At 43.2% G+C, this 1,153,433-nt stretch overlaps 5 protein-coding genes, 2 long non-coding RNA genes, 3 other non-coding genes and 2 pseudogenes across 18 annotated transcripts; 6 read left to right on the forward strand and 6 right to left on the reverse strand.

Annotated features, from left to right (window-relative positions):
• The first annotated feature begins 327 nt into the window (after positions 1–327).
• Positions 328–37,287, forward strand: MAP3K19 (mitogen-activated protein kinase kinase kinase 19). Its single transcript, XM_060151518.1, is given in 16 exon segments — positions 328–346; positions 3,312–3,430; positions 10,379–10,475; positions 23,880–23,923; positions 25,591–25,657; positions 25,660–25,866; positions 25,869–26,070; positions 26,072–26,508; positions 26,511–27,170; positions 27,388–27,591; positions 27,594–27,662; positions 27,665–27,768; positions 27,770–28,207; positions 31,001–31,150; positions 31,882–32,579; positions 37,221–37,287. Coding segments are annotated over 16 exon segments (3,582 nt in total).
• Positions 36,541–36,613, forward strand: TRNAW-CCA (transfer RNA tryptophan (anticodon CCA)). Its single transcript has one exon. It is a non-coding gene; the product is annotated as a tRNA-Trp (tRNA).
• A 5,908-nt stretch (positions 37,288–43,195) lies between the features above and the next one.
• On the reverse strand, positions 43,196–91,407 carry CCNT2 (cyclin T2). 7 transcript variants are annotated; one of them, XM_060152995.1, is made up of 12 exons: positions 91,234–91,288; positions 90,325–90,406; positions 88,151–88,177; positions 85,291–85,435; positions 62,102–62,230; positions 60,724–60,836; positions 60,214–60,274; positions 57,655–57,717; positions 54,409–54,454; positions 52,596–52,759; positions 47,920–47,990; positions 43,196–47,416 (listed from the first exon to the last, which is right to left on the reverse strand). In XM_060152995.1, the coding sequence occupies exons 6-12, from the start codon at positions 60,736–60,738 to the stop codon at positions 45,989–45,991; spliced, it is 1,848 nt and encodes a 615-aa protein (XP_060008978.1). In that variant the 5' UTR covers positions 60,739–60,836; positions 62,102–62,230; positions 85,291–85,435; positions 88,151–88,177; positions 90,325–90,406; positions 91,234–91,288; the 3' UTR covers positions 43,196–45,988. The 7 variants fall into 7 exon arrangements, 6 of the variants coding, with proteins under 6 accessions (XP_060008978.1, XP_060008976.1, XP_060008977.1 ...); XM_060152993.1 differs by lacking the exon at positions 60,724–60,836; XM_060152994.1 differs by lacking the exons at positions 60,724–60,836; positions 85,291–85,435; positions 88,151–88,177 and having other exon boundaries at positions 43,196–46,156; positions 46,258–47,416; positions 91,234–91,407.
• Positions 91,408–121,772: 30,365 nt separating this feature from the next.
• LOC132521858 (uncharacterized) lies at positions 121,773–241,625 on the forward strand. Its single transcript, XR_009540978.1, has 6 exons — positions 121,773–121,840; positions 167,677–167,766; positions 233,571–233,644; positions 235,337–235,451; positions 240,983–241,058; positions 241,448–241,625. It is a non-coding gene; the product is annotated as an uncharacterized LOC132521858 (long non-coding RNA).
• Positions 122,671–184,617, reverse strand: ACMSD (aminocarboxymuconate semialdehyde decarboxylase). Of its 2 annotated transcripts, XM_060151519.1 has the most exons (10): positions 184,561–184,617; positions 177,552–177,596; positions 165,791–165,887; positions 161,921–161,970; positions 160,330–160,566; positions 155,329–155,422; positions 152,769–152,864; positions 151,473–151,645; positions 127,308–127,406; positions 122,671–122,733 (listed from the first exon to the last, which is right to left on the reverse strand). In XM_060151519.1, the coding sequence occupies exons 1-10, from the start codon at positions 184,615–184,617 to the stop codon at positions 122,671–122,673; spliced, it is 1,011 nt and encodes a 336-aa protein (XP_060007502.1). The 2 variants fall into 2 exon arrangements, with proteins under 2 accessions (XP_060007502.1, XP_060007503.1); XM_060151520.1 differs by lacking the exons at positions 161,921–161,970; positions 177,552–177,596; positions 184,561–184,617 and having other exon boundaries at positions 165,791–165,865.
• A 24,410-nt stretch (positions 241,626–266,035) lies between the features above and the next one.
• On the forward strand, positions 266,036–521,239 carry TMEM163 (transmembrane protein 163). Of its 2 annotated transcripts, none has more exons than XM_060152999.1 (8): positions 266,036–266,167; positions 273,744–273,863; positions 432,052–432,095; positions 433,544–433,635; positions 477,834–477,930; positions 510,847–510,958; positions 518,940–519,081; positions 520,498–521,239. In XM_060152999.1, exons 1-8 carry the CDS (start codon positions 266,050–266,052, stop codon positions 520,556–520,558), a joined length of 786 nt encoding a protein of 261 aa, XP_060008982.1. In that variant the 5' UTR covers positions 266,036–266,049; the 3' UTR covers positions 520,559–521,239. The 2 variants fall into 2 exon arrangements, with proteins under 2 accessions (XP_060008982.1, XP_060008981.1); XM_060152998.1 differs by lacking the exon at positions 266,036–266,167 and adding an exon at positions 267,713–267,908.
• Positions 476,937–477,043, reverse strand: LOC132522526 (U6 spliceosomal RNA). Its single transcript, XR_009541266.1, has one exon. It is a non-coding gene; the product is annotated as a U6 spliceosomal RNA (small nuclear RNA).
• Positions 521,240–522,515: 1,276 nt separating the features above from the next.
• Positions 522,516–527,780, reverse strand: LOC132522410 (uncharacterized). Its single transcript, XR_009541195.1, has 2 exons — positions 523,435–527,780; positions 522,516–523,160 (listed from the first exon to the last, which is right to left on the reverse strand). It is a non-coding gene; the product is annotated as an uncharacterized LOC132522410 (long non-coding RNA).
• An 86-nt stretch (positions 527,781–527,866) lies between these two features.
• MGAT5 (alpha-1,6-mannosylglycoprotein 6-beta-N-acetylglucosaminyltransferase) lies at positions 527,867–892,348 on the reverse strand. Its single transcript, XM_060151522.1, has 18 exons — positions 892,079–892,348; positions 837,970–838,019; positions 753,704–754,093; positions 738,069–738,233; positions 680,177–680,253; positions 679,048–679,137; positions 663,539–663,610; positions 661,164–661,325; positions 657,620–657,789; positions 653,795–653,929; positions 638,290–638,423; positions 622,752–622,885; positions 572,714–572,863; positions 563,402–563,548; positions 554,075–554,191; positions 545,977–546,051; positions 535,118–535,275; positions 527,867–528,422 (listed from the first exon to the last, which is right to left on the reverse strand). Exons 3-18 carry the CDS (start codon positions 753,942–753,944, stop codon positions 528,224–528,226), a joined length of 2,226 nt encoding a protein of 741 aa, XP_060007505.1. The 5' UTR covers positions 753,945–754,093; positions 837,970–838,019; positions 892,079–892,348; the 3' UTR covers positions 527,867–528,223.
• On the forward strand, positions 759,890–760,249 carry LOC132521859 (histone H3.3-like; annotated as a pseudogene).
• On the reverse strand, positions 833,092–833,629 carry LOC132521860 (glycine cleavage system H protein, mitochondrial-like; annotated as a pseudogene).
• A 156,534-nt stretch (positions 892,349–1,048,882) lies between the features above and the next one.
• Positions 1,048,883–1,048,989, forward strand: LOC132522534 (U6 spliceosomal RNA). The gene has a single exon (XR_009541274.1). It is a non-coding gene; the product is annotated as a U6 spliceosomal RNA (small nuclear RNA).
• The last annotated feature ends 104,444 nt before the right edge of the window (positions 1,048,990–1,153,433 follow it).

The following is a 1,153,433-nucleotide window of genomic DNA, read 5'->3' on the forward strand; positions in this document are numbered from 1 at the left end:
TAGAGTAAGTCCGTGTGCAGCAACAAAGACCCAATGCAGCCAAAAATAAATAAAATAAAATAAATTTATTTTTTAAAAAATCTTGAAAATTTGTCACTCTCTCTCATACATTTTGAAGTCATTATTTTTATCCCCAAACTATATAAAATTACTTTTATTTATTTGATGTCAATGGTTTTCTTTTTCAATAGATTGAACTAAATAATCTTTGATGTTGATTCTATTCTTCCTAGAGATCCTAAACTCTGTGATTTTAGTGGAAAATCAGCAATACATTATGTGTCACAGATAGGAAGTTTCAGGAAACAGCAGTTATTGGACATTCTAATGAATTCTATGCCAAAACCAGATAAATATTTCTATTCCACTTTCAAAATTCTCTAACTACAAAAGCCCTATTAGAAATCTTTCTTTTTCTACATGGACTTGATGGATCCGTTTAAAGAAATCAAACTAAATGTGTATATATGTATAAATGAATCACGTTGCTGTACAGTAGAAATTAACACAACATTGTAAATCAATGATACTTCAATAAAATTTTAAAAAAGAAATCAAGTGAACTATTTATTGAGCAGGGACTTTGTACAAGACCCAAAACTAGATACTCTGAGGCAGACGAAGAAGTCTAAGACATGGTCCAAACTTCTGAAAGTGTTCAGTACAGTCAGGGACACATCATGTAAGTCAGAGGAGAAAGAGCTTGTTGTAAACTTGAAAGGGGAAGAAGGACTTACAGTGGTTCTCATATGCTGGATAAGATAGGAAGGAAGAGAAGAAGAGAGAAGGTGTGATATAGGCAGGGAGAAAGAGTCTGAGCAGGACAAAATAACCAGCCACAGAGAAAAGTGTAATAGAAAAAGTGCCACTGAACCACATGTGACTGTGAAAGCTGCTTGACTTTATTGTTTGATTGGCTTTTTTTGGAAGCTTCTTGGCAGGGAACAAGGTTATCCCCAGGGAGGTTTCATGGAAGAGGTGAGACTCAATCTGGTCCTTAAAAAATGATGAGATTTGATTTTGTGGAGCAGAGGCATCATGCTGTAAGTGAGCATGGCTTATCCCAGGAGCAAATGGGAGACTAGAACCAACAGTTCATGTCAGGAAAAAGGAATACAGAAGATTAGATACATAAAGAAACTGGGTCCAGGGACTTCCCCGGTGGCACAGTGGTTAAGAATCCGCCTGCCAATGCAGGGGACACGGGTTCAAGCCCTGGTCCAGGAAGATCCCACATGTCACGGAGCAACTAAGCCCGTGGTCCACAACTACTGAGCCTGTGCTCTATAGCCCATGAGCCGCAACTACAGAAGTCCGCATGCCTAGAGCCTGTGCTCTGCAACAAGAGAAGCCACCGCAATGAGAAGTCCGCGGGCCATAATGAAGAGAAGAGTAGCCCCCGCTCACCACAACTAGAGAAAGCCTGCACGCAGCAATGAAGACCCACAGCAGCCAAAAATAAATAAATAAAATAAATAAATTTATTAGGGAAAAAAAAGAAAGAAACTGGGTACATTGAGGACTCATTAAATGTCAGCCTGAAGGACATTTTTTTTTCCCAATAAAATAGAGTCACTAAAGAATTTTAAGCCAGGTAATGATGAAAGCCATGTTTTAGGAAACTTAACCTGTCATTGTGTTGGATGAATTTGAAGGAAGAGACTCATACCAGGGAAGCTCTCTTAAGAAACTACAGAAGTACCTGTGTGCGGTTGTAAGAACCAGGAGAAGAGTCTTTGGTCATGGTGTGTAGTGGTCCTGAGAAGTGCTGGGTATGGTGAGTCTAAGAGATTGTGAAAGAATTCACAGAATTTAATACTGTAACATTGATAGAGGAGACACAGAGACGAGGGTTGAGGGAGTTGAGTTAAACATGATTCCAAAGTTTCAGCCCTAGGAAGTGGGGAGATAGAAATACAATCAACAAGATAGGAGAACACTTTGGTTTTGTGAGGATGTTGAAGGTAATGAGTTGTAAAACACTACATTTGATGGAAACTTAGGATGTTCAAAGTAGGAATTTTCTGTAGGACAGGGCTTGTGGGAATGGATGGGTTGATATGTTCTTTTGGGAGTTCTCTACAAGGAGATTGTGAGGACCTGAGAGTAGGTAAGATCACTAAAGTACTGATGATGGTAAGAAAATTGCAGGGGCTGAACGGAGGAGGTGCGCCCACAGTTAGAGAGAGCTGTGCACATAGAGACTCAGGGGAATGAGAAAAGGAGAATTGGGAGAGAGTTACAAGAAGGAAGGAGTGGGAAACAACGTTAAATTGGAAAAGAGGTTACAAAGCAGATGTGATAAGGAAGTGAGAGTTTCAATGGCAGGATAGAGGCAGAAGACAGGTTGCAAAGAGTAAAGAAAGAAGATATGGTGAAGAAATGGAGGATATGAGTATAGATCACTCGTTCAAATTTGTTTCAGTTATTAGGATAAATGGAAGAACAATTGCAAGAGGAAGTTTTCATGGACAAGCCTGTGCTTATTTGAAGAAGTCAGGATAGCAGGAGAGGGATGAATATGAGAGCAATGTCCCCCAAGAACTAACTGGAAATTCACTGTTTGGTGTTTAGAACTCTATCAGTTTAATGTGGCTTCAAGTGCTGGACAGGAAGTGTGCTCGAAACTTTGGCCCCCTTTTAAAAATAAACAGACAAAACCCCATTCATGCTGTGGACTTTTTTTTTAAAAATTAAGGACAATTTTTATTTCCTTCCTTTTTTTTGTTATTACATTAAAATAAATTTTAAATGTTTAATAATTGTCATAATCTTAATAACACATAAACATTTTCCATGTTTTCTTTTGATTTTTGTCCATTTACATGCATGTTTTTGACATATTTATATCTTTAATCTATTTTCTATGTTATCTTCTATATTTCCACTTAATATTAATGACAAACATTTTTGTATGTTTTTACCTTACCATCCATCACCTTCCTGTCTGTATGATAATAATTTCTCTTTCCTTATTTTTCTTTTTTTTTTTAACATCTTTATTGGAGTATAATTGCTTTACAATGGTGTGTTAGTTTCTGCTTTATAACAAAGTGAATCAGTTATACATATACATATGTTCCCATATCTCTTCCCTCTTGCATCCCCCTCCTTCCCACCCTCCCTATCCCACCCCTCTAGGTGGACTCTTGTTGTGAAAATTGTGGCCCTGAAGCTTCATCAGGATCCCAGTCCACTATTTCAAGATAATCTTAGACAAAATGGAACTGATTTTAGAACCTAGAGCTAGATCTTGCTGTGAAACTGCTGGAGATGCATCTCATCAAAACACGTTATTATGTTTCTTTTGGCAGAAAGACATGCTGAATCATTGCTTGACATTTGTCATGATACAAACTCTTCTCCAACTGATATGATGACAGTCACTAAAAACCAAAATATAATCTTGCAAAGCATCAGCAGCAGGGAGGTAAGAAACTCTCTTTAAAAAAACAAAGTAACAGAAAAATGGATAAGCTACTCCATCTACACTTAACTGTATTTACATCTACTTCATTTGTGTTGCTTGAATATTTATAACAATCATATATTACAATTATAGATTTAAATGCGATTATAAAGAAACTTAAAGTACAATTAATGACAGTCTATCATGAGTTTAATCTCAGGGCAGTAATGAGTTAGTCAACTCTGAGTCCCATGCACTGTGTGTGTGTGTGTGTGTGTTTGTGTGTATGGAATGCCACAGAATATTACTGCAGTTGAATCCATACTAAATAGTAAAGTGTAGCTTGTCTTTATGTATGTTAATGTGGAAAAGGAGAAAATCATTATTCTGATCATGTCAAATCCATCACAGGGTACGACAAAGGAGGTACCTCCTCTTGGCCCTGGTCATCACCCCCTGCCCATGATGAATGACTCCATAAAGTATAGTAGCGGTAGTGGTAACAAACATCGTGCCCATGGAAAATTATGGAATGATTCCCAAGAGGTACAGTAAACTGGTAAAGTGGTTACGTAAAGGAACAGAATTGGAGAAAAACTTTAAAAGGTATACTCATGTGTACCTTTTGAATTTTTATAAAAATTAACATAGCCCAAACTGTTAAAAATATTACTACTCTATGGGAATTCCCTGGCCGTCCAGTGGTTAGGATTCGGTGCTTTCACTGTGGGGACCTGGATTCGATCCCAACCAAAAAAAGAGAAATTCCTACCCTATATTTTATTGGTAATAAAGAATATGACCACAAAATTGTCTATTTCTAAAAGGTAATGAGGTATGTACTATAATATGCATAAACAATACGAAGAGTTTTGGAGATGGTGGAGTAAGATCTTTCAGTCCCTTTCTCCTTCCAAAAACCATCCCCAAATAACAAGAAGACAAAAAACAAAAATTTGAGTAAAAAATTAGTTTGAGGGCTTCCCTGGTTGCACAGTGGTTGAGAGTCCACCTGCTGATGTAGGGGACACGGATTCGTGCCCCGGTCCGGCAAGATTCCACGTGCCGCGCGTGCGCGGAGAGGCTGGGCCCGTGAGCCATGGCCACTGAGCCTGCGCGTCTGGAGGCTGTGCTTCGCAACACAAGAGGCCACAACAGTGAGAGGCCCGCGTACCAGAAAAAAAAAAAATTAGTTTGAAATAAGTATAGATTCACAAGAACTTGTAAAAATAGTACAGAGAGGTGCTGTCTAACCTTCACAAGCTACCACCAATTGGAATTATCATCATAACTATAGCTGATTGTCAAAACTAGGAAACTGATATTGACACAATACAAGGAACTAGACTACAGACCTTACTTGGATTTCACTAGTCTTTGAATGCATTCCTTTTTCTTCTTCTGTTTTCGTGTGCCTGTGTGTACAGTTCTATGGCATTTTATCCCCTGTATTATCATGATCAAGATACAAAACTGGTCTGTCTCCACAAAGGAACGCGCTCTTACTCCTCTCTTTACTGCCACATCCTCCCTGCTAACTCCTGGCAACCACTGATCTATTCTCCAACTGTATAATTTTGTAATTTCACAAAGGTCATATAAATGAAATTATCATACATGTGAACTTTTAAGATTGCTTTTTCAACTCAGCGTGATGCTCTTGAGATAGAGCCAATCTGTTGTGTGTACCAATAGTTTTTCTATTGCTAAGTAGTATTCTATTACAATTATATTTTGTTTCACAGTTTTTTAGCCATTCGCTTGTTGAAAGACATTTGGGGTGTCTCTAGTTTGGGGCTATTACAAATAAAGCTACTATGAACATTCATGTATAAATTTTTGCGTGACTTATGTTTTCATTTCTCTAGGATACATGCCCAGGAGTCCAATTAGTGGGTCATTTGGTAAATGTATGTTTAGTTTTTTTAAAAACTGCCAAACAATTTTCCAGAGTGGCTCTACCATTTTATATTCCCACCAGCAATAAATGAGATGTCCAGTTTCTCTACACCCTTGCCAGCATTTGGTACTATCAGTATTTTCTATTTTAACCATTTTAAAAAATTTAAACCAAAATAAGTATATGGTGTTATCTCATTGTGGTTTTAATTTGCATTTCCCTAATTACCAATGTTGAACATTTAAAAAAAATTTATTTGCGGGCTTCCCTGGTGGCGCAGTGGTTGAGAGTCCGCCTGCCGATGCAGGGTACACGGGTTCATGCCCCGGTCTGGGAAGATCCCTACATGCCGCGGAGCGGCTAGGCCCGTGAGCCATGGCCGCTGAGCCTGCGCGTCCGGAGCCTGTGCTCCGCAACGGGAGAGGCCACAACAGCGAGAGGCCCGCGTACCGCAAAAAAAAATAATAATAAAAAAAAATTTATTTGCCATCAGCATAAATTGTTCAAATATTTTGTCCATTTTCTGATTGAATTGTTTGTTTTCTTATCGTTGGGTTTAGAGTATTCTTTATATATTCTGAATGATGTGTGACTCGCAGATATTTTCTGCTAGCCAATAAGAAAAACTTGGAGGTTTTTTCACCTTTTTTTTTTTTTTGCGGTACGCGGGCCTCTCACTGTTGTGGCCTCTCCCGTTGCAGAGCACAGGCTCCGGACGCGCAGGCTCAGCGGCCATGGCTCACAGGCCCAGCTGCTCTGTGGCATGTGGGATCTTCCCGGACCGGGGCACGAACCCGTGTCCCCTGCATCGGCAGGCGGACTCTCAACCACTGCGCCACCAGGGAAGCACTTTTTCACCTTTTTCACAATTCCTTTATCAAACAGAAGTTTTTAATTTTGATGAAAACCAGTGTACCCACTTTTTCCTTTACTGGTCTTGATTTTTACATCTAAGAAGTCTTTTACTTGATCCGGGTCCTGGTCACATGAGTGTGTTCAGTTTATAAACATTTACTAGTCTATACACTTATGATATGTGCACTTTTCTGAATGTATGCTATACTTAAAAATAAATTAAAGGGAAGGGGTATGCCTTCAAATATCTGAGAAAAAATTTTATATCCAGACAAACTATAAGTCAAGTATTAGGGTTGAATAAAAACATTTTTCAGACACACAAATGCTCAAACATTTTACATTTCATACACCTTTTAAGGAAGCTACTATGTGCTCTGTTAAATTAACGAAATAAGATAAAAATGGAGGGGAAAATTGGATCCATGATTCAGGGGATCTGAAACCTAACACAAGAGAGGAGGGTATCCTTGGTATAAAGCAGAAAGCAAGTCCCAGGGCTTCAGCCACGTATGAAGTCTAGAGAACAAAGAGCTCTGATCCTTGGGGGATGGGAAGAGTAAGGGAGAACAGGATAATGGAGATTTCCAGGAAGAAGATGGAACTGATATATTATCTGATATATTTAACCAAGTGAAAAGACCACAGGATGTTTGGAAGATTTGAGTTAAAAAATATAAGAAAAGGAATTAAATATTAAATTAAATTGTGAATGAAATAAAAATAGGGGTTTTGGGTTTTGTGCAGGAAGTTATTCAGGAAAGTATAAACATACTACACTACGATTGCACTACTACAGTGCAATACATACAGTATAGTACAATACTCAAATAATCATAATTTGAACTTTGCCTATTGATTTAACAAGAAAAAGAGGGTGAATTTACTGGGAAGATAGAGGCAAAGTATAAGAATATTAAATTGTCAACTGCAATAATAAGAAGCCAGTAGGTAATATATCACTTTAGTGACAGCAGGATAAGTACATTATCTAGAGATATGGAAGAAAATACCAAAAGAAACACTTAAAAGGCTGGAACTGGCTGCCTCTGAGGGAAAGAGTGGGGAAGGTAACTGATGACCTTTTTTGTTATAAGTTTTTGTTTTTAATCATTATTTGACTTTTAAAAAATGTATAAGTTAGATAACAATGAAAACGAATTAAAAATTAAAATACAGAAATGGTTAAATCCCAACTCCTCTGGGGCAGGGGATGGGATGAGGTAGAATGGAAACATTTCTTTTTAATACTATTTGAATATTTTACTATTGTGCATTTGTAACTTTTCTAAAGAGGTTAGCCTGCTTCTCACCAAAGTTGCTTTAGTACAGTGGTTGTCAAAAGGGGGTGATTTTACCCCTCAGGAGGCACTTAGCAAGGCTTAGAGACATTTTTGGTGTCACAACCGGGGCAGAAGCGCTGCTGGCATCCAGTGGGTAGAGGTCAGGGATGCTGCTAAACATCCTACAGTGCGCAGGGCAGCCTTTCCACAGCAAAGAATCACCCAGCCCCAAATGTCAGTAGCAGCGAGGCTTAGAAACCTTGCTGTGTAGTAGGCTTTGTCACAACATTGAAGGTTGTATTGGTTTTGATTACTAATATTACATAGTAATTGGAATAAAATACCTAGAGACCAATCTTTGAAATGTGTGTCATGCATCAGAAATTGATAAACAAAAACTCATTTACTTTTTTTTGTGGTATAGTTAGGAACTTTCTTTCTTAAAAAGACTAAAAATCCTTTCATATTAGTATATTTTTTCGTGCAAAACATTTTCTGAACTTTCACTCTATATTTTCCTTATTATGGTTGAAATAACTGAACTCATTTCTGAAGGAGAAATAGACTCTCACTATTGAATTTGCCTCTTCTTCTCAGTGCTTTCTCTAGTGCTTAAATTGCAAAACCCAAGGTCACTCTTCACTTCTTTCCTTTGAATGAAAGCTTGCTTTTCTTTTGGGTTGTCTGTAATAGGTTTTTATAGTTTACAAATATAAGCAGCTGCCTTGCTTGTAGGATTGCTCCTGAGAGGCTCTTTATACCCTCTCCCAATCTCTTTTCATCTAAGGAGAATCGTCTTTCTAAATTTAATTACGTATGATTTCTATGCCTCTTTTCTGTGTGGTTGGCATTCTGTTGTTTACAGATTAGAATGCTATGCCCTCTATCTAGTCTGTTGTCACCTCCTGCATCACTGTCAATGGTTTATGAACTCCATTTATGTTTGGGATGTGCTATTCTAACATTTTCTCTCCTTCACTCACAACTGAGTGTCATTATTTTAATTTTCCTCCTTGTAGCACCCAAGCACTCCTTAAAGTCATTCATATTTAGTATTCTAAAAGAAATTAGAAAATTCTGAGCTGTTTCTACTTTTGTCTTCATTTCCATGATAACCTTCAAAGTAGACATTATTCCCTACATCCTTTTTGTTTGTGATACTTATGGTTTTTCAGTTTATTCTATGGAAGAAATTTTTGTCAGGAGATTGTAGGCATCACACATCTATTATTTTATCTTTTCCTGTGCAAAACCTATAAATCAGGTTTGGGTATTCTTTCTTTTAATTTTGCTCACTGTTATTGATTCCTTTCTTTCTGGTTCTTGTTGAGACTCTGTTTCAAGTTTTTCATGGTAACAAGAAAGCAGAGTGGTTAAGACCTCTGTAACCAGACTACAGAGTCTGGGTGTGAATCCTGGCTCTACCATAGGCTAGCTATGTGACCTTGGGTAAGTTACTTAACTTCTCTGGACCTCACGTACAAAAGAGAATAATAGTTCCTACCTCTAGAGTTGTTGTGAGGATTAAATTAGTTAATATGTGAAAAGTGCAACAGTGTCTGGCACTTTATGTGTAAATGCTAGTCGTCATTATGGGTTTTGTAGGTAAGTGTGCCCGCACTCTGTGTCTTCCAACTTTTCTTAAAGGACCAGCTAATGAATGAACTGAGCAGTTGAGAGGGGTGGGATAGGGAGGGTGGGAGGGAGGCTCAAGAGGGAGGGGATATATGTATACATATAACCTATTCACTTTGGTGCACAGCAGAAATTAACACATTATAAAGCAATTATACTCTAATAAAGATAAAAAAATAGAAAAAAATTCAATGAAGACTTTAAAAATGGTCCACATCAAAAAAAAATCTTAAAAATCATGTACTGCTAAGTTATTACAATTGAACACCTAAAATATTTTCATGGCAGTATAAATGCAGGGTTTTATTTTTATTTTTTTCTGTGATAATTAAAATGAACAAAGCAAAAAGAAAAGATTCCCAAGCTCTCTTGGGAATTAATGAATGAAATATCAGATGATGTTTGGTGATAAAGGCTACCTGCTTGTCCAACAGGCATCTGCATTTAGGGCAAAGACTTTTTATCCAACAGTCTCCTTAAGTAGGCGGTTCAACCAGATCACAGATGCCAGAGAGCCACTTGTAACATCCAGGTTGTGATGGGATATCTTAACTACTACTTGCATCTATCACTGTTCTAGACATTAAAAAGGGCAAAATCACCAGCAACAACTTCTAATGAAGGAAACTATCAACAACAATGAATTCTAATAGAAAACATTTCTTCTTTAGAGAGTTAGGAGTACTTTTTATAAATCAAGCTGTTTCTCAACCATGTTTTTCAGCATAATGATTATTTTCTAGAGGGTAAAAGGAAAGCTTTAGAGGTTGCATACCACGATTAGATCAAAAAGCTGTCATAGTGAAAACTTTAATCAGCTTTGCTGCCTCCTTTCAGTCTAAGGTTATATCTGCAGCTTCCATATGGGGCAGGGATTTCTACCCTCATCATTTACAAATGATGCCCCAGGGAGGCATTATGGAAAAGATCATGTTCCTTTGGGGTTGTTCACGGACTGTGGCCAAAGGATTCTTTCCAGTTACCCACCCAGATGGAATTTGGGGCAGTTTAACAGCCTGGACACGGACATGATAAAGTATAAAATATTGAATTTCTCTGTGTCTCAGTGATTTCAGCTTTGATCTTCATTTTTGATTATGCAGTTAATCACGTCCGTGTCTGTCTGAGCCTGGTGCTCTGGAGGCGAATAGTTTCCCATTTTTTTAGTCCTAAATGCTTTATCCGATTTAAAAGGAATCCACAGTGTGAAACTCTAGCCTAGAAAAAAAATCAACATTCACTCTGCCAACCAAGTACTACATTGAACAACTGAGTTTCTATTTTATGATATTTCAGGAGTTTGACCAAGATGATGTCTGCACTCATTCCATATTGATTAGTGAAAAAGGAGATCCAAGTGGTGATGGACTAGACTGGCAACCCAGGATAGAAGGTATCTGTCTTCTGTCCTTGATATGGTTACAAAGATAACATGGATTATTTGGATTTCCCCCCTAATTTTGGTAGTCCTCAGTGCAGGAACATTGAAATCACAGACAAGCACAAAGAAAAAGAAAAATCACTTCTAATCCTATCCTTTGGTCCATACCTGAATCAGTGAGTCTTGTCAATCTGCCCAGCCAAAATGGGCATCCCTCTTCTGTCTCTCCTCTTTGTTCTACCCGACTCCAGCTCAGCCTACTGTCCTCATCTCCTATCTTTTCTGTCTAATAACATCTTTTTCCTCATTTCTTTCCTCTCAGAATCTTCCATCAGCTCCAGGGATCTGTTCTCTTCCAGGACCAAACATTTCTCCACTATCTGTCATCCCAGAGCTCCTCCCTTGAGGGGGAGTTGCGGGCCTGAACAAAGAACTAAAGCCCCAAGTTGCACTCTTGTATTCTAGGAGGTCATAAGTCTGGAATTTTCCAGAACAATGCCCATTCCAAATATGTCATCCTGTCCTACCCATAAGTGTCCTTGCATTGAACAGATCACAAAGTATTTGCAGATTCTCACTTCAAAAAATAGTCATCACAGAGATCACATTTGTCTGTCATCTATTCGCCTATAAACTTTTTTTTAAAAATTAATTTATTTGTTTATTTTTGGCTGCATTGAGTCTTCGTTGCTACGTGCAGACTTTCTCTAGTTGCGGCGAGCGGGGACTACTCTTCTTTGCGGTACGTGGGCTTCTCACTGCAGGGGCTTCTCTTGTTGTGGAGCACAGGCTCTAGGCACACAGGCTTCAGTAGTTGTGGCTTGCGGGCTCTAGAGCGCAGGCTCAGTAGTTGTGGCACGGGCTTAGCTGCTCCACGGCATGTGGGATCTTCCTGGACCAGGGCTCGAACCTGTGTCCCCTGCATTGGCAGGCAGATTCTTAACCACTGTGCCACCAGGGAAGTCCCCCTACAAACTTCTTAAATGAAATGTTTATTTGAACTGCTCCAATCTCTCTCTGATAATTTTCCTATTTGTATTTCTAACACTCCAGGGAAGCTGCTCTCTGGATGTCTTTTTTCTCATCCCTGTCAGCCACCCTGAATGCCACAGTGCTGTCCTAGCTGCTGTCTCCTTTGGTCCCTTATGTGATGCTGCCCTCTTCTGGGGAGCCTTCAGTCTTTCTCAAACTCACTCGGTATCTCCTCTCCCCTGGCGGAGGGCGGGGAGTAATTTAATAACATTTGAAATGATTAACTCCATGAACCCTGAAAGACCTAATTAAAATAAACAAGTTCTGATCCCCTTCCAAACAGTCTATGTGATCTGCCTTTGACTTTCAAAGGTTTCAAAGCTGAGTTCTCAGAAGCCTGATTGTGTTCCCCATCATCTTCCAAGAGGTTAAAATAATGTGTTTATTCTGCTCCATTTGGAAGTGACTTGCCATTTGAGGTGCTTATAATTCTTTTAAAATCGATTTGCAAGATTTTAGGTTTTCATATAGGAACCATAACACTTATGCAGCATCTCGACTAGGCCCTTGTAGTTTTAAGCTTTCATAACTTGGGTTACACATTTGAAAGAAGCAATTATGTTTCTAAATTTTCCTCTCATAGTTGATAAGAGTCTTCACTAGAGCTAGTTACTCTTTTAAGTCACAAAGCCTGAAATAAAACTGTTTGGGGTATTATTGTGCATTGTCTACATCTTAAATAGCAATAAATCTCTTTAAATCCCATTTACATGTTTCTACCAATAACATATTCCAGGTTGTTAATGTTAAAGTGCTTGCACATGTTATGAAGACTTTATGCACATACATGTGACTATTCTGTTGTAGATATGAACATTTTAACATTTTATTTATTTATTTTTGGCTGTGTTAGGTCTTCGTTGCTGCATGTGGGCTTTCCTTAGTTGCGGCGAACGAGGGCTACTCTTCATTGCGGTGCGCAGGCTTCTCATTGCAGTGGCTTCTCTTGTGGAGCACGGGCTCTAGGCACGTGGGCTTCAATAGTTGTGGCGCACGGGCTTAGTTGCTCCGCAGCATGTAGGATCTTCCTGGACCAGGGCTCGAACCCATGTCTCCTGCATTGGCAGGCAGATTCTTAACCACTGTGCCACCAGGGAACCTCTAGATATGCACGTTTAGTTTATATCTGTTCATTGTATTATTCTTTTAAAAAGGGAGCATCACTGACTAAAGTATGTATAAACTTTATATGATGTTTGGATAACTCCCCTGGTCTTTTTTTTTTTTTTTTTTTTTTGCGGTACGCGGGCCTCTCACCGCTGTGGCCTCTCCCGCTGCGGAGCACAGTTTCCGGACGCGCAGGCTCAGGGGCCATGGCTCACAGGCCCAGCCGCTCCTCGGCATGTGGGATCCTCCCGAACCGGGGCACGAACCCGTGTCCCCTGCATCGGCAGGCGGACTCTCAACCACTGCGACAGCAGGGAAGCCCCTCCCCCTGGTCTTTTAACAACTAAGTATTCCTGCAGCATACATTTGCTTTATTATGGGCTTTTACAGATGGTAACTTGTAAAATAAAATCCCCCCGCAAAATCCCTCATCTTTTTCCTTAGTGTAAAAATCTTGCATTCCTCAATCAGCTATTTTCCCAGAACATATCAGATGCAAACCTCATAGACTGGAAATTGAGCGTGTAAAATTACCCTTTTCATGAGTGAATGAGAACCTATTTTCTGAAATTTCTGGGCTTAATTTATTTTTAATTGTGTATCATCAGAATTCTTAAGTGTAGATAACAGAATCTACTCTACTTGAGTGAAGAAGCAAGGAAGTTTTCAAAGATACTAGAAAGTTCACAGACCATTGAAAAACCAAAGGAGAAGAACAGACCCCAGGTTGGATTGTCAGAAAGAATTCTTGTAGCTACATCTCAAAACTGGCTACTGACCCCCAGGTCATGCTGCTTCATCCACAACCAGGAGCTGCTCCCACACTGACCTCAGAACCTCCCTCCTCTGTTGACACCCACGTCAGCAAATGATGCCTGTGCCTTATCTTTTCTCATGTAACCCACGTGAATCCATGTCTCAAGTTAGCTTTCTGAACTCTAGTGGCAAAAAAGGCTGGAAAATGTAGTTTTAAAAAATTCTGTTGAAAATCATGATTTAGGAAACTATCAAAACATGGAGAGGTTATCAAAATGTTTTGAACCTCGATTCCCATCAATTTAAATAGAACAAGTGGAAAACACAGAAAAGTAAGACTTTTCTGGAGAAAATAATTTTTCTTCATTGAATGAATTAGGTTAGGCCAACTTTAAATATTCATTTTAATGATTTAGCACTTACATTAACAAATTAATCATCATTTCCAAACTTTTATGAATGTCATTTGCACCTCTTCTGCAAGGAAATTATGTTTCTGGTTGTGTTTAAATGTTGCCTTTTAGTTTCTCTCCACTGTAACATTTTCTGGTGGGGTTAATTAATTAATTTTAAAGATTCTTTTGATGTGGACCATTTTTTTAAAGTCTTTATTGAATTTGTTACAATACTGCTTCTGTTTTATATTTTTTGGGTCTTTGTCCGTGAGGCACGTGGGATCTTATCTTCTCGACCAGGAATCGAACCTGCACCCTCTGCACTGGAAGGTGAAGTCTTAACCACTGGACCACCAAGGAAGTCCCAGGGTTATTTTATTAATACATCCTCTTACTGGAAAGATTCACTCAGATGGGAGCAAGTGTTTTATTTTTACATGTTAACAGTGCATCCTCTTTCCTGGATCACTGGATATGTTTAGAGGCTCCCGTGACTACTCACAGTATTCAAAAGACAAAAAGAGAACAGACGTGTTCCAAGATGATTTCAGAGCCAGAATGTTGTATAATCTTTCCCCCTCCCCTCCGCCATTTAGGACCAAAAATTTTTTTTTTCCATTTAGGAGCCATTAACTTTTCAAAATGTCTAAAAAGGCAGGTATTTCTCATACTCGCTTATTGTATCTTTGCTCCTTGTTTTAAAATAAAAGAAGAAATCAACCAATTAACAGATTTTGAACACCTTAAATTTGCTTAAAAATATTCTGGGTAAAAAAAAAATAACCTGGGTTTATTAGTCCTCAATGATTGTAAAAGTACAGTCATTCTTAAGAACGTGTTCACATGAATACACTGCCCAGTTTTCTAATTTCCACAGCAAAATACTAACTGTACCTAGCCTTTACTAGAACATCATTTTCACTGACAGTTTAGTTATTAGGAAAGTATGCTGTATGTTTTTTTTACTCCAACTTGTCAGCTAAGTGTTTGCCCTCAAGGATGACTATAAAACTGGTATGAAAGACACCCATCTCCCTGTGCTATGTGGCTGCTTCCCACTAGCTATGTATTTTACATTTGGTAGTGTATATATGTCCATGTCACTCTCTCACTTTGTCCCAGCTTACCCTTCCCCCTCCCCATGTCCTCAAGTCCATTCTCTAGTAGGTCTGCGTCTTTATTCCCATCTTGCCCCTAGGTTCTTCATGACCAGTTTTTAATTTTTGTTGTGTTTTGTTTTGTTTTTTAGATTCCATACATATGTGTTAGCGTACAGTATTTATTTTTCTCTTTCTGACTTACTTCACTCTGTATGACAGACTCTAGGTCCATCCACCTCACTACAAATAACTCAATTTCTTTTCTTTTTATGGCTGAGTAATATTCCATTGTATATATGTGCCACATATTCTTTATCCATTCATCTGTTGATGGACACTTAAGTTGCTTCCATGTCCTGGCTATTGTAAGTAGAGCTGCAATGAACATTGTGGTACATGACTCTTTTTGAATTATGGTTTTCTCAGGGTATATGCCCAGTAGTGGGATTGCTTGGTCATATGGTAGTTCTATTTGTAGTTTTGTAAGGAACCTCCATACTGTTCTCCATAGTGGCTGTAACAATTTACATTCCCACTAACAGTGCAAGAGTGTTCCCTTTTCTCCACACCCTCTCCAGCATTTATTGTTTCTAGATTTTTTGTTGATGGACATTCTGACCGGTGTGAGATGATATCTCACTGTAGTTTTGATTTGCCTTTCTCTAATGATTAGTGATGTTGTGCATTCTTTCATGTGTTTGTCGGCAATCTGTATATCTTCTTTGGAGAAATGTCTATTTAGGTCTTCTGCCCATTTTTGGATTGGGTTGTTTGTTTTTTTGTTATTGAGCTGCATGAGCTGCTTGTAAATTTGGAGATTAATCTTTTGTCAGTTGCTTTATTTGCAAATATTTTCTCCCATTCTGAGGGTTGTCTTTTGGTCTTGTTTATGGTTTCCTTTGCTGTGCAAAAGCTTTGAAGTTTCATTAGGTCCCATTTGTTTATTCTTGTTTTTATTTCCATTTCTCTAGAAGGTGGGTCAAAAAGGATCTTGCTGTGATTTATGTCACAGAGTGTTCTGCCTATGTTTTCCTCTAAGAGTTTGATAGTGTCTGGCCTTACATTTAGCTCTTTAATCCATTTTGAGTTTATTTTTGTGTATGATGTTAGGGAGTGTTCTAATTTCATTCTTTTACATGTAGCTGTCCAGTTTTCCCAGCACCACTTGCTGAAGAGGCTGTCTTTTCTCCATTGTATATTCTTGCCTCCTTTATCAAAGATAAGGTGACCATATGTGCATGGGTTTATCTCTGGGCTTTCTATCCTGGTCCACTGATCTATATTTCTGTTTTTGTGCCGGTACCATACTGTCTTGATTACTGTAGTTTTATAGTATAGTCTGAAGTCAGGGAGCCTGATTCCTCCAGCTCCGTTTTTCTTTCTCAAGATTGCTTTGGCTACAGGGTCTTTTGTGTTTCCATACAAATTGTGAAATTGTTTGTTCTAGTTCTGTGAAAAATGTCAGTGGTCGTTTGATAGGGATTGCAACGAATCTGTAGATTGCTTTGTGTAGTATAATCATTTTCACAATGTTGATTCTTCCAATCCAAGAACATGGTATATCTCTCTGTCTACTTGTATCATCTTTAATTTCTTTCATCAGTGTCTTATAATTTATTTTCATGTTTTTGAATTTCTTTTAATTTTTCATATGTTCATTTCATATAGTCTTTCACTTTGATTACATGTTACAAAAGTTTCAGCCCACAATGCAATGGAAAATTTTAAAAGCATTCTTCACCAAAGATAGTTTGAGAAGCACTGGGCCTTTGGAGAATGGTCAAAGGCCTTTGGTCAACACCTTTGGAGAAGTACAAGGATGCACGCCCTAATCTCCCCTTTGCCCCTCTGATTTCTCTGCTTGAGGAAACAGGGAATGGGAAAACTAAAGTGTGAGGGGCAGAGGGCATATGAGGTGGGGAGCAACTCAGAGGACAGGGAGGTCTTGTGCTTTCAGGAATACAGCCATTCCACACAGCAGCACCGTTTGGAAGTAGTCCTCCAAACTTTCTAGTGATGTTGGGCTGGGCTGAGAACTGGAGACCCAGAAGACATGGGGAATGACTTTTAAATCAAACCGTTTCTCCTGCCTTTTAGTCAGATAACCTCAGTGCATCAGGAATTGGTACCAGCACATTCTGTTTCACTTCCAATTTAATTGAGATGGTAGGCTCCAGGACAAATATGGTGACCAGGCAGCCTTTACTCCTGAAGAAAGAGGAACATTACCAGTAGCTCTGCAATGTGAACTTGGGCTTTTTTTTTTGCCAAGACCTTGCTTAGAACCGAACATCTCCAAGTCTGTAGCCAGAGAAGATGTTCCTCACTTTCTGAAGGGGCAGCTGAGAAAATCTGAAGGTGAGTTCATTTAATTACACAGTTATTCCTTTATTCTTTGGTCCATAAATATTTCTTTACTGATCTTTTTCTTCAGCGTTTGAAAATCTTTACAGGGAACTCATATTTGGTTTATTTTTATCTATGGGAGTTTGGGGGGCCTACACTGAGGATGCTTTCCTCCAAGATTTGAGTTAGCTGTTCTATCTAGCCCAAGACTTATTTACCAGATAGCACACTGGTGCCAGTGTTTCCCCTTAGGACGTTGCTCTCATTGATGTCTGCTTACCACTGTCCTAAACCAAGTGGCCTAAACCACCAGGGACAAACCTGTAGTCCAAAATTTTGCATTTATTGGCTTATTTCAATGAGTGATATCGCACAGCAGAGGAAATGTGAAGCATTTCACCAAAAAAAGGGAAAAAAATAGAATTATTATTATAGGATTTGGGTGCAAGGGTAGAGCTCAAATGAAATTTAAATGATGCAGTGGTGTTTTAAAAAAATTTTTTAATTTTAAATTTATTGTGGTACAATGTACATCACATTAAATTTACTATTTTAACCATTTTTAAGTGTACGGTTTAGTGGAATTAAATACATTTACATTGTTGCACAACCATTGCCACTATGCATCCCCAGAACTTTTTCATCTTGCAAAACTGAAGATCTATACCCATTCAACTTTTAACTCTCCTTTCTACTTTCCCCCCGTACCCCTGGTAGCCACTGTTCTACTTTGTGTCTCTATGAATTTGACTATTCTATGTCCCTCATATAAGTGAAATCATACAACATTTGTCCTTTTCTGTCTGGCTGATTTCATTTAACTTGATGGTGAAGCCGAGTTTCGATAGGCTGTGTATAAAAGTGTTAACATCAGGTCTGGACTGTGACGTAGACCCAGGGTCTTGTTCCTTGAAATCCAGAAATCTCACTCCCAGTTGTCTACAGCCTCTCTTCGGCCTCCTCTCTTGCCACTCTTCCTCAGCAGGTGCTAAACATAAGCATAACCAAACGCCTTCTGTTCCCAGAACAAATATGTGAATATTTGCACATGTTGTTTTTCTCTGCCGGAACATTAAGCCATCCTTCAGCTCTCCCCTTAGAAACCCCCTCCTATGGGAAGTCTTCCTGAATGTCTCCAAGACTGGGGGAGTCGCCAGGCCTTTGGACTCCCATAGGATCCTGACCTTGTCTGCAACATAACACCCATCATGCTGAATTGTCACTGTCTTTTTTTGTGCTGGTCTTCATCAGATGACAAAGGCAAAAACCATCGCACCTCTGCACACCTCGCTCCAGATCTGACACATAACTATTTTAAAATGTATATTGAATTAATAACAATGGCAGTCACCATTTATTGAGTGCCTATTACCGCAAGGCACAAATATTCACTGATATAGGTGATATTAGCATGCTTGTTTTAGAAATGAGGAAAGTGAGCCTTAGAAGGTTAAGTGCATGCCCAGGTCACATTAACTAAGGGGTTACAGAGGCTGGGTTCAAACCTGGACCCCCTGTCTTTGAAGCCAACGTGCTTAAGCACTATGTCATGTGTGTTCAGAGCTCACATAGCCCATTTGAGCCCCACTTTAGTTATGAGGGAAAAAAAGGAGAAACATTTAGTCTTGTGGTGGAGGTGAATTTAGAGAAAAGGGAGAGCAGTTGGTTCAGGTACAAACTGGAGGAAGGATGGATGGAGAGATTGAATTGGACATCATGGAAATATCCTCTTCTCCTGGCCAAACCACAGAAAGTCTTGAAGACGTAATAAAAGTAGCACATTCAAACAAGAACAAACTGGGTTAGGTCGGTATTCTGTGATGGGATCTGCTCCATTGGTGTTACGATCTTGTCTGAAGAAGTCAGCTGGGTTTACCAGGCTGGTGTTTGTTCCCTTTTTAAAAATATTTTTGTTTAAATGCAATCTTAAATTTTAGACAATCAATATATACGTCGATTAAGAAAAATTCAGAAAAGACAGGTGAGCAAAAATAAAAGGAAATAAGAAGTACAAATACTGTTTCAAGACAGTTTCTTCTAGAATGTAATTCCACTTTTCTAAATAACATGTTTATAACTACATTGCTTGATTGCTTAATTTAGGCATTATCTATTAGGGTTTAACAATTTTATATTACTCTGTACACACACAGGCAACCTTCGAAATCTTTGTGCTTTAAAAAAGTTAATATTCAATGTCTCCCTTATTATGACTAGGTAAAATACCATTCACAGCTGAGCCCCAGGGTGTGCTATGATTACATTGCTTTTCTTTTGAGACATTCTATTTATCCCAGCTTTAATACTCGTCTCATTTCACCATTTGCTTTCTTTCTGTATATCTGTCACTAATTCATCCCCATCCTGTCTGATGGACCTGTGAAACGCACCTCAATACAGCAACTGCACACCAGGTAATCCATTGGTTTCTTTTGTTTTCTAAGACGTTGCTCCTGGAATGCTCTGCCCTCCTGTTTCACTCTGTGTTACTTGGTCTTTGCACCTCCTGACCAGCTGTCTTTTTGGGAGTTCCTCACCATTATCCTGGAAATGCCCTTGGCTACCCACTGTGTTGAACCCCTGTGTACTGGGTACACGGTTTCCTCTCTCTTGATTAATGCATTCACTTTAGGAAGGTAAATTTTCCTGTAGCTTCCTGAAGAAGGTACATGAATGATATTAACGGTAGTTTTTCATTGTCTCTATTTCCTCTGAGCTCTCTTCTTTCTTTCTGTTTTGTTCTGTGTATTTTCATTGTTAGAGGCTATTCCCATATATCAGTTGATCCTTGGCGATTATTTGTATTTAAGAGGGGGAGACTAAAAAGTGCCAGAGGCTCGAGGGGGCTTGTGGAGTGGACAGAGACCTGGTGGTTGGGTGACGGATTCCCCTAGTGTCAGGATGCGTAGGTAGGCTTTTCTCTCAGCTAGTTTGCCCGAGAGAAGGAGAATCCAAGCTCCTGCCTGTAGGTTATAAGGCTGGAGCTTCACATGTCAATGTGGAGGCTTTCATTTATCCTCACACTTTCAGTCCAGCACCCCTTTTCTGCTCTCAGCTGTACCTAGCTCCTTCGCATCTTTGTTTCAAGCTCTTCAGAGAATAAACTTCCAGCCAGGAATGGAGAAGAGCAACCCCTGACAAGTGGGGCAGGACACAGGACAGGGAATCTGGAACCAACTCCTTGTACAGAGTTTGAAGCAACCCTTTGTTTCAGACTCACCTGCAACCCCACCTTCAGAGGTACCTGGTATCTTTAATTCCTGCTCCTTTCTGGGGTTATTATTTCTTGTTGAGTTCTACCCTCTGCAGGCAGTGAGCAGAACAGAGAAAGCTGACTACTAAACTGGTTATTATTCATCCATACAGTTTTTTTTTTTTTTTTTTGCGGTACACGGGCCTCTCACTATTGGGGCCTCTCCCATCACGGAGCACAGGCTCCAGACGCACAGGCTCAGCGGCCACGGCTCACGGGCCCAGCCACTCCGCAGCATGTGGGACCCTCCCGGACCGGGGCACGAACCCATGTCCCCTGCATCGGCAGGCGGACTCTCAACCACTGCGCCACCAGGGAAGCCCATACAGTTTTCTTAAAAAATAAATTTATTTATTTATGGTTGTGTCGGGTCTTCGTTGCTGCGTGTGGGCTGTCTCTAGTTGTGGTGAGCAGGGGCTACTCTTCGTTGCGGTGCACGGGCTTCTCCTTGCGGTGGCTTCTCTTGTTGCGGAGCATGGGCTCTAGGCGCACGGGCTTCAGTAGTTGTGGCACGCGGGCTCAGTAGCTGTGGCTTGTGGGCTTTAGAGTACAGGTTCAGTAGTTGTGGTGCATGGGCTTAGTTGCTCCACGGCATGTGGGATCTTCCCAGACCAGGGCTCGAACCAGTGTCCCCTGCATCGGCAGGCGGATTCTCAACCACTACGCCACCAAGGAAGTTCATCCATACAGTTTTCACCTTCCAAAATTTTGTTGATGTCGTGCATGTGTGATTTTACCCTCTAGGTTTTTGCTGTTCTTTTTCTTTACCTTTTATTTTTTATTTTTTTTGTTTGGCTGCATGGCTTGTGGGATCTTAGTTCCCAGACCAGGGATCGAAGTCGGGCCCTGGCAGTGAAAGCACTGAGTCTTAACCACTGGACTGTCAGGGAATTCCCTTCTTTACCTTTTTAAAAAATTAGTCTACCATCATTTTAGTGAGGTTTGTGGAGAGAGTGGAGAAAAGCTTGTACAATCTTTTAACTGGAATTCTATACACATTTAAAAAGGCTTTCAATATATATTACCACATTACCTACTGGAAAGATCTTACCTCTACATTCTCACCAGAAATGCTTAAGAGTGCCTTTATATCTCACATCATTCCTTATCAATACTGGACATTACTCATCTAAATATTTATAATACCTGATTTTTTTAAACTCAGGGTGTTATACATAAGCACCCAACTATAAATCATATTCAGTTATATTTCTAGTATTAACTTGTAATATCTTTTCAACAGAAAATCTCAACCTCTAGCATACAACCTCAATGAGGGCAAGAATTTTGTCTTTGTTGTTCACAATTATATTGCCATCTTCTGGGACAGTGTTGGCTACTCAGTAGGCACTCAGTGAATATTGGTTAAATAAATGGATAAAGAATTGGGGTGGGGCTTCCCTGGTGGCGCAGTGGTTGAGAGTCCGCCTGCCGATTCAGGGGACACGGGTTCATGCCCCAGTCCGGGAGGATCCCACATGCCACAGAGTGGCTGGGCCCATGAGCCATGGCCGCTGAACCTGCGTGTCCGGAGCCTGTGCTCCGCAACGGGAGAGGCCACAACAGTGAGAGGCCCGCCTACCGCAAAGAAAAAAAAAAAAAAAGAATTGGGGTGGTGCTCTGGCCAGCTGTGGCTAAGGGGAATGCCCGCATCCCCCTCCTATTGGAATCCTCTTCTTAGGTGACCATTTTTCACCTGAGAATGGCTTCTACCTGTGGTACATCTCAGAGAGGTCTTGTTAAGTGAAATTTCAAAATGGCAGCCTGTGGCCAAAAAGGACCTACAGGCATATTTTGTTCGGCCTTCAAAGTATTTTAAAAAGGGATGGGAAGGAGATTTCACATAAAGTCTCCAGCTCTCTGGCTTCTCTTGGCAATTGGAAGATCCAGCAGTGCTGGACTACCCATCTGGAATGGACAACACCAACTAGAACTGGGGAATGGATATCCCTGTAATTGGGGCACATAATTTCAGTTCACCACTGTCCCTACTTACCCCACTTCATTCATTTATGTGCCTACTTTGACCCTGAACACATTGGAGCTTTTGGCTTCAGCTTTAACCCATGATGGTGAGTGGGGTTTACCCCACTTACCAAAGTGGTTTACCCCACTTACCAAAACATTCTGATGTTTTGGTAAGAAGAAAACAGCGTCTGGGTTTTACCCTACCTAGTAAATCTCATCTCGCCCTTCCCCGCACTCCTTCAGAATTTATGATCTATCCCATGTTTGAGTTCGAACAACGGATGGGAGACAATTATACATAAATACTCTCACATTTCTGCGAAGTCTGGGTTTTCTGAGCAAAAAGCACTAGGAGACTAGGTTGAAAGATGACTGAATGGCAAACATGCCTTGGAAGTTAGAGATAAGCTATTGCTCCAGAAAGACTGAAGCTGGCTTTGCCAAGAGCTGTTTACTTACTTAATAGGGTAAAAAACAAACAGACAAAACCCAGAGGCACATTTCCCCCTTCTCCTGGAGACACTTGCTTACATTTCATAGTGAAGGTCTCTCTTTCTCAGAAGGGGAAGATGGGTTGAACTGCCAGAACTCTATACATAAGCTCTGAGTCTCATAATTTCAGGGTCTCCTCCTACGGTGCAGCCTCACTACCGGTGCAGGTAAGCACCTGGTTCTCATTTGTGTCAACCTGTGGGAAATTGGGCTGCAGGGAACTGGCACTAGGATGCCCTGTGGGTGATAAGTGCTCTGCTTTCTGATCCAGAGGCCATGTGCTTCCAAAAGGAATATAAATAAAAATAAATAAATATCACTATATATACGCAAATGTAATAAATATAAAACAGAGATATATACATATATATAACATAGATATATATAAAAAACAACATTGTATATAAAACAACAACCCTCTTCAGTGGCAGTAGTTTTGTGTAATCATTCTGTACCCACTGCCATGTGGATTACACCTGGAAAAATTCTTCATTTTGACAACATTTACTCAAACCTCAGCACCAAAATCACTCCATCGCCATCGCCTGGCTTAAGGCCGACTGTGTTCACTCTACTACTAAGAATATCTGATAATAATAATAATAATTTTGGGGACTTCCCTGGTGGCGCAGTGGTTAAGAATCGCCTGCCAATGCAGCAGACATGGGTTCGAGCCCTGGTCCTGGAAGATCCCACATGCTGCGGAGCAACTAAGCCTGTGCACCACAACTATTGAGCCCATGTGTCACAACTACTGAAGCCTGCGCTCCTAGAGCCCGTGCTCCGCAACAAGAGAAGCCACTGCAATGAGAAGCCTGAGCACTGCAACAAAGAGTAGCCCCTGCTCACCACAACTAGAGAAAGGAAGAAAGCAAGGAAGACCCAACACAGCCAGAAATAAATATATAAATAAATTTATCTTTTTTTAAAAAAAACTTATGAAAAATAATAATTTTTCTTGTTACAGTGTTTTCCTCTTCTAATATGAAGTATAGTAGCCAGAGAATTGAGGTAAGAGTAGTGTGAGCATTTTTGACTTAAGGATTAACCAAAGCATCTTGTTAGAGACAAATCCTATCAAAGAACTCAGAGCCCAGGGCTTCCCTGGCAGCACAGTGGTTTAGAGTCTGCCTGCCGATGCAGGCACGGGTTCGTGCCCCGGTCCGGGAAGATCCCACATGCCGCGGAGCAGCTGGGCCCGTGAGCCATGGCCGCTGAGCCTGCGCATCCGGAGCCTGTGCTCCGCAAGAGGAGAGGCCACATCGGTGAGGCCCACATACCGCAAAAAAAAAACAAAAATAAACTCAGAGCCCAAATCCTCAGTATATATCTTGGAAAAACCACAACTCACATACAGTTTACAGAGGAGCTAATTTCTGGGAAAATTATATCTTGACACATATATTTCTTTTCTGGGGTGTTTCCTGTTGTCCACATAATGAAGTGAGTAGCTCTTTTGGACATATTTAATTTTTCTTCTTTTAACATATTGAGAAATGAGGTAATTCTTTTTCCATTGGTAGAAAGAGTTTCCTAGTTGTCTCATTTGTAAGTAAAGCGTTTGGAAAGAACCTTGCAATTCTCTCAACTGACTCTTCTGTATTCTATGAGCCTTTGAGAAAATGCATAGGTACTGCATAGTGTTGAAAAAAGGACTTCATTGGCCTCAAAAGTAAATAAATGAAATAACGGCTGTTACTGCAGAGGTGTTTAAGCACTGGGAGAATCTGTATTTTGAGAGATGGAAGAAAGTCATCTAGGTAATGAAACTAGGGGATTATACTGCATCTCACCTGTTTCTAATGCCTGTTTCTAGTGTCAGTTTCCTTTTCCTGTCTTCTTACACACAGGTGGCAACAGAATGAAAATTAAACATAAAGCTCTCAATTACCACTCGTGATCTATGCCTATAAATATTCTGATATAATTAGTTATCAAATCTCTATACCCGGAGGGTGGGGTGGGGGGGGAAGGCCACAGTGAAAACTGTAAAGTTAGAGCTTACAGCTTAACCAACCAAAAAGCTGAATATTATATATTGGGTTACACTGACCTCTAGAGGTTGATAATAATATAAACTTGCTTAATTTGAAAATAGTTGGAGGGCCAAGGAGAATTAAAACCCATTTAGGGAGCTAACTCTCAAGTGTATAGTGAGACACGTTTATAAGCCACTCTAAACAAAACAATTCAGCCAAATAATGAGGAACAGTTGTGTTCTGAATACAAATTCTGGGTTGGTTTGCAACCTAACGATCACTATTACAGTAAATGTAACAGCAATTTTAAGCTCTTCTAAGGGGGAATTTTAAAAATCTTAGATCAATTCTATGGAAAGTAAACAGAAAAGAGAATGAAATAAAACAGAAAGTAAACAGAAAAGAGAATAGAAGTTTTAAAAAACTTAAAAGTTCTATTGTTTACAATGTAGGGCCTTTATTTTAAACATATAACCATGAATCTTTACATATGTTAACATTGGTTTTTAAAAGTATTGTCTTACCTTGGTTCTTAAAAAACACCAGGCATAAGATTTTAGTTTTTAAAACTGTGATCTCCAGGATAACTTTGTACTTTAAAGGACTTCCTAAAGAGAATCTTGAAATTTCTTCAGATTACTTTATTAATATAATATGCGTATGTGTTTCTGCATTCATTCTTTTTCTCTTTCCTTTTAGTTCCCTCAGCCACCATTGTCACCCTTGCCTGTGAGATCCTGTCTTCTTACTATACCCCCAAATCATAAGGATCAGAAAGAGAGAGAAATATTCCAAGCCTCATATCTTTCATACCTAAGCTCTCAGAGCCTGTTAGTCGATCTGATGAGTTTAGACCATCAAACAAGCAGAAGGAAACACCATTCAAGGTGTTAGAGGATCAGACTCTCAGGTCGTTTGATAGCTCTATCTGGTCCAGAAACATGTGCTCTTTTTGGAAGGCTCACCATCCAACACCTGGAGACAGGAGAGTAGGAAATCCAAGGAAACAGAGTGATGTGTCAACACTGAAATCTCTCACTTTGAAAAAGGACAGTCTTTGGTGTCCTTTGAGAATTTCAAGGAAGGCAATTTTCCTACAGATAGGGAAATGGATATTGACTGCCATGGTGCTGAAGTGAGAAGAGCAGAAGAGAACACTCAATCTCTTTCATCAGGAAAGACACTATGAACAAGATTCAGAAGCTGGGTATATCAAACCAGTCAAGTTCCAAGAAGCCCTGCATTCAGAAATAACTCTAAGCCAGGATGAAGGGACTAGAAATGATAAAGCGGATTCAAAAACTGCTTCAGCACATAAAGGGGAAGTAATTGAGCCAAATCGTATTTCAGAAGAGTATACTGTTCTTAAAAGTTTGTCCAATATAGTTCCTCATGACCCCATTGAAAAGCTCCCAGAAGATCACAGAAGCATGGAGACAAACATAAAAATATCAGTAGCAGAGGCAACCAAACCAGAAATGAACAGGATGGTGCCTCTTATCCACATCACTTTCCCTGGAGATGAAACTCCCAAGGAACCAGCAATAACTAAACCAAGCCTCCAAAAAAGAAAGGGCATCCTTCATAACAACAGTAGCTTCCACATACTTGCAGACCAAGAAACGACAGGCATAAAATGAAAACCCATAGAAATAAGTTGGATTCAAAGACCAAGGCCAGTAACAGGACACCTCAGAATTTCATGGTTTCCATTCAAAGTTCCATGAAGCCTACCATGCACAAAACCAGCATAAAAACTCAAGTTTTTCCTGCTCTGGGGCTTGTGGACCCCAGACCTCGGCAATCACCCAAGTTTCAAAAGAGAATGCCACAGATAGAAAACAAGCAATCCACTTACCGGGCTTTGAAACCTAAAAAGCAATCATTCCCTTGCATCTGTAAAAATCCAGGAATAAAAACGTCTTCTGTTCCTCTCTCTGCTCAACCAACAGAGCCAAGACTAAATTACTTAGATCTGAAGTACAGTGACATGTTCAAAGAAATCAGTTCAACTGCAAATGGACGTGGAATCTACGAAACGTTCAGGACTCCTATTTATCGTCAGATGCGAGAGGCTGAACAGCATGAAAACAAATATTTCCGAGAGATATGTTCAGCTCCATCGGGCAGATGTATCACCAATAAATGTCGATCTTCACACAGCGAGAGGACCAGCAAGAGCCGAACCAGACTCTCTCAGAAAAGACCACATATTAAACCCCCAAAGTCTTCTCTTGGCATTAAACAAAAGCACAAAAGTTTAATTTCTAAAGAAAAGCGTTGGGGCTTTCCTGGTGGCGCAGTGGTTGAGAGTCCGCCTGCCGATGCAGGGGACGCGGGTTCGTGCCCCGGTCCGAGAGGATCCCACATGCCGCGGGGCGGCTGGGCCCGTGAGCCATGGCCGCTGAGCCTGCGTGTCCGGAGCCTGTGCTCCGCAACGGGAGGGGCCCCGGGAGTGAGAGGCCCGCGTACAGCAAAAAAAAAAAGAAAAAAAAGAAAAGCGTTGCCAGCCTGTAAGTAGCAATGACACTGAAAATGGTGATGGTATTTCAAAACCAGAATAGCAGATAAAATCTTCAGGAAATGATTTTCTATCTTCCAAAGATGAAGCTCTGCCCATGAACATGGTTCAGACTCATAAGCAGTCCACCGAACAGAATGAATTCCTTCCTGTCTCAGATTTGTCCATTGTGGAGGAAGTCTTGACGAAGGAGACATTTCGAGCAATCAGATACTTGCCACGAGTCTCAGAGATCTGCACGAACTCGAAGAGCAAATCACCAAACCCCATTTGTCCTTTCAGAAAACAGCTGGGCACTGCCCAGTGAGAAGAGTTCCAGCAAGCATGTACTGCAAGAAAAGCAGACTGTAGTATCTCCTGGTGAAACTAATTGCCAATCAAATTTTAACTAACGATGTAGAGTTTGATAGTGTTTCAGATAAGTCTAAAACACTTATGAGTTTCTCTTTCCAAGAGAAACAAGAAAGTGCATCTTCTCAAGCATATCAACATTGGACACATTCTTTGGATCATGATAGTTTGGCTAATAAGTCAATTCCATGTCAAACATTTGGAAAAACTTTAAATGATGCAGATTCAATTTCCCAAGAAATTCTAGACCCTGTAAAGAATGAAGAATCTCCAGATGAACTGTTAGGTTGTCTAGCTGCAGAACTACTAGCTCTTGATGAGAAAGATGACAACTCTTGCCAAATAATGGCAGATGAAACAGATCCTGAAAGCCGAAATCTTGCCCTCAGTAAGAGAGGAAATACCATGCAAGAATTAGGCGGAGAGACAACTGTCAAAATACAGGTGGGTATAATTACAATCAGAGATTCATTGGGGCGGGAAGGGATCTCAGAGACAATCTGTTTCAAACCCCTTATTTTCAAATGAGGAATCAGTAACCCTAAACAATTAAATAGTTTCATCAAGATCTCATTGTTTGGTTGCAAGTTTGGAATCCAGGTCCCCTGACTCTCGTGCTAAGACATTTTCATTATGTTGACTTACTTCTAGAATTTAGCTAGCCTGACACTGCAATGGAATCACTTTGGTTACATTAATATAGCAAAGCTACTTATTGAAATAGGTAGATATTATATTCAGTGATGATGTTTTCAATCAACAAGTAACAGCAGGGAGGTAATTATGGGTAAAGCATTACTCTAAGTGGTGTGTGAGATAGAAAGAAATTAACACAGCCCCCGAAGTAGCTCACCATCTAGTTCCAAAAGACCATATGAAAACATGAAAAGCTCATTTCTCAAAGATTCCCTGCACCTGAGCATTTGTTCCCAAATGGTTTACTTTAACACAAAAATATTATTGATGCCTCCTGTGTTATTGGGATAAGAACTGAAGACATGGTCGGGTACAAGACTTAGCCATTGCTCTCAGGGAAGCATAAACAACTATCCTGAACACATTTTTTAAAAATTTGTTTGGCACTGGAGTGGGGCGGTGAGAAGAATATCAACAGGTAGTAAGGTTACGTTTGTTTTAGTTCTCACTGAAGTATATGAGCCTCCTGTTCTACTAAATTTTTTTTTTTTTCGGTACGCGGGCCTCTCTCTGTTGCGGCGCACAGGCTCCGGACGCGCAGGCTTGGCGGCCATGGCTCACGGGCCCAGCCGCTCCGCGGCATGTGGGATCTTCCCAGACCAGGGCACGAACCCATGTCCCCTGTATCGGCAGGTGGACTCTCAACCACTGCCCTACCAGGGAAGCCCCTGTTCTACTAAATTTTAAAGACAAACAGTAGGTTTAGCTGAAACATTATTTACTGTACACTAACTCAGGTTATATCACACTCTTTCAGGATCAGGAATCATTATTTTAAATAACTGATCAGAAGAATACACAAGGTAAATAATTATACCATAGCTAAGCTTACTGAGAACTTACCACATATGAGTGAGACACATCATACTGTCTCCTTTCTATACTTCATAACAGCTCCATGAGATCAATACTAAAGGTAATAACAAGTCCCCATTTTGCAGATGAGGAAACTGAGGTTTAGAAAGGCACGCAGGTAGTGAGTGCCCACACTCTTAATTACTACACAATGGGAATATTCCTGGTTGTAAAAGGCCAGCTTCACCCTCATGGTGAGCCTGGTCTTGGCTGGGACGTGGGCAGTGAGTCACAGAGGCTGCCAGGCTTGGCTGGGAGTTGGGGGTACGTGTGTGCATGCCTGTGTGTCTGAGATGGGTCCACCAGCCTGCCATTTCACTTTCAAGAAAAGCTAACAAGCTAGTAAATACAATCAGCCCATAACCCTACCCTGCAATCACAGAGTCAAAAGCTGACCTTTTGTGATCTTTTCATCTCTAAGCAATCCTTAAATTTCAGTTTGGCTAGAAACATGAGAGGCTGGGGAGGAGGAACCCAAATGGCCCTCAGGAGGCACCCGTGCTCATTCCTGAGGAAGGAAATCCTGTGCAATGTCTTATTCTTTTTTTTTAAATAAATTTTATTTATTTATTTGGCTGTGTTGGGTCTTCGTTGCTGCACGTGGGCTTTCTCTAGTTGCGGCGAGCGGGGCCCACTCTTCTTCGTGGTGCGCAGGCCTCTCACTGTCATGGCGTCTCTTGCTGCAGAGCACAGGTTCCAGATGCGCAGGCTCAGTAGTTGTGGCTCACGGGCCCAGTTACTCCGCGGCATGTGGGATCCTCCCAGACCGGGGCTCGAACCCGTGTCCCCTGCATTGGCAGGCAGATTCTCAACCACTGTGCCACCAGGGAAGCCCTGTCTTATTCTTAAGGACCGTCACCGTGCCTCTACATCACCATCATCATTTATTTTTAAGAACTCATAGAGGAGATCAAGACAAAGTAGTTTTGGTCCTAATCAAACAATTGGTAAACATGGTCTAAGCTCTACAGAAATATACTTGTTTCCTGACTTCCAGGGGAAGGCCTTTCAAAGTCTACTGTGGATGCACATCTCTTGAGGGTCATGCTGAAATGTAGACACTGATTTGGTATGTCTGAGGCCTGAGATTCTGAAAGTCTAACAGCTGGTCTGTAGGTTCTCCTTTGAGTAGCAAGGGTCTAGAGGACCAAGGATGTTTAGTCTACTGCAGCTGGTCTTGACCATTAGACTTGCTTGCATGGCTGTGCATGGGTGAATGTATGTGCGTGTATGTGTAAGAGAGACAGTATCTATCTGTATGTATATTTGTGTGTAAATGTGTATGTGTATGGAAGTGTAGGCATATGTGCCTACCTATGTGTATATTTGAGTGTATGCGTATGTTGTGGAAATAGAACAAAGGTTGTTTATTCAGAGCTCACTATAGCAAAGGAGTCAACCTCCATCACTTGTGTTTGGCCGAGACTCAAAAGCAGGCAAGGAGTAGGAAAGCTTTCTAGTGGAAAAAAGGCTTCAGGTGTGCCCTGATTGGAGGCTCTTGTCCTGGGGAAGCTGTAGGTGGGCTAACTAGAAGGCGCCTCCCACGGGATTGGTGAGGGGTGCATATTTGGCCTTCTCTGGTTGGTCCTAAATTAGAAGAAAGGAAGACCTTACTCTCCACCCTTTCTCTCCATCCCAAGGTCTCAGAATGTAATGATGACTTTTCTTTGTGTCTCATTCTCCCAGAGATACAGTAATGGCTTTGGGGTATGTGACAAAGAGGAGAGATTTTTCAACTCACATGAAAAGAAGACATTTTCTGAAAACAGTTTAAAGTATGAAGAACCTATCCTGTGGACCAAGGGTGAGACCCTTGGGAAGGGAGCCTGCGGCACAGTAAGTGAAACACGAAACATGTTGAAATAAAGTCTCCACTCCTGCTCGACTCCTCCCTCTTCCCTAATCTTCCTGAGTGCCCTCCCCACCCCGTATACTCTTTTACTTAGAACTCTTTCAGTTGGAAGTAATAGGAAACCCAGCCTAAATTGGCTTGAGGAAAAGGATGTCCACAGCTTTATGTAACTGAAGGATTTGAAGTAGGACTGGCTCTGGGCACAGCTGGTTTCAGGGGTCAGACAATGTCCTTGGGGATCTGGCCTCTCTGTGTCTCCTTCTGGCTCTGGTTCTCAGGCTCCACGGGGTAGTACAATGGCCATTGTATTTCAAGCCTCTAATTCTCTGAGGTCCAAGTCCTGTGGGAAAGAAGTCTCTTTGTTCAACGGTTCAAGTTATGTTACCAGAAGTTGGAAGAATCATTGCTGAGTGGCAAAAACAAAAGATGTTCCTTACATTTTGTGAATTGCATAAAAGATCATCTAAATTCCCAGCACTTTAGATAGTATTTACACAGATTGGTAAAGAGAAGACTGAACCCAAGCCATTATGATACACATTCACTATGCTACTTATTTATCCCCATCTTGGCTCCAGTGAAACATTCAATTTGCTTAAGTACTTTGCATTTAGGTAGGGATGTATCAGCTTAGAGAAAGACAAGTGTTTGGGAGGCATTTTGTGAACAAGTGTCATCATTTACATTTAATAATAAGGCATTGGTTTGCTTCTAGGTATATTGTCGTCTTACTTGCCAAGGACAGCTAATAGCTGTAGAACAGGTGGCTTTGGATACCTCTGATAAGTTAACTACTGAAAAAGAATATAGGAAACTGCAGGAAGAAGTAGATTTGCTCAAAGCACTGAAACATGTCAACACTGTGGCCTATTTGGGGACATGCTTCGAGGAGAACGTTGTAAGCATTTTCATGGAGTTTGTTCCTGGTGGCTCAATCTCTAGTATTATAAACCATTTTGGGCCATTGCCTGAGATGGTGTTCTGTAAATATACAAAACAAATTCTGCAAGGTGTTGCTTATCTCCATGAGAACTGTGTGGTGCATCGAGATACCAAAGGAAATAATATTATGCTTATGCCAACTGGAAAAATAAAGCTGACTGACTTTGGCTGTGTCAAGTGTTTGGCCTGGGCTGGCTTAAATGGTACCCACAGTGACATGCTGAAGTCCATGCATGGGACTCCGTATTGGATGGCTCCGGAAATCATCAATGACTCTGGCTATGGATGGAAGTCAGACGTCTGGAGCATTGGCTGCACTGTGTTTGAGATGGCCACAGGGAAGCCCCCACTAGCTTCCATGGACAGGATGGCAGCCATGTTTTACATTGGCGCACACCGAGGGCTAATGCCTCCTTTACCAGAACACTTCTCAGAAAACGCAGCAGACTTCATGCGTGTGTGCCTCACCGGGTAAGAAAGTGCAAGCAGGAGGAGGATAAATCCCGAGATTCCAAGCAGCTGACGTTTCCCCTGCAATTTATGGCCCATTATAAGCTCTGCTTGGGTTATGAAATCAAGCAGGGAGTGATTTTGTGCTGAAAAGAATCATGATTGGCCATATTGGGTGATTGTGTTCCTTGTTGTACCAGGGTATGGGGGTAATGCTTCAAGTGGGAAGTGCCTCAATGAAATGTCTTATCAGGTCCAGACAATACTTCCTCAAGTCAATGGGTGTGCAAAAATTGCTAAGGATCTACTTATTTACCAATGAGACATCTTCCCAGGGACTAGCCATGGTGAAATGACATCACCAATGCTTTAGCCTCCCTTCCCTCTCGGGGAACCAGTGTTCTCATTCCTTCCTAAAACCAGCTCTCAGGAGAGTATATGAGAAATTCATTCGTATCAAGGGAATGATAGGAACTGATTGATTGATGATTGACAGAGTTAATGTATTGTTTCCCCAGAAACACTTGCATTTAAAGCGAGAGGAAGCATTATGAGCCGAAGGAACAAATCTCTAATTGGAGTGTTTCAAGCATCAAATGGGTAGTGTTTGGGGAAGCAGAAAAGCCCCAGAAGGTTGCCTGTTTTCTCCTGTCCTGAGGCTTCCTGGTACTTATGGAATAAAGTTCTGTGTAAAATGTTAGAACTGTAGGGAGCTTAGAGATTACTCATTTGTGTGGTTTTCAAACTTTTCTTATCCAGGCACTCTCTGCTCATATGAAATCTTAATTCAAAGAATAAAAGATAAAGGCAGAGAGATGGCTCTGGTTAAAGTGTGTATATGTATATGCGTGTATGTGTACGGTGGAGGAGAGCTAAAGAGTAGGGTAGGGGTGCTCAAGCCTACGTACCTGGCCTCTACGATGATGTAGAACAGCCTAAAATCCACCCACCTAGTGAGGCTCAAAATTCAGTTGCATGTGCAGAATGAGGAAGGCCTGAAACAAACAAAATTTCTTGCCTTTCAAGGAAGTATGCTTTCTTATTGCTAGATGAAAAACTCTAGTGCCCCAGCTTTCAGCAAACATATATGGCAACCTCCAGCTCCCTGAATGGGTTAATTTTATCTTTCTCAGTTAACCTCCAGAACCCACAGGCCTCCCTGTCTGCCGATGAGTGTGTCTCTTTTAGACTGTCTCCCTCTCCCAGCATGTCCTGGTTGATTTCAGGGGATCACATAGGCCAGGGCAGCAACGCATACTCCAGGGTTGCAGTTCTGGGCACCCCTACATGCAGAGATGCCGTAAGCGTTCCAGCATGGATTTTGCAGACAGAGCTCCAGGCACAGAGCTGCCCCCCCAGCCCCCCCACCAAAAAAATAAACGCCTCACAAAAGGGACATAAAGGTGTTAGGAATATCATATAGACCAGTACTAGTCTTGGAGATTGGTCTTAGCTCTTAAACATACTGCAGTTGCTTTGTTCTGAATTGAACAATTATCTATTATTGATCCACAGAAAGTGCTTGCTATCTCACTTTCTTTCTAGTTCTCATTACACACACACACACACACACACACACACACACACACACGGCTTTAAAGAGAAAGGGTGGAATATTTTTTTCTGGCTCTCCTTTTGAACCACTGCTTCATAAACTAAGCAATACACAACTCACACCAGTAGTAATCAATTAACAGCATTGTTGTGAAGGGTAAGGGAAATGGTGTATGTAAACTGCTTAGCACAGCTTGGGGTATGTAATTAGGGCTCAACAGTTAATAACCCTTAGGGAGAATACTAATACACCTTACCTAATGAGTGTCATATTGCAAGCCTGCAATTCTATGCCAGAGACCCTAAGGACTCTAGAATCTTGCTTGTTGTCTATGACAATAACTTCTTGGAGGTGTGGATAGTCATAAATAAAGGGGTAAGGCACTCTTAAAGATTCAGAAGTAGAGATGGTCAGGTAAAAATCAGGAACAAGGACTGAACAGAAATCAATCTGGGGAAGCAGTAAGAAGCATGGCTGGGGGTACTCCTATGGGCAGGTCTCAGAAGTTTTGGGAAGTCAGGCCAAGGAGTTTAACTTTGTTGAGATAGGCAGTGAAGACCAGAGGACTGCAAAGGATTTGGGGTAGAGAATGCCATGAAGAAAAATGTCTTTGGCGAGGCAGGTCAGACAGCAGATTCAGTAGAGGGATCTCGAATGGAGGCCATTCTGGAATCCAGAATTTGGGTTTTGATGGTGATGGAAGCAGTGGGAGTGTAAAGAAGATTCCAAAATATCAGTATTTCAGGGACTTCCCTGGTGGTCCAGTGGGTAAGACTCCATGCTCCCAACGCAGGGGGCCCGGGTTTGATCCCTCATCAGGTAACTAGATCCCACATGCATGCCGCAACTAAGAGTCCACATGCTGCAACTAAGACCTGGCACAGGCTAAATAAATAAACATTAAAAAAATATATATCAGTATTTCAGAGGAAGGTGAATCAGGACTTGGTGATAGAGGATGATAGGATCTCATGGTTTTGAAAGTGGATAATGGAAGAAGTAATAGAAAGTTGTGAAAGAGGAACAGCAGAGGAAGTTGAAGGAAACATTTGAAGCTGTGGAATTGTTGCTCAGGAAAGCAGTGAACATTGGAAGTGCATATTTGAAAATCATAAGGTTGGTAGCTATAATCATGAAAAAATTAGAGGGCTGAGGAAAATGTTTTTGAAAGTGCTCATGGGAGAAGATAACAAAATATGCATAAAATTAAGTCCAGTACACAACTGGAAAAAAGGGAAGGAGGGGAGTTGCCACAGTGTGGGAGAAGAACAAAGAGGACAGTTTCTCTTAAGTAGAGACTGTTTCAGAGAAAAGGGGGTAGTGAAATACTTCAAATGCTACAGAGATGACAAGGAGGGTGAGCTCATTAAATCTGGTAAGGAGAAGGTCATGGTTAGTTTTAAAAGAGCAATTTCTATAGAGAAGAGTAGGCCAAATGGTAAGGATTTAGGTTAGTGAATGTTGAAAAAGAAATCTTCAGGTTTGACCAACTTAGAGAAATTTGGCAGGAATAGAAGAAATAGGATGGCAGCTAGAAATGGTAGTCATTTAAGGATTTTTTGAAGAGAAAAGAGATTTCTGCATATTTTGAAGGCAGGAGAAAGAGCCTCCAGAAGGGGAGAGGTTTTTTATTTTAGAATGATTTTTGGTCACTTGCTTTTTTTTTTTTTTTTGCGGTACGCAGGCCTCTCACTGTTGGGGCCCCTCCCGTCGCGGAGCACAGGCTCCGGACGCACAGGCTCAGCGGCCATGGCTCACGGGCCCAGCTGCTCCGCGGCATGTGGGATCTTCCCGGACCGGGGCACGAACCCGTGTCCCCTGCATCGGCAAGCGGACTCTCAACCACTGCGCCACCAGGGAAGCCCGGTCACTTGCTTTTTAACGTATTTTATTTTTATTTCCATTTTTACCTGGTCATCTGCTTCCAAAATGATCAAGATAGCCAGTTTAACGAAAAGAATGCCTTTGGAATAGGTCACTGCAGATAACCAGTGACTGGTTCATTAGTTCATTGACTAGTTCATTGGCAAAAGCTTTTTGATTTCTTGAGGGGGAGTAAACCTAAGCCATAATAGTACTAATTAAGTAACTGCCTCCCTTTATGCTCATCCAAGGGTGCCCCAAATGGAATTATTCAAATTAATCACCAAAACATATTTAAATGTCTACTTCTTAAAGGTTTTTCAATCCTGGATATCTCTAAATTTAAAAAATAAATTTCATGCTAACTAAAAGTGCATTAAACTGTACATCTAAAAGTGTGAATTTTACTGTGTATAGATTATACCCCAAACAAATTGAGCGAAAGTACAATGGAAAAGGAGGGACTGGTTTTGAATCATAATAGGTACTAATTTTTGAATTATTAGTATGTGACACTGTTTCAAAGTTGTATATGCATTTTTAAACATTCTCCCAGTGGGGACTTCCCTGGTGGTCCAGTGGCTAAGACTCCCTGCTCCCAATGCAGGGGGCCCAGGTTCGATCCCTGGTCAGGGAACTAGGGAACTCCACATGCTGCAACTAAAAAGCTCCCTCGTGCCGCAACTAAGACCCGGTGCAGACCAAAAAAAAAAAAAAAAATTTATTTTTATTTTTTTTAATTTTTTTGAAAATTTTTTTTAAATTCATTATTAAAAAAAATTCAATGAATTGGGATCGACATATACACACTACTATATATAAAATAGATAACTAATAAGGACCTCATGTATAGTACAGGGAACTCTTCTCAATGATCTGTTATGACCCACATGGGAAAAGAATTTTAAAAAGAGTGGATATATGAATATAATTGATTCACTTTGCTGTACAGCAGAAACTAACACAACATTGTAAATCAACTATACTGCAATAAAAATTTTAAAAAACACTCTCCCAGTGAGTTAGGTGTTATTGTTATCCCCATTTTACTGATGAGGAAAGAGTTGGAGTCCCTCACCTAAGATCACACAGTTAAAATCTGGAGGCTGGACTCAATCCAAATCTGTTTGACTGGCAGAGGCTGTACTTCCATTGTTAAAGTTGGCATTTTGAGTCAACTGAATCTAGTTGGCAGGCACGATACTGGGTGCTGTTTACTCTAATGTGTTTTTTCCCCTTCTTAGGGACCAGCATGAGAGACCTTCTGCTGTCCAGCTCCTGAAGCACTCCTTCTGGAAGAGAAGTCATTGAACATACATCAGGACTTCTTTCCCAGCTCCACTATAGATTACTCCGTTACTGCTTCATTGCGGAAATGATGGCTAAGGGACCCTTGTTTTCCTACTGGAAAGTCAATCTAACCCAATTTAACCAGATCCTGCAGTGGCACTAACTGAGAAGTTTGTTACAGGTTAGCCTTCTCAAGCTTCAGGCACAATTACCCATATACATAAGAAAATTGTCTTAAAGAGTTAACAACAGAAAACCTATTCCAGTGTTTATAGTTTTGATTATCCAGTAACTACAATCTCTCTTGCTTTATACGATATTTCCTTTTATTTTTGGCCCGTCAATTTTAATGTCATTAAATTGTAGAAACAAGAATAAAATGTATTTTCTTGCTTGATGGGTAGACACTTATTTAATTCTTACAAAGGAGAGTAGAGGAAGGTGAGAAGGTAAAAGGAGTAGAAAGACGCTAGATTCAGTTTACTTAGGCAGCAACCTTAACGCTGCAGACTATAGGGGCCTCAAAATTAACAGGAAGAGCTAAGGGCCTTGGCGTTTCATTACCAGAGGGTCCCCTAACTCCTCAGAAGTCTCCACCTACAAGAAATTGGGCTCTTCAAGGTGTTTCCATAAACCTCAGTCTGCCTTCTCTGTGACTGGTTGTGTTTTGAGGTCTTCATGTATTTACAGCGTGAATTAGAAAATTACTGCATCGAGAACCAGCTAAACCTAAGTAAGGCAGCTGGTGGGATAAAAGCTCACTGATCTGTTAAGCGGAGACTGGGTGAGCACATAAACTTTTCCAGGGCACTTTTGCTCACTTCACCTGAAGGAAGAACACCCCTGCTAAGGTCACTCTTCACTTTCATTCCCAGAACATTGGAAAACCTTGCAAAAATGAACAGGGACAAGTTGTCAGTTATTACAAGATCTTAAGTTGGTGGACTGAGCATTTTTGGTAAGGTTTCGGTTGCTGTGACTCCACTCATCTAAATTTCACTGACACCTGTTGTCTTAAGCTAGGTCTACAGATTTTGTTTTACTAGCTACTGTCATTTGAACATGGCACAACTACAAACTAACTTTAGGTGAATTCCAACACCAGTTGTCTGTCAGACTTTGTCAAAATCAAGCTGCTACTTCAGAAGTTTTTGAAATAAATGTGAAATGCAGTCCAGCTGAGATAAACTTTTACTTTGGCCAACATGTTTAGAAGGGTCTTTGCGGGTGTACCTTCCTTCTCTCTCTCCAGTTTGCAGAGTTCTTCCCTTATATTTGATAAAAATTTAAGGGATATGTCCCTTATTTTGCTTACTTGTATATCAACATAACACCATTTTAAGTAGGGTTTAGTTTTTTAATCTTAGTAGGGATTTCAGCATTCTTTAAAATCTGAATGATTGTATCTGATTTCGGAGCAATTACCTATTTACATTCAACCCTATTAAACCCTATGAGGCAAGGGCAGGGACTAAGACATATTTATACTGTGTATACAGATCACAGTAATGGACACAGGAAGTTGCTGTTAACAAACCTACCCCTCTTCTACTGATATAGAAAAATACTGAACACTAATTTCACAGAACCTTCAAAACCTGTATGTTTTTAATAGGCAAGGCTTGATATTAACAGCTTTCTGTTGTTCTGTCATTCACTGTGTCTATCATTGCCCAGGTATCTTCCTTTAGGGGGCAGAGGTCCTAAAAGGAGACTGAGAGGGAAGAAAGGTGTGGGCTGGGAGGGCTAGCATTCCTTGAGCTCTTAATGGAGAAAGGCCTATTATTTAATTCTGGCTGTTGCTTGGGTCGGTAGTAGTCTCATTCTATTAATGCACAATGAGGCTCAGAGGTACTTAACTTTCTCAAGGTCAAGTTGGGACTGCCACCCAGATTTGTCTGACTTTAGAGCCTTCTCCCTGCTGCTTCCCAGATTTGTAGTTTATAAATGAAATCAGTTACAGTTTTAAGTTTTACGCAAACAAAACTCCATAGATGCTGATAAACAAATTCACCAGTCCAGTCACTTTGATGACTTTAACGTTGTCAAAAGCTTTTCCTTTTTCACTTAGCAGCAACATTGCCTTCCCTTCTATGACTATCTTCCCTTCTCACCATGAACACCACCCCAGTTTTCAATCACATTCAGAAGCGCATTTCATTTCATACTGAATGGGTCTCAAGCTCAACCAAAGTAAATTTAACTCCCCAAGTAAAATCCTGACAGTAGTTCCAGCTCTAGAGCGTCTCCTTAACTTTAACCTACTTTAGCCCACTGGACGTTTCTCAGTGTCTGAATGAGAGTTGCCGTTGTGGAAAAGAGCGAGCTCTGGATTACAGGGTTGGGGAGTGCACAGGATTCCACTTACTTGCTTTACCCTCTCTCTCCTGCTTGACAACAGCAGTCCTGGGCCTTTAGTGTACTGAGTAGCTCCAAGATAAAAACTCAATCTGTTCAATGAGCATCAAAAGCCTCCATCACGTACCAGGCCATCTTTATTCCTCATACTTGCTGTACCTGCAAGTATTCAGTTTAAGGCAGCTATATAATAAAGCAACTTGCATTTAAAAACAGCTTTTGACTTGAAAGTACTGGCTGTAGGCAGTCTGCATCTTCATGGAACGTTAACAAGAAGAGTTGTTGTGTATGGCACTGTGCTGTGAAAAGCTGAAATAGCAAACAGTCCTGAGGAAAAGCTGTGGCACTTTGTCTCACTGTTATGACTTCTCAAACTTGTGAAAAATCATGGCTGAATTTGTCTCTAAAGCACTTGCTCCTATGGATTATGACTTGAAAGACCAAAAAAAACTGATCTTGGGTATATGCCTGGACATTTGTAAGGTCTCAATAGCCCGTTAATTTCATGGCAATATGATTAAAAACCCTCATTTAGTGAAGCCCTATATTGCTTTGGGAGGTGGTGTTGGGGGGAGGGAACAGGCAGGTCATACACTAGAGCTAAAACAAAAACGTATAATTTTTTCCATTATATTAAAAACAGCAGGGGGTGAAAGAGTGATGAAACAATGGAGTACGGTGAATTAGTAAATGGGATTACTAACTTTGGTTAAAGGGAATTACTAAACTTTGTGATGTTCCTAAATAAAGCTCATGTAATTTATTATATGAAAAAAAAAGACGCCCTTACTGCTGTTATCAACATAAAATGAAGACAAATCTTTTAATGTGATTTCAAAACTTTTATATTTAGGCTTAAAATTCATGCTAGAGAAAGTAACTTGTCTATCTTAGCTCTATTTTATGAAAAGCCATTGCAAGGCTTCCATTTTCTTTCTCAAGTGTGAGGTGTAGGAAAATCGGGGGGGGAGGGAGGGAAGGGGGTTGGAAGGAGCAGCAATATTAAAGCAGTTGATGATTAAATTTCTCAGGGATAATTCCCCTTGCAGATAATTACAATTACTCTCTGCTTTTTGTGAAGGTGACGCAAGAGGGTACACAAGAAAATCCCAAAGTATGAATCAGAATGAACAACTTAAATTCTGGAAACGGTACACATGCAGTGTTTAATACACACTCAAGTCTACTGCACCTGGATTGGGCCTTCACCACTCTCCCCAATACCCAAAACATGCTTCTATTAGGATTCTTTTCAATGCCATCTATTCCATTTATTCCCTGATCACCCAAGCCTTAAACCTTACAACCCAATGAATAGGTACTATTACTGACATTTTGTAGATTAGGAAATCAAGGCACAAAGTAATTTACCCAAGGACATCAGCTACTAAGTGATGGGGTTGAGAATGGAGTATGGACAATCTGATCTCAGTGGTCATACTCCTTGATGATATATGAAGTCACTCAAAGAGTATTGAGACCTTATTTCCCACATCTCCCAGGGACTGAAAATTATTTGATTCACATTAACAAGACATGTTAGAGCCTTGGATTTATGTAGTCAATAAACAAACTTTATTAATGATTCCTTGTAATAGATACTGAGCTGAAATTCAATGTCTGATTGAATTCATACCATATACACAAACTCCTGTTTTAGATTTTCTATCAGCAAACATCCTGTTCAATAGTCCTTGGGGGTTTTGAGTACATTCACAAAATGAAATCCCAATTTGCTGACAACAAGTGAGCACGTGTGAAGTTTTTCAAAGTAAGGAAGCTGCTTGAAAAACACAACTTAAAAAAAAAGAATGTACTCATTACTTAACAATAGGCAAATAAAGTTAAACCAACCACTAAACAGGTTTTAAGTGAGGCTTCTTCCCAGAACTTGGAGATAAAGGAAATTAGCCCTCAGAATTTACTTTTGAGATTAATGGATCACAGCAAACAGGTTAAGTCACTTTTACGACACCAGAATTACTCCTAGCCACACAGCCTTCAATGTATCTTGCTTATCTAGCTACCTTAAGAAATTTCAGGCAGAATACATACTAATAAGTTAACAGAAACAGGAGTCATAGAAGCAAAAGCTGGCTGTGCCCAAATTAACATTGTGGAATAAAAAATGGATGCATAGTATCAGACCTAAAACCCTCAGAGCATTCCAGATCCACTGGCAAGATCATCTCTACTGTAATGACAGATGTTTCAGAGGCAAACATCTCTTACAAAACAAGCAAACTTCTGATTATTTGGCTTACATCTGTCCGCTTACAGCAATCAAATTTCGGATATTAATATAGCTGTGAATTCTCAAGTTAACACATTAGTACCATAACCTGGGACCCTAGAAGGGTAGGAACAGAATGTGCTACTTTTCCAATGCAAAAACCCCTAAATCAGCCTATCATAAACAAATTGGTACATGAGATTAGCATGTGTCACCAAGCTTCCCTCATGTGTGGGGTTTATTAATCCTTCATCTGGGTAAATGTGGTTAATGAATCCTACTGCATCCCAAGAAAGCAGACTGCTGAATCAAGAATTCTCCATAACCAAAGCTCTTATTTTTCTTAGCAAAGACATCTTAAAAATCACCTAGCGATTTAAGCACAGTAGTAAGTGAGAAACAATGGCTTTTCTGTGTAGATAAAATTCGGGAACGGTGAAATATCTTGACAGTAGAACTCTCTCCCTTTAGAGATATTACCATGTTTTTAAAAATCCTTATTTCCATAGTAAACGCAAAACCTAAAATATCTAATCAACCAAGGGTACTTTGAGAGTACATAATAGTCATGCATATGCAAGCAGTGGTTTATTTCTAAGATTAGTTAAGGAATAAAAATCAGTAACTTAAATTCTCAAATACAACCAGAAAATGTGCTTAAAATGTTTTAAGGCAAGACATTTGGTAACTAACAAACATATTTCAAATTTGGTTATCTGAAATAGTCATTTCCTTTCAACTATCTGAAACTAGTCATTTCTTTAGTTCAAAGAGGATAGGCCAGAAAAGTAATGTATCCTACATAATCATAATCTGTTCGCACAAAGTTGTGTATGCACCCCTTATGACACTCTGCATGAAACCACGTATCATGGTAGAAATTTTCTTTTGACGCTTAAGAACTCTAACAAGAACAAATCTGCATACACAGAGAAGATCAAGATGCACTTGTAACTGTTTTCAAAGATAAACCTTGGGGTGACTACACAACTTTTCAGTATTTAAATACCTGCAACAAGAAATGAACCTCAGGGTTAAACAAGAAATAGGAACTAGGAATTATGCAAGGTCTCACCACTCAAGGATACTACCATCAGTTTATTTGGTAAAGTAAGCCTCTGAGAATGTTTCTGTGAAAAAAACCACTCCTTTGCTTTGGTTCTGAAAATATTGTATTTTAAAATAGCTAAGGCAAATATTTAGGGGGCACAGCTCAATATTGAAAAATTAGTTGAAAGAGGTAGAAGTAAAGCCTTTCTATGTAATGTGCTTCTGCGTAAAGGTAACAAATCTATGATCTTTGATCTAGGGAAAACACAACTAAAAAATGAATCACTCTTTTATAGGATGTTTAAAGATAATGCTTTTTAATAGTTCAAATATTTTTAAAAATCTCATCAAAAATGTATCACCTTAACAGTACTTTGCACATGTGGAATTTCATATCTAAATTTGATACTATTTTGGTTTATTTATGGCTACTTACAAGAAGACTCAGTAATAATGTCCATTCATTGGAGTCTTTTTCTTTGGTTGAGCCTATTGGGACCAGGCTGATGAACTACTTTATGCAAATGAGATGGTTAAATTCATGGCAATATGAATTATAAGGGTTCTCATTTAATGGAAACGAAACTTAAAAGAAATTCCATATTTTATCCCCATTGTGGTTTACGGAAGCTAATATCCTGTTCAGAGGTTTAAGAGTTTGAATAGCTCACACAATCCTGTAAAAATTACAACTGGCTGCCCTTTAATAAATAAAGTCATTGTAAAGAATTACATTTACAGAGTGAAAAGTGAATACATAGCATTTCAAATTCGATTTTGGAAGTACTAATAAGTACTGACCCATAACAATATACACTAGCTACCTTTTTAACTGTCCATCATTAGCACCAATAAAGATTCAACAAAATTACCTTTATTCTCACATCTCAAAACAATTCTGCAAATTCTTAGTGAAGTATAGTCACAGACCTTAAATATTCACATTGTTTTCTATGTCATACTGAAAATAAGTTCACTACTTTTCTGGATATTCTTTACAAAATCTTATTAAAATTCCTGGTATTATCACCCCAATTATACAGTAGCACAATCACCCTACGTCGTTTCACATGATAGCTCCTTAGAGGTTTCACATCTAAATTACCAAGAACAAAACCCTTCCCTCCCTCATCTTGCACTCATCTTAATTCTATACTAGTCCTTGGATTATGTACCACTGTAAAAGTATAACTGTATCAAAATTACCATGTTTATGGATACAATAATATGTCATACAGAGTAACAAAGTTACATGTAATGACAAAGATTACTAAAGTTATGCCAGACAAGAACAAAGTTAGGACATGCTAGCTAGGCAAAGTCCCTAGAAAGAGGATCCTAGTATCCTAAGTTCAAATAACATTGACAAAATAATGAACAATTATCTTAAAAAAAAAAATTATAAAGCTACTGGCAAATCAGGTAATTGCTAAATAAGAGTAGAGCACGAGATTAAACTCTCTAATATTTACAACTGCAACATACTTGAGTAAAATTACAATTGTGCACATATCAGTGGCTTTGTAACAAAAATAATTCATATACATAGAGGAAAAATTAAGACAGTTTTCAATTCAACAGAAGTTGAATTCAACCTATCTCAAAGATACTCAACAGCCCAAAGATTTACCACAGAATTGAAGATTAGCTGATAAACCAGAGCCATGTTACCGGCATTTAAGACAAATTTTAAACAAGTTAAAGTCTATTGTTTGTTCCGAAGTCAGAAGACTGTGCAAACTTGACTTCAACAGGAATATACTGAGATGTGCAAACAAATGTAAAACCTCCACTAGCTGTTTACCTGGAGGCTTACCTTTTTTTTTTCTCAGTGAGCTTCCTGTTAACAACCATAAGCTATAAATACAGGTACAATGCACAGTCAGTGATCTTTTTGTTTTATTTATTGTTAGAATATAAAAGAACTGAAAGAGCAATAAGTTTAATTTCATTTTTATAAGGAAGACTGCATTTACCTGAAAAAGAAATATGGCATCACACACAAACACGCTTCAGGGGAGGAGTATGTTTAAGAACATGGTGTCCTTCTGAACGCTAAAGGAAAAGCGATTCCTGTTTACTGTTAAAATACGTAGTGTTAAAGTTCTCTATTTAAGAAAAAGACTTACTAATTCTTCACTAATGTAAGTTTCTGTGAATTTAGTTTTCAAATCACAGTAATCTACATAACCATTATTAACAGCTCTGTGTTTATAGTACTGCAACAAGCCAACAAACACTTAAATGCACTTCACATCAAGAGTATGTAAACTTTATTTTTTCCTCTTCAAGCCTTCAGAAAATTAGGGGCTATTTCAGCAGCCAATCTGGTCAGAACCTCTGAAGGCAGAATCAGTGCCTCACAGTGTAAATGACCATCTGTGGCACTGCATACCCATCTGGTAGTGAAGTGTCCCCCTTCAGTGGCTTCCAGTAAGGCCTAGAGTTTAAGGTTAACATGAAAAAGTGCCACCTTTGTTTTAGATTAGTGATGGACTCTGACAAGATAAAATAAAGTTATTCTGTATATTGTTATACTTACAAGCAGCTCCAATCCTGAGTATTTATGGTAATATCTAAACATACAAAAATGTATGTACATTTTTCTCCACTTTCTTGTAAACAGTTGTCAGTATACTGTTTTATCCCTTTATCATTGAAACATGCAAATCATACATACGAGTATAAATACACAAAAGAAAACAATTTACACTCATTCAAAAGCCAAGCAACAACAAAAAATAGCTACAGTATTCAAATTATAAATAAACGAATGCTTGAGGCATCTTATATTCCTAGAAGCAGCCAGCCATTCACCCTAATGTTCTTAGCTGCAATTGTAGAAATACTGAGTTTTGCACCTTCCATGCTTTTACAGTATTTATAACACTATCATATGTGGAGATAAAGACTTGTTTACTATAATCTCTTCTTTTCAGAATGAAGAATAAAGCAGCACTTACAAATATTGAAGCAGTGGCAGTAACAGCAGGTGTTACCACTGCTAGATCAGGAGGAAGTTTTCCATTCTAACAATTTTTAAATTAAAAAAGTAAAGGAAAAATTGACCTAAACAAATGATTACATGTTCATTCCTTGGGCACTTAACAGCGAGTCCAGCATGTCGAATGTGTCTTTGTAGTCCATATGCTGGCTGTTTGTACTGTACTCGTGATTGACATCAGGACCGTTGGTCTCCACTGGCTTCTTGTCCAGTTTCACGAGGGTGCTGAGATGTCCGTAGCCCACCTGGTATGTGACAGGGGGAGGAGGGGGTAAGGGATGGTTAAAAACAGAGTTGTGAGAGGATACATACTGCTTAACAGAGGAGGAAGAACTAGATGAACTACCTGAACTTTTGGAACTTTTGCTCATTTTGGAGTGATGGTTGTGAGATGCATCATTGATATGCAGCTTCTTCCTTGAAGAGCTGGAACTAGAGGAAATGCCATCACTGCTCAGGCCAACAGGACTCCTCAGAACAGCGGGTGGTATCCCATCAGCACTGTGCTTGCTGCCACCACTGCTGCTGCCACTGTATGAGTGGGAATACTTGTGACTGCTGGGGTGGTGGCGGTTGGAAGGATGCTCCTTGTGCTTCTCCTTATGGTCCCTGCTAATATGCGGGCTGGAATGCTTGCTCTTCCCACTGCCTTCATCAGAAGAGCTGTGTCTTTCTGAGGAAGAAACTTTTATCTTCATTTTCAGTTCTTCTTTACTGACACTTTTATCAGTGGGTGGTATTGGAATCCGTAATTTCAGTGATCCACTCTTTTCCTTCTTATCTGCCATATATTTTTCAGGTTTTTCAGCATTTGTAATGGGAATTTTCATTTTAATGGGAGAGGTTACAGAACTGCTGCTGGCTGCCTGGGACTGTACATGTTTGTGTTGCTGTTCTACCTGGGCAGCTATATAATGATCCCTTGCATCCAGATCAAGGGTTTCTAGCTTACGTTTTTCTCTGTATTTATCTAAAGACATTTTCTGAGGAATTACTCCAGGAGTAGCAGAACTTGGCCCATGGTGTTTACTGCTTCCTGCTTTATGAGTATAATCTTGCTTAATATTAGAATGGTCAGAAATTTTGTCAGGTCTGTGATGTAGTCCTGAATGCAGTGATACAGAAGGTCCCTGCTGGAAGTTGATGCTGTACTGGCTACCAGACAAAGATGTCTCCTGTTTCTGTGAATATATCTGTTCTGTCCTTGCCGACTCTTGATGTTGAGGCCATTCTTGGTGTGATGACAAACCATATGAGGTACTTGGCATTCCTGTTGCTAGCACTGACAAATTATCAGATGCATGGCTGTCTTGAACAGAAATATTTCCTGAATTTAGAGGTACTGGTGCAGGGAATGTTGATGTAGATGGTTTCTGAAAACTTGGGTTGGTAGGCACACCAGTAACACTATCTACTAAAATGGAATTCTGGACCAAAGATGAACCAAGAAGTGGTGTTTCTGATACTTGTCCATCTACTTTTGGTTTCTTAGCCGCCTGATTAGCCTATTTAAATAAAACACAGAAGAAGCAATGACAGCAAAGGAATTTAATACAAATTTCTTTGCTTATAAAAATTCTATATTAAATACATGGAAATAAAATCACCTGGGGTTTCACTTTATGTTACCAGTAAATAAATATCTTATTTAGAGGCATAAAAAGGATATAAATAGTTGAAAGCACTGGTTTTAAATTAGATGCAGACTAAATCCTAGCCCAGCATTTGAGAAAGGAATTTAACTCGTCTAAGCTTTAATTTTCCTGTTTGTAAAGTGAGGAGACTATTTCCACGGTAATCACTATGAAAATTAAATAAGGAATTTATAAAGTATTTATAGCAAAGTCTACTGGACACCGTAGTTGAATAAATTATGAGTGTATGTAGCTTACGAAACACTGTAATTACTTACGAATACTGGAAATAAGAATATTTAACAACAAAAATTCAAACTGATTAGCTATGTAGTTAACAAATTGATGTTCTAAAAACCCGCCAATTCTCTTACCCTCCAGTTTCGAATCCTCTTCAACCTACTAGGCGTTTTCTCCAATATTTGTAGAAACTCATGTGTTAGCTCTAAAGATAAAATTCAAATTTAAAACTTAGAAGGTGCCTTTAGATTTAGAATTCTCTCAAGTGGGCAATATTAGAAAGAAAGCGCAAGAGTTCATCTACTTCACCATCACCCTCCTAATTCAACCATCAGCACATACAGAAGTAGACACAGCTCTGAACTGGTATTTTCAAAGATGAATCTTAAAAAAATTTGTTTTAAATAAATAAAACACTCCTCCCACACCCCCCTGATTTTACATGCTTACTTAGAATCTCTGGAAAATTTAGTCACATTTAAAAAATTCCTTCCAAATAGAAAATCTCTATTACGCAAACATCATAGTAATAATTGGGATAGGCAAGATCCATCAGTAGATTCTTTAAAATCAGTGGGCAAAAGTTTAAGGAAAAAGAGAATATTTGTGTAATCCCAACATACCGTCCTCAAGATATTAATTATAAACAGAAAATCAGTAACTTTATGACCTTAACCAAGTGATCATGATTATCATTACCAGCAATGACATATCAACATAATACCCCATGATAAAATGCACAGTAGGATAAAACCCACTTCTGTGGTATTCTTGCCAAAAACGCATAACTTCACTCTAATAATGGGAAAACATCAGACAAAACTCCAATTGAGGAACATTTTATAAAGTAACTGACCATTCTTCTTCAAAGTGTCAAGGACATGAAAGAAAAGGAAAGACTGAAAAATTATCACAGATTAGAAGAGATTAAAGGGGCATGCCAACTAAATGGAACATGGGATTCTAGAATAGAAAATGGGGGAAATTTGAGTAAAATCTGTAGTTAATAGTATTATACCAATGTTAACTTCTTCGTTTTGATAATCATATTATTATTATAGAAGATGTTAACATTAGAGAAACTGGGTACAAGCTATAATAGTATAGAATCTGTACTACTTCACAATTTCTTTAGATTTAAAATCATTTCAAAGTTAAATGAAAAAAATTCCTTTACCTATACTCATAACTTCCTAGCAATCAACACTAGTAACATTATCAGTAAATCATCCTGGTTATATTTTTACAATTTTTTTCCTAAAATTTAGGATTACAATGAGATGACCCACTTTTCCAAAGTGGTGTGGTTATGATGAATTAGTTTTTGACTCCAAAATAGTGTCATTAATAAAGTTATTGGCCACTCTCAAGATAAATAATATTAGTCAAATGAATTACAATGTCACGTAATATTATTAATGCCAATTTAATAGAGACTAGATTCATGCAAAAACTCGGCACCATTATATGCTCACAAGCTGTGACAACTAATTCCTGCTAAAGACTCAGGAGCTTTTCGATTCAGTCTGGATGAAAACAATCTAATGTCTGTACTACCATTTCTTCATCTGAAAAAAAAATGACCACTTTTCTACTTGGACACAGCAGTAAGTCTAGTAGACACATGCCTTTGGGTCCAAAATTAACAATAAACTGTTTTGACTCGATTTCAGAAAAAATTCAAGTTACAAAAAACACATGAAGGTTTGTTATTAATCATTAAAAACAACCAAGCCCCCCCCCCCCAAACCCTGTTACAGGTAGGCCAAATACAAGCCAATGTTGTTTTGGGGACAGTCATTAAATGAATTATTTTAGTAAACACTGATGCTTCAGACACCGCGATAAAATTCAGATACTCTTAGTATCTTATACTTTGTTACTTTATTTTTATGGGATCACAATGTGATCCCATAAAAATGTGAGAAAAGGCTGCCACATAATACATTGAAATTTTCAATGTGTTAAGTGTCCAAGATTCCTATTCAGTGGTTCTCCAAATGAATAACGTACTGGAGCCTTTTCAGAATAGAAGCAAAGGGATATTTAGGTGCCTCCTGTTGTGTCAAAAAAAGACTTTACCTATTGATACAATTTAAGAGCAGGATAAAAGGCAGATTACTCGCTTTCTGTGAGCTTTATTTTAGCACCATATATACAAACTATTTTTATTAAGTTTATGCCTATTTTATCTTTATCTATTGACTGCTAAAATAAGACGGTGGCATAGGTAACCTAATTTCAAGTCACAGATGGAAAAAAAAAAAGCCCCTACTAGTTTTTTATTTTTTATTTTTTTGCGGTACGTGGGCCTCTCACCGCTGTGGCCTCTCCCGCCACGGAGCGACGCGCAGGCCCAGCGGCCATGGGCCCACGGGCCCAGCCGCTCTGCGGCACGCGGGATCCTCCCGGATTGGGGCACGAACCCGCGCCCCCCACATCGGCAGGCGGACTGCCAACCACTGCACCACCCTAGTTTTTTATTTTTTATTATTATTAAAAAAATTTTTTTACTGGAGTATAGTTGCTTTACAATGTTTTTTTTTTTTTGCCCACATCTCGCAGCATGCAGAACTTCCCTGACCAGGGATCGAACCCGCATCCCCTGCAATGGAAGCGTAGAGCCCTAACCACTGGACCTCCAGGGAAGCACCCCCCCCCGCCACTAGTTTTTAGAAGATGTTATTTCAACTCACTGAAGATTTCCTACCACTCTGAATAACCTTTAGAAAAACCTCTGGCAATGTAAGGAAAAGAGGATAATCATGCGGCAGTAATACAGCATGAGGTATATAATCCAGGAGAAATTTTTCAGGGAGGAAAAAAAAATACCAAAACAAAATCAAGAGACCTAACAAAGAGCATATTTTACCACAAGGGTAGACAAACTATCACCAGTGGGCCAAATATGACCTGCATCCTGTTTCTGTAAATAAAGTTTTACTGGAACACAGCCACTCATTTTACAGGTTGCCTATGGCTGCTTTCCAGTTACGGTGGCAGAGTTGTCTAGGTGCATAGATAGTATAGCCCACAAACCCTAAAATAGTTACTATCTGGCCCTTCACAGAAAAGGGAGAAGACCCTTAATGAAATTTCTGTCTTAAAGCATCTAAGATATTAATGGAAAACCACATTCCAAAGCCATAGGGGTCTCTCACTTTATATAACGCAAGTCATGTAAATCCAGTTTTCAAATTAGCTTCAATTTTGTAAAGGAAATTGGGGAAAGCCCACAAAAAGAAGCAGAAAACCTAACATACCAGTTTAGATTTATGCATATATTAGGTAAGAAATGTTATCTATTTCCTTTCTGAAATCTAGAGTGCCTGGTTAAAATGTCTTAATCCCCAGGAATCCCCTGCCTCTGGCCTGCTTATTTCTCTATCAGAAAAACGTCCTATCAGGAGACCTCCAAATTCCAGGTCCATGATGTACAGAACTTATACTCCCAATCTTTCCTTGTGAATTCATACTTATTAATGCAAGACAACAATGACACACTTTACCATCAGTGGAACAGAGCAAGGAATATTACCATGAAAATACCTTTAGCTCACTGCTTCACATCTTCTACAGTAAGCTAGTACCTGACTTTGTGCTTACACATTTTAAACTCAACAAAATTAGTTTACTTTATTTTTTATTTTTAAAAATTTATTTATTTTATTTATTTTTTGGCTGCATCGGGTCTTCGTTGCTGTGCACGGGCGGCTTTCTCTAGTTGCAGCGAGTGGGGGCTACTCTTTGTTGCGGTGTGCGGGCTTCTCATTGCGGTGGCTTCTCTCGTTGCGGGTCAGGGGCTCTAGGCGCGTGGACTTCAGTAGTTGCAGCACACAGGCTCAGTAGTTGTGGCACACAGGCTTAGTAGTTGTAGCACACGGGCTGAGCTGCTCAGCTGCATGTGGGATATTCCCGGACCAGGGATTGAACCCGTGTCCCCTGCACTGGCAGGTGGATTCTCAACCACTGTGCCACCAGGGAAGCCCCAAATTAGTGTACTTTAAATTAGGTATTCCTGTATTATCAACCTGTAGCATTATAAATCATATTTCTTTGAAAAGTCCTGAAAAGGCTTTAGATATTGAGTGCTGGTTAATATATGCTCATTTTTTCCCCCCTTTAGGCTAATGAATCCTTATTTTCATCCTGTTCATTTGATCATGTTACTATACTTTTTTTTAAAAAATAAATTTATTTATTTATGGCTGTGTTGGGTCTTCGTTGCTGCACGTGGGCTTTCTCTAGTTACGGCAAGCAGGGGCTACTCTTCGTTGCGGAGAGCGGGCTTCTCATTGCAGTGGCTTCTCTTGTTGCGGAGCATGGGCTCTAGGCATGCGGGCTTCAGTAGTTGTGGCTCATGGGCTCTAGTACACAGGTTCAGCAGTTGTGGCGCACGGGCTTAGTTGCTCCGCGTCATGTGGGATCTTCCCGGACCAGGGCTCGAACCTGTGTCCCTTGCACTGGCAGGTGGGTTCTTAACCACTGCGCCACCAGGGAAGCCCTGATCATGTAACTATACTTTTAAATTCTACTGCCAAATTGTTAAAATGGAATTATGTTTTTAAAGAGTCTTTATCTTTTCAAAATAGATGAAATATTAATAGATGAAATGATGTCTGGGATTGGCATCAAAATAACTATGGGGGAAGGAGGATGCTGGATTGGCCAGAACTGATAACTTCAACTGAGCATCAGTATATGGGGACTGAGTATTTTTTCAAACCTATACAAAAGTAGATAGAAGTTTTAATCCATAATAAAAAGAAAAAATTTAAATGTAACAAAAAGATTTATTTTCTCTACTTACCATCTAGTAATTCCAGAGTAACTGTAGGATCCACATATTCCCACCAATGTTTTCCATCAGTTGACACGGGAATCTCCCAATTGGACCATTTGCAAGCCAAATGAATGCATACACATGCTATCACTGTTGGTTTATACTGAAGACAGAAGGTTGTAAGATGCAGACTGTTGTGGAGCAGGTTTGGAACGAAGAGTCATAGAAATTCAAATATGTAAAACAAAGAAAAACATTTACCAATAAGATTAGAGCAAAAATAAAATTATAAAGGTTTTCTTTTTCAAGTCTAGAGTATAAAACCTTATTTTATTAAATTAAAAGTTAACATTATAACACTTTTTATGACTATGGTCATAAAAATTTGAACACTAAAAAACCTATATAGATTATGAACATGTTCACACTCTTACTTCCTAGAGTATATTATTAATACTACTAATATATTAATATTTCTAATTTTTTTTTACATCTAAGTTAAAAGTATTTTTACCTCTCTATAAAAGGAGAGGAAGACAGTATATTTCAACTAATTACTACATACAAGTAAAACGCTTTAAACTTTCTTTGGTGGTATTTTTGTTTCTTTTGTAATGTCATGGCAAAAAACTAAAGAAAAAGCAGACGACTATAAAACTGACAAGGTAATTTCAATAACACATCATAATCAGGGATTACCATTTGATGTGGCTTAACAAACATTAATTCTTAAGTAACTCAGACAACTTAAAACCTATCTAGGTAAAACTAACTTCTTCTCAGCAAAGCCACAGAGGAAACTTACCTTTTGCTGAACAGCTTGAAGGCCCAATGTTGTTAAATACTACAAAAATACTACCTTTCTCCTTCCATGACATGCCAAAGACTGGGCATGTAGCATGTCACAGCTAGCCTCTTCTAACCAAAGTTTTAAATTTAAGTGATTTTTTTGGCCTTGTTGTTCAGAATTTCTAGGGATAGAGGTTAAATCCCAGCAACATATACCTAAGAAAATATATTGGCTTTTGCCAATCCAAAGTTTTAAACAAAACTTAACAGTGTCACAAGAAATTAAGGACCACATAAAGATGGTTTGGTCCACTCCTCCCTAATGACTCACTTTAAAAACAAATTTACATCATTAATATAATCAATCTAGAACAAAATTAATATATTAGATGTGAAAGACTTTCAAAAACTATTCTTCCAGTTCAGTTTCAGAATTGATGAAAATGTCTACTGATCAAGCACAAACCCATACCATTCTTTATATGAACTGAAGAGTAAGTTTTTTTTTTTAAAGTAAAAATTATACTTATGCAAATCAAGGCACTAATAGGATGTGACTACTACTAATCTACTACTGGCGGGTATTATCTGGAAAAAAAAAACCAAGTTATATAAATTTTGTTTATTAAAAAAGCTTTAATGATTATTTTAAAGTTAAGATTGGATCAATGTGAAATTTTTTTAAATTGTCATTTAACTATAATTGTAAACTAGAAATAGCTTTATACTTACCAAGTTGCTCGAATTTCTACGTTAAGTTTAGCTCTTTGTAATCTTTAGCTGCTATTCAGGCTACCAATTTTAGACTTATGCACTCACAAATCGAGAATATGTCATCAGAAAGCACCACTACACTTCACATTGTGCATTTAACCCCTCTGTGCCAAAAGTCCCTTGTACAATACACCGCAAAGCAGACAGGAAGGTACCACCACAGTAGATGGTCCAGTCTCCTGCTGCAACAAGGGTAAGAGACACATTGAGGGGGCCCTGCATTAAAGGAAGCTATAGTGTGCTACAACAGTGCAACAAAGAGGGTCAGGATAACAACCTGTTGGTAGCCATGAAATAGGATGTCTGTGCCAAATCCTTGCTTGCTGTAAGAAAAGAAAAAAAAAACGAAGACAATACTATCAGCATTAACATGCTACCATCGAAAGTTCTCAACACAACAAAAACTTCAAAGATTTGTACACAAAAAGTAAATTTTACTTACTACTTACAAATATCACAAGAGCGCCATCATTTTCTATACTACTGAAAATCTTCAACAACATTCACTCAAATGTTTCTTGCTATCCCCCAAAGATCTGAGAAACAAGCCGATTTGCTTTTAGCTAGCCAGTTACAAGGGCTAAACTTGTTACTAAGTTAAGCATCTAGTCAGCTAAAAGTTGCAATAAAGCATTCTCCTGGATTTAAAAAAAAAAAAAAGAAGAAGAAGAAGAAAAGATTTTGAAGTCTAATACAAAATACAAAGAGTTGCCTGCCAGACTTAATCCTCAGTCATCATATTTAAGTTGGTTTAAGTACTTCCACCAAAAGAAAAAACAAAAACAAACCCCCAACCCCGAAACTCAGAGAGCACAAACTGCTCAGTTTTTCATCATGCTACTAAGCATCAACAGAGAATAAACAACCTAGAAACATCATAAGGATGTAGATACAGAAAACACCACTGTATTATTTTTAAATTATATAATCCAGTTAACCATAACGTTAGAAAAGATACAAGTACTCTAGAGGGAATCAGGATGCTTCAATACTGGTCCTCAATAGAAAAGCAATTTTTAACAACTAGCTTCTTGAAATACTGAAATGGAAAACAGTGCCCCTCTCCCTTCTTCTGCTTCTTATTCTTCCCAACAGGGATGCCTCTGCTATTAGTCTCCCCCCTTTCCCCAGTTACATTCATAATCACTGACATACCTTTCCTCTCTGCTCACCTAGGATCAGTTCACCTCAGCTCACCCCCTCTAACAGGTCTCAAATTCCTTGCCCTCTCCTATTTTTATTTGTGGCACCTGTAATTCCCCGCTGCCCCATGTGGATCATCAACATAAAGGTTTACAAAAGGGATTTGGGTTTAGCAGAGTTGTGCTAAGGAAGAGTGTCAAAGCATCAGATGTCTTGGAGGCAGTGTGACTTAAGTATGGCATTCTTTCCTGGTGGGGAGGGAAGGAGAAATCACAGAAATGAAAGGTCCCTGTAAAATGACATCAGCCAATCCTGCAGCAAAGTAGCATAATAACTTTCTCATCTCCAGAGGTCGGGGGCAGGGGAGAACTTCAAAGAACTCAAACCTTTTACCCTCACCCCCACCCACGAAAGAATCAAAACATATAGAAAAGTAAGTAAAAGTAAGTTTAAATTGCTATTGCAGTTTTCACCTCAGAACAAATGTAAATTCAATAACCTATTAAAAGTCATTGCAACAGAGAAGAATGTAGGGAAAATGTTCTTTTGTTAGCTGAAAGTGGTTTTAGGGGCAAAGGAAAAAAAATATACCAAACACGAAAGAACATTTTAAAAATGCAGTAAGATGCAAATTATAGTTACTTGAAATGTTAGTCAGACAAAATGATGTTAAACACATATGAGAGTCATACTAAAATTTAAGAATTGGTCACATTTTAAACATTAACAACAACAACAAAAAAATCAGATTTAAATATTTTGCTTTGGATGATATATCAAATTCATAGTTTTTGTAAATGTTTAAATTTTACTGTTCAATTTGGCAAAATAAATGGACTTTAATGTCTCTAGCTTCTCTAGATAGGATTTAAGAGAAGCTGACTCAAATTTCACAATACTAAGCTGAAAATTCAGTTTCATTTCCTACTAAGAGTGTGTGTGTATGTATATGCACATACACGTACATATTTTTAACCTATATTTAATATCTTCAACATCTGTCTTTACTAATCTCAACTTAAGGCAAATTATATGGCTCTCCATTATTTAAACAAAACAGCTTACCCTTTCAAGTTTTCAGGAAAACAGAACTTCTCTCAAGCTCTGTTTCTTAATCCAGCATCTACAATAGTTATCTATACAATTCTATACTACACTGTAATACTGAGGATGAGAAAGTGCTATAAAATATATAACCATGAAGAACAGAAACCAAAATTAACTATGTTCTAGTTTAGTTTATAAATGATAACATTTGCTTTTAGGATTAAAAAAATATAAATAGGATTTTTATTAGTCCATTTCTTAACAATGACAACTGTGGTACCAGACAACAGGTTTGTCTGTTTTTATATGTAGCCATTAGCATAGTAATAAAACCTTAACCTAGATATAAAGTGAATTCAATTTAGAATGAATAAGAGAACATTTAGGTAAACACTAGATTCAAGGCCTTCAAAAGTCTTACCCATTTTGTTTAGAATAAACCTAAACAAGTCTGGTGGTAAAGGAATGAAACTGCAAAATTTCATTTTCAAAAAGAAGTATCAGAAAAAGGCACACTAAAGGTTCCAAGTGGTTGCTATTAGTGTGTAACACTTCACATGGTAAACAGGAAAGTAGTAGTACTGCATGCATCTGTGTGAAAAATTATTTCTAGAGATACAACGATAGATACACAGGATTCATTAACAAGAGTAGAAAAATATATACCACATGCTTTATAAGGAGTAAAGAAAACAATACAAAAACTCTGTACTCCTGTTTATAAAAGGTTTAATAAGTACATCACATGCTGTTATATATCATGCTATATAATAATTTCCTCATTATACACAAAAAGGAAACCATTTTTAGTAATGCTAAAGAACTCTGAAAAATGTATTAAATCAATTCTGTTCAAACGAACATGGGCAAAACATTTCCCAAAATGACAAATCCGCTAAGAAAGGCAATTTTTACCTGAAAGATTTGAATTCTTAAACCATAAACACTTTTCAGGAAGTCAATCAAAGTTTGACATAAATTGGAAATCAATACTATTTTCTGCACCTATATGTTAAATTTGGCCTACATCTTAAATACTACCTGAATTGGGATGGGCATAGCCCAATGGGGAAGTAGAAAGAGTCCTAGTATTTGGAAGCCCTCTAATTTTTTAGAGATACAAGACTCTCACCTAAAGTTAAAGGAAGCTAATTCACCAGGAAGAACCAAAAATAGAAGTAGATGAATAGGCAGGTGTAGAACACTGAAAAATAATGCTTCAAAATGACATTTCTGCCATTTTAATAAAACTCAAGGCTAGAACAAAATAGCATTCAGTTATCAATTATAGACAATAAAAAGCATTAAAACTTAACTTAAAAGTTTCACTTACCTCTTACTAACTGGGTACATTTCACCACATCTGTGTGTGGGTGTTCAATGGTGATCTCAAAACCTGAAATGAAAAGCACTTTTTTTCCCAGTCATTTACCACTATAATACTTGCCTGAGAAATGCCACTCATAACCATAAACGTATATTTTTCATTATTAAAAAAACTCAAAGACAAAGTTTCTCATCACTGACATGTTTATTATACCCCCAATCATAATAAATAATATCTTCTCAAAAATAGTGTTCCAATTATGAAAACTGACAAAGTTATTTAGAGATAAGTAATATGTATTCAAAATTCTCAATTACAATTAGTTTGAGACTATCCTCAAGTTAAAAACAAACTAAGAAAAAAAAACTAACTAAAATCATGACAAATACAATTATTAAGCTTGCCCCACAGTTTAAGGAGGGAATTCAACTACGTAACATATTTCTTAAATATATTCCAACTCTTTCAGAAGATGTGAAAAGAACATTTTTCATAAATACAACCTTTGGGCCACAGTGGGAGAAATGACCTTTTAAATATGGTCCTCTTATTTTCTCACTGTACCTTAGATCAGTGGGTTTCAGTTAGCTTATAACTACATTTCATTACTAATAAAAATAAAATTGTTAAGGCAAGTGAACCTTATAGGCCTCAAGATTAAATCACTGTTTCTAAAACCAAAGACAACATATTGAAAAGCTATCATGTCCAGTCAACCCCTTAGGTAGGGCAGGGTTTTTCCGTTTCCTTTTTTGTTTTTGAAGTGGAGGTCGCTGTATGGTGCCTTCAGCAGTAGTAAAGGAATAACATCCTAATAAACAGATTATCTGGATTTATAAAGTTATTGTGTGGTCTCTTCACATTTCTACTGTTATTAAACCTGCAAAATCGCACTTTAACAAGAGCCATATTTATATCTTGTAAATTCTAATGCTCCCCTTAAAATAATGCTATTCATTCTCTGTGTTGAAGAATCTGTCATCAACAGTATGAATACAATACACTGATTTCATATGATAAAATAACTATTTTAAAATGTTATTTTCCTTCAACTTTCATTATTTGTAAAATTTCATATTTATATAATAAAATGGTAACATGCTAAATAGATTTGAAGGAAATAAAAATATTCTCACTTTTATTTTTATATATTTATATTATAAAAACTTTCAACAAGTTATATGTGTTTCAAACAACCTACTTGTATAATAAAAAGAATCTGTCATGATGGAAAGCTATGATTATTAGACTTCTATTCAACATTTGGGAATGGAGTATAAATAAGATAAAAATAACTACCATAATAAATAATGATTATTTATGAAACACTATGTGGCAATGTTTTAAAAAACAATCTTTCGGGCTTCCGTGGTGGCGCAGTGGTTGAGAGTCCGCCTGCCGATGCAGGGGACATGGGTTTGTGTCCCGGTCCGGGAAGATCCCACATGCCACGGAGCGGCTGGGCCCGTGAGCCATGGCCGCTGAGCCTGCGCGTCCGGAGCCTGTGCTCCGCAACAGGAGAGGCCACAACAGTGAGAGGCCCGCGTACAGCAAAAAAAAAAAAAAACAAAAAAAACACAACAATCTTTCATCTTCAAAGTCACAATGTTATAGCTACATTATTATCCCACCTTGCACATACAGGATGGAGGTACGAAAGGTAAAGGAACTCTGACCAAGTTTAGAAAGTAAAGAGGCTTACACATTTAAGCGCAGATCTCCATAAAGCCTATGTTCTTCCCACTACACCCTGCTAGATTCTTCCAGAAGTAATATATGACTGTACACAGTCAAAACCTGCTCAGGGCTCAATTTCCTCATGAGTAAAGTAAAAGATTAGAATAAACAATTTTTACAGATACTTAAGTTGCACAAACCTTGCAGACAATATAACTTTTAGACAAGGACGATCAACATTTAAATAAACTACTATGTCACATTTAAAATGATGTGATAGGGACTTCTCTGGTGGCACAGTGGATAAGACTCCATGCTCCCAATGCAGGGGGCCTGGGTTCCATCCCTGGTCAGGGAACTAGATCCCACATGCATGCTGCAACTAAGAGTTCGCATGCCACAACTAAGGAGCCCACATGCCACAACTAAGGAGCCTGCCTGCCTCAACTAAGGAGCCCACCTGCCCCAACTAAGACCCAGCGCAACCAAATAAATATTTTAAAAAATACAATAAAATGATGTGATAAATTCATAAGCTCTAGTACAGCAGGACTGCCATGTATGTTTATACATATTACAGTCACACACCACAGCCCTAAAGGGCCATTTTATTCCCCAATGCAAATCCAAAATGAAGCACTGTGTCTCAACTATCTGAAAATATAAGAAATCACACTGAAGGCTATGTTTGCCATTCAATTAAATGCTAAACAAAATTAAAATTAAAAAAATGGCTTCCTTAGGACCAGGTAATACTATTCTGGCACCAAACTTTATTTTCAAATGAAACTTTCTTCAATGATAAAATTACTCCAGAAATCTTTCCCTTTATTTAGAATACTGCACTGAAGAACACACACACAAATAATACCTGACATAAGTACATACCTAGGGTTTGTAGCATTATGGTTTCAAGTAAAACCAGTTCTTGAGTCTGCTGAAGGTAAGCCTGCCAGGTAAAAATAATAATATTAAAATGCTTAATAAACATAACACTACTAGACTATGGGGCTGTTAAATCTCATGAGTATTATAGATTCATTACAAACTACTACTAGGTAGTTTGGAAATATGAAGAAAATAAAACTGAGGGTGATAGAGAAAACCTATTTTCTGTGATAATTCTAAATTCAATTACTTCTAATATAGGAAGCTCTAAATTCAATTACTTCTAATACAGGAAATGTAAACAAAGCAAAACAAAACAAAACAAAACAAAAACCAATCTAAAAATAATAATATGAAAGGGGTAGGTTAATTGAAAAAAGACATCTCCAGTCTGTAACGTAAAACTTTACCTAGGCATTGGTGCTTCAAGACTCATTAAGGACAGGAAGCGCCAACCCAAGTAAGATTAAATTCAAACTGGCCTTTAAAGAAAAGGATTTATCAACTCACTCTAGGATATTTCATGTAGTAATTCCTTGACTGTCACAGTAGGTCAGTGCGTTATTTTTTAGAATTAAATTCCTCTCTTCAGAAAAGACAAAATAAAACAATCCCTCAAACCCCTAGATTAAAAGAAAAAATTTTAGCTATAAAATACCAAAACAATGTACCATACACCTGTGGGGACAAAAATAGACGATCTTCTCCCTCAACTTCAATAAATCATTGCCCTAATGTAATTACTCGGGGAATAAAAGGTATGAAAACTTTCCTGCCATCTCATTCTTATATCATGACAATTGACTAAGGTGATAAGAAAACTATATTATATATAAATATTCATTTCTAAGGACACATTGCTAAACTTAGAGTGAAAGCACCTTTAATTTTATTTATGCCCATTTTGAGATCACTGAACTGAATTTTAAAACAGATTTTTCTATTATTTGAACAATACCCTAAGCATTCACAAGAAATAATTCTGAATTTGTAAAGTTAATAGAAACTATAAGAAGTAACTTTAAATAATCATACATTCTCTATTATTGAATAGCTACATTAATATTTTAGTCCCTAAAAGCCAACATGTAGGATAAAATCTGTCATTAATAAAATCAGATATATTTAATTTGGACCTTAAACTTGATCCAAATCAAACTGAATTAATACAGTCTGGTAGTCATTCAGTAGTTAACAGTTCCTGATAAAGCAACTCACTTACATAGGAGTGCTAGAAAAAGGATTTCAAAGGCCTAGAATGCTAGCTTCTGTTTTAAGATGTCAGAACATTTAAAAATGGTGTTTTCAGACAAGGTCTATTGAAACATTGGTGATGAACAAGCTGCCTGTAAACCAGCCTGTAAATATTACTCTTTAGGAAAACAAAAATAATTTCAAAATGACACTCATGAAAGCATGGTAAAATAAATCTTTATGTGTCAGAGAACAGTAGTAGCATACACGCATTAATAAAGGAACACTTCTATAAAAAGAGTAATTACTGGTCTAGAGATAAATCCAGAGGTTTTTCTATTCCCTCACTTGCCGACAATTTAAGAGAATTATATATCTCTGGTCTTAAATACACCCAAACGATGAAGGTGATATGATATACCCTCTACATATATCACAGGTTTGCTGTGAGGATAAACAAAATGTGAAACACTTAAAAAGTACCTTTGACTCAAAGCTTTACGTGATGCAGAATGACAATGAAATTCATGAACATAACATGAAATATGGTTCTGTCAGATCACTTCCTGGTATTACATTCCTAAGTCGTAATAGTAATAAGCAGCATTGGAAGGCAACACTAATCGAATTGTATTTTTATTAAATCTAAATAATGAAAAGGTTTCAAAACCCCAAACATCCAATTTTTACATACATCACATTTAGTATCCAGCAGTGGCTCTAGGGGATGAAGACAAGCATGTGCTACTTTGATAACATGTTCAAGTTTTCGAGCCTGTTCTTCTACTTTTGCAGCCAAAAATAATGCAGTAGGTGATATTATCTGTGGAAAAGATAATATTTGGTGATTTAAAAACAAATAAATTTTGGAAACACCTTCTACTTTCTAAGGGAGGGGGCATGCAAAAAAGGAATGCCATATTAATAGTATGAACTGAAGTTGGGCTATGACGAGATTAAATTTTTTAAAAGTTATTCATTAGATAGAACTAGTTACCTCAGTCTATAAAATCTGTTTTACTTGTTTTGCAAGTAGAATTCTAAAAGGAAAAAGACTTACACTTTAGCTAAAAGAGAGTTTAAATAATATTAACGCACATTGTGGAGGTAAAGGAAAAAACTCAAGCAAAATAATGAAGCCAAAGCTTTAAAAAAAAAAAAAAGAAAGAAAGAAAAAAGAAAAAAAAGAAAAGTGGGTAAAGTATACCCAGATTTTCCCTTTTGAGGCAGTCACCACTTACTAGGATTCTTTTAATCAATGCTTCATTTTGCGGCTAAGAGCTATACAATCTTGCTTAAGAGAGAAAAAGAAAAAGAATCTACAAGGCAAAATAAGAGGATTCTGAACATGAAACTGCTCCCTAATATCTCTATTACTTCAATACAGCAATATTAAAAGTAGCTAAAAAACCAGGGAATATAAACATGTAAGACAAACCAATAGAGCAGAAACCTTTCTAACTGGAGATGAAAAAATTAACTTTTTTTTTTTTTAGCTTTAGTAAGTTATGTTCTTGGGACAGAAACATAAGAACATTGCACTATAAAGATACTAAGAGAACACCAATTTTGAGCAAATATTTACCCAAAAACTTAGTAGTAAACCAAATAATTGCTGACTCAGAAAACTGGCATAATTTAAGTTCAAATAACATTCTAGGAATATATACAAAAAATTTTTCATGGAAAGATAATTTCTAAACGTCAAGATTCAGGTACATTATTTTTCAAGAGATGAGTATCTAAGTCTAACTGCATCTGAGGGGTTATCAATCACTATACAGAAACAATGCCAAAAGAAGGAGGGGAGGAGAGAGGGGGGCATAAGTCAAGCTACATGATTTGGGTAGTTAACATAAGGAGAAAATTTGATACAGGGGAGATGGATCTTTCTTCTGATAGCTTTTAAAACAACTTATAAATATTCTTGAGATATAAAATTTAATCACTGGATTTTGGATCTGAAAGGGGCCTTCTCTAGTCCAACTGCATTTGCAGATGAGTCAATGGAGTAAAAATGACTTCACGAAGTTCTCTTCCTGTGTATAAATCTTTAAAACATACCTAAAATTAAGTGAGTTTGGCTACAAACAACCAGCAATAATGTTACCTTAAATAGACTGAATAATTCCATCTTGGACTTTCAATTTATTTCAGTCTCTTAAAATTACAACAGGAAATGATTTAAAAAACTGAGAATGCTCAGAAAAGCAACTTATTCTTAGTTTTCATAGATACAGACTAAACTGTTATTCTTTACAACAGATTTAATTAAGCAATACCAAAATTAGTCAATATTCTTGAAATACCAGTTATATGGCAGTCATCCAGGGCAGGGGGGTCCCTGAGATGTAGAAAGTGTAAGATAACTGAGAGTGGACAATTATCTTCTATCTGTTCTGTCATTCTGTCTACATACTGAAAATTTCTTACCACTGCTACCTAGTCTGTTTGATTAATTCCTTTTCTATTTAACAGCTTGCCTCAAAAGATCACACCCACCCAAGGTAAAATTCCCGAGTAAGAGTGAATTGCTCTTCTTTATTCAATAGCAAATGGTGTATTCCTCTATCATTGTACTTACACTGTACTCTAACTTGGGGTTTATTAATTTTGTCTGCCCTACCAGTCTAGAAGCAGCTTGAACACAGAGACTAAATTATTCATTCGTTATCCAGCATTGTGAGCTGCTGTTCAAAATGCTTGCTTAATGAATGACATGTGGATAATCCACATATTAATATAAAGGCACCAATATTAAGTTCAGAGTATTCCAAATGTCAAAACAAAAAATCTAAGAGCCAATGCCAAGGTAAGAAATGCAAGAAACACTCAATAAAATGAAGATACTCTCAGTTTCCCACAATCTCTCATTTATTATCTCGTTCATGTCTAAGAGGGAAATGGCTAAGTCAACCTTCAAATGCTAGAACTCTTTGTCAAACAGTGAAGCAATACAGGCTCAAATGAAAAGTCAAATTAGACTGAACTTAATATTTAAACTGTCTTCCTAACACCAAATAATCCAGAATTTCTCTTACTTGCCTAAAGGGCACTTCTAAAAGTCTCCAATGAGTTTTTCTTGGTAAAATCTCTTAGGACTCCCAGTCACAGCTCCATCCTCTTCAGACTTTTTGTAAACCTCAATATCAAGAAGCACTTTCAAACCACATAGCTCTTCTCCTTAGAAGACAGTCTCAATGGACACAAAATATGCATGCTAGTGAATGATTCTAAAATTCTACAAAAAAGTTTTAAAAATTAAGAATTCAAGGAGCTAAGCAATGATCTTCAGGATAGGTTCCTGGTTTATTTACCCACACTCCTCACAGAAGTCTTTCTGTTCTCCCTCTAAATAGGGCTCAATTCTCATCCTCCTCCAGTGCAACTAATACCCAACACTCTTCCAAAGTTCCTGGTGAAATCCACTACCTCCATTCACATTTCCTCCTCTACTGCCTGCAAACATCTTACTCCATCAGGGCTGTAAAAACAAAACAAAACAAAACACCTTTTTAGATACTTTGTGAATTATCCATGCGAGGCTTTAATTTTAAGGATGACTAAGGAAGGTAATCAAACTAGGTACCACTGCTTTTTGTATGAAAAGCTGACTTTGTTGTTTAGCTTATTAAAACAAAAATAACTCAAAAACCTTTAAGTAACGACAATACTTCTAGTTGGTCGGTGGCTTTTAAAGGTGAGCATACTTCTGAAGGCAACAAACATTCATTAGCAAACTTGGTTCAAAGTAAAAGAATTCACACCAATATTGGAGTAGACATTTGGTTGGTTCAAATGACCAATTACAAACTGAGATTCAGTTCACTGGGGACAGGGACCATGCACTATTCATCTTTTGTGTTCTGGTACTGAGTTTAATAAACTTTCTCAAGTTACTGTAACTAAAGGGAAGAAAAACTGATCTTTAAATAGTGTCCACAGTTTGTCACTCTAGCAGATGTACAACTATTTCAAGGGTATATTACATTCTCAAAACAAGACAAATTTCTACAGAAATATACCATACAAATGATGGAGAGGGGGAGGTAGAGGTGATGAAGCCAGCTGTAGCACAGTAGTCAGACTGCCTCAGTGGAATCCTGGCTCTGTTATCTGACTAGCCTAGGCAAATTACTTATTCTCTTTGTGGCTCAGTTTCCGCATCTGTAAAATGGGAGAAATAGTATCTGCTTATTAAGTTGTGGTAAGGATTAAATGAATCAATATATGTAAAGCACTTAGAATAGTGCCCCATTGTAATATGACTCAAATATTATTATTACTATGCTGCAAAATGAAACAACAGTTGTGTACTTTTAGGGTTGATCTTAAATTTAAAAAGTGATTTAACATGCTCATCAAAATTCCCTTCTTTCTCGCTCACCTTCTTTCTTCCACGGTTAAACTCAATTCTTTAAAGGGTTCATTGTAGTCCTAACTAATAAGCAGATTCAAACACTGAAATGATGACACCTGACTTTACTTCAATGATTACACTTGTACTCCTCTCTTCCCTTCTCCCTCCAGCTGTTTTTACATTCTTCTCTTATTCTATTCCTTTGTATGTTTCCATTCCTACCTCTTGATCTGACTCCCTTCCTTCTCCATCTTTTTCCTCCTGCCCATTCCTGGCCGCTGTCTCCCCCTTCTGCTCATGATGCCCTCACTGCTGACATTCTTCACTCTCCATTGCTGCCTTCAACCCTGATAGTTGGAGGCAAGGTCAGTTTGCAATAACAAAAAGCTTGGGTGATTTCTAAGTCACTGAAAATGGCTACATCAAAATCAGTTTCAAATAAATCATTCTGGTCTTTATTCTTTTAGTAGTTAATTTTCTGCATACACTTTGTGTATACATTTTTATTTAAGAACTAGCCATAGCTGTTTTATTACTCTTCAACTTTAAATGCAAAAAAGCCCTTAACAGAAGCAAAGACCTCCAAGTCTGCTTTCTATTTGCTAATACATCATCAACCAGCTTTTTCTAATCTTTTCTTAGGTTTCATCTTTAGGTCCTACAGGCTGGTGAGGCCATTTCTGCCTTGTCCCTTAACTGCCCCAACACTTCCTGTCCCCTAAGAATAGGAGTAACTATTTTCTGTGCCTTGAAGACGCTTCATTAATAAATATCCAGCTAGTTCTAGATACCACAGTCTGAATCTGGAACTCACTTGCCTATGGCTATAGTTACGGAAAAGTGGTAATGGTTTAACTTCAGCAAAGACTCACAGAAAGAGGATCCCAGAACAGGAAAAGTAAAGTAAAAACTTAGATATGAAGAAAAACAGCCCCTCAACAAAGAAGAAAACAGAATAGGTCAAAATGTCCGTTTGTTACTAAGAAAGATCACCAAGCTTCAACAAATTAAACCAAAATTCCAGTACAATGTTAAAAAGGGGTTTAAACCCTTAATTTTACTGCACTGAAAAGACTGACATTTCAGTGTTACAGAAAATGTCATTAACTCACTCTGGCATTTTAGCTGTTTTCCTACCCATATAATTATGTGTGAGTGTAATACTGTCAACGTAAGAAATTTTATGTTGAGAATTTAAACAAATCTTCAGGTTGGATGTTATTTGGAACATCTAGTTACATTTTAAAAAGAGCTGGCTTAATAAAGACTGAAAAAAATAATAGTATTCAGTATGGCTGAAAAATAGTACTGATGAAGAGAAGAGGGCTTGATTTCCAGAGTAATTACATTATACTTAAATACATTTAATATGCTTAACACAATTTGGTATTTTAAAATTTATTTATTGAGGAGTACCTCATCATTATGAATTTGTTACAAAAATGAAAAAAAAAATCAATTTATAGTTTAAAATACCCTTAGCATTTCAAATGTTGGTGTTCAACTCTCCCTTACATATTCAGCTCCTACCAGCCCATAATAAACAATCATAGTACTGTGAAATAAGAACATTAACGTTGCATATGTATTCTATCATACCACATAAACCTTAAAAAAACCACTTTTCTTCAGATGGCTAAACAAACAAAAACTAATATTATAGAAGAATTAATACTGTGAAGATGGCCTGATTCTCCAAATTGATCTACAGATTCACACAATCCCTGTCAAATCCCAGCTTCTTTTTTGCAGAAACTGACCAGCTGATCCTAAAATTCATATGGAAATGCAAGGGACAGAGAATAACCAAAACAACCTTGAAAAAGAAGAACAAAGTTGAAAGACTCATACTTCCTGAATTCAAAACTTACAAGCTACAGTAATCAAGACTGTGGTACTGCATAAAGACATATAGGTTGTGGAATAGAACAAAGAGTTCAGAAATAAACATTATATTTATGGTCAACTTATTTTTCAACAAGAGTGTCAAGATAATTCAATAAACAGTCTTTTCACCTAATAGTGCTGGGACAACCATATAATCACATGCAAAAAAATGAAGTCCATCCCTCCCTCTTTAACACCACAAACCAAAAGTAACTGAAAATGGATCACAGGACAAAATGTAAGCGCTAAAGCTATTTAAAAAAACTCCTATAAGAATACAGCAATAAATCTTCATAACTTTGGATCAGGCAATGCTTTCTTAGATATACCAAAGCACAAGTGACAAAAGAAAAATATTAATAAATTGGATACATGTGCTACAAATGACACCATCAAGAATGTGAAAAAGACAAGCAATGGAATGGAAGAAAATACTCTCAAATTATTTTTCTGATAAGCGATTATTACCCAGAATATATAAAGACGTCCTACAACTTAGATTTTTTTTTCAATAAATACATACTACAGTGCCTTAGCAACTGCAGTGGGTTGAATCCACAGATGTAGAACCTTGTATACAGAGGGCAGGGCAACGGTAAAGTTCTATGCGTATTTCCCAGTGTGGTGGGGGTGGGGTCCCTAAACCCTGTACTGTTCAAGGCTTAAGCATATACAAACAGCCAACACACACAAGAAAAGATGCTCCAGACCATTAATCACTACGAAAATGCAAATCAAAACCATGAGATACTACTGTACACTCACTAGGATAACCATAATTTTGAAAAAAGCCAGTTTAAGTGTTGGCAAAGATGTGGAGAAAGTGGAACCATTTAACGCTGTTTATGGGAAGGTAAAATGGTATGAATACTTTGGAAAACCATTTGGCAGTTTCACAAAATGTCTTTAAAAAAGCTACCCAAGGGACTTCCCTGGTGGTTCAGTGGGTAAGACTCCTCACTCACAATGCAGGGGGCCCGGGTTCAATCCCTAGTCAGGGAACTAGATCCCGCATGCATGTTGCAACTGAGTGTCCACATGCAGCAACTAAGAAGTCCACATGCCTCAACTAAAAGATCCCTCACGCCACAAGGAAGATCCCATGTGCCACAACTAAGACCCGGTGCTGCCAAAATAAATAAATAAATAAAATATTTTTTTAAAAAAAGCTACCTAAGATTACTGAGGTCTAGGTTTACCATACAATCTAGCAATTCCACTCCCAGGTATATACTCAAGAGAAAACAAAACCTTAACTCCACACAAAACCTTGCACACGAATGTTCACACCAGCATTATTCACAATAGCAAAAAATTTGAAACAACCTAGATGTCCACAAACTGATAAATGGACGAATAAAATGAGGTATATCCACACAATGAATGGAATGTTACTCAGCAGTAAAAAGGAATGAAGTGCTAATATATGCTACACCATGGGCGAATCTTGGAAACATTATGCTAAGTGTAATACCACATATTGCATAATTCCATTTATATGCAATGTCCAGAATAGGCAAATCTACAGAGACAGAATGGTTGTCCAGGATTGGGAGGGGGGAGAAAAATCAGCGAACTGCTAATAGGCATGGGGTTTCTTTTTGGGGTGATGAAAGTACTATACACTTAGATTGTGATAATGTCTGCATAACTCTATAAATATACCCACTGAATTACACATTCTAAACTGGTGAATTTAAGGTATATTTTCATCACCCGCAAAAGAAACCCTATGCCCATTAGTTCACATCACATCTATTTCCTTAAATATGACATACACGGAGTACTTAACATGCCAGCTTTACAACTAGGACCACAACTTATATTTAAGTATAAAATATTAAGTTAATGCCCCAAAATGCTGTGGGGTGGTAAGGATGTTTTTATCACTTTCCTCATTCCCTAGAATGTGTACACATGTTTATAGTAGAATGTATAGTGATATAATCTGATTTTCACTTAAAAAAATTACTGTAAACAATTTTATGTACTAAAAATATCTTTGTTATGCCTTCAAAATCAGTTTATAAATTACATAAAGTCAGTCTTCATACAGAGACCTTTGTGTGCCTTGGCTAATGCAAACACTCTTTGCATATTTGTTAACATAAAAATCTGCTCTATTCTATAGACCAGGCTCAGTTTAGAATTACCACATCACCAAGTTGTATAAAATACTTTCTTAGTTCTGGGACAAATAAGCTAAAGCCATCAAAGAAGCATATGAACTAACAAGACTAGCAGACACAAGTATGTGTGTGTGCACGAAAAAAAGTATGAATTATATGAATATTTTACAATCATTTAATTTTGAGGGAAAAAAGCTGCTTCATGAAGACTTTATAAAGACTTGTATAAGATATGGTCAATACATTCCACCAGTCAACATATGTAACTAGACATATAGAGCACCATGTTTCAAAATAACCTTAAAGCTTTTTTAAAAAACTTTGAGCTCTTTTCAGAATCAATCTGAAAAATAATCTAACAAGAATATCACATGCTTTCATATGTCTATCAAACTCTCTCTGATGGATCTTCTTGCTTACTCAAATCTTCTTGCTTCCTCAAATCTCCACAGAAAATCAGAGTAACAAGATAGCAAAACCAAGAGCCTATGGATGCTTATAACCACACCACTTAACAAGGAAATCCCAAAATACAAATGGGAGAGGAGAAAACAGGCTACTGTAACCACAATACCTACAGTATCAGCATCTATGCAGTAAGGAAAGGGAAGTAATGGGGCATGTGCTGGACTTGATAGCAGAAGAAACTCAAAGTAGCCAACAGGCACCCACTGGAAACCATGGCAGGCCAATTTGATAACAGCAGCTAAACCTGGGAAAAATTTTGTCAAGTCCAATTAAGTGGATGAATGCATGAGGCCTAGAATAAGGCTTAAAGGGTTGAAGCTAACTTCTATGAACTTTTGAAACTGATCTCCCAAGGCTCTCTTCCAGGACTCCATATTGAAGAAAAACTTCTGGGAACAAAAAGCAAAATTGGCAGGACAGGTACAAGGCAAAGCAGAGATAAAAATGAGGTAGGGGAACACAGCCAGGAAACCCCAGAAAGCAACCTGCTACATTTCTGAATATCACACAAAATAACAGTGAAGTTAGAAAAGCTCCTCTGAAACACATCTACTTAAAACTCAGGAAAACTAATCTCTGAAAAAAGTGAGTATCACAAAAAGTATTTAGGTCTTACAAAGATACTATAAGAAAAAAATTAGAAGAGTTGTCCCTAAGCAACAAAAATCACACTAGAAAGAACTGCTTAAAAAAAAAGTCAACAAATGGTACTGAGAAAACAATATCCACATGCAAAAATCAGACCCTTACCTTACACCACATATAAAAATTAGCTCACTATGGACCAAAGACTTAAATGTAAGAACTAAAACTATAAAACTTAGAAGAATACGGGAAATAATTTTGGATTATAATTTTGGATTTGGCAATTATTTCTTTTTCTTTTTCCCGGCAGTACGCGGGCCTCTTACTGTTGTGGCCTCTCCTGTTGCAGAGCACAGGCTCCAGACGCACAGGCCCAGCGGCCATGGCTCATGGGCCCAGCCGCTCCACGGCATGTGGGATCTTCCCGGACCAGGGCACAAACCCATGTCCCCTGCATCGGCAGGCGGACTCTCAACCACTGCGCCACCAGGGAAGCCCGGCAATGATTTCTTGGATATGACACCAAAAGCACAGGCAACAGGCTTCCCTGGTGCCGATGCAGGGGACATGGGTTCGTGGCCCGGTCTGGGAAGATCCCACATGCCGTGGAGCAGCTGGGCCCATGAGCCATGGCCGCTGGGACTGTGCGTCCGGAGTCTGTGCTCTGCAACAGGAGAGGCCACAACAGTGAGAGGCCCGCGTACTGCCGGGAAAAAAAAAAAGAAAGCACAGGCAACAAAAGAAAAAATTTGGACTTCATCAAAATTAAAACCTTTTGTGCACTAAAATATATATTTTTTATATATATATATATACATGTATATATGAAGTTGGCCTACAGAATGGGAGAAAATACTTGCAAATCATGTATACGATAAGGGATCAATATCCAGAGTATATGAAGAACTCATACAACTTAACAACAAAATACTCAACTAAAATATGGACAAAGAACTTGAGTAGACATTTCTCCAAAGAAGATAAATGACCAATAATCACATGAAAAGATGCTCAACACCAGTAGTCATCAGAGAATCTCAAATCAAAACTACAATGAAATATTACTTCACACCTGTTAGGATGGTTATTATCAGAAAACCAGAAGAGTAAGTGTTGGTGGGGCTTCCCTGGTGGCACAGGGGTCAAGAATCCGCCTGCAAAGGCAGGGGACATGGGTTCGAGCCCTGGTCTGGGAAGATCCCACATGCTGCGGAGCAACTAAGCCCATGCGCCACAACTACTGAGCCTGCATTCTAGAGCCCACACGCCCAGAGCCCGTGCTCTGCAACAAGAGAAGCCACAGCAATGAAGAGTAGCTACTTTCCGCAACCAGAGAAAAGCCTGTGCGCAGCAACAAAGACCCAATGCAGCCAAAAACACCAAAAAAGAGTGTTGGTGAGGATGTGAAATTGGCATCTGTGTGCATTACTAGTTGGAATATGAGATGGTGCTATTGCTATGGAAAACAGTACGGCAGTTCCTCAAAAAATTAAACCCAGAATTACAATGTGATCCAGTAAATCCATTTCTGGGTATACACCCTGAAATACTGAAAGCAAGGAATTGAGCAATCTGTATATTCATGTTTATAGCAGCTATCCATCTGTCCATTAACAAATTAAAATGGATGACAACTGTAGTACAAACATACAATGGAATATTACTCAGCTTTAGAAAGAAAGGAAATTCTGACACATGCTACAACAAACACGAATCTTGAAGACATCAGGTAAAGTGGAATAAGCTAGACATGGAAGTTCAAATATTTTAAGATTCCACTTACAGGAGGTACCAAGAATAGTGAAATTCATAGCAATGTAGAATGGTGGTTGCTGGGGGTGGGGAGAAAGGGGAAATGTGAAGTTTGATTACAAAACAGACTTTCAGTTTGTGAAGATAAAACGTTCTGGATATGGATGGATGGTGGGGATGGGTGCACACAATGTCAATGTACTTAATGTCACTGAACTGTACACTTAAAAATGGTTTAAATGTTACATTTTATGTTATATTTTACCACAATTAAAAACACCAAAAAATTTAACAAACCAACACACCTCCAAACTAACAGACATTAAAAAAATGATTCAGATGGTGAATTTGCACCTACAAGACGGTGGAGGAGTAAGACATGGAGATCACCTTCCTCCCCACAAATACATCAAAACTACATCTACATATGGAGCAAGCTACAGAACACCTACTGAACGCTGGCAGAAGACCTCAGGCCTCTCAAAAGGCAAGAAACTCCCCACGTACCTGGGTAGGGCAAAAGAAAAAACAGAGACAAAAGGATAGGGACGGGACCTGCACCAGTGGGAGGGAGCTGTGAAGGAGGAAAGGTTTCCACACACTAGGAAGCCCCTTCGCAGGCAGAGACTGCGGGTGGTGGAGCAGGGAGCTTCGGGGCCACGGAGGAGAGCACAGCAACAGGGGTGCGGAGGGCAAAGCGGAGAGATCCCCGCACAGAGGATCGGTGCTGACCAGCACTCACCAGCCCAAGAGGCTTGTCTGCTCACCCACCGGGGCGGGCGGGGGCTGGGAGCTGAGGCTCAGGCTTCAGAGGTCAGATCCCAGGGACAGGACTGGGGTTGGCTGCGTGAACACAGCCTGAAGGGGGCTAGTGCGCCACAGCTAGCTGGGAGGGAGTCCGGAAAAAGTCTGGAGCTGCCGAAGAAGCAAAAGACCACTGTTTCCAGGTGTGCGAGGAGAGGGGATTCAGAGCACCGCCTAAATGAGCTCCAGAGACAGGCACGAGCCGTGGCTATCAGCACGGACACCAGAGATGGGCATGAGACCCTAAGGCTGCCGCTGCAGTCACCAAGAAGCCTGTGTGCGAGCACAGGTCACTGTCCACACCGCCCCTCCCAGGAGCCTGTGCAGCCCGCCACTGCCAGGGTCCCGTGATCCAGGGACAATTTCCCTGGGAGAACACACGGTGCGCCTAAGGCTGGTGCAACGTCCTGCTGGCCTCTGCTGCCTGCTGCCGCAGCCTCGCCCTGCATCCATACCCCTCCCCACCCCAGAGCCTGAGTGAGCCCCCGAATCAGCCAATTCTTTAACCTTGTCCTGTCTGGGTGGGGAACAGACGCCCTCAGGCAACCTACACGCAAAGGTGGGTCCAAACCCAAAGCTGAACCCCAAGAGCTGTGCAACATAGAAGGGAAAGGGAAATTTCTCTAGGTAGCCTCAGGAGCAGCGGATTAAATCTCCACAATCAACTTGATGTACCTGCATCTGTGGAATACCTAAATAGACAACAAATCATCCCAAAGTTGAGGTGGTGGACTTTGGGAGCAACTATAGACTTGGGGTTTGCTTTCTGCATCTAATTTATTTCTGGTTTTATGTTTATCTTAGTTTAGTATTTAGAGCTTATTATGACTGGTAGATTTGCTTATTGATTTGGTTGCTCTCTTCCTTTTTTAATTTTTTATATATATATATTTTTTCCTTTTTCTCTTTTTGTGTGTATGTGTATGCTTCTTCGTGTGATTTCTGTCTGTATAGCTTTGCTTTTGCCATTTGTCCTAGGGTTCTGACTGTCCGTTTTTTAGTATAGATTTTAGCACTTGTTATCATTGGAAGATTTGTTTTTTTTGGTTTGGTTGCACTCTTCTTTCCTTCTTTTTAAAATTACTTTTATTATTTTTAATAATTAATTTTAATACCTTTATTTTATTTATTTCTTTTCTTTCTTTCTTTTTTCTCCCTTTTCTTCTGAGCTGTGTGGCTGACAGGGTCTTGGTGCTCTGGGCGGGTGTCAGGCCTGTGTCTCTGAGGTGGGAGAGGCGAGTTCAGGACACTGGTCCACCAGAGACCTCCCGACCCCACATAATATCAAACTGCGAAAGCTCTCCCACAGATCTCCATCTCAAAGCCAAGACCGAGCTCAACTCAACGAGCAGCAAGCTACAGTTCTGGACACGCTATGCCAAACAACTAGCAACACAGGAACACAAACACACCCATTAGCAGAGAGGCTGCCTAAAATCATGGTCACAGACACCCCAAAACACACCACCAGATGCTGTCCTGCCTATCAGAAAGACAAGATCCAGCCTCACCCACCAGAACACAGGCACTAGTCCCCTCCACCAGGAAGCCTACACAACCCACCGAACCAACCTTACCCACTGGAAGGAGACACCAAAAACAATGGAAACTACGAACCTGCAGCCTGCGAAATGGAGACCCCAAACACAGCAAGTTAGGCAAAATGAGAAGACAGAGACATACACAGCGGATGAAAGAGCAGGATAAAAACCCACCAGACCTAACAAATGAAGAGGAAATAGGCAGTCTACCTGAAAAAGAATTCAGAGTAATAACAGTAAAGATGATCCAAAATCTTGGAACTAGAAGGAAGAAAATACAAGAAATGTTTAATAAGGACCTAGAAGAACTAAAGAGCAAACCAACAGTGATGAACACCACAATAACTGAAGTTAAAAATTCTCTAGAAGGAATCAATAGCAGAATAACTGAGGGAGAAGAACGGATACATGACCTGGAAGATAAAATAGTGGAAATAACTACTGCAAAGCAGAATAAAGAACAAAGAATGAAAAGAATTGAGGACAATCTCAGAGACCTCTGGAACAACATTAAACGCAACAACATTCAAATTACAGGGATCCCAGAAGAAGAAGAGAAAAAAAAAAGGGACTGAAAAAATATTTGAAGAGATTACAGTTGAAAACTTCCCTAATATGGGAAAGGAAATAGTCAATCAAGTCCAGGAAGCACAGAGAGTCCCATACAGGATAAATCCAAGGAGAAACATGCCAAGACACACATTAATCAAACTATCAAAAATTAAATACAAAGAAAACATATTAAAACCAGCAAGGGAAAAATAACATACAAGGGAATCCCCAGAAGGTTAACTGCTGACCTTTCAGCAGAAACTCTGCAAGCCAGAAGGGAGTGGCAGGACATATTTAAAGTGATGAAAGGGAAAAACCTACAACCAGATTACTCTACCCAGAGAGGATCTCATTCAGATTGGATGCAGAAACTAAAACCTTTACAGATAAGCAAAAGCTAAGAGAATTCTGCACCACCAAACCAGCTCTACAACAAATGCTAAAGGAACTTCTCTAAGCAGGAAACACAAGAGGAGGAAAAAACTTACAATAACAAACCCAAAACAATTAAGAGAATGGTAATAGGAACATACATATCAATAACTACATTAACTATAAATGGATTAAATGCTCCAACCAAAAGACACAGACTGGCTGAATGGATACAAAAACACCACCCATATATATGCTGTCTACAAGAGACCCACTTCAGACCTAGGGACACATGCAGACAGAAAGTGAGGGAATGGGAAAAGATATGCCATGCAAATGGAAATCAAAAGAAAGCTGGAGTAGCAATTCTCAAATCAGACAAAATAGACTCTAAAATAAAGACTATTACAAGAAACAAAGATGCACCCTACATAATGATCAAGGGATCAATCCAAGAAAAAGATATAACAATTGTAAATATTTATGCACCCAACACAGGAGCACCTCAATACATAAGGCAAATGCTAACAGCCATAAAAGGGGAAATCGACAGTAACACAATCATAGTAGGGGACTTTAGCACCCCACTTTCACCAAAGGACAGATCATCCAAAATGAAAATAAATAAGGAAACACAAGCTTTAAATGATACGTTAAACAAGATGGACTTAATTGATATTTATAGGACATTCCATCCAAAAACAGAAGATTACACTTTCTTCTCAAGTACTCATGGAACACTGTCCAAGATAGATCATATCTTGGGTCACAAACCAAGCCTAGGTAAATGTAAGAAAAATTAAATCGTATCAAGTATCTTTTCCAACCACAATGCTATGAGACTAGATATCAATTACAGGAAAATATCTGTAAAAAATACAAATACATGGAGGCTAAACAATACATTACTTAACCAAGAGATCAGAAAAGAAATCAAAAAGGAAACCAAAGAATACCTAGAAACAAATGACAATGAAAACACGATAACCCAAAACCTATGGGATGCAGCAAAAGCAGTTCTAAGAGGGAAGTTTATAGCTATACAATCCTACCACAAGAAACAAGAAAAATTTCAAATAAACAACCTAAACTTACACCTAAAGCAATTAGAGAAAGAAGAACAAAAAACCACCAAAGTTAGCAGAAGGAAAGAAAGCATAAAGATCAGATCAGAAATAAATGAAAAAGAAATGAAGGAAATGATAGCAAAGATCAGTAAAACTAAAAACTAAAATTAATAAACAATTAGCCAGACTCATCAAGAAAAAAGGAAGACTCAAATCAACAGAATTAGAAATGAAAAAGGAGAAGTAACAACTGACACTGCAGAAATACAAAGGATCATGAGAGATTACTACAAGCAAGTGTATGCCAATAAAATGAACAAACTGGGAGAAATGGACATTCTTAGAAAAGCACAACCTTCTGAGACTGAACCAGGAAGAAACAGAAAATATAAACAGACCGATCGCAAGCACTGAAATTGAAACTGTGATTAAAAATCTTCCAACAAACAAAAGCCCAGGACCAGATGGCTTCACAGGTGAATTCAAACATTTAGAGAAGAGCTAACACCTATCCTTCTTAAACTCTTCCAAAACATACCAGAGGGAGGAATACTCCCAAACTCATTCTACAAGGCCACCATCACCCTGATACCAAAACCAGACAAAGATGTCACAAAGAAAGAAAACTACAGGCCAGTATCAGTGATGAACATAGATGCAAAAATCCTCAACAAAATACTAGCACACAGAATCCAACAGCACATTAAACGGTACACACCATGATCAAGTGGGGTTTATTGCAGGAATGCAAAGATTCTTCAATATTTTCAATATATGCAAATCAATCAATGTGATACACCATATTAACAAACTGAACGAGAAAAACCATATGATCATCTCAACAGACGCAGAAAAAGCTTTCGACAAAATTCAACACCCATGTATGATAAAAACCCTCCAGAAAGTAGGCATAGAGGGAACTTACTTCAACATAATAAAGGCCATATATGACAAACCCACATCCAACATCGTTCTCAATGGTGAAAAACTGAAAGCACTTCCACGAAGATCAGGAACAAGACAAGGTTGCCCACTCTCACCACTTTTATTCAACATTATTTTGGAAGTTTTAGCCATAGCAATCAGAGAAGAAAAAGAAATAAAAGGAATCCAAATTGGAAAAGAAGAAGTAAAACTGTCACTGTTTGCAGATAACATGATACTATACATAGAGAATCCTAAAAATGCTACCAGAAAACTACTAGAGCTAATCAATGAATTTGTAAAGTAGCAGGATACAAAATTAAAGCACAGAAATCTTTTGCATTCCTATACATTAATGATGAAAAATCTGAAAGAGAAATTAAAGAAACACTCCCATTTACCACTGCAACAACAACAAAATACCTAGGAATAAACCTACTTAGGGAGACAAAAGACCTGTATGCAGAAAACTATAAGACACTGATGAAAGAAATTAAAGATGACACAAACAGATTGAGAGATGTATTGTGTTCATGGATTGGAACAATTAACATTGTTAAAAAGACCATACTACTCAAGGCAATCTACAGATTCAGTGCAATCCCTATCAAACTACCAATGGCATTTTTCACAGCACTAGAACAAAAAACTTCACTATTTATATGGAAACACAAAAGACCCCAAATAGCCAAAGCAACCCTGAGAAAGAAAACGGAGCTGGAGGAATCAGGCTCCCTGACTTCAGACTATACTACAAAGCTACAGTAATCAAGAAAGTATGGTACTGGCACAAAAACAGAAATATAGATCAATGGAACAAGATAGAAAGCCCAGAGATAAACCCACACACATATGGTCACTTTATCTTTGATAAAGGAGGCTAGAATATACAATGGAGAAAAGACAGCCTCTTCAGTAAGTGGTGCTGGGAAAAGTGGACAGGTACATGTAAAAGAAAGAAATTAGAACACTCCCTAACACCATACACAAAAATAAACTCAAAATGCATTAAAGACCTAAACCTAAGGCCGGACACTATCAAACTCTTAGAGGAAAACAGGCAGAACACTCTATGACATAAATCACAGCAAGATCCTTTTTGACCCACCTCCTAGAGAAATGGAAATAAAAACAAAAATAAACAAATGGGAGCTAATGAACCTTAAAACTTTTGCACAGCAAAGGAAACCATAAACACCACCAAAAGACAACCCTCAGAATGGGAGAAAACATTTGCAAATAAAGCAACTGACAAAGTATTAATCTCCAAAATTTACAAGCAGCTCATGCAGCTCAATAACAAACAAACAAACAACCCGATCCAAAAATGGGCAGAAGACCTAAACAAACATTTCTCCAAAGAAGATATACAGACTGCCAACAAATACATGAAAGGATGCTGAACATCACTAATCATTAGAGAAATGCAAATCAAAACTACCATGAAGTATCACCTCACACCAGTCAGAATGGTCATCATCAAAAAATCTACAAACACGGGCTTCCCTGTGGCACAGTGGTTGAGAATCTGCCTGCTAATGCAGGGGACACGGGTTCGAGCTCTGGTCTGGGAGGAACCCACATGCCGCGGAGCAACTAGGCCTGTGAGCCACAACTACTAAGCCTGCGCGTCTGGAGCCTGTGCTCCACAACAAGAGAGGCCCACGCACCGCGATGAACAGTGGCCCCCACTTGCCACAACTAGAGAAAGCCCTCGCACAGAAACGAAGACCCAACACAGCAAAAATAAATAAATAAATTAATAAACTCCTACCCCCAACATCTTAAAAAAAAACTACAAACAATAAATGCTGGAGACGGTGTGGAGAACAGGGAACCCTCTTGCACTGTTGGTAGGAATGTAAATTGATACAGCCACTATGGAGAACGGTATGGAGGTTCCTTAAAAAACTAGAACTACCATACGACCCAGTAATCCCACTACTGGGCACATACCCTGAGAAAACCAAAATTCAAAAAGTCATGTACCACAATGTTCATTGCAGCTCTATTTACAATAGCCAGGACATGGAAGCAACCTGTGTGTCCACTGACAGATGAGTGGATAAAGAAGATGTGGCATATATGTATATACAATGGCATATTACTGAGCCATATATAGAAACGAAACTGAGTTATCTGTAGTGAGGTGGAAAGACCTAGAGTCTTTCATACAGAGTGAAGTAAGTCAGAAAGAGAAAAACAAATACTGTATGCTAACACATATATATGGAATCCCCCCACACAAAAAAAATGGTTCTGACGAACATAGGGGCAGGACAGGAATAAAGATGCAGACGTAGAGAATGGACTTGACACGGGGTGGGGGAAGGGTAAGCTGGGATGAAGTGAGAGAGTGGCATGGACATATATACACTACCAGATGTAAAGTAGATAGCTAGTGGGAATCAGCCGCATAGCACAGGGAAATCAGCTAGGTGCTTTGTGTCCACCTAGAGGGGTGGGATAGGGAGGGTGGGAGGGAGACGCAAGACGGAGGAAATATGTGGATGTATGTACATGTATAACTGATTCACTGTTACACAGCAGAAACTAACACAGCATTGTAAAGCAATTATACTCCAATAAAGATGTTGAAAATAAAAGAAAAAAAAAGATTCATAACATAAAACCTAAGTAAAAAAGGTATGAAATCACACATTCAAAGAGCACATCACACCCAGAACATAAGAGCATATCAACCCAGAACCACCTAGATTTTTAAGGAAAAAAAATCCTTTGGCCACTTAGGCAAAAATAAATATAAGAAAGTTAGATCACCACCCAAACTGCCAACAATGCTTTATACCAGAAAAAAAGAAAAAAGCAATTGTTACACATTTAAGATACTTAAGAAAAGAAAGCACAAGCCAAAAATTTTATATCCAGCAAAACTGACCTTGGATATAAAGGGCACAAACAATTATCAACATCCAAGGATTCAGACAATATTGTTTCCATGATCTTCAAGATAACTTTAAACAATCAAAATGACTACAGAGACTTCAACATACGCACTGGTAGTGAACAATACAAATAAAGTTACTTGCGAACTAAGCTTGAATGAAGATTAAAAGGGAGAGTTTTGTAATGGCTATTTATGATAATGTAGGTACAACTTTTAAAAACCAGGGGTGAGAGGGGAAAGCAAACAAAAACATTTAACTGTTCTCAGTAATTACACTGGTGGTGGTTATACTGTAATTCTGAGACATGTTTGTGTAATGTGGGATTAACAAGTGATATTGGGATATTTAAATCCTGTCATTCCCACATCCTTTAAAACTAAGATTTTTGGTGTGAAAGAAAGGTCACAGAGATGTAATACAAAAGAGGTTAAAGAAAAGAAAAAAGAAAGAAGTTAAGTAAAAAATGCTATTGTTGCTTGCATCAGAATGAATTCCTAAGATATCTTAAATATATATATTTAAAATGTATATATATATATAACAAGTCCACCTATATTTTGTATAGTTCATATATTTACTGTTAAATGAAAAACAATATGTTGATGTGTATAGTGAATACATATTTACTATGTATTTCCTTGCTCTGTTCATTGAAGATGCCTAAAAACAAGACAAACATAGCAACAATGAGTATCTCCAGGGTCCAGGTTGATACCTTGTAATACCACTTTCTACTAAAAGAAAAAGCAGGGTTTCTTAAAGAAATGGCCATTTCAGCTGTGGATATAAAACATACAGGATGAACCTGGAATATCTTGCTATAACAGATACTGAGGAAACTATCCCAGACTATATGGGTACAGACAGAGTTACCAGATGGTCCAGCAATTCTACTCCTGGGTATATATTCAATAGAAACCAAAACATCTATCTACACAAAAACATACAGAAATGTTCATAGTAGCAATATAACAGCCAAACAGTAGAAACAACCCAAATGTCCACTAACTGATAAATGTATATACAAAATGTGGTATAATGGTAGTTCAGCAAGAAAAATAAATGAAGTACTGATACATGCTACAACACAGACGAACCTTGAAAACATTATGTACTAAGTGAAAGAAGCCAGTCACAAAGGACCACACATTGAATGATTCCATTTATAGGGTATGTCCAGAATAGGCTGGTTGGAAGAATGGGAAGAGATGGCTAAAGGATGTGAGATTTCTTCTTGGGGTGATACAGATTTCTAAAATTGACGTACAACTTTGTGAACGTACGCAAAAACCACTGAATTGTACACTTTCAAAGGATGAAATATATGGTATGTAAATTTTATCTCAACAAAGGTGGTAAATACAGGGCAAGAATCAAGTATTTATTCTGCCTTTCCTATATGAACTTGTACCACCGGATGTCCAAATAGTGATGAATCACAACATTTCACTATACAAATATTCCAATTAATAAATGAAGAAGAAATGACAGAATTAAAGTATCACAACGAATAAAAGGATCTAGGCATTGAATATCGACAGCTGCTAACACCACAAAAAGACAACCAGACATCAGGTGCCTGCTGATTAAAGAATATAACATCACCTGTAGTCCTGCCAAAGGGATCTAACATGAGTCTGATCAAATTTCTGGATCCAACTGGCAATTTGCAGGGAATACAACAACAAAGGAACATAATAAACTGCACCATGAATATACAGTTAGTAAAACCCAGACAGGTGGAAACTCTACAGGTATAATGTCCTAGGTCTTTCAACAGATAAAATTTAAGTAAAAGAAAGGGATAGAGGGGAAACCTGTACCTTGAGAGATTTAAGAAACCTACCAAATCCTTAATAATGGGAAAGGATAGGACAGTTTTTCTATCCCTTTGTGGAGGGAAGGAAAGGGTTGACATTGGGATGGAGCACATGAAGGCACTTCTGGGGTAGTTAGCAAAGTTCCCTTGTTTGATTTGAGTGGTAGTTACAAAGTTGTTTACCTTATAATAATTCACTATGCTATATATTTAGTGGTTTTACATGTTTGTGTTTCATTTTGTAACAATTAAAAAAACCCACCTCCTCAGCGCTTCCACTGTTGGGGGGCATGGGTTGGATCCCTGGTCGGGGAACTAAGATCTTGCATGCCACGTGGCATGGCCAAAAAAACTCAACCAACCAACGAAACAAAAAACATAAAAAACCCCACTTCATTTCATATACGCACAGTTACACTACAGCACTAAAGAATACCAAACAGATGAAATAGAACAGGACCCAAAGGATAAGGTCAGAGAATCAAACAGAAGTGAAAGAGTGGAGTTATCTGGGGAATGGTTTATGAAGAGTTGTAACGTCAGCTCAGTCTCACAACCTGACAGGTCAGGATCACATGAAAAGTGAAGGGAAAGCACCACATGGAAAAATAGGGATGCACAATGCGTAAATCCTAAGATTGATGTATGGCTGAAGGAGGAATTGGGGCCTAACTCAAAAGAGGACTTCACTGGATTTCACCCAATGAGAAAAGCAAATCAAAATCTGACAGTATTTTCATTATTCACTTGTATACTCATCTCCTCCTTAGAAATCACTGGCATCAATAATTAGTGTGCCCTATTTCTGAAACACATTAGGAACATTTCTTAAACATATTAGACACAAGCGAGAACTGCAGCATGCGATCAGGCTAGGGATCTAGGTTCAAATGCCAATCACGTAACGGCTACTTTCTGGACAAGTAACTTAGTAATTGCATGTTTCCTCAGGAGGAGAATACTTCAGCTGCCATAAGTAAAACGCCTATTACATAGTGGGATTTTTTTTAAAAAAATAAATTTATTTATTTTATTTCTTTATTTTTGGCTGCGTTGGGTCTTTGTTGCTGCGCATGGGCTTTCTCTAGTTGCAGCGAGTGGGGGCTACTCTTCATTGCAGTGCACGGGCTTCTCATTGCAGTGGCTTCTCTTGTTGCAGAGCATGGGCTCTAGGTGCGTAGGCTTCAGTAGTTGTGGCATGTGGGCTCAGTAGTTGTGACTCGCGGGCTATAGAGTGCAGGCTCAGTAGTTATGGCGCACGGGCTTAGTTGCTCTCCAGCTCGTCGTACCTTTCCGGACCAGGGCTCGAACCCATGTCCCCTGCATGGGCAGGCGGATTCTTAACCACTGTGCCACCAGGGAAGCCCTACAGAGTGGGATCTTAATAAATTTTCATCCACACAATTTATAGTTGAAAAGGAATTTAGAAATCATCTAGTCTAATAATCTCAAATTTACAATCCAGGAAACGTGTTTGGTCAGTACATATCATTTTGAACATAAAAGATACAGAATACGTCCATTATCACAGAAAGTTCTACTGGACAGCCCTACAGTATTTCCCAGTAGCATTAATGGATTTTGAACATAAGATTATTCTTCGACTAATTGCTTTATTAAATTAAAAAGCAGAAGCATAAGTGAGCTATAATATAAACAACCACTCAGATTTCAAAGACATTTTACTTTTGTAGGTAAAAGAATTAAACATGCTGATTTAACTTCTACAAAACGGCCAGTGTACAGTCATCTCTCAGTAGCCACAGGTGGGGGATTGGTTTTAGGACCCCTCCACATTTACCGAAATCCATGGATACTCAAGTCTCATGTAAAATGGCATAGTAATGGCATATATCCTATGCACATCCTTCCTTACACTTTAAGTCATCTCTAGATTACTTATAATACCTAATACAATGCAAATGCTATGTAAATAGTTGCTGGTGTGGGGTAAATACAAGTTTTGCTTTTTGTAAATGAATTTTTTCCCAAATATTTTTGATCTGCAGTTGGTTGAATCCACAGATGCGGAACCCACAGACATGGAGGGCTGACTGTATAACAGATTATGAGACACAGGGGAAACATCAAAATTTAAACGAACAGTCTTCAACTTTAGCAGGCATCAGTATCACCTGGGAAGCTTGTTAAGGTAGAGGATCCCAGGTCCCACCACAAATATTCTGATTACATAGGTTTAAGGTACAGCCCACTAAAGCATGTTTTAGAGGAGCATCCTGATAATTCTCATGCCGAGCGTTGGTGAATCACAACTGGCACATCACAAAAGCTTTACACATCAACTGCTTTTAGTGAAAAATTTCAGGGCTATGAAAAGATTCCTAGTAACAGATACTTGAGGCAGAAATACTGATAACTGCATCAACAATGGAGTCTAGATCTGGGTGCGATTTTTAGCTTTTGTCACTCAGCTGCTGTGTGACTTCAGACAAAGTGTTTAACCTTTATGATTCTTTTCTTCCTTATCTGGGGTAAGAAAGAGAATATCAACCTTAAGTAAGTGTTTAGGAACCACATACCAAAATAAACCTAACAAGGAAAAACAAATGTCAAAACCCAAGAATCTCTTCCCATGAAATAAATAAATAAATATAGGTAGACATTTATCTCCAGATAAACATAAAGGTAATGAAATAAAGCAAAATTAAAGGCTGGCAGATTTGAGTAACAAAAAAATTTATGTCAAAACCTACCATAGGGCTTCCCTGGTGGTGCAGTGGTTGAGAATCCGCCTGCTGATGCAGGGGACACGGGTTTGTGCCCGGGTCCGGGAAGACCCACAAGCTGCGGAGCGGCTGGGCCCGTGAGCCATGGCCGCTGAGCCTGCGCGTCCAGAGCCTGTGCTCCGCAACGGGAGAGGCCCCAATAGTGAGAGGCCCGCGTACCGCAAAAACAAACAAACAAACAAAACAAAAAACCCCCACCATAAACAAAATTAGAAGCCAAACTACTAAAATATCTTCTAATATGGTAAGATTCATAACAAACTCAAATAAGAGGCTAAAAAACACATTAGTACTTAACAGAAAAGCAACATTTATTAATGAGCTAAATTTAAACTTTAAATTTTAGAAATACCAAAAAGTTTCCCTAAAGCCCCCAATTAGAAGATTACAAATGTGATCTGTGTTCTTATGGTCCTTGAAGAACTACAGATGAATAGGCTATTTCTTACTAGAACAGATAAAATTCACCAAACACTCAAAATCAATCTAGTGATAATAACATAGCTTTTAGTCTCACTTCTTAACACTTTAGGAGGTTTACCCATGGTTTTTTCAACCTCAGCACTACTGACATTTTGTACCAGGTTAACTTTTTGTTTTGCAGGAATATCCTATGCATCGTAGGATGTTTAACAGCATTCCCGGCTTCTATCCACCAGATGCCAGTAGTACCCCTTTCCCATCTGTGACAACCAAAAATGTCTCTAAACATTGTAAAATGTCCCTTGGTGGGCAAAGCTGCCTCTGGTTGAGTTACACTGGGTCAATCTATACTATCCTTTTCTGGTGCCATATTAAAAATTACTTCTCCAGAAACAGCCACATCTAACCCCAACTAGGACCAGTCCAATTCTGTCTGTTCTCATATTGCTGTTGTGTGCTGGATCTAAGAATTGTGAAAAAAACAGACAAAAACCCTTTTCTGTGCTGAAAAAAATACACACATATATGCTTGCACAAGCAAAAACTATTTCTGAAAGGGCACACAGAAACTGTGCACAGCAAATGCTGTAGGGCAGGGGGCTTAGATACCTGGATGGGAGGGAGGTTTATCATATCCCTTTTTCTACTGTTTTCATTTACCATGTGTATGTTAGTTTTCAATAATAAAACATTTAAAATGTGTCTATGTGGGGAGGATGAATATAGAGGAAAATGTGGAAGAATTCACTCAACAGACCTATGAGCAACAAGATTTGATACATTCTATTGACAAACTATTGCCAAATACCAACTTTATGTGAGGTACTGGTGAGTATAGCCAAAAAAGAAAGGAAACAAAACCCCCACTGTCCTTTTGGGGCAGGGAGGTTACATTTAACTTTATCTAGATTCCTATGTTTGAGAGAAATTTAGGGCTTTCACAATACAAATTTAAACAAAATCCTTAACTAACCAAATTGCCCAAAATGTTATTCTTTCACAAGTGGCAATTGGTTATGACAATTTTATGAGCAATCTGAGTATAAATAAGCAACAGTTGGTGTAAACTGAATGAAATCTACCATTAAAAAATCTTGAATAAATTTCTATGCAAAGACTATTAATAAAAATTAGAATGGGAGAATGTTTTATTATCAGACAAAGAACAGGGATTGTGGGCACTTTTCTAGAGAGAAAAGAATGGCTTTCCTTTAAATCACTTAAGTCTTTACAGGGGAAGAAAGGAATGCAAAAAGAAAATCTTTAAATTTTCAAGTGGTATCTACTAGTCAAGAACCAAGCCAACTAAGAAAGATTAAGACTGCAAGCAAAAAGTGGTAATCAAATTTTGGCACAAGCAAATACAAGTTCCTTTATGTGTATCAGCTGACTAATCTTAAATGTATTAAGTGAAACTCAGATATGACATAGATGGTGCATTCTTAGATGTCATCACAGTCAAAAATCATTAGTTCTGAATACTGCCCTTAACTTACTGTGTATTCTTGAGACATTAAACAAAGCTACATTTAAATTTGGCATACTATAATGTTTCAACTGCTGCAGCTCAAAAAAGAGGCAACAGAACTAAAGAAAGAGAAGATTAAAATGATCACACGAATTGGAGAGAGATATGAGACTAGACCATGACCAACAAAAATACTAAGAGTGTGTTCATTACAACCTTATCTTAAGAGAACTCAAAAGACTTGGAATTAATATAAGAAACAAATGCATCATAAACTTGACTAAGCAAACTAATGAACAGAGTTTCTAGGAAAAGCTGGGTCAATTATCTATTCTACGACTGACACTGAGGAGGATGCTCTCCCACAGTACATACTTTGTGGAGGCACTACTGGTTCCAGGGCTTTTTTATATACTTCATTAGATTTATCTTGAGCTTGATCCAGCAAGGCCATTCTTCAATTACTAATCTCAATTACATAAACCTCACTGCATCCAGTGAGCAAAGGATAGATTTATCTAATTAGGTTACATATAAAAGTCATTTCCTGCTGGTAGCCATCCAACCTTCTAAAAAGAGAAAGTAACAATGATAAAAGACAGCTCTGTTGACACTAACTTTTAAAACAAGACCAACTTGACCTTTAGGGGATTTTTTTACTTTTAAATTTGTTAATGTGAAAAAATAAAATAAAGCCACATAAATATTTTTAAATATTTTTACATAATGAATGCATATTTATTATAAAACTAGATATATGTTGTTACTAGCATCTTTAAATTGAAGCTTGTTATGGTTTAATTTACCGAATGGTGTTCAATTTACTTAGTGGTGGAGACTCATGCTTTTTTAAAGTCTACCATGACATTCCATTATAACCTTGTAAGAAAAATTTTCCCAGTGATGTCAGGGAGTATGAATTTGAAAGTGACTCACATTCAATTTGAGACCACCCCCTTCACCCTAAAAGAATAGGAAAAAAAAAAAAGATAAAAGAGTGAGGCTGTGCAATTGATGCAAGTGTACCAACACAAATAAATATTAAAACCACTTTTGATAAAATAGCAAAGGTAAAAAAGACAATGGTTAGATATGAAGGGTGCAATTTACTTCTCAAAACAGAAATTAGCATCAGATTTCAATTATTCTAATAATGACTCAATGCAAAACACTGAAGTTTGCCTTTATACACACAGAAGACAGAAAGTAGGGTAATAAAAATGAATACTCTGGCTTTCTTATTAAATGATGGCATTTAAATAAAATAATAAGAGTTAGAATGCAAGTGACCTGGGCTTCACCAGTCAACTTAAGGTTACAGCTGTGAATTTTGGCTGTTAAGTAAGGTTTTGTTTTAAAGCGCACCAACCAGGCCATAGAGACAAACTATGAAAGATGGAGGGTTCAAAAAGAGAAGTGTAGTCTTGTGGTGAAATCATTACTGAAGTAGAAAAGTAAGCAAACAGGACATCTGTAGCCACATCAAGAATTTCCAGGGCTTCCCTGGTGGCGCAGTGGTTGAGAGTCCGCCTGCCGATGCAGGGGACACGGGATCGTGCCCCGGTCCGGGAAGATCCCACATGCCGCGGAGCAGCTGGGCCCGTGAGCCATGGCCGCTGAGCCTGCGCGTCCGGAGCCTGTGCTCCGCAACGGGAGAGGCCACAACAGTGAGAGGCCCACGTACCGCAAAAAAAAAAAAAAAAAAAAGAATTTCCAGAACTATTTTGATTTGTGATTCCTACCAGCATATTCCAGGGCTACTCAAGGGAAGCCACACTTACATTAGTATTCATCAGTTCACTACTGCCTTAGGAGACAATTTAAATAAAACTGTATTTCTCTCAATCTAAATGTTATACCAAAAAGGCTTCCTCTCTCTTCCCTAACACTATCACTGACCTAAGTTCTGTGTACAAGAAATAACTGGAAAAATATAAACAGAGCAAGAATCAAACAGATTTAAAAGATGAAAAGTAGAAGCAGTGGAGACTGCAAGAAACCAAAATGTATACTGTTTAATATAAACCTATATGCCAATCTGATAAACCAAATCAGATTTATGATCAGAAGAGGTTAAAATAGGAATCAATCTAAACTATGAAGCTTTTCCTTCCAACTAAAAAAAAGGACCTTTTCAAAGACTGTTTTCTTAAAAGGTCCTAATGACAATCCACAAATTGCATAAAGTCTTCCAGGGTCAACTTTTCCACACTCCTTTCAGAATAGCATTCTATAAATAGCTGTGAGCAAAAAATATGGTGAGAAATAAGGTAGAGCTAAATATTTCTAAACAATACGCAATTTTCTTTGATAACAGGTACAACACAGTATTCGTGTTTCTCTGAAAAGAACAGACACCGAAGTGCCATTTTCATAACTTAAAATGAAAATTTCAACTAAACGCCACTACTAGTTTGTCAAAATTTACAGAATATGTTCCAAATCAGTACTTTAGTATTGGAAGGTAAGATTTACTTCAAACTAATTGTACATACACAGACACACCTCTGACATAGTATTTCTGAAGCAAGACACCATTCAAACCACCAAAAATTTAAGTAGACAACTAATGCTAAAATGTGATAAACAAGAACGTTTTACAACTTAAATTTTGTTAGCAAATGAAATATTTCTGCTAAACATTTAACTCTTTCAAAGGGTCATTTGAAAACAATGTTACAATTAAACTAAGCCCAATTCACCGTATTTGAAGCAATGAGTCCAATACAATTAAGATGTACAACAGAATGACTGGGTTTTCTACAATTACATCGTACCTATAAATTGTTCAAATGTTGAGTGTAAAATTTAAATGAATACCAATGTAATAAATACTCTTTGAGAAGAAAAATGCTTCTGATTTATCTCTTAGCTCAAAAGACCTGGCAGAGCCTGACACAGCGCCTGGCAGCTTGTCAACACAAATTAAAAAAACCAACCAACCAACCAGAAACCCCACATTTGAAGCAAAATGTTTATCACGCGATTCACCTTCACTGTTAACAGAACATTAAATACAATAGTAAAATCCACGACCAACTTTTTTCTGCGTATCGATTATATCTTAAAATTTGGTTGTTTCAAAAACAGATTAATAAAACAATACTTACATTTCTATTGAATTTGGTGAAAGAATGGTGCATGTAAAACCTGTGCATATAAACAATCGCAGTGTTTATCGTAAGCTGAGAGCTGGAACGTTAACATTTAGGAAATATCGGAGAAAAACAAGATCTCTTTTCCAAAACAATTTTGAAGGAAAATTCCCGATCTACGGTTCTTTTCCAAGGCCCCCGTTCACTCAAAACCAATCCCCAAACTGTAATAATAAGGAACTAAATACCCACAGGATGATGGCGTGGGGGCTGGCGGATCGGAAAGGCTCCCCACCGAATAAATAGCCGGAATAATAACAAACGCCGAGCATTCCGCTCCAATACTGCTATTAAGCGAGCCCAGGAAGCATTTATCAATGGCTACGACTAAACCCAAAATCAAACAGTTGAAACACGCGCGCGCGCACCCATGCAAAACCATGCCAGGAACATAAAGACGTCCCGTGCGCTCCCAAGGTACAAGTGAACCGCCATCAAACCGGCGAGGAGAGCGGGGAAAGGCTGCAGAGAACACTTACGCCTTTCAGCATCTCCCTCCTAGCTCTCAACCCCTTCTCGGACTAGAAGTAGAAGCAGCCGCCTCTTTTCTGCGATAATCCCTAAGATTTCCCTCTCGCCCGGGCGGCACTCCCATCCCCCGCCGTCACTACGCGCGGCCCCAAACAGATTACACAACGCAGCCTCCCAGCCCGCATTCACCGGACTCCCTTTCTCCTCCCCTCCTCCGCTGCCGGCCGCTCGGAGCCTCCAGAACTCTAGCCTGTCTTCCCTTACGGCGCGGCCGAGGCCCAGGAAAGACCGAGGCGGCGGCGCCATGTTCGCGGGGCACCAGGCCCGGCGACCCGGCGAGTAGTGAGGGGGACAGGGCGTGAGAGGCGCAGGGCCAAAAATAGGAAAGGATACACATTGAGACGCTGTCCCATGTCCTGGATGAGGTTGGCCGCCTGCTGGCGGTACGAGAGCTCTTTATCCGCCTCCACTCCGCAGCGGCGGCTCGGCGTGTTCTCCAGCTGTTCCCGAGTAAAGAACCAGCGAGAAGAAGCTCCACGGCCGGACGCCATGACACTTCCTCCTCCGCCCGCTCCCTCACCCACCCCCCGCCCCTCCCGGCTCGCGGACACCCAGCCAAGGCCGCGCGACCCCGCCCCACTCCGCTCGCCGTAGACCACGCACCACCCTTTTTCACCACCGCTGCCGCCCGTGCGCGTGCGCGGGGGCCGCCCTACCGGCTCGCCCTAGTCTTTTGCTTTCTTTTTTCCGGCCCGGGCCTCGCTCTCGCGCACGGGACCACAATGCTCCGCGCCGCTTGTCATTTGGAGGCGCCCAAAGGTGGGGGTAGGCTGGAAGGCAAAGGTCAGCGCGGTGCATGCCGGGCCTAGGATTGGCTGGGAGAAGGGCGGGGAGGAGAGGCGAGAAAAGGCTGGTTTCGGGTCGGGTGGCGAGAGACGCGGGCGGGTGGCTGCGCCGTGGGGCCTGGGCGTGGGCTCTGAAATCCCGGCTGCTTTTTGGGCCGGGAGTCTGGCGGCGGTTTAAAAAAGAGAAGAACTTTCCTCTGTCGCAGTCGCGCGCCACATCCTCCATTTTTCTCTAGCGTCGGTCTGCGCAGTCTCGTAGGTTGCGGACTCCGGAGTCCTCGACGGACAGCCTCCGCCCAGCGGGCGGCCCGCGGAAGGACCTACCTGGGAAAGGGTGCATAAGAAATGCTTCCCCTCGCCCCCCCCCACCCGCCTACGTTTGTGCCGCACTTTAGTTCTTTTTTCCTACATTATCTTGTTTGAATCCTACGACCATGCAGGCCGTGGGTTTATTTTTTTAATTACTTGCCAAAGGTTATTAGCAACCAGAGGAGCTGAATTTCTAAACTAGGTTTGGAGTCCCTTTCTGTAGTGTGTTTTCAAATCAGTCTGTGATTTGAAAGAGAAGGTTAAAGAGAAGCAGACAGTGTAAAAGGAACTGAGTTAAAAAGTTATTAGTGTTTAATATGGTAATACCGCACATATCTATTGATTAACTCTTTATCCTGTCCCTGCAAGAAATTTTGCAGACCGGGAGTCAGTGGGTCTCTGGCTCTGAGCCAACGCCTAATATGTGTGAATAAAGTTGCTAAGTTTTAAATTTTAGCTATTTGCCAAAGATACAGCGTACAGGAAGACATACTTTTTTGTTTGCATTGTTATATCAGGATTCCTTCTTAAATTAACTTTATTGGAGAACAGTTGCTTTACAATGTTGTGTTAGTTTCTGCTGTACAGCAAAGTGAATCAGCTATAAGTATACATATATCCCCTCTTTTTTGGATTTCCTTCCCATTTAGGTCATCACAGAGCACTGAGTAGAGTTCCCTGTGCTCTACAGTAGGTTCTCATTAGTTATCTGTTTTATACATAGTAGTGTATACATGCAGGAAGTCATACTTCGAAAGGCAATAAATACTAATTTTCATTGAGTTCTTGATTATATCTCCAGGCTTTTGTCATTGTTTCAGGGCTCCCACGCTGAATGTACTGATATACCTTGGCTCTGCCTGCCCCCGTCAGGCCATAGTGTTGAGCTGCTGATTTGGTAGGCAGCTATCATGAACATTGTCTAACTTCTTACCTACCTTGCCTCACATTTTAGGCTGCTTAGAGGTTCCAGGATAGATTGACTTAAAGCAGCATTTAAAAAGTGGCTACCTCCAACGCTCATTCATGATAAAAGCTCTAACAAACTAGGAATAGAGGAGAACTTCTTCAACTTCATGAAGAACGTTTATAAAAACCTTACAGCTAGCATCATACTTAATGGTGAGAAACTAGAAGCTTTCCTGCTAAGGCATGGATGTCCCCTGTCACTGCTCCTTTCAACGTTGTATTATACGTCCTATAAGAAAAGGAAATCAAAGCTAAGCAGATTGGGAAGAAAGAAATAAAACTAGCTTTGTTCATGGATAACAATTCATGTAGAAGATCTCAGAGTACTAAAAAAAACTGGAACTAGTAAGTGGCTATGGCAGGATTATAAAATACAAGAGTGAATTGCTTTCCTGTATACCAGCAACGTATAATTGAAATTTGCGGTTAAAAACATAATACCATTTACAAAAAGTAATACTTAGGTATGATTCTAAAATATGTACAGGATCTGTATACAGAAAACAACAAAACTCTGATTAAGGAAATCCAAGTAGATATAAGTGGAAGAATTTTCTGGGTTCATGGATTCGAAGATTTAATATCATTAGATGTCAGTTCTTCCCAACTTGATCTGTAGATTCAAATGCAATCCCAATAAAAAAAATTAGGAAGTTATTTTATAGATATGTGCAAATCGATTCTAAAGTTTATATGGAAAGGTAAAAGACCCAAAATAGCCAACACAATACCAGAGAAGCTGAACTGACTTTATCCGACCTCAAAGCTACAGTACCAAAGACAGCGTTTGCTGGCAAAAGAATAGACACATACATCAGTGGAACAGAATAGGGAGCCTGGGAATAGATCCACACAAACATGGTCAACTGATCTTTGACAAAGGAGCAAAGGTAATTCAATTGAGAAAAGATAGTCTTTTCAACAGATAGTGCTGGAACAACTGGACATGTGTATGGAAAAAAAAGAATCGAGACACATCTCACAACTTTCACAAAAATTAAGTAGATCATATCCCTAAATGTAAAATGCAGAACTTTAAAACCTCTGGAAGATAACAGGAGAAAATGGAGGTGACCTTGTGTGTGGCAATGAGGTTTTTTTTTAAAATTATTATTGGAGTATAGTTGATTCACAGTGCTGTGTTAGCTTCAGGTGTATAGCAAAGTGAATCAGTCATACATATATACACTCTTTTTTTAGATTCTTTTCCCATATAGGCCGTTACAGAATTGAGCAGAGTTCCCTGTGCTGTACAGCAGGTCCCCACTAGTCATCTATTCTATATATAGTAGTATGCATATGTCAATCCCAACTCATCCTTCCCCTACCCCACTTGTCCCCAGGCAACCCTAAGTTTGTTTTCCACATCTGTGACTCTACTTCTGTTATGTAACTAAGGTCACTTGTACCCTTTTCTTAGATTCCACATATAAGCGATATCATATGATATTTGTCTTTCTGTGTCTGACTTAAATTCACTCAGTATGACAATCTCTAGGTCCATCCATGTTGCAGCAAATGGCATTATTTTGTTCTTTTATATTGCTGAGTAATATTCCATTGTTATATATGTACCACGTCTTCTTTATCCATTCTTCTGTTGATGGACATCAGCTTGCTTCCATGTCCTGGCTACTGTAAATAGTGCTGCAATGAACATTGGGGTGCATGTATCTTTTCAAATTATGGTTTTCTCCAGGTATATGCCTAGGAGTGGGATTGCTAGTCATACGGTAGCTCTATTTTTATTTTTTTTTAATATTTATTTATTTATTTGGCTGCGGCAGTTCTTAGTTGCGGCACGCCGGATCTTCGTTGCAGCATGCGGAATTCTTCGTTGCGGCACGGGCTCTTTGTTGCAGTGTGCAGGCTTCACTCTAGTTGTGGTGGGCTCCAGAGTGTGCAGGCTCAGTAGTTGCAGCACGTGGGCTCTCTAATTGTGGCACATAGGCTCTAGAGCGCACAGACTCACTAGTTGCAGTGCGCAGGCTTAGTTGCCCCACACGTGTGGAATCTTAGTTCCCCGACCAGGGATTGAACCCGTGTCCCCTGCATTGGAAGGCAGATTCTTAACCACTGGACCACCAGGGAAGTCCCCAGTAGCTCTATTTTTAGTTTTTTAAGGGAACTCCATACTGTACTCCATAGTGGCTGTACCAGTTTACCTTCCCACCAACGGTGTAGGAGGGTTCCCTTTTCTCCACACCCTCTCCAGCATTTATTGTTTGTAGATTTTTTGATGATGGCCATCACCGGTGAGAGGTGATACCTCATTGTAGTTTCGATTTGCATTTCTCTAATAATTAGTGACGTTGAGCATCTTTTCATGTGCTTTTTTGGCCATCTGTATGTCTTCTTTGGAGAAATGTCTAGTTAGATCTTCCACCCATTTATTTATTTTTGCGGTACGCGGGCCTCTCACCGTGTGGCCTCTCCTGCTGCGGAGCAGAGGCTGCGGACGCGCAGGCCCAGCGGCCATGGTTCATGGGCCCAGCCGCTGCGCGGCATGTGGAGGCACGAACCCGTGTCCCCTGCATCGGCAGGTGGACTCAACCACTGCGCCACCAGGGGAGCCCTTCCACCCATTTTTTGATTGGGTTGTTTGTTTTTCTGATATTGAGTTGTATGAGCTGTTTGCATATTTTGGAGATTAATCCCTTGTTGGTTGCTTTGTTTGCAACTATTTTCTCCCGTACTGAGGTTGTCTTTTTGTATTGTTTATGGTTTCCATTGCTGTGCAAAAGCTTTTCAGTTTACTTGATCCCATTTGTTTATTTTTGTTTCTATTTGTATTACTCTAGGAGGTGGATCAAAAAAGAGCTTGCTGCGGTTTGTGTTCTGCCTATGTTTTCCTCTAAGAGTTTTATACTGTCCAGCCTTACATTTAGGTCTTTAATCCACTTCGAGTTTATTTTTGTGTATGGTGTTAGGGAGTGTTCCAGTTTCATTCTCTTACATATAGCTGTCCAGTTTTCCCAGCACCACTTATTGAAGAGACTGTCTTTTCTCCATTGTATATTCTTGCCTCCTTTGTCATAGATGAGGTGACCCTAGGTGCATGGGTTTATCATTGGACTTTCTATCCTGTTCCATTGATCTATATTTCTGTTTTTGTGCCAGTACCATGCTGCTTTTCTTTTTTTCCCAAGGTTTTTTATTTTAATGTGGACCATTTTTTTCTTCTTTTTTTTAATTATAAATTTTTTTAAATTTTTAAAAATGTGGACCATTTTTAAAGTCTTTATTGAATGTGTTACAATGTTGCTTCTGTTTTATGTTTTGGTTTTTTGGCCCCAAGACATGTAGGATCTTAGCTCCCTGACCAGGGATCAAACCCGCATCCCCTTCACTGGAAGGTGAAGTCTTAACCACTGGACTGCCAGGGAAGTCCCTACCATACTTTTTTGATGGCTGTAGTTTTGTAGGTAGTCTGAAGTCAGGGAGCCTGATTCCTCAAACTCCATTTTTCTTTCTCAAAATTGCTTGGGCTATTGGGGGTCTTTTGTGTTTCCATACAAATTGTAACATTTTTTGTTCTAATTCTTTGAAAAATGCTGTTGGTAATTTGCTAGGGATTGCACTGAATCTGTAGATTGCTTTGGGTAGTAGAGTCATTTTCACAATATCAATTCTTCGAATCCAAGAACATGGTATATCTCCATCTGTGTCATTCTTGGTTTCTTTCATCAGTATCTTATAGTTTTTTGAGTACAGGTCTTTTGCCTCCTTAGGTAGGTTTATTCCTAGGTATTTTATTCTTTTTGACATGATGGTAAATGGGATTGTTTCATAATTTATCTCTTTGATCTTTTGTTGTTAGTGTATAGGAATGCAAGAGATTTCTGTGTATTAATTTTGTATTCTGCAACTCTACCAAATTCATTGATTAGCTCTAGTAGTTTTCTGGTAACATCTTTAGGATTTTCTATGTATAGCATCATGTCATCTGCAAACAGTGACAGTTTTACTTCTTTTCCGATTTAGATTCCTTTTATTTATTTTTCTTCTCTGACATGGCTAGGACTTCCAAAATTGTGTTGAATAAAGTGGTAAGAGTGGACATCCTTGTCTTGTTCCTGATCTTAGAGGAAATGCTTTCAGTTTTTCACCACTGAGAATGATGTTAAATGTGGGCTTATCGTATATGGCCTTTATATGCTGAGGTAGGTTCCCTGTATGCCCACTTTCTGGAGTGTTTTCATCATAAATAGGTGTTGAATTTTGTCAGAAGCCTTTTCTGCATCTATTGAGATGATCATATGGTTTTTATTCAATTTGTTAATATGGTGTATCACATGGATTGATTTGCGTGTATTGAAGAATCCTTACATCCCTGGGATAAATCCCACTTGATCATGGTGTATAATCCTTTTTTTTTTCTTAACATCTTTATTGGAGTATAATTGCTTTACAATAGTGTGTTAGTTTCTGCTTTACAACAAAGTGAATCAGTTATACATATACATATGTTCCTATATATCTTTCCTCTTGAGTCTCCCTCCCTCCCACCCTCCCTATCCCACCCCTCTAGGCAGTCACAAACCACCGAGCTGATCTCCCTGTGCCATGCGGCTGCTTCCCACTAGCTATCCACCCTATGTTTGGTAGTGTATATATGTCCATGCCTCTCTCTCACTTCGTCAGAGCTTACCCCTCCCGCTCCCCATATCCTCAAGTCCATGCTCTAGTAGGTCTGTGTCTTTATTCCCGTCCTACCCCTAGGCTCTTCATGACATTTTTTTCTTTCTTAGATTCCATATATATGTGTTAGCATACGGCATTTGTTTTTCTTCTTCTGACTTACTTCACTCTGTATAACAGACTCCAGGTCCATCCACCTCACTACAAATAACTCAATTTCGTTTCTTTTTATGGCTGAGTAATATTCCATTGTATATATGTGCCACATCTTCTTTATCCATTCATCTGTTGCTGGACACTTAGGTTGCTTCCATGTCCTGGCTATTGTAAATAGAGCTGCAATGAACGTTTTGGTACCTGACTCTTTTTGAATTATGGTTTTCTCAGGGTATATGCCCAGTAGTGGGATTGCTGGGTTGCATGGTAGTTCTGTTTTTAGTTTTTTAAGGAACATCCATACTGTTTTCCATAGTGGCTGTATCAATTTACATTCCCAGCAACAGTGCACGAGTGTTCCCTTTTCTCCACACCCTCTCCAGCATTTATTGTTTCTAGATTTTTTGATGATGGCCATTCTGACCGGTGTGAGATGATATCTCATTGTAGTTTTGATTTGCATTTCTCTAATGATTAATGATGTTGAGCATTCTTTCATGTGTTTGTTGGCAATCTGTATATCTTCTTTGGAGAAATGTCTATTTAGGTCTTCTGCCCATTTTTGGATTGGGTTGTTTGTTTTTTTGTTATTGAGCTGCATGAGCTGCTTGTAAATTTTGGAGATTAATCCTTTGTCAGTTGCTTCATTTGCAAATATTTTCTCCCATTCTGAGGGTTGTCTTTTGGTCTTGTTTATGGTTTCCTTTACTGTGTAAAAGCTTTGAAGTTTCATTAGGTCCCATTTATTTATTCTTGTTATTATTTCCATTTCTCTAGGAGGTGTGTCAAAAAGTATATTGTCATAGAGTGTTCTGCCTATGTTTTCCTCTAAGAGTTTGATAGTGTCTGGCCTTACATTTAGGTCTTTAATCCATTTTGAGTTTATTTTTGTGTATGGTGTTAGGGAGTGTTCTAATTTCATACTTTTACATGTACCTGTCCACTTTTCCCAGCACCACTTATTGAAGAGGCTGTCTTTTCTCCACTCCATATTCTTGCCTCCTTTATCAAAGATAAGGTGACCATATGTGTGTGGGTTTATATCTGGGCTTTCTATTCTGTTCCATTGCTCTATATTTCTGTTTTTGTGCCAGTACCATACTGTCTTGATTACTGTAGCTTTGTAGTATAGTCTGAAGTCAGGGAGCCTGATTCCTTCAGCTCCATTTTTCGTTCTTAAGATTGCTTTGGCTATTCGGGGTCTTTTGTGTTTCCATACAAATTGTGAAATTTTTTCTTCTAGTTCTGTAAAAAATGTCAGTGGTAGTTTGATAGGGATTGCATTAGATCTATAGATTGCTTTGGGTAGTATAGTCATGTTCACAATGTTGATTCTTCCAGTCCAAGAACATGGTATATTTCTCCATCTATTTGTATCATCTTTAATTTCTTTCATCAGTGTCTTATAATTTTCTGCATACAGATCTTTTGTCTCCTTAGGTAGGTTTATTCCTAGATATTTTATTCTTTTTGTTGCAATGGTAAATGGGAGTGTTTTCTTGATTTCACTTTCAGATTTTTCATCATTAGTGTATAAGAATGCCAGAGACTTCTGTGCATTAATATTGTATCCTGCCACTTTACCAAATTCATTGATTAGCTCTAGTAGTTTTCTGGTGGCATCTTTAGGATTCTCTATGTATAGTGTCATGTCATCTGCAAACAGTGACAGCTTTACTTCTTCTTTTCTGATTTGGATACCTTTTATTTATTTTTCTTCTCTGATTGCTGTGGCTAGAACTTCCAAAACTCTGTTGAATAAGAGTGGTGAAAGTGGGCAACCTTGTCTTGTTCCAGATCTTAGTGGAAATGGTTTCAGTTTTTCACCATTGAGGATGTTGTTGGCTGTGGGTTTGTCATATATGGCCTTTATTATGTTGAGGAAAGTTCCCTCTATGCCTACTTTCTGCAGGGTTTTTATCATAAATGGGTGTTGAATTTTGTTGAAAGCTTTCTCTGCATCTATTGAGATGATCATATGGTTTTTCTCCTTCAACTTGTTAATATGGTGTATCATTTTGATTGATTTGCATATATCGAAGAATCCTTGCATTCCTGGAATAAACTGCACTTGATAATGGTGTATGATCCTTTTAATGTGTTGTTGGATTCTGTTTGCTAGTATTTTGTTGAGGATTTTTGCGTCTGTGTTCATCAGTGATATTGGCCTGTAATTTCCTTTTTTTGTGATATCTTTGTCTGGTTTTGTTATCAGGGAGATGATGAACTCTTAGAATGAGCTTGGGAGTGTTCTTTTGTTTGCAATTTTTTGCAATGGTTTGAGAAGGAGAGGTGTTAACTCTTCTGTAAATGTTTGATTAAATTTGCCTGTGAAGCAGTCTGGTCCTGGACTTTTGTCTGTTGGAAGATTTTTAATCAGAGTTTAAATTTCAGTACTTGTGATTGGTTTGTTCATATTTTCTATTTCTTTCTGGTTCAGTCTTTGAAGACTGTACCTTTCTAAGAATTTGTCCATTTCTTCCAGGTTGTGCATTTTATTGTCATAGGCAATGAGTTTTTGGATACAACACCAAAAGATGATCCATGAAAGAAAAAATTAAGTTGGACTTCATTAAAATTAAAAACCTCTGCTCTGTGAAAGACACTGTTAAGAGTGAAAATACAAGGAGAAAATCTTTGCAAAACACATATCTAATAAGGAACTTGTATCCCAAATATGCAAAGAACTCTTAAAACTCAATAAGAAAACAAAGAACCCAATTTAAAAATAGGCAAAGGATCTGAACAGATACTTCACAGAGAAGATATACAGAAGGGAAATAGACATATGAGAAGACGTTTGACATCATATATCATATGGGTATTCTTAGTAGTAGTTTATAATTGCAAAAGTTTGCAAGTATGACTGTCCATGAATTGAGGATTGGATGATTTGATACATCTATGCAATAAGATACTAGTCAGCTCTTAAAAAGAAGGTGGCAAAAAAAAAAAAAAAAAAAAAAAGAAGGCATCAAAGTGCTGAAAGAAGAAAAGCTACCAACCAAGAATACTCTACCAAAAAAGCTATCCTTCAGAGTTGAAGGAGAGAGAAAGAGTTTTCCAGACAAGCAAAAGCTAACGGAGTTCACCACCACTAGACTGGCCTTACAAGAAATGTTAAAAGGACTTATTTAAGCTGAAACAAGAGGGTGCTAATTAGTTGCAGGAAAACATATGAAAGTATAAATCTTACTAGGAAAGGTAAATATGCAGTAAAAATCAGAATAATTTAAAGTTGTAAACGTGGTAGGTTAATCACTTACAAAGCTTGTATGAGATAAAAAGACATAAATAGTAAATAAAAGCTATAACTACAATACTTAGGTAAGAGATACACAAGATAAAAAGATGTTAAATTGTGACATCAAAAACATAAAACATTGGCAGAGAGGGAATTAAAATACAGAGTTCTATAATGCATCCAAACTTAAGTTATCAACTTAAAATAGACTGATATAAAAAGAAGGCAGGGACTTCCCTGGTGGTGCAGTGGTTAAGAATCCGCCTGCCAGTGCAGGGGACACGGGTTCAAGCCGTGGTCCGGGAGGATCCCACATTCCACGGAGCAGCTAGGCCCGTGCGCCACAGCTACTGAGCCCGTATGCCACAACTGCTGAGCCTGTGTGTCACAACTGCTGAGCCCGTGTGCCAAGAGCCCATGCTCCGCAACAAGAGAAGCCACCACATTGGGAAGCCTGTGCACTGCAACGAGGCGTGGCTCCTGCTCACCCCAACTAGAGGAAGCCCTTGCGCAGCAGCGTAGAGCCAACGCAGCCAAAAATATATAAATAAATTTATTTTAAAAATAAATAAAAATTAAAAAAGGATACCTTTAAAAAAAAAAGAAGGCAGCTTTTATGTGGAAGGACCACCAAGGTATTAAGTAGGGAAAAAAAGGAAGATGCTACTGTTTGGGTAACATGAACAAAGGAATATGTACATGTAAGTGCTTGTATGATTATAGATTTTCTTTTTAATTAATTTATTTATTTTCTCTCTCTCTCTCTCTCTCTCTCTCTCTCTCTCTCTCTCACACACACACACACACACACACACACACACACACACTGTATTTTATTTTTACAAGAGATAAATAGACTGACACCAAGCATTGTAAATGGATGACCACAACAAAAGCAACAATGATTACAATTACCAAACACGAAACACACTCATACTATGTCATAATATTGACATTCAGTCCAGTAATCCTCCACTGTAACAGCTCCTTTACTTTGCAGTGAAAATTGATTTGTATATTTTTTGCCTCTGAGTCCTTGTGGGATTTTTTTTTTATTCATACAGAAAGTCACAAAAATTATAATCATCCTCATCAGTTCACTCAGTCCCATGTAATTAATTTTTTTTTCATCTTGATCTTTTGTTAGCACTTTTATGAGTTCATCAGTTTTCCATCAGAGTTCTGAAAATGCTTATTCACTCAGTTCAGCAGTATAGTCAGTTACCAGAAACCTGTACTTGTCAGAGTCTTTTCCATGAATTCCTTGAAGATGAAACCCTCTTATAGGAACATATTTGTATAGATTTTCTTTAAAAGAATACACATATACACACAACAGGCAAAATTGGTTCCCTCTGGGAGACATACATTGAATTTGACTTTTTGAACTCTTCTAATATGTTCATATATTGACTTTTCAAAAATAAACTTAAAATTTTTTATTAGGTACCTAATAAAACTGCGTAGTGTTTTATATTCAGAAATGAAGACTTCAATTCACTTGTGTTCAATTTTCATGTAAAGAAGCCTCAGAATGGTGTCTGTAAGCTAAAAAAAAATATAAAGTGGGTATTTATTTCAATTAAGTTAATCTTAAGTGAATATACTTTTTTGAATTTTTATTTTTTTATAGAGCACGTTCTTATTAGTCATCGATTTTATACACATCAGTGTATGCATGTCAATCCCAAACTCCCAATTCATCACACCCCAACCCCCAGCCGCCGCTGCTTTTCCTCCTTGGTGTCCATACGTTTGTTCTCTACATCTGTGTCTCAATTTCTGCCCTGCAAACCAGTTCATCTGTACCATTTTTCTAGGTTCCACATATATGTGTTAATGTACGATATTTGTTTTTCTCTTTCTGACTTACTTCACTCTGTATGACAGCCTCTAGATCCATCCACATCTCTACAAATAACTCAGTTTTGTTCCTTTTTATGGCTGAGGAATATTCCATTCTATATATATATATATACCACATTTTTTTTAACATCTTTATTGGAGTATAATTGCTTTACAATGGTGTGTTAGTTTCTGCTTTACAACAAAATGAATCAGTTATATATATACATAAGTTCCCATATCTCTTCCCTCTTGCGTCTCCCTCCCTCCCACCCTCCCTATCCAACCCCTCCAGGCGATCACAAAGCACCGAGATGATCTCCCTGTGCTATGCGGCTGCTTCCCACTAGCTATCTACCTTACGTTTGGTAGTGTATATATGTCCATGCCTCTCTCTCGCTTTGTCACAGCTTACCACTCCCCCTCCCCATATCCTCAAGTCCATGCTCTAGTAGGTCTGTGTCTTTATTCCTGTCTTACCCCTAGGTTCTTCCTGACATTTTTTATTTCTTAAATTCCATATATATGTGTTAGCATACGGTATTTCTCTCTCTTTCTGACTTACTTCACTCTGTATGACAGACTCTAGATCTATCCACCTCATACAGATAGCTCAATTTCGTTTCTTTTTATGGCTGAGTAATATTCCATTGTATATATGTGCCACATCTTTATCCATTCATCCGATGATGGACACTTAGGTTCTTTCCATCTCCGGGCTATTGTAAATAGAGCTGCAATGAACATTTTGGTACATGACTCTTTTTGAATTATGGTTTTCTCAGGGTATATGCCCAGTAGTGGGATTGCTGGGTCATATGGTAGTTCTATTTGTAGTTTTTTAAGGAACCTCCATACTGTTCTCCACAGTGGCTGTATTAATTTACATTCCCACCAACAGTGCAAGAGGGTTCCCTTTTCTCCACACCCTCTCCAGCATTTATTGTTTCTAGATTTTTTGATGATGGCCATTCTGACTGGTGTGAGATGATATCTCATTGTAGTTTTGATTTGCATTTCTCTAATGATTAGTGATGTTGAGCATTCTTTCATGTGTTTGTTGGCAGTCTGTATATCTTCTTTGGAGAAATGTCTATTTAGGTCTTCTGCTCATTTTTGGATTGGGTTGTTTGTTTTTTTGTTATTGAGCTGCATGAGCTGCTTGTAAATTTTGGAGATTAATCCATTGTCAGTTGCTTCATTTGCAAATATTTTCTCCCATTCTGAGGACTGTCTTTTGGTCTTGTTTATGGTTTCCTTTGCTGTGCAAAAGCTTTGAAGTTTCATTAGGTCCCATTTGTTTTTTTGTTTTTATTTCCATTTCTCTAGGAGGTGGGTCAAAAAGGATCTTGCTGTGATTTATGTCATAGAGTGTCCTACCTATGTTTTCCTCTAAGAGTTTGATAATTTCGGGCCTTATATTTAGGTCTTTAATCCATTTTGAGCTTATTTTTGTGTATGGTGTTAGGGAGTCATCTAATCTCATTCTTTTACATGTACCTGTCCAGTTTTCCCAGCACCACTTATTGAAGAGGCTGTCCTTTCTCCACTGTACATTCCTGCCTCCTTTACCAAAGATAAGGTGACCATATGTGCGTGGGTTTATCTCTGGGCTTTCTATCCTGTTCCATTGATCTATCTGTTTTTGTGCCAGTACCATACTGTCTTGATTACTGTAGCTTTGTAATATAGTCTGAAGTCAGTGAGCCTGATTCCTCCAGCTCCGCTTTTAGGTCTCAAGATTGCTTTGGCTATTCAGGGTCTTTTGTGTTTCCATACAAATTGTGAATTTTTTTCTTCTAGTTCTGTGAAAAATGCCAGTGGTAGTTTGATAGGGATTGCATTGAATCTGTAGATTGCTTTGGGTAGTAGAGTCATGTTCACAATGTTGATTCTTCCAATCCAAGAACATGGTATATCTCTCCATCTATTTGTATCATCTTTAATTTCTTTCATCAGTGTCTTACAATTTTCTGCATACAGGTCTTTTGTCTCCTTAGGTAGGTTTATTCCTAGATATTTTATTCTTTTTGTTGCAATGGTAAATGGGAGTGTTTTTTTGATTTCACTTTCAGATTTTTCATCATTAGTGTTTAGCAATGCCAGAGATTTCTGTGCATTAATTTTGTATTCTGCTACTTTATCAAATTCATTGATTAGCTCTAGTAGTTTTCTGGTAGCATCTTTAGGATTCTCCATGTATAGTATCATGTCATCTGCAAACATTGACAGCTTTACTTCTTCTTTTCCAATTTGGATTCCATTTATTTCCTTTTCTTCTCTGATTGCTATGGCTAAAACTTCCAAAACTCTGTTGAATAAGAGTGGTGAAAGTGGGCAACCTTGTCTTTTTCCTGATCTTAGTGGAAATGGTTTCTGTTTTTCACCATTGAGGATGATGTTGGCTGTGGGTTTGTCATATATGGCCTTTATTATGTTGAGGAAAGTTCCCTCTATGCCTACTTTCTGCAGGGTTTTTATCATAAATGGGTGTTGAATTCTGTTGAAAGCTTTCTCTGCATCTATTGAGATGATCATATGGTTTTTCTCCTTCAATTTGTTAATATGGTGTATCACGTTGATTGATTTGCGTATATTGAAGAATCCTTGCATTCCTGGAATGAACCCCAGTTGATCATGGTGTATAATCCGTTTAATGTGCTGTTGGATTCTGTTTGCTAGTATTTTGTTGAGGATTTTTGCATCTATTTTCATCAGTAATATTGGCCTGTAGTTTTCTTTCTCTGTGACATCCTTGTCTGGTTTTGGTATCAGGGTGATGGTGGCCTCGTAGAATGAGTTTGGGAGTGTTCCTCCCTTTGTTATATTTTGGAAGAGTTTGAGAAGGATAGGTGTTAGCTCTTCTCTAAATGTTTGACAGAATTAGCCTGTGAAGCCATCTGGTCCTGGGCTTTTGTTTGTTTGAAGATTTTAAATCACAGTTTCAATTTCAGTGCTTGTGATTGGTTTGTTCATATTTTCTATTTCTTCCTGATTCAGTCTTGGCAGTTTGTGCATTTCTAAAAATTTGTCCATTTCTTCCAGGTTGTCCATTTTATTGGCATAGAGTTGCTTGTAATAATCTCTCATGACCTTTTATATTTCTGCAGTATCAGTTGTTACTTCTCCTTTTTCATTTCTAATTCTATTGATTTGAGTCTTCTCTCTTTTTTTCTTGATGAGTCTGGCTAATGGTTTATCAATTTTGTTTATCTTCTCAAAGAACCAGCTTTTAGTTTTATTGATCTTTGCTATCGTTTCCTTCATTTCTTTTTCATTTATTTCTGATCTGATTTTTATGATTTCTTTCCTTCTGCTAACTTCGGGGTTTTTTTGTTCTTCTTTCTCTAATTGCTTTAGGTGCAAGGTTAGGTTGTTTATTCGAGATGTTTCCTGTTTCTTAGGGTAGGATTGTATTGCTATAAACTTCCCTCTTAGAACTGCTTTTGCTGCATCCCATAGATTTTGCGTCGTCGTGTCTCCATTATCATTTGTTTCTAGGTATTTTTAAATTTCCTATTTGATTTCTTCAGTGATCACTTCGTTATTAAGTAGTGTATTGTTTAGCCTCCATGTGTTTGTATTTTTTACAGATCTTTTCCTGTAATCCATATCTAGTCTCATAGCGTTGTGGTCGGAAAAGATACTTGATACAATTTCAATTTTCTTAAATTTACCAAGGCTTGATTTGTGACCCAAGATATGATCTATCCTGGACAATGTTCCATAAGCACTAGAGAAAAATGTGTATTCTGTTGTTTTTGGATGGAATGTCCTATAAATATCAATTAAGTCCATCTTGTTTAATGTATCATTTAAAGCTTGTGCTTCCTTATTTATTTTCATTTTGGATGATCTGTCCATTGTTGAAAGTGGGGTGTTAAAGTCCCCTACTATGAATGTGTTACTGTCGATTTCCCCTTTTATGGCTGTTAGTATTTGCCTTATGTCTTGAGGTGCTCCTATGTTGGATGCATAAATATTTACAATTGTTATATCTTCTTCTTGGATCGATCCCTTGATCATTATGTAGTGTCCTTCTTTGTCTCTTCTAATAGTCTTTATCTTAAAGTCTATTTTGTCTGATATGAGAATTGCTACTCCAGCTTTCCTTTGGTTTCTATTTGCATGAAATATCTTTTTCCATCCCCTTATTTTCAGTCTGTATGTGAGTCTAGTTCTGAAGTGGGTCTCTTGTAGACAGCAAATATATGGGTCTTGTTTTTGTATCCATTCAGCCAATCTGTGTCTTATGGTGGGAGCATTTAGTCCATTTACATTTAAGGTATTTATCGATATGTATGTTCCTATTCCCATTTTCTTAATTGTTTTGGGTTCGTTATTGTAGGTCTTTTCCTTCTCTAGTGTTTCTTGTCTAGAGAAGTTCCTTTAGCAGTTGTTGTAAAGCTGGTTTGGTGGTGCTGAGCTCTCTCAGCTTTTGCTTCTCTGTAAAGGTTTTAATTTCTCCATCAAATCTGAATGAAATCCTTGCTGGGTAGAGTAGTCTTGGTTGCAGGTTTTTCTCCTTCATCACTTTAAATATGTCCTGCCAGTCCCTTCTGGCTTGCAGAGTTTCTGCTGAAAGGTCAGCAGTTAACCTTATGGGGATTCCCTTGTATGTTATTTGTTGTTTTTCTGTTGCTGCTTTTAATATGTTTTCTTTGTATTTAATTTTAGACAGTTTGATTAATATGTGTCTTGGCATATTTCTCCTTGGATTTATCCTGTATGGGACTCTCTGTGCTTCCTGGACTTGATTAACTATTTCCTTTCCCATATTAGGGAAGTTTTCAACCATAATCTCTTCAAATATTTTCTCAGTCCCTTTCTTTTTCTCTTCTTCCTCTGGAACCCCTATCATTCGAACGTTGGTGCCTTTAATGTTGTCCCAGAGGTCTCTGAGACTGTCCTCAGTTCTTTTCATTCTTTTTTCTTTATTCTGCTCTGCAGTAGTTATTTCCACTATTTTTTTCCAGGTCACTTATCCGTTCTTCTGCCTCAGTTATTCTGCTATTGATCCCATCTAGAGTATTTTTCATTTCATTTATTGTGTTGTTCATCGTTGTTTCATCTTTAGTTCTTCTAGGTCCTTGTTAAATGCTTCCTGCATTTTGTCTATTCTATTTCCAAGATTTTGGATCATCTTTACTATCATGGTTCTGAATTCTTTTTCAGGTAGACTGCCTATTTCCTCTTCATTTGTTTGGTCTGGTGGGTTTTTATCTTGCGCCTTCATCTGCTGTGTGTTTTTCTGTCTTCTCATTTTGCTTATCTTACTGTGTTTGGGGTCTCCTTTTTGCAGGCTGCAGGTTCGTAGTTCCCGTTGTTTTTGGTGTCTGTCCCCAGTGGCTAAGGTTGGTTCTGTGGGTTGTGTAGGCTTCCTGGTGGAGGGGCCTAGTGCCTGTGTTCGGGTGGATGAGTCTGGATCTTGTCTTTCTGGTGGGCTGGTCCACTTCTGGTGGTGTGTTTTGGGGTGTCTGTGGACTTATTATGATTTTAGGCATCCTCTCTGCTACTGGGTGGGGTTGTGTTCCTATCTTGCTAGTTGTTTGGCATAGGATGTTCAGCACTGAAGCTTGCTGGTCGTTGAGTGAAGCTGGGTGCTGGTGTTGAGATGGAGATCTCTGGGAGATTTTCGCTGTTTGATATTATGTGGAGCTGGTAAGTCTATTGTGGACCAGTGTCCTGAAATTGGCTCTCCCACCTCAGAGGCACAGCACTGACTCCTGGCTGCAGCACTAAGAGCCTTTCATCCACACGGCTCTGAATAAAAGAGAGAAAAAGTAGAAAGAAAGAAAGAAGAAGAAGAAGAGAAGGAAGGAAGGAAAGAAAGAAAGAAAGAAAGGAGGGAGGAAGGAAGGAGGGAAGGAAGGAAAAAAGAAAGAAAGAAGATAAAGTAAAATAAAAGTAAGATAAAATATAATAAAGTTATTAAAATAAAATCATAATTATTAAGAGAAGAAAAACGGACGGATAGAGCCCTAGGACAAATGGTGGAAGCAAAGCTATACAGACAAAATCTCACATAGAACCATACACATACACACTCACAAAAAGAGGAAAAGGGGAAAAAAATCGTAAATCTTGCTCTCAATGTCCACCTCCTTAATTTGGGATGATTCGTTGTCTAAAGGAGGGAAGGAAGGAAAGAAAGAACGAAGATAAAGTAAAATAAAATAATTAAAATAAAAAGTTATTATTAAGAAAAAAATTTTTAAAAAAACAACAAAAAAACGGACAGATAGGAGCTCGGACAGATGGTGGAAGCAAAGCTATACAGACAAAATCTGACACAGAAGCATACACATACACACTCACAAAAAAAGGAAAAGGGGAAAAAATCATAAATCTTGGTCTCAAAGTCCACGTCCTTAATTTGGGATGATTCGTTGTCTATTCATGTATTCCACAGATGCAGGGTACATCAAATTGATTGTGGAGCTTTAATCGGCTGCTTCTGAGGCTGCTGGGAGAGATTTCCCTTTCTCTCTGTTCTCACAGCTCCCAGGGACTCAGCTTTGGATTTGGCCCCGCCTCTGCGCGTAGGTCGCCAGAGGGCATCTGTTCTTCGCTCAGACAGGATGGGGTTAAAAGAGCAGCTGATTCGGGGGCTCTGGCTCACTCAGGCCGGGGTGGAGGGAGGGGCAAGGAGTGCGGGGCGAGCCTGTGGCGGCAGAGGCCAGCGTGAGGTTGCACCAGCCTGAGGCGCGCCGTGCGTTCTTCTGGAGGAGTTGTCCCTGGATCCCGGGACCCTGGCAGTGGCGGACTGCACAGGCTCCCCGGAAGCGGGGTGTGGATAGTGACCTGTGCCCGCACACAGGCTTCTTGGTGGCAGCAGCAGCAGCCCTAGCATCTTATGCCCGTCTCTGGGGTTCGAGCTTTTAGCCGCCGCTCGCGCCCGTCTCTGGAGCTCCTTTAAGCAGCGGTCTTATTCCCCTCTCCTCGCTCACCAGGAAAGAAAGAGGGAAGAAAAAGTCTCTTGCCTCTTCAGCAGGTCCAAACTTTTCCCCGGACTCCCTCCCGGCTAGCCGTGGTGCACTAACCCCTGCAGGCTGTGTTCACGCCGCCAACCCCAGTCCTCTCCCTGCGATCTGACCGAAGCCCAAGCCTCAGCTCCCAGCCCCGCCCGCCCCGGCGGGGGAGCAGACAAGCAGCCTCTCGGCCTGGTGAGTGCTGGTTGGCACCGATCCTCTGTGCGGGAATCTCGCCGCTTTGCCCCCCGCACCCCTGTTGCTGTGCTCTCCTCCGCGGTTCCGAAGCTTTCCCCCTCCACCACCCGCAGTCTCTGCCCGCGAAGGGGCTTCCTAGTGTGTGGAAACGTTTCCTCCGTCACGGCTCCCTCCCACTGGTGCAGGTCCCATTCCTATCCTTGTGTCTCTGTTTATTCTTTTTTCTTTTGCCCTACCCAGGTACGTGGGGGGTTTCTTGCCTTTTAGGAGGTCTGAGGTCTTCTTTCAGCGTTCAGTAAGTGTTCTGTAGGAGTTGTTCCACGTGTAGATGTATTTCTGGTGTATCTGTGGGGAGAAAGGTGATCTCCGTGTCTTACTCTTCCGCCATCTTCCCGGAAGTCTCCCCCACATCTTCTTTATCCTTTCGCCTGTTGATGGGCGTTTTGCTTCCATGTCCTGGCTATTGTAAATAGTGCTGCAATAAACATTGAGGTGCATGTGTCTTTTTTTTTTTTTTTTTTTTTGCGGTACACGGGCCTCTCACTGTTGTGGCCTCTTCCGTTGTGGAGCACAGGCTCCAGACACGCAGGCTCAGCGGCCATGGCTCCCAGGCCTAGTCGCTCCGCAACATGTGGGGTCTTCCTGGACTGGGGCACGAACCCGTGTCCCCTGCATCGGCAGGTGGACTCTCAACCACTGCGCCACCAGGGAAACCGCACGTGTCTTTTTGAATTATGGTTTTCTCTGGGTATATGCCCAGTAGTGGGATTGCTGGGTCACATGGTAATTCTATTTTTAGTTATTTAAGGAACCTCCATACTGTTCTCCATAGTGGCTGTATCCATTTACATTCCCACCAACAGTGCAATAGGGTGCCCTTTTCTCCACACCCTCTCCAGCATTTGTTGTTTGTAGATTTTCTGATGATGCCCATTCTAACCAGTGTGAAGTGATACCTCATTGTAGTTTTGATTTGCATTTCTCTAATAATTAGTGATGTTGAGCAGGTTTTCATGTGCTTCTTGGCCATCTGTATATCTTCTTTGGAAGATATATTGGATTGGGTTGTTTGTTTTTTCAATATTGAGCTGCATGAGCTGTTTATATATTTCGGAGATTAATCCTTTGTCCATTGATTCGTTTGCAAAAAATTTCTCCCATTCTGAAGGTTGTCTTTTCGTTTTCTTTATGGTTTCCTTTGCTGTGCAAAAGCTTTTAAGTTTCGTTAGGTCCCATTTGTTTATTTTTGTTTTTATTTCCATTTCTCTAGGAGGTGGGTCAAAAAGGATCTTGCTATGGTTTATGTCATAGAGTGTTCTGCTTATGTATTCCTCTAAGAGTTTTATAGTGTCTGGCCTTACATTTAGGTCTCTAATCCATTTTGAGTTTATTTTTGTGTGTGGTGTTAGGGAGTGTTCTAATTTCATTCTTTTACATGTAGCTGTCCAGTTTTCCCAGCACCACTTATTGAAGAGACTGTCTTTTCTCCATTGTATATCCTTGCCTTATTTGTCATAGATTAGTTGACCGTAGGTGCGCAGGTTTATATCTGAGCTTTCTATCCTGTTCCATTGATCAATATTTGTGTTTTTGTGACAGTATGATATTGTCTTGATTACTGTAGCTTTGTAGTATAGTCTGAAGTCAGGAAGTCTGATTCCTCCAACTCCGTTTTTTTTTCCTCAATACTGCTTTGGCTATTCGGGGTCTTTTGTGACTCCATACAAATTTTAAGATTTTTTATTCTAGTTCTGTAAAAAATGCCATTGGTGGGCTTCCCTGGTGGCGCAGTGGTTGAGAGTCCACCTGCCGATGCAGGGGACATGGGTTCGTGCCCCGGTCTGGGAAGATCCCACATGCCGCGGAGCGGCTGGGCCCGTGAGCCATGGCCGCTGAGCCTGCGCGTCCGGAGCCTGTGCTCTGCAATGGGAGAGGCCACAACAGTGAGAGGCCCGCGTATGGCAAAAAAAAAAAAAAAAGAAAAAATGCCATTGGTAATTTGATAGGGCTTACATTGAATCTGTAGATTGCTTTGGGTAGTATAGTAAGTTTCACAGTATTGATTCTTCCAATCCAAGAACATGGTATATCTCTCCATCTGTTGGTATCAGTGTCTTATAGTTTTCTGCATACAGGTCTTTTGTCTCCCTAGGTAGGTTTATTCCTAGGTATTTTATTCTTTTTGTTGCAATGGTAAATGGGAGTGTTTCCTTAATTTCTCTTTCAGATTTTTCATCATTAGTGTATGGGAATGCAAAAGATTTCTGTGCATTAATTTTGTATCCTGCAACTTTACCAATTTCATTAATTAGCTCTAGTAGTATTCTCATGGCATCTGTTGGATTCTCTATGTATAGTATCATCTCATCTGCAAACAGTGACAGTTTTACTTTTTGTTTTCCAATTTGGATTCCTTTTATTTCTTTTTCTTCTCTGATTGCCGTGGCTAGGACTTCCAAAACTATGTTGAATAATAGTGGTGAGAGTGGACATCCTTATCTTGTTCCTGATCTTAGAGGAAATGCTTTCAGTTTTTCACCATTGAGAGTGATGTTTGCTGTGGGTTTGTTGTATATGGCCTTTATTATGTTGAAGTAGGTTCCCTCTATGCCCACTTTCTGGAGTGCTTTTATCATAAATGGGTGTTGAATTTTGTCAAAAGCTTTTTCTGCATCTATTGAGATGATCATATGGTTTTTATTATTCAGTTTGTTAATATGGTGTATCACATTGATTGATTTGTGTATATTGAATCCTTGCATCCCTGCGTAAATCCCACTTGATCATGGTGTATGATCCTTTGAATGTGTTGTTGGATTCTGTTTGCTAGTATTTTGTTGAGGATTTTTACATCTCTATTCATCAGTGATATTGGTCTGTAATTGTCTTCTTTTGTAGTATCTTTGTCTGGTTTTGGTATCAGGGTGATGGTGGCCTCATAGAATGAGTTTGGGAGTGTTCCTTCCTCTGCAATTTTTGGGAAGAGTTTGAGAAGGATGGGTGTTAGTTCTTCTCTAAATGATAGAATTCATCTGTGAAGCCATCTGGTCCTGGACTTTTGTTTGTTGGAAGATTTTGTTTTGTTGTTAAAAATTTTTTTTAATTAATTAATTTTATTTATTTATTTACTGGCTGCATCAGGTTTTCGTTGCTGCATGTGGGCTTTCTCTAGTTGCAGAGAGTGGGGGCTACTCTTCGTTGCGGTGTGCGCAGCCTTCTCTTTGCAGTGGCTTCTTTTGTTGCAGAGCACAGGCTCTAGGCACGTGGGCTTAGTTGCTCCGCGGCATGTGGGATCTTCCCAGACAGGGCTCGAACCCGTGTCCCCTGCATTGGCAGGTGGATTCTTAACCACTGTGCCATCAGGGAAGCCCTGTTGGAAGATTTTTAATCACAGTTTCAATGTCATTACTTGTGATTGGTCTGTTCATATTTTCTGTTTCTTCCTGGTTCAGTCTTGGAAGGTTATACCTTTCTAAGAATTTGTCCATTTCTTCCAGGTTGTCCATTTTATTGGCATAGAGCTGCTTGTAGTAGTCTCCTAGGATGCTTTGTATTTCTGTGGTGTCTGTTACAACTTCTTTTTCATTTCTAATTTTATTGATTTGAGTCCTCTCCCTCTTTTTGTTGATGAGTCTGGTTAATGGTTTATCAATTTTGTTTATCTTCTCAAAGAACCAGCTTTTAGTTTTATTGATCTTTGCTCTTGTTTTTTTTGTTCCTATTTCATTTATTTCTGCTCTGATCTTTATGATTTTTTTCCTTCTAGTAACTTTGGGTTTTGTTTGTTCTTCTTTCTCTAGTTCTTTTAGGTGTAAGGTTAGATTGTTTATTTGAGATTTTTCTTGTTTCTTGAGGTAGGCTTGTATAGCTATAAACTTCCCTCTTAGAACTGCTTTTGCTGCATCCCATAGGTTTTGGATCGTCGTGTTTTCCTTATCATTTGTCTCTAGGTATTTTCTGATTTCCTCTTTGATTTCTTCAGTTATCTCTTGGTTATTTAGTAATGTATTGTTTAGCCTCCATGTGTTTGTGTTTTTTACATTTTTACCCTGTAATTCATTTCTAATCTCATAGCGTTGTGGTCAGAAAAGATGCTTGATATGATTACAATTTTCTTAAATTTAGTGTGGCTTGGTTTGTGACCCAAGATGTGATCTATCCTGGAGAATTTCTGTGCACACTTGAGAAGAAAGTGTAATCTGCTGTTTTTGGATGGAATATCCTATAAACATCAATGAAATCTATCTGGTTTATTGTGTCATTCAAAGCTTGTGTTTCCTTATTAATTTTCTGTTTGAAAAGAAAATATATTTTCTGTTTGGATGATCTGTTCATTGGTGTAAGTGAGGTGTTAAAGTCCCCCACTATTATTGTGTTACTGTCGATTTCCTCTTTTATAGCTGTTAGCAGTTGCCTTATGTATTGAGGTGTTCCTATGTTGGGTGCATATATATTTATAATTGTTATATCTTTTTCCTGGATTGATCCCTTGATCATTATGTAGTGTCCTTCCTTGTCTCTTGTAACATTCTTTATTTTAAACTTTATTTTATCTGATATGAGCATTGCTACTCCAGCTTTCTTTTGATTTTCATTTGCATGGAATATGTTTTTCCATCCCCTCACTTTCAGTCTGAATGTGTCCTTAGGTCTGAAGTGTGTCTCTTGTAGACACTATATATATGGGTCTTGTTTTTGTGTCCATTCAGCAAGCCTGTATCTTTTGGTTGGAGCATTTAATCCATTCACGTTTAAGGTAATCATCGATATATACGTTCCTATGACCATTTTCTTAATTGTTTTGGGTTTGTTTTTGTAGGTCCTTTTCTTCTCTTGTGCTTCCCACTTAGAGAAGTTCCTTTAGCATTTGTTGTAGAGCTGGTTTGGTGGTGCTGAATTCTATTAGTTTTTGCTTGTCTGTAAAGCTCTTGATTTCTCCATCGAATCTGAATGAGGTCTTTGCCAGGTAGAGTAATCTTGGTTGTAGGTTCTTCCCTTTCATCACTTTAAGTATATCATGCCACTCCCTTCTGGCTTGTAGAGTTTCTGCTGAGAAATCAGCTGTTAACCTTATGGGAGTTCCCTTGTATGTTATTTGTCATTTTTCTGTTGATGCTTTCAATAATTTTTCTTTGTCTTTAATATTTGCCAATTTGGTTACTGTGTGTCTCAGCGTGTTTCACCTTGGGTTTATCCTGTATGGGTCTCTCTGCACGTCCTGGACTTGGGTGGCTATTGCCTTTCCCATGTTAGGGAAGTTTTTGACTATAATCTCTTCAAATATTTTCTCGGGTCCTTTCTCTCTCTGTTCTCTTTCTGGGACCCCTATAATGCGAATGTTGTTGCATTTAATGTTGTCTCAGAGGTTTCTTAGGCTGTCTTCATTTCTTTTCATTCTTTTTTCTTTATTCTGTTCTGCAGCCGTGAATTCCATCATTCTGTCTTCCAGGTCACTTATCCGTTCTTCTGCCTCAGTTATTCTGCTATTGATTCCTTCTAGTGTAGTCTTCATTTCAGTTATTTTATTGTTCATCTCTGTTTGTTTGTTCTTTAATTCTTCTAGGTCTTTGTTAAACATTTCTTGCATCTTCTCCATCTTTTCCTCCATTCTTTTTCCAGGGTCCTGGATCATCTTCACTATCACTATTCTGAATTCTTTTTCTGGAAGGTTGCCTATCTCCACTTCATTTAGTTGTTTTTCTGGGGTTTTATCTTTTTTTTTATTATTATTTTTATTTTTTTATTTATTTATTTTTTTTTAATTTTTTAAATTTTTTTATTTTTTTACATCTTTATTGGGGTATAATTGCTTTACAATGGTGTGTTAGTTTCTGTTTTATAACAAAGTGAATCAGTCATACATAAACATATGTTCCCATATGTCTTCCCTGTTGCGTCTCCCTCCCTCCCACCCTTGGGGTTTTATCTTATTCCTTCATCTGGTACATAGCCCTCTGCCTTTTCATCTTGTCTGTCTTTCTGTGAATGTGGTTTTTGTTCCACAGGCTGCAGGATTGTAGTTCTTGCTTCTGCTGTCTGCCCTCTGGTGGATGAGGCTATCTACGAGGCTTGTGCAAGTTTCCTGATGGGATGGACTGTTTGTGGGTAGAGCTGGCTGTTGCTTTGGTTGGCAGAGCTCAATAAAACTTTAATCCGCTCGTCTGCTGATGGGTGGGGCTGGGTTCCCTCCCTGTTGAATGTTTGGCCTGAGGCGACCCAACCCTGGAGCCTACCTGGGCTCTTTGGTGGGGATAATGGTGGACTCTGGGAGGGCTCACACCAAGGAGTCCTTCCCAGAACTTCTGCTGCCAGTGTCCTTGTTCTCACGGTGAGACAGAGCCACCCCCCGCCTCTGCAGGAGACCCTCCAACACTAGCAGGCAGGTCTGTTTCAGTCTCCTATGGGGTCACTGCTCCTTCCCCTGTGTTGCGATGCACACACTACTTTGTGTGTGCCCTCCAAGAGTGGAGTCTTTGTTTCCCCCAGTCCTGTAGTCAAATCCTGCTAGCCTTCAAAGTCTGATTCTCTAGGAATTCCTCCTCCCATTGACAGACCCCCAGGTTCGGAAGCCTGACATGGGGCTCAGAAGCTTCACTCCAGTGGGTGGACTTCTGTGGTATAAGTGTTCTCCAGTTTGTGAGTCACCCTCCCAGCAGTTATGGGATTTGATTTTACTGTGATTGCGCCCCTCCTACCGTCTCATTGTGGCTTCTCCTTTGTCTTTGGATGTGCGGTTTCTGTTTTGGTGAGTTCCAGTGTCTTCCTGTTGATGATTGTTCAGCAGTTAGTTGTGATTCTGGTGTTCTCGCAAGAGGGAGTGGGAGCTCGTCCTTCTACTTCGCCATCTTGAACCAATCTCGAATATACTTTTTATTAATTGAAGTATAGTTGATTAGTTTGTTAGTTGGTTATTTTCAGGTGTACAGCACAGTGGTACAGTCACACACACACACATGCACACACACACACATATATATTCCTTTTCAGATTCTTTTTCGTTATAGGTTACTACAAAATATTGAGTTTAGCTCCCTGTGTTATACAGTAGGTTCTTGTTGGTTATCTGTTTTCTACATAGTAATGTGTATATGTTAATCCCAAGCTCCTAATTGATCCCTCCCCCCACCCCCCTTTCCCTTTTGGTAACTATAATTTTGTTTTTTGTGTCTGTGAGTTTCTTTCTGTTTTGTAACTAATTCATTTGTATCATTTTTTTTTTACATCAATATAAGTTTAAGTTTTCTGGTTGGGTAATATAAATTGAAGTAGAGCTCACTTCCTTTTTAGTGGAGATCGGAAATATGGGGAATGGTAGAATACAATGAAGAGAAGTACTTGGATAACTATGCATAGTTGTCCTTTGGAATCTGATGGTGGTGGGATTTTTTTTCCCCCCCTGGAGTATGTTTTGGAGAAGTACTTGTAGTAGAAAACATGGGCAAGAAAAGCCTGAAAAGGTGATTTTCCTGAGAGATTTTTGAGATTCTGGGTGTGAGCAGTATTGTTTTAGGGCCAGAAGAGTCTTTTCAAAATTCAGCTCTAGTTATGTCATCTCCTAATTGAAAACCTCATTGCTTTTTTTTCTTAACTTTATTTTTTAAATTTAAATTTATTTATTTTAATTTTGGCTGCATTGGGTCCTCGTTGCTGCGCACGGGCTTTGTTTTAGTTGCAGTGACGGGGGGCTACTCTTGTTGCAGTGCACGGGCTTCTCATTGCGATGGCTTCTCTTGTTGTGGAGCCCGGGCTCTAGGCGCAGGGGCTTCAGTAGTTGTGGCTTGCAGGCTCTAGAGTGCAGGCTGAGTAGTTGTGGCACATGGGCTTAGTTGCTCCACGGCATGTGGGATCTTCCCGGACCAGGGCTCGAACCTGTGTCCCCTGCATTGGCAGGCAGATTCTTAACCACTGCGCCGCCAGATAAGCCTGAAAACCTCATTGCTTTTTGACAGATAAAATTCCTTAACCGATGTATGGCCCTACGTGATCTTGTCACTTTGTACCAAGAATGTCTTGCTTTCTCACCTCCAGCCCCAGTGGTCTTATTTCTTACTGTGGTCTTACTTCTTATTCCTCTGCCTCAGATATTTTTCACTCTCATCTTTGCCTCTCTACCTTTTAGCTCTTGTCTGCTCTTCAGATCCCAGCTCAAGCAACACTTCTGAAAATTCTCTCCCCAACTCTGATTGGCTCAAATCCCTTATTTTAAGCTCTCTATACACTGTGTGCTTCTCCTTCATAGCTCTTGTGATGGTAGAAGTTTTATATTAATTTGTTGCTTATTTGATACATGTCTCCCTAACTAGATTATAAGCACAATTGAGGACAGGAACTGTGTTTGTTTTTACTTACATCATCCCAGGACCTAGTGTGGTTCTTGGCGCATAATAGACCCTCAATAAATATTGTTGAATGTATGTGAATGAGTGCATAAGTGAATGAAGTCATAGTTTCTGCTCTCAAGGAAGTCCCAGGCCAGTGGGAAGATAGCAGCTGCAATCCAAAATGAGAAATATGTTCTATTAGAGATATCAGTACAGTTTTTCAAAGGGGGAGGTACTGATTAATGAAATCCCAAAGCCTAGAAACTATCACTTTAGGTCCTGAGGAATTTTGAAGGAGAGAGAGAGAGAGAGAGAAAGCAATATGATCAGATACATACTTTGGAAAATTTTCTCTGGCCACAATATGGAAGATGGATTGTACCCAGACTAAGCCAAGAGGCAGGGGTAGACATAAGAGATTATTTCAATAGTCCTGCTGAAACTTGAGGACCTGAATTTAGTTGGGAGCGTTAGGGAAGAAAGAATAGATAAGAAGTGAAAGATATATGTTAAAATGGCAGAATCTATCAGAGGTAATGTCAGGTTTAATATGGGTGAAGGAGAGAATTTTGGTGACTGGGTGATGCCATTAATCAGAGTTGGGACTATAGGAAGTGGAACTTTTTTGGGATAAAGGGATTGAGTTATATTGGGGGCATATGATTCTGTAAAGTATCATAGTATTGTAGGTTTTTTTTTTTTTTTTAATGCCTAAAGCTGTTAGGACTTGTTGAAACATTGTCTCCCCCTTACTTCTGAATACCACATTTTTCTGGTTTTCCTCCTACCTTACTGGGCACTACTCAGTTTTCAATGCTGGCTACCTCCATCCGACTTCCAAATGCTGCTGAATCCCAGGTATTTGTCCTGGATTCTTTTGGTTCTCTGCTCTACTTTTTCTCTCAGTGATTTCATCCAGTCTTATTTCTTTAAATACCTTTTGTACACTGCTTCCCTCTTGAAGTCTCCAGAGTAATATACCTAACTGCTTACTGGACATTCCTACTTAAATGTCTAAGACACAGCTGAAATATAACAAGTCCAACAGTAGAACTATATATATATGTGTATATATATATATATATATATATATTTTTTTTTTTTTTTTGCGGTAAGCGGGCCTCTCACTGTTGTGGCCTCTCCCATTGCGGAGCACAGACTCCGGACGCGCAGGCTCAGCGGCCATGGCTCACGGGCCCAACCGCTACGCGGCATGTGGGATCCTCCTGGACCGGGGCACGAACCCATGTCCCCTGCATCGGCAGGCGGACTCTCAACCACTGCGCCACCAGGGAAGCCCACAGTAGAACTATTGATTCTCTTTCTTCCTAAATCTGTTTTTCCCACTCTTCCTCATGATGGTAAAATAAATCTGCTTAGCTGCTCTAGTGAAAAAAACTAGGAGTCAAGGCATCTGTGTCTAAGGTATGGATGAATTTAATACCTTTAGCTACATCTCAGAGGCTAAATGTCCCCAGAGTTATTGCACAGAAAAGACATCATTAGAAAACCCTTCTTGGGCTTCCCTGGTGGCGCAATGGTTAGGAATCCGCCTGCCAATGCAGGGGATACGGTTCGAGCCCTGGTCCAGGAAGATCCCACATGCCGCCGAGTAACTAATCCTGTGCACCACAACTACTGAGCCTGCACTCTAGAGCCCGCAAGTCACAACTACTAAGCCCACGTGCCATGACTACTGAAACCCATGCCCCTAGAGCCCGTGCTGCACAACAGGAGAAGCCACTGCAATGAGAAGCCCGTGAACCGCAATGAAGAATAGCCCCTACTCACTGCAACTAGAGAAAGCCCGCGTGCAGCAACGAAGATCCAACGCAGCCAAAAATAAATAAATAAAATAAGTAAATTTTAGAAAAAAGGAAAGAAAGCCCTTCTTTACATTCGGATTAAAGAGGAATTTTCTCATCTTTTCTTGCATCTGCATAGTTTCATTTTATCTTAGAGTTAATCTTTGATCAAATCGAAGTTGGGGTTGTCCTTATGTTTGCTGTAAGAATTGAACCTAATTTTATTGCAGTGTTGTTTGTAATTGCAAAATATTGGAAAATTACATGTAATGTTCAAATGTAGGAGACTGATTGAACAAACTGTGGTGCACTCACACATAACAGACAGGCACCTGGGTATCATCCTTGATTTCTTTCCTTCCCATCTCCCCTTGTCCTCACATTTATCAAGTGCTGTTGCTTCTCCCTACAACCCCATCTCACCATCTCCTTTCTACTACTCTTGCCCAAGTCACCATCATTTCTTGCCTAGTCTCCCTAGTACCATTCTTGACCCCTTTAAATAATTTTCTACACAGCTGCTAATGTGTTTTTTTAAACCTAAGTCAGAGCATGTCACAAACCTATTTTAAAAAAACTCCAATGGCTTCCTATAAAACTTAATATGAAAATCTAAACTTGACCTTGGCCTGCTTACCTGGCCAGCTTTTCCGCTTTGTCGCTACTTCTCACCCCCTTGCTTACAAGCTCTGCCACAGCTCTTTTCTGCCTCAGAGCCTTTGCCCGCAAGACTCTTCTCCATGGCTCTTTCTTTCTACTGGTCGAGTCTTAGTTCAAAGTCCTCTTTAAAGTGGTATTCTCTGGCCTTACAGCTCAATGTTTTATCTCCCATCCTTCCCTTAGTCACTCTATACATTTCCTTGTTTTCATCTCTGCATAATGTTTATCAGTATGAGAAGAATTCCCTCTCTTCCTTCCCTCCCTCCCTCCCTTCCTTCCTCCCTCCCTCCCTCCCTCTCACTCTCCATTCCTCCTTTCTTTGTCCTCCTTCATTTATTTATGTTTCTTACCCTCCAGATTGTAGGCTTCATCAGAGAAGGAATTTTATGCTTTTTGTTAACTTCTATATCCCCAGTGTCTGGAACTGTCCTACAGTACTGGCACATCATATAAATACTCTGTGACTATGAATATACCCGGTATCTATTTAAACTATGTATCTATAGATCTATGATACTGAATGAGATGATCAAGTTACTTTTCATGATAACACAATCATCAAACACTGTGTTAACAGTGCTCAAATATATATTATTTGAAAAGGAACATATTTTCCCCAAAGAATAGGGAAGGAAAAGAATAATAACACATGCTTCATGTTGCTGTTTTGCACAACTTTGTTTTTCTTTTTAGGCAGATTGGAGTAACAGAGTGGTGGGTGGGTAAAGTCCTAGAAAGCAACAGGAGTAGCAAGAAAGAGATGGAGTTACAGACTAAATAAATGAAGAAAAAATAACGGGATGGGTGTAGTTTAGCAAAAATTAAATCAGTACAAATCACATGCCAGTACTCAACTTGATTTTCTGGACTAATGGAAGGGAGAAGAAGTATGAATGAAACTGAAGCAAGAGGGTAATTTAGAAAAATTATATTTGATTTTAGAATTCAGCCAGAGGAACATGAACCACAGACGTTCATCACCCTTCCCAGGACCAAGTTCATTTTCAGCAGTCCAGGTGGGATGACCAGAAATGAAGTGAGTAGAACAAGGCTACCCTGGTATTGCCCTGCTCAGTCTCTACAGCCTTCTTTAAACATTCTGCTCTGTATTTTAAATTAAAAGAGCTTCTCGTAAAAGTAAATTACATACTGAAACTTTTCTCCAGAATAGATAAGTTCTCATTCATATGGGAACTATGTTCCCATAGTTTTGCCTTCCTATCTATTTCCTATCTTCCAAACCTAAACATGCCTTATCCATCCGTATAGACTCAGCCCAAGTTCCAGCTTCTGTGAAGATCTGCCCAAAGTTTGAATCCAAATGAATTTTTCTTACTGAAACTTCTGTGACATGCATGTTTTATTGCTTAGTTATTATTCCATGAACATGTGTCTTGCCTCCTTAATTGGGCTATAAGCTCCTAGACATTATGGAATATGTATATTATTTATTTTTTTGGAGCCTAAAGCACTCTCAGCCCACTTCTGGGCTAATGGAAGGTGTTAAAGTGAATAAAAACAGTTTATTTGGGCCCTATGAACATATATTTGCTCAAAGTAGAACCTACCTGAATGCTCTGGGATGAATCTGTTATTTTTTCCATATAAATCATTAATGACATTTTGCTTTTTATTTCTGACATTAATTTAAAAGGCACTGGGAAAATTATTTTTGATTTGCACATGAAATAATGTACTGCTTTTCTGAATAAAAGCACGAGTCATTTTTGTTATGAACAATTTAGGTTATATATTCTATTTCTAGATAAAAGTGTTCAAAATAGGATTTTAGTGATACATAAGTGATACATATTTAAAAACAAAAATAAAATATCTTCTTGAAATTTGCCTTTGTAGTAAATTCAGTCATTCAAATTGTTTTCTCTCAAGACCCAAAAATTTTAGAGCATTGCCAGCTTTGAGTTTATCCTGAAAAAGAAAAGATTTTATTTTAAAGCATTATTTAATGGTTGTTTTAAAGTACTTAGTAAGTGTCTTTATCAGGTTTTTAAAAACTCAGTTCCCCAGTGTGAGAGAAAAATATTAGCAGGTTAAACAATGAATCTCTTGACCCATGTTTCACCCCACTGTTTTTCAAATTATATTCATATATTTGTTTTGAACAGTCTTTTAAAAGCAAAAATATAAATGGTGTGTGGTATATTTGTGCTTTTATTATTTTCCCTACTTCTCAAATATGTTGACAATCATGGACAAAAAATGGATTTTTTTGAATTTTGAAACATGTAAATATGTATTTATGTTATAACATATAAAATGTATATTTGTTTTATGCTTATTTTTATAATAACAGTTCCTAGTGAAAGATTTCTGCAAATGCTTTTTATACAACATAATAGAACGATAAGTTTAAATATATTAGAAACAGAATTATGATATGACCCAACAATTCTACTCCTAGTTATATAGCCAAAAGAATTAAAAACAGGGACTCAGATACTTGTATGCGAATGTTCACAGCAGCCAAAAGATGGAAACAACCTAAGCATACATCAACAGATGAATAGATTTTAAAATGTGGTATATACATAAATGGAATATTCAGGCCCCAAAAGGAATGAAGTTCTTTTTTTTCTTCCAGTTTTATTGAGATATAATTGATATAGAACACTGTATAAGTTTAAGGTGTACAACATAATGATTTGACTTATGTACATCATGAAATGATCACAATAAGTTTAGTGAACATCCATCATCTCGTATAGATACATTAAAGAAACAGAAAAAAATATTTTTTCCTTGGGATGAGAACTCTTAGGATTTAGTTTCTTAATAACTTTCATATATAACATATAGCAGCATTAATTATATTTATCATGTTGTACATTACAACCCTAGTACTTATTTATCTTGTAACTGGAAGTTTGTACCTTTTAACTAACTGCCTTCAGTTCCCCCTTTGTCCTCTATTTGAAATCTAAGTTTGAAACTTGGTTGTGGGAGGAGGGGAGGAGAATTACAACAGGGAAAACCCTCTTAGGAAAATGACTTTCTTTTTACAGGACCCTCCAGTGAGTTTTAGGTTTATAAGATAAGACAGTTGGAAAGAGTGCCCAGAAGTCATCTAGCCACCTACCACCTTCTCGGTATATGTGTTGTCCTTTCACATGGCCCTGAATAAAAAGTAAGCTCTTTTGGAGCAAGAAACGTGATACAGATGAAGAGTCTCAGAAAATTGTACAAGTATGTACATTTATAAATTTCACATGAGAAAAAGACTGCCAAGTTTTTTTTCACTCTCTCCCCAGCTATAGATTAGATCATCTCCACAGAAAGAACTCCTGTGTTTTGAGGGGTAATTTTGTGATACCCTAATTGATATATATCCCGCTTGCAAAAGGCAGGTATGTAATTGAGGGTGGAAGGAAACATGTATGGTGTCGTGTAATATCCGTACCATTAGTGTGTATCTATATATCATGACCACTTCAGGGTTCTCACACAGCCTTGCAGAGTGGGTAATTTGAGGCAGGGACCTCTTATTCAGGGTTCTTCCCAGATTCACACTTGGGCCATCCTCCTCTAAAGGAAGATTCAGAAGTGACTGTTGCTGCTGTGAGAAACTATTTGCTTTTTAAAATAGGTTGGGTGGGGCTTCCCTGGTGGTGCAGTGGTTAAGAATCCGCCTGCCAATGAAGGGGACATGGGTTTGAGCCCTGGTCCGGGAAGATCCCACATGCTGCAGAGCAACTAAGACTGTGTGCCACAACTACTGAGCCCACGTGCCACAACTACTGAAGTCCGTGTGCCTAGAGCCCGTGCTCTGCAACAAGAGAAGCCACTGCAATAAGAAGCCTGCGCACCACAACAAAGAGTAGCCCCTGCTCACCACAACTAGAGAAAGCCCACACGTAGCAACCAAGACCCAAGGCAGCCAAAAATAAATAAATAAATTTATTAAAAAAAAAAATAGGTTGGGGGGCTTCCCTGGTGTCGCAGTGGCTGGGAATCTGCCTGGCAGTGCAGGAGATGTGGATTCGAGCCCTGGTCCGGGGGGATCCCACATGCTGCGGAGCAACTAAGCCCATGCACCACAACTACTGAGCCTGTGCCCTAGAGCCCGTGAGCCACAACAAGAGAAGCCACTGCAATGAGAAGCCCGCACACCGCAATGAAGAGTATCCCCCACTCGCTGCCACTAGAGAAAGCCGGCACGCAGCAACGAAGACCCAACGCAGCCAAATAAAAATAAATAAATAAAAATAATAAAATAGGTTGGTACTGAGTATCCTTTGAAGGAGATACATTTTGGTGTGTTGGATGGAAACTGATCCTGGAGTCTGGAGATTTGGGGTTGGGTCCATGTGCTGTAATCCAGCAGTTATATCCCTTTTGGCAAATCACTCAACCCCCAAGTCTTGTTTTTCTCCTCTGCATCTACATGGTGGAATGCATTTGCCTATCTCCCAGGCTGGTTGTGCTCATCAAATGGATTTATTTATTTCATTTAAAACTTTTTAGTGAAATTTTACCTTCATGTGGCTCAAAATTCAAAAGGTATAAAAATGTACATTTCCTTTCACTAGTGCTACCCAACCACTATTTTTTCTTTCCAGAGTTATCAGTTTCTTGTCCTTCTTCCAGAAATATTTTATGCATTTATATGTAGGTTTATAATTTTTTTTCACAAATGGATAGTATACCATACACAAATGGAAGTATACTATATGCAGTTTTTGCACCTTGCTTAACTTAATATATCTTAGAAATCGATTCTTAGTATTTTTTTATGGCTGTTTAGAATCCATTGTATGGATATGTTATTATTTATTTATTCCCCTGTAGATTGTTTTTAGTTTTATTACAAACAGTGTTATAATGAGTAACCTTATACAGAATGTCATGAATTTGTGACAATATAAAATTTTTATTCAAGATTTTCTGAAAACTTGAAAGTGATAAGCACATAAAATTAAATAACAAAAGGCATGTAATAATAATTATTATTATTCCATTAAAATCTTAATCAGGATTCTTGGGGTAATCTGGTTTCAGTTTAATTTTGGTTAATGTTATAGAAAGTTTTTCATTTCTCAACCTTTGATATAAAACCTTTGATATAAAAAGTTAAGAAACTTAGTATTGCTTACTACTTTAATAAGTATATATTTAACAATTCAAGACTTTTAGTGCCTTAAGGTGGGTAAGTGCCAAAGGAGAAACTTCCTGTTTAAAGCAGTCTGAGGTCTCCCAGTCAATAACTTGCAACTAGTATATGTCAAAATGGACCCTTGGGACTTCCCTGGTGGTCTAGTGGTAAAGAATCCGCCTTACAATGCAGGGGACGCAGGTTCAATCCCTGGTCAAGGAACTAAGATCCCACATGCCATGGGACAATTAAACCCACGCACCGCAACTACTGAGCTCACGCGCCTCAACTAGGGAGCCTGCGTGCCACAAACTACAGAGCCCACGTTCTGTGGAACCTTTGGGCCACAACTGCAGAGCCCACACGCCCTGGAGCCTGTGCGCCACAACTAGAGAAAAGCCCTGTACACCACAAGGAAGAGCTCGTGTGCCGCAACAAACGATCCCGTATGCCTCAGTGAAGATCCTTAGTGCCACAACTAAGATCCTACGCAGCCTAAAATAAAAAATAAATCTAAAAAAAAGAAAAAGGACCTTTGTTGGCATCTGTTCACGTACTTCAAGCCTACTGAGAAGATGTGATGAGCTAATATATCCTTAAAAATTAAAGCAGAGAATTAGAGTTGAAGAGAAATTTTGGATTCTAGTTTAGAAGAAAGCCAAGACTTATACAAAAGGACTATGACTAAAACTTTTGTAAGATTTGTTAAGAATTTATATATCCCCCTGTTTTTATTTTTGGCCATCCCTGTCCCCTGGTAGTAATTGGCAGTGAAGTCTTAGGAAAAACTTGTTTTGTTGGGGGTGGGTGTGGGATGGGAAGGGGATGGCAAAAGAGAGGAAATCTGGGGACACTGAGTCTCATTTTAACCTCATTTTCGTTCAGGAGCCTGAGGGGCAGAATGGCAGTGGCAGCATTAAGGCACATTTAGCCACTCTAAAAGTCAAATGCTAAAAGAAAAATCAAATCCAGTTACTTGAGCGTTCTGGATCCTTGAGTTCTGTTAATCAAGACTTTAGTCTCAATATCCAAATAACTAGAATCATTACAACTTTTGAGATTGGTAGATTTGTAACAGAAACATTAAAGGAAAAATTTAGACATATCTCTCATTCATCTAACATGCAAATCTAAATATATTATTATTATGTGCTTCTTTACCGTTTTCTTTCTTGGCTTTATGAATTTAGTTGTACTAGATTGACTTTCAGCATTTTAACTTTCCTTTGCCCTTTAATAGGTCAGCTATTTCTGGAGATCAAGTAACAGTTCTAGGAATATTAAGTGTAACGATTTCTCTGTTCTTTGCTATCACATAGCAAAGTGCTCTGAAATCAAACACAATTAGAGCAGGAAAATTCAGGAAGAAGATCATGAAGTAAAAGGCACATACCTTTGTTTCTGCATCAAATTCTTCCATGGATTCTATCAGTTTCCCAGGTTCCAGATCACCTAGTGGAAAGGGGTAATCGGTTCCCAAAATGACTTTATCCTGAAAAAGGAAAAAACACTTTTATCTCTAATTTTGCAGAACATCAAAGAACCTCTTGTAAACTTAATTATATTTACATATTACAAGCACTCCTATGGTAAAATAACAAATTTCTTCCTGATTAACAGAAACAAACTGATCTAAAATTTTTAAGATTTAATGGCTTCAAAACTTATTCTGACATTTTCTCCAGCAGGTGCCGCTATTAGGTCTCTTAAAGCTGCAAATCAACCCCCATCTTCCCTTGTTTTTTTTAAGTAACTGAAATGCAGAATACTCAAATATAAGAAGCAGGCGTTTATTTAATAAAACATGCTGATGTCTTCAGATGAAATTAAGGATTCTATATTTCTTAAAATGATGCATTGCAGTTGACCCGCACAATTTTTGAAAATATACTGGAGTTTAAAAGGAAAACATAAAAAACAAACAACTGGATGACAAGAAAAGAAACAAACAAACAAAAACCAACCAACCCCCCCCAAACAATTACCATCTCTATAAACTAGATTGTTGTTTGCTTTTTAATGATGTAGCTTTGAAATTCTATTTGACACTTTGTACAATAAAGCACACAGGCTTGTCTGTCTACAAATAAGTAAAGCACTATGTCAAGCAATGTGCTAAAATCTAGATTGCTAGATTGGTCAACAAAACAGAAATGGGGATAGAGAAAGATCAAGATGGCAGAGTAGGAAGATCCTGAGCTCAGCTCCTGTCACACCTAAGTTACAGCTACTTACAGGCCAACTATCTCTGAGAATGACCCGATGGCTAGCAGAAAAGATTTTTTCCATAACTAAAGATATAAAGAAAGAACCACAACTTGACAGGTAGCGTGGTGGAGACGTGGACTGTCAAGACCCACATTCCTGGCATGGTGACCCATAAGCAGGAGGAAAATCACAACTGTGGAGGTTCTCCCTGAGGATCAAGGGGTCCAAGTCCCACACTGAGTTCACCAGCCTGGTGGTCCTGCACTGGGAAGGCAAGCACCCAAAATACCTGGCTTTGAAAACCAGTGGGTGTTATGTTTAGGAGAGCTAGAGGCTGGAAACTGAGACTCCATCCTTAAAGGGCAGGTGCAAAAACTCGCTTGCTCCAAGTCCCAGTGCAGAAGCAGCCAAAAAAAAAAAACTTTGGGGCTTCCCTGGTGGCGCAGTGGTTGAGAGTCCGCCTGCCGATGCAGGGGACATGGGTTCGTGCCCCGGTCTGTGAAGATCCCACATGCCGCGGAGTGGCCAGGCCCGTGAGCCATGGCCGCTGATCCTGCGCGTCCGGAGCCTGTGCTCCGCAATGGGAGAGGCCACAACAGTGAGAGGCCCGCGTAACGCAAAAAAAAAAAAAAAAAAAAAAACTTTGTATGATGACAGATGGTTACTAGACTTATTGTGGTGATTCATTTGTAATGTATAGAAATATATCGAATCACTATGTTGTATACCTGAAATGAATCTAACATTGTAAATTAACTATAATTTTTTAAAAGTACTATGAATAAGAATATGATATATTTTTGTAATGGAATAGTATACAGTGATAAATGAACAAATTTTGGGGAAAAAAATAGAAATGTTCCCTCTCCTTAAGAAACTCATAATCTAGTAAGAGAGACATTAAATCAATAATCAATAATCAATCCATCTATCAAAATAAGAACATATTTTCAACCAGAAATTTTACTTCTAGAAATTATCCCACCCATATGCATGTAATGGAAATACATCGAGGAAGTTAATTGCAGGACTATTGTAGCAGCAAAAGACTATCAAACTAAATTATAGCATATCCAAAAATAAAAAGGAATGAAAGATACTTGCATATGCTGTAATGAAATAATCACCAAGTTATATTATAAAGAGGAATGATCTCGTACAGCAGAAACTAAAACAACATTGTAAATCAACTGTACTCCAATAAAAAATTGATTAATAAGAAAAAAAACCATGATCTTGTAATTGAGAAAATACAGTGTAATAACTGTCATATGGAATTTACTAAAGTTAATTCAAATAGCATATGATATCACTTATATGTGGAATCTAAAAAAATTGTACAAATGAACCTATTTACAAAACAGAAATTGAGTCACAGATGTAGAAAACAAACTTATGGTTACCAAGGGGGAAAGAGGGGGAAGGGATAAACTGGGAGATTGGGATTGACATATACATACTAGTATATATAAACTAATAAGAACCTACTGTGTAGTGCAGGGAACTCTATTCAATACTCTGTAATGGCCTATATGGGAATAGAATCTAAAAAGAATGGATATATGTATATGTATAACTGACTCACTTTGCTGTACAGCAGAAAGTAACACAACATTGTAAATCAACTATACTTCAATAAAAAAATTAATTAATTTAAAAAAGAGGAATGATCTTGAAGTTATATCGTGAAGGGGGAAAACAAAGTCTAGGACAGTGTATTTGCTATGCTCATACTTCTGTTTCTACTAAGGGATCTATAGACACACAAATATATGTTTGTATGTATAAAGTCTATTTCACGAATGGTAGCCAAGAAACAAGTAACATTAGTTGTCTCCACCAATGAAGACTAGGATTCAGGGGTGTAGGAGATCCCCCCGCTTCTTTTTTGAGATATAATTCACATACCATAAAATTCACCCTTTAAAAGTGGACAGTTCAGTGGGTCTTCATATATTCATGAATTTGTGTAATCATTCCCACTATCTAATTCCAGAACATTTTTATCACCCCAAAGTAAACCCCGTACTCATTAGCAGGCACTCCTTGTTAGCTCCTTCCAGCCCCTGGAAAACACTAATTTACCTTCTGTAAAGGAGGTCCATGGAATTGCCTCTTCTGACATTTCATATGAATGGAATCAAACAGTATGTTGCCTTCTTTTCTCTTAGTATATTGTTTTCAAGGTTTATCCATGTAGCCTGAATCAGTACTTCATTCCTTTCTGGGCCAAATAATATTCCATTGTATAGATATACCACATTGTTGTTTATCCATTCATCAGATGATGGACATGTGAGTTGTTTCTACTTTTTGGGTGTTATGATATTGTTTCTCTGAACAATTGTGTACAGAGGAGTTTTTGTATGAACACGTTTTCACTTCTCCTGGGTATATACCTAGGAGTGGAGTTGCTGGATCATATGGTAAGTCCATGTTTAACATTTTGAGAAACTATTTTTCACAGTGGTTGCAGCATTCTACATTCCCAACAGCAATGTATGAGGGTCCCAATTTCTCCAAATCCTCACCAACACTTGTCATTATTCATCTTTTTGATGATGGCTATCATGGTGGGTGCAAAGTGGTATCTCACTGTGATTTTGATTTGCATTTCTGTAATGACTAATTACATTGAGCATCTTTCCATGTGCTTATTGGCCATTTGTATGTCTTTGGAGAAATATCTATTTATATCCTTGGTGTCTATTCAGGCCCAAGTGTTTCCTTTTTATTGTTGAGTTGTAAGAGTTCTGTATATTTTCTGAATACTAGAGACTTATCAGATGTATGATTTACAACTATTTTCTTCATTCTGTGGGCTGTCTTTTCACTGGTTGTATCTTTTGAAGCACAAATTTTTAAATTTTAATGAATTTAGTCTATTTTCTTTAGTTGCTTGTGGTTTTGGTGTCATATGCAAGAAATTATTGCCTAAAAGGTCACAAAGATTTACAACTATGTTATCTTCTAAGAGTTTGTAGTTTAAGCTTTTCCCTTTAGGTCTTTGGTCCATTTTGAGTTAACTTTTGTGTATTTTGATTGTAAAGAAGAGATCCAACTTTATTATTATTATTTTTCTGTATGTGGATATTCAGTTATCCCACTATAATACATTGAAGAAACTATTCTTTCTTCATTGAATTATATTGGTACCTTTGTTCAAAATAAGTTATCTTTATGTCTGTCCTTAAGCCACTACCACACAGTTTTGATTACTGTATGTATCTGTGTTGAAAATTTTGAAATTGGGACTGTGAGTCCTCCAATTTTGTTCTTCTTTTTCAAAATCATTTTGGCCATTCTGGGTCCCTTGCATTTCCATATGAATTTTAGGATCAGCTTGTCAATTCCTGCAAAAATAAAAAAGCAAACAAGAAAACCCTGGATTTTTGATAGGGATTGCATTGAATCTATAGATCAGTGTGAGAAGTATTGCCATTTAACAATATTAAATTTTCCAACCAATGAACATGGGATGTCTTTTATTTATTTAGGTCTTCTTTAATTTTCTTCAACAATGTTTTGTAATTTAGTGTCCAAATCTTACACTTCTTTAGTTGAATTTACTCCCAAGTATTTTATTCTTCTTGATGCCATTGTAAATGGAATTGTCTCCTCAATTTCATTTATGGATTATTCAATGCTAGTGTATAGAAATACAGGTAATTTTCATATATTTATCTTGTATGTGTTTATATATTTTGTATATTTATCCTACAACCTTACTGAATCTGTTTATTAACCCTGATGGTTTATTTGTGGATTCTCTAGGATTTTGTGTATACAGGGTCATGTCATCTGCAAATAATTTTGCTTCTTCCTTTCCAATTTTTATGCCTTTTATTTATTTTTCTTGCTTAATTTCCCTGGCTACAATCTCCAGTACAATGCTGAATATAAGTGGTAAGAGCAGAACCTTTCAATCTTTTACCATTAGGCATGATATTAGTTGTGGGTTTTTCATAGACGTTCTTTATCAGGTTGAGGAAGTTCCTTTGTACTCCTTTTTGAGTGTTTTCATCGTGAAAGACTATCAGTTTGTTGAGTGCTTTTCCTGCATTTATTGAGATGATCATGTAGTTTTTGTCCTTTATTAATATGGTGTATTGACTGATTTTTGTGTGTTGAAACAATCTTGCATCTGTGGGATAAATCTCAATTGATCATGGTGTATAATTCTTATTATGTGTTGCTAGATTCAGTTTAATAAATATTGTTCAGGAAATTCACATCTGTATTCATAAGGGATATTGGTCTGTAGTTTTCTTGTGATTTCTTTTTCTGGTTTTGGAGTGTGCTGGCCTCAGAATAAACTAAGAAGTGTTGCTTTCTTTTGTACTTTTTTGAAGAGTTTGTGAAGGATTGGTTGTAATTCTTTTTTAAAAATTTGATACAATTCAGCAGTAAAGCCATCTAGTCCTGGGCTTTTCTTTGTGGACGTTTTAAAATCACTGATTCAATCTCTTTACTTATTATAGGTTTATTCAGATTTTCTATTTCTTCTTGAGTCAGTTTCTGTAGTCTTTCTAGGAATTTCTTCATTTCATTTAGGTTATCAAATTTGTTAGCACACAGTTGCTCATATTTTTCTTATAATTCTTTTTATTTCTGTAAGGTCTCTAGTAATACCCTCCTCTTTCATTTCTAATTTTAACAATTGAATCTTATCTGTTTATTTCTTGGTCAGTCTAGCTAAAGGTTTGCTAATTTTGTTGATCTTCTCAAAGACCCAAGTTTTGATTTTATTGATTTTCTTATTGTTTTTCTATTCTCTATTTCTTTTATAACTGCTTTAGTATCTGCTATTTCCTTTCTTATGCTTCTTTTGGGTTTAGCTTACTCTTCTTTTTCTAGTTTCCTAAGGTGGACATACAGGCTATTGATTTGAGATCTTTCTTCTTTTTCAATATAGGCATTTTAGAGCTATAAATTTCCTACTAAGCCCTGCTTTAGCTGCATTTCATGAGTTTTGGAAAGTTTTGTTTTATATTACATTTGTATTAAATATTTTCTAATTTCCATTGTGATTTCTTCTCTGTCTAGTGTCATTTCATTTCAGTCTGAAGGACATCCTCTAGCATTTCTTGTATGGCAAGTCTACTAGCATTGAATTCTCTTGACTTATGTTTATTTGAGAATATCTTCATTTCTCCTCATTCTTGGAGGATAGTTTTGCTGGATATAGAGTTTTTTGTTTGTTTGTTTTTATAGATTTATTTATTTATTTTTGGCTACATTGGGTCTTCATTGCTGTGTGTGGGCTTTCCCTAGTTGCGGCGAGCGGGGGCTACTCTTTGTTGCATTGCACGGGCTTCTCACTGTGGTGGCTTCTCTTGTTGTGGAGCACGGGCTCTAGGCACATGGGCTTCAGTAGTTGTGGCTCGCGGGCTCTAAAGCACAGGCTCAGTAGTTGTGGTGCACGGGCTTAGTTGCTCCGCGGCATGTGGGATATTTCCGGACCAGGGCTCGAACCTGTGTCGCCTGCATTGGCAGGCAGATTCTTAACCACTACACCACCAGGGAAGCCCTGGATATAGGGTTTTTGATGAATAGGTTTTTGTGTGTGCGTGAGCTTTAAATATGTCTTCTAGGGCTTCCCTGGTGGCACAGTGGTTGAGAGTCCACCTGCCGATGTAGGGGACACGGGTTCGTGCCCCGGTCCGGGAAGATCCCACATGCCGCAGAGGCGGCTGGGCCTGCGAGCCATGGCCGCTGAGCCTGTGCGTCCGGAGCCTGTGCTCCGCAATGGGAGAGGCCACAACAGTGAGAGACCCGTGTACTGAAAAAATTAAAAAAAAAAAAAAAAATATATATATATATATATATATATGTCTTCTACTGCCTACTGGCCTCCATAGTTTTTACTGAGGGCTAAGGCTAGAGCCATAGGGAACATCAACACTGGGGGTGGAGTGCTTCCAGGAATGCAAGACAGAGGGAGAATGTCAGAGAGAGCCAGTGAGGCAGAGAAGGAGAGACAGAAAAAAAGTGGTATTAGAAAAAAATGCAGTGAGAGATATTTGAAGGAGAAAGTGTTTAATAAGTAATGCTTTAGAAGAGGATGAAAAAGATAAGGGCTAAAGAGTCTCTGTTGGATTTGACAGCCTTATTAAGTGCACTTTCAGTGGAGTGATGGAGAGAAAAACAGATGCACAGGATGAAAAAGTAGATGAATGGTGAAAAAATGTTAAGTGTTGACTACACATATCTCTTAGCTTGGGTTTCTCTCATCTTTGATTATCACTCTATTTGTGCTGCTTGGGCAGTCTCATCCATAAACAAAGATCTAGTTCCTAAGCCTCAAGTCCTGGGTATATGGCAGCCTGCTGGACACTTCCACTTGGCTGCCTTACAGGCAATTAAAATGCAGCATGTTATCTAATGTTGAAGTCCTCATCTTCATATTTATGCAACATCATGTTCATTCTCATTCTCTTGTTCTCACTTTTGCATTCTCTTACTCTCCTCCCTCACCCCCTCACATCCCATCCACTTGCTCTCTGGATATCTTTTTTTACTCCTGTTTGTCCCCTGGAAGCTGACCTGTCTGTACTGTACAACAGGCTTCCTTGACCTCAGGTTTCTAGTTGGGTTTAACTAATGGGCAACATAGGCAGGAGATTAGAGAATGGAGGAAAGTGTTTATGCCCCAGATCCCTCCCTTTGGAGTCATCAACTTGGCTCCAACTAAACATCTTGGCTCCTGTTAGCAGGCCCTTTTCACAGAGCCCTCTCTGTCTTTTGGCCCGGAATGGTAATGGAGCTTTCCATACCTTTGTAAATAATCCATTTATTAATTTTTTTCTCTAGTTTTCTCAATTCAGGATGCGATCTTATTTTCTGCTGGAATCCTGCATGAGTCACACTGTGTTCCAGTTATACCAAAATCTTTATAGTTTTCTCACTTTACTAGGTTTATCCTCTGGTTGGCATGTCCTATCCAGCCCCAAACTCCTATTTTTAATTGATTAATTGATTAATTAATGTGGTGGACAACTTTTTATTTTGACAGAATTTCAAATGATTAGACAGATAGAAATGTTGCAGGCTAATTCAGGGATCTGCCGTATAACCTTTACGCAGATTCACCAATTGTTTATATTTTGCCCCCTTTTCTTTATTATTTTCTCTGTATAGATATTTGTGTATCTATACAGAAACACACATTTTTCTGAACTGTATGCAAGTTGGAGACATTACGGCCCCTTACTCCTAAATAAATTAGAGTTTATTCCTAAGAAAAAAGACGTTTTCTTATGTAACCATAGTACAGTTCTTAAAATCAGAAAATTTATAAGTTGATATATATATAATATTATATCAATGTTATTATATATATACACACACACACACACACATATATATATATATACACACACATATATATAATATCACCAGTCCATACTCAGACTTTGTCAGTTATCCCAACAGTGTGCTTCATAGCTAGTTATTTTTTCCTGGTCCAAGATCCAGTTGATAATTACATTAAATTTAGTTATCATGTCTCCGAAGTTTCCCTTAATTTGGAACAGGTAATTTTTTTTTTTTTGGTCACTCTTGACTTGGATATTTTTGAAGAAGACTACAGTCCAGTTATTTTACAGAATGTCCCTCTATTCTATTTTATAGAATTTTATAGAATGTCAGTTTGTGTTTTTTTGATCTTTCCTCATGATTACATACAAATTATGCATTTGGGGTAGAAATTTTACAGAAGTGATGTTGTGTCTTTTTCACTGCATCATATCAGGGGTACATGTTACCAGTTTGTCCCAGTATTGGTGATGTTTGATCATTTAGTTAAGTTGGGACCCACCAGGTTTTTTTCCTATAAAGGCTATTTTTTTCCTTCATGATTAGTAAGTAATTTGTGGGGAGACACTTTAAGATCACATAAATATCTTGTTCCTTATCAAACTTTCACCCACTGGTTTTATCATTCAGTAATGATTTTCTTCCTGACAGTTATTGCTGATGTGGAACTGTATGTGTGTGTGTCTCTCTTGTCTTGTTTCTGTTCTTTGATTTTGGCTCTTATCTCTATTTTTTCTTTCTTTCTGTCTGCTTACTTTTTTAGTTTACTTTTCTCCTTCCAGTTTCTTAAAGTGGAATCATAAATCACTGATTTTACACATTTCTTCTTTTTCTAATAGAAGCATTTAAACCTATACTTTTTTACTGAGGTATAATTGACATACCATATTATATTAGTTTCAGCTGTATAATATAATGATTTGATATTTGTATATGCTGCGAAATGATCACCACAAGTCTAGTCAACATCTGTCACCAAACATAGCTTAGCATTATTGATAAAATACTTGAGCAATTTTTTGATAGACTTTAATGAGCTTAAAAGCCCCTCCTAGGAAATTGCCCCTCCACTCAATTGACTATTAGTCTTGAAACTAGTCTAAGAACTTTAACCAATAATGCAAAAAGGCTAATTGTCCTTAACTAGATAGTCATCTCCTTCTTTTTTAAAATCCAGTCTAACAATAGTTGTCTAACCATTTTTCCCCATGAAATGTCTCTGCCAAGATAGAATCTTTGAATTGGGCTTTTCAGAAAGCCTCTTTGTTTGAAATAAAACTCTGACCTATGCTTATGATCAATCTGAGAGTGGCTTTGTGTGTTGAAGGAATGAAGGCTTGAATGTACAAAAGAGGAAAGTCTGATTGTTACTAGGCCTGAAATATTAAATGTATAAATGCTCTCAATTTGAGCTGAGGATAAATGATTCTTTGAGTTCTACTAGAAAAAAAGGATTTTCCTAGGTTTTATGAATACATTTACATGAAATAATGTGGGGAAGTATATAATAAAATTTAGAGGAAGGCCACGATAGACTCACAACTCTATCTCTAGATTCCTGTATTCATGTACTGTATTAAAACCAAGCAAATACACCTGCTGGTAGAAGCCCTAAAGACCCAAAGTTATGTCTCCTCACATCTGTGCCAACAGCTGATCTCGTTCTGAACTGCCTGCTTGGTATTCCCTGGAGGTTCATTTGTCCTTATTTCTACTCCTCTTGCTAAAAGTTGTTTACAATTCCAAAACACAACATAATTTTAAAAAGTCCCATGCTTACATTACATTTGTCAATCACATTAACATGAAATTGAAATCTAGAAAATAATTTTTCTTTCTAGTCAGGAATTCTTCCATTCCCAGTATTATGGCCTTCTCAGATATAAATACATTTTAAGCAGGGAGGGGTCTGTTCTGTTCTAATGAGAAGAAAGCAAACGATTTTAAAGCCGAAATGCAATTCATTCTTCCTCTGCAATTCATTCTTCCTGGTTAGGACACTTCCCTGTTCACCTAACTTGAGTTTGAAAGCCTATTGTAGAACACCAAACTTACAGTTTGGCAGTATTTAATTATTATTTAATAGCTACTGTTCACAACTCCTCTCCATAGGAGGTTAATTATCCACTTGTGATAATCTGGTTTGTAAATTTTTCATACCTGTTATCTATCTATATACCTTTTATTGATATCTTCTGATAAACTTTTGACCATTTCTAACTTGCTAGTGATTTCTTAAGGGAGAGGGAAGTAGGCATAAAAAACCTGGAAGTGAAGTTCTTGTTAACTGCATTTCTTGTTCAGAGAAGGGATAGTCGCAGGGAAAGGGTGGGGAGAAGAGATTCCTTAAGAGGCAAACGGTCCTATAGGATAAAGGTCACATACTCCATCACTTGATACCAGTCCTTACTTGATAGATGCTTAATAAACACTTCTTGAGTTTAAAAAAAAATTTTTTTTTATAAATTTTTAATTTATTTTTGGTGGCGTTGGGTCTTCATTGCTGTGTGCGGGCTTTCTCTAGTTGCGGCGAGCGGGGCCTACTCTTCGTTTCGGTGCACAGGCTTCTCATTGTGGTGGCTTCTCTTGTTCTGGAGCACAGGTTCTAGGCACGCGGGCTTCAGTAGTTGTGGCACACAGGCTCAGTAGTTGTGGCTCGTGGGCTCTAGAGCGCAGGCCCAGTAGTTGTGGCACACGGGTTTAGCTGCTCCGCGGCATGTTAGATCTTCCCGGACCAGGGCTCGAACCCGTGTCCCCTGCATTGGCAGGCGGATTCTTAACCACTGCGCCACCAGGGAAGTCGTAAAAATACTTTTTGTATTGCTATTTCTACCACCTGTTATAACTGCAAATTGTGATTTAAATGGATGCAGAGTCCTGGTTAAGGAAGCGTAGCATATGGCCTTGGATGACTGTTGCCTCATTTCCCACTGATCCAAGCTCTCTGGTATACCCAAGACTCTTGTGACATCTCAGGCTCCCAAGTAGCATACCTGTTCCTGGCCTCCCAAAAGCTAGAACTTTCTTCCTTCTTCTTCCTTCTTGTCTGTGATCCAGGATTCTGTTCCCTTGGGATTGACCATAATCGTGAACCAATTTTTAAGGACATCTGTGCTACTGTATTATTTGACAACATCTACATTTTAGTAGGACCTTTCTAAAGACTCTATTAAACCCAGAGGAATAATTCTAATGGTAGGCATTTTAGGTAGCGTGGCTGCCTCTTCTAGGGTCCTAAAATTATACCTTTTCAACAGCCACTGGCTTCCTTTATTAGGCAGGAAAGCAGTGGATAATCCTGATTGATTTCTCCACACCAACACTGCCCCAATGTGCATTTTCCTTCCCAAAGCCAGCTGCACACACTCCCTATGAAGTCAAAGACTTACTGAGCTGATAATAATAGTAATTAATATTCCTGCCAGGGAAAAGAAATAAACTGCTCATCTGCTGGGATGCATTAACTTTTTCACATTTTCAGGGAATGTTGCAAGCACTGAAAGATGTGGCTTACTGAAGAAACTCAAATAGTGGAAGAGAATTCATTTGTCTTCTGGAAAAGGAACGATTAACTATCTTCTCATTTAGCATATTTCATTAGTAGCATTTTGCAGTAAATACAACACACCTCTATTATAACATAGTTATTACAGACCTTCTAGTATATCAAGGATTCAGTTTGTTCCCTGAGACATAATTTCCTCACTAAGGAGCCTGATTTAATTCAATCAGTGCAGGGTAAGATTAGCCTTATACCCACAAGATCATTACATAAGTTACAAATATTAACACCTACTGTGCATAAAGCACTAACATTTGTACAGTCCTTTGGCATCGTGTTATATTAGCCTCTCCCATCAACTTTGTCTGGTTATCATCTCCATTTTACAGTTGAGGAAACTGAGGCTGAGAGGGTAAGTGACTTGATATTAAAGCTCACCCAGCTAACAAGCAGTAGAGCCAGGACTTGAACTGTTTCTCACATCCCACAACTTCGTGAGAAGGTAGTAAGTTATATTCTTGTTCTCAGGAATCTTACAGGCATCAAAAAGGGTTCCACTCTGTTGAGGACTGCAGCACACAGAAAACATCACTTAACCAGAACACTTACAGACAGAATGTTAAAATACATTTAAATTTCAAGTCAGGGTGGAAATACTTAAAATTCACAGGGTATACTCCACTGCCCCCACTAGCCCTAGACATAATCAAGTCTTTGGTGTTAAAGGACCTTTTCATTGCTTCCAGATCATGTTAACCCTTTAGAATAGCTGAATAGAGCAGTCCTGAATGTTAAAGAGGTAGATGGCCTGGAAAAGGAATGGAGAAAAAACTTTGGCTTTTGGGCCTGACCGGTCTTTAGTTTAGGTTCATTTTCTAACCCACAGATCAAATGCCCAAGATAAGATCACATGTATGCCTACTGTAAAAATTGGGGCATAAAATGTCCCAAAATAACATTGTTACTTCTAAAAGTGAATAATTTATTTTACTCTAAGATAAAATACTTTCTATTTTGTGGAACAGGTGTTTCTGGTTTCTCTTTTAAAAATAAAAGAACATATGAATAGATATTTTGGTTTGGGTGGTTGAAAGTCTATCTTGCAGAGAAAGGCCTCTTCATTTTTTTAAAAAAATTGAGGTGAAATTCACATAACATAAAAATTAACCATTGTAGGGCTTCCCTGGTGGCGCAGTGGTTGAGAGTCTGCCTGCTGATGCAGGGGGCACAGGTTCGTTCCCCGGTCCGGGAAGATCCCACATGCCGCGGAGCGGCTGGGCCCGTAAGCCATGGCCGCTGAGCCTGCGCGTCCAGAGCCTGTGCTCCGCAACGGGAGAGGCCCCAACAGTGAGAGGCCCTGGTACCGCAAAAAAAAACCAAAAACTAAATAACCATTGTAAAGTGTATACTGTGGTGACATTTAGTACATTTACAGAGTTGTGCAACCATCACCACTATTTTGTTCTAAGACATTTTCACACTCTCAGAGGAGACCTTATGCACATTAAGAAGTCACTCTCCATTCCCACCCACCCCCTGGCAACCACTATTCTGCTTCGTGTTTCTGTGGGTTTATCTATAGTAGATTTTTCATATAAATGGAATCATACAGTACGTGACCTTTATGTCTGACTTCTTTCACTTAGCATGTTTTCAAGGTCCATTCATGTTATAGTGTGTATCAGTATATCATTTCTTTTTATGGCTGAATATAATATTCCATTGTATGGATATACAACATTTTGTTTATTCATCCAGCTGTTGATGGACATTTGGGTTGTTTCTACCTTTTGGCTATTGCAAATAATGCTGTTATGAACATTTGTGTACAAGCATTTGCTTGAAAACCTGTTTTCAATTCTTTGGGGTATAGACACAGGAGTGGCATTGTTGGGACATGCTAATTCTGTGGTTAACTTTTTATAGATTTGCTAAACTGTTTTCCACAGCAGCTGCACCATTTTATATTCCAACCAGCAACGTACAAGAGTTCCAATATCTTCACATTCTTGTCAACATTTTCCACTTTTTAAAAAAAATTATAGTGATCTTGATAAGGATGAGAATTGGTATCTCATTGTGGTTTTGATTTGCCTTTTCCTAATGACCAGTGATGCTGAACATCTTTACAAGTGCTTGTTAGCTATTCATATAGAGTACTTTATATATTTGGATACAAGTCCCTTATCAGGTATATGACCCTCTAGTGAATTTTTCATTAAAGTTATTGTACTTTTCAGGTCTAGAATTTTTATTTGGTTTCATGTTATAATTTCTATCTGTTTATTGATAGTCTCTTTTGGTTCAGTCATTGTTCTCCTGGTTCCCTTTAGTTCTTAGTCTATGATTTTCTTTATTTCTTTGATCATATTTAAGGCTGTTGATTTAAAGTCATTGTCTAGTAAGTCCAATGTTTTTCCAGTGACAGTTTCTGTTAATTTCTTTTTTTTTTTTTTTTTTTTTTTTGCGGTACGCGGGCCTCTCACTGTTGTGGCCTCTCCCGTTGCGGAGCACAGGCTCCGGATGCGCAGGCTTCATGGCATGGGGGATCTTCCTGGACTGGGGCACGAACATGCATCTTCTGCATCGGCAGGCAGACTCTCAACCACTGCGCCACCAGGGAAGCCCAATTTCTTTTTTTCATGGGAATGAGCTGTACTTTCTTTTTTCTTTGCATACCTCAATTTTTTTGTTGAAACTGGACATTTTGAATAGTATAATGTGGTAACTTTGGTAATCAGATTCTTCCTTCTCTGGGTTTGTTCTTGTTCCTTTGTGTGCTTTGTATTTGCTTATTTAGTGACTTTTCCAAACTATTTTTAAAGACTTATTCTTTGTTGTATATGCTCTCTGCAGTCTGTTCCTTAAGCTTGTGCTCAGCTCATGTTTTGATAAGATGTTCTTAAATGCCTAGAGCAAAAAGAGAACCAAAAAAGACAAGGGAAAAAACCTCTCTTGGTCTTCGCAGATTGGCTCTGTGTTGGGCCTTCCTCTAATGCTTGGCCAGGCCATTTACAACTCTACCCTAGCATTCACACCCTGCTGATACTGAGCCTAAAGATCAGAGAGAGATTAAAGCTTAGGTTCCTGTCATGTCTTTTCTGAGCATGTGTCCTGCTCTCGGCATGTGCTTGGCTTTCTAGACTCTTCCCTCTTTCTATCTTGTTCCCTCTTCACTTTTGATTAAATTGCCATAGAAGATCCAAGCCTTATTTTACATCATTGCTTCAGAAGGAGACACATTTTGTTTGTTGTGAACTTTAATTTAGTAGAATTTTTTCCCTTTATCTCAATTTTGCAGTGATTGTATTATTCTGAGGTTTCAACGTTTCAAGATGAATGAAAGATCTTGCAAATTGATTGATGCTGTCACAGTTGTTCTCACTGTAGTTTCATTCTTGAAAGTCTGTATGTACCTTTGTCAAATGCTTTTATTGAGCAGTTACTGTGGGACTGGAATTGTGTTATATACTTTATGTGGTTTTCTTATTTAACGCTGTCTACAACCCCAAGAGTTAGGTACTATTATTATCTGTATTTTATTGATAAGGAAACAAGTTTAGAGAGATCAAATAATTTACTCATATCTCTCACAGCTATGACTATGTTGTATAGCATTAAACTCTTAAGCATCATTTACTGTTTGCTTCACAAGAATGGGATTTCTAGGACTTCTTTTTTTCCACTTTATCTTCATTTCTATTTTTATTTCTACTCTTAACTGTATTATCATTTTTTACCACATTTCTCGGGCACGCAGAAACAAATCAGAAACAAATCAGCAAACTAACAGAAACCACTGGAAAGTACAAACTACAAACAAAAGACTAACAGCAGTAGTGAATAGAATGCTATGTGTGAATAACATAGGGATAGTCCTGTAGTTCCTCCATTTCTAGAAGAAAATTCTAATGATACTTGGTTGGAGATGAAGCTTGGATATTTAGAAACTTAGGAAACAGACACTCTCATTAAAAGAGTTTATTTACTGCAATGCTTATATGCTATTAAAAACAATTTTAATGCCTCAAATGGTGTTTCTAATAATGACAAGGCACTATGTCAAAGATGCATATTTGAACAAAATTGTTTCATGAAGTGTAAATGTGGAAAAGTAATATTTATAAACTAAGTTATGTGATTTTAGATGTTCTAGTTGAATTAATAGATTAACTTTTAGAAGTAGAAAAAGGGTGGTCCAGTGGTTAGGATGCCACACTTTCACTGCCCAGGGCACGGGTTCCATCCCTGGTAGGGGAGCTGGGATCCCACAAGCCGTGAGGCGTGGCCAAAAAAAAAAAGGTAGAAAAAAAAAATCTTAAGACTCTGAAGATGTGCATATCATCTCTCGTCCTTCCACCTTCAACCCAAGCCAGAGAGAGGACTAGAATATTCTTTAACTTCTGAAAATCTAGCCAGACCCCTTCTATTGCTGTAGTTTCTGCTGACCTCTAATTGCCCATAACCATGAAAATGACTTCAGGGAGCTGGAAGCTGGGCTATAGGTGGATGCAATATAGGTAAGATAAATTTTGTTAGCAAAAAGGAGGAAAGCTCAAGACCAGTATTAATACATGCACGCAAACTGGTCTTTCAGTTGTCCATGATGACCTAAGGAGCTTACCCCAGAATGTAAATCAATGCACTGCTTCCTTTACTGAAAAAGTCTTGCTATTAAAAACAAAAGTCAGTTAAACTAAATGGTGTCTTTAGTGACTCAGTTTGCATTCTGGCACAAGTTCCTTCTCTCATCATGGGCTGGTAACAAACTCTTTGTGGACTGGTATTGGTCTGAGGATCACAATTTGAAACCCCATTAAAAAGACGGTAAAGTGCATTTTGAAGAGCATATAGCCACAAGGACAAAGAGAACAGGATAGAAGAACTAAGAAGAAAACTTCAGAAACTGGAAAGAAGTTGGATAATAGTAACTAACTTTAGAAGACCAAGAAAGAAATTCTTAGCTAGTATGAGATAAGCCAAAAAGTAACCTGGCTTATATCACCAAGCCCCCAAATATATGTAATTGATAGCACCAGGTGCCTCTGGAAGTAGAGACGAAGAACTAACAACAGGAGGATTCATTGTAAGCCTGTTTCAGAAGCAGTTAGACCCTAGATCATCTCCCTAAGTCCAGTGTCTGCTTTCCCCTCATCCTGGCAAAAGGCTGGTCATTTAGTCTCAAAAGGGGGTGAAAGGGTCAGAGAGTCTCTGAGCTGGGAGATATCAGGCATAGTTGAGAGTGTGGAATGTTCTGAAAGCAAAAGGTTAATGAAAGTTTATTTATTAAAAATCGAGCATCCCAGGGACTTCCCTGGTGGTCCAATGGTTGGGACTCCATGCTTCCATTGCAGAGGGTGTGGGTTCAACTCCCGGTTGGGGAACTAAGATCCCACATGCCACACAGTGTGGCCAAAAAGTAAAAAAAAAAAAAATTTAATTAAAAAAAATTTTTTTTAATTGAGCATCCCAGCCTTTATTCCCTACTCAGTTCCCAGGATGCTGGCAACCAGGCCTTTACCATTCAGGTAAGAGACTGAAAGAGCTTCTCTGGGAAAGTGATAAATCAAAAAGGAAAGACCAGATTTCTGGAGGTTCAAAAGAACATGGCTCAGTTGGATTACTCTATAGAGAAAACCACACTTGACAGGCCCCATCCATATGCAGAGACTTCCAATCATCCTTTTAGTGACCGCTCTTAAATATGAGAAGACAGCCAAGGATTATAGACATTTGAGGAAAGCATTTAATATGAAAGACTGAGACTTAAAAAAAAAAAAAAAGACAAAAAGCCAATTGGAGGAAGGCTTGTGGGAAGTACATTTCCCAAAATTACTAATATTTTTAGAGAGATAAAAGATATTGAACTCAATCAACAAGAACAGGATGCTTTAAAAAAGTTTACAGAACAAGAACAGTAACAACAGCTCTTTCAAATTAAACAAATTAAAAAGCCAATTAAATAAAAGGATTTATTAATAAAGTTGAGGAAATATCCCAGAAAGTAAAACAAAAGCTCAAAAAGGGGAGGTGTAAGACAGAAGAAAAATAAGGTTCAACTTTAGGAACTCCAGAAAGAGAAAACAGAGGGAAGGAAGTCATTAAAGAAATAAATTAAGAAGATTTTACAGAATAAAAGGGCTCACCAAATGTCTAGCATAATGGATGAAAACAGTCCCATACTGAGTAACATCACTGAGAAATTTTAGGACAAAAAGAAAATCTTAGAGTCTTTGAGATTGGGAGTGAAGGGGAAAGAAGTAGATTTTATATGAAGTTTCAAGGATTAGACTGGAGTTACATTACTCAACAGCAACTCTGGAAGCCATAATACAACGGAAAAATGTCTTTAAAATGACTCAGGAAAACAGTTGCCAAGCTAGAATTATATACCTAGCCAAACAATTAACTCACTGTAAGGGAAGAATAAAGACATAATGAAATAACCAAGGTTTCAAAAATTTCATCTCCCATACTGTCTTTCTTAGAAAGTTATTGGAAGATGTTCCCTACCAAGATGAAGGAATAAAGCAAGAAATTGGAAAATCATAGGGCTCAGGAAGCAGGGAACCCAATGAGAGAGAGAGAGAGAATGTGAGGAGTACAAAGGGGAGATTCAAGATGACAGCTGTGCAGCAGGTCTAAATAGCAGCCCAGTCCATATTAGAGCAAGTCAGAGACTCCTGAATATATTTTTTCAAGAAGAAGGAATTAATAGACTACTGTACCTGCTGTGTTTAAGTGTACTGAGAGGAGAGTTATAAAATTGGTGGAGAGTTTGGGGTTAAGTTAGTGTAAAGTAGTGTGCAAAAAAAAAGTAAAGGGTGAAAGAATGAAAGATAGATAGATAGATAGATATTATTGGGCTGCAGTCATCTCATTGAACCTCATAAGAAACCCTGAACCCGAATTGCCCAGCCATGGGGTTCCTGGATTCCTGACCCAGAGGAAATGAATGAGATAATAAATATTCATTGTTGTTTTAAAGCTAACCTAAGTTTTAGGTTAATGTATTATGTAGCAATAGATAACTAATACAGATTTTGGTACCTGGAAGTAGGCTGTTGCCATAATGAAAACTTAAAAATGTGGGAGTGGCTTTGGAACTGATTAGTGGGAGGAAGTTGGAAGGACCTTGAGATAGTGGAAGACTGAAGATCCTTGTAAAGACTGTTATTAGAAGCTTGATAACCTGTGAGGTTACCAGTAAAGACTTTAAGGAGAATGAGGAAAATGTTATTGGAAACTAGAGGAAAGGAGATCCTTGCTATGCTGTGGCCAAAAAAAAAAAAGTAGCAACACGGTCACCTACAGTAATATGCAAAGTAGAAAATATATTTAATAAACTGGGTGATAGAGCTAAGGAAATTTCCAGACAAAATGTTAGAAGTGCTGCATGGCTGCTTCTTGCTGCTTATAGTAAAATGCAAGGCGAGTGCCTTAAAGGAAGGACTATTAAATATAAAGGAGCCAGGAACTGTTGGGTTTGAAAATTCCCAGCCCCTCCAATGGCAAATGATGCTAAAATTAGAGATGGCTTTCTGGCAAAGATTAACTCCAGGGCACAATCAGAAAAATACAGTCTAAAAATGAAGCCAAGATATGACTATAATATCTGTGTTATGACCTCAAGAGATTTAAGGCAGTGCCTCAAAGAACCACTGTCAAACACGTAAGAGTGTTGTTCCTCAGCAGCCTTTGCAGAAAAGGGCTTTTCTCAGAGATTTGTGGGTAGGGCTTTTGCCTAATGGTTTGAAACCTAATAAGATTCACGAAAGACCTGGAAAGTTTTTTTGTTTGTTTTTTCTTAAACTTTGTTACCGTTTAATCATTGACAATGTTCTCTACACTAACGCCACATTCGTAGTCATCAGTGCTGTTATGATCTGCAAAGGTTTTAAGAGAATTGTATTAGCAGAAACACCAGCAGGATTGAAAGGAATGGATAGAATAAAATGAAAAGAAGCTTTCAGGCCTCAAAAGTTGTAGGGGCATGAAGCAGTCTGTAGAAACTACTCAGCCGCAAATATGGGCTCCCTTTCATGGAAAAGGAGGGATGACTCAGAGGGTAGAACCAAGAGCTGTGGAGAATCATTCCTGTATTCTGAGTTCTAATCAAGGAACTGCTAACATGTGCCCAATGGATTTCAGATTTGCTAGTTACTAGTAACTCCTCTAAACCTCCTGATTTTCCCCTTTTGGAGTGGAGGGTGTATAGCAACTATCCTTTGCATGTCTCACCATTTTATAGTGTTGCATGAGTGTGTGCTGGGTAAAGAACTTGTCTCTGTGGTTCACAAATCTTAAGGTTGAGAGAAACTGTGCATGAGGAGTGTCATCCCTGAGTTACTTTAAGTGGTGAGATCCTGGACTTTAAGCTGATGCTGTAAATGAATGAGACTTTGGGGTGGTGGGGGAGGACTAAAGGTAGTTTGCATTTAGGTGGCTGGAGTGTGCGGTGTGGTGGTTTACAAACATGTCTTCAACAGGTGGAGCTGGGCTGCCCTGGGGGTGCAGTGGATAAGCATCCACCTGCCAATGCGGGGGACACGGGTTCCAGCCCCGGTGCGGGAAGATCCCACATGCCACGGAGCAACTAAGCCCGTGTGTCACAACTACTGAGCCCATGTGCCACAACTACTGAGCCTGCACTCTAGAGCCCGCGAGCCACAACTACTGAACCCACGTGCCACAACTACTGAGCCTGCGCTCTAGAGCCCACGTGCCTCAACTACTGAGCCCATGTGCCACAACTACTGAGCCTGCGCTCTAGAGCCCACGAGCCACAACTACTGAGCCCACGCGCCACAACTACTGAAGCCCACGCGCCTAGAGCCCATGCTCCGCAACAAGGGAAGCCACCACAATGAGAAGGCTGCGCACCGCAACGAAGAGTAGCCCCGCTATCTGCAACTAGAGAACACCCACGCGCAGCAACGAAGACCCAACAGAGCCGAAAAAAATAGGTGGAGCCGAATTCCATTCCCCTTGAATGTGGGCCAGATTTAGTGACTTGCTTCTGATGAATAAAATGCGGCAAAAGTGATGTGATGTGGCTTTTGAGGGTAGGTCATAAAAGGATAGCTTCTGCCTGGCGCACACTCCATCTCTCTCTTGTTCTCCTTTCCTCTGCCACCTCCGTCTCTCAGATCACTTATTCTTTAGGAAAGCCAGCTGCCATGTTGTAAAGACACTCAAGCAGCTCTTTGGAGAGTAGAGGGACCCAGATGAGGAGGAACTGAGGCTTCCTGCCAAAACCCAGCACCAGTGTGCCAGTAATGTATAAAAGTCACCTTGGAAATAAATCCTTCAGCCCTGGTCAAGCCTTCAGGTGACTGCAGCTCTGACTGACAACTTGCTGCAACCTTGTGAGAAATCCTGAAATGGCTAAGCTGTTCCTAAATTCCTGACACAGAGACCATATGAGATAGTAAGTGTTTATTGTTGTTCTAGTCCACTGAGTTGGGGCAGTTAGTTACACAGCAATAGATTAACAATGGATCTAGCCAAAATTGCGATATAATCATAATGGGAGGAAAATGGACCTCTCAAAATCTACCCACCTCAATATGTAAAGTGAATTGTCTATGGTCATGTTAATGTAGGGAGGCAATAAGTTTTTTCATATTTTTCACAGTGATAGACTGATAACATATAACTAGCATTCTTTGCACTCTGTCTTTAAAAATGAGTAGACAGGGCTTCCCTGGTGGCGCAGTGGTTGAGAGTACGCCTGCCGATGCAGGGAACACGGGTTCGTGCCCAGGTTCAGGAGGATCCCACATGCCACGGAGCGGCTGGGCCCGTGAGCCATGGCCGCTGAGCCTGCGCGTCCGGAGCCTGTGCTCCGCAACGGGAGAGGCCACAACAGTGAGAGGCCCGCGTACCACAAAAAAAAAAAAAAAAAAAAAAAAAGAGTAGATATGGATTAAAAGCAAAGAATTTTAGAGATGGGAGGAAAATAAGAGATTATGTAATTCACGTCTTCTGTTTAGAGGGAATTTTAGAAATAGTAGGTACACAATATATGGTTTTGGTGTATGTATGACATACATCTATTTATTCTGAAGGTATTATTTAAAATTTTGATTTATCAAAATAATACCTATACATAGTTAAACAATCCAATATTACTAATATCTTTCTTATCAAAAACAGTCCTATCCATTTTTGCATCCCAAGACAGACACTTTTACCTTTTAACATGAATCTTCTGATAATCACCCTCATAGTTTCAGATAATGAGATTATACTATTGTTTCTCGATTTATTAGCTTTAGAGAGTGTTTACTGACTTCGCATTATGATCATGGAGAATTTCTTTCTCATCCCAACTTCTCCAATTTCCCAGTAGAATTACAATTTTCAGTTAAGCCAGTGCTTAATATTTACACCATAAATATAAATAGTTTTCACTGCTGAGTCAGGTAATATACAATGATTGTCTGTCTTCATATGGATGTTTGTTTTCTTGGAGTTAATTATTTCCTTTTCTTTATTTTGCTTAATTTTCTATATATGTACAGCTTGTTTGGTACTCATGTATGAACAGATCCGATGAATGCCTGGCAATCATTGTTTCAAACACATCAAATAATCCATCCGACCCACAGCCTTCTGTCCTCTTGCTCAAATAGGGACAGTTGCTCTCTAGACTAGCTGTCATGTTAGGACTTTCCTTAGCCATCCTGGTTTGGGGATTGTTTTTGAAAGATTTTGCTAATGTGAATATAACTAGAAGGAGGAAGCATTAATATTTTAAAGAGAATCCTAAATTATTAATGTATACTGCTTCTATGTCCTAGATTCACCAGCCTGTGAGGTCACATAAAATGAAGTCACTTTTGCTTTTGATGCCCAAGGTATAGGGACTCAAGTCTTCACAGTTTGAATGCAAGATCTTAGCACCTTTGCAACATTGCAACTTTGCAAAGTGCCCTCTGAGTTTTTCTGGGGGTCCACAGAAGGGATATACTTACTAACTAGTCTATCCACTGGTTACCACAAGGCACTTGCCGTGTTTTTCCTCTTCTGCTGTGACCCCCTGGCCGATGTGTATTGCCCTGAATGCTGTTTGAAGGGGCTGATGGTCTCCCTCACTGCTGATGGTATTGCTCGTAAGATAGATGTTATATTTGCCAAGGGTGTTTTTTCCTGATGTCGCCATTGCCAGGAACACCAGGGGTACTAGACTTGATGGGAGGTAGTTAGACTGACCCTTTCCCCACTTCCACGCCGCTTTCCTACTCCCCCTGCTCCATTGCTCAAAATCCAGGGTTTACAGACTCTTTCGGCTTCTCCTTTTTGTAGTTTCCTACTTACACACCTGCCCATAGCCCCTCTGTCCAATCCAATGATAATCAACAGTCACAACCAGCTGCTAAGCACCCATTTCAGCAGGGACAACACAAAAGCCAGAAGGCTCAGACACGTAGCTCAGCCACATAACTTATTCCCAAACCAGAATGTTCAACATTTATATTCTAGAGAGGTTCTCAAGCCAGAGAAACAGTCAGCTTTAACGTGAGATGAAGTCTTCATTCTGGAGATAGAACAGTAACTTGCAGCTTTCAAATAATGGACTGCTTTCTCTGCTAAACAAGATTTTACATGCCTTAGCATCTCCTCTCAATCCAAGCACCATATTGCCAATCTTTAAACACATATGTCCATATTCTTTTAGAAACCCCAAAGAGTTTTTTTCTTTGGGTAAATTTGGAAGCCTTCTATTGCTATCTGTAAGTAATCAAACAGAATTGAAATACTAAATATTTCAGACTACTAATTCAGACTGACCTTTGCTCTAAACACTGTCTAAACTTGCTCAGTTAGCATTTCCAAAGAATACTTAAAAGTGGAGATGCCACCAACAGGAGAGCTGCCAGCAGACCACAGAAGAGGAAAGGCCTTTTCTTGTGAGGTTTAAAGCACTACCGTGCTGGTCTTTTGGGCCAAATGAGAGAATGGTTTTCAAAACAAAGGCCATGTTATTCCAGCAAAACATTTCAGGTGGTACCCAAGACCCTTTATCATCTTCCCCTGCCTTCCTGGCCAGTGCCATCCTCCCCTCTTTAATGTTCCAGTTTTCTTCATTTAGTGGATGAGGACAGTTAGAGTCACACTTTACCTAGTCAGTAAGAAGTAGAGCCAGGATTTTAACCCAGGTGAATTTGACCTCAAAACTGGTGGCTCTTTCCTGCTTACCTCATCATGATGTCTCACTTCCTTATGGTCACTACAGAGGCGACCGTAAGGAAGAAGAATTTATCTGGGGAGCTACCCAGCCATGTGGCTTATCTGGGATTTCCCTGGCGTACATCCATAATGGCTCCCTGCTGATACATGGTCTATGTTGAAGGAGGTTCTGGATTGGATACCCTGTGCAAGCAGACCTAATCCCGAACCTCACTGTCCCTCCTTCTTCTTCTAATGCCTTTTCTCCCATCCCTTTTTCAAAGAGAGACCAAGCAACTGGTTGCTGATCCTCTACTCTGCTCCCCATAAGTCACCCAAATGGCAGCCCTGGCTTACCTTTCCTACGACATCTGTTAATAGCTTCAGGGCCAGAGGATCATGAACCAAGGAGTCCGTGTAAAAGGAGCCAAGGTATTTCTTTGGGTTGGTTGGATTGTCCTGGGCACACAGATCTGGACGCATGCTGAATCCATGGGAGATTCTTCCTACTGTGTAGGGGAAGGAACCACCTGCAAGTAAAGCCCATTCCTGAGGGACTAGTGTTAATTGAAAAGGATTCTTTTCAACCCTCATGTTGTATGCAAAGAGAAGTTACTGTAGCCCAGCTAGTTAACTGTATTTATAAAGGATCTACTGGGTTCCAAATGTGAGAGAAGACCCAGAAAAAAGAATAAAGTTTAACTCATCTAGAAATTCAGATTTAAGGAATTTATCCTAAAGAGAGAAGACAAGTGTATAAAGATGTGTGGTCAAGGTTTTCAAATGTAGCTTGGTTATAATACAAAAATACAGAGGGAGCCTTTCAGTTGGGGAATATCTAAATAATGACGGCATATCCATAAAATGCATTGTCATGTATACAGCCATCAAAAATGATGAAGCTCTGTACTCACTGACATGGAAAGATGTCTCCATGTGCTGTCGAGAAGGAAAAGCGGATTAGAGAACAGTGTGTATAGTTTGATATTGTGTGTGTGTATTCAAGGGTCACAAACTCACTTACCTACAGGGACCAAGCAGGAAATGGAAATGAATGAAACAGGCCTGTTTGTAAACAATAGTGAATGGTAGGGACTATTGCAAACTGGAGAGCTTGTGGTAGCTTGTGGTCTGACGAGAGATTTAAATGAAAAACAAAACAAAATCAAGTAAACTGTGCCAACCAAACTAAACTTGTCTGCAGAAATGGAATTTGGTCCTTGAACCATCATATACTTTATAACTAGAACAACTACCAGGACTAAATTGTGTCCCTCCAAAATTGTGTCCCTGACCCCCAATGTGACTGTATTTGTAGATAAAGCCTTTAAGGAGATAATGAAGCTTAAATGAGGTCATAAGGTGGGACCCTCATCTGACAGGACTGGTGTCCTCATAAGAAGAGGAAGAGAAATAGGAACTCTCTCTCTCTCTTCCTGTGAACACACAAAGAAACGGCCATGTGGGGACACAGTAAGAAGGCGGCCTTCTGTAATCCAGGAAGAGAGACCGCACTAAAAACCAGCTGCACTGGCATCTTGATCTGGGAACTCCATAACTGTGAGAAAATACATTTCTGTTATTTAAGCTGCCCAGTCTGCGGTCATATTCTGTTACGGCAGCCCAAGCTGACTAATACAAATAGGGTCTTACCTCCATGTGCAAAACATACTTTCAGTTTAGGAAACTTCTCGAACACTCCACCCATAATCATGGAGCAAATGGCTGTGGTGGTCTCTGCGGGCATTCCTGGAAGAAGAAACAGTCATGACGTATAGCGCTTGTCATCACGAGCAAGAAGTTCAGTGATGCTAATGGCAGGGGAATGGGACCTTGCTGAGAAGCACAGGGTCCCTGTGCCCTAGCATGGCTTGGTTGTATGCAGGCCATGACTTTGGCAAGCAGAAACCATCTGACACTTCCTATTTGCCACTTGCAAGTAGAGTCATCTAATGGCTAGAAGAGTCAAGGAGCCAGAGGACCTGTCTTTTGTCCTGATTCTCCCAGCTTCCATTTTGTGTGCAGTGGGGCAAGCAGAGTACAGTGAGTCTAGGCTGAACCCTTTCTCCTCCAATTGTTTGCTTCTTGGCCTTTGACAAGTAATTTAATGCCCCCGAGTCTGGGCTTCTTCACCTGTGAAATGGGGACAGTGTTGCCCATCTTGGAAGGCTGTTGTGGAACCTTGCAAATGATGATGCTGGGAAAGTTCTTGGCCAGAGCTTCACATTGCAGGGGCTCGACAAATATGATTTGTCTCCCTGCTTTAATTTCCTCATCTGTAAACTGGGGTTAAGAATGGTTAGTTCTTGCCACTTAGTGAGTGCTCAATAGATATTAACTAATATTAATATTCCTGCCAAATCTTTACTGCTTCTTGGAGCTGAGGTTGAAAATAACTGGATTAAAATGAATTATTTCAAGTGCTTTGTGCTTCTAGAAGAGGCAGCTGGTCCATGCCCGATGCCTTCACCTCCATGGAGTCCATCTGGGCTATATTTCCAGATGACTGCTTTTCAGACTGTGATTAAGAAATCTCTGGGGGCTCTGTGACTGAGCCCTAGGCCTTCTGGGGAAGCCTGATTCTCTGGCTGCCTAGTGGGCCTTTACTGGTTGTTCATCCTGCCTTAGGCCTGTCACTGTTCCATGGACAGAGGTGCCCCTGGCTCCCTGGATCCTTGGCCTCTTGAGAATTCTGGAAGCATGATGGATTCACAGCTGTCTGGGAGTGGTTTGTGGGCAGAGTTTCCTGCAGGCGGGGGGATAGACAGCATCCCTTCCCTTTGGTCCTGTGATTCTGCTTTCCATTAACTACCTGGACAAAAACCCCACAATTGTCTATATAGGAGCCAAAGTGGAATATTTATAATGTAAATTGGATCATGGCCCTGCCCTGCTGGGAATCCTCCAGTCTCCTAAAGACCGCCTTTGCATCCAGTATAAAATTCAGGAATTAGCCTGTTTGTTTATGACTTGTGTACTTGTCAACTCAGGCTTCAGGGGGGCAGAGGTTTTGTCCATGTCTGGTACATCTTCAGTGCCCGGTGTGCTAGAAAGGATCGATATATGTGTTGCATAATGAGGGATGAAATGATCCTCTATGTAAAATGCTCTCCTTTGTTTTTCATGTGGGAAGTTGCAATGCAAATAAGTTTGTGGAACTTGTCAAAGTGTTGTGTGAATTAGGATGAGGTTTTCTTAGAAGCCAGAGAGCACAGGGGCTACTTAGTTTATCTCTTCCGACTAATTGTTGCTCAAGAATTTGGTGGGGGATGGGTAGGAAGCTGCCTTACTATAAACACATTCAGTCTCCAAAAGCAATAACAAGGGCATGAAATGTCAGAGCAGAAAGAGAATCCGGACCAGCTCCTATCCAGAGCTTGGTAGGCTCAGTAAAGGTCTCTCCTCTTTGCCCTTCCCTTACCCTCAGGTGGAACCATGGGTGAACAGTGCAGGTGGCAAAGAGCAGGTAACAGGGGACTTGAAAGCCTGGTCATCTGCAATCTAGGGTCTCAGATCCTTAGGCGGTAGAAGCTGACCTTCTTTCTGCTTGTAACTCCAGGGTTCTCATTTGTAAGGGCTGATGGGATCATTGGCTTCTAAAAATCTATTAGACCGGCATGGCTACTTTTTTGCAGAGCCTTTTTGGGAGTCTGTGTAGTGAGGTGGTGGCTTTGGAGTCAGACAGATCTATGTAAATTCCATTTTCACTTTTTAACTATGCGACCTGCACAACTTAACCACTTCGAGACTCAGTTTCTCCATCTATAAAATGGCTATTACAGGGAATTCCCTGGTGGGCCAGTGGTTAGGACTCCGAGTTTCCACTTCAGGGGGCACAGGTTTGATCCCTGGTTGGGGAGCTTAGATAACCTGCAAGCCATGTGGCCCAGCCAAAAAAAAAAACAAAAAAAAACCTGGCTATTATAGTGTCAACCTCATAAAGTTTTGTGTGGATAAGATTAAAATTAAATGAGGTAATCTAACTGAATCACTTTGCTGTATACCTGAAACATTGTAAATCAACTATACTTCAATTAAAAAAATTAAATGAGGTAATACATATAGCACTATCTGAGTAAGAGCTCAATAACTCACAATCCTGTTAGTTATTCATACTTTCTCTCTATGACCCTATGTCAATAATAGGGTCCCATAGATAATTGGAAAAACTAAGGGCTTGACTCTCTTTTCCAGATCCCAAGCTGACACAAACCTATGAGCCAAGGGAACCAGTATTTGGCCATCCGTCCATCCATCTGCATGTCCCAGGGGTGCACAAATAGGGAACAGTTCAGCTTTTCAGCCTCCTTCAAAGAAGCAATGAGAGAGTGAGGGGGTTATTTGGATGAGGCAGCAAATTATAGGGCACTATTTTAGGGTATTGCTTTTCTCTGGGTCTACAGTGATCTGAATAAATAAACTAAAATATTTTTTCTGATCTATATAAAAGAATATTGATAAACTCTGCTCCTGCTTGGCAACTAAAAAGAACACTTAGAATTAACAAAGGTGTTGGTGGATTTAACATTGAGGTTGATGAAACATCTACCCTTGAAACACTTTGGCTGAGAGCAAAACACTCAAGGACTGATCTCACACCTCAAACGTGAGGAAATTTCCCCTGCTGGTTCCTGTTTGGTCCCCTCTTTCGGAAGGACTGCTTAGATTGTAGTGTTGAAGTCAGGGGTGGAGTGTTCCCTCCTCTCCCTCTCTTGGAAACCCGAAGATGTGGAAAGTGAGGAAGTGATGAGTTGGGAGCCAGGGGCTCATAACTGGCCTGACCTACGCCATCTGGCCACTCCGAGCCTGACACTGGGTGGGAATTTCTGGGATCTACAGGCACTCACAAAGCCTCAGGACCACAGTTGAGCGCCTGAAGAGTCCGCTGTGTATGAGATGACTTTAGAAAGGAAAGAGCTCTCAGTGCCTCAGCCAGGCAGGTACTGAAAAGACTGTCATGAGCAAACCTGCTCCAGGACCTTCTGGGAAATAGAAATACCATCTGGAGGAAATGACCTTTATTCGACACAATGGTTAATTAGAAAAAGTCCTCACAACAGGATTTTAATATTAGTTGCTTGTCAAGGTTCAAAACAGATTTTCCTTGGACCATTTCTTTTTTTTTTTTTTGCGGTATGCGGGCCTCTCACTGTTGTGGCCTCTCCCGTTGTGGAGCACAAGCTCCAGACGGGCAGGCTCAGCGGCCATGGCTCACGGGCCCAGCCGCTCCACAGCATGTCGGATCTTCCCGGACCGGGGCACGAACCTGTGTCCCCTGCATCGGCAGGCAGACTCTCAACCACTGCGCCACCAGGGAAGCCCTGGACCATTTCTTTTCCAAATATATTGGGGTGCTGGGGTGAATCATCCTACCTCTACATATAAACATTTGGGCTAACCAGGCTGATGCAATGTGACTTGTGTACATAAGCCTTTTCAAAATGGAGAAATAATTCCGGGACAATAGGGGATTCTGGAAGTGGCAGGCAACGGGCAGATTGAAGAAAGCCCTCCTAATTCAACAGGTTCTGGGGAGCGGAAGAGATAGAAATCTTTTGAAGGGAGAGGAGCTGATTGGTTTCTAATAACGGATGCAGGCTGGAAAGAGTTATCAACTTCTTGGGATGGTTTGGGCTTGACAAAGGCATGTGATCCTGGTATCTTTGTTGGATTTCACTCCTCATAAGGATAAAGCTTTATTCTGTGTACGTGTGATGGTTCATTTCTATTCAATTCAAATTAACAAATATTTCTGATCACCTTCTGCATGTGAGACATTGTAGAGAATATAAAAAGAAGCCACTTATACCCTCAAAATCATGATAGTTTAAATTTAGTGAGCACTTACCATGTGCCAAAGCTGTTTATATATATATGTATATTTTATATATAATATATATCCTATGTATATTATATACTACTATGCATTTTATATATTATATATACTCATATATTTTTGTATATTATATTTATTTTATACATAGCATATTTTATACATAGCATAGCATAGCATATTTTATACATAGCATATTTTATACGTAACAATTGTTAACTAGTTTAATCCTTTATGAGATGAGCACTTTCATTACTCCCATTTTATATAACATATGTATTATTATATATTTATATATTATATATAATATCTAATTTAATATATTTAATATATATTTTTAATATATATAGCAATTTTACAATTGTTAACTAGTTTAATCCTTTATGAGATGAGTACTTTTATTACTCCCATTTTAAAGAGAAGGAAACTAAGGCAGATAGAGGCTAAGTAACTTACTCAGGTCTTCTGGCTGATAAATGATAGGCAGTCTGCCACTACCACTCTGTTTGCTTCGTACTCACCACAAAATCATTTTTGTACCTGAAAACTGACCTGAGCGTGTGCTGTTGGGTTTGCTCACTAAGAAGGGAGGTCTAGGAGATAAGGGGGACAGTTGGGTGCTCTGGAGCTCAGGCTGCCCTCGAGATGACGAAGCCAACTTGGCTCACAGAAACTCCTCTCATTTGTTTCAGCACGTTACTGATGCGAGTTAGATAGTGCTAAGGCTGGCAAGTCTTGCTAACCAAACAAATGTGCTATCAACTCCAGGACATCACAAGTCACATGGGGCCAGGATGCTCTTTTGAATCCCCACAGAGACTGGTATCCCCCAAAACAGCCTAGTTAGAATGATTGACTGAGCTGGTCACATAAATGACCATTTGGACCCCAATGGGCTGCTATTGCGTTCTGAGCCCCTTAGTAATTCATAAAGCCGATTCCAGTGAATCCTAAAATGACCTACAGCTGAAGGCTTGCTCATACTGTGCTGAAACAATTTGGATGCACAAGTAAATACATCCTCTTTCAGAGCTCATTAAAGTTTCTAGAAAACATTCACTGGATCAGTTCAGCCACTGCAGCCAATCATCTTCTGGGAGTCTGATATTTAGAGGAACATTAACTAAATCTTTCAGGTCATTAGGAGGCAATTTAACAGGCAGTCCCCCAGCTGGTGGGCAGTGTCCACAGATACAGGCATGGAATGCATTCTGCATGTAGTCAGAGCTCAATAAATATTAAATGAATAAATCATCAGTGATTATATTGCCTGATGAGTCTACCAACATCTACTTAATTCATTATTGAAGATTTTGCATTTACAGTGAAAATAACAGAAAATGATACTATTATAATTCTAGGAGGCAAGTAAGAAATTTTTAAAAAATGCAATTGAATAAAGAATTATGCATCTTGAATCCTGGAATTAAGGAAAGCAGATTTATGTACAGAAAGAACAGAAGGTAGAGAGGACCATGGGACTGTGGACACTTCTGTTGGATATTTCAGAAATGGATGGCACTGTGTTTTTGAAAATGTATCTCATTATGCAATATTTCAAATATAGAAAGTTATAAACAACTAAAATGAACACCCATATATTTACCATCTAGTTTCATCAAATGTTAACATTTTGATGGTATTATTTTTGTTGCATATTTTTATTATACTACATTTAAAAAATATATGGCTTAAAAAGTATCTTAATTGCGGGTTGGTTAAATAAAACATATCCATATATTGGAATATTATGCAGTTATTTTAAAATCATGCATTGAGAGAATTTTCACTTAGGTTGGAAATTCTCAATTAGGATACAAAATCGCATGTTTAGGGGCTTCCCTGGTGGCACAGTGGTTAAGAATCTGCCTGCCAATGCAGGGGACACAGGTTTGAGCCCTGGTCCGGGAAGATCCCACATGCCGCAGAGCAGCTAAGCCCGTGCACCACAACTACTAAGCCTGTGCTCTGGAGCCCGCGAGCCACAACTACTGAGCCCATGTGCCACAACTACTGAAGCTTGCGTGCCTAGAGCCCATGCTCCGCAACAAGAGAAGCCACCACAATGAAAAGCCCGCACACCACAACGAGGAGTAGCCCCTGCTCGCTGCAACTAGAGAAAAGCCTGCACACAGCATCAAAGACCCAATGCAGGCAAAAATTAAAAAAATAAAAACATTATTAAAAAATCACATGTATAGTGTATTTCCAATTTCATTAAAATATAAAATATGCAGATGTATGCAAATAAAAAGATAAATGGGGCTTCCCTGGTGGCGCAGTGGTTGAGAGTCCGCCTGCCGATGCAGGGGACATGGGTTCGTGTCCCGGTCTGGGAAGATCCCACATGCCGCAGAGCGGCTGGGCCCCTGAGCCATGGCCGCTGAGCCTGCACATCCAGAGCCTGTGCTCCGCAACAGGAGAGGCCACAACAGTGAGAGGCCTGCGTACCGCAAAAAAAAAAAAGAAAAAAAGAGAAATGAAATGTACTATTAACAGTGTTTACTCATCTTTGGGTGGCAGAATTATGGGTTCTTTTTGTTTTCCTATTTATTTAAAGTATAGTTCATTTACAATATTGTGTTAGTTTCAGGTGTACAGCATAGTGATTTGGTTTGTTTTTTGCAGATTCTATTCCATTACAGGTTATTACAAGATATTGGGTATAATTCCTTGTGCTATACAGTAAATCCTTGATGCTTATTTATTTTATGTATAGCTGTTTTCCTCTTTAAACATTTTTGTATTTTCTGCAGATTCTTCTAAATTATTTCATAATTTTGAAAAATGATAAGAACTTTTTTCCAAAGCAAAAACAAATACTTTGGGGTATGTCATTAACCTGATTCTTTTGCACAGTGGCTGTGGTGAGGGTAGTATTTTGGCTTCCAAATGAAACTTTTTTTTCCAGTTTACATAACCTCTTTATTTAAAAAATTTTTTTTAAATTTTTAGTTTATATTGGAGCACAGTTGATTAACAATGTTGGGTTAGTTTCAGGTGTACGGCAAAGTGATTCAGTTGAGCATATACATGTATCTATTCTTTTTCAAATTCTTTTCCCATTTAGGTTATTACAGAATATTGAACAGAGTTCCCTGTGCTATACAGTAGGTCCTGGTTGGTTATCTATTTTATTCCAAATGAAACTTTAAAAGGAGATCAAGGGGGCTAGAAAGAAGAGAGATTTCACTGAGTTAACTTAGGGCTGGCCTGGGAAGCATTTCCACCTGTCCCTCTTCTAGTAGGATGGCCCACTTATTTGGGGGAGCTCTTTCCACATTTCCCCCTACATCTAGCATGTCATCAGGCATCTCTCCCACCCAGGGACACCGAGCACAGTGCCTGGCCACGCTCCGAGAGTGAGCGCCACGTACTCACCGCGTACACTGGGAAGAGTTCCTGGGCGTTCAGGTCCCACTCGTTGATGTGGGAGCCAATCTGAACCCCCGGAAAGCCCAGCTCCTTCACACAGCGCTCCAGCTCCTTGGCCGCCAGCCCAGGGGCCTGCATGGGCAATGTCCCCAGACCCACAAACCTCCTTGGGTTGCTCGCAACAGTGGCAGCTAGGTCATTGTTTAGAAGCTGGCACAGCTCTAAAGTGTCCTGAGGTTTCGCCTGGTGGACACAGGTAAGGGAAAGCACATGGTTCAAAACTTGCTTCTTTAGATATTTACTCTGATCAGCACCTCCTCAGGGCTCAGTCATTTGTCACTCTCAGTGGCTTTACCCCTCAGAAAGCTGAAGGACAGCCTGAGTTAGGCCTTGGCCACAGGAGACCCAGAAGCCATTCATTGCCAAGGCAAAGAAAACTGCTAGCATATTGCTGATTAATTAGAAAAACTGGGGCTGTAATCAGAAGGGCCTGGAATCCTACACTAGACATGGAATGAGGGTGGGCCACCCCACCAACTGCAGACAGGAGTCTGCAGGGCTGCACACCTAGGCATCCCCCCTCCCAACCCCAGGAGCTGGGCCTGGTGAGTGCCCGATTTCAGGGCACCTCCTTGTCACGCCTCCTCAGAGGATGCCGGGCTGCTTATGGACCTCTCCTGTTCCTGTCTGTCCTTCTCTGTGTCCTTCCTGTTGGCAGTGACACTCAAGAGTAATCTCTCCGCTACTGCTGTCTTTCAACATCATCCCACCCCACTGCTAAGAATTTGGTATTCGCCTGCAATCCCAGTTGCCCAGTCAGAATAGCACCCAGTCTGGTAAATTCAGGTATCTCGAGGTCTTAGGGGATTTTAAGTAGTGAATCTCATGATAGGAACAGATAAGGATTGAATCACTAATACTAGAATCATGAGCACAGGTGGAGGAAGTAAGTGTGAGCAGGTGGTATTTCCATTGCTTATTAAATAACAACACGTGTGAATGTTTATTTGGTTGAGAGGGTACTTAGTGCACCCCCAACTATGTACAAAAATGTCCTTCCACAGGCTTGCCATCATGCCTGAAACTTTTAGCACTCAAGACTTAGTCACTCGGGGAAAGGCATCCAACTCTAGGAATCCTGTTTTGAATTGTATATTTCCATGGGAGAGGCAACATATTAGGCCATTATCATCACTTCCCCTGCCTCAAAATCATTATCACTTTTGAATAAGCTGGCTTGTCAGTTACTAAGCTAGGCACCGCAGGAATGAGTCAGCAGACAGGTCAGTTCTGATGGAGATTAAGGTTGGGTCTAGAACTGTGCTGTCCAGTGGAAATGCAATTCGAGTCACATAGCAACCTGCAGCCATTGGCTACCATACTGGACCGTGCAGGTCTAGAGCAAGGACATGACTAGGAAGACAGGCCTGGGAGGGGACGGTGTGGTGTGAGAAGCTGAGGGACCCTGCTGATCTCTGAAGGGGTGGAGAGTTGGGTGGGCAATGTTCGAGACTTGAGGCATTTGTCTACTTGCTAGGGAGCTGGACGTGAGTGAGCCTTCGCCCACCAAGGAGATGGATTGAGGTTTCACACTCACCCAGTAGCTAAACATGACGGGAACCGTGGAAAGGGCTTGCACGGTCACTCCTAGACACAGACACAAAGGCAAAGCTAATGAGAAGATTGGCCTGGGCACTCCGACATTTCCCAGGGCTGAGGAGCCCAGCAAGTCTCCGTCCCACCGTCTTTCCTCTCTCCCCTCCCTCGCTGCTTCTCCCTGTCCCCCTTCTCGCAGGGTCTCTGTCCCAGGCTTCCCTCATCCCTCGGCGTCAGTTCTAAGGAGAGGAGTAAAGGCTGGACAGAAGTGAGATCATTCAAGAAAAACTAAAAAGCAATTTTTCAAAGGTGTTTTCCAACCCTCCTTCCTGTGAAGTTTTATTTAAGCAAGACATTTCCCAATCAATTTTTTTAGGGCTTTTCATCTTAGGTCATGCATGACAGACCGTATTTCTCAGGCACCTTCCTGGCCCCTTTAATTCATCTCACAAGTGAGCATGGGTAGAGTCCCACTGTCTGGAATGCCCAGAATGAGACCCTGAGTGTGGTTCCAGAATCCAGCATCCAGGATGCCTACACTCTCTTACCTTCACACTTCTGGAGCTGGGTTATCAGGAGAGATGCTGCCAAAGCAATGGTGGCTCCTCTTTCCCTCGTGCCCACGTCCAACCCAGCAGCAAGTCCTGTTAGCTCTACTCCAGTTCCTTTCATGTGCTCACCTCTCCCCATCTCCTGCCACTGCCTGGTCCAAGCCACCAGTATTTCCTACGTGGACCACTGCAGAAGCTTCTGAGCTGGTCTCCGACTACCACTCTTGTCCTCTTACAGTTTGTTCTACACTTGGAAGCCAGGGTAAGGGTTAAAACTTAGATCAACTCACTACCTTGCTCAAAACTTCCAAGCACTTTTCATCACATTCAGAGTAAACTCCAAACTTGAACACGGTCTATAAGGCTCTGTCTCTCCTGGGAGCTCACGTTGAGCTTCATAGACCTCCTGCCTGTTCTTTGGAGTGCTTTCCTGCCCCAGGACCCTTGCACTGCTGTTCCATCTGCCTGGAATGCCCTCCTTATGGCTCATCACAGGACGAGCTCCTTTTTACCCTAAGGTCTCCGTTCAAATGTCAGATCCTCAGAGAGACCTTCCCCAACTCCATCCACTCTCTATCCCATTGTTCTGTTCCTTTCCTTTTCTGATAACTTATTACAGTCTGCATGACTGTGGTTGTTTATCCTGTGCCGTGCCCTACTTGAATTTCAACACCACATGCACCTGTCTGTCCATGTTCTATCCTTAACATACCCAATATATGAATAAATAAATCATTGTTTAGTGAGGACTAGACACTACAGCGTTTGATTAGAGAGCATTGTTAAACATTGTCACAGATATGATTTGTATTCAGTGATTAGTATACAACAGATAAATGCTGTTCAATTGTAAAATCTTTACATTTACACAAATGCTTTTTCTTACATTACTGTATTTCATTTTATAGATTAGATCACATGGCCTGCAAGTGGTGGGATGAGGCTGCTGTCCAGCCTTGCACCTTCTGTATACCCCAGTGGCCATCACTTGTCACCATATTTTATATTAACATAGTAAATTGCATTATTTATGTGTTGGTTGATTTGGACACATGTTCTTTGGTTCCTGGGAATCAAGAAGGGAAGGAAACAAGTCTAACCCAATGAGAGCTGATTGTTTTTAAAGTGGTGTTTAACAGTTTGGCAATAGCACAGTGTTCCCCAGACTCACCTGCTGAGTAAAATGGCTATAGGGGCCAGGGGGTGGAGGGAAGAGAACATTGTAAAAACAAATTCCTAGGCCCTCCTTTGGAAACTGTGACTCAATGGATGGGCCCTGAAAAAAGGTTTTAATAAACACCCCAGGCAGGTCTCATCCTGAGGGAGGCTTGGGAAAAGCTCCCTTGGGAAAAGTGATGGAATGAGAGAGACAGTCCTAGGTATAATTCTAGCTCTGCCATTTACTGCTGTGTAATCCCGAGCAAATCACTTCACCTCCTAATACCCCTCAGGTGGCACTAGGTACAACCATGCCTGCCACATAGAGATGTGATGAAGTAAACCAGGGACTGCAATTACATATTTCTCCCTGTGAAGATGGCATGGCTTGCTGGAACCTTCTGTGCTGTGCCTTCATCATTCTTTTACCTCGGCAGTGGCAGTAGGATGCACCTGTTAAGCACTTGGATCCAGACTGCCTGGGTTCAAATCTCGGCTTTCCCCCCTACAAGTTGTGCGATCTTGGACAAATTGCTTAACCTCTGTTCCTCAGTTTCTTCGTCTGTAAAATGGGCATAATAATAGACGCCACCTACGATGGTTGTTATAGGAATTGAGTTAATACATGTCAGGTGCTGAGAACAGTACCTGGCACAAAGAAAAATGCTCAGCAAGGGTTAGACTTGACTGTCCTCCTAAGGATAGCTGCGGAATGAAACAAACAACAAAAACCAAAGGAGACACTCTTCACCTAACCTGCAGTCGTGAGCAATGGTTCTGACACCAGTCATCTGAGTCTCCTTTCCACTAGTTTTCTCCGTGAGAGGTGGGAGCTGCTTGTGCTTCACATTTAGAGTAAGACCTTTGCTGTCTTTGCTGTCAGTCTGAAAAGCTGTTCTCTCTCAGTGCCCCTACCACCCCCATTCTAGTACATGGGGCATATATACTATGTTCTATGGAATGGTCTACAGAAGTGCTTCAGGCTTTCCGCAAAGTTCAATTTGAATGCAATTTAGATGTACTTTTAATTATTTAAAAAAATCTATAAAGCAATATCTAGCCTAAAGTAGCTATACCAAATTCTAACATGCCAGAGACCACCTCCTTATTTGGGGCTGATATCTATGAACTTGTTTTATGCAGACCTTGGAATAAAATGTCTCCTGCCATCTCTGTGTGTATTTTTTGAACTTCTTATACATTTGTCCTTGGTTAGGAAGGTGGTAGTTCTAAAGGGCTCTTTTATTTGTGTGTGTGAATTGTTTGTTTTCTGGATTAAATCTAGACCACTGATGTCAAAATTTAGGCCTGACAGTGTTGTCATGGGGAGTTCCCCATCACAGTCTCTGGGCAGATCCCACGCGTGTTCAGAAGGCTGGGTTCTCTCATTGGAGCACGCTCTCCTTGGTGGCACGGTCAACCAGGTAGTAACAAGTGAAAGTACAATGCGTCTGTCATGCCACACTTTTATTTTACTATTTTATTATGTTTTATTTTGTTTTATCTTATCCCCTACCCATCATACCATATTTTAGATAGGCTTTCATAATTCTTTTAAATTATGGGGATTTGTTTGATTTTAAAATATGGGATGAGGAATGCAAGCAGTTCTTAGAAATGGTTAGTGACTCAGCTTGGAAACAAAAATTTCCTCATTCTCCCCTTTCGAATTTCTGGCTTGGTTTCATTGTAGAGTATTCTGAGATTACATGATTAACTTTTTTGTAAACTGCTCCCGTTTCCACCCCTTATGTGTCAGTGGGGACATTCTGTGTACTGTGCACCAAAAGAAACTACAGAAAGAAATCGGATCCTGAATCTGACTAACCAGGCACTTGGCATCCTTAATCTGTGAACTCTTATTTTTACTGTTTTAATTGGCTCTATAATAAGTAAATACTATGCAGTTGAACTTAAAATGTGTTTAATACAGCATTCTACTTTAAAACGGTATACCTAATTTCAAAAAATTTTAAATCCACACTCTAAAAACATCACTGTGGAAGGTGCCATCCCTCCCCCAGTGAAGCTGGAACAGCCTGGCTTGGAGGATAAAAGGAGATGTCATCACATAAATCACCTAAAGTGGTCAACAGACTTTAGCGGTAGACATGCCTCTTACATCAGATGCAAACATTGGTAGTGTTTCTCATTGGAAGTACCTGTTTGGTCCATTTCTCTAAGGCGAACTTCTGGGTCCCAGCAGTTCTCTTGGACCACTCTGAAGACCTTTCCATCTTTCAGCATCTTTGCTTCTCCCTGAGTCAGAAAACTCACATCAGCATCAAAGGTGACCTAAGCTTACTTAGATTAATCCTTCCTTGTATGCTTTGGAACGTGGTTCTCCCCTAACCTTTTTAGGGTTTTTTTTACTTAATCCTCGAAGAAGTAGAAATCTATTTATTTAACAGAACTCAACTCTTTGTCCTTGTGCCTTAATATTGGCTTGGATTTGAAGGGGTGTGCTCTGTGGATGTCAGTGGCTGGACACAGAGAGAACAAGGTCATGGTCATGGCCTTTTGGGACTACACAGCTGAGGATTGTGTAAGTCACCTTGCCAGAACCTCTGGCTCCAAGACCCAAGAGGATAGCCCAGCATCTGGAAAACTCTAGATTCATAACATTTTAGAATTGAAAGGACCTCTGAGATAGACCATCTAGTCCAACCCTCTTGTTTTATAGAGAAGCAACAGATGGATAGTGAGAGTAAATAATTTGTCTAGCAGAGCAGGGCCCACTGATGTCAACACCTGCAGGAGGAGGCAGGCCATGCAGTGAATCAGTCTAGCAGCTTATGTGAAATTTGGTTCTGAGCTGCTACCTCTACCAGGCATCATGCCTGCCTTGTACACTACCTTTTAATACTCAGTGCGGGGGTGGGGAGGTGCAAACTAAGTGTCTGTGTGGAGCATGGCAGCGGCCTCTTAATTGGGCCTCCTGTTGCTGATCCCTAAAGAAAAGGGAAAAGTTCTGATCCAGGTCCCTGAAATCAGACTGCTAAGGTTCAAATCCCTATTCTGCCACTTACTGTGTGACCATGAGCAAGTTAAACAACATCTCTGAGCCTCAGTTTTCTCAGTTTTTTTTTTCAATTTATAAAACAAATATTTATGTGGCACCTAAGGTGGGCAATATACTTTCTTTGACTGATGTAAAACTTTAAGGATATATAGTTGAGGAAAAAAGACAAGTTAGTAATCTGCCATCAGAAAGTTAGGTCATAAGCATGGAGATTGGAAAGACTGTGAGAAAAGGAAGAAATTAAGGCACAGATTCCCATCCACAGAGGCAAAGAACAGAGTACTTGAGCTGGCTGAGCAGAGGTTCCATAAGCCAAAGGTTATTATTATTTGTAGATATTAATATTTTATTATTATTTTAAAATTTATTGATGTGTAGTTTGGTTTTTTTTGTTTTGTTTTGTTTTGTTTTTGGCTGCACCGTGTGGCATGTGGGATCTTAGTTCCCTGACCGGGGATTGAACCTGTGCCCCTTGCATTTGGAAGCACAGAGTCTTAACCACTGGACCACCAGGGGAGTCCCCTATTGATGTATAGTTGATTTACAATGTTGTGTTAATCTCTACTGTACAGCAAAGTGATTCAGTTATATATACATTCCTTTTCATATTCTTTTCCATTATGGTTTATCACAGGATATAATTCCCCGTGCTATAAAGTAGGACCTTGTTGTTTATCCATCCTATATGTAATAGTTTGCATCTACTAATCCCAAACTCCCAATCCATCATCCTTCTCCCACCCCACCTCCTCCTTGGCAACCACAAGTCTGTTCTCTCTGTGTGTCTGTTTCTGTTTTGTAGACAAGTTCATTTCTGTCATATTTTAAATCCTACATATAAGTGATATCATATGATATATGTCTTTCTCTCTCTGACTTACTTCACTTAGTATGATCATCTCTAGGTCCGTTCATGTTGCTGCAAATGGCATTATTTCATTCAGATGTTATTATTATTATGCTCTGCAGTGATGTTGTATTTGGAACATCTGAATATCTTTCTCTCTCTGTTATTTAAATTTGAAGATCTGTGCTGGACTCCTTGGATCTCCTGGAGGAGTTGGCATAACTGGGGCACAGCCTTCTTCTCTCGACCAGGCTTCGTTGGAGTGACAGGTCAGTGGTTGCTTTTGGGAGGAAAGAAGATTCTTGGTTCTTCAGTTACCCTGCTTTCATTGCAGCCTCTTCAGCTCCATGAGGAGGTATTGCTTCCAGCTTACCACCCAGCATACAAGGCACTCATACATTGGATTTGGACTGCTTTTGGCCCAGAGAACAGGACGGGTGGGACAGAGTCCTGGTCAGAGTCGATAATGACCGCTTACTTTAAATCATTTTGGCAGATGGCACAGATTAGTTCAAACTCGTCCCATTTAGCCATGGCTCCATGGTTTCTTCTGCTTTGTGACATCAACTATCTGTGGAGTCTCAGACTCTGTCCCGCTAGCTGTTCTGTCTAGAAACTTCTGAGTTTGGGCTCATTTTTAAGATAGTTATAATAATATGACTTACCTTAAAGGGATCTTGTGAGCATGAAATGGGATAATCTTTATAAAGCACTTAGTAGAGTGCCTGACACATGTTGAGTGTTAGGTATTCTTAGTATTAATGATGTATGGTCAATTAGAGACTGGGCTGTCTCCCGACATTCCCTTGCTTAAGGACACATGACCTCTGGTGGTGCTTCAGAGCCTCAAGGTTGCCCTTGGGCCCTACGGGATGGCCGTGTAAGTGTGTGGTGATCAAAGGCCTTGAGTTGTGCTTGATGGAGTTCTCTGCACTCCTCCTCTTCCTCTTGGCTTGCGCTCAGGTCTTGCTACAGCTTCCTCCTTTATCCTTCTGATCCAAGGACTAAACCTTCCCCATCTCCTTCATGGACGAGGCCGAGCACTTTTCACCTTGAAGCGTGGAAGCCTGTGCACATCTCCCAAGCATGAGCAAGCCCTCACATCCATGTTTTCATTGCTCACAGACTGGGGAATAGGTCAGTAAGCAAGTGACTTGTGTAACTATGACAGGTATCTACACCCAGGCAGAGCCGAGTCTCTGAGATCAGGACATCAGGATTGATTTGCCTCAGTTCTGATTCTTTGCTGACAATGACAGCACCTGAACCACCTTCCTAGATTGGGGACTCTCCTGCAAGAGTACTGGTAGAGGTAGGGCCCAGCCTCCCTCTACTAAACCCAAATACTTGCTCTCCTTGTCTCAAACTTGACAGATCAGTGCTTGGTTGTGAATCAAAATCAAGTGATGCAAAAAGACAAGAACAGTTGAGTTTATGCTGCCAGTATTGATTCCAGCAGTGGCCATGAGCTATGTCCATTGGCAGTGGTGCTGGTGGCAGTGTCCTAACCGGGCTGTACCTGTGGCATGGCCTTGGCCGTGGCTTCAATCACCTGCACGTTTGAGTGTGGTTCCCTAAGCATTTTGTAATTCTTGAGGGGCTTAAAATACTTTCAACAAATTCCTTTTCTGCTTAAACTAACCATTCTTTGTTTCTTTTGTTTGCAAGCAAGGGTGCTGATAGTGAATGCACAAATAGAATATAGGAACACATCTTTTTATTTGTGAAGGGAGTAGAGAGGGGTGGTGGTAAAAGAGAAAAAGTTGACAAACAAACTTTCATTTGGCAATTAGAAGTTTTTTCTTTTGCTTCTTACTAGGAAAGCTTAATTACCATAAAATACCCAGTGTAGCAGAGTGCTGAGAGCCTGGTCTCTGCATTTCAATAGATAGGGGCTTAAATCTCATTAAATTACTTACTAGCAGTCTAACTGGCTAAGTTACAGCCCTTCTGAGTTTAACCTTCACTTTTTCTATCTGTAAAATGTGGACCGTTTTATTTGTCATGCTTGTAGCCACCCAGCATCCTTGGAACACTTCCTATATGCGAAGATATTTTCACATTATGATTCCTCCTTCCTGAGGGGGAATTCAGAATTCACTTTCCCAGCTCCCCTTGTAGCAGGGGCACTGGCATGTGCTCTAGGCTGTGCCGATCAGAAGACCCCACGTGTGACTTTGATTTGGAAGTGAGCCCTGTGAGGAAGCAGAGACTCTGCAGAATCCAGTCTTTTAATAAGGGGTGTTGCCTGACGTGTCAGACGTGGCTGGAGCAGAAGCTGCAGTGCTTTGCCCTCCAATGTCAGCATCGTCAGCATGAGCTTCCTGTCTCACAGCCTTGCTAGAACAGGTCCCCGGCCAGGTATTGGGCATTGTTTCTGTTAGCACAGCCTCTGAGCTTGATCTCTGGCCCTCCCAGAAAGCCTGTGAGCTGTTTCTCTAATTAAACTAGCTAGAGTGGATTCTGCTGTTTGCAACTAAGAACACAGAATGATACAGAAGTTTCAATACTAGAATGTTTGTAGAGAACTTAGTACAGTCCAGAGAGCTTGCTTAATGAATGATGGCCAGATTTTGTTTCGTTTTTTGTTTTTTTGAATTTTATTTTATTTATTTTTTTATACAGCACGTCCTTATTAGTTATCTATTTTATACACATCAGTGTATTCATGTCAATCCCAATCTCCCAATTCATCACACCCCCACCCCCACCCCCACCCCCACCCCTTTCCCCCCTTGGTGTCCATACATTTGTTCTCTACATCTGCATCTCAATTTCTGCCCTGCAAACCGGTTCATCTGTACCATTTTTCTAGGTTCCACATATATGCGTTAACATACGATATTTGTTTTTCTCTTTCTGACTTACTTCACTCTGTATGACAGTCTCTAGATTCATCCAATGGCCAGATTTTACCATATACTATCAATGGCAAGGGAGGAAATTGGGTTTCTCTGGGAGGTGCACAAGTAAGTTTTGGTTTCAGACAAAGCAGAACGTGTTAAAACAGAAACGGATCATTTCTTTAGTTCAACTCTTGCATTTACCATTGAGTCCATGAGATGCGGTGGTATAGAGCTTAGCTGCTATAGAGCTCTTAGTGGTATAGAACTGGGAAAATAATCCAGGTTCATGAAGCCATTATTCCACCCTGTCTGGCTGATATTTGGTAATTGCTGTCTATCTAGTAAGCAAATGTTAATTACTATAATTTCCTAAGGAGTCCAGTCTTTTTGGGGGGTTGCCCTAATTATGTTACAGGAGAATCAGACTTACTAAACTTTTCACTCCACACCCTTTATGCTGGATCCATCGTAAGGCAAATGAATGACAGCAACTGTCAGGGGAGCTCTTTCTCAGTGAAAATTACCACAGGGCAGCTGTGCCCCAATAGGCTCCCAGTTCGGACGCGCAGGCTCAGCGGCCATGGCTCACGGGCCCAGCCGCTCCGCGGCATGTGGGTTCTTCCCGGACCGGGGCATGAACCCGTGTCCCCTGCATCGGCAGGCGAACTCTCAACCACTGCACCACCAGGGAAGCCCTCTCTTTGCTTTTTCAACCAGTATTTTGGGACCTGACAGTTATTGTGGAGAATCAATTCTTGATCCCTCCCACATGATATTTAGGAACCCAGGATCCCCGCAGGGATATAAATGGGCCTCAGAAGTCAGCACTTGCTGCTAGGGGAGGGACTGGGGGGTCTCGTAGGTTCTGTTTTTAACATTGATCCCAACATCAACCAAGATCTTAAACTTAACTAATAATCAAGTAATTGGAGCAAGCTGCTCTAAATTATTTCAACTCAGAAACAAATTGTTTCTTTATAAACTCTTGAAAGAAAATCAAGGGTTCTTTTTGTTATTTTTATTTTAATTAAAGAATTCTCCAACCATCCATCGCCACCCAGATAACTCATTTCAAATATACCTCTAATGTTTTTTAAGCCAGAACAGCATGGGGTAGTAGAAGTCATGATAACTACAGCGGTCAGGAAACCTGGATCCTATGTGTAAATCACTTACCCTTAAAGTCCTGCTTTATTTCCAGGGAAGCCCACTTCGAATGACGGACTGCCACAGAGATGTAAAGGCCCCTCTTCCTTGCCCTCATTCCCCAACTTGGGACAACTTTGGAGGTTAGCTTTAGAGCTTTTTGTAGGGTCAGCTGAGGCCTCCACTGAGACTACATCACAGCTCGACATTGCCCTCTGTTTTATCCTGCTTCCTTCTTTTCCCTTTCAGTGATGTCCACTCTAAGAGCACTTCCTGATAAACCTTCTGCATGCTCATCTCTATCTCAGAGTCTGATTCCCAAGGAACTTCACTTCTGACACTTCTGATTCTTAAGTCCTAGTTCTAATACTATCTGCAAATGAGTTCAAATATGGCTGGTATTTCAAATGTCTGGTATCGTGTATCATTAAAAATGTATTTTATGGAATTAACCATATGATACAGCATTCCCACTCCTGGGCATATATCCAGACAAAACTGTAATTCAAAAAGATACATGCACCCCTATGTTCATAGCAGCACTATTCACAATAGCCAAGACATGGAAACAACCTAAATGTTCATTGACAGATGAATGGGTAAATAAGATGTGGTATATATATACAAAGGAATACTACTCAGCCATAAAAAAGAATGAAATAGTGCCATTTGCAGCAACATGGATGCAACTAGAGATTGTCATACTAAGTGAAGTAAGTCAGGCAGAGAAAGACAAATACCATATGATACCACTTATCTGTGGAATCTAAAATATGACACAAATGAACCTATCTACAAAACAGAAACAGACTCACAGACATAGAGATCAAACTTGTGGTTTCCAAGGGGGAGGGGAGGTGGGGGAGGGATAGACTTGGAGTTTGGGGTTAGTAGATGCAAACTATTACACACAGAATGGATAGACAACAAGGAAAAAACTAGCACAGAGGGAAAAAAGAAAAAATGTATTTTAAAATTCAGTATTTCATATCAGATTCCATTCTCCTCCCCCTGCCCCCAGTCCCCACTCAGGCTCTCCCTCTAGACCATGCAAGCTGCCAGGCTGGTTGGACTTGAGGTACAAAGGTGGCAGAAATGGCCCAGACACTGTCACCAGGAAGCAGCCTCTCTCCCACATGACGAGGTTCTGAAGGACAGCTCCACGGAGGCTCTATTACAACCACCTCCAGCTCTATTCACTCAGCCTACTGCTCTCTCCCCCAGATCTGCTTGTCCTCCTGGCTTGGCCGCTTCTGTCCTTTGATATCAGCTTTATCTTTCTCATCCCTCTGAGACTACATCATTTTCTCACTTCCCTCGGCTTGACGTGTCACCATCCCATCCATTTCCCAATGCCGTTAATTCTGTCTCCAGAATGGACGCTGCAAGGGCCCACTTCTCTCCACCTCCACTGCTCCAGCTCTGGTCCAAGCCCCATACTCTCTCACCTGGACGACTGCTCCAGCCTCCAGCCTCCAGCCTCATCTCTTGCTGCTTTCACTCTTGCTCCCCTCCAGCCCAGTCTCCACAAAGCAGCCAGGTAAACTCTTAAAACCCTAAATCAGATCTTGCTACCTCCGCTACTTAAAACTCATGAATCGATTCTTGTTGCCCTGAGGTGAAATCCAAACTCCTTAACCTGGCCTAAGACCCTTCATCATCCAACCCCTGCCTACCTCCACAGCTTCATCCCACGCCTACACCTTTATAAGCAGGCTCTTTATTAACCCTTTTCAGAATATTCTAAGTATGCTGTTTGCTTTCTGTTTGGAACCTGATTGACTTAGCTAAAGGTATGTACATAAACATATTAAATAATACTATGTCCTTTTTAATAGGTGCATGTATGTAAAAGTAAAATCACAGGAAAAGGTCTGGAAAGATACCCACCAAACTGTTAATAGGAATTACTTTTGAGCATGGGGAGGGCTGATCCAAGGGAGCTGTAGCTTTATCTTCAATAGCTTAAATTTAAAAAGGAGAATTTATTTGACAGCCTTATTTTTTTAAAGTACCTTAAATCAAGAAAGGTTTCATTTGATTTTGTCCTTTTTTGTATGAATGTTATATTTGCATTGCAAATGGGACTCTTTCTCAGTTCATGTAGTTAGTTAATTCATATAATAAATGCATGTAAAATGAGAAAAATAAATAAAAAATAGAAAGGAGAATTTACTCAGATTCTACATATGTAATGGAAAGTTAAGCTTAAAAATAAGAACAGGAGATGAGGATATTGGACTAGAGGAATGGCTTTCAATCGATTTTGGCTGCGACCCCACATTAAAAAATATATTTTCCATCGTGACCCACTGCATCTGTATAGATCTATTGGGGCTGGCCAAAATGTTCGTTCGGGCACGTTGTTCCGGAAGAAGGCGAACGAACTTTTTGGCCAACCGAAGATTTATACAGATAGAAACTGAGACAAAAGTTTGATGAAGCAACACTTACTCTTACCATGAACAATGCATTCTGCTATTTTCTTTTGTAATCTATTTTATTTTTAAAGCTGTCCTAACCCACTGAATTGATATTATGACTCACTGTTGGGTTGCAGCCCGTATTGTCAAACACTGGACTAGATGCTCCCTAGTCCTACAGTCCTATGATTCTTGATCTTCATGAGAATTGCCCCCGCCTTGGCCTTCCCACCCCCTTGAATTCCCTTACTATTTATTTTCTCTTTTGCTTGGCACAAAATTGTCACCATCTGCATGTTCTTTATTCATTTGAGTGTCTTCCTGGCTCCGTAGTGAGAGGGAAATCATGTTTTAGAGCAGGAACATGATGATTGAAAATCACACATAATAGTGTGTCTGAAAATGCTAAGTGTGATGGAAGTGGCGTGTGTGTGTCTTTGTATTTCAAGGGCCTGAAGAACACTCAGTCGATGTTTCTAGATGGTGCTGACCCATGGATTTGAACTAGGTCCTGTGTCTGGCCTCCTTTAAATGCTGTTGGGTGTTCCTGCCATCAGCACTCAATTCTGCCGCCACCCCATGTGGCTCCTGAGAGGAGGCTATACATACTTTTATGAATCTTCAACCAAATTATAAATATTCAACCCAAGGACAAATGTTGTTTTTCAGTTCTGAACAAGCCTTTACCATGGCAAACAAATACCCCTTGGTTCATTCCAAAAGCATTGAAAAACCAAAGATTAAGACGAGAAACAAATAGGGCAGACCAGAGAAGTGTATTGCAAAGACCTTTCAGAAAACAGGAATCTCTGAGGTAAATCATTCATGGGGGACAGAAAAGATTTGTTCACCAAAGGGATACAGGAGAATGAAAAGAAATTTCTACCCCAAAGTGCTGGATTTTCTCATTGCTCTTAGCTGAATTTGCATATTTGTATATATTTGCATGTTGTTTTCCAGTGACTGTGATCCCTGACCACTGTAATTAGGTAAATACCAATTTGGTTCTGTTTTGTTTTGTTTTGTTTCTGAAACAGAGGAAAGGAAAGTGTCACTGTTTTGTTTTATAAGACTACTGTTTTATCCAGTTTTGCTGGAAATATCAGGTAATAGATTTGACTGGAAATTATTTTCATTGGATTTTTTTTGTTTGTTCTCGGTTTTTTGTTTTGTTTTTTTTTTAGATTTGCTGTTAAGTTTTTGCAGTCTCTTTGACACAGAAGCAAGATGAAATGAAGGCCATTCAAATCCAGTGTCAAGGTTACAAACTGCAGCCTGGGACAGGGAGTAAAAAAAAAAAAATTACAGGCTGCCCATCCCTGCACTTGGGGCTTCCTAGTGGCCTTGTCATCATCTCCACTCAGCTTGTCTTCTCTTTTGGGGAGACTTGAGGCCAGCTTAGATCATCAGCTCCCAGGCTAGGAACTGACACTTTTCATGGGAGAAGTGCAGCCCAGTGTCTAAATTGGCACTTAGTGGGTGGCCTTTGATGAAAGTGAAAATGGGCTGCTCCAGAGATTCTGATGTTTAAAAAACTCTAATGATTTCCCACTGCCTTCAGGATCAAGTACAAAGGCCTAAACCCATCCTCCAAGGCCCCGTCTGATGAGGCTTCTGCCTACCTCTCCAGCTTCTTCCCACCACTTTGTGCCCCAAACTCTTACCTGCCTCTATCCATCCTCCACAGATCAGACAAGGTGACCTTTTTCAGCCGCTAAGACCCTCCGAAGAATTTGCATTACATTGAGAATAAAACCCGGCCTCCTTAGCACGTGCTACAAGTCCCTCCATGATATGGCCCCTGCCTACCTGGTTTCCTTCCATCTCCCCCTTTCACCACATCTCAGCCAAACTGCCCTCCTTCCTGTTCCTTGAACACAGCTCTTCCTCATATGGCGGGCTTTGCAACTGCTATTCCCTCATCCAGGGATGCTCTTCCAGGCTTTTCCTTCTCATCCTCTAAGTCTTTGCTAGCTCCCCGACCAGCCAGCCCAGATGCATCTCCCCAGTCATTCCCTGTTCCAGCACTGTTTTTTATTTCATTCTCTGAAGTGATCACATTTGTTTGTCTCCCCCTAGAATTTGAGCACCGCAAGGGCAGGGGGTATGTCTGTCTTGTTCACCAGCATATTCCGCGTGTCTAGACTGGTGGGCCTGGCATCAAATAGGTGTCGATAAAAATCAGTGAGTGAGTGAGTGAATAGAGCCAGTGGTTTTCAAACTTGAGTGAGCATCAGAACCAGCTGGAGGCTTGTCAAAACTCAGATTGCTGGGCTTCCCTGGTGGCGCAGTGGTTGAGAATCTGCCTGCCAATGCAGGGGACACGGGTTCGAGCCCTGGTCTGAGAAGATCCCACATGCCACGAAGCAACTAGCCCCATGGGCCACAACTACTGAGCCTGCGCGTCTGGAGCCTGTGCTCCGCAACAAGAGAGGCCACGATAGTGAGAGCCCTGCGCACCGTGATGAAGAGCGGCCCCTGCTTGCCGCAACTAGAGAAAGCCCTGGCACAGAAACGAAGACCCAACACAGCCCAAAATAAATAAATAAAAATTTTTTTTAAAAAAGGCAAAATTCCTTTTAAAAAAAAAAACAAAACTCAGATTGCTGGCCCTATCCTCAGTGTTCCTGATTTGGTAGGTCTGAGGTGAGGCCCAAGAATTTGCCTTTCTCCCAGGTTCCCAGGTGAAATTGAACTTGCTGGTCCACAGACCACACTTTGAGAAATGCTGGTACCAGCCCCAGCCAAATGCTTGAGTTCTAGGCTTACGTATGTTTGATATCTCCAGGCCTTTGCTCCCTGTCTTTGCTTTCTAGTTTCCTTTATTCCTTGGGCAAGCCTTCACCTCTGCTTCCAGACCCAGGATGAGCATCACTTCTTCCAGGAGGCCTTCTCCAGTCCTTGGTGCCCAAGTCTACATCCTCCAGTACCTGGTGCAAAAGCTGTCCTTACCTCATCACAGTGCATTGAGTTACCCCTGCACGTGGGCTTCCCACACCACCAGTCCTCCAAGGGGCCTTAGTCATGTCTGTGCTCCACTGGGAGCTCAGGGGGGCTCCCCATGCACTCCACGAGGGCTTGTGATGCCTCTGAAAATGAAGTCAGACCTGACCTGTGTGCAGCTCTAGAATTGCAGCTCTCTCAGGCTGAATGCTTTGCCCCAAGCCTTCTTCCTCTCGCTCTTTCCTCTGACCAAACTCAACCCTTTCTAACAGTGGCTTCTTCTCCCTTTTGCCTCCAGTGTTTAATGTCTCAGCCTGTGCGCAAACCTAAACTGTTCCATTTATTTGGTCAGCTGTAATATAATGTCATAACTGTGGAGAGGGCCAGGTTGCTTCCTTGACACAGAGCAATGCTAAAATTGGTTCTAGAGCAAAAAAAAAAAAAAAAAGAGAGAGAGGGAGAGACATTTCTTAATGGCTTGTGCAATTCCAATTTTATCTTCCTGAATGCTGTTCTTTGACGTTATCCCCATTTTTGCAAATAATTTAGAGAAACCTCAGTGCTGTCCCCTTGCCTACTATAAAGTCGATTGGAGGGCAGAAGAGTTGGGGGTTCCTAGAGGCCCGCCTGCTGGAAGGTTTCAGACTCAGGAGGTCTGTGGGTCTGAGGCATGCTCGTGCTTTGGGAGAAACTCACCTTGCCGTGGTGTTGGAGCTGCACCCAGCCTCCGTATCCGAATCTCTGTGGGGGAGAGGAAGCACAGTTAGACTGAAAGGTCAAAGCAGAGAGGACTGCAATAAAGGCGCATCCCTGGGACAGAGCATCCCAAGCTCTATCCTTTCAAGCAACACTTTCCCATTTTTCCCAACGCTCATGATCACTTATTCAACATTTATATTCAAATCAATGTTTTTCCTGAAATGTATTTATTCAGGAAGAAAATTCTCTCTCATAGAAGTGCTAGTTTTACCTTTTCTCCTAATGCAGGTTGTAATTTTTAAATAAGGATGCACATTAAAAAATATTTGTGTACCACCTAAAATCCTTTCCAGGCCACTAGGAGTACAGACCGCAGGGACCACTCTTTAGGAAATACCATCTTAGAACATTAACCCTGTTCTTCAAACTGTGGTTTGCAATCTGTGAGTAGATCATGAAATCAGTTTAGTGGTTAATGACCCAGATGTTCTAAAAACATGAAATAGTACGTGTAACAGATAAGGCTGGTGTCCTACCCATATTCCTTCCCCGTAGTGTGTCTGTGCACACCAGCCCTCCTTCAACTAAAAGCACTCGCATTTCTTTGACAAGATTTTCCCTTTTGCCGTTGGCGCCAACTTTGATTAGGCCCTTCTAGAAGGCCAGAAGTACCAGGAAATTAGTGGTGCTAATTTCCACCCCCCAAATCCCTCAGTCAACGACTGAGGGCATTTGTATATAAACTGCACACACTGGTTACCTCACCTCCTCGGGCAGGATGTCTCTGAGGTGAGGCACACATGCTACACTTTCACTGGCTGCCTTGCTTTCCCTGTCTCATTTCCCCACTCTACTGGTGTTTCCTGGCATCACCTCCAGAGTAAACTGTTCGCATTTGAATCCGTATCTCAGGGTCTGCTTCTTGGAAAACTCAAGTTAAGATAGTAAAGCAATGGAATGGAAGGGAATGAAATAGGATAGGATAGGATAGCATAGGTTAGCATAGCATAGAACAAATCTATTAGAATGGTTTCTGTGTAGTATTAGTTTCATGAAACTGTTGTTTCCATTATAGATATAAATGTTTGTACCTAGTCACAGTATGAAATATATTTCTTCTTGGGGGTCATGAATAAAAATATTTGAAAGGTTCTGCCCGTGAATATAGGCATATATGACTCATGTAACTATAGGTTTTAGAATCTCATTCTTTTCATTCATTCATTCATTTGTCAAACCCTCATGGAGTCCCACCATGACCAGCCTTTCTAGGGCAGAGAAAATAGAAGTGAAGGACAGTTGCAGCCTGTGTGGAGCACAGTCTTGAGAGGGCGAGGCCAGGGTGGGTGGGTAATTGAAGAGCCTTACCATGTGTGAGGCATGCTGTGATAGAGTGACATATAGGTTCCCCGGGAGGAGTGGGGGAGGGTACTGACACACAACATGGGCCAGGCAGTGTCATGGGAGGGAGGCTGGAAAGGTAATCTGGGGTCAGATTGGAGAGGTGCTTCCAGTGTTCAGCATTTCCACGCTCCAGAGCAATGGCTCTCGAAGTGTGAAGTTAGGGGGAGGGTGTGGAGGCCAGAGACCATGGTGTAAAGGGCTCATGGACAGCTCTTGTCAGCAACAGTGGGTAGAGGTAGTGAAGCTAAATATTGTGCAACTCCTCGCTTGTTGTGGTTCGATGAGACCAGGTGACCGTGGCTTGGCTCTCATGTCACAGTACAGGGACGTTGTCTTGAGGGGGTCAGGTTCTGGCAGATCCCTCTTCCTGGCTTCCCTCTCACCTGCAGACTCAGAGGGGAGGTCTGGGCCTGCAGCACAGGGATGTTTGTGTGTCTCTATGTCTGTCCCTGCATGCTGCCCCAGTAGACTTAAGATTTGGTCAGTTCTTTACCAGCCTTGTTCTACCTGGGCAGAAGGTCTGTTCTTGAATTCCAGCTCCAAATTGTCACATTAGCTATGGAAGTCCACCTGCCTCCTCCCAGGTGACACTGGAGGACCTGGCTTACTAGGCTGGTCACGCAAGGGAACCTGTCCATCAGGGACCCCAGCTCCTCCTCCCGGCACCCAATTTCTCCTTCGTTGGTGCCCTCCCACCCCTTCATGCATTCAGTACCCTTGTGCTTTTCCCCTCTCTTCTCCTGGATAAAGCTGCCCAGAGTGCATGTCGGGGGAAGGGGTGGAATGGCCTCAATCAGTTACACTTTAGAGTAAACCGAAATGCTCTCTTGAACCAGAAATTTACCATTGAAATCTTAATTTACTGTAAAAGGAAAGATTTTATTTCCTTCTTTCCTTCCTTCCTCTGTTCCTTCCTTCCGCACTTTCTTTCTTTCTTTTTCTTAATTCCCTATGGAATGTTAACCCGTAAGTTAGCTGGTGAGAGAAGTATTGCCCTGGGGAAGGGCAGAGAGGCAGGGAGGGGCAGAACGGAAGGATCTGGTCACACACAACAGTCCGCCTACAAGATACTTTCTTGGAGTAACTTAACATCTTGAAGCCGCTGTTTTCTTATGTGTGAAATGAGGCTCACCGCAGTCGCGGTGACATAAGGTTTTATGGGAATTGACTGAAACAATTCGGACAAAGCTATGGACACCAGACCTGGCTTACAGAAAGGGCTTCATCAATGCTAACCATGATAATGGTGGTGACAGTGGTGGGAGCAGAGGCGGTGGTGGCAGTAGTGGTGATGATGATGGTGATGACGATGGTAGGGATGGTGGCGATAGTAATGGCAGTGGTGGAAGCTATGACATGGTAGTGGTGATAGTTGCGGTAGTGCGTTTGGTGACAGTGGTGGTACCAATGATGGTGATGGTAGTGGTGGCAGGCAGTAATGGCAGTGGGGGTGGCATGGCGGTGACAGCCTCTTCCATCCTGAGGTCGTGAAATAAGGTGGACGCTGGGAGCAGACGCTAAGGAGTGCTGTGAAGGAAGAAGCCCTTTGTCACTCTGTGTTTCTCCCTTCCCTGTCTTGGGAAGCATTTGGAACGCTTTGGAACACCTTGTACTTGCCCTGAACCTTTACAAAGACCTAACCTATTTGGGGCAACTTTATTCTGCTCCACATCTGGCCTCCACACAATCCCCAGGCTCTCATCCTAGGTTGAACCAAGCCTGGGGTCTGAAATTTTTTACCCTTGGAGTAGTTTTTGCCAGAGCGTATGCCAGGAGGCATTTACCATCTGAAAATGTTTGACAGTGACCAGTGTCCCATAGACAGTTATGGGCATGACAAATAAAAATACATATTAAAAATTCAAGGGAGGGCTTCCCTGGTGGCACAGTGGTTGAGTCCGCCTGCCGATGCAGGGGGCGCGGGTTCATGCCCCGGTCCGGAGCGGCTGGGCCCGTGAGCCATGGCCGCTGAGCCTGCGTGTCCGGAGCCTGTGCTCCGCAGCGGGAGAGGCCACAACAGTGAGAGGCCTGCGTACCGCAAAAAAAAAAAAGAAAAAAAAAACCGTTAAAAATTCAAGGGAATTCAGTTCTATCTACAAGAGTTGTGTTTCTGAAATGGGTATATGTGAATCAGAGGTTGATGAGCTGAATGACATTTTTAATGTCTTGGGGACCTCACACTCATGAGGTGAATAATGAACCTCCTGGGTAATGAAACCAGATATCTGTTTCCTCAGAGGAGTTGTTTAAAAGTCAAGTTATGTCTGGGATTTTGTCTCCTAAAACCTTACAGCGATCAAGTGCAATTAAATCATCACTAATGAAAGAAGATGTAAACATATAATTTTTTTCCTAAAGGCTGGAATTTTGGGACCCCATTTACAATTAGAAGAATCTTTGCAAACCCTACTCTCAGATACCTAGTAGGTGGGCAATGAAGTCTTGCTGAAGGAAAAAGCTGAAACCCTATTAGCATCCTTGTTGTTAGGAATAATCCCATTGTGGATCAATCTGAAACAACTTTCACCCTGGTTTCTTGGGCCAGAGTGTGGGTCCTGATTCATCAGGAACAATGTAATCAAGTGCACCCTGAATCTACTCTCTTTCTACCTCAGGTAGATTTCCCCCCCTAAGGATCTTAACTCTGACTACAATCATTATTAGCAAGTGAAAAATGAAAAAATTTCTCAAATCCCAGTCCTTTGTAATCATTAGTTAATCACCAACCCAGGAGTGTTGATTCTGCTTTTCTATTTCTTCACTGCATAAGGAGGTCAAGGATTTTGAAGTGTGTCTATTAATATTTAACAAGAAAAGGCAGGTTTGAAAAGAGATATCAGTTCTTCCAAAGGGGCTTCATCTTCCAATATAAAACTAGGACTGGCTTAGTCTTTTCATTTTTTTTTATTGGGAAGTTTGAAAAAATGGTGAGAAAAGATCGGAAATTGATGTTTTGAAATAATATTTTACCTACTAAGAAACGATTTGAAGACAAAGGAAATTCTGCTAGAAGTATTGAACTCTATGAACACCAAGGACTATCTGCTATCCACTAATGTCACTTTAATACTCTGATGATATAGACTGGAAATAAGGAAAGAGAGAGAGAAGGAACCCAGCACCATTTAGATGTATTTTCATTTATCTCCCTCCTCCCAGTTTGAAAACACAAACTGTTTTCTGCGAATTGTTTCATCACTGACTTGCCTGCAGTCTAACGGAAACTTCCAGCACATAGCAGATCACATTGCTTGACCTGCTGTGAGGAAGCCCTCAGTGGGTTTACATGAGTGTGGAGAGTTGGGGAGCGGGCTGGTGTCTAGCAGAGGGAAGCAGGGACAGCCCCCCCATGATGTGCTCCTGGGCAGCTCTCGGAAGGTAGGTGTGGGTGTAGAGCTATGGAGAGGCCACCATAGCCCCACGAAGCTCTGGGATTCTAGGCTCATTTCTGAGTCTCAGGGGCCTCATTTGTCCAGCAGGGCTAATGATAGAAATCCTATCTGAAACTCACAAGATTTTATATGAATCAAATTACATGTATATATTGCTCTCTGGAAGTGTAAGAGTATTATGATTATTATTACTACCATCAGCAGCATCATAATCATCAAGTATATCAGTTATTGAAACAAAAACAGACTCACAGACATAGAGAACAGGCTTGTGGTTGCCAAGGGGGAGGGGAGGTAGGGAAGGGAAGGATTGGGAGTATGGGATTAGCAGAGGCAAACTATTATATATAGGGTGAATAAACAACAAGGTCCTACTGTATAGCACAGGGAACTATATTCAATATCCTGTGACAAACCATAATGGAAAAGAATATGAAAAAGAATATATATATATATTATATATATATAATATATATATACTCAGTTATATACATATAACTGAGTCACTTTGCTGTACAGAAGAAATTAACACAGCATTGTAAATCAACTATACTTCAATAAAATTTTTTTTTAAAGTATATCAGTTATCTGCTTGCAGAGTGTGAGATTGCTTGATAAAAGCCTGGTTTATGGGTACAAAATGCCCCTCCCCTCTTTTCAGGAATAATTAGAAGATAGGAAGGCATAACGAGAAGATAGGAAGGCATAACTAGAAGATAGGAAGGCAAAACTAGAAGATAAGAAGGCATAACATAAAGAGCCAGCAGAACTTGTGCATGGGGAATCTCCAGGGCACACAACTGTGGCTATAGCCTCCCCATGCTCTGCATCCCTGAGCTTCTGGAGAAGTTTTGTTTTTTGTTTTTTGGAGCAGTTTTAACAATGCCTTCAGGGCCCTGCCTTAAGTGGGACGGCTAGAAATTGTCAGCTCTTGGTGACCAGTTCTCAGCTCAAAGTGGAGGCAGGCTTGGGAGGTAGGGTTATGGCACAGGATACTAGGTGGAATGTTTTGGGTATTCATCACTAACATTGTGAAGTGGTGTCTACACTTTAATAAAATATGATGAGGATGACAGCATTCAGAGCAGCAAGTTCCCATGTAGGCACTTAGGCTCCTTTTGGAGGGGTTAGTTTGATAGGGTTAGTTCTTACCATGAACTATAATAGGAAAACCTTTCAAAGATATTTAGCATCACTTGTATTTTCTGATCTACAATGTCCACTGTCCATCTTACCTAAAATACCAGTGGACAAAGAAACACTTAAGATGACCACTTTTCCAGGAGACAACTATGAGAAGAAAATCGTTTCATCTACCTGCACAAATGAAACAGTGAACCACATTTTAATTGAGTTTGGGTTCATTCATTTTTCCTCACTTGGGATAAAAAAGATGAAACACTATGAGTCGTGTATAAGTACTAGAGAAGGCTGAAGATTGGGTAAGATCTGATACTTAGCCTGAACAAAACTCAAACCAACTTTAAATTTCTTTCATTTTCCCCACCTTCCTGTTTTAGTGTTCATTTGAAAGTTCTTAATGACAAAAAAGAAATGTCCATCTTTTGAGAAACACAGAGAAGAGTCTTGAGAGACATTCATTGTGCAAACGTTTCATGTCATTTCCTCTAGGTTTTTTTTTTTTGATGTTCCTACTCTGTACTGCATAACAAGGATTTACAGCTTAAAGAACATCAAAAAGGCATGGTTTCAGACAGTGTCTTAAAATAGACTAAAAAAAATTCCACAGAGCTATCATTTGGTGCTTCTAAAACTTATTTTAAACATTTTAGAAAGGAGATATGTTTTAGAAATAATGAGAACCTATCACATTCTGTTGTTTAATAGTCTCTTACTTGAAACCATAATTGTCACCTATCTCCCCAGCAGCTGAATATGTGACTTAAATGGAAGTAAACCTGCTTGACTTACATTGTCCAGAAGTTTTAAAGAGTGCTTCATTTGAGGGGAAAAGGGATTTTGAGAGAACACTTACTTCTTTTTATCAATGTTCTTTCAAAATAAATATGAAGTCATTAAAAAAAACTAGGAAATCAGAATAACTTAATAACTACCAAATAACTTAAAATCACTCCTAAAGCAGAGAAACTTAACATCTAACTCCCAAAAGAAGACATCATTCTATAGTAGAGGCATTGAGAAATACTGGAGAAGTTCTAGAAATAATTCAGCAAATTAATCACCATTACCTTCTTTAGATCTGGCCATTCTTTTGGTAGAATATGACTGTGGATGTCAATTTTCATCTCCACGGGATCAGAGGAGACGCATGTAAAGAAAGAAGTTTTGATATGAAGAGGTCTTCATGAAAACCATGCAGTTAATTGATTTACTTCGTCCTTACAGCTGCCTTCAGGCACCACTCAGTATGCCTGCTCAGCAGGTGTAGATCCATTGGAGCTGCCTTCTTAAAGTCCACAGTTCTGTTTATCTGTCCACTTGGCTTTGGGTCAACAACTCTTTGGTAATCAGGACTCCGGGCACAAAATTTAAAAAAAAGAACAAAACTGTACTAAACCCCGTGAGGGCAAATGTACTGCAGACTGCTTTTGAGTTACAGCAGGTCAAAAATGGACTAATCTTTGTTTTTGAATATTTTAATTTTTATCAAGATATACATAGTTAAAAATCAAATATCAGAAGACTTTTAAAGAAAATAATAGATCCCTGACTCATCTGTTCTTATTCTTGGTTTCATTCCCCAGAAGAAACCAATTGTAATGCTTTTTGCTTTTTGTATGGTAGTTACCTCTAGGTCTTTAAACAGTACTTAGCAATTGGCTTGTTCATGAAAATCTAGCATGTTGAAACGTGTGGAGGAAGTTTCGTCTTGACTTTTAAGTCATAGAAAGGACCCATACTTGGTATATGTTATTTCCTCCATTGCCTTTTCTTTCATTTGTTCATTCATGCATTTGACAAACTTATTGAGAACTACTATGTGCTGAGAATATAAGGTTGAGTGAGAGATAAAATGATACGTACATTGTTATAGGTATTTGTACAGAGTGTAAGTGTAGGGAGAAGTAGAGGGTTGTCAGAGCAGTTTGGGGAGGGCTTCCACTGGAGCATAAAGGGATGCTTATGGTCATGCTTCCAGAGAGAGCCTGGAGCAAAGTAGCCCTTTATTGTTCTGTGTTTGCCCTTTCCTATTCCTGGAAAGCTTAAAATGTTCAGGGGACCTAAGGACCCTGGCAAAACCTTGAACCTGCTTTGGAATGCTTCCATCAGCTCAGTCTCCACAATGAAGGGACTAGGTAGTTAAAAAAAAAACAGCCTTCCTACTAGGCTATTCAACTAGAATCTGGATAAATTTTAACAAACATTCTTTTCAACTAGATTCTGGATAAATTATAACAAACATATGTTTAAATGCTTGCTCAGCTTGAAAGAAAATGCAGGAAATCCTCAAGATCATTTTTGTAAAAAGTTCAATGAGCTTAAGCAAATGAATTAGCCTTAAAATAACATGGAGGCACATGCCAGTACTCAGAGTAAGTGTAAGCAATTTTAAAGCACTTTCTATGGGCTAGGCACTGTTCCAAGCATTGTACTCAAATCAACTCATTTATTCCTATAAGAGGAACTATTACCAATATCCATTTGATAGGAGAGGAAACTGAAGCACAGAGAAGTTAGGTAACTTGTCCATAGTCACACAATAGTGAGTGTGTAAGTAAATAAGCCAGAATTTGAACCCAGGTAATGTGGATTCAGAACCCTGGAGCTTTGAAAATTAATATCCTAGAGGGAAGTGGGAGATCATACCATAGGCTTGTATGAAGTTGAGACTCCTTCATTAATGAATTGGAAGAGACAGTTGCATGGAGATGCGAGGGGATTGAGCATATATAAGAGTATATAAGGATGTCACAAAGTACAAAGGGTAGATTAAGAAAGTCTAAAAGGAGTCTAATTGGAGTTAAAGAGGAGAGAGAAGTTGGAGGAGAGATATTCCAAGAGATAATAGCTAGGAATCAAAACCTATATCTACAAGGATTAAGAAAAAGAACTCCCTTTCTAGAAACTTTCCAGTGAAACTACAGAACACCAATAATAAAGATATTATAAACTGCTAGAGAGAAAAAGAGAATGCCTTCAAAACTCAGCAATTAGACTGACAGCCAACTTCTCACAGCAATGATGGTAGCCATAGGACAATAGAATAATATGTTCAAAAAGCTAATAGTCAGCCTGGAACTGTATACCTTGTAAAATTTTATTTTAACAATGAAGAAGAAGTAAAGAAATTTTCAGACAAAAACTGAGTTTCCTACCAACAGAACTCACTTAAGGAATTTCTAATGATATACTCCAGAAAGGAGGAAAAATGACCCCAGGAAAAAATTGTCTGAAATGTAAAATGAGTGGGGAGTAAAGAAACTGGTAATCTTATAAGTACATTTAAATATTTTTAATAATAATAGTGATGATGCCTATTTTCCAGAGTTAAGGCACTAGCAAAAGGTTGTCCAGCTATATTCTTTTTTTTTAAATGAATTTATTTATTTATTTATTTTTGTCTGAGTTGGGTCTTTGTTGCTGTGCGCGGGCTTTCTTTAGTTGCAGCGAGTGGGGGCTACTCTTTGTTGAGGTACACAAAGGGCTTCTCATTGCTGTGGCTTCTCTTGTTTCAGAGCACAGGCTCTAGGCACCACAGGCTTCAGTAGTTGTGGCACGCGGGCTTCAGTAGTTGTGGCTTGCAGGCTCTAAAGCACAGGCTCAGTAGTTGTGGCGCACGGGCTTAGTTGCTCCGTGGCATGTGGGATCTTCCCAGACCAGGGCCCAAACCCGTGTCCCCGGCATTGGCAGGTGGATTCTTAACCACTGTGCCGCCAGGGAAGCCCTGTCCAGCTATATTCTTGGTTTTTCTCTCCAAAGCATGCCCTCTTAACAGTGAATCTCCTAATTCTAACATCTTTTGCAATCTTGATAAGCTGAGAGTTTCCTAAATCATCAAGTTCCTTTTCTGGTTCCTTTTCTCTTACCAGTTTTTCAATCTTTTTCCTCTTGCATTTGACTATCAACAACAAGAAAGAGCCAGGATGAACCTTTAACATTTTGCTTAGAAATCTCCTCAGCTAAATATCCAATTTCATCACTTATAAGCTCTGATTTCCACACAACTGCAGGACACACAATTGAGCTACGTTTTCCATCACTGTATAACAAGGATCCCCTTTCCTCCACTTTCTAGACTTTCCCTCATTTCCTTCTGAGTCCTCACCATTAGTGCCTTTAACATCCATATTTCTACGAATGATCTATTTATGGTGATTTAGGTATTCTCTAAGACAATATAAGCTTTCTCTACCATGCTCCTTAATTCCCTCTGAGCTTTCACTGGCAGAATCTTTAACATCTGTATTTCTACTGACTGCCTGTTCAAGGAAATCTAGGAATTTTCTATCATGCACCTCAAAGTTCTTCTAACCTCTGCCCACTGCCCAATTCCAAAGCCACTTTCATATTTTTATGTGTTTCTTACAGTAGCACCCCACTTTCAGAGGCCAAAATCTGCACTGGTTTCCAATTGCTGCTGTCACAAATCTTAGTGGTTTAAGCCAACACAAATTTATTCATTTATAGTTCTGGAAGTCAGAAGTCTAAAATGGGTCAGCAGGGCTGTGTTCCTAAGGAAGGCTCTAGAACAGAATTGGTTTCCTTGCCTTTTCTAGCTTCTAGATACTGTGTGCAGCCTTGGCTCATGACCCCATCCTCCATCTTCAAAGCCAACAGTTAGCATCTCATAGTCCTTTTCTCTGCTTCTGCCATCACATCACCTTTTTTTGACCCTAACCCTCCCATCTCCCTCTTCTAAGGACTCATGTATTCACAATGGGACCACCCAGATGACCCAGGATAATTTCCCCATCCCAGGAGCTTTAATATAATCACATTTTCAAAGTGCTTTTTCCCATGTAAGGTGGCATTTTCACAGGTTCTGGGCGTCTTCGAGTAGGGACATTATTCAGCCTACCACCATTAGGCATGGTAAAAATTTCCAAAGTAACTACTAAAAGATTACATATAGAGTATGTAACTTCCAATCCAGTTAAGTGGAAGATGGAATAAAGAAAAAAAATATCAATTCAGGGACTACCTTGGTGGTGCAGTGGTTAAGAATCCGCGTGCCAATGCATGGGGCATGGGTTCGATCCCTGGTCCGGGAAGATCCCACATGCCGCGGAGCAACTAAGCCCGTGAGCCACAACTATTGAGCTTGTGCACCACAACTCTGAAGCCCACGTGCCCTAGAGCCTGCACGTTGCAACTACTGAGCCCACACACTGCAACTACTGAAGCCTGCATGCCTAGAGCCCATGCTCCATAACGTGAGAAGCCACTGCAATGAGAAGCCCACGCACCACAACGAAGAGTAGCCCCCACTCTCCACAACTAGAGAAAGCCCGCGCACAGCAACGAAGACCCAATGCAGCAAAAAAATACCAAACCCCCCCAAAAAAATCAATTCAGAGGAAGGCAATAAAGGAAAAAAGAAACATAGAAAAGATAGGCAAATAGCACAAAATGAAATGGGAGAAATAACAACATCCAACCATGTGTTGTTTATAGGAAATGTGTTTAAACTATAAGTATACAGAAAGTTTGAAAGTAAAAAGGTAAGAGGAATTAAAAGAAGCAAATCCTAACCAAAGGAAGGCTATGATAGCTGTTTATCGTAAACAGGGTAATTCAAATAAAAGAGACTATAAAACAAAGAGCATTATTAGAGCAAAAGAGGACCACTATATAATAATAAAAGGTTCAACTGATTACAAAGCCATAGTAATTCTAAATTGGTATAACTAATGGCCTCAAAATGTAAAATGCACACACACACATACATATTTGACAAATCTTTCAACATAGGTCTCTCAATTATTGATAGGTCAGTCAAATAAAAATTATCTGCAGGGAGCTCCAGAGGAGGGCCCCAGTGCTAGGGAACCACCAGAGAATGTCAAAACCATTCCACAAGAGAAAGAGATGCTTTTAAGCCCCAGCCTGCCCACAGAGCTGTAAGCCATTTTACTACATGGTCGGTCAGGTAACAATTTGCCTATAACCCTAACATTTAATCTCTCTCCTTGCTTCGACTCTGCCAATCAAAGAGATCAGTCTTAAGGAGAAGCAGAAATGCCAGTTGGGGAAGGAGAAGAAAGGACCATGTGCCCACCTTTAGGAAGCGAAATCGTACCTTTCAATGAGAATTGAAGAGATTATTAATGTATTGTACTAGACATTTTCACTTTTTTACCTATGGATGGGTTTGCAATTTAAAGTGACTTTAGGAAGTTTTATTACCTAGAAGGGAGTGGAAATGTCATGGAGACTGTCTAGGTTTTCATCCAGAAGAAGCAGAAAGACTACCTTCACCAAGCAGCATTGAAAGGAAAGTAGGAGATTTAAAATGTTGCACATGCAACTATATCCAATGAGTCCTGTGTCTTCAGTGTACGTGTAACAGAAGAAGAGAACAATGCTTTTACTTCTGCTTATAAAGACAGGCAAACTTTTTGGCTAAATGTGCAGAAGGTCACAGGGTCCTCATGAGCAAAAGATAATACTCTTTCAGTTCCTACCATAACACTAAGGAAAGTGACAGCAAAAAGGAAAATTGTATAAGATCTCATCTCCACATTTAAGAAAATGAGTTATAAATCAGATGAGCTTTATACTGGTGTTCCTTTGTGGAAAAACGCAAAAGATCCTTAAATTATTCAGTGGTTGTATAAAAATAAAATATGGTTTAGACCAAGTCTGAGTAGCTCCTTTCTCCTGGCCCCAATCTGATGGCTAGGAATCAGCTCAAATACCAAGGTTCAGCTCCTGACTCTACTGATTATTAGTCGGATGGCATTGGGAAAGTTACTTAGTCTCTCTGTAAAATAGGGATGATAATAGAACTAATTTCATAGAGCTGTTCTACATATTAACTTGAATAATATAAAACTATCAGCAATGAATTAGATGATGACACATAATCCAGTTATTTCTTAGTCCGCCATACGCAGACTGGCAGGAAGTCTGATGGTGGATTATATAAGAACCCTGGGTTTATGTGATGCAGGACTGTGTGGTTGGGACATCCCAACAACTGACATCTGCAGTGGTCACCATGATTGTGTTTCTTCTTGTCCAGGCCTGTGATCCACTTGAAGGTAGGCAGCTCCACGGGTAGAAAGGACCTCTCCTGGAGGCTCCCATTCCAAATTGGAATTCTTCTTTCCTCCAGTACCTGCTGCTCTTCTTGTGTTTTCTCTATCAGTGAATGACACTCTATCCAAACCAAACTTCTCCCTCTCTGCCTCTCTCCTTCCCTTCCTCACAATCAATAAAGCATCAGGTTTTTTTTTATTCTAACCTGATTGCATCTCCCAACCCAGTTCCCTCCTCTCTAGTCTCACTTTTAGGCCCTCATCATGTCTCTCCAGGATTGTTTACTCGCCCACTAATGGTCTCTGACTCCAGTCTTGGCCCACTGTAATCCATCCCCAGGACTCTTGGCCACTGTGACCGCTCTAAAATACAAAATGATCACATCTCCTTCCAGCTTAATGCTTTTCATGGTTTCTCACTGCTAAGTACAAGCATGCATGGTAAACAAGGCCCCATATGTCCTTTTCTATCTCTTCTGTCCCTGTGCTCTGTGCTCTGGCCACACGGAACGCTTTATTCCTCCCCAAAGGGAATGCATTTCCCTTTTTGTCTTTATTTATGGCTTCTTTGACCTCTAAGGTCTGGAATGACCTTTCCCTGTCCTTCTTTCTAACAAATGTACACCTATCCATCACTGAACATTTTTGGCTTAAACATCACTCCTCTATAAGCCTCTCCTGATTACTCCCATCCCTAAATGGTAAAGGGGGACTACCCACTCCTGGAAGGCTTAGTTGAAGGAATGAGTGAGTAAGAATGACCCTGATAAAGCTATGAATGATTTCAAGTTCATCTTCAAAGATAACAGAATCCCTTTCTGCTATCTTTTACCCAGCCTCTAGTTTTTGGCACCCAGAGACCTCTTTACCTATTTTTCTTCCTTATCAATACTTGCTATTTGAAGAAGAGCTAGTTTTAGTCTTTTGCAGTTGAGTTTGAATTTGTCTACATGGGGGAACTGTTGAATTAATGAATTTTTGAGAAAATACCATAGGGCCAGGAACCATATTTGTCGTCTGTTAAAACCCCCATGAAAAGCAAATGAGTAGGTACTTGTGATGATTAATTTTATGTATCAAGTTGGCCACAGTGCCCAGATATTTGGTTGAACACTATTTTAGATGTTTCTGTAAAAGTTTTATAAGTTTTTTTGGATGGAATTAACATTTGAATCAGTAGTCTTTCAGTAAAGCAGGTTACCAATGTGGGTGGACACTTCTAACCATTTGCAGGCCTTAATATAAAAAGAGTGACGGGGCTTCCCTTGTAGTACAGAGGTTCAGAATCTGCCTGCCAAAGCAGGGGACATGGGTTCGAGCCCCGACCCGGGAAGATCCCACATGTCGTGGAGCAACTAAGCCCGTGCGCCACAACTACTGAGCCTGCACTCTAGAGCCTGTGAGCCATAACTACTGAAGCCCACACACCTAGAGCCTGCTCGCTGCAACTGGAGAGAGCCTGCGTGCAGCAATAAAGACCCAACGCAGCCAAAAATAAATTAAAAAAAAAAAAGAGTGACGGCCCTGGATGAGGAGGAAATTCCACCAGCGGACAGCCTTCAAACTTGAATTTGAAGCACCAACTCTTCCCTGGGTCTGTAAACTGTTGGCATACCTTGCAGATTTTGGATTTGCCAGCCTCCACAATCACGTGAACTAATTCCTTAAAACTATAAATGTTTCATAAATATTTGATGAACTAATTCATCAATTAGTAAATACATATGAATAGGTGGATAAAATGTATTTTTCTGGAACATTTCTATATAAGCCTCACGTGGAATTGTTATGGGAAGGGTTTCAGCTTTTATTCAATATCATGCAGCAACAGGTGTCATTCCCAGTATTTCTGTGAAGTCTCTGGCACTTTCTATATTTGGAAAATTAGGTGTTCAAGGGTAAAAACAGAAGCCAGCTCTTGGATTTTGAGGGTTTTTTCAAATTGAAGTATAGTTGATTTACAATGTTGTGTTAATTTCTGCTGTACAACAAAGTGATTCAGTTTTATATATGTGTATATAATTATATACACATTCTTTTTTTAAATATTCTTTTCCATTATGGTAGGTAGGCAAGCCAGTCATGGGGGGGCCTTGGGGTGAGGGATGAGTCAGCAGGCACCTGTGTGTGTTGATGATGGAAGGAAGATGTTTCAATATACACCAACATGGACAGTGACCCAAACCAGATACCACTGAAACCGAGTTCCCCTGCTGAGTTTATGATTAATCTCGCTATCCAAAACTTTATTCCCCTGCTTGTCCTTCCCCTGTTCCCCTCAGGACTGAAGAGGATCAAAGAAAAGGGGACCCTCTGGTCCGCCCTCAGTTACAAAAGCCCCTCGGTGTCCCCTTTTTCTTGTTTGTAGAGAAAGACTTTAGTTTCCTAGGCCTTCCCTGATTTCCAAAGAGCAGACTCAAGCAGTTACTAGTTAGGGAAGTGAGGGAAGGCAGAAACAAAGGTAAGGCAGTCAAGCAAGAAAAGTAATGATAGATTAAACAATAGTTCATCAATAAAACTGAGTCCTAGTTCCTTCTCAAGGGATATACATAACAATTTGATGTATATCTTGAGTTGTTCTATAGGAACTGTGACCCCCACCCAAGTGGTGGATGGTGATTACATGCTGACCACAAGCACATAGAACCCATACTGGTTGGAACCAGAAAGTTGATGATTAAAACATCACGCTGTTACCTCACCACCAACCAATCAGAAGAAAGTCAACTCTTGCCCCTAATTTTGCCTTTAAAAACTCTTCCCTGAAAGCCATCAGGGAGTTCAGGTCTTTTGAGCATTAGCTGCCCATTCTCCTTGCTTGGTGCCCTGCAGTAAATGCTGTACTTTACTTTACCACAACCCAGTGTCAGTAGATTGGCTTTGCTGTATGGCAGGTGAGCAGACCCAAGTTCAGTTTGGTAATAACCACCTCTGCCTGCTAATGCCTTGGGCTCCACAAGACAGTAAGGAGCGTCTGGGGTAATGGTTTAGAGCACAGACTATAGCATAAATTTACGGACTTTATTTCCCTGAGCAAATTACTTAATTCTCTCATCTCCCCATATGTAAAATAGGGGAATAATAAAACCTACCCTGGGGGAATTCCCTGGCGGTTCAGTGGTTAGGACTCTGCACTCACGGGGTCCAGGTTCGATCCCTGCTTGGGGAACTAAGAACTCACTGCCTGGGCTTGGCCATAAAAAAAAACAAAAACAAAAGCAACCCAAAACCTACCTTGGTCTGTTTTAAGGATCAAATGAGATAAGACATGGAAGGCATATAAAATTATGCCTACCATAATGTAAGCAGTATATAAGGGTTAGTCATTGTTTTTCATGTTATTGTCAACACATAAGCCCTCCAGAATTCAGACAAAACCTCAAGGAAAATGTGTGGGTAAGGGAAAACCTGAAATAACTGTGATTAAGTTTCTGCCATCTGATGACATAAGGATTTGTATTAACAGTAGAGAGAGATTATTGAAAAGTAGAGAAACTTAAATTTTGCATGCATTTATACAATGGCACACTGGAAATTTTTGCAAGCTCCACTTGGAATTCCAGGTGTTATTATATGGGCAGGGAAGTTTTTGGGTGGAAGTTGGGGTTGATAATTCCACGATATATAGGCCATATTATCAATGGATGTGAGCCAACTGAGGAAGCCTGGAGCAGTGGAGACCAAAGTTTAGGTGGAGGGTTAGCTCAGGGGGGACAGGAAGTGATGAAGACCAGAGTACAGGTAGAGGGTTAGCTTTGGAGAGGAGTGATCACCTGTCTTTTTGAGGGTGAAGGGAGAGATGAAGTGATACAAGGGGCCATGATGTGTCACACGAAACCTCAACCATCAAGGGCTAATACCTATGGTCTTTCTGAGGTGGGAAGTGAGGTCATCTACTGAGTCAGTGTTAAAAGTTTAAAAATAACAGGAAGAAAGGAAAGAAAGGAACACCTTTACAATGGCATTTGAGTTGCTTGCTAGGTGATGAACAGCAACATCAGCGCTACAGTGTAGTTGGACTTTAAGAATGTTTAATGGAAAACCACTTGAAAACACACAAAGGAATTTTTAGTCTAGGGGAAAATGCAGCTATATATGCACACAGTGGTTCTATTAGAGTAGTGAGAGTCTGAACTATTTTTTTAATCTCTGTATTTTCAAAATATTTCATAATGAAGTTACAATAATCTCATCATTGGAAATGTTTATAAAAATATAGTTTAAAGGAATTTATGATGTGTTGCATTGTCAGTGTTCTCAAAAGTCACCATACCTAATGTCATTTTTGACCCTGAATCACAATGCTTTGTCTTCTCTAAGCAGTTTTTTTTTTTTTTTTGGCTGTGCCTTGCAGCATGCAGGATTTTCGTTCCCTGACCAGGGGTTGAACCCGTGCCCCCTGCAGTGAGTCCTAACAACTGGACCACCAGAAAATTCTTCTAAGCAGTTTTATCAACGCTGTCATCTCACTCTGATAACCTAGACATGATTTAGCTTACCTATTTGACAATACTCCCACAGGGATGTATATTCTACTCCAGTTGACCCCTGAAATATTTTTTACATCAACTGCAGGAAACAAGAATTAAGATTCAATTCAGGATCTCTTCTGATTACATTAGCTTTTGCCAGATCAGAGTAACCTAATACGATTCTACATTCATAGAGACCTGTGCCTAGTGGAACTCAGGAAGAATGATTGGCTCACACTAAATTAGATTTATGAGTGTCAACTTAAAAACTAGTGGTACACTTGAATTTTATTCATATTTTTTTCTCTGTGACTTTGAATCAGAGATCAGCTCTCCTCTCTAAGTCTCTTCATTCACAATTGCTGTAATTGATGCCTAATTCGGAAATGAGGTGGTAGGCATTTACGTAATGGGGGATTATGTGTTATTCACTCATAATGACAATGCTAGGGCTGTCAATCATTGCACGCTTTTACAGTGCTATGGAGGGGAGGAGTGGAAATGAATGCATGTGAAATCCATCACCTGAAGTGCGTTTAGAAAAGAATCAATTCCACTCTAGACTTACTCGGAGCTCTGATGATAGAAAATAATTACTTTTATCCCGTGGGGTTGAGGATCGATTGGGAAAGACTAGAGACTCTCAGTCTTAACCCCCAAGTGGTAATCACTAGGGGAACGTTAAAAATATTGACCTACCTCCCCGCAACCCTTGCCCTTGTCCCTGTTTGCCCTGTCCAGGGAGGCCTAATTAAATTTGAATTTATAAACAATGAATAATATTTTTAGTATAAGTATTTCTCAAATATTGCATGGGGCATACTTATATTAAAAATTCATTATTTATCTGAAATTCAAATTTAACTATGCATCCTGTATTTTTTACTTGCTGAATCTGGCATACACACACCCTCCCTCCCCCATCCCCAAACCAGATTCAGAATTAAAAGGTCTGGTATTTTTAAAAAGTTCCTCAGGTGATTCTAATGTGCACCAAGATTCAGAAACATTGTGGTAAACCTTAAAATGCTCAAGCTGCAAAGCTCTGGAAGCTGAGGTTGGCAGAAGGCAAACTAAAGCAGGAAAGAAGAGAATGGGAAATGATTGTTAAGACAGGTCAGTAGAACCCATCACAACTTCTTTGAAGTCTTCTATTTTGTTGTCCTATGTTCTATATTTGTTATAATTTATTGAGGAGAACATTTACACTGCATCTATAGCCTCTCTGAACTACCATAACTTTGACTGATGCTGAGTGAGCAATTCTTGGTGGTTATGCAGGGAGGTGTAGCCATGCTCTGTGTCAGTGACCCTTTCTGCCGCCCTCCAAACTATGTCCCCTGGTGACAGGGCTGACTGAACCTGAGGGAGACACACAGCCCAAGACAATCAGTTTATAGTCTGGACAGTGGCCTATGAGGTACTGCGGTACGAGAGTTCTGCCCAGTAGGGTGATGATGATTGAACTAGACCAGATAGCTTCTCTCTGTGTGCATTTTATTTCTGGATACAGAGCACCAGATGTCTGATAGTGGAAGCAGAATCAATTGGAATAGGTTAGGTCAGTGGCACTCAAACTTCAGTGAGCATTAGAATAATTTTCAGGACTTATTAAAACACAGATTGCTGGTCCTCATTTCAGAGTTTCTGATTCAGTAGGTTTGGGATGGAACCCAAGAATTTGCATTTCTAACAAATTTCTAGGTGATACTGCTGATTTTAATTCTGGGAACACACTCTGAGAATTACTGGGTTAGCTTCTGCTGCAGTAACAAACAAGCCCCGGATCTCAGTGGTTGAAGGAAACAAAGGTTTATTTCTTGTTTGGGCCAAGTGTTTGTTGTGGGTTGTCTGGGTGCTCAGCTTCCAATGTCAATGTCAGCTTCTTCACTCCGAGACCCAGACTGATGGAGTAGCCACTGTCTGGAACATCCTGGCCACCACAGCAGAAGACACAGGGAGTGCGTGGTGAAGCACACCCGGGCTCTTAAAGTTTCCCCTGGAAGTGACGTGTGTCACTTCTACTCGATTGCACTGACCAAAGGAAATCATATGGCCCCACATAACTTCTAGTGGAGCAGGTAAACACAATCTTATTTGTTTAGAAAGAGAGAGAACTAGAAGCTTTGCAAACTGCTCTAGTGATCAACCAGCAGCTGGAACTAAAAAAGACACACAGAAAGAGACAGCACACAGAGGGCATGAGACCACTGGAGCCAGGGATGGAGAAGAGCCCTGGCTGGTTGGATGGTAGTGGAGGGGAGAGTAAAGGCAAGGCATGGATATACAGAGTTATATAATGGTTGATGGCAGTTGTTGAAGCTGCTTTTGATCCTGATCCACCTCTAAAGCTGTTGCATTATGTTCTGATCACCATGGATGTGTTAATATAGGTGGTCACACATCCCTGTGAGATTCTCAAATCCTTATTCCCACAGACACCTGTAAGCTTGTAAAACCTTCTCCCATGGGATCTCATCACATAACCAAGCCACCACCAACAAAGTGTGTCCCAGCAATTAAATTAATTTCAAGGTAATTTGGGTCTCCAACTTGTAGGTCTCAAACACCATGAAGTGGACATATAGACCAAAATAAAGCATCTTACAATTTTTTAAAAATTTTCATTTTATATTGGAGCATAGTTGATTAACAATGTGTTAATTTCAGGTGTACAGCAGAGTGATTCGGTTATACATATACATGTATCTATTCTTTTTCAAATTATTTTCCCATTTAGGTTATTGCAGAGTATTGAACAGAGTTCCCTGTGCTATACAGTAGGTCCTTGTTGGTTATCTGTTTTAAATATTGTGGTGCATACATGTCAATCCCAAACTCCCAATTAAATTTTTAAAGTACATTTTTCCCACATAAAGCCCCAATTCTGCCCCTGCCCCAGCCTTTGGATTTCTAGTTTTTCTCCTTCTTTTCCTTTTCTCCCAATTCTGCACTTCAAAATCCCCAGAATCTGATTTAGCAATACAGGGGTGGGGACCAGCATAAGCAGGCCCAGCGGGACTCACGTGTGGTGGTTGGAGGGGGGAACGTTTAGAGATCCACTTAGGGTAATAGTCTGACCCATCACAACATTGGGACAAACCCCAATTACTTTAGGAACCTGAGGGACATTCGGTTCCTTTTACATAAGAGAGTCCAAACAACTTGGACATGGACTTTCATACCAGGAGTAAATGATTTCTAAGGTGAAAAATGTGTGTGGGGGGCTTAAATGTTCTGACAACATTAACAACCAAAAAGAAAGTGGTAAATTTTCATCATTGCTCAACTGCTCATCTTTTGAATTCGAGCTTAGTCATGTCCAAAACATCCCCACTGTGCTGGAATTTGGGGTCTACTTAGTTGCTTTCCCCCACTGTTTACTTGTCTAACACATGGGTTTATCATGAACCCTGTGATTCTTTCTCCTTACTGCTCTCTTCTGTTCGGTAACTGACTGATTGGGCTTGAGTTCTGAATTTTGTCCATGTCCTAGGATCGCTTCTGTGAACACTTCTAGGGGCAGGCAATAGTTCTTTTGGGCTTGAGAAAGAGGGTCCCTTCTCTGGGCTCCATGCTTTAGTGGACTTTGGCTCCTGCCTCTCCTCTGGCCTCAGCCCTCCCCACAGGGCGAGGACTCCTGGAGACCAATGGACAATGCCCACCTGTAGGCCTCCTTCTCACCACTTAGACATGGCCGTGGAATTCCCAAGGGCTCTGAGCCTGCTTCTAGGTTCTGGGTGGGTCTTGTCCTCAATCTTGAGTAGTCCAGAATATGTCACTGCATGCATGCCCCTAGGCCCAAAATATGGCGAAGGGGTGGCTATTTGGAGGTGTGTAAATGGAGCTTGGACATGTGGCCTGGGAGTTTGAGGCCATGGGGGTACCTAGAGGTAAGAAGAGAAAGAGAATGGTTCATGGACCGGGGACCAGAGCTCTCTGCAATATCACAATCGGGCACAGAAGTTCTAAGCACCCAAGAATTTTAACTTCAAACTTGACCTTCCACATGGTTCTGAGGGAGTATTCATAAAGGTAGGTTGGATAGAATAGATTCTACCTGACAGCTTCTTAGGTTGGCTTGTCCTTATAAATATTCATAATTGTGGTACATAGGTCTCCACTTATATCCTCACCACAGACCCTGTAAATATTAGACACAGACCTGGAGGGTACATGGACAAATCAAGAGGCTGGGACTCAGATCTTGGCCTGGGGCAGGAAGAAAGAACCTGTTGATATAATTCCATGGAGCAAACACTGATGAGAATGCTTTGACTATATAATTTTACAGATTTAAAAAACAGTGAGACCTTAAAAAAAAAAAAAAAACAGTGAGGGAGATTGGCTCAAGATGGCGGAGTAGAAGGACGTACTCTCACTCCCTCTTGCGAGAACACTGGAATCACAACTAACTGCTGAAAACTCATCTATGGGAAGACACTGGAACTCACAAAAAAGATACCCCACATCCAAAGACAAAGGAGAAGCCTCAGTGAGACAGTAGGAGGGGAGCAATCACAATAAAATCAAATCCCATAACTGCTGGGTGGGTGACTCATAAACTGGAGAACACTTATACCACAGAAGTCCACCCACTGGAGTGAAGGTTCTGAGCCCCACGTCAGGCTTCCGAACCTGGGGGTCCGGCAACGGGAGGAAGAATTCCTAGAGAATCAGACTTTGAAGGCTAGCGGGATTTGACTACAGGACTGGGGGAAACAAAGACTTCACTCTTGGAGGGCACACACAAAGTAGTGTGCGCATCGGGACCCAGGGGAAGGAGCAGTGACCCCATAGGAGACTGAACCAGACCTACCTGCTACTGTTGGAGAGTCTCCTGCAGAGGTGGGGGGTGGCTCTGTCTCACCATGAGAACAAGGACACTGGCAGCAGAAGTTCTGGGAAGGACTCCTTGGTGTGAGCCCTCCCAGAGTCCACCATTATCCCCACCAAAAAGCCTGGGTTGGCTCCAGTGTTGGGTCGCCTCAGGCCAAACATCCAACAGGGAGAGAACCCAGCCCCACCCATCAGCAGTCAAGCGGATTACAGTTTTACTGAGCTCTGCCCACCACAGCAACAGTCAGCTCTACCCACCAACAGTCCCTCCCATCAGGAAACTTGCACAAGCCTCGTAGATAGCCTCATCCACCAGAGGGCAGACAGCAGAAGCAAGAAGAACTACAATCCTGCAGCCTGTGGAACAAAAACCACTTTCACAGAAAGACAAGATGAAAAGGCAGAGGGCTATGTACCAGATGAAGGAACAAGATAAAACCCCAGAAAAACAATTAAATGAAGTGGAGATAGGCAACCTTCCAGAAAAAGAATTCAGAATACTGATAGTGAAGATGATCCAGGACCTCAGAAAAAGAATGGAGGCAAAGATGGAGAAGATGCAAGAAATGTTTAACAAAGACCTAGAAGAATAAAAGAACAAACAATCAGAGATGAACAATACAATAACTGAAATGAAAACTACACTAGAAGGAATCAATAGCAGAATAACTGAGGCAGAAGAACGTATAAGTGACCTGGAAGACAGAATGATGGAATTCACGGCTGCAGAACAGAATAAAGAAAAAAGAATGAAAAGAAATGAAGACAACCTAAGAGACCTCTGGGACAACATTAAACGCAACAACATTCGCATTATAGGGGTCCCAGAAGAAGAACAGAGAGAAAAAGGACCAGAGAAAATATTTGAAGAGATTATAGTCAAAAACTTACCTAACATGGGAAAGGAAATAGCCACCCAAGTCCAGGAAGCACAGAGAGTCCCATACAGGATAAACCCAAGGTGAAACACGCTGAGACACACAGTAACCAAATTGGCAAATATTAAAGACAAAGAAAAATTATTGAAAGCATCAACAGAAAAATGACAAATAACATACAAGGGAACTCCCATAAGGTTAACAGCTGATTTCTCAGCAGAAACTCTAAAAGCCAGAAGGGAGTGGCATGATATACTTAAAGTGATGAAGGGAAGAAGCTACAACCAAGATGACTCTACCTGGCAAGGATCTCATTCAGATTCAATGGAGAAATCAACAGCTTTACAGACAAGCAAAAGCTAAGAGAATTCAGCACCACCAAACCAGCTCTACAACAAATGCTAAAGGAAGTTCTCTAAGTGGGAAACACAAGAGAAGAAAAGGACCTACAAAAACAAACCCAAAACAATTAAGAAAATGGTCATAGGAACATACGTATAGATAATTACCTTAAACGTGAATGGATTAAATGCTCCAACCAAAAGACACAGGCTTGCTGAATGGATACAAAAACAGGACCCATATATATGCTGTCTACAAGAGACCCACTTCAGACCGAGGGACACATACAGGCTGAAAGTGAGGGGATGGAAAAAGTTATTCCATGCAAATGGAAATCAAAAGAAAGCTGGAGTAGCAATACTCATATCAGATAGAATAGGCTTTAAAACAAAGAATGTTACAAGAGACAAGGAAGGACACTACATAATGATCAAGGCATCAATCCAAGAAGAAGATATAACAATTATAAATATATATATGCCCCCGACATAGGAACACCTCAATACATAAGGCAACTGCTAACAGCTATAAAAGAGGAAATCGACAGTAACACAATCATAGTGGGAGACTTTTAACACCTCACTTACACCAATGGACACATCATCCAAAATGAATATAAATAAACAGAAGCTTTAAATGACACAATAGACGAGATAGATTTAATTGATATTTGTAGGACATTCCATCCAAAAACAGCAGATTACACTTTCTTCTCAAGTGCGCATGGAACATTCTCCAGGATAGATCACATCTTGGGTCACAAATCAAGCCTCAATAAATTTAAGAAAATTGAAATCATATCAAGCATATTTTCTGACCACAGTGCTATGAGACTAGAAATCAATTACAGAGAAAATAATGTAAAATACACAAGCACATGGAGGCTAAACAGTACGTTACTAAATAACCAAGGCATCACTGAGGAAATCAAAGAGGAAATCAAAAAATACCTATTGACAAATGACAATGAAAACACGACGATCCAAAACCTATGGGATGCAGCAAAAGCAGTTCTAAGAGAGAAGTTTACAGCAATACAAGCCTACCTCAAGAAACAAGAAAAGTCTCAAATAAACAATCTAACCTTACACCTAAAGGAAGTAGAGAAAGAAGAACAAACAAAACCCAAAGTTAGCAGAAGGAAAGAAATCATAAAGATCAGAGCAGAAATAAATGAAATAGAAACAAAGAAAACAATAGCAAACATCAATAAAACTAAAAGCTGATTCTTTGAGAAGATAAACAAAGTTGATAAACCAATAGCCAGACTCATCAAGAAAAAGAGGGAGAGGACTCAAATCAATAAAATTAGAAATGAAAAAGGAGACGTTACAACAGACACTGAAGAAATACAAAGTATCCTAAGAGACTACTACAAGCAACTCTATGCCAATAAAGTGGACAACCTGGAAGAAATGGACAAATTCTTAGAAAGGTATAACCTTCCAAGACTGAACCAGGAAGAAATAGAAAATATGAACAGACCAATCACACGTAATGAAATTGAAACTGTGATTAAAAATCTTCCAACAGGGCTTCCCTGGTGGCGCAGTGGTTGAGAGTCCGCCTGCCGATGCAGGGGACACGGGTTCGTGCCTTGGTCTGGGAAGATCCCACAGGCCGCGGAGCGGCTGGGCCCGTGAGCCATGGCCACTGGCCTGTGCGTCCGGAGCGACGGGAGAGGCCACAGCAGTGAGAGGCCCACGTACCGCAAAAAAAAAAAAAAATCTTCCAACAAAAAAATGGCTTCACAGGTGAATTCTATCAAACATTTAGAGAAGAGCTAACACCTAACCTTTTAAAACTCTTCCAAAAGTTGGAGAGGAAGGAACACTCCCAAACTCATTCAGTGAGGCCACCATCACCCTGATACCAAAACCAGACAAAGATACTACTAGAAACGAAAATTGCAGACCAATATCACTGACGAATAAAGATGCAAAAATCCTCAGCAAAATACTAGCAAACAGAATCCAACAACACATTGAAAGGATCATACACCATGATCAAGTGGGGTTTATTCCAGGAATGCAAGGATTCTTCAATATACACAAATCAATCAATGTGATACACCATATTAACAAATTGAGGAGTAAAAGCCATATGATCATCTTAATAGATGAAGAAAAAGCTTTTGACGAAACTCAACACACATATATGATAAAAACTCTCCAGAAAATGGGCATAGAGGGAACCTACCTCAACATAATAAAGGCCATATACGACCAACTCACAGCAAACATCATTCTCAATGGTGAAAAACTGAAAGCATTTCCTCTAAGATCAGGAAATAGACAAGGATGTCCACTCTCGCCACTATCATTCAACACAGTTCTGGAAGTCCTAGCCACGGCAATCAGAGAAGAAAAAGAAATAAAAGGAATACAAATTGGAAATGAAGAAATAAAACTGTCACTGTTTACAGATGACATGATACTATACATAGAGAATCCTAAAGATGTCACCAGAAAACTACTAGAGCTAATTAATGAAATTGATAAAGTTGCAGGTACAAAATTAATGCACAGAAATCTCTTGCATTCCTATACAGTAATGATGAAACATCTGAAAGAGAAATTAAGGAAACACTCCCATTTACCATTGCAACAAAAAGAATAAAATACCTAGGAATAAACCTACCTAAGGAGACAAAAGACCTGTATGCAGAAAACTATAAGTCACTGATACCAGCAGATGGAGAGATATACCATGTTCTTGGAATGGAAGAATCAATATTGTGAAAATGACTATAATACTCAAAGCAATCTACAGATTCAATGCAATCCCTATCAAATTACCAATGTCACTTTTTACAGAACTAGAACAAAAAATCTTAAAATATATATGGAGACACAAAAGACCCCGGATAGCCAAAGCAGTATTGAGGGAAAAAAGCGGAGCTGGAGGAATCAGACTCCCTGACTTCAGACTATACTACAAAGCTACAGTAATCAAGACAGTATGGTACTGGCACAAAAACAGAAATATAGATCAATGGAACAAGATAGAAAGCCCAGAGATAAACCCAGGCACCTATGGTCAACTAATCTATGACCAAGGGGGGAAGGATATACAATGGAGAAAAGACAGTCTCTTCAATAAGTGGTGATGGGGGCTTCCCTGGTGGCTCAGTGGTTAAGAAGCTGCCTGCCAATGCAAGGGACACGGGTTCGATCCCTGGTATGGGAAGATCCCACAGGCCACAGAGCAGCTAAGCCCATGCGCCACAACTACTGAGCTTCCGCTCTAGAGCCTGGGAGCCACAACTACTGAAGCCCACGTGCTGCAACTACTGAAGCCTGCACACCTAGGGCCCATGCTCCGCAACAAGAAAAACTACCACAATGAGAATCCCGCACACTACAATGAAGAGTAGCCCCCACTCACCGCAACTAGAGAAAGCCTGTGTGCAGCAATGAAGACCCAACACAGCCAAAAATAAATAAATAAATAAATTTATTAAAAATAATAATAGTGATTGATGCTGGGAAAACTGGACAGCTACATGTAAAAGAATGAAATTAGAACACTCCCTAACACCATACACAAAAATAAACTCAAAATGGATTAGAGACCTAAATGTAAGCCTCGACACTATAAAACTCTTAGTGGAAAACATAGGAAGAACACTCTTTGACATAAATCACAGCAAGATATTTTTGATCCACCTCCTAGAGTAATGGAAATAAAAACAAAAATAAACAAACGGGACCTAATGAAACTTCAAAGCTTTTGCACAGCAAAGGAAACCATATACAAGACCAAAAGACAGCCCTCAGAATGGGAGAAAATATTTGCAAACGAATCAACAGATGAAGGATTAATCTCCAAACTATATAAACAGTTCATGCAGCTCAATATTAAAAAAACAAACAACCCAATCCAAAAGTGGGCAGAAGACCTAAGTAGACATTTCTCCAAAGAAGACATACAGATGGCCAAGAAGCACATGAAAATCTGCTCAACATCACTAATTATTAGAGAAATGCAAATCAAAACTACAATGAGATATCATCTCACACCAGTTAGAATGGGCATCATCAGAAAATCTACAAACAAGAAATGCTGGAGAGGGTGTGGAGAAAAGGGAACCCTCTTGCACTGTTGGTCGGAATGTAAATTGGTGCAGCCGCTATGGAGAACAGTATGGAGGTTCATTAAAAAACTAAAAATAGAATTACCATACGATCCAGCAATCCCACTACTGGGCATATACCCAGAGAAGACTATAATTCAAAAAGACCCATGCACCCTAATGTTCATTGCAGCACTGTTTACAGTAGCCAGGTGATGGAAGCAACCTAAATGCCCATCAACAGACAAATGGATACATTTGTGATACATATATACAATGGAATATTACTCAGCCATAAAAAGGAACGAAATTGGGTCATCTGTAGAGACGTGGATGGATCTAGAGACTGTCATACATCGCTTCTCGGCCTTTTGGCTAAGATCAAGTGTAGAGACTGTGATACAGAGTGAAGTAAGTCAGAAAGAGAAAAAGAAATATCATATATTAACCCATATATGTGGAACCTAGAAACATGGTACTGATGAAACGGTTTGCAGGGCAGAAGTTGGGACACAAATGTAGAGAACAAATGTATGGACACCGAGGGGGGAAAGCTGTGGGGGGTGGGGGTGGGGGTGTGATGAACTGGGAGATTGGGATTGACATGGATACACTGATGTGTATAAAATGGATGACTAATAAGAATCTGCTGTATAAAAAAATAAAAAATAATAATACATTATGGAAAAAAAAACAAAAGCAAACAACAGCAACAAAAAAAATCATTGAGGGACTTCCCTAGCGGTCCAGTGGTTAAGACTCCAAGCTTCCACTGCAGGGGGCATGGGTTCGATCCCTGGTTGGGGAACTAATATCCTGCATGATGTGTGGCACGGCCAAAAAAACCCCAAAAAACGAAGAGCAATGAATCGTCCCCAAATTAAGTTCTCCAAAGCCTCACAGAAGAGCCTGGCAGAAGAAGGCTAAATGCTTATACTTCACTTAGCCGGTTTGGCTCTCACTCTAGTGTGTCAACAACCTGTATGTGACATGCTGTGTTGTCGTATTAAGAGCACTAATGCTAGAAGTTAAAGACGTGGTTTCTAGGCACGGCAGCCTGATGGCCAAGAGTGTGGGCTTTGGAGTCAGGGAGACCCAAGCTGGGAGGTCAACTCTCCTGCTTACAAGCTGGGTGATCTCAAGCAAGTCTCAACCTCTCTGAGCTTCAGTTTCTTCATCTATAAATAGGATAATGATCCCTGCCTGACATGGGTACTGTAAGGGTTTAATAAGAAAGATCTGAAAGTGCCTGGCTTATAAGGGGTAGCTGCTGCCACTATGTTGTTGTTACTTTTACTGTTATAATTGATTCTGCAGCCTTAGACCAGCAAGTTTTTTAAACTCATTTCAAAATTAATTAGAGGGACTTCCCTGGTGGTCCAGTGGCTAAGACTCCGGGCTCCCAGTGCGGGGGGCCTGGGTTCATTCCCTGCTCAGGGGACTAGATCCCACATGCTGCAACTAAGAAGTTCACATGTTGCAACTAAAGACCCCGCATGCCGCAACGAAGATCCCGCACGCGGCAACTGAGACCCGATGCAACCAAATAAATAAATAAGTAGATGTTTTTTTTAAATTCGTTAGAAAAAAATAGGGTAGCACATTCACATAGTTAGAAAATCAGATATGAAAAGGTATATATTGAAAAATCTTTCTCCCACCCCTCTCCCCATCCACCTCATTCCACACAGCCTTGTCTTCTGTAGGTAACCACTTTTGTTAGTTTTTGGTGTGTCCTTCCAGTATTTCTTTATTCAAAAATAAGCAAGTTAAAATATATATTCTTATTTTCTCCCTTTTCATACACAAAAGGTAGCACACTATGTATGCTTTTTTCACTTAACAATTTATCTCGGAGACCTTTCCATATCAGTATGTAGAGAGCTTCCTCATTCTTTTCCACAGCTGTATACTATCCCATTGTGAAGTTTATTTTGTTACTCCCCTAGAGATAGACAATTAGATTGTCTTTTTTTAATTGAAGTATAGTTGATTTACAATGTTGTATTAGTTTCTAGTGTATAGCGAAGTGATTGATATATATATATGTGTGTGTGTGTATATATTCTTTTTCATTATAGGTTATTGCAAGATACTGAATATAGTTCCCCATGCTATATAGTAGGACCTTGTTCTTTATCTACTTTATATATAGTAGTTTGTATCTGTTAATCCTAAACTCCTAATTTATCCCTCCCCTACCTTCCCTTTTGGTAACCATAAATTTGTTTCCTATGTCATGAGTCTGTTTCTGTTTTGTAGATAAGTTCATTTGTATCATATTTTAGATTCCACATATACGTGATACCATATGATTTTTGTCTTTCTCTGTCTTACTGACATCATTTAGTATGATAATCTCTAGGTCCATCCACGTTGCTGCCAATGGCATTATTTCATTCTTTTTATGGCTGAGTAGTATTCCTTTGTATATATATACCACATCTTCTTTATCCATTCATCTGTCAATGGACATTTAGGTTGCTTCCATGTCTTGGCTATTGTCAGTAGTGTTGCTATGAACACAGGGATGCATGTATCTTTTCAAACTAGAGTTTTGTCCTGATATATGCCCAGGAGTGGGATTGCAGGATCATGTAGCAGCTCTATTTTTCGTTTTTTAAGGAACCTCCATACTGTTTTCCATAGTGGCTGCACCAATTTACATTCCCACCAACAGTGTGGGAGGGTTCCCTTTTCCTCCACACCTTCTCCAGCATTTATTATTTGTAAACTTTTTAATGGTGACCATTCTGACTGGTGTGAAGTGGTACCTCACTGTAGTTTTGATTTGCATTTCTCTGATAATTAGTGATATTGAGCATCTTTTCATGTGCCTGTTGGCCATCTGTATGTCTTCTTTGGAGAAATGTCTATTTAGATCTTCTGCCCTTTTTTTTTTTTTTTTGGTACGCGGGCCTCTCACTGTTGTGGCCTGTCCCGTTGCGGAGCACAGGCTCTGGACGCACAGGCCCAGAGGCCATGGCTCACGGGCCCAGCCACTCTGCGGCATGTGGGATCCTCCCGGACCGGGGCACGAACCCGTGTACCCTGCATCGGCAGGCAGACTCTCAACCACTGCGCCACCAGGTAAGCCCTCTTCTGCCCATTTTTTAATTGGGTTGTTTGTTTTGTTATTGAGTTGTATGAGCTGTTTATATATTTTGGAAATTAAGCCCTTGTAGGTCGCATCATTTGCAAATATTTTCTCCCAGTCTGTAGGTTGTCTTTGTGTTTTGTTGCTGGTTTCCTTTGCTATGCAAAAGTTTATAAGTTTGATTAGGTTCCCCCCCCGACACCTCACCTTTTTTTTGGCCTCATCGTGCAGCATGCAGGATCTTATCTCCCCAACCAGGGATTGAGCCCGTGCCCCCTGCACTGGGAGCACAGAGTCTTAGCACTGGACCACCAGGAATGTCCCTGTTTATTTTATTTTTATTTTATTTTATTTTTTGCCATGCCACGCGGCTTGCAGGATCTTAGTTCCCCAACCAGGGATCATATCCAGGCCCTCGGCAGTGAAAGCATGGAGTCCTCACCACTGGACTGCCAGGGAATTCTCCCATTTGCTTATTTTTGCTTTTATTTCTATTGCCTTGGGAGACTGACCTAAGAAAACATTGCTACGATTTATGTCAGAGAATGTTTTGCCTATGTTCTCTTCTAGAAGCTTTGTGGTGTCCTGTCTTATATTTAAGTCTTTAAGCCATTTTGAGTTTATTTTTGTGTATGGTGTGAGGGAGTGTTCTAACTTCATCGGTTTACATGCAGCTGTCCAGCTTTCCCAGTACCACTTGCCAAAGAGACTGTCTTTTCTCCATTTTATATTCTTGCCTCTTTTGTTGAAGATTAATTGACTGTAGGTGTGTGGGTCTGTCTCTGGGCTTTCTATTCTGTTAATTGAATTGTTTCTGGTATTTTGCTCTAACGAACAACGTTGCTATGGATGAACTTGAGCACGTGCCATTTCATGCAGCTAGGTATATCTGTAGGATTAGGCTAAGTGGAGTAAATGCATTGGTAATTTTGATAGTTAATGTCAAAGTGTCTTCTGTTGGGGTTATACAGTTTTGCACTCCCTCCGGAATACATGGTTGAAGTTATGTGGTTGAAGTTATGTGAACATTTCACTCATTTTTTTCATCTGTTAAATGGGACCAATAATGATGCCCAACTATATTAGTTTCCTGCTGCTGCAGTAAGTTACCACAAACTTAGTTGCTTTGAACAAGACAAATTTATTATCTCACAGTTCTAGAGGTCAGAAGGGCAAGATGGGTCTCCGTGAGCTAAAATGGAGCATTGGCTGGGTTGCATTCCTTCTGGAGGCTATGGCAGAGAACTTGTTCCCACATTCCTTGGCCCATGGCCCTGCATTACTCCAACCTCTGCTTCCATTTGTCACATCTTCTTCTTCTTACTATCCTCTCTCCCTCTTATATGGACCTATGTGATTACATCACCCAGATAATCCAGGATGATTTCCCATCTCAGGAACCTTAACTTAATCACCTTTTGCCATGTTAGGTAACATAATCTCAGATTTGGGGGATTAGGATATAGACTTCTTTGGGGAGCCATTATTCTGCCTACCACAACTACCTACAGCACGGGATGTTAGGAGTCAAGATAGAGTAGTTACCTGCGGAAAGTTATATAGTTTGCTGTTTCCTTGTTTCTCTCCCCAACTAGAATATAAGAATGGAGGTGCTTTTGGTTCAACTCTTTAGTCTCTAACTATGCTTGATACCATTTGGTCACAGAGCAGACCTTCTTTATAATTGTTTTATATTTATATTTAAGTTATAATATATGAAAGAATGAATGAAATTCTTAGAAAAAATATAAACCATATGCAAAAAAGGCATTATTATTTTCTTTTTAAAAAGGGTATCTATATCCCAGTTGGGAGAAAGCTTGTCTCATTAGACAGAGAATAGTGGTAAAGACCACTGTGAACTCTTGAGCCATTATTTTTTCAAATTTTGTGAATCAGTAAAACAATCTGTTCTTATTCAAAACGTATGTTTTATCTCTCAGTGAAGGAAATGCATCTGCCTATATCTAAAAAAAAAAGATATCCAATTTTTCAGTTTCATGCAAAACTGAATATGCATGTTTGTTTTAACATGCAAAATAGTCTGAACATGCAAATAGTCTGTCCCACTTTTTCCAGGCTTGTGTCACTGAATCCACAGATCAAAGAACAGACTGGATTAAAGCTAAGAACACACAAATAGTGAGGAACTCAGTTAATATGCGCTGATAGTGCCAAAGCAATGACAAATAGAGCTGCTAAGGCCTTAGCAGGAATCAAAGCAACGGTAAAGAATCGCACTAACAGTTACTTTATTTTCACCGTTACACACTTGCCGTTAAAAAAAAAAGACAGTTTAACTTAAGAATGTCCTCAGTGAAGCAGTAGAAAGTATTAATTTTATTAAACCTCAACTCTTGACTATATATCTTTGTAATAATCTGAGTAGTAAAATGGAATATCTGCATAAAGATCTGTGGCTGCATATCCTGAAGGCTGCATATCTTGAGGAAAGCACTTGGGTAATTATTTGAGTTATGAGTTAAACTAGCCGCCTTTCTCATGAAATACCATTTTTACTAGAAAGAATAACTGTCAGAGAAACTATGGCTATTGAGACTTGGATATCTGACAGACAGTTTCTTGAAAATTAACAAAATGGATTTGTTACTTTAAAGTAAACAACCAGCAATATTTTTTGCCAATGATAAAATTCTAGCTTTCAAGCTTTCCAAAATTAGAATTTTGGAAAACTTGCATCCACGTCCATGAATTCAGTAGCTTCCCGATACTTAACAACTTTCCTGATGAAGTTAGTGGTGGTATTAATGAATGTGACTGTTTAAATATTGTGTAATGAATTTTGTCAACATTTGGAGATCTGCATAATTCAGAGAACCAGTGTTTTCCAGGTATTGGAAAATGCCATTACAAAATCATTCCAAATGCAAGATAGGCCAATGAATTTTAATGTACCAGGGTACAAGAAAGTCACTGAAGTGGTTTCAGATTCTATACCACTGCAGCTAACTTCTAAGAACGTACCAATGGTCAAGTTTTAGTGCAGTACCAAAGTAGAATATACAAAATCATCTGAAAATGCTATTAAAATAGTCCTCTCTTTTCCAGCTGTGTGTCTGAGTGAGCCCAGATAATCTTCATATCCTTCAACCAAAACTATGTATTATCACAACAAATTTAGTGCACAAGCAGATGTAAAATCCAGCAGCGTTCTACTAAGCCATGTACTAAAGAGATTTGAAAAATGAACCCTCTCTCCCTCTCGGTTTTGGAAAATATGGTTATTTTTCATAAAATGTTACATTAACATGAAATGGAATTATTGTTATATTTATGTGAATTGGTAAATATTCACAGATCTAACCATAGAAACAAAAACTCTTTGGGGTCCTCAATGATTTTTAAGTGAATAAAGAGGTCCTGAGACCAAAAAGTTTGAGAATCACTGATACATTACATGATAGGTAATAGAACCCTTACCCAGAAAGTCAGGACAGAGTTAGAGCAGTGAAGAACGGCTGTAATAAGGTCAATTTCAGTATCGGTGGGCAGCCTTTCACAGATAAATACATTTCAATAGTATGTAGTTGACTGCATTGGTAACTGAGCCATCAGTTTAACCAGAAACTAACAGGCAAGTAATTGTCTAAATATATTCTTGTTCTGAAAATCCCTTGATTTTATCTCCCTCTTGGGAAAAACTGAACTGGAAATAAAATAAGGCCAGATCTTCTGCTATCCATTGCATTACCCAGCCTCCAATGCCAGACCTGCCAGTGAGATTTCATACCAGGCCTCGGGGTCTGAGTGGGATGTGTTCCAATTGAAGTATAGTTGTTGAATTCTCTAGAAAAGGAAACAGTGGGATCAATGGATATTTAGCTACAGTAGCAAATGGAATTCAGCTGGGGCCTGATGGGTCCAACTGGGTATCAAGGTCTTCACATACTTCTGACAGACTGAAACTCCAAATCCTGTGCGTCATTGAGATTGATGTGCAGTTGCCCACACGAACTTATTCCTTCTCAGCTTTGAGCTGACACTGTCAGTGGTCGTCTGGCCAATGTGTCAGTCCAACGCTCAAAACCAAAGGCAGTCATCCAGGGATGGCAGGCCCGGCAAAATCACAGTAACATTATGTCAAGGTTTAAACACTCCTGTTTGCAAGCAATCTTCATTCGATCATTTTTCTTTCCTGTGTTTGTTGAGAAATTCATATCAAATATTGGCTGACAAATCTAGTCGTTCATTTCTGTTACCAAAATGTAACCAGTGTTTCTGACTTTCTATGAAGGTCAGACCCATTTGTATTCTGTAAGGTTTCCTTCACTTTCCTGAATGAGTTTGTTTTCACATCCAGTTTTGCCAACCCCAAATCAAATTCTTTGTGGAAAATGTCTTTGGTTGCTTTGCTAAGGGCAGAATGTGACAGAGAAATGGGTATCGGTCTCACTAATGTCTGCCCGTAAGCTGCCATGATGAGACCTCTCTTGCTCTCTGAGCAGCCCAAACCCCTGAGCTGTAGGTGACCTGGGTTGCCACTGAGTCCCCATTTGGCTTTGGGGTTCACCTATAGGGACTGGAGGGAGATTGCTCACTGTCCGCAGGCCTTTGGCAGAATTACTGCAGTGAAAAGACCTGACTTGCTTTTCTGTTTTAGATTTTAGATCTCTATCAGCATTGGTATCTGTCTCTGGAGGAATAGAAATGATGGACTCACGTTAGTGAATTAAGAGGAGACAGAAAAAAAAAAAAGGAGCCAGGAATAGTGTATATACTCGATAATGACATCATATGCAGAACATGGGGTGCCTAATACAACAGTGTGCATAGTGTCGTAGTACTTAGAGACTGCTTACCCGTGGGCCATATAAATGAACACATTTTCTCTTCTGCACCAATCAAGGGTCCTGGCAGAAACTGGTGGCACATTCAAATTAGAAATTTCAAGAGACTGTGATTAAGGAACTATTTACACAGTTGTAGGCAGGGGGTAGGGAAGCTGCTTGGCTGGTGCAGTACCCCAAGGCTAGAAACAGTGGGGTGAAACTACCTCTCCCAGGCCTGAGGGACATGGGGAGGGAGTGGTTCCCAGAACCCAGAAGCAGATCTGTGTGGAGTTGTGACCCTCCATGGAGGGCACGGCCAAGCCGAGGCAACCCCGTAGGGAGGGAGTGGGGGAAGGTATACTCCATCAGAGTGGATTTACCCTGAAGCCGTTGAAACCAAAGCCTGAAAACCCCTCACTCATATAGGCCCCTGGGTGCTGATTGCTGCCAGAACTTGTAAAGTGTTCCGCACAGGGAAGCAAAACCAGTTAGCAATTAGAAGTATTTCTCTGCAAGCACTTTTGATAACTTGTCTAAAGAGGCCTCATACTAAAAAGTCAGCAGCCTCCAAGGCTCCAGGAGTTTGTTCTGATTTCTTTTGTCATTCTAAAGAAATAGTCACCTTTATATCTAATTGTGTATTTGTAATTCTATATTTTTCTTAAAGAGAGCCTTTGAAATACCAGCTTTAGACTCCACAACACCTGGATTTGATTCAACATCACTCTACCCCAACCCCCAACCTCCCTTGGACCTGAGAGAAAGTTAAGATGAGAATACACCATCTCTGTCCACAAGAGACTTAGAATCTCGTGGGGAGATCCTGATGGGCAAACAGTAGTCCCCACACACAACAGTTTCCTTTGTCCCATACCACCCCATGCCAGCATTATACATCACAGCCCGTATTGTCTTGTCTTGTCAATGTCTGGCTTCTTCTTTCTCTCTCTCCAGTAATCTAGGAGCTTCTCAGAGCAGGAAGCGGTATTTTAATCACTTTACCCCTCACACCAAGCACAAAGTAAGAGAGGAATAAATGAATGAATGAATGAGTGAGTGAATGAATGAGTGTGTTAAGGGCTGTGATTGATCGCTCTAGAAAGTGCAGTCCAAGCATAAGGAAAAAGCAATCTTAAGTATTTCATCTTTCTTTATGGTATTTTATCTTCCTTCAGGTTCATGGACATGGGATTAAAAGTCCGAGGTGTGTATATAACCTTTGTCAAATAAGAAATCAGGAACACAAAAGAGCACTTATATATTTACTACATTACACGTTACATCACACTGACCTGGGAAGTTTTTTAAAAATGCGAGTGCCGGGCTTCCCTGGTGGCGCAGTGGTTGAGAGTCCGCCTGCCGATGCAGGGGACACGGGTTCGTGCCCCCGTCCAGGAAGATCCCACAGGCCGCGGAGCGGCTGGGCCCGTGAGCCGTGGCCGCTGAGCCTACGCGTCCGGAGCCTGTGCTCCGCAACGGGAGAGACCACAGCAGTGAGAGGCCCGCGTACAGCAAAAAAAAAAAAAAAAAAAAAATGCGAGTGCCTTGTCCTTACTCCAGGATTACTGAATCAGAATTTCTCTAGTTGGGGCCTGGACATCTAAATTTTTCATAAACCATAAATAATTCATTTCATCTCTTGTTAAAAACCACTATGTTTAAACTATGTAGCATGTTCCTCTGTCCATCAACATAAATGAGAAGTGAACTAGAAGTGATGATACATCACGCATGTGTGGTTTTGCCTGCCCAGCGCCCCTTCCCCTTTTCCGGTAATAGCACTCTGACTTCCCTTTGAAGGTTCAAGCCTCACCCCACCGTCAGTTGACGTGGTTTGGGTTGGGCTGACCCCGGGTCCGCAGACCCCCTCCATCCACCTCCTCCAGCTGGACAGCTCCAGGGTGGAGCTGAGACCCTGTTCTGGGCTGATCGGTGCAGCCCATCCCCTCTGGCCATAGGGTTGGCTCCGAGATGGGCATATGATGTCAGTTATTCCAGTGACACCCATCCTGAAACCCTTGCAGGACATTTTGGGAAAGGGAAGCCCTCTTTCCACTGGGATGGCCAGTTGTAAGGAGGTCGGTGTGGAGGTGTGAGAGTCGGAAGTAAAGCCAATAGGGAAAAACAGACACAAGTAATGGGGAGAGAGAGCGAATCCTGAAGATTTTCTTTAAGCATCAGAGCCAGCTCTGCCTGAAGAAAACCCAGCTTGGAGCCAGTCCGACACCTTTTTCACATAGGCCAACTTGAGTACAAGCCAACTACGGAGATACTGCGGGTTCATTTCCAGACCACAGCAACAAAGCGAGTATCATGATAAAGTGAGTCATGCAAATTTTTTGGCTTCCCAGTGCACATAAAGTTATGTTTACACTATACTGTAGTCTGTTGAGTATGCAATTGCATTACATCTAAAAAGAATGTACATACCTCAATTAAAAAATACCTCTTTACTAAAAGATGCTAACCATCATGTGATAATACAGGGTTGACACAAACCTTCAATCTGTAAAAATAAAAAACAACACAGTATCAGCCAAGTGCAATAAAGCGAAGTGCAATAACGAGATATACCTGTGGTCACTTACAAATGAGACAGTCCTGACTAACAATTTACATTTAGTTATTTTTCTGTAAATTTGATTAAAGTTCCTGGTCAAAACAAATGGGAGTCAATCTTACTTATAATGATAATTATAACTAATATTTATTGAGCACCTGCTGTGTCCTAGGCACTGTTCTAAGAGCCTTACATACACTCACTCATTTAATCCTCACAGGAACCTACAAGGGGCTACATCCCCATTTTACAGATGGAGAAACTGAGGTACTCAGTGAGCTCCATTTCCATCAACGCCATGTTCAATACACTTTCTGCTCATAGGTTAGGAAAAACTTATGAAGATCTTGCCTTCTATTTGAGAAGCCACCAATTAAGTGAGCTATTGTACTTGTAAGGGTTCAAAGTTTATTTCTGTTTCCAGAAGTGTCTCACTGAAGCCTTGGGAGGATAGGAAAGAATGATGGCAGCTACAGTGCAAGATCACAAAGGAAAAATCAGTGGCAGGCTGTTTCCACATGAGGAGGTCTCTTTTTGCAGAAGGAGGGTTAGAAGTGTTCTTTTCTCTCTGCAAGATTAACTAAACAATCAAGGGTAGCATACTACTCTCAGAAATAGACTCCCGCAGAAAGAAGATGGATTAGGAAATAATGGTGCGTTGCCATGGCAGAGGAGATGGGGAGTTGGCTCTTCTCCTATCTCCTGGCAACCATTTGACAAGGAGCTGCACTAGACTTTGAATTACAGGCAAGAAAGCTCCCACTCGGGGATCATTTGAAAGAGAACTTTAATCAAGCTTAACTTGGTGCCTCAAGAGAAGCCCAGATTTATTAATAGAAAAATAAATACAATGTCAGGCCCCCCCAATGTCTACCTCAGTGGATCTTCCTGACTAGTCATGAAAGCAATGAAAGTTTTGCTCATGAAAGAGCCTTCCGCTTTAGTTTTTGGAAAGCACGCCAAGGAAGGATTAGCCCTTGTTTGCAAGTGCCTTCACTCAGGAACCAGACCATGAGCGTGATGGACTCTGGGACACCTTCTGGAACAGAATTGCCAATAACCTTCTCCCTAACCACTAAATCTTCTAGATATTTCCAAGCTACTATATCTTTGCCTACTTCATTTTTTAAAAAATTTATTTATTAAAAGTTTAGACTTTATTTTCTTTTATTTTTTGGGTTCACTGTGTGGCTTGTGGGAATCTTAGTTCCCCAACCAGGTATTGAACCTGGGCCCTTGGCATTGAGAGCTCAGAGTCCTAACCACAGGACTGCCAGGGATTTCCCCTACTTCATCCTCTATAATTGCTGTCTGGTATTTTGTAAAATGGATGTTCTGTAATTTATTTTACCATTGTCTTATTCATGGACACTTAGGCTGTTTCCAGAGTTTTGTTATAGTAAGCACTGCTGTCCTCAGCATCAGGTTAATGCTGCCAGGTGCAAGTGGTTTTTCTATGCTAGGGACGTAAAACAGGTTTGCTGGGTTGAGGAGTATATGCACATCTAAAATATTATAGCAACTTCCTGGGACTTCCCTGGCAGTCCAGTTGTTAGGACTGCATACTTCCACTGCAGGGGGCATAAGTTTGATCCCTGGCCAGGGAACTAAGATCCTACAGGCCATGCGGCATGGCCAAAAAAACCCACAAAAAACTGAAAAAAACAAAAAAAAACAACAAAAAAATATATGATAGCAACTTCCAAATTGCCTCTCAAAACATTATTGATTTGACATTCTTTATTTTTAAATTTATTTATTTATTTATTTATGGCCGTGTTGGGTCCTTTTTGCTGCGCGCAGGCTTTCTCTAGTTGCGGTGAGTGAGGGCTACTCTTCGTTGCGGTGCGTGTGCTTCTCATTGCAGTGGCTCCTCTTGCTGCGGAGCATGTGCTCTAGGCACGTGGGCTTCAGTAGTTGGGGCACGCGGGCTCTAGAGCACAGGCTCAGTAGTTGTGGTGCTCGGGCTTAGTTGCTCCGCGTCACGTGGGATCTTCCCGGACCAGGGCTCGAACCCGTGTCCCCTGCATTGGCAGGCGGATTCTTAACCACTGTGCCACCAGGGCAACCCCATGATTTTACCTTCTTATTAACAGCTCCCGGTGAGCATCCTGCCCCCTTCCTTCTCAGTGCCTTTGTACATGCTCTTCCCTCTAATAGGGATGCTTGTCTCTTACTCATCTTTCAGGTCTCAGCTCAGGCTTTCCTTCTGAGGAGGCTTCCCTCACTCCCTGTCCAGGTCATTGTTCTGTGTCCTAAGCTGTCAGAACATCGAGCTCTTTTCCTTCAGAGCATTTAGTATCTGTATATTAATAATGGGACTGCCTGATTAAATCTGGGCTCCCTGTGTGGATTTAATTCTCCATTTGCCTCTCTCTTACACCCAATCTTTGTCCTCTCTGCACCCCAGAGGTTGACCCCAGTCTCCTTTGTCAACTGGCTTCCAGTTGGATTTGGCCAGTGGGGGCTGTGGAGGCTGTGACTGGTATATCTTCCCATTCTAGAAAGCATTCTCCAGTGTTATATCGTTATAGAAATACACTCATTTCACTTAATTAAAAAATCATACACAAACTCCAGTACATTACTATGAGTCCCAAGCGATAACCCACCATATCATAGAAGTCCCTTGACAGAGAACTCTGAGAACTTTGAGAACTAAGATAACATCATCAAATGAGGGCTCCCAACCTGACAGGGGTTTCAGAGACAGATGATTCACCATTATTGGTAGTTATAGTCTATAAAGTTGCAGCAAATACCGAATCATTACTCCTAGGGGAGATGCAGGGTTAGGTTCCTGTGCGCCTCTGGTCACATTTTCATCAGCGATGAATACCGTAGCCTTGTTTTACGTGTGTTTCTGTTTAAAGACACCTTATTTAATGTATATTGTGGATTCATTAACATTGAACACATGGCCAACAGCATTAAACTCATGCCTGAGTGAAGCTTATCTAACACATTTATTTTTGTCCATAAGGCACATAAGGCCTTTTTGAGTTTAGGGAAAGACAGCACTTCAGCACTATGCTTGGGGGTCATTTTAAACAGCACAATCACCAACGAAAAGCTCAAAAAATTTAAAAACAAGTCCCTAGATAGACTGTGGAGATGATGCTGTTTACAGTATGAGAGCTGAAACAGGAAGGCAGAATATCGGATTGTTTAACCTCAGCTATGTACCTGGAGACTCAAATTTCCCTCTGCTCTGTGCATGTCCGCAAATGACTACAAAAGTGCTGCAAGTACAGTTGGCCCTCTGTAACCACGGGTTCAACCAACAGTGTATCGAAAACTACAAAAAAAAAATTCCAGAAAGTTCCAAAGAGCAAAAGTTGAATTTGCTTGCAACTATTTACATAGTATTTACATTGTATTAGGTATTATAAGTAATCTAGAGATGATTTATTTATTTTTGTTTATTTTTAAAAGTATTTTATTTATTTATTTATTTGGCTGCACCAAGTCTAGCTGTGGCATGTGGGATCTAGTTCCCTGACCAGAGATGGAATCTGGGCCCCCTGCATTGGAGGCTCGGAGTCTTAGGGAAGACTTCAGGGACCACCAGGGAAGTCCCATAGAGATGATTTCAAGTATACAGAAGGATGTGTGTAGGTTACATGCAAACACTGCACCGTTTTATAGTTTTGTAAAAGGGATGTGAGCATCCGTAGAATTTGGTATCTGCCGGGGTGTCCTTGAACCAATCCCCCATGACTCCTGAAGGGCAGCTGTATTGCTTTGGGGGTTACAAATACATTTTAGTGAATAGGCAAATTTGCAAATTCAGAATCCTCCAATAATGAGGATCAACTGTCTTTTGTTTGACCAGAATGGTGACACAAAGAAAAAAACTTTGAGAGGGAATGATTAGGATTACAGGAGTGTCCTCTGGAGCTTGCCCCACCCCCCCAACCTGCCCTGCCCTGCTTCCAGCTGTTTACAGCTGACTGCTTCACACATTTACTCTACCTACCGGCCAGTAGAGGAACATGAGTCCGGAACTCCTGGTGTGGTTTGCCTCTTCTGTCAAGGCAGGTCTGAGAAACTATCCTCGGTGTGATATTTATCCAAGTGGAATGGGATAAATGAGTATCAAGGGCAGACTTAGAGGGACAGAAACACGGACTCGGCCGAGGGAGGGGAGGGCAGAGATGTTCTAGTGACTAGCCAGGTTGGGGTTGGCATTGTGGACCCCCAGTTCCAAGCACCTCAGTTCTCTCAAGGAGCCCACAAGACACCATGGGAGGTACTGCCCGCCTGCCCGTGCCCATCCCCTCCTCTGCATGCCATTAGGTAGGGCCTGGGCCAGCCCACCCTCCTGTTCTGCCCTAAGGGCATTTCTCTGCAGTTTCAGGTGGGTGGTCTCTCCCTGGGCCATCAGGACTGGGAGAGGGTGGTGAGTCAGACAAGTTCCCATCATCTATTCACAGCACGGGAGGAGTGAGTTTTCCAAGGACCTGAAGTGTATGCATTGAGCACACCAATTAAAATTTCTAGCCATCTGGGGGGAAATTTTTTGGATAAATATTTTGCTTCACCACCAGGTAAAATGATGATACTGAATATAAAATAGTATGGCATCACCCTTACTACCCTATAGTTTTGCACTGAAGTGACTTCCTTCAGGCTCAGAGACTACACTGAACACCCCCCAGCTGTCTTCCTTGTGTTTATCTTTTGTTGGATTTTGAGATCATTTAGCTGGTCAGTAGTTAACTTGGCTGCTATCAGCATCCTCATGGAGTCCAGAAAACGCTCAGGGACAGACTTAGCAGGGTAGAGCTGTGCTGCTTAATTCTACAAAAGCAGAAAAAATTGTCTGGAAACCCCAGAGTAGATACCGCAGTGTGTCTGCTTGCTGACTCCTGAGTTACAGAGAGTTCTGCAGGATTAGTGCTGTAGTGGGTCCCCTTGACTTAGTCTGTTCTATGTCTTAGGATCTTCAAGGCCGAGACAAAGACCTGTTACTCCTGCAACTTTGCCCAGTCCTGGCCTCCCACTAGCAAACCTGCTCACTTTCGCCATGCTGTGGTCTTTCTAACTTTCTGGTCCAGCTGTTGAAGTTGCTGCTGCTGGCCAGAGAGATGAGTCGTTGCTGTGTGCAGCTGGTAAACCGTCTCCCAGAATTAGGTTCACTGATGGAGAAATTGGGTTGATAGGAAATCTCAACGGGTGGGAGGTTTCAGGCGTGGCAGACTTTTCCCCTGAGGAGCTAGAGAAAGAAAGTAGCAGGAAAGTAACTTCAGAATGCTTGAACTATCTGAAGGAGTTCCGAGAACCCTTGAGAGGCTGCTTCCAAGAAAGTACGTTTTCTAGCTGCTCCATAATCAGTATACCAAAGACAAAAGGTTTTTTGTTTGTTTGTTTTTCTGGTCTAGAACAAATGTTGAAATTTTACCATGAATTAACTTCCTGACACAAACAAAGTCCAAATGGGAAGAAAGTTTCCTCCCTACCTCTGGGGATGGCACAAGTGCCCACTCCCCCGCCCCTTGTCACCCAGGCCAGAAGCCAGGGATGCACAACAGACGTGTCCTTTTCCCTCCATCCCCACAACAAATCTGTTACGAAGTTCCATCACCCCATCCCACCAGTATCCTGAGTATGTCAGTCCTCACCACTGCCTCATTCCCTGTCTGGTTTCTGACGTTCCGCCCTCCACACTGTCACCAGAGAGAACTTCCTAAAAGGCCAGTAGTGTCATGTGCCCCCTTGCACATCACCAACAAGAAAAGCCCAGTTTCATCAGCATGGCAGGTGCAGCTCTTCTTGATTTTGCTGGCAAAGTATGTGCTTGTCGTCAGCTCCAGAGGTTTTCGCCAGACTCCCCAGCTTGCCTGGTAGTTCCCACCCAGAAGGCAGAGCCAGAAGCGTGCTGAATCCCAGATGTCCACCTGCTAACTCTGTAACCCCAGGCGAGTTAATATTTCTGAGACTCACTTTTCCCATCTGTAAAATGGGGAGAGTTATACCTAGCTTCAAAACTCACCAGTAATACTGGCATTGGAATCAGGGGAAGTGTGAAGAAGTGACTTAACATTTTACACATTTTAAATTGTTGGCTTCTCTAGTAAGCCATTACTTTTGCCAGTAAAAATATTCAAGGGATGAAAAAATAATCTGGTAGAGTTTGCATAGTGCGGTGATTATGAGCACAGACTTTGCAGCCTGACTGCCTGGTTTAAGTCGCTGTGTGACTGTGGGCGATTTACTTAACCTCTCTGTGCTTACTCTGCTGATTTGTAAAATAAAGTAACTAGAGTACTTACCTTTCAGTGTCGTTGTAATCATTAAATGAGTAACATACGTGAACTATATGGAATAGTGCCAGCACATTAGAAGTGCTGCATAGGAGTTTGCTGGTATTAGTAATAGATGGTGAAACACAGTAAATGAACCATACCTGTCTGGTGTCTTCTGCTCTCCCCACATATTTCCTAGGGTTGCTGTGAGGATTCAATGAGGTGATATATGAATGACACCTGGTTCGTGTTGAGCACTTAGTGCCTGCTGAATATATATGAATTCTCCCTCCTGCTTTCCTTGCCTTTCAAGTTGAAGGACTTTTCCTTTGCATTTTTTTGGCCGCGAGGCATGTGGGACCTCGGTTCCCTGACCAGGGATCAAACCCGTGCCCCCTGCAGTGGAAGTGCGGAGTCTTAACCACTGGACTGCCAGGGACCAGAGTCCCAGAGGACTTTTCCTTTGGAAAGGTGTCCCTGACCCCTAGGCTGTCTGGGCGGCCCTCACATTTTTCTATTTTAGGACGCTTTTCACATGGCCATGTCACTGCTGGTTTATTTCTCTGTTCTTCACCAGACTCTAAGAACTTTACAGGTAAAATTGTCTTAATTTATCCTAGCATTTCTAGTCCTCAGCATAGTACCCAGCAAAGAGTAGGAGCTCAATATACATTTGCTGTACTTTTTCATGAATAAATGTGATGTTCACCTTCACACAGTTTATAATGTGTCTAGGGTGAAAAGATACAAACATCTGAAAGGTTAATCCCATCATCAAATGTAAAGATCTATTTTGGGCATATGATGGGCACCAGAGGCAGCAGGGGGCAGTGACTCAAGACCTGGGCAAGGGTCAGAAGACTTGGCTGGAGTGTCCAGGATGTTGCTGAGCGTGCTGGGAGACTGGGACAGTTACCTAACCTCTGTCAGAGGAGGTCCGCGTGGCTGGAAAAGGTGACGAAAATGCCAGGCTCCATGCAAATGCTTCATAAACAGACTGGTGATTAAGTACCAGACTTGGGGTAGCTTGTCAATAGTATTTGAGCCAAGCTTTGAGGGGATGGACTGAAATTAGGCACATGGAGGGGAGGCTGGAATATTTCAGGTAGGGTAATAGCTTGAGAAGAAAACGTTTAAAGGAAATGAAGAGACAGACGTGAAAGAGTCACATATCTTCATTGTCCACAAAGAGGAATTAAAAGAAAATGCTCCTTGGCTTGTGAATGCTGGCATTTTATTTATTATTATTATTATTATTATTTTTTGCGGTATGCGGGCCTCTCACTGTCGTGGCCTCTCCCTTTGCGGAGCACAGGCTCCGGACGCGCAGGCTCAGCGGCCATGGCTCACGGGCCCAGCCGCTCCACGGCATGTGAGATCCTCCCGGACCGGGGCACGAACCCGTGTCCCCTGCATCTCAACCACTGCGCCACCAGGGAAGCCCAATGCTGGCATTTTATTTCATCTGTCAGCTTCGAAGGAAAGCAGGAAAAACACGAACTGGACACTATGAAAGAAAAGCTGGGGGACGGAGGGGTCTGCTCAAACCTGGAGAAAACTGAGACTCTACATTAATTTCATACACTATTGCATTTAAAAGAAACCGAAAGCAGTATGTATGAAGATAGTTAAGCTCATAACCAAATGTTTTTATTGCTTTGAAGTTTAATTTAGTTGTTTAAATGAATTTTAATCTTCTAAATCCACAACTCAGTTAAAAGGTCTTTTAAAAAATAAAACCCTGGCGGATATATGTATATGTATAACTGATTCACTTTGTTATAAAGCAGAAACTAACACACCATTGTAAAGCAGTTATACTCCAATAAAGTAAAAAAAGTAAATAAATAAATAAAACCCTGGCATCTACTTGTTTTGTATTCAGCTTTTTTTAACACATTGCTCCTTTATTTCTATATAATCATAAAATATTCAATTATGACCAATAAAAATGACAAATTCTTTTTTTTTTAAGTGAAGTATAATTGACTTACAATATAATTGACTTACAATACTATATCAGCTTCAGGTGTACAACATAGTGATTCGATATTTTTATACATTACAAAATGATCACCAAGATAAGTCTAGTTACCATATGTCAGTATACAAAGTTATTAAAATATTATTGACTGTATTCATGCTGAACATTACATCCCAATGACTTATTTATCTTATTTCTTTTTAATTGGAGTATAATTGCTTTACAATGGTGTGTTAGTTTCTGCTTTATAACAAAGTGAATCAGTTATACATATACATATGTTCCCATATCTCTTCCCTCTTGCGTCTCCCTTCCTCCCACCCTCCCTATCCGACCCCTCCAGGCGGTCACAAAGCACCGAGCTGATCTCCCTGTGCTATGCAGCTGCTTCCTGCTAGCTATCTACCTTACGTTTGGTAGTGTATATATGTCCATGCCTCTCTCTTGCTTTGTCACAGCATACCCTTCCCCCTACCCATATCCTCAAGTCCATTCTCTAGTAGGTCTGTGTCTTTATTCTTGCCTTACCCCTAGGTTCTTCATGATATGTTTTTTTCTTAAATTTCATATATATGTGTTAGCATATGGTATTTGTCTTTCTCTTTCTGACTTACTTCACTCTGTATGACAGACTCTAGGTCTATCCACCTCATTACAAATAGCTCAATTTCGTTTCTTTTTATGGCTGAGTAATATTCCATTGTATATATGTGCCACATCTTCTTTATCATTCATCCGATGATGGGCACTTAGATTGTTTCCATCTCCAGGCTATTGTAAATAGAGCTGCAGTGAACATTTTGGTACATGATTCTTTTTGAATTATGGTTTTCTCAGGGTATATGCGCAGTAGTGGGATTGCTGGGTCATTTGGTAGTTCTATTTGTAGTTTTTTAAGGAACCGCCATACTGTTCTCCACAGTGGCTATATCAAGTTACATTCCCACCAACAGTACAAGAGGGTTCCCTTTTCTCCACACCCTCTCCAGCATTTATTGTTTCTAGATTTTTTGATGATGGCCATTCTGACTGGTGTGAGATGATATCTCATCGTAGTTTTGATTTGCATTTCTCTAATGATTAATGATGTTGAGCATTCTTTCATGTGTTTGTTGGCAGTCTGCATATCTTCTTTGGAGAAATGTCTATTTAGGTCTTCTGCCCATTTTTTGGATTGGGTTGTCTGTTTTTTCAATATTGAGCTGCATGAGCTACTTGTAAATTTTGGAGATTAATCCTTTATCAGTTGCTTCATTTGCAAATATTTTCTCCCATTCTGAGGGTTGTCTTTTGGTCTTGTTTATGGTTTCCTTTGCTGTGCAAAAGCTTTGAAGTTTCATTAAGTCCCATTTGTTTATTTTTGTTTTTATTTCCATTTCTCTAGGAGGTGGGTCAAAAAGGATCTTATGTGTGATTTATGTCATAGAGTGTTCTGCCTATGTTTTCCTCTAAGAGTTTGAGAGTTTCTGGCCTTACATTTAGGTCTTCAATCCATTTTGAGCTTATTTTTGTGTATGGTGTTAGGGAGTGATCTAATCTCATACTTTTACATGTACCTGTCCAGTTTTCCCAGCACCACTTATTGAAGCGGCTGTCCTTTCTCCACTATACATTCCTGCCTCCTTTATCAAAGATAAGGTGACCATATGTGTGTGGGTTTATCTCTGGGCTTTCTATCCTGTTCCATTGATCTATCTGTTTTTGTGCCAGTACCATACTGTCTTGATTACTGTAACTTTGTAGTATAGTCTGAAGTTACAGAGCCTGATTCCTCCAACTCCGTTTTTCGTTCTCAAGATTGCTTTGGCTATTCGGGGTCTTTTGTGCTTCCATACAAATTGTGAAATTTTTTGTTCTAGTTCTGTGAAAAATGCCAGTGGTAGTTTGATAGGGATTGCATTGAATCTGTAGATTGCTTTGGGTAGCAGAGTCATTTTCACAATGTTGATTCTTCCAATCCAAGAACATGGTATATCTCTCCATCTATTTGTATCATCTTTAATTTCTTTCATCAGTGTCTTATAATTTTCTGCATACAGGTCTTTTGTCTCCTTAGGTAGGTTTATTCCTAGGTAGTTTACTCTTTTTTTTGCAATGGTAAATGGGAGTGTTCTTGATTTCACTTTCAGATTTTTCATTATTAGTGTATAGGAATGCCAGAGATTTCTGTGCATTAATTTTGTATCCTGTTACTTTACCAAATTCATTGATTAGCTCTAGTAGTTTTCTGGTAGCATCTTTAGGATTCTCTATGTGTAGTATCATGTCATCTGCAAACAGTGACAGCTTTACTTCTTCTTTTCCGATTTGGATTCCTTTTATTTCCTTTTCTTCTCTGATTGCCATGGCTAAAAGTTCCAAAACTATGTTGAATAAGAGTGGTGAGAGTGGGCAACCTTGTCTTGTTCCTGATCTTAGTGGAAATGCTTTCAGTTTTTCACCATTGAGGATGATGTTGGCTGTGGGTTTGTCATATATGGCCTTTATTATGTTGAGGAAAGTTCCTGCAGGGTTATCATAAATGGGTGTTGAATTTTCTCAAAAGCTTTCTCTGCATCGATTGAAATGATCATATGGTTTTTCTCCTTCAATTTGTTAATATGGTGTATCACATTGATTTATTTGCATATGTTGAAGAATCCTTGCATTCCTGGAATAAACCCCACGTGGACATGGTGTATGATCCGTTTAATGTACTGTTGGATTCTGTTTGCTAGTATTTTGTTGAGGATTTTTGCATCCATGTTCATCAGTGATATTGGCCTGTAGTTTTCTTTCTTTGTGACATCCTTGTCTGGTTTTGGTATCAGGGTGATGGTGGCTTCATAGAATGAGTTTGGGAGTGTTCCTCCCTCTGCTATATTTTGGAAGAGTTTGAGAAGGATAGGTGTTAGCTCTTCTCTAAATGTTTGATAGAATTCGCCTGTGAAGCCTTCTGGTCCTGGGCTTTTTATTGTTGGAAGATTTTTAATCACAGTTTCAATTTCAGTGCTTGTGATTGGTCTGTTCATATTTTCTATTTCTTCCTGATTCAGTCTTGGCAGGTTGTGCATTTCTAAGAATTTGTCCATTTCTTCCAGGTTGTCCATTTTATTGGCATAGGGTTGCTTGTAGTAACCTCTCATGATCTTTTGTATTTCTGCAGTGTCAGTTGTTACTTCTCCTTTTTCATTTCTAATTCTATTGATTTGAGTCTTCTCCTTTTTTTTCTTGATGAGTCTGGCTAATGGTTTATCAATTTTGTTTATCTTCTCAAAGAACCAGCTTTTAGTTTTATTGATCTTTGCTATCGTTTCCTTCATTTCTTTTTCATTTATTTCTGATCTGATTTTTATTTCTTTCCTTCTGCTAACTTTGGGTTTTTTGTTCATCTTTCTCTAATTGCTTTAGGTGCAAGTTAGGTTGTTTATTCGAGATGTTTCCTGTTTCTTAAGGTAGGGTTGTATTGCTATAAACTTCCCTCTTAGAACTGTTTTTGGTGCATCCCATAGATTTTGGGTCGTCATGTCTCCATTGTCATTTGTTTCTAGGTATTTTTTGATTTCCTCTTTGATTTCTTTAGTGATCACTTCATTATTAAGTAGTGTATTGTTTAGCCTCCATGTGTTTGTATTTTTTATAGATCTTTTCTTGTAATTGATATCTAGTCTCATAGCATTGTGGTCAGAACAGATACTTGATACAATTTCAATTTTCTTAAATTTACCAAGGCTTGATTTGTGACTCAAGATATGATCTATCCTGGAGAATGTTCCATGAGCACTTGAGAAAAATGTGTATTCTGTTGTTTTTGGATGGAATGTCCTATAAATATCAATTAAGTCCATCTTGTTTAATGTATCATTTAAAGCTTGTGCTTCCTTATTTATTTTCATTTTGGATGATCTGTCCATTGGTGAAAGTGAGGTGTTAAAGTCCCCTACTATGAATGTGTTACTGTCGATTTCCCCTTTTATGGCTGTTAGTATTTGCCTTATGTTTTGAGGTGCTCCTATGTTGGGTGCATAAATATTTACAATTGTTATATCTTCTTCTTGGATCGATCCCTTGATCATTATGTAGTGTCCTTCTTTGTCTCCTCTAATAGTCTTTATCTTAAAGTCTATTTTGTCTGATATGAGAATTGCTACTCCAGCTTTCTTTTGGTTTCCATTTGCATGAAATATCTTTTACCATCCCCTCACTTTCAGTCTGCATGTGTCTCTAGGTCTGAAGTGGGTCTCTTGTAGACAGCAAATATATGGGTCTTGTTTTTGTATCCATACAGCCAATATGTGTCTTTTGGTGGGAGCATTTAGTCCATTTACATTTAAGGTAATTATCGATATGTATGTTCCTATTCCCATTTTCTTAATTGTTTTGGGTTCGTTATTGTAGGTCTTTTCCTTCTCTTGTGTTTCTTGCCTAGAGAAGTTCCGTTAGCAGTTGTTGTAAAGCTGGTTTGGTGGTGCTGAACTCTCTCAGCTTTTGCTTGTCTGTAAAGGTTTTAATTTCTCCAGCCAATCTGAATGAGATCCTTGCTGGGTAGAGTAATCTTGGTTTCAGGTTTTTCTCCTTCATCACTTTAAATATGTCCTGCCAGTCCCTTCTGGCTTGCAGAGTTTCTGCTGAAAGATCAGCTGTTAACCTTTTGGGGATTCCCTTGTGTGTTTTTTGTTGTTTTTCCCTTGCTGCTTTTAATATGTTTTCTTTGTATTTAATTTTTGGTAGTTTGATTAATATGTGTCATGGTGTATTTCTCCTTGGATTTATCCTGTATGGGACTCTCTGTGCTTCCTGGACTTGATTAACTATTTCCTTTCCCATATTAGGGAAGTTTTCAACTATAATCTCTTCAAATATTTTCTCAGTCGCTTTCTTTTTCTCTTCTTTCTCTGGAACCCCTATAATTCGAATGTTGGTGCGTTTAATGTTGTTCCAGAGGTCTCTGAGACTGTCCTCAGTTCTTTTTATTCTTTATTCTCCTCTGCAGTAGTTATTTCCACTATTTTATATTCCAGGTCACTTATGCGTTCTTCTTCCTCAGTTATTCTGCTGCTCCTGAGTTTGCTGGGGGAGATTTCCCTTTCTCTTCTTTCTTCTCACAGCTCCCGGGGCTCAGCTTTGGATTTGGCCCTGCCTCTGCGTGTAGGTTGCCGTAGGGCGTCTCTTCTTCGCTCAGACAGGACAGGGTTAAAGGAGCCGCTGATTCGGGGCTCTGGCTCACTCAGGCTGGGCGGAGGGCGGGGCACGGAGTGCGGGGCGAGCCTGCGGCAGCAGAGGCCGGCATGACGTTGCACCAGCCTGAGGCGCGCCGTGCGTTCTCCCGGGGAAGTTGTCCCTGGATCCCGGGACCCTGGCAGTGGCGGGCTGCACAGGCTCCCCGGAAGAGGGGTGTGGAGAGTGACCTGTGCTCGCACACAGGCCCCTTGGTGGCGGTAGCAGCGGCCTTAGCGTCTCATGCCCGTTTCTGGGGTCCAACCTTTTAGCCACGGCTCGCGCCCGTCTCTGGAGCTCCTTTAAGCAGCGCTCTTAATCCCCTCTCCTCGCACACCAGGAAAGAAAGAGGGAAGAAAAAGTCTCTTGCCTCTTCAGCAGGTCCAGACTTTTCCCCGGACACCCTCCCGGCTAGCCGTGGCACACTAACCCCCTGCAGGCTGTGTTCACGCCACCAACCCCAGCCCTCTCCCTGCGCTCCGACCGAAGCCCGAGCCTCAGCTCCCAGCCCCGCCCGACCCGGCGGGTGAGCAGACAAGCCTCTCGGGCTGGTGAGTGCTGGTCGGTACCGGTCCTCTGTGCGGGAATGTCTCCGCTTTGCCCTCCGCACCCCTGTTGCTGCGCTCTCCTCCGCGGCTCCGAAGCTTTCCACTCCGCCACCTGCAGTCTCAGCCCGCGAAGGGGCTTCTAGTGTGTGGAAACCTTTCCTCCTTCACAGCTCCCTCCCACTGGTGCAGGTCCCGTCCCTATCCTTTTGTCTCTGTTTATTCTTTTTTCTTTTGCTCTACTCAGGTACGTGGGGCGTTTCTTGCCTTTTGGGAGGTCTGAGGTCTTCTTTCAGTGTTCAGTAGGTGTTCTGTAGGAGTTGTTCCACGTGTAGATGTATTTCTGGTGTATCTGTGGGGAGGAAGGTGATCTCCGCGTCTTACTCTTCCGCCATCTTCTCTCAGCTTTTTTTAAAAAAAATTATTTTTGGCTCTGTTGGGTCTTAGTTGCAGTACATGGGATCTTCCTTGAGGCACGTGGGATCTTTCATTGTGGTGCACGGACTCTTCATTGTGGTGTGCAGACTTCTCTCTAGTTGTGGCTTGCGGGTTTTCTCTTCTCTAGTTGTGGCACACAGGCTCCAGAGGGCGTGGGCTCTGTAGTTTGCGGCATGCGGGCACTAGTTGAGGCTGCGTGGGCCCAGTATTTGTGGTGTGCGGGCTTAGTTGCCCTGTAGCATGTGGGATCTTTGTTCCCTGTCCAGGAATCAAACCTGAGTCCCTTGCATTGCAAGGCAGATTCTTTACCACTGGACCACCAGTGAAGTCCCTGTATTCAGCTTTGAAGAACCAGGCGTGACATACAAACACTCCTTTTATTACTGCTTAATTGTATTTTCTAACTTCGTTTACAATGTGGTATTACTTGAGGAACTTTAAAAGTTCTAAAATAAAAAAAGAAGTGAGTTAGAATAACCTCTGAACTTTTTGAGCTCATAATCTCCCTTTTCTGGCTCATTTGTCATCTACATAGCAATAGCCTAAGAGACAATAATAGAAGGGAATCATGATTGTTTATTTTTGTTTTTATTTGTGTTACTCTAGGAGGTGGATCCAAAAATATATTGCTGCAATTTATGTCAAAGTGTGTTCTGCCTGTGTTTTGCTCCAAGAGTTTTATAGTATCCAGCCTTACATTTAGGTCTTTAACCCATTTTGAGGCCTTAAATGACACATTAGAACAGATGGACTTAATTGATATTTATAGAATATTCCATATGAAAGTAGCAGAATACACATTCTTCTCAAGTGCACATGGAACATTCTCCAGGATGGATCACATGCTGGACCACAAAAATAGCCTCAGGAAATTTAAGAAAATTAAAATCATATCAAGCATCTCTTCTGATCACAATGCTGTGAGATTAGAAATCAACTACAAGAAAGAAAAAAAACCCTGCAGGTCCTTTAGCATCTATTTATGTGTACTTTTGCACCTTATCTACATTTCTGAGATGCTTAGACTTGCATAGTAACAGTAAAGTTGGAAACCATCTCTTCTTTGGCTAACCTTTGGCTATTGCCAGTGACTGAGTGACAGATCCTGTTATTAATGGATGTTGTCCTCTGGTGGAAAATCATGGGTCCACACACAACTGGGGCAGCTACCTGGGCACAGTGCAGTTTTCAAACCACTCTATCGGTAATGCAAGAGAGATGACCCTCCCCCCATCCTGCCCCCGTTTTAAGCTGTTTTGTCAAACCTGGTGATGGTAGAAAGAATAATGGTCTCCCTAAAGATGTCCATGTCCTGTGAATAAGTTACTACATGGCAAACGGGACTTTGCCGATATCATTAAATTAAGGGTATTGCGATAGTGAGTTACCCTGGCTTATCAAGGCAGGCCCAGTGTAATCTCAAAGGTCTTTGTTAAAAGGGAGGCAGGAGGGTCAGAGTTGGAGGAGAGGGCAATGTGAAGATGGAAGCAGGGAGAGAGAGAGTTCAAGATGCTATGCCACTGGCTTTGAAGATGGAGGAAGGGGCCATGAATGCTGGTGGCTTGTAAAAGCTGGAAAAGGCAAGGAAACAGGTTCTCCCCTAGAATGTCCAGAAGGATCTCAGGCCTGGTGATACCTTGATTTTAGCCCAGTGAGAACCATCTTTGATTCCCGACCTCCAGAACTGTAAGAAGAGAAATTTGTGTTGTTTTAAGCTGCCAGATTGATGGTAATCTGTTATAGCTGGGATAGGAAACTGATGTGCTGGTCTTGAGAAAAGGAAGATCACCTATGGGCAGGCACTAATCACCCAGGAATAGTGTGAACTGGAATCTTCAGAGTCATTACACTATGAATATACATGTGAAAGAAGGGCAATATTACTCTCTGTGAACCAACAGCGGAGTCAACCAAGGTGGCATCCTTGCAAAAGCACTGCTGCTTGGCTGATAAGAACACACACTATTATCCTGGGAAGGGGGAACCTGTTTTTAAAGAAACACCTGTTTTCCCTTAGACAATAGACATGATACACGTGCACTGTAGTCAACTTGAAAAATATAGAAAAACAGAATGAAAATTATCCATAACTCAACTCAGAAAACCACTATTTTAGCATTTTTCTTTTAACAAGTTTTGCATTTCTTAATATAGAGTATAAGCAAGTTTGAATGCTTTTTTATTTAATATTATAAGCATTCCCCACATCACTATAAATCCTCTGAAAATGTTGCCTTTAATGATGATGCCATACTCAACTAGTTTTCATATTCTAAATTGACTTAACTATTACTCTGTTATTGAGCACTTAAGCTGTTGGGGGTTTCCAGTACAATGAATAACAGTGCAGTGAATATTTCTATGTAATAATCTTTGTCTGAATTTTGGATTACTTCCTTAAGATGAATATCCAAAGGTGGAATAACTGGTTTAGAGGCTGTGGATAATTTCAAGGTCTATGAAATTTATTGAAAAATTATTTTTCCATTAGGTGTGTACTGTTTTCCTCTTACTAGTAGTTTATATAGGCTAAGAAGTGTGCATACAGTAATCTTAGATCAGCAGCTTTCAAATATATTTTATTGGCTCACCCTGAGAAACACTGTGTATCATAACCCAACACACACACACACACACACACACACACACACACACACAGAAACAAATCTTTCTCTTTCCCCATAAGATGCACTACTACTATGATGTTATGTTTTCTGTTATCTTCTAATTTTTCTAATGCTGGTTTTGATTCATAAGGTGATTTCAGGGCCTGTGAATGGGCCATGACCCAGTTTGAAAAACACTGCTTTAGATCTTGGTGGTGGATCCAGCTGAGTTTAATTCATATTTGCATCTAGGAGGATTATAGGAACTACGCCTCCTAAAAATATCTCAAACCTCAAGTTTCCTGCCATTTCAAGAAACATGCTTATGTGATGAAGTGATCATAGCACTAGATTAAATACAATATCTGTATCGAACAGCTGACCAAGCTTTGAAAAACCTGAATTTAGCTCTGCCTCAAAACCTAAATGTCACCCGCATTAGTTCTATATTGTAGATGTTTGTTAATTCACGAAATTCTCACAGGTACACACCTTGTGATGTCTATGCATTTAATAATGGAAGGTGAAGTGGCAACAACAGATCCTTAAAATTTTGAATCCTGTGAGATTTTGATGTAAGTTGCACCTTTGGTGCTATCAACACTTTTGTGTATCTGTGAGTTCTTCTAGCTAGGCTTTAAAAAAAGATTTCCATTTCCCAGTTAACATCTGGGCAAGGCGAATGAACAAGTAGTGGGCTTTTAAAAATAGAGAAAAGGACATAGAAAGTAACCATCTCTATTTTTAAACAGGTGTTAGATTAATTTTCTGGATTCAGGTCTAAGAGAAATTCCTTCTTGTGTGTTAAATGCTACCACAGTGATGAAATTTTTAAAAAGTCTACCAGCAAATATATCTAAAATATACTGTAGGCCATTCAGCTCTATAATTTATGAGAGATTAAAATGCCAAACATTTCATGAAACGTATTGTATTTCTGATTGCTATTTTTTCTCTTTTTTTTCAGCTGGCAAGTACATAGAGAGCCCTAGAAGAAAGACAACAATGATGAAACAGTTGAATGTTACAGATGGTGAAAAGGTGCCTCAAAAATTTTCTCATCTTTTGTTTTTTATTCAGTTTTCCTTTAAAAACTTCAAAGCACTTCACAGACATTGTCCTCATTAATTTTCACAGTCCTTTAGTGTCAGAAACAGACAAAACAATCTTATATCCACTGAATAGACAGATTTAGGGGGAAAGAAGGGCTATGGCCAAAGGAACTGCCCAGATTCAGAAGTCTGGATAAAAAGCTGACATTTGTTATTCTAAATCACCATCTCACATGTGACCCTGCCTTCAATCACAAGTCCCTCAAGAGTTTGAGATCCTGAGACCAGAGTCTGAGAGGGCATCACTCGATGCCAGGAGCTGTTCCAAATGCTTCCCAGATCAAACCCGGTTAGTATTCATATCAAGCCTATGAAGTGCGTGTGATTATTATTTCCATTTTCCTGAGGAGGAAACTGAGGCACTGAGATATAAAGGACTTGCCCAAGTGGAACCCGGGTTTGAAGACTACACATCGGGCTCCATGGTCTTAACCACTGCACTCTGTTGCCTCCCATACTGTAAAGTAAAAGAACCCTCAGCTTTTTCATTTGAAAGCCAACCTTCCCTAGGATCTTCTGCTGTCTGCTATTTTTGACATGATGATTTTTGTTAGAGAAGGAATTCATAAGCGTGTGTGTGTGTGTGTGTGTGTGTGTGTGTGTGTGAGATATACACGGGTAAAGCAGAATAGAAGTTTACACACTACAACTCAGATGCAAAAAAACCCCAAGTAACCTTATATTCATGAACTGAGCCCATCCTGCTTGAGACCCATGCCCTTCTTGCTCGTGCTGAGGAAGACACTTACAATTTTTTTTTAAATTTAACTCAGTCTCTTCCAGTTTAAAATTGTCAGCTGGGGGTAAATAGTGGATTCAAATTCACTTCCTGTCTCAGGACTGTATCTCCCTTCTCCTTGGGCACTTGGGTGCAGGGGATGAGGGTGCTTTGGGTTTCCCCTGCCTTCCACGAGATGGCCCTCATCCTACAGGGTCACTGGACCAACTATACCCGTGATGCTGAGAAGTAATGGGTCCTGGCTGGAATTCTGGGAATCACTGATAAAGCGGAAGTTTCCTGATACAGCTTTTAGTCACAAGACCCTATGTTCTGTGACCGCTTCCTCCTGATTCCCAGTCTTCCTCTGGCCTACCAGTTTTCTTAGCATTCTCTCATCTACTACTGGTACTTTTGCGTCCTCCTCGAGCCTCCTCATGTGACATGTAGACTGGGGTCCACTGGGACCACTAACTGCTCTTGAATGAAGCTGCTTTATCACTCCTTAAAGGCATCAATGCAGGGCCATTGCCCAATGTAGGACTTCTTTGAATGCCCTGTGGTCTCCTCCAACATAAAACCCCAGTGTTCTCAGGTTTCTCAAAATGTAACAATGGGTTCCTTACACCCCTTCTGGAAGTTTCCACCCCACAAGACAAGCAAGACATTTGTATCTGACCTTTCGCCCCCTCTCCCTTTCCTCTTCCAAATGTTTTGCCCTTATCCAAGTTCTTCCCTTCTCTATAGTCCAAACTTTACTTCTTGTTATTTAAAGGGAAAATTTCAGAATTTAGAAAATACCTTTGTCACTCAGTAAAACCCAGCTTTCGATATTATTATCTTCACCATGGCCTTCAAATCAATTTGACAATTGAAGCTGAGCTGTGATTTCTTTGATCCCAGTAGTGTTGCCTTCTCTCTGAAACAAAGAACCATTGAAGAATTGTTGAAGCAACGGATGGAGAGTTGCCCGGCAACATGATTCCCCAGGAATGACAAGTAACATTCCTTGATTCAGGTACCAGTATTAGAGAATAATGAGACTTCAACTTAAAAATGTCCATTATAGACCACTTATAGGAGTAGACTGATGTTATGGATAAATACACCTGAAAGGACTGTTTTAAAAATTACACCATAAACAACTGTCACAACCCTATCTCTTTCTTTTGTTTTTTTTTTTGGCTGCATCGGGCCTTTGTTGCGGCACGTGGGAGCTTCCTTGAGACATGCGGGATCTTTTGTTGTGGTGCGCGGGCTCTTCGTTATGGCGCGCGGTCTGCTCGCGTTTCTCTCTAGTTGTGGTGTGCGGGTTTTCTCTCTCTAGTTGTGGCGCTCGGGCTCCAGGGCACGTGGGCTCTGTAGTTTGCAGCACGCGGGCTCTCTTGTTGAGCCATGTGAGCTCAGTAGTTGTGGCGCTCGGGCTTAGTTGCCCCGGCGGCATGTGGGATCTTAGTTCCCCGACCAGGGATGGAACCTGCGTTCCCTGTATTGGAAGGCGGAATCTTTACCACTGGACCCCCAGGGAAGTCCCCCTGTCTCTGTCTTTCTTCTCTACTGCAGTCTGTCCTCAACATCCTCTAACAAAAATATATTTTGTTCCTTCTCTGTTTTAAATCCCTTGACTTTCTATCACCTTCAGGATTAAGTTCAGTTTCTTCTGTGATCCGGGCTCAGCCCAAAGTCCAGCTTGCTCTGCTGCCATCCTTTCCCCAGTGCATCCTGTGTCTCGGTTGCCGAAAGCTGAATTCCCTGGAGCCCCTCCTTGGCCTCCTGCAGTCACAACTGCACATACTGCACATGCTGCAGGCCGACCTGAAGGCCCTTCACTCTGCTTCTCCACCCTGGCCACTTGGCTTGTCCTCTAAGACCTAGCTCAAGTGGCGTCACCTCCAGGGAGCTTGTTTATAGCTTTGACATAAATTTTCTGATTTTGATATATCTCCTCTGAGCTAACTGAGGCCTCACTATTCTAGTATTTATCAAGTTTTTCTTTGTTTTTTGTTTTTATTGGCTGCGACATGCACGTGGGATCTTAATTCCCTGACCAGGTATCGAACCTACGCCCTCGGCAGTGAAAGCGCAGAGTCCTAACCACTAGACCACCGGGGAATTCCCTATCAAGTTGTGTTTTAATGGTCTGTTTATCTATTTCTTTCTACCACCACCCTCTCACAGACAGACAGACAGACAGACAGACAGACACACACACACACACACACACACACACACACACACGAGATCATGAGTTCCGAAAGGCCATAACTTATGTTTTTATCTCTGTATGCTCAGAATCTAGCATGAGTGTCTGAAACACATTAGATGCTCAGAAATTCTTCATTACTGGGGAGAAGAAAGGAAGGGAGGAAGGGGGAATTGAGGGTACCTCAAGGCTCAGGAGAAGTAAGCATTAAGCTCGACATTGTTCTACTTATTGGTACAAACAAATTGGCTAGAATGAAAAACACTCAAGGCATCAGCTTTTGTTCCCCACTTGATTTACAACTCCTAACATGTTTTGTTTTGCCTTTGCTATTAACAAGACTATTCATAGCAGGACTGGGTCACAGTGACCAGCACAGTGCTTGACACTTAACAAGAGCTCAATACCTATTGGTCAGTTGACTTGTCCAATGTTCTGTTTTGCCTTCCACGGGACAGGCAACTAGGGATCTCCTGTCAATCTGTGGTTATGAGCCCCCCAAAGGCCTGTGTGAATGTTCTCATTCCGTGCGGTACCCATGCTTCTGAACAGTCACCCCATCGAAATGGCCTTGTAAGGTAAGATAGAAATCCAGGAACCCCCAAATGTCCCAGTTTTCTCCGTAATTGTCATTTGAAACTACCAGCTAGAGGGTCCCCATGACAAGCCTTTGACACAACAAGCTTTACCACCCACTCCTCTCCTCCCCTTCCCAGGAAGATAACAGCTAAAATCACCAGAAGTAGTAGATAAAACTTCTTCACAAGCTCAGTAGAGGAAAAGGGACTGTGTCCCTATTAAACCTCACAGAAGCCATAACTTGGATCAAGACCTCTGCTCTTGGATTGTTCCAACTGTTTTTTTTTTCCAGGATGGCTTATACCTGCAACCATTACACACTTAAAATGCTGTAGTGTATATAATCGTGCTTAGTTTCACTGGATGTAACTAATATTTTGGACCTTTCCAGTATGTAGGTAGGAAATGAAGTTACATTTGCTTTTAATGCCCAAACTAAGATTGTTTGAGCCTTAGCCAGCTGTACTGTGAGATATCAGCAGCTCTTACTTTCTACTTATTTCTGGAAGTTTCTAAAGGTGTGCCTCACGAGTGCTTAGAAATCTGTTTGTCCACTAGATGATCATGCAGCATCACCCTGTTCTTTCTCTTCCATTCACCACGTTCTGTCCCTCATGTTCTGGCTCCCCCAGACAAAATCCACTGCTCTCAAAACTTCCTAAAGGGGGACTTCCCTGGTGGTCCAGTGGGTAAGACTCCGTGCTCCCAATGCAAGGGGACCGGCTTCAATCCCTGGTCAGGGAACTAGATCCTGCATGCATGCCATAACTAAGAAGTCCATATGCCTCAATGAAGATCCTGCATGCCGCAACTAAGACCCGGCACAGCCAAAATAAATTAACTAATAAATAAATATAAAAAGAAAACTTTCTAAAGGAACCGCACTGTGTATTGCCATTGAGGATGGTTTTCTGTTGAAAACTAACCTCAGGGATGGTTTGGAGAGATTTCAGTGGACCTCCACAATCTTCTCATAATAAAAACAAGTCTCAGACCAAACTCTGCCACCCCTGCTGATACTTATTACAGGAACATTTATTAGCAAGCAGCAGGGACCAAAATGGTCCTAAAACCTCTTCTGTAATTTCAATGAAGTTACAGCTCCCTGCCATTAAAGTTGCCCTGATGACTCCAACATTCCAGAGGCTGATTCAATTCAGGTTAGAGTGGGCTTTGGCAACCAGGAATCCTCAGAAACAATGGCTGGATACGGGACCATTTAGGAACAATCCTTCCTCAGGGTGCAAGATTCTTTCTTCCTGGCTATAAAGAGTGGGAAATATCTCTAAAATATTATGTCCAGCCTACATATCTTAAATATCATTTCTTTTACCAAATGACAATGCATTTCTAAGCATGAATGATGTTAGTCAACAAGTTGCTAATTTCATCATTGAAAAGCAATTTCTGGACTTCCCTGGTAGTGTAGTGGTTAAGAATCCACCTGCCAATGCAGGGGACATGGGTTCGAGCCCTGGTCCGGGAAGATCCCACATGCTGTGGAGCAACTAAGCCCGTGCGCCACAAATACTGAGGCTGCGCTCTAGAGCCCGCGAGCCACAACTACTGAAGCCCACGCACCTAGAGCCCGTGCTCCGCAACAAGAGAAGCCACCGTAATGAGAAGCCCGCACACCGCAACAAAGAGTAGCCCCCGCTTGCCGCAACTAGAGAAAGCCTGCGAGCAGCAACAAAGACCCAGTGCGGCAAAAAAAAAAAAAAAAAAAAAAGCAGTTTCTGACATTCACTCTTCCAGTTAGCAAAGCAGTGAAGGAAAGACTGATATCGGAAATACTCTGTTATGGCTCTTTTGATGTAAGGCCAACTGATCACCCCTGGAACACATATTCTTACTTTGGACAACTGACATACTTAGAGATGATGCTTGAACTAACTAGCACACATGTAATCACATCTGATCAGTGATGAAATATTTAAAGCAATTTTCAGACACAGTGGTATGCTCCTGAGGGTTTCAAGAACATCTGTTTCAAGTAACTCTCTCCTGCTGTTGCTGAAGTCCACTTCCTGGACTTCTAGAGCAGTTGTGGGCAAAACATGGACATAGATCCTCTTATCTGCTTCAGACCTCTATGCCATACTTTGTTACTGGCCTTGAAACAGTATTGCCCATAAGACTACCGCTAGCCCTTATGGTACCTTTGTGCAGTTGAGAAAAAATGCACCCCTTCCTTCAGGTAGATGCAGCCTGTGCCAGGAGCGAGTTGGATTTTTGTGCCCACTCACCCCGTTGGCCAGGTGCTCTTGTGCATGGTAGAAAAAAGGCCTTGACTCTGCAAGTATAGACTTCCGTTAAACCTCTCACAGAAAAAAAGCTCCTTTAGCTTTTCCCTCGTGTCCTTATCTTTTAAAATTGTCCAAGTGCATCCTCATTTTTAAAACATATACATACACACTTCCTAGTAAAATGTAGAAAAGTAACTACCCATCTCTGCAGGAACAAACACTCATTCAGGCACATGCTAGTCTCAGTTTATGGACAGCCAAGAAAGACTGTGCTTCTCCTCCTTCATGGTGCCCTCAATTTTCCCCAACCCATCACAAAACAAACTAGAAGATTCAGAGAAAGACGATTTAGCCTTATGACTATTTATATGATTAAATTAGAACATTGAAAATTGACTTCAAGTCTTGTATCAGTTAGGACACTTTTAGTGTCAATGAGCAAAAACCTCAGGTGGCTACAACTATAAGAAAAATGGGGCTTCCCTGGTGGCGCAGTGGTTGAGAGTCCGCCTGCCGATGCAGGGGACGCGGGTTCGTGCCCCGGTCCGGGAGGATCCCACGTGCCGTGGAGCGGCTGGGCCCGTGAGCCATGGCCGCTGGGCCTGTGCGTCCGGAGCCTGTGCTCCGCGGCAGGAGAGGCCGCAGCAGTGAGAGGCCCGCGTACCGCAAAAAAAAAAAAAAAAGAAAGAAAAATGTATTACCTCACTTAGCAAGAAGTCTTGAGGTAGAACAGCTGCCACGGCTGAGTAGTCCATTGGCTCAAACAATGTTGTCAAAACCACAGATTCTTTCCATCTTTCCACTTTGCAGTCCTCATTATATCAGCTTAGCTCCCTCCCTGTCACAAAGTGGCTGCCATGGTTCCAGGCTTCACACACAGACATGACAATGTCTGGCAGAATGAAAGGAACTTTTTGTTTAATGTTCTTTTTTTGTTTAAATAGTGGGAAAAGGGAATTCCCTGGCGGTCCAGTAGTTAGGGCTCCACACTCTCACTGCTGAGGGCCTAGGTTCGATCCCTGGTCGGGGAACTAAGATCCTACAAGTGCACAGTGTGGCCAAAAAAAAAAAAAAAAGCTAAAACTTAATTAGTGGGAAAACTTTTCCCAGAATCCCCTCTTCCCCCAGCACATTTCCCTTTCATCTCTTTGCCAGATCTGTGTTACAAGCTCACACCCAAACCAATGACCAGCATGGCAATGGGAGCACTGAGATTGGCCTCGGACACAACTAGTATTCACCCCTGGAGCTGAGATCAGGAGGAAAGAAGGGCTTTTGTGGAGGTGCACAAGTGTGAGAGACACATGTTCTAGGATGTGAATAAAGTTCTGGGCAGCTGGTAGGAGGCAGACATAGGAGGGACGCAGGGCATAGCACGCCATGTTGAGGAGTCGGCCTTTATCCTACCTGTCACATTGTATTTAATACTCATTTGTAGAAATTATCTTGAAACTAGAAGTTTTGACTTTAAGTTGAAGTTGCTCTTATATTCCCTACTGCTCTCCACTGTGTATCTTCTAGCGACGCCTAAGTGGAAAAGGATGAGATGCCTTATCTCCTGCCTTCCCATTTCCCCTTGGAGGACTCTGAAATGACGGTGAGATTACCTGATGAAGCCATTCATAATAGTGGGGCTCAGGCATTCCTCTCGGGACCCACACACATGATTCTTCTGGAGGCCTCAGCAGTTCTCACCCTTCAAGACCCCTCAGACCCCGGGACAGGAACAACTTTTCAATACCCAGGCTGGCCACACTCCACCTTCCTCACCGACTGGTGCTGTTGAGGCAACTTGGGAGAGCGTCTACACTTCCCCCCGAAGAGAGTTACTCACATTTTCCCAAATTAACTTCTTCCCCTAGGTCATTTTCATTTTGAACCCTCTTTAGGCCCTGAACTGTGACTTTGAGTCTCAGCACTTCACCTCACATCTATTTTAGTATCAACTGCAAATGTCAAGGTAATGACGTGTGATTCCCTCTCTAGAGCACTATTGAAGATACTAAGGGAGAAGTGTGTTGCCAGATGACCTTCTGAGGTCCCCAGAAGGAGGATGCAGAGAGGGAATCCACGTCAACAAGACTGGTCTCCATGAACAGGAGCAGGAAATAACATTTTCTGTGACCTACTATGGACCAGGGGATCTGCAGACATTTTATTTAGCCTTGCCCCACAGCCTTGAGAGGTGGGTATTATCATCCCAATTTTGCAGGTGTGAAAACCAAGTCTGGGATTAAGTAACTTGATCAAGGTGGGATTTGAGCCCAGGTATGCTGCCTCTAAAATCTGTGGTTTGGGGACTTCCCTGGCGGCACAGTTGTTAAGAATCCACCTGCCAATGCAGGGGACATGGGTTCGAGCCCTGGTCCGGGAAGATCCCACATGTTGTGGAGCAACTAAGCCTGTGTGCCACAACTACTAAGCCTGCGCTCTAGAGCTCACGAGCCGCAACTACTGAAGCCTGCGCGCCTAGAGCCTTTGGTCCGCAACAAGAGAAGCCACCACAATGAGAAGCCCGCGCACCACAATGAAAAGTAGCCCCTGCTCGCTGCAACTAGAGAAAGCCCAGCCCTCCTGCAGCAACAAAGACCCAACGCAGCCAAAAATTAAATAAATAAATAAATAAATGGATATATATATATATATATATATATATATATATATATATATAAAGTAGGATTACTTGGTCAAAAAGCAAGAATAGGACTTCCCTGGTGGTCCAGTGGTTAAGACTCCACCCTACCAATGTAGGGGGCACGGGTTCGATCCCTGGTCGGGGAACTAAGATCTCATATGCCACACAGCGTGGAAAAAAAAAAAGAATATTAAAAACAAAAATCTGTGCTTTTATCAGCACATGATGTCAGGCTCTGGCAGGGGTGAGTGAGGCTGTGTCTTACGGGCATTGTTGTAAGAGATGACTGACCTCCATGGTGATAAAAATCCTGACTCTGGGGTCCCCGTGGTCGTGTCACAGTTTCCTCTTGTGCTGGCGGGAGCAACTGGAAGGATGGGGCATGGAGCGGGGAAGGTGTGTGTATGGGAGCAGGTGAGGGGCCAGATTTTGCCCCTCACCCTGTACTCCCTTCGCAAATCAGTATTTAGAGCAGCTGCTCTCTCTTCGGCCTCACAGTTTGCAAGAAATTCAGGCAAAATGCAGGCAGGTCACTGGTTCTGAGCCTTAGTACTAGGTCAGGAATAGAAAGATGACAGTTCCTCTCCGAATGAGATGTTCTGGGAGCTGAAAAGACAAAATGAATTCCCAGGGGTTTCCTCTCTCCGCTGTGAAACCGCTGCTGAATACCCTTTCCTGAACCTCACAGCTTGTGTAAGGAAGTAAATTTCCTGCTGCCACAGAACGAGCCTCTCACTTACCCAACTACGAGTGGAAGCCCCGTGGCGGTGAGGCCTGTTATACACAAGAGAGTCACACCAGCCAGCGCCCATTTATGTGTTTATCCACCAGGTGCCACAGGTACACGTCAGAAAGCCAGGCTCGGGCTTCCCTGGTGGCGCAGTGGTTGAGAGTCCGCCTGCCGATGCAGGGGACACGGGTTTGTGCCCCGGTCCAAGAAGATCCCACATGCTGCGGAGCGGCTGGGCCCGTGAGCCATTGCTGCTGAGCCTGCGCGTCCGGAGCCTGCGCTCTACAATGGGAGAGGCCACAACAGTGAGAAGCAAGCGTACCGCCAAAGAAACAAAAAAAAAAAGAAAGCCAGGCTCCTCATCTGCTCAGTAGATGGCAGAGCCGAGTGGCCGCACAGCCCAAGGGGAAGCACTGACCATCCTTGTGCAAAACGAGGCATCTTGGGCAGAAAGCCTGCCTTGGAGAGAGTGATGATATTTTCATGGATGGATATTCACCAGGTGAGTCTCCCAAGGGGCCCCACATTTCCTTTCTCATATATTTTTTTTTTTATAAAAAGGCAAAACCAACTAATACTTTTTGGGCATTGTGTGTCATACAAAATATATACATTAGCAAGAGTCTGAAAGGAAATATATCAAATGGCTAAGAGCGATTATGCTTAATGAGATTATAGGTCATTTACATTTTGGGTGTTTATTATCTGGTGTCTGGTCTCTAAATTGAACATGAAATACTTTCCTACTAAAAACAGAAAAATAGAAATTAATTGCTCTCTAAACGAAACAAAGGATAAGGAATACAGCTAGTTCTCCACCTCAAATCTTCAATGTAGAAAGGCAGGACCAAGATCTGGGTCCAAACTTTGGCTTTGCCAACGGGTGACCCCATTGTTCAATCTCACGTTTTTAAATGCCATTTCTCTGACTCCCAACTTTTATCTTCTAGCCCTCTTTCCTGAAGTCAAGATTTGGATTTACAACTGCCCATTTGGCAGCTCTACTGGATGTCTCAAAATTAACATTTTATGAACATTTATTAACATTAACATAGAATCTCAAAATTAACATTTCCCAAATGAACTAATTATCGCCCCCAAATCCACTTCTTTTTTTTTTTTTTTTTTTTTTTTTTTTTTTTGCGGTACTCAGGCCTCTCACTGTTGTGGCCTCTCCCGTTGCCGAGCACAGGTTCCAGACGCTCAGGCCCTAGTGGCCACGGCTCACGGGCCCAGCCGCTCCGCGGCACGTGCGATCTTCCCGGACCGGGGCACAAACCCGCGTCCCCTGCATTGGCAGGCGGACTCCCAACCACTGCGCCACCAGGGAAGCCCAACTTCTCTCTTGAACCTCTTTCTCCAGTGATGGCAGTTCCATCTTTCCAACTGCTCAGACCAAAACCCTTAGGGTCGTTCTTGACTTATCAGTTTTCTCACATCCTACAATCTGTCTGTAGCTCTGGCTGTATGTCATATCCTGTCAGATCACAAAATCAAATTGCTCCTCTTCACCTCCACTGCTAGTACCGTGAACCACGTTATCACTTTCTACCGTGATCACCGCGATAACCTCCTGGCTTCCTACCTTGCATTTGAACAGAATTTTAGGAAGGCAGACCTTATTAGTCTCTGCTTAAATTCCTCCAGAGGTTCTATCTCACTCCAAGGAAAAGACCTCCTCCCAACTCTCTCTGGCCTTTTTCCCCACCATCTCTCTTACCTTCCGCCAGCCCCACTTGTCACCTTCTGCTCTGTGAATGTATCAGATGCACTCCAGCCTCAAGGCCTTTGCACTTGCTGTCCCCTCTACCTGGAATGCTCTTCCCCCCAGGTGTCTGCACAGCTGCTCACTTTCCTCCGTCAGACCAGTGTCCCCTTCCCAGTGAGGGCTTCCTTGCTCTAAATCCCTTCACCCAGCCTCAACTCACCTTTGCCCCCTTTCCTGCTCTGTACCTCTCCATAGAACTAATCACCATCTAACATGATTTATTTTATTTGTGTTTTTGTTTATTGCCTCCCTCCCCCTGTAATAGGGGCGGGGCAGGCGCGAGCTGTAGCAGCCCCGCTTAGCCATTGGTCGGCGCTGCAGTGGCCCCGCCCCCTCCCCTCTTCTGTATAAGAGGAGCCCAGAATTCGGACTGAGGGAAGATGGCTTTTTTGAGACGCTGGTGTGTCTTCTCGGTCTGCTAGCTTTCTGATTAAAAGCGTTATTCCTTGTTGCGACAGCTTGTCTCCCAATTTACGGGCCTGTCGTGCGGTGAGCAGAATGAGCTTGGGTTCCGTAACGCCCGCAGCTGGAATATGAACTCTATGAGGCAAGGGTTATGTGGCTACTGTCCTCCTGTGTCCTCAGTGCCCCGGGGTAGAAGAGGCACCAGCTCAGTGGTACCTTTTGGGGCAGGCAGAGTAATGGCCTCCAAAGATGTCTGTGTCCTATTCTCCATTCCTTTATTATAAAATATGCTCATATTCGCTCATACTTTTTTCTAGTACTTTTATACTTTTTCTCTTTAATTTTATATCTAGAGTCACCTGGAATTTATTAGGTGTAGGGATCAAATGAGGGATTCAGTTCTTTTGTCTCCCAAGCTGGCAACCCAGTTGTTCCAATACTGTTTATTTTTATTTTTTTATTTTTTTTGCGGTATGCGAGCCTCTCACTGTTGTGGCCTCTCCCGTTGCGGAGCACAGGCTCTGGACGCGCAGGCTCAGCGGCCATGGCTCACGGGCCCAGCCGCTCCGCGGCATGTGGGATCTTCCCGGACCGGGGCACGAACCCGTGTCCCCTGCATCGGCAGGCGGACTCAACCACTGTGCCACCAGGGAAGCCCCCAATACTGTTTATTGAAGGACTTGTTGATCCCCACTGGTTTGAAGGGACACCTTTATCCCATAACAATTTTTCACAAGCATTTTTGTCTATTTCTGGGCTCTTTTGTATTGAATTTATCTGCCTGTCTATTCACGGGTTACTCTCCAGCTGAGTCTATTAATTATTGTAGTTTTGACAGTGCATTTTAATACCTGCTAGGGTTTGTCTCCTCTCATTTCTTTTCCTTTTCAGAAAATTTTTGGTTATTCTAGTATGTTTATTTTTCCATATGAACTTTAGAATCAGCTTGTGAGATTCCAAAAAAAGACCCTGTGGAATTTTCACTGGGAGAACAATCTATTTATAGATTAATTTATGGTGCACTAACATATTTACAATGTCTAATATCTGTAAAAATTAGTTCAAAAGCTATTCTAATATAGAAGTAATTCATGCTCATTGTAAAAATGTTCTGGCAATTCTGTAATGTAGGAAGTATGGAAGTTCCATTTCTCCTCCTCTAGTCCTTCCCCTGGAGGTAACCATTATTAATAATTAGAGGCTCATCCTACATGGTATTTTTTAATATGTACTTTTGTAATCATGTATGCATATATACATTTTAACATGTGCATATTTTGTTATGTAGCTATACCTAATTTCCTATCACACATACTGTTTCAAACCCACTTTTTTCATCAATTATGTACCATGAATATATCGATTATATACCGTGTTAATACATGTAGATCTATCATATTCTTTTAAGGGTCACATCGTGGGCCACTATGCAGTGGGACAAGGTTACCAAAATTAATTTACTCATTTTCCCCCGTTGACGAATATTTGCATGTTTCCAGCTTTTTTTTAATTATTTTTTTATTTTTTAAAATTTATTTATTTTTGGCTGCGTTGGGTCTTCATTGCTGCACGCGGGCTTTTCTCTAGTTGCGGCGAGCGGGGGCTACTCTTTGTTGCGGTGCGCGGGCTTCTCATTGCGGTAGCTTCTCTTGTTGTGGAGCACGGGCTCTAGGCACGCGGGCTTCAGTAGTTGTGGCTTGCGGGCTTCAGTAGTTGTGGCTCGCAGGCTCTAGAGCACAGGTTCAGTAGTTGTGGTGCACGGGCTTAATTGCTCCGCGGCATGTGGGATCTTTGCAGACCAGGGCTCGAACCCGTGTCCCCTGCATTGGCAGGTGGATTGTTAACCACTGTGCCACCAGGGAAGCTCTCCAACTTTTATTAATTACAAATAATATTGCAGTGAACAGCTTTGAGTATTATCTTTGCACCTTTGTGCTGGTATTTCAACCAGGTAGATTTCTAGAAATAGAACTGCTGGATCAAAGTCTAAAGGCGCTTTCAATGGTCAAGTGTTATGACGTAGTAATGACCTCTCCATCAAAGAGAGACTTGTCTGAGAAAGTGCCCTTCTTAAACGCTGCCCTCCCCCAAGCCTGAGCGATGGCACTGCCAGTAGTGTGCAATTCAGACCTCCTGGGGAGCTCTTGCTCCCTTTACAAGTGCATACAGGTCCAGTGCCTGGTTCAGTGAATGCAACTAACAAGTTCTCGGTACATAGAGGCTTGGTTCCACCAAAGTGGCTGTCTCCGAAGGCTGACCAAGTCTCTTACCACATGTTGGGCAGGGATGCTGGGGGAGAGACTCAGAGATGGACGGTGGTGGGCAGAAGTGTTCCAGTTCTACTGATCTGTAACTTGGAATACCTTTTCCCTTAAAAGGTTGTTAATTAGTAATCATGGGAGGTGATATTGAAGTATTAATATAGCATTAGCTCATGACCTCATGGACTTGGAAGAATAAATGGGCTTTGGCAGGTTGCTGGCTGGAGAATTGAATCACTGTAAACAATAGTTCCAATAGGACAATGCTTTCTGAGTCCTGACCACTTACATAAAAGTAGTTTTGTCACCATTTGTGGATCAGAGGCTGTGCATGGAAGACATCCTTCCAGCCTTCAGCTCTTCCCCCGCTGTGTTTCCCAGCCTCCTTTTCTTTCTCTTTGATGATCCCAGATCTGCTAGGGTCCTCTGTTTGTGCCAGACCTTTTACTTGTCTTTAGCCAACTCTCTCTTCCCTTACAAACCCTCATCACTTTCCTTAAGCCTTTCACATAGCCCAGCTCTCTCATAGTGGGATGGCTTCATCTCCTAGGTGACCAAAAAATTAGGTCGTTGGGCAAAAACTGTCCTTATTTCCTGCCTCCCACTTTACCCCTAATATATTCCTCTATCCAGTCTCAAAGGATGAGTACTGCAACCTGTGCTCTAGATCCTGGCCCTATCTTCCTCTCCATCAATGATCACTTCTTTCTTATATGCAACTGGGCCACTGCATCACACAGCCATAGCAGGTGTCATCCACATGTAATGCCATGTAAACGATGCCACCTGGGGTTGGCAATGGACAGTGCTGACTTGAAAATCCTACTTCTCTCCCATCCCTTTCTCCTGCCTGTCCTATTAGCAATCTCCCTGCCCTTTGTGCCCTCCTTTAACCACACCCATTCTCTCTCCTCTCAGCCAGTCTCCTCAAAAGAGTTGTTACACTTATCTCCACTTCCTTTCCCTCTCCATTATACTGCAATTCATTTATTCCTTCCGTATATATTTATTAACTACCTATCAAATGCCAGGCACCACACTAGCTGCTCAGACTACAAGAGCAAGTAAAAAAAAATATAAGCCCTCTCACACTCGTAGAGCTTACGGACTACTGAGAAAGAGAAACAGGTAACAAGAAATCACATGTTAAAAGTATGCAGTTTCAAACAGAGGTAGGTTTTACCTCCATATAAATGGAAGCAGCATGTAAAAGTCTCATGTATAGCAAGGAAGCTGATTTGCTATCCCTATTAAGTAATGTATTTGTTTCGTGAAAGGTACAGTCTGGAAATACTACTATATCCTAGGACTAAGGGTAGGGATTTCTCACGCTGGAGCAGGTCAGTGGGACAGACATTTGAAGGTGGCCGAACCTTTTGGCAGCCCTCAGATCTATTTGCTTCAACACCTGTAGGCCAGCCTATTGGGGTGCAGGGTTAGGCCAGGAGTAGGAAGAGAGGACATTCCATTCATCCTCCCCTGAGCCCTCTGAGTCCAGTACAAAGTGAGTAGCTTGATTTCTGAGGCCCCTCTGATGAGAACATGCTGGTTTGGGGGAAGGGCCTACCTATTGAGCCCCAATTCCAGAAAACAAGCGAGTGGAGTGTATCAAGCTCCAGACATAAGCACAGTGAAACGAAGGGGGTGCCACGAAGGCAGATGAGTGACGAGTCTTGTTGTTTATTATGACGGCCCTTGACAACAGCCTCCACAACACTGAGGGGGGAACCTGACTCCCACAGGGCCGACCTTCAGCAAGTGTCCGCCCAGAAAGGTGAGAGGAGCGGCTGTGTTGAGATCTGGGTCCAGCATCAGCTGTGGCTGGGAAGCGCTTGCATGCTTGTTCAAGCCCATCCTTTCTCAGAGTTGCGGAGTTGGAATTAAACTGGGGGCAGGGCAGAGGTGAGAGCCCGTCCACTTTGGCTCTGCAGACAGGCAGACGGACAGACTCGGCTTTGCAGCCTGGTGCTGCCATTTCCTAGCTGCGCGTCCTTGGCAAGTTATTTATGCGTTGGGTACCATGTGACAGGATTCTCGACTAGCCTGCCTTCATTCATAAGGACATTTGTGATTTGCTGGAGAAGAAGCCCAGAGGTGGACAGTACCAGGCTCAGTGAGACCATCAAGGACCAAACTTCCCATCCTTTCCTCCTGCATCCTCAGACACATCCCATCCCCCCACCTCACAACTGCCATAGACTGACAGAGCCTCCAGCTTTTCCTCCTCTCCTGATAACATCCAAAGCCGGAAACAGCAGGAACGAGGCATAAAGGGCTTTCTCTTCTGCTCCTTTTTCTCTCATGAGGGAGAAAATACTTTCCCAGGACCCCCCAACTGCCTTCCCCTTGTATCTCTCATGCCTGCCTGTGTACCAACTACAAGTAAAGCAGAGAGCACGGTCACCAAAACTGGCTTTAACTAGATCTTGACTTGCTGACTCACTAGGAGCTGGACTCATTGCCACCCCTGACAAAAATCAGGCTCGGTTAACAAGGAAGCAAGTGGTGGGGGCCCTGGCTTGGCAGCCAGAAGCATCTGAGTCTCAGGTGCCTCGTCTCTCCGAAGCGGGGATAAGGATACCTGCCTCACTGGGTTGGTATGAGGATGAAATGAATAGCAAAAGGAGAGCACCTGGCGCATAGTGAGTTGCTTACTCAGCGTCCACTCCCTCCTGTGGGTTAGACTATCTAGACTCTTGGGTCTAGCAGGGACCTCAGAGGTTAGCTAGGCCAGCCGCCTCCTTTTATGGGTCACAGAGCAAACAGATGTTGAAGCCAGACCCAAGAAAGAGATAAATGTGGCTTAAAAAAGAGTGGTAAGAAAAGGTCAGACTAGGGCTCTATTTTGAAGATCTTGCCAATGGGATTTGCTGATGCCTTAGGCATGAAAGAGCAGAGTTGAGGATGCTCCAGGGTTTTTAGATGGTGCTGGGTGCTAAGATGGGAAACATCACAGGGGGGCTTAGAATTACTGTGGCTAAAATGGGAAGAAGACGATTTGGTTTTTATTTATTTATTTGGCCATGCCACGTGGCTTGTGGGATCTTAGTTCCCCAGCCAGCTCTCGGCAATGAAAGTGCAGAGTCTTAACCACTGAACCGCCAGGGAATTCCTGGAAGAAGGCAGTTTGAAACTTTCAAACTTTCTTGTCTTTACATTCTTTGTTTTACAGATTTTGAATTATTTATACCATAAAGAATAATGGGTAATTTCTAAATTGTCTGGGGGTCTGGCCAGGACATTAGCAATTTTTAAACACTCCTCCAGTGCTTTTAACATGTAGCCAGGGTTAAGAACCACTCACTTTGTTCCATTCTTCCTTTACAAATAAGCTCGTTGAGTCCCAGAACTAGAATAAGGCCACATAGCTCATTAGCTAGCGTACGAGGATTCAAACTCAGGCTTCACAAATCTTCTATCAATGGTCTTAAGAAGAAGGAGGCATAGCCAGAGAGAAAAAGGAGGAAGACTAATTTAGAGGGTTAGGGGGAATGCTTGTGAATTTACTGAATCTAGATAGTTTCTGTGGGTCATCTAAGACTTGTGGTTAGATCACTTCAAAATGTTCCCCAGTGAGAGGGCATGGCACGGGCAACCGCAGACAACAGCCCTGGTTAGTCTTTCTCCTCCAAAGCCACACCCCGCCTCGGGAGTGGTGCTCTCCACTCTGGGCAAACAGAATTCAAGTGAAAAAGAACAGAGCTCATGGAGAATGCTGGATTTTTTTTGGCCGCATCGCGCAGCATGTGCGATCTTAGTTCCCCGACCGGGGATTGAACCCATGCCCCCCTGAAGTGGACGCTTGGAGTCTTAACCACTAGACCACCAGAGAAGTCCCTTTTTTTTTTTTTTTGGTACGCGGGCCTCTCATTCCGGACGCGCAGGCTCAGCAGCCATGGCTCACGGGCCCAGCCGCTCCGCGGCATGTGGGATCTTCCCGGACCGGGGCATGAACCCATGTCCCCTGCATCGGCAGGCGGACTCTCAACCACTGCGCCACCAGGGAAGCCCCGAGAAGTCCCTTTTTTTTTTTGAATGCTGGACTTTTCATCTTGGTGTTCCCATGGCTGAAGAACTATGAATGGGAACAGGACACCTGTACTCATGACATTAAAGAGGGCTGCTGGGCAAGTTTATAGGAACCAATAACCAAAGTCAAGCATTCTAACACTTTAAAAACAATGCCTGTAGCCCTCCATTTACTTTATTTATTTACTTATTTATTTAAAACATTTTTATTTTCTATTGGACTATAGTTGATTTAAGTCATGGTTGGGGGAAGGGTTAGTAAATTTGTCTCTCGTATTATAGTTTCCAAATCAATCCATAGGAACAATGCTTCTTAGTAGGATTGATTAATAACCGCAGTCCTTATTTTTCAGACACTTTCTTGAATTAAAAGTTAACGAAGTTGTGACCTTGGGTAGATGTCTAGGAGTGGAATTACTCGGTTGTGTGGTAAGTGCATGATATACTTTTTATGAAACTACCAAAATATTTTCTCAAGTGTCTGTACTATTTTATGTTCCCACCAGCAATATTTGAGGGTTCCAGTGGCTCTATATCTTTGCCAACATTTGGTATCGTCAGTCTTTTTGATACTTCTAGTAGGTGTGTAGTATCTCATTTTCGTTTTAATTTGCGTTTCTCTAATTCCTCGTGATGTTAAGCATTTTTCATGTGCTTCATAGCAATTTGGAAGTCGTTTTTGGTGAAATGTCTATTCAAATCCCTTGCTCATTTAAAAATTGGATTGTCAGTCATTGAATTTATTAGTCATAGTAGTTTGGGTTTGTTTGCTTGTATGTTTGTTTTTTGATAGGTTCCTTAGGATTTTCATGTAATTTGTAAATAAAGACAGTTTTTTACTTCGTTTTTTCCAATTTGGATGTGTTTTATCTCTTTTTGTTGCCTTATTGCATTGACTAGAACCTCTAGTACAATATTGAATAGGCCTGATGAGAGGGGGCATCTTCGCCTTGTTCCTGATCTCAGGGGTAAACCAATCAGTGTTTCATATTAAGTATGAAGTTAGCTGTAGTTTTTTCACAGATACCCCTTTTCAGACCGAGGAAGTTCCCTTCTTTTCCTATTTCGTTGAGAGCTTTTATCAGGAATGGTGTTGCATTTTTTCAAATGCATTTTTTACATGTATTCGAGATTTAATAGGCCTAATATTGGAATTAGACCTTGGGTGAAGCTGGAAGAGGGAGGTCTGGAAGGCTGCAGCTGGAGTATCAGAGGAAAAGTCACTAAAGACATGTTGCTGGATTCAGATTGCTAATATTTTGTTAAGAATTTTTGTATCGATATTCATGTCTTTAGTTTTCTTATGATGTCTGTCTGGCTTTGTTGTTAGGATAATACCAGCCTCATCTAATGAACTAGGGAGTGTTCCTGAATCCTCAGTTTTCTGAAATATATATAGGATGTATTATTACTTCTTTAAATACTGGATGAAATTATCCAGGTGAACTTTTAAAAGCTTATTTCAAATTATGTCTCTTTTTGGCTTAAAATCCTGTTGCTTTCTATACCACTTAGATTAAGACCCAACCTCCTCACCTGACTTAGAAAAATCCTAAATGGTCCCTTCTGTCTACTGTCCCAAACTCACCTCTCACCTGTCCACCACCCTCTCTCGCTATGCTACAGCTACCTGAGTTTTGTGCGTCCCTCAAACATTCTGACCTTGCTCTAATCACACACAACTCGTTTTCATCTCTGGGCCTTTGCACTAGCTGCTTTCTGGGCCTGGAATCTCCTTTCCCCACATCATTGCCTCATTGGTGCCATCCTGTTTCTCAGATCTCAGCCTGAACCTCACTTCCTCAGAGAGGCCTTTCTAACGTAGAGTCTAGACTAAAGAATCTGGCTCAGTGCTATCACATATCCTATTTTAATTCCCTGCATAACACTTAACCACTCTGGGGTTTTTCTTTTTTTTAATTAACTTTTATTGGAGTATAGTTGCTTTACAATGTTGTGTTAGTTTCTGCTGTACAGCAAAGTGAATCTGCTGTACGTATACATATATTCCCCTCTTTTTTGGATTTCCTTCCCATTTAGGTCACCACAGAGCATTGAGTAGAGTTCCCTGTGCCGCGCAATAGGTTCTCATTAGTTATCTGTTTTATACTCATTAGTTATCTATTTTATACATTGATACTATTTAGTATCGATAGTGTATATATGTCAATCCCCATCTCCCATTCATCCCACAGCCTGGGGTTTTTCTTGGTTATTTGTTAACTGTCTCTTCTCACTGGAAGCTCCCTAAGAGCAGAAACGTCATGTTTTTTCCTGCCAAAATCTTCCCACTACCAAGAACAGTGCTGACACATAATAGGGGGTCCGTAAATATTAGTTGAACAAATGAACATCCATAACAACAATAATAGCTGCTCTTTGGGAGCAGGCACTGATTTAAGTGTTTACAGATATCATTTAATTCTCTACCGTAACCCTAGATGCAGATATTATTTTCCTCTATTAACTGAGAAGGAAATGAAACTTAGCGAGGCCGTGTTCATAGCCACACAGCTGTTAGGGTGCAGAGCAAGGGCACACCCCGGGTTTGTCTGACGGCAGAGCCTGAGCTAATCTGTACCAGGACATACATCCTTTTCGGTTACAGGCAGGAAAAGCTGATCCACCAAGTGAGAGGTAGTGACCTCAGGCTGACAAGCCTTCGTGGAAGCTTAAGGTTGAGTCCCCTTGGTTCCGAGCAGTGACCTGTGTGGACCAGAGGAGCCGCTACCAAGGCCCGCACTTTCCATCCCCAGACAGGCTCAGGCTGTGCTTTCACATGGTCTTTTTGAAAACAGATTTGATCCCTTAATCACCCTTGGATTAATCTTGTACATAATGCAAATTCTTACTCCCGTCTTTTGTGAAATAAGTCAGTGACCTCCACGTGTCTGTGAGCTAAAACTCTGGTCTTTTAGACAGTCTGGCCTCAGAGGCTAAAAATAACTAAGAATTACTTGAGAGCTTCCTCTGCTCCAAGCAATGCATCAGAAGCACCTCAGGGATGATCTCGCATCACCCTTGCAACAGCCCCAAGAGGTAGCTCTGGTTATTAGCCCATTTTATGGATTAGACTCTGAGGCTTTGCAATATTGTGATTTATAAGAAATATACATAGTTAGGTCCTTCAGAGGATCAGAGTATATTTCTCAGATATATTTGGTCTTCATCCACAGCTCCCAAAACCCTTGAAATTTCCTGAACAGTAAGAGCAATGGGAGCAACTTTTGTTACAATATTTGGTTTCTTCTCCTTAATTCCTGAAACAAAACGAAACAAAAACAAAGCAAAACAAAAGAACCCCAAAACTGCTTTGGAGCCAGGAAGGTGAAATGGGTGTCCTGTTACCCATAACAAGCCCTTTGCACCATAGCTGGGTTTATGTTAATGAGGTGACTTCTGTAAAGCATCTAAGTAAGGATGGGGGCTGGTTGCCAGGGCAACCAAACAGGAATAGAGGGTTGGAATTTTCAGTCCCACTCCCTGATTTCCAGGGAAGGGAGAGAGGCTGGAGGTTGATTCAATCCCCAGTGGCCAATGAGTTAATCAATCATGCCTATGTAATGAAGCCTCCATAAAAACCAAAAAAGGAGGGATTTTGGAGAGCTACGTTGGTGAACCAGACACTTCCACGTGCCACTGAGCCAGGCTCCAAGCTTCCCAAGAACAGAAGCTCCTTGTTGGGGCCCTCACCCCATGTATCTCTTCATCTGGCTGTTGATTCGTATCCTTTGATATCCTTTGTAAGAAATTGACAATCTAGTGAGTAAATGGGTTTTCCCGAGTTCTGTGAGCTCTTCTAGCAAATTAATCAAACCCAAGGAGGGGGTCATGGGGACCTCTGATTTAGAGCCAGTCGGTCAGAAGCGCAGGTAACAATCTTGTCTTACGACTGGCATCTGAGGTGAAGGGCAGTCTTGTGGGACTGAACCCTTTACCTGTGGAATCCGATTCTATCTCCTGGTAGATAGTGTCAAAATTGAGTTTGTTGGTGTGGGAGGCCTCCACACACACACACACACACACACACACACACACACACACACGCACACACGTTGGAATTGGGTTCAGGAATCCTTTCAGGCTCAAAGGGGTTAAATGATGCACCCCAAATCACAAAACTAGTCCACGGCAGTGCTGGAACAGGATGTGAACCTATGTCTGTCTAGACTCCTACTGCCTACGCATGCTTACATTATTGAGCGCAGCATCTGGCAGAGAACCACGCGTTATGTAATGTTTACTATTACTTTTGTACAACAGAGATAAAATGATGGTGATAACTCCCAGCATTTTGATGGGCACTTGAAATACATTACCTTACAGCAGCCCTCTAGGGGGCCCACCCAATGCCCTTTAATTGGCCACACTTCCCCCAGCAGCTGTGAGTGCCGGCAGCTCACGGCTCTCAGCTGTTTCCTCCTTCAGAGCCCTGGGCTGCCTAGAAATGACTGCCTTCCCTGTGGAAATGACCCCCAGCCAATGACTGACAGATACAGGGTGCAAAAGCCTAGTCCCTTGTCTCAAGGCCAGACAACTCTGGCGCCATTAGTGCTATAGAGCTCCCTGCGGGATCAGGCTGAGGTTAGAACTCAGCTGCACCACATCTTTCTTGGCTTTTTCCTCTGTCCTCTCGGGCTTCCCTCATTCCTCTTCTCCCGAGAACACTCCTACCAAGAACCCCCATCTCAGGCCTCGCTTCTATAGAACCTCGGACAAGCTCTGTGAGTCCACAGCTACCATCTGTATTTTTGCAGCGTGAGCTCGTGGAGGTGCTCTCCCCACGGAAGGCACTCCGAGTTGCTTCTGGAGGTGTGATGTGACTCTGGACTCCCTGCCCAGGGAGGTGAGGTTTCTCCTGTTTGAAACTACTGCTTCCCAAGGATAAGAGGAGTATTTCCACCTTTACGGGCTCTTCACCCTCTGGGTTCACTCTTTCTTACTTTCATCCTTTCCCTGGCTTCTGTTTCATCCTTGTCCCCCATCATCCACCAGGGACCATGGCTATCCGACCCACGCAGGCAAGCTGGGGGCCGAGGTAGCCATGGATTTGGGCTGCTTAACATGATTTTCCTTGTGCCCCTTCTGCTGATAACACACCTTGTGCCCCGCCACCTGGCCCGACTTCAGCCACATGTGGGCACACGACGCAGCTGGGTGCAGAGACTGGGTCAGAAGTAAGCACATGACCAAGCCAGGCCAATCAGAGCCTTTACTGGGACTGTTCTGTAGAAACCAAGGAAAAAGACAGCCTCCTGCCTCTGAGATGCTGGAAGGATTTGAACCTGGGGCTGTGAGTGGCCATCCTCCCTGCTATGTGGAAAAAGCCCTTCTGAGGTCATGGACACTAAGCCAGCACCCAGGGAGCAGCATCACTAAGAGGTGGCGAGAGAGAAAACAGTGGTCCTGACAACATGCATGCAGTCCTGGATCTGTCACGCCGAGGCATCCTGTCCTTCCCGCTTATACAACCCAGGGTAGGCCTTTCATCGAGTTCTGTCTGTTGCGCTTGAAAATGTTCTGGTCAGCACTGAGCACAGCTAGATGTCACTTACAGGAGGAAGGGTCCCAGGGGACAGGCTAGATTCTCCAAGGGCGTATCAGCAGCTCTGTCATCAGAAGGTGAGAATTAGCACCAGAAATCACTTCTCCTGACTCTGGGTCCTGTTCCCTTTATTCCCTGGAAAAGCTGGAATTACCAGCCCTTGCACCTGCGTAGTGAATGACCAGGATGCAAATCAGCTGGGAAGGAGCTCAGAAGATGTAACTAGGTCTAGAGGATCCCATTCAGCTAGAAGTCCCTCCTCAGAGACATCTCCCCCAGGTCTTTTTATTTATGGTGACTCTTGGTTGAGGTGCGCAGGCTTCTCATTGCAGTAGCTTCTCTTGTTGAGGAGCACATGCTCTGGGCGTGCGGGCTTCAGTAGTTGTGGCACTCGGGCTCAGTAGTTGTGGCTCGCGGGCTCTAGAGCACAGGCTCAGTAGTGGTGGCGCACGGACTTAGCTATTCCGCCCCATGTGGGATCTTCCCAGACCAGGGCTCGAACCCGTGTCCCCTGCATTGGCAGGCGGATTCTTAACGCTGCACCACCAGGGAAGCCTGCCCCCAGGTCTTTTCAGCAGGTGAAGATCTGGAGCTGAAGTTGGGAAAAGAAGTTGTTAAAAGGCAAGTCCTAGAGATATTTTTGGCCTTTGCTTAACCCCCGCAGAGCAGGGTGTCCTCATGGGACTCTCTGTCCTACTGTGGTTTTCCTTACTATGTTTACTCCTCCAGGGAAAATTTACGAATCTACTCAGGGTGGGGCTGGGAGTTCTGATCACAGTTCGTGCAGATGTGAGCCACTCCAGTGCTGGTTCTGGGGAATGAGGGGAAGTGCACACTGGCTTCCTCTTCCTCTACTTTCTCTACTTCACCTGACTGCATCTCATGTGTCCACACCCCTCCCTGCATTAAAGTCTCTTCTCAAGAGGGGATCGAATATCCCTTAACTATGGCTTCGTGTGAAATGAGATACTGCATACTCTGGGAGATTTTGGAAGCTAGATATATATTTGGGTAATAAAAAAAATACTATTTCGGGCTTCCCTGGTGGCGTAGTGTTAAGAATCTGCCTGCTAATTCAGGGGACACGGGTTTGAGCCCTGATCCGGGAAGATCCCATATGCTGTGGAGCACCTAAGCCCGTGCACCACAACTACTGAGCCCATGAGCCACAACTACTGAGCCTGCGCACCACAACTACTGAAGCCTGTGCGCCTAGAGCCTGTGCTCCGCAACAAGAGAAGCCACCGCAATGAAAAGCCTGTGAACCGCAACTAAGAGTAGCCCCCGCTTGCCGCAACTAGAGAAAAGCCCGCGCACAGCAATGAAGACCCAATGCAGCCAAAAATAAATAAGTAAAATAAATAAATTTAAACCACAGTAATCTATAAAAACAAAACAAAACACTTTCCCATTAAAAGACTTTAGGGAGTGATGGGTGTAGGAGGCATTTTTTGGTGAGAATGGAAAAAAAAGCATCCCTCCAGAACCTTCTATTTTCACATGTAAGGATATCGCTGACAAAAGGCGCGTGGGGTCCTACCCATTTCCTGGAAGTACAAGTGCATGATCACAGGTTCTTTTTGGAGATTGTCTCCTTGTTGATGTTGCTTATTCTAATGGACTGCTTTTGCCTACTGCCTTGGTTTGAGTTGCTCCAGTTGCAGACCATACTGTGAGAATTTGCGTGCAAGTAATTCATTTGGGAAGTAATCCTGAGAAATGCTGATAGTGGGGTATGAAAGTGAGAAAGAGAAGGGATAGAAATAAATATGTGGTGTGTTAGCAAGTCAGTTACTTCTAAGGGTAACTGGGACTCAGTCCCTCTGGACAACCCTGAATGAATGAATGAATGAATGAACATATGCATGAGTGACAGTAATTGCCTCTTTGAGTGGTTTCAGGTAAATCAAGGAAAGGGGCTGAGTCCCAGAACTGGATCAGCACAGAATGGGAGAAGACAAGGAACCAAGAGAAGAGAATGGCTGTAGGAGTTCAAATGCACGTAGGATTAGGAATTCAGTGGCGGCAGGAACTCAGAGAGTGTGGGGAGAGATGACCTTGAGAAGATACGATGGAGGAGCTAGCCCATCAGAAGTTAAACAGAACTCGTTTAACCTCTCACAGAACCTGGGATGGGGGCTGGATTCAATTTTACATAATCTTGAACGACAATCCTCAGCAGACACCCAGATGGGAGCTACACAGGAGCAGCCGTGTATCTACCATCCATCCTGGCTTCTTCCTCATGGTGTCAACTTAAGCAGATCTATTTACCCCATGCTGTAGCCTGGATAATGGCCCCAGAGATATCCATCTCCTAATCTCTGGAACCTGCGAATGTTACCTCACGTGGTGAAAGGCATTTTGCTGATGTGATTAAATGAAGGATCTTGAGCTAAGGGAGATTATCCTGGAGTATTCAGCGGGCTCGAAGTGATCACACAGGTCCTTATAAGAGGGAGGCAGGAGGATCAGAATCAGAGAGAAGAAGGTGATGTGACCAGGGAAGCAGAGACTGGGGTGAAGCGGGGGGCAGCCAAGGAGTGCTGGCATCTTGTAGAAGCTGGAAGAGGCAAGGAATGCATTAATCCCTGGAGCCTCCAGAAGGAACCAGGCCTGCTGACATGTTGGTTTTAGCTCCTCAGACTCATTTCAGGCTTCTGACTCCCAGAAATACACAAGAATACATTTGTATTGTTTTAGGAAACCAAGTTTGTGATAATTTGTTACGGTAACAATAGGAAACTAATGTAATGCTTGTCTCAAGTTCCTCATCTGTAAGGTGGAGCCTCCTGTGAACTTAGATGACCTCCGTGGCCCCATCTAACTCTCTTTCTCATTCCACAGTCATTATCCTGGCTTTCTTTGGGGCTAGACAGAATAAGTATCTATGTCTTTTTCTTCCTTTTTTTTTTTTTTTTTTTTTTTTTTTTGCGGTACGCGGGCCTCTCACTGTTGTGGCCTCTCCCGTTGCGGAGCACAGGCTCCGGACGCGCAGGCTCAGCGGCCATGGCTCATGGGCCCAGCCGCTCCGCGGCATGTGGGATCTTCCCGGACCAGGGCACGAACCCGCGTCCCCTGCATAGGCAGGCGGACTCTCAACCACTGCGCCACCAGGGAAGCCCTTGATTTTTTTTGTTGTTGTTGTTTGTTTGTAGTGCATTCTTTTTTAAGCCCTACTCCTCCCTGTGTTTGACAGCCCATTGAGCCGAGATGACTCGTTAGTCCTCAGTGTCCCCTGGCAACCTCTGCCTGGGTTCAGTAAAAACTGCTTTAGCCGCAATGTCATCTATCCCTCACAATATAGATGGTTCTTCTGGATAGACTTTTTATAAATATTTTATTGCAAAATAAAACACAGACATTGCAGACCACACAAATCAAATGTATGGCTTAACGAATTATTATAAAACAAGTGCTCCCCAGGTCAAAAACCAGAACTTCCCCAGTCACCCCAGAAGCCTCTTTTAACATGTCCCATCTCCTTCCCATTCCCATCCCAACTCCCTTCTTCCCCTAGGTAAGCATTATATGGAGAGAATTGTGGATCTTGTCATTTCTGCCAAGTTTTGGCCAATTTGATCACAGAATCTTCATACCCATCATTGCCCTGTCCTGGGATGCTCGCCCCCTGTAACTGCAGATCACTGTTAGCACTCACCCCCAGGAAGCAGTTCCAGATTGCCCTTTCCTCTGTGTTGAATGCCCACTGTGTGTGTTGAGCACTGAGGGGTCCCAGAGAGTAGTGTACCCTATCCTGCTCCCTCTCTGTGTTGCATGACTAATTACTTACATTTTGCTTATTTGATTTTTCCCCTTTGTCAATTTTGTCCCCATATTTCTCCCCGTCCTGACTACGTTGTAGATTCTTTCGAAGTAGAAACCAGACCTGCTGCTCGTGCATTCCAGACCTTTGCCACTCAGAGGGTGGGCCGAATACCAGCACTGGCATCACCTGGGAGCTGGTTAGAAATGCGGAAAATTGCGCCCCACACCAGGCCTACTGAATTGAAATCTGCATCTTATAAGATCCCCAGGTGGTTCTTGTGCACATTCCAAGTTGAGGAGAACTGTCCCGGAGCAGTGGTTTCTCAAGCTTGGCTGCACGTTGGAATCACGTGGTGGTGGGGGGTCTTCCAAAAACACTCAGGGAGGGATTCTCTGGTGGCGCAGTGGTTGAGAGTCCGCCTGCCGATGCAGGGGACACGGGTTCATGCCCCGGTCCGGGAAGATCCCACGTGCCGCGGAGCGGCTGGGCCCGTGAGCCATGGCCACTGAGCCTGCGCGTCCGGAGCCTGTTGCTCCGCAATGGGAGAGGCCACAACAGTGAGAGGCCCGCGTACGGCAAAAAAAAAAAAAAAAGTGAATGTCATAATAAAGTGAATCCCACCATGTTTTTTGGTTCCCAGTGCACATAAAAGTTATGCTTACACCATACTGTAGTCTAAGGTGCAATAGCATTATGTCTAAAAAGCAATGTACATATCTCAAAAGATACTTTATTGCTAAAAAGTTCTAGCTGTCATCTGAGCCTTCAGTGTGTCATAATCTTTTTGCTGGTGGAGCATCTTGCCTTGATGCTGATGGCTGCTGACTGATCAGGGTGATGGTTGCTGAAGGTTGGGGTGGTTGTAGCAGTTTCTTAAAATAAGACAACAATGAGGTTTACTGCACGGATTGACTCTTCCATTCACAAATGATTTCTCTGTAGCATGAAATGCCATTGGATAGCATTTTACCCACAGTAGAACTTCTTTCAAAATTGGAGTCAGTCCTCTCAAACCCTGCTGCTGCTTTATCAACTAAGTTGATGTCATATTCAAAACTTTTGTTGTCAACAATCTTCATATCTTCACCAGGAGTAGATTCCATTCCACTTCTTTGCTCATCCAAAAGAAGCAAATCTTCATCCGTTAAAGTTTTATCATGAGGTTGCAGCAATTCTGTCACATCTTTGGTCTCCACTTCTAGTTCTCTTGCTGTTTCTACTACATCTGCAGTTGCTTCTGCCACTGAAGTCTTGAACCCCTCCAAGCCATCCTTGAGGGTTGGAATTGACTTCTTCCAAGCTCCTATTAATGTTGATATTTTGACCTCTTCTCATAAATCACAAATGTTATTAATGACATCTAGAATGGTGAATCCTTTCCAGAAGGTTTTCAATGGACTTTGCCCATATCCATCAGAGGAATCACTGTCTATGGCAGCTATAACCTTACGAAATGTATTTCTGAAATAATAAGGCTTGAAATTTGAAATTACCCACTGATCCATGGGTTACAGAATGGACGTTGTGTTAGCAGGCATGAAAACAACATGAATTGCATTGTACATCTCCATCAGGGCTCTTGGGTGACCAGGTGTATTGTCAATGAGCAGTAATATCTTGAGAGGAATCTTTTATTCTGAGTAGTAGATCTCAACAGTAGGCTTAAAATATTCAGTAAACCATGTTGTAAACAGATGTACTGTCATCCAGGCTTTGTTGTTCCATTTATAGAGCACAGACAGAGTAGATTTAGCATAATTGTTAAGGGCCCTAGGATTCTAAGAATGGTGAATGAGCATTGGCTTCAGTTTAAAGTCACCAGCTGCATTGGCCCCTAACAAGAGTCAGCCTGTTTTTGAAGCTTTGAGGCCAGGCATTGACTTCTCCTCTATAGCTATGGAAGTCCTAGATGGTATCTTCTTCCAATAGGAGGCTGTTTCATCTACATTGAACATCTGTTATTCAGTGTAGCCACCTTCGTTACTTATTTTAGCTAGTCTTCTGGATAACTGGTTGCAGCTTCAGCACTTGCTGCTTCACCTTGTACTTTTATATTATGGAGATGGTTTCTTTTCTTGAACATCATGAACCATCCTTTGCTGGCTTCAAACTTTTCTTATTCAGCTTCCTCATCTCTCTCAGCCTTCACTGCACTGAAGAGAGTTAGGGCCTTGTTCTGGATGGGGCTTTGGCTTAAGGGAATGTTGTGTTTGGTTTGATTTTCTATCCAGACCACTAAAACTTTTTCATATCAGCAGTAAGGCTGTTTTGCTTTCTTTATCATTCATGTGTTCACCGGAGCAACACTGTTAAGTTCCTTCAAGAACTTTTCCTTTTCATTCGCGACAAGGCTAACTATTTAGGGCAAGAGGCCTATCTCCGCTTTTGACACGCCTTCCTCACTAAGCTTAGTCACTTCTAGTTTTTGCCTTAAAGTGAGAGAGGTGTGAATCTTCCTTTTACCTGAACACTTAGATGCCAATGTAGGGTTATTATTTTTTTTCCAGTGTAGAGTTATTAACTGGCCTAACGGCTGGTGGTGGAGCAGTCAGTACACACACAATATTTATCGATTAAGTTCACCATCTTATGGGCACGGTTTGTGGTGCTCCAAAACAATTACAATAGTAACATCAAAGATCACTGACCACAGATCATAACAAATATAATAATTTTAAAAGTTTGAAATATCGTGAGAATTACCAAAATGTGAGATGCATAGTAAGCAAATGCTTTTGGAAAAAATGATGTCAATAGACTTGCTGGATGTGGGGTTGCCTCAAACCTTCAATTTGTTAAAAAATGCAATCTGCAAAGTATAGTAAAGCAAAGCACAATAAAAGAAAGCATGCCTATACCGAACATGTAAAAGGGAATAAATAGCAAAAAAAAGACACCACTCAATTTGTGGTCTTTCAATAGTCAGGTTACATGTTCATGTGCTCTTACCCAAACGTGACTTTCTAAAGTGTCCTGGTGGAAGCCCCCTGATTTAAGAATTTGAGATTTCACAAAATTCACAAAAGTTCCTAAATCCTTAAATATACTAACAAGTTCCAGTAAAAGCCAGTGGAATAGGCTTAAAATTTTGACTCAGTTTAATTCTATGTCATATTCTTTCTAACCATTATTCATGAACATTGTACTCCTGATGACCATATTAAAGTTTCCAAGTAACTTTAAAGTATTATTAAAGACCCCATGTACTTTGTCTTTCCATGGTTTCTCTTCTGCAATGGGCAAAATTTAAGGTTAGGATGTCTACCTCTACTCAAGTCTTCCCATCTCCCCCACTTAATTTTACTTTTTTAAAAGTAGACTTTATTTTTTCAGACAGTTTTAGATTGCAGAAAAATTGAGAAGATAGTATAGAAAGTTGCAATATACCCTGCACCCAGTTTCCCCTATTATTGACATCTTATGTTAGTATGGTACATTGCTTCAATTAATGAATTATAATTGATACATTATTATTACTAAGGCCTCAATTGTTCAGATGTTTTAAATTTTAACCTAATGTTCTTTTTCTGTTCCAGCATCCCATCCAGGATATTTCACATTTAATTGTCATGTCTCCCTAGGCTCCTCTTGGCTGTGACAGTTAAGGCTCCCTTTTCATAATAATTATTATATTACTGTAAGTTATTTGGTACTATTCACTATTGTGATCATGAAATAGAATGCATAGTTAGTCCCTACACACATAGTTTAAACATCAATATAATGACCTAACTACTGATATAATGGAGTAAAACAATAAATATTTAATATGTAATTGCTTTTATAAATGCTCAGATCTGCATCAGAAATCATAAAAGTCAGATACTTGTACCCATTTATAATTCAAGAGCAATAAGACAAGACTCTGGAATATTACTGACACTTTATTTTTGACATTTTGAAGTGAGAGCTAAATAAAAAATACTCATATACACATTTGGAATTACTGGGCCTGTGACAGTTATACATTTGACAGGTGCTGATGTATTGATTGCCATGAGTGGAACTGGTGTCACTGTCTTGATTTTCCAAAACAGTGAACAAAGTACAACCTTGCCTAGATTTATGCAGTAGTTGCATTTACAGAAAATCCAGTGTGTACTCAAATGGTGCAAAAAAATATTTTGTCTATATGGAAAACAGAGTTAAAGTTCTAATGTAATTAGAAGCACATTTTAACCGCCCCAGATGTCCAGTCTGACACACAAACAACCCCTGTGCTGCAAAATCCTGCCCTGGAGGCACTTCCTGCGTCCTCCTCCATCTCGCGTTAAACGCCACTGCCCCCTCCTCATCATTGCGAGAACCAATCAGAGCACATGCAAATTCCAAAACGCCCCCTAGGGGGCGGTACTGCTGTGGGCTGAGGTGCTAGACGGCTTAACAGGGGACTTGCCTTGATTTCTTCCTTTGTAAAATGAGGATAGCAGTAGTTAAGGGATGGAGACAGTGCACGTAAAAAACACTTAGCAAGGTGCCCACACAGTACGTCCTCCAGAATGTAATATAACATCTCCCAGTCAATCAGCAGAGATTGGGGGAACACTGCGTTCCCCCCAGATAGATGCAGATGAGTGAAGATGGGAATCAGGCAAGCACCACATTCCCTGCCTCCAACATGAAATAAGGAGTGAATTATTAAACACTTACAGCTCACAAAAAGGAGAGCCCGGGGAGAGCTGGAGTCAGAGAAATCTTTCTAGAGGAGAGATTGGCTTATTGAGCCAGGGCAGCTGGGTACTTGAAGGAAAATATATTTATCCCATGAATAATAAATAACTCCTAGACCCTTACGTCTCAGAGCGTGGTCTTCAGGCTAGCGGCATCAGCAGCGCCTGGAGGTTTGTTAGAAATCTCAGCTTTTACCCTAGACCCACAGGGTTAGAATCTGCATTTTAACAAGAATCCCAGGTGTTCAACTGCACATTCACTGTTGCGATGTGCTGGCCTAGAGAACCAACTGAGGAACCAGAGGAAAGAACAATAATACTTTATCCTTTGAGAGAACACAGACCTTGGGTGCTTGTGTGAGAGGAATAGAGAGAGTGAGAGAAAAGTTCAGATTGTGGAGGGTAGTAAGGTAGTGAGAATCTCAAAGATTCCTAGAGGAATCAATCTATATCAGAATGTGTGTTATTCAAATGAAGATTCTCTGCCAGATCCCAGATTTACTGAATCAGAATCTCAAAGAACAAGGAATCAGCATTTAAATAAATTTAAAAAAATCTTCCCCAGATGATTTAAGAATGGGGAGGGACTAACACACCATTGTAAAGCAATTATACTCCAATAAAAACATTAAAAAAAAAGAATGGGAAGGGAGCTTTAGAAAATACCCACATTATCACCTGTGATATTAGAATCTCTAGCAGCAGGTGAGTCCTGGGTATTTTTGTTTGTATACTCCCCAGGTGATTCTTATGTTTGAGAGCCATTGACTGATTAAATGCGAAAACCTGGAGGAAAACAGTCTGGGTGGGAGAGAGTAACAGAGGTGTGTGTGTTGGGGTGTCTACAAGTACCCGAAGTCTGTCTACCTCAGAAGAGAGAAGCAAGACCAGTGGGTAAAAATTTTTGTTGTTTTTTTGTCCAAAGAATCATAGCGTTTTTCTTTGCTTTTTTTCCCCTTCCTTTCCTCCCTCCCTTCCTAGCAAGAAGGGGCCTTTGAAACGCCCTAGTCCCAACTCTTTCCGTTTGTAGTTAGATGAGTGGTCCGAAAGGTAACGTGAGCTGGCCAAGGTCAACTCAGATATTCTCATTCCAACCCTACAACAGCAACAAAATAAAATGAGACCCTCTTCCCAGTGCTAGTGCTGTTTCCACTGCACGACAAAGGCATTTAAATCCCGCTCCGATTTCCATCGCAGGCAAAGCGAGAATGAGAAAGGAAACTGGTTACTCTTCAGAAAACAGGGTGCCGTTCCCCACAGTAGGCAGGCTTTAAACGAGGAATTGGCATTTTAGAGAACTCATTAAATCTGAAGACTGATTATACATAGGAAGGTGAAATCTAGGTTCGTGAATTTGAATGTTGCTATTACATTCAAGCTGAATCTGACAAAAGGCTGATCCCCCCTCGGCACCTCTCCGAGCTACACCGCCGGGCGTGGGTCCCGGAGTAGACGAATTCGCCGCCTCGCTGCGGAGATGAGCCCGACGGCGCAAAGGGACGACCTCCGCGCGCTCAGAGGTGGGGACAGTTGGCCGCGCCAAGAAAGCCAGGGGAGGGCTTCTTGTAGGAGGGAGGCTTCCATCGGAGGCCTGAAGTACGGGCAAGACTCGGCTACTCAGAGGGGAAGGAGAGAGCCGGCTGGGACCAAGGCCCAGGGGCAGTCGCAAGGAGGGCGGGGTGGGGTCCAAACATCTTCTAGAACGCCCTGTGGTCCTAAGATACCCGGCCCCCTTAAGTTGGTGCTGGAGGGCAATCAAAGCTCCTAGAAGAAGGCCCGACACGGATGGGCTTGGGGGCAGGTGAACCTCGTTTTCCCGGGATGGGCGGTGAGGATGGCAGCCCAGGCAGGAGACCCTCCATAGTCTCTGAAGCCTGTGCGACTCCAGAGGAGAAAGATGCCAAATTAGGGCGCTGATGGCTTTTCTACCCAAGCGCGGCCGCAGGCTTCTAGGACGGTAAAGGAGTGGGGTCCGGGGTCGGGGGCGGTCTCCTCTGGTCACCATCCCGCGGCACGAGTGGGGCAGGTCTCCTGTCACACCCTCACCAGGCCCTGCCCCGGCCGCCTGCTAGTCACGGCTCTCCCAGTCGTCCTCCCACACCGCCGAGCCTCCGGGTATCAGGCCTGGCCGCATCCCTCCCTTCCCACCGGCCTCGGAGCGCCGGCTCCGGCGCCCGCGCCTCGGGGCGGGTCCCTGCCGCACGCACCTGCCCCCGGGGGCGGAGCGCGGCGCCGACGACTGGGCTCCAGGCTCTGCCACCCGCCACGCGAGCCGCGCCGCGCCCGCACCCCCCGCCCCCTGCCACCGCCGCACCTCCATTCCGCGGCGCCCGCCCTCCCTCTCCGTGCGGTCGGTGCGTCCCTCCGCCTGTTCCCAGCCGCTGCGCCTCGCACTTCTGACTCGAGTACCCGCCGCGCTCGTCGTCGCCGCCCCGCGCCATGGAGCCGGCCGCGGGCAGCGAGCGCCGCAGCCCCCCGGGCCCTGCCGTCCCGCCACCGCCCCGGGTCCACGCGCCCTTGGCCGCCGCCCCCGGCCCGCTGAGCTCCCCCGCGCACGAGCCGCCGCAGCCCGAGGAGGAGCGGCAGCTGCGGATCAGCGAGAGCGGCCAGTTCAGCGACGGGCTGGAGGATCGAGGTGAGCGCGCGCCGCACCGGGTCCCTTCCCCCGGCCCGGCCCCTTCCTCCCGCCGGGCGGGCGCGTTGAGGAGCCGCTGCTCCAGGCCCGCCTCTCCCCGCTGGCGGGTGGGGCCGGACGCGGGGCTTGGCTCCTTGGCGCGCGCGGGGGCGCGGAGCCGGGACTTCCCGCGAAGGCGCGGAGAGCAGAGGGCGGCAGCCCCACCTCCCTCGGCCGGCGCCGCCCGGGCCGCGGAGCCTTCGCCGGAACCCGCGAACCGTGCTGCCTCCTGGGCGACCCCGCCGGGGCCCGCGTCCTCCTCTCGGCCAGCCCTGGTCCCTCCGGCGCCCACTGGAAAAGTTTGCGGGAGGCGTGTGCGTGTGTCTGTGTGTGTGTGTCTGTATGTGTGTGTGTGTCTGTGTGTGTGATTTTTTTTTCTTTCCTTTTCTTTCGGAGCCGAGCGCTCCCGGGGACTGCGGGTCCTGCTCAGTTGGGAGGGTCCTGAGCTCTGTGCATCCTCCTTCCCCAGCCCCCTGCGGCCCCCGCCGACTCCCCGGGAGAACTTCCCTCTGCGGATTTAGCCTCGAGGAGTCCCTCGGCGACCGCCCCGGCGAACGGGAGTCGGGTGACTCCCGACTCTCATTTACAGGGGACCCAGTTTACCGTGGGTCACTGCCCCGCTGTCTGCCGGTGGGGGGAGAGGCCTGGGACACTTGGATTTGGGCCACCAATCCTGGATGGATGCCACTGGAACGTGATGGTTCCCGGAGCGCCCATCCCTAGCCCCTTCAGAATCCTTCCCAAGACACTGGTCTGGAAGCCCGCAAACGTCCCTTTCTGGGGAGGCCAAACCCGACCCTCTGACGGACAGCTGATGCCCCCTTTGAGTTGCCTGTAAGAAATGGGAGAGTACCCTGTTCATTCCCGTGTCTCTCTACATTCCTCTTTTTCTCCCTCTCTCGTTTCCTTTTGCCTCAGAGGGAGCCCTCTTCGTAGCCACGTCTATACCTTCTCTGCTTCTTGCTGAATCGAAATCCAAATCGGCCCCCTCAGAAAGACTCGGTGGCTTTCCTAAACCCGGTTAGTGGCCGAAACGGGATTCTGACAGCCGGCCCTTAACGGGGAGCCGGCTCGTCGCCACTTCCACCCCCTGTTCTTGGAAGCCTTATTTTGTTGGCTGCGGCGGATTTGTATATTTCAGTCTTCGCAGGTTTCTGTCCTATTCTTAGTATCTCCTGTACATTTTTATTCCGGTTTAGTGTTCGGATGCACGATCTCTTTCGTCTTAGAAATTTTAAATTGTAGCATGTGAAGCATGCAAACGGCAATTCCCAGAGAATCGGCAGGGATGCCCGGGTGAGAACTGGAGCCCCTCCAGGTGCAACGAGTTCCGCCCCTATGTTGCAGTTTCTCCTCCTGTTCTCACCTAACTCGACAATCATTTTCGAGCTGATGATGGGTGACATCACAAGCACCCAGTAAAACCTGTTATTTTTAGTGTAGGTCGTGTTAATTACCTTTCCCACTATAACTAGTGTTGTAGGATTTTAAAATTTTTGCATTGAAGAAACACCGAGCTCTGGGCTGGGCTTATTTTTGTAGCATTGCAGGTCATCTGTAAAAGCTGGCCTATTTCTCCCCACCTCACAAAATGATAGGAGGGAAAAAAGTGCTAGGGCCAGTTAATATTTAGTGTCATTTTGTAGCTCATGCTCAAGTGTAAAAAGCCCTTCTGAATTTATTCTTAAGGTTATTTTTCACTGGTCAACTGAATTTCATTTTCCATTATGTTATAGCATGAAAGCATTCACTGTTCATAAACTGTCACTGTGTGAAAGCGCTGCATGTCACACACTGCCTCTCTGTTAAGATGAACCCTGTCCCCCAAAGAACCCAGCGCCATGTGGCGTTGAAAGCTGAAAGTCAGTGTGACATTCTTCTGTTTGACCCATTCCTGGCAGCAAAGAGTTAATGCTGAATGAGTCATTTTTATTAAATAAATCAGAAGCTTACCTAGGGAGGTTTCTTATAATATTTTGTGTTTGTGTTATTTTTTATTAACGGGGCTGCATCTTTCCAATATCGATGTTTTGTATCCCTTGGGAACTGTTCCATTGCTGCTACCTTTTTCCTAATGGTGAGAGGATTTGGGGAGGAGGAAGCCTCAGCAGTTGCTTGATGTGTATCTTTACATCATGTCTGGCTTGCTTTCTTCGAGGCCTAAATACCTACCAATGGGTATGTGTGTTTCTGGTGGGTGGGCACCTGGATTTGTACCTATACTTGGCCTTCTCTCTTGCCCTAAATTCCTTCTGAGCTATCAGGACCCTGTGACAGGCTCCATTTAACTTTGATCAAAGGCTTGCTTTATACACATCTAGTGTTTGGAGACTTGAGAGGTACTTTTTCCTTAGAAGTGATGTGGGCTGGTTCCCAGAACCCTAATGAGCTCATATTGTCAGCCAAATGACACTGCAGTTATTGAGCCTTGTAGTTCAGGGAGCAAGAGGTTTGTGGTCCAAGACCTTTAGGGACTAAAACAAAACATAGGCCAAGTTTGTCTTACGCATTTCCACGCCCTACCTTTTAATACCCACTCTTCTCCCCACAGGTGTTTTCCCATCATTCTGCCCCAAGCCTTAGGGCCCTGGAGTGTTACATGCTTCAGCATTTCCTACTACCTTCCCATCTAATGAATATACCCCTTCTTTCAGAGAATCCAAGCGGGACTAACTCATAGGAGAAAGCAATTGGAACTAATTCATACTAGCATGGAAATGACTGATGGCTTCAATCTCCCTGCATATATTTGCATCTCCTCCCCCCCCAAATAAGGTATCAGTCCTTCATTAATACAACCCTTATGCTTACTCTTGCCAGGCCCAAATTACAAATAGGTGAAATTCAAGTGAGATTAAAAATTTGAATGTGGAGGCCAACTATGGGTAGGAAGGACCCAGCCCTGTGTGCACATTTGAGGCCTGCCTTGGCTTCTGTAGGCTGTGCTGCTTTTCTTCTACCTTTGACACACAGCTTCCTGAAAGCTTCAGGAATTCTCAGCGCATCTCTGTGTCTTGCACGTGTGCGTGCAGCTAGCACGGGGCGGAGGTAGTGGCACCTGTGTGCGGACCTTTCATTTATGAGCTGGGTCCTCATAGGTCATTATACCCCACTTCCTTTGAGGAGTGGGAAGTTTTCCATTCTTGGTATTAGCTCTATTTTTAGGAAGGAAAACTAGCAGGAAACAGAAGGTTGGATAGAAATGGGAAAGTTCTTCCCTGCTTGGACAGTCTTCCAATTTACTCCAGTGTTTAAAGTTTGAAGCATCTCATGGGGAAGCACATACAGGATCAGATCTGCGGAAGAACTACCAGTCCTGCTGATCAGAGGATTCACCTGCCACCTTGGCAGGGCAGGGCAGTGCAGCCCAGGTGAGCTGGCATCCCAGACTCCCTCCAAGGGGAGTGCTGGCCCACTCTGGGGTGAGGCACATGATTGGTCTGTGCGGTCAGCTCCAGTCATGTTGTTGGAAACAGCTGGCTTTGGTAGGGAAAATAAATGTCAGGTGTTGGAATTGAAAACCCAGATCCTTGTTGTTTCTCTTAGAAAATTAAATCTACTTCTAGAAGAAACCTCGTTTTTACCCCCAGTGGATAACCTCTCAAGATGGTTGCTGTCACAGTACCCAGCAAATGAACTGCTTATTTGAGTCAGTACTTAAATGTTACAGCTTCACGTCTCTTGAAAATCAACTGGCCAGGATGAAAGAAAGATTTCCATATCATTTGGGCAAAGGGAAATAAATTATCGGGAGTCACTGGGACCTGCTTATTCTAGGTTGTGGCTTTAACTGGAGTCAAGGGTGATCACAGTTGAAAATTAGAATGGGGTGTTTTTCAGCAGGTAGGGAAGCAGACAAAGGGACAGTTTGAAATCACTTGTACCCAGGGCACAATTTGATAAGAGAGAAGGTCTTTCTTTTTTCTGTCCAAGTGCATTTTTAAAGGAAGGTCTGGGGAGATTTTTACAGTGAGGTGATGGAGATGGAGTTTATTACCTACCTTTTGCAAATTCATCTACCTTTTGCTTGTAAATAAGTCTACAGGTTTCAATGATTAAAAAATCTGTGGGGCCTTCCCTGGGGGTGCAGTGGTTGAGAATCCGCCTGCCAATGCAGGGGACACGGGTTCAAGCCCTGGTCCGGGAAGATCCCACGTGCCGCGGAGCAACTAAGCCCATGCGCCACAACTACTGAGCCTGCGCTCTAGAGCCTGTGAGCCACAACTACTGAGCCCTCGTGCCACAACTACTGAAGCCCGTACACCTAGAGCCCATGTTCCACAGCAAGAGAAGCCACTGCAATGAGAAGCCTGTGCAGCACAATGAAGAGTAGCCCCCACTCACCACAACTAGAGAAAGCCCATGCGCAGCAACGAAGACCCAACACAGCCAAAAATAAAATAAAAAAAATAAATTTATTAAAAAAAAATCTGTGTCTGTACACTGGACTCAGTAAGCAGGTTTCTCCACATTTCCTGTTTATTTAGGCCCTCTTCAGGGTGCTTAAATCTGGGTAGTTAATGGAATTGGGAAGTTTTAACAGGGTCCTTGTTATAATTTTTGAGCAGGATGCAGTTTTTGGCAACCAGAGGCTTAATGTGGTACCCAGTCAGTCTAACGGAAAGATGCCTTTTCCACAATGCTTAGGTGTGATTTGTTGCACACTGTGCCTTATTTTACAGGTGGGTGCTTAAGCTCTGACTACCAATTCCTTCATCATTTGGAGCTGTTGTGATGAGGCTGCTCCACCTCTGAAAGGTATATTATGGGTTGTTTGGCCAGAGATGTTGTCCTGTTTATGTAGAATGCCAGGCTGAGAGTTTGGTTCTTCATGCAGCTAAGAGATGCCGTATATGATCTCTTTACAAAGGAGAAGAAAAAATATAAATCAAGATCGTGCTGAAGATGTTTTAGTCTTCAACCCATGGCTGCTGAAGCTTGGGCATTGCCTCAGAGTCGTCCTGAATTTCTGTTACTGTTGAGGTCTCTCAATGTTGAAAGCAGAGGAGACGAAATCAAACCTTTCTTACACGTGACCCACCTGGGGAGCGACCTCCCGTTTTAGCAGGTTTACCCCGCTGCAATAGTGTGAGAATTTTTTGACATTTGACTGATACACAGGAATAGATACTATAGAGCAGAAAGAGAGGGAAGAAAACGTGGCATGTCATTTAGGCCTGGTGGCTGTTGGTTGTGGTTAAAGAGGAATGGTCCTCCTTCTGTTAACTGTTGAGGGGAGGCATGGGGGCATTTGTATTCCACAACCCCAAAACCCGGTCCGCCAGTTAGGGCCATGCTGATGGAGCAATGCAAATCAGTGCCACGCTGAGGAGCCCAAATGCCCAACCAGATGTGGGCTACTTGTGCTCTTTTTCTAATGAAAAAGTCTCCTTAGAAGGAGCAGCACCTATGTGAGCCAGTGAGCCACAGGGGCGGGGGGATGGCTGGGGTCATAGGTCAGGGGGTGGTAGGGTACTTGAGAAAGAAGACAGCTGCCATTACCCTTGGGAACACGAGTCAAATATTGCCAGAGCCCGAGATCTTTCAAGAGAGGCCAGAAAGCTTGATTTCCGTGCGACCCTCCTAAATGTTAAAACACCTCTTGGATAACTGAATCACTTTGCCGTACACCTGAAACTAACACAGTGTTGTAAATCGACTATATTTCAATGGAAAAACCCCACATCTCGGCCCGCGGGCTGTCAGTTTGCAATCCTTGGCTAAGAAAGAATAGCTCTAGTTGTGGGTTTCTTAATAAGGAAATGCCTAACTTCCTTTTCTCCTTGTTTTTGTCAGGCTTACTAGAAAGCAGCACTCGGCTAAAACCCCACGAAGCCCAGAACTACAGAAAGAAGGCGTTGTGGGTCTCCTGGTTCTCCATTATTGTCACACTGGCCCTGGCGGTGGCTGCCTTTAGTGAGTATCTGGCGTCTTGCTGAGCGATGTATGTGCCGGTGTTGCCTGTTTTATTCTCTGACTCCTATGGGATGTGCTTTTGCTTTTAGCCGACTGTCATTGATGAGTAAATTGTTTTCAATGGTTGCATAGTCAGGTTGCTTATAAATTAGCAAAATGGCTTCTCTCCTCTGCAGAGGCAAGAGGTGGTGAAGAAGAAGAAATAGAGAGCGTGGCTGGGGGCTTTGGCTCTCATCAGTATGCGGGTTCGTGGTAGTAGATTCTGGCTGCCAGCTGAATAGTGAAAATATTCCCTTGGTGGATGCCTTCAGCCTGGGCTGGCGTGTGACAAATGTACGTCCTTGAGATTCGTATTTTGAGCCTCATGCCACCAGATGAGTGCAATCTCTCCCCCGATTATATCTGCGTAAGGTTTAGAATAAAATCATCCGTACGTTTTAATGAAAGGAGAATGGGAGGGTCCTCTCTCAAGTTTTCAGTGGCCACGGAAACAAAAATATTTATTATAATCAAGAGGAACGAAGACAACTGAACACTTTCTGCCCATGGATGATCCTGTTTCCGTGTTAGGAAGCCCCATGACGTGCGTTTTCTCTGCTAACATTTGCAGCCTATAGAGATGTGTGTGTGGTGTTTATTCTTATTACATCGTGCGGTGATTCACAAGCTTAAGCAGTGACATTCAGCTTCAGCTCAACCTTGCTGGAAACCACAGTGTTTTTTATTTATTTTCTTTAATGTTAGGGAAAAGAACGTATTTTGTGCGTTTCGTGATTAATTTATGACTTTAACAGAAAGATCTATATTCTAAGTGATGAGTATCGTACGAGGTGTCTCATGTGACACCCCACAGAGTAGGAGAAGAAAGGGCTGTGTCCGCCGGAAGATGCTGCCCTGTGTGTGTTTGAAATTCCATTCTGCACAGTTAGAGCTGCTGCTGGAAGTTGGTGTTGGCTCCCAAGAGGGAATATTAGAATTTGACCAAGTGTTCCCTGCAAAACTCAGCATATATTCCTGGAAACAATTTATACTGGAAACACTGTAGTACCATGTCTTGGCTTTTTGTTTTGTTTTTTTTTCTGATTCCTGTTTTTTTTTTTTTAAAGGGAGGTTGCAATTTTAATTTATTTATTTATTATTTATTTATGGCTGTGTTGGGTCTTCGTTTCTGTGCGTGGGCTTTCTCTAGTTGTGGCAAGCGGGGGCCACTCTTCATCGCGGTGCGCGGGCCTCTCACTATCGTGGTCTCTCCCGTTGCGGAGCACAGGCTCCAGACGCGCAGGCTCAGTAATTGTGGCTCATGGGCCCAGTTGCTCCGCGGCACGTGGGATCTTCCCAGACCAGGGCTCGAACCTGTGTCCCCCGCATTGGCAGGCAGATTCTCAACCACTGCACCACCAGGGAAGCCCTGTTTTTTGTTTTCTTAAAGCCACACATTTAGCAGCCAAGAATAATGCATTTCAGGGTAGAAACATTTACCAGTGAGCCAGAAATCTGATCAAGAAGAATTCTGGGAAGGGTAAGCTGGGATGAAGTGAGAGAGTGGCATGGACATATATACACTACCAAACGTAAAACAGATAGCTAGTGGGAAGCAGCCGCATAGCACAGGGAAATCAGCTCGGTGCTTTGTGACCACCTAGAGGGGTGTGATAGGGAGGGTGGGAGGGAGGGAGATGCAAGAGGGAAGAGATGTGGGAACATATGTATATGTATAACTGATTCACTTTGTTATAAAGCAGAAACTAACACAACATTATAAAGCAATTACACTCCAATAAAGATGTTAAAAAAAAAAGAGAAATTCTGATTCCTGAAAATAGCTCTTCCTCCTCCTTTTTTTTTTTTTTTTTAATGCTGAATCAAGAATAACGAGCCCAGTTGATGTCCCTGGAGCCCGACTGATGTCCCTGCAGCATAATTTGGTCGCGGTGGCTGGTGGTGGGGTCCGAATCTGACACCATAATTTACATATGGAAAGAAAGAGGAATGCCAGGAAGGGAGAGGTGATTTACAAACAGAATAATAGTTACTCCATGCACGGCTGCGTGCCTGATAGAGATGTTAACGACTCTATAACGTGGGTGTTTGAATGAGGACCTGAATGTGAAGAAATGCTGAGCAAGTCTTTTCTTTGGGAGAAGAATCCTACATTTGATGTCTTTAATCTCAGAGTAAGAACAAATTTGGAGGAAATTTTGGTTTCCCATATTATGCCTGATCAGTTATCATAAAAACTTTGTTCCATTTCTTATAATAGGAAAAGACGGTTGCATAATGCATATGGAATTCGAATATTGCTTTGTGAGAAGCGTTCTGTTTCTTTTCAGAACAGTCTTACCACTTTTTTATGGCAAGCAAACAATTTAACTCCTGTAAGTTCTTGCCTATAAAATGTTGGCATTGACATATACGTGATATGATCTTTGTTGCTTTCTATGGTACATTCAATTTGTCCCCAAGTTGCTTTCAACTTGTTCTGGTCCAGTGAAACCAAAACATGTAGAGGATAAACTATATTTTTCCCCGCTTTAACTACAGAGTAGCTTCAGTGTATGTGCACCTGTGTTTCGTATTTTAGACCCTTGAGGTGGCCTGTGGCTGTGTTGTTAGCGCTGCTGGTTTTACTCTTTAGTTTCCTAAGTTTATTTTGTGATATGAAATATTAAAAAAAATTTAAGGCATCGTTTACATGTTGACAGGCCTTCGCTCAATCCTTTTCATAGTTTTGAAGGGAGAGAAAATCAGTAGAGATTAAGCAATATAAACTGACTTTTGAAGTTGTGTAAATTAGTATTCCAAGGAAAATGGTACGTTTCAGAAAGTGCAGTAAAAGTATTTTTTAAAAATTGTCAGAAGGAGCCCCCAGTCTTATTCTCCAAGGAGGTGGTTGACAGAGAGATGGGATAAAATGGAATATGGTCTGGCTTAGCAAACCCCCGTTTTATCCTGTGAAATGGTCAGGTTGAACCAGTTAGCATTTTAAAGAGAATTGCTATAGAATGCAGTGCTTTGAGATGGCAGAGAAGTGTTCGGAGTGTGTGTCTGCGCGCGCACGTGTGTGTGTGTGTGTGTGTGTGTGTGTGTGTGTGTGTGTGTGTGTGTGTGTGTGTGTGTGTGTGTGTGTGTGTGTGTGTGTGTGTGTGTGTGTGTGTGTTGCCAGGGGGTGATAATCATGGTGAAGAGTAGAAGACTGTGTTTATTGTCACGACTTCTTGCCACTACTGGATGGTAAACTCTTTGGGGGCAGGATGAACATCTTTACATGGAATCAGTACTCAAGACTGTTGAATGAATGAACAGAGAGAAATCTTAAAAAGTGTTTTTTCAGTTAAGTGGAAGGAAAAGATTTCTTAGAAATAAATTTCATCTAAACATTTGTTTAGATACCAGGCTTAGGTCTCATTTATTTTATGAACAATTGAAATCTTGTCGAGACAGCTGGAAAATCCGACAGCCATTCTCTGGCTAAGGGCCTTGTCTTGGAGCTGTTTCTGCAGGTTCAGTTAGAAACCCATCTTTATCTCCCCACCTGCCATTTTCTCTTTACTCGTAGATGCTGATTTTTAGCTGAGCATCCTCTGGAGAAAGGCTGTTGTCTCTTTTGTGTTTGGAAATGAGGCTGTTGGATATATATGTTAGGGGGGCACTTTTTCTCAGGGCTGGGAAGATTTGTATTTTTACATAGTGTGTACATTGCAAATAAAGACTATTACCCTTTACTTCCTATATGCTTCCAAGTAATCAGGTATGCCAAGTTTTCCCAAATTAGTACTTTCCAAAAGACCATTAGATGAAACTAGCTTTGGTCAGCATTACTGAGTGATCTGTGACAAATCACTTACATATGTAACTACGGTTGACATTCATATGTCTGGTGTAGTTTGAAAAATTAGGTGAATTTTCAGAGTTTGTGACTTGAAAGTATTTTGAGAGGAATATGTGCTTTGAAAGGGAAATGAACTATTTTTGATAATACTTGGTAATGTAGTGATTCTTTGGACCTGCTCAAATGCTGATATAAAACCAGATGGTAATACATCTTGAATATTTCAGAGAGAGCTCTAGCTTGGCTTTAAAATTACTTCTGTTTATAATCGGTAGGCAGCATGGAAAATGGCAATCCTGTTATGAACAAACCTTAAAAAAAATCTGTTTTAATAATGAGGCTAGAAAGAGAACAGAAGTTCTGTTTCAAAATTCAGAGTTTTGACATCATTGATGTCTTTGTTAGAATGATTTAGGAAAATGCATTCTAACTCTTTCTGAGCTTTGAATGAGTGCAAGTTAATTTTTAGGCACTCAATACATGTTCTGTGAGAAATGAAGATATATTTGAAACATTCTCAGGGGAAAACTTTTCCTAAGATACACAGTTCTACTTAAAAAAAAAAAAGTACTCCAAACCAAGATCTTCTCAGAAAAAAGCTCACTCAAAAATTTTGTCAATCAGTAGATTTAAGAATTAGAAAATTTTCTGGGGCTTCCCTGGTGGCGCAGTGGTTGAGAGTCCGCCTGCCGATGCAGGGGACACGGGTTCGTGCCCCGGTCCGGGAAGATCCCACATGCTGCGGAGCGGCTGGGTCCGTGAGCCGTGGCCGCTGAGCCTGCGCGTCCGGAGCCTGTGCTCCACAACGGGAGAGGCCACAACAGTGAGAGGCCCACGTACTGCAAAAAAAAAAAAAAAAAAAAAAGAATTAGAAAATTTTCTGAAAGGAGTGATTTTATATTTGGGAGTTTTAAAGTAATATATCTGGTTTTCATATAAACTGTTGACCCTTAAAAATGGTAGAATAAGTGTACTTATTTTTTTTTTAATTTGTGAGTCCAAGAGTTGAAAGATAAGTGAAATGAAATGAGATTCTTCTATAAACTCAGCAAAATATGTCTGGGAACTTTTTTAGGTATCTCTCAAGTGACATATTTGTGAGGTGGGAAAGAAGATAGAAGATCCTCCAGTGGCTTTCTGGTGCCCTAAGAGTAACGTCTAAATAGTTACAGTGGTGGGACTTCCCTGGCAGTCCAGTGGTTAAGACTCTGCTTCCAGTGCAGGAGGACAGTCGGGGAACTAAGATCCCGTATGACCCGCGGCGTGGCCAAAAAAATTTTTACAGTGGCCTAAAACGTGCGTCCTGATCTGACCCTTGCCCCACTTTCTCAGACACCCCAACTTCTCCTCAGGATGCAAGTGGGCATCTTTCAGCAAAGCTCATCTTCCCATGAATCTCCAGGTGGCTGAATCCTCAGAGGGCCCTCCCCAGCCACCAGGACTCATCCCCCAGAGTAGTTTTACCCATCACACAGTGTATTTTCTTCATCCCAGTTTTCCCCTTTGTGTCCCCTATGCCATTGGATGATGACACCTGTGAGGGCCTCTCCTCTCCTACCTGTGTCCTTAAGACTCAACCCCTGAACTGTTTCCCTGAACCAAAGACTTCAACAGTTGGTTTCTATTCTGTTCATAGAATGATCCTTCGTGTTGTTTGCTGTTCATTTTTATTCCTATCGATAAAAGAAGTATGTGCACATTATAAAAATTCATGAGGCCAAAGGTACACGGTGCCAGTCTCTTTTCTATCCTAAGCTCTCTCCCTGTTACTGCTCCTCCCGGACGATGTTTGTTGCCCGTGTCTTGTATTTTATTCTAGACATTCTCTGGGCACGGGAAGCCCAGATGTGGTGCCGTGCACGCTTCCCGTTGGTACTTAGGTTAGATATGGCGTCTTATTCTTGCTGGTCTTCTAAAGAGCCCGGCCTCTTCCCGAGCTGCTGTTTCCCTAGTGTAGTGTGAAGTCGATTCGAGGTGGAGAGTTTTCCGGAACAACTTCCCAACCACGGCCTGCCTGGGCTGCTGAGCCGGGTGACACGGTGGGGGCAGGATGTGGGCAGGAAGCTTGTGAGCCACATCCTGGCCGTGCTGAGTGGGATAACTTGCCACCCGGGAACGTGCCGGGCGAATGATAACCGGGGATGCTGATTCTGAGAGGTGGAAACCGGGAGGGAGGAACAGGCTGAAACACAGTTTGGGCGCCTCATCCTGACAACACGCCCTGCCTCTGGGTTCCTCCTTCATATCCTCGAGGTCGTGTCCTCACAGGTTGCTGCCTGGTCCCCTCCCCCATACGCTGGCTCAGTGATGCCTCACGGACACGGAGTAGTGTTTTCCTCCCACCCCTTTGCTTACCTAGAGGCTCCTCCTGATCTTGGCCCCGCCTTCCTAGCTGTGCTCGGCCCCTCCCATCTCCCGGCCATGCCAGCCCACAAGCATCCCCGTGTAATTCCCCAAATGCTGCGTCCAGCCCTGCGCTCTCATACGCATGCACCTGCTCTGCCCTTGGCCTCAGATGCCCTTTGTTCCTGACCCCCCGCTTTGTTTTCTTGCTAAATTGTACTTATCCGCCAAAACTGAGATGAAAGATCCCCTCTTGCAGGAAGCATTCCCTGACCCTCCGGGCTGTCTGAAATGCCCCTTTTGCCCATAGCCGCGTGGGCACCCAGCAGTCAGGAACGTGACGCACAATCATTGTCGCTCTGTGCACTGATACACCCTCCTCACAGGCAGGGCGCCGTCTTCTCCAGTCTGCTTTCTCAGCCCCTAACACAGTTGGCGCTCAGATATTGATTGGACTGGAGTAGCTTTTGACATCTTCCTGCTGAGGCCACCGTGGCTGCAGCAGGTTGAGGATGTACATTTGCAGGTAAAGAGCTCCGAAAAAGGCACGGCAGCGTTTTCAAGTGAATGGAAACAAGGGGGAAAGCCGTCTTCAGCTTTGTGGGGAAGGGGGAAGGGGCTTGCAGGCCCCTTCCCTCCCCCTCCCCCTCATTCCACTCTCCCGCCCTCCCCTCTCCCTGTGCCTCCTCTTGGACCGAAGAATCTAGGGTTCTTTTGACCGGACTCGCTTGTGGCTGTTAGGAGAGCGCATCTTCCTGAGTCTCCACGCTAACCGTGAGCTGCTGTTTCCAGCCACAGTGGAGGAGGGGTTTTAGCGGCTGCTTGCTTGTTCGGCCTTCCTTCTCCCTGCATTCTGTACAGAGCCTTTAATTAAAAGTGTGGCCAGGGTGCATTTGCATGGGGGTGTCTTTGTCACACAGCGGTGGCAATGACTCAGGGGAGCTGGGCAGTGAGCCCCGGCTGGACTCATCTCATTAGGCTCGCCGGGTCCTTGCCCCTCCTTGCTGGCGCCTGGGCTCTGCTAGGAAACGGGCCAGAGCCCTGTGGGAAATTCCTGAGGGCTTTTCCTATTGCCTGTCAGTCTCTTTCTAGGCATATTTGTTAGCCGGTTGGACAAGAAGGGGTTTTCTGGTCTGCTTGTACTCCAGGGCTGTGATTTGGTCCTCTGGGAATTGCGCCCTGAAGATGAATGTCTGGCAAACTTCTTGACAGGAGGTTATTTCCTCGTGTCCCATCCTGAGGGCTGAAGATGATGCCAGAGTTTGGGAGATAACCCTCCTTCCCCCAGTAAAGGGACCTGTTCCTCACTCTCTGCCAACTCTCCCATGCCTATCAGCTCATCCTTCCTTCCAGCTGGTGGATGTGTTCATCCAGTCCTTAGCGAATTTCTGTTGCTTGTCTGCTCTGCTAGGTACGACAGAGGACATTAGGAAGTGGGACATGGACCCAGAGACTGTCATACAGAGTGAAGTAAGTCAGAAAGATAAAAACTAATATCATATATTAACACATATATGTGGAACCTAGAAAAATGGTACAGATGAACCGGTTTGCAAGGCAGAAATAGAGACACAGAGGTAGAGAACAAACGTATGGACACCAAGGGGGGAAGGCAGGGGGGAGGGTTGGGGATGGTGGGATGAACTGGGAGATTGGGATTGACATGTATATACTAATATGTATAAAACAGATAAGTAATAAGAACCTGCTGTATAAAAAAAAATTACATTAAAAAAAAAGGAAGTGGGACAGTCTCTTGGTCCCCTTGAAGAGCTCCAGCCTAATGGGAAGGGGAACTCCACAGATGTCAGAGCAAATAGTGGGGACTAGAGGACTTTTACCGTCAATGAAAGGATGGACTAGAATAAACCCACTCACCAGCCTAGGAAGACAATAAGGAAGCTTATCTGACTCAGCTTAGCTTGGTGAGGGCTGGGGAGTGTTCCACTAGAATTCATAACCACAGGACTCACCTTGTGCAAGTTTGTGTTTGGAATTTTCCTAGGTTGATTTCCTAAGAAATAGATCCTGAGACTCTGAGATTTACTGCAAGAGGTGTATTGGGAGTAGAGGCTGGGAGAGGCTCTGAGGAATAATACCTGAAAGGGAGCAAGGGAATCAAGATTGGGCAGAGGGAGAAGTTGAACTTTGACGCTGTTACCTCAGAGGCTTGTCCCACAGGGACTTAGAAGCTGGAATGGCCCTTCAGAATTTTCTAATTGAAGCAAGGTTGTCAGAGCAGTCATTGGTGTGAGCTGCCCCACGGAAAAGTGTAACCTTGGCAGAGGTAGCTTCCTTCAGTTGAGGCTGGTTCCAGGAGAGGGATGTAACTGTGAGCCGTCAGCAACCCTCATTCCTGGTGGCTTGAGGAATGAATGCTCAGGTCCTGAGGGAGGATATACCGTGGCATCCGCTTTAGGAGTCTATCCTGCCCGAGTAGCCTAGGAACCCTCAAGCTGAGATATTAACAGAGACGTGGCTCTAGGTCAGAAATATCCCTGGAGTGCCTGAAAGAAGCAAGTGTAGAACCTCAGGTAAGTCCCAGCAGCATCCCATGGATGACGCTCCACAAAAGATGAGCTCATAATCCAACAATAGGAAGCTCCCGAGGAAGGATCCACCATGACTAAGTCAGACAGCATGTGATTAGAACTCCCAATTCCAGAGAAGAGAATTACCTGACAAAATCTTTAAAATGCATATATGTAATGAGTAGACAATCAAAAAGGAATCAAACACACGAAAGGAAAAGACACTGAAAAGACCAAATGGAAAATAACCAAAGAAATATATATTTTTGTTGTTTTTATGGAAGCCATAACATGGATGTAGTTTTGAAAAATTTAAGAACTATAACAGCCCCCACTCTCTCTCCTCTCTGTTTCCTCCTTGTCCCCATCCTGGCAATGACTTTGCCTCTCTAGTTAGTTGATCCTTGCATTTACTTATATCTGTATAAGTAACAGGCTTCTAATGCCAGCTCTTGAATTTTTGTCACTTAGGCATTATTTGTTGACTTCCCACCATGGAAGAAGATAATTTACCCTTTACCCTCCTCCTGGTCCCACACAAACATGCCGACTTCTCGAATTTCCATCCTTGCGTAATAGTTATGCTTTACATTATTATGACTACATAATTCTTGCTCACTGAGCTATAGGGTGAAGAACGATTACTTCTCTCCTGCACCATTTTTCATTTTCTCTTGGTTTTAATATGTGTTTTGTTTAGTCCTATGTTTACTTTTCTCTGCATCTATTTCTTATTAAACTCTAATTCAGCATTTTTATTCCAACCTCAACTTCTCTGTAATATTTTCAGATGCACTGATAATTCTGTCAGTTTCATCTTGAAGAAATCTCTCTTGGAGCTGTTTGACATCCTCTAATCTGTTTGGTTGCCCTTTTTATTAGGTGCCCAGCTGCATCCTAGGATCATCCTTCACAAGGGATTTGGGCATTCCCTGTATTTTTCTCCTCTGCTGAGTTCCCCGTTTCCTGGATACCACGTTCTCTCTTCTCTGATTGACACCCTTATCTTCTTTTAGCTCCTCTATCTAGGAAGGGGCGCAAGGGAAGGGAAGCTTTCAAGCCTGAAATGTCATTAATATATCCTGACACTTGACTGATGCCTTAATAGAAAATTCTTGGTAGGAAATAATGTTCCTTAAGAGTCTTGAAGTTCTTATTTGTAGAGTTACTATTTAAGTCCTAAACCTTTCTAAATCATAATCCTTTGTATGAGACTTGCTGCAGTAGGGTCTTTTTCATGAATGTATGCCCTTCCTTTCTATTTTTTTTAAATTTTCCATTTATCTTTTTCTGTCTTTCTGCTCTACATTGTGGGAAATTTCCTCCACTTTATACTCCTACGTTTCTATTGAGCTTTTCGTTCCTACTGTCAAGTTTATTTTTAATTGTCTGAGTGTGCCTTTTAAATAATCATCCAACTCTTGTTTTGTTGATCTTTCCATAGATCTTTTCTTATCTTTCTGAGCAAATATTAATGATAGTTAAAAAAAATCTTTTTCCGGTTCTTGTGTTGTCTTCCTCTAAGGTGCTTTTTTTTTTCCTGCTTGCCTTGGGTTCATGGCTCATGTGAGGAATCCTGTGAATGGTGATCCTTGATAGTCTGTTCATATTAAGAGTGGGTGTTATAAAAAAAAAAGAGTGGGTGTTTACGCCTATGTTCATAGCAGCACTGTTTACAATAGCCAAGACATGGAAACAACCTAAATGTCCATCAAAAGATGAATGGATAAGGAAGATGTGGCATATATACACAATGGAATACTACTCAGCCATAAAAAAGAAGGAAACAATGCCATTTGCAGCAACATGGATAGACCTAGAGATTATCATAGTAAGTGAAATAAGGCAAACAGAGAAAGACAAATACTGTATATCACTCATGTGGGATCTAAAATATGACACAGAGGAACTTACATACGAAACAGAAACAGACTCACAGATGTAGAAAACAGACTTGTGGTTGCCAAGGGGGAGGGAGTGTGGGGGAGGGATGGATTGGGAGTTTGGGATTAGCAGATACAAACTATTATATAGAGAATGGGTGAACAACAAGGACCTACTGTATAGTACAGGGAATAATATTCAATATCCTGTGATAAACCATAATGGAAAAAAAAGAGACAAATAAAGTGGGTGTTTAAAAGCTGACTAGAATACACCATTGTAAAGCAATTATACTCCAATAAAGATGTTAAAAAAATAAAATAAAAAAATAATAAAAGCTGACTAGAGTTCTGAACATGTAGATGGACTTCCCTGTGGGTTAGACTGTTTTGTTGGGTGGATTCCAGTTTAATACTTCCTGATCTTTCCTCTTGGACTTCCCAGGTTGCCCAGAGAAGGGCTTTCTGATCTGCCTGGAGGGTAGACACCTGACTGCCTGAGTTTTGCGAGCTAAATTGAGGAGGAAGATTGAGATCTCAGCATTCTATTTGGAATTCTTAACTTGGTCTACCGGTTAAGAGCTCAGTTTGATTTTCCCACCTTTAGCTGAGTCTGGTGTTCCTCCAACAAGAGACTGTTGCACCTTCTTCAGAGAATAAACCTCTAGTGTCTGATAGGAGTTGGGGAGGGAATCAGGAGGAGTGGTTTTTAAATAGACTTTGAACAAGTCATTCTGTTTTCAGTCTTCTCTTTGTTACCCTGTGCCACCAATTGTTGTTTTTTCTTCTTCAGTGCCCTGAGTGTAAATTGGGTTGCCTTTTTGCTTTCACACAGCTGTCTTAGGAATTTGCTTTCTGGAGTCTGTTAAATCAATTACTGCTTGCCCATATGTTTTCTAGCATCTAAAAATACTTTTTGCTGCCTCTTTCATTTTCTTTTTCTAATGGGGTTGTCTTTTTTTTTTTTTTTTAAATATACCTCTACTTTTAGTGTAGTGAGTTTTTTAGAGGAAGCAAAAGTAAGTGTGAGGAACCATCCTGCCATATTTCCCGGGAAGTGTCAAATACAGCAATTTATAGTGAAAAATGTACTAAGTGAATCAGAAACCAATGAGAAATAGTGAACCAAAACATAGTCTGAGGAACTTACCCAGAATGTAGCACAAAGTAATTCTTCTCTTTCATATTTTCTAAGAGACATGAAAGTTAGGAAAATTTCTAAAATAAATGAATAAGGGTTCCAAAAGTAGAAAAAAGAGGAAATAGAGAATAGTCAGTATTTTTAGAAGTGTCTGAGGCTGTTTTGGAATTGATGGAAGGAGTGGAGTACCTACGTTTCAAACGATTACAGGGGAAAAATAATTAAAAACTTATTTAGTAGGCAACAGGAAAAGTGAAAAAAAAATGGAACAGAAACAGCATAGAAAGGGCAAAAAGTAGAAACAAATCCAAACATTTGAGTAATTTTAAAAATATAAATGGATTAAATCCATTAGGTAAAAGTCAGATAGCTTGGATTTTAAAAATCTAGCTGTATACTGTTAGTAAGAGATAAACTTAAAACATAAGGACACAGAATGGCTTAAGTATAGGGATAGAAAATATGTCTGACAAATAGGAACAAAAGGTTTTTGTTGCTATATTAATCAGAGAAAATAGAGGCTTGAAGACAAAATGCATTATTAGGTATAAAGGGTGTTACTCTATAAACAAAGGTTCAGTTCACCCAGAAGACAAAACATTTGTGAATTTGTTATACCAAACAAAGCTCCAAAGCCCCTACCAAAATTGATGGAATTATACGTAGAGATTGATAAATCATAATCATAATGGTAGACTTTATTGTAACTCCTATACTTGTTGACAAATGAAAAGACAAAAACCTAGTGAAGACATCAAATATTTGAATTATGGAATTAAGTGGTTTTCCAACATTTTTGACTGCTATCTGTAGTAAAAAATGCACATGTCACCTAGTATATCTGAACTTATATTTTATATATACACTACATGTCATCATATCTAAGCATATTTAATTATAATACGCAGCATGGTTTTTTTTTGGTGCTACTAGGAAAATTAAAAAATGTAGTCATTGAACTATATCATACTGACCATGTGTGAATGACTTCATATCACAGATTGTAAAATTAGAAAAAAAAACCACACTTGAACATTTCTCTTTCATTTGAAAAAAGTGCTGGTCACAACCTAATAAATTGATTTTGTGTGCCACCAATGAGTTGTAACTTTCAGTTTAAAGAACACTGACCCAATGGGTCAATATAGAACCATGCGTCCAACAAGTCTGTTTAACGTTATGTAACATTTTAAAATGTGACCACTTCCATAGTCACAATGGAAGTCTCATCTAATTATTAAGCATCTATATTTTACAGTGTTCTCTATCCACAGTGCAATGAACACTTGGAATCAAGTATAGTTAAAATAGTTCTGTATATCACGACATATGTGGGAAGTTAACACCTTTCTGAGTATCTCAAGGGGGAGAGATCTTAAATATTTAAAAATATTTAGAACTTAAAGGAAATTAGACACTAAAAATTGATGAGCAAAACTAAAACAAGAGACTAAGAAAGGGAAAAGCAGTAAATCCAAAATAGGTGGAAGGAAGAAAACAATACATTTAAGAGTACAAATTAATGAGAGAGAAAAAGATACAGTAAAATCAATAAAACTAAAAGCTGTTTAAGACTGATAAAATAAGCTTAACTCTGGTAAGACTGATCATAACAGAAAAGGAATGAGTGAAAAGTACTTAGAAGTTAAATGAAGAATAATAATTAGTAATAAAGAAAAATTTAGGTAACAAGACTATTATTTACAGTTTTATGCACATAAATTTGAAAGCTTAGGTGAAATGCATGGTTTCCTAGAATCATAATCTGTCATGATTGACTCAAAGAAAAAAATGACCAAGTATGCCTGACTTAAATTAAACAAGTTAATCTAGGCCATTGGTTCTCATCCAGGTATGATTTTGCACCTAACTCTCTGCCCCCTCCATTGTCAAGGGACATTTGGCAACATCAGGAGACATATTTGGTTGTCACAACTGGGGTTAGGAGTGCTACTGGCATCTGGCTGGCAGAGGCCAGGGATGCTGTTAAACATCCCACAATGCATAGGACAGTCCCCCACCAGACAAAGAATTATCTGGCCCAAAATATCAATAGTCCAAGGTTGAGAAACTCAGATCTAGGCCAACATGGTTTTACAGGTGTTTTTATGAATATTCAAGGATTAGATAATCCCACTCTCATGTATTCTGTTTCACTGAAAAAGAAGGAAAGCTTCCCATATCATTAAAAAAAATATTTATTTATTTGGCTGCACCGCACAGCAGGTGGGATCTTAGTTTCCCAACCAGGGATTGAAACAGGGCCCCCTACATTGGAGTCTTAACCACTGCACCATCAGGGAAGTCCTCCCATATCATTTTGAGAGCAGTACTAGCTTGATAACAAAATCCAACGATGATAGAGAAGGATTTATAGATAAGTATCACGAATATAGATGTGAAAATCTTAAATAAGATATTAGCAAGCTGAATCTCTCTGTGTTTATATAACAAAACAGTAAATAACCGTCATTACCATATTGTGTTAATTTTGGAATGCAAGGATGGTGTAGTTAGAACAGTTATTACATAATTCACCATGTTTATAAATTAAGCGGAAAAGTCATAGCATCTCTCAGTAGATATTCAAAAAGCATTGGATAGAATTCAAGGCAAGATAAAAACTTATAGCAAAGAAGGGAATTGTTTTAGGCTGATAAAGGGTATCTAACTTAAAATGTCAACAATTATAAGTGATAAAGATTAGAAGCAGTTCCATAAAATCTAGAATGAAGATAAGGATGCTGCTATTATCCCTTCTCCTTAACATTATTCTTGATGTCCCAGCCAGTGCAATAAGGCAAGGAAAAGAAATAAAAGTACACATATTGACTGGAGAGGGGGAAAAAAAGAAACCAGCATTACTCATGGATAGTATAGTCTGCTGTACATAGAAAAGACAAGAGAGTCTCCAGACACTGTTAGAAGAAATGAGAAATTTCAGCAAAGTTGGTGTGGATGGATAGAAGTTTAATATACAAAAATCAGACAGCAACAGTCAGCTCTACCCACCACCAGTCCCTCCCATCAGGAAACTTGCACAGACCTCTTAGATAGCCTCATCCACCACAGGGTAGACAGCAGAAGGAAGAACTACAATCCTGTGGAACAAAGGCTGTGCAGCCTGTGGAACAAAAACCACATTCACAGTAAGATAGACAAGATGAAAAGGCAGAGGGCTATGTACCAGATGAAGGAACAAGGTAAAACCCAAGAAAAACAACTAAAAGAAGTGGAGATAGGAAACCTTCCAGAAAAAGAATTCAGAATAACGATAGTGAAGATGATCCAGGACCTTGGAAAAAGAATGCAGGCAAAGATCGAGAAGATGCAAGAAATGTTTAACAAAGACCTAGAAGAATTAAAGAACAAAGAAACAGATGAACAATACAATAACTGAAAACTACACTAGAAGGACTCAAGCAGAATAACTGAGGCAGAAAAACTGATAAGTGACCTGAAAGAAAGAATGCTGGAATTCACTGCTGCGGAATAGAATAAAGAAAAAAGAATGAAAAGAAATGAAGACAGCCTAAGAGACCTCTGGGACAACATTAAACGCAATAACATTCACATTATAGGGGTCCCAGAAGAAGAAGAAGAAGAGAGAGAGGAAGGAACAGAAAATATTTGAAGAGATTATAGTTGAAAACTTCCCTAACATGGGATGGGAAGTAGCCACCCAAGTCCAGGCAGTGCAGCGACTCCCATACAGGATAAACCCAAGGAGAAACACGCCGAGACACAGAGTAATCAAATTGGCAAAAATTAAAGACAAAGAAAAATTATTGAAAGCAGCAAGGGAAAAACAACAAATAACATACAAGGGAACTCCCATAAGGTTAACAGCTGATTTCTCAGCAGAAACTCTACAAGCCAAAAGGGAGTGGCATGATATACTTAAAGTGATGAAAGGGAAGAACCTACAACCAAGATGACTCTACCCGGCAAAGATCTCATTGAGATTGGATGGAGAAATCAAAAGCTTTACAGAGAAGCAAAAGCTAAGAGAATTCAGCACCACCAAACCAGCTCTACAACAAAGGCTAAAGGAACTTCTCTAAGTGGGAAACACAAGAGAAGAAAAGGACCTACAAAAACAAACGCAAAACAATTAAGAAAATGGTCATAGGGACATACGTATCAATAATTACTTTAAACGGGAATGGATTAAATGCTCCAACCAAAAGACACAGGCTTGCTGAATGGATACAAAAACAAGACCCATATATATGGTGTCTACAAGAGACCCATTTCAGACTGAGGGACACATACAGACTGAAAGTGAGGGGATGGAAAAAGATATTCCATGCAAATGGAAATCAAAAGAAAGCTGGAGTAGCAATACTCATATCAGATAAAATAGACTTTAAAACAAAGAATGTTACAAGAGACAAGGAAGGCCATTACATAATGATCAAGGCATCAATCCAAGAAGAAGATATAACAATTTTAAGTATATACATGCCCCCAACATAGGAGCACCTCAATACATAAGGCAACTGCTAACAGCTATAAAAGAGGAAATCGACCGTAACACAGTAATAGTGGGGGACATTAACACCTCAGTTACATCATCCAAAATGAAAATAAATTAGGAAACAGAAGCTTTAAATGACACAATAGACCAGATAGATTTAATTGATATTTATAGGACATTCCATCCAAAAAAAGCAGATTACACTTTCTTCTCAAGTGTGCATGGAACATTCTCCAGGATAGATCACATCTTGGGTCACAAATCAAGCCTCAGTAAATTTAAGAAAATTGAAATCATATCAAACATCTTTTCTGACCACAATGCTATGAGATTAGAAATGAATTACTGGGAAAAAAACGTAAAGAACACAAACACATGGGGGCTAAACAATATGTTACTAAATAACCAAGAGAGCACTGAAGAAATCAAAGGAAAATCAAAAACTACCTAGAGGGGGCTTCCCTGGTGGCGCAGTGGTTGAGAGTCCACCTGCCCATGCAGGGGACGCGGGTTTGTGCCCTGGTCCGGGAAGATCCCACATGCCGCGGAGCAGCTGGGCCCGTGAGCCATGGCCACTGAGCCTGTGCATCCGGAGCCTGTGCTCCATAACGGGAGGGACCACAACAGTGAGAGGCCCACGTACCGCAAAAAAACAAAACAAAAAACCCCCAACTACCTAGAGACAAATGACAATGAAAACAGGACGATCCAAAACCTATGGGATGCAGCAAAAGCAGTTCTAAGAGGGAAGTTTATAGCTATACAAACCTACGTCACGACACAAGAAAAATCTCACATAAACAATCTAACCTTACATCTAAAGAAACTAGAGAAAGAAGAACAAATCCCAAAGTTAGCAGAAGGAAAGAAATCATAAAGATCAGAGCAGAAATAAATGAAATAGAAACAAATAAAACGATAGCAAAGATCAATAAAACTAAAAGCTTGTTCTTTGAGAAGATAAACAAAATTGATAAACCATTAGCCAGACTTATCAAGAAAAAGAGGGAGAGGACTCAAATCAATAAAACTAGAAATGAAAAAGGAGATGTTACAACAGACACCACAGAAATACAAAGCATCCTAAGAGACTACTACAAGCAACTCTATGCCAATAAAATAGACAATGTGGAAGAAATGGACAAATTCTTAGAAAGGTATCACCTTCCAAGACTGAACCAGGAAGAAATAGAAAATATGAACAGGCCAATCACAAATAATGAAATTGAAACTGTGATCAAAAATCTTCCAACAAACGAAAGTCCAGGACCAGATGGCTTCACAGATGAATTCTATCAACCATTTAGAGAAGAGCTAACACCCATCCTTCTCAAACTCTTCCAAAAAATTGCAGAGGAAGGAACACTCCCAAACTCATTCTATGAGGTCACCATCACCCTGATACCAAAAGCAGACAAAGATACTACAGAAAAAGAAAATTACAGACCAATATCACTGATGAATATAGACGTAAAAATTCTCAACAAAATACTAGCAAACAGAATCCAACAACACATTCAAAGGATCATACACCATGATCAAGTGGGATTTATGCCAGGGACGCAAGGATTCTTCAATATATGCAAATCAATCAATGTGATACACTATATTAACAAGCTGAAGAATAAAAACTATAGGATCATCTCAATAGATGCAGAAAAAGCTTTTGACAAAATTCAACACCAATTTATGATAAAAACTCTCCAGAAAGTAGGCATAGAGGGAACCTACCTCAACATAATAATGGCCATATACAACAAACCCACAGCAAACATCATTCTCAATGGTGAAAAACTGAAAGCTTTTCCTCGAAGATCAGGGACAAGACAAGGATGTCCACTCTGATCACTGTTATTCAACATAGTTTTGGGAGTCCTAGCCACAGCAATCAGAGAAGAAAAAGAAATAAAATGAATACAAATTGGAAAAGAAGAAGTAAAACTGTCACTCTTTGCAGATGACATGATAGTATACATAGAGAATCCTAAAGATCCCACCAGAAAACTACTAGAGTTGATCAATAAATTTGGTAAAGTTGCAGGATACAAAATTAATGCACAGAAATCTCTTGCATTCCTATACATTAATGATGGAAATCTGAAAGAGAAATTAAGAAAACACTCCCATTTACCATTGCTACAAAAAGTATAAAATACCTAGGAATAAACCTACCTAGGGAGAGAAAAGAACTGTATGCAGCAAACTATAAGACACTGACGAAAGAAATTAAAGATGACACCAACAGATGGAGAGATATACCATGTTTTTAGACTGGAAGTATCAATATTGTGAAAATGACTATACTACCCAAAGTAATCGACAGATTCAGTGCAATCCCTATGTGGTACATATATACAATGGAATATTACTGAGCCATAAAAAGGAACGAAATTGGGTCATTTTTTGACTTGGATGGTCTGTAGCCTGTCATACAGAGTTAAGTAAGTCAGAAAGAGAAAAACAAATATCGTATATTAAGGCATATATGTGGAACCTAGAAAAATGGTACAGATGAACTGCTTTGCAGGGCAGAAATTGAGACACAGATGTAGAGAACAAACGTATGGACACCAAGGGGGAAAAGGGGAGGGGGGGTGGTGGTGGTGGTGTGAAGAACTGGGCATTTAAGATTGATATGTGTGCAGTGATGTGTATAAAATTGATAACTAGTAAGAACCTGCTGTATAAAAAAATAAATAAAATAATATTCAAAAATTCAAAAAATAATCAGTTGTGTTCCTATACAATGGCAAACCAGAAGTAGAATTTTTAATTTTCAAAACAATACCATGTCTTATAGTAACAAACCAAAAGGAATAAATCTACGTACAATTCCTTAATGCCGAAAGTTAGAAAATATTAAAACTCATGAAATAAAATAAAATAGAATAATGCGAAAAATCGTGTTTTCATGATTGGGAAGACAATGTAATAAAGATATTAATTTTCCTTAGATTAACCTGAATACGTGCAATTTCATTAAGAATTCCAATAGTTTTTTTTTTTTCCAGTAAAGTTGGTAAGCTCTAAAATTTATATGGAGGAATAAAATGCTAAGAATATTTAGGGTGATTTTGAAGAACGAGGTGCATGCACTTGTCTAAACCTTAAAAACTAGAGCAGTTAAGGACTTCACTGGTGGTCCAGTAGTTAAGACCGTGCTTCCACTTCAGGGGGTCACGTTCAGTCCTTCGTCAGGTAACTAAGATCCCACGTGCTGCGCAGCATGGCCACAAAATAACAACAACAAAAAAACTAGAGCAGTTGAGATTGTGTTTTTAGGGACAAACAGACCAAGGAAGTGGAATAGGGAGTTCAGAATTAGCACCACACATATATGGAAATTTTTTTTTTTTTTTTTTGTGGTACGCGGGCCTCTCACTGCTGTGGCCTCTTCCATTGCAGAGCACAGGCTCCAGACGCGCAGGCTTAGCGGCCATGGCTCATGGGCCCAGCTGCTCCACGGCACGTGGGATCTTCCTGGACTGGGACACGAACCCGTGTCCCCTGCACTGGCAGGCGGACTCTCAACCACTGGGCCACCAGGGAAGCCCCGTATATGGAAATTTGATATGCGAGAGAGGTAGCGTCACAAGTTGGGGAGGGAAATAACCGTACTGAAACAATTGGCTGTCTGCACAGAAAAAATGAAAATAAATTTCTACCTGCTACCATACACAAATGTAAATTTCAAGTGAGTTAAGACATTAAACCTGAAAAGCAGGAATTTAAAAATTTTAAATTAAAATATGAGAATATGCATATGACGTGGCAGTAAAGAATGTTTGTAAATTTAAGACAAAGTACAAACATCAATAAATTTAACCACAGGAATGAAAAGCATGAATAAATTTAACATTAGTAAAATAAACATCAATAAATTTACCTACAAGCAGACTAAACTATTTGTGCATAAGAAAGAACTATGTAAAACAGAAGATGAGCCTATGACTGGGAGAAGATATTTACAAAGCATGCAACTTTTATGTGTGTTTAAGAGATACACAGACTGTTCATAGCACTTTTGTTTCTAATGACAAAAAACTGGGAGGGAGACAGATGTCCATTAACAGGAGATTTGATAAATTGCAGTGTCTTAATACTGTGTATCTCTATATATAGCATCAGTTTGCAGCTTTATGAGATCCAATGTACCCTTTTTATAACAAATACTTCATCATACCTATTTCACTATCTTAAAGTTTCATCTATACATAACATTTACAAAAATAGTATTATATCCTATATGTAATATACTGGAGAAATAAAAGGAAGGTAATTTTGAAGAAAATAGTGTATATGTGAATATATAAATGCTTGGTGTGATGATATTATTAGATACAACTAAGCAGTTAGTTTATTACACCTGCAAATAAGGAGGAAGTTGGTATATAAGAGAAATAAGATCCCATTGTTGACATTTTCCTTTGTAGGACATTTTGAAACAAGGACTAAAGAGGTATATTGGTGTGCACATGCAGAGTCATCATGAACGTGACAGCTACAAGAACAGATTGATACAATGAGTTATTGAAAAAATGACTTAGTCATTGATATAATGACTTATTGAAAAAATAGATTGTAAAAATGACTTACAGTCTTGTCAAACTATGTCTTGGTGATTGCTATTCTGGGTCAACTTTTCCCAGGTAGAAGGTGTAGCTTGATGTCTTTCTATTTCAGAAACGTTTCTTGAATTATAGTTTTTAGTATTCTGTTCTATTTCGTTTTATACCTTAGGAACTTCAGGTGTAGGTGTGTTGGATCTTCTTTTTTTTTTAATTTTTGAAATTTATTTACTTTTTTATATAGTAGGTTCTTATTAGTCATCAATTTTATACACATCAGTGTATCTATGTCAATACCAATGGCCCAATTCATCACACCACCATCGCCCCCCACCCCCGTGGCTTTCCCCCCTTGATGTCCATACGTTTGTTCTCTACATCTGTGTCTCAAGTTCTGCCCTGCAAACCGGTTCATCTGTACCATTTTTCTAGGTTCCACATATATGCATTAATATACGATATTTGTTTTTCTCTTTCTGACTTACTTCACTCTGTATGACAGTCTCTAGATCCATCCGCGTCTCAAATGACCCAATTTCATTCCTTTTTATGGCTGAGTAATATTCCATTGTATATATAAGTACCACATCTTCTTTATGCATTCGTCTGTCGATGGGCATTTAGGTTGCTTCCACAACCTGGCTATTGGGGTGCATGTGTCTTTTTGAATTATGGTTTACTCTGGGTATATGCCTAGTAGTGGGATTGCTGGATGATATGGTAATTCTATTTTTAGTTCTTTAAGGAACCTCCATATTGTTCTCCATAGTGGCTGTATCAATTTACATTCCCACCAACAGGGCAAGAGGGTTCCCTTTTCTCCACACCCTCTCCATCATTTGTTGTTTGTAGATTTTCTGATGATGCCCATTCTAACTGGTGTGAGGTGATACCTCATTGTAGTTTTGATTTTCATTTCTCTAATTAGTGATGTTGAGCAGCTTTTCATGTGCTTCTTGGCCATCTGTATGTCTTTTTTGGAGAAATGTCTATTTAGGTCTTCTGCCCATTTTTGGATTGGGTTGTTTGTTTCTTTAGTATTGAGCTGCATGAGCTGTTTATATATTTTGGATATTAATCCTTTGTCCGTTGATTCATTTGCAAATATTTTCTCCCATTCTGAGGGTTGTCTTTTCGTCTTGTTTATGGTTTCCTTTGCTATGCAAAAGCTTTGCAGTTTCATTAGGTCCCTTTGTTTATTTTTGTTTGTATTTCCATTACTGTAGGAGGTGGATCAAAAAAGATCTTACTGTGATTTATGTCAAAGAGTGTTCTTCCTATGTTTTCCTCTAAGAGTTTTATAGTGTCGAGGCTTACATTTAGGTCTCTAATCCTTTTTGAGTTTATTTTTGTGTTTGGTGTTAGGGAGTGTTCTAATTTCATTCTTTTACATATAGCTGTCCAGTTTTCCCAGCACCACTTATTGAAGAGACTCTCTTTTCTCCATTGTATATCCTTGCCTTCTTTGTCATAGATTAGTTGACTATAGGTGCCTGTGTTTATCTCTGGGCTTTGTATATTGTTCCATTGATCTATGTTTCTGTTTTCGTGCCAGTACGATATTGTCTTGATTACTGTAGCTTTGTAATATAGTCTGAAGTCAGGGAGTCTGATTCCTCCAGCTCCGTTTTTTTCCCTCAAGACTGCTTTGGCTATTCGGGGTGTTTTGTGTCTCCATACAAATTTTAAGATTTTTTGTTCTAGTTCTGTAAAAAGTGACATTGGTAATTTGATAGGGATTGCATTGAATCTGTAGATTGCTTTGGGTAGTATAGTCATTTTCACAATATTGATTCTTCCAATCCAATAACATGGTATAATCTCTCCATCTCTTGGTGTCATCTTTAATTTCTTTCGTCAGTGTCTTATAGTTTGCTGCATACAGTTCTTTTCTCTCCCTAGGTAGGTTTATTCCTAGGTATTTTGTACTTTTTTTTGCAGTGGTGAATGGGAGTGTTTCCTTAATTTCTCTTTCAGATTTTTCATCATTACTGTATAGGTATGCAAGCAATTTCTGTGCATTAATTTTGTATCCTGCAACTTTTCCAAATTCATTGCTTAGCTCTAATAGTTTTCTGGTGGCATCTTTAGGATTCTTTATGTATAATATCATGTCATCTGCAAAGAGTGACAGTTTTACTTCTTCTTTTCCAATTTGTATTCATTTTATTTCTTTTTCTTTTCTGATTGCCATGGCTAGGACTTCCAAAAGTATGTTGAATAATAGTGGTGAGAGTGGACATCCTTGTCTTATTCCTGGTCTTAGAGGAAATGCTATCAATTTTTCACTACTGAGAATGATGTTTGCTGTGGGTTTGTCGTATATGGCCTTTATTGTGTTGAGGTAAGTTCCCTCTATGCCCACTTTCTGGGGAGTTTTTATCGTAAATGGTTGTTGAATTTCGTCAGAAGCTTTTTCTGCATCTATTGAGACGATCATATGGTTTTTATACTTCAGTTTGTTAATATGGTGTATCACATTGATTGATTTGCGTATATTGAAGAATTCTTGCATCCCTGGAGTGAATCCCAGTTGATCATGGTGTATGATCCTTTGAATGTGTTGTTGGATTCTGTTAGCTAGTAGTTTGTTGAGGATTTTTGCATCTATATTTATCAGTGATATTGGTCTGTAATTTTCTGTTTTTGTAGTATCTTTGTCTGGTTTTGGTATCACGGTGATGGTGGCCTCATAGATTGAGCTTGGGAGTGTTCCTTCTTGTGCAGTTTTTTGGAAGAGTTTGAGAAGGATGGGTGTTAGCTCTTCTCTAAATGTTTGATAGAATTCACCTGTGAAGCCATCTGGTCCTGAACTTTTGTTTGTTGGAAGAGTTTTGATCACAGTTTCAATTTCATTACTTGTGATTGGCCTGTTCATATTTTCTATTTCTTCCTGGTTCAGTCTTGGAAGATGATACCTTTCTAAGAATTTGTCCATTTCTTCCAGGTTGTGTATTTTATTGGCATAGAATTGCTTGTAGTAGTCTCTTAGGATGCTTTGAATTTCTGCAGTGTCAGTTGCCCCTTCTGCCTTTTCATTTCTAAATTTATTGATTTGAGTCCTCTCCCTCTTTTTCTTGATGAGTCTGGCTAATGGTTTATCAGTTTTGTTTATCTTGTCAGAGAACCAGCTTTTAGTTTTATTGATCTTTGCTATTGTTTTCTTTGTTTCTATTTCATTTACTTCTGCCCTGATCTCTATAATTTCTTTCCTTCTGCTAACTTTGGGTTTTGTTTGTTCTTCTTTCTCTAGTTTCTTTAGATGTAAGGTTAGATTGTTTATGTGAGATTTTTCTTGTGTCTTCAGGTAGGCTTGTATAGCTATAAACTTCCCTCTTAGAACTGCTTTTACTGCATCCCATAGGTTTTGGATCGTTGTGTTGTCATTGTCCTTTGTCTCTTAGGTATTTTTTGATTTCATCTTTGATTTCTTTGATGGTCCTGGATCATCTTCACTATCATTATTCTGAATTCTTTTTCTGGAAATTTCTGTAATTTATTTCTAATCTCATAGTGTTGTGGTCAGAAAAGATGCTTGATATGATTTCAGTTTTCATAGAATTACTGAGGCTTGATTTGTGCCCCAGGATGTGATCTATCCTGGAGAATGTTCCATGCACACTTGAGAAGAAAGTGTACTCTGCTGTTTTTGGGTGGAATGTCCTATAAATATCAATTAAATCTATCTGGTCTATTGTGTCATTTAAAGCTTCAGTTTCTTTATTTATATTCATTTTGGATGATGTGTCCATTGGTGTCAGTGAGGTGTTAAAGTCCCACACTATTAATTTGTTACTGTCAATTTCCTCTTTTATAGCTGTTAGCAGTTGCCTCATGTATTGAGGTGCTCCTATGTTGGGGGCATATATATATTTATAATTGTTATATATTCTTCTTGGATTGATGCCTTGATCATTATGTAGTGTCCTTCCTTGTCTCTTGTAACATTCTTTATTTTAAAGTCTATTTTATCTGACATGAGTATTGCTGCTCCATCTTTCTTATGATTTCCGTTGCATGGAATATCTTTTTCCATCCCCTCACTTTCAGTCAGTATGTGTCCCTAGGTCTGAAGTGGGTCTCTTGTAGACACCATATATATGGGTTTTGTTTTCGTATCCATCCAGCGAGCCTGTGTCTTTTGGTTGGAGCATTTAATCCATTCATGTTTAAGGTAATTATTGATACGTATGTCCCTATGACCATTTTCTTAATTGTTTTGCGTTTGTTTTTGTAGGTCCTTTTCTTCTCTTGTGTTTCCCACTTAGAGAAGTTCCTTTAGCCTTTGTTGTAGAGCTGGTTTGGTGGTGCTGAATTCTCTTAGCTTTTGCTTCTCTGTAAAGCTTTTGATTTCTCCATCCAATCTCAATGAGATCTTTGCCGGGTAGAGTCATCTTGGTTGTAGGTTCTTCCCTTTCATCACTTTAAGTATATCATGCCACTCCCTTTTGGCTTGTAGAGTTTCTGCTGAGAAATCAGCTGTTAACCTTATGGGAGTTCCCTTGTATGTTATTTGTTGTTTTTCCCTTGCTGCTTTCAATAATTTTTCTTTGTCTTTAATTTTTGCCAATTTGATTACTATGTGTCTCGGCGTGTTTCTCCTTGGGTTTATCCTGTATAGGAGTCGCTGCACTGCCTGGACTTGGGTGGCTACTTCCTGCCCCATGTTAGGGAAGTTTTCGACTATAACCTCTTCAAATATTTCCTCTGTTCCTTCCTCTCTCTCTTCTCCTTCTGGGACCCCTATAATGCGAATGTTATTGCGTTTAATATTGTCCCAGAGGTCTCTTAGGCTGTCTTCATTTCTTTTCATTCTTTTTTCTTTATTCTGTTCCACAGCAGTGAATTCCAGCATTCTTTCTTTCAGGTCACTTATCAGTTTTTCTGCCTCAGTTATTCTGCTATTGATTCCTTCTAGTGTAGTTTTCATTTCAGTTATTGTATTGTTCATCTCTGTTTGTTCTTTAATTTTTCTATGTCTTTGTTAAACATTTCTTGCATCTTCGCGATCTTTGCCTCCATTCTTTTTCCGAGGTCTTGGATCATCTTCACTGTAATTAATCTGAATTCTTTTTCTGGAAGGTTGCCTATCTCCTCTTCATTTACTTGTTTTTCTGCGGTTTTTTCTTGTTCCTTCATCTGGAACATATCCCTCTGCCTTTTCATCTTGTCTGTCTTTCTGTGAATGTGGTTTTGTTCCACAGACTGCAGGATTGTAATTCTTCTTCCTTCTGCTGTCTACCCTCTGGTGGATGAGGTTGTCTAAGAGGTTTGTGTAAGTTTTCTGATAGTGTTGGATCTTCTTTACCTTTCATCTGTATCTGTTAATTTTCCTCAAATCTTTTAAGTTTCATTTCTTTTTGAGTTTAAAGATTTTTCCTCCTTTCCATTTTCTAGAAAATAGTATTACTATTTTTTTTTTGCTCTTGTGGTCTTTCTAGTGTTTTCTTTATTGCTGAAATGAAAATCTTCTTTTAGTTTTAAGCCTTTGCTGAGTTCTCTCATCTGTGTTTTTCAAATGTTTTATTTCTCCAATCACATGCTTCTGAAGTTTTAAATTGTGGTTTATATATACATATATTTCCATACATGTGTCACTTTCTTTATTTCTATGTGTTCCCTTTGAGATGCTGTGCTCGAGTTGGCATCAGTTTAGTGAGCATGTTTTTCTTGTGTGTGTGTGTTCACCACGTAGAGGGGCATTTTCCTGCTTCTCATTCTTTTATTTAATTGAATAATATTTGGGTGCAGTCTTTTTCTGTGACTCATGTTTATTTATTTATTTTTAAAATAAATTTATTTATTTATTTATCGCTGTGTTGAGTCTACGTTGCTGCGCGCAGGTGTTCTCTAGTTGAAGCCAGCAGGGGCTACTCTTCGTTGTCGTTTTCCGGCTTCTTATTGCAGTGGCTTCTCTTGTAGTGGAACACGGGCTCTAGGCACACAGGCTTTAGTAGTTGCGGCACGCAGGCTCAGTAGTTGTGGCGCACGGCCTTAGTTGCTCTGCAGCATGTGGGATCTTCCCGGACTGGGGCTCGAATCCATGTCCCCTGCATTGCCAGGGGATTATTAACCACTGCGCCATCAGGCAAGTCCCCTGTGACTCATGTTTAAATGAAACAAGTCTTCCTGTACTTGTACAAGGAAGGGTAAGTTTGGAGAGGTTTTTGAGCATGAGAGTTTCTAGAAGTCTGTCTTTTTTTTTTTTTTTTTTCCATAAAGTGATTTAAAAAATATGGCCTCTTTCTTTGGATCTGCCTCCTATTCTTTGGTTTTCTGCCTGTTTTTCATTTTTCATTATGATGGAGCTTTCCTTTACCCCAGTTGTTTCTGATCTTTTTTGTTTGGATTCTGCTTCTAGTAATTTTTTCTCAGTGTGGAACTCTGTCCTAAAAAAGAGGTTTGCCGTGCTAGTTCAGCGCACACAGCTTTAACAGACCTTATTGCTGTTCCTTGTCCATGAATTGGAGCTTGTGAGGCTTTCTCTCAGTTTGGGCTGCCTTTCTCAGATTGACCTATTACTCATTCTGGTGGTTATCTGTTGATTTTGGGGTTTTCCCTTCTGTTTCTTCCTGATCACTGCTGATAGTATGAAGGTCAGTGCTCATATTTTATGTTTTCTGTAAATGCCTTTCACCTCGTTTTGTTGTAAATGTTTGAGTTTTTGATTTTTCTATCCTAGTTTCTCTGTTGTTTTTATGGCAGAATTCAGGGAGATTAAAAAAAAAAAAAACACCTACCATTTCTATCTTACCAGAAAATCTTGGAGCTTATATTTCTTACCTGGGTACCTTATCCATGATAGGTTTTTTTTTTTTTTTTTTAAATTCAGGGAAATTCCTGGCATTCCCGTTAATTGCATTTAGAAACATTGTAGCATTTTTACATGACAAGTGAACTTTGTTTATTTGATGAAGTACATTTTCAAAATGGAGACTTCTTGATATTGTTTTTGAAAAAGAGTAGTGTGTAATATATAGTCATTTTGTGAGCATTTGGATCTAATCCCAGGTTATTCTTTACTGTGAACGAGGAAATATGGTATCAGAACTGAAGAGATATTTATCATGGAGTAATTGATGTACCAGTCTCCTGAAAGCAGAGGCTTAAACTAAAACTTTACATGTCCCATAAAGAGAGCATTCTTAGAGAATGATTTTTATACAAAAGAGGGCTATTTTTTGTTCGAAGCAGGGACAGACACAATTTATTTCTGGTGAAATAAGAATAAGTTCTTAGTTGCAAGTAGATTTCAGTACCTTTAAGTGATGAAGTCACCATGCTAAGGACACTAGACCTTTAGTTCTCCAGTAGTGCCCCCTGCATAGGGCAGAGGGAAGGTTCCTCTTTCCACATAGCACCATGTCTAAGTTGCCATCATGGAGATTCTTTACTCTCTTTAGGTAAATTCTAATGTTCCTCCAGACCTTGTTTGAATACATCTACTATTGAGATTCTAGTAATTTAGTGGTACCCAGTTTATGTTGCCCAATCCTAACTTCAGAAAGTTTTGGGACTTCCCTGGTGATCCAGTGGTTAAGATTCTGCACTTCCACTGCACTGCAGGGGGCGTGGGTTCGATCCCTGGTCAGGGAACTAAGATCCTGCATGCTGTGTCCTATGGCCAAAAATTAAAAATAAAATAAAAAATTAAAAAAAAAATTTTTTTTTTCGTGGTCAGATGAAATGTCTTTTTCTTTTTTTAATTAATTAACATTTGGCTGCGTTGGGTCTTCATTGCTGCCTGTGGGCTGTCTCTAGTTGCAGTCAGCAGGTGTACTCTTCATTGCGTTGTGCGGGTTTCTCATTGCGGTGGCTTCTCTTGTTGCAGAGCTCAGTCTCTAGGCGTGTGGGCTTCACTAGTTGTGGCACGCCAGCTCAGTAGTTGTGGCTCGCAGGCTCTAGAGTGCCAGCTTAGTAATTGTGGCGCACGGGCTGAGTTGCTCCGCGGCATGTGAGATCTTCCCAGACCAGGGCTCGAACCCGTGTCCCCTGCATTGGCAGGTGGGTTCTTCATTGTGCCACCAGGGAAGTGCTGTTTTTCTAACTACTGCTTCTTAGTTATTATTTTCCTAGCTAACATTTTATCAAGCACATATATACTGGCCACTGTGGTAAATGCTTTACATACATGATTATACTTAATTTGTACACCAGTGCTCTGAGGTAGTTTTGTCATTCCCCTCTTTGTAGACAGGGATTTTTAAGTCTCAGAGAAGTCACGGAACTTTCTGGAGGTCCTAGAGCTAATAAGAGATAGATATTGTATTCACATCCCGATCAGCTTCACCGTAGAGTCTGTGTTGTTAACCACAGGATGAATCTCTGTTTCCACATGGCAGAACTTCGGAGTGAGCTTATCTTGTTGACTTGTCACCTCTTCTAAAGACTGAGCATCCCGGACTCTTCCGCTTTTCCTGTGTGAGGTAGATTTTGGAGCCCACTGTCTTGGCCAACCTTGTCTGGACTTACAGGTGATAGGTGTCCTGTTTAAAGTGATGCCCAGAGGTGAAGACTGTCCTCTAGGTTATGTCATCAACAGAGACCAGTTATCAGTGATTACCTCTGAAGATGCGGAATTCACACTCATTCACATTTATGCAGGTGAAGTGTAGAAGATTCATCATCTGTAGGCTTTGATTCAGTTTTGGGTCATCTAAAATTGCTAGAGTTAATTTTTTAAAATTTGTTTTATTTTTTATACCTTGCTCTTCAGGCAGGGGCCATACTGGTACCTGCTGCTGCTCACAGAGGACAGAAGGAATGGCAGAATTTCTCAGAAATAAGGGATTAGAGAAAAAAAAAGATGGTTCTCGTAGCAGTGATGAGGGTGATGCTGGGCAGAGGCAGGAGATGACTTCAATTGAGATATCCTGAATTTAGCTCCTGGTGCTACTTGGAGAAGGAAACAGCTGGTGGTCAGTGGGAAATGTGGGCCTGGAGAATGAGGTAGATACAGACAGGGAGATGGACTTTGGGGGTGTTTGCATCAGGGCAGGGGAGTGGGTAACACAGCCTAGGATCATGATGAGACAGGAGGTGCTGGGGACTGAATTGTGTCCCCCCCAAATCATATGTTGAAACCCTGCGCCCACACATGTGACGATATTTGGAATGGGGCTTTTTGGGGAAGTGATTAGGTTTAGATAAGGTCAGGTAGGTGGGACCCTCATGATGGGATTAGTGCCCTTAAAAGAAGAGGAAGAGGCGCCAGGGAACTTGTTCTCTCTCTTTCTTCACCCACATGCACCAAGGAAAAAAGGCCGTGTGAGGACTAGCAAGAAGGTGGCCAATGGCAGCCCAAAGAGAGGTCTCACCAGGACTTGGCCCTGCTGGCACCTTGATCTTGGACTACCAGTCTCCAGAAAGAACTGTGAGAAGTAAATTCTTGTTGTTTAAGCCATTCAGTCTGTGGTATTATGTTATGGTAGCCTGAGCTGACGAAGGAGGGGAGAGGGCAGAGGGCAGAATTTGGAGAATGACTCCTTTTGCGGGGGAAGACAACAAGGCACCAGCAGAAGACTCGGCAGTCAGAAAAGTCCAAGTGGAATGTATTAGTTTCCTGTGGCTGCTGTAACAAAGTATTGAGTTGGCCAAAAACTTCATTCGGTTTTTCCTGTAAGACCGTACGGAACGAACTTTTTGCCCAATTCAGTACTATAAACTGGATGGCTTAAAACACTAGGAATTTATTGTCTGATGATTCTGAAGGCCAGAAGTCCAAGATCAGTATCCCTAGATGGACATCGATTATCAGTAGGGCCATGCTCCCTCAGGGGCTCCGTGCAAGAACCTGTTCTTTGACTCTTCTAATTTCTGGTGGCTGCCAGTATTCCTTGGCTTATTGTGCATCACTCCAGCCTTCAAGGCCAGGTCTTCAAATCTCTCTCTGTCTGTCTTCACATCACCTTCTTTTCTGTAGACGTGTGTCAAATCTCCCTCTGCCTCTCTCTTAGAAGGACACTTGTGATGGCATTTAAGGCCTACTTGGATAAGACACCCCCCCCCATTTCTATATAGGGTAATATTCACAGGTTCCAGGTATTAGGACGTGGATATCTTTTGCAGGGGGTGGGGGGAGATTTTTCAGCCTATCACAGGAACCAAGAATTGTACAAGGATACGGAAGCCAAATAAAGTACTTTACCAGGTGAGGTTGTGGGAGTTCCCTGGCAGTCCATTGATTAGGACTCTGCGCTTTCACTGCCGTGGCCTGGCTTTAATCCCTGGTCGGGGAACAAAGATCCCACAAGCTGTGCAGCGTGGCAAAAAAAACCCAAAAAGCAAAAAACAGTGAGGTTTTGTCCAGCAATGTTACATTGCCTCAGGTCAAGGTTGAGGATATTGTCATTGGATTTCGTATTCAGGAAGTCACTAGTGACCTCACAGCGAACATTATGTCAGAGAGGTAGGCCCAGGAGGCAGGCTGCCAAGAGATGGGAGTGGGCACAGGAGAAGGAGAGGGGCTGTCTGTTGGAGAAACTTGGGGTCACATTGGGGTTATATGAAAAGGTTGTGTGTGTGTGTGGTTAGAGGTTTTTTTGGAGGTCCATTGAATAACATCCAGTTTTTCTGCCCAAGTTCAGAGCCGGCTGAGAGGAGGATAGAGAGAAGCGAAACAGATGGAGGGCAGAGTATCACCTGTCTTGCTGATAAACTCAGATTGGAGAACAGGGCTTGCAGTGCAGCCACAGTGGCCTCTTTACATCTGGTGCCTAAAAAGACACACTTAGCGAACTTGTGCCTCGTCCAGGGCGGCAGGGGCTGCCCTGCTCAGCGGGTGGGTCCCAGAGTGGACTCTGGGGCTGCTCTGCAGAGGCGGCAGCAGGGGGTGTAGGGGGGCTTCACCCCGCCCATCCTTGACATTCACCAGGCATTTCAGCCGCTCCCCTGCTCTCTCCAAAGTCTCACCCTGGGTCCTCACTGCCCTTTGCACAGACTGGCACCCTAAGTGTCCCTCTTGGTTGTCAGGGTGTCCGCCCCCCCTCCATCACACTGCGAGCACCTCGGCAGCAGGCGCCCGTTCTCTTCTGCGGGGTGTCGGCAGCACCTGCGGCAGTACCTGCCTGGAGCCAGTAGCTGGGCAGTCAGGGTTTGTTGAGAACATTGATAAGTAAGTTGTCTCTGAAAGTAGTTATTCAGGGCCCCATCTTTATTTCCCCCACCTCTCTTTGTTCCAGCCCTGGGACAGGTCTCTCTGAAAGCCCAGGTCTCTCTTGGGTGGCGTCAGGCCTTTTAGGAAGGGGTAGCTTGGAGGGGATGTTATAGCAATGATTATTTGCGGATGTGAACTGGATGAACCGTGTGTCTAGAGCAGCACTGTCTAATAGAAACAAAATAGGATTTGAGCCACAAATACGAGCCACATATGCAATTAAAAATTTCCCAGGAGAATGTAAATTGGTGCAGCCACTATGAAAAAACAGTATGGAGGTTCGTCAAAAAACTAAAAATGGAGTTGCCATATGATCCAGCAACCCCACTGCTGGCATATATCCAGAGAAAACTATAATTCAAAAAGATATATGCACCCATATGTTCATAGCAGCACTATTCAGAATAGCCAAGACATGGAAACAACCCAAATATCTATCAACAGATGAATGGATAAAGAAGATGTGGTACATATGTACAATGGAATATTACTCAGCCATAAAAAGAATGAAATAATGACGTTTGCAGCAACATGGATGCAACTAGAAATTATCATACTAAATGAAGTCAGTCAGACAGAGAAACACAAATACGATATATCACTTATCTGTGGAATCTAAAATATGACACAAATGAACTTATCTACGAAACAGAAACAGACTCGCAGACATAGAGAACAGACTTGTGGTTGCCAAGGGGGAGAGGGGATGGATTGGGAGTTTGGGATTAGCAGATGCAAACTGTTATATTTATATAGAATGGCTGAACAACACGGTCCTACTGTATAGCACAGGAAACTGTATTCAGTATCCTGTGGTAAACCATAATGGAAAAGAATATGAAAAAGAATGTATTAATATATATGTATAATGGAATCACTTTGCCGTACAGCAGAAATGAACACAATATTGTAAATCAACTCTACTTCAAGAAAATAAATTTAAAAAAAATTTCCAGGGCTACATTAAAGAAAGGAAAAACAAACAGGTAAAACTGACTTCATTGATACTGTTGTTTGCCCCAGTAGATCCAAAATTTATACCAGCACTTGGTAATAAAAAGATAAGCATAATTAATGAGATGTTTTTCGCTTTTTTCGCACTGAATCTTTGTATATATGATTTTTTAAACAAAATTATTATTTATTTTTGGCTGTGTTGGGTCTTCGTTACTGCGTGCAGGCTTCTCTCTAGTTGCAGCGAGTGGGGGCTACTCTTTGTCGCGGTGCGCAGGCTTCTCATTGCGGTGGCTTCTCGTTGCGGAGCATGGGCTCTAGGCACATGGGCTTCAGTAGTTGTGGCACGTGGGCTCAGTAGTTGTGGCTCGCAGGCTCTAGAGCACAGGCTCAGTAGTTGTGGTACACAGGCTTAGTTGCTCTGCAGTGTGTGGGATCTTCCCGGACCAGGGCTCAAACCTGTGTCCCCTGCATTGGCAGGTGGATTCTTTTCTTTACTCAAACAGAAAGTCACAAAAATTATAATCATCCTCATCAGTTCACTCAGTCCCATGTAATTAATTTTTTTTCATCTTGATCTTTTGTTAGCACTTTTATGAATCCAAAAAAGTTTTCCATTAGAGTTCTGAAAATGCTTATTCATTCAGTTCAGCAGTATAGTCAGTTCCAGAAACCTGTACTTGTCAGAGTCTTTTCCATGAATTCCTTGAAGATGAAACCCTTTTATAGGAACTACAAAAGGGTAGTTTGCAAAAGCATCAGTGTACACCCAGAACTGTCTCTAAATGACAAAAGAGTTAAAAATGACCATGGTTAAAGATTTGATGAAAGTTCATAGCAATGCAATTGACAAGGAAATTTAATTATTTCTGAGATATACATTTTAAAGTAATAACTAGAATTAAGACTTATAACATTATACGAACATATAAGATTTTTAGAAATTTCATGTAATATCTGAAACATTTATATTAACATATTTCCATACAAATAACCCAAGGAAAGTTTAGTATTAGTTGTGTTTTTGTTTGTTTTTTTATAGTGCAGGTTCTTATTAGTCATCACTTTTATACACATCAGTGTATACATGTCAATCCCAATCACCCAATTCATCACACCAGCGTCCCCACCCCACCACGGTTTTCCCCGCTCGGTGTCCATACGTGTATTCTCTACATCTTTGTCGCAACTTCTGCCCTGTAAACTAGTTCATCTGTACCATTTTTCTAGGTTCCACATACATGCGTTAATATATGATATTTGTTTTTCTCTTTCTGACTTACTTCACTCTGTATGACAGTCTCTAGGTCCATCCACGTTTCAACAATGACTCAATTTCGTTCCTTTTTATGGCCGAGTAATATTCCATTGTATATATGTACCTCATCTTCTTTATCCATTCATCTGTCGATGGGCATTTAGGTTGCTTCCATAAGCTGGCTATTGTAAATAGTGCTGCAATAAACATTGGGGTGCATGTGTCTTTTTTTTTCTTTTTCTTTTTTTTTTTTTTTTTTGCAGTACGCAGGCCTCTCACTGTTGTGTCCTCTCCCGTTGTGGAGCACAGGCTCCGGACGTGCAGGCTCAGCGGCCATGGCTCACGGACCCAGCCGCTCTGCGGCATGTGGGATCTTCCCAGACCAGGGCACGAACCCATGTCCCCTGCATCGGCAGGCGGACTCTCAAGCACTGTGCCACCAGGGAAGCCCCATATATCTTTCTGAATTATGGTTTTCTCTGGGTATATACCCAACAGTGGGATTGCTGGGTCGTATGGTAGTTCTATTTTTAGTTTTTTAAGAAACCTCCATACTGTTCTCCATAGTGGCTGTAACAATTTACATTCCCACAAACAGTGCACTAGGGTTTCCTTTTCTCCACACCCTCTCCAGCATTTGTTGTTTGTAGATTTTCTGATGATGCCCATTCTAGTTGGTGTGAGGTGTTACCTCATTGTATTTTTGATTTGCATTTCTCTAATAATTAGTGATGTTGAACAGCTTTTCATGTGCTCCTTGGCCATCTTTATGTCTTCTTTGGAGAAATGTCTATTTAGGTCTGCTGCCCATTTTTGGATTGGGTTGTTTGTTTCTTTAATATTGAGCTGCATGAGCTGTTTATATATTTTGGAGATTAATCCTTTGTCCGTTGATTCGTTTGCAAATATTTTCTCCCATTCTGAGGGTTGTCTTTTCATCTGGTTTATGGTTTCCTTTGCTATGCAAAAGTGTTGAAGTTTCATTAGGTCCGATTTGTTTATTTTTGTTTTTATTTCCATTACTGTAGGAGGTGGATCAAAAAAGACCTTCCTGTGATTTATGTCAAAGAGTGTTCTTCCTATGTTTTCCTCTAAGAGTTTTATAGTGTCCAGTCTTACATTTAGGTCTCTAATCCTTTTTGAGTTTATTTTTGTGTGTGGTGTTAGGGAGTGTTCTAATTTCATTCTTTTACATGTAGCTGTCCAGTTTTCCCAGCACCACTTATTGAAGAGACTGTCTTTTCTCCATTGTATATCTTTGCCTCCTTTGTCATAGATTAGTTGACCATAGGTGCGTGGGTTTATCTCTGGACTTTCTATCTTGTTCCATTGACCTATATTTCTGTTTTTGTGCCAGTACCATATTGTCTTGATTACTGTAGCTTTGTAGTATAGTCTGAAGTCAGGGAGTCTGATTCCTCCAGCTCCGTTTCTTTCCTTCAAGACTGCTTTGGCTATTCGGGGTCTTGTGTCTCCTAAGATGATTTGTTCTAGTTCCATAAATAATGCCATTGGTAACTTGATAGGGATTGCATTGAATCTGTAGATTGCTTACAGTAGTATAGTAATTTTCAAAGTATTGATTCTTCCAATCCAAGAACATGGTATATCTCTCCATCTCTTGGTATCATCTTTAATTTCTTTCATCAGTGTCTTATAGTTTTCTGCATACAGGTCTTTTGTGTCCCTAGGTAGGTTATTCCTAGTTATTTTATTCTTTTTGTTGCAATGGTAAATGGAAGTGTTTCCATAATGTCTCTTCCAGATTTTTCATCATTAGTGTATAGGAATGCAAGTGATTTCTGTGCATTAATTTTGTATCCTGCAACTTTACCAAATTCATTGATTACCTTTAGTAGTTTTCTGGTGGCATCTTTAGGATTCTCTGTATAGTATCATGTCATCTGCAAACAGTGACAGTTTTACTTCTTCATTTCTAATTTGTATTCCTTTTATTTCTTTTTCTTCTCTGATTGCCATGGCTAGGACTTCCAAAAGTATATTGAATAATAGTGGTGAGAGTGGACATCCTTGTCTTGTTCCTGATTTTAGAGGGAATGCTTTCAGTTTTTCACCATTGAGAATAATGTTTGTGGTGGGTTTGTTGTATATGGCCTTTATTATGTTGAGGTAGGTTCCCTCTATGCCCATTTTCTGGAGAGTTTTTATCATAAATGGGTGTTGAATTTCGTCCAAAGCTTTTTCTGCATCTATTAAGATGATCATATGGTTTTTACTCTTCAATTTGTTATTATGGTGTATCACATTGATTGATTTGTGTATATTGAAGAATCCTTGCATCCCAGGTATAAATCCCACTTGATCATGATGTATGATCCTTTTAATATGTTGTTGTGTTCTGTTTGCTAGTAGTTTGTTGAAGATTTTTGCATCTATATTCATCATTGATATTGGTCTGTAGTTTTCTTTTTTTGTAGTATCTTTGTCTGGTTTTGGTATCAGGGTGATGGTGGCCTCATAGAATGAGTTTGGGAGTCTTTCTTTGCAATTTTTTGGAAGAGTTTGAGAAGGATGGGTGTTAGCTCTTCTCTAAATGTTTGATAGAATTCACCTGTGAAGGCATCTTGTCCTGGACTTTTGTTTGTTGGAAGATTTTTTTTTTTTTTTTTTTGCGGTACGCAGGCCTCTCACCGTTGTGGCCTCTCCCATTGCGGAGCACAGGCTCCGCGCAGGCTCAGCGGCCATGGCTCACGGGCCCAGCCGCTCTGCTGCATGTGGGACCTTCCCAGACCGGGTCACGAACCCGTGTCCCCTGCATTGGCAGGTGGACTCCCAACCACTGCACCACCAGCGTAACCCTGTTGGAAGATTTTTAATCACAGTTTTAATTTCATTACTTGTGATTGGTCTGTTCATATTTTCTTTTTCTTCCTGGTGGCAGGTGGATTCTTAACCACTGCGCCACCAGGTAAGCCCCACACTGAATCTTTGAAATCCAATGTGTGTTTTGTACTTACAGTGCATTTCTATTTGGACGAGCCACCTGTCATGTACTCAGTAGTTACACGTGGCTCGTGGCTCCCATCATGGACAGTATCGGTCTCAGGAGTGTGTGTGTGTCTGTGCCCTGGGAGATAGACACTTCATTGTTCAGTATTAGGAGGTATCTGAATAGGGTTAACACTTTGATGAAAACTGAAAGTCGGTTTTTCCATTGTTGCCAAACATTGATTGCTTCCCTGGAAACAAGTGGAGAGACTGTCTATGACTGCTACTAGTGGAGAAACAGTTAGAGCTGAGGGATTTGGGTGATGGGAGAACTAAAATTATTTCCTCCTCAAACTCCAAGTGATAAATGCTATAATTATTTTTACCTATTTAAGCATATTTTGAGGACTAATACATTCACATAGACTGGGAGTATATAGGAATTTATATAAAGAGGAAATTGATAGGGACCAGAGATTTAAAAATTTCTCCTTTTGTCATTGGTTGATTGCTGTTTTTCGTGGTGTGCTCCGTGTATCTACTGTGGTGACATTCCTTTCGTGTTATTTTCCGGCCACTCAATCCCTCTCTTGTGTTTGGAGACTCAGCATTTGTGCCTTGATGGGACAAGAAGGGCTCTGGAAGAAACTTGCTTTCCCAAGGCTGAGGCACGTAACCCAAGCTAAACCAATGAGAAGTCCCTGCATGGGGTTGTGAGTCTGGTGGCACTGCCCTTTAAGATTCCCTCCCGCGTTGGAGATGACAACCCTTCCAGGGCAAATCCCTTCTCTGCTTGCTAGTCAGAGTTGGTTTGTGGTGTTGGCAACCACGGATTAAGCTCCTTGAGTTTGGGAACCGTTTCCATACTTCTCTGTACCATCCCATGGAACTTGGCTCAGAGTTTGGTAGTCATTATTTGGTTGATAAACTAGTTCTGCTTCTTACCAAGGATCCATTGGTAAAATAACACGGGGTATATAAATGTTGATCATGGCATGTGTAATTTGTAATGAATTTGACCCTCCACTTGGAATAGCTTTCCCTGTCACCTGGATCACGGATTTCACAGTTGAACATCATTTAAGATCGAGTATTGCCACCTCTCCTGTACGCACTTTGTCACGCTGCATGACATTTAGAGAGGTCTCTGCTCTGCAGTTGAAACTGTATCCAAAGAATGAATACACAGTGGTTGTGGTTTTTTTCCCCGTCTTATTTTACTTATTTATTTGGTCGTTCCACGCGGCTTGCAGGATCTTAGTTACCTGACCAGGGATTGAATCCAGGCCCTCAGCAGTGAAAGCACGGAATCCTAACCTCTGGACCGCCAGGGAATTCCCAGTGGTTGTGTTTTGTTGCTAAATTTTTACATATTTTAAGATGAATTTTATTTCTCGAAATGATACATGCTCATGATTTAAGTCAAATAGTGTTGAAGTCAGTAACAAAAAACTGTTCCCTTTGGTCCTCTCCCCTCCTTCCTCCTCACATAGCTGCGTCTTTTCACAGGGGCACCCAGTTCCCAATGATTCTTCTGTGCTTTACCGTAAACCTGTGTTTCCAAAAGTCATCACTTTTTGGTATTTTTATTAACTTGTTTTAGTCGGCGGAGGTTTTAACTTTCTTCCCTGTTGGGAGATAGTTCTTCCTGGGTCTCTTGTGTTTCTGCTTGTGTTGCAAGCAGATGTACCAACTCCCCTTGTTTTAGATTCTCTTTTCACAGGTATTTGTATAGTGAGTAGCCTTGCAAGCTAGAGATAGTATCTCCTCCAGAGCAGAGGGCAGCTTTGCTTACAGCCTGGGAAGGAGAGAGGGTGTTTTCTTCCAGAGTGAAGAGCAGGCCTACCTACTGCCCATGAGGAAAGGTTTAGCTTCTCGAAGCTTGGGGTTCCTCTCCTGCAACACAACCCGTGGTGTGTGCAGGTATCACCAGGGCCTCTGTGAGTGGCCAGAGGAATGGAGGCTTTGAGAATCAAAGCAAAAATGACATCCTGGCTACGGCTGTTGCTGTGAGTAATAAACTGTCCTTTTTCTCTGACCCAAAGTCTCATGCCTTCTGCCAGCAACCATGGCAGGCTAACTTGTTAGTTTGTAAGTCAGGTTAAATCTCTGACCCTTCACAACTTTTCACTTTCATCTGCCCTGTTTTCCCAGAATTAAAAATTTTGGTTAAATATGTATTAAGTATATTGATAATTTTGACTACATAAAAATTGTACACTGATGAGCTGAGTAGCATGCTAGGATTATATCTCCTTTTCTCTACAACTTCTGTTGCTCCTAAAGTCACTAATTGCCTTTGAAAAATATTTGGTTGATGAGTTTTCTTTAATCTCTGGTCAAGTCTTCCCTTGCTTTTTTTTTTTTTTTTTTAAAAAAAGGGAGGGATTTATTTTTATTTTATTTTTCTGGTTTTATTTATTTATTTTTGCCTGCGTTGGGTCTTTGTTGCTGTGCGCGGGCTTTAGTTGCGGCGAGCAGGGGCTACTCTTCATTGTGGTGTGTGGGCTTCTCATTGCGGCGGCTTCTCTTGTTGCGAACACAGGCTCTAGGCGCACAGGCTTCAGTAGTTGTGGCGTGCGGGGTCTAGAGCACAGGCTCAGTAGTTGTGGCACATGGGCTTAGTCGCTCTGCGGCATGTGGGATCTTCCCGGACCACGGCTCGAACCTGTGTCCCCTGCAGTGGCAGGCGGATTCTCAACCACTGTGCCACCAGGGAAGTCCTTCCCTTGTGTTCTTTTTCTTTTTATTTAATAAATTTATTTATTATTCATTTATTTATTTTTGACTGCGTTGGGTGTTTGTTGCTGTGCGTGGGCTTTCTCTAGTTGCGGCGACTGGGGGCTACTTTTCGTTGCAGTGCATGGGCTTCTCATTGTCTTGGCTTCTCTTGTTGCTGAGCACAGACTGTAGGGACTCAGGCTTCAGTAGTTGTGGCACACCGGCTCAGTAGTTGTGGCTCGCGGGCTCTAGAGCTCAGGCTCAGTAGCTGTGGCACACGGCCTTAGTTGCTCTGCGGCATGTGGGATCTTCCTGGACCAGGGCTCGAACCCATGTCCCTTGCATTGGCAGGCGGATTCCCAACCAGTGTGCCACCAGGGAAGTCCCTTTCCTTGCTTTCTAACAACTCTATAATATGTGAAAAACAGCTCAGAGATAGACTGTCAGATAATCTACCAGTTCTTCCTTTTAACTGGAGACCTACGTCTTGGAGCAGCCATTGTCCTTTTCTAATGTGTACCAGTTGCTTTTGGGGCTGTACAGGTGCTTTCTCTGAGCCTGGTGGCAGGCTTCCAAAGCCCCATTCACAACCTTTGCTCCGTTCCTCCACCTGCTTTAGAGGCTGAGTACGTTATGCTTTCTCTTCCCCAGATTCTGCAGTCTAGGGTGTCTATGTAAAACTTGTGGCAAGTGATATATGAGCAGAGGTTTATCAGGCTGGTGCTGGGTTTAGGGAGAGTTTTTACTTTCCTGATAAAAAGGCCAAGAAGGACCCAGATGGTATTCCTTTCCTCCTGGCTTGATTGTGGGCACGATACCAGGACCCGTGGCAGCCATTTTTCTGAACAGGACAGATGGGTATACAGGGTGGTAGGGTCCTTGGCTCAAGCCATACCTAACGTTAGTTTTGCTCTAGATTTTCTTTTTGTAACATTAGTCAGTACCTCTCCTTTTTGCTTAGGCCAGTGTGGTTTGGATTTTCCATCTCTTGTAGTGAAAAAGTCCAAATGATTGCAAAACCAATCTGCTCTCCCTGAATAGGTAATGGAGAAGATGATCATGTTCAAGAATGTATAAGGTGGTAGTTTCAGATAGTGGGTTTAATGATTTTGTGATTGATTTGTAGACAAATCAAATCAGAGTCCTTTCCTTGTTTTGGCTGTATTTCATTCTGCCATGTTCCTTTTACAATAGCTTTATAGTGATTGCATGAAATGCTGATGGACAGAGGTTGAAAGTGGGGCCTGTGGTTGGGAGGTGGGGTGGGCTCCAGATCCAATTAAGCTACTGCTGGACCTTACAGGGACTTTTCTGGAAAACTCCTGATTTTATAACTCATATAGGTGTAACATGATGCCAAATTATACTTCATTACTCATAAATAATTCATTTCTATAATTCGATATTCCTAACATTCTGAATTGCTAATTTTAGCAAAGAGCAAAATTGTTCCCCCAAAATTGCTCCTGATAAAAAGTTCTAGTTACTGATTAGGTTGTTGATTTGTTGTTTTCTACCTACTGTGAAAGAAAAAAATGTTGCCTGCCGTATCAGTGAACAAAGGATGTTACAGCCATCAAGCCGTCACATTACAGCTGCCCTGAGGGTGAGCCCTGAGGGAACTCTGTATGGAGACAGGATGCCCATCATCTAGTGGTCAGTCGCTGTAGCCATCACCAGTGGTGCACCCTGAGGAGACTCAGGATGAGAAGCACAGGATACTGTTCCCCAAGAGATGAGGTGCACGTCAAAGGAGTGATTTCAGTGACCCCAGACTCTTGCATCTTCCCATACATAGGAAGGTGCTAACTTCCTTAACTTGAGATGTCTGGTTTTCTTTAATTAACAGTAATCTTCTGATGTTCTGACTATGTGGTCTTTGTTAAAAAACTCCTGTATATCCTGGCTCCCCCCTTGCATCTTCAGAGCAGTCCCTCAGTTATCTGAGATGCCATGTCCTGGACTTAAGTCCTCAGTTTTGTCCACCGAATAAAACATAACTCAACTTTTAGGTTGTGCATTTTTTTTTCAGTTGACACTACCCAGAGGTCTTCCTGGACTAGAAATTTATATGTTATTCAGGATGTTTCGATGATTTGTGTAGAGGAAGAGAGCCCTCAGTGGTGGGTTTATAGTGGACGTCTAGGGCAATTAGATGGGAATTTTGGAAACAGTTATTTTTGAGGGTCAGACTTCTCTAACATGTGATGAGTGGCTTCAGGAACCGACTCAGCCAGGATCTTTAAACATAACACTGTGTTTGACTTTTGAGTGGGCACACATTCAGCCAATTATTTTGTCAACTCAGAACTCAAGGGAAGGTCTGAAGAAGCAGCTCCTGTTTTATTTTAGTTATGACATCAGTGAGGTAAGGACGCAAAGATTGAGAGTCAGATTGGAGAGACTGGACATTGTTGGAGTGCCATGTTTTTGTTTGTTTTTTTAGTTGAAGTATAGTTGTTTGGCGATGTTGTGTTAGTTTCATGTGTCCTGGAGTGTACACGTTTTATGTGGACCTTGATCTTGGGAGCTAATTCATTCTGCTCTTGTGTTGTCTCTCTGTGTCCCCAGAACGCTGGAGTTGTAGGGCATCATTTTGTTCTCGTGCCCTTTGTTTGGTCCCTTTGGAGTCCAGCTTCACCAGCCGACGGCTTGGCCCCGAGGGCTTCCCTCAGAAGGGCTCCCCATTGCCCCTCGCCATGAGAGAATTTTCCACTGCTTCAAGGCCCTGCCTGAGCCTTCGCTCATGTTCATGATCAGAATTAAGGACCATACTTCCGCCCACTCATGCTTCTACAGCGCTGCTGCGTATGGTTTTACTTGGTGCTCATTTCATTTTGTCCTGTAGTTGGGTGTGTCTCTAACCCTCACTAGAGGAGCCCCTAGAAGGTGAGGCTTGTAATTGACAGGTCCTTTCAGTTACTAGTAAATGGAAGATGCTCAGTTCCACGTTTGTTAGGAGAATAAATGGATAGGGTGTGTGTATAACAAGGCAAAGACCAAGAACCGCTTGTTCTTTCTGTGACCTGGGACTATGTGTTGAACTTTTTTTCTATGTCTTGCTTTCCCCACCTGTACAGCAAAACAATAGTACTTACCTCAGGGTTGTGGTGAGTATTGGCCACCGCTTAGGATGTTAGAGCGCACATACGTGGCAATGATTTCATCAGACGTTGCTAATAAATTGCCCCTTTTACTGCTTTAAATTTACCATGAGTTAAACCGTACTCTTCAGAGACCACTTGAAACCAAGGGCATGGTGTACAAAAAGGGTTCCTCCTGGGTTCCCAGTGGTGAGGATCTTAGTGTTGATACGTCAAGTTTAGAGAATTGCTGATCAAGTCACTTTAGTGCCCTCGTGTCCTTTCACCTGTTGCTGGCCATATTTGTTTCCATAGCATAGTCTGATAAACTGTATCGCCCACCCCCTGCCCCTGTGTCTACCAAACGGTAGAAGCCAGCGGCTGTGCTGGGGACACAGGACTGAGTTAGTAAGACCTGCGCCTGCCATTCAGCATGTGCGGAAATGAGCAGGACTTATTACACACTTGATCAATTGAGTTGCAGAACCTTTATAAGCAGACATTTAGGTTCTAGTGTCAAGTGATTGAGACTTTGTAATTCCCCCTGATGTTTACTCTATCAGAAAAGATGTTCTCGTTGTTTAGAGCGTAACAGATGAGCTTGGTTTGGAATCAGAGTTGAGTGTAGTGGAAAGAGTATGGAATGGGGAATCAGGAGGCTTGGGCTCCCAGCTTCGGGACTCCGGAAGTCATCGCCGTTCCTGGAGCCCTGGCTTCCGTACTCTTTTGTAAGATCTGAGAGTGGAGAACTCTCTCGAGGCTTCTCCAGCGCCAACAGTCTGTGGTTCTGAGGACTTGGGCCCGCTTGCCCACTGATTTTATTCCCATATGCCTCTCCTAAAGGGATGGACACCACTCCCCGTGATTTACTGTGGGTGATGCTGACTGCGACATGGCTTTACCCGCCAAAATGATCTGAGTGTGATCTGGGCCTTCACAAAGAGGAAGAGAAGTTTTCAGCTCTGTGAAGTGACAGAGGAAAACAAATACAAACTAACAAGAATGTCGCCCTCCTCCAGCCTTTCTCAGCGTAGGCTCTGCAAGAGGATTGAGCCTTCCTGCCTGAAGAAGAGTGCGGTGAATTCATATGCGATGAATTCATATGCAGTGAATTCATGCCTGTCTCATGCGTCTAGAATAGTAGTAGCCATGCACCATGAATGAGAAAACTCACGTCCACCATTTTCTGGGGTCTGTGGTTCAGATGAGGAATCCTGGTTGAAAAGGATTGCATGGCCAAGGGGCATCCTTTGGATTGATCGCATCCAGAGTCTTCTGTATTCGTTTTCTCAGACATCTCTTAAATAAGTATTTGATCAAGTAAGGTGGTTTTTCATATGTAACATGTGTCCGCCCACCCCAACTGCTAGCTTTTTAATTATTAGTTTTAAAAGTTCCCTTTATATCTGGGTCCCTAATTTATATTTATGAAAATATGCCTACCATGAGGGTGCTTTGGGGCATATGAAAACTGTACTGGCCACATATGGACATGAGGCTGTTTTGTTCCTAGAGGAAAAGGGTGCTTGTTGGTGACCTGTTCATCTGTCCATTCCACAGACCCCCTGATTGAGGTCTCTGTGCTGCACACCAGGTTCATCCCGTGGAAGGCAGGCAGGAGGACTCGTAAAGTGAGGGTACGCTGTGTGCCGTGGGGATGCTCTGCTTAGGGAAAGCATGATGCCTGGGTCCAGTCATGGAGGCTGGATAGTGGGGTTTCCAGATGGGCTCTTCTGGTCCTCCTTGGTTAGGAGAGTGTGTGTGTGTGTGTGTGTGTGTGTGTGTGTGTGTGTGTGTGTGTGTGTGGAGCGGGGAGGCAGAGTTCCTCAAAACCCTAGTGCCTTCGGGGAATTGCGGGAGGTTAGATCGCTTTGGCAAGAGCACAGGGATGGGCGGTGTGGTAGGAGCTACAAGAAGCTAAGCTGAGGAAGGTGGGGGGCCGGGGATGCAGGGCAGGGGATGCAGGGCTGGCTTTCCTGGCAGGGAGCTGAGGCTCCATCTAGTACTGAGCGGGGTCACCGAAGGAGGTCAGCTAAGAGGGTGGCACGAGCTGATGTGCACGTCAGAGACGGCCACGTGGCCTGGGTGCGGGTGGAGGAGGGCGCCCTTCTCGCTGGCTGTGGTGGACACTTGGGCAAGAGAGGGGGGACTTCAGTGTGCATGTACGATGTGCTGGATGGACAGAAGAGGATGACTTAGGAACTTAGGGTAGCTGTCCAGGTGCCCTTAAACCACCCGAGGATCTCAGGCAGTTGATCTAAGTGGTTTTAAAGTTTAAACCTTTACAATTCAGTCTCCATCTCGCATTATCCAAAGCACCCTGTTTCACTGATTTTTATTCAGTTCTCTTTTTTTATTAAATAGTTCACAGTGGTTGTCGCAGTAATCACTATAAAGCTAGTCTTAATTGAGCACTTACTGTATGCCAGGCTGTCTTCCAAGCCCTTCTCATGTTGTTGTCTGATCCTCGCAACAACTCTATGTAGAAAATCCTCGCAACAACTCTGTAGAAACAGAAGCGTGGAGAGGTTAATAGTGCGCTCAAGGTCCTACCACCCACATGTGACGGAGCTGGGTTCCAAACCGGGACCTCCAGCTCCAGGGCGATGGTCATCCTTTCTCTACGTGCCTTGATGATAAGCCCTGCCTGCCTGAAACCTCTGATTCTCTGAGCAGGGACGGGAGGCCATCCCTCCGTTTGTGAAATGGACAATGGGCAGCGGGTAGCTAACTCTCCAGCATACAGATTGCTGTCAGAAGGACTGATGGGAAGCTCGTGCTGTAATTCAGTCCTTAACAAGCCTTTGGGAATACAATACCAGTGGAGAAGTACAAGTTTTGGTGATTTAGTTAACGAAAAAGTGAAAAATTTGTGGGAGGTGGACGTATGGTTAAATGTGACCAGTGACTGGGCTTCCTTGGTGGTGCAGTGGTTAAGAATCCGCCTGCCAATGCAGGGAACATGGGTTTGAGCCCTGGTCCAGGAAGATCCAACATGCCGCGGAGCAACTAAGCCTGTGCACCACAACTACTGAGCCTGCGCTCTAGAGCCCACGAGCCACAACTACTGAGCCCAAGTGCTGCAACCACTGAAGCTGGCGCTCCTAGAGCCCATGCTGTACAACAAGAGAAGCCACCTCAATGAGACAGAGTCAGGGACATCCCTGGTGGTGCAGTGGTTAAGAAACCACCTGCCAATGCAGGGGACACGGGTTCGAGCCCTGGTCCGGGAGGATCCCACATGCTGTGGAGCAACTAAGCCCGTGCACCACAACTACTGAGCCTGTGCCCTAGAGCCTGCGAGCCACAACTACTGAGCCCATGTGCCACGACTACTGAAGCTCGCGTGCCTATAGCCTGTGCTCCGCAAGTGCAAAAGGAGAAGCCACCGCAATGAGAAGCCCGCACACTGCAACGAAGAGTAGCCCCCGCTCACCGCAACTAGTGAAAGCCCGTTTGCAGCAGCGAAGACCCAACGCAGCCGAAAATAAAAATAAATAAGTAAATGAAAAAAAATGTGACCAGCGACTTTAAAGACTAGTTTTTATAAGTTTCTTCTTTGTGCGTTAAATCGGCTCTTTGATTTAGTCTTTTAATTTAATCCTTTTATCTCTCCCTTGAGGATAAACATCCATTTAAATGAAAATTCCATGAAAACAGGAATGAATCATTTAGAAAATGATTAAAAATTCTTTTAAGGCCTCATTACCATGTTTTTCTTTTTTCTGCTCTAGAACCTCACATAGAAAAACTTATTTTCCCATGCAACCGTCTACGTGGTTAAGAGCCTTCTAAACCGGCAACCTCCTTCGCCAGCCATTGTGCCACGTGGCACAGAGTCACAGAACCTGGGATATTTCTGTGCCTATTTTGTGGCTTCGTTGGTTCCTTTGTATTTTAGGAGGAATTGGTGTTTAAGGAGTAAGTTAGGTTCGAGCAGGCATAGGGTGCAGTCGTTAGGGGAGCGGGACGCTGAGCAGATGGGTGAGGACCACGTGGGTGAGTCCCTCCTCGTGGCATCACTCAGTTGTGGGGTGGCGGTAGGGGCTGGGGACCAGCGTCTGGGGTTAGGAAGGTCACTTCTAGACGGGGCACCCCTCACTAGCTCTGTAACCTTGTATAAGTTATTGCGTCTCTCTGAGCCTCTTTGCCCATCTGTACAATAGGGATAGTGATCCTCACGGTTGGCCCTTTCCAAGACAGGCGTACGAATCAAAATGCCTTAGAGGGCTTCCCTGGTGGCGCAGTGGTTGAGGGTCCACCTGCCGATGCAGGGGACGCGGGTTCGTGCCCCGGTCCGGGAAGATCCCACATGCCGCAGAGCGGCTGGGCCCGTGAGCCATGGCCACTGAGCCTGTGCGTCCGGAGCCTGTGCTCCGCAGCGGGAGGGGCCACGGCAGTGAGAGGCCCGCGTACCGAAAAAAAAAAAAAAGCCCTAGAAAGCCCTGGTAAGTTCTGGAGTCATTTTGCAGCTCCTCACGCACTCTTCCTTCCAACCCGGAGCACTTATTCACTGAATCACTTGGGTGAAATTGTTCTTTCTAAATGTCAGTTTTCACAGGGGCCTGGCAGGTATGAAAATGAGTGAAGTGTATGGGGCGGATTGGGGTGATGGCACTCGTGTCACCTACTTGAAGTGTCCTCTTGCCCGAAGTGGAGAAGACCTCTTCGAATGTTATGATGTAGGATCGAAAATGAATGAATTTGTCCTAAGTTGGTGGACCAAACAAATGAGGCTACGTGTATAGTCTTATACACATCTGCAACATACGGTACAAACTCGTGAGACATGCATGTAGAGTCATATACGCATGTGCATTAACCAAAGGGCTGGGGGGTCAGTGGTCCCTACCAGGATGGTCTGCCGGTTGTTAAAACACCACTTGCTAGTCAGAGACGGGCCCGATCTCCCGCCTCAACCCTTGCCTCCACCCCTACCTCCTACTGAGATCCTGTGGACATACCCACTAACAGCAGCTGAAAAGGCTGATGTCTGGCGTGGGCCTCAAGGACCAACCCTAGCCTGGGAACAGATGCTGTCCTTTATGGCTGATGGGGACCAGAGCTCTGTTAGTTGTTAAATATGATGATTGTCACCTCTGTGTAGAAGTCCTTTGTTTTTCTTTTTCACTTGGTGAGAGACTGACATGTCAGCTGTTGAAGTAACAGTTGTTCTCAAATACAGTGACCTCGTTAAAACGTGGCTTATCTACTTGTAGTTAGAGGGGAACAAATAGCTTAATAAAAATTCATTTTAAAGCAATTAAAAGCCAGTAACTTGAAAGATTAATGTATTCAGCAGGCATTTATTGATCACCTGGAAAAATAATACCGTATCCCAAACAGCGACCATTGCATTGCCCCAGTGAATGTGCCAGGGCTGGGAATGCTTCGGCGCTTGCAGCCCCGTGTACCTGCCGTGGTTCTGGTTTTACAGGTGCGAGATGGGAAGGAGCTTCCCAGGGTAATGTGGCTTGTGAGTAGCAGAGGCTGGGTGTGAACCCAGTTCTGAAGGTTCCAGAACCGCTGCTGTGACCTCGATGCCCACCCCCACCCCCCACCACGGGGTGACATGAAGGGAAAAGCTGAGAAAGAGAGAGAAGATTCTGGATTTTCCTGCAGGAGGTCATTCTAGTGAGAAAGATCTAGTTGTAAACGTGAGCAGTCCCCACAATGCCATGTTACTTCCAAAAAGAAAAAAACCTCTTCCTCCTTTTCTTTTCTGGAACCACTTGGAACCCATGAAGCCTGAAAAGGGAGCCAAAGAGAGTAACACATTCCTATGCTGACCTCGAGGGCCTGGAAATGAGGCAGGGCACACCTTTGTACCGTTTTGGCCGCGAGCCTCAACTGACACCCGCTAAGCTTCTAGAACAGCGGGATTTCTCCGTGCCCTGGGATTTCCCGTAGCCCATGGACGTGAAACCTCAGAGCTCCCGAGTCTCTGTCCAGCTCTCCTTACTCCTGGTTGTTTGCTAGTGGACCGGGGAAAGGGCAGATGTGTTAAAGATGAATTTCAACGGCCCAGTGCAGTTCTAGAAGATGTGCCTTTTGGAACTGAGACGGCAGAATCACTTCACTTTCCTGAGACCAGAAAGACAAAGCAACTCTGACAAAGAGGGCGCTGCAGGTCCTGTTGGGGCAGCAGGCGAGTTTTGTGGAAGGCAGGGAAGCTTTTCACGGCCAGAGTTTCTCCTGCCTGTTAAACCGTACCAGGAGAATAATGACCTTACTCGTTCTCGCCGACGTGTCCAGCAACGTGGGAAGAATTGCTGTCCGTTTCATTATGAATGGGTGACACGTGGGTATGTTTAAGTTAAAAAGATAAAGATTACTTAGGTATTTGTTACCAAGTAATATTATAAAGGTAACACACCATCTGGAAGAAAAAATTGGAAAATAGTCTTCTGTTCTCCCATATCCCAGGGACAGCCATTTTAATATTCTTTGTTCACCCCTGCAACTTTCTTAATCTATTTTAAGAATTAGAATGGCCCCCACTTGCCACAACTAGAGAAAGCCCTCGCACAGAAATGAAGACCCAACACAGCCCAAAATAAATAAATAAATAAATAATTGATGGAAGTGAAATTTAAAACAGGCAAGTCTGTGTATGGACAGCTTGCTAAGTAAATTATAAAAAGAAATCATATAGCTGTGGTCATATTATAAATATAGTTTTGTATTCTGCGGTTTGGGGTGACTTTATTATAAACAGACATTTTGGAGATTGAAACTATTTCCCTCCTATGCCACCCCTGCTCAGAGGTGAGGTTTTTCTTTTGCTTATAAGAGTTTAAACCATGGTATGGTCCAAAAAAAAAAAGGCTGCTGAAAGCTGGTGTTTCCTTTGTTTTAAAAGGCTACTGGCACCTTTATTTTCTGTCTTCCGTGTGCCTTTTCCTCCATGGATTTTGCAGTAAGCTTTTTGTCTGTAGCACTTCTCTTACAAGGAGTGGGTTTTCGCTGAGGGAAGGGCACGACAAGATCAGTTGCTGAAACTTGGGAGACGCCTTTAAAAATAGCCCCGTCACAGGAGTCCAGCAAGCCTCACGCTTCTGCTGCAGCCTCCGTCCTGCCGTGCGAGGATCCTGGCACATCTTCAAAGGCATCGTTCCTCTACATGGTCAAGGCTACGATGGGAGGGAGGAAGACAGAAGGGCAGGGTCGCCAGCTTTGATGCTGGAGAGTCCCAAGTTACACTAATGGGATGCGGACATGTTCATGGTATTTTACATCTTTCTCCTTGGTGGCTGTGTCTGTAGAAGGAAGATTGCTGACAGAAAACATGGATGTGTCAGACTCTCCTCTAGTTCTTCCTGCCCTATTTATGGTGTCTTACCAGTTGGTTCTACAAGAGAACAGTGAGGGTGGTTAATTTTTCCATGTAGCACTACCTCATGCAGCGCTAGTTCATTATGGTCTGTTCATCTCAAATGTTTTTATGTTTAAAAATATATATACAGAAAAAAAATATATATATATATACAGGGGCTTCCCTGGTGGCGCAGTGGTTGAGGGTCCGCCTGCCGATGCAGGGGACACGGGTTCGTGCCCCGGTCTGGGAAGATCCCACGTGCCACGGAGTGGCTGGGCCCGTGAGCCATGGCCGCTGAGCCTGCGCGTCCGGAGCCTGTGCTCCGCAACGGGAGATGCCACAACAGTGAGAGGCCCGCGTAACGCAAAAAAAAAAAAAAAAAAATATATATATATATATATATATACATATGCATATATATATATATATATATATATATATATATACACACACACACACGCACACACACACAAAATTACATGATTTTCATATATGTGAGATACCCAGAATAGGCAAATGTACAGAAGCCGGAAAGTAGACTAATGGTTGCCTAAGGCTGGGGTTGTCTGGGGAAAGTGAGAGGTGGCTTCTAGAGGATAAGGAGTTTCTTTTCGGTGTGATGACAGTGTTCTAACATTAAATGTGGTAATGGTTGTGCAACTCCATTAGTTGTGCAACTAGCAATGATTGAGTTGTACACTTTAAATCAGTGAATTATATGGTGTGTAAATTGTGTCTCAATAACGCTTTGAAAAAAATATGAATGTATACATGTCCACAGCAGTACTAAACAATGCAGTTAATAAGACACATTGCAAAGACATGTCCCTTAAAGAGAGAACCCAAAAAACCAATTCTTTACCCATAAGAACGAGTGGAGATTTAGGCATCTGGATATGAGCGTTTACTTTTAATTTTCTTTTCTTTGTGGTTTTTTTTTTTTTTTTGAGAACGAGTGGAGAGCTACTCAATGGAGTCCACTGGCTTGTGAGAGCCAATTGTTAAGTTTTCAGGAGTTTTGTAAGTTAGTGACAGCAAGTTGGTAGCTTGAAATCAGCAATGGTGGGTGTATTTGCACTGTGGAAATTGGCAAATGCTGCAAGTCAGGGCTCTTTTTCTTTCCAGGGAGCCGTCACAACACTCACCATCCCTACTCCATTGTACCTTGTATCACACACAAGTCAGCTTTCCTCCTGGCAATTGAATTACGAGCTGGTTTCAGAGAACTGTATTGGTGGGATGAGGGTGGGGCAGTCAGGAGATCTGATGCCCTGGGTCTTTGCTCCGCTCTCACATTCCTTCTGCCTGAAAGCATCTGATTGACATGTGTCTTTAGCATTTGGGGGCTAAAGACCTGAGGGGTCTTCTCTTTCTGGGGAGCTGTGCTCTGTGGAATGTCTGCTAATAATCAGTGATTGCTTCTGTCTGGCCTTTTTGCTTTTGAAAAAGAGACAATTTGATTCCCAGATCCCAAGACCAGATTAGTTAATGAGTGCTGTTCTCTCCCGTGGAGGCTGCCCTATTGTGACTCCAGATAAAATTTCCAACTGTGACTTGTGAAGCTGAGGAACAGAATCTACCTTCCTGCTTATTCATCTTCTCTAATTAATTCAGTCTGATTTGGGCTTAGGTATCTAAAAGTCATTTTTTCCAGACAGGAAATATCTGAATTATTCATATCCTCCCAATTATGAACTGTGCATATCGGTCCCCTGAGAAATCAGTGCTACGTATCTTACTGCTGTTCCCCTGTGTTAGTTTGTCAACATCTCTCAGGGAGATTAGTAATTAGACAGCCGGCCTCACTGGAAATTGTGGAAATAATAGAGGGTTTGCGAAAACCTCAGGTGGTACAAGTGGCTAAAGTTGAAACCCAGATGTAATTCTCTTCATACCTGCATGGTTCAGATCTCTTTCACTGGTTCATTATTTTTTTATTATTAAGAAAAGTAGTGGAATAATGTGTTTCATTAAATTATATTAAAATATTTGGTCTGACTCTTTCCTTTGTGTGATGATCAAAATGAAATTTTGACATGAAACTTTGAGAATGGGTGTTTCCCTCAAATGGAAATTTATTCATGTATTTCTTTTTGATAATAGATTTGATAAAATATGATTAGTACATAGAAAGTAAAAGCTGTTGCTTAATCCTGTCATCAGAGATGTCCCTCAGATAAGGGAGAGATACTTTTGTATTAATTGGGATGATACCTGTGATGTAATACATAAAGTGAAAAAGGAAGGTTAGAGAGTAGTGTGTATGTATAGTACGATCTGATTTATGTACAGAAAAGTGTATCCCGAATATGGAAGAATATATGCCCTGGACAAAAGTGTATGTTTGTATGTACATATAAATGATCAAAAGAGAAATAACAACCTTTTCCTTCCTAATGGATGTGAGGTACTTCATTAACCAGTCCCCTGTTGATAGATGCTTAGGAACACAGTTTTAGAATTCTAAACAGTGATGTAATGAGAATATACAACAATATAGTCGTGTATAGTAATTTGTGCTAGTTTCCTATTGCTGCTGTAACAAACAAACAACTACAAACCTAGTGGCTTAAAAACCACACAAAGTTATTATCTTACATTTCTTGAGGTCAGAAGTCTGAAGTCAACCTCAGTGGGCTAAAATCCGTTTGTGGGCAAGACTGTACTCCTTCTGGTGGCTCTGGGTCTCCCTAGAGCTGTTTTCTTACCTTTTTCAGTTTCTAGAAGTTTCCTCATTGCTTGGTATGGGGTCTTTATTCATCCAGCAATCACATTGCTTCAACTTCTGCTTCCGTTGTCACATTCTCCCAGTTTCCCTGATAAAGACTCCGGATTATCCAGGTTAATCTCCGCGTCTCAAGATCCTTAATTTAATCACATCTGCACAATCCCTTTCGCCATTAAGGTAACATCTTAACAGGTTCTGGGGGTCAGGACGTGGACATCTTTCGGGGGGCATTATTCTGTCTACCATATGATTTAAGACAAACTGCTAGCTTAGAGTAAACTTTGCTTATTTTGTTTAACCCATTTCCTAGTCGGAGCACTAGGTCCTAGGGATACAGAAAGTAATGGCACAGTTTTTTGCTTTTTCAGGGGGTTATAACATTGAAAGGAGAAGGGGACTCAGAAAGTGGGCTTTTGGAGGGTCTGTGGGTCATTGGAGTACAAGGTGAGAGACCGTTGGAAATGAAGGTTCATCAGAGGCAGACCAGCAAGTGTTGGTGTGAGCTTATGACATGGGACTTGACCTCGTAGATCAGGGCTCCTTATCCTAGGTTAATGGCAGGACACCAGGGGGTTCCTTGTCCCACCTAACCTTGTATGTGAAATTTTAGGTGTTGTGCGTTTTCCTGCGGTGAGGGTTGATGATATTCATTAGACAGGGACTGAGTTCCTGGATGAAGATGCACCATCCATGAGAAGGAAGGGATCCGTGCTTGAAAGAAAAGCAACGAGCCAGAATATCCCAGACAGGTTTCGTTTATGCAGGCACCTAACACGGTGTTGGTTTCAAAGTCCTTTAAAATCGAGGACATTCATGTCAAGTAATTGGCTCTTTGTGGAAAGGTTTCTTGTTACAGATGGTCTCACATTCTAGCTGAACTCCGTTAAAAGGTCTTTGGTTTTCTGAAAGGGAAGCTCCCCGCTCCCAGGACATGCCCCTCCCCCTCCTTCCCAGCTTGTGCCTGGGCTCATCAATAAGCCTTTCTTCCCCTTACGCATCATTTGCTGCCGCTGCCCGAAGCTACTGGAGTCTAGCAACTCTAGGCAATTCAGTGAGTGTCACCAGTCCCTTTTTCTGGTTGGTTTTTTAGTAGCAAGTGAGCCTGATTCCTGGTTGTCAGGGGCCTGCTCTGTGTACCTGTCGTCGTGGAGGAAGGATGGTTAAGGGCGAGAATGCTTGAGAGGAAGTGGGGAGGCCCACATTTTGCCCAGCTCTGCGGGGGGCCCTGCTCTGGGTCTGCCCTTGGGGAACACCGGAGGGCCCTTCCCTTCTAGCTGTGGGGACTGCCTAACCCCTGTTCGAGATGCCTCGAGGTCTCTCAAGGAACCCTGAAAGAGGTATTGTGAAATTCTCAACATCTTGAAGTAAAAATTTAAACTGATTTTTAAAAAGTGCCACGTAGCCTACCAGAGGTTGAATTGTGAAATTGAACACTGACAAGATGTTCTAAACCTACCCCAGAGGTGACAAATTGCTATCTTGGGAGACAGGGCTACTAAAGACCCTGGGTTCCAGTCACTACGCTGCATAGAAAGGTAATGGCTCAAAAACAACAATAATCATTATCTCATGGTTTCTGTGGGTCAGGAATTTGGGAGCTGCTCAGCTGCGTGGTTCGGGACCAGGGTCCCTGGCAGCGTTGCCATCAGAGAATGGTTTGGGTCATGTCAAAGACTTGTTTACCCACACATCTGGGGCCTGGTGAGGGGACCCTTGAACGTCTGGGGGCTGGCACAGATGGGGCTCCTAGGACAGCTCTCTCTATCCCCATGTAGTCTGTCCACGTTCTCTCTCCAGGACGGTGGCATCAGGGTCCCCGGAACTCTTCTATGTGGGCTCAGGGCTCTGAAGGTATGTGTCCCAAGAGAGAAAGAGGTGGAAGCCGGTTTGCCTTGTATGATGTAGCTTCAGAAGCTGTGCTACATTCTCTCAGTTGAAGAAGTTACAAAATTCCGCCCAGGTTCAGGAGAAGGGAATGTAGACCCACCTCTTGGTGGTGAGTGTCAGTGTTAAGTTGTGAGACGCACACATGGGATGGGAAAGTTACTGGTGTAATCATCTTTGGAAACCCGATCTGCCGCACCCCGGGACAGGGAATTTCTTTGGAAGCTGACTTGTCAGAGCTGATGAGCTTTGGAATTGGAGCGTTAGAGAGTCTTCATTAGAGATCTGCTTTCTTTCTTCCATCTGGAAGTGATGAGAAGTGAAAGCAAAAAGAAAGGGACGTGGAGGTGGTCAGGGTTCTTGACTCTTGTTTTTCCTTTTCCATGTGATTGGAGGATAGGACTAGACCTCAAAAGACTCCGTAGGCCATTGACCAAGGTAGGAGGGAGTTTGCAAGGGGAAGAAGCAACTCAGGAACACATGATTGGGCATCAGAAGGGGTTAGCGTTAGCTTTGGGGAGGGACTTCGGTCCTTATAGAGTCAGCATATCCTGGAAGTGATCAAAAGACTTTTCATTCGCTTCCCATCCTGTTCTTCCGAAGTGAGGGCGGGTAGCTGGAGGCTCTGCTCGCGCAGGGTGCTGCTGTGGTTGGGAAGTGGCCCTGGGCGCCATGGCCTCTTGTTTGATTCGCTCCTTGGTAGTGGTCTCTTTCATGGAGCACATGCTGGAGGCCTGAACTTGTGCATCCCTTGGCATAAGAGTTCCCGTAGGGAATGACTTCATTTAGTAACTGAAGTGGACAAGTGGCCACACGTGGTGGAGTTTGGTTTCCCAAGTGTGAAACAAACACGGGCTCATTTTGCTTCCAAAGGAAAATGATGTAAACATCCAACCACCTTTTTTTTTTTTTTTTTTTTTTTTTTGCTATACGCGGGCCTCTCACTGTTGTGGCCTCTCCCGTTGCGGAGCGCAGGCTCAGTGGCCATGGCTTACGGGACTAGCCGCTCCGCGGCATGTGGGATCTTCCCGGACCAGGGCACGAATCGTGTCCATGCATCGGCAGGCGGACTCTCAACCACTGCGCCACCAGGGAAGCCCTCCAACCACCTTTGTAAATTATTTTGTGGTTGGGTTCTTAGGAGATCAGTCATTTGTTTAAAGTAAATGAACTATGCGTTTACCATACGTAAGTCCACGTTAGGGTATGAAGAGGAGAAAGGGCACCAGAAGGCTTCCCCCATCCTCTTTTTTGGGAACAACCTGTGTATTCTTTAAACCTAGTGAAAGGGGAACCAGAAATGGTAGAAACGACCAAAAAAAAAAAAAAATAAGGACCTGCTATCTGGGTTTGGGGGCTTGAATTTGGGGTCTGAGTGTCTGGGAAAATGTTAATGCCAATGATCAAGAGACTTTGTAGACCGCACCCCATATACCCCCCACCGCCAGTTACCTCAGTGAGAGGAAGATGCGGCCAGTAGTGAGCACACACACGGGAATTCTCGCCTTGTTCCGGAAGAGGGTTGTGTACTGACTGGGTTTGAATGGTAACATGGCAGTGGCTTATAGATTTGATGGACTATTTTTTGGGGTTCAGGGTTTTCATTTTGTGTCCTTACTAGTTTTGTTTCTCCTTCCAGTGGCTACTGTTGGGCCATTTCTTCCTTTGGTTGTAGAGTTTTGGTCTCTGGCCCCAGTGAATCTCTCAGCTTCAGTGTTTTACAGATGTAGGAAGTGAGATGCAGTGGGTCTTGCTGCCTGGGGCAGGGCTGGATCCACAGCCCAGATCTCCCAGCAGCTGGTCCAGAGCTTTGCGCATTAGAATGGTCCATATTGTTCCAGCTGTGTAGTTCCAAAATTTTGTTGGAAGAGAGCATTGTAAATGTCACTGAATGCGTTTGGGTGTTATTGTCGGATTCAGACTGTTGGATTGGTTTTTCTTCCCCATCTCAGGAGATGTAATGATTAACTATCCAGTGTGTGACTCATTAAACAAATAACACTCTAATACTCCAACTGGCTGACTGTTCCCTTCTAAGGAGTCACTTCGGGAAATTTCACAGAATGTTTTCCTTGCTAAAAAGGTATCTTAAACTTTTCTTTTGCAGATACCTTTAGAAGTTGTTACATGTCCGAATTAGTTGGTCTGTAGGTTCGGTTGCTGTAAGAGATAGTCCAAGTAGTTGTGGCTTAAACACACTGCTGAGGCATAAGCATTCCAGGGCTGCTATGGTGGCTCTGTGGTATCAGAGAAGCTGTTTCTTTTTGCTCTGCTTTCTCTAGCATGTTGATCGCATCCACATGAGAAGAGGTTTCCACGTTCTACGTTTCATGTCGATGTGCCAATCAGTGGGAAAGGAGATGGGAGAGGAGAAGGTTTATCCTTTCTCTGCAGGGGAAACACCACAAGATGCAGGCCACATTCAGGTCTCATTGGCCAGAACTTCCTCACGCCACCATTCCTAGCTTCAGGGAACACTGGAAATAAAGTCGTCTTCTGGATACCATGTGCCCAGCTACAAACTGGGCTTCTACTGCCACAGAAGAAGAAGGAGGAGGGAATAAATATCAGAGGATGACCAGCAGCCTCTGCCACAATATTATTTTTGATTATTCTCAGAAGGAGCACTTTGTTGGATGTGGGTTTGATTTAGGGTATCATTAGACCCTCTGAGCCTAATGGGCGAATAAGGATGTTCAAGAACTAGGTCCTACTCCTGCTGGGATAAACAAGGGGCCATCATGCATGCTGAATGGAGTTCCCTAGCGAGGCTTATCCTCTGAGTCAGAAAGGGACAGCATCATGGAAGGGCTTCAGTGATGTTCTGAGGATGGAAGCTTTGATAGAAAAGAATATAGCCTCCAAGGGTGACATCTCTGAAAGGGAACAGTTAGGTTACGTAAGTTCTGGTAACAGCTTACATTTACTGGACACTTACTATATGCTGGACATCATTCGTTATGTGGGTTATCTCCTTTAATCCACATAAAATCTTTATGTGGGGCTTCCCTGGTGGCGCAGTAGTTGAGAGTCCGCCTGCCGATGCAGGGGACATGGGTTCGTGCCCCGGTCTGTGAAGATCCCACATGCCGCAGAGCGGCTAGGCCCGTGAGCCGTGGCCGCTGGGCCTGCACATCCGGAGCCTGTGCTCCGCAACGGGAGAGGCCACAACAGTGAGGGGCCCGCGTACCGCAAAAAAAAAAAAAAAAAAAAAAAGTAGTGTCAAGGGTCTTTATGAGAGGCAAGCTTGGGAAGAGTCAATGACAGAAGAGGAGAAGGCAAGGAGCAAAAATTGGAGTGATGTGGCCACAAGCCAAGGAATGTTGGCAGCCAGCACAAGCTGGAAGAGGCAAGAACGGATTCTCCACAGGATCTTAATTTTAGCATCACAAGACTCAGCTCAGACTCCTGGCCTCCAGGCTCTAAGAGAATACATTTGTTTTTTTAAGCCACTAAATTTTGGTAGTTTGTAACAACAGACATGGGCAACTAATACAGCAGTGACGCTGATATCGCTGGTCGGGATCCACACTTTGAGAACTCTGCACTCTACCTATCCCTGGCCACACCTAATGCCAGTTTGAGGAATGGTCGGTCCCCTGGAAGATATGATGATTCCGAACAGTGTAAGCACTACAAGTTGCACCCACCCCCTCCCTTCTCTTTAACGCTTAGAGAGGGAGAGAGCACAGCACAGTGGTTACAGAGCCCGGTTCAATACCTGGCTCCACCACTCACTGGCCCTGTGGTCCAGCCAGTCCCTTAACCTCTCCATGCCTTGGTTTCTGCATGTGTAACTTGGTGACAGGACCACCAGCCTCTGTCCAGTATCAAGGCACTAGTGAGAGCATTAAACGAGATGATGTGGGTTAAGTTCTGCTCGGCTGATACAAAGTATTCATCAAACATCTACTACCGTTATTATTTTTGTGACTTGAAACTCCTTTTAAAGTAGCTGAATGGATATGCCCTACTCTAATCAACGGAAGCCTTCTTTTTTTTTTTTTTTTTTTTTGCGGTACGCGGGCCTCTCACTGCTGTGGCCTCTCCCGTTGCGGAGCACAGGCTCCGGACGCGCAGGCTCAGCGGCCATGGCTCACGGGCCCAGCCACTCTGCGGCATGTGGGATCTTCCCGGACCGGGGCACGAACCCGTGTCCCCTGCATCGGCAGGCGGACTCTCAACCACTGCGCCACCAGGGAAGCCCGACACTACATTTTTGGCGCAACAGACAATCCAGAATAATTTTCCCATCTCAAAATCCTTAACTGAATCACATCTGCAAAGTCCCTATTGCCATATAAGGTAACATTTACAGGTTCCAGGGATTAGGACCTGCATATATTTGGGAGTGTGGGGGAGTGTACTCTTCAGCCTATCACACTGGAAACTTGTTAGAAATGGAAATTCTTTGACCCACCCCAGACCTATAGAATCAGAAACTCTAGGGGTGGGCCCAATGGTCTATGTTTTAACAAGTCCTCCAGAAGATTTTGTTGGATGCTGAAGTTGACATTGAGCTCACACAGCTCAGCCTGTAATTGGAAACTGTGCTGAGTCAGGGGCTGGGGAAAGGGTAGTCAGAGCTTCGAGCATCTTGTGTTGCTCCTTATTGATTTCCACAAGGATGTAACTGGTAACAAGAACCAATATGCACTAGCCATGATGAAAGCCTGGCTTTGCTGCTTACTAGGGAAGCTGGTCTGAGAATTCCAGACCAGGAACTTATGAAGCAGGAGAGGGGCACATGGTATAGATAAAAATGCCATGATACAGATGGAAAAAGAGGAGAGTCACAGCCCCCAAATGGGGAAGATGACATTGTTTGGGCCCTTCAGACCATGCCTTTAGGGTTTCTGAGAGTCAGCAAGTTGGCCAGGTTGGGTGTTTACCTGTCAGAATGGCCTCAGGGACTCTGGAGCATCTGAGAAGGAGCCAGTGTGGTGGAAAGGGCAGGTCTCTTGATGTGGAGTGTCCTGGTTTTGCCACCTTCTAGCTGGGCAGCCTGGGCATGTTGCCTACCATCACCTCATCTCCCCCTCTCACCTGTGGGATGCAGACGATTCCTACCTTGCAGGGTGGGAGGAAGGTGCAGGAAGATGCCGGAGGGTGTGTGCGCGGAGCATCCAGCGTCCCTGCCCGACGTAAAGAAGATCAGCGCAGTCCTGTTGATGATGCTCCAGGCTGACACCATAGCGGGGATGCTCAGGCAGAAAGCACCGTGCGATGCACATATTTAGAGCGCTTGACCACAGCTGCGAAGCTGTCACTTTCCAGATCTATCCCGGAACATGGTGCAGCACTTGTCCACGCAGCCAAGCCAGGGCCTCCCCCAGGGCTTATTATCTTTGACTTTTTAGGAAGTAGCAAGCAGTTAATGAGGAATTTTGAATCTGATGAACCTCTGGGGCCTCTGCTGAATTCTGTCCCGCACGTCTGCTTCACTAGCCAGACCAAGAAGCTCAGGGGCCACCCTGCAGGCTTTGAAGTATCAGGACTAACAAATTTCTAAGGAACAGAAACCAGCCTGAGCTGTCTTCAACCAAAATCAGGGCTTATTCCTAAGGCTTATTCGTACAGGAAGGGGGCCTGGAGCTCATAGCTGGGACTGTCACCACGCCCTAGAAACCTGCTGGGACCCCAGCCATCATTTCCTACCTCTGTGCCTCTCTCTGCATCTGTTTAATTCTACTGTCGCTGCAGCTGAGCTTTCTTCACTCCCTAGGCCACAGGGTGAAGTATGGCTGCCTACGAGAAAGGATTGGTCACACAAAGAGATGGAAGAGTCCTACAGACCCAATTCAGGGTTTCGCGGCCAGACGGTCTGATTGGCCTGCGGTGGGTACCTGCTTCAAGCCGTGCTATCTGTCAGTGGTGGCTGGGAGGATACTGTCACCACCAGGCCCCCAAGTCTGCCAAGCGTGGCACCGAGAAGCCGTAACTTCATTATTAGGTATAAAGTGTAATGAGAGGTCTTGGAAAGCCCCTTGTTCTTCCTCATTCTTGTGAAGCCCAGGACGTGATAAGTGTTGGGAGTTCTGGTGGATTTCAGGTCAGTGGTGCCAAGGGATTAAAACAAATAAATTATGCCCTCTCTCCCTTCATTTCTTCTTTCCTAGGAGATAAATATAAAGGAGGAATATAATAATTATTCACCTCTCAAATCCCAGAATGAGTCACTATTAACATTTTAATTATATTTACAGCTAGTCTTTTCTCTGTATGCATACAGGGATTGAAATTATATGAGAAATTATCTTATGAACAGAACATTACACATACGGTTGTTTTTCGTCAGTATCCCCTTTCTGACCTTGCCTTCAATGTATCTGAAGATAGCCACGTTTATGAGTTTGGCATATATCCTTTTGGTCCTTTTATTATACCTTTCTTTGCATTTTTATGTATGAACTCTAGCCAGTTCAAATATCTATCTTAGATAGATATTTGAACTGGCTCTAGTTTCTCCATCTTTACCGACATTCAATAAAGAAGGAGAAACTATACCGTATGTTTGCACATTGGTTCCCAGGGCAGAAAGGGACTCAATGAAAGTGGTAAGCCCACTACAACGATACAGCTATAAGAGGAATAAGACCTAAGCTACTGTGGTTGACAATACTGTGTTGCATACCAGACGCTATAAGCATAGAGGCTAGTATTCTTGCCATAACAACAGCAGCAAAATGGTAATCATGTGAGCTGACAGAGGTGTTAACTAACCTAATTGTGGCAATCACTTCATACTATATACGTGTATCACATCATTACATCATACACCTTAAACTTATACAATTGTTATATGTCAACTCTATCTCAATAAATCTAGGAAAAATAAAAATAGAAGCCATGTGTCATCCTGCATGGGATCCTGGAAAAGAAAAAAGAACATTGGTGGAAACACTAGGGAAATCCACATGAAGTCTGAAGTTTCACTTAAAAACCATAAAAATAAAGTAGGGTAAGTGCTATTAAAAATTTCCAAGCTAGGGCTTCCCTGGTGGCGCAGTGGTTGAGAGTCCACCTGCCGATGCAGGGGACACGGGTTTGTGCCCCGGTCTGGGAAGATCCCACATGCCGTGGAGCGACTGGGCCCGTGAGCCATGGCCGCTGAGCCTACGCGTCTGGAGCCTGTGCTCCGCAACGGGAGAGGCCACAACAGTGATAGGCCCGCGTACCGCAAACAAACAAAAAAATTCCAAGCTACAATGAGAGGACACACCAGGAGCAACTAATCAGGACACAGAGATTTCAAAGCAGAATAAAAATCTGGATGTAATTTTTTCAATGAAAAACTCTAGAAACGGGCGATTATTCTAAAGGTGAACTGACTTGTTTTACTGTGGCTGTTGTAATTATTATTATAATTTATCATTTTTGTCTCTCCCTTGCTACACACACACACACACACACACACACACACACACACACACACACACAGGCACATACACACACACACTAGAATGTAAGCTTCATGAAAAAGGTGTCAAATCTGTGTTATTCACTTCCTTACCCCCAGTATCTAGAGCAATGCCTAGCATACAGTAAAACAATGACTGCCTCGAAAAATATATATAAGTGAATGAATGAGCCATAGAATTGGAAATACCGTAATTCAGTCCATCATTTCCCTGTTAACAGACGTTCAGATGGTCTCCAATTCAGATTGGTTTTGTTGCGATTGCCTTCCAGTGCTGTGATATACAACATATCTTTTGCTACTGAAGCATATCCTTAGCTACTAGTCCCTTTGTTCCTGTAGTATAGATTCCTCAAGGTGAAACTTCTGTCATAGCTTTATGCCCCCTTTTTAAAAAATTTTAACAGAGAATGCCTTTCCTAAAAGGTTGTGCTAATTTACTGTCACATCAGCAGTGTAGAAAACTTTATTTCTTTCCCCACTCTAGATAATGTCAATTGTTTTAATATTTTCCAATTTGTTGAATGAATAACTGTATTTCATTTCACATTCAAATTAAAAATCTTAAAACACTGGAAAAAAGAAAGTAGTAAACCCACGAATATTTCCTTGAAAGACTAAAATTTTGTTACTCATTTCCAATTCTGAGTCCATTAAAAACAAACAAACAAACACCCTTTTTTAAAAAAAAATTATTTATTTATTTATTTTGGGGTGTGTTGGGTCTTCGTTTCTGTGCGAGGGCTTTCTCTGGTTGCGGCGAGCGGAGGCTATTCTTCATCGCGGTGTGCAGGCCTCTTACTGTCGCGGCCTCTCTTGTTGCGGAGCACAGGCTCCAGACGCGCAGGCTCAGTAGTTGTGGCTCACGGGCCTAGTTGCTCCGTGGCATGTGGGATCTTCCCAGACCAGGGCTCGAACCCGTGTCCCCTGCATTGGCAGGCAGATTCTCAACCACTGTGCCACCAGGAAAGCCCAACAAACACCCTTTTTAAAATCACATAATTCTCCAGGAAATATGCGGAGCCTTCAAGCTCCTAATCTTGGATTGGCAAAATGTTTTCTCAAGACTGTGGAAGTTTGTGAGCTGTGCACACATTTGCTTAATGTCTGAATGAAAAGAAGTTAAATTAGACTTGATTCTATAGAATTTACATGGGTTCTGTATTGTGAATGGCTCCCTGAGGTCATCATAAGTTGAAACTTAACAAATGTTGCTGTGTCTCACCTGAAAAATTAAGGAGCTGCAAAGTGAAGTCTTCAGATCTCGTTGCACGAGCTTCCTCTAGAGCTGGCAAGATGTAGAGAACACTTAGTGAAGAACGCTTAGGGATGATGCTGTGCTGTCGGGTGAAGCCATGGTTCTGGAACATGAAGATGGCTGCAGATTTCATTTGCCTGTTCAGTCAAGGAAGTTATCCCGTGAATAACTATGTTGTGAAAATGATGCCTTGATATGTGCCAGTACTTTTTCCCAGGGTCACCTTTCATTTCTGAACTAACAGGAACATACTATTTCTTTCTCTCTCTCTCTCTCATGCACACAAACACTAAGCCACTGGGCAGTTTTGGAAGTCTCCAGCAATAGCAGTGGGCACCCAGCTCACTACCTGGCTCAGCTGTTTAAAGTGTAGGCCTGGTGAGGGTCCAGTTTAGATTTGTCTAATGGCCTGGTTTCTCTCGCGTCTGTCTGCTGTACACTGGCCCCACGGTGGACGTCAGGTGGCTGACTTCAAACACTGGTCGTGGCTTAGCGGGTGGACCTAGTTTGGGTGCTCAGGCAAATCAGTACCACGACAGAGAGATGTCTCTAAGGATGATTCGGGCATCGGGAAAGGAATTGTTTTTTGTTTAAAACAATGTGTTTTGCTTAAAGAAAAACAATTCCTTTCAAAGTAATCTGAAATTCTACCTGTGACATTCTTTTTTTTTTTTTTTTTGACATTCTTGCTTTACCCCTTTTTCTTATCCCTGCCTCTAGTCCCTCTGTGAAGTCCATTAACAGTCATCCATGATGCCCCCAGTCTGCCCAGTCCCCTGTAAACTGGCTTACCTCCCACCTACCATAGCAGATAGATCTTTTTTATTTTTGAATTATAAACTAAATCTTCTCACTCTCTTACTTTAAAATCTTCCTTTGCTTCTCTATTGCTCTTATATAAAAATCTAAGCTCTTCCTTCTCACCTCTAGGTCTGCAGTGGTCTGACCCTGCCTGACCTTCCGACCTCATAGGGACCCTTCCTATGACTCATTCCCCTCTGACTACTACTGCCACCTTCCTTGGTCCTCCAACACGCCCAGACTCCTCAAAAGTCTCCTCTGCAGAGGAGCCTGCCCTGACGCTCATCTAAGGTAGCCCCCTCCAGCCCGTATTACTTCATCAAGTTGCCCTGTTTTGTTTTCTTCATAAGTTGGACATTACCCGAAGGTTTTTTCTTGTCTTTGTTGACTTTTTAACTATTTTTTTTCCCTTGCTTGAATGTCAGCTCAGTGGCAGGGACTTATCTTTCTCTCTCACCAGGGCACCCTCAAAGCTTAGAACAGATACAAGGCACTTGGCAAATGTTTGTGGAGCGAATTAGCTAACATGCCTGCAGGAGATGGTGCGTCCCAGCCAAGGAGCGGGTTCCCTGCCTGTCCCGACTGTTCCTGGTTTGGCGTGGCGTGGCATGGATGGTGGCAAGCTCTGAGCTGCTTGAGTCACCCGTGCTGTGTTCTGAGAGGTCCTTTACAGGATCTGCGCTCAGTATGGCCGGGAGGCGGGGGGACCTTTATTGTTGTCTCAACTCTCAGACTTTAGCTTATTTTTTATATCTTTATTGGAGTATGATTGCTTTACAATGTTGTGTTAGTTTCTGCTGTATAACAAAGTGAATCAGCTGTATGTATATATACACCCCCATATCCCCTCCCTCTTGCTTCTCCCTCCCACCCTCCCTATCCCACCCCTCTAGGTGGTCACAAAGCACCAAGCTGATCTCCCTGTGCTATGCGTCTGCTTCCAACTAGCCATCCATTTTTTACATTTGGTAGTGTATATATGTCCATGCCACTTTCTCACTTCGTCCCAGCTTTCTCCCCCCTCCCCCATGACTCCAAGTCTGTTTTCTACATCTGAGTCTTTATTCCTGCCCTGCCACTAGGTTCATCAGTACTGTTTTTTTAGATTCCATACATGTGCGTTAGCATCTGGTATTTGTTTTTCTCTTTCTGACTTACTTCACTCCGTATGACAGACTCTAGGTCCATCCACCTCATTACAGATAACTCAATTTCATTTCTTTTTATGGCTGAGTAATATTCCCTTGTATATATGTGCCACATCTTTATCCATTCGTCTGTCGATGGACACTTAGGTTGCTTCCATGTCGTGGCTACTGTAAATAGTGCTGCAGCGAACACTGTGGTACATGACTCTTTTTGAGTTATGGTTTTCTCAGGGTATATGCTCAGTAGTGGGATTGCTGGGTCATATGGTAGTTCTGTTTTTTCAACTCTCAGACTTTAAAGGCTGTTGTCCTCATTCTTTTTGAAGTATCTTAAGTTTCTTTGCAAACCAGAGCTTTGTAAAAACGTAAGTGATTTTTATGTTATCTATTGCTTTGGAAGATGCATTCTGCTTTTCCTCCTTTAATACGACAGTTTTACTCATATCAATACTCAGGACAAGGCCAGGATATTCTCAAAAACATTAAAAATATATAGTTTTTCAGATTTATTGTCTGAAGAACATTGTCTACCTTTCTGTGTCATGTGGGGGAGGAGGCTAATTTTTTTTTTCTTTTTTTTTGCGGTACGTGGGCCTCTCACTGTTGTGGCCTCTCCCGTTGTGGAGCACAGGCTCCGGACGCGCAGGCTCAGCGGCCATGGCTTACGGGCCCAGCCGCTCCACGGCATGTGGGATCCTCCTGGACCGGGGCACAAACCCGTGTCCCCTGCATCGGCAGGCGGACTCTCAACCACTGCGCCACCAGGGAAGCCCAGAACTTATAATTTAAACAAAAGTACATAAAGTCCTTTCATATTGCTTTTGCTCTTTGGCGTGAATAGAACCCTGAATTGAAAACTGGGTTTCTGTGACGTTAGAGCTGTTAGGTTGGAACAGTGAACATGGCTGAATTTTTTTCTTAGCGGTTTTCTTTCTGCAAGGGCTGCTTATGTTTTGGGGACATTGCTTTGTGTCCGCACAGGCTCTCACCCACACATCACAGAAGCTTCCTGAAGTCTATAGGAATCTGCATGCGGTTGGTTATGACCAGCGTGCCGATGAATAAAAGTTGCAGTAAAATATTTGATTCTCATTCCTACCTGTTACAGCTACTTGTTTCTAGAACAAGCTTTTACTTAGAAATAAACCTTTCAATCTTGATTTGTATCATCACCTGTAATCTCACTGCTTCAACATTGTCTTAAAGTTTTCTTTATTTCAGTTTGATTTTTGAATATACAATTGATTTTTTAAAATTTAAAAGTAATTTAAGTTGTTAAATATATATATGGTAGAGGAGGGAGTAAGTTAAAAATTAAAGGGTCTAAGCACACTTTTTAAGTGTTAATGTTTGAAATATATAACTCCAGATTTGTAATGCATATATATATAATAAATCATATACAATATAGTGTAGGTTTTTTTTAACACAAAAATATGATCCTACTGTGCGTATTGCTCTACACCATCCTTTTTTTGTGTCAAAAATATATTGTGGACATCTTTACGTGCTACCACATACAGACCTACTGCATCCTTTATCATGGCTGCATAGTGTCCTATAGCAATAACTTATTTCACCCATTCCAGTATTGGTTGACATTCAGATGGTTTCAAATTTTTGTTATGAAAATATGCACCCATATGTTAATGTAAATTCAGTGTACTTGCAAGTTTTTAATCATGCACACTTATCCATGTTTCTCTTTCATAGTTATTGTTTAAGGTTGACCTCTTTCAGCCAATACATTACCTAAACAGTTGTAATGCTCCTAAATTCCACCTTTTCACTACTATAGAGAATGCTTCAGTGGGTTACATTGCACTGTTGTTTGCAGAAGGGACTGTAAACATTTCCAGTGCAACTAGGACTTTGAGGGTGTATTGGTCACTGGTATTGGTCCTGAGTACTGGGCATGAGAGGGGTACAGAGGGGAGTATCTGTGTTGTACTAAGCATGAGAATCCTTCAAGTTTTGAGGATTAGTTGAGACTGAACATTTCAAGCATTTATTTCCTTTTCTATGAATTGTGAATATATATTTTGCTCATTTATTTCTTGAAGCTTTGATTTTTTTATGAGTTTGAGAATTTTATGTATTATAGATGTCATACTTGGTTATATTTCATGTAAATATTGTCATCAACCCTATTATTTTGTTGCACAAACTTTTTTACTTTGATAGACCCAAGTGAGTTAAACTTTTCTCTTGATATCTTGATATATCTTAGGTAGAGGATTACGCCTCCAGAGTTCTGACATTCAGTTCTTTTTTTCTATTTCACTTTTTCCCACTGCAAATAAATGGATACATAACAATTCTTTAGTAGTTGAAATGATTCCTCATCACCATACAAGTTTTTAGCCAGGAGCCATCAACTATAGTAATATCCTGAGGAAGTGTTTACTTCTGGTTGAAGTGAATCATTTATGTCCCATATTAGCAAGGGCTGAATGGATATAAGAAATATCACAGTTTAATACTGTTGGTAGGAAGCAAGTTCTTGGCACCATGAATCATGCGACCCATTTCAGAGAGCCTATTATAATTAGAAGTAGCAATGCTTACACATATTGACTAGTTATAAGTTTGTGTGGGGTTGTTGTCTTTTCTTTTTATGTTTTTGAGCGTGCAGTTGAAATAGAAATGTAAATGCAATGATTTTTTACTGTTGCAAGCTGGATGGTGGTTCTTCTTCACATCCTTAATATGTGTCTTCTCTACTCCTCAGCTAGGTTTTCCAAATACTCAAAACTGGTGGTGGGCAATCTGTTTTGGAGGTGTCGACTATATATTTTTTTAATATCTGTGGGATACAGAGAACATAAATCCTTCTATCAGTTGTGCCAGGAGACCTTGTCTATCACCTCCACAATTTACATTGAACCTGACTGTTTAATCCAGATAGAATGAGCGTCTAAATAGAATTCCCACTGTACATGAGTGCTCAGGAATTGTTGAAAAGAATCCTTCATAGGTGATTTTAGAAGTTGGTAGAACATTCAAAGACCATTAGTTTCTAGCTCTGAGAGATGACAGATGATGGGGGGAAATTAAGAGTGTTATTGTTTAAAATTCATAAAAAGACTATCTTTCATGACTTCATTTTGTGCATAAATGCTTCCTCTTTATCAGTTTTCTTTTTACTGCTTAATAAATGTGCTTCCGAGACATTTTGATTAATGAGTTAATGGATAATAATAATATAAACTCAATTGTTGTTGGAAGAGAGTGTAAAGGATATTGAGGGGGCGTCATCCTTTCGCAAGTGAGGAAATTGAGGCATGGAGCAGTTAAGTGACTTGGCCAAGAACACACAGCTAACTGAAGGCAGGTCTGGTTTTTCTGAGACAAGTCCAACATCTTCCTTTTCCTTTTCAAGTTGGACATTTGCACCATTCCTTTTGTCTGTGTTGACAGAACTTCCTGAGAAACTGGAAGTAAGGACCCAAATTGGGAATAAACTTTAACTGATTTGCCTCTAGCAATTACACAACTCCAGGTGGGTGAAAATTGTGAGGATGAATTGTTTGTAAGTATGAGTTATCGTAGGGTCTCCTGGAACAGTTTCTTGTGTGGCTTCTTCATGAATCCAACCACAATGTGTTTGAGTCCCCGGGCTCCTTCTATGGGCTCAGGCTTTTCATTTAATTGGAAGAAGCAGAATAGGGGTTTGATGCTGAAAACAGACAAATGAACAATAAAGAAGTGGTTTTGTATGTTTACACATTGAGAGTATATTATGTATATTAACCTTCAGATACTAGAAGTGAATAAACATCTTATATAGGAGAATCATAATATTAGAAGCAAAACTTACTATTTTTAAACTTTACTTTCTAAATTAACATAGAATAAAATTGGCTTTGTTTTCGGTATATATAGTGTGACTTTTTTTTTTTTTGTGGCTGTGCTGCACCACATGTGGGATCTCAATTCCGGGACCAGGAATCGAACCTGTGGCCCCTTGCAGTAGAAGTGCCAAGTCCTAATCACTGGACCACCAGGGAATTCCTGTATAGTACTGTGACTTTTAACACATGTATAGATTTCTGTAATCACCACCATAATTAGGATACAGAACACTTTTATTACCTACCAAAAAAGTCCCTTTGCACTTACCCCTCACACCTAAACCCTGGCAACCACTGATCTGTTCTTTGTCACTATAGCTTTGTCTTTTTGAGGATGTCATACAATAGAATTGTACAGTATGTAACCGTTTGAGACTGGCTTCCTTCACTCAGCTTAATGTCTTTGAGATTCATCCAAATTGTGTGTGTCAACAGTCTGATCTTATTTATTATTGGTTAGCATACCACTGTATGGATGTAGCACAGCTCATTTATCCATTAACCTGTTGAAGGACAGACATTTGGATTCATTCCAGTTTTTGACGATTATGAATAGAGCTGCTCTGAACATTTGTTTACAGGGTTTTGTGTCAATACGAGTTTTCTTTAATCTAGGGCAGATGTTGGCAAACTTTTTCTGTAAAGGGCCAGATAGTAAATATTTTTGGCTTTGTATGCAGTACGGTCTCTGTTGCAAGTATTCATCTCCACTCTTGTTGCAGGAAACAGCCATAAAAAATATGAAAACAAATGAGTCCGGTTGAATTTGAAACACTGCTGGATTAGGCCTGAGGGCTGTAGTCTGCAAGAGTGTAAATGCTTAGGAACAGGATTGTTGGGCCATACGGCAAATTTATCTTTAACTTCCTAAGAACCTGTCAAACTGTTTTCCAGAGCGGTTCAATTATTTTGCATTTCTGCATTTATAAGAGTTCTAGTTGCCTGGGTTTATCTCTGGGCTTGCTTTCTGTTCCATTGATCTATATTTCTGTTTTTGTGCCAGTACCATGTTGTCTTGATGACTGTAGCTTTGTAGTATAGTCTGAAGTTAGGTAGTCTGATTCCTCCAGCTCTGTTTTTTCCCCCTCAAGACTGCTTTGGCTATTCAGGGTCTTTTGTGCCTCCATACAAATTTTAAGATTTTTTGTTCTAGTTCTGTAAAAAATGCCATTGGTAATTTGATAGGGATTGCATTGAATTTGTAGATTGTTTTGGGTAGTATAGTCATTTTCACAATATTGATTCTTCCAATCCAAGAACATGGTATATCTCTCCATCTGTTGGCATCATCTTTCATTTCTTTCATCAGCATCTTATAGTTTTCTGCATACAGGTCTTTTGTCTCCCTATGTAGTTTATTCTTTGGTATTTTATTCTTTTTGTTGCAAAGGTAAATGGGAGTGTTTCCTTAATTTCTCTTTCAGATTTTTCATCATTAGTGTATAGGAGTGCAAGAGATTTCTGTGCATTAATTTTGTATACTGCAACTTTACCACATTCATTGATTAGCTCTAGTAGCTTTCTGGTGGCATCTTTAGGATTCTTTATGTATAATATCATGTCATCTGCAAACAGTGACAGTTTTACTTCTTCTTTTCCAATCTGAATTCCTTTTATTTCTTTTTCTTCTCTGATTGCCATGGCTAGGACTTCCAAAACTATGTTGAATAATAGTGGCCAGAGTAGACATCCTTGTCTATTTCCTGATCTTAGAGGAAATGCTTTCAGTTTTTCACCATTGAGAATGATGTTTGCTCTGGGTTTGTCATATATGGCCTTTATTATGTTGAGATAGGTTCCCTCTATGTGCACTTTCTGGAGAGTTTTAACATAACTGGGTGTTGAATTTCGTCAAAAGCTTTTTCTGCATCTGTTGAGATGATCATATGGTTTTTTTTTTCAGTTTGTTAATACGGTGTATCACATTGATTTATTTCCATATATTGAAGAATCCTTGCATCCCTGTGATAAATCTCACTTGATCATGGTGTATGATCCTTTTAAGGTGTTGTTGGATTCTGATTGCCAGTATTTTGTTGAGGATTTGTGCATCTATATTCATCAGTGATATTGGTCTGTAATTTTCTTTTTCTGTAGTATCTTTGTCTGCTTTTGGTATCAGGGTGATGGTGGCCTCATAGAATGAGCTTGGGAGTGTTCCTTCCTCTGCAATTTTTTGGAAGAGTTTGAGAAGGATGGGTGTTAGCTCTTCTCTAAATGTTTGATAGAATTCATCTGTGAAGCCATCTGGTCCTGAACTTTTGTTTGTTGGAAGATTTTTAATCACAGCTTCAATTTCATTAGTTGTAATTGGTCTTTTCATATTTTCTATATTGTCCTGGTTCAGTCTTGGAAGGTTATACCTTTCTAAGAATTTGTCCATTTCTTCCAGGTTGTCCATTTTATTGGCATAGAGTTGCTTGTAGTAGTCTCTTAGGATGCTTTGTATTTCTGCAGTGTCTGTTGTAACGTCTCCTTTTTCATTTCTAATTTTATGGATTTGAGTCCTCTCCCTTTTTCTCTTGATGAGTCTGGCTAATGGTTTATCAATTTTGTTTATCTTGTCAAAGAACCAGCTTTTAGTTTTATTGATCTTTGCTATTGTTTTGTTTCTATTTCATTTATTTCTGCTCTGATCTTTATGATTTCTTTCCTTCTACTAACTTTGGGTTTTGTTTGTTCTTCTTTCTCTAGTTCCTTTAGGTGTAAGGTTAGATTGTTTATTTGAGATTGTTCTTGTTTCTTGAGGTAGGCTTGTATTGCTATAAACTTCCCTCTTAGAACTGCTTTTGCTGCATCCCATAGGTTTTGGATCATTGTGTTTTTGTTGTCATTTGTCTCTAGGTATTTTTTGATTTCCTCTTTGATTTCTTCAGTGATCTCTTGGTTATTTAATAGTGTATTGTTTAGCCTCAATGTGTTTGTGTTTTTTACGTTTTTTTCCCTGTAACTGATTTCTAATCTCATGGTGTTGTGGTCAGAAAAGATGCTTAATATGATTTCAATTTTCTTAAATTTACTGAGGCTTGATTTGTGACCCAAGATGTGATCTATCCTGGAGAATGTTCCATGTGCACTTGGGAAGAAAGTGTAATCTGCTGTTTTTGGATGGAATGTCCTATAAATATCAGTGAAATCTGTCTGGTCTATTGTGTCATTCAAAGCTTGTGTTTCCTTATTAATTTTCTGTTTGGATGATCTGTCCGTTGGTGTAGTGACGTGTTAATGTCCCCTACTATTATTGTGTTACTGTTGATTTCCTCTTTTATAGCTGTTAGCAGTTGCTTTATGTATTAAGGTGCTCCTATGCTGGGTGCATATATATTTATAATGGTTATATCTTCTTCTTGGATTGATCCCTTAATCATTATGTAGTGTCCTTCCTTGTCTCTTCTAACATTCTTCAATTTAACTTCTATTTTATCTGATATGAGTATTGCTGTTCCAGCTTTCTTTTGATTTCCATTTGCATGGAATATCTTCTTCCATCCCCCCACCTATGGTCAACTAATCTATAACAATGGAGACAAGGATATACAATGGAGAAAAGACAGTCTCTTCAGTAAGTGGTGCTGGGAAAACTCGACAACTACATGTAAAAGAATGAAATTAGAACACTCCCCAACACCATACACAAAAATAAACTAAAAGTGGATTAGAGATCTAAATGTAAGACTCGACACTATAAAACTCTTAGAGGAAAACATAGGAAAAACACTCTTTGACATAAATCACAGCAAGGTCTTTTTTGACCCACCTCCTGTAGTAATGGAAATAAAAGCAAAAATTAAAAAAAGGGATCTAATGAAACTGCAAAGCTTTTGCACAGCAAAGGAAACCATAAACAGGATGAAAAGACAGCCTTTAGAATGGGAGAAAATGTGTACAAACACATCAACGGACAAAGGATTAATCTCCAAAATATATAAACAGCTCATGCAGCTCAATATTAAAAAAAGAAACATCCCAATCAAAAAATGGGCAGAAGACTTAAATAGACATTTCTCCAAAGAAGACATACAGATGGCCAAGAAGCACATGAATAGCTGCTTAACATCACTAATTATTAGAGAAATGCAAATCAAAACTACAGTGAGGTATCACCTCACAGCAGTTAGAATGGCATCAGCAGAAAATCTAGAAACAACAAATGCTGGAGAGGATGTGGAGAAAAGGGAACGCTCTTGCACTGTTTGTGGGAATGTAAATTGACACAGCCACCATGGAGAACAGTATGGAGGTTCCTTAAGAAACTAAAAATAGAATTACCATATGACCCAGCAATCCAACTACTGGGCATATACCCAGAGAACACCATAATTCAAAAAGACACATGCACCCCAATGTTCATTGCAGCACTATTTACAATAGCCAGGTCATGGAAGCAACCTAAATGCCCATCGACAGACGAATGGATAAAGAAGATCTGGTACATATATACAATGGAATATTATGCAGCCATAAAAAGGAACAAAATTGGATCATTTGTGGAGACGTGGATGGATCTAGATACTGTCATACAGAGTGAAGTAAGTCAGAAAGAGAAAAACAAATATTGTATATTAACACATATATGTTGAACCTAGAAAAATGGTACAGGTGAACCAGTTTGCAGGGCAGAAATAGAGAGACAGATGTAGAGAACAAATGTATGGACACCAAGGGGGTAAAGTGGTGAGGTAGAGTGGTGGTGGTGTGATGAATTGGGAGATTGGGATTGACATGTATACAGTGATGTGTATAAAATAGATAACTAATAAGAACCTGCTGTATAAAAAAATTAATTAAATTAAATTAAAAAAAAACCCTTCTAGTTGCTCCACATCCTTGTAAGCACTTTGTATAAGAAGTATTTTCAGTCTATGCCATTCTAGTAGGTATGGAGTGGTATCTTTTGAAGGTTTTAATTTGTATTTTCCTAATGAGTAATGATGATAAATACCTTTTCTGTGCTTATTTGCTGTCTCTATATGCTCTTTATTGAAGTTTCTTTTCAAGTTTTTTACCCATTAAAAAAAATTGATTGTTTTCTTACAGTTGGGATTTGAAAGTTTTTTTTAGTATATTCTGGATAGAAGTCTTTTGTTTGGTATGTGATTTGAAAATATGCTCTTAGTCTGTAGCTTGTCCTTTCATTCTCCGTACAGTGTCTTTTGCAGAAAAATATTTTTAATTTTATAAAGACACTTTATCAGTTTTTTCTTTTATGGGCCATGCTTTTGTGGCATGTCTAAGAACTCTCTGGCTAACCCAGGTCTCCAAAGACTTCTCCTATGTTTTCCCCTAAAATTTTGATAGTTTTATGCTTTACATTTAGATCTATGACCCATTTTGACTTAATTTTTATATAATGTGTGAGATGTAGTTGTGGTTTATTATTTTCCTTTGTATATGAATGTCCAATTATTCCAACATCATTTGTTGAAAAGACCATCTTTTCTTTATTGAATTGCTTTTGTAACTTTGTACAAGATCAAATGGCCATATATGTGTGGGTCTATATCTGGATTCTGTTATGTTCCATTAATCTTCTTGTCTATCCTTTTGCTAATACCACACTGCCTTAATTACTATAGCTGTATAGAAAATTTTCAATTTGAGTACTGCAGTTCTTTTAACATTGTATTTTTCTTTCAAAATTGTTTTAGCTAGTTCCTCTGCTTTTCTAAATGAATTTTAGAATCAGCTTGTCTATGTCTAGAAAAAAATCCTGCTGAAATTTGACTGGAATAATGTTAAATGTACAGATCAATTTGTGAGGAATTTGCATTTTTACTATGTTTAGTGTTTCAATTCATAAATATAGAATGTCTCTCCATTTATTTAGTTCTTCTTTGACCTCTTTCGTCAGTGTTTTGTAGTTTTCAACATACTGCTACTGTACATGTTTTATTAGATTTACCTATATTTAATTTTTTGGATCTATTGTAAATATTAAAGAAGTTGTTTCCAGTTATACATTGTTAGTATATAAAAATATAGTTGATTTTTATGTGTTGATCTTATATCCCATATCCTTGCTAACCTTACTTATTAGTTATATGAGGCTTTTCCCCCCTGTTTTATAGATTCTTTGAGTTTTTCTGTGTAGACAGTGTCGTCTGCAAGGAGACAGTTTTCTTTCTTTCCAATCTATTTGCCTTTTATTTCTTTTTCTTGCCTTGTTACACTGGCTAAGACTTCTAGTGTAATGTGGAATAGTAGTTCTGAGAGTAAATATTCCCTTCTATTTGTAGTTTGCTGTGAGTTTTTGACATGAATGGATATTGAATTTTCAGAATTATCAGTTGATATGATCATGATTTTTTTTTCTTTATACTGTCAATGTGTTGTATTACATTTGTTGATTTCTGAATATGGAAGCAGTCTTACATTCCTGGGATAAACCTCACTTGTCCACGATGTAGTATTCTGTTTTATAAAACTAAACTTTTAAAAACTAGTATTTTGTTGAGAATTTTTTCATCTATGTTCATGAGGGTTATTAGTCTGTATAATAGTTTTTTTATACTTTCTTTGGTTATGAAAAGGTTGAGAAGTAGTCCCTGTTCTTTCATTTTCTAGAAGACTCTGTGTGGAATTGGAGTTATTTCTTCCAATTTTGGTAGACTTTGCTAGTTGCTAGTGAAATTATATGGATCTGGAGATTTAGTCTTCAGAAGGACTTTTAAGTACAGATTCAATTTCTTTAATAGTTGTAGGGCTATTCAGTTTATGTTCTTCATTTTGAGTGAGCTTTGGTAGTTTATTAGAAATTGATCAATTTAATCAAAATTGACAGAATCATGTGCATAGAGTTTTTTGTGTTTTTTTTTTTTTTTTTTGGTGGTACACAGGCCTCTCACTGTTGTGGCCTTTCCCATTGCGGAGCACAGGCTCCGGACGCGCAGGCTCAGCGGCCATGGCTCACGGGCCCAGCCGCTCCATGGCATGTGGGATCCTCCCAGACCAGGGCACGTGTCCCCTGCATCGACAGGCGGACTCTCAACCACTGCGCCACCAGGGAAGCCCTTGTGATTTTTATATTCCTTTATTCTTTTAATGTCAGTGGCGTCTATAGTGATATCTCCTCTTTCATTTCTGATATTGGTAATTTGTGTCTACTTTCTTTTTTGGTCAATCTTGCTAGAGGTTTATAAATTTTATTTTATTTTTCAAAGAAGTAACTTTTAGTTTTATTGTTTTTTTCCCTTTCATTGCTTTCAATTTCATTGATTTTTTAAAAAATTTATTTATTTTTGGCTGCATTGGGTCTTTGTTGCTGTGCGTGGGCTTCTCATTGCGGTGGCTTCCCTTGTTGTGGAGCACGGGCTCTAGGCGCGTGGGCTTCAGTAGCTGTGGCTCGAAGGCTCTAGGGCACAGGCTCAGTAGTTGTGGCGCACGGGCGTAGTTGCTCCGCGGCATGTGAGATCTTCCCAGACCAGGGCTCGAATCCGTGTCTCCTGCATTGGCAGGTGGATTCTTAACCCCCGTGCCACCAGGGAAGCCCAATTTCATTGATTTTTGATCTTTATTATTTCCTTCCTTCTGCTTGCCTTGCTTATTTTGCTCTTCTATTTGTAGTTTTAAAAGGTGGAAACTAAGGATATTCATTTGAGATCTTCCTTCTTTTCTAATATAAGCATTTAATAATCTAAATGTTCCTTGAAGCACTGCTTTGTCTGCATCCCATAAATTTTGATATATTGTAGTTTCATTTTTTTTCAGTTAAAAATATTTTGCAATTTCTTTTGAGACATACTGTTTAACTCATGGATTATTTTAAATTGTATTATTTAAATTCTAAATTTTTAAAGTGTTGTTGGTCATTTTTCCATTATTGATTTCTAATGTAATCCTGTTATGGTCAGAGAATATACTTTTTATGATTTCAAGTATTTTTTTATTATTAAGATTTGTTTTATGACCTAGAATATGATCTATCTTAGTGAATGTTCTGTGTGCACTTCAAGTGAATACTTATTCTCCTGTTGTGGGGTAGAGTATTTTATAAATGTCAGTTAGTTCCAGTTTGATGCTAGTGTTATCCAGTTTCTACTTTCTTGCTGATTTAACTAGTTTTATTTGTTAATGCGAGATTAGTATTGAAGTATTCATCTATGATTGTGGATTTGTCTGTTTCTCCTTTCAGTTCCTCTTTCGTGTATTTTGAATCTGTATTGTTAGGTGCATGTGCATTTAGGATGTTATTTTTTCTAGATGATTAGAGCCATTTGCCATTACATAATGTCCCTCCTTATGCTTAGTTGTTGTCTTTGTTCTGAAATCTACTTTATCTCATATTAATATATCTACTCCAGCTTATTTTTGATTCATGTTTACTGGCATATCTTTTTGACTGTTTCCTTTTAACTTATTATTATTATTATTTTGGCTGTACCGCACAGCATGTGGGATCTTAGTTCCCCTACCAGGGATCAAACCCGCGTCCTCTGTATTGGAAACTTGGTGTCTTAACCACTGGACCACCAGGGAAGTCCCACTTTTAACTTTGTGATATGTGTATTTGAAGTGAACTTTATGTAGGTATCAGATAATTGGGTTATTTAAAAAATTCAGTTCTGATTATGTTTTTAAATTGGTGTTTAGACCATTCATATTTAATGTAATTATTGATATACTTTCCTTTAAGCATACCATTTGATTATTTGTTTTCTGTTTGTTCCCTCTGCTTTTTGTTCCTGTATTTCTTCTTTTCTGCCGTTTTTGAGTTGTTTGAATAATTTTTAGTATTCCATTTTAATTTAACTATTGTGTTTTTGATGATATCTCTCTCTATATATTTTTAGTAGTTTCATTCATATATATATATATATATATATACACACACCATACACACACACACACACACACACACACACACACACACACATACACCATATTTTCTCCCTCAGTCTGCTGCTTGCCTTTTTATTTTCTTAATTTTCTTGATCATATCTTTTTCTGAACAGAAGTTTTAAAATTTAATTTCTCAGTTTTTAAAATGATACTGCTTTCTGTGTTACATTTAAGAAATCTTTGCCTATCCTCATTTTGCAAAGGTATTTTCTCATGTTTTCATCTAGGAGTTTTATAGTAACCTTTATGTTTATGTCTGCAGTCTATTTCAAGTTAATTTTTATGTATGGTGTGAGGTAGAAGTCAGAGTCCATTTTTTTCTTTCAATTGAATATTCATTTATTCCAGCAGCATTTGTTAAAATGATTTGCCGTTTGCCCTTGGAATACCTTGGCACCTCTGTTGAGAATCAATTGACCATATATGTGTGGGTCTATTTTTGTACTTTATGTTCTGTGCCATTGTTTATTTAACTATCCTTATATCAGTTTTGATTACTACTGAGCATTTGCACTCGGGGCAATTTCCTTTGGTTTTTCCAGTTTTTTTTTTTTTTCTGACTGTGCCCTTCATAAACTTTCTAAACCATGCTATGAAGCTCTCTTTTTCGAGTTTGTAGTATGTTTCCACATTTGCTTGCTGTTTGCTGTATCACGTGGCTTAACGTGGGTAAGTCTGTCTAGACCTATGTTTTTTTGGTTTTTTTTCTAAATATTTATTTATTTATTTGGCTGCACTGGGTCTTAGTTGTGGCAAGTGGGATCTTCACTGCAACATGCAGCATGCGGGATCTTTTAGTTGCAGCACGTGGGATCTAGTTCCCTGACCAGTGATCTAATCTGGGCTTCCTGCATTGGGAGCATGGAGTCTTAACCACAGGACTACCAGGGAAATCCATAGACCTATTTTTTGTTTTAATAAACTGATGCTGATTTCTTCAGGACATCCTTTCCATTTTAAATGATACTTGCTTGCCGTCTTCTCTGAGCTGCCGTTTGAGGACGCTGAGTATTGTCTTCAAGTTTTCTGTGCCCTGAAGATGCATAGTAGGCAAAAGGGATTAGGGATGGAGCTTGGCTAAAGCTGGTTGCAGCCTTTTTGAATGAACTAAGCTGTGCTTTCTCTTCTGAGATTTGGTTAAAGGTCTTAAACCAGGGTTTACCGCATCAGAGTTAGGGATATGTTTGTTCCCATGAGGTCGGGGTATACTCAGGCTTGGAAGCATTTTCCCAGTTCACATGGAACTTCCCAAATAACAAGCTCTGGCAGTTTCCCTGACTTCCACTAAGATCTAGAGATACTACAGTGATGGTTAAAACTCATCCCTGCTAATGCCATTTTGCTTAATACTTCTAGGCTGTTATCCATTTCCTCATCTCACTTCTCTCTAAATTGATCGGTGTTGGTAAGAATTTTCAATATGTTGCCATACTGAAATGAAACAGTATGCTTCTTTTTTGAGAATTTATCCATTTTCTTTTTATTTATTTTTTCTTTTCTCTTTTATTTCCTTTTTGGGCTTCTGTTTTTCATCATTTTGTTAGGTATTATTGAAGGGAGGGGGTGCTGGTCCTTAATCTCTGCCATCTGTACCCAGTTTTCTGAAAAAATTGTTCTTCCTTTTTCTGCCTTTGGGTCTATTTATAATTTTACCTTTTAATTTTGCATTTCATGTCCCATTTTACTGACTTGAGTTTTAACCTTTGCCTAAGTACTGGTTAGCTGGTTAGCAGAACTGGTACTTTAAAAATTGAAGGTATATTACGAATAAAAAGAAGTGTCAGTAAAGAGACCCAAATTCTTAGATAAACTACAACCTGGGAAAACTGGTTTTTAATGAAATTTGAATTGTAGGCACTATTTGTGAGAGAAGTAAAAAGATGATTAAATATCCGAAAGAAGTAATTTGCTGAATTTAATGATGTTACTGACTTGATAGTAAAGGAATGAATCAAAGAGACATTCATGTTTTCCTTCCCTGGGAGATATGGGGCATATTCAGAAAAAACAAGTTTCATTTCATTTCCAACAGTAGTTTGGAAAGTATCTAATACCCTAAGCCTTGAGAAGAGTCGTATGCCATCTTTTGCATTGCTGCTTGTTTTTGTGACATTTTCTAGATCTTTATTTCAGATTTCGCAGACGGTTTGCTATAACTAGACAAAAAGAGTCCTCCGTGGACAAGATTATACACAAATATGGCACATTCAGATGGCAGCTTGTGTCAGTGACATTTTGCTGTGAGCCTCTTAGAAGCTTCTCTTGATGGAGAAACACCACTGGGGGTTAGCAGCTCACAGCATCTCCAATGGAAGCAAAGGCTACCAGAAAATGGGAAATAGGAGTTGGAACCAGGAACCAAAAATAAAAGGAACCATGGCCGTGTTTAAGCAGTGTGACAGTGGGCTGATTTTCAGATGATCGGACTCTCTTGTCAGTCATGATAATGAGGCATCTGGGGCCAAGAGTCCTGAGATTTTGCATGTCAGTTACCTCCTCTGTCTTTTCTTCAGTTCTCTGCTCTTTTCACTGAGAACCTTCTCTTTGGTTTGTGAACTCTGAACTCTCTTCCTCTTTCCCTAAGAAAAATCTCCCTTTACTGCTCCTCTTGAACCCTGGGTCCATTCTGCTCGGTGCCAGCTTGGTTGAACGCAGCTTCTGCCTTGCTTCCTTGAGTTCCTTTGGTGTCTCCCATTTGTATTGAAGAGAAGCTTGATCATCCCTTTACTCCCCTGCTGTGGGCTTCTCTCTCCCTCCGGGCTACTTTCTACTTGACTCACCCCCCTGTTGGCTTTCATGACACACCGTTACGCTTTTTGTCCCTGCTTCCTCTGTCTGATTGCCTCGTCCCGGCTTCCTAAATGTTGGTGATCCAAGAGAGGTGGTCCTGGGCGCTCTGTGCCCTTCTCTCCCTGGGTGGATCTGTCTGTTCCCAGCCACCTCTATGGGTGGCCTAAATCCCTGTTTTCATTCCTCTCTCCTCTCCTGAGCTTGGTGAGACATTTCCAGCCACAGTTAATAAAGTCCACCTGGTCGTGCCATAGAGTCTCCATATCACCATGTCTCCTTTATGTAGGACAGTGGACCCCACGCAGAGGGTTTTGTTTGGTACCCATGTCCTCCTGCATTGGTCCTGAAATCCCTTTCCCTCTCTTCTTTTTTTTTTTTAATTTTTAATACATGTGAGTATTTATTTAGAATGAGAAAAAATCACAACAAATTAGAAATTTTTAGAAGCAGACAAACATCGCAAAATCCCAAAATATAACATTTCATCTTTGTTAACTGCCTGAAATACTTTTTCCTTTACAATTTTGGTTACATATTCTTTTTAAAATTCCAGTTTTATTGAGATATAATTGACAGACAGCGCTGTATAAGTTTAAGGTGTGCGGCGTAACGATTTGATTTACATACATCATGAAGTGATTACCACAGTGAGTGTAGTGAACATCCATCATCTCGTATAGGTGCAAACTTAAATAGAAAAAAAATTTTATTTTTCTGTGATGAGAACTCTAAGGATTTGCTATCTTAACACCTTTCGTATATAAAACAGCAGTGTTAATTATATTTATCATATTGCACATTACATCCCTCCTTTCCTTCTCTCCTTGCCCTCAGTCAGGTCCTCTCACCTGTATATCACTACCACCTCCCAGGTAGTTTTCTCCATCATCTCCCTTCCCTGAATCATTTTTTCTCTTCTGTCCAGATTTCCCACCTTGACACACAAATGCCTCTATTCTTGTCCCCCTTTGTTTTCTTGCCTCTCCCACTCACTTAGGAACCTAGAGTGGTCCATACACGCTCTTTGACCCAGCATTTCCACCTCTGCTAGAATATCTCTCGTGAATTTACATAGATGTGTGCACGTAAAGACTGACACTCCATGGTGTTGGCTGTCATGTTTGTAACAGCAAAAGTGGGTAATAACCTCTTTCAGTAGATCACTGCTTGAATTAATAAAGGTAGAAGCCATATAGCAAATAGAATACCTTGCGGTGATTAATAATAATGAAATAATAATATTTGCTGACATGTAACAAACTCCAAGATACATTGGTCAGTTGAAAAAAAGGGTGAGGAACATTATAGTGTATATATGAATATATTTCTGTTTTGTGTTAAAAAAAGAAAAGCAGGATGAGTTTATACACACTCTTGAATATTCATAAAATATTTGTGGAAGATTACCCAACACTGTTTTGTACAGTTTATTTATTTATTTATTTATTTATTTATTTATTTATTTGCGGTACGTGGGCGTCTCACTGTTGTGGCCTCTCCCGTTGCGGAGCACAGGCTCCGGACGCCCAGGCTCAGCGGCCATGGCTCACGGGCCTAGCTGCTCCGCGGCATGTGGGATCCTCCCAGACCGGGGCCCGAACCCGCGTCCCCTGCATCGGCAGGCGGACTCTCAACCACTGCGCCACCAGGGAAGCCCTGTACAGTTTATTTTTTGATTGTGTGTATGTATTACATTTTTCCTAAAGAAAACTTAGTTAATAAATAAACAAAACCTTGTAGGCACTTCTTATGGACTAGACAAGCAAGTCTGAATTTCTGAACCAGCTTTCTATGAAAGCGCCTTTAGATATGGTGCAGTGGGTATTGACAGCCTCGCTTTTATTCCTTTCCTTTACACAGTCTTCGTTAGCCAGCCTGAGCCCAGTGAAGAAAGGCACAGCCCTCTCACTCCTGGTCTGGTGGGTGTGGCGTGGGCACAGCCCTAACAGAATGGGCGCTGGACACCGGATCTTGCTGCAGCATGTTCTCAGTTTAGTAACTGGATTGTGGGGACATGTGGGAAGTCCATGGGGGACTGGGGAGGAGGACAGCTTGGGTGGCCAGGGTGATGCTGGCAGAGTTGCCTAAGGCAGGAGCCGGTGGGCCAGGGTGGCAGCCAGATAGCTTCTGATATGGAGGTTTGGGGGGTCTTAACAACTGGCACAACCAATCTGTTCTGTCCCCTCTGAATGTCAACACAAGGTGTCCTTTCTTTGGCCTCTGCTGACCTAAGTGTGTGCCTGTTCCCTCTTGGTCTTTTCCACCTGGAAAACCCTTCCTAATCTCTGCCTTTGCAGTCCCTACCCACCCTTCAAGGTGGACTGAGATCTTCATCTCTCCTCATTCCTGACTGTAAGTTATCACGCTCTGCTCTCTGAAGCTCTGAGCCTTTTATGTATCTGGGTTTTCACATTTATCTCTTTCTTTCCCACATTTATCTCTTTTTTTTTCCTTGTCTTATCTCCCCTGCTAAGGACATGCTGAGAATACCAGGGTAATTCATCTTCATATTCCCTCTGCCATGTGATGAGATTTCCCAGGTCTCTTGCAGTGTTGAATGTTTGGTTTGGTCCTTCTAAGTAGAGTAATATTCCTCAGTGCAATGGTCTTGACTTCTTTTTTGGAAGATTTTGTCACTCTGAGTTGCCTCAGAGGGTACCTGAACTGATGGGTGATGAGAAAGGGATGGAGAGGGCTGAAGTGAATTCTCCTTTAGCAAAGGACATTAGCAAAGGTACTTCTAGAGTGTAGGTGGGGGGATGGGGGAGGCTCGGGGATGCACTGAACTAAGGGCTGGAAGAGCCCTCCACTGAGCAGTGAGTGCAAGTCCCTGTCACCAGGAAATAAGGTAGTAGTATTTATATTTTCCAGATCAGCCCAGGAAGCTTAGCAAGGAATTGGAGACTGTAATTCTCTCAGTGTGCAATGTAGATGGGCTTTCATAAATGTTTTTACTTATGTGTTTCTCTAACTTATTATTTTCCATGAGAGCTTTTCATGTTTTTCAGCCAATCTTTTTGTCCTCCCCAAGAACAAAGGAGCACTAAATATGTGAAGCCAGTTGTCACACTTGGAATTCTGCTGGCCTGGGTACTTGAAAATTTGATCTTACTTGTCTCAATATATGTTTCTCCTATCTCTTTTACCTTCTCTAAACCTAGCAGCTGGAGTTAGAGGCTTCAAAACGTTTGCCATCTTTTAGCACCGGGGTCAGCAAACTATGGCCTAGAGGCCCGCCACAGCCTGTTTCTGTGAATAAAGCTTTATTGGGACACAGCCATACCCATTCATTTATGGATTGTCTGTGGCTGCTTTCCTGGTACAAAAGTAGAGTTGAGTAGTTGTGACGAAGACTATGTGGCCCTCAAACCCTAAAATTGTGATTCTCTGGCACTTTTCAGGAAAAGTTTGCTGATTCCCTGCTGTATCATGTTAAATTGTCACCCATTCCCTCTCCCCACCCGACGATCGTGTTTTCTTCTTGGTTGGTTCTTCTCCTGTGTCCAGGTCACGACATATAGTCAACCATACAGCAGGTACCACTGGCTGGTAGAGCACAGACCTGCCCTGCTCAGCGCTTCCCTCCCCTGGCTGTCCGTGCAGAGGGGGAACTAACTCACTGGCCTTCTTGGTGCCAGTGGAGGAGGGGCAGGAGGAGGTGTTGAACAGCGGTTGCTGCTGATGGGGGACCAGGCATTGGGCCAAGTGCTTTCCATGCTTAACCTCCCGCAGCTCACATGTAGAGAATGGCGTTATCTTCATTTTACTGGGGAAAAGGAGGCACAGAGCTATTTCGTAACTTGCCGCAGGGCATGATGGGCAAGGGCCAAAGCCGGGATATGCATCAAGGTCTAAGGTCTGTCTGACTGCAGAGAGCAGTGTCTTCTTACCTCCTGCCTCATTAAAACCAAACTCAGCCCGAGGCCCCACAGGCTTGTGTTCCAGCTTGTCGTACTTCATGTTTCTGGTGCATTTGAACTTCTGCCTACTGTTGGTTCCCTTACTTCTTCCACCTAGAGATAGAAATTCCTTCCCGGCTTCTTTCCATTACACTTCCTCTTACTTTTGCATCTTGAACCTAGGCATCCTTTAAGATTCTTCTTTTTCAAAGGAACCTTCCTATGCTGTTGGTGGGACTATAAATTGGTATAGCTGCTATGGAGAACAGTATGGAGGTTCCTCAAAAAACTAAAAATAGAGCTGCCACATGACCTAGCAATCCCACTCCTGGGCATATATTTGGAGAAAACTATAATTTGAAAAGACACATGCACCCCAGTGTTCATTAGAGTACTATTTATAGTAGCCAAGACCTGGAAACAACCTAAATGTCCATTGACAGATGCGTGATAAAGAAGATGTGGTGTATGTATATATATGTATATGTGTGTGTGTGTGTATACAGCCATAAAAAAAATGAAATAATGCCATTTGCAGCAACATGGATGGACCTAGAGATTATCATACTAAGTGAAATAAGTCAGAGAAAGACAAATATCATACGGTATCACTTATATGTGGAATCTAAAAAAATGATAAATGAACTCAATTTACAAAACAGAAAAAGACTCACAGACAAAACAAAGGGGAAGGAGGGGGAGGGATAAATTAGGAGTTTAGTATTAAGAGATACATACTACTATATATAAAATAGATAACCAACAAGGGCCTATATAGCACAGGAGGCTATACTCAATATTTTGCAATAACCTATAAGGGAAAAGAATCAGAAAAAGGGTGTGTGTGTGTGTATATATATATATAATCTATATATATATGTATAATATATATAGATTATACATATTATATATGTATGTATATATATAACTGAATCACTGCTATATACCTGGAACTAACACGGCATTGTAAATCAACTATACTTCTATCAAAAATAAGAGATTCTTCTTTCTCACCCTTCTCTTAAGGACTTCTCCATGGTTAAAGCTTGAAGAGCCGACATTCTCTAGAAAACTCCAAACCTGGAACCTTCTTTGTGAACTAAATCTTGGTCCTGGTCCTCCACCCTCTTCTTTCTAATGTCCTATTGGGCTTCCCTCACGTGTCCCCTTGAGATTGCAAACTCATTTTCTCCCCCAGGATCAGTTCTGCCTCTGACCCCAGGATTTCTGTTCATGGCAGTATTGTTCTTCCACTCACTGAGATTCCAGAGGTAATGGCTAGGTTTCTCCTTATCCTTTTCCCTCAGAGCTTCTTGTGTCTGCATCATCTTGTGTGTTTGTCCCAGTGTGTCCCATACCTGCCATGTCAGCCCCAGGCTAGCCCTCACAATGCCTTTTGCTTACACTGGTAATAGCCTCTTTCTAATTGTCCTTAGTGTTCTGGGCCAGGAATGACAGACTGCCTCGTGGTACAGAAGCCTTCTCAACACGGTAGGTGATGATGGCATTCCAGCCCATCCCTTCCCTGATTTATTTATGCAGTTATAGTGAAATAATTTCCTGGAAGTGCAGCATCATTTATATCACTGTCCTGCCTAGGAGCTCAGTGGTTCCTTAGCAGTTAGGCAGCTCAGTGGTCCTAATAAGTGGTTCCTTACTTCTCACCTCTATGCTATTCCTTCTTCCTAGAATGCCTTTCCCATCTTGCAAATCCCATCTCAGTTGCTTTTTCTTCTGTGTTTCTTTGATTTTCAAACTAATGTGAGTATTCTTCCTTCTAAGCCTCCATATTGCTTTGTTGGAAACTTTCTTAGGGAACTTGTTCTTATGGAACTTGTGCCATGGTGACTGGTGGACTTGTCTGACTGTCAGTTCACTGCACTGCTAATGCACTGAAGCAGGGACTCTTCTCTGCTTAACTAATTTTGGAGATGCCTCAAAAATGCTTAATAAATATTTGTTGAATCAGTCCGAATGGGAGCATAGAAGAAAAGTCATATGGTTGGCCGTGAAATTTAACGGGTTTTCATTTCAGTATCCCTAATATACTATTAAGTTCTTCAAAATATGCCTTTGGTAACATTTATTTTAAGTTTTAAAATATTGTCATCTTCAGTTTAAGCCCCAACACGAGCCAGTTCAGTGTGACGGAACACAAAGAACCGAGGAGCAGCTCCCATGGCATGTGCCCTGTTTTGGCCTCTGATTCAGCTCTATGGCATTGAGCATGCCTCTTGGCCTTTCTGGGCTTCAGTTTTCTCATCTGTAAACTGGATGTGGATAAAGATCCTCTTCTGGTAGAGCAGCAGTACCAGGGGGTGATTTTGTTTCCCAGGGGACATTTGACAATATCTGGAGACATTTTTGGTAGTCCCTACCCGGCGATATTGCTAAACTTCCTTGTTGCCCAAGACAGCACCCAACATACGATTATTTGGTCCAAAATGGCAATAATGTTGAGGTTGAGAAGCCCTAAGGTAGAGTACAGTATGACTCAAAATCTTATTTTAATTAATTGAATGAGTATTGCAAATCTGATATTTTAATTATAATTTAGTCGGTGACTTATTCTTTTCCTAAGAGGTGTTCTGAGATGTAAGATGGTTTTCATTTTCTTAGTGTTTAAGCAAATGGGGATAATTAACATCATTATGGAGGTTTAAAATGTACGTAATTTAAAATCCTGTCCACCTTCATCACGTTGGGTCAGTAATTCTCCAGGTTTCTATCTTATTATTAGAACATTTGAAACAATTTGTAGGGAGGAAGTTCAGAAGAATTGGAAACCACATGTACGTGGGCTGAACACAGGCTTTAAATAACTGGAGGAATTAAAAGTGAAACTTTTTTCCCTCTTATTCCCCTAAGTACCACATTTACAGGTGTTGGCTGGGGAAGTTCCTGAAGCCTGATGACGGTGGGACCTGGGCAGTTTGAAGGTGGGACTTTTTGCCATTCCTTGAGACCAGTAAATGCACCCAGTTGATGGTGCTTTACAGTATGGAGAGTTTGTCTTGTTAAACACAGCAGAGTCCACAAAAGAAATAAAACTGGTGTGGAGGTAGCAGGGCTGGTCTTGTATACAAAGGCGGGTCCTGCCCGTGTACCACGCTCGTTCTCCTAGGATGCCAGGAACCCAGTTTGTGCCTCTTGCCGATTGCAGACACCAAAGGGGGTCCCCTCTTACCATGGATGTGTTTGGAGCAGGTTGGGAAGACAAGGTCGTTTACTCTTGCTTCTTCCCTTTCTCCACCTGTCTCTCCATAGATGAGCTTTGGAAATGGTACCAGGTACAAGAGGGGAAAATGGAATTTAATTTATGGAGAATCACTGTTTTGGAATGAACTCAGAGCTGGATTCTAAGAACTTAGTGTGAAGTTGGCGCAGTTGCAGCGATTGGCAAAAATATAAAAATAATTGACATGTATTGGAATGAAAATGAAAGTATTCACTAATTAAATAGGATTAGATGATTTGGCATTTGCACTTATTTATACCACAGTGCCATTAACTGATGACAATGAGAGAGAACTCCAACTCCACGATTCCAGCAGAATTCCTGCAGCCTAGGAGGACTTGTACAAAACCTGACTAGGGTGACTTAGCCGAATGGGAGGTTGTTCTCCTCATCTGAATCCAGAGGAAGGCAGTTCAGAATACTGCCAGCAGCCCAGACCTTCTAGCTTTTGCTTCTCCATCCTTAGTAGTATGAGAGTTTCATTGTCATGTTCATAGGATCGTTGTTTCACCTCCAGGCTTGGCATCCCTCGTGCCTGGCAGACAGAAGAGGGAAAAAGGTCTGAGCGTGCTCTGCTCATGCCTGATTGGCTGGTTCTGGTTCACTTGGCCACCTCTAGTCGCAAAGGACGCTGGGAATCGGACAGCCTGAACCAGGATATTGCTGTCGTACCAGAAGTGGGGTTCTCATGGCAAGGGTTAAAGGAGAATGGATCTTGGAGGAACCTGAGGAGTGTCTGCTGCTCGGTGCTTTAGCCCATCGTCCAACAGATCTGTGCAGGGATTGCAGATGCATTCCTTCATTGGTCTAAGAGAAACAGATCAGGGAAAAGAATTTTCCTCATGTTTCCCTGCTGCCATTCTCTTTCACTGGCTGGGTTGAAAGAGATGGTCTTGTATTTGATTCCTTTTTGTTGCCAGAAAGACTTTAAGATCGTCCTTTGCTATGTGCAGCATCCTTGTGCTATTTGATTTTCCTGCCAGGACTAAAATGTTCACTTTCCACGCTGGGGCATAAGTCTAGCTAAAAGGCCTCTGAATGCTGCTCCAGTGAGAGAGGCTACAGAACCGTGGGCACCTGTTAATTTAGAGAGGGGGGCATGAGCCTCTTTCTACTTTCATGTTGGTTAAGTGTATGGTGCGATGTTCTGTCAGAGAAAGACGACCTGGCTGTCCAGGTTACCTGTGTTTCTGGAATTTTCTACTCATGAGTGGGTGGAAGTTCTGTGGAAACTGGTAAGAGGTGATGGCCACACAGGTGTTGGCTTATGTGCTGCATGCTGTGTCTGTAAGGCTTAAGCGTACATGCCCGCCCACATGTTTTATTGTTCTTTATTGTTCGCTGTGATTACTGAACAAGCTGTGTTTATTTTTGACCCATCTCACCTGCCTGTGACAGTCAGAACCTCAGTGCCCACCTTGATTTGTCTCTACAGAGATTTGATAAACCTCTTTTGGGTCTGCTTTTTCCTTTTTATCGGGATGTCCTTCTCCATGCCTCGAAGAGGCTCTGGGCTGCCTTTAATCCATCCCTTTTAGGCTCTTGTTTGTACTTTGTTGCTGATTTTCCTTTGTCAACCAAGTTTCCTTTTTCTCAAGTTTTTGGCACTTAGCTGAGTGAGGTTGTCAAAATGTTTTCCTTCCTTCATTAACAGAGCCTATCTTAGCTCAGTGTTGTGTGTGTTTATGGTGGGTTTTTGTTTAATCTGCCGAGCCACAGATTAACAGCCAGACCTCCCCCTCTTCGCCTCACACATCTCCCGTACAGAATGCAGTTGTAAAAAAAATTAGTTTCAAAAAGCATTCTAGACATTTGAAAGCGCTGAAGTGGACAGGCTGCCTGCTTCACAGACTGGAGGTGGTATGTCTTCTGATGGAGGGTTGCCATGGTGACCGTGTGCAAGCTAAGGCGTCCTGGTCAGGGAGGAGGGGGGCCTGGCCCTCAGGCTCCCGATCTGCCCCTAGAAACGTCTTATTTCTTACTGCACTCTTGGGATCGGCATTCAGCTCTCCAAGAGCACAGTGGATGTGCGCGTGTGGAGATGGCTTTGTCAGTTGTGCCCTTATCTTGGTTATTTGCTTGTGCCTTTCTGTCACATTCCAGTATCAGGTGTTTCCCTCCCTTCCAGCATCTGTTATTCTCTGCACAGCGCTGCATTGGAGATGAGGGACCTTATAAAGGAAATTCAGATCTGTTAAGACATCGCTACTTGAAAGTGCTGGAAATGAAAGGAATATTATTTAGAGGGTTTTTTTCCTTTCTTTTTGAAATGGCCTGGTTGTGTGGCAGGTGCATTAGGAGTGATGATACTTTCCCTTTCTTGGGTACCTACTGTGTTCTAGAAACTTATCATGTGTTGTCTCATTTGATCCTCATGGTAATTCCCAAACGTGTATGATTATTATTCTCACTTTACAGATGAGAAAAATAGCATCAGGGAGGTTAGGTAACTTGCCTAAGATCACACAGCAACTAAGTGACAGATGTGACTTGGTTTTATAAGCTATTACTCAGTTAAGCACCGTGAACAGTCCTGACACAGTAGGCACATAGAACGTAGGTTGCATGATTGAATTCAGTTGCTACTGACGAGGTCCTCAGAGGGCCTGTGAATATTGATACTGATGTATAATTCAACATATCCTCTAATCAGAAAAGTAGCTCATTGGTATTTAGATGTAGCTGTTTATATGCATTAGTTTATATGTCCACCTGGAATGCCCAGTCAATCACTGATCAGTTTATCCATCGAACCCTTTCTTCACAAGCAGCGGCTGTCAACTTTAAGCCAGCCGCCCTTGGAATCAGAAATTCTGAATTGCTGTTCTCTTTATTAATAAGGCTTTGTTCCTGTGTGAAATCCATGCAAATAACTCTAATTAATATACTAATGGAGTTTTACTGGAGAACTTGATAGAGTGATACTGAAGTTTATTTAGAAAAGTAGCTATGCAGAAATAACGCAGAGTTTGGACAGAGATTGGTGAGGAAGGCCTAGTATAACCAGAATTACAATGAAGTAGACCTTAAAATAAAACAGAATGGTGCAAGCCCTGATCAGTGAAAGAGAACAGAAAGACCAGAAACAGCCACCCCTCCACCCCCCATGTGTCTATAAAAACTGGGCATATGATAAGGCAGACCTCCTAACTACCAAAAATTATTATAATGTTAATAGATGCTTTTACATCAAAAACAGAATACATATGAAAGTTCAAAATAAAAGTAATACCTTTTCTTCCTGTAATCTCACTCCTAAGAAGAAGAGATTATTAATATATATATATCTTGATGTATATTACAAATGTATCTACAGATATGCACACATTGTGAGAGGGAGACAACATGGTGTATTGGTTAAGAATGTTGGCTTTTGATGTAAGATAGCTTGGTTTCAAATACTGGATGTGTTATTAAAACTGTGTGCCTCAGTTTTTCTCATCTTTAAAGTGATGATAATAAAAGTACTTAACAGGGTTTTTGTGAGGATCAAATGGTATAATATATGCAAAACACGTAGATAAAGCCTGGCACGTCATGAATGTTCAATAAAAGTTAGCTTTTAAAAATGTAAGGTCATACCCATCATATTGTGCAATTAACTGGTATTTGTTGTAGGCATCTACTATGAGTGGATACTCACACACATATGTATGTTTCATTCCTTTTAATGGCTGTATAATGTTCTGTTGCATCAGTTTATCAAAAGTCCTGTTGGTGTGTTGGGGGTTTCCAAGACCATCCTCAGGCTTGATGGTTCACTAGAAGGACTCACAAGACTCAGAAAAGATGTCACAGTGAAAGGATACAAACTGAAATCAGCAAGGGAAGAGTCACACGGTGATGGGGTGAAGCCAAGAGAAACCAGGTGTAAGCTTCCAGATGTTCTCCCAGTGGAGTCACATGGATGTACTTAATTCTTCCACCAATGATGTGTGACAACACATGTGAAGTGTTGCCAAGCAGGGAAGCTCACCAAGTCCAGGATATTTATTGGGAGTCAGCATGTAGGCGTGCACTGCCTGTGTGACTGGCCTCAGCTCACCACACTCCAGCCCTTCAGAGCAAAAGCAGTTGTCAGCCATATATCATATTAGCACAAACCATCTGATGAAACTGGTACCTCAGGCATACAAAAACAACTCTTGTCAGGCAGAATATTCCAGGGGCTCAGAGCTCATCTCCCTAGAGCTAGTCAAGAGCCAGTCCTGAAGATGGGCCTTTCTTGGCAATGTGCAGGGTTTGATCAGTACAGGTCTACTGAGTTAACCCTATTCCACACAAATAGGCATTTAGGAATTTTCTAGCATTTTGTAAGTATTATGTGTAAAGAATACTTCAATAAGTAGCTGTATATATATTGTCTTAAGAACTTCTGTGAACATTTTTGTATTATAAATTCATAAAATTTAAATTGTTGAGACAAAGCGCCTATAGAATTCAACTTTTGACAGTTTCGTAAGTTGTCCCCAAGAAGATTGCTCTCACACTCCCACCAAAAAAATCAGTGTTGGCATTTCCCCACATCCTCTTCAGTGTTTTATATTCTAAAACTTTGTGATCTTTCCCAAACCAGTCGTGACATGTCCATTTAATTTGCAATTCATTGTGATTAGAGAGATTGTACATTTTTTATATGTATACTGGCCATTTCTACTTCCTTTTTGAGTTGAAGTGGCATATCAAATTCAAAGAATAGAAGCATAGAATAATGTCGGGGCAGTTGGTTAAATTTCTTTGAAAAAGAGTAGGTTTGTATTTCCCCCCAAATACACTAAAGTACATTTCAGATGAATTGCTTTGTCTGTAAAGGACCAGGTAGCAGATACTTTAGGCTTTGTGGGCTGTACAGTCTCTGTTGTATATCCTTCTTTCTTCCCCCTGCCAACCCCAAACAGCTCATGGGCCATAAAAAATAAGTAGCAGGCCATAGTTTGCTGAACCTTATTTTAATAATTTACTGTAAAAAATAAGTCATCTGATTCTTATATGGTTTTTATCTGATTTTAGTATGAGAATATTTTTATATTAAGTAAAACTCAAATATATAACAGTTTCTACCTGCAGTTCAGTGTTCTGTTATACTCCAGTCATAAGCAACAAAGGAAGTCAACATAAGGGAAAATAACGTACCAAAGGGAAAAGCCTGATGATTAAACACATTTTTTAAAATGAGGATTTAACTATTTAGTCCCAAACATCCATAAATACAGTTCAAAAAGAAGGTGAAGAACTAGATATTTGTAAACTACACTTACAAGAGATGATATTAAAAATTTAACAATCTTAAAGACATTTTCAAAAGCGTAACAAGTAAAGTCCTATTATATTAGAAAATGGACAGACGACACGGCCAGACAATTTCAAAGGAAGAAATACAGGTTACTAGTTAATATAACATCTAGAACACAGCGTCACTGGAAAGAAAAGAAATACGAATGTAAACATTAAGCTAACATTTCCAACCAAGTTGGCGATGATTGAATAAAATATAATATTTCATGATGGCAAGAGTGGTGTGAAATGGGCACTCTAATATGCTGCTGCTGAGCATGTAAATGAAAAGTCTTTCCAGAGGGCAGTTTGCAAGCTTGTCTCAAGAGCCTTAATCAGGGCCTTAGAGATTCTTAGATCTGAAAATAATCACAGGAGCGCTGGGTGATTTACATAGTACAGAGTTTTAGCTTGGGCTGTTGTAACAAAATACCATAGACTGGGTGGCTTATCAATAACAGAAATTTATTTCTCACAGTTCTGGAAGCTGGAAGTCTGACATCAGCGTGCAGGATGGTTGGGTTCTGGTCAGGGTCCTCTTCGTGGTTGCAAACAGTCAACTTCTTATTGTATCTTCACATGGTGGAGAGCAGGGAGACACAGCTCCTATGTCTCTTCTTATAAGGGCACCAATTCCATTCCTGAGGGCTCCACCCTCATGACCTAATTACCCCCAAAGGTCCCCACCTGTTCATACTATTACACTGAGGGTTAGGATTTCAAAGTAAGAATTTAGGGGGGAACACAAACATTCAGCCCTGTTAACGTATCTATTTCAGCATAACAGCAAAACATTAAGAAACAAGCTAACAAAAACCATAGGAGAGTATGTGACTTACCCATAAGAGGGAACACTACACATACATTAAAATTCATGTTCCTGAAGAGCGTTTTATCACTAGCTGTGGTAGACAGAATAACCACTGCCTTCCCCCACCATCCTGCCAAAGATGTTCATCCCTGGAACCTGTGTATATGTTACCGCATATGGGACCAAAGGGACTCTGCAGAATTAGGTGTGATTAAGTTAAGGATATTGAGATGGGAAGATTATCCTGGATTTTCTGAGTGGGTCTAATGGATCACAAAGCTCCTGTGAGGGCGGGAGGAGGGCCAAAGTCAGAGAAGGTGATGTTATGACAGAAGCAGAGGCCAGAGTGATGTGGAGCCAGGAGCCAAGGAATGCAGGCAGCCTTTAGAAGCTGAAAAGGCAAGGAGACAGATTCTAGAGCCTCCAAATGGAATGCAGCCCTGCCAACACCAGGATTTTTGCTCACTTAGTTGCCCAGTGAGACTGATCATGGACTTCTGACCTGCAGAACTGTAAAACAATAAATTTTTGTGTTGTTTCCAGGCACTAAATTTGTAGTAATTTGTTACATCAGCAATAGGAAAGCAATACCCTAGGGGAAAGCTCACATTCTGTACCCGGTATGGGGAGACAGGATGTCATCTATCTCAGTGAGGTGGTTGGTGAGGTGGAGTGCTCCCCCTGCAACAGACTCTCTGATGAGCTGTTGACCTTGTCTGCCAAAAGCGTAAAGTTGCCAGATTAGAAAAGTTGAGGCTGAATTTTGTCCTGTGTCACAGTCTTTTTTTCTATCACTATTCAGGAATGACATATGAAATGATCTATTTTTCAGTGGGTGATATTCTCACCCATTCGGGACCTATTTGCCTTTATTAAAATTTTTTTTTTATTTTTAATTTTTTTTAATGCAAAGCTTTTTTAAAGTTTATTTTTATTGGAGTGTAGTTGATTTACAATGTTGTATTAGTTTCTGCTGTACAACAAAGTGAATCAGTTATACATCTATCTATCTATCTATCTATCTATCTACCTATCTATCTACTCTGTTTTAGATTCTTTTCCCATATAGTTCATTACAGAGTATTGAATAGAGTTCCCTGTGCTATACAGTAGGTTCTTATTAGTTATCTCTTTTATATATAGTAGTGTGTATATGTCAATCCCAATCTCCCAATTTATCCTCCCCTCCCTTTTCTCCTTGGTACCATAGGTTTGTTTTCTACATCTGTGACTCTATTTCTCTTTTATAAATAAGTTCATTTTTACCATTTTTTTTGATTCCACATGTAAGCGATATATGATATTTGTCTGACTTACTTCACTCAGTATGACAGTCTCTAGGTCCATTCATGTTGCTGCAAATGGCATTATTTCATTCTTTTTTATGGCTAAGTAATGTTCCATTGTATATATGTACCATATTGTCTTTATCCATTCATCTGTTGATGGACATTTAGGTTGCTTCCATGTCCTGGCTATTGTAAATAGTGCCGCAGTGAACATAGGGGTGCATGTATCTTTTCAAATTACGGTTTTCTCCAGATATATGCCCGGGAGTGGGATTGTTGGATCATACGGTTGCTCTGTTTTCATTTTGTAAGGAACCTCCATACTGTTCTGCATAGTGGCTGCACGAATTTACGGTCCCATCAACAGTGTAGGAGGGTTCCCTTTCCCATTTGGCTTTTGAGCTAAGCTTAGCATCAGCAAAGCTTAGGAAAGTAAAGTCAGGATCACTCTCCAGGTATCTCTGCTTCTAACCTCCCGATTTCCCTGAAACTTCATTTCCCCAATAGTGTTCTGTGACTCTGGCCCAGAACTGCATGTAGCTTGTGATCACAGAGCAGCCCTTCCTCCTCCGCTGAAGGAAAATATGTATGTGCAGCCGAGTTGCATCAAGAAATGGCTCTCTGTAGTTCTTGGGAGAAAAAAGATTGGCGACTGGTTCTAGGTGGTGAGGTTAGTGGTGATTTCTATCTTCTTGGCTACGCTCTTTTGTGTCGTCAGCTTTTGGCAGTGAATGTGTATTGATTTCTTTAAATATAACAGTGCTTTCTTTTTTTTTTTATTTTTTTTAAGGAAAGTAGAGAAACTTCTATGTATACTTGATCCTTCTTTCTATGTGGCTCCTCTACCTGATGATGGTTTGCGGCAATGATCATCTCTCCAGTGTCAGCCGAATACAAGTATTTATTTCCAGACTTGCCTTTATGTGCTGGCCCCAAATTATGGAGATGAAGGATAGTGGTGCCTGGGGGTTCTTGTTTCTGAGCATTCATGGAAATAATATATAGACTAGGGATTGTCCGCCATCTTCATTCAGTGATTTCTGTACTTTAATGCCTTGTTGTACTTTAATGCCTTTGTTTCTTGTTTCTTCTGCTGTGCAGGAGCTTTTTAGTGTGATGTAGTCCCATTTGTTGATTTTTGCTCTTGTTGCTTGTGCTTTTTGTATTCTATTTTGTATTCTATCTATTTGATTAAGAAACTCCATCTGTGGAGTGGCATGTTTGTGTTCACCGACAACAGCAAGTAGTCATATTACTGTCAGTTGTCTTTTGGTCGTGGATGGTCTCCTCTTTTTTTGTTGTAAAAGTGAAGCATGGAATAATGAAAAGAGCACTAAACTCAGAGCCAGAAGGTCAGGATTCTTGCTATAGGCCTGTTGCGAACTGAACCTTGTGAAACTTGCTTCACCTCTCTGGGCCCCATATGCCTATATTCCTTTAATAAAATAGGGAATTTTGGATGTTGTGAAATTTCTGGTCTTTCCATGTCTAACACTCTAGAATTCTTAGTTGAATCTAGTCCTCAGATGCGAGTGCTGCTTTGACAAAGTGTAAATGGAACTCACGAGATGAATTTAATATGGTCATCCCTTGGTATCCACAGGGGTTGGTTCCAGATGTGCACACCACCCACCCCCTGGAGATACCAAAGTCCCCAGATGCTCAAGTCCCTTATAAAATGACATAGTATTTGCATATAAGCCACACACATCCTCCCTTATACTTTCATCACCTCTAGATTACTTATGATACCTAATTCAATCTAAATGCCATGAAATAGTTAAACTACAATGTAAATGCTATGTAAATAGTTGCCAGCATGGCAAATTCAAGTTTTGCTTTTTGGAACTTTCTGGAATTTTTTCTTTCTTCGGAATAGTTTTGATCAAAGGTTGGTTGAATCTGCAGATGCAGAACCCATGGATCCGGAAGGGTGATTATATACTCTTGGGTACGTAGACTTAGTTGAGTGGCTATCATCAGAATTTGTCTGGGGTCTGCATTGTTACATAGGAAAAAGAACACACAAAGCCAGTGTTGATGAGAAGATGAAGTTCTGTCCCTTTATTTTTTCTCTTTCTCCTATTCTTTTTCACTTTCATCAGAAATCTTCAGAAGAGGGATAGAAAATAGGATGGGAGGGAAGAAATGGTGTGATCCACTGAAAATCCTTGTTAGGAAATTGATGCATGGGTCAGAGGTCAGAGAACCTCTGCTTGCACCAATTCCTGCTCATTTGTGTTTTAGATACCACCTCTCTGCTTCTGCCTTCTTTCTTTCTACTTTCTTCTTGTGGTGAGAGTAGATTTTGTTTAATATTAAAATACCCCAAGGGCCCCCCTGTGCTTCTGTGTAACCAGTGCCCCATTCAGCAAGCAGGCTGATAGTTTTTCAGGACTTAAGAAAACTACTTGATTTGATATAATAAAAATCAACATACACCGTAACTTAAACATCTGCATCTGGAGTTATCTTCTCATAATACTTTCTGCTGGGAATTCACGTTAAGTCAGTGGAGTGAGTAGAAACCAGTATCATTTACCCCAATACAGAAGGACAGACCACACTCTCTTGGTGTCTTATGCACTTGGAAGCCAAATGCTTTAGTACCAGTTTCACCACAGGCTGTTGGTGATGCATAGACTAGCCTTTGCTGTAATTTAGCAAAAATATCTTCTTGTCAAGTTTCATTCCAGCAATTAGCGTTCTCCCTGTTAGGGAGTGAAGCCACTGATTCCCTGCTGTGGGAGTGACAGAGGCAGTGTAAGGATGGAAAAGTTATTTGCTGTACCATCCAAGCTATGATTTTTATTGAGGTATAATTTACATAGAAGATCTGCCAGTTGTAAAATTATCAAGTTATGCAACCATGATCCAGTTGTAAAACATGTCATCGCCCCCCAAAGTTCCCTAATGCCTGTTTGTATTCAGTACTTGTTCCCAGCCCCAAGTAACCGCAGATCTTTCTGTTTCTATAAATTTGCCTTTCCTGGAAATTTCATGTAAATGGAACCATGCAACACGGAGTCTTTTGTGTTTTGCTCCTTTCATCTAACATAATGGTTTTGCGTTTCATCCGTGTTGTAGCAGGTATCAGTATTTTATTCATTTAATTGAAATATAATTGACATATATAATATTGTGTAGGTTTAAGGTGTACAACATGCTGATTTGATACATTTATATATTGCATATATAATATATAAATATATAAATAATAAATATAATATATACATGTATAACAGATATAATCATACTACAATATGATTACCATTGTAGTGTTAGCGAACACCTCTATGTTGCATAGTTATTACTTCTTTTTTGTGCATTAGATCTCCAGGACTTATTTGTCTACTAGTTGCAAGTTTGTAGTAACACCATCTCCCAGTTTCCCACCTCCCCAGCCCCTGGTAACCACCATTCTGTTCTCTGTTTTTATGAGTTCGGCTTTTTTTAGATTCATACTGTGAGTATTCATATAGTGATCAGTATTTGTCTTTCTGACTTAATCTCACTTAACATAATGCCCTCAAGGTCCATTCTTCCCGTTCCAAACGGCAGAATTTCCTTCTCATGGCTGAATAATATTCCACTGCATATATGTACCATGTCTTCTTTATCCATTAATCCATTGATGCACACTTGTTTCCATATCTTGCCTGCTGTGAACAATGCCACAGAAGACATGGGAGTTCACATATCTTTTCCATATCTTGTTTTCATTTCCTTGTATATGCACCCAGAAGTGGGATTGCTGGATCATATGGTGGCTCTATTTTTAATTTTTTGAGGAACTTCCATATTGTGTTCCACAGTGGCTGAACAAATTTACATTCCTACCAACAGTGTACCAAGGTTCCCTTTTCTCTGCATCCTTGTCAACACTTGTTATTGCTTGTCTTCTTAATAATAGCCATTTTAACAGGTGTGAGGTGATATCTCATGGTGGTTTTGATTTGCATTTCCCTGGTGATTAGTTATGTCAATCATCTTCTCCTGTACCTTTTGGCCATTTGGATGTCTTCTTTGGGAATATGTATGTATAGTTAATCTGCTCATTTAAAATATCAGATTGTTATTGAGTTATATGCGTTATTTGTATATTTTGGATATTAACGGCTTATTGATATTTGGTTTGCAAATGTTTTCTCCCATCTGTGGGTTGCTTTTCCATTTTGTTTCTTGTTTCTTCTGCTGTGCAGGAGCTTTTTAGTGTGATGTAGTCCCATTTGTTGATTTTTGCTCTTGTTGCTTGTGCTTTTTGTATTCTATCCAAAAAATGATTGCCAAGACCAATGCCAAGGAGCTTCTTCCCTTTGTTTCCTTCTAGGAATTTTATGGTATCAGGTCTTTATTTTAAGTTAATTTTGAGTGCTATAAGATAGCAGTCTCTTCCAAACACCATTTGTTAAAAAGACTATCTTTTCCTCCTTGAGTGTTCTTGGCTCCTTTGTCAAATATTAGTTGACAGGACACGTGAGAGGTTGTTCTTTTTAATTGTTGAATAAAATTCCATTGTACACATGTACCACATTTAGTTTATCCATTTGGTTAACGGGCATTCAGATGGCTTCCATTTTGGAGTTTTTATGAATAATGTGGCCATGAGTATTTTCATATTGTGAATGTTTTCATTTCTCTTGGTTATATTCTTAGGAGTCGAATTACTTGATTGTATGGTAACTCTATGTTTAACCTTTTAAGAAACTTAAACTGGTTTCCAGAGTGGCTGTACCATTTTACATTCCTACCAGCACTATATGGGAGTCACATTTTCTAAATCTTCTGCTAACATTTGTCATTGTTTGTATTTTTGATTATAGCCATTTGAATGGGTATGTAGTAGTATCTCGTTGTTTTAATTTGTATTTTCTTAATGACTGATGTTGTTTGAATATCTTTTCATGTACTTTTTAGCCATTTCTTTGTTAAATGTCTATTCAAATCATTTGCCTGTTTTTTTAATTGAGATGTTTGACATATTGCATAATATGTATATATATATATATACACACATACATACATACACACATACATACATTCTGGATATAAGTCATTTATCAGAAAAATGATTTGCAAGCATTTATTCCCAGTATTGGCTGCTCTTTTTATTTTCTTAATGGTATCTTTTGAAGTGCAGAAGATTTAAATTTTTATCATATCTGGTTTATCAACTTTTTCTTTTATGGATTGTGCTTTTGGTGTCATATTTAAGAAACCTTGGCACTCAATCCAAGGTCATAAAGATTTTCTCCTAAATTTCCCTCCACAAGTTTTATAGTTTTGACTCTTATATCTATTTTAGTCAATTTTCCATTTTAGTTAATTTTTTTTTTTCCAGGAGAAGGAAGGATTTATTACTTGCAGCAAGGAAGGAGAACACTGGGGATCTTTCCCAAAGCAGTGTCTCTCATTTCATTTCATTTCATTTATTTATTTATTTATTTACCTACTTATTTATTTATTTAACATCTTTGTTGCAGCATAATTGCTTTACAATGGTGTGTTAGTTTCTGCTTTGTAACAAAGTGAATCAGTTATACATATACATATACATATGTTCCCATATCTCTTCCCTCTTGCGTCTCCCTCCCTCCCACCCTCCCTATCCCACCCCTCTAGGTGGTCACAAAGCACCCAGCTGATCTCCCTGTGCTATGCGGCTTCCCACTAGCTATCTGTTTTACGTTTGGTAGTGTATATATGTCCATGCCACTCTCTCACTTTGTCACAGCTTACCCTTCCCCCTCCGCATATCCTCAAGTCCATTCTCTAGTAGTTCTGTGTCTTTATTCCCGTCTTGCCCCTAGGTTCTTCATGACCTTTTTTTTTTTCTTAGATTCTCCATTCACCTCACTACAAATAACTCAATTTCGTTTCTTTTTATGGCTCAGCAATATTCCTTTGTCTATATGTGCCACATCTTCTTTATCCATTCATCTGTTGATGGACACTTAGGTTGCTTCCATGTCCTGGCTATTGTAAATAGAGTTGCAATGAACATTTTGGTACATGAGTTTTTGAATTTTGGTTTTCTCAGGGTATATGCCCTGTAGTGGGATTGCTGGGTTGCATGGTAGTTCTATTTTTAGTTTTTTAAGGAACCTCCATACTGTACTCCATAGTGGCTGTATCAATTTACAGTCCCCCCAACAGTGCAAGAGGGTTTCCTTTTCTCCACACCTCTCCAGCATTTATTGTTTGTAGATTTTTTGATGATGGCCATTCTGACCGGTGTGAGATGATATCTCATTGTAGTTTTGATTTGCATTTCTCTAATGATTAATGATGTTGAGCATTCTTTCATGTGTTTGTCGGCAATCTGTATATCTTCTTTGGAGAAATGTCTATTTAGGTCTTCTGCCCATTTTTGGATTGGGTTGTTTGTTTTTTTGTTATTAAGCTGCATGAGCTGCTTATAAATTTTGGAGATTAATCCTTTGTCAGTTGCTTCATTTGCAAATATTTTCTCCCATTCTGAGGGTTGTCTTTTGGTCTTGTTTATGGTTTCCTTTGCTGTGCAAAAGCTTTGAAGTTTCATTAGGTCCCATTTATTTTTGTTTTTATTTCCATTTCTCTAGGAGGTGGGTCAAAAAGGATCTTGCTGTGATTTATGTCATAGAGTGTTCTGCCTATGTTTTCCTCTAAGAGTTTGATAGCGTCTGGCCTTACATTTAGGTCTTTAATCTATTTTGAGTTTATTTTTGTGTATGGTGTTAGAGAGTGTTCTAATTTCATTCTTTTACATGTAGCTGTCCAGTTTTCCCAGCACCACTTATCGAAGAAACTGTTTTTTCTCCACTGTATATTCTTGCCTCCTTTATCAAAGATAAGGTGACCATATGTGCGTGGGTTTATCTCTGGGCTTTCTATCCCATTCCATTGATTTATATTTCTGTTTTTGTTCCAGTACCATACTGTCTTGATTACTGTAGCTTTGTAGTATAGTCTGAAGTTAGGGAGTCTGATTCCTCCAGCTCTGTTTTTCTTTCTCAAGATTGCTTTGGCTATTCGGGGTCTTTGCGTTTCCATACAAATTGTGAAAGTTTTTGTTCTAGTTCTGTGAAAAATGCCAGTGGTAATTTGATAGGGATTGCATTGAATCTGCAGATTGCTTTGGGTAGTAGTGTCATTTTCACAATGTTGATTCTTCCAATCCAAGAACATGGTATATCTCTCCATCTATTTGTGTCATCTTTAATTTCTTTCCTCAGTGTCTTATAATTTTCTGCATACAGGTCTTTTGTCTCCTTAGGTAGGTTTATTCTTAGATATTTTATTCTTTTTGGTGCAGTGGTAAATGGGAGTGTTTTCTTGATTTCGCTTTCAGGTTTTTCATCATTAGTGTGTAGGAATGCCAGAGATTTCTGTGCATTTATTTTGTATCCTGCCACTTTACCAAATTCATTGATTAGCTCTAGTAGTTTTCTGGTAGCATCTTTAGGATTCTCTATGTATAGTATCATGTCATCTGCACACAGTGACAGCTTTACTTCTTCTTTTGCGATTTGAATTCCTTTTATTTCTTTTTCTTCTCTGATTGCTGTGGCTAAAACTTCCAAAACTATGTTGAATAAGAGTGGTGAGAGTGGGCAACCTTGTCTTGTTCCTGATCTTAGTGGAAATGGTTTCATTTTTTCACCATTGAGGATGATGTTGGCTGTGGGTTTGTCATATATGGCCTTTATTATGTTGAGGAAATTTCCCTCTATGCCTACTTTCTGCAGGGTTTTTATCATAAATGGGTGTTGAATTTTGTCAAAAGCTTTCTCTGCATCTATTGAGATGATCATATGGTTTTTCTCCTTCAGTTTGTTAATATGGTGTATGTATCACATTGATTGATTTACGTATATTGAAGAATCTTTGCATTCCTGGGATAAACCCCACTTGATCATGGTGTATGGTCCTTTTAATGTGCTGTTGGATTCTGTTTCCTAGTATTTTGTTGAGGATTTTTGCATCTATGTTCATCAGTGATATTGGCCTGTCATTTTCTTTCTTTGTGACATCTTTGGTTTTGGTATCAGGGTGATGGTGGCCTCGTAGAATGAGTTTGGGCGTGTTCCTCCCTCTGCTATATTTTGCAGGAGTTTGAGAAGGATAGGTGTTAGCTCTTCTCCAAATGTTTGATGGAATTTGCCTGTGAAGCCATCTGGTCCTGGGCTTTTGTTTGTTGGAAGATTTTTAATCACAGTTTCAATTTCAGTGCTTGTGATTGGTCTGTTCATATTTTCTATTTCTTTCTGGTTTAGTCTCAGAAGGTTGTGCATTTCTAAGAATTTGTCCATTTCTTCCAGGTTGTCCATTTTATTGGCATAGAGTTGCTTGTAGTAATCTCTCATGATCCTTTGTATTTCTGCAGTGTCAGTTGTTACTTCTCCTTTTTCATGTCTCTCATTTTAGTTAATGTCTTTTTTGTATATGGTATGAGTGTAAGGGTCTAAATTCTTTTTTCTTGTTTTGTATATAGATACTTAGTTTCCCAATGCCATTGTTGAAAAGATCAACATATCCCCTACTGAATTGCATTGACACCTTTGTCAAAAAATTAATTCACCGTTAACGTAAGGTTTTTCTTCTGGACTTTCAGTTATTTTTGATTAGTAATTGTGTCTGCTTTATGCCAATACCACACTGTTGATTACTATAGTTTTATGCTGCTGAAATCGGAAAGTGTAAGTCTTCCAACTTTGTATGTGTTTTAAACAATTATTTTGACTTTTCTAGGTCCTTTGAATTTCTATATAAATGTCATGATCAGCTTGCCCATTTCTTAAAAAAAATGCTTGTATTTTGATAGTGTTTCTTTTGAATCTGTAGATCGATTTTTGGAGAATTGCCATCTTGACATTACTGGATATCAGAGTAGAACATTTTTCCATTTATTTGTTTGTTTTTTATAATTTTATTTATTTATTTTTGGCTGCACTGGGTCTTCATTTGCTGTGCGCAGCTTTCTGTAGTTGTGGCAACGGGGGGCTACTCTTCGTTGCAGTGTGCGGGCTTCTCATTGTGGTGGCTTCTCTTGTTGCAGAGCTTGGGCTTCAGTAGTTGTGGCTTGCAGGCTCTAGAGCGCAGGCTCAGTAGTTGTGGCAGACAGGATTAGTTGCTTCGTGGCATGTGGGATCTTCCCGGACCAGGGCTTGACCCATGTCCCCTGCATTGGCAGGCAGATTCACAACCACTGCGCCACCAGGGAAGCCCTTTCCTTTTTTTTTTTTTTTTTTTGCGGTACCCAGGCCTCTCACTGTTGTGGCCTCTCCCGTTGCGGAGCACAGGCTTCGGATGCACAACCTCAGCGGCCATGGCTCTCGGGCCTAGCCACTCCGCGGCATGTGGGATCTTCCCGGACCGGGGCATGAACCCGTGTCCCCTGTATTGGCAGGCGGACTCTCAACCACTGTGCCACCAGGGAAGCCCAGCCCTTTCCTTTTATTTAGGTCTTTACTTTCAGTAATGTTTGTAGTTTCTATTGTACTTCTTTTGTTAATATTGTTCCTAAGTATTTCATTCTTTTCAATCCATTGTGAATGGGATTGTCTTCTTCATACCACTTTCAGATTGTACATTGCAAGAATATAGTATACAGAAATACACTGAACGCCCAGTCTGTGTCCAGAACACTGTTTAGTGCTAGAGATATGATGAGACATGGGTCAAAGACATATACTTTGGGGATGTGGCTTTTTAAAAAAAAAAAAAAATTAATTAATTAATTTATTTTTGGCTGTGTTGGGTCTTTGTTTCTGTGTGAGGGCTTTCTCTAGTTGCGGCAAGCGGGGGCCACTCTTCATCGCGGTATGCGGGCCTTTCACTGTCGCGGCCTCTCTTGTTGCGGGGTACAGGCTACAGATGCGCAGGCTCAGTAGTTGTGGCTTACGGGCCCAGCCGCTCTGCGGCATGTGGGATCTTCCCAGACCAGGGCTCGAACCCGTGTCCCCTGCATTGGCAGGCAGATTCTCAACCACTGCGCCACCAGGGAGGCTCAGCGATGTGGCTTTTTAAGGAGCCCCAAGCCCAGTCTACTCTTTCTGGTGGCTGTAGAGCCTGCTGGTTTTCAAAGCTGGTATGGCGCTGGAGAGAGGAGGGTGAGAGTAGTTTGAGTTAAAACTCCCCGAGCCTACTGAAGTTACTGAGGTTCAACCTGTTCATAAATAATAAATGCTCCTTGAATTGTTTCAAGTCTTTGGTTAATTTCCAGAGTTCTAAAAAGTTGATTTTGACAACATTGTTTTTCCTTTTTGTCATAGGTCCTCATTCCACCATTCCGAAAGTCCTGCACAGACAGGTTCTGTTAAATTTTTTAGCTAGTCCTTCAGTATCCTGCATACCGCAGGATTGCAACCCCAGGCTAGGAGAGATGGGCATAGTTTTCCACCCTCTGGTCCAAAGTAAGTTAGCCCTTTCTGGCAGTGGTGCTACCAGTTTTCACATCCGGCTCTGCCTTTGTATAACCATCCTGTTCATTGAGCTGGGCTGGGGGATGCTGGTAGCTTCAGGCAAGAGTGTCACAGAGTCCCACTCTACTCACCCGAAGTTGAGCAGTGTTTTGTGAACATGTGCATCTCAATATATTGTATGCCTTTTGTTATTTTCCAGAGACCTGAAATGATTGTTTTGACAGTTTTATCCACTTATGGTGTTGTATTTTAGAGAAAGGATTTATTGACCTCTTCTTTCCTTTATTACCAGAAGTCATGCCTGTGATTTTAAATGTCTAGAATATGTAAGGCATGGTGGAGTATGTGTGATAGCCTAGTGGAAGAGAAACAAGGTTTATAATGAACCTCGGTCTGGCATTCCCAATTCTATATATTGTGATCATTTAGTAAGGTCAACTGAAAGTGAGTGTATCACCCAGTGTTGATGGGACCCTCCATGATGCTTATTCTACTGTCATAGGGTAATTCTTTTTTTTTTTTTTTTTTTTTTAGGGTAATTCTTATTTAGAGAAACAGAAGAAAATCTCTTTTGTGTTTATTTTTCCAGTGAGATAATCTGTAAAGATATGACATCATTGATGGAGTTTAAATAAGAGAGACTTAAATAGTATTAAAAGTAGCCTAGGTTAATTTGTTGCCGACATTAATACTTCAGTATTTAACTATACTTTGAGTTTCAATAGAATTTACAGAAGAAAATATGTTATAATGCAGTTTAACAATGCCATTTAGATAAATAATATAATAATGTAATTAATGCTAACTTTTTAGTAATTTGTTAGTTGATCATTGAAGATAGTTTAGGGTAAAATGCTGAGGCTACTGTGAGCTTTAAAATTCTGAGGCATTGTACAAATTAATTGCCTAACACAAACAATATTGTTTTTACATTTGTAAGACAAGTTGTTCACTCTTCAGTGTAGTGTTCTGCTTTTGACAGAGGTTCCAAAGATCATTTTCCAAGAAGGCAGGATTATTTTATTTTCAAAGTTAAAATGTAGGCTATATACTGGCAAACTGAATCCATCAATATGTCAAACATTATACTCAATAACCAGTGGGATTTATCCCAGGATGCAAGGTTAGTTTAACATCTGAAAATCAATTAATGTAATACCTCATATTAATAAAACAAATGACAAAAGCCACACGATCATCTGAATAGACACAGAAGAAACATTTCACAAAATCTACCCTTTCAGGATCAAAATACTCAACAAACTAGGAATAGAAAGGAATGTCCTAAATCTGATAAAGAACATCTATGAAAAACCTACAGCTTAACAACATACTTAATGATGAAAGACTGAATTCTTTCCCCTTAAGATCGCGTTATCTACCCTCACCATTTCTATTCAACATTGTACTGGGGGTTCTAGTTAGGGTAATCAGGCTAGAAGAAGAAATATATGTATCCAGATTGGAAAGGAAGAAGTAAAACTCTATTTGCAAGTGACATAGCTTTCCATATAGAAAAGCAGAATTCACTAAAAAGCTGTTAGAACTAATACATGAGTTCAGCAAGGTTGCAGGATAGAAACAAAATAAATATACAGAATCAATTATATTTTATGTAATAGCAATGAAAAGTTCAGGAAGGAAGTTAAGAGAACACTTCCACTTACAATAGCATCAAAACAAGTCAAATACTTAGGAATAAATTTTATTCCTTAGGAAATTTTTTCCTTGGGAAAAAGAAGTACAAAACTTGAATCTTGAAACTACAAACCATTGTTGAAAGAAAATAAAGAAGACCCAAGTAAATGGAAATACGTCCATGTTCATGGGTCAGAACACAATATTGTTAAGATTACTCCCCAAATTGATCTACAGATTTAATGAAATTCCTATTGAAATTCCAGCTCCCTGTTTTTTAGAAATTGACAAGCTTATTTTGAAATTCCTATGGAAATGCAAAGAACCCAGAATTGACAAAACAATCTTGAAAAGGAGAAATTTCGCGGACTAATTCTTCTCAATACCAAAACTAACCACAAAACTGCAATATTCAAGACAGTCTGGTATTGACATAAGGATAGCTACATAGATCAATGGAATGGAATTGAGATTCTAGAAATAGACCCTTACATTTACATCAGTTGATTTTTTGCAAGGGTGCTAAGACAATTCAATGGGGAAAGAATAATCATGTCAACAGATGGTTTTGGAACAACTGGATATCCACCTAAGACATGGTGGATTAATGCTGGAGCCCCTTTCTCACACCATATACAAAAATTACCTCAAAATGGATCATAGACATAAATGTAAGAGCTAAAATTGTAAAACTCTTAGGAGGAAAACAGAGTAAGCCTTTGTGAACTTAGGTTAGGGAAAGCCTTCATAAGTATGACTGCAAAAGCACAAGGGACAAAAGAAAAAATATAAATAAATTGAACTTTCTAAAATAAAAGCTTTTATATTACAAACAGTACCATCAAGGAAGTGAAAAGATGACCTCCATAATGGGAGAAAATATTTGCAAATCATATATCTGATAAGGCAATGGTATCCAGAATATATAAAGAAATCTTATGTCAACAACAAGAGGACAGCTCATTTAAAAAGTAGGCAAAGAACGTGAGTAGATATTCCTCCAAACATGATATACAAAGGGCCAGTGAACACATGAAAAGGCATTCAATGTCATGTCATTAGTCATTAGGGAAATGTAAATCAAAACCACAATGAGATAATAGCTCACACCCACCAGTATGGCTATAATCAGTAAGACAGACAGTAATACGTTTTGGGAGGATGTGGAGAAATTGGAACCTGATGTGGGAATGTACAATGGTGCAGCTGTTTTGGAAACATTTAGCAGTTCCTCAATATGTTAAACAGTTACCATATGATCTGGCAATTCCACTCCTAGGTGTATACCCAAGAGAAATGAAAACATTCATCTACAAACACAAAGACTTGTACAGGAATGATCTTAGTAACACAGTCACAATAGCTAAAAAGTAGTAACAACCCAAATGTTCGTCATCCAATGAATGGATAAATAAAATGTGCTGTACTTATTCAATGGGAAATTATTTGGCAGTAAAAAGGAATGCAGTACTAGTACAGGCAACAACGTGGATGAAACTTGAAAACATGCTAAATGAAAGACCACACATTGTGCGACCTCATTTATATGAAATGGAGTAGGTACAGAAAGTAGATTTGTGGATTAGGATGAAGTGCTTGGGAAGAATGGATAGTGACTATTAATGGGTACAGGGGTTTTTTTGAGGGTGATGAAAGTCTGATAAAACTGTGGTGATGGTTGCACAATTTTGTCAATATACTAAAAACCGCTGAAATGTATACTTAAAATGCATGAATGTTATGTCAATAAAGCTGTTTAAAAAAAGCTTTATTTCCCATGGGAGTTTCATAGGGCTCATTCATCCTTGAATTTACCAAAACTCAGCTTTCCATATTAATTGTTTCATTGGAATTGTCAGGTTTTCAGAGGTCTTCTAGTGAAGGAGATGATAGTTAGTGCAAGACAGTGCATCATCTTCTAGAGCTTCTTCTGTACTGTGGCATATTTCTTGAGAGGTATTGAGAAACATACACAATGTTATCAACTTATTATCTTGGCATACTTATTATCATGATCAACATTTTGATTAGTTCCTGGGCATTTTGCACAAGCTCTTGAAATACATTTCCTCACTTAGTCATCTTGAAAACTCTACGAAGAAGGTGGTGTATGTCCATTTTTCAGATAAGGAAGTTGAGTCTTAGATACTAAGCAGTCTAGTTACAATTGATGTGGTGATGCTAAAACCAGCACTTAGTTCTGGTTGATACCAATGATTTTGCCTTTTCCTTGAGCTTCATTGTGCCTGAGTAATACAAGTATTGGGTATATTTTCTCTTTTGTTTTTTAATACTCTTCCTGGGACACTCTCCATTTAGCCGGGCTTGTTTAGCAGATATCTCACTGTTTTCAGCCAGACTTCTGGGTTCATTCATGAGCCTATCGTTTGGATGACTTTTCTGCAGGTGCCTATTGTTTAGATCCGTTCCCTCCAATGGGATACTGTGTTCTTTACTGTCTGCCCTGGCAGTCAGACAGAGGTCTGCAGGTGGTTTCTGGTGGTTGGCTTATCTCTCTGGAAAGCCTTGGTACAAGTTGAAAGTATGAAGAGTCCAGGGTGCCAGGTCTCCTTCAGATTACAGAAATGTGTTAAGTGGGTTGAGTCCAGCATTGTTTTCTGGAAAATAATGGAATTCATATGATTTTTGGCCTGTCTTTGTTCTTTTGCTCTTTGCTCTCTGAAATGCCCTTCCTTTTTATTGTCCCTACTTCACCCCCAGTAAAACACCTCTGAATATTTCAAGAGTCAGTCTTGTCTGTACCTCTGTGGATCATGCTTACTAATCCCTGCTCCTCTAGTTAAGTACACCTCACTTCTGTTTATGGCTTCACTGTACCCTGTAAAAATAGTTGCACAGCACCTTTAACACTTCATTTTACTTTTGGTTTAGTTAGGTACTTGTCTCTTCCCTCTAGCCTGTCGGTCCCTTATGGGTAAGGACTGTATTTCTCCATCTTATTAATTTTTGCATCCGTAGCACTGTGCCTGGGGACCTAGCAGCCTTTCAGTAAATGTTGAATGAATGTGTGGGAAACTTAGGTGAAGCCCAAGTATGGGTGAGTGATCGATCCATGCTGGGATAGCCTGGATTCTGTTGGTTAGAAATTACAGGTGGTGTGCACGTGTGTGCGTGTGTGTGTGTGTGTGTGTGTTTGTGTGTGTTTTACTGAAGGGTACCAATTTGGCCACAGAGTACCTATTTGCCTGTTAAACTTTTTTGGGTTGTTATTTTTTTATTTTATTTTATATTGGAGTATACTTGATTAATGATGTTGTGTTAGTTGCAGGTGTATGGCAGAGTGATTCAGTTATACATATACATGTATCTGTTCTTTTTCAAATTCTTTTCCCATTTAGGTTGTTGCAGAATGTTGAGCAAAGAGTTCCCTGTGCTATACAGTAGGTCCTTGTTGGTTATCTATTTTTAAGTATAGTAGCGCGTAGATGTCAATCCCAATCTCCCAATTTATCCCTCCCCTAAATTTTATTTTTTTGTTTTATTTTTCAAAATGCTTGAGCAAAAAGCATCTGCTTTTAATTATATCTTATTTGTCCGCTGTGTGTACAACATCCTGTGAGCTAGTTATTTGAACATCGCTGACCTGCCTCTTTCAGAAGACAGTTTGCGAGTTGAAATTACAGTCTTGGTAAAGAAGCTCTTTGGATTTAAGGATTTTGCCTCATCTGTAGTAATTACCCCCAGCCCTAGGGTCTTTCCACACGCTCCACATTCCTCTGCCAAATTCCCTAACGCTGTGCTTCTCAATCCTGTTGCTCATTGCATTCACCAGGGGAGCTTAAGAAAAATACTTCTCGGCCCCTCCCACAGAGAATTTCTAGGGGTGAGACCCAGGCGTGGGTATCTTTTGTAAAACTCCCAGACTGAAACCGAGCAAGACCCTTGTGGGGCCTTCTTGGGTACAAGAAACTTTCTGAATCCCCCGATTCTTGTTTGTAGGGAAAAGGCTTCAGCCTCCTAGTCCTTCCCTGAGTTGCAAAGGGCAGATTCAACAGTTACTAATTAGGAAAGTGAGGGAATGCAGAAAGAAAGGAAAAGCTGTCAAGAGACAATAGTACAGCGATAGAGCAGAGTCCTAGTTCCTCCCCAAGGGATGTGCATAGCAATCTGTACACATCTTAGAGTTGTTCTATTGGAACTAAGACCCCCCACCCAGGTGGAGGAGGGCAACTTCAGGTTGAGCACAAGATACCTGGAGCACCGCCCTGTAACCTCACCACCAACCAATCAGGAGAAAGTCACACACCCTGCAGCCCTCACCCCAAATGTTGCCTATTATGACTCTTCCCTGAAAACTGCTGGAGAGCTCCAGCCTTTGAGAACGAGCTGCCCGTTCTCCTTGCTTGGCCCTTGCAATAAATACACCTTTCTCTGCCCCAAACTCTGATGTTTCGGTTTGTTTGGCCTCACTGTGCGTCAGGCACATGGACTCAGGTTTGGCAGTGAGGCAACTGGTGTGCAGCCAGGGTTGAGAATCAAACCCTGTGTGCATCCTGGGGTTCTTTCAAAGATGTTGCTGTCAACATGCGTGTGAACTTTTGAGGGCAAATACCTTGTTTGGGAGGATGAATTTAAAGCAGAGGTTCTCAAAGTGTGGTCCCCAGATCAGCAACATCAGCATCACCTGGAAATTCATTCAAAATGTGTATCCTTGGGCCTCTACCCCAGACCTAATGGATCAGAAGCTCAGGGGTGGGCCCCAGCAATCTCTTTTCACAAGCCTTGCAGGTGACTGATGTACTCTGAAGTTTGAGAATTACTGAGTTAAAAAAGAAGAGCTCTGTCCTTGGAAGGCAGGAGGGCCAGACCACAGCTGGCAATGGTCCCAGCTCTGAGAGTCTGCCCTCCTTGGGCCTCCTGTGTTGCAGGAAAGAGTGTGGGGCGTGAGAGGGTGGTCACATCCCAGGTCTCAGGCAAGTCCCTGGGACGGCCACAAAGTGTGACTTCTTGGCTTTGGGCAGGAAAGAATTCAAGAGTGAGCCATAGTAAAATGAAAGAAGGTTTATTCAGGGAGAGACATACTTCATAGACAGAGTGTGGGCCATCTCAAAAGGCAAGAAGCCCCAAAATATGGGGTGATTGTTTCTTATGGGCAGGGTAATTTCATAAGTTAATGAGTGGGAGGATTATTCCAACTATTTTGGGGAAGGGGCGGGGATCTCCAGGAGTTGTGCCCCTGCCCACTTTTCACCTTTTATGGTCAGCCTTGGAACTGTCATGGCACTGGTGGGTGTGTCATTTAGCATGCTGATGTACTATTACAGTGAGCGGATACTGAGGCTCAAGGTCTAGTGGAAGTCGACTCATGTGCCATCTTGGACCTAATTGGTTCTAACCAGTTTATGTCGTGTCCTCAATGGCTGTCATTCTTGTAAAGGTTGTGCCCTGCCCCCTTCCTGTTTCACCTGTACGCTCAGCAGAGCAGAAAGCCTGGCTCTGCCTCGATTCAGGAGATGAAGGTCTGTCCTGGGCTAGTTTTGTTTTCAGCAGCCTTTCCCCCACTTCCCCCATAGGTAGCAGCACCTCCTTGTTCTTGTAAATGCTGGTGCTTTGGCCGATGCTGTTTACCCCTCCTCCCCTTTCTGCTTCCTGCAGGATCTTCAGTTCTTTTGCCTCCCTGCACCCAGCATCTTGGGTTTTCTCTCTCTGCTTTCTCCTTCCCTGTCCCCTGCAGACACTCCCAGCCTCCCAGCAGCCCATAAAACCTGCCGTGCTCTTTTCAACACCAGAGTGCCCAGAGGTCTGTACTCTCCGTCCTCGCTGCCTTGCCACGTTCAAGCCTATTTACCCATAAGTCACTTCTTCATTGTTCTAGTGAAACTGCTTTTCACTGAACCGAAGTTTACCAAATCTAAAGATTCCCGCTGCCACTCCCCCCCCCACCCCATTAATCTTAGTCATCCTTGAATTTTCTGTGGTGTTCGATGCTGTTGGCTACCCTTTCCTGACTGGTAGATAACTTTGTGTCATTTGCGTGTCACTTACCCTCTTGATTTTATTTTCCCTGCCTGCCACTGGCTCGTCGCCAGAGCTCTGCCTTGTGTCCACTCATCCACACTGTGTCTGACTGCTTGGTCCTGGGGATACGATGACACACAGACACAGCCGTCGCCTCCCTGGAGCCACTGGTCCCCCAGCCCCACTCTTCCAGAGAGACTTTGAGGGGAGTGATGGTTCTGCAGGCCTGGTCAGGAGAGACTCACAGAGGAGGGGACTTTGGGTCAGGGGATGCCCAGGAATTTGATTGTGGCAAGAGCAGGGAAGAAAACATTCATTGTGAGCAGAGGAAAGAACATGACATTTTCTGAGAGCGGCAGTTTTAGTGTTAGAGCACGGGATTCACGAGGGCAAGTGTTGGAAGTTGCCCCTGGAGGGGTTTGGGGGGGCCAGATAAAGACATTACATTCTGTGTTTAGAAATTTGTAATTTACACTTAGAGCAGTGAGTTTAAAAATACACGTTTCCAATTTAACTTTTGCCCCAAATATCCCATTCTCACTATATCCCCTTCTATAAAACAAACAGCTCCCCTCTGTAGTACTCAAGCATTTAAAAGGAAAAGTGAATTTCCTTTCCCACAAAATCACCCCAAGGGTGACCTGTGTTACCAGTTTGTGTGTGCCCCAGGCGTTTTTTTTTAAATCTTTACTGGAGTATAGTTGATTTACAATGTTGTGTTAGTTTCTGCTGTACAGTTATGCAGTTATACATGTACATTTATCCACTCTTTTTTAGATTCTTTTCCCATATAGGTCATTACAGAGTATTGAGTAGAGTTCCCCATGCTATACAGTAGGTTCTTATTAGTTATCTGTTTTACATATAGTAGTGTGTATATGTCAGTCCCAATCTCCTAATTTATCCCTCCCTGCCCCTTATCCCCTGGTAACCTTATTTGTTTTCTATATCTGTGACTCTACTTCTGTTTTGTAAATAAGTTCATTTGTGCCCCCCTCTTTTTTAGATTCCACATATAAGTGGTATCATATGATATTTGTCTTTCTGTGTCTAATTTACTTCACTCAGTATGACAATGTCTAGGTCCATCCATGTTGCTACAAATGGCATTATTTTGTTCTTTTTTATGGCTGATATTCCATTGTATATATGTACCACATCTTCTTTATTCATTCCTCTGCTGATGGACATTTAGCGTGCTTCCAGGTCCTGGCTATAGTAAATAGTGCTGCCGTGAACATTGGGGTGCAGACTTTAATAAATATAAAATTTGCTGATCTCACTTGATACGTTGCTGTCCTCTTTACACGTCAGCATGTTTGGGTCTGCCTCATGCTTTCTCACACCCATGGCACGTCATTATATCAGTGTCCTGTATTTCGTTTAACCACTTTCCTATTGATGGGCGTTAAGGTTGTCAGATTTTCACCATTGTGAACACATAGCAGCAAACATCCTTGTCCATGTTTCTTCGTTCTTTCGTGTTTCAGTAAACTTTTGTAAGAGGGAACACAAAGGGGAAATTGCCAAGCCCAAGGTTAAGCTCATTCAGAATGTCTCTCCAAGGTGGTTGGAGCCAAAAGGAACTTTGCCAAACTGATAGGTGAGAATTAGGCATTTTATATTTTAGTAGATGTCCCTTTCATTAGCGACATTGAGAACGTTTTCCTATGTACGTTGACCAATGATTTCTTCTGCGAAGTGCCTATCGTTTGTCCATTTTCTTATTGGGTTGCTTTCGTTGTTTTCCTTCAAATTTATCTATTTATTTATTTTTGGCTGCATTGGGTCTTCGTTGCTGCGTGTGGGCTTTCTCTAGTTGTGTTGAGCGGGGGCTACTCTCCGTTGTGGTGCGCAGGCCTCGTATTGCGGTGGCTTGTCATTGCGGAGCACAGGCTCTAGGCACGCGGGTTTCAGTAGTTGTGGCTCGTGAGCTCTAGAGCGCAGGCTCAGTAGTTGTGGCGCTCGGGCTTAGTTGCTCCGCAGCATGTGGGATCTTCCCGGACCAGGGCTCGAACCTGTGTCCCCTGCATTGGAAGGCGGATTCCTAACCACTGCACCACCGGGGAAGTCCCAGTTGCTTTTTTTTCTTATTGATGCAGGGAGGTTTTAAAAACATTTGAGATATTATCTTTTCATTTGAATTTAATTAACATTTTAAATTAAAATGCAGTCTGTGAATACTTGCAGATACAAGTTTTGAATACTCATGAGGGCAGTCCCTCCACCTCCCTCCCCCAATCCTTTTCTTTGTGCCCCTGCCCCAGAACTTTTACCATTTTGGGGAGTGACCTTTCAGGCCCCTTTATACCCCTTTACACACATATGTACCGAGACAAAATATCTTGCATTATTTTGAGGGTTTTATTTTTCAGTAACTGCTGAGGCTACATTTCAAGTTCTGAAACTTGCTTTTTCATGAACAGTGTGTCTAGTTCATCCTTCCTTGTTGCTACATACAAACCCAGCTGTTGTGTTTACCTGCTGCATAATATTCTGTATGTCGCTGTAACAATTGTATGAACCATATTCCCCATGGATGAACCCTGCCCACTCCCCGAGTCTTTCCTGTGTTATAAGCAGCGCCACAGTGACCATCCTTGTGCGTACCCCCTTGGGCACTCCAGTATTTGTCGTGGATGGTTTAAAGTAAGAGAGTTAGCATCAGATGTGTCTGTCAGAAACCAACCACTCTGACAGCATAGTGAAGGAAAGGGACCTAGGTTGGAACCAATTGGGAGGTTATTGCAATAGTCCAGGTGATAAAGAAATGAATCTGAGAGAATGAATCTGAACTGATGCAGTGGGTTTGGAGAGAGAGAGGACCTGTGAGAGGGGTGTGGAGTGGTTAGGCTGTCCGCAGACGAACTACAGAGCTTGAAAGTTGAAACAAAGCTTCTTTCTTCTTATTGATGAGGTCAGTAAAAAGATTGGCCTGATATGAGTAAAACAGTGCTAGCTGTAGGAATGTCTCCTGTACTGCCGGTCCCAGGGGACAAGGAGAGAGTCTCCAGCCCAGGGAGGATTAAGGGTTACAGCTGTCACTCTGCCAGGCAGGACGCAGTGTGTGCTGAGGTCAGGGGTGTGGGTGTGTGGGTGTGTGTATGTGTGGTCCTGGTGACCTGGAATCCTGAGGGGTGCTACTTGGCTTTCTTTTGTCAGGGAAAGGACAGCAACTGTATTAGTGGTTTCCAGAAGATGCCACGGTAACCTCACCTAGCCCTGGGCAGAGGGCCGGAAGACCCCTTCTTTTGTGGGGCTTCTTTACTAGGGCATCTGGGAATGTATGGGATATATTCACTCACTGTCTTAAATTACTTTGCTAAAATCTCTCATGATCTTCAGTTCAAGATTTGGGGCCCCTTTAGGGCCAAATCCAAACCCTAATGAAATTCCATCATCTTTTATAATAACATTAAGGGCCTTTGAACTTGAACTGATTTAGAGGAGAGTCTGGTAACAAAAGGGCAAAAGCCTTGTTAAAAAGTAAAATCAGACCCCTCCGCCTAGGAGGGAAATTTTCTGGGTGATCTCTTCCAGCAGGAAGAGAGAAGGTTGAAATGACTTAATGTTGGATATGGGACTGTGAAAGTGGGAGTTAAAGCTTTGCGAGCGAATGGGATCCCGAGAAAGAAGGTGTGTCAGTTGAATAGCTAGTGAGACGAGCAGAAAACCAGGGAAGAACTGGGTTCTAGAAGCCTAAGGAAGACAGTTTCAAGGAGGAAACAATGAGATAATTTAGACATTCCAGTTTGGTTAGTGTCCTTTTCCCTTGGAAATCAGGAGATCTTCATGCGCCCTTTTCGAAAGAGGATGCTGGTCCTTTCCACTTTAAGTGTCTGCTCTGTAGCTGTGTCTGTTGCCTTAGTCAGGGCAATTCAAGCTAGTTGCTTTAATTACACCCCTAGAAATCTCCAGGGCTTGACACAATTAAGTCATAGTTTCTCACTCATACCACATACTGTGCGGGTAGCTCTGCCTTCCTTGGCAACAGTCCTCCAAGCAGTGACTTGGGAATCTGAGAGCCCTTTATCTTATCACGCTGCCGTCTTTACAATGGTCACAGCAGTTGCTGTGGAAGGGGAAGAGAGAGCATGGACAGGATTACAGGGGTGTATGGCCAGGTCTAGAAGCAGCATAATTAACTTTCACTCATACCCTTTTGCCTGGAACTGTGTCACATGATCTCTACATATTTGCACAGGAAAGCCAAGACTGGGAAATGGAATTGGTGAGCATTTAACCCTTCTCTGCTACAATACCAAAGGCATACCCACAGCCTTCACCTCTCTCTCTAGTTACAAGGTCCACAAGTTGAATTTATTAGTGGACATTTCAGACTCCACTTATTTGAATTACAGTTAATCCTTGAATAACATGGGGGTTAGGGCGCTGACTGTCCAAGCTGTTGAAAATCCGTGTATAACTTAGAGTCCACCCTCTGTGTATGCGGTTCTTCTGTATCCCCGGTTCTTCTCTATCCAAGGTTCCACATCCTTGGATGCAACCCATCTCAGATGGTGTGGTGCTATAGTATTTACTATCGAAAAAGAATCTGTGTACACGTGGACCCACACAGTTCAGACCCGTGTTGTTCAAGGGTCAACTGTAGGTCTTAAATACTCCCTTCCCCCATCTACACAAGAGATTGCTTTCAGCTGCTGGTAACAGATTTTAATTTTATCCTTTAAGGCCAACTCTGGGAGTCAGAGAGGGACATTCCTATCTCCAAGCCTTTGCTCAAGCTGTCGCCTCTTGCTGGAATGCTTTTCCTCGAGGTATTTGTCTCACTGCCTTCATGTCTCTGTTGAAACTTCACATTCTTAGTGAGGATTGCTTTGTCCTCTCTATTGAATACTGTAACACCCTGCCCCACTTAGAATTCCTGATCGATCCTCCATACTCTGCCCAACCTCTTTCTTTTCTTTTTTTTTTAAAGATTTTTTTTTTTATAATGTGGACCATTTTTAAAGTCTTTATTGAATTTGCTACAATATTGCTTCTGTTTTATTATGTTTTGGTTTTTTGGCCACAAGGCATGTGGGATTTTAGCTCCCGAACCAGGGATCAAACCTGCATTCCCTGCATTGGAAGGCGAAGTCTTTAACCACTGGACCGCCAGGGAGGTCCCCCTACCTCTTTCTTTATATCTCTTATACCTTCGGATGTACAACATACTTGTTTATTATACTTATTTTTTATAGGCTGTTGTCCCAGAAGAATATTAGCCCCAGGGCAGGGATCTTGGTTTTCATTTCCTGACTGAGGAGATCAAGTGTCTTGGACAGTGTCTGGCATATAGTAAACACTCTATAAATATTTGTTGAGTGAATCGCATTGAGTCGCTTAGACCAGAAAATCTTGGAACCAGTTTAGGAGGTAGGAGCACAGGGAGGGTACGGTTGGCGGTCAAGTCCAGCAGCGCTGTCTTTGCAGTTGCTGTGGCATCTGCTCCCTGGCGTGCTCACGGTTTAGTTACCACTACACTGTTTGGTTGGTTTCTGTATCACTGGCCTCTCAGCTTTGAGGGCTCTGGCCTTGCCTTCTCCTGCCCCTCTGCGCACGTAGCCACGTGCATCTTCCTGCAGTGTCACTGATGATATGATCGCTGTTGTATGAACACAGCTCTTGTACATGGTCTGCTTTGCAGGGGAGGGGGTGTGTGTGTGTGGGGGCTGCCTGGTGTTCCTTGTTCCCGTGGATAGGTTTAGGTTGACTTGTCCTCTGTACCAGGCAATCTTGAGGGCCTAAGATACTTTTTTTTTTTTTTTTTTTTTTTTTTGCGGTACGCGGGCCTCTCACTGCTGTGGCCTCTCCCATTGCGGAGCACAGGCTCCGGACGCGCAGGCTCAGCGGCCATGGTTCACGGGCCCAGCCGCTCTGCGGCATGTGGGATCTTCCCGGACCGGGGCACGAACCCGTGTCTTCTGCATCGGCAGGCGGACTCTCAACCTCTGCGCCACCAGGGAAGCCCCCCTAAGATACTTTTGTACTGCACCCATGAAAATATTTTAGTTTGTTTTAAAATCAGTAGAGAAAACTCAGAACTTTTAGGTTGAACAAAAAGTTTTAATACATAATAGCATACTCATCTACAAAGTTGTGAAATACAATAAAATATAATATGTAATTAATAGGTACTTGCTATGGAATTAATTAATATGTAATTACTGGAGGAAGGGGCAAAAGTGACTAGGGCTCATAAAAGTCACATTGCAGCCCTGGACATGACTTGCCTGGGGTCACTCAGAATATGGTGGACTCAGGCCTAAGATTGTCTTCAAGTGCCTCTCATGGATGAGGGAACTGGGGCCCTGAGAGGCTGTCACATGCTGTTGAGTTGTTAGGTCATATTTAGGTCTTCTGAACTGCTGGCTAATGCTTCTTGCCTGTGTGCCATGACCTTCTGTCTGAGAAACCTTCCGAAGAAGTAACTTAGATGAGTATAGTTTCTAAGTATATCTCATTTATTTGAATTATTCAGCAGATGCTTACTGACACTCCATTCCTTAGCCATTTATGAAGAAGACACCTGTGAGTGGCTGCGAAGTGTTCATCCCATTCTTCAGTCACGCTAGATAAAAAGTTTTACTGTGTTAACTAACAAGCCAAGTCTTAAAAGGGAGTAAAGTAAGGGACCATTAGGTCAGTAGATAAAACTCTTAAAGGGGATAAGAACTGCTTTACAGATTTTTGTGTTTTAAAATGAAAATGAATCTGGAGGCATATGGTCCCTTAGTAGGCAAGTATTCATTGATCCCTTTCCCTTCTCTTCCATTAGACAACATTTTTAGTCCTCTGCATACATCATATTTTATGCCATTGTTTGCTCACTACCCTCCTGGATCAGAGACAAGTGAAGAATTAAGTCATATAAAACAATTAACCCAATTAAGTCACATATAAAAAACACATTCACCTTCATTACCATGTCTATTCCCTGTGCTATTTTGCTCATCTAGACCGAGTTCCACCTAGCCCGTATTATAGCTGCCCTTGGGCCATTTTCTAGGCTCCGGGGATACAGAAGAGCACAAAGCAGCTGCCCTCAAGGAGCTTGATGTCCACTGGGGGCAACGGTGGGTTTGTTTGACAGCATTTTCAATTGTGAGGTTCCGGAGAGCTCTGGATGTGTGTGTGGGTGGCGTGTGTGTACGTAAACACTCCTACACACAGCAGAAGCCTCTTAACTGGATATGGTTAGGATTAGGTGTTTTGGTTAATAAAAAACTAGGGTAAACCTGGGAACATAGGTACCTTTAGTGTTCATTTTCACTTTATAAAGTTTATGTGTCTACACCTAAAACATGCAGATCCTTCCGGTGAATATGGATTCAGTGCCAGGAGTTCTGAATTGAGCTTGTTATAAACCGTATCCAGAACATGCTGCCTCTGATTTCCAGTCCTGGCGTTAAGGCAGAGCAAGCACAAACACGTCCAGACGTGTCAAGTCATCAAGCCCAGGATTCTACATTCTTTATGACTTTTTTTTCCTCCCACTCTTTCACAATTATCTTGCCCATACCTGGTGTCAAGCTGACTATTTTTCAACAAAATGTCTATAATAAATCTTTCTAAAGCATTTAATCCAATTTATAAAAACGACTATTTTTTTTTGTACTCATGAATATCAATGTGCCTAATATTTGTGTAGCCAAGCCTAGTAGTTAAAAGCATGGGCTGTAGAGCCAGACTGCCCAGGTTCTTTCTGAGCTTTGCTACTGTGAGCTTGAAGCTGGGCTGTGGCCTCAGTTTTTTCACTGATAAAATAAGCCTAATGATCAGACATATTGCACAGGATTGCTGAGAGAATTGTATCAATTAATACCAATGACGTCCTTAGAGCAACTCCTGGGACATAGTATGTGCTAGCTCTTTTTTTTTTTTTTAAACTATATTTATTTATTTATTTGTTTGGTTGCACTGGGTCTTAGTTGTGGCAGGTGGGCTCCTTAGTTGTGGCTCGTGGGCTCCTTAGTTGCATCACGTGGACTCCTTAGTTGTGGCATGCGAACTCTTAGTTGCGTCATGCATGTGGGATCTAGTTCCCTGACCAGGGATCGAACCTGGGCCCCCTGCATAGAGAGCTCGGAGTCTTATCCACTGCGCCACCAGGGAAGTCCCTGTGCTAGCTCTTATGATTACTGTAAATATTTAGTATTATGTGATTGTATTAACAAATTCAACTGGCATAAGCAGGATTGGGAGCAGGCAACACTGTTTCCTGGCTAAAAACTGGTGAAATTGGAATGGAGCAGGCATCCAGGGAGAACAGCCCAGATCCCTGGGTGTTTTACAATAGTACTAGCGGCCGCTGCTCTGGCTAAGGCGTAAGTGGAGGTCCGTTCAGAGAGGTTATGCTCGGTGTATGATTGATCGTCTACTTGTACATACTGTAAGTCAGAACATGCATCAAGCTGCCTGGAAGTATATTTTCCATCTTTTTTTTTTTGGTTCAGTGAAAGCCATTACCTTGCTACAAAACCATTCTCTCTGATTCTCTCAGAGAGAGAATGAGAAAAAGAGAGATAGACAGACAGGCCGACTGACCTACCCACTGATCTTGAGCCCATGCTCCATGTCGTGCTGTAGAGTTTAGAGTCTGCAGATTCTATGGGATTCAGAGAATTGGCCACCATGCTCTCTTCTGAATTTGGCACGCCGTGTGCTTGATGAAATGCTATTTACTTGCTGATCATCCAAACTAGTAGACGGAAATGAACCTAAAGTAATGAACTCAGCAAGCAGGATGTCTGCCAGGGGGTGTGCCTCCCTGATTTACAGTTCTGCTGCATCGTCGGCTCCTGCAATGGGAAGAGTAACTTTTTGCACCACATATGTCTTTGTTTTCATCCTGCGGTGTGTTTGACAGGACACGGTGACAGGCAGCATATAAATAGCTAGCTTCCATTTTTATTTTTAGTGGTAATGACTTTTTTTGAAATGGGATTTCTTATTTAATAAGTTATGGGATGTAATTACCACCTACTTAGAATGCCTCACGTTCATTTGAAACTCTCAGTAAAATCAAAGTCCGCATATAACGGAATAAAATAAGCCTGGTGATGAAACAGATAACCTTTAGGCCACCCTAATGTTCAATATTTCCCTCTCTCCCTCTCTTCCTCTCTCTCTCCCTTCCCCCTCCCTTCCTTCCTTCATTTTCTATAAATTGGAATGATGCCACTTAAAAGTGTTTCTGGAGTGAGCTAGTAAAAGGCGAAAGAGTTATATGATCTGAAGAGAAACCAGAGTATTCTGGAGTGAGCTAGATGGCACGTGTCTTCTGCCATCCACAGGTCTCCCACTGTTTAAGGGCTGTGCCTATAAGTGGATTTTTCCCTTTGCATCTTCATATAAGTAGTGGCCCACAGCCTTTAAATTTCTCCACCTAGAGAACATGAAGACTTCACTAAATGACCCTCCCTCTCTGGATCGGGAAAGGCTGCATAGTGGTAGTGGCAGAGCAGCCTTCGTAGGGCTTAATCACTGCAAGGCAGCCAGCATCTTCCTGAGTTAAACCTCTGCATATAAAAAATTCCCAGAGCCAGAGTTACCTTCAGTTTTTTATGAATCACGCTCTTAGTCACTAGAAACTATCAACCCTGCAGTTGTAGGCGATCTCAATGGCCTGGGCCCAGATTGGAGAAGCAGTGACTAACGGTCAGTTTTGGACTTGGCTGACCTCCCACCCACTTCCCTCCTCCCCAGCCCCCTCCCTGCTGGGCTCTGTTCTCACCACCTGAGGTCTGCACATACAGGTCTTTTCATCAGAGGGTTTATTAGGCGATCTGCTCCAAATAGGACTGTAGACAGCACCCGGGGCATGTGTCTTTTGAAGAGCTTGGTGGTGACTGGGTCTGCTCAGTTCCTAGGAGATGCTAAGGGCAGAGGGCAAGGAGACTGTCTTCTTCTTCTCGGGCTGCTCTTCTCAACAGTCGGTCTCCGGGGAAAGGTGTGGTGTAGTGTGTGGTTTCTTCACTGGCCATCAGGCTCAGTGCTACACAAAGGGGGTTCCTCATGTCATCTTAAGTGAATGCATTTAGAATCACAATGGAGCTTTTAGGGGATTCTCGTGTCCTCTGAGAAGGTGAGAGCGCCTGTCTTTCTCTTCTCCATGTGTCTCAATTCTGCCCTCGCCTCTAAAGGTGAGCTCAAGTTCTAGTCCAGCCCTGACGGCAGGTCCTGTCCATTCACATAGATTTCTGCCTTCTCTGAGCTCATAGGAGCTTAATCTGTACCACACAACACGGGTATTCATCACATAGTGTCTCATCTTCCTAAAAGCTTCATATCTTTATTCCCAACGAAGCAGAAGCCCCTGGAGCTGAGCTTTGGAAGCTGAGCAGATGATTATTACAACATTGGTCTTCTCTCATGTCCAAGGATACATAATATCTATGTCATGCCTGTCTTATATGTGCACATTTCTGGGTTGTGAAGGCTATAGGAAAACATAACATTGTCATTGTTCCTAAAAGCCAAATGGGAGGCAGCCACATATGTAAAGAGTGGCATTTCACCGGCAGTGGGAGTCCCAGAATGTCAGGCTATGGAGTTTGAGCTTTATTTGGTAGACACTGGCGAGCTATGAACCTTTGTAGTTGGAAGTGGTGTGATGCAGATCCGGGTTTTGGAAGCACTGGGCAAGAACTGGGAGAAGCCAGACCAGAGGTGTGTAATTGGGCATAGTCACAGATGCCAAGTGACAGCAGACAGGCTGAGTTGGGGACTCTGAGAGCGAGGGGAAGGGTTGGGTGGAAGACTTCAGGGAGGGAGGGAGGCAGGTAAGAACATAGGGTTAGAGACAGATGAGCTGGTCTGGCCACTGGCTGTGTGCCCTTGGCTGTGTGCCCAAGTTACTTACCCTTTCCGTATCTCCACGCGGTCCTTGTCTGAAAATGGGGACCTCAACCTTAAACTTCATAGGATTGGATTAGGTGTAGTTCGTCAGCAACTCGGTAGAAATAAGAATCAGAGGGGCTTGGGACTGGAGGGTACGAGAAAGCCTGAAAGATGATGGGAATTTAAAGTCTAAGTGACTGATGAATAAGAGCAAGTCTCTTTATCCTAAAAGTCCAAACCATACAGCTGTTGCCATTAGTAACGTGGTTTGTGGTTCTCTGCCTCTGGGGTTTCTTGAGTGCTTGGGGGTGTGTTAGTCATATTTGCGTTACCAGTGCACTGCATGCAGTAGGCACTCAATGAGTGTTGAGTGGCTCATCCTTCTCTAAGTGTTGGCCTCTTCTTTGATCCTCGTCTCCCCTTTTCAGTGTCCAGGTCCTGTGTGTTCTGTCTGTACATCAGAGCTCACGCGAGTCCCTGCTCTTTCTACCGCCTCTCGCTTCTGGATATCAAGACCTTGTGCACAAACCACTGTGATAGCCTTATAATTATATTCTGCTTTCAGCCTTTGTCTTGTCCAATCCATCCTGGGGGTTTCCTGGATAATATCACGTCTCGTATTTCCCGCTCACATTCAGCGGCCCCCATTTCCTACTAAAAATAAAGCCCATGCTCAGTCTGCTGTTTAAGGCCTTTGATGAACCCTACCCTACCCTTCAGTCTAACCGGTCCTCTACCCTCCACCGGGAACGGCCTCCTGCTTTCCCAATTTTTTGCCTATCTGATTGCTACCCTGAGATACTAGCTCAAATGTCACCTATTCCATGCAGCCCTTCTTGATTCTGCCATCAGCAAGCAATAAATCTTATGGCCTTTTGGACTCTTAGGACAGGCAAACTTTACATCATGATACATCTGCGTTACTGGTGAGTTTCTAGGCATCAGGGTCCCTGTGTATATCCTGGAGTATGCACGTGGGTAGGTTCTCCACCACCCCATCTGGTATATGTCTTTTGTACACAGTAGGCATCTAATGAATGCCTACGAGATTGAAGACTTTCCTTCTGTGGGGTAGCCTTGGTTGCTGGCCTGTGCTGGTTGAGCACCCTCTCCCTGTGTCCTGGGATGGCCTTGTCTTCCCTCTCAGATATAATGCCACTTCAGTTTCATCTGATTTAGGGACTGTAGATTGGACCCCAAGGTGATAATTGTCTTCTTTGTCTGGCTTTGCTTCTCTGGCCCAAATGATGCTGTGATGGGATGTGATTGGCGTAGGTTGGCTATGGGGGCAGATGCCTTCATTGCAGAATCCTTCTCTCTTCCCCCCTCCTTTCTTGTTCTCTGATTTACTCTTTTCTCTTGGAGTTGCCAGAGAATGTTTTTTTTAATTCCATTAACAGCTTAACAGCTTTCCAGGCCTGTGGGCTGACTGATTCTCCAGGTTCTTCTCAGCTCTACATGTAGTAGGGTTTATGGAAAGACAACAGTCCTCGTATTCACTGGATGAATTCTCTTGGTTCCAAAAGTGTTCATCTAGGACCCCAAGGTAAGTGGACTTGGGCTTAGGGAGATGTTATAAGTTGGGTACAAATCTACCTGACGTTGAAGGGATTCAGGTCCAATTTTTTTTCTGCGCTTCTGTAACGTTTTACTTCCCTTTGGATGTGGCGATTTACAGACACTGTAAACTGACAGGGTTATTTTTTTCTTGTAACACAACAGGGAAGATGATGAAGTTTCTTTCCTCCTAAAAGTAAATTAAATGTAAACACTATGTAGTAACTGGATTTGAAATGCATCCCTTCTTATGTTTTATGTGTTTGAATACCTCTTCATCAGTGCCAAGGAGGTCTCTGGAGCCTTTTCTGTTTTTGACATCATGTGGCTTAACTGAGTCTTTGTTACCAAGGAAAGGAGTCCCACCAGCCAGCTACCCCTGGGGCAGCATTTGTGTCTCTGCTTAAGCAGCTGCTGTCCTATTCAGAGTCTTAGTATTCCAGATTTAGAACAGGCAGGTGACAGAGTTTCTCAATGCCCTTGATACTTGATCTACCTACGAGTTCCTGTCTCTTTTGTGTCTTCGTTGGCCTTTGGCAGGGACATATATGCCTGGACATGTGGAGAGCCAGGCCCTGCGGACTGTGACTTATGCAGAACTTTAAAGACCACGGGTTTTCAGGACTCTGGATTTAGGTATTAAATCAAAAATGGACCCTTATTAAACCCTTGTTTTCCCACCTTTTCATTTTGCCCAAGTCTCATGGGGAAGAAAAGTGCCACTCTGTCCACTGTTCATAGGTGTGGCAAGGATAAAGGGATCCTTTTGGATTTCTCTGGTGGATTAAACATAGGTGATGCTTGATTTAAGATGGCTTGGTATAATAACCCCTGGCATTTTGTTAGATTTCTATGGTTAAGTAAAGCCATCGGTAACAGCCGGCACTGGGACTTACCGCCATCTTGTGACGGGGCCTGCAGCAACAGTCCCACTGGACAGGCCTGGACTCTCTCAACAGCTGTTACGGGTTGACTTGCGTTTCCCAAAATTCATATGTTGAAGACCTAACCCCCAGTACCTCAGAATGTGACCATATTTGGAAGTGGCATCAAGCAGCTATAATTAGTTAAGATGAGGTCATACTGGAATAGGGTGGGGCCCTAATCCAATATAACTGGTGTCCTTCTAAAAAGGAGAAATTGGGACATAGACACACACAGGGAGAATGCCATGTGAAGATGAATGCAGAGAATTGGGGTAAAGTAGCAGAAGGCAAAACAAGACAAAGATTGCCAGCAAACCACCAGAAGCTAGGAGGGAGGCATGGAGCCGGTACGCGGGCCTTTCACTGCCGTGGCCTCTCCCGTTGCGGAGCACAGGCTCCGGACACGCAGGCCCAGCTGCTCCGCGGCATGTGGGATCTTCCCGGACCGGGGCACGAACCTGTGTCCCCTGCATCAGCAGGTGGACCCCCAACCACTGCGCCACCAGGGAAGCCCCATGGTTACTTTTAATGAATGGAATATCCCAATTTTACATCATGTTTATAAGAAATATTAATGATAATAATAGTTAACATTAATTGAGCATTGACTATGCCAGGCTCTGTTCTAAGCACTTTATTGTATTAACTTATTTGATTCTCATGTCAACCCTCTAAGAGGAAATGGAGGAACAGAGAGATTAAGTAATGTGCCCCAAATTGCCCAGGTAGGAAGTAGAGGTGAGATTATAAGAGCTTTACAGATGATTCAGTTTGCAGCCATCACCCGGAAATGGATTAGGTTAAGAGGGTGAGATTGCTCTCTCTTTCCATTCCTGTTTCTGGGGAGGGATGGGGGTAGAAATTAAATGTATAAGTTTAACAACTGCCTCTACACGTGATGTGGTTATAATAGAATGAGAATATCTGCAGGCAGAGCGTGCAGTTTTGGGACCTGTCCTTTAAGTTCCTAAAGAACATCCAGGTGTCCATAAAGTGTCTTGGCCGTGGAGCATCTGTGGGATCACTGTGTGCAGTTGGGGTCCAGAGCTGGGCCTTGAGCTCTGCAGTTTACCAGCTCTGTGGTTCTGGACAAGTCATGGCCTTTGGTGGCCTGAACTTCCTTAGCTGTAAATGGAAATTACAGCTTCCCTATGTTTACAGGCCACGCTCAGTGTCTGGGCACATTGTTGATACTTTCACCTTGTAGAGGGTTTTGACAAACTATCAAGTATGAATCCAATACAGGTTGCTTGTTTCTTTCCCTAGCAAGAATCTTGGGTCTTCATCCTGTGTTTTTGGACTACTTTTTACAAGCAGTTTCAGAGAGGTCTTCTAGAATGAAATGGTCAACAAATTCATGGTTCTGGGTACTTTGCCTTCCAAATAAACTTTGAGGATTGTATCTTGCTTGAAACTCAGTTTGTGGGAGGAATTTTCCACCTATGATTTTCACATGGGTGACAGTGAAAGGGTTGTGTAGACCACCTGGCAACCCTACTATACGCTCTCTGGGTGTTCGTTCCATGACCTTGGAAGGGCTCAATGAATACATGCCTTTGCGGATGCTGCTTTGAACACCATGACTGGGTGGTGAGTTTGTGGTTTTTGTTCAAGGCTGATGCCTTTCTCTGATCCAGCCCTCTCTTGGCAGGATTCTATGTTTATGCTTTTGATTTTAAGGGTTTGCATTGTATCTCAACCTTGCTCCTGGCGACAGCTGAGAAATTTTACTTGGATATCGTTAGGGCATCCCAAAATGTGATTCCATCTGAAGAGCAAGGAGAATTTAGTGGTGCATCTGTTTTATCTTTTAACCTTTATTTCTAACAATAGCTTACATTTCCTGGGCGGCAATCTCGTAGCCCGTTTATTTAGCACCTACTACGTGCCAGGTGCCGTTCTAGATCCGTGAACAGAAATTCCGGTCCTTATGGGGCTCCAAAGAAATAACATACATATTCCATTGTTAGTAGTGCTGTGGAGAAAAGTGAAAATGGGAAGGGACCAGAGAACAAAATAGCAGTTGCTTGTTAAATAATGTAAGCAGAGAAAGCCTCACTGAGAAGGTCACAGATGCTCGTTGGATGTGAGGGAATAAGCATGCAGGTGTCTGGGGAGGTGCATTCCACACAGAGTGATGGACAAGACAGCGGGTCCTGAGCAGGGGAGTAGGCTTCCCAGAACAGCTGGGCAGCCAATGTGGCCTGAGCAGGGATGGGGGATGGGAGGTGGGGGAGTATGAGTTCATACGAGAATCTGAGCATAGAACAGGAGCCTGCTAAAGTTTGAGAACGTGGGTTGAAGGTAGCGTCCATGGGTGTGGCGAGGCCCTTTTCGAGGAATTTCATTGGCTCTAGCTCCCTTCTTGGCCCTGGAATTCTACCGCAGTTGCAGACACATGGCCTCCCACTTCTGAGGGCCTGTGGCCTTCTCCATGGGGGCCTCCTTAGCCCTGGATTTGGTTTGATTGACCTTTTTTTTTTTCCTTCAGTCTGTAGGAGCTTCTTATCAGATTTTTGTCCTCTGAAAGGTTTATCACTAAGTGACAAATCTGAGCATGCAGAGGGTGATGGTGACGAGAGCTAATTATTAAAAGCTTACGTGCTGGTAGGTGTTTACTCTGCGCTCTGAAGGCTTTACATGTATCAACTCCTTCAATACACGGCAACTCCGTGCGGTAGAGATTATTATTCCCATTTTATAGGTAAAGAAACCAAGGCACAGTGACATGAAAGTTTTCCATCCTTAGCAGGGGTGGAATGAGTATTCAAATCCAGACCGCTGGGTTCCAAGTAACTGCTATGCCAATAGTAACATTCCAAGGGAGCTCCAAAGTTTCCCTTTCCACATGAGTGAGTGAAAATGAAATTATTCCAATATATTCTTTTTCTCCAAACAATCATTGCGCAGAGATGCCTCCTAAAACTGAGAAGTAGGTTTTAGTGCCATCGTTATAGGAGGTAGAGTAGAGACGTCTTAGGAAGCATGTGAGGCGTGTTCCAGCAGGTGGATTCTTTTCTAGTCTTTGCCAGTAAGAGAATTTAGCCTCCTTGAATCCCCAGAAGCGCTTCCTCTGTCTTCGGCCTCTTCTCCTCTCAAAGTGGAGTCTGCCCCTACCTGCGACAGCAGCACCTCCTCTTCTTCAGTTGCCAGTGACTTAATGTTGCCATAAAATTGGGTGCAAGGTTATCTTTTGTTCCTTCTCCCAGAGACTGAGCATTTATCATGACTAAATTGTTCTATGCAGCTGGTTCTAGAGGCAGGACTGACCTGAGTTGGGGTTTCCGATTAGTCTAGGTGCGTATGAATTTGTAAAACTTACCTGTCCCTGCCCTAGCCTCTGCCCCCTCTTTATTTATTTATGTTATTGGAGTATAGTTGATTTGCCATGCTCTGTTAGTTTCTGGTGTACAGCAAAGTGATTCAGACATATACGTATTTTTTCCTATTCTTTCCCATTGTGGTTTATTACAGGATATTGCGTAGAGTTCCCTGTGCTACACAGTAGGACCTTGCTGTTTATCTATTTTATGTATAATAGTGTGTATATGTTAATCCCCCCCACCCCTTTGGTAACCATAAGTTTGTTTTCGAAGGCTGTGCGTCTGTTTGTTTCATAAATAAGTTCACTTATATCACTTTTTAAGATTCCACATAGAAGTGATATCATATGATATTTGTTTTTGACTTACTTCACTTAATATGATAATCTCTAGGTCCATCCATGTTGCTGCAAATGGCATTATTTCATGCTTTTTATGGCAAATAATATTCCATTGTATTTATGTACCACATTTCTTTATCCATTCCTCTTTTGATGGACATTTAGGTCGCTTCCATGTCTTGGCTATTGTAAATAGTGCTGCAGTGAACACTGGGGGTGCAGGTATCTTTTTGATTAGAGTTTTCCCTGTATATATGCCCAGGAGTGGGGTTGCTGGATCATTTGTCTGCCCCCTTTTTAGTTCTTTTCTGTCTCAGAAGGCATCTTTCCATAGTACACAGCTTTCTTTCTTTCTTTCTTTTTCTTTCTTTCTTTCTTTCTTTCTTTCTTGCCTTTTTGAAATGATCATACTTTCCAGGAAACCCTCTGAAAGTTTCCTCAAGCTCTTGCATTTCTTGTACTCTGTCATAGGCCTCTGCTGTTTGTGTGTGTGTGTGTGTGTGTGTGTGTGTGTGTGTGTGTGTAAACCCAAGCAGTTTTGATCAAGATATCTCTTGATATTCTAGCCGTATTATTATATATTTTTTTGCGGTATGCGGGCCTCTCACTGTTGTGGCCTCTCCCGTTGTGGAGCACAGGCTCCGGACGCGCAGGCTCAGCGGCCATGGCTCACGGGCCCAGCCGCTCCACGGCATGTGGGATCTTCCCAGACCGGGGCGCGAACCCGTGTCCCTGCGTCCCCTGCATCGGCAGGTGGACTCTCAACCACTGCGCCACCAGGGAAGCCCAGTAGCCGTATTTTGAGCCACTGAATATTTAAAATGGAGAACCAGTAGGCCAGAGGTAGGAAGGATAGTTGCCTTTTTGGTTCTAGTGCTTCACGTAAAGATGTTTTCTTCATGGCTGATAAGGAATAATTAGTGTACATGTGCTGATATGTGCGATGGGAAAGGATGGGGAAACTGAAAGTAGAATCCCTGCATCCAGGTCATGAGAAGATCTCCCCACTCCAAAGAGTATGAAGAATGTTCTAAGCTCCTGTAGTTGGGGGATCATTGTGGGGTGTGATGGGGGAGAGTCCATACAGCAAAGCAGCCACAGTGGGATGGTACCTGCTATTTTATATTCGGATGAAAATGGACCTAGTTCTGGAATGAGTGTGAAGGTTGACATTCAGTTTTTCTCACCAAAGGGAAGTAGAGAATTTCAGATATTTTCTGAAAGAGACAAGCATGATGTGTTGTTAAGGCTATTTGCACGTAGACACTTTGAAGAGGGTGTGAAGATTGTTTCTGTGGTATGTTTTTTCTAGTTAATTTATTAAAAAGTAATTGACTTTTTAAGAGGAAAAAGGCTGGTGAGTTATTTTTCAAAGAGCTACTCTAGGCGACAGAAGCTTGGTTTTCAAAAAAAAAAAAAAAAGGGAAAGAAAGAGCAGGGCTAACCAGAAGTGCTGTCTCAGGATGCTGCTGGTACCTTTTGGACTCCAAGTTCTTTTCTGCCCGATTTGCCCAATGTGTCTCTGACCCTGAATGTCATCTCCTTGCCCTGACTCTGTTCTCACCGGCACCAGTATCTGTAATAGTCAGCAAGTTTGTCTTCATTATAGCATCTTGGAAGTGAATTGAGCCTCAGTTGTCATCTCATGAAACCTTACCTGGAGAGGTTGGTCGGCCAGAGCCAGATTGAGCCAGAACCCCTATTCACATCTTGCCTGTGTCCCAAGGTTGTTGACTTATAAATGCATTAGTCTTGGACCCAGTTCCAGATTCATTTCTTGTTGTCCCAAAGACTGACATCCTTTGCACAATGAATGAATGAATGAATGCATTTTATTGCATGTATATTATTATATATTTTGAAGGGAAGCTGGTGACCTCCTGAACAGGATTTTGTTTTCCTCTTCTTTTGCAAAAGGAGCACTTTAGAGCATCACATAATCTGTTCCACCAACCTGCTTAATTGGGCTTGACAATCAGGCTGTGGTTCTTACACAGTTTTGTAACTCTCCTAATTAAAATCCATTGTATGGTGTTATGTCTCTTAAATTGATGGCTGTGACTCATGGGGTTGAGATGGACTAATTAATTTGCAACCTTTAATGAATTCTAACTCGTTTCACCTCTGTTTGCCTCACTATAAGCTTCTGTTTGCCTCACTTCTAAGCTTAAGAGAATTCCTTTATTAACATGTAATTGCACAAGCAAAATACTTCTGCTTGGCTTATTGAAGCTCTTGATGAAAGCCTGGGGTTTAGATTTCTTTTAAGTACCGGATCTTCCCTGGTTTAATAATCAATCTTTGATACATAAGGTACTTTTTGTTTCCTGTGACTTTGTTTTTGTAAGACTAGATTTTTCAATTTGGTATCACATATGATCTTTCATGTTGTATGTAAGAAAAGAAATCCTTACCATTAACCAAGAATTAGGTTTTTTTTTAAGCAAGAAATGCGCATGCAGTGAGAAGTAAATTGTTTACTACGTGACTGGTATTTTACATACGTTCCTTCTAATTTTCACAACTTTATGAGTTAGTATCTAACTTTTCAGAGGCGAAAACTGAGGTTTCGAAACACTAAACAATTTGCCCCGACTTATGGCTGATGTAGGGTCATGACTAGATTCAAATCCAAATCTGTCTCAATGCCTCGTGTAGCCACCTTCACTACCCCTAAAAGAGCACTTGTCCTTTCTTGTAAGGGAGCAATTAGGGGGAAGAAAGTACTTAGTGACAGAAACTTCACATTTACTTAGAAAGAAAATAAGGAGGAATGAATCATCCTGAAAAATTACCAGAGTCAATCATAGCATCAATGTCCTAATCGTAGGTAAATAGGTTTATGGTGGTGTGTTTTTTTTAAATCCATTTTGTTTTGTAATGTGAGAAAAACATCGAGTTTCTATGTCCACGCTATATATGTTTCAACGAACTGGAAAATTCACCAGTAATCTTTGTATTGAAAGCTCTTATGGGAAGTTTCCCTTTTGTAGATATAACAGCACCCCCTTGAATGGACTTGGGAGAGCTGGGGGTTGTAGGGAAGCGGTTACAGGAGCTGGGGCTGCTGTAGCAAAGTGGGGTGGGGCGTGGATGGACCACACTCTCCCCCCAGTATAGGAGGGCTTGGCGCCATCCTGCCCTTTCGGTGGCCTCCTTCCAAGTGTTCTACCTGCTGGAAACTTCTGCTCCTTCTTTTGCTCTCCTGTAGGAATAATTGAACCCTCCTATTTGTTTTTGTGATTGTCTATTTAAATACTGGATGGGTTCAGGATAGAGGTTTGTAACTCTGTGGTACGGAATGTGGCGATGGAGGGAATGTATACTAGTAAGTTAAGTTGTTGGGGAATAGAGAAGTCTTCTTTTACCTCTCTCTTTCCTGAGAACATTGTCAGGTGCCACTTGGCTGAGCTATAAAAAAATTGTTGGTTTATATGCACATGTACGTGGAGATACCCACACCCACACCCATACACACACAGACACGGAGTTATTTATATATCCACTTAGGCCGTGAGGTTTCACATGATCAGAATTACCTTGTCTAGGTTGAGTGTCAGATTCCTGGGATAAGATGAAAGGGGAGTAATCACCACGGCATATTAGTATCATTTTGGATGTGCCGAGTATTTTTCATATTAAGTGTACCATGTGTGTTATCTGATGCCTTTTGCAGTTTGTCACCAAATGAATCTTCTCAAAATAGCTGCATGCAACATTACATATGCAAAATCTAACTGTTAGCAAATTGGTCGACTGGACCCGTGCCAGGGTCCTAGCCCAGGCAGAGGCCCCTTGCCTCAGTCGGGAAGGTTCTTTTTCTGCTTGAATTTGCACAGCCAATAAGGAGCACAGGGTTTTATTCAATGGCCAAAGAATGGAGAAGCAGGAACTTAATCTGCAAATCAACTTCTCAACCCAATATGGGATGAGACACCATATGTATATAGGAGGGTCTCGGTAAAAGGGAGGGAATTGAGTAAAGAGAAGAAAGAATATTCATGAATTCTCTGACAGGGGTATGGTTTGGATCCAGAACTGAGGCAACACTCCTTTTCAGTCCTTATATATGCTCTTCCCATTGTTGTCATGGCCGTCATCAACTGTCATGGTGCTGGTGGGTGTGTTCTTTAGCATATGCTAATATATTATAATGAGCGTATAATAAGGCTCAAGGTACTCTGGAGGTCAGATCTTCTGCCATCCTGGGCCTAGTAGGTTCTAACAAGTTTTTGTTTTTCTCTTTGCAGCTTCCTCCTTTTGTAATTGGGCCTGAAACTCAGATAAGAGCAGTTATTGTCCATTCCAGGAAGGGGTAGGGATATGATTCTGGGGCAACAGGCTTGGTAACATAACCAGGATGCTTGACTATTCACTTGTGTAGCAAGATGGAAATATAATTGGCTGACGTGAATGTCACCCATTACATTTCTGGTTCCAGAAAGGCTATATCAGTGCAGTGGATACATTAACATAACCCGAATGTTCTGCTCTTCCCTTAGGTGGGTCTGTCTGGGTTCTCCTGTTTGACTTTGGTGAGAGTAATCATTTTGAAATGGGCAAATCCAGAATACAAAGGTGTGAGCAGAATCTATATGTGAACTTTTTTTTTTTTTCTAGTTAAGTCCTACGCATATCCTCTGCTTTAGCTACTCTCCGAAGTACTTGGATAACAGTATCTGATGCAAATTTCCTGAGTTGTTTTGCAGATGTGAACCAACCCCCCTCCTCCCCCAAGTGGAAGAACTACTTGAAGACCTTGAGCACATAGCCCCAGGCCTCCTGGAGCATAAGGACGGATAATGTTAACCCCTGCTGCCTCACCATCAGCCACTCAGAGAATCGTGCTTGAGCTGATCACACACGATCCGCCCTCTCCTGGCCTTTAAAAATGCTTTGCCAGGCCTTCCCCGGTGGCGCAGTGGTTGAGAGTCCGCCTGCCGATGCAGGGAACACGGGTTCGTGCCCCGGTCCGGGAAGATCCCACGTGCCGCGGAGCGGCTGGGCCCGTGCGCCATGGCCGCTGAGCCTGCGCGTCCGGAGCCTGTGCTCCGCAACGGGAGAGACCACAACAGTGGGAGGCCCGCGTACTGCAAAAGAAAAAAAAATGCGTTGCCGAAACCCTTAGGCAAGGCTTTTCAGGGCATGAGCCACCTCCTCTCCTTGCGTGGCCTCGCAGTAAACCTTTCTGTGCTCCCAACTCCGATGTTACAGTTTGTTTGGCCTCACTGTGCGTCGGGCACGTGAACTTGCATTAACAAACCTGCCAGAACGTTGAATATCTCATTTGAAAACCATCCCTTCTCTTATTTTAAAATTTTGAAGCTAATATAACTGTATTATCAAAAGTAGGAAAATTGGAAAATTAAAGGAGTCATTCAGCCATAATTTCCCCTCATTTAGGATAGACGCAAATATCCTGTGGGCCCCCAGGCTCACAGTGGCAGGTGTGGCAGGTGGGGGAGAGCAGGGAAATGTCTCCCAGCTGGTGTGGGTGTGGCCTGGGCACCTGGGAGCTTCCTGCCGGATTCCGCAGGTAGAGAGGGAGGTTGGGACGCTTCCCTGCTCCCTCAGTCCTGGCTCTGAGCCTCTGGAACAGCGGCCCCACAGGGACTTCTTTCAGGAGTGGCACCTCTTGCTGGGCGTCAGGCTCCTGCTGGCTCTGGGGACACTGTCCCCTCCCCTCGTCACTCCAGCCTTAGGAGCGAAACCAGGTTCTGAATGTTACATGCCTGGGTGACTCACCATATTAATTTTGCTCCCTTAACCCTGCAAGGTAAGGTCTGTTCATTTGCGCCATTTGGGGTGGCTTCTGTTCCCTGCTGGGACCTTGGTTGATAGAAGGGATTCTTGAGGGAGGGAAAGGACCATCCAGAAGAGCGAGGATGTGATTCCCATAAGAGAAAGAACACTTATTTTGTTTCTCAAGGGAAGTCGACTTAGAGTCCATGCCATACGTATCTTTGTGTGTGTGGTGTATCGTAATGTGTGGTGCATATATGTGTGTATGTGTATTGTAGACAGAATTTGGGGTGAGGGCTGCAGGGTGTGTGACTTTCTTCTGATAGGTTGGTCGTGAGGAAACAGGGCGGTGCTCCAGGAATCTTGTGCTCAGCCTGAAGTTGCTGTCCTCCACCTGGGTGAGAGCCTTAGTTCCTGCAGAACTAAAGATACAGTTCTGTTTATTCCTTGAGGAGGAACCAGGACCCTGCCCCAAGGCTGCACCATTGTTTCTTGATTGCTCTTCCCTCGTCTCTGCATTCCCTCTCTTCCTTGATTAGCATCTGTTTGAATCTGCCCTTTGGAACTCAGGGAAGGTCAAGGAGGGTGAATGAAGCCTATCCTACCAACAAGAAACAGGGGACAAAGGAAGGACTTGTATGGGGAGGGCCCCTTAGGGTCCTGCTTGTTTCATGTGTATGACTTGTATATGTATGTGTAGCTGAAAGGCTAAAAAAAACAAAAAAAAGGCCTTCATTAACTTCAGGAAATATTTATTGGGTGCCTGTTCTGGGTCAGCCTCTTTGCTTGGCACTGGGGTGAGACTGGAGGAGGGGCTTACAAATGGGAATAAGATAGTTGCAGCTGCTGAGAGTTTCCAGGCTGGAGAAGTCAGAAAAAGCAAACTGGTTTGAATGGGCTGTGTGTGATAGTGCACAGATAAAGGTATCTGCAAGATTTAGAAAGTGCTGGCTCTGCAGCATATCAGCAGGGAGGATGTATTAGTATCTTTGTTTAATGATAAGTCCATTTAGGAGACTTTAAAGGGTTGTCCCTACCTCCTATCCTTAGTGTTTATAACCGGAAGAAAGGAACCCTGTGCATCAGAAGAAGGGAGGTGGACCTGTTTGCAAAGAGTTTAAAATGTTTGCAGATGCATTAGATTTGGGGAGAGCCGTGTCCCCTGCCAGCCCTAAACCCTCAGCTTTGTAAGCAGAGAGGTTCAGGTGAGGCTCGGCCATTATCTTGCGCTCCTGCTGGCTCCTGCTGGTTTGTGTGGGAGACCTTTCTCTCCTAAAAAAGAAAACCTTGGCCTCTGAGAGGCATTCAGCCCAATTGGTAAGGAATCCCGCTGGGCCATTTGTTCAAGCTTCCAATTCTCACTGCCGCATAATGGGTGCCTTTTCATATTGGGAGAGCTGCTTTGCAAGCTAGAATTAGGCTCCCCTGGGATCAGGCGCTTATAACTGGGTGTGCCGCTTTCCCCGAAAACGTGAATACCGTTGGCCCTAATTGGTTTCCCAATTTAGGGCTTAGTGAGAAATATAACAGCAACAGACCCTTCATGACTAAAACCACTTTGTGGAATTTCACAGGCAGGTCATAATCCCGTACCCAATATTTTGCGACCTTCTTTTTTTTTTTGCGGTACGCGGGCCTCTCACTGTTGCGGCCTCTCCCGTTGCGGAGCACAGGCTCCGGACGTGCAGGCTCAGCGGCCATGGCTCACGGGCCCAGCCGCTCCGCGGCATGTGGGATCCTCCCGGACCGGGGCACGAACCCGTGTCCCCTGCATCGGCAGGCGGACTCTCAACCACTGCGCCACCAGAGAAGCCCTGTGACTTTCTTTTTAAGAGCGCCAAGAGTTTTCACAATCCTCATACTCCCGCTATTCTTCCTCTGTGTCCCTTGTCTCCACTTCAGCCTGCTCAGCTGGCCAGTCAAGTGTCCTTTCCTCGGGGGCCTGTCCACCTGTGGATACTGTTGATGCCCCCGCCAGCACTTCCCTTAAGCACTTAAGGCACTAAACCTCCCAGCCCTCATTTTCGTCCTCCCCGTGGCTCCTTTTCTTTTTTCACTGACTCTTCCATCTTTGCCCAACTCTTAAGCAGAGGCAGTCCCCAGGGTCCTTCCTCAACCTTCTTTCCATGGAGAACTCCTTTTCCATACACACCCCAGGGCCCTCCACAAACCTAGTGCTGATGCGGAAAGCTCGGCCTTTGTGCACCTGTGCTGAATCGAATTTCAGAGACAGAATTTTGAATAAATTAGAAACGAATAGCTTTATTGCTTTGCTAGGCAAAGGGAGATAGTGTGGGCTCATGCCCTTGAAAACTGTGTGTCCCAACCTGGGAGGATTTGGTGAGTTTTATAGCAATGTTTCAAGGATGGGGTTGCTGATAAGATTAGGGTGTGTGCAGAGCCTGCATGTCTCTAATCTGGTCTCAGCAGGCGGTCTCCTAATCTTTTTTTTTATAAATTAATTTATTTATCTTGGTTTCATTTGGTCGGTCTTTGTTGCTGTGCGTGGGCTTTCTCTAGTTGGGGCAAGCGGGGGCTACTCTTCGTTGTGGTGAGCGGGCTTCTCATTGTGGTGGTTTCTTTTGTTGCGGAGCACTGGCTTTAGGCATGCGGGCTCAGTAGTTGTGGCACATGGGCTTCAGTAGTTGTGGCTTGTGGGCTCTAGAGCGCAGGCTCAGTAGTTGTGGCACGCGGGCTTAGTTGCTCCGCGGCATGTGGAATTTTCCCGGACCGGGGCTCGAACCCATGTCCCCTGCATTGGCAGGCGGATTCTTAACCACTGCGCCACCAGGGGAGTCCCGGTCTCCTAATCTTCATGAGCTTCTCTGGTTCCTTTAATTTGCAATGAAGAATACTAACACCTTCCATTTGTTGGGGGTTTTAGTTCTGTAAAGAGATGAAAGGTACTGTTCTGTGTATCCCTTGAGGATGCAATATAGTTTCTTGTCTGCTCCTCCCCTGTTTCTGCATCCCCTCCCATTCCTGATTAGCAACTGTTCTAATCTGCGGTTTGGAACTCAGGGAAGGTCACAGAGGCTGGAGTCTGTTCCCTACAAAGAAAAAACCAGGGACAGAAAAGCTTCTGTGCCCAGGAGCCCCACAGGGTCCTGCTCTGTTTCAGTGCCTCTCCTGGGGACTCAGTAGTACTTGGAGATTGTCACCCCAAAATGTGCCTTGTTGTGATGTAGAATGTTCATAATCTTTTGAAATCCTGCCTAACGTAAAATAGAATTCGGCTCGTCTGTGAAATCTTCCGTGTTCTCTCCCAGCCCAATTGGACACGGCTGCAGTGAATTTGTTCTGCCTTCCTAGAGGCTGGGCTTGGCTCCCTGTAATGAGAGACCTATCTCGTTAGAGGGTAGCACACAGGGATGGGATGGCTTGGAGCTAGGAAAGATCCTGAGAACACTGCCTGTGTGTCTGTCTCCCCTACCAAACTGTGAGCCAGGGGCCAGGGATTTTTCTGTTCACTTCTGTGCCTGCAACTATTGTTGGACTTAAGTCCTTGTGCCTGATGCACAGTGAGGCCAAACAAACTGAAACGTTGGAGTTTGGAGCAGAGAAAGGTTTATTGCAGGGCCAAGCAAGGAGAATGGGTGGCTTGCACTCAAAGGACCTGAACTCCCCTATCATTTTCAGGGAAGAGTTCATAAGCAGAATTTGGGGTGAGGGCTGCAGGGTGTGTGACTTTCTTCTGATTTCTGGTGGTGAGGTAAGGCGGTGCTCCAGGAATCTTGTGCTCAGGCTGAAGTTGCCGTCCTCCGCCTGGGTGTGGGGAGAACAACTCTAAGATGTGTATCAGGTTGTTACATACATCCCTTGAGGAGAAACTAGGACCCTGCTTTATCGTACACTATTGTTCGACTGCCTTTCCCTTGTTTCTGCGTTCCTTCACTTCCCTAATTAGTAACTGTTTGACTCTGCCCTTTGGAACTCAGGGAAGGTCTAGGAGGCTGAGGCCTTTTCCCTACAAACAAGAAACAGGGGACACGGAAACGCTTTCCTACTCAGGAGGGCCCTCGTTTCACAACCCTGCACACATGGCAGACCCTCAGGCAAAGTGTGTGGAGCTACAATAAAGACAGGTGTGAGCATTACCCCCAGGGAATTGTCTCACACCCGAGGAGGCAGTTCTCAGCCTGGGCTCCTGGAGGAACATAAGCAGAAATGGTGGGGAGTCAGGGATGGGGTCCGACTTTGGTTTAGATGGATTTGTTTCCAGACTGCTTAAGCAGGTCCCATTGTGTAGGTGGAAATCAAGGCCGAGCATCTGTATAAAGTTATCCCCGCTGTTACTACGTGTGCTTTCCTATCCTTTCCTTCCTCTTCATTCTCCCCCCTCAAGCTATGCTGAAGAAAAGTCCAACAGGGCCAAAGCAGTCACGATTCTCCCTCCCCTCCCCTCTGTCTGGACTTCCAGGCTGTATGCCTAGGATCCCTACATTAACCCCCTTTCTCCCTGGAGCACGGCAGGTCTGGGCTGGCCTTGCTCAGAAAACGGCTCCTACCTTCTTCTCTACCATGTGGCCTAATTACCTCCAGGCCATGGGACACCTTTGAGCATATTAGGAAAAGGCCCTCTATTCTGAGCGTGGCTGCAGCCCCCACCCCAGGGTGCTCAGCTTGGCTGGTCCCCTGACCCTCACTGGACCCCTTGGCAGGAAGCCCTTGGGCAGTCAACAGCCTGCACAGCTGTACAGGGCTTTGCATCAATGTGGGAGCCATCATGCAATCTCTTCCCATCTTGTAGCTGGGAAATCTGCAAGCACAACACCTCCTGTCAATGAGTTTACCCTACCATTTGGTCTTCAGGTACTTTCTTCATCCAAATTGGTGTTTTCTTGGTGCAAGTTAAAGAACACCGAAAGGCCTTGACGACTACTAAGTAACTTTGGGGAGGGGACATTTGAACACACCTTCCTAGGTCTTTGGTATTTATATAGTCGGTACCCTGGCTCTGTTTTACTCTCTTAATGCTTGACCATTTTTTTCCCCCTATAAACACACAACAAGCAGATCTTATTTATTTTTATTGTATTCACCCACTCTGTCTCCTAAGGTACCAGGATCTACTGCGTTTTGACTGCTTGGCAATGTGCATTTTACTTCCCACTCCTAATTGCTTTCTTGATTTACCAGTGTTTTCATAGTGCTTTAGAAAATTTTACTCTAAACCCTTAGAAAAATAATTAAAATGACAAACTGCTGGGTGGTTGCCGGAGGCTCTGGCACGCAGACCACGTAACAGATGATGGCTGCCTGGGCGAGCTCGTGGCTGTGGGTCCCTCTCCAAGTTCACCCGAGGGTCTTAACTCCCTGAGTTCTAATAATGGAAGCAGAGCTGCAACTGGCATCCCAAGTATCATGACCAAATTCTACCAAACAACATTCCAAGTTTTACAGAAGGAAAGGACACAAGCCTTAAAACAGTGAAATAGACTAAAGCTCTTTGTAAATATTTACGGCAGCTGGAATCCTCTGGTTAATTAAGTTAGGTTTTAAATTCTGTTTTAATGTTGGAAATTATCTTTAAATATCATCCTGCTTGACACTGAAGCAGGACAGAGTTCTCAGAATCGATCTATGTACACATTCTCAAGAACTGCAAATTGGCCTTTATCTCTTTAGAGCAGTGTTTCCCAGCGTCGGCGCTATCCATATTTTGTCCTGGATAATTTTTGTTTTTTGTGTGTGCGTGTGTGGGTGTGTGTGTGTGTGGGGGTGTGTGGTCTGTCCTGTGCACTGTAGGATGTTTGGCAGCATCCCCAGCCTCTGCTCACAAGATGCCAGGAGTAACCCCACTCCCGAGCAGTGAAGTCAGTGTCTCCAGACATTGCCAAATGTCCCCTGGGGCGGGGGCGAGCAATAGCGCCCCCAGGTGAGAAGTGCTGGGTTTACACTTTGCTGACACACCTTGAATGTCACTTCCTTAGACTGAGCCCCTTCTATCCATCTTTTTTTTGTTTTTTTGCGGTACGCAGGCCTCTCACTGTTGTGGCCTCTCCCTTTGCGGAGCACAGGCTCCGGACGCGCGGGCTCAGCGGCCATGCCTCACGGGCCCAGCCGCTCTGCAGCATGTGGGATCTTCCCAGACTGGGGCACGAACCCGCGTCCCCTGCATCGGCAGGCGGACTCTCAACCACTGCGCCACCAGGGAAGCCCTATCCATCGGTTTTTTTAAGAAAAATTTGACATGTATTTCACATTAGAAGATGGAAACATTCTCATCATTTGAGTCTCCCAGTTGTTTGTTGCACACGATGAGAATCTCTTCTGTAGAGAAATGACCGGTTTTCTGTCTTCGTGTGCCTTGGTGGGTCTCTGCCTGTAGTATAATAATAATAACGTGCTGGGGAGCCTGAAATCTCTGTTTCCTCTGGCCACAAAAAGCCCCTTGATATTCTTTTTTGTGTGTGTGCGGTACGCGGGCCTCTCACTGTTGTGGCCTCTCCCGTTGCAGAGCACAGGCTCCGGACGCGCAGGCTCAGTGGCCATGGCTCACGGGCCCAGCCGCTCCGCGGCATGTGGGATCTTCCCGGACCGGGGCACGAACGCGTGTCCTCTGCATCGGCAGGCGGACTCTCAACCACTGTGCCACCAGGGAAGCCCCCTTGATATTCTTTCATCAGCACACAGCTTGCTCAGGAGTTTGGACGTGGAAGGCCCCTTGGTGGTCAGTCCAGTGGCTGCCTTTGTGGGCGGTTGATGTCTTAGGCATGTTGAATCTTTGCAGATTCAGCACTGTGTTGTACTTCTGGGTAATCATGAATATTTACAAGGGAATACATATAAACATCATCTAAATGTCATATCAAATATCCTCCAGTGCAGCAGTTATTTTTATTAAAATTTATTTCTAATTTGAGGAATATTGGCTCTTTGCTATACATATATATATATAGCTATAGCTATAGCTCAGGGCTCTACAGATTTCCTTGCACAGGTCATGAAGAGGACTTTATTTCAGATCATTTAGTACTTAAGGGCCTATAATAAACGTATATGGTCTTCTGAGATATGAGCCTGGGCTGGTAGGATATCATGGGGCACTAGAAGGGCACGTGACTTAAAGTCAGGAGAGGAGGGTTCTAGTCCCATCTTTTGGACACACTGATGTTGGGGCCTCAGTAAAGTTGCTTCCCTCCCTGGACCCCATTGCTTTTTCTGTTAAATAAAGATGTTGGACTAGATGGACCATCTCTAAGGACGTTTCCAGCTTTAAGTGAAAATGTAAGATTTTAATTAAAGTGATAATGAGCTTGGTATTTTCAAATATAATTAAATTGAGTCAGAGAGGTATCTTTTTCTAAGAGGAGGGTTAGTGGTAGAATATTAAAAAATTATATTTATTCCATCAGTGAAACTTGCAAAGTGATGGATATAATTAATGTTGCCATGCAGAATTTGTGGCTGGAGAATCAAAGCGCTCTCTGCAATAATTTCTTCATTTGCAGTCTCTGCTCTGAAGTGAACCTCTTTGGAAGATATGTGTCTGGAGGCTGAGGGTGGGGCTGACTGTACTTGCCTCTCTCTGGGCATCTGGAGACCTGGGTGCCAGTCCTAGCTTTGCTCTGTGCTTTTGGGCAAGCCACTTTGTGTCTCAGGGCTCCGGTCTCACTCTGATGTGAGAAATTAAGCTTTGGTCCTGTCTAGAAACTGATAATCTAGCAGGTGGGCTGCTGCTATCCTAGAAAAGCCTGCTTGCAAGGCTGGCCTTCGGGTGGCCTGTGGGGACTTGACCAGTGAAGCATGGATATGACACTTTCCATGATCAGAGGGGCTCACTGAGCCTAAACTGCCTGTAGAAACGGTGTGGTGTATGCCGAGCACCTGCTTGCCTTCTGGGAGTCTGGGGTTTTAGTACCTGCCAGACAGAAGGTACTTATAAGACAAGCCCCACGGCCCCCCTCCTCCCCCATAAAATCCCCAGGTGCTGAGTCTCTAATGAGCTTCTCTGGGACAGAACGCTTCGTCCGTGTTGTCCCAACTTATCGCGGGAGGAGTTAAGCACATCCTTCTTGACCTCCCTGGGAGAGGACTCTTGGAAGCTTGCGTGTGGTCTCCTCTGGCCTTTGCTCGGGGCACCTTTTCCCTTTGCTGATGTGGCTTTGTATGCTTTTGTTGTAGTCAGTCTTGGCTGTGGCTGTGACTAAATGCTGATTGTTGTGAGCCCTTCTGGTGAGTCACCAGGGCTGCTGATATAGGTAATCTAAAAGTTTGAAAATCTATACAGTAGAATTCTTTGGATTTTTTTTCCCCAGGGTAAAAATAATATCCATACCTTAGGCTTTCCCCACCGCTGAACTTGGTAGTGAGTAAAGGTCACAGCAGAGGCAAGGGGGGGTGAGCTCTCAGAAATCCCCCTGTTCTGTGGTTAAACCATAGCCTAGTTGGTTAGAAAATAAATGCCAGTGAGAAAGGATCACTACAAAGTGAGACGGTAACTAGGCAATACCATTTCAGCCATTATTCTCTTAGCTGTGTGCGTCCTTTGTTGACAAATTGGACGTACCTGGATTCTTAAGACTGAGGCTATCTATAATTTGAGGGCAGCTTATTGTTTGCAGAGATCCTTGTGTGCATCAGTTCTTAATTTATCTTTGAGGTGAAGCCAACTTGAGTGGGGGAGTCGTGTTTAGCATTGAGTGTTCTGATTGAAAAAGACGTTCATGTGTTGTAGCCGTCAAGAGTGTTCAGGTTACAAGCAATAGAGATGCCTCGTGTTAATTTAAGCACAATAAATGAGAACATATTACTGAGTGCAATTGGCTGGATCCGTGGCCTCAAGTGATGTTGTCAGAATTCTGTGTCTCTCCTGCCACCCACCTGCTTCTTCTCTCTCCTCTCCTTTATTCTGTGTCAGCCTCATTCTCAGGTTGACTCTTCAATTTGTGGTGGCCTTGAATTATCTCCGAAGGCAGGGCCATCTTAGTATCAATTACCCCTACTGGAAAGGGGCAGACCCCCCCAAAAGAAAAGACTTCTTATACCTGAACAGTAAAGCAGAATGAGCAAAAATAACTGTCTAGGATATGTGGATCCCGGAAAAAAGTTCCATGGTGTCCACAGAGTTGAGTATTGTGGGTCCCCTTGGTTGGCGGTAGTTGATGGACGTCTTCAAGGACCATCTCTGAGTATGGGGACAGAATATGGCCTTATTTTCCCGGATCCATAATAATTAGGGGGGCTTTCCTGGTGGTGCAGTGGTTAAGAATCTGCCTGCCAATGCAGGGGACACAGGTTCGAGTCCTGGTCCGGGAAGATCCCACATGCCGCGGAGCAGCTAGGTGCATGCGACACAACTGCTGAGCCTGCACTCTAGAGCCCCCGAGCCACAAGTGCTGAGCCCTCATACTACAACTGCTGAAGCCCGCGGGCCTAGAGCCCGTGCTCCGCAACAGAAGAAGCCACCGCAATGTGAGGACCACGCAGTGCAGCAAAGAGTAGCCCCCGCTCGCCGCAACTGGAGAAAGTCCGTGCGCAGCAACAACGATCCAATGCAGCCATCAATCAATCAATCAATAATAAAAAAAATAAAAAATTGTATTAGGGGCTTGATTTCTGCCAGGGGCTGGGCATTGGCTAGAACACGAGTCCTACCTACAAAGGACGGTATGCAGTGTGAAGACCATCCCCCTTATTAATGTGCATAGGGAGCCTTCATATATGTGTTCTCAAGTGTTCTTTTAAATAACTCTTTGCAGCTAAATTTTGACATAACCCTAGTTCTTTTTTTTTTTTTTTTTTTTTTTTTAGTTTTTTGCGGTACGCGGGCCTCTCACTGTTGTGGCCTCTCCCGTTGCAGAGCACTGGCTCTGGATGCGCAGGCTCAGCGGCCATGGCTCACGGGCCCAGCCGTTCCGCGGCATGTGGGATCTTCCCAGACCGGGGCACGAACCCATGTCCCCTGCATCGGCAGGCGGACTCTCAACCACTGTGCCACCAGGGAAGCCCAGAACCCTAGTTCTTAATCAAGGTAAAAAGGAAGTTGCTCTGATAGAAAGGGGGTAGGAGTAGAGTGGGAGACCCTGTGTGATCCCTAAAGGTTATGAACCTATAGAGCCTAAGGAATTGATTTAGAAAAACCCTGAGGTAGATGGGCCAACCACGGTTAAGAGTTTCATTCACTGTCCTGCTACGTAGTTATGAGTTATTTATCAGCACTGAGTGGAAATAAAGCTGGTCCTATCAGGGAAGAATTATTGTCATAGGATCAAGAAAACCATGACTCCTTGGTTATACTTTCTTCTAGGGGCATCAGCACTGATTCCTCTTTGATTTATAGCTCAGTATCACTGGGAGAATGTCCTGGTTCATGTAAAATGCCAAAAACACAGTTCTCACGTATAGAATTCAACCGGAGCTCAGTTCAGGCTGTTTGGCTCAGGCACTACGGGTCTTTGGCTTACTGACACCATGGAGTGTCTATAATTCACGTTCGAGGGTTGTACCGTCCATATTTGTTCTTGCGACTGAGCCTAGGCTTCTCCTGTGAAGTTGTATCGATTGTGTGATGGGTCTGCTGATGTCTTTTCTTTGCTGTTGTACTCTCCACACTTTAGGGTGCTCACAGGGTACATGCATAGCTGATGCATTTGTTGACTTAGAAACTGAACTTAAGATTTCTTTCCTTTATTCTTGTTTCTACCTTTTTGAAGGCCATGATGACTTATGCTCAAGGTTACTGAAAGCTGACAATATTTTACTGAAACATAATAGACCTGGGACACCCCAAAATATAGCAGTTAACACGTGCTTTCAAATATTGTAAGGTGAATTATATTTGTTGAGTAAATTGCCTTATTCTATGATAAATCTTATTTGGATCACATTTTATTTTTTTAAATCTTATTTGGATCACATTTTATTTTTTTAAGTGATAAGAATGCTAAGCTTATGCAGTGAACTACTTCAGGTGTGATGGTGACCTTTATATACGAAAACACATAAGTTTTCAACCCCCTAGAGAGGGAGCAATGTAGCCAAGTGGAGACCTGACCTTTTTAGCCACTGCAAAATGCGTTCTCTGACCTTCGTGTCTAGGAGACAAAGTGAGTGTCCAGGACAGTTGTATCACTGAGGATGTTTGCACTTGTTCTTCCTCCTCTTGATTTCCCATCACCACCATCCCCAACCAAGAAGGAAATGATTTGTTGCAGTGGAGAAAAGTGCTATCTTTGGGCCATTAATTTCGGTCAGTCTCTAACCTTTTTTTTTTTTTTTTTTGCGGTACGCGGGCCTCTCACTGTTGTGGCCTCTCCCGTTGCGGAGCACAGGCTCCGGACGCGCAGGCTCAGCGGCCATGGCTCACAGGCCCAGCCGCTCCGCGGCATGTGGGATCTTCCCGGACCGGGGCGCGAACCCACGTCCCCTGCATCGGCAGGCGGACTCTCAAGCACTGCGCCACCAGGGAAGCCCCAGCACTAGCTCTTTAAGCCAAGTCTTTGAAGTCTTATTGAGTGTATTCCTCTTCCCCAACAGTATATTCTGTTTTTTAAAAAGTTCCTTTAGCAGTTCTTTAAACCAAAGGAGTCCAACGTGTGGTGTGTGTCAGCAGTGCCAGACTAAGGGGCATCTTAGTCATCTGACAAGGTTGACCGTGGGTGGCAACATCGACACCATCGCGAGCTCTAGTTGCCCATGGCATTAGCTTTTGGTTCCGGTATGAATTAATGATTGCATGTTAAATAAAAAGCTGACATTATTATTAGGGCTTAGAGATTTCTCCAGAATTTATTGCTCAGTAATCATTTATTAAGCATCAACTCTGAGCTGGTGCTTTCACAGGCCTTGGAGATAGAGAGTTGAATACGATGCAATCAGCCTGATTTCAGGTCTTCATAGGCTGGTTGGAGAAGACCCAAGGATCATTTCTGTGTGGTGCAAGGTGAGGGCAGCAGGGACGGGGGCTTTGGGTGCCAGAGGACAGATGCTGAGCCAACTTGGAAATAATGGCCTGAGAATGAGCGTTCAAGCTTCAAATTCACAGCAACCACACTCAGAACAGAAGGCTAGAGATGACAAACTGTGAGGTTCTGTTTTATAAAATTCCCCCATCTCTGATTTCTGTTCAGTGAATGCTTTATTTATGAGGCAAAAGTAGCAGCGTTCTATGATTAAGGGATAGTTAGGGCTTTTAGAGGCGTATTTCATCAAATCGCAGGGCAAGTCATGCCTGTGTCCCCAGCTATCCCCAGCAGTGGCACATAGTAGATGCTCAATAAACATTTATTTATTGAATGGAAGAATGATTGGGGAGCTCAGGCTCCTCGTGTTCGTCTGGAGAGGGTTGCAGGACAGGGCCGAGTGTCGTCTGAGGGCCCCTGGCCAAGCCACCCACAGGCAATAGAGCTGTGCTCACAGTAACCAGAGCACAGGGAGGAATAAAATTATATGTAAGGCAGTTGACATTCAGCGAGAAGCTTGCTCCTCCCCTTAGTTCTGGCGAGTGAGGTCTTTGGAATGATTGTAAGAACAAGTGAGGGTGGATCGTTTACTCCACTGATGACAGTCCGTAAAGGATCATCAAAGTTGGGTAGCCGTGCTTCCAGCAGCTCTTCCACCTCTTTATTCCCTGTTTGTAGAAGAAGCGACGTGAAAGTGTGCTGTGTTGCTGAAGAAACTCTGGCATGAAAAGCTGGGCTCTTGGCTTTTCATCCCTGAACTGGTGCCTCCTGTGCCCTGGGACCCTTGAGAGCCTCTCGAAATCCCGTCTTTCCCTGTTAAGTAGCAGTTGTCCTGTTCATGTTCCAGGAACGCTGACTTCCCGCTCTGGAGTGGGGGTGGGTGCGGGTGCATTTCATGTTACACGCACTGAAGCAGAGCGAATGAACGTCTGGTGTGTGTAGGAAGGAGTGAGGTGCCCTGGTCCAGGGTGGAGACTCTCCCTGGGTTGCTCTCATTCTGACTTTCCTTTTTCATGTGCTATTTATTCTGTGCTGGCTCTTGGCTTTCTGGGTTTGAGGCCGTTCTGGCTCTTCCCATAGTCCCAGGTCTTTGTCATTTGCAGATGCTTCAAGTTCTCTTTAAAAGAATGGGCCTTACAGAGGCTGCTTTCTCTGTGATGCCTTGCAGAGTGTTGGCTGCCACTCCCGTTTGCTCAGGGAATGGCCGCCTGGTCACACATCTGGGCCTCTCGGTGCGTGTTGAACCCCAGTCCTGTCTGCTTTCTCCCCGAAGACTTTGTTCACTGCGGGTTGAAGCTAAGCAGTAGGCGTCGTTTCAATCAGTCAATCAATCAATCAATCAATCAATCAAGCTGAGGGCTTTTGTGTGTTCAGGCATTGATTTAGGCATATGAGAGACACTGAGGAACAAAACAGAAGAGCCTATGGCCTTTGTAGTGCTTACATTCTAATGTGTGAAGTGGGGCAAAGGGTATACAGTATTCATAGATAAGTAAGTGGGATGGTGTGGTAGAAGATGTATGTGCTCTGGATAAAGGAACCCTAGAGCATGGTAAGGGGAAGGTTGCAGTATTAAGTAGGGTTGCCAGGACAGGCTGAGGTGAGCTTTGAACAGAGACCTGAAGGCAATGAGGGAGTGAGCCAGTCAGATTCTGTGGTAAGAAGGCTCCAGGCGGAAGAATGAGATAGAACCCAGGCGAGCAGGAGCATGCCTGGCTGAGGGGAGGTCAGTGGACAGGTGCGGCTGTAATGGAGGAGGTCAGTGCGTGGGGCCTCCTCCATCATAAGGACCTAGGCCTTTCCTGGGAGTGGGACAGCTAGAACCACTCTGGCTGCATGTTGAGAAAGCAGGGGGACGGTTGGGAGGATGTGGGGAGTTCAGGCAAGACACCTTGGGAGTTGCTTCCTGTTAGAAACCTGAATGCAAATTCATCTTTCATTGCAAAGCTCCCCAGGTCACCATCAAACGGTGCTCCCTGCCCCATTGTAGTAGCTCAAGGACAATATTTTCTAACCTCTTCATGACTGTCCTTGCTGTGGGTCACACAGGTTATTGTGGGTGTGGGATGGTGAAAGGGACTTTATGGCCACTTTTTGTACATGACCTGCCTCTTGGTCATGTGAAAGAAAGAGAAACCTTCATAATCGTCCCTGAGGTCTTGGCAAGAGCTTCCCTGTCTGCAGACAGGCAGAGCCCTGGAGGGTGGGTGGGCAGTGCCCATAGCCTGCCTGGGCTAATGACTGCTTCTCAGGTTCTAGGGAAGATGAATCTCTCAAAGAATGGTGTTGGCTTTGAGAACTGACCCACCCACCGTACAGCTTTCTATAATTTGCCGAGAGCCAGACCTGACAGTGGAAACGTTGGAGGCTACTGTTCATGCAGTAAAATGAATATTTAGCAGGGATTTTGCTGGCAACTGCAGACACAGAGGTGAAACTACTGTCCTTTCCCTTAAGCTGCTCAGGGCTATACCCTCAAGCCTGCCGGGTCAGCTGGATACCCTGAGGGGCCAGGCGGGTGAGCAAGGCCAGCTGGGTCCAATGATGCAGGAGAGGCAACTGGCCAAGAGCACGCCCCGCCCAAACACAGCGCTGCATCGCTGAAAGGGACTGCCCAGCACCGGCAGATCTCAGGTTTTCCTGACTTAAAAATGTTGGTAGCCAGTTCTGATGCTTGAATAATGCTATATAGGTCAAACAGAAACTTCTGAATTTCATCCTTAGGTGCGCTTTTGCAAATTATGGTCTAGACAGACCAAAGTATTGGGCCGGCCAAAAAGTTCGTTGGGGGTTTTCCATACCATCTTTCAATACAAAGTCGTCACTGTGCTGCCGCTGAAGATGAGTAGTTGAACGGGCTAAGCAGTTCTGTTTGATCTATTTTCCTAACTGCTTTACCCTCTTCCTTCAGTGGTGACTGAATTCAGCATCCTGTCACTCATTTTTGGGTACGTTATATTCTTGTTTGAGTGGGAGGGAGCGTCTGGAAGCTGTTGGAGGTGCTCTTGAAGTGGGTCAGAACATCAGTCGGTTAATTTTGACTCATGCTGCTGCCTTGGTTGCAGCCAGCACGTTGAAGGTGGATGATGGAAAGATGGGTTCGCAAATGGCGTTAGTTCCGTAGCTGTGGGAGGGGTGGTTGGTAGGCGTCGGAGGGACAAAGGTGGTCTAATTAAAGTGGGGTTGATTTATTAATGGAGCTGTACTGGGCACAGAATTTAGCAATGGGAGGTGTTAATGGACCTGGGGTATTGCTAAAGAGTGCTAAGGCTCAAGACAATTACTGCCTGACTTTGGTGAGAATGACAGATGGGTCCTTGCTGTTGGATAAATTTTGCCTGCAGCTGAAATGGCATTCTTTGTTTCACCCTTGAGGGGCTCTCGGCCTTGACCCTCAGTTGCCTCGCTGGCTCTGTCACCTCCCTGTGCATTTCCAGGACCTCCCTGTGCATTTCCAGGGCACTTTGTCTGCACCTCTGCAAGCCTGCTGCTTACTCAGCTGTGGGATTTGCATGTGGCTTTGCCCTAACAATGGGTTGCCTGGGTCCGCTCCATTTTCCAGCTGTCCTTCTGTTTGAATTGGAGTTTCCAGCTGAAGTGATTTCTGGCCTGAGTGGGACTTAAAGAAGTTCTGGTCTTCAACCAGACCTGTATAAATATTTCCTTAGGACTTCTGTTGTATGTGTGCTTTTGGGAGTGTAGCTGTTATTACCCCCTTGACATGTCAAAGTGGAGTGTAGGACACGCAAAAACCGCGGAGGCTGGAGGTCCCTTAGATGGGAAGTGACATTTTGCTTGTGTCCCTGGCCTGTCTGCCCGTGCCATGCTTCTAAGAACTCTTTGGGGCATTTGCAAGCTGCTCCTGTAGGTGATTTGGCCTTGGGAGATGGATTTCAGAAATGGAGACGTAATAAAGATGTGTATGGTAGGATGCGTTCCTCTTAGCCAGAAGCATTCATGAGCTCACAATGCCACCTGCTCTCAGATGTTTGTCATAAATCTGATTTCTGCTGTGCTGATTTACATCTTTGACTACGTTGTTACAAGTCGGATAATTTTCCCCCCAAATAAAATGGATTTCTTTTTCTACCTTGAGTGGTCATATATGATGGTTGTGGAAAACGTAGGAAATACAAAAAAGTGGAAAGGAAAGAAATCCACTCAAACAGCCCTCAAATATTCCAACCCACTAAAGATTAACCATTGTTATGATTTGAGGGATTCTTAAGTTGTTTTCAATGCATTTTTGAAGTGTAGTTGTACTGTATCACACATATGGTCTTGTCTCTTGCCCTTTTCTACCTAAGTTTTTTGCTCAAACAGTAAGGAAATCTATGATCTCACGTAACTTCCCTCTTACTCCCTTTTGTCTCAGACAGAATGGCCTCATAGGTGTCAGGTGTCCCACCTCAGGGCCTTTGCAATTGACTCCTCCCATTATCTGGAAGTTTCTTCCCCCAGATGATTGCCCTGCTCACTTCCCCACCTCCTCCAGACCTTTGCTCAAGTCTCACCTTCTCAGTGAAGCCTCTTCTGACCTCTCCATTCAGTTTGCACCTGTACCAGGCAGAACCCCTCCTGACCTAGACCCATCCTTTCCCGCGGCACCCAGTCCTCGCGGCACCAAATACACCAGCTGTTGATTGTCAACACCATTATTCTATCTAGTATGCTAATATCAACGTTAGCCAACAGCACTCTTGGTAAACATTTCTGAACAGCTACGTATAGCTTATTCTTTAAATGGACCGTTCTTTAATCATTACGCTGCTGCTGGATATTTAAATTGCAACCAGTGTTTTGCTATTATAAATCATGCAAACCTACGGTGAAGCTTTTGTGTAGAAGGTGTTTGTCCATTTCTTAGGCATTAAAAGAGATTCTTGGAAAAGGGATGACTGGCTCAAGGTGTATTAAGACTCATTTGGCTTCCAGTGATACAAACTCAACTCAGACTGGCTGAAAAATTATTGGAAATTATTGACCAATGTATTGATATTTGAAAAATATAGGGGTAGACTTCAGGTAGGGCTGATTCCAGAGGTTCAGTCCTTGTCACCAGGGCTTTGATTTGTGTCTGTCTTAATAACTGCTTTCCTCCATGTTGGCTTCGTCCTAAGGCAGCCTCCCCTCATTTAGGGCAGAATTGCTACCGGCAGCTCCTGTTTTCTTGCTGCCAGCTCTACTGTCGCCTCTTAGAAAGACATCCTCTTCCCAGTATTTTCAGCAGAAACTCAGGACTGGTTGTCACTGGCTCAAATTGAATTGTGCCATCTCTGAATCATTAACTCTGGCCTCGGGACAGGGATAGACTAGTGGGGGTCACAGTGCCGTCCCACTCAAACCCCATAGTCTGAGGGTAGGGGATATACTGTTTCCCAGAGGAGACTCAGGGCCCTTCTACCCGAATGGGGAATGGCTGCTGGGCAGGCCCCAAACTATAGGTCTTCATTTGACTTAGGGACACCTTAAGAACTCTGTGTCTTAGTATTTAAAAAACAAGACACAAGACAGCAGGGAAAGTGAGAGAAGCCCAGTTGCTAAGCGTGCGTTTTTGGGTGTGCTAGGCCAGCCTAATCAGATGACAGCCTGCTTCCACTCTGAACACGGGGTCGGGGTCGGGGTGGGGGGATGAGAGGACGGAAGCCAAGGCCTCAGCTCCCTGGGGAATGAGACTCACTGGCCTGTAGGCTGTACCACCTCCTTGAGTGCGTGGTTCAGTGATGAGTGTTAGAGACAAGTTCTGAATGTAAGGGGCAGAAACATTCCTGAAAATTTCCCTGATTTTCCCTCTGCTACCAGTGGTATCCAGAGGAACCTGTAGGCTGCTGGTGGTGGGGCATGTAGCCGAAATTCGGCCTCTGTACAACGCTCCCGAATTGAATCTCGGAGACAGAGTTTCGGGTAAAGTAGAAAAGAATAGCTTGGGCCACAGCAGGCGAATGCCCTCAAAACTATGTGTCCCCACGTGGAGGGGGCAGTGAAGAGTTTTATAGTAATGTTTGAAAGAGGAGGGCGTGATCAGCTCGTGGGCCTTCTTCTGATTGGTTGGAGGTGAGGTAATTGGGAGTCAGCATCATCAACCCTCTGGTTCCAACCGGTCTGGGGTCTGCGTGCTTGGGGGCCGCATACGGTTAACTTCTCCCACCTGTTGGGGGTCAGTATCTGCAAAACAGCTCAAAAATATTGTTCTGTGCATCCCTTGAGGGGGAACCAGGACCCTGCCCCAAGGATGCACTATTGTTTCTTTTTTAACTTTTTTATTGAAGTAGAGTTGATGTACAGTGTTGTGTTAATTTCTGCTGTACAGCAAAGTGACTCAGTTATACACACATATATATAGACATTCTTTTTTTAATATTCTTTTCCGTTATGGTTTATCCTAGGAGACTAGATACAGTTCCCTGTGCTAGACAGTAGGACCTTGCTGTGTATCCATTCTGAATGTAACAGCTTGCATCTACCAACCCCAAACTCCCCGTAGTGGGAGGCCGCACTATTGTTTCTTGGCTTCTCCTTCCTTGTCTCCGCCTCCCCTCCCTGCCCTGAGTAGCAACTGTTTGAACCTGCCCTTTGGAACTCAGGGAAGGTCATGGAGGCTGAATGAAGCCTGTTTCCTGCAAACAAGAAATGGGGGACACAGAAAGGCTTTTGTGCCCAGGAGCCCCACAGGGTCCTGCTGGGTTTCAGGTGCTCCATCCAGGAGCAGCTGTGATGTGCGTTAAACAGCCTCACACTTGCCTGCTGAGGGCCACAGAGATTTCATTATCTTCAGCTGGGCCTCTGCCTGGACCCAGAGCAGCCTTCCTAGGAGACCTCCACCCTTGCAATGGGATTGGACCTTGCCAGCTTGCAGCATAACGGTCTGAGGTCGAAATGGCCCTTTCTTCTCTGTTGTCCAGTGTTGAATCTAGCACCTGCCTTAAAGGCGCCGCTGCACTTTTGTTGGGCCTTTGCTGGCTTCCCAGCTCCCCTCAGCCAAGTACTTGTGGGCTCCAGGGGCACCTGCCCTGTAATCTCTGCCTTGGTGTGGGTCATCTTGGCCCAGGATCTCGTCAAGTGGAACTCATTCTTAGCACAAGGGAAGTTGGAAACGCCCTCATGGAAACCCCACAGTTGGCTCTCTTTCTGTGGGAGTAGCGACTTTCTAAACCAATCCGACCCTTTCCTCTGAGTCCGTTCTTATCCCAGAATTAGGATGTGTCATGTCAGGTTAGGGCGAAGGAAAATAAAGTCATTTACTCTAAAGAAATTCCTAAAAGTTGGGCTGACCTCTTCCATTTGGGTCCGTTGCTAACGACTGTTTGCTGTTGTGTCTTCGCGAGAGCTGGGGAGTCGCTCCCAAAGGGAAGCTGCCAGAGCTGTGCCCAAGTGGAGGGCCCTTCAGTGCTCCCTCGATTCCCCATGCAATATCCAGCCTTTCCCCCTTTCCATCGCATCAAGGAAACTCGATGGAGCCAATTTAGAAGTAAATGAGACATGGGAATGCCTCCCTTGTCTTCAGGACTCTACGTGAACCTGGGGCCCAGCTGCTCCAGTTCTCCTTGGTGTGCGTGGGATAGAACAATATGAAGATTCTACCTGTGCTCTCAGTTATTCATCCACTGGGCAGGCTCAAGTCGCGCAAGCAGAATTTTCCAGTATAGTTCTGAGAGTACTTGGAATCTGTAGCCCACTCTACAAATGCCTGGTATTACCGAATAACTTGATTAAAACATTTTACAGCAATGGTTTACTGCTTGGAAAGCAGCAGGTCTTCTGTGAAGGCTAGTGGAGGGCTTTTCTAGCTGTGTTGTCCATTCCGTGCTGCCCAGTCCAGACAGTGCAGGTGGAGACAGAGAGGGGGCTCCCGCCTGGACAGCTCTTCATCTGAGGTATATATTGAGCATCCGTGCAAGATGCTAGTAAGAGTTAATAAGCTTTCCATTACTGGTAAAGAAGTCACCCACAAAAAGCACACAACTAAGATATCCTAAAAACAGATTGTAAAGGAAACAAGCCAGATACTCATTTCGATTCATTTCTATGAAATTTTATTAAGCTTCATCCACAGTTACTGAGCGCTTACTGCAAGCCAGGATCAGTGTCTTACAGGGCACTTCAGACCTGGCAAGGGGTCTGCTGCCTTTTTTTTTTTTGCACATGCCAACCTGGCCGGGAGTTGAGTTCTTTGGGAAGGTCCAGTGCCTCTTTGTACCGTCACACCCATGTTGTCCTTGAAAGCTGCAGTCGGTCACTGCACACGGCTGGCTTTGCCCTTCTCCCTGTGCCAGTAAGAGTGACAGGAGCAGCTCACGTCACAAACACAGAAGGCCAGCAATGTAATGGGTTGCACTCACCTCACATAGCCCGAGGACCCGAATGTGGCTGAGTCTCTGGAAAGGCTGGGAAACTTCGAGAAGCTAGCGGTTCTCTCTTGCCCCAGTGCTGTGCTTACCCCTGTAGGAGCTTGTCTCTCTGTGTAGCAACCAGTGTGGCCAACCCTAGCTCTGGTGTTTCAATTCCAACAGCATAAATTGACCGGCTAGGCGCTCTCTGTCTCAGTTCTTTTTTTTTTTTTTTAAGTTTGAAACTTCATTAGAACACTTGCCAGTCGTGTGTTGCAATTATCTATAAAAATCAAGCCAGTAGTTGGTTGCTTATAACATTCAAAAATCCATCAGGGGGCTTCCCGGGTGGCGCAGTGGTTGAGAGTCCGCCTGCCGATGCAGGGGACACGGGTTCCTGCCCCGGTCCGGGAAGATCCCACATGCCGCGGAGCGGCTGGGCCCGTGAGGCATGGCCGCTGAGCCTGCGCGTCCGGAGCCTGTGCTCCGCAACGGGAGAGAGGCCTGCGTACCGCCAAAAAAAAAAAAAAATCCATCAAACTGTTGTTACCAGGCAAAGAAGATAGGTGCATTGACATACTAGATTAGTTCTATCAGGAACTTGGTCAGAATTGGGAGAAATAAGTTCTAGTGTATTTATCAGCTACATCGTTTAGAACAATAACATTCTTTCTATTTCTGCTACATAGAAGAATTCTTAAATCATAGAAAATGGAATATGCTTGCGTCACACTGGGTCAGATGACCCCCCTCATGGCTGTGGGCAGGGGTCCAAAGCACAATATGGCCGCCCAGGGTCCATATGGATAAGACAGAGAGCAGCTCCCAGAGAAGGGACATGTGCTGCGTTGAGTGGGAGTCCAGAGGGGTATTGACCTCCATGCCCTGCATCCATGCCTCCCTTACTCGTTGCGGGAGTGCTTGTAACATCTGTGCCCAGAGCGATCCACTTCAAAGCCTTGCTGACCCACTGGGTTGGGTTTCATTCTTTATTAGTGAGTGGACATATGCTTGTTTCATAGGGCTTTTGCGTGGAGACCTGCCTTATTAAGTCAAATTGAGAACTGTCTTTGAAGCTGGACATTGCTTTGGCGCAGAACCGATCACAGAATTAGACAAAAGTGCTACCCAATCAACTTGCCCCCCAGAAGGTCGACTGATTTTTGAATATGCATGAAATGTGTTTTAATTATAACTGTAACACCTACTTTTGTAGACATCTCTTGTTTAAGGTAATTTGTTCATTCTTTTTCTAGACAGCTTTCATGAGGTCCACACTGGATATTAAGCTCTGGTGGGCAAGAGATTTTATTCCAACCATGCCAGCAATGGTGTGTGCATGTAGTTACCACCACTAATTACCTTATTATGGGAACAGTTTGGATGGTTACAGTTTCACTTTCAAAGTTTAATATGGTTCCCAGCTCTCTATTCCCAGTTGTTAAATTCTCAGGGCCTCAGCTGTCATTTGACTGACAACTGCTTGAGCATTTTCGTTCTGAAGCTGGCCCTTTGCTGCTTCAGGGCACACTGGGAAGAGAGGGTGTTGCAGGTGAAGTCTGGACGCTTTTCACATCGCTCTTGAATTTTTTAAATTCTCGGATTTGACAAGTACAGTTAATTTTTAATTTCCTTCTCTTAGAACTTTTCCATTGATGTGTAAAAGGCCATATCAAATATATGAATAGTCTCACAAATGAGAGAAAGTATCTATGAGGTCTTAAAATATTCTGAATAATATTTTCTTTCTTTTTAGCTGTCTCCGTTATGAGGTACAGCGCCTCTGCTTTTGGGTTTGCAGTAAGTAACCTGAAATGTACTTTTATGAAGTTTTGCACGTTTCTCCTGAGCCTGCAAATCTCTTGCTGGGCTCTTAATTAAGAGGGTGGTTAGCAAATGAGAGAGAGCATGACAATCACCTTTTATGGAAGTGGCTTCTACAAACAATTATAATTTAATAGAAGTACACTGCAGTGACACTGTCTAATTCTCAACAAGAGATCAGGGCCACCGTGTTTTCTGCATCTGGTTGAGAAGGATGCTTATAGGGTTTTAGCCCTTCCCGCCCACCCCCCAAGGTTTTAGGTTTGAAACTGGGCACACATTGGAGTGAACCATTTGCTGGTGTGGGCAGAGGTGTTGGGAGTTAAGATTGGGGGTGCTGGCACTAGGACGTCAGTCCGTAGCCAGACTTGGAATAACCAGGCTTCCCTGCCTGCTTCCTGATGGGTGTTGGTTAGAGAAAATGGGTCTCAGTTGCTGAAAACTTGAGTGAAGTCTTCCCACATCCCTTTAAGAGAATGCTAGTGCTTGTAATTTTCCAGATGAAAAGTGCGGCGTGGTGACTCATGCAGAGAAAGCTCCTTGAAACAGCCCTCCTGCATAGCTTCAGGGCTTCCTGTACCTGAGGGTGTGTGTTCCTGTTCCCAAACCTGCTTCTTCCCTTTGTTGTGGGGAGAAGTTGGGCTGGGAACAGGAACACACACCCTCAGTGTTTTGAGGCTTGCAGATTCTTTTCAGGATCTTTTGAAAGGTGTGGACTGTCTCTCCAGAAAAATGCCAAAGTGCCGCATACACGCACTCACACACTCCACACCACCCCCCTGCCCACCTCTCTCTCATACTCCTGTCTCTCTCCCCTCCTCTCTTACATTTCTCTCTCTTATGCATTCACTCGTTCATTTGAACAAAAGCATTGAATTTTGCATCCAATTTCACGGTGTTGGCAGACTTCCCGGAGCCCCTGGGTGACCCCACCTTCTGGACCCCTGGACCCCGGGTATCAATAGAACAGTCCCACTGAGAGCCAGAAACACAGAGTCCTTGGCCTGAATCTTCTACTTGGGACTGGCAGGAAAATGCTGAAATTATCTTGCCTGCCCTGGGGAAATCAATTTCACATGTGTCAGAACAGCGTCATCACCCTGCCCACATCTCCAGAGGGCTGGGAGCCAGAGGCCCCAGGAGCAGAGCCCTGCACACCAGAGTGTGGTTTCTCAGGCCCCAGCAGCAAGGGACCAGGGAGAGCCGTGACCCTGGCACCAGGCAGGCGTGTTGGGTGCCCTGGCTCAGAATTCCCAGGATTCACCTTGAGGATGATGAATGACCAGCATTGTAAAGATGTGAAGCCTGTTTGCTCTGAGGTCACTGGCTCAGATGTTCTGAGTCACAGAACGCTTACCTCGCGTCTTCGCAGTTGTGCCCTATTAACTCTGGGAAACCACTAATACCGTGTCTCCTTCTCCTAGTTTGATGCCATCCTTGACGTCCTGTCTTCTGCGATCGTCCTGTGGCGTTACAGCAACGCGGCCGCTGTACACTCTGCCCATAGGGAATACATGTAAGTGGATTTTTGTCTTCTTCCAGACTGCAGAACCCTCGCAAATGAGGGGCACGTAATTAGGCTGTCAGCACAGCTCCCCCTGTAGCTTTGGTCCTGGTGATGAGAATAATAAGTTCCCCAAATTGCCTTTGAGACTGGCTAGTATGATATCAGCTATATGATAGGCCCCTTCTGCGATGGTCAGAGGGATGGGATGTCCCTTTATAATTCTCCCTGTTCTATGCACTTGAGTCTGGAGTGAATATTTGTATGCTCATTTGCCTGTCCATCCATTCATCTATCCGTGGATCAATCCGAAACTGCACGGCTCAGATTGGGACTTGGACCCCCAGGCCAGGACTCAAACCCCGTCAAACCCCAGTCTGGGACTTGAACCCACTGTCTTTTCATTGAAATCACACACCTGGTCTCAGGACTTACTGAAGCTCAAGTTCTTCATGTCTCGGCACAGAAAGAATTCAGTGAGAGACAAAGTGATAGGTATTTATTTAGAGAGATACACATTCCACAGACAGAATGTGGTCCCTGACTTATGGGGTGGCTAGTTTCTATGGGCTGGGCAATTTCATAGACTAAAGAGTGAGAGGATTACTCCAACTATCTTGGAGAAGGGGCAGGGATTTCCACTAATTTGGCCACTGCCCACTTTTTGACCTTTTATGGTGAGCCTCAGAACCATCATGGCTCTGGTGGGTGTGTCTCTTAGTGTGCTGATGTATACAGTGAGTGTATAATAAGGCTCACAGTTTTTGTCATATACTCAACGTCTGTGTCATTTTTTTTTTTTTTTTTTTTTTTTTGCGGTATGCGAGCCTCTCACTGTTGTGGCCTCTTCCGTTGCGGAGCACAGGCTCCGGACGTGCAGGCCCAGCGGCCATGGCTCACGGGCCCAGCTGTTCCGCGCGGCATGTGGGATCTTCCCAGATCGGGGCACAAACCCGTGTCCCCTGCATTGGCAGGCGGACTCTCAACCACTGCGCCACCAGGGAAGCCCTGTGTCATTCTTTTAAAGGTTGTGCCCTGTCCCCTTCCCTCCTGTTTCAAATCCATCTACCAATCCACCCATCCTTCCATCCTCTCTCAATTTGTGTTACTGGAATCTTTGCTCCCTTGAATTTTTATGCTTTTTTTTTTCCTTTCTTTTTAAGTAAGATGAGTTCTCCGCTGTAATTTACAGAAGACATCTTGAAGGCGTTCTAAATTATTCTACTTGTCTTCTCTCCCTCTCTGTATTAGAAGATATTGCTTGCCCCAGTCTCTACATCTTGTGGGTGATGATTTTGTGTTTGAGGTACTTGTGTTTGTGACCTTAAAACGTGTGTCTTTCCGATTTCCATTTTTTTCTTCTCTTGGTAATCCCCAGGTTCCAAAGTCAGATCTGTTGGCTTTGAATCTCAGCTGCACAACTTGTCAGCTCTGTGACCATGGGAAGCTATCCTAAACTGGTCTATGCCTTGTTTCCTTACCTGGAAAAAAGGGGAAATAACAGTACCTCCTCATAGGATTATTGTGACGATTATGTGAGTGAGGTAATCATCACATATACGATGTAATATAATATTAGGTTATATATATTAACTTAGAGCAGTGTTTGGCATGTAGTTCAGTAAGCCTTAGCTGTCATTGTTATTAATTATAAAGGGGGCTCCCCTGGGACTGAGCCATCGCTGGTTATTAGAGCAGCAGCTTTACTCCACCTCGGCAGCGTTTGGACAGTTGAATACAAATGAGTAAGTGCCCCGTGCTTTGTTGCGGTGCCCAGACAGAAGGTATTCTTGATGGGAGATGCTGTGTCACAATCAGACATACGAACGTTGAGTGTCAGGGGACTCAGATAGTAATATATCTGAGGTTGCATGTGCCAGATGGAAGGCTTGAAAGATGATGCCAAAACTGATTCGAGAATGAGAGCAACTTTTAGTTTAGTTGTTGGCTTTAGACAGAGCACAAAAGCTTCTTTTAAGTGTTAACTGTGTATTTTAATGTGCATTAGCTCTTGTAACAAATATAATTAAGGTATCAAATCTGTGATATCACAGATGATATTCTTTAGGATAAGGTTAATTTTTGAAAAAGTGAGTCAGCTTATTGGTTGAAAAAATTAAGAAACAATAGCAGTAAACTGATTTTGTAAAATTTCAAATGACGGTATTATAATGATAGAAGTTGAATCAACACTGGTCTAGCTGAAGGAGCAGTGAATGCATCTACCCAGGCTGTTGCTGGCTGGTATTTGAGGAATACAGTGAGAACAATCTGGAGAGTGCAGTGCAGACACATACTCGACTTTCAAGAGTTGGTCCCTGTGCTCTCAGAAGAACACATATTCTTTGGATTTATAGTTGCGCTATCCAATATGGCAGCCACTAGAGGCTGGTCCTGAGAGGTGTTGTAACTGTAAAATACACACCAGGTTCCAAATACATAGTAAGAAAAATGAGTATAAACGTTTTATTAATAATTTAAAAACAATATTGATTACATGTTTAAGAATATTTTGGATGTATTAGGTTAAATAAACTATTACAATTAATTTTACTTGCTTGTGTTTACATTTTTAATATGGCTTTTAGAAATTTAAAATGACATATGGGGCTAATATTATATTTCTGTTGGGCCTTGCCCTCAGAAGAGAAAGCTCTTCCCTCTGCCTTCTCTTATTTTGGAGTTAATAACCCAGAATTTGATTTGCAATTCTAGGAGGAATTGAATTCAGTGTTTCTCAATTTCTCTCTTCTAATTTGCTTTTTAAATCTGATTTCCTTTATGCTAAAATGAATCTCTTACATATTAGTCACAAAGCCACAAATTATCGTGGCTTTTCTATAGTGTTGGGATCTCTGTGAGCATTTGCCAGGTGGCCTGGAGTTTTTCCAACATTAAGGTTGATGACAAGAAATGTCATTGGTTTCACTGTTTTTAATGATCCCCAAACAAGTACCCTTAAAAAATGTGTATCTTTATTAATACCCATAAGGCAGAAACTCACAGATTTGCTTTGATAATTCCCAGATGGTTGTTCAACGTGATGATACCCATGGATTCATTTGGAGATTCTTAATCTAGGGATTAAAATAACACTCAATCCCCTGTATCGCTGGCTTAGTTTAAAGTTTTAATCTCTGGCTCATCTCATGTAAATTAAAAATTCGTGAAATCACCGCCAGCTGAGAAACTGATGTTTGCATATGAATGAGCGTGAATGAATGATGAGGGGCATAGCCAGAAGAGCCTCTGGTTTTCAGTTAGTTGCTGGAGAACAAGATTTGAGAGAATGGGGAAATACCCAACTAGTTCTTAGTTAACTCTTCTAATTTTCCCTCCTCAGCCTTGCTGCTTGATGACAGTGGGTGTGACGGGTGTTTGATGCTCAGAGGGAGAGAGCATGCATGCCTTCACCACCATCACAGAGCAGAGCTCTAATAAGCTTTGCTTTGTTTCACACTTCTTTATTGTGCCCAAAAACATCCCATTTACCGTCTTAAATATTTTAAGTTTATAGTTCAGTAGTGTTAAGTGTATTCACGTTGCTGTGGGTCGTCAAATTCACAGAGACAGAAGGTGGAACACTTCGGTATTTTTAAACAATGTAAAGACATATTTGACTAGAGGATGGCAATAAGAATTGAACAATTATAAACCTAAGCTTCCTCATTTTTCACAACTAAACAATAAATACATTTCCAGAAATAGATGACAATACCTCATGCAAAATTCCAAAGTCATATAGTCACTTAGATTAACCCAAACTGTTTGTAAATTAAAAGACAACAGCAAAAGGTCACAAAAAGCCTATTTCTTTCATAGCATCATGGCTGATTCTTTTTTTCTTTTTTTTTTTTTTTCGCGGTACGCGGGCCTCCCACTGTTGTGGCCTCTCCCGTTGTGGAGCACAGGCTCTGGACGCGCAGGCTCAGCGGCCATGGCTCAGGGGCCCAGCCGCTCCGCGGCATGTGGGACCTTCCCAGACCGGAGCACGAACCCGTGTCACCTGCATCGGCTGGCGGACTCTCAACCACTGCGCCACCAGGGAAGTCCCTATGGCTGATTCTTTAAGCAGATAAACAAAGTATTGTAAAGAATGGTCAAAACTTGGCCTGAACTGTCTTCTGGTAATTATTAATACCACTATTTATAGTTTTGTTGTCCAAGGACAAAAGCTGTATGGGATCGATCACCTTCTGCTGTTACTGGAACAGATCTCCAGGAATTTTTCATCTTGCAGATTGAGACTCTATACTCATTAAACAGCTCCCTATTACCCCTCCTCTAGCCCTTGGTAGCAACTCTACCTTCTGTCTCTATGAATTGGACGGCCCTAGGTCCCTCATATAAATGGAATCATACGGTATGTGCCCTTTTTTGCCTGGCTTGTTTCACTTAGCGTAGTGTCTTCGAGGTTCATCCATGTTGTCGCATGTGTCAAAATTTCCTTCCTTTTTAAGACTGAGTAATATTCCGTTATATGTATAGACCACGTTCTGAGATTCCATTCATCTATTGATAGGCATTTGAGTTGTTTTCATGTCAGCCATCGTGAATAATGGTGCTTTGAATATGGATGTACACACGTCTATCTTCATGACCCTGCTTTCAGTTCTTTTGGAAATACACCCAGCAGTGGGATTGGTGGGTCATGTGGTAGGACTATTTCTTCCTTCCTCCCTCCCTCCCTCCCTCCCTCCCTCCCTTCCTTCCTTCCTTCCTTCCTTCCTGATCTAGTTCCCTGAGCAGGGATTGAACCCACCTCCCCTGCAGTGGAAGCGTGGAACCTTAATCACTGGACGGCCAGGGAAGTCCCAGGACGAGATTTAATGTTTCGAGGAATCTCCATACTTTTCTCCATAGCAGTTGCTTCATTTTGTGATTCCACCTGCTAGTTATCTATTTTGAAAAGCTCCAAATTTACATCATCTTCCTGTGGTAGGAAATATGTACGTGGGGAAGGTGGACCATTGGGCTTACATGCGGTAACGGTTTTCAACAGGTGACTGTTTTAGAAGGAGGGGCAAGGGAGTCATTTGTTTGTAAGGGAAGGATTCTAAGAATACACTAGGATATCCAGCTGGGTGAGGGCTGGGAGGACCACAGCAAGGTTAGTGGACAGTCACCGTTGGATGAGAAATCCTGCTTTGCTTGGCAGTTGTTGGTGTGGGGCACTAACTTGACGGTGGGATGCTAAGAACCAGGGTTTCACAGGTGGTTCATTTATTGGTGTGGATTTAGGGTGGGAGTGGGTGGCTGAGGTAGGGTGAGGAAAAAAGTCAGGGCCAGGTGTGAGCCCAGGCGTTTGGGGGCAAGGGAGCAGGGAGACACGAAGGAGTGTGGTTATAAGGGTGCGGTGGTGACGGTTGTCTTGGCGATAGTGGATTGCTGTGAGGCCACGCAAAAGAATGAAGCATGCTTTGTACACTTATATTGGGATCTCTGAGGTTCATTCAGTGAGGAAAGCCTGGAGCCGAATCGTATTTAGTCTTTTCTCTTTGTGGATGCAAACCTCTTTTGTTAAAACCACACACTGTTTGGACATATGAAAAAAAGTCTCCGCAAGCATACAAAGGAGACCAGCAGCAGGGTCGCCTCTGGGAGGGGGACTGGGGACAGAGAAAGAGGGGAGACACTTTATATCCTTTAGACCAGAGCTGTGCATTGAACTCTCTGTGGTAATGGACACGTTCTCGCTACTGTCCAATACGGTAGCTATTAGCCACACGTGACCCTTGAGCCCTCGACATGTGGCTAGGATGACCAAGGATCTGGATTTTTAACTTTATTTAATTTTAATTAATTTAAATTTATATAGTCACACATGTGGCTAGTCGCTACTGTATTGGACAAAGCCTCTTGAGCTGCTTTGATCATTTTTACTCTTTTTTAAAAACAGACAGAGTTGTTAATAAATCACAATCCAGGGACTTGGAAATGAGAGAAAGATATTGAGGGGGGAAGGAGATGATGGAGGCAGAGGGTGTGGGAGAAATTAGTGTAAGAGGAATTTGGCAAGGTCGAAAGACACAGAGAATTTCATGCCTGTCTTAGCTGTTCTCAGCCCTGGGTACCATGTAAGGCCACAGGAAGTACCACAGCCTCCTGCTGCCATCAGCTGCGGAGGGCCATCAGGATGCTTGCCTTGGAAGGTACAGCTGGGTGCTCACTGGGGGCCTGTGACGTTTTGCATATGATTGCGGCACAGGTGGGAGGGCCCCCGAAGGCTCCCCAGGGCCAGCTGTCTGTTTGGGCCGTCCGTCCTTCAGCTCCCTGAGATGGAGAGGCGGAAGCAGATGGGAGGCTGTGCACCTTTACAGCCTTCTAATTCTGCCACATTGAGGCAAAGACGCAGCTTGGGAGGTTGTTCTCTTGTGCCAGATGTACCTCCAAATGGCATTATGCTCCGCAGCAAATCGGAAGGCGAATGTGAGAGGTACAGAGGAATATTCTTAGAGAGATGGAAATCCTTTGTGTGTCTTCTCATGTGAAAAAGGTGGAGCGTGCTGGTTCTCACCCAGGCAGGGTATTTCTCCTGTTTCCTTTTCCAATTTGCTTGGCCTGAAAACTACCAGTTGACAGGATATCTTGATAGTCTTTTTTGTTGTTTTTTGAACTTTATTTTATATATTTTTGTAAACAGCAGGTTCTTATTAGTCATCCATTTTATACACATCAGTGTGTACATGTCAATCCTAATCTCCCAATTCATCCCCCCACCCCCCCACCCCCCCGCCACTTTCCCCCCTTGGTGTCCATACGTTTGTTCTCTACATCTGTGTTCTGTGTCTCTGTTTCTGCCCTACAAACAGGTTCATCTGTACCATTTTTCTAGGTTCCACATACATGAGTTAATATACGATGTTTGTTTTTCTCCTTCTGATAGTCTTTTGATTCCTGGTTTCGGTAGCCCCCTTGCTGGTTTTGAAACCAAGCCAGAAATGGAAAAAGAAAACTGCTGCAGTCAAGAGAGGATGGGTTGGTGATTTGCTTTTGGCGTCTGGTCTAAGTGGACCCCAAAGGCAAAGAGTTACACCAAGAACGTATTAAAATAGTACCACGGGGCTTCCCTGGTGGCGCAGTGGTTGGGAGTCCGCCTGCCGATGTGGGGGACACGGGTTCGTGCCCTGGTCCGGGAGGATCCCACATGCCGCCGGCCAGCTGGGCCCGTGAGCCATGGCTGCTGGGCCTGCGCGTCGGGAGCCTGTGCTCCGCAACGGGAGAGGCCACAACAGTGAGAGGCCCGCGTACCGCAAAAAAAAAAAAAAAATAGTGCCACGTCCCTCCACCCCCCTGCCCCCCTTGTCAGGGAGCATTCCTTCTACCCTTAAACTGAGGGCTCTGGGAAGGTGAATTGCATTTCCTCCACGTTTGTCTAGTGCTCTTAACTTTACAAAGCTCTTGAAGTCTGTAAAGTGTGTTTTTAGCTCAAGAGCAGACCTTGAACTAGAAGAATAAATAACCTCCGAGATGACCTCCATGCCCGTTGAAAGCTAATGCAGAAGGTGGAGCCTTGATAGCAGGACATGAGCTGCTATCCTGAGCTCATCTGCCTGGAATAGTTTAGATTTAGTCTTGCCTGAAGGCAGAAGGGAGTTGCCTTCCACTGTCAGGAAACGAACATATGAAACCCGCCAGACACAGACATGATATTAATGGGTTGTGATGCGGTGGGCAGGATGTATTCGAGGAAGGAGGGTAGGCTTGGTCCCTGTTACCAGTTGAATTGTGTCTCACCAAAAGATGTTGAAATTCTAACCCCCTGTGCCGCAGAATGATACCTTATTGGGAAATAGGATCCTTGCAGGTGTCACCAAGTTAGATGAAGTCCTAATCCAGTACGACTGGGGTCTTTGTAAGAAGAGGAGACACACAGAGACAGAGGCACTCAAGGAGAAAATGACCATGTGACAATGGGGGCAGAGTTCAGAGTGATGTATGTACAAGCCAAAGAATGCAAGGATTGTTGGTCAATCCCAGCAGCTAGATGAGACAAGGAAGGCTTCTGCCCTATAGGTTTCAGAGGGAGTGTGAGCCTGCCAACACCTCGATTTCAGACTTTGAGACCCCAAAACTGTGAGACAATAAATTGCTGTTGTTTTAAGACCCCCAATTTGTGGTGCTTTGTTATAGCAGCACAGGAAACTAATACTGTCCTGGAGAAGAATTCTCTGTCAGACCTGCACTCACTTGCTCCGTGACCTTCAGTGGTTTATTAATCTTTTGAAACTTCAGTTTTCTCATGTGTGAAAGTGGGAGGGCCATTGTAGCTACCAAAGGGCGTTGAGGTGAAGATTGAACACGATAGTGAATGGAACATCAATATACGCTCAAAAAATGTCAGGCCACTTCTTTTCCATCCCTAGAGTTTTGAAAATGTTTTTTATTAGTCAGTACTGGGATAGTTTCTCATTGTCTGCTCTACTGTTCTATTTTGCTTTCAAGAGTGTGGAATAAAAGACCCTGCAAAGAAAAATTGGAGAAACTGAAATACATGCTTTGGCATATGTAGAAAGTTGCTTTTGACCTTGAGACATGGGGTAGTAGTGTAGTGAGGTGATAAAAGATTATTCCTTGATTTCCTGATTTCATCCCATGTCCCTCCTCCATCCCCCATTTTGGATCAAGACAAAGGTTGGAAAAGGTTGGGGTAATTCCTAGTGCCCCAAAGAATACAGTAAAACTCACTTGTTATAGGACCTCCCCGAGCTAACATTTTGATTTATAGCTTGTGTGTGTGTGTGTGTGTGTGTGTGTGTGTGTGTGTGTACATGCACACATGTGCATGGTTCCGTATACGTCCTTTTTTCCCACATAAATAGAGATGATCTATGTATACTCTTTTGAAAACTGGGTTTTCTCTTCTACCAGCACGGTTTGAATATCTTCCCATCTTAGGACAGAGATATGTTATTTTTTGACAGCTATGCAGTATGCTATGTATGGATTTAACATATTTTGTTTAAGCAACTTTCTACTGAAGACATGGGTTGTTTTCAGTGTCCTGAAGTTAGAAACAACCTGAAATAACTACGTGACACATTTATATTTTAATGCTTGTCCTCTTATTTCTTTAGGATAAATTACTAGAAGTCTGGGTGAAATAATATGCTAACTTATAACTGATGCCCGGTGTCAAACTGTGCTCCAAAAAAGGTCATACTGATTGACATTCCCACTGGCAGGGTTGAGGATGTATGTTTACTCACTTTTGCCCACACTAAGTGTTATCATTCATTTTGATCACAGCCCTTTGTCCAGGTGGAAAATTGAATTCTCTATGTTAACACATTTAAAGAAACGTTAGTTACCAGTCTAGCTGAGCATTTTCACATATGTGTTTTTGGCATTTGTATTTCTTTTGGGAAATGGGTTGCCAGAATTTCAAATGGGATGAGAAGTCTTTTATTTCCATTTTGGGACGTTGCCCAGACTCTAGCTGGTAGAACTTCCGTGACTAAGGAAGTACAACTTCCTTCCTGCTCTGCCCAGCCCCATCCCCCCATAATTCTTTCTTTTGCAGTGCCATATTTTTTTCTTTCGTAGATCTAATTACCTGTATTTAATTGATGTATTGGTATATTTGTTTATTGCCCATCGCCCTCACAAGATTTTATGCTCAGAAAAGCATGGGTATTCCTTGACTGTCATATTCTTTTCAACCCCTAGAGTAATGCCTGGCATTTAGTAGGTGCCGGTTATCGAGTTGCAGAATGAACGATTGAACTATGGAACCCCTTCATCTTACGTAAATTTTCATAGCCTTTATTAAGATGATAAGTATTTACTGAGCACCTGCTCTGTACCTGGTATGCGGGGCTGTGCGTTAGATAGCGGTATTATTTAACGCTTGGTAGAGAAGGTAAATATTGCTGCTGAAGGCTCATGGCTGGTAAATGGATACAACTGGAGTGTGAACCTAGGTCTTACTTGCCTGGAAATTTGCTTGTAACCATTATGTAACACTGCCTCTCCAAAGGACCATTTGTGTGTCTTGGTTTTACCACTTTTTTGTCCTTCCCACCCCTGGAAATGCCCCTTCCTAGCAATTAGCTGCAACCCAAAATTGATTGGAGGGAGAGGGAAAGTGGAATTAAGAACTCTACAGTATTCAACTTGAAGTGCAGTCCTGGGCTTTGGTTCTGCGTACAGTGGGGAGATGGTTGGCAGCTGGCCAGGCAAGGGTAAACTGCGTGGGCCACCTCAGGGCAGTCTAGAGGCAGGGTTGGTCTTCCCAGGAGCTGGTGGTCACGTCCCGGGTCGCCTGGCAATGGCTGCTGAGACGAGCACTGCAGCCCTGCGATGTCTCGAAGGTCTTGCGAATGAGGATCATTTGTCTTAGCTGCAGCCTGGACTTCTTCCATGCTCTTTGCAACTTTGGTTCCTGTTTTCAGACCAAGTTGGCAGCTGGCTAGGGCCTGCTGGATCCTGGGCTGAGGGCTTTGCCGTCAAGGAACTAGAGCCCGAGTTTGTCCATGGCTGTGGCCTCTCCTCTGACACCTGCTGCAGGATGGGGCATTTGCTGAGTGGAGAGCATTCTCTCTCCAAGAACACCGGCCGGTCAGTTGCACCCTGAAGATGGTCACCCTTTGGGATTTGGGTTTGGATATCCCATTGACTGTCATCCTTCCATCTGCCACTCTGGTCTGTGGTAGTCTAAACCACTGCCTGCGCTTTGAGGTGAGCGGACTTAGTTCTGAAGCCCTCTTTGAAGTGGGGAGATTTTTTTTATATATATAAATTCATTTAGTTATTTTTTCGCTGCGTTGGGTCTTCGTTGCTGCACGCGGGCTGTCTCTAGTTGCAGCGAGTGGGGGCTTCTCATTGCGGTGGTTTCTCTTCGTTGCAGAGCATGGACTCTAGGCACGCGGACTTCAGTAGTTGTGGCACGAGGGCTCAGTAGATGTGGTGCACAGGCTTAGTTGCTCCACGGCATGTGGGATCTTCCTGGACCAGGGCTCGAACCCGTGTCCCCCTGCACTGGCAGGCGGATTCTTAACCACTTAACCACCATTCCTAACCATTCTTAACCACAAGGCCCGAGGCCCTTCTCTTTGTGACCACCTTTGTCAGTGGGAGACATTGGCAGATACTTTCCCTTCTCTGAGGGGTCCTATTTTCAGAGGAAATCTCTGTGGGCTTGGTTCCTCCATAGTTGTCTTTGAAGGTTCACAGTCAGAATATTCAGGGCATATTTCCTTTCCCTTCAGTCTCCTATCAAACATTTTAAATTCAGTTTTGCATAGTACTTGCCACTAATGACTAATTAATGCCAAAATGTTGCTGCTAGTTATAGCTGGTGGTGACTTTCTTGTTTATACTTTCTGATTTTTGGAAAAATATTTTACAAGGTACATGTGCTATTTTTGTAATCCTCTCAAGCATCCTTTATTCCCATTGGGGGAATAGAAAGGGCAAGCCAGTGTCGGAACAAAGACTAAAGCTCTCCTCTCTGTTTTTACTGCCTGCCTGTGGGTGCTACTGTGCTACCATCAACGCCCCCCGGTACTTTTACATACGCTTACTTCCTTGATGAAGTGACCCACCACAGTGCCTGTAGCCTTCCTATGGGTGGTCATGAAATTGCCTTGATTAGAACTGGTGACTTTTCTCCCCGGTCTCCTGCCTTGCTCTAAATAGAGGCACCCTTTGAGCTCTTAGTCAGCATGGGTTTTACAGGCATCTCTGGCTGATTCAGCTTATTCATATGACTAAATAGAAGGCACCTAGAGGGATACTTGAGTTGGTTTTTTGTTTCTTGGTTTTCTGGGGAATAATTTCTATCTACCTCATAAAATTGTTATGAAAAACAAATGAGATAATATAGGTCAGTTTCTTGTCACAGTGTTGCTTGTTACATATAGTAGGTGTTGGATAAGTGGGGGTTATTTTTATTATTTTAAAAAATATTTATTTATTTATTCACTCATTTATTTTGGCTGCGCTGGGTCCTGGTTGCGGCATGTGGACTCTTAGTTGTGGCACGCATGTGGGATCTAGTTCCCCGACCAGGGATGGAACCCGGGCCCCCTTCATTGGGAACACAAGACTCTTGCCCACTGGACCACCAGGGAAGTCCCAAATGGGTTTTTTTTTTAACGGTAGGCTTTCCAGACGAAATAGAGATAGGTATGTGTTTTTTAAAATAGCTTTACTGAAGCAGACTCACAGATCTAGAGAACAAACTAGTGGTTACCAGTGGGGAGAGAGAAGGGGGGCAATATAGGAGTGGGGAGTAAGAGGTACAAACTCTTAGGTATAAAATAAGCTACAAGGTAAACAACAAGGTCCTACTGTATAGCACAGGGAACTATATTCAATATCCTATAATAAAGCATAATGGAAAAGAATATGAAAAAGTATATATATTTGTGTAACTGAAGCACTTTGCTATACAGCAGAAATTAATACAGCATTGTAAATCAACTATATGGTAATAAATTATAAAAATAGAATAAGAAATATAAGCTACAGGGATATGTTATACAACATTTTGATTATAGCCAATATTTTATAACTATAAATGAAGCATAACCTTTAAAAATTGTGCATCACTATATTATATACCTATAACTATATAATACTGTATAGCAACTATACTTCCATAAAAATATAAAAATAGATTAAATTATAATTCACATAGCATACTGTTTATGCACTGAAAGTGTACATACACATCAGTGGCTCTTAGTATGTTCACAGTTGTGCATCTATCGCCACAGTCAATTTTAGGACGATTTTATCACTACAAAAAGAAGGCTCACTCTCTTTAACTTTCACTGTTCCAAACCCTCCCAATCCCTTTTCCCTCTTCCTAGTCCTTGGCAACCACGAATCTCCTGTCTGTCCTGTAGTTTTGCCTATCCAGGACCTCTCGTGTAAGTGCAATCATACACTGTGTGGTCCTTTACTCGGCATGTTTTCTTCTTTTCCTTGTCTGTCACTTAGTTTAATGTTTTCAGCATTTCTCCACTTCCTAGCAGATATCAGTGTTTCCTTTCCTTTATTGCTGTGTAATATCCCATTGTATGGATGTGCCACATTTAATTTATCTCTTCATCAGTTGATGGACATATGGGTTGTTTTCCTGTTTGGCTATTGTGAATAATGCTGCTGTGAACATTTCTGCGCAAGTGTTTGTGTGGAAATATGGTTTCATCTGGGGGGATTCATACCTAGGAGTGGAATTGCTGTGTTGTATGGTAACTCTATGTCTGATATTTGAGGAATTGTCAAACTGTTTTCCAAAGTTGCTGCACCATTTTACATTCCTGCCAGCAACTTACGAGGGTTCTAATTCCTCCACGTTCTTGCCAGCAGTTGTTATTACCTGTTTGATTCTAGCCATCCTAGTGAGTGTGAGTAGTATCTTTTTTTTTTTGCGGTACACGGGCCTCTCACTGTTGTGGCCTCTCCCGTTGCGGAGCACAGGCTCCGGACGCGCAGGCTCAGCGGCCATGGCTCACGGGCCCAGCCGCTCCGCGGCATGTGGGATCTTCCCGGACCGGGGCACGAACCCGTGTCCCCTGCATCGGCAGGCGGACTCTCAACCACTGCGCCACCAGGGAAGCCCTATCTTTGTGGTTTTGATTTATACTTGAGGGTTCATATGCTTTGGAAAAATCACCTTTCTCTTCCCTTGTTTTACTCCTGGTCTTGATTCCCAAGGACCCTTTAGAAGGGTCCACCCCTTTGCGCTACCCCTGCTAGTAAAGTGGCTTGTGTCTGGAGAAAGCGGCCTCCAGGAGGCCCTCCATCCACTGATGATATCCTCCTGGCCTTCTTCTGGCTCTGCAGAGTCTGGCTTTTGGCCTTATAGGCTGAGGCTCGGTGTCATTAACGGCACAAGGACAGGGGACTCAGATTAATCAAGCTTATAGTCCTGACTGTAATAACAGGATAGCAATTTATCAGTGGATGCAAGGTATCTGCATTATAAGACCTTGTCTCTGTATTCACGTGGTTTTTTCCGTCTCTATCCTTGTATGTAGACCCATGTAGAAATCCCGGGTATTGGAAGAAACAGGGGTTACGTGAATGCAATGTTTTGTGGATTCAGGCTCTGAGAGCCTGTTATATCCATTTGTATAGCAGACATACTGCTCAGGACTAAAAGAACCTTACCTTTGATACCACGATACTGCCCGAGAGTCTGTCTCCTTTGGGAAGCATAGTCTGGAGGGATTTATCATATTTGTCTTTATGATTAATTTTCTTCTGTGTGTTTCCCTAACTGACCAACCGCTTTCTATTTTATGAGATTTTTCTTCTGTTATGTTGATAGTATCACCGTCTTCTAGCAATGGAGACTTCCCATTTTTTTTTTTTTTAATTCCATATTTTCTGAGTGCCTATGGGCTCTAAACATACAGCTGTGGATTTTATAGTCTGGCAGGGAACCAGGGCCAGGGAGCCAAGGGATTTTTGTAGAGTTCCTATTCTGATCTGCTAGGTTTTGATCTAAAAGTTGAACTCTAAAGACGGTCTTAATTACTGATTTTCCTACCATGCTTTGGGCGCTGTGCCAAGTACTTTCTCTGCTATGTCTCCTTGAATCCTCAGAACAATCCTATGAGGTGCAGGTGTCACTGTTCCAGTTTTATAGCTGAGGAAATGGAGGCTTAAGGAGACACAGTGGCTTGCCCAGAGTTGGAGAGCTGGGATTTATGCTGGTAATTTGCACCAGGCCCTGCTGGACTCCAAAGCCTGGTGTTGCCTTCCTTCCGAGATGGTACCACGTACATCCTGTTCAGCTGGGAAGCCCCGTGGATTCATTGTGTGCTGATGGCCCGGCGTGACTTGGACTCAGAAGTAAGCAGGAATCAGGAGAGAACAGCCGGGAGCAGCTCCAAACCTTAGTCATCGCTCACAAGGATGTCCCAGGGCTTCACAGCGAGCTGGAAGGGGTTTGTGAACGGATCTCCTTTCCTTTTCCCTGCAGCCCAGAAAGAAGTCATCTTTCCAGTGCGAGAGGCCAAAAGATCCATGTTTTAGGTCTGTTTTTGCTACATATAATGTAACTACCCTTCGCTTTTATTTCCTCCTCTATTCGGTAAAGATTAACACTGCCTTGGAGGTATCAGGTAAGGGACGAAAAAAAGAGTGTGTTCTGAAGAGCTGAAAAGGGTTGCATGTTTGTGTGTTTATACGTGTGTAGATATATACACACACATACATGTATACATAATATATAAGCAAATAAATAAAAGTTTGTATAAAAATATGTATTCTTAAATACAATTAAACTACTAAACTTAAATTCTTTAAAACAATTTTTATTTTATTGCAGTAAGAACACTTAAGGTGAGATCCACCTTAACAAATGTTTAAGTCTAAGAAACAGTATTGTTACTATACATTGTTACAGTCGTTGTACAGCAGAATCTCTAGGACTTTGGCATCTTGCTAACAAAATTTTTGCCTGTTGCTAAGCAACTTCCCATTTGCCCCTCCCCCCTTTAGTTAAAGGCTTAAATACAGGGCACTAGAGGGGAAAATCTCCGAGAAGATGTAGTATATGTACAGAAAATTTGCTCCAAGCTTTAAGTGGCAGGGTTAACACCCACCACACGCCCATTGCTTTCCAAGGGCGACTCTGAGAACCCGCAAAGTTGCCGTGTTGCTCCAAAGGGGTCCTTTAGTGTGGGTGTGAGCACCCACTAAAATTTGTTCCTTGGCAGTTTCAACCAAGAAATCATTTGCCCTTTCTGAGCGTGTACATTTTTTTTTTTTTTTTTTTTTTTTTGCGGTACGCGGGCCTCTCACTGTTGTGGCCTCTCCCGTTGCGGAGCACAGGCTCTGGACGCGCAGGCTCAGCGGCCATGGCTCAGGGGCCCAGCCGCTCCGCGGCATGTGGGATCTTCCCGGACCGGGGCACGATCCCGTGTCCTCTGCATCGGCAGGCGGACTCTTAACCAGTGCACCACCAGGGAAGCCCCTGAGCGTGTACTTTTAACGAGACTACCTGTGTGAAAGATACATCAGTGGCGTGGACATCCCTACAAACAAGCCTGACCTTACGAGCTTTTAAATCAAAGATCAAATCCTCATCCTCTCCCAAGGTGACTGAGGCCGAGATTGTGGGAAAGTCGGGTTCTCCGAGGTGCAATTCTTTGGATGTGAAGACGTGTGCTGGAGTTTGAAATTGAGTGCCCTTCAAAAATAGTAGCGGTAGGGAGACTGTTGACAAGTTCTGTCTGAGAGAATAGAGGGAAGTTTGGAAACTGACATGTTTACGTATTGCAAACATGGCGCCCCTTTTTAACCCCTATTCTGAGTAAGCATTTTGTTGGCTCCAGTTAAGACCCATCTGGCTAAATACCTGCTCTTCCTCAGGGTTCCTCTGGCTGTCGGGATCAACAACTCAGGAAAGGTGGTCACGGAGGGACTCTTCCCTGACATGTGCGAGCGTAGGAAAGATTTATGGATAAATACATCTTAAGGGACTTCCATGAAGTATAGGTGAATCTCAACCTGGTCCTTCTTTTGAATTCTGTAGCTCATCTGCATTTCTGGGTGATGAATGATGATCTAGGCATCCGGTTTCTGGTCGGTTAGGTGTTTTGTGAATTGCGAGGAGCTAAACTTTATTATGTATGTGTGTATGTATCTATGTATTTATTTATTTTCCTCATATGTGAGGAGCTAAACTTTGTTTTGAAGCAAGTCTAGTTTTCCTGATCAGATTCCTATCAGGAGTCGCATTTTCTAACACCCGACTCTGATATGTACTCACTGATTCAGCAATGAATTGCTGAGTGCCCACCAGGTGCCAGGTACTTATGGAGACACCAGGAAACAGACAAACAAGCCTCCGCTCTCATGGACCTAACAGGAGGAGACAGAGCGTAACATGATTGTAGAGAGAAGTAAGAGCTGTGAAGGATATCAACCAGGTGACGTAACAGAGGATGTGTGGAGGGCTTCTCTGAAGTTGGGGGTCAAAGAAAGTCCCCAAACTGATATTTCAGATGGCAGGAAGGAGCCAGGAGGAAAAGCATCCCTGGGCAGAGCGGTTGGTGGGAACCAGCCTTGGTGTGTTTAAAGGTCAGAAAAATAGGTTCTTGTGGCTGGACCCAGTTAGTGGGGGACAAAGGGGAGATGAAGCTGAGAGGTGGCCAGGGCTTTGGGACCCTTGGGGGGAATTTTGATTATCAGAACAGTGGGAATCCTTGGGCAAGTCAGGGGGGCAGAAGTGATCTGATTGTATAATTTACGTCAGAGAGCTCAGACGGTTTGTCATAGGGAATTGTGCCGTTCTTGTAAATGTGGGACGCTGTATGTTGTTTCTTTAAATATGAAAATTTTTTTTCATGTCACTGATTATAGTTGTACATATTTGTAGAACAAATACATTTCAATTAATATAAAATTTAAAGTGAAAGTTTGATCTCATTCATACTTACCCTCATCCTTTTCTCTCTCTCCCATAAGAGAGAATCACAATGAACAGTTGGGTATATGTCTTTTCAGAATATTTTCTATGTAAACACAATATAATACACCACCCATATTCTTTGTACACACACAACTAGGTGTAAATGAAAATAGGATCTTTCTGTATGTATTGTTCTGGAACCTACCTCTTTTTCCAACATAATAAAACCCAAGGACATTTCAAAATCTCCTACCTATGGATCTAACCCATTCTTTTTAATGGCCTCGTGGAGTTCTGCTGTTGGCTAAACCAGCATTGATTTTGCAGTCTCCTGTTAGTAAATGTGAGTTGCTCCAGCTTTTCTGTTGTAAGTGTCATGCCGTCTACTGCTTGTGCGTGGATCTGTACACACCTCTTTGTGTATTCCTTTAGGCCCTGTGTTTGAAATATGGGGTCCCCCCCCTTTTTTTTTTTCTTTTTTAATGAGAGACAAACTGTGAATTTACAAACCCTGTAGTTCATCCTAGCCCAATCTGTATTCTGAATGAGGGTGAAAGCTGACCTGTTGGCAAGAGCGTGCCTTACACAGGAGACCTGTCAGTCTCCAGGTACGGCGGGGCTGCGGTTTGCCCTGATCTGTAACCTTCGTGGTTCGAGGGGTGGCCACTGTGGTTGGAAACGCCGCCAGCCACCAATGCACGGGAGAATGAGGAACATATGCAGGGGATGATAACCTTACCTACTTTATATGCGCGTCAAGCCGGCAGGATTCCCCAGGCGTCCTTCTCTGTGCTGCGGGCCCAGCTGCAGGTCTGAAAGAGGTTGCTTTCCCAAATAGCATGAGTAACCAAAGCCGCAGCCAGGCTTGCAAACAGTCAACTACACAAAGCTGGGTTGGCCCTTCACATAATTAACCAGTGATTCTGCATTTCCAGAAATGTGATTGTTGGAGGTCCCAGTCAGGATCAAATACACGCTTCCTTACTATCGAATCTACATCTTGCAAATACCACATCCTATTAAAAGCAAAGAGCTTACCCTTAGGGAGAAGGATGTGGCTGATGCAAGGGCTCGGGAGGAAGCAGTGACTTAAAGGGAAGTCTTAGGCGTGTGTGGCTGGACCCAGTCCCCATGATGTGATGATCCAGGGAGGCTAATCTTGCTGAGATGTTTGGAGAGGAACTGCACAGCACTTGGGGCTTGCTGCATGCGGTTTGGACATGAGGCTGGCCTCCATCCACTGCCTCTGTGTGCCCGGTCACCAGCCGGGAGATGGTGGGCGCCTTCATGGGAAGGCAGATGGGCTTAGGATCGTAGCCCAAGTACATATTTCAATGGCCTTTCACAAGGGGGCTTTTTTTTTTGTTTGCTTTTCAAGGGCAAAGCAGAACCAATGTAGACGTTATCACTCCCTTCTCCACATCAGAGTCAGACAGTGATAGAAGCTGATAAAAGTCATCAGAGCTCAGGCCAGAAGGAATCAAAGCACAGTTGAGGAAATGTGAAAAAGTATGTCCACCATTTTCTCTCTGGGGCCTAAGCTTTATAATGTCTGTTTGGCCCATTTCAAGAAAGGGAGGGTGTGTGTGCATGCGCATGTGTGCTGGGAAATTGTACTCTGGAGAAAATATATTTGCACGTTAGCTACTTTCCAGAAATAATTGCTTTGATTTATTCCTCCTTCAATCCCAGAGGGAAGCCCAGGATATTAGGTTTAGGTCCAAAAGAAGGCATGTGTTATTGAGTCAAAGAAACAGCCTTAAAGTAGTAATTCATGTTTTTTTCTTTTTATAGAATAAAAAGGATTTGGGTAGGTTTATTGAGGAAGACACTTTTTGTATTTCATGGGGACCCATTTTATACCGGGAAGTCAATCTTTTTTCTCCTGCCTCTTAGAGAGTAGAACCCGGAGAGGAATCCACATGGATGGAGGGGCTGTGTCTTGGGCATCTGAAGAAACAGGGGCATTTGTAGGATGAACTTTAAGCGGAAGAGTAGGTACTGCCCCGGCTTCTGCTCTCTACATATCTCTTCTTAGAATTTGAGACCCGTATTCCTTTTGCTTTGGTATTCAGATGGGGACATATGGGAGCTTCCTCACTTGCATGATTATAATTTTCTTGTGAAGGCCTGGACAGGCCACTAGATTGGAAGTGGCCTTGGAGCTCATGATGCCATCTTTTTCCCCGGTGTTGAAATCTTCCCTATTGCATTTCCATTACAGCACTCAATGGGCTCCCTGAAGCCCCTGCTTGGATATTTGTAACTTACCATTTTAAAATTTTGGAAAACCAATTGTAAAAGAAAAAATAGTGTTTTTATGACTTCCAACTAGTATATATTTATTATTTTAAAGTTGAAAAAAATCTCAAAGTATAAAAATAAAAATCACCCCTCATCCCTCCACCCAGATAATATGGTTAACTTTCTTTCCATCTCTTTTATACCCATTCATAGGTTTGTGGGTATTTTTTTAAAAAATTGAGTTAATGCTCTGTTTGTTGTACATCCTCCTTTCTCCCCCACCTAACTTCCTAGAGTGAGCGTTTCTCTGTCATTAAAAATGTTGATATTTCGTTTTAAGTGTCAGTGTTGCGTCTTACGGATGCACCATCAGTAACCATTCCCATTTGATTAAATACTTATTTTTCTTTTTCTGTTATAATCCATCAACAAAGAACCTTGTACATTCTTGCCTGTATTTGATTATTTTTTATGAAGAAAATTCCTTGAAATGGAATTTCTAGTCAGAGATGTGATTCATATGACTGCTTTGTCCTCTGAGAAAGTTATGACAATTTATATTCCAACTGGCAGTGGAGTTATTCATTTTAAAAATGAACAATTTAGGACTTCCCTGGTGGTGCAGTGGTTCAGAATCCGCCTGCCAATGCAGGGGACACGGGTTCGAGCCCTGGTGTGGGAAGATCCCACATGCCGTGCGCCACAACTACTGAGCCTGAGCTCTAGAGCCGGCGAGCCACAACTTCTGAGCCTATGTGCCACAACTACTGAAGCCCATGTGCCTAGAGCCCGTGCTCTGCAACGAGAGAAGCCACCACTCAATGCAACTAGGGAAAAGCCTGCACTCAGCAATGAAGATCCAATGCAGCACCCCCCAAACAAACAAACAAACAAAAAAATATATATGTATATATAAAAAGACAATCTAAGAGGCAAAATGGTGTCCATTACAACTTTGTTTGCTTTACAAATGTTTTTTTAAGACAGGGTGCTAGGTACCTCATTCCAAATCGATTGTGTTTGGCTAATCAAGATTTTCCTGAAGCGTTACCCACACCAGAGTTTAGGGTAACTAAACTAACTAAAGCCATCTATGAAGGAAATGAAGTTAGGCCAGTGCAATTTAGGTGGACAAAATCTTGTTCATTTTGGAATGTTTCCAATAAATCTGTTGAATAAGTCAACTTAAGGATTTGAAGTAGAGCTTTCATCCATCTTTAATTTCTAAGATCTATTTAAAAATGTTAAGACTTATTTTTCAGACCTTTAGAAATGTTTTCTGTCTGCCCTGATTCCTTTTCAAAGACCGCCAGCAAATTTTCCATAACGTTGAATGATGCTTCAGTGTTTGGGATGATGGGGTTTGGGACCTGGAGGCTGTTAGCGTGACCGGGAGCTTTTCTTCAAGTCTCTCTGGTTGCATTTGTGTCTTCTTCATGAATTTCCTTTTCTGTGCCTTGTCTATGTGGAAGGTCAGGATGCAGATGAAGAGGGAGTGGTGCTTGTTCTGTGTTTTCTTTGTCTCCTCTGGACCATTTTCTTGGGTTCAAGCCTGCCTGAGCATTCTTCTCTGAATAGCACTTGAAAGGTTTTGGTTTTGCCTTAAATATCAAAAAGATGTTTTCAAGGCTCAGCTCATTTGGGACCTATATCTAATATATATGTTGGCACTATTCATTTGGTTGTGTCTTTGACTAATTAATTGACTGAGTATTTTCTTACGTTCCTCTTAAATCTCACCTCATCCGAGAGTTTCCCATGCTGTCACGATGATGGATTTATGGACATCTTTTCTTTCAATCTTGATGTTTTCCAAGCCAGTGATCCTGGTTTCAGCCAGGACCAGAACAGCTCCCTCGATTAGGACGGGTGACTCTGGTAGCCTTGCTCAGAACTTTGGAAGGGCAGGAATTGGAAAGCCCCTGAGATGTTGGTCTCATTGCTACATGCTTCTCTGGAAATTATAAAGCCCTTGTCCCTTGAAAACTTCCTGCCATACCTGTGGGTCTCTCCTCCCATCCTCAGCCTATATTATAGCAGGATTTGGGACTCGGGGACTTTTTTTGAGCAAGCATCCTTTGATGAGTTTGTTTCATTTCCCTCTGGAACATTTTCTGTGACTCTTCTGAAGTTTTTTACAAGTCTTTCTAAAGTTTCTTTACAGACTTCCGAAAGTTCTCTCCCCTCCCTCCTTGTCTGTCCATCTCTCTCCCTAGTGTGTGTATGTGTGTGTATATATATATATATATATATATATACACACACATATATATGTCCATAGGTGCACATACGCACACATGCGCATGACACATATAGGTAGACACACATACGCATATATACATGCATATGTAGAGATTTGTAGAGGAGCCAGGGGAAGTAAGAACGAGAGAATGAAAGTGAGACAATGTCTTAATGACTAAGGATATGAGATTTATTCCTGGTTTTAGCTCTTAGTCATGTCTGAAAATGGTCTATTATGATTGGAAAGGAGATGAGGAATATAGGAGATATACTTAAAACTGAGAGCACTCTAGAGCCCCCGTTTTGTTTTGAGGTGAGGCATTTTTATAAGGACTTGATTCAGGGGACTAGGCTGAGACGGTAAGTGATGGGAGCCTCCGTCTGTACTTCTGTCTCCACGGGGGCACACTGGACCTGCTGTCATGTAGAGGTATTTTATGTACGTTTTTATTACTGGGTTTTCCCAGTGAAAATCTCATTGGATTTGGTAAAAGACAAGGCATGGAGGATGAGTGTTTACCATGTCCTTCTCAGAATAATTTCTAATGGCCCAGCTAGGACCAAAGCAGACATAGAACTTGAGAAACAATAATGTCTGGAAGTGATTTCCTACAGGACCTATGAGTGCACTGCGGTGGTGGGCTGTTTTCACTGCCGTTTCTAAAGCAAAGCAGTGTGGGCTCTGGGTTTAGAAGTAGGTAACCTAGATCTGGGGTCCCCAGCCGGAGCAGGCCGCACAGCAGGAGGTGAGTGGCGAGCAAGCAAGCGAAGCTGCGTCTGCAGCTCCCCCTCGCTCGCGTTACCGCCTGAGCCATACCTCCCCCGTCCGTGGAAACACTGTCTTCCGCCAAACTGGTCTCTGGTGCCAAAAAGGCTGGGGATCGCTGACCTAGATGGAGAGGCTGCGTGAATTACACAAAGGCTCATGTCAGGCAGTCAGATTGTCTAGCATAGTTGTGGCGTGGATTTTAATTCAGCTCCTCCCTGATAGACTTTTGGTGTCAGTAGCTTTTCCTTAAAATAGTTTACAAATCTTAGGTAGTTTTATAAAATTCTGTTGTCATGCTAAATGTGTCCTGAAGCATCCCTTCCCTTTTCTTTCTTTAAACAGAAGAAAAACGTGCCTTCCTTCCTATTGGCTTCAGAAAAAGAGTGTTCATTGCAAAGAGTGGAAGTCACCATGTTTTTCTGACCTACTGTAGGCAGAGCAGATCTTACTATGAAAGCTCTGTGCCCAGAATTGTGGCTGGTACCCGAAGAAACCTGGCCCAAACTATCTCTCCAGCATGCTCTCTGTAAGAACCCCCTCGCCTAGCCTGATGGGGCAATTTGTTTTGCCGTTTAAACGCCTGTTCCTACCTGCTTGTTCTCTCGAGAAGCCTGCCGCGTCCTCACTCCACTTATCTTCACCTTGCTGCCCTGAAAGACTCACCCTCCTCTGGAAAGCTTTTCTGGACTCCATACACCCACCAGGTCTGGGAGGTTGATTAGGCGAAGAGGCCCCCTTGAAGTGTGACCAGGGGCCGGGCAGGTTCTGCCACGGTTTGCACGTGGTCCCACCTTGCTCTCAGGTGTGTTGGGCCCATGCAGAAGGCAGATTTCAGTGGATGCTTTCCTAAGTACAAAGTTGGAGGTCAAAGTTCATTTGCACGGCTCCAAACTGTCTATACATACACCTTTACCCCAGAAGTCAATCGCAAAAACACACTGTCCATCCCATTGGGCACACCTGCATACAACACGTGCAGGGCCACAACGAAGGAAACCAGGGCCTCCCAGGGCTGCTCAGTGAGTGATTTTGTAATATGTGGAAGAACACAGCGATATAATTCCAAACGATCAGAAACTGCTGGGTGGCCGTGGGCCTGTCGTTTACTGCAGCGCTGGTCCTACTCAGGCACTCCAGTTGCCCCGAGGACTGGTGAGAGCTCACACTGCTGGGCCCACCCAGACCCTCTGATCAGGAGAGGGAATGAAGCTGGGAATCTGCATTTCTGACAAATTCCCAGGGGGTGCTCTTGCTCCTGGTATGGGGACCACACTTTGAGTAGCCCTGATTTACCATATTTGAAGACGGTGGTTTTCACACCTGGCTGCATATCAGAATCACCTCGGGAGCTTCTAAAAGTCTCGCTGCTCAGACCAGTTACAGCTGGATGTCTGAGGGTGGGACCCAGGGAGCAGCCACCTTTGAGAACCGTTGTTCGTTGTTCGAAGTGCATGCGGCTCAGGTGTTAATATCCTTACTAATGGTCTGGGAGGTTAAAATGCAGATGCTGGTTCAGGAGGTCCGGAAAGGGTCCTGAGAGTCTGAAGAGCTCCCAGGTCAATGCTGCTGGTCCGCGAGCCACACTTTGGGTGGCAAGGCTTGAAAATATTGGAGTAGAACAGGGCATCTCAACCTCTGCTCTGTTGACATTTTGAGTCAGATTAATTCTGTGTTGTGGGGCAGTCCTGTGCACTGTGAGACATTTAGCCGCATCCCTGGCCTCTAGTCACTAGATGCTACGAACAGCCACCCACCCGCCCAGGTAGGACAACCAAAAACGTCTCTAGACCATGCCAGCTGTCGCCCCGGAGTGGGGTGGGGTGTGGGTGAACTCTCTGGAGTGAGAGGACTTACTGAGCTGGACTTAAGGGCCCGTCTCCCTTCTTCACATTTCTTTTTCATGGAAGTTTTCCTCCTCTGAACAGGAGAAAGACCATTTACCTGCATCTAGACGATTCTAAGTGCCTGGCAGAGGCCACAGATTCACAGCAAGATGAATGAAATACCAGCCCTTTCACAGAAGGCACAGGGCGATGGCAAAATGGTGATGAAGCAGTAGGTGCCGGAGAAGTTGGGGGACCTGGGGTGGGGCCCACAAATGCCTGAATAATCTTCTAAATAATGGATTTTGAAAGATGTCAGTAATAGCTTTATATGTATTTCCATGTGAGATTTTTCTTGTTCCCGATTCCGATCATCTCTGAGTTTAAAAAATTTTGTTTTGAATGTCACATCTCAGCTCCTTTCTGTTAAAGGAAGTTTTTGGCATGTGACCTTTTAACAAGCCCATGAATAATTCCCTTAATTGACTGGCTGGTGATGTTTTTATTCCGCGGTGTCTGAGCAGTCCAGCCACAGCACACACACTCCCACCCCGACCTACACACCCAGTGACAAGCTATTAATTCAGCCAGGGGTGCAAATTACATATCTCGTTCATGGTTTTGAATTGCAAGCCTTTTTTACACCAAGCATGTTAATGGTTAATAAAATTACTGTGTACACATGCATCAGTCTTTATCTACAAGACCCTCATTTTCTAATTCGGTTGAACCACCTCTGGCATTAATGGTGCAGATTGAATGGATGTTGTGATTACCCAGGGCCTCATTATATAGGCTCCATTAGGGGCGGTGTCATTCTTTTCCATCTGTCAGGAAACCAATGGGCTCGTAATTAGGAAGGGAATGAGCATTGCAGGGGCTGCTCAGAGCCACGTCGTATTTTTCTTTCAACATGCCCGGGATTCCATCTTTCTTACCCCCTTGCTTAAAAAAAGCAGTGGCAGTTTAATTCAAAACCGTTGGGTAGACAGATTAGAGCAAAATGGGGTACTTGCAACCGTAGGTTGAATAATTATGGCGGGAATAATAAATGACTTTCCTCCTTACTGCTCCCATGATTGTTCATCCCATGTGGCTGGCAGTCTGTCCCTACAAGACTCTTTTTGTCCTTGGCAAAATAAAGGCCGTGGTTGATAAAAGTCTCTGTTAGATCTGAGTCCCCCCAACTCAGGCATAGTGAATTATTTACAAACAGGCCCTCGTAATTTCTGGTTGTGGGGCTTTGGAGCGACAGACTATCTAACGCATGCATCCATGAAGCCCTAGCCTGCGACACTGTTAGTGCCAGAATAGCTTAGGAGACTAATCCGTTTAGGTGAAACACGTTTCCTTTTTTAAGGAGCTGGCTTCCTGTAGGAGGGGGCACCAGTTCAAACACTTTCCTTTTGTCTGATTCATTGAGCCAGCATTTTGTTTTGTTAAGTTCTGTTTTCTCTTCAGGGGAATCTCTGTGTCTTTATGTAGCAGAGCTGGTCTCTGCCCTCTGTGGGAAACAAGCCCCCAGCATTTGGCCTCTGTAACAGGCTTGGACAAAAGCTGTCGAAGTACAGTATCTGGTTCTGAGACTTCAGGGCGCTCAGGAATCATCAGTGGAGCTTATAAAGACCCCAGAGTCTGTGCCCATCCCACTCGAGAGATTTTCTACAGATGTGGGCTGGGCCATGGAATGTTAGGTATAATAAGAGCTTCAGATCATGCTTTGGAGAAATGAAGATCCAGAATGGGGTGAGAAGCAGGGGGATGGGTGGCCATACCATGCGCTTCTAGTAATACTGATGGATGAGGTATTACCCAGTATTATTTCTTGGGTAATACTCCCCCAAGAAAAAACAAAAAATTTAAAACCCAAAGAAATAGAAAAAAGAAAAAAAATTAAAAACAAGAAAAAGAGAAAAGAAAAGAATGAAGGTTCAACTAGCGCTTTCACTGTTGTTGCCAATAATGGGGGCATTCGAATGGATTTCTCAGAACTCGTGTTTGATTCCTTCTGAGAGGGGTCCACATCCTTAATTAATGAGTTGACAAATTAGTCATTTTTAGGACATTGAGTTGATTGTTTGGAGGAACGTGTGGGCATATCAAACACAGGTGGTCTTCTTAAAATGGTTTCTTTCTCCTTTTGGTAGTATGTACAGTTAGTGAAATTATAACAAGGTTTTCTTGATGCCCCTCACCCTTATTTTTTTTCCCTTTTTTTTTTTTTTTGGCCTTGCCGCGAGGCATGTGGGATCTTAGTTCCCCAACCAGGGATCGAACCCATGCTCCCTGCAGTGGAAGCTCGGAGTCCTAACCACTGGACCGCCAGGGATGTCCTGCCCCTCACCCTTATACTGGCACAAGAGTTTGGTTTCCAGATGAATATTGAGGGTGGGACTGGTAATGTGAACCATCTTGGCCTCTGCGGTCGGCCCTCGGCATCCACGGGTTCTGTGTCCACAGGTTCTGCATCCTCGGCTCCAGAGGGCCGACTATACTACACCGTTTTCTATAAAGGACTTGAGCATCCATGGGTTTTGGTATCTGCGGAGGTCCTGGAACCAATGCCCCGCAGGTAGCGAGGGACGATTGTCCTTTGTGCCCTGAAACGTGACCCTGAATGCTGTTTGTCTGGTGCGTAGCTGTCTACACCCGCCTCTCTCCCTGTACTTACCCCCTTCCTCTGCAGGCAGATTTGTGTTTTAAGATTGCGATTGCTACCTCCGCTCTCCTTCTCTGCCTTTCTTTTTCTTTCTTTCTTTTTTTGAATCAGATCTCTGCCTTTCTGATTGAGCTTTTTCAGATGACTCAACACTCAGGTCCTCCCCTCCATCCTGGACGGTGCCAGTCTTCAGAGGGGCCACTGGCCAAACTTGCTGCGTTCATCTGGCCACAGGAGGCTGATGTCTCTCTCTGCTTCAAACTCCCCGCTGCCTCGCAGTCCATATGCCCAGATTCACCTTTGTTCTCGGCGCCGACTTGCGGCACAGACCTCCGCCCTGATTCAGCAAGACCTCCTTTTATGGTCTATGTCTATGGACAACACTTTCCCCCCGCATCCCCGCCAAGAGGGGAAAATCACTGGACTTCGGATGCAAAATATGTAATGATTTGAAGGGGCAAAGTCTCACTTTCTTTGACTCTCTGATCTCATGTCCTTGGCTTGGTTTATCCATAGCCTCGCTTTTGCATCTGTGTGTCTCTTACAGGGTAGTAGGGAATGACAGGCTCCTACAACGATTGTGCCCCAGACTGTTGCTTTTGGTTGGACCTTTGAGCCTGGGAGAGCGGCCCAATTCTGGGGACCTTGAACAGGTTTAATGTGCAAAACCAGGAAAATGTTGAAGTGGCTGTCCTGGATCTGTTTGGTTGTTCACATGGATGTTTGTGGTCAGACACTGAGTTCAACCATGTCATCTCTAAGTTGTCTTGCTTTCTCTTTGTTTTGACAATATACCACGACTGTCCTTCCTTTAAATTCTTCCTGGAACTCCTCTGCCTCAGATCAGGGCCTCGAGCAAGGACCTGTCTGCAGGTAGATGATTGGGCAGTGATTCTTGATCCCAGAAGGCAGGAATGAGGGAGAGGGGAGAGTTAGCAGGGGAGGAAAAGCAGATGAAGAGGTGTGGGATTTGGTCGCTTCTGTAATAGGGGCAGGATTTCCCCCCCCCCCCGCCCCCCGGCCTCTGAGAAATGCACACCAGGCCACCGGGGCGGGTGCTGAGCTGGGACCCTGTCGGAGAACCCAGAGCCTTCACCTCGACGGCACCCCTACTCTGAGCTGGCCGAGGGGATGTGGTATGGCTCTCGAGACACCAGCTATACCTCCCAACCCCCTGCAGTCTTTCCGGTGACATCCGTGCGCCCCGCCCACCCGCCAGTGGTTAAAAAAACCCGCCTGTTTACTCTGAGATGTCCTTGTATTTATTCGGCACTGCAGCAAGTTACCCATAGACTCCTTAATTTCTCCGTTCCTAAAATGGGCAGGGTGATAATGGATGTGTGAGCATTTCTCTCTTAAGATGGTGTGATGGGTGATGTTTTTAGCTTACACTGCTGATTTGGGGACCCAATCAGTAGCCTATTGGTAGGCAGATCTGTAGTATTTGGGCTTCCCAAGGGAAGCGTTAGCATTTTGGGACTCTTAATGAGAGAAATCAATGTAACTTAGAGTTCCAGAATTTTCAGGACCTAGCTCCTCCAGGTGAAGGCTTTTAGGATTACTCATTAATGTGCGTTTCCCAAGCTATAATATAGTGAGGCTACAGCATATTCACGTTATTCAAATAATTTAAAACTGTCGTTCTGTTTAGAAAACTAGTTGCCCAACTCGATAGATGAATAACATTGTGTTTTAATGCGCTCTCTTTCTGTGTTAACTATTTTTTCTCTCTTACTCTGGGAAATGTCAGCCTTTCAAAAGAGTAGAGTGTGTAGGTCACAGAGAAGTTGCAGAAATAAGTGAGAGCCCGCCAAAAACGTGATGAATCTTTCTTGCCATCTGACAGCTCTGTAATAGCGTATGAAAGGAAGCCCGTAATTTATACATCGCTCAGTGGGAAACTCATATTTTTTTTCTCCTAACTTGCCAGTAGGTAAATAATACCTACTGTTCAGTTCTTACATCTCAGCTCTGCAAATAAATCTGTGCCTCAAACCTGTTGATTTAAGCTAAAAATCTTTAATGAGCCAGAATTCCCACTGCTACCTTGAGACTTGAATTTTAGAGTGTCAGGACCCTGGTGATTAAATCAAAGCTGCTAATTCTCAAATGAGGAAGCTGAGGTCTAGAGAAGTTCTATTATTACTATTCCGCTGTTTTTCCCCAAGTTCACAACAAGGATGGTTCTAGAACCCAGGACTCATGAACTGCAACCCCAACTCAGTGACTCCAGCAGTACTGCTGTTTAAGTTAGAAAATTCTGTACACAAAACTGTGTGCAAAAATTGTGTGTGTTAAAATGGACAGAACATCCAAATAAATACAACTCTAGCTTGTCTATGTTTCAAGCTTCAGATTTGGAGCTGAACTCCAAGTTAGCTACTCACTAGCTTTATAATCCTGGGCAGGTCATGAGGTCTTCCCTAACTCTCTCTTTGCCTGAAGCCTGCTCTCTCATCCCTTCCAACTTATCAGATGGCGGCACTGATAAGAAGTCCATGGAAGTTCTCTGTAAGCCACAGATTCTTAGCCACATGCCAAGGGGTGTTTGTCCCAGGGGATTCATACCCATGGGGCTTGGCCCTAAGAGTCTGCTTCAGACTGGACATCTAAATAGTGGGTCCCAGATATGGAAGAGAATGACATAGGATTAAATGTTAGTTTTATTACTTTACATCTGTTCAGTGTCATCGTAATGACACATAGCATTTTAACCATCGCCTTATTTATGTTCAGAACAATTTTGAAGAGGAAGTAGTATTTTTATCATCCCTATTTTACTTGTAAGTAAACTGAGTCTTGGAAAAGGGGACACGATCTGTAGAGCTCAGGTGGAAGCTTACTGTATTGCTGAAGTAAGAGTGCTGAAACCCACCAAAAAGCATGCCTTCTACCTGTGCCCCCCTCACCTTGCAGGACACAGAGTAGATGCTCAGTGAAAACCTGATCAGTTTGCGTCGTCAGGTTTGAGACTTGATAGAGACCAGCATTTGAGGTCTTATGAAGATACAATAAAAAGAAATGTTAAAAAATGATACAGCTGGAGAAGGCATTTTTAGAAATTTTCTTTTCATTATAAAAGTACAACATACAGAAAACTAGGAGAAAAAAGTCCATGTTCTCAGCACTGTTACTTTTCAGTGTGCTTCCTGCTAAATTTTTTTACCTGGGGTTGAGATTTATTTTTATATGGTTCTAATCTGCATACATACAATTTTATATATTGCTTTTTTCACTTAATGTTTTACCTGTTGGTAAAACATATCACTTTTATGTTGCAGATAAACACAGTTTTAAATAGCAGTTAGTAGTCTTCTGAATTGATACATCACTGTTACTTAAACCCTCCTTTTGTAGCACATTTAACTTCCCTATTTTTAAATATAAATAATGCTATCAATGAAGAATGCAGACATTCTTCTGCAGAAAGCTTTTTCTTCAGGGGTAGATTCCCAGAAGCGGATCAAAGAGAATGAACAATTTAAGCCAATTACTTTGAATACAGTAATCAAGAAGGTTAGAAACACTGGAGAATAGGTTACCAAGGAAATGATACAGTATTTTTGTAGGGATGAAAAGAAAGAAGATTCAATTAACCCAGTCATGCCAATAAGCATGTGTCCTGAAGGCTCAGAGCCTTTCATTTCCCACAGAGACAGAAGCGTGGAGTTGGTGTCTGATGCCTGGAATGCAGAGATGGGAGTGCCAGAGATCAAGGAGGTTTCCATTCTTGTATACCTTTTTGATTCAGTAAGAATATTCATTCAAGAAATGGTTTTCTTTGTATATCAGTGACACCAGGATTGCCTGCTTTACGGGATGGACTAAACCTTGAGGTGCTTCCTCTCTGCCATGAGCAAGAGGTCATCAGACATGTGTTCTACAGTGATCCTTAATCAGCCAATGCCCTGCTCCAATTCCAGCGCTGCTTTTTTGAGACAGCCTTTTGCTGCCACTGCCATAAGAGGTTTATCTTTTGAGAACCTCGTATCTGTCAGTTTTGCTGCAATAACAAACAACACCCACATCTAAATGACTTAAACCATAAACAGGATTTCTCAGTCATTTTCCATTTAAGCCGAGGCTTGGCAGTGGCCTTGTTCCACCTGAATTCTCTTTCCAGGTCTTGGGCTAAAGGCGTGGCTCCTCTCTGAGCACCTGAGCTGATGCGTTGTATGTCATCTCCACTCACATTCCATTGGCCCAAACAAGTCACATGTCCAAGCCTGAAAGTGGATAGGATGCACACTTCCCCTACACAGAGGTGCTGAAAAGCACATGGCAAGGGCAGGAGTGTGTAATTGAGATCAAACTGCTGTGAACAATGATGTAATCTACCTACTAGGAGTTGGCTTCCTTGTTGTATTCTGACATCTATCCATCCTCTTGTCCGCTGCAGTACAGAACCTGGCTCTCTGTGTGAACTGCTTTGACCCTAGCATAATAGATTCTCCAGACAAAAAGGATTTGCTAACCAAGTATGTGACATTCTTTAATCTTGCCCTGTCATTCCCCTGTAAGAGATGATGTCTCTTTCCCCTCCCTTTAATTTCAGCAGGCCGCTGACTGACTCATAACCGACAGAATGTTCTGGAAGGATGCTGTCAGGTTTCCAAGCCTGGAGACTTCTACCTGATTCTCAGGGAATGCTTGCTCCGGGGGAAGTCAGCCGCCATGTAGGAAGGAAGCCTGACTACCCTGAGGGACATTGCTTAACCACACTGGTCCAGAGTCTCAGCTGAGCTCAGCCTTTCAACCATCCCTGCTGTGGGATGAATCATCTCTGTGTTCAGTCCTTGTTATCATTCATCTTGGATTCAAAGACCGGGGAAAGAGTATCTAATTAGCACAAGCTTGGGGTGAGTGCCTTGGTCCAAGGCCAGGTGCAATTATGGTCAGACTTCCCTTTGATGAGAGTGGGGCCTGAAATGGCAAACGGATGCAGGTCTGACCCAGCAGATGTTCCTAGAGGCTGTTGACTGAGTCAGCTGTTGAAAATGCAAATCTCATCATCTTACTCCATTTTCAAAGCCCTCGGGCTCTGCATGATTTTCATAAGAAAGTTTAGACAACTGCACTTAGTCCGTGAGGTTCTTCAGCATTGGCCCTTGCTCACTTCTCTCCCGTGCTTCCTGGCCAGGATCCCTCATGGAACCTTCACTCCAGTCTTACTGAGGGACTTGTGATACTTGAGCAAATGATCTCGTCCACTTTCAAGGCTTTAATTACAGTCTGTGTGATGACCCCCAGTATATGTCCTGGCTTGGACTTTTCCTTGAAACTAAACTCCTGTCTCCAACTGTCTTCTCAGCACCGCCACTTGGGTGTCTAACAGAGATCCCGAACAGCGTGTCCAAAACCCAACTCCTGATCACCCCCCTGCCCCCCCAAACCCTGCTTTTCCTGCAGTCTTCCCCATCTCAGGAAATGGCAACTCCATCCTTCCCTTTCTTCAGGTCAGAAACCTCGAATCATTCTTCAGTCTTATTTCATGCTACTTGTCAACTGTACCTTCAGAATAGATCCTGAACAGACCAAAACTTGAAATCAGAATATATCCGACACTCACCTCTCAGTGCTTCAGTCCTGACCCAAGACACCATCATTTGTCACTCTCTCACCCGAGTATCACAATGGCCTTCTAACTGCTCGCTCCGTTTCTTTCTTTGTTAAACAGCGTGATCCTGTTAAAACATGTCATCCCCAAGTCAGAGCTTCCAGTGGCTTCCCATCTTTATAGATCTTTTTTTTAAAAATTTTATTTATTTATTTATTTATTTATTTATGGCTGTGTTGGGTCTTCGTTTCTGCACGAGGGCTTTCTCTAGTTGCGGCAAGTGGGGGCCACTCTTCATCACGGTGCGCGGGCCTCTCACTGTCGCAGCCTCTCTTGTTGCAGAGCACAGGCTCCAGACGCGCAGGCTCAGTAATTGTGGCTCACGGGCGTAGTTGCTCTGCGGCATGTGGGATCTTCCAGGACCGGGGCTCAAACCCGTGTCCCCTGCATTGGCAGGCAGATTCTCAACCACTGCGCCACCAGGGAAGCCCTCCCATCTTTATAAGTGTCTAAATCCTTACAGTGGCTGTAAGACTTGACGTGACCTTTACCCACTGCCTTCAGCTACCATTTTCCTCCTTCATCTTCATCCCACTGGCTGCCTTGGTGTTCTTCCATCGAGTCAAGCAGACTTCTGCTTAGAGCCTTGCGCCTCCTGTGCCTGGAAGGTTCTTGCCCCATATATCTGCATGGCCTGCTCCTGAGAATGGTGGCTGGCACAAAGTAGCTTTGCAGGGAAGATGTGTTGAATGAATGGATTCCGATAGGCCTCTGGATATACTCTCCCGGAAACATACTCAGAATTCTACCCAGCTAACTTCTTTTGGTTCTTTCAAAGTCAACTTAAATCTCAGCTTCTCTAGGAATATTCCTGTGATTTAAATGCCCCCTTTCTTTACTCTTGGAGGAAAAGAACTATGTCTTATTTGTCATTTTATCTAGTGCATCACAGGTTTCTTGGCATCTGGTCGACCCTCACTAAATATTTCCCTCAATCTCAAATTGATGTAGTATTTATTTTAATAGGTGGTGCAGGCACGTTGTTTACAAAATACATAAAATACATGCTAGGGTATATAGGGAAAAGCAAACTGCTGTTCCCCACGTGTTTTCTGTAGAGGCTGTCATCACTCTTTTTGGGTATCTCCCTGCATATATTTTATGCATACACAAGCAGTTAAACGATTTTTAAACATTAAAAAAATTTTTTTGTTTAAGAAAAAATTGAAATTGGTGCACAGATAATTGACACTAAATATAATTTTAAATGTAAAATTGACTTAAATTAAATATACTTAAATGGTTCACTCTGAGTAACCAGTTTGCTTAAGTAGTAAGATTTCTTATTCTCCTGAGAAACAAGGATTCCCCTGAAAGTCCTTTTTAAAGCTCCCTAAAACCCATCAGTTCACTTTGTACTTCCCCTAGGCTGAAAACAGTGACTATCAGCAAATCTGCCTTGGATCTCACAAGAACTGGTAGGAACGAGCCCCCTCTCCCCACCTCCACTTCTCCCGCCCTATTCTAGCATCATCTCTTTCCAGGATCCTTGCTGTTACTGTCACCGAATTAAGCTCCGTGGACCCTGCTTGGGCCATAGCCCTACCAGGGCTGCAAGGAAGGTTCTTTTTCTGTTCCGGTTTGTGCAGCCAAAAATGAAAGCAAAGCTGAGATTGAAGCAGTGCAGGCTTTATTCAATGGCTAGAGAATGGAGAAGTGGGAACTTAGTTCACAAATCAATGTGGTGAGAGGGATCTGATTTTAGAGTAGAGACAAAGGGAGGAGGAGTGAGGCTAATGATCGGGAGACATATGCATTAGTCTATTGGGGAAGGGGCGGGGCTTTCTGAGGGAGTGTCCTGCCACCCTCTCTTTATCCTCTTTTGGTCCTAGACTTCCGGTCATGGCCACAGATGGGTGTGTCATTTAATATGCTAATGCAGTAAAATCTGCATATAGTGAGAGGGTTGGAGGTCGGATTAGTTGCCGTCTTGGTTCCAGCTGGTTCCACTTTTTTTTTTTTTATTAGTTTTGCGGTACGCTGGCCTCTCACTGTTGTGGCCTCTCCCGTTGCGGAGCACAGGCTCCGGACGCGCAGGCTCAGCGGCCACGGCTCACGGGCCCAGACGCTCCGCGGCACGCGGGATCTTCCCGGACCGGGGCACGAACCCGTGTCCCCTGCATCGGCAGGCGGACTCTCAATCCCTGCGCCACCAGAGAAGCCCCAGCTGGTTCCACTTTGTTTTTCTCTTCCTTTAGCTTCCTTTTTTATCTCTTAAAGATTTGTGTTAACTCCTATTAAAGGTGGGAGCAGATGGGTTTTGAGCAAGGATCTGGTACCTGTTCTGGCAACATTACCTTCTCTCTGGCCACCCAGCTTCCACCAGTGTCCCTCTTTGGTCTGTTCTCAGCAGAGCAGCTGGAGTGATCCTGTTTACATGTGAGTCATTTCTCTGCTTAATCCATTGTTGGTTTCCTGTCCTTAGCATGACCAAGTCTTTAGCATGACCGTTAAGGTCCTGCATAGTCACTTTGTGTTCCAGCCTTGTGGGCCCCATCGCTGTTCATGGGCCCGTTCCAGATCCTGAAACAGCAATACCATAGAAACAAATCTCTCTTCCTCAAGACTCTTAGGCAAGCAAAGCTTTTTTTATTAAAAGAACTTGTGCACAAGGGAGAAAACTCAGCTTCGTGAGTAGAGGGACGAGTTGCTTTTATAACAAAACGGAGGGTTTTGTCTCATGATCACTGATAATTTCCAGAAATTGTTCAACTTGTTTGATCAGCAGCAGATGGCTCCGTGGTGGCTCTCGGGAGTAGGGAGCCCTTCTGTGAGGGGAAAGGAGTGCAGGAGAATTTTCTGCAAGAATGCACCAGAACAGATGCGGTGAAAATTTATAGTGGAGCTTCTTGTTTTGTGGCAACTAGGTACACTCTTTAGTATAACAGAGATAAACTTAATCTTTTATTCCTTCCAGTCTGGTTTTTGTCTCTGGGACTCTGGCCTCCAGGGCCTTTGTTCTTTAGCTTCCAAGGCCTGTTTCGCCCAAGGCCATACCCTGGTCCTTTTCCAAAATGGGTGTGCTCGTGTCTTTGTGTCTCACCTCCTGCGTAGGCGCCTTTCCTCTCTGTTCCCTCTGTCTAGAGTGTTCGTCCTCAGGTAACTGCACAGCACATCTCCCATCTCTTAGGTCTGTGGTTAAATGCCCCCTCGTTAGAGAGAAGTGTGACGACTGTACATAAAATACACTCCCGTTGTTCTCCTTTGTGCTGCTTTATGTTTCTTTGTGGACTGTGCTTATTTGTTCACATGCTTATTGTCGGTCTCTTCCGTGTAAGCTCCAAGAGAACAGGTAGTTATTCGCATGCTTTTTCGCTGGCTGCTGAATCCTTGTACCGGGAAACAGTAGGCGTCACTCGGTATTTGTTGGTGGATCAAAGGAGCCTGGGGCTCGTGGGTCTCAGCATGCACCCCCCTTGCAGCATACATTGAAAGTTGAGGGACTGGGTGGGGTCTGGAAATCATTAGAATGGCCGTGCCCTGTTCCTTTGTCTCCTTGAATCTCTCTACACCCCAGAAACAGCATCGTGAGACCGAGAGGGGCCCAGGAAAATGACCCTGGGCTGCCAGGCTCAGGTGATGCCTCTTCAGCTAAGGTCCGTGTAGCTGGCTGTCTGGACATTGCTTCTCAAGCTTCGCGAGTCCTAGGCTAAACTCACTACCAGCTTCCCACTCCAGTCTCATTCCTCCTACTTTTGGATGTGCCACCACCTCTTTCCTGTAGGAGAGGAAACTCAGGGTTTTCCTGGTGTCCTTCTCTGCTGTCCAGTCAGTTACCGTGTTCCGTCCACTCTGCCTCCGTAAGGTCTTTCCCGATTGATCCCTCTGTCTGACTGTCAGGGCTCCTTTGCAGGGGGTCATCACTTGTTTTCTAGGCTACGAGCATTGTCTCCCCGCCGATTCCCTTGCCTCTAGTTTCTTTCCCTTCAACGCTGCCAAACTCTAAGCCCAGTCAGAGGGTCTTTGTAAAGCCGAGATCACATCATGGGCCTCTCTTGCCTAAAACAGTTTAATAACTTCCTGTCGCCACTGCAGGCTTTCTCAGCCTCAGACGTGTGTTCCACCTTGATGATTTTTGCCCTATCGTACGTACCACCTATGCTATTGCTTACTTAACATTTATTTAAATGTAATCATGTTTGACTTTTTTCCACTAGGCAATAATATCCTTACAGGCATGGGGTGAAAATCAGTTTTTCTAATGCACATTAAAATAAATAACTGTTAAATACAATATGCTGGTCGTTGTACCATCTAAGATCCGTTGTAAATATCACGTTCTCAAACTCTTCCAAAAAACTGAAGAGGAGGGAACACTCCCAAAGACATTCTGTGAAGCCACCATCATCCTGATACCAAAACCAGACAAAGGTACCAGCAAAAAAAGAAAATTACAGGCCAATATCTTTGATGAATATGGATGCAAAAATCCTCAACAAAATATTAGCAAACTGCATCCAACAATATAAAAAAGATCACACACCACGATCAAGTGGGATTCATCCCAAGTGCACAAGGATGGTTCAACATATGCAAATCAATCAACGTGATACACCACACAAACAGAAGAAAAGATAAAAACCATAGGGTCGTCTCAGTAGATGCAGAGAAAACGTTGTGCATATCACGGGTGTTGTGCCCTCCATCTCGAGGGGACTTCCAGGACACAGAGGGCCCCTCGTGTGGTCCTTGCACTGCTGCTCCCCTAGCCAGATGCTCCAGGAACAGCATCTCCACTTTGAATTGCCATGGAAGCAGGACCACCCAGTGTTAAGTCTTCACATTTTTGCTCATGACGTTCCCTCTGCCTGGAGCGCCCTCCACAGCCTTCCGGCTTCTCTGCTTGATGACTCCTGTCCAGTCTTCTAGACCCAGATTAACTGTCACACCACAGAACCATCCCTCCTTCCCATTCGGTCCCCAGGTTCTATTTCATCCCTTTGACCCTTTTCTTCTGTTTGTTCCTTGTCCATTATCTCCTCTCACATTCACAACTAGTGACTGTCCAGTAATGATTTTCAGGCTTCCCATCCCAGATTTGTGCTCTCGGGAGGCTGGGAATAGATTTTGTTTGCCTTAGCCTTGGCATGTAGACCTTGAAATGTGAATGAATGCAGTTAGCCTGGTGGAGCAGTAGATGTGCTGGGACTGGTTGACATTAGATGAGAACAAGAGTGAGACTTGGCATCTAAACCTGTGAGCTGGGGGTTTACTGGAGGGAGGGAAATGATGCATTGATTGAAGAAAGATACCAAAGACATGATGCCCCTTTGCAAGGTTTCCTAGAGCAGTCCCTGCTAGCCCACTTTATAAACTTACCTGATCGAGATGAGCAGCTTCTGGGTCTCTCTCTCTTTGTCTCTCTCCCTATCTATCTATATAAATTTATATATTTTAAAAATTTAAATTAAAGTATTGGGTGAACTTCTATATTTTCAACCCAACCATTAGAGCTCCACTGTCCCATGTGATAATCACTAACCACATGTGGGCACTTAAATTTTAATTAAGTAAAATTAAATAAATTAAAATTTTAATTAATTTAAAAAGTAGTTAAAATGAAAACTTCATTTCTTCAGTTGTATTAGGCACATTTGAAGTGGTCAGTAGCCACATATCGTTAGTGGCTACCCTCTTGGACAGCACAGGATGGAACACCTCCATCATCACAGAAAATTGTATTGGACTGCACTGCTCTGGAATCTAATCCTTTAACAAATCCACCATGTTGCCTTTTGTCCCTAAAGTTGAAGCCAGGAAGAAAGTTCTATCTAAATGAGATTTCACTTGGATGGGATTAGTCATCTTGTATATTGTTAGGTGTAAAAGCAAAGGGCCATTTGTCGAGTAAGGAGAGGTTCTTAGTGGTTACATGTTGAGGAGAGGGACAGTCTATCCATGGACAGGGTTTGACCCCGTGCCTGGAGAGCTCTGGCCTGAGTGATGGTCCCTGGTCCAAGCCATCTTCCCCCTCACCACAGCCTGTTCACAAAGCAGCAGGTGGATGAGGTTGAAGCTAAAGAGAGAAGAGAGAGACTTCCCTGGTGGTCCAGTGGGTAAGCCTCCGCGGTCCCAGTGCAGGGGGTCCAGGTTCGATCCCTGGTCGGGGAACTAGATCCCGCGTGCATGCTGCAACTAAAGACCCCACGTGCTGCAACAAAGATCCCGCATGCTGCAACTAAGACCCAGCACAAACTAAATAAATAAGTAAATAAATATTTTTTAAAAGTCGAGAGAGAAGAGAGATGGGGATGTGGGTAGAGAGAGGAGATGGAGTCTTAGAGCCTGGGAGGGTCAAGTAGGTAAGATGAGTAAGAACGGGAAGGGGAGGGGAGGGAAGTCCTGCGGTGGGAGAGGAGGTGACTGGTGGTAATTAGTCAAGGAGCAGGGAGTCTTGAATAAAGTGGTGGCTGTTTGGCATGGCTGTTACAGAGAAGGAGGAATGGCTCATGGCATGCTTGGCACCCTGTCTCCTTGCCTTTATCCTGCCTCCTAGCTGGTTTTGTTCGTGGCTTCATTTAAAGTGGCAGACTACGTGGAGTGAAAGAGGACTAGCTAGAACGAAACAGCATCAGAAATCGTGCACCCCTAAGTACTAAGTGTACTCGCCCCTTGACTGTCTTTCATTTCTCATTATTTCACATTTGACTGGACGACAACCCAGATTACATATGCTTTGGAGACTAGGGTGACAGATGATAAATAAAACATTACACTTTAAGCTGTAGATTGTATTGGTTAAGTGCCAGAGCGATTGTGTTTTAGGTCTTTTGTAAATTAGGGGATGGTTAGAAGAAGCTTCTTTTTGGAAAATAATTTAGAATGGGTATGGTAAGACCCAGGCTTTATTCATGTGAACCACAGGCCTTTAAACCTGCCGTTGACCAGGGACCAAACTTCCAACCTTCTCTCCTTTGGATGTGAGAGTGTCTGCCAACAGGTTTTGCCCTCACAACTTCAGAGGCAAAAAGTAATGCTGACTGCAAGGTGATTCATATATTCACGATGCTGAACACTGTGAGAACTTGGCAGTCTTTCGGAGAAGAAAAAAAATGTGCTAGTGGTGTTAACCATTTCTTTGGATTCTACTAGTCTTCTTTTAAATATTAAATGTGTCTTTGGCAAGACTAATACTACCATGGTTCTCAAAGTTCAGTGAGCATCAGAAGGACTTATTAAAACAGATTGCTGGGTCCCATCCGCAGAGCTTCTGATTCAGTGTGTCTGGGGTGGCCTCTGACATTTCCCTTTCTAACAAGTTCCCAGGTGATGTGGACATTGCTAGTCCATGGACTACGCTTTGACAACCACTGGTCCTGTGGGAATTTAAATGCAGCTTCAGTCTGGGTTGGTTGGGAGATTGTGTTGAAAGGGGGCTGTAGTTCATTTGCCTCTTTCTTTTTTTTTAATTAAATTTTATTTCTTTTCAATTTTTATTTGAATATAATGTAGTTGATTTACAATGTTGTGTTAGTTTCAGGTGTACAGCAAAGTAAATGAGTTATACATATACATACATCCACTCTTTTTTTAGATTTCTTTCCCATATAGGCCATTACAGAGTATTGAGTAGAGTTCCCTGTGCTATACAGTAGGTCCCTATTAGTTATCTATTATCTTTCTTTCTTTCTTTCTTTCTTTTTTTTTCGGCTGTGTTGGGTGTTTGTTGCTGCACTCAAGCTTTCTCTAGTTGTGGCGAGCCGGGGCTACTCTTCGTTGAGGTGCACGGGCTTCTCATTGCAGTGGCTTCTCTTGTTGGGGAGCACGAGCTCTAGGCACACGGGCTTCCATAGTTGCAGCACGTGGGCTCAGTAGTTGTGGCGCACAGGCTTAGTTGCTCTGAGGCATGTGGGATCTTCCCGGACCAGGGCTCGAACCCGTGTCCCCTGCATTGGCAGGTGGATTCTTAACCACTGCGCCACCAGGGAAGCCCTAGTTTTCTATTTTATATATAGTAGTGTGTATATGTCAATCCCAATCTCCCAATTTATCCCTCCTCCCAAAGTTTTTTTTTTTAAACTGAGGTATAGTTGATTTACAATACTGTGTTAGTTTCAGATGTACAGCATAGTGAATTGGGTTTTTTTTTTTTTGGTAGATTATATCCCATTAAAGGTTATTACAAGATATTGGGTATAATTTCCTGTGCTATACAGTAAATCCTTGCTGTTTTATCTATTTTACATATAGTCGTTTGTATCTAGGAAAGGGAAAAATCACAGTAGGAAAGGCAAATATATGGTAAGGATTGGAGATCTCTTAAATAAGCCAGGGCGTGGATTAAAAAAACAATACAAGAAACAGGTTGTAAAAGCCATCACTTGCCTCTTTCTGAATCAGTGTCTTCCTGCTGTGGGATTTGGCCTGGAGGGAGGAGGAGTCTGCCTTCACTGCGGTGACCTGGCTCTGCGGGCACACTGCCCTCTATATGTGCCGGACTAGCCTCTCCAGGTGAAGGCCAAGGTGCGCTGATGGAACAATTCCCCTCCCCCGCCCTACCCCCGCCCCCCGTCCATCTCCCGCCAAACCAGGAAAGAACCCACACTTGCCGATTCAGAAGCCGCCATATTTGCAGTATTTGCTCCTGACCCAAATCTTCCCTGCATCCTGGAGACGACTGCAGCCCCAGGGCAGTGGTGGGGTGGGGATGTCACGCGAATGGCCACAGCCTTAGGGTGGCTGACCACAGGGAGGGCGTCAGGAGACCTGGCTTTTCTTTCTGGGTGGACTTCAAACTCCTGCGGTGACTTTGGGCAAGCCTCCCAAATCCTCGACTTTCCCATTTCGACTCCTTGTGTTTACGAAACACATCTCTCGCCACCCCCCAGCTCCCAATCCATAAAATAACAGAAGAACAAAAACCCAGGTCTGGTGAGTGGCCACCGGGGCATTTATGAGCTGATGTGCAGAACTTCTGAGCAGCTGAGGAGAAATCTGCTGTGTAAACACAATATAGTATTAATAACACGTTAAAAAATAGCATCACACCCTCTGCTCATAATAGCTGCTTTTCAGCCCTGGGGGAGCTCTGACACACTGGCTTCCAGCAGTGTTGATGGAAGGGTGACTGTGGGCTTTTGAATTTGCAACACATTTAAAAGAAGATGAAGGGCTTCCCTGGTGGCGCAGTGGTTGAGAGTCCGCCTGCCGATGCAGGGGACACGGGTTCGTGCCCCGGTCCGGGAAGATCCCACATGCCGCGGAGCGGCTGGGCCCGTGAGCCATGGCCGCTGAGCCTGCGCGTCCGGAGCCTGTGCTCCGCAACGGGAGAGGCCACAACAGCGAGAGGCCCGTGTACTGTAAAAAAAAAAAAAAAAAAAAAAAAAAGGCCCTCCAGTAAGCCACCTCATCCTGCATGACTGTCCTCTCAGCTGTGGCCCCTCTGCCCCGAGCACCCTGCCAGGACTGTGGTGACCAGGCCCGGCACATGGCCTACGTTAGCCTTCTTCACTCCTGCCGCTGCGTCCCTGTGTGCTTCTGGCCTGCGTTATCTTTTCCCCCTTCAGTGCATGTTCTTCCCCTGGCTCCCCATGGGGGTGTATGGCGCTCAGGGCAGATTATCCTTTTGGTTTACAGGGCCAGGATTTCCTTTTGCGCAAGCCTGTACCAAGAGCCCCAGCCTGTTCGTTACTTTTCCCACATCTCTATGTTCTTTTGTGTTTCACCCCAGCCCTCGACGATCCCCTCTTTCCGTCTGTGTTTTTGAAAGAATAAACCCTACAACTAACGTGTTAATTAGAAGCCTCCTGAGTGGACTCCAAGCAGCCTGTTTACATACTTATTTCTGACTTTTAGGTTTGGGGGAACATGTCTGTCTATAGGTTGGCTAGGATTCTAAGTAGGTGCCACTGTGGGCAATTCTGTTAGTGCAGAGAAGGGAATCCAAGGTGGGTAATGAAAAATGATTTTATCTGATAGCTGGGGAAGAGGGCTGGGAAGGCTGCGGAATGATGGTGACCTCATGTTGGGACAGCTAGGGTTGACTGCAGTCATTCTTGTATTTCTCGTTTCTCTCTTTTCGTTTTTGTTTGGTATTTTGACCCTTGTATTACTATGATCATTTCCTCAGGTTTACTTTCATTTTCAGTCTGTCTTTCTCCTGTGAGTTGTCGTGTCTGGGTTGCCAGAGACAGCTGATGCATCCCGAGCCCCTAGACCTCCTCCCAGCTCCCACCCCCAACCCTTGTCTGAGTGTCCTCTGCCTTTTCCCTTGGCCTCATCCCTAACTCACTCCTTCCTCCCCCTGTGCTGGGTGTCTTGGCTGACCTCATCCTTCCTTCTCTCCTCTCATTTCTTTTAAAAGAATCGCTCCATCCTGCCATGAATACTCTTCTTTTGTCATTACCAAATTATTCCTTCTTTTTATCTTTGGGAAAATCCAAAGGTGTCTATCCTGTCATATCATCAAGAGACATCCAGGGTGGGCTTTTCAGTTACTTTGTTTAAGCCAGCATTAATGGGTAACTTTTTTTTTTTTAACATCTTTATTGGAGTATAATTGCTTTACAGTGGTGTGTTAGTTTCTGCTTTATAACAAAGTGAATCAGTTATACATAAAAATATGTTCCCATACCTCTTCCCTCAAAAATATGGAACGGTTCATGAATTTGCGTGTCATCCTTGCGCAGGGGCCATGCTAATCTTCTCTGTATCATTCCAATTTTAGTATATGTGCTGCCGAAGCGAGCACAGTGGGTAACTTTTTTGTGCTCTGTGCAATTATCTCATTTCATCTTCAGGTGGGAAATAGTATTCCCATTTGACAGGCGAGGAAAATGAGGCTAAAAGAAGTTTGGTAGCTTGACTGAGATCAACCAACAGGTTAAATGGTAGAGCTTGGGATGTCTCGTGCCAGAGCCTCCACTCTCTTTTTTTAAATTTATTTTACCGAAATATAGTTGATTTTCAATGTTGTTAATATCCGCTATACAGCAAAGCGATTCAGTTATATATATAATTTTTCATATTACTTTCCATTATGGGTTATCCCAGGTTATTGAATATGGTTCCATGTGCGATACAGTAGGACCTTGTTGTTTATCCATTCTGTATTATAACAGTTTGCATCTGCTAATCCCACACTCCCAATCCATCCCTCCCCCACCCCCTGCAAAGCCTCCACTCTTTGCTATTAAACTCTGCACCCTCCAGCTGGAGAAGTGAAATGTTGTGTTGCCAGGCAAGGGGGAAGGATTTTATGGCCTTGAAGACCCTCCCACACCAGCATTCTTGGGTTGCTGTGAGGTCACGTACCGTGGTGAGCCCCTTTCCCATGGGATTGATTTGGTGATACATCTCTGAGCTGTATTCTTCTGGAGATGATTCTGTATCAGTTCTGAGACTAGGGGTGGTCATGGTGGGAGTGTGGCAAATTACGGTGGATCCCAGTGCCTCAGGCTGTGTCACTGTCACTGTCACTGTGTAAATCAACAGGGTGGAGTTCTCCCAGTAAAGAGTCCCAATGTTCTGTTTCTTTGCAGAGCCTGTGTCATCTTGGGGGTGATATTCCTTCTGTCATCCGTATGCATAGTGGTCAAAGCCATCCATGACCTCTCGACTAAGCTGCTTCCGGAAGTGGTAAGGTTCTTCTTTTGTCTTAAGAGTCTTTCCTGATGGTACCAGCCTCCTGTGTTACCTCTCACCCCAGATGTACTGGGGGAAGTTGGGCAGGTGGAGAGAGAACATACAATATTTAGGAGTCCAGAAGAACTCACTGTAGAATGTGAACGACTTGGTGGAGACAAGCCCTGGGCAAGATAAAAAGGTAGTTGAGCTGGTACTGGGTTCTGTGTCCCTCTCCTTAGATCTTTTGACTACTTTTAAAGTCTTTTATGTTAAGAGAAATGGAGTGATTTTTATATAGCAGAGCGATCCGATCTGTGTTGTTCACATCTGTTTTTCTGTGTCCATTCAATCACTATTATAATAAGAATTATTTTTTTCCTTTGCACCTCAATTCAGTATATAAATCTGTTCACATTAGGCTTTCTGAAACAACTGACATTCAGATGCAAAAACTGGAGGACATAATTTCATATTAAAGTGACATAATTTCATATTAAAGGACATAATTTCATATTAAAGGACATATTAAAGTGTCCTTTAATTAAAATTAAAGGACATAATTTCATATAAAACTGCCTTGTTTTCTGGGTGAGAGGCACCCAGATTCTTTTTTTTGGCACTCTGATTCTTTTTCTTCCCCCCGCCCCTTATGAATGCTGTGATAAGGAATATTTTTACACTCTCCTATCAGGCTATCTTCATGTTAGAAGGCAGCTGATATACGTACCAGGAGAGTAAGGTGCTGCCATTACAATGCTTCACTGTACAGACAATACCTCGGAGATATCGCGGGTTCGGGGCCAGATCACCACAGTACAGCAAATAATGCAATAAAGCAAATCACACAAAATTCTTGGTTTCCTGGTGCCTGTAGAAGTTATGTTTACTATGCTGTAGTCTATTAAGTACTCAATAGCATTACGTCTAAAAAAAAAAAGTACATACCTTGATTAAAAAATACTTTATTGCAAAAAACGTGAACTATCATCTGAGCCTTCAGCAAGTCTTAACCTTTTTGCAGTAGTAACAAAGATCACTCATTATAGATCACCATAGCAAGTATAACAATCATGAAAAAGTTTGAAATATTGCGAGAATTAACAAAGTGTGACACTGGGACAGGAAGTGAGGAAATGCTGTTGGAAAAATGGTGCCGATAGACTTGTTCAACACAGGGTTGCCACAGACTTTCAATTTGTAAAAAAAAAAAAAAGCGGTGAAATGAAGTGTACCTGTATGTAAGTTGCATAGTGATTTAATACAAAATTATGGACTGTTCTTTTAGGATGTGATTTGGTTTGAGCTTGGCTATGTGCACCATCTTATAAAAGGCCTAAATTATGAGACCTTTAATTTCACTTTTAGAAAAATACATGTTCCTCTTTTGGGGGTAACGTATTGCATTTGTGTGTGTGTATAGGGAAGATGAAAATGAAGCGGGGCGTTACACTGCATTTAACAGAGCTGTTAAGGTGGCTGCTCTAAGTTGTACTGTGTGCCCACCCCCGCCAACTTGAAACAGACATTAGAGCCATTCCTTTAGTAGCTCCCGAGGACGTTAACCGTTATTTATCATCGCTGGCAAGGAGCATGTTCTCTAATATCTCCATGACATGGAGGAAAGATGGAGAGCAGGTTAGGAATGTACCTACCTATGGATCTGGTCTTCTTCAGCAGAGCTAGCTCAAACAAATAATCCCATGGCTTATACTCCGTGTGCTTCCTCTCACATTGTGCTTGTCTCACCTTGATCTTCCTGGTTGCCTGGGATCCTGGACTTTTCCATCCTTTTCCTCCATCAGATTGGCTATCCTGTGTTCCATTCCATCAGAATCTGGAGCTTAGGTAAAATGTAGACATAAAAGTATTAAGCGTGATGGATTAAGATGTCAGTCAGATAACATCTTTGCATTTTATAAGGGATGGAAATCTCACTCCACTCTAAGAAATGTGTATTGGTGGGGATTTTCAGCCCTGGGCTAGTTGATGCATTCATTTATTTATACATTAAAAATTAATGTGTAACACGGCTCACTTGATGTGGAATAGATAGCTGTGCTCATGGACCCTTGTTCGTGGCCCCCCTTGTTCTTGTCTTGAAAGCTGAACCATTTTTAGCCGGGAACAGTCTTACATCTTATAGTGCATATAGTCTTAAGAGAAGAAGCCTACCAAGTTAAATTCCACATCAAGGTATGATGTCTGATGCCCACCCTAGCTGGGATGGGAGAGGGTGAAGAGCTCCATGATTGTACCAAGACTGGCCCTGTTCTGGGAGGGCTTACACCCACTGCATCTTTTATTAGTCCTGGTGTGGGATTTAAAAATCACAGCTGTTTATGGTCATCTCATCAGAACTCTAATGAAAGATGTAAGGTGGTTTGTTGTTTTGTTTTGTTTCGTTTGTTAAGCCTTCAGAGTTACCGAAAGGTAACAAAGGCATGTGATCTCCTGTTTCCAGAGGGGAGGGCTTCTGATCAGCTGAGTGGCACACGGGGACCAGGTAAATGCTGCCAGGTGTTATGTGACAGCATTTCAATCCCTAGTCTTTGGGTTCCTACTCTCTGCTCTAGAAGTTTGGGGAGCCCAAACCCCTGGCCTGCAGTCATTCAAGATGAACGTCCATCCACAATGTCTCATCTGAATTCACAGCCACAAACTCAGATGCTCACAGACGCCAGTCCTGAAAACAGGAGAAACTGCCTGGGTCTGTGGCATCCAGACAGTGTGTGCTCAGAGGAAGGGTCGGCCCCTTAGCAGAATTGCCATGGAAACCTATGTTTAATGTGAAATAAATGGGCAACTAATTAAATTTTGGGAACCCTGGTTGGGAGTCAGTTTCCCGCAGGCCAAATACAGCCTTTGCCTCTTTGCTGCTGCTGGCCTGTGGCGGTAGAAACCAGGGAGACTGGTGTTTATGGCCTTGATGTTCGGGATGTCAGGTCCAAGTTACAGATTCACTCTTGCCCTCATCTGCAGAATTGCCTTTTGATGTATGATTTCCATCAAGTTGTTACTGTGGGTTTGTCTGAAGCAGTGTCTTCCCTGCCCCAGGTCCATCCTGCTCCCACCCCTCGCTCCGGCGGCTTTCTTTTTCTTTTTTAAGGGTTTTATTATATTTTATTTTTGGCTGCATCGGGTCTTTTCTACTCTGCGTGCGCTTTCTCTAGTTGCGGCGAGTGAGGGCTACTCTTTGTTGCGGTGCGCGGACTTCTCATTGCGGTGGCTTCTCTTGTTACGGAGCACGGGCTCTAGGCGCACGGGCTTCAGTAGTTGTGGCTCGCAGGCTCTAGAGTGCAGGCTCAGTAGTTGTGGCGCACAGGCTTAGTTGCTCGGTGGCATATGGGATCTTCCCGGACCAGGGCTCGAACCCGTGTCCCCTGCATTGGCAGGCGGATTCCTAACGACTGTGCCACCAGGGAAGTGTCCTCGGCAGCTTTCTTTTTAATGTCACCTGCACAGTTCTCAGAGTGTGAGTAATTGTAAGAATGGGTGAGTTTTGAATAAGAAAGCTATGCCGTGAGGAATTTCCCACCTGTGAAGTCAGCTGGCTCTGAGCCGTGATGTCGCCTGCCCCTCAGTGGCCTCATGCTGGAGGAGTCTGGCCAGCTATGCTCTCAGGGGACCCCCAGACGAGAGTCTGCAGCGTCTGCTGTGAGTGCTTCATGAACAAATGGCTTAAATCTGCACCCTCGCGATTTGCACGGGGTCACGTAGGATCATCGATGAAACAGATTCCAAAAGAACCTTCTCAGAAACTCTGCATGAACTACGGTTCTAGAAGCTGGGGAGCATGGGTGGTGCCGCAGATGTGGTGGTGATAGTCTGGCCTTATGTCTGGGGCTGCTTTGAAAGGAGTATCATCGTCTTGCTGTTTTTACACCGGCCACAGCCCGCTTTGGTAGGCGGGGAAAGGTGGCATGCTTCTCTGTTATGGTGGCATATGGGGGCTCTGAAAGCTGAGGCGATCTTCCCGAGGTCATCAGCTGGCTAGTGGCAGTACCTGGATTTGAACCCTTGTCTCCCCATCTGGGGCTGTCTTGGCTCCTGGTAACTGTGAGCTTACACGCTCCTGCTGTTCACTGGCTTTTCAGGTCCAGGCCTTCTGTCTTATTTCTTCTTCTTCTTCTTCTTTTTTAATTTTTTTTTTTTTGCGGTACACGGGCCTCTCACTGTTGTGGCCTCTCCCGTTGCGGAGCACAGGCTCCGGACGCGCAGGCTCAGCGCCCATGGCTCAGGGGCCCAGCCGCTCCGCGGCATGTGGGATCTTCCCGGACCGGGGCACGAACCCGTGTCCCCTGCATCGGCAGGCGGACCCCCAACCACTGCGCCACCAGGGAAGCCCTTTAATTTGTTTTTTTTGTTTTGTTTTTCCTTTTCTGTCTTCTCATCTTCAGATTGGGGTGCCCAGACCCCCAGCTGGTCCCATCCCTGGCTTTTCTGGCTTCCACTGCTGCCCTCACCATGCGGGCCCCCTGCACGCTGTGCCGCTGATCAGGGTGTGCTCCCCTTACTTTGTCTCTTGAAAAACCTGCAGGCAGGTGAACCAAGAAGCAATGGAGAAGTAGGCCAAGTGTGAATGGAGGGGACTCAGGGGTTACATGGCATCACGCGGAAGAAGGTGCTTTAGGGAAGCTGCTTAGCGTGTGGGAGGGATGCGGGCGTGGGGGGGTGCTGAGCTGTCGGAGGTGTGACGCCCCCCCCTCGTACCCACGTGACCGCCGCAGGCAAGTCGCTCCACCTCCCTGCCCTGGGCTTCCTATTTCGCACAGTGGGGACGGTACTTCCATCAGAGGTTTATGGTGTGGATCGAGTGAGCCGTGTATTTAAGATAGTTGTCATGAGAAGACAGTGCTGCTGTGACGGCTGCTGCTCTTAGCCGTCTGATGTTTAATGCTTCTGAACTCATCAAAGTTCCAACTTGTGGCCTGAGTTCATTTCAGACGGGCCCCTCCATCCCTCCTTCCTGCCTCCTGGTCCCCCTTCCCTCCGGCTGGATGGAACCGGTGCTGTTCTCTCTCTGGCTTCAGGTTGCAGTAGCCAACTCTGGGCCACTGCATTTCGGGGAAACGGCGTGCTGTCGGAAGGCTTGTCCTCTAAGCCTAACTCACCGCTCGTTGGCTGCGTGGCTCCCAGCAGACTGTGTTTCCTCTCTGACCGACGGTTTCCTCTTTGTAAATGGGCGCCATGCCCCCTACCGCACAACAAAAGTTGTGAGAATTAAATGATGCGATGAACGTGCAAACGCTCTATCAACCGTCGTGTACTTTACAAAAGAAGAAAGTATTGTTTCTGATCCCAGTGCCCGAGAGGTCCCATCCTTTCCCACGCGCTTTCTCTCTCTGTGTCCTGTTGTGTTAGACGCGCTCATTAGCTCCTCTGTTGGTGACTGTGACATCTTTACCTCGAGCTCTTGACCCGTGTCTGGGTCTAACCTCCTTAAGTCAGGTGCACTAATAGTGATAACAATTATAATTAAAATCATGCATGGTTCCCGACTGGCAATGAATAACATATGGTCCCGTGCTGATAATAATAACAGTTGCGACCATGTGAATGCCTCCTGATCCCAGGACCCCCTGTCTAGGCACCGGGGATTCAAAGTCAACTAGCACTAATGCCTAAAGTTTTCCATTTCTCTGCAAAGTCCTTGACTTCTCATAGGAGCTGGCTTTTGCTCCCAGGGATGTCACAGCTGGAGAGAGACCCAGAAACCGATACATCTGGTTGGGGTGATGAGGGTCGTGGTAGAGACAATCGCATGAGAGCACAGAAGACTTCCTTATCAAGCCTGGCATGGGGGAGGCGTGTTGGGGCCTTCCTGGAGGAGCGCTCCCTCCACGTGACATCCGAAGGACGAGTGGGCACTGGGCAGGGGGTGGGGGTGGGACCCGGGGGGGGAGGGGGCTCTCAAGGGCAGAGGAGCTACAGGAGCCGTGGGGTCCACGTGAGCCTGTTTCCTGTTTCTCGTGCCCTTTGTCCTCTGTTGACACCAGCATGTCTGGGTAAGAGGGAGGAACAGAGAGAAAAACGTAAGGGAGAAGGGGGCAAAAGGAAGAAGCAAAAATAACTGTGTTGTGGGTCAGGAGTGAGGGCTCAGCATCATTTTTATTCTTCTTCCTTGAGGAGCGACGTTGCCTTCAGACTTCCCCTTGTCTCTCTCCCTGCTAAGTTCTTCCCTGACATTCCATCCCACCCACCAGAACAGAGGCGCTTGTACCAATAACAGGGAGCCCCTCACAGTTGCTCATTTTCTGGCAGGCCACCAGTCATGAGCTCTGTTTCATTTCCAGTCCTCGTGGGACGTGAAGGTGGCTTCTGGCGGGGTGGCTGCCTGCTTTCATGGGTGCATGTCTTCACGCCATGTTGCTGCCAGCCTCCTGCGCTCCAGGGTGGGCTGACTCTGCAGAGCTGGGGGAGGTCCGTGGTGTTCCTGCAAGAGCCTCCGATGAGATCCCACTCTTAGGAGCAAAGCTAGAGAGAAAACTCCTGTAATGGATAGTTTAGGGTGATACAAGTCCACAGCCGAGAACTTTCCCTCGATCTTCCTGCAGAAGTGACCATGATTCTTGGATCTGTAGGCTTTTGTGTTTGCGCAGTGTTGAGCGTTCAGTCTCTGTTGTGGGTGGGTAGGAGTTACTTATGTTCTTTAGCTGCTTCTCATCTGGCCCTTGGTGCGCCTTTACCTTGTGGAGAAGATGGAGATGGCCTAGCCTGCCCCATCCCCACACCCCTGTTCTCAGTACAGGGGACCGTTTGCCCCCTCCCTTTCATCCTTCCCTCTCACTCAGGGCCTCTCCTTCCCACAGTTAACTCTCTGAGCCCCCTCCTCGCCCACCTCCTTGGAAATCTCGCCTCTACCCTCATTCCTCCTCTTTCTGGTACCTTCCGTCACTCCCTGCCTGCCACCTCCTCCTCGGGCATTTCCCTTCAAGTCCTTCCTTGCCCCCCTTTAGTCTCTGCTGCTCTCAAAGATGCTCATCCCTTCCTTCCCGTTCCTCTTGTCACCCCTCCGCCTGCCCCGGTGGTCTTTCAGGTCCATTCTGTATGGCATCCCTTTGGAGGTAGGAGCTGGTTAACAGGAGGACCTGGGGGAGGAGGGTGGGGCAGCAGTGAAGGTTTGGGGCTGGGTGAGCAGTTTCGCCGAGATGCTACCCACCCAGGCAGCTTGTCAGCCTCAGATATTCTGAGGCCAGTGCCTCATCCATGGGAGTGAGTTTCTCAAGGCTGCTGTACTGAGTGCTCTGAGGCAGTATCACCATGTGGTTAAAGACGTTGGAGCTGAAGTCAGGGAGACAGCGCCCAACTCCTACCCCTTCCTAACTAGAGGAAGCTAGAGCATGTGGCTCAGCCTTCTCTGCCTCAGTCTCCTTGTTTGTAAAATGGAAATAATAATAGCGGTCTTCTCTGTAAGATTGTTAAGAAACAATAAAAAGATGCAGGTGACGTGCTTAGCACATAACTGTTGAATGAATGCTGGCTAATACTATTGTTGTTGGACCAGAGAAGAGACTTCTAAGGAAGTTGGTGGACCTTCTGATGCCTTTAGTTCTGGAAGCTTAGGCTGTATTGAACCGTCCAGGAAATGCCTTCAAGGATCCTATTTTCAGCTCAGGTTGGGCAATGCTGTGGACGCCTTCTTGTGCAATAACCTCTAATTCCCGGATCCGCCATCAGCGATAGATTCATCTTCCCACATGACATGCTCTCAAGCATAACTCTAAATTTGATTTGGGAGTCGCATTGACAAATACTTTAAAAACAAACAGTTGCACACAGTCAAGGTCCTCACCATCCATCCACCCTGCCAGCACCTCCCCAGCACTGCACAAAGAAAGGCAGAAATTCCTGCTGTTAGACCATCAGTGGTGTCCCACTCTTGTTACTTTAGACAGAATAATTCCATCACTGCAGCAAGACTGACCTCTTCATTAATCTAATGCCACAGGCCTACCGGCTTCTAAACAGAAGAGAACTGAGCACGGATCAAAGTGGGTTATTATTGGCTCAAGTGAGCTCAAGGAGAATAGAGCCCAGAAATAGATGCATACATATCTGGTCAACTGGCTTTCAACGAAGGCGCCAGGGCAGTTCAATGGAGGAAAGAAAAGTCTCTTTTCCACAAATGGTGCTGGAGCAACTGGAAAGCTTTATGGACAAAAATGGATATTCACCTATATATAAAAATTACTTCAAAATGGATCATAAACCTCAATGTAAAATCTAAACCCCTAGAACTTCTAAAGGAAAACAAAAGAGAAAATCTTTGCAATGTTGGGATAGGCGAAGTGTCTTAGATATGGCACTAAAAGCTTGAACCATAACATAAAAAAGAAAAAAAAAGAAAATTGGACTTCATTAAAGTAAAAAACCTTTGCTCTTCCAAGACACCAATAAGAAAATGACAAGACTGCACAGACAACACGCACAGATCAGACAAAAGACTTGCCTCCAGAATGTATAAAGAACAGTTTAATAAGACAAACAATCCAATAAGAGAATAGGCATAAGAGTTACCAGACAATTCCCAAAAGAAGAGATAAATGAATAGCCAATAAGCATGCAAAAAAATGCTCAACATTATTAGTCACCAAGGAATTACAAATTAAAACCACCATAAGATATCACTGCATACCCATTTGAGTGTCTAAAATTGAAAAAACAAAAGTACATGGAACGTCTAGGGCTCACATACATTGATGAAGAGAAAGTGAAATGATTCATCTACTTTAGAAAAGAGTTCATAGGTTCGTTAAAAAGTTAAACATCTGTCTACCATATGACCTAGCCATTCCACGACCAGGTATTTACCCAAGAGAAATGAACATATACATAGGTACAAAGACCCTTACACAAATGTTTATTGCATTTTTATTTATAATATCAAAAGCTGGACAAAATCCAAATGTCTATGAATAGGTGAAATTGTGGTATATCCATACAATGGAATACTACTCGGCCATAAAAAAGCATCACTGACTCATGCAACAACATGGATGAAACTCAGAATAATGAAGGTGGGTTCCAGACGCAAAGCAAAATGAAACATATACTAGGGACTTCCCTGGTGGCACAGTGGTTAAAAATCCGCCTGCCCGTGCAGGGGATGCCAGTTCAAGCCCTGGTCCGGGAGGATCCCACAGGCTGTGGAGCAGCTAAGCCCGTGTGCCACAACCACTGAGCCTGAGCTCTAGAGCCCACGAGCCACAACTACTGAGCCTGCACGCCTAGAGCTGGTGTTCCACAACAAGAGAAGCCACTGCAAAGAGAAGCCTGTGCACCGCAGCGAAGAGTAGCCCCCGTTCTCCACAACTACAGAAAGCCCGCATGCAGCAACGAAGACCCAACACAGCCAAAAATAAATAAATAAATTTAAAAAAAAGAAAGCTATGTGCAAACACATAGCTTTATATAAAAAAAAAGGAAATATGTAATATGCGGGTATATCTTGGAGATGTTGTGGATTTGGCTCCAGACCATCACAATATAGCGAATATCTCAATAAAGCGAGTCATGTAAATTTGTAGGTTTCCTAATACATAGAAAAGTTACATTTATACTATACTTTAGTCTACTAAGTGTGCAGTAACATTGTATCTATAAAAGCAATGTATATACCTTAATTTATAAAAATACTTTATTGCTGAAAATACTAACCCTCATCTTGAGTCTTCATCGAGTTGTGGGTAACATCAAAGATCACTGGTCACAGATCACCACAGCAAATGTAATTATAACGAAAAAGTTTGAGGTAGAGTGAGAATTACCGAAATGTGATGGAGAGACACAGAGTGAGCAAATGCTGTTGGAAAATGGCACTGAAAGACCTGCTCGATGCAGGGTTGCCACAAACCTTCAATTTATAGAAAATACGGTATCTGCGAAGCACAGTAAAAGGAGGTATGCCTGTATCATTCCACTTACATAAAATTTTAGGGGCAATCTAACCTCTAGTGACAGAAGGCAGATAGTGGTTGCCAGAGGATGTGGTGTTAGAGACGGGGGAGGGATTATTAAAGAGTCACAAGGAAACTAGTGAGGGTGATGGAAATATCCTCTTGCTTTTGGTGGTGATTTCATAGGCATAAAAAAAGTCAACAGTGGGACTTCCCTGGTGGTCCAGTGGGTAAGGCTCCATGATCCCAATGCACTGGGCCCAGGTTCAATCCCCGGTTGGGGAACTAGATCCTGCATGCATGCCATAACTAAGAGTTTGCATGCTGCAACTGAGAGCCCGCATACCGCGACTAAGAAAGGATCCCACGTGCTGCAACTAAGACCTGGAGGAGCCTAAAGAAATAAATAGTAAAAAAAAAAAAAAAATGTTAATGCTGATTAAGCTGTCTAGTTTAAATATGTACGGTTCAAGTATCAATACATCCAGATGCTATGCTTGGCCACAAATGACCTCACATAGCTACACCAGATAGAAATCCTGCTCAGATCTATTATAATAGGATAAATATTTTAAGATGCTGTGAAGTGAGGGTTTAGTTTTCTAAGTGTAACCCACACGTTCAGTACCTGGGATGTGGACAGCACTGCTAAAAGTTACACTGTAGTCAATAACATGAAGAAAAAGTGTATGATGAGAGGGGCAAATGTAAAGAGTAGGCTAAATGTGACAGCTGTCATCAGAGGTACATAGTAAGAGGAGCTTCTGCTGAAATATGACTGATCTCATGCAGTGGCCAGAAACTCCCCTGAAGTGCCTGCTGGTGGCTCTGCCTCTTGAGAGTATTAACCGTTTTAAACCTGAAAGTGTGGGTAGTCTGTCCTTTCAGTCCCTTGCATACAGTGTGATTTGGTTGTCAGTTCAGGTGTTACCTGGGAAATTGCTCTGAAGGGGCTCTGATTGGTTCTCTTTTCCTTGCTGTGTAAGCCTAGGATTTTAATCAGAATATGATGTCCGTGATCGGTCTGCCATATTGCTCTCTTTCTATGATGCCTCTTTGCGTTTTCTGCTTCAAAAAAGGGCCTTTTAGCTTGAGGCTCATTAGGCCTTCGCAGTGTTTCCGAAGTAGGCAGAGACATCAGACCCACTGCCACTTTATAACAAGGAAACAAAACCTCAGATAGAAAGATAAAGTCACTGTATGAGATCCACCGTCAGAGACAACCATGGCAAATGCAACCAGGTCCTGGACTGGTCAGGAGGGCTCCTTCTTTTTCCATGGATTGTCTCCTGAAGTACCCCAGGGTTTGAGACCCAAAAGTCAGCTTTTAAGAAAAGCTAATACAACTGGTTCCGTTTCCCAGTTGAGAAACTATAGCCCAGAGACATATTCTCACTGAAGATTCTAATTAAACTCCACATCTAGCATTTCCCACACTCAACTCAATGGGAGTGAACTCCTCTGCCCACCCCTGATATCTTCCCTGTGGCCTTGAAGATTCCAGCATGACACCTGCTACCAAAAACCTGTCTTAGGGGGCTGCTGGGTTACGGTACCAAAACTGGAGAAGAGAAAGGAAGGCAGGGAGAGAGGGAAACGTGCTCATTCCTCTCCATGTCCTAGGAACGTCTGTGTATTTAAAGATACGGGTGTTTATCAAAGATGGGCGTTGCTGGGTCAAGGTCGAATATGCTGCTATTCAAATGTGTCTATTCTTGACCTTGGGAAACTTATTTAATCTCTTGCTATGAGAATGAGAGAAGTTATCACTCTAACTTAGCAATTTTTTTCTCTCTGTGAGGTTTTGAGAGCATTGTTATCTTTGGAAGGAAGAAAAAAATATATATTTTTCAAAAGGTGTTTGTTTAACATTTTAAGGTAATTACTTTTTCATTCACTTCCCTAAGTATAACATGGACAACAGAGTCCTCATAACATTTCTGTTCTTGTGTTTATTGTTTAGCTAATGGAGAGAATCATACTGAATGCCTTTTTATTTCTCAAGCATTGACTGAAATACACCTGTGTATCTGGTGCGCACAATACATCCTAGTACAGCAGAGCATTTCGGACTAAGTTGCAGTGCTAGTACTTTGGAATAGTCTGCCTCTGTCTAGAATGTGAGTATTTGGTGACAAAGCCATACGTGTTACTGGATTGTTAGGGAAACAGTTGATACTGGGAAATAGTTGGGGGCGCACTGGGTAAAAATTCCTATTTCCTGAGTAATCCTATGAAAGTGGGCTCTCTTATCATCCGAGCCCCCATGGACTCAATATAGGATCTTTACCCTGAAGAACTTTCCGAACAGAGGTAAAACACGGGGACTAGGCTGACTGTGGGCACTCGTGAAGGTCAGCTGCTTTAGGAGGGACCCTGGACTTTCTCCTTTATTTTCTGTGTGGTGGCTTTTCAAAGTGGGGGGGTATATGCGGAGAGGGTTATAAGAGGAAACAGCTGAGTTAAAGCTCTCACTGTTGAGAGCTGTGGCTGTCCACATTTCCCCCCTTCTGCTAGTGAGAAGCAGCATTGGTGAAAGTTAGCGTTGCACAAGGTCTGCCTGCTGTCCTCTTATTTTAACTAACCCCCTCACCCCCACCCGAATCCCATTTAGGCCCAAAAGCCACCCAGCCCATCCTCTGTGGTCCCATGGTACCTCCTGCTGACTGCTGGTCACACTGCAGTGTAATTTCCTGTCTACTCGCCTCCCTGAGTAGACTGTAGACTGAGGACTTAGCCTTGCTGTTCTCCCAGCACCTAATAGGGTTTGCCATGTAGCAGAAACTCAATAAATGTGTTGCATGCATGAGGCCTTTGGCCCTACCAGGTGACAGGCTAGAACCACACTTAGGAAAAGATTGTAACCAAGAGGAGCTCATCTTTCAAGGAACTGCAAACAGAGATTGCCTGGGACCTCGCCATGGAGGTTCTTCACCCCTGTGGGAGAAGCATCGCTTGCAAGGAGGGCTTATTCCAAATGGACCCACCCCCCTTCCCATTTATAGTCTAGAGTCCTCTCTTTGTGCTGTGGTGCTAGTGATGTATGTGAATAGGTGATGCACAGGTGAGGCAGCCCATATATATGGCTCCTTTGACCATCATCCTAAATTTTTGTGATACATATTTATATCCATAGGAAATCCAATATTGTATGTGTTATTACATCGATGGATATTGTATATATCACACTGCAACTTTTAAAATCAACATGTTGTTTAAATCTAGACTATTTATGATGTTAATTGCCCATGATATAAATTCACGTACCTTTAACCCCTCTCCTGTTGATGGACATTGGGTTGTTTCCAGCTTTTTCACTATATCAAAACTGTTAGAATGAACCTTGCTGTACTATCATGGTAATATGTAGTGTGGGCAGATGGTGTTTCCAGAGGGTAACATCTTGGAGAGGAATTTTTGGATAGTAGAAGGTGCACGTATTTTAATAAATACTGCCAATTTGCCCTTCACTGTGGCTGTACCAGTTTACGTTCTCCGAGTGTCACCATATTTGATATCTTGCAACTTATCACAGTTTTTCAGTCTAATGGGTGAGAAACGGTATTTCATTTTGTTTGCTTTCCCTTGATTTTTGGTGAAGTTGATTATACTTAAAAAATCATTTATTTTGTCGTTTGTGTTTCCTCTTTTATAAGCTGCTACTTTGCCCATTTCTCTGTTGTCCTTTTCTTATTGGTTCTTAGGAGTTATTTATATGTTCTGGGTATCAGTCTTGTCATATACAAGTTGCAAATAATTTTAGAAGTAACCCCTTGCCCCAGCCTTCCATTTTGGTGTAATGAAATTTATCAATCCTTTCCTTTAAGGGGTTGTGGTGGTTGTGTTTCCCTGGAGAAGGTAGGGGGTTAAGAGTGCTTTTACTCCTGTGAATTAGATAATGATAGTACATGAATGCGAATAAATGAGTGGATGAATGAATAAATAAATAAATCCACCCATCCATCCATCCATCCATCCATCCATCCATCCATCCATCCATTCATCCATCCACCCATCCATCTGTTGGTTTATGCATAATCCTCCAGTAACACAAGCTGAGAGTCTGCATTAGGTTTTTTTTTTAGGATAAATGGTTATTTCTCATTCCTGCTATTTCCTTTCTTATGAAAGAATCATCTATTAAAATAATCTTGGCCTGTCTCTGCCCTTTCTTTCACTCTTCCCCAGGAAAGAAGTTGCTTTCTTATCTGATTGATGTATTGGGGAGAAGGGCCTCTCCCTATCTCTCTTTGAGATCTGTCTGTCTGCAGAGAGCACAAGTTCTCTTAACATTTGCTCATTTGATACAAAGGCTCTTCCTCCCCTGGGAAGACCTGTGCTTTTCCTGTCGGTCTATTTATGGAGATCAGATCTGGAAACCAGTTTTGCAGCACATCTAAGCCATGTTCTCCAGCATCAACTTTAATGGTAATAAAACTTACATTTTGCTTAAGAAAAAAAAAAAAAAGAATACCTTACCACCCTGATGCCATAAAGATATATGCCTTTATCTTCTTACTTTCTTTTCATGCATGTAAGAAATTAGACTTTACAATTAGACCTTTAGTTCATCTAGAATTTATTTTTGTGTTTGGTATAAGGTAGACATCCAGTTTTGTTGATTTTTTTTTTTCCCCACCCTCAGGTGATTATACTACTTTCCCATCACGATTTCAAAGGCTACAACCATCATACGCCAAATTCCCGTGGGTGTGTGGCCGCCTTTGTACTTGAGGTTCTGTTCCGTGGACCTTTTGGTTCATTCCGTTCTAGTGTCATACTTTTAGAATTTCTGTAATTACAGTAAGTCTTAACGTTTGGTCACCCTCTTTTCTAGGGTTTTCAAAGTGGTTTTGACTAATGTTGCATTTCTAGTACTTCTTATGAATTTCAAAGTCAGCTTGACAAGTGTAATGAAAAAATCCTCTTGAAGTATTGTGTGAGTTGCTTTCAGTTCATTAATTTTGAGAGAACTGGCTTTTTTAAGCTATTTAATCCTCCCCTCCATTTCATCTTTCTCCATTCAGGTTTTCCTTTATGTCCTGTAATGAAGTTTTATAATCTTCTCCATACGGACCTTAGACATTTTTGTTAGGGCTATTCCTGTATAGTTTTTGAGTTCTGTTGCTTTATATATATTTCATTTTCTAAATTATTACTGCATAAAAGAGGTAATGATATTTGAATATAGATTTTGTTAGCCTGTAACCTTGCCGACTTGTAAAAATTAGTTTTGTTTTTCAGTTGATTATTTTGGATATATTATATAATGACAGTTTCTCCCTTCCAATTGTAACATTTTTCTTTTTTTCTTGTCTTGTTGCTTAGCCAAGATCTGTAGTACAATATTGAATGGTTTGCTGCTGATTTTGGAGTGATGGCTCCATTTCTGTTTTTCTAGGAGGGTTTTTTTTTTTAATGACAAATATGTGTGGAATTTTGAGTCGTTTTTCTGTGTACTCTGAGATATTTCTTTTTAACATGTTCATATTTTAATTAATCAGTAGTCTAATATTAAGTCATCCTTGCCTTTTCAAATAAACCCTGCTTGGCCGGATAGTATTATTATATTATTCCATTGCTGGTTTCCACTTACTATTTCATTTAGGATTTTTGCATCTATGCTCATAAGTGACATGGGTCTAAAGCCCCTGTCCTTGTGTATCACATGTAATGGGTTATGTAAGCTTTTCTTCTTTTTCTGTGCTTTGGAGTACTGGTTATAATGTAGGAATTACTTGTTCATTTAAGTTTTAATAGAAGTCAAACTTGGGGCTGCTGCCCTTTGCAGAGACTGTGAAGGATGTTGTCTGTTAAAATAGTGAACTCTGGGGCCAGACCGCCTGCATGAATTAGCTGTCGCACTGGGACCAGTTACTTTCCTCTTTGGTTCCAGTTTTCTCATGTGTAAAATAAACATAACATTAGTGCCTCGCTCATAGAGTTGTAACGCTTAACTCAGTTAATGCACCTAAAAAGCATTTTAAAAAGTGTCCAACACTTAGTCCTACAATAGGTGTTTGCTGCTTCTATTATTATGATCATTATTTTTATTATTGAGGATTTTTCTCACCATCTCAAATATTTTATAGTTTATGTTTTTGGAACATTTTTCAAAATTTGTTTTTCTAGAAAATTGCCCATTTTATTTAGGCTTTCAAGTTTATTGCATTAAAGTTGCTCATATTACTCTCATATGATTTAAAAATCTCTAATGCATCAGTACTTATGTGCCCTCTTTTATTACTAGTGTTTATTGATGCTCTTTTTGTCTCTGAAGCTAGCTTGCCAAAAGTTCTATTTATTTATTTATTTATTTATTTATTTTTTATTTTTTTTTTTTTTGCGGTACGCGGGCCTCTCACTGCTGTGGCCTCTCCAGTTGCAGAGCACAGGCTCCGGACACGCAGGCTCAGCGGCCATGGCTCACAGGCCCAGCCGCTCCGCGGCATGTGGGATCTTCCCGGACTGGGGCACGAACCCGTGTCCCCTGCACTGGCAGGCAGACTCCCAACCACTGCGCCACCAGGGAAGCCCCTATTTATTTTTTAAAAAAACCTGCTTCTGATTCTGTAGATCGAGTGGATTTTCTTTCTAGTTCATTAAGCTCTCATCTTTATTTTGTTCACACTCAGTTTTAGGGGGCGGGTAAGTGAATTTCATGTTTGTTTAGTTTTCCTTTTTAGTTTTTGCTTTTGGCATATCATTTTTCTTTTTTGTTCTCAAACTATGAGAGAGACAAAATATTCATTTATGTGAGGACCTAGCAAAGTCAGCTTGCTCGGAAGGGTGCTGTGTGTGGCATTTTTCCACATTGTCTCTTTTAGGTGTTAAGAAGCTTTCAGATTCTGGCATAAACCACACTCTCCTGTGTAAACTGTGTCAGCAACAACCTCTGCTGTAGCCCCCGTATTTATAAGTGTGAGGAACAATTCAGGTTCTTTAGTGGTTGCCCACCAATGAGTGCTCTTAGGGTAACCATCTGATGGACTTGGTCCGGAGCGTGAGTGTGTTACCTAGTGTGATGGTCAATTTCATGTGTCAACCGGTGAGGCTGTAGTCCCCAGTCGTTCAATCAAACACTCATGTAGGTGTTGCTGTGAAAGAATTTTGTGGATGCGATGAACACCTATTATCAGTTGACTTTAAGGGGATTATCCTTGATAATCTGGGTGGGTTTGATCCAGTCAGTTGAAAGGCATTAAGAGCAATTCTGATGGGACTTCTTCCCTGGCGGTCCAGTGGTTAAGACTTCACCTTCCAGTGCAGGGGGTGTGGGTTTGATCCTTGGTCAGGGAGCTAAGATCCCACATGCCTTGCGGCCCAAACACCAAAACGTTAAAGAGAAGCAGTATTGTAACAAATTCAATAAAGACTTTAAAAATAGTCCACCTCAAAAAAAATCATTTAAAAAAAAAAAAGAGCAGTGCTGAGGCTTCCCTGAGGAAGAAGAAATTCTGCCTTAGAGTCCCAGCCTGCCCTTCTGCTTGGCCCTGTGGATCTGGGACTTGCCTAGCCAGCCCTGTAATCACATAAGCCAATTCTTTGCAACACATCTGTTTCTTTTTTTAAATCCCAAACTCCTATTTATCTCTCCTCCTGCCCCCATCGTTTCCCCTTTGGTAACCAAAAGTTTGTTTTCTGTCTGTGAGTCTGTTTCTGTTTGTAAGTAAATTCATTTGTATTATTTTTTAGATTCCACATATAATTGATAATATATAATATTTGTCTTTCTCTGTCTGACTTACTCCACTTAGTATGGTAATCTGTAGGTCCATCCACTTTGCTGCAAATGGCATTATTTCATTCCTTTTTATTGCTGAGTAATATTCCATTGTGTGTGTTTGTGTGTGTGTGTGTGTGTGTGTGTGTGTGTGTGTGTGTGTGTGTGTACATACACATACTACATCTTCCTTATCCATTCATCTCTTGATGGATACTTTGGTTGCTTCCATGTCTTGGCTATTGTAAATAGTGCTGCTGTAAACATTGGGATGCATGTGTCTTTTCAAATTAGAGTTTTTGTCTTTTCTGGATAGATCCCAGGAGTGGGATTGCTGGATCATATGGCAATTCTATTTTTAGTTTTTTGAGTAACCTCCATACTGTTTTTCCACAGTGGCTGCACCAATTTACCAACAGTGTAGGAAGGTTCCCTTTTCTCCACTTCCTCCCCAGCATTTATTATTTGTAGACTTTGATGATGGCCATTCTGACCGGTGTGAAGTGATACCTCATTGTAGCTTTGGCAATACATCTCTTAATATCTATGTCCTACTAGTTCTTTTTCTCTGGCTAATACACTCAGAAATTACTGCTCCGAAATATTTTCTTTACGTTGAGTTTTAATTTTCATCCAAGCTGTATGTGTTTATAACCTAGTCAATTATTCTATAAGACTCATAAAAAATAACCCCCTTCCCAGAGGCAACCATTTATAACTCCTTTCAACTTCCACACCTCTAACGTACATACGTTGCTCCTTCTTGCTTTCTCAGTTATAGTCATGATTTCTTGACTTCCCACGCTGGGTGTCCCTTTAACCGTCGCCATTGCCCAATAACTACCCAGTATATTTACATTGTTATTTTTGTTGGATCGATATTCAACATTGTTATTATGATGGTAAATGTTATTAGTAGCTGAGCCCTATAGTCTTGAGTGATTTGTTTTTCCCTTTAGTGCATTACATTTTGTGTTCCCTGATACTAATAAATGAATATGTAATATAAATTACACACACACACACACATGCACACTCTGGGTCCGCTCCACAGTTGCCATCTTGGGATCCATTTATTGTAATCCTGGAGATTCATTTTACTTTTCTCTTGGGTCGTACCTTATTGAATCTCATGTTGTCATCTTTCATGGTTTACTCCATTGTTTTGGAGGAGCACATCCTGCAGTAGCTTCCTAAGAACAGATACAGGGAAGGCAGTTTTTAATTTTTTTTTTAGACTTTGAATGTCTGAAAATGTTGGTATTCTATCCTCACACTTCAGTCAGTAGTTGTCCTGAGTTTACTCTTTGAATTTTGAAGGCACGAATCCACTGTCTTTTAATTTCTAAGTGTTGCTTTTCAGAAGTTTACCGCTATTCTAATAACAAATTATCCAACCCCCCTTTTTTCCCACAGCACTGTTTTTCCTCTCAGTAAGCTTGTAAGATCTTCTGTTTGTCCTCAGTGTTCTGAAAGTTTACAGTTAGTATTAGCCTTGGTGAGGATTTTTTTTTTTTTTCATGTATTGTGCTAGGCCCTCAGACCCTTTAATTCTGTAACTCATCCTTCAGTCCTGGGAAATTTTTTAAAATTATTTTATTATTAATGATTTTTGTTTTTTTGCTATTGTTTTCTCTGTTCTGTATTTTTAGGCTTTCTATTACTTCAAATGTTGGACTTGTTTTCTAATTTTCTTTTCTTTGTCTCCTATATTTTATTTTTACTGTGTTTTTGTTCTACTTCCTGAGAGATTCCCTCAACCTTATCTTCTGATACTTTTGTTAAGTTGTTAATTTCTGTTATTATACTTTTAATTTCTAAGAAGTTTTAAATTTATATGTTCTTTTCAAAACATCCTTTTCTTGTATGACAGGTGCAGTGTCTCCTATCTCTGATGACAGTTAAGATAATTTTTAACAGTTTTCTTCTGTTCACAAATGGCTTCCCCAAATTCTAGTGATTATTGGCTGTCTGATTATACTTAAGAAGAGTATACTCATGATTGTGTGCGGGTGAGTTTTGTCATATGTGTTTTTTTGTTTTTTTTTTTGCGGTACGCAGGCCTCTCACTGTTGTGGCCTCTCCCGTTGTGGAGCACAGGCTCTGGACGCGCAGGCTCAGCGGCCATGGCTCACGGGCCCAGCCGCTCCACGGCATGTGGGATCCTCCCGGACCGGGGCACGAACCCGTGTCCCCTGCATCGGCAGGCAGACTCTCAACCACTGTGCCACCAGGGAAGCCCCAATCATATGTGATTTTAATTCAAGGACTGGGGTTTATAACCTGGTATTTGTATCCATGGACGGAATTTAGGGGATTCATGAACTTTAATTAGAAAGAAGTTGTGTTTTTATTTTGATTTAACCGCTATCTGAAATTTAGCATTTTCTTCCATCATAAAATTAGGCAACAAGCCACAGTTGTCATATTAGCGTAGTTGTGACTTTGTCACCAATAAAAATCAGATTTGTTTTTTATCTAAGATTGGTTTTGGCAGATATTTTAAAATATCTTTTGTGCTTATCACGACTTAAAATCACTGTACTTATTAGATCTGCTATTAAATACATTAATTTAGAAGCACTTATATTATTAAAGCACAGTGTTTGTTTTATATCTTAGTGTCTGCTAATATAATTGGTTTCCGTAGGATGGCTCCTCTTAGATTCCGTGGCCATGTCCAGAGATGAGAGTGCTAGCGCCCCAATGAGCCTTGCGCTCCTATCTTGTATGAGAACAGAGCAGTCAGACGGATGCTTCACTTAGAAGCCAGGCTGTGTCTGGGAGTGGCAGCCAAGCACTTCAAAGTCCCTTCTTGTCACCGAGGCAGTCGTAGTGCCTCAGCTGATGCTGCCTGTCCCTCCTCTCCTTCATCCCGTGATCCTGCGTACCTCAGCATCCTGGCGCCTGTGGAGCCGGGCATCTGCTTCCTTCACAAGACTTTGCAGGGACTCCACGGTCAGGTTGGCCAGTGTGGCCAAGAACCGCTAGGGACTGGGGCTCCCAGTCTGTCTGTAAGTCCCGTCAGTGACCCCCATGTCCACCAGCTGCAGAACCTCCTGGCTACTAAACCTGATTATCTAAACACCAACTCTTGACCCTCCCAACATCAGAATGGTTCGATGCTAATTTAAAAATTGTGAATTCACTTAATGTGACTCCATGGCAATTTGTCAGTATAATTTAATAACCAGGGGAAATTGCGGGCTCCTGCTCGGTGTCATTTCCTCCACATCTGCCAGCTTTTCTCATCTGTGGGGGTGGGGCAGGGAAGGGGGTGATGAAAAGATCTGAGGCTGAGAGTGACATTTCATTTCACCTGGGGTCATAAATCAATCCACATTTCTTATTCAGCCAGCATTCGTATTTCCCTGGGTAATTCTATACCATGTAGTGTCAGAATGGTTTAGAATTTGTCCTCATTAGGAAAGCAAAGGACGCTTTTTAAAAACTTTTTTTGCAGACATAGCGAGTGAGCGAGCCTCCACATTCCCCCACAAGCTGTCACCCAGCTTATGAAAAGGGAGAGTGTTGGTCTCTGGGGGAATGGGCAAGTTGTATGTTCAGACGTGACCTCTGGCTGGTGTTAGTGGCCACAACTCCCTGGGACCTGGAATTGCCACCAACAGTGTCACCTATGATAAGGAATAAGCTTAGTATAGGAGGTGACAAGTGACACTGGAGAAAAGTCAGTGCTACCAGAGATTTTTCTGTGAGCAGCACTGTGAGTCAGAATGCTTTGAGATGAGGCTGTATGGGGAAACGGGGGTGTTGGCAGGGGGCACCGAGAAACTCAGTGTTGCAATATTAGAAACAGCTGCTGGCAGCTGGCTTTCCAGAAACAGGATCGTCAGAAGATGAGTTGGATTTACAGGTATTAATTCACACCCCCCACTTCTATTTTGATGTACAGGGTATTGGTGGAAGAGATGGTGGAGGTGCCTTAGTCCTTTCTAGCTGCTGTAACAAAATATCATAGACTCAGTGACTTTAAGAGCAAACATCTGTTTCTCACAATTCTGGAGGCTGGAGAGTCTGAGAACAAGGTGTCAGCAGATTTGGTGTTTGGCAAGAGCTCTCTTCCTGGCTCACGGAGGGCCGCCCTTCTTGCGGTGTCCTCACGTGGCAGAGAAAGAGATCCTTTCTCTTCTGTCTGTCCTTACAGGGGCACTAATCCCGTCATGAGGGCCCCACCCTCGTGACCTCATTACCTCCCAAAGGCCCCACCTCTAAACACCATCACACTGGGGATTAGTGCTTCAGATAGGACGTTTTGGGGAACACAAACATGCAAGGAGAGTGGGTGAGGTTCTATTTTAGCCCAGCCACTTGTGAAGGGGTTGGAAAGTTGCATTGGGACATCCTGGCAGCCATGATCTTGGTCGGTGGTGGGACTGGCCTTTTTGGAGGCTGCTCTCAGATGCTGATGGAAGAGGTGGTTCTAGTAGTTCTCCACCAGAGTTCACGCCACCCTGATATTTTGACCCAAAGGTTCAGCTCTCCTGGTGGCAGGTGGTTTCCTATGTAAGGGGAGAGGGTCAGACCCCATCAGACTCCTTCCTGTGTCTTTGCTTGTTCCTTGTGTCAACAACTGTCTATCTTTATTGGGAACCTAAAGAAAAAAGCCTGGTGTCAACAGGGGGCATATAGATTGAATTATTAAAAAAACCTTTTATGTGAAAATAATCACCGGAATAAGACTCAACAATGCAGAACGCACTGTTGATACCTACAACAACAGGGACGAGTCTCAAAAACATGTTGACAAAAGAAGCAGAGAAAACAACACATACTATAGATTCCATTTATATAAAATACAAGAATAGACTAAATCTCTGATGATTGAAGTCAGAAAGTGGTTGCAGGAGGTGGAACAAGGGACATGAAGGAACTTTCTAGGGTACTGGAAATGTCCCTAGACATTTTGTTTGGGCAGTGTTTAAATGGGTGTTACCATTGACAGAATTCATCAAATTGAATGTCTAAACTTGCACATTTTATCATGTTAATTACACCTCAATAAAAAGTATATAACAATTAAGTCAAAATTGAATCCCTAGGTGCCTTTTGGAGACAGGGAGTCAATTGTGATAAACTGTAGCCCTGTGATGGCTGAACTCGAGGTATGGTCTCCTTGGCTACTTTTTGACCATTTGCCAGGTCATAAACTCTATTTGCTCCTTGTCTAGACCGTTTGCTAGCCACTTACTACTTTATTCCAGTTCAGTCCAATCTGTTTCTAAATCAGCACTGTCCAACAAAACTTTCTGTGGTGCTCGAAGTGTTCTAAATCTGCACTCTCCAGTATGACAGCCAATAGCCCTGTGTGGCTTTTGAGCACTTGGAATGTGGCTAGTCAAATGAGTTTTCCGTTTTATTACAGTAAGTCCCCTACATACGAACGAGTTCCATTCCAAGAGGGTGTTCGCAAGTCCAATTTGTTCATAAGTCCAACAAAGTTAGCCTAGGTACCAAACTAACACAATTGGCTATATATAGTAGTGTACTGAAAAGGTTTATAATACTTTTCACACAAATAATACATAAAAAGCAAACAAAAAATAAAACATTTTAATCTTACAGTACAGTACCTTGAAAAGTACAGCAGTACAGTACAACAGCTGGCATCCAGGGACTGGCATTGAGTGAACAGGCAAGAAGAGTTACTGACTGGAGGAGGGAGAGGAGGTGGGAGGTGGTAGAGCTGAAGGATCGTCAGCAACAGGAGACGGAGGGCAAGCTGCAATTTCACTCAACGCCTGACGTTGATGGCATGGGTTCTGGCTCCTTGCTGGATTCAATTCTATCTACCCTCTTGAAAAGACGATCCAGTGATGTCTGGGTAGTAGCTCTTTTTTTCTCATCATAGATGACACACAAACACTGGATTGCATTCTGAACAGCTGCTGCAACCTTCGTGTACCGTTCTACATTCAGGTCCTGAGCCTCAGAAACTAACAGTGCTTCCTCAAATAAAGAAAATCCCCTTGCCGTTTCCTACGTCATGTATCTCTTTTGTTCTTTAGTTACTTCTTCTTCTTCCTGTCTCTCTTCATCCTTTCTCTGGGCCTCCAGGGCCATCAGGTCTTCATTAGGAAGCTCCACGTTTGCATCTTTGAAAGTTTGCAACTTGAAGGTTCGTATATAGGGGACTTACTGTAATTTTAAATTTAAAGAGCCAATATGTGTTTGAATGTGAAAAGCGCTATTAAAAAAAATAACACTCAGACTACAGGGGAAGGATTATTAGTCAGGGACCGTCTCACTGAGAAGGTGATATTTGAGCAGTGATATGACAGAGGTAAGGGAGTGAGTAGAAACAGCATGTGCAAAGGCCCTGAGGCAGGAGCATGCTCAACGTGTTTGAGGAGCAGGGAGGAGGCTGGGGTGGCTGGAGCCGAGTGAGAGAAGGGGAGAGTGGTAAGGTGAGGGCAGAAGGGTCAGCTTCATCCAGTGAGTTTAGTTGGGTTTGGCTTCACTGAGTGGAGCTGGAAAAGATCGTCACCTTATGACCTTATGTGACCATCAGGTCACAGTGACCCTCATCTGCCAGGTCACCAGACTGTGTGTGGGGCAGTGCAGGGGCCCTACATCCTCCTGGGAAGAAGCTGAGCGAGGCCCAGATCTGGCTGACCGAGGTCTCCTGAGCTAGTGTGTAAGAACCAATGTCCCATGTCAGTACAGGGATCCTCCCTGGATCCGGTTTTATCAGCTCTGCCCTGATTGCCTTTGAATCCTAAAATTAGCCCTGTGTCCAGCCTGGGCTTAGAGAATTAGAAGGGGTTGGTGGTGCCAGGCTGCTCAGCAGGAGGTGGAGAATGGGTGGGAGCCTCTGCTGTCTTTGGGGAGCCACCTGCTCTACCTGAGCCTCAGCGGCCCCACCTGCAGCATGGGTTACATGATCTCTAGGCTCTTTTATAGTTCTAATACTCTACGATTTTAATTAAGATCACTTCATGTTCATACAGAAGGTATGCTCTCTCTTGTCTGGTGCTGGGCCAGGTCTGGGGGGCTGGTGGTGGTGATGCTGGGGGCCTGGGGAGGGGGCATGTCTCCAGGACCTGATCTCTTAGGTGACACAGGACTAGTCTTGGCACAGACAAGAGAATTTGGGGTGGAGAGCTTTTTATACCCCAGGGGTCTATCAGGTTCCTGGAATTTCTCTCTAAGTGATTTATTCCACTGAGTCAAGGTGTTGCTTCTCACATTTGGGGATCAACAAAGTTAAAACATTACAGAGTTAAGGCATTACTGGCTCTTGGAAAAGACATGCCACTTAGATGGACTGACCTTTGGCCTTCATCCTATGCTGTCTGGAAGGGAGAGGCCGTGTTGAGAGCAGGCTGAGGGGCCTTCTCCTCAGCTGTCCCAAAGTTTGGGTTGGGGGTCACGGGCTATTGCCCAGAAGGACAGGAGGCGCTCAGCAGCCCTGGAGACGGGAATGGGGAGGGCGGTCACAGTCGAGCCCTCGTGTCCCACAGCCCTGGCTGCAGGGAGCAGAGGGGTGTGTTCAGACCCAGCTTGTGTGTGGCATCCTGGAGCGTGAGTGTGGCCGTGAGGATCTGTCAACCCAGGATCCTCCTGGCGTCGCAGAATATCGGCCTTGCTGCACTGATGTCCTGCTTCCGTCCAGAAGTCCAGGGACACAGCTGGTGCTCAAGAACTGTCTCTGGGGTAGTGTTTCTTCCCACTCCAGGGTACATTCCAGCATCCCATTTGATCATGGGAAAACCAGCCAGCTTAACCCTCTACCCTCCCCTCTCCCACCACCCTAGGAATGCATTTACCCAGTTAGATTTTTAACCTTAAGCTCCCTACTTCCACAGAGGGTCAAGGTGACGGACAGCTGTGTGGATAAACATTTCTGCAGCATCCATTAAAACTGCCTGTGAAAGACTTTGCTGATTATGATTTTGGTGTCTCTGTGCAGTGTAGCATTCCATATCACAGATATATATATTTTCTTATTGCATTGGGCATAGTGGATGAGAAAGGACCTCTCCTCTCGGTGAGCTCACAGGAGAGGGAGACAGTGAAGGAAGGGCAGGTGTCAGAACCAGAAGAAAGAACATGGTTCAGGGGGGCATGGAGTGGAAGCGTTGTCAATAAATGCTTAATAGAAGAGGAAACACTCGAGATGAGTCTATTAAAGGAAGTGTTTATCCACCCAGACAGTGGAAATACAGCAGTAGAGGAAATTCATGAGACTCGACGGCAGCCCACCTGGGTCCATGTTCCACCACTGACCTGTCAAGCCTCTGATCTAATATTTATAATGACCATGCTGTGATCTCTGTCCTCTGCCTCACAGTATGACAATGGACATTAAGTCCCTTGTAATAATGTGCATAAGCTGAGTTATGTAAATATTAGGGGTCATCACCTGGGGGTTCCCTGAGATAAATTGATTTTTTAAAAAAGTTAGCTTTGGGACTTCCCTGGCGGTCCAGTGGTTTAAGACTTCGCCTTCCAGTGCAGGGGGTGTGGGTCCAATCCCTGGTCGGGGAGCTAAGATCCCACGTGCCTTGTGGCCAAAAAACCAGAAACATAAAACAGAAGCAATATTGTAACAAATTCAATAAAAACTTTAAAAAATTAAAAAATAAAAGATAAATTTTAAAATTAGCTTTATTGAGATGTTAATGTACATGCAGTAAAATTCCACCCCTACAATTTGATGGGTTTTGATAGATGTTTATACAGAACTACCACCACCTTGAAGATAGAGAATGTTTCTGTCTCTCCAAAAAAGTTCCATCAGGCACTTTTGCAGTCATCAATTACCTCTTCTCCCCAACGGCTGATCTGCTTTCTGTCAGCATGGTTTTCCTTTCTAGAATGTAATAGAAATGAAATCACGAACTGTTGAGTCTCTTGTGTCTGCTTTCTTTCACTTGATGCTTTTCAAGTGCAGCCATGTTCTTGCTGAATGCAGCACTAGCTCACTCTTTTTCGTTGCTGAGTAGTATTCCATCGCATGGCTGTTTCACAGTTCATCTATCTACCACTTGTTGGACATTTAGACTGTTTCCAGTTTTTCGATGCTATGAAAATGGTAGGTAAGAACAGTGGTATGCAGGGTTTTGTGTGGACTTATGCTGTTGTTTCTCTTGGATAAATACCAAGAAGTAGAATTTCTGGGTCCTATGGTAAGTCCATATTTAACTTTCTAAGGACTGGCCGGTCTCTTTTACAAAGTGGCCCTACCATTTTGTATTCATTCCCGCAGTACAGGAGAATTCCAGTTGTTCCAAATCCTTACCGTAATCTGTATTCTCCCTTTAGTTTTACTGATTCTAATGGGTATGTAGCAATATCTCATAGTGGTTTTGGTTTACATTTCCCTGTTGACTAATGAAGTTGCTATCTTTTCACGTGCTTATTTGCTAGTCATGTATCTTCTTTGGTGGAGTGTTTGTTCAGATCTTTTGCTCGTTAAAGAAAAAATTGAGTCACCTTTTTTCTTCTTATTGAGTTGTAGAAATTCTTAATATATTTTGGATAGAAATCCTTTAGCAAATGTGTTTGCAAATTTTTTTCCCCCGGTCTGTGACTTTCCTTCATTACTTGGATGGTGTCTTTCAAGGAGTGAAAGTTTTTAATACTTTTGGTGTGAGGAAAAATGGTATCTTGGTGTCGTTTTTTTTTTCTCTTTAATAAATTTATTTATTTTTGACCATGTTGGGTCTTTGTTGCTGCGCATGGGCTTTCTCTAGTTGCGGTGAACGGGGGCTACTCTTCATTGCAGTGCGCGGGCTTCTCACGGCGGTGGCTTCTCTTGTTCCGGAGCACGGGCTCTAGGCGCGCGGGCTTAGTAGTTGTGGCTTGCGGGCTCTAGAACGCAGGCTCAGTAGTTGTGGCGCACGGGCTTAGTTGCTCCTCATGTGGGATCTTCCCGGACCAGGGCTCGAACTCGTGTTCCCTACATTGGCAGGCGGATTCTTAACCACTGCGCCACCAGGGAAGTCCCTCTTGGTGTAGTTTTGGTTTTTGTTTCTTTTATGAGTGTGCTTAGGCATCTTTCATATGTTTAAAATTTGTTTTATTTTTGCCCATGTCCCTTGCTCATTTTCTATTAGTTTTTTAATCTTTTTCTTTTGGATTTCTAAGAGCTCTCTGTATTAGGGAGACTAACCCTTTGTGATAACATTTTTCCTAGTTTGTATTTGTATATAACCTATCCTCCGCATATGTTTTAGTTTTCCATGTAGTGAAATATATCAGTCTTTTATGGCTTTGTGATGGTTATAAAGGCCTTCACCACTACAAGGTCATAAAGAAGCTTGCCAGAATGGATGTGATTTACGGAAGCATTTACCTTTAATATGCAGTTTAATATGCAGTTATCCTGGGCTTCTGAGTGAGTGGCTAGTTGTCTTAACCTTTTTGCCCTGATCTTCTATCCATTCAATAAAGATCCAGTTGTGAGAAATCACAGGGGCCCAGCGTAGGTAACAGTGGAAACAGAATACCTAAGGAGGAAACGCCTGTCCCTCTGTTTTTACAGGGTTCACATTCAGCAATGTTAGAGCTGTTTAGGAGGCCATGGTTGAGGCATCTTGGTACAGATTACAGCCAGGAACAAATCTAGGTCCTGCCATTAGCTGAGTGACCCTGGGAAAGTCATTTAACCTCTCTGCATCTGTTTCTACACCTTTCAGATGTCTGCTTGACTGGGCTATGAGGATTATGTGGGACATGACGGGTGTGGCTGCACTTTTGAGAGAAGCTACCGGTGGTGCAAACCTACTCGGGTTGCAATTTCTCATCCTCAGCCAGGTCTGCTCTGTCTTCCTGACTCTCGGGAAGGAATCCTCTCAGAAGCTCCTTGTATTACACTCAGGACTGTCTTAGCTCAGGATGCCATAACAAAATACCATAGACTGGGTGGCTTTTATTTGTCATGTTTCTGGAGAACGCAGCTCCAAGATCAAGGTGGCAGCAGAGTCGGTGTCTGGTGAGGGATCTGTCCTTGGGTCAGACAGCTGCCTTCTCACCGTGACCTCACCTGACCTTTCCTCAATGTGTGTAGGTGGAGAGAGAGAGAGAGAGAAATCTATTCCTCTCATTATAAGGGCACTAATACCACCATGAGGGCCCCCTCCCTCATCTCCATCTCCAAATACCATCACAGTGAGGGTTAGGAATTCAACATAGTGCATTTGGGGAGGGCACAAACAGTCCATAGCAAAGACTGATGTCTTGAGCAGGCTGATGACTACTTCTCTGTGACGTTATGCTCATGCTAACAGTAGATGTGGTGGGTGTGTGGAGAGAGGAGAGCCAGGTGGGCTCTGGGTGGGAAAACCACAGCAGAGTTCTAGGATGTCGAAAGCTGTTTTTGGGCAAGGGCCTTGGCAGGTCTGTGCCAGCCCAGGTCCTCCGTGGGTCCTTCTTCAGGGTTTTTTTTTTCTGAAGCAGATCAGCACAGCAATGGTGAGCAAAGCCTGGATGAGGCTTCAAGGTGGCCACAGTCTCTGTTTTTCCAGACTTGGGGAAGGCAAATGTTCCTTCAGAGCTGATCCTGGGAGCAGACTGTGGTTGCTAGGAGTAATCCACAGATAGAAAAAACCTGAGTTTTGCATGTTGGCTTCTGCATATTTAAATACATCATTTCCTCTGTGCCAGGCACCTTTGGAGCACTTTGGAACTTCCTTATGGAGGAGTATGTGAGGCTCAAGCAGCGTAGCGGAACCTCTCTAAGTGGTGAGGACAGGGCATTGTTGCAGGGATGGGGCCGTGCAGGATGACGGGAGCTGCTGCTCCGGAATCTGGGCCTGAACTCAGCGGGGCTCCCCGGCAGGAGGGAAGCACTGCAGGAAAACTTGGGACCCTGAAAGTGGCCTGAATCCACATCTGACCCTCACGGTCTCAGCCTCGGTGACAGGGGTGACCTGCAGAGGAAGCCTGTGTCATGAAGCTGCACACATGTCTGGCTCAGGACTCAGAGAAGCTGGAGGAGGGGATCCAGTGGGAGCTGGCAGAGCTGAGGGCCTGGCTTCTACCCCACCCCCAGGCCGACCCAGTGGATCAACAACACGTGCACGACAGCACCTGGTGCCCTGTACCTGCCTTCGGGGACGAGGGGCCGCCACTTCACCTCCACCTTCTGAATCTCACACAGGTGTCTCTCTGGTGGCCGAGTGTGACTTGGAAACACCTAGCAAGGGAATTCCAGGAAACATAGTTCCTGCTGATCCCTGTGGATACACTACACAGCTACCAGGGGTGGCAGGTCTCTTCTTTTTTTTGCATTTTACAGATGCGTGAACGGAGGAGGAGATGGGGGGAGGTTCTGTGACTTGCCCAGAGTCACACAGTTATTAAGTGAGGCTTCTGCTCCGGTGCCTTTAACTATCATGCAATGCTTCTGTTATACTTGATTACATCAGAAACCCCATCTCCCGTTCCTCCGGGATTCCAGTCCATGGGAGGCTTCTCTAAGGTGAAGGATGGGTTCCAAACACCACTTCGCCCTTGATAAGCCACTGTGGACCCCAATCATAGTTTCTCTTACGTTTTTTTACATTGCACCATGTGTACTTCTTTCTAGGTAATAAATTCCCTATGGTTTCTTTTATAGGGATGCTTACCATACTTTGGGGCTCACCATTAGCACCTAGCGTGGCTGTTTGGTGGAATAAGTGAGTGTGTGGGTAATGCGTTTGGGGCCTTTAATAACAGTTGCTACAATTTATTGCACGTCAGCTGCCTGCCGGAGGCTATGGGTATCACACTGCTCTTTATGGAAGAGAGAATTGAGATTTGAGAGCTTGGGTTTGTTTCCCTAGTAAGCAATGAAGTCTAGATTTGAGCAAAGATCTGCTGGCGGGTCACTGCCCTTTGTCAGCCAAGCCCCCGTTCAGCAGTTTGCTCCCCGGTTAGCAGACCCAGGGGAGGACCAGCAAAGCCATGCTGGCTCCTCTCAAGGTGCATCTGGGGGTGGGAGCGGAACCTCAACCCCCAGCTCCCTGGGACCTGGATGGGGTGAACACAGCCTTTCTCTATCTCTGAAAATGTAGGGATGAGGGCTTTGCCAACAGATCGGGTGAAGCCAGAAGGGCTTTAGGCATGGGGTGAGCAAAGTGAGAATTCACCTTCTCAATCTGGGGCCTCACAGTACTTAATGGACTGCCTCAGTCTCCCAACTTAGGCTTTTTATTTTAAAAAGTTAATTAATTTGGTTGCACCAGTTCTTAGTTGCTGCAGGCAGACTCCTAAGTTGCAGCATGCGGACTCTTAGTTGCGGCATGTTTGTGGGATCTAGTTCCCCGGCCAGGGATCGAACCCAGGCCCCCTGCATTGGGAGCGCGGAATCGTAGCCACTGCGCCACCAGGGAAGTGCCACCAACTTAGGCTTTTTGAATCTTATCTGCATCTGGGTCTATGTTGGTACTTGATTCCTTAATCATGTTGGCCTTTTTTTCTTATGGGCACCCTCTCCCATAATTAGACTGAGTTTCTGCATGAAGAGAGCTTGGATTTGGGGGTCCTTCCCCGCCGCCCGCCCCCGTGGCCCCTGGTGCATTAACTTCATGCACAGCAGGGACTGGGGATCCGTCCAGAGACCAGGTCTGGTACAGTCCTTACTGGTCATTTGAGGAAGTGAAACTTCAGTGAGGTGATTGTTTTTAAAAACTTCAAAATTGGAAATAATTTCAGATTTATACATCCGTTACAAAGACATTACAGAGGGGCCCCATATTCCCTTCCTCCAGCCTCCCCCAAGGTTAACGTCTCATGCAGATAACCAGGGTACCATTACCTAAACTAGGGAATGACAACAGTACTAACACAGCTCCAGCCTCTGCGCTGATTTCTCCGGCTTTCCCATGTAATGACCTTTTCTGTTTCTGTGGCATTTCGTCCTCACATCTCCTTAGCCTCCAATCTGTGACAATTTCTCGGTGGTTCCTTGTCTTTCACGACCTTGAAATTTCATGACCTTGATGTGTATGAGAAGTAGCGCTCAGGTGTTTTGTAGACTGTCCTCAGCATGGGTTTGTGTGATGGTTTTCCACGATTCAACTGAGGTTATGGGTTCGGGGCAGAACACCCAGAGGCCTTCTTCTTCACGTCCCATGCCGTCTGCAGGCACGTGATAGCAGCATCACTTATGCATGGTCATGCTCGTCTTGATCACTTACTGGGTCTCCCCCCTGTAAAGTCACTGCTTTCCTCTTCTCTGTATTCTGTTTGTTAGCCACGAGGCATGAGTCCAGTCGACGCTCGGTGGAGGAGGGAATTAAGCTGTGCCTTTTTGGGGAGGGAGTAGCACAGGATTTGTGGACATCTGTTTAAACCAACCACCGTTGATCAGTGCTGTGGAGGAGGTGCTTTTCGTTTTTGTTTTTCTGCTGCACCGTGTGGCCTGTGGGATCTTAGTTCCCTTGGGGGAGATGCTTTGATGCTTTGCAGATACCCTGTTTCCAGCAAGGTGATTTTTCAGATCACTTTGCTGAGTGTTGAACCCGGGGAAACAGGCTGTCTTCCCTCTTACCAGCGTTCTGTTATTTGATTAATCAACAGCGTGAGGAATCCTGTTTCTCTGAGTGTATGTGATGCTTTATGAGATTTTTGCTGGCAGTGGCATTTTAATATTGGGGACTCTGGAGGCTGTGTCTCATGGGAGTGACGCCTGGGAGCCCGAAGCTGAGAGGCCCTGTGGGCTAGATATACGGCTACTCGCTTTTGCATATGTGACGCATGCCTTTGCTTGCAAAGGTAAGCTAACGACTTATAGGAAGTGCTAAGATAACATCAATAGCAGACTTTATTTTCAGATACCTTTTCCCACCTTGAAGGCTACAGATGAACTTCCAGTTGCTTGCGCGAGGTTAAGGAAAAAATATGGTTATAAGTAGCTCCAGCCACGATGGACCCCATGGCAAGTTCAGCCGGCTCTGTTCTTAGGCCAGTGGTGTACTTACGTGTTCCAGACTTCGCAGTCAGCTGCTTTTTGACTTCTCCATGGAAAACTCGACACAGAAGTCACTGTGTTTAGCATTTGACCAACTCCGGTATTGATCAGTGATTGCCACCATTGTGGCAGAATAGCAGGAAGGGGAATCTCCTACAGGAAAAGAAGTATGTGATCGGTTTCTAAGGAAATATAAGTGTGGATGATTCGTTTTTGATCATCTTTTTTGATTCCCAGCGACACAGGTAACAGAGGTATAAAAACAAGCAATATCCCCTGCCTGGTGGCAGCGTACACCAGTGATGATTTGTTCTGGGAACAAAGGCCAGTGGCTTGCAATCTGCTCTCACCTGAGCTGAACTGTTGAAATCTGGAACTTTCTCTTCTAGGATGATTTCCTGTTCAGCGTCTCCATTTTAAGTGGGATCCTTTGCAGCATCCTGGCTGTGCTGAAGTTCATGCTGGGGAAGGTTCTAACCAGCAGAGCCCTCATAACCGATGGTGAGTAAGGCCAGTGCGTCTAGGGGCTGAGCTCACACTGAGGGGAGGTGCTGTTTGGGTCACGTTTCGCTGCTCGTCTCGCAGAAGAGCTCAACAGTTCGGAATCTGTTCCTCACTGCCCTCCCCTCCACCCAGGCTGTTTAGTGATTCTCAGGGTTTCCTGTCAGGGCAGATGTCTTGTGCCCTAGGAATTGAATACACTCTTCTTGAATCACCTCCACCGGCACCTCCTACCAGGGTGGCTCAGGGCTCCCCAGGCTCTTAATCGTGGAGCACAAAGGGCTTCCCAGAGCCTTGCATGTGATATGCATTGCTCCAAATAAAAAGTAAATGTTTTCCCTGGATTCTGTGCAGGTTTCTGTGGTGAACGCTCCACGCCCATTTCCCCCTCCAGCTAGTGAAACGCTCACCTGGGAGTTCAAGTTGCAGTGACCAGGGCTTCGCCAGGGAAATGAGCCATGTGTTCTCTGCTCAAGACCCAAACCAGGCGGAGATGTCCCTCTGCGTCCTGTGGGCCAGGAGGAGCTTCCCGCGTGGCTTCTGGGCTGACAGAGAAGGATGTGTGAAAGTAGAGAAAGCACGTTTCCGTTTTTTTGCAAACTAGTGCTGGCATGCAAACTAGAAACATGATGGACGCTACTGCCTGCCTGTCTTCTTTTTCTTTATCCTGGAGCGTGTGAAGTTTCTGGGGGTCGGGAGTAGCGACCTGAGCCCCTGTGCCCTGGGGTGGGAGGTCCAAGGGTAAAAGCTGGTGGGTCGGTGGATGTGCCTGCATAAAGTAGAGCAGAGATCGTTAGGATTTTCTTTCTCTCCCTCCCTTCCTTCCTTTTTCTTTCTTCTTCCCCCCCCCCCCCCCCCCCACTGCACCGCGCAGCCTGTGAGATCTTATTTCCCGAACTAGGGATTGAACCCGGGTCCCGGCAGTGAAAGTGCTACATCCTAAGCACTGGACCGCCAGGGAATTCCCATGATTTCTTTTTAAAGGAAAGCACTACTCCCTCCTCCTCAGATTCTCAGGGTTCTCTCCTATGTGCAATACGTGGGCGCAGTCATGTGTGGGTAGCTGTTATCCATTGAGGACGGGGTGGACGGCGGTCAGAGGCCCCTTCCCTCCCAAGTGACGAGCTTGGTGACACGGTGTGGACTTGGACTCCTGATCCTGTGCTGATGCCCTGCCGTGTGTGGAGCTGGACTTCTGCACGGTGGGGCAGGCAGGCAGGAGGTCAAAGTGATGCGTCCAGGACTGGGGGAGAAGTGTTCACTCCGTGTGATTTTTGTGGCCTGGTGTTTTTTAAGCTGGAAAAGAAAACGCCTCCTTTGGCTGTGGAATCCTCCTATTTTAGCAATGAGAGCACAGGCGGCCTTGGGCTGAGAGCAGTAACCAGGAGTTCGGGTGTGGGTTCTCCAGCCACCTTCCAGGTTCTTTTCTGTTGCTCTGAGGGGCACAGCTCTGCCTGCACCCTTTAGGCCTGAACAGAGCAGAGGTCTGGCTGGACCTTGAATCTCCAGCGACGTGTTCTGTTCCTTCCTTTCGAAGTCTCTTTACCTTGCACACGAGGGACGGGAAGGCCGGCCTGGGGGAAGCTGTACCAGTCAGCACGGTTTTCGGGGCTCCAGGTGGTGAGTACCCAGCAGGCGCTCCTCTGTCTGCCCTGAGTAGACCCCGTAAGTCAGAGAACCCCTCTGACTTACAGATATCAGCACTTTCTGTATTCAGGTGACTGCAGCTGAGACACTGGGCCGGGAGCCTGAATGTGGACCCAGCAGTCACGCCTTCCTCCCAGGCCGCCAGGCAGGAGGCCCTGTCCCCTCTCTACCCATGACCACGGGGCTTGACCCCCTTCTTCTCAGAACAGTGGGTGCCCCTCCCTCGACCGGTGACTTCACCTAATGCCTTACAGGCGTTCCAGATGCTGTTTCTATTTAGGCTTCACTCGTTCTAACGTCCCACCATTTTGTAGGGTGTAAGAGAAGCCCCTGATGAGAAGTATGTGTTTTCTAATGAAATAACTCCTGATGTCATCATTTTCACATACAAAACCATCCACCCGCATAAGCAGTACTTCCGTCCCAGTCTTGACCCAGGGAGAGGGGTCATTACAAAGAGAAGTGGGTGGTTTAAGTGAAAATTGTTCCACCGACAGGCGGAAAGCTGGGGACAGGCACTCCTCAGGCAGAGGGAGTCGAGTTGGGAGGGAGCCTGGGGCATCTGCGGGGGGAGAGTTAGGAAGGGAGGATGTGAGGGGCCCCGACGAGTGGGCGAGGACGGACCAATCAGCACGTTAGGTCAAGCGTGGGATTTTGGATGTTTTGCTAAATGTTTAAACAGACGAAGTGACATGATGGATGTTTTTAGAAGAGACTTGTGGCCATCATGGTAGAGAACAGAGCGGAGAGGCCTCAGGGAGGGGAGAGGTCTCTGGGGAGCTCTCGGGGTGGTGGCCTGGGTCGGGGAGGGGGAGATATGGGGGAATGGAGGAAGGGTGGGCGATATTTATAACATGGGCAGGGCTCGGGGATGAATTGGCTGTGGAGGTTGAGGAGAGACAGACCGGCAGAGCAAGACAGGGGGCGCTATTGCAAAGAGCTGAGGCAGCACCCCGGTCCCCTAGCCTGTCACCCATGAGGGCCCCCTCCCCGCCATCAGGGGGCATGGTTGTCGCACTCTGCAGTCCCCCGCTTGGTGGGAGTGTCAGCTAAATAGGCGGCAGTAATTACAGCCTCCTGCGCATTGCCTTGTCTGGGATCCCGATTTTCCTCATTCCTTGATGAGCAGAAGTAGGGAACCATCTGTAAGTATCTGCTCTCTGTTCTTCCCTCACGTGGGGAGGTCGGGGGCCGGCTGGGCTTCGGGAGCCATGCCTGCCGTTACTGTTGGTCTGGCCCAGGGCAGGGGGCCAGGCAAGTTAATACTACGAATCAGACAGAGGAAGATTGTGGAAAGGTACCCGGGGGGAGCTCTGAACGAGGGGCCAGCAGCCGGGCTCCAGCGCTGCCCGCAGGACAGCCGGAAACCCGAGCTGAGGGGCCTGGGTTGACTGTTCTGAAGTATCAGGAGTCTGTGGTGGATTTCAAGTACATGAACGACTTTGAATCAGAATTTCCTGCTCACAATTCATAGGTGCTTCATTGCACAGATTCTTGTCTAGTCATCAACGCCAGACTGTTAGAGCCTCTAATCAAGATCGCCTGAGACATTGTTTTGTTTTCTAAGATGATGACGGCGTTTATTTTTGGCAAGAGCCCTGGCTTTAACAGGCAGATGGAACAAGCATGTGGGCCTGGGGGGGGGTGGTGCGGACAGCGGCTCAGAGGTGAGTGACCGATGGGGCCTTGTGTGCCTCGTTAGGAAGATGGGTGGCCTGTGGGCTCAGTGTCCTTCCTGGGGAGTAGCTGCCGCTAGGAAGCCTCTGAAATTCTGAAGGAGGCCGCAGGGTGGGTACGGAGTCGTCCCCCAGTCCGGGTGTGCCGTTTCCAGTGTCCCCGCACAGGCTCATAAGAGGTGCAGCTGAAATGCGTCAGGCTCCGTCACAACCACAGGTGGGCAGAGCGGAGCAGGTCAGAGACTCCTGGAAGGTGTGGGTGAACAGGGTGAAAGTTCCACCAGCTGTGAACCATCCGGAGTCTGCGTGGGGTGGGTGGGTCCCCCCACTGTGGAAAGGAGAGGCTGGTGGGTCCTGGGCTGGCAGAGCCCGGTGACTTGGTGCAGTGAGTGGACATCTAGTGGCTGTCTGGGGGAACCTCCCACCCTCTGCAGCCTTTCTGAGCTCTCCAGGCTTCTCTGGGGGCCCCGGGGGCCCACTGGTACCCACGACAAAGACGGAGAAAGAAGAACGAAGGATTCCAGTCTGCCCTGGGGCAGCAGCCATCTCTAGCTCGTCTCTGCCATTTTCCTGTAGCCACCCCCCAAAACAAAGTTCCCCCAACTTGATGCCTGAGAGGTAAACTCCAGCCCAGGTAGCCCCTTGACAGGGTAGTGGTCTCTGTGGACGCTTTTGGTGGCCTTCTGAGAAAAGGCGTGGGCTGCAGAGACTTCTTCTAAGAGGACTGGTCTGATTCCATTTGTTAAAAAGAACAGGGAGATTCAAGGGACAGCCAGACGCAAGAGGGTAAATGCCAGCCTCTACTAATGGGAGAGGGGAAGTATCTTGATGATCCTGATGTATCAGGAGACAGGAGAGAAATACGGCCTCCCCCGTCTCAGAGTGGGCCCGCCGTCCCCCTCCTTGGGGAGAGATGGAAGCAGAATTGAGGGTGTGATATGCAGAGGCCGAAACCATGGGCAGGACAGAGAGGGGGGAGCTCCAAAGCGCTCTGCGTGCGAGGAGCTGGGAGAGACTCTGCGGTGACAAGGGCGGAGTGGAGTCAGCTACATGAGCCGCACGGCCAGCAGAGAAGGGGAGCGCGCTGACTGCTTTTCCCCATCGTCTAGAGGTGAGCGAGCCTGGGGGAGCCACGGAAACTAACACCACAGGGGCCTGGGTTGCAGCCTTGTCCCCGGGCGGCCCTGAGAAGGGGAGGCCAGGACGTAGCACGGGGAAGGGCGCCTGTCTCCTGTCGGTCGAAGGGGGAAGGCTTAGAGATTTGGCCTTGGGACCTGGAACTGGTGGGACACATCTCAGGTGGAGCTGATGCCAGCCCTGCCCTCCCGCTACCCACAGGGCACCCAGAGAAAGCTCTTCGTCAGGTCTGCTGTCTGCAGTGGAGGCCTTGGGGGAGGGGTACAAGTGCTCCCTGCGGACGGTGGGTCGGGATCCCCAGGTAGACACGGCGGGGCAGGTGGAGGCCCCGCCTGGAATAGCCCTCACCTGCCGCAGGCTCCCAGCAAGTCCCGGCCCCTCTCTCCACCCAGTTCCCTGGACTGGCCTCTGGAGGATATGGTCCCCGGTGGCAGGAAGGTGGAGGGGTTTGCCTTTGCTAACCCATGTCACCTGTATTGAGGTGAAACTGGGTTGGAAGGCTCCGCCGGGTGTGAACCTTGTGGAGAGCCTCGGGAAGCGACTGGAGAAGTTTGGCTCTCCAGGGGGCCCCAGAGCACACCCTGAAGTTCAGGGGTAAATCGTCCACCTCTCGGGGGGGCTGTCTCCCCAGAGCTGTAGCCGCAGGCCCGCCTCAGCAGGGAGCCCCCCAGAGCCTGGCAGCGGTGGCTTCCTCTCTCCCTCGGGACGGCCCAGCCCGGCCGGTGGGAGTCCACGGCTAAGGCCATGTCCATGCCTTCCCCTCCCCCCTCCCTCCCTCCCTCCGTTAACTCCGTAGTATTTAATGCAGCAATCAATCGAGTCCCCGAGGAGTGCCAGCCCCTGTGCTGGGACTTGGAGCAGAGCAAGGAGAGACACAAATTTCCTGTCCTTACGCGGACATTTCTGGTGGGAAAGAGGGATGTCTGCAAAGAGAAAAACGGTAAAAATGTCTTGTTACGGAGAACGGCGAAGCAGCAGCGAGGGCGTGCCGGTAGGAGGGTGTGGCTGAGGGAGGGAGGGAGGGAGGGACGGCCTTAGGGGCTCTGAGTCCAGGCTGGGGAGGCAGCGTGGGAGGCCCCAGGACGAGGGGTCCGGCCGGCGGAGGCCTGCGGGGGAGGCCGGGGCCGGCGGCTGCAGGCGGTGGAGTGGCCGGAGGGGGGGGGGGACCGAGGAGCGGACCGGCGGGCCTGGTGCGGCTGAGGAGGGAGGGGCTGGTCACCGCAGGACTCGCCGGCGTGAAGAGTCTGGATGGTTTTCAGAACTGGGCTTCTGTTCGCTATTAGAGGTCAGTTTGGCTGCCACGACGGGACTTGTGGAGAGGATGGGGGATGCGGGCAGGAGGGGCAGCGGGAAGGGGGTAGACGGGGGGCGGGTTTGGGGGGGTGACAGGTGGCAAGAATGACTTGATGGGTGGACGCGATTCGGGATGTGACAGAAGTCCAGGCCGGGCTCCTAGATGTTTGGCTTCGGCAGCTAGGTGGACGGGGGGCGCTGTTTACAGAGAGGGTGGCCGGAGGGTGAGTCGTTGGGAGGCAGCAGTTTTTGCCCTGAGCGTGTTCAGTTTGAGATGCTTGTATGTCTGCAGCTGAGGGGAAAGGTCAGGACGAAAGAGAGCTAGGGAGATGCGGGCTTATGGGATGGAGGTGAGAACCTGGCCAGAGAATATAGGCGGAGGAAGTGTTCAGGGGACTAAGGCAGGCATGCAGGTGGGCTCCAGGAGGAGGGTCTAGCAAACGGGACTGAGAAGGACCAGCGAGGGTGCAGAGCAGGAAAGCAGCAGAGCGCGGCGTCACTTGAGGCTGAAGAGACATGTTCTTATTAGGAGGGCGTCCAGTGAGGACGAGGCGTTAAGCATGGCCTGTGGCAGCCGGGAGCCATCCAGGACCAGGGCAGCGCTGGGGGGAGGGAGGGACCTGAGTGGGACGGGGCGAAGAGAGAATGGGAGGTGTGATGGGGTAGCCAGCTCTCCAGGGAGTTTTGCGAAGGGCGGTAGTGAATGGGGATCGTGGTGGGTCCAGGAAGGAGGCGGAGGTGGGTGATGATGCTAAGACTTATCCCAGTGGGAGTGACCCAGGAGAGGGAGAAGAAATTCAAGAGCAAAGCCCTTCAGTGGACAGGGATGAAGGTGCCAGTCTTACATAGGAATGGCAGTAACTGGAGAAGCAGCTGAGTATGTGAGGGCAGCAGGCATAGGCGGGCGGTGGACCTGGTGTTGCGAAGATGAGGTGTTGGTGTCTGAACCTGTGTGCTCGAAGAAGTACAAGGCCGAGTGCTCAGCTGAGACCTGGAGTGGGGAGATGATGGAGATTTGAGGGTGTGTTGCAACAGGCAATGAGATGTCCTTGCAGGCCCAGCGTCATCTCGGTCCCATTGTTGAGGGGGCCGCCTGTTGAGGTGCACCCCGTGGATCCTGAGAAAGGGCTTGGCCTAAGTCATCTCTACCCTACACTCTTCTTCCTGTCCCCCTGCTCTTCATTTAGAACACCCCACACCCCCGCAGTGGTGCAGCCCACAGTGAATGCATTTAAGGTTATTCAGCAGAAGCATGGCGCCTTTACCCAGGTGGAGTTGCCAGGGAACGGAGCAGGCCTGCTGTCGGAGAGGTTACTGGCCTGCATGGGCAGCTGCCAGGGGACCACCGGGCAGCGTGGACCTGCAGCTGCTCTCAGGCCCCAGTTATGCTGGGGCAGGCGAGGAGCCTTGTGGCTCGCAGCACGGCGAGACCCCAGGTGCCCCTCTAAACCGTTCCCTTCCCACGTGGCCCTGGAAAATCCACAGGTAGACTGGAAGTGCGATGCCTCAGTCGTGGGGACCCACTGAGGTGACGTGTGTGAAAGGAGACGGTGATCCACGTCTGTTAGCTCCAGTTCTGGTTGGATTGCCCTTTCTGCAACCAGGTAGCTAATGCTAGTCTATGCATTTCTTTCCTGGAGAGTGAAAAATCCTTGGGTGACTTAGGAGACACGGCAGAGAAAGCACACGGGTTCAGGTAGAATCCCAGCCCTGCCCCCTCTCAATCTGTATAAAGCTGGTCAGTTTACTGAACCTCAGTCACTCTGCTCAACTTAGTTTTCTCATTGGTAAAACGAGGGTGATAATCTGACTTCAGAGTTGAGACAATCCCAGCTCTGTACCTGCCCAGCAGACACTGGACAGGTGTGAGTCACTGAGTATTGAGTGTCCCCTGTGTGTTTGGCAGGCCTGGTGCCCTGTGTCCCTGGGGCCTGGGAGGAAGACGACAGGAGCCTACACGGGCTGTCACTTGGGCATGGTGGCTGGCAGGGGATGGACGGTGAGGGTGACAGCTCCCTCCAGGGAGGTCTCTGGTGATGTGTGAGCAGAGATTTGTCAAACCACGTGGGTGTCTGAGGTGGTGGCTCTCCCCCGAGAAGTGCTTCTGGAACGTCCCTTCCAGTACGCGTTCCGGGACGCAGAGGCATGCCTGGCATTTTGGTGGTTTTCCTGGTGGCTAAGCAAGTTCCCTGGGCGCTGCCCTCAGCCCCTCTCTGCGTCTCTTCCAGGGTTCAACTCCCTCGTGGGGGCCGTGATGGGCTTCTCCATTCTGCTGAGCGCCGAGGTGTTCAAGCACGACTCGGCCGTCTGGTACCTGGACGGCAGCATCGGGGTGCTCATCGGCCTCACCATATTCGCCTACGGGGTCAAGTAAGTGCTGTTTCCTCTTTGCGCTCCGGGCGGCCACGGGTGCTTTATGCCCCAGCCCTGACGATCACGTCTTGTACCTGTGACCCTCCCGCCCCCGGGGGAGGGCAGGAGACTGGAAAAGCCCCCTGCAGCCGTCACATACTCTGGGGGCTGGGACAGGAGTGAGGCAAGGACTTGGACCGGGGGCCTAGGCTTTCGGTCACAAAGGGTCCGCTTTTGTGTGCCGTCTTTTGTAGTTCACTGAACGGTCCTCCCTTTTTAACCCTTCGTGCCTGAAGATCTGTGCCCCTTTCCGCCTCTGTAGTGAGGGGTCATGATCAGCACCAGGGAGGCGTTTGTGGGGCTGGCCTCACCCTTAAAGTCCCCTCTGCCACCTGCTACAGACGCCGGGACCTCACACTTAGAGAACTTCTTACAAAAGGGACTCTGGTGCAGGAGGGCTACATGTAGAGTTGGTTCTAGCCCAGCCTGAGGCCTGTCACTGAAGAAGGAAGTGCCCAGCAGGCATCGCTGGCTCTGCATCCAGCATCTAGGCTGGAGTCGGCCTTTGAAAAGAGAACAGTTTCTCAAAGGTGCTGAGCTTTTAAATGTTTGTTAACATGCCTCCTCTCTCCCACTACGATGGCTATGATAAAAGACACGGTAAGAGTTGGTGAGAATGTGGAGAAATCGGAACCTCCGTATCTTACCCGTGGGCATGTAAATTGTTCAGCCGCTTTGGGGATAGTTTAGCAGTTCCTCAAAATGTTAAACACGGAGCCGCCATTTGACCCAGCAAATCCCACCCTTTGGTATATACTGCAGCGAAACGAAAACACATCCATGCAAACACCTATGCATGAACATTTATAGTGGCATTATTCACAGTGGGCAAAAAAGTAGAGACAACTCATATGCCCAACGTATGCGCGTTTTAAAGAACCCAAACGTCCATTAACTGGTGAATGGATAAATAAATAAAATGTGGTAGAGCTATGCAGTGGAGTATTTATACAGCCATAAAAAGAAAGAAATACCGATTCATGCTACTGATAGATGGCTGAACCTCGAAAACACGCCCAGTGAAAGAAACCAGTTGCCAGAGGCTACATCTGAATGATTCCACTTACAGGAACTGTCCCCAATAGGCAAGTCCATGGAGGTTCAGAGTACGTTTGTGGTTGTCAGGGGAAGATGGGGTGGGGAGTGACCGCTAGAGGGCATGGAGTTTCTCTCGGGGTGGGGGTGGGGGCAATGAAAACGTTCTGGAATTAGGTGGGTGTGATGGTTGCCTGTACTAAAAACCGCTGAATTGTAGGAATTCTATAGTATGTGAATTATGTTTATACAAAAACAAAGCCCCCATCTGTTTCCCAAGTGCTCAAGCCCAGGGCTGCGGAGGGTCTGTGTTGGGGTGACCGGCCTTTCTCTTCGCAGGCTTCTCATCGACATGGTGCCCAGGGTGAGGCAGACGCGCCACTACGAGATGTTTGAGTGAAGGAGGCCGGGGCCGGCTGCCCTGCATCCGCATGAGGACTGTCGGGGCCACCGGAGGTTTCCATGCAGGCAGACGGTACTGATGTTTAACTGAACGTTCACTTTCTTTGTGCTCACGGGAACCAGGTCTCCCCAGCAGGCCGGACCGCACTGCTTCCCGCCACTGCCCCCGCCAAACACCGCAGGACCGTGAGCACGGAGCAGGACCCCGTCTCCGGCGGGAGGACTGACCTTTTCCATCTTCTGCAGTAAAAAGGTTCGTGTGGGGAGGATACGACGTCTGCTTGGTGGAATGCCTCTGGGGTGCTCCCAGCCTCAAATGGAGAGCGGCTCCCCGGACTCACCTCCTCGGTCCTCCACGTGGGTCTCCTGGCAGATTTTAAGAGAAGACCGTACCCGTTGGTCCCTCACCCCTTTATCACTTCCTGATTTCTGTCCCTGTATTTCATTCGTTTCATACTGTTTTACTTAATCCTCAATCTAAACACCAGATTTGTTCTGAAGGAGGAGACCATTCTATTTTTAAAGTGCTTCGTGATAGATGTGTGAGCTTTTGCATGGTCGAACTCAGCCCCTGACCCTTCCTTGTACATTCAGAACCCGAACGTACGTGTAAACACAGGATCCCTTTTGGAGAGGTGTGAAACTACAGTTTATTTGTAATAAATAATTATATAATCTATCCATAGATGTATCTATATGCTTATGCTGTGTGACGTGGTAATGGTACATTTCAGTCTGTTCACGTCGTAAGGAACAAGCTGTTCTCGGTTTATGCAGCGTTAGGCCTAGATGCTGTTAAAGACACACACACAAAAACGGTCTCCCCACACGCAACATTCTGTACCTCTAGCACTGCTGCCTGTCCGGGCGACGGTGACCAATAAAGACCTTGACCTGTTTTGTACGGTGTGGGGACGTGATGGTGAAGGTTGTCACTGCTGTGGGTGAAGCACGGGGTGTCGGGGGCGGGGGGGGTCAGTCTCACCCCCCCCGCTCAGGGAGGGGAAGAGAGAGTAGCCACATACGTCCATGTGGTGGTGCTTGGAGCTGACCACCCCCCCCCACACCAGTCCGGGAGGGCCGTGCCCCGCCCCCCAGCTACCTTAAGCCCCGGAAGGGGAGGTGGTGTGGTCCTAAGAGGTCACTGACCTTGGAGAGAAAGGCACGCTGAAAGCATCCGATTAAACCAACGGCATTTTGAGGCATATTCTATTGGGCTGTTACCATGTTGCACAGAAAAGATGGACACTGTCCAGGTCTGGGAAATGCAAGATTCAACAGGTTTCTTTTCTGCAGGTTTTCTCCGTGTATTTACCGTTTAACATAGCTCCCATTGTGACAGCTATGCCGTGGCAGCCCCCAAACTTAGGCACTCAAGTTATGCTCACCTTCCTTGGGGACGTGTGTCCCATCAAACATGCAGGCTGTCTCCCTTGGTGTCTCTGCTCTGGGCAGCGACCAGAGGGTTCACCAGCTTCGGAGAGGCTGCATCACGGCCCTCCACCATCCCCACCACAAGCCCCTGGTGGGAGCATGAACTTGAACTTCCTCGTTCCCAGGGCCTGTGCCTAACCACGCTGAGCCCTGGGGTCAAAGTGCTCTCTCTGAAGAGGGGAAACATGTTCCCGGTCTAATAAGCCCTCAGCCTCTTAAGGGCTATCTTGCTAGTCCATCCTTCAAGATTTTTAAACATCTGATGTAGTACAGTTACCGACAAAACAAACAACAGTCTACTTGCAAACTCAATTCCCTTCTAGGTGAGCGTGCTCTGCAATTAGTGCTGGTGGGTGTTCCATGGCGAGCCCCCCACCTCCCCAACTCCTTAAACCTACCTTCGTATCAGCATTTTCGGCAGTGTACCTGCAGACGGCGAGGCGCAGTCAGCAGCCGCCACTGCTGGGGGTGCAGCTGGACGGGGTCCCCACCCGCCCCGCCCCCAAATCACTTCCATCTGCCACACAAGAAAAGTTTATTGAAAAATAAAGTTCTCCCTAGTTTTCTCTACAACAGTGGAAAACAAAGCCGTGCCCCCTACGCCGGTACAGTACATTTGACAGCAACACCTTATTTGCAGAATCCCGCACTACTTAACCCCAGAAGTGAACAGTAGAAAACGGTTGTACCAGGAGCTGGCTGAAGACACAGACGCGAATGGCCATTAGCTTACAGACATCAAGGCTGTGACAGCAACTACAGCAGAAAGGACGTCACCATCTCCTTTGGCATAGACTTGCACTCTTGTTCATACCCGGGCAGGCCGGTGAGCAAAGGCATCCCACGTCTGCTCCATCTCAGCTGTGCCAGAGATGGCTGCCTGTGCTAGGTTCCCGGCCGGCTGGCCCAGGGAGCCCTCCAGCACCGCAAAGGCTCTGAGCCTCCAGGACCACCCTTGCCCCCCACGGACCCAGACGGGGCCCTGCCCGACGCACGAGCGCACGGCTGCCCTTGCATCCCTTTGTCGTGCCTCACCGGATGTGGGGGGCTGGGGGGTAATCTGAAGGCTCCACAAGATCTGGGAAGAATAGAGGAAATGATGCTTTGAAGAAGGTAAGTTCCGATCTTAAATGACTGCTGATTCAGCTGAAGAGAATCCAGAGGATCTGAAAAAGACACCAGACTCCAACATAGTCCTCCATTTTCCACAAATGCAATCTATGCAGAATAGGGCCAAGATAGGAGAGGAGATACAACTCTAAACCTATCTAGGGAAGCAAGAGGCTGAAACCACCCCCCCCCCAAAAAAAAAAAAGCGAACTGACATTCAGGTGATCTGGGAAAACAACATTAAGCCCCGAGTAGCCTCTTGGAGCTCTGAAGACGCCCCCGCCACCCCCATAGAATAACCTTTAATGCGAGAGAAACGTGACAACTAACCAGCCTGGGAGCCTGATCCTCTTGCACTGGACAGTGCAGGAGCCACCCTGGCCAGCAGGGGGCGCCAAAAGGGGCTTCCTGGGGAGCGATTAAGTTCAATTGGTCATTCCTTTCCCCTTCAATAAAAAACAGAAACGCCTCTATCATTGCATTTCAGAGAAAGATGGGTAACTTTAAGGGGACAGTCTGTCAGAGAATTCATTTGAATTTCCAGCTCACCAAGTTCTGCAAAGCAAAACCCTGGAAGGATCCAGAAGCTGAGTGGGGTGCGGTCCGCAGCATGTGGCCAGAGGTCACCCTCTTATGTTCAGTTTGCTAATTCTTGTGGCCCAGTTCCATCTGGGGCTGCAGTCAGGCATATTTTCCAGTCAGTGCATTTTAACCAGCAGGGTGGACACAGGACTCAGGTATCTTCCACCACTACGTCCTACAACATTCCATCAACTTGGGAGTATTCTCCCGTAGGTATTACTTTTGAATCAAGGATAGGAAGTGAGCTCAGCTCTTTTTTTCTCGAATTTTATGAAAGGCAAATAACAACGATATTTAACACTCACTAGGGCTTACTATATGCCAGACACTGCTAAACACTGCTAATTCACTGCTAAACTGAATCCTCACAAAAACCCTAAGTGCTAAGAAAGCTAGGGTAGTTTTTTTCTGCATTGGACACTAGACAGCTAATTTGGCCTTTTGCTATAAAAACTTGGTTTTCCATTTTTTTTGTTGAAGCCCACAAGAAGGAAAGGAACCCGCCCTGTGCTTTAGGAAATTCCTACCTTCCTAAAGAAGTCTGAATCTCTCTACATCCATCCAAAGGTGCTCTGCAGCCCCGTAGGGATGGATGGGGTTAGAATGAAGCCAGTGTAGAAATGAAAATACTTTTCAATAAATACAACATTCCAGGCATGGGAGAGTGACACAACTGAGCCTGTCGTTAACAGACCTTTTTTTTAAAATCAAGAATTGCGGGGGGCATGGGAGAGGGTGGCAATGTTCCCATTAAATACACAATCTAGGTAAACCACCTCGGAGAATGGGGTGGGCTGCCTTGGTCTGGTCTAAAAAGCACAAATCCACCCATAAACAGAACAGTTTCTGTCTACCTGGTCACACTCGTGGCTTCACTACAAGTGAGCTGCACTGGGGCGCCCCAAAGTGAGCTTACCGGGAAGCTGAGTAGTCACTTTTATCGAACCCCACGTTTGCCAAAGAAACAAAAAAAGGGGGTGTGTATTTCTTCCCCTTCATCCTGCTAACCAGATGAAGTGGTTTTGGGCCAGTGCTTCCATGAGTTCAGCAGGGCCTGCTTCCCTTCAGTGCAACCCCTCAGGTAGGGCTGGTTTTCTGCTGCAGCCAGACCTCACCAAGCTCCCGGGGTGGCACGTGTCAGCCAGCAGTCCCCAAACCCAAAGACCTGGCCGAGCAGCCTGGGAAAGTATGGGCTGGTCTGGAGGAAGTCAGACCTTTTCTTGGGGGTTCTCATGGCTTCATGGGGGTGTATGTGCCCCTACACTATGGTCCGGGGGGGGGCTTGGAGGGCATTTCCGGCGCCCAGCCTGAGTTGCCCGCAGTGATGCCAGGGCATGTCCTATCTCCAAGCTGGAGGAGTCTGCTAGCTTCCTTCAACAAAACCCAGATTCCAAAAACCAACCCCACATTCCGAAAACGAACCCGAAAGTGAAAAGGCACCTCAGAGAAAAAATAAATATCACCAAAGAAATATCTCCAAACATACAGCAAAACACACAAAAAGTAAACTATAAGCAGTGACAAAACCGAATCTAAGCAAAAATGCAAAAAGCTTCTCCAATTGTACTTGTGCAAATCGAATTACATACAAGAAATAAATGAGCTGTTTACTGGCGGGAGAAGTGTTTCCCCTTTCAGGAACTTTTATTCCCGAAAGTCTTTACATTTGAAAGGAAAGCTTTTTCTCCTTTAATAAATTAAATGTTTTCCCTCGAGTTTTTTTTTTTTTTTTTTTTTTTTTAAGAACTTAGGATCACAGTGGAGGGGAAAAAAAAAAAATCCCAAATCTTTTAGGAAAAAAATGTATGAAAACTAAAGACCAGGCAAGAGATGAGAGATGCTCAGAGCACAAGAAGACACTAATCCTGATTGGGGATTTCTCTCCCTGTGGAATTGTCATCAATTACCAATTAATTGGTTTAGGATTCTATTAAGATTGGCATCGGCAAAACCATCGAAGGCTCCCAGCCCACACTCTGAGAGGTGCCCTCCTCTCCCAGGGCAGGCAGGAATCGCACCCCTTCCTGTGCAGGGCAGATGGAGGTCCCTATCCCAATGTCCTCTTGGGTCGCTGACCAGACTTGGGCCACGTGTGTGGAGGCCTGAGAGCCAGTATACATTCAGTGTCGCCGCCTCTGTTCATAATGCCCTCAAGAACTGGAGTGTGGGTTTCTTTGCCCCAGGAGCAGCAGCCCTGTAGGCAGAGAGCTCTGGCTTACTTCCATTACTAGAAATGGGGGGGAAGCCACAGGAATCTTCAAATGGGGGAGGTGCTCTCCTGGCTGCCTGACCTTAGAGTCCTGACGTGGAGAAGAGGAATTCTCCAGAAGGCGGAGAGTCCCTGAGCTCAGGGGCAGCCAGCAAACAATCCCTGCAGCTTCTGGAACACAAGCCCGGCACAGCATCTTTCTGAGAACAGGGCTTTCCAACTTCCTTGCTTTCAGAGTTCCTGGGTTGGCTGTAACAGCTCTCTCGCAAAATGGCTTTATCTGGCCGAGTGGGAAACTGGTCTCGGCCCGCCGGCTCCCCCTGCTGGTCAAACACCGGCACTCACGTCCTCAGCACTGGAAGCTCCCAGAAGAGCCCAGAAGAGGGCAGCACCGGCCCAGGAATTGCAGGCCTGGGCCCTCAAGCAAATTGCCACCAGCGAGGCTGCAGCCAGGAGTCCCATCTGTAGGGAAAAGCAGTTCCCCACAGCAGGGATGGCACTCCCACTGCGGGAAACCGCCCTTGCAAAGCTTCAAGGCACCCAGGCACTCGCACCCTCCATCCTTATTGCTCTTCTCAGCCAGGCTGTGACGGGCGGGCCCCTGCATCCGCGCTCAGAGCAGAGAGACCTCCCCGCCAGCATTCTCCCTGGCACATGTGGGCCACCTATGGGGTCGGGGAGACCCCGGCTGCCCTTCCTCCCTCCCTCCATTCTCTAAGATGGGAGGTGCAATTAAGACCCACAGAGGGTCTAAGAAAAAATGGCTGGCTGTGTGCTCGATATTAATTTTACACCCAAGAAGAATCTAGAAGCAGGCGGAATCTAACTTCCCATAACTCAAGTCTCCACACTCCATCTGGTCCTCAGAAAGCAGAATTCTAACTTCAACCTCATGTCCCGAAGGCCCACCCAGGCCATTAGCCTTGCCCAGCTGCTCTGCTCGGCGACCAAGGCACTCAGAAGCATGAGTGAGGTCTGGACGGATCACGGGACAGCTCATAAGGGGGCCGTTCCGCCAGAGAGAGAAGAGGGCTCGCTCTTAGCAGTACGGAGATGCCAGGGGCATCGCAGAAACATACACGCTTACACGCACAGCACTGAGGCACGGGGTGGTGTGCAGGACCGGGGGGAACTCACACAAAAGCTGGGGGGGGTGACTCCACGGTTTGGTCCAACCTGCCAAGCGGCTCACCACCCCCGCCCCCCACAAATATCTGTGCCTGAGTAGAAGCCAGCATCACGCTCCTGCCCCTTGCACGCCGCACCCACACTCACAGTGAGGGGCCAGGACAGGGCACATGCATCCTGGCCCGCCCTTGCTCCCCGAGCCGGCATCAGGTTCACCAAGAGCCCCATTCCCTGGACTTCAGTGACATCAGACATTAGAGGGAATACAACACGAGCCCATCCGTCCAGAACCCGGCTCTGGTGGTCCCTAAGACCAGCTTCACTCCCGTCCAAATCTCAGCTCGAAGACAAATCTCTGAAGGGGCAAAGAGCACGGCCTCCAAGAGCTCCAAGGGTAGCTCTTCTAATCCTAACCAGAAATGACAGCCAAGGTTGTATGTGGGTGTGGGTTTGGGTGCGTGTGTGTTTTCGGCTGGGGATGGGGTGGGACAGAGGAAAGGAGCCTCTCGCTGCAAAGCAGCCCATCTTTGATCCCCGTGGGCTCTCTGGACCACACAGGCATATCCCCGCACGCCAGGGGCTGCCCGTGCCCTAGCTGCCGTGTGGCAAGCACACAAGATCTGTTCTGTTCTGCCACCAACCACTTCGAGGAGCTAGGTCCCCATAGCTGCCCTTAAGCATGCCACCAACCCCACAGGGCACCCTGCCCAAAGCAGACAGTAGTAATATTATAGTGAAGGAACAGAGGAAGATCGAAGAAGTTACAAGACACATGATCAATCCCTCTCTGCCCTCCCCAGCTCCCCCTCCCTCCCTCCCAAATAAATAAATTAATGGGTTTAGGAATGTTCCCATACGAAGTCCTTTCCAACTAGCGCAATTCCTCCTCTGGTTTTGTTTCATTTAAATGAATCTTGAGATTCTCTTTCTACCCTGGAGCAGCTGCATAGACAGTCTCCCTACAGTAGCTCCTCCAAGATTAAAAATGAATTTGTGCCAGGGAGAAGCCAGGCTCCCCGGCCTGATGTCGACTCTCCTTTTGTTTTGGTGAGAACTCCGCTGTGATCCTCCGACCGCAGCGGGAGCAATACCAAATCGAGACCTCCCGCCAAAAGAGTTCAGGCTCTGGCGAAAGTCCCCGAATGATTTCTGCCCACCGTCTTCCCCAGGAGAGTGCGTGCGGGGACGAGCCGGTGGCTGCTAGAGACAGTCTTTACAGAGAGCCACCTGGCCCTTGATGAAGTCCCGGCAGGGGCAGATCCTCCGGTGCCTGGGGTGGGCGCCAGCACAGCTGAACAGCAGGAGGTCACCTTGAAACACACAGTGCTTGTTCTTGGGGTCGAAGGAGGGCACCACGATGTCCTTGGCCATCTCTGAGCTTTGGCAGGTCACCTCGTACCTTGCGGGGGAAGAGAAAGGGGTTAGGGATGCAGGGGTCAGCCTCACCCCTGCCTCCTCCTATCCACCGTCCGAGGCGTGGGGAGCTCGTTCGGGGCTCCTGCAGTAGAAATGAAACGTCAGCCAGCCTCTGACCCAGCCATTCTCTCACCTCTGGAAATCCAGGCTCGAGAAAGGCATGTGTGTGCCTGGACACGTGTGTGGGCCTATGTGTTCAAGGCTGCTTAGCGAAGCACTGTCCGTAATGGAGAAAAACTGGAAATAACCTGAATACTCAGCAAGTGGGAAATGGCTGAATCAACGCTGGCTCATCTGTACCATCAGAGTTACATGCAGCCCTTGACAGAGGACAGGTGGAAATGCGAGCATCAGCATGAGAGCTGTCCTCGAGTGAGGCAGGTAACGACAGGATGTACGGTGTACCGACGTGCGCACGCGTGTGTGAGTGAGAGAGACAGAGAGAGAGAGAGAGACGGGGGGCGGGGTGAGGAGGGGGGCGAGGGGAGGAGGGGGGCGAGGGAGAGAAGTCATGAAAGACTATACACTAAAGACTTAACAACGTTTACTTCTGAGGAGTGAGACTGGGGGAAAGATAGGCATTATTTACATGTTTTTTAAAAACTATATTTAATTTTCTCAATTAATGGCTTCAAGATACCCCTGTTACATGGCCTTAGTCCCCACTGGACAGCAGTCAGACGGTCTGCTGGGGAAGGTGCCGTCCTGGACCTGAGTCACTGGACCTTGGAGGACGGTGGCAACAGTAACACCCCCACCCCAGCCCTGTCCCCAGCTTGAGGTTTCTGGGTGCGCAGAGCAGGGACTGAATCATCCCAGGTCTGTGTTCTTGCCCCTGTGCCGTAGTCTCCCAACAGGTGAATTTTCTGTGGGCTGGAGACCCCTGTGGCTTTGCTTTCTCAGCCTGGGACCACAGCCTGGGGGGCGGTGGGGGGGGGCGAAGGAGAACCGGATGTTTCTGTTTCCAACCGTGTTGGCCTCATTTCAAAGAAGAGCCACGTAAGTTCTCCTCTTACCTGGGGTACCTGGGTCCTACCCACCTTGTCCCCTGTACCCCACATGGCTGGTGGGGACCAGTTCAGAGAAGGTGGTATAGGAGGGCCAGACAGATCTGGGTTTGAGTCCCGGCTTCATCTCTTATGAGCTGTGTGGCCCTGGACCAATGACTGAGCCTCTCTGTGTCTGTTTCCTCTTCTGTGAAATGGGGATAGAGAAATCCTTCCCTCACAGGGAAGGTCCAGGGATTAAATTAATGCTTATCGAGCAGCTGGCAGAGTCTAGCTCTGGGAAGTATTCAACACACGAGACCTATCATGATTCCCGTCAACACCTGCCCCGGCCGACGCGGGCTGGGCTACGCCACCTTCCTCCTCTGCCCAGCAGTGAGAACTTACACACGTGCCAACCATCTCTGTTTTGCTTTGTTCACGGAAGTCTTGATTCTTGCCGGTAGGGAGGGGACCTGGATGTGGAACCTGAGGTCTCCTGCTGCCTCTGGAAAGCCTCCAAGTGTCGGGGGAAGAGCACATGGCGCCCCCATTACTCCTGAGCCCTCTTTTTTCTTCCTCCCGCCAACTAACCGCTGGGGCCCACCTGCCCTCCTGGTGGTTCCCAGTGCGTCTGCTGGGGCTTCCGGCGAGCTCTCCGAGGCTGCCTGCCTGGCTCCCGGTGCCCAGGAGGGCAGCACCGGCCCATCTTGCTGCTGCAGTCGCCAGGGAGCTCTGCGGCTTCTCTAAGTGGCCCGATACCCCTTGATGTTAGGTAAGCCAGCCGGGAGACGGAGGCACCCAGAAGGCATGGCGAGGGTGGGACGTGGAGGTCTTAAGGAAACCTGAGCCGGAGACAGGGGCTACCAGCTCCCTCACAGGACACTCCTCCTGGCCAACACAAAAAGGGGTCTCCAGAGCTCCACTGTGCGTGAAAAGCTGCCATATGGAATGCGGCGCTGGGATCCAGATTCATGCTCATGCTATTTATTTATTTAGGCGAATTACAGCAGCTGCTGTGTCTTAACTCGAGCCATCTGCCTGGTACACTGCTCGTCAGGAGCGTGGAAATCTCCACAACTCATCTGAGACCCCGAGGCAAGGGGGAGAATTGCCAGGAGCCAGGAAGAAACCCTCCTCCCGCCTCTGGTCTCCTGGACTCAGACTCCAGGCCCGGCCTCCTGGGGTGCGAGCACGTGCGCCCGTGACCACGAGGCTGCAACAGCAGCAGCCGGCCCAGGGCCGATGCCCAGAGATGACCACGAGGCACTCAAGCAGCAGGTGGTCCCCGGAGCCACAGGGGACCCGTCCCCAGGCAGCTCCCCAGCGGTTTAGCTGAGGGGCACCGGAGCCACCCATGGGTGTGACCCAACCCCCTACCCTGGGGAGCTCTCCCTTCTGTTAGCTGCAGGTCTCCGTCCCACAAGCCCCGGGCGGTCGGGAAGGCCCCTCTAGCATCCTTGCTGAGCTAGTGAGCCACAGTCCTCAGCTGTTGCCGAGGAGACCTTCCCAGTGGCTGGAGCACATCCTCATGCTCTGCTGTGGTCCCTCGCCTCTTCAGGGCGTGCGTGTGGCCGTTTCTGCCTCTCTGTTCCTGGGATGTCTGTGTCGCACACACGCGTGCATGCACGCGCGCACACACACACACTCCCCGCTCAGACCTGTGGTGCGCTGTGCTGTTTCCTTTCTGTGGGCCCCTGTGGTCCTCACCTCTCTCCAGCTGGCCTCAGTGGTTTCTCTCATGGGATGGGAGCTGGGGCTTCCGAGGCCCCTCAGCCCTTAGTGTAGAGTTCATAGCCCTTGAAGAAGAGAAGGGCAAAGCCCCCCTTCCCGTGGGGCTGCCTATTTCCTGAGAGGAGGGAAGCCGCCCACCCTTCTCCCGACACAGACCCACTCAGGATGAAGGGATGGAAGCGGGACCCACCGGCCGGTCTTACTCCTTCCCCCGCCCCATCCTCCTTAGCCCTGCCCCGTATCCACCAAGTCTCCCCAAGCTCCCTCGTCACCACTCTGACTCAGGGCCACCTCCCTGCTCCGAAGGTGCCCACGAGCTCACAGTCCAGGCCTCATGGCTTAGAATTCCTGTTCTTCAAACCAACCAACCCACACTCAATAAATCAATCTTTTAGAAGGTACAACCTGTAAAGGTCGCAACATCACGAAGGAAGCCTGCCGCTAACGCACGTTCCCATTTCGGAAGCCGAGGTGCGCCCGCCCTGGGTCCCACCAGCCCGGACTCTGGCTCTGCCTGGAGCCTCTGTCCTCCGGCCACTCCGGCCCCGGTCTGGGTCAGGTTGGGTGCCACCCGAATCACGCATGCTCCGTGCACAGGAGTTTGTGGTCGCCTCTCCATCACTCCCACCTCGCCCTGCCTGACTCCCCGATTTAAGACGACAGCACGGGACGCTCCAAAGGGCTCTACTTAAGTCACATCAGGTCACACGGCAGAGCGAGGACAGGCCGGGGACACCCGAAGACGGAGAGGAGCTTAAACTCAGAGCCAGGCCCCAAGCTGGAGAAGAAAGAGCAGCAGCTCGCTGCTAACCGGCCATGAACACGAATAAGCCAGGACTGCCTCACTGAAGAGGGTTTCAACAGACGCGCCAGAGAGCCGGGCTTTCACGACGTTATCGGTATTTACAAGTGCAGAGGCAAGGTATTCACCAGGGCTCCTGCGCACAGAAGATTAACGTCAGGAGGCTCTACTGCAAACTCAGCATTCACGGCAGCCTCCTAGGAAGAAAACCCACGTGTCTACAAGGGGATGGGGTGGGAGGGGCGTTTAGTAACCCCACGGCCGCCCCACAGCAAGGCCTTCTGCTCCCTGGGCTCAGCTTGGAAGACGGCGGCGGGCGGGGGTGGGGGTGGGCAGGGAGGTGGCAGGGCACTGGCGTTTCTGGTCTCAGCCTGGGGGCCTCGGGCCTGCCCCGCTGCCCAAGCTCTCTGCAAGACAGGGCTTTTCTGCTCTGCCTGCAGCACCAGCTGCATCTTCTCTCATCATTACCCGCGCTGTCCCCATCTCACAGGTGAGGACATTGATGGGGACAGAGGAAACTGGTTCCTTGGTTCCCTGTCCTGTGCCTCCGCGGGACCTAGCCCTTGGGCCTGCAGACGGGCGGGCTGTGGTGGGCCCCGTGCTCTCTGAGAGCGAGCCCCGGGAGCCCCGCCTCCAGGCTGGCCAGGAAGGCCGCCGCTGCTGAGGGTCCCGTCCGGGTTCCCTCCTCCAGCGCTGGGGCAGCGGCTGCACGTAGACAGTTCTGTGTAGACGCTCTGCAGTCTGCCCCCCGTGCATCCAGACGTCCGCTCAAACAGAGGGAGACACTCGGGGTTCTCAGAAAGCCACTTTGCTATGGGAGCCGTCTGCAAAAGGGGCGAGTGGCAAGCTCCCCCCGGACCTAGAATTTGGGATACGTGCTCTGGAGATGGAAGCTTCTGGCACCATCAGGGCTTTCCATAGACGTCAAACCAGTGTTCCCTCCCACAAGGCTCCACTGGCTGCAGAGCAGGCCGCCGACCGACTCTGCCGGCCTGGCCTTTATTCTGATGGTGGAATCGAGGCCACCTCTGATCCGGGTCTTCACGTAAAAAGAACGAGAAAAAATAGCATCGTCCACATCCCCACTCAGGAGAGCATCCCTGTAGGCGCGACGCTAGAGACCACGCGCTTTCTCTAAAAAGGGTTTTATACCACACTTGAAGGTAGTAAGACTTACAGGCAGGATCAGGGCAGCTCAGACCACTAGGCTGATGAGTGGTCTGATGGATGTGTGTGCTGATGGATGAGTGTGCTCATGTGTGTGCACATGGATGAGCTCATGTGTGTGCTCATGTGTGTGCTGATGGATGAGTGTGCTCATGTGTGTGCTGATGGATGAGCACGGTGGCCAACCACGCTCTAGAAGGGTGTGAAGCCAGAACAGGGACCAGCAAGCTGCGAGCCCTGAGTCCACTCTGTGCCTTATTATTATTATTATTATTATTATTTTGGGAGGGGGGTGCGTACGGCGTGCAGGATCTTAGTTCCCTGACCAGGGATCGAACCTGTGCCCCCTGCAGTGGAAGCGTGGAGTCCTAACCGTTGGACTTCCAGGGAAGTCCCCACTCTGTTCCTTAAACATCCTCTTCAAGACTGGGGCACATATATACATGGAATATTACTCAGCCATAAAAAGACATGAAATTGAGCTATTTGTAATGAGGTGGATGGACCTAGAGTCTGTCATACAGAGTGAAGTAAGTCAGAAAGAGAAAGACAAATACCATATGCTAACACACACACACACACACACACACACACACACACACACACACACACACACACACACACACACACACACACACACACACACACACACACACACATATATATGGAATTTAAGAAAAAAAAATGTCATGAAGAACCCAGGAGTAAGACGGGGATAAAGACACAGACCTACTAGAGAATGGACTTGAGGACCCGGGGAGGGGGAAGGGTGAGCTGTGACAGTGTGAGAGAGAGTCATGGACATATATACACTAACAAACGTAAGGTAGATAGCTAGTGGGAAGCAGCCGCATAGCAGAGGGAGATCAGCTCGGTGCTTTGTGACCACCTAGAGGGGTGGGATAGGGAGGGCGGGAGGGAGGGAGACGCAAGAGGGAAGAGATATGGGGACATATGTATATGTATAACTGATTCACTCTGTTACAAAGCAGAAACTAACACATCATTGTAAGGCAATTATACTCCAATAAAGATGTAAAAAAAAAAAGACCGGGGGCAGAACCACAGCTGTGCGGAATATCTAGGGTTGGGATAGCAAATCCCTCAGGGGAAAACACCGCATTAAGAGTTCTTAAGGTTGGGAAGGGGTGACAGGTAATTAACCAGGTTGTGGCCCAGGGAGGGTGTGATAAATATCGAGGAACAGATTCAGCACTGACAGGGGGCATGAGTCAGAGGCCAGAAGAAACTTCACATGGAAACCTGGAAAGTGCAAACACCAAACTCAAAATGCCGCTGCAAAGGGAAATGAATGGTGTGACTGCAAGTAACACAAGCAGCACGAGAAAAGAAATCCCAGCAAAAGAGAAGGTCCTTCCTGGCTCGCTCTGGCCTGTGATCCCACTGCTGCACCTGCACCCCTGCTCAGGGACCCGGCAAAGCCAGGCCTGCTCACGCCCTCAAAGGGGCTGGAATAAAGCACAAAAGGAGATGGGGCTGCAGGAGGGGAAGGTGGCAGGGAAACTTGCTGCGGGCAGTGCTGTGCTAGCTCCCTGCCCGTATTTTTCATTTCTTCCAGACTCCCTGACTCTGCAGACCTAGCTACAGCCAGGGGACCTCAGGGGCGGGTCCGTCCGTGCTTGTGGTTCTGTGCCCATCTCGGCTCCCATGGTTCTTGGGTACCAATTAGCAAACCGAACACCTCCCGCCATCTCCAAGCCCCGACTTCCCGTTATTTATGCAAACAAAACACCCCTATTCGAATTCTAAATATATCAGCAGGCCAGGTGACCTCATCTACTTAACAATAAAAGCGCTGGACCAACTTTCTCTGGGTGGAGGGGGGCGGTGGGATCATGCTATAACCTTTTCCGCATCTTATTCCAACAGCCCACGAGCCTAGAAAGGAAAACCTCATCCCTCGCAACCCAGCTCTGACCCAGAGGCGAGCTGCAGGCTGAGCTGCCTCTCCCGTGCTCCAGCACTTACTTCAGCAAGTCCTTGTCCTTGTTGAGATGCTGGAAGAAGGAAGGCTCACAGATGAGCTGTTTCTCCTGACACACCTGCTTGCAGGACTGCCCGGGCTCAGCAAGCTTTACCTGCAGGGCACTCAGGGGCGGCCACATCACTTGCCCATGGCAGAAGTCCTGGAATGACAATAAAACCATCAGCCAAGGGACCGGGGATGCAAGTGGGGGTCCCCAGTCTGCCAACGAGCCCCAACAAGGGGGCCGGGCACCTGGTCATGGGAGAGCAGTGAGGGGCAGGAGGCAGGACCAGACAGACTTGGGTTGGAACCCAGCTCAGCTAGAACACGGTCTTGGCCTTGGCTTTCTGTGCACAGCACTGTGTCTGCCAGTAACGGGGGCTATTCGTTCGTATCGCCACCTACAATGATGCAATCGAGCTAAAGCCTCCACGCTTGAAAGCCCATCTCCAGATCCACCTTCACCAGCCGTTCTATTCCCTCCGCCCTAATTCCAAAGACATTTTCAGTGTCTACCTAATTCGGCGGTCACCTAATATGACACTGTTTTGTGAGTGCTGGTTTCAACTTTGGGAAGCAAAGGAGCACAGCAAGGAGTCTGCAGGCATCTGGGAGAGGACTGTTGCGGGGTCGTGGTCTTGATAGAGGCTCAGTGCTTGTTGGTTGAAAACAATTGTAACACACAGATTCAACGGCTAGAGAAACAGTCTGAGGATGTGTGACAGGAGGTCAAGTAAGCTGGTATCCCCTGCAGGGAGGGGCGCCCCGAGGCATGGAAGGTGGCGGCATGCTCAGGATGGGGCTGGGTGGTCATTCCTAGGATCTGGAGGGTGCGCAGGAAATTAACACATCCAAGGAAGTCACGGGCGGGGAAGACCAGGAAGTAACCTGTGCAGCATGGTGAACGGGCAGCCTAGTTATGAAGCTGAGTGTTGAGGAGAAAGACGCAGTGGGACCAGGGAACGGGCAGGTGCGGAGTGGGAACTCTCTCTGCCCTGGGACCCCAGCTTTCATCTCAGCTGTGCCTGGAGCGACCCTGAACAGGTACTGAGGGTGGAAACTCATGCACCACTGGCAACCAGAGCTTGCTCTGCTTGCACGATGTTGATGGAACCCTAGTAAAATTCTTCTGAATCTCCGGGGCCGCCCAACCTGCAGAAGATGATGTCAGGGCAGGAGCCCTGAAGAGCCATGTTTGTGTAACTTTCTGGGGGGCAGGCTAGCCCTCAGGGGTACCCAGTGGTTAGGGTTAGGATCCTGGGCTCTGAATTCCACTTGTAGGAATTCACCCCAGATGTATGGGACACAATTGGGCAAAGAAACCTACACAGGACACAGGAATCCCAGCAGTATTGTTAGAAGAGAAGCAGAAGACTTGAAACAACCTAAAAGCTGTATTTAAACAGGTAACTGTTTAGAAGTAGTGAAAATATGTCAGTGAGAATGTATACTGGGTGCAGCCGCTATGAGAAACAGTATGGAGGTTACTCAAAAAACTAGAGTTGCCATACGATCCAGCTATCCCATTCCTGGGCCTATATCTGGAGAAAACACTAATTCAAAAATATATATGCACCCCTGTGTTCACAGCAGCACTATTTACAACAGCCAAGACATGGAAGCAACCTACGTGTCCATCGACAGATGAATGGATAAAGAAATTGTGGTTGGACGATAGATAGGTAGATATGGATACAGATACAGGAATACTACTCAGCCACGAAAAAGAATGAAATAATGCCATCTGCAACAATACGGATGGACCTAGAGGTTATCATACTAAGTGAAGTAAGTCAGACAAAGACAAATACCATATGATGTCATTTATATGTGGAATCTAAAATATGACACAAATGAACTTATCTATGAAACAGAAACAGACTCACAGAAAGACAGTAGACTGCTGGTCGCCAAGGGGGAGGTGGGTGGAAGAAGGAGGGATTGGGAGCTTGGGATTAGCAGATGCAGACTATTATATGTATGTATAATGGAATCACTTTGCTGTACACCAGAAACTAACACAACAATGTAAATCAACGAAGCTTCAATCAAATAAATTAAAAACAAAAAAAAGAAATGGTGCCAAGAGCAGCAGGCCCTTCTTAAGGTCTGGTGAACCATCTGGAAAGCCTGAAGGTGATAAAATTGAACAGATGGAGGCCTGAAGGTGTCCTTAGTCGCTATGACACCAGGTGAGGCAGGAGGGAGTGGGGATCTCAGTTATGATTCTGGCCCCAAGTTGGGAGACTTCATAGCTGCCCCTCACGCTCTCTCTGCCCACTTTCACATCGAAAATGGAGAAAATATCACTTGTCCTTACATAACTCCTGTCAGGTTAAAAAAAAGAGGTGACTCTTAAGAAGGTACCTACAGATGTTAAAGATAACATTCCAAGGAAGACCCTTATTTGCTGCCAGGGTCCAGAGCGAGAAGGTGAGTTGCCTGGATTATATATGACAATCGCCCACAAGGGGCATCCCTTTGCCCAGCTGCTTGGAGGGCACAACTGACGCAGCAGCCCGTCATAAGCCTCTTCTCACCCCCAGGTGCCAGCCCCACTGGGTGCTCGCAGAAAGCTGGAGGTCCTCTGTTTCATTCAGCCTCAGCACCAGCTATCAGGGCAATGCCGACATGCCTTGTCTCCCTGTTTCCTCACTCACTCGTTCATTTGTTCATTCAATAAAATACTTGCTAAGATGCAGAAAAGCATAAGGGTTTGGGGCTCGAACCGCTGGGGTTTGAATCTCAGCCTCTCCATCTAGCAGCTGAATGCTCTTGGCTAGCTCCGTAATTTTTCTTTGCCTCAGTTTCCTCAACTGTAAAATGAAGAATACATCAACGGCCACCTCCCAGAGCTGTCGAGGGGATTAAGTCAATTATAATGTGTAAAGTGCTCAGAAAAGTGCCTGATAAATATAACACCATGGGTTGGCTCTTCTAGGCCTTGGGGGTGACTTGGTGGAAAAAAAAAAAAAAGGAACCAAAAACACCTGCCTTTATAGAGCTTATTTTCAGTGAGGGAGAGAGAGAAACAACATAAACCAATTATATGTAATATATTAAAGGTGATAATTGCTCTAAGTAAGAATGAAGTGAGGAAAAGGAATCGGGACTGTTGGGGAAGAGGGTATTCAGATAAGTCATCATTGAGAAGGTGACATTCAAGAAAAGACCCGAGGAAGTAAAGGCGTGAGCCATGCAAGTGTGTGTGAAGGACATGATAGGCAGAGGCAAAGCAAGATCGGAGGCTCTGACAGCGAAGCTTCTAGCAGGTTCCAGGAGGAGCAGGGAGTTGCATGCAGCTTGAGCAGTGTGTGCACGCTGGGGTCGGCGATGGGAGGAGATGGGGTCTGGGAGGTCCTGGATGTCAGAGTACCCAGAGCTTTGGGGGCCCATGCAAAGCCTTGGCTGTTCCTTGGAGTGAGACAGAAGCTACTGGAGAGTTCGGGGCAGAGGAGTGACTGAGCTGAGAACGGAAGGCAGGAGAAGAAGCAGGAGCAGAGAGACGGGAGGCCACGCAACAGTGCGGGAGAGAGAGAACGGCCTCAGGCCAGACCCACATCTTTGTCCAATAAACCTCCATGAAATGCTCATGTCATAGGGTGGCTTTGAAGGTTTTCTCATGCATCCATTCAAAACTTGACAAATGATCATTAAAGCCTATGCTGGGTGCTGGAAATAAGAATGTGGATGAGACAGAGTCTCCGGGTTCAAAGACTCCACCTAGTAAGAGAGGCTGGCATTTAAAAAATGACAGAACAGTACAAAACAGATGTCCAAACAGGATGTAAAGGTCACTGAGAAGAGAGAGAGAATTATTAACTCTGGGGAAGGGAAGAAGGGTAGGGGTAGCAATCAGAGAAGGCTTCCAGGAAATAGGGACTTCTGGGCTGGGTTTTGTAGGCTAAATAGGAGTTAGTGGCTTATCATAAACATGGTGCTTTGCAGATAACTGGTGCTCAATAAAGAGCTGTTGAACTGCACTGAAGGGTTCTGGCATTGTGGGGCTTTGACAGTAGAAGTAGAAAAGAATAATATTCTAACCCAGAAGCTTTATACAACCAGAGGAGACATAAAGAGTAATTTCCAATCTGGTTAACAAGCCCGCTTAGAACACAGAACATCTGCATCCCTCTCTAGTAATTATTTCAACCAGTCACCAAATTTCCCTAAATTTGCTTGACTATGAAATTCTCCTAGAGTAACTATAATAAGAAAGGTTTATTAATCAACAAATTTATGAGAAAAAGTAATGTTCGGAACCAATGAACACAATGAACTGTGAAAAAGAAGTATGGATGCTGCCTTTGTAACAAAGGCTAAGCAGCAGCATGGAGAAAACGTTATTTATCAAATACCAAAAGAGCTGGAGAAGACTGGGTGGGGGGAAGAGGGAGGCGACTCCCTAGGAGGGAAGCACCAGGTGGACGGGCTGGCTTGTGCCTCCCTCTCCGTGGCATGGGGTGGGATCTTTTCCACAACCCCCCCACCCCCAGAGTGGAGGTCTGCCCAAACCTTTGAGTTACTACATCCATGACATATCAGGTGCAAGTAGATTTCTGCGGAAACGCACATTGTCTGGAACCAAGAAGACAGGTTCAGATACAGGTCTGGGGGCAGGATCTAAAGGAAGTAAGGTCAGGAATTTGCAAAAAAAAAGAAAGAAAAGGGGGTGGTGGTGTAGGTTCAAGGCCATGAAACTGGGGTTTGCGCCAAGTTCAGCCAGCTATCTTATAGCTGGGAAATCCAGGGCCAAGCACAGAACAAGTGTCCAATACATTGTGACTGGATTAAACACATTTCAGGTGCCTGCTGGTACCTGCCATTCTCAGCCTGTGCTGTCCTCAAAAGGAGTGAACTCTGTGCACGGGTGGCCCCTGGGGCTGATCCCCAGCAGTGGGTGCGAATTTACATTTCCACAAGGGCAACAGAGAAGGTGGCTGTGGAGCTGAGCTGTGGTGACTCATCTCTGTGATGATCTTTACACTGCAAATCAACGAGCCAACCAGCTCACCCGGAAAGAGTCAGACATAAACCTCCCACATTTCAAATTCTTCTACGACTAGGAGTCTACCGGGAGAAACAAAAAAGACGTCCACACGCATGCGAATGTTCAAGGTAACACTCCACTTTTCACGACAGCTCAACGGACGAAATGACCCAACTGGAGAATGGATAAACAAACCGTGGTCTATCCATGCAGTGGAATACTATTCAGCAGTGAAAAAAGAATGAAGTACCAACACATGCTACAACATGCGTGAACCTCACAAACATTAAGATGAGAAACCTCCGGGAAAGGAAAATCTACAAAGACAGAACACAGGTCAGGGTTTTTCCGGGGCTGGGGGAACAAGCCAAGACTGACTGCATATAGGCACAAAAGAGCTTTTTAGGGTGATGGAAATGTTATAAAACTGGATTGTGGTGGTAACTGCCCAAGTCTATCAATTTACTAAAAAAAAAAAAAAAAAAAATCACTGAACTGTACCCTTACATGGAGTGAATTTTAGGTTCTGTAAATTACACCTGAATGAAGCTGTTTAAAAAACTACACCTCGATTGGTTTCTGGGCTCCTGCAGCAGCAAGTAGTTAAGGCTTTCAGAGGACCTACTGTGTGCCAAGCACTGTTCTTTGTCTTAAACATGTATTCATCTACTGATTCCTCCACCAGCCCTATGGGGTAGGTAGTAGTATCCCCATTGCACAGAAGAGGAAACAGCACGGAGAGATTAGAAACTTGACGGAGGTCACCGAGACAGTGGGGGCAGAGCCAGGATGTGAACCTGGCTGTCACAATGCAGGGCCCAGCAATGAAATCATCACCCACCCAGTCCCTCTGGGTTCAGGAATGGCTGGGCAAACAGCAACCACTGATTTTTCAAAAGAGGAAACATTCCTAGGTGACTGCCAACTTTCTCCCTGTTTCTACGCCTTTTCCTCTTCCCCTGCAAGCTGGCAACTCTACCGTTCCCCCTACCCTGCCAATCAGCTTCACTGCCAGGCTCGAACATGCCCCATGGAGTTCGGGATGGGCCCCGATGAGCCGGATTTCCCAGGAGCTGAAGCTGATTCCACTGAGGCTCTTGGAGCTAACGCTTTTCTCCCCTCCGTATCTCCAGAGTGCTTTTCACATAAGTGACACAGCTCCTTGCAAAATGATATGAGCACAGTCGTCTTGTAGAGTATTTGCAGGGTCTTTACAGAAAGTAGAAAATAGGGCTGAAGAGCATGTGCATGGTTTTCAGAAATCAATCTCAACATCGCCAAGAACTTGCTCTACTCTCCAGCCTGAGGCAAATACCTAAGTCTTTCCCAAGAAATGCACAAGGAGAACCTTAACAGGCCTGGACACACCCAGGTTAGGGAAGAAGAGTGCTCCTGATCTTAGATTACAAGGATTTTTCTTCTTGGCACACACTCCTGCTGCTGGAGCAAGTGCCTCTTTTGGAGAGCTGATATAAAACAGCATGCAAGGCTTCCCTGGTGGAGCAGTGGTTAAGAATCCACCTGCCAATGCAGGGGACACGGGTTCGAGCCCTGGTCCAGGAAGATCCCACATGCTGCGGAGCAACTAAGCCTGTGCGCCACAACTACTGAGCCCACGTGACACAACTACTGAAGCCTGCGTGCCTAGAGCCTGTGCTCTGCAACAAGAGAAACCACTGCAGTGAAAAGCCCCCGCACCACAACGAAGAGTAGCCCCTGCTCGCCGCAACTAGAGAAAGCCCGTGCACAGCAACGAAGCCCCAGTGCAGCCATAAATAAAGAAATACATTTATTACAAAAATAAATAAAGAGTGTGCAATCCAAATCAACATTTTTAGTACAGTAAAGGGAGAGAGGGCATTGAGCGAAGAAGCAAGTGGCTTTCCTAAAGCCAGGATTTGTTCCCATTGGTGCTGCCTAGGCTGGTAGGGTAGGTCAAGCTGCTATCGACCACTCTGTACAGAGTATATGTTGAAACCTGGGGCTTTCTCGATTGCTGTCAATTGGCTTCCCTGGGCTCCTGTTGCCTGGGGTGAGTATGATGGACAACCTTGAAAGGGTTCTGGGATAAAAGCTTCCTTATTCCCCTAGCAGATCGCATGGAGGACTCTGAAGGCAGAGATCAGCCTAATTAGGGCTGCGATGCTCCTACAGTTTAAGAGATGGGAAGCTTATGCTCCCACCACCCCTTCGGAGCTTGAGGCTTTCCTGTTCATACCAGGAACACCGCTCTCTCCCCTCACTGCTCTTTGAAGATATTCTTTTGGCTGCAAAAATAACGAACACCCCAAGCTCTAAAACACTAGAGCCTGGGGCTAATCGTTAGAGGCAGAAGACCCAATCTGTGAACCAGTGGGGTCTTGGCTTCCTAATTTCCCTCTGGTTTGGGGCAACATTATGGCTCTGACAAAACCCTCCCCAGAGGCCTGGGATAAACTCAAAATAGGCCCCTTTATTGCTCATTTAGCAGCACTGAGAGAATGTTGAGTAAGAAATGCCCCAAACACAAGATTCCTAGAATGACTTTTCTAAAGCACCAATCTGAGAGCATCACTGCCCTACTCCTGGGTTAAAACCTTTCTTTAGCTTCTTGTCCCAGAAACAAATTCTGAATTCTTCAGCTGAGCCTCAGCATCTTTTCATGATGTGTCTCCTCCTCCAACCTCTTCTCTCACATCATCTCTCTCTTCAGTCACAGCCAAGCTTCCAATAATTCACCACCATTTCTCTTTTTCACCCCCAGGCCTTTGCATTGCGACCTCTCTGTACCACTTTGCCTTTAGGACTCATCTCCCGCAGCGAGCTTCCAGACAGACTCTCCCTCCCCTCCCCCATCGCACCCTGCATCTGAGTTACGTGATCCCAAAGCACCTGGGTAGTCACTATTACAGATGTAACCAATGGCAGCGGCATCGCCTGTGAACTTGACCTTCAAGCTACCTGAGGATAGGGCCTCATCCTTTGACACCTCTTCTTGCCCAACTCCCAGCACTGTCTGCAGCCCCCTCCAGCTGGCAAATATTTTCAGAGAGGATGAATGAATAAACAACAGCAGGCAAAAAAGAAATCCCTGGGGGCTTCCCCGGTGGCGCAGTGGTTGAGAGTCCACCTGCCGATGCAGGGGACACGGGTTCGTGCCCCGGTCCGGGAAGATCCCACATGCCGCGGAGCGGCTGGGCCCGTGAGCCATGGCCGCTGAGCCTGCACGTCCGGAGCCTGTGCTCCGCAACGGGAGAGGCCACAACAGTGAGAGGCCTGCGTACGGCAAAAAAAAAAAAAAAGAAAAAAAAAAAAGATGCTCTCCAAATCATAAGGGCCAAGATGAGCCTCCTGGTTCTTGGCACATAGGGAAAACAAGCACACACACTCACTCCCCTTCTCATTCATTTATTCATGTCTTCGGCTTTTGTGCACCTACTCTGTGCCAGGCAGAGGGCTAGGCACTTGGATGTCAAGGGGAACAAGCTAGGTGTGGCCCTGAATCCCAGAGTATTTGACAAGGTCTATTTGGGGAACGGGATCTTCCTGTTTGAAAGGAAACCTAGTAATAGATTCACAGAGAACAGGCCACATGAGAACTTCTAAGGACTGGCTGGGACTCAAGAATCTTAGGGAAGAAAGAAAGACAGTCTTCAAATAAATGTGATAAAGAGTCTTTTCAAGTATCATATGATAGCACTTACATGTGGAAGCTAAAAAAATGATACAAATGAACTTATTTACACAACAGAAACAGACTCACAGACATAGGAAACAAACTTACGGTTACTAAAGGGGAAGGGGTGGCGAAGGGATAAGTTAGGAGTTTGGGATTAACATACACACACTACTATATATAAAATAGATAATCAACAAGGACCTCCTGTATAGCACAGGGAACTCTACTCAATATTCTATAATAACCTACATGGGAAAAGGATCTGAAAAAGAATGGATATATGTACATGTAAAACGAAATCATTCTGCTGTACACCTGATTGATTTAGGTTGTACACAACATTCTAAATCAACTAGACTCTAATATAAAGTTTAAAAAGTCTTTTTACACCTGGTGGTGAGTAACCATTTTCCCTGAGAGGAAGCAGAGACAGGAAAGGCAGAAGTTGGTTCCGTACGCAGCTGCAGGGATCCTAGTAGGATCCTGGCCTCCTTGGAGGGTAGTTAAAGCTGTGATGTGTTAAATCTCACTGTCAGAGGCCACGGTCGCCCTGTCTGCACCTTCAGGAAGGGCCAGCAGCTCCTTGAGATCAAAGAAGATGGGAAGTATAGCTCTGGGACAGGTGCCGGCACCCGGGCCCACAGCAATGCTGCTGGTGCAGGCCTGGGCTCAGACCAAACCAGCGTCAAACCCTGATTCCAAGACTAAGCCCTGCGACTAAGACTCTCTGTTCCCATTATCCAGAGAATGGGGTGATGACTGCCACCTCCCAGGATTACTGTGAGGGTAAATGAGATGATGCATTGGGACGTGTTGGCATAAAGTCGGTACGTAAAGGGCTGCTCAAGTTAGGATGATGATACTGTCATTCTTAAGTTGGGTGTCATGTGAAGAATGACTGAGATAGTGATTCAAATGCTCAGCTCCTGTGGTAAAGTCTAACACTGTAGAATATATTATGTTATATAATAATACACAAGAATATAATACACTAATGTATAATATAGTAACATCACTAGTGTGTCTTTACGGAGCAGTATGTGTTAGCCCTGTTCTGAGCACTTCACATGTACTAGGCTCATTTAATCCTCCCGTCAGCCCCATGAGGTTCTATTTTTATCCTCAGTTTGCAGGGGAGGAAACTAACACATCCCAGTCATACAACCAGACAGTCTTGGCGGAGGGGCTGGAACCCAGGCGGCTGGCTGCACTGCACCCCCTTCTTGCCACTCACAAAAATTCAGAACATCAAACCTGGCACCCTGAAGCCTCTGCCTCTGGCTCGGCCCGTCCAGCGGCTGCACTCAGGGTCGTCTGCTGCTCACCACGGTCTGTGGCCTCAAATCTTTCCTTTGAAACCTGCCTTGGCCTGCAGTCTGCAACTACTTCCACTTTCAACATGCCATTTCTACTTTCAGCCTTCAGAGTCCTCACCCCCTATTGTGTCAAGATCTCATGACTGCCCCAAGACACTCTGCTTTGTCTTTTAAGAGGAGCCCCTTATTTCTGACATCTGGTCAAGGAGTTCATATTCCCCTACCCACGGGGGTGCTCAGTCTGCCTATTTCTGGCTCTGTGTTGCTTTTGAAGCCTACGGAATGAAAATGTTTGAAAACGACAGCAATGACACTTTTGGCCTTTACTTCTACGAGCACAAGACATAGTTTCCCAACTCTGTTCGGGGTGGTGGGACCCTTGGAACCCTCCTCTGCTTTGGAAGTGAACTTCTGCTTTTATCTGTTTTATATACTTGGATTTCACGTGAAGTTTCATTTGAAAACGGGTCCTATTTTTAAAAACGTTTGAAAATCACTGAAGAGTCCGAACATATTTGGAATTACCAAAGAGATATTGAGCCATCTCTCTGTTCCCTGCCGACCCAAATCTTTGCTAGGCCCCTAGAACCCAGGCAGGGCACAGGTCTGATGGTGAAGGACGTTTTCATCTTAACCATCCAGTCTCTCCCTTAAGTTTCCATTTGACCTTCCACCATCATAAAGAACATTTTTACCCTAAGGACAGACTGACTCCTTGGAGTGACCCTGAGAGTGCATAATTTAGAATTTCAAGAAGCCATTCTCTAGCCTGTAGAGTCCTCCAAATCAGGAAAATAAGCACAGAAACATGGTAAACTCTTAACTGTTCATGAGAGTCCTCTGGGGTAGCAGGAGGTAGGACACAGCAAGGACAGATGGACTTCTGAAGAGCCTTACCTGTTTCTCGATGAAAGCGTTGATTCTCTGTAGCATCCCCTCGCACGTGAATTCATACGGCATGTACGGCTCAATCTGCAGAAACAGAACACGGTATCATGAAAGAGGAAGACACAGGACATGCAACACTTACCCAGTCCTCCATTGATTCACTCACACTCAGGTGCCAACACCTGCAGGGATCCTTGTAAAGGGCTAAGACTATGAACTTGGAAGTCAGCAGACCTGGCTTCACAACCTCATTCTGCTCCTTATCAGCTATGGGACCCTGAGCAAATTATCTACCACCTCTGAGCCTCAGATCCTTCATGGGTAAAATGGTGATAAGAAAAACCCATTTCTCGGAACGTGTGGTAAAGATGACGGGGGGGGAAAAGCGCTTAGTTCAGTGTCTAACACAGAGTAGGCACTCAACAAAAGGTGGAGAGTGTCACTTGTTAGAAGGTAAGCTCCATGGGGCAGGGTCCATGGCTGCTGGGTCATCTACATCCCGGTGCTGAGTGGGGCGGCACACGTTGGAACCAGCAAACATCTGGTGAATGAATGCATGCTCCCTGCCCTGAGAAAGGCGCATGATGAGTGGTTTAAGGACCGTGACAGTGACAAAAGCTTTGTTTTGCATTAGTAGGTGAGCACGTTCCCAAAGAACTCATGGTGCAAAAACAGAGTGATGAAGTGTCCCAGAGAGTTCAGCTAGAGGGTCCCAGGAAGCTAGAAGGTCAAAGCCAACTTCTGCTCATGCTGGGCTTTTAAGGTCAGCTATGACTCCAGCAAGCCAAGACTGAGGAGGGCAAAGATGCAGAAGACGTTCCAGGGGGGAGCATTAGTGGGAGATTAGACATGAAAGAAGGACAGCAGGAGGACAGAACTAGGAACATGGAAACTGGTGAGACAGGCTAGTAAGAGGTTCACTGGATTTCCACAAAAGACTTGTGGTTTCCACTCTAAGGAGCCTAGCCTTTACTTGAGGGTAGCAAGCAACGTAGAAGGTGCTTCACTGGGGTAGGGGAGGCAATCTGATCAATACTGTGACACCTGATGGAAGGGGAAGAAATGCAGGTTGGAGCTCTGCAGTGCCTGTGCCGACACTATGACGCCTGCGTCTTCAGGAGCAGCCGGCTGGCATTATTAATCTGAAATGGAAATTTCACTTGGGAGAATATGGCCAGCAATCCAGTTTGTTACAGCTTCAGAAAGCCCAGTAGCACTTATCAGCACATTCACCACCTCCCTCTTAAGTCTACACTCGCCTATCTCAAATCTACAGGGTGGAGACCTGGACAAAACATCTGTGAGTTGAGGCCTGCTGAAAATGGGACAATTGACAGAGAAGACACCCTTCTGGGGGCAGCCAAGTAGCTGTCCTCAAGGCAGCTTCTCCCGTTTTCCGTGTATATTGATTCACACATTACATTTGAAATCTTCTTCAACCATGATTAGTAATTTCATAACATGTCTTTGAATGCACAATTAGATGACACGTCACACAGGCTGTAACTCAGCCATCCCTGCCCACATCCATCCAGAGAGAGCCGAAAGAGGCTGAGCCATAAGTACTGTAATATCAGGGTAGGACTATTCTGCATGAGCTGAGGTCCTTTTGTTCCTAGATCATTTATCTCAGAAGAGCTCCAAATGCTTTAACTGACTTACATCTTTCAAGCTTGCATCTTCTCATCTCAAGCTTTCGCACTTGCTGTGCCTTCTCTAACCCAACCACAGTCCTTTCCACCAAATGTAGACTTTTTCTTTTAAAGAATATTTATTTAATCACCTTGTGAGTGATTCCAGAAGCTTTCTCTAACTGTCTAGAGATATGCCTCTTCCCATGTTTGTGGGAAAAGATATTAACGAATAAGAACAACAACAAAAAATGTACAATAGACGACTTCCATATTGGGCTCATTTGGGGATAAGTAGGATTTCTAGAGTGAGGTAAATAAATAAACATCGGTGGGCCATCTGTCATGCGACCGACAGATCCAGTTATATGGTGGGAAGCATACTGAACACTCAAGGGTCATTCCTACAACATATTCTAAAGGGTATCCATTAGAAATGAAGGTGCATTCATTCAAAGGACTTATGCAATAAACACAGAAAACTGGCTCTTCCTGTGTCCTACCAACCAAACCCAGTTTAACCAAAGGGGATGTGACTCATTAACTGCTTTGTGGCCAGTTCACTGTTTTAAAAGATAAGAAGCTAATTTTCCTATAAAGGAAAAGCAAAAAAAAAAAGAAAGAAAGAAAGAACTTGTATTCTTAAGCCACCTCTGCCATGAGTTCCACTAGCCCTGCTGTGTACAGAAGCAGGGCCCTCTGTGTGGGAAAGCTCCCCAGAGCCCTGGCTTTAGGAATACTGAGCACTGGCTAGCCTCTGATGTCGGATCTGCTGCACAGATTGTGTGTGTGTGTGTGTGTGTGTGTGTGTGTGTGTGTGTGTGTGAGTGTGTGTGTGTGTGTGTGTGTGTGAGAGTGTGTGTGTGTGAGACAGTTTTCTGTAGAACTTCAGGAACAAGTCAAGGTCTTTTGGGGGATGAATGAAAGGGAATGTTGAAACCACCCCAGTCACTGAGAATCCCAAGTGGGGTCAGTTATGGAGAAGCAGGGGGGAATGTGCTTGGTCATCTTGCTGGTGGACAAAGGACTGTTACTCATATGGCCATAGGAAGGATGCCTGCAGGCTGCACCATGCAGTCCCTGCTGGCCTTGGAAACGTTCCCTACCCCCCATCTTTTCCTCCATTTTCTCCTCTTCACCTCCCTTCCAGTGGGATATCCTGTCTCTAGTATTACTCAGCGTTCTAAGTCAGAGCACGACTTCTACAGGGAACTGCTCTCTGATACCAGTTAACCTCTGCATGGTCCCACCTGACAGGTGGCTTGGCATCATTCAATGACAGATGGTCTTAGAAGGTACCAGAAGTTCAGGGGTTGAGTCTTATCTCCTCTATCTACTAAGCAGAGAATTTTAAGTCAGACATTTCCTGGAATTTCTCTTGATGATTTCAAATGTAAAATAGGTCATGTCATTCCCCTGCTCAAAACTACCCATCATACTCAGAATAAAATCCAGAATCCCTCTTGTGGTCTACTTAGAGGCCCTACACACTCTGGCTCCTGCAGACCCTTTTATGGTCTCCATTATTTCTGATGGGCAGTTGGTGGTCTTTCATACTGTTATTCCCCTGAATGTAATAAAATTTTCTCTGGCTGCTTTCAAGATTATTTTCCTCATCTTTCGTTTTTGGCAGTTCAGCTATGATGTATCTAAGTGTGTTTTTCTCCGTATTTATCCTGCTTGGCCTTCACTGAGCTCCCACAATCTGCAGGTTAATGTTATTCATTAATTTTAGAAAATTCTTAGCCATTATCTTTTCACAAATATTTCTTCCAGCCATTCTCTCCTCTGAGGTTCTAATTACACATAAATTAGGCTGCTTGAATATTGTTCCAGAGATCTCATATGCTCTTTTTTATCTTGTTCTTTTTCCTCTAATTTCAGTAATTTCTATTGATAAGTCTTTAAAGTTCACTGATTATTTTCGTCTGCTGTGTATAATCTGCTGATCAGCCCACTGAAAGAGTTAATTTCTGATACTGTACTTCTCAGTACTAGCATTTTTTCATTTGGCTTTTAAAAAAGTTCCCATCTCTCTGCTGAAATCCCCCATCTATTCACATATGTTGTCTACCTTTTTCATCAAAGCTTTTTTTAAAAATAATTAATTAATTAATTTGGCTGCATGGGGTCTTAGTTGTGGCAGACAGGTTCCTAAGTTGCAGCTCGTGGGCTCCTTAGTTGCAGCACATGGGCTCCTTAGTTGCGGCATGCACGTGGGATCTAGTTCCCTGACCAGGGATCGAACCCAGGTCCCCTGTATTGGGAGCACAGAGTCTTAGCCACTGGACCACCAGGGAAGTCCCCAACAAACCTTTTAATACATTTATCTCAGCATTTAAAATTTGCTGTATGGTAATCCCAACATCTGAGCCATCTCTGAGTCTGGTTTTATTGATGGAGTCCTCTCTTAATGATGGGTCATGTTTTCTTGCTTTTTTGAGTGTCATGTAATTTAAAATCTTGTAATTAAATATGAGAAAGCTTGGCACCAAATTTCTGACCCATTTATAACAAGCATAACGATTATAATGTTAATAGTCTTTGTATTAATCTCATTCCTTACTTTCTCTCTCACTCTCGTCTTCCCTTTACTTCATTTAATGATGTTTTTCTTTTTAAATTTTTTCTTAATAAACTAGTCAAAAATACTAGTTTCAATCCAGGTTCTACTACTTACTAGTTGTGCGATTTCATGTAAATTACTTAATTTTCTTTAAACCTTAATTTTCTTATCTGCAGAAGGATTAAATGAGACAAGGCTCATAAAGATGTACAGAGAGAGGGCTCCCCTGGTGGCGCAGTGGTTGAGAGTCCGCCTGCCGATGCAGCGGACACGCGTTCGTGCCCCAGTCCGGGAAGATCCCACATGCCGCAGAGCGGCTGGGCCCGTGAGCCATGGCCACTGAGCCTGCGCATCCGGAGCCTGTGCTCCGCAACGGGAGAGGCCACAACAGTGAGAGGCCCACGTACCGTCTGGAGGTATAAAAAGAGCTTCTCCCTACATATGACCTACTATTATAATTACTTTTTATGCCCCCTTAAGTGGCCTTAAATGGTTTTAGGGAAAGGGTTGGTCAGGGTTTTAAAAAGAGGAGCAGTAGATGTTCCATGAAGTGAACAGAGCCTCATGTAGAAGTGGATAGAACTCAGCACCCACTTAGCGCTTTACATGTCAGGCATTCCCACGAGATTTTTGTTTGACAAAAGGGGATCTATTATCTAAAAAGTTTTGGACTCTGTGATCCAAGATTTTCTGCCTCTACATTAGCTTTCAAATTACTCCTCTTCAAAAGAATGCACACTTAACTAAGTGTTGTGGGTTGAACTCTGTCCCCCACCCCCAAAAGATATGTTGAAGTCCTAACACCCAGTACCTGTGAATGGGATCCTATTTGGAAATAAGGTCTTTGCAGATGGACTCAAGATAAGAAGAGGTCATAGTGATTTAGGGTGGGCCCTAATGCAACATGACTGATGTCTCTATGAGAAGTGGAGAAAACAGATAGACACACACACACACGGAGAACACCATATGACAGCAGAGACAGAGATGAAAGTGCTGCAGCTGCAAACCAAGGAATACCTGGGGCCACCAGAAGGTGGAAGAGCCGAGGAAGGACCCTCCATGAGAGGCGTCAGAGGGAGCATGGCCCTGCCGACAGCTTAATTTCAGATGCTGACATCTGAATTTTAATTGCAGCCTCCAGAACTGTAAGAGAATAAATTTCTGTCGTTTCAACCACCACTTTGTGGTTCTCTGTTATGGCAGCTTTAGAAGCTAATACCCTAGAGGACTCTGAGACTGAAGAAAGAAGAGCGTTTGATCTCTGCAAGAAGGATCCTCTGGTGGGAAGCTGCAGACATGCAGCAGGTGCTTGAGGTGGCCAGCAGCACCACACCCACTCAGCACTTCATCTCTTGGCTTGGCCACCAGAGGTCTGGGGGACTTCTGCCCTAAACTTGAGACTGGGATGAGATCGTACACGTCGCTGATGGGAAGCTCTGAGCAGCTACCTCAAAGCTCAAGAACTAGACCTGCTCTAAAGGGACATGGGTGACACGCTGGAGTACTCCTGTTCCCCAGGAGATGTGGTCCGTAGCTGAAACTGGCAGTTGGGAGGGCCTCACTTTATTCCCCAAAGGGGAAAGGCGGCCCTTTACATGGGCCAACTGGCAACTCCTCCTCGGATACATGCCTTTCTAGCCTCTCCCCCTTGACTCTCACTGTTCCTCTAACTCATGTCTTTCTGGGCTCACCTCTCCGTTTAACTTTGCAGATTCCTACTCATGCTCTGAGACTTAACTCAATGCTGCATTCTCCAGATGTCCTTATAAGGAGCAGAGAAGACAGAAATAGAAGAGAAACTTAACAGTTACCAGGGGGGAAAGGAGCGGGGAGGGATAAATTAAGACTTTGGGATGAGCAGATACAAACTACCGTGTATAAAGCAGATAAACAACAAGGACCTACTGTACAGCACAGGGAACTATATTCAATATCCTGTAATTAAACCATAATGGAAAAGAATATGAAAAAGTATATATATATTCATATATATACACACATATATATACATATCGGAATCATTTTTGTTGTACACCAGAAACTAACACAACACTGTAAATCAACTATACTTCAATAAAAAAAAAAAAAAGAAGCAGAGAAGACAGACACTCCTCCATCTCTGGCATGTTGGTCTTGGCACTGAACATACTCTGCCTTAGTGTGCTGATCTGCATACATCTATTCCTCGCTCCCTCCATGCCTCCCACCATCTATTAGGTACATCGCTATGCTGGGTCCTGAGAACACAGCAGTGAGACAGGTATCGTTCCTGCCTATGCTGCTTACGGTCTAATGGAAATCCAGACTATCACTAACAAAAGTAAGAACGTTATAGTATTACATTAGCCAAGACATGGAAACAACAGTCCATCGACAGATGAATGGATAAAGAAAATGTGGTGTGTATGTGTACACACACACACACACACACACACACACACACACACACACACACACAATGGAATATTACTCAGCCATAAAAAATGAAATAATATCATTTGCAGCTACACGGATGGACCTAGAGATTATCATACTAAGTGAAGCAAGTCAAAGACACGTATGATATCACTTATTTGTGGAATCTAAAATACGACACAAATGAGCTTATCTACGAAACAGAAACAGACTCACAGATATAGAGGACAGATTTGTGGTTGCCAAGGGGGTGAGGGGGCAGGAGAGGGTTGGATTGGGAGTTTGGGATTAGCAGATGCAAGCTATTATCTATAGGATGGATAAACAATAAGGTCCTACTGTATAGTACAGGGAACTATATTCAATATCCTGTAATAAACCATAATAGAAAAAGAATATGTAAAAGAATGTATATACATGTATAACGGAATCACTTTGCTGTACACTGGAAACTAACTAACACAACACTGTAAATCAACTATACGTCAGTAAAAAAGAATGTTACATTATTATATATGCAATACTGACTTAACACTCCTGACTAGACATTTATTATGAGATCGACACTGCACTTAAGCACTTTATATTCATTATCTCATTGGATCCTCTCAAGTACCTGTAAAGTAGGTGAAATTAGCCTACATCAGGGATGAGGAAACTGAGCCTCAGAGGTTAAGTAACTGCCCGAGGGGACACTGCTGGACCCCAACCCAAGCTGTCTGATTCTAGCCTGTCCTTATAACCACACCTATACTGCTTCTCTTCAAAAATTATAACAGAGTAATCGCTGCTCTGATAGGAGGAGGACAGAGGGCAGAGTTTACTGGTAGAATCCAAGGCAGTCCCGGGGTTGGGAGAGAGGATAACTTGACCCATCCCCTACAGGGTGGTAAGTTTCCTACAGGCAGGGAGCCAGCCTCGTTTATGCTTATGGAAGTGAGCGTCCCTGACAGCGGTTCAGAGGGCGCTCTGCATACAGTAGGTACTTAATACATGTCTGCTGAATTGTTCTGGAGAGTCCAGAGATGTTAGTTACTTATACAAAATTTTATAAGATGTTTAGGTAGAAAAGCCAAATAAACAGATGCTATAAAAAACATTTTCCAGTATTTCCTTAATTAGTCCTTTTCCTTCTCACTTTTTTTTTTTTTTTTGCAGGGGAGCGGGTCTATCTTTTCTGATCTTTGGGAGAGCTACATAATGAGGTCACTGACACAAGTAGAATTCAAGTTTCTACTGCTGTGTCTGGGACCCAGGAGCCATGTCGAAAGGGTCTGTAGAATCCATGCACGCATCTGGACACCAGCTCTAATTCCATTTCACAGAACATCCACAAAAATCCCCAGGCCAGTCCTACAGCTGGGCCATTTTCTAAATTTCAGAGTCAAGCTGACATGGAACCATTCTAATTACTTGAACGAAGGGCCTGTGATGCTTTCCACAAGATCCCGTTCACATCACAAATGGGGGAAAATGGAATAAAAGAAATAACCTTCTGACTTAAAATTGCTTTCACGGCGTCCTCCACCCCCTCCTGATTATCGAGGTCAACAGTCCAGACGTGTGGCTGGCCGATGAAAACTTCGGCATAAGGATGCTGGGAGGTCAGCTGGAAAAGAGAAAACAGAACACCTCAGTCTCACGAACACTGGCTTTTTTCATTTCTCAACCTTCTGTGCTAGGTGAAGCGTTATGCTTTTTACGGTTCCGAGTTGTACTTGTGTAGGTAATGTCATTTTTTGTTTTGGACCCTTGACGATCGAAACCTCCTAAGCACCCCGTAAGCAGATAACAATAAAAGAGGGAGGATTCCACAGCTTGCTTGCTTTCTTTTTTGCTTTGACCAGCACGACATCTACTGTCAGGACCATCTGGAGAAGCAGGCACAGCCCTGACAGGTACAGGTAAGGACACCGAGGCTGTCAAGTGTGCCCGGCTGGCAACACTGGCAGTGCCCATGGGTGCCCATCAGGCTCATGTGGGATGTTTTAAAAGACACATGGCCAGGCTATGCTGTCTTAGACCCTTGGATCTGGGATCTTGGGCACTTTGGAGGGGTTCTTGGGAGTTTAGGGGTCCCAGGAGGGCATGGCCCTGTGTGAGACCACGGCATCCACAGGGCAGGTCCAGTGATGGCTCCTCACCTTGAGAACCGCTTTGAAAAAAGAGTTAGAATGTCATAACCAGGTGACATGGAGGCTGTTACAGATGGCTTCAACCCCCCAAATCACACCAAGAAATAATGAATATTTACCCTCAGTCATATCCCAGCCCTGAAAATCACCTAGATCAAACTAGCATCTGTTATAAAATACTGGTTAGGATAGACAGGTAAATATAAGGAAATTACAATAAAGTTCTCATAGGCTTTAAAGTCATAGAAGGACACGGAACGGCACATATGAAAGGTGACAGAAAGGGAAATAATGCTACCAGAAAAAGAGAGAATTTTGGAATAATAATTAGCATAACACTGGAGCCTTAAGAGTCGTAACGGCAACGTGTGATCAGAAAAGCAAGGAAAAGTAGCTTTTGTTTTAAAGGAGGTTTTATTTTAAAAACAAAGGGTGGCCAAAGAAACCCACAGGAATATTGGCAATTCTCAGTTCTTGAAGAATCCGTTTTTTAAAGACAGCTAAATTTACCCCTCAAACTTGTTCCCACCTTTATTCTTGTATCCTTTTAAGGCTGTGGTATAAAGAAAGCATTCTGGTGCACTTTCAGTTCTCAAAGTTGGTGGGTGCTGCCCCAACCCGTGGCTGAGGACCAGGGATGCCAGACGCCTTGAGATGTGTGTGACCGTCCTGCACAGGGCAGAAGTGTCCACTCCCCACAGGCCTTCACATGCCCCGCCAAGCTCTCAGGTGGGTTCACAGAATCTGCCTCTTTGGCACAGTCTGAATATACATTGAGTTTTCCAGGAACATAATTGCCATGTAAATCAAGGGGCATTGTATTGGGAATTTCACCAATAAGCTGTTATCATTTCAGAAAAATCATCGCAGCAAAGTCAATGCCACACAGAGGATCTGGGTCTCCAGTACAACATACCCAAACCAGGCTGTATTTGAAGCTGTCACAGTAATGCCAATGGAGTATATCTGTGTGTCTACACGTAGGCACCTTTTTATTTAGCTTCTCTTTCTTTAATGTCAATTATAAGTAAAAAGGGCTGACCAGATTCAGCTCAATGTTTTCTTCTTCTTCTTCTTTTTTTTTTTTGCTGTACGTGGGCCTCTCACTGTTGTGGCCTCTCCCATTGCGGAGCACAGGCTCCGGACGCGCAGGCTCAGCGGCCATGGCTCACGGGCCCAGCCGCTCCGCGGCATGTGGGATCTTCCCAGACCGGGGCACGAACCCGTGTCCCCTGCATCGGCAGGCGGACCCTCAACCACTGTGCCACCAGGGAAGCCCTATTCTTCTTAAATACAAACATATTCACTGTAAGGAGGAATGAGACACCATGATGCCTTCTAGGGTGGTTCATGGGTATGATACACTATTTCTGGACCACATATACACAAAATATCTATTACCTTATAGCAAAGTATTTTCCTTTTACTTCTGTTTCATATTAGAATTAGAGAATCATTCTTTGTGTGTGTGTGATAATCGCATTTCTCTTTGATTTTATTTCGATTAAACTTGCAATTGAATAGATTTTTTAAACATCTTTATTGGAGTATAATTGCTTTACAATGGTGTGTTAGTTTCTGCTGTATAACAGAGTGAATCAGTTATACATATACATATATCCCCATATCTCTTCCCTCTTGTGTCTCCCTCCCTCCCACCCTCCCTATCCCACCCCTCTAGGTGGTCACAGAGCACGGAGCTGACCTCCCTGTGCTATGCGGCTGCTTCCCACTAGCTATCTATTTTATATTTGGTAGTGTATATATGTCCATGCCACTCTCTCGCTTTGTCACAGCTTACCCTTTCCCCTCCCCAGGTCCTCAAGTCCGTTCTCTAGTAGGTCTGTGTCTTTATTCCCGTCTTACCCCTAGGTTCTTCATGACCTTTTTTTTTTTTTTCTTAGATTCCATATATATGTGTCAGCATACGGTATTTGTCTTTCTCTTTCTGACTTACTTCACTCTGTATGATGTTAGCAGGGTATATTTTTCATTTCAGGAGGGAAAAGAAGATGATATAATACACTTAGAATAAAAGAGGGTGTTGGGTGTGGAAGGGTTGAGGCCAAGCTGGTTCCCTTTTCTTCCTTCAGATCCCAATATACTCAGAGGACTGGGTGATTCAACTGGCACCTCTGCAGCTTGCTCTTGGCCACCGTTCTTCGTGTCTTACCACACCAATGGGGTGCATGCATTCCTCAGGGGGGAAACCCGGAAGATAAATGACTGGGCCTCCACTCTGAGCCTTCTCTGGCCCCCACTCGTGGAAATCAGGCGATTCTGAGGTGCAGGTATCCTAGACTTTGCTCCTGCCTCTTCTGCCAGAGTCACGCCCCTCGCTAGCCTGCAGCTCCCCATGCTTCTGACATATACCCTTTTTCTTTTGCTCAGCTGCGTGGTCAGGGATAGAAGAAGAGTGCCCGCAGGCTCCTGGAGCTGGGGGAGCACGCTTTTCTTTTTCCTCAGCACATATTTTAGATTGAGCACGCATCAGTGAGGCCCCTCAGTTGGGGCAGGCACGGGGCTAATCACCTGAGCAGACATTATTTATCAGGTTTCCTGTGCACTGATGAGGATTCTGAGGGTTAGAGGGGCTTACAACTCCCCAAGACCACATAGCTAGAAAGCAGCAGAGCAAATTCAAATCTAGATCCTTCAACAACTTTTTACCTTTTTGACAAAAACGGAAGATGACAATTTTAAAGGATGCTCTTGAGCTCTTAAGACAATGACCAAAAGGAGCTCAATGGAAACACCAGCCTTTTCATCAGTTGCTTAAAACCAGCTAACCTAAAACAAAATCCCAGGACTGAATGTATGTCTGCATTAGACCTTTCCTGAAGCTGAGTAAAGTGTCATACCATTTTCATTTTGTGGCCTGGAGAACAAACTAATTAATTCTTCCAACTGAATCAGGGTAAATGAAAGTTGCCATCAGTGTCACTATTTAGCAGTCTCTCTCCCCTCTGCCTTTTAAGGTCCCTGCTCATTTACAAGGTTGCTCTAAGCACTTGGAAAATACAAGATGCCGAGCCATTATCATTTTGTTCATTTACATTTATGGAGGGTTACTTAATTTTATGAGTAAGGCGTTTTGTGATTCATTATTCCCCCTCTGAATGTTCCATTCGTCCTTGTTAATTTCTTGAGAACCGTATGATCTGAGCTATCGTATATCAATCAGTATATTTACTGGAGTATAGTCTGTAAAAGTAATGAAAATCTTATTAAATATAAGACGTTGTTTCAGAGCGGCTGTTAAATCTCCAAGAAGAACACAAGTTCTCTTTATGGAAAAGGAAACCCTGGAGTCACAGAATTTCTAAAGGTTTACAAAATGTCAGAATAATGATTAAGAACCGGGCTTCCCTGGTGGCGCAGTGGTTGAGAGTCCGCCTGCCGATGCAGGGGACACGGGGACACGGGGACACGGGTTCGTGCCCCGGTCCAGGAAGATCCCACATGCCGCGGAGCGGCTGGGCCCGTGAGCCGTGGCCGCTGAGCCTGCGCGTCCGGAGCCTGTGCTCCGCAACGGGAGAGGCCACAGCAGTGAGAGGCCCGCGTACGGCAAAAAAAAAAAAAAAAAAAAAAAAAAAAAGAACCTACTAATATGTTTCCCAATATAAAGAGAGAAATCCAAATTATATTACATTTAAAGTGTAACTTGAACCAACCACATTATACTTAAGGCATACGGAACTTCTCTTGAGTGTGTACACTGTGGTTTTAAAAATGGGTCCAATGCAAAAATAAAAACAAAGCTTTTTGTTTTCTAAATACAAAGAAAAAATTAGACTTCTCTTCAAATGAAGGCAAAGAAGAGACATAGATGCAATTTACATGGACCCATTTACATGGATCTATTGCTGCTTAGCTCAAAAGATTAGCAAGGGCACAAGAAGATAGCTATGTAATTATATACGTTTTGGTTAAAATTCTTCTATTTGCTGAGGAAAAAAAGAAAAAGGATACTTCCTAGGGATTCTTGACCCTTAGAAATCTGTACAAGTGTTGATAGCTCTTTCCCAATTAAAAGCATCTTTGATCAGGGGGATTCTGTGAGCTGAAAGAGCAGAGTGGGGCGGCCCACCTGCCTGTGAGGTCAGGTTCACTGGCTCCCCTCAAAGCTGTGTCATGTCACTGGCTATCAGCCTGCTCTCTGCACCGTCTCCAGCGGAGAAGGAAATGGACATCAGATGGAACCTGCCCTCCTGCATAAAGTAAAGTGACCTGCTTGGGGTTTCCCTCCAACGCATCAACATTCATGCTTCTCCAACTCAAAACCCGACTCTTCTTTTCCTCTAAAGCACAGCTCCCCCACTATCCCCTTCTAGCTAACCCAGCACATCCTCCACCGGGCACCACTCCAAGTTAACTTCCCCTGCTTAATGTACTCAGCTCTTTCCTTATGCATGCCCGTTGATTAGACATCGCTCTTATCACACTTCCATATCAAAATCTGAGCTCCTGGGAAACAGGAAATGTGTCTTGATAAGTTCCCCCAAGGCAGTGACTTAGTACCACAGGCCCTGTGGGGATACAATGAACATCTGTCAGCTGACCTCTGCATCCCAGCCCTCCCACGGGAGCCCAGGACTGATGGAGTCACTTGTGGGAGGTCACTTGCTGAGCAGCTGTTGAAAGCCTCCCCCAGTGCCATTCTAACCGGAGTCTCATTCCAGCACTGGTGGGACCAGCTGAAAGGACAGGAGGAACCAAATGCCTGGGCGGCACCTCCAACACCTATTCCCTTTTGATGCCATGAAGAATGAAAACCCTCTATCACCTCAACAAAAAGCAAATCACTAAAGAATCACAACCGACAGCATGAACATACTTTTCTCAACAATTTCATACTGGCTGATCTGATCTATGTAACATTACATCATTCACTGGGAAAGGGTTAGATTGTGTTTAAGAGGGTCTTAAATTTTTTTCAGGAAAAAGTACTCAGTTGTAATACAGTGTTATCAAAATCTTCAGAACTATCAAAATTGAAATTATTATCTAATTCTAGTGATCAAGAAGGTACCAAGTCAGTCCAAAATACTTTTGATGAATCATTGACCAAAGTCTTGTATATAGAAACTGCAATAAGAAAACTGATGGGTTTCTTTGCTTTTCATGCATTAGTAAGTCAGAGAAAGGCAAATACCATGTGATATCACTTATATGTGGAATCTAAAAAAATGATACAAATGAACTTATTTACAAAACAGAAAAAGACTCATAGACATAGAAAACAAACTTATGGTTACCGAAGGGGAAAGGGTGGGGTAGGGGGAGGGATAAATTAGGAATTTGGGAATAATGTATACATACTACTATATATAAAATGGATAAAAAAACAAGGACCTACTGTATAGCACAGGGAACTATACTCAATATTTTGTAATAACCTATATGGGAAAAGAATCTGAAAAAGAAAAAATATATATATGAAACTGAATCACTTTGCTGTACACCTGAAAGTAATACAACATTGTAAATCAACTATACTTCAATAAAAAATCATTTTTAAAAAGCCCTTAGCACACAGTAAGTGCTCCAATAAATGTTAACTAAGATGGTTATTATCATGGGAAACCAGAAAAAAAAATCATGAGGGAAAAATCATCATTAGAATATCACTGTAACAATGGTTGCAAGAAAGATCCACTGATAGATACATGGTAAAAATAAATGGGCAAAAGTTGGAGGAGAACGAGGGTATTTGCATGGTCTCAAAGTACTTCCCCCAATATAGAGAAAAACAGTAACTTTATGGTGGAGAAACCTGGCAAACACGACCTTAACCAAGTGATCAAGGTTACATCACCAAGTAATAAGACATTGGTATCACGCATCCCCTGACACGATACACTGAGGCCACATGACTTCTGTGGGATTCTTGCCAAAAATGTGTAACCTCAAACTAATCAGGAGAAAACACCAGTCGAATCCAAATGGAGGGACAGTGTACAGAACAACTGACTGGTACCCTTTCAAAATGTCAAGGTCATGAATGACAGTGAAAGACTGAAGAATTGGCACAGATTGGAGGAGACTAAAGAGACATGACAGGTAAAGGCCATGTGGGAGGCTGGACCAGGAAAAGGATGTTAGTGGAAAAACTGGTGAAATCCAAATAGAGTCTGTAGTTTAGATAATATTACGGTACCAATGTTAACTTCTTGGTTTTGACAATTACACTGTGGTTTTATAATATGTTACCATTAGCGGAAGCTGCATGAAGCATATAACCAAACTTTGTAATCTTTCTGCAGCTTTTCTTTAAGACTAATATTATTTCAAAATAAAAAGCAAGTTCCAGCAATTCCACTCATAGGTATATATACCACAAAGAACTGAAAGCAAGGACTCAAACAGATACTTGTACACCCATGTTTGTAGCAGCACTTTTCGTAATAGACAAGAAATGGAAACAATCCAAGTGTCGATGAACAGAGGAATGGATAAACAAAATGTGGGCTATTCATACAATGAAATATTATTCAGCCTTAAAAAGGAAAGGTTCTGACACATGTAACACGAACGAACCTTGAAAACATGCTTAGTGAAATAAGCTGGTCACGAACACTGTACGATGACACTTACATTAGGCACCTAGAATAGGTAAATTTCTATAGACAGAAAGTAGAGTAGTGGTTACTCTTCTATTCAGGGCTGGAGCAGGGGAGAAGGGAGAGTTACTGTTAATGCACAGAGCTTCTGTTTGGAACAATAAATCTATGAGAGTGGACAGTGGTGATGATTGCACAACATCGCGAATGTACTGAATGCCAGTGAACTGTACACTCAAAAAAGGTTAAAATCATCGTTTCTCACTGTGTATAATTTATCACAAAAAAACATCGAAAATTACAAATAATTATCCAATTTAGGCAGATGTAGAACTTCAGAGATTTCCTACATTCAAACGTAACACAGGAATGATTGATTAGCCCACATTTCCTACCCAGAGCTCCGAAGTTTCAAAGTCAGTCGCACGCTAAAGCACAGATGCCTAAGTTGAGGCATTCTCACTGCTGGGGAGCATCCTTTCAAACCTTTGCAAAGAGTAAGTTCTTGGGTACCAGACTGAAGGTTCCTGATCTGTGTTCTGGTACCTGCCCCACAGCACGGGAAGTCCAAACACTGTGTGCATTAAGTGTTGCTGAGGAATGACCCCCCACCCCTCAAAATGAAGAACTCAAATTTACAATACTAGCAGAAGGAAAAAGCAAGCGTGCGCGCACACACACGCACACGCCTCGTTAACCTTTGTCAGAGGTTATCTGGGCCATAGGTTCATCTTTTTCAGGATAATCTGTGGGCTTGCTGATCTTCTTCCATCTCCTTTGGCCCTTTCACCAGTGATGGGGTGGGTCAACGAAAAGAACTCTCAGAATGATCAACTCTATTAACTGGTAAGTTCTCTGACTGAAAGGTAAAGAATAATCACGGAAAATGTGTTTTATATACTATTTGGGGAAGGGGGGAATGGGGTCAGGAGAACTGACCCAGAAAGGTTTAAAAGTAGCAGAGGTGGGCTTCCCTGGTGGCGCAGTGGTTGAGAGTCCGCCTGCCAATGCAGGGGACGCGGGTTCGTGCCCCGGTCCGGGAAGATCCCACATGCCGCGGAGCGGCTGGGCCCGTGAGCCATGGCCGCTGAGCCTGCGCGTCCGGAGCCTGTGCTCCGCAACGGGAGAGGCCACAACAGTGAGAGGCCCGTGTACGGCAAAAAAAAAAAAAAAAAAAAAAAAGTAGCAGAGGTGAAAAATGTATGCTTTAGAAACATGTCCCGGGAGGGCTGCCCAGCAGTGTCCTCCCCAGCAGACGGTCCCAAATGACAAGGGCACTGGGACAAATCGACACTTAGAGGCTTCCTCCTTGAAAGTAGCCTGGAGAGCCACTTACGAACTGTGCAGAAATAAATAAGAAATAATAAGAAATCAATCTTATGGGTTCTTGCACATACGTGTTTCTAACCAGATATAGAAACACCCAGCCTGGTCACTCACATGCTCTAAATGACTTTGGTTTATGGTCCCAAATAGAATCCAACTGCCTTCAATGGTGATTCATCACCCACTGTGGATTTTCGAGAGGACCTCCAAAGGCAATCCCAATAAGGCTTCTGCAAATGGTTCGAGCGACGGCAGGACTGCTTCCCAGGACGGCACCCTGCTGACAGTCGGCTAAAATACCAGGCATACTATTCAGTCACCCCGATACGTCTTTCTTCTCAAGGATGATGATTCTTCAAGGAAGGAGCCCACGGCCCACTTTGTATTCCCCAAAGCTCCTCACAGAGAGTAGGTTCTTTACAAATACCTGTTAACCCCTTGATTTTCTTTTTATTCCATAAACTCTAATCATCCAGGGAATCAGAGTTCAGCTAATTGGAAGACCGGCGATATCTGTTCAAATTAGGATGGAGATGGGGTAGGGCGAAAAGACCCCGTACTTTGTAGAACGGAAATAGATCGAAATCCTGGCTCTGCCACTCCTTAGTGAGGGGATGTAATCAAGTCATCCATCTCTCTGAGCCCCTGCACACCCTCCCCCTTCCACCCAACTAAGTGAAAGGAAGTTGACAATACCTACCGTCCAAGGCTCTGAGGTTCAAATGGGCTCCTAGCACTCAATAAATAGCTACCATTCCTATGAGTGAAAGTAGAATGAGTTTTACAGATGCTTACCTCTCTCAGAGTTGGCTTGCCAATGAAAAAGTCTGTGTTTTTGCTGCTTTTGGGTGGGTTGAACTTGGGATTCAGGAAAGCACATCCATTTGCGATGGCCTCCAAGGGAGCCGGGCCTTCATAAGGGAACCCAAGTCCAACAAACAGCTGTAAGACAGAGAAGCACACCACATGTAAACACATCAATCAGACTGGCGTCCCTGGCTCATGGGGGTCTCTTCTGGGCTCCATTCCTGTGCTGATGCCTCTGAGACTCTGGAAAGTTCCCAGGCCCTGGTTGGGGGTGGATAAATGAGAAGCCAGTTTACACTAGGACCTGAAAAACATGACCAGGGACCTTGAAGGGCCCAGGAAGCTGCTCAGGTCATTATGAATTTCCCTCCTTTGTAAAAAAGTAAAGCAGTAAGTGTCAGGGTGGGCAGCTGAAGGGGTAGGGGGGTGGAGGTACTCACAGAATAAAAACAACAACAAAACCCAAGACCCAACAATAATCTTTCTGTAACTTACCAGGAGACATGACTGCAAAAACACTTGCTTAACTAAACAGAAGGTTTCTTCATTGAACCAAAGGAACAACAGGCCCTTTCAGTGATGCTGGGCAGAGGGACAGAAAGGTCGCTCGGCGGTTTGATTACAGTTCACATGGAGCTGCATTAAAATGATGGTAGGTCAGCAAACATGGGTTTTCATAATGGGGTTTTCGCTGGGGGACACCAGCATCTTGGGTTTTATTTTCCCCTCAATGTGGGGAGAGGGTGTAGAGCTGTAACTGGGCAAGGCTTTCCCACCCCAGCAAGTAAACCATGAGTTGTCCCCACGGCAGACAAGAGATGGCAGCAAAAACACATCTCAGAGTCCTCACAGGGACCACGGCTGAGAGCCGCTGTGACAAAGGGGACTCCCTGCAGTCAGTGGCACTGACTCCTGGGTCCAGAAATGAAACATCATCTCATAGAAAGGCATCCTTGCGTACCCTCCCCTCGGGGTATTTCACGCCACTGGACGGCTGTGGGTCCTGATGGGCTTGGTCCAAGTCTAGGCTTGGTGACGTGTGAGATCTCCCTACCCACATGAAGGAGCAAATGTGAAATCTCTCCAGTCTCCCAGGCACATCAAGTGGCAAAGGATAACTGGGTCCCAGGGTGTCCTTTCCTTCTGCCATCATGTTGGGGAACATCCACACGGCCATGCCCCGAGAGTGAAGGACGCTGCTGAACTGGATACGGCTAGATGCTTGGGTCTCCTTTCCCGGGCCCTCTCCCCAGTAATCCTGTCTCTGCAGCTGCTTTAACTGAATGATGATCTGGAATACTTCTGCCTAGACAGCCCTGAGTCTAACCCCGGCAGCACTGGAAGATGCAACCCGTATGTGCTGGGCACTCAGTTCCAGGGCTGAACACGCAGCGTGGCCCATGTTAGGCATACTGAAGAGTCATGAAGCCCCCGCAGGGAATTTTCTGGGGCCAGAAACTAAAATCTCAGGTTTTCTGGAGAGATGCCCTCTCCTATAACTGTATGTTCTTCTGCACAGAACAGGGTACTTAACCTTTTTATTGTTTGGGAAGAATAACCTTTCATATCCTGTAAACCTTGAGATGACCCTCAGGGGCGTCCACAGAGGAGGGAACTGTGGAAGAAAAGCTTTGAGAAGCCAGCCGAGCGCTCACTGCTGGCTGGGTCATTGCTCCTGGAGCAGAAGAACCGGAGACACAGGGGTGAGGGAAAATGCGGTAGCAGAAGAGCTTGGAAGCCGTCTTCCATGAGGGCATGAAGAAATAGTCCCAAGACATCCCAGCTTTGTTAAATACGAAGAACCCAGGGTTACTATCCTTGAGGCTTTTGACCTCTGTGATCTGCCGCCCCCAGCAGATTTGGGGGAGGAGGTGTCGGCTCTCCAGGGAAAAGAGGACCTCTGTCAGGCCGTGGCTGGGCTCAGGAAAGCACAGGACTTCCAGATCCTGGAAGATGCAGACAGGGGACTCCGTGGGTTTAACCAGGGGCCCACGGTGTTTTCTGACCTCTGAAAACCAGGGCCTGCCATGAAGTGTTGATACCTTCATCAACACTAAATTACAAAGAATAACTTTGGAGGAAATGTAGGAAGCACAGTGGTCGTCTATTTAAATAGAAAATCCTGGGAAAAAAATTTAATTAGCTCCTTCAGTCCCACCAATCTGAACCCATTAATTAAAAGGATTTGAGGCTGTTGCTTAATGGACTTGAATGTGACCTAGGTTTCATTATATGTGAATAACGACTTGCACCCCCTCTTCTGCCCTGCTGGCATCCGAATATCTCAGTACACACAAGCACTTCAGGCTAACTCTCCGAAGCCGCACCATTTCAGAAAGAAGATAAAGCAAACATCACACAATTTCTTGGCAATGAGTCTTCTCGTCACACTCATTAGGATCGCAGGAAACGCATTCCTTGGAAACACCAGAATAACAGTTCTTTGTCACTTCTGTCAATAAGCAACCTTCCTTCTTGCTTCCTGTGTACTCACTACCTGTGACATTATAATGGAGCAGATGTATTAAGGTCAAATAGCACACTTGAGGTTTGAATGACAACAGGATAGGCAGAGAGTTCATCGCCACCAAAGGGCATTCCATGAACTTCTGAGTGCTTACGGCCTTGCCACACACTGGTACCTTAACCACACTAAATTGCTTTTCCCCTAATTCCCCACTCCCCCCATCATTCTGCTCACTTACAGATTTCCTTAGCATGGGGGCAAGAGAGACACTGCAAGAATTCATTCAAGTGCAGAGGCTTAACTCCTCAGGAGGACACAGCATATTTTATTGATACTTCATCTGGCTTTCAGAAGCCTAGAATGTAATGAGGATCTTCCAGACGACGGGACATCTCCATGGCTGCAGCTCTGACTCCATCAACGAGCATTTCTAAATAGAGCTTTAAATTACATGCTCTAAAATTTAACTTTTGAACTAACACTAAGGAAGAGAGAACAGATGAAGCTCCAGGATTGGGAAGTCCCTACATGTCGACAAAGAGTTTATTAGTTAAACCACTCAGATTTTCACTCTGGGTGAAAGGAGAAGCAAAATTGTTTTAAACCCCTAAGCGGAGTAGTTCACAAAGAATCCTTTAAAGGCGGATAAAGGTAGTTCTGAGATCAGGACAATGTGGTGATTAAGAGCACAAGCTCTGGAGTCAGGCTGACCAGGTTTCCAACCCTGACTGCATCATTTCCTAGCTCTGTAACTGTGGGAAACTGTTACATGCTTCTCTCTATGGAGTATCTGAGGTCCACTGATAATGCATTCTGTCTAGCTATGGGCCTTAGTCAAGGTAACACAAGCTCTCTAAACCTGTCTTTTCATGTGTAAAGTGGTGAAAGTAATCGTGCTTTATTTCACGGGGCTGCTCTGAGGATTCAAGGAGATATTTCATGGAAAGGATGTATTCCAGGGTTTGGCACTTAGTAAATGTTCGCTAAACGCTAGTCCAAGTTCAAACCCAGGTTCAACTTTACGTGCAGCACATACACGACCTTTTGTTGTCTAGCTGGAGTTTGCTGTGCAGGAGTTGTGGTTGTGGGGTTTTACGAGAGGTTCAGCACTGCTTACGTGTATTTATGAGTTCTCTGTGTTTCATAAAGTACCTGGATTAAAAAACAGGGAGAGGCATCCATCAGAAGACAGAGAGGACACAGTTTACAGTGACTGCCTCAAGCAAAGGCCAGTCCCATGAGCCACATGCTACGGCTAAGCCTTACTTGTTTATTCTTCACGTAATGATTGGGAATCATTACATTTTTGATAACAGGTATCCCTTTTATATCTTTAAAAGGAATCCACACAAGGCTGCATATGGAGAAAATCTATTTTCCTGATAGGTGATGCTTTTGTGTAGCCGGCAGGGTCCCCTCTCTGGACATCTGTCTTCCCTTTTGTACCCAATGCTGATGGAAGAGAAAACAGTGCCCCAAATCTCTGCCATATATGTTTGGCTACACCCTCTCCTGGGCTCCATAAGCCCCTCACCTACCCTACCTGAAGACTGTCTCCTAAAGGTCCAGGAGGGCAAAGGAGACAAAGACAATGATACTTGCCAAGCACATTTAAGCACCCCAGGGTAGTCAGTATCGGCCACTAAATCAAAGGTCATTTCCTGGAGACCAGCTCACTGGGTAGACTCCCAGACTATGCCCACTATGTAAGTGGCCTTCCAGAAACAAAACAAAAAACCCAACAACAACATCGAGATCACAAGTCCCTGCCCTTCGGTCATGTGGAAGCCCCAGCACAAAATCCAATGCATTGCAATTTGCATTGAGAAAGCATGTTACCCTGAAGATGGAGAGGAAGAGAACATTCAGATACATGTAGAGCTGTAGATGCCGACCATCTTCAGCTGTGCTAGCATGCAATGTCTGCTACGAAGAGGCAGCTCAGGTGCACCTCCTCGCAGGAGCTGTCCCGGGCCACCACTCTCACCCCAATGGCTCGCCAGGCCTACCCCTCAGCTCCTGACGGTGCGGAGGCACCACAGGCCTGGCTCGCCACCGCAGTTAAGATGTGCTCTAACGGTACCGAGGTCAGAGGACTTTAGTGATGAAGAGAGAATTCATGGAAAGGGCTTAACACAGGGAAGGGTTAGAGAGATGGTCGTTACGGTTGCAGTGAAACCCCACGGTCGTGCCCCGTGATAATATGAATGGGTTGTGTGTATTTGGGTGTCAGGAGGTGCCTTTGTTCTTGAAACCTCATTCGGAGAGGTTAATAAATCCTATGTCCATACGTTCTACATTCTATATACATATGTGGGAGGGGAGGGGGGAGGATGGAGTGTGTGTGCATGTGTAAGTGTATGCGAATTCGTTTCCATCTAGTTGGAATGGGAATGGCTTTTGGGACCTGTCACCAGGATGAAACCTGCTTGACTGCCTGAGGTTGAATACTGGAGGACCTGAAGTAGACGCGGAAGACGGGTTGCTCCAGCAGTAAGCTCGCTCTTGGGCTCTCTCTCACAGGGCCTGAGGATGTGGGCAACACCACGGAGAGGCAAGCACGGGCTATCAGAAGGACAGTGTCCCTTGGTGGGGAGATCTTGGAGATCTAGGCACATGATTCAGGAGAAAAGCAAGAAATCACTCCTAGGGGCATGGCCCCAAGATCCCAGATGGCCAGTGGATTTCTTCTGGACTCCTTCCTTCATTCTTCATCCGGTTATCTGAAGGCCTCTGCAAGCCAGGCCCTGAGAAGGTAACTGTCAACAGAATAAGCAGAGCCCCTGGGTTCTCATGGAGCTGCACGAGGGTCCGGTCCACTGGTGGTGGATGCCTTGGTCCCTGGGTTTTTGACAGAGCTTGTGCAACCGCATCCAAGCTTGTGGGAAGAGCCACGGTTGATAGAGGAGGTCAGACCCGAGGATGGAATGGAACAGGGACAGTGGTACATACTGCCTATCTTCCAACCCTGCCCGGGCTTCTAGGCGAGTACCGCAGCTAAGCTGCTGAGCAGACGTGGGAGGGAAACAGGGCCGCCATGCCCCATCCAAGGGCTGGAGGGGGAAACGGCCAGAGTTGTGGTCAGAAAAGGTGTGTGGCAACAGCAGGGGCAGCAGCTGCTTCTTCCTCTGCTTTCCCACAGCCAGATTTGTTCTCGACTCTCACTGTCAGAAAGGGAGGTACCCGTTTGGGCTCACTCCAAATGCTCCTCCAAGCCAGTGTGGGATGCGGATGCCCCAATCTGTAAGGAAATTCCCCTGGTGAGACTGGGGGAGGTGGGCACAGGGAGGGGAAAATTAGGAAGGAGAAGAAAGAAATCACATTAAGAAAGATGGGGACTGAAGCCAAAAATAAAAACACGCCACCCCAGTTCAGTCCTTATTTGCCGGCTCAAATTGCTCTCCTGGAGTTTGCTGGCCCAAATGACTCATCTCTGGTCTTTTGATAAATAACGAATTCATCCACATTTATATGCCTATTAGAAGAGTCTTCTACATTCAACAACTTCCCAGCTCCTGAGCCCCGACTTGAGGGTTACACTGAATCCCTCCCATCTCCATTAGGCTCTGTGGGCCCTTCATGAGGGCCCCTCCTCGCACGCAGGGACACAGTTCTGCTGAGGAGACAGTTTTCTGGGCTTGGTGCAGAGATTCAAAGACGGCTCATAAAGAAAAACAATAAGTCAAAAGCTGATTATGCATCAATCATTTCAGTATGTCTCTAGACCTTGAGGGGCGCCCGACTTGCTTCCCTCTCCCATAACGAGTCTGAGGAATGTGCACATCCCATTCATTCCACACACATTTGCTTGTCTGCATCCCCAGTTCTGCACTTCCAATGTGGATTGGAATAAATCACTTTTAAATTGCTCAGAGACACCGAGGAAGGAGTTAGAGGCAGAAAGGGTTATAAATGCAAAGCCTGACTAGTCTTTAGTGTCATTATTCCAAAGCCCAAGATTCATTCATTTCAGTGCTGCCGCTGCGTTCTGGGTAGAAGGGGAGCCTCAGCAACACACCGCCTCATTTTCATCATATTTGCCGACTGTTTTAGCCATAATTCCACTCGGAGGCCCTTCCTATATTCTAGTCCTCTGAACAGGAAATACAAAATGGGATCAGCGACATCCTCTGAAAGTACCAGTTTTTCAAGGATAAACAGATGACCCTTACACTCAAAAAAAAAAAAATTCCAGCTGTAATCCTTGGGTAATCTCAGGCAATCTCCGACCTCATGGCCTGGGCCCTCCAGGCCTCTTCTCTGTTGCTCTCCGCACAGCAGGGACCTTAGCTTCGGCCTATCTCTCATTCTCTGACAGAGTAAGTGGACGGTCTGTAAGTCAGTGTGCTTTTAAGATTTGTAAGGCTGAGTAAGACATTCACACAGCTGGGTTAATAGAAGCGTGTGGGACAGTGATGACAGAGAAGCAGCGTTGCCAACTGTAATTTTAAAGGAGCTTGAGCTTTTCCCACAATCTGATGTGGGGAAAAGTAAAATGAAGCAAAAATAGCATTACGGGTAAAGAGCCTGGACTTTCGGGCTTCCCTGGTGGCACAGTGGTTGAGAGTCCGCCTGCCGATGCAGGGGACACGGGTTCGTGCCCCGGTCCGGGAAGATCCCACATGCCGTGGAGCGGCTGGGCCCGTGAGCCATGGCCACTGAGCCTGCGCGTCCGGAGCCTGTGCTCCGCAACGGGAGAGGCCCCAACAGTGAGAAGCCCGCGTATCGCCCAAAAAAAAAAAAAAAAAAAAGAGCCTGGACTTTCTAATGATTCTAAAATGTCCTCCTAAGACAGAAGGTGAACGGAAAGCAAACAGTGCAAACCAGGGAGCACTGGTGATGGCCACCGTCATCAGACTGCAGATGACCTTGTAAGGAAATCAAATCTTAATGCAACAAACTTTCTCTCCTTTGGCCAAGGAGAGAAATTTATCAAGTGAATTTATTCATGGCATCACACACATGACTTGGGAGGTAGAAATGATCAAATGCATTTACCTATGGAGAAACTGAGGCCGAAAGGAGATGCAGATTCTTTGGGCTTGTGACTATCCACTGCATGTTCTTAAGTTTGTATGTTTATTCATGAGGCTGGTACGTCGAGGGCCTAGCAGAGCTTTCACTTGCAATAAAAAAATCGAGAGTCAGGGTTACCTCCAGGGTGACCTCAGTGACAATGGACAAGCCCAACTCTCTAGTCTATTTCCTCCTGTTTAGAATAAAGTTAACAGTAATACCTGCCCTGCCTACCTCTGAAGGCTGTGGTGAGAAGTACACAGGACAGCATCTAGGAATGTGCTTTCCCACACTGAAGTATCACACACACTGATCAGAAATGCTACGATGCCACAGAAGCTCATCCGCTCGGCCCCTCCCCTCTACCTGGACAATGAAAATGCAGTCAGGACCAGAGCTGAACAATTCACTACTGATAATGCAGGGCAGGGATCGCGCTTGTTTTCTTTGCCCCTGTATCCCTTGCACGATGCCTGGCCCATAGGAGCTGCTCGAGACATATTTGTAAAATTCACACATAAGAGCTTATTAATAAACATGAATTTTCATGATATGTATCACAATCCTCTTTGCTTATCTAAATAACTTACTGAAGTCTGATATATTTGTCTAATACCTGTGATGTGATCGTGTTCAACACCATAACCCTTTTAATGGATTGCAGTATTTTACCTAAAGAACGTGCAGCATTTAGAGGCAGGAATCAGGAATCTATGCGATAAACATGTGAAAAGGTGCTCTGCCTCACTCACAGAGAAAGGTAACAAGCACTGACTGATAGACTGTATAATATCTGTGGAGCCATTTTGGCTATAACCTTTAAAACTAAAAACGTATATATCCTTTAGCCCAGCTACTTCTGATACGGAAAGATTTTTAAGATATATACGTTTAAGTTTTTTAAAAAAGAGCTTATTAATAAACATGAGGAATACATCAACGTGCCAGCCAACCCTTCAAGGCCCAACACTGATCTATTTGCAGGTCCCCTAACCTCACCGGGTTCGTCCATGTCGGAATTATAGAAAGGACAGAGACCACTGGGTGGACGCCCCCAGGATGTGAAAACACCACGCTCATCATGCTACTGAAATGACCGTCCATCAGCTGCTCCTACCCACCTGCCCACACCACGTGGCCTGAATTCTACAGCTGTGACATTCAGACCCTCAGCCCCTCATCAAATTTTATCTCCCACTATTTCCCGACACACAGACTCGCTGGATTGGTCTCTTGACTCTCCTGGGTGTGTCATCTCCACCTCTACCACCTGACTCACTGCCGTCTGTGCCAAATGCCAGGTGCATGCACACCCACATCCTTCACCTCTCACAGCTCTCACAATGCCTTCCTTGCTCCCTGAGCCCCCGAGGACTCTTCCCTTGTCTGAACTTCTCCAGTGTCCAGTACAAATATTTTGAACAAGCAGGTGTGATGGAAAGCTAGTTGGGGGACGGGTTCCTTGAACAGGGGGGATTGGAGAGGTGCAGGAGTTAAGTGGCCCCAGGCTTGCTGGGAAAGCTGCTGCTCTCTGAGAACGTCTGATACCCTACTTTTCCTGTTTGCCGCCATGTCCCCAGCCCCTCACCTGATGCTTCTTGGCACAAAGCAGGTCCTCAGTAAATAAGTTTTTTTCACAATTTGCTAACTTTTAAGCTACAGCTAGTCTAGAAAACCACTGCCCAGCAATGACCTGAAGATCAATGGTACCACTGAAAAGAAAGCACCGAAGATTCTGATCCCATTTGCAATGGCAAGAGAAACAAACCTCCGCACAACAATACTGATGCATTTTTACAAAACTACAAAAAACTTACCTTGGTTTCTCGGAGAAGAAACTGCAAGTCCCGTCCACTGAGGATCCCGTGGTTTTTCACGTAACTGGGAATGTTCTTTGTGCTGGAGCCGTAAACAGTCGCATGCACTTCCATGTATGTGTGAATGATGTCCAAGTAGAGCTTCTTATTCTAAAGAGGGGACACAAGGAGAAGGTATTTCTTTTTTCGTTCTCATAAAAACCTGCCTCATAGCTGGAGGCCACAGAGACAGGAGCTCTTAACGTGGAGATTGCATGAATTTGGCAACCCCATTCCTAAAACTTCTTTCAAAAGTAATCTGACTGGATTTTGAGGGTAAAAACAGTCACGGGGATACTGTACAATTCTGCAAGAAGAAACGTATCCTATAGCGACATACTACTGAATAGTAACGATGGCTCAAGACCAATTGTTTTGAAGTACTGTCCTAGCCTTGTAAATTACCGGGGACCCAACACTTTGCTTTTGGCTTGTCCTCCTTATGGGGGAGTAAGTTTGGGGAAGGAAAGCTCAGAGAAGGCAGTCAGCTGGATTGGAATATTTATCTGGAGACGCTAAACTGTCCCCGAGGAACGCAAACATCCCCAGCTCTTGCCAGTATTTCTAGTGATGATTAACTCATGTTGTCAGAACTCGATCCCACCTAATTCGGATCATGGGGGGGATGCGAGTTTCCCACAATATACACTGATTGACTCAGCAGATGCAGAGATGATGAGAATATCCAGGTAGACAAAAGTGGAAAAAATGTTAAATGGAAACTTTGATGAGCCCTGAAACATTCAAGAGTAGTTTTACTTTTCTTAGAAGCAAAACAAAACCTCTCCTCTGTGTTGGTAGGAACTGAATTTCGAGGCACATTTTCTAAATCAAAACCACCTGCAAGTAGGAAGCAAACTCCCTTTCCCTTCCTCTTCATGTTTCCGTGTGACTAAGTCACACAAGCTGGATTTTGTGGGTTGCCTTTTGGGGTTTTTTTCCTGGACATTTGAAAGATTCAAGTGCTGTAATGTTTTCCAGTTGTATAAAAGTGGGACAGGGTTCTTCCCATTTGAAGCCTGTTTTCACACACTCCAGGAAAGTGTAATAATCGCCGGTTTTGTGACTTAAGACCACAAGGGACACGGGGGTGTGGCATCAGCAGCCACAGAGCACATGATGGGCTCTGAAGAGAGGAGGGTCAGCAACACCCCTGGGGTGCGGGGCCCTCGCTCTGACCTGGTAGGACAGCTCCAGGCATCCTGAGCCCGGTTCAGGGTCTACCGTCTGCCTACATCTCGCAGGTGAGAATACTACAAAGCACTCAACTTTGGGGGATACACGTTTCAAATCCTGTAACCGAAGTCTTCACGACTGGAAAAACAGTACAGTCCACATTCTCCATTTTATGCACTGAAAGATTCTGTTTTGTTTGCAATCAATCAAGTCCACCCCTGCACCCTACTGTGTGAATAAAATGAACATTCCGAATTAAAGTCTAATTTCATGCCACGTTCGGCGTGGCTGGAAGATGCTAGATTCATTACCTCAGAGATGTATACCCTTCCATTCGTGCAGAGGTGACTAGGAACAGTTTATAAACCATGACTCCCATTCAGCTTGAGCCAAATTGAGGATCATCTTCCTGCTGTGAGTTAACTGGAGGGGGTCTATGACACAGTTTTTGTGCTAGAGGGACCTGATTACTCCTGAGCCCACAAACCCCCTTTCCCAGGGGCTCTACCTCCACCCCAGCCCCTGGTAGGTAGGCAAGGGTTTCTGTAACCCTGCCCACCCCCTGCCACTCCTGACCGGCCCAGGGTGTGTCTGACCTGAGGGGAACCCATCCCCAGGCTGGCCAGCAGCCTGGGACAGAGTGGCCGGGCTCAGGACAATGAGCTGTGCTGGTCAGACCCTCTCTCAGGAGCTCAGAGTCCTGCTCACAGAGAGATGACTGACAGACGGCTGGGGTTGTGGAGCAAAAAGGTCATGCGGTGTTGGAGTCCGGGCAGTTATGGACCAGATGCAAGTTCTGGGGAAGTCAGATGACAGTCTTGGGGGTGAGGGCGAGAAGAGAACCAGGTAAGAGCTGAAAGGAGGAGAGGGAGACAAAGATGCATAATGGGTAATAAGAGGGACCTGGAGTGACTGCGACCTAGACATTCCCCCTGTGAGTGTGATAGAAAGAGAGCAGGGGTGGGGAGGGAGGAGGGGAAAAGGAGGGGGGAGGGAGAGAGGGAGGGCAAGGGGGAGGAGGAGAGAGAAAGGGGGAGGGGGAAAGAGGAGGGGGAGGGGGAAAGGGGAGGGGAAAGAAGGGGAGGGGAGAGGAGGGGAGGGGGAAAGAGGAGGGGAGGGGGAAAGAGGAGGGGGAGGGGGAAAGAGGAGGGGAGGGGAAAGAGGAGGGGGAGGGGGAGAGGAGGGGAGGGGGAAAGAGGAGGGGAGGGGGAGAGGAGGGGAGGGGGAAGAGGAGGGGAGGGGGAAAGAGGAGGGGAGGGGGAAAGAGGAGGGGAGGGGAAAGAGGAGGGGGAAAGAAGAGGAGGAGGGAGAGCGATGGGGAGGGGGAGACAGACTGATGAGGGGGGAGGGAGGGGGAGGAGAGAGTTAGAAGAGGGGATGGAAAGAAAGGTAAGAGGAGGAGGACGAAGGGAGAGGAAGAGAGGAGAGAGTGAGAAAAGAAAGCAGAGAGACAGAAGGGAGAAAAGCAGGGCCCAGAGGTGCTTCTGGGTCCCACCCCATCAGCCCGAGAGTCTGTCTGGACCCTTAGAATAATACCAGCTGCCCAAACTCCCCCCCCCCCACACTCTTCTGTCTGGGCCCCTCTGGCTGGATCCCTCCCATCTAAAGGGAGGCCTGTCAGGATGTCATTCAGGGCTTTCGGCAGGGCTTTCGGCAGGGACGAGGCTGGGGGCAGGCATCTTTTCTTTAATAAAGCAAATAGAGACATTTCCCTGTGAAAAACCAGCTGCTAACTAGTCAGGATGGACCAATAGCCCCTGAACTGGGTCCGCAGTGAGCGACAAGGGAGAACAGTGAACGATCACCCAGGTCCTAACCTGGAGATGAATGCTCACGGCAGACAAACTCGAGGTTAGGATTCCCACACCAAATGCCTGGGAAGACGCATGTCCTGCCATCCATCCCAGAAAAGGCTGGGGCTCCTTGAAGTTTAACGAGGGGGCAAGTTCAGGCGAAGAGAAAGAAGTCTATGCCAAGGCTGGTAAAGTCTATGAACTTATTAACAAGAAGGCACGGTAAAGTCTGAAAGCAGAAATTCCATTCAGAGAGGATTTCTGTAATTTCATGAAGGAGGAAATCACAACAGGCTATAAGAGGGAAAAAGAAATGGTTCAGATATAACCCTAACCTTTCAAGATGACATGACAATGAAGTGATTCCACCTCAGGTCTCTTGTTGCCACTTGTCAGAATTCTGAAGAAACCTGGCCAGGGTGATTCCCCAGGGTGATTCCAGGGAGGAGCCGCCCCCTTCCTTCCCAAAGTGAATGCTCACCGGATGAGAAGGGAACCCAAAGAGGCATCGCCAGCTCCAAACCACTGCCTGAATTTCACAAAGTCCAACTGCCTCCTGAACCTCCCCTCCTGGGTTGCCACGGACACTTCCACGCCTTAACAGGTCATTCAGTGCCTCACTTTCCTAGACCAGAAACCCTACCCCCAGGCTCCCGATCTCAGTGATTGGCATTCGTCTCCTAGCCAGGTACCAGAATCACACTTGGCATTCCACACATCAAATTAGTCACAGAGCCCTGCTGATTCTGCCTCTGTAATATCCAATTGTCTCCTCCTCTCCAGGCTTTGATCCTTGATCACCTGGACTGCGTCAGGATGAACACAACCAGCATCTTAACAATCTGCCTGCAGCTCAAAAAGTTGAGCAACTAGTCCATGGTTTCTACAAGTGAGCAGCAGTGCTGGGACGGATTGCAAAAGAATCTGTATGGCTCGATGCCATTTTTTAACCATGCAAAGCAGTAGTAGTCCATGTTAGGCATATCAACAATATTTTTACATATGGGCATTTGGAGTTAACTACAAAAATATGCATGGGGATGACAGATACAATTTCCAGCTATTGATCACTGAGAAGGGAAGGGAGGGTCTGGGGAGGCGGCTGGCGCTTTCATGATATTTGAACTATATCATTTTTCTCTTAAGAAAACAATTGGACAATATCAACATCTACACATCTGGGTGGTGGGCATATTTGATATATTTCACAACTGAAATATAAAAATTAAAATACATGCAACCAAGAAAGAACAGAAACCAGTCGGTATGACACCAAAGCTTGCACCACTGCCATCTCACTGGAGGACCTAGTTTTTGCCAAAAAGAGGTTCAAAGGATCTCTGTCTCTCCTCAATGGAAAATGCTATCTTTTGTGTTTAAGAAATAAGGATAAATTAGGAGTTTGGGATTAACATATACACACTACTGTATATAAAATAGACCTACTATACACAAGGACCTACTATATAGCACAGGAAACTCTACTCGGTATTCTATAATAACCTATATGGGAAAAGAATCTGAAAAAAGAATAGATATATGTATATGTATAGCTGAATCACTTGGCTGTACACCTGAAACTATCACAACACTGTGAATCAACTATACTCCAATATAAAATAAAAATTAAGAAAAAAAAAAAAAGAAAGAGAAGGCGCTGCAGTTTTGTAAATTAATCATGGTCCTGGCCTGCCTTTCCCCACCCACGGGAAGGCCCCCAGTGGGAGGGGTGTGTGTGCAACAGGGACCACTCCCCTCCTGATTTTGGACATCCAGGCCCACGGTCAAGGTGACAGCCCGGAACTGGGGGTCCCACTGATCCAAGAACTGGACCAATACCACCCTCCAGAAAGCTTTCCTCCTCTGACTTAAGAGACCAAGGTCAGAGAAAATCGTCTCCACCATAAACCGCATCACCTACAAATCTGTTGAGACACAGTCCAAAAGGGCTTGCAGGGACTCACCACGTCGCGGCACGCCACCACCCCTGTCCTGGGGGGGAGGTGTGCCTCCAGAAGGTCCCCGCTAGCAGCCTGCAGCCCCTCAGTGCTCTCGGTCTTCAATTTAAACTCCCATTAAATACAACCAATCAAACGGATTAAAATTCCAATCTACCTAAACTCATTAGGAGGCAGGGGATGGGAAGATGCTAACGAAAAGGAGAGAGCGTGCTGGGGCCAACGAGCAGGGCTTTCCGTGTGTAGCTGGCGGCAGCTCTGTTTGTAGAACTGGTCGTAAGATATTCAGAGCTTGAATCGAGAGCTTTAGGAAAACAATTCAATCTAAAGCAACACTCGCGTGCGTCCTTAGCAGGGGGAGAGGTAGAAGGCAGAACCGCACAATCTGGAGCCCTTTTCTTTTCCAGCTGGTGAATCAGGGGTACAGGAAGGCTCTCTGGCGAACGGCAGCGTTCTGAGCTTTGGGTTGCAGTGGACCTTATGTACTTTTCTCCCCATCAGCACCCTTGCTCCCCATGGCAGATATGCACATCCCTTCTCCTGGACCCTCTTTCCCCTCATCCACATGGCACCTTGTGGCCTCCCATTTAAAAAATAGTAATTCTGCTGCCCTGCACAGAGTTAGTTGGTCCACGGAGAGCACCTGGTAAGTGCTAAGCCAGTGGGCGTCCTTCCCAGGAAGGGCCGAATGGGTGTGAAGGGCCAATCGCTCCCCAGAGCCACAGCAGTGAGCTGGAAACCAGGCTGCTGAAGCCAGCATCAGTCCTCGTGCATGAAGGTCAGGCTCCAGACAGAGAAAAAGGAAGTCGTCACAAAGAGAGGGTCACGTGTGAGAGGGTGCATGTCCCAGCAGGGTATTGGTCCACTGTTCCAGTCACATCTCTGCCCAGGGCATGCCTGCCCTTCCCTGGGTTCTGAGAGTCCCCCAATCCTAAGCTAGGAAAGCTGGGCTTCTGCCGTTTCAGCAGAAAGAATCCTGACAAGTACACTTGTGACCAGATTCTTTATTTTGAGCATCATGGATTTTTAACCATTTTGATAGTAGCTTCCTCTCCTTCCCTGGCCAATACAGGAATTGGCTTATTCCAGGACTTTCTGAATGAATCTACAATGATGAATCATATAGTTTCCTTAGGAAACCACAAGGCCGTAGAGTATGCCTCACCCCACACTAGCCATGGAAGCCCTTACTGATTGCTGTGATGTTTCTCCCCGAAAGGCTGGGGCTGGGCTTGCTGACTCTACAGAATGAAGATCTTGGACATCCTTCTCTACTCCAGCCTCCTCCATTCACTCTGGCATCCACCCACTCCTGCTTGGACTGCCGTCCTCATCTCTGAGCGGAGCTTCCCGTCTGAATGGTGACGCCCCTTACGAGCCTTCTCAGATTCCCCGGCCTGCCTGCTTTTCTTTCTCTTTCTCAGCTGGTGCTCACACAAGCCAGGCTCCCCTCTGCTGTCAGACTGGGAAGAAGCTACCCCAGGGATGAGGGGTATGGTTGGGGGGGGATCTCCATCCCCAAACAGCACCGCAGATGTATGGGACGCCAGTGACGGGAACCAGTGCCAAAGAGAAGGAAACAGGAGGGAGCCTCTTTTCTCTCCTCTACAGACTATGCCGAGGTAGAGTCAGTCCCTCCTTGCAAACCTTCCAGGGGGTCCAGGGTGCCCAGCGCCCGCGCTGCTGTGTCTGTGTGGCTTCTGGTGCAGCAGGAGCCAGCCTGGATCCATCTGGAACTTCACCTGGCCCCTTCCCTTCATCCTTACAGCCCTGGGCTTGCACCTCCTTCCCCAACAAGTAGTAATATATCAATCTTTGTCTCAGTCCCCCTTTCTAGAAGCTCTGGGCTAAGACACTATTTCTAGGATCTCGGTCCTTCAATCCACCGTCCCCAGTGCCACAGTTTCCAAAACTGAAGATTTAGTTCCCCTCTATAAAAGTTTTCAAAGGCTCCTCATGGCAATGAGAGACCACTTCCCCAACTGCACACACGAGGATCTTCACAACCATGGGCTGCTACAGGCTCTCCAGCTTCACCTCCGGCCATGCCCTCTCCTCCTTTGCTTAAGGTCCCCCTACAACTTAACTCCATATTCCCGAACATCTCCTGCTCTCTCGCATGTGTCTGGCCTGCCATTGCATCGTCTTCCCCTGAGACGCCCTTCTTTCCTCCTTCCTTTTCTCTCCTGAATGGACTCCTTCCCCCTCATCCTTTACAAGTCGGCGTTCCTGAGCTCACCCAGGGGAAGTCAGCTACCACCTCCTGTGTAGCCTTGGTACCTTCCTGCTTGGCCCCTTTGGGCTGCGCTGTCACTCTATGTGTCCACGCAATGGGACTGTGAACTTCTGAAGGTCAGGACATCGTAGGTTCTGTGACTGCAGAGACCTGGCACAGAGCAGGTGCTCGGTAAGCCCACACTGGCTGCATGAAGGAGACTTAAGAGGGCGCACGAACAACAAGGCATTTACAGGAAAAGATGTCTCGGGCATGGCCCATCTCCTCCCACCTACTGTAGTCTCGCCCACCTTCCCACCCTGTTTCAGGAGCCAAGTTCTTCCACATAAAAACCTGCTCCCAGCAAATGAGCTTAAGGTCCGTGACTTTACCTAAGGATGTATTTGAATCAAAACAAAATAAATCAGAGAGTTGCAAACCTTAAAAGATATATTTCATGGTTGACTCATCTTCCTTTCAACATAGCTACCAAGTATAAGGTTCTCTCTTGAGTTGTGAGGTCAAAGAAAGGGAGGGAGCAAGAGAGGGACAAAAAGAAACTACCTCGGGCTTCCCTGGTGGCGCAGTGGTTGAGAGTCCGCCTGCCGATGCAGGGGACACGGGTTCGTGCCCCGGTCCGGGAAGATCCCACATGCTGCGGAGCGGCTGGGCCCGTGAGCCATGGCCGCTGAGCCTGTGCGTCCGGAGCCTGTGCTCCGCAACGGGAGAGGCCACAACAGTGAGATGCCCGCGTACCGCAAAAAAAAAAAAACTACCTCACCTGCCCGCTCCTGAAGTCGAAAATTCAACAAAGATGAAAAATGCTTTTATTCCAAGATTAGAAGTCAAGTTCTAAAAGCAAATCTCTGTGAATTTCAGCAGTGAAGCAGAAACAATTTACATTACACAATAATTTGAAGTCTTTGCAGTCCCTGGCTCATTTATTTCAAGTAGCCTCCCAAGGTTAAGGTGGGTGTGTGTGGGTCCTTGCTCTGTCCCACTCAGGCCTCGTAGGGCTCTGCAAGACTCCAGGAAGCTAAGATTCTTAAAGCCTACCCACCCCTCACTCCTTCTCCCCCCAAATCCTTACCTCACTAGGACACAAGATGGTGCTCAATAATTACAGGGGGAATAATAAATAACAAGAGGAAACTTGCTCTCGTCTCCAGCCTGGCCGGCAGTCCAGCTATGGGCCCACGGGCAATAAAAAGGAGGGACTCTGCTTCTTTTTGCTGTATTGGGCTCCACATTTACTCTTTCTTAGCAGATTTTTTATTTTATATTGGACTACAGTTGATTTACAATGTTGTGTTAGTTTCAGGTGTACAGCAAAGTGATTCCGTTATACATATACATGTATCTATTCTTTTTCAAATTCCTTTCCCATGCAGGTTATTACAGAATACTGAGCAGAGGTCCCTGTGCTGTACAGTAGGTCCTTGTTGGTTATCTATTTTCAATAGACACTTATTCTTGACTGGACCTCACCTGGTATAAATTACAACTCATCTAGAGCAGTGGGTGAATAGTTATTCGTAGGTAAGGCTGCCCTCAATGATGAAAGGAGTGGTTCTAGAGCCTACCTACCTTTGTGTTTGGGACGGAGGACAAAAGAAAAGAGTGAGTGAAAAGGAAAGAATCTTCAAGAGCCCTTGACTTATTATTCTCCACTGTCTGGTCAGGTGAAGATTTTGGTCTCTGGCCTAAAGAAAGGAACTGGGAGATTTCTGAGGCTACATCCATGAGTAATGCGGAAAGAGCCATCAGCCCTGTTTCTGCAACTTGATGCATCTACAAACAGGGGATGATACCACTTCCCAGTTCTATTAGACACTGACTATCTGTGCTGAGCTAGAAACGGGAATAATGACATGTATGTAAAAACTGTTTAAATATATACTCTTAGTTTAAAACACAGAGTGCTAATACTGCCCTGGGCCATCAAATGGGACAACCTAGTGATGAGTCCGGGGACGGCTAGAGCCTTCGAGTCACTGCCCAGCGGCCCCCCTCCAGATCCTGCCCTCAGAACCAGCTGTTTAATTAGTGTGCTTCCCCGTTCCCAGCACTTTCAGGTCTCCGGGATCTCTCTGCCTTAGCACTGGAGCTTCCCGCTACTTAACGAATGCCTTTTAAAGGGCCCTGGGGATGTGCCAGCCAGTTTGTAAAAACAAGAAGCCCTTTGACACGACCTCCTTTCTGCTTTGAGACGGGCAGGAGGTCTTCAAATTGTAAAGCTGGCTGGTCTCCTCACCAACGCAGACACAGTCGCTTAGGGATAATGTTACCCCTCACTCTGCTCCAGCCTGAAAGCCACAAAGCCCCCCCCGACTATGCGATTGTGCTCAGAAAACAGGCTGAAAGGTTGAAAACAGACCACTGCGGCCTAAATGTGTAACCAGGCTGTTTCAGGAGCTCCGCTAATCAGTCTGTCTGGGCAGTAATCACAGAAACAGACTGTCCCGCGACAAAGAGAGAGCTGTCACGATGGAAGGTTAGAAAACCAAGAGGTTGCCTGGAAATCGGAAGCTGCATTTTCTATAGAACCTCCACAGGGTCAGTGACTTGTGGATGGAACGGACTTGACCTGAGAGACTCATCCACTCCTGAAAAAGTGGAGGAGATGATATTCTGATGGGCTTTGGCCCGCGCCCTGCAATCGGATGCTGTCTGATGGCAAAGGCGACCTGGCCGCTGTGCAGGAGTGTCCTGTGCGTCTCCAGGGAAGGCTTCTGGAGCCCTGGGGCTGGGCACCACTTCGGCACAGCAGCAGGACAGCCGTGGAAGGTGGGACAGTGTGCATATGGGCTTGCTTCGCCCCTTATACCAAGGCCCCAGAGGCCAGCAATCAAACATGGGTACCAAGTGCCCCCCACAGTGAGCAGCCAGCCCACGTCCCCACACCCCAAGAGGGAAGGAGGGAGGCCGTCCTGGGGGAAGCCGGGGGCTGTTCCCCTCTGCTACCTAACCAGGTAAGAAGGGCCTCCAGGGGACCACTTGTGGAGCTTCACGTGCACTCCCAGGAATTTCTGAGGCACACAGATCAGTGCCAGACCCGAGCCCTGCAACGCCTCACGGGTGGAGACTGGGGTCAACAGGATGCCCTGAAGGAGGAGTCGTGAGCAGGGCCTGCTCTGGCATCTCCCTGAGCTCCTAGAATTAAAGGAATGGATGCCGGTTTCTCTTGGTGCAGGTGTGGACCCCACAGAAGGGCACCCGACTAAGTCTTACTGGGAAGGGATCTGTGTGTGCAAGGGGCCACGGGGAGTGTGGGCTACCGGAAACTGGTACCAAGAGGAAGCCACTCGACCAGTCTGAGGTGGCATCGCCTGTGACAAGGGAACGTATTACTGTTGATGAGTGATCTGTGGGAAGAGGGGGACCCCAAGGACCCACAGTAGTCCTGCCAGAGAGAAGGTCCAGCATCAGACACCTGCTGGGACTAGGTAGCATTCATACTGGATGGTGCCAGTAAGAGCTCACCTGCCCTCTCCCCACATCGGCCCTCGACCCACTGTACCTGTCGGGAGAAATAGCAGCTGGTTTGGGAGGGGAGGTAGGAGGACGGTGGGGAGGGTAAGAGGGTGCCCTACAAGTTGGGGAAACAAAGATGCCACACCTGCCACCTCCCCTTCAGGTTTCCCAGGCGAAGCTGCACTCAGAGGCAGGAGGGAAGGAGCTTAACTTGAAATGATGTTCAGAGTTTCAAGTATTAAACTAAAGTGGATACTTCCATTACTGCACTTGGGATTGTTCTTGGGACTAAAAGTAACAGAAAGGTTTTTGATTATTTGAGAGTTGCAAGGACCTGCCAAAATTGGATCCAAGGGGCAGAAAAGACAGTACAGTTCAAGGGAGAAGAGTTTTTCTTGCTTGTATTTTACGGGGGTCCCACGCTTTCAACTTAATGGTTACGTATATACGGTGATTTTAGGTGAAATATGGATAAAAATGTGTAACAGTTGTAAATCTATTTATATGTGGTTTAGAAACACCTAAGTAACATATCCACGTGATTTCATAGATAATAATCACTTAGGACAAAGCTAAAGTAATTATTTTAAAAGTGAGTTCATTTAAAATATTCAGTTAGGGCTTTCCTGGTGGCACAGTGGTTAAGAATCTGCCTGCCAATGCAGGTGACACGGGTTCGAGCCCTGGCCAGGGAGGATCCCACATCCGCGGAGCAACTAAGCCCGTGCGCCATAACTACTGAAGCCCACGCTCTAGCGCCCACGAGCCACAACTACTGAGCCCGCGTGCCTAGAGCCCATGCTCTGCAACAAGAGAAGCCACCGCCATGAGAAGCCCGCGCACCGCAACGAAGAGTAGCCCCCGCTCGCCGCACCTAGAGAAAGCCCGTGCGCAGCAACGAAGACCCAACGCAGCCAAAAATAAATAAAATAAATTTATAAAAAAAGTAAAAATAATAATAGTAAAATAAAATATTCAGTTAATTAGCCCAGGTGGGGTACGGATATAACAGAAGTCACGATTTGGTGTGGACGACTGAACGTTGGAAACTGATGCCTGCAAGCAGTGTCTGGTAGAGGGCCTTGTGCTACAGGTGGGGACACGGAACGGTGAGGAAGGCTCACACTGTCATTCCACCAAGCACACTGGTGGCAAGGCCACGGCCAGAGGACTCAAGATCACTCTCTTCCCTCCCTTTATCAGATGGCAGGAACACAGAAAGGCAAGAGGCACAGGGCAAAGCGCTTCTGAGCAGGGGAAGTGCAGATAGAGGGAAGAGGTAGGGTGGTGGGTCGGTGAGTCAAGAGAAAAAGGAGGTGGGCAAACATTTTCCCTCAGTGTTCTCTCACTTTGCCAAAGTCCAGGCATGGAAAGCATCCTCATCAACCACACTTTCACCCTGCGGCAGCTGACAACTGCAAACGCCACGCGTGACCTTCCTCCTTGCCGCCTGGACTTCTCCCTTGTGAATTTCTCAAGTTACCCAATGAGAAGTCTTGGGTGAGGCTGTGCAAGGCTATTCAGAGTGAAGTGTTGTGAGGCAAGACATCTGGGTACAAGCTTTAGTCCTTCTGGAACGACCCAGGGAAGCACGGACAACCTACTTTATCTTCTGCAACTTCAAATTCCTCCCTTGTAAAATGAGGGGCCCGATGATTTGAAGGTCCTTTGAGCTCAAGAGTTGCAATATTTTTAAATTTATGACTGAAAGCACCTGCCTCTCTGCTCTCCCAAGGGCAACAGCCATTCGTCTGCAAACGAAAGGAGGCGTAGTGGCTGCTGACAGCCACTCAGGTCCCCTTTCCCACCAGCTCACCGGCCCTGGATGTTTAGCACTAATCGTTAATCTCACATCTGACCCCTTTCCAGAGAGAGGCCCTCTACTGAAGAGGGCAGTGACTAACTGTCAGGGGTTCCAAAAGGCAGACCCCTTGTCTCCAGGTGGGGTCACCTCTCCAATAACTCACTCTCCCCCTCCCCCTCCCCCAAAGAATCAGACCGAGGCTGGTCTCCAGCTGAAAACCCGAGGTGTACCTGGGCCACCTGACGGCTGTAGGGGATCATTCGTTAACACCCGCTCCTTTGGATCAAAGATTATTTTCAGCAATAACCACAAAACAAAATAAGTGATAATAACAGAAAAGAAACACAGACTGTGAATATTTTCTTTCCTGAACTTTGTATATAGAATCTACACAATCATGTCAATAAGGAACAAAAACATGACTGCATGAAAACCAAAAAGTGTTAGATTAATATTTTTTAACCACTTAATGTATTTTTTTTTCTACGAGAAGGGGGAAAATGTCTCTCTTTTGATCTCTCTCAGTAACGAAAACCAACACGACATTTCCTGTTTTCAAGTGTCAGCTTCTACGTATCTGTCTCTGACTCCACCAAAATCAGGGCTTTTCGTACAGTCATGTTACTGGACAGTGCAGCTGTTATCTGTCCATCTATCTTTACTCATAGTTTATCCAGGAACACTTTTTATTAATTTCAAAAAGTTTCTTTCACATGAAGCAAGATGTACGAATAGGCACACACGAGGTGGCTGGCGGAACACACACCTAACCTGGATGCATGCAGGATGAAAGGGAATTGCTTTCCTGCAGTTTCTAACTTTTCCACATGTAATTTCCTTACAGCCAGGAAAAACAGAAAAGGATAACACCTGTCTCCAAAATCACATTTCGCCGCCCTGAAGGGTACATTTCAATGCAGTGACCATGTAGAAATCTGGGAGGCAGGATAAACAGAGACAGCCCTATTTTGTTGGGAAACCAGGAAGAGAAACTGCATATGAGCCAGATCTACGGGACAGTGCACACCTCCATCCTCCGTTCCAAAGAGGGATGGCTTCCCACGTGCCTCACTTTCCTGCTAGCCTCTCCCAGATTGGAATGAGAAGGGAAGCTTGCATTTGCTGAATCACACAAGGACACGGTTTAGGCTACCCTGAATACGCACCTGCTTCTCCTTGGACCTTGCAAACATGGGGGTCAGGTCGGGGGAGCTCCAAGACTGGCTCCATTCATTTAATTCTGAATTACAAAAACCACAAGAGCAGGCCACCGTGTTGTAGAGAAACAGCAACACACAGTCTGGGACTGAAGGCAAGTTTCCTTTAGTGTTTCACTGATTACTGGAGAATTAATAAAACGATTTGATTCTACGGTAGTCATTGGAGTTATTCTTCTCTTTGGAGCTTTAATGAATAATCAAAAGCAGCTCTTTGGGAATACTGGGGAAGCCAAACAGATTAGGCAGGTCACAAATGTGCCCGCTGGTGCTGTCCCAGATCTTGACTGCAAAGTCTGCACAGGAGGGAGACATCTCCGAATAAGATATAATTTAATGTGCCAACAAGCTCTTTCACCGTTGGACCAGTTACCTGTTGGGTGAACGGCACTGCTTCAAAACGGCTGAGGGCTTTTTGAAGATCCTTACGCCTGGGGGCTCTTACCAGCAGTTGGCACTCGGCGTAAGCCCCATCTCCCAGAATGGATGGCAGACTTGGGCCACCCGTTCCAGCCCTGCTTCATCACGCAGAGTACGGAGAGGAGGGAATTGGTAATTGCCTGTGAAGAGCCCCCGCACTGATCTGAAGTTATTTGGCCCCTTTTGGGGACCCATCCACATTTGTGTAAAATTTAGTAGGCACTTTGGGGTCAAGAATGAAGCAATCTGGATTTTTATGCAGCTCTGTAACTTCTTGTGGGACCTTTGGGCCAGTAGCCAAGCTTCAGTTTTCTTGCCCATAAAATAAGGGAGGAGTAAACCTGCCCTGTTTACAGGAGCATCCGCAGAAACAAATGGGGCTTTTTTATTATTACGTGATGGGGTCATAATTCCCACCACAGGGCTTCCCTGGTGGCGCAGTGGTTGAGAATCTGCCTGCCAATGCAGGGGACACGGGTTCAAGCCCTGGTCTAGGAATATCCCACATGCCGCGGAGCAACCAGCCCCGTGAGCCACAACTACTGAGCCTGCGCGTCTGGAGCCTGTGCTCCGCAACAGGAGAGGCAGCAATAGTGAGAGGCCCGCGCACCGCGATGAAGAGTGGACCCCGCTCGCCGCAACTAGAGAAAGCCTTTGCACAGAAATGAAGACCCAACACAGCCATAAATAAATAAATAAAATTTAAAAAAATAATAATAATTCCCACCACGTTATCCGACACACACGCACACACAGTCACGCACCCCACTCTCTGCAGGCCTCTGAAATAACTCCTAGCGCTTCGTCCCGGCAGAGACAGGGCCCACCGCTGACCTTGGAGGGTGCAAGGTCCCCCTGTGGAATAGAACAGATCCTTCACTCACCAACGGGTCTGCTGTCCTCAATGCTGGGCCCCTGACTGAGGGGATCCCACCTCCAGGTGGGCCCTCGCAGGCTTGCTTCCATCGCTGTTTTGAATTTGCAGGCTTCAGCTCTACTGCATAAGGGCTGTGCTTGTTAAGTTTCCTCTCCGAGGCACTCAGCCCAGTGCCATATACATTAATACCCACGACTTCATGATGATGGATGTGTCCTTTGGTAATAATGTGCATAATCTCTCCCCTCTGAACAGCGAGTGTCAACGCATCTTTGTTGTAAAGGCTGGGACCTGACATGTGATAAACCAGGCCATTTAAAACACAGGACTCTCCTCTCTCGGGCTCTTTCTTTGCCCTGCTCCAGTCAAACCAAGAACCACCTTCCCAATGCCAGGCATAATCTGTCTGCGCTTACTGAGGAAGTTTGTTTGTTTGTTTTAAATAAATAAATAAAGGTATGTATGTATGTATGGCTGCGTTTGGTCTTTGTTGTTGCGCACGGGCTCTCTCTAGTTGCAGCGAACGGGGGCTACCCTTCACTGCGGTGCACGGGCTTCTCATTGCGGTGGCTTCTCTCGTTGCGGAGCACGGGCTCTAGGTGCGCAGGCTTCAGTAGTTGTGGCACGTGGACTTCAGTAGTTGTGACTCGAGGCTCTACAGCACAGGCTCAGTAGTTGTGGCACACGGGCTTAGCTGCTCGGCGGCATGTGGGATCTTACCAGACCAGGGCTCGATCTCGTGTCCCCTGCATTGATTGGCAGGCGGGTTCTTAACCACTGCGCCACCAGGGAAGTCCAGATTAAGATTCTGATTTTGGCACAGCAGAGAACGTTCCCTTCGAAGGACAGCTAACCATTGGTGTTTAAGTAAAGGACCGATTTTAAGAGGGAAGCTAAAAATACCCTTCTTCCCTCTCCTTGAAATAAATCACGTCTCTTGAAATTTCTTCCCTTCATTCCTGACTTTCTGAAAACATGAAGTTAGCAAAATAAAAGGGATCAGCCTAATCACACACATTTGAATCTAAAATGCTGCAAATAAATACATTTAGAAGAGAAAAACAGCTAAAGTGTCCAATTTAGAAGAGTTTGAAAACAGAAACAATTAAAATACACTGGGAATGTAAAGCTGAGGTCTCAAGCTTGTCCATCACTTCGGAAACTCTCCTTCATGCTCTGTGTACCCTCCTCCCTCCCACTCAGTCCACACCTCTTCCTCGACCCCTCACACATTTCCCAGGCACCATGCGAGTTCTGAAGCTCTGCCCCCAAACCAACGCTCACCGTGACCTGCCCTAGGGAGGCACGGGGAAAAGGGTGAGAGAGCCGGGGTCAGGAGGCCTGGGTTTCAGCCTGGGCCCTACCATTTACCAGCTGTGTGCTCCTGGGCAAGTGGTTTCACCCACTTGAACCTGGATTCTTCGGGTGATAACCTGCCCTTCCAGAGAGGCCCCAAAAAGTTACATGAGATGATGTGGACAAGTGACTCAAACAGCAGAGAACCGTGCCAGGGTTGGGATTTTTCTTAGGACTTCTCAACCTTATCAAGCCTTTCTTCCATCCTGAGCCCATGGCTCAGACGCACTCAAATGGTACCTTCTTTTTGACACTTTCCTCAAGCAGCTCACTAATGGCACTACCTGCCTCCCCCACTCTCCTGGTACTCACTGTGTCTCCCAGCCCACAGACCCTCATCCTTTCCCCTATATTGTGTCCCACCTCCTTAAACAGTGCTTGAGGGCATGGTGTGTCTACGTCCCCAGCTCGATTCCCAGTTTCCGGGGAAGGCAAGGAGCTAGTCCTATATGTCTCTGAGCACCAGTGTAGACCAGCACCATCAGAAGTTGCTCAGTAGATATCTGCTAAATGAAAACAGTCAGGAGTCCAAAAAGCAAAGACCTCTGGGGTTTGAAACAGGAAAAAGAGAAGCACAAGTCTGAGAACTGGCAAAATCGATACTGAATAAGAGATGTTTATCCAGCAAAACACACCGTGTAGAGAGATGGGAAGTGGCCCACTTCAGGGGAGACCTGGCCCCCAAATAATTTATTGACAAGGACCTACTGTATAGCACAGGGAACTCCGCTCAATATTCTGTAATAACCTAAATGGGAAAAGAATTGGAAAAAGAATAGATACGTGTATATGTATAACTGAATCACTTTGCTGTACTTTGCTGTACACCTGAAACTAACACAACATTGTTAATCAACTATAAAATAAAAATTTTAAAAAAAGGAACTCTGCATTGACTACTTTAGCAAAAATCAGTGACCACTATGCTAGATTTTTGGGAGGGGGGTGTGTGATTGAGTTTTCATATGCTAGAATACCTAGCGTGACTTAACTTTTTATCCTTGGTGATAGTCACACTCTTTCATGCAGATACTAGTGGAATTAGAGTCAGATTCAAGTCCTTCGAGAAGTCCCACCTCTGAATGGATATGGGGCCCTGCCATGTGATTCAAAATAAAATTTCACTTCTGAAAACAATAGAAACTTTTATGTTGAAAATAACGAAAATCATTTCTTTCTGTATTTCCTGATTTTACAAATGAGGTGAAGTTGAATTTTGCTTTTGGTGTGTGGTTTGTCCGGAGGGTACCACTGCTTCACTGGAACCTCACACAGTGCCTAACCTAACTGCTCAAGTGCACCCCAAAGTGGGATGCACAAGGAGATCCAGGGTATGTAAGAAAAAAAATGAGAAAACATTTGTTTGTAGTTTTCAAAGTTTTTAGAATGTACGTAACATTATTATAGTATTGTTCATTTTTATCAATAAATTAATATCCGTAGATTTAGGGGTGGGGGTCATGCTCAAATTTTTTTTTCATTGACATGGCTGTAACAATCAAAAGCAAACTGAGGGCATCCCTGGTGGCGCAGTGGTTGGGAGTCTGTCTGCCGATGCAGGGGACACGGGTTCGTGCCCCGGTCCGGGAAGATCCCACATGCCGCGGAGCAGCTAGGCCCATGAGCCATGGCCGCTGAGCCTGTGCTCCACAACGGGAGAGGCCACAACAGTGAGAAGCCCGCGTACGGCAAAAAAAAAAAAAAAACAAAAAAAACAAAAGCAAACTGAAAGCCAGGTAGCAAACCAGCCCTAAACAGATGCTTGCAAATAACTACTGGCCCACAGCAAAATAAAGTGGGCATGTCAAATTCTACTGGCATCTGTTTTTCCTAGAAGGAAGGGTTGGAAATAAACTGATAAACCACACCAGCGCGTCATCTGTCTTGGTCATTTGCAGTTCTCAGTTTAGAGAGAGGAAGTGTAAAAGGAGAATGACGTGATCTCCCAAATTCCAACAGGATGTGAAAAAGGGAAAGCGAGTGTCCTCATTAAGAAGGTTCAAAAGAGAAGGCATTTGCTCTCCTGTGTCCTTGACAGAATTTCTGAGCTCAGGGCTACATAGCTTCTCTACAAGAGAGTTTCCTAATACCCACTTATGCCAAAACAGAAATATTCCAAATTTATTATAGGAGCAGCCTGCCATATTCCACATTAGTTCTCATTTCGTATTTATTCAGGTCACCTTCAACACACCATTAACTCAGTTACTCACCATTAGATACCATATGTGCACCATTGTGGGCCTCTGGGTCTCTAGGAAAAACAATCACCAGGGAACCTGTCGAGCTGCTAGGTCTGAAAGTTCAGCTGGTAAAGCATATGGAGACAGCAGAGGGGCTGAGGCTTAACTCCACTTAAAAACTGTAAAGTGAGAAAGCTTTCCTTTAAAAAAGGAGCGAATCTGGAAAAGGCAGACGGGGCCAGCTGAGTGCAGATGTTATCCAGGTCTCTTTCCTTAGATGAGTTTCCAGATGTTCCCAAACTTAGCATTTATGAAATTTAAATCGGCTAATTTTAGAAGTCAATATAATATCAGTAGGAATAACTTCGACAGGCTGAAAAACATCCACTATATTTAAATTGAGTTTGTAAAGACACTTAATTAGAATATCACCACTACAAGCACCGATGAACTAATGGATCTAGGCAATGATTTTTAATGGCTGAGAACAGCTAGAAAAGCAAGATAACCAGACTTCTGTACCTCCTGATGGTAACCCCCAACCACACCTCCAAAGTAGCCTCGCAAAAAGTCAAACTTGAATGTGATCAAACTGGAGTATCTTATCTACCAATTTCAGAAAATAAAGTAGGGAGAGAAAGACGGCAAATCACACCATAGGTATGCGATTAGTAAAATTCAGACTGTGGGAAACTCTGCAGGATAAATAACCTGGTTTCTTCAACAAATAAACTTCCATTAAAAGAGAGTTGAGGAACGTACCCAATCACAATGTGAGGATCTTATTTGCATCCTGACTGAATAAAATGAAAAAATTATGAGACTGATCTAAGAAATCTGCGCACTGTGTATTCAAGGTTAAGAACTCACTAGTAATTATTTTTAGGTGCATTAATGGCATTGTGGTTAAATTGTTTTGCATCCTTATATTTTGGGAAGTACACACTGAAATACTTAGGGATGAAATAAGAAGATGTCTTGGGGCTTCCCTGGTGGCGCAGTGGTTGAGAGTCCGCCTGCCAATGCGGGGGACACAGGTTCGTGCCCTGGTCCGGGAAGATTCCACATGCCGCGGAGCGGCTGGGCCCGTGAGCCATGGCCGCTGAGCCTGCGCGTACAGAGCCTGTGCTCCACAACGGGAGAGGCCACAACAGTGAGAGGCCCGCGTACCGCGGAAAAAAAAAAAAAAAAAAAAAAGAAGATGTCTTGGATTTGCTTCAAAATAATCTGGGGACGGGGGATAAAGATGAAATGTGACTGGCCATGAGTTGATAACTGCTGAAGCTGGGTGAGGGGTACATGGGGGCTCATTATAGTGTTCTTTTATTAGAGATTTTCCATGGTAACTACACATGAGTCACTATATTTTATTTTGAGAAAAGCTTTGAAACACTCTGAAGTGTTCAAACACTCTTTTCTGCTGTCCTTGACTTTTGGGGGAAGAGGTGGCAACTTTTGAGGTTTAGACTCCTCTAAACTTACTAAAATTTTAGTTCTTTGCCTCTCTTTTTTTCATCTTTTGTGCATCCTTCCAAAATCCAAGGCTCTGACCCCCATGAGGTCAAGGTGATGATTTTTGTGTTTCCTAATTTCTCATCACTGGGATTGCGGTAATCACAGAATTAATTGTACATATGGGAAGTATCCTGATTCCTCAACAATCACCTAATCAGTCATTTTCCCTTGGGGGTTTGCAGGCACAGTCTTCCATTCATAGACATAGTTTTTCTTCTGGCTTTGAAGCTCTCGGGTACACACTGAATACTCAACTCTCTGTGGCTATGAGAGGGCTCCTTCCTCCCAGTATTCCTGCCCCTTCTCATTCTCTTTCACCAAACAACTCCTCCGAGTTGCTCAGGACTGGGTCAGGATGAGTGTGATACCTCCTCGCCCTCCAGCATGAGGTGACAAGAGCCCTGCCAGCTGCTCTGTTCTCAGCTGAACGGGACTTCTAGCAGCCACGTTAGTGGGCGTGGTGCCCCGTGTGCTGGGCTCTGCCTGTACTGGGACTTTTTATGCAGCTTTTCAGTTAATCCTCCCGACCACCTTAGGAGGGAGGGACTGCTGCTGCCACCTTACAGATGAACAAACTGAGGCTTAGAGAGATCAAGACACCTGTCTAAGGTCATCTAGTAAATGACATGGCAGAATCAGGATTGGAAAAAAGCTCTTCACCATGGCTCTATGAAAGGTAGTGTCTGTGGCAGCTTATTTAGTAAAGAGAGTATATCATACATATCTTCTATCTGGCCAAGTGGTCTTTGACATACTCCTACTGTGATAACATTTTTTGGTTCTTTATTTTTATCTTTACCCCAACTTTTGTTTATCTGGAGATGTCCCACACAGGCATATTTTCTGGGCATCCTCCCTACCCTTCATTTAATACAAAGAGTAGCTCAGCACATATCTCCTCTGTGGCAGAAAGAGCTGGTGGTTACACTCTTCCTGCTTATGAACAGAACTCCACTTTTATTTAGGGCAGCAACAGTTCCAGATAAAAGGTCACGTTTTCCAGTCTCCTTAGCAACCGGGGGTAGGTCAAGACTGGGTACAACTTTCAAGAGAACTCTTTAAAGAGGGCTGCCTCACCAGAGATGTACCCTTTCTATCCTTCCCTCTTGCATCCTAAGTGGGTTGAAGACCTAATGGCTGGAGCTCCAGTACCCATACTGGATCAAGAGGTAACTTTGAGGACAGATGCCATTACCAAGATAGCTGAGTAGAAGGACAAAAACAGCCTGGATCCCAGATGATAGGCCACTAAAACAGCCCTAAGTTGCCTGTCTTACTTAAATCAGAGAAAAACAAAACCCTTAATTTGTTTGAGAAATTATTTATTTTTGGTGTGTGTATAATCTAATATTCACATTTGAATGCAGTTCCAAATTTAGTTAATACACCCACTCATTGCAACACTCCAACCTGGGGGAACTTTAAAGCCAACATTTTATCTATGCAGTTACTCATTTGAATGGCATTTCTAACACCGCTGAGGTCACTCTTCCCTTTCTCATTTTCCATCAATGGCTTGTTCAAACATTTCACATTTTACCTCTGACAGCTGCTCATACCCTGACACTTAACTGTCTCTCTATAGTCCGGCCACACGTTAATTCTGGACACTTAGAAATAACCCGTTATTGGGCTTCCCCGGTGGTGCAGTGGTTAAGACTCCGCCTGCCAGTGCAGGGGACATGGGTTTGAGCCCTGGTCCGGGAAGATCCCATATGCCGCAGAACAACTAAGCCCGTGTGCCACAACTACTGAGCCTGAGCACTAGAGCCCATGAGCCACAACTACTGAGCCTGCGCTCTAGAGGCTGTGAGCCACAACTACTGAAGCCCGCACGCCTAGAGCCTGTGCGCCTCAACAAGAGAAGCCACCGCAATGAGAAGCCCATGCACCACAACGAAGAGCAGCCCCCTCTTGCCACAATTAGAGAAAGCCCACACGCAGCAACGAAGACCCAACACAGCCAAAAATAAATAAAATAAATTTATTGAAAAAAAAAGAATTTGGTCAACTCAAACATTAAAAAAAACAAACAAACAGAAATAACCCATTATTATACTGTGCATCAGTTTTTGGCTCTGATACCCTTTTGAGGATTTCTGCCAGCATACTAAAATGTTCCCAGTGTTTACTGCGATGTGATTCTGGCTGGTTAACAAGGTGCTACTTACACCTTATCTCACCTTCCACAAGACTGCTGTCGCTTAGCACAGCTTCTGCTGAGCTGCTCCATATTTTCTCTACTAGGACCAATATGACCTCATTTTATATGCCCTGAGCAAAAAAATGCTAGATTTATCTTTCTTTTCACAACATTTATCAAAGTCTAATTTTCTGTATTTCTTCTTCCTCCTGAGACTGCTCAATATTCCTCAACTCCAGTGGGTTTGTTATCTTTCTCTAGTGTTATATTGTTAAGGGTTTTTCATTTTCTTATTGTCATGCCCTATACATGTGTTGATATATATTTATAAATACCCAACCTTATATGTGTCCTTAAAAAAATTATAGACGTATGTCTAGAACTTGGTCTTTGAGGCTTACCTCACCACCTCAAATTTTGGTGGCATAAAAAACAATATTGTCCTCCATTCCCAGTTTGTTGGATGTACATTTGCACATGATGGAGCCCATCTGAACTGAACATGCCCCTCAATCAGCAGCTGAGAACTTCTCTAGTTGGGAGCTGGAAGTGAGGGGCTTTAAATGGCACAGGAAGGACTAGGTACTTAATAACCTTCCAGTCACCCTTTTGTTCTTCATTCTCTTTGCATTTAATATATACTGCAATATATACACGCTGTCTTGACATAAATGCTGACCTGCAATTTTTAATGCTCGTTTGATATCCACTTGTGTTTTTGGCCAGTTATTGGGATTCAGATTCTCCTGCCTATACTGCTGTTTAATATGTAACATTATTTGGAGAAAGGTAAGAAGTGAGAGAGTCTAAAGGAGGAAGTACAGTCAGTTCTGCTAAAATGCATGTTTCTTCAATATTAACAAGCTCCTACATGGGGGGAAACTAGGGAATGACGTGAACAGACCACTTTAGTGGCTTTGGCGCATATGCGATTTTTTCCCGGCACATTAATATTCTGTAGAATCACTAACAGCAGCTGAATGCAAAAGAAACTCACTCAACTGCATGCAATAAGCCACAGAGGGACAGAGGACTGCGCACCACACCTGTTCTCCCTCCTGGCTCAGGGCGGCGGCCATGGGCTCTGCCTGGGAAGTGCTCCCGTGGGGTCTCTTCCATCACTGTGCACCTTACCGAGCTTCCATGAAATGGAAGTAGCCTCAAATCATCCTAACCTCCCCTCCGGCACAAGCATACTGTAAAGGTAAAGTTAGGTAGTTATTATAGTATTTACGTTTTAGGTTCTAAGTGTGTCTTTTTCAACTCTGCTGCAATTTTTATTAGGAGTGTTATTTTTTATAATGGCTGTGGTTCAGAGTGTTTAGATTTGAAGTGGACTGGTCTGACCCTATTTTTCTCCTAAGTTCTGTTATTTTTAGTGTGTGACTTCGCAGTTGGAGATGTCTTGGGAATACAGATATCATGATATAGCACAAGGGCTTGTGCATACAACTTCAAAAAGGTAATGGTGGCACCAAAAGTAAATTGAGGAATTTAAAATAAATTTGTATTTGTAGAAATCAGATAGTTACTAACCCATTAATTTTTTTTAAAAGCTGAGATTTGATTTTACAAACATTTTGTGCTTTAGAAGATTCTAGGAGCTTGGGGTCTTACACACCAGAGGATTGGCCAGGATTAAACAAGTGAACAAAGAACCCTTGAAAAACTGACCCAGTTACATTCAACACATTTACTTTAAAGCCAGGCTATAGGCAAGCCCTCAAGGACAGTGGGAAAGGGTAGGACTAGAAGCAGTGGCTCCCTAAAGGGACAGCTAAAAAGGCAAGAGACTGGGGAAGAGCTGGCATTTGAGTCAGGGGTTCACAACTTTTTTCTTAAAGGGCCAGATAAATATTTTAGGCTTTGTGAACTAATAAACAAATTCAGTAAAGTTGCAGGATACATAATCAATACACGAAAATCTGTTACGCTTCTATACGCTAATAATGAACTATCAGAAAGAGAAATCAAGAAAATAATGCGATTTACAATTGCATCAAAAAGAATAAAATACTTAGGAATGAATTTAAGCAAGGAGGTGAAAGACCTGTATATTGAAAATGACAAGACATTAATGAAAGAAATTGAAGAAGACACAAATAAACTGAAAGATATTCCATGCTCATGGATTGGGAGAATATTGTTAAAATGTCCATACTACCTGAAGCAATCTACAGATTCAATGCAATTTCTATCAAAATTTAAATGGCCTTTTCCACAGATATAGAACAAATAGTCCTAAAATTTGTAATGGAACCATAAAAGACCCCAATTAGCCAAAGCAATTTTGAGAAAGAACAAAGCTGGAGGTATCACACTTCTTGATTTCAAATTACATTACAAAGGTTTAATAATTAAAACGGTATGGTACTGGTATAAAAACAGACATGGAGATTAATGGAACAGAACAGAGAGCCCAGAAATAAATCCATGTATATATGGTTAATTAACTTATGACAAAGGAGCCAAGAATATACAACTGGAAAAGGAGTCTCTTGAATAAATGGTGATGGGAAGATTGGACAACCACATGCAAAAGAATGAAACTGGACTATTTTCTTACACCATACATAAAAATTAACTCAAAATTGAATAAAGACTTGAACATAACAAATGAAATCATAAAACTCCTAGAAGAAAACATGGGCAGTAAGCTCCTTGACATTGGTCTTGGCGATGATTTCTTGAGTTTGACACCAAAAGCAAAAGTGACAAAAGCAAAAATGAACAAGTGGGACTACACACTCTGAAAAGCTTCTGCACAGCAAAGGAAACCATCAACAGAATGAAAAGACAACCTACTGAATGGGAGACAATATTTGCAAATCATATACCTGATAAGCGGTTAATATTCAATATATATAAAGAACTCATACAACTCAATAGAAAAAACCCTCAAACAATCTGATTAAAATATGGGCAGATCTGAATAAACATTTTCAGAAGATACAGAGAAGAAGATATAGAGATGGCCAACAGGTACATAAAAAAAGGTGCTCTACATCATTAATAATCAGGGAAATGCAAATCCAAACCACAAGGAGATATCACCACACACATGCTGGAATGGTTATTATCAAGAAGACTAGAAATAACAAGTGCTGGCGAGGATGTGGAGAAAAGGGAACCAAACCTTGTACATTGTTGGTGGGAATGTAAATGGTGCAGCCATTATGGAAAATAGTATGGAGGTTCCTCCCCAAAATTAAAAACAGGACTACCATGTGATCCAATAATTCCACTTCTGAGTATTTATCCAAAGAAAATGAAAATACTTATGTGAAAAGACATATGCACTCCCATGTTTATTGCAGCATTATTTACAATAGCCAAGATATGGAAGCAACTTAAGTATCCAATGATGGATGAATGAATAAAGAAAATGTGATATACACACACACACACACACACAACAGAATATTATTCAGCCTTTAAAAGAACGTAAATTCTGACACAAGCTACAACATGGATGCACCTTAAGGACGTTAAGTGAACTGAAATGAGCCAGTCACAAGAAAAAAATACTGTATGATTCCATTTATATCAGATACATAGAGTAGTCAAATTCAGAGACTGAAAGTAGAATGATGGTTGCCAGGGGCTGGGAGGGAGAGAGGAATGGGGAGTTGTTTAATGGGTACAGAGTTTCAGTTTTGCAAGATGAAAAGAGTTCTGGAGCTGGATGGTGGCTGCACAACAACGTGAATGTATATTTAATATGTGTGTGTATGTGTGTGTGTGTATAGGTATATATATACACACACACATTTTACACACATATATACACACACACACACATATGTGGTGTACACATATACAATGGGATATTATTCAGCCATAAAAAAGAACGAAATCTTGTCATTTGTGGCAACATGGATGAACCTTGAGGGCATTATGCTAAGTGAAATAATAAGTCACACAGAAAAAGACAAATCCGGTATGATCTGCCTTACATGTGAAACCTAAAATCATGTATTTCTCACATGTCACAAATTACTATTCTTTTTTGATTTGTTTTCAACCGTTTAAAAACATAAAAACTATGCCTAGCTCAGGGGCCATACCAAAACAGGTGGTGGCCTGTGGGCCAGAGTTTGCCAACCCCGATTCAGAGCTCTGAGATGTGTTAAGGATGAGATTAACCACTGTATTATAAATAACAACTGGTGACGAAGTGGATAAAGTGGACCATGGCAGTACCGACAAGAGCCTGGGGCAGCCAGGAAGACAACTTCCAAAGCAAATCTTTTAGTGAAGTACAGCTCAATAGCTAGGTTAGTAACAGGTCCTTGACTAATTTTTCCTTTCAGTGATTGATTTAAATTAGTGATACTGTGTTTTATAAGAAAAATAGAAAGTTCACTAAATTATTTACTACTGTTTAAGTAGATAGACAATTAATGCTGTATCAATATGTTAATAGCTGATCACTGCTACTCTCCTTATTTACAGCAGATATCACTGTTCATTGTTTCTTATTTAACTAAAGAGGGATAAGTAGTTGATCAGCTAAAAGAATCCTTTAAAGTACACAAAAATGAAAAGTTATACCTATACACCAGTAATGTTTTAACTTAAAACTATAATGCAATCACTACCATTTCTTTAAAGTGTTGTATAAACTTAAAAATACTTGTAGAGCAATATAAATGCAGCCTCAAAACTCTTATGAATTTTCCCATTATTTTACTATTGTTTCAACCATCCATAATTGAACAGCGAATCATTTTTCAGAGGACTCCCTTGGACCAAATCCTTCCAAAGCTACAATCTAAGTTTGTACAGAAGTGACTGTTAATTTTCACACTTATATATATATATCAGTTGACATAATATTTAATGAAATTATGTAATTACAAGTATGTGGCATAAACAGGTTTGGTAACAGACACACCTGACGTTTGATATGCACACAATTTTAATGCTGGGTGCCTCAAATTCCAAGGGCTGTTGGCCTCAGCACATTTGACAAGGAAATGGCAGATGTAGGTTACTCAGGCCTTTGAGAAGTGGGGGCCGGTCAAGAGAACTTTTGTTCTACTCTCAATTTTCCAGTATATCCTCAAGTCTCTGGAATACCTTAGAATCATCTGGGAGGCAGAGGCTGAAAAGCTCTATCTAAGTTTGGTTCCCCTACTATCTGTATCATACTCACCTAGAATATCTGTAATCCTCATGCCCTGCACAGCCTTCCTGCATCCAAATCTCTAGGGGTGGTACCTGCTTTTGCCCAGTTCCTGGGTGATCCTGATGCACGCTACATTTGAAAACCACCCTTGCCTGGCAGCCTTATCCTTCCCATGAGACACAATCATGGTGGTCAACCTTGGCCGCATACTGTAATCACCTAGGGAGCTTTTATCAGGCAGACAGAGATTCTGATCTAACTGGTCTGGGGTGGATGACGGCCTGGGCACTGGGATTTTTGACAGCTGTCTAGGTAACTCAAAGAGCAGCACTGAGGGCTGAGAAACATCGCCACACTCCAGGGCTAACATTACTGATGGGGCCAGCTCATAAAGACGCTTCTGAATTCCCCAAAACCTAAACTTATTTCATACCACCAGGGTTTATTAGGCAAATAATGTTTTTCATTATAATATACATTACTAATGCGTTTTTACCATAAAAGACCTATGTTCATACTTAAGCAGGGCCGAGGGAATGCACGCAGCTACAAATCAACTTCTAGAGAACAGCAAATTGAAATGATGGACAGAACAAACCTCTAAAGGCCAAGTTCCCAAGAGCTGATTGCAAGGTTTGAAGAAACTGAGACTAAGATATGCATTTGAGAGCCTGGGCAGCATTTTCCAAAAACGTTTGCATTTCTGAAGCCAATCGCTCTTTCCAGACACTTACCTGGGTACCTGGAATCACAGTCATTTTAGAAAGTCTTATAATCAGGCCAAAGACATGAATTCAAACTCCCCATGATTCAAGAAGAATTCAAAACTCATTTCCACAAAAAATGACACAGGCTCTTCTATTTGTAAGGACTTTACTGGAATTTGGGGGAGGGGGCAGGTGTACGTAAAAAAAGAGTACCCTGTCCACTGTTCTCAGTTTCCTTACCTTATTTTATCATTGCTCATAGAAAGGTTCACCGTACTAATTATACTATGTATTTACTTAGTGGTTTAGCACCGCCTTTTTCCTTACTAGAATATAAGTCCCATGAAGGCAAGCTTACGACCTATTTACTTTTGCAGTACCAGACCTCAAAATACTGTCTGGCATACAGTACACATCTATTCTGAATGAATGAATGAATGAAACAAGGTTGTTGCCTTCTGGAAAGTTAGAAATGGAATATCTCCCACTTGGCGGCAGTGGGGCAGACACAAAGCAGCTAAATATGGCAACATCTAACCACATGCGTGGCAGTGAAAGCAATATGGAATTAAGACATAATCGCAAAAATGATGGCTTCCACTCTGGCAAGGTACCAACATTTACACTCTGCTCTCGTCAGATTTTGACAGCATACCTGCCAGGTAGATGAGGAAACTGAAGCTTAGAGAAGACAGGTGGCTTACTGACAGCTACAGCGCTGGAGATGAGGGGAGAGGGGAGGGGTCTGCCCTCCCTCCCCTTTCTTTCTTTTTTTTTTTTTTTTTTTTTTTGCGGGTACGCGGGCCTCTCACTGTTCTGGCCCCTCCCGCTGCGGAGCACAGGCTCCGGACGCGCAGGCTCGGCGGCCATGGCTCACGGGCCCAGCCGCTCCGCGGCATGTGGGATCTTCCCGGACCGGGGCACGAACCCGCGTCCCCTGAATCAGCAGGCGGACTCTCAACCACTGCGCCACCAGGGAAGCCCCTCCCCTTTCTTAAACAGACTCCCTGAAGCACAAGCAAGGCCAGGGAGGGTGTACCTACATTTTAGTGGCCTAAAGCTGAGCCCAGATAGAGACAACTGTTTTTCCTTAAAAGGCTAACTTAAGTACAACCGTAAATGCTGAGTATTGGTGTGATGTCATAAGATAATAATAGTTACCATTTACTAAGCAATTACTATGTGCCAGCTACACTAATGCGTATTTCTAATTTACTCCTTTCCACAGTCCTGTGAGATGAGTACTGTGATCCCTGCTTAGCAGATGAAGTCTTAAAAACTTGCTGTGTAAAGAGCAGATATGGGAGAGGATGGACCAGAAAATGATCTCGTAATCCCTTTCTTAGTGCTAAAAAATCTCCGGGTCTAAATGACACCTTCCTTGACTTAGAGGAAAGGAAGCTGCCCAAAGGCCTTCCTTGAAACTTACTATGTGACAGACACTAAATGAACCATTCCCTGACCTTCCTTATTTCATCTCTGCAGCCCTATGACCCAGGCACTGTCATTCTTGTTTTACAGATGGGAAAGCTGGGTTTATGGAGGTTTAAAGGTGCCCAGGGCCACAGAGCAAGTGATAGAGTGAAGACCAAGTCCAGAATCCCATGGCTAATCCCTTGCAACTGCAAGATGCAAAGCACTTTCATTTCCCCCTTTTCCCTTTCACTGCAAAATGCTGGACTTGCTGTTGAGAGGGTGTGGAATCAACAGCATGTTCCCCTGGCCCATCTCACCCACATGTTCACATATCATTTCTTAAAAGATTATTTTGTTCCCACTGTGGCCAGAGCCCGGCTGGGCACCGAGTTTCAAATGTGAACAAGACCACCGGTGCTTGTCCTCAGGCAGCCTGCCATGCAGCCCACAGCTGCTTGCTGGTAAAACAAGTCCCAATCCCATCAGAGGCAGCACTCGCCCACAGAACCACTTTCTCTGGGTTTCCAGGTGCTGGCAGGCTGCCCCCGTCTGCTGGTTCTGCCTACGTGAAATTTAATTCTTTGAGCTCTATATCCAGCTGGAGGTGGGGAGCCCTCAAAAGTTACAGATGTTTCCTCCCAAGGACGAGAAATCGCTTAAACTGAGACCTCTGTGTCTATTCCTGAGCTGTGACTCATCTGTCTTTCGGGTCATGGCCAGAATAATGCTTCCTTCTTATCCTATTCCTGAAAGAAAAAAACTAGAGAGGGAACACTTGGCCCTGGAGACAAGTAACACTAGCAAGTCATCATAAAATAAAATATTCAGAACAAACGCATATGCATTTCTGCAAGGCCCTGAGCAAATATTTCTAAACTGTTTCATCAAGCCCTTGTTAATTCATCACACAGCAACAACCTAAAAACGGGGAGAAAGAATCAAGAGAAGCGTGAGAACAGGATGGATGAGCAGGGGAGAGAGGAAAGAGCAGAGACTAGAGAGAGAAAGGGAGACAAAGGCAGAGATGCAGAGGAGGTAAGGCAAGAGGCTTGAAGCCAGGTGGACCCACACGGGAGTGTGGATTCAGAGTGGAAAGGACTCACGAATCACCCAGTCCAGTCACCTAGAGAGAGCCTGAGTGCCCCGACAATTGACGGAGTGACTACTAGATGCCAGGCACTCCACTAAATGTTTTCACGTCTAAAAATGATCTCACTCCCTAACACCATACACAAAAATAAACTCGAAATGGATTAAAGACCTAAATGTAAGGCCAGACACTATAAAACTCTTAGAGGAAAACATAGGCAGAACACTCTATGACATAAATCACAGCAAGATCCTTTTTACCCACCTCCTAGAGAAATGGAAATAAAAACAAAACTAAACAAATGGGACCTAATGAAACTTCAAAGCTTTTGCACAGTAAAGGAAACCATAAACAAGACCAAAAGACAACCCTCAGAATGGGAGAAATATTTGCAAATGAAGCAACTGACAAAGGATTAATCTCCAAAATATACAAGCAGCTCATGCAGCTCAATATCAAAAAACCAAACAACCCAATCCAGAAATGGGCAGAAGACCTAAATAGACATTTCTCCAAAGAAGACATACAGATGGCCAACAAACACATGAAAGGATGCTCAACATCACTAATCATTAGAGAAATGCAAATCAAAACTACAATGAGGTATCACCTCACACCGGTCAGAATGGCCATCATCAAAAAATCTACAAACAATAAATGCTGGAGAGGGTGTGGAGAACAGGGAACCCTCTTGCACTGTTGGTGGGAATGTAAACTAATACAGCCACTATGGAGAACAGTATGGAGGTTCCTTAAAAAACTAAAAATAGAACTACCATACGACCCAGCAATCCCGCTGCTGGGCATGTACCCTGAGAAAACCATAATTCAAAAAGAGTCATGTACCACAATGTTCATTGCAGCTCTACTTACAATAGCCAGGACATGGAAGCAACTTAAGTGTCCATCGACAGATGAATGGATAAAGATGTGGCACATATATACAATGATATATTACTCAGCCATAAGAAGAAACAAAATTGAGTTATTTGCAGTGAGACGGATGGACCTAGAGTCTGTCATACAGAGTGAAGTAAGTCAGAAAGAGAAAAATAAATACTGTATGCTAACACATATATATGGAATCTAAAAACAGAAAAAGAAAATAAAATGGTTCCAAAGAACCTAGGGTCAGGACAGGAATAAAGACACAGACGTAGAGAATGGACTTGAGGACATGGGGAGGGGGGAGGGTAAGCTGGGCTGAAGTGAGAGAGTGGCATGGACTTATATACACTACCAAATGTAAAATAGATATCTAGTGGGAAGCAGCCGCATAGCACAGGGAGATCAGCTAGGTGCTTTGGTGACCACCTAGAGGGGTGGGATAGGGAGGGTGTGAGGGAGATGCCAGAGGGAGGAGATATGAGGATATATATATATATATATATATATATGTACAGTTGATTCACTTTGTTATACAGCAGAAACTAACACCTCATTGTAAAGCATTGTAAAGCAATTATACTCCAATAGAAATTTAAAAAAAAAAAAAACTGATCTCAAGGAATCCAGATAACCGTGTCTGTTGTATATTACTCTCCCCATTTTAGAGTTGGGAACACCGAGGCTTAGATGAGTTCAGTGTCAGATGAAAGAGCTCACAGTGATTAAGTGGCAGAGCCTGGAAACGAATCCTGGTGTGTGTCTGAAGCCCATGCTCGTCATTGCTGGGTCCTGCCTCTAGGGTTCTATAGACACGTCTATGGCCGAATGGCCTGTTCAATCTGACTTTGGTAAGGGTAAATAAGAGAGAGACAGAGACTGATTTTACGAGATGGGAACCTTGCCACAGGCTCTGCTTCCCCCAGCTCACACACTCTGCCCCGGCCACATGGTCCCCAACTCCCCCTCTCCCACTTTAGGACCGGGGTGCTGTACAAGCCACTAGAGAACCAGATGCCACATCCTTTCCCTCCTGTGAGGTCTTTAATGCACCCTGTAGTGATAATGCTCTAGTGCCAGTTTCAAAGGAGAAATACTGCCAGGGTCCAGATCCACTGCCACAGAGCAATTAGAAAGGGTGAATTTGTACCTGAGCATCAGTAAGCAGGTACCTGGCATATTGGCTTACCTTCCTGCTAAGGCCAGGGAACTTCCTGTCTAGAGGCCTAAGCGCGGTTGGGAGTGGAGGGCTAGAAAGAGCACCTAGGTGTGTGTTGGGTGTCGTAGATGCCACACGGGTTTGGTTGAGGACTGTGCTGGAATTAAGCCCATGGTACCTGCTTGGACACATCTGCTGGTCAGGCCAGTACGAGCATCAGCCAGCTCTCTGTAGAAGAGCAGCTGGCAACCATTCTGCTCTAGAAAACATGAGTAGAGAACAGGCGGGGAAGAGAGGACCGAATAAAGAAAAGCTTGATCAGTTTCGATGGCGGGAGCCCTCGGAATGACCAAGTCACATCAGGTAGGGGAGGAAGGGCCCCGGAGCACACAGATTTTTTACTTTATTTTCCTCAATATTGCCGACGATGTGTTCTACCTCCGAAGTGTCATCTGACTTTGATAAAGAGAAAGGGGTAAGTGAACGTGCCACAGACACAAAATCCACTTCCCTTCCCCTCCACCTTGTTACAGGAATCCCAGTACCCTTGAGGATATTTGAATCCTGATTGAAAAGCCAATCACGACTGTCCGTTCCTCCACTTTCCCGGCCACCCTTGTGCCCAAGGATGGCCATGTGACCGCAGTCAGATAACAAGACCTATCAGGGGAAAACGAGCAGGGATGCTTCTGTTTCCGATAAAGGAACAGATGTGGTTAGCTCCAGCCCCATCACCCTCCTTTCTGCTTTGACCACAGATAGGATGCTTGCATCTGCAGGAGTTTCTGTGACCAAAAGCCAGCCCACACATGGACCATCACTCAGGCCTCACAGAGGCCATCCTCATCCTCAAAGTCCCGACATCTTCAAAAGCCACCTAGTTTTAAACTTTTTTAAAAAAATAAAATTATTATTTATTTATTTTTGGCTGCATTGGGTCTTCATTGCTGCACGTGGGCTTTCTCTAGTTGGGGCGAGCGGGGGCTATTCCTCGTCGCGGTGCATGGGCTTCTCATTGCGGTGGCTTCTCTTGTTGCGGAGCACGGGCTCTAGGCGCATGGGCTCAGCAGTTGTGGCACGCGGGCTCAGTAGTTGTGGCTCACGGGCTCTAGAGCGCAGGCTCAGTAGTTGTGGCGCACGGGCTTAGTTGCTCTGTGGCATGTGGGATCCTCCCAGACCAGGCTCTAACTCATGTCCCCTGCATTGGCAGGCGGAATCTTAACCACTGCACCACCAGGGAAGTCCCTAAGCTTCGTTTTCAAATTTCCCTCACTTTTCACTTGTCCGGGTCAGTATTTCTGTCTCTCCAACCTCCCCAAGAGCAGACATGTCTTTGTAAGTCCTGATATGCAAGTAGGTTCCTAATGACTGGTTCTAGAACAATTGTTTTACATATAATGAAAATGGACAGGTTTCACCTTTAGACTTGGGACAGAGGCAAATGGTTTCACGCATTCAGTTCCACTAGTTCTACATATGGGATTTTAAGTCTCCACACAGAATCCTACAGAACTTTTCCTTGAAATCTATCGATACCATCGTGGATACAGTCAGGCTCCTGGGCTTTGAGGGAATGGGCAGGAGAAAGAGGAAGGAGTTACGGAGAGTCCACTTCTTGGGAGGCGGTCCAGCGTAGGGGCTGCAGTATTCAATACTTCAATTCAAATCTTGACTCAGCCACTTACTACGTTCCTGCGGTATCTTAATCTCTGCCTCAGTTGCTCACTCGAAAATGGGGTTAATAACAGTACTGACTTGATAGAGCTGTTGTGAGGATCATGCCTGGAACATAGGAAGTGCTCAAATATTAGCCATTTTCATCATCACCTCCCCAAGGAGCTCAAGCTCGTTAAACAGAATCAGGGAAGGGAGACGCAAAAAGGCCAGCCAGCTATAAGAATTCCGATTGACAAGGGATAATTCCAGTGTTCCCTGGAGCTCTGCTGTCCCTGAGGCTGGACCAGGCTTCTTGAGCAGGGTGGTGTGGGGGGGAGTCCCGAGTTATCTTGAGTACAGATGGACTCATTCAGTACTGAGGGCTGCACAGCCAGATTTTATGAGCATATGCTACTTATATGATTTTTATTTAAGTATGAAATTGTGTATAGATGCTAAATATGATTTGAGAAGCACACATATAACTACATTAAAAAAAATCTTCTCAATTGGTTTATTAGTTTTTCAATGGTCCTAATACCTCTTCTTTTAATAAAATGATGAATTCTGCTTCCAGAAACACTGTACATTGTAAGTGATGCTCCCAATCTGTAGTTTTGCTATAAAACCCTTCCACTAGCTCTGTCGTTGCAGGGCCTGTTTCACAGTCTCAATGGCATGGCTTTGTGCTGATATAGAAGGTTATACAGGGTCAAGTCCACAGCTTCAGTTCCTACCAAAAATTATTCCTCGAGGATTCCAGCTGGCCTGGGAAGCCACCTGGGTGCCAACTCACAGAGACACCTCGTACACCTGGTGCCCGTGGCAGTGTAAACAGCACCAGCAAGAAGTTAAACTTCCTGCAACCAGACCAACATACTCGATCAACTTATTTGACTACCAATACTCAGATTTATACTCTGAGTGGCTTCTAACCTCGTTTTCAAACAATACTTCTACCTGGCATTCTTCTCCAAGAAACGGCCAGAAATCCACATTTCTACTTCCTTTGACTGCCATGAGTTTGCTTTGTTTGCTGAGTTCCTAAACGAGGGATGATATACGGACCACAGGGACCCCATGTAAAGGCATCCTCTTTTCGTTGTGTCTGAGCCCCTCTCTGGCAAGGCTGATGGGGAATGAACTTCATTCTCCCAGGACGAAGGCAGGTAGCCTCAGGGACCTGTATTCCTCAACCAAACAAAGACATCTAAGTTCTCCTCCCCCCAGGAAGCTTTCCTTGAGGGGGAACGGTGGTCAAACTCTGCACGTCTCTCAAGTCTCCGGGGACTGCACATCTTCAGCTGGGCTGAGATGCTGCAGGCACGTGTGTGGGACCACCGCGCCGCTCAGCCTCTGCTCTCAGGATCTCTGCGTTCAACAGGGTAGCTACATCCTCCTGGCCCAAGCAGCTTCAGCCCGGCGTGGCTGAGTACAGATGTGTGCCGTCTAGTTGTGACTGCGCTTCTGGAAGAACTCGAACGATGCCTAGAAGTCTCATCTGAAACTATATTCCTAGAAGCTGTCCTTAAATACTGTTCTGTTTGAGGGAAACATTATATCAATATGATATCTCAGTTGTTCTTACAAATCTGTGCCTCACATTCAGAACGGCATGCCTTTCAGACTGTTATAAATTCACAGCCATTATGTCTCTCTCTCCTTTCGAGAATTATCTTAACCCCTTCTTCGCTTGAAAGGAACAGCCTCCCAGTGCTTTTGTAACTCCCCTCTGCATGGTCCTCTGGCTGCGCCCCATGCTCAGCTGGTCACCCTGCTTCTCCGTGGAGCATGGCTTCCACGCGCTTGGCATCGCTCAGTGGCTTCTGCCCACTGTCAGCCGCCGCTCTCTTCTCGGCTCTCAGACAGCAACTTCTTCACCCATCCCTAAGCATCATTGTTCCCATACCGGTTGCCAAACTATTAGGGTTGGAGTAATAGTAAAAAGCCTCGAGGCAAATTACAACCACAACAGCTGTGTTTACTAAGAGCGACAAAGGAATTTGTCCCAGAGTTATGAGAGCAGGCAGGCAGTGACTCGGAACCTCCCAGAAGCACCTCACCCTCAGGATGATGGCTGGCTGCCTCAGCCTCCTGCTACCCCAGCCAGTCCTGGTTTTTGGAGGGGACCCTCTATTGGGCATGAGGGGCCTCTTTTCACCCACAAGACTTTGATAGGTTTTCTTCTCCCAGCTGCGGTAATTTACACTCAGCTGTTTATGCCTCTGTGGGAGCTACCAGTCACCGACAAGAGCAGGCAACTGGATGGTGGTTCCCCGCAGGGACACCAAGAAAACGACTCTCCATCCCTAGGGCTCTCAAACAGCTCCCTAACCACCTGCGACAAGGTCTGAAATTCCACCATTCATCGTTCACACTTTTGGACCAAGGGTGACCTCTCAAAGTATACACGTTGCAGCAAAAGGAATGGCATCGACAACTATCATCCATACGTACCTCAAGGTGGATTGGTTTTTTCTAAATGTTTCCAAGGCTTTATCACCTGTGAAACTGACGCCTGTAAAACTGAGGTTATGTGGAAGTGCTTTGTAACTTCTGAAGCTCCTACAAATTCTTATTTGAATGGCTGGATTAGAAGGCAAGCATTCTTGAGAGACTTCAAACTGAAACTGGTACCAGGTGATGCCCTTGCACGGATTAATTTAGGCAACTTGATATTACCATGGAAATAAGAGGGTGGGTCCTTGGGGGAGGGGCCTGGGGCTAGGAGCACAGGATACTGCCTGGTAAAACAAGGACACACACATCTTCTACAGCATGAGACAGTTCTTGGCTACATGGCAGCCGTCCACCATGCGTGGAAAGGAAGCGATTAAGGTTTTACTGATCTAGGAACACTTTGACTACCTAGTACAGTGTTTCCCAAACTCGCCTATTTAAAAGAATCACCTGGAGCAGCACAGCATTCCCAGGTCCTTTCCCTGGAGGTTCTGATTCTGAGGAGGGCCCCTTCCATCAGGGTGTTTAACAAATTTCTAGGTGGAACTTATGATCAGGCAGCTTTGTTTAACACTGACCTAGATTCTAAGCACCGACTTAAGCTTTCCTGCGTTTCCTTGGAACAGAGGCTGGAAATCATTTTAGCAAAAACACCCCCATAAATCACTGCTACCCTAGAGGACCGGGCCAAGTCCCTGCATGGCCCTACAACAGAGCTGCTGCTTCAACTGTAGCCCTGAGAGGCTCTAGCAGTTGGGTTGAAAGGAGAGGTTTTCACTCCCAGGCGGGAAGGAGCCTGAAGACTTTACTACATTATACATGAGCAGTAAGCTGACTGGCTCCAAGTCCCAGATGCAGAGTCGATGGCCATGCACTCTTCCCAGCCGCCCTGATCCTCAACCCAAAGGCTGAAACTCCGTTTCAACTACAAGACCACTTGGCAGATGTAGCTCTGGCAGTATGTTATCAGGGCTGGGCTCTGACCAGAAGAAAAGCTCAAAGCCTCACATACAGATTTCAAGGACCTGGGCTTCCCACTGGAACCACAGGCTGCAAATGGCCTTCGTCCTCCTCTCAAACTCCCCTTATGCCTCACGACTTGGCAGACCTCCACACAGGCCACTCAAAGGATGACGTGGCCCGGATGAAACGTGGAATTCATTCTTCCATTCAACTTTTTTTTCTGTCACTTCACCCTCTTCAGAGAAAACCTACTCCCTGAAAGCAGGAGACAGAAACGGTGGCTTCTTCCTAGCCTCCCTAGGGCAAGGTCACAATCTCAAATACCTCTGGGGGCCAAGCAGGCCATGGAGGTTAGAGATGGCCCCAGAAGGGCTATCGCCCCCGGAACATCCCCTGACCCATACGTGGAGGTAGCCACTACTCAGCTCAGCCACTCTTTGGCATGTGAGGCGTTAAGAGTCCAATGGGGGCTTCCCTGGTGGCGCACTGGTTAAGAGTCCGCCTGCCGATGCAGGGGACACGGGTTCGTGCCCCGGTCCGGGAAGATCCCACATGCCGCGGAGCGGCTGGGCCTGTGAGCCATGGCTGCTGAGCCTGCGCGTCCGGTGCCTGTGCTCCGCAACGGGAGAGGCCACAACAGTGAGAGGCCCGCGTACCGCAAAAAAAATAAATAAATAAATAAAAAAGAGTCCAATGGGCCACACCACCTACATTTTCAAGAGAAAGTGGGGATTCTGGCATGAATGAACCTTCCCAAGTGGGAAATTTCCCAATTTAAAAAATGTTGTGCTGGGCATTCCCTGGCGATCCAGTGGTTAGGGCTCCATGCTTCCACTGCAGGGGGCACAGGTTCAATCCCTGGTCAGGGAACTAAAATCCCGCATGGTGTGCGGTACGGCCAGGAAGGAAAAAAAAAAAAAATGTTGTGATGGCTAAACAAAAATGTTCATGGGGTAACCTAACCATGGCAAAAGAATCTGAAAAAGAATATATTCTTTTTCAGAAACGTGTGTGTGTGTGTGTGTGTGTGTGTATAAAACTGAATCACTTTGTTGTACACCTGAAACTAAAACACTAAATCAACTATACTTCAGTAAAAAAAAAAAAATTAAAGAAAATGTCCATGGGGGCTTTTCCTCCTTGGAGTGCCTTCTCCTGTCTCCCACCCTCCTGCCCTTTTCCACCCGCCTTCAACGAACACATCCTCGCTCAGTACACTTCAGGCAGCCCGAAGTCCCCTGGTACCAGTGACACCTCTCCAAAGCCCTGCCAACGTTCCTGCAGCCAACAGCAGTAGGGGGGTTCATGGCTTCCCAGGAGGCCTGCCTCATCTCTGGACGGCACTGACGGTTGTTATGCTACGCCTGATCTTCCTTGAAAGCTCGGCAAGTTCATGAGCAGCGAGCAGCCCGTTTACTGTCCTTTTCTGGGTCATCCAGGACCAATCTGATTCCTCATCTGTTTGCCGCCCCTTTGGAGTTCTCACCCGCCCACCTGCAGCCTCAATCAGGCTTGTTGTTTCCAGGCCAGACACGCCAGTCTCTTCAAGCAGTCTTCCTAAAGCATGCTCCGAGTCACCCCACATGGTGCTCCTTCCAATCAAAAGGCTCTAATTTGGCTAGCTGATAATAATAACAGCAAAAACGAACAGATACTAATGAATACCAGGCACTGTTTTAAGAGCTTTGTATTTATTAACTCAGGTGATCTTCCTATGAACCCTAAAGAGGGGTGCTATGATTACCCCCCATTTTACAGATGAGAGAAGAGAGGCGCAGGGAACCGAAGGCACTTGCCTGCAATCACACAGCTGGTCAGGGCAGAACCAGGATGGAACCCCATCAGAGTGACTGCCACACCCCAGAGCCCACTAGGTGCTCTCAAACGGATGGGAACACCAGTCCTTCGTTCTTTACCACTGAAGGTCTGTTATCCACTCTTGGCAGCTCCCCACACCGCTGACTCACATAAGCTTACCGTCAAGGACTTCCTGAAGTCTCTTTTACACACACGCATGCTGTGTCCCAGCAACCCCGTCCTTTCCCCAAGGCAGTTGGTTTTATGGATTCTGTGCCTGGCCTGGCCCAATTATCCCGCTGCCCTATTTCTGACGGCCCATAAGCTTGTCCTGGAGGTGATTTTCCCTGTGCCTTTGCTCTTGAAAGAATGAGAGGAGGCCAAGACGGAGTTCAGATTACAGCATCATGGAACTCTGGGGAACAAAACCAAAGAACATCCAGGCCTCTACCTCATTTTGCAGATGAGGAAAGTGAGACCCGGAGGGCAAAGGAATTCCAAGGACACGCAGCCAGCGAGCGGGTGCAGCTGAAATTAGAATCTGGGCACCTGCTTTCCCACCCAGGGTTCCTCCAACTGCTCCGGACTGTCTCCAATCCGTGTCTCTGGGCTTACACGGAAAGATGACAAGGAGGATGTGCTCTCTCTGACAATCGACAAACAAAAATCCTTGGGGGCTTTAAGATGACAGCGGAGAGCTGGCTGAAACAGGGGGCAGACCGCTAGGATGATGAGATGGGGAAAAGGCCACCCAAGCAAGGCTCTCTGATCTTCGAATTCACAAGTTCGCTCTTCACACACCGACGAGCTCACATCAGATGCCACACAGGGTTAGGTACGGTCAAGCACGTGGCCCACGCTGTTTTCGAAAAGTCCTTAAATCTCTTGGAATGCAGCCCTTAAAATCTTAAAAGCCATTGATTCATGCCTGATGTTCTCTTTCCATTTGGTTTCTCTTCCTTCTCCTCCCCCCACCCCACCCCCAAGCTTGTACTTGAACGTGGGAAAAGGCTCTGCAGAGTGACTGACCTCTATTGTGGGCCAGGCGCTAAGCCAGGCAGGATGGCATGCCCAGGGGACTGAGGCTCGGCCAGCAGCCGTCCTGGAAGGGCGCATCTGCATGGGGACATGGAAGTCCCGCCTCTAGGCAAGTGTGGTCTCGCAGGGATGGTGATGAGGTCTTTTCTGATCGATTCCCCGACCCCAAGGGGAATAAACTGGGGGAGATACAGGGATGCTTCTGAATGCTCTTCTGGTTGCAACCAAAACCGCAAGCTGCGATCACAATACGTTTTCCAGAAAAATCTCACCAAGACTGAGCCCAGTTTCATTATTTCAAAACGTATAGGCCAATGTGACTGAAGGTAGGTTTAAATGTATCTGGTTTATCTCTATCTCATCTGGGAAGGAAAGTCTGGCCAAGTACCTTAAAGAACAGGATGACAAGGTTTAGTTAACCTCTTACAAAAATGCGTTTTCAAGGATTTCAGTAGGTCCTTTAAGTGAAAAAGGTCTTTGGCGATTCATTAAAACAGTATACTAAGAGCAGTTAAACCCTATTACGAAATAAAACAGCATTTCTCCAAACAACTCCCATTTCCAATTTTGCATTAATTTAAATTAAGCCCAAATCAACAAAATCAGTGAGTTAGATAATGACACAGTTTTCAGTATGGGATTCTATCTCAGACTCAGAGGTCACCTAGTCTAGAGACTTTCAAGATTTATTTTTGGTTGTTTAAAGCAGTTGAACCCTTTCTCCCAGTGAAATTTGACTGGAAATCCAAATCTAGGCCACAGAGAAACCAGAGCTGCTGTGGTAAGTGGGGACCAAATCGTGCAGCCGCCCCTCTATTTCCCACAGGAGCTGGTCCCCAGGGCCCCAGTGAACACAGGTGAATAATTATTTCTCACCCAAGGCTTAGCAAACTTCTTCTGTAAATGGACTCAGAGCAAATATTGTAGACTTTGTGGGAACACATAAGGTATCATATATTCCTTTGTTTTTATTTACTTACTGTATTTTTTATAACTTTCAAAATGTAGAAACCATATTTAGCTTGCAGGCCATAGGCCCACAGGCCACTGTTTGCCAACTTTGATTTAATTTAATTTTTACCAGCCTTACTGAGGTATAATTGGCATATCATAAACTGCACATTTTTTAAACTTGCATCCATGGCCACATGTGCTTTCTAAAGGCAGTATAATGGCTTCTGGCAACATCATAACAATGAATGTTTTCTCTCCCAGATGCTTGTTTTCTGAGGCACCTTGTAGGGAATAACATATTCAAAAGCCTGCTTCCTCCCCCCACATGGTCATCTGTTCAAATTTTTGCCCTCCAAGGAAAAAACTGCACATATTTAAAGTATACAATTTTATAAGTGTTGACATATGGATATAATGTGAACCCATCACCGCCATCAAGATGGCAGATATGCCCACCTCTCTCCCTCAACCCTCTCTAGGCAAACCACCCATCTGCTTTCCGACACCATGGATTAGTCTGCATTTTCTAGAGTTTTATATACACAGACCATACAGTAGAGACTCTTTTCTACGTTTGGTGTTTCCATTCAGTGTAATTATTTTGAGGTTCGCCATGTTGTTGGATCTATCAATAATTTACTCCTTTTTACCAATACCTCCTTCATTCATACAAGGGAGGAAAATGAGGATGGAGATGCTGCTCTAAATCGCAAAGATGATGGTAGAGCTGGCCCAGAGCCAGGTCCCAGCCTCTTCCCAGGTCCTCTCACTACTCATTTCACCAGGGGTTTTGAAAACCTCTTGACACAGGTAGAGCTCCACTCTTTTCCCTTCAAATCCCTCCTTCCCGTGTCCCTCAGACAAGAGCACAGGGCAATGCCCAAAGCAAAGCGCATTCCAAGTCGTACCCTAAACTCCACATATAAATCAGTGTTAAAAGAAATCAAAAGGAGATTCATCCATCCACTAGTTACCGCATGCCAACCGTGCCAGGTACCACGCTGGGTAGAACAAAATCATAATGATTCCTGTCCTCAAATCACTTAAGTTCTTAGCAATTAAGAAAAGACTGACAGAAAAAGATAAGTATGATCACAAAATGGTCAAAATTACATAAAAGGAAGGAAGAGGATGCTGTGATACAGATGGGGAGAGGTGACATTTGGTTGAGGGCATACACGTGGGACAAGGGGGCCCTAGGAGGCGAGGGTTGCGGGGTGCCAGGGCAGGGAACAGCCTACAGAGGCTGAGCTCCCGGCGTGGGGGAGTGGCACCTGAGGCCTTGCGTAGCCAGAGCCTGGGGAGCAGAGGGAGAGCAGTGGGTGCAGAGCACATGTGGCTTACACGCAGGGAGGCTGCTCAACCACCGACCGACCGGATTTCACCTGAAACGCAACATACTCTAAGTTTACAATGAAGCCATTGGAGGGGTTTGAGAAAAGGAGGAACACAATCCAATTTACATTTTTAAAAAGACCACATGGGCTGCTGCTGTGGGGAAAATGGATTAAAAGGGGCAGGAAGGGGCTTCCCTGGTGGTGCAGTGGTTAAGAATCCGCCTGCCAATGCAGGGGACACGGGTTCAAGCACTGGTCCGGGAAGATCCCACATGCCGCGGAGCAACTAAGCCCGTGTGCCACAACTACTGAGCCTGCGCTCTAGAGCCCGCAAGCCCGCGTGCCACAACTGCTGAGCCTGCACGCCTAGAGCCCGTGCTCCGCCACAAGAGAAGCCACCGTAGTGAGAAGCCTGTGCACCGCAACGAAGAGTAGCCCCCGTTCGCTGCAACTAGAGAAAGCCCATGCGCAGCAAGACCCAGTGCAGCCATAAATAAATAAATAAATAAATAAACTTAAACGCGGGGGCAGGAAGTTAAGATGAGAGAAGGGAGAGGTTGTATTATGTTGCTGTTTGCAGTTGTATGGATTTATATCCTAAAGATGCACTATAGGCTTAGAAACTTGTTCTCCTTCATTTGTGCATTTGCACTTTCGTTTTGAAGGGTTAATTAATATCGAGATGCTTACAACATTATTAAAGACTAAATGCGATATCATCTCTTTTCTAATGCACAGCCTAGTATGCCAGGAAATGTCTCAGAAACAGAATTTCAACTTACAGTTGATTTATCAGAAACTTGAATATGGGGTAAACACTGCATGTGAGAAGCAACCATAGTAGTGTAACATTTTTATTGAAAAAAGAAAAAAGGTAGTTCTGTGGGATATCTGTTTGGAAATTTCATTGTTTAATAATTGAAATGTGATAATAAAACTATATTACAAGTAAAAATAAATCATCCTTTTCCCTGTTCTGGGGCCTGTGGGTATGGGACTACGTGTCATTTTAGGGGAAGCTTTAAAACCACAATCTTTCATAAAGAACAGACTTGTTTAATCAACTATATTTCGGTAAAATTTAAAAAAAAAGACTTGTGGTTGTCAAGGGGGAAGAAGGGTGGGGGAGGGGTGGACTGGGAGTTTGGGATCAGCGGATACAAACTACTATACATAGAATGGATAAACAACAAGGTCCTACTGTATAGCACAAGGAACTGGGATCTATATTCAATATCCTGTGATGAACCATAATAGGAAAGATTATGAAAAAGAATGTATGTATATGTATAACTGAATCACTTTGCTGTACAGTAGAAACTAACACAACATTGTAAATCAACAATACTTAATAAAAAAAAAGTAAATTAAAAAAAAAACAACACACAGTCTCTGTCATCTAGGTAAAAGGCAGTTTTCTAAATTCAGGTGAGACTAGCTGACTTTGGTTGCTGCCAGGGCAGGCTAGGACTGGGGCAAGCCAGGACCCGGGGGTCTGGGGCCAGGAACACTTGGAAGTGCTCAGATCAGGCGTATTTCCTCCGCAGAACTGGCTGCGAGGCTGTTGCTGAGTTCCTCATCTGGGTGGTGAGCACCCGGGAGCAATGTTTTAACTGTTATACCAGTATTTGTCCAGGGTTCCTGCTGTGCACCTAAGTCACACATGCAGACCTTGCTTCCTGGCTTCTGAATCCTGCTCTAAGCATGGACTCACCGATGGGGGTGGGCGTGAGGGGCGCAGAACAGCTCCTCCAGCAAGTGGCAGCGGGGAGGCAAGTTTCCAAGAGGGGTGGTGGCCAGAACCTTGACCCTGGTTCTGGATTTGTCATGCCGTGGGCTGCAGAACCTCGGCCAAGTCCCTCCATCTCCTTGAGTCGGTTTCTCCTCTAGAAAGCAGCATGGTGAAGGAGGTAACAGCTGCCCGTGCTTCCTCGGAAGGAATCATCATGCACCTCCCTAAATGATGGCTGTGAAAGGCCCAGAGAAGCGTAAACACCGCACTAATAAGGCCCTCTTTTACTATCAACGCATTAGCTATCGAATAAGCAGTAGCCTTTGCTGACTGCCTACTACTAAGAGGTGCCAGGCCCAGGGCTGGGGCCTCTGTCTTTATAGTAACAGATTTTAGTAAAATCACACTTCATTTTCCATGGATTGCTTATCCATCGGCCTGAATTATACAGAACATAACCAAGAACCCCCCAAACAAGCTAAAAAGACCCCTGATGAGATCCAACAGGGACTGTTGGCCAAATGTGTCCTCCCAGAGAGATTTGGTTTACATGGGACATGATGTAATTCAGGGGTCAGCAAATTTTTCCTATAGAGGGCCAGATAATAAATATTTTAAGCTTTGATGGTCATACAGTGTCTATCACAACTATACGACTCTGACACTTTAGTGCAAAAGCAGCCATAGGTGATGGACAGGTGTGGCTATGTCCCAATAAAACTTTATTTACAAAGACATTTTTCACTCAGGGGCCAGAGTTTCAAAATAGGAATCTGAATATCTGGGCGCAGGCTTGTATTTGCCAGTTCCCCACAGGCTCTACCCTGCACATCCCCAATCTCACATCCCCATCAATTCTCACTATGTTTCCAATCTGACCCCAATAATGATATTAATAATAGTAGCAATCATTTATTTAGACTTACTCTGTGCCAGGCCATTTTCCAAGCACTTTACACATACTATTGCATTTAATCACTACAGAAACCCTATTGCCATCATCCCCAGGAAACATGAGGCCAAGTGAAGTTAAGCAATTTGCCCAAGATCAGGCAGGGGTGGCAAGAGGCAGGTTTGAACCCACGTCTGTGTTCTTGACCACTACACCCTACTGCCCAGTAGGCACCAACTGTACAAACCAGGACGGCAGATGACCAGGAAGACACCAGGCCTCCCACCTCCTCTCAGAGTCCACTACTCATCACAGGTTTGCCCCACTCGAAGAGGCCAGGCACCAGAGATTAGCAGTAGCAATGTTTGCAAATGTACAGAAATGTGCTTAGTGGGAAGTGAGACTCAGTGGGTGACTGGAATCAGGCGCTATGAGGAGTAAAAAGTGATAAGAGCTGGCAGCCTGACAGAAGGAGCAGGAAGGACAAAGTAAAGAGGAAAAAGGGATTATTTATTCACTGATTGGCCAGCTACTCAGGGCCAAGCACTCTCCACAATCCCCATCATCCCAAGGCCTTGTGCTTTGATCAGCATCACCTGTGCCTCACCTGGGTGCTCTCAAGAAATGCGGGATCTCAGCCCCGCCCCAGAAGGTCTAAATCAGAGTTAGCAGCTTCTAACAAGATCCCAGGTGATTCCTATGCACTATGAAGGCTGAGAAGCCCCGCTCTACATGGTACTTGTTACTGCTCCCATTTCCCAGGTCAGGCATCTAAGGCTCAAAGTGGTTAATTACTTCTCACACTGGTGAACTGCAGGCTAAGGCAGGAGCCCCAGTTTGTGGTTCAGCAGCTATGCTTATTCCCTGGAGGGGCTCAAAGCAAGGCCTTCAGAACAGTTACTTTAGTGGCAGGTGTGTATCAAGAAGTAATAAGAACATCATGGTGGGTCCATAAATATGAAAAATGCTGACCCACCATCAACAGAAGCGTCAGTTGTGCTCAGGATACTTTTTTTAAAGAAACATGGAAATAAAGAATACAGTTAAGCAAGATTTCAATTACTTCTAATTTCTACAATTTTCAAAATCCCTTATTTTTACAAAATTGCCTAATTTTTCACTCCCTGATGACTTAAGGTAACAGGATGTTGAAGGACTTTGAATCTGGCCACACTGGACAGACCTCTCTCCTTCTAGGCACATGTGTTAGCTGATGCCAATGACCAGACTGCAGCAGGGTAGATAGGGAGAACCTAGAACTGTGGGCTATCGGGCTAAGAAAGATATGTGTACTTGGAATCAGGCTGTACGTCGTCCCATTGGATGCTAAGCGTCTTGGGTAATGATGCTTCCTAAGTAGGCATCTTTGGGTTCTGGAATCAGACAGTAAGGTCCCCTCTTTCCCAGCCACCTCCCTACTATGTATTATAACATGAGGACAAGACCACAGGGTACCTCAGCCATGAACTGGGGACCAGTGCGGGGAGTTGAAGAGTTAGCCCACTCCTCCTTAGCCTGTATGTTTAACAGACTGTATTTCTTGATAGGCATTTGGAAGGCAGGGAAGACATATTTTAGAAGATACCCTTCATATGACTATAAGGGACAGAAACGACTCAGGATATTAGAAGGGAACAGAGTATGATAGACATGTATGATCTGGAAAAAGAAAGCTTCCAGAAACTCCAGCAACTACTCTCTCTCTCTCTCCAGGCTGCATGGGTGGTTTCTGTCTGTCTGCCTTCCTACCTGGCCCCTGCAAAGCACCCCACATTTCTCACGGTGGTACCTCTCCTCCCTATGGTTCTGCTGCACCATCCTCTCAACAACACCCTCTCCCTTTCCAAATCAGTCCTGCCTCCTCATCACTGGACTCCTGGAAGGCTTTTGGGTCTCATCACACCTCTGTACACATCGTTTTGACTTCTACACCCACGGCTCACTGCCCTTCTACTTTCCAATGTCAAGTGAAGAATCCCATTGATCTAGCTTGGCTTTCTGAGCCAGAATCGTGGTAGCCAACCACCAATGTCCTGCTGCCTTGGGTCAGAGGACAACCCGCTGGGCCAATCGGCGAAAGGTGGAGGGGTCATGGGGTGGCATTCCCCAATCACGTGCCTCGGCAGGTGGGGAGGAAGTGGCGGAGGAGTGATAGCATAGCAGCTATCTTCAGAATTTCAGTGAGTCCTAGAACCTGAGGGGGAGGGAGGACCGCCCAAATCATCTGGTCCAAAGCTGTATCAGCCCACACGCGCCCGCTGCAATCCCAGACCTCCCGGGACTGACAGTATTGCTCCCCTTCCCAAGGACGTCTGGTTGGATGGGAGGAGAGAATGGGGCGAAAGGTTGGAAAAAAATACAGCAACCTTCCTGCTAGCTAAAGTCAGTGTTGAACGTGACTGATTTCTATGCACTAGGTACTACGGGATGGGGAAGTTTTGAAGAAAGAAACTAAACTCTCATATACTGTGCTGTGTTCCAAAGTTTGAGATGATGTCCTGAATTGATGTGAAAACTTTACAGTACTTTTCATCTTTTGGGGTCTTTTGCATCAAAGAATGCTGGGTAATAAAAATGTATTAAAATGGAAACAACACCCCAGATTTTTGGTATTCAAACAAATTCTAATGTTAACTCACCACCTACTCAGTCTTTGGTAATACTTGAGTGATGTACAGGATGGGGAAGGTCAGGTCACTTGTGGGGTTTTGGAGGGATTTCCAACCCTAAACCACTCGGGCTAACACGGTTAATACTTTTGCGATTCTGACTGGCATCAAGAAAATCATCCTTTTACTGGCAGTATTACTTTGTCCAAAAGAAGGTGGCCAAAAAGCCTTCAGAACCAATTTATTGTTTTATTTTTCTAGGGAAACTGAAAAGGCTGCCAGAAGCACCTAGGAAGAAGCTGCACTTGGGTCCAAAACAGAAGTGTGTAATTTCAAGGCCAAATCCACGTGGACATGCAAACTAGTTTTTTTGAACAGGTACAGGAGGGAGAAGGGAGTTACAATTTTTTTTTTAAAGAGCCCCAGTCTTCCTAAAACCAGTGCCATGATCCATTCTCTTTACAACGGAGTTGAGAACGAGAACATCTAATGTGCCCTTTTCAACCCAAGTTCACCTGAATGTCAGCTGAAAAATGCTCTGTTCACACAGGGCTGATTTTGACACAAAGGAAGCAAAGATATAAATTCATGGGAACATCTGAAATAACCACTTATAATCTCAACTGATTTTATTCTACTTGAGAGGAGAAAATGTGGAATAATAGGAAAGAAATCTTATTAACCAGCCCTAGTTTCTCAGGCTTGGCACTACTGATATTTTCTGCGAGATAAGGCTCTGCTGTGGGGCTGGCCTGTGCACTGTTAGATATTTAGCAGCATCCCTGACCTCTACCCAGTAGATGCCAGGGTCCCTACCCTCGATCATGACAACCAGAATTGTCCCTAGACATTGCCAGATGTCCCCTGGGGGGTAGAACTGTCCCCAGTGGAGAACTACTGTACTAAGACAGGATTCTAGCTCTTTATAGCAAAGACAGTTATCTGGAAATAAATCAGCTTCCCTGGAAATAAATCAGTTTCCCTGCAAATAGGCTGATGTGTTGCCCCTTCCACATAGTTAGCATTTTAGAACTGCAAAGGGGGTGGCAATGTTTTCCCTTTTCTGAACACGGGGTCAGAAAACCAAGAACAGGGAATCCTTCACCTGCACATCATGTGTGCTCTCTCAGGGATCAGATTTCTAACTTCCTAAGGAAGGGAGACAGGGTAACAGGAGAGCACAGTTCCTGAGCATTCCAGAAAGTGATTAACTTTTATGTTTAGGAAGAGGCACGTTTTCGAAGTCCTGGAGACTGTTCTGCCTTGTACAAACACGTCCTCCGAAATACTGCAAAATTTGCATGCTAAGGCGGACTTTCCTTATAAAAAGACTTGCATGCCATGTCAACAGGTCAGGCCCCAATCCGGTTCCTCTTCTCTCATACCTTCCCCAGATGGGGCCTGGAAATAAATAACCCAGGAGGACCAAGGGGCCCTCCAGGGCCCAACAGTCCAGTGTTCTTGGAAAACCTGGCTCAGCCTGTGACCAAGAATATTGTTTCAACCAAGATGTCCCCATGTAAACTGCCTGTGGTCAACCCAGGCAGGCATCTCCCTTTCCCACGTAGTGGAGTACTGACCACAGTACTGACCACAGCCAAGAGGATGCAAGGGCCACTGCCCTCCCCAGGCAAAGGGAGCTGCCTCCCTTTACAAATCATTTCACAGCGGGCAGAGGAAATGAGTCACTTGGCAAAGGGCCTCCTTGTGCAATGCTTTGCTCCAGAAAGGTATCCAGCCCCTGTTAGGCCCCGGCTTCTGGAAGCAAGCAGAGGATGGGAAAGGAGCCGGAATGCATCACTTCCAAAATGCAAAGAGTGAGGGGCACTGCTGTGCAGCCACCGTACAGATGAGCGGGTACATACAGCCTTTATTAGACACCCAGACGCCGATCAGCCCAAATCCCTGCATGCTCTTTTTTACTTCTAAGCAGACCCTGTCAAGCCGTGGGCACTTGGCTTGATCACTCCCCGGATCAAAGTTAAATTAAATTACGCGACAAGCTTCTTTTCAGAGCAATAGGCACGCACAGACTGACTCACCTTCCAGAAGCTATCCACTTTGCCGTACACAAGGGACTGGTTCTGCCTCTTGATTTCGTTAATGTGGTGGATATCGCTGGAGTTCAGGTGCTGCTCGACCACGAACCCCAGGAAGCTGTTGTCTGGGGTGTGAGCTGGTGTGGAAAGGATGGGACAGGGCAGTTAGGATTCAATCAGCAAGAAGGAACACCAACGATTACAAATGTCACGTAAGCTGTCTCAAACATATTTAAAGGTTTTCACTTCACCCTGTTCTCTTACCTGGGAGGAGCGAGGGGTGGCCTGCTCCCACCCAGCCCCAGCTCAACCTTCACGGAGAACAATCCTCTCCAGGATGGATTAACCCAAGCCCAACCCTGCTTGTTTCAGTGGAAAGTCCATCTGTTTAAAATCCATTCAGCTGGGTTCTCCCCTCCTTCCTGTTTCCTCAGCCCAAGGCTACTGTCTCCCTCGTCCAGGTTTTACCAACTAGTGGCCAGAAATCTGTAGGGAGCAGGGCTGAATCCATGGTCCTCAATAGGGTCAGTGGACCCTGCGGCTCTCATCTACTCCAACTGTGTGTTCACCATCCAGTAGGGCACAAGGGGATTTGGGGGGCAAAACCAAGCAACATCACCCCAACCCTGCACCTCCTCCAAGAATCACTCACTAATGACAGATGTAATTCTGGGGCTGTGTACTGAACGGATGGATGGGATGAAGACAGCATAAAAGGTGAAGCTCAAGGGGAGGGGAACCCCCCCCCAAAAGCCAACCACCCTAAGGAAGCGTGTCTAGTCTCCAAGGTACACGACTCTGGAAGAGAAGAGGCATTTTCCTTTGGATCGAGTATTTTAACACTCGACCAAGGGAGAAAGCAAGCCCATACCCTTCTCAAACATTTGTCTCTTGTGCCTATAATTTTAAAAAGGAATTTCACCAGAAAGCCACAATCAGAAAATGAGTCTCTCTCGAGGAAACACAGACCCTCCTCTCCTAAGCAGTCATCTGACCAGAGAAATCTGCTTTGCAGGAGATGACCAAGCCTGCAGAGGCCTCACAATATGAAATGAAGCAACTGCTCGGCTTGGCTCTGACCTTAATAGCACGACTAAAAATAACTTAAGTGGAGAGAGACTGGATATTCAGTAAAGTCCACACAGTGCCGCCCGTGCCCTAGTCATTCACCGGTGGGTGGTCGACAATGGACAACCGGAGGAAGCTGGTTCCTGTGTCTTGTTTTGGTTTTCTCAGGACTCTCTCAGGTGGGAAGCAGGGACAGAAGCCCTTAAAAATGCTCTAGGGATCTGAAGGCCCGGGCCCCACGCATGCACCCGCAGGAAGATGAACCAGGAAGCCAGGTGGAGAGCCGTGAGCTGTGGACGTGAAGGAGATGCCTAAATACTCGTGATCACCATCCCGTCTCCCAGGCTGCTGCCTAATGGGGGTGACAGATGAGGAGATAATAGGGTTGTGTCTGCAGAGTCGTGTGTGGTCTGGCCAATCTGTTATTTCATTTCGGCGTTTTTGAACAAGCGCCCAGAGGCAATGGCAATGGCTGCAGTTGGCTGGAAAGTAAATCACTGAATAAAGTTCTACTGACAACAAGAGGCAATGGTTGCTTTCATTTTTTCCTTTTGGAGGAGATGGCAGGAAGGGGGTCTGAAGGGGTCTGGGGGAGGGGAAGAGAGTCTGTGTGCATTTGAAATGTTGATAAGGCAGCTCAAGAAATCTCTTTTTAAAACTTATGGTTCGTCATAGAAATTCTGAAATAGAATCAGACACTTTAAACTCTGAAATCGTGGTTTTATCTTCAGAAAATTTATGTGGTGACTAAAGCTCCATGCTTTACATACACGTTTCTACAGTTCAGTTATCTAGTCTCTAGGTGGGCCTGTCTTTTTTTTCTTTCTTTTTTTTTTTGCGGTACGCGGGCCTCCCACCGTTGTGGCCTCTCCCGTTGCGGAGCACAGGCTCCGGACGCGCAGCCTCAGCGGCCATGGCTCACGGGCCCAGCCGCTCCGCGGCACATGGGATCCTCCCGGACCGGGGCACAAACCGGTGTCCCCTGCATCGGCAGGCGGACTCCCAACCACTGCGCCACCAGGGAAGCCCGGGCCTGTCTTAAAAAAGGAAATAATCTAGTATCTAAAACACTTAACAGGTTAGAAAAATACATCATATACTAAGGTATGTTCAAAAATAAAATGATCATCAAGACCCAAAAAAGAAAAAAAAAACCCTCATATCTGTTTATATTTTTGTGTCAAAGGTTCCCCACAGCTTGAACAATGAGAGCGAGAGGCAGTAAATAATCTACTCAAAAAACTTGTGGGGTGGGACTTCCCTGGTGGTCCAGTAGCTAAGACTCTGCACTCCCAATGCAGGGGGCCTGGGTTCGATCCCTGGTGAGGGAACTAGATTCCGCATGCTGCAACTAAGACCCTGCGTGGAAGGAAGGAAGGAGGGAGGGAAGGAAGGAGGGAAGGAGGGAAGGAGGGAGGGAAGGAGGGAGGGAGGGAGGGAAGGAGGGAGGGAGGGAGGGAGGGAGGGAGGGAGGGAGAGAGGGAGGGAGGAAGGGAGGGAGGGATAAATAAATAATAAAAAACTTGTGGGGAATGGTGAGGTTTTACCATTTTATGAGTATCATTTGGTACTAAATTGACTATTTGGACACTGTATGAGGAATAAATTACACATACAAGCTCTCCTCTAAGTTTTCATCTACACACCTTATTTCAACTCCTCTCTCTCGTCTGCAGTATTAAACTTGGGGATCGACAACCTGCAGGACCAGTTTAAGAAGCTCAGGTGCGACTTAAGTTAAAAATAGAGGTAGCACTTAGAAATGCACTGCCACGTTTCAAGAGCAGCAGGCAGACCAGCCATGTCTCTTCCCAGGCCACACAGGACCCACAGGACCCTGACTGTCTATAACATGAGGGGATGCTCAGTTGAGACTCGTCCGGCAGGTGATTCGCAAGTACCCACAGAGCAGGCGTGTATTGCTTCCAAGGAGCCGGCCAGCAGCTGGGTGCCTTCCTGGTGTCATCCCCATCACGAGCCCTGGTCTGAACACAAGTCTTCCTAAAGTTGCTTATAATAAACCAGAAGCCGAAAGTACAGGCTGATGGATCTGAAAGGACCTTTCTGTGGAGATCTACCCTCAGGCCAAGCTCTGTCTTTTGCTTTGCCTTCAGATGGGAACACAGACTTCAGCTGTGGGAATGGTATTCAAAGGGAAGGTATTTACATTTCAAGGTAAATCAAAGAAATCCCATCATAAATGAGACACAGGAAATCTTGTACTTTTGGAAATCACTCCAACCCAGGCGGTAAACAAATGTGCTTTTTTTTTAAATAACTGACAATCTGAGTGCTTTATAGTGACCATTTCATTATATCTTCATAACAACCTTATAACATGTTTGTACAGATGAGAAAAGAGAGAGTTACTTAAACTACCCAAGTTGACACGCCAGGAAATGGCAATGTTGGGATTCAGAGCCAGACCAGCTGTTTCCAGAGCCCAAGCTCCTTAAAGCACTTTAATATACAGCTTCAGAGTCCAGATATTTTATTTTCTGGACTCTGTGAACCAGAGTGGTAAACATGCTTTGGAGGAGAATAATATTGTAAGGTAGACCAAAATACACATAAAAGACTACTTTAAAAATATATACATAGAGAGAGAGAGGGGGGGGGAGGGGGGAGGGGGGAGGGGAGGGGGAGGGGAGGGGAGGGGAGGGGAGGGGGAGGGGAGGGGAGAGACTTTCCTCAGCTTGAGCTACTTATATGTATGTGGAAGCAAGCTGATTTTTTCTACATGGTACAAACTGGAAGGGATTTCCTCAACATTAGTAATGATCTTTAAAGAATTTTAGGACATTTTTTTCTTATTAAGAAAAGCATTATTTTAAGTACTTGGAAAGCACCTATTCACAAATGATTACAAACCAAATCAGGTTGGTGAGTTTCCTGAGCTGACTCCTGCAATGACTTCTTTGAAGAATTACTGTTAGTTTAGACAGAATAGTTCATTCAGTGACAAACATTTTAGAGCACTCTTTCTATGAACCACATTTATATGCTAGGTATTGAGGAACTACAACATAAAGATGAGTTTCTGCCTTCATGGAGCTTACCAACTACTTAGTAAATTAGGTATACACTATATCTACCAAGCAGTTATAATGTCCTCGTTTGAAATGTAATTCACAACTTTTATTAAGTCCAACTGAACCTTCTTTCAACAGCGTAAATTCTCCTAGGTCTGATTTTTCAACCAGTCAGTTCTAAACATCTCTTAAGAAGTACAAAATTCCTTCTAGCAGATGTCTGCCAGCCCTGCAGTGTTGGGGACCCCCATGTCACCTAGTCACCAAGGGCAGAAACTGCAGGGCCAGCTGGGCTCCCTCTGCAGCCTCACAGCCATCCAATTCACCAAGTCCAGGGGATGTCAGCTTCTCAGAAGCCATCTCCTCCTTCTCTCCTGTTCACCTTTTCTAGCTCTGACCTCACCAAATCTTGTCAAAACTTCAATAGATAAGTTTTTCTTTAAATAGAAATGGTTTTCCTGGTTATAACAGAAACACATCCTCAGTGTATAACTTTTTTTCAGACAATAAAGACAGTAGAAGGAAAGAATGATGTCACCCGTCATCTTACCACCTAGAAATAACCACTATTAGGCTCCTTTTTTCTAGACTCATGGATCCTTTTTAATCCTCAAACCAAAGCTGGGTCTTACAAAATTGGATCTTTTGTGAATTTCTTTTTTCTCTTACAGCAAGTGCTACAGGTATCTTTCTGGGGTAATAACCATAGCTCATCACTACTTCTTAAAGCAGCACAATACCTCAGCGCCTAGACTGAGGATGCAATGCCCATGGCTCTGTTCTGCCAGCATCACTTAGTGGAACTAACTGCACTTCCCACACCAGCCATGCAATTGTGTTCCATTCGGGTGGCTTGAACCGGTGCCAGTCTTGACCCCTTATCTCCCCCACTCCCCATGCCTCCAAGGATGGGCACATGATCCACAGGACTCGACTCGACCAAGGCTCACTTGAAAGGTGGGTTTACCATCCGAGTCCCGCCTATCACAGTTGCTCCATGATGCGCGCGCTGCTTTTGGAGTCAACATCTTGCTGCTACGGTTACTAAGCTGGCAGGGTAGAAGTCCAGAGCTGCACATGTTATCTCCGTGCCCATGTGAGGAGAGCCTGCCTGAGAATGACGCTAATCCAGAGACATGCAGAGCCGAGATAGGGAGAGGGTAAAGAGACCCTCCAAGCCCTGAATCCAGCTCTGCCTTAAGCCGGTTTTCACAACTCCCAGTGACAAGAGCCAACAAATCCTTGTGACCAAGCCAGTTCGACTGAAATCCTGTCTAATACACCCTACCACTTTAGGATGTTTCCAATTCTTGACTATCTAAATCAATGACTATCGAATATCACTGCACCCGCATAAACTCTGCAGTGGATTTCCGAGTAGTCCCCACACCTCCAGCCTTGCCCCTTCGTCCCGTTCTCACTGCCTCCTAACTCCAGTCCATCCTTTGCGTTGCCTGACAAGGTATTCTTTGAAACAAATATGTGACTATGGCAGTTTCCTGCGGAAAAGCTTCACTTCCCTCAGGGGGAAGCAGCGCCCAAGTACACCTGTCATTCCAGGTCACCCTTCCACGGATATCTCTTCTTCACGACCTACCTGGGGTTTTTAATGCCATGTTTTTCCATCTTATCTCATGCTGGCATGTGTCTGGCATGTCTATCACTTCCTCCTGCCTTTAAGTCTCAGCTCTCATCGCCTCCTAGTTGAAGGGTTCCCTGACTCCCTAAGACTGAGGTGAGTACCCTTCTTCTGCTCTCTTAGACCACGAAGAGTTAGAGTCCTTATCACACATCACTGTCTCCACTTATGACTATATGCTCCTTGAGGACTGAGCCATGTTTTATGTGCCTCCGACTTCCAGGAGCCCAGAGCATAGTAGGAACTGAGGAAATATTTTTTGAATGAACGACTGATTAAGTCAATGATGAATGCTTCATTACCTGGTGTGACTGACTTTGTAGGCAGAGCTCTATGACTAGGCAGCAGAGGTCACGCCTGAATTACTTCCAGCATCATGTTCTTTGCACACAAGCTCCCAAACCAAAGCCCATTCTTCTCAGGATTCATCATTAGCTAAGGAAGCTCACCACTCTACCCTAGAACCTAGCTCAGGCCTAGTATAGTACAGATGTTCAATAAATATTTATTAAACAGATAAATGAACATATCTTTTTATCTAGGTCACAAAGTAGATTTGGGAAGAAGGGAAACAAATCAGTGATCTAGGCTTTTAAAATTCTAACATCACAGGTTTCTCAGTATCATCATTCATTCAACATTCGGCACATTTACTGAGCACTTACTATGAGCCAGGCAACAACTTAGGAGTTAAGGATATACCAGTGAACAAGATAAGCATGGATGAAGCTCCCCTCATGCAGCTTATATTCAGCCAGGGAGGAAGACAGTAAACAATTAAATAAAATAACTTAGTTTTGTACATAAAAAAAATAAACACAATTTGGTGACCAATATTGAACTCTCGTTAATGATGTCATGCTGAAACATCTAAGGGTTAAGTGTTCTTCTATGCATAAAAGGAAAAAAAATTGGATTGATGGATGGAAAGAAGATAGACATATAGATGGATAGGTCATAGAATAAAGTAAACTGTTAACTGTGGAGTCTAGGCTTTGGGTTTCTACTTTACATTTCTTTCCATTTTTGTATATTTCAAAAATTTCATAACAAAACAGGGAAGAATACTGGCTGCTGTCACTCACGGCACTCACAGTTTTGATGCTGACTCTGGTGATGACGAAACCTACATGACAGAAAAAAACTCTACTGAAAAATAGCTACATCACACAAGTAGCCATCTGATTTTAAAACGTGCACACAGTGATGCTTTGCTTCAAATTTCATCAAACTTGATTTTGTTTCCCAAATGGTAGTGATGCTAGGCTCTTTGAGAGACAGGAGGCTGGGATACAGGCTAGGGAAACTATTATGTACAGTTGAGTTGAAAAGATGAGCATCTGAATTGTTGACAGAAGGCACACCAGAGTAAATTTTTCAAGTGTCAAAAAGCAATTTAGGAGGGAATGGACCCCTTAGAAGAACATTTCTCCTGGAGGCTGAGTCTCAGACTGAAGGAATTACAAGGCTGATCCTGTTACTCACTGGTCAGCACAGATGTACAAGGCAAGAGCCCTCCCGGTCCAAGTGAAAGGCCAAAAACGCTGTTTGAATCAAAAACAGCTCCTTTGCTTGTCATACCCTGAAAATAAAGTCGTACATGGAAGCCATGGATCCTCAGCTGAAGCCAACATGTTTGTCACTCGCATGAAAGGGAACTGGCTTGTTTCTAAAATTCCTGTTTCGTCAGGCAAAATTTTTGGTCTACAAGCCACTATTCCCATCTGATCACGCAAATAAACATGGATGCAAACCCCAAGTCCTTGGAGAAACTCAAAGAGTTAGAATGTCAACGACAACAACCACCAGTATGATTTGAACAACTCTTGAAAACCCAACCATGTGAATCATTTCTGTGGGAAGACAAGGGAGAGTAACATGAGTTCACTGGCTTCAAGAAGCTTCTGTACTCTTAGATTTTTTTTTAATTGAAGTACAGTTGATTTATAATGTTGTGTTAATTTCTGCTGTACAGCCAAGTGATTCAGTTTATACACACGTGCGTGCACACACACACACACACTTTTTTTTTTTTTTTTTTTTGGCAGTACGTGGGCCTCTCACTGTTGTGGCCTCTCCCGTTGCGGAGCACAGGCTCCGGATGCGCAGGCTCAGCGGCCATGGCTCACGGGCCTAGCCACTCCACGGCACGTGGGATCCTCCCGGACCGGGGCACGAACCCGTGTCCCCTGCATCAGCAGGCAGACTCTCAACCACTGTGCCACCAGGGAAGCCCCATTTTTTTTAAAATATTCTTTTCCATTATGGTTTATCACAGGATATTGAATATAGTTCCCTGTGCTACAGTGTAATCTTAGATTTGCACATTTCTTACCCTTCCCTACATTGTTGCATGGACTAAAAATAGAACATGCATTATTGTTCAATTTAATTTAATTCAATCGATAAGTATTTTCTGAATGCCTACCATGTGCCAGATATTCTTCAAGGTATGGGAGTCTCAGCAACGAACAACACAGACAAAACTCCTACTAATACTATCCTCAGATTCCACCAGAGAAAAAAAGAAAATAAACAAAAGTCCGTGAAGCATAAATGCTAAGTGATAATACAGTTATAGAGGAAAAGAAAGCAGAGAAGGGGTATAAGAAGTTGGGGGAGAAAGGAGTTGCATTTAAAAAAGGTAGGGGTGTCAGGGTTAGTCTCACTGAAGTGACATTTGAGTTAAAGATCTGAAGGAGGGGATATGGAAGTCTAAGGAAACAATGTCCTGGAGGATGGAACAACTGATGCAAAGGTCCTGGGGTAGGAGTGTGCCTGGCCCATCCAAACAACAGTAAGGAGGCTAGAGAGTAGTGAGCAGCAGGACACGTAGTAAGAGATGAGGCTGGGGTGGGGGGTAGTGGGGCCAGACCACTCCAGGCCTTGAGGCAACTGGGGTGACTCATCTTCCCCTACAGTGAGAGGCTACGTCATTGTGGGCACAGGAGTGTCATGATGTTACTTACATTTTCATTAACTCCATTCTGTGGTTGGGTCTACTTTGTTCTTTATTCTCTTTTTTTTTTGCGGTACGCGGGCCTCTCACTGTTGTGGCCTCTCCCGTTGCGGAGCACAGGCTATGGACACGCAGGCTCAGCGGCCATGGCTCACGGGCCCAGCCGCTCCGCGGCACGTGGGATCTTCCCGGACCGGGGCACGAACCCCTGTCCCCTGCACTGGCAGGCAGACTCTCAACCACTGTGCCACCAGGGAAGCCCCTGTTCTTTCTTCTTAATTCAACCAGTATTTATCACCAGTGATGTTACAACTTCAGGGACTGAGGACTCAGCAGTGATGATGCTCATGGAAATCGCAAAGTGGCATCTGGGCAGGCACACAGGTGTGGGGTGGGGGAGGGGAAAGGAGCAGAAGCCCGAGGCTCAGGGAGGGAAGGCTTTCTGGAGGACAGGACACCTCCCTGGAGGGTGAGCAGGGGGGACGTGGGGAGTGAGAGACACGGTTTCCAGACAAAGGAACAGCACATGAAATGGCTTGGCTGTCAGAGAGAACTTGGCACCCTGGGAGACCTAAAAGCCTACACAGGAGACAGCACCACATCAGAGGCCAGATGGTATAACAAATGCAAAGGGGTTGGAGGTGAAACAGGGAGGCTCTAATGCCTCCAGAATCCCCAATCTGTTCCTCACTCAACTCTATCGCAGCTCCCAAATTTCTACATGTATCGAGAAACGCTGAGCATCTCCCAGCCCGGATTATAATTACACAATATGAGCCACCCAGAAGGCAAATTCTCAAAAGGACTAAAAAAATTACTTAAGTAAAAATAAACCCGTACAAACAGACTTTGCTTCGAAAATAGGACATGTTCTATTACAGTGATATGAACAGTGAGGTTGCTCAACAGACTAATAAGCGCTACGGAAACTTTTCAACGACAGGAGGTAAATATAAGCCTGAGATGCAGCTTGCCTGAAACTAGGAATGGGGAATCTGGTAACCTCTGCTTTTGCTACTTTCAGCCACAGTCTTCAGGGCAAGAGAGAAAACAACTCAATTAGATGAAGATGTTTTCCCACGACTGATGAAGTTGTGAAAGAGGGTGTCAGGCAGATAATTAGAACTATTCAAATACGGGATAATTCAAGGTGCAAGACACCAACTTCAGGGGGTTTATTTTCTCTTGTAAATGGTACAGGCAGATGTCTTCTCTATTTGATTTTTCTGTGTGGGCAGATTCCTTTCATTCCTTTACTGGGGTACGATGCACCTTGTTTGGGACTGAGAAAAATAAGAGAATACCCGATTTTTTCTAAACTCCTTCAGGAATTTAGAAAAAGAAGTACGCACAGCAGATTAAAGGCTGTTGACGGAAATAATGCCTAAATATAGGGTCAAGTCCCTGGCAAGCCCAGAAAAAGCAAGAATTAATTCTCAACAAGAATTAGCAAAAGTACCCCAAATAAATACAAAGTCCACTTGATAGACTATATAAAACAGCCTTGGAAACAATGGTTTGAAAAGTTGAACCTTGAAAATATTTTTTGACATAGTAAATGGAAAAATAGCAGATATAAAATTTTAGTATGCGTGTTATAACTATGCAAAAATACACCCCTGAAAAAGATAATAATGCTCACATTAGGATATGGGAGCCTTTTTCCCTGGGGAGGCTGTCCCTGTTTTTATAATAGGGTTATTATTTTTTTTTTAATTTGATTGGAAAGATGGAAGTCATTTAAATAGAGACTTCAAGAGAAAAATAAAATTTTGCTATAAGGGTGATATGAAGGCAGCAAAGGTGGTGAAGAATCATGGTGGCACCTTCAGAGACCAGCAGACTGTCTGGTGAGGTCAGGGAGGCCAGGGGAGGGCCGTGGTAAGGGAGGGAAGGCAGGGGGCCCGAGAGCTATGCTATGGAATGTGGAACTGACCCCACGGGCAAAGGGAAGGCACTATGGTTTTTGAGGAGGAATAGCTTGGTCCATGCTGAGCTTTTCAGAGCTGGCTCTGGGGCAGGAGGAGGGTCTCAGTGCCCAGCTCAGAAGCGACACTAGAGTACTGACAAAAGGGAAAAAGAACAAGAGGCCTGCCCTGACGGAGGAAGAACTGCACTTCTCAGCTCAGCTTCCTGGAAAAAAAGCGATCTTTGATCGCTCAGAGATCTAGTTAAATGTCCTTACTGTTGTCTGACCGCTCGGTTGGTCCCTATAGAAGCTGCTTAGGAAGGTGCTGGGAACAGTCTGTGCTGACACACAAAAATGCCCAAATGCAAACAGAATACACAGAGAGGATAGTTCTAGTGAAATTCTGAGATTTGGGGCAGAACAGTGAAGAAAAAAAAAGCCAGGCTTTTCAGCTTGTAGAAATTCTACCAACTTAGTGAGGAAATGAGTTAGAGGAGAAATACAAGCAGCCTTAAAGTGAGAAGTGTTCTCTGAATATTCAAGAGCATTGACCTGGTCACGAGCATCCGTCTCACTTCCCTACCCCTAAACATGCTTCAGGAACAGTGTGGATGCGTTCTTCTCTTTCCTTATCCTCCTGCTGGGCCCTTTCTAGACAGCCTTCTCCACCCTCTCCCTCTACTGCACACCTGCCAGAACACTGGTAATCCCACAATAAGACAGCCGGACTTGACGACGACCTGATTCTACAAGTACAACACTACTTCTGTGGTCTCCAAACTTTTCCTTGTGCATCCCATCAAGAGAAAACAATCCAGGTACACCCACAGTGTATGTGCACATTATACATCAATTACGTAATGATTACTATCAGCCCATCTATTAAGCACTAGTAAATCTGTTTCATTTTTTAAAAATTGACAAGACATAGGTACACTTTTGACACTTTCATCTTCTACTCAAAGGAATGGTCTTCCCCTTCAGGCCGTGAGAATAGTCACACTTACCGGAAGGAAGATTCTATGGCAACGACCGAGTTAGGCTGGACCCGGACTTAGCCACGAGGAAATTTTCCATCACCCTGCTACATGATGGGTTTTGCCACCATTGATGGTCCCCACCTTGCTCCGCTGTCTCATTAGGAATTGTAAAATGCTGATTTTCTAAGTTTTCATTCCTTTTGCATTTATTAGCTGTGATTTCCCCATAATTAACAACATTCTCTCATCAACTATTTGATTACCTTCAAATACAATTTGCCCTAGAAAGGCACGATCAAAGCTGGATTCTTTCCATTTATTTTTCAGAGTAATGAAGTCAGTGTCTTAGCAACTCGCAAAGGTGATCGATTGATTTTCTGGGTTTTTCTTGCTTGGACTATCATTCTGGATTCATGGATTATTTTCCATTGGTTTGATTCAAATCCACTGCAGTCATTATTTTTTTTGATGCTCAAACTACCCCAGCTTTGGCTCCTGTGTCCTTCTGACTCCACCCCAGGGGTCCTTCTTAGCTTCCTTGCTTCCACGTGAAAGATGTCCCATCTTTAACGGTTCCTGCCCTAGACCTGGAATCACCTATTTATCTTAGAAAGAGGATCCTTTAGTGGGAAAGGTACTTAGCAAATCCCAATCTGAGTGTTAAGGATACTCACTGCCACTGGATTGTCTTTACTTTTGATCCTTTTCAAAGTACAGAGTTAGGAAACATTTCCTTTTCAGAGAGAAAATATAAGTTCATAGTGATATTTCCTATTCAAGCTGAGTATTATACAATCTTTACTTAAATTCTTTATACACTCCCCTCTTCCTATATACTGCAAACTGTAGTTCCTACAGTATAACTGTAATAGTTTCAAATAACAATATAAGTATTCCCCACTACAACTGTATGGTCCAAAGACTGTGCTTAAAATCTCTTGAAATAATTATTTTATCTGTGTGAGAGATTAGCACCAACCTGATACAGATTTCTTGTTTCATTTTTTGATCTCTTTTCAATCTTTAGTGAATTCTTTTTTCTTTTTAAATTATGTAAAACATTTCTATGGTTCCAAAGTCAAAATAAAGTATGTTAAGAGACATCTAGCACAGGGAACTATATTCAATATCCTGTAATAAACCATATGGGAAAGAATATAAAAAAGAATGTATCTGTATGTATAACTGAATCACTTTGCTGTACAGCAGGAATTAACACAACACTGTAAATCAACTATACTTCAATTAAAAAAAAGAGACATTTATTTCCTATCCCTGCAAACCCTCCTCCAGTGGTAATCATTTTTATTAGCTTGTTATTCTTCCATTGTTTCTTTTGAAAACACAAGCACATTCATACACGTACACACACTTCCCTCCCACCATACCCTTCTTATATAGAAGGGGGTGACTCCACATACCTGCCTGCACTTTGGTTTTTACCACTTAATATATCCTAGACATCTCCCTCCAGAGACTGGAGTCTTCCCTCGGCCCTTTTGCACAGTTACACATGACTTCACTCTATCAACAGACCATATTATTCACTCAGTCCCCTATTAGGAACCTCTGGGTTATTGCCAGTCTCTTCCTAGTACAAATCGTGCCACAATAAATGGCCTTGTACACACTGTACACATACCATGTCTGACCTTTGCTCACTTATCTTTGGGATGGATTCTTAGATATGACCTTGTCAAAGGAAGGGTGCCTAGGAAGCTATGCTAGACAGTGACAAATCCCCTTGCACAGGGGCAAGTGCCAGCCGGGCTGCATTCCCACTGCTTCCCCTAAGTCTCACCATAGGAAGAGCTGCATCAGCAAACTTTCAGATTTTTGCCAATCTGATATGCGGGACATGGGATCTTGGTGCAGTTTTAAAATGCATTTCTCTTTATCATGAGTGAGGTTAACATGTTTTCATATATTGGGGGCAATACATTTCTTTTTTCTCCGAACTGCTTTTGCCCATTTCCTACTGGATTGTGGAATGTTTTCCTCTCAATTTTTAGAAGCTCTTTATACATTAGTGATATTAATCCTCTGCAACACAATTTGCTATGGTGTTATTTTTCTGTGTTGGTGATTTTGCCATACAGGTTTCGTTTTTTTTTAGGCAGACAAATGTATCAGTTTTGCCCCCCGCCCCACCCCCACCCCCGATTCCTGCTGAATTCTGAGTCAGTTAAGAAACTATCCCTTTCCCAGGTTAACAAGAATTAATCTATTTTTCCATCTTTAGTTATATTGTAAGCAGTGAATTGATTTCAATTCAATCAGCCAACACTGCTGAAATCCTCCATTCATGGAGAATAAAAATAAGTTCTTTCGGACTCTGAATTCCAACATTCTAAAAGAGAACTTCTTTCTGGAAAAGCCTCCTATTTCTACGCCCCAGATATAGGGAAATACCATCCCACGGAGGGCACAGATATACCATGTCATTTAAGTAGTGTTGGCCATTTTGGACACAGCTAACATTTTATGTATGTGACGTAACACACAAGCCACTTCTTAGGTTATTTTGTGTCACCTCATCCCAGGCCCTCAAAGTTACACAGCAGTGTCGATCCAAAGGTAACTCTAGCCATGTCTCACCATGCTGCCAGCCACCTGTCACCCACCATGCCCTATATTAGTTTGTCCCCTGAACTGTGCCCCCGTGACAGGCTACGATAGGATGACAGAGCTCCAGGAGCGGTAATAATAATGTCTACGATGCATACAGAACACTCTCAAACACCGCTCTGAGCTAAAATGAACATTTGAACATGAGTTGATTTTTAAAATCACTTCCCCATCTGCCACAGCCCTTCTTAATTCATCCTTCCTTCTCATACTTCACACCCAAGGATTAGTCCAATGTGTTCACTGCTGCACTTAGTGAATCCGACAAAAGGTCACCTTCAGGTGGCTGCACGTGAGGGGGAAGGGTCAGTACGGAAAAGGGAAAAGGCACGGCAGAGGGCCTTGGGTTTTAAAGAAGGAAACAGATTCGCACCTCAGATCCTAATTCCAGGAAGGAAATCTCTGGATTAAAATTATTCCGATCATTTAGGAAAATGGAAATCTGCACTCTGAGTGTCCAAATGGACTGTTTAACTCGGGGGACCTTTCATTTCCCGAACAGGAATTCACCTCAACAGGGGGAATCACCAAGGTCTATGGACTTAAACAATAAATTTATTTTTGGCATGAATACTACAGGATCCGGTATTTGGCTTCACAGTCCTCAGCTAATTATAAACGAAATGAAGCTACGGGCAGGTAGACTGATGGCAGCAACAAGAAATGGTGAATGTGGGAAAGGAACGCAGAAAATTGCTGAAAGGCTACAGTTGGGGCCAGCAGGTTCATCAACTTTTAGCCTGTCCACTACAACACTTTACAAAATAATCACTGCTCGTGGCAACATGGACACCACGTGAGCAAGAGAGGTTGAGATTTCATCCTAGGCCCAAAGTTTAAGAAGCCAGTAAGGTATGAAACAGTTTTAAATCGTTCCATTTTGAAAAGACTGACTTTTTTTTCTTTACAAAGGTTGATGCTTAAAGAATGAAGATTTAATTACTTGGAAAACGTATGCACATGGAAGACCTCATTCCTCTTGAATCATCAAGTGGACCCTAAACAGTGTCTGTGTCGCATGCAGCATGTTTACTGCCTGCCAAAGTCCATCCAAAGTCCTTTCCCAGATGGTTTCCAGTGACACCTCATATTGAATATTTTTCTCCAGAACATTTCTAAAGTTTTTTACAAAATGTTCACATAGCCTTTCAATTCCGGTTTTAAAAAAAAAAATCCAGTTATTCCCAAGAAAAAAGGTTCTACAACACCCATTTTTATAGCTAAGGGCTCCGGGAATCACAACTGAAAACACATGGTGGCCTCCTTTCTTTTCCCATTTGTCTTTGGCAGCATTCTGGAAAGTAGAGGTGAGACACAACTACTCACGGAACATGGTGTAAAACTGCTGCGGGTTCAGATTCCACTTGCCCCAGGGGGTCTTGTGGCCTTTCAGCTGGGCATAGTTGGCATGGTTGAACTCTGGTTCAGTGCCGAAAGAGTCCAGGACACGCAGCATGCACCTGAAAGATAAAAGACGCCATGGGTAAAACTACAACCTTGACCCCAGAGTCGAAGAAACAAAAGCTCTACCCCCTCAGGGACCACCAAAGATGGACGAATCCTTTAAACTGAATGCCACTGGGCAGGAATTGAGAGGTTTTATACTAGCATGTCTACCAAACATCCCCACACGTGGCTTCCGAGCCAGAGCCATCACAAAGCTCGTACAATCTGCTCTAGATGAGTCGACTAACCACAGAAGATGCTCCAATACCAGTGAAATAAAAAGCTCCCAAAAGCTGGGACCGCCATGCTCGGACCGCCATGCTGGGACTGCAGACCGCCCCGGTCACTGCTGTACCCCTAGCCTGGGCTGAGCATACAGTGGTGCCTAATGAACAACTGTGGAAGAAATACAGAACTACCATTTTTAGAGGTTACTATGTCCCCCCAAATTCATATGCTGAAATCCTAAGGAGGTGGTGTTAGTAAATGGGCCTTTGGGAGGTGATACGGTCATGAGGGTGGAGACCTCATAAATAGGAACAGTGCTTTTATAAAAGAAATTCCACAGAACTCCCTAGCGCCTTCCACCGTACGAAGATACCATGAGAAGTCTGCGACCTCACCTGACCATGCTGCCACCCTGATCTCAGACTTTCAGCCTCCCAAAATGTAAGCAATACATATCTGCTACTTATAAGCCACCCAGGCTGTGATGATTTGGTACAGCAGCCTGGGCAGACTGAGACGGAGGTCTTATTCTGCTTAGAGCACATAGCATGTCCTATCTCCTTCAACAACTAGTCAAGATTTTCATCAACTAACTACAGTACGTGATTTTAGGTAAAGCTTAGAATCTCACTCAACAGGCAGTGGTGATTTTTATGTATTTGATAGTAAGAGGGCATTATTATTTTCTCCCAGAGCTCAAAAAGAAGTGAAACTGAAAATGTTTTGTTTGGCTATTCCACAAAAGCCTTAGCACAGCATCAATCAAACCCGGTCTATCGCCTGTTTTTGTACGGCCTTCTAGCTAAGAATGTTCTTTACATTTTTAAATGGTTAGAAAAAAAAGAGGGAGAATATTTTGTGATGTGAAAATTATACGGAATTCAACTCTCAGTGTTCAAAAATAAAGTTTTATTTGAACTAGCCAAACCTAGTTGCTTCTGTACGTCTATGACTGATTTCACACAGTAGCAGTAGACTTGGTAGCTGCAACAGAGACCACATGGTCAAGCAAAGCCTAAAATATTTACTATCTGGCTCTTTACAGAAAAAGCCTCCTGACCACTGTTTTGGCGTGCATAAAGAATGACCAATCGGAAGAAAGGAATCAATACTAAAACAGAATTTATTGATTTTGGTTACATTTATTTCATCACTGATTCTCAAAACACTGATGTAAATTTAACTCATGACTGGCCAATGAAAAAGCACTATTTTCTGTTGTTATGTATCAGGAATAATTCTGAATGGCTCTTACTGGACCAATAAGCATACAAGTAAATGAAGATAGAGCCCACATTTTAGAATCAGATGACGGCAATGACTTTTAAGCATCTGATTCACTTTCTTTCTTCCTTTCCCCACTAGGAGGAAGTCCATCTTCCAATTATTTTTACATCAGTGCATATTGCAGAAAAAAAGAATGCAAACGCCAGATAGGATTTTCCAGGAAGAGCAACAGTAAACTGTCATTTTAGTGTGATGATTTTCACATCAGAGCTCAGCACTATTTGTCTAGACAAGGAAGAAAAGAGAGAGGGGAGGCAAGGTGGAAGGAGCGCGGGCCAGGACCACAGAGTTAAATACAAACCGACCCCAGAAACAGTGTCCTTCTTCTGGATTCCCATGTGGCTCTCAAGGAACATTCGATCCTCACAGTGACTAGATATATATGTATAAACAACTGAATCGCTTTGCTGTACACCTGAAACTAACACAACACTGCAAAACAACTATACTTCAATTAAAAAAAAAACAGCTGGGATGATGGTGGCAACGCTTGCCAAGGTCACTACAGGAGAGGGGCGGAGGGGATGGAGGGACTCACACTGACAAGTGGGGCTGGGGAAGGTTCAGCTCCCTCAAGAGGGCCAGAGCTGGGATTCAAAGGTGAGAGCGCCCTGAGCAGGCCCAGCAGGGAGAAACAGGCCACCCTCATCAGAGAAACCTTTGCCTTGAAGGCTCTGGCTACCTCCACTTGTTTGTCATTGACTGACCGTCTCTAGCTTGTGACTCTATATTGAACTTGGAGTTTTAGTGGTGTTATTTTAAATGTGGATAACTAAAACAAACCCTGATGAGGAAAGATGCCTGGCAGGAGCCTCACTCCTGAAATCTTGGACTTTTATTACATGGGGCCTATATGTACGCTACGTGAGGCTGGCTTCTACTCAACGGAAGGCTACAGAATGAATGATGGGATGCGTGAGATACTTATAACTCTACATGCTTATACTTGAAGCTTTGGTTTGGGAGTTGTCTGGTTTTTTTTTTAGCTTATCTGGGTTTGTCTTATAAACCCAAGGCAGGAGACTGATCTCTGTCTAGGACAGAGGAGGCTGAACAATTATAGTCTTCCCTCTTCAATCACTTTCTACACCTGTGTGTTTTGGAATTGGGCGTGTGCCGGCAGTATTGATGCTGTTCCTCTAATGTCTTCTGTGTGTCTGGAGCATCAAGAACAGACTGATGACTTAAAAAGATATTTGCCTCGCGGCCCGAGGCAGCTGGCCTCCTCACAGGGCTGGCTGCAGCAATGCCAGAGGATTCCTGGAACATTCTCTCTGCACTAAGCCACACTATTACGAGATGGACGCTCACAACCTCCTTGCCAGGACCTACTTCCTAATTTGGAGTTTGATGTAAAACACGGTATATCTTGGACTATTTGCATCTCACTTTCCTGTGTGTTGTCCATGCTCAGCAAAGGCCTCACATGAAGCAAAATGGATATGAGTTTTGCAGTACCTAGCAGAATACTAGTCGCATGTAGGTATTTAATAAATGTTTCATCGAATGTCCTGGGTCCCTATATAAATTGGACAGAATTTATAAATATTTTTCCAAGATCAACAGGAATCATAGATTTGCTCCTAAATAAAAAAACCAACTGATAACTTTCCATTTAATAGAATTCTTATCATCTTCCATCATCCAAGATGAATACAGAGAGCGCCGACAATTTCTAATCTTTAAAAGGGAAAGAAATGGGCAAGAAACTTTCTAGAGGACCTGCTTGGCCTTTGGATGAGATCTTAGCTGCATGAGACCACAAAGACGGCAGCACTGAAGTCCTAACAGACCTCCTGCCAGCTAATATCATTAACACAGATGATTTATTAAAGAAAGGAGGGATAAAACACTCTTCCATAAAATCCCCTCAGAGAAAATATGCCTTTTCATCCAACAAGAACCAAATACCAATCAATGGTGACCATTTAAATAATAAAATCATCCTTTTTAATTGACCTAAACGCTACCACTGAGAACATATTTCCACCCAAACAGCCCTGCTTAATCATGAGAATATGTGTGTCTAGGGACGCTCAGTTCCTTTTGCACATTTATCAGATGCCTGTCAGTCACAAAACGCCAGAGAAAAACAGCTCTTTCTTTTTCTCAATGCTGTAGCTAAAAAGAAAAAAAAAGTTTGTTTATTTACAAGGTCTATTAGCAACAAGAAATATGGCTACTCCCATAGAGCGGAGAACATTTATGGCGGCCCATGATTCATGAAGATTTCAAAAAAGCAACAAACCAAAAAACAGGAAAACACCTGATGCAGAAGGTAGAGTGCTATCCTGGACCAAACCCAGATTTTTACCTTGCTTTTTATGAAACTGCAGGCACACCTCATTTTATTGTGCTTCACATTTTTGCACTTCGCAGATACTACACTTTTTACGAATTAAAGGTTTGTGGCAACCCTGTATTATCAGAGGTTGGTTAGCATTTTTTAGCAATAAAGTATATAAACTTTTTTTTCCCTTTCCAGTTTTATATTGAAATATAATTGACACACAGCACAGAATATGTTTCAGGTGTACAGCATAATGATTTGATTTATATACAACATGGAATGACTACCACAAGTTTAGTGAACAACCATCATCGTAGAGATACAAAATAAAATTTTTTTTCCTTGTGATAAGAGCTCTTGGGTTGTACTTATCTTAGAGCTGCAAGTTTATACCTTTTGACTACCACTCCTCCAACTCCCCCTCCCCCCACCCCCTTCCTCTGGTAACCACAAGTCTGATCTCTTTGTCCATGACTTTGTCTTTGTTTTCGAAGTATAATTGACCTATAGCACTATGCCAGTTCCTGGTGTGTAGTATAGTGATTCCATATTTCTGTACATTACAAAACGATCACCATGATAAGTCTAGTTACCATCTGTCACCACACAAAGATATTACAATATTATTGATTATATTCTCACACTGTGCATTTCATACCTGTGAAAGGATTTTTAAAATTAAGGTATGTACATTGGGGTACGTGTCCTTTATACAATGGAATATTACTCAGCCATAAAAAGGAACAAAACTGGGTCATTTGTAGAGATGTGGATGGACCTAGAGTCTTTCATACAGAGTGAAGTAAGCCAGAAAGAGAAAAACAAATATCATATATTAACGCATATATGTGGAATCTAGAAAAATGGTACAGATGAACCTATTTGTAGGGCAGGAATAGAGATGTAGACGTAGAGAACGGACCTGTGGACACGTGCGGGGAAGGGGAGGGTGGGACGAATTGGGAGATTAGGTTTGACATAAATACACTACCATGTGTAAAACAGATAGCTAGCGGGAACATGCTGCATAGCACAGGGAGCTCAGCTCGGTGCTGTGTGACAACCTAGATGGGTGGGATGGGTGGGGGGGAGGTCCAAGAGGGAGGGGATACAGGTATACATATAGCTGATTCACTTCACTGTACAGCAGAAACTAACACAACATTGTAAAGCAATTATGTTCCAATAAATAAATAAATAAAGGTATGTATTTTTTAATACATAATGCTGTTGTATACAACAGACTACAGTATAGTATAAACATAACTTTCATGTACACTGGGAAACCAAACATATTGTGTGACTCACTTTATTGTGATACTCGCTTTATTGTAGTGGCCTGGAGTCAAACCCTCAGTATCTTTGAGGTCTGCCTGTGTATCCAAAAGGCAATGAAAAGTGGGTAGTCTCCTCTCAATGAATCCCTTTACTCTGCCCAAGACCATTTCACTGCCCAGTGAGAAAATCACTGCCACTGCAAAGAAATTCCACAACAATGGGTGTTCCCCCCCACTCTGTTTTTGAGAAGATTCTTAATATTCTGAATTTTCATTGTTTTCTTTTCTATTATGGTTTATTACAGGATGTTGAATATACTTTCCTGTGCTATAAAACAGGACCTGTGGTTTATCCATTCTATATATAATAGTTTGCATCTGCTCATCCCAAACTCCCAGTCCATCCCTCCCCCACCCTCACCCCCACAACCCCCAGCAACCACAAGTGTGTTCTCTATGTCTGTAAGTCTGTTTTGTAGATAAGTTCATTTGTATCATATTTTAATTTATTTACTTATTTTAAAAAATTAACTTATTTTTGGCTGCGTTGGATCTTCATTGCTGTGCGCAGGCTTTCTCTAGTTGTGGCGAGCGGGGGCTACTCTTTGTTGTGCTGTGCAGGCTTCTCATTGTCGTGGCTTCTCTTGTTGCGGAGCATGGGCTCTAGGCACGCGGGCTTCAGTAGTTGTGGCGTGCCGGCTCAGTAGTTCTGGCTTGCGGGCTCTACAGCACAGGCTCAATAGTTGTGGCGCACGGGCTTAGTTGCTCTGTGGCACGTGGGATCTTCCTGGACCAAGGCTCAAACCTGTGTCCCCTGCATTGGCCGGTGGATTCCTAACCACTGTGCCACCACGGAAGCCCCCGTGTCATATTTTAGATTCCACATATAAGAGATATTATATGGTATTTGTCTTTCTCTTTCTCACTTACGTTGCTTAGATTTGATGATAATCTCTAGATCCATCCATATAGCTGCAAAATGCATTACCATTAAGTGCCCAACATACAAACCTTCAAGTTGCAAACTTTCAGAGATGAGAACATATTATAAACCTATTACAGTACAGTACTATATAGCCGATTGAGTTAGTTGGGTACCTAGGCTAACTTTGTTGGACTTATGAACAAATTGGACTTATGAATGCACTCTCGGAATGGAACTCGTTGGTATGTAGTGGACTTACTACATTTCATTTTCTTCATGGCTGAGTAATATTCCATTTAAATATATACCACATCTTCTTTATCCATTTATACATCGATGGACGTTTAGGTTGTTTCCATGTCTTGGCTACTGTAAATAGTGCTGCTATGAATATAGGGGTGCAGGTATCTTTTCGAATTTGAGTTTTGTCCAGATACATGCCCAGGAGTGGGGTTATCGGATCGTGTGGCAGCTCTAGTTTTAGTTTTCTGAGGAATCTCCATACTGTTCTCCATAGTGGCTGCACTAAATTACATTCCCACCCTCAGTGTAAGAAGGTTCCCTTTTCTCCACACCCTCTCCAGCATTTGTTATTTATAGACTTTTTAACGATGGCCATTCTTACTGGTGTGAGGTGGTACCTCACGGTTGTTTTCATTTGCATTTCTCTAATAATTAGAGATGTTGAGCATCCTTTCAGGTACCTACTGATCATCTGTATGTCTTATTTGGAGAAATGTCTATTCAGGTCTTTTGCCCATTTTTTGATTGGGTTGTTAGATTAATTCCTTATTGAACACACCATTTGCAAGTATTTTCTCCCAGTCTGTAGGTTGTCCTTTCATTTTGTTTATGGTTTCCTTTGCTGTGCAAAAGCTTATAAGTTAAATTAGGTCCCATTTGTTTATTTTTGCTTTTATTTCTATTGCCTTGGGAGACTGACCTAAGAAAACATTGCTACGATTTATGTCAGAGAATGTTTTGCCTATGTTCTCTTCCAGGAGTTTAATGGTATCATGCCTTATATTTAAGCCTTTAAGCCACTTTGAGTTTATTTTCGTATATGGTGTGAGGGTGTGTTCTAGCTTCACTGATTTACATGCAGCTGTCCAACTTTTCCAACACCACTTGCTGAAGAGACTGTCTTTTCCCCACTGTAGATTCTTGCCTCCTTTGTTGAAGATTAATTAACCGTAGGTGTGCGGGTTTATTTCTGGGCTCTCTGTTCTGTTCCACTGATCCATATGTCTGTTTCTGTGCCAATACCATGCTGTTTTGATTACTGTAGCCTTCTAGTATTGTCTGAAGTCTGGGAGGGTTATGCCTCCTGCTTTGTTCTCTTTCCTTAGGATTGCTTTGACAATTCTGGGTCTTTTATGGCTCCATATAAATTCTAGGATTGTTTGTTCTAGTTATGTGAAAAATGTCATGGGTAATTTCATACGGATCAAATTAAATCTGTAGATTGCTTTGGGTATTATGGTCATTTTAACAATATTATGAATTTTCATTTCTTTCAATTCTAGAGGACTTCCAATCTGGAATAACCTTGGACATTAAAGTTAATAATACTAAACTATAAACTAACCTGAAATGGAGAAACCTAGGTCAGGCCATTAAAGATGCATTTATTGGTTAAGTTAAAGGACACATCAAAACATCTCTTTACAGAATAACAATAGAAAAGAAACATATGAAGGGACTTCCAAGTTGTACTAACTGCAAGATTTCAGAGTGCTCTCTTAGGAAGGTGATTCAAAACAAAACGTAGGTCAATACATACTACCAGTTGGTAAAGCTGGTACTAATTTCATGATTTTTACCCAAATTCATGACCATTGACACTATTAAATAATTATGGGGCTTCCCTGGTGGCGCAGTGGTTGAGAGTCCGCCTGCCGATGCAGGGGACACGGGTTCGTGCCCCGGTCCGGGAAGATCCCACATGCCGTGGAGCGGCTGGGCCCGTAAGCCATGGCCACTGAGCCTGCGCGTCTGGAGCCTGTGCTCCGCAACGGGAGAGGCCACAACAGTGAGAGGCCCGCGTACCGCAAAACAAAAACAAAAACAAAAACAATTATGATGCTTAAATGTATTCACCTTTTAAAATTTATTGGAAAATTTTATAGACCACAAATAAAAGACAGTATCAACTGTAATAAATGGAAGACACAAAAAAGCACATTACTATTCTTCCCCTTTTTTGTGATTTTTTTTTTGACTATACTCCGTTAAAAGTTACTACAAAATAATTCCCTGTGCTTATCTATTTTATACATAGTCATTTGTATTTCAATACAATACCCCTATCTTGCCCCATGCCCCTTTCCTCTCCCCACTGGTAACCACTAGTTTGTTTTCTGTATCTGTGAGTCTGTTTCTCTTTTGCTGAATACGTTCATTTTATTTTTTAGATTTGGCATATAACTGATATCATACCACACGTGTCTTTCTCTGTCTGACTTACTTCAGTAAGCATAATATCCTCTAGGATATTGCTGCAAACGGAAGAATTTCATTCTTTTTTTTTTATCACTGAGTAGTATTCCACTGTATATATATGCCACTTCTTCTTTATCAATTTGTCTACTGAAGGACCCTTAGGTTGTTTCCATACCTTGGCTATTGAAAATAGTGCTGATATGAACACTGGGGTGCACATGTCTTTCTGAATTAGTGTTTTCAACTTTTTTGGATATACACCACAGCAGTGGAATTGCTGCGTCATATGGTAGCTCTTTTTTAGGTTTTTGAGGAACCTTCATACTGTTTTCATAGCAGCTATACCCATTTACTTTCCCACCATGCTGTTTGGGTTACTAAAGCTTTGTAGTGTAGACCAGCGGTCCCCAACCTTTTTGACACCAGGGACCGGTTTCATGTAAGACAATTTTTCCACGGATCAGGGATGGGGATGGTTCAGGCTGTAATGCGAGTGATGGGAGTGGCAGATGAAGCTTCACTCACTCACCTGCCTGCCGCTCACCTCCTGCTGTGTGGCCTGGTTCCTAGCAGGTTGCAGACCAGGACTGGTCCGCAGCCTGGGGGTCAGGGACCCGTGGTATAGACTGAATGAAAAGTCAGGAAGCGAAATACCTCCAGTTTTGTTCTTTTTCCTTGGACTGCTTGGCAATTCAGGTTCTTTTGTGGTTCCATATAAATTTTAGGAATATTTGTTCTAGTTCTGTGAAAAATGTTACGGGTATTTTGACAGGGATCACATTAAATCTGTAGATTGCTTTGAGTGGCATGGCCATGTTAAAAATATTAATTCTTCCAATCCACGAGTGCAGGGTATCTTTCCATTTCTTTGTATCATCTTCATTTTCCTTCATCAATGTTTTACAGTTTTCAGAGTATAGGTTTTTCACCTCCTTGGTTAAGTTTATTCCCAGGAATTTTATACTTTTTGAAGCGGTTTTAAACAGGATTGTTTTTTTACTTTCTCTTTCTGACAGTTCATTATTAATGTATAGAAAAGCAACAGATTTCTGTATATTGATATTATATCCTAAAACTTCTCTGAATTTATTAGCTCTAATAGTTTTTTGGTGGACACTTAAGGGTTTTCTACATAAAGTATTATGTCATCTGCAAATAGTGGCAGTTTTACTTTTCTCCTTCCAGTTTGGATGCTTTTCTTTTTTTATTTTCGTCTATCGTGGCTAGGACTTCTAATACTACGTTAAATTGAAGTGGCGAGAGGGGGCATCCTTGTTTTGCTCCTAAATTTAGAGGAAAGGCTTTCACCTTTTCAACACTGAGTATGATGTTAGCCGTGGGTTTGTCATAAATGGCCTTTATTATGCTGAGATATGTTACATCTATAACCAATTTGATGAGTGTTTTTACCATAAATGGATGTCGTTTTGTCAACTGCTTTTTCTACTTCTAGTGAGATGATCATGTGATTTTTATCCTTTTGTTTGTTAATGTGGTATATATCACACTGAATGATTTGTGAATACTGAACCATCCTTGTGTCCCTGGAATAAATCTCACTTGATCATGGTGTATGATTCTTTTTATATAATGTTGGATTTGGTTTGCTAATATACTGTTGAGGATTTCTGCATCTATATTCATCAAAGGTATTGGCCTGTGATCTTCTTTTTTTGTAGTGTCTTTTCTGGTTTTTGTGTCAGGGTAATGGTGGAATTATAGAATGAATTTGGGAGTGTTCCTTCCTCTTCAATTTTGTTTTTGAAATAGTTTGAGAAGGGTAAGTATTAGTTTTTCTTTACGTCTTTGGTAGAATTCCCCTGTGAGGCTGCCTAGTCCTAGACTTTTGTTTGCTGGGAGTTTTTCTTTGTTTTACAAATTCAATTTCACTACCAGTGATCGGTCTGTTCAAATGGTCTGTTTCTTCTTGATTCAGTCTTGGCGTGTTGTATGTTTCTAGAAATTTGTCCATTTCTTACAGGTTGTTCACTTTGTTGGCATTTAACTGTTCATAGTACTCTTACGATTTTTTGGATCCCTGCTGTACTGGTTATTCCTCCTCTTTCGTTTCTTCTTTTGTTTATTTGGGTCCTCTCTCTTTTCTTCTTGGTGAGCCTGGATAAAGGTTTATCAATTTTATTTAACTTTTCAAACAACTAGCTCTTGGTTTCATTGATCTTTTCTATTTTTTTCGTCTCTATTTTATTTATTTCCTCTCTGATCTTTATTATTTTCCAACTTCTGCTGACTCTGGGCTTTGTTCTCCTTTTTCTAATTCCTTTAGGTGGTAAGTGGGGTTGTTTGAGAATTTTCTTGTTGCTTGACGAAGGCTCATATCACCATAAACTTCCCTCTTTAAACTGCTTTTGCTGCATCCCATACATTTTAGAGACTGTATTTCCATTTTCACTTGTCTCAAGGTATTTTCTGACTTCCTCTTTTTTTCTTTGATCCATTGCTTTTTTCAGTGGCATGTTGTTTAGTCTCATTTGTTTGTTCTTTTCCCATTTTTCTTTCTGCAATTGATTTCTAGTTTCATACCGTTGGGGTCAGAAAAAATGGTTGACATAATTTCTATCCTCTTGAACTTGTTGAGACTTGTTTTGTGGCCTAGCGTGTGATTTATCCTGGAGATGTTCCATGTACACTTGAAGAGAATGTGCATTCTGCTGTTTTCAGATGTGATGACCTGTAGATATCTATTAAGCCCAACTGCTCTATTGTGTCATTTAAGATCACTGTTGCCTTACTGATTTTTGGTCTGGATGATCTGTCCACTGATGTAAGTGGGGTGTTAAAGTCCCCTACTATTATTGTCAATTTCTCCCTTTACGTCTGTTAGTATTTGCTTTATGTATTTGGGTGCTCCTGTACTGGATGCATACATGTTAACCGGTGTACTACCTTCTTCTTGTATTGATCCCTTTATCGTTATATAATGCTCTTCTTTGTCTTTTATTATAGGCTTTGTTTTAAAAGTCTATTTTGTCTGATATGAATACTGCTATCCCAATTTCTTGCCATTTCTGTTTGCATGAAATATCTTTTTCTATCCCCTAACTTTCAGTCTGTGTGTGTCTTTAGCTTTAAAGTGAGTATCTTGTAGGCAGCATTTAGATAGATCTTTTTTAAATCCAATCAGCCACCCTATGTGTTTTGATTGGAGCATTTAGTTCAATGACATTTAAAGTAATTATTGATAGATATGTACTTACTGCCATTTTATTACTTGTTTTCTGGGTTTTTTTTTTTGGTAGTTCTCTGTTCATTTCTTCTTCTTTTTGTTTCTTCCCTTGTGGTTTGATGATTTTCTTTAGTAGTATGCTTCTGTTCCTTTCTTTATATGTTTTGTGTATCTATTGTAGGTTTTGGATTTGTGATTACCATGGGGTTCTACGTTGACTGTAACTATATCTACTTGTTTTAAATTGGTATTCATTTAAGTTCAAACTCATTCTAACGGATCTGTATTCTTTACTCCTTCGCCACATTTTGTGTTTTTGATGTCATATTTTAATCTTCATGCTTCTCCCCTTATTGCTTTTATAATTTTTTTGTCTTTTAATCTTCATACTGGCTTATTTAACTGGTTGATCTTCAGTACTTACTATATATGTGGCTTTCCCAGGGGGATTTTCCCTTTCCTATAGATTCTTACTTCTTTTCCACTTAGCGAAGACCCTTTAACATTTCTTTTAGGGTTGGTTCAGTATTGATGAACTCTTAGTTTTTGCTTGTCTGAGTTCTTTATCGCTCCTATTCTAAGTGATAATCTTGTTGGGTAGCATATCCTAGGTTGCAGGTTCTTCCCTTTCAGCACTTTGAATATATCATGCCACTCCCTTCTGGCTTGCAAAGTTTCTGCAGAAAAATCAGCGGATAGCCTTATGGGGTTCCACTGTATGACTTATTTTTCTCTTGCTGTCTTTAGAATTCTCTCTTTAACTTTTATCATTTTAATTATGATATGTCTTCATGTGGGTCTGTTTGGGTTCATCTTGACTGGGACCCTCTGTGCTTCCTGTACATGGATATCTGTTTCCTTCTTCAGATTTGGAATGCTTTCGGCCATAATCTCCTCAAATACATTTTAGATCTCCTTTTCTCTCCCTCTCTCAGACACCTATAATGTGAATGTTGGTAGACTTAATGTAATCCCAGAGATCCCTTAAACTGTTCTCATTTTTTAAAATTTGTTTTTCTTTTTACTGCTCTGATTGGGCAATTTCCATTATTCTATCTTCCAGACGAGTTAGGTATACTTCTATTTCACTTAGTCTATTATTCATCCCTTCTAGTGTGTCTTTTTTTTCATTTCACTTATTGAATTTTTCATTTTCGTTGGGTCTTTTTTATACTTTCTAGTTCCTGGTTAAAACTCTAACTGTGTTCATCTACTCTTTACTCTAGTTTAGTTAACATTCTTATTACCAATGCTTTGAATTCTTTATGCAGTAATTTGTTTATTTCTGTTTCATTATTTTTTCAGGGGTTTTCTCCTGTTCTTTCAATTGAGACCAGTTCCTCTGCCTTTTCATTTTGCTAAACTTTCTCTGCCTCTATGAATTTAGGTGAAAAAGTGACCTACTGCAGTCTTGAAGGGCTGTTCTTACATGGGAGTATCCCTATACAGGCTGCGTGTGCCCAGTGCCTTTGGCGGGAGAGCTGGATTTGATGTGAATGCAAGTCACCCTTTCCTCAGGGTGTGCTAGCAGCTATCACCTTGGTATCGGTGGGGCTGGAGATGAAGGGGCCAGAGCTGAAGGCGGGTGTGAGGTGGGGCTTCCTCTCTGCTCGGTGGCCATCACCTCCCTATCAGGGGTGGAGTCTGATGCCAAGGTGCTGAAGTAGAAGCCCTGAGGTTCAGGCCCGAGCTGGCTCTGTTCCTTTAAGTGTGTGCTTTCCCTTCTCCCAGCACTGGGACCCTTACCCCAGAGGACGAGGGAGTGCTGAAGCAAGGACAGAGGATGCAGGCTCTCAGCTTGTGTAGCTTGACCACAGAGATCTGAGCTGTCTCCGGTGCACTGTCTGTACAGGCACCAACAATTGTTTCCCTCGCTCTGCTCAGATGCAGCCTTGGGTCCAAGTACCCTTTTGCCCCTCACAGTCATTCATTGCCCCCAATCTCCTCCACCCCTGCCTTGCTGCGGCACCCTTGGCAGGTGGAGCCTGCGTGACCTCTCAGCACGTACTGGAGGGTGAGTTGTGGTTGAGTGGCCGCCGTCAGAGGTCTGGGCTGCTTCTGATGCACTGCTTGAGTAAGTGCCAACAATGGTCACCGCCTCCCTCACTGCCCAGGCTCCATCCTGGGACCAGGTCGCCTCTGTGTCACACAGTCTTCTCTCTCGTGTGGCCACCCCAGCTCCAGTGCCATCTTGTGACATGGAGTAAGTGGGGCTAGAGCATTTGCTGGGCTACAGCTGCACGTGCTGAGGCAGCTGCAGGAAACCTCTGTCCGTCCTCTCTGCCCTGCCTCAGGAGCAAGCCAGGGCACACATGCTCCACACAAGCAGGGTCTAGGCCTTCCACAGCTCTCCTGTTGGTGCCAGTGGTCCTCCAACCTAAAAAGGGGGCTTGTTTCCCCTGTGTATAACTCCACGACTCAGGTGCCCAATCTGTGGCTCTCACCGCTCACTTCCCAGGGCAGGTCTCCACTTGTGCAATCTCCCTTTTCCTCTGAGTCCCCTCCCAGGGGTCCCTACCTGATCCCTTTTCTTCCCTTCCTACCCGATTACATGTGAATCTTTCTTACAGTCTTGGTTGTACAGGAGTCTTTCTGCCAGCTTCCAGTTGGTTTTCAATGAGAATTGTTCCACAGTTAGATGTATTCTGGATGTGTACATAGGGGGAGGCGAGTCCCACATCGTCCTACTGGGCCATCTTGATCAATCCTCCATATTACTCTTCTTTAATAAGAATTACTAAACTCAAACTAGGTATTTTTTTTGCCTGCTGAACACTGAGACTTACAGCTACTCTCATGCAAGTGTTAAAAGTAGTGTTGGAGATACAGTAGTATCAAACGAAGCCTTTTTTAGAAAGATTGAAAGGAAATTGAAAAAATTTAAAAACTTCATTATATAATTCAATGTTATTTAGTGTCATGCTTGTAAAATTGTTTCAAATGTTGTTCCATGTAAAATTGTTTCAAATACTAAACCATGGTCTCAAACCCACAAGAGGGAAACAGTGAGATCTTCTACTAATAAAAACTGTACACAGAGTAACACATGCACTCTGGTGATACTAAGCATGAGGCTTATCTTTAAAAGTACAAGACCCCAGCATTCAGACAAGTTACGCCCAGATTTCTCTTCTAAGAATGACAAGAATACCGATGGGGGAAAGGGACAGAGAAATAAGTCATCAACTCAAACCTAAGGAACACAAGAAATGACCCTGTCCGTAGTTTATCAAAATCATTATTTGATTAAACAGATGAGATTAGTGTCGACAGACTGACAGAGGCAAGCTAAGTGTTAGGGAAGGGAAAAAGGAGGTTGGATACGTGTTTTCTATTTTTAAAAGAAATCAATGAAAATAATGAATAGCACTTGAAAGTCAAAAGGCACCGAGGAGAATCTGAACTTCAATTAGGAATGAGAAACACTCTACACAGGGAAGCAGCCGCACAGCACAGGGGGATCAGCTCCGTGCTTTGTGACCACCTAGAGGGGTGGGACAGGGAGGGTGGGAGGGAGACACAAGAGGGAGGAGATATGGAGATACATGTATATGTATAGCTCTTTCACTTTGTTATACAGCAGAAACTAATACACTGTTGTAAAGCAATTATACTCCAATAAAGATGTTAAAAATAGAGACAATTATTTTAAAAAAGATAATATTTGATAAGCTTTTTCTACCAGCAACCATGTAACTCTTGTTAAAGAAATAAAAAGCTCTAAAAACTTAAGAACAGTACGTAGCACTTACTGGTAATGAACCCAGGATGGTCCAAGAGTTTTCTTGAATTGAGCGAGTCCTACAATATCAATATAAATGAGCTCAACAATTCTGTCTCCTACAGTTGGGCAGCCAGATCGGTTTCCTACAACCTTCTTCATTATTCTAGAGAAAGGACAGAAGAGAGGGAAAAAAAAAATACAATTTACTGCAAGGTACTGCACTTAGCAACTTTAACAGGTAAATAAACATCCCAAGAATCCTTATCAGGGAGGATGGCATGGCCCTTCCCAGTCAGCTGCCTATCCAAGTTCTGCCCACTCATCACGTCCATCCAAAGCCTCAATTCTGACTCTTGCAAAAGCAAATGGTTGTATACAAACGCAGCCTTGGAAACCAAGGGAGATCTGGGTCTCAATCTGTCTCCATTTAATTTGCTGGTCAAGAAGATTAGGGAGGTCTTTAAGTACTGGTGACAGGGCCAGATGTGTTTTATTTAAACAGATCATTGTAGAAGCAACATGAAGCAGTGGGTCCCAAACATGCCTGCACATTAGAATCACCTGGGGATCTTTTCCAACTTCCCAAGACCAGACCATATCCCAGACTAATTAAATCACACTCCACTGTCTAGCAGCTGTGAGATCTTAGAAAGTAACTTCTCTGAATCTTTCCTCATTTAAAACACACACACACACACACACACACACACACACACACACACACACACACACACACACACACACACACACACACAAAACAGGATTGGATACAGAGAAGACGGTAGGACAGCAACCTCTCAGGAATTCTTCAGGTAGTTAAATTAGGTATTCAGTGGAAAGTACCTATGTATACTAGATATTCAGTACCTATTAGTTTCTCCCAGAGACTGTTCTTATCATACAGCCCTTACTGACCTCCTAAATGTCTTCCATTTCTAGCCTCTACAATATAAACTTCTTTCTGTACTGTCCTGTACTGTTCGCAAATTTCTTTTATGTCTAATTTTTCCTTCTGACTACAATGTATCACAGAACTGGCACTATAGTTTATAAGTTTTCCTTATCCTTCCTTCTATCCACCCACCCATACAAACCCAGCCATCCATCCAAACCCACCCTTGCACTGAGCCAACATGCTTGATCGTACATCAATTTCACATGGGTGGGGCAAATAAGTGCTACCCATACTGCCATTCACCCAGAAATCAGTCATCATTGGCCTTTGTATCCCTGCTCACACCCTGTAACAGTCCTTCACCAGATTATGGACACCCTACTCCAAAGGGCAAGAGTCATCAATAGGGCTCTGCCCTAGAGCTCCATACTGACACTGCCCCAGGCACCCTTTTCTCCACTGGGTTTCTGAAAGAGGTAGGTTCCATAGAACCAATTTCTTCCCAACGATTTGAAAATGTTTTCTGTAAAGGCCCAGGTAGTAAACACTTGCATCTCTGCAGGCCACACATTCTCCGTCACAGCTATTCAGCTCTGCTCTTGGAGAAGGAAAGCAGCCACGGGTGTGGCTTTGGGCGCGTGATACTTGATTAGCAAAAAACGCACAGGACTGCATTTGGCCTGCTCAGCCATCGTCGCTGACTCCTGGTCCACCCTGTATTCAGTGGTTCCCAAACCTGCCTGCACTTTGGAATTACCTGGAAGCATCAACAGATACTTATGCCTGAGTCCTACCCCCATAGGTTGTCATTTAGTTAGTCTGGGATATGGTCTGGGCTTAGGGAGCCTAAAAAGATCCCCAGGTGATTCTAATGTGCAGGCATGTTTGGGACCCACTGCTTCATGTTGCTTCCACAAGTATCTACTCAAATAAAACACATCTGGCCCTGTCACCAGGGCCTAAAGACCTCCATAATCTTCTTGACCAGCAAATTAAGTCTCTGCCTGGTAGATCCCTAATATGCCTTTTCGGAGCTCCCTGGGGAGCGCCTATCCCCAGAGCTCCCACTGTACTCCATTTCTTTACCCCCGACTCATTCATTCATCCCTTCACTCATTTGTTCAGTAAATAGTTATGGGCACCCACTGTGTGCCAGGCACTGTTCTAGGTGCTCAATACACAGTGGTGAGCAATATTCACAGATTCTGCACTCCCTGCGCTGAGCAGCCTCACCTCAATTAGAACTAATCACATAGCAATTAGTGTCAATATTGTGCAACGTATCAGTGGTAATTATCAAAAGGTTGGCATCTCCTTGGCCACACACTGGTCATCTCTGTATGTCCCATACCAAGAAGCAGCCCACAGAGAGCACAGAAGGAATGAACGCTCAATGTATGAAGGCACCCACTTCGTACGTTGTGTTCCCCAGTGTGTTTTAAAAGAAGCGGGAGGAAGGCAACAGGAGGCAGCTGTTAAAGGGACAAAAGTGGTGAAGGGCTCAGAAGACCTCAGGTTTATCGAGTTCTGAACGGAGCACTGTGCTCCGGTGGTCAAGAACACAGGCTTTGAGGTCAGACAGACAGAGGGCTCAAATCCTGGCTCTTCCACGTACTCTCCATGGGACTTTGAGGAAATCTTTTTTGGTCTGAATCTCAGTTTCCTCATCTTTAAAATGCAGAAAGCAACAGTGCCTACTTCCAGGTTTGCACTAAGGACTAAATAACATAAAACATGTAAAACACTTAGTATCTGGTGCATGGGAAGCGCTCAACAAACGTTAGCTTTTTTTTTTTAATATTTATTTATTTTGGCTGCTGCGGGTCTTAGTTGCAGCACACGGGATCTTTGTTGAAGCATGCAGGATCCTTAGTTGTGGCATGCAGACTCTTAGTTACGGCATGCATGCGGGTTCTAGTTCCCCGACCACGGATCGAAGCCGGGTCCCCTGCGTTGGAAGTGTGGAATCTTACCCACTGGACCACCAGGGAAAACCCCCAAATGTTAGCTCTTAATAGGCATCATCACTGTTATGGTTGTCGTAACTGTTGATACTACCACTGTAACTAAAGCCCGGCTCGTGGTTTCAGTGTATGGAAATCATTTAACAAAAAGAGAGCTCACATTATTTTACGGATATTACTGCTTTCATCCCGATACCGCAACTAATCCGTTGTGGACCTCAGACTTAACACAAGTGACCTCTCTGGGCATCAATGTTTTAGACAATAAAGTAGGAGCAGGGTGAGACATACATTGTCTTAACACCTCTTCCATTTCTAGAATGTTCCTTCAAGCCATTTCTCTTGGAACAGTTGACATATTGCTAGATGTTAACTTGGCTGTTGGGCAGAGAGTCTCCATGGGCACTTATCCAAAAAGGAGGGAAGGGGCTCTAAGCATTTCTGCTTAGCCAGTCGTGTCAATCTAAAAGGGATTAAGAGAGGGCTTGAGCTAGAAGCACATTTCAGTGAAATCGAAAAACCCAGGCAGAGTTGAAAGTGGGCTAACTGAAATAGGATTGGATCAGGGCTTTCGAGAAACTCATTCTATCCAAATTAAATTGCAAACAGGAACCTGCCCCGTTTGAAGATTTAGAAAGCTTGCTGTTGAGTGGGGAAGGGTATGAGTTTCAGCAAGAGACAGGGAATTAGGAAAGTCAATAATGTTGCCTGCTGCAGATGCTGGAAGCACCTGTAACAGCAAAGAATAAGCTCCTTAGTTTGAATTTTCTGGCGTTCATTTATCAAGCCTCTGGAGCCTGCAGCTACAATGAAAACATATTAGCCTTTTCACAGTGTATGTATTTAGCTTCTGAAAATAATCTTCTTATCTCCTGTTTCATGAATTATCACTTTCATTTTCCTCCACAAGAAATTACACACCAAGAGAGGGCTTTAAGAGTTTACAATTTCTTTTTTGTATTCTGATTTTAAAATTGAAAAATAATCTCCTTACTCCTTGAGCTCCGCCAGTGAAGCTGAAATCCTAATGTCATGGCCCAGTAAGTACAGAGATGTAATTAAATCACTCCACTGAACTAATTCACCAAGAGGGCCACCACTGAAAGCTGTCTCTGCAATCTTAAATCCAGATTCCTTAGTCAGGAGGCCCAGGTGAACAAGGACCTGAAAAAACAAAAAAAGAAAAAAAAAAAAAAGAGGCACATACTGATTCCCGTCAGACAAAGTACAAACTCCACAGTAACCTACCCAAAAGCCACCACCAATTCCAAAGTCATGTTTACGTTCTAATGAAATCTCCACATGGGGTAAACAATTTTTCTAGAAGGTACAGAGAAAGGAAGGAAATGACTTTTCATTGTTGTTTTAGAGAAATAAAGTCATTACTGCATTTGGTATGGCTATGAGTATGAGGTAGGGACAGATAATCCTGTTTTCCAAAAGTGGGGTACATTTGGAAAATCGGAATCAAAGGGGAATCAAGCAGGACGATAAAATATCTTTTAACTATATTGGGCTTTTTTCCCACAGCTGGAATACGTTTAAGCTTTTAACACGGAAAATTTCAAACACTAACAAAAGCTGACATGACAATATAGTCAATTCCACTGTACTCAACAATTATTAACTTCAACAATGATTAACTCCTGACAAGTCTTATTTAATGTACATCCCTCATTTTCTCCCAACCCCTCTAGCTTATCTTGCAGCAAATCCTAGACAGCCCAACCTTTCACCTGTAAATAGTTCAGTTGGCATTTCTAAAAGAAACAAACTTTCACTTAAAAAACATAACCGTAACATCACCCAACGCCCCTGACATAGCTATTAAATCCTTAGTATTACCCAATATCCAGATAGTCTATACACTTGCTCAATTGTCACTTATTTTTTTCAAGAGCAGTTGGTTGAGTCAAGTCAAATAAAGTGCACAAATTGTAATGCCTCATACATCTCTTCCTTAACCTACAGTGGTGCCCGATTATCCTTTTTTGGGGGGATAGAGGCTGGTAATTTATTTGTCAAAGAAATTGGGTTGCATTTCCAATAGAGTCTCTCACACTCTAGATTTTGCTGACTGTGTAACAGATTCTTCTGTCCCCTGTGTTTATGGTAAATTAGTAATCAGATCTGCAGCCATGATCAAATTTGTATTTGACTTTTGGGGCAATACTACTTCGCAGGTGGTGACGTGTACTTCCAGTGGTGAGAACGAAATCTGGGTGTTTCTGTTTTGTGATGTTAGCAGCTACTGATGATCACTAGCCGGATGCAATAATCCATTAGGGGTTGCAAATGGTGATATTCTATCATTCCTCCTGCATTTATTAGCTGCAATACTTCTAAAAAGAGAAACTACCCCTCACGAAGGACAGCTTACATAGAAAAAACCTGGCAAATACTTGATTTTTTACTTGACAGTTTTCAAAATAACTAATTTGATCTTTAGCCTACTCTAATGATGACCAATGAGGATTTTAAATATATATATATCTCATTATAAAATCATGAATATAAGTATATTTGATGTGTTTCAATAACTGCAGTTATTATTCTTACTCATTACCAAATTGTACCGTCTTGGGCAATGGGAGACTATTAAAGTTGGCTTCTAAGTTCTTTGACAAAACCCAGTAGTCTTCAATAGTTTCTTTGCTCTCTGACACGACAAGGCGTTCCAAGCTCATCTGGTACAATGTCTGTCTCAGGCCTTAATCAGCCATTTTTCCAAGAACCTTTTAGGCCATTTAGTGAAAATGGTATTTAAAGATCAAAGTCTGGTGCCTAGCATACTCTAGATGATCACTGTTTACAGGCCTTTTCAGTGGACATAGCTAGAAAATTTATTTTTCCTCAAGGATAAAAATAATCATGAGTTCACACTGGTTTTTCCAATTCAAACCCAGGATTACAGGAGCTTTATCAATTTTTATAACATTATCCATCTCACATCTGTTACTTCCTTTCTCTCTCCCACACTGAAAATTCCACTTCTCCAGGACACTAACATAATTGCTAATTTGCTTTATTCCAAGACACATAATGGATTCGGAAGGAGAATATCAACACCACCACCTCTTACAGGATTAGAAAAATTGTTTTAAGATATTTTTGCAGTTTTTTTTTTATCATGTGTGATAGCCCATCAGAAACGTTCAAAGTACTGTGCTCTGAAGTCACTAAGAACAGCCCTTCTCTGTGTAAAGTAAAAGTAAAAGTGGACACGTGGTCAGTTCATTTGCTTTATTTTTTCCTTATGATTTTGTTTTGTAATTAAATTGTTTTACACTTAAGTAAAATGATTCCAGTGTCAAATCTACAAAGCAAGATATATTCAGAGAAGTCTAGTTTCTATACTTGTTGCCTCCACACTACCCCCTCTGACTCCCCTTATTAGACATCTTTTTATTGTGGTAAAACATACATAAGCTTTACCATTTTAACCATTTTTAAGTGTACAGTTCAGTGGCATTAAGTACACTCACACTGTCGTGCAACCATTACCACCATCCATCTCCTTTATTGTTAATTGCATGCTTTGCTATTCCATTTAAAAAATCTGAGCAAGAAGCATATATGTATATCATGTATACATTATATATGTGTATATATGTGTGTGCATATGTATATATCTATAGGTACATATGTAGGTGTAGATACAGATATATAGATAAATTCCTTCTTCCTTTTAAAAATAATGTTCACTATTCTCCACCTACCATGTCTTCACATAACAATATATCCTGGAGATAACTGCAGAGGATTATATAGAAATTACTCTTTCTTTTCATAGCCCACCTGGATCTGTGACCACATACTCTTTCCTGGAGGACTCTTTAATGCCAGGATGTCTGGTCCTGCTGTCTCATAAACTCAAGGGATCTAAGCAAAACTGACTCATTAAACTGTGACTTGGGGTTCTGCACGTGTATCTGTATTTTTGCCCCAAAGGTATCAAATTAGTCAAATTAGGAATACTAAACTCATTTTTCATTTATTTTTAGATATGGGAACAGATTGTTTACTTTTCTCGTTTATTCTTCATCAGAATAGTTCATCTAACGTCATGGCCACTTGATGTATAACTAATAGGAACATAAGCAGAAGCACCACCAAACAGAACAGCAATGAAACTCACCAGTTAGTTGCCCAAATCCCAGAGCTGACACATACCAAGAATATGAAATTGTCATGATGATGTCAACAGGAAGTTCTTCCAGATTGTATTCGGGTAAAGAGCAGAGAATTACATTTCCTGATGCCACTGACACAGAGTCAGAGGGTTCATAGCAAAATCTTACAAGCAGATATTCTGCCTGGCTTCACCCAAGAAACATGTGTACCAGTTCCTGCTAAGTATAATTACTGGAACCGGGGAAAACGACAGCCCCAAACAATGGCTGTACAAGAAGAGACTGCACAGATTCACCCTGAGGGAATATCATTTGAGAAATGACATTTCTCTTAGCCTGTCTCCACAAAAATCAAATTTTCAAGAAAACTGGCACCCAACTGAAGTGAATTAATCAGAAACTCACTTTCTTCCGCTTTCTCTTTTCAAGATTCTGCTTCTCTGCCAAGGACCTGATTGCCTGGATCCACGCATCAGCCATTCGCCGGATCCGTAGCCTCATCCATCGGAATTCTTCATGCTTTTTCATCATACTGTAGAGAATATTAAAATCCGTACGAATCTCTGCCTAGAAACAGAAATTTAATAAAAATGAGTAGAAGATAAGAGGTCCAAAAGCATAATGGTTTTCATGATGTGACATTTGAAAACTTGAAAGAGACAGTCAATTAAACACAGGGCTTCAAAAGCCTGGTCTGCTGAATAGCTTTGCTTGAAGCGCCCAGGACTGCAAATTGAGGCAAAGGCCTCTTGACTGCTGCGCTGCTATAAGGGACATCATTAAAAAATCAGAAGTGGAGAAAGGCAGCACAGACTTGCAAAGCCCTGAGCTACATCAAAAATGCATATTTTACCGGGAATGTGCTTGATACACCTTGAAATTCTCTGCACCCGAATTTACTGGCCCCTTGATCTACTGCAGGGTAGCAGACTCCTGGGAAAACTGAAGTCAATTATTAACAGGCTACCTGCCATTGTGTAGGCTGCCAAAAAGCCTCATTCTGTCCACAAAGTTAAGTAGGGAAATAAATGCTCATCCTCTAGTTTTGTCCCAATCCAAACAAACAGAAGTTTATTATTTTCTAAGGAATTTAAAAGCCAGGAATACCATTTTCCTATAGTAACTGAATAAAATTTCAAATTCAAGCCAAAAGGGCTTCCCTGGTGGTGCAGTGGTTAAGAATCCGCCTGCCAATGCAGGGGACACGGTTTCGAGCCCCGGTCTGGGAGCAACTAAGCCCGTGTGCCACAACTACTGAGCCTGTGCTCTAGAGCCCGCAAGCCACAACTACTGAGCCTGCGCTCTAGAGCCCGTGAGCCACAGCTACTGAAGCCCACACACCTACAGCCCATGCTCCGCAACAAGAGAAGCCACCGCCACGAGAAGCCCGTGCACCACAACGAAGAGTCGCCCCCGCTCACCGCAACTAGAGAAAGCCCACGTGCAGCAGCAAAGACCCAACACAGTCAAAAATTTTAAAAAAAAAAAATTCAAGCCAAAATAACTTAAAAGTCAGGAAGACTATTTTTCTAAGATGGCTGGATGCAACCAGCAATTGAAATAACAAGAGAAAAATAATAACACTAGTATTTTTTTCATATAACATCTAAATAAAACATTCACTAAATCCATCTTTCAGCAGTTACCATAGTTCACTCCAACACTCATCTGACCATGTCCTTGACTCAACAGTTTCCCAAGAATGCCATGGTCTAAGCGAGGCTCGGCAAACTCTGGCTCTTGGACCAAATCCCCCTCGCTATGTAAAGTTTTATCAGAACACAGTCACGCCCACTCATTTACACATTGCCTACGGCTGCCCTGTGCCACCGGTCAGAACTGAGTAGTTGCAACAGAGATCTGGCCTGCAAAGATGAAAATATTTAGTATCTGGCCTGTCACAGAAAACAATTAGCTGATCCCTGGGGTGAAGAATAAAGACTTGAGCTTTTTTTTTTTTTTTTTTTTTTTTTTTGCGGTACGCGGGCCTCTCACTGTTGTGGCCTCTCCCGTTGCGGAGCATAGGCTCCGGACGCGCAGGCTCAGCGGCCATGGCTCACGGGCCCAGCCGCTCTGCGGCATGTGGGATCTTCCCGGACCGGGGCACGAACCCGCGTCCCCTGCATCGGCAGGCAGACTCTCAACCACTGCGCCACCAGGGAAGCCCAAGACTTGAGCTTTTAATACAAAGCTTTTCCAGCCCCTACCTACCTTTCCCATTTCATCTTCATTCCAGCTCATCCAAGCCCCTATGGCCTTGTCCCACTGAACCAGGCTCCACTCCCTGAAAATGCCACTCTCTTGTACAGGCACCTGTCCCCCTGCCACCAGAGACATCTTTCTCTCCTTGACCTGCTATAAACTCATTCAGCGCTTTAAATTCAACTCCAAGGTCATCTTCTCTTTACATGCTCTCCTGACCCATGCAGGCTGAGATCGCCACTTCTTTATTAATTTCCATGGGCCTATGTTTCAGTGTTGACACGGTCATTATTCACAACCATCACCTTCATTATTAAATCACTGGGCGCCTCCACGTCTGGCACCAGGTCTTATTCGTATCAGTAGCCTATCACGTAGGAACCCTCAGAGAACCGCTCAATAAATAAACATATGCTAACTGGTTGACTGATTTGGTCACTCAGACTTCCGCAGGGCTGGGCATAGAAGTTCTTCCGTTTACCGTTATTTCAGATTACAGCTGGCAGAAGACTCCACATGTATCACTTGGCATCATACTCAAATCACAAGCCTAGTAAGAGGTTTCCAAAATCACTTACCAATGAATTACGATCAGCTTCTTCGTAGGGATTTTTTGCTCTCCAAGGTAAATGAGGACACCAATTTTCAACCTGAAAAATAGAAATCAGAGACACTGAGTATGCTGGTGCATCTGTAAATGAATTAATGTCTGTGCAAAGTTCCAAGCACAGTTCCTGGTACACAGGAAGTGGGTTAAGTGGGTTATTACTATTACCGGTCAGACTCCCACACTTTTAGCTAGCCATCCAGAGGCAGGGCCCCTCTCAGATGAAACAATAATTAGCCAAGGTCCCAAGGAGCGTATCATGACACTTCACATCTGTCCTTCAAAGACTTCACAGTGACTGATTCCTTAATCATTTAATCCTCGAACTTCTACACAGAAGGAGAGGGGGTCTTGCAGCAGAAAGTTAAAAGACTTGAACACTGCTGCCAGGGAATGGGAATGCAAAGGTGCCTCTGTGCTATTTAGCAAGAGGACAGGAATGACTCGTTATCTGCTGTGGTGTGGTGGGCACGGAAACATCAAGGCATATGAGCCACAGAACTCCATCGTGTATCACCAAATTAGGAATGCAACAGAGAATTTGAGGCTAACTGATCAAGGCTTCCCCTCATTTTCTGGCTGTTCACTTCACACTAACTCAAGGAACAGGGTGATAAAACCTATTGGAAACAGAGATGAAAGAAAAAAAAAATGCCGCAGCAATCTTGTGAGAGCCATTCTGGAAGATGGACTGTTCTGTCAATGCACTGGAGTTTAGAGAGCTGGGGGAGGAGGAAATTTACAGGAACGACTTCAACAAAGGTTAACAAAGAAAATTAGGCAAATTCACACTTTCTAGTAAATGAAAAATGCACTGAGCAATACTGATGTCTGACCTCTTTGCCAAAACTGGCCATATAATTCCAAGATAGCATGTCACCCATTTATTAATATATGAGGTTATTAAAGATGGTGAATAAACAGGTGCTGAAAATAATGTTTCTGGGGCCAGGTGGACCTATAAAAATGAAGAGTACAAGAGGGTGGGGGGCATCCTTGGAGCGCACGGGGGAGGCAGGGAGGCGTGTGAGGTCAGAGCTCCTGGGTCAGCAATGCACAGTCACACAAGCTGGTTGGCCCTCCAGCTCCTGGTGAGTTTTCAAAGAAACAAAGCAGTTTCACTACTCTAGAAATATCTCTTAAAGCAAGGTGATTTTGACTAGGACCCGAAATAATTGGGCAATCTGCATAAAGCCCTCTGCCACTGCAAATGATCTGAAAGTAACAAGCAGAGGGCAAAAGCTTGGGGGAGGGTGGAATTCCTGGATAGGAAAAGTACACAATATTCTGTTTTCTTTTTGTGGAGTGAAATCAGACTTGACCATATTTGTGAATGACTTCAGAGACTCAAAAGGACTCCTCATAAGAAAAGTTGCAGTGGTTTTTACTCATAAAAAAAAGAAAATACTAACTTGCCTGGAATACCTATGTCTAAATACTGAGCCCTTATACAGCAACATCACCATGAAAGGCAAAATCACCAAGGAAAAGCACTCTATTGACACAAATGAGAAAAGTGAGAGAGAAGCAGCAGAAAAGAGGCCGCCAAGGGGATGAAGCCTCGGCTGGTCCCAGCAGCCTACACACTACACACATGTGTGCCTTGTGTTCTCAGGCCGGACTGAATTATTTAATTCAAATTAAATTTTTGTAAATGGACTCAATAAGACAGTGCTTTAAAGCGTATTTGTAACATGAAGGCTTCAGATGGATTGTAGACCTGATTGTGAGACCTTCCACCGCACAGAAAAAAGCATGAGGATGCGCAAGCAGGGTATAGATTTGTAGTCAACCCCACACTAAATAAATAACAAAATGTACACAGCAGCATGCCAGGATAAAAAATGTCCTCATGAAGAGCACGATAGGGAAAGATGAAACACGACTATGAATAAAGCGAACCAACCCAAAGGAGAGACGTGAGTGAGGTCAGGTAAAGGAGAGTACATTCACTCTTCTGCCCTTAGAAGAATCTTCTGAAATTTACTCGCAGGAAAATACAGTCCAAGGTGATCTTCTAAAATACTGGCTTCCCTACAGAATACTCAAGACTTTAATTCCTCTTTGAAACTGATCTTTATCTCAGTTCTTCTTACTTTAAATCACTGGATAATACTGGGCAAGATTTCAAGGGCAACCCTGAAAGAATGGGAAATGGAGTCTGCCTATTTTAGCTTTTAGCAAGAAATCTTAGCGTTACACATTCACTCATGATGGAGGAGAAACCAATTCTGGACGTCCTGACACAGGAGTACAGTGGGTTTTTAGGGTGGCTGTTTTTGTACACAGTGATAGGATAACTGGTTAACGAAATAATTAAATTATACATAAACCAATTACTCCACAGGGAGAGGGGGAAAAAACAAACACATTTCTTTCTGAAACCTCGGAGGGTTACCAGGATTGGAAGAAAGCCAGCACCTGCAATAACTCCACCTACTGAGACAAAAAGCCCTCAAATGAGCAACATATTCCTAAATAAGAACATCGTTAATAACACTCAGGGAGAATCTTGCTCAGGGCTAATAATTCACCCTCCTCATCCCTAACTGTTTTGTCTGATCTACCTTGGCTCCTTCAGTGAGTCTAACCATCCAGCACAGCATCCTACCAAGAACACTGGACCCCAGAATGAGCCCACTGTCTTCCTGATCTGGAAGCTCTTCTATTTCAACTCATTCTTAACCATCTCTCTTCCTGGCTCTCAGAACCCTAGTGTCCTAGGTCTGCCTGTGGTCATCTTCCTTCACCTACTGCCTTGGCTATGCTTTTTTCCAGCTGTGCCCTTGGTGCTCTCCTTGGGACAGGATCTGTGGCACCGGACCCTCCCACTGTCTACCCTGACCTCTACCAGACTCCTGCAAGCTGGCAAGTCCTCCATCAAGCCCTGTGCCAGGGAAGGGACTGGACAGCCTTAAAATAGTCCACAAATCACCACAGTAAGTCTAAAAATTGAAAACCACCTGAGTTCACGGCAATACGTACACAACAATCGATAGAGGAGCAGAACCATGACTCTATTAACCTTCGATCTGAAGGCGAAACTTCTACAGGAACTAATCTTTTTAGTGCACTAGATTCAGGCTACAAAACGAAGAGGCAGCAGAAACAGAAAAGACCAGCCAGGCTAGACCTTTGGAACATTAAGATGTCTTTCACAGAGAGGGCACAATGAATCACTTTTCTTGAGCAAGGAGATCTAAAATTAACCAATTTTATTTTTGACATTCCTCCTCCCAATGATGTAAACTTCTTTGATCTGAGAAGGTTTTACAGCTTCATCACATACAATGTGAATCAAAGCAAAATTCCTAAACAGACCTCAAACTTACTTTCAAGTTCCGTAGGATGGACAATTCATTACATTTAAGAAAAAAGAAACTGCTTATAGAGATTCCTACAGCTCAAGTTGGAATTTAAAGGGGGAAAAGAAGAAAATTAGAGCAAAAATGAGGAGATTTAACGTATATATGTGTGTACTTCGGTGTAACTGGTCTAACTCTCTGTAGTAATGTTCTGTTCTTTTGAAAGAATAATAATCAGACTCCATTATGGCCTCTTCTCTCATGCTTAATGTGAAAGGTTTTGCTTTAATGGATCACTGACATAGAATTTCACGCTGTTCTTTTCCTAGAGTAAGTGCAATCAAAACTAAATGCGCAAAATGCCTAAGAAAAGTCTGAGGTTATCTCTGGATATTGGCGTCATGGGTCCTTTGCATTTTCTTCTGTATGTGAATCTTCATATTACGACTTTTTTTTTTTTTTTTACAATGAACATTTCTTAAATAAGTTTTAAAGGCATTACATTATATAGGCATACAGTCATTTACTGAAGGTTTACAGTTCAGGGAAAAAAATGAACTTGACTGCATCCCATCATTTAATCCCCTGAAGTGCCCTATGATGTGGGTACCATTGCCAGGTTACAAGTGAGGAAAGCAAGGCTTAAAGGGGCTGAGAACTTGCCGAGGTCCACTCACTAGTGAGCAGCAGGGCTGGGTGATGACTGAGATCTGTCGGTTCCTGGACCAGGACGTGTCAGAGCCACCGTAAAGGCCAAGCTCAGTGAAGGGCGAGGATAAGAGAGCTGCGCAACGTGGAATCCACCAAAATGAATTCTATGCCCAACTCCACAAACAGCTAGGGGGATAGCCTCAAACCATTTGACTTTCAAGTTTTCTCATCTACAAAATGAAGGTGCTGGCTTGGGTGACCTCTTAGTAATTCTATTAGCTTTAAGGTCTGAAAAAGATGGTTGGACATCATCCTGTCAGGCTAGTTGGTTACATACCAAAAGGATACCATTGACTATATCTATTCATTTGATCCACTGATGATACACACATATATACATCCACACAGATTTGTTGAACTGATGACATATCAAATGTAGTTACTCATTAAGGGGCATGCTTTTAAAAAAGACTTCCTTTACTGCACGCCACTCCCCTCCCTGGCCTACTCCCCTGTCTCAAGTTTTGAACAGGAAAGGCACATGGTAAAGGATGTCCACACATGTGAGTGGCTCTGCTATCTGGGCTCATCCTCTCCATCAAACACCTGAGATGATGAATATTTGGGCCAAATTGCTTATTAGGAAAGGTTGTGCCTGTGGGGTGAGTAGAAGACGAAGAAGAAAAGCGACAATATGCTAGGAGCCAAGCACTAGGAAGAGCGCTTCACACACATCATGTCCTTCGGTCTCCACATAATCCTCTGGGCAAGGCCCATCATGACAGATAAAGACAGAGGTGCAGGGCAGCCCCACAGCTGGGGACGGAAGTGCTGTCTGTCCTGCACAGGGCCGTACACTTAGCAGAGAAGCCAGACGTGTGGTTCCTGCAGTCCCACGAGCACAGTCCAGCCTTTGATATTAGAGTATGATTGCCTAGATCTTCTCTACAAAATCCTTCAGAAAGGGTTTACTCTGCTCCTATTGCAGGGCAGTGCTGGAAGGGCCATGCAAGTGATGGTAACTCCCTGCCTGCAGCCCTCGCCCCTGGTGTCTCTTCCACGCATAAGGGGCGATTGTTTCAAAGCCTAAAGTGGATTACATCCTACACTAACTCAGACCCTTCAGTGGCTTCTCCTCGCCCTCAGAATAAAACCCAGAATTTATCCTCAACCTTACGCTGCCTGCCTCACTACCCCCGTCCCCCAAAGAACTCCCTTCCAAGTCCAAACACACGCTAGGCTCATTCTTACCTCGGGAGGGTGGCCAGGTTTGTGAGGGGAGGGGAAAAGATGCTCAGTTAAATTCGAATTTCAGACAAAGGATGATTTTTCTTTTTGGTATGTTGCATGCAGTATCTGTCATACACTCGCAGTTAAAAATTAAATAAAACACTCTTTCCCTGAAATTCATTATCATTAGGTATCTTGTATTTTACCTGGTAACCCCATACCTCAGCGCTTCTGCATCTGCTCTGTCTCTACCTGAAACACTTTTCCTTCCAGAGCTCCCATGCCTGCCTGCCTGCCTCCCTCCCTCCCTCCCTGCCGCACTATACTCCAACTTTTCCTCTGAGAAGCCTTCCCTGGCCACTCTACCTTCTTACTCTGTTTTTCCTCGGCACACCTACCACATGTGGAAATGATCTGACCCATGGGTTGACTGCTAATTGCTGTCCCATCCGAACGTAAGCTCCTTGAGGACAGAAACTTCAGCTGGCCTGTCTCCTCGGTCCCCAGTGGAGGCCCTGGCACACAGCAGGTCCTCAATCGTTACTTGTTACACAGTAAACAAAAAAAAAAAAATCAAAGACATGACTTGAGGACTTAAGGTATTCATGATAAGGATACTCTTTTCCATTTAAGTGACACTTACCTATTTTCATCATTTCATTAGAACCTTTCAAAATACCCTGAGGGAAGCAGGGCAGGCTTTACCTTGACTTCGGTGGGGAGAAACCAGTCTGAAAACTCAAGGGAATGTTCTAGGCCACACGGGTAGGAGTTGGATCCAGACAGGCAATCAGGCCCATGTATTTTCTTTCCATTTTTCCATGTAAGGCATTTTATTTCAAATACAGCAGTTTGTACATGTCAACCCCAAACTCCCAATCTATCCACATATTTTCTATAATATGTAATGCTGCCCCCTACCACGGGAGGGGTGGCAAGAATATCACAGAGAGTATGGAACTGATCGTGTGCAAGAGAGACCCGAGGGCTGGGGAGATCCGATACAGGGCTACTCAGGATGTTAGGGAAGACGCAGGACTTCAAGAGAAACTGCTGTAAGTTTTCAACATACCACAAACCAGTGGGGTTCTAATGACAGGATGTCAGAGTTTCAAAAATCCATCCCAAATCTCTGTGGGATGAGACCTGTCAATTTCCTTTACACAGGAGAGGGAGCAAACGAATTCCTCCGTCGTGAATCACATAGATAATACAGAGAGATGCTTCTTACATTGCACAGTGGAAGAACCGGCCTCACTGGGCCTACATCCACACTGAGGACACAAGAGCCACCGTCACCCCATTTATAAAGGTAGTCACATTCCAATGACCAAGGACAGAGTTCCTCTTTTGTGGTAATGTGCAATTTCGCCAGAAGCGTAGATCCAGGCAAATAATGCAGAGTGACAATAAGAATAAAAGCTGGGCGAGCAAACTGTGCCTTCCAATATAATTGGCTCGTTCCATTCTAATAGTCTAAACTGATCCCCTGCATTCCCTTATAGATAAAATATTAGAGAGCATTATATTAAAATTGTTAATAAGTGCTCAAAATGCCCTTGCTTCATGTCTCAAATTTAATGTTCTTAGCAGATTTTAATGTTACAAATTTACAATAACGTTTTCTTCGAGATTAGAAAGGTGATAGCTGGGGAAGTCACCCACTTAGAACAAAGAGACAAAAAAGCTATTGACTATTTTAAAAAATGCTTTAAATAGAGTTATTCATTCAACAAATATGTGTGCCAGGCACTATTATTCCTGTGAACAAAACAGACAAAAAAATCTCTCTGGAGATGACTTTCCACGTACTTGCTCTCAACGTTGGATATCGATGGTCACCCCAGGACCTTTGCACTGAATTGTTCCCCCGGCCTGTTAAATACTTGTGCCAGACATCTGCACCTCTTACTCTCTCACCTCTGATTTGGTGCTCACATGTCCTCCTCTCATCTGCTCAGTAGGGCATATTCTGAACACGCTGTCTAAAGCTGACACCATCACTCCATGAGGCCCCTCTCAGTTTCATTTTTCTCCATAGCTCTATTGTAATCTAAAAGATATGTATTTTATTTTTTGTTGCCTGTCTCTTCCTACAAAACATAACTTTAAGAAATGTTTCTTTTTGTTCACTGTCATATCCCCAGCACCCAGAAAATAACAATAGCAATGAATTCCCCTGGTACCCAGATGCTGGACTCTAAGTGTCATTTCCCACTAAGAGGAACCAAAGGTACTTAGAGAAAAGGCTGATTCTAGGTCTAGGGCAGAAATTATATAAGATGAACCTGGAAGCTCTTGTCATACCAGACGAGATCAAAACTATTAAAAACTCCTAGGTTATGTCAAAAGGACTCAGAAGACAACGTGAATTGGCCCCCACCGGTCAAAGAAGGTATAATATGAGAACTAGTAAGAAAATAATTGGAATGGATCAAACATATCAAATATGTTTCAATCAATGAGTTCATAATGATGGTAAAAACCAACAAGCATACAAACAAGCAGGCAAACAAACTACTAGTCACCAGTGGAAGATGCCAGGAAATCAACAGAGAACTCAAGATTTCTCTTATGAGCTGTTCCGCAGGGTAACCAAATATCAGATGAGGACTCATTTCTCTATACAGGGTATTCCTGATATATTACAAAGGAATCCCTGATGAATCCAGGCAGTGATTATCAATGGCTGCTAACATCCCCCAAAGAGAGAGAACCAGGCATTTATATGCCTCTTAATAGACGTATTTAATACCACCCACGAAACAGTTTTGAAAAAAATATTAAGCCTGACTCTGATCAAACCTCAGCTCTACTATCAATTTACAGGAAGTACAAGGGGCAGGGAAACAGGTTATACAACAACACGGGGATATAATCGTCAAAATTCAGAGGACAACAAACTCTTCTAAGGGCAAAGTTTCTTCAGCGAAAAATCACAAGAGGAAAAAAATAAGAGATGAAAGGAAACCTAAATTAAAGGGACTTAAGACACCAACAATGGTAATTTATGGTCCTTGCTTGAAACTCTGTTCAAATAAATAAACTTTAATTTACAAGAAATGTGAATACTAACCTGATATTTGATGATATTAAGGAATTCCGTAATTTTTAAAATATGGAATGGTATTAGGAGCTATAAGTTTTAAAAGAGCCTCTTTTAAAGGTACGTAGTGAAACATTCACAGACGATGAGATCTTTGGGATTTGCTTCAAAATAATGAACTGGGGGCTTCCCTGGCAGCGCAGTGGTTGAGAGTCCGCCTGCCGATGCAGGGGACACGGGTTCGTGCCCCGGTCCGGGAGGATCCCACATGCCGCAGAGCGGCTGGGCCCGTGAGCCATGGCCGCTGAGCCTGCGCGTCTGGAGTCTGTGCTCCGCAACGGGAGAGGCCACAACAGTGAGAGGCCCGCATACCGCAAAAAAAAAAAAACAATAATAATGAACTGGGAGAGGTGTCAATGAATGAGACTGGCCACGAATTGACAATTATTGAATGTGAGTCATGGGCACATGGGGGGTTCCTTATACTCATCTCTTTTACATATGCTTGAAATTTTCCATATTAAAAACAGTTTAAAACATAAAACTTTACAAATATTTTATTGGTATATAATAGAAATAAATGATCAGAGACAATATTTAAAAGTTTGTAAAAGAACAAACTGGAGAGACTGCATCAAAGCCCCAGTCTGCCACATGTATTCCAAGCAGCAAAGAGGTGTTGGTTTGGGGTTTGGCAAATCCTGCCATCTACCCTTAAATTTCTGTTTAAGGTAGAGGTCAGAGTAAGAACTCTCAATCTAAATGTTGTAATATGTGAAAAAAAAAAGAAATAAAAAGATATAAAACTAAATGTTGTAGTATATGAAACTACGGACAAAGAGGACGTGTCACGAGGAGGATGAACTTGGGAGAAGGAAGAGGTGGGGGAAATTGAGAGATCAATCAGGCTGATGAGAAATGCTGTTCTGTAAACTTGGGATTGTTTTAAAAAAATCCTTTTTCTAAATATGTCTTAGAATTCAGGTAATAAGAGCCACGAAAACACATAGATGAAAAAGATAAAAGTAAAGGCTGAATTCGAGAAGTGCAAAGAACATGATCATAAATCTCTGTCACCTCCGGTACCACCAAAAAAATATTATCTCACAGAAAGTATATTTCCTATGTCAAGGGCTAGACATTTAAAAGGTGTGCGTGGGTATTCTCAGGCAACAGTCTAGTGGCATTTTTAAAGTACTCCCTGACCCGTCGCAAATGTTAGTTATATTTTCTCATTCGGATTTCTTCCTGCAACCTAAACAGTCAATTCTTTACTGCTGCCCACTTTGACAAATTAGTTTGTGCAACACCATTTCCAAGATATCTTTAGCAGCCAACACAGCCCATAAATCCAAATCATTGTACTGGTTATTAGGATTTCATTTCATGCTCACATTCACAAACATTTAAGCTTTCAACCTTTGCTGCTGGACATTAATCTTGGTATTAATCAAGGGATTAAGTACGCTGAATTTAAACTCAAGGTTAATAGCATGCTCAGTCAATATTAGTTTTACATATTGCCAAGGGCGAACAGAAAGAGGAAGAGACCTTTATGCCTGTTGTTTCTGAAATATAAGAAACAGATTCATGAGCAAGGCATGAAATTGCTTCTTTTGTTCCTTTATGAGGGAGTCACACACACAGGCAGGAGCGCACACACACACAGACACACACACACACACACACTCACTCACTCACTCAACCAGTCCAAATCGGCATTAGAAGCAACAGCCTGTACACATCCTAAGATCTAGCAATCAATCACTGAGCAATTTGATTATTTCAGAGCAACTATACTTCCAGTAGCAACACAAGTGCTTTAAAAAAACAGTACAAACAAATTAAGAAGTCTGGCAGGGTATGATGGTTGCTAGTTGCTAGAATAATTGTGTAAATAGCAAAAATCTGTGGGAGTCAAATATATCAGCGCCATCTATCAACATAATGTCAATAGGGGTAAAGAAATTTATTCTCAATTTTGTAAAAGCTGATAGCAGTAAAAGGCTCTGCAGAGGGCTAAGTTAATAACACCTGAAACAATGACATTTAGAGTAATTACTTTATAGGGTCTTGTGTCTATAACGGGAGTAGTTAGTTACATGGCTCACAAAAAGAGACACAGAAAATGAACTGCTCGATGATCTGGAAATGCAAGGCTGCTTAACGTATCATTCTTTCAACCCTCACCACTTGCAATGGCTAAGTACCTGGTTTCCATGAGTTATATGTTCAGGAGGATTGGCACCGTTTCTTTTTTTCTTTTTTTTTTTTTTGGCAGGGGGGATAAAGTATTAAAATTATGAGTATTAAACTAGCAATGAAGACTGATTAATGGAAACCAGCTAACTTAGAGCCATATTTCAAACACAGGTGGATTTAAGCATAGAACTGAATGCAAAGGCAATGGTGACAAACGACTTCACTTGAGTTCAGCTTTCGTTTGACGTGAAAGGGAAACAGGAATGGTCGATGCAGAAGCACTAAGCAACTTAACCTCTCGGAGCCTCTAGGATGCGGCTCTCTACTACTCAGAGATGGGGAGAGGTTGAAATGACGCTGTGTATTTGAGGTGTCAGGCACACAGTGCAGCTCAGCCATGTTTCATTCTTATTGTCTGCCACTCAACAAGGGCAATGACGAGACTTTTAGCATCACACCCAGTCCCTAATACAACATCAGACATACGACAAGCATCCGTGGGGATAATGGAAGGGGAAACACTGACGGCTTTACCTCCTGGGATTTCCCATAAAAGGCTGGGAGACTACAGTTGGTGAAGGTAAAAGCAGAAGTTTATACTCCCATAATTCAGCAGAGTTGGCACACTGAGACAACTGGGGGAAAGAAAAATGCAGGAAGAGCGCTATCTCCTAAGACTGGTCTGAATCTAAATGCCTCAGTTCAACCGGTGACTGACTATAGAGGAGACATTTTATTTCATGTCCTCTTTTATATCTGTCAAAGCTCTGCAGTTAAACATAGATGGAAACAAGAATTGGCTCTTCGGTGAGGATTAAGAAAAGAAAGTCGGGCTTCCCTGGTGGCGCAGTGGTTGAGAGTCCGCCTGCCGATGCAGGGGACATGGGTTCGTGCCCCGGTCGGGGAAGATCCCACATGCCGCAGAGCGGCTGGGCCCGTGAGCCATGGCCGCTGAGCCTGCGCGTCCGGAGCCTGTCCTCTGCAACAGGAGAGGCCACAACAGTGAGAGGCCCGCGTACCACAAAAAAAAAAAAAAAAAGAAAGAAAAGAAAAGAAAGTCACCAGTACATCCACTGATCAAGTAAACAAATCAAATGAAGATGTCTCTCTCAATCATTTTACCAATTGCAAGAGTAACCAGGCATACGATACAGGTTAAATGAAGTAACAAAAGATGGAAAGAAAGCAAGAGGAAAAAAAAAAAAAACTAGACAAAATACATCACCACAAAGCCATAGATATTGTCCAGGATTTACAGAATACTAGAACACAATTAACTGGCTTTAGGAAACATCTCTAATAATTTCATGTAGCCAACGGCAGAGGGGTACTGCTGTTCCATGCATCCGGTTCACGATTTAACTGTGAACAAGTTGCACATCCTGACAAAGGAAGTCAAGGGGAACAGCTGAATTTCTGTTACCAGAAGCCTAGGGATCTAAAATTAAATGAGACTGGTGAATGAGAACCAGAAATTGATTCCAATTCTAAGACAGAATCAAGGTCCCACATAAAATGTCACAGGCTAAGTGACACCCCACAACTGTACTCAAATAATGGCAATATCAAAAACCTATCATGTATAGACACAGAAAACAAACTTATGGTTACCAAAGGGGAAAGGTGAGGGGGAGGAATAAATAAGGAATTTGGGATTAACATATACACACTACTATATATAAAATAGATAATCAACAAGGACCTACTGTATAGCACAGGGAACTCTACTTGGTATTTTGTAATAACCTACATGGGAAAAGAATCTGGAAAAGAATATATAACTATATACAATTGAATCATTTCGCTGTACACCTGAAACTAACACAACATTGTAAACCAACTTTATTTCAATAAAAATAAATAAATAAATAACCACTCCCCACAAAGAAGTAAAACAAAAACAAAACCCAAAAAACCTATCATAAAAGTGTCAGTTCTACAAATTGAGTATCATTTATTTGCCAGGTTCTACTCTAAGCATGCTCCCATATAGGCTCAGGAATTCTCACGGCAGGATCCTTTAAAAACAAAATTAAAACATATGATAAAGGAAGAACCTGAGGCACAAAGAGGACAACTTTTCCAAGAGCACAGTGTTTAGAAAGCATTAGAAACAGAAGCTTAAGTCAGCTACGAGGCTCTAAGGCAGTACTGCCTATTCAAGTGGCCATGTTGGTTAAATTTTCCTCTCTTATAGGGTCCCTGTTAAGATGCTTTGATAAAATGGAAATTTTTTTTAAAAGGCCAGAGTTTCAAGGTAATTTTCAGATTAAAACTTTTAAAAAGAAGTTCCTAGTTCTTTCCCAGGACCCCTTCCTGGCTTAATTACCTGTATCCATGCTTCCTCTTCCATTAGACTTGAAAGATAATGAATGCGTAGCATGGTGCCAAGTAAATGAGTCCTCAGTAATTGTTGACAATCAGTGAATACAATAGATGTTCAGTAAGTGCTCACTGAACTGAATTCAGTGTTGCAGAAAGAAAGGTCTGATCATTTGCATAAGAAGAGAGTAGAAGAGGCAAATGAAGTACCCTTCCACATCTCGAAAGGAGAAAAAATAGTTAAAGGTTCTGCAAGGAAACACCCAGGCTCCAATATGAAGTCTACATGATCCATCACATCTTTATGCGGCCTCATCTATCCCACACTCCTCTCAGTTTACCTGCACCATAATCTCCCTTTTCTCTCATCTTAACTAGGTCCTTCCTTCCCTGTCGGTAGGGGTAGGGTGGCAGTTTCAAAGGAAGGGAACCAGGTCATATATAATTACAGCCCCTGTCCACCTGGACCATTCTCCCACACCTCCCCAGCTCCGGCTTGGGAGATGGAGATCCAGGCTGGAGTGAGCACGTCAAATCCTCTTTCTCTCCCTTCACCTCAGGCAATCCTCCCCAAGATGCTGGAAGGCATGAAATGAGCTTGTCCATCAGGGAGCCGGGTTAGACTCTGGCTAAATTCTATCAAATGGAAATGGGAAGAAAACTTTTGAAAATTGAACTAAATGAGGAACTTTTTCCTCAGGGCAGGAAAGGTGCCTCTAACTGACTTCTCACTAGAGTGAAGGTTCACCCATAGCCCCAGGCCCTACTCCTCCGGAGAAGAAAATGAGGCCGGCCCCAGGCCACCCAAGCTCCAAACACACTCAAATACATGCTACAAAGTCAACTGGCCAGCAGCCACCTAATGAAGTGCATCACACACCCAACCTCTCAGTGCTTTTCGTTTCCAAGAGGCATTTTAACTGTCACTAACTGACGGTTCCCAAGATGGCCCTGGGGTGGCCGTGGAGCAAACCTTGGCAAAAAAAAGTCTGACTGGATCTTACAGAAGAAAGAGAAGTGAGGGTGCGGAAGAGGGACAAACCCCACAGATTCCAGGGCCACATGCCCTATAGCAATACTAGCTTGGCCTCCATCCCCAAAACTGTCCCTGTCACCTTATACCAGAGAGAAGAGGTACCTGAATCTCACAAGGGAAACTATGGCAAAAACATTTCATTTAGCTTCAAAATGGAGGCATTCTCCTTTCTGCATGGCATCACCAGGGAGCTGTTATTAAACTCCTGATGAAACAGCAAGAGAACCAAAACCAGGGGGCACGAATCAAAAAAAAAGAAAGAAAAAGGCAGTCAAGAGCCTGCCAAGTGCACATCCTCAGAAATTAGCTGGCGTCTGTTTCACAAGCCCCTAGGGCTGCTGCCCCTGCCCATAACGGGGGTGGGGAGGGGGGCAGCCGGTGAGTTTTCATTCCCTACTCAGTTCTCTCCCAGTAACTGGCGCTGGATAAAGTCTTAACCCCACCCTATCCCCTTAACCTTTCTAAAGGTGAAATGGAGATCCCTAAAGCATGTAACAAATTCCATGTGGTCTGTAAAATGCCATGTAGCCCTTAAAAAAAAAAGGAAAAAAAGCTGCTATTTAAATTCAAGGGTACAAATGAAATTCAGATAAAAAGGGGAAAAAAAGTAAATAATTCAGCCTGTAAGTAGATAGCTAACTCAGCCAATAAGCATATGAAAATATGCTTAACATCACTAATCATTAAGGAAATGCAAACCACAACCAGAGTGAGATACCCCCTCAAACCCATTCAGAGGGCCACTAAAAAACAATAATAATAATAAAACCAGAAAATAACAAGTGCTGGCAAGGATGTGGAGAAGTTAGAACCCTTGTGTACTGTTGGTGGGAATGTAAAATGGTGCAGCCGCTGTGGAAAACAGTTTGGTGGTTCCTCAAAAAATTAAAAATATAATTACCATATAATCCAGCGACTCTGCTTCTGGATCTATACCCAAAAGCATTGAAAGCAGAGCCTCAAAGAGTTATGTGTACACCTACGTTCATAACAACATTATTCACAATACCTGAAAGGTGGAAGCAATCCAAGGGTCCATTTGACAGATGAATGGGTAACAAAATGTGGTCTATACACACAATGGAACATATTATTAAGCCTTACAAAGGAAGGACACACTGACACATGTACAACATGGATGAACCTTGAGTACACTATGCGAAGTGAAATCAGTCCATCACAAAAAGACAAATACTGTACACTGCACTTATAGGAGTACTTGGAGTAGTCACGGTCAGAGGCAGAAAGTAGAACGGTGTTTGCCGGGGCTGGGAGAAGGGAGGGAACGTGGAGTTATGGTTTAACGGGAACAGAGTCTCAGGTTGGCAAGATGAAGCATTCTGGAGATGGATGGATGGTGGTGACGGTCGCAGTGTGAATGGACTTAAGGCCGCTGAACTTTACACTTTATGGTTAAGAAGTTTTACTACATTTTTGTGTTAGGTGTATTTTACTACCTTTTTTTTTTTAATTGGGAAAAAATTAAACAGTGAACTCAGACTATTCTTCCCTCAAGGAGAAAAAAAAAAAAGTCACTTTACTTGGGGACAGAGGAGAGTCACGCAGAAGGGAATCACAGGCCCTTCGTGGGAAAACAATACCCGTTTTTCAGCCTTTCAGATTCCAGGCTCAGCTACAGAACAGACCGTCCACCCCCACACCCCACAAAGCCACAAGAAGCTACTCACCTCACTGAGGTAAATAAAAAAAGAGCAGGTGGACCCATCCACTCCGTATTCTGCGTAGCAGGGATCCGAGCGCCACATATCTTTCATCCACTGAAACAACCAGAGAAGGCGAGAACGCCGATGAGCAGCCTGATCTCTGGGGCCAGGCACACCTGCCAACAGAGACGGCGAGGGCTCGGGGGGGGGGGGGGGGGGGAGCGGGCTGGCTCAAGCCGTGGCCTGAAGCTCAGGAACCCTGGGCTGAGGTCAGGAGACAGATGCTCAGCTCTTGGACGACCGTGGCTTGAGCTGGGCCTTAGCACAGAGGCCTTTGGAGTGGACAGAGGCCATGAGACACACCCTGCAGTGCAGCCCGGGAGAAGCAACGGCAAGGAGTGTTTTATCAAGAGCAAGTGCCTAATGCAGTGCCCCGGCATCAGAGTCCCCTCCCCGGAGAACTACAGTTTCACAAGCCTCGGCACAGTGCCTGGGAGAGAGCGCACGGACGAGGGCAGGAGCTCAGCGTGCGGTGAGTCCCAAATGGAGGCTAGGTAAACGCCCTGTGGTTTGGTCTCACCATCCTACGTGGCGCTTGAACACTAACTTTTCTCTGCAAACCACTGCGAAGGAGAGTGGTCTCCCCAAGGGCTGGCCGTATAAATGGGATGAAAAAAAAATGTTAAGAGTCAAAGAATGGCCAAGAGTGTCTGGGTACTGGACTGCACATGCAAATGTGACATTGAAATCTCGATCTGGAGACCTCACAGCAGAGGCCTGGGGCAGAGGGAAGGTGGATACTAAATAATGGCAGCCCCTTGTCTTTGGCCCTTGAAGGATCACCTGCTGGAGGATGGGAAGTGGGTGGTAGTGACAGCTTCAAAGCCACTGCAGGTGCCTGCAATGGCCCAGCCCTTTCAGTCTGACCACTTAGTCACTGTTGACTAACCCCACAGAGCTGGCATAAGCAGGGAAGGGTTGTCATGGCCACAGCCCCTAACTGGCAGGACTGAGGCGCCCCTTAAATGACTCCCTTAAAGGGCTCGCTTGCCCATGTGTATCGCTTGGGAGAAGAAGGGAGGGTGGGGGAAGCAAGGGGCTGTTCGTGCAGATTAAGGAGGATGGGGACGAATGGACATCCCTTCTGCCTTACCTTAATTTTCCCCTCGCAGTGGGGGTAGCCATCCATAGGAGGCAATACGCATTTTTCTTGAGCTCCATTAATGATATCTGAAAAGAAGGAAAAACAACAAAGGATACTATCAAGTTTATTGCAAGTGAGGGTCAGAGAGAGAAAAGGAAAAGAGAAGTCTACCCTGGGAGCCCCTCCAGCTGACGACAGTTCTGACTGGTCTGCAGGGAGGACCTGACCCAACCACAGCCCACCTCCAGCACGGCCAGAGACCTGTGACATCCATGGCCCAGCCGCAAAGGTTGAGCCGGGCCACCCAGAGTGCTTGCCTGAAAATCTGCAACTGGGAAACTGAGAAACCATACGGGGGGGGGCAGGAAATGAAGTCATGAGATTAGGAGGGTCACAGGGCCGGCGAGGCCAGGCTAGGCTATGAGGACAAACTGAGGCCATGAGCAGCTTCAGGAACACGTGTGCTTATCACTTATGGAATCTAAAAAAGTGGTACAAATGAACTTATTTCCAAAACAGAAACAGACTCACAGACATAGAAAACAAACCTATGGCTACCGAAGGAGAAGCGGGGGGGATCAGTTAGGAGTCTGGGATTAACAGATGCACACTACTATATATAAAATAGATAAACGATAAGGACCTGCTGTATAGCACAGGGAACTCTACTCAATATTTTGTAATAACCTATAAGGGAAAAGAATCTGAAGAAAATAGATATATGTGTGTGTGTGTGTGTGTGTGTACATATATATATATAAATAACCGAAACTACTTTGCTGTACACCTGAAACTAACACAACACTGTAAATCAACTATACTTCAATAAAACAAAACAGACATGCGCTTGAGCTGAGGCAGCCCACAGGAGAGAGAAAGGCGAAGAGAACCATGTGCTCAGAAAGCCACAAGATGCATCTGCAAGGTGCACCTTCTTACAGACCCGGTTCTTAAATTTCCACCAAGATCTCCTTATTCTTCCACTATTTCCTCCCAATAAACTCCCTTTGTATTAGCAAGCTAGAGTAGATTCCTATTCCTTGTAACTACAGAGTCAAAACTGAAAAGAATGCCTCCCAGAAGCTTTAGTGATGGACAACAGACAAACCAGTAAACAAGTGAACAGCAGTGTAAAAGGCCTTATGTTAGGGCGGGGCAAGGGAAGGACACGCAGCTTCCCTGGATCCAGTGACATCTCAGCTGAGATGTGAAGATGAAGGAGCGAGCCAGGTAGAGGGACAAGGTAGAGATGGTGTTCAGGAAAACATCCAAATGCAGGACCTGGTCTGACTGGAGTGAATTAGTACGAGGTACTGAGAGGCAGCGTCCAACCAGAAAGGCCTCAAGCACCAAAATAAAGACTCTGGTCTTTGTACTAAGGGCCTGGGTGGCGGAGCACTGAAAAGTTTTAAGGAGAAGATAGTTACGATCAGTGTTTTGTTTAGGAACAATCATTTCAGCTGGAAAGGCCGACAACCCTAAACCTACATGCTTCTGTTTTTGGACCAACTATATTTTCTGCACATGCTTGGAAAATGTCCCAATTATTCACTGCTGACAGTTTCCTATACCAAGTACTAATCGGAAATTAGATCCCAAACTACAATATCAACCTAAGGATAACTAGAGTGTAAAATCAATATCCTCCTTATCATAGGTCGGAGGCAGTGTCTGTTAGTTGTTAACATGGAAGACAGTTAGTTGGAGGCTTTGTTTCCCCATCTGTAAAATCGGAATAACTGCACCTCTATTTCATCCAGGTCTTATTAAATATTTAAGTTAACGTTTGTAAGAAGCCTGGTCTGGCACTCCCATCACATGATACCACAGACCATGGCAGGTGCTTAAAAGTTGGCATTTGCTGTATAATTCCACGCAACTTTCACTCACTATACCCAGGAAAGCAATATTTCAAATGCACATGCTTCTGGAAATGCATTCTCTTCGTTTTTAAAATAAATGCAGGCTTGAATGGTGGCTCTCCCTAAAGCTCCCCTTCTCTCTCATGTGTACGGGGACAGCCAGCTCCAGAATCCACTGACAGACGGGCTCCCTCACCAAAGAAAAGAAGTGCTTTCCAATGACTACTGCTCCTATCACTATTTTAAATTCCAATTTTGTTTACTACTTAAGCAAGTAAGACGCAGCAGAGGTTCCGAGAAATTAAGCAGAGTCCAAAACAGCCGAGGGTTGGGATAATCAGACATCCGAGATACTCAGGGGTAAATTACTCCCCTTTCTTTACACACAAGAGGTATTACTCTAGTTCCAGATGTTCAGAGCCAGAAGTTATTGAAATGAGGTGAGTTGGAGGTATGGCAGTGCGGGACGAAGAGAAATCGCCGAGTGTTAAAATAAACCAGCAGGTCCGTGAAGGATGCAGGCAAAGCCTAGTTGCTGGCAGTGTGGGTCCTCTTCATTTAAGAGTTTCAAGAAATAAAAAAAAGTTATGCTAAGAGTCAGCAAACTTTTTCCGTAAAGGGCTGGACAATAAATATTTTAGTCTGTGCAGGCCACATGGTCTCTGTCTGGGATGTAGCAGGAAAGCAGCCACAGACGACAGGGGGAGGATGGGTGTGGCTGTGTTCCAATAAAACTTTATTTACAAAAACAGGCACAGACCCCGATGTTGGCTATGCTAAGAGACTCCCCAAATGAGGACCCTCGCTTCTGCAAAGACCTGATGAACTAACTTTTTTTTTTTTTTTTGCGGTACGTGGGCATCTCACTGTTGTGACCTCTCCCGTTGCGGAGCACAGGCTCTGGACGCACAGGCTCAGTGGCCATGGCTCACGGGCCCAGCCGCTCCGCGGCATGTGGGATCTTCCCGGACCGGGGCACGAACCCGCGTCCCCTGCATCGGCAGGCGGACTCTCAACCACTGCGCCACCAGGGAAGCCCTGAACTGATTTTTTAAAGGACATCTGCAGGCACTCTCCTTTCCGGCGTGCCCTTCCTGTCACCCCTCCCGGTTCCCTCCACCCATTTAAAGCCCCTCCCCCTTTAAGACCTAGCTCGAGCATCCCCACCTGAAGAGAGCCCTGATCCTTCTTCTCCAACCCCAGGCTGAGTCAGGACCGAGTCAGGGCTGAGTGCTGCCCTGCGGCTTCTGGCCCTCCCACCACAGTGAGCAATCCTGTTCTCTTGTTCACATCTGTTCACCTCCCCTCCTAGGAGGTGGGAAGGTTACGTCTTTCTGCTCCATCACCAGGCACTCAGTGAGTGCTGCTGGGCTGAATAAACATACGCATGTTCTGCCTGCCTCCCCACCATCCCCGGCCTGACCCTTGGGCTCAGGGAGAATGAGTCTGAGCTGAGACCCCTGCTAGACCAGCATTTTTTGCTCCTCTTCCAAGCAGCAGTGTCTCAGCTAATCCAACAGGGGCTCCTCTGCATTTCCATGACCTAATGAGGAATTTTCTCATTATTTTGTTACACAGTGGTGGGTTTGAATAGACAGTGGCTTCCAAAAGTGTAGTTGGATGACTTGAGGCTCTGGGGTGGAAGGGATCTGTGAAAGGGAGACCCGGGAAGCGCCATGGGGCCGAGCTGCTCACAGAATCCAACCCCCAGGAAGTAACCTGAACAAGACCCTCCATTACCTCCCAGGCCCTGAGGAGTTTCAGCACACCCCACAGGACAGCTCCCGGCCTTGTTTCCATCACAATGACAAAAACCCAATGAATCATGTTTTCATTCCTTTGTGTCCACAGAAGACACTTCTACCTTTGCAAGAGCCTCCAACCTAAGGCTGGTTAAAAAACCCACAAAAATTCAGGCCAAAAGAGGTTAACGTGACGGCTTTTCAGGGGACACTTAGCTTCATGAGGCCCCTCCCCACAAAAGGTGTCAGGATTCTGCCAAGATACATTACTAGAAGGCTCTCCCTGCTGTTCACCCCACCCTCTCACACAGGTCATCTTTTTTTTTTTAACGGTGAAAGGGCAAAGGAAAAAGAAGATGTTAATGTAAGCAAAGAAGCTCAGCTCTTCTACTGTTTAGGATTCAGTTTCATCTCTTACCCTCATACACCAGCCCAAGTAGCATCTTGCACTGAAAACTTCACCTCTGAACTGATTCTATGGTACCGTCAACCAGGTATTAGAAAAAAGGCAGGGTACCCTAGGTGCAAAAAACTCTGTTGTTTTATCAGGGTAGTAGGAGGTCAAATATTAGGTTTAATCTAAGAGAACATTTTTCTTATTATCAAAAATGCTTACAACTCCGGAAGAGCACATGTACAGCAGGAGAAGTGACGAAAGATGCCATAAACACACCCAGAGCAGCGTGTTCCCATCAAGCGTGGCGCCATATTCTCCCCGACGGTCCTAACATGCATACACAGATTGAGAGACACAACAGCATTTCAAATACATATCTGGAAGCGACAGAGACAAAGAGATATGGAACCAGACACACAGATGTTTTTAACTCATGGCTTCCTCTGCCCAAGGAAGGAAGGAAAGTGAGAGAGTACAGGGCAGAAGTAAATGGTAAAGACAGTCTCAGAGGGACTGTGAGAATTGAAAAGGGTGATAGAGGAAACCGAGGTGGACAGCATGACCTCCCTCGATACAGTACCAGCCTTTCTAAAGTGCTGGCACACACGTCAGCACATTTTATACTCACCACATCCTCCTGAACAAGGAAGACAATTACCTCATCTTATAGTTTGGAAAGGAGACGCTTCAAAATCCTCAGCGGCTACCTCCAAACTCAGCCCACAGCCGCCTGGAACATCTCTCAAAAGCCTGCTGCTGGCCATGTGCTTCCATGTCAAAGCTACATCCTTGGGCTTCCCTGGTGGCGCAGTGGTTGAGAGTCCGCCTGCCGATGCAGGGGACATGGGTTCGTGCCCCGGTCTGGGAAGATCCCACATGCCACGGAGCAGCTGGGCCCGTGAGCCACGGCCGCTGAGGCTGCGCGTCCAGAGCCTGTGCTCCGCAACGGGAGAGGCCACAACAGCGATAGGCCCGCGTACCGCAAAAAAAAAAAAAAAAAAAAAAAGCTGCGTCCTTGAAAGACATGGTCCATACCCTGGAGGAGCTCCCCAGGACTAGGGGGAGGGACCACATACAGCAGAGCCCCCTCCTCGGGTATAGCCTCCTGGAAGGCGGGACACCCACCCTCAGAGCTGTGGCCCAGCACCCAACCTACTGCCTGGCACCCTGGCAACTCCATTGTATTTTTTTAGACAGATGAACAAATGTAACAAAGGGATTAAGAGCCCCAGTTTCAGAGAAGCACAGGGAGAAGAAAGAGCCATGGAAGAAAGGGGGTGGGCGGTCCTCACTGGGAATCTCTGAAACAGAAACGCAAGAGTTCCGGACCACACACTAAACAAGCCAAAGGAATCTGGGCTCCACACAAGGAAAAATGTCACAAGGAGGAGCAGTGAAAGAAGACTCACTGCCGCAAGACAAATACCGCGTGCTAACACATATATATGGAATCTAAGAAAAAAAAAATGTCATGAAGAACCTAGGGGTAAGACGGGAATAAAGACACAGACCTACTAGGGAACGGACTTGAGGATATGGGGAGGGGGAAGGGTAAGCTGTGACACAGCGAGAGAGAGGCATGGACATATATACACTACCAAATGTAAAACAGATACCTAGTGGGAAGCAGCCGCATAGCACAGGGAGATCAGCTCGGTGCTCTGTGACCACCTAGAGGGGTGGGATAGGGAGGGTGGGAGGGAGACGCAAGAGGGAGGGGATATGGGGACATATGTATATGTATAACTGATTCACTTTGTTATAAAGCAGAAACTAACACACCATTGTAAAGCAATTATACTCCAATAAAGATGCAAAAAAGAAGACTCATTGCCAATGCAGGGAGGGAGGAAGTGGCCTATCCCCCATGTGAATGACTGATATTCATACCTTATTAGCATTTAAAAAGAGAGGCTTGCAGTTTTGTGAGATATGATCTTAATGACTCATATGTTAACTGTCCTGATGCATTTACAAGTCAAACACAAGATCCATTGGGTACCATACAAGGATACCTTTAGTTTTAGCTGCCAAGTTCAATACATATACATGGAGATGCTGTCTGTTTTTAAAGTCATCAACTATCAACTATGCAGCATCATAAAACACTCACCTACTACAAACTTATTTCAAGTTAATGATAACCTTTCCTGACTCTGTTGAACAAAAGAGCTCCAGGAATATGGTTATAAAAAGAGGCTCACAACAAACAAGGCTGGCAGCCAGGTGTCACCCTTAGTCCGATTCTATAAATACTTGTGCGTGGTACCACCTGTAAGAAACTCGGCTACATGCTCCCGGGTGGTGATGATAAAGTGAGGACATGAGCGGAGAGGAGGGGAGTGGATGTGTGTGGTGGGTAGTGGGAGGCAAGGGGGAGGCGGTGGAGAGGGGGAGAGGTGTTTTGTGAGCCCTACACAGAAAGAAGATAGTTATTTTAGAATGAAAGTTGACCCTCCCAAGAGAGCCTCCTTTGGCAAGGTTCACTTTTCTGAATATTAATTACAGCAAAGACGACGTGTCTGAATAGTAATCATAGCAAAGACGACGTGTCTGAATATTAATTACAGCAGAGATGACGTGTCTGAATATTAATTACAGCAAGAACGATGTGTCTGAATATTAATTATTGCAAAGATGACGTGTTTGAATATTAATTATAGCCAAGACGACGTATCTGAATATTAACTACAGCCAAGACGACGTGTTTGAAACAGCACTTCTTTTTAAGAACCTGTGAAACACAGTGCCATTAATTTTTTATCTAGAACTGAACAGGCATCAGATAGGTTAAGGGTGCCTGATTTCTTCACCATTGCTATTTTAATGGAAGATGAAAAAGGAAATTTAAAAATCTCTCAGAAATCTCAAAAAACGTGACCATCTGTCTACCCCTGGAAGTTTTAGGAAACCGAGTTCAATCTCCTGGTCCAGTGTCTTTGCCACCAGCTAAGATAACCATCTTCATGAGTGAGGGCTCGATTCGGCCCAAAGGTACCCCAAGCATATTTCCTCTCAAAAGATAAAGGGTCTCCAGCAATTCTGTTTTTTGTGTAGGGTAAGGTAGTGTTTCTCTCCGAACACCTGATAGGAACACACCGCCCCAGTTATCAGATGGCCCCTGCAGGGTGCCCACGTGAGCACTGCACCAGCCGGGAGCTAACTTCACCTCTGTGCTCAGCCTGGAGACCATGCTCTTGCCAGCGCCTCCATCAGCCGGCCTCACGTCAGGAGTTACCAGCAATAAATCGGCCAGGAATCAGCCATGGTGAAATACAATCTCCCATTACGAATGACCTCACCAGTCATTCTCAGTTGGCAAATATTCATTTAGGGCCACTTTTTACATTTGCATTATGAAAAAGTGATTTAATTTCCATAACTGAATCATGTACACATATTCCAGACCCAGGGCCCACAGGAACAGGAAGCTCTCTGCCCACTGAAGGAGCTGGGGAGTCATGACGGGTAATGGGCACGACACACTTACGGACTCCCAGGGATGGACGCCGGGCACTTTGAAAAGAGTTGTTTGCATTTTGTTGGTTTTGTTTTGTTTTTCAATGTAAGAAGCTAGAAATGCAATCACTGTACCAAAGAATTTCAGAGCTGCAGAGGACTTCTGAAGCCATATTAGTAAGCTGCTGACTTTTCCTGATTCATAATAAGGCCTAGAGAGATGAACTGCCTTCTGCATTCAGTGGTTTAATAAAATTCACTAGTTACCTCTCATGCACAACACATTCTGCATGTTCAACCCAGGCTTCTGTCTTCTGGGTCAAGACTGTTTCCACTACTCTGGCTCTTGGTATTAAAAGGCACATGACCGCCATCATCACCATATTCACACTCTACACCAGAAATCCAAAGAGTCAACCCTGAAGAATAAAATGATCAGTTTTTACTTGTCTCTGAAGAAGCACTCCAAGGGCCTCAGGGACTTGCTAAAAACCTGGAGCTACAGTATTGCCCATAAGCAAACACTATAGGCATAATGGAAGTCAACAGGAAAATCATATTCAATGGACAGTTGTTCAGTCATGCACAGCTTTTCAAGGATGGCGTTAATGTGTAAAAAAAAAAATGAAGTTGTAAGGACTATGAAAACACAGTGCCAAGTATAATCAACGTCAAAAATTTCAAACCACAGTAACAGCCAAGTAACCCTAGATTATTTAGGCTTTTCTTCTGTCATACCCTGGGTCATTTGTTTGTTTATTTATTTTTGCAGAATTTCCACCTCATTAAGCTTTGAAGCTAACATTAATACCGTTTTACCTTTCATTGGTAATACAGAATTAAAAAGAATATCTAGGATTAAGATTCTCAGTACAATGAGGTATCACCTCACACCGGTCAGAATGGCCATCATTAAAATGTCTACAAATAATAAATGCTGGAGAGGGGGTGGAGAGAAAGGAACCCTCCTACACTGTTTGTGGGAATGTAAATTGATACAGCCACTATGGAGAACGGTATGGAGGTTCCTCAGAAAACTAAAAATAGAGCTACCATATGGTCCTACAATCCCACTCCTGGGCCTTTACCCAAAGAAAACTCTAATTCAAAAAGATACATGCACCCCAATGTTCACTGCAGCACTATTTACAACAGCCAAGACATGGAAGCAACCTAAATGTCCATCGACAGATGAAAGAATAAAGGTGATGCGGTATATGTATACGATGGACTATTCCTCAGCCATAAAAAAGAATGTAATAATGCCATTTGCACCAACATGAATGGACCTAGAAATTATCATATTAAGTGAAGTAAGCCAGATAGAGCAAGATAAATATCACATTGATATGATATCGCTTATATATGGAATCTAAAAAAAAAAGGATACAAATGCATTTATTTACAGAACAGAAATAGACTCACAGACTTAGAAAACAAACTTACGGTTACCAAAGGGGAAAGCGGGGGAGGGATAAATTAGGAGATTGGGATTACCATATACACACTACTATACATAAAATAGATAACCAATAAGGAACTATTGTATGGCACAGGGAACTATACTCAATATTTTGTAATAATCTACAAGGGAAAAGAATATATATACATACATATATATATACACACATATATAAAAAACGGAATCACTGTGCTGTACACCTGAAACAACATTGTAAATCAACTATATATAATTCAATAAAATAAAATAAAATAATTTAATTAAAAGGGATTCTCAGTAGGAGGGGCAGGGTCTGTAAGAATGTTGTGTACACACACATACAGAAACACACAAACACACACACACACCCTCCATTCTGATAGGCCCCCAGGTACTGCTACTGATACAAGCATGTCACATTCCTTAGAATATTCAGGCAGAAAAGGTTGGTCATCACACACCTAGGAACACGTATGTGCAGTGGGCAGAAAACAGCTGGGGTTAAACACCTGACAGTGACATGAAAAAAAAAAGTTCATCATCATTAGCAATCGGGGAAACGCAAATGAAAACCACCATGATATATCGCTTCATCCACTGAAACCACTATAATCAAAAATTCAGGTCATAACAAGTGTTGGCAAGAATGTAGAGAAATCAGAACCCTCAAACACTGCTGGCAGGAAGAGAAAATAATGCAGCTATTTTGGAAAACAGTCTAGCAGTTCCTTAACAAGTTAAACATAGAGTTACCCTTTGACCCAGCAATTCCACTCCTAGGTAGATACCCAAGAAAAATGAAAACCTAGACCCACACAAAAGTTCATGGCAGCATTATTCATGAGAGCCAAAAGGTGAACACTGGAAACAATCCAAATGTTCATCAGTGGATGAATGGACAGACAAAATGTGGTACATCCACACAACGGGGTATTACTCAGCCATACTGGGAATGAAGTACTGATTCATCCCACAACATGGATAAACCTTGAAGAAATTAAGCTAAGTGAAAGGAGTCGGTCACAAAAGACCACATATAATATAAAATGTCCAGAACAGGCAAATCCAGAGAGACAGAAAGTAGGTTAGTGGCTGCTTCGGGCTGGGGGAAAGGGAGGTTGAAAGGGGGTTAATGATTGCTAATAGTAGGTACAGAATCCTTTTTGAGGCCAGAGATGGAAAACAGATCTTTTATCCTATGTTTTAACCCCGAGTGTCCTACTGAGAAAGGAAATCTACCCCCAGTGGGTAAGAGCAACCAATCAAACATCAATGTCTGAGCGGGTGTGGGAGAGGGGAGAGGATCAATGTGGCTAAAGCAGCAGACTCAGAGCAGGGCAGGAGGAAACTTCAGCTTGGAAAGGTTAGCTGACACCACACCCTGGAGAGCCGCAAATTCCAGGCAGAGAACACCATCACCCACTGCGGGAATACGAAGGTCACTGCGTACACTCGGGCAGCTGGGTGCTATGACGCTGGGGAAGAAACAGAGTCTTTGAGGAAAGAGGCAACGTGCTGAAAAACGTGAAATCCAAGGAAAAGGAGAGCGACAGCTACATTATGAGGATGAAAATTTGACTTGTGGACTTCCAAAGATACTGATGCCTCAAGTCTTCACAGCTGAATAGAGTTTATACCTAAAGTTGTAAATTGTCAAGGAGCAGAAAGCTGTCTTTCACCAGTAAGGAAGCCCATGTTATTTTTCCGACAAGGGGTCTCTAAAGATAACTATGAATGTTTAACCCCTTCTTTGATTTACAGCAGCTTCTAATACCCTTTTTCATCCATTTACATTTAATTAAGCTCTCACTGATGCCTACTTGGCCGGTAATAGGTAAATTCTTTTCAAATTTTCAAATGTATTTCCAAAATGGCACAGCATAAGCCTCTGAAGTTGTAAAACTATAAAAATCTGTCTTCTGACTGTAGTTAACACTGCTGTATGGTTTATCTCAAAGTTGCTAAGGGAGATCCTAAAACTTCTCATGACAAGAAAAAAACCATTTTTTTCACCCCTGCCCTTTTTTTGTATCTATTTGAGATGATGGATGGATGTTAACTAAACTTACTGTGGCAATCATTTCACAATATATGTAAGTCAAGTCATTATGCTGGATACCTTAAACGGACATAGCACTGTATGTTGATTCTATCTCAATAAAACAAAGGAAAAACATCTGTCTTGTCCGTGCTTCAAAGAGTAGATGAATCCTCTCATGAAATGCCATCTTCCCTCCTCGGCCACCACGCTACCTGCCTGCTCATTATGAAGCGACCTGCTCCTGGAATTGACACTGTAAAATGCTCCAAGAGAAAGCAGCCCTCTGTGCCCTGGTATTTGAGTACCTGACCACATTCCACCCCAGCAGTGGAAACAGGAGAAAAGGTGAGTACACATTATGCGCTGGATTTCTTCGCTGGATTTATTGCTAAGTATTTTATTCTTTTTGATGTTATTGTAAGTAAAGTTATTAATTTATTTTTGAATTGTTAATTACTAGTGTATAGAAATATAACTGATTTTTTACATTGATCATGTTTCTTGAAATGTTTCTGAATTCATTTGTTAGTTCTAATTGTGTGTTGGGGATGTATTTCTTATATACAAGATCATGTAATTGGAAAGTAAATATATTTTCACTTCTTCCCATCCCCTCCCCCCCAAAAAAAAGATTATGTGCTGGAAAGGGCAGGGTGTCTAAGAGATCTCAACTGGGATTCTCTCTCTGCTGCTTACCGGGGGACAACCTGGGCAGGTTACTGGACCTTCCTGAGCCTGTTTCTTCATGCAATAGATGGAGTCAGTAAAACTCTGCAACATCTGAATTATCCTTTCTGTGCCAGGTACCACACCTGGCACTCATTTATTGCCTCATGTCACCCTCAGGCTTCAAAGTCAAATAAGAAATGCTGAGGGAGATAAAGCTGTAAGAAAGAGAGATGCCTATGTCACACTGAAATATTACACACTAGCTCTCGTTCACTCAATTCGCCTATTTGTTCAACATACTTGTCCTGCTGTCCGCATCTCTGTGTGTGTTACCCATCTCTGATTCATTTCATGCCACAGCACTGGATGGAGTGTGAGATACAGCCAGTGACTAAGGTGTGAGATACAGCCGGTGACTGAAATGCTTTGAATTTATGGAAGGAAAAAAGTTCAAGTCTTTTTAAATGAATAGCATAAAGGCATCTGCTGTATATTCTAATAGCTCTGGGAATGGAAGATAAAACTGCATGAACAATATGATTTAGGGAATCAGAGTTCTTTTCATGCATAAATCTACATGTATTCATCTGTATGGGAAATATATTCTCCCATATTCTATTGATATATATATATATTCTACTGATATACTCCTATTCTATTCATATAAGTTCATACTTAATCCCTGTTATCATTTCTTCTACAACAAAATGTTCTTCAGCATTTTAAGTAACAATGTAAGGGACATAAAACATTCCATGTGGCTACTATCTTATGTATCCAGTTATAATAAATGGACATAACAGTCCCTAAATTGGGAGAATGCTAGTTTTATGCATCAGAAACAAAATTAAAAGTTATAATGGTACCGTATTTCTAGAAAAAAAGTTTTAAAAAGTTTTTAATATTTTAAAAAATAAGATATATGCCATTTGCAGCAACAAGGATGGACTTAGAGATTATCATACTAAGTGAAATAAGCCAGACAAAAATAAATATCATATGATATCGTTTATATGTAGAATCTAAAAAAAAAAGAAAGATACAAAAGAACTTATTTCCAAAACAGAGACTCACAGACATAGAAAACAAACCTATGGCTACCGAAGGGGAAGGTGGGGGAACAATTATGAGTTTGGGATTAACATATACACACTACTGCATAAAAAACAGACAACCAACAAGACCTACTGTATAGCACTGGGAACTCAACTCAATATTTTGTAATAACCTATAAGGGAAGAGAATCTGAAGAATATATATAGTTATAAATCAACTATACACCAATAAAAAGTAAATAAAAATTGATACAGACATTCAAATAAAACAAATAAGATATAGTACTGACAGATTTTAATGCATCCTCAGCTGTCAATTTAGATTTAAGAAAAGATACTGGGAAGTAGATGGCGGACATTAAAAATTCAAGATTATACTTGCAAAACAACATGATATTCTCAAGTTGGGAGCCTAAAGCGATTTTCACACCTATTCTCCTTGTCCAGTAAACAAGGGAGGGCCTTTCATAACTTCTCTCTTTTCGCGTGCAGTTTACCGCAGCTATCATACTGTAACAGCCACATCCCCTAGAACGTGGAGCACACACATCTCCCTACTCCCTTCCAACAACAAATGGTTCAGTTTTTCTTCTAAAACATGGTTAAGCACAGCTCACACATTTCTGACTATTCTTATCAGACTGTCAAAGCGTTTGGGATTTGGATTTTGTTAAGAAAAAGAAAGAGGGACTTCCCTTGTGGCGCAGTGGTTGAGAATCTGCCTGCTAATGCAGGGGACACGGGTTCGAGCCCTGGTCTGGGAGGATCCCACATGCCCCGGAGCAACTAGGCCCGCGAGCCACAACTACTGAGCCTGCGCGTCTGGAGCCTGTGCTCCACAACAAGAGAGGCCACGATAGTGAGAGGCCCACACACCGCGATGAAGAGTGGCCCCCTCTCGCCACAACTAGAGAAAGCCCTCACACAGAAACGAAGACCCAACACAGCAAAAATAAATAAATTAATTAATAAACTCCTACCCCCAACATCTTAAAAAAAAAAAAAAGAATCCACCTCCAATGCAGGGGACACAGGTTCGATCCCTGATCCGGGAAGATCCCACATGCCACGGAGCAACTAAGCCCGTGCGCCACAACTACTGAGTCTGAGCTCTAGAGCCTGCGAGCCACAACTACTGAAGCCCGCGTGCCTAGAGCCCGTGCTCTGCAACAAGAGAAGCCACCGCAATGAGAAGCATGCACACTGCAACAAAGAGTAGCCCCCGATTGCTGCAACTAGAGAAAGCCCGCACACAGCAACAAATACCCAACTCAGCCAGAAATAAATAAAATTAATTAATTAAAAGAAAAAGAAATATATACCCAGTTTATGAACATCTGTTTGTATTTCTTTGTTGAAACTAAAGAAGAAAAGCAAGCAATGAAGAGTTAGTAACTGTAAAAGACTGGCTATATTCCTAGGCTATTTTGATTGTACAAACTGCCAAAAATAGGTGTTTTCTCTCCCCATCATACAATGCCCTCCTTTTTTTTTTTTTTTTTTTTTTTTTTTTTTTTTTGGCTGCACGGCTTACAGGATCTTAGGACCAGGGATTAAACCTGGGCCACAGCAGTGAAAAAGCCAAGTCCTAATCACTGGACCGCCAGCGAATTCCCAACAACATACATACATACATACACTTATTTATTTAATGTTGGCCACACTGGGTCTTCATTGTGGCATGCGGACGATGCCCCTTTTTGAATCACCTGTCACAAACTTTTTTGTCGCTGTTGGTGAAGGACAGGGATTCTGATTAGACATCAAGACATCTACGGGCACTGAGGAAGTACTTCGATTATTCTTTTAATGGGAGGTCAAGATAAATTTTTGTTTTCACTCACTCATATGAACTGAGTTTTTCATTTTGTTTTGGTTGCTTGGTTATAGTCTCCCTCCTCCCTTTTCAGCATGGAAAAATAAACTAAGTTAATTTAGAATTAAGATGACACCCTGATAATAAGTTTTTGGTACTACAAAAAGAAGCAGAGTGAGAATAAAACACAATAACAAAAAAAGAAGCTTAAGGCCTACCATATTGAGAACACCCCCAAGTACATCAAACGCTTGGGTACAAGTTTGAAGAAAGGCTGAGAGCTACTTAATTTTTAGTTCCATTTGATTTAACCGGAGTTTCATGAAATCTGCAAGCCCACTGGCGTAACACATACATGCTATGCCTGCTAGATACGTCCTTGGCTAGCGATGTCTCTCAAAAACCAGGTTGCCTTATAACTTAATTCCTTTTATCTCTCCCAGCCCTTAGCAGGTTCTTCTTCCCGTGGAAAGGAAACATGTCTGCTTAACAACATGTAAATTTGGACAATGATACTCAGCTTGTGAGGCTGAGAGAGCAATGTGCATATACTTAAATGTATGTCTTACCCTGGAATGCTATTCATCTACGCAATAGAAAATGTTAGTAAATATGTGAACACAAGTTCTTTCCAGTATGAAAAACAAAGGTTTTCAACTGCCTAGGAATCTGTTACAGGAAGCAATCTGCTCTCAGATGGGAAGCTGGTTTTTGAATCAGTTCTTCGACAGCACTGGTCCTCTGGCGGTGGGATTACCACCTGGAGGTCTTCACCTGAAGACCCCTGCCACTGTGCCAGTATCCAGGGCAAACTGCACTCACCCACTCGCTCTCTAGCCATGGTGTCCAGGAGAGGGAGAGCCCTTATTAAAAATACACTCTCGGGGCTTCCCTGGTGGCGCAGTGGTTGAGAGTCCGCCTGCTGATGCGGGGGACGCGGGTTCGTGCCCCGGTCCGGGAAGATCCCACGTGCCGCGGAGCGGCTGGGCCCGTGAGCCATGGCCGCTGCGCCTGCGCGTCCGGAGCCTGTGCTCCGCAAGGGGAGAGGCCACGACAGTGAGAGGCCCGCGTACCGCAAAAAAAAAAAAACACTCTCTTTGCCAACCTAGAAATGGTGGTTATTGTGTTGAAAGCAAGAGAGAGCCGGCTTATATACCAAAAGGCAGGAGAAGGTCAGGGCAGTGATAAGAAATAACTCAGATTGTTTCTTGGCCAGGGCAGACTCCTGAACTGCACTACCCCACAGTGAACAGCAGCTGAACCTCTGAACACTTCTAGAGCTTTCCTTTAGAGTTCTTCCTTGTGTAAGAACTGTGTGATCAATTTAACTTGGAATTCTTTATAAAGCAAAGCTGAGAAATTATTGATATATATTGGCAATGGCAGAGAAGCTTATATTGGAATAATCTTCCCACAGATATTGATACTTATAAGACAGTGAAGAGTAAGGAAAAGGGGCAAAATGAGAAGGAGTTTGAACCTTAAAAGAAAGGAACTGGGCTTCCCTGGTGGCGCAGTGGTTGGGGGTCCGCCTGCCGATGTGGGGGACGCGGGTTTGTGCCCCGGTCCGGGAGGGTCCCGCATGCCGCGGGGCGGCTGGGCCAGTGGGCCGTGGCCGCTGGGCCTGCGCGTCTGGAGACTGTGCTCCGCGGCGGGGGAGGCCGCAGCAGTGGGCGGCCCGCGTACCGCAAAAAAAAAAGAAAAAAAAGAAAGGAACTACAGTGGATAAGACCCACATTAAATGGCTTTGCCCTTCAGGGGACTCTCTGGGTGGTGGGAGATCACTAGAAGGTAAGCAAAAGACTACAGTCTTAGGATGAAATTTGGGCCATCAGGATGACAAGAAACTGAGGTAGGGTACTCCCATAAAGAGGGAACCAAAGAAGGGGAGCCCCCAAATCTGCATATAAACTACCTTAAAATCCCTGAATGACTCCATAACCAAGGCTTTGTAGGGGACACTCCAAGGAAAGCTCTAAAGATGTTCAGAGGTTCAGCTGCTGTTCACTGTGGGGTAATGAGAGTTTCAATCTTGACCAATTAGAGGGGTGTGGCCAACATTTCAAGCTTTCCATTGAAATCACAGAAAGGCCTTGCATCAGGCCCAGGACTTAAGACTTCCTAAGACTAGGGCAAAAACTGAAACAGACACACCCAACAAACCACAAAATCAAGACTTCTTAGGCTCAAGGTGGTAAGTTAGTAAATTAACTGCTTGCTAGAACAAAAAAATCAACTCTTCAGAGGATAATAACGGAATACATACACTCAACAACATATTATAATGCCCAATATATAACAGACAATTACTAGACATGTGGAAAAACAGGAAAATGTGGACCAGAGTCAAGAAAAGCAGTCAGCAAAAGCATATCCCAAGATGATGAAACATTGGAATTGACAAAGAATTTAAAGTAGCTATTATAAATATGACCGAAGACAAAGAAATGGACACTTTTTTTTAAAAGTAGAAATTCTGGAAATAAACTGAAAAGTCAACAAATGGAATTAATGACAGTTTGAAGGTGGCAAAAGAAAGGATCAATGAACTTGAAAAAATAAAATTATTCAATCTGAAAAACAGAGACAATAAAGATTGGAGAGGAAAATAGAGCAGAGCCTCAGTGACCTGTGGGACAACATCAGGTAGGCTAAACTCTGTATAAATGGATACCTAGAGGTAGAAAAGACCAAAAAATGGGGGGAAAATACTTGAAGAAATAATGGCTGAACATTTTCCAAATCTGGTGAAAAACATTACCTTCAGGTCCAATATCTCAATGAATTACAAGTAAGATAAATACAATTACATTTACCATCATCAAAATGCTAAAAGCCAAAGATGAAGAGGAAATGTTGAAAGCAGCCAGAGAAAAATGAGACACATTATATAAGAGAGCCCAAATATAGAAATGTCGCCTGACTTCTCATCAGAAAAGGATGGAGGCTAAAAAACAAGGAAATAGTATTTTTAAAGTGCTGAAAGAAAACTACTGTCAACCTAGAATTCTCTACCAGATATTTGTATCTTTGTCCTTGAAAAATGCTGGTCCCCAAAAAGCCATTTCAAGATAAATGAATAAGGAGAAAATTTACCACCTGCAGACCTGCATGGCAAGAAATAAACAAAAGTAGTTATTTGCACTGAAAGGGAAATGCCATCAGATGGAAACTTGGAACTACAGAAAAGAATGAAAATCATCAGAAATGTTAACGTGGGTAAATACGAAAGACTATTGTTTCTTCCTTCCCTTAATTTCTTTGTCAATTGACTGTCTAATGCAAAAATCATAGTAGGGTATAGTGAGGTTTAAAATATACGTAGATGTAAGATATCTAACAACAACAGTACACAGGATAAACATGCAGGATTAACAGAATTAAACATGAAGTACATGAAGTTTGTAATGTTAACCCCTAAGTAGACTGTGGTAAGGTAAGAAGGTATATTGAAATCTCTAGAACAGGGGACAGTAAAGTACAGCTTAGAGGTCAAATCTGGTCCACTGCTTATTTCTTTAAATAAACTTTACTGTAATAGAGCCATGCCATTCATTTACGTGTTGTCTATGGCTACTTTTGCACTACAACCTCAGAGTTAAATAGCTGCAACAGAGATCATCACAAAGCTAAAATATTTACTATCTGGTGCTTTACATAAATAGTTTGGTAATCCCTTTCTTACAGAGTCCTTCAGTCAGTCTTACTACTTAGAGAATTTTAGGGGGTATCTAGGAGGTGGAATAGTAATGATTAGCTTCCACCAAGTCTCTTTCATTTCAAGACAAAGGGACCAACCTTCTGCAGAACATCCACATCCCAAGGTCAGAGGCAGGAAAAAAAAAAAGACAATGGGTGTTACTCTGTCAACATGGGCTCCAGCTCATACTTGTGGATTCCAGCACGTTATTATTCTCCTCTGCTTAACATTCATCTTCCCTTCCTGGCTGTCTGACTTATGGATTTCAAGCTCCAGTGTCAAACACAAAGTGTATACCTTACAGAAACTGTTAAACCAGCTCCCACAACCGTGTAAGGTCAAAACCCTTCAACAAATCCCTTAATACACACGCACGCATGTAAGCACATGCTTGTGTGTGCGCGCACGCACACATACACACACACACACATACACAAATACCTCCAGTGGTTCTGCTTCTGATTTAATCCTGACTGAGAGATAAATAAAGCCAAATTTGGTTCTTTGGAAAGATGAATAAAATTTAGAATTCCATGGGCTTCCCTGGTGGCTCAGTGGTTGAGATGCAGGGGACACGGGTTCATGCCCCGGTCCGGGAAGATCCCACATGCCGCGAAGCGGCTGGGCCCGTGAGCCATGGCCGCTGAGCCTGCGCGTCCGGAGCCTGTGCTCCGCAACGGGAGAGGCCACAACAGTGAGAGGTCCACGTACCGCAAAATAAAAAAGAAAAAAAAAAAAATTAGAATTCCTATCAAGAGTGATCAAAAAGAGAAAATTTAAATGAGCAAATATTATGACTTAAAAAAGGACTGTCACTACAAATCCTACAGATATTCAGAGCATAAGAGAATATGAACAACTTATGGCAACAGGGTTTACTATTTAGAAAAAATGATGGGCTCATGTATTTCCAGCAGTATTTCTAATAGTCCAAAACTGGAAATAACTCATATGTCCATTATCAGGAAAACAGATATTATCAATTATATTTATACTCATAAAATAGAAAATCATTTGGTGATTTAAAAAAAGAACAAACTGATAAATGCAACACCATGGATGAATCCAAAAATATTATCCTGGGAGAAAGAAGCCAGAAACAAAATATGTTTATACTGTATGATTCCATTTTTATGATGCTCAAGAATAAGAAAAATTAATCTATGATGATAGAAATCAGAACAATGGTCGCCTGTAGGGGAGGGAGATTAAATGGAAGGAGGCATGAGGGAACATTTGGGGTGAGGAATATGTTCGGTACCTCGCCTGCAGTGCTGGTTTTATGGATGTACACATTTATTAAAACTCAGATGGTAGTACACTTAAGATCTGTGTCTTGCATTATATGTAATTTTGTTCTCACATAAAAATTAAGCTAAGTTCCTTTTAAAAATGTATGCTCCCTCTATGATTAGGAACACAGATGAAGGAACACTATTTTCCTTTGCTAATCTCTATTTATTAATCCTTTGCAACCACCTTCAGAGGAAAAGATGTACTCTCCAATGAGCTCATATGCATCTCAAAATAACAGTGCCTTCCATGGCCTCTAATATTACATGTTTCACCATGGCTGGCCATGACAGGGGGTCCCTCATTTGGGTTGGTTACAAAAGCACAGAGAGTACTGACGTTTAACCTTTCTTCTAGAAATTACAATCTCGGAGTTAAACACAATCTGTTGGGAAGGTGTTTTTTTCGGTCACTGACTGCATCTCGGTGTCCCTTATTTGCAGTAGACTAGTTAATTGTGTATTTAGGGTGCTTGGCTTGAAGCTGAAACAGGGGTTTAAATAATATCCTTAGCTCTAAAATGTACCTGGCACACGTGAAGGGTGAAGAGTCACCAGTCCCAGGAAATAATCAGCCGAAAGACACTCAGCAGAAGAAAGGCTGTGATTTTACTCCTCCTGACTGCAGCCTTTGACAGAAATCACTTGACTTCAATTTGCAATATGCAACCCTGATTGCTCAGCCTATTTGTAATATGTGATGTTCTGCCCGTCAAAATAAGCTTCTAAGTAAGTACTGAGAAGGGAAGATGGTCTAAGTGAGGGAAACAGGAGGAGTGATTAGGAATTTTTCATTCTTCAATATCATGCAGAGGTAATAAACCAAAGGATTGGAGAAGGGTTGCTTCTTGCAAAAGTTACAGCGAACAACCAGTACTGTAAGGAATGAATCTCACTTAACTTCCATTCTGTTCACTAGAACACAGAAACTAACTTAATAGTAACTTGTGCCACAGAACTGCAGATCAACTAGCAACCACTAATGATTTCTATAACTATCTGACAAAACTGCAGGACATGAGCTTGGAGGTATTCACAGAGTTCCAGGCAAGTTCAGTGCAAGGTAAGGAGAAAGCCAGGGAGCAGCCCATTGGGAAGAAGCAAAGTTATGTGTTCCAGGGGTGAGTGGTTGCTACAGGAAGGGGACATTGCCCAAGGAGGCCTTTGGGATTAAATAAAGACAGCTTTGAAGTGAAAAAATTTTGGGGGGGGGGGCTGGAGACTGTACATATCAAGTCTGAAGTTCTGGAGTAATAAAAGATGAGATGGGAAAAATACTTGATATTTATCTAAATATTATCTAAATACTAGATAAGAGAGGAAGAGAATTTCCAGGAGTTCTTCTAGGTATTCCTGTTTGTCTGGGTCCTCCCACTGTGGAATCAGAACAGAGGGTGTACCTACCCTTATCAACGCTTGACATTCGTCTTGCTGAAATAAAGAAGATCCTGATGCAGACACACTCGATTTTAAAAATCAAAGAGCTACAAAACCTTAAATGTAAATCCTGTTTCCATTTATTCAATGTATGAAGTTCAAGCAAGTAGCTTTCGAAATCTTGGCCAGCCTGCAGGTCGAGCTCAAACCCTTATCTGCAAAGCTTTGCAACAGTACTTCCACTCAAAGAGATACCTTAGGCTGCTCGTGAATGTCTATAAAATTTTTACTCCATATTGCGCAGTCTACAACTCTGTCTTGTGTTCGTTTTGTCCTCTAATTGGGGTGTGTTTGTGTGTGCACAACCCCAAAATACTGCAAAGTCAGTAAGACTAACTTCTGCAATGTTAGTGACTACGTATCAGCTTCTTTCACTATTCTCCAGAACAAGAGAACAACAAGGGCTCACACAATTGACACAGGTTTTATGAATTAAAGATGGTGATGATAGTGCTGGTACTTGGAAAGGTCAGCTATGAACCTTAGGGGAGAAGAAAAAATGATAAGCTCATGTGTTTCTGGGCAAGATGGAAGAGTGCTGTCAGAAAGACCTAGGCAAAAATATTATTCTCAAAGACATCACTCTTTCAGAAGAAAGAGGAAGCATCTTTTGCTAAATGTCACTGTCTTCTTCCGTTCTTCTGTTGCCTTCTTCATTCAGAAGGAAGTCAGAGTCTTAACCTGCCTTCATGTTTGTTGCTGTGAAATCAACTCAGCTTTACACATTACACCCAACGAGCCCCAATTCCAACCCATGGCCCCAGCCAACCAACACAAACAGCCCCCAGGCACACATATACACTCGACCACCATCACCACCACTACCACCAAGAAAAGCCATCCCTTCCCCCATCCCCAGCCTAGATTCAGTTCTTTGGTATACTTCCAATAACATCCAATCAAAGAGACTCTAAGGGACTACCCAAAATCATCTGTGGTCCTGATTTATGTCATACTGAAAATAGCTTCCAGCACCTGGAAACTTGAAAACTATATTTAGTTGACATTAATTTTTGATAAACAAGGATCTATAACTACAGGATTTGATTTATATGCCCAGTTCCCATTATAAATAACTCCTCCAATTATCTGATCACATTCTTAGGGCTGGAAAAAAAAAATTGACAAATAGAAATAATGTTCTAACTCTAAATTTTCAATTATATTATTTATACAAGGAATTCAGTGTTAATACAAAGATATACACATTTATACTCCAAAAGAAAAAAACTGCTTATATTACCTTACAATTTGGATAAACAGAAAACACAACAGACTTAAGGACTTAAAAGTTGTTTTTTTTATATATAACCTAGGTTATTTTTTTATGTTTCTATTAGAAAAAATTTGAAATATACACAACAGTAGAAGGAATGATACAATAAACCTTTACTACCCATCACTTAGTTTCAACAATTAACAATATATCGTTGAATAGAAGTGACAAGAGTAGACAATCTTGCCTTTTTCCTGATCTTCCGGGAAAAGCATTCAGTTCTTCTCTATTAAGTAAGATGCTACCTGTAGGTTTTTCCCTAGTTTGTTGAGAATTTTTTCATGAATCAGTCAGATTTTTTCTCAAATGGTTTCCTGCATTTATTAAGATGATATGTAATCTCTGACCTTTGTTCTATTAATATGGTGTATTATATTAACAATCTCTGCATGTTAAACCAACCTTGCATTCCTGGGTTACATTTCAATAAGTCACGATATATAATCCTTTTAATATATTGCTAGATTTGGGTTCCTAGTATTTTACGAATTTTTGTGCCTGTGTTCATAGGAATTCATGATTTGTAGTTGGTTTATTTGTGATATCTTTGTCTAATCTTTAGTGTCTGCGTAACACTGGACTGACAGAATGGTTGGGAGGTATTCCTTCCTCCTACATTTTACGGAATAGTTTGTGAAGATTGGTATTATATCCTCTTTGAATGTTGATAGAATTCACCAATGAAGCCATATGAGCCTGTATTTCTCTTTGTGGGAAGAGCTTTAAGTACTAACTCAACTTCCTCATTTGTTACAGAGCTAGTCAGATGATTCTGAGTCAGTATGGATTATTTGTAACTTTCTAGGAATTTGTCCAGTTTCATCAAAATTGTCAAATTTGATGGCATAAACTTATTCATAGTATTTCCTTATAACCTTTCTAATTTCTGTGAGGTCATTAGTGATGTTCCTTTTCTCATTTATGATTTTGGTAATTTACTAATACATTACTCTTTTCTTTTTCATCAGTCTAGCTAAGGATTTGTCAATTTTCTTGATCTTTCCAAAGAACCAACTTTTGGTTTCACTGATTTCCTCCATTGCTTTGATTTCTATTTCATTGACTTTTACTCTCATCTTTAGTATTTCTTGATTCCTGCTTGCTTTGGGTTTACTTTGCTCTTCTTTTTCTCATTTCTTGGTATAGAGGCATAAGTTATTGATTGGAACCTTCCCTTCTTTTCTAATATAAGGATTCCAACTTATAAATCACATTAACATGTTATAAACAATATTATAATTATATAAAATCTTGAAGAAAAAACATACGTATATCTATCTATAGGTAAATCTATCATATTTACCCAAACATTTACTTTCTCTGGTGTTCTTCATTTCTTTGTGTAGATTCAAGTTACCATGTGGTGTCATTTCCTTTTAGCATAAAGGACAATTTTAGCTTTTCTTGTAAGGCAGGTCTTAGCAACAAATCTGAGTCTTTATTTGTCTGGGGATGTCTTCATTTTGAAGGACGGTTTTGCTGGAAAGAGAATTAATTGCTAGTTTTTCTCTTTCAGCACTCTGTTCAACAGTGTCTTCAATAGTGCCACTGTTTCTGATGTGTGAGTTATTTTCCACTTAACTGCTTTCAAAAATTTCTCTTTATTTTCCAACAGTTTGCCTATGATTTGTCTACGTGTGAACCTCTTTGTGTCTATACTATTTTGGGTTCACTGAGCATCTTGGTCACTAGATTAATGTTCTTTATCAATTTTTGGAAGTTTTCCACCATTCTTTTTTTTTTAACATCTTTATTGGAGTATAATTGCTTTACAATGGTGTGTTAGTTTCTGCTTTATAACAAAGTGAATCAGCTATACATATACATATATCCCCATATCTCTTCCCTCTAGCGTCTCCCTCCCTCCCACCCTCCCTATTCCACCCCTCTAGATGGTCACAAAGCACCGAGCTGATCTCCCTGTGCTATGAGGCTGCTTCCCACTAGCTATCGGTTTTACATTTGGTAGTGTATATATGTCCATGCCACTCTCTCACTTTTTCCCAGCTTACCCTTCCCCCTCCCCATATCCTCAAGTCCATTCTCTAGTAGGTCTGCGTCTTTATTCCCATCCTGCCCCTAGGTTCTTCATGACTTTTATGACAGACTCTAGGTCCATCCACCTCACTACCAGCCATTATTTCTTCAAATGTTGTTTCTGACCTCTTTTCCTCTCTATCCTGTTGGGGCTCCTATTAAACATATATTAGTATGCTTGATTTCAGACAGGTCTCTGAGACTACTTTTCATCATTCTTTTACACTTTGTTCTTCAGATTGGATAATTTCTATTTACCTATCTTCAGGTCCACTAATTATTCCTTTTGACATCTCAAATATTGTCATGAGTCCCTTTGGTGAATTTTTCATTCCAGTTATTTCACGTTAAAACTCCAGAACTTCCATTTGGTTCGTTTTTTATAGTTTTTCTCTTTGCTGGGATTCTAATTTATGAGTTATTGTCATCATGCTTTCCTTTAATTTTTAAAAAAATTTATTTATTTTATTTTTTTTTGGCTGTGTTGGGTCTTTGTTGCTGGGTGCAGGCTTTCTCTAGTTGTGGCGGGGGGGCTACTCTTTGTTGCGGTTCGTGGGCTTCTCATTGCAGTGGCTTCTCTTGCTGTGAAGCACGGGCTCTAGGAGCACAGGCTTCAGCAGTTGTGGCACGTGGGCTCAGCAGTTGTGGCACGTGGGCTCAGCAGTTGTGGCTTGAGGGCTCTAGAGTGCAGGCTCAGTAAGCTGTGGTGCATGGACTTAGTTGCTCCACGGCATGTGGGATCTTCCCGGACCAGGGCTCGAACCCGTGTCTCCTGCATTGGCAGGTGGATTCTTAACCACTGCACCATCAGGGAAACCCCTCCTTTAATTTTTAAAATGTAGTTTCCTTTAGTTCTTATAACAACTGCTCTGAAGTCTTTTTCTGATAAGTTCAAGATCTATGCCCACTAACAGAGAGTCTCTATTAACTGCTTTTCCCGCCCTAAGTATAGCCTCACTTCCTGTTTCTTTGCCTAGCTCGATATTTTGGATATATGTTGTAGCAGCTCTGGATTCTGTCCACCCCCCGCCCACGTCACCCCTGCTGGGAGTTGTTGCTAATATTTCGTTTGTTTAGCAATTTGCCTAGACTTAATCTGGAATCTGTTTCCTCCTTGGTATTTGGCGCTGACGTTCCTGCTCAGGTGTTTTCGTTTTTTAATATCTGGGTTTTTTTAAGCCTAGAGTCCTAGGGATCACCCCGTGTCTGCGCAGCTTAGTAGTCGGCCAAACACTGTTCAGAGATTGGTCTTTTGGTAGGGCATTCCATATTCAGCTGTATTTAAATCCATCCAGGCTTTTATCTTCTGCCACATCCCCTTATGTTTCCCCTGTACGTGCACACAGGTTTATGGTCAGCTAAGGATGAGTAGGCAGCTTGAGCCCTCTCTGGTCTCTCCTGAGCAAAGTTGTGGAAAGCTCATAAAATCTTATGACTGTCTTATTTCCCAGATCTCCGTATCTGGCTAGTCTTCTGGTTCACTGCTTGCCCCAACCCAGGAAGCAAACTCCATCCAGCTGAGCCCGTGGTGTTCCCATTCATCTGCCAAGATCACTACTGTTACTGACTGGACATGGGATTTTCCTCTGCTCTGCTCCAAATCAAGTCAACCCCCTCTCTATCAATCAGGCTGTTGGTTTTCTCACATTGCCCTTCCCTGGTAGGCTGAGCTGGGGTAGAGAACAGAAGCAACTCCAGGCAAAAGGCTATCAACTCCCATTGTTCTAATGCAAAATTCCTGAGTTTCTCACGAGTAATTGCTTCTCAAATTGATGGATGCCTTTTGCCAGTTTCCAAAGCCGTGAAATGATTATATTTGACAAGTTTGTCCAGTTTTATTATTGCTTTTTTTAAGAGAGGATCTGCCAAGCTACACCTTCCACCATATTGGAAGTTCTGACCCCAATACACATGGTGTCTTCAGAAAGAACTACAAATATTATGCAACATAAAAGTGTAATTTCTTCCTATTAACTTTCATCTATCTTCCCTTTTCTGGATTCTATAAGCTCTTATCATTTGAATACAGATTTTTGTTTTCTTTTCCTCATCAAATAGCAAATCTATTTTAGTGAAGTAAAAATGACAGAAGAAAGAGAGGTTACATGAAATAGATAGATAACATCTGCAGAATAAGGTCAGTTGTAAAAAGATTCTCTATTTTTGACTGTCTCTTGTACATACTCTGTAAGGAATAAGAAAAGTGGGTTTTTCTTTCAAGTATTAAAATTAACTCCAAACGATGAAAGGGAGAAGGAGAAACAATGCAAAAAGAAAGGGGAAGCAAAAGAACCTTAAGTTCTAGTCCTATGCTACAAAGAAGAAGAAATAAAAAAGAATATTTAAACTTCTACCGACAAAAATTTGAAGCCAAGGATATTAAGAACAGGAAATTCAGAAAAACTCAATGAGCCAGACTCTCCCTCAATACCAAACCAAGTAATTTAATATTTGGTGTTTATTTAGTGCCCACAAATTCCAGAAAAATGACTCTCAGGTTCAGCCTGTTATATATGGTTTTAAATTGTGTACGGTTTTTTGAGTACCAGGTGTCCATCCCCGATTCCTGGAAACACAGATGTGTGAAGAACACAGCAACTCAAAGACAATTGGCTCTGCCTACCATGCTACACAAAATTTAATGCATTTAGTCTGTTCCCCACGCTTTTTTCCTCCACCTCACCTCTTTGCCTAAATGGCCAAGAACATAGTATTTCTTTGTCCAAAGAGTCAAAATTCAAATAAGAACAAACATGTGTGCTTGAGGCTGTCAAATACTACTAGATCACCTCCAAAGGATTTCACCTTACTTTCTACCTCCCAAATCACTTGCAGTCATTTTTGGGTCCCACTACAAACTGTAAACCCATAGATCTCTATGATTTGGAGAGAATGCTGTGAAACCATCTAACCAGCCCCCCTATCCTGAGACAGAACTTACATTAAGACAGAGGGATATTTGTTGCATTATGGTTAAGAGACTGAGCTGAAAGACAAACAGTACCTTGGTGTAACTCAAGCTTCCTGAAACTACTCTGCTGGGCCTCAAAGCTGCCCAAACAGCCATCCTGATGCTTCCAGCAGAAACTCTGAACGGCCTTTTCCTGTTTGACTGAAGCCAGTGACATCATCAACGAACCACTGTCAGGCCACTACTGCTGCTCCTATAATCCTTGGAGAGAATCTATGTGATGTATCAAAATGGAATGAATACGCTTGGTAAAATGATCATAAAACCACCTGCCAAAATCAAGGCGGAGAAGAGTGAGAATAAAAAGAAGGCCAACAGAGGGACAAATATTTTCAGTGCCATGAAGATTTCTTTCCAATTACATCCTATTTCATAGCTCTCATGTTTGGAAACTACTGAAGGAGGATCCCCAAATGACTGCATCTTTTCTGCCTGACTGAAGAGAGCCACGTAACTGACTTGGGCCCACCGACCTCCATCCCCACCCCCAGTCCCGCAAGACTCCAGCAGATACTTCTAGCACAGTCTGGCTCTCCTGTGACTATATTCAACTTATATCCATAATTTCTACATTTTCTGGCCACTCTTCTTTTCTGGCATCTTCAAAGACCTTAAGGGCCACCAAATGTCAATCAATGTATGGGCACCCATAAGTATACATCTGGACCTGCCTTTTATAAAACCACAGCCCTCAGCACGCAGGATTACAATACATTTACATAGAAGCCGACCTGCAGTGGGATGTACATGGGCTAAAAATCCTTTGTTAGACTATATATTTCTAAGCTGTCTCAGAAATATGAGCATCCTACCCTGAGTACTCCATCCTAGTGGTTTCTCAGGCAAAGTCACCCAGCATCCCAATAAAATCCTTATGTTGAGACTTGGAAACAGATGAAACTACAAATGAAAAAATTAAAATGAAGACAGTTACTTTACTGCCAGCATGGAGATCTTCCCACTACTTATAAGGTCTATGGGGCTAGAGAGCGGGTGCAGCCCTTAACCACGACCTGAAATAGTGCAGACCAGTCACCGTGAAAGAAGGCAGAACACAATTTCATCTCTCTTCTGTGTCCCTCACTCAGAGGCAAAAGGATTGTGGCCACCAGAAAAATGCACAGGATCTCTCTGCTGGATGGGAAATGCTGTGTGAAGCAGTCCAAGGACTAGTCCCTGCTAGATGTACCTTCCATCCATTTGGACATTGAAACACCCAGAGAACAAGCAGGCAGGAATCCGGGAGGGGAACAAAGGGAGTGAGTTATCTGCCAGAGCGTGTGGTCCAACCCTCTCACCTCCCCACCATCTTTCTCACTTGTGGCATCACGTGAGAGAAGGGACAGAGAGTATGGACAGAAGGGGCCTCACCTCATTACAGCAAAGCCACGATCACAGACCTGGGAGTGGCTGCATATCCACGTGTCAGCCTAGCTTCCAAGGGCTCAGCCACTATCAAAATAGACACTTTTCCAGCTTGGCTCTTTTTCAGTTGAAAGGAGGAGAGAGAAGGAGAAATAAAAAGAGGAAGGGAAGGAGGAAGAAAAGGGTAGATATGTGGAAGAAGAGGGAAGAAAAAGAAGGGAGCAGAGCACTTACTTACTCGCATCAACATCTACAGGCTTGTGTAATTTCCCCACGTACTTATTATCCTAAAATCACAGCACAAGTAACCAGCCTAGTGCTTGGAACCAAGTGCCCGCTGATAATGGATTCATTTGCAATTTAATGAATCTACCAGCCATTTTCAATTTTCATATTTTCCACTCAATGAATAGTAACACTTATTATCATATACATGTTATAAAAACAGGCAGGAGAGGCCAGGGTGCACAGTGGTACCCAAAATGAATCGTAATTAAATGAGAAAAGGCTACCTCTCCTGTGTGAAGGTTTGCTAAGGACCTGAGCTCCCCTGGAGACATGCTTGCTTGCTATTTTTACCAGTGACAAACAGTGGGTTTGCCCTGAGCCAGGCACCTATCTGGGAAGGGGTGACTGGAGACTCATGACCTCTCATCTGAAAGCTATTTGTGGAACCCACCTTGAAACACGGCCTTCCAGGTACCTGTCTGTCCTTATCAACTTAGGTATCTGGGCCAACTGCAGTGGTTTTTCAAAGAGCTGCAAGAACAGGGGGTCATATGCTTCGATAAAGACCCCATGCATGGCACGGAGAGCCTACAGCACAACCAGTGGGTGCTAGAGTCGCCATGGAAACTCCAAAGAGAAATTCAGCCACCAGCTATGGTCCAAGGCCAAGAATAATGAGGAAAATAGATCCTAATGGGGGAAAAAAACACTAAGTGATATCTGGGATCCTGGAATGGTCGGGGTAGGGGGGTGGGAGGGGATAAACCTAAATTCTATTTAAATCACAGAATTTTGTAGTTGGAAGACCTTAGAGAGAACCCAAATCATCTAACTCCAAAAGTAAACAAAGCAGAATCTGGCTTATCCTCGAGTTAAAACTCCATTTAGCAGAGCTGGCAAGAGAAGCAAACTCTCCTGTGCCCGGATACAAGACGATGGACTAGAAAGAGCTTGGAGTCGGGTCGCAGGTGTTCCAGTTAAGAGTGGGAGAACTTGGGCTTCCCTGGTGGCGCAGTGGTTGAGAGTCTGCCTGCCAATGCAGGGGACGCGGGTTCGTGCCCCGGTCCAGGAGGGCCCGTGAGCCATGGCCGCTGAGCCTGCGCGTCCGGAGCCTGTGCTCCGCAACGGGAGAGGCTGCAGCGGTGAGAGGCCCGCGTACCGCAAAAAAAAAGAGTGGGCGATCTTGAGCAAAGGACACTCCTCCCTGCTGTCCTCCAAAACAGAACTAGGAGGAATATTCTAGGACTGCTTCCTGAGGTACACTCTGTTCTGTGAAGACACAAGCACGATCCGAAAACTCGTCACTAAATGAGGCCATGTTTCCCTGCCGAGGTAGTGCAAGGTTTCCATTTTACTCATTCATTCTAAGGGGGCCCAACCCTTTCAACATATTAAAAATGTCAAACTCCAGACAAAAAAATATGATATGTATGTACGTCAACCCAGCCTGGCCTGACCCAGCCTGCTGGGTGAATGAATTTGAGAGGGGAACCTTCTAGATAAACAGTCATGGAAGGTCCCAGAATGGAGCAAACTCTATGACTGCTGATAAACAGGCAGAGACAGAGCACCATGCTTAATGCAGCCTGAGCAACCACCAGATACAGAACATGCACAGATTCTAGCAGGGCCCAAGTTTTATAAGCTGTTAGGAACAATCGACTAGACAAGTAATCATGGCAGCTGCTATCACAATTAGCATCAACATATTCTCCCAGGAGCCAGTGAACAGACCCCAATTCGGCCTGCAGGGCTCTCAAACCTCAGCCTGTATCCCTCTCCCCCTTACGCACTCACTGCCCTGCGGCCGCACTGGCCTCACCTGGACCTACAGAAATGCTAAGGAACATCCCGACTCCTAGACTCTGTCCCTGCTGTTTCCTCCGTCTCCAATGCCCTTCCAGGCAGTGAGTGGCTCCCTCACTTCATTCAGATTTTGGCTCAGAGACCTTCCCCACCCAATCTAAATACACTCTCAATCAGCCTCAGGTCATTTTCTCTCTCTTAAACTTGCTTTGTATTTTTTATCACACTTATCACTACTTGACATTATTAGATGCAAACTTGTTCATCTACTGCCTGCCTTACTTGCTAGAATGTAAGTTCCCTGAAGGGAGGTTCCTGTCCATTTCATTTTGCATTATGTCCCAGTACCCAGAAGACGCTGCACAAACACTTATTGAGTTACGTAATAAATTTTCAGACTCCACGTACCCAATCTAATCGTGAACTGGTCTCGCCCTGCTTGGCTCCACTGATGAAGTGTTCTCTGCTATGCTTTTCTACCACCACTGTAAAGTGCTGAAAAAACTGGTTTTGCTTTGCAGTTTGGTCTCTCTAGTATATTTTTCTCTGCTGGCAACAGATACTAAATAGAGAAGAAGCCACAGAATCAGCAAATTCCTCTGTCACAGTGATTGACTATGCATGACCGGCCCGCTGGTGCCCATTTTCGGGGGGGGGCACCCCTTTCAATGCAAAACCAGCCACAGCGGATGCATGTCCAGTGGAAAACCGAAGGGTGAGGGGGAGAGGTTTTAAAAAACAATTTATTGGGTTGGCCAAAATGTTCGTTTGGGGTTTTCGTAGGATGTTATGGGAAAACCCGAACGAACTTTTTGGCCAATACCGTGTGGGAGGGGCGGTCAGAAATCAGTACAAACCCAACGTTACATGACTAAGACAGGAAGGGATGCCTCGTTCGTGTGTGGAGCGAAAACAGGAAGGAAGAAGAGTGTGACAGAGGAGGGGGGGTGAGCAAACCACTGGCCCCATATTTATTGCACTGTAAGTAGAATTGATCTGTCACCTGCTTCAATCTCCCACACAACCCTCAGAAAAACACCAAGGCAACACAATCAGAGAAATACAAAGGAGACAGCTCCTGCTAGAAACGATAAGAGCCGAAGCTCAAAACACACTACAGTGCATCAAGTGGCCAAGATAAAGCTGGTGGGAGCAGCTCTTCTTGGTTTCACCTGATTGGTTCAAGCGTACGCTTTCTGAAAGAGTGGGCCAACATGAGAATACGTGTGTAGAATGATCCGACACCAGATAGCCTGTCTTGAATTTGCATAGCCTGCAAGGTTCCGAATGTTTTGAGAGCCAGCCCTGAGAATAAGCCGTTTTGTTGGGGGTCAGTATCCAACGCCGCTCCCAAGTTTGGCGATTCGCTAGGAAGACACAGCTAACATCTATTACAGCAAAAGCAAAACCAGCAAAGGGAAAGAGCGCAGGGGGCTGAGTCAAAGGAAACGAGGCACAAGCTTACGAGTCCTCTCCTGGTGGAGTCACGCAAGATTCAGTTGATTCCTCCAGCCACAGGTTGCAACAACACGTGTGAAATGTTGTCTAGCTCGTTAGAGACTCGATGCCCTGGGTTTTAATTGGGGGCTGGTCACACAGGGACGCTCCGCCTAGCAGAAGCCAAGACTTGAAACTCCCAGAAGGGAAGCAGGTGTTTGGCAAAAACTACACTGTTTGCACAGGTCATTTAGGCACAGAGAGCCACTCCTATCAGGACATGGTAAGAACCCTCCTGAAATCCAAGTCCCCTGATGCCAGCCGTGGGCCAACCTTGCAAGCAGGCCTTTCTAAGGACAACAGCCTCGGGAGCATAATGTGAATCCTTTCTGCATAGACAGCCCTACACCATACCCAAGTCTGTCACCTCTATACACGCATGACACACAGGGCACTGTTGCCAAGATGCCCTGCCTCACGTAACGTGCAAGATTGTGGGCGGGAAGCAGCAGCTGGCAGCCTTGTGTCCGGGCCATTACCCAGGCACTGTCGTTGGCAGGGACTCTGGAAGAGCCACAGAGGAGTTATCAGCACCCAGGAAGAGAGAGGAGGTCTCCCAGTGCACAGAGCCCAGCAGTAGCTCTCCGCCCAAAGTCAGAGAGGGAGAGGCGGGGTGCACTGCAGAAGAGCAGTCCCACCGAGCACAGGCCGTGCAGTGGGGGGCCAGCCACATGGGACGCTCAGCCCCCAGTGCAAGCACAGCCCTGGAGAAGTGGGTGGAGGTGACAGCCACAGGGGCAGATGTGGAGAAGTCACAGAAGGAACACTGGGGCCCTGCAGACAAGAGAGATGAAGGGCATCCAAAAAAGACTGGTGGTTGAAACATACAGAGAGGCTGTCAGCTTCCACATGCTAACCACTGGCATCCATCCATCTGCTGGTTGTCTTCGCAATGCTTTGAAAACAGTGACAAAACGAGGTTTGAGCAGGTTAAGCCCATGCTGTACATCTGATATTTCCAGAGGCACGGGGAGTAGGGGAGAAGTGTGGAAAGGGAAGTGGGGTGGCTTTCAGGTAGCATGTGGCTATAAGAGCAATATTCTGGAACCCTCCTGCACTGTCGGTGGGAATGTAAATTGGTGCAGCCACTACAGAGAACAGTATGCAGGTTCCTTAAAAAACTAAACATAGCACTACCATATGACCCAGCAATCCCATTCCTGGGCATGTATCTAGAAAAGACGAAAACTCAAATTTTAAAAAATACATGCACCCCAATGTTCATATTAGCACGATTTACAATAGCACAGACAGGGAAGCAACCCAAATGTCCATCAACAGATAAATGGATAAAGAAGATGTAGTATGTACATACAATGGAATACTACACAGCCATGAAAAATGAAATAATGCCATTTGCAGCAACATGGATGGACCTAGAGATTATCATACTAAGTGAAGTATGTCAGACAGAGAAAGACAAATACCATATGATATCACTTACTTGTGGATCTTTAAAAAATGATACAATGAACTTATTTACAAAACAGACTCATAGACATAGAAAACAAACTTATGGTTACCAAAGGGGAAAGGGGGAGGATAAATTAGGAGTTTGGGATTAACAGATACACATTACTATATATAAAGTAAACAACAGGGACCTACTGTATAGCACAGGGAACTATATTCAACATCTTGTAATAACCTATATTGGAAAAGAGTCTGAATAAGAACATACATATATGTGTGTATATATATGTATATATGTAACGGAATCACTGTGCTGTATACCTGAAACTAACACAACATTGCAAATCAACTATGCTTCAATAAAGAAAAAAAAAAAGCAATATTCCTGGAAACCAGTTATCTGGGAAATTCACAGAAGGGTGGACTGACCAGGTATTACACTCACATACACCATTTGAAGAAAGATGACTGCCACTGTCATCTTATTTGTTTTTGCAGAAGGCATGACAATCCCACTTATTAGTTTTTAGTCATAAGAACAAGGAACCATCCATCTTCCTGAGCCTTTGCAAATACTTATATAGTACAAAGCAACCAACAAACATCTAGTTCAAGGGTTTGTGAACTCTTCTTTAAAAGAGCCAGATCATAAATATTCTACACTTTAATGGTCTCTGTCACAACTTCTCAACTTCTGCCATGAAAGCAGCAAGAAGGTAGCCATAGGCAACACGTAAACAAATAAGCACGACTGTGTACCCGTAAAACTCTGTATTTACATAACAGGACGTGGGCTAGATTTTGCCCACAAGCCATCATCATTTGCGGACCACTGCTCTAATTTATATATAGAACTTGTGAGAGGCAGAAACAGGTCTTGGATGGCCATTTAGGTTTTTAGTTGAACTGCTGTTGACCTATCTGATAAGAAACGCATATAGAGCATTTCATATCCCTCTATCCTCACAAGAGACCACTAGAGCCACGTCAGGGAGACAGAATCACACAAAGCCAACAAATATAAAGGAGGCCTTCACTTCCAGACACCAGGATTCAAACTTCAGTGAGTGCTCAAGAGACTAAAACCAAAAAAGGACATGAACAGGATATATATGAAATATACAAGTCTCATGAAACATATGGAAAACATCCAACCTCTCTGGTAATCAGAGAAACACATGTAAAATATCATTTTCTATTTATTATGCTGGCAAAGTTTTTTTTTTTAAAGGAAAATACCAAGTATTTAGACAGAGAATGTAAAACAGGAATATTCAGACATTATTGGTGAGAGTGTAATTTGTAATGGCTATACTTCAGATGCTTATATTAGAGATTTCCAGTCAGAAACAGCAATGGTTTACTCCCTGGAACCAAAAAAGGTTCTGGATCTAGAACAGCAGAAAGGGTAGAGAAGTGGGGATAAAGTCCCTACTCCAAGTTTTAAAAGGCCCCAGTCTCCAGCTCTGTGACAGAGTTTTAGCAGTGATGCTTTTGGTCCCCTGGGCACTGAAGGATTCATCTCTGAGGAAAGTAACCAGAGAGAGAAAAGACTAATCCATGTGTCTGGGGTCGTCTTGTAATGTCCTCTAGAGTTCCTGTGAGGGGTCCAGCCGCTGTCAATCCTCAACCATCGCCAAGCCCTGTGCTCCCCATAGCTTCCCCCTCCAGTATGAAAAAACATGCACAGGTTACCTGACATTTGAGAAAACATTCTATCGTGAAAGAAACCAAAACAAACTCATAAATAGAAAGAAAGGGACAGAAAAAGAACTCAGAGGAAATAGAGATTACACAGAAAACAGAAAACGATTTAACAATATTTTTAAAATATAATAAATATCTGACAGATACCAAGAAATATATTGATTCAGGAAACCAGAACAAGAACAGGATGCTATTTTTTTTTTTTTTTTTTTTTTTTTTGTGGTACGGGGGCCTCTCTCTGTTGTGGCCTCTCCCATTGCGGAGCACAGGCTCCGGACGCGCAGGTTCAGCGGCCATGGCTCACAGGCCCAGCCGCTCCGCAGCATGTGGGATTTTCCCGGACCGGGGCACGAACCCGCGTCCCCTGCATCGGCAGGAGGACTCCCAACCACTGCGCCACCAGGGGAGCCCAGGATGCTATTTTTTCTTTTAAAAAAAGAGGAAACTTGAGAGAACAAGCACTCTTGGAAATGAAGACTGAATAGAAGAATTAACACATTTAGTAAAGGAGCTGGATATAAAGTTGAGGAAATCTTCCAGAAAATAAAGCAAAAAGATGAACAGAGGGATAATAGGAGAGAAAAATTAGAAGTGAGGAGAGGGGAAATCAATCACAAGTGCAAATTCCAACTAATGTTCTAGAAGAAAAAGTAGGGGAAAATGGGGAGCTGGGCAGGGGGCAGGGAGGACGAGGGACTATAAATATAATAGTTTAAGAAAAGTTCCCAAACAAGAAAAACATAAATATCCCAATGGAAAGAGTCGGAATCATGATGAAATACAGCCCACACCAGGCATAGGAAATGCAGAGAACAGGGCAGAAAGCGAATCCCACAAGCTTCCAGAGGGGCCACAGGTCACACCCAGGTACGAGAATGCCACCAGACTTCTCAAAAATAACACAAAGGAACAAGGTCTTCGAATTTTTAAGAAAAATAATTTTCAGAGTTACAATCTTATATTCAACTAATTTTACATTCAACTAATTTATCATTCAAGGTACAAGGAAGATATTTTCCATTTACTGAGGCTTACTGTGGTGATCATTACGCAATATAGGCAAATATCAAATCATGACACTGTACACTTGAAACTAACATTATATGTCAGTTACATGTCAATTAAAAAAGTATATTTTCCAACAGTCAAAAATTTTCTCCCTATGTACCCTCATCTCCTCAGTAAACTACCTGAAGTTGAGCTTTACCTGGATGAGGTAATAAACCAATTTTAGAAACACACTGAATCCAGGAAATAGAAGACCCAGCACAAAAGAGAGGGAAAGAGTCTTCCCCAGCGTGTTAGAAATAAGGCAGCCCCAAGACAACAACCGAATAGGAGGCCCAGAAAGACCAGGCCAGACTGCAACAGGAGGGCAGGAGGCTCCAGGAAGAAGGCTGCTGAATAAAAATGCATCCAAGACACTATCTGATCTGCTGCCCAAATTAAGAGGGATTCTGATGGAAAGTTTAGGGCTGAATTTTGATGAGGGCAAGAATTTTTGTTGGTTTTGTTCAATGATGTATTCCCAGGACCCTGAAAGTAATTAGTAAATATTTACTGTACCTATTAAAACGAAACAAATATAAAAAGTAAATTATTAACTGGGAAAAACAAAAAGATGTACCAGGAAGGCAATTCAGTATCATACCACTTTACTGGAGAGCTATTCAGTATCTTTATAGCTTAAGCACTGACAGCTGATTTAACTCTAAAAAAAAAAAAATCAAGACAATAGGATTCTAGAGGATGGGGAGAGAAGTGTGTGTGGAAGGGGTTCCTGGCCACTGTGGTATGTAGTGCTGGAAAGCTATATTCCCATCTTCCACAAAGAAAACCAGTAGATAACGTTGAAAACTACAAGATGAGGAAAAGCAGCATATATGTGTTAATGAGAAATATGAAGATATATATTGGAAGAAACAACAAAATAGAGCTAAAGGTATTTACATTTGTCAGGGGGAGGGAAAATGAATAAATACAAGACAGGCGACGGGCTTTGTAGAAGTCTTGTATTATTTGACTTTTAAATTTAGATGCATGCGGTTTCCCTGGTGGCGCAGTGGTTGAGAGTCCGCCTGCCGATGCAAGGGAAAAGGGTTCGTGCCCCGGTCTGGGAAGATCCCACATGCCGTGGAGCGGCTAGGCCCGTGAGCCATGGCCACTGAGCCTGCGCATCCGGAGCCTGTGCTCCACAACGGGAGAGGCCACAACAGTGAGAGGCCCACGTACCGCAAAAAAAAAAAAAAAAAAAAAAAAAAAATAGATGCATGGCCTAATTTGATAAAAATAAAAATTAAACCTAAGAAAAGGCTTACATTTTAGGCCTAGCCATTTGATAGCTAAGAAACTCTCCCAGGAGAATAATCAGATGTGCAAAGACCTATCTTCACTGCAACAATCTTCTTAATAGAAAAAAAAAGGGGGGGGATCTATTATTTCTTTCATAATAGAAACTATTAGGGATTTAGTTAATGAAATAAGAATGAAATATTATGTTGTTATTTAAATAATCAAGCTTTTGAAGAATAATAAAAACAATAGAATGCTCCTTTAAAAATCAGGATTTAGAAACTATACAGAGTACAAGGATAGTTTCCATATGCATAGAAAAAAGAAAAAAGCAAGTATATGTTAACAGCTATGTGCTCTAGATAGTAGGATTACAGGTCATTTTTCTTTCTTATTTATACTTTTCCGTATCTTCTAAATTTCCTACAGTGAATTTGTATCACTTGGTCAAACACTTTTACAGTGTTTTTAATTTATAAAGCAGGAAAAAAATATAAAAACTGGAAAACAATTCTTGGTGTTTTTCTAGAGAAAATGACCTCATTTGAAATACTTAACGGTTAAGAAAAACATAAAAGGGTAATCAATGCACAAGGGCAAAAAGACAAAAATCAAAAATCAAAACCCACAAAATAAAGTACGTCTGGTACCTGAAACACAATCACATTGGAATCGCCAAATAAAGGTCCTGTCTCTTCGATTACCTTCCATTGTTGAGCCTTAAACTGGTCTCATCTTTTAAAACACCCTGGATGTGACCTTTTGGCTTGAGGGTCAGTGAAATCCTATTGTCCCAGCCGTGGGCAGCATCTCTGGATGTGAAGTTTAGATCCAAGCCAACCAGGATCTGAGTCCCAGCTCAGGCTCTCACCAATGTGGGCAGATTATACACTCTCTCCTACCCTGCTATTCCTTGTCTATTAAATTGGGATAATTATTTTGCAGGTCTGCTCTGAGAAAAGAACTAGTAAAGTACTTTAAAATGATTATTTGTAGGGCTTCTCTGGTGGCGCAGCGGTTCGGAGTCCGCCTGCCGATGCAGGGGACGTGGGTTCGCGCCCCGGTCCGGGAAGATCCCACATGCCGCGGAGTGGCTGGGCCCGTGAGCCATGGCCACTGAGCCTGTGTGTCCGGAGTCTGTGCTCCGCAACGGGAGAGGCCACAACAGTGAGAGGCCCGCATACCGCCAAGAAAAAAAAAAGATTATTTGTGTCTGGGACATAGTAATCCATCAATAAATGGTGACTATTTTTTTGTTCTATTTTATAAACACCTCACAAATTAAATCTGTTTAGCCGTAGTCACTGATAGAAAGTACACACTCATCCACTCACCGACTCCTCCCAGACTTAACTATGGGCCATGTGTGCTCAGTTTGAGAACGGGCAAAGGGACAGACTGATTTCAAAGAGCTACACAGCAGTGACTAGCTCACCGTGTCAAATTTTTACAACTTCATCCTTTATTAAGAAAGTGGCTATCTCCAAGTGAACTCGATCAACTTGCAAAGGATTTGCAAGCTCTTTTTACAATCACAGATGAAGGTTCAAGAGGTACAAGAGATGTGCAGTGTGAATAACAAAAAGCTATACCTTTGGAAATTAAATCAATCAGAGCATTATTAGTTAGACTGACCTTTACCAAGGTCAGGGTGTTACATCCACACAAGGTATGCCTTTCATCAGGGCTTTAAACATTTTTAATAGTGTTTTCAATGACTCTGCTTGTAGTTTCTAGCCCCCAAATCTGTAGGGTGTCAAAGTATAAGTATGATGTAGATTTGAAAGATGAGGAAAATTGGCACCATTATCAAGAAACTGTTGAGAAGACCAGAGATGAGCGAATGTTTCTCCTCCATTCAAACGTGGTAGAGGAATAAGATTATAAGAAGTAAGAATAAGCTTCCTGTTCATTCCTGGCAAAATTCTAGAGAAGATTACTATACAGATAAGAGTAATTAGAATACCAACTAAACTATCATTATCCACAACTCTCTCCCTCCCCCTTTTTAAAGGGGTACCAGATCAGGAAAGGAGGGAAGGGTGAAATGTCCTGACATGACATCTTGACGTTAGTCTTTTAATGATAGCCTTGTGAATAAGATTGGAAAGTGATTGACTAACTGGTTGTATTTGTACCTGGTCCAGCAATTACACCAGAGCGATACTGATCAACGGACCCACGTCAACCCAGAAGTTGCCTCTAGTGCGATCGCCATGCCTCTGCTCTTCAACTCATTGACTGAAAGCCAAAGTGGAAATAATGATGACCCACTTGGAGGAAAAAACTAATAATTCAGAAGACAACAAAAACTTTAAAGAGTCAATAGGAGGGTAAGGTCCCTCTTTTCTTCCAATCTCCGGACTACTCAGCTACTTTCTGGAGGAATGAACACAGCTGTGGCATCCCACCATAAGTGAAGAGTCTTGGCAAACTGGAGCATGCTCAGAGGAGGGCACTGGGGCAAGGGGTGGAGACGCCACACACCAGGAATGGACTGGTGACAGACCTGACACGGTGAGGAGGTACTACCTGAAAAGGAACACTCTGCAGACACATGACACAAGTCTCCAAAGAATAGGAGTTGTTCTAGAAGGAGAAGCCAAGGTCAGCAAGTGAAAATACCAAACTAAACTGCCCCAAGCCCAGCTGGTTATCCTCTACAGTGGTTGAGCCCTCCCAGGGCCAGAGCTCATGTGGCACAGGTGGTGCACCGCACTCCAGGGAGCACCGTTCATTTAGAGCAACGGGCAGCAAGCTTTTTCTGTAAAGAGCTAGAGAGTAAATATTCTCAGCGCTGTGGATCATATGGTCTCCACCACAACTTCTCAATTCTGTATCTGTAGCACAAAAGCAGCCATATATGGAAATAACTGGATTCTAACACTTTATTTACAAAACAGGTGGTTGGCCAGATGTGGCCAGTGGGCCATAGTCTGCTAAGCCCCTTATATAGACTATGAGGTCCACTGACGTTGTATAAGATCTAGGCTAGAAGATCATCCACCCAGGGTTTCAGAAGGTTGCAGTCCCCCAATTTGGGGGAAAGGTTAGAACATCCACGTCTCTTCTACTTCTAAAAGTCCATGAAAATCTGGCTATGAAAGAAAAAACAGAAAAATCAGATGATCTCACAGTTAGTTCTGATAGCAATAGGTCTAGAACCCAGACCTCCTGTATCCCTGGTCCTATACTCCTTCACCGTGGCACACAGTTCCAAGCCTGTCATTCCTCAACTTGTGGCCAGCTTACACTCACAAATCTTCTGAAGGCCAGCCAGTCACGTATTCTCAGAAACCTTCTTGCACTGATGCCCATGTCTTTGCATCCCTGATATCACACTGAGAGAACCCAGTGGCCAGGAGAATCCGTGCGATTCTCTCCTTTGGAGACCAAGGACAGAGTAGGCAGAGACTGAACGTCACCCGTAGAAGAGTTTCTTGTGGAGCCTGGGAAGCAGGGCCAGACTTTCACCTCATGACTCCGTGTGTCCAAGATTTATTTCATCTTGAGTCAAGGGGAGCAGAGGAGATGACTGAAACAGTGAGAAAATCTGCATCTTGGACCCAGATAAACCCTGATGACTTCTAATCCAAGTACCATCTTTCAGGAAGCATTAAGCTGAAAGCAAGAACCCAATGTAGGTCAAGCCACACAAATACCATATAGGACCAATGACGATTTCACTGTGGCCTTCTGAAGACTTGCTGTCACACACCCACATCCCCAAATCTGAAATGGTTTCTGAAAAACAAACACTACATTCTTCAACAATGGTTTTCAATCTGAAGAGAGATAGGCAAAAACAGACAAGAAGTTGATCTCCACTCCATGACCAAAAGCCCAACCCTACCCCAAATGTGTGACCCTTCTGCTAAAGACTTGATTATATTTACCCTACTTGGCAAACGAAGAGAATTTGCCCTCACTTTGGTGCCTTAAATACAAGTTTTTAAAAATTTATTTCATCAAAGTATAGCTCATTTACAATTCGTGTTAATTTCTACTGTACAGCAAAGTGATTCAGTTATACATGTACATACATCATTTTTCATATTCTCTTCCATTATGGTTTATCACAGGATATTGAATATAGCTCCCTGTGCTACACAGTAAGAACTTGTTGTTTATCCATTCTATAAATAATAGTTTGCATCTGCTAATCCCAAACTCCCAATCCATCCCTCCCCAACCCTTTAATACAATTTTTGAAGCTCGTTAAATTTGGCTAAAACGTCAATGGAACAAAGTCACCTACCATTTGCCAAAACCACTTTTTGATCGTTATAATAATCGCCAGTGTTTTCTGAGCACTTTCTGCTTCCCAGCCCTTCGTACGCACTTTCTCACGAGGTCCTCACAAGGTCCCCATGAACTAATTTCTGCAGTACAGATGAGGAAACTGAGACTTGATCTCTCTAAATGACTTAGCCAGAGCCACAGGTGGAAGTCAGATTTGAATGCCAGCAGCCTGAGCAGGGAGCCTGTACTCTTGGCTGCTATACACACTTAGGATCATCACACACCGAACCACTGCATTAACACAATACTTGGCCACGGTTCCGATACCATCTCTCAAATACCCGGCCTGAGTCTAGCATCAATCACAAGTGATATAGTCTGGTAGTAAATGTTCTCTTTTGGGGTTCTAATAGACCATCTTCTGCAGTAAAAGATGAAAAGGGCGCAGCAGTGTTTCTTGAATACACCCAGGAAGAAATGTGCCAGTGATCCCTGTGTGTGGACCAACCTTTCCCAGGTGGCCTCGTGGCTTCCTTCCTCACCCATCTGGGTCTCCATCAATGTCACTTCTTCAGAGAGGTTTTCCCTGCCAACCCACCCAAACCTGAAGCAGTCCCCGCTTCCCTGCTATCTCCTCATTCTGCTTCGTTGTCTCCTATAGCATTTATCACCACTGGGCATAGTATATGCTTGGGTATTTGTTGATTATCTGCTTTCACTGCTGGGCTGTAATCTCCAGGAAAGAAGACACTTGGTTTTGCTCACCCCTCTATCTCCAGCACCTAGAAAGTACCTCGCACAGAACACATGCTTCCGGTATCTGGTAGGAAAGCAGCAAATCAATCACTCTCTGGGTGACAGAATAACTGCTGCTTTGTATTTTCGTCTTCGTGCTTAGCTGTAATTTCTAAATTTCTAGCAGTCAAATGTTATCCTGTTTTGTAATACAGAAGTAAAGTTCTATTTACAAAGCCCTTCCCTTAGAGAATACTACCTCTTATTACATAAACTCAAACATGGAGATTATGACTGCTTTTGGTCACTGGTAGCCTGGAGGCATGAAAACCACGCTAAGCGAATCCCCGGGTGCCCTCAGATGACAGGTGAGCATGGCCAGCCACGGGCAGGCACTCATCACAGGCTTTGCTGGCCAACTCAGCTGCTGCTAATGGCCCTGTCTTCGGTGAACAGCGGTCCCCCCCAACCTGGCCCAGACATGTATGCCAGAGCCTCTGCCTAGCCTAGCCCTCCCAGCGTTCCTGGGAGTGCAGGGAAGGCAGTAGGCAGTTTCTCCTCGTCACCACGTTACTCCGTCTCACGGGGGCCAGAAATGGAAGGAGAGAACGGAGGTCATAACAGTCCCCTGGAGGATACCCATGGGCGGCCCCGGACCTCAGCTCAGGAGCGCCACTGAAGAGAAACCACTGGAACCGCAGCCAAGTGGTCCACTGTACCTCCATCTCAGATACCATCAGATTCACCTTTTACTCATCTTCTCTTTACCCCAAGCCAACTGCACCTTGAAATAAAGTCTTAAATATTTACTCCGCTCTTCAGCTCATCTCGCTATAATGTGTACTGCTCCTATTAACTTAATCTTAATGAGAGCAATTATTGAGGAAGTTCTATTAGCATAAAGTTTAGACAGGTTAATGACTGCCTTCCCTTGAGAGCTGACCTCTACAGCACAGGAATTCCCCACCCTGCTTTGGAGTGAGATGGTCAGGCACAGTTTCCAGAATGCTTGAGTTTGCTGTCACAAAGGCCATATGACAACCACCGTGGGACAGTGGACATTCCTTCTGTGCCAAATCCTGTAGGTTATTCCAAGCCCTATCCCCAGATGGCTACAGAGTTTGAAGGTCATTTCCCAGGCAGAGCCAACAGGTCCTCCCAGACTAGAGTGAAAGAAGCTCGAGGTTGAAGGTCAAGGAAGGTACTCTGAGCACTGCTGATCCCGGCTTCCTTCTCCTCCGCTACACGGCGAGCCCTACGTTCCCAGCAGGAGCCCGAGCTTCTGACCCGGCTGCCTCCCCACTGCCTGATACAAGGCCTGGCACCATCCAGGCAGTGCTGGGTGTATAAAGGGCACATCAGTGCTTGCTGTATTATCTTCGGGCCCCTCCCTTCTAACAGGGTACTAACCACAAAGGGCGGGGTCTGCCGGTATGTGGCGACAAGACGTGGTGCAGGCTCTCAGCACAACTTTATCTCATACATCCTCACCGCTCTTGGGGAGAACGTTGGTATCACTATCTCTCTTGCACAATGAAGCTGAGGCTCAGCGATAGTGACAAAACGCCAACAGCGGGTAAGTAAGGGGGGCTGGGAATTCTGCTTAAGATTATCTGATACCAATGGTCCAGCCTGTGAGTGCCAAGAGCTTCCAGGAGTCCCTTTCCCCAGGTCCAGTTTCCTCTAGGAAACACAGCATCAGAACTGGGTAGTTTACACACTCACAAGCACTGACCATCTGCTACACGCCTGGCCACAGGTCGAAGCCTGAGCTGCATCCTTAAGAAGTGCATGTCCCGGGCTTCCCTGGTGGCGCAGTGGTTGAGAGTCCGCCTGCCGATGCAGGGGACACAGGTTCGTGCTCCGGTCCGGGAAGATCCCACATGCCGCGGAGCGGCTGGGCCCGTGAGCCATGGCCGCTGAGCCTGCGCGTCCGGAGCCTGTGCTCCGCAACGGGAGAGGCCACAACAGTGAGAGGCCCGCATACCGCGGGAAAAAAAAAAAAAAAAAAAAAAGAAGTGCATGTCCCAGTGGCCAAAACTTACTGAGCTCTTATTTTTGTTTTCCATGTATTAACTCACAGTCCTCACCATAGCACCACAGCCCAGGTACTTTAATCCCAGTGTACTGATGAGGAAGCTGACTGGGTTTCTCCAAGGACACATGGCTAGAAGGGGGCAGAGTGGGGATTTGAGCCCAGGCAGTCAGGGCTCAGAGTCTGAGCCAGAACCTATGGCTGCTGTTAGATCACACCCGCCGGACAGGGCAAGCATTAGCTCAAGCCCTTCATTTGATGTTCACCGTGGTTCTCCCATTTCAAGAGCCCATCTCCACCTGCATCCAAGTAGAGAGGAAGTCCCCACTGTAGATGTTGACTTGAAAAGTTCACCAACATGAAACATCAAGACAGCTTAAAAGCGGTTCAAGACTTGTGGTTGCCAAGGGGGAGGAAGGGAGAGGGAGGGAAGGTCTGGGAGTTTGGGATTAGCAGATGCAAACTATTATATAGAGGATGGATAAACAACAAGGTCCTACTGTATAGCACAGGGAACTATATTCAATATCCTGTCACAAACCATAATGGAAAAGAACATGAAAAAGAATGTACATATATGTCTAACAGAATCACTTCGTTGTACGGCAGAAATTAACACAACATTGCAAATCAACTATAACTACAATAAAATAAATTAAAAAAAAGCAGTTCAGAGAGTAGCTGGTCACCTCTGACAAGGCACATCAAAATGCACCCTCTGTCGACCCCCGACGGGAGCCCCGCAGCTGGCCCTGCTGATGCTACAGGCCCTCAGTCTGACATAAATGGACTTGGGGGCTGTGATCATGCATGTGAGATGTGCCTGATGTCCAAAAGCAAAGGAGGGACAGAAGAAGAGACCACCAGGAGATGATGTCTGCAGGCCGAACTGTGGGGCAGCTCAAACTCTCTTCCTCATGTTATCGAACTGAACACCTCTTTCCTTCATTTCTAAACCCAGCCAAGAACTTCACACCACCTTTACCATATATGCTCCATCTCTTCTTTTTCTGAGATCCAGTGAGGATGGGAAAACCAAACTAGCAACTGATTTTCATTGAGGCCGCCTAATTTTAGAAGCTGGGGATATGCAAAGCCAAAAGCACAGCTTAAAAGAAAATTCCTCAAAACCCCAAAAGCCTCTGAACCTAAGAATCCTTTTCAACAACGTGGAGACACAGACAGTTCCCTGCTTCCATCTAAACAGCTTTCATTCTAAAATATTTCTGAATTTTTAAAATCTCAGGCTCTAGAACGCTTCTATTGAAATAACGTGTCAATGCAAACAGGTAGAGGACGAAACGGCGAAGACACAGGAATGTCTTCAGGAAAGCATAGGCTGAGCTGTCACTGTGGAATGTCTTTTGAATCAATACCATATGTAAGCTGATAGCACAACTGTATACACACAGCTCATTAAGCCAAATTAGAGCAAGTGGGATCTGTCGCCTTCTGATTAAAACAAACACGTCTAAGTTCAGTATGTCCTATCTCCGATCCACAGAAGCACCGCGCGGAGGCATTTTCACAAATAACACTAACGCCCACACAAGTTCCCAAGGCCAACACCACCGTGCACATTCCTAAAGGCTGCCGTTCTTCCTGATGGTTCCCCTCAAACAGCTGGGGAAGCACAGCATTCCCTAGAGGGATACTCACTCTTACTTTTTCAAATGAAAACAGCCACGGATTCCTTGAAGGATCAGTAATGAGTCCAAAGGCATTGAGATTGGTGGGCCCCTGCCTCTTTTCTGCAAGAACTCTTCATTCAGAGCAATCCTTAACAGAGTGTAGCTGGTGAGAATTTTTTTTTAATCCTACTTACATTTTTACAATTAGCCATGAAGAAATAACAAAGTAAATTATCTTATTATCGAAACTTAGTTTTCAGAAAGCGTAGGAAAGCAAAAAAAAAAAGCATTTCCCTTTTGATCAACGGAGCAGTCAACCTCCTAGGTGCTTTCAGGAATTCCTAAAATATTTAGGAAACTACCAAAGCAGGCGAGCAGCAGACTCTGCAATTCAGAACTGAGCGTGTGGCTATCACTGTTGTGCTAAGTTTCAGGACAGTGGCTGACCTGGTGTGTGGCCAGGAGAGGGAAGCATGCGTTCAGTTGGACAAACACTTATGGAGAACCTGCTATCTGCCAGGCTCCCAGCTAGGTATTGGGATGAAAAGAAAAATGTAGGGGACTTGGTCCATGCCTTTGAAGAGCTTGGAGCCTGGCTGTGAAAGGTCCAAAGATGCACATAGCAGTCATGGGAACATAAAGCAAGGGCACCAGAAACCTCTGGGGCACGAAGGACATCAAGGAAGGCTTCTTATTGGAGAGAGTGCTTCAGGTGAGTCTTGGAACAGATGATAAATAAGGGTAAGCCAGAAAAATGGAGGGCATTCCAGGCTGAGGACAAAAACATGGCAATGTATCAGGGCATACATGAACAGCATGCTGTGGGCTGGGCTAGTGCCTGGCAGGGCTGGGGCACACTCAGCCACAGCAGCATTTCAAATGGGGGCAGAGGGCTTCCCTGGTGGCGCAGTGGTTGAGAGTCCGCCTGCCGGTGAAGGGGACACGGGTTCGTGCCCCGGTCTGGGAAGATCCCATATGCCGCAGAGCAGCTGGGCCCGTGAGCCATGGCCGCTGAGCCTGTGCGTCCGGAGCCTGTGCTCCGCAACGGGAGAGGCCACAGCAGTGACAGGCCCACGTACTGCAAATAAATAAATAAAATGGGGGCAGAAAGGCTAGCATTCCAGAAGCTCTGCCCTCTGAACTCTCCTGGAAAGAAAAGTTGGAGTCAGGCTTAGGATGACTCTGGAAATCCAAACCATAACGCGATGAGGGTCTCTGATCACTTTATCTCTTTTATCTGCTTGCTTGGAATCTCTTTAGGGACCCTCCCCCATCATGAAACCTCGGGGTGAACTACGTGATACAGGCCTAGCCAATCAGGAGGTCACTGGGCACTGTCACTGGGTTATGGAGAGGCTCACACTGCAAGCCAAGCCAACAGAACGCTCCCAAAGGGTGTTGCCAGAAACCCAGAGCCTCCTGCGGCTGCTTCTGCCACCACCCTGGGAAGATGGCCTGAGAATGAAGCCAATGCCCACGGCAGTACCGCTGAGGTTCCTCGAGACGGTTCCTGTGTCTGTATCTAGCAATACAAGCTCAGCCTCATCTTCTGAACTCTCCAATTACATGGGCCCCAAATTCCATTTCTGTTTGAGTATTTTTGCCTCTTGCAACCAAGAGATTACTGACAAATACGTGGAATTCCCATTAAGCCTCTAATATTGATAATAAAGGTCTCCACGTACTGACAAAAAGGTCAATTTGGGAACTTCAAGTTTAAGGCACTCAAAAGAAGTAATATACATGTATGAAAATATTTTCTAATCCAAAAAACACTATAGAAATATTCGTTTCACCATGGTGATATCAATAACTAGTCAATATTATATTGCATATAAATATTAATAATAGTCAATCCAATTTTCATTCTTATATCAATATTCTAAATGTGTAGCCTTTAAACTGTAATTAACAAATGCCCATTTAGTGATGACTTTGCACCAGGCACGTTTCTACGTAGTACACTGATCTCACTTAATCCTCATAAACAACCCCCATGAAATGGGCACTACTATTATCGCCCCCATTTTACAGAAGAGGCAACGCAGGCATTGAAAGGTTAAGCAACACACCCAAGGTCACACAGGTATGAAGTAGTGGAGCCTGGATGTGAACCTGGGCAGCGTAGCTCTACAAACAGTGCCTTTCACTGTCCCTCATCTCCTGAGAATCAACGTTCCAACTTCCTTTAAACTGATATTCCTAAACAAATGACTTGCGGCAAGGCAATTTACACTCCCTAAATCCACATTAACACATGGCTACGGTCCTCCCCCAACTCCTGCCTTTGCTGGCTTGTTTCCTCCATAAATGTACCACCCCAGTCATCCTTCAAGCTCCATCCTTGGGAATCATATGACGGCTCCTCCCTCGCCCCCTCCCACGGTCCACCAGCATCCCCGTCACATGAGCTCCACCCACGTGGGTCTCAAATCCTCCCCTTCTCCCTGGCCTCACGCACATGTCTTTCAATCCTTCTACACAAGTCAATTAAACTCTCATCTGGCTCAGTGTGACCCCCTTCGCAAGCATCCTGCGTCCACATGGCCATTAATTTTTCTCTGAAAATACAGACCTCATCTAATCATCCTCCTGCTTCAAACCCTCATCAGCTGTCACTGCCTACAGAACAAAATAGAAACTCCTTAGTGTTACACTGAAAACTCTTCACAGATCCCCCAACCCACTTTTCCAGTCTCATCTCCTTTGATGTTGCTCCAGATAAGGTCTGGAGGGTATTTCACACTGTGAAGTAGATCTTTGGGGACCTCTCATTTTCCTTATTTACTTGCTCATATCTCGATAATTAAATACTCTGCTTAAAAATTAATAAAATGGAATTTCTTCTAAAACATTCTGGTAATTTAAATCCACTCTCTCCAACTACTTTGCCATCATTATTCTGAATTAGTGGCTCTTTCATGAAAAGAAATAATTACCTTCTATATAAGCCAGAGTAAAATGCAGATTGCCAAAATTTTACTGGTTTGTGTCCAGGAAAGAGGTCTCTTAAGGTCAGAACTCCAGAAGAGCGTTCTGGGAGTTTATAAAATCTCTTAAAGCTTTCAAAGACCAGTTGCAAAGCCAGAAGCGGTGATGACTGGGAGGTTTGCAAACTGCCTTGCTCGGAAAGGGGAAGGAGACTGAAGGTCCCAGCTGGCTGATAAGGAAGCCTCAATGTCTCAAACATCATTCTACACTGATCGTAAGTGGGAAAACCAGTTTCCGACAATACCTTATAGATCAGGGTTTCTGAACCACTGCACGCAACTGACATTTGGGGCTAGATGATTCTCTGCTGTGGGGCTGGCCTGTGCACTGCAAGCCGTTTAGCGGCATCCCTGGCCTCTATCTAGTAGATGTCACTAGCACCTCCTCAGTTGTGACAACCAAAAAATGTCTCCAGATATTGCCAAGCGTTGCCTGGCTGGCAAAATTGCAGGCAGTTGAGATTCAGTGCTATAAATACGCAGGCACACAGGTCAGCACCACTCCTCTGAACTGGATTTTCTTCCTCTTCCTCCTTCTGTGCCCTTGACCACATAAAGTGAAAACCACACCAACAATGGCATACGTTTTCTGTGAAGATACCAAAGGGACTGTTTCTCACAAGCAGCCAAATACTTATTGCTGCCTTTGCAAAGAATGAAACAGAAAGGGACACGTAGATAGAAGGAACTCATTTGTTTCTTACTCAGATTAATAATAATAATAAAGAAAAGCCCCCTGCAGTCTCACCTCTCTCCTTTCTCTCGGGCAGCATCTGGGGTGCCACTGACAGGCCAATACCTGATCCTGGGAAAGTCACCTGCTAAGCTCCTGCCTGGGTGGGGCTGGGACACTTCAGGTGCCACACCAACACATCTGAAAACTTGAGGACACAAGCAAGGAAACAGAACAGGTGCAACTTCATTTCAAGGTCCATTAGCAGCCCCAAAGGGGGGGAAACTGCACTTCCAAATACAGGCCCTGGGACTCAGCAGGGACATTTTTCATTATCAATTTTCCAATGCTAAGAATAACAATTATGGTTCTTTTATTGAGAACAACACCCAAGTTCAAATACACTGCACTTCAACCCCAAATACGAGAATATGTTACATGCTGAAACTGACGTGTGGAAAATGCAGGGCTGCCTAATGTTCAATTTGAACTCAGCAACAGAAAGCATCCTCTTGGGTTGTGCTCTGTTTCCCAATTCACCTCGCAATTGTGACTCTGTTTCCCAATTCACCTTGCCATTGTAAGCAATCAAAACAGAAGGCGGTGCTATCATGATGTTCAGCCTTGGAGTGAGCCATCAGCGTTGGCCAGTTATTCAGCTGCTGCTGAACGGCAACAACAAGTTCTTGAGAGTATAAACCAATAAATTTGCAAACACACGTGTGCCCACGTTCCTCCCTCCCCTCCCCCACACCACAGAGAGCTGCACAATATCCCCATTCCCCTCAAATATTACAATCTACAGTTGGAACCACCACATTCTAGGAAGGCTCCACAGCACCAAATCATCCGTGGGAAGCTCAGTCACGACCGACAAAAACTCCTATTTCTTAGGCAGTGTCTGCTGCTCAAGTCCGAGAAAGGAACACGAATGCCAAGTCCCACTTCCAAGCAAATCCTCATACATATGAATGGAAAAGAGGAGCAACAAGGAGAAACCCTTGCAGAAGTGAAACCAAATGCCACCCACCTCCAGCATAATCCAACCCATGTGGACAGTATTTATTAAACACCTTCAACAGCCATGCTTTGAACAACACAGTGGACAAAACGAGGATAAAAGCAGACACGAACAGTCCTCAGAAGGCCAGCACTGTCACATCACACACCTGTAGCTTTTTACCTTTCCCCCATGTCAGTACATGGCCAAGAAGTGCAGACGCCATCCTACTCACTCCACTTCATAATTTAATATCACAACTCTAGAGAAAAGCAGAATCGGTCTTTCAAAAAAATCAAAGTATCATTCCGAAAATAAATAATTTTGAAAAAGGCACACTCAAGTCCCTTCAGGGATTAAGCCTGGAGAAATCATAATTGGTTAAAACGTGGTTTTCGTTCTTTTCAATCTATTTTTTTTCATTTCTTTGATTCACTGTCCTCTTCCGTAAGATAAACAGAACTCAGAAATGCAGTTCATTGGGTCACAAATCAAGCCTTGGTAAACTTTGAAAACTTGAAATCGTATCAAGTATCTTTTCCGAACACAACACTATGAGACTAGATATCAATTACAGGAAAAACACTGTAAGAACTGCAAACACATGGAGGCTAAACAATATGTCACTAAAGAACCAAGAGATCACTGAAGAAATCAAAGAGGAAATCAAAAAATACATAGAGACAAATGACAATGAACACATGATGACCCAAAACCTAAGGGATACAGCAAAAGTAGTTCAAAGAGAGTAGTTTATAGCAATACAATCCTACCTCAAGAAACAAGAAACATCTCAAATAAACAACCTAACCTTACACCTAAAGCAATTAGAGAAAGAAGAACAAAAAAACCCCAAAGTGAGCAGAAGGAAGAAATCATAAAGCTCAGATCAGAAATAAATGAAAAAGAAATGAAGGAAAAAACAGCAAAGATCAATAAAACTAAAAGCTGGTTCTTTGAGAAGATAAACAAAACTGATAAACCATTAGCCAGACTCATCAAGAAAAACAAGGGAGAAGACTCAAATCCACAGAATTAGAAATGAAAAAGGAGAAGTAACAACTGACACTGCAGAAATACAAAGGACCATGAGAGACTACTACAAGCAACTATATGCCAATAAAATGGACAACCTGGAAGAAAAGGACAAATTCTTAGAAACCGCACAACCTTCTGAGACTGAATCAAGAAGAAACAGATAATATAAACAGACCAATCTCATGCACTGAAATTGAAACTGTGATTAAAAATCTTCCAACAAACAAAAGCCCAGGACCAGATGGCTTCACAGGAAAATTCTATCAAACATTTAGAGAAGAGCTAACATCTATCCTTCTCAAACTCTTCCAAAATATAGCAGAGGGAGGAACACTCCCAAACTCATTCTACGAGGCCACCATCACCCTGATACCAAAACCAAAGATGTCACACAAAAAGAAAGCGACAGGCCAATATCACTAATGAACATAGATGCAAAAATCCTCAATAAAACACTAGCAAACAGAATCCAACAGCACATTAAAAGGATCGTACACCATGATCAAGTGGGGTTTATCCCAGGTATGCAAGGGTTCTTCAATATACGCAAATCAATGTGATACACCATATTAAAAAACTGAAGGAGAACAACCATATGATAATCTCAATAGATGCAAAACAGCTTTCAACAAAATTCAACACCCATTTATTATAAACACTCTCCATAAAGTAGGCATAGAAGGAACTTACCTCAACATAATAAAGGCCATATATGACAAACCCACAGCCAACATCATTCTCAATGGTGGAAAACTGAAACCATTTCCTCTAAGATCAAGAACAAGACAAGGTTGCCCACTCTCACTGCTATTATTCAACATAGTTTTGGAAGTTTTTGCCACAGCAATCAGAGAAGAAAAAGAAATAAAATGAAACCAAATTGGAAAAGAAGAAGTAAAACTGTCAACTGTTTGCAGATGACATGATATTATACATAGAGAATCCTAAAGATGCTACCAGAAAACTACTAGAGCTCATTAATGAATCTGGTAAAGTAGCAGGATACAAAATTAATGCACAGAAATCTCTTACATTCCTATACACTAATGATGAAAAATCTGAAAGAGAAATTAAGGAAACACTCCCATTTACCACTGCAACAAAAGAATGAAATACCTAGGAATAAATCTATCGAAGGAGACAAAAGACCTGTATGCAGAAAACTATAAGACATTAATGAAAGAAATTAAAGATGATACCAACAGATGGAGAGATATACCATGTTCTTGGATTGGAAGAATCAACATTGTGAAAATGACTATACTACTCAAAGCAATCTACAGATTCAATGCAATCCCTATCAAACTACCAAATGCATTTCTCACAGAAGTAGAACAAAAAATTTCACAATATGTATGGAAACACAAAAGACACCGAACAGCCAAAGCAATCTTGAGAAATAAAAACAGAGCTGGAGGAATCAGACTCCCTGACTTCAGACTATACTACAAAGCTACAGTAATCAAGACAGTATGGTACTGGCACAAAAACAGAAATATAGATCAATGGAAAAGGATAGAAAGCCCAGAGATAAACCCATGCACATATGGTCACCTTATCTTTGATAAAGGAGGCAAGAATATACAGTGGAGAAAAGACAGCCTCTTCAATAAGTGGTGCTGGGAAAACTGGACAGCTACGAGTAAAAGAATGAAATTAGAACACTTCCTAACACCATACACAAAAATAAATTCAAAATGGATTAAAGACCTAAATGTAAGGCCTGACACTATAAAACTCTTAGAGGAAAACATAGGAAGAACACTCTTTGACATAAATCACAGCAAGATCCTTTTTGATCCATCTCCTAGAGAAATGGAAATAAAATCAAAAATAAACAGATGGGACTTAATGAAACTTCAAAGCTTTTGCACAGCAAAGGAAACCATAAACAAGACGAAAAGTCAACCCTCAGAATGGGAGAAAATATTTGCAAACAAAGAAACTGACAAAGGATTAATCTCCAAAATAGACAAGCAGCTCATGCAACTCAATATAAAAAAAAAAAACAACCCAATCCAAAAATGGGCTGAAGACCTAAACAGACATTCTCCAAAGAAGATATACAGATTGCCAACAAACACATGAAAGAATGCTCAACATCATTAATCATTAGAGAAATGCAAATCAAAACTACAATGAGATATCACCTCACACCAGTCAGAATGGCCGTCATCAAAAAATCTACAAACAGGGCTTCCCTGGTGGCGCAGTGGCTGAGAGTCCGCCTGCCGATGCAGGGGACACGGGTTTGTGCCACGGTCCGGGAAGATCCCACATGCCGCGGAGCGGCTGGGCCCGGGAGCCATGGCCGCTGAGCCTGAGTGTCCGGAGCCTGTGCTCCACAATGGGAGAGGCCACAACAGTGAGAGGCCCGCGTACCGCAAAACAGAAAAAAAACAAACAAAAAAAATCTACAAATAGTAAATGCTGGAGAGGGTGTGGAGAAAAGAGAACCCTCCTGCACTGTTGGTGGGAATGTAAATTGATACAGCCACTATGGAGAACAGTATGGAGGTTCCTTACGAAACTAAAACTAGAACTACTATATGACCCAGCAATCCCACTACTGGGCATATACCCTCAGAAAACCGTAATTCAAAAAAAGACATGTACCACAATGTTCATTGCAGCTCTATTTACAATACCCAGGACATGGAAGCAAACTAAGTGTCCATCAACAGATGAATGGATAAAGAAGATGTGGCACATATATACAACGGAATATTACTCAGCCATAAAAAGAAACGAAATTGAGTTATTTGTAGTGAGATGCATGGACCTAGAGTCTGTCATACAGAGTGAAGTAAGTCAGAAAGAGAAAAATACCGTATGCTAATATGTATATAGAATCTAATAAATAAATAAATAAATAGTTCTGAAGAACCTAGGGGCAGGACAGGAATAAAGATGCAGACGTAGAGAATGGGGAGGTGGAAGGGTAAGCTGGGACGAAGTGAGAGAGTGGCATGGACATATATACACTACCAAATGTAAAATAGATAGCTAGTGGGAAGCAGCCACGTAGCACAGGGAGATCAGCTCGGTGCTTTGTGACCACCTAGGGGAGTGGGATAGGGAGGGTGGGAGGGAGGGAGACACTAGAGGGAGGAGATATGGGGTTAGATGTATACATACAGCTGATTCATTTTGTTATACAGCAGAAACTAACACACCGTTGTAAAGTAATTATACACTAAGAAAGATGTTTAAAAAAACCATGCAGTTCAATCTGATTCTTGATTTTCATAAAGTTCATTTCCACCTAAATTTATCTAGGAGAACATTCATTTTCACATAATAAAAAAGCCCAAGAGCAATAATAAATTTGGTAAGACAAGCCATTTTCAATAAAAGCCACATAGAACACAGCTAAAGAGAGAAAAAGGGGACACACACACACACACACATCCCTAAAAAGAAAATATATTTAGAGAATTCTTCTTCAACTGCTATGGTACCCAATTTAGATGCAGTTTATAGCCAACCAGAAGAACTATCAGTGAGCAGTAAGACACAACAGTAAGCAGTCAGAAACATCAGTTAGCAATAAGACACCAGAGTAAGCAGTAAAGTCACACCAGGGAGAACATTTCTTAGCAATTACCACGTCTTAATGCAGAAAGGAAGAAAGAAAAACTTCACTCAACTAGGATTGGAACCCTATTAAAACGATCTCTCTCACAGCTCAAGAGCCACTCCTGCTATGACAGGAGGGGTGTGAAGACTGCCAGCACAGCCATGGATCAGGAAAAGGACAAAAAAAAGCCATAAAGGGTTGACCATGAGCTAGGACTAGGAACTTAAGTGCTTGTACTTCTTTTTGGCACCCTAAGCTATAGACCTGGCAAATAAAAAAAAAAATATGTGGGTTATTTGACAAGATATAAAAAGGACCCTCCAACCTCTGGGGGAAATAAAGGAGGATGCCCGCATTCTTCATCCACATCTATAGCCACTGTGGCTAACGCAATGTCTGGGCAGGGAATGCATATGCACCCACACGCACAGAGGGACAAGTTTTTTGTTTTCTAACACACAGGTCAGCCAAAGAAACAGACCCTCAGTCATAAAGAACTTCCTTATTAGACAGGATATTAAATAGTCCAGGAAACTGGCAGCTCTTTGGGGAACATCTAAGAAAATGGTTGCACATTTTTTCTAGGCTCACCCGTTTGGGATGATTTTATAAGTGGAAGCAAGAAAGAAGGAGCAAACACAATGTCTTCTCTACTTGGCACGAGGAGGTCTTCAGCTGAGCTCAGCAACAAAGCCTCACCCCATCCCAAATGCTTAAAGTCACAAAACCTGTGTGAAACCACGTCTCTGAGATGCTGAGAAGAGTAAATAAAATCACGTGCCTCCAAGGCTCTGGAACTGTACTGGTATTTACTGAGTGGTTGCTAGTTGGAAGGAAGGAGAGGAAACTAACAACTTTTTATCTGTGTCACAATCCATTTCTAGCCTGTCTCTTTCTCAATCGCCTCAATCCTACCCACCTTCAAAGTTTACCTTCTGACTGTGTCAGAAGCCTTCCACAGTCACCCCTGCTTAGAGCGACCATAATTGGTGTTATTCTAAGCATGTGTATTATTTTACTAATTGGCCAAGTAAAACTCCCGAAGGTATGGAGTGTGTCACACACGAGAGACGCAAACGAGTAAGAATGAGGTTAATTATCAAAGGCATAACTTTAAATTTGCTCCCTTTTCCCCAAAAGGAAACAAAATAAAATACTCTGGTTCTATAAATATCAGTAAAAACACAGTACAGTGGCACCTCTAAAGGAGCCCTAGTCAGAGCCAATGACTTTCAGAATGTGCTCGGAGATATATGTTAGCCAAGTAAACTAGCTCCATACACAGGGCTGGGATCCCACTTGAAATAAGTAGCCACCACCTGCCTTCCATTTCATTCCACAGTTTTGTACCCTGAGACTTGGAGCTCAGGCACCAAGTCTTCCTGTGAGCCTGGCACACAAACCAGACAGTCAGAGGCAGCTAGATCCCTTATCAGGAAGAGAATGACAGCAGACATGTTGACACAGGCCCTACAGGACAGAGGCGCTGGGAGGCAGCAGTGTTAGAGGCAGAGCAATCTTCACCAACCCCCCCCCCCCACATATAGGGTCCTGCAGAGCTGCCATGAAATCAGACAGGACCTTCTCAACAGCATCTCCTACTGGGAACAGGGGTGGAGGAGTGGAGGCTGGAGAGGCATGGGTTCCATTTATTAATCAGTAGCTCAACACAGTGGGAGGTTTTCTTGTCTAATTACAGAAGCTGTTGGAAACTGCAAGGGAAGACAGGATTTATGGCCTAGATGACACTGCCTCTGTGTTGTAATTAAAAGTTATTTTTAATACCTGTTTGGTGGAATACTTTGGATTATTAAAAATATATTTTGCAATTTAAAACTTGCTAAAGGGCAAAGAACACAGCAGAAACGTAATACAACAAGCTTGCCTGATGTGAAACAATTAAACGTTTTGACACTGGGAGGTGGGAAAGGAAAAGAATCTCTCTCCTACTTAAGGCTGTGAATTTCCTATAAGAAAGAGGGAAAGAAAAGCCAAAAAGGGCACTCAAGGGCTTCCCTGGTGGTGCAGTGGTTGAGAGTCCGCTGCCGATGCAGGGGACACAGTGCCCCGGTCCGGGAGGATCCCTCATGCCGCGGAGCGGCTGGGCCCGTGAGCCATGGCCGCTGAGCCTGCGCGTCCGGAGCCTGTGCTCCGCAGAGGAAGAGGCCACAGCAGTGAGAGGCCCACGTACCGCAAAAAAAAAAAAAAAAAAAAAAAAAAAAAAAAAAAAAGGAATTCCAGGAGCCCATTATGGGAAATATGCCATGGAGACCACCAGATATTACACATCATGAAGAGACTATAAAAGCATTTGAACGTGTTATTCAAAAATAAATTAAAAATGAGCTCTACAGGGGCCACACCAAGTTTATGGGATTTATATTATGCCAATAAGACCACTGTGCTCCTGTATTCTCTTCCGAGTTCGAAGCAGGCTTTGACTTCATGTCAGGGCATAGAATTGCAGTCCTTACCTGCCACATTAATTTTCTCAAGTGCTACCAAGCTGGGAACAGCTGTGGTGGAGTTGGTCAAGTTCGTCCCTGTGCCATTGATTACGAGGTTGTCCACCTTTGACTCTAACTTGCCAATGCGCTGCAAAATGTTATCCAACAACACAGCAAGAGTCTTCTTCAAATCTGTAAAAGAAAACGTACATAGTTTGAAAATCCTTTGGTCCCCGCACATTTGCCTGGTGCGCACACGCTCACCCTCCCTTTGTTTCTCTCTCTGACATGAACAACAAAAGGCGGCAAATCAAAAAGTACCACTTGAAGACCTGTCCTAACAAACCACCTCTTAAAGATGACGGAGGCCACATTCAAGTGGCCCAAAAAGTACAAAACAAATCAGTTCGCTCTGTAAGACAACTTTCGCGGTAAGTAACATTAAAATTATTCCTGGCTACTAGGTTGAGAGAGGAAACTCCATTACTCAGAATCCTACCAAAACACTCTGTTAAATTCTTCCTCGTTCTAGCATGGTGGTTACTGACACACTGAATGACAAGCCCAAAGTGTAGCAAGGCCCTGAAGTAACTTCCGGATCAAGTTCATTGTTAGGTTTTTTTTTTTTTTTTTTTTTTTTTTGCGATAAGCGGGCCTCTCACTACCGTGACCTCTCCTGTTGCGGAGCACAGGCTCCAGATGCGCAGCCCCAGCGGCCATGGCTCACTGGCCCAGCCGCGGGGCATGTGAGATCTTCCCAGACCGGGGCACGAACCCATGTCCCCTGCATCGGCAGGCGTACTCCCAACCACTGCGCCACCAGGGAAGCCCATTGTTAGTTTTTTTAGTGCTGTAGACTCTCGCATGTCCAAATTTTTTGCAAAGTCTTTACTGCTGTTGGTTACATATGGTAATACTTAATAAAAGCTACAGGTCCAGATTCCAGACATGCTGGATAACCCAGAGTTAACTATAATGCAATTTAGGAAGACACTTAAAATAAAGACCAGATTCATTCATTCATTCGAGACATATTTATTAAACAACTACTATGTGCCAGGCATTGTTCTAGACGCTGGGACGCTGTTCTTTTCTGGTGCTTACATTTAAGAGTTGATTCTCTATCTTACGCATCTGGCTGTAGGTTATAGAGAAGTGTTCTTCTCTCTGGATAAATTACAGACACATTATCTTCATGCCTACGTAAGTATTTACTAAGTTTGTATACAAGGTATTCTACACACACAGAGAGAAATTAAGTTAGCCCCCTCTCCTGTGGAAACTCATAATCAAAGAAAGATAGTCTGACTTGTACATGTGATAAAAGCAGGAGGACCACAGGATACCCATCTAGGTGAACAGAATTCAGACTCGCTTATGAATTGGGAGTGGGCCAGGGGAGTAGGACATAAGTGGAGGGAAGAGGATGCAGAAAAGTCCTGAACTGAGACAAATGGGAAGTTGTCACCTTCTATTCTGCTGGGAACAGAGCACACTAGCGCCGAACAGGTGCTCTGATCCGGCCAGGAAAGAAACACACACTGGATCAATCCACCAACCCCAGAGCACAGCCCATGACCCTCCACCAACAGGCATGCAGGCCTCCTACTTTGCCAGGTCAAGAGAGACACTCATCTGAACAGAAACAAAGGTGTGTGTGTAATTGACATGGAATTTTGCATCCTTGGTGGTTTACAGACGCTTCACCGAAGCTGACTAAAAACTACGAACAGAAACAGAACCCACGTCTTCATCCTGAAAGTCTGGTTCTATGTGCTTATTAGCATAATCTCAATCGTTCCACCACACCCAACACCAAACATCAGACTTCTTCACCACGTTAAGATCTGTAGCAGACTGTTCATTCACTCACTCTAACAAACATCTGACCAGGTCTGTTTTTTGCTCTTCAGTGTGTACCTTACCCACAGGTAGTAAGACAAGCTGGCCATAACATTAGAGCAATTGGCTAAAAATATGATTATAACAAAGAAGGTTAGAAGGGAACTAACAGTTCCTGAACGCCTATCACGTGCCATGCACACTTATAAGGAATTCCATTTATCTTCACATTCTCCATGAAGCACGTATGACTTCATTTTACAGAAGAGAAAACTGAGGTTCACAGACAGAAAGTAATATGCTCATGGTTAAAGAGATACAAAAGCACAACGCAGACTCGACTCAGGTCTGCCTAATTCCCTGACATCTCAGTGTGACCAGCCAGAAGTCGAGAGGCTGAAAAAAGAAACCAAGCATGAAATTCAGTGACTTTCATCCACAGCGTAACGATTAAGGGCTTATTAGACTCTAATCACTTCCTAGGTTTGAGTCGTCTCTCTCCATTTTTGCATCCTTATTTGTACGAGTTGAAAGAATAAGCCTACCTCTTCGGGGTTGTAATGAGGACTTAATGAGTTAATATGTTTTGAACACTGCCTGGCACACAATAAGCACTACATAACTGTCTGTTACATAGATAAATAAAAAATAAAACCTTTGGAAAATGCTCTCATCCTTCCTGGAGAAATCTCTCCCTGAGTGATGCAAAGCTTTACCGTTTTATCCAAAGGGTCATGAGATCATTCTCCTCCAGGGGCTGCAGTCCCACAGTCAGCATGACTCACAGCCTGTCCCTGACACATCATTGGCTGGCGTGGACAGCAGGAGTCAGCCACCGGCTCTGCTCTTACACTGAATCTAAAGCACTGCCCCCTTCTCCAGAGCTCTGAAGATTGCCAGAGGACAGTCACACAGACAGGGGCAATGGTGCCACTCGGGGGCTGTATTCACTGTAAAGAAACCACTCCTCAGATAAATGATATCAATCTCCCCCATCTCCAGCCTCTTTGCCCAGAGCCTGAATTATCAGCCAAGGAGTCCACATGTAAAAATGGCATTTAACTCTTACCAGCAATTGTCATCAGTCAGACGCAGAGGCCCTGACCCTCCAGTTTGGGTTAACTCAGGCTTTCTCAACTTTGACACAACTGACACTTGGGACCAGATAATTCTTTGCCCTGGGGCGGGGGGGGGGGGAGGCAGGGGATGGGAGAGGCTGTCCTATGCATTTAAGGTGTTTGGCAGCATCCCTGGACTCCAGGCATTAAATGACAGTAGCAATCCCCCCATGTGACAATCAGAAATGCCTCCAGACTGCACCCCATTTGAGAACCACTGAATTAAGCACACTCCCCCAACGCTTGTCTTCCCCGCTGCCCTTCTGTGGAGATGTCCAGAGAGAATCCGGACAGAAGGGTTACGGGAGAGGGAATGAAGTGTAAGAACACAGTCACTAAACTGGCATTCTGTGTGACTTCCATGGTGGCACTGCTACAACTATGATGGGAACTACAATGAGGGAAGGTGGGAGCGGACAGCAGCCTAGCCCATGCTGCAGGTCTCTTAAGGGCTGGTAACCTTTTGCCCTTTTGTTAAAAGGTAACAGGACTACTGGACAGAGTCCCCAACCCACAATTTTTGGTGATAGTCACTGATGGCACACAGCTTAGGTAGAATACAAAGTTGTCACATCAGTGTTAAGAAGACATTCTTCCTTGATTCTTAAAATACAGTCCATCGGGCTTCCCTGGTGGCGCAGTGGTTGAGAGTCCGCCTGCCGATGCAGGGGACACGGGTTCGTGCCCCGGTCCGGGAAGATCCCACGTGCCGCGGAGCAGCTAGGCCCGTGAGCCATGGCCGCTGAGCCTGCGCGTCCGGAGCCTGTGCTCCACAACGGGAGAGGCCGCAACGGTGAGAGGCCCGGGTACCGCACAAAAAAAAAAAAAAAAAAAAAAGATACAGTCCATCAATAAATGTGACCCCCTATCTCTTGTTGATCCCCCCTACATAGATGGACCTTTTGTGACTGTGACATGGTACGAATAAAGGAATTCATGATGATGATAAGGTGTTGATGGTCACCGTCACCACTACTGCCCCAATACTACCACTGCTGCTACTATCGCTAAGGTTGCTACTGCTGCTGCTACTACTATTGCTACTATTATTACTGCATTGTTGCCACTGCTACTAGTGCTGCCACTGCTCCTCCAGCAGCACCACCAGCATCACTATTTACTGAGCCCTATGTGTCAGCTACTGTCCTAAGCACTTTCCGTGGATTAACTCACTTGATCCTGCCAAGACAATATGAGAAACGTGTTGTCATTCCCATCTCCATTTCACAAATGGGTAAACCACAGTACCTAGAGGTTAACTAGTTTGTCCCACGCGTCTGCAGATCCAGTGTCCAAACCCAGATAATCGGGTTCCAGACCCAACAGCTCTTACCCTCTATGCTACAATGCCTCTTGAGGACCACTATGGACCTGCCGGCCAGCAAGCATCTCTGACCTGCTACTTCTGAACACACTTAGCAGGGATTATTAACTCCTGAGCTTCTGCCACGTGTTTCTGTTAAACCATATCCCAGCCACCCTCAAGACTCGTGATACCACCGTGCTGTGAGCAGCTCCAACACTACAACGTAATGAAGAACTTATCTTTCTATATCGTCTCCCTTAAAATGAAAATGGAATATAAGACTATCAAAACCTTAGCCTCTCTAGACACTCTACCTGAGCAGGCATGGTTTCTCTCCTAATATGGGGGGGAAAAAAAGTTCATTTTCAACTCAAGCAGCTATTTGAGTCACAATTTCAAGGCAGTCCAACACAAGATAAAAGATACTGTGTCAATAAAACACACAAGGGCAAAGATGATCCCAAGCCCATCTTCGTGTCCTTACCAACTGGCACAGTAATCAGTAAGTGTGTGTCACCTAAATGAATAAGTGAGTGAATGAATGAACCAACAACTAAATGAACTACATTTAGTCTTCCCACAAAGAAGGCTAAATAAACTATACCTTTCTAAGTGATGAAATTGTTTCTCACCTTTGTATTTCACAGCTAACCCTGCAAAAATTGTTAAGAGTTTTACTGCAATCTTAAACTAATACCAGAGTATGTTTGTATATTTTCATCTTAATGTTAACCCATATATTTGATAAGACTGAACACCCAAGAATAATTTCTATACAGTTTAATAAAGAAATGAAGATGAAAACATTCCTCCAAATTCTAGTAGAATATTTTCATATTTATCATTGTGTTTTAAAGTTATTACAGCCATAAACTGTATCCTCAGCAGGATTACAATTCCCAATTACTAACAGGCTTTCAAAATTTTGTTTGTGCTTCAAAGCCTCAGTAATAAAAATTTAATCCCAACATTACTACTGCAATTCTGCATTCCGAAAACTTACTGTCCGTGATAAAGATGAGATCAAAGTAGGTAAAAACATTTAAAATGTCCCTCTGGGGAAAGGAAGCTTTTCGTTTCTATCATGCCAGGAGTTCTCTGATAAAGGGTGAGATCAACAAAATCTCAGAACAGGTGCTCTGGCAGCTTCTGTAAATTTTCATTTCCTGAAAGCCATGACATTAAGGATAAGAGGGGCTGGAAGATGCTGCCGCATCCTTGAGCAGGACAGTCAAGGAGATATCACTGCCAGCTACACCTTCCCCCGTAGCTGGAGTCCAAGGAGATGAAATATCAGGAGAAAGGGGGGGTCCTGCTGGTGGAAAAAGGTCTGTCGGTTTAGAAGTCTATCAGCTAACACTGTGAGACTGGGTGGTAAACCCTGATTGCCCAGATCAGCAAGTCAACTGAGAAAGGTCAGTGCTTGAGGGCAGTGCCTCAAGGCTGGTCCCACCCCATTCCCCTGGGACACGCTTCCCAAAGCAGTGGTTCTCCAGCCTGCTGTCCATCAGGCTTGGCTGTGGAGTCAGAGGTACCAGGTCCCATCCTCAAGCTGCTCAGTCGGAACTTTCAGAACCTGCATGTCAAGGATTCTGGGCACACACAATCGAGAACTACATTTAAGATACAGCCGCCACGATTCACTGGCACAGAAGCAATAAGCAAGGACTTACAGCGGAACTGCCAGAGATCATTTACATCTGTGCTTGTTCCTAATGCAATTCCTTCTCTACCGTGGCCGTGTTTCCCCGCCCCCCAGTCCAGAGCAGAGCTGGAACAGCAGGACCACAGAGCAGATTCACTTGCTGCTCCAGAGAAGCCAGCAAAAGACAGGGCGCTAATGAGAAAGGAAGGCGCTAATGAGAAAGGAAGGCGCTAATGAAAAAAGAATTAACCCCAAACTCTCATTCCCACTGACTGCCAGGAATGTCAAGTTTCATCAGTTACATGTTTGAAAATTAATTTTAAAATGACCTTTCCACAGAAAGATAATACGGTTAGAGTAATGACCAAAATACAGTCCATTCATTATGTACAAGGACATTCGAGACAGTGTTAGTTATAAAAGAGAACAGTGCTATTTATTATAGATAAGCAGTGGACACTACCCAAATACCCAACAAAAAGGTTACATCATATGGTGTCCATCTATTCCTAAAATGGAATAAATCGCTAGACTGGAGGCCAGAGAGCAGGTCTGTTCTGTCATCTCTGTTTACTGCCACAAGCTATTGACCTCAGGAGCTCAATAAATGTTTATTGAATGGTTGGATGAAAAAGGAAAAGTGTATGGCCATTAAAAAAATATATAATGGACAGGGAAATAAAATAAAGATGAGTTCAAAAAGCTCTATGTAAAATATTCCAGTTTTTAAAAATGAGCATACACACACATATATATCTGCATTTAAATAAAGGATGGAGAGAAATCAAATTTACCTCGTTTGGGGGTAAAGAGTGTTTTATCTCTTAATTTATAAGAATGCAAAGCTGCGCTTGGGATCATCTCTGCCCTTGCGCGTTTTACGGACAATATCTTTTATCGTGTGTTGAACAGCTTTGAAACAGTGACTCAAACAGCTGCTGGAATGGAAAATGAATTTTTTTTTCCTTTCACATGGGGACAAAAAAGAAGCCAGCCCAGGAAAAGTGCCTGGAGGGTCCCAGGTTTTCGACAGCCTCATATTCCAGAAGCTCTGAATTTTCTATAAACGTTCACATCATTCTGACAATCACAAAGGCACGAAATGCTACTTGAAAATGCAACCAGTACCGTGTATTCTACCCTCGGAACTCAAGGATACTGGCCACAGGTACCCTGATGTCCCCTCCCCCCTCCCAAGAAGTATCTCGGTCACTGACGCTCACTGCTTCATCTCAGCTGGGTTCCTCAAGCCCCCCCGGTGGACAACTCACCGGCCCCTAAACTCACAAATATGCCCTTCCCCCTGCAGCTGTCACAGGCCGTCCAGGTCACAAAGGGAACAATCATCACCCAGTGAAAGAGCAGCTCAGAGGCACTAACTGCCGAGCTCTCCTGGGTTAGCTGTACGGAATGAAGCTTTGACTTGAACTTGTACCTAGACGTAAATGCTATTCCTGTGCTGGGGGAAGGCTCACTAGTATTTCAAGGAACTTCTAGGCAGCAGAATCTGAGAAAGAATCCTATCTAGGCCTGTGGAGGATAGTGAACTGCTTTACGGAATCTGTAAACATCCAGACGGAGCTCTTGGGCTGCTCTCTCCATCTTCCTAACACTTCGCCAGCTGTATGGAATAGGACTCAAGCCGACTTAGCCCTCTGTGTAGAAAAGGACTCAGGCTCTGAAAGGTCAAGTCCACTGACACCCGTAGTCCCCACTGACTCCAGGGCATCTTCCCTGTCGGGAAAGGGCAGCCGTAGCACAGTCCTCCCTGCTCACTACCCACACCAGAAACTGTGCCCCAATGGTGCCCACTTCAGAGACGAAGGGAGCTCGGCCACGCCTCACTTATCCCACACCACAAAGGACAAGCTTTATCTTTTGAACGGGAGGAGAATGACAATCACGTGTCCCGTTTCTATGATGCCAAGGTCACTCTGGAGCTAACACACCTTTGGAAAGGGATCCAGGGAAGAGCCGAACAGCACCTCCCTGGAGTTCAGAGCAGCAGGTCTCAAGCCCGGCTGGGGTGGACCCCAGCATCGGTGCTGTCACAGCAGCCCAGGGGATTCTGGTGCACAAGCCTTGGGCATCTTGTTTCATTAGCAGTGGCTGGCGAGCCTGCCCTCCTCCAGTCCACAGCTTATTTCTTCTCCTGTCTGGTCGTGCCCCGTCCCCTGTAAACCCTAAAAGCAGCTATATAAACAGGCTCCTGAAGCCCTGTGTTCAAATGAATAAACAATGTCAGCTCTACATGGACAATTCTGGTTGGGTGGTAACTACTGCGGGTCCGTGTAGGCCAGGGTTAGTGATAACTCATAATAACGAACGCATGTTACTAAGCTAAGTGCTTTGATAAGCTCGGTCACGTGCAATCCTATGAGGTCAACAAGTCTATGAGGTCAGTGATATTATATCCTCTATTGGACAAAAGAGAAGACAGTCTTTTAAAACATGAGTGACTTGCCCAAGGTCACACATCTAGTAAGGAGACCTTCCACAAGCCACAACATCTAGTAAGGAGACCTTCCACAAGCCACAACTAAACACGCTTCAGCTGCTTTCCAGAAGAAACAACGGTTCCCACGTCAGGATCGTGCATAATAGCTACTTGGAGCCACCTGGACACCAAGTCCATAGGGAATCTCTTCTTGTTTCCTCACTAAAAACATTACTGTGTTACTGTGATTTTCTTTTTGTTTTTTTTTTTTTGGCCGCACCCCTCGGCTTGCAGGATCTTAGTTCCCCAAGCAGGGATCGAACCTGAGCCCCTTGCAGTGGAAGCGCAGAGCCCTAACCACTGGACCGCCAGGGAGTTCCCACTGTGATTTTCAAACTAGCCTCAGCTGTAACTGTACTAGACAGAGTCAGGGTGGAGGGGACACTGCTGCTATTCACTCATGGTTCCTACTATGTGCCAGGCACGGGCTAAGGCCCTGGGGCACAGCAGGGAACAAGAGAGACAGGACTCCCTGCTCTCTGGGGGCTTCCATTCTAATAGGGGAGACAGATGATAAAGACAGTAACATGATAGGTAGTTTAAGTGTCATGAAGAATGAGAATGAAGTAGGGGTGCGGCCCTACTTCTGATAGGGACCCGAAGGAGAGGAGGGAGGGATCTCTCTGGAGGAAGGGCATGCAGGTGGAGGGAACAGCAAATGCAGAGCTCAGAGGCAGGAAGATGCCCAGCCATTGTCCAAAAGCTGGTGCCAGAAGACAGCTGCACTGCCAGGCAGCATGAGAAGGGTGGACAGCTCTTCAGGGTGGCCGTGAGCTCTGCCCAAGCAGTTCTGGCAGAAAGAGCACCAGGACACCGCTGGGAAGGGGAGGCGCTGCACGGAAGATGAGGGACCTACTTCAGGGCAGGACTCTGAGGCAAATCCCTTTACACCTGTATCCCCTCCTCCCGCCAGGACTGGAAGCAGTGGTGTGGTGTGCAAGGAAAGGGCTTGAGGACAAAGGGAGTACAAGCAAGAGCCTCCAGTTCCTCCCGGAGACCCAGATTCCGACTGCACTCCCGTCTCAAACACACCCGAGGTCCTCCTCAGACATCCAAACTGGGCTGGGTGTGCCCGTGAACTTGGCCTGGCTCTGATGGGGATGCTGGGCGGGGGTCTTCTACCACAGGATCACTGGAAAAGCCCCAAGCCCCAAAGAGGCCCATTTGTAGGTCCAAGCTTTTGAAAGCAGAGAGCCTTTCCGGTATCACACCAGCCACGTCACTGTAGGGTAACCAAGTAACCTCCTGAGACACACCAAAGAAAGGGCCCAGCTCTTTTCTCCCCCATTTCGCTCCAAGAACAATGTTTTTCCCACAAAAACAAGGGTTTTTTCCCACAAAAACAAGGGTTCTGCTTAGGCGATGGTGGTTTTCCACATCACGCAGCCCTCCAAAAAACAGTCCCTTGATCAGATTTGGAGGAACAGAGGCAAAAAGAAAAAATTTAAACAATAAACCTTCACAGGCTTATCCAATGTAAGTGTTTTCTTCTTTTTCATAGGAGAGGTGGAACGAAACACACGGACAAGCCCTTGTCCGACTCTCAGATCGTTACCTAGGTCCGCAACGCAGGATGGGGGCTACATTTTTGGAGCAGCCTCAGGCAGCCACGCCAGCATCACAGTGAGGGGCCCCCCCCACTGACTTCTGAACCAACCCTAAGCGGTGTTTATGTCTTGGCAATGGACATCGCCAGGCCGACAAGGGCCACAGAAGCCCAAAGCTGCTACCCCCTCGCCAGCAACCAAAAACTCCCCCCTGGTTCTCCACCCCCTATGTCCTTAAGGAAACAGAAAGAACTTCCTTCCTCTTGAGCTCCCTGTGGAGGTGACAGTGGACAACAGGTCAGGGTCACGGCCGGCGCCAGGTAGGGGCAAGCCAGGCCAGGCTCCCTTGCAAGAGCATTCGTCTTCCTCATCTCCTCCGCCGCTTCCATCACACTGAGACCACAGCCTTCAGGGCCTCGGTACCCATGCCTTCTTCCTGATTCTCCCACATCAGCACCGGCCACACTGCCCTGTGCTCACCTTGTTCTAGCCGCAGCAGCCTCTGCTCTGCTCTTGGAGTGTGCGTGAGGCCTTAGGACCTGGCACACACCCTGCTTCACCTCAACCTCCCGCCTCCCACCCCACCCGGCAGCTCCTGAGCATCATTTGCGCTAAAACACACCTCCTGGGCTTCCCTGATGGCGCAGTGGTGAAGAATCCACCTGCTGATGCAGGGGACAGGGGTTCGAGCCCCAGTCCGGGAAGATCCCACGTGCCGCGGAGCGGCTAAACCCGTGCACCACAACTACTGAGCCCACGTGCCACAACTACTGAGTCTGTGCTCCGGAGCCGGCGAGCCACAACTACTGAGCCCACACGCCTAGAGCCCGTGCTCCGCAACAAGAGAAGCCACCGCAATGAGAAGCCCGCGCACCGCAACGAAGAGTAGACCCCGCTCGCCACAACTGGAGAAAAGCCTGTGCGCAGCAACGAAGACCCAACGCAGCCAAAAATAAATAAAATAAAATAAATAAAAAATAAAAGACACCTCCTGGGAGAGGCCTTCTTTGACCTTCTCCTCCAAAGTAGCTCCTCAAGTACTTTTTAAAAAATCCCATCTCCCTGTGTCATTTTTCTTCCTGGAATTTACTGCTATCTGTCATTCTCTTGTTTATTATTTCTCCCCCCAAATGAGTGCAGCCTCTGTGAGAGCAGGGACCCTGTCAGTCTTTTCCCAGCTGTACACACAAAGCATCTACTGCACTGACAGACACGAGCCCACGGCACAGACATTGCCCAAAGTGCCAGGCTGGAAGGATAAGAGCCAATCCCGGGGACGGTCTAGGCCCAAGGAGTTCAGGGAACCAGGAGACAGGAGGTAAGGCAGAGCAGGTGTACAGACCTGGAGGACAAGGGGGAACCAGGCAGCAGGGAAACAGAATATTGGTGGGGGGCTGGCAGAGAAGCTGAGGGCTCATAGCTGCTTCAGCCTGAGCTGGTGACCAGTCCAGGGCAGAGCGTCCAGCGCCCAGAGAATCAAGTAGGTGAGAAAAGTCAAGGTTAATAAGGTGCGGATGTACCCCTGGGTGGGGGAGGGGTGTCTCTCATCACCCTAGATTTCTATTCCTGCTAATTTGAGAACACAAGTGGACCAGGCCTGGCCTGTTAGATAAGAGGTGATCACTGGGCATCAGAATTTGGGTCAGGCCATTGGAGACAGAGACCAATTCACCTCAGAAACAAGCACAGCATTGACTGGGCGAGTGACACCATTCGGGGCGCAACTCCCAAGAAATCACAGACAGGCATGGCCCTGCCACGCGGGCCTGGGAGATGCAGCGGAGGCTGAGCTACAGACGGCTCTGGCCCCCATGCTCCTCCCCGCAGTGATAGAGAAGCACCCAGAAACGCCCTCCACACCCCAGGAATGAATGCTGCGACTGTTTCACACAGGCTGCCCCGGATATCTTCCAGGCACTACTTCTGAATGACCGCATCCCAAAAGAAAGTCAGAAGTCTCTCTTCAAATCACCAGAACGAGGATGGGGGGGGGGGGGGGGGGACACCATTTGAAAGTTCTTCTACTGTTGTTTAAGGACCAGTCAAACGAACAACCAACTGCATGTCAGAGACTGACAAATATTTTTGGCAAAGGACCAGACAGTAAACATCTTAGGCTTTGCACTCTCTGCAGCAACTACTCAGCTCTGGGATTGCAGCACAAAGGCAGCCACAGACAACACATAAACCACGGGGTGCTGGGTTCCAAACCCATATGAAAACAGGAGGATCCGGCCCAAGGCCATGGGAGTCCTGGGAAATTGTTGAGTCAAGGAGGGACACGATCGCACGAGTGTTTTAGAAGGAACTATGGGGACTACTGAAAGATGGAGTCAGCACACTTTAGATGTTATGTGAAATAAATACTGGTGCTGCCACGTCGCTCTGTTATTACAGTTGTTATAAACAAATGGCAGTGTTTGTGTTTTAAGGAAACTTTATTTACACAGACAGGCAGAGCTCCAAATATGACCCACAGGTCATGGTTTGCTGAACTCTTCTGCCCTAGCATCTCAAGTCAGGAATTTTAATCTAAAATCAGCTACTATGATTCTTCAAACACCTGCCACAGCTACTTAGGACAAATTTGTAGCACATTAAGAGCCTCTGATTATACCAATATGGGTTGGGAGAAGGAAGAGGTTTTTTTTTTTTTTTTGGTCTATTAACTGGATTCGTTCAAACCAGACACAGGTCCCAGCCAGAGGGTTAGCTCTTCACTGGTCCAGAACAGACATCCAGGCAGTGCTCTGTACATGGGCTGCATCTGTGGCAGAAAAAGAGACTGCACACCAATGGCTCACGCATCCTCATCCCCACTCCACCAGCCCAGCTAAACCACTGTACATCCATCCGACAGTCTCCATACTTCCATCTGACACATGACATCACCACCAGAGCTGCCTGGCAATTGACATGCCCACAACTGCTAGTGATGGGTTCCAGGGGAAGCACACTTCATCAGAATGGCTCTCCAGCTTTCCAGGACTGGCTCTGGACTCTACCATCTGGCTCAATCCCAGTTGCTGACACCAAGAGCTGAGAACCAACTAGCCTGGCAAATTTCAAACAATAAAATCCAGTTATCTGCTCCGTAAGAAGATGCTGTTAGATGGGGTTTGCTGTTTCCAGTCTTCGTGCAGTAGTTCTCCAAGGTGGGGAGGAGGGAAATTTTGCCCCCCAAGCCCGGAGACATTTTTGATGCTACTGGCATCTAGTGGGCAGAGACACCAGAGATGCGGCTAAACATCCTACAAGGTACAGACAGTCCCCCACTCATAGAATTATCTGGCTCCAAACATCAATAGTGCTGAGATGAAAACCTATGTCTGGGTAAGACTTCATCACATGATGATTCCCAAACCTCAAGCACCAACGCACAGTCCAATTAAGTTCCCAAAACCCAGCTCCAAAGGCCACTTTGATTGGCATGTCGAGTTGATGAGATGAAAGAGAAAAATACGTTAGAGGTGCCGATGGGGCCCGTTTGGTTGTTTCTTTGTTGTTTTTGAGGAGAATTATTATTTTGCTAAGGTTCGTCTGTAAACGGAGGAAGTTGAAATAAATTTCTGTAGTTTCTTTGAGCTCCAAAGTCCTTTGATTACAAGCATATACAGTGGTTCATATTCTAACAGACTACTCTGGGGTTTTTGATATCTTTCTAAAAAACATACTGCCTCGGTCAGGCTGAAAAGCTAACACCAGATCACTGCTCTTTAAGAGTGTGGAGGAAACCTACCCTATGAGATGCTTAGCAGTACACAAGAAATAAAACTGGTCGAAACAACTAGAAAAAATAAAGTCTATAAATTTACCATTCATGTGGCTTCTTACTTCCCACGGTAAAGGTTTGAGAGAGACCGAGATAAACAGAAGGAGGAAGTTACTACAGGACTAGACCTCTTTCCCTCCAAGTGTTAACGTGGAATGCACTGAACCAGAAACTGAAAAACAGCATCGGTTTTACTTGTGACATTTACTTGTAACCCACTGGTAACACCAACGACGATAGTTTGCTTTCTCTTTTTCTGACGGTTTACCTATAACATTTGGGAATTATTACAGAAGATCGAAGTCAATGAGTAATTTAAAACGTACCCTCTGAAAAACTACCTAGCTGTTTTTCAAAGTCAGCTCTCAAGGAAGTCTCATTTTTTGATCCATTAGATTGAAAAAGGTGACATTTGATTTAGACATATTAAAAACCAGTGCCTACAAATCTTGAAGGAATAGATTAAAAGCAGACTGTGTGATCATTCAAATAGTAGGCACTGAAAAAGAATGTCCACATTGTATGTTAAAAGCAACCATTTCCTCCTTACCAACAAATATATATGTATATAATTTTTATATCTATATATTTATAAAATTAAATTAACTAATTATATATATAATTTTAAAATAACCGAGTTTCCTGGATCCTTTAGAAAAGAAAAAATGTATATGTAACATTGAGCATGATTTCCTATGTTTAAACTCAAGCTTCAACCTGTGGCTACACATTTTATTTGACCTCTACATACTTCAAAGACCTTGAATGGGTCACAAAGTAGAACATCGAACTCTCCCACCTTGCCCAACCCCACTCCTCTATCTGATTTATAGTATACCTCAGATCTCAAACCGTGAGGCCACTGAAGTCTCCCTTCAATGACCAGAACTGTCACTGCACAGTAACCAAGGTCATCTTCTGTGGATTAAGTCCACTCCAATACTCGGTGACCACAGGAGGGCTGGGACTTGGATTCTCCAAAATACAGTCTGATCTAAATTTCATTTGCAACTTTCGTTTTGTATTTGTGTGTGTATGTTTTTGTAAATATTTTATTTACACAAACATATATATACATATGTTTATGTGTGTGTATATATATAGTGTGTATACACATATTTCAGAAAGATATACACTGAAATGTTAATTGTGATTACTTTCTACAGTAGTAGATTCATATGTGATTTTCCTTTTTCTTCTTGATTTTTTTTTGCTTGTCTACAGCTTCCAACTTTTCTATATTAAGCCTAACTTTTGCTGAAAGAAAAATAAGTAATACTCCATATGTGTATTTTTTTTCACTCAACGTCATTTCAAAACGGATTTCAAGCACCTGACAAAAAAAGCAACGAGTACAGAAAGATTTCTTTCAAAGCGAGGGCAACCAGAGACCAGAGCAAGACACAACAGCGGTAAACTCTAAGGAAGCCAAAGGTTAAAACTATCAGTCAGCACGTAAGCCCTGATGTCCCTGCATACTGGCCAGGGGGAGGCACACGTTCGGCTCTGAGTTTCTTGGCGTCCGTAGGACATTCTTCCCCACCCTCCTTACCTCACGCCCACCAGTCCTAATTAAGGTTTGTTTAGGGAACGATAATGAGAAGATTTTTCTACATTCCCTGATCATCCCCCCAGATGAGATCATGCAGTCCAGCAATGTGTCCAGGGACGAGGAGGCAGCTGCAAATACAACCAACAGAGCGCCAACCAGGAAGCCCCACGGCTCCTGGCGCTAAGTGTCAGCGTGCACAAGAGGTCAGAATCTCCCAAAGGGCGTAGCTTTAACTTGCTAAAAGTGTCCCTCTGTGGGCAGTTTATCGCCATGAAGGTAGCGGCGAGGGATATACTCAATCCGTGACCAAGTCTGAGAGCCTCTGGGGTCCCTTGGAGGCAAAGCCACACTCAACGGAGGAGCCCCGGCAGTGTGGTGCTTACCGTAAGCTGTCATGACCCCCGCGTAGGGCCCATCCACCACATTTCTGTTTTCTTCTGCCAGCGCCTTGATGTACCTCTTGCTGAGGTCCAGGATCTGTTCCCGAAGCATGGAGCTGCTCTCGGGCTGAGTTCTCTGCTGGATGGTAAAATGCAAGAGCATCATACCCCAAATAAAGCCAAAAGTCACGAGGAAAAAGCCCAGCTTCTGAGAGGACAGCTTCCACGGAGTAAAGAGAGCCATTGCTCTCTGGCAACTTCACCTGCCCCGGGCTCTTACAGTGTGGAAAGGAGACACAAGTTCATGGTGTAGGCTGGGCTTGTGGGTTTCTCCGTCTCACTCCGTCTCACTCGGGCTCCTGCGTCAGCTGATTTCCTTTCCTCGTTTCCATCCTGCTGTGAAGAAGGGGGAAAGTTAGCAGAGTCTCCGGGCAAAAACACAGTGAAATAAACCAGAGCCTTGTTTTCACCCAAATAGCTCTAAAATGTGAACTTCCTTTTTTCTTAATCTGCCAGTTCCCTATCCTATGTTATGATTCGGGATCTGTAAATGGAGAGGGGAAATCTGGCTGGGTGGTGAAAAGCTGTACAAATACGGAGGAGGGAAATGTGTGTCTGCACGTGTTCACAGGTGTAGCAGGGCTGTTCCAGTCTGGACCAAGTTCAAAACAGGAAGCTTGTTCTGCAAGGTGGGGAGGAGATGGAAGGATATTTCACTGAATGTCAGCAAAAACCCAAGTGGAGGGTGGAGTCTCATCACCACCCAGCACTTCTGTGCCTCTGAAACTTGAACTTACAAAGTCATCATTATGTGCTCTAGCAAGGACAAGAGCCCGCAGCTGGAGAGGCGAGCCAGAAAGTGGACGCCCCTGGCGGGTAATCAGACGAGGAAAGGGGAGAGGGCCCCCCGTATTACTTAAGCACGGCCAGCTTTCAGTAGCAGTGTCCACAGCTGAGCTGAATGCCTCGGGGCCACCAGGTGGCCTTGCCCTAGGCACCAGCACAGAGAGGCTGGGCCAGGGGTACCCAGCCGTCTTTCCGTGCTAGCTGCCACAAGTGACACCTGCACCACACTCCTCACTTGCACACTTGAGCACAGGAAATGCGGGGCACACGATGGCCTGCTTTTTTGTGGTTCTCATTTTCACTCACACCATGGGACAAAATGCGAGGTTAAAAGCCATCGTTTCAATACGAATGCAGCCAGATCCTACCTGGTACCAGCACAGGCCGGACAACAAATGGCACCGCGTTTTAAGCAAAGGCTGAGCATGACCTCCTACGAGGGACTAACCCAGGATGTATTCAGAGTGTGCCTATGTTTCAGATCAAAGGATTCTTCTTCCTAAGCAGCCTAAGAAGAAATGACAACAGGATCCTGGGACAGTTAGCTTTCAGCGTCTGCGATGCAGCGGATCTGTGTCGGTCTTCCTCTCTCACTCTTCTCCTCGCCTATCAACAGAGTCATCAGTACCTGGTAGTACCTCTACTGATAGTAAATGATAAATAAATTCTAGTTATGTCCCAGGCACTGTGATAGATGCTGTTTGTGCCTTAGTTCATTGAATTCTTGAAACAGTCCTATACGGTAAGAACTATTAATGTTATCATGTCTGTTTTTTTTTATGTCTGTTTTATAGATGAAAAAACAGGGACACAGGGAGATTAACTTGGCAAAGGTCAGCCAGCTATGTGGCAGAGGAGGGATAATCTAGGGATAAGCCAGCCCAGGAGTCAGTAAACCACACCCTGCCTTGCAAGGCCATCCTTCCTCCCCAGTTTCTTTATGACCAAGAATGGTCTGCACATGCTTAAAGCGCTGTGAAAAGCAACAAAGACTATGTGACTGAAATCTTATGTAGCTCAAAAGCCTAGAACATTCACTCTTGGCCCTTAACAGAAAAAGTTTACCAACTGCTGAATTCTAGGCCAGTGGTTCTCAAAGTGTGGTCCCTAACTCAGCAACAGCAGGAGCATCAGTGAGAGATGCCAATCCTCAGGCCCCACCCCAGACCAACTGAATCAGCAACGCTGGCAGGGAGGGGTGTCCAGCATCCTGTGTTTCAATCAGCCATCCAGGCGATTTTTTGTTGTTGTTTTTTGGCTGCGTTGGGTCTTCGTTGCTGCGCGCGGGCTTTCTCTAGTTGCGGCGAGTGGGGGCTGCTCTTCGTTGCGGTGCACGGGCTTCTCATTGCGGTGGCTTCTCTTGTTGCGGAGCACGGGCTCTAGGCGCAATGGGCTTCAGTAGTTGTGGCTCACGGGCTCAGTAGTTGTGGCTCGCGGGCTCTAGGGCACAGGCTCAGTAGTTGTGGCGCACGGGCTTAGTTGCTCCACAGCATGTGGGATCTTCCCGGACCGGGGCTCGAACCTGTGTCCCCTGCACTGGCAGGCGGATTCTTAACCACTGCACCACCAGGGAAGCCCGTCCAGGTGATTTTGATGACCACTCCAGTTTGAGAGGCCTGGATGCAGGCAGACGGACGCCGTCACGATGCCACACCACCGCACTGGCAATCAATGCAGCGGGAGCTCCCTCTGGGCCCCCCTTTATCACATAAGTTCCTCTGGTCCATCGCTCTCCACTGTGATGCTCCTCCCCAGTCTGAAGTTGTAAAACACTTGTCTGTTTACCTTGCTTTTTTTTTTTTTTTACCAGTTTCTGTGTAGGATCCATGACATCCTTTAAGAGACTCCCCCGCTTATGTTTTCAGAGACAGAGAGTGACCCAAGGGGCACAAATAAAATACCTGTTGACTGAATGAGCTTGTCACCCAGGCACTGTGGCACTCCATTCAGCCCCTCTAACGTGGGCCAGATGATAGGCACCTGCCATCCACTCCTTCTACAAGGATACACTGAGCAAGGACCCACTTGTTGTCATCAGGCCCTGGGGACTGAACTGGGAACAAGACAGGGCTCCCACCCTCAAGTGGCTGACGCTTTAGAATCCACCCTTCTAACCGGTGCTTAGTTCCCCAGGAAATGTCTGCACTTCCTTTTCGATAACCCATGCCAGTTACCCGATGTCACCCCACGGCTGAAGGGATTTTCCCAGAGCAAGTAAACGAGGTGCTGTACCAAGAAAGACAGTCTCTGGTAATTTTCTTTTGCTATTTTAGGAGACAGCCGCACGTGCAGACAGGAATTACCTGTCAGCTTTCAGATAGGAAGCCCTGCTCCGCTTCCCCGATGAACCCCCCCTGCAGAAGCTCCTCAAGGCTGCAAAGTTTAAGCAAAGGAAAGACCAGGCTCAAGAACTGAGCTAGGGGCTTCCCTGGTGGCGCAGTGGTTGAGGGTCCGCCTGCCCATGCAGGGGACACGGGTTCGTGCCCCGGTCTGGGAAGATCCCACATGCCGCGGAGCGGCTGGGCCCGTGAGCTATGGCCGCTGAGCCTGCGCGTCCGGAGCCTGTGCTCCGCAACGGGAGAGGCCACAACAGTGAGAGGCCCGCGTACCAAAAAAAAAAAGAACTAAGCAAGGACCCAGTACAAGGTGGCGTGCTTCTCTGCCTTGACCTTGGGGACAGTCAGGACCACCCAGGTGGTGCATTTGAGGGGCAAAAGGATGGTCAAGAAACCCAGTCATGGTTAAATCTTTCCAGCTCAGAGACATAAAACTTTGGAGTGAAAAATCTCTAAGTTCAGAGCACAGTTCTGACTATTGAGGGCCCAGATTTTACGTGACTACAGAACTGCCAGAAATATTCCTTTCTCCGATGAAATCCAGAGTTTGAAATAACAGCATCTATATCAGCACACACACACAGAATTAACTTGGAATCTATCGCTACAATTCCTACTAGAAAGAAAGAATTTAAAGAGACTTTTCAAAATCATCATTAGGGAGACATCCCTAACTGCAACAGTAACAGGACAATAATAGGACAGCAATCCAAACCAGAGAGTGCTGGTGCCATGAGAGGACTTCATGATAATTATCAGTCATGGCTACGATATTAATCAACAGGCCACAGAACAACAGTCATCAAAATGCTGTCAGTCGGGCTCAAAATCTGCCTGCCTCCTGATCTCCTAGCAAACAGCTGGGTCCTCTCCCAAACTGGATTCAGTAAGGCACAAAGAGGGCGACACAGTGTACCTCAAAAGGTCTTGTTGCCAACCAGAGTAGCGACAGCCCAGGGCCATGGCTTCATCTATCCTCCTCCAGAAAGAAGTTTGTACCAAGTCTGTTCCTAATATGTTACGCTTCTAGATTCATCACGGACACTAATCACCCTAATATGCATCTCCTCTATTCTTGTACTTGTGAGCAGCGTGCACTTCCTCCCTTCCCATTCACTCCTCAACGAAATGTGTGATCAAAGATCTGTGGCAAGGACGATGCAGGGGACGCGGGTTCGTGCCCCGGTCTGGGAAGATCCCACATGCCGAGGAGCGGCTGGGCCCGTGAGCCATGGCCACTGAGCCTGCGTGTCCGGAGCCTGTGCTCCGCAACGGGAGAGGCCACAACAGTGAGAGGCCCGCGTACAGCAAACAAAAACAACAACAACAAAAAATAAGATCTGTGGCAAGGAAATGCATCTTAATTTCAAAAATAAAAGTATATGAAAAGACACTCAACATCATTAGCCATTAGGGAAACCCAAATCAGAAGCACAATGAAATACCAATTCCCATCCATTAGGATGACTATAGTCAAACAAGACAGATAAGAGCAAGTGTTGGTGAGGATGCAGAGAAATGAGAACCCTATATATCCTGTGGGTGGGACTGTACAATGGTGCACCCGGTGTGGACAACCGTCTGGCGCTTCCTCAAATGATTAAACAGACAGTTATCATAAGACCCAGCTAACTCCACTCCTAGGAATTCTCCCGAAAGAAATAAAAGCATGTGTCCACACAAAAACTTATACAACGTTCACAGCAACATTATTCATAATACACAAAAAATGAAACAACCCAAATGGTCATCCACTGACAAGTGGATGACCAAAATGGGGCAAACCCATACAACGGAGTTCTATTCGTCAATAAAAAGAAATGAAGCACTGATACATGTTACAACATGGACGATCCCTGGAAACACCATGCTAAGTGAAAAAAGGCAAAAAGGCAGTCACAGAACACAACACATTGTATGATTCCATTGATATGAAATGTCTCGAATAGGCACATCTCTAGAAGTAGAACTTACAAGATTAGTTTCTTAGGGCTTGAGAGGATGGGGGATCTGGGAGGTGAATACTAAGGCGTAGCCAGGTTTATTCTGGGTGGTAATGAAAATGTTCTAAAATGGACTGTGGTGACGGACGCACAATTCTGTGGATATTCTAAAAAAAAAAAAAAAACCAACACTGAATTATATACTTTAAATGGGAGAATTGGATGATACGTGAAACATATCTCAATAAAGCTGTTACGAAAATAAAAGCAAGCCCACCTCCAAAGTTGGGGTAGAAGCTGAATTTGAAGACAGGCAGATAAGTCTCGGGGGCGCAATGTGGCCCCAGCAAGGAGCCACCCTTCCCCCACTGCCCACAGCACAGCCAAGGTAAGGTTGTGCCCTTACTAAGGGCTGACCACAGGCCCAGCGCCGGAAGCAAAGTACAGAGAAATGTGCCACCCCGTTTACAAGACACAGCTGTCCTTCCCAGCTCTGGATCAACCTCCCGGGCCACCCTCTGAGGCAAGACCTGCTTTGCCTGCCAGATGCCAATTTCTCAAACCACTTGAGGACGCTCTCAAAAACAGCCCCATGCCAATGGGGTCAAAGCCAGACTGATGAAGCAGTGAAGAAGTTCCGTCAGAGGCCCACCCACCATCCTTGGAGGACCACTTCTTACATCAGGACCTGTGTCGTCAGAGGATGGATGAGGCTGGAAATGCCCATCCCTTCAGGAGCGATGTCAGCCCCAACCAGAGAGATGTGATCTTCTCCTCACTGCCCACAGGACAGTCTCGACACAGCTTGCCGGTCCCACATTCCCATGGGTAGCACTGCTTGAACTGTCATTCACACACCTCTGCTGTCCTACTACGGACCACCGCATCTTCCCACCTGTCTTAAGATGGTGGCTGTCAGGGCCTACCTCTCGCCTCACCCTCGGCAGCAACATTCAAGAAATCCTAATTGTGTTCGCAGCCGCCGCCATGCGGTGGTTGCTCTCCAACGCCAGCGCCGCTCCAGCCGAAGGGGAAGACGGTAAGGGAGGAGGTCTCTATACACCATGGCTCGTACAGAGCCGACTGCCCGCAAATCCACCGGTGGTAAAACACCAAGGAAGCAACTGGGTACGAAAGCTGCTCGCAAGAGTGCGCCCTCTACTGGAGGGGTGAAGAAACCTCACCATTACAGGCCCTGCTGATTCGCAAACTCCCCTTCCAGCGTCTGGCGCGGGAAGTTGCTCAGGACTTCAAAGCACATCTGCGCTTCCAGAGCACAGCTCTTGGTGCTTGCAGGAGGCAGGCGAGGCCTCTCTGGCTGGCCTTTTTGAAGACACCAACCTGGAGCTATCCATGCCAAATGTGCGACAATTATGCCAAAAGACATCCAGCTAGCGCGCCGCCTACATGGAGAACGTGCTTAAGAATCCACTCTGACGGGAAACATTTCATTCTTTAAAAAAGTATATTCTCTTCTTCCTGCTATTGGTAGTTCCGAACGTTAGATATATTTTTCCCATGGGGTCAAAAGGTACCTAAGTACATGACTGTAAGTGGAAAAACGGGGGGCGACAGAAATCAGGTACCGGCAGTTTTTCCATTTTCATGTGTGTGTGAATTTTTAATATCAATGCGGGGACATGAAGCATTAATGCAAGTCAAAATGTTTCCGCGAACAAGTTTCAGCAGTTCAACCTTGTAACAATTATAAATAAACCTGTTAAATTTTTCTGGACTGTGCCAGCATTTGGATTTTTTTTAAAACAGGTAAATTTCTCATTGACTGAAACTAAATGGTGTTTGTAGCGTTTTTATCATACAGTGGATTCCATCCATTCACTATACTTTTCTAACTGAGGTGTCCTACATGTAGGTACATATTTTTAATGTTGTCTGTCTTCCGTGCTGTTCCTGTAAGTTTGCTATTAATATACGTTAAACTATAAAAAAGAAAGAAATCCTGAGTCTGCTGTGTTCATCCACGTTGCCTTGGAAACCCCGCCCCTGTCTCACAACTGAACCCCACATCCTGCCTAAAACCTCCCCTGGCTCCCTGGACTGAGGAGGGCGCATCCTCCTTGGAGCACTCCCAGCAGTACGTGCTCTTTCTAAAGAGCTTACCTACTGCTCTGTCGGATGATCTTTTCTTTCATTTCTCCGTAAGCTCTCTAAAGACAGGAAGTGCCAGGAATGGGACTGCCTTGCACACCGGGGATGGTCATTATGTGTTTGCCAGATGAAATAACAGGATGATGGGGATGAGATGATGAAACACAAATGAGCAGTGACCTCCAGGGCCACCTCCTGGTGTGAAGCACAAAGAAGCCAGGCACTCTGAGACTGTAAGTTGACCTCACCTTTTGGGAGTTTTTAACCCTAAGACCTGTCGCATAGCAGTGAAGGATCATTATGCCCTTGACTAGATGGGGTTAAACAGAAGGGGATATGGTGGTAGATGGGTACTAATGGGGGGAGGGGAAAGGAAAAAGAGCTTCAGAAGATAATTCTAGAAGGGGCAGTGACTGTGGGACCAAAATGATGTCCAAGATAAGGGATGAGAGGGGAAACAAGTTGAGGGGAACTCTGGGGGAGGCTGTTGGTTTCATCACTGGGTATCCGAGACGGTGACAGGAAAAGATCAGAAGGGTGATGAGGGGTAACTGAAGGAACTCCCCGTTGTATAAAGTATCTTCTCTTAAAACAACTGGTTAGAAAAAGTCTTATACTATAGAGATTTTCAGCAAAACTTCCACATACCTCTGTATGTGGAGTTTGAACTTTGAAATCCTACACTAATTTGCTCAGGAAAATTAATGCTTGGCAGTGGTCTTGTTTGCTCATTTTTTTATAAAATTCAGGTCCACATATCTACTCATGTAAAACTGCACAACAGCAAACACTATGAGACCCCGATTAAATGCTAGATGAGGGTCAGTCCTAAACTGTAAGTTTCAAAGACATGTGTCTGATCACTCCTAATTATAAGTAGCAATAAAAGTCTTTAGAGAATGCTAATGACTCAACTCTGAAACAATTTCCTACTACTTCTCTTTCCAGCCTCAGTACAAATTTACATTAAGAGCAACTTAGAGTGCTTGGAAAACTGTGTTAAAACAAAAATACTAGCCATTAACATCTGCTATCAGGGTGAATCTGGACTTCCACTATCTTGCAACCAAAATGCGGCACGGAAATCAACTGTGTGCTAACCCTGACATGAGTGCACACCACTCCCAACTCTGCTCACCAGAGCAGCTCACTGGCCTAGTCATCGACTTTAAAAGGAAATAGGATAAATGAAAATGTATAAAGTACCTTCATGCAGACTGGGACACTACATGAGATCTTGCTTAAGAACATAATAACCAAGCACAAACTCTTGATTCACAGAGAAGGACACTGAGGTCCCGAAAACGTTATGTTTCCAACTGGAGTCAGAATCAAACCGTAACTCAAGTCCTGCTTCCTGATCCGATTTGGTCTCCACCACACCAAGCTGTGTCTCTCAGCTGCCTGCAGAAACTCAAAATGGAAGAGACGTATCAATATGAAACACCAACCAGAAACCACAGTCTGGTGACAGTAAGGTACTGTGAGTCTACTGCGATGTCCCCCCAACCTCAAGGAGCTGGGAGAATCAGCAGATGAAAGGAAGAAAACATACATTCACGGAATTACTGGTGCAAGGCAGGCAGATGGCCTAGGCTGGGGTGGGAGTCTAGCTCTAAATATGGTGTGTTCTGTTATTAAAAGGAGAAACTGAGCAGGAGGGAAGGACAAGCAAAGCAGCCTTTTCTTCCAAAATAAGCCCAAATTCCTGGGAAGATGCTCCGAGGCTAGATGCTCACTCCCTGGACGGCTCGGTACCACCAAACTGAAGCCAGCCCCCAATATGAGGTGTGAGTCCTTGACAGCTGTGCTAGCCACGGGCTCTCCTCCCAATCTGTGGGGCAAAGGAGCCCAGGAACCAACGGTGGTGGGGATACTGCTGGAACACGTACGGACGGGCCCTTTCTCTTCCACTTTCCTGACTTGGTTCTCTGACAAATTCTGGGCCTTTATAAACAGGAAAAACACATTTGAAGTGAAAACAGCGTGTTCTTTTTAGAACCGGCTAAACAAGTCTTATCTTGAGTCACTAACCAAAAGACAACCGCTAAAGCAACACACCTTTGCTATTCTCGAGACAGGGGGAGAGGGGTGGCTGCCTGCTGATGCCTGGGTCAGATGAATGCCAAGGCCCGTCCCTTTTACTTCATTTTTTTTTATTTTTTGAATTCTAGTTTATTTATTTTTTTATACAGCAGGTTCTTATTAGTCATCCATTTTATACACACCAGTGTATACATGTCAATCCCAATCTCCCAATTCATCCCACCACCATCCCACCCCCTGCCACTTTCCCCCCTTGGTGTCCATACGTTTGTTCTCTGCATCTGTGTCTCAATTTCTGCCCTGCAAACCGGTTCATCTGTACCATTTTTGTAGTTTCCACATATATGCGTTAATATACGATATTCATTTCTCCCTTTCTGACTTACTTCACTCTGTATGACAGTCTCTAGATCCATCCACGGATCTACAAATGACCCAAGTTCGTTCCTTTTTATGGCTGAGTAATATTCCATTGTATATATGTACCACATCTTCTTTACCCATTCGTCTGTCGATGGGCATTTAGGTTGCTTCCATGTCCTGGCTATTGTAAATAGTGCTGCAATGAACATTGGGGTGCATGTGTCTTTTTGAATTATGGTTTTCTCTGGGTATATGCCCAGTAGTGGGATTGCTGGGTCGTTGGCTCATCCCTTTTACCTTTGAAGGGATCAAACCAAGACAGTCCTGGGCCCAGTTTGCATTTATTAGGCTGCACTTGCATTCTTGGTGTGGGCGGGGAAGGGAAACAGCCAGCCCTGCCCACCTGAAGCAGGATCGGCCTTGCAGCTACACTGCTTGCTAAGTGTAGTTCAGGGCTCCATAACTGGCATCAACAGCTAAGTAAATTTTCAAACACTGTAATAAGGCTAATGACTCTGTATCCAGAACAGGCCTTCCTTCCCGCCCCCTCTGGTCCATCCCACCCTCCCCTCCCTCCCAACTGTCCTCTGGTCACTGTGCCTGTGGTCATGTCCACTAGGGGGAGCAGAGGGGCAGGGAAAACAGTTGGAAACACACATGGATGAACTGTATTCTGACTCTGCCTCTCAGGCAGGAGGTGTGCACATTATTGGCAGGTGGACAAAGGAGTGAGAAGGAAGCTGTCACTTCTGGATAAGAATCTTCCCATGTTCTGTAAGTTTCATTTACCAGGCTCACAGGTTGTTCACAGTTGACAGAATTTCCCATCAACAACAAAAAAATGAAACCACAGCAACGCTAAGAATTCTGAAAACATCTACTAAACCAAAACAAAAAGCACGGGTCGGGCTTCCCTGGTGGCGCACTGGTTGAGATGCAGGGGACATGGGTTCGTGCCCTGGTCCGGGAAGATCCCACATGCCGCGGAGCAGCTGGGCCCGTGAGCCATGGCCGCTGAGCCTGCGTGTCCGGAGCCTGTGCTCCGCAACGGGAAAGGCCACAACAGTGAGAGGCCCATGTACCGCCAAAAAAAAAAAAAAAAAAAAAGCACGGGTCCCTGAAAAATGAAATAAATCCATTTAATCCAGGGTGTCTCGATTCTTGGCACAACTGACGTTTGAGGCCAGAGCATTCTTTGTCACAGGGGGCTGTCCTGCGTGTTGTAGGATGTTAGGCAGCCTCCCTGTCCTCTAGCTACTACACGCCTTTAGAGATATAGGCCATTAGAACCCGCCACCACCAACTGTGACAACATAAATGTCTCCTGACATTGTCAAATGTCCCCTAAAGGATAAAAGCACCCAGGTTGATAACCAGTGCCTTAGCCCATCAGCAGGACCTTACCCGCCCCATAGGATGAGGCTCAGGGAAGGGCAGCCCATAGGACTAGATCGCAGGGCAAGGAGAAGCAAACCAAGTAAACTCAGGAGCCAGTCACCAGCCCTGAAGATGCGCAGGCTCAGAGCCCTGAGCTAAGACTAGAGGCCACAGAGAGACGAGAGGAGGGCGGATTCCTGATGCTGCCCCAAGCTGACTGACCATGAGTCTCATTTTCTTCCACATCCCTCAGTGCCAACACTATCCTGGCACCTGCCACGGAGTTCATGCCTGGGCTGGCTATGCCCCCATGTACTAATTAGTATATGTCATTGACGCTCCACTCCACAAAGATCCTAGTCTACAAATCAAGGTACAGGGAAGAAGGCTTTGAGAAGACAAAAGGTGGATGATGCTACATCAGACAGTCTTAAATAGAAAAGGATTGTCATCTGGCTTCCAGCCCAGGAAACCATGAACACACATTGTGACAGGTCGATGATGACTCTCTAGGAAGAAAAAAGGAATGGTCTGTGAAAAGATCACATGGTGTGTAAATTCGTTAGGTAGGTCTCCTTGATGTTGGATGAAAAACTCAAAGATTCGCTTCCACTCAGAGCCAAAGGACAGTAAAAGCCACAAAGGAATTTTATGGGTTTTTTCCTCTGAGGATCAGACTTCCGGCAACTCCTTATACGTAGAAAACACCCACGAATGACAACAGGCCCCAGATGGCCCCAGTAATCAAGAAAACCAGAGTCACAAAAATCAGCAAAATTACTTCCAAAAACTAGGACAATGCCCTGAAGATAAAGCTCATTATTCAACAAGTGTTCCCCGAACCCTACAAGTCAATCACCCCAGGACCCCACTCCTCCACCTGGAGAGCAGCACACGCTGGGGTTGGCTCAAGAGTGTGCACTGTCTGCAGGAACGGGACAGCCTTTCAAGCATGAGATCTGATAAAGACCAGCAGGTTAAAAGTTTTTAAAAACTAGCTGGCGGGGACTTCCCTGGTGGCGCAGTGGTTGGGAATGCGCCTGCCAATGCAGGGGACACGGGTTCGAGCCCTGGTCCGGAAAGATCCCACAGGCCGCGGAGCAACTAAGCCCGTGCACCACAACTACTGAGCCTGCGCTCTAGAGCCCACGAGCCACAACTACTGAAGCCCGAGGGCTTAGAGCCCGTGCTCCGCAAGAGAAGCCACCGCAATGAGAAGCCCGCACCCCACAATGAAGAGTAGCCCCCACTCGCCCCAACTAGAGAAAGTCTGCACGCAGCAACAAGACCCACGCAGCCAATAAATAAATAAATAAATAAAAACCAGCTGGTGGGTGAGAAGATGAGTGCACACACGTGAACATGCACACACCATCAGCAAAAGTGGCCACTCAGAGGCTTATCAAACGTAAATGGTTTAATGAATTTCCCATCACTCCTAAAACGGGGTTATAGCAAATCCCCCTGGAATGCAAAGCCCAGGCTCTGGCAGAACCTAGGTCATAAACGCCCCCAGTCTGAATTTTCTTAGGGAAGAACTCAACCACCAGATGCTTACTTGTCCCTGAATTTATAAATGAAGGTCAAAGCTAAAATGGAGCACCTCAGGAGAGTTCCCTGCCCTCAGAGTTAAGGATTGCCGAAATCCAGGCCTCCCAACCGTGATACACTTAAGAATCACCGGGGCTCCTTTTTAAAAAAAAAAAAAAAAAAAGACAGCTGCCAGGTCTCACACCTCAAGATTCTGATTAACCTTGTCTGAGGTGCGGCCGGGGTATTTTTATTTAATACACAGGCAAACATGATAACTATTACATTCTTGGAAAGATGTCTTTGCTATCATGTCTATGGGTCTATGGGTCTTATCTAGTGGGATCCAAAACATGGTCTAGCCCACTATTTAAAATGATGAACTCTCTACTCTGGACAAATGCAGTCGAACTGGCTTATTAGACAACCTACATGCAAGGCACTCTGGTTTTCTCCTCAAAGAATCATGCGCTGGTCTTCTCAGATGAATGCCCACGAAGCCCTGCCCAAGGAGGCAGTCTTTCAGGAAGAGCTAGCCCACTATAGAGCCCTGTTAGACCTCTACACCATGGAAGGACTTGTTGGACTGTTAGGGTTTTTATTAACCTCTCCTTGGCATTTGGCTCCAAAGATGAGAGATTATCTGAGGCCTCAATGTGTACCAATGCATCTAGTAACCAGCACCTCTATAACCTTGCTACTCAAAACCTGGCCTGCGAGGGGCTTCCCTGGTGACGCAGTGGTTGAGAGTCCGCCTGCCGATGCAGGGAACGCGGGTTCCTGCCCCGGTCCAGGAAGATCCCATATGCTGCAGAGCAGCTGGGCCCCTGAGCCATGACCGCTGAGCCTGCGCTCCGCAACGGGAGAGGCCACAACAGTGAGAGGCCCGCGTACTGCAAAAAAAAAAAAAAAAAAAAAACAACCTGGCCTGCAGGCCTGACCAGCAGAACTGAGATGAGCTGGTGGACTGTTAGAAATCTCAGGCCCAATCCCAGACCAACCGAATCAGAACTGGTATTTAGAATGCGATCCTCAGGTATTTGTTTGCACATTAAAGTTTAGAGCACACATTGGTTTTTTTTTTTTTTTTTTTTTTTTTTGCTGTACGCGGGCCTCTCACTGTTGTGGCCTCTCCCGTTGCAGAGCACAGGCTCCGGACGCGCAGGCTCAGCGGCCATAGCTCACGGGCCCAGCCGCTCCGCGGCGTGTGGGATCTTCCCGGACCGGGACACGAACCCGCGTCCCCTGCATCGACATGCGGACTCTCAACCACTGCGCCACCAGGGAAGCCCAGACACATTGTTTTTTATCTCATCCAGGATACTAAGAATGAGGGCCAATCGGACACTACTTTCCAGTGGGGGCGGTGATGGAGAATGTGGCACAATTCTTCTCCTTTTCATAATGTGCAAAGAACTTAATGATTTGGTATTACTTCTGAATAAACTGGAGACACGTCAGGAAGACCGGCTGTCTTACAGACATTCTTTGAGTTACTGTTAAGATGCATACCGCTGAGATGAGAATGACCTCTGCAGATGGCAGGGTTTTATCATTGTGAATTAGGAGTGCTTATAAGACAACTGGCCATGCTTTCTAACTGCAGGATTTTGATCCATTTTGCTAAAATCCAAGACACAGTGTGGATCCATGTCTTCCAACTTTAACTCCGATATAGCAAATAACTCTATACAAACGAATCACTCTATGCAGCTATACCCATCATATACTCTGTGCTGCTCAAAGTCAGATATCAGCAGGGGGTTATTGGGCTTTTGTTGTCTTTTAATTGCTCAAGTGCGCAGTTTAGAAAACCTGCTTAAGGATCCTGACTATTGTCCTACATGACTTCAAAGTGAAACAGCCTTCAACTCAGGTAAGCATCCTTTATCAGGGCCTTAATTTTGCCTAAGATGATGTGAACCAATATTTAAGTTTCTAGAAATGTCTCTAATTCTGATATCTTCCAGGGCATATAACTAACTGACTTTATGGCCACTGAAAGCCTTTCAAAGCTTTGCTGAAAGAAACTATTTTTGAAAGATGACTTAAGTTCTTTCTGAAAGAAACTATTTGAAGGATGACTTAATCCATCTACTGTTCTTGATCGACTTTGCCCAACCTTTTGTAACAAACAAGCTCCTTTAACAGTCTTTCTTTCTCTCACACACATACGCATAGGCACACATACCATAGGAACTTTCTAATCCTTTAACTCCTATTTCATTTTTGAAACAAGATATTAGTTTATGAAGTTCATTTTGATAACATCTTTGTTCATGTGCAAAATGATTAATGACAAATTACCTTTTACCCATTTAGCGGGTAACACACAGCATCTAATTATGTAAGAAAAAAGTATGACTGGTCAACAAAATCAATTTCACAATTACAGTCTTATTAGTATACATTTTGCGTGGGGACCCAACGTCTATTCAAAATCAGAAAGCAATCTAATTACCGGCCCCAGCATCAAAACTAGACAGGAAACAGCCCAATGTTTGGATTTCTTGTATCTTAATTTGAAAACAACAAATCGAATGGTTTATAAAGGGAGGACTCTTTACTTCCCCTGGACACATTTTCATGCAGAACGTGTGCTCCATTTCCCAGGAAGAACCACAGAGGAGACTATTACTGCTCTTTCATCAGTGTTCACAGGTCTTCTTGGGGAGGAAGGACAGCATCTCAGCTGTGGCGCGGCGAGGCGGGGCATGACTGCTGGGCTTCCTGCCCTCAGGAGGTGCACTCCCCCTTTCCCTGCCCGCAGGAGTTAAAGAGGCGGGGCTTCCCTACCCAGCTGAGTCCACCCAAGGCTTCCTGGCAATCACCAGGGCAGCTGTGTAGATTTCTATCTAGGATGGATCAGAAGTCTTGCACCCAAGACCCATCTTCCAACTCAGCTTTGCTCTAATAAAGCCGGTTCTGTAATCTTCATCTGGCTTCTACTATTCTCTCTACTTCAGAACCCAGAAGGGAGGAAGGGTGTGATTAACTGGCATCTCCAATCCCCCATAAGTTTATTTTCTAAGTTTTCCATGTTTTGTTGCTAAGTATCAGGATAAGACAGGTGGTTTCCGGCAGCTATTTGAAAGCACTTCTCCACAAATAACAAATTCCAGGTGTATGAGTCTTTAATTCTAATAAATTAAAAGACAAAATGACTATCAGTCAAAATATTTTCTCTAAATATTGATTTTTTTAAAAATACTGTAAGATATGCCAAAAGATTTCTGATCCGATGACTCCAACTTGTGGCTAGAAGGGAAGATAATCTGGAGGAAAATCGGCAGAATTATCAGTAAAATGCTCAATAATTTATACTTTGCCCTGAGTGTTCCTAATGCATCGTGCCTGTAACCAACAGTCTGTTGGGGATATACATATTTTTATAACATAGCATTTCCAAAAACTTCCTGGGTTGCTGGTACAGAACTACTAACCACAATGCAAGCTCTTGATAAATGCTGGCAGGCTTTCAAACTCTTCCATCTTAAAGTGGGATCGGAGATCATATATGTAAATATCTATTTTATTTAATGACTTTGAAAAATAGAAATGGTGAAAAGGACATCACCAGCATTCAGAATGAAAGCCTAGGACACCCTCAAGAACCCCCAGGGCATGAGAACCATCACATGGCAACTGCTGCTCTAGACATTTCCAAATTCTTCAAAGCAATGTATACATTTGACCTAAAATAGAAGGCAGTAAAAAGGAAATGGCCAGGGCTTCCCTGGTGGTGCAGTGGCTGAGAGTCCACCTGCCGATGCAGGGGACACGGGTTCGTGCCCCGGTCCGGGAAGATCCCACATGCCGCGGAGCGACTGGGCCCGAGAGCCATGGCCGCTGAGCCTGCGCGTCCGGAGCCTGTGCTCCGCGATGGGAGAGGCCACAACAGTGAGAGGCCTGCGTACGACCAAAAAAAAAAAAGAAAAGTAAGAAAGGAAATGGCTAGATAAAACATATCTCTGGGTTTACTGTAAACCTGACAAAGGTTTTTCTCATTCTTCTTCTTGTATTCAGAAGGACCTAGAGAAGAAAGTTCTCTTTCATCTTAGTATCATCTGGGCATCTAAACAACTGGTCGGATCTTACTCAATGACACGGTAAAATATAACTGCCATTGCTTCCCCCTTCAAGAGAGTGGCTAGGAAAAGCTCAAAGCCAAATCACGGTCCACTTCCAGGAAGTAAATTGGTGTCTATTTTGTGTTTAAACCTCATTCCTGACTCTAAATGTCCTCTTATTTTCTCCCTGTTTCCCCTTAATTTTTTTTTTTTTTTTTTTGGCGGTACGCAGGCCTCTCACTGTCATGGCCTCTCCCGTTGCGGAGCACAGGCTCCAGACGCACAGGCTCAGTAGTTGTGGCTCACGGGCCCAGCCGCTCCGCAGCATGTGGGATCTTCCCGGACCAGGGCACGAACCCGTGTCCCCTGCATCGGCAGGCGGACTCTCAACCACTGCGCCACCAGGGAAGCCCTCGCCTTAATCTTAAATGTATTTTTATCTTCCTGTATTACATATTTTAATCCTTTTTCAAACATATTGTAGGTAATTAGTTAAACAAAAAGCAACAAAACTATAGCACATAGAATAATGGTCCTCCAAATATGTCCACATTCTCATCCCCAGAACCTGTTACATTACATGGCAAAGGGGGATTATGGTATCGATAGAATTAAGGTTGCTAATCAGATGACCTTAAAATAGGGAGATGATCCTGGCTTATCCCGGTGGGCTCACTGTAATCAAAGGATCCTTAAAAGTAGAAAAGGGAGACAGAGGGTAGGTCAGAAGGATACAACAGTCTCTCCTCAAGAACTCTCAGACTGTGTCCTAAGTTGTTTGCACAAAGCCAAGCATATCGATGTAACAAGTCTAGTCATTTGGTTTCTCCTGGTGACCTTTGGTTCTACTCTAGTGGTGAGAGATTAGGAATTTTAGAGGTCAGGAGGGTGTGAATGAAGATGACAGCACACAAACTAACAGCAGAAAAGGACCACAGTTTAGGGCCATTTGGTATAAGTGCTAGCAGCCTCTCAGGAGGGCCTGGGAGCATCACTCTACGATTCTGACCAGAACTGATCTTCACAACAATGACACTGCACCACCTCACTCATTAACAAGATGTAATACAGAATTCAGGGATATTTCTCGATAAATTCATATAGCTGAGCTCCTCATTTATAGATAAATGAGGCATGGATGGGGGGTGCAGAGGGAGGGAAGACTGTATGGTGAGATGTGAAAAGCACAGACGGGGTCAAATGTCACATGTGCTGACCACGGTGCTTCCCTGCTGGACCCTGGTTGCTACCCAACTACCCACTCTCTGAAGGCAGGGCTGTCCTCATCCTCACTGCAGTAAGAGCTGGCCGTTATCACTGTTAACACACATCCTCTCGGCTGATGAGGTCCCCATTTAGAGCGGGGAAACTGAGGTATGAACGACCGAGCAATGAAGGCCACACAGCTACCAGGTGGCAGAGCTGTTGAAGACCCCGGCCATCAGGCTTAACCATGGTTCTCGGATGCCTCAGCATCTATCAGAGAGCCTCACACCTCGAAGGTATCTCACTGATGAATAAATGGAGTGAGTCTGCAAAAAACCAAAGGGATTAAATCACTTGCTTGGCCCACGACAATAAGCACTTAATAAATTATCAGCTGCTTTCCACCGAGTGTTAGGGTTTTCCCCCAATTTCAAGGAAACCCTGTAAGGCAGCTCTTTTCAAATGAGGAGCTGGGGAGATATATAATAATCATCTGGAAAATGTTCAAAACATTTAGCCCTGAGCAGAGCCCTCCCTCATCCTCCTCCCCTAAGTTTGCTTTAGTCATCCTAGTTGGGCTTCAATTTGGGGATTAGAAAAGAAAACAACTTCCCAGGTGATCCTGCAAACACTCACTCCTATCCCCACACCACTCCCACCCAGCAAAGCATCTCTGCTACGAGGGGTCTTGGCCTTTACGACAGGGAGGGAACCCAGAATGGGTTGAGTGCGTAGCCTCACGGTGGAGACTTCATTTCAAAGGTTATGAGGGGGCACAACTAAAATTTATGTAATCAGCAAAGTAATTCCAAATATTAGAGCTGGGCATCCAGGTATATAGCAAGGGCGTAAAAACACATGCATACCTTACACTGCAGAGGCTATCCGGAGGAAAATGGCAGATTACTAACACCTCCGTCAGGCAGACGTGCACCGAAGGAGCACGCGGTGTGCCCTCTGTGGGTCCACACGTTGTGGAGAAGACACCGAAGGTTCAAGAGATGGTCCCTGCCCTTAGAGACAAGTGCCTTCTCCACCAACCCTCCCACACAGCCGTGCAGAACACGCGAACTCAGGGCTCTCTCCAGGGCACCACACCAGGGGGCCCCAGAGGCTCAGGAGATGGAGAGAAGCCCCCCAGAGGTTTCAGAGACCCTGTGATGTAAACTGGGTCTCTTCCCTTCATTTCCCCTCATTTCTTAAGCTCCAACTAATGCCAGGCTCCAGGCTAGGCATCGGGGGATAAAGGATGAATAGAAGTTCTGGAAGCTACTGACTGCAAGCTGCAAGCCTGAGGAAGGGTACACAGCAAGAGAGATACCCAGTTTCTCCGCAGTCCTGGGGACCTGGGGAGAGTAGCTGTAAACCAGAGGGAGGGGACCCTGAGGCACAGAGTTCCAGGACTCGGGACAGTTTTGAATGAGTCACTTAACATCTCCATTTGTTTCTGTCTGCCCTTAAAAGGAAGCCGCAGAAATAGGGGGTATCTAAGTCCCTTCCATTTTAAGATTCAAATGAGAACAGACTTCTATTGACCAGCTACTCAAATGTTTTGATAATTCAGGATGAACAATCTCATAGCCTAGAATGCGATCCTGGCAGGAGAGGGAGGGGCAGGTTGGCATCAGATGACAGAAACTGATTTACAGTGAGGGACTTATACATGAATGAAGCCATTATGCAGAACGGAAAACCACCGAAGTTCATTTTAACTGTGCCCCCTCCATTTTATCCCTTGCCTCGAACGAATATACTAAATTTATGTCACTTGCCTCTCACGACCGCTGGATTTATGAGCTCCTTAAAAAATACTTTTATAATCACTGTGCAAAATACTATGGTCATTATTATAATGATTTAAATGCCTGCAGCAGTGCAGCAGGACCTGGGGAGAGTTTATTAATACCTTGGCAAAATGTGCCGTGAACACGCCATCGGGATGTTTGCTTTGAAAAACGTTCCCTGATTTTTTTCCAGTGAGCTCAGTTCACATTGCGCTCACATTGTGACAGCCCCGACCAATGGGGCAGGTGAACTGTTTCCTCATTTCCTCTGCCCCATGGTGCTTCTCCCCACCAAAACCTACCCCAGGATCAAGGTTCTCAACCCGGAGGCACTGGTTCTCAACCCTCACTGTGCATCAGAATCACCGGGGGAGACTTTTTAAACACAAATGTCAGCCCACCACCCTCCCCAAGACGATGATTCAGTTGGCCTGGGTAAGGCGAGGAAACCAATGCAACGTTAAGCGTGCCCTCAAATTCTAAGCGCTATTGAGCTAACGTGTCCACCTTATCAGACACATAATTGAAGTGCGCAGAGAGAAAAATGGGGGAAAAGCAAGTCTGAGGGGTGAGGGTGGTAGGTGAGGGAACCCATCTAGAGGCAGCAGCCACTCTGCAGCTCCAGACATGGGACAGCTTGAGGGTAGACAGTCTGGGGTTGGCCGAATCTTTCAGTCTTTCCAGAGAACCAGAAAGCCCAGAGTCTTGGGACAAATCTCTGTATTTATCAATGTCTGCACTAATTTCGTTTTGTCGTTGTTGTTTTTTTAAGTTCAAAGGAGTTTACAGTCTGTGCACCTGCTCAGCCCACCTCATTACAGGTATCTGTTACTTTATCCTAACTGCCTAACCATACTTAACTTTCTGAACAGTAGCCGGTATTGTTCTCAACCAGATACTAATTTCTTATCATCACTCTCAAAGGCTTCAGAGCTCTAGCTTCTAGCCCGCATGCTCTCCCCAACACAGGCTTGTGAATTAGTCATACCTAACTGCCAATCCTAAGAAACTGGAAAGGCATTTAAAAGCCGTCTAGAAAGAGAGATGCAGACCCCAGGATCCAGAAAGTCTAAGTGACCCGCCCAGGACCACAAAGACTGTTGAAGGTGGGGTGACCAACTCCACCCTGGTATTAGCACTGGAAGTCCCCCGTCCTGGGAAACCCAGGCAAAGCGGGATCGTTGATCGTCCTGGATGAAGGACAGAGCCACACGGCTGTTCCTTTGGAAGGCACCGCCATCATCTGGAACTCTTGATACGTATACACATTCTAGCGTCAAGGTTTGCTCCCTGTTAAGATTCAAACTCCCTGAAGGAAGGAATTCAGATCCTGCAAGTCAATTGCTTGATACTTGCTGGAAAAAGTCCTTATGACTCCTTGGTCAAGAAAGATGCCTGTTGGTCTTGTCCTTGGAAAATACAGGCATCACTGCTCTGGGAATCTCTCTGAAGAACCTAAGGTCTTGACTATTCAACTGGAGCGTCCTTCTCAGCCCGCAATGACCACTTCACCACTTCACTGACAGCAAGCATGAGAAACATGAAGAAATGAACGAGATGAGTAACTTTCAGCTGGCCGCTCCTTTCTCTCCTCGTACCACAAAGTCTCCTTCCTACCCTAATGAGGTTATTACCCATCATCAAGGATGTGGCATCTAATATGTTCTGAATTCTCCACTCAGAAGGCAGCCTCTCAGCTGTGAAAGGCGTCAGCCTCTGCAATCCTCTCCCAGAAGCCTGCTTGGGAATCACTCAAGAGGGTCAGAGCTGAACGCCGAGTGTCTTGCATGGATGGAGGGGCCGTCCGGTGTGGCAGCAAGAACCAGATTCCAATCTCAGCACTGACGTGAACTACCCCTGAGCCCCCTCCCTTCGGGAAATTACAGAAATGGAGACGCAGCTTCCTCGTCTATAAAATGTCTACCTTGCAGGGTTTTCATTTGCAAAGGGCCTAGTCCAGTGCCTGGTCCTGTAAGGCACCCCAGAGGCCTTTGCTAGTCAGGTGGGAGATCTCCCCCTGCTGCCTGATTTCAAAACACACAACCGGCCTCCGCTAACCTAGTTTTATTCCGAATCAGACAGTGGTTTTCTTACTGCCCCTCAGCTGCCTTTCTCAAAAGATGCAAGCAAATCTGTGAGAGACACAGAGAGCAGAGGCAAGTGTTAGCAAATGTCACCACAACTGACACAAAGGATTTTTCTAGCTCGTCCGTCCGTGTTGATGGGGAAGACCGCAGAGCTCTGTCACCAAGCCCGATTCCCGATGTTGGTAAAGATCACTGCTTCAAAGAATTTCCTAGGTCAGCCCTTAAAGTCTGAAATCCGTTCCCCGAATTCATTATAACCCATAGTAATTCATTATAACTCCATCTCTCAGAGCAAAACTCCACTTTCTGATTCACGGTCTAGAGCCATTCCCTTGTAGACGCTGTAGTTTAGAATTCCGACCAAATCAAGACCGAACAAGCCCTGTGCCCTTACGTTTTACCATCTAAACAAGATAAAACAAAGCAAGATGTACACATGCTTGGGAAACAATTCACATGGGCATCATTTTAAGCAAACTGTATCTTAGATTCGAGAACTGTCTGCATTATTCTCCTAGCATAAAACCCGTTGTGGCAGTTCCACCTTTTTACATAACAAAGTTATGACCTTAGGTCACCAGATAGAATTACACTGCTCAAATTTATTCTTGGCAAGCTCTTTGGAGGTATAATCCACTTTGCAAGGATAAACAAGTGGCAGCTATCAAACTCTTACAGACACTCACATACAACAAACACCACCGCCATGACCCTCAACTCTCACAGACTCAAGACTGTCCATGCCAATCCTAAATTAAAATGTATCCCGATAACGTCAAGAAATAACCCAAGAGTCCGTGTAACAGGAAGTGTGACATTCTAACCTGGTAAGGGAAATGGGCATTAAAAAGCATTACTTAGGTCTGTAGTCAATGTCCTGGTACTAGAGCATACAAAATGACACCACTGGGGGAAGCTGGGTTCATGAAACTCTCTGTACTCTTTTTGCAACTTCCTGTGAAATAATTATTTCAAAACAAAAAAGTTGCCTTTTAAAGCATTACTTATTGGGTTTCTTCCTGTTTGGGGAGATTTTTCATAATACAGAAGCCCAAACCCCATTCTGAATGCCCCCTTTCTACTTATGGGTCCAGGATAGGACCTACACCTAAATACTCTGAAAAAGGTCTGCAGATGTTTCCAGAAAACCTCCCCTGTTCAATGAGAACCCCAAACGACGTAAATCACTGGAGACTTTAAGAGTGGAGAGGCCGTTGTATCTGATCTTGGCTGCTGTGTGGAGGATGTGAAGAGGACACGGCCAGAGCCCAGGAACCCAGGGAGAGGCTCCTGCATCTCTGGGTGAGGACTGAGTCGGATAAAGGCCTCAACAGGGTAGTGGCAGTCTTGGTTGGTAGAAATATTTAAGAGGTCAAATAAGCAGGACAATGAACTATGACTAAGTGGTGGGGATGGAGGGAGGAATCTCAGATGACCACTAGACTTTCATCTTGGGCAGCTGAGGCAACGTGGTATGTCGTCCACCAAGACAGGAAAATGGAGGAGCCGGTGTGTAAGACAGGATCAGGAAGGCTGCCTGAAGGTTCTACAGGGCAACAGTATTATGTACCTTCTTCCTCTAGTGGAGGAATCCCCTCTCCCTTGTCTGACGGAACATAAAGAACTGAGGACGGACAACTTGGCACAGGGGGTGAGAAGAGCGGCCGTTGTTCAGCCACATCACCCACTTGACCCTGGTCAGATCATTCTCACGGCCAACAACACACACAGGCATTTAAACTTATGTACCTCCATTTGGAAAAGAGCTACCCAACCAAGATGTCGTGCCCCACAGGATCTAGAGGCGCTTGGATTCGAACATTTCTATGAAAAGAACTAAACGTCACAGGAAATCTGACTTAAAACTTTTTTTTTTTTCAAAATTGAATATCCTACAACAAATGTTTTCACATTTTTTTCTTACTTGTAGGAGTACAGGTTATTGGGAATAGGAAGCAGGTCCCTGGACAAACATTTCCCTGGGTAGACTGCCACAGGCCCCCAAAGTTTCACTTAGAAATGCTTTGGGGTAGAGAATTTAAAATCCAGGAACCCCCTGCAACAAAAGGAATGTTCCTAGAATAAACTACCAAGAATCATAAGAAGTAGAAGAGACCTCAAAAATAGTTACCTCTGCTGTACACCTGAAACTAACACATCATTGTAAATCAACTATACTTCAATAAAAAAATTAATTTAAAAAAATAGTTACCTCCGATTACCTTCTCTATACCTAAAGGAATCCTTTCAGTATCACTGATTATCAGAAATTAGTCTCTTCACCATATCCCCCATCCTCCACCCCAGTCTTTATCTACTGAAAGGCCATTTTCAGATGAAACATTGCCTTGTCAGGCCCTAAGCATACAGGATCCCTCCCTTCTGTTTCTCTTATAACTTTTATGAAATATCTGTGCATGGCATGGTTACTTTTATATTTGAATTATTCCTGATTATATTATTATGCTATACAATAAGTACTATTTCTTGAGTGCTTGCTATGAACCAACTAGGAACTTTATGTAAACCTTAATTCTCACAGCCAGTATAATATCTATTTTACAGAAGAACCCAAGACTGAGAGATTCAAGTACCGAAATGCTCTTATTACTTCTCTGTCCTAACCCAGGCTGCCCCTTCCTGTAAACCCTAGTTCCTTCCACATTATACGTGTGATGTGAGGGTTTTCTCCCCAACGCATCTAACATAGTTTTCCCACAGAAGATACTCAATGATTATTTGCTAAACTGCACTGACATCTCCCAGGCCCTCCCCCAGCAGGGCCACCCTCTACCTGCACTCCCTGTAAGTCGATGATTGTGTTAACCAGGTCCCAATGTTCCCAGTGGGATCTGGTTCTTGCCACATACTGGTACAATCTCTTCCTTAACCTAGAATCCCTATTTCTGGAACCATCATCTGTGTCACCATCATATAGTGCCTACTAGGTGCCAGGCACAGCTTTAAGGCTTCACAAACATTAACCTGGCTGATCTTCACAACAATCCTGTGAGGTCTATACTACTATCCCCATTTTACAGATGAGGAAACTGAGACTTGGTGAGGTTACGCAGCCTGCCCTGGGCCATTCAGTCATTAAGTGATGACCTGGGGTCTCACCAAAACTTCAGGGTTAGCTTTCTGGAAGCCACAGCAATCTTTGGTTCTTATTTAACCTTCCTCCCCACCATAACCCAATTGAAACTACCATGGGTTTATTTCTAATTGGAATGACCATTAAGCAAGGTCTTCTCCACTCTGGGTTGGTGTAATCGATTGTTTTGCACCTACGTGCAAGACTTCCTATTTACAGTGCCCCCCCTTATCCTTGGGGGATACGTTCCAAGACCCCCAGTGGATGCCTGAAACCGTGGATAGCACCAAACCCTATATATGTTATGTTTTTCTTATACATACCTACCTGTGATAAAGCTTAATTTATAAATTAGGCACAGAAAGAGATTAACAATAACTAATAATAAAATACAACAATTCTAACAGTATACTGTAATAAAAGTTATGTGAATGTGGTCTCTCAGAATATCTTATTGAAGAAATTTACTGTCTTTTCCTTGTTAACTAAACACCATGCACTGTGGCTGTAAGTTTTGCAATCTGAGGGGCAACAGCAAAACTAGCACAAATTTCTTTTTTCTTCTTCACAGTTTCACAGAAGATTTGTTTTTACTGTATATCTTAGCAACCTCATTAAGTTGAACGCTTTCACCTTTTCATTTAAAGAAATCACTTTAGGGCTTCCCCGGCAGCTCAGTGGTTGAGAATCCACCTGCCAATGCAGGGGACATGGGTTCGGGCCCTGGTCCGGGAAGATCCCACATGCCGCAGAGCAACTAAGCCCGGGAGCCACAACTACTGAGCCTGTGCTCTAGAGCCCGTGAGCCACAACTACTGAGCCCACGTGCTGCAACCACTGAAGCTGGCGCGCCTAGAGCCCACGCTCTACAACAAGAGAAACCACTGCAATGAGACGCCTGCGCACCACAATTTAGAGTAGCCCCCGCTCACCGCAACTAGAGAAAGCCCGTGTGCAGCAACGAAGACCCAACACCGTCAAAAATAAATAAATAAAATAAATAAATTTATATTTTAAAAAATCACTTTACAGCTTCTCTTTGGTATATGTGAATTGCCAGCATCACCACTCCTGCGCTTTGGGGCCATTATTAACTAAAATAAGGGTGACTTGAACACAAGCCCTGCAATATCACAGCTGTTGATCTGAAAACTGAGATGGCTACTCTGTGACTAACGGGCAGATACACTGGACAAAGGGCTGATTCACATCTGAGCAGGATGGAGTGGGATGGTGCAAGATCTCATGGCTGCTATGCAGAGTGGCGCACAATTTAAAACTTGTGAATTGTTATTTCTGGAATTTTCCATTTAATATTTTCATACTGTGGTTGACCGAAGGTTAAGTGAAACTGCAGAGGGCAAAACCGCAGATAAGGGGAGACTGTATACCCAAGGCATTTTATATTGTTACTTTTGGTCCATTGTTCTATCCCAATGGTTTTTCTTTGAAGTGTTTCTGTCAATCAAATCTCTAGGTATCATTCTGGCTTTGTACCATTTGTAAATTAAATAATTTACAAATTTACAGACTCCTTCAGCAGCCACTATCACAAGACCTTGACAGGAAAAGATACAAAGTAAGACTTTAAACACTTAAGTAGTGACAGAAAACCAGGAGAAATAAAGGTTCCAATAAAGCATCAGTTCTCCAAACTGCTTCCAAAGCTGGGGGATGGGGAGGGGAGGGACATCCTGTTAAGAAATCATGCAGCTATTCAGTTCATTTTGCAATAATCTTCCTTAAAGAAATGGTGCTCCAGGGCTTCCCTAGTGGCGCAGTGGTTGAGAGTCCGCCTGCCGATGCAGGGGACACGGGTTCGTGCCCCAGTCCGGGAAGATCCCACATGCCGCGGAGCGGCTGGGCCCGGGAGCCATGGCCGCTGCGCCTGCGCGTCCGGAGCCTGTGCTCCGCAACGGGAGAGGCCACAACAGTGAGAGGCCTGCGTACCGCAAAAAAAAAAAAAAAAAAAAGAAAAGAAAAGAAATGGTGCTCCAAATTAAAAAGGAAAGTTCTATGTGAGAGGACATACAAGGAGAAAGCACATGAAGATCTTCTGACCTGCGGACAGTGGATCTGTATGTTCACGCACAGGCAGCATTCACCACCCACCACTGAGCAATTCGGTTTATCTGATGATCATTTGTCTAGGTTACCTTTTATTTGGTAACAGCTTTATTGAGCTATAATTCATATACCATACAATTCATTCTTTCAAAGTGTGCAATTCAAAGGTTTTTAAAATGTCCACAGAGTTGTGCAACTATCACAACAATCAATTTTAGAACATGTCCATCATCCTGAAAAGAAAACCCTTTACTTATCACCTCATAGTACTCCATCCTCCCCCACCTCCCGCCCCCAGGAAATCAGTAATCCACTTTCTGTCTCCATAGATGGGCCTACTGTGGATGGTTCATATAAGCAGAATCCTATACTATGTGGTCTCCTGTGACTGTCATCTTTCACTTAGCACAATGCTTTCAAGGCTCATCCTTGTTATAACATGTATCAGTACTTCATTCTGTTAGTGGCTTAATATTCCACTGTATGGAGAGATCAGATTTCATCTATTCACCAATTGATGGCTATTGTGAATACAGCTGCTCTATAAACATTCATGTCCAACTTTTTTTGTTGTTTTTTAGGGGTTTTTTATTTTGCGGTACGCGGGCCTCTCACTGTTGTGGCCTCTCCTGTTGCGGAGCACAGGCTCCGGACATGCAGGCTCAGCAGCCATGGCTCACGGGCCCAGCAGCTCCGCGGCATGTGGGATCTTCCCGGCCCGGGGCACGAACCCGTGTCCCCTGCATCGGCAGACGGACTCTCAACCACTGCGCCACCAGGGAAGCCCCATGTCCAACTTTTTGTATGGACACGGTTTCATTTCTCTTGCGTTTATATCTAGGTGTAGAATTGCTGGGTCATATGGTAACTCTATGCTTAACATTTTGAAGAACTGTTAAAATGCTGTCCACAGTGGTTGTGCCATTTTACATTCCCAACAGTAGTGTATGAAGCTTCTCATTTCTTCATATCTTCACCAACACTTGTTATCATCTGTCTTTTTTTATTATTATTATTGTAGTCATCCTAGTAGGTGTAAAGTGGTATCTCACTATGGCTCTGATTTGCATTTCCCTGATGACTAATGATGGTGAGAACCTTTTCATGTACTTATTGGCTATCTGTATTTCTTTGGGGGAAGTTATCTATTCAGATTCTTAGCTCATTTTTTAATTGGGTTGTCTTTTTATTACTGAGTTGGAAAGAGGTTTTAACATATTCTAAATATAAGTCCCTTATCAGATAATATGGTTTGCAAATATTTTTTCCCATGCTGTGGCTATGTTATGAATCTTTTTTTCCCCCCAAATTCACTGGTTTTATTTAATTCAACAAACATCTATTGAGCGCCTTCCCAGTGCAGGACATTGTCCCCAGCAAGCGGAGGTTAGAGCCGTGAGTGAGCTCAGGACCCAGGTGAGGACTGGGGCTGACCACTCCCTGATCATAAAACAGAATGGGGTCAGTACAGAAGGGACAGAGAGTGTTGGGGGCCGGGTGCATGTGTGAAGAACAATCCCAGATGAGTCACTGGGGGCCTTCATACAGGCAGCCACCTGTGAAAGGTGTCTCTGAGGTGGTGTGAATGGTGGCCTATTGCCAGATCTCTCATTTTCAAGAGACGTCAGAAATTCCTGGTGGTGGTACACATGGGAGTGGACACTGGGCACCAAGGTCCCCTTGGGTGTCCACCCATGGCCTCCTCTGGTTCCTCTGGTTACAGCCCCCATGGAAGCGGACCTGTGGCCACTCCGGGACCCCCGTGGGAGTCTCTTCTGGTTCCCCTGGAGGGGACTCGAGGACCCCCTGGCGCTGGTCCCATGGGAGGGGCCCCGGACCCCCGACATAGGAACCGGCGAGCACGGGCGCAGCCTGGGGAGTGGCAGGCGGACTGACGTACCCTGGCTGCCCGCCACCCTGGTCTGCTGTTATGAATCTTTATCTTCTATGTCAAAACATAATTGTAATACTTATTTGTTCTTTCAAATAGATTTTACTCCTCTATTTGTCCAGTTATAAAATATTAAAAATGTTTCTAAGTCAAGCAATTCATATCACCATTTTCTATATTTTTTAATATAAGTGGGCATATCTCATGAGCTCCTTAAAGTATTATATTGTTATGATTTTTCTACAGATCAAACCATGACTCTTACAAATATAAAATGAACAGGTATCAAAGATTTTACTTAGCTCATTAATTAAAGAGGGAATCAGAAGGCTATTACAACAAATTCAAAAGAGATTACAAAGAACACACACAGAACACATCAGGAGTGTTGAAATAAATTAGTTAATATATATAAAACTGGTTTCTTGAGAGCAATCAATAGTACCTCCACTGGACAAAATTAATTTGTATTTCTATAAATAAGAATCACTTCCACTGCTATCATTTTCCTATAACTTGCCCCACTAGTACAATAGTTCAAAGAAAATGAAAGGCACAGATGACCCAGAAGGGTGCACTGGACACTAAATAATCTCTTTTGCCTATTTCAGAGTCAATTTTCTTGACAGTACTTTACAAGATGCCTAATATCAGTCAATCCAATCAGGAGATGGAAATCACACAGTAACATTAACAGGAAAAGCTTAATATAAACAATAGTTAACTACAACCAGGGTTAGGGTAACAAGAGATTGACTAGTACGCAGTAATAAAAGGGATGCTAAAGCATACAGGAGGAGCAGCTGTAAGGAACAGCCACTACCCTCGGGACTGAGACAGAGAACCCAAGGAGGAGGCAGCACCCACCCCAGGGTGGGGACCCTAATTGTTGGAGAGGGCACGGCTTTGACCCCCTAGATGGCACAGAAGCCACTGTGGCGCCGGCTGGCCAAATTTTCTAGAAATGCATCCTCTACAGTGCCAAGGAAAGCTGTTCACAGGGAGGTAGCTCACTGCAGGCAATCTGCTATATATCACCAAGAGGGTGCTCGGGAAGCTGCTGGCCACCGTGCTGCATGACACAGGAGCCAACACTGGAGGAGACACACAGCCTGGAGGAGCCGCCCAGAAGGCACAGAGAATCAGGAGCGAAACCCTTTCCTCCTACAAAGTCTCCCCAGTGCCCTCTACTGGCAAAGCTTAACGTTGTGCCATCTGCCAAGGAGAAACAATGAAGGGGCCCAGATTCAGTTTTAGGCAGCAGGCAAAAGGGACAAATCGGCAGTTGAGAGGCCATAAGCCAACAATGGCACAAGTGGTACAGTCAAATACATTTGAGAAATGCCAGCTATATACCCAGAGAAAGACATTTGGGTTGTACCCTCTGGCTGGATACCTTGAGGCAACTTTCACCAAAACTGAAAACGAGGATTCCAATTGGGGCTTTTCTTACCCTATAATTTGTCAAAGGCTGACCCTGAGCGTTTATAAATTTATACTACTAAGAATCCTCCTCAACCTTTCTATGAATCCTCATCTTCCCCTTCAAAGGAATACCCTTACCTTCCACTTCACTCCTGCTCTTTTCCTACCCTCCTAAACACACACACACACTCTCACAAACACAATGTTGTAACAACAGGTGTCACAGTCATCTGTGACTCACCCCACACCAATTCTGTACCGTTCTGACTGATTACATTCTGACTGAAACAGCGACTAAGAATATGCCAGTCCTTTCCTCTCTTAACATTACTTCCTCCATAAATCCTTCCAATTTTGTGCTAATATTCTTGCTTAGACATCACCATCCTGAGCCTGGTATTTTCTGGATCCAATTCTTCCCTGCCTGAGCTTTTAAGCCAGCCTGTGTTTTGTCTCTCTAATGGCTGGCAGGTGAGTGAAAAGCTCCACAACTGGGCCCTAGTCTAGGTAAAAGAAACGTGGCTCATCCTCACCTGTCACCCTCCACAGCCACAGGCAACACAACCGTTAGCACCAGACCTGCCACTCCAAAGCCCATGGAACAGACCGAAGAATACAACGCCTCCCACCCCTGATGAACCAGGACAGTCTGAGGCTGTATGAAAGGCTGAAGAAGATCGCAGTTAGAGAGGGTTCTAGACTAAGCCAAGGGCCTTCTCAAGGACACCATCCCTGCCAAGCCCACCCCAGGAACCATACGATGTAATTCAAAGTAAGTAGGTATGGGTGAGAGTACAGCTCTTCCAGAATCCAGCCTATAAAATAGCCAAACTAACAAAGAGGTTGGTACCATTGTTTTCTGAGAGGTACTTTTTTTTTTTTTTTTTGCGGTCCGTGGGCCTCTCACTGTTGTGGCCTCTCCCGCTGCGGAGCACAGGCTCCGGACGCACAGGCTCTGCGGCCATGGCTCACGGGCCCAGCCGCTCCGCGGCATGTGGGATCTTCACGGACCGGGGCACGAACCCATGTCCCCTGCATCGGCAGACAGACTCCCAACCAATGCGCCACCAGGGAAGCCCAAGAGGTACTATTTTATTGTCTGTTTGGGGCAACATGTGTAGCTCAGAACTTGAGTGCTCATAAATGCTGAACCCTGCAGAGTATGAATATAAAGGTCCTGCCAAGAAGATCTCCTCTCTCAAACTTACTACTTCAGGTTTTCATTTTGGGGTTCAAGGGGAAGCAGCAATTAGGACAGAGAGGTGGAAAGACCGTACACCCAGAGCTCAATCCAGTATGAGATTTTTAAACGGTTTTGTTTCACAGACAAGTAGGCATTCCATGGTCAAGTTTCCTACCATTGCAGCCCACGACTCACAAGGAAGAGAGTGTAGGCGAGGCCCTGGGATAGAGACGCCAGGCATGTGCCCTGTTAGTAGGAAACAAGATGGAGTGGAGGATAGGGGTCCTGCTTTGGGGTAAAGTGATGGGCCAGAGAGGGCAGAACATCAAAATTACATGCGTTGATAAGGATATACCCTTACTGTTATTTGATGGTAGACTAGAAATTAGGTCAAGGAGTTTTTTTCAATGACTTAACAGAGCATTTGGGAAACAGGGGGATTTCATAGAAAACTCCAAATTTCTGGCATCCCCTGAATAAAATGGGATTATCTGGTCACAGTGAACCCTTTCCTGTGAGAGGACCTTGGCAGGAATGAAGTGTTGAGCATGTCCATCCAATATTCCACGGAAACTACGCAGGCTGCTTTTCATACCTGCCACCTGCCTAGCATTTTAGTACAGCCATGTACTAAAGGACTACAAGCTCCAAGGAGAGCAGGTCATGTGTTATTTTCCTTCGTAAGCATATTTCAACATAGTGTCAAGGGCACAGTGCCCAGCAACTGTGCCTGCTGGGTGCTAGGCACTAGGTATCAGATACTCTACTAGACCCTCTGCATACACCACCTCATTCCATTCTTACCCTTTTGAAATATTTGCTCCCCGCTTTGCATATGAGGTTCAGAGAATCAGCTAACTGCTCTTCCAAAGCTCACACAGCTAGGAAGCAACTACAGAATCTTATCCCAAGTTTATGTGGTTCCAAAACAGTGTGGAAAAGCAAGTCAGGCTATGGAAAAAGAGTTTCTAGTTTTAAAAAAAAAGAGCTTGATAGCAAACACTCTCTGGTTTCCCAGATACAGTTTTTGTTCCACATCTGTCAACAGAAAGTACAGATATTATAGGGTCATTGCTTCTCTCTTCTGCAACTCTTAAGAACCTTGCATCAAGAGAGCCAAGCCCTCTCTAACCTTTGGAGATGGTCTGCACTCTGTCTGTGGAGTATGTTTCTTCTCAAGGCCCCCCCAACCTTCTGAGATGGTCCTCATTCTATGGAACGTGTTCCTCCCAGGGGCTCTCCAGCCTTCGGAGATGGTCCACAGTCTACGGAATGTGTTTCTCTCAGGGCCTCTCTAGCCTTTGGAAATGGTCCACACTCTGTCTGTGGAATGTGTATCTCTCTATATAAACTCACTTTCACTTAAAAAGAAAAAAGAGAGAGAGCGCGCCAACATCTACCTCCTATATCTTCAAATGGGTTATTTCAGCTACAGGGATTAGTGACCATGCTTCATCTAGGCAATTTGGAAGGAAAAGCATTAAGTTTAAACATAACACGCCTTCAATGTGAGATCACAAAGACTAAAAGTCATAGCGGGAAGTCATTCCATGTAACAGGAAGCAGGGACTCGTAGCCAAGGGGCAGAGCACAGAACAAGCTCTCAACGACAAACATTCTCTCTCGGGCTACATATCAGCTGACTGGTAACTGAACAAATGGCTATTTAAGCTACTTGCTTGAAAACACAAAAGGTGCTACCCATTCACGGTTTGAAGAGGCAACAGGGCAGCTCCCAGAAGAGGTCAAATTCTGGCAAAGGTCTAAAAATGACTTTATCATATAGGGTTGTCCACCTATCAATGTATACTGATTGGTGACATGCCAGCAGTAGGACAAAAAACTACCTGCTCTTTTCTCTGGTCCCTTATGCAATCACAAGATACACTGTGAGATGAAATTACCCTTTTAATGTTTATCTCCCTGGACCAGACTCCTCAAAGGCAGAACCAGTGTCTTACTGCTTGAATCCTCAGCACCTTCTATGGTGACTGCATATGGTAGGCATGATGGTAACTTCCCATCCCCAGACCTCAAGTAGATAGTCAAAAAGGATTCTTTTTCTGATCCACACATTTGCCTGCTAACACAGCAAGGTGCCGAACTAAATCACATACAGATATATATCTAAACCACTTTGTATTAGCATTTACCATAAAAGTGATAGGAAATCAGAACTGAATCTAACCCATGGACAGGCCATGCCCGTGACACAATGCTCAGAGAGACCTGGCTGCTACTCATGGAACATGCTGAGCTTAGAGCTTTGCTGCTTGAACATTCATGTGCCTCTGAATCACCTCAGACTCTGGTTATTCTATAGATTCTGAGTCTGTGGGCCTCAAGAGTCTGCACGTCTTTTTTTTTTAGTTGAAGTATAGCTGATGTACAATGTTGGGTTAATTTCTGCTGTACAGCAAAGTGACTCAGTTATACACATATATGCATTCTTTTTCTCATTCTTTTCCATTACGGTTTATCCCAGGATACTGAGTATAGTTCCCTGTGCTATATACAGTAAGACCCCGCTGTTTATCCATTCTGTATAAAATAGTTTGCATCTGCTCATCCCAAACTCCCAGTCCACCCCTCCCACAGCCCTCCTCCCCCTTGGCAACCACAAGTCTGTTCTCTATGCATGTGAGTCTGTTCCTGTTTCATAGATAAGTTCATTTGTGTCATAGTTTAGATTCCACATATAAGTGATATCATACAGTATTTGTCTTTCTCTTCCTGACTTACTTCACTTAGTATGATAATCTATAGTCGCAAGAGTCTGCACTTCTAATAAGCTCCCAGCTGTTGCCGACACTGCCAGTTCACGGAGCCCCTCTGAGCAGCAGGGATCTAGGAGCTCCAATGGGGACCGTGACCACCTTGGTTCCTTGCAGCCTCCGCCATGCTCTAAGGAGCTGGTCTGACTTGCAGCATAGGATAGCACTGATGTGACGTGCTTTAGATGGGATATTCCTAAGGCAACAACCTTTTCCTTTTATCCCATTCAAGCTCTAACAATCTATCAGCAGTCAATCCTAAGGGGTAAGAATCAGTACGGGGGGCGGGGAAGTAAGTCAGAAAGAGGAAAATAAATATTGTATATTAACGCATATATGTGGAATCTAGAAAAATAGTATAGATGAACTTATGTGCAGAGCAGAAATCGAGATACAGTTGTAGAGAACAAACGTATAGATACCAAAGGGGAAGTGGGGGGGGATGAACTGGGAGACTGGGATTGACATATATACACTACTATGTATAAAGTAGATAACTAATGAGAAGCTACTGTAGAGCACAGGGAACTCTACTTGGTGCGCTGCGGTGACCTAAATGGGAAGGAAATCCAAAAAAGAGGGAATATATGTATAGGTATGGCTGATTCACTTTGCTGTACAGCAGAAGCTAACACAACAGTGTAAAGCAACTATACTCCGATTAAAAAAGAGAGAGAGAGAGAGAGAGAGACTTAGTATACGAATAGCAAAGTGCCTTCATGACCGCCACCCCCTATGCGGCTGTCACAGCCATGGCTGCCTGGGCTATGCACCCCTGCGTGCCTGGTGAGGGCTTTACCCCCGTTAGAAACAGGCTCCTACATGCTCCTGCAGCCGCTGTCCTTTTCTTCCAGGTCACACATTATAATTTCCAATCTCTTTAGGCTTTCTAAATAACCTAGGCAGGGGGTCCGAATATCGAGGGGGGCACAGACTCCAAGGGGAATCTTATAAAAGCTATGAACACTCTTTGCCCCGCAAATACACAGACACTAAAGGTTACTTAACGTTTAAAGGGTTTCAGAGACAGTGCCTGAAGCTATAAAAGAAAGCCTGCTCCCTGGCTTCTGGAAGATGTACTTTAAAGACACAGGGTAACACTTGGAACGCTTTATTTTTAAAATACGAATCCTTTTCAACAAATACTCCATGGGAGATACCAAGTCCCTGCCTCTGGAAACTTACTGCAGATCGTAAAACGCCTGCAAACAGGTTACGTGCCTCGTTACAGAGCAAGATGACAAATGAATAAAATCCCAAATTTCAAGACAAAGCCGCAAGCCTAGAAACAATAACCGTGATGGACACTGCTCTGACCCACATTTTCTTAAAAGCACGCAAGAGATGGTGGGACTTGTTCTGTTTATCCACGGAAGGACTGCAGGATGGAGGGGACCAGAGGAGAAGCAGGAGAGGAAAACTAATTAAAAAGCAAATAGGGAAAAAATGAGCTTGTAAAGGGCTCACTGAACTGCTGACAGCCTAGAGTGCGGAGGTGAAAAACAAATGCAAAAGAGATTTGGCAGAATCCAAAAAGAGCAGGATCAGAATGAGAAATGAGGACACAGCCAACTTCCAGCCACAAGTCAGAGAGAGGAGTCAGAGGGACATTGCGCAGAGGAGAAAAAAAAAGTTCCCTGGATGGAAGCGGAAAGAACAGAGTGGACTGAAGGAGAGAGAGGAATGAGGAGGAATGTGGACAGACTGCTGCTGCAGCAAATAAACATGGCAGCATCACACACACACACACACACAGACAGAGACACACACACACACACGCACACACACATACACACACACACACACACAGTGGAGAATCTCACCCAATGCAATCCAGTGCCCTCTTAAGAAAAAAGAGGGAGGGGACAAGGAGCAGCCTAAGCCATCACAAATCAGTTTAAAATTACAAACGAAAGCCCACCTGGTGCGTGGAGGGATTTGCAGGCACCCGCTAGAGCACCTCCCACCGCCACATCACAGGCTGTCCGGCTCCTTTCCATTAATGCAGGAAACGACAAGCCAGAGACACCCTCTTATGCTCCTTTCATCTGAGCCATTGACTGCGGAGACAGGTCATTTCACAGGGGGTAGAGGTGGGGATGCAGGAAAGAGACAGGCCATATGAATGGAGGTGACTAAGAGCATGACTTTGAAACAGAGCTGCGTCTGGAAAGGAAAGTTTCCTCAAATGAGAGGCTGGGGGAGAAGAGGCTCCCGTGGCTGACTGGAAAGATGCACAGCACTGCCCGCTGCAGCCTGTAGTTTCACGCAGAACAGGAAGTCCCACTGGCCACTCAAAGGCTTGTGAACTTCTCTGTAGACCTTCCTTCCAACAGGGGTACCTGTGCTGTGCTTGTGTTACCCTCACAAAAAAAGACAACAGAACCGGCAACCGCCCAGTTACGGGGGCAGTGCTGAATGAGTAACTGTGATAAGGCAGCTAGGGACTTCCCTGGCGGTCCAGTGGTTAGGGCTCCGCGCTTCCACTGCAGGTGGTGCAGGTTCGACCCCTGGTTGGGCAACTAAGATACTGCAAGCCTAGCAGCGTGGCCAAAAAAATCAAAAAAAAAAAAAAAATTCAGCTAACCAATTAGTGTTTATCCACTGCCAGGCTCCACTTACAGCCCTTTACTTATACAAACTCATTTATTCCTCTCAATCACCCTAAGGGGGAAGTACCATCCCCACTTTACAGATGAGGAAACAAGTCTGAGAAAGTAACTCGCTTGCCTGAGGTCACACCTCTAATAAGAGGCAGGGGTAGCATTCGAACCCAAGACCCTTAATAATTTCATCAGCGGTTCCCAAACTCAAGCTTTCTCACCTTACTGTGCCCTTAGAGTTTCAGTCATTTTTTCATGATACCCTTCAGCCAAAAGAAGTAACTGAGAAAAGCTCATTTACTAAAGAGTTAGGGCCAAAGAACTTCATGGCAGTAGTCAAGTGCTACCTGGCAGAGACAGCTGTTTTCCTCCACATTGCACAATATCCCCATGGTGCCCTCATGACTTTCTCCGGGAATCCCAGGTTCCCTCAGCACACAGTTTGGAATCCACAGAACCACACTTGCCTGCCTACCTCCTTCTGGTGAGGGAACGGCATCGGCCTGCAATAATCACACTGTCTGTTCCTTCAAGCACATGAGTCACTAGAAGGAGTCCTTTGGTTGTCAGGAATGGCTGAGCCCCTGAGCCCTCCCGGCAGTGGGGTCCACCTGGCCCACCTGATCTCCTGTCACTTCAACCCAACAGTGACCCAAGCCTTCCAGAAGAAGCTACTAAAGGTCCTGCCACCTGCTTCCCCTTCCCTCCAGCCATTTCCTGCTCCCGGTTCCTGGGTGACTCAGTTCCTATTGTGGGAAACCTCTCCACCCACAGACTTGGTTCACCCCTTCCTTGGAGGTCGATGCCCACTTTGCACACGAACTTTGCTGGGCTACTCCAATTGGCCGCCTTCGTGTGCATCTCCCCCACCCCTTCGGTTATGAACTTCTGCAGGGTGGGCTCAGACTTCGCTTATCTTGGTGGCTTCCTCAGGGACTATGCACAGTAAATGGTACAGTCTTTCTTGAGTTTTCATTAAGGAAGAATAGAACAAGAGAGCAATAGATGGCTTAAGGGACCACAAGAAGGATTATGGGATGAATGAATAAAAGAATGTGGTAGATGAATGGCATTGATGGCCCTAATTAATGGTCTCCCTTATCCACGCACCTTGCCATGAGACTCCACAGCAACTCTCATCAAGACGAGTCTTTATCCTTATCCTTTGAATCTGGACGGATCCTGCACCTTGCTTTCGCTGATAAATGCGGTGGAAGTCAGGAAGGCCAGTTCTGAACCTGAGCCTCAAAAGGCGTTCACTGCATGCTTCTGCTTACCCTCTTAGAACCACATAAATAACCTCGGCCAGCCTGCTGCAGGAGGGCAGGCCATGTGGAAGGGAGCCCAGCTGTCCTGAGACAGGCTGGGTCCTGGGACCCTTCGCTGCAGTGCCTGCACCAGGACAAACGTCTCCTCCAGCAACAAAATACAAAGAAAATATAAGGGACTAAAAGTAACTGTGTGCATGCGCAGTTGGGCCAAATTATGGACGACAAGATACAAAGACCAAATCGCCCAACTGCCCCTTCTGAAGAGCCATGAGCAAAAGCAGGGGGTCAGGAACAAAAGCAGGGTACTGTGCATGCCCCCTGCACACACCACCACCGAAGGGGTGGGCAGACCACCTAAGCCCCGCCTCTGGCCCGACCCCCTGGACACACCCCTACCCTCACCACATATAAGGGACCAGGTCCCCCACCCCCACCCCCCGCTCCCTCCCCCAGGGAGCAAGTGAGCGAGGGAACACGTTACTTGTTTTCTCTCCCCCCTGCTGCAGCAGGGGCCCCAATAAAGCCTTGCCTGAACTGCCTGTCTGGCGTCTGATCAATTTCTGTTGATTAAGGAGGCCACGAAGGCTGGTCAGTTACAGTCCCAGCTGAGACCATCCTGGACCAGACTCAACCAGCCAACCTCCCAAACACATGAGAAGCCGGCTAAGAACAGCAGACTACGCCCTAATCGCATGAGTGAACCCAGCTGAGACTGAACCACCACCCAACTGACCTGAGACCCAGGAACACTGACCTTCTTAAGCCACTTACTTAACACTTCCTGATTTAAGCCACTAAAGTGTTGGTGTAGCTTGTCATGTTGGCGTGGCAATGGCTAACTGCTGATGAATGAACAGTCTAATAACTTAGGGCAGTAAAGAGTGTCTGTCCTGTGCCTTACTGAGCACCCAAGTTCTTAAGCAGATTGTGGTCGCATGTTAGGAGGCATCTCATGATCTGTTGTAAGGTATTTTTTTGTTCGCTTGCTTGTTTGAGAGAATAAAACGAGAGCTTCATTCATGTGCACTTAAATGTTTCTTACATTTTTATAAAACAGGCTGATTTCATATCAGTCCTTACAGTCACACTCATATCTGGAGAGAAACCCTGTTGTAAGGGATTTGAATAAAATTCTGAACAAAATATTTCTCAACTTTACAAGGGATTTACTTGAAGTTAGGTGTGGACGCATCATCACCCTCATCTGTAACACTCCCTCTGTGCATTTTGATCATCTCTCTAGAGGGAAGAAAGGGGCAGAGGTGGACAGGATCCCACTTCCTGTTCCACCTCCTGGAAGCCAATAAATAATAGTAACATCCAGCAGGTATTCATCACCTGTATAACCCACCCTCTTCATTCACACCACCCTGCCTGGAAACCAGCTCCCAGTGAATCTAAACCACCATTTCCGGTGAAGATTTCGAATCCTTTTGAAAAAGAAAAATGCTTTTATGCCTTGCCCTAAGTTATAATTCATTTTTTTTCCTTCGACGTTCCATGTTTTTCCCCCTTCAGTCAATATATTGCCTAGTTACCTGGAAAACGAAAGACATGTCTTCTGCCCCCAGGGAACTCCAGTCTGATGGACTGAAGAGGTCCTCTTCTCTAAGCAAGAGGTTAGATAAGGGCCCAGCCTTACTCCTTCTGGCTATAAGTCAGAAATCCACAGCAGGTGGTGAGCCCCAGGGCCTGCCATCTAAAATGGGTAAGTCCTAGTAACCGAACCTGCCGTGGTGGTTGTCCCAGTGGTGCTGCAGGAAACCTGTAATCTCAGCCCCATTTCTGAAAGGAAGAACTTTAATTAATGTCCTTGTGGAGGGTGACTGCTTCTTTGGTGGCAAACGCAGCATCTCTCCATGATGCATTTCCTCTGGAAAGTGGCTTTCGGTTCAGTTTTTAGGTACCCACACCCACTTTCCCTTACACTCTCCCAGGGAACTCTAGCCCAGCAAATTCTCAAGGCCTGCAAACCTCAGTTTCACATACGTAAACTGGAGGAGAAATGAGATTGAATAAGATGCTATGACATGAAAATCCAAAGGCTTGGCATGGTCCTGAGCAGCTATCAGTGCTCACAAATGATTGCTTTCTTTCCTTGCAGCTACAAAAACCCAACTGGTATCCACACACACACACACACACAAGCACGCACTCCTTCAGGCCTTACTCATCCCCTTCTGCCCAATATAATGTCACATTTGTAATAGCATGAAGTCCTGAAAGTCAGATCCCCAAAACACAGACATTCATTCAACTTTTAGCCAACACCACACTGGGTATGATCAACATGGGGCCCCCTGAGGCTCTTGCCAACCTCCAGGGACATGTCTCTTACTAGAAGGGATCACAACAACCTCCTGAACGATCCACAGAACAGCTAATGAGAAAACAAGCCACTGGGGTCCTAGCAAACAGCCTCCCGTTATCCTACTGAAGTCGGTCTTCTACCAAGTCCACAGTGGCTTTACTTTCTGGCAAAGGCATCCCTGTGCTAAGCAAGACTCCTGTCATGTACAGACGAGGGCTCTGATCTATTCAGCTGGCCCTCAACTGTCAAGTACAAGATGGATGGTGCCTCCCGTCTGGAGACCTCACTCCCCCGCTCCCACCTCCCTCATTCCCTGAGCACCCGAGATGGTCCCCAGGCAGAGAGCAGTAACGGCAAAAAGGAGCAGCATAGAAAACGATGCCTAATCTGTCTTCATTAATCACCTTCCTATGCTGGGTGTGAAAAGAGCTGGAGAATGACTCAGATCACCGGCTTACGTAAGGCGACCTGGGTGTCTAACATGCTTCATGTACCAGCACTATTTCCTAGTCAATCTTTAATTTCCCTTCAGGATCTTCACGGTACATTCTTTAGATCATGAAATGGCCTCAGAAGAAAAACTTGGACTCCATTCTAGGAAGTAACGCAACAGTGTGCTTTCAGGTTGTCAAGGGGTTTTGAGCTACTTCATCTTCATTTTCCTTCGTTGTAATCCTTCCATCCTGGAAGTGTACTGGCTTGCAACAGGGGAACTTCCCACTAAAAACCTGAAAATCAAGTTTGGTCTCATTGGACCTAGACGTCAACAAGCTTCAGACTTATTCATCTTTTACCCGCTAAGTCCCCTGGGTAAAACTATAAATGCCCAGGGTGAGTACTAATAAATTCAGCTAGACCTTAAAATTAAGCCAGCCTGATTTGGACCTTGTTCCTTTTTTCTGCTGATCTCACGGCAACAAACCAAACAAATGGTGAGAGCAGAATGGTATGCAGTACAAGACACCAACTTCACAAGCTTCTCCCCTGCAGAACAGCTGAGAGGTGGTGGGGTCCATTAGAAAACATCAGCCTCTTCGAAAACTTCATTGTGCCTGCCTAAGGTCAGCATCTCAAAACAGTAAAGATTACAAAGTCCATTATAAGCACACAACGAAAGCATATAACCAAGTCCTCTGGAATCAAATATAAAGGATGAGGTTAAAACCACAACATAGGACCAGGACACACCCACCAGGACGGCTGAGGTGAAAAGGACAGGAAATAGTCAGTGAACTGGGGATGTGAGGGAGGGTAGTTCTCACACACTGATGGTAGAAGGTAAATACAAGCTGGTATGACCAGGAAAACTGGCAGTTTTCTCATACAGCTGAGTATGCACACTCCCTGTGACCCAGAAATTCCACTTCTAAGTATATTCTCAACTGCAGTGTGGGCCTCTGTCCACCAAGAGCCATATACTAGAGTGTTTCCAGAAGCGCCATTCAGAACAGCCTCAAACTGGGAACTATCCAGGTGCCCGTCTACGGCAGAACGGACCAATCAATGGCAGCATATCCACACAACGGAAGACGCTACCGCAATGAGAACAGATGGTCTACAAATATACACGATAATATGAACTGCATAACATCATACTGAGCAAAAGAAGCAAAACACAAGAGAGTACACACTCCATGAGTTCATTTACATAGAGTACGCAGAAACAGACCAAAGCAATCAGGGATAGCAAAGGTCAGGACAGTGGTGGGAAGGGTAGTGCAGGCAGTGATGACCAGAAGTGAGCTGAAAGGGTTTCTGACTTGCTGGCAATGTTCTGTTTGCCCGTCTGGCTGGTTAGGGGGCTGTGAGCACTTTGTGCCAATCCATCAGGCTGTACACCTGTCATGGGTACTTTCCTGTATGCATATTATATGCCAGTAAAACGTTAAATTGAAAGCAAGGGTGCTGGGTTGTTTTTTTTTTAAGTCCTAGCTTGCCTCAGTGACTCTACCCAATGCTGGTTGGCCGGTAGGTGGAGCTAAGGTTCCTGACGACTACGGTGGCTCTGGGAAAGGTACCTACCCTTAGGCGCTAGGTGGCTGTGTGCCCTATCACCCCACGTGCCTAAGCTTGTTAAAGATTGGACAGAATGCTGACTCAGGATTCCTCGCAGTTCTAATTCTTGAAGATTCTAACGTTGCCCTCCTCACCCATTCCTTCATGAAGTGGATCAGAATCACACGTGGAAGGTGGCCAGCCTTTAGGGTACTGCCGGAGCCGGAGGGAGCCCAACTCTCACCACCTGAACGTCTTCGATGTTTCCAAAGCCAGCCCCAATCCCTGATCAGATAAAATGGCGCCGCACCATCAGGACCACTTATTTATCAACCTGCAGTTTCAACCCGAGAGTCCAACTTGCTGCCAGCCTGTCACTTGCCTCCTTTTCTTTCCTCTAGGAAAATGAGGCGATGCGGTATATACAAAGTCATGGTTTTACCCAAGTCAGCAGCAAAGGCCCTCTGTAAATCAAGTGCACATATTCACAAGCTTGTCCACACAAGCCTCTTCCAAAGAGCAGAACAGATCTCAAAGCCAAGGAGAAGACGATCCAAGCATTCTGCACCTGCATCGACTTCCTCGAATCGGGCCTTCCTCGCCCAGTGAGGCTCAGCACGCAGGCTGGTTCATGCACCACCATCGCCCCAGAGACGTGCAGGTCTCAAGGTCTTCCTGACGTTCCCCGTCTCCCCAGTTTGATATATCACAACGGAATAATAAAAGGAGTATTTGTAGAGAAGAATGAGAAGACGATGAAGAGGAGAGACAGAATGTAAGTATAGGGGAAATGCAAGTCTTCCCCATGATTTTCCACGTAAAACGAAAGCCTTGTTTTGGGGGGAAGTTGGAGATGCTCCCTATTTCCAGAGAACTCTGATTTTACATTCTCGCAAAACTGGACGAGAGGAGGCCCAGGAAGCAAGGTCATCATTTTAAGGTGTGTTATGTTGTTGTACAAAGAAGCCAACCCCTTGTACAACCCCCCCGACCCCAAAAAAGATGCAAAAGCAAGAGAAGAGGAAGACAAGTGGCTGCTGGTGACACACAACTGCAGGACAGGCCTTGGTCTTTCCATGCACATGGCCTTCATGCCAATGGAACAGAGACCCCCCTGGGAACGCTGCTCTCAAGATACTCAGAAAATCTGACACTGATCACAACTGTGGGGCCTTTCCTTACTGATTTGATTTTCTTTATTATTTAATTCTTTCATTTTCCCCTGAGGCTGAAAGTGAGATCACGTTTTATTAAAACAAAGAATATTGTATAAAAATTTTAAGAAGTTTAAAGCCCAGTCAAGACAGGTCAAATAGATATAGAGAGTTATGTTTATTACATTTTTGCTTCACTTGGATGTTCAGTTTCATGGTCTGGTGAAGGCCCTGTTTCGATCTTGTTTCCTTAGACATTTCATATAGACATACTGTAAGTTCTTCCTTAGCTTTTATCCCCAAGTGGGACAAAGATGAAGGTTTTGGGGCGGGAGGGTTACATACATCTCTGTGTTATTTATGTTGCAAATACTCGTGTAAGAAACTACACTCTTTTGCTTGCTGAGAATATCAGCTTGTCCACTCCCTGGTGGACAGGAATTCTACTTGCAATGTTCCTAAATAGCTAACCAGCCACCCTCTTAGCCACTAAAGCTAACAGAAGTCTGGCTGATGACTTTATCTCCCTAGGGTGCGAAACGTCCGGGGGAGTCAGCATGGTCTAATACAGTTTTTTTCTGAGTGGGGGACACTTACACCCTGGCACACATAATATCCAAACACACCCTTGATTCTAACAGTTCAGTAATTATTTCAACATGTACACACACACCAAATCTGTACGTTTGTATATGTTGTCAGTTAGGATGAGACAAAATTAAAATAAATGGTAAATTTATTATATATAAATAAAATAATACATTCTTATTAAAATAAGTTTGGAAAAAATGCTAAGTAACTAGTACAGGTGGTAACAGGAAGATGGTAAAAACTGTGCATGAAGTTTGGAAAATACTGGTCTGCTGTAAAAAGAAAAGGTCTTGCCAAGATTCAGAAAGCTCTGGCTGTACGGGCTGCCTGGCTGTGCTGTGTCCTTGGGGACTCTCCACCTCCCTTGCCCCGGCAGCCCTCGCTAGAATGACAGCAACAAGGTTGACAGGGTTAGGACAGGGTGACAAATGCGAAATCTTTTAGAAATAAAACACAAGGGCTTTTTGCCTTCAAATAAGGTGTGGGTACTGTCCAGCTGAACCTCGTGCACCTTTATTGAGTTTTGACACACACACCAACAGGGCAATAGAGTAAAAGTTTAAACCTCCTTAAAACCTCCCTGAGCTGTGGAAAGACACTCTGCCAAGCCTGCAGGCACTGACCCCCTGAGGTCTGCTTGGTGGTACCACACCAACTAATACATATCACTGAGGCCTGGGGTCTCAATGCCAACCGTGCCCAAGACTCCCAGGAAGGCAGAATGTTCCAAGGTCATTCATTACTGGGCTCTCAAGATCACTTCTGAGCCTAGCAGAAGCAAATGACCAGTACCTCTGGTAAGCAACTATCTTTTTTTAACCTGTTAGTAGTATCCTGGGGTTTGTGCCATGTGCCTCAAAAAAGCAAGCTTGATCTGGAGGCTAAAACATAAAAGTCTGGCGGGCTCAGGGAGCTGGAGGAGGAGCTTGCCCAGATGGGCAAGTTAAGTTTCCCAGAGAAGACCTATTTCTTCACCTTATATACTTTTTCTTAAGTAACTGCCCACTGTGCTAGGCAGAATGATGTCCCTACCCCCAGCAAAAAATGTTTCTGTCCTAATCCCTAGAACCTGTGACTATGTTGCCTTACATGGCAAGGGGAATTAAAGTTGCACATGGAGGGTGGGGGGATGAGTGAATTAGGGGAAGAGGATTAAGAGGTACCAACTCTCAGTTATAAAATAAATAAGTCACAGGAATATAATATACAGGGAACACAGTCAATATGACAACTTTGGATGGTGTATTATCTATAAAAATATCGAATCACTATGCTGTACACCGGAAACTAATATTTTCAGTCAACATACTTCAGTTAAAAATATACGGTTGCATCTGGAACTAAGGTTGCTAATCAGATGACCTTAAGAAGATTAGGCTGGATTACGCAGGTGCGTCCACAAGGGTCCTCACATGTGGACCCTTGTCAATGTCACAGGGTCAATGTCTAAGAAGTGTCAACACAGACTGGCTTTTAAGATGGAAGGGGGCCACCAGGTAAGGGCTGCGGGCAGCCCCTAGAAGTTGGAAAAGGCAGGTCAACATTCTCCCCTGGACCCTCCAGAAAAGAACGCAGCCCTGCTGGCCGTGATTTTAGCCCAGTGAGACTCAGTATTAGTTTCCTATTGCTGCTGTAACAAATTACCACAAACCTAGTAGCTTAAAACAACAGAAATTTACTCTTTCACAGTACTAGAGTCCTCATGTCCAAAATCAGTTTCACTGGGTGGAAATCAAGGTGTCAGCAGGGCTGTGCTCCGCCCTCCCCACCAGCCTAGGAGACAATCCATTCCCTGGCTCCTCCAGCTTCCAGTGGCTGTGGACATTCCTTGGCTTGTGGCTGAATCAGGCCAGTCTCCACCTCCCTTGGTCACTCTGCCTTCTCCTCTCCTGTCTCTGTGTAATTTTCCTCTGCCTCTCTGTGATAAGGGTATTTGTGATGGCATTTAGGGCCCATCTTGATAATCCAGGATAGCCTCCCCATGTCAAGATGCTTAACTTACATCTGCAAAGTCTCTTTTTCCATATAAGGTACTATTTACAAGGTCTAGGAGTCAAGAGCTTGAAATCTGTGGAGTGCACTATTCAGCCTACCACAGACCCATTTCAGACTTCTGACCTCCAGAACCGTAAGATGAATGTGTGCTGTTTTAGGCCACGGAGTGTGGTCATTTGTTACAGCAGCAATAGGAGACTAATACGCCCCCTATCTCCCAAATGTGGGTTACAAATCAGGAGACAGCGTGGGTAAGAGGAAGGAGCCAGCCCATCCCTACTGGTCACACGTCAGCATCCTGGGGGGCCTTTGTATCTAACGATGACACCCCTCTCCCCCCACTAGATGTGAAAAAATGCCAAGATTCTGAAGTAGGTGGCCAATAGAATCTTCAGAAATCACCCTTCTCTCCTCTTAACTACCAGAAGTTTCTTAAATAAACTTTATGGTAATTCATAAAGCAACGCTTAGGGGCTAAAAAAGAACTGACATTTATTTCAGGGAATTCCTCTTCATATAATGAGTACGCTCCATCCACAAATGTCAAAGGGTTTTGCTCACAAAGCCCATAATCCCTACCACAAATATAAGACAGTGTCAGACCCTAAAGGACCTCAATTAGGAACAGCCTCTTCAGAGAGTTCAGTATCAGCCCAGGGCCAAAACATCCCACTTTGAAGCACCCATTCACCCTCGGGGCATGTCATACTGCTGACTTGCTGTCATCTCTGGAGGGATTTCTATTTATGGAACTGCTCCCTTCTCACTGACCTGCCTTCAAGACACTGCAGCAATTCCTGGGCGGACTCCTCTCCCAGAACTCACCACATCGGGACACCCATAGGTTCCGTCCCCCGCCTTCTCCTCTCTGCGGTCTCTCCCTTAGTGAGTGTACCCTGGCCCACAATCTCAGATCCACACACCCAGCCTTGACCCCTCCTCCCCTGAGCAAACTCCAGATGCAAACGTCCAAGTGCCTACTCCACTTGAATGTTTAGGAAATCCTCCCCATTTAGCCAGGCCCCAAACAGAGCTGCTGGTCTCATACAAATGCACCCATCCACTCGGTAAAGGCACCACCGTCCACCCAGAGCTCCAACCAAGTCCACAGCCCTCACGTTCACACTCTCTTCATACCCTCCCACCCCTCGTATTTAATCCCCCAGCAAGCCTATCAGCTCTGCCTCCAATATGTATGCCAAATCTGACTATGTTTCAATCCAGTCCAAGCTCCCCTCACTGCCCAACCAGACTATGGCTACCAGCTGGTCCTTTCGCCTCACTCACTGCCGCCTCCAACCAGACCATAACTCTCCACAGGCGGTTAGTCATCTTTCTAAAGTAGAAATCAAATCCACTCCCCACTGTGAAACTACCCAGGCCCTTCCAGCTACACACAAACTTACACTTGACCGTGATCTATGATGCGCTCTGGCCACCACCTAGCCCTCAGCCTCTCTTCCCCTTTGCTAACACGCACACACGCTGGCCTCTGTCCTCGCCTGGAACGTGCTAGGCTTATCCCACCGCAGAGCCTTGGCGCTTGCTGCCCCTGACCTGTGAACGTGCGTGCCTCCTCCAGATCTATGTGTGACTGTCCTCTTCCATCCCTGAGGCCTCGCCTCAAACGTTTAAGACCCGAGCACAGCGAAAGTGACCCCTCAGTCACCCCTTTCCTACTGCCCTACTTTGTCTTCTTCAGAACACTCAGGAATACCTGAAAAGGTCTTGGTGGTTTGTTGATGCAGGCGTGATGCCCTTCTGAGGGAGTGCACGCTCACAGAGGGCAAGCCTCTTTACCATGGTCTCCCCAGTGCCTGGTACGTCTCGGGGGCTCAGTCAATACTTGGTCACAAGCTGGCGAGGGCTTTACAATCCAAGGGCAATAGCAAATCATCTTAAAAGGTATTATCTTAGTCTCTGTGTTTTTCTGTTTGTTTTGTTTTACTTCTCTTCCATTTTTTTTTACTTTTTTTATTTCTTTGCGGTACGCGGGCCTCTCACTGTTGTGGCCTCTCCCGCTGCGGAGCACAGGCTCCGGAGGCGCAGGCTCAGCGGCCATGGCTCACGGGCCCAGCCGCTCCGCGGCATGTAGGATCCTCCCAGACCGGGGCACGAACCCGTGTCCCCTGCATCGGCAGGCGGATTCTCAACCACTGTGCCACCAGGGAAGCCCCCCTTTATTTTTTAATTGAAGTATAGTTGATTTACAATGCTGTGTTAGTTTCAGGTATACAGCAAAGTGATTCAGTCATATATTTTTTTTTCTTTTTCAGATTCTTTTCCATTATAGGTTATTACAAGATATTGAATATAGTTCCCTGTGCTATATAGCAGTCTTGCTGGTTATCTACTTTATATATAGTAGTGTGTATATGTTAATCCCAAACTCCCAATTTATCCAGTCGCCTTGGCTCGGAGGAAGAATTATTTCCTGGGTTCCAAGAGGAAAAGTATCAAGATCCCCCTCCTGCACATCATTCCCGTCCCCTCTCCAGCTTCCTCTGCTCTCTTTGGGTGTGTCCCGTTCTTTCCTTCCTACCAGCTAGCTGGCTCCCTAACCTTCCATTTTATATTGCTTCTGCTTCTTCATAGAGCTCAGGGCATCATGATACTCGCTAACAACAAAGCTTTCTTTCGAGTCTCTCAATTCTTCTTCCTAAGAGGCCATCTCCCTGGCCTGGGCATAGAATGAGAGCACTCGGGCAGAAATTAGAAGTTCTAGTACTGACATGAAGAAAACCTCCCAACAGTAGTGAGACCAAAGGCATCTCCATTCATTCTCTTTTAAAACATGAGTACTGACCACAGGATCCTCCCCCAAGGGTGGGAGGAGTGTCAAAACCAGCAGATGGCAGGAATCACAAGGACATATGAAATGAGGATTGAACGAGAATGAAGATTAGGTGGGGAACAAATCTCTGTGTAAACAACATGATCCATTAAGAAAAATTAAGCCATGGAAGGACACGCCCGATCCTTTCTTAAATGCCTGTACAAAGGCTCACTCTAGCGGAATGCTTCCTCTTGGCCACTATACAACTCCAATTTGTGCCAGGTAGTAAACATGTTAGAAGGTTTTGCTCAAAGTGGATCTAATGCCTACAACATGCCTGCAAAGGAACTACAACCTCCCTTTTCAGGGGAATAAAACGATGTTCAGAAAGGCGCAAGGCTGGTTTATCCAGGAGGCATGGCATGCATGGCATGGAAGGCCTGTGAAACTCTTAGGGGCCAAGAAAACGCTCTCATTTTTTAAAAGTAAGAAGAAAAAAAGTGCATATAATTCCCCCTGGATACAATCAATAAAATGTAATTTTCAATACTGTAATGGAGGAAGGGGCCCATTAAACCGCCAAGGTGGCTCTGAAGAGATGGAGTGAGATTTACCTACAGTTACCAGAAGCAAAGAGCTGAGAAAAGGCCAGATCAGCCCCTACTCTTTTCCGTAACACCAACTGGCCTCCTCATACTTTCAAGCCTCATGGAACCCTGGGTAACTCTTGAGTTTTAGAATGTCTCCATTACCTGAGCTTTTTGAAAATGCATTTTTTTCAATGCAAGAATCATGTAGCTAGATACTGTCTAGCACAGGGAACTGTCTTCAATATCCTGTGGTAAACCATATGGAAAAGAATATGAAAAAGAATGTGTGTGTTTATGAATCACTTTGCCGTACAGCAGAAATTAACACAACTTTGCAAATCAACTATACTTCAATAAAATCAATTTTAAAAAAAAAAGAATCTTGGAGCTAGAAAGGTACCTTATAGGACTCACCAAAAATCTGATCATTCCTCCTGTGACAAATCCTTAGCTTACTTGAAAGACCGGTTGTTCTTAACATATTAAAACAAGTAGGCTCTGAGGACATCCCTAGGACATCCCTAGGACATCCCTTGGAGAGCCCTCAAGGCAAATAAAGACTGAGTTTCAAATAACGTGTCTCAAAGCTTGTCCCAGGACTGATAACTGCATTGAAATGACCTGGCATGCTCCTTAAAAAATGCAGATTCCAGGGTCCTACCTCCATACCTGCTGAACCACCAGGGTTAGAGCCCAGAAATCTGCATTATAAACGAGCAGCGCAGGGGATTCTGACCTGCTGTGGAGATTAAGACCCACTGTACTGCTCAGGAGCCCAGATGGGGACAAACTACTTTTTGCACGGTTTCAACATTGTCTAAATTTTCCCAGTACACAAATATCAGGTACAATGAACCAACAATATACTTTGTTTTGTTCTCAACTTTACCACAAGCAATAAAAAAAAAAAATCATACCACTGACGACAAAGCCACTTCTGGAATAGGAGTCACCAAATCAACCCCGTATCTGGAGTTGTTACATTTCTTGGTGATTTTACCAGTACATACAGGGATCTGATGACATCATTTCGTCTTGTTAGTACAGTGGGGCCCAAGCATTTAGACAGTAAAATACCTACTTGATTATGCATTACTTTCATTTCTCTTTCACATTAGTTAGGAAATTGCATTGATTTTTTTCTTCCAATTATGTGTGCCGGTAGGTTCTATCATCTATGACTTGCGTTCCACGTGGCAAAGACAGCATGACAAAATAACTGTTAGAAAGGAGTCCATGGGCCTTATAGGATAAAGTTGGACTAAAGAAGAACCTGGCTAAAACGTACTCTCTGAGACGTTGCTGATAATCTCACAGGTAGGGGAGGTCCCGAAGGACATTTCCCACCCAACCACTCACGCACATACAAAAAAGAAAAGAAAGAAAACAGTGAGCTGGGCTACAGGGGCTGGCAGCCAGAGCAGATACCTAGAGCAGCACCTCTATCCAGGAACTGAGCCCTGGGCCAGCCACAAGGCAGACAAGCTGTATGAGAACACAATAAACATGAAATTCTGGCGCGTGGTCGCTAGGGCAGGAGGCCAGGGATGGGAGAAAAGAGGAATAGAGAGATGAGAGTTCCTGGCAAGTCCAGGCCCTTGGGTTGGGTGGTTTCAAAGGTATTCAATAATCATCATAATGACAACAGTAGCAACAACAGCAATAATGAAGATGAAACGGGTTGCATATATTCATTAGTATCAATCAACTACTGTATCATAGAAAGGAAAATAATTAATTTAGCAACGGTACCAAACCCTGACAGCTTGCACTACAGACAAGAAGCTACATATTAGCACAGAGCGGTTTAAGCCTGAGAACTCACGGGCAGCTTCACGGGGGATGAAGAGCCACTGTTCTCATATTAAGAAAAAGAAAAAGAAAAAAAAAAAGCAGGCGCTTGGCATGGGGAGCACGGCCTCCTGAGCACTGTGTCAGGCAGATAAAGATGCCGGCGCCTGGCGGCCACCAAGGCCACCACAACCAACCATTCTGTTTTCTCATTAGCATCGCGCAGCCGTTACCTCACTAGACAATAACACCCGTGTCGAGGGATCTGACAAGCACAGGTCACCCTGAAGACGAGGGGAGACAAGGATCTGAAGACACATCATAAAAATTGTTTCACCCTGACTGGAGCTGTCACAGGTTGACTGGACACGGCAGAAGATGGTGACTTCTTTTCCGAGTGGCCTCCGGAGGCTTCGAACGGGCACTTACCTGTCTACTCTTCCCCCCTCCCTCCCCATCATCCCATCTTCCCTCCTATCTGCAGGTTCCCTAACACAGAATATGCAAAGAACGAGGCTTTGCAAATAGAAGAGACAGAGGAAAATAATTTGCTGACTATGGCCAAAGCCTAAGAGAGGACACTACGATCTCCTACCCGACTCCATCATCTCAGAAGAGCAGACAAGCCCCTCTCTGGTGCCCCCAAAAGACACATCTTTGTGCCCCCCACTGACCCCTGGACCTGCCTTTACATTATCACTTAAGACCTCACTGTACCTATTGCCCCAACTATGTCAGAGAGGCTTCAAGAGGGCAAAGACCACATCCTCTCCATTTTTCAGAAACAGCACCATGAGTAAGATCAGGCACAAAACAGGTCTTTAATAAAGGTAGTTGAGGGCTTCCCTGGTGGAGCAGTGGTTGAGAGTCCGCCTGCTGATGCAGAGGACGCGGGTTCGTGCCCCGGTCCAGGAGGATCCCGCATGCCGCGGAGAGGCTGGGCCCGTGAGCCATGGCCGCTGAGCCTGCGCATCCGGAGCCTGTGCTCCGCAACGGGAGAGGCCACAACAGTGAGAGGCCCGTGTACCGCAAAAAAAAAAAAAAAAAGGTAGTTGAACAATAAATACAACAGATAAGCTCCCCCAAACTGAAGAATAAATCCACTTTTTGTGTTCAAAATCCAAAGTAGCTTATGGGAAACTCAGGCACTGACGTGACTTAAAGTCCATGGACGTGCATTTTATTATGCTATATCACACATGACCTTTGTGTCTTTATGAGACCTGGTGATAATTTACAGGAACAGCAGAGGAGGAGATAGAAAACTTAGGCACAGCCCCAAATGGGGACAGAAAAGGGAAAGGCAGGGACAGAAAGCCAGCCATAGCTCTCAGGATGTGGGTAACGATGATTTGCTCCAGGCATGCTTTATGCAATTTCTCTTTTCTCTCCCTCCACCAGCGAGTCAGGAAAGAATATTAGTTAATATCAACACAGGGACAGACAGGCAGTTAGAGTGGCCCGAACTTTCTTGCCCACAGCACCTCCACGAGCCAATATAATCACAAAGAACAGATTCTGCTGTGGCAGATGAAGCCCTCAGTTGTGTAGGATGAATCATTAAGGCAGTGAGGACGGCATGGCATGTCCCTTCTACAAAGGAAATCAAATGTATAACCTGGCACTTAGGTCTCAATGTCCACATGCCAGTAAGTAACCCAGAATACTGGCCCTGATGGAAATGTGAGGCCATTGGTACAGCTTTCCTTAGTAGGGCTGTCCTCTTTATTCCAATGATTCCCATTACACTGCAGGGAAACTCGCAACCCCTTACCCTGGCTGTATGCCAGGTCTACCTCAACCTGGCCTCCTGCCATCTCACCAACCTCATTTCATCCCACTCCATACTTCCCGCCCCCATCCTTGGTGATGAGAACAGGGTCCATTGCGTAGTGAGTGCTCAACTATTCCCTCAATGAATAAATATGTGGAGAAAGGCTAACAGCCAACAGAGATGACACTGAAAGACATTTGACCTGTACCAAATTGGGTTTATCTGATTACATTTAGCGGGTGAAGGACGAAGAGCGGCTAAACAGAGGAGAAAAAGACACCAGTGGTACCACTAATTGGCAACAACCGCCCTGGTCCAGGAAGAACAGCTGTGTCCCTGCCAAGGCAGCATCACTGCAGAGATGAGAGAATTTTCCAGAAGAACTCACAAAGGAAGCCGCTGTCAGGGGACCTTCAGACGGCCCTGTCTGAAGCATTCAGGCTGAACGCTGCATTCCCTCAGCAGAAAATCTGCTGAAACCCTTCAAGCATGACTATTAGCAGTGTCCTTACTAAGGTCAGTCACCCACATATTTCTGGAACACTTCCCCCAAAGTTGTGACTTTCTCAGCCCTTACTGAGGAGACCAGGAGGGTCAGCTGAAACACTCATCGTGGTCCAGATAAAAGGCTTATTGCTATTTGCAAAGTCCTATGTAATCAGCTCTTAGTTTCAGAGAAGTTGACCTAAGACAGAGAAAAAACAAATCCTCCGGTATTCCAGAAACATACTTCTAGTCAATGGCTTTCATTACGCATGAAGTGTTATGTTTGCCAAACTACGGAAGTTCCTTGTGGGCAAAGATGTTCAATTCTGCCATCTGCTCCACTTCAACAAAAACAGCACCCAGTAGCTACCCAATCAATACCTACTTCCCTCAGACCAGCAGGAACAATGAGCAACAATGGATACCAGCCATCATGCAGAGCCATTCCCGGAGCAAAGGATTTTTTGGGTCACGCTCCCAAAGTTGAAAGTTCAAATAATAAGGGAGAAGAAAAAGCGAAGGATTCCAGGTAAACCCTAAGAAGAAAATCCTGAATGACTAAGGGAACAAAACCACAGAATGAATGATCAAACAGTTGGGAAAAAAAAAAAAACCACAGAACAATGACATGAAAGAGTTGTTGGACCAGCGTGCACAACAGGGTAAAAGTCATCATGTTTTTCTCAACAGAGATTTAATCCTCCAGCCCCACAGAGTGAACGGAACAAAGAGGTACAGCCTACTGGCTTTAGAAAATGAAAACAGATCAAGTAAACAAAATACAGCTGCAGCCAGTCCTGAAACGCCAGCTTCCATCAGAGACCAGCCAGATAGTCTACAGGTGGCACAAAGGGGAAAGTGGGTTTCTGTCAACAGCTGGTCACACAGCTTCAGACACCTGGCCCTGACTCCCTCCAAGAATCCAGCCCCATCCCATGATATTTTGTCTCATGGGATACACAAGCTTCTGAGCCCTACCAGGAAACAGGAAAACATACTGTCTTCCCATGAGAGGTGCAGGATGGGAGGCAAAGAAGTACAGTTAAGGAAGGAAGCAAATTCGGTACTCTTGAGAATCTAGCCAAATTACGTGGAAAAGATTTCCCTACCAAACACTGGCTTAGTCTAAAAATTCCAGAATGGAGTTCAATGTTTACTTTCCAATCTATCACCAATTTTGGAAGATCTGAAAGTATTTCATTTCCCGGAAATGGTACACATGCAACATTTCCTGGTGTGCTCATTTTTACCTTCTGTTAACCAAAATGTTTTAAAACAACTTAGTATGCCACAAGAATACATTTCAAGGGAGCCTGGGAGCTGCGCACAAATACCATTCATTCAGAAAATAAACTTCTGTCTCTTTGATACTTACTGAGCGTCAAAAACAGCCCAGCGCTTAGCACTTACAAGTCAAGCTGTAATATAAACCCCTTCATGGACGGGGAAATGAGATGCAGTTACCTGGAGTTGTAAGTAGTAACAGCTTACAAAAGCAGTGGGTCCCAAACCTGGGCCACCATCAAACCCACATGGAAGAGGTATTGCTTAAATGTCCATTCTTGGGTACCACCCTAAGAACCTGCAGGAGCTGGTCTACTATGGTGGATCGCAGGAACCCAGAAATTTAACCAGCCCCGCCTTCGGGTGATTTTGATCACGAGGCAGGTTTGGGAGCAGCTGCCACAGGAAGCACGGGCAAGGATGCGTTGACTGCACTCACCCACACCAAGCGAACTCCAGGTCCGCAGGCTGCTCTGTACCGGAATGCCCAAGAGATCTCATTAACTCAGCCACCTTGGAGGGAGTCCAGATGGCCCAAGACAGTCTAGCCTCCCATCCAGCTGGACTCGGGAGCAAAAGGAGTCCTCCAGCAAACTTCCTGGGCATTGCTGCCCGTAGCGTGGCAGTTCTGAAGAACGCTGGGTTGGAATGCTAGAAATCTTCAGAGCTGGACAGACCTCGAGAGCATGCAGTGTGCCTGTCCGCCCAGGCATTTGTATTGCCCATGATGCTGAAGCTCGCGGAGAGCAGCTGGAGGCCAGCTCGTGCGCTCAGGGTGTCTGAAGACGCAGACAGAGAGAGTAAAACCTGTCTCATTTTTCAGCGTGAAGCACTCTGAGAAAATATGCCGTGCCTGCCCTTCTTGATGACTCAGGGTTTAAAGAACCATTTATTTGTAGTTAGCAGTAGTTTCAGCTGCAGAGGACAAGGTCCAAACAGGGCTGTGATGGACTGCTACTGTTCCCCCAAAACCATTCTCCACTCCTTCCATAGAAACAGAAACTGAGCAGAGCACAAGCATCTCCTGCAGTAGGTGGCAGTGTGATCCAATTCTGCCCAGTGGGGTAAGAGTTGAAGAAATGTGTGGGAGATGCAACCCAATTGAAGGAGCCCAGGCCCTGAGCCTTTAGCAGATGAGAAGTGCCATTCTAGCCAACTTGAACAGGAAAGAAAACTAAACTCTAGGTTGTTTAAGTCACTACTGTCTTGGGTTTCTGTTAGAGCAGCTGCACGTGTATCCTAACACAGGCTTTTCTTTCCCACATGGGCTATCAAAACTACTGCTCGAGAAGCGATCCTTTCATACTTCTTCCTCCTCCTCAGCCTATCAATATGGCAGATATTATCACCTGCGGCTCCAAAGGATAGCAAGTTATGTCAGGAGACTCAGAAATCTCCCCTTAATCCCAAGCATCAAAACTTTAAGCGCTAGACCTATCTGAAAATACAAGCTTTTGTCTTTTGGCCAATCAACGCCTCCATCTACCTTCTGAAGTGAATCTTCTACCAGTAATTACCATGTAAACGGTTCACAGTTTCTGGAACAAGGCTAGTATCACTTCTCCAATGCTAATGCTGTTCCCTCTGCCTGGAAGGCCCTTCCTGACCTAGAAGATTCCTCAACATCATAGCCAAATTCAAACGTAAAAATGTCCCAACTCCTAAGGGCTTAGAGGACTTTTTTAGAAACGGACTGGAGTTCTATTGTAGTATCTATGCCTGTTAATCTTTGAGTCTGCTGGGTTCTTGATGCCAAGAACAGCTGAACAGCTTATTCATCTTTGTAACCCTGATCACCACCGCCCTCCACTGCATGCATCTCAGTACCTGGCATAGTAAGAATGCAGTGAATGTCTGGTGAACTAATGAATGAAACTGTTGAATGAACTGTGTCAATGCTATCTTGAGAGTAATTTCAAAACTGTCGAAAATTCAAAAGCAGAGCCTATACTTTTAAGGATATCTCCATGTAAATCAAATAACCACAAATATTCTCCTTAAACTATTAATACCCTAGTCTGTTAAGATAGGAGGCTCAGATATTAAGGATAAAGGCGGAGTTAAAGGTCCATGGCACTTACGATCATCAACTATCATTTATTAAAAGTTGCACTTAATGGAAAGACAATTTTGCACCTTAGAAAAACAGCTAGCTCACTAAGAAGTCTGAGCAGTCATATTTTTTAAATGATCGTTTTGCTTTGAAAACAGATCGTACATTGAGTCAAAAACATACACACATTAAACAATATTTTTAAAAGTTCCCTTAGATACTATATAGATTTGTTTTTACCTAAAGATCTGAAGGAAAAAATTATACACACATCCCATGCTAGTACTTGAGCACCGGAAGCAACAGCCTAAAATCTCTTTTCAAAGATAAAGGAAACAATATTTTCAGAAACACCAAGGATAGGTCATGGGTCACAGTTCCCAAGCACAAGGCAAATTTGGACCAATTCTACACTCAGTGGAAATTCCACTTCTGCTGCTTGCTTATAGCTTGGCTCGGGGACTAAACAAATGTCTAACAAAAGGTTAAAGAACACTACGGGCCATGAGAAAATTCAACTATCAAAGAATACCATGTCCAGAGTATAGAACAGGAGCCTAAGGGGACCCACCTCAAATGATAAGCTGGGGGAGAGTTACTTTTAATTCCATAAGGATCATCTAAGACTTTTACCCTGGAGTTGCCAAAAATAAGCAAGGTCTATCTTATTCTGAAGCTCACAGCACTTTAATGGTTGAGGGACCTTCAAGACCATCTGTTCTAGATGCCCAGATATATTAAGTGACCTGCTGGAGAACACAAGCCCGTTATGGGCATAGCAAAGCCTAGACTCCCCAGTCCTTAAAGATCTAACCCAGGGTGTCTCCAGCACAGCACAAAGAATAAAGACTACTCCTGAATACAATCTACACAAAGAAAACCAACTCAGGGAAAGGAGATCATCCAGCCCATCCAGAAGTTCTTCCCAAAACGCGCGCGCGCGCGCGCGCACGCACGCACACGCACGCACACACGCACGCGCACACACACGCGCGCGCACACGCGCGCACGCGCGCACGCACGCACACACACACACACACACACACACACACACACCAGGCATCAAATACAACAAAGATTATATATAGACATTAAAAAGGCTCCAGGCAAATTTTTACAATGACATTCACTTAACGCAGTAGGTATTTACTAGGAATACAAAAATGAGTGAGGCTAAAGGAAACCCATTCCAAAGGAGCTCACAGTTAGTGAAGGAAACAGAGGGGCCTACATACATAAATTATAAAACTACATGCTTCATCCCCTATTGGAGATAGAAACAGGGTACTATGGGACATTTCTGACTCCGTGATTAAATGTCTATCTGAATCTTTCTTCCCTCTGTAATTTCTAGGATAACTTCTAGAAAATTACACTCTAACCTAAGTGGATAAAAATGTACGAAGTTACAGACAATGCCCAGACTAAAATCAAAAGGCTCTTTCAGAACCTTTGAAACGACGAATCCTTCTCCAGAACAGGAAATTCATCCTTGAAACTTTTTTCTAAGACAAGTTTAAAAACACTGAGGGTATTACATTTGTTGAAGACGAACAAAGTTTCAATTCTAGTATCATGCCTTGTAATTCAGATTCAGGTCACCCTCTCAGGTGGGTGAGAAATGAACCCAAACAGTTGACAGGAATATTCCAAACAGTGTTTGTCCTGGAGATGGACAAACTCCATTATGCATGACCCCAATGCCAACTGTATCCTGGGGACATTTGAGGTCAGAGACCATGAAAATAAAATAGATATGTGACCTTCAAAGCCTCAGCCACTAATAAAGTGCTGGCGGACGTTAAGAACCTGAGCAAGTCACTCAGATCAGGGACAAAAGGCCTCTGGATATTGGTAAAAGAGCTCCCAAGTTCACCGCTCTCTTGGCTTCCCGAAGTGAGGGTCTTGGGGTTGTCTGGACCATCTGAACCACAAAATACCACCTAACATCGTGGAGAGGCATAAACGCCAGAGGACATCCCACCAGGGCCCTCACCAGTGCAGAAAGTGAGGGCAGCACAGAGGAACACTCCTACCACTAGAAGGGCTGGTGAAGGAGGCAGGAGCTCAGAACCTACTTAAACAATCGGAGCAAAACTGTGTCCACCATATGTCGCCTGAGGGACCTACACCTCCTGGGGAAGGGAAGGAATTCATGCGGGCAGGACCAAAGCTCTTGGATTCTAAACATGCCCCCACCATTTCTTGCACAGCCTGTGAGCCAAAGATTCGATTAATTCAAACATTCATTGCTGGAACTTCCCTGGTGGCGCAGTGGTTAAGAATCCGCCTGCCAAGGCAGGGGACACGGGTTAGAGCCCTGGTCCGGAGAGATCCCACATGCCGCGGAGCAACTAAGCCCGCGTGCCGCAACTACTGAAGCCCGTGAGCCTAGAGCCCGTGCTCCGCAACAAGAGAAGCCACCGCAATGAGAAGGCTGCACATCAGAACAAAGAGTAGGCCCCGCTTGCCACAACTAGAGAAAGCTCGCGCGCAGGAACGAACACCCAACGTAGCCAAAATAAATTAAAAAGCAAACAAACAAAAGAAGTCTCTTAGCTGGTTCTGATCATTGTCTGCTTCGCCATACAAAAATATTTAAAAAAAAATTTATTACTGCACAGCACCTAGATAGACATCTCATCCTTTTTAAGCTGTTGACTGATCATTGGGTGGACTTCAGAGGTAATATTTCTACATATACACACTACTGTATATAAAATAGATAACCAACAAGGATCTACTGTATAGCACAGGGAACTCTACTCAATATTTTGTAATAACCTATAAGGGAAAGGAATTTGAAAAGGAGTATATAGATAGATAGATAGATAGATAGATGTGACTGAATCACTGTGCTGTACACCTGAAACTAACACGATTTTGTAGATCAACCATACTGCAATAAAAAAAATTTTTTTATAAATTTATTTACATATTTATTTTTGGCTGCACTGGGTCTTCCTTGCTGTGTGTGGGCTTTCTGTAGTTGTGGCGAGCGGGGGCTACTCTTCGTTGCAGCGCGCGGGCTTCTCACTGAGATGGCTACTCTTGTTGCGGAGCACGGGCTGTAGGCGCGCAGGCTTCAGTAGTTGTGGCACGCGGGCTTCAGTAGTTGTGGCTCACGGGCTCTAGAGCACAGGCTCAGTAGTTGTGGCTCACGGGCTTAGTTGTTGCCTGGCATGTGGGATCTTCCCGGATCAGGGCTCGAACCCGAGTCCCCTGCATTGGCAGGCGGATTCTTAACCACTGTGCCACCAGGGAAGTCCCTAAAAGAATTTTTTAAAGAGTTAATATTCTACAACCTGCCTCCTTATTACCACCCAAGGTTGCAGCGGGAAGGAGTGACAGAGAACGGATGTGGAACACCATAAGGAAAGTGGTATTACAGCCACCAGCATCATTTTCCTAGCCCCCTTCACACCAATACCTACAGGCATCCTATTCCACCGGAGGCAATAAAACTATTTTAAGCTACACTTGCAGACAGCTCTGAGAAGAAATGTACTTTTCCCAGAAGTTGGCACAATGTGTGCTTATTTAGGGAGACATATCTACACAATACTAGCAATAAAACTAATTCGACCCATGGGAAGTTATTCCAGAGAGACGGCGTCACCACCTTCTCCTTCCTAGAAAATCCAAAGAGGGAGAGGAGAAAAAGAAAAAAAGCAAATGCAAATTGCCACTGGCAGAGAGTTTCGTGTTAAAGGTGCACAGAAGGATTCAAGAGAAAGTCAAGGTGCCCGGCAAATGCCTGTTCATTAACCCGGTAGGAGGTGCCACGCCATCTGGCACCCATGTCCAGTGGAAGATATACTGCTTAGGATCAATGCTGAGAAGCGAGCAAGTTTATTTTTACCCTTTTATGCACAAAACTACAAGGACATAAATGCCTGCATTGGACATACCAGAAAGACTTAACGAGACTGGAAAATGGGATCCAAAACTGGGATCCGGCAGAAGCCAGCTTTCATTGAGCTTGATTAAATAACACCCTCCTCCCAAACGTTCAGGAATCCCAGCAAACCCCACAGCGTCTCAGTTAGAGACTCCTTAAGAAACCACGAGGACTCTGGGCGTGTAAGGGAGGGGAGCCGGCCCTGCATCCACTGATGCCAAAAGACTTGGAGGGGCTCACATTCAAGGCGGGACTCTGGAGTTTGGCTGGGCAGAGGGCTCTGGGGGCGCCTCAGCGGCTAGGCACAAGGCCAGCCACCAGGGGACAAGACAGCCAATCACTGGGTGTCGGAACCCCTATCACACTGGCCACTCTGCAGCGTTCTCCCTGAGGCTCTCTGAGCCTCACATAACCAACCGGAATCTTTTTCCAAGTGAAGGTACTACCTTTTTCTCTAATAGAAACATAATGCTTGTCCAACGCCAAAAATTTGTTCAGTGCCAAATAAGCAGAAAATTACCAAAAAAATTTTTAAATGTTATCATTCCACCACTCACACTGCTAAGATTTTGGTATATTTCATACACACACACACGCAGTGTGGATACACACATGTATGTATCACAAAAATATATTTGCTTTCTTAGAGTCTGCTTTTATATCTTAATAACACATTTTAAATGCTTTCTCATGATAATAAATATCTTTCCACCACAATTTTAAAGCTAAATAGTACTCCCCTATTTCACCATGTTTTACTTAAATAATCTCCACAATACTAGGCATTTATTTTTCTCCCAATTTTTCTCTATTAGAAAATAACACAACAATGAACTGTTCCTCACTCTTACCTTTGCAATTTCAGATATCTGCTTACCATAAAGGAATGACCAAATCAAATAAGAAGATTTTTAGGCTTTTGATGTAGTAATATTCCTACATTTTCTTTCAGAAAAGTTATGCCAACTTATGTTCCCTATTAGCAAGGTATAAGAATGCTCCTATAGGGCTTCCCTGGTGGCGCAGTGGTTGAGAATCCGCCTGCCAATGCAGGGGACACGGGTTCGAGCCCTGGTCTGGGAAGATCCCACATGCCGTGGAGCAACTAAGCCCATGCACCACAACTACTAAGCCTGCGCTCTAGAGCCCCCGAGCCACAACTACTGAACCCACGTGCCACAACTACTGAAGCCCGCACGCCTAGAGCCTGTGCTCTTCAACAAGAGAAGCCACCGCAATGAGAAGCCCACGCACCGCAACAAAGAGTAGCCCCCGCTCACTGCAACTAGAGAAAGCCTGCGTGCAGCAATGAAGACCCAAAAAGCAGCCAAAAATAAAATAAACTAAAAAAAATAAAATAAAAAATGAATGCTCCTATACCCTATGTTCTTACCAAAGTTTTTATTATCTATATTTTATTGTCACTTAAAAAATGATCTGCCAATCAGACAGGTGCACATGACCACTGCTAATAATAATAGGAATAATAATAATAATTCAACCACGACATTCACCAGGCACTTACTATGTACCAGTCACTGTTCTAAGAGATTTACATTTGTGAAGTAGGGCTATATTCTTAACCCCATTGTATGGATGGGGAAAAGGAGGCACAGGAAGGTGAGGTCATCTGCCCATGTGGTAACTGGAGGAGCTAAAGTTTGAACCCATGTAATCTGGTTCCAGAGCCCAGGCTCTTGACCACTAGACCATACAAACACATGGAGAACGATCAGGAAGACGAAGAGAAGGGATAAGATTAACATCCGGTGGAGAGATCACTGGAAACACAACCTGCCCTTTATCACACCCTGACCTTTATTTACATGTTGAATATCACAAATGGTGGGCCATCCCATAAGTGATGAACACAGTCGTCTATTCTAGCAAACCAAATCTGAAAGCAGACTATTAACTTCCCACTGGCTCAGTCATCAGCAAGTGACCTGGGTTTATTACTCTGGCATGTAACTATTTGCCTGGTCACACTAATTACATAAAAGGAAGTGGCTTATTTGTTTCCTTGTGTAATAAAGGATTAGGGACCCAATAATTCCACCTCTTGGTATAGAGACGGCCTAAAGCGCTGAAAGAACTGGAACAGACACTTGAACACCTATGTTCACAAAACCAAACGGTGGAAGCAACTCAAGTGTCCATCGACAGAGGAGCGGGTAAACAAAATAAGGTATACATACGCAATGGAATATTATTTAGCCTTAAACAGGAGGAAAATTCTGGCATATGCTACAATATGAATGAACCTTGAAGACATTAGGCTAAATAAGTCAGTCACAAAAGGACAAGTATCATATGATTCCACTGATGTGAAGTACCCAAAACAGGCAAAGGCAAAGAAAGGCAGAAAGAAAAATGGTGGTTGCCAGGGGTTGGCTTGGTGGGGGGGGGCGCGTAGGAGGAAGCAGTGGTTGTTCTTTAATGCGTACAGAGTTTCAGGTGGGAAGATGACAATAGTTAGGGCGCTTCAGCCATCTGGGCCCTCATCACATCCTCATAAGCCTTTCTGGGTAATGCCACCCAGCAGACGTTGAGAGGGGATACAAATGCTCAAGAAGAGATGAAAATGCTTCTAGAAACAATCTTTAATTGCAGGGAAGGACTTGTACTGATGTGCACATAAGTGAGCACTTTGAATGGCAAAGGAGAAACAGACTCCAAGGAATGTACTATAAAAACCACCCCTGTACAGGAATCAAAGAACGAATGGGGAAACCAGGTGAGCATTTCCTAATGACTACTGAGCATAGCAAACACAGCCACGAGAAAGGTCTTCCCACCAGCCTGTGCATCAGCAGAACTCAGGTTTTCAGGGGCCAAGAACATCAGACACAGAAAGACTGCCCAGCCAAAAGCCAGATTTGGGATACACTTGTTGAGAAGGGCACCTCTGGGAGCCAGAAAGACAGCTTCTGACCACTCAGTGACTCACTGTACTCAGAGCATCACAGAACAGTTTTAAAAAGACTCAAATTCAGAAATGCTGTCTTTGTGACTTATTTAATAGAAGGTCACTATAAGATCCCCAAAGACAGCTTAAACACCATGAGACCATATAAAGCTATTCTAAAGAAAGGAAAGCTAGAGCTATCAAGGCTAATCACACGCTACTGCCTAACCATAAACCCAACCTGACAGACACAGGATTAGAGGGGCCACACCAAAACGAGGGCTCGGCTCACATCCCCGGCCACCATCTTGTATTTCGCTAACTCAAATATAATCCCCTCCTTGTACAATAAAGAATCTGACTCGTCTTTGTCCCTGGTTCCTGAAAGGCAGCCTATAAATCCTTGGAACTTCCCGAGTAAGAGAAGGGTCTTTATTATTCATGAGCCCCTTGAGTCACACCTGAGATTATGTAAAATGAGAAGACTCAGATTGGGGGCCGATCACCAGTAAGACCAACCCTGCGATTAGAGGGGTGGGGCTTTGAGGCAGCCCAATCCTGGGAAGAGGAAGGAGGCTGGAGACTGAGTCCATCCACGTGGCCAATGATTCAATCAATCACGCCACATAATGAAACCCCAATAAAATCTCTGGACACCAGGCTCAGTGGCGCCTCCTGGCTGTTGAACACAAGGATGTGCCAGGAAGGTGACACACTCTAATCCCACAGGGAGAGGGCATGGAAGCTCAGCATTTGGAATCCTCTCAGATCTCACCTATGTCTATTTGGATGCCTGATCTATATCCTTTAAAATTAAAGGATAATCATAAGTATAGCACTTTCCTGAGTTCTGGGTCATTCAAGAGAATTATCAAGCCTGAGGGAGTCATGGGAGCCCCCCCAGATTTGTAGCCAATCAGAAGTGTTAGTGGCCTGGGGACCCCACTTGCAGTTGGCATCTGAAGTGGGGGCCATGTTGTTGGGACCAGACCCTTTAACTTATGCGATCTGCACCAACTCCAGGCGGTTAGCAGCAGAACTGCATTGCAGTCCACCAGCTGGTGTCAGAACTCCCCCGACACAAATTCCCAGCTCACTCAAGTGCTACACACGGCTTCAATACTCAGCTCCATATAACGTAGCTTTTATCTGCTAAAATTCATGCCAAATGTTAATGACTAGAAATTTTCCCCCAGTTCAAATATTGCCATTTGCAGCAGCATGGATGGACCTAGATTATCATACCAAGTGAATTAAGCCAGAAAGAGAAAGATAAATAGCATGTGATATCCCTTGTATGTGGAATCTAAAATATGATACAAATGAACTTTTTTTTTTTTACAAAACAGAAACAGATTCACAGACATAGGCAACAAACTTACGTTTACCAAAGGGGAAAAGGGATGGGGGGGATAAATTAGGAGTTTGGGATTAGCAGACCTACCCTATTACCTATAAAATAGATAAAGCAACAAGGTCCTACTGTGTAGTACAGGGAACTATATTCAATATCCTGTAATAAATCATAATAAAAAAACATGAAAAAATGTGTGTATATATACACATATATATGTATATATAACTGAGTCACTTTGCTGCATACCAGAAACTAACACAACATTGTAAATAAACTATATTTCAATACCACACACAAAAAAGAAAATTTCCCCCATTCAATACTAGTAACAGCTAAAATGTTTTGAATAATTGCTATCTCAGACATGGTTCTAAGATCTTCCACGTGTATTAACTCACTCCTCAAAGCAACCTCACAGGGTGAGTACTGTTATTATTCCCTTTATAAATGAAAGCACCGAGGCACAGAGAGGTTAAGGAATTTGCCTGAGGTCACACGGCAAGCTCACGTGGCAAGCTCACATGGTCAAGGTGCCAGGATTCAAAGCGCGTTCCTCTGTCTCTGAAGCCGCCCCTTAGCCACAAGGCCAGAGGAAAAGGCGTGACTGCTGGCCGCCAACCCCTCCAAGGGCCACAGGTCACTACCCTTCCCCATCCCCACTGGCTCCCATTCTCCATCCTTAGAATGGCCACATGCTGAGTTCCCTGGGGAAGACTGCATGCTTTCTGATGATAGATTTATCCGGTTTTGACTGTAGCTCAGGAAAGCTAAGTTTGAGAACACTACAGCACTGGGGAAGATGAACTATTTTCCTGAAAGTCTTTTCCAACAAAAACACAAATTAGCAGCTGGATGGCTCTAGATGTAAATGAAAGTGATAAATTTCCCTGCAATAAATGAATAGATTCAGAGTTGTTCCTTTTCATTATCATCTCCCTTACTGCAGGCAGAACGGCTCCACGGGTGACACGAATTCCTTCTCCCTTCTTTTTCCCCAATTATTTAAACTCAAAAGTGCTACACAGGTACTTCTTCACTTTTATTAAATTAGTAGTACAGGTTGATGTTCTCAGTGTTCTTAGTACTGCAATTAAAACCTCAGCAGTCACGGTGGTGATTTTTCAAATATAAACGACGTAATAAGGTCATCAGCTGGCTGTCCTTCCGTTTCACGTCCTCTTTTAGTAACGCTTTTGAGCATGCCAGGCACTTGGGACTTGGCAATAAATCCGAGCAAGTTTCTGCTTGCCCTCAGGGCACTTACATGGCAGCAGGAGAGAAAGCCAGAAGAGGGACAAGTGTGTGCGTGTACTGCCCGTGTACGAATGCATAATTTAGGGAAATGGTCAAGGATATTAAAAATAGAGTGAGTGTAGATCTGGGGGACGAACAAGATGTGTGTTTCTGGAGTGAAATCAACATGGGAAAAGGGTGGGAGATGAAGAGAGAGACGCACCAGATCATTCTGAACTGAGGTATCCAATCCCTTATCACCATGTCCCTCACCTCCCCTGAGTCTATGCCTCCATCACCTTACATTGGACAACTGTCTTTCCTACCTGACCTCTACGCTTCCTTACAGCCAGTTCTCCACAAATGTAGCTGTAGTTCTCTACAAATGACCTTTGTAAAACAGAAATCAGATCAGGTCACGTCCCTGCTCAAAACTCTCCACACATCCCTCCCAATCAGAATAAAACCCTTAACTCCGCACCGCGCAACGAGGTTCTCCATGTTCCAGCACTACCTGCCCTCCAAACTCAGCATCTTGCTCCCTCCCCCACCCACACAGCCCTCACACTGGGCCACGCGTGTTCCTGCCTCGGGCACCTCATCCTGGATACCACCTTGACTCCACCACCATTCAGGTCTGGGCACAAACATCCCTCCCTGGTCTGGCGGAGGGGGCACTTAGCCCCCCTAGTGGAATTCAGGCTTGAGTGGGACATGGGGTTCCTTCCTTGAAGGGGGGGTGGGGTAGAGGGAGGGAGAGGATACCCTCACCCTTGCCTGAAATCTCACCCCTAAGGCTGCCTTCAATACTTTCACAGTGATCAAAGCCAACTTTTCTCTTTCTCTGGACAAGGGTAGTGACACCGAGGACAAGCTCATGGTGACTGACAGAGCCTACCGGCCTTAGCCCAGAGAGAGAGAAGGTCCCTCTCAGGTGGCATCGTGTCACAGCATAACAGAGATGGGCAGCCTTTACAGACAAGAGCTTCCCCGCCAGGTGAACTTCCTTGATGGCAGCGGCTGTCCTAGGGCTGCTTAGTCCTCACCTGTGTTCTTTCTGCCCAGGAGACTGAGCAACTCTCCCACGTCCTCAGGCCAGCGCAGGGTGCTCCATTCAGAGTAACTATCTCTCCAAAGCAGGCCTACACATTCCAGCTAAAGTCATAACGGGATTTGGGACATACCTGGTGGTGCAGTGGTTAAGACTCCACACTGCCAGTGCAGGGGACGTGGGTTTGATTCCCTAGTTGGGGAACTAAGATCCCGCATGCAGCGTGATGCTGATAGATATATAGATATATAGATACATAGATAGATAGATCATAACGGGCTTTGCCTGGACCATGTACGATGATCTGCTCAATTCTCCAGTTTGGGGAGAAGCAGGGTTAGGAATGTGTTTAGGAATTAGTCTTCTCTCTCACTTTCTTTCCCCCAGGTTGGCAGCAGGGAGCCACACCCTGTAAGCCACGGGCCTCAGGCAACATGCCTCTGTTTGGAATCCAGGGGTCCCCAAATGTGTGAAGTAGCAGAACTCCGAATGTCTTGGGCTCTGGGACACCAGGGGATCCCTTGGACGCCCTTCTTCTGAACCAGGAACAATCCGACTGGCAGGACAGGGGACATGTTGTGGGCAGAGGCCTCAGCATCGCAGAAGAATGCAGAAAATATTAAAGAGTCACATCTCCCTGCTTTCCTACGGAATGTTTTTTCCTTGGTTACTGTTTTCACCACCCACGGCACTTACTGGTAAATAAGTGATTGCCACAGATCTGAGCAGGTTGGGGGAAAAAAGACTCAGATTTGGGAAAGCTCTATCCCATCACTTAATCTCTTTTTCTGGGAACTGAAAAAACACCACTAGGATATGGTTCTAGGGGCTGAGTACCTGAATCCAGGTAAGCGCTTATACCAAAATTACTGTAGAAATAAGATGTGCAAAACATAGAGCCTTTACTGGGCTGTACAGTCATCATGTAAAAATGACAGTTATTTCCCTTAAGGGATGATAATTAATGCTGCCTTTACATAAGCCACTGTTTTTTAAGTTTTTCTTTTTTCCTGATGTTTTCCTGCATTAGCAATCAGCAGGGTAATGGACATCAGCGTCGGGCATTTTCTCTGAGAAATGAACACTTTCACCAACACGTGCCCACATGCAGAGGCATTCCCATTTGAATAACAAGGCAGGGGGACTTCCCTGGTGGCACGGTGGTTAAGAATCCACCTGCCAATGCAGGGGACACGGGTTCGAGCCCTGGTCCAAGAAGATCCCACATGCCGCAGAGCAACTAAGCCCGTGCGCCACAACTACGGAGCCTGCGCTCTAGAGCCCGCGAGCCACAACTACTGAGCCCAAATGGCACAACTACTGAAGCCCGTGCGCCTAGAGCCTGTGCTCCCCAACAACAGAAGCCACCGCAATGAGAAGCCCACGCACCTCAACGAAGAGTAGCCCCGGCTCGCCACAACTAGAGAAAGCCCGTGCACAGCAACGAAGACCCAACGCAGCCAATCAATCAATCAATCAAAAAGAAAAACAAGGCAGGGGGATGGGGGAGTTTGAGGGTATAGTTCTTGCCCCAGAGCATTCTGGGATTCCCTTGCACCTGATCACAAAGCCCCAAGAGGTTCTGCCCATACACTCAAAACAATACAAACGACTGAGGTGCAAGAAAAACTCTCCCGCGTCTCTAAAATGCTCTCCCCGCCAGACCGGCCTTTCCTCCCTGCCATTCAAACATTTTTGAGTACTTCTGTCAGGGACTGAGTATGTGACGATGAAGAGACATGATCCTGGCCCTCAAACTGTAGCGGGGAGACACACACGTCAAAGGATCATTAGACTATAACATAAAAGTGGAATCTACCCACTGATTCAACCAGTGTTTTCTGAGCACCTACTACATGCAGGGCACTGTTCTGGATGCCAGTGTACAAAAGCACGAGTACATAATAGACACAGGATAATCACGAGAACACAGAAGAAACCCATCACATTCTATCCAGGGGGATCAAGAAAGGCTTCTCTGAAAAAGGAAACCCTGGAAGGAGTCCTAAAAGACGAAAAGAAGATGGTGGAGGAAGGCATCCCCAGCGTGGGGTGGGAGCCTGTGCGTGGAGCAGAGGTACCAGTGACCAGCGACGGTCAAGGGAACTGTTGCCCTGCACACCTGGAACAGAAGGGGAGGCAGGGGGCCAAGATAAGTCTTGGACGGCAAGACAAGGTGACCAGGGACCTTGACGCCACAGCAGGACTTAGGGCTCCCCTGTAGTTGAGTAATTTTGAAGAGCCTGAATCCCAGGAGTGGCGCGATCTGATTCCCATCTCAGATATAATACCCCGAAATGGTTTTTATTTTCAAGCACTGCCTCTCCTGCCTCAGAGGCTTGAAAATGCAAAAGACGGGCAGATTTAGATTTAGTAACTAGATACAAACAAGTTTCAAAAAAATAAGGCATATAAGATTCTTCCCTGTTTTAATTAGAGAAGATGGTTAGAAACTACCAAGGCGGCGGGGGTGGGGGGAGAAAAAGAAGAATGTTTTTTCACAAATCTCAAAAATCAAGTGAGCAAAAAGCAGCTTCCCAGAGACAAACCGTCCTGACTTAGTAATTCTGCTAGAACTGCTCATTTTCATCTCCGCTGGGACCAACAGAAGCTGCGTGACAAATGCTCTTCACGTCCCGTGTGGCCTGCTGCCACATCACACCTCGGTACGAGCCACACCAGCCTCCCAACTTGGCCACCAAGCGCATGGTGAAGGAGCCAACCTCTGACAGATCCAGAAAGGAGTGAGTGTACATATTCTCACCATGGACAATGGCTGCAAGGAAAGCTATTTTTTCCAAATAATATTTTATATTAATTTAACAGTTCAACATTCCCAAAGGCCTTCATATAACATGAAGGGCAGTTTCAGATCCCCGTAGTCTAAAAACAACTATTCAACATCCCATTCATTCTGTCCCTATAGACGAGACACACTTACTACTCAGAAAATGGTACCCTGTATATAATAAACTGATGCAATGAGATTGCATTGCAATGTTATGGTTTCCAACCCAAATCCAGTTAGAAGCTCCTATGTCATATATCCTGTTTATTGACCACACTTTAAGCCTATCAGCTACTCTAGCTTCAAATGAACTTGATTGCTTCGATACAAACACAAACTCCAATTTAATTTCTACACGACTAACTGCCTTCCAAATGAAATTCTAAAGCCCAACAAGTGAGATCATAATTAGGTTGGTTACGTTTTTTATTATAGAAGCAAGCACGTTAAATGTTACTGCCTTGAAGGCCCATGTTTCTATTAGCGAAGCCACACATGAAATAGACTGGGGATTTTTCTTCAACTACCACTGCGAGTTGCCAAGATGTTTAACTGCCACATTTTGGAACATTTCAAATGTTTCCAGTCAGAATCAAAACTGAGAGATGGGTTAAAAATTAGTCTTCACTGTATGCCGTGTATAATGAATTCCATCACTTAACATCCCAAAACAGGCAAAACTAACCTTGCTGAGAAGTCAGGTCGGTGCTTATGCTTGGGATGGGGGTGAATGCAGACCTTGACTAGAAGGAGGCACAGGGGAGCTGCCCGGTACTGTGCAGGGTTTACTTCTTGATCTGGGTACAAAGGGCTGTGATAATTCACCAGGCTGTACACGAACCACGTGTAACTGTTCTTTCGTAGAATTCAGTTAAAGTTTAAAACATTAGGGTAGAGGACAATTCTTTGTCTACTCTCAAGAAGACCCTAATAGGTCAGCACTTCAATTCTATGTGGCATTTGAAAGAATGTGGGTTTCACATGGACAGAAATCAGATCAACAGAAATCCTGACCGGCTTTACTGGACATGCTTTCATTCTCTTTCATTCATTTTTCTGAAAGATCTCAACCATATTGTTCATTGCGGCAGTATTTACAATTGCCAAGATATGGGAACAACCTAAGTGCCCATCAATGAATGAATGCCTAAAGAAGATGTGGTGTGTCTAGATATACACAATGGAATATGACTCGGCCATAAAAAGATGAAGTCTTGCCATGTGCAACGATATGAATAGACCTTGAAGGTCTCATGCTAAGTGAAATAAGACAGAGAAAGATAAGTACTGTATGATATCACTCATATGTGGAATCTAAAAAAACACACGAACAAGAAAACAAAATAAATGAACAACCAACAAAAACAGGTAGATACAGAGAACACAGCAGTGGTTGCCAGACGAGAAGGGGTGGGGCAAAACAGGTGAAAGGGACCAACTGTTTGGTGATGGATGGAAACTAAACTTCGGATTGTGAGCAGCCTATAGGGCATATAGAAGATATAGTGTTGTATACATGAAACTTACATAATGTTACAAACCAACATTGCTTCAATAAAAAAAAGATACTAACCATCCTAACGGTCATGTGCGCAGCATGGGGAACACCCAGCGTGAATCATTATTTAACATCCCCTGCTCCATACAACACAACTACTTCCAGCAACAATCATGCAATAATCATCATTCTATTCTTGAATCATTTAGTTTTAAAATAACCATTTAAAAAGAAGGTCGAATTTATTTATTTATATATATATTTTTAACATCTTTATTGGAGTATAGCTGCTTTACAATGGTGTGTTGGTTTCTGCTGTATAACAAAGTGAATCAGCTATATGTATACATATATCCCCATATCCCCTCCCTCTTGCGTCTCCCTCCCACCCTCCCTATCCCACCCCTCTAGGGGGTCACAAAGCATGAGCTGATCTCGCTGTGCTATGCAGCTGCTTCCCACTAGCTATCTATTTGACATTTGGTAGTGTATATATGTCAATGCTACTCTCTCACTTCGCCCCAGCTTACTCTCCCTGTGTCCTCAAATCCATTCTCTACGTCTGCATCTTTATCCCTGTCCTGCCCCTAGGTTCATTAAAACCTTTTTTTTCCTTTGTTTTTTGAGATTCCATATATATGTGTTAGCATACGGTATTTGTTTTTTTCTCTTTCTGAATTACTTCACTCTGTATGACAGACTCTAGGTCCATCTACCTCACTACAAATAACTCAATTTTGTTTCTTTTTATGGCTGAGTAATATTGCATTGTGTATATGTGCCACATCTTCTTTATCCATTCATCTGTCGATGGACACTTAGGTTGCTTCCATGTCCTGGCTACTGTAAATAGTGCTGCAATGAACATTGTGGTACATGACTCTTTCTGAATTATGGTTTTCTCAGGCTATATGCCCAGTAGTGGAATTACTGGATCATATGGTAGTTCTGTTTTTAGTTTTCTAAGGAACCTACATACTGTTCTCCATAGTGGCTGTATCAATTTACATTCCCACCAACAGTGCAAGAGGGTTCCCTTTTCTCCACACCCTCTCCAGCATTTATTGTTTGTAGATTTTCTAATGATGGCCATTTAAAAAGAAGGTCATTTTTTTTTTTTTTTTGCAGTAGGCGGGCCTCTCACTGTTGTGGCCTCTCCCGTTACGGAGCACAGGCTCCGGATGCGCAGGCTCGGCGGCCATGGCTCAGGGGCCATGGCTCACGGGCCTAGCCACTCCACAGCATGTGGGATCTTCCCGGACCGGGACACAAAGCCATGTCCCCTGCATCGGCTCAACTGGTGCGCCACCAGGGAAGTCCAAGAAGGTCAATTTTAAAGTGACTTCTAAAATGCAGCAAAACATTTCTTCCATGAACTAAAATATGCACTTACCCAGCAATATGACACCTAGGAGTTCTCACTCTCTCACTGTTTTAAATTTTAAGCACATATTAAAAACTCCAGGGACTTCCCTGGTGGCGCAGTGGTTAAGAATCCGCCTGCCAATGCAGGGGACACGGGATTGAGCCCTGCTCCGGGAAGATCCCACATGCCGCGGAGCTAAGCCCGTACACCACAACTACTGAAGCCCGTGCTCTAGCGCCCACGAGCCACAACTACTGATCCCGCGTGCCTAGAGCCCATGCTCCGCAACTAGAGAAGCCACCGCAGTGAGAAGCCCGTGCACCGCAACGAAGAGCAGCCCCTGCTCGCCACCAGAGAAAGCCTGCGCGCAGCAACGAAGACCCCAGGCAGCCAAATAAATAAGTAAATAAATAAAAACTCCAAATGGTCACACAGTGACAGAAGTGAAGAAACTCAATTTCCATTTGTTCATCTTCAACTGCGCTATCACTGTTTATCTCAAAGCCGTATTTAAACATAAGAACATGTTGTACCATAAGGACGAAAGGCATGAAGTACTCCTAAAGCAGCTCCAACACGGCCGAACTGCTAGGAACTTAACCCTCAAATCAACGTGTATCACTCGGTCCACGTGTATCAGGGTCAACTGTGTAACAGAGTTGCCCAAATTAATTTCCATGTACAATACGATGCTTATTAAGGGGAACTTTTTTAAGTGTGCTAATCTGATGTGTGTAAATAAATATATACTCACACATATGTATATGTAATTATTAACAGCAGCAACTATTCAGAATTTAGAGGAGCAAAAGAGTTTTTCCCAGAAACTATTTTATCAGTGGCTTTTTTCGGATTTGCCCACACATGGTGGTATCAAACCGCAGACTGGCTGACGTCAGCTGTACAGGTTTTAGCCTCTGTAAAGGCTGCCCCGCCTGACAGCCCCACCTGCAGGGGTCCGCCCCCATGGCTCCACCCATGGGAGGCAGCTGCACCCAGCCAAAGGAACCCTGCAGACAGAAGGCGTCTGAAGATACAAAATAAACGTCCAAGTTCAGACACAAAAGCTTTTGTGTTGCGCACATTAAGACAGCCCTTGCAGTTTATAGTGAGGGTAAAGCAGGGTTTCTCAACGTCAGCACCGTTGGCTATTTGGGCGGGCTAATTCCTTGCTGTGGGACCGTCCTGCATGTTACAGGATGTTAATCTGCCTGCCTGGGCTCTCTCCACTGCATACACAGACATACACTCCCATACCCTTGGACCAAGATGTAACAAAGGTCGCCCTTCACCAACAGCTCAGAGGCCCTCGGGTGGAGGTTAGAACACCTTGGGAAGAAACGCAGGAAATCAAGCCCAGTGCTGCCCCAGGGAAGGGAGACGTGGTTTATTTTTAGAGCTCCCTTTTCATTCTTAGCAAATGCATCTATTTCTTATTCAAACACACATTTAATTAAATACACAAAGAGAGGGTGTGCCACTGAAAAAAATGCCGGCAGCCCTCTCAAATTATTTTTCCTTTATTTTCAAATATTTACCTAATGAACGGAAACAAAACGAACATCTTTCCCAAAAGGCCATCCCAGCCCAAGAGAGATATTCTATAAACACGGGCATAAATGACCACTGTAAAGAAAATATTTCCGGACATGCCTCCACCCCCGAATCACTTCTTTTACACACGATTCTAACTTGCTGTGCTTCCTCCAGATCAAAGCAGCGTGGGAGCCGCAAATCAGAACAAGCAGCAAGGTAAGCATAGTGTCCCCAGACAGACTTGGGAGAGGCAGCCTGGGTATTGCAAAAAAAGAGCCTGGGATTCGGGGACAGGAAACCTGGATCTGAGCCTCTGTTCTACCACTTTCTCACCCTGGGGCTCTGACCAAATCACAACCTCCCAAGATGCCAGCTTTTATTTATGAAATGGAGGGTGACGTGTGCTTCTAAGAGCTGCCTTGAGAACTAACTATTGGAACTAAGTGAAGGTTTTCATCCAGGTGTCAAATGTTATTACCTTTATTTTAGAATTACACACATCACCAGTCTCAGCCAGAGGTAACTGCTGGCTTTACCAATAGGAATTTTGTCACTGGAAACAGCCCCAGGGTTGGTTCCAACAGCATGAACAGCAGATCCAGAAGGTGGAAAAGAGAAGGAAACGTGAAAGCGTAGAGCACAGGAGCGAAGGACAGGGAAGCCAGACTGCCTGGGTTCTCATCCCACTGGGTGACGCTGGGCAACTTGTTTGACTTCTACATGCTTCAGTCTCCACCTACAAACTGGGGATAACAGTGGCACCGTCGGTGCCCATTATTTGCGGTAGTGATACTTTACAAAAATCTCTGTGAACACTGACTTGGCAAATATTAAACCAGCGATCCTAGGGGAAGGGAATACGGGCTTAGGTTCCTGTAAGCCTCTGGTCAGAACATTTTTGTCCACTGATCAACACGTAACCATGGGGACTTCCCTGGCGGTCCAGTGGTTAAGACTCTGCGCTTCCACTGCAGGGGGCAAGGGTTCAATCCCTGGTCGGGAACGAAGATCCCACGTGTCTCGTGACCAATAAATAAATAAATACATACATAAAAAATTTGCTGTCACCTATTAAAATCTTTTTAAAATCAGAAATAAATTATTTTTAAAAATACATAACCATGTTTTATGTCCTTCAGTTTTAAGACACCTTATTTAATATATGCGGTTGATTCATCAATATTGAACTCACAGCCAACAGGACTATAACTCATGCTTGAAGAAGCTTATCTAACACACCTGTTTTCTCCCTAAGGCACAGCACAGCCTTCTAGCACTTCGGAACTCTAGATATAATTCCAGTACTACCCTTAGGGGCCATTTTAAACAACAAACTCACCAACCAAAAAAAAAAAAAAAGCTCAAAAATGCCAAGAGTTGCACTAATGAGACCACGAAGAGGACACCTTGTTATAGTAGGAGACCTGAAACAGGAAGGCAGAGCATCTCCTATCTGAGCTGGGAACATGCACATCAGTATCTCAAATTTTCCTCCACTCTGTGTGTGTCTACAAAGGGTCGCACAGTGCTACAACTACTGATTTGAGCGTTATACAAATAGGTTGTAACAAGGAGGCAAATTTGCACATACAGAATCCGCAAATAATGAGGATCAACTGTACCAGACTCACAAAGTAGCTCTGATGATTCAATGAATGGATACAGATAAAGCACTGAGAACTTCCCCATGTGCAGGAAGCACTCCACAGATGTTATTATTGGGGAGTCAAATATGTCCATAACATATCACATGGTGTAAAAGGCTTAACAAAACTGTGAAAAAAGAACTTAGATGGTGGTAGAGAACCACAGGCGAGGGAGTATGGCAAAGAATAAAGAAATCAAAAACCAAAACTCAGGAAATTTCTTCCCTAAAGGAATCTTCCACTTAACCTATTTAACTTTCTTTCTCTCCACCAAAAGGTTACACTCCCCAGGCCAGTCGTCTACCGTTCCGCTCTCACATACATTCTCTGGATGCTTTGTCCTTTTTGCAACGTATGGTAGGAAACTACATTTCCCCAACTCCCTCACCAACTGGCTTCCAGGTAGGGTTGGCCTGCGGGAGACAGCAGCAGCAGCTGGGAGGACAGGCACAGGGAAGAGGTCGGGGTCGCTCATCCACTTTCCATCCACGCACCAGCATCTCCTCCAGGGATGCAGCCCTTTCCAAAGGGTTCTACTTCCCGTTTCTGGTAACACTTGCAACTCCCATGCTCCCTGCAGTCCTCGGGGTGGATTTCTTCTGGTGGCTGCAAATCTCTGGGTTGTCACATGCTCTTTGGTACATCAATATCACCTCTTCCGTCACCTACAAACCCAGTTTTCTGTAGTAGGTCCTCTGGTCAAAATGCCTAGTCCAGTTATCCTGACTGACATGATACCACATGTGGCTCCAAAAGGATGCTAAACCTGCAACTCTCCTGCCAAGACCAGCTCCCCTACACACACACACACACACACACACACACACGCGCACGCGCACGCACACGCACACGCACACACACACACACCCTGTCCTTCCCACAATCTCACCTCACATTCAGACTCTCTGGATTGAGGACAAATAAAGGTGCTTTGGTTTGCTTTCTTTTAATTCACTGCTGCCGGAAGAAAGTGCACTTACAAAACTATTAGAGTTACTTCAGCTTTTTATCAAGTACGTTACCTCCCCCTTTCAACAAGGGTTACAGGCTGCCCCTGCTCCAACCGTCTCCTTCTGCTTAAGTGCTATTTACTTTTAAAAGACTAAGCAGTACTCTCCCCTCACACATACCTTGATTAAAAAAAAAAAAAATCCAAATGTGGCCGATGGCACATGGCCAATTTCCTCTCACGGTCAGCACTAGTCATGGCTGCTGACAGCGGCCAGTATAATCAATGTCCATTAATTCTGAGGCAATTTCCAATCTTCTCTTCCCATTGTTTCTTACTCAGGGCATAAAAATGCAACGCCTGACCATAATCACGAACAGGCGTAAAAGAGGAGTAAACAAGTTCAGGTGGATAAAAGAATGCAAGAGTGAACAAGATTCTGATAAGTGAATCACAGAAGCAGGAGAAAGGGGGCCTGTGGGCAATGCTCGCTACTCACTGAATGCCTGTTCCCTTCTCCTCCCTAGACGCACAGGTGGATGACGTGTCCCAGCAAGGTGAGGCCAGGGGACCTGCGTCTGTGCCCCCTTCCAGGGGGCTAGAATGAACGCCACCGCAGGGTGATCCTGGAGGGCAGGGGTTCACGAAGTCAGCGCCTATTTAGCCTTGGTCGTTAAATGACTTTTTTTCTTTAATTGAAGTAGAGTTGATTTTAAATATTGTAATAGTTTCAGGTGTACAGCAGTGATTCAGTTATACATATATATGTATATATCTATATTCCTTTTTCTCTGATTCTTTTCCATTTTAGGTTATTACAAGATATTGAATATTGTTTCCCATGCTATACAGTAAATCCTTGTTGTTTATTTTATATATAGTAGTATGTATCTGTTAATTCCATACTCCCAGTTTATCTCTCACCCCTCTCCTTTGGTAACCATAAGTTTGTTTCCTATGTCTGTGAGTCTGTTTCGTAAATAAGTTCATTTGTACTATTTTTTTTTAATTTTTTTTTTTTTTTTTGCTGTACGCGGGTCTCTCACTGTTGTGGCCTCTCCCGTTGCGGAGCACAGGCTCCGGACGCGCAGGCTCAGCGGCCATGGCTCACGGGCCCAGCCGCTCCACGGCATGCGGGATCTTCCCGGACCGGGGCACAAACCCGTGTCCCCTGCATCGGCAGGCGGACTCTCAACCACTACGCCACCAGGGAAGCCCCTTGTACTATTTTTTAGATTCCACATAGAAGTGATATAATATTTGCCTTTGTCTGACTTACTTGACTTAGTACGATAATCTCGAGGTCCATCCATGTTGCTACAAATGACATTATTTCATTCTTTTTTATGGCTGAGTGATATTCTGTTGTATATATGTACCACATCTTTATCCATTCATCTGCCGATGGACATTTAGGTTGCTTTATGTCTTGGCTATTGTGAATAGTGCTGCTATGAACACTGGGGTGCATTTATCTTTTCAAATTCGACTTTTTCCAGATATATGCCCAAGAGTGGGATTGCTGGATCACTCGGTAACTATTTTTAGTTTTTCAAGGAACCTCCGTACTATTCTCCATAGTGGCTGTATCAAACTACATTCCAGCCAACAGTACAAGAGGGTTCCCTTTTCTCCAAACCCTCTCCAGCATTTATTATGCTAAATGACTTCTTAAAAGGGGTAATTTCTCCACCTCCACCAGCCTAAAACTATGAACTAGGAAAAAGAAACTTGCACTGGGTATGACTATACGTATAGACACACACACACACACACACACACACACACACACACACACACACACACAGAGGTCCTTCTGTTACAGAAGGTCACAAACGCAGGACGTGTGCCTTTCAAATGAGCTGGGCAGACATCTGGTCAAGGTGGCCAAAGGCGTATATGAAATAACCCCCAGCAGGTCCCTTCCAGACGGATCTCTATAAAGAGAGATCACCATTTGGGTGAGGAACACAGAAATGGGCACTGTTCCTGGTTCCTCACTCATCTCCTGTCGGGGAGAACAGTGCCCTGCAGACCAATAACACTTTCACTTTGTAGCATAAAAACCAGGATTCAGAGAGGTCAGGGTGGGCCCTCCAGCAGAAACAGAGCTGAAACCCCCATCTCCCAGGTCAGTGCTACTACTCAAAGCGGGTGGGAGCATCCACAGAGGGGGGCCAGTCCACCAAGTGTTTCTGGTCTTTGAAGAGCTAAGTACCAAAACTGAGGGTAAGTGTCCTTTTAACTTTTACAGTCAGTGGACAAGGTAACTCTATGTCTTTGAATCTCATAATAAAATTGAAGGCTAGTATTTTATACTTTTTTTTTTAGATTAAGTTGTTTCAAACTAGTTTATTTAGGGGTTCCATTTTCACTCCTCAATAGATTTTACATATTTCTCATATGCTTCTTCACTCATTAGTTCATCTAGTTCTGAAGGGTTACTGAGTGTCATCTTGATCAGCCAACCATCTTCATAGCAAGATTTGTTGACAAGTCCTGGATTTTCTGCCAGAGCTTCATTAATTTCAGTTAATTCTCCTGATAGAGGAGAATAGAGTTCACTAGCAGCTTTCACACTTTCCAAAACACCAAATTCCTCGTTTGTTCAATTTTGTCCCAACTTCAGGCAGACTACAGTAAACAACATTTCTCAAAGCTTCCTGTGCAAAATTGCTGATTCCCACTGTTCCAACACCGTTTTCTGCTGTTACCCATTCATGTTTGTCTGTGAATTTACGATCCGACAGCAGAGCGGGTCCGGTGCGCAGCGCCCGTACGGCGCCCGCCCGCAGTCCCCAGGGCCGCGGCGGCCAGGGCACGTTGGGCGCAGAGACGGCGCGCAGGCTGCAGACCGCGGCCCGCACGCTCCGTGCCACTCGCAGCGCCATGTGCGCAGGGGACAACTTTCTTCTTTCTTTAATCTCACTTTTTCTAGCAATTTATTTTTATGGTACCAGACCATGATGATTTAGAATTTTAAAAAACGGTTCCAGGCTTCCCTGGTGGCACAGTGGTTGAGAGTCCGCCTGCCGATGCAGGGGACATGGGTTCGTGCCCCGGTCCGGGAAGATCCCACATGCCGCGGAGCGGCTGGGCCCATGAGCCGTGGCCGCTGAGCCTGCGTGGCCGGAGCCTGTGCTCCGCAATGGGAGAGGCCACAAACTCTTCAACCAAATTCCCATGGCCACCACACCCCCTTCCCCAATCCTTCCTGACTCACCCTCACCCAGGCTCTCCTCTACCTTTCACCCTTCCTTTCCAGCAGGCATCTCCCTTTAAATGGGTGGTGGTAAACTTTCCGGTAGCCCCTCCAATGCATGCGCAGTGGGCACTGACTCCTGTGAGCCATCCTGAGCTCAGACCAAAAGGAAGAGTTAAAAGTAATCAGTCATTCATCCACACAGCCTAAATAACACAGGACTCCGGTCCCAGAAAGCCATCACGGTAAAAGAAGAAAAAAACCGTCCGTGGCCCTTACCCCGCGTTAATTAACCCGAGGGAGAGCCTCAGCCTACCCAACAGATGCTCTCTATCCATCACCTAAACCTGAGACGCAAAGTAAAGGAACCTTCGCCTGTCTCCTCCAGGGAGGTCGACATACGTGGAGAGATGCCACGCCGGCTTGGGGAGAAAGGAGAGGTTACTGACAGAGTGAGTCACGTGTGCGGCATCAGGTATGATGAAGTGTATTATGGGAAGGGGACGTGGAGACGGCATTAGCTCTGTCCAGCGGGACCCACTGCACTGCCCATTACAAGGGAGCCCTGAACTAGTGGAGGAGGAGAACTTGGGGAGAAGGATTTAAACACATACACCTCCTTGAAAATGAATGAAGAGAAACCGTCTAGACGACAATGACGGGACAGTGACGTAACGAACGAAACCATAGGAAAGGGCGGAGCCAGGCAGCACCAACCCTCCCCGGAGCGTTCCAGGCAGGCCACGTGTTTTAGACTTTCCAGGGACAAAAGGATGGTAATTTTAACAGACGTCAACATCGGCACCTTTCACAGTTACTAAGACGTGTCATCCACGAGTTCAGAAAGGCAGGGACTCGAGGGGGATGTAAATGATCAAGTATTCCACTAAGTCACTGCACTTGTCTGGGTATTTGAAATATTTAAACATTTTTCAGTATTTTTTTTCAAGTATCGCCAGAGAACAGACACATGACGCTGTTTTGAAACGTCTTGCCACAAACCGGGAATTCTGATTAGATCCAGTCCAAACCAGGCATGCCTTGGGAAGACAACTGCTCTGCTGTTCCACGTCTGGCCTGGTGACAAGGGGCAGCCCCAGCCCTGACCTCTGCCCTGCACCCCACCTTTCCCTGGGGCAAACAGGGCATCGAGGTTAATCCAACATGCCCAGCTATCAATGGGCGGCAGCTGTCTAGACAGACTGCAGGCAACTCTTGGGCTTGGAGAAGGAGGGCCGAGATGGAGATCCAATGTGCACCACAGGCAAAGGGCCGGGAAGGTGACAACCATCCTCAGCTGACTCTCTTCCCAAATCCTGTGGCCACCATCAAGCTGGTTCAAGAGCCTGTCCCTGCCCCACTCCAGGCAGGCCATGCAGTGGACGCGGCTGCACGGCACACAGCCAAGGTCAGGCACTGACGTTTCCCAAGACGTGACTAACAGCCTGGGAACCACAGAAAGCAATCTGAGCACGGACAGTGAAGGCTGTTTCATCTTAATTGCATCCAAGACTTGCCATCTAAGCCCCCATTTGTGTTACACCTCTTCCAAGATTACTCATCTTTGATGCCAACAGGAGAACGCCATGAACTTGAAAACTCCATCATCTGGATTTGTTGATGACTGTATTTCAACACCTGCATGAGCAGGATGAAAAGAAAATGAAACCAAATTTTTCCTGCCTATAACACCTGTTTCTTTTTGACACTCATTGGCTCGGCTCATCCTGCTGCCACATGCCAGGTTGTATACTCGCCACCGGTGGTGTGAAAAGGAATAAGGCCAATCCTCGTGCTCAAGGAATGTACAGTCTAGACAGACCCACGGTGAGGAACACGCCTTCTGCTGCCCTCCTGCGCCTTAGCCTTCTCCTCTGGCAGTGTGTGTTAACGAGATCCGCTGGGGTGGCTATGGTTTTAACTTCCATTTTTATCAACACTGCATCCTTCTCTTCCGGTCAGGTCTCCAGAAATGAAACTCAGAGATGGTTCTTTGAGAAACTAAGGCATAAAAAACCAGGTACAGATCTACCAACCTAGGTGAGAAACATTTTCTGACACCCATTTCCCAGCAACACCCTTTCTTACCACAGACTCTGTAGCAGAGTTAGAGTCATTTGTTTCCAGAAGCCAATCATTTCCCTGATCTAAACCGACTCAGGGTTACACATAAACCCAAGCCTAACACTGGGACAACTTCCTTCCTGCTGCATCAGAAGAAAGGCAGTTTTACAAAATGGCCAGGGGAGAAGGGTGACTGCTTCTCCACCTTCAGGAAGACCCAACCACCTCCAAAGTCCTGGGCGTTGTCAAAGTGTGGAGGGTGTGCTTTATAATCTGAAGGCTAATTTAAAAGATGGTAAGACACGCAAACTCATCTGTGATACGGCTTTCAAGTTATAAATGTCAGTGACAGCCAGTCTGCTGCATTGGGAACTCCTCCAACAGGTTGACAGCAGCCCAATTCCATGGTTCTGGAGGAGGCTGACAGACAGCTTCTCTTTCAGTAGTTATTTTGAAAGGAGCCAAGAGGCCCTTCCAAAGGCAGCTAGGTATTGGCGCGCTGAAGGGGGAAGGTGACACCATATCTGGTGGCAGGTAGACACAGCCCAGGAGTGCCACATGATGCCAACACGTCTGCGTGCTCCACAAAGACTGTCAACCCCACACAGAGCAGGAAAAAAAGAAAAAGAAAATCACAGCAGAGGAGAGGCAGAAAGATGCACATCCTTCCCAGAGCATAAGCCATTGCACCTGGGTATCAGGGACCGCAGACCCAGCTCCTATTCTTCACGATGCCAGCCTGCTACAGCCCCAGCTGCCATGCCTCGCACCTCCTGGGAAGGCAGTGAACGGACTTTCTTATCTGTCGGCACTCCACTAGTTTCAGAACAGACCCTTGAAGATAGATGGTTTACCTGTCCAGTCCCTGAACTGAAGTGGAAAACCACTCCCTTTCAGTCATGTGTGTGATGTGGAGGTAGGGGGATGTGTAAGAGGGATTAAATATGCTTGTTCTTAGACAAAACCCTATGTCTTTAGACACGCAAAATCTCTTTGAGGTTCTGACAGAGACACTTCTTGTTTCTCTGGTTTCTCCCAGCGGGACAAACTTTCAAGGTGACAGCTAGAGAGAAGCCTCTGATAAAAGTCACATGGTCACATAATTTGAGTTCTAACTAAGGCTTTTATTCACATCAGACATTCATCTGCTTGTCAGTTGCTGGAATGGATTTTCCTGTGATGTCGTTAGGGACAAAGTTTGTTCAAAGATCCACACACATAAGAGAAACAAGAATTATGAATGTTTCACGTTTCGTTCTGCTGGTCCCATAACCTTGATACCCAAATCCTATTAGCCTGTAAAATCCAAAAATTCTGCTCCCAAGCTGAATGTCTGATTTACCAAGGTGACTCTCAAAGGTAGCTTAGACAGTGGGTTTAAGCACTCAGGACTATTCATACAGTTAGAACAAGGAAGCGCTCAGCAAAGTGCTTCCTCCGTAAAATACATTCATAACTGGCGGCTTAGGAAAATGTACTCCGTGAACAATTCCTTGATACAGACACAGTTCAGAGATTGTGCAGTCATTCTGAGTCACACTCTCCACTTCATTGGCTTTGCTTATTTATGTTCACACCATGATCCTCTGTGTCTGAAGGGGCCAGCCCTTCCACCTAAGAGTATCAGGCCATAATCCAGTCCAATACATTTACGTTTGATAATGACTAAGTAATAAATGACCTTCTGCTCCAGTCACTTCACTAATTCGAGGCAGATAAAACATTCTTGCCCAGCTAACCCAAAAGATAAATTCCACCAGGTTTCAACCAAATAGCCAGGGACGTACGTCTCCTCGGGATTGAGTTGCGCTAGAAGGGCAACCCCCCGGCCCTTTGGGACTGTGGTGCATTTTGATGGTTCCAAATGCTAACGTCTGGCTCAAATCCTCGGTCCTCTCTCCCTAAGGGCAAATATCCCAGGGTCTGTGCTTAGCCAGGTAAATATGTGCTTACTGTGGTACTTACATGGCCTGATGGATCCGCCTCCAATGTCTACTACAGAGCAGTAATCACTCCTGCAATCACAAGAACAAAGACATTTTTAAGTTTCTCCCCTTTAAGAACTTGATCCATTGCAAACACACAGGCTGACAAAGAGCTTCTGCGAACTAGGCCTCTCACATTTCGGAACCGAATGCCTTTTAAGATAAATACCGAAAAATAGCTAGGTGAGCATTCCCTATCACTTCAACACCCAGAGGCATTTATCTAAAAAATTACATTATCTCACTTGTTAGGATCCAAATCCATCCATTATTAGTTCAGCAGGAGTAAGGCTACATTTGGCGAAGATGGAGCATCTCCACAAAACCGTTCTTTGTTCCAAGTCTCAGGAGGCATTAAACCTAAGCTTTTACCAATCCTAATGCTTCCCGGACTAGACTACATTAATTTATACCCACAGTCTCAAGTAGGTGTATACACATGATTTAAAAAATACATAGCTCTACGACAAAAAACCAAGGAGTCTGCAATACGAGATAAAGCTAGTTGAATCACAAGCCTGTTCATTTAAATGTAACAGATTACTTGTACCTGCTTCACCTTGAATAAAATCAGAAAAGCAGTAAAAAACAATTTTAGAAATATATCTACTATGTGTGCTTCTGATATCACTAATATCTTCCCTCTATAAAACTTTACTGGGCTTCCCTGGTGGCGCAGTGGTTGAGAATCTGCTTGCTAATGCAGGGGACACACGTTCGAGCCCTGGTCTGGGAGGATCCCACATGCCGCGGAGCAACTAGGCCCGTGAGCCACAACTACTGAACCTACACATCTGGAGCCTGTGCTCCGCTACAAGAGAGGCCGTGATCGTGAGAGGCCCACGCGCCGCGATGAAGAGTGGCCCCCACTTGCCACAACTAGAGAAAGCCCTCGCACAGAAACGAAGACCCAACACAGCAAAAATAAACTAATTAATAAACTCCTACCAACGACATCTTCTTTAAAAAAAAAAAACTCCTTTACAGAAAAAGAAAAGGGGGAAAACATGTCCTTTTAACAAATACATACAGTGTGTTTCTGATATTTATGGAATTTATCAGCAGAGAATTATAAAACTGAAAGAGAGCTCAATAGAGAGGGAGGGAAGAAGAGGGAGGGAGGGAAGGAGAGGGAGAGGAAAAGAATAAAGACGATGCTGAACAGACCCATCTTCAAACTAACTGCCCAGAAGTCTTCTAAGACTAGCCAACTGGTCTACTTTTTACTTAAGACCCTCACAGAAGAACATGTACCATATTCTGCTGGGAAATGTCTGAAAGAGTTTTGTTTTTTTAACACAAAGATGATTCTCTCTTTATATGGTCTGCAGCATATAACTACCCTTCACAGCACTAACATTTTTGTGTGTGTCAACAGTCTCTGAACAATAGCAGAGGGTTGGTGCACTGGGGCAACTTACAAGAGCAGATTCAACCTGCTGTTATTCCAAATCCACCATCTCCATGAAACAGTCTGGCCTCAAATGCTTGCTAAGGAAGGGTAGAAGGCTGGAAGGAACTGAATCAATGCTGGTGACCACGGGGCCCCTTTTGTACCAGCTTCATTCTGAGATAGCTTTGAGGTGAAGGAATGGGTTATCATGATACAGAAAAAGCTACTAACTCCTGTAAGCAGCACCAAGATACATTTCAAGAAAACAATCCTAAGCATCTTGGTCAACATCAAAAACACATTCTCATGTAGCAGTGTCAGCTAACAAAATGAACACCCATGTGCCTCCGACTGCAATAATATCAACTTACTCTCAGTGCCTTAACTCTTTTCTGTATGTTTTCATAAACACCTAATTTGGTATATTACCTGGCAATTTGCCTTTGAATGTTGCGATCAAGTGCACAGCCCGTGGTGACTTAATGAATCATACCAGTAGTGACACTGGTATGATTCATAAGTCAAGGTGTTCATGATGTGCCAAAAGGAAGAGAAAAGTTCATTACCCTTTACCTCCCCCAACGCTTTCAAATCTGGATTTTCTTTAATAATACTCAGACTAATTAAGAACTCAATCTCGACTTCACTTTAAGAATCAGACAAGCTATTCCCTGAGTCATACGCAAACTACTGCATTATGCTTGGCTCTATACGTTAGCAAAATTCGTGGTCACCAAGAAACCCAAAGGCCATTCACTTTAATCCTCAGCAAAGCTTTAATGTTCAACTAATCTTAAATATCATTTTCTGCAGGTATATAAGATTAAAGTTTATAGCCATTTCTAGTTGCGTCTATAGATAAAGAAAATGTTGAAGGAAGTCCTTTCTCCTTCCTAATTTTCAAAACCAGCACCACTCCACAGCTTTCATCAAGCTTTTACCCAAAGTATCTTTTCTAGGTATTAATAATAGGCCCCCTCAATCTCTTCTTGGGCTTATGCTTTGATTTTCCTCCCTTAATTATACCTAAACTTGTGAAAGCACTTGCAAATAGAGATCATGGGAATGCAATTCAATCTAGAAAGAATAAGGTAAACAATCACTGGAGATAGAGAGTAGCTAGGAAAAACTGGAATCCCATTTTCAACCAACCTATACCCCTTTCATTTTATATTTCAGATAAAATATACTATAAATGACCCACAAACAAAACAATCTACTTGATGAGTTCTGCCCTCTCAAGCGGCATTCTATCAGAAGTCTGCATCTGCGTATCTTGCCTATCGCCCCTTCCCCATTCAAAGCATCTCTAAAAGTGAGCCATGGTAAACCCAGCTTGTTCAAGGACCACCTCTGCAGCACCTACGCTGCATCTGATGACACAGGATAATGGAGGCCAATTCCAGACTGGTGGGTCTCACACCTCTTTGTCCCTAATGCCCTTCAGCACCGTCATCTGTTGGGTTGATCCCTTTTCAATTTTACACCCAAGTGTTCCATCCTCTTATTCCCTGTGGACAATGTCTCTCCAAATAGAGAAGCTCAGAATCTGTATGTGACCGGGGATACAACTCAAAGCAGGCTTTCCCTCTCTTCTTTTCCACAGCCTAAGCAAAGGTGGCTCATTGTGAACACCAAAGCTGTCCCGACATTGATTCATGTGAGCAAATAGTTGAAGGGAGTTTATGGCTCTGCTTAAAATATCTTCATGTCTAGAAAAAAGACTTCCAACGATAAGGCCACTGAGCGCTTACACATTAGAAACAAATCATGACCATCGTTATAAGTGTTTTTAAAATTTTTCCTTTAATTCTTTTTATTTTTTTAATTGAAGTATAATTGATTTTACAATATCGTGTTAGTTTCAGTTGTACAGCATGATTCAATTTAATATATATTTCTATATGTTATATATATATTTTTTTCTTCTTCAGATTCTCTTCCCTTAAAGGTCATTACAAAATATTGAGTATAGTTCCCTATCATTATAAGATTTAAGTCATTCAGTCTTCCGTAAGGAACATCAGATAGTCACAGAGAAAAAAAGGCCCATAATTACAAGAGTGGCTTCATATATGGCTTTCACCTTAGGTTGGGCAGAGCAGCTACATTTACCGCATAGCAAAATTTTGCCCAGGTACAAAGATCTAGAGTGGTCCTTGACATCAGAACTTCTGCAATTTTGACCTGATACGTTTGGTTTCATCACATTTCAAACTTGCTAGCATCTTTCCATTCCGGTGAGGTCTTTCATCAAGGCTCCACTGAGAGCTTCCCAAAATAGACTCCAATCTAAATTTGCCTCACATGGCTCACACCGCCTGGACTCAAATGCAGAGGCCCAACCTCACAACGCCAGTGCCTCCCCAAGCCTCTGTCTCCTCGTGTCTGAAGGAGAGATAACCACAGCGCCTCAGTCAGAAAGGATGGGGGGACTCACAAACTACTACGCCCAAAAAGCACAGCTGCTGCATCAGAGAGGCAGCAAACCCTCCACAAATGTTAGCAATTATTACTGTGGTTGTTACTCCTATAAGAGGATAATAAAAGGGCAGTTCTAGAACCGGTCAGAAGCCTGGAACCACAGCCTGGTGGTGCCCGATGCATTACATTTTGATTTTGCTAACAGCTATTTTGTCAGGCAGGTGTGACAATTAACAATGATTTAGTGCCTTGGGCCCTGGAATACCCTTACCTAACACGACCGTGCTACAGATGGTCCCTAGGTAAAGTGCTCGATTTACAAATAAGAAAAAAAAAATGCATTCCTTGCGACTTCCGAATTCATCACTAACTTGGATTACAGAAAGAATACTTGTAGCCAAACAAGTTTACCCAAGATTTTACCAAGACACGGGCCGGGAGACCACTTACCAAGGTTTGCAACTATTTTTAACATTCGTTGACGTCACAAAGAGCAGATTCCCTTTACAAAACTGACACATAACCCCAAACAAAGCTCAGTATTTTCATCAGCATTATTTTTAACAGCCACCAGGGAATTAATCTTAAAATTCTGGTTTTGGAACCATCCGAGTTACACCTGTTTCTCTCCCCTAGCCTAATGGCTCTCAACGTACAGCCCTGGAAGCAGCAACATCATCATCACCTGGGGAAGTGGGGAATGCAAAAATCTCAGACCCCACCACGCACCTACCAACCAGAAACTCCAGAAACTCGGTTGGAGTCCCGCCATCTATCTGAACAAGCCCCCCAGGAGTCCGGGATGTAGTCTCAAGCCTGAGACCTGCTGCCAAGAGGCTATTCACATGTGGCCTGGGGCATCACTTCAGGCGGCTCTTTTCCTTAAAAACTATCTGGCATTTTTCTGTTCCTTAAAAACCTGCTATAGGATGATGTCAACTGCTCCTTTCTATTTTTAATTCCTCATGATGAGGCTGAGGATGATTCATTCAGCACCTTATGTGATCACTTAAATAAGTAAGGCTCCTTCTCTCCCACCCCTAATGGAAGGTGACTGATGCCTGTTAGTTCTGATGTAATTATAGGAACAATTCAGTAACAAAAGCCTGTCCTTTATCAACCTCGGCGAAAGCTGTAACAGAGAGTTATAATTATAATGCTCCATTCTTTTCCACAATGTGTGCATAATAATGTCTCCTTTGAAACTGATCATACTGCATGTCATAACAAGGAAACACAGAACCCGGGATCAAATTTAGTTTATTGCAAATAGAGATCAAAACTGCAAGTGTTTGGGCAAACCTTTTCAACTCACAGGAAACAAGTATGCATTAACCATCTGGCTTGGTCTCATCTATCTAAGTGAAACATGAAAAAAGAACGTTGATTTGATGATTTCCATGGGTCTCAAGGCGACCTCACAATACAGAATGGGTCTTATCACCAGACACCACCCATCATCTAACTAATTATCAAAGTGGGAAGCATTAAGGGGCATTTCCTAAATAATAAATAACCCTTCTCTATACCTTTAATTTGTTGAAGCGTGTGTTAATTCGAAGTTAATTTCATACCTGCTGTGAGGTATCCTGATGAATTGTGACTACCAACCGTATTATTAATTTCCCTTTCCTTTTTGATTAATTTCACACTTAGGCCTGGTAAGAAAGGCAAGATTAATGATGTCTGGAAGACAATATTTGGTTCTTGTAAGACACTAAATCAACCTCAAGTGTTGAAGTAAACAGAGAAGCCAGATAAGGAAATGATAATGGAATCATCTCCAGGAGGGGGTCCAAGGTGCCATGCAAATAAATGCCCAGAACCCCAGAGAGTGTTTAAGCTGTACACTCCAGTTAATACTCTGCTGGGAGGGGAGGAGAATGAAAGTTGGAACTCTGAAGATTGCAAGACATGCTGATAAACTTGTGCCCTTTCCAGTGACTGCAGCGACGGATTTATTTATCACACTAGAGTTCTCAGTTTGGCAAGGGTCCCTCTGTGTACTACTTAGCCTCTTCACAGCCTTCTTGCCTTCTCCCCACTCTCCCTGTGACACTCTCAGGACTCCTAGCTCAACGTGTCAAGAGACAGATCTCCTTCATCAAATGATATAAAGAAAAGGAGTATAAACTCAATCGCATCATGCACTTTTCAACAGTCAGGGACCTTTGTGTATATATGCTAATCCTATTTCCAATAATAACACCTACATTCATGAGAACCTGCTATGTTCCAAGACACTAGGAACTCTGTATAAGTTATCCAACCTAACAAGAGCTCTTGGAGGTACTATCACACACATTTTACGGATCAAGAAACGGAGGCTTAGAAACCTAAATATCTTGCATAAGTGAACCCCATCTTCACAGAGATCTGTCAGGCTCCTAAGCCTGGAGTCTTCCATACCATACTGCTTCCCTGGGCGCATGAGTGAAGAGAACGTTTACGGCTGTGTGGAAATTATTCCAGAAAACCTGAAAGCTATGGGCATGCCATTCTCCTCTAAGAAACTTCCCTGCCTACCCCAGCTCCAATGACCCAAGTCTTCTTTGAAGTCCAACATTTTTTCCTTTATACTGGAGTATAGTTGATTAACAATGATGTGTTAGTTACAGGTGTACAGCAAGTTATACCCATACAAGTATCCATTCTTTTTCCAGTTCTTTTCCCATTTAGATTATTACAGAATATTGAGCGGAGTTCCCTGTGCCATACAGTGGGTCCTTGTTGGTTATCCATTTTAAATATAGCAGTGTGTACATGTCAATCCCAAACTCCCAGTCTATCCCTCTCCCCCCACCCACCCTTTTCCCCTGGTAACCATAAGTTCATTCTCTAAGTCTGTGAGTGCTTCTGTTTTGTAACTAAGTTCATCTGTATCATTTTTTTAGATTTTTGAAGTCCAACATTTAAATAAAATTCCACAATTCTATGCTATCTCTTAGACTTTCTAATGTCCACTAGAGTACCCTGTATCTTACATCTCCCCTCACAAACAAGCCTGCCCAAGTAAGACCTAAATCTAAGTTCTAAACACGGCCATCAGTCATCTCTGACCATTGTCTAGAGCATCATCAATATAGTAGTAGCCACTTGCTACATGTGGCTATTTAAGTTACAATAAACTAAAAAACTCAGTTCCTCAGACACACTAGGCGCATTTCAAGTACTCCACAGCTTCATGTGGCTAGTGGCTACCATGTCGGACAGCAGAGATACAGAACATCTCCATCGTGGCAGAAAGCTCTACCAGACAGCACAGGGGTAGAGATATTTCAGGACAGCATCTTTTCATCTAAAATCCTTCTGACACTGTACAGAAGGACACAGCCTCTTCACAGAACTAATTAAGGGCTTCACTAGGCTAACTGAGGCCATACCTACATGTCCTCAGATGTCATCTTTTATGAATAACACTCCTTGAGAAGTTAGGTCACTGGATAAACTTATAAAGCAAGCAGACCGACCTCATACAACACCAAGTGTCAGAAACTAGAGGTGCTAAGAAACAATCATCGTAATAAGGCCTTCCATTCGGGAATAACCACACTATGGGACCACAGGTCGGGATTCACCAGGAACAATCACACAGACACACGCGTGGCCACTCACACAGGGGCATCCCTAGGCTCTTCCTCACCAAAGCCCTCTCCGCTATGCCTCCTGGGCAAGACAAGGTCCCCACGTTTGGTCTCTTGTTTCTAATTATTAAGTAAATCAATGCAAGAAAATCACCTTTCAATCAGATTGGTATTTCCCACCAATCACTCTCAATTGCTTCATTAAAAGCTGGAGAATCAGCAATGAGACAGGCTTTTGGTGACAATGACAGTCTGACAGTAGGCTAGAAAAGAGAGCCTCAGTCCCCTCAGTGACACCTGACCTGGAAGGAGTTACTTAAAAGACTTCCAGAGGGCTTCCCTGGTGGCGCAGTGCTTGAGAATCTGCCTGCCAATGCAGGGGACACGGGTTCGAGCCCTGGTCTGGGAGGATCCCACATGCCGCGGAGCAACTAGCCCCGTGTGCCACAATTACTGAGCCTGCGCATCTGGAGCCTGTGCTCCGCAACGGGAGAGGCCGCGATAGTGAGAGGCCCGCACACCACGATGAAGAGTGGCCCCCGCTCGCCACAACTAGAGAAAGCCCTTCTGCAGAAACAAAGACCCAACACAGCCATATATACATACATACATACATACAATTAAAAAACAAAAAGGCAAAATTCCTTTAAAAAAAAAAACTTCCAGGAATTAAAAAACTTGAGAAACTGGGTATAGCTCCACTTTGGGGGAGGATCCTAAAATACAGTGTTGGTTTCTGTTGGATTAGAACAGCCCTGGGTGGGACATACAGAGTGATAAAGAGGCAAGGTCACTGATCTGACCTTCGACTGTTCCAACCTGCAAGTGCCCTACAGGAGGCATTTCTTCTCTCTCTCCATTCTTCACTGCTTTCTCCTTCCTCCCTCCCCACTGCTGTCTATGCACCAAGCCCTTAAGACTGAACTCCACGCCCAAGATACGCCAGACTTCATGGCTGCCGGTACTCGTCTATAAAGTGGTAGACCGACAATTGAATGCCACCTCCAGTGCGATCTCCTTTAGGTAATTACAGTAACCCCTTGACAGTCCCAGACTCAAATCAGCACGCAGGTCAGACCTGGGGCTCTCTCACCACAGTAACGGATGGGAACTTTGTAAAGCTAAGACAAGAAATCGAGGAGGAGAGTTTTCTAAGAAACATGCAAATCAATTCATCCTCGGTTGGGGGAAGGTGATGATAAACTAACATGTTCCTCTCTTAGAGCCTATGAAAGTCATCTCTGAACTCCCAACTCCATCACATGAGTAAGGCCGACTTCTGCCTCTCTTCTTGGCATTACTCACCTTTGCTTAAGGACCACGGCCAACGGAATCACTACCTCCAAGGAGAGGTCCAGCATTAACCCTTTCCTGCTAGTAGCTCACAACAGCTTTGTAACCTGGGGGACCTTTCTCTAGCCTCATCCCTCCACCTCCCAATCCATTCCCGACCACCTGCCAGGTGAGCCTTGGGAAGCAACCCGCAGGCCAGGCCTCTCCACATCAATAAGGTGGGTCAGGTGCCACCGTCTCTAAGATCCAACCCTGGCCTTGAGGCTCTCCTGAATCTACTTTTTCTCCCTCTTGTCTTCAGGTCTTCCCTGCCCCCCAATACATCCAACTTACCCTCCATAACACCGACAACATCTGCTCTGGGAAGTTTTCCCAGGCCTGAAATGCCCATCCCCTTTTGGGTGCGGTAACACTAATAACCAGTCATCTCCTCTAGAACAGGGTACGTCCTACACTTCCCGGTATCTCTGAACAGCGTTTCAGAGCCAGACTCTTACACAAAAATCAACGCTCTGCAAGTATTTGCTTATCCACTGAAAACAGCTGCTATCCATGCTGTAAAGTTCATTACTTCGACAGTGGGTTCTCAGACCATGAAGACCCCTTCCACATCCAGTTTGCTCACTGTGAGCCCGTGGAGGCTCCAGACTCCGTCTTGTGATTCCAGCTCCACCATTTATCAGGAAAGGCACTTAACACCTCTAAGCCTCAGTACTGTCTTTTGTGAAACCAAGGTCACAAGAGTACCAATCCTCCACCCACACTCCCTGACCCCAGGCAATGTGGCCTGGAGACAAAGGTAAAGCACTTAGCATAGGGCCTAGCACACAGCAGGCATTCAGTAACGGTTACCTTTACCCTCTCTCTTTCTCCCAGTTATTAGTAAGTCTCCTTAAGGGGACATGCAGCATAGTAGAAATAACACGGTCATGGGAATAAAAGAAACCTGTGTTCAAATCCCAACTTAGTTCAGATCCCAGCTGTGGACCCTTGGAGACATTATTTCACCACTCAGCTTTAGTATCTTCATCTGTAAAACGGGGTTAGCAATCAACCTTAAAGGGCTCGTCTAAGAATTATACAAGGGAATATACCTGAAGTTCCCCGTACCTAGTCAGCAATTCACTCTGTGCCGTTTATTAAATATGAATTTAATTCAGTCAAAACACAACTGAAAAGGAAACAAACACCCATGTATCCTCACATCACTGTCACCCGCTTCCAGTCACATTCTTTAAGTCCATAAACCAGGCCCGGGCCATTTGGAAACAGAGCAGGACCCTGTGGGATGCTGTTGGGCACAAAAGCCTTGCCCTGTGCCCCTTTCTTGTTTGCAGGAAAAAGGCTTCAGCCTCCCAGACCTTTTCTGAGTTTCAAAGGGCAAACAGTTACTAATTAGGGAGTGAGGGAATACAGGAAACAAAGGAAAGGCAGTCAAACAATAGTGCAGGACGGGGCCTGGTTCTGGTTCCTCCGGGGGGATGTGTGTAATAATTTGATCCGAATCTCTGAGTTCTTCTACAGGAACCAGGGCCCCCTACCCAGGTGGAGGAGGTAACTTCAGGCTGAGCAAAAGCACGTGGACCCCAGACCGGCTGGAGCCAGATGGCTGATGACTGAGATCCCTGAACACCACCCGGTTCCCCCTGCAACAACCGATCAGAGGAAGCCCTCAGCCCAAATTGTGCCCATACAAACTCTTCCCCACAAACCATCGGGGCGTTCGGGTCCGTGAGCGCCAGCTGTCCCATTCTCCTTGCTGGGCCCTGCAGTCCACATTTCTCCCCCCCAGACAACCACGATTCGGTTTGTTGGGCCTCACCGCGGCGCTGCGTTTGACAAAAATTTCAGCTGCCCATCCGCACCCCCCCGGGTCATCAGCCAGAGTCCTCACACAGTGAATGCCAGAAAATTCCCCCCGGCGCTGCGAGGAGACCCATTGCCTTAAGGCGAATCACCTGCGTTCACTTCCCCATCTCCAAATATTCACATCTACGCAGATTGACACTTAACACTAGCGAGGCCATTCCTGAAAGGAAAATACACTAGGACAATTAGCTACTTCTCCAAAACAAACCTATGGTTGAAATCATTCTAACCGAACAAGAGCCCCAAGCACTAGGGGAGAGAAAAACCCACAAGTCTGAATATTCAAACAAGTGGTTGAAACCCTTGCAACCCCAGAAAGGAAGTCCCCAGCCAGGATCACACTCTCATTGGAAAGAAAAAGAAACTCCACTCTTTCAGATCAATTTGCAAGTTTCCGGAAACTCAAGAGTGGGCGTTGGAGCATTACAGAGGCCTGGTGCGTCCCCTCTCCCCTCCCACGGGGCCCTGAGGGTCCTGACATCTGCCTCCCCCTAGCTCCAAGCCGGGGCCCAGGAGGCCCAAACTCCAAATCCTTGGCTCCGATCCCCCCAGGGCTGGAGGGGAGAGGAAGGGCAAGAAGACAGCATTCAGGGGTTGCAGGAGTTACTGGGTAAGCAGGCTCCCAGCAGAAATATGTGTCTTCCCTGCGATGGTCTTAATCCCCAGAGCTGAAAGAGGACTTCCTTCCCTTCCCAGAGCACCCAGCTCAGCTCAGTCCAGCCCAGCCAACCCCTCGATGCCCTGGGCTCGCTCAGGCTCACAGGCTCTTACCCCAGTCCCGCTCAGTCAGCTGGTCCAAAGACAGCCATTCTCCCCGACAGGCGGGGGGAGGCTTGGCGGTATCCAGGGTGGCATGCAGGGTGAGGGAGCTGTGCTTCACAAGGGCCTGCGTGTCCCTAAAGAGCTGCAGACTCACCGCCCCTGCCCGAATCCTCCGAGCAGCTCTCCACCTCGACCTTCCTCAGCTCCACCACCTCCCTCCAGGTGTCCCCAGGTTTCCCCTCGCCCAAATCTGCCCCGGGGGCAATCAGCTGGATGCTCCCAGCCTGAAGTTCACCAGAAGGTATCAGATAACACAGCAGAGGCAGCCAGAATTACCCATGCTCCCCAACCAGCCACCACCTCCAGGACCCGTGACTTTTACAACCACCCCGTTTGCAGATGAAGGAACAGAGGCTCAGAGTTAAAGTAACAGGCACCAAGTCACAGAGCTGACAGGCGGCGGTGCCATGATGGGGACCCAACGAACCACACAGCTCTCCCTTGTAGCCTCTGGAAGGGCCACGTACCTTCCAGCCACTCTCCACCATCTATCCTCTCACTGCCTCTTCATTGGAGGAAAGGATGACCTCTTAATAAGCCCAACTCACCATCATCAGGTGCTGTGTGCTGGGGGAGGGGAGCAGGGAGGACCACCTGCGTCCACCCCCAGCTGTACCCACCTCATCAGCATCTCTCTCAAGAGGCTCGGGCAAGCCAGACCGCACTTTGCAGCTATGAATATTGAGGCTTACGCTGCAAGCCAGGCTGCACTGTCCCCCAAGTCAGGCCGAGTCCACTGACTTGTTTGGTGTACATCCAGCCTCATTCCGGGCAACACCAGCGTGCAGAGCTCAGGAATCTGCATTTCACTCCCCAGATGACTCTGATGCCACTTGGGAACTCCTGGACCATCCCCCTTCCCCAGAGTGAGAGTTTTGAGAAAGGCATTTTAGACTCCCCTCGAGGGCTGTTAAAAAGATGTGCCACCAGCCCCAACAAAGATAAAACCAAAGATGGGCTTCCCTGGTGGCGCAGTGGTTAAGAATCCGCCTGCCAACACAGGGGACACGGGTTCGAGCCCTGGTCTGGGAAGATCCCACATGCCGCGGAGCAACTGAGCCCGTGCGCCACAACTACTGAGCCTGCGCTCTAGAGCCCGCGCGCCTAGAGCCCGTGCTCCGCAGCAAGAGAAGCCACCGCAGTGAGAAGCCCACGCACCACAACGAAGACCCAATGCGGCCGAAAATAAATTATAAAATAAAATAACTTTATTAAAAATAAAACCAAAGAAATAAATCCAAACAATCTGAAAACTGCTCAGGCGTAACGAGTAAGGTGGGGAGACGGAGACAGTGATGAACTTCCCAACTGTATGGTCTGGGGTAAAGCACGCACTGCCTTCTCTACTGGGCAACCTCATCACGCTTCAAAGGAGTTAACATTCCCAGAGATTCATACAGCAAGCTAGTTGCAAAAGGAGGGGAGAGAGAGAGAAAGAGAAAAAGACAAACGCAGACAAGGGAGGGAAAGAGAGAAAGAGAAATCCCGGGGAAGCCTTTTACATATCACAGTGACAGGAATAAAAAGACCCTGCACACACACACACACACACACACACACACACACACACACACACTCATACACACAAACTCACAGATGATGAGTAGGATTTAGCCCAGCACTCTCCAAAAGAAAAACAATGCAAGCCACATAATCTTAAATGTTCTAGTAACCACATTAAAAAGAAACAGGTGAGGGAATTCCCTGGCGGACCAGTGGTGAAGTCTCTGCGCTTCCACTGCAGGGGGCGGGGGTTGGATCCCTGGTCGGGGAACTAAGATCCTGCATGCTGCGCAGCACAGCCCCCCCGCAGAAAACAAAGAAACAGGTGAAATTAATTTCAATACTGTAGTTTAACCCAATATATCCAAAATATTATTGTAAAACACGTAATCGGCATTGCAATACCATTAACGAAGTCTTTTATGTTCTTTTCTTCACACTACGTCTCCAAATGTCAGTGTGAATTGACAGCATATCTCAATTCAGATTAGCTGCATTTCAAGTACTCAAAAGCCACACGTGGCCACTAGCTGCCATGCTCGGCAGTCCAGGTTTAGACAGAGATGGGCAGGTCAAGAGGAAGAGGAGGGGTGGACAAAGAACTAAGGGAGTATGACATCCAGGATCATCTATGACCCACAGAGAGTGTTCATAAGGGGTCAGACGTAATCAGCCTTCAGACTCAACAGTGAGTACGTCAGCACAATTTGCTAACCGAGAGCGAGCTGGGGTCACCATTTTGGTGCCCAAAGTACCAAGCCCACAACTGAAGAATCAAAGTCCATTACCACTCAGTAACATGGCACCCAGTGGCACATCACACACACGTGCTAGACCCCGAGCCACAGTCTGAACCCCCAGCAGCCACCCACGTGGAGCTCAGGCCTCCAGGGGAAATGGCTGAGAGCTGCCCTCTCTCTGCCCCGTGGGCATAAGCTCCACCCAAGGAAATCAAACAACAGGTTCCTCCCACCTACAGGCTGTAAAGGGGAAGGGGAACACAGGCAGGTGAAAAAAGGAGAAAGAAGATACCTTAGCGCTTGCGGTGGGCAAAACAATGGCCCCCACAGATGTCCTTGTCCCAACTCCCAGAACCTGGGCATGTTGCTTTACGTGGCAAAAGGGCCTTTGCTGATCTGATTAAGTGAAGAATCTTCAGCTGGGAAGATTATCCTGGATTATCCAGGTGGGCCCAAGGTAATCAGAAGGGTTCTTATAAATGAGCGGCAGGAACGTCAGTCAGAGAAACGTGGAATGCCAGAAGCAGAAATCGCAGTGACGTGATCACTTGCTTTGAAGACGGAGAGGGGGAGCCCTGAGCCAAGGAATACATGGCCGCCTCTAGAAACTGGGAAAGTCCAGGAAACACAGTCTCCCCTACAGCATCCAGAAATAATGCAATCCTGCTGACATCTTGATTTTAGCCCAATGAGACGTCTGTTGGACTTCTGATCTCCAGAACTTTACCAAATCTGTGTTAAGCCACCAATTTTGTATCAACTTGTTACGGAAGCAATAGTAACTCACATACCATTTGTAGAGTGGTCAGCTAGACACACACATGAGTCACCATGACGCTGCAAGGTATCAGCAGTAGTAACTGTAGTTGTCTTAGTAGTAATGGTAACGGCCACCGTGCACTGAGGGCTTACCAAATCTCAAGCACCCTAACTACTTCGCCAACGTTTTTAAAAATACACTTTTCATTTTGGAATAACTTTCAATTTACTGGAAAGTGGCAAAGATAGTACAGAGTCCCTGTATCTGTTCACCCAGCTTCCTGAATGCTAACCTCTTACACAACCATAATGCATTTGTCAAAACCAGGAAATTAACATCAGCACAACACCATTAACGAAACTCCAGACTTTATTTGGAATCCACCAGTTGTCACAAATATTTTATCTTCCCGAGAGCCCTAGGAGGCGAGTACCATTCTCATCGCCATATGATAAACGAGGCGGCTGAGTCTTAATAAGATCCAGTCACTTGCTGGGGGTCACAACAGTGAACACCAGCAAGGCTTTTCAACTTGATGCCTCTGTCTGGCTTTTCAACTTGACCCCTACACCACAAGCTCCCCTGGATACCATCAACCCTGTCTTATAGGACAGGAAAACCCAAGGAGAAGCAAGTTACCCAAAGGCATGCTACCGGAAGCAACAGCAAACCTGGGGGCACCTGACTCCAGAGATCACGGTCCAGCAACAGTCTCCCTCCCTGTCATGGAGGGATAGGAGCCTCCAGGGGCCATGAAAAGCTCCTGAGATCCATGAAAATGTCGTGGTGGCTGTGATGGGAAAGAGGGGATCAGGGCTCTGGACGATGCCTACCTGCCTAGGACCACTAGGTAAACCTCAGAGCTTCCTGTGGCTCTCAGTCAGCAAGGGGGCCCACTAAAGAGGCCTTTACCAGGAGCTTTCCTATAGAGGAACGGGCAGCAGAAGCAGCTTCCATCAAACCACCGGGATCCCCCCTCTGGGGCCTTCACAACATAATTACAATGAGCTCCTTGAAAACATTCCTCTCCGGCGGGATCCTGTACCTCCAACCTTTCTAGCCCCTAGATTCTACCAATTCAGCAGCAAAAGAAGCAGGCAGAAAAGATTCTCCCACCGTGAAGTCGTTAACGACCTCACCCACAACTACACACAGCAAGTGGGACAGGAACCGGGACAGACTCACCTGGATGGCCCACAGCAAGCCGCCCTGTTCACTTTTCTCCCAGCCTTTATTTCCTTGGTGGCATTCCATGACCCAGCAGGTCTCTGAGCACTGTGGTGGTTGGTTGCTTTGCTGCTATCTGTACACCTCTCTCAGTGGTTCTCAAAGTGGGGTCCCCAAACCAGCAACCTCACCTGGGAGCTTGTAAGAGATGCAAATTCCCAGGCCCCAGCCCCCAGCCCAGGCCTACAGAATCAAATTCTGGGGACGGGCCAACAATCATGTTAACAAGTCCTCCAGGTGTTCCTGATGCCCGCTACGGTTTGAGAACCATTAAATTCTGTAACCCCTGTACCTCCTCCATGGCTGACTTATGACCCAGAAATGTGCTTGGAAAGGTCTCTGTCTGCAGAGGTAAACACAAGGTCGTACATATGCCGACTGTGGGCCCAGGGCAGGAGCTCACAAGCCCGACTGTGTTAGCAGTATTCATTCATCACAGTCAGGGAGCAGCACGGGCCAGTGCAGGGCAGGCCTGTGCCACATGCTGTGTGCCCATCCTTGGCTTCATGGCGCTTAAAGGGAGGAGAGCTTGAAGATACCAATCGAGCAAACCTACAGATGAACGGAAAATTACAAACTGTGGCAAAGACTATGAAAGAAAAAAAATGGGGTGCTGCAGCACAGAATGACAAGGATCTCCTTCCACCTCAGTGGTTGAGGGAGGGGTCCCTGAGGATGGGACACTTAGACCAAGATACAGAGGAAGACCAGGAGTCGGCCAGGCAAAGAGGCAAACATCCGCAGTAGAGGAAAAGCTTGTGCCAAGGCCCTGGGGCAGGAGAGAGTGTGGTGCTTTGCAGATACTGAAAGAAGCTGGGGTGGGTAGAAAACAGGAGGAGGCAGGAGGAGTCCTTGGGAGAGAAGAGAAGTTGCCCAGCCTTGGATGGTGCTGCGCCTCACAAGATTGGTTAGAAGTCTGTGTCGGGGGCTTCCCTGGTGGCGCAGTGGTTGGGAGCCCGACTGCCGATGCAGGGGACGCGGGTTTGTGCCCCGGTCCGGGAGGATCCCACATGCCGCGGAGCGGCTGGGCCCGTGAGCCATGGCCGCTGGGCATGCGCGTCCGGAGCCTGTGCTCCTCAGCGGGAGGGGCCACAACAGTGAGAGGCCCGCGTACTGCAAAAAATAAATAAATAAAAATAAAAAAGAAGTCTGTGTTGGAGTCTAGGCTTAGGAGGCCCATGAATTTTAGGCAGAACACTGACAATAAACATAATAACTAACATCTATTCAGCAGTGGTCTAAATGTTCCAGGTAAAAATGTAATCCTTACAACAACTCATGAGTAGGTTCTATTAGCATCATCATCTCCATTTTCCAGTTGAGCACAGAAGCTAAGTTGCCCCAAGTCACCCAGCTAGTGACGGATCAGAATCCAGTCGGACCAACTTCAGATCCCAAGCTCTGGATCACCTCGCCACATGGCCTCTCGGTAGGAAAAGACTGATGGCCGTGATCTGGTTTGCATTTTCAAAAGCTTGCTGAAGATGCTGCACCGACAGGGAAAAGACGATGCAGGCAGAGGCCACTGCATGGTCCAGGCAAGAAATGGCAGCAGCTGTGTGACAGGCTGGGACCCAGGACCCTCTGCTGCAGTGCTGGCACCTGGACACACCTCTCCTCAAGCAACAGGATACAAAGAAACTATATGGGACTAAAACTAAGTGCGTGCGCGCACAGTTGGGGCACATTCTGGACAAAAGACACAAAGAGACCAAAAAACCCAACGGCCACTTTTGAAGAGCCTGGAACAAAAGCAGGGTACTGTACATGCTGCCTGCACACAACAAGGGGTAGGCAAAGCACCTAAGCCCCCGGCCCGGCCTGACCCCTGGGCGCACCCCTGCCCTCACCCCACATAAGGATCCAGCTCACTCCCCCTGAGCGAGCAAGCAAGCAAGGGAAGCTGTTGCTTGTTCCCGCTCCCCCTGTGCTGCAGCAGGGGCCCCAACAGAGCCTTGCCTGAATTCCTTGTCTGGCCTCTGATCAATTTCTATTGATTAAGGAAGGCCAAGAACCCGGGTCGGTAAGGTAACAGCCGGGCCAGGGTAGTGGCAGCAAAGTTGTCCAGGCGAGAGAAATGTCTGGGTGCAAAGAAAGAATGGTCTCTCTCAGGGGCGCTCACCAAGTCCCCAGACTCCTGAACAAAAGTCAGTGCATTCTAACCCACCCCCTGCACCTTCCATCAGAGAATCAGAGTAAGGGCTGAGGAGAGGGCTCCCCGTCCTGGGAGGTAAACCCAAAATACAGGGCTGTCATCATGACAGAAACAGCGCTTGGCCTCTTCAACCCGAGCCACTGTCATTCTTTTCTTTTTTTTTAAATTTTTTATTGAAGTATAGTTGATTTACAATGCTGTGTTAGTTTCTGGTATACAGTAAAGCGGTCCTTTTATACATATATATTCTTTTTCAGATTCTTTTCCATTATAATTGATTACAAGATATTGAATATAGTTCCCTGTGCTATACAGTAGGTCCTTGTTTTTTTATCTATTTTATATGTAGTAGTGTGAATCTTTTAATCCCAAACTCCTAATTTATCCCTCCCTACCCCTTTCCCCTTGGTAACCACAAATTTGTTTTCTACGTCTGTGAGTCTGTTTCTGTTTTGTAAATAAGTTCATTTGTATCTAAAACGTTAGCATTTTGAGGAAAAAGTCTGTTCCTTGTTCAGAATGGATGTCGTTAAGCACCAACAAATGTCACCAATGGCCAAGATGCCTCACCCAATACCCTCACATAAAACAAGGACCCTAGTCAAACTTAAGAGGTAAAGAGAGGCTTCCCGCTCGCATTTGAACAAGCAGAGTTTTCTTTAATTACCTTGATTGCCTCGCAGTTCATCAGGGAAAGTATGACAGCACATTGCTCAGGGTGGCTTACGTTTCCAGAAAAGTCCCACCTATGACTAGGTAAAATGGTGTGGGTCTTGGGGAAACCAGTATTCAACCATTTCCTTGGGCTCGACTTAGAGTCTGAGGGGTGTGGTCAGTGTTACCCGACTTTAAAAGGGTGGGTGAGGGTGGGAGGCTTCACCCCGTCATCTGACAGAGCCTGAGACTCAAAGCCACTGACTGAGATCTGTGCTGGCAGTGGGCCAGACCACTAGAGCCACCGGGTTTCCTGTCCCTGACAGATCGAGTCTGGACACCCCTGGCCTGCCATTTCCCCAAGATAAGCCTGGCTTCTGCCCTCTGACCTGCAGGTCTGGACGTAGCTTGGACAGGCCAGCTGTGGAATCCAGTGGGCCTCTGCAGGAGAGGCTGGGCACGTTCCCTTCTGTAAATCAGTCACAGCCTCATTCGGTACGTTTGCGAAAAGGCAACATGGATTTCAGAGCTCTGAAGGGCTCTGCCTTGGAAGGCTAACAGAAGTGGGCAAGGGCTTCCCTGGTGGCGCAGTGGTTGAGAGTCCGCCTGCCAATGCAGGGGACGCGGGTTCGTGCCCTGGTCCGGGAAGATCCCACATGCCGCGGAGCGTCTGGGCCCGTGAGCCATGGCCGCTGAGCCTGCACGACCGGAGCCTGTGCTCCGCAATGGGAGAGGCCACAACAGTGAGAGGCCCGCGTACAGCAAAAAAAAAAAAAAAAAAAAAAAAAGAAGTGGGCAAGCTGTCCTTCTGAAGCCCCCTCTGGCATAACCATCCATGCCCCACCCACCATTCCTCTGTCCCATATTCTTCTTCCTTGCACTGGCTGCCTTAATGAGGTACAAAGTCTCTGTTTTGTACACTGAAACTATTAAAACCTGGGGAGTGAAAAATGCTACATCTTTCTCTTGCTTACGAAAGTATTCAACTGCCTCTTGTTTTGCAGCGCTCGTGTATTTTTTCCCTAGAGGATGGTGAACCTTAAAAAGAGAGAGCTGTTAACTACTGGGCATATACCCTGAGAAAACCATAATTCAAAAACTCATGTACCACAATGTTCACTGCAGCTCTATTTACAATAGCCAGGACATGGAAGCAACCTAAAATGTGGCACATATATGCAATGGAATATTACTCAGCGGTAAAAAGAAACAAAATTGAGTTATTTGTAGTGAGGTGGATGGACCTAGAGTCTGTCATACAGAGTGAAGTAAGTCAGAAAGAGAAAAACAAATACCGTATGCTAACACACATATATGGAATCTAAAAACAAAAAATGGTTCTGAAGAACCTAGGGGTAGGACAGGAATAAAGATGCAGACATACAGAATGGACTTGAGGACACAGGGAGGGGGAAGGGTAAGCTGGGACAAAGTGAGAGAGTGGCATGGACATATATACACTACTAAATGTAAAATAGATAGCTAGTGGGAAGCAGCCGCATAGCACAGGGAGATCAGCTCGGTGCTTTGTGACCACCTAGAGGGGTGGGATAGGGAGGGTGGGAGGGAGACGCAAGAGGGAGGAGATATGGGGACATATGTATATGTATAGTTGATTCACTTTGTTATACAGCAGAAACTAACACAACATTGCAAAGCAATTATACTCCAATAGATTATGTTAAAAAAAAAAAGAGAGCAGCAGGGACCTCCCTGGCGGTCCAGTGGCTAGGTCTCCGCGCTCCCCACTGCAGGGGGCGCCAGTTGGATCCCTGGTCGAGGAGCTATGATTCCATGCTGCGTGCCGCAGCGAAAAGAAAAACACCGATGTCAACAACAAAAGAGCTACAGCCCTGCCCTTGCCCCACGTGAAGGGTCCAAGAAGCCTCTGATGCTGTAAGAAAGGTAAAGGGGCAGGGTGGGAAGGAGGACCCCGTCTCCCTGGGCCTGGACCCCAACAGCATGAGGCCCTGGGGAGCCTCCCTTCCCAGGGAACAATAATCAACAGTCAACGCGCCACGCAGCGCGCTCTGGGGGAAAGGCAGCGCCACCTCCAAGCTGACGGTCCTTCAGCGGCCTGTAAGATGCCAAGTGAGTGGCTTAAGGACCCAGCAGGATCCAGTACACGATACATAAAACTCCTCCCAGAAGGCAGGCCTGTCAATGGAAAAGTAGTATCATTTGTGACAGCATTAATAACAACCCAGGCTTGAGGCCAACAGATACCACTGGATTACTTTTCCAACCTCTTCAGGGAGACCACCTAGTTCGATGGAGGCTGTTATTTCTTTGTTTTCAAGCATGACAGCATCTCCCACCATGTGACAGCAGGATTCCCTTCCAGGGAATTTACTTTTGATGCGTCTGTCCTGCCAATGACAGGCTGCCTGAACTACAGGGGTTAAAACAAACAAAACAAAAAATACAGTCTGGAAGAAGGTCCAGAGGAAGTTTACAATTCTGATTCAAAAAAAAAAAAAAACCAAAGATCTCCAGATCAAGCATCAATACCTTAAAAAAGGCTTAAGGGGGAGGCAAGGGTGGAGGGTGGGAAATAGGATGAAGACAGTCAGAAGGTACAAACGTCCAGGTATAAGATAAATAAGTGCCGCGGAGCGGCTAGGCCCGTGAGCCATGGCCGCTGAGCCTGCGCGTCCAGAGCTTGTGCTCCGCGGCGGGAGAGGCCACAACAGCGAGAGGCCCACATACCGCAAAAAAAAAAAAAAAAAAAGATAAATAAGTACAAGGCATGTAATATACACCATGATAAATGTAACTAATACTGCTGTTGCGTTTATGTTATATTTGAAAGTTGTTAAGAAAGTAAATCCTAAGGGTTCTCATCACAAGGAAAATAATTTCTTTCTATTTCTTTAATCTCGTACCTATACGAGATGGTGGATGTTCACTCAACTTATTGTGGTCATGATTTGATGATGAATTTCAGTCAAATCATTATGCTGTACACCTTAAACTTAAACAGTGCTGTCTGTCAATTATATCTCAGGGGAAAAAACCCTTAAGGAATGTTTCAGTGTTTTCTAAGCCGTGTTTCTTGAACCACCTGGGGAGTCGGCTACAAAGGTGGGCTCTGTGTCTTGGGACAGGGTTGGGGGGCCGAGATCTGCCTTTTTAACAAGCTCCTTTGGTCCCTTCTTATACTACTGAAATTGGCAAACCGCTGCCCTACAGATGGCTGAAGCCTGAGAACGATCCCGACTTTTCTTTTAAAACTAAGGTAGTCTCAATCACATTTGCTTGTAACTTGGGAGATAAAACAGAGTCCACCATGTTCACCAGCCCAAGTCTCTGGTCCCCAAATCTTTCAACAAACTGTTTATTGTTTTAAAAAATGAAGACGACACTGATTTCACATTTGCTTCCTTTCTTCTCCTTCAGTGAAGTCTCTACGGACTAGCAGTGATCTACAAAAGTCAACATCTGGAGACAGAAGATGAGGTGTTCCCCCGGTGGTGAGCTGAGCCACTCTGCTCCACGAGAGGTTCCCGCAAGGCTCCCATACTCATGCTCTATCAGCCCGACAATGACGCAGAACACAGACGTACTTTCTAAACCTGGGTCTCAGAAGGCACAGAGAGGCCAAGGGAATCAAAGCACACAGAACATGGAGGGATTGGGGGTAGATTCATCAAGAGCTCAAGTCACCACAGCCTCAGACCCTGACATATGATACTTTCTCCCAGGGAGTCACAGAGCCTCAGAGAGACACAGCGATGGGGTTGAAACAGAAGACATTCATCATATAACTTTGAACTGATATCCCATTACCAGATCACACCACTAAGAGTGTGCTCTCTCTCCATAGTTTTGTAACTCCTATAATTATCTTGTGAAAAGCGTGATTAGGTCATATTATGTTTCTCTGTGTTAAAAACATGCAGTTCTCACATATAAACATTTAAGATTCCCTAGGGTGTTTCTATCCTAATATGCAGTTTCCCACTTTTCAAATATATCGGGAGGCTCTAACGATGGAAGCAGCCTGGTCTTCTCTTGAGCTCTGAGGGGCTGACCTGCAGAGTGGCTGGTGAGGCAACTCTGCGAGTGTGGTCTCCTAGCTGCCGGAGATGAAATCTACAACTGGAAATCTCCAGGCATGTGTGTGAGAGGAAAAAAGAGAGGGCGTTTCCAAATTAAAATTAACATCTCCTCAACTGGACCTCCATGTTTCTGGTGTATTACCTGCCCGGTGGCAGCGGTGAACTAAGGGACAACGTACATGGATGGCTTCTCTGCACAGACACCAAGAGAGCCAGAGCTCAGAAAATATATGACAGATCTTGACTCGAGGGTCTGTTTTTTAGTAGGTGAAGCTCTCCCTCCTTTTCTGTCTGCCTGAATCGCCTTGCTGCTGTTTCTTTAAGACAAGGGTGAACAGCTGCCGTCTGAATCCTAGGAGGTGAGGGGAAGGGAACAGCATGTACTGGGCCCCATCTAAGTGCTCAGCCCACTGGCAGGCACTTCATTCACTCCTGATGTCTAACAGCCACTGTGCTGCTTATCTGGTTATCATCACTGGGGCTCCACTGTCTGCTGGCTTCCCACTGGTTCAGCCCAGCAGAGGCCCAGCAGAGGATTCAGGGTATTTCTTCCCAGCTCCATCCCTCCTTGCATGCCCCATCTTGGGGCAGATTCTTCTTGAACGCAGCTCCTGCTGGGCAGCCCTTCTCCAGTTCTAGATCCCACTGGGCTCCAGTAACTCTACTTCTTCCCTTGCCCCCTTAGCCCTAGCGGTGATGTTGGTGTCCCACTGTTGTTAGTCCCTGGGTGCTTCACGGTGCCTGGCCAGCACCTCTGTAACTGTTCCTTTCATTAGTCTTCATTCAAACCATCTGGGGTGAATTCTGTTTCTGGCCATGTGCTCTGATACTGGCTCTCACTCTAAATGTAACTGCTTTTGCAAGTGAGATGAAATGCAAAGATGTGGGTCAATAAGCTTGGAGGAGCATTTCTAAGAATGTGTTAAGCTGGTAGTATAAGTACTCGACTAAGAAGAGCTAATAAGGTTAATTCATCATCAGTGTGGCCTTGAATCCAACTCCTAATCCAGGCAGATAATGGCTATCCCAAAGTGTGGTTTAGGGCCTCTAGACTCTGTCTATAGTAGTTGCACAGGGATTTTTTTTTTTTTACTTACCCCGTGTTTTCTGCATACTAATAGAAAAAAAGAACTCTGAGGGGCCCAAGGACCATGCCAAGCTCCTTTGGGGAATACAATCTGCAATGAGGGTCATGATAATCGCTACCTGTCACTGAGCTTGTACACATTTCACAGCAGCCCTGGGAGGAAGCCTTCTTTGTCTCCCTCTGACAGATGAGCAAACAGATTCAAAGAAGTGTGCATGGATAAGCGGCTTGCCCCAAGTCCCACACCCCAGATGGACCCGATCCCAGTGCTGCTGTTTCCTGTCCATCCCACTAGTTCTTAAAAGAGGGAAATGAGGATTCAGGGTCTCCAAACTACTCCTGAACTGGGCCTACAGGGATCAGGCTCCCTAGTTGTAGGCAAATCAAAAAACACCAAAGAAAAAGAATTTAGTCTCAAGGACCAACTTAGCTCAAAATTAGTTTTGAAAGCTCTCTGTAAGTGAAAAAACTTGTATGTCTGTATGAGGTAACATGTATAGTATATACCACGGTGGGTATATGTGTGGATGTGTGTCTATAATGATTGTTTATGCACAAAAACTGTCAACAACAGTTATCTCTAGAAAGGTGAGTGAGCTGTGCTCTCTGTACAGTTTGAATTTTCTACTGTGAGCATGAAACTCAAGTTCTTATTTACAGAATCAGAATGGAGGGGAAGAGGGAAGTAGGCTGGTTTATCTGAACATACAGACCAGTGGTCTTCAACCTCAGCTACACGTTGGGATCACCTGTAATCACCAAGATCCTTTCCCCGGAAATTCTAACTTAACTAGTCTGGCGTATAGCCCGGGGACGCAGGGGTCTTAAAGCTCCCAGGTAATTCGTGTGGGCAGCCAGGGTTAAGAGTCCTTCAGTCAGCCCCAGTTCCTTAGTATAAAATTTAAATCACAAAGCATAGGGTCTTAACCTTTTGTATGTCATGGATCCCAGGGGCAATAAGGTGATGCCTCTGGACTTCTCCGAATAATGTTTTTAAATGCATAAAATAAAACAAAACATTTCAAAGCGAACAAATTACACTTAGATTTAGTCATCACAATGTTTTTAAATTGTGATAGGTGATATGAGCGTTTCTTTATTAATACACCAAGTAACAAGATGGAAAAGTAGCTCTGGGATCTAGCATCATTGTGAAGTAGTGATGTGTGTGAATAACATTTAGAGGTATCCACAACCGCGGTAATGTGATATGGATTTACTGGTGACGAAATCGGGATACCTCTAACACTACTTTGGTTTGTTGCCTAGGTTCATAATTGAAGAAAATGCCAAATTTCAGTTAGAATTCATTGTACATAAACATGGAATGTTTCTCCCATTCAAGCTCACAGATTCCCAGGTAGACAGGGAGGAGAAGAGGATGCTGTTAGGGAACAGAGCTCTAGGACTCGCTCATCCTAGCATCAGTATTACCACTAGGTGTAAGGTCTCAGACAGAAAGGAAGGTGCAAAAAACAACTTCAACCCTATCATCTGCTAATTTCCAGTAGAGGCTGTTTCTTCTTTTTTTTTTAAGTAACTCTGTAAGCCTCCTTCAAGACATGAAAGATGTACATTTCCTGAAAACTAACCACACCGTATATTTTAATTACGGTAATATTTTTCAAGTACCACTTCATGTGAAAGGATCCCTGTTCCTTCCACTCAAAAGACTCAACTGTTTTATCTGCCTCAAGACATCCATCACAGGGCTTCCCTGGTGGCGCAGTGGTTGGGAACTCGCCTGCCAATGCAGGGGACACAGGTTCGAGCCCGGGTCTGGGAGGATCCCACATGTTGCAGAGCAACTAAGCCTGCAAGCCACAACTGCTGAGGCCTGCGCACCTGGAGCCCGTGCTCCACAACGGGAGAGGCCACCGCGATGAGAAGCCCGTGCACCGCAACAAAGACCCAATGCAGCCAAAAATAAATAATAAATTAATTAAAAAAAAAAAAAAAAAAAGACATCCATCACAGGAGGGCCAATATCTTGGGATTTAAAAGGAGGTTTCTGGAAACTTTCTAAGTGTTTAATCAATAGGTTCTTTTTCATACCGTACTACGCTGCCTGCATAGAACCTGAACCCTTTTTTTCTTTAATTTGAATTTAAAATGGCATTTGCCATGTATTGAATGGCTGTTATACTGCAGGGACAACACTGGTCTCTTTTTCTGAATTAGTCCTAATGCTCACATCCATGCGGCACTACTATCCCACCTTATAACACAGAAATAAAAGGATTAGGAACTTCACAACAGAGCCTGATGTTGTAAAATCACTCTCTCAGGAAGAAAAAAAGAAAGAGGAAAAGAAAGCCCCAGGGACTTTCCTGGTGGCTCAGTGGTTAAGAATCTGCTTACCCATGCAGGGAACACTGGTTTGACCCCTGGACCGGGAAGATCCCACATGCTGTGGAGCAACTAAGCCCGTGAGCCACAACTACCGAGCTTGTGCTCTAGAGCCCGTGAGCCCGCGTGCCACAACTACAGAAGCCCACACGCCACAACTACTGAAGTCCTCGCGCCTAGAGCCCGTGCTCCACAAGGAGAAGCCCCTGCAATGAGAAGCCCACGCATGGCAACAATGAGTAGCCACCGCTCGCCGCAACTAGAGAAAGCCTGCACGCAGCAACGAAGACCCAACGCAGCCAAAATTAATTAATTTAAAAATATAAACCCCCAAATACATTAACATCTGTGTTGACACTCCAGTTATAAATTAAAAGGTAGTCATTTTTAACTAAACAATAAAATATTTTCCTAGGGTGGGGAGGGACTACCACATCCATGTATCCTAGCAACAGACTAAGTAATTAAAAGGCCTATTTTTCTTCATAGCCATACTTTTCTAATGAATGACTTTTAGGGACTTCCCTAGCGGTCCAGTGGTTGGGACTCCGAGATTCCACTGCAGGGGGCGCAGGTTAGGTCCCTGGTCAGGGAACTAAGATCCCACATGCTGTGTGGTGCAGCAAAAAAAAAAAAAAAGAAAGAAAAAATTAAAGAACGACTTTTAAAACTTCTTCCAGTCTTCCATTATTCCATTCACGAAGTATACAGCACTCAGATTAAATGCAGGAGAGAATGGCACGGTCAGACCCAGCATGTAGGCCGTCCAAAAAGCAGCTGCCAGTACCCAAAGGTGACAGAAACCCAGCCGAGGAGATGGGCACCCAGCAGTCCCGGAAGCCTGGCCTCTGTCATGTCGAAACAGGCTGGGGAGGGTCCCCAGGCCACCAACATCATCATTTTCAAATAAGAAGGTTCCCATTCTATAACCACAAAAGGGCTTTTGAAATACCCCTACTAAAACATTTTGATTTGAAATGCTCTCAGACTTAATAATATCTGAAATGCAGGTGCGGGGGGAAGGTGGCATTATTTTGTTTTCTGCCCCCTATGTAATCAGTTCCTCATGAAGGCATTTCGTGCGGTGAGGAAGGCTCGTAATTAATAAGTTGTTTCAACATTAGCCGAACACCTTAACAGAACTTAGGATGCCCCAAACGCTCCTTGAAACAGAACAGAGAGGCTGGGGAAAGAAACCCACGGAAGAGATCACGAGGCAAAGAGAGGCAATGTCAAGGATACCTTTAAACCAGCTCAACAGGAAGTCTTAGCGATTCACCCTTTGTTCTCATCTGTCTCCTCCATCAGGGCGGAAATGTACAAGAGGCAAGCATAGGCGGAGACTGGGGGTGGGACGACGGGTGCCCAGGAGGAGGAAGAACTGGCGTTTATTGAGTCCCCGCAAGCTTAGGGGCTTCCACGTGTGTCAGTAACTCCTTTAATTTTTCCCATAACCTTATCAGATAGAAAATCACCTCTCCAATTTTAAAATGAAAGCAGCTGTCAGAGAAGTTAAGCAACTTGCCCAGAAGCACATCGCTCATAACAGCAGTCAGAATTGGAAGCCAGATTGCCTTTGCTCAGGACCACACTCTATTTCTCCTGCCTCTGACTCCTCAGATCTTGAGTCCCTTTCAATTCAGATAGCAAGATTCAGGAAAACGTTATCCCAGGTTCCTAAAAAAACTCCCCTAGGTCATAATCTCTTGAGGGGAGGGGGGAATATTAATGAATATCCAGGAAGTCAGAAGAAAAAGGTCCAACTTTCAAAAAAAACTGGGTTGGAGGTTGGGGATGGATTCCAGAAACAACCGACATTGATGAGTTTTCAGGTTCTACAAGGAATATTCGGCAAATGGGTTGTGATCAATTTTAAAAGGTGATCCACAGTCCATAATGGGTTTGCAGAGAGCCAGTGACTCCAGGGAAAATTCATGCCCTTTCTGGAAGATACCCTTATTTGGTCAACCAGGCAATGGTGACAGACACAGGAGACACGGAGCTTCTGTTTCAGCAAGCCATGTGGCCTGGTCTCCCATGTGACATCACTCCCAAAGATGTCATCCCAGGCCTGCCAACTTCCCAAACCAGTCGCCTTCACAACTATTGGTTTTTTGTTGTTTGGGTTTTTTTAACTTAATTTTACTTTTATATTAGAGTGTAGTTGATTTATCAATACACTGTTGTGTTGGTTTCAGGTGTAGAGCAAAGTGATTAAGTTATACATATACATACATATACTTATTCTTTTTCAGATTCTTTTCCCATATAGGTTATTACAGAATACTGAGTAGAGCTCCCTGTGCTATACAGTAGGACCTTGTTGATTATTTTATATATAGTAGTGCGTATCTGTTAATCTCAAACTCCTAATTTATCCCTCCTCACCTCCCCCCTTTCCCCTTTGGTAACCATAAGTTTGTTTTCGAAGTCTGTGAGTCTGTTCCTGTTTTGTAAATAAGTTCTTCACAACTATTTTGGCTACACATCCCATTAGTAAAAAGCGAGCATGCACCCCTAATATATGTTCATTTATTTAAAAATAATAAACGTGTAAATATTACTAAAACATAAGTGCTTAAATTTAAGGGAAAAAAACAAAGTTAAAGTTTTCATATTTTCTTCCCATATCCCAAAAGGTTATCCGGAGTACCAAATCTTGGAAATCACTGCCCTGGGCCTGCAACACTGTGACCCCTTGGAGCCCGGTGACCATCACCTTCACTCCACCTGACCCACACCCCTGACCTCTTGTTCGGGTCAGCTGTCCCGGTCTCCACTCCCAACAATGACAACCTGCTCTTCACATCTTAAGAGTCCTGGGATCACTTCTTTCCATTTTCTCCAGGTCCAGAGCCGACCCCTCCCAGATTCCCTCACCTCCCTGAACTATTTATCACCAATGCCCTCTTCTCCCCTAAATCCTTGTCTTTCCACTGCAATCAGCCAGCAAAATCCCCAACTTGTAGCAACAAACTCAACCTCACAGCCTACCTCTTCTTCTGCACTCAGCAGAACCAGGGAAAGCAGTTGTTCCCAGGTGCCTTCATGTCCTCATCTCCTGCAGGCCGTTGACCATCAGGAACCCAGGCTTTTCCTGATCCTCAGATCCATTTCCCTGTATCCTCAGCCAACGATTCCAAACCGGCAGCCCCTTCCACCCCCAATATCCAAAAGCCCACCTGACCTTCCATCCCGTCCACCCCCGCCACCATTCTTTCGTTCATTCCAGCATCTACTGAGCACCAGTACTAGAGACAGGATGGAATCTCACAGCCCTCTTTTACGTTCTAGTAAACAAATCGACATCAGCTGTTGGGAGATGATGACAATAAAGTTGTTATATAACAGGGGGCAAGCAGGGGCCAGAGAATCATGGTCTTTGGATGTGACCCACTTTCTCCCCTCCCACTTCTCCCTCTTCCAATTTTTTTTTTTATTATTGAGGTAAGACTCATGTAACTTTGAATTAACCATTAAAAATGTCCAATTCAGTGACATTCGGTACATTCACAATATTGTGCAACCAGCACCTCTGTCCAGTTCCAAAACGTTTTTATCACCCCTGGGAAGAAACCCCGAACCCGTTCAGCAGCCCTCCCCATTCTGCCCATCCCCCCAGCCCCTGGCAACCACTAACCTGCTTTCTGTCTCTGTGGATTTACTTATTCTGCATATTTCCTACCCATGGAACCCTACGACTCCCCTCCAATTCTGACAACAGCTCTGACCTTCCTGCTTTCTTCCCTCCAGCCACCTCCTCCTCCTTTTCCTCCTCCAAGGCCTCCTCTCTTCTCTGTGCTTGTCATCCATCACCTTACACAGCGGTCCTCAGACCCCAGGCCCTCTCCTGCCTCTATCTTCAAAATCTCCTCCTGAGCCGGCTCTTTCTCTCATCCTTTCAAAAAAAAACAAACACCCACCTTAACCCGACCTCCTCTATGCACTCAAGATAGCTCCAGCACCCTCCTTCTTTTCTCAGGCTCTGATTCAGGATTTGCAGAAGTCTTCACAGATTATCATATTGACAAAACGTGCGCGCGCCCGCGCACGCACGCACGCACACACACACACACACACACACACACACCCCTAGGGGGCTTCATCTCGCCAGGACACTCTGGTCCTGCGATGCACGTGACCTTGCGTTGACTGTGATTAACACTCTGTGCCTCGCTTTCCTCCTCTGTAAAATGGGGACCAGAATAACACTTACCTCATAGGGGTTTTATAAAGAACAACTGAGTGAAAGCACCCCCAATGCTTGTCCAAGTGCCAGGCACACTGTAATGGCTCAACGAATGTTATCACTCCGGTGAGGATGACCAGTTCCATAAAACCCACGCCCTGCTCTACTCCGGCAGGACCCAGGCCTATCTGGCTGTTCTTCCGGGGCTTCTTTTGGGCTTAGCTTCCAGAGATTGGCTCTCTCAGGGTAACACTGTTTGGGGGATGCTATCATCCAATCTCCTGTCTTTATCCACCACCTGATGCAGGCGCCGCCCAAACTCCCATCTACCCCATCCTTCCCCTCCAGTTCAAGCTACCTTTGCATTCACGGGGGAGCATCTGTGTTGCACATCAGCAGCCCTAGGACCCTTGAGCTCAACATGCCCAAAGTTAAGGGTCACCCTCTTCTCCTACCCCTCTAGCCACCTCTACCCCCTCCCCCACTCCAGCATCCCAAGATCTCTTGCTGGGACCCCTGCAGTAGCCTCTCCCTTGCCCAATCTCATTCGTGTTCTTCCACCCTTTACACTATAGCCAGAACACCCCATCAAAAATCCAAAGCTGCCCGTTCCACTCCCCTGCTTAAACACTTTCAAGAGCTCTCTCTCCACTGTCCTCAGGAGTGAGCACAAAAATGCCTTTCCCAGGAGGGCTTCTCCTGACCTCGCCCCATCTCTGTCAGCCCCTGCCTCACCCTCTATGCTCTAGGAATAGCTGACTGCTGTGGCAATGCTACAGTTAGTTCACACGGCTCCCCTGCTTGCCATGCCTTTCCCACCAGATTCTCCCAAATTCTGCACATCTTTCAAGGCTCAGTTCAGGCATCACCCCCTCAAGGAAGGCTCCTCTGATGCCTCAGATTGGACTAAGTACCCCTCCTGACAGCGACTGACATTAGGTGTTTATGGGTCTGTTTTCCTCCTTAAACTCCATAAAGACCTTGTTTATCTCATCCATCCATCCATCCATTCATCCATCCAACCAACCATCCATCCATCCATCCATCCATTCATCCATCTATCCAGCCATCCAATCATACGTCCATCCATCCAGCCATCATCCATCCATCCATCCATCCATCCGACAAAAGTGCCTTCAGAGCCTGTGTTGGGCCAGGCACTAGGGATACAACAGTTAACAAGACAGACAAGGTTGCTGCCCTTGGGCAGCTGACAGTCCAGCAATGGAAACAAGAAGAACATGTGACAGCTACTCCCCCCGCCCCCCCTCCACACACACACACACCCACAGCAGCCGCACCGTGTAAGCTCTAGAGCCAGGCTCCCTGGCTTCAAATCCTGATTCCACCACTTGTTAGCTGTGAAACCTGGGACAAATTACTTCATTTCTCAGTGCCTCGAAAATTAGAACACTCATAGCTACCTCACAGGGTTGTTGGGAGGCTTGAAAGAGCTAACGGATGTAAATCAATGGGAAGTAACCATAACCCTGCCCGGCACATAACAAACGCTTTCTAAGGGTTAGCTGTTCTCCTTGTTGATGGGGCAACAGGGGCACTTAGGACAGGGCCCCGCCCTAGATGGAGGGCCACGGGATGCATTCGCTTTTTCTGCTCCTATGCCTGACATACAGGCGCTCAGGAAGTATTCACTGGGCCACGCTGGTGAGCCCTGCAAAGACGGTTCAGCATCCAAGGCTCACAGAGCTGGAAGTCACGTGCGTAGCATTTGACCCGACTCGCCCAATTTTGCGGAAGAGATGGAGGCTCACCAAGTGAGTTAGCAGGAGGAGAGCGCCAGCCCCCAGATCTCCTGACTTCCCAGCTGATGTCTCCTGCCCTATTCCAAGAAGGCTCTTGTCCCCAGAGACGGCACAGCTGCTCTGCATCTTCCACAGGCTCTCATTATCCACAGCAGAAAGGCTGCTCACCACCTAGGTCACCTCTTTAATCTCCCTGCTTCCCCTTCTCACACCTCTCCTCCAAGCCCGTTTTCTTTTTCTCTCTGTCTCGTGCCCTGTGATTCTCTTATTTCCAATGGGAAATCTGGCCTTTCAAAAAGGCCACCAGGGCTTCCCTGGTGGCGCAGTGGTTGAGAGTCCGCCTGCCGATGCAGGGGGCAGGGGCCACGGGTTCGTGCCCCGGTCCGGGAAGATCCCACATGCCGCGGAGCGGCTGGGCCCGTGAGCCATGGCCGCTGAGCCTGCGCGTCCGGAGCCTGTGCTCCGCAATGGGAGAGGCCACAACAGTAAGAGGCCCGCGTACCGCAAAAAACAAAACAAAAAAAGACCACCAGAGATCGTGGTCTTCCTCAGGGAGCAGCTCAAACAAATCACAGGAGCAAGTGCAATCCCTGGGCCCCCCAGTCCCTCTCCCGCTCCCACTGGATGGGGGAAGGCTTCTCCTCCATCTCCAGAAAGTTTCGTTTTGCCTTCTCTGGGAATCAGTCACTTTTGGATGCTCCAAGTTTCAGAAGGCAGATCCCCCAGGGACCTGGGTGCAGCCTGAAGGCCCAGTAACAGCTCTCATCTGAAAGCCAGATCCCGTATTTCCAGCCAAACACATAACTCTCATCCGCCAGCTTGCTCTGGTTCCCAGCAGTGGCCTTTGAATGACACGCCATTCTCTGGCACTGCTGACTTGATGACAAGTGGCAATCCAGCAGGACGTTTTTAGAGGTTGTGGGATTTACAGAACCTGCTCTGCTAGGAAACTCTTCCTTTCACACCTCAACTGGCCTGGAAGGTGGCAAGAGAACGTGACACAGAAAAAATAAATCCTAGAGTGCTGTGTGATGTTCTTTATTACTTTCCGTGGTTGGGCTATAGTATCAGTTATAAGTACCCTGAGCTTCACCTACCCTTGTGTCTGCACCTCTGCTGGGTGTGTTCACACACGTGTGTCTGAGGCTCACAGAGGCACAGAGGCTGGTCACTAGCCAGGGCATCCAATCCTGAGAGTGCAAATATATTCAAGTTCTGGGAATTTATCTTCACATCTCACAGTAATGAGTATACCACACAGATCTGCCTTGATAATAAGAGTCATGGACAGAGTTCTAAAAACAGGGGTAGTAAATTTCATCTCCACACCTTACTATTGAAGAATTCATTATATGACCCTGTATGGCAACAGCCACTGGCCATGAAGATGTTTGCCCTGCATATGAGATGTTATGAGTCTTCCTTTATCTTTCTTGGAATGGCTACAGCAGACCCATTCTTTTGAACAACAAAAAGATGGAAAACCATTTTTTTCAGAAGAGAAAAACCACCTGCCTTCCCAACAAAACCCTTTCTACATTTTTGTGTGAAAGACAATCTCTAGTAGACCTTTTTCCTGCCAAAGGGAACTTTTACCTAGCCTAAGGGGAATTTCTCTTTGGCTCTCTACCTAGCACAGAACTCACCTTCAGAAGTTCATTCAATATGTGCCTTAACAATTCATCTGTAGATGAGGCAGCCCAATTTAATGCATCTAAAGGGGAGCAGGCAGCCTGGGGAATCAGACCTGAATTAAACCCCCAGTCTGCACCTCATTAGTAGGGGGACCATACGTCCCTGTTTATGGCTGTTATCCCAGCTTATTCATTAATTTAATAGCACCCCTTTCAGTCACAAAAGGTTCAGGTTTAGATGATAAATTATATGATCACCTTATATTTATGTGAGTCACTGCAGGCAGGACACTTAACTTTCCCATACTGTGGTTTTACAGGTGTTTAACGAAAACAAGGGATTCTAATTTACAGGGCTGTCATAAGCATGAAATTAGACAGTGTGCTCAAGGCTTGGTTCCCAGGAGTACCCAGCACTCCCACGAACACCAGCTACGTGCTCAAGAGGTCCACTTTCCAGAAAAAGCATTACTCTGTATGTGGGGTCTTTAGATTGTCAGTTTCAAGGCGGGACCTGTATTTTCCATTTTTCATTGTGATAAGATCTATAAAACAGTAACGGCATCTGCGTCCAGCAGCTGCGCAATTAATTCCACCAACTCTGACCAGGAAGTGAATTGCTTATGGATATTTTAACTCCTATATTCTAGATCTTCTGAACTTCATTTATTCTCTCCACAAAGGTAGGGTTAAGATTAAAATTCACCCCAAACCAGACCTGTATGAAAAGGAGGCCCGGGGCTTCCCTGGTGGCGCAGTGGTTGACAGTCCGCCTGCCGATGCAGGGGACACGGGTTCGTGCCCCGGTCCGGGAAGATCCCACATGCCGCGGAGCGGCTGGGCCCGTGAGCCATAGCCGCTGAGCCTGCGCGTCCGGAGCCTGTGCTCCGCAACGGGAGAGGGCACGGCAGTGAGAGGCCAGCGTTCCGCAAAGAAAAAAAAAAAAAGAAAAAAAAAGAAAAAAAAAAAGGAGGCCAAGTGCACGTGGCTCACAACCAGAAGTGGGTGAGGGATAAGAGATCCTTCAAACTGAGTGAAAGCCCTACCCCTCAGCCAATGAATCTGGTGAATTTCTTGCTTTCTCTAGCCAAAAAAAAAAAAACGGCCTTACCAATCCAATGATAGGATAGTTCCTCGATAAAAGGATCTGAGGTATCTCATTTTAAAAATTAGGCCAGGGACTTCCCTGGTGGTTTAGTGGTTAAGACTCTGTACTTCCAATGCAGGGGGCACGGGTTCCATCCCTCGTCAAGGAACTAAGATTCCACACGCCCCATGGCGCGGCCGAAACATAAATAAATAAGAATTAGGCCAAATAGTACCCACAGTCTTGTACATGAATCTGTGATAGCATCATCATCTCACGAAGCAACGGAATTTGCTGTTCTCTTTTACAAAAAGAGAGAGAAATGCTATCACTTCATTGACAAGCTTGTTAAAGACACCTATGCTCTCTTTAGTCTGACATGAGCCGTACCAATATCTTGTAATGGGGCTGCTCCTATTTCTTGAAGGGAGTGGCTTCGACTCAATGAGAAATTTTATCAATAACTAAACCCACAACAACCTGCCAAGACTGAACCAGGAAGAAATAGAAAATATGAACAGACCAATCACAAGCACTGAAATTGAGACTGTGATTAAAAATCTTCCAACAAACAAAAGCCCAGGACCAGGTGGCTTCACAGGCGAATTCTATCAAACATTTAGAGAAGAGCTAACACCTATCCTTCTCAAACTCTTCCAAAATATAGCAGAGGGAGGAACACTCCCCAACTCATTCTACAAGGCCACCATCACCCTGATACCAAAACCAGACAAGGATGTCACAAAGAAAGAAAACTACAGGCCAATATCACTGATGAACATAGATGCAAAAATCCTCAACAAAATACTACCAAACAGAATCCAACAGCACATTAAAAGGATCATACACCATGATCAAGTGGGGTTTATTCCAGGAATGCAAGAATTCTTCAATATACGCAAATCAATCAACGTGATACACCATATTAACAAACTGAAGGAGAAAAACCATATGATCATCTCAATAGATGCAGAGAAAGCTTTCAACAAAATTCAACACCCATTTATGATAAAAACCCTGCAGAAAGCAGGCAAGAGGGAACTTTCCTCAACATAATAAAGGCCATATATGACAAACCCACAGCCAACATCGTCCTCAATGGTGAAAAACTGAAACCATTTCCACTAAAATCAGGAACAAGACAAGGTTGCCCACTCTCACCACTCTTATTCAACATAGTTTTGCAAGTTTTAGCCACAGCAATCAGAGAATAAAAAGAAATAAAAGGAATCCAAATCGGAAAAGAAGAAGTAAAGCTGTCACTGTTTGCAGATGACATGATACTATACATAGAGAATCCCAAAGATGGCTACCAGAAAATTACTAGAGCTAATCAATGAATTTGGTAAAGTAGCAGGATACAAAATTAATGCACAGAAATCTCTGGCATTCCTATATACTAATGATGAAAAATCTGAAAATGAAATCAAGAAAACACTCCCATTTACCATTGCAACAAAAAAAATAAAATATCTAGGAATAAACCTACCTAAGGAGACAAAAGACCTGTCTGCAGAAAATTATAAGACACTGATGAAAGAAATTAAAGATGATACAAATAGATGGAGAGATATACCATGTTCTTGGATTGGAAGAATCAACATTGTGAAAATGACTCTACTACCCAAAGCAATCTACAGATTCAATGTAATCCCTATCAAACTACCACTGGCATTTTTCACAGAACTAGAACAAAAAATTTCACAATTTGTATGGAAACACAAAAGACCCCGAATAGCCAAAGCAATCTTGAGAACGAAAAATGGAGCTGGAGGAATCAGGCTCCCTGACTTCAGACTATACTACAAAGCTACAGTAATCAAGACAGTATGGTACTGGCACAAAAACAGAAATACAGATCAATGGAACAGGATAGAAAGCCCAGAGATAAACCCATGCACATATGGTCACCTTATCTTTGATAAAGGAGGCAAGAATATACAGTGGAGAAAAGACAGCCTCTTCAATAAGTGGTGCTGGGAAAACTGGACAGGTACATGTAAAAGTATGAGATTAGAACACTCCCTAACACCATACACAAAAATAAGTTCGAAATGGATTAAAGATCTAAATGTAAGGCCAGAAACTATTAAACTCTTAGAGGAAAACACAGGCAGAACACTCTATGACATAAATCACAGCAAGATCCTTTTTGACCCACCTCCTAGAGAAATGGAAATAAAAACAAAAATAAACAAATGGGACCTAAATGAAACTTCAAAGCTTTTGCACAGCAAAGGAAACCATAAACACCACCAAAAGACAACCCTCAGAATGGGAGAAAACATTTGCAAATAAAGCAACTGACAAAGGATTAATCTCCAAAATTTACAAGCAGCTCATGCAGCTCAATAACAAAAAAACAAACAACCCAATCCAAAAATGGGCAGAAGACCTAAATAGACATTTCTCCAAAGAAGATATACAGATGGCCAACAAACACATGAAAGAATGCTCAACATCACTAATCATTAGAGAAATGCAAATCAAAACTACAATGAGATATCACCTCACACCAGTCAGAATGGCCATCATCAAAAAATCTAGAAACAATAAATGCTGGAGAGGGTGTGGAGAAAAGGGAACACTCTTGCACTGCTGGTGGGAATGTGAATTGGTACAGCCACTATGGAGAACAGTATGGAGGTTCCTTAAAAAACTACAAATAGAACTACCACATGACCCAGCAATCCCACTACTGGGCATATACCCTGAGAAAACCAAAATTCAAAGAGTCATGTACCAAAATGTTCATTGCAGCTCTATTTACAATAGCCCGGAGATGGAAACAACCTAAGTGCCCGTCATCGGATGAATGGATAAAGAAGATGTGGCACATATATACAATGGAATATTACTCAGCCATAAAAAGAAACGAAATTGAGCTATTTGTAATGAGGTGGATAGACCTAGAGTCTGTCATACAGAGTGAAGTAAGTCAGAAAGAAAAAGACAAATACCGTATGCTAACACATATATATGGAATTTAAGAAAAAAAATGTCATGAAGAACCTAGGGGTAAAGCAGGAATAAAGACGCAGACCTCCTAGAGAAGGGACTTGAGGTTATGGGGAGGGGCAAGGGTGAGCTGTGACAGGGCGAGAGAGTGTCATGGGCATATACACACTAACAAACGTAGTAAGGTAGATAGTTAGTGGGAAGCAGCCGCATGGCACAGGGATATTGGCTCGGTGCTTTGTGACAGCCTGGAGGGGTGGGATAGGGAGGGTGGGAGGGAGGGAGACGCAAGAGGGAAGACATATGGGAACATATGTTTATGTATGACTGATTCACTTTGTTATAAAGCAGAAACTAACACACCATTGTAAAGCAATTATACCCCAATAAAGATGTTAAAAAAAAAAGAATCTACCATAAAAAAATAAATAAATAAAATAAAAAAATAAAAAAAAATAAAAACAAGAAAATAAACCCACAGAAAAATGAAGGCACAACATTTGAAACTATTCGATTCCAATCTTATAATATTTTCTGAAACAAAGAATCAAACAATATGATTCCATTATTTTATATGATTGCCCAAGGTATTAGTAGTATTGGATGCGTGAAGATCCCTCCCATGATCAACTTCTAAAGAATTAGAAAGGAAATGTTCAGCATTTTCATGCTGTAAATATAGATTTAGAAGCTGTGAGAGGAAAAAGATGCACATGGCAGCACAGCAATGACTCGAAGAACGGTGCAGTAAGCTACTCTGTGGCAAAGTCATTTCCTCTCAGCAGAAGTTTCCAGAAACAGAAAAAGGCTGACGCCACTCCCAGAAATCCAGTTACAGCTGGGGCACAGCCTCTAAGGTGGACTCACCGGGCAGCAAGGTAGCAACCAGGACAAAGGGCACCCCTTAGGAAGCTGTCTACCTCCACCCCAAACCCTGATTTCTGAGAAATGCCCCTTCCCCCGCAAATCAGGAAAACACCCAGGCAGCCGTTTACGTAACATATTTCTTGGGCAATGGGGTACTTCATAGGGCCGTGCTGTGGTTCTATCACTTTGAAGTGCACAAAGAGGAAAACAGAAGTTGGGCTGTATACAGGGACTCCTCCTGCAGAATGTCTGTGGGTTTTCTCCACTTGAAAAGCAGAACCAGAAACCACACTTCTGTTAAGGATTCAGATAATCAGTCCGTTTGGCTTTAAATGCATCTTGTACCGCGTAGTGATCAACACAAGCCTTGCCAGAGGACTGTTCTGACAAACTTGCCTCCTTGTGTATGGTGAAAGAATGACCCAAGGGCAGATCAAGCACAATTCTTTGACCAGGTCTAAGAAGAAAATGAGCCAACTGGAGATAAGCCCACACCCCCTCTACACCCATACCTGGCAGTCTTGGGGAAAGGCTGAGTCATGAGGTGGTCAGCTCCCCAATGAATGGAAGAGACAGCGCAGCGGTGGGGTGTGTAGTGTCCAGACCGCTCCCCAATTGTACTCCACGATTTCTGTACTACCCACCCCTTGGCGGATAGGTGAGATGGTACCCCTTCTCCAAATGTTTGAAATGTATAAAATAAAATACATAGGATTACAGAGGAAGTCAATTATATTTAAATATGGTTACCAAAAACTTTTAAAATTGTGACATAATAACACATATGCTTGGGACTTCCCTGGTGGCACAGTGGTTAAGAACCCACCTGCCAATGCAGGGGACACGGGTTTGAGCCCTGGTCCGGGAAGATCCCACATGCCGTGGAGCAACTAAGCCCGTGCGCCACAACTACTGAGCCCGGGTACCTAGAGCCCGTGCTCTGCAACAAGAGGGCCCACCGCAATGGAAGGCCTGCGCACTGCAATGAAGAGTAGCCCCCGCTCACCACAACAAGAGAGAAAGCCCGCGCGCAGCAATGAAGACCCAACGCAGCCAATAAATAAATAAACAAATAAACAAAATTGCTTAAAAAACCCCACACATATGCTCGTTTATTAACACATTAAATAACACTATCTAGCAGCATGTAATAACCACCATAATTTCTAAGTCATAATGAACATGACATTTCAAGATTATCTGTTAGCCATCTAAAATCTGATATGAAAATATGGGCTTCCTATTGGTGACAAAGTCGCAGACAATGCTAATATTACTGTGGTTTGTGGCCAACATCCAAAAGTTAAGGAATTGCTCAATTTTGGTTAGCGGTGAGTGAAAATCAAGGTGTAATACTTTCCCATGCAAGCTCACAGATCCCCTTGAATCTCTGCAAAGAGGGCTGCAGAAGCTCACATGAAACTCATGCGATAATCTGATTTCATCGCCTCCTCTTACGGCTCTTCCAGAATCATGAGACCCACAACAGAGCCGGAACCCAGCAGTAGAATCAACCACTTATAAGGGAGCAGGGAGGATCTACCACAAGGAGAGTCAGCCACCCATGGAAGAAGCAGAATGGGCCAACAACTCTACTCCCTTTTTCTCCATCAGCTGTACCCAATGTGTGGGCTACAGTTTTCTGTTTTTTAAACGGTTAGTGTTAAGAGATATTTAATTCAGTTGACTCACGGGTGGGGGGATTACTTTGCAAATCATTTCCCCTAGTGCTGTGTTCTAAACGTTATTAGCCCCCGAGTTCAAGGCTTATAGCAAACTTCTAACACCCCTTTACTCCCTGAAATCAAATTCTTAGATAACCTTCCTAAACACATTTTCAAACATATGTATTTATTGCTTTAATAGTAATGTAAATGAGAATAAAAGGAAAATAATTTATAACAAACTGAACATGTATTTCAATATGCAATTAGTTGGACAAGACCAATCTAGAAGGCTTAAGAAGTTGTTAGATGCTTGTACTTTACATAAAATAAAAAAACAGGTGAGTTACAAGTGTGGACTGCCACAGGCGATATGGTGATGTCATGGGCGGGTGGTTTCCAAAATGGCAAACACCTCTTGGTAAATTTCCCAATAAAACAAAGCACAATCTTTCTTCATTGACTGGAAAAGTCAACGTTTATTTGCAACATGCAAAATACTCTTCATGTGTAAGTTAGGTCTCTAGGTTCAGGTAATAAATGGGTTTTGTCATCCACAATCATCTTGTTACCAAATTGGCCCACCAGACCTGCGCCAGGCAAAGGCCCCCCTGGTCTTCACCGAGGATGCTCTTTTTCAGATTGGATTCGAGTAGCCAATAACTAAACCAATGCTGAGACTGGAACAGCACAAGTTGTATTCAGTAGCCAAAGACTGGAGAAGAGGGAACCTAGTTTGCAAATCAAATTAATCCAATTCCGACAGAGACACCAAATATATAGGAGGGTGGAGATTAAAGATTGGGATTTGGAAACAGTGGGAGAAATACTGATGAGTTATCTGAGAGGAGGGGTGTGGTTTGGACCTGGAACTGTACCAACTCTCCTTTTCAGTCATTGCATGGGCTTTTCCAGTGGCTGTCATGGCAATCGTCAAGTGTCATGGCGCCTGTGGGTGTGTCATTTAGCATGTTAATATATTATAATGAGCGTATAATGAGGCTCAAGGTCTACAGGAAGGTAAATCTTCTGTCATCTTGGGCCTAGTTGATTCTAACCAACCCTTTTTTTTTTTTTTTCCTCTTTGCAGCTTCCACCTGAAACTTAGATCAGATTTGGTTTCTATTCAAGGGAGGGGCAGGGGTATGATTCTGGGGCAACAGCCATGGTAATAGTCTCATAGTGAGACACAGGATACACGTAGGGGTGTAAGACTATTCTACCCATCACAGATGTTGGCATCCCTGGTCCCCATCCAGTAAATGGTAGTAGCACACCTAACTCACTGACAACCGAAACTGTCCCCTAAATTTCTAAAATGCCCCCAATAAACTCCCTAGAGCTAGCCAAAATCCACATTGCAGTACCCACGCTCTGCCCACCTCTGGGTGACGTCAAGCTGGACCGCTCAGGGGACACTGCCCAGGAAACTTGCATTTGCATAATAAGAGAAAGATCAGTCTTGCTGAGTGGCTTACCCAGCAACAAGCGCCCTTACCCAGAGTTCTGCCCTTGGGACACAAAAAGCAGAACAAGGCAGGGAAGAGAATTAAGCAGTGAGGCAGATGGAGGCAGCAAGGAAGCAAGGGGGTTCCTGGGGTCCCTGGGGTCCCCAGAGCTTTGATCCCAGGCTGCTGGCAGCTCACAGCTCCGTTCCTGTGGCCCTGCGGTGAACTCTCCACTCGTGCTGAAGCAAGCTCCAGCGGGTGTGTGTCGCCAGCACCCAAGAGTCCTTATTCATTACACACGTCCAATCACCCGCTGGGATGGCCACCCACCTGAACTAAGGAGGGCGGCTCACGTCAAAAAGGTTTAGACAGGGCTTCCCTGGTGGCGCAGTGGTTGAGAGTCCGCCTGCCGATGCAGGGGACACGGGTTCGTGCCCCGGTCCGGGAAGATCCCACACGCCGCGGAGCGGCTGGGCCCGTGCGCCGCGGCCACTGGGCCTGCGCGTCCGGAGGCTGTGCTCCGCTGTGGGAGGGGCCACAACTGTGAGAGGCCCGCGTACCGCAAAAAAAAAAAAAACAAGTTTAGAAGAACCTATTCTTTTTTTTTTTTTTGGCGGTACGCGGGCCTCTCGCTGTTGTGGCCTCTCCCTGTTGTGGCCTCTCCCGTTGCGGAGCACAGGCTCCGGACGTGCAGGCTCAGCGGCCGTGGCCCACGGGCCCAGCCGCTCCGCGGCATGTGGGATCTTCCCGGACCGGGGCACGAACCCGTGTTCCCCTGCAGCGGCAGGCGGACTCTCAACCACTGCGCCACCAGGGAAGCCCAGAAGAACCTATTCTTTTTCGAAGAACCTACTTTATTTGGGGGACGCTGCTCAGACTTTTACCAAAGCTCCCCATGCTGTACTTGAAGCTCATTTGGTTTTGACTCTGTTCTCACTGCCAGTAAATAAATGGGCCAGTGCCCATTCTTCATCTGGCATTTCAGAATCTAGAAAGACAGATCCAGATCCTTCTGAAGGCTCTTCTGCCTCAGCTCCTTCTCATCAGTCTCATTAGCCACACAACATAAATAACAATGTTGTCCTCCCCCGGCAGGCTTGGGAAATTTAGATATCGGAGAAATTTAGCCTTTAAGGGCCCAATTAGATATCTGAGTAAAAAGGGAAAAAAAATTTTTCCAGAGACTTTCCAACTCCATAAGCCCATGACTTAATGTCTCTAAATTTTATTATGCTCAGAATTAATATCACCCTAATTCAGAAAGGTGTTCTAAAAGAACCCAAGATGACTGTTGTTCAACCTCTTCCACTAATGGACTCCATTATATCACAAAAAAAGGCACTGCTGGAATCTAATGAATAAATAACTAGTACTTGAATAGAATTTGTGTCCATTTTAATGCCAGCTACTTTCCACAAGAAAGCCTCATTTAAATTAGAAAGCAGGGAGAGGGGGGAGCCTGCTTATAATGAAACACTTCCGAAATGCTTGAAAAGTTTCCTGTATAAGACAATCAGGTATAACGTTAAATAGCAAAAACTTAATTGTTGAATCTAAGTGACTAAACCAGAGAATTTGAGTGTAACACAGGAAAAGGGTTAGTTTTCACATCTGCCGGATTTGTTTAGTGTAATTTCCAGAAGAGTGATCAGGAGAGCTAATAGTCCCTTGAACCGTGTGTCTTCTAAATGGAGGCTCACAACTCACCAATGGGTTATGAAACCAATTCAGGACAAGGGTCAGAAAACTTTGTCTTCAAGAGCAGGAGAGTAAATACCTTAGGCTTTGCGCAGGCCAGATATCTCTGTCACAACTGCTTGACTCTACCATTGTAACTTGAAAGCAGCCATAAACAATCTTTGCGTTCCAACCAAACGTTATTTACAAAATGGGCTACAAGCCACAGCGCTGACTCCAGACCAGAATTTTTTCAGCAAATGGAAGGGTAGAAAACAGCAGAGGCCATGAGAGGTAGAAGGGTAGGTAGTATCTCATGAAAGTTTTCTTGCTGCTATACACACATGTATATGTGAGTTCTGGTCAATATGTATTTCTTACTGTAGGTTGAGGGTCAAAAGCCACCATGTTAGAAATGATAAATAGTTTGAGAAGAAAAAAACAAGTCTTCTTCTGACTGAAACTGATAAGAGTTTACAGGACTTTCATGTTTAAAAAACAAGAAAGAAAAAATGGTAGATATAATGGGCAAGTTCTTAAGCCTAACGTATAATCTTAAAAGAATATTTTAAAATATATTAAAATTTGAAAAAAGAATATGAATTAGTTACAAGTAGTCCAAAATGATTCTTCAAAAGGACACTAAAACTGCTTCTTATGCTATGCAAACATCTGATCTGAGCTGTGCATCAGTTAGCAATGGCTGCATAACAAAGTTCCCCCAGAACTCTGTGGCTTAAAATAATCATCAATGCTTTCCACAACTCTACAGGTCAGCTGGCTGGTTGGTTCTGATGACCTAGGGCAGGCTTAACTAATCTTGGCAAGATAAGCTCAGGAAGACTTCGACCAGCATGAAGTTCAGCTGGGGGCTGGCTAGTCCAGGAGAGCCTCAGCTGACACAACTTGGCTCATTCCCCTGCATCTCTCAGTCCCTCCCTTAGACTAGCCCAGGCAGGCTTTCATGGGGCTGGCAGGGATCTGAGCGAGCACGCCTAGCTGTGTAAAAGGTCAATCAGAAACTCGTAGGCTCTTAAACTGTTTATATGGCATCTGCTAACCTCACAGGAGCCAAAGAAGTCATGTGGCCAGGAATGCTTAAGGAGGATGGGGACTAGTAAGTTACAAGGCAAAGAGTGTGGATACACGGAGGCCATTAATCGGGGCCATTAGTGCAATCAATCTGCCACAGACGTTATTTACTATTTGTCATCATCACCTTGGCAGAAGCAGAGAGATTTTACATTATTTTAAGCTTTCCCATTACCATTTCTCACTTTGGTTTTCCATTATCACTTCTAAGGCAGGAAGGCAGAGTGAAAAGAACATAGGCTTTGGAATCAATGAGATCCAGTTCTGCAGCCTGGCTCCGCCACTTCTGGCTACATGACCCTGTGCAGGTCTCCTTTGCACTTCAATTTCATCATAAAAATAGGACTACTGGGCTTCCCTGGTGGCGCAGTGGTTGAGAGTCCGCCTGCCGATGCAGGGGACGCGGGTTCGTGCCCCGGTGCGGGAGGATCCCACATGCCGCGGAGCGGCTGGGCCCGTGAGCCATGGCCAGTGAGCCTGCGCGTCCGGAGCCTGTGCTCCACAACGGGAGAGGCCGTGGCGGTGAGAGGCCCACGTACCGCAAAAAAAAAAAAATAGGACTACTAACATAACATCAGCCGGAACACGAAATGTGTATAGCTCAATGTCTGGCCACCTCAGATCTCAAATCTTAGACACTGTTTGCAAATAGTTAACTTAAATATATTCAAAAAGATGAGGAACAAGGCAATAGGAAAATTTCCTGAGAAGTGAAGTTTCTCAACAGAAAAGTACAGTTCCTTTACATAAAAACTAGAAAACCATTTCTTTACAAAGAGTTTTGGGGACTGTGGCAGCAAAAAAATGGCCCCCGAGGATGTCCACATTCTAATCCCTGAAGCCTGTGAATACAGGACAGGTGTGATGAAGCTATGGACCTTGAAATGAGATTATCCTGGATTATCTGGGTGGACCAATCTAATCACATAGATCCTTAAAGTCAGAGAATCTTTCCTAGCTGTGGTCCCAGCCTGATGGCAGAGGGACACGGAGTCAGCCCAACATTGCTGGTTTTGAAGCTGGAGGAACGGGCAGGAGCCTGTGAATGTGTGTAGCCACTGGAAGATAAAGGGGCAAGGCAAAGGATTCTCCCCTAAAGCTTCCAGAAGGAATGGACAACTTGATTTTAGCCAGTAAGACCCGTGTTGGACCTCTGACCTTCAACATAACATAATAAGACAATGAATTTGTGTTGCCTTAAGCCACCCAGTCTGTTGTTATTTGTTAAAGCAGTAACAGAAAGATGATGTAACTTGTCATCTTTACACAAAGGCTGACAATGAGGAAATAGAAAAGTCTCTCTTGAAGCCACTGAACCAGGAGGAAGAAACTGTGGAACGTGGAGAACACTAACCAGGCATGGCATCAGAATTGGAAAGCTGTATCTGATTCTGGTTATAAGGGCAATGAAAGGAAAGGCAGTATGACCGAATAAGCAACCCATTAACCAGGAAAACACTTTATTGCAGGCTACTGGGAAATACAATAAAATCATCATTTATCCATACAATCTCCAAGGATCCCCTGGCTATAGCTGACAAGCATGTGCTAGGGGAAAAGCCATATTTTAAAACTACTTCCACAGAAACTTTCTACAGGTTTCATTTAACTGATGGCTATTCCAGAGATACGCAGCTCCGACTCTGATCACTTCCACTTCTGTTTATAGATAACAGAACAATAAGGTAACAAGCCCTAGTGGTGTGTGGACATGAACACACACACACACACACAGTCTCAATTTGTTGGGCTTCCTGAGCCCACAAATAATGCTCACAGTGAGGGAGAAAAAAGTGTATAAAAGGTCCACTGATTGATTTGAAAAACAGAACTCCAAACCGGCACAAAGAGGACCCCAAAATTAGGAATACATCTAAGAATATTCTTAAGGACAGATTAAAGAAACTACAGTAGATGAGTGTGCTGGGTTCAGCCCGGAAGTCACAGATCCCACAGATGCAGGAGACACTAAGAGATGCCTCATTTGATGGATGAGAAACCAGAACCACCCAGCGCCGACCTGACCTGCCTGAGGACAGCCCTCTAACTGCGGAGAGGCCCCACCTGCCTGAGCCGGAGCTAACGCATGACGCCATGCTGTCCAGCTGATCACGTGACTCTTGTGTCGGGCCCCGTGCAAGGCTATGCGGCTTCCGATCATACCTACAGAGCTCCAGACTCCTTGCTGCGAAACCCCTGGAGCCAGATGTAATTTTTTAACCAGCCTGGGGGAAAAAAACTCTCCCTTTCTGGAGCTCCCATCAGAATAGGAAATAAGGAATGGTGAAATATAGAAGAAAGTTGATAACATTTGCCTGTACTAAATTATGTACCGTGAAAGATTACCCACATATAATGTCACCTTTAAATCTAGCAAGCACAGTGGTTAGGCATCACAGAAGGGGAGGAGGGGGAAATGGACCATTATTAGTCGCTGGAGCTGAGAACTCTGTTAAAGAAGGTAGGCCATCCCGAGGGACAGAGGGGCTGGAAGCTATGTTTGAAAGGATCTCACATCAGACTGGGACTTCTCATATGATGAACAATATTGGGGAGGGAGATGGAGGAAAGCATCCCTTTCCCTCCAAGTCCCCACTTAGGGCGCCTCTAACCTTGGTGGCTTTGAAAAATTCTAGGAGATGGGGTAAGGGAAGTATACAAACACAAATACTAAGAAAAGTATGGAAGGAAAACAGAAAGATCATACTTAGCAAGAGGCAAAGACAGTGCTTTCCTAAACAAGATGTGTAAGAGAAAGAATTGGTCATTTAGAAAACTCCTCAGTGGAATAAACACTAGTAAACAAAAAAATCAGAGTTGAAAATAACAGACGGTCCCAAAAAAAGCAGCTGCAAGGAGACTGATACCAAAGTCTCTATTCTTTCAACATAGATGTTTCAAAGGGAAGCAGCGATGAAGGTATATAACGAATTTGGTCCAGTGCAAATTCTTAGGCACTTTCCCCGGGACGCTGTGCCACAGAACCACAGAACTCTGTGAGCCTGGTCATCTTCTGCTCTTTGAATCTCAATTTCCCAAGAGGGGAAAAAAAAAAAAAAACAGCTTCACTAGGGGAAGCTGGCTAAGCCGGTTATTTCTAGGCTGAGAAGGATGGACCGTGGCCTCTTATTTCTAAACATACAAAAACACACATCCCAAAAGATACTGATCATAAAGGGCTGGTTCTTGTTAGGTAAGCATTTCAACTGTCTACTAAAGATTCTGCCAGCAAAGGCAAAAACAACTTGAGTTTTTCCTCAATCTTTTTTTATTCAATAAGGGAATTTTATTTCTTTATTCTACACTTCCTTTGCCACATGTGTAAGATTATACAACTTTAGGACTGAACAGAACGTTGGAGCTCGTTCAATCCCCTCCTACTTTCCAACATAAGAACTGAAGCCCAAAGCGGTCATATGGGCTGAATTAATGTGTTCTTCATTTGCATACTGCTTTATAACTGAACTTAACTCTTCTGTGTGGGCCCTGACCAGGCCTAGACTTTAAACTTTTGAGCAGCTAGGGACTATGTATTAACCAGAAGTGTTCAGAATCAGGAACAGGTGAGAGCAATGTCATGTCTGATGCAAGCCCGGTCACATGTAAGGAATAAGATGAAAGGAAATGGTGCTTGTTGGCACGCCGAATGGGAAAATTCCACGAAGCACGAAAATCCCGGTGGTCGGAGGAATATTTTGCAGGGCCTTAGCTCTCTTTCTAGGATCCCACAGATACTAAGGGAATGTCTTCACAGGCCCCTCCTTGGAAATGTTGAGAAATAGCCCTGACTCCTCTGCCGGGTTACCCCCGGCCCACCCCATGCTCCTAAAGGGTGGAAATCAACACTGAGAGGAGCCAGGAGCTGTAAGACACAGCTGCAGAGATTGACACAGAGAGACAGAGGGAGAGAGAGAAAAGGAATATTTAAGAGTGAAATGTAAAATCCATCCCAGGCCAAATTCCTAAGATGTCAAACTTAAAAGGTGACATGAACAAGGGAGCACCTCATGTAAAGGCACGTAAGTTGCCTACATCCTCCCATTTGGGGCTGGAGAAAGGAGTGGGGCACACCCACCTGTTCCCCACCAGATTGCAGGGTGAGGCTGGGTGTGAGCACACAGGGTTCTGGGAGTGGGTGGGACAGACGCCAAATGACCATCACATTCTCTTCCTGGGTCATTTCTCTAAACAAGGCAGGCACACATCTGTTATCAGCTGTTGTCACTTGTCCCTGAGGGACCAAGGCCCAGTTTGGCCACTGCTGTCAGCCAGAGCGACTTCGAGCAAGTGCTTCTACCTCCCTGCACCTCCAGGACCGCAGCTAAAAAGAGAAAGGATGCAGGGAGATCTCCCTGAGGTCCCTTCCAACCCCTGAGTGCCTAAGACTCCTCTTGGCTTTGGTTGGAAAGCCAGCGCTGGCCAGTACAGGGTGAGCTTGCTAGCCTAAACAACTAAGCACAGTCCAGCTAACGCGGGCTCGGGACCTAGACCACCCGGGTTCGAATCCTTACCCTGCCGCAAGTGGCTAGCTGTGCGTGGCCCTGGCCAGCTTTCACAACCTCCCAATTGCTCAGTCTCCCTGCTGTGGAAACTGGGAATAACAATACCATCCACCTCGGCGTTGTAGCGAGGAGTAAATGGGATAGGAAAGAAGCCTTTGCAATCGTGTCACCTCTAGAAGATACAGATACATTTCTCATCACCATCGCTCCGAGTTTCCTCGCCCACCTGCTCTCGACACTTCTCCACCCAGACATACCATCTCCGCTGATCACCAACATAACACACTCCCATGGGTGGACGGAGACATGAAAGAGATCCAAAACTATCATAGCAGAGCACTGTTCTGTGTGGGATATTAGAAAAAGCATCTTACCAGCATGCCAGGCCTTAGAAGCGGCTATGCCGAGAATGCAGCCCTAAGGAGTGGCTATTTAAGCAGAAGTCGGTGGGCGGAGCTTAGGCAGGAGTCAGTGGGCGGTACCCATGCCCTCAGCGGCCATCGCCCCCAAATTACAGAGGGTGTAAATCAGTGAGGCTGTTATTCTTCTACGGATAACGCTGAAATGCTGACATTTTTGAAAAAGTAAATCAGTTGCAAACACCAGTACTTAACTCTTACAGGTAACGAAGTACTTGCATACACCTCGCTCCTGAGTTCATGAGCAACAGGGTGGAGAAATACTCCTTAGCCATCCTAGGCAACCGCCCCAGCTGGAGCCAAGGTTCAGCAGGCGTTAACTGCTGGGGGTGCCCATTTACAGGGAGAACTGCACCCTGCCCCCCCCAAGCCCAGCCCAGATAGCTTATCCCTCTTGCTTGTCCAGATCTGTGAGGCTGGACAAAGGGCCCGGATAGGAAGGACCCTGTTCTCTTTCCAGAAGGTTAGGTGTCCAGACAAGAGAGCGGTGGGATCTTGAAGAAATAAAGTGATTCCTCCAACCTTTCCCATGCACACATACAGCTTTCCAGATATGACAAAGTCGGGGAAGGAGGCACTTCGTTGTGGAAATGAGAAAACAAACACATAAATACAACGGTCCAAGCTGGCAAATAGAGATGGAGTCCCAACTCTTCCAGCTGAGAATGTGGTTACAGTACTAAGGCTCCTGGGACCCATTCTGGCGGCTTTCCAAGAGCTATTAATTTGCCTTAATATACTGAAAGAGAAGGTGAGATGAATTAAAAGTGAGACGGTAATTTTGAAGGACGATGTACGCCTTCATACCCAGCACCAGCGCCCACCATGTATGGCTCAAGGTGGCTGCCTGATAAACACCCCGTGAGAACCTACAGATGGCACTGAGGTCACAACTATGCTTGGACTTTTCGTGTTGACCCAGGATGTGACATAGTATGAGGACATGGTTTAGATTAGCAACTTTAAGAAGAGGGGTTTAGGGAGATCTAGACTCAATTTCAAACAGGAATTTAAAAGTTTAGCCATTTATTCAATATCCTGGGATAAACCATAACAGAAAAGAATATAAAAAAGGAATGTCTATATGTGTATAACTGAGTCACTTTGCTGTACAGCAGAGATTGACACAACCTTGTAAATCAACTACACTTCAATTTAAAAAAAAATTTTTTTTAACTGAATCCATCTTCTGGCTATTAAGAGTGACTCTAGGGCTTCCCTGGTGGCGCAGTGGTTGAGAGCCCGTCTGCCGATGCAGGCGACGCGGGCTTGTGCCCCGGTCCGGGAAGATCCCACATGCCGCGGAGCGGCTGGGCCCGTGAGCCATGGCCGCTGAGCCTGCGCTCCGCAACGGGAGAGGCCACAACAGTGCGAGGCCCGCGTACTGAAAAAAAAAAAAAAAAAGAGTGACTCTATACTGCAAAGCAATTATGAACTTTAAAGGCAGCCTAGTAAAACGTGCCCTGGCACGTACCAAATTTATTTCTGACCCAAACCTCTCCACTGTCACCCACCTGGCACTCTCCCCCAAATATAAAGGTATCACCTCTCTTTTTTTTAAAGTACCTAGATTCTGTATCTTTTTTTTTTTTTTTTTTGCTGGATTTTAGTTCCCCGACCAGGGATCAAACCCGGACCCTCAGGGTGAGAGCGCACAGTCTTAACCACTGGACAGCCAGGGAATTCCCTAAAGTACCTAGATTCTGAAACACACACAGCTTCCTTCAGCCAAAACTATCTGTTACTTTTGGCTGACACCTGGTGTCACCTGACACCGGGACCCTTTCCCAAACTTTGCCATCCCCCATAACAAACCCCACAGATAATCCTCCTGACAGCACGGGCTTTCCGGAGAGCTACTGTGACAACATCGGCACAGAACGCCACCTCCAACCACCACACCACCCTCCTACAGCCAGTAAGCCAAGACACACAAAGAGGACGGAATAAGAGTCCTCACTGCTCTCTAGGCCTCTAGGGAAGGAGCAGAGCAACTACCTGCCTGGAGGACCAGAGTGCAAAAGGACAGGAACTTTCCAACCCAAGCAAGACTTGGGGTGGGAAAACTGCTCTGGGCAGTTTTCCAGACATCTCTGCAGGGGACACTGGTCACTGTCTGTCCCCCCCCCCACCAAAATCAACCTGAGAGTGACTCTGCAGTGACTTAGATCCCGAACCACATGGAACATTAGGAAAAGTCATGTCAAATATCAGAGTGACATCTAGAATGATCGCGAGGAGGCTCACTTCTCAGTGGAAGAACCAAAGGCCAGGAACCAAAGGCCCCCTCGGCTAGGATCACAGGGGGACTCTGCTGTTGCAATGCTTTTGGAGGCCAGCTGGGCAGAAGGCTGGCTGGTTATTTTTAAACTGAGAAAACTGAATGGGAAGGTAGCAAATTTGAATTCTTGTGATCTCCTGAGGTCCTTTCCAGCTCCAAGATGCTACCAAAGAACACTGCATATGCACATACATATGCACACGCTTCTTTATAAAAACGTATATACGGATGTGTGAATATATATAAATGAGTACTATATTCACACTTCCAAACACAAAGCACTTGAAATGCGCACTGCTGAGGCGATTCAGAGGCCCACGAGGCTGGAACACAGATGCAACTGGCAGGCCTGAGCAGAGCCACCAGCCCTCCTGCGACTACGGTCACCTTAAAACCAACCTGCAGCTGCTTGTGTAGGTGTGAACCCTGCCAAGCCCCAAAGCAGGACTCCAGACGCCTTTCTTCCAGTGACTCTAGTCACAAGTGTCCCAAACTCAGGAAGGCGGGCTGCAACAAAGGAGGGGAAGAAAAGAAAAGCCCAAACCTCTGTCCAGGCACCCAGCTCTGCCAGAGCCAGGGATCGGGGCAGAGCAGCATCCTTCTCCTCTTGCCCTGTCCCTCCAAGCAGCAAAAAGGTCACCCTCTTCCCGCTCTGCCATCACCTCCTTGCTCAGGGCCTCTCCTCTTCAAGTTGACTGCACGGACATCAAGTTGGTAACTGGGGAAACTAAAAAGGCCTCTAGAAAGGAGAGCTTTGCTCTAATCCTAACCAAGCCAAACAAATTTGAGGGAGCCTATCTCAGCCCTGAACAATAACAGCAAAAAGAATCTGTGGTTTGGGGCGGGGGCGGGGGGGAAGGTGGTACGAAAATTTATTTATTAAGAAAGATCTGTGATGGTGTGCCTATCATGGGAAACAGTTTGGTGATTTTCTCCAATCAAAGACAAGGAAGCTCTGATCCTGAGTCAAGGCTCAGGATGTGGGTAGCTAAACTGGGGAGGGGGTGGGGAGGAGGTGGGCGGTAGGGGGTGTGTCTCTCGAAGTAAAAACCCACTAAGTTCCTCAGGTCCTGACAATGAACGGGGGCGGGTCGCACCAGCTTCCCACTTGCCTCTCTAGAGAATGAGATCCTACCTCTAACACTTGGATCTGAGTTGTTTACAGGTGCAGTGCTGTCATGCCACGGAACCCCGCACAAACCTCAGCTTTCCCCTCCTCAACTTCACAGCCCCAGAAGTGCCCAGCCTTCCCTAACTGTGCCGCCAGAGCCGGGTGCAGACAGCGGCGTCCGCCCTGGGCCGGGCCTGGCAGTCAATGTCAGGAGTACCCGGCCACAGACCTCGACTCCGGCATTTCTGAAAACCTTATGCGTCTCCAGGTTACCACAGTACCCAAGCGCCCAGCACCCTGTTCGCGCTCCAAACGCGGCCCGGCAATGCAAGCGCCACCTCTTCCCTCTTCCGCGCGGCAGCTACGAAACCACGGCATTGTGTGTGACAGCGAGTGTGTGAGCGAACGTCCCCTGGCTCACACACCCCCTTCCACCCGGTCTGCTCACGGCGCCCGGTCTGTGCGCGCGGCGAGCGCATCGCGAGCCGGTGCCCCCATCAAGAGGCCTCACCGCCAGGCCTCTGGCCACCCGGCCTCGGACCTGACCTCGGGAAGCTGGGGGTAACGTCCACGCCCCCATTCTCGGCCGCGGGGGCGACCGGCGAGAGCAGCCCTGGGAGCCGGGCAAAGGCGAGGCAAGGGCCGAGGGGACGCGAAAGGGCGACTGGAGGGCGCCGCGCCCCCAAGTTTGCCAGCCGCGGGCCGGGAGGGGGCCAGGAGGGGGCCGGGGCGGCTCGCGACTCGGCAGGAAGTTCCCAGGGCTGCACTGAGCATGCTCTCGGGGATTATGTGCGCGGGTGTGGGCTCTGCGCTCCCCGCAGCCTCTCCGGCCAGGCAGCCTCCGGAGCGCGCCAGCGGGATCGTGGGCCCACGGAGGTCCCTTAGGGGTGGGGGGCACCCCCGGGCTTCCCTGGTCCCCAGGACCAGAGCGCCCGCCCACCGCATCCCCCTTCCCCCGGGGCCGGGAGCCAGCCTCCCTTGTTGTTCCTCCCCACTGGCCGGTGGCTGAGTCCGCCCTGCGCGCCCAGGTCCCGGGGACCCCAGCCCGGCCCACACCCGCAGCGTGACCCCACCAGGCTCCTCCGCGGTCCGAGCGCCCCTCTACCATCCCTGGCCGCTCGCCTCCAGCCCGCGCAACCAAAGCCTCCCCCGGACAGTCCCTTGAAAAGCCCAAACCCCCCACTTCCCAGGGGCCATGGGGGCCTGCAGTCTCCCCTGAGAAGGGGTTGCCCCGGGTAGGTGGGCGCCTCCAGGCGCGTCCCCGGCTGCACTCCCGGCTGTCTCAGAGCGGCCGGGGCACCCACGCAGGCGGCGGAGGGGCGGCGGGCGGAAGCCCCCAGCCGCGCAGCCCACGGAGCAGGCTCTCTCCCCGCCTCCCGCGCCCAGCTCCCCGCGCCCTCCGCGGTCCCCTCTGCGTTCATCTCCCCGTGGAGATGGAAAGCTTCGACGCGATCGCCCCGACCCACTGGCTCTCACCTCCTTGTTGAGGAGCAGCAGCAGCAGCAGCCGGGAGTGCCTGCCAGCTGCCGTCCCCGGGGGGACCCAAGCTCCGCGGGGCACGGGGTCGCGGCACCCCTAGCCTGCGGCGGGGCTACCTGGGCTGGATCGAGCCCGGGGCCGCCGCGGCAGCCGCGGGAGCCGCAGGGCCGCCGCCGAGCGGGCCGCGGCAGGGACGGTCTGCAAACTCTCGGCCCTGGCGGGGCCGCGCACGGCGCGTCCACACTCGGCCTGGACACTGCAGAGACGCTCCTCGGGGGCTCAGCTGACCAGGGCGGGGGGTCTGGCTTCAAATTCTTCCTACCCTCCCCTCCCGACCTCTCCAACTTCTCCCCGCTTCTGGGCTCGCAGCTCTCTTAAGGCAGGGATTCCGGCCGGGGACGTTCGGCAAACTCCCCGCCCTCCCCGCGGAGCGCTCAGCCAATTCGGAACGCCCCAGCCTCTCAGGGGCCGTCTGCAAACTACCAACCCTGTCGGAGAGGACTTTACCAACCTCTCAATTCCGCAACCCGAAGGCAGCAAGGGAGACACTTCGCGGCCACAAATACTATTCTAGCAAGGTCAGGGGCAAATGTGCAAATGCTGATGTGACAATGCATCCTCCAGAGAGGTGCAGTCCAGGCCTCTCAGCACCAGGGGCCTTCCAGCAGTTAAGCCCAGTGACGGGAGATTATGGACTCAACCATCTACCGGATGGGCAGGTTGAATCAATGCCCTGAGCCTCAGTTTCCATCTTTGTAGAATGGGCTTTATGAAGCAGTATATGTTTCTGCCACTTGGTCGCTGTGACCTTGAGCAACCCACTTAACCATTTGAAATCAACTTCTTTATCTACGAACATAATAAATGGGGCTTCTTGAGGTTATTCTGAAGATGAAATAAAATATATGTAAAGTACTTAGCAATACCTGGCACATAGTAGGCACTCAACAAATGAATTCCATTTCTCTTTCTCTTTCCCACTCCCGCCCCCGGATTTTATGAACACTCTGGACTGGCTAGCTGAACACTGTACTGTTGTAAATTCAGAAAGAAATAAAACACATCCCATGCCCTGAAGGCACCACAAAGAACACTGACTGACACCACATATTAAATCCAACCAAGCCCCAGGAGAGAGAATGCTGTACAACACTAGGCATTACAGATCCTTGTTAAGTGTAGTATCTGGAATGGAATGAGAGTGACCTGGTGAATTACCTAGGGGTGGAAATTACAAGGTTCATAACCCCATCAAGTTCCAAGCCCTGTAACCAGTCACTACATCAAGTCACTGTATGAAGGTTTATGTTCCAATTTCCCTTATCTTCCCTGCAGAATTTCTCCACCCCCATTTCACTGTCCCCCCTGGGGTCTTCTTTCTTAAACTCAGATCACCCTACTCTGCTGCCCACCCTTCCCAGCAGAGGCATTTAAAACCTGAAGATCATGGAATTCTTAGACCCTAGAAATGACTTAGTCCAAATCCTTCACTTTGTAAGTAAGCTCTCAGGGCCACCCAGCTGGTTGGGGAGGTCTCCCGTCTCCAGGATCTTAGTAGAACACACCCTGTAGCACCTCTTCCACGGAGTTACTCTAGGCCCTAGGCACATTAGGTCAGTCCTACCTTTAACTCCAAGCTGGAGGCAATGGCTCTAACAATTCCTGACCAGATGAGCCCCAAATTATCAGCCACTTAGATCCTCAGCTGTCAGGAAGTGTCCAGGTAACGATCAAGAACCGCAAGGAAATGTGCATGGGCAGGATGATTCCTCTTAATAAGACTTTTATGTGAAATGCCAGGAATGTTGGGAGGCACGTATTTCCCTCAGTCCCTTGGAAGAAAAATAACATCTCTCTCCCTCTTTGGGCACTGGGAGGGAAATAGAAGAATGGTGACATCTGGTGGCCAGGACTTTCTGTGCTTTGGATATGGATGGTACAGATTCTGATCCTAATAGATTCGCTTTGAAGCCAAGTTCCTGCGGGTGGTTAATAATTGTACCACCTGGTTGCCTAGAGATTTCTGAAAGACATCAATCATTTAAACTCTGCGGACCCACTGCTATAGAGGATATTACAGATGGTTATTATTTCAGGATATTTTTTATATAAAACTGTATGTGTATATAGAGAAATAAAGTATAAGGATGTGATATTCATATGTACACACATCATATATATTTATATAATATATATTTGTATTACATAGAGTCTATTTATTTGTATGAATAATGTACTTGCAATGCCTTTGAGGGAAATTATACTACCCCAATTGTTTTTCTTACAGAGTTAATTTTGTAAATTATAATAATTGCTAAAGGACATTGCTTGTAGAATAGAAGTAAAGATGCTTACTTGGATGGAGTTGTATATTTCGTCACGTCCTATCAAGACAGAACTGATTACAAAATTACAGAGGAAGAAAATAACACAGTGGGGTTAAAACAGTGAAAGCCCGGGCAGCTGATGGTCAAGGCCAGGCTCACCTGGTGAACAGTGACTCGTTTTCAGCATTTCCATCACTTGTGAACAATAATGTTAGGTTCAAGGAAGAAAGATGTTTGGGATTAATTCACAAAAATGCAACAGTGTCTGCTGGTGTTACTAAGTGTTCTTCATTTCTTTCCATGTTTGTCCCATGTACCATATTTCAGATAATTGCTCAGTTATAAACTTAGAAAACACAACTCTGTCCACACAGCCAAGTCCATTGTTTCTCAGCATCACTTATTATGTTAATTATGTTAATTATGTTAATCTTTATAACAACTCATGGAGCAGATTTGATTATACCCATTTTATAGAAGAAGAAGACAAGACTCTGAAAAGTTAGGTAACATGTCCACCAGAAGGCACGACTGAGTAGAGTCAGTCAGGATTAAATGGAAAGTTTTCTGGACTCCAGAGCCCAGAATCTTTCTCCTATGCTGTGTTGCCTACCCCAGGAAGAAATGAAGATCAGAAACCACTCTGAAGATATGGGGATATATGTATATGTATAGCTGATTCACTTTGTTATAAAGCAGAAACTAACACACCATTGTAAAGCGATTATACTCCAATAAAGATGTTTAAAAAATAAAATGAACACTGAAAAAGAAACCACTCTGAAAAGCACACTAAAGACTAAAGGGGAGGGCTTCCCCGGTGGCGCAGTGGTTGAGAGTCCACCTGCCGATGCAGGGGACACGGGTTCGTGCCCCGGTCCGGGAAAATCCCACATGCCGCGGAGCAGCTGGGCCCGTGAGCCATGGCTGCTGAGTCTGCACGTCCGGAGCCTGTGCTCCGCGGCGGGAGAGACCACAGCAGTGAGGGGCCCGCGTAACGCAAAAAAAAAAAAAAAAAAAAAAACTAAAGGGGATACTTAAGTTACTACAGATAAACTACATTTCCTGACCTACGCAAATTGAAAATTATAAGCAGCAAAATAACAATTGTGTATGTAAACCTTGTAAAGCTGAGACCCATGTGATTCAGTCTTGGAGCAGCTCTCTGTGAAATAAACATGAATTTTTTCCTGCCCAGGACCTGATCTACCTTTAATGGCTTGGGAATTATCCACTATGTAATCCTGAGTGACTCCTAACACTCCTACATTAATGATTGCTGTTCCATCACAGATAATTTTTAACTTTAACTTTTAAACTTAAACTCTTTAGTTTCCTTTGCTTATAAAGGAAGTTTCTGTATTTCAGATCCTATTAGTCACTTGCATTTTTAAAGGAAAGATGCCTTCTCTTGGAAGACAAGTTGGTCCCAGTATGAAGTCAAATCACACTTGAGAATGTCAGTGTTCACAAACTGCATACCTTAAAATGATACAGGATATATATATATATATATATATATATATATTTTTTTTTTTTTTTTTTTTTTTTTTTGCGGTGCGCGGGCCTCTCACTGTTGTGGCCCCTCCCGTTGCGGAGCACAGGCTCTGGACGCGCAGGCTTAGCGGCCATGGCTCACGGGCCCAGCCGCTCCGCGGCATTTGGGATCCTCCCGGACCCAGGGCACGAACCCGTGTCCCCTGCATCGGCAGGCGGACTCTCAACCACTGTGCCACCGGGGAAGCCCTAGGATCTTTTTAAAATATTCATAATGCTTAAGATGACATTATATGTAAAAACAGGGGAGTTAGGTTTCTTCCTATATGTGATTGTATTAATGGTGCTTTATTAGTTTCCAGTTGCTGCTGTAACAAATTACCACAAATTTGGTGGCTTAAAATAATACAAAGGTATTATCATATACAGTCCTGGAGGTCAGAAGTTCAAAACGAGTATTTAGGGGATAAAATCAAGGTGTCAGCAGAGTTGGTTCCTTCTGGAGGATCTAAGAGAGAATCTATTCCTTGCTTCTTCTAGCTTCTAGAGGCCGCAGCGTCCCTTAGCCACTGGCTACGCAACTCCAATCTCTGCTTCTGTCATCCCATCACTTTCTCACTACCTCTGTCTTAGAAGAACGCTGTGATTATATTCAGGGACCATTTAGATAATACAGGATGATCATCCCACCTAAAGATCCTTAATAGGCATAGCCGCAAAGTCCCTTGTGCCATATAACATAAGAGTCACAGGTTCCAGAGATCAGGCTGTGAACATCTTTGGAGGATCCTTACTCAGCTCACCACAGTCTGCCTCCTGGACCCCAAAGCTTTACATGCATCCCACATCAAAATACATTCACCCTTTTCCAACACGCCCCAACATCTCAACTCATTACAGCATCAACTCAAAGTTCAGAATCTCTTTGAATGTTATCAGTTCAACAGTCCCGCATCACAAACATTTCCTCCATCAGACAAGAGGTTTCTGCGCAGACTTTCCCCGGATAAATCTATGAGGTGGCTGGCTGAGGAGTTTGATGAGCCACATGCGTAATCTCGTCAAAGACAGAATACTGAAATATACATACATTATTCCCAGGCTCTAGCAAAAGATTGCACAGCCACATCCTTGGCTTTCTCTCCAGCGCATGCTTTCCTGACAGTAAATCTCCTACTTTTAGCCAAAATCTGGACAGGCTGAGAATTTCCAAAAGTCACTTAGTCCTGGTTCTATTTGCCTAATGGTACTTTTATCAATTTATCTCTTTCTTCTTGCATTTTACTACAAGCAATAAGAATAAGCCATGTGGCACCTTCACCGCTTTGCTTGGAAATCTCTTCAGTTAAATATCTAAGTTCATCACTGCCAAATTCTTCTTTCCGTGTAAATAGAGGACACAATTCACCTAACCTTTCTGCCACTAGATAGCAAGAATCCTCTTTCCTCCAATTTCTAATAACATATTCCTCATTTCCTCCCAAGCCCTCAACAGCAGTCTTTAATATCTATATTTCTACTAACAGCATGTTCAAGGCAATCTTAAACTTCTTCCATAATCCACCAATTATCCAATTCCAAAGTCACTTCCACATTTTTAGGTATTTGTTACAGCAGCACCTCACACCCAGATACCAACAAAATCTGTACTGGTTTTCAATTGCTGATCTAACAAATTACCACAAACGTAGTGGCTTAATACAACACAAATTTATTCTCTTACAATTTCGAGGTTAGAAGTCTAAAATCAAGGTGTTGACAGGGCTGCATTTCTTCTGGAGGCTTTAGAGGACATTCTGTTTCCTTGCCCTTTCCAACTTCTGGAAGTTGTCTTCCGTCCTTGGCTCCTTTCCTCCCTCTGCTACCATTGTGCCTCATCCTTCTTCTAACTCTAATCTCTTACCTCACTCTTACATTGGACCCTTGAGGTTACATTGGGCAAATCCAGAAAATCCAGGGTAATCTCTCCATCTCAAAATCCTTAATCACATCTGTAAAGTCCCTTTTGTCATATGAGGTAATATTCAAAGGTTGCAGAGACTAGGATGTAACATCTCTGTGGTGCTTTTTTCAGCCTATCCCAGGCCTCAGTTCTTCACCCCTCCTTGGAACTGGGCAGTGCCCTCTCTCTGGGAGGGGGGTGTCCTCTTCACCCGTGGACTCTGAGCTTGGCCCTGTGACTTGCTTTGGCTAATAGAAAGAGGCAAGTGATGCCCTCAAATGGTCTTTCACATTTTCTACTGTCTTTGAGCTCTTGCCACTGCTATGAGAAGGAATGTTTCCATCAGTTTAGTCCAGTGGCCCCATGAGATAGATGAGGGATGTGTGGAGCAAGGCTGCCCCAGCCAAACTCAGCTTAGAGCGGAGCCTCCAGCTGCTCCACAGACAAAAGAATAAGCCCAGTTAAGAATGGACAGCTTCTGCAGCTAACCCTCAAATGTGAGAAATAAACGCTTATTGTTGAATGCCATTGACCACAGGGTGATTCGTTAAGCAGCAAATACAATTCTGTTGTTTCCACAATAACTTTAAGGCCTAAGGAAAAACCACCAAGGCCCATCCAATTGTTCAGAATACCTAGAATCGTGCATTTTAACACACACACACACATATACACACAGACTTCATTTTACAGAGTATCAAACAATTTTTTTAGTGCTTTGTAAAAACTGCTTCCAGAGAAAATGTCATGTGGGCCGAAGCAAAGAGGAATCAGAGAAAAACTGGAGAAGGCAGTGATTTAAACCAGAGGGACCACCTTTCCTGGAGCATCCCCCAACAGATTAAATTATGAGGGAGGGTATTTACTGAAACTGGTTTCCTAAAGGCCTAAAAATTCTGTAAAGAACACCTTCAGGGCTTCCCTGGTGGCGCAGTGGTTGAGAGTCCGCCTGCTGATGCAGGGGACACGGGTTCATGCCCCGGTCCGGGAGGATCCCACATGCCGCGGAGCGGCTGGGCCCATGAGCCATGGCCAATGAGCCTGCGCGTCCGGAGCCTGTGCTCCGCAACGGGGGGAGAGGCCACAACAGTGAGAGGCCCGCATACCGGAAAAAAAAAAAAAAAAAAGAACACCTTCAAGTAATGCACATTGACTCTTTTCCTTGTTTTACAAACTTTGCAAATTAGAAAGCATTTCCCAAACAGTTCTTTGCAACCCTAATTTGGCAGTCTTAACTGATGTTGCTGTTGTGTGTGTGTAGCCATCGCGTGCTGGGAGCAGATTGCGTACATCTCTTCCCAACTCCACATTCAGTGATTCAGTGACATCAGGTGACAAGTAGTAATGAGCCTTGGTGGAGTATTTACACCATGGAGATCTTGCTTCAGTTCTGGATGTGTGCATTGAGTCATAATAGAAATGGTAGTTTTTACACTTGGGTCATGGTCAAAAGCTCTGAAGGCCATGGCTCACATAGTGATTGAGTAAACTTCAACTCCCCGCAGTACTAACAGTCTATCTGTGCAAAACATTTTTGCCCCGGAAGCGAAGTTTGACATGGCAGCAAAGCAAATGGTAACATTACCCACATTAATTTGGAAACAGGCATTTTTCTGTGGCTGTTTCTGCCATGCGTGTTCAGGTTTCTGCGTTTTTCTTTGTCCTCTGTCCAGCTGCAGGAGCTGGGGGGCAGTGTGTGTGTGTGTGTGTGGGTAGTTCATCCTAATGCTTCAGGCTACAAGTTATAATGCATGTTGATAATAAGAAAAGAATGGGTGTTTTGTCTGGATAACTTCAAAAGATGGTGGTGGTCCCTGCAGCCCTTCTCTCAGACCATGCCAGCTCCTGAACAATGTCATTCTTTTTTTAAAAAATTTATTTATTTAATTTATTTTTGGCTGTGTTGGGTCTTCGTTGCTGCGCGCGGGCTTTCTCTAGTTGTGGCGAGCAGGGGCTACTCTTCGTTGTGGCACGCGGGCTTCTCACTGCAGTGGCTTCTCCTGTAGCGGAGCACGGGCTCTAAGCACTTGGGCTCAGTAGTTGTGGTTCGCGGGCTCTAGAGCACAGGCTCAATAGTTGTGGTGCATGGGCTTAGCTCCTCCCCGGCATGTGGGATCTTCCCGGACCAGGGCTCGAACCCCTGTCCCCTGCATTAGCAGGCGGATTCTTAACCATTGCGCCACCGAGAAAGCCCCCAAGCAGTGTCATTCTTGAGTGAGATGGGAGATAGAATTGGCTTTGAACCATGCTGGTGGCCCTTGTCTGCAGCCAGCAGGCCCTTGCACAGCAGTTGGAGAGACCTTATGCTCCAGAATAATTCACCAGCTCACCTGGGCTGGGAACTAGAAGTAAATCCAGTTGGCATTGCTATGAAGGTTGGAAAAATCTCTGTGTCAGACAAGAATCTTAAAAGCTACTTTTGAGTATCCATCCTTATGAGGAGGCTGAGATGTTCTTCTTTGAATTTCCCATATTTTATGAAACACATCGTATGTCTGGATAAACATACTCAACGTTTTGCTTTTGCTTTACGACTTTCTGTGCATTCCAAGCCTCAGACATATTTAGGGCCTTGGTGTGTCTCCTTGTCCATTTTACTGAGCTTCCCACTTTCACTGTAGCAGAAGTTTAAACGGCGCACTGTGGGGAGATACTGATGTGAAAGGAACCTTCCTGGAGTCATATGGTGCAAACCATCTCCACAGCCCTTAGTCAAAGTTTGCTTCCTACGCCTCTCCACCCCACCCCTTACACACACAATGAGGGTGGCATTGGCAGGACTTTACCCACACCCCAGTCTCCAAAACCTCACTGTTTGATTTGATCAGTTGACTAGTCACCCTGGCTTAAATAGCTATGCAGATGCAGTATCAAGTCAACACCTCCCTTACTCACCCTCACAACTTCCAACTAGATTGGTACCATTGAGCCGCTCCTGTAGGGGAGCATGGGAGGTCCACTTGTGTCGGTGCTCCCAGAAAGCAACACTTAGCCAAGGAAAGCCTAAAAAATACCAGTAACAATGGAAGGTCTAGCAGTCATTAGGGCTAATTCTATACACCAGACATCATTCTTGGGGATTTACATCTATTAAGGCACACAATTCCTCTGAAATGGGTGTTATTAGCATCACTTTACATTTGAAGAAAAGCAAGGTTAACTAACCTATGGCTTGCATATAATTAGCCCTCGAGAAATACTGTGCTCAAGATCACAGGGCCATTTAGTGGCAAAATCTGGATCCAACCCCAGAGACTTTGGCACCAACTCTTAGCAAGACTCTTAGCAAGCTGGTCTCACACCACTGATTCCAAACCCTTTACATCCCCGGCCAGATTGAGTTCTAAGTAGTAAGAGGGCCCCCCTTGTCTTGCCCTTGGCTATCTCTCCAGCCTCACCATTCCCTGGCCCTCCTCACTCCACACTCTCCCCAGGCTGACCCTGACGCGCAGGCTCAGGCTGACCTCAGCGCCCTGAGCTGCGGCGTTGTTTGAAGATGCTCTGGCACAAGTTACGCCCTTCCCTGTGGCCCAGCAAGTGAACGGGAAGGCCACTGACTGTGTCTGAAGTTATATTTTCAAAGATAAACCACCTTTCAAATATCAGTGTTTGACTTAGATGTAGTAAAAAACATTCTTATGATTCATCTTACAACGGATTACAATGATCAGTGTGGTATGATGCCAATGTCAAAAGCCACTAAAATGACAAGAACAACCAGAGCTTCCATTTAATTGCTTGATAAGCCCTCACCATTTTAAACCTGACCCGAGCCCTGGACTCCAGGAAAACAGCAGCAGTTAAGAAACCTTCCTGGGCTTCCCTGGTGGCGCAGTGGTTGAGAGTCCGCCTGCCGATGCGGGGGACCCGTGTTCGTGCCCCGGTCCGGGAGGATCCCATATGCCGCGGAGCGGCTGGGCCCGTGAGCCATGGCCGCTGAGCCTGCGCGTCCGGAGCCTGTGCTCCGCAACGGGAGAGGCCACAACAGTGAGAGGCCCGTGTACCGTAAAAAAAAAAAAAAAAAGAAATCCTCCTATTCTTTTAATTGAACTATAGTTGATTGACAAGGTTGTGTTACTTTCAGGTGTATAGCAAAGTGATTCAGTTATACATATATCTACTCTTTTTCAGATTCTTTTCCCATTTAGGTTATTAAAGAATATTGAGTAGAGTTCCCTGTGCTATACAGTAGGTCCTTGTTGGTTATCTATTTTATATATAGTAGTGTGTATATGTTAATCCCAACCTCCTAGTTACCCCTCCTCCCCTCCTCCTTTCCTTTTGTTTTCTGAAATCCCCCATCCTTTCATGTTCCAGGAAACAGCTAAAGGCAACATAGTTGAGACCTATCTCCACTGGGCCTCAGAAGTCCCTCATTTAACTGATTCGATAAAACCCCAGATCTCCCTCCTTTTCTTTGAGAGTCTTCATTCATGGATGTTCTCCTTACTGCAATAGCCCGAATAAAACCATCCCCTTAATTATACAGGACATTTTGTCTTTGACAGTTTGCTCTCATGACTCAGATTAGACCGGGCCTCTCCCTTCAGATCCTCCTTTACCTCACCCTGGTCATGGGACTGGCAACTGGGTGGCCCAGTGGTGTGTCAGACTCTTGGTCTCCTGTGTTCCAGACTCTTGTCCATTGATAGCACAGTAAGGATTTGATTTTGATTCTTGCTTGATTTCTAGTGCCAGCTTCCTCTGGTTTCATGATCTGACCATTTGTGGTCTCTGTAAATGGACTGAAGGTTTATAGAGATCTTTTCTCTGCTGGGTGAGAGAGGACAGATAATCCAGCTTCTTATCCTTCTTTGTTTGTGTGTCAATTTGTCTAATCGATTAAGAATTTGTCCTTAATGAGAACAGCTCTTTGAAATGAACCAGTGAGTTTTGTATTTCTGTGTTTATGCTTGACCCATGGCTGAAACTTTAAAATTGAAGCTATAAGCTCTCCATCTGTATCTGTAAGTATATGTCTATAAGTTTATAATAAATGTCTATATCCAGGTGGTATTAACAAATTAGAGTATAAAATTTCTTAAAAGAGCTCCATTCTGATTGGCTTAGAGATAAATAAGCACTTACACAGATTGAATATTCCTGAAGTTCCCACATGATACAGAGAGGTTATAGCTTTGGGTCTGTTAATAAATTTGTTGATTTTTTGCCACTTTGAGAAATTACACTAAAGGGGATGTGTTTTTGTTAAGAAAAAAGGAGAGTAGTTTTGTCCTAAAGTAAAATGACTGATGGTTCAAGATTAAGAAATAGGAGAGTTTAGGATGAAACCTGAATAGTTATGAAAAGTTGTAGAAAGTTTGCAGAAAGGGAATTTTACCTGCCACAGTCAAAGGAGGCTAAGGTTTATGACGTATTTATAAAATTTTCCAAAAAGAAGTTTTAGTGTCAATTGCTGTACTGATACAAAACTAGAATTTGGTTTTCTCTTGATTAAAATGACACAATTTTCTGAGATGATTGGTCTGCTCTTGACAACAGCTTGTAAAAGGTTACTCTTACCTTCTGTGTGGTCTGCCTAGATAACAAAGATTCTGTATATTATAAGAGCAATTTCCTACTCTTTTTTTTTTTTTTTCAATTTCCTACTCTTGATGTTGACTTTGTCATGTCCTTGATTATTTAAGAGAACAAAGTTTTCTCACTTTTGAAAGAGCTAAGTCAGGGTTCTTGACCACCACTGTACCACCTATGTTTCCTTTTTAAATCTGTTGCTGTCACTTTGATTAAATGAGTAGCCAAGTATTATTCTCGGTAACCTATGATCCTATTTTAACCAGTATTCAAATCTCCTGACAACTTTTGATATTTTGCCTTTCCTAAGTCGAATCCTAAATGATATCTTTTACTTTCAAGGCTGTCTTTAAGATTTCCCAGAGGGCCCCCAGAAAATCACAAGCAATTTGTTCTTTCACCTTGTAAAAAGAGAGGTGCTGAAAATAATTAGGTTTATTTGATATGTTATGATTGTTCAGTTGCATGGAAAACATTGTCAAATGAGAAAAGATACTTAACCTTCTCTAGGTTAAATGGGTATGGATAAAATGTTATTAATATGAATATTTTGAAATGATATGCCCCATCTTTAAATTATCCTAATGTGAGAGCGCTCACTGTTTTCTGCTGGGACTCTCATTGACATAATTAAAATTTATTTTAGGACCTCAGAAGACATTTTGGTTTTCAGGAATCCATTCTCCAAACACTCTTGGGAAGGACAATGGCTTAAATTATTTTCCAAGGACAAGGCCCACCATGATCTGGCCCCTCTCTCACCTCTGAACCTCTTCTCACACATTCCATGCTTGAAGCAACTGAAAGTCTTTGAAGTTCCCCAAGCGTCGAATGTTATTTCACCCAATCATGCTTTGACCCAGGCTGAGACACACACTCATCCAATCTGGCAAACTCTTACCATCTTTCAGGATCCAAGTCAAAGCACCCTTCTTAGAAAGCTCCCTTCCCTGTGCCTTTCGGGCAGGGATGCCCACTCCTTCCTCCACAACCCCTGGTATTTACCTCTAGTTCTGCACCTGCCATGCTCTCCTGGAGAGGTCTTCTCCATGTCTGTCTCTGCAGTACATTCTTAGCCCCTTGAAGACAGGGTCTTATTTAATTCATGCTAGCATATGGCTTGCATATAATTAGCCCTCGAGAAATACTGGGTTTGTTGAATTAATGTACAACTGATTGAATTAAAATGGGAGTCCAATTCACATTGGGATAGTGAAGAAAGAGAGGGGCATTTGAAACGGGAAGGGTGGGATGTTCGATCTTGACTTTTTACCTAGTGCTGGTCTCACATAACTTTTATAGCCATAATAAGAAAGAAGAGAAAAGAAAAAGCTTCAGAGTTAATAATATCTTGCTGGCAAACTGGGTCATAGTGAAGCTGGGGGTATTCAAATTGTTCTTCTCTCTAGGGAGGCACACTACATAAATTAATACACTGAACCATGGCCTGAAGGGCCCCGAGGCTTTAATAAATAAAGAGCTGCACTGGGCCAAATAAGAACATAACACTGCCAAATGTCCCGATGTCTCAGTTACAATAACAATGTTTCCTGGGCCCGGGCCAGAGAGCAGCTCAGAGAACATTAAAGAATTTTTGTGCTCCTCTTAAATTCCTCTTTGATTGAAGAGACAACTTTGGCATCTCCCAAAAGCAAAGTAGACATCTCCAGTCTGCTTAAGGTTCCTTCCTGACTCCAGCTTGAAAAGAAAGGCTATTTCTGGAGACTTTCTCTCTGCACTGTTTTCTCCTCTGTGACTTCTCCATTTATTTAGGACAAAAAACCAGCTGGTGTTAAAGGGATAATTCTGCTGAGTATGGTAGGGTCTTTGTGAACAAGATCTCTTTTATAGAGAAAAAGAGAGTAATTCTTGGGATGAATTCCCCCTACTCCACTACATAATATCAGAATATTTGAGTAAGAAGGGACCTTAGAAGTTATCTAATCTCTTATTTTAAGGATAAAAAACTAAGATCCAGAGTGGTGATCAAACTCGCTCAAGGTCAGAGAGCAGGGCAAAAATTGGTTTAGGGGTCCAGTGCGGTGCTTTACTCATTCAGCACTCCCTGTTCTTTGAAATATCTCTAACTTTCAATCGGAAGATTGAAAAAACAACTTTGAAAAGAATGAAAATTTCAAAGGATCGAAATTTCACCATTTACAGCACCATGGATGGAATCGGAGGGCATTATGCTAAGTGAAATAAGTCAGACAGAGAAAGACAAATACTGTATGCTATCACTTATATGTGGTACCTAAAAAATAAACAAACTAGTGAATATAACAAAAAAGAAGCAGACACACAGATATAGAGAACAAACTAGTGGTTACAGCGGAGGGGTGGGGAGGAGAAACATAGGGGTGGAGGAATGGAAGGTACAAACTATTGAGTGAAAGATAGGCTACACGAATGTACCGTACAACACGGGGAATATACCCAATATTTTGTAATAACTGTGCGTGGAGTGTAACCTTTAAAAATTGTATTAAAAAAACTTACTAGGAAATATACACAATAAAATATTGATCACAAAACAAGAAGCTACTGCAGTAAGTAATCCATATGGGAGATGATGAGTCTGAAATAAGGAGGGATGGCAGAAATGAAGAGGCAAAGACAGGGACTTCCCTGATGGTCCAGTGGTTGACTCCATGCTTCCACTGCAAGGGGTGTGGGTTCGATCCCTGGTCCGGGAAATAAGCTCACGCATGTTGCCACATGGCCAAAAAAAAAAAAAGAGGCAAAGACAGATGAGACATATATAGGAGGTGGACCCAAAGGGCTGCAGTGATGGATTGGATGAGTAGAGAGGGAGTGATCAGAAACTAGCCAGCCACAGACAGTCTCTAGAGCAGCGTTTCTCAAGGCTTCCTCAGCACCATGGATATTTTTAGCCAGACAATTCTTTGTTAGGAGGAAGCGTGTAGCTGTCCCAGACATTTTAGGATGTTTGGCATCATCACAGGTCTTTACCCACTAGATTCCAGTACCACATCCTGCCTCTCCCGAGTTATGACAACCAAAGTGTCTTAAGACATTGCCAAAGGTCAGAGTGGGATTGCAGAAGGGAGCAAAATCGTCACCAGTGATGTTTCTCAACACTTGGTCTGAAGACCAGCAGCTTTGGCATCACCAGGAACCTTGTTAGAAAGGCACTTTCTAGAGCCCCAAACCATATCTACTAAGTCAGAAACTCCAAGGTGGAGCCCCACAAGCTTTGTTTGAATGAGCCCTCCCAGGGAACTTTGGGAACCAGTGGTACCAGAGAGGAGGGAGGAGGAAGAGGTTGAGGTTAGAGGCTATGGACTGGATCGGGTACTTCGGACCCAAAGAGGGTGTGTCCTAGACGGAGATTAGGTGACTCCTAGTCACCCTGGCTAAAACAGGTCAGATCACTTTTTCCTGAAGCTTGGGTGTAAGGGATGGAGAGAGAGTTAGAAGATCATGCAGGGTCCAAAGATGGTGATTTACTTTTCGGACTTGGCTTAAATATGCACACAAGTGTAGTCCAAAGAGCCAGCCAGGACAGGGCTTAAAAGCTGCAAAAGGGAGAAGTAGGTCTAAGAGAGAGTAGTTCAGAAGAAAGTGAAGTTCATGGATAAACAATGCAAAACATCAAAGAACACAGTGGCAAGGACCATTATGTGGTTTAGACCACAGTCTCAGCGGAGAGGTATGGAAAAGTTCATTATTCAGGTTCAAAGTCAGCCTTGGCAATGTGCCTGGATCCTGCAAGGGTCTCAGTGAAGACTCAGGCCTGGTCTACATTCATGCAAAATACCTACCTTTTCAGGCCAAGGACAAAGAACTGAGTCCTCAATTATTCAGACATACCAATTAAAAGGGTTTCCTTTGTTTAATGAGTTTCATTGCTCAAATTAAGAAGTTCTTTCCCCACCTTATCGATCCATTTATCTTGCACACAGATCCCGCTTCAGTGGCCTAGAAACTTCCAGTTCATAAATCACCGTAGAGTCCTGGGCTCTTGGTGTGAGACAGTACCTTAAGAGGTGAGCCGGCCTCTGCCCTCTCTTTGGGCAGGTAAGGCCTATTTATGCCCACCTTCACAGGTAATTCAACGGAGTGCCCAAGAGAGAAAGAGATTTGCTCAAGGAAACAGAGTCACCTTGTTCGTATGTTAAGCATTAAATGATTGTGCTTGATACTGATGACTCCGCAGCAGGGTCTGTGAGCGTTATCAGGGCATAGTCCATAACTGACAATTACAGGATGGTGAATACAAATCCTGAAACAAACAATGTTGTTGAGAAAACAGCTAGTTAATGCTACACAACTGGAAAGACCCCATGGACCAAAAAGGTAAATTCTCAGGCTATTTGTTGCACTCGCGGCTCCCTTAGGGACCTCCTTCCAGTGAATCATCATGCTGGTGCCCCCTGAGCCTCTTTTCCTCCTAACCTCGGCAGATAGGATAAGAAGTAGACACCTGATCTAAGCACAACCAGGTTACAGGCTCTGCAAAATCTCTGTTCAAACAGAGACTTCACTGATCAGCTGGACCAATCAGATTTCCTCTCTTTGGACTTTGAAATGCAGCTGAAAGCAGAAAGGTGGTTAGTTGGCAACGGGAGCACAGTAGAGACAGGCTTGGAGAGAGGAGAAAGAAACCTTGTCACACTGATGATGGAGGCCTAGAGTAAGGCTCAGCATGATCTAGGCACTGGTGTTGCTTTGGATTCAGAGCAAACCCTGAGCTCCTGACTCTGGAAGCCCAGTTGCCTCAGGATCCTGGTACTGTTGCTGTTCCTGGGCTAACATAAGAACAAACGTAAGACTATGATTCCAACCAAACCAAACCAAAACAAAAACAAAACAACAACAAAACAAACAAACTGTCTTCCTTCCTTGAGGGATCTGGAATCTCTGTTGCTTACAACCAGATATGCCTGGCCAGGCATTCCACTCTAGAACCCCCATCCCTGGTGCAGTCCCAGCACATACATATCCTAAAATGAGGCCAGAGAATCCCAAGCAAAATCTCCTTGTCCTAGTCCATAGAAAACCTTCTATCAAAGGAATATGTTCAGAGGGAAGGAAGGCCAGTTGATCCATGGTTGTCCTCTGTACTTGCAGTACAGACAATGCAGCTAAGGTTAGTGATAATAGTAATGTCTGTGGAGGAGAGGGTAAGAGGCAGTGTCTAGCCAGCAGGATTCTCAACAAAGTTTCCAGTAACATACTTACCCCTTTTCCTTCCATCAACCAATGCTGGGTGGGCAAGGTCTGTTCTTTGCCCTCAAGAACTCACTGTCTAGTGGGAAAACAAATATGCAGGCAAGAAAATGCGATACAATGTGATAGGTGCTCTTATTGTTGCAAATACAGGGGAAGTGAGAGGATACACTGAAGACAGGAGGGAGGAGAGGGCCGTTCCCGCAGAGAGGAGGTCATGTGTAGAGTCCTGGAGGCAGGAAGCGTGGCAAGTCTGGGGAATGGCAGCCAGTGCACTCCGGGAAGGCACAGGATGAGGGAGCTGGGGAATGTCAGAGACGGATGGGGCCAGGGCAGGTCACGATGAAACTCTTCAGAGATTCCCAAACTTCCTCACTTCCCTGCTCTCTCAGCATGTGAGTTACTTTTTCATGGGGCCCTGAGGCCAAAAGAAATATCTAACAATTCCATGTATTAAGTAGTTGGGTTTAAGCAGTTGAACAGGTATTTATGTCCTAACAATTACTGCCGCTCAAAAAAATACACATAAAAGAAAAATGCATGTTTCCGTTCTATTCTTAAAAGATCACAATTAATTATGATCAGGATACATGTACCTGTTGGACACGGCACAGTTTCTCAAAACTGGAAATCAGGTTGGACTCTGCCACCTCATTTTCTGCTTCACCTTGAATTTGGGTGATATTTCCTTTTCATCACCGATACCACCCGAAACCCAGCTTGGCAAAGTCATAATGTTATCAAAAAGAACGAGCTGGGTGGAATGCTGAACTGTGAGCTTTCTCAGGCTGGCGTCCCTCAATGTCGAGGACTGCTGCCTTTCCCTCAAAGAATGTAAAATATCCTATGTGCTCTGAGGCACCCCAGAGCCCAATACGGGAATCCTGGGACTATGATATGGTTCCTGGTTTCCAAAAGAGGTACAGCAATGAAACCACAAAACTGTAAACTTGGAGTTAACACCAGGATACTAAGCAATTGTTGATACGATTGGTGAAACATAGAGGAACTCCTTGGACACAGGCAAAGTAAATGGGGAGAAGGAACACAGGAAGGTAGAGATGATAGCGAAGGAGATCCTGTGTGCCGGTGAGGTTATTATTAACCCTCTCTGAACAGTTTTGGTTTCTGTTACTCCATAATAACAGTCTGGGTGGGAGGAGGAAGGATGTGGGCTCGAATCAGTCAGCCCCCTCCCAGGTCTGAACGTGGCAAGGGGTTCTGGGAAGAGCCCTCACACTGCCCTTTGTCGCTTTGGTGGTGGTGTGCTGTGTGTGCAGGCACCTTTCTGTTTCAGGTAAACACAAAAGCACTGAAATAATTGCTGTGGACTCCAGGCCTTTTCCACTCCAATCCCCAGCTTTTCATCCATTGTGAGTGGAATTCCAGGATTTCCAAAGGACTGTAGCAGCAATGAATGTCAGAGGAGACAGAAGAAATGAAGAAAAAAAAAAAAGAGAGAGAGAGAGAAAATGTCAGCAGGCAGCAAAGACAGAACTTACCTGGAATGGAAAGACCCCCTCAGTGAAGGAGATAGAGGAGAGAACGCCTGACCTTTATTCACGGGAGACGAGATACAGTCAAAAGAGCGATGCCTTGAAAAGAAAGGGGCATGAGAGCCCTGGAGAGAGAGGGGCATTTTCCTGTCACTTGGACAGTGGTAGCATTATTGAGTCCCTGCCCACGTTGCCTCTGACAGGAATTGTCTCTCTGGGCCTCCTGAGGAATGGGTAGAGATGCCCCTAGTAAGAACAGGCAGAGGGCTGCATGGAATGATTAGAAAGTCACATCAACTCCCCAGCCCTAGACCAAAAAGAACCTCCCTGCAGGCCTGCCACCAAGCCTGAAATGCTCTCCATTGTCACAGTGCTTTTGATTTGGGGCACTGGGTCTTCAGGGTTCTTCTGTTAAAATAGAAAGGTGTTATTTAGGGAGGACAAAGCATGAAGCCAACAGTGTTTGTCCAAATTTTAGCTCAGATTGGCTAATGGTTAGCCAATATAATCCAATGAATTATCTAAAAATACATTCTTCTGTATCTAATGTCACCTATTCCTATAAGATGGATTATCCCAAGACTCAGTGGCTTAAGACCAAGTAAAAATTATCTCACAGTCTGTGTGGGTCAGACATTTGGGAATGGCTTAGCTGGCAGTTCTGGCTCATTCTCTCATGAGAATGTGGGTGAGATCTGGGCTGGAGCTGAAGTCCTATGAAGCCTTGCGTGCTTCCAGGATGACTCACTCATGTGGCTCTTGCCGGGAGGGCTCAGTTCCTTACCACACGTACTTCTCTCCGGGCTGTATGAGTATCCTCACAACATGGCTGCTGGCTTCCCCTCAAGCGTGAGTGATCCAAGAGAGAGAGCAAGGAGGAAGCTACAGTGCCTTTTATGACCCGGTCTCAGAAGTTATGCTCTCTCACTTCTGGCGTACCCCATTCCTTGGGATATAGTCACCGAGTCCAGGCCATACTCCAGGGGTGGGTAATTAAGCTCCATCTCTTGAATGCAAGAGTATCAAAGATTTGTAGGCATATTTACAACTCACCACAGCTAATCACCTAGCAGCCATAAAGAGAAGGGGGATGATACAGGTAAGGATAGTTTTTAATAGCTTTCCTGTAGTATATTTGACATAACCATACCATCCACCAATGTAAGGTGTACAATGCAGTGGGTTTTAGTACAATCACAGTGCTGTGCAGCCATCACCACTAATTCCAGAACATTTGCATCACCTCAGAAAGAAAGCCTGTGGGCTTCCCTGGTGGCGCAGTGATTGAGAGTCCGCCTGCAGATGCGGGGGACACGGGTTCGTGCCCCGGTCCGGGAAGATCCCACATGCCGCGGAGCGGCTGGGCCCGTGAGCCATGGCCGCTGAGCCTGCACGTCCGGAGCCTGTGCTCTGCAATGGGAGAGGCCACAGCAGTGAGAGGCCTGTGTACCTCAGAAAAAAAAAATAATAAAAGAAACACTGTAATCATTAATGGTCACTCCTCATTCCTCCCACTGGCCCAGCCCTAGGCAACCACTAATCTACTTTGGGGATTAGGTTAGATTTTTAAATTTTTAGTTGTTTTAGTTTAATTTTTTATTTTTATACAATTCTTTTAAAATGTATTTATTTATTTTTGACTGCATTGGGTCTTCATTGCTGCGCGTGGGCTTTTCTCTAGTTGCAGAGAGCGGGGGTTACTCTTTGTTGCAGTGCGTGGGCTCTAGGCACGCGAGCTTCAGCAGTTGCGGCTCACGGGCTCTAGAGTGCAGGCTCAGTAGTTGCGGCACGCAGGCTCAGTAGTTGCGGCATGCAGGCTTAGTTGCTCCACAGCACATGGGATCTTTCCAGACCAGGGCTCGAACCCATGTCCTCTGCATTGGCAGGCGGATTCTTAACCACTGCGCCACCAGGGAAGTCCTATTTTTTATACAATTTTTAAAGGTTACTTTCCAGTTACAGTTATTACAAAATATTGGCTATATTCCTCGCGTTGTACAGTCCTTGAGCTTATCTTACACCCAGTTGTTTGTATCTCCCACCCCCTCCACCCCTACATTGCTCGTACCCCCTTACTGGTAACCACTAGTTCTTCTCTATAGGGGACTGCTACTTTTGATAGGTGGTTAGTGAAGAAGAAAAGCTCAGAATGGAGTTCTATCCTGGTCTCCCATCTTGGAAGGCTGGTCAGTGGAGGGCAGGCAGAGGCAGGAACCCTAATGAGATAGTGATAGAGATATTGCCAGGCCTACCTGTGTGCTACAGACAGCAGTCAGAGCTCACTCAGGACTTCTCACCAGCAGCAGCCCGAGCACAGACACTGCCTAGTGAACTTGATCTGCCTGGTGGTCTTTAGTGAGGACTGAGAAGCAGACCAGCAACCTGAGGATTGTGATGCCTTGTAGGGGGGAACAGGGGCCTGAATGGAGTGCTACAGGTTGAGAGATGCTGGATCTAGGATCAGATACAGCTGTGTTGGGATCCCAGCTCTGCTATTGACTAGCTTGTGTCTCTAGTCAGATTGCATAAATTTATTGAAATTGAGGCTTCCTTGGAGGATAGTACAGATTCTCCTTTTGATTCCTCCCTGCCTACCAGTTCCTGAGACCTACTACAGAAGTACCAAACTTTCAGTTTAGCTGTAAGAATTCGAAATATCTGGAATATACTTAGCTTGCGTACCTTGCATATACTATGTCTTCAATAGAGGATGGTTATTACAATTATAATTCACAAGGTTGCCTGGGAATCACTTGGATTTAGGCTGGGAGTCTCAGCATTTCGGGATAGAAATGCAGGTAAGTCGAATCTCCCTTGGATTACCTTTCTCCAGCATGGGACATACCAGGCCCTCTCTTGCCTCCCCTGGGGCTGTTTCAAATCTTTCTTTCGAATGGAGGATGAATCTGAGAAGCTGTTTTGCTCTCACTGCACTTAGAAATACAGCAAGAGCTTAGAAATACCATGTAAGTTTATACATTTATATAAAAGTGGGTTGCTTCCTTTTTAAATGCACATCATCTCACAAACACATGTATACACAAATGCACTGCTCTGCAGTGCTAGCAGAAAAAAGTTCTACAGTTCAAACAACAAACCAACAAACAGGCAGCTTAGCCCAGCTGCAGAGGCAGTACGGAAGAAAGGCACGTAGCTGGACAGGCTCTCCTCCTGGGCTCCTTTCCAGACCCGTGCACGGGCTAGGGTGGTGTTAACACTACCCTCTGCTGCCCTGCTTGGCACCACCAATATCAGACATACCTCACGGCAGAGGAGCACCAGGGGGAGGACCTGCAGTCTGAAAAAAGAGAAAACAAGCCGCTCCTCTAGCATCCTTCCTCCCCGAGGCCAGCACTGCCCTGGCACTGCACGGGCACAGAGGGTTTACACACGCCTCCACATCCTTCCTTCCTTGCATGCGGGCCATGGCTCTTTAGGGAGCCCCTGAACAGGCCACTTTTCCTGACTTCCCATCTCACTTGTGTACGCCATCCATCCAGTCACCACCAGGTCTCCACGTTTTATTTCCTTCATAGCACTACACACCCAAATCTTTTGTTTGTTCACTCGCCCCACACCACGTGAACATAAGCTCCAGTGGTGCCAGGGAATTTGCCATCTTTCCACCCAGTTTCCCTGGGTGACGCACAACAGACATTGGGCAAATATTGCTGCAAGAATGAGTAGAATCATCCAGCATTCAGCATCTTATAAAGCCCTCTCTCATGTGTGATCTCATTTGATCTTCCCCAAACCCGTGAGAAAACCATTTTTATTGCCTTTATTTTATAGATGAGGAAACAGAGGACTGTACGCCTTGAATGACTTGTCTAAAGCCACACAGCTGGTGAGAGAGGGAGCTGGAGTCTGAACGAGCTTCTTCAGACCCATTGTTCTTTTTACCAAATCCTGCTACTATTCTGTGTGCCCCATGATGGTGTCCCTACTTCCAGAAAGATTCCTACCCCCCCGACCCCTGTTTAAGACTGTGCACTACTAACACCATGTTTTTTCCCTCAACAGGAATTTTCATCTTGCATGATCATGTCTCATAAGAAGGCCACCAAAGAGAAAAGTGTCCGGGTTGTCATAAGTTTAGATGCATGATGCTTTCCATGCATTTTTAAAAACTGCCTTTAAGAATTCATTGGAATTGATATGGAGTTATCTCCAAAATATAAATGAAAAAAGCAAGATGCAGTACACTGTGCTACTGCTTGGGTAAAAAGGGAAGGGAGATCATTCAATCCAGCAAATGGTATTTACCCAAGTGAGCTGAAACCTTATGTCCACACAAGGACCTGCACACAGATGTTTACAGCAGCTTTATTCATAACTGCCAATACTTGGAAGCAACTGAGATGTACTTCAGTAGGTGAATGGATAAGTAAATTGTGGTACATCCAGACAATGGAATATTACGTAGTGAAAAGTTACATGCACCCCGATGTCCATAGCAGCACTAGTTGTAATAGCCAAGACATGGAAGCAACCTAAATGTCTATCATCAGGTGAATGGATAAAGAAGATGTGGTATACTTCTATACAATGGAATATTACTCAGCCACAAAAAGGAATGGAATAATGCCATTTGCAGCAACATGGATGGACCTAGAGATTATTATACTAAGTGAAGTAAGTCAGACAGAGAAAGACAAATATCATATGATATTACTCATTTGTGAGTAATCTAAAAAAATGATACAAATGAACTTATTTACAAAACAGAAATATATTCACCAACATAGAAACAAACATGGTTACCAAAGGGGATAGCATGGGGAGGAGGGAGAGAGATAAATTAGGACTTTGGGATTACCATATACACACTACTATATATAAAACCAGTAAATAACAAGGACCTACTGTATAGCAAAGGGAACTACACTATCTTGTAATAACCTATAATGGAAACGAGTCTGAAAAAGAATATGTATGTATATATGTGTAACTGAATCACCTTGCTGTACACTTGAAACTAACACAACATTGTAAATTAACTATGCTTCAATTTAAATAAAAAACATGGAGGAATGCATGTTACTAAGTGAAAGAAGCCAATCTGAAAAGGCTGCATACTATATGATGGCAACTATGTGACATTCTGGAAAAGGTCAAACTATGGAATGATGAATAGGGCGAGCACAGAGGAGTTTTCGGTGAGTGAAACTGTTCTGTGTGATACTATAAAGAAGGATACGTGACATTACGCATTTGTCAAAACCCATAAAATGTACAACACCAAGAGTGAACCCTAATGTAAACTATGGTCTTTAGGTGATGAATGATGTGTCAACGTCGGTTCATCAATTGACACAAATGTACCGCTCTGGTGGAGGATGTTGATAATGGGGGAGGCAGTGCATGTGTGGGTGAAGGGGGTTATATGAGAGATCTCTGTACCTTTCAATTTTGCTGTGAACCTAAAACTGCTCTAAAACATAGTCTGTTTTTTAAAAGTTCAACAATTTAAAACTAAAATTGAAAAGGGAGGGGAGAGAATACTTATACGTGTTTGCTCATATATGCGTTAAATATTTCTGACAGGATATGAAAGAAATTAATTACATTAGTTGTTTCCAGTGAAGTAATTAGGTGCCTGGTGTCAGGGGTGTGTAGCCTTTTGTTCCTTTAAAATTTTACAGCATGTGATTGTGCTATATACTCAAAAATAAAATACCTCACTGATAGAAACCACGACCACACCCAGTGTCTGCTTTTGTTTAAGTCTAGTGACAGGTGAGGTCTGAATACCCAATTTGGGTTTCCCTTGACTTTCCACCAAAAAAAAAAAGGGCAGAGCAGCAGGATCCTGGCAGGGGACCAAGGGCAGCTCCCATGTCAAACTCTCCCACGCAGACCCACCCAGACAAATGCGGTTCCGGCAGGAAGTATGGCTCCTGGCATGGTAAGTGGATGTACCTCTTGGAGACCCCCAGGCCACGTGCTCCGACTCCTTTTTCACCCTCCAGTCCCCAGAAGTAGAGATTGGGGCTAAGGCAGGCATTCTGGGGAGCAGTTGTTTCCCTAAGCATGCTTTCTAAGTGCTTTTTCAGTATTTTTTCCCGCCAGGTAATTTGTTGATATGTTAGCTGTTAGAACTGTGATGAAAAAAATTTTCACAAGAGCACATGACATCAGACAAAGTAGGCCAGGGGAGCTGCTGCTCTTTTCTTTCACCTGTTCACTCTTCCATCAACTACCAAGCACACGGCCGTGACACCCCCAGCGCCTTCCTGCCCCCTGCCTCTAAGGTGAGAGCCTGGCCATCCCTCTACTTGGCTCCCACCGCCAGCTTTTCCCTCTTTAAAGGACAAAATGGTGAGAATTACACACAAAAAGTTAAGATCTCCTTTTTCCCTTCTGGTCTCTCCTGTTTTAGACGACTGGCAACACTTCCATCCTGTCCTGGATTTTAAAGCCCAGCAGCTTGCAGAGGCTTTCAGAATCGATGGCAGATGATTTCCTATTTACTGCAAGTCCTCCTCCGTAGGAGGTAAGAGCAGGCTGTGGCCTCGCCTGCCACTCAAAGACGCCAAACATTCCCCAGAGATTCCTTAACCAGCCAGCTCCCTGTCCGCTCAAGCATCAATTAAGTGCCGGCTTTCAGGCACCGGCACTTGAAGAAGGGGAACAATCAATCAATCCGAAAGTATGTACCATTGTCTGAGGAAGTCTTGATTCCAACAGGGGAGGCGTACATCATACTTTAAAAAAAAAAAACAAAAAACCAAACCTAATAACATAGTGCAGTAGCAGCAGAAGCTTAAGTACGCGACTAATTACAGATAGGGAAGCAGATGGCCTCAGCCTCGTGGAATAGATAAGGAAAACCTCCGCTGAGCAAGGTTCAACAGACAGCTCTGATAGGCCCGTGGCAGATGGAAGAAAGGCAGGCTTTATCTACCGTCTTATCGGTCCTCCCCACTCTTTCAAGGCTGGAGAAGCTCTCAGTCATTAGCGTGTCAGAGCCACAGGCGTAAACAAAGACAAAGGCCCTCACCTTTCTGGCAACTTGAAATACGGAGAGGGTAAGAGACATTGAGTGAAGGAAATGAAATGCCACTTTGAGCTATTTCCCCTGCGCTTCCTATTTGGAAGCATTTCACCCAGGTGACTGTCTCTGACTGTGTGTATCCCACTGACGGAGCTTGGGAAATGTTGGTTTTGCACATCTCCTTCACCTTGATTCATGTGGTTGTCAGAATCACAGCCCCCAAACACGTCCTTGTCTTAATCCCAGGGGCCTGTGAATATGTTACGTACATGGCAAGAGGGAATGAAGGGAGCAGGTGGATTTAAGGCTCTTAACCAGCTGACCTGAAGAAAAGGAGATGATCCTGGATTGTCTACGTGGGTCAGTGTCACCACACGGTCCTTAAATATGGAAAAGGGAGGCAGAAGAGTCAGTGTCAGGGTGATGCAGTCTGAGAAGGACTCAAACAACCATTGGTGGCTTTGAAGGTGAAGGAAGGGGCCATGAGCCCAGGACTGTGAGCAGCCTCTAGAAGGTGGAAAAGGCAAGGAGAAGAGTTCTCCTCTAGACTCTCCAGAAAACAACACACAAGGTGCCTTGCTGACACCTTGATATTAACCCAGTGAGATTCGCTCTGGACATCTGCTCTCCAGAACTGTAAAATGATCCATTTGGGTTGTTTTCGACCATCAAGTTTGTGGTAAGTTGTTACAGTTGCAACAGGAAGTGAATAGAATTAGAAAATCAGATCCTGCTTGACGCAGGTTAGCGCGGGACCTGCCTCCAGGGCCATCCTGGAGGGGGTCAGCTACATCATCATCATTCACAAATGAAGATCAAAAGAAAGCAAATTCCACCCACTGGCTCTGAGCTGGGGCAGCAGGAAGGTTTGAGAAGGAGTCTCTGACCTTTGGCTTCCAATGTCTTGGGGAGAAATGAAATTAAATAGTGCTCAATACTCATAAGAGGACATGACTGGAGCATTTGCTTAGAGGTCTGGGTACTAAGTGTTGGAAAGAAAGTCGTGGTAAGAAAGTACTGCGTAAACTCAGGTGGCAGAAGCAGACCAGGCTTTGGCCTGAAGGTTGGGAGGATCTAGCGAGATGGAGTCAGGAGAGGATGCTGAGGGGTCCCCAGGAGCTGGAGAGCTCTAGAGGGGGCGGTGCTTATCCACTCTTCAGAAAGAGCCACCTTGGCCTGAAGGATTCACTCACACATGACACAGAGTCTCCCCTGAAGCTCTGAATTCCTTGCAAATTACAAAACTAAACCTTATGGATTCATCAGAAGGGGGTAATGACTGCTGAATGGTGCGACTAGTACAACTTTAAAAAATTCAGCAGAAACTCATTACTAATTCATTCCTAGAATCAGCTTTTTTAAATCCCTATTTTCAGTGCTCATGAGCTACAGAATGGGGCTTCACAGGCTGTTTATTTTTCTCCCAGAGGAAAGGCAACACATAATGAGTCCAAGCCTCTCTTTATTTCTGAACCCTCCCCCAGCTGACTCCATCTTCTTTCCCCAGGAAAACTGTGGGGAGTGCGGAGAGGAAGCCGGGCCAGCGTTGGATGAAACCCAGAAAAGCATGTCTTGCCCATCAGTAGAGGTGACCCCTGCTTACTGAAACAGGAAGCATGACCCCCAGAGGGGGTGGTGGCCTGAGATGGAACAGGTTGGGGGAGGAGGGAATGGGATACCTGTGACAGCCAGAACAATTCTAAGCGACACACTCTGGGTTCCCTCTAGCTGGAATCCAACCCTTAGCTTTGGAAACTCTAGAAGTGGAGCTCATGTCTGTTCACACTTTTCACCCCACTGCAACCACCCATCCCAGTGCCAAGTAGAATGCTGGGGACAGAAGGACATTCCACTGAACCCTTGCTGAATTGCACGGGATTGAAGATGCAGCCAAGGTCTTCTTTCCCTCCCAGCCACTGTGACTGAAGATCTCTCTTGCAGCTGACTCCAGACCTCTCTCTGTACCAGGTCACAGGGGTTTAAATGAGACCATGTAGCATTAATGTAAATTGCAGAAGGTGTCATTCAATGAATGCTTCCAATTGCAACACTACCGGATGGCTAATTTGGGGTGTAATCTAACTTCTGAGGAAAGCAAATTTATGATAACTGAACTTGTCTCCTGTTCTAACCATACTCCTCCAGTTTCTCTCCCTCTTCCCTACAGACCCACTGAATGAGTCGGCCCTCTGCGAACACCAGATTCTTTGGGGTTATTCCTCTGCCTGGAATGCTCTCCCTGTACCCTCTTCCCCACCTCTCTGGCAAATTGCCATTCATTTTTGTAAGACTCTATTTCGGTCTCATCTCTCCCAGGAAGCTTTTCCTGATGCTCCAGGTTGGGTTAGGTGCCTCTTCCCCAGGCACCTCTATTGACTGTCAACTTGTTTCAAGCATGGTTAATACTCTCACCTTCAGGGATTGTGTCATTTATCTTTGTATCGCCACAGCCTAACAAAATGCCTGGCATGTAATAAACTCTCTGTAAATGTCTATTGAATGAATGACCCAGTATTAACAGCTACTATTTATTGAACATATTTCACTCTGGGCATTGCATTATGCTAAGCCTCACATGTATACTATCTCATTTAGTCATCTCAACAGTCATATAAAGGTCCATTGACAGATGAATGGATGAAGAAGATGCGATACATATACACAATGGAACATCACTCAGCCACAAACAAGAATGACATATTGCCATTTGCAGCAACATGGATGGACCTACAGATTATCTTACTAAGTGAAGGAAGTCAGACAGAGAAAAACAAATGTCATATGATATCATATATGTGGACTCTAAAAAGATAGTACAAATGAACTTATTGACAAAACAGAAACAGACTCAGACATAGAAAAGAGACTTATGGTTACCAAAGGGGAAGGAGGTGGGGGGATGATTTGGGAGTGTGGAATTAACAGATGCACACTATGATGTGTAAAATAGATAAACAACAAGGATTTACTGTACAGCACAGAGAACTAGGGTCAATATCTTGTCATAAACTATAATGGAAAAGAATTTAAAAATATATATATATTAATATATGTATATTTATAAATAGATATGTACGTATACATATATATATATAACCAAATCACTTTGTTGTACACCTGAAACTAACACAATATTCAACTATATTTCAATTTTTAAAAAAGTAAATTTGCCCTTCCATTTTATAGATTCAGGAACTGGGGTCTGAAGAAGTTCAATAATCTCCCCAAGTTTACCCAGCCAGTCAGTGGAAAAAACAGCATTCAAACTTAGAAGTTTTATCAGATTCTCTGTGGGGTCTCCTAAGGTTCCCAAAGGGGTTATGGACTACTGCTTTAGTTTAAAATAGAAAAGATCAGGATGATCATATTATGTTTCCCACTTGTCCTCCAATCCACGCCCTTGATCACGTGAGTCTGCAGTCCCTACCATGAGAGCTGGAGTGATTTTTTGGCTCTACTGATGTTGGGTTTGGCTGTGTGATTTGCTTTGGACAAAGGAACGTTAGTGATGGGAAGTGAGCACAGACTTTCAGGCCATCAGTGGGGCTGGGCTGGTCCTCTGTGCTCCTACTTTTCCCCAAGGGAAGGCATGCCTCAGGGTACCACTGATCTGTGGAGAATAAGGAACGAATAGAGTTGCCCTGGTCCCAGCCATGGCTTGATGCCAACCTAGCTGAGGTAAATCTAGCTGAGTCAGATCTCTCACAATCCACAAATGCCTGAGCAAGAAATCAGTGCTTTTGTTATGCCACTGAGTTTTGACATTGTTTCTTAGGCAACAGCCGATGAAGACAATTAAGAAAGTAACTTTAGAGACATCAAATATAATAATAATGAAGGATATCCTTTCCCAGTGAAGATTAAAAGGGACCTCTAGCTTTTAGAGTCATAGGAAAAATAATTTGTTGGTGGTAACTGTGTTGTCCTAGATTGGTTAATTGGGGTACACTGGAAAATGTTTTCCAGGAGAGCTTAATGAAGAGTCATTTTTTCCAGAATTTCTTGCAGAGACTCAGCTGTGGTAAGAAAATAAGCTAGAGGTCCTTTAAAAGTCCCTAAAAACCCTGCAGATTTTGCTGGCCTGTAATGGTTTCGAAACGAAGTTTAAAAGTTTTTGAAGTCACATACATATAATTGAAAAAAAATTAAACTGGCAACCTCTTGATTAAGTAGCAAATTGTACTATTTACTTTCTGGCAAGGTTGCTCTTGGGAACAAGGGTACTACTCCGTGCTTAACGTAGGAATATAAGTTAGAGGCCAAAGAAAAGAAAGGATTTGGACTCGGGAAAACTATGCATACATAGATTATGAAAACTTTCGGTATAGTCCCATCACACACAAACTTCCATCGAATTCTCTGCCTTCTAGCAAGTTTCTGCTGATTCCTCAGTGCGAAAAGCCCTTCTCTGGGCTTTCTGGGGAGAAATGTAAAGCTGAGAGGTGAGGTTCATTCCAGGTTCCTCTTCCTGGAGCTTGGCCTTTCTCTGGAGCTGTGTCAGCCTCCTTCTCAGACAACCAGGAGGGAGACTGAATGTTTGCGGTCAACCATGGCAGGCTACTGAAGCGTCCATTGTGTAATAATTACCTCACCTCCCGTCCTTCTTTTGCTGACAAGTTTCATGATGATGAACTCATTGGGGGTAGAAAAGGAGATCATCAGCCCTTTAGGAGCTTTTCTTTTTCTAGGGCGATTTTTCTTTAATAAATTGGATGCGTTCCCCTCCCTCTAAGCCCCCAAGTGTACCCAGTGAAAGAATTAAAGAGAATTGTTAAGATTTATAGCAACACAGTCTGACCTACTTTGGAACAAGCACATTCTGGGAAGCAAAAGAGCCTAGCTTTCAACTATCTGTTCTCTTTGTGTCTAAATCCTTCTCTCTTTTAGTAAAGAAGGTCCAAAGATAAACACGGCTTCACTGAGATTTAGAGAATTTCATTCTCTGTGGCAGATCATTGACTAATAAGCTTGATTCTGAGGCGGGTGAAGGCCATCATGTAAAGGAATCGCCTTTGTAGCTGGGTCAAGGGAGGAGTTTCCATTTCAGCTTTATTAAAAACTCAAAACTCAGGGCAAAAATCTTAGCACTTGCTAAAGCTGACCAAATTGGAAGGATAAATGTGTAACTTTTTCTGAGTGTCTTAAAAACAGAAAGGGAGGGTTGAATTTCAAATGAATAAATGTTACTTGACAGTGTTGCTTTAAGTCTTCTAGAGCAGTCTCTTAAAAAGAGCTATTAAAAAAACCTCAGAGGGCCTTCCCAGGTGGCGCAGTGGTTGAGAGTCAGCCTGCCGATGCAGGGGACACGGGTTCATGCCCCAGTCCGGGAGGATCCCACATGCCGCGGAGCGGCTGGGCCCGTGAGCCATGGCTGCTGAGCCTGCGTGTCCGGAGCCTCTGCTCCACAACGGGAGAGGCCCCAACAGTGAGAGGCCCGCGTACCGCAAGAAAAAAAAAAAAAGGACAGAATCAGGGACTTCCCTGGTGGTGCAGTGGTTAAGAATCCACCTGCCAATGCAGGGGACATGGGTTCGAGCCCTGGTCTGGGAAGATCCCACATGCCATGGAGCAACTAAGCCCGTGCGCCACAACTACTGAGCCTGCGCTCTAGAGCCTGCGAGCCACAACTACTGAGCCCGCATGCCACAACTACTGAAGCCCGTGCGCCTAGAGCCCGTACTCCGCAACAAGAGAAGCCACCACAATGAGAAGCCCACACATCACAACGAAGAGTAGCCCCCACTGGCTGCAACTAGAGAAAGCCCGTGCGCAGCAACGAAGACCCAACACAGCCAAAAATAGATAAATAAATTTAGTTTTTTAAAAAAAGACAGAGTCAGAGTCAACTGCTTCCCAATCAATAAATACCTGAATATATGACCTCCACATTTCAGTAGAGGCCTTAGAGCTCCACCAGGGCAGGAATTTGAGAATTGATCATGGGGTGGGGTCAGGGCCAGTTTTCCTTGATGCTTCTTTTCCCTATTCTAGTCTTTAGCAGCGTATTCCTTACATGTATCTCCACCTGCCAAGTTGTCCTGGGTCCAACTCATCCATTGCATTATTGCTCTCTTTCCTTTCCACCCTCCCCAGGATGACAACGATAGGCATTTAGTTACAGTGCACAGTGGCATGTAACTAGAATCTACACGTATTTGGGGAGCAGCTACTATCACAGGTTACTTAGCTTGGTGGGGAAAACACTGGAAGTATCAGGAGATCTGTGCATGAATGTTCATGACTGTACTGCTGTGATGGTGGCAGTGTCCTAAATGTTCACAAGCCTGAAGATAGGTAAAAATATTATGGAATATTCATAATATAGAATACTACAGAGGCGAAGACATGGGTACATTTTAAAAAATACTGGATGAAACAAAGTTGCAGAAGGGTCCCAAAGTACGACAGCAAGAATATAAAGTTTAAAATATGGAGAAAATATACCATAGTAGAGTATAGTAGTAAAGGCATGAAGATCCTCATGGGGACAAAAACAACACATTCAGGACAGTGGTTACCGCTTGGGGGTGAGGTGGGAAGAAGGGCAGGAGGTTTCATTTCTATTTTTATTCTTTTCTGAAGGTGGGTAGTGGCCGCAAGATATTTGTCTTATTTTCCCATATTTTTTTATATGCCGAAAAAACTTCATTATAATAAAAATATGAGAAAGAGAGTGCTATAGACTGAATGTTTGTGTCCCTCCAAATCTATGTTATATATGTTAAAACCTAACCCCCAGTGTGATGGTGTTAGGAGGTGGGGCCTTTGGGAGGCGATTAGGTCATGAGGGTGGAACCCTGATAAATGGGATTAGCACCCTTGTAAAAGAGGCCATGGGGAGACTCCCTCAGCCCTTCTGACAAGTGAGGACACAATGAGAAGACAGCCATCTGGGAACAAGGAAGAGGGTCCTCACCAGACACCAAATCTGCTGCCGCCTTTCTCTTGAACTTCCCAGTCTCCAGAAATGTGAGAAAGAAATATCTGTTGTTTATAAGCCACCCAGTCCGTGGTATTTTATTACAGCGCCGAATAGACTGAGACAGCGAGCAAGCATCCGGGCAGGGCCTGAGCTCTCCTCTCGCTGCCACCCGTCACTCGCTCGCTCAACCTCGGCCCTCTAGACCTCAGTTTCCTAACCCAGGAGCTGGAAAGGGTTGGATTCCACGATCTAGGATGTCAGGCACCCACCTGCAGGAAAGAGACCATTGCATTTGTCTGCTTGTCAGCATCCATCTGAGTCTGGACAACAGGGTGAGGATAAGAGTGAAAAACTGAAGTGACTAAGTAGGACCCCAAATGACTGACATGCCTGACGCTTTTAAAAAATTGCACTGACCATCTGCTTCAGCACCGTTTGAAGCCACCCTGGCTGGATGGCGCTCTTCTATCCTTGAATTCTTCTAGAGAAAAAAGATTCTAGAGAAAAAAGATTTCTCTTGGTAGCCCATGCTAGTATCTGGCAATCACTGCTAAGGAGTGTAGTGCTTGAGGAAATAATGCTATAATCATCCTTTTCCCCCTTAGCATTTTTATATTAATAAAACTATAGGCTTAGTAAAAATCATGCATTAAAAATGCCACTAAAATAATCTTTTTTTTTTTTTTTTTTGCGATACGCAGGCCTCTCACTGTTTTGGCCTCTCCCGTTGCAGAGCACAGGCTGCGGACGCGCAGGCCCAGCAGCTATGGCTCACGGGCCCAGCCGCTCCGCGGCATGTGGGATCTTCCCAGACAGGGGCACGAACCCGTGTCCCCTGCATCGGCAGGCAGACTCTCAACCACTGCACCACCAGGCAAGCCCTAAAATAATGGTTTTTAAAGAGAAAACTTAATAATTTGACAAAATGCCCATGATATAAAGTACTATAATGGAGGATATATGACTATATATGGTATGATCCCACTTCTGCTAAAAAGTCACACACACAAATAAGTGACCAGAAGGAAATGCATCTAGGAAGTGGAATTACGAGTGATTTAATATTTTTCTTCATATTTTAATGAATTTTTTAATTCTTCTACAATAAGCATGTATTACTGTTGTAACAGATTATCTATATGCATGCATTACTATATATATATATGTGTATATGTATATATACACATATATATATATATATATTTTTTTTTGGCGGTACGCGGGCCTCTCACTGCTGCTGCCTCTCCCGTTGTGGAGCACAGGCTCCGGATGCGCAGGCCCAGCGGCCATGGCTCACGGGCCCAGCCGCTCCGCGGCATGTGGGATCCTCCTGGACCGGGGCACGAACCCGTGTCTCCTGCATCGGCAGGCGGACTCTCAACCACTGCGCCACCAGGGAAGCCCTACTATATATTTTTAAATGTGGTTTCTTTTGGACTGGAAGCTGTATTTCTAGCACTACCTGCCTGTCCCCAACCCCTGCAGTGTGAAGGAGGCTGGGGCAGGCTCTGAGTTAGTCAGTAGGGATAGAGCACAAACCCTTCCTGGGAGTCATTCATACACTAAGCCAGGTGTTCAAACGCCTAGTTTCCTAGAGGCTTTCAAAGCTCCATTTGACTCATTGCAAAAGACCAAACACATTGCCAGAGAGGATTCCACTGCTTCCAGAGACTTATAAAGAGTGGAATGGAGTCGGTTGTGATTGCCAGCATAAAGTCTGTGTCTAGGGATTAATAAAATGCCCCGATACATTTCCTCAGCCAGCTCAGCAGCCCGAAGTCTTAGCGAGACATCCCCTTAAACCACACAAACGTCTCTGTCTTAGTCAGCTTGGGCTGCCATACAATACACCACAAACTGTGTGGCTTAAAATTTATCTTCTCACAGTTCTGGAGGCTGGAAAGTCCAAGATCAAGGTGCTGGCAGGGTTTGAGCTCTGGTGAGACTTCTCTTCCTGGCTTGGTGGATGACAGCTTTCTTGCTGTGTCCTCATATGGCCTTTCCTCTGAGCTCACGTGGAGAGAGCAAGCTCTCTGCGTCTCTTTTTCTAAGGGCACTAATCCTGTCAGGTTACAGTCCCACCCTTCTGACCTCATTTAACCTTAGTTACCTCCTAAAGGCTCCATCTCCAAATACAGTCATATTGGGGGTTAGGGCTTCAACAAATGAATTTGAGTGGGGGGGTAGTGAGGACGGTGGATACCATTCACTACCTAGCAATCTCCTAAAAGTGAACTTTGGAGAGACCCCAATCTGCTTTTTCTCTGTGGGGTCAACCAGCCAATGCCCTTGACCACCTGCCTCTGCAAGGACCAATTCTTTGAAGAACACAAAGGAAAGGGCACAGACCGATGTAGAAGCAGATGAAGAGAAGACAGCAGTTGTAGAGGAGTACAGGGTGACATCTGGCGAGGGGAACACCTGTAAGGAAACCCCACTGGCTTTCTTAACAAACCACCATCCAATCCTACAAGGTTGGAAATGAAGGGAGAAACTCCAAGTGTGCAGGCATGGCTGGAAATTAGCACCCAAAGATTTAACCTTCTCTCCAGAAATCTCTTGCTACTCATGACAACCACCATGATGGCCAAAGGGATTTCTGTTCCCTTTCATGAAACCCCCTTCTAAGGGTGTCATTGATTTTCTCTTTTCAGTTCCCAAATGTATATGAGCAACCAGAGGGGGTCATCTCCCCAGGAGGAAGGTATTTCTTTATGCTCCCTTGGGCACCCAGAGTTGACTTATTCATCTCAGACTGAGTCATCTAGGACATTCCTTGGTTGACAACACAAGGTATTTACTCAGTGTCACCGCCTACAATGTTAATCTTGGAAAAGGAAATGACTAGTTGGCAGAGACTGGTTTTGCTTTAGAACAGTTAGTGAAGTGGCTGTGGAATGAGCCTGGGTCCCCAAAGATGCCTGTCACTGTGTTAGGTTCATTACCAACATATGACGGCAACTGGGCCACGGAGAGAATTTATTGTCCTTGTATTAGAATGATGACATGCTTCAAATGACTGGCACTAGTCCAGCACCTAAGCACATAGTAGGTTCTCCAAAAAATATTTGTTACTGTATGCATGAATGAAATGACCAGTCAGGGTGTCAAGCATGGCTATGCTTCCAATCTCCTCGTCATCAACAACTACAACAATAACAGTCAATCCTTATTATTTCCTATGAGGCCAGAATTTCTGAATGTGCTTTTGAAAGGGAAAGTCACTGACAAGTCAAAGACCCATAACAGTCGTAGAATCTAGTGTTCTCACCCAGGAACCCTAGGGTGGCCCAAATGTATCTCAGAGGGTTTGGGCAGGGATAGCCCAGAGGAAGAAGCATCATTTTTATCTGTCTTCTCTATTGGCAGTCGCAAAAAAGGGTATCATGAGAAAGAGGGTTCCACTGCTAAAATCTGAAAAGCATTGTTTCATTCAACACGCTCATTGAGAAAATCAAGTACCAGAGTTAGGAAGAGGCTTAGCAAAATGTCACACGGTTAGTAAACGGCAGAGCTGAGCCTAGAAACTTGTCTCAAAGACAGTGCTCTTTCAATCACCCTCCATCACCCTCTGCCCATGATATTGATACTAACTCTTAAGGTAACAATGTAGTGATCTTTGGATTATATATATTAGGCAACTACAATAAAAAAGGGTTTGTTGAGTCCTCACTGTGTGCTGGGCAATTTTAAGTACTTTGCAGGTACTTATTTAATTTTCTCAAAAATCCAGAGAAATAGATGCTGTTCTTGCTGTCATTTGATAGATTCAGAAATTGAGTCAACAAGAGATTGAATAACTTTCCCGAGGTCTCACAGGATGTGTGTGATGAAGCCGGGATTTGACCTCAAACAATATAGCTTCAGAGTTCATCTCCCAACCCGTATGTTATTCTGCACACCAAGATCAAAAAGAATTCACATTGCAGCAACATGAATGGACTTGGAGGGCTTACTTATTCTAAGTGAAATAAGTCAGACAGAGAAAGTATCAAATACTGTATGATATCACTTACACGTGGAAGCTTAAAAATACAACAAACTAGTGAATATAACAAAAAAGAAGCAGACACAGATATAGAGGATGAACTAGTGGTTATCAGTGGGGAGAGGGGAAGGAGGGGCAATATAAGAGTGGGGGAGTGTGAGGTACAAACTACTGGGTATAAAATAGGCTCAAAGATGTATTGTACAACATGGGAATATGGCCAACATTTTGTAATAACTGTAAATGGAAAGTAACCTTTGAAAATTGTATAAAAATTAAAAAAGGAATTCACATCAAAGCAAAGATGCACAGCGTTAGTCGTTAGCCTTTTCTCTCTGCTTGACAGTTCTTTTTCTGTTTGTCACCTTATTTCCCAACCTTTAAGAAATGAGAATTATAGAATCCTCAATGGATTCGTTGAAATCTCTGCAGTGAAGAATTAGCGGTGAGAGAATTCTTTCTGCTTTATAGATGAGGTGTCTCACAGAAGCTTATAGATAAACTCACCATTTCTCATTCAGCAAATGCAGATAAAGTGGGAAATTGCATTTGTTTGAGTCCCCATACTTGGTTCCCCCGACAGTGTGAGCTGCCTAACGGCAGAACAAAATGGGTGTGTGTGTGTGTGTGTGTGTTGCGGGGAGGTCAAGTGGGGTGTGGGTGTTGGGACATAAGGCTAGACAGGTACGCAGGGAGGGGTCCACAGTGGTCTGGAAACTCTTCAGCTGCTGTGCATGACACGATGCCACAGAAGAGCTTCCAGAGAGACAGTGAAGAACAGTTAGCTTCATGTTTCGGAAATGTCACTTTCCATGGTTAAGACTGGAATGTAAATCGGTGCAGCCACTATGGAAAACAGTATGGAGGTTCCTAAAAAATTTAAAAATAGAACTACCATATGATCCAGCAATCCCACTCCTAGGCATATATTCAGACAAAACTGTAATTCGAAAACGTACCTGCACCCTTGTGTTCAGAGCAGCACTATTCTTGACTAATAGTCAAGACATGGAAACAACCTAAATGTCCATTGACAGATGAATGGATAAAGAAGATGTGGTACATATACGCAATGGAATATTACGAAGCCATAAAACAGAATGAAATAATGCCATTTGCAGCAACATGGACAGACCTAGAGATTATTATACTAAGCGAAGTAAGTCAGACAGAGAAAGACAAAATACCATGATCTCACTTACATGTGGAATCTAAAATATGACACAAATGAACACATCTATGAAACAGAAACAGACTCAGACATACAGAACAGACTTGTGACTGCCAAGGAGGAGGAGGGGTGGGGGAGGGAAGGATTGGGAGTTTGGGATGAGCAGATGCAAACTATTATAATAGGATGGATAAACAACAGGGTCCTACTGTATAGCATAGGGAACTCTATTCAGTATCCTGTGATAAACCATAATGAAAAAGAATATATACATGTATAACTGAATCACTTTGCTGTACAGCAGAAATTAAACACAACATTGTAAATCAACCATACTTCAATAAAATAAAAAAAAGACTGGATTGGAGTTGGCTAGTCTCCTTGAAAACTACACAGGAGAGTGGGGGTCAGGGAATCGAGTTAGGAAGCAGATGCACTTTTCCAAGAGAGAGACGCCAGTGCTGTTTGAGCAATGACAGAGGTGCCTGACCACACTTGTAGGCAGTCCCCACGCCTTGAATGTTCTGCATTTCAGTGATGAAAATACTCTCTAGTGTCATTTAAGCTCTCAGGAAACCCTCCAGTGTTGATTGACTATAACGGTAGTTAGTTGAAGGCTCATGGTGTGCGGATGCCTGATTAGAGATTTCGAACTAACTAATCTGTCCCTGGAGGTGGTAGAGGATGAAAGTTAACATATATATTTATTACACTGTGGATGTCACAGAATTGAAGAGTACGCAGCCAACAGCAGGACTGAGTGATGGGAGAGTAAATGACAGGCAAGGTGAGTTGGAAGAGATGCTTACCCTTTGGGATCATTCCAAATAGAAGGAAGACGAAATGATAAAACGTGCAGCCGTTGCCTACTCAGGTGAGGCCAGGTATGACAAAGGATCTAAGCGTGGGTCGTTAAGAGAGGAAAATGTCCTCATAGTTGGCCGGTGGTAAGATGGACTGGTCAGGAGTAAACTTAGCTTTTCATCCATTTAGCAAATATTTATTGAGCAGCAACTACATGTCAGGCTCTGTGGGAACACATCAGTGAACAAAAGAGATGAAAACATCCCTCCTCATGGGGAGCTTACGTTCTTGGAAACATTCTTAGAGGAGGTGGGACTTGAGCTGGATTCGGCAGGAAGGGGAGCCTTGATTGGCAGAGAGCAGACAACATCAGAGGGGGAATAGCAAGTATGAAACTCAGACACAGGAAATGCTTACAGTGGGAAATAACAGGAGGAGACTTGGGGAGTGGCTAAGGTGACTTTGTACTTGGGGGTGGGGACAGCAGGAAATCAAAGTGGAGAATGAGGATGAGGCTGGGCTTGAAAACCTGGCAGGGGAGACCGGACTTTATCCTGTAAATATCACAGAGCCCTGGGATCGAATGCGAGCTTCAGGTCAAAAGGTGGAGGCAGCAAAGATAGCAGAGGGTGGGGCAGGAAATCAGGGGCCATTTCAGAAATCAATTATTTTTCTTTCTTTTGCTCTGTCTTGTTGTTTTCTCCACCCTCTGAGGTGTTTTTTGGTTTTTGTTTTTGCGGTACGCGGGCCTCTCACTGCTGTGGCCTCTCCCGTTGCGGAGCACAGGCTCCGGACGCGCAGGCTCAGCAGCCATGGCTCACGGGCCCAGCCGCTCCGCGGCATGTAGGATCTTCCCGGACCGGGGCACGAACCCGCGTCCCCTGCATCTGCAGGTGGACTCTCAACCACTGCGCCACCAGGGAAGCCCCACCCTCTGAGTTTTAAAGATATCTAAAATGTTGTAATTATGTCTGAACGCATAAGAAGAGTAGAACCAGGTGGAAACAGCATACAGATCCATGGAAATTCTTATGTAAGTGACTTAGAAATAATCTAGACTGTGTCCCCCGAGTGAACACTTAACCATTCTTCTACTGGCTACTTAAATATATTGTGAGCTTAAGAATAAATCCGGGAGATTGGTGTGCCTGGGTGAAGTACGTCCCTGGGCAGGGTCATCCGAACATAGTTCTTCCACTGGAAGTCCCGCATGGAGAATTTAATATTAAATGGATGATAATAAAGTGGAGAATTAAGGTTCAGTGAGAGGGAAGGAAAATGAATAAAGACTCTGAGTTCTTCTCTCTCTCTTATGCTTACCACATGCTTTATGGAATCTTTTATCATTTTGACACTTGCCATTTATAGCCCCAGTGTCATCTGCCAGATTTACTTTACTTTTACTGTTGAGGAGAAATAAAGCTGTTTATGCAATTCTCCAGTTTGCTCTGCAAAGAGCAGCACCCCATGATCATTTCAAGGGTCCATCATCTCTGGAATTTCTCAGAGCAAAGATGTCCATCAACTTTACCTTGAAAAAGAATATGGGAGTTTTTCTTTGTTCAACCGAGAGGTCCCCAAGCTGTAAACAACCTGATGGTACAAATAATCGTGGGGGGATTGTGGAAACTCAAAGCTTGGGCTGAGTCTCCCACAGTGACTTGGGGGAGTCTCTGGAGGTGCCTCCCTTGTGCTCACGTCCTCCTTCTGCTGCTGGTAAATGTGTGCAAGAATGCGCTCTGCTTGGCAAGCCAGTCCTTGAACTCTTAGCCACCTGCGTCTTCAGATGATGAATGAGGCTGCAGGGTGAGCCCCTACATCTTATCAAGGAGGCCCTGAAGCGTCAATGCTTGTATCCAGTCTCACAAAGTCCTTATGACTTTCAGCTTTGAACGCCTCTGTTCACAGAGCTCAATAACAGGCCATCAGAAATAGGCAGAAGAATGTGCATTGCAGATGTGTTTTAGTACCAAAGAACGGGAAATAAACGGATTTCCCATCGAGAAAAGAAATTGCCTGAATAAATCGTGATATACCCATACTGTGAAATTACAGGCAGACATTAGAAAGAATTAGAACTATTTCAGATGACTTGGAAGGATTTGAGTTACAAATAAAAGAGGTAGAAACGTTTTTGTACAACAACGAAAACCTGTATAACAATGGAACCTGTAGAAATAACGTACAGTGTATTGTACGTTATTTGTACAATAAGGTATGCTGTAACTCTGTATGTTTTAGTGTATGTGCATATGTAAAGGAGTTATTTAATATGGTTGTTTATAAGATTTTATTAATATTAAGAAACAGGACATAACCTAGGTTGTTATAAAGGTATCAGACCCCTCTTGTGCCCCAACTCCTACCTTTTCAGTCCACCTTAAAAAAGATGTATTAAAAATTTTTTTAAATTGTTGCAAAATACACACAACATACAATTTACCATCTTAACCAAGTGTACAGTTCAGTGTATAGTTTCAAGTGTACAGTTCAGTGGCACCATGTATATTCACCGTGTTGTGCAACCAGCACCACGACCCATCTCCAGAAAGCTCACATCTCTCCAACTGAAACTCCAAACCCATTAAACAGTAACTCCCTGTTCCTCCTCCCCAGCCCTGGTAACCACTCTTCTACTTTCTGCCTATGAATTTGACTACTCTAGGTACCATATACAAGTGGAACCATACAGTATTTGTTCTTTTGTGATTGGCTTATTTCACTTAGCATAATGTCCTCAAGGTTCATCCATGTTGTAGCATATGTCAGAATTTCTTTCCTTTTTCAGGCCAAATAATATTCTGTTATCTGTATAGAGCACATTTTGTTTATCCATTTGTCTGTTAATTGTCGCATGGGCTACTTCTATCTTTTGGCTGTAGAGAATAATGCTGTTCTGAACATGGGTATACAAACATCTCTTTGAGACCCAGCTTTCAGTTCCCTTGGGTGTATACCCAGATGTAGTATTGCTAGATCATATGGTAATTCTATTTTTAGTTTTCTGAGAAATTGCCACACTGTTTTCCATAGTGACTGAATTGTTTTATGTTTCCACCTACAGGGCACAAGAGTTCCAATTTCTCCACATCGTTGCCAACACTTATTTGTTTTTTTGGTGTTGTTTTTGATAGTAACCATCTTAATCGGTGGGAGATGTTATCTCATTGTGATCTTGACTTGCGTTTCCCTAATAATTAGTGATGTTGAGTACATTTTCATGAGCTTATTGGCCGTTTATGTATCTTCTTTGGGGAAATGTCTATTCAAGCCCTTTGCCCATGTTTTTCATCTGTTTGTTTGTTTCTTTTTTGTTGTTGTTGAGTTGTAGGAGTTCTTTATATATTCTGGATATTAACTCCTTATCAGATATATGATTTGTAAATGTTTTCTTCCATTTTGTGGGCTGCATTTTCACTCCATAGTTTACCTTTCTGATGCACCAAAGTTTTTACTTTTGATGTTGTCCCATTTGCTTATTTCCTTCTTTTGTTGCCTGTGTGCTGGTCCACCTTTTACGCCAAACTTTGCTGGAGCTACCAGCTTCAGCAGGTGTAACTTGACAACACCTCCCTTCACCTCTGCTTCCTCCACTTGGGATTTCTGGGGCCACTGTGTGGGATGCCTGCTGGATCCACCCGACCCTCACACACGCCTACACAACCTGGAAGTTCCAAGTGGTTAACACCTACGTGACAACCCTTGACCAATGGGGCTTGGAGGTGGTGGATTAATCTTCTCTTCCTTCCCTGAGGTGGAATTCTGAGGTGCATTCTATGGAACTCCTCAGATGTCTGTGCTTGGCCGAATAATGACCTGCCCAGAGATCCATGTCAAATCTCTAGACTCTGTAAATGTTATTTTGTTTGGAAAAAGGGTCATTGCAGATGTGATTAAATTATGGATTTTAAGATGAGAAGAATATCCTGGTTTATCTAAGTGGGCTCTAATTCCAATGACAAGTGTCTTTTTAAGAGCAAGGCGGAGGAAAATTTGAGACAGACAGAAGAAAAGACAGACACAGAGGAGAAGGTGATGTGAAGACACAGCAGAGGGAGGCGCAGCCACAGCCCAAAAATGCCAACAACCCCCAGAGGCTGGGACAGGCAAAGAAAGATCCTTCTCTAGAAACTTCAGTGGGAATGGTCCTGCTGACACCTTGATTTCAGATTTTTACCCCATAGAACTGTGAAAGAATGCATTTCCGTCGTTTTAAGCCAAGCAGTTTGTGGTGTTCTGTTACCGCAGCCACCAAAACCAACAGTTTCCTGGGGGGATCTAGCCCCAGTTGCCCACAGCTGGGGCAAGCTCAGTAACCGAAGGACTGGCTTTCCTTCCTGCACTGTCTCACTCTTCCCAGGCCCCCATTCCTGTTCCCTAGGACCATCTCCCCAAATAAGTTTCCTGCACGTAAACCATAGTCTCAGGCTCTGCTTTCTGGGGAAAGTCTAGGCTAAGACACTTGGTTGCAGAAGTGACCCTAGAAAGCAGAACCTCAGCTGGGATTGTGGAATTTGTTCATTCACTAGTCAGACAGTGAAAAGGACCGTGTTGCTGGCGGGAAGCAGGCTTGTAACAACTGATGATGTGTTTGGTGGCCCCGATGACAAGGGGTAGGCAAGGACAGTCCCAATAAGTTGCAAAGGACAACTTATTTTTTTTACTCCTATCTCCTACTACCAGGTAAGAGACATTATACTTGTACCTCTTTCAATTTTGGAGGCTGCCCTGAAAACATCTGGGAAAATGGCTCTTTCCCTTTGATTGGGTGTCTCAGAATCCTGTCTGTCCTGAGAAGGCTCTGCAGCATGTCTAGGCTTTGGGGTGGGCTGTCCTGCCTCTTGAGTCATAAGACTTGGCAAATCCACCAGTGTGAGAAGTATCTACGGTAGATAAGGATGCTGTGTGGAGTCCTTGGAAAACCTGAATGGGAAAATCACAGCATAGAACCCTAGGGACGGAGAGCAAGGTCATGCCTTCTGCAGCAGAGATTAGCTCACCATTTGAAAAGCAGATGTATGCTACTTTATATGACACTGACCACCTGCCATGAACCGTCAAGGGACTATGCGACCTGAGCTGCCAATCAGAAGTTGGGCATTATGGCCTACACCAAATCCTAAGATTGGACAGACACAACAACAGAGATATGGCTAAAAGGAACGGTAGATGTTTGGACTGCACGTGAAGGGGCACCAAGGGCACAATAAGTGACAGGAATAGGTAGCCCTGATTCTCATGCCACCTGCCTCTGATGTACCATTGCCTCAGCTTAATAGCTGCAGCCTTGAGGTCACAGGTAGGGGCGAGGGTTATGACCAGCTGACATAGGAGGAAAGAACTTGGAGATTGTTCATAGATGGATAAGCTCAGAATGTTGATGGACCCCTCTGCGGTCCCACCTAAGGGGGCCCTGTGGGACAGTGAGAAAAGAAGTACTCTTTGTGGGAGGAGCTGCAGCAGTACACTGATGACAATTTGCATGGAGGCAGAGACGGCCTGAAGTATGGCTTATACACAGACTGCTGGCAGCGGGAAGGGGCTTGGCTGAGTGGCTAGGGGCCCGGGGGAGCAAGATTAGCAGATGAGAGTTGAAGAAGTTAGGAGATGAGGCATTTGTGTCCATGGAAGTGGGCACAGTGTATAAGATCTTTGTGTCTCATGTTAATTCTCACCAGAGAGCATCTACCATAGAGGACATTCTTTTGTGTGGGTAACAGCCTCTCTCCTTGGACACCCAGGTTTTATTCAATAGTCCCCTGAATGCCATAGGAACCGAGATTAAGGCTATATAACTGGGCCCAACAGCATGAGCTTCTTCTCATCAGGGTCCATCTAGCCATTGCCACTGATGAATGCCTAGATTTCCAGCCAAGGAACCCACACCAAGCTCTCAATGGGATAACATCACTCAAGGAGACCAACCAGCCACCTGGTGGCAGGTGAATTTCTTCACCCTGGTGGGGCAGCAATTTGTTCTTATAGGAATTGACACCTACTCTGGATATGAGATTCTGCCCCCAGGCTGTCAACATCACCATCCAAGGGTCTACAGAATGTCTGATTTACCAGCATAGAGCCTATAGTACATTGTCTCAGATAAGAGGCCCATTTTATAGTGAAAGACAAGTGCCGTTTGGATGTATGGCTACAGGAATCAACTGGTTCTACCATACGGCACAGCACCTGGAAGTTGACAGCAAAGAAGAAGGATGAAGGATTTAGTAAAGATTCCTGTAAGATGTTGTCTCGGGCACAACACTCGGTGGTGTCAGAATGTAGCTTTCAGGAGTGTTACATGCACTGAATCAATGGCCAGAATATGGTTTGTGTCCTTAATAGCTTTTGCTCTGGAACCAAGGGGTGAAAGAAGATTAGCCACTCTCACCATTATTCCCAGGGACCCACTTGAGGAATTTATGCTTCCCACACTGAGACCTTATGCTCTGTTGGATTAGAGGCCTACAAGGGGATGGAGTGGAATAGGGGGTTGGGAGGCATGCTTCCTCTGCTGGACTTGAAGTTGCAAATACTGCCTACTTCATTTCAGATTTCTTGAGCCAGTGGACTGTAAGTAACTATATTGGTGGGGATAACTGACCCTGATCACTATAAGAAGCTAGGATTACTGCTCACCAATGGAATAAGAAAGGAGCTTGTCTGGAACCCATGGAACACTGGTGTTTCATGCCAAGTGGTAAGTAGAAAAGGGCCATCGGAGCAACCATGACTAAATAGGAATAAGAGAACTAAGGCTCCAGCTCTACAGGGATGAGGGATAAAGGCCTGGCCAAGGTGAGGGAAGTCTGGAACGAGTGTGGGGGAGAGAATCAATGTACATCAACGATGGTACTGGGACTGGTTGCAGCTGGGAGGACTGTAGCTTGGTCTACAAACTCCCTGTATTGTTTGTAGAGGTTGCCACTGGCCACCACATTAAAGCAAAACAGAAACAGACTCATAAATACAGAGAACAACCTGGTGGTAGCAGAGGAGAGAGGGTAGGCGGACAGATGAAATGGGTGAAAGGGATTAAGAGGTACAAACTTCCAGCTATAAAATAAATAAGCACATAAGTTATGTACACATAGGGAATATAATCAATAATATTGTAACCACTTTGTATGGTGATGGATGGATGGGAACTGGACTTACTGTAGTGACTATTTTATAATGTACAAAAATATTGAATCACTATGCTGTATACCTGAAACTAATATAATATTGTATGTCAAGTATAAAAATGAAAAAAGAAAGACTCTGTGACTAAGTAGACTCCAGGAAGGGCATGAGTGGATTCAAGTGGTGTAAGGAATGAACTGTATTGGTCACGACTCATGCCTCATGCCTTGTATCCCTTCAACCTACCTTTCACCGTCTCCATTGCTGCAGTGTCCAGCTTCATACCGGTATAACCTTCCAGCACCTTCCCTCAGCTGAACGTCACTTCTCACTTTCTGTCTGGAGGCCTCTCTGAAGCCACTTGATGAGATGCCTGCTAAACCAGTCTGGCAGCTGCTCACTCATGCATAATCTAGAAGTAAGAGGGAATTAACACTCCATGGGGCAATCCTTAACCAGTGGGTGACAGAAGCTAGTGAATAAATAAGTGCTTGCATCTTCCCTCCCGCAGGTGGACAATTCTGAGGTATATTCCACACAGCCCCTTAGAAGGTCCCTGGGAGATTGAGCCCCAGTTGCCCATGGTCGTGATCAGTCCAGTAAAGCACCCTTGTACTGGCTTTTCTTCCTTCCCTGCTTTGCTCTTTCCAGTCCCTCGCTCCTGTTCCCTGGCTCACTGCCTCAAATAAACTACTTGCCTGTAAATCCTTGTCTCAGGCTCTGCTTTCTGGCTAAGACACATGGGTTAATTGGGAAAAGTGGAGATGGATATGGACTGCTGATATGGGTGAGGACAGAGAGAGGTGGGGAAAGGTGTCCACAGGAAAAATGATCATTTATATAAGATCCTATTTTTATAAAATTACATAGATATGTGCATGTATGCATAAAGAGATGCTTACAAAAATGGTCACCAAAATATTCGTGTTGGTTATTTAGGATTGTGCCATATATTTTATTACATTTTTATATTTTAAAAGTATTATATTTTTATAAGTTGCTGGAATTACTTACAATGAACTTGTGATATTTACATATTGTAATCAGATGACATTGTAAGGAGGGGGGTATAAATGGTGGGGAAAAAAGTAGACCTTCAAGCCAAGGTAGGATTCCTGCGGCTAAATATCTGTGCACAAAACTCTCCCTCCTTCCTGAAGCCAGGAAACAAATCCCTCTCTACATACCAGCTCAAGATAAATAGAAATTCCAAGGTATGATAAGACCCCGCTAGTTCTATAGCAGGGGCTGAACTTTGATTTGAGCTCAACTGGGATTCCTGCTACACATACACACAGTCTTCCAGCCTTGCTGAAACCAGATGAATCAAACCCCAACTTGTAGGGAAAGAAAAATTATGTCCTGAGCTCACTGGGATTTGGTATTTCCTCAAAATTCTCACTTATGCTAGATGGCAAAGGCAGCTAAAAGGCCTATAGATTACAGAGGACGAGTTGGATGCTCTAAAACATGATGTCTTCTATTTATTATCTTCTTCCTTCCTCCGGTCAAAGGTCACCACATGGGGGTCCTAAGCCCATCTGATTCTAAAGGCCTCAATCCGGCCCACAGTTTCAAGTGTCTTATTTAAAATTGTCCTCAGTTCATCAGGGAACCAGGCCCTGGGTAACACATAGTCAGGACACAAGGCTGTGCTTTTGGGAGGTGGGGGAAGCCATGGAACTCTTTTTTAGGACTGGAAATTGGATTTTGGAAGATAGAGGAAAGTTTCTAATTTGAAGAGTGGGCTGTCATGCCCCTGACAGAGGAAACCTTCTGGGTAGAAGATTCTAAGTACAAAAGATTTTTAAATGTGACCTAGAAAGAAGAAGGCTGGTGAAATCAGATCCCAAATCCCAGGTTGACAGCAGCCTTGTGTGTTATTAAATCCTGACTTTAGGGTGGAAGAAAATTTCCCACTAGAAAAAAACAGAGTGAAAGCTGATACTTGGTGCTTGATTCCACAATGAAGGAGAGAGAAAAGGTGGCTCCCTGCAAATATCAGTTTAGGGATTTAAAAGCAGTAGCAGCATCTTTTTTCAGCCTCAATGCTTCTACCACTCAGGGGCTATTAAACAAGCTTGCATATGCTTTATTGAAAACTGTAATTTATGAGTCAAACCTCTTTGGTTTCACTGTTATCTTTCTCTTGTCCCCCATATCTGGATTTTCCTTAAACCTCACATTCATTGCTATCCTCACCCAGCCCCCACACCCTTTTTCCTTGCCTTAAGGCTTCTTTTACTTTGTCAGGAAAATGTTCTCAAGGGCATGGGGCTGCTTGGAGAAGGCGATTGATGGGGAGTTCTGAAATTACGTGCCTGAATGTCTTGCACCTGCCTTTAGGAGAAATCTTTCCTGCCATCTCCGCTGGCTACCCACGGGGGTCCATCCCACATTTGGGATAATTTGGTCACCTCAGCGGGGGAGTCTGGAGGCTTCAATTTGCATAATCTTTAAATGTTATTTACATATTTGTGCACCCTAGGAACCTTTTGGGGGCACTGGAAATGTTCTCTACCTTGGTTAGTGTGGTGGTTACCAGGTTTATAATATATAAAAAGTAATCAGCTTTGTACACTTCGTTGTATATAAGGTATACTGCAATTAAAAACTTAAAACTATATATGCCTTCAAAATGTGCATAGATAAAACCTCACACTGGCCTCCTTATGCTTTGGAATTTGAAATATGCAATAGAAGCCATTGCTATTTTATAGGACACTAAACACCACTAAGATAATATACATTTTATTTTTTAAATTTTTTTTGCGGTATGTGGGCCTCTCACTGTTGTGGCCTCTCCCGTTGTGGAGCACAGGCTCCGGATGCACAGGCTCAGCGGCCATGGCTCATGGGCCCAGCCGCTCCGTGGCATGTGGGATCTTCCCGGACCGGGACACGAACCCGTGTCCCCTGCATCAGCAGGCAGACTCTCAACCACTGCGCCCCCAGGGAAGCCCGATAACATACATTTTGAATCAGCAGCAGTTTTGGTTTGTACTTGCATCTTGTAGCTGTAAAAACATTCCTTTTTCTGGGAGAAAATCAGAACTCAGAAGAAATGGACCTTTTATGGCATGACATTGTGATGGGAGGCAGCTGTCTCCACTTAGCTGATTGGTTTCTTTTTCTTTTTAAGGTGACATTTGATTTATAGGTGACAGTACCCTGGAATGCCAGTTAGTTTCAAAACTGAAAATGCTCAATTCTTGAGTGAGCTGCGGACAGCTCCTGCTTTCAGGATCCTTTCCCAGGAGACCACCTTGGACAGCCTGCAGGACTGTGTCGCTGATGGCTCTTGGCTGGAGCCTGTGGGCTGGAAAGGGACCATCCCTGATATTGTTCCACTGGGCAGGGGTCCCAGGCACTGCATGTGGCTTCTGCTCCCAGGACTCTAGGCTAGGAACAGGACAAGACGCTCTGCAAACCACAGGCCAGGTGTCTGTTTATAACTTGGCGTTGTCTGCTTTTATTGATATTATATTAAATCAGCCAGTCTCTGGGCAACCTGCACAAGCTTTTTATCCATACTTCTCGAGGTTTCGGGTTTTTCATCTGTAAAATGAAGGAGCTGGTCAGACCCAGTGGATGATAGCCCCTGAGGCAGCTGAGACTCACTGGGAGATTTAACCAGAACAGAAAACAGGTGCTGTAGCAGACGCTTTTCAAGGCTTTGGCTTAAAGAATGCTGATCAGTCTGTAACCGAGCAGGATCCTATGGGGCTTTCCCCGGGAACAGACCCCCCCCCCCCATATTCTCTCCTCTAGCGTATCTCACGCAAATTTCCTGAGTTTTTCAGAGGCTAAAAACCACCACCAAATGGAAGAAATTAACTACTTGATGATCATGAGCACGAAGCCCCCAGACGTACTGGTGCCTAAAGATTAATCATGTTAACTACCCTGTTACCTCACCGTCAGCCAATCAGAGAACTGTGCACGAGTTGATCACATACCCTGAGACCCTCCCTCCCTTTCCTCACTTTGCCTTTAAAAATGCTTTGCTGAAAACCTTCGGGGATTTCGGGGTGTTTGGGGACATGAGCCACCTTTCTCCATTCATGGCTCTGCAGTAAACCTTTCTCTGCTCCAAGCTCCCACATTGCAATGTTGTTTGGCCTCACTGTGTGTCAGGCACATGATGAATTTGCATTTGGTAGAAAGTCTTTAGGTTTATTAGTCATGGAGGACATGCTTTTAAAAACACATGTCTGTACTTACAGATATAGAGAACAGACCTATGGTTGCCAAGGGGGAGGGGGTGTTGGGGAGGGATGGTTTGGGAGTTTGGGATTAGCAGATGCAAACTATTATATAGAGAATGGATAAACAACAAGGTCTTACTGTATAGCACAGGGAACTATATTCAATATCCTGTGATAAACCATAATGGAAAAGAATATGAAAAAGAATGTATATATATATGTATAACTGAATCACTTTGCTATACAGCAGAAATTCGCACAGCATTATAAACCAACTATACTTCAATAAAATAAATTTTAAAAACGTGCCTGTATATCTGGAGAAAACTCTAATTCGAGAAGATACATGTACCTCAATGTTCATAGCAGCACTATTTACAATAGCCAAGCCATGGAAGCAACCTAAACGTCCATCGACAGATGAATGGATAAAGAAGATGCAATACATATGTACAGTGGAATACTACTCAGCCATAAAAAAGAATGAAATAATGCCATTTGCAGCAACATGGATGGACCTAGTGATTATCATACTAAGTGAAGTAAGTCAGACAGAGAAAGACAAATATCATGTTATCACTTATATGTGGAATCTAACAAAATGATACAAGTGAACTTATTTCCAAAACAGAAACAGATTCACAGACAAAGAAAACAAACTTATGGTTACCAAAGGGGAAAGAGGGGGGACGGATAAATTAGGGGTTTGGGATTAAAAGATTCCCACTACTATATATAAAATAGATAGACAAGAACCTTCTGTATAGGACAGGGAACTATATTCAATATCTTGTAATAACCTATAATGGAAAAGACTCTGAAAAAGAATATATATGTATATGTATATATATATATACACATATGTGTATATGCACATATGTATGTATGCATATATATACATATGTATATATGTATAAAACCAAATCACTTTTCTGTACACCAGAAACTAACACAACATTGTAAAACAACTATACTTCAATAAAACAACAACAAAAAATGCCTAGTGAAACAATCTTCACCCTCCATCTCGTTAAGTGACATTCAGAATACATTAGCCTCGCAATTAGGTATTTTGAGTATGTTCCATAACCTGCCCGTTCCTCCCCCTTCACCCCACCTCAAGTCATCCATTTCTAGTTAGGATAAATGAAACTATTGTTTGGTTATTATTTTTAACCTTTGTCTTTTGAAATAATTTTAACTACAAGAAATTGCAAAAATAATACAGAAAGTTCCTGTGTATCCTTCACCCAGCTTCCCCCCAAAGACAGCATCTGACACACCCGTCCTCACTGGTCATTATTTCACATCATGATTAACCTCATTCTCACCCCTTAACCCCAATCGGTCTTGGAATCTGAAAGAGCCTAATATCAAACAGCAGCATGTTTGCAATGAAAGAGTGAGCATCTGAGACAAAAACTTGTTTCCTGGTTCCTAATCCAGAGCTTGTGTGTCTTTATGTGATCTGGCTTTACAAGGAAGTTAAAAAAAAATCCCCAAACAAAAACTGATGGTTTATTTATTTAAAGTAGATGCAGTGAATAACTCAGGAATGCATGCATTTGCTTATTAGTCTCCCTCGCAGTGGAGATGGATGGGTAAATCAATTTATATCTCTGCCTACACACCTCTCTCCACCACGTAAGGAAAATGAGGTAAGCTGGGGAAGGCAATGAGGTGTGATACACGGACGACATGACTGAGACTTGGGAAGCAGAAGATTTAGCCCTAGTTCTGCCAATGGGGTGAACCTGGTAAGTCGTTCTCTGAGCCTTCGTATCCTCGTTTGTAAAGTGAGGAAGGAGGCTCAAATTGTATGTCTGTGGGAATGGGCATGGCATGTTGGGTTCCCTAAGCATCTGACCTGAAGAAGCGGGTTAGCTTGCAGCACGCTGCTTAAGGAGGAGCTGTGGGAGCCATGCCACGGGAGGAAGGTGCAGAGGGAGAAGGTGAAGCCAAGTGAAAGCCTTGGCCAACTGCATGGAGACCTCCAGAACTGGAGTGCCCTTTGGCACAGTGTCAGTCGGGGTGAAAGGGCTGGGTGTTAACACTCTCCATCCACCAGGGTGGGCTGTCCCAGGACAGGCTGGCACTCTGCAGCTTGAGGCACTTCTTCCCAGTGACACTCCTAACAGCTGGGTGATAAGGTCTTCACTGAAGAGGAGCTTCCTCCATAAGGAGGGGCAGCACCCTGTCCATCACAATGTGAAAGCATACATTGCTGTTAATTAATAGAATACTAGGAAGAGTAGGATATTAACATACACAGGGATATTAGAAATCATGCAGCTCAACCTTTTCATTGAATAGGGAAGGAAAATGAAGGGTTGTGACTTGCCCAAGTGAATTACAGAAATGCATCTCAGGGAGGGGGAGCTCTGGGGAGCTCCAGTTCTCTATATCTCAGCGTAGAAATAATTCAGTGAGAGGCAAAGTGATAGATAAGAAGTGGTTTATTATAATGGGACGCTTGTGAGGCTTACAAGCAGGCAGGGGAGAGGGTGCCACGCCCCAAGAACTTAGTGGGCTATAGTTTTGTAATCAAAGGCAAAGTGGGGAGGGGGAGAAGACCACCTTCTTCCTCATTCTTGAGTAGACATCAGACTTCCATCATCAGCTTCTCCTCCATGTCAGGTGGGGGAGTTTTGTCGTCCCTACTTGGTCAAGCCGAGACTGTCATGGCAAATGTAAATGACCAAAAATTCCATAACATATACTAAAAATGGTAAATCATCTCAGGTTTCAGTATAATATCACCCTTTCTTTATATTTTTGTTTTTAGTGTGCCCAGAGGAGCATGTCCTAGGAATCATTAACTTACTGAGCTCACTGGGCAGGATGTGGGTCTCATTCCACCATTGTTTTACTGTTTGGGGGCATGTCTCATGCTTCTGTTGCATGGCTTTGCTGCTAAGCAAGTCTGCTGGGTTTTGGGGTTCAGCAAACGTGCTTTCTTGAGTGATCATTAACTTACAGGGTCTCCCATGCTTTCTTTCTTTACTTACAATCCCCTAGTGGGATTAACTATTTAATTACCTACTTTGTCCCTTTACTCTGTCCCTATCACAAGGTTACACGGTTAGGTCATGGTCGACCAAAGCCTTGTCCTTGCCTTTGTTCTTTCCAGGACAGGGCAGCTCACATGCTAGGCATCTGCCCTACTCTCCACACGAGCAAGGAGAGGACCAGGCAGGCCACAAGTTGGCCTCAGCCACAGCCAGTGGGGCCTGGAGCCCATGTTGATGCTTTTTTTTTTTTTAACAACTCTTTTTCTCCCAGTGCCCTTGGCCTTTCCAAAAATGTGGCACTCATCCTTCTGGCTTTCTGTGAGCCTACCCAGGGAAGTTTTTCAAGGCGATCTTTTCTTTGGCGCTGGGTTAAAAGGGGGAAAGTTAAAAATACATTAGGTTTTCTCAGGGTATATGCCCAGTAGTGGGATTGCTGGGTCGTACGGTAGTTCTATTTTTAGTTTTTTAAGGAACCTTCATACTGTTCTCCATAGTGGCTGTATCAATTTACATGCCCACCAACAGTGCAGGAGGGTTCCCTTTTCACTACACCCTTTCCAGCATTTTTGGTTTCTAGATATCTTGATGATGGCCATTCTGACCGACGTGAGGTGATACCTCATTGTAGTTTTGATTTGCATTTCTCTAATAATTAGTGATGTTGAGCATCTTTTCATGGGCCTCTTGGTCATCTGTATATCTTCCTTGGTGAAATGTCTATTTAGGTCTTCTGCCCAGTTTTTAATTGGATTGTTTGTTTTGTTGATATTGAGCTCCATGAGCTGTTTGTATAGCACTATTTACAATAGCCAGGACATGGAACCAACCTAAATGTCCATCGACACATGAACGAATAAAGAAGATGTGGCACATATACACAATGGAATATTACTCAGCCATAAAAAGAAATGAAATTGAGTTATTTGTAGTGAGGTGGATGGACCTAGAGTCTGTCATACAGAGTGAAGTAAGTCAGAAAGAGAAAAACAAATACCATATGCTAACGCATATACATGGAATCTAAAAAAAAAAAAAAAAGGTACTGATGAACCTAGTTGCAGGGCAGGAATAAAGAGGAAGACATAGAGAATGCACTTGATGACATGGGGTGGGAGGGCGAAGCTGAGGCGAAGTGAGAGTAGCATGGACATATATTCACTACCGAATGTAAAACAGATAGCTGGTGGGAAGCAGCTGCATAGCACAGGGAGATCAGCTCGGTGCTTTGTGACCACCTAGAGGGGTGGGATAGGGAGGGTGGGAGGGAGACAAAAGAGGGCGGGGAGATGGGGACATATGTATGCATATGGCTGATTCACTGTGATGTACAACAGAAACTAGCACAGTATTGTAAAGCAACTATACTCTAATAAAGATCTATTTTTTAAAAATGCATTAGGATTCGGCCCAGTGGTCATGGCGCCTCGGTGCCTTCAGCCACATGGGAAATTCATCAATTCATCATCCAAAGCTGGATGGACAGACCACAGAGCCAAGCCTGAGAGGATCGGGAACTGGCATTTTTCTCTTGATTTGCACAATTCATCCCCAAGGGTCGCTGGGGCCCAGCTTGGAGAGGCCCACGTGGCTAGATAATGAACTCTTGGGCCCGTGCTGAGAGCTTGCTGGGTGCCTGGCGGCACTTGGTGGGGTGGGGGGAATCAGGGAGGGAAGAGTGTCAGAAATGATTACACTTTGTAAGAGACGTGTCTTATCTTGTTCCATTCACAGAGGAAAAGAAAACATCAGTTCCAATGCCAAACCTACGTCTCCAGGTAACGCATCTCTGTACAGCTGCTCCCTGCAAAGCTCTCTTGCGTTAGGTTGCCTGGGCTTCAGACTAATTCACACGCTGCATTCCTCGGAAATTTAATAAGAGCCCTACGTGTCTTTTGTAATTCGTGTGGCTGTGCCTTATCTCCACATAATGCATTAATATGGAAATTAATTTCGTGCTTATCAGATTAGCAGAGTGAATCGTCAAGGTGTGGGTTTCTTTTGGCTTTGTGGAAAGCTTTCCCCGCCCCCTCTCTCACAGCTGACTACTTAATATTATCCAAACAGGAGGAAATTAGCTTGCTACAAATACAGAGAAACTAGTTTAGAGCTGAACAGATTCCTTAGCTTTTCAAGCCTGGATCCAAGGTGGCTTTCCCTGCTCAGTCTGTTTTCCCATCACTCCTACCTGTGTCCCCCTTGGGTATCTTTCTAGAAGATTCCTAAATACTTTCCCAAGTCTCTGTCCCTTAGTATACGCTGGTCCCTTTGTCCGGGCCACTGTTCCTTGCCTTCTTTACAGGAGAAACATCTTCACCTTTTAAGACCATTAAAATGTCACTTCCTCCAAAGGATTGGGGTTGGGGTCTTTCCATGCTGAAGGTGTCATCAGTGGCTGGGGATGGGGAATACACTCCTGCAGGTGGGCTTATCAGAAATCCCTGGGGAGCTTCGATTCGCATTCATTGTGACGCTCTCTCCATGGAGAGACTTCCTGCAAGGGAGACCGGCTCTCGCTCCTGGGGGGCTGCTTTCAGAGTGTTTGCTTTTATTGGGCCCCTCCTGGATAGATTGTCAGCAATGCCCGTGTAGGAACCTGGGCTGCCGTTGTTGGTTTTCAGCACTCAGCGGGTCCAGCAAGGGGGCAGCTAGTAGGAGTCTTTCTCAATGAATACACGAATGAAAGAGGGAAGGTGTCAAGTAGGAACAGGAAGTAAATATGTTTCCAAGAGAAAACAGCTGCAAAAATTTTTTTTCTTCTGATTTGCAAGATTACAGCTTTTTTTTTTTAAAGTACCCTTCTCTTTAATAGAGAAAAAGTTTAAAAAGCAAAACAAAACAAAACAGGTAAAAGATTCCTCAGGTCAGAAGCTAGAAAGAATTTTCACGGTTCTGAAACGTGAGAACAGCAAATTCACTCCCCTTGGGCCCAAAAGACACAGACACGTGTAGCGCAAGCATTCACCTCTCCCTGTAAGCCCTTCATCTGGAATATTTGGGAGGAGGAAGCTTGTCTCGAATGTGCTCCCCTGAGCTGTTCCTCTGTGAAGTCGGAGCCCCTCCTTCCCACCCCAGCACAGCCACCGACCTCTTCCCTGACCACATGCCGCCTTCAGTAGCCTCTGGACCCCTGCACCCCTACCCCCATCAGTACTACTGCCCTGGGAGTGAGGGCACGAGCATGGGCAGAGCATCCTTCCTTCCTGTTACCCCATCCTGTGCTTCTAATAACCACCTCTCCAAAGGCTGTGTGGGAGGGTCTGATTTCACTGAAGGGTGGGGAGAGGTAGGGAAAGGGGATGCAGACACAGGAGGGAACCATTAAAAAAACGGAACTTTATATTACCACCTATGGTGACCAAGAGAGAAGCACAGTTAGCCCTTCATAGACACGCCGTGCCCCAGTCCCTAGCCTTCTTCCCTCCCCTCGGGTCGGCCTCCTTGAAAGAGAATCAGGGGCTACCATGTACATTTATTTACAGCGTGGTAGAAACAGCGTCCCCTGGAGTGGTGCAATGCAGCAGCCCTGGGGAGAAGCCCTTTCAAACCTTCACATCCTCAGGAAAGAGACCCCACAGGGCTGGTCTTGTCTAATTTCACTTCCCTCCATCCTCCCCACCCAACCCCTCCTCCCCTCTGGAGACAGCCATCCCCAGCACTAGACATGGCAGGACAGTCCTCAGTGGGCCTTGGCAGGTGCATTGGTCTCTTTTGAGCTCTTCCTGCTCATATGAGATTTATTCACACCACATATTTTTTTTGTTGTCCTGGGGATAATGACTGACACAATTCCCAAAGTCATATATAGACACACCTCAGAGATATTACAGGTTCAGTCCCAGACCACTGCAATAAAGTAAATATCGCAATGAAGTGAGTCATGCAAAGTTTTTGGTTTCCCAGTTCATGGTAAAAGTTATGTTTAGACCATACCGTAGTCTGTTAAGTGTGCAATAGCGTTATGTCTAAATAAATAAATAAATAAATAAATAAATAAATAAATATATATATATATATACACCCTTAATTTAAAAAACTTTATTGCTAAAAAATGCTAACCCTCATCTGGACAAAGCAGGTTGCCATAAACCTTCAACTTGTAAAAAATGCAATAAAGCAAAGTGCAATTAAAATGAGGTATGCCTATACTAAAACTCTCGGATAGTACAGTCTCTCTAGTCCACGTTAATAAAGTAAAATGTCTCCCTAAATAGAACAATTATCCGTGCACCAACCAGGGTGCACCAATTCGTGCACCAGCGGGGAATATTATTTTCTAGAATCATGCATGATGATGTCAGAACACCGTCCCCATCTCCAATCTTTCAAGGCTTGCCTGGGCCTGTGTGAAGGAACACTTTCCTGTTAGTGGCAAGATAAAGAAACACTACTTCACTGGGGGCAGGTACATTCACTCTCTGGTTTCACGTGTGGTTCTAGTTCCCACGAGAGCCCCCAAGCACCATGTAGGCACAGCCTCGCTGCCCCTTCTTGGCTTTGCAGGCAGGAAGGCAGTCACTGGAAGCCCGTCCTGGGAGGAATGAAGGTGCTGCCTTCCGGGAGCTCCCCCAGGACTGGGAAGGCCAAGCCTCGCTCCAGAGAGGAGCACAAAACCCTATGAAGCCCAGAGCAGCTAACACTGCCCAGCACACACCTGGGGACGCTGAGGGCTGTGGGCCAGGGATCCTCACTCAGAGGCAACAGCTTACCTTCCGTAAGGCAATGTGGGGGACATTATCAGAGGGCCAGAGCATCATTTTCCATTCACATGTGCCACCTTGGGTCTCTTCATTTTCCTTCCCCAGTATTTCCTGTGGGAGACTCTGCGGCAGTTGTCACCATGGGGAGGGAGGAAGCATGGGTTGCATACGATGGACCACTGACACTTGTTCATTCTGAGTAACGTATTCAATTCAAGGGACACAATGTATTTACTCTGAGCTGGGACTGCTGGGCTAGGTGTGTGTTGCTTAGAGTAAAAAGGGGAATGACACATGTTCTGAGCCCTAAAATAATTTCAGTCCAGTAGAACGGTGTTTCTCAAACTTTTGGGGCCCTGAGTCACAGTTAGAAATATCTTTAAAATTTTTATATTTAATTGTGGTAAAAGACACATAACATAAAATTAACCGTCTTCACGATTTTTAAGTGTGGAGCTCAATTACATTAAGCACATTCACATTGTTGTGCAGCAGATCTTCAGAACTCTTTTTGTCTGGCAAAGCTGACACTCTCTACCCATTAAACAACAACTCCCCATAAGAAGTATCTTTTATGTTGAACCCAACATGTTCATGTGTGTACATACATGCACCCACCACTGATACAAAATGTCATGGGACAATGCTTGCTCTTTCTACATGAGACTGATATGCTATGATACTCCTATTCTATTCTATTCCATTCTATTTAGTATTCTTATTTATTTATTTATTTTTTTTGCGGTACACGGGCCTCTCACTGTTGTGGCCTCTCCCGTTGCGGAGCACAGGCTCCAGACGCGCCGGCTCAGCGGCCATGGCTCACGGGCCCAGCCGCTCCGCGGCATGTGGGATCCTCCCGGATCGGGGCACGAACCCCTGTCCCCTGCATCGGCAGGCGGACTCTCAACCACTGCACCACCAGGGAAGCCCAGTATTCTTATTTTTTTAAATGCTGATCGAGATCCAACAACTCTTTCAGTACACTTTAGTTGGTTTTCTACCTGTGCTTTGAAACGCTCAAGATCACAAGTAGCCCCGTTACAAGGCAGAGCCAGGTTTAGGGCAGAAGGCAGAGGCAGGAAGGAAGTTCTGGCAGATTCACAAGAGGGAGGGAGTCTGTTTAGTCAGGAAGATCACCAAGTGGAGGCAGAGGTCTCCCTAAGAAGAATCGATATAGAATCCACATAGTCCAGGGCTTAGGTTTGAATGACTGGGCTACTAACTGTAACTCCAGATCAGATGAAAATATGCACAGAAAGGGCTTAATTGCATCCTTCAATTAATGCCAGTGATTATCACTGCTGCTTTTACTATTTACTAGCCCATAGACGATAGTCTGTTAAATCCAGTTCTTCAGGTACAGGGAAGTCTTTTTAAATCTAGCCGGGCTGGGAGAACCACCCTGTAGAAGGCAGCAGAAGTCCTGGGTTCTTTTGGAGCAACAATGGAGATGGCACTCTGCTCCCCTGGCTGCCCAAGGCTGCAGAGAGCACGGCCTGGATAAACATTTGACCTTGACTCAAGAGCTGACCTGACGACTTCCTGTCTCTAAGCCTTAGTCTATCATTTGTAGAAACTCCAGGCTACAAATTGTGTAGCTGCATTTTCTAGTGGCAAACCTAGGAAGCCCTGCCACGCTCCACCAGGGTGGCATCGACCTCCTGACCCAGCGTGTAGATCACTGAGCTGGCCATCTTCATCCCGTACATTCAGCTACATGACAGCCAGCTGAAGACCAGGCAGGAAAGCTCTTACTCCTGACTTGAAAGACCACCTCCCAGGCCCTCACTCAGAGCCTGCTAATTCTTGTATTAGTATAGATATATCCTGACCAGTCCAAATAGCCGACTTTCTGTCTGCAAGCAGATTAGAAGCAGCAAAGCAGAAGGGAGTAGGATGTGTGATGTTTAATTTGATGTGTTGACTTGACTAGGCCAAGGGATGGTCAGATTGAACATTACTTCTGGGTGTGTTTGTGAAGGTGTTTCCGCAGGAGATTAATATTTGAATCCGTGGACTCAGGGAAATAGACTGCCCTCCCCAATGTGAGGGCCTGCCTGGAGCAAAAGGTGGAGGAAGGAGGGATTGGCCCCCTTTTGCTTCCTGCCTGCTTGACTGAGCAAGGCTATCCATCTCCTGCCCTTGGACTGGGAATTACACCATTGGCTCCTCTGTTTCTCAGACCTTTGGACTCAGATTGGAATTACACCCTGGCTTTCCTGGCTCTCTAGGTTACAAGCAGCAGATCGTGGGAATTCTCAGCCTCCATACACATGTGAGCCAATCCCTCCCAATATATCTCTTTATATATATATATATATATATATATATATATATATATATCCCATTGGTACTATTTCTCTGGAGAAGCTTGGCTAATACAAGGTGTGTGCATGAGGGGAGATTGCTAAAGACAGCAAGGCCTAAAAAGAAATGATGGAAATGGACTTACAGACTCACAGACATAGAGAATGAACTTACGGTTACCAGGGTGGAAGGGTGGGATGCGGGGGAGGGATAACTGGGGAGTTGGGGACTGACATGTACACACTGCCATATTTAAAATGGGTAACCAACAAGGACCTACTGTACAGCACAGGGAACTCTGCTCAATATTATGTAACAACCTAAATGGGAAAATAATTTGAAAAAGAATAGGTACATGTACATGTATAACTGAATCACTTCGCTGTACACCTGAAACTATCACAACATTGTTAATCAATTATACTCCAATGTAAAATAAAAAGTTAAATAAAGACAGCAAAGGAAGAAGAAACTGAGACGTTATACATAATAAATGAATATGCACAGAGAACTCCACACCTGGGGCCAGAGTGGGGTATAACCACTCGACACCGCTTTGAAGCCCACTGGACCCCCTGCAGGGCAACCCATGGGCAGAAGGATACCCTGAGTTCTCCAGGCGAGCTTAACTGCTGGAAGGCAGTGGCAGGCCTAAGTGGAAAGAAAAGGAGAAAATGACCCCGAAGACGAGGAGTCAGGCCCAATTCCACCACTTAACAGCCATGTGACCTTTAGCAAGTCACTGTCCCTCTCAGAATCCCAGTTTCACATTCGTGTAGCGGAGCCCAGGGTTCTTGTGAAGACAAGATGATACAGATAGAAAGTCCTCTGTGAGTTTAAAAGCACAAAGTAAATGTTTGAGTTTAATTATTCAGCTCCATGTTTAAGAAGAACTGTGTGTGGTAAGATTTGAAAAGAGTTCTGGAATGGAAAGGGATGACTTTCAGTGTTTTGAAGATTTCACTTAAGTAAATGTATGTGTGTGTGTGATCTATATATCTCTATCTATCTATCTATCTATCCCTCTATAGAGAGAGGAATGGAAAGTTTCACTGATGGTAAAAGCAGGGGTTCTGGAGTCTCTTAGGTATAAGGTATATGTTCATTCATTCATTGATTCACTGAGTATCTACCATGGAGCAGGCCCTAGACTGGGTGCAGGGGACACAATGGTAAGAAGAGACCTATATGGTCATGTTCCTTTTAGTCTAGTGGGAGGATTAATAAAATAATCCCATGAATGGATGTACTGTTACAAACTGCAGTAGTTCCTCTGAAGTAGGATCTGGTGGTGTCAGTTTGCCTGGTTTAGAGCCCAGATTTCTGGCTGGGTGACATTGGGTGTGTTACGTAACTCCTCCAGACTTCAGTTTCCTCAACTGTTAAATGGGGTATAATAAGGGCACCTCTTAGGGTTGCTGTGGTGATTAAATGAGATAATACACCTAGAGTAGGGTTTCCGAACCTTGGCATCATAGACATTTTGGGCTGGATAATTCTCTGTTGTGGGGCACTGTTCTGTACATTTCAGGAGTTTGCATCCCTGGCCTCTACCTGACACATGCCACAAGCACCCTTCCCCCACACTGTGACAACCAGCCATGTCTCCAGCCACTGCCAGACGTGGCCAGATTCAGAAATGCTGATCTAGAGCACTTAGAGCAGTACCTGGCACGTGTTGAATACTCCGTGTATGCTGGCTTTTATCATTCTCATGAAGGAAGGGTACACGGAAAGACCTAGGATTCAAATCCTGATACTGTCACTGTCATGGGATCTAATTTGGGGAAGTTTAATGATATATGCATACCTTGGTTTCTCCATCTCAGAAAAATGTTGATTATTACACATAGCTTACTTAGTTGATCTTAAATAAAATATACACATACTGTATATAAAATAGATAACTAACAAGGACCTACTGTGTAGCACAGGGAACAATAGTCAGTCTTATAATAACCTAAAATGGAAAAGAATCTACAAAAGAATATATATATGAATAAATATATATATACACACACATACATATAGAACTGAATCACTTTGTGGTACACTTTTAGTGGACCTTAAATAAAATAATATATTAAATATCAATTTAGCTCCACATAAGGGTATCTTAAATAATGTTTGTATCTTTAAGGCAAAGGTTGACAAACAATAGCCCTTCGGCCAAATCTGGCCGGCTGTTGGTTTTTGTGTAGCGCACAAACCAAAATGGCTTAATTTTTTTTTTTATTGAGTTGAAATTCACGTACCATAAAATGAACCATTAACCATTTTAAAGTGTACTATTCAGTGACAATGGCTTTTAGGCTTTTTAATGTTGAAAAAAATCAAAAGAAGAATACATTTCTCTGACTCGTGAAAAGTATATGAAATGCAAATTTCAGTTTCCACAAATAGGTTTTTTGGAACCCAGCCCCGCTCATGCTATGGCTGCTCTCTCACTGCAACAGCAGGGTTAAGTAGTTGTGATGGAGAACGGTATGGCCCAGAAAGCCTAACATATTTCCTATCTGGCCCTTCATAGAAAAAGCCTGCTGACCTCTGCTTTAAGGTATTACTAAGGTGGGAGAGTTAAAGCACTAGCTTTTGGGAAATATGTGCTTCCTTCTTTTTTGCTCTGCTTGCTGATTTCAGTGAATGACACAGCATACTCTGAAATAGGAGGTGCTGGTATTTTTCCCCATCAATTTGTCATAGTAGGCAGGATCTGTCACCTTGTGGCCCCGGAGGCCAGCGAAGAGGTTGGTACCATGAGGACCAAGGGCAGGCCTCCTGCTGTCTGATTTTCAGTTCCTGCTCTTGACTTCCCTTTGCCATCTGGGGTCAATGCAGCTGTCTCTGACTCAGATGGCTTCAGTTTGGAACGCTTAGTCATTTCAACTTCTGGTCATAAACCTGGGCTGCCCTTGTCTTTCTATTCTCTGTGTCACCTACTTCTACCTACGCTATCTTTTCTATAACATCTCGTAAAACATTTGACCGCCCTGTTTTCATCCCTGGTCTAAATCAATTGATCATGAGACACTGCTTGGTCCAAGGTTGAAAAAGAGATTCCTATTACTGTTCAGTTCATGCTAAACCATTAGACTGCCTGGTCTAGGAAGTTTGTTAGAATATGAAACATATATAAGAGAGAGAACTAGAAATTATGCTTTCCTTTTGAAGGCCATAGTGTAGGGAAAACCTGAGGAATATTTATCTTGAGCAGATACAGGTAAGATGGAAGCAGAAAGAGAATCCTGTATGGGAAGCAAAATTCTTGAGTGTCTCCCACACAAATAGTCTGGACAGTGTGCAAAACATGAATCGACAGGCAAAGAGAAGGCTTCTCAGGTACCTGATAAAGCCTTCCCGTGTGTTTATTTCCAAAAACCCACCGGAGTACGGGATTCTTTCTTGGCTTCTGCAACTTGATTAGAGCTGAAGACCTTCTGGCCATTATTCCCCAAGACCCTTAGGGGATAATATCTAGACAAAAGGAATCTAAGCTACTGGGCTTTTCACCCTAGGAAGCCTTATTTTTCACAGTGAATGAGTAAGCGTCTTTCCTGGGTGTATATTACACAGATGTAGAGGCTTCCACTGAATACACGTTATTCTGACATTGATAAATCTGTAGATCAACTTATACCCCAAGAATCCCTTTGTCAAAATCCATCTATTGTCTTGTCCCACAAGACCCTGTGTCTCCCAGACTGGGTCTGAAATTGTAGCCATGGTCAAAACATCAGAGAGGAACTGGGAAGGCCCACAACAAAGCTTGAAAGCTTTTTGATGTAGCAGATCTTACTTAGGAGGAAGTCAAAACGTTTCTGGCAATAGCTCTGAGCCTCCACAAGGGTGAATGTTGATTCCTCCTGGGGCTGACCAGCCACATGTTTGTCTCCCAATCTGAAGAACTTTTAGACTCCTTTAAAATTCCTTAGCTCTGTGATAGGTTAACTTGGAATGAAAAGAATTAATGTATGACACAAGAAAAGTATGCCCATTAGTTTTATATTAGAGATAATTATCTAAAAATTAACGGAATAAAAACAGAAGTCAGACAAATGCCCTCAAGGTTCTTATAATCACGTCTGGAAAGTCTTTTTTTCAACCAGGGGAAAAAAAGCCAGTGAGGGGGGCTTCCCTGGTGGCGCAGTGGTTGAGAGTCCGCCTGCCGATGCAGGGGACACGGGTTCATGCCCCGGTCCGGGAAGATCCCACATGCCGCGGAGCGGCTGGGCCCGTGAGCCATGGCCGCCGAGCCTGCGCGTCCATAGCCTGTGCTCCTCAACGGTAGAGGCCACAACAGTGAGAGGCCCGCGTACCGCAAAAAAAAAAAAAAAAAAAGCCAGTGAGAATGACTATGGAAGTTGGATAATCTAATCTGTAGGACACTAAAAACCGTAATTCTTTCAGCCTGTATTTTGGGGGCTGTCATATGGATTTTGCACTTTTCCTTTAACCTACTGATGCAAAATGGAAAAGTGGGACTTTTTAACATCCTGGAGAAGGGTTGCCCAGGACATGGGACTTTCAGCACTAACAGCAGGACAGGTCTAGGTAAACCAGTTCGGTCACCCTAACTGCCCTCAAAGACTCTACACCACCTTTACCACCACTAACTTCTAGATTGTGTTCTGGGTGCTGGAACCCCAGAATTCCTTGCACAGATGGTCCCAAGACTGTTTCCGGAACCTGCACAGCCTCTCTCCTGGGTTTGCTCTTGACTGTGCCATTGGTATTCATTTGCCTAGGCCCACAGTGAATGTGTAGGGAGAAGGGGTATTCTCTTTGCAAGTATAAGGATAGAGCTTAGCCAGTAGGCTGGGGTGTCAACATGCATGGTGGAGCAGTCCCTGGAAATATGCAACAGAGCAGGGCTGAGAAGAGTAAGGCTCGACCTGAGACTGACTCTCTCCACGTCTCCATCTTTGATATGGAACTCTAAGTAGTCTGAGAATTTTAACTTGAATATGGGCTTCCAAGTTATTAGGAAAGTATCTTTTTCTAGGTAGGATGATAGAACATCTTTTCTTTAATAATTTGCTAGCTTGATTTATACCTTTTAAACATGGGTAGAAATGGTTATGTGAATGTCCATTTGTACTTTTATCCCAGGCCCTGGCAAGCATTATGGATGGCATTTGCTTATCTTAGTCCTATGCTTGAACAGAAATTCTGCAGGCAATCTTATGTGGTAGAGAATTTTGAAGGTCCTTGGGGGGTGTTCTCCAAATTTTCGTCTATGGACAGACAGTTAGGTATCTGAACAAATCAAAAAAGCAGCTCTCAGTGAGAAGCTAAGACTGACTAATGAACTCATCTGAGCAGCCATCCACGGGCACAGTAAGATTCAAAACCTAAAGAAAGGGAGGAAGCTAATTTTAAGTTCCTCCAAGTTAAAAGTTTACAAAAGCAATGGATCATAAACTCATTCCTTAAAGATAGCCCCTCCCTAAATCCTATCTAACAAATTGCTACTATATAAAACTCCAGGATGTTGGAAAAACCAATGTCTTAGAAAACCTCTGAGATTCTCACATTCCCCTTATATTTAAACAGGGCTTAGGGTGTCCTGTCAGCCTGCCTCAATCACTCCTAACAACACTTTCCCCTCTTTCACCTACAAATCCCACATCCCATCACAGACATATTCAGTTTTCTTCACATGGGTTACTTATTCAATGTTGTCATTTGTTTGTTCTGTCCACTGTCTGGTTGAATAAGAGCAATCAGCCATCATCTTAGTAAATGACTTCAAATCACCCCATAACCCTTCATGAAGGAACATACCTTCCTCCTTGACCTGTGTGTGTACTGAATTGAGATTTACTTTATAAATTAAGTACAGCAATATACTGTACCTTACACCAGATCTTCCTATCTGGACAATCTTGAGTGGAAAACACAATGACTAAGTCACAAACACTGTATCATTTGGGACTGACCCTTGCAGAAGTCCCATCTGTCTGTGGGCAGCGTCCCTAATGAGATGGGGAATCAGTTTACAGTACCTTCTGCTAAAACCAAGGTCAAATTGCCTATGTGGCCACTTAGATGCCCTAAAATCTGTGTTTAAAATAAGCAGAAGTTTTGAGGCCTTCATTAATAACCTCCTTAAACAGGATGTCTTACTTCTAATCTAGAGTCCACTAGACACCTAGTGAAGAAAGAGGTCAGGGAATTTTAACTCTGTTGACAGACAAGTCTATTGCTTTGTTGAGAACCTTTGCCACCTTAATGTGTATGTCAGCCCTGTTCATCCCATAGTTCCCAATTCTAATACCATCCTCTCTAGGATCCCAACTCAGGTCTCTACTGTTTTACCTGGCCAATGCATTATTTTTCCTCTCCAGTATATTGCTATTCCTAACCTCTTACCTTTTCTACCATGACTAATAGCTCACATCAATTACATCGATGAGATTAGTCAGGGAATTGCTTGAGCTGTTGCAGCCACTGAAGCTGCTTCTCTCAAAGACCATCTATTTCCTCTTGCCACTTACCAACCATAAAACAACTCTGTGACTTAAAGAATGAGGCCCCTGATTAGAAAAATGCCATCAGGAAAACAGCAGCTTGCCTCCTTCACCCCTTTTACAACCTGTTTACGTCCATACAGTCATCCCATAACTCCTAAGTCCCCTCTACCAGTCAATATATCAGTTGGAGGGGACACCCAGGAAAGTCGAGGGAACAGAACAAATCAGAACTGTCTTGTGCACCTGGATTATTCACCAGAGCAGCTTGTCATTGTGTGTGCTCTCTGCTTATAGTGCAGGGTAGTTGATCCAGGAAACATCCAGGACTTGACTGGGAACTGGATGCCTTCTATCCACTAGCAAACTAAATGTATCAACAGTCTCCCATCAAGTGGTAACGCCAAGTCCTAGTAACAATATGCTTATTTTCTGGAGGGTCTAAGGATTTTCCCTTGTAGAGTAGTTTCCAGACTTTGGTATGCATGAGGACCACTTGAAGGGCTTGTTAGAACACTAACAACAATGGTTTCATTACACTAACAATGAACTATCAGAAAGAGAAATTAAGGAAATAATCCCAATTATCACCACATCAAAAAGAATTAAATACCTAGGAATAAACCTACTTAAGGAGGCAAAAGATTTGTACTCAGAAAACTAAAAGATACTGATGAAAGAAGCTGAAGATGACACAAACAGACGGAAAGATATATAGTGTTCTTGGACTGGAAGAATCAACATTGTTAAAATGACCATACTACCCAAAGCAATCTACAGATTCAATGCAATTCCTATCAAAATACCAATGGCAATTTTCACAGAACTAGAAGAAATAATTTCAAAATTTGTATGGAAACACAAAAGACCCTGAATAGCCAAAAGAGTCTTGAGAAAGAAGAACAGAGCTGGAGGAATCAGGCTCCCTGACTTCAGACTATACTGTAAAACTATAATAATCAAAACAGGGTGGTACTTGCACAAAAACAAAAAAATATAGATCAATGGAACAGGATAGAGAACCTAGAAATAAACCCACACACTTACGGTCAATTAATCTACAACAAAGGAGGCAAGAACATACAATGGAGAAAAGACAGTCCCTCCAATCAGTGGCGCTGGGAAAACTGGACAGCTACACATAAAAGAATGAAATTGGAACATTCTCTAACAACTCAAAACTCAAAATGGATTAAAGACCTAAAATGTAAGACCAGATACTATAAAACTCCTAGGGGAAAACATAGGCAGAATACTCTTTGACATAAATCACAGCAATATTTTTTTGAATCTGTCTCCTAAAGGAAATAAAAGCAAAAATAAACAAATGGGACTTAATTAAATGTAAAAGCTTTTGCACAGCAAAGGAAACCATAGACAAAAACAAAAAGACAACCTACTGATTGGGAGAAGATATTTGCAAATGATATGACTGTTAAGGGATTAATATCTACCATATATAAACAGCTCATACAACTCAACATCAAAAAAACAAACAACCTGATTAAAAAATGGGCAGAAGAACAGAGTAGACATTTTTTCCAAAGAGGATATGCGGATGGCCAAAATATGCTCAACATTGCTAATCTTCAGGGAAATGCAAATCAAAACCACAATGAGATATCACCTCACACCTGTGACGAATGGATATTACAAAAAAGAACACAAATAACAAACGTTGGTGAGGATGTGGAGAAAAGGGAACCCTTGTACAGTGGTGGTGGGAATGTAAATTTGTGCAGCTGAGACAGGCTGGGACTTGGGACCTGGGACCTTTTGCTGCAGTGCTTGCACCTGGACAAACATCTCCCCAAGCAACAGAATACAAAGAAACTATAAGCAACTAAAAATAACTGTGTGCATGGGCAGTTGGGGTAAGTTCTGGACAACAATATACAAAAAGACCAAAAAAAAAGCCCAACTGCCACTTCTGAAGATCTGGGAGCAAAAACAGGGTGTCAGGAGCAAAAACAGGGTACTGTGCATGCCCCCTGCACTCAACACCACCAAAAGGGTGGACAACCCCCCTAAGCCACCCCTCTGGCCTGACTCGTGGTCCCGCCCCTACCGCACCCCACATAAGGAACCAGTTCACCCGCCCTCAGGGAGTGGGCAAGGGAACCTGTTACTTGTTTTCACTCCCTCCTGTGGCTGCAGGAGCCCCAATAAATCCTTGTTTGACCTCTTATCAATTTTTATTGATTAAGGGAAGGCCAAGAACCCTGGGCAGTATCACAGCCACTGAGGAAAACAGTATGGAGGTTTCTCAAAAAACTAAAAATGGAACTGCCATATGACCCAGCAATTCCACTCCTGGGTATATATCTAAAAAAACCCCGAAACACTTATTCAGAAAGATACATGCACCCTAATGTTCATAGCAGCATTATTTACAATTGCCAAGACACAGAAGCAACCTAAGTGCCCATCAACAGATGAATGGATAAAGAAGGTGTGGTGTATATATATACAATGAAATATTACTCAGCCATAAAAAAGAATGAAATTTTGCCATTTGCAGCAACATCGATAGTCTTGGAGGGCATAATGCTAAGTGAAATAAATCAGACAGAGAAAGACAAATACTATAGAATGTCACTTATATGTGGGATCTAAAAAATGCAACAAACTGGTGAATATACAAAAAAGAAGCAGACTCACAGATATAGAGAAAAAATTAGTGTTACTAGTGGGGAGAGGGAAAGGCGGGAGGGACAGTATAGGGGTAGGGCGGTAAGAGGTACAAACTATTAGGTATAAAAAAAGCTGCAAGGATATATTGTACAACACAGAGAATATAGCCAGTATTTTATAACTATAAATGGAGTATAACCTTTAAAAATTGTGACTCACTATATTGTATACCTGTAACATATAATATTGTACAGCACTATACTTCAATTTAAAAAATGCAGGTTTCTGGGCCACACTTCCAGTTCCTCATTCAATAGTTCTGTGGTGGCACCTAAGAATCTGCATTTACAATGAGTTCCCAGGTGATACTGGTGTTATCAATCTTGTGACCACAGTTTGAGAACCACTGTCCTAAAGGAAAACAGACATATGACTCTGCCAAAACCTTGCTCCAAAAACACATTCCTCAATATAGACTCAGATTGTTTCCAATTTTATGGGATAAATTTTCCAACTTTTATGTAAAGCCCCAAACATTAAATTCTAACCACAGAACCCATAGGCTTGAAAAGCTTTGACAAGGTAGATTATGACATTAAGCAAGAATTAAGTTGACTTTTCAGTGAAGACCTTAAATGGCCTGAGACCTCCCCAATTATCATAATGAACATGTATGTTCATTGTATGTTCATATGAACATGTATGTTCATGTCCAGAGAGCTCAGCCCATGTGAAATTGTAAGGGGATGGCCCAGGCCAGTTCCAACTTACATTCAAGCTGTTTTCCTCTAGAACAGTGGTTGGCAAACTATGACCCACAGGCCAAATCAGGCCTGCCATCTGTTTTCGTATGGTCTACAAGCTAAGAATGGTTTTTATATTTTTAAATGGTTGAAAGAAAAAAATAAGGACAACTGTTTCATTAAGTGTGAAAATTATACAATTCAAATTTCATTGTCCATAAAGTTTTACTGGAACATGCCGTGCCCATTTTATGGTGTGTTGTCTGTGGCAGAGTTGAGAAGTTATAACAGAGACAGTATGATCCACAAAGCCTAAAATTTAGTATCTGGTCCTTTATAGAAAACTTTTGCTGATCCCTAGTCTAGAGGGAAAGGGGTTACCTTGTGGCATCTACTGAGTGAAGACCATGTGAAGCCTGCAAAGAAGTGGTGAAGAACTCTTTGGAGCCACAGGTCATGTGAGTTCAGGACTTGAGACATGCACTGGAAAATGCTGAATTTCCATATTCCCATTGGATTATTAACCATCTTTATTGTGCTCACCACGGCAGTTGCTATGTCTGCTAGAAAGACCTTTCCTCCTGCCATCTGCATTTTCTGTGCTCAAAACCCCAGCAGAAGGTTTACAAACCAGTTCCCTAAATCCAGCAGTTGTGTTGGAAAATAAGTCAGTTCTGGGCTTGTGTGTATGGCCCCCTTGATGATGGTGAGCTTTCTTTTTACTGTCTTACTGTAAATATTCCATTTTGGAACAATTCCATGGGCTGGGTGAAGGCCCCCAGATCAAAATAGAGTTGGAACAATGCTAAGCAAGAGGCTGCATACCCATCAGTGTGGTCACATACAAGCCCCACAAACTTCATAAGAGTGACGTATAACCAATCACTAGGTCAGTGGCACAAGTTCAGCCTCATAATCTCCTGTGACTGACCACTAATGGAACATACTGCATGAGAGCATATTACCCAAAGACAAAAGCATTCAGCAAAACAAACAGATATTTTTGAATAAATATGGTGTTTTGTGATTGCAAAGTCTCAAGAATGACTGACAACTTAGAACATTCTTTCCAAGCAAACAGTTAAAAAATACTTGATTGAAAGCGTAAAGCTTTCATTGATAAAGCCGTAAGTACTCTGTTTGGAGATTTCCTAAAATCTGTGTATTTTTATAACCAGGAAAAATATGTGAATTTCTTTGTATACAACTAAAAATTATGAATTAAACTGCTTTAAAAATAAGACTTCTATTTTTCTACCATAGTCTTAAGCTCAAAACGTTTGATCTGCTAACAAGAGAACACAAGTCAAGGAATAAAAAGTCCCAGTTCTAGAAAAAGGGAATACGTGGGGCTGATTTTTTGATTTACAAAGTCTTTTGTAGTTCTTGTCTTTCTTAAGCATATTTTTCAAATATAGATACCTTTGTATGATATCCCTTTAAGCTTCAAAAGGTGCTTAAACATATTTATATAATGAAAATGGGAAATTTAACATTTCAATATTAAGAATGTGATTTGTTGCTTTTCTCCATAGAGGAAAAATTTTATTTTATTTCAATAGGCAATATAGTTTCATGATTCAATAAAATCGGAACAGTACAAAAAGGTATGCACTAAAGTGTTTACATTCACCCTTTTTCCATTCATGCCATCTAGCCTGTTCCCCAGAGGTAACCATTTATATTAATTTCCTGCTTACATTCCAAGTGTTTGTTTTTGAAAAATATAAGTATGGATATTTATTGTTATTTCTGTGCTTTTTCTCATATAAAAAGTAGCATAATAAAGGCAGTGTGAGGCACTTTGCTTTCATCATTTCTACATAACTTGTAGATCTTTCTTTGTCCTACATAGAGAGCCTCTGCATTCTTTTTTTTCAGCTGTATGGTACTCCACTGTGTGGCTCTACCATGGTCTCTTCAACTGATCTCTTATTGCTGAACCCTGCTTGTTTCCAATCTTTTGCTATTGTGCCCTTCAGGAATGTTTTAAAGTTTTCCTCTATTGGTTTTGTGTATTTCCTGTTAAACAACTGGTCTTTGTGTATATGTAGTTCTTTCTCTTGCTCTGAGTAAAATTTTAAAGTATAATACCTGTCACATTTTTCTAACATCTGTTTATTATAAAATGTATTTTACCTGGTTAAACGTGGTTATATTTTTTAAGATTCTTCTTTTTTTTTTTTTTTTTTTTTTGCGTTTTTTTTTGCGTTACGCGGGCCTCTCACTGTTGTGGCCTCTCCCGTTGCAGAGCACAGGCTCCGGACGCACAGGCCCAGCGGCCATGGCTCACGGGCCCAGCCGCTCCGCGGCATGTGGGATCCTCCCAGACCGGGGCACGAACCCACGTCCCCTGCATCGGCAGGCGGACTCCTAACCACAGCGCCACCAGGGAAGCCCTAAGATTCTTTTTTAAAAGTTGAGATATAATTGACATTTAACATCATCTTAGCTTCAGGTATACGACATAACGATTTGATATTGGTATGTATTGTGAAATGACCACCACAATAAGTCTAGTTAACATCTGTTACCACACAGTTACAATTGTTTTTCTTGTGATGAGAACTTCTAAGATGAACTCTATACAGTATTAACTACGGCCACCTCGCTGTACATTGTATCCCCATGACTTATTTTTATTTAACAGCTGGAAGTTGGTAACTTTTGACCCCTTTCACCCATTTCTCTCACCCTGCCCTCACCTCTGGCAACCACCAATCTGTTTTCTGTATTTATTTTCTTGGAATTTTTTTTTTTTTTGCTTCCGCATATAAGAGAGATTAGTATTTGTCTTTCTCTGCCTGTCCTAGTTCACTTAGCATAACGCCCTCAAGGTCCATCCATGTTGTCAGAAATGGCAAGACTTCCTTCTTCTTTTATGGCTGAATTATATATATATAATATATGAATTATATATTTATATTATATAGATATAAAATTTTCTTTTTCCACTCATCTATCAATCAACACTTTGGTTGCTTCCACATCTCGGCTATTGTAAATAATGCTAAAATAAACATGTGTGTGCACGTATCATTTCAAGTTAGTGTTTTCATTGTCTTCAGAAAAATACCCAGGAGTGGAATTGCTGGATCAAATGGTGGTTTATTTTTAATCTTTCGAAGAAACTCCATCCTGTTTTCCATAGTGGCTGCAACAATTTACATTCCCGCAAACAGAGCACAAGAGTTCCCTTTTCTCCATATCCTCACCAACACTTGTTATTTCTTGTCTTTTTGGTAATACCTATTCCAACAGGTGTGAGGTGATATCTCATTGTGGTATTGATTTGCATTTCCTGATAACTAGTGATGTTGCGCACCTTTTCATGTACCTGTTGGCCACCTGCATGTCTTCTTTGGAAAAATGTCTATTCAAATCCTCTACATAGGGCTTCCCTGGTGGCGCAGTGGTTAAGAATCTGCCTGCCAATGCAGGGGACATGGGTTCGAGCCCGGGAAGATCCCACATGCTGTGGAGCAACTAAGCCCATGCGCCACAACTACTGAGCCTGTGCTCTAGAGCCCGTGAGCCACAACTACTGAGCCTGTGAGCCACAACTACTGAGCCTGCATGCCACAACTACTGAAGCCCACATGACTAGAGCCTGTGCTCTGCAACAATATAAGCCACTGCAATGACAAGCCTGCGCACCGCACCGAAGTAGCCCCCACTCACCGCAACTAGAGAAAGCCATGCATAGCAAAGAAGAATCAGAGCAGCCGAAAATAAAATAAATAAATTTATTTTAAAAAGATCCTCTACATACTTTTAAACTGGATTGCTTGTTTTTTTCTATTGAGTTGCATGAGCTTTTATGTATTTTGAATATTAATCCCATATGAAATATATGATTTGCAAGTATTTTCTCCCACTTGGTAGGTTGCCTTTGTTAATGGTTTCCTTTGCTGTGTGGAAACTTTTTAGTTTGATGTAATCCTACTTGTTTATTTTTGGTTTTGTTGCCTTTGCTTTTGGAGTCAGATCTAAAAAATCATTGCCAAGACTGATGTCAAGTAGCTTACCACCTATGTTTTTCTAGGAGGTTTATGGTTTCAGGTCTTATGTTCAAGTCTTTAACTCATTTTTAGTTTTTGTGTACAATGTAAGATAATGGTCCAATTTTCCCAACACCATTTATTGAAGAAACTGTTCTTTCCCCATTGTGTATTCTTGGCTCCTGTGTTATACATTAATTGACCATAAATGAGTGACTTTATTTCTCAGCTCTCTATTTTGTTCCATTAATCTAGGTGTTTTTTTTCATGCCAATACCATACTGTTTCGATTACTATAGCTCTGTAATCAGGAAGTATGATGCCTCCAGCTCTGTACATCTTTCTCAAGATTGCTTTGACTATTCACCGTCTTTTGTGGTTCCATAAAAATTTTAGGATTGCTTGTTCTATTTTCTAATATTCTTAATTTGCTTTGAAAAATTTGAATTTATGTGTGACATTAGAGTAATGAACATTTGTGTTTATATAAAGGCCTCTCAGAAACTGGCATTTCATACTGGGCTTGTTTTTAATTAAAAGTAAGATTCATAATAACACATATTATAAGAAATATTGCTGTCATAATAACCATATGAACTTATGTTTGCATATATCATTTTTTGGTAATCACATAGATTTTCAAGATGTTAGGGATTATATATAAAACTTCCTGGGAAAAAAGTAAATATTTTAACTGGTATTGGTCCAAAATAACATTAATTGGGAGAATGATTTAGATTTATATGCTATAAACTTTGGTATAACAGTACATGATATAATTTTTTTTTTTTTTTTTTTTTTGCGGTACACGGGCCCCTCACTGTTGTGGCCTCTCCCGTTGCAGGGCACAGACTCTGGACGCGCAGGCTCAGCGGCCATGGCTCATGGGCCCAGCTACTCTGCAGCACGTGGGATCTTCCCGGACCGGGGCACAAACCTGCGTCCCCTGCATCAGCAGGCGGACTCTCAACCACTGTGCCACCAGGGAAGCCCCCATGATATAATTTTTATGTAATTAAGGGAACATTTATTGATCATTGTAAGAGGAAGAAAATCTTCTAGTTCAGAAAATATATAAAGACAACATAAAAAGTTCCAATATCAGATTAGGATTCAATAAAGTAAATAGCTGAATATGTAAAAACATGTAAGTTCTAATATTACTAGAAACTGAATAACAGAAAGCACAATTGGTATCCTTAATCTAGATCTTGTGCTTATGAATCTTCAGCTATAACCATGCACTTTATCATTGCACATGGCCCAGAGGTGAAAATAAAACTCTTATACATGACTTTCTACATATATCTTAAAGTGGTGTGACAAGAATGATTTCTACCCTACTCTCCTAGCTGAATATTGCCACCAAGAAAATACTAGTGGTCAAAGCCACTCTGTTTATTTTTATTTTTTTTTACAAGGAAACAAGTATCTATATTGGGAAAAGCTTTTCATTATATTTAATAGAAATCAGAAAATGTGCTTCCTTTTTAGAAGAGTATATTATTTGAGGTAAAAGACTAAAATAAAGAAAAATAACATTCTAATGCACTGAATGCAAAGCTATTCTCTTATAAGAACTTAGAACTACCATCTATTAGAATGTCAACACTTTCCAACTGAAAAATAAATGACAACAATGAGACTAAATGAAACATTAGATAAGTACTTTAAAAATGCACAGAATACAGAATGATAGGTGACTTTAAAATTCAACTATAGTTATTAAGTGAGGACTCTAATACGAAGAGTGCTGGGATATATCAGAATACAAATTAAGGGGAGCGACATCAGCAAGATGACTAAATAAGGCATCTCTCACATGTATCCCCCCCTCAACAACAATAATTTGGCATCCATCCCAAAAGTGCCTTCCTGGGAGCTCTGGGATCCAGGTGGGAGATTATGGAAATTTAGTGTAGTCCAAGATCAAGGAAAACCATTTTAAGAAGACAGGCCTGTAACCAGGTGGCTGACTCATTAACTGTGTTACAAAGTAACTCTGTATCCCTGAGGACTTGGCTACAGCTCTGTTTGGCTTGGTCCTGTCAAGCTTCTGGGATATGACACACCCACCTGTGCACTGGGTAATAGGCATACAGACCTCAGTCCCAGCTGTGGACACCAAAGTGGCCCATGATCCAGCTGCGGCCCCACTCAGCTGTGGTCTGGGAGTCCCTGGAGGTAAGCCTGCCAAACTCAGTCAGATTGTGGATCTAGAAAGGGCACTATAACTGGGCTCCACCCCATCCCCGCTGCAGTCCACAAACAGTCTTGCTGGCACAGGAACCAAAAGGAGACACTGATCTGTACCCTTGGGGACCATGAAAGGGCCCTCTATACAGCTCCAGCTTCCTTACAACCACAGTCTGCCAGTAGTCTGGAGGGTCCAGGGTCTCAGCAAAAGAGACTGTCATCTGCAACCCTGGAGATTCTAAAAGGGCCCTATACTCAATTCCAGCCCCTTCCAACCATAGTCTGTGAATAATCCTGCTGGAACAGGGACTCAGAAAAAGACTCTACTGTTTGCATCCCCAGAGGTCCTGTAGGGCCCCATGCTTAGCTCCAACTCCATCACAACCACACTCTTCCCCAGACTTGCCAGCCCAGGGACTCAGGAGGAGACAATCCTGTCTATGCTCATGGAGATCCTCAAAGGGCCCTATCCTCAATCCAGTCCCTCTTAGCTACAGTCCATGAGCAGTACTGCTGGCCCAGGGGACCAGTGGGAGACACTTCCATCTGTGTCCCTGGAGATCCTTGAAGGGCCGTATATTCTGTTCCAGCCCATTCTAGCTGCAGTCCATGTGCTGTCCTACTGGCAAAGAGACCAGGAAGGACATACTCACATCTGTACCAGGAGATCTGGAAAGGGGCCCAACAATGAGCTCCAGCTCCTCCAGCCATGGTCAAGGACCAGTCTGGCCTACCCAGGAACATGATGGAGGCATATCCATCCATATCTGTACCTCCAGAGCCAGGTCTGCAGACCTCCGTCATGGATGTGGAACCTGAAACAGCCCAGGGGGTTGGTTCCATTCCTTCCCAGCCATGGTACAAGGCCAGTCTTGCCCACTCAGGGACTCATCCAGTGACCAGGCTGTAGCCCTCTCAAGAGCTTGGTCAGAGCCATACCCACCATGTACATGGTAATAGGCTTACTGACTGAGAACCCTAAAGTGGACCCTTGGCCCAGTGTCACCCTACTGAACAGTGTACTGGAAACAGGGACCAGATAGGATCTATGACCACCTGAGCTACTGGTAACAAGCTGACCAACTGTGGAGCCTACTGCAGACCCAGTAACAACCTCATAACTGGTTCCAACACAGCATGACTGCAATTCCAAAGGTAATCCCATCAGCTCAGGGAACAGACAGGAGAAGGTCTTTATCTGGTGAAACCAGCCTATAAAGAATGGAAGAGGTGTTTGCTCCCTAAATGCACAGACATCCATGCAAGTCAACACAGATCATGAAGAATCAGGCACATATGACTCCACCAAAGAAAATTAATAAAGTTCTGGTAACTGACCCCAAAGAAATGGATATCTATGATTTGCCTGACAGAAAATTCAAAGCAATCATCTTAAAGAAACTGAATGAAATGCAAGAGAACACAGACAACTAGAGGAAATTAGGAAAGCAATGCATCATGAAAACGAGAAGTTTAAGAAAGAAACAGAAACCATACAAAAGACCCAAACAAATATCGTAGCATTAAGAATACAATAACAGAACTGAAAAATTCAGTGGACAGCTTCAACAACAGACATGATCATAGAGAAGACAGAATCAGTGATTTGAAGAGAGATCACTTGAAAACAACCAGTTAAAGGAACTAAAAGAATAAAAAAGAGTGAAGAAAGCCTATGTGAATTATGCAACACCATCAAGTGAAGGAACGTTCACATAATGGCAGTCCTGGAAGGAGTGGAGAGAGAAAAGGCAGCAGAAAGCTCATTTAAAAAAACTAATAGCTGAAAACTTTCCAAATCTTGGGAGAGATATGGACCTCCAAGTAGAGAAAGTTCAAAGGACCCCAACTAAGATCACAAAGATTACTATGAGACACATTATAATCAAAATGTTAAAAGCCAAAGACAGGAGAGGATTCTGAAAGCAGCAAGAAAAAAATGACTTATCACATACAAGGGAACCCTCCACTCCCCCACCATAAGAGCAGCAGCAGATTTCTCTGCAGAAACCCTGCAGGCCAGGAAGGAGGGGGCAATATACTGAAAGTGCTGAAAGAAAATAAAAAGCTGTCAACCTAGGATACTATACCCAGCAAAATGGTCCCTTAGAGATGAAGGGGAGATAAAGACATTTCCAGACAAACAAAAGCTAAAGGAGTTCATCACCATTAGATCTTCTTTACAAGAAATACTAAAGGGAGTTCTTCAAGTTGAAGTGAAAGGATGATAAGCAACTACATGAAAACATATAAAAGGTAATGGTAGATATATAGTGAAAATCAGAATGCCCTAATACTGTAATAGTGGTGTATAAATTACTTTTTTTTTACATCTTTATTGGAGTATAATTGCTTTACAATGGTGTGTTAGTTTCTGCTTTATAACAAAGTGAATCAGTTATACATATACATATGTTCCCATAACTCTTCCCTCTTGCGTCTCCCTCCTTCCCACCCTCTCTACCCCACCCCTCTAGATGATCACAAAGAACCGAGCTGATCTCCCTGTGCTATGCGGCTGCTTCCCACTAGCTATCTATTTACGTTTGGTAGTGTATATATGTCCATGCCACTCTCTCACTTTGTCCCAGTTTACCCTTCCCCCTCCCCATATCCTCAAGTCCAAACTCTAGTAGGTCTGTGTCTTTATTCCTGTCTTACCCCTAGGTTCTTCATGACATTTTTTTTCCTTCTTAAATTCCATATATAGGTGTTAGCATATGGTATTTGTATTTCTCTTTCTGACTTACTTCACTCTGTATGACAGACTCTAGGTCCATCCACCTCATTACAAATAGCTCAATTTCGTTTCTTTTTATGGCTGAGTAATATTCCATTATATATATGTGCCACATCTTCTCTATCCACTCATCCGATGATGGACACTTAGGTTGTTTCCATCTCCTAGCTATTGTAAATAGAGCTGCAATGAACATTTTGGTACATGACTCTTTTTGAATTATGGTTTTCTCAGGGTATATGCCCAGAAGTGGGATTGCTGGGTCATATGGTAGTTCTATTTGTAGTTTCTTAAGGATCCTCCATACTGTTCTCCATAGTGGCTGTACCAATTCACATTCTCACCAGCAGTGCAAGAGGGTTCCCGATTCTCCACACCCTCTCCAGCATTTACTGTTTCTAGATTTTTTGATGATGGCCATACTGACTGGTGTGAGATGATATCTCATTGTAGTTTGATTTGCATTTCTCTAATGATTAAAGATGTTGAGCATTCTTTCATGTGTTTGTTGGCCGTCTGTATATCTTCTTTGGAGAAATGTCTATTTAGGTCTTCTGCCCATTTCTGGATTGGGTTGTTTGTTTTTTTGTTATTGAGCTGCATGAGTTGCTTGTAAATTTTGGAGATTAATCCTTTGTCAGTTGCTTCATTTGCAAATATTTTCTCCCATTCTGAGGGTTGTCTTTTCATCTTGTTTATGGTTTCCTTTGCTGTGCAAAAGCTTTGAAGTTTCATTAGGTCCCATTTGTTTATTTTTGTTTTTATTTCTATTTCTCTAGGAGGTGGGTCAAAAAGGATCTTGCTGTGATTTATGTCATAGAGTGTTCTGCCTATGTTTTCCTCTAAGAGTTTGATAGTTTCTGGCCTTACATTTAGGTCTTTAATCCACTTTGAGCTTATTTTTGTGTATGGTGTTAGGGAGTGTTCTAATCTCATACTTTTACATGTACCTGTCCAGTTTTCCCAGCACCACTTATTGAAGAGGCTGTCCTTTCTGCACTGTACATTCCTGCCTCCTTTATCAAAGATAAGGTGACCATATGTGCGTGGGTTTAACTCTGGGCTTTCTATCCTATTCCATTGATCTACATTTCTGTTTTTGTGCCAGTACCATACTGTCTTGATTACTGTAGCTTTGTAGTATAGTCTGAAGTCAGGGAGCCTGATTCCTCCAGCTCCGTTTTGCATTCTCAAGATTGCTTTGGCTATTTGGGGTCTTTTGTGTTTCCATACAAATTGTGAAAATTTTTTTTCTAGTTCTGTGAAAAATGCCAGTGGTAGTTTGATAGGGATTGCATTGAATCTGTAGATTGCTTTGGGTAGTAGAGTCATTTTCACAATGTTGTAAATTACTTTTGCCTTTAGTATAAAAGTTAAAAAGCATTAAAAATAACTATAGCTACAATAATTCATTATTGGATACACAATATAATAAGATGTGAAGTGTGACATCAGTAGCATAAAAGGTAGGGGAAAGAAAAGTGTAGAGTTTTTTATGTGATCAAAGGCAAATTGTTATCAGCTTAAAAACAGACTGTTATATCTATAAAATATTTTATATAAACCTTATGTTAACCACAGAGACAGAAATTATAGTTGATACAAAAAGATAAAGAGAAAGGGATTAAAGCATACCACTACAAAAATATATCACACAGGAAGACAGTAAAAGAGGACTGAAGGAACAAAGAAACTAAAAAAAAAATGACAGAAAATGATTAATGAAATGGGAATGGTAAGCTCTCACCTTTCAATAATTACTTTAAACATAAGTGAACTATATTCTCTGATAAAAAGACACAAAGTGGTTGAATGGATAATAAAACAAGATCCAAAAATATGCTGCTTATAACTTAGTCAATTTAGGTTTAGGTTTAGGGACACTAATAGGCTAAAAGTGAAAAGATGGAAAAAGATATTCCATGCAGTGGTAACGAAAAGAGAGCAGGAGTATAACAACTGTATATCAAATAAAATAAACTTTTAGTCAAAATTTGTCATAAGAGACAAAGAAGGTCATTATAGAGTGATAAAGGGATCAATTCACTAAAAAGATACAGCAATTGTAAATATATATGCACCTAACACTGGAGGATCTATTTAAAGTAAATATTAACGGAAGTGAAGGGAGAAATAGACAGCAATACAATAATAGTATGGATTCAATATCCCACTGTCAACACTGAATAGATCATTTAGACAGAAAATTAATAAGGAAACAGTAGACCTGAATAATAGTATAGACCAAAAAGACTTAACAGACACACAGAAAATCACATCCAACAGCACCAGAATGCACATTCTTCTCAAGCACACACAGAACATTCTCCAGGACTGATTATATGCTGGGTCATGAAGAAATCTTAACAAATCTAAGAAGATTGAAATCGTATCTAGTATTTTCCCCAACCACAATATTATGAAACTAGAAATCAATAGCAGAAGGAAAACTGAAAAATTCACAAATACATGGAAATTAAACAGCACACTCCTTAACAACCAATTGGTCAAAGAAATGATATCAAAAGGAAAATCAGAAAGTATCTTGAGACAACTGAAAATGAAAACACAATATACCAAAACTTATGGGATGCAGCCAAAAGCAGGTCTAATAGGGAAATTTATAGTGATAAATGCCTACCTTAAGAGAAAAGAAAAATCTTAACCAAATGATCTAACTTTACACTTCAAGGAACTGGAAAAAGAAGACTGAAATAAGTCAAAGTGGGTAGAAAGAAGGTAATAATAAAGATTATAGCAGAAATAAATAAAAAGGAAACAAGAAAGAGAATAGAAAAAAATCAATGAAACTAAGAGTTGACTTTTGAAAAAGTAAACAAAATTGACACACCTTTAGTAGAACAACCAAGAAAAAAGGAGGGGGGACTCAAATAAACATTATAAATGAAAGAAGAGACATTACAACTGACACCACAGTAATACAAAGGATTGTAAGAAGCTACTATGAACTATTATACTCTACCAAATTGAAAAACTTAGAAGAAATGGATAAATTCCTAGAAACATACAACCTACAAAGACTGAATCATGAAGAAATAGAAGATCTAAATAGACCAAAAACAAGTAAGGAAATTGAATCAGTAATCAAAAACCTCCAAACAGAGAAAAGCCCAGGACCAGATGGTTTCAGTGGTGAATTCTACCAGAATTTTAAAGAAGAATTAATATGAATTCTTCTCAAACTCTTCCAAAAAACTGAAGAGGAGGGAAGATTCCCAAATTCATTTTATGAGGCCAGCATTACCTGGATACCAAATTCAGATTAAGGACACTACAAGAAAAGAAAACTACAGGCCAATATCCCTGTCGAATACTGGTGCAAAAATTATCATTAAAACCTAGCAAACCAATTTAACATCACATTAAAAAGATTATACACCACACGTCAATTGGGATTTATCCTTGGGATGCAAGGATGGCTCAACATACACAAATCGATAAATATGATATACCATTTCAATAGAATAAAGGATACAAATATATTATCCTCTCAGTAGATGCAGTAAAAGTGTCTGACAAAATCCAACACTCTTTCATGAAAGAAGGCTCTTCTATACCCAACAAATTGGGTATAGAAGAAATGTACCTCAACATAATAAAGGCCTATATGACAAGTCCATTGCTAACATCATATTCAACTTTGGAAGTCCTAGCTAGAGCAATTAGTCAAGAAGAAGAAATAAAAGCATCCAGACTGGAAGGGAAGAAGTAAAATTATCTGTGTTTGCAGATGACATGATCTTACATATAGGTAATCCTAAAGACTCCACAAAAAAACTGTTAGAACTAATATATTCAGTAAAGTTGCAGGATATAAAACCAACATACAAAAATAAGTTGCATTTCTATACACTAAAAATGAAATATCTGATAGAGAAATAAAGAAGACAATTCTATTTACAATATATTCAAAACAATGAAATTATTAGGAATAAATTTAACCAAAGGGATGAGAGATTTGTATACTGAAAACTATAAGACACTGATGAAAGAAATTGAAGAAGACACAAATAAATGGAAAGATATCCCATGTTCATGGATCAGAAGTATTAATGTTTTAAAATATGGATTCAACTCAATGCTACCTATAGTTTCAATGCAATCCTTCTCAAAATTCCCATAGCATTTTCCATAGAAATAGAAAAAGCAATCGTAAAATTTGTATGGAACCACAAAAGAACCCAAATATTTTTAAAAATCCTGAGAAAGAACAAAGCTGGAGGCATCTCATTTCCTAATTTCAAACACAACAAGAATAATAATCAAAACTGTATGGTACTGTCATAAAAACAGACACAAAGACCAATGGAATAGAAGAGAAAGCTCAGAAATAAGTCCATGCACACAATCAAAAAATTTACATATTTTATGATCCCCCCAAATCACCTAGGACAAGTTTCCCATTTAATGGAACAAATTTTCCAACATGTAAGAACAGCCTTAATCATCAAATTCTAACCACAGACATCAGTTTCTGGGAATATGGTGGACTAAGTATAGAAAATAACCATACTAATGAAAACTACCAGAAATGCTGTACAAAATACAGCATTTGAGAAGATTTTAAAATCTTCTCAAAACCATTCAAGGGCTTACAAGAATGTAAGTAATTTTCAGGCCAAAATCTAAGTGAGAGAAAAATACAAAAGGCAGCATAAAGAAACCAAGAGGTAGATAATATAAAAAAGCAATTAGGAGACATGGAGTATAGAGTGATAAGGTCTAACATACATATAACTGGAATTTCAGAAAGAGAGGAGATAGGGAATTGGGTAGAGGCAATGTTATAAGAGATCTTTTTTTCACATTGTCCAACTGATGAAAGATACCAATCCACAGATTAAAGAAGTATAAGAAATTCCGAGGAAGATTACAAAGAAAAGAAAGGAAAAAGAAAAGAAATCTACATCTATAGAAAACTAATGGCAAAGAGAATATCTCAAAAGCAGGTCAAGAAAAATGACAGATGACCACCAAAGGAGTTAATGTTTGATACTTGACTTCTCAACAGAACATGAAGCCAGAAAACTATATCCTCAATGTGATTAAAGAAAACAACGGCCAACTTAAAATTCTGTATCCAGTGAAAACATCTTTCAAGGATAAGGGCAATAGCAAGAGGTATTGTTTTCTGGCATGCACTATAAATGTAGTGAAAATTATAAGTCTCAGTGGAGTGTACAAAGATATTTAGGAGTGTACCTAAATATCTCAGGTCTCATATTATGGGTTGAGAGGCCCATATGGGTTTTAATATGGTCTGTATTATTCTCAGCAGTCTATGCTTGCTTTTGTAGGTTGTTGCTACTTGCCAGGAAAGACTGTTCTCTCCCTGCCCTGCAATTCCTTGACCTGATAGTTACCAAGTGACATTTCCCATGTTATTCATACAGAGCATAGTAACCTTGGTACAGTAAAATGGAAAGACATCATTTTGCAGAAGAAATCTTCCCTTCCTCTTCATCCGCCAATAATAAAGCTGCATGTCACAGAGACTGCTAGTTTAGACCTTGGAAAACAAATAATAACCTTATGTTTTAGTTCTCCTGAATAAACAGTGTGACCCATTTCAAAAGTCAGTTATAAGTATGCTTTACAAATGGCTCTAGAAATTGCTAACCCAGGCTCTAGTTTAAGAGAACTGCAATAGAATACCTCACCATGTTGCAATATTTTGCCATGACCAGTTTGCTTATTTAATGTACCTGAAATAATCCATTATTTCTTTTGTAGATTTAATTTGTAAGCCTAGAAAGGTCAGTCAAGGAACTGGGTTGAGTGTTGTAGAAACTTTGTGTCATGTGTGTGTTTCCCTCATTTCTTCCTGTATGAGGACTCTTGGTAAACAATAAGGTCTTCCTCAAAGCCTGGAGTCTGAGGACTTATTTTCTACAATAATCAAAATTACTCTTGAGGAGAGCAATTTGATAAGCCTATGAAGTAGTGGCTAAGACCCCAAGGTCCTCTTCAAGGGAAAAAACATAACCTGTGAATTGCCTTCATAGGAAGGTGGGTTTTATACCTGGAGAGACCCTCATTTTGCTGAGTACCTTGACAAGGTTGCTGAGGTGAGTTGTCCTGTATAGTTGAGTGGGGTGAGGACTCTGAAGTTGGGGTGAGTGTGTATAAGAGTCTGGGAGTGAAGAGAGAAGAACCAGTGAGGCTCAAGACATAGATGCAGAAGCAAAAATAAGAACAAAACATCTTAGGAGAACGTATCTATTATCCTAGAGTGAGGGTTCTTAACCTTCCATGTGCCATGCACCCCTTGGGCAGTCTGGTTAAGCCTACAGATCTCTTTAAATGCACAAAATAAAATATATAGGATTACAAAGGAAACCAATTATATCAAAATATAGACAAAGAAACAAATTTCCAATATGGTAACCTATGAGCTTGTTGTTAACACTGTACGTAAAAAGATCTAGCAACGGGTCTAATAACCACCATAGATTTTGAAGTAGTGGTGAGTGTAGGACATATTTCCAGATACAACAACTATATGTGATATGAAAATGCCTGTGATTTCTGTTAGTGAGAAAGTCACAGGGATTGCTAACAGTGTTGCAGATATTCTTAAGGGAAGGAAAAGCTTAACTTCAGTAATTTTGTCTAACCAAGGTCACAGGTCCTAGACTAAGAACTCTACTGTAGAGTGTAATGTAAATTTTCTTCTTCCCCAGGTAGATTACCCTGTTATGCCTTGCTTCCATGTCAGTGCATTCTCTTGGGGGACCTCAAGGATGAGGAAGCAGGACGAGGACCCCCCATGTCCAGCCAACTCTTAATCCTAAGACATTTGCCAAGAGCTCAGCCACCCATGGCTATGTCCTGCTGAGGGTGAAGACATGGCCTCTGCCTGTCACCTTGTACACACACAATGCAGGTGACAAGGAAGAATATACAATGAACATCCACTTGTAAGAGAAATGCGCTTAAAAACCAGGAAATGAGTAGATTAAATATTTCCCTGAGGTACACTGAGAGCATTTATTAGGAATGCTGAAAGGGTTTTGTGATTTCTTCCACCTCCTCATATCTGTGGAGCACTTTTAACTTCTCAAAGCATTTGTTCTATCCATTATTTAATTTGTTATTCACAACTACCCTGGGTTTGGCAGTGCAGTTCTTATTATTTTGCTTCTTCTTCTACACAGATATATTTAAAACACAAATTTACCAGAATCAGAGCAAAAATTCAAGATGGAATAAACAGTGATATTTCTGAGAAGAATACAGCTGTTCCCTCCTCAGAGTGAAAATTTAAATGAAATGAGATATTTAACATATAAATAATCCCTTTCTGCTAAAGCATAGTACTAAGTGCTTATTAAAGGAGAAAACATTTTTAGGTCAAATTTTTCCAAGAGAGAAAATGCTTATAAAAAGTTCAGACAATGTGGTAGTGTTGTAGAGAATACTTAAAATTTTCCACCAACTTAATAATAATAAAAAAAAAATCAGAGAACTTGTGTGAGGCCTATTCCAGTTAGGCCTCACACAAGTGAGGCCTAATCCAAGTTATTCGAATGAAGTCAATTTTATACAAAGAATTGCTAACTAGGTATAAAGTTGTCAACTTGGTAACTGAAAGGGTAAAAAGAGAGTAAGGCAGAGGTCTGTAAACTGTAACCTGTGGGCCAAATCTGACCAGCTGCCTGTTTTTGTAAATAAAGTTTTATTGGAACACAGCCATGCTCACTTACGTATTGTTTATGGCTGCTTTGTGCTATAATGGCAGAATGAAGTAGGCTCAACAGAGACCATATGGCCTGCAAAGCTTAAAATATTTACTATCCAGCCCTTGGACAAAAAGGTTTGCAGATGCCTGCTCAGTATCAAGATATCAAGGATGCAGCAATTGCAGGAAGCAGCTTTGACCTCTAGAACTGGGGGAACAAAGAGAAGGGGTTGGAATTATTAACTCTTAGAAGCTTGGAGGAGCCGAAAGTCAGACCACCGAGGAGGGGGTTGAAGTTTGGCAGATGCTGGTGTTTCAGGGACGGGGCGCCATGAGGATGGTTCCCTAAGTGTTGGCAGAACTGTAAACCAGGTCTGTCTGAGTGAAGAAATGAGGCTCACAGTGGTTAAGAGACTTGCCTTTAGACCACACAGCCTTCGCAACAGAACTGGAAGTTCCTCCAGGAAGTGGAATTTCAGAATTGGCTTAAAAATGTTGGAAAGGAGAGAGAGCCTGGCAGGATGGTGATGTGGGAAGGGCCTTCTTATTAGGGAATAGCTCAAGGGGGAAAATGCAATGCAGGCATTAAGTGTGGAAAAGATGAAAAGAGCACCAGATCCCCAAGCCCAGGTCACAGCTCAGATGGATTAAATCAGGACCTCTGGTCATGGTCCACAGGCATCAGTGGTTTTGAAAGCTCTGCAAGTGATTCCAATGTAGGGGCCAAGGCTGAGACCAAGTGCTTGAAATGAGACATGGATGCACTCACTTTCAGAAGCATCCCCGTACCCTCTTCCTGCTTCACTCGTGGAATCTTCCACCTTGGAAGGAGCCCACTGTTTCGGGGTGGAGGGGGCCACTTCTGCACTGCGTGGGGAGGTGGCAGGGGGCAGCAGAGAAGCAGCAGCCCCTATTCCTCAGCAAACAGAGACCCATGTACACCTTGGTGCTGCAGCCTCAGGGGTGAGCAGCTTTTCTCAGACTCCTGGCTTAGAGCAGCTTGGCTCTATCCCCTGTGTTCCTATTGCAGATAAGCCCCTTAATGAAGCTTTCATTGAGCGAGGTCATTTTCAGAGCAGTAGCACTTGTGTACTGAAGATAAAACAAACCCTCGTGAGGGAGGAAAACACCCACACAGGAAGAGGCAGGGGCAGGAACCTCACCACCCCAGGTAGCTCTGAGCTGGGGCCTCCTGGGGAAGGTGGCACCAGAGGGACCCAAGGAAGGCAGCTTTGCTTAGCAACACAGCCTGGGGCCTTAAAAAGCAAGCCTGATCCTTCTGTAACGTTTTTTTCCCACAACAAAAGAAGTGCGTGTTCATTTTTTTAAATTTGAAAGATACTGAAAAGCACAAAGTGGAAAATTATCACCTGTATTCTACTACCCAGATATGATTACAGGTAGAATTATAGGGTAATAGGCCTGGACAAGCAACGCATACATAAAATGAAATATAGATAGAGCAAAATTCATATCACATTGATTGCATGCTCTTGTACAGTTTTTTAAACTGAATGATGTATCTTGAGCATTGTCATTTGTAGAGTTATTTTGAATGGTTTGTTGGATTCTAGTGCATGGATAGGATAGCTTATTTATTTTAGACTTTTTTTTAAGAGCAGTTTTAGGTTCACAGCAAAATTGAGAGATTTCCTACATACTTCCTGTCCCTACACATGCCTAGCCTCTACCATTATCAAATCACCCACCTGGGTGGTACATTTGTTACAACTGATGAGCCTACACTGATACATGGTAATCACTCAAAGTCCATAGATTACATCAGGGCTGACTCTTAGTGGTGCACTTTCTATGGATTTAGACAAATACATGTCAGAATACGGACATGTATTCATCATTATAATATCATATAGACTTTCTTTGCTGGCCTAAAAATCCTCCGTATCATAGCTTATTTAATTATTCCCCGGTTATTGGACACATGGGTTATTTTTCATTTTTCATTCTCATAAATGTTACTCTAATGATCATCCTTACAGATAAGTCTTGACACGTGTAATTATTTTTCAGTTCCTCTGAAGTTCAAGCTGTGGGCTTTTATACCCTCTGCCTGGAACACTTCCGTCTCTCTTGGCTCTTTACTTAGTTAACTTCTACTTATTTCCGGTGCGAGCCTGAAATATCAGTTCCTCTAGGGAGCCTTCCTGACCCCAAAGCTGGGTTAGATCTACTATTATATACCTTGGTAACAATTGTCCTTTGCTTTCACAGCAATAGGACTTTTATTTCTGCCTTGCTCTCCCCCAGGCCCCCAGAATTTGAATAGTGCCTGGTCTACAGCAGGTATCTAAGCATTTTCTAATTGAATTTACATGGGCATCAATGCTTCTCAGCTGGGTTTTCAGATATCTTTTCATTTTTCAGAGAAAAGTTTTTGAAGACTGAGTGAGCCTCCATTTCACCCATAGTCCTAAGGCTGCATTGCCCAGGTTGCAGGTAATGAAGCCAAGACCAGAAGCCTGATCATTTCAAGTGTTAATTAACTGTACTTGCTGATGGCCACACTCAGCTCCTCCAATTCGGGCCCAAAAAGCATACCTTGGTTTCCCCAGAGGACACATTTATCTTTGCTAGAGGAAAACTACATATCTCTCTATCCAACTCCCATCTGTCAGACCATCCATCCATCCATCCATCCATCCATCCATCCATCCATCCATCCACTGATCCATCCATCCACCCATCTATCCTATTTAGAGTGAACATATATTATTCCTTCGCACAACAAATACTTATTGTCCACCATGTGCCAGGCATGGTTCAATTTTCAGTGAAAATGATGGATAACATCTCTTTCCTCTTGGAATTTATAATTCATCTGTTATATGGGAAACATTGTGCCATCAATTTAGAAAATATCTACAGAGGAAGGGACATGGTTCTTATCCCTAAGGAACTTACGTCTACTGATGACACAAATAGCCATAACACTAGAAGACAGGACAGCTAGAAACTAAGAATTATGGAGAGTACAGCATTACATCCTTCATGATGGAGTTCCCATATTCATATAAAATTTTAACTCTTGGTCCAGTGGTGGGACATCATTCAAGTTGGTCAGTATCCTCTGGTCACAGCTGATTGGTCTAGAGAAGGAATCTGACCAACCCTGGCCAATCTGCTTCCTTCCCTGGAATATTTCACACTAAAATCAAAAGTTTCTATTTCTTTCTAAGAGTGTGCATTTTAAGAGGAATAGTTTCAAGGAGCTGTAGGCAGCATGTTTCTTGACATGTGGAAAAAAATGGGCTGTAACGAGATAGAATGGAGCCTAAATGAAAGAGATGGAGAGTCTGGTGCTTTTCATGTGATGGTTCCTGCTGTTCCTGCTGCCCAGCTGCAGTTTCTCCCTTGTATTGTTTGTTCAAGCCTTCCTTGTATTTCACAGCTGACATATTTACGACTGGTATTTATTGGTTAGGGTTGGGTTTGTGTCACTTGCAACTAAAAGAATCCTTCCTAAAACTAAAGGCTTTCTAGAAGAGGTGAAATTGAGCTGTCTTAAAGGATAAATAGGACTTAGGTGTTTTAAGTTTTGGCTTTTGCTCCAAGCCTGAGCTACCAGATAAAATGAGTCAAATCACATTTCAATTGTCATTCTGTACTTTAAAAAAAATTGAAATAACTTTTCCCCTGATAATATTAAAAGTATGAAAATTTCGAATACTACAGAAAAAGTTAATGTTTATCCCCTATTGCCATATAATCCCACCCTCCAGAAATAACTTTTGTTAACAATGTGGGATGAATACACAGTATTCTATAGTCTACTTTTTCCCCCTATGGGCTTCTTTAAAAATGTTTTTATTTTAAAAAGCTTTTTATTTGGAAACAATTTCAAAAACATTTGAAAAATCAAAATAGTACCATGAAAAGAAAACCCACATAGATTCATCTTATCTCATTTGCTTTTCTTTTGCTCTCTCTCTTTGAAATGTTTGAAGGCAGGTCATATACATCATGGCCCTTTACCTCTAAATTCTTTAGTGTGTGTGTCTAAGAATAGGGATATTCTCTGATATCACTACAGTATAGTTGTCAACTTCATAAATTTATACTGATATGACACTCTTACCTAACTTACTGTCTACAGTTCAGTATTCCAGTTGTCCTAATGATGTTCTGTACAGCCTTCTTCCCTCTCAGTACAGGATTCAATCTAGGGCCAGGGATTGCATTTAGTTGTCATATTTCCATAGCTTTCTTTAATCTGGAATGTTTCCACAGCCTTTCTTTGTCCTTTATGACATTAACATTTTTAAAATAGAAAGTGCATCATTTTGTATTCATCTGCTGTTTCCTTATGATTAGATTGAGGTTATTTATTCTCTGCCAGAATATTGCGTAGGTGATATTATAGTCTTTTAAGAGTATTTCACCTACAGGTATAATTTATATGCAGAAAAATGCATGAATCCTAAGTGTACAGCTTGATGAATTTTTTAAACTGAAGTATAGTTGATTTACAACATTGTGTTAGTGTCAGCATACAGCAAAGTGATTCAGTTATATATATATGTATATATATATTCTGACTCATTTTCTTTTCCATCATAGGTTATTACACGATACTGAGTATACTTCCCAGTGCTATACAGTAAATCCTTGTTGCTTATCTATTTTATGTGCAGTAGCTTGTATCTGTTAATCCCATACTCCAAATTTATCCCTCCTCTCTTCCCTTTCCCCTTTGGTAAACGTAAGTTTGCTTGACAATTTTTTTTGCATATTCATATACCCATATGACAAGGTCAAAATCTAGAATATTTCCATCCACTCAGGAAGTTCTCTTGTGCCCCTTCCCAGTCAATGCCCACTCCCACCCACCCCCCCACCTCAGGGGAGCCACTATTCTTCCATCACAATGTATTAGTTTTTTGTGTTCTTGGGTCACATATAAATGGAATCATGCAGATGGTACTCTTTTACGTCTTACTTCTCTCATTTCACATAATTTGTTGAGATTCTTTTATGTTGTGTATATCAGTAGTTCACTCTTTTTTTTCACTGTTGTTTAGTACTCCATTGTATGAAGACGCCACAATTATTTTTATCCATTTTCCTGTTGATGGAGAATGTTTAAAGCTTTTGGCTACTGTGAATAAAACTGTTATGAAAAACCTTTTACAAGCCTTTTATGGATATACAGTTTTATATGTCTTGGGTAATTAGCTTGGAGTAGAATTGCTAAAGAAAGCTTATGCTTACATTTTTTTTTGAAAGTACTAAATAGTTTTCCAAAAAAAGTTCTATCATTTTAAACACATAGCAGCTATTTATGAAAATTCCAGTTGTGCCACATCCTCACCTAGGCCTGCCATTGTCAATTTTTCATTTTAGCTTATTCTGGTGATTAAACAGTAGTATCTCTTTGTGGTTTTCCTTTGCATTTCCCTGATGATTAATTATTTTAAGCATCTTTGCATGGTCATTTGGATATCTTCATTTGTGAAATGCTTCTTGGGTCTTTTGCTTGTTTATTTTTTAATTGGATAGTTTGGCTTTTCTTCTTGATTTCTAAGAGTTCTTTACATATTATCGTATACAAGTTATGTCAGATATATAGATGGTGAATATTTTCTCTCAGCTTCTCTTTTAATTCTCTAAATGATGTTTGTCATGAGTAAAAGTGTTTTTATTTTGATCAAGTCCAATTTATCAATTAAAAAAATAATTTCAGCTTTCACATTTCATATATCTATGAATTAGTTTTTGCATTTGGTGAGACACAGGGTCAAAGTGTTATCCTATATGTGTTATAGGTCCTTGCCTCTAGCAGGACTCTGGACCCTGAGCCCTGGTGACTGTGGCTGTCTCTCTCTGCCCTTCAGCCTGGCTCCAGCTTCCCTCCTTGCTGTTACTGCACACCCAGAAAATGTGACGTGGGGAGAATTGGTAGACATGGAGAGCTAGCTCTGCATTAAATCTAACAGATCCCTGTCTCTCGTGCCAACCAGCAGGTTGTTCTAAACTCCACTGGTTTCTCCTTATCCCTGTAAAGTCTCTGCCTACAACAAGCTGGATTCTTCATACACTTGTATCAAGACTCAGCGGACACCTCAAGGGAAGAAAGCAATCCCTAGTCTCTTCTCATCTGTGGAGGTCCCATCCTTTGCAGGCACTTTGTTCCCTTAGACATCTTTGCTTCCCCAAATTTCTGATGTCCTTTGAAACTGTACATTTTTTAAATGTATCCACTATTTTTTAGTTATTACAGGGAGTGTGATGATCCACTACAATTGTCTCCATCAGAATTGAAAGCTAGAAACCTAGCTCCATGACTTTCAACTAGTATCGTCCTGTTGTTAATTCTCAATTCTTTATTTTGAGCCAGGACTATGCTAATGAATCCAAGACCTTTATCTCTAGTTATCCTAATGTTCCATTACCCTCTCACATTTGCAGAGGACTCATCACCTTTCCCCATATACCAGCTCCTACCTGGAATTTCCTGTCTTGGTGAATACCATTCCCACCCACCCAGCCACCTAACACCTGGACTTGTTGATTTCTCCTTCTCTCTCACTATCCCAGCAATGGGTTACTAATTTCACTGGAATCTGTCTCTGAAATTCTCACAAATCCATTCCCTTGATTCCCCTGCCACTGCTCTAATCAAGGCCTTAAGAACCACTGGCCAAAACTATTGTAACAGCCTCCTGACTGAACTCTGGTGTCTCTCTCTCTCTCTCTTTCTGTGTAGAAACACACACACACACACACACACACACAATATTTTCCTTACTACTTTAACAGTGATCTTTTAAAATAAATATCATTTTGAAGCATTAAGCAAGACTGAAAAACTCCAAGACTTTGGGCTCGGTTATGAGGAACTTTGAATTCTAAAGAACTTACACTTTCTTCTGTGGGAATTAAGAGAGCTATCAGGAATTCCCACAGAATAAAGAAATAATTCTTTAGACTACAAAGTCCTTTATAACCTAGCCCAAACCTACCATTCCAGTCACATAACCATTCCTCCCACTTAGATGCTTGGGGACCAACTAATGCTATGCAGCTTCTGGGTGCCAATCATATGGAATTCTATATAAGTGGCGTCCTATAAAATGCAATGTCACTGGAGTTTTTGCAATGAAATAGCTTGGTTATACTTTAGCATCTCTGGATTGTTCTTTGTTCTCTAAAAAAAAGTACATTTACACCTTTGTATTCTTTCTCATGCTCCCTGGAAACCACTCCCTTAGCTGGCAAAATTCCTCTTCCTACTCCAAGAGCCAGCTCAGATGACTCTCAGCCGTCTTAGGTTTTCCTAAAAGCCCCTTCATCCTACAGAGGATGAATCCTACAGGAATGAATTATTCCATTATTGCATTGTATTATTAATATTTGTTTTTATATCTCTCTCTCTTACTAGGCAGTCAGATTGTAGGGGAAGCTTATGCGGTTACATACCTCCATGTACTAGGCTGAGTAAATCTTTGCTCGTTTGAGTTGGAAATCATTTAGATGGATGGGTGTGTCTGATTGTTGAGGAGCTTTGAATATCAGTTTGTGGAAGTTGTATTTCATCCTGTAGACAATGGAGAGGCATTAGGACTGGGGCGGCTGGGTGCGTGGTAGGTAATAAAATGGACCCTAGCACACTTGACAAAAACGAGGCAGCATCAAACAAAAGAACAGTCTATGTGTGTGTGGAGGTGGGAAGGGCAGCTGCGTTGCCTGCCCAACCCACATGCCTAGATAATAATCTCCTGAAACATTATGAACAGTCATGTGAAGGCGTGATTCCTGCAGAAGAGAACAATTAGCCAATTTCTGAATTGTCCCCATGTTAGCTTTCAATTTGAATGTCCCATTTAATAGTCCAAATGTTGATTTGTTGAAATAACCCTGTAAGCACATTCATATATATTTCTTTCTTTAAAAAAATTTTTTTTAATTTATTTATTTTTATGTTTGGGTGCGTTGGGTGTTTGTTGCTGTGTGCGGGCTTTTCTCTAGTTGCGGCGAGCGGGGCTACTCTTCGTTGCGGTGCATGGGCTTCTCTTTGGATGGCTTCTCTCGCTGCAGAGCACGGGCTCTAGGCGCGTGGGCTTCAGTAGTTGTGGCACTCGGGCTCAGTAGTTGTGGCTCGCAGGCTCTAGAGCACGGGCTCAGTAGTTGTGGCACACGGGCTTAGTTGCTCCAAGACATGTGGGATCTTCCTGGACCAGAGCTCGAACCCGTGTCCCCTGCATTGGCAGGCGGATTCTTAACCACTGCGCCACCAGGGAAGCCCCATATATATTTCTTGATGGCCTTGGCTGGGCTGGTGCTAGGTGTAAGGAGCAGCTTCTTCCTTTATGACCATGGCTGCATATTCTGCTTTCTGCTGGGCTTTGTGGGGAGAGAAGCACTCAGCTCAAGGGCAGGTATAGGTCTCTGCTTCACTCCTTTGTTTGACTCTCCTTTCCTAACTGGATCCCACTGACTCAAATAAGAGGGCCTAGGGCCCTTCCAGGGTGGACATGTAACATTTTATTTCAGGACAGAATCAGATCATTTTTGCAGCTCCTTTGTTCATCCCTCCTTTTCCTTATTTGCTTTCTTTGTTTTTCCCTTCGTCCCTATTTTCTATTTCATTAACTTCATTGTATATTTCTTCTGCTGAAAACCATGCCAAATGCATTTTGGAAAAAGACAGGCTATAAATAAAACCAAGGAAAAAATGAAACAATAGCATGCTTTTGAAAAAAAAAAGCAATACACTTGTATTATAGAAATTTTATGACATGTAGACAGGTATAAGAAGAAAATGAAAACTATTTAGAGAAGATGAGTATTAACATTTTGGGATATACCTGTGGACAAAGAATGCTGCACAACATCAAGCCATCAGCCACTGCAACCCCCCCCCCCACATCACCCAGTGTTTCCTGAGGGGGACTGAGGATGGAGAAAACAGGATACTGATCCTAGATAGATAAAATGCACATCAAAGGAATAATTTCAATGAGCCCAGATTCCTGTATCTTCCCATACATAGAAAAGCACTAAAATCATTAACTTGAGGTGTCTGTTTTATGATTAGTGTAATCTTTTGATGTTCGACTACATTTCCCTCTTCAGCAAAAACTCCTATATATCCTAGTTCCTCCCTTACCTCTTTGGAACGTTCTTCAAGAGCATCTGAGAGGCTGCCTCCAAGGCTATAGTCCTCAGTTAGGTTCCCGAATAAAACACAATGCACAGTATTTGGTTGGGCATTTTTTTCAGTTGACATACCCTTACACATTTTTATATAAAATTTATATGTTATAGTTTTATTTATCTATATCTATCTATCTGTTCATCTATATTTATATCTTTAGGCTTCAGTATAGATATAGATACATACACACACATTGATCAAATCTGTATTTTAATAACAATGAAACAATTGTTTCATAACCTGCTTTTTTATTCAAAAGCTTATCTCTCCACGTCAGTCTGTATCCATCTAGTTTCCAGATAAATGTAGTGGAATGAAGTTGGAACATAGAGTTTATTTCCCTCTATGTCTAGTAAAATAAAAGCAACAAAAACAAAACCCAAACTAAAACAAATAGCAACCAAACAAACAGATAAATACAACCTCATCATAACCTTCTAATCTGATCAAGAAGACAAATGCTTCTTTTTCCAACCCTTAGAAGTAGGTTATGAAAAAAAGAATATTAACAAAGTCCTGAGAATTTTTGCAAATATCTTCTAATAAGTAAGGGAAAAGAATAAAAGTTGAAAAGGAAGCTTGGGATCTTTTCTACCTAGGGAAGTAAGAATATCTGCTGGGAAGAGGTGGGTAAAAAGAAGAGGTACACACAACTGGAACTGACAGTCTTATATGACATATAGTCTCCAGGGATTCACACTGAATTAAGCAAATAATCCAAAGTTGAAGTGCAGCACTAATACTTCCCACTATATTAAGTGGAACCCTTTTACAGGACATTAAACTCATAGGAGACAGGTCAGAGCCAAGTTTTCCAACAAAGATTGCATACAGCCCAAGCTGAAATCTTCTTCTATCTTCAAGTGAATCAAATTTTATACTCAGTTCATATGGAGCAGTAGGAAACCGATCTCAAGTGGGAAGGAGTCAAGGAGAATTCATCTACCTTCCAATAGAGAACAGAACTTCCCTCTTAAGCATCTAAACAAACTGTGTGGCACTTAGCAACCAAAATAATAATATTAATAGAAATTATAACAATAAGTGAAAGGAATATAGAATGCAGCTGACAGCTGAAGATGCCATTCTGGAAAAAAAAAATAACCTAAGGAACAGAAGAAAATTCTCTGCAAATATTACATTCTATACAACAATTTAATGAGAATTTGAATGCAATATTTAGAAGAGTTCTGAAATTAGATGATAAAATATCTAAATGAGATGGATATGCAGTTGCAAAGCTAAGGAATGAAAATTAAGAATAAAGCACTATCACTACAGAAGTAATAAATAATTTAGAAACAGGAAGGAATAGAATAATTGTGGCTGGAAATGTAATCATGGAAATTCAGGAAAAGCTAGAGATAATTTCAACAAATATAAATGATTTAGAAAGAGACTAAAGGAATTAGAGAAAGAGAAGATAACAGCTATGGAAGAGAGATAATAATAATCAAATGTTGATAAACTTGAAGTAGATAACCCAGAAAGTAGAATAGAACATTTATTAAAAGATTTAATAGAAGAAAAATTTACCAGAAAAGAATACTTGAGTTTGATATAAAAAATAATCTGTGTTGTACAAAACCATTGTTCCAGATGGTAGACTCTGGTTATATCCTTTTAAGCTTATTGGGGAAGGAAAAAGATAACCTTCTTTAGGTCACTATGAATTAAAAAATCTTTTGAAAAAGAATCAGGTTATCTTTACACTTTCCATACCAACATTCAATGGAACAATACCTACAATCACATGAGGGAAAGTATGAAAAAAAAAAACACTTAGCAATTAACAAACATTAAAGAATCAGGGAATAAGTACATATGAGCCATTCTGGAAGCAAATAAAATAATAACTACTTTGTGATAAAATCCAGTTGATTAAAAGATGAATGGAGAGGCCATGGGGGGAAAAAACCACAAAAGACTAGCGCAACAATACATGCAAGAACACGGTGAAATTATACCTACAAATTTCTGAGGTAAAGAAAGTGTGACTCAAAGATATTATAGCCCCATTGATCTTATATTAGAAAGGTGAGGACTCCCCTCCACAGCCCCCAACACACACGTGAGAGTTGGATTTTGTGCCTAGACTCAGAATTCTTTCAAAACAGAGCTGAAGCCCTCTAGTGATGAGCAGGTGCAGGGAACTTCTTCCTTGGACGATTGCTGCCTCTGTGCCTATTCTGACCTCAGTAGCTCCACCACTTTGACTGCTATCCTCTTGCTTTGCCAATAGAGAGAGCATGATATATGGTGTAGTGGTTCTGAATTTATGTTCATGAGTGAGGTTGAACTGAAATATTACTTTCTCATCATGTCCTTGCTATGGTTTCGAATCAAGGTTATATTTGCCTCATAGTATGAGTTGGCATGTATTATTTTTATTTTATAATCTTTTAATAGTTTGGGTAAGATTAGAATTAATTTTCTTTAGATGTTATAATGTAATATGTGTTTTTAGTTGCGAATTTCCCGATAAGTAACCTAGTAGTAAAAAAGGATAGTCTGATGCTACCAGTTGTTTGAAATTTACTGAGATTTATTTTATGGGCCAGTAGAGATATCAATGTCATTCTTACAAATGACATTCTTACAAATGCTTAATGTTTGCTTCATATGTTCTCTTTTATTATTGGTCCAGAGTTACATATATGCTATTAGGTCAAAATTGTTTATTATGGGCTTCCCTGGTGGTGCGGTGGTTGAGAGTCCGCCTGCCGATGCAGGGGACACGGGTTCGTGCCCCGCTCTGGGAAGATCCCACATGCCGCGGAGCGGCTGGGCCCGTGAGCCATGGCCGCTGAGCCTGCACGTCTGGAGCCTGTGCTCCACAACGGCAGAGGCCACAGCAGTGAGAGGCCCACATACCGTTAAAAAAAAAAAAAAATGTTTATTATGTTGTTCAAACTGTTTATATCATTATTTATTTTTTAATCTGCTTGAAACAATGAATTTCTGAGATAGGTATGTTAAAATTTCCCACTATGATTGTGAGACATACATCTGTATCTCTTAGCAGTTCTGTCAAATTTTGCTTTATATTTTTTGAGACTGTTATTAGAGAAATATTATATCAATTAAATCAATCATATCAAATATTATATAATTTAAACTTTGTTTCCAGGAAGGCTTTATGCTTTAAAATTATTTTTTCTGATATAATATAACTTCAGAAGCTTTAGTTTGGTTAATATTTACCTGAGATAGCTTTTCCATTCTATTCTTTTCTTTTTTTTTCAACCTTTTAATATCCTTATTCATTTTATTTACATGCTCTTATAAACAGCATATAATTGGATTTTTTAAAATTCTGATACTCTTTGAGCATTAATGAGCAATATATTTATATGTATATTGTTATCACTTGTGTATTTAGATTTATTTCCACCATCTTATGTTGTGTGTTCTATTTGTTGTGACTTTTTCATTGTGATTTTTCTCTTGTCTCTTCTCTGGAGAGATTAAATTTTTTTTTATCCATTTTTTTGGTCTATGGATTCAGAAGTTATACACTACTACTTCTATTCTTTTAGTCATTAGCCTAGAATTGTAACATTAGTGCTTAACTTATTATATTTCTAAAGTTACCCAAGATGTTTGCTCAACATCTCAAACAGTAAACATCAATTCCAATCATGTCTTTCTTTCTAATATGCAGTTTTTGTCATGTATTTTCATTGTAATTTTGTTTTATTTTCTCCCCATAAGATACTATTGTTCTTTGATATTTACTTGGTTTTTATAATATAGCCCATGGTTCAAAAAGTCAAAACACAATATAAAAGGGGAAGTTCAATAAAAATTCTTCTCCTGTCACTGACTACAACCCACCTCCTTACACACCTCTCTAAACAGAAGATTTTTGTAATCTTCTAGTATTTCTTCGTATTCATACAAACAGCTATCGATATAAATTCTCATTTTTGTACCTTCTCATACAGCCACCAGCATACTGTAAAACTCTCCTGTATTTTGATTTTTTGAATTTAACAATATACCTTAGAAATGATTCATATCAATACATAGAGATTGTCATTATTCATTTATATATAGCTGCATAATATTCCACTGTCTGTATGTATAGTAATTTATTTAATGAGGCCTTTACTGTTGACAACTTGGGTTGTCTCCAGTCTTTTCCTAATACAAGCAATGATGCAATAAATACTCTACATGTGAACACTATCATTTTATAGGAGGGCAGTTAAATCTGTGAAGCAAATTCCCAGAATTGTGATTGCCAGGTCATAGGATAAATGCATTTTTAATTGAACAGATTTTTCCAAATTGCCCTGGTGGATTTGGTTTGCTAATATTTTAGTTAAGATTTTTTACATCTATGTTCATGAGTGAGATTGACTTATAATTTTGCTTTCTTGTAATGTTCTTGCCAGATTTAGGTATCAGGATTATGTTTGTCTCAAAAAATAAATTTGGGATATCCCCTTGTTTTCTTTACTTTAGTAGAGTTTGTATAAGATTGGCTTTATTTTTTATTTTGTAGAATTTGTTAGGGAAGCCATGTGGGCCTGGAGTTTTCCTTGTGGGAAGGTTTTAAATTATAGCCTCAAAATTTTAATTGAATTGTATAGTCTGCCATTACCAGAAGAGGAAATTCCCTATGACCTTATTATAGAAAGATACATTCACAGGTAAAAAATTCAGGCTGACAGTTATTTCTCTCACCACAGAGAATTAATTGAATATAGTGGTCAAGGACATGGTCTCAGAAACAAGGCTAACTTGACTTGAGCTCTAACTCTGACATTTACTAGCTGTGTGAACATGTTAAGATTTCTACTTCAGGGCTTCCCTGGTGGCGCAGTGGTTAAGAATCCGCCTGCCAATGCAGGGGAAACAGGTTCGAGCCCTGGTGCAGGAGGATCCCACATGCCAAGGAACAACTAAGCCTGTGCACCACAACTACTGAGCCTGCGCTCTAGAGCCCGAGAGCCACAACTACTGAGCCCGTGTGCCGCAACTACTGAAGCCTGCGTGCCTAGAGCCCATGCTCCGCAACAAGAGAAGCCACCGCAATGAGAAGCCTGCGCACTGCAGCAAAGAGTAGCCCCGCTCGCCACAACTATAGGAAGCCCGCGTGTGGCAACAGAAACCCAACGCAGCCAAAAAAAAAAAAAAAAAAAAGATTTCTACTTCAGTTTTCTTGTGTGTAAAATGAGAATAATATCAGTACCTACCTCCTTGTAATTTTGAGGAGTGAATGGGTTGTTAAAGCAAGAGAAGCCTTTAGGACATTCTTAGGTGCATTATAGATACCATGTAAGTGCTGATTTCTATTATCCAAGATATCATCCTTCTATACACTGTGCTTTATGTTGAGAGGAGACTTAATCTTTGTTCCTTTGAAATTCACCTGTGGGGGCTTCCCTGGTGGCGCAGTGGTTGGGAGTCCGCCTGCCGATGCAGGGTACACGGGTTCGTGCCCCGGTCTGGGAGGATCCCACATGCCGAGGAGCGGCTGGGCCCGTGAGCCATGGCCGCTGAGCCTGCGCGTCTGGAGCCTGTGCTCCGCAACGGGACAGAAAAAGAAATTCACCTGTATTTTCTTCCTGGCTACTTGTATGATCACTTTTCGGTTTTGGTATTTCCCAGTTTGATTATGATGCATCTCAGGATATATTTCTCTTTATCTGTCCTCTTTCTTCTTTTTAAATCTGTGCATAAGAGTAATTTATCACTTTTAAAAAATGTTGAGCTCTTTATTTCCTCAAAGATTGCTTCTGCCTCCTTTTTCTTCTGCTCTTTCTGGAATTCTAACAATACATATGTTGTACCTTTCTACTTTATCTTTAATTTTTTTTTTTTTGGTGTTTTTCCATCTCTTTGTGTCTGTTTAATCTTGGATAATCCCTCCAAATTCTCACTTCCAGTTCGCTATGTCTCTCTTCAGCTGTGACTAATCTGTTTTGTAGCCAGTCATCAAACTTTTAATTCTATTTATTAGATATTTTTCATTTCTAGAAGTTATTTTTTTTAATGATCACAATATTTTATTTATTTATTTTATTTTTTGGCTGCACCCCACGGCATGCGGATCTTAGTTCCCCAAGCAGGGATCGAACCTTGCAGTGGGAAGCGTGGAGTCTTAACCACTGGACCACCAGGGAAGTCCTACGTTTCTAGAAGTTCTGTTTGCTTCTTCTTGAAATCTGTTTTGGTACATTTTATATTTCTAGTTCCTTGATCATTTTTCAAGTGTCCCTTCTGTTTCTTTAAGCATGTTAAATGCGATTTTAAATTATGTGTCTGATAATTCTAATGTCTGAATTATTTAATGTTGCTTCAGCCCTCTCTCTTGTTTTGGCTTATTCTCAGACCTGGTGACTTGTATTCTTGTGTGTCTTGTGACATTAGAGTCTTAGCTGCTCATTGTCCTTGGAACTTGATCTGTAGGAATTCTCAGGATTCTGGGATGAGTGGGTCCTCCAGAGAGGAACTGTGTTTATTTCTACTCTGTGTCCTAAGGCAATATCACAGTCTGGGATGATTTGAAACACTATTTTTGCCTTGAAGTTTTTCAAAACATGACGAAGTATGAATTCGGGGTGCAAATTTAAGTAAAATGTAAGAAAATCTAAGTAAAGTCAAGTAAAATTAACTTTCATACTTTAAAAGTAACATTTAGCAAATATCTACCTGTGTGTTCAAGTGTCCATGCACCTATTTATCTATGTTTCTGTCTGTATATGTGCTTAGAGTTGTCTGAAATGGCATCCATCTAATGGGAGTAAAGCTTATTCCTCGCTAATAAAATTTAATGTTTTATTCTTTGACCTCTGTTTCTTTTCGTATTGCTTAATTTTATGTTATAATGACCACATATTTATTTCCTAAAACAATGAAGTAATTTTACTTTAAAAACAAACAAATATGCAAACACTTTCCTATCTGACCTGAGGCATCTTGCCTGGCCTCTCCTTGTGCTTCTGTTCTGTATCTGGATTCCTGCCTTGTGCTCTGGGCTTAAATCTCTTTTGTAACCTTGGATTAGAGTGCAGTCTCTACAGTCTCTGGTTTCTAATCCAGCATGTCCGGCTTCACTACTTGCTGGCAGACTTTAACTGAGCCTGCCCACTTGGTTCTCAAATCTGGTCTGCGGGGAGAGTCTTCCTGCCGGGGCCTGGCATCTGGCAGGTCCCTCTTGTCAGATCTTGGTGCGCCTGCTGTTCTGGCATCCCGTCAGGCATCTGTGGTCAAGTCCTCAGGATGGTGTGCGCTGCTGGCTCAACCCAAATCCCCTTGGTACCTTCTGCTGTACCTGGGCTTCCCTTGGGGCAAAGCTACTGACAGGTGCCAGTTGCTCTCTCTCTAAATCTCTCCCTCCTTCACTCTTTCTCCACCTCCCCTCTTCTCGAGTCCCCTCCCCACCCCCCTTCCCCTCGTGATCCTATCCCGCCCCCTTTTCTTTCCACTCTCCATCCATCTGCCTCCCCCTTTTCCCCTCTTCCCTCAGCCGCCCTCCCTTCCCTCCCCTCATCCTTTTGCCCTCTTTCCTCTTTCTTTTCCGTTAGTCTCCCCCTCCCCATTTCTTATCTGTAAAATGATTTGTTAGAAGGATTAAATGGGATGATAAAATGTAAGTTGTTTAGTGTAGTGCTGAATACATAGTAAACGCTTGTTCTATATGGGTGCCACTTTAATTGTTATCTGGTTACTGAATCCTTCATTCATTCAACAAATGTGAATGAACCCACCATACACCAGGCACAGTGCTAGGCATTCACGGTCACAGTGAGGATTCAGACATTTCTGCCCTCAAGGAGCTCACAGCCAAGCAGGGAGAATAACACAGGAAAGGACAAATACCGTGTGGTTAGCTGGCCATCTGCGTCCCTGTCACCTTCTGTACAGAGGCCGGGGATCGTCAGCTCTGCGGCACAATCCGAGAGAACCGCTCCACAGCTTGTTACTGTTGCTGGTGAAGGACTGGTTCCCTGAGCAGAGAGGGGAATAACACCAGCAGGGTGTTACGGCCAAAGAAGATGGAGTCTAACGCCTTAAGTAAATTGATCTTTTTGGTCTGCTCAGAACTCTAAGTCAGCCTGCTTAGTGTCTAAGCTGGGACAGCCCTGAAGCAGAGTTTAAGAAGTCTGTATTTGAGCCATTTTTATAAAGAAGGCCGTGGGCTGGAAACAAGATGGGGCAGCAGTGCTTGCAGGAAGCAAACTGGGTCCCATGAGAACTGAGACTTCTTTTAAAAAAGAACCGCCATACATTCTGCCATTTTCATCATGAGCCAGATTCGGGCCTCTGGCACCTCTTCTTGTCCAAAAAAATTTGCCTTTGGAAAATAAGATGTCCCGAGACATTCAAAGGACAATTTTCCACAAACAGTCCAACTGCTTTTAAAACTTAACCGTGTGTGAAATGTATTATCTCCACCTGTACAGGCCATTTGGCCCTTGCAGCAGCTTCCCGGCCAAGCCTCTGTGCATGTTAGCTGTCCCGAGGCAGGGCAGCTCCAGCTTGGCTCTCCAGTGCATCCCCAGCAGGCAGCACTGTTGCCAGGCAGAGGTGGGAGCTTCTTAGTCTTAATGTTATTTGTGCAAGTTGGCCTTTAGCTCCTTCTCTGGATGACCCCTGGATGCCCACAGCTGCCCACTGTTTCCTCCAGGCCGGGTGGTGTGCCCTGGAACTTTGGATACTGAACCTGCCAGCAAAACTGATCTATCACCTGTCCTCTTACACTCCTAGTGACCTGAGGTCAATCTAGGCGTTGGATTAGATCACAGCTTTCCTGGTTGGAAAGTGAACGCTGATCCCTACCAGGTAACGGTGATGATGCACATCTTCCAAAGTCCTTTAGGGAACAGTCTCCTCAGAAATCTCCAGGACCATAGCAGGTGGGTGAGGGGGCTATTTAAGGGCCTGGGGGATTTGCTTTGCGCCTCCAATGACTCACACCTATTTGGTGGCTGCTTCCTTTGTCTTATAAATAGATTGCTTTTTGCTGTAAAGTGTCTATAGCACAAGGTTCTGGGAAGGGAAGGGCCAGCCCAGGCCTGGAAGGAAGAGTGAGTACTCTGCCCCTTGGTCAGTCTCATTTTCTAGGATTATATTAGACAGACCCAACCAGCAAGTCTCTTTATCTTTTGAATAACACTTTTGACATATATGTTTTTTAAATTTCAAGAGAAATACATGCTCGTTTTAGGTAACTAGAAAAGTTCAGAATGCGTGAAGTAAAAAATATAAACCGTCTATAATCTTACAACCTAGTTATAATCACAACTGCCATTTGGTATATGTACTTCCGGTCATAGATGGCTAGATAGACAGACAGACAGACAGACAGACTGACAGACGGAGAGAAGCCTCAACATCACCCCCTTTAGCTGTGCTCAGACCATGGTGTTCCTTAACTCTCTAGAAGAGTGGTTCTCAAGATGGCATTCCAGGACTAGTAACATGGACATTATTTGGGAAGTTCTTAGAAATGCAAATTCTGAGGCCCCATCTCAGACTTCATGGGAGTCAGAAGCTCTGGGGGAGGGCCCAGTGATGTGTGATCTAACCAGCCATTCAGGTGATTCTAATGTACACTAAAGCCTCAGAACTACTATATCTATAACTAGTTTGATCCTCTGCCCCATTCTGCCCCCTACCCCACACTATCACTACACAGAATTGCTAGAAAATATTCTCCATTGAGCTCATTGGAGTTTAAACTTAGTCCAAATCGGTAACTGGTATCGTCTCTTTAAGCTTAATTTCATCTCCTTGGGACAATTGAGTCTTTTAGATTCTTTCCCTGCCCGCCTCACCAAGCTCTTCTCTAAGTGACATTTGGGAACACGGGGCTTAAGCCTCCCTGTCCCCATGGCCAGAGGGACCCCTGACCCTGTGCTTGCGTTCCTGTGAGCTGACTGCTAGTGCTGAGACACACCTGGCCTAGTCTCATCACTGGACGTCCTACTGGCATTTGCCCCTGCCATGTGACTGCTGACATGCGTCCTATTCTGTCTCAACTTGTTCGGGGACCAGGGGCCTCTCTCTGCAATCTAGGTCCTTCCACGGCTCCTGTAGCTGCTGCATAACCCTGAGTTTCTGCCATTTCTTCTTATTTACTCTTGACTGGCTTGATCCACCAATGCTGTCAACTGTCTACGTCTTGACTCATGCCCCACAGGGATGCTTGCTCTGCTCAGCTGTGTCTCTCTGCCTTATTAGTCCTGCACCATGGACTTGTCTTGTACCATGGACTTGCCCTCTCCAAGGAGAGACCAGGGTAAGATTCTGTCTGCCCTCAGTCCGGTCCCCTGGGCTCAGGGGAAACAGCTTCTCACTCCCCACCCCCACCCCGCTCTGTCTCCATTTCCCTTCCCTCTAATCCCTTATGCAAAGCCATTGATATGTACGATGGTCCTTTTTAACTAGTTCCCAGCCCTCAAGCCCATCTCAGGGGTAAAATCCTATTTTGAATGTCAAAAGCTTAACAGTCATTCTTTCCCTTGGTATCTGTTATCATGCCTTGCCCTGAGGCATATGGATGTAGCAAAGCAAGATGGAAAAACACAATATGTTTCCAAATCTTCCGCTCTTCTCCTAATCAAATATAAACATCACTTTCATGTAATCTGGATTCTACTGCACGAACTTTTGGATAGGTCTTTTTTTTTTTTTTTTGCCACTTAACCATATATCATGAACACTGTTCCCATGTCATTAAATACTTTTCTACCACATGACTTTTAATGGCTCTGAGGAATTCAATTAAATGTGTAGTGGGAAGGAAAAAAATTGCTGTTTTAAAAGCTGTTGGCAGTTTGTCTTGGTTTCTCTGGGGTGAGGTAGCAAAATTCATTTGAGGGAGAAATTTTTTTTTTTAATTGAGATAAAAGAAACATTTCAATGGGCCTTTTGATGATACAAAGGCAAGAACGAACTCCTTCAGTGGAGCCGAAGTTTGAGACAAGGAGGAAATAAATGGCAGTGAAAAGTGCCTCTTTGCGTTGTTCGGATGGTTACAGATTTCTGGCTTCCTTTGGGGGTCTGGAGTCTGGGTTGCAGGCCTAGGACCCAGGACGGTGAGCAGAATGTGGCTATAAGTAAGAGTTGACTCTCGCAGGGGGAGGTGGACCAGGGCAAAGAGGTGAGAGGTCAAGAAGGCGCTCCTTGCGTTGAAGCAACAAAGATGGGTTTAGGAATATTGGTGTCTGACTTTGAGATTTAAGTTTTTATGTTTTTGGTCTTGAACTCTCTTTATGATCTGCCTGGTAAAGACTCACAGTTACACATCCAAGTGATGCCTTGAGAAATGAAAGAAGGGGGCTATTTCCATGTTTGCGGTAAAGCGGAGAGAGGGTAAGGCCAGAAGATATTAGAAGTCAAGAGGGCATGAACCAAGGTGTGAGAGCCACGACCGACTGCTATGGTTACTCCCCAGGAGTGGTTAGAAACAGTCAGGAATCTCGGTGTCACGAGGATTAAATAGCAGGTGACTGACTACTCAGGGTTGGAAGGCCTGGGACACTTTAAGTGTATCATAACTTATTTAACCACCCCCCTCACTTGGGGCATTTTCTTCCCCATTTTCTACTATAATTCATAACACTGCGATACGCAGCCTTGTAGATAAAGTTTTGGGTATATTATTGATTGCAAATCCCTAGAAGTGGAATCACGTGGGTGACGGTATGCCCATTTCAGATGCTTGTGATGTAGAGCAATTTTGTTTCTGTCTTTGAACTCTGCAGAAGAACAGCCATCTGTAGGGTCATGCATCTATCAGAACTGTTACTTTGCATGTAGTCTGTCAACCAGGCGGAGGATTCCAGTGTTTGAAGGAATGTCCACATCCTAGGTGCAAACCCTGGCACCACACTCGGGCACATGGGGTGAGTCAGATGCCTGAGACTTTTCTCAGTTTGAAAACAGGGATGATTGCATATCAACCTCATCACTTTGATTTCACGGAAATTACATACAGAAAGCACATGGAATTTTGTATGTATCAATACGAAAAAAATCCATAGATATTAAAAACACGGAATTCTCTGCCATTTCTTTTTTTTCTTTTTCTTTTTCTTTTTCTTTTTTTTTGGAGTGAAAGTAATGAAGATTTCAGCACTTTCGTCTCAGTAATTCCAGAAAAGAAAGAAAAATAAACCACATAGAACCTGCTTGCTCTGGCGGCCGCTGCCAGACATTAGCCCCAGTAATTCAATTCAAGGATATTTATGACCTACTTTTTGAATCCCTGCAGCCCAGGCTGTGCTATTTCTCATGTTCCCTTGCTGAGAACCCAATGTCCAAGCAGAGGTTGTGTGGTTTTCTGTAAAGGGGTGGGAAGGCTTCTATGGAAATTCTGGAAACCTTTCCAAGTGTGCTGTACAAGCTACCAGAATGATAGAGATAGGCTGCTATGCAAACTTGGGTCTGCTTCCCTAGGAGTCCTTGCAGGCCTGAGCCTTGGGGAAGTTCTTCTTGCCTCCGGAGGTGCTCATTCTCTCTGACAATCACTGGTAATAATTAGATCCCATCTGGCATGAAGGATGGTTTCTGCCTCTCTCCTGAATGCCTTTCTTGCACTGAGGATGGCCGGCCATAAAAAAGAATGAAATAATGCCATTTGCAGCAACATAGATGGACCTAGAGATTATCATACTAAGTGAAGTCAGTCATACGGAGAAAGACAAATATATGCTATCACTTATATGTGGAATCTAAAAAAATGACGCAAATGAACTTATCTACAAGATAGAATAGACCCACAGACAGAAAACAAACTTATGGTTACCAAAGGGAAAGGGCAGGGAGAGGGATAAATTAGGAGTTTGGGATAAGCAGATATACACTACCATACATAAAGTAGATAAACAAGGTCCTACTGTATAGCACAGGGAACTATATTATCTTCTAATAAACCATAATGGAAAAGAAAAAAAAAAGAATGGAGTCATGTCAGTATGGACAGTGGGTGCAAGAGGGAATAGAAATATTTTCAACCATGCTTGTGCACCTTGACACCTGAGAGGTCAAATCCCAGCAACCGATGATATTTCCTCATGAGAAGCATGTACAGAGCAAAGTGGTAGAAGAAATCAATGTCGAGCTCCCTGACCTTGTTCTGGAGGCTTTTTACAGAGATGATCTCATAAGGGCTGGGCCTAGGAGAGGTGAATGAAGTGCTCTGTGTGCGTGCAGGGGCGCATCCTGTATTTAGAATTTTGAAATTTCGTTCTTCTTGGATTTTTTGCGTGAATTTTGATCTAAAAAATACTGCTTGGGTTGAATAGTGTCCCCTTCAAATTCAGAGCCTCAGAATGTGACCTTATTTGGAAATACATGGAGGCTGTGCAGATGTAATTAGTTACGATAAGGCCATACTGGATTAGAGTGGACTCTAAGGCCAATGACTGGTGTCCTTATGAGAAGGTCACCGTGTCTATGTGATACACAGAGACACAAAGGGAAGACAGCCATGTGGAGGCAGAGACTGGAAGGATGTAGCTACAAGCAAGGGAGGCCGAAGATTGCTGGCAACCAGCAGAAGCTAGGAAGAGGCAAGGAAAGGTTCGTCTCTAGAGCCTTTGGGGGAAGCATGGCCCTGCTGACGCCTTGATTTCTGACTTCTAGCTCCCAGAACTGTGACAGAATAAATTTCTGTTGTTTTGAGCCACTCGGTTTGTAGTACTTTGTTACGGCAGCCCTAGGAAACTAACACAATTGCATTAAAATATTACTTATCTGACTACTGAGATTTTGGGTGTCCCCTTAAATTTTGTACCCAGGTTGGGTGCCTTCCTTTTCTCACCCTAGGGCTGGCTCTGTCCTTTCATTTAACCATTTGCAATAACCCAATGAGGAAACTGTTCAGAGGAAAATTTGACCATAGGCTCCTTGATATCATATATCAAATATATGATTGAGTTTTGAAATTGAAATATAGTTGGTTTACAACGTTGTGTTAGTTTCTGGTGTACAGAAAAGTGATTCAGTCATCTATATCTATATCTATACCTACATCTATATCTATATTCTTTTTCAGATTCTTTTCCATTATAGGTTATTATAAGATATTGAATATAGCTCCCTGTGCTATACAGTAGGTCCTTGTTATTTATCTATTTAATATACAGTAGTGTGTATCTGTTAATCCCAACCCCTAATTTATCCCTCCCCCACTCCCTTTTCCCTTTGGTAACCATAAGCTTGATTTCTAGGTGAGTCTGTTTCTGTTCTGTAGACAAGTTCATTTGTATCATTTTTTAGATTCCACATATAAGTGGCACATGATTGATATTAATGTGACTTTATTTGAATCCCTGGTTGGTGAGGTCTGAACATATCCAGGCTATAGAGTGCCCAATGACATTCGTTCATTTAACAAATACTAGGTACAAACAGTGTTAGAAACTGTCCTGGGTGATAATGGCAAAATACACAATCTCTGCGGTGAAGAAAGGCAGATAAGAGATAGAGGCAAGCACCACGGAAAGAGATGGCGCAGAGCAGGGGTCACGGTCCCACAGAGGTTTTCGTCTGCCCTGGGATCCTTCCAAGCCTTTCACAAGACACTCTCTAGACCTCGTCCTTCTCATCCATGGGACAAGAGATGAGAGCTGTGGGAGAGTTTCCTTTGCCCTGTTCCCTCCCTCCTGCTTCCTGGTAGGTGTGATCCTCCTGGTGTTCTGCTAACACCTCCTCTCTCTTGCCAAGGTTGTGAGTGAGGAGTTCAAGTCCATGATGACGTCAGAAAAATACTCAGAGCCAGGAAGCCCACGCCAGGGTTCGGAAAGAGCGTTGTCAAAATAAAACTAGGAATAAATATTTCTTTTGGGAATGATAGGGTAAGGATAGGGGCCTGAGTGGGGCTCAGGGTTCAAGAGCCACTGGGTATCCACTGATGGATGAGAAGAGGATAAATCAGATCTCTGCTGGTTTGGAGAGCCAGCTGGGCAGGAAGGGCAAGAAGGAAGAGACAGGTTGATGGTCTCATGAGCCTGGGATTTGCAGGTGATGCCATATTGGAAGAAGACCATCGGGGAAAAGAGGGATGGGCAGTGACTCCGGTACATAATCTTCCCAGCTGGAGAAAACTCAGCCTTCTTGGAACCAGCTGTACATAAAACCATTTGCCTTAGTGATGCAAGTTAAAAATTGTGGTAATGGCCAGCTCCCTGAGTGTGGCCAATTATTACCGTTATTATAATTGGACTGGAAATTAACCCATTGTGTATGGAACCCACAAATATCCAAACTTGTTTCAGGCCAGCTGGTTTGCAAAATGCCAGCGTTAGCGTGGTTGGTGTTTTCTTAGAACTCAAAGCAGAGGTGGAGGTGGGGGAATGGCGCCAGCTGCAGCCCTTGCTTCTTCCAAGGCTTCTGCAGCAGTTCTAAAATCCAAAGCAAGGGGAAGCTGTGCCATGGGGCTGAGTGGCTTTGCCCTTCCTGGTGAGGTCACATCCAGCCTGACCACCCTGATGTGTCTCCCTGCTCTCTAGGGGTGATGGGGACGTGGCTGTGATGGTGAGACCTGTGTGTTCTAGAGGGTCTGAAGAGGTCTGAGGTCTCTGAAGCCCCAACTGATCGAAATTCTGAGGCTCACAAAGAAGGTTTGCCCATTTTAGAAAACCAGATCTAATGGGAAGACATTGTCCCACACAACACAGTGAGGAGAAAAAAGGGCTGGACATTTGCAACTGGAAACACGAAGGTAGAGCTGGGACTAGGATGAGGCCTGCAAGGTGCCTAGGATGCGAAATTTAAGGATGCTCTCAATCCCAGGTTCACACAAGTGGAGCTTCGGCACTTGCACAAACCTGAGAGAGAGGGCCTCCTTAAATTTTGTGCCCTGGTCCCAGTCCTGCTCTCTGGATGCCTGACCCTGGTCCTTACTCAGAGAAGAAAGTGAGCAGGATGCCTGTGATGGGACTGACCTCCAAGGGGGCTCAGGGGGATGGGGGCTTTTGTGGCAACTGTTGATTACCTCCCTCGATGTTCATTTTCCTTCCTCCTTAGGGACAGGAGCCCCATTTTATTTAGGGTGATGAGCAATGAGCCTAGTTTAATAAAGGCACATAAAAGAAGATTTCCCTGGTGGCCTTGTACCTTACAGCTTGGTCATGAGAACAAGCTCTCCTCCTTGAAAGAGAAGTGTTAATGCATGTCATGTGGGCAGGACAGGCTGCTTAAGAGGAGCTGACTAAACCAGAAGAGGCTTTTTTTTTTTTTCCCTTTTCTTTTGCCATTTTGACTTTTCTCTTCCTTCCAGCCTGTACTGTAATTAGGAAGCTCCAAGGGCATCTTGGACCATTAGGTAACCCTGAGAATGGAAGCCTTGTACCAGGGAGACACAGTAGAAAGAGAAATCTGGGTCTCTAATGACAGTGTGGAGCTGTTAGTGATGCTGTAATGAAATCCCATATGAGACAGGTCTTTATAGACAAAGAAGCATAACTCTGAGGGATAAAGTGACTGGCTTCACATCTTCCTAAGAAGGGCCAAACAGGACTTGAGACTCAGAACCATCTGATTTTAAACCTGTGCTCTTAGCTGCTACCTTGTTCTGCTGTGAGCCAAGGGTGCTTGTGGCCAACCTTTGGGAAACAAGCTGTACAGCGGCCTGTTTGGGGCAGGGCTGAAAGTTAGCCCTTTCCCTGACCCAGCTGAAAGGTTTCTGCCAAGGCCCCCTGAGCAGCTTGTGCTTCCCAGACCTGAAGCCTGCTCATTGGCTCTGCTGCCCCACCCCTACTTCTGCAGGCCAGGCCTAAGATCAGCTTCACTCCTGTGACCTTTGAGCTCTCAGCTTTCAGAGCACCAGCTGCACTGCGCTGGTCCCACCTGCCCAGCCAGGAGGGAGACACTCCCTTGGGCTTCTTTACCTTTTCCAACCTCCACGCCCTTAACTAGATTAGGTTTCCATGAAATATGTATGCTCTTTCCTACCGTCCTGGCAAGCCTGTGTCTGCCAGGATCATCTGGGTGGGCTGATAAGTCAGGCAGAGGAGAGCCACTCTTTTACTCAGCTGTTTGCCCTCCACCAAGGGGGAGGGAGGGGAGTCCTGGCTGGAGGATCTTCATGTTTCAGGGCAGCTCAAAATCAGAAAGTCTGCCCGCGGACAGGTTCTCTGGGTGGCAGGGTAGGTAAAATGGATTGTTCTCAGGGAAACCATTCAGCCGAGAGGCGGGCCAGGGCGTATCTGGTGTGACTTGGGGCCCCCGGTTCTATCCCACTGCCCTCCAACTTTCCACTCGTCTCCTCTCCCAGATACTCTACTCTGCTGGCAGCACATTCCTTTTGTCTTGAAGCCTTTGAGAGCTTCCGCAGGTTTCTCAGTCTGGTTGAAATTTTGAATTGTGTTTATCTTAGGGTTCAGCCTTGCCTGATCATGTCGAGAGCTGATGGCGGGGTAGCTGGTGTGAGAAGCCCTGGGGGGAGGGGGTGATATTTATCTGAAAAGTAAAGGAGTTTGTGGGGAAGGAGCTCAGTGGAAGGGAAGAGAAGGTTAGAGGTCATAGTTTGGTTCAAAGGGTGAGTAAGAGGATGTAGGGGAGGTGGGGTACACTCTCTTCCGCCAGAAGAGGCAGCCACCCTAAAGGGTTTGGTGCCAGCCTCACGAGTTACGTTCCTGCCTTCTTCGTGGAGGCCTCAAGCTGCCCTGCGGCAGCCCCATTAGTTCTAGGTGGTGCGCTGGCTGTGTGATGTGGGTCACGGTGCCGGGTGCTGGTGTCTCTGGGCACCCCTGCTGCAGACTGTAGTGGCGCCAGCATCTGTGTCAGCGCTGGGGGACACCCACCCCGGCGGGCATGAGCAGGGGACACCCACCCCGGCGGGCATGAGCAGAGGACACCCACCCCAGCGGGCATGAGCAGGGGACACCCACCCCGGCGGGCATGAGCAGGGGACACCCACCCCGGCGGGCATGAGCAGAGGACACCCACCCCGGCGGGCATGAGCAGGGGACACCCACCCCGGCGGGCATGAGCAGGGGACACCCACCCCGGCGGGCATGAGCAGGGGACACCCACCCCGGCGGGCATGAGCAGGGGACACCCACCCCGGCGGGCATGAGCAGGGGACACCCACCCCGGCGGGCATGAGCAGGGGACACCCACCCCGGCGGGCATGAGCAGGGGACACCCACCCCAGCGGGCATGAGCAGAGGACACCCACCCCAGCAGGCATGAGCAGGGGACACCCACCCCGGCGGGCATGAGCAGGGGACACCCACCCCGGCGGGCATGAGCAGGGGACACCCACCCCGGCGGGCATGAGCAGGGGACACCCACCCCGGCGGGCATGAGCAGAGGACACCCACCCCGGCGGGCATGAGCAGGGGACACCCACCCCGGCGGGCATGAGCAGGGGACACCCACCCCGGCGGGCATGAGCAGAGGACACCCACCCCGGCGGGCATGAGCAGCACAGCTGCCGCCTCTGCCACTGGCACTGGGGGATGGTTAGTTTTAGGTGTCAACATGTCTAGGCCACAGGGGGTCCAGACATTTCATCAAACATTATTCTGGGTGTTTCTTTCAGGGGTTGTTTTGGAGGAGATTAACATTTACATCGGGAGACGGAAAAAAAGCAGATTGCTCTTCCTAATGTGGGTGGGCCTCAGCCAATCTGCTGAAGGCCTGAATCAAACAAAAAGGCTGACCCTCCCCGAGCGAGAGAGAAATTCTGCTTCCTGATGCCTTTCAAACTGGGACATCAGCCCTTCCAGGTTCTATAGTAGTTCTGGCTTTTGGACACAAACTGGGACACGAGCTCTGCAGATTTTGGACTTTTCAGACCCCGTAATTAATTGTGTGAGCCAGCTCCTGATAATAAATCTCTTTGTCTATACCTATATCTATACCTAAATGTAATCTCCTTTTGCTTCTATTTCTTTTGAAAAACCCTTAACTAACACACCATCAAGAAGCATCACCCTGGTGGCCCAAATTAAAGGGTCACAATTAACCTCATCACACCCGTCACGGGGTAGCCAAACTGCCTGGGGTAGCCGAAAGGGCTCTCTGAGGAACACATGTGGAAATTTCTAGAATTATCTGACTAAATCTTTAGGAAGAATGGCTTGTTTCCTTAGAGGGAGTGAGAGCATAGAGGATATCACCAAAGCGATACTCTCGTGAGGTCCTGTGCTAGGCTGAATAATGGTCCCTTAAGGATGTGACCACAACCCAATCCTTAGAACCTATGACTATGTTACCTTACATGGCAATAGGGACTTTGTTGTAAATAAGTTAAGGATCTTGAGATGGGGAGATTGTCCTGGATGGTCCGGGTGGGCCCAATGTAACCAGAAGGGTCTTTCTAAAGAGGTAGGCAAGAGGGTCAGAGAAGAGGGTGAGGGATGTGATGGTGGAGGTAGCAGTGATGTGCTCTGAAGGTACAGGAAGAGGTCACGAGCCAAGGAATGCAGGTGGTCTCCAGAAGATAGAAAAGGCAAGAAAGACTAATAGCTGGAAAACACATTACTGTCTTAATGGGCAGGGCATTAAGACGACAGCCTGAGCACAAAACAAGCCTCTCTCTACATAGCTAGGAAGGCAGACACTGAGGACGGCTCCCCCGGTGGCACTGACTGATGCACTGACAACACAGAACAGCTGGACTGACCCTGGAACTAGCTTGCCCCAATTGTCTTGTTACATTACAAAAACATATACACCCTGATGGATGAGGTCACTGTTTAGGCGGATTGTCTGATGTGACAGCCAGATGTATCTGAACTGACCCAAATCTTAGCTGGGTCTCCTGTAAGTGTCTCAAAATGTTGCGTGGGAGCTGGGCATTTTTTGGAAACACAAGGTTTTGCAATTTACCTCCCCTGTGCATAAGGCAGGTCCATCCCACTGATGGTAGAGAAGGGCGTGGGGACCCTCTTGCTGCCCCAGGGTTTCGATTTTCTTTGATGTGAGCACAGTAGTACAGAAGGCGGTTTGCTTATCTGATTTGAATGCTTTGATGTGCAGTGCAGGTGACCTGGGATGGTTTCTACCGGGAAGCAACAGCGGAGGGAGAGAGCACTGCTAAGGTAACCGACAACAACGAGGGGTGTAACTGTTGCTGGGGAGGGAGGTTGCAGTTCTGTTTTCTCGCTCTCCTCCCATCTTGTAGTTTTTCTAAGTTTGGCTTGGCTGCCCAGATAATCTGATTTTCACATTCTGTCTTTGTGTTTGCTTTAACTATTTTTAGATCCTTAGTTGGCAATTGCTCTTCCCCCAAATACTTGAAGAACTTACAATTCCACAGTCGGATTAGGCAAAGTCGCAGTGGCTGGGAAGGGGCCCTCTTCCCGCTGTCGCTTCCCTGAGTCACCAGGACGCGGGTGGCCTGGGCTCAGCAGGGTGTCTGCTGGCCAGCAGTTGGCATTCTCCATGGGAAAGCTCCAACGGAGGCTTTCTCACGCAACCTGAGAGCCACGTCACCTCCTGCGAATGCAACTCATGGCAACGTTTTGAGGGCAGCCCTACAAGTCTTTCCTTCAGAGAAACTACGATAGCTCTTCTAAGGTGCTCTCCGCAGGAGTGGGCAAAAGCAGGACTTTCCAATTGGCTCCATGGCAAAGGCATGGTTTTTCAACTCAGCTGAGATTTCAAAACGACTTTCTGATCCTTCAGTCATTCCCGGGGTATTCCTTCTCTAAATCCTGACATTGGTTGGTAATCCCCTGGGTTCAAATCCTCACTTTGGGGCTTCCCTGGTGGCGCAGTGGCTGAGGGTCTGCCTGCCGATGTGGGGGACACGGGTTCATGCCCCGGTCTGGGAGGATCCCACATGCCGCGGAGCGGCTGGGCCTGTGGACCATGGCCGCTGAGCCTGCGCGTCCAGAGCCTGTGCTCCGCAACGGGAGAGGCCACAACAGTGAGAGGCCTGCGTACCGCAAAAAAAAAGAAAAAAAAAATCCTCACTTTGTCACTTACCTCCTACATGACTGTAACCTGTCTGAGCCTCAGTTTTCTCTTCTGTAAAATGGGTATGATGATGATAGTGTCTCCCTCCTGGAGCTGTGGGGAGGATTAAATGAGTCAATATATATAAAATGCTGAGGACAGTGACTGACACAAAACACACACTTGTAGAGGTGTTAGCTCTTTTTGTTCCAAACCTTTGCACCTCTCCTCAAGCTCCCACCCCCAGCCCAAACCCTGTGTTCTCGGGTGATGGTGTTGCTGTCTCATGACTAAGGAAATAGAGGCCTCTGCTACCAATGATCTCAACTTTGTTCTGCTTCAAAAATTGGTATTTAATGCACTTTTATCCCCTTCCTTCTGACCTCAAAGGACACATGGCCCCTCCTCTTTGCCAGTGCTAACCCTTCTACACATGGGCTTGATCACTGCTTTTGTCTTTAAGTCTGGGTCTCCAGGGCTTTCCCGTCCTGGGTTGCTCTTTCTCTTCACGGCCATACTTCTTAATTCCAAAGGAAGTAGTGAGTAAAATACATTCATGGTAGGAAAAAGGACAAATAACTAAAAATAAAAATCACCCAGAATCTCACTTAACTGACCCCCTCTCCAGTCGGTTATTCCCATACATACCAAGTAGTCTTTCTATGTGTCTGTTTCCTCACACCATCCCTCTGTCCCTAAGGGTCTCCACTTTCCACAGAAGAACGTTCATCTTCTTCAGCCTGGCCCTGGGGCTCGTTGTAACCCACTGTCCCATCCTTGTCTCGCTCGCAGGAGGCCTTCATGACCCACCCCCCCAACCTTTGTTCCTGCTCTTTTCTCTACCTGGTAAAATTCTACTGGTGATTCAACTCCACACTGAACGTCGTCTGTTGGGTAAAGCCTTCCTTTACTATCTGCAGTCAGCAGGGATGGTTGCCTCTGTACTCAGCTGTATTGTGTTCAAATTTATGACGAAGCCCTTATCACACGCTACCACCTGTGCAGGTGAAAATTTACATGATTCTCTAGCTTCATGGCATTTGGCTGTTGTGTGATTTTTCTCTCATTCAGCACTCCCAGACATGGCTGAAATATAGGCGAGAGAGCTATTCCTCAGAGTTGCATGCATAGGCATTTAGCTTACTTTTGGAAGTAGCATGTCATAAACAGTCCCAGATCTCCATCTGCAACTGAAGAGGGCATTTTGGGGGCTTATCTTGGGAGCACCTCTGTCAGGGACATCTTTTCTGGTCTTTCCAGGAGACAACAGGTAACTCATCTGTGCCAGGTTTTCTGCTGTGCATTAGCCTTCCTGAGTTATTTAGAATCTGCTCCTCACTGAACTTTCAATCAGGGGTCCTCAGGCTTCAACAGGTGTCAGAGTCACACTGTGGTGGAGGTGGGAGCTGGGCTGAGGTGGATGAAAAGGGGGAAAAATGCAGATGGCTGGGCCCCGCCTCCAGGGTTTCTGATTCCCAGGAGGTCCGGGATGGGGTCCGTGAATGTGAATGTCTAATAAGGCCTCAGGAGATGCTGATGCTGCTGATCAGGGGACCACACCTGGGGCACCACTGCTCTTACAGAACACAGACAGGCTTAGACCCTGCTTCTCTCCACTGTCGCTGTCCTACATTTTTTCCCTGTCACTATGGCGATGGCCACGGGTTTTTTCTTTGCTTATTACCATCACTGCTTGTGACTCCCATTCATTTTATACCCATTCCTTGCTTTGCCCTGGCCCCCTTTTCCTTCTCCAACCTGCCTGTTATGAGGACCCAAAGGACAAGGATTACGCCAATGAGGTTTTTATATACTCATTGTGGACAATGCGTGACACACACTAGGTGCCTGAATAAATGTGAGGCTGATTGAGTTGCACATCTGGTTCTGGCCCTGCTATTGAACTGGTTCTTTGGGCAGTGAGTTAAATACTCTCCAATTCATTTTTATTGTTTGTAAAATGAAGGGAATGGTGTATGTGTGTGTGTATTTTTAAAATATTTATGTATTTATTTGGCTGCACTGGGTCTTAGTTGCAGCATGCGGGCTCTTTAGTTGCAGCCTGCCAGTCGGATCTAGTTCCCCGACCAGGGATCGAACCTGGGCCCCCTGCATTGGGAGCGTGGAGTCTTAACCACTGGACCTCCAGGGAAGTCCTGGGAATGGTGTTTGACAGCAGATACGAATTAGAGAATTGGGTACCAAAAACGTTTTCCTAGGAAGAAGGCGAATTGATAACGTGTTAATCCATAAGTTGGAGGTGTCCGTGGGTGACACCAGGGGTGGTCGTGCTGGTCAAAGCCCAGGTGGCCTGCAGAGCTGTCTCCTGGGCAGGACGCTTCCAAGTTTTGTTCCTTAATTTTCTCCACAGGAACACAAGCTACTGCAGCATCCATGAGAAGAATTCTCCCCAAAGAATTTCAGTTTGGGAAAAAAATAAGGAAATGTGAGCCCTTACACAGCTGCCCTGGCCTAACACTTCACAGGAAATTAAGATAAGCCTGGCTATAAAAAACAATCATGTCCATTTTTTTCTGATTTAAAAAATTAATTTACATTTTAAAGTTTTCAGAACACAAAACGTATCCTGAAGGACATGCAACCTTCATACCCAGAAATTGCCTACATTGGCGTGTTGAATTATTTTCTTCCTTTCAGTGTCTTTTTCTGCCTCTTTTGTGTGTGTATGTGTGTGTGGGGGGCATATTTTATGGGGTTTTAGCCTTTACATATTATGTGTCCTACTTTTAAAAATTAACCTTGTATTATAAACATTTCTGTCATTCATCAATCTTCAAAAACAATTTTTAATCCTCATTTTTTAATTACAAAAAAATAATTATTGTAAGTAAACCCAAGGATTCAGAATTATATTTAGTAGGAAGGAGAACTGTTCTCTTCTCCAAATCCACTCCTTAGAAGAAATCACTGCAAACAGCTTGAGACTTCTTTTTTTTCCAGGCATAGTCAGTAATTTAAAGTTTAAAGAAAATAAACAAATGGGTTTATATCATTCTTCCACTTGCTCTTAAAAAAAGATATAGCATTTTGTGGCCACTTCTCCTTTTATACTAAAAAAAAAAGTGAACACATGATTTTTCCTAGCTACTCAAGATTGTCTTATTGAATATCCCCATTGTTTGGCATTTTCAGTATTCTGAAGAATACTGAGATGAACACCCTAATATACACTTCTTTGTCTATGGGAGGTAAGGGTATTTTTAATGGCACTTGTATATTAAGCAAGTCAGTATCAAGGATTCAGTCTCCAAATAGGGCTCCTGACTTTGGTCTCACCTTGACTCCTGACTTCACCCCTCACTTCCACCAGTGTTTCAAGGACCCTTTGTGGTTGAGTGCTGTCTTCAGTGTGGATCACTGAGCCCTGGGGCCCTCAGGTCATGCTCAGGGTGGCATTTTCCCAGAGAAAGGAAAAGTTTTGAGAAATTCAGAGCAGCAGAAATGTCCTGGACGGAGAGAGGGCTGCTATCATTCATTCCTGTGAACACCCAGGGTCAGGGGTTGGGGATGGAGGAAGTAAACAGCATGCTGACAGTAAGAACATAGACCATAGACTGGTTGGAACCAGAAAGTTGATTATGTTGACTCCCAATTATCTCACCACCAGCCTATCAGAAGAATGTCTACGAGCTGATCACACACCCCATAACCCTGTCCCTCAACCTGTCTTTAAAAAATCTTTCCATAAAAGGGGGAGTTCAGGCCTTTTGAGCATTAGCTGCCCATGCTCCTTGCTTGGCCTTGCAATAAATGCTACACTTTCCTTTACCAGAACCTGGTGTCAGTAGATTGGCTTTACTTCAACAGGGCAAGCAGACCCAAGTTTGCTTTGGTAACATATGTGTCAGGATTCAATCAGAGAAGCAGATTCACTAAGAATTAATATCTATGCCAAATCCCTGCAACAAAGTATTTATGTATATTATATACAATATAATGTTTTTATATTATATATTTACACAGAGAGTTCTTATTATTGGTAACGTCAAATCCCTGCAATATATCATATATATATATATATATGTTGTTTAATAATATATTATATTGTATTATATTATATTATGTATTTAGAGAGAGAGAGAGTTCCCACTATTTTTGTTAAGGTCAATTTTCTGAAACGCATTCTATACATATGTATGTGACAGTAAAGTAGAAAAGAGCAAAGGACAAGCTGGAACCCACAGGACTAGTGGGAGCCCACGAGGATGAACTCAAGCCCATGTCAGTTCTTGCTGCCTCTGGCCTGGGTGGTATGAGTACTAGCAGAAGCTGAGGCGCTTCATCAAGGTGTGAAACACACACCTGGCCCAGGAGCTACACAAGATGAAGAAGGATCCAGGGGAAGGCAGAGCAGTTGTGGCCCCGACTCCTCTCTCACACCAAAGAGATGAGCCCCCAGATAAATGAGAACATGTGTGAGCTACACAACACCTGCCGTGACACTTCCACCACCCCCCTTCGAATTTGCCACAAGAATATATCTCTTGTGTCCCATCCTAACCAGAAATACCAAACCAGAAAGGGAATCTAGCAAATGTAGGTCAGCCTAACCACACTGACACATCACACATATACTGTAGTCTTCTTCCTGACCACTTGGCACTCATACACACTCCTGGAACCACATTTAATCTCCAAATAAAGATAGTAGCAAAGTCATCCTCCCACCTCCCACAGTACAACTATTCAGTGTGCAAACAGAAACACTCCAACCCTTTCTCCAAAAGAGAATATAAAGTCCTTTTTTGTCTTTGGGTAATGTTCATTCTTCCTCCAGGAGATTCACACACCTGCTTCTATATCCTCTACCTTAAATACTGAGATTTAAAATTAATCTCTAGCAAGACATCTGATGTAAGATGATAAGGGGAAGAGAGAGGGAAAGAAAAATATTCAGTTAATATGCATATAAACATTCATATAAAAATAAGGAATAAATATTCTAGTCCTCTATGCAACTGCTCAGAATTGCAGCCCGTTTTCACGACTACCTTCTTTCTCTACCCATTCCATATTTTCTTTGTCTTCAACCAGAACCTCAGCTTGTCATGGTTCTTTGCTAGTAGGTTTCCTAAATTTATTGCTAAAGGGTCTGGGCCATTAGTAGTCCTGCCTGAACTGGATTGCTGAATTTAATCCCAGAGCACGGGAATACTAAGAGGTGGTCCAGAAGATGTACCATCCAGACATACTCCTCCCTACACTTCTTGTGGAATAGCAACTCAATTTCCCCTTGATAAGCAGGCTCAGTTACACCAAACTGTACAGTAACTCCCCCCTTTTCTGCCTGATGATTCACTGGAACGAGGATATGGCCAATATGGCCATATGGCAGCCTCAAATTCCAGTTCAATGGAATCATTCTTGTGCTGCTAGTGGAACTCCCTTTGGAACTAGACCTCTAGCTTAGCAGAATCTAAAGTTGAGGGAACAGAAAGAAAAATTTTACCAGTGGATCACTAGAGGTTATAGTGAGTGGTGCCAATCCCAGCTCTAGCCCTTGATTCCCAAACCTGTGAATACTGGTTATGAGAGAAATAGCACGATATGCTGATTTAGAGCATATACTCAATCCTAGAGAAGATTTTCTCATCCTTCCAATATTTTAACATATACCTACTGCTGTAACCGAGACTTCAAAAGGCTATTCCATGATCCTGCCAAGCTAGCTGCTGCAGGATGATGGGTACATCATAGGACCAGCGGAAGCCATGAATTCCATGAACATGGGCTCATTTCTGTATTTCCATTTTCTTTTTTTAAATTAGTTATCTATTTTATACATATTAGTGTATATATGTCAATCTCAATCTCCCAATTGTTCCCACAACCGACCCCCTAATTTCCCCCTTGGTGTCCATACGTTTGTTCTCTACATCAGTGTCTCTATTTCTGCCTTGCAAACCGGTTCATCTGTACCATTTTTCTAGATTCCACATATAGGTGTTAATATACAATATTCATTTTTCCCTTTCTGACTTACTTCACTCTGTATGGCAGTCTCTAGGTCCAACCACATCTCTACAAATGACCCAACTTCATTCCTTTTTATGGCTGAGCAATATTCCATTGTATATATGTACCACATCTTCTTTATCCAGTCGTGTGTCAATAGGCATTTAGGTTGCTTCCATCACCTGGCTATTGTAAATAGTGCTGTAATGAACACTGGGGTGCATGTGTCTTTTTGAATTATGGTTTTCTCTGGGTGTATGCTCAGTAGTGGGATTGCTGAGTCATATGGTAATTAGATTTTTAGTTTTTTAAGGAACCTCCATAGTGGCTGTATCAATTTACATTCCCACCAACAGTGCAGGAGGGTTCCCTTTTCTCCACACCCTCTGCAGCATTTGTTGTTTGTAGATTTTCTGATCATGCCTACTCTAATTGGTGTAAGGTGATACCTCATTGTAGTTTTGATTTGCATTTCTCTAATAATTAGTGATGTTGTGCAGCTTTTCATGTGCCTCTTGGCCATCTGTATGTCTTCTTTGGAGAAATGTCTATTTAGGTCTTCTGCCCATTTTCTGAGTGGGTTGTTGGTTTTTTTTAATACTGAGCTGCATGAGTTGTGTGTATATTTTGGAGAGCAATCCTTTGTCCGTTGATTCATTTGCAAAGATTTTCTCCCATTCTGAGTGTTGTCTTTTCGTCTTATTTACAGTTTCCTTTGTTCAAAAGTTTATGTTTCATTAGGTGTCTTTTTTTTTTTTTTTTTTTTTGCGGTACTTGGGCCTCTCACTGTTGTGGCCTCTCCCGTTGTGGAGCAACAGGCTCTGGACGCGCAGGCTCAGCGGCCATGGCTCACGGGCACAGCCGCTCCACGGCATGTGGGATCTTCCCGGACCGGGGCACGAACCTGTGTCCCCTGCATCAGCTGGCGGACTCTCAACCACTGTGCCACCAGGGAAGCCCGGTGTCATTTGTTTATTTTTGTCTTTATTTCCATTACTCTAGGAGGTGGATCAAAAAAGATCTTGCTGTGATTTGTGTCAAAGAGTGTTCTTCCTATGTTTTCCTCTAAGAGTTTTATAGTATCCAATCTTGCATTTAGGTCTTTAATCCATTTTGAGTTTACTTTTGTATATGGTGTTAGGGAGTGTTCTAACTTCATTCTTTTGCATGTAGCTGCCCAGTATTCCCAGCACCACATACTGAAGAGACTGTCTTTTCTCCATTGTATATTTGTGCCTCCTTTGTCATAGATTAGTTGACCACAGGTGCGTGGGTTTATCTCTGGGCTTTCTATCCCGTTCCATTGATTTATATTTCTGTTTTGTGCCAGTACCATATTGTCTTGATTACTGTAGCTTTGTAGTATAGTCTTAAGTCAGAGAGTCTGATTCCTCCAGCTCCGTTTTTGTCTCTCAAGATTGCTTTGGCTATTCAGGGTCTTTTGTGTCTCCATAAAAATTTTAAGATTTTTTGTTCTAGTTCTCTAAAAAAGGCCATGGGTAATTTGACAGGGATTGCATTGAATCTGTAGATTGCTTTGGGTAGTATAGTCATTTTCACAATACTGGTTCTTCCAATCCAAGAACATGGTATATCTCTCCATCTGACTGTGTCATCTTTGATTTCTTTCACCAGTGTTTTATAGTTTTCTGAGTACAGGTCTTTGACCTCCTTAGGTAGGTTTATTCCTAGGAAATTTATTCTTTTTGTTGCAATGGTGAATGGGATTGTTTCCATAATTTCTCATTCTGATCTTTTGTTGGTAGTATATAGGAATGCAAGAGATTTCTGTGCATTAATTTTGTATCCTGCAACTTTACCAAATTCACTGATTAGCTCTAGTAGCTTTCTGGTGGCATCTTTAGGATTCTCTCTATATAGTATCATATCATCTGCAAACAGTGACAGTTTTACCTCTTCTTTTCCAGTTTGGATTTCTTTTATTTCTTTTTCTCCTCTGATTGCCGTGACTAGGACTTCCAAAACTATGTTGAATAATAGTGGCAAGAGTGGACATCCTTGCCTTGTTCCTTATCTTAGAGGAAATGCTTTCAGTTTTTCACCATTGAGAATGATGTTTGCTGTGGATTTGTGGTATATTACCTTTATTCTGTTGAGGTAAGTTCCCTCTATGCCCACTTTCTAGAGTTTTTTTTATCATAAATGAGTGTTGAATTTTGTCAAAATCTTTTCCTGTATCTATTGAGATGATCATATGGTTTTTATTCTTTAATTTGTTAATATAGTGTATCACACTGATTGCTTTGTGTATATTGAAGAATCCTTGCATCCCTGGGGTAAATCCCACTTGATCATGGTGTATGATCCTTTTAATGTGTTGTTGGATTCTGTTTGCTAGTATTTTGTTGAGGATTTTTGCATCTATATTCATCAGTGATATTGGAATGTAATTTTCTTTTTTCGTAGTGTCTTTGTCTCATTTTGGTATCAGGATGATGGTGGCCTCATAGCATGAATTTGGGAGTGTTCCTTCCTCTGCAATTTTTTGGAAGAGTTTGAGAAGGATGAGTGTTAGCTCTTCTCTAAATGTTTGATAGAATTCACTTGTGAAGCTGTCTGGTGCTGGGTTTTTGTTTGTTGGAAGATTTTTGATCACAGTTTCAATTTCATTACTTGTGATTGGTCTGTTTATTATTTCTTTCTGGTTCAGGCTTGGAAGGTTATACCTTTCTAAGAATTTGTCCATTTCTTCCAGGTTGTCCATTTTATTGGCATAGAGTTGCTTGTAGTAGTCTCTTAGGATGCTTTGCATTTCTGCAGTGTCCACTGTAACTTCTCCTTTTTAATTACTAATTTTATTGATTTGCGTCCTCTTCCTCTTTTTCTTGATCAGTCTCGCTAAGGTTTATCAATTTTGTTTATCTTCTCAAAGAACCAACTCTTAGTCTTATTGATCTTTGCTATTGTTTTCTTTGTTTGTATTTCATTTATTTCTGCTCTGATCTTTATGATTTCTTTCCTTCTACTAACTTTGGCTTTTGTTTGTTCTTCTTTCTGTAGTTGCTTTAGGTGTAAGGTTAGATTGTTTATCTGAGATTTTCTTCTTTCTTGAGGTAGGATTGTATTGCTATAAACTTTCCTCTTAGAACTGCTTTTGCTGCCTCCCATAGGTTTGGATCATCGTGTTTTCATTGTCATTTGTCTCTAGGTATTTTTCAATTTCCTTTTTGATTTCTTCAGTGACCTCTTGGTTATGTAGCAGCATAATGTTTAGCCTCCACCTGTTTGTGTTATCTACATTTTTTCCCTGTAATTGATTTCTAATCTCATAGCATTGTGGTTGAAAAAGATGCTTGATATGATTTCAATTTTCTTGAATTTACTGAGGCTTGACTTGTGACCCAAGATGTGATCTACCCTGGAGAATGTCCCATCTGCACTTGAGAAAAAAGTGTAATCTGCTGTTTTTAGATGGAATGTCCTATAAATATCAATTAAATCTATCTGGTCTATTGTGTCATTTAAAGCTTGTGTTTCCTTATTAATTTTCTGTCTGGATGATCTGTCCATTGGTGTAAGTGAGGTGTTAAAGTCCTCCACTATTATTGTGTTACTGTCGATTTCCTCTTTCATAGCTGTTAGCATTTACCTTATGTATTGAGTGCCCTTATGTTGGGTGCATTTATATTTATAATTGTTATATCTTCTTGGATTGCTCCCTTGATCATTATGTAGTGTCCTTCATTGTCTTTTGTAACATTCTTTATTTTAAAGTCTATTTTATCTGATATCAGTATTGCTACTCTGGCTTTCTTTTGATTTCCTTTTGCATGGAGTATCTTTTTCCATCCCCTCACTTTCAGTCTGTATGTGTCCCTAGGACTGAAGTGGGTGTCTTGTAGACAGCATATATATGGGTCTTGTTTTTGTATCCATTTAGCGAGTCTGTGTCTTTTGGTTGGAGCATTTAATCTGTTCACATTTAAGGTAATTATCGATATGTATGTTCCTATTACCATTTTCTTAATTGTTATGGGTTTGTTTTAGTAGGTCCTTTTTTTCCCTTGTGTTTCCCCGTTAGAAAAGTTCCTTTAACATTTGTTGTAGAGCTGGTTTGGTGCGGAATTCTCTTAGTTTTTGCTTCTCTGTAAACCTTTTGATTTCTCTGTTGAATCTCAATGAGATCCTTGTTGGGTAGAGTAATCTCGGGTGTAGGTTCTTCCTTTTCATCACTTTAAATATATTGTGCCACTCCCTTCTGGCTTGTAGAGTTTCTGCTGAAAAATCAGCTGTTAATCTTATGGGAGTTCCCCTGTATGTTATTTGTCATTTTCACCTTTTTGTTTTTATAATTTTTCTTTGTCTTTAATTTTTGTCAATTTGATTACTATGTGTCTTGGCATTTTTCTCCTTGGGTTTATCCTGCCTGGGACTCTCTGCACTTCCTGGCCTTGGGTGGCTATTTCCTTTCCCATGTTAGGGAAGTTTTTGACTATATCTCTTCAAATATTTTCTTGGGTCCTTCCTCTCTCTCTTCTCCTTCTGGGACCCTTATAACGCAAATGTTGTTGCGTTTAATGTTGTCCCAGAGGTCTCTTAGGCTGTCTTCATTTCTTTTCATTATTTTTTCTTTATTCTGTTCTGCAGCGGTGAATTCCACCATTCTGTCTTCCAGGTCACTTATCCGTTCTTCTGCCCCAGTTATTCTGCTATTGATTCCTTCTAGTGTATTTTTTCATTTTAGTTATTGTATTGTTCATCTCTGTTCATTCTTCAATTCTTCTAGGTGTTTGTTCTTTAATTCTTCTAGGTCGTTGTTAAACATTTCTTTCATCTTCTTGATCTATACCTCCATTCTTTTTCCGAGGTCCTGGATCATCTTCACTATCATTATTCTGAATTCTTTTTCTGGAAGGTTGCCTATCTCCACTTCATTTAGTTGTTTCTCTGGGGTTTTATCATGTTCCTTCATCTGGTACATAGTCCTTTGCCTTTTCATTTTGTCTGTCTTTCGGTGAATGTGGTTTTTGTTCCACAGGTTGCAGGATTGTATTCTTTTTGCTTCTGCTGTCTGCCCTCTGGTGGATGAGGCTATCTAAGAGGCTTGTGCAAGCTTCCTGATGGGAGGGACTGGTGGTGGGCAGAGCTGGCTGTTGCTCTGGTGGGCAGAGCTCAGTAAAACTTTAATCTGCTTGTCTGCTGATGGGTGGGGCTGAGTTCCCTCCCTGTTGGTTGTTTGGCCTGAGGCACCCCAGCACTGAAGCCTACAGGCTCTTCCATGTGGCTAATGGCAGACTCTGGGATGGCTCACACCAAGGATTACTTCCCAGAACTTCTGCTGCCAGTGTCCTTGTTCCCGCAGTGAGACACAGCTGCCCCCCATCTCTGCAGGAGACCCTCCAACACTAGCAGGTAGGTCTGGTTTAGTCTCCTATGGAGTCACTGCTCCTTTTCCCTGGGTCCTGGTGCGCACACTACTTGGTGTGTGCCTCCAAGAATGGAGTCTCTGTTTTCCCCAGTCCTGTCAAAGTCCTGCAATCAAATCCCACTAGCCTCCAAATTCTTATTCTCTGTGAATTCCTCCTCCATTGCTGGACAGCCAGGTTGGAAGCCTGGTGTGGGACTCAGAACCTTCACTCCAGTGGGTGGACTTCTGTGGTATAATTCTTCTCCAGTTTGTGAGTCACCTACCCAGCCATTATGGGATTTGATTTTACTGTGATAGTGCCTCCCTACCATCTCATTGTGGATTCTCCTTTGTCTTTGGATGTGGGGTATCTTTTTTGGTGAGTTCCAGTGTCTTCCTGTCAATGACTGTTTGACAGTTAGTTGTGATTCCGGTGCTCTCGCAAGAGGGAGTGAGCGCACGTCTTTCTACTCCGCCATCTTGAACCAATCTCACTACCTGCACTTCCATTTTCTGTGAAGTGAGTTCCTTAGTTAGAAGTGGGGCTGTTTGGCAGCTCATACAAATCAATATCAAAAAAAATCAAACAACCCAATCAAAAAATGGCATAAGATCTAAATAAGACATTTTTCCAAAGAAGACATACAGAAAGGCAAACAGACACATGAAAGATGCTCAACATAGCTAATTATTAGAGAACTGCAAATCAAAACTACAATAAGGTATCACCTCACCCTATTCACAATGGCCATCATCAAAAAGACTACAAATAACAAATCCTGGAGAGGGTGTGGAGAAAAGGGAACCTTTGTACACTGTTGGTGGGAATGTAAATTGGTACACCCACCATGGAAAACAGTATGGTGGTTCCTTAAAAAACTAAAAATAGAACTACCCTATGATCCAGCAATTCTACTCCTGGGTATGTATATTCAGAAGAAACAGAAACTCTAATTTGAAAAGATACATGCACCCTAATGTTCATAGCAGCATTATTTACAATAGCCAAGACATGGAAGAAACCCAAGTGCCCATCAACAGTCAATTGTCTTAAGAAGATGTGGTATACATATATATTCGAAGGAATATTACTCAGCCATAAAAACAATGAAATATTGCCACTTGCAGTAACATGGATATTACAGAGAATATTATGCTTAGTGAAATAAGTCAGACAGAGAAAGACAAATACTGTATGATATCACTTATATGTGGAATCTAAAAAATAATATAAATGAATCTATATACACAATAGAAACAGACTAGAATAAAAAATTATGGTTACCAAAGGGGAGAGGGAGTGGGGTGAGGGACAAATTAGGAGTATGGGATTAACAGATATAAACTACTATACATAAAATAGATAAGCAATAAAAATTTACTGTATACACAGAAAATTAAATCCAATATCTTGTATTAACCTATAGTGGAATATAATCTGCAAAGAAAAACCTATGCTGTATACCTGAATATACAATATAATATACAATACAATATTGTAAATCAACTATACGTCAATAAAAAAAATAGTGATGCTGCTTGGAATACCACGAAGATGGATAAGGCATTCTGTAAGTCCACTGATAGTAGTTTTGGCAGAAGACTTGCAGGCAGGAAAGGCAAATCCATATCCAGAGTAAATGGCTAAGAACAAAATACTCTCTCATCCATAATGGAAGTAGTCCAAAGTAATTAACCTCCTGCCCAGTCCTCCTGAGAAACGGCACCATATTTCTGGCTCAGTGTTGGTCTTTGCTGTTGGCAGATTGGACACTCAGCAGTAGCTGAGACCACATCAGCCTTGGTGAAGAGGAGTCTCTTTTCCTGAGTTACATGATCACATTGTTCATGAGTCCATTGGCCAATGACAGGAGTGGCTGGGGAAAGAGGCTAAATGGTATCCACAAAACGGGTCATCCTATCTACTTATTAAATTTCTCCGCTGAAGAGCTCACCCTTTAGTGAACATTTATGTATGAAACATTAATATATTCACACCCAGTCCCATTTGGAGAGGCCTATCCATGTACTTCTCCCCATACCTCCTTATCATTAATTTTCCAGTCTTTTTCCTTCTAAGCCCAGATATTAGCTACAGACCATAGCTTAGGTACGTATTTCTGGTCATTTCTCCTTCAAGGCAAAATGAACAATCAGGTACCCTGTTCCAAAATCTACTCACTGGGAATATTTCCCCGTTCCACTGTCCTTCTGGCTCATCCTGGAGTAAGGCTGTAATGATGTAGCCACCTGCTTTCAGGTAAAGAATCAACTGTAAACCATAGCCAAAGGTTCTTCTTCCTTCTCCTCAAACAACTGGCTTTAGGGAATTCCCCATGAAGCCATAGGTGTGGGTTAAAAGAGAGAAAGTGATGAGCAGATATAGGAGCCGTGGGGATCTGATCTACTTCATCATGTAACTTGTATCTTCAAACCTGCTCAACTCTGATCTCACATGTACCACTTCCATTTGATGATGGGGTACTGCTGTGGGTCAGACAACCCCCAGTGCACGACGTGTAGCTCAAGTCACATAATAATGTGGTGTCCTATGGCCAAGCATTTCGTTTCCACTAAGGCCCAGTAGAAAGTCCAAAGCTCTTGCTGTTTCTCAAAGGAAAGTAGCTATTTGCAGAGGATGGCATTGTTTTGCTCCCACATCCTAAGATTCTGCCCTGTGATTCACATACAAGTGCCTTCCAACGCCTCCATACATCATGCCTATCAGCCACTGACATGTCAAGTGTGATTGGATCTGTGGGTTTTGCTGTCCAAGTGTCAGAGCAACTTGCATGGCAGACCTGTTTCAAAACCTTCTCTTGTTCTGGAACCCACTCAAAATAGGCAGCTTCTTGAATCACTTGGTAAATGGGTATGTGTTGCCTCCAAAATCCAGAGACCCACTATGCAGGATGGGACAGATATAGCAACTTGTCCTTCATATTGGAAGAGATATCTCAACATGCCTCAAACCATGAAATTTCATTAAGATTTCTGTGGAATTTATTTCCCTTACCTTACTTAAATGTTATCTCAGTGTGCATAAACATGGTTGCTCACCAGGTCCAATCAGTGTAATATCATCCATGTAATGGACAAGCACAGTATCCTATGGGATGGAAAGGTGGTCATGTCCCTATGGATGAGATTAAGGGATAGGACAGGAGAGTTCCTACAGCCCTGAAATAGAATACTGAAGGTGTACTGCTGACTTTGCCAGCTGAAAGAAAACTACCTCTGATGATCTTATTAACAGATATGGAGAAAAGGGCATTTGACAGACCAATAGCCGCATACCAGGTGCCAGGGGATGTGTTGATTTGCTCCAACAACAAAAAAAAACACATCTGAAAGAGCAGCTGCAATTGAATTTACCACCTGATTAAGTGTAAAATAATCTAAGCTGCATCTGTTTTCTACACAGGTGAACGATTACAGGCTAGCTGTCATCTAGCCTGTAAGCTGTGTGGGATGTGGTAGTAATCACCGTCCCTGCATTCAAGTCCTTGATAGTAACAGCAATCTCTACAGTCTCTTCTGAAATGTGGTACTGCCTTTGGTTTATGATTTTCCTGGTTATAGAGAGTACTAGTGGTTTCCCTTAGCCTTTCCTACCATAAGAGCCCTCATTCTACAGATTAGGGATTCTGCTGAGTATGTCTATTCCAAGTATGCAGTCCAGAACTGGGCAAATAACCACAGGATGATTTCAGGAACCCACTAGGCCACTATGAAGTGAAACTGAACCAGAACCCCATCAGTCATTTCACCTTCATAACCCCTACTCTGACTGGTGGGTCACAGTGACATTTTAGACTTTTTAGGAATTTGTGCCAATCCAGACCCAGTGTCCCAGAATCCCTGAAAAGTCTGATGGTGTCTCCTTCCCCAATCACAGCCACCCTGGTAAATAGTCACAGGTCTTTGGGGAGAAGGCTGGGAGGGAGATAAACAAGGTACATTTCTGATGCTGGAGAGAGTGTGGAGAAAAAGGAACCCTCTTACACTGTTGGTGGGAATGTAAATTGCTGCAGCCACTATGGAGACCAGTATGAAGGTTCCTCAAAAAAGCTAAAAATAGAGTTGGCATATGATCCAGCAATCCTACTCCTGGGCATATACCCAGACAAAATCACAATTCAGAAAGATACATTCACCCCAGTGTTCATAGCAATACTATTTACAATAACCAAGACAGGGAACCAACCTAAATGTCTATTGACAGATGAATGGATAAATATGTGGTATATACACACACACACACACATACACACACACTGGAATATTACTAAGCCATGAAATAGAATGAAATAATACCATTTGTAGCAACATGGATGGACCTAGAGATTATCATACTAAGCGAAGTAAGTCAGAAAGAGAAAGACAAACACCATATGATATCATTTATATGTGGAACCTAAAATATGACACAAATAAACCTATCTACAAAACAGAAACATACTCTCAGTCACAGAGAACAGACTTGTGGTTACCAAGGGGGAGGGAGGTGGGAGAGGGAAGGACTGGGAGTTTGGGATTAGCAAGTACAAACTATTATATATAGAATGGATAAACAACAGGGTCCTATTGTATAGCACAGGGAACTATATTCAATATCCTGTGATAAACCATAATGAAAAAGAACATGAAAAAGAATATATATATATGTGTGTATAACTGAATCACTTTGTTGTACAGCAGAAATTAACACAACATTGTAAATCAACTATACTTCAATAAAAAGGATACATTTTTGACAGTGAGGCAGGCTTCTTCTTCAAGGACCCACTGAGTCTGGGTTGGTAAACTGTCTTAAGTCTGGAGGTGGATTGAGAGGCTGCTACTTTCTAGTTTGGTGACTTGAGTCAGAATTCTGTTCACTAGCCTTAGAGCTTTGATGATTATACAGATAAAATAAGGCTTGAATATACTGTCCAACTATTTTAGTTATAGGGACAGCATGATCAGCTAGTCAGTGCCCAAGATCTCTGTGAGTCAGACTATTTTGATTACTGCTTGGACTCTTCTGTGCCACTCCAGAATCCTATCATTCCTATTGCATTTAGGAATCACACCTGAGTCACAGGTCACACTGTAATATCTGATCTACAGAGAAGAGCAATTGCAAATCTCTTCAAGGATGCTGGATACAGACTTAGTGAAAGGTGTATCCTCTGGACACTTCTAGAATGGATGAGGCAATATTAGGTAAGCATGCCAATCTAGCATTCCAATCTCAGCAAGGAAGTTTCGGCATTTCATCTTCATTTACCGTAGACCATCTTTGGATACAAATTTCAGTCAAGCAGTCAAGCAAAATGTGAGTGCTATTCTAATCTCCTTGAGCTAATCCTTAATTATGGATTCTCTGCTCAGTAATCCTGTATTAGAGTTCTCAAGAGAAACACAACCAATCAGGTGTGTGTGTGTGTGTGTGTGTGATGTATTATAAGGAAATGGCTCACATGATTATGCAGGTTAATTCCAAGATCTGCAAGGCAAGATTTGTGAGGTGAGTCCCAAGTCTGCAGGGTGAGTTGGTAAGCTGAAGACCCAGGAGAGCTGATGGGGTAGTTTCAGTGTGAAAGAGCGTAGGTTTGAGACCCAGGAAGAGCTGATGTTTCAGTTCAAGCCAAAGGCAGGAAAAAGTCAATGTCCTAGTTTGAAAGTCATCAAGCATGAGAGCTCCCCCCTACTTGGTTCAGCATTTTTGTTCTATTCAGGCCTTCAACTAATTGGATGAGGCCACATTAGGAAGGGCAATCTGCTTTACTCAGTCTACTGTAAATAACATTAAAAATGTTAATCTCATCCAAAAACACCTTCACAGAAATACCCAGTATAATATTTTACCAAATATCTGGTGGGCACCCCATGGTCACATTAGCACGTAGAATTAACCAATTTAGAGTCCTTATCAATAAGTTTGGCCTGGGCTAAGTTTACATTTCTTCTACCTGAACTATGGCAGGAATGGAGAGGCAGTGGAGGAGAAAGCTAGGATAGAGAATCTACAAGATCTGATGACCTCATTGGTCACTATTTATTTCATGATGTACATTCTGTAGGTTCCCTAAGAGACTGGTAAGGTACACCTCCTAATTAGCAAGGCAGCTAACTTTTCCCTTAATTAACTTACCTTTGCAGTGTCAGCTTATTCTTGGCGGTTAATAGTGAGGTAAGCTGACAACTGAATTGGGAAAGGATGGTACTGTCACCTGGATTCTATTCCTGTTCCTTCTTTTGAAAGGAAAAGTGCCCAAACTACAGTTTCTTCCTCTTTGAATGGGGTGCTGCTTCATGGAAGTTGTGATGATTAGAGATACTGCAAAGAGCTTGGCAGATAATAGGCATGAAATAAATACTTGGTATCTATTATCATTAGGCCTAAGCATGCAAGTAAATCCCATTCTCATCTTTTTTGCTTGAATAGTGTTTGAGAGCATTTTTGCTTTCAATTTGTTAATTTCTCCTTCTAAATCCTGAATTTTGTGTAATCAGCAAATTATCCCTTTCATACCAATATGCAATTCCTTAAGAAAACTATCTGAAGGATCTGAAATCACAGAGAGAATCAGAAGGTGCTGTTTCTGGAGTATTAAAACATACTCATGACTGGTTTATTTTGTGCAAACCTCAGTGCAAATGCTGTTTGGCCAATGAGTGACTTGCAGATTTGCATCATTCACTGATTTTGCTTTTGATTTTTTGGTTATATACATTCGTTTATTTTATTTTTTAGATTCCACGTGTGAGTGGTAACAGAGTATTTGTCTTTCTCTGTCTGACTTACATCACTAAGTATAGTACCCTCGAGGTCCACCCACGTTGCTGCAAATGGCAGAACTTCATTTTTTTATATGGTTGAGTAATATTCCATATATGTGTGTGTGCGCGCGCGCGTGTGTGTGTATATAATCACTTCTTCTTTATCCATTTATCTATTGAGGAACACTTAGACTGCTTCCATATCTTGACTATTGTAAATAATGCTGCTATGAACATTGAGGTTCATTTATCTTTACAAATTAGTGTTTTCACTATTGATTTTTTTTTCTTGTTTTTTTTTTTTTTTTTGCTGTATGCAGCCTCTCACTGTTGTGGCCTCTCCCGTCGCGGAGCACAGGCTCCAGACGCGCAGGCCCAGCGGCCATGGCTCACGGGCCCAGCTGCTCTGCGGCATGCGGGATCCTCCCAGACCGGGGCACGAACTCGTGTCCCCTGCATCGGCAGGCGGACTTTCAACCACTGCGCCACCAGGGAAGCCCTTCACTGTCGATTTTAACAATTTGTTTCCTAGTGCTTAGAAGACTGATCAGTTTTCAATAGTCATCCATTATACATAGGCTTGGGTATGGGGGAAGAAGGGCAACTACAATCCACAGAGTACTGAGTACTTGGTACAATCCTGCCTAATTTAAAAAATAATCTTGAAAGAAATTTAATTTTATAAACAGGGAGTGGTACAGGTAACTTGGCTAAGGTCACATAGAAGAAAAGCCCAGGGTAGTGGAGTGCTTCAAAACATGTTTTCTTGTAATTCTAACTAGGAAAAGTAAAGCTCAATATAATCTCCTTGGCTAGGAGGGCTATGTCAAAGGAAATAGACTCTTTTACACATTAATAATTCTTTAGGATGATGATGGAAATTTTCATCAAATGGTGCTATGAGTTAAAAAAAAAACTATTGAAAAGTTCTGGATTAGATGGTATGACTCTCTGATACCCTACATCTTGTTTGCCCCACCTCTACCCTCCCTCCCTTCCACCATTGGCCAAGACAAACCGGGATGACTGCTAAACTATTAGCAGAAATTTTTCTTTGGCATAATTGATGACTCAATATTGGGAAGGGGAATTGGAGAAACATTTTTCCATGGACCTCTGCTCTTTCACTGATCCAGAAAAGCTGAGTCCCCTGAGCTTCAGGGAATAGATCAAGGCCGATTTTTTTCCACCTGGGTTCCATGAACTATAGACTACACATCACCTCATACCTTTCCTCTGTAGTCTTGTTTGTCCAGGTTGACTGCTAGGCTTGAATCGTGTTTCAACTGCATAAAAGCAGAACTGTCCTGTGTGACACATTTGACCTCTCTGAACCTCCATTTCCTCATCTATAAAGTAAGAAGGATAATATGAGTACTCCTAAGGTGGTCTTTGAAATACTTAAATGAGATAATGCATTTAAAGCCTCCAGCACTTAAAAAGCCCTCAGTAATATTAGTTGTCATTATTATCTGGGGATGGAATTAATTGACCTTTTGCTCTCCTTCACCTAAATGTCACCACCCCCTTGACTGCACCACACGTTTTCAGTCCTATCATGGGATCTTATATAAATGCTTGGTCATGTTCCAAGTATAAATTTGTTTTATGCGTAGAAAGACAGAACTAATCAACTAGAATCAGGATTAGGAAGACCTAGACATTTAATCTGTAATTTGGCCACTGGTCAAGGTGGAATCTGAGTTCCAGACTGAATTCCAGATGCCTCGACGTGGAGCATCTCTCTGGTTAGGAGAGGCAGGAATAAGACCTAATAACAATCTTTGACCTTGCCTGCTAAGTTCTTAAATTCCAAGTGCTATCCTGCTTAGGCTTTCTCCTGGGGACCCTGAAACACCTCTGGTTTCAGAAAACGGGACCTTTGCTGTCCACTCCCCTTTCAGGTGGGAGTACTTCCATTCTGTGAGAACCCAAGAGTCCAGGTCACTGTCTTGGTAACAGATGCTCAGCTTTTCCAGCTGATGATCTGGTGCCCAAGGCTCGTGTACTCCCTGAATGCCCAGCCTGCATTGTCCTGTGTCTCCTTTCTGTGAGCTCAGCCTCTCTTGAACGGAAGCCAGCTGAACTTTGTGAAAGTGACCCCAGGACTACTCGCATTTACATTTCCAACTTTTTTTTTTCTCTTTGGCATTTTGTTTCTATTTTTTATGCTCCTTTTCTTGTATTTTATATATCCTTATAAGCCATCTGCCATCCTTTCTGGAATGAGATGGCATATAAATACATACACAGATGCATACATAAAATGTATGCTGAGATTTGAGAGAGACATTAAACACAAATGCATCCCTCTAGGTTACTGATATTCAAGAGAGTGACAGGGAGGAAAAAGGAAAGGGAGCTCTAATTTTCAAAATATACATCATAGTATTTTTTTCTGATCCCTCCCTACCCCGACTCCCAGGTTTCCAGGTAACATGAGAATCATGGTGGAGGGTGGATTCATATCTTGAAAAATTCAGGTGATTCTGATGCACCTCTTTGCCTCCCATTCCTCCACCCAGAGCTCAGAGCCACATCTCCAGGTTTTCTCAGCTCTGTCCCTGTGTTTGGTCAGCAAGCAGCTCAGTCTGCCAGAGTAGCTCATCTCTCCATGGAAATGCCATCCTGGAGCGTTATGCCCTTGGCTTTTAAAGCAGGATAATATAAGAAACAGACAAGATAGTTGAAGGGCATTTCTGAATCTTTTGCAAAGCTTTAGATGAGGCCATAGTCTGTTATATGACCAAATGTCACCTAAATAAAGATTTCTCATCACAATCCGTGCAATAGTCAGTGTTTGAGAAAATTTTGACTCTCCAGGAAATCTTGAATATCTATAGAGGAGGAGAATTGCAGTGCCCATCATGCTGTCATTTTCCCCCCTCATTATCTACCAGGGGATTCTATTCAATGCAGCAAATACTGAAGGCTGGATACCATGTTACATACGGGGCTGTAAAGATCAGCAGGGCCAGTTCTGGGCTCCGGAACATTTACAGTCTATGAAATGCAGAGTGAAATACATGTTCCATTATAGCTATGCTTTTCTCAGATTCCTCTTATAATGATATTTCCCTTCCTTCTCAGTAGTTTCTCTAAGGCTTTGTTGTCTGAAATTAAAAAAATTTATCTCTACAGAATTTTAAAGGTTACTTTCCATTTACAGGTATTACAAAATATTGGCTATATTCCTCACGTTGTACAGTACATCCTTGAGCCTATCTTACACCTAATAGTTGTTGTCTGAATTTTTTAATACCCTGTTTTTGGTTTTTGGTTTCTTCCCCTAGTGGAAGATAGACTTTTGGAGGGTTTCCTGTTTTGTTTGTTTTTGACTGTTCGCTGTCCTCTATTTTGTATCACCCTTTATCCCCTTCTCAGAGCAAAGTCTCTTTATAAAAGCCTCCTGTGCAATGTAACCCCTCCTCCATGGCCACAGATGAATGGACTGCAGCTGACAACCTGACCCAAGCTGGGCCAATCAGGTTTTTCATACTGGGAATCTAGAGTTGGAAATCTGAGAAACAAGTCAGGTGGTCTTGGGGGCTGAGGTTACCATTTTGAGGTGACTGTGGTGGAACTCAGGGTGGTAAGAAAGTGAGACAGGAATGATGATCAGAGGAGGAGACTGAATTAAACACCCAAGAAAAGCTGACATGAAAGACCACATAGAATGAAGGAAAAATGGGTATGAGCCCAAGAGGGTGAGAAAAGCAGATGGTGGCACATGAAAGTTCTCTTGATTATTTCTATTTTCTCAGTGAAATGAAAGGTGAGGTCTTCAGCTGAGACTAGGGAGGGGAAGGAGGTGGGCAGCTTGAGAGGAGAGAAGGTGGTGTGAATTACTCATCATGCAATGGGGGAGTGAATTGACTCAGGGAACGTGGAAGGCATGACGACCAGCACTACAGGCTCACTGGAGTGACTAAATGGGGACAAGTCATCCTGGTTGTCTGCTTTTCTCTGACCACTTTCAGCTGTGTGGGTAGGGAGCTTCCAACTGAGCCTGACAGAGCAAGAGAGGAGCAAAGGAGTCGACTGTGTCTGGGAAGGAATGATTCTAATAATGGACCATGGAATCTAATGAGGGAGCTTCAGATACAAGTGGACAGTGAAATGATGGCAGGGTTCATGATCCTAACGTGGTCAAAGAATCAGTGATACTGGAGTAGAGAGGGAATAAGCTCTAGATAAAAGAGTGTGTTTGAGAATTTGTGTTTGAGAACACATTTGTAAATAGATCGTGGAAGGGTGTGGTAAACGGTAATGATAAAGAATAAAGGGGGGGTGAGCAGAAGTAAGGAGGACAAAATAAGTGGAGATGATAAATTGGCGAAACTGGGAGGTAAAAGTCCTGAGGTATCATCTATGTGAATACTGAAATTATCAAGTGTTGTACAGGAGTATTAAAGGGAGAGAGAGGCAAACAAAGACCTTTACATGGCTCTGATAAGATGGTACAATATGGTGCTTATATAAGCTTCAAAGAAGTCGTGTGTGTGTGTGTGTGTGTGTGTGTGTGTGTGTGTGTGTGTGTGTGTGTGTAAAGGAGGAATGAAGCTCTGAAAGTTGCAATGAAGAGGAAGGAGGACACGTTTCCCACTTATAGGCTCAGTGGTTGGAGAGGAGTGTGATAAATCTAGGACTTGAGAGGGCTGCAGGGGTGGCGGAAAGTCCTCAGGGAAGAGCCTGGCTTCAGCCAGGGCTACAAGAAGGAAACATTCAGCTGTTAAGGATGGAAGTGATTTTGCTGATGATGGACCATGAGTTTCAGAGGGCACAATGAAAGAGTTTGAAGAAACAGGAAACTGGATTTGATTAGGGGATGTTTTGTACTTTATGGGGTGTGAGAGTCCAGGTGAAGAAGAAAGACCTGGGATTGTGGAATCATGTGGTGACTTAGGGAAACAGGAATGTAGGCTCAGATGGGAGAGGCATTGATGGTCTCCTACTGGAAGGTAGAAAATCTACTGTAAATGTATCCTCCTTTTTTTCTTTTCTTATATCCTCCTTGTTGAAAGTATGTTTTTGGGCAGATGGTATCAGTGAGAAGGAAATCCTGGGGAAGGGGTGCTTTGCGGTGTTCCTGATGGTGGAGGCATGGCTGGGTAGGCATGGTGGGGTAGGGGCGTGGGACATAGGAGCAGGCACGTGACACATGTTCAACCAATCACAGACCCCCAGCTCCCATCAGAGATGGTCTCTAACACAGGAAACCAGTATCCAGTTTTTAGTGATCTTTTTCCACATCCTTGCTATAGCTCCACTATCTCTTATCTCTTATTCTGAAATCCTCCTACTCTGAAAACCAAAAGGTTTTACATTATGCATTCAGTGGCAAAGCCTGACCTGACCTGAACTAACAAGAAAATTTATATTAACATGATTACCTTGAAAGTGTGAATATTCAAACATCTTACCATAAAAAAATGAATGAGTTTGATGATGGAGTGCTGCTCCACACTCCACTGGCAGTGATACATAATACATTATATATATACCCTGTATTATGTTTTTAAAATGTGAAAAGTTCTAAAACTCATCTGACTCCTAAGGTCTTGCATAGAGGTTTTTGGATTTATACACCTAATCAAGTGTGTAAAAGCTTCTCCCAAGCCACTCAAAGGTGGGGCAGCTTCATGGGACTTGGCCCCACCTGGGAACACTGTGAGGACTCCCAGGTCCTGGGGGGTCCTGTGTGCTTGACCTGCTTATTCTCCATTCCTGCTTCTAGTCTCTTCCTCTACAGGCTGAAACAGGGTGGTAAGAGAAGCAAAAATGCATGCTTTCAAAGAAGCTATAACTATTTACAATAGCCAAGACATAGAAGCAACATAAATGTTCATCGACAGATGAATGCATAAAGAAGATGTGGTGTGTATATATACACAATGGAATATTACTCAGCCATAAAAAAGAATGAAATAATGCCATTTGTAACAATGTGGATGGACCTAGAGATTATCATGCTAAGTGAAGTAAGTCAGAGAAAGACAAATATCATATGAAATCACTTCTATGTGGAACCTAAAAAGATGATGCACATGAACTTATTTACAAAATAGAAATAGGCTCACAGACATAGAAAACAAACTTATGGTTTTCAACAGGGAAAGAGGTAGGGGAAGGGATAAATTAGGAGTTTGGATTTAGCAGATATAAACTACTATATATAAAATACATAAACAACAAGGACCTACTGTATGAGCACAGGGAACTATATTCAATATCTTATAACAACCTATAATGGAAAAGAATCTGAAAAAGAGTGTATATATACATACATATATATGTGTGTGTGTGTGTGTGTGTGTATATATATGAATCACTTTGCTGTACACCTGAAATTAACACATTTGTAAATCAACTATACTTCAATAAAAAAATAAAAGCTATAAACCTCCATATTTCTCCTCTATTGCTGAGAGAAAGAGAAGGAATTGTTTTTTATAAGCTTGTATTCTGCATTTTTTTAATCCTTTATTGAAGTATAACACAAATAGAAAATGCACAAAATGTAAACCCACATTTTTATGAGTTATCACAAAGGAAAAACCTGTGTATTCACCAAGACCTAGAACACAGCCAATCATCCTTATGTTCTACCCACATGCCACCCCTCCCCTCCTTCCCGAAGGTAATCACTATCCTGACCTTTGGTAATGTAATTTAGGTTTTTTTTTTTAAACATCTTTATTGGAGTATAATTGCTTTACAATGTTGTGTTAGTTTCTGCTGTATAACAAAGTGAATCAGCTATATGTATACATACATCCCCATATCCCCTCCCTGTTGCATCTCCCTCCCATCCTCCCTATGCCACCCTCTAGATGGTCACAAAGCATCGAGCTGATCTCCCTGTGCTATGCGGCTTCTTCCCACTAGGCTATATATTTTACATTTGGTATTGTATATACGTCACTGCTACCCTCTCACTTCCTCCCAGCTTACACTTCCCCCTCCCCGTGTCCTCAAGTCCATCCTTTACGTCTGTGTCTTTATTCCTGGTCTGCCCCTAGGTTCATCAGAACCACTTTTTTTTAGATTCCATATATATGCGTTAGTATACGGTATTTGTTTTTCTCTTTCTGACTTACTTCACTCTGTATGACAGACTCTAGGTCCATCCATCTCACTACAAATAGCTCAATTTCACTTCTTTTTATGGCTGGGTAATATTCCATTGCATACGTGTGCCACATCTTTATCCATTCATCTGTCGATGGACATTTAGGTTGGTTCCATGTCCTGGCTATTGTAAACAGTGCTGCAATGAACATTGTGGTACATAACTCTTTTTGAATTATGGTTTTCTCAGGGTATATGCCCAGTAGTGGGATTGCTGGGTCATATGGTAGTTGTATTTTTAGTTTTTTAAGGAACCTCCATACTGTTCTCCATAGTGGCTGTATTGATTTACACTCCCACCAACAGTGCAAGACAGTTCCCTTTAAGAGAAGGAATTTTAATTTGGGTGTTGAAATTCGTACCCACTAGAGATGCCAGGGCTGCTGGTGGCCTTGGTTCCTGCCATTAGAGAAAACTGTCTTTAGAGAGTGAAGGTGAAGCCAAGTTTTAAAGACAGCAATGGTGGGAGGCAGGACTGGAAAGTAGGTCCTGACTCTGTTCCAGTCCTGGCATCTATTATTTCTGAGCCCCCAAAATCCTCATCTCCTGCTTAAGCTGGTTCAAGTGTCCTGTTCCTACATGAAACCGCAGGGATGTCCTTCCAGGCAGGCAGTGTAAAGTGACAGGGATCCCTGTACCTGGGGATGTTGGGCATCTTAGAAGATAGGTAGCTGTGAGTGTCATGGAAGTGTGTCAGCCAATAGCAAAGTCTCAACTTCTGGGCTGGGCTTCAGGATGGGAATCAAGTCCTAGAGAGAGAGAAGAGGGAGCCGACAGTCCCAGAGGAACTGGGGTCCTAAGCGAGTTCCAGGTCAAAGACTCAGGGTCATGAAGCAAATGTAGATATCCGAGTGCTACCCTCAGCCAAGCAGGGTCTAAGGTGCTGGACCCAGAAGCCCAGATGGGGTCCCTGGTAGGCATCACTGATAGGTAGTCTCTGGTGCATAGAAATAAAGAGTCAGTCTCAGGGGTAGCATCTGGGTTGAAACCCAATAATAAAAATCAATCAGCTTGTCCTAAGTAGTAGTTATCATTTGAAAGAGGCTAGGTAGGTGGATATGGTAACATGTACAGATAGAAGAGAAGAGAAGCAGATGAGAGAAAAGATCTTCAAAGAAGAACGAAAGAGGTAGAGTCTGGAAAAATTCCTGAGCTGAAGAGAACATAGGTATGGCTGCTTTTGATAGGTTGTCTGTGGCTCAAGTTGTGGGTATAGAGAAAGCTGCTAAAGGTAATAATTCACTGGAGAAAACAGAAGCACAATGGTCAGAACTGGGGCACAGGATCAGGGCTGAACAGGACTCAAGGATGAGCCAGATGGTTGATGTGGTAACTTACACTCATGGCCCCCAGTAAGCCATGTCTCTCAATGTTCATACTCTTGTTTGGTCCCCCCCATAGTGACGCTGGGCTCAGCCAGGTAAATTGCTTTGGCCAATGAGATGTCAACAAGTGTGATAAATGAGAGGACCGATAAGCACTTGCACGTCGAATCTACGCTCTTAGAATGCTCCTTCTTTGAACTGTGAGGCCACCATGCTGTGAGGAAGCCCAAGGTAGCCATGTAAGTCCCCAGACTGGCCAGTCCCCCAAATGAAGCCCCAGTTATCATGAAGCAGAAATGAGTCTTCTCCATTGTGTCCACCCAATTTCCTGACTCATAGCATTGTGAGCAAATCAAGTGATTGTTGCTTTAGGCCACTAAGTTTGGGGCCCTTTGTTATACAGCAATAGGTAACCAAAACAGGTGGCCTCCTACATATAGAGCTCCCATCTCAGGTCAGAATTGACCCTACAGCTGGTGGGGTGGGGGGTGAGAGGTGTGGGAAGAGAACAACCAAGCAACCTCCAAACAACCAAGGAACCTCCGTACTGTTCTCCATAGTGACTGTATCAATTTACATTCCCACCAACAGTGCAGGAGGGTTCCCTTTTCATCACACCCTTTCCAGCATTTTTTGTTTCTAGATTTTTTGATAATGGCCATTCTGACTGGCGTGAGGTGATACCTCATTGTAGTTTTGATTTGCATTTCTCTCATAATTAGTGATGTTGAGTATCTTTTCATGTGCCTCTTGGTCATCTGTATGTCTTCCTTGGTGAAATGTCTATTTAGGTCTTCCGTCCATGGAGCTCAATAGCAAAAATTAATCACGTAACTGTTTGTGAGAGCTTTTCAGTAAGTTCAGTTACTTGTAGCTGAAAGTGCATTAACAATACAGGCTTGTGCTTTTTCTTTTTAATTTATGGAATTAAAATTCACAAAATAACATGGGTGTTTACTGCAAGCTGGAAATTCTGTAAATAAAAATGTTTGCAAACACTTTCCATCTTCAATGGGGAGGCTCTATCCTTGTCTCCATACTTTCTCCCTACCTGATCCCCTCAGTACCAATTTCTGAAATGCACTAGGATGCAGCAGGGAGCCAGGCTGGTAATTTTAGAGCATTACAGCCATGCAGAATTATTATGGGTTATGTGTGTTCATCTTGAACTAAGACAGACCTTTTGGTTCCAATTGTCATCTTGCGACCCAAGTGGGCAATACCCATTTATCCTTACTACCAAGGGCTTTGAGGAGGACACCAGGTATAAACACTTCTCCTATCCCTTCTTGCTCAGTGCCTAACACACCTGCTGACTTTTCCCTCTGGTACCTGAAACTTTAAAAAGGCAAGAAAAGACACACATCAATATGTTGAATAACTGTATCTTCCAAATATCATATTATGGTTTTCTAGACATACAAATGTGTACAATAGCCTTGTGCAAAAACAGAAGTACAGTTTATAACACCATTTCCATCTGACATGTTCTGCTACAGAGAAGACTCTGTATTACATTCCCTAATGTTTCCCCAACATATTCTCTACCTGAGTATCAAACAACTGTAAGATGCTGTTATAGAAATTAGTAGTTATTTATCTGTAATTGTCTTCAGCTTTGACTGTATCTATAATAAGCCACCGTGCTGAGGTCGTTAAACTCTAAATAAATCAGAGGATGGGGATGACTAGTATCTATCCCCACTACTGGGTGACAACTCAAAGCTTGTCCTTATTACTCACTCTGGGGTGTCTTCCCAAAGAAAGATCCTTATTACTGATCCCAAAGACAGATCAGCAAGGCTGTGTTATTTGGGGAAAGCTGACACCTGTGAAAGCAGAAGGACAGCAATGATCAATGGAGCATCCCCATCATTCATCACTGGGAAAACCTAGAGAGGGAAAATGTGCCCTATTTCCTCCCACTGCCTTTAGTGGAACACAGTCTCATCGCTCCATCTCTTTTCTGAGCCTGTGCTAGAGCAAATATTTTTTGGATGTGCACAATTTGAAGCGACCCCGTTAAGTCAGGATAGCAAATATTGTAATGCATTTACCCCCATGCCCTTGGAGAAGAGGGATGAATGTTGCAGGTGGGCTTCCTAGGTAGAGACTGACAGAGCCTTAACGAGGTTTAGAACAGTAGGTCAAGGTCCTTTCTCAGAAGAGAACCACAGACTCTACCTCCACTTGGTGTGGCAGATATATTAGAAACGCAAGGGTCTGCACTAAGTTTGCAGCTGGAAGCAGGGCAGTTCTTGGAACACTTAAGTCAGAGTTCTTTCCTCTGATGAGTGCTGCTATTCCAGGAAGACTCTAGGTGAGGCAACTCAAGTGTTCAGTGGGTTCCGTATTTTAATCTTCATCATTTGGTTGGCACTTGCTCTTATCCTATTTCCATCCCTTTCTTTTCACTCTTAGGCCCAGATGTCTTCAAGCTACAGGACTTCTTCCATAGACAATCAGCGGGTATCTGGTCACTACAGCCTCACATGCTACCAGAAGCCAAGCGGGATAAGAAATGCTAGCAACTCCTTTTGTCCATGGAAAGAAGATGGTGCAAGGGAATTCCTGTTAGTTCAAGTAAGAATATGTTGAGTACCACATACTGGCGAGGCCCTCAGAGGACACAAAGACAAATGAAGCATGGCCCAACTCAGATACCTCACTGTCTAGAGCAAGGATTGGCAAACTACATCTGAGGGCTGAGGACTGCTGCCTGTTTTTGTAAATAAAGTTTTATTAGAACATAACCATGCACACTCATTTACATATGGCCTATGGCTACTTTCCCTCTATAATGACAGAGCTGAGCAGTTGTAACAAAGATCATATGGCCCACAAAGCCTATGATATTTACTATCTGGCCCTTTACAGAAGATGTTTGCCCACCTCTGTACAATTCAGTGATTTTGGGCATATTTACAGAGTTATTGCAATTGTCACCACTATTGAGTTTCAGAACGTTTTCATCACCCCAGGAGAAACCCTGTGTTTGTTAGCAGCCAACCCCCTAGCCCCTGGCAACCACTAATTTAATATCTATCTCTATGGATATGCCCATTCCTGACATTTCATATAAATGGAGTAATGTAATATATGGCCTTTTGTTTCTGTCTTCTTTCACTGAATATACTGTTTTCCCGGTTCATCCATGTTGCAGCATGGATCAGTACTCCATTTCTTTTTATTGCCAAATAATATTCCATTGTGTGGATATACCACATTTTTCTTATTCATCAGTTGATGGATATTTGGGTTGTCTCCACTTTGGGGCTATTATTGGTAATGCTGCTATGAACATTTGTGTACAGGTTTTGTGTGGACATAGGTTTTCAATCCTCTTGGGTATATAACTAGGCATGGAATTGCTGGGTCATATTATACAATAACTATATGTTTAACATTTTGAGGAAGTAGTGAACTGTTTCACAAAGCAAATACACTCTTTTACAATCCTAGCAGCAATGTATGAAGTTTCCTATTTCTCCACATTCTTGCTAACACTTGTTACTGTCCGTCTTTTTTATAAAATATATTTATTTAGTTGTTTTAATTTTTAGCTGTGTTAGGTTTTCGTTGCTGCGCATGGGCTTTCTCTAGTTGCGGTGAGCGGGAGCTACTCTTTGTTGCAGTGCGTGGGCTTCTAATTGTGGTAACTTCTCTTGTTGTGGAGCACGGGCTCTAGGTGCGTGGGCTTCAGTAGTTGTAGCTTGCGGGCTCAAGAACACAGGCTCAGTAGTTGTGGCACACGGGCTTAGTTGCTCTGCGGCATGTGAGATCTTCCCGGGCCAGGGCTCGAACACGTGTCCCTTGCATTGGTAGGCAGATTCTTAACCACTGCACCACCAGGGAAGCTCTGTCCGTCTTTTTGATTCTAGCCATTCTACTGGGTATGAAGTGGTATCTTATTGTGATTTTCCCTCGTGATGAATGATGTTGAAAATTTCAGGTGACTACTGGCCATCTGTACACTTTCTTTGGAGAGATGTCTATCACATTCTTTGCCTACTTTAAAATTGGGTTATTTGTCTTTTTATTGCTGCATTGTAAGAGTTCTTCACATATTCTTCATCTTAGTCACTTATCAGATATATGATTTGCAAATATGTTCTCCCATTCTGTGGGTTGTCTTTTCACTTTTTTGATGATATCCTTAGAAGTTTCTTTTGTCACTTGTGCTTTTGGTGCCATACCTAAGAAACTGTTGCCTAATCCAATGTCACAAAGGTTTATTCCGACATGTTTTCTAAGAGTGTTATGGCTTTAGCTTTTACATTTAGGTCTATCATCCATTTTGAGTTAATTTTTGTATATAGTGTGAAGCTGGGGCCCAAGTTCAATCTTTTGCATGTGACACTGTTTGTCGAAAAGATTATTCCTTCCCTATTGAATTGTCTTTACATCTTTGTTGAAAGTCAATCAACTATAAATGTGAGGGTCTATTCCTTGATTCTCAGTTCTATTCCATTGATCTATATGTCTATCCTTACGTTTGTACCACACTGTCTTCATTACTGAAGTTTTGTAATTGAGAAGTGTGAGTCCTCCAACTTTATTCTTCCGTTTCAAGATTGTTTCAGCTATTGTGGATTCTTTGCATTTATGTATGAATTTTAAGATAATTTTTAAATTTCTGCAAAAAAAAAAGCCAGCTGGGATTTTTGATAGGGATTGTATTAATCTATAGATCAGCTTGGGGAGTATTCTAGGATTGGTGTTCATCCTTTTGCTGTCAAAATGTGAGAATGGGTCACCTGGGTAACTTTCCTCAGTGATTCCCAACAGTTTCGAGCATCAAAATCCCTCTATAATGCAAAACATTACTGTTGACTGCTCAAAGGATAAAAATTGTACTTTTAAAATTAATAGTAACCGTTTATTGCCTAAGTACATAAGGACAAAAACTATTATGAATTTGATAATGATTTTATGTGAATTTGTCAGTTCATAATAACATCTATATATAATTCAGAAATCATAAGGCATAATGTGGAGAGATGTGAAGTACTCTGTCTTAAGTCAATGTATGGTGTAATTATGGGGTCTTTGTACCATATACAAAATGACTCCCATTTTGAGAACCTCTGGTCAACATAGAAGTCCTTCTTAGGCAGCATTCCATCTTTCTGTACAGAATGCCTCAGCCACAGAAGAAGGAAGCTTGGCCAGTACTGGCCCCTGAGAACTAAGTAACAATGCCACTTAGCCCACAATCAACCCAGTTCTTGTGATGACTTCATTTTCTTGTGGGGGAAGGAAATCCCATACTGAGTTGCTGCCCCTGCTGTCTCAGGCCGACCATGCTGATTGCCTCACCTGGCTTTGGAATCCTTGTTCCCAAAATGAGCCAACAATTGAGCTAATTGGCAGTAATGCTCAGATGAACAAATCAGCCACAAAGACACCTTAACATGTTTGCTTTGATAACTCCAATTACCAGTCTTTATAAAAATAGAAAACAAGCAAACAAATCTCATGAGAACGTTCTAATCTTTCCTGCTGCTACCATTTTTCTTTATATTTGGAACAAATGAAAAAAATTCTTTTTTTTTTTGAGTCAAGGAGCTCTACTGAAGAAAAAGAATGATGTACATTGATTGCTTACAACTGCCCAGAAAGACGTTTGACGTTTTATTCTCTTTTACTTGGAAAGATCCATTTTGCCATATTTTAATTGAAAGGTCACTGATTTTAGAATAAGAATATTTAAGCTCAAGTCTCAAATCCCTGTCTTGCTGGTCTCCGTTTCTTTATCAGTTATAAAATTAGTAATAGCTAACTTTTGGATGTGAGAATTAAGGAGAAACTTGAAGAGAGTAGTTTAATAATTTAAGGATTGTTTTTATCATTAGTGCACTATTTCCGCATTAATAATAATGTACCTGCTACTTCATGAGATTCCCAGACTCTTCTAGAGGGCCATCTATTTCCAGAGAGGCATAGGTCTATGTGGGTTTCCCTTCCTCTGGAATGAGGGGGCTGTGCACGTTCTCAGGAGTGTGCCCAATCACGGAAGGCTCAGGAGATACCAGCCCCCAGGAGCTTCTTTCTGATGGCAGGAGTGGCCAAAGGCTGTGGGCCAGAGGCCCATATGTAGTGAGACCAAGACAGCTAGGAGAGAGAATGTCACCTACCAGAGAGAAGAGCATACACTTTTTCTCCCTCTAACTTCTCACTTGTCCATGTAACTGATATTGCTTTTAACTCCGTGTGCCCTTTGGATCCCTGTATTTTCTTTTTCAGTATCAACTAACATTTTCTAGACTTCTGGCTTGGTGCAAACTATTTGCCTTTGTGGAAAATAAAATATTTTGAAAGATTCACTAATAAAAAAATCCCTCTAATTTCCCCTTCTTTTCTCTCTTTTCCCCCTTCTGTACAAGCCAGATTCCATTCTGTGTTCATTGCCTCAGGAACAGCTTGAAAGGGAAGGCTAGCCTGTCAGTCACTGGCTTCGTGTTTCTGAAGCCTGACCCATGAGCAAGAGTGGGTAAGGTGCCCTGGGTAGGGTTGGGGGATAATAGGAAAGCATGAAGATGGAGGAAGTGGGAATGCCTCTGAGGGCAAATGCCCAAGGTCAATAGAGAAGAGGTTCTTTCCCCTACTCTCCTACCTCCAGCTACAAAAGGGTCCTCTGGGCTGAGGGTTAGGCTCAGAGGGAAGAGGGAAGAGCAGAAAATCAACAGGTCTGAGAGGGCCATTGTGCACCTTATTTCAAAGGCAGGGTTTGGGAGCCCATGCAGCCACAGAAATTTTGGGGAAGCTGTAAGCAGGGGGTTTTTTCAACCTTCCTCCATGGCCATAGTCCTGGAGGCTGCAAGTGCCTAGATCGGTTATGTTTGAGCAGGGTATCTCACAAGATGGACCACAGAAAGCCTGGATGAGAATCTTTTGTCTCATTCTGGCTCAGAAAATTCACAATGGGTCAAATATAGAACAGAGAAGTACAGCCCCAAAGGGGCCACATGGACAAGAATCTCAGAATGTGCACAGGTGACTGAGGACCAAGTGGGGTGAGGCACATTTCGGCCAACACCTGTGACTCAAGGACCAGGAGATGCCCCCCCCACCCCCATGCTCATGGCCTTGGCACTAAGTAATCTCTCTTGAATTAAAAACACCACCCTGGACAAAGGAGAAGTGGATCCCCATGATCTGAGATTACATCTTTGCCATCCTGGCAGGATGAGGGCTCAGATAAAATTTAAGTTGAACGAAATAAAATTTTGTAATTCTTACATATTTGAGTTGGTGGAATGAAATTCATACCCACCCCACCATTCTTGGTGGAATGAAATTCATACCCACCACACCATTCTTTGTTGATTCCTTGTATATATCCTACTCTACTTAGTGTGAGTCCTTTGGGCGGGATTAATTCTGGTGCAACAAGTATAACTGAGCCTACCTTTTCCCTGGTCCTGTATTAGGTGCAGAGCACACCCCAGTGACTGAGATATGACTGGTGGAACGAAGCCTCTAGGAAAGCCCAGGTAATCCCTCCCTCCTTGGGCAATCTCCAAGCTCTCCTGATATGTATGACCTTGTGAATCCTATCCACTTAGGTGTGGGCCAGATCTAGTGACTCACTTTTAGCAAATAGAATATTGCAAAAGTGATGGGATGCCATTTCCGATATTAGGTTACAACAAGACTATAATTTCCATCTTGTTCATTCTCTCATTCTCTCTTCTGGCTCACTCTGAAGGAAGCCAGCTGCCATGTTGTGAGTTACCCCATGAATAGATCCATGCGGAAAGGCACTGATGTCTCTGGCCAAGAGCCAGTGAGAACCTGAGTCCTGCCAACAGCCACGTAGGAGAGCTTGGTGTCTTCCCATGTTGGACCTTCAGATGAGTCAGCCCTTGTTGACCCCTTGATTGCAGCCTTGGGAGGGGCCCTGAGCCAGGGACACCCAGAGAAGCCACCTGGATTCCTGACCCTCAGAAACTATGAAACAGTAAAGGTTTTCTGTTTTAAACAGCTAAGTTTGGGGGGTATTCATTATAGAGCAATAGTTAGCCCAATAGTTATAGAACAATTCATTATAGAGCAATAGTACATGGTCCTTGCCCTCCAGTAACTCTTGCTCTAGGATGAGAATTTCTTTGGAATGGGCATCCATGGTAATCAATTAGAGCTGGGCATAATGGCATGGATTCTGTTAATTAGGTTTCAGGTGGTGAGATGGGAAGGAGGGAAGACGCAGATTGGTGAACAGGCAATAATGGCTTTTGAAGTCTGTGATGGACTTTCTCTAGCCAAGGCATTTTCTTTAATTACAAAAGTTCATTTTCTTGGAATGACAGTATTTGCATTTTCACTTAGTCGGTTGGCAGAAGTTGGAGAAATAGCATCGCTTGGTAGAGAAAACAGGGTTGTTCTGCTATTGACTTTAGATCAAAGTAACACCTGATTTTTGGGTGTCCACACTATATATACACACACACATATTCTCATATACACACACGTGTGTGTGTCTCATATACACACGCATATTCTGCCCTAGCCTCCACTGCATAGGCCTTTACTAAGGGCATCTTTGCTAGGAGGGACTGCCTGTGAGTGACATCCTTAGTCTCCATCACTTCTGTGATGGGGGGAGCTCTGAGTCAGTGATTCTCATCAGCCATCATTTACAGTCATAAACAATTCAGGTGCTACTGTATTGAAAATGGAAGGGGGTGGTGGTGGAGGTAGCCATGAAGGAGAAATTGGACAACAACCTTTTCTCCTGAAAAGTCTCAACTTAGCCCAAACCTTGGGAGCAGTGCAATCTTTTTGATTCTGCTACTTGTGGCTGAGGATCCCTAAGCCACTATGAGGGTAAACTCCCTTCTCATCTCAAATATTGTATTCGAACAAAAGCAACCCTGGGCACCTAGATCATTTTCCTCTGATTCTTTCCCTTGGGTGTCATCACATTGGAACATTATTCCTGGTTCTTAATTTTAGCAGACTTTAGAAGAAAAGACACTTCAAACTGAAAGAGGGCATTGAAATCAATTATGAACCAATCAGCTTGAAACAGTTTCCCTGTTCTTTCTCTTTTCCCTTCTGTACTGGAAAATCCCCATTCACACTGCATTTGGGTGCAGCCAAGCTGCTCCAACCCTCTGATAACGGCCTCAAATGTCAGAAGCCAGAGGGACGACCAGCAGTCGGGCCCCATTTCTGCAGAAATACCACTGAGTTATATGGAATTACACGAATCTTACTGGAATAGCTTACATTTCAGCTTGTCAGCCCAACTGGCTTAGGTTACTGCTTGTTATGTGCGATGTCTTACAGATAATCCATTCCTGGGCACAATGTGTATTTCGCCTGCTGAGTATTCACTCCTTTGTCTTCTGTTTACAGCACTCTGACTTTCTAGGGGGAAAATCGCACTCTTGGTCCACATGATCAGGTGGAACTGCTCCCACCCTTGGCTCCGGAAGGGGGCATAGGACCTAGGTATGAGCCATCAGAGGACTGTATCACCTGGACCCAGTGATTGGTTTAGGATGGACATGTGACCCAACCCAGGCCCAACATAACCATCAAGACTTGATTCCCGAACTTCCCTTAGAAGGGTTGGAAAAAGCATGTTCTGTTTTGGGGTTGGTGCTATAGGCAGCCCTTTTACGATTTCAAGGGGAGTGACTGTTAGTGAGTGGAGACAACATAGAGGAAAGGAGATCAGAGAGAAAAAAGGAGAGAGATAGGAGTTTTGTGAGTCAATATATTTTTTTATGTTCTCTTTTTGTTGTTGTTGTTTTGTTTAAACAAATTTAAGCTGGGTTTCTGTAAGTTGCGGCATGATGAGTCTTGAGTAGATGTCAGGGAACGATCTGCACGGTCCCCTCACACTCTTGATGGATAAGCCAAGGACTCAAGGCCCTGACTGATCTTTTCTTGACATGCTTTTCAGGATTGTGTTTGTACTGAGCAACCTGAGGGATGAGGTAACCTCTCCCACAAAGAGCAGGCTTGCTTCCATCTGCTATAAAGGTGGCAAATCCCCCAAAATTCAGTGCTCCTTTCTTGCAACACCACCCACTATGTGTGCAGCCATTCCTCTGGCCCACCTGTGTGTGCTGGGGCACCTGGGGGTGGGAACAGCAGGAACAGACACAAACGAACAGAATGCCCACACTTTCCTGACTGTGACCTTTGTCTCTGACCCAGGAGTCTTGTGTCTTCTGCCAGCAACCATGAAAAAGTAACGGACTAACTTATTGGCTTGAAAAGTAAGGAGAAAGTCTCAGACCCTTCACACTTGTTGGCTTCCCTGGGCCAGGGCAGGGTGCATGGCAGCTTCACTAGGGGCATGTGCCTGACAGGAAGACAGACTGAGTTGAGTCCTGGCTCTGCCACTGACTGGCTTTGTGATTGTGAGCTAGTTACCTAACCACTTAGGCCTTTTGGGTTCTCCTCTGTGGAATGGGGCTACTACTGCCAGTCACACAGACTTTTTCAGGAGGACTGAATAAGAAGATGACTGTAGTGCACTTGACACAGAGCCTGGCACAGAGTAAGCTCGGCCAAGTGTTAACTATTATTAACTCCTTGGTAGTGGCACTTAGTACATTAGGTTAAGTGAAATAAGTCAGAAAGAGAAAAACAAATACCATATGCTAACGAATATATATGGAATCTAAAAAAAAAAAGGTACTGATGAACCTGAAGGGCTGCAATAAAGACGTAGACATAGAGAATGGACTTGAGGACACAGGGTGGGAGGGGGAAGCTGGGGTGAACTGAGAGTAGCATCGACATATATACACTACCGAATATAAAATTGTTAGCTAGTGGGAAGCAGCAGCATAGCACAGGGAGATCAGCTCGGTGCTTTGTGACCACATAGAGGGGTGGGATAGGGAGGATGGGAGGGAGGGGATATGGGGATATATGTATGCATATGGCTAAATCATTTTGGTATACAACAGAAACAAACACAGTATTGTGAAGCAATTATACTCCAATAAAGATCTGATACAAAAAAAAACTAGATTGCAGACAGTTTGAGGATAAACTTTTTTAAAAATAAATTTATTTACTTAAAGAATATTTCCAAATATTTTCTCATTATAAAAAAAAGTTGATTGTTGAAAAATTCGGAAATACATATCAGAAAAATGAGAAAAGTTTTTAAAAATTATAATTCCACAACCCACACACTTCTTAATCGCATATTGGTCAATATCTAGCGAGAATTTTAGTGTGGTGTGTATTGTATGTGTCTTGTCAAGGCAGGGTCATGATGTACACACTGTTTTGTTGTCTGTTTTTCCTCACTTAATATACCAGACCATCTTTGCAGTTTATACTTCTTTTGTAGCTTTCTATTAAAAGTTATTACAAACTAGTAATATAAGTGAAAGAATGAGTAGCATAGAAGTTATTAGGAAGAGGGATAAAATGAACACCCAGGACCTCACCATGTAACTTAAACAGGAGGACATCCCCTATACTGTTGAGGCTCCTGTGTGCCCCTCCCTGATCAGATCATCCTGCCCCATCCCCTTGATCACAGGATAACATGATCCTGAATTTCTATTTATAATTTGTATTTATTTATTCTTATAATTTGTATACTTTTACCATGCATGTATATATTAATAAATACAACATCATTTGGTTTGCTCACTTTAGATCCTAATAGACATGGTATTATGCTGCATGTATTTTCTGTGACTTGTTTTTATGCTTGGCATATGTCTCTGAGACCCATCTGTGTTGATGCCATTGTTCATTCATTTTTCAGGGATATATGGTATTCCCATGTAGACATATGCCATGATTAAGTCATGATTAAGTATCTGGCTAAGTCACCAAGGCAATGGTTTGGTGAAGGATGTCTACCTCCCTTGACAGGTGCTTCAGACTCTGGATGGGGGGTGGGAGTCCCACCCTGATCCAAGCTATTTGCTCCCAGGACAATTAGAGGCTTCCCAGCACCAAGCAGAGTGACCCAGATGATATAGGTCCCAGGGCATAATGTGGAGGAGATCCTCAAAAGCACAGAGGAGAAAGAGAAGGGTTGGGGGTTCAAGGTTATAGACAGAAGACAGTCTGGATGCCATAGGTGGACTGTAAAGATTCCACTCGGGGAAAACGTAGAAGAGATAAAAACATTTTCCCATAAGGATAAATGGCTGGAGATGTAGTACTGAACCAGCTAAGATTAGTCTGCCTAAGAAAAAGCATGGAAAAGGTCATACAATTTAAAACAACCTATGTGGGCTGAGTGTGTGGGGAAACTGACACTCTCTTATGTTACTAACAAGAGTATAAATTAGCAAAACCTGCATGGAGGGTAATTTGGCCAAATCTACAAAAATGTAGATTTAAAATGTACCTACCCTTGGATCCAGTGATTAAATTTCTAGGAACTTATCTTATAGATGGGTAAAATTATGTACGTAATTAGTTATTGCAGCATTATTTATGATAATAAAATATTGAAAAATTTAAGTGTCTTTCTATAGGGAATTAGATAAATTATGGTTGATCCATCCAATGAAAAGAGTGTTGCTGCTACAGAGGATGAGGTAACTTCTGAGGTACTAGCCACTTCCAATCTCCAAGTGTATTTGCTGTCTATGAATAGAATATCCTTGGTTATGGTCGTTGCTTCTGAGCATCTGGATTGTAGGGAATAGAGATGGGAAAAAGATATATTATTGCTACCTTTCTGTGTCTTTACAATTTTGTACCATATGAATGTATCAGTGAGCCAAAGAGTAAGTGAAATAAACATAAAAAGAGGTGAGAGGCTGCAGTCAAAATGAGGGAAGTAGAGGAGTGAAGAAGATGCAGGTACAAGCTGGAGCTTTGAGGAGAGGCAGAGGGATTTGCCCTGAAGGAGGAATTATCAGAAGATACGATGGTGAAGAGGAATTTTGAGAAGTTTTGCAGACTGTTGGGGTATACGGTCTATGGCCAAGATGCCCTTTGCCCAAGGAAATCTTTACTTCATAATGCAACTTGTGAAGTTGGATTCTTTTTCTCTTTCTTAATGTGTTTTTGTTTTGTTTTGTTCCTTTAAAGCAAAAGTTCTAAGAGTGATAATAACAACAACAGTAAAATCATGATGTAATAATAACACCAACAATGAAGGTTGGTTATTATTTTAGCATTTAGAGTGTGACAGCCATTGACTAACACTTTCCATGTCTGATCTCATTTAATTCCTATATCAACTGTATGAAGTTGGTGGTACTATTATTCCCATTTTATAGATGAGGAAACTGAGGCATAAAAATATTAAGTAAGATATATTAAGATTACATAGCTAGGAAGTGATAGCATTGAAAGGTGAGCTCACTTTGGTCTGCCTTCAAAGATTGTGCTTTTAACTACTTTGCTATATTCTTTTCCTAATGAATGAGTCATTTGTTAGAAAGTGTAGTAGCCTGAGGGTGTGCGCATGCACACACCCACACCCACACACACACACACACACCACTCATCTAACTTCAGATGTTAACTGTTTACAAATATTTGTGGGCCAACTTTCAGGGAGAGCTGGGATAAGAAAGAGGAATCGATGCTATGATCTTGTTCACCCAAGAAAAATCTAGAGATATTAGGACAATAGGCAGGGTAGTCATTTGCCAAGTGTTAGGAAGAAAGATTGCCTGCAAACTGACAACCAAGCAAGTGTTGCTACCATTCCTATTAGGCCCCTGGGAATTCCCAGAATGTGAGGCTGAGGAAGAAATCAAATAAATAGTTTGCTGACTCCACTAACTTGCAAAAGTATTTTCAAAACTCCAAGCAGATTGCCCACTGTTCAGAGGCCATCAGACTCTAGGTGATCTTTCAGAGATAATGCGTTAACCCAAAAGCTCTTACAAATCACCCCAGAGCTAATATGAGCCAAGCTATTTCAGCTCAAATGGGGCATGAAGGAGCCAGTATATTCCCTGGAAGACTCATTCTTTCTTCTTTACCCTTACTGTTCCAACAAGGCTGATTCCAGTGAGTCTCTGAGAATAATTCAAGGCTTATTTTCTCCAGAGGGAGCTGAAGTAACAACAGTATCTTTGCTACCACTGAGGGAGAAAGTGTATTCTGCATCGTTCCCCACCTTAAGCCTTGATTTGTTTAGACAGAAAGTTTCCAGTCAGCTACTCATATTCCCACCAATGCCAACACTGTTCGATTCCGGTTTAGAAAGAAAGGACACTCCAGATTTGTGCTGTCAAATGCTGTAGTCTCTAGTCTATGTGGCCATTGAGCACTTGGAATGTGGCGGATCTAAATTGAGCAGTTCTATAAGTGTAAAATACACATCATGGTAGTTTGAAGACTTAGTATGAAAACAAGAATGCAATATATCCCAAAATCTTACATAGATTGTATGTTGAAATGATAATATAGGCAGTCCTTGCTTTGCAAGACAGTGCAGAATCATAAAAGAGCCAAAACTACACAAATGGTTAAAATAATCAATGGGGGGAAATTATGATTATTATGTGACCTTTAGTGCTCGCTTTGGCAGCACATATACTAAAATTGGAATGATACAGAGAAGATTAGCATAGGCCCTGTGCAAGGATGATATGCAAATTCATGAAGCATTCCACATATTTAGCATGAGAAAGGAAACACTCACTCCAGTACAGGAAGCGCTGAGAGTCCCATACAGGATAAACCCAAGGAGGAACACGCCAAGACACATATTAATCAAAATGACAAATATTAAATACAAAGAAAAACTATTAAAAGCAACAAGGGAAAAGCAACAAATAATATACAAGTGAACTCCCATAAGGTTATCAGCTGATTTTTCAGCAGAAACTCTGCAAGCCAGAAGGGAGTGGCATGGTATATTTAAAGTGATGAAAGGGAAAAACCTACAACCAAAAATACTCTACCCAGCAAGGCTCTCATTCAGATTCCACAGAGAAATCAAAAGCTTTACAGAAGCAAAGCTAAGAGAATTCAGTACCACCAAACCAGCTTTACAACAAATGATAAAGGAACTTCTCTAGGCAGAAAAAAAAAAAAAAAAGAAGCCACAACTAGAAACAAGGAAATGACAAATGGGAAAGCGCACCAATAAAGGCAAACATACAGTAAAAGTAGGAAAGCATCCACACACAAATATGATATCAAAACCAGCAACTGTGAGAAGAGGAGAATACAAAGGCAGGAAATGGGAGATGCGTTTGGAAGTAAAAGACGAGCAACTTAAAACAGCCTTGTGTGTATATAGACTGCTATATCGAAACCTCATGGGAACTGCAAACCAAAAAACTACGATAGAAACACACACAAAAAAGAAAAGGCCATCCAGAAACAACACTAAAATAGTCATCAAATCACAAGAGAACAAAAGAGGAAGAAAAGACCTACGAAAACAAATCCAAAATAATTAAGAAAATGGCAATAAGAACATACATATTGATAATTACCTTAAATGAAAATGGATTAAATGCTTCAATCAAAAGACATTGACTGGCTGAATGGATACAAAAACAAGACCTGTATATATGCTCTCTCCAAGAGACCCACTTCAGGTCTAGGGACACATACAGACTGGAAATGATGGGATGGAAAAAGATATTCCATGCAAATGGAAATCAAAAGAAAGCTGGAGTAGCAATACTCATATCAGACAAAATAGACTTTAAAATAAAGACTGTTACAAGAGACAAGGAAGGACACTACATAATGATCAAGGGATCAATCCAAGAAGAAGATACAACAACTGTAAATATCTATTCACCCAACATAGGAACACCTAAATATGTAAGGCAAATGCTAACAACCATAAAAGGCGAAATCAACAGTAACATAATATTAGTGGGGGACTCTAACACCCCACTTACACCAATGGACAGATCATCCAGACAGAAAATCAATAAAGAAATAGAGGCCTTAAATGACACATTAGACCAGATGGACTTAATTGATACTTATAGAATGTTCCATCGAAAGCAGCAGATTACAATTTCTTCTCAAGTACACGTGGAACATTCTCCAGGATAGATCAAATCTTGAGCCATAAATCAAGCCTCAGTAAATTTAAGAAAACTGAAATCATATCAAGCATCTTTTCTGACCACAATGCTATGAGATATGTGACTTTTAGAATTTTTTGTCCAAACAATAAAAATTCTTGCTATCAGTTATAAATGGATGCAGATTTAAAAAGTGGTAAAACTAATTTATTTGGTACCCACTAATTTAAAATATTAGGAACTCTGAGAATAAAAGGTTTTTTTTCATAATAAACATATCAAGAGTAGGTTGAACAGGGCCTGCCACCTTCTTGTTATATAACTTGTAATATGGACGAGCATCTTTTATGAGCCTTGGTGAATTATCATGTTCCTTTCTGAAATCAGTTCCCAGCATTTTATCCACTGCTTTCCCAATGTCATGAAATATCTCTGAAAGTTTCTTTAATGTGAAATTTTATTGCTGGTGTCACTTCTTCTGAGTCGTCTGCGTCCTTTTCGTCACAACCACATTCCTCATTTCTGTCAGTAAGTTTACCTTCACTAAGTTTCTGAGGCTATTCATCTAGAGTCTCTTGAACAGGCGAAGTGTCAACGGCCCCACACAGTTGTTCATCTTGTAATCACACCTGCTTTCACTTCCAACAATGTCTTTTTAAAATGTCTTTGCTGATCTCTCACCTCATTAGCCAGTTCCCTCTTTAGATTATCCATTTTTATAAAAGTGTCATGTGGATCTAACACTGAGAGACAAGGAGGCAACACAATCACACACTTCACTCTCTATGCATGAACTGAATATCAGATGTGCACTGACCAATCACCAGTGGACTTTGAAAGAAATGCTTTGACTGGTCACTGATAATGATGTCCACCTGTTGTTTCCATAGTCATTCATGGACTGAAAGTATAGCAGTGAATTTTGTACTTTATGCAATTACGCACAGTTTTTATACCAGAACAATTGAGATTTGAACCATGTTATTGGAAGACTAATTTTATTAAATTAAATGGTGATAACTAAAATTAATGCATGTTGGAGCCATGCAAAGCAAAATCTGCCTATGTTTTGGATACTGGGTTAAATAAATGATATGATTAAAATTAATAATACTCATTTCTTTTTACTTTCTGAGTGTAGCTAATAGAACATTTAAAATCATATACGTGGCTTACATTACATTTCTATTAAGCAGTGCTGCTTTATACCATATATTAACAAAAATGTTAAGAGAACAACAACAAAAAGAAATATGCAGGGACTTCCCTGGTGGCACAGTGGTTAAGAATCCACCTGCCAATGCAGGGGACATGGGTTCGAGCCCTGGCCCAGGAGGATCCCACGTGCCACGGAGCAACTAAGCCTGTGCGCCACAACTACTAAGCCTGCACTCTAGAGCCCACAAGCCACAACAACTGAGCCCGCATGTCACAACTTCTGAAGCCCGCGTGCCTAGAGCCCTTGCTCTGCAACAAGAGAAGCCACTGCAATGAGAACCCTGTGCCCAAAAACGAAGAGTAATCCACACTTGCAGCAACTAGAGAACGCCTGTATGTAGCAACGGAGACCCAACGCAGCCAAAAACTAAATAAATAGATTAATTAATTTTAAAAAGACATTATAAATAATTTTATGCCCATTTAAATGAAATAAATTCCTTGAAGAATATAACTTACCAAAACTGACACAAAAAGAAAGAATAATCAGAATGCTGTATATCCACTAAAGAGATCAAATGTTTTACTTTAAACCTCTCCATAAAGTATACTCCTAGCCCAGATGGTGTCTTTGGTGAATTCTAGCAAATAGTAAAGAAAGTAGTAACTTCAATTTTATATATACTCTTCCAGAAAATAGAAAAAGAAGCTACCCTTTTCAGTATTTCTATGGGGTCAGCATAACCTTGACAGCCAAATAGTTATGAAAATTATAAGAAAGGAAAAATTACAGACCAACATGTAGCAGGAACATATATGTAAAAAATCTAAATAATATATTCGAAAATGAAATTCAGTAATATATGAAATAGGTAATGCATCACAATTAAATGAAGTTTATCCTAGGAATGTTAGCAATAGTTTACCATTAATAGTCCATATAATTCAATGTATTCACAGAAAATGGAGATAAATAAAATGATGATCTTAATAACTGAGAAAAAACTTTTGATAAAACACAATACTGATTTATGGTAAAGACTCCTAGCAAGTCAAAAAGAGAAGTCAATTTAATGGTCAATTACTGAAAACTTTCTTCCTGAGGTTGGGGGCACTATATGGATTCTACTAACATTATTTCTATTAAAATAAAAATGAGGATCTTAATCAATGCAATAAGGCAATAAAAAGAAATGAAAGTCATAAGGTTTAGAAAAAGACAAAATAAAACTGTCATTATTTATAGAAAATATGATTGTGTACATAGAAAATCTTAAAAAAACATCTAGAGATAAACAACTAAAATTAATGTTTATTATCCAGGTTATTGGATCCAAGGTCAGTGTATGAAATCAATTGTATTTTTATATACCAGCAACAAAAAAGTTGCAAATAAAATTAAACTAAAAGAGATAAAATTTATATTAGCATAAAACACTTCAAATCTAGGAATGTATTTGATGATAAATGATCAAGACTTCTACACTGAAAACTATAAAACTTTGCCAAAAGAAATTTCAAAAGCCTTAATAAATGGAGAAGTTGTTTTTCCCCATCTTCATGGATTGGAAGAATTAAAACTGTTAGGATGTAAATTTTTCCCAAATTAATCTTCAGATTAAACACCACTCTAATTAATGGTGTTTTCAGTAGGTTTGTGTAGAAATTGACAAGCTGATTTTAAAATTCATATAAGAATGCAAGAGGTCAAAAACAGTCAAGGAGATCGTTAATAAAAAGAAAGAAGCTGGAGGACTTATACGATCAGGTGTCAAGCCAATTATAAAGGTTGAAGTTTGCATAAGAATAGATAAAAAACTTAATAGAATAGAAAAGAGTCCCACATCCACAGAACTACCTCATGCTCGGCAGGGGTGACAGTGCGGTATTGTGTAGAAATAATGCTCTTTTTAATAAACGGTGCTATTTGGTTATTTGGATATCCAAGTGGGAATAATTAATCTTTATTGTCACCTTACACAAATAAATTCCAGGTGGATTGTACACTTATATATGCAAAAGTTAAACAAAGGCTTTTAGAAAAAAGTCAGAAGATATCTTTATAAACTCAGGTAGACTAAGTTTTCTTAAATAGAATATAGAATATGCTAATCATAAGACAATAATTCAGACTACATTAAAATTAGGAAATTCCTATTCCTCAAAAGACACCATGAAGAGAATGAAAACCCAAGCCGCACAACATTGAATATGTTGGTAATTCATATAAAAAGACTCATATCTAGAATACACAAAGAACTAAAAATCATTAAGAAACAGTTAACCCAATATAAAAACAGGCAAATCACTTAAATAGTCACTTAATCAAAGAGGATAGCCAAATGGCCAATAAACATATGAAACATATTTAGCCTCATCAATCATCAAGAAATGCAAATTAAAATGACAATATAACACCACTACACTTTCACTGGAATAGCCAAAGCAAAGACAGATGTGACCAAGTCTTAGCAAGGGAGTACAGCAACTGAACTCTCATTCACTGCTGGCAAATTAAGTATAAATTTGTACAATCACTTTGGAAAAATGTTTGACAGTCTCCACTAAAGCTAAATGTATGCATATCTTATAAGCCAGTACTTCCACTCCTAGGTATTCACTCAGTAGAAATACAAACACAGGGCACCCCAAAATGTACAAGAATCTTTATTGTACTATTTGAAATAGCTCTGAACTGGAATAATATGTTCATCAACGGTTAATGAATGACCGTTTATCAATGGTTGAATGTATAAATAATTTTTTGTATATTTATACAATAAATACTATAGAGCAATGATAATAATGACCCACTGCTACATGCAACAAAGAGTGAATCTCTTTGTTGGAATGACATCATTCCAACATCAGCATCACTCCTAGAGGCATAAGTTACCCCTCTTTTCTCCTTTTTAAAGGAGACTAATTAGACATCCATGACTGAACAAAGGTGCCTCTGCAGATTACACCAAGGCACTCAGCAGGTTTCTAGCCCACCTGTGCATCTGGAAATAAAAAAAAGAGCAAAACCTTAGAAAGGGCTGAGGATTCAAGCGAGTCAGCAAGGCTGCCCCACCAGACTTGCCATGACTGGGAAAAAGGAAACCTGAAGAATGTATAACTAGGTAGATACCCATGTATGAGAGAGAATTTGTGGAAGTCCAGCCTGCCTAACGGGTAGAGTCCAGCATGCCACTGGAGAGGGACAGAGACAAGTTTGAATGCAGAGGAGAGGAAGGAACTTGGCAAGGTGGCCCCCCTCATCAAGGTGACACTGCAAAGGGCTAGGCTTTTGATGGCAGCAGCGGAGACTTCTCCAGCAGAGGAAGAGGAAAGAAGTGACCGTTCCTATGGAGGAGGTGGAGAACAAAAGTGGTGAGTGACTGCCCAGCTATCCCCGTTAATCAACAGAAGGAGTTCTTTACCAAAGAGACTGAAATTAAAACAAAATAATCAAACAGAAATTCTAGACCTGAAGAATTATGAATGAGACGAGGAATGCAATAGAGGGCATCAGCAACAGGGCAGACCAGATGGAAGAAAGGATAAATGACTTGTAGGATGGAAATATAGAAGTAATTCAATTAGAAGAGGAAAGAGTTTTTTAAAGTGAAGAAACCCTACAAGATCTATTGCATTTAATCAGAAAGGCAAATATAAGGATAATCAGCATCCAGGAGAAGAGAGGGAAGAGGGGGGCAGAGAGTATATTTAAAGAAATCATAGTGAGAACTTCCCAAACCTGTGGAAAGACTTGGACATAAAATTCTATGAAGCTAATAGAACACCTGATTATTTCAATGCAAAATGATCTCCAAGACACATTATAGTGAAACTGTTAAAATCAATACTAAGTAAAGAATCTTAAACGTAGCCAGAGAAAAAAAGAAAGTAACCTACAAAGGAATCTCTGTTTGGCTACCAGTAGATCTCTCAGCTAAAACTCTACAGGACGGCAGAGAGTAGAATGATATATTCAAAGTGTTGAAAGATAAAATTTGTCGGCCAAGAATAATTTCAGCAAAGTTATCCTTCAGTTATGAAGGAGATATAAATGCTTTCCCCTCTCAAAAAACAAACTAACAAAAACCAAACACCCCCCCAAAACTGAGGAAGTTCACCACCACTACACCTGCCTCACAAGAAATATTGAAAGAAATTCTTCAAGCTGAAATGAAAAGAGACTAACTGGCAGCATGAGAATATGTGAAGGTACACAACATTGGTGTAGGTGAAAATAGATAGTCAGAATTAGAAAACCGTAACTCTATATTAGAATGGTGTGTTAACCACTTAACTATAGTATAAAGATTAAAGAAAAGAGTATTAAAAATAACTATGGGTACTATAATTTGTTAATGACTACACAACATAAAAAGAGGTAAATTGTGATCTCAAAGGTATGAAAGGGAATGAGTAAAAGAGTAGAGCTTTTACAGGTGAATGAAGATAAGTTGCTATCTTTACAAAATAGACTGTTTTATCTACAAGATGGTGTATGTAAGCCTCATAGTAACAACAAAGCAAAACTCTAGAATATATTTATGAAACATAAAATAAGGGGAGACAGAGCTTACCAGAGGGAAAAAGAAACAATGGAGATACAGAACAAACAGAAGGCAAACAATAAGATGGCAGTAGTAAGTCCTATGTATCAATAATCACCCTAAATGTAAATGGATTGAATTTACCAATCAAAAGGCACAGAAAGGATGCATATATAAAAACAAGACTCAACTATATGCTGCTTACAGGAGACTCATTTCAGCTCTAAGGACACACACAGACACAAAGTGAATGGGATGAAAGAAGATACTCTACGCAAGAGGAAACCAAACAAAAGCAGGGATAGCCATATTTATATGACACAGAATAGACCTTAGGCCAAAAATGGTAACAAGATGCAAAGAAGATCATTATATAATGATAAAGGAATTAATACATTAATAATATATAACAATCATAAATATACATGCACCCAAGATCGGAGCACCTAAGTATATCAAGCAAATACTAACAGATCTGAAGGGAGAAATACAACAACACAATAATAGTAGGGGACTTCAATACCCCACTGTCAGCAATGGATAGATCATTTAGACACAACATCAACAAGGAAATGTTAGAATTGAACCTACTTTAAACCAAATGGACTTAACATATATATATATATAAAAAACATTCCATCCAACAGCAGCAGAATACACATTCTTCTCAAGTGCACACAAAACATTCTCCAGGATAGAGAATGTTAGGCCACAAAAACAAGTCTCAATAAATTTAAGAAGACGGAAATCAAGCATTTTTTCCCTACCACAATGGCATGAAACTAGAAATCAATAACAAAAGGAACCCTGGAAAATCTACTCATATATGGGGGAAAAAAAAAACACTTCTGAACAACCAATGGGTCAAAGAAGAAATTAAAGGGAAATAAAAAATTATCTTGAAACACAACATATGAACAACAAATGAAAATGGAAACACAACATATCAAATTCTATGGGATGCTGCAAAAGTAGTTCTGAGAGGAAAGTTTATAGCGATAACTGCGTATTAAGAAATTAGAAAAATCTCAAATAAGAAACCTAACTTTATACCTCAAGGAACTTGAAAAAGGGAAACAAATTAAGCCCAAAATTTGCAGAAGGAAGAAAATAATAAAGAGAAGAATAGAAATAAATGAAATAGAGACCAGAAAAACAAAAGAAAGGATCAACAAAACTTAGACTGTTTTTTTGAAATGATAAACAAAATTGACAAATCTTTAGCTAGACTGAGAAAAAAAGGCAAGAAGATTCAAATGAATAAAATTAGAAATGAAAGAAGAGACATTACAACGTATACTACAAAAATGCATAGGCTCATAAGAGACTGCTATGGACAATTATATATCAACACATTAGATAACCTAGATGAAATGGCATTTTTCTAGAAACACACAACCTACCAAGATTGAATCACAAAGAAATAGAAAATCTGAACAGACCAGTAACAAGTAAAGAGATTAAATCAGTTATCAAGAACCTCCCAGCACAGAAAACCCCAGGATGAGATGGCTTCACTGACAAATTCCACCAAGCATTGAAAAATGAATTAATGCCAGTTCTTCTCAAACTCTTCCAAAAAATTGAAGTGTAGGGGAACGTTTCCAAATTCACTCCACCAGGCCAGCATTACCCTGATACCAAAACCAGATAAAGACACTACAATAAAAGAAAACTATGGACCAATATCCCTGATGAATATAGATCTGAAAATTCTCAAAACAATTCTAGCAAACCAAATTCAGCAACACAGTAAAAGGATTGTACACCATTACCAAGTGGGATTTATTCCCAGGAAGCAAAGATGTTTCAACATATGCAAATCAATAAATGTAATATATCACACTGGCAGAATGAAAGATAAAAACCACATGATCATCCCAATAGATGCAGAAAAAGCATTTGACAAAATATAACATCATTTCATGATAAAAAAAAAACCCTCAACAGATTGGGTATAATAGGAACATACCTCAACATAAGAGAGGCCATGTGTAACCAACTCACAGCTAACATACTCAATGGTAAAAAAATTGAAAGCTTTCCCTCTAACATCAGGAACAAGACAAGGATGCCCATTCTCACCACTCTTATTCAATACAGTACTGGAAGTCCTAGCTAGAGAAATAGGTCAAGACAAAGAAATAAAAGGTATCTAAACTGGAAAGAAAGAAGTAACATTTTTGTTATTTGTAGATGATATGATTTTGTATATAGAAAATTCCAAAGACTAAACCCAAAATGTTGGAACTAATCAACTAATTCAGAAAAGTTGCAGGATACAAAATTAACGTACAGAAATCAGTTGTATTTCTATACACTAATAGTGAAACATCTGAATAAGAAATAAAGTGAATTATACTACTCACCATAAAATCAAAAAGAGTGGAATACCTAGGAACAAATTTAACCAAGGAAGTGAAAGATATGTATGAAGAAAACTATAAAACATTGTTGAAACGAATAGAAGAATACACATACAAATGAAAGTACATCCCACATTCACAGATTGGAAGAATATTGTTAAAATGTCCGTACTACTCAAAGCCATCTACAAAGTCAATACGATCAAAATCAAAATTCCAATGGCATTCTTCACAGAAATAGAAAAAACAATCCTAAAATTTGTATAAAACCACAAAAGATTCAGAGTAGTCCAAACAGTCCTGAGAAAGAAGAACAAAGCTAGAGTATTACACTTCCTGATTTCAAACTATATCACAAAGCTATAGTAATCAGACAGTACAATACTGGTGTAAAAATAGACACATAGACTAATGAGACAGAAAAGAGGGAGAGAGCCCATAATTAAACTCTTGCATATGTGGTAAACTAATATTTGCCAAGAATACCCAATAGGGAAAGGATAATCTCTTCAATAAATGGTGTTGGGATACAAGGATATATTGTACAACACAGGAAATAGAGACAATGTTTTATAATAACTACAAAAGGAATATAACTTTAAAAATTGTGAATCACTATACTGTACATGTAACTTATATAATATTGTACAACAATACTTCAATAAAAATAAAAATAATAAAATAATCATACTTTAAAAGAGAAAAATAAGTAACTAAATGGTGTTGGGAAAACTGGAGAAACACATGCAGGAAAATAAAATTGGACACCTTTCTTACACCACTCCATAAAAGTTAATTCAAAATTGATCAAAGACTTAAATGTAAGACCTGATGACATAAAATTCCTAGAAGAAAACATAGATAAGAAACTCCTTAACATTGGTCTTGACAATGATTTTTTGGCTATGACACCAAAATCATAAGCTCCGAAAGCAAGAATCAATAAATGGGACTGCATCAAACTTAAAAGCTTCAAAACAGCAAGAGAAACAACTAAAAAAAACAAAAACAAAAAACAGAAGCTTACAGAATGGAGAAAAATTTTACTAACCATATATGGGATAAGGAGTTAATATTCAAAATATACAAAAACGCATGCAACTTAATTAAAAATTCTGATTAAAAAATGGGCAGAGGAATTAAATAGCTATTTTTACAAAGAAGAAATCCAAAGGGCCAACAGGTACATAAAAAGATGCTGAACATTAATATTCCTCAGAAATATGCAAATCAAAACCATGAAATAGCACCTGAAAATTTTTAGAATGGCTATCATAAAGGAGACCAGAGATAACAAGTGTTGGTGAGGATGTAGAGAAATTGCAACCCTTGAACATTGTTGGTAGGAATGTAAATTGGTTCAGACATTATGGAAAATGATAAGAAGCTTTCTCAAAAACTTAAAAGTATGGAAACACAAAAGATCACAAATAGCTAAGGCAATCTTGAGAAAGAAAAACAGAGCTGGAGGAATCAGGCTCCCTGACTTCAGACTATACTACAAAGCTACAATAATCAAAACAGTATGGTACTGGCACAAAAACAGACACTTAGATCAATGGAATAGGATAGAAAGCCCAGAAATAAACCCATGCACCTATGGTCAATTAATCTATGACAGTGGAGGCAAGAATATACAATGGAGAAAAGAGAGTCCCTTCAATAAGTGGTGCTGTGGCTTCCCTGGTGGTGCAGTGGTTGAGAGTCGGCCTGCCAATGCAGGGGACATGGGTTCGTGCCCCGGTTTGGGAGGATCCCACATGCCGTGGAGCGGCTAGGCCCATGAGCCATGGCTGCTGAGCCTGTGCGTCCGGAGCCTGTGCTCCACAACAGGAGAGGCCAAAACAGTGAGAGGCCCGCATACCACAAAAAAAATAAATAAATAAGTGGTGCTGGAAAAACTGGACAGGTACATATAAAAGAATGAAATTAGAACATTCTTTAACACCATACACAAAAATAAACTCAAAATGGATTAAAGACCTAAATATAAGACTGGATACTATAAACTCTTAGAGGAAAACATAGGCAGAACACTGTGACAAAAATCACAGCAAGATCCTTTTTGATCCACCTTCTAGAGTAATGGAAATAAAAACAAAAATAAACAAATGGGACCTAATGAAACTTAAAAGCTTTTGCACAGCAAAGGAAACTGTAAACAAGATGAAAAGACAACCCTCAGAATGGGAGAAAACATTTGCAAATGAATCAACAGACAAAAGATTAATCTCCAAAATACATAAACAGCTCATGCAGCTCAATATTAAAAAACGAACCCAATCAAAAAATGGGCAGAAGACCTAAATAGACATTTCTCCAAAGAAGATATACAGATGGCCAAGAGGCACGTGAAAAGCTGCTCACTGATTATTTAAATGCGTTTCACTAATTACTAGGGAAATGCAAATCAAAACTACAATGAGGTATCACCTCAAAGTGGTTAGAAGGGGCATCATCAGAAAATCTACAAAAAACAAATGCTGGAGAAGGTGTGGAGAAAAGGGAACCCTCTTGCACTTGGGAATGTAAATTGATACAGACACTAAGGAGAACAGTATGGAGGTTCCTTAAAAAAACTAAAAATAGAATTACCATATGACCCAGCAATCCCACTACTGGGCATATACCCAGAGAAAACCATAATTCAAGGGCTTCCCTGGTGGCACAGTGGTTGAGAGTCTGCCTGCCGATGCAGGGGACAAGGGTTCGTGCCCCGGTCCGGGAAGATCCCACATGCCGCGGAGTGGCTAGGCCCGTGAGCCATGGCTGCTGAGCCTACGCATCCAGAGCCTGTGCTCCACAACGGGAGATGCCACAACAGTGAGAAGCCTGCATACCACACACACACAAAAAAAAGACACATGCACCCCAGTGTTCATTACAGCACTATTTACAATAGCCAGGTCATGGAAGCAACCTAAATGCCTGCCAACAGACAAATGGATAAAGAAGATGTGGTACATATATACAATGGAATATTGCTCAGCCATGAAAAGGAATGAAACTGGGTCATTTGTAGAGACATGGATGGACCTAGAGACTGCCATACAGAGTGAAGTAAGTCAGAAAGGGAAAAATGAATACCGTATATTAATGCATATATGTGGAATCTAGAAAAATGGTTCAGATGAACTGGTTTGCAAGGCAGAAATAGAGACACTGATGTAGAGAACAAACGTATGGACACCAAGGGGGGAAAGTAAGGGGGCGGTGAGGGAATAATTGGGAGATTGAGATTGACATATATACACTAATATATATATAATAGATAACTAAAAAAAAAAAGATATTTCCCCAAAGAAGACATACAGATGGCCAAAAGGCACATAAAAATATGCTCAACATCACAAATTATTAGAGAAAGGCAAATCAAAACTAAAATGAGGTATCACCTCACACCAGTCAGAATGGCCATCATCAAAAAGTCTACAAATATCAAATGCTGGAGAGCATGTGGAGAAAAAAGAACCCTCCTACACTGTTGGTGGGAATGTAAATTGGTACAGCCACTATGAGGAACAGTATGGAGGCTCCTTAAAAATCTAAAACTAGATTTACCATATGACCCTGCAATTCCACTCCTGGGCATATATCTGGAGAAAAATATAATTTGAAAAGATACATGAATCTCCAATATTCACTGCAGCACTGTTTACAATAGCCAAGACATGGAAACAACCTCAATGTCCATTGACAGACGAATGGATAAAGAAGATGTGGTATATATATACAGTGGAATATTAATCAGCCATAAAAAAGAATGAAATAATTTGCAGCAATATGGATGGACCTAGAGATTATCATACTAAGTGAAGTAAGCCAGGCAGAGAAAGACAAATATCATATGGTATCGCTTATATGTAGAACCTAAAAAAAAAGATACAAGTGAGCTTATTTACAAAACAGAAGTAGACTCACAGACATAGAAAACAGACTTACGGTTATCAAAGGGGAAAGGGGAGGGAAGGGATAAATTAGCAGGCTGGGATTAACATACACATACTACTATGCGTAAAATAGATAGCAACAAGGACCTGCTGCATAGCATGGGGAACTATACTCAATATCTTGTAATAGCCTATAAGGGAAAAGAATGTGAAAAAGAATATGTATGTATATATAATAACTGAATCACTTAATTGTACACCTGAAAGTAACATGACATTGTAAATCAACTATACTTCAGTAAAAAAAAGCAAAAAACAAAAAACACAGAGAGCTACCATATGATCCAGCAATTACAATTCTGGGTATATACCCAAAGGAAATGAAAAGAGGATATCAAAGAGATATCTGCACTCCCATGTTCATTGCAGCATTATTCACAATAGCCAAGATATGGAAACAACCTAAGTGCCATCAATGGATGAACAGATAAAAAGGTGTGGTGTGTGTATACGTATGTATGTATGTGTGTATATATATACACACATATATACATATATATATATAAAATATGATTCAGGCATAAGAAGGAAGGACATCCTGCCATTTGTTACAACATGGATAGACATGAGGATATTATGCTACGTGAGCTAAGTCAGAGAAAGACAAATATGTATGACATCACTCGTATGTTGAATCTGAAAAAGTCAGACTCATAAAACAAAGAGTAAAATGGTGGTTTCTAGGGGAAGGGGGTAGAGGAATAGGACAGAGGTTGTTTAAGGGTATAAACTTGCAGAGTAGTAAGTAAGTCCTAGAGCTCTAATGCACAGTATAGTGAATATAGAAAACAATATCATATTATCATCATCAAAGTTGCTAAGAGAATAAAACTTACCTATTCCAACTACTACAAATAAATGATAAATATGTGCTGTGACAGAGGTGCTAATTATCACTATAATGGCAATTATATTACAATATATAAATGTATCAAATTAACATGTTGTACACATTAAATTTACATGTTACATGTCAAATGTATTTCAGTAATAAAGGAGTGAATCTCCATACTTAACGTTGAGATAAATAAGCCGGACACGTAAGAGTTCATATTGTATGACTCCATTGGTTATGGAAATCAGAAGGGTGGCTAGCTTTGTGGTGGTGTGGAGTACTGCGGAAGAGGCTTCTGGGTTTCTGGTGGTGTTTCGTGAGTTGAGCTGGGTGATCGCTTATGAACTTTATAAAAATTTATCAAGTGATGTTAAGATTTGCACACTTTTTGTGTGTATATTTTATAAAAAGCTTTAGAACAGAACATGAACAGGTGTGTGCGTGTGTGTGTGCGCGTGTGTCTGTGTGCCCACTTAACAGGATTGCTGTCTCTGTGCACTGTAGGAAAAGGACAGGTCCAAGTGAGAAATAGGAGATAGGTTCACAGACCCAATTGGGTTGATAACCTAGTTACGGTTAGGAAACCTACATAATAGTCATCAGGACAGAGTCTGCCACGTGTTCTGTGCTTTCTAGCTCATAAATTTCTGTTCTATACATTAACTTCATTCCTTGCCATAACAAACTTTTGAAGTAAAAATTATTATCCCTAGTTTGCTTCTCAGGAAACAGACTCACAGATATTGGGTGATATTTCCAAGGGATCAGAGCCAAGGAGTGTTAGAAGCATTGATGTTCTAGCTCCAAGTCCTATTCTCTTATCTGTACATCACAGGTAGAGAAATGGATGATTGCATAAAAACAGGTCATGTGGAATCAATTATTTCTCTATGAAATTGGCATTATCCTCGATTTATAGATGTGGCTCAGAACTATTAAATAACCTATGACTAAACGATCTTGTAAGCCACTAAGGTGGGATCTGAACATGGATCTACCCCACTCTAAAGCTCACTTCTTTCATCAAATGTAGCCAATAGCTTGTCCATTGTACAAGCAATCCAGTTACAAGAACTCAGACAGGAGAAAGAGCACTTCAGGCTGGGTTGATTTTGGAGCCTTGTGGTGGTAGGGGTACCCTTTGAGACTGGATTTAAACAGGGGACCATGGAGAGGAGAAAACTCTGGGTTGGGGGGTAGAAAAGTGCTGGAAGTTTCAGTGGTCAGTGAGCAGACTTGTTTGGGTGAAAAAGAGGGTTTTTAAGTTCCTTGAAGTCAGGGACTGTGTCTGTTTTGAGAACCGAGTTATCCCCAGAGCTTGACACTTTATTTTATTTTATTTATTTATTTATTTATTTTTTCAGAGCTTGACACATTTTAAATGCTTCATTAATACCTGTTGAATGGGGAAGGGTAAATGAAGACACTGAAGGTTTCACATCAAAAGTAGGTTGAAGGTAAATGTTTATGGGTGGCAAATTTCATTCACTCCACTGATAACACAATTTGACACACCAGTTAAAACCTGAGAACTACCCAGAAAATAAGATGGTATCAGCCAAGTCTGTTGAGAAAACGTTCAGGGAAATCAGAGCTTTTCAAGCATGACTTTGCATCTGAGTACTGAGAATATCTTAGAGCACAGGGTGGAGACAGCTTAGATTAGTACCTATCCTGTGGCCAGCACCTGGACATCCTACCCAAGGCTTCTGTCCGAACCTCTTCCGTCTAGGGCATTCAGAGCCTTTGTCCTTCCTGTCAGAACTGCATTTCTTGGAAATTTCTCTCTGAGTTCTCTTTTCACTAGAAAAACGATTTTTTGAGATAATGATGTGTACAGTGCTACAAAGTATTTCAGGCACCACCTCTTCTTTGAGGGGGAAAATTGGCATTTTAGGTCACTGTTTAAGAATTTCTCTTTTTCGGTGTTGCAGGAACACTGCTCCTCAAGTAGTTTTCTCCTGTGAGATGAAGAGATGATGAGTCTTCTAACCTCAACGTCTCTAACATTTACATTTGTGGGCTTCTGGAAAGACTCATTTCTAAGACACCATTGTTGGTTGAATGATGGTATACAAAAGGCATTGATTAATGGACCCATGTCAACCTTGAAAGAAGTTTCTAATGGACTGCAGAAAGGTTCTGTCTGTAACTCTGTCCATTTTATTATCTTGCAAAGATATGAAATCAGACAATTACAATACATTAGTAAGGTACGTTGGATAAAAATTTCTAATACAAAATTTCAATAGGCTGCAAAGGTGTGCTGAAATTCAGTCAGTACAAATGATGTCATAGGTTCAGAAAGCCAATATCACAAGTACAGAATGGGACATGTGAAACTTTACATCAGGTTAAATACAAATGGAAAAGGTGATTTAATTAACTGCTAGTCAGAAAATGAAACCTAAAACAATGTATTCTCTAGTAAACACTTGCAGGACTGTCTGTACAGCGTATCTTTTCTACAAATTGCCCCTCCACTGAATCCAAATGGTTGCAATGAAAGTACTTAAATCACAACATGACATGGTTCCCTGCCCATCATTAAAGGTTCCAGGAATGGACATGTGACTCAAGAGCAAGAATCCATCTCTAAGTTCTGAGTTAATAATTATAAGTTCATGTTCATTTAAAAATATGATTATTTTGAAATTAGAGAACGGTGAGCCAGTCTCTCTTTGAAACCCTGGGTTCTAAGAGGTAAAGGTCTGGATTTGTAGGCAGCCATGTCTCCACCACTGGGACAGCAGAGGAATCTGGTCCATGGAGAGAACATCACATGAGAGATGGCAAAAGAAACTTCTGTTTAAATTTGGGTTCCTTGGGTCAGTTGTGCCTATGGCTCAGCTCCATTCATCCTTTCTCAGTGTTATTCTATTGTAATAACCTAACAGAACCTGATAAATTATTTTTTTAACTCAAGCTAATTAAGTTTCTGTCATCTGCAATACAAAATGTCCCAAGTAATACTACACAAACATAAGCTCCAAATCTAGTGCCTGGAGTAACGGTGCAAAAATCATAATATACTAAATCTCTAGGTAGCCCTAATCTAAGCTCTGCCTTGGCCATACTAGTATAGACTGTTGTGGTCATTTCTAGGTTTAACTTTCTAAACATGACTGTCAAGAGGGAGAAGCCTTGGAGGAGGAGGATACAACTATGTAGAAAAGTTTAAAGGGCTGCCATGTGGAAGGCACAGTAGATGTTCTACTTGCTTCAATGGACAAAACTGGTACCAAGAGTAGAAAGTTGAAATGAAGATTCTGAATCATTCTAAAGATGGTCTTTCTAAGCTTTGGAGTTATCCAACAATGGAATGAATGACCTAATGAAGGATCAAGGTCTCCATCAATGGGAAGGTTGGATCAGAACTTGGATATTCACTTATTTGGTAATTTGACAAATAGGTAGCAACTAATAGCTATAATTTGTTGAAGGCTTTTATGTGTGAAGAGCAGTGATTAACATATGCTTTACATAAATTTACTGATTTAATCTTTGTAACGATCATACAAAATAGGTATTCCATATCCATTTAAAAAAACTTACCAAATATTGTGCATAGGGCAATATTCTGATAATTTTTAAATGCAAAAGATAATATGTAGAATTACACTATAGTGTCAATCTTTGTCATAAATATTTGTAAGTTTATCATTTCATGGATACTTTAAGTTAATAAATAGTTCTTGATTCTGACTCACTTCTATAGCAAATGGTGACCTATCAGATTTTTAAATATGGACAAGATATAGCACTTTCATTTCGATTATGATTAATTCAGTATGTTTACCCAATAACCTCCCTGTAGTATCTTCAGGACATAGTGAATAATGGCCTTTCATTTATTCTATAGTACGAAAACTGACATTTGTTGTCCTAATGTTCCCTAGTTGTGAAGCTCAAATGCTTTGTCTCTCATAGGTGGGTAAGATAAAGAGTTACACTTTCTACTTCACTATTGCTTGTCATCCCCGAATCTTTAATATTATCTTCTCCATGAAAATTCCAAAAACTACCACTGCTTAACAGACTGGAAATGGATCATTTCCTTTGAAAGATAACCTTAATTTGATAACTAACCCAACCTACCATACTCTTTAGACAATAAGGAAAATTTACCTATCACACTAAATTTTAAAATATATTTTTGAGCTTTAAAACACTTTCTATATGGTAATCTTATTTTTGATAAAGGAGGAAAGAATATACAATGGAGAAAACACAGCCTCTTCAATAAGTGGTGCTGGGAAAACTGGACAGCTACATGTAAAAGAATGAAATTAGAACACTCCCTAACACCATACACAAAAATAAACTCAAAGTGGATTAAAGACCTAAATGTAAGGCCAGACACTATAAAACTCTCAGAGGAAAACATAGGCAGAACACTCTATGACATAAATCACAGCAAGATCCTTTTTGACCCACCTCCTAGAGAAATGGAAATAAAAACAAAAATAAACAAATGGGACCTAATGAAACTTAAAAGCTTTTGCACAGCAAAGGAAACCATAAACAAGACCAAAAGACAACCCTCAGAATGGGAGAAAATATTTGCAAATGAAGCAACTGATAAAGGATTAATCTCCAAAATTTACAAGTAGCTCATGCAGCTCAATATTGAAAAAACAGACAACCCAATCCAAAAAATGGGCAGAAGACCTAAATAGACATTTCTCCAAAGAAGATATGCAGACTGCCAACAAACACATGAAAGAATGCTCAACATCACTAATCATTAGAGAAATGCAAATCAAAACTACAATGAGATATCATCTCACACCAGTCAGAATGGCCATCATCAAAAAATCTACAAACAATAAATGCTGGAGAGGGTGTGGAGAAAAGGGAACCCTCTTGCACTGTTGGTGGGAATGTAAATTGATACAGTCACTATGGAGAACAGTATGGAGGTTCCTTAAAAAACTAAAAATAGTTTTCACTTTTTTATGGATACCATTAACCACAGTGATTCTCAAGATTTGTTGCCTCTCTCACCAGAAAGGCAATTTAAATTTATATACATGCCATATAGCATCTACAAGATAATAATTACTTGGAGAACTTTATATGTCCTTATAACTCGTTTGTGTCATAAACGTAATGGTCACTTGATAAATATTGGAATGAAATAATAATAAATGCTTATTTACCAAACAGATTTGATCCTCAGGGTCTCCTAACCTATAAGTCTAGAAACAGTCACTGTCAGGTCTAAGGCTCAGATTAAGCCCCTGATACAACGTGATGGTAATTCTATAGCAGCATTCTGTGCTTTGTGAGTCGGCAGTCTGCTCATACAGTGTTCCCAAGGCTCTTTCATAAGCACATTTAAGTAAGAGGCCATGGCCACCTGTGTGGATTATTAGCACTTGGTAGATCTTGGCAAAGAATCTAGACTTCAGGTAATTTTTCTTGTTAACACTTCTGGTATTTGGGGGCTGGAAGGCATCAGTGTTAGCGATAACGTCCTGCAGTTTCCTATACTCAGACAGCAATACTCAGAAATATACCCTGAGAAAACCATAATTCAAAGAGTCATGTACCACAACGTTCACTGCAGCTTTATTTACAATAGCCAGGACATGGAAGCAACATAAGTATCATCAACAGATGAATGTACAAAGAAGATGTGGCACATATTTACAATGGAATATTACTCAGCCATAAAAAGATATGAAATTGGGTTATTTGTAGTGAGGTGGATGGAGTCTGTCATACAGAGTAAAGTAAGTCAGAAAGAGAAAAATAAATACCGTATGCTAACACATATATATGGAATTAAAAACAAAAAACAAAACAGGTTCTGAAGATCCTAGGAGCAGGACAGGAATAAGGACGCAGACATAGAGAATGGACTTGAGGACACTGGGAGGGGGAAGGGTAAGCTGGGACGAAGTGAGAGAGTGGCATGTACATATATACACTACTAAATGTAAAACAGATAGCTAGTGGGAAGCAGCCGCATAGCACAGGGAGATCAGCTCGGTGCTTTGTGACCACCTAGAGGGGTGGGATAGGGAGGGTGGGAGGGAGACACAAGAGGGAGGAGATATGGGGATATATGTATATGTATAGTTGATTCACTTTGTTATAAAGCAGAAACTAACACGCCATTGTAAAGCAATTATACTCTAATAAAGATGTTTTAAAAAAGCCACTTTCTATAACCATCTATTCAATTTTGCATTTATTTTTTACCTGGTACCATAAAAATTCTGCTATGACACATCAGTGTTGCTTTCATTTTACTCTTTCTCTTTTTCTAGTTTGTCCCACATTCTCTCCTTTATAAAATGTCAGTGAAAAGACTAACCATAAATATACAAAAATTCTAGCTAAGCCAGATGCAGAGAGACTGACAGTTAATGCCAGATGCTGGGGATTCTCTTCAAATTAAATATTCAGCACCAGGTGTTTGAGTTGGCCTAACAAAGGAACATGTACTTATGAGGGATACAAGGATGGAATTAAAGAGACCAGTTCTCATTTGGATAAATTATTTAATCAAAGTATGTAAGAAGGGTTTGAAATCAGAGTAAAAAAGAGATTAAGTTAAATCATTCATTCGCAGCTATACAAAAGGGAAATATTGCAATTTGTAAAATTTCTTTTCAAAACATACTTAGGACAAATGTTGGTATTTATAATATTGGCTAAAGGAAAAAACCCTTATTTGCTTAGTGACAGCATAATATTAAGTCTGTTTCCAGCTCCCCACAGACTAGTAATAATTAAAATAATCATCTTTCTTTCATCTTGGTTAAAGTACATAGAAATAGAATTTCTTGTAAAAATATATCATATTTCTTTACTGAAAGATCTCATAGCTAAAATTCACGTTGGTACCTTTACAACTGGCTGCAGTAAGTGAACTGACCACGTAGTATGACTTCACATAGAAACTAGTGACCTCAGGAGCATTTTAAGATGTTTCCTTAACACAAGAGAAGCAAGTCATCACAAATACACTGTGACATGTGTTCAAGATAGATGTCCATGCATGTGTGGATGATACGTGTTTGTGGGCAGGTGAATACTGTCATCACCAAAGTGTCCACTATCTCAGAAAGCAATCAAATGAAGGCAGGATGTTAATTTTACCGTAAGATGTATTCAAGGTACCACTGTCGTCACTTATATTTATTTCATACAAGTTACTTTTTATGTATATAATAGAGATGAATGAGAAAGTAGCCTCTTAAAAATACATCAGACAATACTACAAACAGAGCAAAGGCACAGCTGTGTAGTCAACACATAGGAATCTCCCTTTTTCCTAAGTGACCCTCACCTTACAGAAGTAACTTGAATTTAGAGTTTATCATTGTGGAAGGGGTTCTTTCAAGTCCCAATAGCAAATTGTTTTTATACTAAAAATAGTAGAAAAATAGAAATAAATTTCATCTCTGTTACAGACACTTTGTTGGACTTCCTATGGTTTACAATGAGAAACACTTCAATATGTTTTCAGCTGTACTCTAAAACCCATCTTTTATACTGAAAATCTTCAGAATGCTGAGATTTATTCCAAAGACTACACGCTGGTCACGATCATAAGGGGCTGACCATGGCAGGAATCAAGAGAACATGGGACGCCCTGCTAGTCAAATGATAAAACTATAAAAGAAATACTGTTGCACTCATGTAAACATCATATGTTTAATGATTTCACACATATGATGATGCAAATATTTACACTTTAAGCATATAACATTGACTATTTATTTATTTAAATGTATTTTTTTAAGTCTTTATTGAATTGGTTACAATATTGCTTTTGTTTTATGTTTAGGCTTTTTGGCCGAGGCATGTGGGATCTTAGTTCCTGACCAGGGACTGAACCCACACCCCCTGCATTGGAAGGCGAAGTCTTAACCACTGAACCGCCAGGGAAGTCCCAACATTGACTATTTAAATGATAAGAGAGAGGTTTAAAGTAAAGTGAAAAAAACGCATAATAGAATAATGTGACATAGAGCAATCTTGCGTGTTACAGAATGGCTGGGTCATAACTGGTTAATTCAATTGTTCAGAACATGGTTTTCATCACCTGTGGAAGACCAAGTTGACTATATCTAAATCTTCTAAGAAACTTAGTGTTTTTTTAGTTGTATTTTTTACCATAATATTGCAGCATAATTTTAAAGGTTACATGCTTTTACAAGACTTACAATGAAAACATGCAGACCCCTTATCTACTCTACCCCACCACCAACTCCCTCTCCCCAGCCATGTTCAGCTTTTCTAGCATTTCTTCTGGAATCTATTCTGTATTTCTAAATGACATGCATGTACTATACTATTGCTTCCTGAGGGGATGGATTAGTTTTCTGTTGCTTCTGTAACAAATGACCATAAACATGCTGGCTCAGACAACAGACTTACTGTCTTACAGTTCTGTAGAATAGAAGTCTGACACAGGTCACGATGGGCTAAAATCAAGGTGTCAGCTGTGTTTTCTGGATGCCCTAGAGTAGAATCTATTTCCTTGTCTTTTCTAGCTCCTAGAGGCCACCCACATACCTTGGCTCATGGCCCCCTTCATCTATCTTCAAAGCCAGAAAACCTGCATCACTGTGCTTTTCTTCTGTAGTCACATCTTCCTCTAAATGACACTCTGCCTCCCTCTTTCAGTTTTAAGGATGCTTGTGATTATATTGGGCTCACTAAATAATACAGCATAATCTTCCTGTTATAAAGTCAGCTTATTAACTACCTTAATTCCATCTAGTACCTTAATTTGTCTTTGCCATATAATGTAACACATTCATAGGTTCTGAGGATTAGGATGTGGACAATTTTCGGGGAGGGGGCATTTGTTTTGATTAATACAGGGGCCTTCACCATCCCCAAAGTAGACCTTTTGCCTAATCCCCTTGTTTTTAGTGTTAGCAGCCTATCTTTTGCTATTCCTGGCATCTCTGAGTCCCTTGGTTCAATTTCTCCTCCAACCTTCAGCTGCTGTGAAGGAAGATCAGACTACATGTGGCTGGAAGGGGAATCCAGGGCTTTATCTGCTTCCTTACCAATTTTTCTATTTCCTATCCTGTCCCATTCCCCCATCCTTAGCAGTGCCATGTCCCTGCCAATTCCTGAAACTCTCTGTGATTCTTCGGGTTGTGAATTGGCTTTTTTCCCTGAAAGAAGTTGGCTTCTTTCTGCTTATAAGCATCTTTGCCCATGATTTTTACCTCTCTCATTCTTTTGTTTCTTATGGGTAAAAAAAATTCTTTGCTGCAATTTTATGAGGGTTTCAAGAGGGAATGGAGACAAACATGTGTGTTCCATCAGCCATGTCCAACCACAAGTCTACGATACTCATTTTACAGAAGAAAAAGCAAGGTCTCAAGGATATCAAATAACTTGCTTATGCTCACAAAGCCAGTCAATTTGAAACCAGAATTCCTGTCTAGGCTTTTGTGATTCTTGCATTAGGAAGACGATTAAATGAGATGAACTTTAAGTTCTCTCCCTAATCTAAGGCTTTATGGATACAGTTAACAACAGTGATTCTCAAGATTTATTGCCTCTCTCACCAGAAAGGCAATTTAAATTTATATACATGCCATATAGCATCTACAAGATAATAATTACCTGGAGAACTTTATATGTCTTTATAACTCATGTGTGTCATAAACGTAACGGTCACGTGATAAATATTGGAATGAAATAATAATAAATGCTTATTTACCAAAAAGATTTGATCCTCAGGGTCTCCTAACCTATAAGTCTAGAAACAGTCACTGTCAGGTCTAAGGCTCAGATTAAGCCCCTGATACAATGTGATGGTAATTCTATAGCAGGATTCTGTGCTTTGTGAGTCGGCAGTCTGCTCATACAGTGTTCCCAAGGCTCTTTCATAAGCACATTTAAGTAAGAGGCCATGGCCATCTGTGTGGATTATTAGCACTTGGTAGATCTTGGCACAGGATCTAAATTTCAGGTAATTTTTCTTGTTAACACTTCTGGTATTTGGGGGCTGGAAGGCATCAGTGTTAGCAATAACGTCCTTGCAGTTTCCTATATTCAGACAGAGTGAAGATGGTGTTAAGTCTGGGCTATAACCTTAAAGGGTTTAAGAACTGAAAAACTTATAGTGTCAAGAGAATGAGAAGATAAACCACAGACTGGAAGAAAATATTGGCCAAACACACATCTGATAAAAAACTGTAATCCAAAATACACAAAGAACTCTGAAAACTCAACAATAAGAAAACAAACCAACCAATTAAAATGGGCAGAAGACCTTAGCAAGGTACCTCACCAAAGAAGACATACAGATGGCAAATAAGCATATGAAAAGACACTTCACAGCTTCAGTCATTAGGGAATGGCAAATTAACACAACAGTGAGATACCACTACACACTCAGTAGAATGGCCAAAATCCAGAACACTGATAATACAACATGCTGACAACGATGTGGAACAACAGGAACTCTCATTCATTGCTGATGGGACTGTGAAGTGATGCAGTCACTTTGGAAGATAGTTTGGCAATTTCTTACAAAACTAAATTTACTCTTACCATACAATCCAGCAATCATGCTCCTTGGTATTTAACCAAAAGAGTAGAAAACTTATGTCCACATCAAAACCTGCACATGGATGTTTGCTCATAATTCCCAAAACTTGGAAGCAACCAAGATGTCCTTCAGTAGGTGAAGGGATAAACTGTGATACATCCAGACAATAGAATAATATTCAGTGTTAAAAAGAAATGGCTATCGAGCCATAAAAAGACATGGAGAAACCTTAAATATGTATTACTAAGTGAAGGAAGCCATCTGTAAAGGCTACATAGTATATGATCCCAACTATATGTCATTCTGGAAAAGGTAAAAAACTATGGGGAAAGCAAAAAGATCAGTGGTTAGAAGGGGTCCTGGGGTGGGACGGAGGGATGAATAGGTGAAACACAGTGGATGTTTAGGGCAGTGAAACTACACTGTGTGATACTATAATGGTGATACATGTAATTCTACATTTGTCCAAACTCATAGAATGTACAACACCAAGAGTGAACCCTAACATAAACTATAAATTTGGGTTGATGATGATGTGTCAGTGTAGGTTCATCAATTGTAACAAACGTACCACTTTGGTGCAGATGTTGATAACGGGTAAGTCTGTGTATGTGTGGTGACAAGGGGTACATGGGAACACTCTGTATCTTCTGCTCAATTTTGCTTTGAGCTTAAAACTGATTAAAAAAAAATCCAGGGCTTCCCTGGTGGCGCAGTGGTTGAGAGTCCGCCTGCCGATGCAGGGGACACGGGTTCGTGCCCCGGTCCGGGGAGATCCCACATGCCGCGGAGCGGCTGACCCCGTGAGCCACGGCTGCTGAGCCTGCGTGTCCGGTGCCTGTGCTCCGCAGTGGGAAAGGCCACAACAGTGAGAGGCCCGTGTACCACAAAAACAAAAACAAAACAAAACAAAACCCCAAAACTTTACAGTGCCCTAGCTTCATATAATATATAAATTTTAAAAATTATGGTATTCTCCATATAGAATTCAAAATGGAAACAGTATAAATTATAACTTAAATTAAAAATTTTTTTCCTAAATGAAAATGTCCCTGTTTTGAGGGGAAATAGCAAATTTTTTCAAAGAATATTTTTCTCTCCTTTTTGTAGGGGTGCTCCAGCTTACTGAAGCTAGTGGTCTGCATTTGGTTACCCAGCAGTAGGTAGAGGCACATTGTAATTCCTGTATTCTTTTTCTTTCCCCAGTGGTTTCCTCGGTCCCCATGACCCAGACACACGTAAAGGGGCAAGGCCTGAAAACGCCTGCCCACAGCGAGGTACCTGCTTAGGCCACAGATGTATCCTTCCTCCTGGTTCCTGAAGTCCCTCCTGAGCTTGGTGAACCTTCAGAGGCCATTTCCAGGGATGAAAATGAGGATTTAGGCAGATGTGAATTTAAGAGCTACCCCTCTTGTCTAACTCTGCAAACTGAGGCAAGTCATTTTATCTCTCCAAACCTCAGATGCTCTGTAACATCTGTTTTAAACTACCAACCCCTTAACACATACACACTACTATGTATATAATAGATAACAAACAAGGACCTATTCTAGAACACAGGGAACTATATTCAATATTTTCTAATAACATATAAGGGAAAAAACCTGAAATATATATACATATATTTTTTCCTGAATATATTCAGGAAAAAACGTATACGCCCTTATTGACCAACTGCATCATTGTCGAAGTTCTGCCGCTTTTCATATGCTTTAAAGGCAAGTCCAATCTACCTCTAGAAAACTGTTTCATACAATTCTGCTTTGATTTCAAATCTTCTTGGTTGCCTTAACTCAATAAATTTTTGGACGATAGTTATCATTTATAACTCTGCAGGTTTGTGAATTGCAGTGCCCCTGAGCTCCATTTTTCAACACAGTTTTTTGTGAGCTGGCCGCAAAACCGCAGGATTGCTTCAGGCCCTATTCTGGTTCTGGAGGGGTGGGGCAGGCTGAGCCTTTGGTTAATTCTTCTTCCCGATGGGAAATTAGACATGTGCCCGTCCAAACACCTACAGCTAGTGTCTCATTGGTTCCCCCTCTTCCCGTTCATCCTCCACACTAATTGCAAACTGTATGAAACAGGTTAAGGTGCTGATTCTCCAAGTGCGGAGATTGCTACTAAAGCGGCTGGGATGGCAAACCCGAGCACCAGGAGATGAAAAATGAGGTGCGTTTTAGAAACTTTCCCGATCACACGGTGTACCATCCTCTGGGTTCCCCATGCATATTTTAGCTGTAGGAAGATTCCCTTGAACCTGGAGATTTGGGACCCATGGAATGGGTATCATGCAATATTACTTTAAAGGGTCTGCATTTGCTCACCCAACCTCACCAAGCCTCTCAGCCCCAAGTGTCCAGCCTTATGTCTCATCCAGCTGTGGGTGTAGATGTGGTCAATCCAGGTTGCATCACAGCCCCTGAACGGATTTTGTAAGAATTTCTCTCTCTTTCACTGTCTTTGTGTTTTGTTTTTGAAATTTATTTTTATAATGGGGTTTAGCTGATTTTCACTGCTCTGTTTATGCCACTTTATAAACACTTGATTCACTTACAGAGAGATATCAATACATAGGTTTTAAGATTCTTAGTAGTCAGATATATTCTTCTGCAGTGAAGAGGGGGTGTTGAGTCCAGTTCATTGAGCAAGGTGTAGATCTTGTCTATTACATATTTGGTTTATGGAATGGTATCTATGCTAATTTCGAACTCTGGTTTTATGCATCACCCCACCTCAACTTTCCCCTTAAGCAGGGCATAAGTGTGTTTTCTAAATGTGTGACTCTGCTCTGTATTGTAATTCAGTTCATGTGTAGCAATTTTTACATTTCCTCTATAAGTGATATCTTATGGTAAGTTTCTTTTTCTGTGTGACTTATTTCACTTATAATCATCGTACCTTAATGCACTCATTATGCTATTTTTAGCCTTATGACATTGATTTCATGGCTGAGTGATATTCCATTGAACATAAGTACCACAACTTGTTTATCCATTTTTCTCATTCCTGCGATATTTAAGGTGTACCAAAGTCGAGCTTCTTGTTAACAGAGCAGCCCTAAATTTTGGGGTGCCTGTTTCCTGTCAATTTTTGGTTTTCCCAAGATTTACGCCCATGAGTGGAAGTGCCCTAGGCTCTGTAGCTGTTTTTTAGATGTTTTAGGAAACACCATACACTTCTCCAGAGTGGCTGTTGGCAATTTACCTCCCACCCATCAGCATAACAAGGCTCCCTTTTCTCCATGGGCTGTCCTGATTTCTGGTTTTTATGCTTATCCAGGAAGGCTCTTTCAACCGATGTGAAGTGAGACTTCTTTGTAGTTCTGATTTGCTTGCCCGCTTGTTTTGTTGGCCAAAAAGGGCGTATGCATCATTGTCGAAGTTCTGCTGCTTTTCATGTGCTTTAAAGGCGATTCCAGTCTACCTCTTGAAATCTGTTTCCTGCGATTCTGCCTTTCTTTCAAGTCCTCTTCGTTGCCTTACCACAATATATTTTTGGATGATAGTTGTCATTTATAACTCTGCAGGTTTTTGAATTGCAGTGCCCCTAAGCTCCATTTTTCAACTCGCTTATTTGGGAGCCGGTCGCAAAACCGCAGGACTGCTTCAGGCCCTATTCTGGTTCCCGGGCGGCAGGCTGAGCCTTTGATTAATTCTTCTTTCTGATGGGAAATTAGAGAGACATGTGCCTGTCCCAACACCTAGAGCTAGTCTCTCATTGGTTCCCCCTCTTCCCGTTCATCCTCCGGAAAAACTGCAAACCGTGCGAAACAGGAGGTTAAAGGTGCTCATTCTCTGAGTGGGGAGATTGTTAGTAAAGTGGCTGGAGTGGCGAATCTGAGCACCAGGAGGTGAATAGATGAGGTGCCTTTTAGATACCTTTCCTGATCAGACTGTGTACCATCTTCTTGGTTTCCCATGCATGCCTTAGTTGTAGGAAGATTCCCATGAACGTGGAGATTTGGTACCCATGGAACGGATACCAGGCGGTATTACTTTAAAGGGTCTGCATTTGCTCACCCAACCTCACTAATTCTCTCAGCCCGAACAGTGTGCAGCCTTATGTCTCCTCCTGCTGTGGGTCTAGATGTTTTCAATCCAGGTTGCATCACAACCCCTGAGCAAAAGTTGTAAAAATTTCTCTTTCTCTCACTGTCTTTTTTTTAATGTATTATTATATTTGTTACAGCTGATTTTCAATGCTCTGTTTCTTGCTGCTGTGTATCCACTTGATTGACGTACAGAGAGAAATCAATAAATTCTTTTTCAGATTCTTACCAGTCGTATATATTCTTTTCCGGTGACTTGAGTGTGCTGAGTGCAGTTCTTTGAGCTACCGTGTAGGCCTTGTCGATTATCTATTTGGTATTTGGAACGGTGTCTTTGTTAATTTCAACCTCCTGGATGATGCCTCACCCCTCCTCACCTTTCCCTTTTAGCAGCCTTAAGTGTGTTTTCTATATATCTGACTATGTTTCTGTTTTGTAATTTAGTTCATGTGAAGCCATTTTTGATTCCACCTTTATGTGATATCTTATGATATGTGTCTTTTTCTTTCTGACTTATGTCACTTAGAATGATCGTATGTAACTCCTCCCGAGTTGTTGCAACTGGCCTTATTTCAATGATTTCCTGGCTGAGTAATATCCCACTCTACATAACTACCACATCTTCTTTATCCATTTTTATCCTTCCAAGGACATTTAGGGTATATCAAAGAAAAGGCTCTTTTAAACAGAGAGGCGGTAAATGTTGGGGTGCCTTTGTCTGTCGATTTTAAAACATGTTCCCATGAGTGGAACTACATAAAAAACTACATAAAAAACTACATAAAACATGTTCCCATGAGTGGAACTACCCTATGCTCTGTAGCTCATTTTTTTAGCTGTTTTAGTAAATACACTTCTCCAGAATGGCCGTTGGCAATTTACATTTCTACTATCAGCCTCAGAGGGCTCCCTTTTCTACTCACCCTGTCCTGCATTTCTGGTGTTTACACTTTATGAGGATGGCCCTTCCGACTGATGCGAAGTGATACCTCTTTGTAGTGTGGATTTGCAATGCCCACCTGTTTGGTTGGCTAAAAAGTGCGTATACCCTTTTCTTCAATATATTCAGAAAAAACGCATACGCCCTTTTTGGCCAAATGCATCGTTGTTGATGTTCAGCCCATTTTCATGTGCTTTAATGGTGAGTCCTTTCTACCTGTTCAAATCTCTTTCCTGCCATTCTCCCTTGCTTACAAGTCCTTTTCGGTGACTTACCTCAAGTCATTTTTCAACGATAGATATTTTCAACTGTGCAGTTTCGTGAATTTTAGTGCCCCTGAGTTCCATTTTTCAACTTGTATTTTTGGGAACTGGCCACAAAACAGTGGGGTTTCCTCAAGCCCTATTCTATTTCCGTGGGCAATCTTACCCTTTGGTCAATTCATCTTCCTGATGTGAAATTACAGTGGCATGTGCCTCTCCGAACACCTAGGGCTTGTCTCTCATTGTTTCTTCTCCTTCCGCTTCATCCTCTGGACAAATTCCAAACTGTGCGCAACAGGATGCTGAAGGTGCTGACATCCCCAAGTGGGGAGATTGTTAGGAAAGAGGCTGGGGTGGTGAACCCGACTACCGGGAGATGAGGAGATGACGTGTCTTTTACATACTCTTCCCAATCAAATGGTGTACCATCTTCTGGGTGTCAGCCATGTTTCAGCTGTAGGAAGGCTCCTGTGCATGTAAGGAGAACACCAGGGATTTTTCCTAAATCAATGTCTCCCCAAACCCCAAACTGGGAAATTTTTAAGCTACGGGTACATGTATGTTCATTAAGGGCCTTGGGTAGTAGGCAGAGTCCGAGCTTTAGATGATTGAAATCTTCAGGGTCAAAAGCACTCACCATCGGCCTTCTTTAGGTTACATTTTATTTGTCGTTGATAGATGATGTCAATAAAAATATCTATTCTTTTTCAGATTATTTCCCCTTATAGGTTATTACAAAATATGGAGTGTAGTTCCCTGTGCTATACAGCAGTTCCTTGTTGAGGATCTATTTTATACATAGCAGTGTGTATGTGTTAATCCTAAACTCTTAATTTATCCCTCCTCCTGTGTTGCCCCTTTGGTAACAACAAGTTATAAGATTTTATCCTTCTCAGAAAGGGGGAAGCTGAAAGAGAGGTAGCATTTTCAATGGAAAAGCATTCAAAACAAGATTGAAGCTTCAGCCAAGATTATTAGATGTACATCCTTGGAAAGAAATCACGTCATTTCTCTAACGTTGACATGACAAATAAGACAAACCCCTCCACTGAACTTGCTTACAATAAAGTGATGGAAATATCCAATGGAAGTGTTAGAAACATCTTATTTTACCAGAGCCTTATACACTGTTCTATGTTAACTACAGTTTGGCTCACACATCTGTTCATTGAAGTTGCAATGTTCTCAAATTCTGTTACTGATCCTCCAGAGTGGACCCCAACAAGGGTCCCCCTGCCCAGTGTCATTGGAGCCAACAGATCAAGACTGAGTTTGGTTCAGAAGCAAAGGATAACTTTATATTTTGATCAGAGAATGGAAAGGTGAGAGCGTGGGCTCCCCCATGGGCTGTGGGCCGGGCTGCTGTGTAGGGATCCCGTCAGCGTCAGTGGGAGGGAGGGGGCGGAGCTCTTGAGGGCTGGGTTGGCTGCAGCTCAGGCTCTATGTCACGGAGTCTGCACTGGGCCCCAGGAGCTGAGGTGTGGGCCCAGCCATTTTGCACTAGGAAATCGGGTCTGAAGTGCCGGGTGTGGGACCTCTGCATGTGTAACTCTAGGAGCACGTGAAATTAGACAAAGCGCAAAGGAAAAGAAGGTTAGACTTTATTTTATTGCCTAGATTCTATTTTTATCTCCAAGGAATTATTCATGGGCTTTGCCGGTGACAAACCACTGCTCTGCCTTTTGTCCCATTCCTCATTGTTGGGGCACGGGGGGTGCTGACCCCTCTTCTGTAACTGCTTCGTACTGAGTTGGGAGTCCTCATACCTGGAGGGAGAAGCAGAACTTCTCCCCAGCAGCCTCCAGGTGAAGTTGATGGTCCCCAGGTCTCCTGCCTCTCTGCTCCTCTGCCTGAGCACCAGCATTGGAAGTGTTATAGATTCTATTATAGATTCTAATGAACTTTAAGGGTCCAGGAAAGAGATGTGCAGAGATGCTCGGTGGGGGGCGGTTTTATACCACTCCACATTTGTTCGGCCACCTTAGGCTGACGGTTTCTGCCAGCCTAGATGCTCTGACCAGTAGTCTGCGCTTTCTTCAATTAGGCCCCTGAATTAACGTACAAACAGCACCAGGTGTCAGAGCCCTGCCTGCTCAACTCCCAGACAGTCCAGAGCCGGTGGTGATCCAGGACCGCGACGGCCACTGAGTCAATGGCCTTTTGAAGTAGCCAGGAGTCCAGCCGGTCTCATCGGCTGCCATCACCACAGTGTCTGTAGGCTTTTCTATGGTGACAGTGTTATTTACGGTTCCTCCGCCAAACTTACTAGCTCTGATCTGGGTGCAGTAAGTCCTGCAAGCAGTAGTCTGCTCCTTTGGGGCACACTCTTTGTTTTCTGAGAGAAGCTCCAGGTCAAGTGATGTTCACACGAGTCGTCATGGTGCCCCGTTGTCCCCGGTTGTCTCTCTGAAGGTTGGTGTTGGAGGGCCTCCTCACTCGAGGTCGGTGTGCCCACAGAGCGAACCCTGCAACTTCAGGGCATGGCTGGTGGTTAGGATCACCACGTGGGGTCCTTTTCCCTTAGGAGGGAGCTGTCCTTGTTGGCTGCTGATTTCCTGGTTTTTAGATACCCCCAGTATCACGGCCGGATGGGGCGGCAGGCCAAGCCTTTGGTGACTGTAGTTTCTCCTCCCTGGAGAGCATTCTTGTGTTGTTCCATTTCAAGTGGTCCCAGTTTTTGCACTAATACTCCAAGGGTGATTCACCTTTGAACAGGAACGTAAAGGTCAAAGGGTTTAGCTAAATTAGGGAGTTCCAGGGCAAGGGTCTGAATTGACTGCACTTTCCATTCTTGAAAGGCCACTTCTGGATTCTATTCAAAAGGATCATCATCTTTTCCTTTCAGTGTTTCATACAGAGGCCCAGCTAGTAGACTGTAGTTAGGGATCCAGAAGCAGCAAACCTTGGCCGCCCCAGGAACCCCTAAGCTGTCTTCTAGTTTTAGAAAGGGGTAAGGCTGAAAATGGTTTCTTCCCTTTCCTGGGATGGACTTCTCCAACCTTCTGTGAGAATGAAGCCCAGGCAGGTCACCGCAGTCTGTGATATTTGAGCTTTTTCTTGGACAACTTCTATCCTTTATTGGCTTGGTAGTTCAGAGGCCTCCTTAGTAGGGCTGGCGATCAGAATGTCGTCTGCGTATTGAAGGAGGGTTTCCTTTTCCAGAGGTAGAACTTTTAGGTCTTTAGCTAACGTTTCCCTAAAGATGGTGTGGGAATTTTTGAACCCTTCGGGCAGGACGGATTAGCAGTATTGTTTTTGTTGTATGTTGAGTCCTGCCACTCACAAGCCAAAATTTCTTGCGACTCTGGGACTAATGGAATACAAAAGAAGGCATCATTGAAGCCTAATACAGAATACCATGTCCTGGTGGTTGGTAGAATGACCAGCAGGGTGTAGGAGTTAGGAACTACTGGAGGTATATCCTCGGTAGCTTCACTGAGTGTCCTGACGTCCCTTACCAGGTACCCAGCAGCCCACGGCGCTCTCGTGGTCAGGCCCCTCCCAGGATATGGAGCTCACCTGGGCAGGTACCCAGCAGCCCACGGGGCTCTCATGGGCAGGCCCTCCCAGGATACGGAGCTTCCCTGGGCAAGTACCCCGGCAGGGCTGGGCACACAGGAACCGTGCACATAGCCCTCATTGCAGAGCACCCCCAGCTCACCTGTTGCTCAGAGCTGACACAGAGCACCTCAGAGCAGGACTTGAACTAACAAACAGCAGCTCTGACAGGTCTGTGACCCTGGGCATCACTCTGTGTGGCCTCCCTCCACCTGGTCTTCCAGAGACTTCCACTGCACCCGGGGCACCAGGCCTCTGTCTCCACCCATCACCCCTCTTCTCCCTGACTCCTGGGTTCCTCTCATTAGGAGAGGGTCTTCTTGAAGTTGTCTCCCACTCACGGGCCAGATAAAATGATTAGAAAACAAGCCAGAGCTGCAGCCCCTTGTCTATCCTGACTCTCAGGAGCCCACACCTGTTCCTTGGACCTGGCCTCTTCAGCAAGGTCCATTTTCTGCAACTGTGAGCCCCTGAGGGGCGAGGATTGGCTGACCTTGGCAGCCTGACCCTGCCGGCCAGCCCTCCCAAGGTGTGCCTGGGTTGAGGTCAATATAAACACCACTCCAGGCAGCAAGAGCCCCTGCAGCCGTGCCTGACGCCATATTCTCTGCCCTGTCAGCAGTCTCGGGGCTGGGTTGGTGGGAGGGAGTGAGGGGCCACGGCTTTGTGGGTGGCCCAGTGTGAGTGGGGCTCTGCTGGACTTTCTGCAGTTGCCAGGCTGCCACCTGCTAAAGAAGAGGATGTGTCACCCATACCTGCCGCTGGAATTTCTCCCCGGGCAGAGGTGAGGAAGGAGAAAAGCAGTGGGGGCCGGGACAGGAGGGGTACCTCAGGCAGGGAAATGGAAAGCTCCCAGAAGAGCACCCGGGGCCAGGACGATCCTGGCTGGCCTGCAGGCACCAAGTTGGCCTGCGTGCTGTCGCTGGTGTGGCTCCACGGCCCTTCCTCTAGGCTTTCAAGTCCTTGCACACATTCAGGTGTTTTACCTGGGAAGGGTGGGAACACTTCAGCAGCAGCTGGACTGGGGCTCAGCTCACGTTTACTCAGAAACGCCTCAGCACGGTCCCCCAGCTTTTCAATGAGGACGCACCTTGCGGTGGGCGGGGGGGGCTGCTGGCTGCATGGGAGACGATTCCCCACCTCTGACCACCTTCAGAATTGTTTACCACTGGAGCAAGTGCCCTGATAGGGTTTGCCTCTGTATGACCGGTGGGTTCTGTTTTTTCTCTTTTTTCTTTTTTGGCTCAAGGTAGGTTTTATTCCTCTTCTTGTATTTATAGATATAAGCATGGAAATAATTCATTCATATAAATATGTCTATGGGAAGAAATTATTTTCTGTTTTTTTAAAAAATATTAATTTTTAATTTAATTTTATTTAATTTTTTATACAGCAGGTTCTTATTGGTTATCTATTTTATACATATAAGTGTATATATGTCAATCCCAGTCTCCCAATTCATCCCACCACCATCACCCCGCCACTTTCCCCCCTTGGTGTCCATACATTTGTTCTCTACATTTGTGTCTCTATTTCTGCCGTGGAAAACGGTTCATCTGTACCATTTTTCTAGGTTCCACATGTATGCGTTAATATACGATATTTGTTTTTCTCTTTCTGACTTACTTCACTCTGTATGACAGTCTCTAGATCTATCCAAGTCTCTACAAATGACACAATTTCATTCCTTTATATGGCTGAGTAATGTTCCATTTTATATATGTACCACATCTTTTCCATTCGCCTGTCTATGGGCATTTAGGTTGCTTCCATGACCTGGCTATTGTAAACAGTGCTGCAATAAACTTCATGGTGAAATGTGTCTTTCTGAATTATGTTTTTCTCTGGGTATATGCCCAGTAGTTGGATTGCTGGGTCATATGGTAATTCTATTTTTAGTTTTTTAAGGAACCTCCATACTGTTCTCCATAGTGACTGTATCAATTTACACTCCCACAAATAGTGCAAGAGGGTTCCCTTTTCTCCACACCCTCTCCAGAATTTGTTGTTTGTATATTTTGTGATCATGCCCATTCTAACTGGTGTGAGGTGATACCTCATTGTAGTTCTGGTTTATATTTCTCTAATAATTAGTGATGTAGAGCAGCTTTTCATGTCCTTCTTGGCCATCTGTATGTCTTCTTGGGACAAATGTTTATTTAGGTCATCTGCCCATTTTTGGATTGGGTTGTTTGTTTTTTTACTGTTGAGCTCCATGTGCTGTTTATATATAGTGGAGATTAATCCTTTGTCCGTTGAGTCATTTTCAAATATTTTCTCTCATTCTGAGGGTTTTCTTTTCATCTTGTTTGTAGCTTCCTTTGCTTTGCAAAGGCTTTTAAGTTTCATTTGATCCCATTTGTTTATTTTTGTTTTTTATTCCACTACTCTAGGAGGTGAATCAAAAAAGATCTTGCTGTGACTTATGTCAAAGAGTATTCATCCTATGTTTTCCTCTGAGAGTTTTATAGTGTCCAGTCTTACATTTCGGTTTCTAATCCATTTTGAGTTTATTTTTGTGTATGGTGTTAAGGGGTGTTCTAATTTCATTCTTTTACATATAGCTATCCTTTTTTCCCAGCACCACTTATTGAAGAGACTGTCTTTTCTCCATTGTATATCCTTGCCTCCTTTGTCATAGATTAGTGGACCATAGGTGTGTAGGTTTATCTCTGGGCTTTCTTTTTTTTTCTTTTACATCTTTATTGGAGTATAATTGCTTTACAATTGTGTGTTAGTTTCTGCTGTATAAAAAAGTGAATCAGCTATACGTATACATATAACACCATATCCCCTCCCTCTTGCATCTCCCTCCCACCCTCTGTATCCCACCCCTTTAGGTGGTCACAAAGCACCAAGCTGATCTCCCTGTGCTATGTGGCTGCTTCCCAGTAGCTATCAATTTTACATTTGGTAGTGTACATATGTCCATGCCACTCTCTCACTTTGTCCCAGCTTACCCATCCCCCTCCCCGTATCCTCAAGTCATTTCTCTACATCTGTGTCCTTAATCCTTTCCTGCCCCTAGGTTCTTCATAAACTTTTTTTTTTTTTAGATTCCATATATATGTGTTAGCATGCAGTATTGTTTTACCTGTTTCTGACTTATTTCACTCTGTAGGACAGACTCTAGATCCATCCACCTCACTACAAATAACTCAATTTCGTTTCTTTATATGGCTGAGTAATATTCCATTATATATATGTGCCACATATTCTTTATCCATTTATCTGTCGATGTACACTTAGGTTGCTTCCATGTTCTGGAGATTGTAAATAGAGCTACAATGAACATTGTGGTACATGACTCTTTTTGAATTATGGTCTTCTGAGGGTAAATGTCCAGTAGTGGGATTGCTGGATCATATGGTAGTTCTATTTTTAGTTTTTAAGGAAACTCCATACCATTCTCCCTAGTGGCTGTATCAATTTCCATTCCCACCAACAGTGCAAGAGGGTTCCCTCTTCTCCAATAAATGTCTCTCCAGCATTTATTGTTCGTAGATTTTTTGATGATGGCCATTCTGACTGGTGTGAGGTGATACCTCACTGTAGTTTTGATTTGCATTTCTCTAATGATTAGTGATGTTCAGCATCCTGTCATGTGTTTGTTGGCAACCTATATATCTTCTTTGGAGAAATGTCTATTTAGGTCTTCTGCCCATTTTTGGATTGGGTTGTTTGTTTTTGTGATATTGAGCTACATGAGCAGCTTTTTGGAGATTAATCCTTTGCCATTTGCTTCATTGGAAAATATTTTCTCCCATTCTGATGGTTGGCTTTTCATCTTGTTTATGTTTTCCTTTGCTGTGCAAAAGATTTTGCCTCATTAGGTCCAATTTTTTATTTTTGTTTTTATTTCCATGTCTCTAGAAGGTGGGTCAGAAAGGATCTTGCTGTGATTTATGTCATAGAGTGTTATGCTTATGTTTTCCTCTAAGAGTTTTATAGTGTCTGGTATTACATTTAGGTCTCTAATCCATTTTGAGTTTATTTTTGTGAATGGTGTTAGGGAGTGTTCTAATTTCATTCTTTTACATGTAGCTGTCCAGTTTTCCCAGCACCACTTACTGAAGACACAGTCTTTTCTCCATTGTATACCCTTGCCTCTTTTGTCTCAGATTAGTTAACCATAGGTACGTGGGTTTATCTCTGTGCTTTCTATCCTGTTCTATTGACGTATATTTGTTTTTGTGTCAGTACCATATTGTCTTGATTACTGTAGCTTTGTAGTATATTCTGAAGTCTGGAAGTCTCATCCCTCCAGCTCTTTTTTTCCTCTCAAGACTGCTTCGGCTATCCAGGGTCTTTTGTGTCTCCCTACAAATTTTAAGATTTTTTTGTTCTCGTTCTGTAGAACATTCCACCAGTAATTTGATAAGGATTGCATTGAATCTGTAGATTGCTTTGGGTAGTATAGTCACTTTCATAATATTGATTCTTCTAATCCAAGAACATGGTATATGTCTCCATCTGTTTATATCATCTTTGATTTCTTTCAGCAGTGTCTTATAGTTTCCTGAGTACAGGTCTTTTACTTCCTTTGGTAGGTTTATTCCTAGGTATTTTATTCTTTTTGTTGCAGTGGTAATGGGATTGTTTCCTTAATTTCTCTTTCTCATCTTTCATTGTTAGTGTATAAGAATGCAGGCGATTTCTGTGCATTAATTTTGTATCCTGCAACTTTACCAAATTCATTGATTACTCTAGTAGTTTACTGGTGGCATCTTTAGGATTCTCTATGGTACCATGTCATCTGCAAAACAGTGACAATTTTACTTCTTCTTTCCAATTTGTATTCGTTTTATTCCTTTGTCTTCTCTGATTGCTGTGGCTAGGACTTCCAAAACTCTGTTGAGTAATAGTGGTGAGAGTGGACATCCTTGTCTTGTTCCTGATCTTAGAGGAAATGCTTTTAGTTTTTCACTATTGAGAATGATGTTTGCTGTGGGTTTGTCATATACTGCCTTTATTATGTTGAGATAGATTCCCGCTATGCCCACTTTTTGGAGACTTTTAGTCATAAATGGGTGTTGAATTTTGTCGAAAGCTTTTCCTGCATCTATTGGGATGATCATATTTTTATTCTACAACTTGTTAATATGGTGTATCACATTGATTGATTTGTGTATATTAAAGAATCCTTGCATCCCTGGGATAAACCCCACCTGATCATGGTGTATGATCCTTTTAATGTGTTGTTCAATTCTGTTTCCTAGTACTTTGTTGAGGATTTTTACATCTATATTAATCAGTGATATTGGTCTCTAATTCTCTTTTTCTGTAGTATATTTGTCTGGTTTTGGTATCAGGGTGATGGTGGCCTCATAGAATGAGTTTGGGAGTGTTCCTTCCCCTGAAAATTTCTGAAGAGTTTGAGAAGATTGGGTGTTAGCTCTTGTCTAAATGTTTGATAGAATTCACCTCTGATGCCATCTGGTTCTGGACTTTTGTTTGCTGGAAGATTTTTTTTTTTTTTTTTTTGTGGTACGCGGGCCTCTCACTGTTGTGGCCCCTCCCGCTGCGGAGCACAGGCTCCGGACGCGCAGGCTCAGCAGCCATGGCTCACGGGCCCAGCCGCTCCGCGGCATGTGGGATCTTCCCGGACCGGGGCACGAACCCGTGTCCCCTGCATCGGCAGGCGGACTCTCAACCACTGCGCCACGAGGGAAGCCCTGTTGGAAGATTTTTAATCACAGTTTCAATTTCGTTACTTGTGATTGGTCTGTTCATATTTTCTATTTCTTCCTGGTTCAATCTTGGAAGGTTATACCTTTCTAAGAATTTGTCCATTTCTTCCAGGTTGTCCATTTTATCGGCATAGAGTTGCTTATAGAGTTCTCTTAGGATGCTTTGTATTTCTGTGGTGTCTGCTGTAACTTCTCCGTTTTCATTTCAAATTTTATTGATTTGAGTCCTCTCCCTCTTGAGTCTGGCTAAAGGTTTATCATTTTTGTTTATCTTCTCAAAGAACCAGCTTTTAGTTTTATTGACCTTTGCTATTGCTTTTATTTCATTTATTTCTGCTCTGATCTTTATGATTTCTTTCCTTCTATTAACTTTGGGTTTTGTTCTTCTTTCTCTAGTTCCTTTAGGTGTAAGGTTAGATTGTTTATTTGAGATTTTTCTGGTTTCTTGAGGTAGGCTTTTATTGCTATAAACTTCCCTCTTAGAACTGTTTTTGCTGCATCCCATAGGTTTTGGGTCATCGTGTTTTTGTTGTCATTTGTTTCTAGGTAGTTTTTGCTTTCCTCTTTTATTTCTTCAGTCATCTCTTGGTTATTTAGAAACGTATTGTTTAGCCTGCATGTGTTCGTGTTTTTTACGTTATTTTCCCTGTAATTGATTTCTAATCTCATAGCATTGTGGTCGGAAAAGCTGCTTGATATGATTTCAGTTTTCTTATATTTACTGAGGCTTTATTTGTGACCCAAGATGTGATCTATCCTGGAGAATGTTTCATGTGCCTTTGAGAAGAATGTGTAATCTGCTGTTTTTGGATGGAATGTCCTATAAATATCAATTAAATATATCTGGTCTATTGTGTCATTTAAAACTTGTGTTTCCTTATTTTCTGTCTGGATGATCTCCACTGGTGTGAGGTGTTAAAGTCCCCCGCTATTATTGTGTTACCGTCGATTTCCTTTTTCATAGCTGTTAGCAGTTGCCTTATATATTGAGGTGCTCCTGTGTTGGGTACGTATATATTTATAATTGTTATATCTTCTTGGAATGATCCCTTGATTATTATGTACTGTCCTTCCTTGTCTCTTGTAACGTTCTTTATTTTAAAGTCTATTTTATCTTATATGAGCATTGCTACTCCAGCTTTCTTTTCATTTTCATTTGCATGGAATATATTTTTCCATCCCCTCACTTTCAGTCTGTATGTGTCCCTAGGTCTGAAATGAGTCTCTTGTAGACAGCATATATATGGGTCTTGTTTTTGTATCCATTCAGCGAGCCTGCGTCTTTTGGTTGGAGCATTTAATCCATTCACATTTAAGGTAATTATCGATATGTATATTCCTATTACTCTTTTGTTAATTGTTATGGGTTTGTCTTGGTGGGTCCTTTTCTTCTCTTGTGTTTTCCACTTAGAGAAGTTCCTTTAGCATTTGTTGTAGAGCTAGTTTCATGGTGCTGAATTCTCTTAGCTTTTGCTTGTCTGTAAAGCTTTTGATTTCTCCATCAAATCTGAATGAGATCCTTGCTGGGTGGAGTACTCTTGTTGTAGGTACTTCCCTTTCATCACTTTAAATTTATCATGCCACTCCCTTCTGGCTTGTAGATTTTCTGCTGAGAACTCAGCTGTTAACCATATGGGAGTTCCCTTGTATGTTGTCATTTTTCCCTTGTTGCTTTCAATAATTTTCTTTGTCTTTAATTTCTGTCAGTTTGATTACTATGTGTCTCAGCATTTTTCTCCTTTGTTTTATCCTGCCTGGGACTCTCTGCACTTCCTGGACTTGGGTGGCTATTTCTTTTCCCATGCTAGGGAAGTTTTCGACTATAATCTCTTCAAATATTTTCTCGGGTCCTTTCTCTCTCTCTTCTCCGTCTAGGACCCCTATGATGCGAATATTGTTGCATTAATATTGTCCCAGACGTCTCTTAGGGTGTCTTCATTTATTTTCATTCTTTTTCTTTATGCTGTTCCATGGCAGTGATTTCCACCTTTCTGTCTTCCAGGTCACTTATCCGTTCTTCTGCCACAGTTATTCTGCTACTGATTCCTTCTAGTGTATTTTTCATTTCAGTTATTGTATTGTTCATCTTTGTTTGTTTGTTCTTTAGTCCTTCTAAGTGTTTGTTCCTTAATTCTTCTAGGTCTTTGTTAAGCATTTCTTGCATCTTCTTGATCTTTGCCTCCATTCTTTTTCCAAGGTCTTGGATCATCTTCACTATCATTATTCCGAATTCTTTTTCTGGAAGGTTGCCTCTCCCCACTTCATTTTGTTGTTTTTCTGGGGTTTTATCTTGTTCCTTGATCAGATATAAAGTCCTCTGCCTTTTCATTTTGTCTATCTTTCTGTGAATGTGGTTTTCCTTCCACAGGCTGCAGAATTGTAGTTCTTCTTGCTTCTGCTGTCTGCTCTCCGGTGGATTAGTCTATTTTAGAGGCTTGTGCAAGCTTCCTGATGGGAGGGACTGCTGGTGGGTAGAGCTAGGTGTTGCTCTGGTGGGCAGAGCTTTAATCTGCTTGTCTGCAGATTAAATAAAACTTCAATAAAAAGTTTAATCCACTTGTCTGCTGATTCATGGGGCTGGGTTCCCTCCCTGTTGGTTGTTTGGCCTGAGGCAACCCAACACTTGAGCCTACCTTGCTGTTGGTGGGGCTAATGGCAGACTCTGGGAGGGCGCACCCCAAGGAGTATTTCCCAGAACTTCTGCTGCCAGTGTCATTGTCCCCATGGTCAGCCACAGCCACTCCCCGCCTCTGCAGGAGACCATCTAAAACCAGTAGGTGGGTCTGGTCATTCACCTACAGGGTCACTGTTCCTTCCCCTGTGCACTGATATTCACACTACTTTGTGTGTGCCCTCCAAGAGTTGAGTCTCTGTTGAGACTCTGAGACTCTGAGACTCACAGTCACACAGACTCTGGGTCCTGTGAAGCTTCGATGCTTTGTGGTTCTAGAAATCCTATAGGAGATGGTCCACAGCAGGTGAAGCTAATGCTGTCAGTAGAGGTGGTGAAGCCAAAGATCTGCAGTTCTGACTAGAGGTGCTGAGGTACATACAGGACAAAATCATCTCGTGTGAATGTAGTTCAGGCACGTTGAAGATGAATGCAGTAATCTTAATGCCTAACATCTTCTATCTTGTGCCTCCCGCCAGGGACCCCCTCCTCAGTTCCTGAGGCCCCTGTAAGTCATGTACAGGGGAATGGAGAGTGGGCTCTGTCCAGTCTGAGCCCTGAGTTACCCTGTGTGTATCTTAGGATACTTTGTATTTCTGTGGTGTCTCTTGTAACATCATCTCTTTCATTTCTGATTTATTTGGGCCCTCTCTTCTTTTTAAAAAAAAAACCCATACTACTGTTGTCTTTTATTCTTTACAGCAGTTTTATAAGTGTGTGATCTACTACCCTTACTCTATGTATACTTTTTGCAGTGAGATTTTTACTTTTGTTTGTTTTATTCTTACCATCAATAATTAGTGAGACTTCTTTTAAGTTACCTTCAACATTGCTTATAAAGCTGCTTTATTAGTGATGACAGAACCTTAATGGAAGTCGTGTTCTGGATGTAAATGAGAAGGCAATGTACCAGCAAAAAGCCCCTTAAGTTTATGTCTCACTACTTCTTGTTCTTTTTTTAATTTAATTTTTATATTTTATCATAGCAAATTTGATTACAATGTTTTCTTTGTTCTAGGTGTGCAACATGTGATTCTTTTACACATATATATTTATCTATACTTCTTCTGATCCTTTTCTCATGTAGGTTATGACACAATGTTGAGTAGTCTTCTCTTGGTATTCCGTAGGTCTTTGCTGATTATATATTTCACATGTGCTTCTATATCTATGTTAACCCCAATATCCTAATGTATCCAATCCTCACACCTTTCCATTTCGTGAACCATAAGTTGGTTTAATGAATCTGTGATTGCCTTTCTCTGTGGAAATATCTTCATTGGTATCAATTTTTAGGTAACACCTATAAGTGATATTACAGGATATGTGTCTTTTGCTGTCTGACTTAGTACAATTTGCCTGATTACCTCTAGAATCATCTATGGTGCTGCAAATAGCATTGTTTCATTTTTTTCCCTAGCTAGTATTCCATCTGTACATGTACCAGTTCTGCTTTGTCCACTCAAATCTTGATGGACTTTTTGGTTGCCTCCATGTCTTGGATATTGTAATACTGCTGCAGTGCACATTTGCCTGCCTGTGTCTTTCCAATTCTGTCTTCTAAGGTTATAGGTCCAGGAATGGGCCTCCTGGATCATATGGTAGCTCAATGATTGCCCTTTAAAGGCATCTCCATTCTGTTCTCATTAGTGGCTCTTTCCAGATTACGTCTCACTTAAAGTTGAGGGTATGCATTTCTCCACAACACCTTCAGCATTTATTGTTTGTAGTTTTCTTGCTGATGGTTATTCTGAGTGGTGTGAGCTGATACCTCTTTGTGATTGAATTTGCATGTCTCATAATCCGTTGAAATTGAGCTTTAAGACATGTCCTTTTTATTTTTCAAACTGTGATTACAGCTTAGTTCTTCAAAGTGTTTTCTTAAAGTATGTGTCACATTTTGACATTTTTTGGCCATTACCTCCCTCAAGACATTTTTAGGGCAGGTTTCATTTACACCCCTGCAGTGCTTGGTCACATGAAGTGACCATTAGCAGAGGCTTTAAAGCTGCTTTTGCAGGTAATGGCCAGAGTGCAGCAGCCTTTCCACATTCCCCACGCTGGTACTAGGGAAACAGACCTTCCTGCCATTAGTGTTCTACGGTTATAAAATAGAGTGGAATGTGCCCAGATAAATCCACAAATGCTGATGTCTTCTTATTTTTGTTTGTTTTTTAAATTTAATTTATATTTTTTATTGGAGTAATACTCCATTGTGTACATGGACCACTTCTCCTTGGTGCATTCCTCTGTTGATGGACATTTTTGTTGCTTCCAAGTGTTGGCTATGGTAAATATTGCTGAAGTGCAGGATTGCCAGCCTGTGAGTTTTTGATTCTCATTTTCTCAGGTGATAGGCCCAGCAGTGGGTGTGACTGATTGACTGGGAGCTCAATGTTTCCCTTTACAAAGCACCTGCATTGTGTTTTCATTAGCGGCTCTTACCACGTCCCCGTTAGAACCGAGGGTATGCATTTCTCCACAATCCCTTCAGCATTTATTGTTTGCAGCATTTTTGCTAATGACCAATGTGACTGCTGTGAGCTGACAGGTTTTTGTAATTTGGGTTTGCATGTCTTTAATTATTCCTAAAATTCATCATTTTTCCACGTCTTTTACTTTTGTGTTAAAAAAGAAAAGAAAAACGTGTGAGTACAATATACCTGTTGAAATTGTCTTCTTGGAAGGTTGCCCTCTTTTAATTTTTGGTCGATTTTCAAACCCAACATTTTTTTGGAGGGCAGATGTAAATTACAGACCTGCAAGTTTGGTGAATATTTAGTGACCATTAGCACTGGGTTTAAAGCTGCTGTTGTGGGAAACGGCCACAAGGAGGCAGCATTTCTCCTTTCCCAATTTTGAGTACTAGGGCAGCAGAGCCTTTCTGGAAGTCGTGTTCCTAGGTTGTAAATTAGAATGGAATATGCTAGGAGAAACGTCCGTAAGTTTATATCTCATTACTTCTTCTTGGCTTAAAATTTTTTTTAATCGGGGTAATGATTAGAATATTGTTTGTCCTAGGTGTACACAATCTGGTTCATTTGTACATTAGATATGTCTATTCATGTACAGATCCTCTTTCCATGTAAAATATTACAGAGTGTTCTGTAGACCTCCCTTACTATATTGTCGGTCTTCTTGATATATGTATATAATATGTATTTGTATACGTATGGTAACGCTAAACTTAATTTATCCATTCTGCCCACCTTTCCTTTTAGATACACATAGTTTGTTTTTTAAGTCTGTGTGTGTCTTTCTCTGTGGAAATATGTCAGTATTTGTCAGTTGTTAGGTAACACCTACAAGTGATATCATAGGATATATGTCTTTTGCTTTCCAACTTACCTCATGTTCTGTGATTATCTCTAGGCTCATCTATGGAACCTCAAAGAGCAGTGTTTCATTGTTTTCCATGGCTAATATTCCATTGTGTACATGGACCACTTCTTCTTTATCCATTCATCTTTGATGGACATTTTGGTTGCTTCCATGTCTTGGTTATTGTGAATAAGGCTGCAGTGCAGCTTTTGCAGCCTGGGTTTTCTCGATTCTGGTCTTCTCAGGTGAGAGTCCCAGTGGTGTGACTGCTGGATTGAATGGTACCTCAATTTTTACTTTTAAACGCAGCTCCTTTCTGTTCTCATTATTGGCTGTTACCACTTTACATCTCACCAGCAGCTAAAGGGTACACAGTTCCTTAAAACCCATTCAGCATTTATTGTTTGTAGACTTTTTGCTGACGGTCAGTCGACTGGTGTGAGTTGAAACCTTTTTGTAGATTAGATTTGCATGAGTCTAATAATTCCTGAGTTTGAATCCATTTTCCTTTATTTTAACAGAGAGTGAGTCAAACTTACCTCTTCATACTATCTTCTTGAACATTTTGCCTGTTTTGAATTCTTTTGTCCATTCCCTACCTCAGGACATGTTTTGAGGGCAGGTGTCCTTTACAGCCCTGAGTCCTTGTGAATGTTAAGTGACCATTAGCTGTGGGCTTAAAGCCGCTCTTCCGGGAAACAGCCACAAGCCGGCAGCATTTCTACATTTCCAACTCGGCTTTTGGGCAGTAGAGACTTCCTGGAAATCGTGTTAGTAGGCTGCAAATTAGAGTGGAATGTGCCAGGGCACACCTGAAGAGCTAATATCTCCGTATCTCTAGTTTGATTTATAAATTTAATTTTTATTAAGTATCAGAGCAAATTTGATTAAAATGTTGTGTTTCTTCTACGTTTACAGAATCTGGTTCATTATATCTATGTATCTATTTATTCACCTTTGGTTCCTTTCCCTGTAGGTTATTACAGAGTGTTTAGTAGACCTCTCTTTGTATTACAAAGGCATTTTGTGATTATATATTTCATGTGTTAGTACATGTCTGTTAACTCCCATATCCTAATTCATTCATTCCTTACACCTTTATATTTGGTTAAAAATAATTTTGTTATCTTAATCCACGCATGTCCTTCTCTTGGAAATATGTTCGTGGGTATCAATTTCTGGTAACACCTATAAGTGATGTCATAGGATATCTGTCTTTCAGTTTCTTTCTTACGTCAAGTGGGATGATTATGTCTAGGTCCTTCTATGGTGGTACAAACGGCACTGTTTCATTCTTTCCATGGGTAATATTCCATTGTGTACATGGACAGCTACTTCTTTCTGCACGCTGACAGGCAGGATGTAAATTGCCAACAGCCACTCTGGAGATGTGTATGGTGTTTCCTAAAATATCTAAAAACAGAGCTACAGAGCATAGGGCACTTCCACTCATGGATGTATCTCTCGGAAAAACTAAAAATCAACAAGACACAGCCAGCCCAAAATTTAGGGCTGCTCTGTTTACAAGAACCTCGACTTCTGTACACCTTAAATATTCCAGGGAAGAGAAAAATGGATAAAGAAGGTGTGGTAATTATGTACAAGGGAATATCACTCAGCCATGAAATCAATGTCATAAGGCAAGTAGCAGCATAATGAGTGAATTTAGGTACGATTATTCTAAGTGAAATAAGTCACACAGAAAAAGAAACTTATCATAAGATATCACTTATACAGGGAATGTAAACATGGCCACACATCAACTGAATTACAAAACAGAACAATGTCACATATTTAGAAAACACACTTATGCCTGCTTAAGGGGAAAGGTGAGGTGGGGTGATGCATAAAACCAGAGTTCGAAATTAGCACAGACACCATTCCATAAACCAATTATGTAATAGACAAGACCTACTCCTTGCTCCATGAACTGGACTCAACACCCCCTATTCACCACAGAAAAATATATCTCAGTAGTAAGAATCCTAAAACCTATGTATTCATATGTCTCTGTTAAATGAATGAAGAGCGGCATAAACACAGCAGTGAAAGTCAGCTAAACCCCATGATAAAAATAAATTTCAAAAACAAAACACAAAGACAGCAAAAGCGAGAGAAATTCTTAGAAAATTCGTTCAGGGGCTGTAATGCAAACCTGGATTGACCACATCTACACCCACAGCTGGATGAGATATAAGGCTGGACACTTGGGGCTGAGAGGCTTGGTGAGGTTGGGTGAGCAAATGCAGACCCTTTGAAGCAATACTGCGTGCTACCCATTCCATGGGTCCCAATTCTCCTGGTTTAAGGGAATCTTCCTTCATCTAAAACATGCATGGGAAACCCAGAGGATGGTACACCGTGTGATCAGGAGAGATTTCTAAAATGCACCTCAGTTTTCATCTCCTGGTGCTCGGGTTCGCCATTCCAGCCGCTTTACTAACAATCTCCCCAACTGGAGAATCCGTGCCTTTAACCTCCTGTTTTGCACAGCTCGCAATTTGTGCAAAGGATGGACGGGAAGAGGGGGAATCAATGAGAGTCTAGGTGTAGCTATTTGGACAGGCACATCTCACTCTAATTTCCTATCAGGAAGAAGAATTAACCAAAGGCTCAGCCTGCTACCCCGTTACCAGAATAGGGCCTGAAGCAATCCTGCGGTTTTGCGACCAGCTCACAAGAAAGCGAGTTGAAGAAAGGAGCTCAGGGGCACTGTAATTCACAAACCTGCAGAGTTATAAATGACAGCTATCGTCCAAAAATATATTGAAGTAAGGCTGCCAAGAGGACTTGAAAGCGGGGCAGAATTGCAGGAAACCGATTTCAGGAGGTAGACTGGAATTGCATTTAAAGCATAGGAAAAGAGGCAGAACGTCCACAATGATGCACTTGGCCAAAAAGGGCGTATGCGTTTTCTCCTGAATATATTCAGGAGAAAACGCATACGCCCTTTTTGGCCAACCAAGCAAGCTTGCAAAGGAAATCTGCACTACAATGAAGTCTCACTTCCCCCAGGTCAAAAGGGCCATCTGAAAAAAGTGTAAAATCCAAAAAGGCAGGACAGGCCATGGAGAACTGGGAGCCTTGTTATTGCTGATGGGCTGGATGTAAATTACCAACAGCCACTCTGGAGAAGTGTATGGTGTTTCCTGAAACATCTAAAAAACAAAGCAACAGAGCCTAGGGCACTTCCACTTATGGTCCTATAGCTTAGGGAAATTAAAATAAAAAAGACACAGCCACCCCAAAGTTTGGGACGGCTCTGTTTACAAGAACCTCGTTTACGGTACAAGTTCAATATCCCAGAAAGCGAAAAAATGGATAAAGAAGTTGTAGTACTTACGTACAATGCAATATCACTCATCAATGAAATCTATGTCATCAGGCCCGTAGCAGCATAATGAGTGGATTCAGGTATGATGATTCTAAGTGAAATAAGTCACACAGAAAAAGAAACATCATAAGATATCACTAATACATGGAATGTAAACTTGGCTACACAGGAACTGAATTACAGAACAGAACAGGGTCTCAAATTTAGAAAACCAACCACGTACCACAACAAAAAAAAAAAACTTCCAACAAACAAAACCAAGGACCAGATGGCTTCACAGGTAAATTCTATCAAACATTTAGAGAAGAGTTAACAGCTTCCTTCTCAAACTCTCCCAAAATATAACAGAGGGAGGAACTCTCCCAAACTTATTCTATGAGACCACCATCTCCCTGATACCAAAACCAGACAAGGATGTCACAAAGAAAGAAAACGACAGGCCAATATCACTGATGAATATAGATGCAAAAATTCACAGCAAAATACTAGCAAACAGAATCCAACAGCGCATTAAAAGGATCATACACCAAGATTAAGTGGGGTTTATCCCAGGGATACAAGGATTCTTCAATACATGCAAATCAATGTGATACACCATATTAAAAAACTGAAGGATAAAAAGCATATGGTCATCTCAATAGATGCAGAAAATGCTTTAGACAATATTGAACACCCATTTATGATAAAAACCCTGCAGAGAGTAGGCATAGAGGGAACTTTCCTCAACATAATAAAGGTCATATATGACAACCCCACAGCCAACATCATTCTCAATGGTGAAAAAGTGAAACCATTTCCACCAAGATCAGGAGCAAGCCAACATTGCCCACTCTCACCACTGTTATTCAACACACTTTTGAAATTTTTAGCTACAGCAATCAGAGGAGAAAAAGAAATAAAAGGAATCCAAATTGGAAAAGAAGGAGTTAAGCTCTCACTGTTTGCAGATGACTTGATACTATACATAGAGAATCCTAAAGATGCTACCAGAAACCTACTAGAGTTAATCAGTGAATCTGGTAAGGTTGCAGGATACAAAGTTAATGTACAGATATGTCTTTCAATCCTATACACAAAATATGAATAATCTGAAAGAGAAATTAAGGAAACACTCCCATTTACCACTGCAACAAAAAGAATAAAATACCTAGGAATAAACCTACCTAAGGAGACAAGACATTTACTAAACAAACTATAAGACACTGATGAAAGAAATCAAAGATGACACAAACACATAGAGAGATATACCATCTTGGATTGGAAGAATCAACATTGTGGAAATGACTCTACTACCCAAAGCAATCTACAGATTCAATGCAATCCCTATCAAACTACCAATGGCATTTTTCAGAGAAATGGACCAAAAAAATTCACAATTTGTATGGAAACACAAAAGACCCCGAACAGCCAAAGCAATCTTGAGAAATAAAAACAGAGCTGGAGGAATCAGGCTCCCTGACTTCAGACAACACTACAAAGCTACAGTAGTCAAGACAGTATGGTACTGGCACAAAAACAGAAATACAGATCAATGGAACAGGAGAGAAAGCCCAGAGATAAACCCATACACATATGTTCACCTTATCTTTGATAAAGGAGGCCGGAATGTACAGTGGAGAAAGGACAGCCTCTTCAATAAGCGGTGCTGGGAAAACTGGACAGGTACATGTAAAAGTATGAGATTAGAACACTCCCTAGGCCAGAAGCTATCAAACTCTTAGAGGAAAACATAGGCAGGACACTCTATGACATAAATCACAGCAAGATCCTTTCTGACCCACCTCCTAGAGAAATGGAAATAAAAACAAGAATAAACAAATGGGACCTAATGAAACTTAAAAGCTTTTGCACAGCAAAAGAAACCATAAACAAGACCAAAAGACAACCCTCAGAATGGGAGAAAATATTTGCAAATGAAGCAACTGACAGAGGATTAATCTCCAAAATTTACAAGCAGCTCATGCAACTCAATAACAAAAAGCAAACAACCCAATCCAAAAATCGGCAGAAGACCTAAATAGATATTTCTCCAAAGAAGATATACAGATTGCCAATAAACACATGAAAGAATGCTCAACATCATTAATCATTAGAGAAAGGAAAATCAAAACTACAATGAGATATCATCTCACACCGGTCAGAATGGCCATCATCAAAAAATCTAGAAACAATAAATGCTGGAGAGGGTATTGAGAAAAGGGAACACTCTTGCACTGTTGGTGGGAATGTGAATCGGTACAGCCACTATGGAGAACAGCATGGAGGTTCCTTAAAAAACTACAAATAGAACTACCATATGACCCAGCAATCCCACTACTGGGCATATACCCTGAGAAAACCATAATTCAAAAAGAGTCATGTACCAAAATGTTCACTGCAGCTCTACTGACAATAGCCAGGTAATGGAAGCAACCTAAGTGTCCATCAACACATGAATGGATAAAGAAGATGTGGCACATATATACAATGGAATATTACTCAGCCATAAAAAGAAACGAAGTTGAGCTATTTGTAATGAGATGGATGGACCTAGAGTCTGTCACACAGAGTGAAATAAGTCAGAAAGAGGAAGACAAATACCGTATGCTAACACGCATATATGGAATTTAAGAAAAAAAATGTCATGAAGAACCTAGGGGTAAGACAGGAATAAAGACACAGACCTACTGCAGAACGGACTTGAAGATATGGGGAGGGCGAAGGATGAGCTGTGACAAAGCGAGAGAGAGGCATGGACATATATACACTAACAAACGTAAGGTAGGTAGCTAGTGGGAAGCAGCCGCATAGCACAAGGGTATCAGCTCGGTGCTTTGTGACCGCCTGGAGGGGTGGGATAGGGAGGATGGGAGGGAGGGAGATGCAAGAGGGAAGAGATATGGGAACATATGTATATGTATAACTGATTCACTTTGTTGTAGAGCAGAAACTAACACACCATTGTAAAGCAATTATACCGCAATAAAGATGTTAAAAAAAAAAGATGTGGAACATATATACAATGGAATATTACTCAACCATAAAAAGAAACGAAATTGAGTTATTTGTAGTGAGGTGGATGGACCTAGAGTCCGTCATACAGAGTGAAGTAAGTCAGAAAGAGAAAGACAAATACCGTAGGCTAACACATATATATGGAAATCTAAAAGAAAACATGTCACAAAGAACCTAGGGGTAAGACTTGAATAAAGACACAGACCTACTAGAGAATGGACTTGAGGACCCGGGGAGGGGGAAGGGTAAGCTGTGACAAAGTGAGAGAGTGGCATGGACATATATACACTACCAAATATAAAATAGATTGCTAGTGGGAAACCACCACATAGCACAGGGAGATCAGCTCGGTGCTTTGTGACCACCTGGAGGGGTGTGATAGGGAGGGTGGGAGGGAGGGAGACGCAAGAGGGAAGAGATATGGAAACATGTGTATATGTATAACTGATTCACTTTGTTATAAAGCAGAAACTAACACACTATCGTAAAGCAATTGTACTCCAATAAAGATGAAAAAAAAAGAAACTTCAGGCCAAAAAAAAAAAAAAAGAAGCTGTGAAGGATGTCACTGAGACAGTGACAGTCATTGGAAGACAGACTCTGTGTCAGGACATCCTGCTCCATCCATTTAAATCTCTGAGATCTCTGACCTTTACGTGGCTATGCAAGATTGCTAGAGCAGCTGCGTGTGGATATATCTGGGGCACAATTCAGTCTGCAACCAACTTGCAAGTGGTTCCAGAAAACACACAGTTGTGCACACAGGCAGGCACAGCACACACACAAGCATACGCAGGTGCACAGCACAAAAATATTCACACACTAGCATATGAACACACATGCACACGTATGCCCATGCACACACTAACGTGTGAAAGTGCACATACCAATGTACATGCACAGCATATGTATGCAAACAGGCACATGCACACGCATAGCACACACACAGGGAATAAAGTGAATCCATAAAGCATTACTTCCTGAACACAAGTGAAGCTGACATGCATTTTTCCCTTTTCTTAGCTTTGATGTTTTTCACAATAAAAAGTTTAAGAAAAAAAAGAAAAAAGCAAAAACAAAGCATGAGGCATAACCCTCCTAAACTTCAGACAATACTACAAAGTTACAGTAATCAAAACCACATGGTACTGGCACAGAAAGAGATACATGGATCAATGGAATGGAACACAGAGCCCAGAAATAAACCCACACACCTATGGTCAATTAACCTTCGACAAAGGAGGCAAGAATATACAGTGGGGAAAGGACAGTCTCTTCAGCAAGCGGCGTTTTGAAAGTTGGACAGCCATATTCAAATCAGTGAAGTCAGAACATACCCTCACACCAAACACAGAAATAAACTCACAACGGCTTATATGCTCAAATATAAGATAGGACACCTTAAAACTCCTAGAAGAGAACATAAGCAAAACATTCTCTGACATAAATTATACCACAGTTTTCCTAGGTAGTTCCCCCTAGGAATACAAATACAGTCAGTCACCTACATATGAACCTTCAAGTTGCAAACTTTCAAAGATGCAAATGTACATTCACATGTCCAATCATGTAAATTACTTCATGAGTCTGGCATACATTGTCACGTGTGTGCATCCTCTATAAGTGGTTGTGCTTTTTTGTACTTTACAGTACTGTATAGAGTACAGTAGTACAGTACATTTATTTCCAGCCCAAGATGTCTGGAAGCAAGCATAAAAGCAGCGGTGATGTAGCTGGTACTCTTAAGAAGAGCCAAGCGATAATGATGGAAACAAAAGTGAAAGTAATTGAGAGAGTGGAGCGAGGCAAAAAGATGTTAGACATCGCTCATTCTTATAACATGAATCATTCTATCACTGTCATGAATCTAAAGAACAAGGACAAGATCATGGAACATGTGAAGTCAGCTGTGCTGATGATGTTGACAAAATATTGAAGAAGCATGGAAAAGTGATGGAGGAGGTGGAGAAACTTCTCAGTGTGCAGATGCAGGATCAACATTAGTGCTGAGTCCTGCTCAGCTTAATGCTGATTCGAGAGAAAGCTAAAAGGCTTTATGAAGACTTGAAGAAGAAACACGGCAAAGAATCAGAGGGCACGTCTTTTAATGCCAGCCATGGCTGGTTTCATCGGTTCAAGGCTAGAGCCAACCTTCACAATGTAAAAGTAAGTGGAGAGGCAGCAAGTGCAGATAGGGTACCTGTCCGGGAACTTCCGGAAACACTTTGAGAAATTATTGATGATGCTGTGTATTTACCCAACCAGGTTTTTAATGTGGATGAGACACAACTGTACTGGAAGAGGATGCCAGACCGAAGTTACATCAGTAAGGAGGAAAAGTTGATGCCGGGCTGTAAAGCAGCAAAGGATAGGCTAACTGTTGTTTGGTGGCAATGCTTCTGGTGATACGAAGCTGAAGCCTCTCTTAGTGTATCATTCAGAGAACCCAAGAACCCTTAAAAACATAGCCAAGGGCTCTCTTCCTGTTGCGTGGAAGCATAACCCCAAACCCTGGATTACACAGGCCACGTTCCAGGACTGGGTTTGCCACCACTTTATCCCAGATGTAGAGAAATATTGCTTGGAGAAGGACGTTCCAGCAAAACATTCTTTTGCTGCTCGACAATGCTCTGGGCCACCCCCGATCCATGGATGACTTTCATCTCAACGTCAAAGTAGTGCATCTGTCACCGAATACTACATTGCTCATCCAACCTATGGACCAGGGAGTTAGAGAGACTTTCAAGAAATATTATTTATGTCACACTTTTTGTCAGGCAGTAAAGGTAATTGACAAATCAGGAACAACCTAGGGACAACTTTGGAAGGACAATAACATCTACAAGACCATAAAAGACATTGACTTTGCATGGTGTGAGGGTATGGTGGTCACCATGAATGGGGTTTGGAAGAACCTTTGCCCCCAGTTTGTTCATGATTTTTGTGGATTTGAGAAGGTAGATCAGAAGTCCGAAGAGGTCTTCAGCAATGTAGTGACCCTCAGCGTGAAGCTGGAGCTAGATCTGCAAGACGACGCTTTCATTGAACTCCTTGCTGTGCAACATGAGGAGCTTACTGATGGAATTAGAGGCCCAGAGAAAGGATGAAGAGGGACAGGAGGAAGAAGAAGTAACTGAAGAACTGAAGAGATTCACGACACAGAAAATGGCAAGGGAATCTTCTTTATTTGAGGAAGCACTGTTAGGTTTTGAGGCACAGGACCCGAAACCAGAATGGTACCCAAAGGTAGCAGCAGCCATCCAGAATGCAATCCAGTGCTACCTTGTCATCTATGATGAGAAAAAAAGAGCTACTACCCAGACATCAATGGATCATTTTCTCAAGAGGGTAGATAGAATTAAATCCAGCAAGGAACCAGAACCTGTGCCATCAGCGTCAGGCGTGAGTGAAATGGCAGCTTGCCCTCCATCTCCTACTGCTGATAATCCTTCACCTCTACCATCTCCCACCTCCTCTCCCTCCTCTAATCAGTAACTCTTCTCGCCTGTTCCCTCGATGCCAGCCCGAGTATCCCAGCTGTTGTACTGTATTACTGTACTTTTCAAGTTACTGTACTGTAAGATTAAAAATGTATTCTTTGTTTTTGTGTTTGTTTTTTATGTATTGTTTGCGTGGAAAGTATTATAAACCTATTACGGTACAATACCATATAGCCGACTGTGTAAGATGGGTACCTAGGCTAACTTTGTTGCACTTACTAACAAATTGGACTTACAAACGAACTCTTGGAACAGAACTTGTTCATAGGTAGGGGACTTACTGTAAAAGCAAAAAAGAAACAGGAACTAATCAAACTTATAAGCTGTTGCACAGCAAAGGAAACCATAATCAAAATGAAAATACAACCTTTGGACTGGGAGAAAATATTAGCAAATGATGAGACTGACAAGGGCTTAATTTCCAAACTTTACAAACAGCTCATACAATTCAATAACAAAATAACAAATAACTCAATGGAAAAATGGGTAGAAAACCTAAAGAAACATTTCTCCAAAGAAGACATACAGATAGCCAATAGGCACATGAAAAGATGCTCATCATCACTAATTATTATAGAAATGCAAATCCAAATTACAATGAGGTATCACTTCACACTGATAAGAATGGCCATCATTTAAAAAATCTACAATTAACAAATGCTGGATGGGGCATGGAGAAAACGGAACCCTTCCACACTGTTGGTGGCCATGTAAGTTGGTGCAGCCACTATGGAAGACAGTATGGAGGTTCCTCAAGAAAACTATAAAGAGAGTTGCCATATGATCTAGCAATCTCACTTGCAGACATATATCTAGACAAAACTATAATTGAAAAAGATACATGAAACCCTATGCTCATAGCAGCACTATTTATAATAGCCAAGACGGAAACATAAATGTTCATTGAAAAATGAATGTATAAACAAGGTGTGGTATACGTATACAATAGATATTACTCAGACATAAAAAAGAATGAAATAATGCCATTTGCAACAACATGGATGGACCTAGAGATAATGATACTAAGTGAAGTAAGTCAGAAAGAGAAAGACAAATACCACATAATATCACTTATATGTGGAATCAAAAACAGGACACAAATGAACATGTCAGTGAAACAGAAACAAACACACAGATATAGAAAACAGAGTTGTGGTTGCCAAGAAGAGAGTGAAGGAAAGATTGGGAGTTTTGGAATAGCAGAAGCAAACTATTCTACATAGGATGAACAAATCACAAAGACCTACTGTATAGCAGAGGAAACTATATTCAATATCCTGTGATAAAACATAATGGAAAGGTATATATATATCTATATCTATATCTATATATATATCTGAATCACTTTGCTGCACAGAAGAAATTAATACAACAATGTATAAAGGCTGCAGAGGGTGTGGAGAAAAGGGAACCCTCCTGCACTGTTGGTGGGAATGTAAACTGATACAGCCACTATGGAGAACAGTATGGAGGTTCCTTAAAAGCTAAAAATAGAACTACCGTATGACCCAGCAATCCCACTACTGGGCATATATCCGGAGAAAACCATAATTCAAAAAGATACATGTACCACAATGTTCACTGTAGCACTTTTTACAATAGCCAGGACATAGAAGCAAGATAAATGTCCATCGACAGATGAATATATAAAGAAGATGTGGCCCATATATACAATGGAGTATTACTCAGCCATAAAAAGGAACAAAATTGAGTTATTTGTAGTGAGGTGGTTGGACCTAGAGTCTGTCATACAGTGACGTAAGTCAGAAAGAGAAAAACAAATACTGTACGTGAACACATATATATATGGAATCTAGAAAAATGGTACCGACGAACCTAGTGACAGGGCAGAAATAAAGGACACAGATGTAGAGAACGGACTTAAGGACACAGAGCAAAACGGGAGACAGGGAGGTAGTGAGAGAGTAGCACTGACATATATACACTACCAAATGTAAAAGAGCTAGTGGTAAGCTGCCGCATAGCACAGGGAGATCAGCTCGGTGCTTTATGTCCCCCTCAGGGGTGGGATAAGGAGTGTGGGAGGGAGCCTCAGGAGCGGGGGATATGGGGATATATGTATACATATAGGTGATTCACTTTGTTGTAAAGCAGAAACTCATACAGTGTTATAAAGCAATTATACTCCACTATACATGTATTAAAAAACCCACAACATTGTAAATCAACTACACTGGAAAATATTTCTTAAGTGCAAAAGATTTTTTGAATGTAAGTTTTATTTTGAGTGTGTACCACAGGTTCAATATATATGAATTATGTCAAGTTGATTACATTGTTTTTCAAAATAAAGAATTTTTGATATTCTACATCAGCTTCATTATATAAATGCAGAAAAACTATATTTTTTTCCTAAAGTTCAGAAATAGCCATTTTTCTCATTCAGTATACTATAAACCACTAACTGTTAAAAAGGGATTCGTGACCTCTTCCTTCCAAAGAAATATTTCTGCACTCACACAAGTTTAATAGAATGTTCCACCATGAACTGACTTCCCACCTTAGAGACACCAGATTTGCATCCTGAAATCTCTTTCTTGCAAAAATGTCCAATTACCATCCTAGCATTACAGAAAAGAAATGCTTTTTTCCAAATCTCAAATTCCATACAATTTTTTCAAGACATCATGTATTTTTTTTCACACACACAGACTGTATTTTGTTTTTACAAGAGACAAATCAACTGACACCAAGCATCGTAAATGGATGACCACAACAAAAGCAACAATGACTGCAATTACCAAACATGAAACACACTTACACTATGTCATAATATTGACATTCAGTCCAGGAATCCTCCACTGTAAGAGCTCCTTTACTTTGCAGTGAAAGACATCATGTATTTTTAAATTATCAGCACTCACATGAGGTCTTCAAAAATCAACAGAAACATAATTTTGTGTTCTCTTTCATTTATTCTGGTTCTAAGTGGTCATTTGTAAACAAAAGTATTTAAGTACGTTAACATCATCTCATAACATCATATTTCAAATGACTACTGTCTCTCCAAAGATGAAATATGAGGAACTCATAATTAGGCTCTCCAAAGTATTACTCTCTGAATCTGTATTACCCTTCTGCTGAAGTCCACACTGTTCATTATTCTCTGATAATATTCTTTTTCTTGTATGGCCATCACATGCTCTTTCATTTCATGAAGTTTTTTCCTACAATTTTATGCCTAGTTTATTTCTGAGAATATGAATTATTTCAGATTGATATTTATAGATACAAAGACTTCTCTATAATTCCCTGAGAGTTTCAAGAACTCCTTCTTCTTCTTTTTTAATACCTAGATTCTGAAGCTCTCCACAAAGCATTACTAAAATTGCATTTACATAAGTATCTACATATTAATCACACATTAATGCATTTACAATTGTACTACGCTTTATTGTTAATTTTGGAGCATAAAAGTAGCTGTCTTATTCACCACCCTCTTGGAAATCACTTTAATATTTGCACTTAGAACTTGAAAGAGAATGCATAAATAAAAACCTGAAGAATATGCAAATACAATTTATATATTTCACATAAAATTAGGTGATTATCTAACCTTTAACCAGAAAAACAAGAGCCCAGATACTCTGCAGGCATGATACTCGAGAATTTGGGGTCTTCCAGCAGGAAAACATGCAGTAATCCACGTGGCAGAGTTTACCTGTGACCAGCTGGGGTTAGCGTCCTATGCATTCCTTACATGCAACATATCAGGGGTGGAAAAAGTGAATTTGTCAGTTGTGGCAATAAGTATAATGAAGATTTGTAGCAGGTCATGCTCATATATTCAACACAGGTACAATCAAAATTTTGCTCAATTCTGGTGGATCTAAGTTTGTATCCATTACCTTGTCTTTAACGAGGAAATAACAGAACTGACTTACCAAAAAAAAAAGGGTTTTGTTTGTTTCTTTGTTTGTTTTAATCACAGTCACAGTGAGTAAGACATAGCTCAGAACAGCTAATGTGACTTAGTGATCCTCTCATCAGGAAATACAGTTTCTACTTCCCTGTTTATTCTCTACATCCTGTAGTAAGTTAAGTTTCAATGAAAGATAAATCTACACGGTGAAAAGAAAAGAAAACTTACATGTGTTGATAAGATCATTCTGACAGGTTTTACCACGTATTTCAGTGTTTCTGGCGATGGACACAAGCCAGAGCTCCCTACTCTTGACATTTTCACTGATGTCATTCCCCTTGATCCTCAATTTGAAAGTGGATAAAAATGTTTTCTGTGTTTTCTTCTTTAAGAAATTATATAAAGAATGCTTTCTAGACATGATCCTCTAATGATTTTCAGTCAGTGGTCATCAAGAGAGGAAAAGCACAGAATGTCATCCCCACAGAAGGGTGACATTCAGTCAGGTAAGAAAATTCTCCCCAAAATCAGAGCTTCATCTTTAACATGCAATCAGAGGCTTTCACAGGTTCTTCATCACTCTGCACTCAGCCCTACCATATGGGATTGGCTCTGAGAATCTCACATCAGATGACTGACAAACATGTCCTAGTACACTGATCTGGTACCAGATCCTGCCTCTCTAATTGCAATATTCTAGGATATTTCCTGGAGCCCTCTACTCTCTACAGGTACACTTCCAAGTAGAAACAGAAGCTTTGATTCTCACTGGGACCCATGCTCTGTCCAACCAACCTCTCTAGAAATATGATGTTCTAATCTCTCCTGATTAGAACATTTCAAGGTCTCTCCCTGTGCTAATTTACTAAAGGTAAAAGAGAAACAAGAAAGAGCAAACTATGCAGGGAGCAATATATAGGATTCCTTTACTTAATGTATTTATCTGATATACCCAAATATTGAGAAATATCGATTCATTTCATAATGGTCAAGGAAAGAGGAGGAGGAACCTCCATGCCAACAGTATATATAAAATGGAATCAATATTGCATAAGCTCCAGCTTAAGCTTAGCTACGAGGTACTAACTCTTCTCATAAAGAAGCAATAACTCTCCATCATTTGAAGCACACTGAGGACTCAGACAGCTGGACACTGAGGGTGTAGGCTCCTTACTCGAATTCTGTACCTGCATCACAGAGCAACGAAATATTCCCAAAGAATTGTTAAGGATGAGGTGGGGAGCCGAAATAAGAACGATGAATCCATAGTCTGCCCTACCATCTGTTCTGCGGGATACTACCACCATCGTGGCCCAATATGACCTTCCCACTTTTCTCTGGGCCTCCCTACTTTCCACCTCCCTCCTCTCATTATATCTTTCCTACACTTGGAAACAACTCTAGTTTTTCCACTTATCTTTATCAACAAGTAATCCAAGGAGCAACTGTGTATATAACTCCTTAGAAATCTCAGGTCTGACTCAGTAATACATGACCTCCGAAGTCCAAAGTTTTCCTAATTCCCTTTATTATTTTTTTTCTAATTTCCATGTACTTACACTCTCTGGACATTCACTGTTCTCAGGTTCGTCTTCCCTGCAACATCTGTCAACCCAGACATAGACTTAAGTACCACCCTCCAATTATCTCCTAGGGAATCCAGTTTTTAAAAATGCCTCAGCAAGCCTTATGGACTTTGTTAAAGACTCTTTAAGATAACCCATGGGATATAGCAGTACACCCACAGATATCTATTTAATACACCCTCAGAGTATTTTTTTTCCTTTTTATAGTCTCTTCTGTCCAATGAAGACTCTCAGCTCTTCTTCAACATATGCAGTGTCTCCCCCTTCTGATTACCCACTGCTCTATCCCAGGGTCACTCCCTTTCCTGATATTACATTCTTTCCCAATTTTGTATGTTAGTAAAATCAAATAACATAAAGTATAACATGTGAATTATTATAAAGTGCACCGTTCAGTGATATTAAATACATTCATATTATTGGGTAATGAACATCACCATTTATCTAATTCTTTTCTACGTTTTAAAACTGTAACTCTATATCCTTTAAACATAACTTTCCTTTTTGTTCCATAACCACCTGAAAAGCATCATTACCCTCCCAATTTCTATGGTTTTGACTACACTAAGTACCCCCCTATAATTGAAATAAGTAGTTGTATTGTTAGGACTCCCTGAAAGTCACAAAAATGGCATTTTGGTAGCTAAATTTCCTCAAGATTCATCCACGTTGTAGCATATTCCTAGATCTTTACCTTCTTAACACTGAATAATATTGCATTATATGAGTATACCACACTTTGCTTATCCAGGAACTAGTGGATGAACACTTAGGTTGCTTTCATATTTTAGCTACTGTGATTATTACTGCTCTAAACACTGGAGTACAAATATTTCTTTAAGGCCCTGATTTCAATTCCTTTGGGTATACCTCATAGTAAAATTCCTGGATCATGTAGTAATTCTATTTTTCAATATCTGAAAAATTGCCTTACTCTTTTGAAAAGCAGCTGTATCATTCTACATTCCCACTGACATAGCACAATGCTTCCAACTCCCTCACATCCTCACCAATGCTTGTTTTCTGCTTGTGTATGTGTGTGTGTGCTTCTGTGTGTATGCATGCACACAAATATATAAACATGCATTTAGGGATATGGAGCATCTATTCAAGTGCTTAGTCATTTGTACATCTTTTTGAAGAACCATCTATTCAAGTCTTTTATCCATTTTTGAATCAGGGTGTTTGCTTTTTGCTGAGTTGTAGGAGTTCTCTGTATAATCTGAATAGAAATCTCTTGTCAGATAGATGGCTTTCAAATATTTTCTCCCATCTTGTGGGTTGCCATTTTATTCTGTTTACATTTCTTTGATACACATTCTTTTAAATTAGGTACTGCAAATTGTTTATTTTTTTGTTAGCTGTATCTTTGTTGTTCCTTCGTTTCACATTGAGGAAAACACTGCGAAATCCAATGTCATGAAGCTCTTGTCCTGTGTCTTCTTCTAAGATTTTTTATTGTATTAGGTTTTATATTTAGTTTCTTGATATGTTTTCCTTAATTTTTGCGTATGACGTTAGGTAAGGGTCCTTCTTCCTTCTTTTGCATGTTGACAACAAGACGTCTCAGCACCATTTGCTGAAAATACTATCCTTTCTACTTTGAAAAGTCTTGGCAACTTGTCAAAAATCATTTGGCCATATATCAGGGTTTATTTCTGGGTGTTCTATTCTATTCTATTGGTCTTGAATAAGGGAGAAAATAGTATAACCTATCCAGGTTGATGAAGAACATAAAGAAAGACAAGGACTGAGAATTAGAAGGGCAATATAAAACAGCAGGGAGTAAAAGACAGTGTGAGAGAAGATCTTGTATTTGCGAGTTCATGGAAATATGATCATGCTGAAACCACTAAACGCCTGATTTTGAACAATACGGTACATGTGCTAGCAAGAAACATAACACTTACCCATCTCTGGGAAATATACTATGGGCATAAAGATAAAATACACACAAGTATATTAAAAAAGGAAGGATTTTCATGGTATGAGAATATTGTGGGATTTCAAATACAATTTACTTCTGTTCTACCATTGTCTCTAAAATTTATCAAAGTGTATATACAAGCAATTCCAATTCTGGTAATGTGCTTGACAGATTTATATATGAACTTGAGCAGACCAGTAAATGTACATTCATAGTAGGACTGTTCCCTAATCCAAAAAACAAAACACAAAAACTGGAAAGACTAGCGTTCACTTTGTCAACACACATACAGATGCAGTGATGGTTAACGGTCCAAAAAGAGAAGGTGAGCATGGGTGCAAGAGGTTAATCCCCAGGCTGGGGTGGGGAGCAGAGTCCGAGGGTAACACAGGTAGAAAAGATTTTGTCCTATCCTTGATTTTTGAGGTATGGAAATTCACAGGTCACTACCTTCATTTCAAAATGAATGAATGCACTACTCAATTTTTTAAAACAGGATAAGTAAACATGAGTGATAATAAATTTCAAACTGTCGCTAATCAAATAAGATTCTAAGAAAAATCAAATAATATGATTTAAGAATGAAGTGGAGAGATTGTCCAAGATGGTAGCATTCAAAGACCCAGAGCTTGATGCCTCTCATGGGCACACCAAAGTCACAACTGTTTACACAACAGCAATTGATGAAAAAGGCCGGGACCTTCCATAAAAGAGGTTTTACAGCTAAAGACATACGGAAGGCACCTCGGCAAGACAGGAAGGAAGGGCAAAATCTCAAGAGAGTCAAGACCCATACCACCAGGTGGGTGGCCCACAAATGGGAGAATAATTACAGTTTCTGAGGTGCTCCCAGGTAGCGAGGGATATGAACCCAACATCAGGCTCCCAAGCCCAGGGATCCTGTGCTGGAAAGAAAAGTTCCTAGAAAGTTGGGCTTTGAAGACCAGTAGTGCTTATTTTCCAGAGAGCCAGAGGGTTGTGGGAAATAGAGATTCCACTCTTAAGAGATGCTCACAAAATCCCACATGATCCGAGAATCAGAACAGGAGCAGGAATTTGAAAGGATCCTGGGTCACACCTACCTCCTGATCTTGGTGAGTCTCCCAGGGAGGCAAGAGGCAACTACAGCACAGCCTCAGGGACATAGACACTGGCAGCAGACAGTTGGGGGAGCTCCTTCTACCTTGTGGCCACTGGTATCAGCAAGCATAATTTCAGAATCCTCCCTCTATCTTTTTAGCCTCAGGACCTAACCCTACCCATTTCCACCGGACCATAGACACAAGTACTAGGATGCTGCAGGCCAAGCCACTAACTGACCAGGGGCATAGCCCCGTCCACCAGCAAACAGGCTGCCTTCAGACCCTCTCAATGCACAGCTGCCCCTGGACATGGGCCCAGCCACCAAAAGCCCCAGGACCAGCCTCCACACCTCAGGGGACGGGCACCAGCCCCAGAGTCCCTGGCCCCTCTAACAGGTGAGCCTGCTCTGGACTTGGAATCAGCCTCACCATCAGCTCACTGCACAGGGACTGGATGGAGCTTGGATCTACCCAACAGCAAACCTGCTCTAGCAGTGGGATCAGCCTCATACACCAACAGGCACACAGCAGCTCCAGGAATACCACAGCCCAGCAGCCTGTGTGACCAGAACACTCACTTGCAGGCCACAAGCAGCCAGGGACTCAGTTGGCTCCTGACCCTGCCCATCAGAATGCCAACACAAGACTCGGAATACCCCAGACCCTGCAGACAGCTGTGTCAGGGACAGTGATCCAACACCAACTCTGCAGCTCCTGGGACCTGCAGCCGGAACTCAGGACCTGTGTCTTCCTCCCAGTAGCCATCGTAGCCCCAGGACCAGTGACTGGGCACTAGCGCTGATATCACCTGGACTGCAACTTTACCCATAAGTGAACCAGCACTAGATTTGATGTCTCCCAGCATTGTGCAGCCAGCTGCCTTATGATTTAGCCTCACCAAGCAGCACAGACAGCCTCCATACTAGGCAGAGTCTAGCAAACAAGCACTCTGGGGGCAGCCAAGCCTACCAGACCACCCCCAGTAGTCAGCCCACCACAACAGAAGAGCCCAAGCAGCCCACATAGGGGGTACACCTAGAACATACAGTTCCAGTGACCACAGGACAGTGGGCTGCTGGGACACATTGGACCTCTCCTACAAAAGGCCACCTCTCCAAGGTCAGGAAATGTAACGAACCTACTACATACATAGCAATAAAAACAGCAAGTTAAGAAAAATGACATGACACAGAAACACGATCCAAATGAAGGAACGAGATAAGAACTCAGAAGAAGATCTAAGTGAAGTGCAGATAGCCAATCTCCTCAACAAAGAGTTCAAGGTAATGACTGTAAAGATGATCAAAGAACTCAGGAGAAGAATGGACGACCAGAGCAAGAAGTTAGAATTTTTTAAAAAAGAGTTAGACCATTAAAGAACAACAAAACGGAGATGAGGAATACAATAATGGAAATGGAAATTACACTAAAAGGAAACTACTGTAGACTAAATGATACAGAGGAATGAATCAGAAAACTGAAGGACAGAGTACTGGCAATCACTGAAGATGAACGGTAAAACAGTAGATTAAAATGAAATGAGGAAAGTTGAACAGACTTGTGAAACAACATCAAGTGTGCTAATATTTGCATTATACTGGTCCCAGAAGCAAAAAGGAAAGAGAAAGCAGTGTAGAACATACCTGAAGACATAAGAGCTGAAAACTTCCGTAACCTGGGAAAGAAAACAGACATCCAAGTCCAGTAAACACAGTAAGGCCAAAACAGGATCAACCCAAAGTGGACCACACCAAGACTCATTGTAATTAAAATGACAAAAAAAAATAAAGATGAAAAGACACTATTAAAAGGAGCAAAGGAAAAGCAACAAGTTACAAACATGGGAACTTGCATAAAGTTATCAGCTGACTTTTCAGGATAACTTCTGCATGCCAGAAGGGAGTGGCCTGGTATATTTAAATTCATGAAAGGGGAAAGCCCTATAACCAAAAATACTCTACCCAGCAAGGCTCTCCTTCAGATTTGATGGTGAGATCAAAGGTTTACAGAGAAGCAAAACTCAAAGAGCTCAGCATAAAAATTAGGAACATAAAAACATAAACATAACATAACTGAAACATAACATAAACTGAAACATAAAATTAGGAAAGGAAACTCAAAGAGCTCAGCATAAAAATTAGGAACATAAACATAACATAAACATAACATAACTGAAACATAAAAATTAGGAAAGGAAACTTACTAAAGGATAAACCTCATTGGATAAGGCAAATATTCAACAAAGGTAGTAAATCAGCCATGTATACAGCTAATAGGAAGGATGAAAGAAAACAGTAATAAAATCATGTATATTCACAATAAGAAGTTAAGGGACTCATAAAACAAGTAGATGTAAAATATAAGGTCAAATTCAGTAACTGTGGGGGAGCAGAGTAACAATGCAGGGTTGTTAGTGTCCATGTGAAATTAAGAGCTCAGCAACTTAAATAATCACACACAGACAGAAAGAGAAAGACAAATACCGTATGCTCACACATATATATGGAATCTAAGGGAAAAAATGTCATGAAGAACCTAGGGGTAAGATGGGAATAAAGACACAGACCTACTAGAGAATGGACTTGAGGACCCAGGGAGAGGGAAGGGTAAGCTGTGACAAAGTGAGAGAGAGGCATGGACATATATACACTAACAAACGTAAGGTAGGTAGCTAGTGGGAAGCAGCCGCATAGCACAGGGAGATCAGCTCGGTGCTTTGTGACCACCTAGAGGGGTGGGATAGGGAGGGTGGGAGGGAGGGAGACACAAGAGGGGTGAGATATGGGAACATATGTATATGTACAACTGGTTCACTTTGTTATAATGCAGAAACTATCACACCATTGTAAAGCAATTATACTCCAATAAAGATATTTTTTTAAAAATAGGTCACAAATAACAAAGTTTACTGAGGATGTGGAGAAAGGGAAACTCTTGTACACTCTTGATGTGAATGTGAAGTAGTGCAGCTACCGTGGAAAGCAGAATGGAGGTTCCACAAAAAACTAAAAATAGAACTACCATAATATCCAGCAATTTCACTGTTGGGTATATAAGAAGAAAACAAAAACACTATTTCAAAAAAATAACTGCACACCAATGTTCATAACAGTGTTATTTGCCATAGCCAAGATATAGAGTCAAACTAAGTGTTCATCAATAGGTTAGGGGATAAAAAAGACTTTTTAAGATGACTTCAGCAAAAAATGAAGTTTTGCCATTTGCAAGAACATGGATGGACTTGGAGGCTATTATGCTTAGTAAAATAAGCCGCAGAGAAAACAAGCATGGTAGGTTATCACTTACACGTGGCATCTAAAATATTGAATACAACAACAACAACAACAAAACAGACTCACAGATTAAAGAACAGACTAGTGCTTAGCAGCAGGGAGAGACAGGGTGGAGGAGCAAAATAGTGGTAGGAGATTCTGAGGAAGAATCCACTATGTATAAAATCAATAATCTACAGTGACATACTGTATAGCATGCGGAAGAGAGCCACTCTTTTATAATAAGTATAAATGGAGAAGAACCTAAACATTTATGAATCACTATGTTGTACCTCTGAAACTGATACAACAATGTAAATTAACTATAGATCAATAAAATATAAAGTAAGAAACAATAAAGGGGAGACACTGATTAGTAGATAGAAATCAATTAAATAAACACACATTTTGGAAATCAAGGAATTAAAAAACAACGTATAAGACACAACATTGGCATTTAAAGTGTACAATCTATTCATTGAAAAGAAATCATTTAAGTGGTGAAAAATGGTACCCATTCTCACAATTTTGTGTACCTAAAATATGTTACAAATATTCACTCAAAAAGAAAGAGAAAATTTGGATTAACCCATTTTAGTTTACAACTTTAATATCAAAGGCTCTATGTAACACTGACTTGAATAAGTTCTGTTAGCCACTTCTAGTTTGTGATGTAAAATCTTTTAAAGCATAAAAATCAGCCTTTCTACATTATTCCATTAGACATACATAGAAGTTAAAAGAAATGAGAAGACAGAGCAATCAACCAGGAAGGTGAATTTACTGAGAAACAGTCATTCGTTCTCCCTCCTCCTTTTCTTTTCCTCCTTTTCCAGGTCTCTTTCCGTTCCAATCAGGAAAAGTCTTGAGAGTTCTGAGAATATTTCTTTGAGGGCTTCAAATCACCATACTTACATCCTCTGCCACAACTACACACACGGGAACAAAAATAAACCTCTTCTATCTACTCATGTAGGAGGGATTCATGCAAAATAAACTCCTACATGGAGACCAACAGGTGAGTTTTCTACCTGTTCTTTATAATGTCCTTCCATTATAGTAAATCCCACACATTATGAGGCAGAAGCAGTTATGTGAGCTTTTCCTTGAAGTCAAAAAAATTGCATTCATTTCAAGTACCTGGTGATCACAGGGTACAGCCAGGGAAGGTGCCATCCCCCTTGGGGGGAGGGTCGGTGAATGGGCTCCCGCCACCATGCACCTCCTGATGTACAGATTCTGGAGGAACAAAGGGCGGTCACACCGCAGACAGCCTGTGAGGCTGTCGGGCCACTGGGCAACCCCACCAGCCTGGAAGTGCCCCATCAGTTGCTGAAAGCAAAACTCTGTCCCCCCTGTGAAGCCAGGCCATTTGGGCCAGAGAGTCAGAGGAGATGGGTAATCAACTCCTCCTCTCTGCTCACCTCCTTGGGGTCACAGCAACCCCATCTCCAAACCCAAATCTGACCCTGCAGTGCCAAACTGGGAGTGGCAGGTGGGCTCTGCCGGTGCTTCAGCGCCATCTGGAGGTTGTCTGCTCTAATGACAACTCTCAGCCCTTCCTCCTCCTCCTTCCCTAGTCCTGGGGGGCTGCCTTGCCTCCTGCAGCTGCTGGCCTGATTTCATTCTTTTTTCTCCAGTTACAATGAAGTTTCTTACAGAGGTTTGGAATCTCTTGAAGAAGGAAGATCTTTTAGTCAATACACCTTAACCGTGAGAAGTTGGTTTCAAGAATGAACCCGAAATACTGTATTTTTCTCCTGATGATTCCAAGGAGACACACTCAGGTTTCTAAATCATAAGAAAAACCAAGGTAAATATGATACTCTGAGCCAGAGATGAAAAAGCCGTTTTAGCACCCCCTCCTCATGTCATGTGACCGGGATTTAAATCAATGAACTGGCACTGGTTTTTAAAGCACATGACCCAACTTTAAATCAATCAGCTGCTTACCTCTAACTCACGTGACTTGGCTTTGAATAGTAAGAAATGCAGAGGTATAAAAATGATGTTCTGAACAATAAATGGAAAAACAACATTTTAGAAAGTTTTTTTCTTTCCGAATGGACCATTCATTGCATATAGAATAAAGGATTCTTTTGTGGATTTCTTGAACTGTAAACACATACAATGTCTCCATTGGCTTGATTGACTTAGTTTTTTGGGTGTTTTTGTTGTTGTTGTTAACATCTTTATTGGAGTATAATTGCTTTACCATGTTGTGTTAGCTTCTGCTGTATAACAAAGTGAATCAGCTATTCGTATACATATATTCCCATAACCCCGCCCTCTTGCGTCTCCCTCCCACCCTCCCTATCCCACCCCACTAGGTGGTCACAAAGCACTGAGCTGATCTCCCTGTGCTATAAGCAGCTACTTCCCACTAGCTACCTATTTCACCTTTGGTAGTGTATGCCACTCTCTCACTTCATCCCAGCTTACCCTTCCCCCTCCCTGTGTCCTCAAGTCCTTTCTCTACATCTGTGTCTTTATTCCTCTGCAGCCACTCCTGCTAGGGATGGATACTTCCTTTTATGCTCAGGGAAATCCCCTAGTTTGAATATGATTTGAGTTTGATCCTGTGAAACCATCAGAACTTCCCAGAGATAAATGGGGAGATCCTGGCCTTTATTAGTATGCACAGTGAACACAGGTGTCCTGGCTGTACTTGCCAACCCTCCTATTTTACCCACCTATTTTTATCCATCTTCCTCCCTGTGAGTACCTTTGACTAACCCTGAGCTCAGACTCCTGACCTATTACAGTGACTTTGTCAGTCTTTCTTTAAAAATGGACAGGTAGGGCTTCCCTGGTGGCGCAGTGGTTGAGAGTCCGCCTGCAATCGGGGGACACAGGTTCGTGCCCCAGTCCGGGAGGATCCCACATGCCGCGGAGAGGCTAGGCCCGTGAGCCACGGCCGCTGAGCCTGCGCGTCCAGAGCCTGTGCTCCGCAAAGGAAGAGACCACAACAGTGAGAAGCCCGCTTACCACAAAAAAAAAAAGGACAGGTAATAAAATGAATTTAACCTAGAAGCAGCAGCTCACTAAGGGAAATAAAATCATCAGAAGTTATCTAATCACAGCCACAGCCATCCAGGGCTCTGTCTTATCTGCTGGGTCATAAGAATGGGACCTTCCTAAACTTGAAGGACATCCAATCAAATAAGTAAAGGTGTCGCTCACCTCTGGCTCTCGGAGGGATTGCTAGGCAGTCTACCCAGTGTATACTAACTGCAAAACACTGTCATGGTTTTCAAACACCTATGTTCCAGGAAAGCTTTTTGGGGTGCATGGGGAAGGTTTCTCTTTGACATCAAGCAAAAAATAAATCACCAAGCTCTTTGAGCACAGAGGTTCTTAAGAGGGCAGTAGAAGGAAGGAATGGACAGAACAGACGATCTCCTCTGAAGTGAAGGTCGTTTTTCCAAAAGAGTAGGATTTAGGCTCAGTTTAAGGAAGACACTTTTAAATAGCTGGGACAGCTCCAAACTGCAGTTTAGGGAACGAGTGCTTCAAAAGAACAGTGCTTTAAAAGTCCTGGCAAGGGAGCAAGTGGATGAAGAGTTGGTTTTGCATAGTTGTGAACAAGGAGTAAAGAAACAGAGGCATCGCTGACTAAACGGCCCTGAGATCCTATGACATCAATGGGTCAGTTGCAGGGAGCAGGGGGTATGGGGGGCGATATTTCTCTCTCAGCATTTCCCAGGGCAGCCACCCCTCCCTACCCCACCCCCCTACTCCCTTCACCCTTCCTCCCTCTACTGTTGGGTCCCCAGGGACAGCACTTCTTAAGCTGGAGTGCACAGGCACCATCTCTGCAGTCTGGATTCTTCCTGGAGCCTGACAAGTTCTGGGACAGGAAGGCAGGTCTGCAAGGCCTCTGGGGTGCAGTCGGACCTGGAGGCCTGGAGGGGAACTGGAGCCCTGAAGCCCACCCACGTCCTTGAAGCCGAGGGAGGAACACATCCTCCTAACAGTACTTCTCAGGGCTCAGCGTGCTCCCCACCCGACGGTGATCCATACTCACCTGAGGCAGCAAGGACTGCCTCTAACTGGCCCCCTCGATTCCGTCTTAAGGGCCCTCACACACGTGTGATAGCGCAGGCCCCGGATCTCTTTAGTCAGCTGAGGCCAGTGCTGCAGGGGTCCCTCCACTCCCATCCCCCAGCCCCTCCCTCTAGTACTTCATCTAATAGAAGAAAGAGCACAAAGGAATTGGCTGAATCAAGGGACCGGGGAGCCTGGGTATGAGTTTGCAGACCGAGAACCTAAGGCGCAATTACATATTATTGGAAACTCTTGTGGAGTGTGTGGGGCGCTTAGGAGGCTGAGAGGCTGAGTCGACCTGGTGAGTCCAGCCCCAGGACACCACACAGCCCCGCCCCCCTTTCCCTGCCATCAGACAAGGGATGCCACAACTCCAGCTGGGACTCTGCATTTCTCCCTCCCTGATTCTCCTCCAGAAGAGCAGGTGGCCCCCCTCCGAGGGCAGGGGCAAGACAACAGACCAAGTCCCCCTGCACTTAGGTGCTACTGGAAGCTCTTCCTGAACAGCAGTGCTGGCTTCGAGCGAACTCGTGCACCGCCAAAGTTGGTCTCGTCCTGCAGCTGAGGGACGCAGGCTTTAAGTCAGCTGCCTTGGCTTTAAATCAATCAGGCACCCCCTTTAAGTCAGGTGACCCGACTTTAAATCACTGTGTGCCCCTCAAACTGCAACTTCAAAAGTTGGGAACTTCACTTTGATCCCAGCAGCTCACGTAGCTGAACGCACACTGTAGTCACCCCCCAAGCCCGGCTTAGAGGCAGGATATAAGGTAAGGGGATGGGCGTGCACTCATGGATGAGGGTGTACTTCATGTACCAGAAGGGTCTAGGTACTCTGGGGTACAGCGAGCAGTGCACGATACAGCAGCTCCCTGGCAAAGCTGGTGACGCACAGGGAGAGCAGGCACACCCATGCATGCCGAGGTTCCAGGACGGGAGCTGGGGCACAGCCAGCCGGGAGGGTGTGAAAGCGGAGGATCTGAGCCTTCTTGAGAAAGGCGGACACAGAGGATGGATGAGAAACAAAGGCCAGATGAAACATGGATTTGAAAACACACCCTGCTTTTGAAATTGGTGTGGGGGGGCACCCCAGATTTGAGTCTTCTTACTCCCTAGTACCTAGTGCTTTGGCCTTTGCCCAATTACATATAAAATTTACTGATAATATCTAACCCATAGAATACTGCATTTGTAGTGGTATTGCGTGTTAATGTTTCTATAGTGGAATAATCTTTTCTACAAGAAAAATGTACACTATCTGAAATAAATTAAAACCCCTCTTTATAAAGTACTATATCGGACATCCCTGGTGGTGCAGTGGTTAAGAATCTGCCTGCCAACGCAGGGGACATGGGTTCGAGCCCTGGTCAGGGAAGATCCCACATGCCGCGGAGCAGCTATGCCCATGCGCCACAACTACTAAGCCTGCAGGTCACAACTACTGAAGCCGGCGCACATAGAGTCAGTGCTCCACAACAAGCACAGCAAGAGAAGCCACCGCAATGAGAAGTCCACACATGACAACAAAGGGTAGGCCCCGTTCGCGACCACTAGAGAAAGCCCGTGCATAGCAATGAAGACCCAACGCAGCCAAAAATTAATTAATTAATTAATTGTTTTTAAAAAGTACTATATCCTTCTGTACAACTTCTCTGGGAAGAACAGAGAGATGGCATGAGAGAGTGAGAAAGACCAATATTTAGTCCACATCTCTCATGCAGGTGCTCTGCTGGCTCAGATACATTTCTCCACACTTTACAAAGGAGGAAATAAGCTCAGAGAGGTTTAGTAATTTTCCCAAAGCCAAACAGCTATTGAGTGGAAGAACCAGGATCTGAACCAAGTCTGTTACCTTCAAAGCCTAAGTCCTCATCACAACAAAACTCAATTAATATTTACATTTATCAAATTACATTGAAAACTGGGGAGTTCTTGGCACAATTCTGAATAAGAGTGAGAAAGAAAGAAATAGCATTGTTCCTACAGTCAGCCAAAAGTTTTGGAGCAGCTGCTAGATACCTGGCCCTTTTTGGGGTTCAGCAGTGATCACGACAGGAAGAATCCTGCTTTCATGAACCATGTAGTGGGGAGGAGAGACGGGTGCAACTTGGGTGAGGGATTTCACCTTGCTGGGCCTCTGTTTTCTCATCTGGAAAATAGGACGGTGTTCCTCATTTTCTGGGATTGTCCAGCCCTCACATTCTCTGATTCCATAAGAAGCATTTGTTTTCCTGTTTCTTTAAAATTCATTCAGGCCGTGAGCTGTGATGAATGTTGTTAGCTGCTCCCCAAAGCACATTAGTCCCAACCATCCTGTGATCAGGTCTTTCCCGAAACATGACTCACAATCAGTCAAGTCACAGAACCTAAAGGGCACCCAGGAGAAGACTTCCAACCCTTGCTTCTCAGGAGCTCTGCGGTCTACCTTCCAGGTAAACTTAACTCACCTGGCACAAGGTGGCCATCCCCGGTTTCACATCAACATGATCTCAGGCACAAACCTCTTTGTTTTTTCAATTTTGTCTTTAAGTTACTTGTTGAAACAACTGTACAAATATAACAAAGATATAAAATCAAGCATCTTCTGCCCCCAGTGCCTACTAATAAATGATTTTCTTGCATTTTAATGATAAAGATAGAACATTTCAACATTCTGCTGCCCTTATTATTTGTCATTTTTGTTGATATTTCTATTGAATACATCTTTCAATATTTTAACAATGGAACATTTATTTAGGCTGTTGCGGACACAGCCTTTGGTGGTAAAGGGTTTGTTGTTATATTTCTATTATGTTTCCTTTAAAAATCATTATCCTATTTAAATGGATTAAGTCAATTCTATAGGCATTTATCTTATGATATTGATGAAATGAATACATAGAGGGCAGTAGTACAAGTTGATTGGACTTGAGAACTTCTATTAGCACAGTTACGTATAAATATTATCTATATGTAAACCAAAGTACATGCCGAGTGAGATTCTCCGACTCTTTTTCACTGTCTGCCCCTCAAGACTGAGAAATGGAATATTTCTTGCCATTTCAGTAAACAAAGGATGTCACAGTCATCAGCTCTTGCAGCCCTCCAGTGTGAGCCGCGGGCCCTGAGGAGCTCAGGATATGCAAATACAGAATGCAGGCCCCAGAGACCTGAGGTGCATATGAAAGGAAGGATTTCAGTGAGCCCAGACTCTGGCATCTTCACATACAAAGAAAAGTGTTACATTCCTCACGTCGGGAGAGCTGGTTTTCCTTAGTTCACAATCACCTTTTGATGTTCCCCATTACCTGCGTCAGTCCCCTGCCCTTTCCCCTCCCCCCCGGTACTTTACCTCAGGAAGGAAGGAGCTCAGAGGGACTCTGCTGAATAAGGGGCCTACAATCCTGGGGAGGAGTTTTCAGCCGCATTTCCAGAGGTCGGGTGGAGGGGTGCTGACGCTGCAGCCGGACCCTGCGCCTCCCTTGCCCCGCTTCCCCTCAGGACGCTCAGGCCGACCCCCTCCCGACGCCCCACAGGCCCCGCAAGCCAGGCCGAGGGCAGGGGCGAGAGGAGGGACCGAAGTTCCCCGGGACCAGGCGCTGGGGGCCGCTCTTTCTGTACAGCAGCGGCGGGTGGCAGCGAACCCCTGCCCCTCAGAAGCTGGTCTTGCGCTGCCGCCAGGGCACCGGACCAGGCGGAGGGTCGGCGACCACTTACCGGCCCGCCGTCCACACGACTGTCGCGGCTTCGGCCGCCGGGGCCCCTCCAGAGCCGGCAGCCTCAGTGTGGCCGCCCTTCCCTCGGGCTCCGGGGCAGTTCCGTGACGGCGGAAGAAGAGACCCGAGCTGCGGGAGTTCCAGCTCTCCGGAAACGCGGGCTCCGTTCTGGGCGCAGGGGGTGGGACCGCTCTGCCCCGAGGCCTTCCGGGAGGGAGGGGGGCGCCAGAGGAGGGAGCCGCCAGGAGCACAGGGCCCGAACGGGGGTCCTGGAGGGGCGGCCCGGCCTGGGGGCCCCTCCCACTGTGACCGCAGCCCAGGCCTTTTTCCTGGAATCCTACACAAAAAAGTTAGAAAGATACACGGTCTAGAGTAAATATTCACAAAGGATTGTTGCTGCTGTGCTTAGTATCCTATTAAAGGTGTAAAATTCATAAAACACTTTAAGTTCAAAGTTAACTATGAATTTTTACCTTTCCTTATTATGTCTCTGCTATTCCCAATTGTGGTTAAAGAATCATAGACTGTGGCATCACTAGTTAAAAATGAGCTTGTTAAAAAAATAGAACTCAGGCCCACCGGACCTACTGAATCACACTCAGAACTTTTACAATCTCCACAGTGTACTCGTGTACGCATGAATAGTGGAAAGGTACATTCCTACCTCGACATATCTTTTCTGTCTGAGAAATACACACATTTTATCCAGTTTGATATAAATAAAGCACTCAAAAATGCATAGGCCTGTGTTGAAGCCATCATTTTATCATTTCTTTTCCAGTAAGTATAGTCTCTCTACTGGTTTTGTGGATCACATGCCATACTCTTTTCTTGTAGTAAGAAATAGGATAGAGAAACTTACTGTTTAAAAAAATACATACATTATATATTTTTTAATATATATATATTAGTGAATAATTCAAGACACTCTTCTAAATTAAAACCAGTTCTCTTGCTGTTTTCTTCTTGGGTCACATTATGAACTCTTCCCATGGTCACACGATATGTGTACTTTTAGTTTCAGGGACTGCTGACATTCCAGGATGTGCCCATAGATTTCTCTCAACAGGAGTGAGAATGCCTGTACCAAGATCAGTGGGAATTGTTACAGGGATGTGATGTTAGACAAGTATAGGAACCTGCTCGCCGTGGGTGAGGATACCTTCCTTCCAGAGTTCTTTATCCACCCACAGGGTTTAGAGTCCTTCATTTGTAGAATGTCTCCTGGAATCTTCTGCTTCCTACAATAGGGTTTCAGGTTGCAACGTTTCAGGAAAGATTGGGAGTTTTGGGGTATAATTTATCTTATTCTTTAAAACTGCAGCCTCCCTTTTAATATACTTTGTAACTGCTTGGGATGTGTCTATATGAACTGTGTACTATATGCTTCTGTTATAGTCCTTACAATATTTTATTGTCTTATTTTCTGTAACAATTTTCCATGGATTCTTTGGGCTTAAGGTATACTAAAAGGGAGACTGTGATTCTGGGACTTCCCTGGTGATGCAGTGGTTAAGAATTCACCTGCCAATGCAGGAGACACCAGTTCGATCCCCGGTCCGGGATGATCCCACTTGCCACGGAGCTAAGCCAGTGGGCCACAACTACTGAGCCTGTGTACCACAACTACTGAAGCCAGTGCACATTGAGCCTGTGTGCCATTTATTTTTTAGAGAATAAAACCACTTCTGAGTGATCAAAATTTAGACCAGCTAGTCAAAATGCTTTATCACCTGTTCTTCTAAAACAGTGATCAACGGAACAAGTTTTACTAGGGATAACAGTGTAATTGTATTCTGGAATTCATATCGGCAATATGGCTTATGATGTTGATGCTGGATCACGACATTTCAATGGTATAACTGCTATTAATTATCTGTTTGTTCAACGATTAAAATCTCACATGATCTGAGTTCAGACTGGAGTCATGCTGCTTGCTTTCTCTCTATTTCAGATTTCTTCCAGTATGGAAGACCAAGAGCAATACGGCTTACTTTACAAAAGGTCTGCAAACTAAATGATGATAGAATCTACATTCAGTTAATTTATTCATACCTTACTCTGTAACTGGGTTTGTTACAGTTGCAGAGCCCGGTAATTATGTAAAACTGAAACCTTTATCTGCATGGGTTCAAGTCTTCTTCCTAAGAATATGTTTATAATCAACATTCTTTCACAAATTACCCAATTTAATTCACCATAGCATTCCTCATATTAACTAAATGGAAAATCCTAGGCTGTATACAAATCCAGAAAGGGCCCAAAATCATTAGCCCCCATGGATTATTACAACCCATTGCTGAGGCATTCAAATTACTTATTAAAGAACCACTATGTCCATCAACATCATCAATTTATATATTATTGCCCCAATGCTAGCCTTAACCCTGGCTCTCACAACATGAATTCCTCTTCCCGTATCTTATCCACTAATTAATATAAATGTAGGCATACTATTTATATTAGCCATATCACAGCTAGCCATTTATTCCATCCTCAGATCTGGATGGGCTTCACATTCAAAATACTCACTGGAGCACTAGGGACAGTAGCACACACAATCTCATATGAAGTAATGTAGCAGTTATTCTATTCTCAGTCTTACTGATAAATGGATCATTTACACTTTCAACAGTAATTAATACACGAGAACACCTATGACTAATTTTCTCCTGACCCCTACCCAGAATTTGATTATCTCCGCAGTAGCAGAAATCCAATGAAGCCCCACTTGATTTAACAGAAGTAGAGTCAAAACCTGTATATGTCTTCAATGTAGAAAATGTAGCAGGCCCATTCACCCCCTCCTTCCTAGAGAATATGTCAATTTCCTTATAATAAATGTTTCCACAACAATCTATTTTTAGAAGCATTGGACAGTCCCTAGGTGCCAGAATTATAGATTCTTTCACCTTGTGAATATAGTTTTTTTTAAAAAAGTAATTTTTATAGTTTTACTACCTTTAAACAAAATGTACTCCATTGCTGTGGAATATTCCTTCATAGGAGCGTGCATGGTTTATTTCTGCATCCGCTTGTGATGGCCTTCAGGTTCTTTATGGTTTGGCTCCTGTGGCTGCAGAGTCCATGTTCGTGAGTCCTGGTGCAGGGCTGGGGGATTTGTGTTCAGCTGGGAGGAACACTGTGGGTCTGTGTGCATGGACTTCACTCTCTGAGGCCTGATTCTTTCACGAGTGGTTGCACACCCCGCTGTGCACCAGGCTTTCCATTGCTCCACATCCTGCTGATAGTTGATACTGTGTCTTCATGTCTGCCATTCTGGTAGGTGTGTGCACAGTCGTTTTCTTATGGTTTTAATCCCTCGGTTGTTAGTGAAGTTGTGCATCTTGTGGTATTCATGGACTACTTCCTGTTGTTTTTTAAAAAGTTTTGAAAATTGTGGTCAAATACACAAAACATAAACTTTACTATCTTAACCATTTTTAAGTGCACATTTCAGGGTCAAGAAGTAATTCATACTGTTGTGCAAACCTGACTGCCATCATCCTCCAGAAATTTTTCATCTTGCAAAATTGAAACAGTCACCATTAAACACTCAGTCCCCATTGTCCCTCCCTCATCCCCTGGCACTCAACATCTTACTTTCTGTCTCTATGTTTCCGACTGCTCTAGGGGACTTGTATGAGTGGATCAAGAACTGTTTGTTTTTTTGTGTCTAGCTTACATCACTGAGCATAATGCCCTCAAGGTTCATCCCTGCTGCAGCCTGGGTCAGAATTGCCTTCCTCTTTAGGCTGAATAACATTCCCTTGTATTGATGGACCACGTTTTTATTCTTCATTCCTCTATTAGTGGACACATGTAATATCTACATTCATTTCTCCTGTCATAATATTTGTGGAATAACGTCAGAAACTCCTATGAATCAAAAGTCATTTGCCATTAACTTTTTTCTTAAACTTTTTATTGTGAAAAACATCAAAGCTAAGAAAAGGGAAAAATACATGTCAGCTTCACTTGTGTTCAGGACTTAATGCTTTACGGATTCACTTTATGGATTCACTTTATTCCCTGTGTGTGTGCTATGTACATGCGTGTGCATGTGCCTGTTTGCATCCATATGCTGTGCATGGGCATAGGTATGTGCACTTGCACACGTTAGGTAGTGTGCACTTGCTCATGTTAGTGTATGCATGGGCATATGTGTGCATGTGTGTTCATATGCTAGTGTATGAATATATTTGTGCTGTGCACCTGCATATGTTTGTGTGTGTGCTGTGCCTGCCTGTGTGCACAACTGTGTGTTTGCTGGAACCACTTGCAGATACATCCACATGCAGCTGCTCTAACAATCCTGCGTAGCCACGTAAATGTCACAGATCTCAGGGATTTAAATGGATGGAGCAGGATGTCCTGACACAGAGTCTGTCTTCCAATGACTGTCACTGTCTCAGTAACATCCTTCACACCTTCTTTAAGCCACATTCAGGGTCCAGTTTAGGCCCCCCCATTACATTCAGTCACCTGCCCCAGGTCACCTCAAGCTACAATGTCACAGTTGGAGAGCCCGGCCAAGGCTGGGGGTGCCCCTCCTGTTGGCCTGGCCTCCAGGCTCTGCACTTGGCTCCTGTGTTCCCATCTCTCAGCCAGGCCCTGACTTGGATGGGGCCGCCACCTCTTTCCTCACAGGGTCCCATCGCCCAGTCAAGGGGGTTCATTCTCCCAAACTCAGCATCAGGAGTGGGGACGTGACAGTCCCCACTGGCTCTCCTTCATGTGAGACCCTGTGCTGTTGAAAGAGCATGCGCCCTGCCCTCGGGGGTGGGAGCTGGGGGGTGACATGCGGCCCACGATGGGCAAACGGATCACCAGGTGGGGCGAGCCAGTGTGCAAGGAATTCCGTGGTGGGCTCTCCTCTCCAAGGGTTTCTGTGCCCCTACCTCTCCCCGTGCCTCCCCTCGAAGACAGCGTGGTGCCTGGGACGGGAGCCATGGGAGCCGTCAGCCACCGCCCCCTCTACACACACAAACACGCACACGCACACACACACGCACACGCTGCAGGGAAGCAGGACCTGAGTGCAGGGCTCTCAGCGGCCCTGAGCGCCCCGCCCGGAATCGGCCAATGGAATGGACAGACCGGATCTCCCGGCCCGGACCATGCAGGACTGTCCTGCCTGGGCTTCCAGTGCGGCCGCCTCCTTCTGGAAGCCTGGGAGGCTGGAATCAGGCCACTTCTTGTCTATCCTGGCAGCAGACTGGGCTGCGCTCTAAGAAGTTCGTGGCTCACCCGTGGATCCTGACCATCAGGTGACCAGAGATACTGGTAACATTTCTGTTTTACCTGTTGAAATGTTTAATAACAAAGATTTTGTTCAGTTTCCTGAGGTGGGTGTCCAAAGATGAGAGACCCCTGTGTGTGACCTGTACCTCCTATGAGATCAGCCCTAAGCTAGTTTAAACACGATCAAGTTCTGTCTACACGGTAGATTTAGACCTCTGCATGTCCTGTCTACTGATTATGTTTAGAGCTGACCGTGTGTTGTCTATAATAAGAAGATTTAGACCTGACCATTTTCTGTGCACGCTAGGACTATGGGAACCTGGGTAGAAACCCGGCCTGGCCTCAGTACTGGGAAGCTCCGTGCCTGCATCTGAAGGTCAGTGCTTAGATGTCTGGGGTCTGGAGCTGAGGTGGGCTTGTCTAAGTAACAGCCTCTCTTCTGAGTGTGGTTACCTGGTCCTCCCAAGGGTCAGTGCTATGGTTGGGGCCTTAGTCTTAATCCCTGCAAGGTTAACCTTCCCTGGGGCTTGTGGAGAATCCGCAGGAGGGCTACCTGGCAATAATTCCAATTCACCATCATGTGCATGGTGCGTAGGGAGGCAGGTTTAGCTGGTGAATTGATTGCAGGGCACGCAGTTTGGGCAAAAGGCTGATGGGTAACAGCTGAGGCTGCTGCTGAGCTCTCCTTCCAGTCTACCGTCCGTACTCAGAAGCATCCAGAGCTGCCCCTCGGCTTTCAGCCCTGCTGTCCTGTGAATTATCTCAACAAGTATGTGAGACAAGAAAGGACTGAGCCTGCCAGAACCAAGGAAGTGTGTTCACCTCTAGCATGAAAGCTTTAAAAACAGGTAAAATCAACAGAACCAAAGGGAAAAGAGGAGGACTTCTCTGGGACAAGTGTGGGGAGAGGAGACCCACCTGCCACTTTTTCCCATCCCAGGAGGTCCCAGGAACCCAGCTTGTTTCCACAGTAGGGGAGCCACCAGCAGAGCCGTGGTGTCCTGATCAAGGGGACATGTCCCCCAGGTGCAGGGTCTGGGGAGGTGAGGTCACCCTGGAGACTGTGCACGTGTGACCCCAGGTGGGGGAGTCTGGGGAGGGCGGTTGACTCTGGGACTGTGGACATGTGACTCAGGTGGAGGGGTCTGGGTACAATGGGTCACCTGTTGAGAGAGAACGTGTGACTTTAGGTGCAGGGTCTGGGGAGGTGGGGTCACCGTGGTGAGTGTGGATGTGTGACCCCAGGTAAAGGGTGTGGGGATTGTGTGGGTCTCACCACATCTGCATGGGTCAGGATCACATGTACGGGGAGGCCCCATATGTGCTCTTTGCCTGCAGTGTTTCTTTTCCCCTTTGAGATTTCCAACCTCTGCATTAAGTGTGTTGCCCTGATTAACCTGTGGTACCTTTTCTTCTCTTAATCTTCTCACATTCATATGAGGTCAGGCATGTTTGAGTGTGTTGCTGCTCTGTGTTCTGGTGAGTGACAACACTTGGTGGTATCATATTAATATCATATCATATCATATGTCTAATCTATGGGGGTCACCACTGCCTGGGTCCCCCTGGACAGAGGTCAGGTGAGCACAGACTAGCTCCCCCCCAAGAATGGTCTCCCACGTGCTCTGTGAGGGTACCGTGATGGCCCCTAAGATAGGCGACTGTGTCTGGGCCTCCGACATTTGTGATGAGGGGGAGTCGAAATGGAATCTCAATTAACAAGACATTATTTTAAGAATTTATTTTAAGTGAAATAAAATGCACGTCACATACCCTTTACCATCGTCACCATTTTAAGTGCACGTTTCTGAGGCATCAGATCTATTCACTTTCTAATGGAGCCATCACCACCATTCCTAGAACTTTTCATCTTGCAAAACCAAAATTCCACAACCATGAAAGTCTCACTCCCCGTTCCCTCCCACTGCCCCTGGCACCAATATCCACTTCAGTCCCTGAGTGGTCGACTCCAGGGCACCCACTGGAGTGGAATCCTGCAGTGTTTGCTGATGGCTCACTTTGGAAGAGCTGACTTTCAGTCTGAAGCTCTGCCTGTTTGTATCTGAAGAATCTGCATTTAAGTAGCGGGTGTATGAGGAAGGGGGTGTATGAGGGACAAGGGTGTCCGGGGTGCAGATGAGCCAGGACCTGACCAGCTGCGTTTTGGGTCCTCTGGTTCCATCTCTTGGCCTGGGCCTCATCTGCATCATCACTGGCCCCGCTGGCGCCCCTGGGGTGTTGTTGTCTGAGTGAGATTCCCCTGGTGCACCTGCTCTCCTCCCCTCCTCCTGCTGGCTGGGGAGGGAACTGCTTGCTGTGTGGTCTCTACTCCTGAGGCACAAAGGACCCTGCAGCATGGACCTGCAGAGTGTGGGTGTGGTCCCAAGAGCATGGGACCCACATAGGACACAGCATTGGGGCATGACAAGTGCTAGGGCTGCCTCATCACTGACAGGGAATGTTGCCAAGATCCTGCTCGGGAGGGCGCGGTGGGTGGCCTGGGACCCCAGAGGCCCATTCCTATCCTGGAGCTCGGACAGTACATCCTCATGGGCTCCAGATTCACCCCATATCTCAGCCATATCCCTCTGTCCTGTCTTTGAACTCAGGAAAACGACCTCTACTGACCATTGTCCACAACATAGGCCTGGTCCTGTCGGTATTAAGATTCTTTAATTTAGGCGTCCTGGGATAGCAGCTCTTTTTAGGCCTAAGAAGAAACAGCTCAGGAGTGTACAACAATTTCAGATGAAACTAATATTCAATGACTATCTCTATACTGCAAGGTTGTTGACTTCTATTAGTCATTATTCTCCTGGTTTTAGCTCTGATGTGGGGATTACAGTGGAGTCAACATTTAAATCTTCAGAATCTGTGTATTTGTAGCATCAGTATCATTACTGACCCATAGTTTGTATGGTTTGGGAAGAGTTATTGATTTCATGTATCATGTAAAGGATTCACAATGCTGATAGGGCAATTAAGATTACAATAATGGCTGGTAAATTGTTCACATTTTCCCTACCTGTGCATCTATTGTACATATATGAATTAGTTTAATTGTCAATATTAGTGAAATAATATAGAGGACTAGAGAACTTCTTTTAAAAACACTATTAATGTGTGTGATGAAAATGTAAAAGTTCTTCCATAATCGGTGATATTGTATCTTGAGAGCCTAGATGAAATTGATATGCCTTCATGATATACACTATTTTAGCCTATAATTTAACTTTGAAAAATTTACATCAATTTTTACTTTTATCTCATTTATTGAGAAAGGCATAATTGTTATGCTTTTGGCTCCAAACTGCTTGGAAAGGACTTGAGTCCTTCCTTATTTTACATTTACATAGGTAGGATCTTCAAACATAGGATATGTGGAGGGCATCCGTGCAACCATTCTAGGTGAGGAGTAACAGTTTCTACTGCTGAGACTTCTGGTTTGGACATAAATGTTTTTCACAGTATGAAGATTATTAGCATTACCGCTGCTACTGAGATGAATGAGCCTAAAGACAAAATATTTCATGTTGTGTGTGCCTCAGGGTTCTCAGAGTAATGTAGTAACCTCCCTGAGAGGCCAAGGAATTGCTGCAGGAAGTCATATTTACTACTACAAATATACCTGTGAAGTGAATTTTTGCTACTGCTGAGTTAAGTGTATAAGCTGATAATAGTGGGAATCCATGTAGGAAGCCTCCTATAATAGTGAAGCCTGCTCCCATGGACATTATGTCATGGAAATGTGCTACTACATAGTATGTATCCTGGAGGACAATGTCCAGGGATAAGTTGGCTAAGATGACTCCTGTCAAACCACCTACTGTCAAAAGGGAAATAAAGCCTAAAACTCATAATAGAGTGAGATGTCATATAATATTACCTCTGTGAAGAGTTGCTAATCAGGGACTTCCCTGGTGACACAGTGGTTAAGAATTCACCTGCAAATGCAGGGGAAATGGGTTCGATCCCCGGTCCCAGAAGATTCCACATGCTGCGGAGCAGAAAGCCCATGCGCCACAACTACTGAGCCTGCCCTCTAGAGCCCGCGAGCCACAACTACTGAGCCCACGTGCCAGAGCCCTTGCTCTGCAACAAAAGAAGCCACTGCAAAGAAAAGGCCGTGCACTGCAACGAAGAGTAGCTGCCGCTCACCGCAAGCAGAGAAAGCCCACATGCAGCAACTGAGACACAACACAGCCAAAAGAAGAAAAAAAAGAAAAGAAAAATTAAAGAGAGAGTTGCTAATCAACTAGATACATTTACTCCTGTAGGGATAGAAGTAATTACGGTAGCTGATGCAAAGTATGCTCCCGAGTTGACAGCTATCCCTATGGTAAATATATGATGGGCCCACAAGAGAAATCCTAAAAAGCCAGTGGACATGACTCATACTATTCCCAAATAGCTGAAAGGCACTTTTTGTCCTAAATAGTATGTAATGATATGTGACTTTATAACAAACCCTGGTAGGCCATGAATACAGACTTCAGGGTGACCAAAGAATCAAAATAGGTGTTGGTATAGGATTCGGTCTCCTCCTGCAGGGTCAAAGAAAGTAGTGTTGAGATTTCTATCTCTTAACAGTACGGCAATTCTGGGTGCTCAGACTGACACTGGTAATTATAGTAATATGGCTATAGTTGGGGAAGATTAAACAAATACTGGTGTTTGGTATTGGGATGTGACTGCTGGTTTTGTGTTAAAGACTATAGTGATAAAAATAATAGCACCAAGAATTGAAGAGACACCTGCTAAATGTAAGGAGGAAATGGTTAGGTCGATCGAGGCTCCTGCGTGGGCCAGATTGCAGGCTAGAGCTGAATATGGGATTCCACTGGTACCAGAACCAGCTTCTACTATTGGTGATAGGAGTAGGAGTAAGAATGATAGGGGAAGTAGTCAAAAGTTTATATGATTTATTTGGGGAAATGCTACCTCAGTTGTCCGAGTTATTAGTGGCCCAAGTCAGTTTTCAAACCCTGCAATCATAATGGGTACAACTATAAAGAAAATTATTATAAGTGCAGAGACTGTTATGACTACCTTGCAGATTTGGACATCTCCAAGTAGCGCTCCAGGTTAGCATAGCTCAGCCTGGATTAATATACTGAAGGTGCTGCCTGCTACTCCAGCGCAAGCACCAAGTAGTAAATATAAAATGCCGATATCTTTGTGATTTGTTGAAAATAATCAGCAGTGTATGAACAGAGGTAAAATGACTGAGCTAGCATTAGACTGTAAATGTAAGGACAGAGATTGAGCCCTCTTTCTCGCAAACCCTGTGGTGAATCAACAAATTGAATTGTAACTTCAGAGAAGCAGCTTCAATTCTGCCCATGATTTTCCTGCCTTTTTTTTCTTTCTCAAATGAAGGAGAAGTAGACTGAAGCCAGTTGACTAGAGGATTTGTCTATTAACTAAAGTTTCCTGGGGTTAAAACTCATCAATCTCGTAAAGATTTGGCTTAATTACAATGTTTGATTTACATTCAATTGATGTAGGGTAAAGTCTTGCAATCTTCATTTTTAGGAATTAAGTAAATTTTACTTGTTTAAGGTTTTGAAAGCTCTTGGTCTGAACTAACCTAAATTCCTAGTGCAGCGCCGACAGAATGGGTGTTGTGTGTAGTAATCGTGTGGGTATTATGATTGGTAATGATAGGAAGGTTATTTCTTTGTATGTTCAAATTGTTTTGTTTTTGTGTTTTTAATGAAGAGAATATAGTTAGTGATGTGGAGTATGTTAGCTGCAAGTAAAAATATATGCTGAGGACTGCTATGATGGCTATTAGTATTGGTAGAATGATGTCATTTTTGTTATGTCTTGAATAATTATTCATTTGGGTAAAAACCCTGATAGTGATGGGTGATGTCCTAATGATACTATAATGGTGAGGAAAAGGATTGTGATGGGAGGTGTTTTATCTCATGTGTGTGATAATGATACTCTTGCAGTACATGATCTGGGTATAAATAATAAGAAGAGAGTGTTGTTATGATATAAATTAGTATGTTTAGGATTATTATAATTAGAATATACTTTATAATAGCTGTTATTCATCCTATATGGGCAATTGATGAGGAGGGTGTAATTTTTTCCAGGTGAGTATGGCTAAATCTGCCTCAGCCTCCAGCTATGATTTATAATATCACTATGATTAATAGTATATTTAGCTTGATGGACGGTGACATGTGATATTAAACTGACAGGGGAGAAATTTTGTCAGGCTGATAGCATCAGGCCTGCTGTTCATGGGATGCCTTGTGTGACTTCAGGCACTCAGAAGTGAAACGGGGAGAGTCCTACTTTTGTGACAGGGGTGATTGTCATGAGGGTGGATGCTGCTGGATTAAAGATTTTTGTTATTCTTTGTGTTCTTTGACCAGAGTGTATTAGATTAATGATAATAGCCATTATAAGTAGTATTGATGTGGTGGATGGTTTTAGGAAATATTTGTTGGATGCTTCTGTAGCTTATGGGTTCGTGTTTTTTATTAGAATGGGGATACCATTAACCAGTGTGAGCTTGTTGTATAATTATATTTCCTGAGATAAGGGTCAGTAGAATGATAGTAAAAACAATGAGAGTTTATTAGTACAGGAAGGATATACGACAACATTTTGGGGGTATGGGCTTAAAGCTTACTTAGAGAACCTTACTATATAGCATGTGGTGTAATGTGGTGGCATGGGGAATGTAAAATTCTTAGGAAGAATTCAATTCCAGGAATAAGAGCATTGAAACCTCTATGATTTACTCTATCAAAGTAACTCTTTTGTCAGACATATTTCTTAAGTTTGTGGTGGGTTTCCTGGTATGATGACAGGTAGTGAAAACTCATATGCATAGGGCTAATGTTAGTAATAAAAAAACTTTTTATAAGAGATGTATATATTGATCATATCAAAATTGTGGGTAGGATGCTCAAATTCATAGAAAGGAGATTGTTAGATGTGTTTTAATGATAACTTGGGCTGTATATAATTCTGGCACCTAGGGATTGTCAAATGCTCCTAAAAATAGATTGTTGTGGAAATGTTTATTATAAGGAAATTGACATATTCTCTAGGAAGGAGGGGGTGAATGGGCCTGCTACATTTTCTACATTGAAGACATATACAGGCGTTGATCCTACTTCTGTTAAATCAAGTGGGGCTTCATTGGATTTCTGCTACTGCGGAGATAATCAAATTCTGGGTAGGGGTCAGGAGAAAATTAGTCATAGGTGTTCTCGTGTATTAATTACTGTTGAAAGTGTAAATGATCCATTTATCAGTAAGACTGAGAATAGAATAACTGCTACATTACTTCATATGAGATTGTGTGTGCTACTGTCCCTAGTGCTCCAGTGAGTATTTTGAATGTGAAGCCCATCCAGATCTGAGGATGAAATAAATGGCTAGCTGTGATATGGCTAATATAAATAGTATGCCTACATTTATATTAATTAGTGGATAAGATACGGGAAGAGGAATTCATGTTGTGAGAGCCAGGGTTAAGGCTAGCATTGGGGCAATAATATATAAATTGATGATGTTGATGGGCATAGTGGTTCTTTAATAAGTAATTTGAATGCCTCAGCAATGGGTTGTAATAATCCATGGGGGCTAATGATTTTGGGCCCTTTCTGGATTTGTATACAGCCTAGGATTTTCCATTTAGTTAATATGAGGAATGCTATGGTGAATTAAATTGGGTAATTTGTGAAAGAATGTTGATTATAAACATATTCTTAGGAAGAAGACTTGAACCCATGCAGATAAAGGTTTCAGTTTTACATAATTACCGGGCTCTGCAACTGTAACAAACCCAGTTATAGAGTAAGGTATGAATAAATTAACTGAATGTAGATTCTATCATCATTTAGTTTGCAGACCTTTTGTAAAGTAAGCCGTATTGCTCTTGGTCTTTCATACTGGAAGAAATCTGCAATAGACAGAAAGCAACCAGGATGACTCCAGTCTGAACTCAGATCACGTGAGACTTGAATCGTTGAACAAACAGATAATTAATAGAAGTTATACCATTGAAATGTCGTGATCCAGCATCAACGTCATAAACCATATTGCCGATATGAACTCCAGAATACAATTACACTGTTATCCCTAGTAAAACTTGTTCCATTGATCAGTGTTTTAGAAGAACAGGTGATAAAGCATTTTGACTAGCTGGTCTAAATTTTAATCACTCAGAAGTGGTTTTATTCTCCAAAAAATAAATGACGCACGGGCTCAAGGCACACCGGCTTCAGTAGTTGTGGCACGCAGGCTCAGTAGTTGTGGCCCACAGGCTTAGTTGCTTTGTCGCACGTGGGATCTTCCCGGACCGGGGATCGAACCGGTTTCTCCTGCATTGGCAGGCGAATTCTTAACCACTGCATCACCAGGGAAGTCCCAGAATCACAGTCTCCCTTTTAATATACCTTAAGCCCAAAGAATCCATGGAAAATTGTTACAGAAAATAAGACAATAAAATATTGTAAGGACTATAACAGAAGCATATAGTACACAGTTCATATAGACACATCCCAAGTAGTTACAAGGTATATTAAAAGGGTGGCTGCAATTTTAAAAGAATAAGATAAATTATATCCACAAACTCCCAATCTTTCCTGAAATGTTGCAATCTGAAACCTTATTGTAGGAAGCAGAAGATTCCAGGAGACATTCTACAGATGAAGGACTCTAAACACTGTGGTTGGATAAGGAATTCTGGAAGGAAGGTGTCCTCACCCAAGGAGAGCAGGTTCCTATACTTCTCTAACATCACATCCCTGTATAATTCCCACTGATCTTGGTCCAGGCATTCTCACTTCTCTTGAGAGAAATCTATGGCCATATCCTGGAATGTCAGGAATCCCTGAAATTAAAGGTACACATGCCATGTGGCCACGGGAAGAGTTCATAATGTGACCCAAGAAGAAAACAGCATGTTAAGAGAACTGGTTTTAATTTAGAAGAATGTTTTCAATTATCCACTAATATATATATATATATATATATATATATGTTACAAAGTAACTTTCTCTACCTTATTTCTAACTACAAGAAAAGAGTATGGCATGTGATCCACAAAACCAGTAGAGAGACTATACTTAACTGGAAAACAAATGATAAAATTATGGTTTCAACACAGGCATATGCATTTTTGACTGTTTTATTTATATCAAACTGGATAAAATGTGTGTATTTCTCAGACAGAAAAGACATGTCGAGGTAGGAATGTACCTTTCCACTATTCATGGGTACACAAGTACACCGGGGAGATTGTAAAAGTGCAGATTGTGATTCAGTAGGTCCGGTGGGCCTGAGTTCTATTTTTTTTTTTAGTTCTATTTTTTTAACAAGCTCATTTCTAACTGGTGATGCCACAGTCTCTGATTCATTAACTACAATTGTGAATAGCAGAGATGTAATTAGAAAGGTAAAAATTCATATTTAATTTTGAACTTAAAGTGTTTCATGAATTTTACACCTTTAATAGGATAGTAAACACAGCAGCAACAATCATTTGTGAATCTTTACTATAGACCTTGTATCTTTCTAACATTTTTGTGTAGGATTCCAGGAAAAAGGCCTGGGCCGCGGTCACAGTGGGCGGGGCCCTGAGGTCGCGCCGCCCCTCCAGGACCCCGACGGGGCCCTGCGCTCCAGGCTGCTCCCTCCCCCGGCACCACCCCTGCTCCCGGAAGGCCTCGGGGCAGAGCGGTCCCACCCCCTAAGCCCAGAAATGAGCTCGCGTTTCAGCAGAGCTGGAACTCCCGCAGCTCGGGGTCTCTTCCCTCCTCCGTCACGGAACTGCCCCGGAGCCCGAGGGGAGTGCGGCCACACTGAGGCTGCCGGCTCTGGAGGGGCCCCGGCGGCCGAAGCCGCGACAGTCGTGGGGACAGCAGGCCGGGTAAGTGGGCGCCGACCCTCCGCCTGGTCCAGTGCCCTGGCGGCAGCGCAAGACCAGCTTCTGAGGGGCAGGGGTTCGCTGCCACCCGCCGCTGTGCAGAAAGAGTGGTCCCCAGCGTCTGGTCCCGGGGAACTTGGGTCCCTCTTCTTGCCCATGCCCTCGGCCTGGCTCGCGGGGCATGGGGGGGCGTGGGGAGGGGGTCGGCCTGAGGGAAACGGGGCAAGGGAGGCGCAGGGTCCGGCTGCAGCGTCAGCGCCCCTCCTCCTGACTGCGGGGAAAGCGGCTGAACACTCCTCCCGAGGCTCGCAGGCCCCTTATTCAGCTGAGTCCCTCTGCGCTCCTTCCTCCCTGAGCTAAAGTACCGGGGGGAGGTGACAGGGCAGGCAACTGGCTCAGGTAATGGGGAACATTAAAAGGTGATTGTGAACTAAGGAAAACCAGCTCTCCCAACGTGAGGAATGTAGCACTTTTCTTTGTATGCGAAGATGCCAGAGTCTGGGCTCACTGAAATCCTTCCTTTCATATGCACCTCAGGTCTCTGGGACCTGCATTCTGTATTTGCATATCCTGAGCTCCTCAGGGCCCGCGGCTCACACTGGAGGGCTGCAAGTGCTGATGACTGTGACATCCATTGTTTACTGAGATGGCAAGAAATATTCCATTTCTCACAGTCTTGAGGGGCAGACAGTGAAAAAGAGTCGGAGAATCTCACTCGGCATGTACTTTGGTTTACATATAGATAATATTTATACTTAACTGTGCTAATAGAGGTTCTCAAGTCCAATCAACTTGTACTACTGCCCTCTATGTATTCATTTCATCAATATCATAAGATAAATGCCTATAGAATTGACTTAATCCATTTAAATAGGATAATGATTTTTAAAGGAAACATAATAGAAATATAACAACAAAACCTTTACCACCAAAGGCTGTGTCCGCAACAACCTAAATAAATGTTCCATTGTTAAAATATTGAAAGATGTATTCAATAGAAATACCAACAAAAATGACAAATAAGGGCAGCAGAATGTTGAAATGTTCTATCTTTATCATTAAAATGCAAGAAAATCATTTATTAGTAGGCAGTGGGGGCAGATGCCTGATTTTATATCTTTGTCATATTTGTGCAGTTGTTTCAACAAGTATCTTAAAGACAAAATGGAAAAATGAGGAGGTTTGTGCTTGAGATCATGTTGATGTGAAACCAGGGATGGCCACTTTGTGCCAGGTGAGTTAAGTTTACGTGGCAGGTAGACCACAAAGCTCCTGAGAAGCAAGGGTTGGAAGTCTTGTCCTGGGTGCCCCTTAGGTTCTGTGACTTGATTTGATTGTGAGTCATGTTTCGGGAAAGACCTGATCACAGGAAAAGAGTGGGAATAGAGTGCTTTGGGGAGCAGCTAACAACATTCATCATGGCTCACGGCCTGAATGAATTTTAAAGAAACAGGAAAACAAATGCTTCTTATGGAATCAGATAATGTGAGGGCTGGACAATCCCACAAAATGAGGAACACCCGTCCTATTTTCCAGATGAGAAAACAGAGGCCCAGCAAGGTGAAATCCCTCACCCAAGTTGCACCCGTCTCTCCTCCCCACTACATGGTTCATGAAAGCAGGATTCTTCCTGTCGTGATCACTGCTGAACCCCAAAAAGGGCCAGGTATCTAGCAGCTGCTCCAAAACTTTTGGTTGACTGTAGGAACAATGCTATTTCTTTCTTTCTCACTCTTATTCAGAATTGTGCCAAGAACTCCCCAGTTTTCAATGTAATTTGATAAATGTAAATATTAATTGAGTTTTGTTGTGATGAGGACTTAGGCTTTGAAGGTAACAGACTTGGTTCAGATCTTGGTTCTGTTACTCAATAGCTGTTTGGCTTTGGGAAAATTACTAAACCTCTCTGAGCTTATTTACTCCTTTGTAAAGTGTGAAGAAATGTATCTGAGCTAGCAGAGCACCTGCATGAGAAATGTGCACTAAATATTGGTCTTTCTCACTCTACCATGCCATCTCTCTGTTCTTCCCAGAGAAGTTGTACAGAAGGATATAGTACTTTCTTTAAAAAATTTTTATTTATTTATTTATTTATTTTTGGCTGCGTTGGGTCTTCATTGCTATGCGCGGACTTTCTCTAGTTGCCCGAGAAGGGGCTACTCTTTGTTGCGGTGTGCAGGCTTCTCGTTGCGGTGGCTTCTGTTGCTGCGCTTGTTGTGGAGCACCGGCTCTAGGCGTGCGGCATTCAGTAGTTGTGGCCTGCAGGCTCAGTAGTTGTGGCGCATGGGCTTAGCTGCTCCATGGCCTGTGGGATCTTCCATGACCAGGGCTCGAACCCATGTCCCCTGCGTTGGTAGGCAGATTCTTAACCACTGCGCCACCAGGGAAGTCGGATATAGTACTTTATAAAGAGGGGTTTTAATTTATTTCAGATAGTGTACATTTTTCTTGTAGAAAAGATTATTCCACTATAGAAACATTAACACGCAATACCACTACAAATGCAGTATTCTATGGGTTAGATATTATCAGTAAATTTTATATGTAATTGGGCAAAGGCCAAAGCACTAGGTACTAGGGAGTAAGAAGACTCAAATCTGGGGTGCCCCCCCACACCAATTTCAAAAGCAGGGTGTGTTTTCAAATCCATGTTTCATCTGGCCTTTGTTTCTCATCCATCCTCTGTGTCCGCCTTTCTCAAGAAGGCTCAGATCCTCCGCTTTCACACCCTCCCGGCTGGCTGTGCCCCAGCTCCCGTCCTGGAACCTCGGCATGCATGGGTGTGCCTGCTCTCCCTGTGCGTCACCAGCTTTGCCAGGGAGCTGCTGTATCGTGCACTGCTCGCTGTACCCCAGAGTACCTAGACCCTTCTGGTACATGAAGTACACCCTCATCCATGAGTGCACGCCCATCCCCTTACCTTATATCCTGCCTCTAAGCCGGGCTTGGGGGGTGACTACAGTGTGCGTTCAGCTACGTGAGCTGCTGGGATCAAAGTGAAGTTCCCAACTTTTGAAGTTGCAGTTTGAGGGGCACACAGTGATTTAAAGTCGGGTCACCTGACTTAAAGGGGGTGCCTGATTGATTTAAAGCCAAGGCAGCTGACTTAAAGCCTGCGTCCCTCAGCTGCAGGACGAGACCAACTTTGGCGGTGCACGAGTTCGCTCGAAGCCAGCACTGCTGTTCAGGAAGAGCTTCCAGTAGCACCTAAGTGCAGGGGGACTTGGTCTGTTGTCTTGCCCCTGCCCTCGGAGGGGGGCCACCTGCTCTTCTGGAGGAGAATCAGGGAGGGAGAAATGCAGAGTCCCAGCTGGAGTTGTGGCATCCCTTGTCTGATGGCAGGGAAAGGGGGGCGGGGCTGTGTGGTGTCCTGGGGCTGGACTCACCAGGTCGACTCAGCCTCTCAGCCTCCTAAGCGCCCCACACACTCCACAAGAGTTTCCAATAATATGTAATTGCGCCTTAGGTTCTCGGTCTGCAAACTCATACCCAGGCTCCCCGGTCCCTTGATTCAGCCAATTCCTTTGTGCTCTTTCTTCTATTAGATGAAGTACTAGAGGGAGGGGCTGGGGGATGGGAGTGGAGGGACCCCTGCAGCACTGGCCTCAGCTGACTAAAGAGATCCGGGGCCTGCGCTATCACACGTGTGTGAGGGCCCTTAAGACGGAATCGAGGGGGCCAGTTAGAGGCAGTCCTTGCTGCCTCAGGTGAGTATGGATCACCGTCGGGTGGGGAGCACGCTGAGCCCTGAGAAGTACTGTTAGGAGGATGTGTTCCTCCCTCGGCTTCAAGGACGTGGGTGGGCTTCAGGGCTCCAGTTCCCCTCCAGGCCTCCAGGTCCGACTGCACCCCAGAGGCCTTGCAGACCTGCCTTCCTGTCCCAGAACTTGTCAGGCTCCAGGAAGAATCCAGACTGCAGAGATGGTGCCTGTGCACTCCAGCTTAAGAAGTGCTGTCCCTGGGGACCCAACAGTAGAGGGAGGAAGGGTGAAGGGAGTAGGGGGGTGGGGTAGGGAGGGGTGGCTGCCCTGGGAAATGCTGAGAGAGAAATATCGCCCCCCATACCCCCTGCTCCCTGCAACTGACCCATTGATGTCATAGGATCTCAGGGCCGTTTAGTCAGCGATGCCTCTGTTTCTTTACTCCTTGTTCACAACTATGCAAAACCAACTCTTCATCCACTTGCTCCCTTGCCAGGACTTTTAAAGCACTGTTCTTTTGAAGCACTCGTTCCCTAAACTGCAGTTTGGAGCTGTCCCAGCTATTTAAAAGTGTCTTCCTTAAACTGAGCCTAAATCCTACTCTTTTGGAAAAACGACCTTCACTTCAGAGGAGATCGTCTGTTCTGTCCATTCCTTCCTTCTACTGCCCTCTTAAGAACCTCTGTGCTCAAAGAGCTTGGTGATTTATTTTTTGCTTGATGTCAAAGAGAAACCTTCCCCATGCACCCCAAAAAGCTTTCCTGGAACATAGGTGTTTGAAAACCATGACAGTGTTTTGCAGTTAGTATACACTGGGTAGACTGCCTAGCAATCCCTCCGAGAGCCAGAGGTGAGCGACACCTTTACTTATTTGATTGGATGTCCTTCAAGTTTAGGAAGGTCCCATTCTTATGACCCAGCAGATAAGACAGAGCCCTGGATGGCTGTGGCTGTGATTAGATAACTTCTGATGATTTTATTTCCCTTAGTGAGCTGCTGCTTCTAGGTTAAATTCATTTTATTACCTGTCCTTTTTTTTTTTGTGGTAAGCGGGCTTCTCACTGTTGTGGTCTCTTCCTTTGCGGAGCACAGGCTCTGGACGCGCAGGCTCAGCGGCCGTGGCTCACGGGCCTAGCCTCTCCGCGGCATGTGGGATCCTCCCGGACTGGGGCACGAACCTGTGTCCCCCGATTGCAGGCGGACTCTCAACCACTGCGCCACCAGGGAAGCCCTACCTGTCCATTTTTAAAGAAAGACTGACAAAGTCACTGTAATAGGTCAGGAGTCTGAGCTCAGGGTTAGTCATAGGCACTCACAGGGAGAAAGGTGGATAAAAATAGGTGGGTAAAATAGGAGGGTTGGAAAGTACAGCCAGGACAGCTGTGTTCACCGTGCATACTAATAAATGCCAGGATCTCCCCATTTATCTCTGGTGGGAAATTCTGATGGTTTCACAGGATCAAACTCAAATCATATTCAAACTAGGGGGCTTCCCAGAGGGTGCTGAAGCACCGGCAGAGCCCATCTGCATTCCCACTTTGGCGCTCCAGGATCAGAGTTGGGTTTGGAGATGGGGTTGCTGTGACCCCAAGGAGGTGAGCAGAGAGGAGGAGTTGATTACTGGTCTCCTCTGACTCTCTGGCCCAAATGGCCTGGCTTCACAGGGGGGACAGAGTTTTGCTTTCAGCAACAGTTGGGGCACTTCCAGGCTGGTGGGGTTGCCCAGTGGCCCGACAGCCTCACAGGCTGTCTGCGGTGTGACCGCCCTTTGTTCCTCCAGAATCTGTACATCAGGAGGTGCATGGCTGCGGGAGCCCATTCACTGCCCCCCCACAAGGGGGATGGCACTTTCCCTGGCTGTACCCTGTGATCACCAGGTACTTGAAATGAATGCAAGTTTTTTGACTTCAAGGAAAAGCTCACATAACTGCTTCTGCCTCATAATGTGTGGGATTTACGATAATAGAAAGACATTATAAAGAACAGGTAGAAAACTCACCTGTTGGTCTCCATGTAGGAGTTTATTTTGCATGAATCTCCCTTACATGAGTAGATAGAAGAGGTTTATTTTTGTTCCCGTGTGTGTAGTTGTGGCAGAGGATGTAAGTATGGTGATTTGAAGCCCTCAAAGAAATATTCTCAGAACTCTCAAGACTTTTCCTGATTGGAACGGAAAGAGCCCTGGAAAAGGAGGAAAAGAAAAGGAGGAGGGAGAACGAATGACTGTTTCTCAGTAAATTCACCTTCCTGGTTGATTGCTCTGTCTTCTCATTTCTTTTAACTTCTATGTATGTCTAATGGAATAATGTAGAAAGGCTGATTTTTATGCTTTAAAAGATTTTACATCACAAACTAGAAGTGGCTAACAGAACTTATTCAAGTCAGTGTTACATAGAGCCTTTGATATTAAAGTTGTAAACTAAAATGGGTTAATCCAAATTTTCTCTTTCTTTTTGAGTGAATATTTGTAACATATTTTTGTAGATAGTAATTTATCCTAGATATACAAAATTGTGAGAATGGGTACCATTTTTCACCACTTAAATGAATAGATCGTACACTTTAAATGCCAATGTTGTGTCTTACATGTTGTTTTTTAATTCATTGATTTCCAAAACGTGTGTTTATTTAATTGATTTCTATCTACTAATCAGTGTCTCCCCTTTATTGTTTCTTACTTTATATTTTATTGATCTATAGTTAATTTACATTAGTATATTAGTTTCAGAGATACAACATAGTGATTCATAAATGTTTAGGTTCTCCATTTATACTTATTATAAAAGACTGGCTCTATTCCCCATGCTATACAGTATGTCACTGTAGATTATTGATTTTATACATAGTGGATTCTTCCTCAGAATCTCCTACCACTATTTTGCTCCTCCACGCTGTCTCTCCCTGCTGGTAACCACTAGTCTGTTCTTTAATCTGTGAGTCTGTTTTGTTGTTGTTGTTGTTGTATCAATATTTTAGATGCCACGTGTAAGTGATAACCTACCATGCTTGTTTTCTCTGCGACTTATTTTACTAAGCATAATACCCTCCAAGTTCATCCATGTTGTTGCAAATGGCAAAATTTCATTTATTGCTGAAGTCATCATATTTTTTATCCCCTAACCTATTGATGAACACTTAGTTTGACTCTGTATCTTGGTTATGGCAAGTAACACTGTTATGAACATTGGTGTGCAGTTATTTTTTTGAAATAGTGTTTTTGTTTTCTTCTGATATACCCAAGAGTGAAATTGCTGGATATTATGGTAGTTCTATTTTTAGTTTTTTGTGGAACCTCCATTCTGCTTTCCATGGTAGCTGCACTACTTCACATTCACATCAAGAAATAGAAGAGTTTCCCTTTCTCCACATCCTCACTAACATTGGTTATTTGTGACCTTTTTGATGACAGCCATTCTGACAAGACTGAGGTGATATATCTCATTGTTTTGGTTTGCATTTTATTGCCGATTAGCTATGTTTAGCATCTTTGTGAGTTCTGTCTGTCTGTCTGTATTTTTTCCTTGGAAAAATGTCTATTTAGGTCTTCTCATTTTTTTAAAAAAAGATTTTGTGTATTGTTCTGATATTGAGTTGTATGTGCTGTTTCTGTAGTTTAGATATGAACCCTTGCTTGGTCATCTTTTTGGTGTTAACCTCTTATCATGTGCAAATATTTTCTCTCCTTCAGCAGGTTGTCTTTTCATTTTGTCTTTGGTTTCCTTTGCTGTGCAAAATCTTTTAAGTGTAGTGAAGTCCCATTTGTTTTTTTTTTTTGCTTTTGTTTCATTTGCCTTAGTAGACTGAACCTAAAACTGTTGCTATCATTTATGTTGAAAAATGTTCTGTATTTTCCTCTAGGGGTTTTATGGTCCTACATTTAGGTCTTTATTCAGTTTTGCATTTATTTTATATATGGTGTGCTAAAATACTCTAATTTTATTCTTTTCCATGTAGCTGACCAGTTTTCCCAGTACCACTTATTGAAGATACAGTTTTCCCTCCATATTGCCTGCTTTGTCATAAATCAATTAAATATAAGTGTGTGGGCTTCTTTCTGGGATCTCTATTCTATTCCAGTGATCTTTGTGTCTGTTTTTGCTCCAGTCCAATTCTCTTTGATTACTCTCGCTTTGCAGTATAATCTGAAGTCAAGGTGCGTGATGCCTCCAGCTCTGTTCTTTCTCAACATTGTTTGGCTATTTGGGGTCTTTGTGTTTCTATACAAATTTTAAAATTACTTTTTCAAGTTTTGTGAAAATGCTTTGGTATTCTGATAGGGATTGCATTAAATCTGTAGATTGTCTTTGGTAGTATGGTTATTTTAACAGTATTAACTCTTCCAGTCCATGCACCTGCTATATTTTCCCATCTTTTTCTGTTGCCTTCAACTTCTTTCACCAATGGCTGATAGATTTCTGAGTACATGTCTTTTACCTGCTTAGGTGTGTTTGTTCCTAGGTATGTTATTCTTTTTGATGTGATTGCATATGGTATTGTTTTCTTAATTTTTTTCTTTCTAAGAGCTTTGAGTTTCGTTTTTTCTTCTTTTTCTAATTCCTTCAGGTGTAATGTTAAGTTGTTTATTTGATATTTTTCTTGTTTCCTAAGAATAAGCTTGTATCACTATAACTTCCCCCTGTGAACTGCATTGGCTGTGTCCCATAGATTTTGGATCATTGTGTGTTCATTTTCATTTCTCTTGAGTATTTTTAGAATCCCTCTTTAATTTCTTCAGTGTTCCTTTCTTCCTCTTTTATTCTCTTAATCTGTGATGTGAGGACTATCTTTAATATTATGTTTGGATTTCTTTCAGTTGTGTGTGTGTGTGTGTGTGTGTGTGTGTGTGTGTGTGTGTGTGTGTGAGATTATTTAAGTTGCTGAGCTCTTAATTTCACATGGACACTAACAACCCTGCATTGTTACTCTCCTCCCCCACAGTTACTGAATTTGACCTTATATTTTACATCTACTTGTTTTGTGTGTCCCTTAACTTCTTATTGTGAATATAGATGATTTTATTACTGTTTTCTTTCATCCTTCCTACTAGCTGTGTACACGGTTGATTTACTGCCTTTGTTGAATATTTGTCTTACCAATGATGTTTTTCCTTTAGTAAGTTTCCTTTCCTAATTTTTATGTTTCAGTCATGGCCTTTTCTTTTTCACTGAGAGAATCCCCTTTAAGATTTCTCATAAAGCTGGTTTGACGATTCTGATCTTTTTTAGTTTTGCTTCTCTATAAAACTTTAGATCTCAGCATCAAATCTGAAGGAGAGCCTTGTTGGATAGAGTATTTCTGGTTATAGATTTTCCCCTTTCATGACTTTAAATATACCATGCCACTCCCTTCTGGCATGCAGAGGTTATCCTGAGAAGTCAGCTGATAACTTTTTGCAAGTTCCCATGTTTGTAACTTGTTGCTTTTCCTTTGCTCCATTTAATAGTGTCTTTTTATCTTTATTTTTTGCCATTTTAATTACAATGAGTCTTGGTGTGGTCCTCTTTGGGTTGATCCTGTTTTGGCCTTACTGTGTTTACTGGACTTGGATGTCTGTTTTCTTTCCCAGGTTACGGAAGTTTTCAGCTCTTATGTCTTCAGGTATGTTCTACACTGCTTTCTCTTTCCTTTTTGCTTCTGGGACCAGTATAATGCAAATATTAGCACACTTGATGTTGTTTCACAAGTCTGTTCAACTTTCCTCATTTCATTTTAATCTGTTGTTTTACCGTTCATCTTCAGTGATTGCCAGTACTCTGTCCTTCAGTTTTCTGATTCATTCCTCTGTATCATTTAGTCTACAGTAGTTTCCTTTTAGTGTAATTTCCATTTCCATTATTGTATTCCTCACCTCTGTTTTGTTGTTCTTTAATGGTCTAACTCTTTTTTAAAAAATTCTAACTTCTTGCTCTGGTCGTCCATTCTTCTCCTGAGTTCTTTGATCATCTTTACAGTCATTACCTTGAACTCTTTGTTGAGGAGATTGGCTATCTGCACTTCACTTAGATCTTCTTCTGAGTTCTTATCTCGTTCCTTCATTTGGATCGTGTTTCTGTGTCATGTCATTTTTCTTAACTTGTTGTTTTTATTGCTATGTATGTAGTAGGTTCGTTACATTTCCTGACCTTGGAGAAGTGGCCTTTTGTAGGAGAGGTCCAGTGTGTCCCAGTAGCCCACAGTCCCCTGGTCACTAGAACTATATGTTCTAGGTGTACCCCCTATGTGGGCTGCTTGGGCTCTTCTGTTGTGGTGGGCTGACTACTGGGGGTGGTCTGGTAGGCTTGGCTGCCCCCAGAGTGCTTGTTTGCTAGACTCTGCCTAGTATGGAGGCTGTCTGTGCTGCTTGGTGAGGCTAAATCATAAGGCAGCTGGCTGCACAATGCTGGGAGACATCAAATCTAGTGCTGGTTCACTTATGGGTAAAGTTGCAGTCCAGGTGATATCAGGCTAGTGCCCAGTCACTGGTCCTGGGGCTACGATGGCTACTGGGAGGAAGACACAGGTCCTGAGTTCCGGCTGCAGGTCCCAGGAGCTGCAGAGTTGGTGTTGGATCACTGTCCCTGACACAGCTGTCTGCAGGGTCTGGGGTATTCCGAGTCTTGTGTTGGCATTCTGATGGGCAGGGTCAGGAGCCAACTGAGTCCCTGGCTGCTTGTGGCCTGCAAGTGAGTGTTCTGGTCACACAGGCTGCTGGGCTGTGGTATTCCTGGAGCTGCTGTGTGCCTGTTGGTGTATGAGGCTGATCCCACTGCTAGAGCAGGTTTGCTGTTGGGTAAGTCCAAGCTCCATCCAGACCCTGTGCAGTGAGCTGATGGTGAGGCTGATTCCAAGTCCAGAGCAGGCTCACCTGTTAGAGGGGCCAGGGACTCTGGGGCTGGTGCCCGTCCCCTGAGGTGTGGAGGCTGGTCCTGGGGCTTTTGGTGGCTGGGCCCATGTCCAGGGGCAGCTGTGCATTGAGAGGGTCTGAAGGCAGCCTGTTTGCTGGTGGACGGGGCTATGCCCCTGGTCAGTTAGTGGCTTGGCCTGCAGCATCCTAGTACTTGTGTCTATGGTCCGGTGGAAATGGGTAGGGTTAGGTCCTGAGGCTAAAAAGATAGAGGGAGGATTCTGAAATTATGCTTGCTGATACCAGTGGCCCACAAGGCAGAAGGAGCTCACCCAAGTGTCTGCTGCCAGTGTCTATGTCCCTGAGGCTGTGCTGTAGTTGCCTCTTGCCTCCCTGGGAGACTCACCAAGATCAGGAGGTAGATGTGACCCAGGATCCTTTCAAATGACTGCTTCTGTTTTGATTATCGGGTCATGTGGGAATTTGTGAGCACCTTTTTTTCTTTTTTTTTCCGGTACGCGGGCCTCTCACTGTTGTGGTCTCTTCCATTGTGGAGCACAGGCTCGCGACGCGCCGGCTCAGCGGCCATTGCTCACGGGCCCAGCTACCCCGCGGCATGTGGGATCCTCCTGGACCGGGGCAGGAACCCGTGTCCCCTGCATCGGCAGGCGGACTATCAACCACTGTGCCACCCAGGAAGCCCTGTGAGCATCTTTTAAGTGTGGACTCTCTTTTTCCCACAACCCTCTGGCTCTCTGGAAAATAAGCACTACTGGTCTTCAAAGCCCAACTTTCTAGGAACTCTTCTTTCCAGCACAGGATCCCTGGGCTTGGGAGCCTGATGTTCTGTTCATACCCCTCACTACCTGGGAGCACCTCAGAAATTGTAATTATTCTTCCATTTGTGGGCCACCCACCTGGTGGTATGGGTCTTGACTCTCTTGAGATTTTGCCCTTCCTTCCTGTCTTGCCGAGGTGCCTTCCTTATATCTTTAGCTCTAAAACATCTTTTATATTAGGTCCTGGCCTTTTTCATCAATTGCTGTTCTGTAAAGAGTTGTGACTTTGGTGTGCCCATGAGAGGCATCACGCTCTGGGTCTTTGAATGCTGCCATCTTGGACAATCTCTCCATTCTTAAATTATATTATTTAATTTTTCTTAGTATCTTATTTGATTCGTGACAGTTGGAAATATATTATCACTCACGTTTACTTCTCCTGTTTTAAAAAATTGAATAGTGCATTCATTCATTTTGAAATGAAGGTAGTGACCTGTGAATTTTCATACATCAAAACTCAAAGATAGGACAAAAGCCTTTTCTACCTGTGTTACCCTCAAACTCTGCTCCCCACCCCAGCCTGGGGATTAACCTCTTGCACCCATGCTCACCTTCTCTTTTTGGACCGTTAACCATCACTGCATCTGTATGTGTGTTGACAAAGTGAACGCTAGTCTTTCCAGTTTTTGTGTTTTGTTTTTTGGATTAGGGAACAGTCCTACTATGAATGTACATTTACTGGTCTGCTCAAGTTCATATATAAATCTGTCAAGCACATTACCAGAATTGGAATTGCTTGTATATACACTTTGATAAATTTTAGAGACAATGGTAGAACAGAAGTAAATTGTATTTGAAATCCCACAATATTCTCACACCATTCTCATCACTGCATCTGTATGTGTGTTGACAAAGTGAACGCTAGTCTTTCCAGTTTTTGTGTTTTGTTTTTTGGATTAGGGAACAGTCCTACTATGAATGTACATTTACTGGTCTGCTCAAGTTCATATATAAATCTGTCAAGCACATTACCAGAATTGGAATTGCTTGTATATACACTTTGATAAATTTTAGAGACAATGGTAGAACAGAAGTAAATTGTATTTGAAATCCCACAATATTCTCACACCGTGAAAACCCTTCCCTTTTTAATATATTTGTGTGTATTTTATCTTTATGCCCATAGTATATTTCCCAGAGATGGGTGTTATGTTTCTTGCTAGCACATTTACCGTATTGTTGAAAGTCAAACATTTAGTGGTTTAACATGATGATATTTCCATGAACTCGCAAATACAAGCTCTTCTCTCACTCTGTCCTTTACTCCCTGCTGTTTTATATTGCCCTTCTAATTCTCAGTCCTTGTCTTTCTTTATGTTCTTCATCAACCTGGATAGGTTATACTATTTTCTCCCTTATTCAAGGCTAATAGAATAGAATGGAACACCCAGAAATAAACCCTGATATATGGCCAAATGATTTTTGACAAGTTGCCAAGACTTTTCAAAGTAGAAAGGGTAGTATTTTCAGCAAATGGTGCTGAGACGTCTTGTTGTCAACATGCAAAAGAAGGAAGATGGACCCTTACCTAGCGTCATATGCAAAAATTAAGGAAAACATATCAAGAAACTAAATATAAGACCTAATAAAATTAAAAGTCTTAGAAGAAGACACAGGACAAGAGCTTCATGACATTGGATTTTGCAGTGTTTTCCTCAATATGAAATGAAGGAACAACAATGGTACAGCTAACAAAAAAATAAACAATTTGCTGTACATAATTAAAAAAAACTGTATCAAAGAAATGTAAACAGAATAAAATGGCAACCCACAAGATAGGAGAAAATATTTGTAAGCCATCTATCTGACAAGAGATTTCTATTCAGAATACACAGAGAACTCCTACAACTCAACAAAAAGCAAACACCCTGATTCACAAGATAGGAGAAAATATTTGAAAGCCATCTATCGGACAAGAGATTTCTATTCAGAATATACAGAGAACTCCTACAACCAAACAAAAAGCAAACACCCTGTTTCAAAAATGGATAAAAGCCTTGAATAGATGGTTCTTCAGAAAGATGTACAAATGACTAAGCACTTGAATAGATGCTCCATATCCCTAAATGCATGTTTATATATTTGTGTGCATGCATACACACAGAAGCACACACACACATACACAAGCAGAAAACAAGCATTGGTGAGGATGTGAGGGAGTTGGAAGCATTGTGCTATGTCAGTGGGAATGTAGAATGATACAGCTGCTTTTCAAAAGAGTAAGGCAATTTTTCAGATATTGAAAAATAGAATTACTACATGATACATGAATTTTACTATGAGGTATACCCAAAGGAATTGAAATCAGGGCCTTAAAGAAATATTTGTACTCCAGTGTTTAGAGCAGTAATAATCACAGTAGCTAAAATATGAAAGCACCTAAGGGTTCATCCACTAGTTCTTGGATAAACAAAGTGTGGTATACCCATATAATACAATATTGTTCACTGTTAAGAAGGTAAAGATCTAGGAATATGCTACAACGTGGATGAATCTTGAGGAAATTTAGCTACCAAAATGCCATTTTTGTGACTTTTAGTGAGTCATAACAATACAACTACTTATTTCAATTATAGGGGGGTACTTAGTGTGGTCAAAACCATAGAAATTGGGAGGGTAATGATGCTTTTCAGGTGGTTATGGAACAAAAAGGAAAGTTATGTTTAAAGGATATAGAGTTACAGTTTTAAAACGTAGAAAAGAATTAGATAAATGGTGATGTTCATTACCCAATAATATGAATGTATTTAATATCACTGAACGGTGCACTTTATAATAATTCACATGTTATACTTTATGTTATTTGATTTTACTAACATACAAAATTGGGAAAGAATGTAATATCAGGAAAGGGAGTGACCCTGGGATAGAGCAGTGGGTAATCAGAAGGGGGAGACACTGCATATGTTGAAGAAGAGCTGAGAGTCTTCATTGGACAGAAGAGACTATAAAAAGGAAAAAAAATACTCTGAGGGTGTATTAAATAGATATCTGTGGGTGTACTGCTATATCCCATGGGTTATCTTAAAGAGTCTTTAACAAAGTCCATAAGGCTTGCTGAGGCATTTTTAAAAACTGGATTCCCTAGGAGATAATTGGAGGGTGGTACTTAAGTCTATGTCTGGGTTGACAGATGTTGCAGGGAAGACGAACCTGAGAACAGTGAATGTCCAGAGAGTGTAAGTACATGGAAATTAGAAAAAAAATAATAAAGGGAATTAGGAAAACTTTGGACTTCGGAGGTCATGTATTACTAAGTCAGACCTGAGATTTCTAAGGAGTTATATACACAGTTGCTCCTTGGATTACTTGTTGATAAAGATAAGTGGAAAAACTAGAGTTGTTTCCAAGTGTAGGAAAG

Source organism: Lagenorhynchus albirostris, chromosome 6 (genome assembly GCF_949774975.1).
Source record: "Lagenorhynchus albirostris chromosome 6, mLagAlb1.1, whole genome shotgun sequence".
Classification (NCBI taxonomy): domain Eukaryota; kingdom Metazoa; phylum Chordata; class Mammalia; order Artiodactyla; family Delphinidae; genus Lagenorhynchus; species Lagenorhynchus albirostris.

Excerpts from the sequence above, each read along its gene's own strand:
- CCNT2 (XM_060152996.1), bottom strand. The coding sequence starts at position 91,391 with ATGGCGTCCGGCCGTGGAGCTTCTTCTCGCTGGTTCTTTACTCGGGAA. Across the intron at positions 60,275-62,101 it reads TGCTGGATACTAAATGTGAT|GCTTACCTTCAGCAGACTCA; the intron begins GTATGTAAAAAT and ends TTTACCTGGCAG. Across the intron at positions 57,718-60,213 it reads CATAATGCTACAAACCCTAG|GTTTTGAGATCACCATTGAA; the intron begins GTATGTACTTAT and ends TTTTCATTTCAG.
- ACMSD (XM_060151519.1), bottom strand. The coding sequence starts at position 184,617 with ATGAAAATTGACATCCACAGTCATATTCTACCAAAAGAATGGCCAGAT. Across the intron at positions 155,423-160,329 it reads AACTCTTCCCAGTGTACGCG|GAGGCTGAAAAGCTGAACTG; the intron begins GTGAGTACGTGG and ends GCTTCTTTGAAG. Across the intron at positions 122,734-127,307 it reads AATTTGATGCAGAAACAAAG|GATAAACTCAAAGCTGGCAA; the intron begins GTATGTGCCTTT and ends TTTCTTTTTCAG.
- TMEM163 (XM_060152998.1), top strand. The coding sequence starts at position 267,713 with ATGGAGCCGGCCGCGGGCAGCGAGCGCCGCAGCCCCCCGGGCCCTGCC. Across the intron at positions 432,096-433,543 it reads CCTCTGCTTTTGGGTTTGCA|TTTGATGCCATCCTTGACGT; the intron begins GTAAGTAACCTG and ends TCCTTCTCCTAG. Across the intron at positions 510,959-518,939 it reads CAGAGCCCTCATAACCGATG|GGTTCAACTCCCTCGTGGGG; the intron begins GTGAGTAAGGCC and ends CGTCTCTTCCAG.
- MGAT5 (XM_060151522.1), bottom strand. The coding sequence starts at position 753,944 with ATGGCTCTCTTTACTCCGTGGAAGCTGTCCTCTCAGAAGCTGGGCTTT. Across the intron at positions 663,611-679,047 it reads TTTTTATTTACCTCAGTGAG|GTTGAAAATTGGTGTCCTCA; the intron begins GTGAGTAGCTTC and ends TCTATTTTTCAG. Across the intron at positions 653,930-657,619 it reads TCACTGGCGGAGCTCAAGGA|AATAATGAAGAAGGTTGTAG; the intron begins GTAAGGAGATTA and ends TCCTTTCTCTAG.